The sequence below is a fragment of the Microcebus murinus genome, chromosome 15 (assembly GCF_040939455.1).
Source record: "Microcebus murinus isolate Inina chromosome 15, M.murinus_Inina_mat1.0, whole genome shotgun sequence".
In the NCBI taxonomy this organism is placed as follows: domain Eukaryota; kingdom Metazoa; phylum Chordata; class Mammalia; order Primates; family Cheirogaleidae; genus Microcebus; species Microcebus murinus.
Genome location: NC_134118.1, coordinates 44148891 through 45302323, shown reverse-complemented (window position 1 = coordinate 45302323; position 1153433 = coordinate 44148891). Strand labels below are relative to the sequence as shown.

General features: G+C 36.0%; 2 protein-coding genes across 12 annotated transcripts; one reads left to right on the top strand and one right to left on the bottom strand.

Annotated features, from left to right (window-relative positions):
• The first annotated feature begins 185408 nt into the window (after positions 1–185408).
• On the top strand, positions 185409–261415 carry IL15 (interleukin 15). 2 transcript variants are annotated; one of them, XM_012783821.3, is made up of 7 exons: positions 185409–185533; positions 252370–252467; positions 253581–253678; positions 255033–255117; positions 256295–256339; positions 258182–258319; positions 261004–261415. In XM_012783821.3, exons 2-7 carry the CDS (start codon positions 252456–252458, stop codon positions 261112–261114), a joined length of 489 nt encoding a protein of 162 aa, XP_012639275.1. In that variant the 5' UTR covers positions 185409–185533; positions 252370–252455; the 3' UTR covers positions 261115–261415. The 2 variants fall into 2 exon arrangements, with proteins under 2 accessions (XP_012639275.1, XP_012639274.1); XM_012783820.3 differs by lacking the exon at positions 185409–185533 and adding an exon at positions 185892–186022.
• A 158679-nt stretch (positions 261416–420094) lies between these two features.
• Positions 420095–1107159, bottom strand: INPP4B (inositol polyphosphate-4-phosphatase type II B). Of its 10 annotated transcripts, XM_076010603.1 has the most exons (28): positions 1106994–1107159; positions 1099109–1099192; positions 1000098–1000160; positions 787387–787450; positions 768309–768518; positions 766386–766430; positions 738681–738799; positions 736317–736433; positions 731902–731955; positions 666028–666078; positions 656996–657075; positions 628701–628812; positions 620102–620174; positions 608316–608463; positions 582190–582320; positions 581730–581834; positions 566700–566808; positions 545704–545881; positions 534527–534730; positions 521572–521728; positions 502641–502813; positions 501331–501454; positions 500156–500273; positions 494905–495045; positions 490477–490574; positions 472545–472657; positions 468702–468856; positions 420304–421701 (listed from the first exon to the last, which is right to left on the bottom strand). In XM_076010603.1, the coding sequence occupies exons 5-28, from the start codon at positions 768397–768399 to the stop codon at positions 421527–421529; spliced, it is 2871 nt and encodes a 956-aa protein (XP_075866718.1). In that variant the 5' UTR covers positions 768400–768518; positions 787387–787450; positions 1000098–1000160; positions 1099109–1099192; positions 1106994–1107159; the 3' UTR covers positions 420304–421526. The 10 variants fall into 10 exon arrangements, with proteins under 10 accessions (XP_075866722.1, XP_075866725.1, XP_075866724.1 ...); XM_076010607.1 differs by lacking the exons at positions 420304–421701; positions 1099109–1099192 and adding an exon at positions 420095–420282 and having other exon boundaries at positions 1106994–1107158; XM_076010610.1 differs by lacking the exons at positions 420304–421701; positions 1099109–1099192 and adding an exon at positions 420095–420277 and having other exon boundaries at positions 1106994–1107158.
• Between the last annotated feature and the right edge of the window lie 46274 nt (positions 1107160–1153433).

Below are 1153433 nucleotides of genomic sequence, written 5' to 3'. Positions count from 1 at the left end.
TACTTTGTTATCTACAACATATATGAAACTACAATTCAATTTAACCAATGTGCAGAATGAGTTCCGTAGACCTCAATACATCCTTCAACAGTTTCTAATGAAGAATAAGAAATCACATTTTAAAAAACAAATGAAACATATTCTGTAAAATATCATTGATTTAAGAAAAGTAATGCTTGGGGAAAGAGTCAGCTTAAAATAGTGAACATTCTGAGTTACAAAACATTTTAAAAGAAGTGCAGTTTTATTACTTTCAGGTTTTTATAGAACTAGGGTAATATTACATAGAAGAGGTTCCATTTTAATTAATAGCTAAAATTTTTGTAATTAACATCATTATTAATATGTAATGTTCTTCTAAATAATTATTTTTTATTTAAGGATATTATGGGGGTACAAATACTTTGGTTACATACATTGCCTTTGCACCACCTGAGTCAGAGCTACAAGCGTGCCCATCCCCCAGACAGAGCGCACCACATCTGTTAGATGTGAATTTACCTATCCCCTCCCCACCACCTGCCCAACACTTGATGAATATTACTTCCATATGTGCATATAAGTGTTTCTCAATTAGTAACAATTTAATGGTGAGTACATGTGGTGCTTGTTTTTCCTTCACTTTAAAGAATGGGCTCCAGCTCCATCCAGGATAATACAAGAGGTAGTTCATCATTTTTTATGGCTGAGTAGTATTCCATGGTTTACATATACCACATCTTATTAATCCCAAGTGATGGGCACTTGGGTTTTTCCACATCTTTGCAATTGTGAATGTGTTGCTATAAACATTCCAGTGCAGATGTCTTTATTATAGAATGTCTTTTATTCCTTTGGGTAAATATCCGGCAGTAAGACTGTTGGATCAAATGGTAGTTCTACTTTTAGTTCTTTGAGGTATCTCCATATTACTTTCCATAGCGGTTGTACTAATTTGCAGTCCCACCAGCAGTGTATGAGTGTTGCTATCTCTCTGCATACACACCAACATTTGTTGTTTTGGGACTTTTTGATAAAAGCCATCCTCACTGGAGTTAAGTGATATCTCACTGTGGTTTTGATTTGCATTTCTCTGATAATTAGAGATGTTGAGCAATTTTTCATATGTTTGTTGGCTATTATTCTGTCTTCTTTTGAAAAGTTTCTGTTCATGTCCTTTGCCCACTTTTTTATGGAGTTGTTTGATTTTTTTCTTGTTTATTTTCTTGACTTCTATATAGATTCTAGTTAATCAGCCCTGTATTGGATGTGTAGCATGCAAATATTTTCTCCCATTTTGTAGGTTGTCTATTAGCTCTAGTGATAGTTTCTTTAGCTGTGTAGAAGCTTTTTAATTAGATTGGGTCCCATTTATTTACTTTTGTTATTACTGTGATTGCTTTTGGGATCTTCTTCATAAATTCTTTGCTTAGGCCGATGTCTATAAGAGTTTTCCAACATTTTCTTTTAGAATTCTTATGGTTTCATGCCTTAGGCTTAAGTCTGTTATCCATGATGAGTTGATTTTTGTGAGAGGTGAGAGGTATGGATCCTGTTTCAGTCTTCTATGTGTAGCTATTCAATTTTCCCAGCATCATTTATTGAACAGGTAATCTTTAACCCAGTGTATGTTTTTGTCTGCTTTGTCAAAGATTGGGTGACAATATAAATAGTAATTTTTAATTATAATTTGGTAAGCACTAAATTTGCCCAACCCATTAAAAACTCTTTGAGGTAAATTTGGTCTGAATTACGTATTTAAAAATACGTAATTATATTTGATGTGCTTGTAAGGTAATTTAGCAGCACAGAGAATAATATAGGATTTTGGGACTAGGATATAAATATTTCTAATAGTCTACCAAACCATCTGGGCAGCAATTCCAGGGGAGGAGAAATTCAAGGAGTTATTTCCTAAGTAGAAGAAGCAAAGTACTTTTAGGCTGGAACCCATGGTTCTTATGTAATTTTTATGGACTCAGTTGATCCCCTCCCCCACCCCCACCCTCACCCTGCCAATTCAATCTATTTGGAGATAGGGCTTTTAAGGAAGCAATTAAGGTTAAATGAGGTCATAAGAGTTGGGCTCTAGTCCAACAGAATTCATGTCCTTTTGAGAAAAGAGACAGACATCAAGAGCTCCCTTTCTTTCTGAGAGTGCACAGAGGAAAGGCCACTTAAGAACAGTGAGAATGTAGCCATCTCAAGCCAGATCAGTTCTGAACAAGATGTTGGTGATCATTTTGGGATTTTCTCCTCACCTTTGCTAGCTGATCTCTTAGATGGTTGAATTTATATGAAAGCTTCATGAATTAATTGAACTCATTATAATTTAAAAGAATAGTGAAACTCTGGCTGGTTTTTAAAGGACCTCTGACCTGTGATATGTTCCTTTACCACAAGGACTTGTGTTCTCATAATTAAGATTTTACCACCCAGAGTGGTGGGCAGCACAGAGATTTTCAACATTTCTTCCCCCATTTCTCTTTTTTTACCTTAGAAAGAGTCTACTTATGAACTTAAAGGGTATAAGGAAAAAATAATATTCACAGAAGTAGATGAAGCATACATGCCTTAAAAGAAAATCTGTCACATGGTTTGAAATTGTTTCTTATATTTATTTTTAACTTTATATTAAAGAAGCTGACATTCCTGTGGCCTTGGAACTAGGCCTTGGCTTTCCAGGAAAAGCGATTCTTACAGCAATTAGAAGGCTAAGAGAAAAGCTTCTAATAACTCAGCCTGTCAGAAGAGAAGACATTATCTAAATTCCTTTGAAAACAAGATTTTGATTTCATTATTACTTCTTATCCATATGGGAAAATAAAACTCATGGGGGAAAAATGCCATTATTGTGTATACTATCATTTTAGATTTGCACAAACAATTCTGTCACACCTTTTTTAAGCCTGATAAAGCCAAATTTTGAGAATTGGGAATTATTACTTAAAGAAGAATCAATCAAAAATATCTATATTATATTTCTTCAAAATTGAATTCAATCAATTGCTCATTTAATAATTTGCTTATTTACTTTTATTCATTAGATACTTGTATTATACATTGCACTATGGAAAAATACAACAAAAAACAAAATATGGCATGACTAAACATAGCTCAATGTAAGTCAATTTCTTTCTAATAATTTTAGGGCAAATAGGTGAATTTTGATATTTTTTGTTAAAGTAACTCTTCATTTGAAACTATTGGTGATTCTAGTCTTCTCTTGACTCTTCTTCCAAAAGGCATATTATTTTGGCTTTGGATTTAATTTTACAAAATGATGTTTTCTAGCTTTAATAAACTATGAACCTCATTTCCAAGGGAATCAATCATAAAGGATGGATAGTGGATATTTTTGTTTCAGTTCCTAAAATGTCCTTTAGATGTCCCTGTTTCATATCTCATCTGGACCAAGACAGCAGGGAACTGGGAAAGACATTGCCTGGAGCTAAGTTCCTGACAAGTTGAATTTGTCCTCAAAGGACAAACAAGAATCTTTGAAAACAGAATTTGACAATGTTAATGAAAGAAAAATACAGATGATAGCATGCAAATACATCATGACTGCCTTATAATATTTTATAAGCCAAAAAAATTCATCTCTATCAGGGAGATGTTCTTTTCCAGTTAGGTTGCAAGCATTTCTGTGGCATAATACAAATTTAACACTATTTGTAGTACAACCTGTGTATTTTTCAGAGGATATTCATTCAAACTCATCTTGAATGACTCCTGAATGAAATATTAGATCTACAGATGTCTTAATTCTATAATTAATCTTTTTAAAGAATACAAGATATTGGAATGACTTTGTTTTATTATATATATGTGCATATATTTCAGCAATTTAGCAAGCTAGGATATGGAGATATGTTTGGGAAGGAAAAGTGACATCTGAAAATGTTCTTAGACTTACAGTTAAATGCTGTGGATTCAATACACACACTTTACCTTCCTGCCTCTGCCAAATCCCAACTCAAATGGTATTAAAAGAATAAAAAAGGCATGAACCAATGGGCAGGGAGAACACAGAAGGAAATAAAAGGTCACCAAGAGTTTGGCAGATGGAAGAGCAGAGTGGAGAAAGCTGGAAGGTAACTGCCTGCAGATGGAGGAAAAGAAGCAGCATGCACAGAACTGCAGAAGGCACCATGCATCTCTGAAGGAAGAGGTTAGGAATAGAGATAAAATTAAGAGGAGTGATAGAAGCTTTGTGTAAGGGGCAGTTCATTCCTTGCAATATTGTCCAAAACACTGGTGAGCTTACCAACCCCTTCTTCCCCCAATCTCCATAGAACTCAGGAAGTTTGCTTGCTAGAAAAATTGAACCTAAGAAAATCTGGATTTGGAGATACCAAGAAGAGTAGAATGAAAGATAAAATGAAATATTGATAAAAGAGAACTTAAGGAACATCTGAATGCTCTGTGTTGATAAATTTTAGCCTCCCCCTCTTTCAGTATACAGAACATGGGCAACCATGACTTAGATCCAGCAGGTAGTATATTGGCAGGTTTCTCTCTGGAATATTTGATTGGCTTAAGAGAAAATATCTACATATTCTAACATTTCTGGGATTTCTGGTCTTGACCACCCTCCAACAAGGCCCACCAATTAAAATGTTCTGCCATCCAGACAGAGCTACCAATCAGTTATAAATGTCAACAAGTAGCTAAAACCACTAGACATGTGAAGAAAGCATCTCATCTGAAAGTCAGAGACGAGAATAAGATAAAGGAAATTTAGTGGAAGTAAAGACAATATAGGAGCAGAAGAAAAAAAATGATAAGATGGATATCCCTGGGGACTCAGGAAATATATTTTATTCTTGAAGCAGTAACAGAAAGCTACAAAAATTAAAGTGATAAGAAAGTCATAAGAGGTAAACATTTTTATAGCAAAAGTAAAAAGTTTAATAGAAATATAAAAGATAAAGTGAGGACTCTAAAACATTTTTAAAAATTAGTGGACCAAATCAAGGGCAAAATATTCAGCTGTTAGGTTCCCAAGAAAGAATAAAATACAAAGAAAGGGAAAAAATCTTAAAGAAATAATGTGAGAAAATTTCCAAGTATCGAAAGCTTTGAATTTCTAGGTTGAGAGTCCTGAGTGCCCAAAAACAAATGATAAAAATATCTGCATTAACACATAAAGTATAATATTGTGACATTTCACAACCATGAGGACAAAAAGACAATGCTAAAAGCAGCCAGATAGAAATAACAAGTCACATTCAAAAGATGGAAATCAAACCATGGTGAAGGCCCTTTAAAATGGTTAGGAGAAATGAATTGCAACCCAGAATTCCATGGTCAGCCAAGCCATCAGTCAACTGCAAATGTAGAAAATTTTCACATATGTTGGATCTCAAATAAGTATCTTTTGTGCATTCTTTCTCTGAATCCTATTATAGGATGTGGTCCATCAAAAAGGACTCCAACAAAAGAGAGGAAGCCCATGCATCCAAGTAAAAGGGTCTCCACAATGGGCGAGAGATAAAGGGACTCTAAGTGATGGTGCAGGGAAGTCTCAGGATGACAGTTGTGTAACAGATCTGAGAACAATCAGTTCAGGTTAGAAAAATTAGCCTAGAGCCTTCAAAAGGTGTGTTACCAAACTAAAAACACAACTGATGAATTACCTGGTGCGGTGCATTTGACAGCTGAAAATTATGCTTCCCAAATGCCCAAATCAGGGATGTAATAAAAACACTATTTTTGTCTTCCAATTTTCCAGTGGTGGGATTTCCTCCTCCCCACCCCCATTTCTGACAGATAAAATTTCCAGAAGTCGCATAGTCAATTGGCTCACTTCAAACAACAGTGATATTGCACCTCTTGCATTTTTCTGGATAGAGCTGGAACCCATTATATTAAGTGAAGTATCCCAAGAATGGAAAAATAAGCACCACATGTACACACCAGCAAATTGGTATTAACTGATCAACACCTAAGTGGACATGACATATAAGGAATAACATTTATCAGGTGTCCGGCAGGTGGGGGGGAGGGGATGGGTATATATACATAATGAGTGCAATGCGCACCAACTGGGGATTGGACACGCTTGAAGCTCTGACTCGAGGGGGGAGGAGGGCAAAGGCAATATATGTAACCTTAACATTTGTACCCCCATAATATGCTGAAAATAAAAGCTATGGAGGTAGAAACAGGTTGGCAGTTCACTAAGTCTGCTTTTTTTTTCTTTCGTCCTTTGCACAAAGATAGATTGTGTTTTCCAGACTCTCTTGCAGTTGGGCATGGCCACATGACTGGTTCTGGCCAGTGGAATGTAAGAGGAAATGGCTTATAATAATTCAGGGCCTGATTCATAAAAATTCTTGATAAAAGATGCTTCATGTTTTTTCCCTTCTACCATATTTATGCAGAAATGAACTCAGTGGCTCAGAAAGCTTGGTGATGGTAGAATCAGAAGATGGAAAGAGACTGGGTCTCTGATTCATTGCTTGGTGCTTGGAGCATGACCATCTGCCAAGCCAAACTATCCACTGGAGGGTTGGAAGGCAGACCGTGTTTTTACTCAGGCTGCAGCTTTGGGGAAAGGTTTGGAAAAGTCAGAGTGATAGGCATTACCGTGTGCTTTCAGCAAATGGGTAGTTTGCAAATACTTTCTCTTATTCTGTGAATTGTGTCTTTCCTTTGTTGATAGTTTCCTTTGTTGTGCAGAAGCTTCCCATTTGTATAACTTTGCTTTGGTTGCCTGTACTTTGTGGATATTACTCAAGAAATACTTGCCCAGACCAATGTCCTGAAGCATTTCCCCAATGTTTTCTTTTAGTAGTTTCATAGTTCAGGTCTTAGATTTAAGTCTTTAATCAATTTCAATTTGATTTTTATATATGGTGAGAGATAGGGTAGTCTAGTTTCATTCGTTTGCATATGGATATCCAGTGTTCCCAGCACCATTTATGGAAGAGACTGTCCTTTCCCCACTGTATGTTTTTGGCAACTTTGTTGAAAATAAATTCACGATAGATGTGTGGATTTATTTCTGGGTTCTCTGTTCTTTTCTATTGTTTAATGTATCTGTTTTTATGACACTACCATGCTGTTTTGGTTATTAATATATAGCTCTGTAGTGTAATTAGAAATCAGGTAATGTGATTCCTTAAGTTTTGTTCTTTTTGTTCAGGATGGCTTTGGCTATTCTCGGTATATTTTGGTTTCATATAGATTTTAGGATTTTTTCTTATTTCTGTGAAGAATGCCATTGGTATTTTGATGGGAGTTGCATTGAATCTGTATATTGCTTTGGTTATTTTGGATATTTTAACTATTGATTCTTCCAATCCATGAGCATGGAATATCTTTCCCATCTTTTGTGTCCTCTTCAACTTCTTTCATCAATGTTTTATAATTTTCATTATAGAGATCTTTCATTCTTTGGTTAAAATTATTCCTAGGTATTTTATTTGTAGCTATTGTAAATGGTCTTACTTTCTTGGTTTCTTTTTCAGAATGTTTATTATTGGCATATAGAAATGCTACTGATTTTTGTATGTTGATTTTGTATGCTGTAACTTTATTGAATTTGTTTATCAATTTTCATAGTTTGTGGGTGGAGTCTTCAGGTTTCTCTAGATATCAGATCATATCATCTGCAAAGAAGGATAATTTGACTTCTTCCTTTCTGATTTAGATATTCTTTATTTCTTTCTCTTGTCTGATTGCTCTAGCTAGAGCTTCAAATACTATGGTGAATAACAGTGATGAAAGTGGGCATCCTTTAACACTTCACTTCTGACACCAAATGTGTGGAGCTTTTTCCTACATCACCAATTCTCCAACTTTCTGGGCACCACCTATGCATCTTGCATGCAGTTCAATTATGATAACTATGTACTTGCAGTTAAAGCAGACCCCACAGGTTGAAGACTTAGTCCCACAAGACTGCCCCCCTCTTCAGATGCCAATGGGAAGTGGTAGATCCCCAAATTATTCACAACTTCTGTCCAAGTTGGCTGCAAATTGAGGGTTCCTGCGACCTTCTCCTGAGGTTTGATAATTTGCTATGATGGCTCACAGAACTCGAAGAAATACTCACTTCTGCTTATTGGTTCATAATAAAGGATATGACAAAGGATGCAGATGAACAGACAGACGATGAGGTGCATAGGGTGAGTTTGGAAGGGTCCTGAACATAAGAACTTCTGTCCCCATAGAGCTGGGGGATAGGAGTTCCCCTTCCAGCATGTGTATATATTTGCTAATGTGGAAGCTCTTTGAACTCTACCTTTTAGGCATTTTTATGGAAGCTTCATCATGTAGGCATGACTAATTAGTAACTCATTCTTCATCCCCTGTCCCCTCCCAAGAGGATGGAAATTTGAGCTGAAAGTTCTAAGCATGGCCTGGTGTTTTTAAAAACCAGCCCCCATCTTGAGGCTATCCACAAGTCCACCAAGAGTTGTGTAAATAGAACAAAGGCACTTTTACCACCCAGGAAATTCCAAGGGATTTAGGAGCTGTGTGACAGGAATGGGGTGGGGAGTGGGTAGAAAAAAATATATATATATATTTTATTATGTGACAAACATCCTGTTATACTGTATTGGAAAAAGTATTATACTTCTGTCAGGGGGGAGAACATTAGTTATAGGCACAAAGAAACCAATTATATATTAATATCATAGGAATATTGAAAATTAAGCAATGTAAAATTCCACATAAAATGAAAAGTCTCATAAGAAAGGAAACTAACTGCCGTCTGTCTATCCCACCCCCCAACACACTACCACAAGCTTCTCCTGACAAATAATGGGGATGGGCCATTTAGCCTCAAATATTCTTAGCAAATCTATGTCCTCTACTATAAAGAAGTGTGGGTGGAGGGGATAGACCCAAAAGGCAGCTTTTTCCATTCCAGGTTGTCTCTCTCAAAATATTAAAAACAGTTAAACAAATGCATTCCTTTGTGTAATCTGGTATCTTTGTCCCTAAAAGTTTAAGTGTGGTTAATAGGCTCTTTGTCCATTCCATTTCTAAAATTAGAAATCTTAATTTCAATCCTGAATCTGCTCTCTGTCATTCCTCCTGATACCTAATTATTCCACAAGTATAGTCAATCTTCTGCTGATTCTATGGCTCACATCCTAGAACATCAAAATTAGGAATGATGTGGCCAAATTATTGCCTTAATCCTGAACTATGTTATAAACCAAACTTTGGAAGAAAATGAGCACATTTACCAATACGAAAGGCTATGTCTATAAGTGTTCTCCACCTTTTTCATCTGCAGAAAATATTTATTTTTTAGGGTAGAGTTTTCTATTAGTCAGAAAAAAAGAATTGATATTACTGCTCCTCTTAGTTCACCCACACAGAGTCAGTTGCTCTATGTCTGTGACTTTATCACTCTTAATAGCACAGTCTATGCTGTGTTGTAATCAGTCTGTTGATGGCATGTTTCTTGCTGTAGGAAACTCCTTAAGATTAAAGAGCTTACGCATGTTCACATTCCCATGTTTAAGAACAATGTGGGAACACAAGATTCAATAAATGTTGAATGAATAAATGATTCAATGAATAAATTAGAGAACACTAGCATGAACTCAAGTATGAGTTATGTTTGTCAACATTTCGAGTCTAACAATTGTGTGTACCTGTCTCCTCTGCTCGGCCGTGAGCATATGAGTCTTGTCCTACGTATTCCAGTAGTCTCAGCACTTAGCATTGTGCCTAGTGCTGAAAACGTAGTAACTGCTCAGTTAATATTTCTAAAATGAAGAAATGAATGCATTAATTCATGAGATTTGCAAGAATAAACTCCCTGTGTACTCTGTCTTAGTTTTCATTGTGGCATTTTAGTTCTCATCTTTAGGGACTTGAAAATGTAGTTGAAATCTAAAAAGTATTAATTTCTCTACTATCCTCTTTACCACCTTCAGAAATACCAATTGTGCTTTTAAAGGTAATAATGTTTACTTTTTCTTCTCTTTCCTTTTTTTTTTTTTTAGGTCTTGAATGAAGATCTTGAATGAAGACCATGTTTTATAAGTGCACAAAGGATAAGCCTTTTATGAAACTGGTCCTTTGGCTTATAAGCCTCAGCTTCTTTGTTGGGATAGTGCTATTGTATTGGATTACTTAATAAAAATGCCTGAGGCTTATAGATAAAAGGACTCTTAGAGCAAGATTATTACATGGGCTTCCTACCTGAATAATACTTATTGAGAATGTCCATGGCACTATGTAAATATAGATAAAATATTAGCATTCCCAAAGCCCTAGTCTTATATCCACACAAGGGTACTACTCTTGTCTTAACTGTGGCTTAGCACTGCTTGATATCAGAAATACATCCGGTCTCTATCTTTAGGCAAAAAGAATAAATTGCTCTTCCTTTTCACAGGCAGATCAAAAATCCAGAGATCAGCTTTCTGTTGTGAACTCTGGAGCCACTGTTAGGCCTACAACTTGCTTCTCTGTACAAAGGACAAAAATGACTGGAAGGATGAATTTTAAAAATCAGACTGTTAGAGATAGTTGGAAATTTAGTTTGCTCCCAGATGAAAAAAAAATATTTACGTTGCAAAGCAAGAGCAAAGGAAAAATTTGAACATATCAAAAGTGGTTAAATCTGTCATGCTCAATTGTGCAACAGAGCAAAATGAGATGAGTGTATATTAGTGGCAGATGAGAAAAATGGCTTTTCAAATTCAGTTTTTTATGAGAGTAATTTAGGAAGTGTAGTATAAGAGTCATTAAGTACAAAATACCATAAATGTCAGTGTGAGTTGTATTCTGCTTTTGTTTGGTTCTCTGAGTGACATAGCATACCTTAAATCTGATAAAGAAGCTCTTTTGGAGGCTCTAAAGTGAGAGAAATTAAAGCAAACTCCTGGAGCTCCCCTAGGAAATGGGTCCCTAAAACAGCATTGGGCCATCTTGTTGAGGAACCAGCAAGAAATAAGAGGAAGCCTTTGGTTCCAACTCATGAATGAAGTAATACAAGGAATCTTCTTCTGAGCCAGCCACCATCTTATGTTGGGGGAGGGAAAAAAAAAACTGTGGGCCTTTGTAATTAGCTCGTGGGGGCTGATTTGAAGCAGGGAGGCAGGATGGAGGCATGAAGCTTGAATTATTAGGCTGTGACGGAAGGCGATGTGAGTGTAATGCAGCTATGGGCTCATAGACTCCTGGGCTGTAACATCAGTTACTGTGTTAGGATGGGAGGATAAAGGAAACACGTGCCCTCCCCCCTTGCTTCTGCTAGCCTGAAAAGTTATGGACTGGAAAGTGTGATCCTGTTTAAATATTGGTTTAAAGATCTTACCAACTTTAGCGAGATTAAAAAATAAGAAAATGCACCATAACTCTAAGATCTCAAGGGGAAAATATTTTTTATGAGTTTATGTTTATTGAACACTTGGTAAGCCCAGAATAGTATGACCACTTTAGCCTCTGTCTAGATACTTTCTATTTTTGACTCACTTAAGGTCATCTTGCCTGGCTGGCACTACACGTCTTGCCCACAAGTAAACTTCAACCCTTCATATTGCAGTATACCAGTATTATCCTCCTCACCAGTACTGCTCCTGAACCCTGAATAAAAAAATATGAGCATGCCATCTAATCCAGTCTTATCACAGTTCTTTTTTATAAATTTTCTTTTGTAGCCACATAGTTCCTCTGAAAGTTGGCCATGGGTATCTCGTCTTTAAGTCTTTGCTTCTTAATGTGTCTTCATCTGGACTTACAATTACACCTAGAGATTCAGCCAGATGAAGCTGAGCCTCTAAAGTTTGGGTGAGTCTCCTTTCTTCACAGTTTTTCTCAGCTTCTCCAGCTCACACCGATCACCCCTTTTTCCCCCTTTTCCAAATTTGCAGCTGTTGACCTGCACCCTGAGACAGCCATACCTGCTCTCCACTGCTACGGGAGGTTTTCTTATCATCTAATTTCCCTGACTGTAGATTCCATTGTATCTATTGGAGTTTATTTGCTTTTATGGAATTTTTATGCGTTGTGTAGCAACTTCTGCACTGTTCTTCCCCCTACTTCTTGCTCTTCCTCTCTCTGCTGGGAGAGGAAAGAGAAGCTTCCTGTTTTCCTTTCTCTCATTACATGGGATAGCCTATTGCTCCCAGGCTACACACTGTATAGTATGTTACTGTACTAATACTGTGCACACAATGGTAGGTATTTGTGTGTCTAAACATAGAAAAGGTACAATAAAAATATGGCATAAAAGATTTTAAAAATGTACACCTATATAAGGCACTTCTCATGAATGGCATTTGCAGGACTGGAAGTTTTTGCTCTGGTTGTAAGTGAGTGAGTGGTGAGTAAACATGAAGATCATTACTGTGCACTACTGTAGATTTTATAAGCACTGTATAATTAGGCTACATTCAATTTATAAACAAATTTTCTTTTTTTCAATGAGTTAACCTTAGCTTACTGTAATGTTTTTACTTTATAAAACTTAATTTTTAAAAGCTTTTTGGCTCTTTTGCAATAACAGCTTAAAAATGAACATATTGTACAAATATACAAAAAAATTTTTTCTTTCTGTTCTTATTCTGTAAGCTTTTTTCTATCTTTAAAATTTTTTATTTTTATCTTTTTTACTTTTTACTAACTTTTTTTGTTAAAAATAAAGACACAGACACACACACTAGGCTAGGCCTACACAGGGTCATGATCATCAGTATCACTGTCTTCCCATCTGGTCCCACTGGAAGGTCATCGGAGCAGTAACACACATGGAGCTGTCATCGCCTATGATAATAATACCTTTTTCTGGAACACCTGCTGAAGGACCTGCCTGAGGCTGTTTTACAGTTAGCTTTCTAAAACTGTAAGTAGGAGTAGACTCCAAAGTAAGGATAAAAAGTATAGTATAGTAAATATATAAACCAGTAACATAGTCATTTATTATCAGATATCATGTGCTGCACATAGTTGTATATACTATACTTTTATATGACTGGCAGCATAGTAGGTTTGTTTACACCAGCATTGCAACAAACACCTGAGTAATGCACTGTGCTATGACGTTACAACAGCTATGATGTCACTTGGTGATAGGAATTTCTCAGCTTCATGATAATCTTACGGGACCCCTGTTGTAAGTGCAGTCTGTCATTGACTGAAATGTCATCATGTGGCACATGGCTGTATTAAGATCTATTTTTTGTGAGTAAACTTAGTAGGGAGGTGTATCAACTGTATCTATTGCCTTAATAATGCTGCATAGCAAAGAAACAGAAAACCTCAGTAACATATGACAATAAACATTTATTTTTCATGAGTGTGTGAATCAAATAGGTGGGTTTTTTGGTCTGGACTATACTTAACTGATCTCAGCTGAGTTTACTCAGTCACTGTGGTCAGCTTGCAGTTTGGGGACTGGCAGGTGTAGGAAGGCCTCAGCTGGGACAGATGAGACAACTTCAATCTCTGTGATGTGTTCTTCTGTCCTTCAGCAGGCTATCTGGCCTCGATCACATGACAATGAGGTTCCCAGACATGATGGGAGCCAGCAAGACTTCTTGAAGCCTAGCCTCAGAACTGCTACAAAGTTATTTCTGTCATATTCTATAGGGGGGAGGGAGTCAAAAGGCCAGCCCAGATGCAAAGTAGGAGTAGAGCAGTTGGGGGATAAATTCCACCTCTTTAAAGGACGAGCTGCAATGTCACATTGCAAAGAACATGGGAGGCCATTTAGACCACTAAGGCATTCAATCGAGCAAGAGGAGATGGATAGGCAAATCCCAAATTGGAATGTAATATGACAAGGATTATCTATAAAAGGAATATGTGTAAAATGGTAAGTGATAAACATTTTTAACAGTGTTATTCTACCTTCATTAAATTGTTTTTAAAGGAACAAGAGGAAGAGGATGTAGAAAAGAAAAAGAATAAAAAAACAATATCTGCCTTTCTTTTCCACTAGTACACACAAGGACACTTACTGTGGGAGGTCTCAGTGGTGGTCAAGACTTGCCTGGGGCAGTCACTCCAAAGCTTGGGACTGAACATTCTGGAAGTCAGGTCCTGACTGCAGTGGTTATGTGAATGCATATATTGTTTCTCTGGCAAAGAAGATGCTATTTGGAATCTAAGCTCTTGTTTACAACCCCAGATGCCATCCTGGGTCTTCAGGGAAGGCTTTTCTGGGTTACTTTTTGTTTTTGAAGTCAGTATTGGATGCTAAGCTTCATTTCAGTTTCTCATCCTGCATTTGCCACTTGGTCTCATTAGGTTTCTAGGTCTCACTTGTCTATCTGATTTAGACTCCTGTCAACACCCAAGGCAGAGATGGCTGCTTGCTATATTTTACAGAAGTTAGTAAATGCTAGCAATGGGTTTAAATCAATGAATCTCACATCTTCTCATCCTGCAACTCAGAACTTTCAGCATCACACCAATAACCTTCAAAATGTCAAATGCTATTTACCTTTGGGTGTCATTACAGGAAAAGAGCCAATTAGAACTTCTCAACTGTAGGCCCCTTGGACTTTGCCACAGTCCTTAGCAACAGAAAATGAAGAGGTGAAGGGACTTGACTACACAGTTGAGGGCAATAGCTGCCCCTGAAGAGATATTCTAAATTTTTGAGTTACAACATGCTTGTCTCTTTTTGAACTCCCAGTAGTATCCTATCCTAAGAAGAAATAACTCAAATTGAAAAGAATTAGAACTTTATGGCTGTAAGGGTCTCATGTTACTGAAATCATGTTACAGAAGAATTTTCTCTAGAAATATTTAAGAATAAGGTAAACAAACTCACTTTTCTAGACTGGATGAGTTCTGTAATACGATGTTCCAGAAAACATTTTTTGAGATTATCAATTTTCCTTACATCTTTACTTTTGATACACTCATCTTGATTTAAGTCTACTTTCTTAACAAGGGGTGTGCATGAATTTGTAAAATTACACAACACAGTTTGATTTAGAATATGAGATTCTGTGTGATCTCAGCAGGGCAAGGATCGTCTTAATTTGGGATCTCATTTACTTACATTTGTTCATTCACTTATTCATTCAATAGGTATTTATTGAGGGTATAGTAGGAAATGAATGAAATGCTTAGAGATTAAGTGGGGATTTAGAGATTTTACTGATGATAGACTGTGAAGAAGAGAGGACTTGGGTGGGGTAGGAAATGGGATTATTTTGGGGCGATGTACAGAACTGCATGAAGATGAGGTTAGGTGATAAAAAATGACCTGAGAGTCTTGAGTGACTTGTGGAAACTGCCATGAACTTAGAAAAGGGTTCATGATGGGATTAGTCTTGTCTCTTAGGCATACATGGGGGTGGGGCTACGAAAGATGGGGAGGGCTTTGGCGAGAGGCTCCTTTTCACTCCTTCAGATCTCTGGTTTCAAGTTAAAGCTCTTACAACATCTTCCTTGGACTAACACAAATATATCTCCTTTAATGATAAAAAAAAATTTTTAGACTTAAAGACATCATCTAGCTTAACCCTCCTTTACTCTTTAAGGTAAAATGGAGACCCTGGAACACTATTTTCTCAATTTCACCCAACAAATTAGGATTAGGAACCAAGTAAAATAACCCTGAGCCCAGTTCTCATTCCACTGTGTCAAATAGATATAGATCAAATAAAGACTCACCTATGTGGTAGAGCTGAGGATTGTTAATGTTCTCTAATGAAGTGATAGAAATAAGAAATGCCTCCTTTCCTCTGCCTACTAAAGTTCTGACTCTAGCCTTTGTAGGGACAGAAGACTTGGGGAAGTTTGACATACATAATGAAGCAAAGGAGACAAAAAAAGTAGAGGCACAGCAAGACTATAAGCAGAGAGGCAGACCGAAGGGAAGGATTCTGGCTTGTCCTGTCCCCAAAGCCATCTCCCTCTCAGGCTCTCCTACAATGAAGGTCTAGCCCAGCATCCACTATTTAGAGAGCATTGCAACTGGCATTGCAGGGGAAAATTGATGTCATGTACTTACTCTCCTAAGAAGGGAGTTAAAACAGAAGAGCCCTAAAAATTTTGCCTTAGAAATTTTTAATTTAGTGGCTCAGGGAAGGTGAACTAAAGGTATATTAAGTATAGTTTTACATCTATAGCTGTTATTTCCTGTGGAATCCTTTATGGAAATTGTCTGCTTCTCTATCCTCAATTTGTAGCAGTTTGACAGAAACTGAATATCGCCTGAAACGCTCTTATAAACACACAATGAAACCTGGTCAGCTAAAACCAAGCATTCAAAGAAAAACATGCTTGAGGAAAATTTTCCCTCTTCAATAAAAATCCAACCACACATCTCTAGTTTCATTAACCTCCAGAAAAAAAATATCAATACTTTATTTTAAAACTTTTATCTATTTCAAAATCCCAACAGTGCTTCAATTATTTGAACTAATTTTATTCAATTGAGGTTAATTTAAAATATAGCCAAGTGTTCATGTGAGGCTCCTGGATCAGTCAATATCTTTGTTAATTTTAATTGCTAAAGTTGATAAAGATTGATTCATCTATGCCTCTGATAATAATAATAAAAAATAAAATAAAGTTAAAAATAAAAACTAAATTGATTTGCTTTTGATATTTGTGTGTAACTATAATAGACACTGTCAGTGTCCACCACATCCTATGGCATCACCCTTTCAGCATGCTCTGCTCACTGCCACTTGCCAGTATCAATATAAATCAACTCTACCATGTGTATAATAAGCCAGTGGTGTAATTGCTACAGAATTAAGACTGCCAAACTCCAGGAGTATATCTCAACCAATGACTTTGGGAGCTTTTCTTTTGTAATGTTTATTTATTTTTATATGTTTTTTTCTTGTATTTGTGGGGTATAATGTGATGCTTTGATATATGTATACATGTGAAATGATTAAATCAAGCTAAATAGCATATTCATCACCTCACATACTTATAATTATTTTTGTGGTGAGAACATTTAAAATCTACTCTCAGCAATTTCCAAGTATACAGTATATTGTTATTATTAGATATTGTTATTGTGCTGTATGATAGATCAATCGAACTTATTATTCTTAACTGAAACTGAACCTTTTGACCCACATCTCATTTTCACCTTCCCACCCCAGCACCTGGTAACTGCCATTCTAATCCCTACTTTTATGAGTTTGAATTTTTAAGATTCCACATATAAATGAGATCATGTGGCATTTGCCTTTCTGTGCCTGGCTTATTTCACTTAGCACAACATCCTCCAGGTTTATCCATTCTGTTGCAAATAAGAGGATTTCCTTCCTTTTTAAGGCTGAATAGTATTCCACTGTGTATATATACCACATTTTTAAATCCATTTTCCATTGATGAACAGTTAGATTGATTCCATATATTGGTTATTGTGAATAATGCTACAATAAACATGGGGTGCAGGTATCTTTTTGTCAAACTGATTTCATATTTTTAGATCTATACCCAGTATTGAGATTGCTAGATGATACAGTACTTTTACTTTCAATTTTATGAGAAACCTCCATACTTTTTCCATAGTGGCTGTACTTATCTACATACTCACCAGCAGTGTATAAAGATTCCTTTTTCTCTACAACCTTGCCAACACTTGTTATCTTTTGTCTTTTTGATAGTAGCCATTTTAACAGGTATAAGGTGATATCTCATTGTGATTTTAATTTGTATTTCTCTAATGATTAGTGATGTTGAGCATTTTTTCCCATATACTTTTTGGTCATTTGTCATTCTTCTTTTGAGAAATGTCTATTCAAATCCTTTGCCCATTTTTAAGTTGGGTTATTTGTTTATTTGTTCTTGAGTTGTTTGAGTTCCTTATATATTTTGGATACTAACTCTTTCTCACTAGAAACATATAACCTACCAAGACTGAATAATGAAGAAATATAATAGAAAATATGAACAGATAAATAATGAATAAGGAGTTTGACTCAGTAATCAGAAACCTCCCAACAAAGAAAAGCCTAGCACCAGATGGCTTCACTGGTGAATTCTACCAAATATTTAGAGAAGAATTAATAGGAATCCTTCTCAGACTCTTCTAAAATATTTAATAAAAGAAATCATTTGAAACTCATTTTATGAAGCCAGAATTCCACTAATACCAATGCCAAATAAGAATACTACAAGAAAAGAAAACTACAAGCCAATATCCCTAATGAACATAGATGCAAAGATATTCAACAAAATGCTAGTGAACTAAATTAAACAGCACATTAAAAGAATAATTTACCATGATCAAGTGGAATTTATCCCTGAGATGCAAGAATGGTTCAACATATGAAAATCAATTAATGTGATCAACACATCAACAAAATAAAAGATAAAAATCACTTGATCATTGCAATAGATGCAGAAAAAACATTTGACAAAATTCAACATCCTTTCATGATAAAAACTCTTAAATTAGGTATAGAAAGAATGTACCTCCACACAATAAAGGCCATGTATAACAAATCCACAGCTAATATTGAATGGTGAACTGTTGAAAGATTTTCTTTCAAGATTGGGAACTAATGCAAATAACTCTCACTCTTCTATTCAAACATAATTTTGGAAGTCCTATCCAGAGCAGTTAGGCAAGAAGAAGAAATAATAGGCATTCGAATTGGAAAGGAGAAAGTTAAATTGTCTTTGTTTGAAGATAACATGATCTCATATATATAAAATCCTAAAAACTCCACAAAAACTGTTAGAAGTAATAAATAAATTTGGTAAAGTTGTAGGATACAAAATTAACGTACAGAAATTGCAAAATAAAATAAAATAAAATACCAAGGAATAAATTTCATCAGGAGGTGAAAGATCTGTACACTGAAAACTATAAAACATTGGTGAAAGAAATTGAAGAAGACACAAATAAATGGAAAGATATCCTATGTTTATGGATTGGAAAAATTAATGTTGTTAAAATGTATACACTACCCAAAGTGATCTACAGACTTAATGCAATTGCTATAAAATTCCAATGATATTTTTTACAGAAATAGAAAAAAAAATCCTAAAATTTGTATGAAACCAAAAAAGACCCTGAATAGCCAAAGCAGTCTTGAGCGAAAAGAACAAAACCAGAGTCATCACATTATCTGACTTCAAAATACACTACAAAGATATAGTGTCAAAAACAGGATGGTACTGGCATAAAAACAGACACATAGACAAGTGGAATAGAATAGAGAGCCCAGAAATAAATTCACATATGGATGGTCAACAGATTTTTGGCAAAGGTGCCAAGAACACACAGTGGGGAATGAATAGCGTCTTCAATAAATGGTATTGAGACAACTGGATATTGAAGTGCAGATGAACAAAAATTGACCCTTATCACGCCTGATATACAAAAATCAAATCAAAATGGATTAAAGACTTAAACATAAGACCTGAAATTCTAAAACTGCTAGAAGAAGTTATAGGAGAAAATCTTCATGACATCAATCTGGGCAAAGAGTTTTTGGATATGATCTCCAAAGTAGAGGCAATAAAAGCAAAAATTACAAATGGGATTGCAGTAAACTAAAAAACTTTTGAACAACAAAGGAAACAATCCACAGAGTGAACAGACAACCTATGGAATGGGAATTTCCGTACAAACATTCAAGCTCCTGTGTCCCAAGGGTGAAATAATTTTGAGTCAGATGTTTTATATTATTTCCTAAAGTTAAGCTCTAGTCACTAGTGGCAGGTTTAATAAAGCATCCAATCAGGATTGCCTTCCCTTCAGTGTTAGATGCTGAAATGTGCCACTAAAAGCCCCCTTTGAAAGGAAAGACTTATAATCACAGCTTCAGGAAGGGCTGCCAGCAGATATCACTCTGCTATCACAGCTGGAGGAAAACTTCTATCCCAAGAACACACCCCTGTCATAGGGTAGCTTGAATCCAAATCCTGATTGATTCAAAGATATAAAGGTTTGATCCTCTCAGCCTAATTTGGAACAGTTCTGAGGGGCTATCCCAGCCCCAGTTCTGAGGGGCTATACCTTTGGGTCTGGCTGAGCCTTCATTTTAAGACCCTATTGCAACCCAATGTCTCCCTCTGCCCAATACTGCTTTCTTCCCTCCCCTGCTATAGGTGTAGGTCCCAAGGACACTCCCTAATGAACCTTCTGCATGCTAATCTTCATCTCAGAGTCTAATTCCTGAGGATCCCAACTGTTATGGGCAGAGTGTTTTTATCCCTCCCCAATTCATATGTTAAAGCCCTAGGCCCCAAGGTGATGGTATTTAGAGAACAGGGCCTTTGGGAAGTAAGAGGTCAAGAGAGTGGAGTCCTCATGGGGGATTAGTGCCCTTATAAGAAGAGATGGGAGAGAGTTTGCTTCCCTTTTCTCTCTATGTGAGAATATAACAAAGAGATGGTTATCTGAAAGCCAAAAAGGGGACCCTCACCTGACACTAAATCTGCTGACACCTAGATCTTGGACTTTCAGTCTCTGTTGTTTGAGCCACCCAGTCTATGGTATCTTATTATAGCAGCCTAAGCTGACTAAGACACCAACCAGTGACACCTTCCCTGCATCACTCTCCCACTCCACTATAGATGTTCTCTCTATCACCAATCAATTCCTTGTACTCAAATTCTTGTTTTACTTTTGTTTGTAAAGATATTAATAGTAAAAGGGATTAAATCCCCAGGATGAGATTCTGGAATTGGATTATTTTTCCAGCCAGAAGACAATGAGGACCCCATTGGTAATGGTGGATGGGATGGCAATATCCACATGGCAAACTGAAGCATCATGATCCCCAAGGATCTTACCTGTGTGTTGTTGGGATCCTCCTAGAAGCTGGTACAGGTGGAATGAAATTCACTTGCCTATGTGATGTATCTAACATTTGAAACACATGGTTGCCAAGATAATTAAATAGCTGTGGAAGTGATGTTATATGTCATCAATGTGATGAAGGAATAAAATAGACTCAAGTCAGTATGCCAACTATTTAGGATATGTTGTGAATGCTAGAAAGCCTCAGAATGCTAGAAGGGACATTACTAGGTGTTATCACTGAAAATTGATAATTTAGACTAAAGCCAAAATGCATGAGGTTAGGAATTAAAGGGTAGAAATAGGAGTGGCCCTACCTACCATTATTCCTAAGAGTGCACTTGGGTGATTTGGCTTCCTATAAGTGAAACTTCAGACACTATTGGTCTAGATCTTCATGTCAAGTGGAAAGATATTTCTATAAAGTATACATTAAGTTTACACTGTACTAAAATTTAGCTACCACCTAGTCACTTTGGGCATCTCATGCCAGTTGACCAGGAACTGCTGGGTCATTCACTTGATTATCAAGAAGAGATAGAGTTATTGTTACTTAAGTGGCCAGAGAGGAATATTTCTAAAAATCAGGAGCTCTCCTGGGACTCCACTTGATGCTCCCATGTCCAATAATAGCAGTGAATGGCTTCTGATGAAACAATGGCCTGATAGGAAGGGGGGACCATGGGCTCACACCCCTTAGGAACAATGTTCTGGGTTACTTTACCAAGCCAGCAATCAAGATCAGCAGAAGTACCAACCCAAGTTGAGGGGGAGAGATGATTAATACCATAGTTAATTGCACCATTAGGCTTATAGCTTATTCCATTAACATTCCTGATTTTGTTAAACCCATTTGTTGAGAAATGGTGGATGGTTAACACAATGAAGAGCAGTTACTAATAGGAATGGATTTAACATGGTGCATGGATGGAACTGAAAAAGGGGTGAAGTGTTTGAGGCACCATTGATGTCCTACTCATATATTTTTTATTTTATCATTTAAATATATTCTGGTGGACTTCTAACTATTAGTATGTGCATCTCTGTGCATGAGGGCCTTTTGTAGAATAATTGAAAGCTGTTCTGCCCTTCTGCAGATTAGAATGCCAAGGATAGATTAACCTACACTCTAGAATCAGCTCTCAATCAATGTTGCTTGGGAATCAGTGTACAAATACCCTAGTTCCTATGCCTCTTGAGTGAGATAACTCTGAGACATGTATTTTATTCCATTTTCTAGAATTCTCTTGCAGGATTAAAGTCCAGGGACCCACATTAGTTGCTGGTTTAATAATGCATTCTTATTGGCTTCATTCTTTTCTTTGTATCTCTTTCCCATCCCTTACTGGTGTTCCCAATACCACTCAAATAAAAACTCAAACCCTTATCTTGGGATCTGTTTCTATAGAAACTCAAACAACAATATTCAGATGTATTATCTCAAGGTTTTCTTTTAATTCTGAGCCCAGGAAGACTGTGTGTACTTTCATTAGTAACTAAATCTCTCTGGGTTTTAATTTTCCTGATCTATTAAATGCAGATACTAGCAGTATATGCCTCATCGGATTTATCACCAATATTAAGTTACTATTAATAAAGTATTTAGAACATTGGCTAATGCAGATCTTATTTGTTTAAATAAAATATTTAAAGTTTTTTCTTTGGAGGAGCTAATGGAAAGATTTATCTTTAAAACTGTGTTTTCTTCCCCTGAGTACTTTGTGATATTTTCTGGCTGTGTTAAAATTATTGATTTTCCTCAACCATGCATATTTTTGTTAGAAGTAACTTGACATGTGTACTAACTACAATAAATCCAGGTAATGTTTTTTTTTTTTTGGCTGAGTTGTGAAAAAAAAAAAAATAACATGCGGGCTTCTATTCTATGAGAAAATTATCAAATGAATTAGTAAATTAAAGGACTCAGGACTGACTTCATCATGCATTGTTGGATAGACCTTTCACTCACTATTGGGGATCCAAGTTACTTAGAATATCATAGCAAGTGTAGGTGATGGGATTTTATACTCCAATGGGCTTAGAGGACTTGGGAAAGAGTCTATAATGAGAAATTTCCCTTTTCCTAGAGCAAAAAGATACTAGATTCAATTTCATAATGTTAGCTGTAGTGTTATGGAAACAATGTGAAACATGATTCAGCAAAATATCTCTTTTCATTTATACATAGCCTCAGAGATAGATTCTTGCCTGTTGTAAATTTAGGTTTAAGCCCTGTGACTTCACCTGATAGTTGATAAGGTGGTTTACTTCAGTGCGATAGGCTAGGCTCAATTAGATTTATTGCGTGACTCAGGTTGCTGGCATGGAAGAAAGCTGATTGGACTTGTTTTGGTGCCTCCTGACAACGTTTTCCTGATTTCATTCCCAGCCAAGCATCTGAGCCACTTTCTTTCCTTAGTTGTTCTCAAACATGCCACTCTGACAGCTTCATCAATATGTCCTTTTCCTTTTTCCAGGGCTGTTGCTACTTCATTCCACCACTAAATGAAAACATCAAGTTACATAAGGACATTCCCACATTTTCACTAGCTTTTTCCCTCATCAGTGGATCTCCTGGGACATCACTGACGGCTTGTGTTGACTGCTATTTACCCATGGATAGTTCTTGCCAAGATTTAATTGTTTTTGTTTTTTTAATCTTAAAAGCAATATAGTCTAAATAAAAAAAAAACCTAAGCACTATGAAATATGTAATAGAAAAATGAAAAGTCACTCATGCCATCCTCCAGAAAAAAAATTTTGTACATCATTATAGATTTTTTTCCCCTATGGAAATAATTTTAAAAGGATCCTACTACATATTTTCCTTTGAAACTTGATTTGTTCATCATGCTCTGCTGGGTTCTATAGAATATGTACAAAGTTATGCAATTTGCTACTTCTTTAGAGGGTATGAATTATTTCAGTTATTCTTTTCTGGGCTCCTTGATTTGGGTCGGCCTTTTTCCTTCTAAATATGTTGACTAACTTTCAGCCACAAGAGGACACTCAGTTTCAGTCTAAAGGTGATTTCTTTCATTGAATTCTACATTAAGATATATTGTTTAAAAATATACATTATTAAAATATTTAGTAATAGGTTCAGCATAGAGTATAGATGTTAACCATAAAACTCTGTTTTCTACAACAGCTAAAATACATTAAACTTTTTTTTTTCAAAAAACACAACTTACATAAAAGTTAACAACCCAAAGGTAATATTTAGTTTCATCAACTTTCTCAACATTTTTCATTATAACTAAGCCTAATCCTTGTGTTCCTCACCTTGTAGACTTTAACTAGACATGTAACTCGTATAGTTTGCTTTAGTTCCATGTTTAATTTGGTTCTTAAACCAAAACTCTTTAAACTCCAGTCAACTGATTTTTCTTTTTGGAAATTTTGTCATGTTTCTTCAGGACAGTGGTTCTCAACAGCCTCTATTTTGCCTCCCAGGGGATATTTGTCTGGAGACATTTTTGGTTGTCCAGTGGGGAGGGAAGTGATGCTATAGGCATTTAGTAGGTAAAGGCAGAGGTGGTGCTAAATGTCGTACATACAGGACACAGCACAATCCCCTCCCCGATAAGTTATCTGACCCCAAATGTCAATAGTGTCAAGATTGAAAACTCCTGCTTTAGATGGGGTTTTCAGCTCACTGCCTCCAAGCTGATCCCCAGGTAGTTGGTAAGCTTCATACGCATACAACTTCCACAGCCATCTATCATGAATGGTGTCCTTATAAAAGGGAAAATTGGATGCAGAGACAGACCTGCACTCGGGTAGAAAGCCATGCAAAGTTGAGCACCAGGATTGCTGATACAACTACAAGCCAAGGGATGCCAGAGACTGGCAGCAGTCACTGGAAGCAGGGAGAGGGGCATGAGATAGACTTTCTGTTACAGCCCTCAGAAGGACCAACACTGCCCAAATCCTGATTTCAGACTTCTAGTCTTCAGGCCAGTGAGACAGTAAGTTTCTGTCCTTTAAGTGGCTCAGTTTGTAGTACTTTATTATAGGAGTTTTAGCAAACCCATGCTTCCTGTGTTGAGTTGTTTCATTTAAAAAGAGCTACTTAAAATATATGTTAAGGATAGAAACATGAAGAAATAAGGACTGAGAATTTTAACTCATTTTATTGTTATTGTGTTTTATAAAGCTGTTTCCTCTATCTTCTAAGTTATTGTGTTACAAGTTGTTTTCTCTTAATACTATCTTAATCTTCCTCATCTTCCATTTTTACTGCTCAGCCTTTGCTTCCAAAGATGTCACTTTAACATCTACGACTCAGACCAGACAAATCAGTTTCCTCCTTTCTAGCCTATCTCCTTTGCTCTAGTTAGGGAATTTCATTGTTTTTAGCATGACAATTTTATTTTTTTCTAGGTACAAAATCATCCCCACGGCTGCTTGTTTTATGTTAAGAAAAAAATCATCTTCTAATGAATGTTCTCTTTGATGATCACTTGCTAACTATCTCTAAGAATAAAATGCTATTATTGGGAAGAAAGAAAATGAAAAGAATTCAAATGCAGGCAAGCTCTTCACATCTTGCTTGTACCTAAAATGACTCTTGGACTACTCTTACCTCCTTAAGACATGGAATATTTCACCAAATGCAGCAGCTTAGTGCACAAGCTCTAGGAGTTAGAAGAGAAAAGTGACACATCTGAACTAAATGTCCTGGCACTGTGCCTCCTCCTTTACTAACAGACTCTTCTTTCTTTTCCTGCTCTCTTTCCCCATTCTTCTTCTTCTCTCTGGTCATTTTTTGTACTTTGCCTTACACCCCTTTTACTTATCACTCTCTCTCGTTTTTTATCTGTTCTTCAATCTGCCAGGTATTGCTTTATCTGGGCTCATATGCACTTGCTGAACCCTTGTTTAAACAATTCAGAGTGCCCTGGCTCGTCTCTGAAAGACTTAGCAAGGGCAGCTCTCCGCAGTTCAAGAGTGTGATTTCTCTAATATTTATGGCAAGTGTTATGATACAGAGGGATTTTTCCCTGATTGTTGAGATTCCATTTTCTCATCTCTGATGCCAGCTATAAGCAGTTCCTTTCTCTCCTATTCTCACTGTCTATTCCAGCGTTCAAATGCACGTTCATACGTTATTAACACTGCAGAGGACTTTTGGTGTACAAGCCTCACATTGCTTGGTTCCTCTGCACACATTTAAGTCATTAAACAACTTTTTCTAGACACCTCAGGATCACTCCCTCCTCAGCTCTTGCCGTTTCTCCCCAGACCCTTTCCCCTGCTCTGAGTCACATTCAGAGTCCCCCGTGGTACTCTGAACATCACACCACCTGTTCTCCAGTGCCCTGGCCCCAGGCTGAGCCGTTGCCTTTGGCCTCGCTTTGGTATCTAGACAATCTTTATTCTTCCTGGTTTAAATCCTAGATTATTCCTCCTGTGGTTCTGATTGAAACCTTTTTCTTTTTTTCTTTATTTTTTCTTTTCTAGCAGCCTTCTTTATCATCTTTGCTAAAGCCTTTGACCGTTTTCTGTCTTCCTGCCAGTCTCCCTTCAAACTATTGTGCTCACAGGTAATTTAAAAGCCCTCTGAACTCTAGATTGAGATATCCTGGATTGTTTCATTCTGATGTCAGTGCCGCTTAGTAGAATTGCCTCCAGTTCTGGTATTTTCATTCTTTAATCCCTCCTAGCTGCCTCTCTTCCTTGCTGTTGTTTGTTAACTCTGTTATTTAAGGTCTCTCTTTTTTTTTTAATCCAGCCTATTAAGAATTCATCAGTGGTCATTGCCACTGCCTCAGAGTTCCAAGTTGATTTGGGAAAATGACAAATTCTATGCATGCATAACCCCTGCATTACATCTTCTACAAAGGAGATGAGTGGTGCTAGGTCTCTGGTTTGGCACTGGTTCTTTGTGTCTGTTGCTTTATATTTGGTGGTTAAAATTCATCATAAAAACCTTTTAATCTTACTATTTCATGAAAGACCCAAATAAGATGAAGCATGAGCTAATGTTCAGACTGATGTTTGCAGTTTGTTTTATAAAACAATTATTTATGCCTTTTGCTTGAGGACTATTGGGTTCTATATGTTTATAGCTAGTAAAATAAACAATTTACCATATATTTCATTTCGATCTCTTTTCTATATGGCAGCAAACTTTCTTATGGTAATATGGGTTTAGTGACAGAATAAATATCCTATGAGATGATTATATACACGTTTCCCTAGATTGTGAATTTTTTTTTAAAGCATGGGCCACTCATATTCATCTTTATTATCCACATTTTGCAAAGTGCCTGACACATATTTGGCCCTCACTAAATGTTCAAATAATTGAAGGCCTCAGTGAAAAATTATTTAAGTATTCAAATTTGGAATTCTTTTCTAAGTTCTGGTAAAATTTCTCAAAGTTATCCATCATATCTTCCCCAGGAAACCAAGTCTCAATAGAAGAAAAGAGGATTTGCTTTCAGAAGACAGGGAATCAAGGTTAGTCATGCTACTTCTGCAACTTTCTGAACCTCCCTTTAAAACATGTTCATTGGGAATATAATACATCTGGCGGTGTTAATGGAAAAATAAATAAGATAATGATAAAGGGTTGGTAGGCACTTAATGAATACTTCTAAAAATAGTAGAATCTTCCTGCTCTGATTTCCATGATCCATTTTTTTTAAATATAAGAATAAATATTTAAAAAATTTAATCCCTTGAGGTTAAACTTATTTAGTTCTGTCTTTAAAAAGTATGCGAATTTTTGACTTTTGTACATGAGTGAGGTGGAACAAATTTTTATTTCTCCTTAGAACCAAATGATCTGGGGGTGCTTTTGCTTCTGGAAATGATAGACCAAGGTGCAAGTAGATGACTCTATTACAGGAAACAACCATGAAACTTGGATTTAACACAAAGAGCAACCACTTGGAGGATGAACAGAACATTGCTTTGGACACACGCAGAGAGGGGACCATAGGGTCTTTCGAAATAAATTCCTCATTTTGTCATCTTTTTGCTTCTGGGTAGGTGCAGTCTGCTCAGCTCCTACAGTGGAGACAGGAGGGAAAGTAGGAACACATACTGGCTTTCTGGCCAGAGGAATCAGGAAACTGAAGCCAGGGACATGTGGCTGCTGAATGGTGTAGGGGAATCCCAGAAAGGAAAGAGCCAGAGATGGGATTCAAAAAATTCTGTCTACCCACATATCTGGCTGATCTTTGGGTTGTGCATGTTTTAAACAGGCTCAGCAGCTCAGCTGAAGGGAAAACGTGTGAAGAGAAACTGCAACTGCTGCCCCCAAATCAGAGTTTTCAATTTAATCCCAATCAAAATAGTTGTCTGCTAAAGTAAAAAACAAACAAACAAGTACATCATGCTTTGGGAGAGAGAAAAATATCAAATCAAAACAAAAACAGTGTTTAGAATTTCCACCATTTAACACTCAAAATATGCAGGATAAAATATAAAATTACCTGATATACAAAAACTAAACAAATACAACAAGGATGTGGAACATATCCACAAAAGAAAAGAAGACCAAATGAGTCCAACCCTAAGGTGGAGGAGATTTTGGAGGCAGTAGAGAAGAATGTTAAGGCAGCTACTAAAAGTGTTCTTAATAAGGCAAAACTAAAATATGCTAACAATGAATTAAAAGACATGAACCCTCAGTATAAAAATAGAAATGTTAAATAAAGAACCAAATAGAAATGATAGGATTGAAAATTACACAGGTACAATAATTCGCACTCATTTGTTATGAAGACTAAATGCACATTTGGTACATCACTCAGCACTGTGCCTGGTTTAGGCTTCCTGTACTGTTCCTCTTCCCTCAAACATTCAGTTACGACAATAACATGACTGTCATCACTTTGGGTCCACTCAGCGTTCAAGGTCAATTCTTTAATTTATGTACAAGTTCCTAGCTAGTGCATAGTCTATTATTATTATAATGGTGGCTCAAATAGTAAAAATTTGTTATCGTATTTTTCTGTATATCAGAAATATGATGCTGGGCTACAGTCAAGATGCTGGCAGGGCTGCCTCCTGTTCTGGAGGTCCTAGGGGTGGGGGAATCCATTTCTTTGCCTTTTCCAGCTTCTAGAAACCACCTGCATTCTTTGGCTCACAGTCCCCTTTCTTCATTTATAAGCCAGCAATGGTTGATCCAGTCCTGCTCATGCTGCCTTCTCTCTTGCTCTCTGCAGCCTGGCAAGGTTCTCTGCTTTGAAAGGTTCATGTGATTAGACTGGTCCTAGCTGCATGGTCGGGATAATCTACTCATCTCAAGGTCATTAACTTTAATCATATCTTCATAATCTTTTTTTGCCATGTAAGTTAATATAGTCACAGGTTCTGGGGATTGGGGATATGGACATCTTTTGGGGCGGGGCTATTATTATTTATTTTTCCTTCATTTCTTCCATCCTGTCTTCTTAAAATCGTAATGAACAGCTATTAGTCTTCTATATCTGTTGACTTTTCTGTCATATTATCCTTCTCTTTGTCCCTTTGATTTTTGTTGTGCCCTAATTAAAAAAAAAAAGACAAAAACAACTTTTGAAACAGTTTTCAATTTACACCAAAATTGTGACGATAGTATAGGAGCTCCCATATACTCTACATTCAGTTTCTCTTATTAATAACATCTTACATTAGTATAGTACATTTGTTGCAATTAATGAACCAGTATTGATATACTAATTAAAGTCCGTATATTTTATTCAGATTTCCTTTGTCTTTACCTAATGTCTCTCTCTTTTTTTTTTTTTTTTGTTCCAGGATCTCATCTAAGATACTAAATTACATTTAGTTGTTATGTCCCCTTGGTTTTTCTTAGCTGCGACATTTTCTTACTCTCTTTGTATTTGATGACCTTGACAGTTTTGAGTACTAGACAGATATTTTGTAGAATGCCCCTCCATTAGGATTTTCCAGAGAATTTTCTTATAAACATGATTGGATTCACTTACCTGGCCCTGGCTAATTAGCACAACTGTTTTTTTTGGCGGTGAGCACGGCTTCTGTGAGAGGGGCATGGCTCAGATGAGTGTCAATTCCAGGACTTCGGCTGGAGTAGGTGGAAAAGAGAAATTTTCTTTCTGCTAATCTTGGAACTGTGATGATGCAAGATTAATTCTCCAGGGGAATGCCATGAGGGGAAAATCTGCCTGATAAAGATGCAACACAAAGGAAAGGTGGACCAAAAGATGGGTAGAGATAGTTTCCTGATGATATCATCCGGGTACCTGGATCCAGACATGCCTACCCATGAATGTTTCCATTGTGAACCAGTAACTTCTATATTGGGCTTAAGCCTGTTTGTTTGGATTTATGCCATTTGCGACCAGAACCTCTGTGCATTTTACTCACCTACGTTTAACTGGATTATATTAAATTTATCATCCTAACACACTAGGATGCAACACACACGTTGGGATAATATCCTTTAATCTCACTGATATCACTAAAACCTAAAATTTATCTTTAATCTGTTTAGAGTTATATGCTAACAACAGCATTTCTTTTGTGTAAAAACTAAGTAGAAATTTTATGCTGACAGTTGAGATAATTTTAATTCAGACCACAAGAAAATAAGTGCCATATATATCTTTAGTAATTAATTGGAGCAGACTGAAAATCTTTGAACTTTTTCTGCTCCTTGTATATTTTTTCTTATAAACTATCACTTGTTTGAGGATATATAAGCTCTAAAATGAACAGAATAGGGGAACCTTAATTGAAAGAAGTTATCAGCTATCTCTCTCGCTTAAGCTATTAAAGGAGATTTCATAACTTTAATCTTGATTTGAATGTCTCTTGCCAACTTTTAAAAAGATGAATTGAAATGTATTAATATAATTCTCCCCCCACAGTAATAATATCATGACCTTGTTAATATAGGTTTTCACTTATTTGTTTTTTAAAGCTTTATTTTTTTTCTATCTATGTTTCTTTTATTTATTTGTTTATTTTTATTTTAGTGTATTATGGGGGTAAAGCTTTATTCAATGTCTTCTCTCTTTCTCTCTCTCTCTCTCTCTCTCTCTCTCTATATATATATATATATATATAGTAGGTTGCTGATTATTTTTAGTACAAAGTTTGAACCACCTTTTTTTTTATTTCAGCATATTATGGGGGTACAAATTTTAAGGTTTCAAATAATGCCCTTGCTCCCCTCCCCCCACAAGTCTGAGCTTCAAGCGTGACCATCCCCAGACGGTGCACATCTCACTCATTATGTGTGCATATACCTGCTCCCTCCTGCCCCCTCCCACCCGCCCAATACCCAATTAATGTACTTCCTACGTGTCCACTTAGGTGCTGCTCAGTTAATACCAGTTTGCTGGTGAGTATATATGAACCACCTTTTAAAGTAAGCTGCTGAGCTGAATATTTTACAAACTATACTTCTTATTCTATGATGAGAGTTATTTGATCTTCAACCTCTTTGTTCCAGGGTCTTCATCTTTAAATTAGAACAGAGTAGTCTAAATGATCTCTAAGTATCTTGAAAAGTCGTAAAGCTTTTCTCTTATGAGATACTATTTTTTCCTAAAATATATTGTTTAAAATCTGTGTACCTTGGTAAATGTGGCCTTAATAAGATTTAACTTTTATGTACTTTGGCTCTTTGACTCTTGACTACAAATACTTGCTTGACTATGTGCAAAGTAGGTTTTTTGATGAATGCAAAACCATCTTTCTGACTTTTGCTAACACACCTAAATCATTTCTTTCTGATATTCTTTTTCAATCTGATGTCATTATTAAATTATGCACTTATAAGAAAAGTGACATTCTGAGTTCTTGATAGTGTTTAAATCTCTGTTTAGCTGCATATTAACATTGTAACATTTATTCTTTGAAATTTTAGAAACATCTTAAGGGTAATCATGGCTTCTATTGTCCTATTGACCTTTGTACCATGTATGAAATGTTTACCATCATTTAAAATTTTGTTTGTTTACTTTTTTAACGTTTGAGTTTAATGGTCAACTGAGTATCTGAAGTAACTCTCTAACTTAAGGATGCTAATAAGGTGAGAGAATTTATCATCTATTTGGTTCTTTTGACCAGTTTGGAAACTTCAGTGTTGGGGGATACATTTATTCATGCCCTGATGTTTCCCTTCAAGGAGCCAGACATCCATTCATATGATACTGTGGCTTCTCCTCCCTCCCTCATTCACTCTGGCCTCTAAAATTCATCTAATGGCAAGGTGGAAAGAGAATGTGGGCATGAATTCATCTTCCCTTTCCTCTGTTCTTCCTCCCAGTTGAATTTCTACAAGACACATGTGCCCATTTTTATCTCAACCATTTCGGTAGGCTGGCAGTACAGTCCTTGCTCCCTAGTCAACACAGTCATACCTTAACTATACCTGTCATTGTTACTGCTCTTTCTTTATAAGCCTCGGATTATTATTTTGTCCTCTAAACAATTTCACTCTTTTCTAATCTCACTGTCACCTTATACATTATCAGATCTTTTAAAATAAAATGCACATATTTTTCTGACACTGTAATTTGTATTAAAGGAAATACACATCTTTTACCTGTAACTCTAGATAATATCTAAAACAACAGCAGCGACCATAACAAACCTTTGTGAGCCAATGAATGGCAGTAAAGTTTAGTGAAACCTTACTTGCTAACTCTTGTCTCACCCTTCCTTCCCCATTCAAAGGTATATCTGGGATACATAATGGCAGCAGGTGTCATAGAAAAGGGAAACTGTGTCTTGGGCATGATAGCATCTTCTAGGTCAGCTCATCCTGTCATCCTAAGGGAAAGAATGCAGTTGCTGGTTGTACAGGAGTTGAGACGTGTGAGAGAACAGTGGGAAGCAGCCATTTCATGAGCAGGGTCTCCTGTACTCGCAGAGAAGGCAGTAGGGAAGCTTGGCCACGATGAAAGAGCAGAAAGAAGACACAATAGACTAACTCAGAGAGTCACAAGTACATGAAATTAATCATTTAGAGATGATAGAAGAAATGTTGTAACATACTTATATGTTTGTTGCTCATATCTTAACTTATATTTGTGATCTGAGAAGCAAAAAAATAAATGTTCCTCTTTCAACTAAGATGGACACTAAGGTTAAGGAAGCAAAAGTAACCTACAAGCCAAGGGCTCTGGACTTGGTTGGCATGGCAACTCCCTAAGTTCCTACAGCTACTGGAAACACCACATTCTTGCTAAACTTCCCAACAATAGGAGCTATAAGGCAAAATGTCAGACCCTCCCTAACTCTGATTTGTGATAAAGACCATTACAACTCTGACTGGACAGAGGACTGGCCTTACACAAATTCTTTCCTGATAAAGAACAACAAACCCCAAGCCAATTTCAACCAGCTCATGGAGACTGCCCACAAATGGTCTTTGTGTCCTTAGCTCACCTTTTAATGGACAGAACCAAATTCCACTTCATTTTAATGCTAAAACCCTGTCTCAGGGTGAACATAGGATGTCTATTACATATATGTTTACCGAATATGAATGCATTTGACTCCCTTGTAAATGTGTATAGATTTTCCTCAAACCAGCTAAATATGTATTCTATTGTGTAACCCAGAGTCTGTGAGGCATAAAAGGAACTTTTCCTTTCCCTCTCTGGGGAGAGAGCACCTTTGGTTCATGCTGGAAACCATCTTTTCCTGGTTTGCACACTGATATTGCCAATAAACTCTCCCTTTTACTTGTTAACCATCCTGGTGGTCCTTTGGATGACGTATCTTTGTTGCTATAGACTTTGAAGTATTCTTTGAGGTGAAGGGGCTCACTCTCAAACTGTGTCACTCTAAAAACAAAATTAAAATTAAGGTGTACACTTGACACTGAGTTTTTCCTATTTTTTTATTCTATTGTCTTTGTGATGTCATTATGTAAGGTGCTTTGGATGCAGAATAGAATCGTGTATATAAAGCAGGCAAAGGAGTTGAGTTCATATCATGGCATTTTCCAGTCTAGCAGTTAACCTTAGAAAGGCTAATCATGTATTTCTATAATTAACCCCCTCCCCTTTTTAAAATGAAGACAGAAAGAGAGAGTAGAAAATGTGAAAACACTTGAGATGCAAGTCCAGACAGTGTGTAAAATATGGGAAAAATGCGTGTTTATTATGTTTACCCTATGCTGCTGAAGCTGTCCTGCTAGCATTGCCTAAAAATTCTTGGCAAAGAGAAATTAGCTGGATCTCTGGGAAGCTCTTGCCCTCAGGTATAATGGATGTGCCAAGCCTCAGATTACTAAAGCCACTGCCTGTTTTTGAGTGAAACTCTCCTGCCTATTGACCCTGATGGAAGAAAGGTTCTGTGACTCTGTTAATACTTAACCTTGTGACTCTAATGATTCTTTATATTTATTTATTATTTTGTTTGTGAGTATAAACCTTTCTGGGTACAAATGCTTTGGTTACATAAATTACCTTTGCACCTCCTGACTCAGAGCTACAAATGTGCCCATCCCCAGACAGCACAAACTGAACCCCATCCCTTAGGTGTGAATTTACCCATCCTTTCCTCCCTGCTCCCACCTGCCTGACACCCTATGAATGTCACTTTCTTAACCCCTCCCTAATCCCATATTCTAATGGGACAGAATTCTGATCAGATTTAGGGAGAGTAACTGACACACAGGCAGTCTGCCCAAGACTGGCCAGAGGGCCATCATTTGTGTGGTTTACTGTAAGGAAATAAAAAAGCACCAATCTAATCCTCTATTTTAGGGATTTGAACTAAGTTTTAGTTAGCAGCGTTGTATAAGGCTGAAAGGAAAGTGTAGAGTTGGGACATGTGGCCATAATAGACAACTGTGACTACTCAAAGAAAACAAGTTTACAGAGACAGAATGGATGAACAAAGAGAAGCAGAGAAAGGCACCCACTTTGACACCTTGAGAAAGACATCACTAGAGACAGAGGACACTGAAAAACTGTCTAGTCCCTAGAGTCACCTTGATTTCCCATGGGGTCCTAGTAATGTGCCTGATCCTGTCCATGGGTCTCCTTTTAATAAATCTTCGTTTTTTAGTGTTAGTTGAGTGGGTCTCTGTTCCTTGAATCCAACACACCAAGTTATATTTTCAACACAAAATGAAATAATATATGCGTATGGTCAAATGTTTCCCGAGAATTCTTGTTTTGCTTTAGTGGCAAAATTTAGGCTTCCATTTGTGTGTGAATGAATGGGATCATAAGACTTATGTTCTTATTCAACAGCATTTTTTGAACATTTTAAAATGGAAGTTTCTGTTGGAATGTTTTGTTAGGGAACAGTACAGCAAGGCACATATATATTTTCTCTGGCCACAAAACCTAGAGTGATAAGTGCATTATATTTTAAGTTTCTTCTATTATAGAATCTCACTTTTGTACTTATTTCATAACAGACTCTTAGCAACCAGTTTGTGAACCACCATTCCCCTGTGGACCACACTACCCTGTGGAGTAGTGAAGCGGTAATCCATTCTTTTCTGTTGTCCCTTGTCAGTAGCTGGAGGCATCTTTGAGGTAGGTGTTCACTCAGCTACCTTGTGTAGACCTGCCTTTGTAGACTCTTCCAACCCAACTTTCCCTTCCTCTCTTCTTTTTCAGGTGTGACTCTTGCATTGATTTCTGGACATTCTCTCTGCCTACTCCTGCTCCCTCCTCCCTTTTTCCTTTACAGATGTTTCCATAAACAAATCTCTTGCACCTATAATCATGTCATGGTATATGCTTCTCAGAGGACACAAACTGACACACAGATTGGTTGATTTTGTAGCTCTTGAAAACCACTGGTTTAAGCAATAGAACCCTGGTCTTTAATTAAATAGTCATGAGAAAAGTCAAGATACAAACCCAAGATATAGGCTGTGCTTTCCTGATTGAAGTGGATCTGAGTTTCTCAGAACTGGGTAGATTCTGAAGAAGTTCCCTGGGGCTCCTAGGCTCTGTGGAAGAGTTAGAAGACATGGTACCCACAACTGTTGGTGCATATAAAACTAGTGCATAAATGAAATGTGAAGAAAATCTAAGCACTCCTCTTTTTTTTTATTTTGGCATATTATGGGGGTACAGATTTTAAGGTTTCAATAAATGCCCATTTCCCCCCCTCCCCCCAAAAGTCTGAGTCTCCATCATGACCATCCCCCAGATGGTAAGCACTCCTCTTAATGCTTTTTAGACTATAACCTGTTGTCCTATACTCTGAAAGAATTAGCAATTTGAGTCCTGATGTTCTAATATGCCTATCTTTGGGAGATCAAACAGTGGTGGGCCTTGACAGAAAGGTATGCCTAGGAGTGAGCCTGAAATATTGTTTTCCATCTCATGTGATGGGCAAGGGAAGGGTTGTATGACATGCAACCCACGTTATTGATATCATCAACTAGTTTGCTTTTGAGATTTCCTGTGCTTTTTGCAAATAAGTTAGAGAGTAAATGGGATGCCTTTTACTCTCTACACACTAAGATACAACATCTTGTGCATAATACCACCCCATTCTTGAGGTGATAGAGAGTCACGCTGGTGAGAAATAAATCACTAACTTGATTTGATTAGGTTTAAGTTTCATGATTCATAGAATGTATATTTCTCCATGTGGCGGCTAATGAAAGCTATGCATCTAACCCAGCCTCCCTTCTGAATGCATAGAGCTTGTTATATCCAGGTAGGATGATTTAAGAGGCAAAGCCAATTATTTTAGCAGCTTGTTGCTGCAGGCAGGGACTCTATTGCCAGGATCACTGCCTGGGATCTGGATAGGGAGGCTCCCAAATTGAATTATTATGCCAAAAAAGCAGCTTTTGGAGAGCTGGGGACATGAAAAGACAGCTTGGAAATAAGGCAAGCAGGTTTATCTCAAGCAGTGACTGGGAAATTTAAGACTGTAGACCCAGGTTCCAAGTAAAGGGTTTATTCTACAGAAGGTGTGGATACTAACAACTCTCAACTTGGGAATATGAAATAGCACCTGTGAGAATGGAAGGTGTCCAGCAGAAACTGTTTCCTTCCCTCTGCTTCTCTGCCCTCTCCTTTTTTTTTTTTTAATTCTTTTGAAAAGAGCTAATCAGACAGACCAGGGTTGGAATACCGACTCTACCATTTGTGGTTGATTGTGGCCTTGGACGAATGATGTAATCTACATACTTCAGTTCCTTCTTCTTAGTGCAGGTAATAAAACATGTTTGCAAGAGTAGTGTGAGGAATACTTGAGGAAAGGTCTCTCTAGTGGGACCCTGTGAATTTGGTCTATTGTAATTTATGTTTACATAGTAACTATAGGAACTGAGGTTTTAAATATAAGCTTTCCTTTGGTAGGCTGTGATCAGTGTCCTCCAAGCAGGGCTGGTGTCAGTTTGCTGGACAACTCCAAGGAAGAGTTCTCTGCAAACTCCCTGAGCCAGTGGAAGTGGGCTTCATACTCGGAGGGCCTCTGACTATTTCAGTTCTTTTCTGGGATATTACTAATGCCTTAAAGGGTTCATACTTTTGTAAAGATCTTAGATGACAGAATAAAAAGACTCAAGTGATTTAAGCTTTTCAGTTGCAGCGCCCATCCCCTTTTCAAGATTTACCTCTTACCACCTGGACACTCCTGTCTTTATCCTCTCATGCCCGTGTTCTCTATCTCTTCTGTGTACCCACAGGGCTTTATGGGCCATGTTAATAATGGCCTCTGCATTGTGAGAACCAGGTAACAAGATGGGGTGAGAGGTACAAGCTAATTACCTTGAGTCTAATCTCCCACCACCTTTGTCCTGTGACTTCAGACTATCTGCTTCTTGTCTCTGGAAGGAGGGTTAAAAAAAAAACAAAATCAACCTAACATTATATTGAGAACCCATTATGTGGCAAGATACTATGTTAAGCATTCACTTGTGTTATTTTGTGTCACTTTACAGCATACCCATGAGATATGTGTTAATATTATGCTCTTGAGGAAACTGAGGCCGATACAAAGATCGTATACCTTATAAATGGAAGTGCCCAATTTGCAGGCAGGTGTATTTGACTTACACTCAAGTGATAATCCCAGAGCATTATGCTTGGATTTTTACTTTGCCTCCAATACTTGATCTTCCATGATCTTTTCTGTCTACTTTTTTGTTGGTATAAGTATATACTGACCCTCTGTTTTAATCCTCATTCGCATTCTTTGGGCATACTGCAATTGGATTGTCTACCACATTTTGTCCTCTAATACCTGTCTTCCCTTTAAGACTGGCTTTAACTTTCTGCTAAAGTCCATCATACTGCCATCAAAATGTGCTATGCACTGGCAGTGCTCCTCCTCCAGCTGTCCATGCTCCAAGGCATGCTAGATTTGCAACTTGGAACTTGGAAATCCTTTCTCTAAGATCCAACACTGAATGTCTTTTTGGCAGCATACCTGTCTATGTAATTTTCATTAATGTGATTTTATAGAAGCTACCTCAAACTAGCATTTGCCACAGGTTCAAAATCAGAGAGAAATAATGTCAAGTTTAAATAAAAACAAGATACCGTAAAACTCATTTAAAAAATTTGAATTTAACTTTCTGATAGAACATAGGTTGGTTCCCATACACATTTTTATTATAGGAAAATTTTCTGTATTTTTGGCCATAGAAATTTATATTAACTTCATGCTTTAGTCTTGTAAAGTGATCAGTAACAGGAACATGAGAGAGGTAGGAGGAGAATAAGTAGCATTAGAAAACATGGGCCCTATCAGTGCAAACACTGAAGCTATCAACATTTTTTGGAAGGTGCTTGGAAATCTAAATAGAAAAGATTCAGAGCATATTATAAAAGTTCTGCTCCTTTCCTAAAACACATAGAAAGCATATTATACAATTGCACTTTACATTTAAAAGGAATAAAACAAAATATTTTCAAAAATGCCACAAAAATATTTTAAAAGAAGATACTGAATACAATTTAAACAAGAATAAAATTTAGACAAAATATAATTTGAACAGAAAAAAGGGAAAGAGATCTACTCATAAGAGCAACTGTTGGTTTAAAATTTTTAGAACTAAGTATTGGTCTGTTGCTTTACAATTTGCAAGTGGAGATTGAAGTTTATTTATTTTTTTATCTAATGGAAATATTTTTTCTAAGTATCAATTGCTTTATGGCTATGGACTATCAAATAGAGCCTGTTAATGGAATCCAGTTAGTTCAAAGGAAGTTCAAAGGTATCTCTAAAAAGCACAAACGCTAACAGAAAAATACACATTTGTCCTTTTATGCAATTGGCAGAAAGCAACAAGAATAGTGCTCAAATGTTAGTGTTTTGACTTGCATCCAGCTTTTGTTTAGGTTCATTGTGCATTTCCAACATTGCTGAACTTCCAATGTCATAACCTTTGGTAGAGTGGCAGTTGCGTCTTATTGAAACCTTTCTCAGCATGCGTGCTGTAAGTTGTTGATCTATAATGAACGTGTTCCAGAAAAATATGGGCTGTCTACCATCTTCCCAGGTGACCATTTGAGGAGGGAGGAAGATGGGACAGGAGAGCAGGAAAAAACTGCATCACTGGCTTGCTTTTCTTACACGGGAAGTGAAAGTGGCTACGGAGACCTTTCTGAGACAAGTTTTCCAAAACCCTATTTCCCACCAGTTCTGCTGCAATCTCTAGATGTTATACTTGAAACTCTGACTCAGATAGGGCAAAGGCAATATATGTAACCTAAACATTTCTACCCCTGTAATATGCTGAAATAAAAAAAGTAAAAAATAAATAAAATAAAATTTCCAACCAGGTTCTTCACTATAAAAAATAAATTAAAAATGCTTAAACATTGAAAATTGATTAATTATCGGTTTGTTTCAACTCCTACCCAGATCATGTAAAATGTACATTTTGACCACAAAGTCTCTGGGAAGCATAGCTTATAAAAACGATCAAAGCTTGTGAAGACTTACTTTAAAAAACTGAAACAAAACCCAAAGAAATTCATGAAGAGTTTCATCCTTACATGAATAAGAAAAGAGTTTTTTCAGCCCTTGTTGATAGAACATTGTATTCAAGTCATTAAAAAAGACACGAGTGACCAAAACAACTCTCAAAAGGAAAGTGCAGAACCCACAAGAGTTTTTTAGCATTTGGAATGTAGCTGAAGATGATAGAAATTTATAACACATCACACATTTCAAAAGAGGATTAGACTTTCCTAAACAAGACAGATCTTCCCAAAGTACTGCACAAAGTGCCTATTATCTAACTCTTCAGTTGTGATGTATATACATTTAAGTATGTAACGAGGATCTCAGCTGGCTCAAACTGGGTATCTCTGGTAATGTCTTTATCAGGTTGTCTTGGCAAGGTATGACCACTTGGGTTTGTCTGGTAGGCCTAAACTCTGATTCTCAACTCAAAAGATTTTGCTCCCTTAGGGCTGTTAAGAACCTGCCGCAGAGCTCCATCTCCCCTCCCCGCACCCCTCCTGCCCCAATGGAAAAATTGTCTTCCATGAAACTTATGAACCTTAGGAACCAGGCCACAGTAGGAAGTGAGCAGCCAGCAGGCAAGGGAAGCACAAAGCTTCATCTGTGTTTACAGCTGCTCCCCATAGCTTGCTTGGCCACCTGAGCTCCACCTCCTCCCCACCTCCACCACGTTGTGGAAAAATTGTCTTCCATGAAACTGGTTTCCGGTGCCAAAAAAGTGGGGGACTGCTGCCTTAGGGGACTTTTGATAAAAATATTTGGAGCCATTTTTGGATGTTACAACTTGGGGGTGAGGGGTGTTCTTGTGGCATCTAGTTGGTAGAAAAAGAGATGCTGCTAAACACCTACAATGCACAAGACAGCTCTCCACAGTGAATTATCCAGTCTGAAATGTGATTAGTACTGAGATTGAGAAACCCTGGCCCAGAACCAAACTTAAAGCTGAAACTAATGAGAAATGGTGACTGCAGTGGGGCAAGGACAATATATATAACTTAAACATTTGTACCCTTGTGATATGCTGAAATAAATAAATAAATAAAATGATAAATGGTATAAAAAATAAAGGATAGTTTTCAAGAATGAGATAAAACTACCACTATAGATAAAACTGCAGAGTCTGCAGACAAAAGTTACTATCAATATTACATACATGCATATATGTTTACTCCATAGCTTACTTAGTTCAATGTTTTAATACATATTGGTGCTTATATAATAACTTTAGAAGTATCCCAGACTTCTGACTTTTGGGAAAAAGGTGAAAATTTTTGCTGGGAAAAAACATATATTATTCTATGTGTGTTGTATTGTTCTATGTGAAGCATGAGAATGTAAGTGAAATGGGCATTATAATACCTATATCTGGCAGTTGATTTTTGGCTTGGGTTGATAGCAGAATTTTTATATTACTGATATGTCTAGGAATGAAAAAGTACAAATATGGATTTAGAGATTTCTGGAAGGGATATGGAACTATTGGCATCACTCTAAAAAACTTTCAGAAGAAAAATTGTTTAGACCTTGGGATAAAATAAAGTCAATAAAATGAATTATTTGCATGACTTAATAGAGAACTTTGGCCCTGGTACTAAATTTGTGTTTCCTTAAAATTTATCTGTTTATTACTTGAGGATATGAGAGGCCAAATTTCTAGCTGATATTGACAATACTTTACAGTGGAGGCAAGGATTATTGATATTCTTCGTGTAGTGGGAAAATGTATATAATTGCAATTGTCTACCTTGAATTACTAAAATAAGAATGTCTTTAAACGACAGGTTTTTGGCAGAAAAGTCGTTCTTTGGCTTTTGTATGATGGAATCAGTCTATTTCTTTAGTAGTGGAAATTTGTTGAGGCTTCTATTAGCATTCCAAGAATTACCTACATTTTTGTTGACTCTCAAGGATTCTATGTTATGTATAAAAATGGTGGAAAATGTGACCAAGACATGACTAGTATATTTGACAGTTAGCATTGTTGGCTTAATTTAGCATTTTGTGCTGTCATTAAAATTAAAATAATCTATACGACATTTCGAATATTTGGAACATGTACTAGGAATCCACTCATCTTCAATGCACCTACTGGCCTTACCTGCCATGAATTAACTGATCTGTGACTTTTTGGTATAATAATAGCTCTGTTTTCTCTGATCTTTTTGTTCCCTGCCTAACTGCAAATATCATGAATGTTGTGCTTCCTTCTGAGATGATTGACTGTGCACCAGCTCATCTTCCATCTCTACTGGAAGGCTATGAACATGGAAATTGGCGCCTCCATAGTACGGCAGGGGGACCCATGAGCTTGGTGAAACTCCATGGTGAACCTCCATGAAAGATGTCCTGCTATAAGGATAGAAATGGATTCTCTTTCTAGAGACCCCCCTCACTTCTATGGGAGCCTTACATAGCTATTTCTTTTTTAACATACTACAATTTAAAAGCAAATGTTATTCTTAAGTAAGTTGAAACTCAGGGGAGTACATCTTTACATCTGCGACCTAATGACTAACTTCTATTTGATTGAAGTAAGCAAGCCCATTTGAATAATTTGAGAGTGGCTGTGCATGGAGCAGAGAAGAAATTTGTGCTTTTGATTTACATTTTGGTGGCCCCTTGAGGTCAATACTCAGATTCCCAAATCTAAGCTCAGATAGAAATCATCAAGATATCCAGCATGCATATTTTTCTTGATACTTTTTCCTACAAGGAAAATCATTGAGAAATGTCCACATATCTGGGTATTGGATATTTGAGAATTTAACCCTCTTTGTTTAAATTTCAAAATATTAAGGGGGTACAAAATTTTTTTTACATGGCTTTAGTCAGGGCTATAAATATTCCCATCACCCAAATAGTGTTCATTGTACCCATCATGTGGGTTTTTACCCCTCCTGTTCTTCCCTCTCTACCCTGCTTGATTTCTAATGACCATCTTTTAAAATAATATATCACTAGAGGTGTGATGTCCAATATGGTAGCCTCTAGTCACAAGTGAGCCCTTAAATTTAAACTAATTACAATTAACTAAAATTTTACATTCACTCTTATAGTTGCAGTAGCCACATTTTAAGAGTTCAATAGCCACATGTAAACTAGTAGGTACTCTATGGAACAGGGTGATTGTAAAGCATTTCTTTCATTGCAGAAACTTCTATTGAATGGTGTTGCTGATCTAGAATAAGGCACTGTAGGCAAATATCAATGAAATGAGATAATCATAAAATGTCTTCTTTCATTATTTGTGTGAGTTTCTAAGGACCTTTAGTGAAAGTCTGTCAATATGATGCTGGTACATATTTTTGTGAGAAACAAGCCAACATGATGGTTAATTTTATGTGGCAACTTGACTGAGCCAGGGACTACTCAGACATTTGGCTAAACATTATTCTGGATGTTTCTGTGAGGGTGTTTCTGGATGAGATTAACATTTGAATCAGTAGACTCAGTAAAACAGATTGTCCTCCCCCCCCAAAAAATGTGGGTGAACCTCATCCAACGAATGAAGACATAAATAGAACAAAAAGCCCTAGTAAGAGGGAAGTCCTGCCTGACTGCTTGAGCTAGGACTTTGTTCTTTTCTGGTCTTTAGAATTGGTCTGAAACATCAGCTCTTCAAGAGTCTCACTCAAGCTTGCTGGCTTTAGGACTGGAACATTCACCATTGGTTCTCCTGGGTCTCCAGCGTACTGACTGCAGTTCTTGGTATTTCTTTGCTTCCGTAATCACATGAGCCATTCCTTGTAAATAAATCTCTCTCTGTCTCCCTGTTTCTCTCTTTATATGTGTGTGTGTGTATCTATATTCACACACATCCAATTTTCTCTGTTTCTCTGAAAAACCCCAATACACCAAGAAAGGAAGGGGAAGAGGTTTTTGGTAAATAATTGAAAGGTGAAGTTTGTCCCTGAATTTTCTTTCTTTGTATTTTAATTTATCAAGATCCAGCAGGGAAGTGATCCAATAAGGGAGACAAGTACTTATCTGTGAGATAGGGAAAGGTGAAAGACACAAGACATAAGTGGATGGAGTGAATACACAGGAGAGGAAGATATGAGAGCCATATAATAGATTACAAGTTCGACAAATAGCAAAATAAAATTATGAGACTGAAGATCATTATTCAAGGTGAATCTTAGGTTCTAAAAATTTGATTGATTATTCTAAGATGCCCACCTGGTGGCTTAGTGATTTTGAGACTCCCATTATACTGCGTAGAATAAAAATGGATGCACTCTTGGGCCTGAGCAGCAGATCAATGATGGAAGATTTGAAGCCCCCATTTAGCCTGCACCTGATTTTATAATGCAATTTAGCAGTATACAAAAGACGAATCATCACCATGTGCAAACAAATAAGCAAACACACATTCTTTTTCATGATTGAAGAAATAAACAAGAGTGGTATTAATTATCTGGCTAAAATAAATTATAATGAATGCAAACTCATTACTGTTGAAATCGATGCATGCAGAGCAGAAGGTACATTTCCTGAAGTCGACATACTTAATTACATTTGGAGTAATAAAGAGAGTAGGCATGAAGTCCAATGTCTCTTGAGCCTAAACATTAATTTTGATCTAATTTTCTTTTCCTCAATGTTGAGAAAATGAAAAGGCAAACAAAATTAAGAGACCAATGTTAACTTCATTAGCTTTGTTAACAGGGGATTGTAAGCTGTTTATACCATGTGTATTCCACATTGTGATCCAAGAAAAGGTCACTTGATTTTAAAGCCAGTAATATTATTACAAGAATAAAGGTAGCCATATGGCCTTTCTCACACTGTAAGAGTACAAGAGACATATAAAATGCTAAAAGAGCCACAGTGACAAGAACAGAAGAAACAGAATTTTGACACTGTGAAGAGTATGACATTTCAGCTTTTGTCCAAGGATTTTCCTCCTTCTTTAATCCCTGTGTCTTATTCAAACTATGCCCAGATTTTTATCTTTCTTTGTGCTACACTCCTTCGCACTTTCTGTTAGCATTGGGGTTTTATGATCTTGCTTAAACTTCCAGATGTTTTTTTGTATGTGATTTCCCCACTAACATGTGAGAACTCCAACTCAGATTTCTTCATAACACCAAGTGAGATGTTGAACAAAAAGTTGTATTATAATCGTTGGATGAGTAAAGGCAAAACCGCTGGTATCCATTACAATAGATGGCCCTAGCTGACATGATATTTTTCCCACTGAGGAGAAAACAGCCTGGTCAGATAAATGACCTGATAATTATGTTTCTCAGACTTCTTGGCTCTTAGAGATACAGGTTCTGATTCAGAAGAGAGAGTTTTGATTTAGAAGGACCTGCTACCATTTAGAAGCTGTGGGCCTGTAGCATCTCTTTGATTCAGTGCATCCGATCAGGCTTTCCCATATAGCCTCATCCTTAGGTAAGTAAATGTTAAGCCTCAGAGAGAAAATAATTTCTGTTGCTTTTCTTTGGAAGAAATATTCAACCTTTAAAAATTGTGTTATTTATGATAGCTCCCTGATGGGTAAAAATAGGACTGGGGACAAAGGGGTGTTAGTAAGCATGTCAGTATGTCATTTAGTTTTTAACACTTCCAGTTGGTAAAATAATAGTGCTAAAAATCGGATGATATACTGAAATGCTGCAAAGTTGGTAGTTTCCTGGGTAGTGTTATAATGAACTCTGAAGATGTTTAACTGGAGGACAGGTAATATCTGTTCCAGATGAACAACTGGAGACAAATTTTCCTCCTGGTCCCCAACCTGTAGAAACATTTGGCAGTGTCTGCAGATGTTTCTGAAACCACAAGAGAATGAATTGCCCACCTGATGCTCTATCGATCTGGAGTCTCTTAACAGATATTTCCTAAAAACAAGGACTTTATTCTACATGGCCACATAATGATCAAAATGAGGACATTAACATCAGTACACTAACACTCCAATTCACAGACCCCATTCAAGTTTTGCCCATTGCCCAATATGGTTCTGTGTAGCAAAAAGGTCCAAGTCAGAACTACTGTTGCATTTAGTTGTCGTGTCTAAGACAGTTCCCAGTCCTTCCTGGATTTTATAACTTTGCCCAGTTTATTTTTTACGGTGTTTCTCCATTTGGATTTGTTTAATGTTCCATCATGATTTGATTTGACAAGTGCATCTATGGCAGGAATATCACAGAAATTATACCACATGCACTTTCCTGGCATCCTTTCAGGTAGGGAATGATTTTGGTTTCTCCCTTCACTGATAATGTTTGCTTTCATCACTTGATGAAGGTGATGCGTCCACAGTAAAGTTACTCACTGTAAAGTGTTTTGTGGGGAAGTACTTTAAAACTGTGAATAGCTCATCCTCTGTCAAACTTTCAATTTATTCATTTAAAAAGGGGAGCCCTTTTCACCCTGCACATTCTCTGAACTTTTGAGTTGACAACTGAGATGATTTTGATACTGGGATTCAGTGCCATTTTTGTGCCATTCTTGCTCTTCTCCCAACCTAGTGATCCCGTTCTCTAAATGTGACAGTAGCTAGTAACTACAGAAGTCATTACAGACAGGAGTAGCCCAGCTCTGTCCCACTGGGGTCCTAGAACTTTTCATGGGAGCAGACACCATTGTCTTCAGGTTGTCACTCTTAAAGACTTATTATAATAACAGTCTTTCGAGACACCGGCAACGACACCAGCTATAGACAGTTAAAGAGCTACACTTCTATGTTAATCACGATTATGCTGTTATTAAAATTATTCACTATCCTCATTCTTCCCCTGCTTGCCCTTTGTACTGTTACTTTCTTGGAATCCAATGACTGTCCTCTAAGCTGTTCCTCCTTTGGGCTTCATGCTTTGGGCTTTTTGCTCCAAACTTGAAAATATCTCTCATTGCCACAAGGTTCCACCTTCTGTACTTCAGACTAATAAGAACAGAAATCTGTGCAAACTTACTTAATGCCTTGTAATACTCTAACAAGGTGCTTACTTTTTCCATGCAAATTTTCGTCTTCACTGTATCTCTCTTGAGGTTCCCTATTGCACCAATAGGTTTTGGCTTGAGATCTAGGGCGGTAGACTGGCTGGTGCGACAGCCTCAGGACACACTGCGATCCTGTCTCACGTAGCACTGTGCAGCTGTGTAGCCCAGCTAGGTGTGGGGCTGGGTTTGACTTTTGTGATAATAAGGCAGGTTTGAGAACACAGGTACCATGCCAACTGAATGTAAAAAGCATCTAGGTTTAGTTTCTTCTCTGGTCACTGCTGTTTCAAATTAGATATTTCCTGTGGACTCCAATGTGAAATTCCCTTGAGATGGGGTAGGAAGTTGGATGCCATTTTATGCTTTGGTTCTCTTCCATACAGTTTTTCTCTTGCATTTCCCCTCGATCAGCCTGTCACTTTCTGTCATACAGGTCTGTGTTAAATATAGCAGAAGCACTTTTAGACAGGAAGAGAGATGTCAAAAACTATAACTTTAGCAGTTAAAGATTTACTACCATTCATAGCCTATACATATATTGCCTTTATTTTTATTTAAATAAATAAAGGAAATAAATTTGTATTTTTCAGTATGCTTTATGAAATGAGGAAAACCCATGAAAGTTATTTTGGCCTTTGGGTTTTTAACTAAAAGCAATCTTTAAGTTCACTGGAGAATTCCTATGTAAAATATATCTGTTGGAGCCAAGTGGAGACCACATCAAAACCCTTTTTTTTTTCTTCTAGCAGGTTTGTTGTGGGATTTTCCATAGTGCAACTCTTTTTCACATGGATTTTCTTGCTGCTTTAAATGTCAGAACTCAGAGTGACAGAAGCAATGGCAAAGTGAATAAATGTGAATAAAATGTGAGATATCCGGAGATGGAGGGCGCTGCATAGGCCTGCCTACAGCCTTCTGGTAGCCCAGCCTAAAAACATAGATTTCTCAAAACATTTAAAAGACACAAATATGTTACCTAGGAGATGGACTGGAGTAATTCATGTTTTACTACCAACTATTAAGCAGATTAGTTTTCTTACTTTTAAGTGATGAAACTGTAAATTGGTGACAGGGTTAAGGATTAGTGGGCTGGTAGAGGGGAGCAGAACAGAAGTTTGTCCCACAGCTGTAAGCTGTGTAGGTGAAGGTAACTTTGCCAGGTGCCTGAGGGGACGCCACCAAGGACCTTGAAGTCACTGGGCACCTGTGGGGAAAGGAGGGAGTAGAAGGGGCAGAGAAGCAAAGATTTTACAGTCTTGCTGAAAGAAGATCACTTTAAAGTGGTCACCAAAGAAAGGTGTGATATTCTATGTAAGAGCCTAAGATGTTAGCAGTTTTCAGTGAGCATAGCAGACCTTGAAGTTGTGTTGCCTACAAAGGGGCTTATATATTATCTCTGCTCTTGGCTGCTCCATCTTGTTACATTTGTGTGATAATATAGCTACAGTTGAATTACTTGCTATGTATCAGGCACTGTACAAACAGATGATATATATTATCTCATTTAATTTGTTTAACATGCCAACAAGATAGATATTATCATCCACATATCCCCATTTTACGGATAAAGAATCTGATCTTACAGGGTGAGATAAAGTGATTAGCTCAAATTAACATAATAGAGCCTGAATTTGACCCAAGTCTGTCTGATTTCAAAGGCTATATTTTATTTAATAGCGCTAGTACTTAATAGGGCTTCCACTCTGGAGGATTCTATTCTTTCACTCTAACCCTATAAGCACTATATTCTAACTGACCGAGATGACCAATTGCTGGTAGTATCAGTTAGCCTTTACTATTTAACAAACTACCCCCTAACTGAATGGTTTAAAAAAAAAAAACATTTATTCAATTCTTGATTCTGTGGGTTGGCAATTTGAATGGGCTTGCTGAGCAGTTTTTGTAATCAGATTAGGTTCAAATATTCTTGGCTGAACTCTCTTATATTTCTGGGACCTCAGCTTTGACAGTAGGGAGAACCCCCTCAATGGCATTGCTCACCCTTCAGTAGGCTAGCCTGTGGCAGCCTTCTAGCGGCAGAAGTGTCTCAAGAGCACCAAGAGTAGCCTGGATGTGCAGACACTTTTATGTCTCTATTTGTGTCACATTCACTAATCTCCTGTTGGCCTCAGCTAGTCACATGGCCAACCCAGAGCCCAAAAGCAGAGAAATAGACTCTACCTCTATCAAGCAGAATCTATGACATCATCTTGCAAGAGCATCACATCATAAATGCATCGCGTTACAAAGTTGTGAATGTAGGGAGAGTAAGAATTTTTAATCATTAAAAAAATCTATCAAAGTTGCCTAATTCTCTATTCATCCTTTTTACAAATGTGTGGTGCTTCCCATAGAGGAGAACCAGATAAAAATTAGAACGATACTGTAGAAGATCATTCATCATTATGAACATAGACTCATAATCATGAAGCCCTGTCTTGTTGGTCAAGTAGTGAAAAATGCATATAGGCTTTAAGCAAATGTAAAAAGTTGGACTGCCAAAGTCATTACTCAATTTCTTTTTTAATTGGAAGGAGGATTCTAAAAAATGATTACAAGCCATGTGTGAATTTTCACAACGACTATTGTAAAGGCATCCAAAAAACAAAATACTTTTTGTTCCAACATGATCTAAAAACCAGGAAGGCTTGCTTGTTTGAGCTTTGAATTCTCCCCATGAAAATTCAAAAGTAGATAATTACATAATTTGGAAAAGCTCAGAGAAGCCAAAATTTTAAAGGAAATAACAATAAAATGTCCTTTCAGCAAGAAAAGTTAATATTAAATGCTATGGGGAAAACAAATTACTGTGATAACCTTTATCACATGGAAATTCAAGGGACTTCCCTCAAGATTTTTTGCCTCTAACATTTGTTTTATGTTTACATGGAAGAAATGTTTTTAGTGCAATGTTTCTTTTCCTTTGCAGTATTCTTGATTGCTATTGAATCTAACTCTCTACTGTTGAAAGCACTGAACTATTTTATTTTGACTAGGGAACTGAGGCCACACTCATGTCTTGCCCCCAAAACTTGAGAGCTTTCTCACCTCTCTGCAGGAGGGGACTTTGTTACTGGGGACCAGCATCCATTCCCTTGAGTGCAGTGGACTTCGTCACAATCAATCCTTGTCAACAGGAGACACATCATTATACGACATAAAAATTAAAATCTACACTGGATGTAAATAAAGTTTGAGATATCAGTGTGTTCCTATGTATTTGTCTATGGAAAGCCATAAAATGGGATCTCCAACACTAAAACAAAGCTTTTCTTGATCCCAAATTGGAAATATTACATCACAAAATTCTAAATACATATATTACTGCAGTCTTACATTCAGCATTTCTAATTATTATTATTATTGTTGTTGTTGTTGTGGCAAAAGATATGGGAATAGTTTTAGGTTAAGCTCTGGCAATTGGTCTTTTGGCAAACCTTGACTTTGAGGTGTAAGGCCCTTAAGTCAAATAACTTTCACTATTATGGCCTTGAGGTGATGAATAACACATTTGATATTCTCCTGTGACTTTTGTGAATCACATATTATTGGCTACAGATTCATTTGCTATACACCAGTTTGTCACATTAAGTTTCCAGAGACTATTTCACCAAACTTTATTTCCGAAATGGCAAATTTGCAATGTGACCAGTTTCTCAATTGAGTAGCAGTACATGTGGCTGAGCCCAGGCATAACCTTCACTCTTGCTGCTATAGCTTGGATGCTTGTCCCCTAAACCTCATGTTGAAATTTGATTCCCAATGTTGGGGCTGGGGCCTAATGGGAGGTGTTTTGGTCATGGGGGTGGATCCTTCATGAATGGCTTGGTACCATTCTTGAGGTCGTAAGAGAGTTTTCAATCTAGTATTTCCTGCAAGAGCTGCTTGTTAAAGAGCCTGGCACCTCCCTTCTCTCTCACCTCCCCCCTCCCCCCACCATGTGCTCTCTGCCACGCCAGCTGCCCCTCCACCATGAGTGGAAATAGCTGGAAGCTTTCCCTAGTTGCCTAGTCATCCAGCTGGGAGAACTGTGAACAAAATAAACCTCTTTTCTTTGTAAATTATCTGGCCTTCAGGTATTCCATTATAGTAACACTAAATGGACCAAGACACTTGCTATCATAGCTGCTTTGTTCAAGAGCCTATTAGACAATGACAGAGGAGAGTGGGGGAGAAAATGGGGCCCATGTAGCATCCTTGTGGCCCCTAAGCCTGCTCTAGCCCAGTCTCATGTATATCACCTCCATTTTATGATGAAGCATAGGCTTAACTTTATGTCTCGATGGGTCAGACAACACTCAGGTCATGATTGGCAGTTCAAGTCACATGATAACTTGGTGGCCATTATTGATGGGATCAATGTGTGCTAGAGCCCAATCACAAGGCAAAGCTATTTCTCAAAAGGAGAATTGTTATCAGCAAAGAATGTCAAGGTTTGCTTTAATCCCTGAAGGTCTGTGCTGTAATTTATTCATAAGAGTCTGCCAAAGGCTCTGCGCAGCATTCTTACCTGCCACTAGCACTTCAAGCATCATTGAATCTGTTGGGTAATACAGCCCAGGTGATGGAACAGCTTTGATGGCAGCCTGGACCTTTTGCAGACCCTTCTCTTTTTTCTGGACCCCATTCATAATTGGGAGCTTTCAGGTCTGTTGGTAAGTGGGTCAGAGTAGCATGCCCCAAAGGGATATATGTAGTCTCTAAAAAAATCCAGATAGATCCGCTAAGTATTGTGCCTCTTTCTTAGTGTTAGGAGGGACCAGGTGCAGCAACTTCTTCTGCACCCCAGAGGATTTCATCGAGGTGGCAGACTCCTGAAATTTTTGGGATTGATTTTCTACCCTCTGGTATGCAAGTGTCTTACTAATGTGTGTAGAGTGGTCTCTGTGTCCTGCTTATCAGGTCCAATCAGCATAATTTCATCAGTGTAATTGACCAGCATGATTCCATTGGAATGGAGAGGCAATCAAGGTCCCTGCAGACTGGATTATGACTTAGTGCTCAGGGTTGATGTAGCCCTGAGATAGGACAGTGAAAGTGTATTGCTCACCATGCCAGCTGAAAACAAATTACTTCTGATGGTCTGTATTAACAGGTACAGAAAAGAATAGCATTTGCCAGATCAATAACTGCATAGCAGGTACCAGAGAATGCACTGATTTGCTCCAGCAATGAAACTGCATTTGGAACAGCAGCTGCAATTGCTTGATAATGTTTATGATAATCTACTGTCATTGTCTAAGATCCATCTGTCTTCTGCACAGGCCAAGTAAGTGAATATGGAATCTTTGCCTAGTGAACTTACATTAATCAAGTCAGCCTCATTCATCTTTGTATTCCTCCCACTCTGATCACACACTCTTAAGATATATTACCTTACACATTCCTGAGGCTTCTGTCAATATAAATTGGCAAAATCATGCAATTCTTTTGGTGCACACTGCACTTATATCTGAGTCATACTTTGAATCTCATTCTTTGAGACCTGCTGAGATGTGAGTTTAGTCAAGAGAGGAAGTGGGAGTAGGTTATAAGGTGGATCAGCCATCTCCTGCGAAACAAATCCTTCAGGGAAGGACATTATTTCTTCGGGCAAGGAAAAACTATCTTTGGTTGGGATGGAAGGGCTGCTTCTGTGGCAAAAAAAGGCTTGGCAAAATTTAGGGTTTCAAGGTTCAACTTCATTTGTGATTTGCCCATAAGTCCCCATCCCAATTTTCAGTGTCCCATTCCTTCCCAATTAATGTCCTAATTTCAACAAAAGAGACTGTGTAACATCAAAAATTTGATTTTTATTATAATTTAGCCATGTATAGATTATACTTTGGGCTTTATTTTTAGAAAACTTGACCATGGGCTAAGATTTCTTCAGGTGTTAGTCTGTAGGATATGGATTATAGGATATAAGATTTTAGGGAAGACATAGAAGCTATTAGATCCCTTTAGCTCATTTTTATCCCTCATGTTCTTTAGCTCACTTGGAATTAATCACCCAATCCCATGATTCTCTTTATTTTCAGTAAAGTGTTCTACAGCAGCAAATAATTAGTCATCTAGAGCTTGGCCTTCTATAGATGCTTAAATGCAGGTATCTGCAGGGGATAATTTTAGTAAATGTTTTGCCTTCGCATTCCGTGGACTACTAGTGTCCTCTTCAACACTAGAAAAAGTGTCATTAACATTTTACTATAATCATCTAAGATATAAATTACAGAATGTCTAGAGAAGTTGAACCAATTCAGATAACTCATTTTCAAGAGCCTGTTTCTCTGCAATCACTGTTAGCATCAATTTATTTTTTTTTTTATCAGTCAGGGTTATAGCAAAGAAACAGACATTTGACTTTACAAAATTGGGGGAGCGAGTTAAGCAGTCTCTATAACACTTTGTTTTTTGTCTGATGATGGAATTTGAAACTTGCAGGGCAGGCCACAGGAAAAATGTCAGGAATGGGAGATGTCTGTAAAGCAGGGAAGAGCAAGAAGAAATTGGAACCCACAAGCAGGAGCTGGAGCTCAAGAGGATAGAGCTGGAACCCATTCTACTAAGTGAAGTATCGCAAGAATGGAAAAACAAGTACCACATGTACTCACCAGCAAATTGGTATTAACAGATCAACACTTCAGTGGACATATAGGAATAACATTTATCTGGTGTCAGGTGGGTAGAGGGGGAGGAGAGGATGGGTATATATAAACATAATGAGTGAGATGTGCAACGTTTGGGGGATGGTCACGCTTGAAGCTATGACTCGAGGGGGGGCATGGGCAATACACATAACCTTTACACTTGTGCCCCTATAATACGCTTAAATAAATACATAAAAAGAGGATGGCCTGAACCCGCGTCAGTTCTTGCTGTCTTTAGCCTCGATGATGTGGGTGCCCTGCAGGAGATGCTGGCATCTTTCTTCGTGGACCCAAACACACACCAGGAGTCAGAGAAGATGAAGAAGGATCCAGGTGAAAATACATGCAGCTGTAGGCCTGGCTGCTGTTTCATGCCAATGAAGGGACAGCAAAGGTGAGCATAGATGAGCAAAGTATGTGAGGAAAAAGGCACTTGCCTTAGCTTTCTGTGATGGTTAAATGTATGTGTCAACTTGATTGGGCTCAGGGCTGCTCAGATAGCTGTGAGAACATTATGCCTAAGTGTGTTTGTGAGAGTATTTCCAGAAGAGATTAACATTTGAATCAGCAGACTGAGTAAAGGAGATCCCTCCTCACCAATGTGGGCAGGCATTATCCAATCCACTAAGGGCCTGAATAAAACAAAAAGGCAGAGGAAGGGTGAACATACTGTCTCTGTTTGAGATGATGGGATATCCATCTTCTGTTCTTGGACCCTCAGGTTTATACCAACATCCCCTCCAATCTCTCTCTATCCACTACCTTTGGTCATGGAGTGGGAGTTGTACGATCAGGTCCCCTGATTCTCAGTCCTTCGCTTTTGGACCGAATTACACCACTGGTTTTCCTGGTTCTTCCACTTGTAGATGGCAGATTCTTGTCCACCACAATTGCATGAGCCCATTTCCATAATAAATAACCTCTTTATATATAGGCCCATATACAGCTATGCATCATATGACAACATTTCAGTCACCAATGTACTCAATATACAACAGTAGTCTCATAAGCTTATAATACCATATTTTAATTGTATCTAATCTATATTTAGATTTGTTTAGATATGCAAATACTTATCATTGTATTGCAATTGCCTACAGTATTCATCACAGTAACACTACATACAGGTTTGTAGCCTGGGAACAAGAGGCTGTACCATATAGTCTAGGTGTGTAGTAGGCCGTACCATCTAGGTTTGTGTAAGTACACTCTATGATATTTGTACAACAACAAGATTGCCTAATGATGCATTTCTCAGAACATATATATATACAGGTTTTCTAGAGAACCTGACTAATACCCTTTCAAATAAAGAAACAAAATGACTGCTGCTTCACTTCTGCCTTCCAAAGGTCATGAAAAATATTTGCTGTGTCGCACCCTAAGTGGAAACACAGGGAATGTACTTCTGAGTCACATAGTTTGGACCTGACCAAGTCGACACGTTACAAAGTCACTACACAGACTGAAGAAGAAAACCATATAATCATCTCAATAAATGTCAAAGAAGTATTTGACAAAATCCAGCATTCATGCATGATGAAAACCTTCAGTAAACTAGGAATAGAAGGAAATGACCTCTAAGGAGATAAATGACAGCATGCAGAGCAAGGCAAGGGTATGTGCTCCCCCTCCTACTCAAGGCCATACTGCAGGTACTAGCCAGTACAATAAAGCAAAAGAAAAATAACGTGCATACAGATGAGCATGCATACAGAAAAGAAGAAAGAACACTGTATTGACAGAAGACATAGCCTTATGTGTCTGTGTGGGGCTTATAATCATAATATTAAAAACCTACATACCATTAATTATTGGACTGTTAGCATAGATATGGATTTTAGCATTAAATTAGGGTCTGTGAGGCTCCCTCTTAGGTGAGGGATTAACTTTTATTTGCCGGATCATCAAGAAGTAAAGAGGAATTTCTAGGAGTGGGATTGGGTAGTGTGGGTGGCATGAGGGTACCTAGATTCGTGGCTGTTTAACAATAAGAATAACCCAACTGATATGAACCAGCTGCCCATCAGCCTAGAATCTATAATTGCTTTGGGTGATTCCCTCATTTAACCCTTTTTCCTTCTCTGTTCACAGAACAGAACTAGTGCACATATATCTTAAATAGGTGACCAAAGTTCACCAAATAAGTAGAAGATAAAATGAAAATTTCCATGGAACAATTTTTGGTCTTAACTGGGAGATAAGACCTACATATAAGAATCCAGTGGAGTACTCACATCAGGATGGTCATGCAATATGAGCTTTATCTGGAAGTGTGGAGAGAACCTAAGCAATCAAGTGCTTGGATGTGGTGAGTTTGGTTGTGGACATCTCAAGGAGGTGATTTTGTGCTGGGCCTCCAAATGAGAATGCTTTAAGCAAGAGAGAGATGTGACCAAAATCATATATCTCAAGAAATCTCTGACAGTGGTGTATGATGAATTGAAATGGAATGAGATCAGTGTTAAAACAATTATTTCTAACAAATTAGGATGAAAATAATTTTAACAATAGAAAATAGGATCTGGAATTTACCTATTCTTAATTCCAGAAAGGTACACCAGATCACTTTCCCTATATTCAATCCCTGCAGCCACTTAGAGTTTAAGTCTCTCTTCCACCTGGTATCCCAGGTGCATCTTTGGAGCATCTATGGAGGTAGAAAAGTGACAGTGATGTCAGCACAGCCCTGGGAAAAATCATGAAGGAGGCATAACAACTCAGCTCCTTCATGTTTCCACATGGAAGTTCCCCTGCGCTTGGTTTGGGGATATCATTCTAGCCTCTTTTCTTTACTATACGATATGACGGCACAGAAATGTTCTTTGATAGCTAAGATATAGCAGGTTCTTGAATAACATTTCATTCAATGTTGTTTCGCTATAATGTTGATGAGGAAAAAAAAATATTGATTCCTGGCTGGGGCCACTTTCTGTGTGGAGTTTGAACATTTTCCCCATGTCTACATGGGTTTTCTCCAGGTACTCTGATTACTTCCCAAATCCAAAGCTGTTCACGTTAGGTGACATGGTGTGTTTAAATTGTCCCCATCTGAGTGAGCATGTGTGTGAGTGCACCCTACAATGAATGGGTGTATCTGCCCAGGCTGGTTCCAGCCTTGTGCCCTGAGCTGGGATAGGTCCCTACCACCCACAACCCTAAACTGAAATCATTGAGTAAATAACTATTTATTTTTATTACTCTTTCTTAAATGCATGTGTGACACACATTTATTTTATTGTTTAACAAGTGTTTTGGTCTTCATTTAGAAGTTCGGTGATGTTTTCATGACCAGAAATATACCTCAGGAACTTAACTCTTGTTCATACCAATTAGCCTATGGTAAAGTTGGTTCATTTTACAATGCTTTACTTAAATTTACAGTTTTCAAAGAAACTATAAACGATGTTAACTGAGGACTGTCTTTACCTTAACGCCTCTCAGAGGATGAGAATAAAGGCTTTCATGGGTATTTTCCTTAAATGTGTAGATCTGGACAAATTCAGTCTTGTCTCAGGATTTCTAATAGTGACTTTCAAAATCTTTCATATTCATAAAAACAATGTTGGGTGCAAATACAAAATGCAGATGCTTGGAGACAATCCCTCACTTACTGAATTTTAAGCTAGCTATTTGGGTGATTCTTGTGCACATTAAAATTTGAAAACTACTGTTTAGTTCAAACCATTAGTTCCACCTGGGATGCCCATTTCCTCTGCATCTGCATCAAATTCTTGCCTATTCAAAAATGTTTATGACTTTTACAACTGGAAAAGTGAACACAAATTGTATAATGTCAGATATATGTCAAAACATCAATCGTGTTGTTCATGATATTTTGCGCATATTCCGCAGTTAATGCTAAACATGTGCATATGTGTATATAATTTTATGGTTGCTGATAACTAACATTTTTTATATGCCAGGAACTGCACTGGGCTTTTTGCATACAGAAACTAATTTAATCTTTAAAACAGGCCTTTAGGGCATTTGCCAACCTTCTTGGCCAGTACTTGGAACCGGCTGTGTTTGGAAAATATATTTTCTGCGGCAGAGTCTGCCCCCCACAGCTGAAGTTGAAAATGTCAGACACTAGCTCTCCCAGCCTTCTTTGCTACTATGGTTCAGCAGACACCTTTCACTAATCAGACACACCTGTCCCAGAGTTTGGACCAGAAGCTTGTGATATGAAAGAGGAGAGGCCTTTCAAATCCATTACAGTGATAGTCGCAGGGTATATAAATCCAAAATGCTCGATAAAAGCAACTCAACTAGTTTTTTAGGTAGTCTTTAATCTTAAGCAAATCAATGATGGTAACTATATTACATGGGGCAGACTTCAAGTATGTTGAAGAAAAAGCTTTGTCAAAACTATAGTAGTTGCATAGAATAGTCTAGTGATAGAGAGGACTTAGTTTAGTAGATCTTCTAACAACAGAAAAATAGTTGATATAAGTTCTAAGTTATTCTATGCACTCAAAATCAATACAATTTCGTTTCTTAATAAAATTCTCAAAATTCTACTTCTCCCTATTTCTAGTTGTTCTTCTCCTCTAAACAGTCTGAGTCATTGAGGTTATGTTGGATTACAAAAGACTTTTCCTGAAGCATGGGGTGTCATTGGTGGTGCCATTCTGTGGCATTTTAGGCAGGTTAACGTTTTTTTATAGCCTACTATTTGGGTCTGTAGGCACAAGGGGGTTGGTGCAGCCAAAGACCAATAAAGCATTTGAGAGAATAAAAATGCATTCAAGCTCAGTAGGTTTTCCATTGTAACTGATCATTTGAAAAAAGTGAGTAAGAATGAGAGTAAAAGAAAAGAGTGATACATAAGACTCTTATGATTAATGTGATTCATCTCTTATTATCTTCATTAAAAAGCAACTGTGCATTGAGTGTAAACCCATATCCTCGGAATTATAAATCTCACAGCAAAAAGTCCCTACCCACACACAATTGGCAGTAGGCACATGCAGATGTTTTTCCATAGATAAAATCATCTTGAGTGTCTGAGGCTTGGAAGATGGGCTCAGTGTTTTAGCTCACTGTAGTAAGGTAGGGCCTCGTGGCAGTAATAAATCAAGTGAGCCTAGTTTGAGGTTGCTGAGGAAGCCTCCTGCCAGCCAGGAGATACAAAAGAAATGGCAGAATAGACCCACTGAGGCTGCTATGTCTCCATAAGGGCAGACCAAATATTGGGGTCAAAAGCAGTTAAGGAAGTGAGGGATTTTAAAAGAAATAATATAATTTATATTTTTCAATGGTTAGACCCTTTTAGAATGGGATGTTACCTTATGTCCCTTTTGATGGAAGACACATGAAGGTCAATGAGGGTAGAGGCCTTGAAACCAATTAGTCCTGCTGCTTATACCTGAGCCTGGGGTCATTAAAGTCAGAGTTGGTGCCCTTAGATGGCCCTGGGACTTCTAACCTGCTCTGTTTTCCATGGTTCTGTTCCTAGTCATCTTCCTTCATTCTGCTCCTTCTTCCTGGGGGCTTCTTACTAACTTGGATTGCTACAACTAATATAAATTATCTGTGCGTATTTATACACACACTCACACACACGAATATATATTTCTAGATCTCTTCCTTATGCTTTCTTATATCCAAATATATGCTTCTGTATACCCAAATACTTCTTGCACATTTCCATTTTAGCGCTGCACAGAATACAGACTCAATACATATGAAATTGAACTCATTATGTTTTCCACCAACCCACTCCAGAATATATTTCCTCTATTAATAGGACCCCCATGAACCAGATACTCAAGGCAGAAAGCTTTAAATCACCCCTGAATCATTCCTCAAGCTTTCTTCCTGCCTCATCTTCAATCATATGCAACCAGGTGCTTCATCTTATTAGTTATGCATCTTAGCTCCACAGTATCTGGGTCTTCATCTCCATTGTCACTGCCATTGCCTTCCTTGAGGTTCTAATTATTCTTTACTTGAAACACTGCAAAATTCTTTTTAATAGTGGCTTGGCTACCAAACTTACCTTTTCTGTCTATTGCTACCCAAGTGATCTTCTTATAATATAAATCTGATTAGATCATTCTTCTGCTTTTGGTTTTTCAGTGCCTCCCATGACCTTCAGGATAAAAATCCAAGTCTTTTTCATACCTCAGTCTTGGCTTTGCCTATCTGGCCTGCCCCATTTCTAACTGTTCCCCAATCCATATGATGCTCTAGCTTTGCTAAACTATGTACAGATAGTGTTCTCAAAGTTATGTCTTCTTAAACTTTTGTGCCTTTTGCATGCATTTCTCTATCAGCCTACAATGCCCTGCCTGAGCTTCTTCACCTGGCTAAATCTTTTTCCTAATTATTTGAATAAAAATTCAAATTAAATATCTCTTCTGAAAGCTTCTTTGACCCACCTACTCTTGGATAAAAGTTATTTTCATATACTTCCCAGTACCCGCATTCCTACACATAACAGCACTCACCATACTTTTTTCCAAGTATTTATCTTCTTCATTACACTGACATCTTCTTCTTTATGGAATTACTGATAATAGAAACAGTGACTGCTATATTGCAGTTATTGAAGACATGTTTATTACATGAATGAATAGATACATGAGTGAAATACAATGTTATAAAAAATAAAAAACTGGGTCAAAATTTAGTAATGGATACACAATTTTTAATAATTTCTTAAAAAACAGAGCCTTTTTATGGAATGTTTTTGCTGTATGGTGAAGTAGAATGCTCAATTGTGAGTATTAAAACTCAGGATTAAAACTCCAAAATTCTTTATGGAGACTGGGATTTTTTTCTTTAACATGGTTTCTCTTAATGAAAACAGGTTTATCCCTCAAAATGGTATATGTATGTGTCATGATGCCAAGGCAAGTCAGCCTGAAGGGCTAAGTTTTGGAAAGTCCTAAAGGACAAAAACCACAAAAGCATTATGTTTTAATGAAATCTCTATTTCTCTTTCATCTTTGTGGCCCTGGATAAAGGAAAGTTTTGTTGCACAGTTGTCATTGTTGTTTTTAAGATTGGGTCTTGGAATGTAGTCAAGTTAAAATATTTTACTGATTGTAAAATTCTACTCTGAATAGCTGAAGACTTAGTAAGACACTCATATTTTTAGACACTGGGACAATCACTTTTGTGGATGTTCGATTATCTTGAAGACTTCTTACCCTGGTAAAATGTTTCAAAGTAAACTCTGCTATATTTTACAATGAACTATTGTCTGTCTATGTGTCAGTAATGAACACAAGATAGTTCCAATTAGTTCCAGATATGAAGTATTGTGTTTCCCTGAAAATAAGACCTACCCATAAAATAAGCCCTAGCAGGATTTCTAAGCATTTGCGCGATATAAGCCCTATCCGGAAAATAAGACCTAGTGATTGGCGTGGCTGTGCAGTGTATCTGCACAACCCATGCATTTCCTGGGGGATCAGTAAAGAAGAGGAGCAGCCCTTCTCATCTGCCCCATGAGAGCTGTATTGCTCGACATGAGAGATTGGGGCCAATGGTTCTAAAGGAAATAAAGTCGTAAGAAATTCAGGATGGAATTCCGGGTTTGGAGAGTTATGATGTTCCAGAAGAAGATGACTTAACTATATTTGAATAAATGTAGATTGTTGTACCATACTTTAAAAAAAAAAATAACACATCCCCTGAAAATAAGCCCTGGGGTGTCTTCTTGAGGAAAAATAATATAAGGGGAAACATGGTAAAAGCATTAGTAAAACATGAAGAATCTTATTGCAACAAAGAGGGTTAGCACTCTCCTTAATTCTGTGAGCAAATGTCTTTATTATTTTTATTTTTTTAGTTTGGGTGTTACTTAGACGGTTTTTTGAGACATATTGTCTTTTCCAATGTAAACATTTAATGCTACAAATTTTTCTCAAAGCACTATTTAGCTGTATTGTTCACATGTTAATATATTTTGCTTTCATTTTAGTCACTTAAAAATATTTTCTAATATCTTTGAGACTTCTGCTCTTATTCATGAGTCATTTAGAAGTGTGATTTTAAATTTCCAAATATATGGGGGATTTTCTAATATCTTTTCATGTTGCCATTTAATATTTTTGTTGAGAAAACATCTTGTAGCATTTAAATTCTTTTAAATTTGTTAAGGTTTTATTGTTTGCTTTTTTTATAGTGTCAGATGTGGTCAATGTTGTTGAATATTCAATTGCAATAAAAAACAATGTGTATTATGCTGTTATTAGATGGAGTGTTCTATAAATATCAAATAAGTCAAGTTGATTGATTGTGTTGTCCTGGTCTTTTATGTCCTTCCTGACTTTTAGTCTACTCATTGTAACAATTATAAAGAAATGAGTGTTGATATCTCCGATTTTAATTATGGATTTCAAATAGTATTTTATTTTAATTAATCTCTTGGATATTTTGCTAAATATCCTGTATTTTTTTAAGTAGCTGATCTAGAGTTTACATTAATCATACTTAACTTTTCACAGACTACTGAGAGTTAATATTTTATCATCGTTAAAATGTAAAAACCTTTTAATCATTTAGGTCCCTTTGCTCGTCCTACTTATGTTATAGTTATCATCTGTATTATATTAATATATTAGGAGATTGGAAATACAACCAGACTGTGTTATAAATCTTGTTTTCAGCACTCATATGTATTTAAAGAATTTAGGAGGAGAAAAACATTTAAAATTATTTACTTAGTTATTTTTCATTTCTGTTATTCTTCTTTCATTCTCGAAGTTCCATGGTTTTCTATGGTATTATTTTCCTTCAGCATGAAGAACTTTCTTCAGCCTTTCTTTTCAGAGTAGATCTAGTTGCTATACATTCTCCTAATTTCCTTTATTTTCAATCTTGTTTTCTTTCTGTTCTTCAGATTGGACAATTTCTATTGCTCTGTATTGATGCTCACTTAGTCCTTCCTCTGTTGTCTTCATTTGGCTGTTGAGCTCATTCAGTATAATTTTTATTTTGGATATTGTGATTTTTAGCACTCAAATTTTCATTTGGTACTTTTTATAATTTGTTTCTATGAGGGAAGCTTCTATCATTCCATTCACTTCAATAGTATTAACATTCCCTCAATGAGCATAGTTGTTATGGCTGTTTGGTAATTCCAACACTTTTTATCAGTTTGGTATTGGCATCTGTTAATTTTCTTTTCTTTTGAAAATTGATAACATATTCTTGGTTTTTTGTATGTCAGATAAATTTGGATTATACCCTGGAAATTTTCAAAATCTGAATGAGGAACTAATTTATTTCTTCCTGTGTAGGGAGCAAAAAACAGATGGGAAAGGTAGATGAGCTGAGGTTTCTAGGGTAATAGGTCAGAAGGAGGGGGCAGCTTGCAAAAAAAATTAAAAAAGAGAAAAATTATGCAATCTCTTCCTTTCACTTGTCCAATCTCTAATAGCACTTTTTAAAAATGCAAACTCAGATGCTACTGCCTCTATTCTGGAATCACAACAATAAATTCGTAGTTTTCCTATCTCTAATTTTTTTTTTTTTTGCAAATCCCACCATTAGGTTTAATCCCAACATGAAAAACTTCCATGGCTACTTTTTGCACATAAAATAAATTCAAATCTTATCTGACCATTTCTATCCAATCTTATCTCTCACAATCCCAAACATAAAGTATTTCTGCAGCTAGGCTTGTGCCTCCCACCCCTTTGAATCCACTATTATAGTCATTCCAGAAATCCCAGCCTTTGTTTGCATGGATTATGTGTCCTCTTCTTTTACATGTAGCCAAATCTGTATCTTCTTGATCTTACTTCTCTCTGGGCAATTTTATTATGTAACTGTAGATAAACTTACACTGGAATTAATTTGTTGGGGGGGGGTTGGTATTTTTTGTTTTAATTTTTCCAGTTGGGGGATGGTATCATGTATTTTGCCTTTCTTGTTTTCATAATATTCAGCACAGCATGTTCACCCTGAATCTGAAGTGGAGAACTGGACTTAGCTTTGGTGTATCCTTGGGGACTGCCTGGAAGCACTCAAAGGGCCCAGCCAGGGAAGAGAATTAGGAAACATGTCTTTGGGGGTTTATTTTAAAGTTTGATTAATCCCCAAAATAAAGTTCTGTGAAATCTGGAAAAAGGGATGGGTGGAGATTTCAAGAAACACCGTCTCAGTCTTCATGAGTTCTAGGTAAGAGCTGCCTTAAATTCTTTTCAGAAGAAGTCAACAGAAATAAATAATGCAATAAATAATGCAATAAATAAATGAAGGAAGGAAAGCAAAAGAAGATAAGAAGGAAGTGACCAAGGGAAGAAGATCCTGCTTGGAGGGTTGGCTAAGGAAGTCTCAAGAGTCGCATGAGAATTGTCTATTTTTCTAGGATTCCTATAGACAGGCCAGTGGTCTGTACTGAATTCAATTTTGTATCTAGAAGGGGGCTCTAGTCAAGTAGGTACTGCCCCCGATTACACTGAAAATTCCATATAATCCCTGTGAGAAGATGAATTAATTATGATATTAATTTATATCCTGCCCTAAATTATTTAAGGTATTTTTTTAAAAAGATGTGTTAATATGTTCGGAAGAAAAAAAGGAGGTAGGGAACTCTCTGGAAGCTCCTGAAGAGGTCCTCTGTCCCTCACACTGAGCCTTTAGTTGTTTGTGAACAGTCCTTGCTGCTTCTTACCCCTCTGCAGGGCATCAGCACAATGTAGCAGTCACCAGCAATAGCCACACAGTTTTTGTGAGGCTTTCTCCTCTATACCTTTCAAGTGACTAAAAAATTATACCAGCAAGGCCCTTTCCCTTCAGTAACATATTTTACCCAGATTACCACTAAGGAAGCCTTTAGCAATTGGGCTGTCACTTTTTTATGAGGCACTACCAATGGCCTAAATAAGAAAGAGTCAGTCCTTGCCATGCCAATCCTCAAAATCCACTTTACCACTTATTTTCTCGGACCACGCCGAATGTCAGCTGTATCAGTCTCATCCTCTTAGAAGCTAACACCCAGGAGCAGACTGGCCATGCAGGAAATTGACTGGAGAGCCGCCTAGGAAGGATAAAGGGGAGGGAGCAGGCATGGGCAGGGAGAGCCTCCAGCCTGCAAGCCAGGTCTGATGCCTGTGGAAAGAGAAGGGGCAGAAAGGAAGGCTGGGGAGAAAGAGTCTCAGGTGATGGCACTGTTTTAAGAAGGTTTGGTTCAAGTTGAAGGTGAGGCTGACCCCTTCCACCAAAGCTGACCATGAGAGAACTGCCCCATCTCACAGAAGTGGACCTGTGTTGTACTCCCACTATGAAGCCTGGAAGGCATGGCTTCAGCCATGATGCAGTGGTGGATGCAGAAGAGCCTGTTTCCAAGGCCCCCATAGGTGGTGAGGTCTGGCTCATGGAATACGTCATCTCTAGACTAAACTGTGTGTTTGAATCTAGTGACAGTTCGATGGCTGGGATAATTAAAGTTTGTGTGTTGTTTTATTTTTCTACGAACAGGTCAATATTACCTTTTAACATCTGCTTAATATATGTCATTAAATGCTAATGACAAGGGTATCTATTTATTGCCAACAGATTATCTGAAACAAGACATGAGGTTTAGAGCTCAATATATATATATACATACATAAAATTTATATTTATATATATTTTATTACTATGTAACATATTATTAATATGTAACACAATACTCATATATATTTTTAATGAAACAAAGAAAATGACAAATTTTTACTAGACACTATTAAATTTATAAAGTAATTTTTTGTTTGAGTACATAAAAAGTCATAATCAGGTTTCTGTGACATTAATCAGTAGTCTGCTTGTTCTGCCTGTGAAATTCCATAGTTTTGTTATAATTGCATTGGCTATAATTCTAAATAAATCGACTGATTAATTAAAAGTATATGAGAGAAATATTCATGATATAATCCCCCAAATATTCACATGGTATTTCTATGTTCTGCTTTTAGAATCAGTATTTTTCTATAAATAAAAAATTGCTATGATTTAAGATTTTTGTGCTACAAAATGAAAACTTTGAGATCAACAAAGAGGTTGCTCATGTGTCAGTTTTCATTTTATTCTTGAGTCCATATGAAATTACAAGGGCATGTAGGGATTTCAAGGATAGAATTAAGTGAAATAATAATAACTTCTCTAAAGCTGTGAATGGAAAGAGAGTGCATTATGTAACCTAAAAATAACAGGTCATTTTAATTTTAAGCACAACTTTGAAGCTTGGAGAAGTTAATGGTGGGAAATGAAAGAATAGCTTCCCCCTTTCATTATTTGACATGTGGCAAGAAATGAATTCTAGAGAATTAAAAAGAAATGCAGGGTTATCATAAACCATGGAAATAAGAGAGGTGAAATTAAAACTGAAGCTCTAGGTTGCAACTAAATAATAAAAATAGGAAGGCAGAGCCCTGCCTGAAAGTCAATGCTATTTCCCTACTCACAGCTGCTGAAATAGAGAATTAGGAACAGAATTAGAAGATAGCATAAACAGAATTGAAGATGTCTCCTGCGGAAACTATTATGATATGAGAATCAAGCAATCTAAAGGTGATTATTCAAACTGTGGGCAAAGTCATCTGGAGTAATAATTATATGTCAAAAGCATGAACTCTGTTTTGCACAGAAACCAAAGAAGTCAATTAATAGGATAAGGGCATTGGTTTTCTTTCCTGGTAGTAGTGGTGGGAGAAAGCAAGTGAAACCCATATTCTCACCTGCCTTCAATTTGTGTGAGAGCAGTGTATGGTCAGAGAGAGCACTGAGGCTCTGTGACGGAACTTTATTATTTTATGGGAAGAGGACCAGCCCATAGATGGAGGCTACCTTCTTTGATGATGTACCAGTTTATAAATCCTTAGGGGAAAGACCATGTATATTTATTTTTTTCTCACCCTCCCTAGTTTGACTTCTAGTGAAGTATTGCATGTAAATGATTGTTTAGTGTCTGTTAAATGTGAAAAAAGTTGGGAAAATCATAAAGAAAGATCTAATCAAATCTTCTTGTTTGGCAGATTCAGAACATGAGTGGTTTGTCCTGGAGTAATTTTCTTATGATCACATGGTAAGTCCCAGAAGCACTAGTGAGGAATGTACTTCATTTCTAGAAGGAAAGAAGGTAGTAATTTTGGTTGAAATGAAAGTGAGACTTTACATTGTTGTGTGGTGTACTTACTAAATATTCCAGTACCTACAGGATCTTTTATAAGTAAATAAAGTAGGTATTGGCATGAAGGTGCTTATATGTGAAACAAAGTAGAGCTTCCATCACATTTTAATATTAATTAGCAGTATTTCTTGAACAATTTCTTACCAAAGGGAATTAACAGAGAATGAATGATGAGAAATACAAATAAAAGATGTTTTTTATTTAAAAATTATTTGTTGGAAATCAATTCAGGCTGCAAAAACTTTATTAGAGCGTATATTTTCCCCTTCAATTTGCTTAGCATTAGATTTGATATCCATGTGTATTAATTTATATTTGTTAATTATTAGAACTTAATGAAATTCTTCTGCAGTAATATTAAAAGTTCTCATTTTGAAGTTAGCACTTTCAGGCTTGTATAATTTTTTTTTATCTCTCTTTATTAAACAAGAAATGAACTAATCCTTCAAATTATTTCCTCTGCCTATGGATATGTTCTTGTTGTAATAAGAGTTATTTTACTCTAGACATGTCCAAATTTAGATATTATGTTATTATAATTATACAGGCATATTAAATATTAGGTAAATACAATTGAACATGGAAAGAAACTATCATTTATGTATACTAAGCAGTATATATTTACATTTATGCATATTATGTGTTATGCTCTGTCCTAGATTCTTTATAAACATAATTTCATTTACTCTTTACAGCAACCTTATTTTTGTCTTTTTTTAAGAGACAGGGTCTTGTTCTGTCACCCAGGCTGGAGTGCAGTGGTGTGATCATAGCTCACTGCAGCCTTGAACTCCCGGGCTCACGGGATCCTCCTGCCTCAGCCTCCTAAGTAGCTATGACTACAGCAAGTGCCACCATGACCAGCTAATTTTCTATTTTTTTTTATTTTAGCGAATTATGGGGGTACAAGTGTTAAGGTTACATATATTGCCCATGCCCCCTTCCCCCCTCGAGTAAGAGCCTCAAGAGTGTCCATCCCCCAAACGTTGCACATCTTACTCGTTGTGGTTGTATATACCCATCTCCTCCTCCCCTCTCCCACCCTCCCAACACCCGATAAATGTTACTCCTATATGTCCACTTAGGTGTTGATCTGTTAATACCAATTTGCTGGAGAGTACATGTGGTGCTTGTTTTTCCATTCTTGAGATACTTCACTTAGTAGAATGGGTTCCAGCTCTATCCAGGAATATACAAGAGGTGCTATATCACCATTGTTTCTTAAAGCTGAGTAGTACTCCATGGTATACATATACCACATTTTATTAATTCACTCATGAATTGATGGGCACTTGGGTTGTTTCCACAGCTTTGCAATTTTATATTTTTTAATTCTTTGTAGAGACTGGGCTCAAGCAATTCTACCCTCTCAGACTCCCAAAGTGCTAGGATTACAGGCATGAGCCACTGTGCCTGGCCACAAACATCTTTTAAGGTATGTATGATTATCTCCATGTTATACATGAAGAAACTGAGGCTGAGATAAGTTAAAAATTTGCTTAGGAATGACAGAACCTTGTGTCAAGAGGTCTTTCTGATTCCCTACCCCATACTCCTTTCACTAGGCAAAAAATAAAAAAAAAAATATAGATGAGAATGTATAAGAAACACACAAAGAAATAAAATTATAAGTACTATAAAAGGCAGGTTCTGATAAGCAAAAATTAATTCCCTTAAAAATTCTGATTTTTAACTTCCTGTAGTTCCACAATTGCTTTTTCTTCTCTATTTATTTTGCTCTTGTCTCTAGTGATCTTAATTATCTCCTTCCTGTCACTGTGGGTTTATTAGAGCAGCTGACATAGACAAGACAAGAGAATAACAGGATCTAAGGGTAATTAGTTCCTCATCTATGAAAGACAAGTTCAGAGAGAAATAGATTTGATGAAAATGAATATCACACTTTATAGGGAAAGCTTAGCAGCCGTCATAACGGTAAAAAGATGGCTGGGGTGGGGGTAGGGAGTTGGAAAATTATATGTAGATGTATATCCACACATTAAATGATTTAGATCTTTGTTTTCAAATCTCGTATTTGCAAAAAAGGAGATTGTGTTCTATGAATTTTGTTGCTAGATCAGATTATATGGTATCACAAGCAGGAAGATAAAAACCCTTCAAAGTCTACAACTACTTGTTAGTAGCATGCTGATTTTTAATATGCTCTCTTACAAGTAAATTACCATGATTCAAAAACGAGAGAAATTGAATGACATCCTGTTTGAGTGAAAGTGGAGTGACCCCTAGCAGTGAGTCCGAAAGGTGAGTAGTAAGTTGTTGTCAAAAGAGTAGAAGATAAAATTGAACTATACCAGACCACAGAGGATGATTTGCTATCGTTTGCAAGAATGTTGATTAATAACCTTTTAAATATAGATGAAAGGGAGTGTTGCATAATGAATGAGGGGTCTCTGGAATCACATTGCCGATTACCAGTTGTGTGACCTTGAGAATGTTTCTTAACCTTTCTGGATGCAATTTCCTCATCTAAAATGTGGTTAATAATTATCGTGAGGATCAAATGAGCTAATTTATGTTAAGTCTTAGGACACTGCCCAGGCATATAATAAATGTTTGATAAATATTAGCCATTTTTATTAAGATCAGGAGGAAGTAGTCCAAGAGAAAACAGACCCTGAAAGAGTAATAGGCAGGAAAAAGCCTTTCCCTAGAGCTGCTGAATTTGCGTAGTCCTATTTTATTATTATTTTTCTCTCCAGAGTCACTGTGTAGACTGACATAAAGGGATCGAAATAGTTGATGGCTCAGTATATTAAGCCTATCAGTTCTTCAGAATATGTCCACTTCAGTGGTTTATTCGGAAAAAAAATACTGTAACTAACTGAAGTTAAATTCCTTTTCAAAGTAATGTCTGCTTACTGTAATAGTATAAACAAAACATCATGTTGGGAGTATTTTTAGTATTTAGGGTTTTGTTTTGTTTTTTTAAATATACACCTTCCTTCTCCACAACCACCACCATACTTATTTCTTTTACAGTGCTCTGTAGAGGGGTAATTGGATTTAACTGTAAATGTAAATTCTTCTCAGGGGAGATGCTGATACTTCATCAAACCTTCTAATAAAATTAAAAATGTATCTGTGTTCCCATGGCCATTATTTATGGGACTTTTGGCACTCTAGAATTAATAAATCACTGTCCAAAGACCCACTTTGTCATTAGCAGCTACTATTCATAAACATTGCTCTTGGCGATATGCTGAGAAGGGGGGAAAAAACTTTTAGTAAGTCTGATAAGGAGATAAAAGGAACATAACTTGAGCTTTTACAACCTCAAGAAATTGGGGTGATTCATCTTGGAGGTCTCCTGTTGCCTGATTTTGCATCTGTCTACTCCAAGATAACAATAAAAGGATGCTCTATGGACATTTTAGTTTCACTTGTTCATTTTTCATTGAGTATTGCAGATGGCACGGATTTCAATATGTATCATTTTTGTGCGTGAACATTCTCTGTGCATTTACAGTGAAAAATTTGTGCATATGAAAAATCAGTTTTGGTTCTTTCTGTGGGTTTAAAAGAAGAGAATTTGACTGGAATTAAGAACCTGACCATTTACACCAAGTCTGCTGCTACCTCACAATTCCAACTATCACCATCTCTGGCCAAGATTTTTGCAATAGTTGAGACACTGGGCTCCCCTTCTACCTTTGTTCCTTAGACTCTATTATCAATACAGCTTCCTTTCAAGTAGATGATGTCCTCTGCTGCTCCAAACCTTCCACATGGTTCAGAGCAAAACTCAAAGACCATACTGATGGGGCTCCAGCCACCCCTGACCTCTCCTAGCCTTTCCTTCTCATTCCCTCCTGGCAGCCACACAAGCTTTGCTGCTGCTCTTGCTCTCTGTAGCTCTAGTCCTATGGATCTCCATGGCTTGCTTTTTCTCATCCTTCAGGTCTTTATCCATGTGCCATCGTACCAAAAAAGCCTTCTCTGCCTACTCTGTATATAATACCAACACCTGCATGCCAGCAGCCTCTACCCCCTTCAAGGGTTGTATTTCTCCATAACATCTGTCACCATATGTCAGGGGCTGCAATCATTCATTCATTTGTTTTGACTGTTCTTTCTAGTTAGAATGTAAAATACCCTGCAGATAAGAACTATGTTTTGGTAACTATCATATCCTCAATAATCAGAATAGTGCTTGGTAAACAATAGTCACTAAATAAATATTTTTCAATAAATGAAGTCTACTTGTTCCTAATCCTAGAGGGAAGAATGAAGCCAATTATTTCTTATTGATTTAATTTTTCCTAATGAGATGGAGCTAATGGTTAGATACCCTCTAGCATTTAGGAGACTGATAATGTCAAAAGGTGTGCAACACCTAGAGTCTGTGTTTTAAAATTATTGTTCCAGTAGTGATTTTTTTCACAGTGAAGGCCAATTTGGCTGAATTTTTTGAAATTTTAAAAATTGTTTATACTCTATTACTCAATATCTCTAATTTCTGGCAACTTCTGTAGAAAGAAGTGACACAAGAACAAAAAGAAGCATACACAAGGATTGTCACTGCAGTATTATTTGTAGTGCGAAGACTAGAGAAATGATAGAATTACCATACTGTGGACCATAACACAGCAGTTTAAAATAAGTGAAGAAGATATATATATATACATATATATATAATGCTATTATAATTATAAAGGCATATTAAACATTAGGTGAATACAACTGAACGGGGAAAGGGAGCTATCATTTATTTATACTAAGCAAAATATGTTTACACTTATGCATACTATGTGTCATGCTCTGTCCTAGATTCTTCATATATATATTTTCATTTATGAATTAAAAAATGTATTGAAACCTTAAAATCTATACCCCCATAATATGCTGAAATAAAAAAAAAACTTTTTAAGGTATATGCGATATCTCCATTTTATTGATGAAGACACTGGGGCTGAGATAAGTTAAAAATTTGCTTGTCTTGGGAGTAACAGAGCCTGGGTTGAAAGGTCTTACTGATTTCCTAGCCCAATGTTTGCTTACCTACCCAAATATATTCCTCCTTTCCTCTCTCATATTTACTCCTTAATGCCTTTTCATATTTCTCCTTTTCCTTTTCTTCTACATCCAAATTCAGATTCATAAACTAGTTATACAAGACACTGAAGCAAATATATTATTTATTGTATTTATTAATGAGAATTTAAAGTTCCTATTCTTAATTTCCAAAGCCAGAATGTAATATTTTATATTTATCTCTTTAGAATAAAGAAAAGAAAAAGAAAAACAACAATAAAATTCTTTATGCTTTATTTATGTACAATCCCAGTTTTCTTTTTCCTGTGGGCCTTGATTAAAAGAAAAAATTCCTTTAATTGAGTTCTGTACAATTTTTTCTTTTTTCTTTATGCTACTTTAACATGTAAACAACAAAAGCAAACAAAAATTCAGGAAGAGAAATTAAACAGAGTAAGCATGTAAAGAGACAAAATTTATGCCAAGATCTAAAACAATTTGGATATAATAACCCAAACTATTAATATATGTTGCTATCAGATATTTCAAGAGTATCAATAAATTTCTAATTTTCCAGGCTCTCAGGATTCTGTTCATATGAATATCCTTTTATTCAACAATTATTTATTAAGCACTTTCTATGTATTTTGTGATGTTCTAGGTGCTGGGGAAACAAAACAGAAAGAAAAATCCCTGCCCTTTCTTACTGAAGAGAAGAAATAGTGACTATACTGAGTAACTAATTCTGTTATGTTTTTAAAAAGCAACGTGCTGTGGGGAAAAATATAAAACACAGTGGGGGGGTGTAGGTGGGGAAGGAGTGTGGTTGCTCTAGTTTCCACCATTATATGACCTTCAAAAGAGGAAGTTGCTGGAAGGAGTTAAGTAGGGGAGAGCATGCTCTGTTCTTTTGGAAGATGGAAACCAGACATTGCAAAGTCATTTCTGCTCACATTCTATTGGCCAGAACTCAATCTCATGACCACATCTGGTAGTGAGGAAGGCTGGAATTACAACCTTTAGCTGTGACTATGTACCTAGTTGGAACTTCTACTACAATAGCGGGAGAATATGATATTGAGGAGACAACTGGCAGTCTTTGCTGCTGTCAATAAACACATTTCACAGAAAAGGGAAAATGATAGGGAAGGAAAAGAAAGAAAGGAAACAGGTTTATTGAAAACATGCATGCTAACTTAATGTTAATTAAATTAATTAATATTGATTTAAAGCAGAATATTCTAAAGAGAGGTAACAATCCATATTATTTACTTGTGGACTACACACCAGAGATCTGGAAACATTGTTTATAAATAGTAAATAACATGGCAATATCCCTCCCATTTCTCCACCATATCTTACAGTAAATTGCTTCAGTCAGAAAATTTTCCTTTCCTCCACTTAGCATAACAGAGCCTTTGTATTCAAAGGAATCTTAATGGAAGGTGCAGGATTAAGTTTGTAGGGCTAAGTGTCTTAAAATATTATTAATGTTCAAATCCTCCTTAATTCTTTAAGGATAATTACACTTGCCACACCTCTTCTCCAGAAATACTGGTTTGAAAGTAAAACAGTACTTTCTATGTGCATCAGCAGGCCCCAAACATCTGGTTTTTCTTTCTGTCCTTCCTCCTCCTCCTTGTCCTTTTTTCCTTCTTTTTTAATATACATTTTTAATACACATTCATTACTCCCAAGGTGACTTCTTCACCTTTGTTTCTGTCTTTTTCTCCTTGATTTTTATTTTAACTTTTTCATTCTCCCAATGCTTTTATTATTAAAAATATCAGTTTTCATTTTTATAATACTAGATTTTGGTTGCTCAATGAAAATCAATAAGGATTGAAAGTATATCCACTATATACATATACATATGTATGTATGTATACAGAAACCATAAAATATAAGTTATATTTAGAAATTTTAAAGATTACATAATATTAAATTATATGATATGATAAATTCATATACTGTTGTATTTTGGTATAAACTTAATTTTTAGCGTATTTAATCACATCTAGATTTCAATTTTCTTGGCTAACAATTTAGTTACATAATAAATTACAGTGTTCATAATCCAACACATCTGTAATTAGGTTTCTGGAAACTAGGAAATAAAATATCATAGAAACAGATATTTAATAACCAAATCACATTCCCAAAGTATATATTAATATCTAATTTCAATGATTAGGAGCACAGTTTACCATGGCCTCCTTATATAATAGACATGTGGATATTGATGGTTGAAGAGTGTCTTAGTTTGTCTGGCTATAACAAAAATACCATAAACTGAGTGACTTATAAGCAACAGAAATTTATTTCTTACAGCTCTCTGGAGGCTGGACCAAGGTCAAGGCAGTGGTAGATTCAGTGTGTGATGAGGTCCACTTCCTGGTTCGTAGATGAACATCTGGCTGTGTCCTTACATGGTGGAAGGGGCAAAGGATCTCTCTGGGACCTCTTTTATAAAGGGCACTAATCTCATTCATAAGGATTCCACCTTTGTGACCCAATCATCTCTCAAGGCCTTACCTCCAAATATCATTGCATTGGGCATTAGGTTTCGACATATGAATTTTGAGGGGACACATTTAGTGTATAGCAAAGGGGGTGTTGGGAAAGACTTTTCCTTATAAATATTACGTTTTCTATTTTCTCAAATATCCAGAAATGTTCTTTCCACTCTGTAAATTTGCTGAATTATCTTCATCCATTCTATAAGGTATCAAAGTAGACTTCTATAAATGCTAGTTCCTTACTCCTACTGCTATTATTGCTATTTATTATTATTGCATTATTAACATAATTGTAATTTTGTAGCACTTCAATTTACTTTTCTTGGTTACTTTTTTCTCTCCCAATTTAGATGTTTGCATTTGATACGAAGGCTGGAATTCCTGACACCCTTGGTGATTTTGCACATAAATGAAGGAATGCTCTAGGCTTCAAAGTTGTACTTAGGAAATTAACCATATTTGTAACTCTACTACCTAGTCTCTTTAATGTTTATAGTTTTATTTCTCATGGAAAGATTAGAAATCATCATTCTAAACTTTGAGGGCTTTACTGTGAGCAATGCCTATCTCTATATTTATCTTGTATTTTTTTACTTTGGTAATAACACTTAACATAATATCTACTCTCTTAACAAATTCGCAAGTGTTAAGTATTATTATTATTACTATTATTCTTTATAGGCACAATGTTTTACATCAGACCTCTGGAACTTATGTGCATAATTGAAATTTTATACAAATTCATTAGTAACTCCCCATTTCCCCTTCCCTCCAGTCCCTGACAACTATCAGTCTATTTGTTCCTTCTATTTTAGATACTTCATATAAGTGGAATCATGCAGTATTTGTTCTGTGACTGGCTTATTTCACCTGGCATGATATCATCAAGGTCTGTCCATGTTGTCAAATATTGCATAATTGAAAGAAGAATACTATTTTGTGATATGTAAAAATAATGTGAAATGTCAATGTTCATTAATCCAGTTTTATTGGGACACAGCAATGTACATTTGTTTATGTAGTATCTATGTTTGCTTTCCAATTACAACAGCAAAGTTGCATAGTTGCAACACAGAACATATGGTCTGCAAAGCCCAAATATTTACTATTTGAACCTTTATAGAGAAGGTTTGCTGCTCTCCTTGATGTAGACTTTGTTGTAGGCATAAGAAACATACATCTGAATAATTGGGAGTTGGTGTTTTCTATTGGCTATAGAAAATTCACTTATTGGAAGTTAGAGTTAATTGAAGAACATTATGTTTTGCTTTGTTTTGTTTTTTTGATGTTTTAAGATATGGAAGACTCGTATTAAAATAATCAAAGAAACAAAAGCACTTCAGCTCTTTTGTAGGGCATGACCTTCAGAAGCTTTCACCATGGGAGGATAGAGAGGCTTAATCAGGCACCTTCAGCTGGAAACTATTTCTGTGTTTCCTTTTGAAAGGTCTTTGGCACAAGCCTAAGGGGCTGAAAGATATGTCTAGAGGTCTCTTTTTTGCCACCGAAGGCTTTGCTGTTCAGATCATTGTTGCAACATACTTTTTTTCCCTTTTGTATTTTTCCATTATATTTTTCTAAATTGTTGTCAATTATTTTCTTACATTTGTAACAAAAGATTCTTTACATTGCCAGACATGAATATTTGGAAATTTTTTTGTCTATTTTAGTACTCCCAGGCTTTTAAGTTTTTAATATAAAAACACTATTTGGGTTAGAAAAATGATTAGAAATTCATTCAGTGAGAGTATGGGCACATGTAAAGGTAGAAGCCTAATTATAATGACTCAAAGTACATTTTCCTCTTTTTGGTGATATAAGGTGTTTTTCTGAGATATACACGCATATAGAAGATATATATATATATAGTCAGGTCAAGCATCCTTGGAAAGTAAGCTTGCCTACACAGTAGTAGAAAGGAAAGAGATTATTTTTTATGAAGACAAGAATCAGCTAAAATATAACTATTGAATACCCACAGAGAATGAACTAATGAATTATCTAGTTGGCCAAAAGTACTCCCAGCAAGCAGGCACAGTGATTGATTTTATAAGACTGTGCATTTCTGGAAATTATTTGCAAAGCCAACAACTCAGCCAGAAAGATTCAGATTAGCTGGATTTTGTTTAAGAGAAGTTTTATTGAATGCAAATCAGATATGAGAAACTGAAATTAACACAGTAAAGTAGTTCCATTTTCCCTAGAACCAACCACAAGACTGCTTTTTACACCAGGAAAATGACAATGTTTGTGATGTGACTCACTAGGGTGAAGTGGAGGGCAGGTAGGAGCTTAGAGCAGGCTGCTCCCAGCCAGATGCTGTTCTTGCTGCCTTATGCCCTGCCTGGCCACCCTGAGGGAAGAGGGATTTGCTTGGCACACTGGTTGGGAAGCTCTTAGCTAAAGAAGTGTCATTGATTGGAACCTATCTCATCCTGTATATGAGGCCTTCTCTGATCAATTCTGTTGCAATTGAACCCATTTTTTTCTAAATCTCTATAATAGTCATAGTTTGTATCAGATTAATTGAGAAGTAAAATTAAAGTCTTAAAATATTCTCTTGTTATTTAACATGTGTATTTCTCACCCCGAAATTGTTAGTGATATTTTCTTGAGAGCACTGATTATAGTTTTCCTTTCATGTCCTCCAAAGTGTATAGCACATGATGGGCAAAGAGAAGGAATGGATTGATTGATTGATTGATTGATTTTTTTTCCTCACCTATATGAAGTACAAAATGGATGTTACTAATTAATTAGTGATTCTCCTCCAAATGTTGATTCTGAAACTCAGGGTTTACTTAGTTCACTTACTTATTATTTATACTCTATTTACTTCCCCAAAAGATTTGAGCTGGCTTATAATAATAGACATAATAGAACCATTATGTAATGATTTTTTAAGAAGCAGAAAACAAGAACCATAATGCATATCAAAATGGCATTATAAGTCCTAGAGCATCTCACACAGAATTTGGCTCTGAGTTTCCTGGTATAAGCGCTCAAGGAAGCAAACAGCATGACTAGGTTCAGACTGGAACTCATGGGCAGAAGGGTCAGCATGTTCCCTGTGGTTGTGGAATCCTGGACATTGATGCATGTGGTCTGGGTCCAGTTGGACACACCATGGGATTCTGCTACTGGCTTGGGACCTTGCCTCATTATTTCTTTCCCTTTCTTTATGAGATGAACATAAAAACAGCTTTGTTGGTGGGGAAAAATAAGTTTGCAGGTAGCCAGCATCTGACTACCTTTTTGGCATTGAGTTTGAGTTTCTGGGAGGAAGTGGGTGGGGAGTTTTAGGTCCAGCTAGCTCACTGTTTCCAGATCATTTATTCTTCCATCTCACTATATGCCTGAATCAAATAGGGAAGTGTGAAGAATATAAAACTTCTCATCACACTAAAAATAAAAGTATAAGAGTTTAGCTGGACAGGAAAATTTTCTCTGTGAATGGATGCAAGACTATTTTATTATAAGTAGAAATACAATCTATACTTCTCTAAGGTACAAACATGGTCAAATTGTCACCAGGTAGGTAGAGTCAAGTAAAATGTTCAGAACATAGATTCTTATAGACTATTTTATAACATAATACACAAGTATAATAATACTTTAATGATAGTTCTATTTAAGATACCGTGGAGATTAATTTTATGTGTCAACTTAACTGGGTTAAGAGATGGCCAGATAGCTAGCTGGTAAAATGTTATTTCTGGGTGTTTCTGTAATGGTATTTCAGGAAGAGATTAGCGTTTGAATCAGTAGACAGAGTGAAGATTTCTGGCACCAATGTAGGAGAGGGTCATCCAATCCACTGAAGGCATGAATAGAACAAAAGGGCAGAGGAAGGGTAATTTGCTGTCTCTCCTTTATATGGGACATCCACCTTCTGCCTTTTGACATTGGAGCTCTTGGGTCTAGGGCCTTTGGACTCTGACTGAATTACACAACTGGCATTCTTGGTTTTACAGCTTGCAGATGGTGTATACTCGAATTTAGCCTCTAAAATCAAGTGAGCCAATTTCTACAATAAATCTTTCCATACACATGTGTATATATTTTATGGTTCCATTTCTCTAGAGAACCCTGACTAATACAGATACAAAATTAACACCATGGAGACCATAACCAACGTTTCAAATTACGGTTCTATAGGAAATTGCCATGTAGAAACAAAGCACAGCAATCTAGGGATCTAGCTTTCTGGCCTCTAACTTCTTATATATACTTGAACCTGAATAACCTATGTATAGTACATCCTTGAAATTACTCATTTCAAGTCGTAATAGTTTCTGAGATGAGATCGTCTCCAGATTAATTCAACAAACTTTCATTCAGCTTTTAGCCTGATATTCTTGCTAAAGTTAAGGAGGAGGCAATTTAGAATTATAGTGGCTGCATGAGTTCCAAAAGTGCAGGTACTCAGTAGTATTGATTGCGATCAGGGATCAAGAAAATTTTTCTTTAAAGGGCCGCATTGTAAATATTTTAGGCTTTGTGAGCCGTATGTCTGTAAAAAATACTCAAATCTGCCTGTAGAGCAGAAGGGAGATAACGTGGGGCAATAGACATGTCTGCTTTGTTTGCATTATTTGTTTCTGATAGCGATCTTAGGAGACATATACTGTATTACAGTACACCATTTTACACACAAGGAAACAGAGCAATAGAGAAATCCAGGGCAACCAAAAAATTGCAACAATTACAGAACTTACTGTGATTGGATCTAAGTTAATTCTATTTCCTTTGGTGAAAATTTTTCTGCATTTATTTTAAGATTAAGAATTACATGCCTCACTCTAATAGGGGTCTGGTCAATAGTTGTCTTCTCCACAGAAAACACTGTGTTATCTCCAGAAAAACTAATTACTTCATTTCTTTTGTATTATGATTTTTTAAAAAATAATTTACCTAACATATTTGAGATTATAAAGGACTTTCTTTTTATTAGCTAATTTAATTTCATGTGTGAGCTTATGGGACTTTTATCAGCTTAATTCCATAACTTTTTCTGCCTTTATAGAGCAAGAAGATTAGTGTGTTTTACTTTCCCATCTCTGTTGTTGTCTTGCCTGGAATGTTCACATAATCCAATAGACATGTTTTATAGAGTCATGGTGAATCATCTGTGAACTCTTCCTCTGCTGATCAGTCCCTTTCTCCTCCTCAGCTTGTCCTGGCAGTAGCTCTCTGCAAGATTGCTGTCATGATAAAGCCTTCCAACTACTTCCTTCTCCCTTGTCCAGTCGCTTCTTTCTCTCCCTCCATAGAGTAACAAACAGGTTTGGGCAAGGGTTTATGCCTCTGTGTTTCACCACAGTAACTTCCTCATTATAACACATAGGTGACATAAAAAATAATTGCTAAAGAAAATCCTAACAATTCATGAAGGAGCAAGAAAATAAAGCATTTTTCCAACACATCCAATGGCTGGGACAAGACCTCAGTAAGTAGCAGGGATAACAAAAGCAGACCTTCTGCTGTGTTTGAACAAGGGAGGAACAGACTGTTTAGAGCCAATATCCAGTGCTGTGATGGAAAAGTCTTCCTACCATTGCTGTGTGCGTGATGTCTTAGCAATAGAGAGAAAGGCCTCAATTCTTGGGATATCAAATGAAATATATTTTTATCAGATGTGTTGTAAGTTATAAATTAACAATGTGCTTATATTTTATTTTGTTTGTTTTTTACCTAAATTAAATTATATAGCTTTGAAAATTGGCTGGAAAATTGGACAAGTAGATGAGGCAGTAATTTGTGATAGAACACATCCAGTTTTGCAAAGTCTATGATCTATTTAAAGAGATTTGGCCATTTCTACTACCTTTAATTGAATTATCTAGCATATGGCAGGAAATTGTCTACATACCTAATAAGTTTTATATCAATGCTTGGTTATAGTAAATTTAAAAAGTCATTTTAAGTAATCTTCAGAGAATCCAAATTCAAGTTAAAATTCAATTGCATGACTTCTATTTCTGTCTACAATGGAGTAGAACACATTAAACTAATTCTCTTGCTGAGAATGACTGTAGAATCTGGTTTTCTCAAATATGGATCTTGCTGGTTCCATTTCTCAGGAGAATAATTCTCTAGGCTTATGATGGATATGGTAAGTGGTGGTAACCTGGGCTATGCCAGGCAGAAGGTGGGGTCTGGGTGGGGTTTGGGAATAGTGATTTTTTTCATAGACATTGGTTACTTCTGCTTTTAGTTCAATTTCTACTCCCATTCAGAGGTACCAGTTCTTCCATTCCTAGAGATTTCTGGATTCTGTTTTTGAATTGGCAGGTTTCCTTTGGTTTTTCCCTCTGGAAGCTTAAATTTCAGCTTTATCATTGAGCCAAGTCAGCTTCCACTTGTCATTTTCCATTTTCTAAAATTCTGACATCATTTTCTATTCTACTCTCCTGAAATTCATTGTCCCTGTAGATTCATAACTTTTAAATTTTTTTTACTGTTATTCCAGTAGGATCTCAGAAGGGAGCAAGCACATATGGTTTAACCTGCCATTTTAAACTGAAAGCCCTACTTCTTTTCTTATTTTTTAAAGTTATTCTCTATGTGGACTCTGTTTTTGGGGGAGGTCTTTCTATTTGTTATGATATGAAAGCTAGATGTCCTTTTAATATTTATATTATATAAATATTATATATTATTATATAAATATTATGTATTATTTATATTATAAAAACACTAACATGAAAATCACCATTGTATTTCTAGATATGTCATACATAAAATTAGAAAATGAATGTATTTTTGCTTTTTTCAACAATTTTCCATATTTTAATTATATAACATGGATTTTAGACACTGATGATAATGATGGCTTCTGTGGTCATGACTGGTTTATTGATTTCATTTGCATATTAAATCCCTACTTTTTCCACGAGCTCCCTAAGTAACCTTATAGAAAATGGCTTTTAAAGTCTCTTTTAATCTACATGTCTTCCTGTCCATGCATTAATTTGTACTGCAATGTTTTCCACAAGTCTGAATTTTCCTGCTTTCTATATTCCCAGTATATTGGTAGTTAGGATGGCTTTAACTTATTTAGTTAAAGTTTTGGCAAAGGTACTTCATGCATGGTATTGTGTTCTTCTACCAGAAGGTACATGTCTGGTTGTCCCTTTTTTAATGACACTAACTAATGTTGATGACTATTGTCTTGATTGAGTAGGGGTTGAAAATGGAGATATTCTGAGTGTATAATTCCTTTTAAACTTATTAGCGGGAATACTTTTATTGTAAATTAACCTTTCCTTATTGAATAGTTATTCAGTTGTATCAGTTGTACAATTTGAATAGGAAGGGTAGGATAAGCACCTGCGACAGACTGAAGTTTGCATCCTCCTGCCACGAGATTTATATGTTCAAACTTTAACCCTTCATGTTATAGTATTAGGAGGTGGAGTCTTTGGGAAGTAATTAGATCATAAGGGTGGAACCCTCATGAATGGATTAGGGTCCTTATAAAAGTGACCTTATAGAGCTCTCTTCTTTCTACTATGTGAGGTCAGCAGTCTGCAAACCAGTAGATGGCTCACTCTACAAATGGATCATGCTGACATCCTGATCTTGGATGACCAGCCTTCAGAGCTATGATGAGTAAATTTCTGTCATTTATAAGCCACCCAGTCTATGGTTCTTTGGTATAGCAGCCCAAAGTGACTAACTCAGCAGTTGATTCTTTCCCTTTATTTACAGGGATTTAAAACAAATGAACTGGTTCACTAGCAGCATCCACCAGTGAACAATTGGTATGTTTCATTGTTGTTCTGTGTTTTAGTATTTTTATTCATTCATGAATTTAAACATATTTGGTGTATCTAAATTTATTAGAGTTGTTATCCTTATAAAATTACCCTATCTTTGGCCAGGGCAAGACTCTTTAAGTTGCATAATGGTAGTGTTTGGTCATTGCCTAGCTATCTGTTATAATAAGATGTTTCAGATCCATCTTGTGTATTTCCTGCCAAGGACTTAGAATCAGCCATAATTTCGAGGATTCCTGGTGACTTTTAGTGGAAAATAGTATTTTTAAAACAATCTAAGAACTCTGCTACTGGGTATGCCACAATTTACAGGTCTTTTCAATAGACAGAATTATGTTTTAAGAAAAATTATATCATGAAGTCATACTGCTTCCAATTACATACAGTTTTTTTTTAATATACTATATTACCTTACATCTGTATTTACTTTCTGTATTTACTTTCTCCTACATCAAGATTCTCATTTCTAATGAAACTGGGAATTATAGACTTAAAATCATAAAATTACTCACTGGCTAAATCCTACCACCCACACCACCACACACGTACATGGCCACACAGAAGCACACCAGATGCAGAACAATAATATCAAAATGATTTCAAATAATATGTTTTTAGGTTAGGCTTCCTAGAAACAAAACATGAGATGGGGAATTGCTTTTCATGTGATTTATTAAAGATTTATTCAGGAAAAAAGTGCAAGGGAATGAGGAAAACAGAACAGAGCAGGGGAAGAAACCAAAGATACATTTTCCTGGGAAGTCACACCTCAGCCTGATTCTATGGGGTACTCTGGAGCTTGAATTGCACCATAGGAGTTGTCTCACCCAGAAGAAGGCAAGGGAGGCTGTATTAGTCCATGCTTGTTGCTATAAAGGAATACTCAAGACTGGGTAGTTCATAAAGAAAAGAGATTTATTTGGCTCACGGTTCTGCAGGCTGTACTAGAAGCATGGTGCCAACATCTGCTTCCAGTGAGGGCTTCAGGGAGCTTTCAGTCAAGGTGGAAAGTGAATGGGGAGCAGGCATGTCACAGGCAGACAGAAGGAGCGAGAGATGAAGGGATCAGGAGAGGGGGAGATGCCTAAGCTCTTTTAAATAACCAGCTCTTGTGTGAGCTACTGGAATGATAACTCACTCATTACTGCAGGGAGAGCACCAAGTCATTTTTGAAGGATCTGCCCCATGACTCAAACACCTCCCACTCAGCCTCCCACCTCCCAAATTGGAGATCAGATTTCAACATGAGATTTGGAGGGGACAACAGAGCTAAGCTATTATGCCCACTTGTAGTCATTGGCTATAGATCAACCCTAATGGGTGTGTAAATTCCAAGGCATTTCTGGGCGAGGTGGCTTCCATCAGCCAAGGGCAATTCTCTACAGAAAGCCAGAGATACAAGAGACATTAAAAGCCAAAACTCACAGCAGCTGGAAGATGATTATGCTGGCCCAGCAAATGTAATCCGGGCAGCATGCCAGCTGTGTCTGCAGAGTCCACCTCTGCACTACTCACATCTACTTGCTTCTCTCATTGAGTTTTCTCTGTTCACTGACAGCTTCTCTATGATTTTAGTTGGCCCCAATTTCTGGGGAACTTTACAAGATAAAAGCTAATATGACAAAATGCAGTGCCCACTGCTGCAGTTATTTCCAAGAAAATTATTATTTTTTCCATCACTGCAAACATTTATCATTTCTTTGTGGTGAGAGCATTTAAAATCCTCTCTTTTAGCTATTTTGAAATAAATAATAAATTATTATTAGTTGTAATCCCTGTGCTTTAAAAAAGAAAAAACAGGAAGAAACAGAAAATTCTGTTTTGCAACAATATGTATAAAGCTAGAAGACATTATGTTATGTGAAATAAGCCAGGCACAGAGAGAAAAATGCCATGTGATCTCATATATGTGGAATCCCAAGGAAAATTTTTGACATTTCTCATCTTTTTTCTCTACCACTTATTCTAGATTCCCATCATCCTCAGCTAGCACTTCTTATGGGGTAGCTGGCTTGCCTGGTAGGGTGAACCAGACCCTTATTTTACTTGAACCTCTGGCCATCATGCCCTTAATCATGGCATGGTTGCTACATTTGTCTGTTTACAATTAAAAGCAAGCATGCAAGTACAAAGAGGTGCCCAGTAAATCACCTTAGTACTAAATATATTCCTCTCTGCTCCCCAAATGCCCCTTATCCAGCAGGAACCCAATATCCCATGACAATCCTGGTTACTTAACACTGTCAGGATGGTACACATTTTATTTGACAGGTGATCTCCTGTCAAGAGGAGCTCAATGGGACCAGGCAGTTGCTATAGCTTTAAGTTTAATAGGAATATTAGTGTTTCCTCTGATGGGAGCATCCATCTCTAGGAATCAGGAATTTTAGACTTATAGAGCCCAAAACTGTGGGGATGTGAAGCACAAAATCCTCAAGTGAGTCACCACGAACTAGAGTGAACATAGCTATTCCTATTTCTGCCACCTTGATTCTTGGATTTATGTATTCCAACTTCTGCAACCATAGTGCCATATAGTGGCCATTAATTTAAGGTGAACTTCATCTTGAAAGATACTTCATTTTCCCAGGGTATTATCTCTAAGCTGGTGTTTCAGTCATACCTTCAAATGGTCAATCCACTGGTCTTTTAGGCAAATAGCTTCCAGATGGCATAGAGGTAAGTAGTGGGCCATAGTGGATCACACAGCTGCTCATCTTTGGATGGAAAGCAGGGCCTTTGGTCTAAAGAATTATTTAGTAGGATCCCATGTTAGTAACTCAGACACTGTCAGTTTTCCAATGGCTGACAGCTATGGGAAGGAAAGGCAAAACTATATCCAAATTACCTGTCAATCTTCATCGGGATGAATTTCGAATTTCTAGGGCTGTAGGGGTTGAATCTAATCAGCTTGTTACCAAGTGGCTGAGATTAATTGCTTGATTTCTTCAGACAGTAACCATATCAGGTGGCTTCAACATTAGTCTTGGTTTTGGGAAGTTGGATATTTTCCAGCAGTAGTAGCTAGCTCAGGCATGGTGAGACAAGTGAGACTGAGGAACTGACTTTTTAATTTTTAAATATTTAATTATTTAAAATTTAAACCTAAATGCTCATATGTACCTGATTGCTAACATTTTGGACAGCACAACTCTACACAATACTCTGGAGTATACTCTAGAATAAGTGAAATGAGCAAGATAGATAAAGGTATGTTTTTACATATGCTACCATTAAGTAGGATAGTGAAACATAACATTAAAATGAAGTTTCCTGTAAGAGAAGAGAGAAATTGGGTTGGAAGGAATAGAGATAGAAGCAATACTTCTTTTAAATATCCCTTGTGTTTTTAGGGTTGACTTTGTAAATATGTAATTATAATCACATAGTTAAAATTAAATTTTCAAAACTAATTATTATTAAAAAGTGGAGTACAAAATGAGATTAATGAGCAAATATATACCCAGGTAATACAATAACCATTCAGATAAGAACCATTCCTATGACTATAAAATACAGAAATTTGACCACACAGCTATGTTTCAGTAATTATATTTTTGGTGGTAGTGCTGGCATTGCCAGTCTCAAATAATTTGTGTGTGATGTAAAATAAAACTAACTTGTTAACTTAGAGTCAAGGTGCTTGGAAAGGAGGAAAAAAGACAGGCATGTAAGATTAAAGATGATAAGCAACAACCATATATTCTAGAATTTGAATGGTATCAGTATGATATAATGATAATTTTTGTCTTTAAAAAATACATATCTTTTTATAGTATATAAGGCAATATATGATAACATAAATTTATAACACATAAGTTTATATATACTTATATATTTAAAAGATTATGTATATTTTATATACATGTTTTATTTATTTATTTATTTAATATATATATATTTTTTCCAGCATATTGTGGGGGTACCAATGTTAAGGTTACATATATTGCCCTTGCCCCCCTCCCCCTTTATGTCAGAGCTTCAAGCATATCCATTCCCCAGTTGGTGCACATCATATTCATATTTTATATATATATGCATATGTTTTTCCTAGTTCTGTTCATCAATAAGGCCTAGAAACAAGGACAAATTCAATAGCAGTGAGCATGACTAGCATCCAGGTGTGGTCTCTATGTATCATTTTCTGCCAAAAAAAAAAACACAAAAACTATGGAATGGTCCTTTCTAGAGAAATGGCTGCTTCTGGGTCTGGGGCTAGGAATATACAAGGTAAATCTCTAGAATGTCTTGTTATGCCAGAAAGAAAGGATGCTATTACTACAATAATTCTGTCCCAAAAGTGCCAAATCTAGCTTGAATAGACTCCACTAATTGAATTGAGACAGTAATGATAATAACTAGAATCACTTAAAATGCATTAAATATAGAGTCATGTATTGCTTAATGATGGGGATATGTTCTGAGAGATGCATCATTAGGTGATTTCATTCTTATGCAAACATCATAGAGTGTATTTACACAAACCTAGATGGCATAGCCTACTACACACCTAGGTGGTATGGTATAGCCTATTGCTCCTAGGCTACAAACCAGTACTGTATATTACCATACTCAATACTGTAGGCATTTGTAACACAATGGTAAATATTTGTGTATCCAAAGATAGCTAACATAGAAAAGGTACAGTAAAAATATGATATAAAATAAAAAAATTATATGCATTGCACTATGACCTTATGATGGCTATAATGTCACCAAGCCATAGGAATTTTTAAGCTCCGTTATAATCTTATGGGACCACCCATTGTATATTCAGTCTGTCCTTAGCTGAAATGTTGTTACACAGCTCCTGACCATATTTAAATCTATGAGTTCATAATGAACTCATAGATCTCAATGAAGTCTTTGATCATTACTGGAGGAACTCAGGAAACAACTCTGCATTTAGAAAATGGGGAAATAAATGGAAAGACTCAAGTAGTTATCTAACCTTTACTAATAAACTCATTATATCAGTGTGGGTGATGAGTGGAAATTTCCATTTTTAAAAATTTTCCAGTAAGTGGAGAATGATAGAATTAGAAAATCACCATTTTTCTATTAATTGATCCAGGCAATGATCATTGATGGCCATTAACACTGTGGAAAGAAAACCAGACAATGTCAGTAAGTACAGTAGTCCCCACTTACCTGAGATTGTGCTTTCTGTGGTTTCAGTTACTTACAGTCTAGGGCAGTCTGAAAATAGATGGATAAGATATTTTGAGAAAGAAAGACCACATTCACATAACTTTCACGACTATATATTTTTATAATTATTTTATTTTATTATTACTTTCATTAAACTCCTACTGTGCCTGATTTATAAACTTTATCATATGTATGTATAGTAAAAAATATGGTATATATAGGGTTTGGTACTATCTATGGTTTCAGGCATCCACTGGGAGTCTTGGAATGTGTCTCCCACAGATAAGGGGGACTACTGCACCTACTTTTGGAACTTTTAGAAGTATGCCACACCACCTATAAAGCAGTTTTGCAAAAAAAAAAAAAAAATTAAATAAATAAAAGAAGAAGAAAAGAAAAAGGATAAGGATAAGGAGGGAAAAAGGACCTAAAAGGTTCAAGTGCCTATATCTCTGCATTAGAAGAAATAGAAGAGCCATAGAAGAAGAGCCATTAGAAGAAATAGAAGAACATGTTAAATCTGTAAATTGTGCTGTAGGAAATTTACAGGATACATATAAGTTATTACAAGGGAAAAAACATGAAATGGAATAAGGAAACTGTGCATTATTATAGGTGATATATTAACCAATCCAGTATATGGGCCTTTTTGGATCCTAGTTCAAATACACAAAATAGTAAAAATTATAATGCAATTTGGAAAATGTGAACATTGACTAGGAATTTCGTGGTCTTAAGTAAATGTGTGTGTTGAATGAAAATATTATAGTTTTTTGTAAGGGAGTGTTTTGTTTTTATTTAGAGATACATTGGAAATGTTTACATGAAATTATTTGATGTTAGAATTTGCTTTAAAACATCTGGCCGGAAAACAGGAGGTAGGAGGTAATGATACTACAAGAATGGCCACGAATTGATAATTTCAACCTGAATAAGGGGAACATGTGGTGTCCTTTATTTTCCTTTAATTTTTTATATATTCAAAAATTTTATTAACAACATGTTACAAATTCAGAAGAGATATAATGATTTTCAAAATAAAAGATTGTTTTTATCTTTTTGGCCTTTGCCTTAAAATGCAATTACTAAAGTAAAGATTAATAGAGAAATTGTAAAGAATTTTGTGTTTGCTTTCAGCTTTGCCACCATCAACCTGCAGACCTACCATTCATTTTTTTCAGATACTTAGTAAGGACCCGACTGTATTTTCTTTAGTTTAAAGTGCTCTCTGTGGCATTATATGTCTCCAGGAAATCATGGTTAAGTGGTTTCACTTCACATATTGTCTGACCTCCCCAGGGAAAAATAATGACCTGGCTGACTTCTTAGATAAAATATTATTTGAAGGGGTGGGCACACAATCCATCTTTTTCTTTTCTTTCTTTTTGTCTTTATAATTCTCTAAATTTTACTTTGTCTTTATATCCTGTGCTACTGTATTGCTATTTTATTAATTACTTATTTTTACTGAGACTCTTAAATAAGAAATATCTTGTTCTAACAAAGTGACTGAATTTGGCTTTGAATTGTAAGATGTTGTGTCATGAAATTAAGCAACACATATTGTTCAAAGTACTGAGGGGAATCCAGAAAGCAGATTACATACCTTTGGCAATTAAAAATTTATAATTTAATTGAAGAGAGATGACTAATATATACCTATACATAAAGAAAAGAAAAGGCAAATAGTTTTATCCTGAACTGATGAGTAGTGACTTTTAAAAACAGCATGATGCCAAAAATAGAGAAAATAGTGAGTTAATGTACTAATAAAAGACTTAGGACTTGAGGTGAATTTTTAAAAAATGGACAGAATTTATATGTTTGCAATGGAAAAACTAGGAGAGAAGAATGTGAACAAAGATATGCCTAGGTTGAAATGAATATGTAAGATAAGGTCAAACTTGTATAACCAGAAGGGATGTGAATTGGTGAACAGAGCGAAATTAGGTCACAGAGATTGTAGAAATCAGATTGTGCTGGGTCAGGAAAGGCAGATTAGAGGAGTTTGGATATGATAGATATGGTAGGCAGTAACAAGACATTATGAATTCTTGGACAACCAATGTTTTAGGAAGGTTGTCTGGAAATTTTATTGGGTAGAAAGGGCGTTAATACTCTTAGACCCAGGCGAGAGGCACCTGCCCTAGAGTCTAATGTTTTAGGGAATCCCTAAACTTTGGAGTAATTTCCACAAAAAATTCTTATTTCCTGTCTGGGACCTGGAACCAGCCGAGACTGGCAATGCCCTCAAGCAGTTTTCCCTGGGGCCAGAATATGATCAGTGATTTATCACTTTGGTGGAACTTTCCAACCTCTACACCCAAGGACAGTATCAACCATATGTCTTGCAAAGCTCTGGGACTTGAGTCAATGGGGCACCCCAGAGCCCTATGGCTATACACCAATTCTAGGTGGGCAGTCTAGAGAGCAGATCATGCCACTGGCCAATGTACTATCTCTTTCCCAGGATCACTGGCAATTAAGCTACCAGAATGCTACTAACCTATTAAATTTGGGTGACTCTCACTTACACTGGACACAGAATGAGTTCTGTAGGCTTCTGGGCTACCAGTAATCTACCACCTACCCTTGGGCTTGAGTCATGTGTCTGGGCCCATGCATCACCTGCCCATGATCCATCCATGCTGCCACCTCTGGTCTATAGCCTTCAACGGCAGCTGGGATACAGGGATAGTTGCTGGCACCCTTTCCCTGTGCACTCCTGCGATTGGCTAAAGAATAGTCATCTTATCCCCTCTGCAGGCTTCCTGGGGATTGTCATACCTGTGTCCTCAAAGGACTTTCCACAACTGGTGCTTTGCAATGCCAATGGGCTCTTCTGATCAATGTCCTCTCTCTCTTTCATTTAATCCACACGGTGATGTTGTACCCTATAGATAGAGCCAGAATTAAGCATGACAGATGAAGGACAGTCATTCATCTTGTGTGAGTGGGACTATTCTTCTCTCTCTGCCCATTGGCCCCTCTGGTGGTGGTATGTAGAAGGCAGGTGTGCAAATTTGGAAGTGATTGTATTCTAACAATACAGTTATAAGGGCCCAAAAGGTCAAGAGAACACAGGGTTGGAAGATTTATTATTTTATGTTAATGCTATAAAATTCTGAATGATAAATTAACATCACCAGGGAATGGTTATTATTTATATTTTCCTGTGTACTCTGGGTAACACTTGTGTTTGTAGACATCATCAATGAAGCACAGTAATAACCTGTAAGAGTCATTGGAAGCCAATATTTCTAGTCAGCACAATGGTTGATGGAGCATCCTGAGCGGTGGTGTAACCAGCATTAAACAAATAGTATTAGGGAAATTCAGAGGCAAAACTATCTATATTGTCTCAATACAAAATCTATATTGTTTATGAAGAAACAATGTAATATTATACAAGTAATTATAGCATTGCTACCTTTTTCTTACTGTGGGATATTTGAATTAGCCAGGAATGGCACATTTGAAAACAAAGAACCTGAAAAGATGTTTCCTTTATCTGAACAGGAAAAGAAGGTACCTGGATACTTTGAAAAAAAGTCTTGATGTGCACTAATTACACAATGTACAAATAGATACTACCTCTTCTCTACTGATTATTCTAAGTTGTAATTGATAAATCACTATACCCACATTGGTACATAAATTCCATAATACATTTTTTAAACAAATCATTTATACAGATAGGGATCCCACAAAAAATATTTGTCTAGGATCTGTACCCTCTACAGTGGCACTAAAGCGGGTGGTCAATGGAAAAGGTGAAAAGTTGAGTTGAAAGCCTATTGCAGTAATCCAGGACAGAGGTGATGGCAGACTAGACTAGGAATGTAGGAGAAACATAAGGGGAGTGAAACTGAAAAGCATTTTAAAGAAAAAATAAATAGGATTTGATAACAGTCTGGTAAAGCTGGAACAGAGGCAAGAATCAAAGGCAACTTCTAAATGTCTACACTTGAAGACTGGGGAAATGGGCTAAGATAGAAATAACTACTTGTGATAGAGAAGAAAGTCCAATTAAGCATGCAGGTATATGTTGGGTTGTGTGGAAAATTCCCAATTACAAAGAATCCTCATATGCAGTTATACATACTGTAAGGTCAGTTATACAACTTTCCAGCTATACATATTGTAAGGTCAGTTATACAACTTTCCAAGTATCTAAGGAAAATGTCTTCTTTTACATGTGATGGGACATTGGAATCCACCTCATGGCAAAATTTTCATACACGACATCTGGAGTTATACGTATAAATCCCACTTCTTCCCTTTGGGCCAAGTATTTGACATTTCTGAGCCTTGGCTTTATTTCATAAAAGTGAGATAAATGATATCTCCTTCAAAGTGCTATTTTGGGGTTGAAATATATATATATATATATATATATGGAAGTGCCTAGCACAGTGTTCAGTGCAGTCAGACTCAACGAACGTCTATTCGAGTGAAATGAAATGAAATCTACTAAGGCCAAATTACTTTGTAGTTCTTCCAATCAGATAACTCCATCTTTGTTGCACATCCTGACAGCAGCTCATCTATCACAGTGTTCCTTTGGGCCTGGGACTCTGGTCTGTGACCACTATCTCTAGGAGCCTATGATGAAACTTACTTGGAGAGTGAAAAATTGAAGATGTAGGCAACTCTAAGAAAAAATAACATCTCCTTCTATAATTTACCCACATGCGTATTAGACATCTGCTTCTAACATTGCTTGAGCTGCAGTCACCAATAATATTGTATGGTGAGGTGGTGTCTCCTTGAAAATACAAATTAAAACAGCATTCAATGAGCCTTTGAAAAAGGAAACAGAAGCCCAGACACAGAGAATTTCAAATAGAATACTTCCATGATTTATTTGGATAACAATGTTTTTGGCAGCATGCTAGTTGAGAACGGGCATGAAATCTCTATTACTCTCTGCCTGCCTGTTTTTATGGCTTTCGTTTAGCACGATTAAGTACCTAGTCTGTGCTTGGAGGCACCTAATGGGCCTTCATTTCTCCCCAGTGCCCAAGTCTCTCTCTAGCTGTAAGTTATGATTTTGAGAAAAGGCATTGTGATAGTTTGAGTTTGTCTTCACCAAAGCTCATGATGAAATTTGATCCCCAGTGTGGCAGTGTTGGTGGGGGAGGGGTGGCTTTGGGAAAAGCTTTGGTCATGGAGGTGGATCCCATGAATGGCCTGGTGTTGTCCTTGTGGTAGTGAGCTCTGGCTCTTGGGAGACTGAGTTCTTGTGGGAATGTTCCTGCAAGAGTGGCTTGTTATAAAGCCAGGATGCCCCTTGGGTTTTGCCTCTTTGCACGTGTCGCGTTCACTTCCCCTTTGACCTTCTCCACTAGGTTATGAGGCAGCACAGACACCCTCATCAGAAGCTGAGCAGATGCAGGCACCATGCTTCTTGAACTTCCCAGCATGCAAAACCATGAGCTAAAGAAACTTCTTCTCGTTATAAATTACCCAGGCTCAGACATTCTGCTACAGCAACACTGAATGGACTAAGACAGGCACTTTGACCGTGTGGCTCCTGGGACAGCAGTGGTGGCTGTGTGGCAGGAATGCACTCCAGGAACCTGCGAGTGCAGAGTCAGTGGCTGAGGCCTTATAGGAATGGCTCTGTGTGTTTGATAGGAAAGAGATTTTTCTCATTGTGCCTCTGAAGTGAAGTGGAAATGCTATTTTTCTGAGCACGAGAAAAAGAACCAAACTGTGAAATAGTTCTCTCACTAAAGGCAGTCAAAGTCAAATAATTTATAGAATTTAAAACTTGATTGGAAAAGGTCCTTGGAGAATTTGCTTCCAGTAACTTGAGAAATGCTTAAAGCTCAGAAGAAAAGAGCACATTTTGTCATGATGAAGAGGGAGGACATAACACAATCATAGCAGGATGGTTCAGGGTAATTGAAGGCCGTGTCAAGTACAGGAGCTTGGTCATCAGGTTGACAGAGCAGGTCTGTATTCTTGTTTGACAATGGCAACCCAAATGCGAGCAGGTAACTATTACAGAAAAGTATATGTGAGCTGACTTAATAACTTTCTCTCCGTCCTTCTCCAGGCTTATAGTCTCAAAGAATTCTGACATGTACAAGTTAGAATATTGATAGCTTTAGTTTTTGTCACTGTTGTTTGTTGCTTTGTTTTCCCTAATGCTGAGGTAATTTTGAGGCTCCTATTTACTCTCTTACCTCTTTTTTTTTTTAAATTTCAGAATATTATCAAGGTACAAACATTTTGGTTATATAATTTGCTTTTGCACAGTTTGAGTTGAAGTTATGACAATGTCCATTACCCAGATACTGTACATGGTAGACTACGCTGTACATCACACACCGTTAGGTATAAATTTACCCATTCTGTCCTCCCCACTCCCACCTCTTTGATTCTGTGAAGTTTTACTTCCATATATGCACATAAGTGTTGATCCATTAGTTTAATTTAGTAGTGAGTACGTGTGGTGTTTTTCCATTCTTGCTATACTTCACTTAGAAGAATGGTCTTCAGTTCCATTAAGGTTAATACAAGAGGTATTAGTTCCCTATTTTGTTTGGCTGAGTACTAACTCCATGGCATACACAATCATGTTTTATTAATCCACTCATATGTTGATGGCACCTGGGTTCTTTCCATATCTTGGCAATTATGAATTGTGATGCTATGAACATTTGAGTGCAACTGTCTTCTTTATAAAATATCTTTTCTTCCTTTGGGTAAATACCCAGTAGTGGGACTGCTGGATCAAATTGTAGGCTACTTTTAGTTATTTCAGATATCTCCATACTACTTTCCATAAAGGTAGTACTAGTTTTCAGTCCCACCAACAGTGTATTCTTTCTTTCTGCATCCATACCAGCATCTATTCTTTTGAGACTTTTTTGATAAAAGCCATTCTTACTGGAGTTAGGTGATATCTCACTGTGGTTTTGATTTGCATTTCCCTGATGATTAAAGACATTGACCATTTTTTGTATATTTATTGGCCATTAGTCTATCTTCTTTTGAAAACCTTCTGTTCATGTCTTTTGCCTGCTTTTTGATGGGGTTGTTTGATGTTTTCTTGCTGATTTGCTTAGGTTTTTGTAGATTCTGATTATTAGCCTTTTATCTGATATATACCATGCAAATATTTTGTCTCCTTCTGTAGGTTGTCTATTTTCTCTAATGATAGTTTACTTGCCTGTGCAGAAGCTTTTTAATTTAATTAGGTCCCATTTATTTATTTTTGTTGTTGCTGTGATTGCCTTTGAGGACTTCTTCATAAATTCTTTGCCTAGGCCAATATCTAGAAGGGCTTTTCCAATTTCTTCTTCTAGAATTCTTATGGTTTCATGCTGTAAGTTTAAGTCTATTATCCATCATGAATTAATTTCTGTGAGTGGTAATAGGTACAAATCTTGTTTTAGTCTTCTACATGTGAGTATCTAATATTCCCAGGATCATTTATTGAATAAGAATTCTTTTCCCCAGTGTATAATTTTGTCTGCTTTGTCAAAGATCAGATGCCAATATAAGGATGGTTTCATATCTGGGTCTCCTGTTTTTATCAATAGATATATGTCTCTTTTTTGTGCCAATGTCATGCTGTTTTGGTTACTAAGTAACATAGCTTAAAGTATGGTAAAGTGATGCCTCCCAATTTGTTCTTTTTGCTTAATGCTGCTTGGCTATTCAGAGTCTTTTTGGGTTCCACATGGAATGTAGAATTGTTTCTAGATCTGCAAAAAAATGACATTGGTATTTTAATGGAGATTGCATTGAATCTGTAAATCACTTTAGGTAGTATAGCCATTTTAACAATGTTGATTCTGTTGATCCTTGAGGAAGATATATATATTTTTCATTTATTTACATTCTCTGTAATTTCTTTCCTCAGTGTTTTGTAGTTCTCCCTGTAGAGGCTTTTCACCTCTTTGGTTCAATATATTCCTAGGTATTTTATTTTCTTTATTGCTATTGTGAAAGATATTGAGTCATGGATTTGTTTCTTAGCTTCATTGTAGTTTGTGTATGGAGGTGCTACTGATTTGTGTACATTGATTTTGTAACCTGAGACTTTGATGAATTTGTTTATCAATTCCAGTAGTCTCATGGCAGAATCTTTGGAGTTTTCTAGGTATAAGATTATATCATCAGTAAAGAGCAATAATTTGACCTCTTCTTTTCTCATTTGGATGCCCTTGATTTTCTTCTCTTGCTTGATTTCTCTGGCTAGGACTTTTAGTACCATGTTGAATAGAAGTGGTGACAGTGGGCAACCTTGTCTGTTTCCAGTTCTAGCAGGGATGCTCTCAATTTTTCCCCATTCAGTATGATGTTGGCTGTGGGTTTGTCATATACATCTTTTATAATATTGAGGTATGTTCCATCTATGCCTATTTTGTTAAGAGTTCTTATAAAAGAGTGCTTAATTTTGTCAAATGCTTTTCCTCCATCTATTGAGAGGATCATATGGTCTTTGTTTTTGCTTCTATTTATGTGGTGAACCACATTTATAGATTTGCATGTATTAAACCATCCTTGCATCTCTGGGATGAAACTCACCTGGTCGTGGTGGATTATTTTTTTGATGTGCACCTGAATTCCAGTTGCTAAGATTTTATTGAGAATTTTTGCATTTATATTCATAAGGGATATTGACCTGTAGTTTTTTTTGTTGTTGTTGTGTCCTCACAGGTTTTGGTATCAAGTTGAGATTGGCTTCGTAGAATGAGTTGGGGAGGATTCCTTCCTCCCCAATGTTATGAAATACTTTCTCTAGTATAGGTACCAGTTCTTCTTTGTATGTCTGGTAAATTTGGCTGTGAAGCTATCTTATCCAGGACTTTTTTTTGTTGGAAGATTTTTTATTGCTTATTCAATTTTGTTACTAGATATTTGTCTGTTTAGCAGTTCTATTTCTTCTTGATTGAGCCAAGGGAGCTTATGTGTTTCCAAGTATTTGTCCATTCTCTCAATGTTTTCAAGTTTATGTACATAGAGATCTTTATAGTATTGACAGATGATATTTTGTATTTCCATGGTATCAGTTGTAACATATCCTTTTAAATTTCTATGTGAGTTTATTAGGGTCCTTTCTTTACTGTTTCTGGTTAATCTATTGAGAGGCCTGTCAATTTTGTTTATTCAAAGAACTAACTTTTTTTTATTAATCTTTTGTATAATTCTTTTGGAATCAATTTCATTTAGTTCTGCTCTGACTTTAGTTATTTCTTTTCTTCTGCTGAGTTTGGGATTGGTTTGCTCTTTCTTTTCCAATTCCTTGAGATGATTCATTAGATTGTTGACTTGTGATCTTTCTGTCTTTTGTATATCGGAATGTAAGGCTAAGAATTTTCCTATTAGGACTGCTTTTGCAGAATCCCATAGATTTTCGTCACTTTTATCCCCTTTGTCATTTAGTTTGAAGATCTTTTGATTTCCCTCTTAATTTTCTCCTTGATCCAATACCTATTCAGCAGTAGGTTATTAATAATTTCCACGACTTTGTCTGGGGTTGAATGTTGCTATTGGAATTGATATCTAATTTTATTCCACTGTGGTCTGAGAAGATACATGGTATACTTTTTCTTTTATCTTCTTTTAAAATTTCTTTTATCTTCTTTTAAAATTTCTTGAGACATGTTTTGTGGCCTACAATGTGATCAATCTTAGAGAATGTTCCACAAGCTGATAAGAAGAATGTATACTCAATAGTTTTGGGTAGAATGTTCTGTAGATGTCTGTTAGGCCCATTTGTTCTAGAATCCTGTTTAAGTCCATTGTTCCTTTGTTTATTTTCCTCTTGGAGGATTTTTCCCATTCTGTCAGCAGGGTGTTGAAATCCCCAGCTATTACAATGCTACTGTTTATCATTTTGTTTTGATCAAATAGGACTGACTTTATAAATCTGTGTGTACCTATGTTAGGTCCATAAATATTTAGGATTGTTATGTCTTCTTGTTGAGTTGTTCCTTTCACCATCATATAATGACCATCTTTATCTTTCTTTACTTTTGTTGATTTGAAGTCTATGTTATCTGATACGAGAATGACTACACCAGCTTTCCTTTGGATTCTATTTGCATGGAATATTGTTTTTTATCCCTTCACCTTGAGTCTAAATGAGTCCTCATGGATTAGATGCATTTCTTGGAGACACCAGATACTTGGCTTGTATTTTCTTTTATCCATTCAGCCAGCCTATGTCTCTTCAGTAGAGAGTCCAAGCCATTCACATTTATTGAAATGGTAGATAAGTGCGGTGGATTTCTGTTCATCCTGTTGCATATAACTTTATTGTTTTGTTTTACCTCTTGAGCCATTGTGGTATCTGGTCTTTGACTTTTAACTTTTCAGTGATTTTACACTGGTGGGTGTCTATTGCACTGATCGGTGTATAATGCAGATCTGAGTACTTCCTGCAGGGCAGATCTACGTATGACAAATTTCCTCAATGTCTGATTTTTCTGGGAAAGATTTAATTTTACCTTCAAATATGAAACTTAGTTTTGTAAGATACAAAATTCAAGGTTGACAGTTCTGTTTAAGAAGATTGAAGACAGGGCCCAATCCTTTCTGGCTTGTAAGGTTTCTCCTGAGAAGTCTGCTGTTATCTTGATAAGTTTTCCCTTGTAGGTTGTTTGTTGCTTGTGTCTAGCTGCTTATAGAATTTTCTCTTTGATTTTGTCTTTGGCCAAGTTGATAACTATGTGTCTTGGAGATGTCCTATTTGCTATGAATCTTCCTGAAGTTTTATGACCATTTTGTAGTAGATGTCTGGATCTCTGATGATATTAGGAAAAATTTCCTCCATAATTCCCTCGAATAGATTTTCCATGCTTTTAGTGCTTTTTTTCTTTCCCCTTAGGGATACCTATAATTTGTATGTTTGTTCACTTTGTGTAGTTCCACATCTCTCTAAGTGATTGCTTTGCCTTTGTTCTCTTCTCTGTCTCTTTAAATGATTGGGTTATCTTAAGAGCCTTATCTTCAAACTCTGAGATTTTTTCTTCTCCTTGGTTTTATTTGTTGCTGAAACTATCTGCTGTGTTCTGAAAATCCCTGAATGACATGTTCATTTCTTTAAGTTCTATTATATCTTTCCTAATTTTGTTTAGCTATTTAATGACTTTCCATTAATTTCCTGAAATGTTTTTTGGGCTTCTTTTTGTTGGTTTTCATCTTTCTCAATTCCATTCATTTTATTTGCAATTCCTATTCTGGAATCCATTTCTGTCATTTTGACAATTTCCTTATAGTTGAACTTCTGTGCTATAGCTCCATTGTGATCTCTTGGGGATGTTGATCTGTTTTGATTTTTCGTGTTACTGGGGTTCTTTTGCTGGTTTCTTCTCATCTGATAGCTCTTTTCTCAACTTGGGGCTAATAGGTTTACAGGGCCCCTCTTCCTTGCTGCTTGGTTAGAGTAAGGGGAAGTCACTAGATGGCTGTCTTCCTGTCGCACATTCTTGAATGTTGATGTGACAGAGGAGTGGTATGTGCACTAGGAGCCTATAATGAAGCTGTTCTGATGTTTTCTTTTTGCCTGTGATTGCCTCTGCTCAAGCATTTGTCATGGGTTCCTGGCCTGTGTGTGTTTGCTCAATCCAGGTACCACTGTACTGGTAGTTTGAGGCTCAGGTGTCCCTGGAAGGGCGTTGGACTTTGGTGCAGTTCTTCCAGCACTGCTGCAATGGTGGAGAATCTAGGGTGAGGTTTTGGTATCCTGATGTGGCCCTGCAGACTTGGGGATGGTGTCTCAGGCCTGGGAGGGGTTCTGGAGGCACAGAGGCGGAGCCTCAGAGCTGGGACTGGGGAGGAGCCAGAAGTTGAGTCTCTGAACAGGGGTGAGGAGCCAGAAGCAGGGCTGGGAGGATGGTAGGGCTGATACAATCTGGAGGGTAGAGTCAGGGCCAAGCAGGCAGAAGGCAATTGGGGCCTGAAGGCTGGATTCAGGATCCAGCAGGTTGTAGATTGTTTCACAGGCTCAGAGGCCCAGTGGATGCCACATCAGCTGGGCAGATGTTGGTTCTGGTGGCCAGGGTACTGAGGAGCTCTCCACTCTCCACCCAGGACCTGCCAAAGCGTGCCCAACTCCTCTCCAGTTGGAGCCTGCTGTGCTCCGGTCAATTCCCATGCTCAGCTCCCTTTGCACTCTAGGGAAGAAGCACTTGGCTTCAAGTCACTGGGTAGATCTCAGGGTAACCACAAGTCAGTCTATTCCCTCCCCAGCCCAGTGCAGACCTGACACTGTACACCCCTAGAGCTCAGGATGGCTTTGGTTGCTGCCTGATCCCCACCGCGCCGGTTGTCCGGTGCAATAGCTCTATACAGACTCCAGGCAGGTCCCCAGTCTGACCATGCAGAGGTCTATTGGGGTGGTGGGAAACTTCTTGCAGTTCAGCTCACACTGCACCAGCAGGGAGTGTGCAGTGTCCTAGCGCTCTATTCTCCTATTGTTCCCTGCACATTCTCTGATCTTGTTGTATGTATCACCCCGTCACCTTCCCTCCCCCCATCACCTTCCCTCCCCCCACCTCTGAGTGTCCCATGTTGCTTCTCGGTGATTTCACAATGCTGCTTCAGAGAAGAGTGATCTGTATATAGGCAGCAGCCTGCACCTTTTACTTCTTTCCTTGGGAGTGGTGTGTTGGCAGGCTGCTTCCCATCTGTCACTTTCAGAAAAACCTCATTTACCTCTTAATCACCTGTTATTTTTCTTTTTCCCTTTCTCTCAATAAAACTGAATCCATCCTTACAATAGTCTTTATGCATATGCATTTTTTAACTCACTATGTTATGTATTCTTGTTTCCTTCAACCTAAACACTTCTGTTTGTACTATCCACATTCACTCACAAAGGCAATGTGTATAATATATATAACACAAGGATGATATTTGTTTAAATCTACACTCAATTGGATTAAAATTCCAGCTCTTCCATTTACTATCTATGTGACAAATTATTTATTGTCCCCAGTCCTCAGTTTTCTCAACTTCTTTAAGTTATTTAAATGATTAAATGAACTTTATTTGTTCATACTTCAGTATTTGGTAAGATCCTTTGATGAGACATGCTAAACACTGGCCAGGATTTGGGGATAATACAGTTAAAACGATGACAATAACAATGAAAACAAATACATCTCTCCTGGTGGAGCTTACACATTATCTGGGAGACAGGCAATAAACAAATAAAGACAAAAGCATGTAATTTGGAGTAGCATTAGGTGTTCTATACAAAAATGAATCAGGGCCAGGGATACAGAGTGGCAGAGAATACTGTTCTGTAATATATTGGGCACTCTAGAAAGGTCTGTTAGGAAAGCAGAGGTCTGAATTAAGTGCTGGAGTGATCCATGAAATATCTGAAAAGAGAATGGTAGGAAGAGAAAATAAAATGCTAAGACTATGGAGTGAATACATATTTTTCTTTCATATCTGAGGAACAATAGGAAATGGTTATAAGGTAGAACTCAACCACGTGCCTAACACATAGTAATTAATTAGTAAACTATTTTTAATATTATAGATAAAGAGGCTGAATTTAATCTATTAAGGGAAATGATGCTGTACATAGGTCTTCTTATAAACCCTATGTTATCAATAAAGTCGTCTTAGCTTTATATATTTTTCCTGGCTCCTATAATACCAAGTTTCCCTTCTTCATGTTCTGATTATCTTCTGCATAGTAGTGAATATAAGCTTGAGGCCTATGCTCCCAATATAATTTGTATATCACCAAGTCTAGGATGCTCCCCTATCCTTGTCTGACTGAGTTAGGATGGCCTTCAGTGTGCTACCAGATGAACTGGCACGCCCTTATCATACTACTTAACATACTATAGTGTAAGGTATTATGTATCTCACACTATTTATTCTCTTTTCTTTTTATTTGTCTTTATTGCTCATAAGCCATATGCTTCTTGAAGGCTTGTATTTCCTCTGAATTTCCAACGCTGCACACCCAACATTTTGCACATGGTAAGCATGCAATATATATTTGCTGAGAAAGTGGAGAAAGAGTCAGGTGGGGTTTAAGAAACTGGGGAGAAAACTTTGGTGTAATGTCTTTAAAAATAGAGAGATTCACACTCCAGTAGGTGAGAAATTAACATCTATTGATTTGTGAGGAAAAGCTTAGCAAGGGAGTGGGCAGGGTTAGCATGGTCTGCAGCTCCCCATCTTTAGACTGTGTGTGTGTGAACGTGAATGCATGTTTATGTGCATGTGTATGCACTAACCAGGTGGATTTTCTCTTTGAATAGGCCTAACTTTCCATTTGCACTGATTGTATAGATTAAAACTATTGCAACTTTATTTTAAAATGTGATATCTACTCTTAATTTTAAGAGGTATTAATTTATTTTTATGTTTCTAATCTATAATTTCTGGCAAATGATACTGGTTTTTCATGTATAGTAATGGCATGTTTCCATCTTTAATAAATGTGTTTATGAAAATAGGTGAGATATTTTAATATAAAAAATAAACATAGAGATGGTGTGTGGAAATGCCTAATATTTTAAAGGTGGTAAGAAAGTGAATGAAGTTTGGGAAATAACGCCTGGAGTATTTTTTAGAAAACAAAACTATAGTATTTTCATTTGTTAGAATTTTCTCTAGTTTGTAAATATCTTCTATGGGAACAAGCTATCTCAAATTTTTTTCTAATTGTTATTAGATCCTAGGAAGGAGGAGAATTAACAGTAAAGAACATAATTGTCTATTTCTTTTGTTAAAAGGCCTTTATATCCTATGGATTTCTATTACTGCCAATAAAAAACAAAACAAAACATTGTTACTTTAGAAAACAGGAGGGAGGGGGAGAAATAGAGATTGATCTAGTTGTGTTTAGTAGGGGAAGAGGAGCTAGTCCTAATTCCATGCTCTTGATTTAATTTGGCCCAGCTTTGCACCTGTGATTTGTGCAATTCTCTCTTACAAATACTGAATTTTATTTTATTTATTTTATTTTTTTTGCCTTTTTTACTTTTTTTTTTTTTTTTTTAGATTAGAGACGGGGTCTGACTGTGCTCAGGCAGTGTTCCGGCTGGTGTTGAACCCCTGAAGCAACAGCTATCCGCCCGTCTCGGCCTCCCAGAAAGCTAGGACTACAGGCGTGAGCCACCGTGCCCGGCCTAAATACTGAATTTTAGAGAAACTCTCATCTTAATGAATAAATTAATAAAAAGCCACCAGAATCTGAACTCAGACTAGAGAAACTGAAATAGTTTTCTTCACTTGTCGGTCTGAACTACTCAGAGAAAGAGAAAATAATTTATTGTTTGATTACTTTTGGAATGGCTCATATCAGCCAATTCTTTTTTTGGGGAGGGGAGCAGTCTCACTCTTGCCCAGGCTAGAGTGCCATGAGTGTGACATCAGCCCAATTCACAGCAACTTCAAATTCCTAGGCTCAAGCGATCCTCCTGCCTCAGCTTCCCAAGTAGCTGGGACTACAGGTGTGTACCATGGCACTCAGCTAATTTTTCTATCACTAGTAGAGACAGGGTCTCACTCTTACTTAGGCTGGTCTTAAACTCCTCAGCTCAAGCGATTCTCCTGCCTAGGTCTCCCAGAGTGCTAGGATTGCAGGCATGAGCCACCATGCCCAGCCATCAGCCAATTCTTATTTCTGATTTTAATTAAAAGCTACATCCTTAGTTAATTCACCAAGTAAAATTTTCATTTGGCCTTAGGGATGCCTGCTCTATGCTATCATCAGGTGTCTTTCTTAGATGAAAAACTCCCTGAATTATTGTCATAGCACCATCCAATAAGACAGGCAATTCAGATGACAGAGAAGACATCCCTATTCCCTGGCAGAAGGTAGGGGAAGGGGAGCTAGTTCTAATTCCATGCTCTTGATTTAATTTGGAATACCTATATAACATACCTAGATTATTGCTTTCTTAATATATGCAAAATATACAGCAATGTTTTTAGAGCACAATTATTTTTATTTGGGTGATTTTATATCCTCTTCATTTAGTTAAGATTCTGAAGACATGATATGTTTTAGAAATTATCATGATAATTACTAAGATAATTAAAATGAGTTATTTACATTATTCAGTTGTATCTACCATACTCTTCTAAGACCGATTTATTATTCTTTGGCATCTAATTACGCAATTAAAAAGGAAGAGGAGCTTCCAGTCAATTAAGCAAACAAGCTCAGTGTGTAATTTTTTTATGGCATCTTTTCCTGACTGTGATTACAAAATCACAATGCAAGGAAGTTGAAATCTAATCACCATAAATAAAAAATTGTCGGAGGTCAGAGAAGAAGGCTCATATCTGGTTAGATTTTTTTTTGTTAAAAAGAAGAAAAGATTTGTTCGGTTTTAGCATATGATTGCATATATGTTTTTAATACTCACTGTTTTTTTTGATAGTCTATAAATCAGAGATTGATAATTAATATGGCTGGGCCAGTGGCCAGTTTAAAACTCAGGTGTAACTAAATATTGGCACAACTTGCCTAAGTGCAGATCACAAATATTGAAAACCTAGCAAACAGTGATTTTGTTAGGTGCTGCCTCTCCCCTGAAATGAAATGCCTTAGAGATTATAAATATGGGTCAAACAATATGGTAGTAGCAAAGGTTAAGGGTCAATGCAATCATAAATTTATATAAATTAATTTTTGTGCTACCCTATACTGTTTTGTATGTTATTGTCAGAGCCTGGTAAATATCTAGTTCTATTACATGTCCAGCTGGTTTATGTGAAACCCATCCAATTTCTATGACAGTTGGTGTTCCTTGATCAATCTCAGTTTCCACATTTGTTTTGGATGCTCTGCAAAGGCCGCATACATGTTTGTTTGTCTCAGACAAGTTTTTACTGAGTAGGATGCCAGGATGAGCAGAGTGTTTAGATGCTGGCCAGGATTTTTGGCTTGCAATTATGGCACTACATCAGTACTTCTCAGTAGGGCTCATTTTCATCAAGATTCACCCTTGCAGTACTATGTTAATTCTTCTATCAATCAATGATTAACAGCGTATTTCTTGTTTTTACCCTAAGTAACATATTTTTTCCTCTTGATTAAATGAATAGCAGCCAAAGGGATAAACACTATAATTATTTGCAAAAAAGGTGTTCTATATATCCAAACTGTTTTGTCAGGTGTATAATAGTATATGAATGTGTCATCAAGCAAGTGTTCCTTTAATAGACACATAAAATGAGGGTTGTGGCAGTAGCTCAATTTGCTATATCCAAAAACTACACATGGTTTTATCCATGTTGTCTTAGAGTGGTATTTTGTGTGGTTTATAGAAGATTTTTTAACAAGATTACTCCCTTATCTTATGTCTCTTTCAGATATTTCTAAAAGCAGCTATAGTTAAAATCATGCACATTTTTAGGGACTAGCTTGTAAAGGTTGCTACTGGATTGGCTTAAGAAATAATATTCTCATTTTAAAACTATCATAAAATAAAACTAGGTGGTCTTATGAATATACTTCCACCTTCTTTCTACAGGACTACAGTTCTTTGCCATATACATTTTAAGCAGCAGATTAATTCAATTAATACATATACTATTTTGAATTATGTAGATAAAACTCATGCTTAAAGGCATAACAGTATTATGGCTTCTATTGAAAACCTAAACAAATCCAAATGCTCATGATGAATTCATAATGGGACATCATAATGGAGTCAACAGTTACATCTTTGCCCTTACTATTCTGGTTTGCACTGAAGTTTTTTCTAAGTAGAAATTCTCCAGCTAAAAGGAACTTATGAAATGATCTATTCTACAACACCAGCTTTACAGAGAATACTGCAATCCAGATAGATTATGCAAATTTTTCAAGGTTATCCAGTAGGTCAGGAGTAGACTTAGAACCAAAGCACTAGCTCTACTTAGTAGGTCCATGGGCTGTGGAGTCAGCCAGTCCAGGATTTGACTTCTGATTTTGACAAAATGGCCTACAATTACTTCATTTCTTCATTCACAAAATAGGGATAAATGCCTTACAATTTAGGGCACTGTGCAGATTGATTTAATGAGGTGGATCAGTAAATGCCCAGTACATTGTCTAGAACACCCAGCAAGCCTGACTTCCTTTTATCTTCAAGGCACTTAGCCAGATAATGCTGAGAAACAAATGTTCCCTCCGCTTTTTGTTAACATCCCATGGTTACTTCTTTGTCAGGTAAGATTTTGAGATGTATTTGTAGGTTTCTATAAGCACCAGAACTTTAAGAATTTGATCTTTATAAAGCAATTATAAATCATATTTGTACCATTTGTTCTAACTTGGATTTATCTTTTCCAAATTCTAAAATACAATCTTCAAAAATTGAAGCTTCTGAAGCTTAATTTTGGATTTGGCATTGAAGTTGAAATTATCTGAGATTATAACATACTCCTCATGTTGTAGCTCAAAAGTCCTGTCCAGTGTTTTTCATTCCTTGGCTATGAATTACATAAAGGTACCGGGATCACCAAGATAAACTGAGGTTTTCTAAGTGCCATGGTGGTAGTTTTTAAGTAAATAGATTTTTCAGATCAGTCAAAACTAATGGGTGAGGGTTGTAGCAAAGTCTTGATGGATAAATGCCTTAGATTCCAGGAAAAGGAAAGCTTTATTAAATAATAGCCAAGCTGTAAGGAATACTTCCTACGTGCCAGGAACTCTACTAGAGAAAACTGAGTCTTCGGGGAATTCAGTTATGTGACTAACATCCTACACCAAGCATGAGGCTAAGCTGAGGTTTAAAAAAAATTAACATCTGACTCACAAACCAATGTTCATTTCTCTTTACCAGTAAAGTTTTCAAATCAACCCTCCTTGTGGCTCCTTTGCCAACTATAAGTTATAAATTTAACCTGAAATGCTCAGAACCAAGAAGTTATACAGTTTAGGTTAAAATGGCAATATTGATTTCGGTGGCTTGCTTGCAATCTGTGGCATTCTCCTGTTTGTGGCTGCATCTCGCCATCTCTGCCTTCATATTTACATGGTGTTTTCTCTGTATCTTCTCATGTTGTCTTCCCTCCGTGCATGTCCGTGTCTCTTCACATAACACTCATTTTAATAAGGACACCAGTTAGATTAGGGGCCCACTTTCCTCGAGTGTGGCTGGTCTTAACTAATTCTATCTACGATAACTGTATTCCCGAATAAAGTCACATTCTGGGAGCCAGGGGGTTAAAACTTCAACATACCCTCTTCAGGGGACAATTCAATCTATAACAAGGTCTAAAAAGCAAAAGTAAAATGGTGTGGCAAAGTTACTTAATGAATTTAGGTTAGGGTAAAAGAAAACACTGATCATTTGGAATAAAACAAACAGCATTCTTGTCTACATAATTGGGACTACAAGAGTCTGGATGATCAATTTGGGCAATGCAGGTCAAGAAAAAGAAAGAGAGAAAACAAAGGGAAATTGAGTAAAGGAAGGGGAAGGAGGCAAGAAAGAAGAGAGGGGCAGGAGAAAGATCACATAAAGCAGCTCTCTCATTTGCAGACTGTCTCAAATTCTCCTTGTTCTCATCGTAGATCTAAACCGAGCTAGACTACAGAGCTCTAATCTATTGAACTATCTTCCCAATTATAGCTAGTTTATGAGTTTAATAATTACTCACATCTTATGTCCACTCACTGAAGAGAAATGCGTCTTTAGAGTCCTTTTAAAATTGGATGCTTCTGCCGTTTTAAGCCTACAGGAGCCTTTAATTTGGACCATTTGTTTTTTAGTAAAGAGAATTGGTTTTGTGTTCCTGAGTAGAACCCGTAGCTGGAAGTAACAATGTGCACATCTTGATGTGAATTAGCTCAGTAGGACATTATAGGGCACATGATAGCTGGGTGCGGGGATGTTATTGTTTTTACAACCTTGGAAATTAGAGATGAAAAATCCCTATTCAGTCATCCAGTACAACTTTCTGCCAAAGCCAAATTAATTTGAGCTCTTTTCTTTCCAGGACTTTGTATAGTTCATGTTTTAAAGCATCAAGGTCATACAATCTCTGAGAGATCTGGCCTATCAATATACTTTATGGTGATGTAGTTAAAGGACAGGTTCATTACAGTTCATCAAGGACCAATGTGCCAATGTAAGTGAGTGAGAATAATATAAATTAATCACATTTGGCACTGTATTTTATATTGAATTTTGTTTACTAAGATTTCAAAAAATATATAGTGCCCCAGTTAGTTCTTTCTACATTCTGTGAGATAGGCAAAGCAGTTGTTTTTATGTCCCTTTAACAGAAAAATGAATTGAGGACCATACGTGGTGGAGACAAGACTAAAACCCACATGATCATTTATTTCCTCATTTATTGCTTTTACCATTTACCTCGCTGATTCAGCATTGTTAGAAGAATCCCCAGTTTCTCAGTTTCATTACTGAATACCAAATAGTTGCTTGAAGTATAAATTACATAAAAATTATATTAAAGAAACTAATTAAACAAAGTCATGGAATGTGGGAGGAAGAGGGATCTGTTTATGATGATGAAAAGACAAAACCATGACAGTCATTCTAAAATGGAAGGGCTACTCAGCATATTTGAAGGGCGTATCTGGAAGGGCTGCTCAAGTGTATTTACTAGGGCTGAAAGACATACGTTCCAGGGAGAAGTCTATGGAGGTACAGTGAAAGATTATAAGCATTGTCCATCACTGAGATTCCAGCCACAAGCTGGAATCTGCTTTATTTCTTGCTGCCTTCAGTAGATTATCACATGTAAAAAAAAAATCAAATGTTTTTAAACTCCATGTCAAGTGATAAATGACACATAGCTCTTATTTTCTTTGTGAGGAGTAGAATGGTGTTCTGGATCAACTACATCTGTTCCTGTGAAGGGAGGAGGCGATGTTCAATCATATGTATCACTTAATTTCCAAAACAATAAAGAATCTCAAAGCTCATCCATGCATCCATGCATGTATTTATTTGCTTATGTATTCACATGGCAAATATTTATTCAATGCCTACCATGCATCAGGTCCTAGGACAGATGTTTACATCTCAAATATTTTAAAAGTTAACAAGGAGAGATAATAAAGTAAGTGGTCTGTTGAGTCTTCTAAATTCATTTAATGCAAATGTACCTGCCTCTATGAACAGAAGTGCATCTACACACCAACCCGCTGACATTCACAATAGAGATGTGAGCTAGATAGACTATGAACCCATTTTAGAAATAATAAGTACCCCAAAATGACACTTAGAAGATAAACTATAGCCAGTGGTTCTAAGAATTTGGGGATTCACCATAAGGAAAGAAAAAAAAATGAAAAGACCAATGTAAAGTTGCTGGCCATTTATGTTGCCATGGAAAGATACATCTCAAAATTATGATTTACTCACTCTCACTTCTTTCACAAAAGGACATGAAAACAACTTCTACCAAAAAGGAGGGACAAGATCTCAGAATAAAATTAGGCATTTATTTTTTTCACATTTATTTATTTTTAAATTGACATATAAAATCGTATATATTTATTATGTACAACATGATGTTTTGTAGTATACACATATTGTGGAATGATTAAATCTAGTTAATTGACAAATGTATTACCTGAAATAGTTACCATTTTTGTGGTAGAACACCTAACATCCACTCTCTTAGCATTTTCCGAAAATAAAATATATCACCATTACATAGTCTCCATGCTGTAAAGTAGATCTCTTGAAATTATTCTTCCTACCTACTTGTGAATATGTATTCTTTGATAAACATATCCCCTGCTCCCAGTCACCCCAGCCTCTGATAGCTACCACTCTACTCTCTGGTTCTGTAAGATCAACTTGTTTAGATTCACATATGAGTGAGATTATGTGATATTTGTCTTTATGCACCTGACTTAATGTTCTCCAGATTTACCCATGCTGTCACAAATGGCAGGCATTTCTTCTTTTTTATGGCCAAATAGTGTTCCACTGTGTGTATATGCCACATTTTCTCTATCCACTCATCCATTGATGGATACTTAAATTGCTTTCATATCTTGGCTATTGTGAATAATGCTGCAATAAACATGGAAGTGCAGATATCTCTGTGACTTACTGATTTCATTTCCTTTGGATATACCCAGTAGTGGGATTGCTGGGTCCTATGGTAGCTTTATTTTTAATTTTCTGGGGAACCTTCATACTGTTTTCCATAAAGGCTATACTAATTTACATTCTCACCTACTGTTTGTAAGGGTTTTCTTTTCTCCATATCCTCACCAATACTTGTTATCTTTTGTCTTTTTGATAACAGCCTTTATAATAGGAATAAGGTAATATCTCATTGTGGTTTTGATTTTGACTTACATTTCCTTGATGATTAGTGATGTTGAATATTTTTTTCATATACCTCTTGGTCATTTGCATGTCTTCTTTCAAGAAATGTCTAATCATGTCCTTTGCCCATTTTTAAATTGGGTTATTTGTTTCCTTGCTCTTGAGTTGTTTGAGTTTTAGATATTAACTCCTTGTCAGATGTATGGTATTTAAATATTTTCTCTCATTCTGTAGATTTTTAAAGCCAGCCATTTAAATTGAATGTGTAGCTGTATGAAAAACATACTTCATTTTTTTTTTTTGGTTTTTTTTTCCTTACCTTTGTGAACACTTTTCTTATTTTACTTTGTAAAGACTCCTTAGGCATTGGTACCAGTCTATAAACCACAATCTGGGAAACACTGGCAGAGAAGGCAGGAGATACAGCTTTGTGACCAGGAAAAAGAGCCACACCTGAATTTAGTCCCTAGCACTTATTAATGTTAGACCTTGGTCAAGTGGCTTTCATATTGATCAGCTGTAAAATGGGAATTTTAAAGGAATTTGTAAAGATTAAAATATATACCTCATATTAAAAATTACACAGTGCCCTTATAGGTGACACCAAGCTGACAGTTACTGTTGTGGCAGCATACCTAAAGTAGTGCTAGATGACTCATGCTTTGGATCCTATGCCCTCTCCATCAAGAACTGTGAGGGATCTGAAAGTTCCCTCACTCTTCCAAGCTAACAAATTAGTCTGCCACATTTTCACAGATGTTGGCAGAGACATGAACTCTTGGATCAGACACAAAGGACAGTTAAGTACTCATAGCAAGAGCAGTAGACAGTGTAAATAGCATTTGTGCCATTTCCTTATGACCCAATTCCCACACATTGGTGCTACGAGGGCCAGGAGACTCATGAAAAACACAGTAGGCTGCATTCAAAGAGGAACCCTGAGTTTAGGGAACCGGATCTTTTATAATGGGCAGTAAGTCTGTCTGACATTTGCCATGATGTGAGATATTATCCTTATTACAATGAGCAGTAACAAACTTGCCCTTTGCCAAAGAGGGAGACACTATGTTTTTCATGGCTGTTGCCTGCACAAACATCCTGGAAAAGACAGTCCAGAACAAATGCAGTCAGTGTGTCTGCTCCCAAGATGTGCAGGACACTAGCAGTTCATGGAGAATGGTCCCCCAGAACTTCCTACTTTTCAGAAACTACACTCAATTGATTTTCCCTCTTCTCTTCTATACACTTGAATCCTCCCCCAACCAGATATTTTTCAAAAATATTTATAAATTCTTAATATCTCCCTTCTCAGAAAGAGAAAGACAAACTCACCAATTTCTCCCTACTTTCTATGTCCTCTTATCACTGCTGTAGTCTTCTTCACACCACAATTTCTTAAGTGATTTCTATGCTTGGTTCCCCAATTATTCACAATCTATTTGCTCTTTTTAAATAATGTAATGTAACATAAATACTGAAGAAGTACACAAATCACATATGTGTAGTTTAATAAGCACCTGTGTAACCTCTTCACAGGTCTAGAGACATAACAACATTGTATTTCTGTGACCCAGTAATTACAGGCCTAGATATGTAACCTAGAATAAATAAACCTGGACACACATATAAGAATGTTTAGAGCAACATTATTTAATCTTATATAAGTGAAATAAGAAGAACAGCTGTATGCATTATACTTCTTGATAGTCCTCCCCTTCAAAACTCATTCTCTCTCCTATCAGTATCCAATATCCTTATTTAAACTATAATAATATTTTTACTATTCTTGAAATACTACCAATATACTTTAGCATTTCCTTGTTTTTGAATTTTATGAAAATAGAATCATACTTTGTATTCTTTTGTGTCTGCTTCTTTCACTCAACATAATGTTTATGAGATTTATCTATATATTTCAGGCTAGCTGAAGTTTACTACTGTAGTTTATTTCTTTTCATTCTGTATAATATTTTGTTGTATGTGTCTTCTACAATTTATTTATACATTCTTTTTTTAGATGATTGTTTATATTTCTGTAATATTAAGCAATGTTTCCATTCTTATAAATATGTCTCATTCTTATAAACATTCTTATAAACATATTTATAAATATAAATATGTCTTACTCTCATAAACATTCTTATAAATATATCTACTATACATGCTCTAGGTTATATACCTATAAATGGAATTGATGTATTGCAAAGTCTATGAATCTTTAATGATATTTATAGATCATGCCAACTGTTTTCCAAAGTGGCTGTTTCCATCCTCACATCCATTAGCAGAGTCTTAGGGTTTCTCTTTTATCACATTTTATTTTATTAAAATATAAACATTTATATAAAACAAATACTTAATTATTCTTGCTATGTGCCAGATACTATTCTAAGAATATTGATTTAAAAATTATAATGTAATTAAAGTTAGATACTACTGTTATTCCCACTTTCCAGATAAAGAAATTGAGACACAGAGGTGAAGTGACTTGCCCCAGGCCATACGGTGGCAGAGAGTTCAGCACAAGAGATTAGATTCCTAACCATTCTGCTCTGATTCCCTTCTCCTCCACCCTCACATTTGTTATGTTCATACTTTTTAATTTTTGCCAATGTAGTAGGTGTGCAATGGTATCTAATGGTGATTTCAATTTGATTTTTCTCAGCGTAGATGCTTATACACTGTTTGTGGTAATGTAAACTAGTAAAACCTCTATGGAAAACAGTATGGAGATTCCTCAAAGAAGTGAAAATAGACCTACTATTCGATCTAGCAATCCTACTACTTTGTATCTAGGCAAAGGAAAAGAAGTCATTTTATAAAGAAGACCTGGATGTTTATTGAAACACAATTCACAATTGCAAAGATATGGAATCAATCTAAGTACTCATCAACTGAGGAGTGGATAAAGAAAATGTGATGTATATGTATATGGAGTACTACTCAGCCATAAAAAGAAATAAAATAATGTCTTTTGTAGCAATTTGAATGAACCTGGAGGCCATTATCCTAAGCAAAGTATATCAGAAATGGAAAAACAGACACCACATGTGGTCTCTAATAATTGAGAACTAAATTATGGGCACACCCAGGCACAAAGAGATGTAAAGGACACTGGAATCCAAGAAAGGGAAGTTGGGAGAGGACGAGGAGTAAAAACTTATTTATTGGGTACAATGAACACTACTCTCATGATGGGTACACTAAATGCCCTGACTTAAGTGTTATAAAGTGGATCCATATAACAAAAACATTTGTACCTCTTAATATTTTGGAATTAAAAAAAGAAGAGATTTCTACATTTGTATTAAAAACAGAACAAAAGAAATAGTGCTTTGACTGTAGCATGAGAAATTTCAATTGAAAAAAAAGTCTTCTTTAGAATTTGTTTTGCAAAATTCTGGAATAGTTAACTAAGGCATGTTGTGGCATCTTGTTAGTTGTTCATATTAACTCAAGGCAGTGCTGCCTCTTAGGATCTAAATTCAGACATAGCTGGGCTTGAATTTCTACTACTGGACTTATTAGCTGCACAACCCTTGGGAAAATTACATTCTCTATGCCTTAGTTCCATCTTTCATTCAATTATGAAATAAATTTTATCAAATACCAGGAAGGCCCTACATAAGGTACTGGGATACAGCAGTGAACAAAACATAGTATGCCAAATGGGATTGCACACATACCTTATCAGGTTATTTGAAAGGATTATATGGGAAATATATGTAAAGTGATTAGCAGAGTACCTGGTTATTATGATTAAAATTAGGTAAAGTATTGTTTCAAAGGTGTAGTTAAAATTTAATTGAGGTTCCAAATCAATTAGAATTTTTAAATTATCTGACAAATTTTGTTACCTTCTGTCTTTTAAATAGAGCTTAAAACATAAAACAAAGTATAGGCAACCTCTTAAAACAAAGAAATAAGAACATCAAAAGCACAAAACTTGTGATATATGTCTAGGGGACACCAAGACATATATCTCAGAACCCACAGGAGACCATCCCTAGTGTGTCCAGAATAGGATGTAATGAATCACTGCTCTGCTCAATCTCTTTCATTTCTTAGAAAAGAGAATGTCACTGATAAAATGAAATAAAATCCAGTCCTATGCACTATACATCCCCAAAGCATTAGTACAGAAATATGAAGTTGAATGACTGATTTAATAGTGTGCCTACCTTATTAAAATGCAGAAAATTCTCCTTAAATAGGATAGTCTTGGAATAAAGTGAAAAGTGAAAGCAGAAAAGTACTCAGAAACATCGGTGTCACCCCTTCTGATGTGGCCAACATGCTCATAGCTGAATAGAACTTTTGAGTACAAATCTGTTTTATTAAATATAAAGCCAACAAATGTCTATGGAGATTTTTATTACTCATCATGTCTAGGAACATGGGAAATGTAAGCCATTTATGGATATGGAGACCTAAACTTTCAAGAAAAATCTGTGCATGATCTACTAATACAGTGAAAAAACATTTGAAATTTTTTCAGATTATTACAGCTCATGGCATTCAGTAAATTCTTGACAATGTTATTTCCTCCTCCCTCCCCTCACTGTCTTTGCACACTCTCCCTAGGGTAGCCTCATCTGTGCAGTAAAAGAAGCCAGGAAGGACAAAGGTGAAAAAAGACACCACTTAAATTTCACTCTTTCTCAAGGACTCCTGTGCCAATATGTTGTGCAACAAAAAGGACCAACTGACATCATTCCTACTCTTCCCTTTGGTTCCTTAAAGGCCTGCTTGTGCACAGTCAACAAGATTGATTGGTCCTCTAGATAATCTAATAAAGTTGTTAAATTTTCAAAAATTTCTAGTCCGAACACCTTTAAACTCATATTTTAGCTGATCAGGGTACTAAAGAGAAGTGAGAAGGTGGCTGTCTATCAGCCAGGAAGAGAGGCTTCGCCAGAAACCAGTTCTGGCAATTTGATCTTGGACTCACAGCTTCTAGCACAGTGAGAAAACAAGTGTCTTTTGTTTAAGCTACCCAACCTGGGGCATTTTGTTATGGCAGCCTGGAGCCTCCTTATGAGGAGACTAATAAGGAAATCATAACTCTTCTTTCGACTGTCTGTTTTAAAACTGCTTATGTTAGTCATTGAATTTAGAAATTAATTTTTCCAAAGACCATTTACATCAGTGGCAAATTTTGCTGAGTTCAGTTGACTGGAATGGAAACTTACAAAAGTTGATAAAGGAGAGAATGATATAGCACTTCTGTGAAATTATATTTAGACCAGCTTTTCCTTTCATAAAATACTACTTATAAACAAGAAATAGACCACTGACCATATCTGCTAGAATAGAATTACCTACATATTGTTGAGATGAGAGCTGGCATCTACACCACCCTCTATCTGCCCACACTGGAGACCATCCCTAGTGTGTTAAGTACAGGAAGTAATGAATCCCTGCTCTGCTCAATCTCTTTCATTTCTTAGAAAAGTGAATGTCACTGATAAAATGAAATAAAATCCATTTGTATTGGAATTCATTGTAAAATACACATTTTGTATGCATTGGGCTTTGAGCTTTGTGGGATCAATATCTTCTAAGCGTTACTCCTTCATGAACTGTATAATCCTCCCTCCTTCTTCACCAAGTCGGCTTCTGTTTTCTTTCTATTCTTCACACTTGACCTCTTGACACCTTACTCAGTTATTTTTTTCTGTTTGTTTAAACATTGAAAATAAAACACAAAAGAGATAAAGGATATTATAGTTTTTAAAATAAAAGATGTAGATTATTGCCCTCATTTTTTCCAACTACTCTAGAAGTTAATAAGATAAACTAAGGGCATAATGTACTTTATGATTATGTGTTTACTCAATGAAACAAATATTTATCAAAAATCTACTTTGGGTAAGAAGCTATAATATGTGCTGAATTTAAACTGTAGAAATTGTCTTATTATTTGGATTTTAACATTATGCCCATTGTGTCACTAGGAATGACAGTGAGGACTTCAGTGAGAAATGCAGAACTATGATGGTGAGTAGCACACAAAAATGCACACACACATACTATTTTCTTTAAACAAAACATAAATAAATGGAAACATGTTGACCCTAGGGCTATAGACAAACATCTCTGCCTCATTGTGGCTTGTTGATACTTAAAGTGAAAAAAAAGAAAAGATGAACTAAATTGCTTTTTGGCTTGGGTTTTATTTTTTCATTTCCCATAACAATCACCTTTGTCACCAAATCCAACCAACCCTTCTTGATAAGAGTCACAGCAGAGAGAGAGAGACAGACAGACAGACAGACAGACAGACAGACAGACAAAGTCAAATGTTTGGAATTGAACCACTTAGAGCTATAGAAAAAAAATTACGACTTCAATAAAATGGTAGATTAGCTTCTCACCTCATTTGATCTCCAGTAAAAACTTTGAAAACTATATCCAGATGCAGTTGCAAATACTAATTTTCAATATTTATCTAGTAATGAAGATAGGCTTGCAGAGATTCCATCCTAAGAAACTTGAATAGCATAGCTGAATAAAGGAATATAGAGCTTTATCCATTCATCTGGGCACAAAAGGACAAAAACTGCATAATCTCACTCATGCAGAATGGAAAAATGTTGATCTCATAGAACAAGAGAGTAGAACAGTGGTAACCAAGGGCTGGGGTTGTTGTAGAGTTGAAGGGATGTTGATCAACAGGTACAAAATTTTAGTTAGCTAGAAGGAATAATTTCTAGAGATCTATTATACAACATGGTGACTATAGTTAATAACAATGCATTGTATTCTTGAAAAATGCTATTATAAGAGAGTGGATATTAACTGTTCTCACCATAAAATAACTATGTGAATTAATGCATATGTTAATTAGCTAGATTTCGTCATTCCATAATGTATATATACTTCAAAACATCATGTTGTACATGATAAAAGCATACAATTTTATCTGTCAATTTAAAAATAATAAAAAGAGGAAGATAGAGCTTTTAGCAAAGATTTGGAAATGATTTCAAGAGTAGCATAGTGATTATTAACATTTATTAGGCATATGTTGTGCCAATCAGTGCTTTCATTCTAGTTACGACTGCTAATATCTATAAACATGCAAATTCAGATTACATTATCATAAATCTCGAGAGCATTCATTGGTCTCCTGCAAAGCCTCAAATCTAGCACTGACAGAAAAGCATCATCCTGCAGCCCCCATTTCTTCTCCACTGTTCAGTCCTCACCTAACAACACACAGCTGTGCTTCAGCAGTCAGGTTGGATCTAAGAGAGGCTTCTACTTTTTCTGTATTGACCACTTTCATCATTGTGTGGTTGCAGAGATTAGGCATCAAGAGACTTGGATTCTAGTTTGTCATCTCTGGCATGAAACTTAGAATTTATTTAGGTGAACAGTCATTTTACAGCAGATGAAAAAAGGCAAGAGAAGTGAACTGTCTTACCTAGGGGTGCCCATCTGAGAAACCTCTGTCCTGAGCTTCTCACTCCACTAGGGAACTTGCCTTTCCTCACCTCTTTGATGACTTTCTACCTGTCACAGAATTGAAGACTCAGTTTCCTCATCTGCAAAATGAAAATTATAAGATAGATATTTTGCAACATTGTTGGAAGTAGAAAATACTTATGAATGCCCGTGAGTAGTACAATGCATCATGTATTCAATATATTCATTTCATCGTCATGCAGGAGGGATCAGCCATGTTTAGTGCAGCCACAGAGAGAATGTGTCAGAGCAAGCAGATCCAGGACATTGCACATGTTCATGTTGGGAACTAGTTTTGCGACTGAATATGAGTGATTGAAATAGAATTGAGTTTATACAGCACAGTTATGAATTGTCATATTTTATGGGTCTTTGCTCTAAGTTTTTTTAAAGTGTGGCATCATATGAGTGTGATTAAAGTATTAATCTGAGTAACATTAACATGGTATTGATGGCTTCTCTTGGATTATTAGTTCTATCTTTGGCAGCATCAAGGATGTGAAAGGGTTGAGCACTGGTGTTGGTTTTGGACAACATTGTGTAACTGCTCTAATGTACTCCATTCCTTTTCATGTAAAGTGTGAATAGCAGAATGATAATTTAAATTATTTTTTTTTATTTCAGCATATTACAGGGGTACAAATATTTAGGTTATGTATAGTGCCTTTGCCCCACCCAAGTCAGAATTTCAAGCATGTCCAACCCCCAGATGGTGCACATCACACCCATTAGGTGTGTGTATACCCATCCCCTCCTCCCCACTTCCATCTTCCCGACACCTGATGAATGTTATTACTATAGTGCACTTAAGTGTTGATCAATTCATACCAATTTGATGATGAGTACATATGATGCTTGTTTTTCCATTCTTGTGATACTTCACTTAGTAGAATGGGCTCTATCTCTATCCAGGATAATACAAGAGGTGCTAGATCACCATTGATTTTTGTGGCTGAGTAGAACTTCATAGTATACATATACCACATTTTACTAATCCACTCATATGTTGATGGGCACCTGGGTTGTTTCCACATCTTTGCAATTGTGAATTGTGCTGCTATAAACATTCTAGTGCAGATGCACACTGCTTCTATTCAACGTTGTGCTGGAAGTCCTAGCCGGTCAAACTATCAGTCTTTGCTGATTACATGCTCTTATATCTAGAAAACACCATAGATTTTGCCATGAGGGTACTGGAATTGATAAACAAATTCAGCAAGTCTCAGGTTACAAAATCAATGTATAGAAATTAGTAGCATTCCTATACGCCAACAACAGTCAAGCTGAGAACCAGATCAAAAACTCAGTACCCTTCAAAATAGCAGCAAAGAAAGTAAAATACCTAGGAATATATTTAACTAAGGAGGAAAAAGATCTCTACAGGGAGAACTATGAAACAGTGAGGAAGGAAATAGTAGAGGATGTAAATAATTGGAAAACCATACCATGCTCATGGGTCAGCAGAATCACCATTGTTAACATGTCTATACTACCCAAAGTGATCTACAGATTCAATGTAATCCCTATTAAAATAGCAAGATCAGTTTTTGCAGATCTAGAAAAAATAATTCTACACTCTGTATGGAACCAGACAAAACCCAGTATAGCAAAAGCAATCTTAAGCAAAAACAGAATGATAATTTTTAAATTTCTTTCTAAGATACAGAAAAATCTCAGTTATGATAAATCATAAACACAACAAATGTTTCTGGGACTGTATGGTATTTTTTTGTGAAAAAAGATTGTCTTTAAATTAAAGGTACTAAAATTCTAAGTGAAAGCCTTAAATTAGTGGCAGTGAGCCTTCTCTAACAATAAAATGTACTTGCTGAAAATTTATTGTAGCCATAGAATAAAAACAACTATTAAATCAAAATTGATTTAGTACATTCAGAGACACTAGAATAAAACCTATTAACAGCCCAGCTGAATTTAATTAAATATCATAAGTAATAAAAGAGAGTTCCAGGGGTGAATGCTGAGAACACTTGTGAATTATTCTAAATTGGAATATTTGACTCTCTGTGAGTGAAAAGCTGGGCCCCAACTATATAGCTGTACATGTGCTGAGTTGATTAAGCTAAATTTCCATCAATATGAAAGTGTAAATGCAATAAACTAAAGAATGTACTTCTGAGTCTCTTGCAAGTCTGCAGTCATCTCAAAGCTCAATGGGACAGGGCTGCTTCTTTGCTCACTCACATGCTTGGTGGGTTCCTTGCAAGCTGTTGGATCGAAGCCTCAGTACATCGTGAAAAATAGATGGAGAGCTCCCTTGGCTCTTTGCTGAGCGGACCTCTCCATGGGGCATCTGACAACATGGCAGCTTGCTTCTCCAGTGGGATCAAGTGAGAAGGCAGGAGAGAATGCCAGCAAGAGGGTCCATAATCTAATCACAGAACTTACATCTCATCAGTCTTGCCCTATTTTATTGTTAGAAACAAGTCACAAAGTCCAATCTAACAACCAAATGAAAGGGATTCCACAAGGTTTAAACACCAGGAGGCAGGGATCACCAGCCAATCACACCAATCTTTTACTTTCCACTTCTTTATTTCTTTGACTTTATTCTAGCTGTTTCCCTCAGATCTATTATCCATGGCACTGCTTCTGTATTAAATTATTTCTAATCTGCTGTTTAAAATGCCCATTAATTTTGAAAATCACCTTTCCTGGTACACAATATGCTTAAAATAAATTGTTTATATATTTCCCTGAGTTTTGAAATTTTATATACTCTGTAACTGCTACTACAACCAAGATATAGAACATTCTATCACCCTCAGAAAATTCCTTTATACTCTTCTTACTCAATCTCCTCTAACTCTTAACCATAGGCAACCAATGATTTGCTTACTATCACTACTATAGACTATACCTCTTTTCTGGAATATATTTGTCTGCCCACCCATTTTTAAAAATTTATTTGATATATATTATATGTACATATTTTTGGGATACGTGATAATTTGATATCTTTATATAATCAAATAAGTGTAATTGGGCTATTCATCACCTTAAATATTTAAGATATCCATCAATTTCAAAATTCAATGACTTTTGAGGCAATGGCCATATTCCAAAACAGGAATATGGTGATAGTTGTGCAACTCTACACATTTACTAAAATTTATTAAAGTGTGCCCTTACAATGGTTGAATTTTGGAGTATATAAATTATTATATCTCAAAGAAGCCATTAAAATCTTTATAAACATTTAGCAACTATATTTCCGTTTAGAATTTGATTCTATTTGAAATCTTCATACCTATCTATTTTTTTATTATTGAAATCTTTAATACTTACCTATTCTTTAATTATAGTGTTTTTTTCTTTTTTAAACCTCTATGCATTTTTAATAAATTTATTTGATTATCTCCTTCCTATTATTTTTTTTTTTTTGTCCTGTTTCTTAGAGTGATAATCCCATTGATAGCTGATTTGTAGACTCTCCATTCTTTGGTCTGCTTCATTACAAAATGTATAATTTTTTGTCATCAGCTCTTTCCTAGCAGTTGTTTTAGCCATGGGTTGCCTAGGTTGTCAATGTGTCCTACAGAAAGATTGATATTTCTGGGTCAAGTTTGTTTCCTAATTCTGAACCATGCAGGTGGTGTATGCCGGTTGTCTCAGGAGTGGCCATTTGTCTTTCTCTCATTCCTCTATGGAATAGAAAACTTCTTCATTGCCTTCTCATCCAAGTAGACAGATTTTTTACTTCCCTTATAACAGACAGGGCAGCCCTTTGAGGCCCTCCCTGCCACAGACTCTGCCTCCAGGCCCACATGGGTATTAAAATTCCAGGATCCAATCCCAGGGACAATATGTAAGTCTGAGCCCCCAAACTCCCAACACAATATTAATTTCTACTTCCCATTATATATTTGAGTTCAATCTTCTTTTGGATGCTTTGGGATTCCCCCTCCCCCCTTTCTTTCTTTCGAGCTCAGCTGTGTATTAAAAATATTTTTGGTTACTTTTTATCCACTATCTCTATTTATTTTTAATGTGTGAAGGGCCTTAGTTCATCATGTTATTGAACTCCCTTTCCAAATCATATGGCCCCTTTTCTGTTCTTACTTGACTTGATTCCTTGAAACATTGAATATGTCATCTTCTAATTACAGCAACTCCTTATACCTTGGCTTTTGTGACATTATTCACTCTCATCTTCTGTTCTCCTACTTATAGAAAGTAGTATAACTTGTTGGAAAAGCATGAACTTTGTCATCAGATAGACCTAAATTCGTATGCTGAATCTTCCACTTACCTACCGTGTGATCTTCTTTAAGTTAATGATTTTACTTTAAAATCATTATCTATAAAATGAGAAAAATACATGTCTTTAAAAGTCATAAGGAAGAATAAACAAAGCAATGTGTTTTGACACATTTGACACAACAGAGTACCCAACAAAGTGCTTAATATTAGTAGCAGTAGTAGCAGATATTTGTGATACTCATGCTTTCAATCTGGAAGCAATAATTCTTTACATTCCTAATTTTTGTATTCTCCAGAATGGGTTACTTCATGGAATTTATGAGGGAAGATGAGAGCCTTCTGTCCCATTATTTGTGGCCAACCTCTGCCAGTATACCCCTGACCCATCCCAAGGAAGGATTTGTTTTATCCTTGTAGTTGCTTTCCTAAAGATAAGAATTATGGACACAAACAGTGACATCCAGTTGACAATCTCTTAGGTCATTTGAGGCAAGTTCAGTTATCACTCTCCTGTCAGCAGTAACAAATCCCTTCCCTCACTGGGGACATGGGTGAGTTGATTCTCCTTAAATCTACATTAGAAAGAGACTAAGCTGAGGCTTTATGCAAAAAAAAAAATGGCTTGTTCCAAGGGGACTTATCTTTACTTTCTTGCTTAATAGAGTCTATCATCTAGGAGAAGAGCACATGGATGTTGGTGTTGCAGTGTTTCAGTACCATAAGTATCATTCAAAAGAAAGAAAATGTCTAAAGGGTCCCTTTCCTTCTTATCCTGGAGTCGTTCTCGCCACTCCCATGATTCCAAATGTCACCTCAAAACTGTCTACTATAGTAGACCTACCATTCAATCCAGCAATTCCACTACTTGGTGGAAAAATGTGATTTTATTAAAAAGACACCTGCACATGAATGTTTACTGCAGCATAATTCACAATCACAAAGATGTGCAATCAACCCAAGTACCCATCAATTCATGAGTGGATTAATAAAATGTGGTATATGTACACCATGGAGTACTACTCAGCCATAAAAACAATGAATTAATACTTATTGCAGCAATCTGGATGGACTGGAGACCATGCTCCTAAATGAAGTATAGTAAGAATGGACAAACAAACACCACATGTACTCAATATTAAATTGATACTAACAGTTGAGCACACAAGTGCACAGAGGGAAGTAAAACTCAATGGAACCAGGGGGGAGAGGGAGGAAGGGAAGGGAATAAACCTACCTAATGTACTATGAACATTATTTGGGTGAGAGGCACACCTATATACAGGACTCAAGCATTACAAAAATGATCCATGTAGCCTTAAATATTAATATTTTAAAATAAAAACTGTTCTCAAAACTATAATTATAGACCTCACGTCTTTACTCCTGGATGCTGTTAGAAGTTTCTGGGTGCTTGAATAATCACAATTATTGTTATTATTGTGCCCTCTGGCTTCCATAAAAAAGCAAATCTACAAGGATAATAACCAAAATGGAAAGTACTTTTTGTCAATAGTTAGATGATTGTCTTCTACCCTTATGCACAGCTCTGGTTAAAGTTGTGTTCAAAGATCTGATTTGAGCCTCAAGCTAATGCAACATTTTTTTTTTTTTTGTACCTTAAACCATGTATATTTCACTTTCATCTCCACCTAAGGATGGGCTCCTACAACTTCAGTGAGCGAGATGGCCAATCTAAACATGTCAACAAAGTCAGGGAAATGAAGAAAACTGAATAGCCAGAAATATTTCTCTGTCTCCTATTTAGTGCTGAGCTGGGCTGGGCTGCATGACATGGCCAGGGCAATGTAGAGGTCACTGTGTGGAAGTAGAAAGAACAGAAAGCTTATATCCCAGTGTTTTTCCACCACAGTGGATTAGAGGCCCAGCATTCTCCTTACATCTGTTACTTGGAACCAAGAAGTGAATGATGGTTTTCTGATTTTTTTATAATATGCTCAATCACATCTAGACATTTCATAATTTATAATCAGCACCTGATGCTTTAGCTTGTACCTTCCTCCTTCTTTTAGTATCAGTAGCCCCTTTCCAGTGCAGAACTGCTCCTCTGTTGTCCCAGGGAGGCTGGTCCCAGAGTTGTCCTTCTCTGGCATACAACCGAGACCTGGCCAATAACAGAAACCATCTATTTGGCAACAATGTTGGACCTGAGGATGAGCATATCACGCATGCCATTAATTTAATTTTTTCAACTTTATATTGGGAAGGGAAAAATTCCTTTTTATTCTTGGATCATAAACTTTAAAGGTGGATCCAGAGATGTTAGATAGTATGTATATCTGCTCTATGGCAACACCTGAAAGAAATAAGTCTGTGACAAGAAAGGCATAAAGGTGAAAGGCAAAGCAACAAGCACTGATGACACCATTTGGATTCATGAATCACTTTCCTTTTTTTGTGTAAGTCAGTGATTTCTTTTTGAAATGATTTGAGTTATATTGTTGTAAGTTGTAACTGAAATATCCTAATACTCATCTCAGCACATCTAAAGCAGAAGCCAACATTATACACCCCCCAATGTAGCATCTCTCCTATCTATACTGGTGGATGAGATCTCTAGCTACCTGCTCTCCCAAGCAAGAAATACAGAAGTCATTCTAATCCCCTTTATTTTGCTTATCTTAAAGATACACCTAACAGCCAATTGATTATATTTCTTAATTATCTTTCCCATTTGTCATCTTGTTCACATCACACATACAGCATTCCTCCTTAGTCTAGACCTTGTCATCTTCTAATATCTACCCAGTGAGCACCCATTGGCTTTCTGGCCATTTTATTCCTCCTTATTTTCCTTCTTCCCCCCAAAAACCCACCTCAAGTGATTTTCCCCCCTGTATTCTAAAGGATTGCTATCAGTCTCTGACTGCATTATTCCCTTTCTCCCTGTGTTGGTGGGATTCCTGTTACTGGATTCACCAGTCCCCCTGCTCACTGGCAGTGGCAGTCGTGAACTCCACACACAATTAATGTTGGGGTTAATGGCTTTGAATCCAGCTTCTAGAGTGTCCAGAACTGGTGGAGAAATCAATAAGCACATAAGGATCTCTCAGAAATACCTGGAAAGATTAACTGGTACAGGGACAGCTACATAATTTCCAAGAGCACAGTGTGAAATAAAAACATGGGATCCTAAGCCGGGCGCTGTGGCTCACGCCTGTAATCCTAGCTCTTGGGAGGCCGAGGCGGGCGGATTGCTCAAGGTCAGGAGTTCAAAACCAGCCTGAGCGAGACCCCGTCTCTACTATAAATAGAAACAAATTAATTGGCCAACTGATATATATATATAAAATTAGCCGGGCATGGTGGCACATGCCTGTAGTCCCAGCTACCCGGGAGGCTGAGGCAGAAGGATCACTCCAGCCCAGGAGTTTGAGGTTGCTGTGAGCTAGGCTGACGCCACGGCACTCACTCTAGCCCGGGCAACAAAGCGAGACTCTGTCTAAAAAAAACAAAACAAAACAAAACAAAAAAACCATGGGATCCTTATTCAAAATAGAGAAAAAATTGCCATTAAAGGCACTAAAATATTAACACAAAGATCTTTCTTTTCTTCCCAAATCCCTTTCAACCTGTCATAGTGTTTTATTTGTTACTTAATATTGAGCTCTCAGAATGAGGATGTTCATTGGGTTCAGATGCTCACAGGCACCCCATGATTTGGCATCAGCGCCGCCCGCTGGCTGCTGAGTTTCCATCCTTTCAGCCACCACTGCACAGCACCATGTTCCAACTTGTAGGCAGGGAAATAAATCTCCCCTTCTCAGGGCTTACTACTCCACCTGTGACAGACAGAAGCCCTCCAAGGATCACAACCTCAATACACAAAGGAGCCTATTCCCATTATCAGCATGGAGTGGGCGAGATGCTAACCTCTGCCTAGTGATCCACTGAATACACAGAGGAAGAGAGGCATGCCTGCCTATGGTGGTGACAATTACTGCCATGTCTGCTCTGAATGCTGCAAGGTCCCTACTCCATGTGGACCCTCCCCTGACACACACCCAGACTTGCAAAGGAAGCAAAAGACAGCATCCATTGCTGGGCAGGGTCAATGAACAGGAGATAGGGGAGAGGGGGATTGCCATGGTGTAAGGATCAGGATTTTGAGGACCTACCAAGGGAAGGCAAAGAGGCAGGGTAGGAGTTAAGGCTGCATATGATCAAGACCCCAATATATGCTCATGGTCCTATCAACTTCACTTACAACAGGTACCTTCAAAGATAAAATTATCAAGACTTTTAAGATAATGACCAGAGAGCATTAAACTCCAAGCACAGCATTGTCCCCTATGTAACCGTACAGGTCTAGTGTGCATGGAGACTGCCCTATTTGTGAACAAACAGTATTTCTGTCAATCTGGCTAGTGAATGCTCGGCAGAAATGTAATTTGAAGCATGTTTATTGAGCATTTTAATCAATAGAAAAATGGATCTCTAACTCAGAAGCCCTGCACGTAAACCACATAAAACTGCTCTGCTTCATCTGTCAGAGGCAGAAGACCAAGCAGCAGGTCCACCCAGTATCCCCTCCTACCTCGTCCCTCCAACCCTAACTATGGCCCAGGAAGCACTAAGTACTCCCAGTGTAGGAAAACTTTGGCATTTCATGTTTAATTGACTTTCATTTTCTATAAGTTTCAGAAAGTAGAAAGCCTGTATTTAGTGACAAATCATTGTTTTAAATATTTCAAGAAGGAAGTAACCTATTTGACCCTGTATGTACTACTAAAGTCAAGCGTAAAACAATAACTTTTGAGTCATTGTTTTAAAACCAGGAATTTAACATGTATTCATTTCCCTTACCATATACCTACCTATTATTGTCATTTCCTATTATTTTGTTACTTTTATCTGTGGTTAGAAATCTGTGATTATGAATTTCCAACAACATCAAATTCTAACTACAGGAGCACTTTGAGTTTTCACTTTACTTTTGAGAATTTTTGGAGCACACTCTTAAAAATCTTTAACTACATATTTATAACAAGTTTTGTTGCTCAATACTAAGCAATTCACATGTACTTCCTCATTTAAGATATCTTGGGTATGATTAAACTCCCGGTTGGGTGGGTGGAGTATGTTTCTGATTTTTTGTTTTGCTTTGTTTCTTTCATTTATGAGAGGGGCGTGAATGTTATATTTTTGCGACTTTGGCATATGTAAGAATGTTTTCTGTTACTATTACGTAGACATATTCAATTCTCTACTCAAATTTAATATTCAAAAGATTTTTATCTTTTTATTACAACTTTTAAAATGTCTTCAAAATGCTTTTTTTTTAACATTCCATCCTGCTTTTACCTTACTCTTTACAGTTTTTTCATTCTGGTTTGGAGTGAGATCTATCTAGGTGTAGGATTTGTAGACATATTGCTAACAAATTTTGCCCATGGCCATCTGCACTGTCACTTGTGTGCTGGTACAAACATCCCCTCAACTGTGCACAGCCCTAGCTCCACTTTTGATACTTCAGAAACATTCATCTGGCACTGATGTGGGAAATCCTGCTCTTACTTCTCAGTTCTTTACCATAAGAGAGATAACATACAATATATCCTAAGGCAGCCTTCAGTTGTTTAATCAGGTGCAGTCCATGACAAATAATACTTCCCAGAAAGCTCCATTTCCAGTGCCCTTCCTGTATCTGCTTCTATTTATATAGCCTTGCCTGAAAGGTCATTTTCCCTGGATGAGAATGCTCCTCTCCACATCTCTCCACCACTAGCCTTGTTATACAAGAGGCGCTATCTTAGATGAGGACCCTTGAGAAGGGAGAAACAAGATTTCGGCCATCTCAAAAACAGTAAATGGGTGGCTGCTCAGTTTTTTGATTAATGTAATATCTAGTGTCTAAAAATCAAGCAGTAAAAATGAATCAAATCCTCCTTCTCTCCATTTTATTTCCAGCTTTGTCATTCTAGTTCAGCAGGTAGATTGCATGCAGGCCACTGGTGATGCTTCTTCCTCCGTTTGCTGCAAGATTAAAGTTGGTGGAAAGTCTTGTAAGTGTTTGGCATATGCATTTGATTCCTGTCCTTATTTTTTAAGCTATTGTTATAATCATTGCCTTTCTGTATGATTCTGCCTATAATTTATTTGCAATTTGGGAGAGAGCCTACTATCATAATCTCAACCCAGAAGTCAGGGTCTTCTAAATGCAGGTGTAATTAACAGACTAATGAATGTCACAGTCATTTTATTATTTACATGAAAACAATTAACAAACCCAAATTGAAGCAGTGTTATTGAGTGGAAAGAAGACCCGTGTCAGAAAACTTAGAGTCATACCTCCATTTATTATAATAATTATGTGACCTAAGGTGAGTCACTTAACCTTTTTGAATATGTTCATTTATTCATAAAACAGTAATAATCATGCTTATTTTAAAGACCTTACAGAGGTATTGTGAAGGATAAATGGGTTAATACCTGTAAAAACTCTTCATAGTCATTAAGGCTCCATCCCCAATTACTACTATCATGCCCATGACCTTGGCTTCATTAGAGCCTCATCGAAATGTGAGCTAACTGAGCTCATGGGTCACAGAAGTGATTCATTAATATTTATTTACTGTTTTTAGCCATTATTGAATATGATTTTAAACATAAAAAGTAAATGGTAATTGCAAAATGCTCTGTCTAGCCCTTGCCATTAAAGAAAAAGGGAAAAAAACTTGGTTTTTTTGCCCAAGTTCTTAAATTTACATGAAGTTTATCTCCCACCTCATAGAGTACTATTGTTTATTTCATATTTTTTCTTTATATCCATAAGAACATGTAGATTTTCAGATTTTAATTGTACTAGCTTTAAGCAGCACAAAAGATGCAACACCAAATGAAACCAAGGGGTCACAAATACACTTTTGCTGTTATTAAATTTGATTAGAACACAAGAATAGACAACTAAATTGGAAATTCTTGTGTAGAAAAAAACAATGAAAAACAGGTCGTTAATTGCCTTTACAACTTACATGCAAGGGTTTTTAAATAGAGTTATAATTTACAGTCTAATAAATGCCATAGACATCTTGCTATTTACCATGAGAATTAACAAACATACAAGGACAGACTACTTTGGAATATGGCAATTTTAAGGACATGGAAATAAAACACACATCAATTATACATTTTGTTTTTAATTGGTATATAATACATTCCTATAAGAAATGAGATAATGAAAACTTCTAGGATTTTACTCCTAGTTTCAAGTGAGAATGAATAAAATGACATACCTTCATGGCATAGCAAATAACATTTTTAAGAAGTGAAATATTTTATTAGAATATTCCAAAACCTTCTCTCTTATTTCTTTAGCCCTCGACTCTTGAAAGAAATCTGTAAATCTGTCTTCACTTTTTATGTGAATATGATCTTTCCATTCCTCTTGCAGGTGAAAAAAATTAGATAAAGAGAAATGAAGGAATATAAATATCCTTATCATTTTATATTTTTGGTTATTTTTTCCATGTCTTTTCTTTCTAATAAACTAGTTGTACCTTAAGGAAAAGACCATGTCTTATCTGTCCTAAACATCCATAGCCTTGAATATAAAATAGTTGCTCAGTGTACACCATCACAGACTTATGTCCCTCTGGCGCTAATATATGCATGGAAGGAAATGGTCCAAAGCAGGTCTGATATCTTTAGCCTCTGGATTCCTTGAAACATTAACTTAGGAAATTTATAGAAAGATATTGCAAGTCTGAGAAGTTTCTCAAGACCACCCTCATGTGCAAAAATTCACTAGAAGGACTCATAGAACGTAGAAAAGCTGTTATACTTATGGTTGCAATTTATTATAGCAAAATCAGCAAAGATAGGGGACACATAGGGAAGGTTCTAGAAGAGTACCAGATATGAGCTTCCAGTTGTCCTCTCCCAGTGGAATCTTGTGGACAGTGTTAATTTCTACCAGCAATGATGTATGGCAATCATTGATAGGTATTTCCAACCAGGGAAACTCACCTGAGTGTTGGGGTTCAGAGATTTTACTGGAGATCAGCCACATAGAAATTGCTGACAACCCATATGACTGGCCTTAGTCTCCAGCTCCAGAAAAAGTTGAGCTGATACCACATGGTTCAAGGTCCCTACCATAAATCGCACTGTTGGCATATATCCTCTGGAGTGGCCCAAGACTTCCAATTAATCAAAGATACAGAGCCTAGGATATGTCTATGTCCCACTATCTTTTTCTAGTTATACAAAAACATTCCTATCAGGCAGGGCATTCCAAGGACATAGAAGTTATATGGAAGGAGCTCGGGACTAAGGGCAAGGTTAATCCTTTATTGCATATATCTGCTAATCTTCTATTTATACTATGTTTACTATTTTTATACCACATGCACCATATTATCCAAGATAATGGTAGTAAGGTAAGCAATTTATATCACGAGGTAGAGAATGCTTTATTATAAGTTCCAAGTTGGGGGTGGAGAAGGGGATTGATAGTATAAAAAGAGCTATTATGGCCATATTTTTTAAAAAGCTGCCAGTGATTCATTTTTTTAAAAAAGATACAGAACTTTCTCATAGCACTGCACCTCTCTGAGTGGTTAAGTGCTTATAAGGTTTAGAGATGCCTTCCGGCTAACTTTGAAAAGGACATTGTAATATTATATCTATACATCTTCTTTCTACTCATATTCCTCCCACCACTAACCCCTCCCAAAGAGACATATCTGTTTTCTCTGAGCATATTTGATTGATAGCTACAGCAAGAAACTCTCTGAAGGTTTGGTCAGAGCAGCTATGGTGTCATTCAACCAAGACTGATGAAAACAGGACTGCATATCAGTGTTTATTGAGTTTAATTGCCCCTGCAAAACCTTCAGATCTTCCCCATGGAAACAGACAATTACAGGAGTTTAAAGTTCCTCCAGAAACACTTACAAAAAAAGAATTCACTCAATGTTATAAAAATTGCCACACACACATACACACACACCCCCACACCCTTTAATAACCCAGTGTTTAAGACATTTTTGGCCCCTATGTTGTCATTTTACAATTGAGAAAACTGAGGCTTAGTCAGAAGAATTAACCCAAGGTCTAGAAGCTAGTGAGGAGAAGGACCACTTTAAGATATTAAACTCTGGGCTCTTCCATCTCACGGGGGCATAAAATGCTTCTGTCTTAGTGGCTTATAGAGAGTTCAATCACAAATGAAACTCAGTTAAGACTCAAGAAGGACAGCCACCTCAGTAATCTTAATTTGTTTGGGCTTTCCCTACTATTGGAAACCTGGCCCTTCCAGCTATATAGAATTACCTGGAAAAGCACAGATTATCTGGGAGTTAAAACACAAACTCAGTGCAACTCTATTCTTAGACTACTTGATGCTTGACTCCCATAGAGATAACTGAAGTGTCTTGTTTCAGAGCACTAAGAGAAGTTCGTATTTTGGAGTTAAGAGTATCGAATATTCCTGGTGGACAAAGGCCAAGGTTGCTTTTTCTTGACATCTTTTGTGCCTAAAATGGCACATGGCACTTAGTAGGACTCAGTACACATTTGTTGATGAAGGAGAAAGGCCTAGGTGTCTCCTCTGTCCTTTGGTAAGCTCTCACTGACAAAGCCATCTCCTAATGAAAGGTAGTGTGGACAGCTGGTGAGGATGTGAACTCTGTCCACCTTCAAAGCCCAGGCCTGACACTTCTTATCCAGTGACTTTGGGCAAATTACTTATTTTTCTGCATGTCTGTAAAATATTTGTGATAACAATATCTCATTGCATCATACGGTTATATAATTGTGAGGATGAAATAGCTTTTATCTACTTAGAGTAGTACTGGTGCTTAATAAGCACTGTTTGAGTCTGCAGTTATTATAAATATGGATTTTTAGGGTCACAACTATGCATGCCAGTCATGGTTTAATAGATGTTACATGTAAAGGATTACCTGAGTTTATAAGATACAACGTCTACACTTACACAAATGTATAATCTTAGGGTTTGTCATCATAAAGAATTTTTATGAAATTCTTTGGTGTCTATCTACCATTTTTAAAATTGCTCCCCTCTTCCCTGACAAAAGAAAACTGGTTAATAAAAGTTTGTGATTAGGTTCTCATAATCTACTGTAATATTCAGTTGATTAAACCAAAATAAGTATTGGTAAGTCAATATTCTGTAATGAAGATGGGTTTCCTGCTTTGTATTTGTATATACACTATGCAATGACTGCAACAGTTAGGTAGAGACTGTCTGACATAGATCTCTGCCTAAACAATACTGAGATAGGATATTTACTCAAACTAAAAACATTGATTAAGACTGACTCATTATGCAATAGATGTTATGGAACATACTATTCATTATGGAATATATAGTAGCTTAACCATAAATTATAAATTGGGTGTCCAATATATATTTCTTTAATAAATGAATGACATGGGATAGAAAAAGCTGGTGAAAACCCTTAGCCTATAGTATGGATTTTTGTTGTCTAGGTTTCTCTACTTTTCTTATATATCAATATATTATGGGATGTACTTCCCAATATCAGGGTCCTTATATCTATTTGGAAAAAATTCTTAGTTCATATATATCCATAACTTCTCAAAATATTCTTTATGTATGGAATTTTTTCCAATTAAGCTTCTTCATGCAGTTTGTGCAATCAGCTGAGCCCTTTCCTGCTCTGAGCTGCTGCCCTTCTCCCTCTCCAGGGCTCCATGCATTTGCTGTGTTGGGTGGTGAGAAAGGTGCTGTCCTAGTCCTTTGTTAGAAAGAGTCAGTCACTTCCTAGTCCAGATTTAAGCTGAAAACAAACTGCAGGCCCCATTCGGATAAAAGCATAGGTCCCAGGATGAACTTTATGTGACTTTCATACACATATAATTAATATTAATTATATATTAAATTACTCCAGACTGCAGCAATTTAAGGATATTATGTGTTTAACCATTTTATGGTCACTACTAATGTGATATTCTCGAGTTAAGCTGCCATTTGAAAGAGGAGCATTTCCTTCCTAAAAGAGGCATGTCAATGAATATTTTCTTTTCTCAGGGTTTCAGCTTTTTCTCCTCTGGAAAATGAAGTATAGGTTATAACCCATAATAAATTTTTAAAAATTAGAAGTATTCAATAACATGTAGAGATTGTCATCATTTATATTAACACACGTGAAAAACAGATGAGATGTACATTAAGAAAAAGTAAAATTATGCCATTGGACAAAAATGAAGTCATACAAAGTCTAGGTATTTAAGGAATAGTAAATGCATAAAATCACAAAAATTCCACCCAAACTGGTACTTTTTTCACAGTGAAAAAAGTGTATAGATAAAATAATGTAACCCTTTGATACTGAGTTAAACTGAATAGGAAACACGTTTACAGTACTAATTTTTCTAATCACAGTTTCTTCATTAGAATGATTTCTAAAAACATTTTGTTCTTTATCTGAAAGATGTGTTCTTTCAAATCTTTAATCAAACTCCGTTATTCATTTCATCAACATACTGTAATATATGCCATCAAAATATAATGTGTCATAGATCATTCCACTGACAGAGCCCCATAAACCAAGAAGTTGCTAAGAATAAATCACATTGTCTTCTATTTTGCCTTGAAATAAATATCGATATTCACAAAAAGTAAATACAAAAGGAAAAACACAATTTTTGGATAAAATGTAAAATGTCACTAAAGAGTTTAATTAACTTTAAGCACTTCATGTGAAAACAGAATCCTTCAAAGTTATTTTTATTCCCCTTTAAGGGTTTATAGGATTAATTTGTGATTATTACACATTTCAGTTCTGCAGCAACATCCTTAACTGTCTTGACTCTATAGTGAAGACAGTTAAAGGAGAACAACATAGTATAACTGAATTCCAGGCAATCCTACCCATGCTGCAAAAATCAAGCTCTAATTACACTATTCTCTTGATTTCAAATCTTGATGATTTTCCATTTGCCTAAAAAGTAAAGTACCACTGCATAGTTCAATGGTCAGCATCCTCCAGACCTTGACTCACCCTTTACCTCCCAATGTTCTCTCTCATCTTACACTTCAGCCAAAACTCATTCACTCATGTCCACACTGTTCCATTTTTTTAATTTCAGCATATTATGGGGGTACAAATTTTAACGTTTCAAAAAATGCCCTTTCCCCCCCCCCACAAGTCTGAGTTTCCAGCGTGACCATCCCCCAGATGGTGCACATCTCACTCATTATGTATGTATACACCCGCCTCCCTGCCCCTCCCACCTGCCCAATACCCTATTACTATAGTACCTATGTGTCCACTTAGGTGCTGCTCAGTTAATACCAGTTTGCTGGTGAGTATATGTGGTGCTTGTTTTTCCATTCTTGGGATACTTTTGGCAACAAATTCTTTCCCATCTTTGCATGTTACAAATGCTACATAACTTTTCCTACCTAATCTTTTCATGTTCAAACCCAGGTGACATTTAAATCCCAATCAAATGCCAACTTCTTTATGAATCCTTCTCTCTATACAAGATTCTTCTTCTAACCTTCGCCTATAATACTTACTTTGTATTCCAAATTATTGTTATTTTCCTGTTTGCCTTAACTTCCTTACAAAACCATAAGCTCTGGGAAAGCAGGATGCATAAGAGATTAATGTTAGAGCCCAGAGTGACGAATGCAGACCAAAGTTTCTATAGTGTGTGCTGACTGGGATTACATTATGTATCTTTGGGATTAAAGGAAGGAATTTATTCTAATATGAGTGATTTTTCTCCTTTCATGCTTACCTGATCTGGTATTCTTAAGAAGTGAGGGAAGGGACAGAAGGAAATGGGGAGTGAGTTTTCTTTGGTTTATTTTTAGAAAAAATAGCCCAGCTTTCTGCCTTTGTCACAACAATTACCTGACCACTTGATTATTTATCTATCTTTCAAATGTTGAACTGGTCACTCAGACCTCAAAAATAAGTGAATTTAGGCAAAGAAAAATATCAAATAATTGTCAGAAGCCAAGAAAACATTACTTTAAATGGAAGGGAAATACAAAATGGAAATGAAGCATATAGATTTATGCTCTCAATATGTGAACATACAGTTTAAAACATAAGGCTGTTAGAGGTGAACAAATTCTCACAAATCCCAAAAGCCTCCTCCTATTCCATGATGAAAATATATAGACACATTTTAAAATGTTGCAAATGTATAAAACTGAAGAGGACTTGATATTTCACTCAGGCAGTAAAATTCATACCAAAATAAAACTGGAATCCGTAATTATATAGCTCCACATTTTGGAGGGAGGTCACATTTTAGAGTTCAGAATAAAGGTAGATCCAAGTCTCTGTAAGCAGGTACATTTTTTTAAATTTCCCAAACCTTTTGTCAACCTGTTTCATATATCAGCTGCCATGAATCACAACACAGAAATATCACACTTAGATTGAGAGCAAAGTGGGATTAACTTGGTAGACCATATCTTGTTTTCAAGCACTCATCTATAGCATCAGATAAAAAGAAAAAAAGATTTTTATTACATTGACATTGATAAAAGCAGAACTTGTTCTGTTGAGTTTTCCTTGCCTTTCAATCTTTGGGGAGAGATTTTTCAATTATATTAAGTGTGCAGAATAACAAAATCTCCAAAGTTTTACTATCAAATCTCCCCAGAGCACTGTTGGAGTCTGTCTTAGAATTGAATGGTTATGAAAGTTGGATCCTCTCTGCCTCATTAAATGCCCAGGGAGACCTGTCTGATTCTCATTTTAATAACTCTTATTTGACCTAAACTCCTAAATTCATGCCTTATAATAGCCAATATCTTGGGAAGGTCTTTTAGTAAATTTCACTTACAGGATAGTAGTAGGTTCTAAATTTTTAAAGCTTGGGAATTCAGAGTTTAGTCCTTTTTTGTACTTGGGTCTACGTGTTATGATCAGTAGCAATCCAACTAAACTTTGTTTCTGACTGTTTTGCCCTCTTATCACACATTGCTTGTTTTCTTCTGTTAATGGTATTTCCATTAATCTATTCACTCTCTACATGATTTCCCATCTTCTCTGGGCCCATTTTAACTTGGTTCCCACCTGCTGCCACTCAAATAAAATTCCTCTCTCAAGGGTCACTGATGATGTCCTGAATATGAAAGTCTGTTTTTCGTTATTCTCTTTGACCTCTACAGTACTTGAAACTGTTGGCCACCTCTTTTTCTTCCATCTTTTCTTCTGTGTATCTATTGCTCCTATGTATCTTCCATGATCCTTCTCTTATGCATTTGATCACTCTCGTTTCACTTTATTAGACCCACTGCTCTCTAAATGTCAGCATTTTCCTGGGTTTCATACTTGGTCCTTTTCCTTTCACACCTTATGTCCTGAGTGGTCTCTTTCTCAGAGGAATGCAAAGCTGACCTTCCTACCAAGGCACAGGCCCTATTTCTAAATACCTCCCAAATATGTTTGCTTAGACACTCTGCAGATCCCCCCAAACTAGTATATGCCAGACAAACTAGTACTCTCTTCTCTTACAAACCTGCTTTTTCCTCACTAGATAGTCTCAGTTTTATTAGTGACCTCCATACAGTCTCCCACCTGCAGACCTCAGGCTGAATTTTCCCTGTTCTCATTCTCTCTCCCCCTGCCGGATCTCATCTGTCAGAAAGCCTCAGGGATTGACCTTCACAGTGTTCCTCAAATGATTCCTTCTCTGATACTTTACTATTCCAGTTCTTGATTAGGACATCATTTTTTATCTAGCCGTTGAATTATCCTCGTATTTTTCCTACTTTTAATTCTTCCTCACTGCACCTTAACTATTGCCATAATCCTCCTTCAAAAATGCATAGCTAATGATAATTTTTCCCTTCCATAAATTTTTCAAAAGCTTTTCACAGCATGTAAAATAAACTATAACTAGGAAAAAAGACAAAGGGCCCATGGTGAGCTGGAGCCAGCTCTGAACAGCTTTCTATTGTTTTTTTATTTCAGCATATCATGGGGATACAAATGTTTAGGTTATGCATATTGCCTTTGCCCCACCCAAGTCAGAGCTTCAAGCGTGTACATCCTGCAGATGATTCGCACTGCACCCATTAGGTGTGAATATACCCATTCCCTCCTCCCCCATCCCATCTTCCCGACACCTGATGAATGTTACTACTATATGCTCACTTAAGTGTTGATTAGTTCATGCCAATTAGATGGTGAGTACCTGTGGTGCTTGTTTTTCCATTCTTGTGATACTTCACACACACACAAAAATTAAAAAAATAGGCAAACGATCTGAACAGACTATTTTACAGATGGCAAATCAGCATATGAAATGATTCTGAATATCATGTTATTAAAAATTGCAAATTAAAACAACAATGAAATACTACTCCACTATTAGAATGGCAAAAATTCAAAACATAGACAACATCAAAATGCTGGTGAGGCTGTGGAGCAATAGGAACTCTCATTCCTTGTGGAAATAAAAAATGGTACTGCCACTTTAGAAGACATTTTGGCATTTTCTTACAAAACTAAACATGCTCTCACCGTGTAATTCAGTAATTACTCTTTTTGGCATCTGCCCAAATGAGGTTAAACGTCACGTCCACACAAAAACCTGCACATGATGTTTATAACAGCTTTATTCATAATTTGTCTTATTTCATTTGTGCTGCTGTAACAAAATACCTGAGACTGGGTAAATTATAAAGGATAGAAGTTTGTTTGCTCATGGTTCTGGAAGCTGAGAAATCCAAGATCAAGGGACTGGCAGGTTTAGTTGTCTAGTGAGGGCTGCTCTCTACTTCCAGTGGTGCCTTGTCACTGCATCCTCTAAGCGGATGTTACCAGCCTCCGAATGGAGGTATTTTCAGGTTCTTGGTTATTGTGAGAGAAAAGAATTTCAGGATGCACCACATAAGCCCCTCCATCCAGCTGCTAGCCTAGTAGCCTAGTTAGCTTCTGCCTGAAGGTTGTTTCCTTAACACCTGTATCCCCTGCATCTGGTCTCAGCCCTCTTTCCAGCCTCCTACTCCAACGGAGGAAAGTCGTGTCCTCTGGAGGAGGGAATGCTGTGTCCTCAGACGGAAAAAGAGCAGAAAGATGAGAGAGTCAAATGCTGCATGAAGCTTCTTTTGTAGGGGCCTTAATCCCATTCATGAGACAGGAGCCCTCATGTCCTAATCACATTTTAAAGACCCCACCTCTTAATACCATCACACTGGCCCTGAAGTTTCAACACTTGAATTTTGGAGGGAACACATTCAAGCCACAACATAATTGTCAAAACTTGGAAGTAACTAAGATGTCTTTCAGTGGTGAATGGATATGACTACCACCTCCTCTGAGACCTTACCTTGTTTGCCCCTTTCCCTTACCTCTGCATTCAGGTTGTCTTGATAGTCTTACATTTCTCCAATATGTGAGGCTTTTTAACACCTTAAGTTTTCAGCCTGTGGTCTTATTGAATCTATCTTGTCTGGTTCTTCCCATGGCTGAATTCCTCTGTCTCCAGGACTCAAACAAATGCTCCTTAGAGCTTCCCTGCCACTCTACCCAGTTACATCTGTCTCCTTCTATCCATTCTCCATCATTTCATACTGCTCAGTATTTAGTAGATTTTCATTTATAGATTAATTTTTCTGTTTAATATTTTTGTTCATTTCTTCCTTTAGACAGTGCATCCATTAGGATATGTATATACCTGTGAGCAACAACAACAAAAAAATATTATTAATGGTGGCCTAGATATAAGCCTTTTGGTTTTGATTATAAGTTTGAGGGTAGCTTCAATAGATCAGAATTAACTCTTAGGCTTGAAATCCAAGATCTCTGGATCATATGAACTCTTCTCCTTTCCAGTGGGTCAGGATATGGCTCCTTGTGGTCTCTTATTAATTAAAAGACATATTATTTTCCTTTAGCATTCCTGATAAACTGTGAATAAGCAAAGGTAAAACTCCAATAGGCATGCCTGTTCAGGGAAAGAATTTGGCTAGCTTTAACTTGTTCACTATTGAGCAATTTGATGCTATTATGATTCCAAATCCTTTGAATATGATATATTTATTTTTTCTCTCTGAAAGCTTTTGAAATGTTTCCTTTGACTCCAAAGTTCTGAAGTTGCATGCTAAATAAGGCTCCATATGTGTTTTTTTCATCCATTGTGCTTAGTTCATCATAGAACTTCTCTGTCTAGATCTAAGAGTTTATCTTGTATTCTTTAATTATAAACACATGTCTGGATTGTTTTTGTATAGTTTTCTTCCCTCTGTTTCCTATTTCAATGACAGTTACTAATCAGATACAGAGCTTAGTAGATAGAACCTCTAAATCTATTCTATTTTTTTCTGTTTGTTGATCTTGTTCTGTACAGCATGGCGATTCTATTATCTTTAATTTCTGATTTTATTTTTCTTTTTTATTTCTGCTTATTATGGGGGTACATATGTTTAGGTTACGTATATTGCCCTTGTCCCACCCGAGTCAGAGCTTCAAGCATGTCCATCCCCCAGACGGTGCACACTACACCCATTAGGAGTGTATATACCCATCCCCTCCACCCCTCACCTGCCTGACACCTGATGCATGTTATTACTATATGTGCACTTAAGTGCTGATCAATTAATACCAATTTGATGGTGAGTACATGTGGTGCTTCTTTTTCCATTCTTGGGATATTTTATTTAGTCGAATGGGTTTACAAGCCATTTTTTGATGTTTTCTGAGTGCTCCATATTACAACTTTTCATTCTTTTTTCATCTTTTTTCACATGTGCAATATTAATTATAGTTTAATAAAATGCTTGTACTCTCTTCATTGCCTCTATTCCTATGAGTTTTTTGTTGTTGTTTATTCATCTCACTGTCATTTTTTTTTAGAGAACATTTCCAACTTTTGGCAATGTGTGGCTGATAGCTTTTATTTAAGAGATGCACAAAAAGTTAATTGGGCACAAAGATCCAAGGAAAAAATAAATAAACTTGACTTCTTCAAAATTAAAATGTTTGTGCTTCAAAGGACACTATCAAGAATGTGAAAAGATAATCCACAGATTGAGAGAAAATATTTGCAACATATGTATCTGATAAAGGTTCAGAATCCAGATTATATAAAGTATTCTTCCAAGTAAACAATTAAAAAGACATGGTTTGATTTAAACACTGGACAAAAGATTTGAAGAACTATTTCTCCAAAGAATATATATAAATGACTAATAATCACATGAAAAGACACTATCTTTGGCTATTAGGTAAATGACCAAGAAAAAAACTATAATGATATAATACTTAACTTTCATTAGAATATCTATAATCTGAAAGATGGGTAATAGCAAGTGTTAGATTGTGGAGAAATTGGAACCTTCATGCATGCCTCATAGGAATGTAAAATGGTGCAGCCATTGTATGGCTTCACACAAAATTTTGTACATGATTGTTAATAGCAGCATTATTTGTAACAATCAAAAAGTGGAAACAACACATGGACAACAGATGTTCATTAGCTGATAAATAGATGAACAAAAGGTGGTATATCCATAAAATAGAATATTATTCAACTATAAAAAGGAATGAAGTACTGATACATGCTACATAATGGAAGAACCTTGAAATCATTATGATAAATGAAAGAAGCCAGACACAGAAGGACATGTTTTTTGTTATTCTGTTTGTACACGTAAGCCCTGCAGCTGAATCCCCCTGGGGAAATTTTGTGAGTCAACACAGTTACACCACAGAACTAGGGGTAGAAATGTGGGATGAGGGGCGGGGCATACCAACTGTTGTCAGGCTTTGGAAGAAGACTAGAAAAATCTATAAGGACAGAAAGAAGATCAGTGTTTGCCAGGGTCTGAGAATAGGGAGTGATGGGGAATGACTGCTAATTTGTATGGGGTTTCCTTCTGGGGTGAGAAAAATGTTTGAAATGGTGGTGATAGTTGCACAACGTTGTATGCAATAAATTAAAAATAATGAATACTGAATTGTACATTGTAAAAGGGTGAATTCTATTGCAGTAAGAAAAGTTATTGAGTATGGAAGTCTCACAAGAATAGACAGGAGTTGGACTAGTGGTAACTATTGGGTTTCACTGTAAGATGATGAGGTAAAGAAGTTGAACAATTCTAATTTGGCTCCCAACAATTACTATCTATAGGTTTTTATTTTGAGATTAGTCCATTTCCTCAGAAATGAATTTATAATCCAGCACTCTTAGGGTTAGTGGGGAAAGGAGATGGAGGCCTTCAGTATTTACCACTTAGACTTCTCCTCCATTTGCTTGGCTCTGCATGAAACTTCATAACCCAGCTGTGCTCAGAGTCCTTGAATCCTATGTCTTTCTATTAATAATTCTGTCTCTCAAGGAATGAATCTAGTTAATGAAAATGCTATGAAGAAGCAGTTTCCAGAATACTGAAAGTTCAGGAAGAGATCTGGAGGTATAAGTTTCATCTTATAACTACTTTTAACCTTACTGGCTCTCCTGTTTTTTAGGGCTACATGATAGGAATGATTTTGTTTCTGTACTTGATGAATTTCAGCATTGTTTGGTCTGCCAAGTCAGTCAGCACTAATTTTACAAATTTGTGTTGCTGTTATCGCCTCATCTTTCTCTTTAGATTTGTGAATTAACTATCTTTTTTAAAAAAAATCCCTTTACTGTCTGAAATAGGAGGAATAACGGTCTTCAAAAGAACATCCTAATGCTTGGATCCTGGGAATATGTATGTTAGGTTAAGTGGAAGAGGGAATTAAGGTTGCAAATCAACTGACTTTAAGGTAAGGAGGATATCCTGGATTAAAAGTCCAATATAATCACAAACGTCCTTAAAAGTGAAAGAGGAAAGCAGAAAAAAAATCAGTCAGAATTATGGAAGAATGATTCAAGAGATGCATTGTCATTAGCTTTGAAAATAGAGTAGGGTGGCCATAAGCCAAGAGGTGGGTGTCCTCTAGACCTTCTAGAAGCTGGAAAGGGCATGAAAGCAGATTGCCCCTAGAATTCCTTCCCTCCAGCAAGGAACATATTTATGTTGATTTAACCACTAAGTTTGCGGTAATTTATTACAACAATGAAACACTAACACACTGTCATCACAACGAGTTTGGGAAGGTATAGTGTTTAATCTTCCAGGTTTAATGGAAACTTCCCCCTTTAGAGTCCACATGCTGAAATTGACTTACTATGCTGTAAATCTTTTCTTTGGTTTGCAATTTTTTTTCAGCCTATCTGTTCTATTCTTTTGACTTCTTAGCCACTTCATATGAAACCGTAAGATTTACCTGGTGTGCACAAATACAGACTAACTGTTGGCTTCAGTAATGATTGGTTGGTTTCTGTGTCCTAGCAATCATTAAACATTCTCAGGATTACACCTGGTTGTAAAACACAACAGCCTTTCTTCTACTGTGGAATTTAACTTAGAATACTCTTTAGTCAAAGAATGTTTTATTTTTATATTCAGTCAACACTCTAGTTCCTCTGTTCCTTCTATACTTTGCATATGTCATATATTAGATTTTATAGCTTTTCAAGTCTGAAGTGTATGAATTTCTAAGATGCCCTTTTGCAAATATTAGGGAACGCAACTAATGCTTTTCTAACCGACTATGAGCTTTTGTGGAGATTATTACAGATACTGCATAAGACTGGCATCTCTAAGCTTGGAGCCTTATTGGCACTTTTTCAGCAATTATAGAGCAGGATTCTTCTTTTTAAAAATGATTTTAATTTTGCCTTTATCCTACACCTACATTGAAATTTTGATAGCTTAGAGTCAGTGTGATCTTTTCAGCATGCTGTATCGCTGGTATTAGGAATTTGTTTCATAAATAAGCAATCTGAAGCCCCCCCCCAAAGAAATCAGAGACAATCAGACTTGTACAGTCAAAGCCTTCTGAATTCTGAAGCTGAACCAAGACAAGGTCATCTCCTGAGGATGCCTGTGAACCAAGAAAAACAAACAACTTTAAGGACCAAACCATAAATCTCTAGTGTTTACATCTAATCCAGGCTCTAGAGTTGCATCTTCAAAGTTGATTCCACCTTGAACCTTAACCGAGCAGTAGCTAGACTTGAGCTTTTAATAAAGCTTTTAATAAATCATTCAAACAGCACAATACTCAAATTCTCTCTTCTGTCTTACAAAACACAGTTTATAAATCCTTGACCTTTGTTCTGCAATATTCTCCCTTATTTTCTTTAAATGGCACATCATTTAGTCACAATACAAGTTATTTTGGAACTTAAGAAACAATCATCTTGATACAAGAGCAACTTTTGGAAAATAAACCATTTTTAGCATTAAATCTTTTAACCAAGATCCTGCTAATCTTTCACATTGAATAAAATCCTATTAATAAAGTCACCTTTGAAATTTGCTTGAATTTAGAGAGAAGATGATATCTCAAAATTTTAGCTGAGATATTGAAATCTTAAGAGCAAACTAAAGGGGGCTCAGAGATTCCAGATGAGCATATTAGAATTTCTGAGAAATTTCAAGAGCTATTTTTTTCCATTAAACTATCATTGTATTTAAGAAAGGTAGAAAATGCACAACAGATATAATGATGAGTAAAGCAAATGTATGTTAGATTCAGATGAGTGATACAGAGAAAAAGAGAATAGAATAGAGGAATTAGGCTGAGGGATACAGGGTGAGGGGCAAGAGTGAATTTTAAATAGGTTGGTTACGTTGAGCCTCACTAAGGAGGAAATATTTAAACACATATTTGAAGTGGATAAAAGTGTTAGCCAAGCCGAACCTAAGGAAGAAAAATCTTAGATGAGCTAGTGGAATGGCTTTAAAGATTGTCTGTTTTCTCCTACTCCTTTACTCCCTGAAACTAGTACCAATTAGGCAGGCACGAGTAGCTTCTCTCCTTCGACCCTGGCTGTAACACAGGGGTGACTATCCCGTACCTATTCTAGAACTTTCTGAAATACACATTTCTCATTATACCAAGCCAAAGTCTTATGTAGAGGAGCTCAGTCCCCTCTATTTAAAACTTCTTTGTGATTCTGATGCATGATAGAGGAAAACCATTTATTCCCCTTAACAATGTAGGTTTCAGAGCTGGAGGAAGAGAAAGAGAAAAAAAACTAACGCAAGTTTGCTGAGAGCCTGCTGTGAGCTGGATACCACACAGTGAGCACATTCCCATTTAGGAAATTTCTCATTTAGGACTTGGTTATGATAGAACATGAATTAAGATCTGTGTTTTTCCTAACTCTTAAAAAAAAGGTGGAATTATCTGCATTTCAAATTCAAGTAGTTTGCTTTGTCCAGAATTTTTCAAGTGTACTTTTGAAGTTGATTTGGATCTTGGAATATTTCGCCAATATTTTCTTTTCCTAATGTTTCTCAATTTCATTCAGAAATGACATAGCTGAGTGGATAGAGTTATTATTAGTAAGAATTTATGAGTATATTGTTGAAGGTGAGGTTGAGGACCTTTTACTTTAGCAAATGGAAGTTGTACGTCTAGCAATTAAGTGCTGGGATTATAAGACAATATCCTGGACATGCATACTGGGAGATGCTTTGTGAATTTAAGCAGGTAACTTAATTTTTTTAAGTTTCAACTTCTCCTTTTGTAAAATGGTGGTGTCTTAATTTGAGTTTTCTCAGAAGCTGACTTTGAGACAGGAATTTGAGTGCAAGAACTTTATTTGAAAAGGAGTGAAAAAAAAAAAACCTGTAGGAATGAGTAAAAGTGAGACAGGGAGGGAAAGGTAACCAACAAAATGTGCGGCTTGGGGCTGTTAACATGTGAGTCCTGGAGCTGAATCCTGCTGGGGAAATTTTGTGACTCAGTGCAATTACCCTGCATGAGAAGAGGTGGAAAAGAGGTGGGGGAAGTTGGAAGGAAAGGGGCAAAATGCCAACCCTTGTCAGTCTTTGGAAGAAGGGCGCTCCAAGGGGCATTAATTTGCTGCCAGCCTACTAGCCTACCACACACAAGCTGGTGCTGTGGGCTTTAGCAGCTAGAGAAAGCTCTTGGGGAGAGGTTAAAGAAGCGCAGTTGCTGGCAATTCGAAGTTGGACAATGTGTTCTGAAGTGGTAAGTGGAAGGGAATACAGTTGGAACTTTCATAGGGTTAAGGAGAAAACTGAATGAAGCAATATATATCAAACACTTAAAACATAGTGACTACTTAATGTGTCTATCCCTCAACCTCAGACTGCTTATAAAGCTTCATACACTGGTTTTCTCAACTATCTAGTGCCTACTTGATTATAATCTTTAACATATATTTTTGCAACAATGAAATAAATGAATAATTGAAAATATAATTTTAAATACAATCTTTAAGAATTGAACAGTAAGACTATTTTTATAATTTTAATCTATTTCTGGTAGTGTGATGAAGTGAAAATATAGTCAGGAAAATTGCTACATTTTTCTTCTTTGAGTACTTTCCAATGCCTGGCTTTTTAAGAATATAAAAAATAAAAAATGCTGTGTTTTTGCTACTGTCACACAGCAAAGTCAATATAACAGCCAAAGAATAAGCTGTGTTCTATTCTGTCTCATATATCAACAAAATTGCCCCCAAGTTCAGACATGCTGTTATTCGAGATGGTTGATGATATATGGGCCTACAGAATATAGCTAAATTCCCAGGTTATAGTTCAGTTTATGGCAAATCATAGTTTGATTTGTAAGGAGAAGTAAAATGATATGAAAAGTATTGATAGGAAATACATAGCAGCAAGACACTATTTTAACTGTCCATCTTGGACTATCAAGCATTTCAAAAGACGATATTTGATCCGTTATTGCTTGACAAAGCTCTAAAAGCAAAGAATAGCAGTGTTTCTTTCAGTCCATTGATAACACATAACTACCTGAAGGCCAAGCTATTAGGGAGACAGTGTGGGTTTTATAACATGGCTATCTCATTTATTATTGCCTTATTGATATCATTGGCAGCAGTCTTGCTTTACATGCCCTAAATATGAAAACAGTTTATTCGATCCATGTACAAGTTAAGTGAGGGTTTTTAACAGACCTTTGTGTCCCCAAAGCCCAGGCTGCAGCCCAGTACTGCTCCATGGCCTGTTAGGAAAACAGGGCAGTGTATCACCACCTGAGCTCTGCCTCCCATCCTCCACCCCTGCTTCTCCCACCGACCTCCGGTTTGTGGAAAAATTGTCTTCCATGAAACCGATCCCTGGTGCCAAAAAGGTTGGGGACCACTGCATAGTAGAAGCTTCTACTATCATCATCTGTTCCCTGGATCTAAGCAGTGACACTAACTTTGAAATCTCTCAGATTTCTGTATCATCTTGCCATATCCTGACACACACTGGTAGAGCTAGAACTGAGTTTCTCTAATCCATATGAGAATTTCCACTCTTTCTACTCCAACCTTTCTTGCCTCCCCATTAAGCCTTTTCAAATGAAAACTGATGATAGTATTAGGTATTTCCTGGCACCAGTGGCTATCTGTTCACATTTGTAGGAAAAGAAAGAACAGAATATAGAAAATTAAGCTCTTCAATCTTGGTCTTTCTAGGTAGTCAATTAAATGCACCAAAGTGGAAGAGGCAGGTGTTTGTTCCCATCTATAGTCAAATTGATGTAATATTCTCAAAACAACTTCAACATGAAAGCAGATAGCTACTGATATAAAGTTTGGTTTAAATTGCTTACAAGATCTTTGTAAAGTTGATAGATGTTATATTTAGTCACATGATCCTGAATAGGACTAAGGTATTTAAGAAAGCTTAAGAAAGTGTTCAGAGAATTACCTTCTGTGTTGCTGATATGAGCATAGGGAAAGACAAAGTGTTTTATTCACAAAGGCAACACATACAAATTTGATGATAATATGAGGAAAGCAACTCTTGATTATATATCATTAAGCTGATGTTCTAAATAAGTTGTGGCTATGCATTTTTAAAGAGATATAAATGTAAAAAATAAATATGAAGTTTATTTTTTATAAAAATAGCTATCTACTATGATCAGATATGAATGTCCAAAGACAAATCACTTGAGAACATTACTTAGCTTCAGGCTAATGTACTATCTCTACTTGTCCTCATCCATATTTAAACTACAACCTAAGCTTCTTTTTCCTCATCTCATTTCCTTGTGCAATAAATACCTGAAGTGTTTCTACAACATATAATATATTAGGGGCTGTAGGTATAAAAAGCATCAACAATTATAGTGTGCTGTTTAATCTGTAGATTTTTAAAGCCAGGTAGTAATACAATCAAATTTGTTTCACAGCTATTACTCTCACAACCAAATCGACTATGGATGGTGGCTGGGTGCAAAAGGATGTGAGAAAGTCCTTCTAGAGTCTAGGGCTGAGATTATCAGCTTGAATTTGGGTAATATTGGTGAAAATAGAGAAGTATGGGCAGATTTAAATATTATTTTGTGTTGTAATCAATAGAAATGATTTTACTTGTTCAACAAGAGAGAGAAATCATTTATGTTTTCATTTCTCTAGTGTGAATAGGACATCATACCTAACAGAGATAATAAAATTTCAGTTTGCAGGAACTTCAGAGGAAAAATAATAGGGCACCATATTCATATGTTAGTGCTTCTTGAGTCATGATGAAAATCAAGTAACATTACTCATGAGATCAATAAAATCAATGGTTATCATTGTTGTCCTTGTGAATAGTTTCGTCAATAATAATTAACATAACTTAGTGTTTTATGGTTTACAAAGTGCTGTGATCTATATTATCTCATCTGACATATGCTTTGTAGCCACATAAATATGCCAACTTCTCTCCCACACTGTGTATTTCTTCAAGCTGTTCCATTTGCCAGGAAAACCTCAATTGTACTTGCCACTTGCTGACTCTACTTACCCTTCAAGCATTGGCTTAAATGTCATTATCTCATGGGCATTTTTCATTTTCCTCCAATCTCGATTATGTTCATGTATACTCTACCGTAATATATAGCAATGTATTTTTCTTTACAAGCTCTTACCATTACTTGTAATTTTACATATTTATGTGTGATGCTACTGTTAATGGCCTTCTTCATTCTGTAAGATTCATGAGGGGAGGCCATTTTGTTCACCACTATAACACTAGGCTTGACCACAATGTCTGCCTCATAGTAAAAGGTAAATAAGTATTTTTTTTTAAAAGAATGAAAAAAAATAATAATAATTAAGGAATTTCCCTTTGCATATGAAAGACAGAACTTCTTTCACTGAGTTTGACCTTACTTATTTTGGAGGCTTTATGTCATTATGGTTAACACCAGATTGTATTTTAATTTTTCGGGGTCCATTAGAGCATGAATATCCTGGAGGTGATTCATTTGCCATTCATCTTTGCAATCCATCCCTTAATCCAGGGCCTGCAACAAAGTAGGTACACAATTTTAAAGACTGAGTCATTGGAAACTTTACCAGTAATTCAAGCGAAAGGTTATGATGACCTGAAGGAGGGCAGTGAGTTGTATGCACTGAGATAAAATACAGACAGAGATTCTGTGGAAGTATAAGCAAGAGGACTGGAAAATTTTATACAATTGTATAAGTTGTTATACAACTTATATACAACTTATATATAAGTTGTTATACAACTTATTATACACAAAGAATCAAAAGATGAAATTTCAAAGGTAAGGATTGAAGCTTTGGGAGGAAGATGTTACATTTTATTAGGCTGAATCATGTAAAATTCAGGTATTTATAAGGCAAAAACAGTCCATATTGGCAATTTCACATGATTCAACGGATACATTTGGTTTCTGTGATGTTGTGTTTGAGATGTAGGTAGTACCTTCAATGTTCATTCCACATTCAAGTGGAAAATTCCCCCAGATTTTGGAAATAACTTGGAATTTGGCCTAGATTTGTCACTTTGGAAGTCATTTGAGATATGGTTATGGGAATGTAGCAAGGAAAAAAATAGAATCAAGGGGAAAATCTTGGAAAAGATATATATTGATAAACATTTGAGTATTTTTACATTTTTTCTAATTATGAATGATGTTTTAAATTTATATGTGTGTTTTTAGATTTTTGCACTTGTTCTCTTATATGCATCATAAGTTCCTAGACTTAGAAGATGTGTTCCTGAATTAAACGAAGCAAAAATTGAAAATGTTTATACATACTAGCAGATTTCTCTTCATAAAAGTCATTCTAATTTTCACTCCTACACAGGTTTTCTCCACAAGAAATTATATAGATTAATAGATAATATGTAAACTATAGAAAGTATATAAACTAATATCTCATATTTATTAACAAAAGTATTCTTTAAAACAGATCTCAAATTTTTAGGTCTCAAGACCCCTTTATACTCTTAATAATTACTAATAATTCCAATAAACTTATGTTTATGTAGGTTATATCTATTGATATTTATCATATTAGAAATTAAAACCTAGAAATTTAAAAATATTAATTCTTTTTAAATATCAATATTAAGCAGAGTTGCACAGCGGAAGCATGCTGGGCCCATAAATATCAATATTAAACCCATTATATGTTAACATAAATAATATGATTTATTAAAACATTCCAATACAAAACTAAATTTAGTGAGAATTGTTTTACATATTTGGAATTTGTTTTGGAATTTGGAATTTGTTTTACATTTTTGGAAAATCAGTAATGTCTACCTTAATTGAAAGTAGCTGGATATCATAATATCTATTTCTGCATCCAATCTGTTTTAATATGTTATTTTGGTTGAATATACAAAGAGAATTCAGCCTCACACAATTATGTAATTGGAAAAGGGAGAAGTAGTTTAATAGCTTTTCTAAGTCATGAGTTACTTAATGACGGGGATGCTTTCTGAGAAATGTATCATTAGGCAATTTTGTTGTTGTGTGAACATCATAGAATGTACTTACAAAAACCTAGATAGTATGGCATACTACACACCTAGGCTATATGATATAGTTTATTGCACCTGGGCTACATACCTGTATAGCATGTTATTGTACTTAATACTGTAGGGAGGTATAACACAATGATATTTGTGTATCTAAACATATCTAAACATTGTTTTTAACTTTGCTATTCTTTTGTAGTGACACATAGCTTAAAACACAAACACAGTATATGGCTGTAAAAAAAATTTCTTTCTTTGAATCTTAATTCTATAAGCTTTTTCCATTTTTATATTTATTTATTTATTTTTTACTTTTTAAATATTTTTTGTTAAAATCTAGGACATAAACATACATATTAGCCTAGGCCTACATAACTTCAGGATCATTAATATCACTTTTCTCTGTCTCCACATCTTGTCCCACTGGAAGGTCTTCAGGGGCTATAACATAAATGGAGCAGTCAGCTCCTATGATAACAATGCCTTCTTCTGGATACCTCCTGAAGGACCTGCCTCAGGCTCCTATAGAGGAGTTGGTTTGTTTATACCAGCATCACCACAAACACTGAGTAATTCCTTACATTGACCAGTTATGATGGCTACAATGTCAATAGGCAATATGAATTTGCAGCTCCATTATAATCTTATGAGATCACGTTGGTATATGTGGTCTGTCATTGACAGATGTAGTGGTTATGCCATACATGACTGTATTTATGAATATTCTTCTCTGATTTTACACTTAAACTTGACCAGTGTTAATGCCTTAGAGATTAGTTGCAGTGTGGAATCTGAAAGCATATTAATGAACTTTTTATAATCTATTACATTAAAATCCATTGTCTTGTACTTTTAATTGATAATTTACTCTTACATGATTTCATAAATATGTATATTTAGAAAATAACAGTTTAATGTGTCACGCACATCTTACAAATGATGATAGAGTCTATTATACAACATCAAATAATGATATCCTTTAATACCATTGCTGATCTCATCAGAAAAGTTCTTAAATATTGGAAAACTGTCAAGTTCATGGTAGCAGACACAAATTTTCCAAAAATTTAAATTTTCACTTAGCTTAAATGTCATCATTGCCAATAAATACTGTTAGTTGTTTTCTTTGAAGGGTAAGATGTCTACCAAACACTTAAGTATGGATAACCTTAGTTTGTCTGTCATTCATTGTTTCAAGTAAAAATGATGTTCCATTAAAAAAAGCAGTAAGGTCAACCCACAACTCAAAAATCAAAAGTGCTCCTCCTACAGACAACCATTATACTTCAGTACAGCAGAAGTGTTTATTATTTGTACTTTCTATGTCATCACACAGAATATATTAAAAATACATTCACTAGATGGTTCAAATTTAATTAAATGAATAATTTTTACTATTTCATCACAGACATGAAATGCATTCTTAGGTGAAGATGTTTTGTTTTTTTTTTTCCTGTGAGTTTGTGGCAGCAAAAATGGCAGTGATGACTGTTGTAGTTTGGTCCTCACCTATGGCCTCACTGCAAGTTCCCCTCTTCACTTTGCTCCTGCAGATAAGGTTCTCTAGCCAAATGATCTCCCTTGTCAAATCAAACAAATGTAATTCATGCTTATTCTGAGTGGTGGCTTTCAGTTCCCTCCCAACCCACCAGATTATTTAAACAAGCCAATGACATCTTCCCTTTCACTCTCTCCCAAGTGCCATCCCTGTGTGGCATTGCATGGTGCAATGTGCTCCTTCCCCAAGCTGTATGTTATATGTAACTAATATACTGCTGTTGATCTCATCTGTACACATTTGAGTGTTGTATCTCCATAACCCTGGGGTGAGTAGCCTTCTTTAGCCAACAGTGAAAGAGTAGATCAACATCAACACATGGAATAGTTCATCAACATTTGCATTTATTGTCAACCATTCAGGGAAAAGGAGATCTTCTTGTATGACTAGTTGGCACTGATTCTAGGTGAATACAAGCAAAACAGCAAATCTAGCCATGTCTGTAGATTTGCCCATTTGCAAGGCAAAAGTACAACTCTGCAGATTAGATATTAGCTCAGCCTTTGTGTTTGGAGCTAAATGTTTAATGTGACAAATTACTGTGTCATTGGAAAGTGGTAGTGTTGTGATTTGCTTTACTAACTTTTTATCCAGTGGATATTCAACAATGTCAACCATATAAGGTTTTATGAGTCTTGCAGTTATTGTATGTGCTTCTGCAACCAGTGCAACATATAATTTATTCTGTAAGATGTTTTTGTGGCTTATTCATCTGGACTTTGAAAAACTAACAATTCCTAGCTTTAAAACAGCTCATCACATCTGCATCTAAACTACCCAATTCTTTATATTAAAAACCCTGAATGATTTGTCTCACAATGATACCACAACTTAACTGGCATTATAATACTATTTAAAAATGTTCTGTTGAATAAAATACAATATGGTAAATCAATAGCACATATAACCCTTAGGGAAAGATAGCTTTTGTCAAATAATTTTTATTTATTATTTGGAGTATTATCCAATTTGTTTGGAGTAGATTTGTTCCTTCCATTAGTCATAAAACTCTAAATCACCTTTTTTTAGCATCTTGAGACATGAACACTGCAGCTGAGACATGAGAAAGCAAGTTTTCTGATTCACTCTTAAGCAAATAATTCATCCTGAAATACAAGAAAAAATAGTAAGATCAAATATATTTACTGTAGCATATTATTTAATTAAAATAATATTAATAGTTTTAGGGAAATTTTTAACATCTAAAAAAAATTTTTAAATATTCATGCCAAACAAGAAAACAAAGCATACTTATTTTGTGTTAGGCTTCTGTATAGATATAAAGAAAATGTTAGGATTTCAAAATAATGATATTTTAGATGATAATGAAGTAACATAGAAGGTATAAACAGATGGCTAAAAAGAACAATGTAGTTTGCTAAGATAAATATGAATTAATCTCTGAAAATGGATATATTTACATATATACTAAACCTACTTTCTTAGAAAATTCTATAAGTACATAAATATAAAATCATACATTCCATTAACCAGTAGTACAAGGATGTCATCACACGTCATTTACCCTCTAAAAAACTGTGCACTCATAAAAAATTGAGAATGAAAAGATAAACAGACAAGTAACATCTTGTTATTATTGTGAAAATGGTTTTGACATACCAAATCTCCCAATGACTCATAGCGCTATTTCTTTGGCTTTCTTTTTTAGAGTTTTCTAAACATAAGATCATATCAGCAAACAGGAATAATTTAATTTCCTCTTTTCCAGTTAGGATGCCTTTTATTTTTTTCTATTTCCTGATGACTCTGACAAGGACTTCTGGTACTATGTTGAATCAGAATAATGAAAGTAGGAATCCTTGTCTTGTTCCAGTTCTTAGGGGGAAAGCTTTCAACATTTCCCCATGAAATATGATGTTGGTTATGGGTTTGTCAAATATGGACTTTATTATTTTGAGATATATTTTTTCTATGCCTAGTTTGTTGAGAGTTTTTATCATGAAAGGGTGCTGGATTTTATTGAATGCTTTCTCTATGTCCATTGAGATGATCATATGGTTTTGTACTTAATTCTGTTTAAGCGATAAATCACATTTATTAATTTGTGTATATTGAACCATCCTTGCATATCTGGTATAAATCCCACTTGATCATGATGTATTACCCTTTTGATATGCCATTGGATTAAATTTGCTAGAATTTTGTTGAGGATTTTTATGTGTATATTCATGAGGGATATTGTTCTATAGTTTTTGTTGTTGCTGTTATGTCTTTGTCTGGTATTGATATCAGTGTGATATTAGACTTGTTGAATAAGTTAGGGAGAATTCCTTCCTTCTGAAATTTTGGGAACAGTTTCAAGAAAATTGGTGTGAGTTTTTATTTGTATGTTTAATGGAATTTGGCTATAAATCTATATAGTCCTGAACTATTTTTTAATGTGTGTGTGGTGAGATTTTTTATTACTGATTTAATCTCCCTACTTGTTATTGATTTATTCAGGAGTATTTATTCCTGGTTCAATCTTGGGAGGTTATATATTTCCAGGAATATAGCCAATTTCCTCCCAATTTTCTGGTTTGTGAGTGTACAGTTATTCATAATAGTTTCTATGATCTTTTGTATTTCTGTGGTATTAATTGTAATGACTCATTTTTTTAAATTTCTGAATGTGTTTATTTGAATCTTCTCTCTTCTTTTCTTGGTTTAGCTAGTGTTTTACCAATTTTGTTTATCTTTTTGATGAACCACCTTTTTATTTTGTTGAACCTTTGAGGTTTTTCTTTTTTTTTTTTTTTTTTGGTCTCCATTTCATTTAGTTCTGCTCTGATACTTGTTATTTGTTTTCTTCTGCTAACTTTGGGTTTGGTTTGTTCTTATTTTTCTTGTTCCTTGAGGTGCGATGGTAGGTCATTAATTTGTGGTCTTTCTATGTTTTTGATGTAGGCATTTAATGCTATAAACTTCCTTCGCAGCACTGCTTTTGCTATATCCAACAGATTTTGGTATGTTGCATTTTTATTTTCATTCCCTTCCAAACAAGTGGTTTGAGAAGATACTTAATATGATTTCAATTTTTAAAAATTTGTTAAGACTATTTTGTGGCCTAACATGTGGTCTATCTTGGAGAATAGCTCATATGCTGGTGAAAATAATGTATATTCAGTACTTGTTAGGTGGAATGTTCTGCAAAAGCCTGTTAAGTGCATTTGGTCTGAAGACCATTTTAAGTCCAAAGTTTCTTTGTTGATTTTCTGTCTCAATGATATGTTGTCTAGTGCTATAAGTGAGGTGTTGAAGACTCCATTATTGTATTCTATATATCTCATTCTTCAGGTCTAGTAATATTTGTTTTGTGAAGCTAGGTGTCCTGATGTTAGGTGCATATATATTTAGGAGAGTTGTATCCACTTGCTGAATTGATCTTTTTATAATTCTGTAATGGCTTTCTTTGTCTTTTATTTACTGTTTTTCATTCAAAGTCTATTTTATCTTCTATAAGTATAGCTATTCCTGCTTGCTTTTGGTTTCTGTTTGCATGGAATATCTTTTTCCACCTTTTTACTTTCAGTCTATATTTGTCTTTACAGGTAAGGTGAGTTTATTATAGGCAGCATATAGTTGATTAATTGTGTTTTTTATCCATTCTGCTAATCTATATCTGCTAAGTGGAGTATTTTATCCAGTTACATTCAAGGTTAATATTGATAGGTGAGGCTTTGTTACTGTCATATTATTACTTACCTTCTAGTTATTTTATGAATTCTTTGTTTCCTTCTTTTTCTCTATTTTTGTCTTTGTGATTTGATGAAACTCAGTCATATTGCCATTTGATTCCATTCTCTTCCACCTTTGTGTGGATTGTTTTATACATATTATGAGTTTTATATTTTTGTGTCTTTTGTAATGGTGAATATTGACCTTTGTTTCTATGTTTAAGGATGCTTTGTGCATTCTCTTAGCATTTGCTTCTCTGAGAAAGACTTTATTTCCCCTTCATTTATAAAGATTACTCTGGAAACATATAAAATTCTTGGCTGGCAGTTTTTGTCTTTCAAAACCTTAAAAATATCATCCCATTCTCTTCTGGTCTGATAACATTTCTGCTGAGAAATCCATTGTTAGTCTGATAGGGTTTCCTGTATAGGTGACTAGATGCTTTTCTCTTGCTAATTTAAAATTTTTTTCTTTCACTTTGACTTTAGTCATCCCAATTAAAAAGAATTGCCACTTAGATCTGGAACCAGACAGGGTTGCCTTCTATCACCACTCTATTCAACATAGTGCTGGAAGCATTAGCCAGAGCAAACAGACAAGAGAAGGAAATCAAGGGTATCCAAATGGGAACAGAAGAGGTCAAACTATTACTCTTTGCTAATGATATAATTTTATATGCAGAAAACCCCAAAGATTCTGCCATGAGACTACTGGAATTGATAAACAAATTCAGCAAAGTCTCAGGTTATAAAATCAATACACAGAAATCAGTAGCATTCTCATACACCAACAGCAGTCAAATTAGGAATGAAATAAAAAACTCAATACCTTTCATGATAGCAATAAAGAAAATAAAATACCTAGGAAAATATATAACCAAGGAAGTGAAAGATCTCTACAGGGAGAAATATGAAACACTGAGGAAGGAAATAGCAGAGAATGTAAACAAATGGAAAAACATATCATGCTCATGGATTGGCAGAATCAACATTGTTAAAAGGTCTATACTACCGAAAATGATCAGTGATTCAATGCAATCCCCATTAAAATATCAGTATCATTTTTCACATATCTAGAAAAAAATAATTCTACACTTTCTATGGAACTAGAAAAGAGCCTATATAGTCCAGGCAAACTTAAGCAATAAAAACAAATGAGAGAGCATTACTTTATCAGACTTCAAGCTGTACTACAAAACTATAGTAACCAAAACTGCATAGTATTAGCACAAGAACGGAGACATAGACCAATTGATCAGAACAAAAAAACCAGACATAAAACCATCCTTATATTGTTGTTGGATTTTTGACAGAGCAGACAAACATATACACTAGGGAAAAGAATCCCTATTCAGTAATGGTGCTTGGAAAATTGGATAGCCACATATAGAAGACTGAAACAAGATCTGCATTTCTCACAACTCACCAAAATTAATTAATGATGTATAATAGCCTTAAACCTAAGAGATGAAACTATAAGAATTCTAGAAGAAAATGTTGGAAAAACACTTATAGATATCTTCTTAGGCAAAGTATTCTTGACGAAGACCCCCTAAACAATCACAGCAATAACAAAATAAATAAATGGGACCTGATCAAATTAAAAAACTCCTGCACAGCCAAGGAAACAATCAATAGAGCAAATTAGACAACCTACAGAATGGGAGAAAATATTTTCATGCTATACATCTGATAAAGGGCTCATGGCAGAATCTACAAAGAATTCAAGCAAATTAGCAAGAAAAAAAATCAAGCAATCCAATTAAAAAGTGGGCAAAAACATAAACAGAAACTTTTCAAATAAAGATAGACTAACAGCCAAGAAACATATGAAAAAATGCTCAACATCTCTAATTATCAGGGAAATGAAAATCAAAACTACAATGAGATATCAACTAACTCCAATGAGAGTGGTTTTTATAAAAAAAATACTAAAACAGCAAATGCTGGCATGGATATGGAGAAATAGAAACACTTATATACTGTTGGTGGGATTGCACACTAGTACAACATCAGTGGAAAGTAGTATGGAGATATCTCAAAGAACTAAAAGTCGATCTACCAATTTGATCCAGCAATCCTACTACTGGATATTTACCCAAAAGGAAAAAATACATTTTATAAAAAGAACACTTACACTTGAATGTTTATAGCAGCACAATTCACAATTGCAAAGATGTGGAAACAGCCCATCAGTACATGAGTGGATTAATAAAACATGGTATATGTATACTATGGAGTGCTACTCAGCCATAAAAACTGTGAACTAATACCTTTTATATTAACCTGGATGGAGCTGGAGACCATTCTTCTAAGTGAACTGTCACGAGAATGAAAAAACAAACACCACATGTACTTATCATTAAATTAGAACTAATCAGACAACACTGATGTGCCCATACAGAATTAACACTCATTGGAAATCAAATGGGTGGGAGGGGGGAGGGAAGGATAAGTAAATAAGGATAGGTGGAATTCATACCCATCAGGTACAATGCACAAGATATGGGTGATGGGTACACTTATAACTCTGACTCAAACTATACAAAAGCAATTTATGTAACCAAATTGTTTGTTCCCCCATAATACTCTGAAATGAAACTTAAAAATAAACAAATAAAAATAATAGTATGCATGTGTAAATGCATAGACAAATGACATACCCCACAATTGTAAAGAATATCTTTACAGGTAATAAAATTGCTGGTGATTTTGAATTTAGCTAGTAAGGCAGAGTTTCTCAATAGCATGGGTGTTTTGGAAATGATTTTTTCTCTCAGCCCATATTTGTTAATACACTTTTGATTGTTACAATTGCAGGAAAGCTATTGGCTTCAAGTGGGTAGAAGGCAGAGATTCTGCTAAATATCCTACAGTTATCTAGCACTAAATTTCAATAGTACAAAAGTTTGAAGGTAATTCAAATTAATTTAATTTTATAAGTATTTACAAGGCCATTATTATGTGCAAGGCACTGGGAGCACAGCAATAAACAAAAGAGATATGGTTGTTTTCCACAGGAATAATATTTTTAATGCCTGAATCTTATTAATGAATTTTTTACAAATTAGTAAAAATCATAAATTTATATTACTTAAAAGGAAGTGAGGGGTCAATGTTAAAAGTGTGTTCTCCCTTTGATCATTTAATTTCATTTATTGAAATTTTTTTTTATTTCGGCATATTATGGGGGTACAGATTTTAAGGTTTCAATAAATGCCTTTTCCCCGCCTCCCCCCACAAGTCTGAGTTTACAGCATGACCATCCCCCAGATGGTGCACATCTCACTCATTATGTATGTATATACCCGCCCCCCTCCCTCCTCCTCCCTGCCCAACACCCTATTACTGTAGTACCTATGTGTCCACTTAGGTGCTGCTCAGTTAATACCAGTTTGCTGGTGAGTATATGTAGTGCTTGTTTTTCCATTCTTTGGATACTTCACTTAGTAGTATGGGTTCCAGCTCTAACCAGGAAAATATAAGATGTGCTATATCACCGTTGTTTCTTAGAGCTGAATAGTACTCCATGGTATACATATACCACATTTTATTAATCCATTCTTGGATTGATGGGCACTTGGGCTGTTTTCACAGCCTTGCAATTATGAATTGTGCTGCTATAAACATTCAAGTGCAGGTGTCTTTTTTGTAGAGTGTCATTGGATCTTTTGGGTAGATGCCCAGCATTGGGATTGCTGGATCAAATGGTAGATTCACTTGTATCACTTTAAGGTATCTCCATATTGCTTTCCACAGAGGTTGAACTAGTTTGCAGTCCCACCAGCAGTGTAGGAGTGTTCCCCTCTCTCCGCATCCACGCCAGCATCTATTGTTTGGAGACTTTTTGATAAAGGCCATTGTCACTGGAGTTAAGTGATATCTCATTGTGGTTTTGATTTGCATTTCCCTGATGATTAGAGATGCTGAGCATTTTTTCATATGTTTGTTGACCATTCTTTCGTCTTCTTTAGAAAAGTTTCTGTTCAAGTCCTTTGCCCACTTTTTAATAGGGTTATTTGATTTTTTCTTGCTGATTTTCATGAGTTCTAAGTATAAGGGAATAAGAAATTGCACATAGATTCATGCACAATATTGTTTAGTTAATTATTATTTGTAGTAGTGGTAATTTAGAAACGTGTAAAAGTAGAGATGTGGTAAAATAAAGTATGAACATTCGGTTGATGGACTACTATGAACCTTTTAAAATTAACATTTTTGAAAAATACTGATGTGAGAAATGTTCATCATATAAAGTTAAATGAGAAAACAGACCACAAATCTCTAAGTACTGCATGATCCTAATTTTTAAATACACATGTGGGGAAAAGGCTAGCAGGAACTACATCACGATGAATTATGAGTGGCTCTCTCTATGATGTTGTATTATGAGCATTTTAAAATATTTTTCTTTATAGTCTAGATACTTTCTAAATCATCTAAAATGAATGTTATTTTTACAATTAGGAAAAAGGACACACTATTTGATCATTACATGTATTGCCCTATACTAATATAGAAGAAAAAGGAGATATGATTTTTCTACCCTTGAGAAGGGTAGAAATTGGAGAGATGAGTCATACATTTGTGGAAGGTTTCTAATTAATAAAAGTAAATATAACAGCTTTTAAAATTGAAATAAAGTTACTTTGAATGTCTGCTAGACACTGTGCTAGATGTATTCACCAACATTATCACATTTCATGATACGAACAGAAGGTAATATTATTATCCCCATTTTAGTGTCGAGGAAATTGAAGCTCAATGAGATTAATTATTTTGCCCCAGACAACCCACAGATATGAAGTGGTAGTGCAAGGATTCAACCTCAGGTCTGAATCATTTTTGTAGAAAAAATTATTGTTTTCTCTTTGTATGCTCTTCCATTCTGGGAGTACAAGAAAAAATTACCAAAATAGTTAATTTAAGTATTTCAATGGAAGCCTTGAAAACTCACTCATTTTTCTTAAGAGATGTAGGAATAGTTGCCAATAAGAAAAGCTGACAAGTATTTTTTAATTCCTTCAAGGAATAGTTCAGTGAAAGTCTTATATGCTCAGTATGTTATAGGTACAGAAGTTTTATGTTTCTATAATCTTGCTTTAAAAGACATAGCATGAATCTCTGCATAGTCATCAATTGGTTTTGCAAAGGGGGAGTTCTTAAACTTCCAAGGTGAAGCAACAATGTGTGATTAATGACTGCAAGTGGTATTACTTCTCAGATTGTCCCCCTTATCTACAAGTGATATGCCTTGGCAGAAAGTCAGAAAATGGATGTTTTAATCAATACTGCTTTAATTTGTAACAGATCTCTGCCTAAAAAGTAGTGGACAGGCTGTGTTCTTCCTCTCTTTTGTCTATATTACAGGGTCTTGGTCTCCATTTTCTCTGACACAGGAGAATGATTTATTCAAAATAATGGTTCTCACTAGATAGGGGAGTTAGATCTATCACTATGTCCAGAAAGCACAACTAGATCTAATTCTCCTTCTCTATTAAACAAATAAAACATCACCCTTGTGTCTGTTACTGAAAAATGTCTGCCAGTAGCTCAAGATTTATTAGTTTGTTCAAGCCTCTCCATTGTAAGAAATATAGAATTTCTTCTGTTGTTTAACTGAAATCTTTAATAATGTAAAAGGATATCAGAATAGGAGGAGGAAAAAAATGTGAGATCTATTTTATTTTTTTAAAAAGAGACACTAAAATATTTTATTTCATGTTAACTTTTATACATTAAAATGTAAGTTTATTATGAATTGTCATATTATTTTAAGGACTATCTTTATTTCTTCCTTAATATGATGTTAAATGACTTGGGAAATAGTTTCTTCACTATGAGAAAAATTGGAATCTCATTTGGAAATTTGCCAGTATATCTAGTATCTTGAAATGAGACATTGATTTTCTTATTTTACAATATTGTTAATAATGATCATTGAAAAGTGAGTATTATTTTTCTCACTTTCTGAATGAAGATGCTGAGGCTGAAAGAGTTGAAATATATTATTCTAGATCATATAGTGGTAATTATTTAACCTGAAATTTTAACCTAGTGTTTCTAAATACAACTTCCATGGTCTTCTATACACCATGCTCTGTTTTATGTCAAATACTATTGTTGAAGCAAATGCCAATATGTTCAATATTACTACTAATTAGAGAAATAAAAATTGAAACCACAGTGAGATTCCACTTCACACCCTTTAAGGTGGTTATTATAAAATAAACAAACAAAAAAACAATAAACTCCCAGAAAAACAGAAAATAACAAATGTTAGCAAAGATGTGGAAGAGTTCAAATCTTGTACATTGCTGATGGAAATGTAAAATGATATAGCCTCTGTGGAAAACAGTATGGCAGTTCCTCAAAAAGTTCAACATAGAATTCCCATGTGATTCAGCAATTCCACTGATGGGTATATACTTAAAAGAATTGAAAGCAGATACTTGTACATCAATGTTCATAGCAGCATTACTCACAATAGCCCAAGATGAAAACAACCCGAATGTCCATCCATAGATGAATGGATAAACAAAATGTGCTTTATACACAATGGAATATTATTAGCCCTTAAAAAGTAGTAAAATTATTTCAGATATTACAATATAGATGAACATTGGAAATGTACTAAGTGACATAATACAGACACAAAAGAATAAATATTATATGATTTCATTTATACAAGAAACCTAAAATAGGCAAATAAAATGAAAAAAATTAGGGTTTACAAAGCCATCTCTCTGACATATATTTGAAGTTGAGCTTGGGTATTTGCCTCACAATAAACTTGTATTCAAAATATCACCCCAAGTTATGAGATATACTGAGGACTCTATGGGATGAGAAAATATCTGTAGAGAGAAAGACAGGATAAAGACATTAATATAACTTAGCATCTCTAGTTACACATACTGCCAACATTTCAAAGACTGTAGAATTCAATCCAGCTATAATTAGGTTAGTTGAAAGAAGTTAAGTAAAATCTTCATTGAGAATATAGACTTCAGTCAACACAAATCAGGTGAAAGAATATAAGTATGGATATAAAGCCCCTAATCAAATAGTGAATAGAGAAAAGGACTAAACATGTCAATTTGAGGTTCAGATTATCGCTCTGTATGCCTATGGCCCTTGGGTTTTGTTCCTGGGCTCTGACTCAAGCAATCATACTGTTATCATGAATTGTCAACCTCACTTCTCCTAAAATGGTAAAATGTGCTTCCCTTGATGAGTATTTTATCAACCACAGCAAGTTTTAAATTGATACAGAGAGGATGAATTATATTAACCCAGGGTCATTTATACTTTGAGTTGAAGGTCTGAAATAAACTTTTTAATTATGGGACAGTTTAATATATTTGGTATTTAATGGATTTATAATTTTAATAGAATCTGGCATATTAAAATATATGAACATAAATTAAAATTGGTGATGTGTTCTAAAATTGTGTTTTAAGCTAAAATACACCTGAAAGTTTGACTATATTTGTAAAAATACAACAACTGGAGATGCAATCTATTTACAAGTTTTATTTATCATATTTACAAGACAGTTTTAAATGCTTAGCCAGATTTTTCTTGTTAAGGTTTTAATTTTGAGTTGTTAGGAAGTTTTTAAAATGCTTTTTTAAAAAATCAAATATGTTAAATTTCTAAGTATAGTCTAAAATATTTTAGAACATGTAATTTACTAAATTTTGTCAATGGGATTAATTATTTAAAGTAATTTAGTCTATTCAACTAGAGGTAATTGAACATTCATCAAAGAAAGGAAAAAATTGTTTATTAGTTCTTATAAACAATAGAATAAGATTTGTTAGTTAAATTCAAAGTTTAAGAGAAATTAGTTTTCTTCATAATTACAACTTCAATACAAGTTATATTAATTTAAAAACTAAATAATTTCACAGTCTTTTCCATGCCCAAATGGTCCTTCAAGACATTTAAGAACTCACACTGATGACCTTGACATGAAAAGCTATACTAAAGCAAAGATCCTAAGCTTTAGTGGAATAACTTTGATTTGGGGATCTAATAAATCATCACCAATAAAACTACTAAAGTGTACAAATCAATTTGCATTAAAGAATGAAGTAGTGTCTAGGTTATTCCTATAATAATATCAACTTTCTTTGCTTTACTACATGCTTTCTTCAGTGGGAGTTATTTATGAATTGCAATGTACTGAAGTATGTGACACTCACACAGTAAACTCCTCTGCCCAGGAGCAACCTCAAGGAATACTGAATGACTAGGACAGTGAGAAGATTATGGAGTGTAAAATACAGCATAGGGTCCACCAGTGTATCTCATTATCTTGGTTCGTAGCATAGAATGTCATTTCTTGCTAGACATACTTGTATTCCTTTGTTTTTGTCTCTGCTTATAAAGATTCCAGGGCTTAGGACCTAATATATTAAATATTAAGGTATAAAAATTTTCATGATTCTGGTTGTGTATCATTGAAGTCAATTAGTGAATACAAACTGTCTCTACCTTTCTGACTCTGAGCATTCTTTTTTTTTTTACATGTCAATAGATTTAGGGGGTACAAGTGTTTTTTTGTTACATGGATGAATTGTATAATCCTGAAGTCAGGGTATTTAGTGTACTGGTCACCAGGATAGTGTACATTGCACCCAATAGGTAGATTTTTTAACCCCACACACACACTTCCCCTGTCTTAATTTTCAAACACTACCAGATTTCCTGGTTCTCCAGCTTGCAGATAACAGATTGTAGGACTTCTCAGCCTCCACAGTCATGTGACCCAATTCTCATAATAAATAAATATATATCCTGTTGGTTCTGTTTCTCTGGAAAACCCCAAGTAATACACCATACAAGGGTTATCCTGTGTTTGCTAGAATGCAAACCAAAGACCCTTCCCTGTATACAATTTTTACCCCATTTCATATTAATGCCCCCCTCATATCATTTTGTTCCCATCACTTTGGCTTCCTAACTGTTCTTTAAACACAATTGGCATATTCTTGCCTTAGAGCCAGTGTTTAGCTGCTTCATCATGCCTGAAATAATCTCAGCAAGGCTGAAACACTCCACCAGGACATTGCTAGACTTTGCTCAGGTCTTACCTTCTCAATGAAGCCTATCGTGACAAGCCTCTCATAAGATCACAACCTGCCCTCCTCTGCTTCCATACTTCTGATTCCCCTTACACTTCACTACTTTTTCTTTTCTCTATAAAACTTATTTTCCAACATAAAATCTAATTTACTTATTTATTCAGTTTATTGTTTATTGTCTATATACCCTCCACCAGAATGTCAGGTCTTTAACTATTTCACTTAATCACTTATTCCAACTGTTGAACGAATAAATGAGTGAATTTCTTGTGAAGCAAAAGTGGGTTAATTCAACAGTAATTTTCCCAATGTCTTGGGGTATTTACCTTCATGCAGTCTGTTCTTTTAGGATTCCGTTTATCTTGCAGTATGTAAGAGACATCCCTTCTGTTGTCTTCTCAGCACAAATCCAAAACTGCAGCAAAAATGTCTAAGCATATATTTTGACATATGAACCATCAGCACCTCTCAACTATAGATTTCATACTGTTTGGGTAAAGTTATGCATAACCCAGTGGTTCTTAATAAGGGCAGGAGGTGATTTTATCCCCCACCAGTAGACATTTGTCACTGCCTGGAGACAGTTTAGTTGTATTGCTACGGGGAGGTGTTATTGGCACCTACTGGGTAGAGACCAGGGATAGCAGTCACAATAATTATCTGGTCCAAAATGTCAATACCATCAAGTTTGGGAAAACATGGCATAGCCTAAAAATTCTCCCAATGGGCCATTGATTCAACAAATCAATCCAACACATATTTATTTAGGGTTTACTCTCTGCTGAAAAATATCAATTACCAAAACATTCTTGTCTACATGGAGCTTATAGACTGTTAACAATTTGAGATAATAAAATAGGCAATTATTTATGTAGTTTTTATTGTGTTTCAGACACTAACTCATTTAAACATCAAAGCAATCCTAGAGAAGGAGGTGTTATTATCCTTATCTTAAAGAAATATGTGATAAAGGGAAGTAGAGCAACATGCCCAAGATCATGCAGCCAATAAGTAGCAGAAAATGGAATTGAGCCTTGGGCTCCAGAGTTTGCTCTCAATCACTATATTATAGAGGCTTCAAATACAAAGTCAAGAACATTATCTATTAAATGAACAGATATCCTCCAAACATATTTAAATTGATCTGATATAATTTCCCCAAGACTTCAGCCTCCAGAAATTTTCAGTATGAGTCCCCATGTTTTAGCAATTTCTGCTACCAAATCAAGCATTCAGCAAATATATATCTGTATATGAGTAAAAAGTAATTAGAGTCATCAAATTGAAATATAAAGAAGACATTCATCTTCACATCATGTCAGATAAGCCAGTGAAACTTCATTAAGCAGAAATGTCTGATACATGATTCTCATAATGCCACACAGAGGTATTGTGAGGATCAATTGGAAAAGAGAAGTCATATTTTATCAATCCACAAGAAACAAGTTATTGTTGTTTAATACACAAAAACATTTTAATTTGAGTTTAATTTCTTATGGAATTTAAGGATTACAAATGTCACAATAATCAGGAACTATGTGAGAATTTGGAGTTCATGGATTTACTTACCTCAATTTATAGACTACTAAAAAAAATGTAAAGAGATCCATTAACTTGTCTAAAATGAAACAACCATAAATTGGCAGAGCTATGACAATCTGTTACTACAAATTTGCAGTTCAAGAATTTTTCCATTATTAACTCAGAATTTCTTTGAGTAAATATACAAAGTATATTTATTCAACTCTTTGTAAAACCAATTATATTATTAACAGTTTCTACACTGCATTATACCTTTTTGGGAGATAGTGCAAGCACAATATTGCATGGATTTTATTGGCAGATTTATGTAAAAAATCATGTTTGCCTTAACATTCAAAAACTAGTCAACACAGTTTATCACCAAATTAACTGAAAAAGGAGAAAAGCCAGATGTTTATTCCAGTAAGTGTAGAAAAATTAAGTGTGTTGGTAGTATGGTAGTGAGCATAGCTACCTTCCAATAGGTGCAGAAAAATCATTTCATAAAATTCAATTATGATGAAAACTCTAAACAAACTAGTAGTAGAAGAGAACATTCTCAATTTGACAAGGAGTATTTGTGAAAAACATACAGTTAGGATAATGCTTAATGGTAACATATTAAACAGTATTACCCTCATTTCAGGAACCAGGCAAGGAAGTTCACTTTTGTTCAATATTGTATACATTATTTTAGCCAAAACATTAAGACAATAAGACAGACAAACAAAGACTGACCATGTAAAGTGTTGGTGAGAATGTGGACCAATTGGAGCCATTATATATCACTGGTAAGGAAATAAATAATATAACCACTTTGGAAAGCAATTTGTTAGTTTTTTTAAAAGTTAGAAATGTCTCTATCCTATGATGCATCAATTTTACTTCTCTTTCTCTCTCTTTCACTGTTTTTCTACCTTCCTTCCTTCCTTCCTTCCTTCCTTCCTTCCTTCCTTCCTTCCTTCCTTCCTTCCTTCCTTCCTTCCTTCCTTCCTTTCTTCCTTCCTTTATAGTTAAGTGATTTTCTCTGGTTGTGTGTTTTCATTCGTTGCTTTTTATTTTTAGTGTGTCTATTATAAGTTTTTGCATTGTGATTACCATGAAACTTACAAAAAACATTCTATAGTTATAACAAGTTATTTTAAACTAATGCCAACTTATCTTTGATTGTAGAAAAAGAAGAGAAAAAAACAAGCAAAAATAAAACATTTGTGCCTATTACCCTTCTCTCCCCACATTTTGAATTTTTGATGTCAAAATTTATGTTTTTATATTGCCTGCCTCTTAAGAATTTGTTATAGTTAATATTTTTTAATAGTTTTGTCTTTTAGTCTTCTTAGTAAATATATAAGTGGTTTATACACCATGATTACAGTATTAATGTAATAATCACATTAGTGTCATCTTCTTTTGGTTTGAAGTATTCCCTTTAGCATTTCTTGTAGGACACCTGCATTGATCTTGTGACCAGTACAGGTGTCTCAGCACTAGAGAATGCCCTGAGCCCAAGCTTACCACAAGTCTCACAAGTATTCTAAGCTCAACATGGCTTTCTGGCCCAGATGGACCTGGGGAAGATCCAAAAGGGGTACTGGGGATGTGTGGGAATGCCATTTGGGAACCTAAGTCCAGAAGACTGTCCCAGTGACTCTCATAAGGTCTCTAAATGAGATGAGTCTCCAACTGGATTGAGTAGGGCTGGAGTTGAGAACATGCCCCCTTGGGATCTGCTGTGGGAAGGAAGTTGGAGTGACCATCTCATTGGTTCACACAGAATGTGTCTCCCAGTGACAAAATGTGTCTCTCAGCAAGATGGGATTATTCCCCAACTGTAGCAAGAGGGGCCAGAGATGAGATTGGGCCCCCTCTGGATCTGCTGTGAGTTGGAGGTCGCAGAGCCTGGTCCTGTTGGCTGAGAGAGGTGCATGTCTCCTAGCAGATCTCAGCACAGTTGATATAGTTTCATGATTGCTGCAGGAGGATTGGAGCTGAGACTGAATTCTCCTTGAGCTCTGCTATGGATGGAGATTGGCAAGCTGTCAGGGAGGCTCATACTTCTGGGCCATGAGATATGGGTAAGTCTCCTTCTGGGTCCTTGTGTGAGCAGCTCAGAGCTGGGATTTTGGATTGAGGGTGTGGAGCAGAGCCACTAGACAACTTTCAGGTTCACTGCTGAGATTGATGTCGATGGGTAGATGTGCCTTTTCCCAAGGCACTAGCGTGCATGATTACTTCTGGGCCCTTTGGCAGATGGTTTTATTTATAGGTTTAAGGTCAAATGGGACTGTAGCCAAGCCTATTGGGGGACTGGACCATTTCCAGTCTTAAAGCTGGGAGTAAGCTCAAAGAATCATCCACTTAGGTGTTGGTCTTTACTCTTAAAAGGACCTTCCAATGTCTTGGGCTCCACCAAGGTTTCACAAACTTTTACTTGAGTCTTGAGGCTCCTACAGGGAGACTTTGGACTGTGGATGGGTATAGCATTCTTGTTGTTGTTGGGGGATGTGAACAAGTTACCCTACTATTCTGCCATCTTGGTAACATCACTTCAATTTCTCTAAATGAAGACTTTGAGAATGCATTTTCCATAACACCTTGTCTGAAGAATTAGAGTTATCAGTTTAAAGTAAATATATAATGCAAATATTACTTTCATCTCATTGAAAAATACATGAAAATATCTGTTCAAGTGTCTGTAGCTCCTAAGACCTAGGGGTGGAGAGTGGAAGTCTAGTTTTCTTAAAAAAGCATGAGAGTATTGTTAGTGCCCATCCAAACACAATCCAGACTGGGGGAAGCCTGAGGTAACAGTCTTTAAATGCCTTAAGTTACCTGTAATTGTTCCAATATTAAGTTCATCCTATTCATTAGATTAGCCAACTAATCTCCTTTTCTGTGCCCACAAAATAACTTTATGATTTAGAATTGCTTCCCCCCTTTTTAAATCTACTTATAGAGGAAAAAATGCACTGATGCTATATGCACAGCTATTTCATTTTATGTGAAAATTACATTTCACTTTGTATATAAATAAGTAGCTCTTCTGTTAATATATCAGTTTTGAGTGTTCTATTAATGGAACTGAGAGATGGATCCTGTCACTAAGAGATAGATTCAAATCTCTGTAGTCTCACCAAAGTAATAAATAGCCCTACGAGGCCCATTGGGAGCTATCCAGGCTGATATTTTGCTCAGTGGCTGAAAGGTACTTTATTTTTTTAATAGTCATGGCATTTAAGTATAATAAGTGCTGCATCTTAGTTTCCCACCTCTAAAATGAGGATAATCATTAAATACCTATATTGTCTTTCTAGGACTTTGATTTGCAAATGCTATATTTATTGCCAAACCATCAGTCACCTGTATCCTACTCCGGTCCCAGGCACTCGATTTCTTGCCTAGAATAGCCTGTTTCCTACAGTAGAAAGTGAAATGAATATTCCAGATGATTCCAGGTAGTTGTTTTCCTTGTTTCCCTTGCATTTGGCACATGGAAATATTTCTCAGTCCTGGCCAGCAGAACCCTGTAGGGAAGTTCTGGAATTTTTTTTCTCTCTAACAAAAAGAAACACATATGAACAGCTTAAAAACTACCTTTTCCTGTCTTTCAGTGTTGTTGTACGAAGACGTGATACCTTGAACTTTAAGAGCCATCCTGTAACCATGAGCAGGCAAGGCTGGGGATAAAATCTAAATTGCTGAGTGTGGTAAGGTGCAAAAATGAAAGACTTAGGGCCCTTGATGACTGTTATAGAGTGAAATTTTGTATCATCTCAACATTTATATGTTGGAAACTCATTCCAATGTGACGATATTAGGAGGTGGGGCCTTTGGGAAGTAATTAGGTCATGAGGGTGAAGTCCTCATATGTTGGGTTGATCACCTTATTAGAAAAGACCACAGAACCAGCCAGCTCTCATTTTTCCATGTGAAAATACAATGCAGTCTGCAAATTAGAAGAAAGCCTTCACCAGACCTCAAAGATGCTGGTACCCTGGTCTTAGACTTCCAGCCTGCCGAAGTATAAGAAATAAATTTCTGTTGTTTATAGTAGTCCAAACTCACCAAGACAATGGCATAGTTATACTGCTGCTCTAGTCCTAGAACTCTCCTGCTCTATACCTCCAGACATATGTCAGATAATAATCTTTTTGCTTAAGACATTTGTAGATGGATATTCTGTCCCTTACAAGTAACAGTAGCCTAGCAATATAATGGTCTTATTAAGAGATATTAAGAGGATTACTAATATCTTGATAAAATTCTTATGATGTAAATAAAATTACTAATATGAGCAATTTATAGTATCTTGAAGAGGAAAATGAATTCTATTAGTATTAATATAAATGTAATTACTGTTACTTTTACCTGAGTCAGTTTCTTTTAGGGGGCATAATACAAAACAATTAAAATAAAAGAGAATTTTTTGGGGAAAGAAATACCTTTCTAAAATTAGCACAAGAGGAAATGGATAATTGCAATTGTTTTGTATCTGTTAAAGAAAGTGAAATCTTAATTTAAAAATTTACTACAAAGAAAACCCTAGGAATAAATTTCCTCACTAGTAAATTCTCTCAAACACTAAAGAAAGAAATAACACTAATAGTACACAAATTTCTTCAGAAAATAAAGGAGAATAGAACACTTTTCAACTCACTTTGAGACCAGCATGTTAGTACCCAAACCAATGAAGGTTATTATAAGAAAACAAATTTATATAGCAATATCCCTCTTGAAAATGAATGCAAAAATCCAAAGAGAGTCTCTTTAATAAATGGTGCTGAGAAAAGTGGATATCTGTATGTAGAAAAATGAAATCCTACCTCTTATGGTACAAAAAAATTATATAAAACAGATGAAAGACTTAAAGATCTGAAAATGTGAACATACTAGAAGAAAACCTTGAGAGTCTAGGACATTGGTCTGTGCAAAGATTTCTTGAGTAAGACCTCTAAACCACAGGCAACCAGTGCAAAAATGGACAAATTGAATCACATGAAAATAAAAAGCTTCTGCACAGCAAAGGAAATAATCAACAAAATGGAGAGATAATCCATAGAATGGTAGAAAATATTTATCAACTACCTATATGACAATGAATTGATAACCAGAATATATAAGGAACCCAAACAACTCGATAGGAAAAAATCAAATAATCCAATAAAAAATGGGCAAATTATCTGATAGACATTTCTTAAAAGAAGACATACAAATGGCCAATAAGTATATGAAAAAATGTTAAACATCACTAATCATCAGAGAAATGCAAATTAAAACTACCATGAAATAATCATCTTGCACCAGCTAAATGGTTTTTATTAAAAAGGCAAACAATAACAAATGCTGACAAGGGTGTAAGGAAAGGGGAACCCTCATATACTGTTAGTAGGAATATAAATTAATATAGTCACTATGAAGAACACTATGGAGGTTCCTCAAAAAACTAAAAATTGAACTACATATGATCCAGTAATCCTACTGGTTATATAACCAAAAGAAAGGAAATCAGTATATTAAAGATATATCTGCATTCCCATGTTTATTTCAGCACTGCGAATGGAAAAAGAAAACATGATATATACACACAGAGAATGGAATATTACCCAGCCTTAAAAAGGGAGATTCTGGACTGGGCACAGTGGCTCACGCCTGTAACCCTAGCACTCTGGGAGGCCTAGAAGGGCGGATTGTTTGAGCTTAGGAGTTCAAGACCAGCCTGAGCAAGAGCGAGACCCCAGTCTCTACCAAAAAATACAAAGAAATTAGCTGGACAACTAAAAATATATAGAAAAAATTAGTCAGGCATAGTGGCGCATGTCTGTAGTCCCAGCTACTGGGGAGGCTGAGGCAGGAGGATTGCTTGAGCCGGGAGTTTGAGGTTGCTGTGGGCTAGGCTGATGCGGCACTCTAGCCTGGGCAACATAGTGAGACTCTGTCTCAAAAAAGAAAGAAAGAAAAAAAAGAGATCCTGACATTTGCTATAACATGGATGGACCTATAGGATAATTTGTTAAGTGAAATATCCAGGCACAGAAAGACCAATATGGCATGTTCTCATTTATACATGGGAGCAAAAAAACAGTGAACTCATGGGATAAAGAGTAGAATGATGGTTGCCAAAGGCTGGGAAGTTTAGTGGAGAAGGATGGATAAAGTAAGGATGGTTAATGAGTACAAAAATACAGTTAGACTGAATAAGATTTAGTAGTCAGTAATATAATAGCATGAATACAGTTCACAACAATTTATTGTATATTGTAAAACAACTAAAAGAGTGGAATTGGAATGTTCCTAACACAAAGAAATGATAAATGCTCGAGGTGATAGATACTTCAATTACCCTAATTTGATCATTACAGTGTATGCCTATATCAAAATATCACATATACCCTATAAATATGGAGAAGCGTTGTATATTTATAATGTAAAACAAAACAAACCATAAATATTTAATAAAATATAATTATAATTTAATCTGAAAATTACCAGTCCTCTAATTTTTTAAGACATTCTGATGTATGAGTTAAGTCAATACAAATTAAACTTTACTTTTAAACTCATCTAAAATGTATTTTTTAAATGATAGGGTTGAATTTGATTATCATATATGCCTTTAAAAATCTGCAATTAATAAATACTTAATACTGGTTTAATATACTATATGACTGGCATACAGTAACTCAACTATTGTTGAATTAATAAACCCTTAGTATTTATAGACTATTAGAGATTATATTGACAACAATGATCACAATGATATACACACACACAATTACTGACTTACTTATAAAAGGACTTCTTCAATATTTCTTATATAAATGTACTTTTCATCTCCACAGACTCTTTAAAGCTTCTTTGTACATGGGCTTTGGGATCAAATAGGAGATCAAAACAAATCAGAGATTGTTCTTGATGTTAGGAGAAGAGTAAAATGGTCTAATGTTGAGCTGAGCAAATATAGCAGGGTAAATTTAAGAAGCCATAAAGGCTTTGATATGTGCTATGTTTAACAATTTTAAAAAAAATCATGATTTTTCAGGTACTGTAATACCTACATCATTTGAATTTTACATGTTTTAGTTTACTTTTGTCTTTGTTACAGATCTGTCTCATCTATAAGTCTTTGAATATGTTGAAAGGGTCTACCTCATGCATTGCATGGAATATTGAACTAGGTCAGAAGTTCTCTAATTTTTTTTGTTGTTGCCAGGATCCTTAGTGTCTCAGCAATTTTTTTTTTTTAATGGTACCCTCTAGACCAAAAGAAGAACCTTATAGTAGTTTCTTTCATAAGTAGTTAGGTCCAAGTAATTAAATAGGTATTTATTTCCTCAAAATTCAGTATCCATTTGAAAAAGAATACAAATAATTTGAACAAAAAGTAAACATTTTATTCTTAAAGAACCACAGCTGGTTATTAATGGCATGTGTGCACTAATTGAGCACTGTATAACTTCTTAAACCTTGAAAGTACTACAGGATAATCCGTGTGAAACAGAAGAGGGCCCCCAGATCTAGTGGCTAAATTAGAGACATTGTATTTGGGGGCAACTAGGCCACCTTGACACCTCTGATGCTGAATGCATGGTATTTTGGGTGTCTGGGGGTATTTTCCAACATCAAAATAGCTTTAAAAGGCAGTCTCTTACTGGAAAGTTACTTCCTGACTTCAAGGACAAAGCACCAATAGAATAATCCAGAAAAAGGATTCTCACTGTCCAGGCCTTTTTGTTGTACAACCAAAAGACTGGCAACTGGGGTTTACCTTTTCCTCTCAAGGCTCAGGGGTTAGCAGCTTTCTAGATAAGGGGAGTCCTGGTCATGAACCCGACTGCATTTGCACAAAACAGCAGAGTTAGCCTATCCCTTTCTGCTTTAAGTCTTGGTGATCACTTCTCTTCCTTACTAATGAATGTCCTTTGTGGATTTTTTTCCACAGTAGGGCCCTTTTATCTGCAGTTAAGATCTGTCCAGCAGATATGCTTTGTCCTTAGTGATTTTCGTAATGGTGTCTAGGAGCTCATCTGCTATCTATTGGTTGGCAGAAACCTTTTCTCCTGTTATCTTGACATTTTTTTCAAGCTAAACTTCTTTCTAAAATTATCAAACTGTCTTTTGCATGACAACATAAAGCAAAAGGAATGTGAAACATCTCCTGCTTTAGATGTTTCACATTCTTTTTGCTTTATGTTGTCATACAATGACTTCACTTTTTCTCAAATCATATTAGAGTCTATAGGTATGCCTTTCTTATAGCAATCCTGCATCAGATAAAAGATGCAAGATAAAAAAGCATTTTATAAAAATTGCAATGTTATTATGCTTCCTGACATAACTTCAGCAATGGCTTCACAAATTTCCTTTACTTTTTTTTTTTTTTTTTACAAGGTCCTTGTGATGAATGCATTTATCTTATTATAAAATGGTGGGCAATAGACACTACAGATCTCAATCTATAGTACCTATCAAGTAATTCAACTTTTTCTCAAAACGTCATGACTTTGCTTCTTGGGGACACTTCCAGCACACTAGTGTCCCCTTGTACGGATTCCATGGTGTTATTCAAGGTTTATGGTATTGCAATAAACATGATGAAAAACACATGACAACCAGGAGAGATCACTTTTTTACTGCAATACTCAATTTATTGGAGAGACAAACTGTTCATGCAGAGATGATTAGTGTCACATGGTGCATGGTGTTTTAAAGGACTACCACAACACTTGAGCTCACCACAACAGCAAGAAGAGGTGGCTATAAAATTATTACAGTAGTAAGTGTATACTACAGTTGATTTTGTACAGTTATGATTTAATACTGCATCTTTATGTTTGCTTACATTTCTTTCCACGGTGAATGACATCATAGATGGTTTGTGTTTGTGTGCATAAATTTTGATAATTTTAAACATTTAACAATAAATTTGCATATATTTTATAGTAGTAAACAATAAAAGAGACTAATATCTACATTTATTTTATGCATACATGGCATAGCTAACTTTTTCTCAATTTCTTCAATATTTCTAGGCTATATACTTCACCTGTGAGTTTTTTCAAATATCACAAATCTTCAAAAAGTTTTTCCAATAATAAATCATCGAAAAATCCATGTATAAGTGGACCCATGCAGTTCAAATTCAAGTTGTTCAACGGTCAGCTGTACATGCCAATACACAAACAAGTATGTTCAAACACTAAGAAATTCTAAAGGAAGGTGAGTATGAATTGAAGCTAACACAGAAAGTCTCCTTGAAGGAGAAACCTCTTGAGAAAGACTGTGAACAAAAACGATGTTGCTTAATGTGTCAAATGTCAACTAGAAAAAGAGTTATAGAGGCACATTTGGAAGAACAGGAGTAAGGGACAGCCAATGTGCTCTTTAGAATGAATACAATCATATATGATTATAAAGAGAGATGAAACTCAGCTATCAGCCAATGGGAAGCTTTTGAAAAACAGACTAAGAAGTTAGTATCCAATTTATAGGCAAGTTCATTAAGGTTCAGCTATGATTTACATCCAATATATGAAGTTAGTGTTTGATCTTTTCTTTTTCTTTACTAATCAAAATTTTTAAAAAGCTACTAAATAAAATCTATGTTTTACTGCTTATTTGGGTACATTTTGCACACATTACTCTTTTTTTTTTTTTACACATTAAAGACTATTAAATTCAGACTACCCAAAAATCAGGTAGCTCAATTATAATGCTGAATCATCCATAGGTTTCCAGAGGAAAAAAAACACATACATGTCACAATTACTTTGAAGTAATATCAAAAGATCATTTTAATTGGCTTTTTATCTATGATTGTTTATTGATTCGGTTTTTAAGAAAATGTATAAAAATATGTGTGTGTTTGTTTTATTGAATCTTGAGGAATTAAGGAAATGCTACTTTATGCCACTTTCATGCACACATTTATTAATTCATCTAATAATTTGATAAAAGTTTATTGGATGCCAGTACATGTATTACACTATGAGAGGCAATGAAAATTTCTAAATGCTAAGAAAAGAACTACGACGTCCTATAGCTATCTGTTCTTCGGCACCTTACTTAATCTCTTTGGACACCAGTTTTATCACATGTAAATTAAAAATAATAATCCCTAACACATAAAGTTTAGATTTAGGATTAATGCTGATGCATATGAAACCCCAAGGCCATAGGGTGAGAATGAGTTTACAGCAATTGTTAATAATATGTGGACCAATTCTCAGTGAGCTCACAATATATTAGGGAAGATGAGCCTTATCATTAGGGATGGGTTCAAATGTGGGATTTACCATTTATTTTTTGTGTGATCTTGGACACGTTTATTTCTGATTCTCAGTTTCTAAATTGATAAAGTACCCACTCCGGCCAGATAGATTTAAAAAATGGGTGCATATTATAGTGTTTCACAATTTTATATATTCATTTTACCTCATGCTGACACCGCAGAAAAAAACATCTTATCTTAAGTGGATCTACATCTGCAAGACAAGTTTATATGACTCATGGTACTTGTTTGAGTGGATTAGAATCTTTTGGCCTTTAATTATAGGATTACTTTTTTCCTCCAATTTTGAGTGCACACATCTGGTGTGGATGTTTCCACAATCACAGAGAAAAACCTAGCTGATTAAAATGATATTGTGGGCCGGGCGCTGTGGCTCACGCCTGTAATCCTAGCTCTTGGGAGGCCGAGGCGGGCGGATTGCTCAAGGTCAGGAGTTCAAAACCAGCCTGAGCAAGAGCGAGACCCCGTCTCTACTATAAATAGAAAGAAATTAATTGGCCAACTGATATATATATAAAAAATTAGCCGGGCATGGTGGCGCATGCCTGTAGTCCCAGCTACCTGGGAGGCTGAGGCAGAAGGATCACTCGAGCCCAGGAGTTTGAGGTTGCTGTGAGCTAGGCTGACGCCACGGCACTCACTCTAGCCTGGGCAACAAAGTGAGACTCTGTCTCAAAAAAAAAAAAAAAAAATGATATTGTGATATTACTTCAAAGCAATTGTGATAGAAAATTCCAGCAAAGCTTTTTGTGTAGGGCTACTCCAAACCACTATTTGCACCTATAAAAATCAACCACAACACTTTAGAAACTTCTTATTAATAGCAATGATGTTGTATGTTGTCCCTTTGGAAAGGAGGAATTATACCTCATATTACTTCTGTATAGTCTGTGGCATGTAGTAGATTCTGAGTGCAGAGTTAACAATCAATAAATGCTAGTGAAAAGATGATTTCATAACATTAGTTTGGGTCTGTCAAAAGCCTATTTCTAATCCACAAATCTTTGCTTTCTTAAACGGAAGCAGCAAGGTACAGGTATGTAAGTTGTGTTTCCAACACAACTTACGTACCTGTAATTAATTATTTATGTATGGATGAAAGTATGCTCAAATACTATGTATGACTATTTCCAAGACTTTTTCTATTTTCACTATGTTTGAGAAGAATTAACTTTGCAGAATTTAAAATTTGTCTTTGCCTGCTCAATAATCTTATTGTTTATTCATGTTTCAAGTAGAACAAAAATGGCAACTCTGTTCTTTGAAAGCTATTATTCAAGGAAATGACCTTTCAATGTTCATGTGAGTTTCTGAATTTAATGCGATCAATAGTAAACCTTTAAACGATTTCTCAGAATATAGCACATTTTCTGTGTTGTTTTGGACAAGAACCCAAATATTATATCCACCTAAAATTTGTTTTGCTATCTCAACTGCTTGAGAGTGGTTATGTTTGTGGTTTATTTTATTAATACACTGTTTATTGACAATTCTTTCTTACACTGAACTAATGTTGATTTTTGATGAGGCCGTATAGGGGCTATTTTGTAACTTAATCATTATTGCCTGTTTTAATTTGACATCTACAGCTGAAGACCTTTAGTGACATTCCAGTCACTTCTTAAAGCATCTGCTCTGGGCCTTGCCATTACTTGGATTTATCATTAGATGTAAATTATCTGGTTTCTCTGTGCCACAATTATTCTCAAAATAAAGTAGAAATACAGAATAAATTTCTCTATAGAATGTCTAGGACCCAAAGCTTCTCCCTGGCAATGTTTCTTAGACTACTTTAACTAGGGAATATGACTAAGTTTAAATTTCAGATATTCCAGCTAAATTTTATATGAAGATTTACTTCTTAATTTGAGTAAAGAATACATCAAGTTCTAAATTCCTATTACAAATGTTATGGGAATAGTTAAGTTGTACAGCTATTGCAAAATATTGTTTTAAAAGAATATTTATTGCCATAGAGAAATGTTTATAACTCCCAAACATTAGAAACATTATAGTAAAATGTAAGTGAATCAAATATCATACATATTCTGTGGCAAAAATATTTATTTGGCTATTATTGGTCTTCTTTCTCAATTTGCATTGATAATGGAGTTTATTCCAGGAGAAAGTAATGTGTCTTCAATAGCACTTTGCAAATGTGCTCTATGCAATACAAGTTCTATAAAAGATTAATTGGTGTTTTACTGTAAAAAGGGTTCTTAGACCAATATGTTTGAGAAATAAGTCAAAACAATATTAAATAATATTTTTTACTACAGAATACCACAGAATTTTTAATATATTAGTAGTCATTTTGGACTAGTTTATATAGTGATACAATCTGATTATATAATTTTTTCATGTTTAGTACTTTTTTGGGGTCCTGTCCAAGAAATCTTTGCCTACCCCAAGATTGTGAAGATTTTTCTCTTGTGTTTTCTTTTAGAAGTTTTATCATTTTTAGTTTTCACATTTAGGTATATGTATCATTTTAAGTTAACTTTTATGCATCATGTGAGTTAGGAAATTGAGAATAATTTTTCTACTAAAATATCCAGGTATTGCCATCATTTGTTGAAAATATCATCCTTTCACTCTCTTACATAGGCACAATTGTCAAAATCAATAGGCATGTATGCATGTGTTTATTTCTAGACTGTTCTGTTCCATTGATTTGTCTGTCTATTCTTACACCATTAACACACACTTTATTACAGATTTATAGTAAGTCTTAATATCTGGTAACATAGCAAATCCTTGTTTGCCAGGTTGTTTACATTTGAGTATAAATGTTAGGATCAGCTCATCACGTTGTACAAGAAAGCCTGATGAGATTGCATTGAAACTATAAATGTATTTGAGGACAATTGACATCTTAACAACAATTGAATTTTCCAATTCCTGAACATGGTATATCTCTCCAAGCATTTAAGATAAAGGGTTAACAAACCTTTTCTGTAAAGGGCAAGGCATGCAATAGTTTAAATTTTGCTAAATTATATGGTCTATTTTGCAACTTCTTGACAAAAGCAGTCCTAGTCATACAGAAATAAATGGGAGTGGATGTATTCTAAAAATAGAAACAGGACACAAGCTGCAGGTCATAGTTAGTCAACCTCTGATTTAGATCTTCTTCAATTCAGTTTCTCCTATCAATGCAGTAGTCCCTCCTTATCTGTGGGGGATATGTTCTAAGACCTCCAGTGTATGCCTGAAACTGAAGATAGTACCAAATTCTATGCATTCTATGTTTTTTCCTATACATACCTACCTATGATTAAAGTTTAATATACAAATTAGGCACAGTAAGAGATTAACAACAATAGCTAATAAAAAAATAGAACAATTATAACAGTATGTTATAATAAATGATATGTGACTGTGGTCTCGTTCTCTCTATCTCTTTCTCTGTCTCAAAATATCTTATTGTAGTCTACTCACCTATTTTTGAACTTCAGTTGACAATGGGTAACTGAAACCTCAGAAAGTAAAACCACAAATAAGGGGGGATTACTGTATTTTGTAGTTTTCAGAATACATGTTGCTAGCATTATTTTTAAGCATTTTATGTTGGAAGCTTTCGTAAATTATATATTTTTAAATTTTTATTTCTAATTATTAACATATTATATACAAATTTATAATTTATGCTCATATATTTATCCTATATCCTGGGATCCTGCTACATGGACTTATAGTTCTAGGAATAGTTTTTTGTTGTTAGGTTCCTCAGAAAACTATTGTTTGCAAATAAAGACAGTTTACCTATTTCTTTCCAATCTTTATTTATTTAATTTTGTTTGATTGCCTGGTCTAGGATCTCCAATAGAAGTTAAACAGGAGTGATATGAGTAGTCTTCTTTGCTCATAGCTAATTCCAGGAATAAAGCACTCATCTTTCACTGTACAGTAAGATTAGCTGCAGACTTTTTGTAGATACCCTTTCTCAGGTTGAGGGAGTTTCTTTCTATTACAGTGTTCTGAAAGGTTTTATCATGGCTGAATGCTGAATTTTATCAGGTAGTTTTCTCCTTTATTCAATTAATATGACAAATTTCATTGACTGGCTTTCAAATGTTAAATCAACTTTGCATTGCATGGAAGATCCTCATCTGTTCCTTGTTCCTTTTTATACATTATTGGATCAAATTTGCTAATATTTTGTTAAGACTTTTAGTGCAATGTTCAAAAAATATTCATGTGTAAGTTTCTTTTCATATAATATCTTTGATATTGGCAGGATAACTGCCAATATAAATAAATTCCAATAAAATAAGTTGGGAAGTGTTTTTTCCTACTATATTTTCTTAAAGAGTTTGTGTAAGACTGGTATTATTTTTTCCTTGTTTAAGAGGATTTGTCAAGGTAGCCTTCTGTGGGCTTGGAGTTTTCTCTGTGGGAGGGTTTTTAATTATAGATTTAATTTCTATAGTAGATATAGATCAACTTATACATTCTATTTCTTTTTGTGTCAGCCTTTATAACTTGTGGCTTTCAAAGAGTTTGTCCCTTTCTTATAAGTGGTCAAATTTATTGTCCTAAAATTGTCTTTAATATTTCTTATTTTTTTGTCTATAGTATATTCTAATTCTATATTAGTAATGTCTACTCCTTAAATGCTGATATTGGTAATTTATATTTTCTCTCTTTTTTCTTGATCAATTTAGCTAGAGATTTAACAATTTTATTGATCTTTTGAAATAAATAGCATGTTTTCATTTATTTTCTCTTCTATGTCAGATCTTTATTGTTTCTTCCCATTTACTTTGTGTGTGTTTTCCTTATTTTTTCTAGTTCTTAAGGCGGAAATTTATTCTATTGATTTTGATCTTTTATGTAATATCTTTATCTATAAAGTAATATCTTTAACTATAAATTTCTAAGAACTATTAGCTGTATCATTCAAATTTTGATATGTTTTGTTTTCATTATCATCCAGTTCAAAGTATTTTATAATTTAAGCTTGTTTTAATTTGGAAACTTGCCAGAAAACACTTAGGGAAATTATCAAACACTATTCGTATTCACACCTAGGACATAAGAGGCATGCTTGGAATAAAAAGCATGGGTGAAGAATAGCCTCAGGAGTCAGTCAATGAGAGTGCATGTGTGTGTGTGTGTGTATACGTATATACACATACATATACACAGACACATATATATATACACATATATACACACATATATGTGTTTGTGTGTTTCTCTTCAAAGCAATATAGTAGATTTGGCTTTATTCCAGGTATTTATTGAGCCCCAATATAGAGTCACATTTGAGGGAGTGGCATAATTGCGAAGGATATAGTTTCAGAATCAGAATAGCCATTATGCTACAGGTCAGGAGAGCATTTGGTTGAGGACTCCAGATTGATACAGAACAAAAACTTAAAAACATGCTAGAGTTAAAAGGCATACAAGTCTCAATAAATAAATAAATCATCATAAAGAAGTACTATAATATGATTCTATTGTATTATTAGAGAATATTTTATTTTTCTACAGAGGACAAGAAAACCATGGAATAGATTAAGCTCCTATGAATTGTTAATCCTAGATAGTAAGTAAGCTAGTAGCTTTGAAATATGGGCAAAAATCATAGAAGGCATGTTAAAAATAGGTAATGCATAAGTTCGTGGCTTATGAAGCATTGACAAAATTCTTAAGATGCATTAAAAAGATGATAAATTAGTAACCTGAATGACATGTTAAACATATATTAAATGAAATATATACCAGGACAAAGATATTACTTATAGATAGAAAGGGGTAGTCATAGTTATGATCATGCCTTTCTTAGCAGACCTTTTTAGATATCATCTTTAAGTTCACCATTCATTGATGACATTCAATATGGTCCTATTCTAACCTCATATTTTCTGTGTCCCTGAAATGTAGATAAAATCCATAGTGGTTGAGGATGTTAATTGGAAACATACAGCTTTACTCCTGTATCTCTCTGATAGAGTAAGTCTGTGTTCTGGCCCTGCATAACTTCCATCTATGCATTTCATCTTTATCCAAACCTCAACTTTGGTCCTCATCACCGCAGCATCAGCAAAGAAAGTTGATGTGGCAAAAACAGGGAGAGATAGGAAGGGAAACAGGTGTGTTATATGAACATTATCATCCAAGATTTGGGTGGTGAGATCCTTTCACATGCTTGTATCCTATCCTGTGTGTTGACTTGACACCCCATCTCTTTTCTTTTGCTTCTTATTAAGTTGATTTAATAAGCCATGTTATATGACCACCTTAATTTGGTCTGTAAACATTTCTGTTCTAAAACTTCTATGATAGTAATCAAAGGCTACCATCTCATCAAGGCAATTTCTCACACATAGTTACCATAATAACAAAACCAATGATATTTAAACCAATGATTAGAGCCATCTATTGGTACAGTTGATATATTTCAGAGTGCTTCTGAAAACTAATTTTGATAAATATTTTGAAGAAACGTTTAGTTAAAAATCCAATAAAAAGTGATCATAGGAGTAAATACACATATAAACCACAGAATAAAGTTATGTAAATTATCAAAGCATTTCATGATTTGTGCAGAGTTTTCATATACATGTGTGTCGTAATGTACATATGGACATACATTAGGACATATGTGTCCTAATGTACATATATATGTATACATACACACATATATGCAAGTTTGTAGATTTTGATACTAGCAAGAATTTAAAACCATGAAATGTCACTTAAAATTATTTTTGACCAAGATAAATTCAACAAACATTTATTGAGGACCTACTATTTGCTAGCCATAGAGTCAAAATCAATACCAGTTTAATTTTGACTATTGACATAGACATGTTATTGGTTTACAGACTTAAGTTATCACATGTTGTAAAAATGCACAAGTTTTAATCACAGAACTAATTCAAGAAAGTGTATTTGCCATGTGTCAGCAAGTATATGTGAAGAAAAGTATTATTATAAAACCCCTTTTTACAATTTGTCATTGAAATAAATGCTGACAAAATCCTTTCATATTGTATACATTTATAATATACTCTCAGATTATAAATCTCAGTAAGGTTATTAAAGATTTCTTTGAACTAGATTTTCATTGACAAGGTCAACCTTAAAAGACTGTTAAGGAGTTAGTATTATTAGCACATGAACTCACCTCTTGGTTTTGTGTAAAGCCCTTCCGCCCCCTACTAAGTCCCAATGTACTTAAGATTACAAGCAATTTTAAACATATTAAAAATTAAGTACATTATCACTGTTCTTAATTCATCTCCAGCTTGAAACTAGGTTTCCTTTCTGCTTCTTTGCCATCATTGACACTTCAGTTCTAAAAACAGCCATCCTCCCTACTGGGAACCAGTCAGAATCTATCGGCTACTAGTTCTGCTATGCCAAACCTGCAGCAATGCTCTGCCAGCCTTTTGTCAGTCACTTTATTCAAATAACCCATGTTTGTAGCGGTGCTGCCATGCCCATGGCAGTTTCATTACAAAAATGCAGGAAAATCAGGAAGCAGAAATCTAAGCAGACTGATGAGTTTCCTCCCTGGTGGTAGCTAAAATTACCCGGAAGCAAACAAAATTGGACTGAGAGATATTGCCAATGACTTCTTCCCTCATAAACTCTTGTTTAAGAAGCAGTGGAGTGTGGTTGCCAATTTAGAGGCAGCAAAGGGTGGGGGTGTGTATTCAAGCCAGACTATCTGACTTCAAATCCTTGATGGGCCAATCAATTGCCATGTGACCTTAGGCAACCTCTCCGGCCCTCAGTTTTGGAGACAATAATAGCTCATATCTCATAGCATTGCTGTGCGGTTTCAATAAGTTAACATTCATGCTTGTTAGCACAGCATTAGGGACACATTATAGAGAAGTTAATAGCTAATATTACTGCACTTCTTATGAAGCAGCAACTTGAGAAGCTTTTGAAAACTTAAGTAATCTTTAAGAGCAAGAGTATTCCTCTATTGTCAGGGCCACCAAAGCAAACAAGTAAAACAAGGTGAACTGCAACTTTGAGGTAAAGCTGCATGTCAGGCACATTTTACCCAAAATGGAAATTTCAGGGGTCTCTTGTGGGCCACATTTTCCAAAGACCAGAGTATCAACTTGTTCTTGGCCAGGGGTTTAATCTTAGGCAAACCACAAATAAGGCCATAATCATGCACTTTGAACCCTGAATCAGCTGAGCTAACTTTTAACTTCTTCCATGTTGTCTCAAAAGCCATAGAAAACATGTATTAGAAATTCATTTTAAAGATAAATAACTGCCCAATTGGCAAACATTGTCTTTGGAAAAATCATACAATAAAATTTAATTAAACTGTAATTTTATTGTTTATTCTTTGAATTCAAGGAGATTATTATTGTGGGTACTTCTGTGAGGTTTAGTTAATTTTTACTTCTTCCCACATTGTAATTGTATTAGTTATCTTGAGGCAGTTTAAAATTATTTCATCAATCTTGGTCTTTGCTTTTAATTTATGCGGTAGAATTTACTTGTTCAATGTTGTGAGTAATTTTCAATATCTTGCCAAACAGCCTGTGGCAACTAGAAATTCAAGTTGCATATATTAGACTTTCGTGTTTGAGTGCAATGCAACAAAAACAAATGCTGCAACTTCATTGAACTGTGGCACTCATAACTAAGCTCAAAATACTTTTTAAAATCTACATTTAAGAAAACAAATGTGACCTACATATTTGGGAGGCAAGTAGTAGAGCAAAGCACATTTTATGGCTATAATAATTTTCAGTTTCACTTTATTGTTATGTTATTCTATCTTCCTAATCTGGCTAAATACTTTATATATCACTCAGCCGATCTTATTCTAGAATTTATTATATAGAAGCTCAGGCAATAGTTGTAGACTAATTTTATTACAGTTATGTACTCAGATTGTACTTTAAAGCTCAGCCTATGCAGAAAGTTCCCATCAGTCTCATGGAGTGTTGTGAAAACCCTCCAGTAGCTCAAACCATTCTTGATGGTCACAATCTGTTAAAGGTATGCTGTCAGACACTGCTGTCCTTCAGGCTGGGGACAGCTAACAAGATCTAAGGCCCGTAGGCTAGTGGGCACCTGCTGTGAGTAGCTTTCTGTGGAGAAGCAGTATCTGAGATGTGATGGTAAGTCCTCTGGCAGTAGCATTATCTGGCTCTGCTAGGTGGTGGAGTGTGGCCCATGAGGCATCTTGTTGTCTGGACATCTGCTTGGGCCACCAGTTGCAGAGCACACAGCATCCATGAGAGGCCTGAAGGAGGTGCTAGAGAAGTTCACCATTGCAGGAAGCTCTGCAGCAGTCCAAATTAAGGCTGGGGTGGAGGGTACAAGGTCTCATTCATCCCTCATCTGTATCTTCACACATATGCATACTTCATCCTTCCAGCGTACTTCATCTTTCCGTGGCTGCCGTGTCCTTGCAGTGGTCTACAATCCAGCTTCGGGCTCGCTGTCACAATGCATGGCCGTTCTGCAAATCAGAGCTTCAACATATGGCTATGAAAAAGTCCAACTGGGCTTAAAATGCATTGCCATTAGCACAAGAAAATACAACATTATATTGTCATGGACAGAAAAGAATAATTACTTTGTATTTTTAAATACAATTTCCAACTATGGTGAAATTCTGAATGGTTTCAAAAAACTTTCTACAGTTTTACATTTTACTTATTTTGATGGAGACTAGAATTTAAAGTGATTATCATCAAAAAGTCCATCACTAAATATTTCAGATATAATACTTGATATAAAAAAGTTCAGTGAATGTTAAACTTTCATAAAAATATGAAGTGATTTTTATGTGGAACTTTATGTACATTTAAATTGAATAATTTCTAATATTTTTCCTATTTTGACTTTTATCATATTTATGTAATACAAAGAAACCATAGTTAAATTTTAAACTAAGTCAAACCACTAAGCTCCAGGGAGCCTTATCATTTTCTCTGTGCCTGACTCTGAGACGTTTTGGGAAGCACCAACCACGAGGGATTTTTAGTGATTTGCACGTGTGTGCAAAGTTTTCTAAAGTGCTTTCAAAACTGCACACGAGGACTTGGCTGGTGACTGGGTGCCATGCAGATCACTCAGCCTCAAAAAATTCAGTCCCTTCCTCCAACTTTAAAATCTTACAACTACAACACCTCATGGTTCCATCAAATGCGGACCATGTGTAATGTTTTACACTGGCCTACACACGAGGCTGGACAAGTGATTTCCAGACAGGCTTATTCCTGCAAGTTTACTTTCCTTGCCAACAGCCTTGCACAAATCGGTCACTCTGGTGTCTTCAACCGTTTTCTCTAGTAAAAGTGCGCTTCCTTATTCCAGCCTGTGCCGCTGGCCAATGGGGCTGGTGTGGAGTAGCCGCCTATCCGGGTCCTGACACCTTTTTCCTTTTCCTCTGGTCCTCTGAGCGACTTGGAGGACCGCCCTCTGCGCCTGGACCTTCAGGCTTTGCTGCGGAAGCCCCCTAGTCGGTCCCAGACTGTGGGTGCGGTCCGCGCGGACAATCTCCTTGTGCCTTCTCTGCAGGTGCCCAGAGCAGGAAGCCGGTGGCCGGTGTCCCCGTAAGGCAGGGCCGGTGCTCCTCGACGTCCTCCCGCTCGCTTCCAGGTTCTGCGCCCTAGAGCCAGGCAGAGACGGAAACATGCCAAGCTCCAGGGGAGCGGTGGCACCTGGGGCAGTTTTCCAGGAGCCCGCAGCCGTCCCGCCCCTCCCCCAGCCTCCGCCGGAGGTGTTTATCTTCGCCTCTGCTCCAGGCTCTTTCTCTTTCACTTTTCTTTTCGCTGGGGGCTGGGACTCCCCGGGTGGAGGGCTCCCGGGAGAATCCCAGTTGACTCACTCGCTGCCTTCCAAGTCCGACGCCCGCAAAGGAACCGGGCTGCCGACCCCCACCCTGCAGCCAGGGCTCCATGGAGGTACAGAGCTTTGCTTCTCCGCTTTGGAAGGGGAGGTGGTGGTGCTAGAAAGGGAGACAGAATTTTCCCCGAAAGCCTACGCCCCGACCCCACCCAGCTACGGCGGCGCTACCCTCGGGTGTCCCCCGACCGGCCGTCGCTCCACCCTCTCCTGGGAAACATTTGACTGCGACTTCAATTTTTGGTTTTTCCCCTAATGACCCTTTATTTCTCCCGTGAGTTCTCCTCGCCATCCTCCTGCTTCCGGAGGAGCGCAGATCGCACATCCCTTTGCCCCCCGCGCGCGGCTCCCCAGTCGCGCCGCGCTCTTTCGCGGTTGCTGGCGGGTGGCGAGCGAAAGGAGGCGCCCGGCACTGCGCGCTCCGCTCGGAGGGCCACCGACCTGCGTCTGGCTGCCCCCGCCGAGCTGCCGGTTTCTGGGAAGACAAAATCCAGCAGCCCCGAGCGCTGAGTTCTGCACCTAATCGAGCTCAAAAAGGTCACAAAAAGGTACCGCAGATCCCCGCTTCCTACCTGCCCCTCCCAAAGTCCCGGCCGGCCGACCGACCGGTGCGTCTGTGTGTTCGCGCGCGTCTGTCTTTCCTTTGATGGGGCAAGTCTTCTTGTAGGAAGAGAAGTTTGCTCGAATGGTCACTGCTTGCAGTCAGGCCTGGGTCTAGCATTAGTTCCAACTCTGCATAAGCCACTCATCCCTTAGAAAAGCAGAAGTGTATCTGAAATGCCAGAACAACATGAAAGGAATGCCGATGAATTGGACTGAAATAAAATTCTCTTTCAAGGTGGCTTTAAGTGGAAATCTAGCTACTTTTTCCCCAGTGTTATTGAGACTGCCTGTTGCAAGAGTATACAATTAATTTGAATGTAATTTATGTAATTGCATGCATTTGAAATTATGTTAGCTTCAAAAGTATGTGTAAACGAAGGTAATTCTGAAATGATGCTTATAACAGGTTCTTAAATGGATGAGTCAGAAGTTTCAAAACTGGAAATAAAGTGATTGTCACTAGCTCTTTTCCATTATATATTTTAAAACTACTTTTTAATGTTACAACACTCACAACGGCCACTACTTGTAAGAGACTGTCATTCTTATCTTGTCAGTATGGTGAAAGAAGCCTTCTTGACTTAATTGAGTTCTTGCGCTAATATTACAGAATAAACAGAAATGATCACTGCATCCTGCCACGTAGAGGCCACAAGGTTTCTGAACCATTCTGCTGAAAGCTCGAGAAATAATGCATGCTGAATTTTAAATTGTTGTTTTCTTAACAAACAGTGTAGTGGGCATGGTAGATGAAGGCAGGGGGTATAAAGGAAGGAACATAAAGATATATAAAGGGAAGGACTGAAGATAAAGCAAGAGCTATTTTCCATGTAAAAAGTGAAGGATTTGGGGGGAGGGGGGGAAATGGGCATTTATTGAAACCTTAAAATCTGTACCCCCATAATATGCCAAAATAAAAAAAAATTAAAAAAAAAAGTGAAGGAAACGCTAAACTTCTGCTTGAAGTGTCAGAAAGTTCTTAAGGTTGGTTATGATTGTGTCTTAATGTTGTGCTTATGTTTCTCGGTTTTCTCTGAAAGTTTTAGTCAGATTCAGAAGGGCCTCTGGTGTAGGATCATCTGCTCTTCAACAGTGACAGAGAGTGGTCAGGTTGGTCACTGGTCAGGAACTTGTGATAGGCAGGGTGTTCCCATACTTTTCTTTTTACTGTTTTTCTGTTGATTTGAAGTGACGACTCTAGAACCTGATTTGAAGCTGTAGTTCTGGTTGGAATTTTCCTGCAGATTACTGGTGCGTTGAATAATATGAAGTGTTTTGTTTTAATCTGTGCAATTAATATAATAAATGTCATCAGCTATATTGCAGGACACAATGTTTGTCGATGAAATATATGTTTATATACTTTGGGGGGATAGAGAAAAACAATGTTTTAAAGTTTATTGAATATTGAAGACTTTAACCCTTAATAGTTTCTCCATCTCAGATTTGCTGCCTCTGATGGAGTTCAGGAAATCTGTAAAAGGAACCCTGAAATGCTATACATATGTGGATTTTTCTGAGGAAGATATCAATGACTCCAATCAGCTTTTTAAATGGGTCTCTGACCCAAAACAATTTTAAAACTTAGAAGACTGTCCTTTTTTTCTCATCTCCCCTGGAGTTACTGCGAAGTTTTGTTTGTTCTATAACCATTCTTTGGAAGTTTAATTAATGATAATACAGAGAGTATTGTCATCAGACCCACAACTTGAATTATGAGAAATAACATGAATGATAGTTAACACTATTGAGTTCTTATTATGTACCAGACATTGTTCTAAGTATACATGAAAAAAATCATCATATTAAACTTATGTGGTAGGGACCATATTTTATAGCTGAGGAAATTGAAATATAGAGTATATCTTTCCCAAGTTCATGTAGGTAAGAAGTGGAAGAGTTGGAACTCCAACCCAGACAGGTATAAGATTGCTAGTATTTATGAAGGATGATATTATTTTCATAAAAAGTATTTCCTGCAATTTGACAGTGATAATCACTATTTCTTTTAGAAGCTGTGTTATAATGATGTTATAAGGATCTTGGTTTTAAAGTAATGTTTGTATGGTAGTTGTATAATTGATATTATTAATTATATTTAAAGATTATCTTTATAATCAAATAATATCATATGAGTATATATTAAAATATGTGTTTGGTTCTTTGGAGAAATTTCTTTTATGGTCCTTGAATGAAATATTTGTCTAATTTGTATCAGTTTCTGCTGATGGAACTTGACAAATAGTAGACAAATGTGCATTAATCTATGTCGCTGGCTATCTGTCTATTCATCCATCCAAGTAGAAGGCTAGGCTTCATGGAGAGATTAGAGCAGAAGACTTTCCCATAATATCACAACTGGAGGTGGTGTAGTTAACTATTTGGGAAATAGGAGTAGCTAAAGAGTTTTGACAGAGAGACTAAAGTACAAAGTATTGTTATTAAAAGCGTCATTCTAGTAGGAACCTCATGTGAATTTTAAAGTTACAAAAAGGAAGCCTCTGTGATGTTTCAGGCACCAAACTGGCATTTTATGACCTCATTGAATTGTAATAACCCTCTATTTTTATTCTTACTTTACAAAAGGAAGAAAGGAAGGAAAGAAAGAAAGGAAAAAAAGAAAAGAAAAAAGCTAATTGGATGAGGACACAGCTAGTAAAACACTTCATTGAGATTTATCTTGATTCCAAACTTAATGCTCATTATTTGAATATATGCTTTCTCTTCTAGCAAAAGTCAGGTGTTCAGTATAATGAAAAATAAAATGCCCATATCTTCACCTTCAAATAGATGTTGGCCATTATTGGGGTAATTTAATGCTATTTATTACTTTGCCGTATGTCAAAGAACATTCTCCCTTTTTTTAAAGTTGTTTAGTGTGAGAATCAGAAATAGGAAATAAGAGGATCTTTGATCTCAATTCAGTTCAAAAATATTATTTGTACACATTTTACATCTGGAGGCAGGCTATTTGTATGCATATATTTTATAGTGTTTTATCCCACATCTGGGGCAGAGAACTCTATATAGACCACGTAAAATGGACAAAAAAAAAAAAAAAAGTCTGAATGCAAATGCAATACATAGTTGATTCTTCTCCAAATGATTCTTCCACATGCTGACAGGATGCACACAAGATCAGGAAAATGACAAATTATTTTGTCAAATGAAGGAATTGAAACTGAAAATCGTCCTAGAAGAGGAAGATAGGATGGTTGTAAGGTCGATGGGGGAGAAGCTCTACTTATCATTGTAACATGCAAAAAGAGTGTCTTAGATTCCTTATGTCACCGAATTATAAATCTCCTTGCTGGATATTTTGCTCATGTACCTCTTAATTGCAATTTGAGAAACAAAGTTTCTTGTACACTGTTAGCAGTGAGCTCTAAAATTTTCAAATAATTATTCCTTAATTGAATATCTCACAGAGATTTTGTAATATATTTTCCAATTTCTTCGCTCTCTTTACTCATCTGGAATAAAAATAAGTATGCAAGTTGAAATTTAAGTTTTAATTAAAGGATTTTGTTGTTAAAAATTATTCTTGGTTATTTTATTTTAAATATTATCAGTATTAATACTGATATTATGTATAATATGTATCAATATACATATAGAAAATATTATTAATATTAATCAAAAGAACTCATTAACTTTCGGTAAGTAATTCTTAGGCATAAAGCTAAAATTATATTGGAAATAGATATCATAGAAGTGGATATGGTAGATATCAATGCTTTGATTAAAGAAGATTCCTCTTATATCAGCTTTTCAAATTGCCCCTTTATTTGGCACCCTGGCAAGGCAAGGTACACGATAAGATTCTGGATAGGGAGAAATAAGCTTTTCTTTTCTGAAACGGGAGAAGGGTAGTTATGAAAGGGGAAGTGAGAAAGGAAACTTACTGCAAATCTTCTTGCCTTGGGCATGTATCAGGCATCTCACTTATTAAAAGAGGTTCCTGTGGGGGGAAAGGGGTGGGAAAGGCAACACACATAACCTAAACGTTTGTACCACCATAATATGCTGAAATTAAAAAAAAAAAGAAGTTCCTAACGAAGCAGTAGATTTTGAAATTGGTTCTTTTAGAACTCTTAGCAACCCTGCATCCCTTGGAAAGTTATAGGGTACACCAGAGATGCAGGATCTTTTCAACCTTATCCCTTCAGCTCTCCCCTTGGCTTACCATGGCTTACTGTGCTTAAAGCAAAGTAGAGGTGTGGGATCAGAGCAGTAAAGAATCTAGTCTGGCTGCTGTCTAGGCATCCCACTGGGCAGTAGTGGGAAATAGATTCTAATGGGGCTTGGATAGCCTCTGCAGCCTAATCTGGTCTTCGAGTGGCAGCTCCAGTCACACTGCCTCTGCGTTCCAGACACACTTGCCCATTCCTTGTCCTTCCTTGTCAGCCTTCATGGTCCTGCTCAAAATGCCGACGCTTTATAGCCTTTGCTATCTGCATCTCCTGGCCAGGCAGAATTATTTTCTCCCTTACATGAATTCATTTGGTTCCATTTGCATTCTCCTGTAATTTTAGCTTTTATGTCTGTAAATTCATTTTGTCGTATTTCTGACTTTACACTTGCATTTTGAGTGAAGGCAAGACAGTGTGTGCCACGTGCCTAGCACAGGGCTGGTCACGTAGTGGGTTCGTATTGACTTCAGGGAGAGGCAATCATATCACTCAAAAATTTGACAGCGAAGTAGATAGGAGACATAAACAATGTAGCAAAAACAACATTGGCATGATGTAATAAAAACAGTGTTTTAGGAAAATTAGTTTGGGTGGGATTTATGGAAGAAAAGATGAATGAGATATAAGGCATCCAGCTAGAAATCCATCACAGTTAATTCAGAAATGTAGTTTCATTCCCATTATCTGCTCAAGGACAGAGCTTTAGTAATTCTTGTTTTCTCTCCATCAACATTGTTTTTCTTTGTCCCTAATATTTCTGATGTCTTTCTGATCACCATGTAGCCATGTTAAAATTTCTCCCATTAAAAAAAAAAAAGCCTCTTGTTTTTCTCTTCATGTTTCCTTTCACTTATACCTGGTTTTTCTGCCCACATTTTTACAGAAAAAATTTCAGTGTTAACTATATTCTCTGTCTCCAATTTCTGTCTCTGCATTTTCTCTCAAACTAGCCAGACTGTCATCTCTGCTTTTCCACTAGAAGTGCACCTGTGAAAGGTACCAAGAACCTCCATGTTGCTAAATCCAGTGGTTAGTGCTCAGTTCTCTTCCTATGTACTCTTGCAACAAGACCTGAAAATTCTTCACTTGGCTTCCAAACCACACCCTTTTCCTTATTTTCATTTGACCTCACCAGAAGCAATTTCAGTCTCTTTGGCTGGTTCCTCACTTCCCTAACTTCTAAAATATAAAAAAGTCTGGGGGCTCAGTTGTCAGGTGGCTTTTTTCTATGTATTAAATGTACTTACTCCCTTGTGATCTCACCTAGTCTTATGGCTTTTAATGCCTTCATATACTGATGATTCATATATTTATATCTCCAGCTATGACCTCTCCCCTGGACTCCAAGCTTGTTCAGTAGTCTTTTCAGTATCTCTGATTAGATGAGATACTCACTGGATTGCTGACATTACTCCCATAGCTGCTTCTCCACAGTCTTTCCCCATCTTACTTGATGGGGAAGTAAGCATGGAAAACTGGAAAAGCAAGCATGAGAATAAATTTTATTTTCCAACTTAGCAAGTCCGGAGTTGAACTGTTTCCTCTAAATCCTGCTTGAATAATTCTTTAGTTATCTTTCTTTTTCTGTGCTTAATTGTAGGCAGCTAAACAAAATTATTAATAATTATTCCATCTCATTGCAGGCAATAGATGTTACCAATTCTATTCTTTTAGTGCATGGATAATCAAGTACGCAATCTTGGAATTGTCTCTTTTTCTCATGCCCCACATTTAATCTGCCACCCAATCATTTGGCTATCTATGCCCTCAAAATATACCCACATCTGACCTTCACTAACAGTGTCCTTGTTTCTCTCCAGGTGTTTACTCACCACCTGGTCTCATAGCTGTTTGGGGGTAAGTTATTCATAAATATATAATGAGGTACCCCCAAACTTAGTAGTGTAAAATAAGAACCATTCTTTATTTTTTTTTTTCACCTAAATTCAAGCCGCTATCATGTCTCCCAGTGCTATCACAGAGTTGCTGCTACACTTGCCCCTGCCATCTCCGCTCCAGGCTGTTCTCAACACAGCAGCCACGATGTTTCAGTTATCTGTTCCTGCATTAAAAAGATTGACAACCACAAAACAAGAGCAAATCAAAACAACATGCCAAAAGTCAGTGGCTTAAAAAAAACAGTAATTTGTTATTTATCATGATGCTGCAATCTGGACTGTATTCTGCTGGTTGACTCCTCTTAGGAGGATGTTGGGGAGGTAACATTCAAAAAGGCTTCTTCCTTCACATGTCTAGACCCTCAGCAAGGATAACTGGAAAGCTAACTGCTGGCCAGGCATATACTATGTGGCCCCTCCGCTTGGCTACCTTGTGCTTCTTCAACATCATGTTGGTCTCAGATAGTTGTACTTACATAGTGATCGACTTCTAAGACCCCCCATAGCTTATCTCATTATGGCATCAAGCTCAGATTTAAAGTCTCTAAGTTCGATCTCAAGATGTGGATTGGATTTCTCTGGTGCAGTTTTCTTGAGTGGAGAGACCTGTGAACCAAAAAGACAGTTTATCTGCCACCTTCTCCTTGCCCCAGCATACAATGGTAAGACAAAGATAGGACCATTGTGATAGAAAATACCATTTAAAAGTGAGAAAACAGAAGCCCTATAATAATCATTAGTCCATAGTGATTCTAAATACAGCCAGGCATATGGCCCCAGTTCTCCTTGCTCTACAAGCAAGAAGTGTTCCTGATTAAGGCTCAGATTTTTTCCCTAGGAATGGTTCTCTGTGGTGTTTAACTTCACCTTTTGGATTTTGGGCCCGTCCTCTGATTTTTCCTTTTCTATCAGAAATAATTGATCAATAATAATTGGTAATTGTTATTCTTTGCAGTTGAGAAACATGCTTCCTGCTGTTAGAGAGTTAATGATCTAGAGACTTTTTGTGTACTCTCTTTTGTTTAATTGTTGGTGTTTTTTTTCTTTTTAAGTTCAGTTTTCTTTAAAACCTTGGGGGCTTCCTATGAATTTTGTTGAGGTTCACTCTCCTGTTAGATAAAAGACATACGCACAAAACTCTTGAAAGAGGTTTCTCTTCACTTTGTAAGTCAGGGTGCTGTAGAAGGGCTTAAGGATTTTTAGAAACCCCTTTGACTAGTTGACAAGGTCTATAAAGTCTTTCAGTCTTTAAAGTCTTTCAGAGGTCTTAATGAAGGGTCATTCACCTATACACTTGATTTGATCTTTAACCTGAGACAACATGGTATTAGACCCTGGATTTGATCTTTGCCCCCTGGATTTGGTCTTTGCCCTAAAACTACTTACTTCTTTCAGAATCTTTTGCTGGCTGGAAAAGCAAGCATGAGAATAAATTTTATTTTCCAATTTAGCAAGTCTGGAGTTGAACTATTTCTTCTAAATCCTGCTTGAATAATTCTTTAGTTATCTTTCTCTTTCTGTGCTTAATTGTAGGCAGCTAAATTCAACTATTAATAATTATCACTTCCATCTCATTGCAGGCAATAGTGTTACCAAACATATAACATGAGTTACCCTCTCTCCAGCTTCCAATAGCATTTTATCGCTGCCTTCACTAACAGTGTCCTGGCCTCTCTCCAGTAAGTCCTTAGGAGTGTTGGGCTGAAGATTGAGTTAGCTATTGGTACAAGAGATTTTGGGTTGTGAGCTAACAAATAAAGCATTATTGATTAAAACAAATAGTCAGAATATTTCCCCAGGCGTCAAATGTATAAATAAAAGGTTTGGGGTCACCTAAGATGACCAAAGGGACTGTCAACTAAGCTAGCCACCCTAAAAGAAGAGAAGTGTTCAGGAAGGCCTTCAAGAAAGTGGCGGCCAGCTCCTGGATCTTCAAAAGAGAATGGTAGGCTTTTCACACCTCCCATCCTGGTTTGCCTGTCATACTTACTCTGCTTATTACTCCCTTGCGGGATTTTATATCCCATATACGTTTATTTTCACATATTCATCTTTCAAGAGTTACTTCCTTTATGACATTTTCTTGGGAAAATCGAACTTTAATCCCCTCTCTCCACCTGACAGATTCTTCTTTGGTAATTTATGCAATATTTTATCATATTGACTTGTGCTCATATTGACTCTCCCCTCTATAAATGATAAAGGTGGTAGGTGACAAGAATTGTGATGGCGTAGTTGGAAGGACTGAAGTTCTGGAAAAACTGTATTCTCATGTGCCTTGAACCTTGCCTGCCACATGGTCGACCTATAATAATGTCAAAGTTGTTGTCGGTGATTCATTCTAATGTGTTGCTGAGGGGTCAAGGAAGATAAGATTCTAAGAAAAGAGGTTGGACTCAATCTGATTCAAAGTAAGTTACCGGCAATGACATGGCTTTTGGGAAACTATCCCCAGCATTTTCCCTATTGCCAGGGTCAGAAAGGGAAATAAAATTTCCTGATAATATGTGAATGGTTTCATTTCTGGGTTCTCAGTCCTCTTCTAAAGGTCTATATCCCTGTTCTTGTGCCCATCCCATTCTGTTTTAGTTACTATACCCTTGTAGTAAAGCTTGAATTCTGGTAGACTGATACCTCCCAGTTTGTTCTTTTTGTTTAAGATTGCTTTGGTTATACAAGGTCTTCTCTGGTTCCATACAAAGCATAGAATCATTTTTTTCTAGATCTGTAAAGAATGATGATGGTACTTTGATAAAGATTGCACTAATTTTGTAGATCACTTTGGGTAGTATGGACATTTTAACAATGTTGATTCTGCCAATCCATGAGCAAGGTAGATTTTTCCATCTGTTTACATCTTCTACAGTTCCTTTTCTTAATGTTTTGTAGTTCTCCCTAAATATATCTCTCACCTCTTTCATTAAATATATTCTTATATATTTAATTTTCTTTGAGGTTATTATAAATTCATTAAATATATTCTTATATATTTAATTTTCTTTGAGGCTATTATAAATGGTGCTGCGTTTTTTATTTGATTTTTGGCTTGACTGTTATTGGCGTATATTGAATGCCTCTGATTTGTGTGCATTGATTTTGTATCCTAAGATTTTACTGAATTCACTTATCAATTCCAGGAGTCTCTTGGTTGAATCCTTGGAGTTTTCTAGATATAATATTATATCATAGTCAAAGAGTGAGAGTTTGAGCTCTTCTGCTCCCATTTGGATGCCCTTAATTCTCCTCTCTTGTCTAATTGCTCTAGCAAGGACTTCCAGCACTGTGTTGAATAGAAGTGGAGATAGTGGGGCAACCTTGTCAGATTCCAGTTCTAGGTGGGAATGGTTTTAATTTTTCCCCATTCAGTATGATATTGGCTATGGGTTTATCATACATGAACTTTATAATTTTAAGGCATATCCCATCTATGCCTATTTTGTTAAGCATTTTTATCTTAAAGCTGTGCTGGACTTTGTCAAATGCTTGTTCTGCATTTATTGAGAGAATCATATAGTCTTTGTTCTTGCTTCTATTTATGTGGTGTATTGCATTTATAGATTTCCGTATATTGAACCAACATTTCATCTCTGGGATAAAGCCCACCTGATCATGGGAAATTATTTTTTTGATATGTTGTTGAATTCGATTGGCTAAAATTTGTTGAGGATTTTTGCATCTATATTTTTGAGAGATATTGGTCTGTAGTTTTCCTTTTTTGTTGTATCCTTTCCTGGCTTTGGTATCAAGGTGATTCTGGCTTTGTAGAATGAATTGGGGAGGATACCATCTTTCTTAATGTTGTCGTTTAATTTCTGTTGTATAGGTATGAGTTCTTCTTTGTTATGTTTGGCAAAATTTGAGAGTGAACCCATCTGGCCCGGGACTTTTCCTTTTTGGAAGGTTTTTAATTGCTGCTCCAATTTCTGTTCCTGATATTGATCTGTTCAGGATTCTATTTCCTCCTGGTTGAGCTTAGGGAGGTTGTATATTTTTAGGAATTTGTCCATTTCCTCCACATTATGTAGTTTCGGGGCATACCGGTCTTTATAGTACTCAAAGATAATGTTTTGTATTTCCATAGTATCTGTTGTGACCTCTCCTTTTTCATTTCTAATTGAGTTAAGCAGACAAAAATATACACTGGGGAAAAGAATCTCTTTTCAATGAATTTTGCTGGAAAAACTGGATAACTACATGCTGAAGATTGAAACTGGATCCCAATCTCTCATCTAGCACCTCTTGTATTTTCCTGGATAGAACCTGAGCCCATCCTCCAAAGTGAAGTATCACAAGAATAGAAGAATAAGCACCACATGTACTCACCATCAAATTGGCACTAACTGATCAACACTAAGATGCTCACACAGTAATAATATTCATTAGGGATTGGGGGGATGGGGTGGGTAAACTCACAACTAATGGACATGGTGAGTATTGTATGGGGGAAGGGCATGCCTCCAATCCTGGCTTGGGTGAGGCAAAGTCATAACATGTAACCAAAGTGTTTGTACCCCCATAATATCCTGAAATTAAAAAAAAAATTTCCTGACGGTGCAATTTGGGCCAGGCTGAAAATAGAATATTTACATTGTTTATTAAGAGTATGAGTTTTTTAGAACTGAAAACAAATAGGCCTGTTTAATATTTTGTGCTGGTTTTATTAATATTAGGGGATAATTTTATAAATTGCAATGTAAATGCTTCAATTACTGAAAGGAAATGGAAACAAGGCACACTCTATTCTACAAATTCCTTCAAACAGAAATCCTTTCATTTTCTTAAATGTATTTGCTGAGTATTTTGAAAGTGGTTATTTCAATAGTACAACTAAGATGAGGGAAATTGTGTAAAAATAATATTGTTGACATTTAATTTATTTAGTGCCTGTTCTCCTGAGAATCCAAGAGCACAAACATGTAGTCCTAAAAACGTTATGCCATTTTAAAATTTGCAGTAACCCCAAATATCATATTTAAAAATTCTATATTTTGTATCTTTAGATTTTACCGTTGGAAAGCAGATCCTTGTGAAAGACCTTGAAAACTTGAGACATGTGTGTTTATTGATGGCTTATTTGACTTGATATTGAAGTATTTATCTTCTAAAACTTGACCTGTCTTAATTCAAGATTCATTACTCTAAACCACTGCAATTTATAAAGTATACCTTCCAGGCTAAGGTTCTAAATCCAAGTAGGCTAACAACAGACCATAAGTTCTCCTAAACAATGCAGATATTTATCAATCACGTTTCTCTGTACTTGGCTCTTTACCAAGTACTGTGAGGGATAAAAAGATGAAGCAGACATGGAATTTACTGTCTAGTGGAGCAATTAACATTTGTATATAAAGAGTGGAGTGTGCGGTATATTGAACTACTGCCTCTTCTCTAAACATAATATGCTTTCTTGCATAGCTAAACATTTGGATATGCTTCCTACATTGGGAATGCACTATTTTATCCAATATCTCTTCCTTATCCCTTTCTCCTAGCCCACTTACCAGGTCCAGAGGTCTCAGTTTGATGATGCTTTTTCTGGGAGTATTTCCCTAAACCTCCAGGATTGGGTTAGTTAGATATCTTTCCTTTTTAACTTTATTCAGTAAATATTTTAATAGTTAACATTTATCATCATCCATAGTGCCAAACACTCTAACTTGTTTAACCCGACGAAACTCATGAGGTACTTTCCTTCCTACTTTTCAGTAAACAGAAGCACCTAAAGGTGAGATGAAGGTCAAATAATAGAAAGTGCTAGAACTGGGGCTTGAACTCAGGTCTCTCCCTAGAGCCTGCAAGCTTCACATAGCGGGTACTACCTCACTGGTAATTAGTAAGTATAAACATTAAAAGATAGAAGATAAAATTACCATTATTCATAGATGAAAGCCATGCAAATTAACAAATTACTAAAACTAATGAGAGTTCAGCAAGGTTGCCAGACAGAAGATTAAAAAAATCAATAGCATTTTTCAATATTAAATAAAATATTAACTAACATTACACAACAATAAAATAAACAACACAACCTCCCCCAGCAGAAACACACTCACCACAGTGAAATACAGTTTGCTTGAGGATTGTTTGGATGGGTCATCATCAGAAAATGTATCAATATAATCTTAATCGTGCAGGAAAAGTTAATATCAAGTTCTGAGAATAGTAAGAATAGATGGGATCTTCCAAAATCAGATAAAGTACATCTAAGGAAAAATCTCTAGTAAACATCAAATTTAATATAAAACTTTGAAAAGCATTTCCTTTAATTTTGGGAGATGAAGAGAATGGCAGTGTCAGCACAACTATTCAATAGAGTACAGAAGACAAAGATGATAATAACAGCTCATTTTTATTGAGTATTTGCTATGAACCAAGCAGTACAAAAACAGAAGTGTGGTGGATTAACTATTGACGTAAAGGAAGTCGTGAAACTTCGATCTTCCACTCCTCCAAGGTAGAAGGGTGATTATTGAACTACAGTGAGCTAGGATGAAACACAGTTGTTCCAGAGAAGTTGTAGGTGGGTTATTTGACCCAGAAAGTAGCTATTTGGAAATTAGTAGAGTGGAGCAAATCATACCATAGTAGAATTTTGCTGGTGGTAGTGATGAGGTAGGATAATTAGAGCTAAGATGTGAAATGAAAAACAAAATCTACTAATAACTGCTCTTTAGATATAGTCAATACAAATGCAACTGCAAGCCCCAAACCTATTGTAATCCTATATTTGGGGAATAAAGTAGGCCCATTTAGAAATTGAAGTTAACATGTAGAAGCAGTGTAATGTGTATCATAAGCATTCTGCTCCTCATTAACCAAATGGACTCCTAGTGAAAAATTAAAATGGGAATCCAAAACACATTGTTAAACCCCGTTTCTACCCCTGTGTTTAAAATTGGACAATACCTTTAATTTCGCTTTTTTTCTCTTCTGAAAAATTAAGGTGGGCATACCAGAGAAATTACCTCAGATGTTAAATCTGGTGGCTCTGAGAACTATTGGATGGATTCGATCATATGCTGAGATAATCAACCTGTGGCTTTTGTAGTTGTTGTTACTTAGACAATGAAAGGGACTTTAGACAATTTAATCTCTTTATTTTAAAAATAAGATAACTAAGGCTTAGAGACAAAAAGTACCTCGTTGATTTCACATAGATGTCTAAAGACAGAACCAAGACTAGGACCTGAGTCTCTAGATTCCAGTTCATTCCATGGGTCTGGAAAGATTAGGGAAACTGTAGATTTCATCAAGGAGTCTTCAATCTCAGTATCACAGGAACAAGAGTTTTGGGAACTGCAATGTTTTAGTGATGAATAGATTGGAAAGGTGGTAGTCTGTATAGAGTATAGTAAAAGAATAGATGGTGAACACTCCCACCATTGTTTGTACCACACATCCAACAATTGAGATTCTATGTCTATAGAAATGAATGTTTGTGGTACCAACATATGGACATTTAATGCTAGGTGCCTAGAACTGTTTTATAACAGTTCTGTTTATATAGCAGTTCTTTTATAAAAACAGAACTGTTTTATATCTGAATGGAGATAAATTTCTCTGTTCTATTCTAACCTATATGATCTACATTCTATAAGAGTTTCCAATTTCCTTTGTTCTCACATGTTCGTCAAAGAATCTTCTTATTATTATTATGGTCATTTAAGTTAACAAGGCAGCCTTAGCTCTTTAGGGATCACTCTGGTGCAAAAAGCAAGTTTTACCCACTCTACCTCCTATACCCTTCCATGCCCCCTTCAAAAAAATAGAAAAGAAAAAGAAAAAGCCCTCAAAAGAAATCAGATATCTTAGACTACAAAAATGCAGCCATCTTGTGTGTTCTGTGACAAGTACAGCCAGCAGAAAGGGTTAAAATCTTAAAGACTGTGACAAATGTGTAATCCCACAGAAGGAATGGGGCACATCGAGTGTTCGATGATGTCTGTAAAGACCATTTTCTTTGCGCAAAGGCTGCGGAGCATAGGAGAAGTGATATAAAGCAGAAAAAATTAAAAGCAAAATCTAGAAAGAAGACAGGAATTGTCATCTCTTTATAGGAATGGTTTTGGTAACTACTATTTAAATAAAAATATTTAATGAGGCTAATGAAAGAAGAGGTAGAGTACTAAAACTGACAAAGTCCCCTATCTTGAGGACAACCCCTCTGTTAGCTCTGTCTCAGATAATTACAGCCATCCCTGGTGGAGAAGGAAGTGCTGGTGTTATAAAAGATAAACAAGTTCTGCTGTCCAACCCTGGGAGAAAAAGACGAGCAGCATATGGACTGCACTAGAGCTCAGGAGTCCAAACACTCTGCCAATTGCTAAACAAACTTTTTATTAATAGAGACAGCCTGCCTGTTTGTGGTTTTATAAGCACTACCGCTTTGTCACGCAGACTTGAGGAGTTTAGTTTACTTGTCAGGAAGGAGCCCAGCAAGCCGTGCTTTCGATACCAGACATTTGGGATGACTACAGCAAATGTGAGGCCACTGTGTTATCCAGTGCTCATGGTCAATCACTTGAGACATTCCTTACTAAACCAGGCATTTGCAATAAGAGATGCCAGGGGTCTAAAAGTGAGAATAATAAAAGATTATAATAACAGCCAGTTCTGGTGAAACTGTCTGGAAACAGGCTACTGAAGGATTGTGTGGTCTAAAATACAACTGTGTTTAGTAAAGGATCAGCTGTGCTTTAGATTTTTAAATTTAATTGTAGCTGTTACTCCTGAGGCTTGTGATAATCGCATCTCTTTGCTTCTGTAAGGGATTAGTGAGAAACAATAGAAATATTTGAATTCAGTTATTTGCCAGCGGGAGAGGCACTGTGTCATTAAGCTGTCGTTTTTCACTGATAGGCTATCATCAGCAGGTAATAAGAAATGCGCATTATTACAAATTGTCACACTGTGTCCCGTGCTATAACAGATGAGGTCTGTCCTCTGTGACAGCACTGAGTAGTCACGTAGAGATTGGTATCATCATGGCTGTTATCAATCACAACATACATTTTAATAGTTAAACAATTACCTATAGAGGCAGTCCTGGAAAATTGTTTAGCAATAATTGGCTGGCTTTCATGATGAAGAGTAATCTTTATCTAGCTGTTCTTACATAAATACCTGAAGAATTCAAAAGAAGAACATTTATTTTAAACACATACCTGGGAACTTTTTTGGGTTGTTTGGTTCATTTATCTTTTAACTGCAAGTGCTTGAAGTGTCAGAAAGCCATCAAAATAGCTTTTCCTATGTATTTTTAGAATTTAAAATGAAAATTTCTGTGGTACAAGAGTGGAACTAAAGAGGTCAAAACTGGCCATTACTACATTTATAATAGGCCTGTCTGGTTTTCTGTTGTTGAAAACCCGAAGAGAACAAGGGGGAATGGCTTGGCTTATGGAATGAATGGAAAATATTTCTTTATTCTTGAAGGGCTAAAGCTACAAGCATTCTTTCCCTTCTTTCGCTTTGCTTTCTCTTGCTATTATTCCTTTGTCCTTTTTCTTCCCTTCTCTCTCTTCCCCATCATAGTTTTTATGTCTTCAGAATGTAACTCAGATTTAAGAACAAATAAACCCTACCTTGACTACCAGCTTGTCTTTGCCCTTTCTGCTGTGCTTCATTTTGCCCTGCTCATGGCCAAGTTTGACAGCTTTCCTTTTTGTGCGAACTTTAAAATCATACCATGGGGTATGTCTTTCCAACTAGACTATGGCGATCGAAGTATAAAAAAAAAGTTTATTACTGGGCTTTGACCCCGTAAAGAGCTTCCACCAGGAAACGAATCAATCACATCACTAGCACATGTTTAGTTAACCTGACTTTTTTCTGATAGCAAGACTTTCCCGAGGAAGGAATTAGTATGGGCTTTTTTTAAATTACAAACTGGTACTTTAGCAGTACTGAACTAGACTGTAAGGATGTTAACGGACACTTTGCTTTTTGCCAGTCCTGAATGGACTAATTGTGAGGGATGAGATGACTGGTTCATGGCGAGGTGTTACATTCACGATGGTGATAATTGCTAATAAGAGCTAACATTTTTTGAGTGTTTCTGTGTCAAGACCTGTTCTATGCAGTTTTTATGAATGAGCTCACGTACATCTGTCAATTCCTCCTGTGAGGTAGGTATGACCATATTTCCCCATTCCACAGATGAAAAAAAAAATGAGGTCTTGAGAAATTAATTAACTTGCCTTAAATATTACTGTTAATAAGTGGGTAAGTCACATTTCAAATCCAGATCTGTCTAAACCCAAAGTCTATGCTATATCGAGATCGGTGCTGTCCAGTAGAACTTTCTGCAATGATGAAAATGTTCCTTATCTGCTATGTTCAATATAGTAGCCACTAACCAGGTGTGGCTTTTGAGCACTTGAAATGTGACTGGCTCAACTGAGGAAATTCATTTCTAGTTTTATTTTATTCTAATTAACTTACATTTGAATTTAAACAGCGACATGTGTTAAATTAGGGGCTGCTATATTTGACAGCTCTGCTGTGGGTACTTTTAAAATGTTGCTGACTAAAGGCCTTGGCCTATAGTTCTTAACAAGGAAAACTAGACCAGAAAAATATATTTATAGAGGGTGCTATTCTTTCTACATTTCTAGAGTTTTCCTGGCATTTAACAAAAGTAAAAGGCTACTTTAAATCTGCTACGCTATAGGAAGCAATAGGATTCAATATTTTTTAAAAAATAAATTATTTACTGTCTCCTCTGGTTCAAGTACTGCACTAGGCTTTGCACATTCCAAGTGAATGGTTCCTGTCTCCAGTGAGTTCATAGTCTAAGTAACTGTGTAAAGGGTGTCATAAAATTTTTTTCCAATAGTTTCTTTGTATATGATTAGGCAAGTATTTAAATCTCTGCTATCCAATACTTTGCAGTGTTTTGATTTTAATTTTTAATATTTTAATTTTTTGAATAGGTAACATATTCTCATGTCTTAAATTTCAGAAGGTACAAAGTGCTTTATAATTCCCTTCTATAGATGCAACCAGTGCTGCCATTTTCTAGCGTGTGCCCTTATGCGTATTTTGTGCACACACAAGAAAAATGCACATATATATTTAACCCTTCCCATTTTTGAAACCAAATGCACACTGTTGAGTAACCTTGCTCTTTTCACTTAAAAAAAATATACCTTGGATGCTTTTTGTACTAGTATTTAAAAAAACCTTCTCATTATTTTCTGTGTATGCATAGTATTCCATTGTGCAGATGTATTAAAATTTACTTAAGCATTTCCCTATGGATGGGCATTTAGGTGGTTTTCATTCTTTTGCTATTACAGGAAATGTTGACAGGAGTAACTTCAGTAATTATATTCTAAAGTAAACTAGAGTGGACTGCATTCATGTTTCCCAAGCATATTCCACAGAACACAAATCTCATGAGATTTTCAATATAAAAAAGTATTCTACGGGTAAATAACTTAGGGTTACTCTGGGTATTTGTTGGAAGTTCGTAGTACACATTGTCAAATTAAAGGAAGTCCTGTGATGATCTGTTTCAATATAATCCAAGTGTTTCCCAACCTAATTTTAAGTAATAGAATACACTATTTTTGTAGGTCAAGTTTCTTGGGAAACAGGCTATGAAATAGAAATGTACATGCAAAAGATGTGTTCTCAGGAACAACACGTGATGGAAGTGAGGGCAGAGAAAAACAAGGTGGGCAGAGGGAGAATTTGAACTGTAATGCGGTTGCAACAGAAGCCTCAGTGACTCCCATGGAGAGTGCCCTGGAGCTGGGATGGCATTTCTCCCATGTTCCAACTCCAAGGAAGGAGGCCAGACTTCTGGGGGTGGAGAGTGAGGGTAGCTTTCTTCCACTAACAGCACTTCTGAGAAGGCACTCAGCTATGAGCTGTCAGCTGATACAATGAGTATGTCATTGTTTACTACAACTCTGACTCTGAATAGCATCTTCATGCCTTTTTTTGTTTTTGTTTTTGAGTCTGGAGCTCGCTTTGTTACCCAGGCTGGAGTGGCAGTGGCATAATCATAGCTCACTGAAGCCTCAAACTCCTGGGTTCAAGTGATCCTCTTGCCTCAGCCTCCCAAGTAGCTAGGACTGCAGGTGCACACCACTATGCCTGGCTAATTAAAACAAAAAAAAATTGTAGAGACAGGGTCTTGCTATGTTGCCCAGGCTGATCTTGAACTCCTGGCTTCAAGGGATCCTCCCATCTCAGCCTCCCAAAGCACTGGGATTACAGGTGTGAGCCAGGGTCAGCAAAAGTTTTCCCAAACACATACTTGACAATAGAAATCGATGATGTGCATAGATCAGCCCTTAAGCCTTTAGTATTACTGCTGTGCAGTTATGGAGAAAGTGCTTCAAATGTATATCACTTAACTTGGAGCAGACTCTTGGGGAAAAATGACATAAGAGCTGTGTAAGAGTTTTGTGTTTATTAAATATTTTGGCTACCTCTTGTCAGGTGTTTGCTGAAGAAGCTAGCCTGCTATTTTCCTAGGAACATTAGCCCATATTGCTAATAATTGAAGGATCAAATTGGTATGGGCTATAAAGAGGAGGAGCCCAGCTGGCTTTAAAGCAGTCTTAAGAGCTATTATTTATCCTCTCTTTAGAAGTTCAGGGAGTAAACAGATGTATACAAATAGCCATACCAATTTCTCAGGGACCTTCCTTTGGGAAATGAGATAGGACTTCTAAATGGGACATGTGTGAGTATTATTCCACACACCTGCAGAGTGGTCTACACCAGCCCTGTGTGGGTGGTTAGGCTTAACCTCTTCCTACCCTCTCAGTTCCGATCCACTGAGGTACAGTCCTCCAGATCTGGTTATCTTAGTCCCTTTGTAAGGGAGGTAGCCTTGATTCATGGGAAGTTCACACAGCTTTGCTAGGTCAAACACAGTCTGCACTTCTTTCCGTTATTTCTTTTTGGAGCAGGTAAGTTAAAGGGCAAATCAACTATCCTGTGCTGATGCAATGTCTGCCCAGGGGATGAGATATCAGTCTGTATTAGTCAGCCGGGCTACTATCACAAAACACCATAGACTAAACAGGTTAAACAGTAGCAATTTATTTCTCACAATTCTGGAGGCTGGGAAGTCCCGCAACAAGGTGCCAGCTGATTAAGGCTTGCAGATGGCTGCCTTCTGGCTTCTGGCTGTGTCCTCACGTGGCAGAGAGAGAGAGAGAGAGAGAGAGAGAGAGAGAGAGAGAGAGAGAGAGAGAGAGAGAAGAGAGAAAAAACTCTTTGGTGTCTCATCTTATAAGGGCACTAAGCCAATGATGAGTGCCACTATCCTCTTAACCTCATCTAAGCGTAATTACCTCCCCATCTCTAAATACCATCACATTGGGGGTTGTGGCTTGAACATATGAATTTTAGAGGATTATAGTTCAGTTCATAGCATGGTCAGTCTGCTTTGTGTCCAGTCCCATGGCACTTCCCATCATGCCCCTGACTGCCCAATCATTACTTCTTGCTCCCCCCCATGATATAATATTTTAGTCTTCTCTGTATGGGCCAGAGATGGGTTCTTAGGGTTGGTTTGGTGACTGGAGGCAGTAGAGAGTAGTAGGGGTCTGCCTACCTCTGATTAGCCTTGGAATAGATGTCTGGACTCAGCTACAATATTCTCTTTAGGATGTGGGGCAACTGAATGCTTTTTTATCCCCAGCGTTGGGTTCTAGTCACTCATTGTAGAGCAAGAGTAATCCACATTGAAAATCCAATTAAAATCCCATTCCTCACCCACTCTCACTCACACATTCACCCATTCTGAGCCTCTGTAAGATAGCATTCCTTTGCTAGGCTAAAGCTACTCATTCTTCAAGGCCACCTCAGATATCACCTTCTCACTGAAGTCTCTCCAAATCCCTCATCTTCCTCATCCTCATAGAATTTGTTGCCTGGTATACTAGTTTACATGGGGTTCTTTCCACTGGTTGGTGAGTTCCTTAAGAATAAAAACTAATTATTATAACAGCTAGCATTGCTCCTTATGCATAGTAAGTTTTGAGTAAATATTTTTTAATAAATAATTTAGGCAGATGCCAGTTTGCTGGCATGCTTATAGAAAGGATTTTGAGTTTACAAATGTGTTATGCTTTAACTAAGTAGTGGTCAGCAATAAGATTATCTAAGATAAAATTATTAATATAAATATCCTTTATATTATGGATCATTCTGAAATTTGATTAAGATGTTTCTTAATTTATTTTCTAAAATAGAAGTTAAACTTTACTTTTTTAAATGGCATAATAAGTCAGACTACTTTTTTTTTTTACTATAAGGTATAGTACCTCAAGGTTTTCCAAGGGTATATTCTGTTGACATATTTATGTCCCTTCAAAATCACATGCATCTTGAAATATGATATTATAATATCGTGTTTTACTACTGAGTATCTGGAGATTTTGGTACTTTGCTCTTAGAATAAATGTTTACAACCTATTTTCAATATCTTCTTCAAACTTGATCAGTAACTTGATATAATGGCCACAAATACATTTGACATTGCATGTGCTAACTGAAAAACATTTTACTACAGAACTGTAGGAAACATTATAGTTTGTTTTAAATGAAAAACGAGTATTTGTCTTCTAAATGAGGTAGCTACAGTTGACATAGACACAAAATTTAAATTATGGGAAATTCTGAAGTTTTTAGAAAAGATTTACCCCAAAAGTTCAGTCTTGACTTCCGAGTTTTTTCTATACCAGCATTGCTTTCTTTTCTAGCATGATGAGGTGTGTAGGTAACCATAAGTCTGAGGAAGGAAGGATTATTCAATCCATAATTTCTAATATTTTTATTCCTACCTTTGACTCCTACAGAATTCATTTGCATATATGGTCATTTGGCTCTTTGAAGCAATGTTCCATCATGTTCCATGCTGGTGATGCTACATGGGACACAGAAGCCAATATTAGCAGATAGATAGCCTACAGAAGGTTGTGTAAGTAAGGTTTTAAAATTTTTATCATGCAATATAGATATTTTTATGTAACAATGTAATTAATAATACTGAAAATGTGGCAAAAGCAGGTAAAGTTATGGCTACTCAGAGTTTTTTAAATGTGCATCTTTATTTTAAAAATATGCCATTTGTTATAGAAGGTTTGAAACCATTTTCTGAGGACAGAGTATATTGCACATAGCAGAGGTGGATGAATTGTTTTCAGAAAAGAGCCAGATAGTGAATATTGTAGGCTTTTTTTTCTTTTAGACAGAGTCTGGCTCTATTGCCTGGGCTAGAGTGCTGTGGCATCAGCCTAGCTCTCAGCAACCTCAAACTCCTGGGCTCAAGTGATCCTCCTGCCTCAACCTCCCAAGGTTGGTGAGGATTATAGGTGCTCACCACCATGCCCAGCTAATGTTTTTCTATTTTTAGTTGTCCAGTTCTTGCTCAGGATGATCTTGAACTCCTGATCTCAAGCCATCCTCCTGGCTCAGCCTCCTAGAGTGCTAGGAGTACAGGCATGAGCCACCAGGCCCAGCCAATATTTTAGGCTTTGTGAACCAAATGATCTCTGTTGCAACTCCACCCCCTTGCTTGAAAGCAGCTATTGACAGGGATGGGTGTGGCTGTGTCCCAATAGAACTTTATTTACAAAAACAGGTGGCAAGTGAGGTCTGTTCTATGGGTCATAGTTTGCCAAACCTAGGCACATAAGATGACAAAATTCTGCATCTCACTTTCTGCTACATTACTAGGTTAATTTTGAAAGAACCTGAAGTACTTTAAATAATAAATATAATACAACTATCTAATTTCTGAATGAATTTATTAATGTAAGGAAATTAGAGAATAATATAGATTAGATTTTTTAATTACCAATTTGAACTTTTGAAGAATATTTGAGAACAATATAAAATCAAACACACACATTAGCCTAGGCCTACACAGGATCAGGATCATCAATATCACTGTCTTCCACCTCCACATTTTGTCCCATCAGAAAATCTTCAGGAGTAATAACACGTGTGGAGCTGTCATCTCCTATACTAACAATGCCTTCTTATGGAATACCTCCTGAAGCACCTGTCTGAGGCTGTTTTAGAGTTTTGTGTGTGTGTGTGTATGTATATGTATATATGTGTATATACATATATGTGTGTCTATATATATGTATAAGGAGCACACTCTAAAATAATGATAAAAAGTACAGTAGAGTATATACATATATATATAATATACATAAACTAGTACATGGTCATTTATTGTCATTATCAAGTATTATGTAATGTACATAATTGTATATATTAATACTATACTTTTATATGACTGGCAGTGCAGTAGGTTTGTTTATACCACCATTACACAGAATGCCTTGTATCACAACGTTATGGCAGCTACAGTGTCACTAGGAGATAGGAATTTTTAAGGCCCCTTATAATCTTATGAGACCACACTCTTTATACACGTGTTATTGACCATGTACTGTATGTCATTATTGGGCACATGACCTTTACAGTCACAGAAATGTAAACAAAACCAAGCACCTGGCTTCTTACTGGTAAAGTGAATACATACATTTCATTTTTACTGTCAGTTATAATTTCCCATTTAATTTTTTCAGACATAATTCTGTAGCATGTATATAGATCAAGATACACAGCAGAGTAAGTAAAAGGGTTAATGGAAACTGAAACTCTTGACAAGAATCTTAAAAGGAAAAAGGTAGTTTCTTTCATGTTTGGGAATTTTGGCACCATAAAATAATAAAGGAAATATGAATCGAAAGAAAAAGTATTAAGAACATGTCCTTTGGTCGTAATTACCTATAAACTGAAACCTACCCCTTAACTTCATATGCTTCCTGGAAATTACTCTGTTTCCTAGAATTTTTATTAAGAATTCCCTGAAGTCAAGAGGTAGCTTCCTTGCATCTTATGAATATACTTGTATTAGGCATTGCTACCATTGGGAGCTCCATGAAGAACCAGGAGGGAATTTTGGATGTTGAGAGATAGAATTTCGACATTTTCAGCAATAGCAATATAACTCTGAAGCATCTTGTCACTGAGATATTAATGAAAATGAAAAAAGATTATTTTTTAAAAATTCTATTATGGTCAATTCTTGGGCAAATAAGCTATGGCAGGGGAATTTTCTTTGAATGAAATCATGCTTAAAACATGCAAGAAATTTAAACAGGAATCTCCCCCAGTGTCTCAGAGTAAATGCACTCTGAAGTCATAAGAAAAGTGTCATGAGCTTTCTGTTTTTCTTTTTATGAATTCTCTTTGATTCCTTGATTTTTTAGTTTCAGGTTTTTTTGTTGTAATACTTTTAAATAGAGGCATTTTGATTGGTTACTTTTTAGTGGCCAGGAAAAGCTATTCATGTCTGATGTGAGAGAAGGCTGAGAATTTAAGTTACGCAGAAGTGAAGACCTCAAGTCTTGCAGTTTGCATAGTAAAAGCAGGCAGGCAATCAAGTGTAATTTGTTCCTTGGTGAGACCCTCTGTTACTGTAAACAGGGACCCAGAAAGGCACCATTTGTATATAGGATGTTCCCATGAAGGAAGCTTTTATTTTGGATAATCAATTAGGTAGCATAAGAGGCTCCATGATACAGAAACCTTGGCTGTGATGACATTTGTACTAACCAAATCTGACTTGTAGTGTTTATTGTGATTTCTTTGTTGTATTTCTTACATTCTGAGAATAAATGTATTTATAAAAAGGAATATGAGGGCTGGGTGTGGTGGCTCACACCTGTAATCCTAGCACTCTGGGAGGCTGAGGAGGGTGGATGGCTCAAGGTCAGGAGTTCGAGACCAGCCTGAGCAAGAGCGAGACTCTGTCTCTACTAAAAAAATAGAAAGAAATTAATTGGCCAACTAAAAATATATAGAAAAAATTAGCCAAGCATGGTGGCACATGCCTGTAGTTCCAGCTACTCGGAAGGCTGAGGCAGGAGGATCACTTGTGCCCAGGAGTTTGAGGTTGCTGTGAGCTAGGCTCACACCATGGCACTCTAGCCCAGGCAACAAAGTGAGACTCTGTCTCTAAAAAATAAAAAGGAATTTGAGTATAGAGTAGGTTAATAGAGATCTCACTTGTGTTTGCTTTAACTCAAAGCCCCTCTCTTCTAATATTTTAGCCAGTGATGCCACCTACATGTTTGAGTGACCTTCAGGTACCATCTTTAACTCAATTTGGTTAAAGCTTTTATTCATTTTATTTCTTACTATCTTTCTGATTATCAAAGTAATATGTGTTCATTATAGTAAGAGAGAAAATTACAGAAAAGTTTAAAGAGGGAAAAATATTACCAGTTATGCAGTTACTGAGAGGCAAATTATTACATGATTCTTTCCAGCATTATGCTATCTACATGGTTGATATAAATAAGATTGAAAATCAGCCTTGTGGCTTTGCTTATTTAACAGTAAATTCTGACATTTCCCTGTGACATTACATAAGGGAAGTAAATATTATTTTAGTGTATATATAATACTCCAATTTAAAATGTATCCCAATCTATCATTAGACTTTCTAATTTGAGTTCTTAAAAATAATATTTCAGTGAATGCATTTATTAATACATTTTCGTCCAGACTTCTGATAATTTCATTAGGAAAATTTCCTAGTTAGGGAATTAAAATGTCTAAATTTACAAATATTTTAATGGTGCTCAACACATATCCATAAAAGATGTACAAAATCTCTACACATTCATCATCTCTGTGTGACCCTTGGTGACATTGCATCCACCAGTGCTGACGTTGAAAGGAATAGGGCAGCATTTCATTCTAAATGTAATTCTCTTAGAAACCATAAGAAAACAGGGAGAATAGCAGTGGAGGAAGACCCACACACTAAGTCTGGGAAAATCGAGAGACAGTGAAAAAACATAAAATTCTGAACATGTCAGTGTAGGCGAAAGCAACTGAGGCTAGCGGTATTTGTTCAGGAGAGGCTTCCAGAATTGCAGAGAAGAATGGCACTACGCAGGGGATACAGTGATGGCAGATGGCAGTGTTCATCAGCAGTTAAGTATTCCAAGAAGGAAAGAGCCCTGTTCTGAATGGGAACTAAACTCTAACAGGGTGTCATTGCTGGGAGAAATGGAGAAAGAAGCCTTTGTCCCCATAGGTGGCAGATCTCAGAATGCACCTTTTCAGAAAAGGCGGGAAATGCACTGGAAGGAAGGGGTTGTATCTCTCGGTGGCAGCTTCCAGTGAGGAAGTTGGAGAAGCTCAAGGGGTGTATGTGACGTCCCCATGTAAATGCTAGCGGACTTCACAGGGTGCATCCTGACTGGTAGAGTCGGGTTCCTGACTGCATCATGCACTTCTTGTCTGGGGTTTTTCTGCCCCCGTGGAAATGTGGACAAGTTAACAGCCTGCGTGGCTTATCTTTGACCAGTGGGATACAGGAGTTTGTAACACATTGTCCCCTTTACTCTGCCTGGGCGCGACTCCTTAAGGTACAGTTTGGTGTCTCTGTCAGTTAGATATGGCCAGCTGTGCAGCACTTCCTCCTGCTTTCCTGGAATTGCACTCTTTAATAAAATACTTTTCTGTGTCTAATGATGATGTCATACCTTTTGTTTTTCTGATTTCCTCGGGTTTCTTCTCTGATCGACGGGTTATTTAAAAAATGTATTATCTAATTTTCAAGCAACTGGGGATTCCCTAGTTGGTTGTCTTTTTTGTGTATCGATTTCACAGCCAGAATTCTGTCAGAGAGTAAAACATTGAATAATTTCAGTCTTTTTAATTTCATAATGACTTTCGTTATGGCCCAAGATATGGTAATTTTTGGCAGATGTTCTAAGAAGACTTGGAAAAAAGTGTGAGTTTTGCTGTTATTGAGTACAATGCGCCCTACTTATCAGATAGATCAAGTTTATTACTTTACCAGACGTATTTGATCCTTGCCGAATGTTTCTTTTACTGTTTGTTCTATCAGCTTTTGTGAGAGATGATTTAAAATCACCCACAATGATGGTGAATTTGCCTATAAAATTTAAAGCTATGATTTTAGGAGACTATAGATTTTAGATTGTGATATCCCCTTAGTAGATTGATTTTTCAAGGTTAAGAAATGCCCCCACGCGTATCTCTAATAAGAATACTTGCTGCAAAGCCTGATTTGATACTGATGTAGCTACCCGTGTGTATTTCATTTAGTGTTTGCAGGGTATATGTTTCCCTTTCTATTTACTATTTACTTTCACCCTTAATTTGTCTTTTGTGAACACATGTCTTTTGTGAACAGCATGTAGCTGTGTTTTATGTTTTTTGTTTTCAATTCAACCCAACAATCTTGTCTTTTTCTGAGTATTTAGTTCATTATCATTACAGATATACTGATATTTGTATTCATTCTCCTATTTTTTTTTCTGTTTGACCCTACTTTTTATTCCTTTCTTGTTGTTACTTAAATATTACAACATGCATACTTTGTATATTACATTCTGTCTAATGATTTTTTAAAAGAAGGGATCACTGCAGTTTGATTTAAGCTCTTCCAGAAGAATTCAAACTTCAAATTGTTTTCATGCATCAGAATGTCATTGATGTCTACGCTTGGTCAAAATTTCACAAGAAAACTATTTCTCAGTTTCATTTATGAATATCAGTCCAAAACTCTTCAGTAAATTAGTAGCAGAAAAATCCAGCGACTCATTACAAAAGTAGTATATCTGTGACAAAGCAGAGTTCATTTTGGGAATGAAGGATTATGAACTCTATTAAAATAACTCACTGTATTAATTGGTGTAAGGGAAAAATATTATGTTAATTTCTATAGATGCTGAATATTTATTTGACAAAATTCAACAGTCATGGTGGATGTTTGGAAAAAATGCACCTCAATAAAGTAAGAGGTAAACATTTTATAATCAGGGTAAACTGACGAACTGTGTTGTAGGGGCAGAAAGAGGGTGGTCTCTTTCCTCCCTACCATAAGGGTCCCAGCAGACACCTTTATAACAAAAGACAGATTAACAAGAGAAAAATATAACAAATTTATTTGCTCATAGTTTTTTGTGGCATGAGAGCCTTCAGAAATGAAGACCCAACACCAAGATGAACTATCCATTTTTATGCCTATCTTTGGGGCTTTTAGGGAGGAGATTTCATTGGCTAGGTGTGATTGAAACATGAATAGCCATGTGGAACTGTGTTTAGACCAAAAGCATATGATCTAGCAAGGCTTATCTGTATAGATTTGGTGGGGGGCCTCTCTGTGTAGCCTTTCTTCCTCCATGGTATGGGGTGTGACCCCTCTGGAATGAGGGTCTTACTTTCCTTATAGCCAGCTGTTCTACAGAAAGGTGGGGGCAGCCTAGAGTAATATTTTCGGGTTTTATGGCTGGCTTTGGGGAAAGGAGCTCTGGTTTCTATGATTTGCCTTGGGGAAGAAGGATTCTAGTTCCTATGGCTTGGCTCAAGGGAGAATGAGATTGAGAGACAGAGAACAGGTGAAGGTCAGAGAAAAAACTTTGCTTCTGAGGCCTTCATTTTGGGGTATCATATTCTGAGTTCGAACATTGCACACACACACACACACACACACACACACACACACACAAAATCTCAGCCCAAAGACAGTAGTATAATAATTAGTGGCAAAACACTAGAGGAGTTTTCTACTATTTCTATTTTCTACTATTTCTACTATTTCTACTACTTTGCTAAAAGTACAATGAGATCAGTATGGACAGCTCTCAACCCTGCTAGTGGTGCCATAGCAGAGATATTAATTAGCCAACAAGAGAGATAAGAAGAGGAAATTTGAGCTCTGAAACACAAAAAGATGAAAATAAAACTGTTATGTTTTTATGACTTAACATTTAGAAATCCCAAAAGAATAACTGAAAATTTCTAACCATTACTCAATTCCGACATCTAAAATAGGGAAAAAAGATAAATCTGACTCATTAAAAAAATTCTTTGGTTGGCAAAGAAACAACTCTGGGGAAATTAAAAAGATTGAGAAACTGAGAAAAAATATTTACTCTCAAATCATCAAGCTTTTCTCCTTAATATATATTAAGAGCTTTTAGAAATTGTGGGGGTATGGAGAAGTACAAAGCAATATAGCAGTGAGCAAAGGATATGAATAGTTTGTATAAAAAGAAATTCAAATAGTACTTTAATTCAGAAAAAGGTATTCTGCCCGATATAAGATGCTAGTTGTAATTTAATGTTATTTTAAAAATGAGGCAATGTAATTATATATTTCTAAATTTGCTTGCATTTCATAAAGAAACTTTCAAGGATGCACAAGAACTAGTAGAATTGTTGCCTAAAGAGATGAGGATGGAGGGAAAATATAGTTAATAGAACAGGAATTGGAGCATGGTTTCTACATGAATGACTTTTCATATTGTTTTGTTTCTCAACCATGTGACTATATTACCTTTATAGAAAAAAATAATAAAATGCAAATTTGCAAATTTTTGGTAAAGTGAGAAATTTAATCTCTCTTAATTACTGTATAAGATGAACTATTTAAAGTGTTCATTTGCTATTTGTATTTTCATTCCTTGAAATTACCTGTTCAATTTCTTTATATTTAGAGAGAGTTTTGTTTTTACCGAATTTTATAATCTCTTAATATATTAAGGAACCAGTACATTTTAACATGTTTATTTCATTCTTTTTTTAGTCTGTTCATCCTATCATTTTGTTTATTATACATTATCTTATAGAACTTAATAATTTTTATTTTGTCAAATCCGTCAATCTTTGTTAACTTCAAAAATATTAAGTCTGATCAGAAATCAGATAAATATTACTTACATTTTTTCTAGATGTCTTTTTTTAAAAAAAACTGGGATTTATTTTTCAAATGATGTGAGATGAGAATATGGATCTCACAAAGAGCTAACTGAATGCTTCACAGAATCTTTCTTAACTAATAACTCTTCTCTTACCTGCTGTTTCAAGATTCAGAATTATAGTACTTCACTGAGTAATGTATCAATACTTCAGTATTGATTGGTAGGCCAAAGTTATTTTTATTTTGTGGTAAATTTTACCATCTGCTAGATATAGTTCCTCTTTATTCCTTTTCTATTTAAAAACTAATTTCACCAGTGGTTTTCTTTCAAATGAACCTGAAGTCCTGGTGTTAACATTGCTTGCTATGTCAATTCTTATATGTCAATTTCTCTTACAATTATTTTTCTTATGAAATAATTTGCAAGAAAATGTTATCTCTGTTAACATATAGTGTTTCCATCCACAAAAGAAGTATGCTGCTCAAATTATTTAACTGTCCTTTTTGCTTTTCAATCTAGTTTTATTGATTTCTTTCCAGTACATTCCTATCATACTCATTCCTAAGTTTTCTATAATCTTGTTGCTAATGTGGATTAGACAATTTCCCCTACATATGCTCAGATATGTAATGGTGAATATAAAAGTTGTTGATTATTGTATTTTTATTTATTTATTTTGTTCTACATCCTCTCACAGAACTCGGTATTTTAATTCTTGTGTCTTCTCTGGTATTAACAGTTTGCTTAGCTTTGCTAATTTATAATTGGAGAATCCACAAGTAAGTAATATTCATTTTGTTTTCTCCATTTGAATAGTTACAAGTACAATTTCTTATTTTTCTGCCTTATTTGCCAAAGAATGGGAACCCGGTTATCTTACTCTTATTCCTGAATACAATGGGATACGTATAGTGATTTACTAGTAGATTTGAAGTTGTTATTGATTTAAGGAAGATTTGGTTATAGTAAGAGCTATCATTCTATTCTTTTCATTAAGAAGTTATTACTTTTTTCAAAAAGGAATGGGTGCTGAATTATGTCCCATCCTCCGTTAGAGCACTGTTGGTTGAGTGTTTAGAGGATGGGGCTGACCATGACTCCACCACGTAGCAGTGTTGTGTGACAACTTCAGGGGACCTGCTTGTGCTTTCGGTTTCACCATTTTTCAGCATATGTAAAAATGAGATGGTAATCGTATCTGCCTCACTGGGGTTCTATAAATGACACGTGAGCTATAGCCTTTAATGTGTTTTGCGTGGCACTTGGAATATATTATAGTGGGCACTCCATAAGCAATGGCAATTATTATCATCAGTTGAAAAGATGAAAGAGTTTGAGCAAAGCAAATCAGACTGGAATCTCAGAGAACAGTGGCTCATCCTATAAAGAACATCCATCTGTCCACCCTGTGTTTGATATTATGATATATATTCTTGCCCTCCCCCTAGACCTGAGCTGATATTATGATATATGATATTATGATATATATATTCTTTATTTTTCATTCATGGTTCCTGGCTCATAATTTCTATAGCCTAAGTGATTATTTCCTAAGTGATTAAAGCAATAAGCACATCTTTCATTAAGGCATTCTTGGTTTCTGAAGCAGCTTCCAAACAGCTTCAGAGTAATAATAAAGGTCAAAGACAGGCTTTTGTTATAATGTTGGGCACTTTAGGTCTCAGAGGAAGGCCTCAGAAAAGAGAATCAATCTCTCTTGCACCTCCTCCTGCCCTCCTTTCACTTGCTCCCTTTGCTTTCCAAGGCAGGCCATAGAAAATGAAAATATAATTTTCTCCCCTTTCTGTCTTGGAGCTGGCCATAAAGAAATTCTCTGACCTACCCTGCACCAGCTCCATGGTGGGTAGGCAGATACATGATCTGCCTCTCTGTCTCACCACTGCCCTGGGGCTCGTGACTTTCAGTTCGGATAGACACTATTGTCTTTCTGGCCATAATGTAAACGAAGACTGAATCCAGCCACTGCCTGCCAATGGCCTCAGAGTGAAACTTCTTTCTTTAGCCTGAAACAGCCAGCTTTGTGGCCTGCCTGTACTCCACTGCAGGAAGCTGCCACTCCTGAAAGGAAGGAGCATAAGCCCTGCTTTCTGGGGAGCATGATGTCAGTGAGGGCGTAGCCATTCTTAATGCCCTGGAATGACATCCCCCTGTGCACCAGTGCCAAGCCCCCGCAGGAACAGCTGCAACTGCAGTGGATGCTGGGGTGGAGGAGAAGTCCCATGCACTAGTGATGCCCGAATGCTGGGGCAGAACTGCTCTTGTCCCCTGCAGATCAAGCATTGCCCCTGCAGCTCCACTAGGAGTAGAGCAGACACCCTCTCCTGCTCGCTAGGATGGGACTCTCAAATGGAAGAGAGTGCATGCTCTAATCTCCTTTGTCCCAAGGGGCAGCCCAGCTTGCTGCACTTTTCCTCTCCCCTAGGGGCAGCCTGCCCTGAGTGTTAGAATTCCAGGAGTCCTGCAGTTTCCCTGGGACTTGCAGGCACCCTGGGACTGCTGCAGTCTGAGCAGGTGCTGGGGAATTTTTGCTGGGGATCCAGTGAGGTGGAGACACAAGGGCTGAAATTCCCTGGGCAAGATAACTGTAGAAACGCTGCCAGTCCTTGAAGGGAGGGGTGTGGGCCCCACTCTCCATGCAAGCCTGGGCACGGAGGGTACACATCCCCCAGCGCACCCATGCCACCTCCCCACAGGATCAGTGACGGCTGCATCTACAGCAGTGGGCAGTGAGTGGAGAAGTCCCTGTCTCTATATCCTTCCCATGCTCTGGTGCCACTTGGCCTCTGGAATGGACCCAACTCATTTTCTCTTCAGGATCCAGTTCCACACTTGTGTCTGCTTAGAGGAGTACAAACACCTTTGGCTTATAACAGTGAGCTCCCATGCAGGGGAGGGCATACAAACTCTGGTTTCCTTTGCCAAGGTTCACTTTGGTGCTGCACTCTTCTTTCCCTTACGGACAACCTGCTCTGAGTATTAGAACTTTAAGAATTCTGCAGTTTCACTGGTATCTGCCAGAACCTTGTGGCTGCTGCAGACCAAGTGGGCCCTGGGGAATGTTTTCAGGGGACTCAGCGATGTGGAAACAGAGGGGCTGAGTCTCCTTGGGCATGACAGGGGACCACAGTAGGTGCATAGGTAGTATGGCACCTGCCGCCTCAGCTCAGGTCTGGGGGAGGGCAAGTGACTGTGCACGGGCTAGCAGCCCAGTGCTCTTCCCTTAAGAAGTTCCCAAATCCTCCTCCACAACAGTGCTTGGGCTGTGAAGGTGGAGAGGCTCTCTGACAGTTCTGGAACCAGCAGTCTGCTGCAGAGGTGAGGGGAACAAAAAGAACACCCTGACCCACACTTTCCAGAGGACTTCAAGTTTTTCAGAGATCAATCACTGCCAAACTCTTGCTTCCTTTTTTTTTTTTTTGAGACAGAGTCTCACTCTGTTGCCTGGGCTAGAGTGCCCTGGTGTCAGCCTAGCTCACAGCAACCTCAAACTCCTGGGCTCAAGCAATCTTTCTGCCTCAGCCTCCCAAGTAGCTGGGACTACAGGCATGCGCCACCATGCCCGGCTAATTTTTTCTATATATATTTTTACTTTGCCAATTAATTTCTTTCTATTTTTGGTAGAGACGGGGTCTCACTCTTGCTCAGGCTGGTTTCGAACTCCTGACCTTGAGCGATCCACCTGCCTTGGCCTCTCAGAGTGTAGGATTACAGGAGTGAGCCAGCGCGCCTGGCCACTTCCCTCTTATTTTATACACACGCTTCTTTCTGTGGGTCTTCTCGTAGATTTTGACACTCTTCCCTCAACATTCCACTTGGGTCACTGCTTATTTATCTGTAACCTTGATTCTTTTCTCTAAGGAGAACTGATGACTGGCATCTCTAATCAGCTATCTTGACGAAAAACCTACTGTTAATTATATAAATATTTAAATTGAAAGAGTTTTCACTCCAAAATAGATTTTATAAAATCATGTCCTACTTTATTCTACGCTTTGTAAAGTTACTTTCTAAGGATTTCCATCAACTAGATACAAAAGTAAATACAATTAATTAATTAATGCAATTTTAAAAATATAGTAATTCAAATTTAAAATAGTAGTTTCAGAAAATTCCCAATATCATAAATTCTGTGGAAATTAATGCAAAATAATTATTGCATTATAAATGTAATATGTAATGTTTGCAAAATAAAATAAATTTGACTTACTGGATATCACAGAGATGAAAAGCAATCTTTGGTTTGTGAGAATATCATGATATATGGCAGGATGAAACAGGCTCTATGAATTGTAGCAAGCTGCATTTGGCATTAAGGAACTGGGATATTTATGTCTTAACTATGGAATTAGGAGGGCTTTTTAAAAAATTGATGAAAATAAATGCATTACAGATAGAACTTAAGCAAAAACAATTTGAGGTCTCTAATTCCATCCAAATTAACTAAAATCAATGGTACAATTTGAAGAAGCCTCTTAAACTGGCCATAATTAATGATTCCATTAATTCCCTTAATTCAAGTAGATCACTGGAGTTTTAGTATATTTTCCTAATGGAGTTTTATTGATTGTAAGTTTAGCCAACACATTTTGCTTTTCACAACAGATTTATAGAAATAGAGATTCATTTTCCCCATATAACCTAGAAAAAATTATTTTATTTCTCTTAAGATGATACCTTATTACCCCAGTAAAAATGGCTTTTATTCAGATAAACTTGTGATATCTGCAGACTGTTCCTCTCATGTATGTAAAGGCAGAGTTCAGATTACAGAAAGTAGTTTTCAATTCAACATTATGTCTAGTTTCAAGTACCTTTGTACCTGAAGTGGTTGAGAGAAGTATTGACAAATTGGATTTTACTTAGACAAGCACAGCCAGGAATATAACATATCTATGTACTAATCCAAGCAAAAAGTAGCTGAAAGACCTTGAAGGGGCTGGGCTTTGGGGTAAGTTGCACATGGGGGTGGCTGAGTGCATATTATAGTTATCTTAAGTATTTAAAATAGCAGATGAAGGAGTGGATTCATTAATCCAACATTTTATCCATCTATTCATCCTTTTAAAAATAACCTTCTCTGTGCTAGTCATCATGTGTACAACAGTTATACAAAGATGAGTAATATAACACTCACCTAAAGAAGCTCATAAATGAATGGGGAGTTTCACAGTGTTCTGGGTACATTTGTTAGCTAGATAAACTAATCAGCTTTTTGTTCCTCTACAAGCCTGAATAATAATACTGTCTAGTTCATGACGTATCCCTAGGTGGCATATGAGGCTGTGGAAATTACTACAAAATTATAGAATGTTAGGTGACTTTATACCATAAACTGAAGAATTTCTTGAGAAGAGCTTACTAATTCATACTTTCTAAATCTTCTGATTTAAAATGTTAGAGTGAATCAGTTATCTATTGTTGTGTGACAAACCATCCAAAACTTAGTGTCTTAAAACCATAAGACTTTATTATTTGTTATGATTTTATTAATTGACTGATGATTTTTTTGCTGGTCTTGTTTGGGCTCATTCGAGATTTTCTCACTCACCTCTAGCACCTTGGGAATGTCTGTGATCTGAGCTTCCTTTGTCATGTGGTTTCTTCATTCAGTAGTCTAGCTGGATTTCTTACATGACAGCAGAAATATTGAAAGATGGAACAAACAGGAGTAAGGTCTTTTGAGTCCTAGCCTCGAAAGTCACACATTTGATATTCTATATTTTCTTTGTCATAGCTAGCAATAGGAGTCGTACCTGTGTAGATTCCAGGGGATGGGAAATAGAATCCACCTCTTGCTGGGAGAACTGGCAAAGTCACATTGCAAAAGGGCACATGGGGTGGAAGGGATTGTTGTGGTCATCTTTGCAAATAATATAGCAAATATACACATGGCGACTTTTAATTTCCTGTTTGGTAAAATGTAAATAATTAATTGTTCTATACATAATGGTTAATAGCTATATTAATTTGCTTTTATATTTCAATAATTATTACTAGCAAGCAAATAATAGTATGAAAAAAAGACAGTTTAAATCTCTTATATAGTTCATAGTAATTATTGTTTTTTTTGAGACAAAATCTCACTCTGTTGCCTGAGCTAGAGTGCCGTGGCATCAGCCTCACTCATGGCAACCTCAAACTCCTGGGCTCAAGCAATCCTACTGCCTCAGCCTCCCGAGTAGCTGGGACTATAGTCATGTGCCACCATGCCCAGCTAATTTTTTGGTAATTATTGTTTTTGATTAAAGAAATGCCACAGGAAATTCTAGCCCATGTGTTATGAGTGAAGGATTTGTCTATGTCTATGAGAAAATCTAGTAGTTTGAGCATTCTCAAATCTAGTCACTTCATCATTACACTATCCACAACGTTCCAGAAATAAGAGGTAAATTCTGTCGCTTAATATCTGTCATTTTTATTCCTTCATGACAAGGAGGTAAATATTATAATTCAGTATTTCTCTTATTTCAGTACATAACCAAGGATTAGAAAGCATAGATTTGGGATATGGAATTGTTTTCTTTTTTATTTTAATCTAGTAGTTTCAGTATCATTTCTAACTAGATAGTTTTCTTACTTTTCAAATGCTTTGCAACAAAATATTATTTTATTGCATTGATCTATGTTTGTTGTTTTGTAGTTTCAGAGACTTTTAAATTTATATACTACAATCTCTTGAGGGTATGTATGACAAAAGTGAAAACACAAACTTGTCTATTTTGCTAAAAATAGGGGATTTCAAACTTTTGAATGTAGCAAGAATTCTACATTGAAAAATATATACAATATTGAGATAGAACTGTAGACTTTAAATACATAAAGTAATGATAATAAAGAAAAATATAGCAGTTTATAGATAATTAGATATGTTGATAATAGTCTCTAGCTATAGGGAATGTCTTTTAATTTCTTGAAACTGCAACAAAGTCTCTTATCTTTTGGGCTTAGTTATGCTGCCCCCTCAATGAGAGAACAGTCCAGATTCCTCTCTCTGTGACTATCTCATTTCCCTGTACGTCCCAATTTCAATGTCATTTCCTCCAGAAAGTCTTCTCTTGGGCAGACACCTCTCTTACATGTTTGCATAGCACCTTCCTCTAATACTTCCCACTTTTATATAGTTGCTATGTGCTTGTCTGTCTTCCTCACTAGACTATGAACTCAATGAGGGCAGGCTCATTGACATTGACCTTGTTCATGGTGTATCTTCACTTCTTAACATAGCAGTTAGAAGTAGTGGGTAACAGATATTTGCTGAATAAATTAATTTGAGATAGACTATAATAAAAAAATTCTCCTCTTTCCTTTATGTATTTTTTCATTCAAATAAAAATTCAATAGAAATCCTCTTTTTTGTATCAGGACCAATAGTTGTTTGGCATTGAAACAGAAAAAGTATGCAATGATTTATGGGTTTTTTTTTGTGTGTAGAGCAGAGCAAATATTCTGCTTTATAAATATCCACATGGTCTTTCTTTAAACGATAATTTTATATGATCAAGGATATGATTTTTCTTGATTTATTTTGTATCTTTTGCAGTTCCCTAGTACATTACTATGAGAATTAAGGTCACCCACATCAAATACCTCAATTATGCCTTTGCTATAACGCCTCATTTCTATACTATCTAGTTTGATCATAATTCTGCTTACTACAGTTTCTGAGACTTCTTTTTACCCTCTGCAACAGCAGTCCCCAGCCTTTTTGGCACCAGGGACTGGTTTCATGGAAGACAATTTTTCCACGATGATTTTGGGTTGATTTAAGTGTATTACATTTATTGTCCACTTTATTCTATTATTATTACATTGTAATATATAATGAAATACTTATACAGCTCACTATAATGAAGAATCAGTGGAAGCCCCGAGTTTGTTTTCCTGCAACTAATGCTGCCACTGATCTGACAGGAGGCAGAGCTTAGGTGGTGATGCCAGCAATGGGGAGTGGCTGTAAATACAGATGGAGCTTCCCTTGCTCACTCACCTGCCTCTCATCTCCTGCTGTGCAGCCCAGTTCCTAACAGGGGACAAACAAGTACTGGTCCATTTGGGGGGTGGGGTTAGGGACCACAGCACCAGAACAATAACCTCATTGCCTCACTATCCTCAGAGCTCTCCACTATTATATACAAGTTCCTTGACTATGTCTGCCTCTTGCAACACACATGAGATAATGTGTTTATTACCATCTTGCAGTATATTTTGATTCACATTCTGTAGTTTTCCACCTTTCCCCAACTTCTGTGCATTTAACTGATATGTATAAAACTCATTTATTCATTCTGACAGCAGTAGCATAGATTTCACTCCCTTTTAAATTTCATTATATAGTTTATTCCCTCCACAAACAAGCAATTCTAGCTCTTTTATCCCATTCCTAATATTCCAGCATAATTAATGGTCTACCCTTTTCTTTCAATCCACATTTGTACTTTCATAACTATGAATTATTTGGACCAGCTAGACAGTGTAACCAAACTGAACATTCACAAAGCATTTGGTCTTTCCTGTCTGGGTTGTGAAATTTAGAAAGTTCAGCTAGATTCGACATTAGAATTGTAGATTTGCAGAAGTTTCATGTACTTCTTCAGTTGATGTTTATTGAAATAGCTAATCACAGCCTGGAACAGCAGTCCCCAACCTTTTTGACACCAGGCAGTGGTTTCGTGGATGACAGTTTTTCCACGGTTGGCGCAGGGGGGCAGGGGAAAGGTGTCTACAACATTGGCTCCACCTCAGATCATCAGGTGTTGGATTCTCGTGGGGAGCAGGCAACCTGGATCCCTTACATGCACAGTCTGCAGTGGGGTTCTGATGCCACTGCTGTTCTGATGGACGCTGGGACTCAGGCAGTCATGTGAGAGATGGGGAATGGTATGGGTGCAGGTGGGGCTTTACTTGCTTGCCTGCTGTTGGCCTGCTGTGCCATCCAGTTCCTGGGGTCTGTGCCTAGGTGCCATCTCAGGCTTGGCCGGTTGGGGACTGCAGGCCTAGAGCACTTATGACTATTGTTTACTTACTAAGATCTTAGTCCTTTTTAAGGATATCTAATTGGGATTATTATTTCCTTTTTTTTTTTAGTTTTTGGTTTTTTATGCCCAAATGAAGTGTAGCACGTATATGGGATGCAAAAACAGATTAACTAGACTGATTTTTTCTGTGTGCTTTGTGGAGTCATTTGATTATTTTTGTGATATTTCATGAGACTTAATTTTAACTTATACAAACTTACATGAACTTATATGCTAAAAATTTTGCAGAGGATTTCAGAAAAGTTGATTTATAAAATGTGTTAGAAATCTCTGAAGTTTCATAAAATAAAGTTTTAAAAGTACAGTAATTGCATATTAAATTCTTACTGTATGCTAAATACTGTATTAGACACATTGCATACATAATCTCATTACTCCTCCTTATAACCATTTATGGTTTGTATTATTATCTGTTTTTCAGAAACTCTGGAAGTTACATAAATTGCCCTATATATTAGCTTTATGTTGCTGTGTAATAAGTCACTACAAACTTAGAGACGTAACACCATTAATTATACCACAGTTCTGTAGATCAGAAGTCCAAGAAGCCTTCACCAGATATTCTCCTCAGTCAGGATCTCTCAAAGTAGAAATCAAGGTGTCAGGCAGCCCGGGCTTCTCTCTGGAGGATGAAAATGACCTATTACCAAACCCATTCAGGTTCTTGGATGAATTTAATTACAGTTCAACCTCGTATAACATGGGTTTCAAACTGTGTGGGTCTGCGTATGCCCAATTTTTTTTTCAATAATATATTGGAAAATTTTTTGGAGGGTTATGACAATTTGAAAAAACTGCCACACAAACTGTGTAGCCTAGAACTGTCTAAAAAATTAAGAAAAATTTAGACATCTCAAAAATGCATAAATACTGTTCTATTTTATCATTTACTATGATAAAATATACACAAGTCTATAATTAAAAAGTTAACATTTATCCAAGCTTGTGCACACACATTTGAGAGAAATATAAATGAATGCAAATATGCATAAAGTTAACTGTAGTTCATACTTTACTACTGTAATAATTCCGTAGCCATCTACTGTTGCTATTGTGGTCAGTGAGTATCCTCTTAAAAGCCATGAGAAGCTAATCATCTCCATGTGAGCAATTTGTCTCTCCAGTAATCTGCATATCGAAGTAGAAAGTGACCTTTTACAGTTGCCCAGTATTTGTCATCATGTTTAGTGCAATCCCATAAACCTTGAATAACACCAAGGGACTCATATGTCGTACCACTAGTGATGCTGGTGCACGTGCTCCCAAGAAATAGAGAAAAGGTCATGACATTACAAGAAAAAGTTGAATAGCTTGATACATACCATAGATTGAGGTCTGCAGCTTTGGTTGCTCACCATTTCAAAATAAGTGAATACAGCATAGGGACTATTATTAAAAAAAAAAGAAAAAAAAGAAAAAGAAAAAATCTGTGAAGCTGTAGTTGCAGATACCACGGCAAAAACGAACAAAAACCTTGCATTTTTTGTGAAATGTCTTCTTTTTTTTTTTTTTTTATGCACCCGCTTTCACACATAAAGTGAAATGTCTTCTTATCTCATACTGCAAATGCAGCTTTTATGTGGGTAAAGAAGACTGGGTGGAGGAAACTGTGTCCAGATGTTGGACATGACTTTATGGAATTATGACAGAGCAAATCAAGGAAATCACAATAGAGATTGTGGATATGGGGAAAAAATGTGGAGGGTGAAGGCTCTCAGGATATGGATCATAGAGAAATTCTAGAGCTAATAGACACCACATCAGAGGAATTAACAGAATATGATTGATGGAGATGAGTGCTCTGGACCAGTGCCAGACCATGAGGAATAACACTTAGAAGAAACAGTGCAGGAAACAAATTAGACAATCTGGCAGAAGGGTTTCGATTATTCCAGACTGCTTTTGATTTCTTTTATAACACGGACCCTTCTATGATATGGGCACTGAAACTAAAGCAAATGGTAGAAGAAGGATTGGTATTGTATGGAAACATTTTTAGAGAAATGAAAAATCAAAAAAGTCAAAGGGAAATTATAATGTGATGTATTTCCACAAAGTTCCACCTCGTGTGCCTGCCTCTCCTGCCTCCCCTTCTACTCTGCCACCCGAGACAGCCGGACCAAACCCTCTTCTTCCTCCTCCCCTCAGCCTGGTCAGTGTGAAGATGCCAAGGATGAAGACCTTTATGATGATCCATTTCCACTTAATAAACAGTAAATATATTGTCTCTTGTGATTTTCTTAATAACACTTCCTTTTCTCTAGCTTACTTTATTGTAAGAATACAGTATATGATACATGTAACATACAAAATATTTGTTAATTGAATATTTATGTTATCAATAAGGCTTCTGATCAGCAGTAGGCTGTTAAATTAGTTAAGTTTTGGGGAATCAAGAGTTATATGTGGATTTTCAACTGTGTTGGGGGGTTGGTGCCCCTAACCCCTGAGTTGTTCAGTGGTCAACTGTTCTTGAAGTTGTAGGAGTAACATCGCCATTTCCTTGTTGGCTGCCAGCAGGGGCTGTTCACCACCCCTGAAGTCACCTGTATTCTTCTCATGTGGCTCATTTAGTTTTCTAACCAGCAATGGCACATTGAATCTGTCCCATGATTTCAGGCTCTCTGGGTTCCCCTTCTCCCACCAGACATACATATTAAATAGTTCTCTGCTTTAAAGGGCTTGTGTGGTTAGATTAACCACCTTATCCCTCTAAAATCTTCCTATCTTAAGGCCAACTATGTTATATAACATGACATAAGCATAGGGGTGATATCATATACACAGTTAAGGTGGGATATTTTTGAGGGGAAAAGGCATAATTCTGCTCATCACACACTATTATTCAAAACAGTAATTGGCAGAGTCAATTGGCAGGTCAAGCCTGGGTTTGGTTGAAGTCCATAGATTTTTCACTATACCACATTCATCAGAGGACCTAATTTTATCATGATCATGGTGAAAATCAGTCTTATTCTTTATATAGCCAAACTGCTGGTCCCATACACTGCTATAGATGTATTGCCTCAGAGGGTTCCCACACAAGTTTTACATGCCCACTGGCCCCATAAAATAGAAGATCCAGTTGGTCAAAAATTACATAAATTAGGTTTTGTTATGTCCACATATGTGATCTGAACATGTGTTTGTTAGTCTAGTCTTCCCCATTTTAGCTTTGATTTCCACTCTCTGCCCTGTCTCTGCTTATCTTAGGAACACACTTTGCAAACTTGGTTAACCAAGACTCATGCTCATTGAAGTTTCTTTTGGAAATTTGTAGTCATAAATTTTTCTACTTCCTTAAATCCTTTTCAAATGTAATTGAGTTGAGTGACCATAATTTCTCTAGTGATATGCTAAGGAGCTGCAAAAGACACAAAGTCAACCAAGAAAAATCACATCGTTGATCATAGAAAGCTGTTATTTCACTACAGAGCACATGGATTTTTATGAAGCAACATATTTGATCTAGTACACACAAAATGAAAAAAGAGACAGATTAAATTTTTTTGTTGTTGATTTCAAATAACATAAATACATGCCATATATTTCTTAGGCTGCTGAGTATGTGTCATTTTTTGAGATAACTTTCATTTCTTTGTTGACAGCTTTTGAATCTTCTTTGCTTGCCCTTATTAAGATAATGGCAGGGCTCTGCATCCCCCGCCCCCCCAATTCACCAGGTTAGACAGAGCCTCAGATTCCAACCAGTTCAGTTGTCTGAGGAACTGTGTGGATTGTGTGTGAAACAAAATCCAATCCTGATCTACATAAGTCACTAGGTATCTCTGGACCTCATTGTTCCCAATTATAAATATAAGCAGTTCCAAAATTCTATTATTTTAAATGACATCTGTCATAATATACTTTGGTCAGTATCCAAGTTGCTGGAAATACTTAATTTATTTTGGTTTGGCAGATGAGAAATGTGTTTTCTGGATCTCATAAAAACATATGGAAAAATTTTACAGATGAATGTGTGTGGATGTTGTAGAAAATTGATTCGAATGTGCATAAGGCTTGCCATATTTAATCAAGTTATAGGATTGTTTTTCCCTCTTCACACAGTGAAACTCTTTCTTGGGTTCTAGTTTTTTGCATACTTTTGTGTTCTCAAAGAGGTATTTCTTTTTTTCCTCTTTCTTTTATTTAACCAGAAATATCTTTTGTTTTGAATGTTGTTTGTCATAATTTATGCATGATTGTGCCTACTTTAAATGAGAAAAATATTTCTTTTATCTAGGATAAATTAACAAAATATTAAAAAACAGACACGATGATTGCAGATTATGGCCAGCATAGCTACAGACTGTCTTGGAAAAGTTAGTTGTGCCTTTGTTCGTGAAATATATTGTATAAAATACTGATGTTGTCATTTTGATGGGTTCTCCCCAAAATTGATGGCCCAGTTTTGACAAGTCGAAGCATCCACATGATGTTTTAAAGTGTTAAAGAAAATTAAATGAACAGTTAAATTAACGTTTCTTCCTGGAAGGGAGGATATTATGGGCAACATACACATAGAGAATGATTTTTCTGGTAATAAAGTTTGGAAAATAGCAGCCCAAACAGAACAAAACTATTCATGTTGTCATTCAGTATATAGAGAACAGACAGAGTTTCCACTATGTAAGAACCTCAACTACTAGATATTTGCAGTGATGTGTTAGTGCAGAGGGAAACAGCTGTTTATCTGTTTTCCTTTTGTTTTTATTTTCTTTTTGCATTGCCATTCTGTCAGTACGTGGCTTCATAAAGCTGTAGGATTCTGATAGGGAAACTACCGAGTCCATGTGCTTTGGAAGCCAATGTGCTGATTTTCTAGCTTGATGGCAATATTTTATTATAGCTGGAGGGAGAGTGTGACTATGTTTGTTACAGGCAGGGAGGTGAATATCACCAATACCATGTCCAGAAGTGAGCTATCTCCTGTGCTTTATGTGTTTCCTTGCACTGAATGAATATTGTACCACTGTTTTCATTTTTTTTGTTTGAATATCAAAGACTTGTCAGATGGTTCTGTTTCTGTCGAATGCTTGATTGAAAGCCTTGTTGTAAAGCTTTCTCCACGGAGACAGCTTTATGTCTTGGCTATAAAGTTCCATAAAATTTGATCGGATATTGTCTTTATGAGTTGTCATCCTGTGTGCTATTAAAACCTCAGAACCTGAGTGTTATTTTTAACTCAGACCTGTGTTTGCCTCGTGTATTTCAGTATATCCTTCATCTTACCAGTTTTTTCCTACACAACATCTCTCCCACCAGTCTTACTTCTGGGTCTCAAATAGTCCTCTTCTACCCATCCTTGCTGTATGCTAGGACCAAGCTTTTTGAGTGTCTTCTTTGGATATTTGCAGTGTCAAGGACCAGATATTATTTATGTTCAACAATTCACCTCTTTTATTACCCCAGGCATAGCTCCTAAGAAGTGCTTCACACCAAAATCTTTATTGAATATTTTGGGGAGATTTTTATTGCAATGAACATGTTTTAATGCCAGTTCTTCCTTATTAAAACGTCTTGTTCTCTACTTGCATTTTGTGGCCATGTCACCCTGGCTTTGTGTCCTGATTATCAGCTGACATCTGTGATACTCAGTTTGGCTAGTACACACCTGTATTCTCCCTGTAGTTCTGTGACTTATTAGTGGTCCTGTTTTACCTTAAAGCAGAATCTGGGAGAGTGCTTGTCCTCCATTATTGCACATTTTTCTTCTTTCCACAGCTTTTGGTTCTTGCTCTAAATTATGTGAGATGTGCTATAAAACACTTAACTTGAGTAAAAAGGAGGAGAAGAAATTTTTTAAAGGGGTAATAGAAGTCATGGCAATTTTTTGCTTTGCTTGGAAATAGGTTGTTCAGTGTCCAAAGGGAATCTCAACTATACATACATTTTTTCACATTTTTCTTAATAAATAAATAAATAGGTAAGTGGTATATGAACAGGCCTTTTTATTTCAAAATATTAAAAAGTTACAAATGTTTTAGGTTACATGGATTGTTTTTGTGGTACTTGAGTCCTGGCTATAGGTGAGCCCATCACCCAAATGGTGTCCATAATATCCATTAGGTTGGTTTATTCCACCCTACCTCCCTCCTCCCCCTGCTTGCTTTCCACTAAGTTTTACTTCCCTCCAAGCACTTGTGTGCTCATCAGTTAGTTCCAATTTAATAGTGAGTACATGGGGTATTTATTTTTCCATTCTTGTAATACTTCATTAAGAGGATGGTCTCCAGTTCCATTCAGATTGTTGCAAAAGGTATTAATTCATCTTTTTAATGGCTGAGTAGTACTCCATGCTATACATATGCCACATTCTATTAATCCTCTCATGAATTGATATGCACTTAGATTGATTCCACATCTTTGCAATTGGGAATGCTGCTGCAATAAACATTTGAGTGCAGGTATCTTTTTGATAAAATGACTTCTTTTCCTTTGGGTAAATATCCAGTAGTGGGATTGCTGAATTGAATGGTAGGTCTACTTTTAGTCCTTTGAGGAATCTCCATACTGAACAAGTTGTACTAGTTTGCAGTCCCCTGACAGGCATTTTAATTATGCTTTGATGCCTCATGGTAGCCCATATGTTCAAATACTATAAGTGGGGAAAATTTTTTTTCATCTTCTTTTCTGTAATGTTGTTTGCTTAATGTAAAGATTCAGTTCTAGCATGATAATGGGGGCCTGAGGGAATTAAAGTGAAATAACAGGATTCTTAATATATTTTTCATTCCTGTGTAATTTATGTTTCATATATTTCTACTGGAAACTGAGAAAACATTTATTCCCAAAGGCAATTACTCTGCAAGATCTTTTTACCCAATTATAAGACTTTCTTTTTTTTAGTTAATAACCCACAGTATCCCTTCAGGTGCTCAAGTTAAATCATTAATTGGCTTAACTAAGGGTTTGTTAGTGAAGAAAGCTTATTCTCTTCATCGGCTGTGTATAACTCCCAGACATTAAATGACCCATTTTGTTGTTCCTGAGACCAAGAATCATTATTTTCTTTTGGCAGCATACTGTGGACTTTAACTTAATTCACAAACTTATAGCTAAAGTTGAAGTAATTTCTGCTGAGAAGTGATTCTTCTAGACAATTGTTCAAATTTCTTCATTAAGAAGCAAGATTAGATACAATATTTGAACTGGTATACTCCACTATAAAGGTTATTAATGTAATATTTTGTTCTTGTAGTGTTCCTTCCTCCTTCTGAAATAATTTTGTTGAGCTGTGTGTCTTTTCCTGAACATTTATTTATTCAGACTTAACAATAAAGGAAAGTTTAACTATTACCTTTGCATGTAAATGGTCAATACACAAATATCCAGCTTTGCTCTCTGCATATATATATCTTTCTTTTCTTAAATTAACATCTGCATTTGTTGCAAGAAAATTTGAATACTAGCAAAACTTTACTTAACAATGGCTAAATCTGAATTTTCTTTGCTGAGTCTAACCTTGGAAAATGAATGAATAACCTTGGAAAATGAATAACTTAATTCCACAAATAAAATTAATTTTTTCTAGAGTTACATATTTTTCCTCATCAAACTTTTGATCAAAACTATTTAAGGTATAAAGTACTATCTAGAATATATCTGTCAGAAAGTCACTGCTATTTAGCTCTCTCTGCACGACCGTAACACACACACACATAATATCTACATACGCAGTATCATTAAAAATGTATAAGTTCTGTAAGAGCAGGGATTTTGTTTTCAGCAGTGGGACATGCACACACATGCACACAGAGTGTAAAGCCAACACTGGAAAGTTCTGTGGACAGTTGGGGAAAGAGGAGAGACAACACTGTGTAAGAGAAACAGCAGTGGACTTGGAGCCTCCTATTGGTGGTTCTACTAACTGCACCGTGGGAACCTGGAACAAGTCATGTAATAAATATTATAACTTCTGGCTCACTTTTATCTTGTCCATATATTAGGATAACATTTCCAAGTATGTTTCCCATTTAGTTATTAGAATAACAGTTGCTTGAAGATGGAGAAGGCGATGCTAAATGCACAGAAGAGAGCTTTAGCTGGGAGAGTGGTATAAATTGTCTAGGAAAAAAAAAAAAGCACTTTTTAACTTTTATCTAGAGTGAGAGTTTCTAAGAAAACTATAACCCAAATATATTGTGAATGGATTTTTATAGAGATTAAATAATGACCAGCTTTAGTAGGCAGGCCAAAATTCAGAGACAATGTGAATACTTGATTTAGCAGATTTTTTAACGAATACGCTTATGGAAGCAATAGTAACAGAGTGCCCCAATCCAAGTGGAAGCTTCTGTTGGGCATGTGTGTTGGGGAAACTGGGACATTTCATGCTATGATCTCAACTAATTATGACCTAATCCTGTACATATACAGCTAATAATTAACATGTAAGTTCAACATGTAATCAACTATGAATCCTCTCTTTTCAATAATCAACAGTCTCTCCTTTTCTGATAAAATAATGACCATTAATGACCAGGAATCATAAACTAACTTATTTGAGTAGAAGGGCTGTTTATCAAATTAAGGTCATAGTTCAGACATTAAAGAGCTGGTCTGAGATTCTATACAAGTTGATGTTAAAAAATAATGTATAAATGTTTTTATTCTCTCCAGTTATGCCTTTAATTACTGACTAACCCCTGACAAATACAATTGTTAGGTAGCGGCATTGTCTAAGAATATAAACTGGTATCCCATTGTCTAACAAATCAAATCAGATTAATCAGTTGGCTTTGCAGGTCACATGCAATCTGGCTCCAACCTGTCTACCCACCTCTATTTCTTTGACTTCTTTCAATACTTTTCAGTAAAGTGGTTCTTCTCAGATTTTCTCATACTGTGGTGGTGTATTTATGCAGAATCTATATTAGCTTGGAATATCCTCCTTCCTATTCAAAGTTTATCCACTCTTCACATCTAACCTCAATTGCTATCCAATCCAAAAGCCTTCTCCATTTGCAGCAGCACTTATTCAATATTATTTATTATTCATTTATTCTTATATTCACAACCACTCAATAAATATTTATTGAGTAACGTCTATGTTGCAGGTGCTATCCTTTCCTAAATATGAATTATTATTGCATGTAGAGTCATAACCAAGTAGTATACTGAGTTTGAAGTTTAATGTTTATTTTATCTCTACTATAAAATTGAGCCACAGTGGCAGTGATTATGACCTTTTTTTTTTAAGAGAGGTCATTAAATAATGTAAGACAAGACCAGGCAGGGAATTACAAGGCTAGTTTTGTGTCTTTTCTTGGCTACTACTTAGTCATTGAATAATTCAAACCAATGGACATTTTTTAAAAAAATTCTGTCATGCACATTGCAATGTTAGACACTATAAGAGAAGCACAGATAAATCATTTTATGGAGTCAACAATCTAGTAATAGAAGAGAAATGCTCTAGGGGTCTTGAGACTCAGAGAACTGTGTTTTAGCTTCAGAGGATTTTATGTAAAGTTTAGATATGTGCTTATGTGCATTTTTCTGAGAAGAGAATTCATAGCTTGTAGATGTTAAGGTTGTTGTTGATAATTTTTTTAAAAAGGCTAAGGTCATGATCTCAATATGCATAAAACAAGTCCACAACTAAAGAACAAGAGTCATAGAAGAGCAACAATATCCTAAGCTGGGTTTAGGAAAAGGTAAAATTATATCTAACTGTAGTTGTTTAAGGAAAGGCTTCTTGAAAGAGATGACTCTTGCAGTGGATGCCAGGCATCTTTTGGCCTCAGCTACCTCCTGGAAAAACAGGGTAGATTATAAGATCTCTGCTGTTTTTTCCCGTTCTAAATTTATTTCTTGATTCAATCACCAGATGCCCATCAAAATGCCAGTCATATCACAGGTACTCAGAAAACATCTGTTAATTAGCAAATCCTGAAATGAAGCTTTAAAAATTTGTTTCCTCCAATATGTCTATTGAGTTGAAATTTCAGAATATTTTAGCATTAGCTCCCTAATGTTCCATGAATGGAAAGATTTATCAGACGTGTGTATACCATAGCTCATAATCTTTTACTTGGCAGATCAAAATATTTAATTCATCGTTTCTCTTTTATTCCTTCATACCATTTTAAAATATCTTTGTATTCTTGCTATTTTAGCCATTTGTGTCTTCTCGTTAGTCTTTATGCTTTGTGGGGGCAGGAATTCTCTTAAACCTGATTAATATCATTCAGAACCTAGCACATTCCCTTAACCAAAATGGGCCTTAGCAAATTGTATGACAAATGAAAGGCAGCCTGTCAAAGTGCACCAAAATAATCAATGAATGGCTTATTTCAATATAGCACAGAAGTGAAAGAGCATGGGCTGGGGCATTAGACTGTATATTCAAATCTTCACATTGCCTTGTTCCATATAAGCCACCTTTGAAAAGTTCCTTAAATTTGTCATTCTCAGCTTCCTCCTCTGTAAAGTGGGATAATGACGTGTCTACCTTGTAGGGTTATTGTGAGGGTTGAAGTAATTAAATGCTTGGCAGAGTGTCTAGCATATCAGAAGCAAGGGAGAATCCAGGTTTGTAGGGCCTCAAAATTTTACAGGGTCTGGATCCCTTTTAAGAAAAAGAATTCCAAATTATGAATGCAAAATTAGTTAATTAGAACATTTTTAACCACTTCGGTACCGCTCTCACCAGCCGTAAAACCTCGCCCACAGCCGACACTCACAGTCCGCAGGATAGTTTGTGCTGTGCATTGACGACGAATCCATTTCGCTCTTGTGTGATGAGGAAAGCTTTAAAGCACTGAAAGCTTGTTTTACTTTGCAGGAAGCTTTACTTGTAATGTAAATCAGAATAGGTAACATACATATATGTTTTCATTATGTTATTTTTAAATGTTCACAATTTTATTTTGACAAATGAAAAGTCATATCATGGCTGTCGGCTAAATTCGATGCTCGGCTGTTCGCCTTCATATCACGGCTGTCGGCTAAAGTCGAAATCACAAACTACGGATCCCAAAAATCTGAAAAATACTATACTCACTGCAAAATATTATCATTAATTAATTTCCTAGTTCATCATTATAATACTATTTCCTACAAGTTTTTAGATGCATACACTCAGATTTCCTTTTTCATATGATAACAATTTTTAATATTTTCTATAGAGTGAATAGAAAGAAAATTCTTTCTTTTTCCTCAAGCAAAGTGAGTTGAAATTAGCTTTTTATTATTGGTGGTTTAGGAAGTATTCATTTTGCCTTCATAGTGCATTACTGGAGATACCACATTTCTAACTTCCTCCCCAAGCTACTTGTTCAGGCAGTCCTTGTCTGGAAGGAAGCCTCAGAGAAATGCAGCTTTGGGGTCTTATGTGACATGGTCTCAGACAGGTCAGGGCCAGGGCGTTGGTAGCAGCCCCATCCTGGCCAACACCCTCCTCATTCTCCATCTTTGCCCTTGTGGGCAGGTCTTGCTGTGAGAAGTGAGGGAAGGAAGTGGAAAGTAGCCAAGATCCTGGGAGAAAGTGGCCTCAAAGCTTGTATATACATTCTTAGGGTCACAGGTAAGGTCCAGATTCTCCCTGAGGTCCACTGGGGTTATGTCGTCATGAGAGTCCAGATAAAATGAAGGAAATTCTGGCCTGTCTGCATCACAATACCTCCTGCAAACTCAGGATGGCTTTCAGGAGGTAGAAAGTGAGCACCAGGCTGGGGGCACCCTCCATCCCTCCACTACAGGTCTGGGAAAGTTCGGGGCAGAGCACTGAAGCCTAAGCTCCATCAATTCCGTGGTAAATCTGATTCTAAATGCTCAGTAAGTCAGCACTTACTATTTTACCCTTATCATTTCATTCTTTCATTGCCAAACATTTTTTAGTAAATCCCTGGGAATTTTGCAGTGAATGTCTTTTATGATCTTATATAATTTTTTATTTCCAGGAATAATTCTCATGATCCACTTTATTCCAAACAGGGTAGGATTCTAGATAACCTAACTTCTTAGTAAAGTAGACTTTGAAGTGGATTGTGCCAGGGTAAATTTGTTTCATATTTCGTGATCCTATTAAGATCTAATCCTAGTGAGATAAAAATGCCATATTTCTTTCATTCTTAAATATCATTTGTAGTTGATGTCATTCTGTAACTCTAGACCCCTTCAGGAATAAAGAATTTGTTATCCCAGTTGCTGGGAGTCTGCTTGCTAGTCCCCAGATGACAGTCCTCTCTGGGACAAACTTTTCTTCTCCAAGGTCACAGCCAACTACCCTGACATTCCAAACCACAAAACCTATTTGTCATCCTAGACTCTTCCTCCTCCCTCACCCTGCATAACCAGACAGCCAACAAGACCTGCCAATTTTCGTATGAAGTATTATTTCAACCAGTCTTCTCTTTGCTATTCTTATTACTACTTCCTCAGTTTTTAGGTCCCCATGTGAACTACTGCAGTAAGAATTGACTAATTTTCCTACCTTCAGTCTTGCTTCCTTTAAATATGCCCTCTGCACAGGGATTCAGATCATCTCTATCCAATGCAAAGTTGATCATGCCATTGCACTCATGAACAGCAACTTCTCCTATCATGGATGGGTCTCTGTGACTACCATTTGTCACTTGCCATACCACTACCACTCCCTTTCTATAACTTTATGTGCTAGTAAAATTGAACTGCTTAGAGTCTAATCTGTGTGCTTCATGTTGTTTCATGCCTCGGTGCCTTTGCTCTTTATTTTCCCTTGGCCTGGAAAGCCCTTTTCTTCTTTCTTAGATTAACTAACTTTAATCATTCTCTAAGATAACTTATTGGTGTCATCTCCTCCAGGATATTTCTGGAAACCTAAAAATCCTATAATGCTGTAACGAAAATATGTGTTGTGTTTCCTAAAGGGCAGAAACCCTGCTTATTCGCCTTTGTAACTCTTGTGCCTGACACACAGGATATGCTCAGTAAATGTCTGCTGAACTGAACTGAATAGCTATGACCAATAGATCCCTGGATTCCTTTGCATATACTGATTTATTCCTTATTTGGTATATTATCAATATTCCCATGACTTTTTTCTGGGAAAATTAATGAGTTTATAATTCATTTATACAGTAGTTATTTATTGTCAATTATGTGAAAGACCCTTCTACATATTGAGAATATGGAAATAAATTAGTATTAAATTATTTAGATGCATGTTGTAACTATTGGATAAATAAGACAATTTCATAAGTTATTCAAAACAAAAAAAAAATCAGTGAGCACATACTGTGTTCCAGGTACTATTTTGGAAGGAAGAGAATCCTGGGAGGAGAAGAATTGGAGGCTGCACATATAAAATATTGTTAAGAGTATTTTTGTTATACAGAGGACGGAAAACTTAGGCAGTAGTCGCAGAAAATGGTGAGGCCAAGAGTTTTCCTATGTAAGATGAAAGAAATAATATTGTAGCGGTATGACTGATATGAATGACCCAGCAGGGTCAGGAAAATTGATGTGGGAGACAATGGGTTCAATTGCTGGAACAATGGCCTTAAGAAAGTGAAAAGGGAATGGATTTCATGCACATATGGATGGTTTTACCTTAGATTAGGGCACAGTTTATCTATGGTTATAAAGGGAAAACAGAGCATGTGGGCACAGACTCAGGTGGGTGGAAGATGTGGAAGTTCTCCTGTGGGTTCTGTTTTCTAGTGCAAGAAGAAGCAAGTAATCATCTATGTGTGAGGATGGAGAAAGTCTGAGAGACTGGAGATGGAGGGAAATAATCGCATGGGAAAATCAATAGACTATGAAATATGTTAAAATAGTTGGGCATCATTGAGTGTTGGTTTTCTCGAGGTTAGAGGTCATGAATTAAAAATGAGTTTCACAAGTCAACGTGGTGCTATTTCTCCAGCCACAGTCTGATGCAGGGATAAGGTCATAGCAGGCAGAGAGGTGCACTTAACCAGGACTGAGGTTTCATCAGGTAGTCTCAGTGAAGCCAAGGAGAGACAAAGCTGTTGAATTTGGTTGCAAAGGAGGTGTTACATACCTGTATTTAAGATTGTGGATGGCCTGCAGGTGGAAGAATTGGGGAAGCCCAGGGCTCAGTTCTCAGACCTCTTCATTTTCCTTCCTTTGCTAGGTGGTCTCATCCAGCCTCGTGGACTCTCATTAACAGGCAGGTACATCCCAAATTTATATTGCCAGCCTGGACCTCTCTCCTGGAATCCAGTTCCCTTCCCAGCATCTTTGTACAATTGGCCATCTAATATGCATGAAATTTAATATATTTAAAAATTAGTTAATTTCCCATTTACTCTATGTATTGTTGTACAAAGTAACTAAATACACATTCTGTTGTGCTTTATATTTGCTTGTTTATTTGTTTGTTTTCTGTCTTTCTGGGTTTTTTTTTCAGTGCTTTGTCCTCAGAATAATAAGAGTGAACAAACATACTAGGGGTTCAATACATGTGTGATAATAAGTGAACAAAGGGACGAGGATTAAACTCCCATGGTGTTCCTGCTTCTGCAAGTGGATATTTAATCTTCCCAGCATCATTTATTGAAGAGACTGTTTTTTTACCTAGTATGTGTTCTTGACATTCTTGTAAAACTCATTTGATAATAAGTGTGTAATTTATTTCTGGAATCTGTATTTTCTCCAGTTGGTCTGTGTGTCTGTTATTATGCCAATGCCATGCTGTTTTGTTACTATAGCTTTGTAGCATATTTTGAAGTCAGGTGGTGTGATGCTCCCAACTTTATTCATTTTGTTCAGGATTGATTTGGCTGTGTTTGGTCTTACGTGGTTCTATATGAATATTAGGATAGTTTCTTCTGTGTTTATGAAAAATATCATTGTTCTTTTGATAGCTATTGCATTAAATCTGTAGATCACTCTGGGCAGCATGGCCATTTTAACAATACTAATTCCTTCAATCCACGTCATAGGATATCTATCCAGGTATTACATGATTAAATATGAAATTTCCAATTTCAAATCAAAAGTGTAGTTTTTTTATATCTCAAATAAGACACAGTGCAATTAATCCAAGTATTTGCCTAAACTATTGACACAGTTTTGCCATCTTAATGGTAGCTTGTTTATACCAGCAGAGAAAAAGTATGGAGAGTGAGTGGCAATGAAATCACAAAAGGTGTTTTCCACAGCCTATTGAGACTTGAATATTTTTCCTTACAAGAAGTGGTCCAAAGCCTGGAAAAAGTGGTAGTCAGTTGGTGCAAGGTCTGATGAATACAGGGTATGACAGAGAGTTCCCAAGTCCAGCCTCTGTAGTTTGAGTAGGATTGTTTGTGTGACATGTGGTTGAGTGTTGTCTTGCAAGAGGATTGGCCTGTCTTTATTGACCAATCTCGGCTGCTTAATCGCAGGCATCCTCTTCATTTCATCCAATTGATTGCAGTAGACATCCTCTGTAATCGATTGACCACATTTCACGAAGCTGTCATGGATAATACCAGTGCTGGACCACCAAACAGACACCATTAGCTTTTTTGGGTGAATATTCAGTTTTGGACTGTGTTTTGGCACTGCATCTTTATCCAACCATTGTTCCGAACACTTATTTTTCATCACACGTAACAATAAGGTGTAGAAATGATTCACCTTTATGTTGTGACAGCAAAGGGATGATGTGTCTTCTGACACTTGTTTAATTCATGTGAAACCCGTCTATTCAGCTTCTTTACCTTGCCCATTTGTTTTCAATGGTGCAATATTGTTGGAATAGTAACCTCAAACCTTGCTGCTAATTCACGTGTAGGTTGAGATGGATTCACTTCCACTACAGCTTCATTATCCACCTTGGTCTCAGGTCGCCCACATGACTCGTTTACAAGATTAAAATCACCAGAATGGAACTTCTCAAACTATCCATGTACTGTACATTTATTAGCCACATCCTTCCCAAATGCTTCATTGATATTTTGAGCTGTCTGCACTGCATTGGTTCCATGACAGAACTCATATTCAAAAATAGCATGAATTCTTGACTTATCCATGGTTTCACAGAAATTACTCTAAAAATTTTTTTTGCAAGATAATCACCAGCCAAACCATGCATTTGAAAGACTGAGGACATAGTTTCATGATAAAAATAAAACAAGAAGTGTCAAAGTGCAATGTCAGAGATATCAACTGTCAAACTTACTACTTAAGGAAATCAGATATTTCATATTTAATAATCTAATATTTGCATCTATTCTTTCATAAAAGTTTTATAGTTTTTATTGTAGAGATTTTTAACCTCTTTGGATAAGTTTATTCTAGGTATCTTAATTTTTTGTAGCTATTGTAAATGAAATTTAAAAAAATTTTCCAGATAGTTCACTGTTAGCGTGTAGAAATGCTACTCATTTTTATATGCTGATTTTGTAGCTGCAACTTTACTGATTTTGTTTATTAGTACTAACAAAATTTTTGGTGGAGTCCTTCAGAGTTTTCTATGTTTAAGATTATGCCATCTGCAAACAGGGACAATTTGACTTCCTCCTTTCCAATTTGGGTGCCATTTATTTCTTTCTGTTGCTTAATTGCTCTGGCTGGGACTTCTAGTACTATGTTGAATAGTTAGTTGTCTTCTTCCTCATCTTAGTGGAAAAGCTGCTAAATCTTCTCTGTTCAGTATGTGAGCTGTGGCTTTGTCATATATGACCTTCATTGTGTTGCGGTACATACCTTCCATACTTAATTTATTGAGAATTTTTATCATGAAGGGATGTTGAATTTTGTCAAATGCTTTTTCTGCATCTGTTGAAATGATCATATTTTTTTGTCTCTCTTTCTGTTAATGTGGTGTATCACATTTATTGATTTGCTTATGTTAACCCAGGGATCTTCAAACTTTTTAAACAGGGGGCCAATTCACTGTCCCTCAGACTGTTGGAGGGCCGGACTATAGTTTAAAAAAAACTATGAACAAATTCCTATGCACACTGCACATATCTTATTTTGAAGTAAAAAAACAAACGGGCAAAAACACTCACATGTGGCCTGCGGGCCGCAGTTTGAGGACGCCTGTTACCCTTCTGCAAAGGATTCATCCCTGAGATGAATCCTACCTGATCATATGGAATGATCTTTTCAATGTGCTGTTGGATTCAGTTTGCTAGTATCTTATTGAAAATGTTTGCATATATGTTCATTTAGCATATTGGCCTATAGTTTTATTTTTTTGTTGTTGTTGTATCATTGTCTCATTTGGAGTCAGGGTAATGCTGACCTTATAAAAGGAATTTGGAAGTATTCCCCCTTCTTTAATTTTTTTTTTTTTTTGATAGTTTGAGGAGAATTGGCAATCAGTTCTTTAAATGTTTAGTAGAATTCAACAGTAAAGTCGTCAGGTCCTCTGATGGATGATTTTTTTTTTTTTTTTTTTTTTAGACAGAGTCTCACTTTGTTGCCCCAGGCTAGAGTGAGTGCCATGGCGTCAGCCTCGCTCACAGCAACCTCAATCTCCTGGGCTCAAGCGATCCTCCTGCCTCAGCCTCCCGAGTAGCTGGGACTACAGGCATGTGCCACCATGCCCGGCTAATTTTTTGTATATATATTTTTTAGTTGGTCAATTAATTTCTTTCTATTTTTGGTAGAGACGGGGTCTCGCTCAGGCTGGTTTCCAACTCCTGACCTTGAGCAATCCGCCCGCCTCGGCCTCCCAAAGTGCTAGGATTACAGACGTGAGCCACCGCGCCCGGCCGGATGATTTTTTTATTACTGATTCAATCTCCTTACTCATTATTGGTCGATTAAGATTTTCTGTTTCTTCATAATTTAATCTTAGTAGGTTGTATATGTTTAGAAATTTATTCATTTTTCTGTTATCAAATTTATTCATATATAGTTATTCATATCAGTCCATTATAATCCTTTATATTTCTGTGATATCAGTTGTAATGCCTCTTTTTTCATATCTGATTTTATTTATTTGAGTCTTCTCTCTCTTTTTTTAGGCACTCTAACTAAAAGTTTGTCAATTTTGTTATCTTTTTGTGAAGAAAAAACTCTTCATTTTGTTGGTTTTTGAATTAAATTTTGTAGTCTCTATTTCATTTATTTCTGCTCTGAATTTTATTTCCTTCTAGTAATTGGGTGTTTAGTTTTTTCTTGTTTTTCTAGTTTTTTGAGTGCATTGTTAGGTCTTTTTTAAAAATCTTTCTATTTTTTTGATGTGAACATGCTTTGGTATAAACTTTCCTCTTAACTGCTTTTGCTGTGTCTCATAGATTTGGTATGATGTGTTTCCATTCTCATTTGCCTCAAGGAAATTTTTAATTTCCCTTTAATTTCTTCATTGACCCATTAGTTGTTTAGGAGCAAGTTATTTGGTTTCTATGTATTTATAATGATTTGAAAGTTTTTCTTGTTATTGATTTCTAGTTTAATACCATTGTGGTCAGAAAAGATACTTGTATGATCTCTAGCTTCTTAAAATTATTTAGACTTGTTTTGTGACCTAATGTGATCTATCCTGGAGAATATTCCATGAGCACTTGAGAAGAATGTGTATTCTTCAACTGTTGGATGGAATGTTCTGTAGATGTTTGTTGTGTCCATTTGGTCTATGGCACAGTTTTAGTCCAATGTTTCTTTGTTGATATTTTATCTAGGTAAGCTGTCCATTATTGAACATTGGATGTTGAGATCCTTTACTATTATTGTATTAAAGTTTATCTCTCTTGTTAGGTCTAATAATATTTGCTTTCTATATCTGGGTAATCTGGTGTTGGGTGCATATACATTTACAGTTGTTATATCCCCTTGTCGAACTGATTCCTTTATCATTAACATTATATAATGACCTTTGTCTCATTTTATAGTTTTTGACTTGAAGTCTACTTTATCTGATGTAAATATGACTACTCTTGCCTACTTTTGGTTTTTGTTTACATGGAATACCATTTTCTATCCCTTCACTTTCAGTTTATGCTAGGTGAGTGTCTTGTTGGCAGCATATTTTAGGATTTTTTGTTTATTCATTTAGCCACTCTGTATCTTTTAATTGGAGAATTTAGTCCATTTCCATTCAAGGTTATTATTGTTAGATAAGAACTTCCTCCTGCCACTTTGTTAATTGTTTTCTAGTTCTTTTGTAGATCTGTTGTTCCTTTCTTCATCTTTCATTGTTTACTTTTATGGTTTGGTGGTTTCCTGTGGTGCTAAGCTTGGTTTTCCTTCTCATTCTTGCTTGTGAATCTGCTGTAATACATTTCTTTGTGGTTTCTGTGGAGATAACATAGAGAATCTTATAACAGACTTTTGTAGCTGATGGCATCTTAACTTTGGTTGCATAAAAATGCTTTACACTTTTTCCCGCCTCTTCATAATTTATATTTTTGTTGCCTTAATCTACTTCTTTATCTATTTTGGATTCCCTAGCCACTAATTGTAGCTGTTGTTATTTTTTATAATTTTGACTTTAACCCTTCATACTAGAGGACTGAGAGGTATTTTGTGTTTGATTTCTGTATTTACTTCTACTGGTGAGTTTTATATTTTCACGTGTTTTATTATAGTAATTATCATCTTTTCATTTCTAGTTGTAGCACTGCATAGGCAAGGTGGCTAGCTGGCTATTTGACAACTTCTCCACTATACTGGTCCACCCATTCCCTGGGCAGGGTGTGGTATATGCATGGGTTTGGATGCTGGAGTCATGGTCACTCCACCAGGCAGTCGATGGTTACAGTGTGGCAGGCACTCATGTGAATATGGTAGAATGATGGCAGGGCCTCAGGGATGGTGAGCGTCAGTCAGTTGCTATTGGCTCCCAGTCCAGGAGGCACTTAGTAGTAGGTCTGGTTTCAATATGGTGCCAAGCTGTAACAGCTGAGGTTGTGGGGATGGAGGGTGTTCAAGGTGGGTTCTTAATCTGAGGCAATACAGCTATGCAAAGTACTGGATATTCTCTAAACCGGATTTGGGCCCTGTGAGGACTGAGGGATTCTCCTTTAGCAATGATTGCTGGTATTTGTAGCAGCAATGGGGACCACTGGAGATCTCCAGGTTGCCTTTTCCCTATAAGAAGATGACCTCCCTGACTCTGAGCTGATTATGGTAGAGGAGATGTTGTGGCAGAGGCAGGATGCCTTGCTCCCCTCTCTGTGGTGCTGTGTTGGGCTTCTGTACTCTGCAGGGATTTCATTACTTCCCTGATGCTCTTCAATGTACTTCCTCAGACACTCTAGCCAAATTATACATGTTTATTTATTGTTCTGGTACCTTTAGTTGGGGGGACAAGCACCAGGTAACTCTAGTCAGCCATCTTGCTGACATCACCCACACAGGTATTTTTTAATCTCCAGATTGTATAATCTCCAGATTGACCTCCTCTTATATTACAGGATTACTTAAAAAGATCATTTTACATATATAAGTGAATAAGATTTTTTATTTGCTATTCTTTTATTATTGATTTATAAGTTAATATTACTAAAATTATTATAATTCAATATTATGCAGTGTAGTAGTTAAATATTATTGTTTTGTGATCATATTAATATAGCAGGTATGATTTCTGATTTTGTAATTTTTTAAGACTTTTTAGGTTTGGGACCTAGACATTTTAGATTTCAGTCATAGCCAACCATTTATGAATGTTCCATATGTATACTTTATTATTTAATGTGTTATCTCTGTAGATCAGAATATCATCTATTTATGCCTATTTAATATGTATTACATAATGTACTAATGTACTAATATGTACTACATAAAAAAATTATTCATTGGGTTTCAAATATTTACCCTACACAGTCTTGTGCTAATTGACTCAGAGCTACTGGTTAAATAATCAGGAATTTATGAGCTTGCTTTTAAACTATTGATAGCTTCAAATCAATATGGTGAGGTGTTTACACAACAGAAATTGGCAAATACAACAAAGGAGGCTTTTTTTTTTTTTTGGAAGAGTTGGTTTATTGGCATACCACTGCTAGCCCTACTGATTTTTAATTATGTTTAACTTTCTGAAAATATGTTAAAATCTTTCCTAACTTCTTTTTTCTCTATATAATTTAAAGTTATACCATAGGTATGTGAATGTTCATAACTGTTATAACTTGTTAAAGGGTTTTAGCTTCTATCCATGTGCACTATCTGTTGTATTACTTAATATTTCTCACTTCAATTCTATTTTTTGTTATTACTATTACTACACTTATATTTACTTAGCATATATTTTTCTGATTTTTAATTTCTAAGCTTTCAATATCATTTCATTTTTGTTTCATTTCTTATAAAAAGATTTTGAAATTTACCTCTCTGTCTCAATTTAAACCAATGTTAATATCTGTCTTTTATTAAACAAATATAATTTTTATCACATATTTATAGATATGGGTGAATGATTACTGGTATGTTTAGACTTTCTACTGTGATATCGATATATATATATATATATATATATATATATATAATAGAGAGAGAGAGAGAGAGAGAGCTGTGATTTCTACAGGATATTTTTTCTTTTTATCCTGCTTGCCCCATCACCAACACCATCTTCTGTTAGATTGCTCAAATTTTCTTTGCCTTGTTTTCCTTTTTTAAGTTTAGATATCATACATATCTGGCTTGTTTTTTTTATTTTGCTTCCACAGTTAAATTTTCTCTTGATTTTTGTAATAAATCAGCATGAATATCTTTCAAATCCCCCAAATAAAATAATCATAATAGTATGAGTTACTTCCTCTTCTTCCTTTTCCTATACCATTTCCCACATGGAGATTATCCATGATTTTCCTTCTACATTGCTATTTAGGAAAGTGCGTGGTTAAATCAGTAGTTGCCTAGCATTGGGGTTGAGGATGGAGTGACTGCACAGGGGTATGAGGGAATTTTTTGTGATTATAAATATATTCTATATCTTGGTTGTGGTGGTAATTTCATGAGTGTATATACAATTGTCAAAATTCTATACTGTATTCCTAAAACAAGTGTATTTAATTATCTTGAAATCAAACCTCCATAAAGTTAATTTAAAAGTGTGGTCGCGGATGTCAGAGAGAGTAAGAAACAACTAACAGAATACAGAAAAAGCCCATTAGATGTTACACCTCATGACATTATGTGTTTTCCAGAAGTATTTGGCAGTGTGAAATTTGAAAATGACAAAATGAATGTAGCCAATAGATGAAATGTGTAGGAGGCAGTGTGTGTGCATGCCATTAATATTTAAAACAGTATTACAGTAACTGAGAGGGACACCTGCTGGGTAGGGAGGCAAGTGCATCTAGGGAGCTGATAGCTGCGAAAATGAAAATAATGTAATTATAAACAAATGAAAAATCAAATCCAAAGAACATGTAATATGTGCTTATTATGTACCCAGCATGCGTTTAGGTGTTAGAGATATAGTAATGAATAAGACAAACAAGAGTTACTGATCACAAGAATTTCACATTTTTATAAAATGAATGAATGATATAAAAATGTACTTTGAAAACATTGTCATTAGTTATTTAGACCCAAGTATAAATGTTACTCGTTTTATGCTCTATTCTTTTTTATATCCCACATCTTTTCTGGATTACTTTTTTATTTTTCTAGAATGTATTTTCACATAATTATTTCACCAATATTCTGTTGGTCTTATACTTTCTAAGATCTAATATGAAAGAATATATTTTGCCCTCTTTCTCAAATACTAATAGCTTTCTAGGTTCAAACTCATTTTCCCTTAGAACTTTGAAGATGAGTTCTATTGTCTTGTAAGTACCATGATCAGGTCATTCTGATTCATATCCTTAAATAAGACATGCTATTAGCATGTCTTTCTTTATCCTGGAATTAGGAAATTTAATTTAAAAGTGCTATGTTTTTAATTTATTCTTTTTATGTCCTTTCAATATAAAGCTTGTGCTTTTCTTCAGCTCTGTTAAATTTTCTTTTATGATTTTTTTATTATTTCATTCTCTCTATTTTCTTTGTTCTTTCTGGAATTCCTTTTGGAAACTATGTCTTTATTTTTCTTTATATCTTTCTGGAACTCCTTTTGGATACTGTGTTAGAATTTATAGACCTATCTCATAATTTTCACCTTTTTGTCCTTTTGTACTATGGTTTGGGGGAATTTTGTCACCCTTTAAGTGTTTAAATGAAATACTTTTGGAAACTGGCTGGAGGAACAGATATTAATTAATTTTTCCTGGACAATAGGTTAAATATCTTTATCTGTGCTGCCCTGAGGAAGCTATTTATCATTCCTGCATTAGAGAATTATACTAGCTAGGATTTTTCAAGATCACTAAACAAAATTTTTCAAAAACATTTGCACCAAATGACCAAAAAAGTACATGAATGTATTGCTACGTAGAACTATGATCAGAGCGTGGTAAGAACATCTATTAATAATATATATGCCCTCCAGCTGCATGAATGCATCTTCCTTGTGTATTTTAGATGATAAACTATCTGTGGTATTTCTATATTTATTTTATATAACACCATCCATTTAATTAATGCTTTTTAGGTAGTGATAGCAGCTAAGGTATCCAAATCTTATTGCTACCTCTGTCCTTGGCAGTTAAGATGACATTTAATTGGATTATGGTTTGCTTTGGAAGCATTTCAGTATAATTAAGCAATTTGTCTTATTTTAAGCATTCCCAAGAACTTATTGTTGTTTCATTTAAAAAAACATATGTATATTATACACCTTGTACGAAATGGTATTTTTTAAAAGATGAAGCATCTTACTTAATCATTTATTTTTGTTTTGATAAACTGTGACATTTATATGCTCTATAACATGTTGTGTGGCCTTACAAGAAAATTTTATACCAACATCAGTTATTATAGTTGTATGAATTAATTTTTAAAAATCACAGTAGTAACCTACATTAACATAGTTTATATTGAGGTTTATTTAACCTTAATATTGAACACAGGTTGTTTGAAGAAATTTCTTATTTGAAAATCTCATATCATATTGGTGTTAACTGAAAACAGCTTGAAAGAACTAACTGAAAAAGATACCAGTACAATTATTGACAGGAAGATTGGAGAGATTTAAAGATGTTTGTTTCTCAACTGTACTCCAGTTAGGACTGATTACAAGATCTATAGGGGTCAGGAATTGGCAAACAGAAATAGTCTGGTTTTCAAAACAGAGTATTTATTATAGCAGGTGGCTGGTGAGCCAAATCCATCAACTACCTATTTTTATAAATAAAGTTGTATTGGAACACAGCCATTCATTTATGTGCTGTCTATAGCTGCTTTCACACTATAACGGCTGAATTAAGTAGATTAAGTAGTTGCAACAAAGATGACAAGATTTGCAAAGCCTGAAATATTTATTATCTGGACCTTTACAGGAAGTGTTTACCAATTTCTGCTTTTTACAATGGTAACAATTTTTTGTACATTCTTACTGGCCATCACTTTCACATTGTTAGGAAAATGACTCACTCTTCTCTGCAAACACACTACCCTTATTTGCATATGTCTTTGCTCATAGATGTTGTTATTCTCCTTTTACTCATGCCTAAAATCTGTCCACTTTTTCAAGGTATAATTCAAGTAACACCTCCTCCAAGAAGTTTGCAATAAAGAAATGAAGTTCAATTTCCTGGACAGATTTCTCAATTGCTCCCTTAGATCCTTACATACACTCTAACATCCCTTGCCCATCTCTTGCTTGTACTTGCTTGCCGTACACACAACAGGTTTAAATCCAATTCTTTCCCTATCCCAGGCTATTTATACCTTGCAGCTTACTGTGGCTGGAGAAAACACGTGCAAGCATACTGAAGAATCTCACTCTGTGACCCTACAGGATCATGATATTTTAATAGGCCAGGCTCTCATACCACACTTACACCTATTCCTTCTCCCAGTTACATCTCCCAATTACTCCAGAAAGTATAAGGGGGTAAACCCAGCTGAGATCCATGTGGTGTTAATTCTGCAGGCTCACAGAATGCAATAGCTATGGGGGCATAGTTTCTTCCACCTTGATTTCAAAGGATTTTGTGGACTACGTGGGGCCCAGGCAGAGATTTGTTGTGGGACAGAGCCACCACAGAAAGCTTAGTGGAGCCATGGAAGTGGAGTTGTCACCAAAACCCGAGAACTGTAGAGCTATTAGTGTGCAACTCTAACCTAGAAAAGGTGCAGGCATGAGACTCTAACCCAAGAAAGCTGCAGTGTGGGCTGAGACTAGCAAAGCCATGGGGATGGGGCTGCCTGAAGCTTTGGGGGCCCAACAATTACAGTGGGCCCAGGATTTGGAACATGGGGTGAAAGGAGATTATTCTCTAGTTTTATGATTTAATGTTGTATATACCCTGTTGGGTTTTGGACTTATCTTGGACTAGTTACCCTGCTTTTCTTGCCTAATTTCCCCCTTTTGGAATGAGAATGTCTGTCACACCATTGTATTTCAGAAGTAGATAACTTATTTTGATTTCATAAGCTTATAGCTAGGCGGAATTTGCCTCAGGATTAATTGTGCTTTAAGTCTCACCCACATCTGACTTAGATGAGACTCTGGACTTTGGACTTTTGACTCTGGACCTATTAGGGTTTTGCATTGTGTGAAGGACATGAATTTTGAGGAGTCAGGAGTGGAATGCTATAGTTTGAATGTTCCCACCAAAAGTCATGTGAAATTTAATTGCCATTCTAAGGGTATTGAGAAGTGATGAGGCATCTCTTTAGGGGCCTTCATTAGGAAGAGCTCTCATGAATGGATTAATGCAGTTATTGAGTTAGTTATTGTGTGAATGGGCTCCTGGTAAAAGGGTGAGTTTGCTTCAATTTCCTCTCTGTCTCCTGTGCTTGCTCTGGCCTTCTGCCAGTCTGCTGTGGGATGACCCTTGCCAAATATCACTGCCATGCTCTTGGACATTTTAGTCTCTAGAACCATGAGCCAAATAAACTTGGGCTCCTTATAAATTACCCAGCCTGTGGTATTCTGTTACAGCAGCAGATAATAAACTAAGATGGCAGTGAAAGCTATGTTTCTTTTCAGCTGCACTGGGTATCTTTTCTTTTCAGCTGCACTGGGTTCTATTATCACTGTTTTGTTAGAAATTTTGGAGGAAATTTCCTACTACATTCCTCCATTGTTTATCAACCATATTTTATTATGGGGCCTTCTGGCTACAGCACTTAGTCATCTTTTACATATATCAGCAGAAGGTAGTTGGGCAGGGCAGTAAAAGTCCATTATGACAGTATGGAGACTCACTGCTGCAAGAGCTCAGGATAAAATCTCTGTTGTTTACTAAAGTAGTTTTCTGAGGCCTTCGTAGGAATTATATCACCCTTACCATTATTCAATCCTAAGTCAATAAATACTGTTTTTTGAATAATGTGGAGTTTGGGATACCATAACTAAAAAAGATATAGAGAATTTAGAGAAGGATTTAGATGTAATTGCAAAGATAATTATGAAGTTTCGTAAAAACATTTGAAGGATTGCAATAATGTAGACAAGGAACAATCATAAAATGAGAGCAAGAAGGAGGATGTTCTGTTGCAAGGACGTGGAAACAACCCAAGTGCCCATCAATTCATGAGTGGATTATTAAAATTTTGTATATGTATACAATGGAATATTACTCAATTAGAAGAAACAACAGTTATCTAGCACCTCTTGTATTTTCCTGGGTAGAGCTTGAGCCCATTATATGAAATGAGGTATCACAAGATAGGAAGAATAGGCTCCACATGTACTCGCCATCAAATTGGCACTAACTGATCAATACTATGGTGTTCTTACGGTAGTAATATTCTCCAGGGATTAGGGAATTGGGGGGGAGTAAACTCACAACTAATAGATGTGGTGAGCATTGTAGAGGGAAGGGCACGCCCCTAACCCTTGCTTGGGTGACACAAAGGCATAGAATGTAACCAATGTTTGTACCCTCATAATATCCTGAAATGAAAAAAAAAAAAGGAGGATATGCTTCAAATAAACCAATGGGTGATTTAGATCACATTTAAAAGGAGGATTAGATTAATATGTTTTTGTGGAAAAAAGGTATTCTTATTAGATATGCCCTTAAAATATCTTGTTTAATACATAGATAAGTGCTAGTGATTTTCTTTTTAAGAGTTATACTCATGTCTGTAATCCTAACACTCTAGGAGGCTGAGGCGGGAGGATCATTTGAGCTCAGGACTTTGAGACCAGCCTGAGCAAGAGCAAGACCCCGTCTCTACCAAAAATAGAAAAAATTACCTGGGCATGGTGGCACATGCCTATAGTCCCCGCTACTCGGGAGGCTGAGGCAGGAGGATCGTTTGAGCCCAGAAGTTTGAGGTTGCTGTGAGCTAGGTTGATGCCACGGCACTCTAGCCCAGGCAACAGAATGTTATACTCATGTATTTTAAAGTAATCATTTTTATATTTCAGAAACATCTGAAAAGTATAGTAATTTATTTGATTTTATGAAACTTAATTGCCGTGAATTCTTAGGTTAGGGGATGTGGCAGATTTTGATTTTTCTATGGGGGAGGTCAACAAATACATACTATTTTTCTGAAGGGCAGAAAAAATAATTATTAATATTTCTATATATTTTGTTTATAAATTGTTTTAATGACATAAAAGTTGAATATGGCAATGTATAATCTTCACATTCTTCACCTGATTTGAATTAGAAAAAATAAAGTTTTGTTACTTATGACATTTTCTACCACCACCTCCTCCCTACTTTTGAGACAGAATCTCACTCTGCGGCACTGGCTAGAGTTCTGTGGTGTCAGTTTAGCTCACAGCAACCTCAAACTCCTGGACTAAAACAGTCCTCCTGCCTCAGCCTCCCAAGTAGCTGGGACTACAGGTGTATGCCACCACACCCAGCTAGTTTTTCTATTTTCAGTAGATACGGAGTCTCACTCTTACTCAGGTTGATCTCAAACGCTTGACCTCAAGTGATCCTCCCACCTTGGTCTTCCAGAATGCTATGATTATAGGCATGAGCCACCACTCCCAGCCTGAAATTTTCAAATGACGTTTCAATTAACAATGATTTCTTTCAAAGACTGGCAACATCTATTCAACGTCTGTAGAAGTAACCACTGCTGTTGTAAATTAGATTAACCATCAGTGGCTACATGAATCCATGTATTTGGTTGCTTCTACTTTTCACTAATATAGCTCTAGAATTTGTCTAGTCCGGGACATAATGTAATAAGAAGAGTTTTGCTTTTGTAATCAACAGCCTTGATCTCAAATCCTGGCTGTCATATACTTGCTATGAGGCCAGGGCAGCTTATTGAAATGCTGCTAACCTTCCCCACAGAATTATTGTGAGGATTAAATGTGTTGCATATATTAAGTAACTAATAGAGTGCCCATTGCATATATTAAGTAACTGATAGAGTGCCCATTAAAAAAAAAATAGATGCTCAGTGAATACTAATTCCCTCCCTTTCTTTCCCCCACTAGTGCACTTGTGTTTTTAACCGACCACCCTTTATCTTGGATTGTGTTGTAGGAGGTATCGTGGATGGATGGCTGCTGGAAGCCCACTGCCATAGCCAGCTCTTCTTCAACACTTAAGGACTTACCTGGCGTTGAGTAATGAGAATTTCGGTAAGAAAAAATAGATGAAAATAGCATATGGGCTTTTCTTAAAGGGTCGTTTGAATCTCAGATACTTCATAGTATGTTATATGGTTACTCTGTAAAGATCTTGGGCTGTCACAGCTGTCTGACGCATCTGCATTGTTCGTTTTTATTTTGAAAATATATAAAATAGGTTTTCAAAAACTCCATTAATAATCTTGCGATACTTTTCATGTCATTGTAAACATATTATTTCACTTGTCCCATTCCATTTTGTTCTTTAAATGTCTGTGTACTCGTAAACTGTGTAGTCTTTGGGGCGGGGTCTAGATATCATTTGTCTCTTTAGTGTGGACTAAATGAAGCACAGACTGTCAGTGGTTCAGGTGGCAGTTACTCTGCTTTCTGAAAGTAGAAACGCTTTGACAGCACAAAAGAGGTAGGCAAAAGTATCAAGACTCTGGAAAGTTATAAGATAAATGATTTTCCTATAAATCATTTTTACCAAGAAAAATTATTATATGATAGCCCTCAAGATAGAGTAGAATATATTTAGATGGTTTCATTTTTTTTCATAATAAATACTAATTTTGTATTATTGTAATGACAAGTGTTTTTTCATATCACCGCTAGGGATAGCAATACTTCCTCTGTCATAGATGGTTTCATTTTTAACCAGTTTTTCTCCAAATGATATTAATGTATAATTTTCATATATTTGCATAAATTACTATAACTACTGCATCTATGTTATTAATTGATGGTATTCATCTGTGCTGTATAAAGAATGCTGGCCTATTAAAAAAGAGAGAAGGATGAAGGGAAGGTCAAAGATTATATTAAAAATTAACTGGTGACATTAGTATATATGTAAATTATTAGATATGTAAACTTTGTTAAATTATCATCATTGTCCATACATCTGGAGAAATACCTATTAAAATATTTTGTGGATAAGAGTCAGAGATAGGAGAGAAAGCAAAAAATAAATAAATTCTACTTTCATTATTTTTAATAAGGAACATTAATTGTGAAATTATGATAAATTTATATTTTGGTACCTAAAATATGATACAATGTTATTTTAAACTTTTTCAGCTAAAAAACATTAACCATTTTGTCTATGATTATGTTTTTCAGAAACCATATTTGAGAAGTACTTCCATCCAGTGCTACTTGTGTTTACTTCTAAACAGTCATTTTTTAACAGAGGCTGGCATTCATGTCTTCATTTTGGGGTAATTTTATCTTTAGGCATAGGTATCATCCTGTTAATGGACATGATGATTATCCTTGAATATCTTTTCTATAAATTGGTTTATGTTCGGTTTGCTTATATTGCTGGGTATTCAGTGTTTTGGATATGATAGAGAGCAGATTGTGAAGATTCAGAGGAGGCTTGGTAAACACTTAACTGAGCATTTCTATATTCTGGTAGTATTCTAAATGAGCATTTACCTACCAAATAAATTGGGCCCCTTGATAACGAACTAAACTTGATATCTTGCATGCTTTACACAGCAGTACAGATTAGCTATTTAGGATTTGCTTATATTACTTTTTTATCCATCCCTGACTTTTCCCACCCTTTATCCCTATTCTAGTTCATTTCTTTCTTCATTTAAGCCTTTTCTTTTTCCTTCTAATGGACATTCATGTTTTTCTGTGCCTATTAACTTTTTTCTTCTCTCTTAGATGCAGCTAATACACCCAGTTGGCCCAAAGCACCCAACCTATAGTTATATAATCTGACTCCCAGTTCAGTTTTACTCTGCTAATGCCTTCATAGTATTGGGAACCGTAGATTTGTGCAGGTAAATCTTCATCCTAAGACAGATTAGTGTTGCCTATCATGCTTCTGTGCAAGATCCATCTGGGAGTGACTGTTTTTTCCTGAAACTGTAAGAATCATTCTGTAATCAGTTGGTCAGTGTGTCTTTTGTTTGAATATTAAATTTTGAATTTTACCAAAGTAAGTATGTGATATCAACCTAGATTGGGCTAAAGTCTGTAATGTTCATGAAGAAAGACCTGCTATTTGCACTGCAGTAACAGTGTGAAACAGCATGGAAGGGGCATGTTTAACATATTGTAAAGAACATTTACTGTCAAAACCATTACATAAAAATGATTATTACTTATTTTAGGCCTTTTACCTATTTGTTAGATTTAAAAGTCTGATGAAACCTCTACTTAAAGAAAGCTGATAATTCTCCTAAAAATGTTTATTCAGCACCGCTTTAATTTCATGGTGAAATAAAACATAAAATTGTACAATAAAATGGGTTTATCTCAGGTTATTTATGAATTAGACCTCCAGTTAGGCTTTTATCTAATCTGTGGTGCTCAATCCTCAAGCTCTCTATCCTAAAGCATCATGGTACTATGTACTATACTATATCATGGTACACATGTACCATGTGTTCAATGTTTATGTTTATGTACAAGGCTGTTGAATATACAGAGGCAAGGATAACATAGATCTGTTCACTGGTCAGAATAAAAAATTATTGATTGCTCTTTTGCTTATGGTATTCATCAAGACAGTATTACACTCATTCAAAATACTTTGCTCTCTGGTTCTTCTTTCAGATGTATCAGTGCAAGTCTTCCTAAAACAGAGGCCAGCTGGCAGCATGTAATAAGTGATCTGAAAATAATCGAAGATCTTATTCAAGTGAGTACTCATTTTTCACTAAGTAGCCAGTATAATTGCCATAGAGAATGTCTTTCTCCGTGCTTTTTCAGTAAGTCTTAATGAAATCTCACTTAGAACAATAATATTTTGCATGTGTTTATGAACCTTGTAAAGCCTCGAAAGAAATACTTTCTCCTTATTGCTTTAAGATTCTAATTATCTTTAAAACTTAATTTATAAGTGGCCCACCCTGAAGAACTCTAGTCTGCACAGGTCTGAGAGTCTCTTCCTCTATCTAGAGAAACCAGGGAGCTTGGGGGAACCTGAAGAGAGAATGGCTTAACCCAGGGAAGAGTTTGTGGACTAGTCTGCTCTCACCTGGAGTTATCAGGTGGCCTAATAGGAATGGCAGTGTTCAGATAGCAGAGCCTCTACTTAAAACAGTGGCCTGGAGAGGTATACTTTATTCCTGGGGACCAGAGTCTCCCATCCACTTCCTAGAGAAAGAAACCAGATGTCCTGGCCTGGAGAAGTGCTGCCTGCCCCAATAGGTGACACCAAAAGAATCAATGGGAGCCACAAGGGCACCAGGCATACCAAAGTAATACCACAAAAGTTCTAAACACTAAAAATGTTCATTTCAAAAGGTTGCCTACTATATGATTCCATTTACATAATATTCATGAAATGACAAAAATTATAGAACAGAGAAGTGGTTGCCAGAGTTGAGAGAGATTGAGTGGTGATAGGGAGGGGATGCTTGGGTAGGAAGGTGGATTTGGCTATGAAATAACAGCAGGAGAATCTTTGTAGTGACAGAACTATTAATATTTTATATTTTAACTGTGGTGGTGGTGATGCGAATCTACACGTGATGAAATTGCATAAAACTGCATGTGTGCTCATACACACACATATTAATGCACATAAAACTGTTGAAATATGAACAAGGTGGGTGGATTGTGTTAATGTCAATTTCCTGGTTGCTATATAGTACTATGATTCTGCAAGATACTACCATTGTGGGAAACTTGGTAAAGAATACACAGGATCTCTCTGTATTTTTCTTTAACGATTTCAAATGAATCTAAAATCACCTCAAAATAAAAAATTTAATTTAAATAGCCTAATTTAATGTTTTCAGCAGGTTGGTCTCATTATATATATCTAAAGTAGAGCACAGTTTTTCATATTATCTAATTTTGTTTCCTTTCAGTCTATACATATTGATGCTACTTTATATACTGAAAGTGATGTTCATGTAAGTATAGTATTTGTTATAAATTGTTATTTTGCCAGTTTTCAAAAGTTTAAGAAATGTATTTTCATAACTTAACTGAAATATGTACAGTTTTTAAATCTAACTTTTGGTGTGTTCTTATAATGTCAATGAATTTTATAAGCGTTTGTTGAGGTTGTAGGACAGAGAGCTACATAAATGCTATTTTTGTTATGGTGCCAAATCAAAATTTAAAAAAGCTTTTTCTATCAATGTCAAACAAAATACATCATACCTTTTTTGTGATGCAGTTGGATCATGATGCAATTAGATGCAAAAATCAGGTCAACTGATTCCATTTGAAAGGATCTAACATATTAGTTATTTCCGGTGCTGTAATGTATCACCATCTCCAGTTATATTTTCTATAAATTGCTTAAAGGCATCCATGTTCTCCATATTTCATGGATATTTGTGTTTGTCAGAAAAATATGCTAATGATTTGCTACATGAGAAAAGAAATAGAATCAGTAAAACTTATCACAATTCAAAATGATCTTGAACTTGTTTTATGAATACATTGACATTTCTTGAGACCTGTAGGATTTCGTTCGGTCTGGATTGTTACTAAAAGCAAATAACAGATCTCTGACTCACCTCATAGAAAACAAACTCCATATCCTCTCTCTGTTATTTCTCAATTAGAATTTGTTGGACATAGATGATTTCTAAGCATTGGGAAGAAGTCATATCTGGAAACTAGAAAAAAAAAAAGTATTCATTGACCACTTGGGTAGTGCTTCTGCACATAGAAATTGTTCCCTCTCTGCTTCAGCATGTTTTCCATTTTCTTTGCATTTTTTTTTCAAGCCAAAAGCAGTCAATTAACCAACAACATTCGGCATCCTGAGATGGCTTTTTTTCGAGAAGATAACCTTATAAACTCATGGGTTGTAGAGTAAACCAGAGATTGAAATTTAGATTTAAACACTGACTCAACCACTTTCTACCTGTGTTACCTTAGAAATCGCTAAACATTTCTAAACCTCGGTTTTATTATTGCTAACACGGTGACAACATTTACCTTTCAATGTGAAGCAACTGCCGTGGGGGGCAAGGAATATTGCCAGTGTCCAGTCCAAGAGCATATTCCCTCATTTCTTTATCCATTCAGTAAGCACTTGTTAAGTGCCTGCAGGGTCCCTGGCACTGTGCATTGGGGACATAAAGTCAAACAAGTCATGGTCAAATCCCCAGAGGTTCATTAAGTGTTTTCTGTCTTTGGAACTTAGGGGCTGTTAAAGTAACTGTTGTGGGAAATGTATTTGTATGGTAGCTAAGAGATCCCTTTCTGATTTGGCCAGGCTGTGAGTAGGCACTACTCCTGCTTTGATTTTTCCAATACATTTCTTGGAATCACTTTTCCCTCTGGAACTTTAGAACTTGCAGGAATAATATGATCAGCAGCTACCACTATGTAAAATGTTAACGATACACTCTCATGTTAAAAATTTTTACAAATGCACCATATGTATTGATGTCTTAAGAGTCTAGGGCCAATATTATCCCCCTTTCCACAGGAGAAAAGTGCTCAGTGAGTAAAAGTGACCCATTATTTTCAGATTTTCTAGTTTTATGTCTTTTCTTCTATACAATATTGCCATCCTTCTTGATTGTGTTTTGTTGGTTTGTTTTAGTTTTCATTTTGAAGCTAAATGAAAAAAATATTAAGTTGTTTTCTTTGTAAAATTTCTTAACACTATTGTGTGCCTTTATAAAATATTTGAATTGACTTTTAAAAAATCAAAATTAAATCAATGTGAAAATGAATAATGAGAAAATGTTTGTTTTTCCAAAATTGTTCTTTGTAACTCTTATTTTTAGCCTAATTGCAAAGTAACAGCAATGAAATGCTTTCTCCTGGAGTTACAAGTTATTTTGCACGAGTCCAGAAATGTGACCCTTCAACAAACGGTAGAGAACCTTATTATCCTAGCGAATAGCGGTTTGTCTTCTAATGAGGTGAGTTGTCCAACAGTCAGATAGAGCTGCATCTGATGTTTTTGGCTTGCTTTTGTCATTCATGGACAAGCAGATCATCCTAAGAGACAGTCAGGAGAGAGAGTTCAGTTCTAGTGGCGTGCCATTCAAAAGTGGCATCATCTTTGGCATGCACACAGTCCTAAACTGTTCATTGACTTATTCAGTAACAAACATTAACAGAATAATGCCAGGCAGTGTGCTTTGGTGTTAGAGTGATAGCTGTGAGCCAAACAGGTCACTGACCTTAAGGTGTTTCCATCAGGAGCAATGGACAGACATTAATCTAATTACATAATTGAGTGTTTAACATCAATAATAGTAACTCACATTTGTTGGGTTATTTCTGTGTCCCAGACACTATTCTCTAAGATGTAAATTGATAGTTCATTTAATCCTCACAAGAAATCTGTGAGATAGTTATCCTTATTTATATCTGAAGGTTGAAGAAATTGGAGTACAGAGAGATTGAAGCACTTTCTCCAATTCATGCAGCTAGTAAAATGGGTAGCCACTATGTGTCCCCAAGCAGTCTCACTGCAGAGTCTGTCCTCTTACCTCCTGACAAGATAAATGCTGACAAGTGAACACAGTAAAAGTATTAGTAATTTGAGCATAACTTGCAACATCCCAGGCTACATGAGCAGTAGAAAGTTCCAGGAGGACAAGTCCTAGGAGCCCCCGTGGTAGACTGGAAAACCAGCTGTGCAAAGGCCCTGAAGTGCATAGGATTATGGCTTTCATGGCCAAATACGTGTGTTCAAAACAAAGTGGAGAGAAAACAGTTTTATAAACAAAGAAAACATAACAAAATCCATTCATTTGATGAATACTTCTTAGCCCTTCAGGATACAATATGAAAAAAACACCTGCAGTCCTTGCTATTAAGAGGGGAAGAAACAGAAATAAGCCAATCTTTTCAGCAAATGAATAATAAATTAGTTATTTATTAAGTCCAGTGGTGAGAAATTAGGCAGGTAAGGGAGACTGAAGCTCTAGTTCAAGAGAAAGTTTAACTAATAAACTGACATTTGACAAAGATGTGAGGGCACAAACCTTAAGGGTGCCTAGGGAAACATGTTCAGGCAGAGGCAACTGACAATGCTATGACCGTGAGCTCTGGCTGGACTCCTTGACTTCTGCCTAAAAATGCCAGTCTGCTTCAGATTTTGGCCTAATGTCACCTTTCAGTGACATAACCTATTTATGACTGTGATGCCTTCCCCACTTGACACTTCCTGTCCCCTTCTCTGCTTGCCCCACTATCTGGCATACTATATATTTTACATAATGGGCATTGTTTGTTTGTTGCTACTAGTGTGTCATTTTTAAAGGTGCAGGTGTTTTTGTTTTTTTCAGTGCTGTATCCCAATTTCCAGAACAATGCCTCGCATATCCTAAATACTTGATATATTTATGAAATGGATTTAATTAATGTTCATAGTACTCCTGTGATATTATTTCCATCTTATTGATAAAAAGAGTGAGCCGTACATCAGATAACTCATGGCAGTACCAGTGATGAACTCTTTAAAATGCATGTTGATAGTCACCCTCAGCATGACATAGTGAGACATATGTACGGAAATGAGTGGGCAGAACTGCACAGTCAGAAGACCTGGGTGTGAAGCATTTCAGTTGGTTATGTCAACTGAGATGGGTTATTTAATATTTCTCCCTCCCTATCTGACATGATTATTTTCAGGATTAAATAGGATAGCATTATCTGGAATATGACAGTGCTTGGCATAGAGAATGTGCTTCATAAATATTGGTGAATCTGAATTCCAAATGCTTAATGGATATAAAATCTAATTTTGATTTTTGCTGGCACAGCCTTCATGGTTCAGATGATCTCTAAAACGTTGATTCATGATTGCTACATTTGGAATATTTCAGTTATCCATGACACTGTGTTTCAATTACAGCAATTTGTGATACCCCCACCCTCCAAATGGTTAAATTTAATCAAAGATTGGGTAATTACTATGTGCAAGGCTTAATGTTAAATACTAGGGAAACACAAATATATGGCTTTGCCTTCCTGAAAGACAGCTTAGAGAATAGAAGTGTAAAAAAGGTAAAACTGACAGTGTGAATGCAATACGCGAGGTACTGTGAATGAGGTCTAAAGAAGGGGTTCTGAGATACAGAGATGGGATGTTCAGCCCAGCAGGGGTTCAGAGAAGACTTCCTGAAGGGGGCAGCACCTGAATAATCTAAAGTGTGAGTAGCAGCAGTTAAAATAGGAAGAATGTCACAGACAGAGGGAAAAGCAGAGGAAGAGAAGCATCTGATAGCATGCTGTGCATGGTAAGGGAAGGCAGGGGCTCACTCAGGATTCCTAGGGCATGAAATTGAGATAGCGGAGAATGGTGAAAGAAATAGATAAGGAACATCTCATTGAGGGGCTGTGTGCTATGCAGGGAGGCACTGACTTTAAGCTAGAGGTAGATGATAAGAAACTATTGAAGGGCTCTAAGCAGGAAGTCCATGGTCTGATGGACATGGCTTATTTTTTTCAATGTCCTTAATCCATTATAGGAAAAATCAACCCATATCAAATCTCCCAGTTCTTTCTAATGTAATATCAATTTGCCAAAAGTTTCATGCATAATAGAAGTATAGTAGACTTGCCAATCTAATCCTGTCTTTTTATTTTGCAGAATGTGACAGAATCCGGATGCAAAGAATGTGAGGAACTGGAGGAAAAAAATATTAAAGAATTTTTGCAGAGTTTCGTACATATTGTACAAATGTTCATCAACCCTTCTTGATTGTAATTGATCCTTTTCAGTGTTTCTATTATTAACAAACACCTTCCTGCTGCTTAGAGACAACAAAACACTCTACATTTCCAATGTGCTGCCTAAACAAGCTTTTCTAGCAAGAAGATTATCAGGATCTTGGATCAGATGAATTCTTAGCCATGGAGGAAGAAAAATGTCACGGAGTAACAAAATTGACTATGAACTTCTCTCAGACATATTTTGCTCACTTTTTTAATTTATTATTGAAATTGTACATATTTGTAGCATAATATAAAATGTTGAATAAATGTGTGTACATGTTTTATCATTTGAAGTTGCATTCATATTTTACCTGTTATAGGAAAATAGGATGCATTTGTTTAAGGACTAATGGTTGAATTACGTACCAGGTGGTTGGGCTGGGTCCCAAAGGTACAGGTCAACAGCTATGCTGGTGTGGTTCTGCCAGTTTGAAGCCACTGACTAGCAGTCCTCATTCACTTCTTCATTAGGTGTAGCACCCAGAAAATGAACTGGCTACCAAGAAGAAAAATAGGAACTATGTGTGAACCCTGTGCTTTACTCTATAATGTAGTCATTGATATATAAAGCACCTGTTATGAAAGGAAAAAATTACAATACCTGGCATATGATGTACATCTGCAAATCATAGATGGTGGTGGGGGCAATAATCAACCTCACTGGATGGGTAGAATGGTGTATAGAAAACTAATGGTGATGATGTTTATATTTCATGCTTTCCCAAGTACAGGTATTTTGTTTTCACATTTGCCGTATTTGTAGAATAAAAAAAAAGACTTGATTTATTGCAGCCAATGTTATCTGACATACAATAATTGTTTATAATTTTTTTGCATTACACCATCTAAAATTAACAGGCTCTCTTCTAATGGAACTATGAGTAAGATGAAATATTCTTGTATCATTATGGATTTCGTTTGCCACCATTCATTCCTATTAGTCTTCACTGAGTGTGGCATAGGAAATGGTCTTCTAAAAATTCTGTTTCTCTCCATCCCACACCACACAAACTGGTTCACTTTTGAAATAATTTTATCATCCAGTGCCCCATCCATGTATCTCATTCCTTTAGTCAAACTGTGCTTATAAATATCTTCGAGATTGTTTTGGAGAAATCTGTATCCTATTTGACTTTTAAGGGGTCAGCTGTTGGCTCTTAGCTTGTTTCCTAATCTCAGTCCAAACAAATACTATCTGGCAACCACACTTTAAAGTTTACGGGTTGGGACTGTGATAGTTGTTTGTTTTGTTTTGTCTTGTTTAATTTCATTTGAAATGGAATTGTTTTTCAATCTACCTTTTATTTTGGTTTTGCTTTTCTAGATTTCTATTGATGGAGAGTAGGAAAAATGCACCATTTTTAACTCAAAGTTTCCAATCCAGTCCTTAGACAAAGGTTAGTCCCTTTTCAGTATTTGTTGGAATGGGGGTGGGGGGATCATAATGCCAGGCACTTTACAAATAACAGTCTATAGTGAGCAATAGTTCATGGTGATTATATAAGCACACAAATGGGTTTAAAATTTGGAATTTTCCAGAGCATAAATTTAGAATTCTTCTCATATTAGTTTCTTAATATGTATCACTTCAGTTGATCTTAAGAAACTTAAGGCTTGAAGCTCTTACTCAAGGGGGGAGGGAGGCACGGGCAATATATGTAACCTTAACACTTGTACCCCCATAATACGCTAAAATTAAAAAAAAAAGAAATTTAAGGCATATAAATCCACAACTTCTTGCAAATACTTAGTTAACTAAATAAAAAAATAATCATGTAAAATAATTCAAATTTGTTTTTCATGCTTGTACTCTTAACAAACTCAGTCTTTTGTTTGTGTTTTAAACTCTAACCATCTTGAACTGACTTCTTTAATTAACCAGCCCAATGTCATTTGCCTAGAGAATACTGTGTCTATGCCTCAACTACAGCTCTAAATGCTGTAGATGTGTGCTAAATGTATATTTGCCATATATTACATATAATAAAGCACCAAACCATATGCCTAGAAACTCAAATAGATAGGTAAGCCTAATAAAAATTAGGTTTCCAGCAAAATCATATTGATGAATTAGGTTCTTGCCTCTTCTTAATTTTAGGAAAGAAAAAGATAAAGGAGAGAATATTATCTCTACTTTCTGCTTAGCAGTGAACAAAAAGGGCTGGAAGGCAGAGGACATAGAAATGCAAAAAGAACCAATATATCATATTAATATAATTTTTGAGCCCAGAAAATTTAAAAAACCAATCACAAGTCTAGTTTTAGACACTCTCATTCTTTATCTCAGAAGAGTGAATCGTGGAATTATTTTGTTTTGCTGTTGTTGTTGTTAAAGGGGGGCTTGTATATTTTGATGTTACTGTTTATAGCCATCAAATTCAAGAATTCATAACATATACAGTATAAAAATCAAGTAATGCAATTTTTCCTTCTCCTCACCCCCCACCAGACACAGAGATACTAGAGAATGTGTTTTGTTCCTTCATCCGTGTTACGCCAAGCTTAGTTTAAGCTTTCTTCACTCGTATGAGTCATGGTTGATGTATGCATGCCTAATACAAATATGTTGCCCATAGGAAATTCCATTTCCATGGAGATTTGGTTCAATATTTTTGAATGTATCCAATGACTAAATTATGTCTTTTTTGAGGAATTTATTATGCAAGGTAAACCTTAGTTTTATTCAAAAGTCCCCTAATTGTAATTATATAATTACTAATGCAAATTAGAAGAAAAACTAATGAATGATTAAAAAAGAATCATGATTTTGTCCTACATTTTAAAACTTCAACCCTGGATTTCAAAATAACTATTAGAGGAAATGAAGAGGAAATTGTTAGACAGAAACAGAATTGAAAATTCTGCCTTTAGTTTTTATAAAGTGTCAACACTTTCAGAATATTGTCATCAGAGAATCCAATGTCACCCTACAGATTGTTTTTGTTTTTTCATCATCAGCATCACTGTTTTCTTTCATTAAGGAATGCACTCCCTCAGTCATATGGAAACCATATTTTTTTAAAACCTACTATGTGTGAACATTATGCTAGGTGCTACAAATATAGTTGTGAATAAGGAAGCCATAGTCTCAGCCCTCATGGAGTTTACATCCCAACAGAAGAGTCATACTATCAAACTAATCACTCAAGGGCTTATTCAATTACTATCAATTCTATGGAGGGCACCAAGAGAACATATAAAGGGAATACCTGATTTATTCAAGGTTTGAAGAGGGCTTGGTGATATCTGAACTCAGCCAAGAATTATGATGAAGACTTTTGTAGGGGGGAAGCAGGGAGAATTAATTAGAGAAACAACCTACCAAAATTGAGTCAGGAAGGATCACAGCATGTTCATAGCATGGAAGGAAGGCTAAGATGGCTAGGCCAAGGGAAAGAACTGAAAGAGGAAGCTGTTACAATAACTATCATCTGGTTTCATAGGCTCTAGTAAAGATTTTGCTCTGTTCCCCTAAAGAAATCCAAAGAAATGGGACTCCAACATGCATAAAAAATAGGATGTATTGTTTCTACTACTGAGAAAAGAGGTGAAGTCAAAAATCTCCTTACCACTAAATCCTAGCTCAGTAAAATAATTTCTAATAACAACATCTTACATGAATTATATCATTTCAGTTATTTCATGTATTCCTTGCAACACTTAATGGGGATCACCTTCAGCAAATAATTACCTATTCACTGTCAAAAACAACAAACCTGTTTGTAGTATATGTGATTGAGAGTCTGAAGTCATGAGGATTAATATATAAATCCAGAATTGAGAGGACTAGGAGAGCAAGATGGCAAAATAAGACTGTCTAGAGAATCGCCCCCTGCAGAAACATCAATTTGAACACCTATCCATGCACAAAAACACCTTCACAAGAGCTGAGGAAACCAGGTGAGAAATCACAATATCTGATTATAGCATAATAATAAGGAAATACACATTGAAGAGGGTAGGAAGAACCATTTCACTTTACCTGCATCACTCCTCCCCAGTTCTAGGCAGTATAGCATAGAGAGATAGCACCCACTTGAGAGAAAGAGAAGGAATTTAGTGTAGAATTTTGCATTGGTCCCTAACATCAGAATCAACCCAAACAAGCCTGCCCTGAGATCAAACTATTAAAAACCAAGAACTGGTACCAATTATTCAGATGATACTGTCATTTGTGACATGGATGAACCTGGAAGTCATTATGTTGGGGCACAGAAAGACAAATACCTCATGATTTGATGCGTATGTGGAATCTAAAAACAAAGTTGATCTCAAGAAGTAGAGAGTAGAATAGTGGTTACCAGAGGCTAGAGTGTTTAGGGTGGGAAGGAGGGTTAAGGAGATGTTGATCAAAGGACACATATGTATAATTAGATAGGAGAAATAAGATCAAAATATCTATCATACAACATGGTGACTATGGTTAATGACAATATACTATATTCTTGAAAAATGCTAAGAGAATTGGTAAGTGTTCCCATCACCAAAATGATACCTATTTAAGGTAATACGTGTGTTAATTAACTAGATTTAACCATTACACAATGTATATATACTTCAAAACATCATATTGCACACCAAAAATGCATACAATTTTATATATTAGTGTCAAATAAATTGATTTTTAAAACAATAAATCCAATGTTGAGTTCTGAAAACAGCCAAAATTGATCCATTGTCAAAATCTTAACACAAGGAAGGCTTCTTGAAAGGAATTTCTTTTTTTTTAACTTTTATTTATTTTTTAATATTTTTTTATTTCAGAATATTAGGGGGCTACATTTTGTTACATAATTGTTTTTGTACCATTGGAGTCAAAGTTATAAGTGTTCCTTCCCATCCTCCAGCATTGTGTCCATTGTGTCCATTAGGTATGAATTTTCCCATCCTCTCCTCACCCTCCCACTTGATTTCTGATTAATGTTATTTCCCTGTGGGCACATAAGTGTTGACTGATTAGTTCCAATCTAATGGTGAGTACATGTGGTGTTTGTTTTTCCATTCTTATGATACTTCACTTAGAAGAATGGTCTCCAGTTTCATCCAGATTAATATAAGAGTATTAGTTCACCATGTTTTATGGCTGAGTAATATTCCATGGTATACATATACCACATTTTATTAATCCACTCATATATTGATGGGCACTTGAGTTGTTTCCACATCTTTGCAATTGTGAATTGTGCTGCTATAAACATTTGAGTGCAGGTGTCATTTTTATAGAATGTCTTTTTTTTCCTTTGGGACTTTCTAAATTACTTTTAAGTAAGGACTATTTTTTGTTTTTAATTTACAGATAAAATTGTGTATATTTATCATGTAAAACATGAGACTCCAGAACACGTATGTATAGCTAAATGGCCGATCCAAACCAACCAAAGTATACATTACCTCACAGAATTGTCATTTTTGTGGTGACAACACTTATAATTTACTCTCTCCTCATTTTTCAAAAACACAATATATTATTGTTAACCATAGTCACTATGTTTACAATAGATCTCTCAAAGGTATTTTTCCTATCTAACTGAAATTTTGTAGCCTTTGACCAATATCTCCCCCACCCCTTTTCCCATCACGGCCCTAACCCTGGTAACCATCATTCTACTCTTCACTTCTATGAGATCGATGACATTTTTAGATTCCATATGTGAGTGAGATCATGCATTTCCTTTTAACATAATGTCTTCCAGGTTTATCCATGTTGTTGCAAATGACAGGGTCTTCTTTTATTATGGCTGAATAGCGTTCCATTGTGTATATGTATCATATTTTTCTTATGCATTCATCTGTTAGTGGACTGTTAGGTTGATTTTATATCTTGGCTATTGTGAATAATGTTACAATAAACGTGGGAGTGCAGATATTCTTTGCCATACTGATTTAATTTTCTTTGCATATGTGCCCAGAAGTGGGATTGCTGGAGTGTGGTAGTTCTATTTTTAGTTCTTTGAGGAACTTCTATGAAGTTTTCATAATAGGTATACTAGTTGACATTCCCACCAACAATATGCAAGGGTTCCCTTTTCTCTACATCTTTGCAACTCTTGTTATCTTCTGCCCTTTTGATAATAGCCATTCTAACAGATGTGAAGTTATATCTTATTTTGGTTTCAATTTCCGTTGCTCTGAGGATCAGGGATACCTATTCAGGTTCCTTACCCATTTTCTGATCAGGCTATTTGTTTTCTTGCTGTTAAGTTTTTTGAGTTTTTAATAATATTTTGTATATTAACCCCAAATCATGTAAATAGTTTGCAAATATTTTTTCCTATTCTGTAGGTTGTCTCTTAACTCTAGTGATTATTTCCTTTGCTTTGCAGAAGCTTTGTAGCTTGATGTCATTCCATTTGTCTATTTTTGCTGATGTTGCCTGTGTTTTGGGGATCATATACAAAAAATCATTGTCCAGACTAAAGTCATGGAGTTTTTGTCCCATGTCTTCTTCTAGTAGTTTTATGGTTTCAAGTACTGCATTTAAATATTTAATCCATTTTGAGTTGATTTTTGTATATGGTGTGAATTGAGACTAATTTCATTTTTCTGGGTGTCCAGTCTTCTGGATATCCAGTTTTTCCAACACCATTTATTGAAGAAATTATCCTTTCTCCCTTCTGTCTTCTTGACACCTTTGTCAAAAATCAGTTGGCTGTAAATATGTAGACTTATTTCTGGGCTGTTTACTCTGGTCCATGTTTTACTTACTATACCTTTGAGGTATATTTTCAAGTCAGTCAGTGTGATTCCTCCAGCTTTGTTCTTTCTGCTCAAGATTGCTTTGGCTATTTAGGGTTTTTAGTGAGAATTGCTTGATATAAGGGAGGCCAATCATTCTCATCTAGAAAAATGGGATAAAAGAAGGGACAGAAACATGCTGATAGTACTCTGCTGCATGTTGACAAGGCACAGTTAACATACAAGAAATAGAAGGAGGCAAAGTAGGTGTGGCTGGATAGAGAAAGAGCTTTGGAAGCACAATTTTACTATATATTGTATAATCAGGAACTCAGGAATCAGGCTGCACTGTGGCTTAGAAGAGATAAAAGCTGATGTATTTAAGGAGAGGAAAAGTAAGCAACGTTTCTGAGTAAGTGACAGCTAAGAGCCTAAAGGTGAGACTAGAATGTCAATGTGATAGTTCTACATGACACGCACCATCTTTTCCAAGGTTTTAAAGATCATGGTCATCAGCCAAGTTCAGTTTTTAATCAAGATAAAGCCCCCAAATGTGTCTATGAATTCTGCTAAGGACACACCATGCTGATGATGATAATAATAATCTTTTCATACTTTTATGGTTCTTTAATATTCACAAGGTGGTTTTATCTACACTATTTTATTTGGTAAGTGTTTCTGTTCCTCAGCAGTATAGAAGAGATACAGAGCCTGGGAAATATTTTTCTTATATTTTTCTTATATAATAATAATATTATTATTTTTTTCTTATATTACTTATATTTATTATATTCTTATATTATTTCTTATATTAAATATTTTTCTTATATTACTGAAGTATAAAAACAAAAACACACACAAAACAGAAACCACCTAAAATTTTACCCAAGATCAGCTGTGTATTTTTTGTGTCTTATTGCCTTTTACATTTCTTTTCAAATGAGCATAAGTATAATACTTAGGATGGAAAATTATTAGCTGTTCAAGGAATCAAAATAAAGTTTAAGCATGTTTTTTTATTCCATATTTTTATTATTTTTTCTTCACACAATTCTATTCTGGTGTTTTGTTTGCTTTTCCCAGATGGCAAATGCACCATTAAGTTTATCCAGCCTGAATTAATTATCTTTTTATAGTAAAAGAAAATCCTCTCCTTTTGACAAGTAAGATGTTTGTGCTGTATTTATGAATAAATAAAGGCAGCTGTTATACACAGCATTATTAATAGCATTGCTTTAAACATCTCATCTGAAAAGAAATCTACTCTTTTCAATTTAATATAAGTTCTCTATTAAAGAGTGAAAACCACAGACCCATTATCCACATTGCAGCTTAACAAGAAAAATATCATGCTTTCTATGAGGCACTCAATCCAAAGTAGCAAACATATGGTGGCAGTACTCTTTTAAAGGGTTGTTGTCTTTGCTGGTCATCTGTCCCTGATTCTTCAGTACTTCACATGTTAAGAGTGGAGATCAACAAAGCCTCTGTCCCTGAAAACAGAAAGTTAACATGCAGCCATAGACTTTATGGCTATAAAGTGACATCACACAGTGATGTCATTCCCTGCTTTTCAGTTGAATGGCTTTTTGATAGATGATAGAGCCATTGTAGAATGGATTTTGGGGGAGAGAGAAGGGAGGTAAAAGAGAGTATGTTTGCAAAGCAGAGAAACCCTTTTCCCTCACAGAGAGGTCTTGTAAACTCTAAGCCAGAAAAGGTAAGATGAAGTATAACTCTTTGTCACCATGATGAGATCCCAACTCTGGGGGGCATCTAGATGAGTGGGCTTCCAACTGTCCCTGCTTGAAAGGACTTGGTTTTTCATGAAGCCACATTGTTTCTCAGCAGAGACAACTTGTTTCTAAGGATTCCTTTTATTTCTTAGTTATCTTCATTTTACTTACAACAACAAACATAAACTGTGTTCATATTTACAAGTGGTGGCACCTAGGGCAAGTAGCAGAACTCCCAGGCTTCAAGGAAATCCACTGTTTGTAGAGAATTTAGAAACAATAATAAAACTGAGTAAAAATCTGTCTGCTTTTATGATGACTGTCAGTAATTACTATGTATAAACGATGCCAGTGGTAATATATTCTTCCCTAAAGTTTTTTAATTTAAATTTTAAACAATTGCACATGTTAGAGTTGTTTTTAATGAGGTACGTGTAATCTGCTAATTTGCACATATGTATTACTTATCCTTTAATAAACATTGTACTCTACATGAAATTTCATTTGCAGGCCTTAGTTACATGGCTGTCACTTCACTCTAGTAAACTCAGTTGACAGTCACTTCTAAAGAGTTCAGACTTGTTCTCACTGGCTTTGTGCCTGGTTGGCACCATTTTTACTGATCTGGTCCTGCATACTCTTGTGTTTTAACAGACTTCTCTGTTACCACTTAGAATTTTATGTTTAACATTTGAAACAGAAAAAGAGAGCAAACTTCTAAGTAGTCACAGAGAATAACAAAAGTTTAAAAAAAAAAAAAAACATAGTTGAAATTATATCCAAAAGTCACAAAGAATGAGGTATCCAAACATTATTTTAGAAAAATATGTTTATCAATAAAGAAGATCTTGGCATCATGACTGGAACTCCAGATAGCTATTGATAAAGCCCATTGAGAAGAAATGAATGAGAGAAATAAATGGAGAGAGAATTTACAGGAAAATATATTGTGTCCACATAAATGAGTTAAAGAAAGTGTTCTGCAGTTTCTAAGAATGCATATAGGGATGACCTTGTGTAATTACAGTCATGGTCACTTAATGATGGGGATATGTTCTGAGAAATGTGCTGTTAGGCAATTTTGTCCTTGTGCAAACATCATAGAGTGTGCACAAACTTCGATGGCATAGCCTACTATGCACTTAGGCTCTATGGTGTAGCCTATATTGTTTCTAGGCTATAAACCTGTACAGCTCGTTACTGTACTTACCAGTGTAGGCAATTGTAACACAGTGATGAGTATTTGTGTGTCTAAACATAGAAAAGTACAGTAAAAATGTGATATAAAAGATATAAAATAGTACACATGTACAGGCTAGCTCCACTATAATCTCATGGCACCACCATCGTATATGTGGCTCATTGTTGACTGAAACATGGTTATGGTGCGTGGCTGTAAGTGCTGCCAGTGGAAAGAGTTCGTTTTTTTCTTTCACTATGGTTTTTCATTTTCCAAACTTCCTTTTACTGATTTTGATTTCTTCTTTATCTTATTCACCTATCAAAGGCAGTTTTAACTTAGAGGCTACAGACAACTAGTTTGTCCATACATGAATTTCAGTGGGTCTCTAAGCCTCAGAAAGTAAATATAAATTTGTGAACCAAGGTGCATGTTTTTTTTTTTTTTTCAGGAGAAGGTTAATAATTTTCATCAGATTCTTAGAGTGTTCCATGAATAAAAATGTTTGCCTCTTTAAGAATTCCTCATTTTCTCTGTCAACTCATAGGGTCAGGCAGCCTTGTACCTTGTAAAACTTGCATATGCATCAGTTCAATGTGCATCTTAGCGTCTTGGCAAAATTCAGATTCTGACTCAGTAGCTCCCAGGAGGCATGATACTGCTGGTCTAGGGCTCACAGTCTGAGCAATATGGGTGTAAAACTAACAAAGTTGCACATTTGGGGGCTTTTGCCTCTGAGCTCTTCCAGAAAGCCATGATCACTACTGGTTGGATGCCATCCAGAGAGACATGGGACTAGATGTGGTCTTACTTACCTGATCCTGAGAAAGTCACTTAAACACTTGAATGCTATATTCTCATGTCTAAAAAGGCAATAACTATATTATTGACCACAAGGATTGCTGTAAGTTAAGTTAGATGTCAACTCCAGCTATTGGTACAAAAAGGCACAAAATAACTTCCTTCCCTACCATCTTCCCTGAAGCACTTTTTGGTTTTCTTTTACTCTAGTGAGGTGATTACTTAGCAGTTAGAATCAGCATAACTGAGGATAGCCTCAGGTTGAAAACAAGTACAATATTACATATGTCCAGAATTTCCTTGGAAAAGTTGTTTCCATTTAATAGCTCCTAGGATAAGCATAATTAAAGTTCTAGTCTTTCCTACCAATCAAATTTCACCAGCAATCTGCTAAGACAAATTTGCTATTTGCTGTGTTTTTGGTATAGCTACTGGTTGCCTTGGAAGATGATACCATTAAACCAAATTGACCACTGTCCCCTTTCATCCCCATTACAACTTCAACACTTATTTGCACCAGTGTATTGCTTAATTGTCAACATTTTACAGTGAATACTCCAAGATTCCCAAATTCCTATCCTTCCTCCCCAAGTCATTTTCAAGCTATTCTGTCTGCTAGATTTCACCTATCTCACTACAAGAAAAACTTCAATGTTTTTCCTATTACTGCTGCTGGATGTAACTTCTTACATTATTTATATTAGTTATTGATTTGATATATGACCTTGGTTACTCATCTTCTCATTTGTCCTCAGATTTGTCAAGAATCAAATACGTGTAGGTTGCATTGCATTACAACACTTAAGTGTCAGTTGGGGCTGGGGGCCTAAATGCTTTGGAATATGTCCTGGTTATTCCTTCTTGTGGTTTAGTTCACTGCCCTTGCTAACGAATGCTTTTTTGTTCTCGTCATTAAACTACAGTGGTAGGACAATTTGGTCACTACTTTTTTTCATCATTAGTAAAGTGTCAAGGTCATGATTAACATGGAACTTACATTAATTTGAACTATTGTCTATCAGACTCTCATCATTGACAAAGACTCTAAGCAGATGGTAGAAAACAAATAAGGTGGTAAACAGTGATACTAATTGATAATTTTTCAATTCTTAGAGTTGCCACTTGTATGAATAGATCACAGGGCAAAACAATGAAGAGAAAGACAGACTGTTGGTGTTATTCTTGAAGTCTATTAGGCTCAAGGTTACCAGCCAAGCATAATTCTTGTTTAATTCTCTTATTACCACCTAATCCTGTTTATGTCAGGAACACCTTTAATAGAATGTCACTTGAAATCACTGAAATACAGACAGGTACTGTAATTTATATTAGCTACAAAATAAATACCCTTCCACAGGGACCCCTGAGTTAGCAAGTACATCAGGGACAATGTAAGTTGCCTCTGAGCTCTCTGTGGAAACTACAACCATTAATTGATGGATACTATCTAAAAAGAAGGTGACTTCCTTTTTTCAGAGACATGAATAAGAATGTTCTCCTCCTTCTGAAGGAGGTTCTGGGTGCCGATCCAGGAAAAAACATGTTTCTGGTTTCTAACACTATGGTTTAATTTTAGGGTTTCTGTCTAAAATGGGAACATTTGACTTACCTACCCAACTCCAAGTGTTATCTCTGCAGTACAGGGTGTTTTGATGTCCCCCAAGGCCTACGGCTACCGTCAGATACTAGGGTATCCCCATGAGAAGAACTCCCCAAATGCTTGAATGCTCAGATAGTAATTAAAGAAATCTGCACTAGTATCTATAACACTGCATTGGATCTAATATTTATTTGTGATTGGCCATTGGCAACTAGAGACAGGAAAGCACAACGTTGTGAAAGTCACCAATAGAACTTCAAAGAGATAGAAGAGCAAATCTGTAGGAATGAAACTCCTTACAGAAAAACCATACAACTTTTTAGTCACTCAATAATTCATTCACAAAACAAGAATATAAATGTTGACTATGCCTTTTGATGACAAGAATGAACCTGATGATTGCTCATTAACCATAAATTGGGACAGTGAAATATTCCTTGATTTTAGAAGCAACTGAGGTGCATAGAAACCATTGTTAGGATATCTAACAGACTTTGTTGCATGGCCAAAAAATTCCCACAACACATTTACCATCTTACCATTGAGAAAGCTTTGCAAATGCAAATCTCCTGCTGCATTTCTCCTTTTGTGTCTATAATGTATACTGCAGAATTTTGAGTGTCATGATTGAGTTTTCCATCTTTAAGAGCTAAATTGGCCAGAGCTCAAAGAACACAGGCTGGGGGAAAAGAAAGCAGAGTCACACTTTAAGGGCCCGCCTGACAAAAGGACTAAGGATTCTTGTACTAGGCAGCTGTTAAGGGGCCTTGCCCCAGTTTGTTCTACTCCCTTTAGACATCATACTGTGTTTGAGCTGCCTCTTTTATAAGATTCCCTTTGTCTATAACAGTGATTCTAAACGTTTCATATGCACTGGATTTACCTGGAAGGTTTATAAGAACACAGATTGAATTTCTGCTGCAGAGAGTCTGGGGGTGGGAAACAGAGCAAAAATTTGCATTTCTAGCAAAATGATGTTGATGCCGCTATTGAGAACCACTGGTCTATTATACATCTCTTTAGAACACTTTCCTTTTGAACATTCATCACTTTATTGTCAATATCTGCCCTGTTCAATATTCTTCCTCCTTGCCAAATGAAAATTTACATTCTGAGAGAACAGAAACCCAATATCTCCAAGGTCATATATTACAAAGTGTCATTGTAAGAATTTGAGCTAATGTCTGTCTCTAACTCAGCAGACCACTCAGTGGAAGCACACACTGTTAGACATGTTCTTGGGAGTGCTGTCGGGCTGACTCTTGAAAGGAGTCTGATGGAGGTGACAGCACGGTCTCTTGAAGGAGGTGACATCAAAAATTTGAAGGATGAGTAAAACTTTACTCACAAAAGTGTGTAGAAAAGAATATTCCAGTACCTTTACTCTGACCTCTGGGTTTTTTGCTGTTGCTGCTTTGGCCTTATCACTTTTATCTCTTGGGTGCTGTCTCCCTGCCTCTGTGACAGTCTCAATCACCCTCCCTCCTACAGAAGAGTGGATGAAAGCAAGCACCCTGTTCAGTGCATAAGTCTCATAATTCTGGACTCATCTTGGAGCAAAGTTTTTATGATTTTTTTGCTCCTAAGTGCTGGCAAATTGTTCTCTTATTAGAGCAAGAACAAAATTTGTCATGTTCTCCCCACCATCACTTTCCCCAGAACTAATGATCTGATCTTTTCAGTATGGCTCTTTCCCTAAATAACTTAAGAACAAAATTGTTACTCCACATGATTTTGCTTTAAGGTCCTAGCAATTGCACACAGGAAAATCAATCAACCAGAGATGATGATTGGTGTTTGAGAAAGAAGGCAGGGTCCCCGGATAGACTGATCCTAATCAATCTGCTGGGGAATTCTGGTGGTTCACACCACTCAGAGACTGTTATGTTCTGGGAAGAATTATCAAATAGGCATGACCTCTGGCTTTTCTGGCAGTCTTTAAAAATGATTTAGATTCTTTTGTGTCTGTGACATTTTAAGACATTTCTGAGAGATTTTGATAACTTTTTGAAGTCATTTTGTGGTTCTATAAGATACTCAACTTAGCCCAGTGTTTCTTATGTCAATGGGAAAGTCACAGGTCCCCATGCACCCACCTGTTTTTCACATTTGTGTAACTCCCTGAGCCCTGTAGCTACTTTATTGTATAACCACTGAAAGTCCACGCCACGTACATTCTACATTAAGAGGTTATCTCAGAAACCCTGGATTCGGGGCACAAATCCTGGCTCCAGTGCCATTTTTTTCCAGAGAGGTTTCTGAGAAAGAGATATGTATAAGAAGAAAGTAGACAAAGGAGCTTGTATAAACAGTTAACAATAGCTTGGGTTTTAGCGCCTCCAAGCCCCAGTGTGGAATCTTTGCGAGCTATGTTGGATGATGGCACTGTAGTCCCTCTTGCCTTTGGTGCTGTAGACAAATCGTTTGACTCTCTCAATGCTCAGCACCAAGGCCAACAGAGCAAGAAAACAATCAGTGAGGAAAAACAAACAAAGGATGGAGCATTTCCTTAATTCTTAAAGAGAGAAGAGTCAGCCTAGCTACACAGCTTATATTAACGGTTCTATAAGAAGAGAAGAGCCCCCAAATAAATGGAGATTCAGTCCCCACCCCAAAATACACACACATACACACACACATACACACACACTGACTCAGACCTCTAACCCTTCCCCATCATATAAACCTACCAGTCCTTGTTAGCAAAAGAATCCAGTAGAACTTCTTTGAGCCTAACCATGCTGCATCTTGGGGTTTACAGGGTGTTTATGTGTAGCTGGGGAGAGGTGCTTAGAGTCCAACTTGCATAGCTTCTTGGAGGGGTCTTCTGTTTAAGGATGATATTATTCAGGAGTGGGAAATTGGGAAAGCAGCAACCTTGAGCCCCTCTCGAGCACCCCACAATGGGCTCCATAGAAAAAAATTGTGGAAGAATTATAAAGGCTTGAATTATGAAAACAAGTTCAAAAAATTTCTTATGAACTTTTAAATAAAATACTAATTTCCTCAATCTGGATTCTGAAACTTTCCATCAAATGGCCTCACTTTAGTTTTCCAACTTCATTTCTCTTTATTTCCCTAAAACTTTCTCTCCCCTTATCCTCATTAGCTGTACCAGTCCCACCTTTTTGCAAAGCCAAACACCATTAGTCAGTAAGGCTAAGGGTAAGCCACACCTTCCCCAAGAATATTTAACCATGGTCCCCCAGGTCATCGAGATCTTCTTCACTCTTTCTAGTCTTCAGCAAAAATCTGTGCATTGTACCACATTATCTTGTGAGTGTGATCAAGTTATTTCAAGCAGATATGCTTTGTTTTCCAAACTAGCCACCAAGCTTGCGGTAGATTTGTCTCGGGCGAATCTTTTTCTTTTTTGCATTCCCGGGGCATTAGTAAATCATGTTTTCATTCCACTTGCAAATGTTTATGACTAGATGACTAGTTGAATGAATCTACTGCTCTCCAAAAGTAGTTCATTTGAAGGTGACAGTGAATACTGTAGGATGAAAAAGGAAAAGATAAACCCAGCTAATATTTAGTTTAGAAGAATCCTATTTTAGAGATCCATAACAATTCCTAATATGAGGCTCCAAATAAGCTTTTTGAGCCAGTTATTGAGTTATTGGGGGGTGGTTCCTGCATAACCCAGGTATTTATATTGTTCCTCAACTTTTGACAGAGTTGTGCCTTTCATCATAATTGACTCAATCAACTACTTTCTTTCATTAAATTTTTTCTTAACTTATATAAATCCTACATGTTTGTAATGGGAAAATTAGATAATTCAGATTTTAATAAAAAAATTAAATAATCCATAGTACTACCACTTAAAGATAATAGCTGTGAACAGTTTTTTAATAACCTTCTACTCTTTTGTATGAACAAAATATTTTTAAATATAAAAATAAGTTTTATTGCATATAATATTTTATAAGTTATTTTTTCTAAGTTATTATGAAACTTCATTTTAATGGCCCTCTAGCAGTCTATCATATATATACTTTCTTACTAAAAGTCTTTTTTTTCTATTATTGCACCTTAGTTATTTTATATTCTTTCATTGTTACATACTTCTATGAGTACCCTTGAAATAAATCTTTTTGCATATGTCTAATTATTCCTTTAACAATATGTTTTTTTTTAAGGCCATATTATTGTTGAATGGGACCTTTCTCCCCTTCTGACATTTCTGCCCATAGCAGAACATGCCCCCAGATTTCACATTTAAGGAAGTGGTCAAGGAGATATATCTGACTTTTCTACATCCTATTTACTTTCTTCCAGCAGGGAGAATGGATAATTGAATTGGTGAGAGGGCATTTACACAGAGGTTCTTTCCACTAATTGTTAAGATCTTTACATTAAAAGTCAGATTTGAGTGCAGCATGGCCTCCTGCCTTGTCACATACGTCCACATTCCTATATTTCCGTCTGTCCTGGCTCAGGCAGCCGGCCTTCCATCTAGCTTTCCCTGGACTGGCCATACTCCTAGTGTTCTTTGTTCTGATTAGGTATGACTGAGTGTGAGGGTGAATTGAAAACACAAATCTCTTTTCTGGGCTCCAAATTCTTGTGGTTGGGGGTAGGGTAAGTGAACTCAAGTTCAAAGATTAGGGAATAAGTGATAGGAAGTCTTACTTAAGACTTCTGCCTGAGCTGTGTTCTCAGCTTGTTCCAGTGTGTCAGTGTTCATGTGAAGAGGATGGAGGTAGGAGCGGTAATGAGCCCTGGCCAATGTTAACTGGACCAGCACTTTACTTCTCCATCATTTCTTTGTTCATCCTCCCTCGCTGGTGAAAACTAGAGTAGAGCATGGGTGAGTATAATACATATATACATAACTACTTCCTTCAGAAAAGGCAGTGGACATGAAAAATGACTCAGAGCCTATTATCCCGTACATTTGTCATGCTTTTTGACAAGACATTTTTTTAACATCCATGTAGTAGTTGTGGTCAAATCTATCAAATGCTTCCTTTATGGCTCTAGCCCTTGATATCTTACTTGGAAATGTTTTCCTCAGCCCAAATTTAAATCCATGCATCTTTCCTCCAGGTAGTTTATTGGTTTTGTTTTGATTTTAAAATAATTTGAGCAAATAGTGTAACAACTTTGGAAAAGAGTTTAGCAGTTTCTTATGAAGTTAAGCACATACTTACCATACAACTCAGCAATTGCACTCACAGGCACAATGATTGTTATAGCAGCTTTATTTGTAATAGCCCCCAAACTAGAAACATCCTAGTTATCCACCAACAAGAGAATAGATGAACAAAATGTGGTATAGTCATGTAATTAGATACCAGTCAGTAATATAAAGGAAAAGAAATGCCATATATGCAACAATATGGGTGAACTTTGAGATTTACCATTGGGAAATTCATCAAAACCACTAAGCTAAGTGAAAGAAGAGAGACCCAAAAAAGTATATATTGTAAGACTCCATCTGTATGATGTTCTAGAATAGGCAAAACAAATCTAGAGTGTTCACTTTGGGTGGGGCTTTAACTGGGAAGGGGTATGAAGGAAATTGCTATGGTGATGAAAATATTCTGAACTTTGACAGCAATGCAGATTATACTAATGTATACATTTGCCAAAACCTTTGACATGTACACTTAAGATTTCTGTATTTTACTCTATGTAAATTATACTCAATTTTTTTTTAAGTTTTCCAATCTTATTTTTTATCCAATAGTCATGACCTGATATTTCCCCCTCTATGGAATTAACTTAATGTAGCCAGACTTCAGTTATCTTTGAAAGAATTTTTGAAGAAAGTCTTTTTTCCACCAAAGACTTTGGGGATTTAAATAATTCATATTTGCAGATACAAATCCTACTTTAAATTGAACTTAGCACACTTAGTGAATGCAATTCCTTCACTATCAGGTATAAAGCAGTCATTTAGTGGGGAAGAGTCTGAACATTACAAGAAGACTGACTAATGGATTCATTGTCATTGTGGAGCAGGATGTTACAGTGCTATAAACCTGTTAAACTGGTTAAGCCAGGGGACATCCGTCCCTATTTTGTAACAATGCCTGAAATTATGGGAATATTCCAAAATATTTTGTCAACATATATTTATTAAGAACTTACAGAGGACATAAGCCCTACTCAGAGGTGCTTTGCAAACACCAATGGAATAGTGAGACTAATTTGTTAACAAACATATCAATCTCTTCTACGGAAGCCAGTTGTCCATGGAAGTCCTTGGAACCAGATGCTTACTTAAATGATTTGCTTTTTGCTTAAAACCTTAAGAGCTAATTTTAAAAACACATAAAAATACTTATTACAGATTTTTTAGAATTTGTTTAATAATATTCTTTATTTAAAAATAATTCCAAATTACACTTGATTATTAGTTTTTAAATCTACCCTCAAAAGATGGTGATTTACTGCCATTGAGTACAGTTAAGAACTCCATTTGTAGGCCCTTGTATTTTTTTTTTTTTGAAAGAACTGAATCTTTATTTTAGTTGAAAAATATTAAAGGAGTACTTTCAAGGTAACTGGCACTATGATGGGTGCTAGGAAGATAATATGAAAAAATACAACTTCTGCTCATTCCCACAGATTTCTTCATGACTTCCTGAGCTTCCTTTTCGTAGAGCGTTTACTTTAGAAAACTATTAATTGCAAATTCTTTCTCTGTCCCTTTGGAATGTATGAAAATCTTCTTAAAACCTTCTTGCCAGTTTTATAACCCAAGGAATATCTTTCTCAAGGACCTTGGAGGCATCTCTTTGAGATGTAATCATCTAGGAAGATAGCACCCCTACCTCTCCAAGGGAAACTAACTTCAGTGGCTCCTTGCTCCCAGTTGTAGAACTGCCTTCTACCATAAAGACAAGAAAAGTTTACTTTTCCTTTGGGTAAGGCCAATTAGCAAACACAAGTGGCACACAATCCCCACCCCCCCACCATAGCTCTTAAAATCTTCCCTTTGTTTCAGTGAATTTGAGTTCAGTCTCTTCCCTGTTGCAATAGTCTTGAATCAACAATAGTAGTTCTAGATAGTCTTGAACAGTCTTGAATAAATAGACTTGAATAAAGTTAAAAGCCTGTTTACCTGTCCAGTGAAATTTTTTATTTTGACACCAGTTAGGACAATGATTTTATAGGTTATAGATAAATGAGAGGGGCACTGAGTACAGATGATTAATTATAAATCCATTACCATAACACAGGTAAAGTAATTGCAACTAAATTAAGAAACTAGTGCAGGAAGAGGCAGTAATAACAAATATTTAGAGGGTAGAGTCTATAGGACTTGGTGACCATGAATTTTTAAAAGTAAAACCGAGGAGTGATTTTCAGGCTTTTGGTAAAAATCAAAACTTTTGACTGGATGAATGATGTTAAAACTCACTGGTGAAGAGAACTAAAAGTAGTATGTATGAAAATGGACGTGGGTAAGTACATCAGTACATCTTTTTTCATTCCAACTTTTTGGAGTCCCCTATAAACTCCGTACCTCAGACAACATTCCCCTACATGTTTTGAAGGCACAATTTGTAGAGGAAAAAATGTGGCAGTAGGTAATGTTGGCAGACCTTATCTTGAGAAAAACTGAAGTCCCCTTACACAGCTCTCTCTTGCAGTACCCACCATGAACTCTTGTAAATATGTTATCGGTTGCTGAGGAGCACGAGAGGATAAGCATCTTGCACGTGACCCCTATATTAATCAAGGCAATCTCAACGCTTTTATTATTTGATTAGACTTAATGCTGGAACCAAGAGTCCATTTGAGACATATTGGCAAATAAATAGCATTGAACAGATTCAGAATTTTTGCATTTTTCAACCAAAACATAAAATTCTCTGTCTCCAGAGCCATTTTCTTCATTTCATCAACAGACTGTGTCACAGTCAATTGCCGTGCTCTTGTACCAGCATATAAAATCCAAAGCAGCTATCCAAGGGCGCATTAAATATAAAATGGCTGAGTCATTCTGTCTTACATGGCAACATATGGGACGCTTTGCTTCCTAATAAAGAAAACAATGGGGGTGGAGGCAGCCAGCACGGGATTAATCTGAATTGCAAGGCTTCCAGACTTGGTAAACAGCTTGAAACGTGCAACAGTTTTAGGCTGTTAACTTTCAAATATAATGAAATTTTGGAAGGAAGGATACATTTCATAAAAATTTTCAATAAACTCAACTTCTCATTGACCCCCCAAAAGCTCATATGAGCTCCTCAGGTTAATATTAAGCTTCCTTTGACCACATTTATTAATTATGTTCGGCACACACTTAATTTCCCTGAGTACTAATCTTTGCTCTCCAATTTTAGCCACCCCTCACTCCCCAAAATAAACTAAAAATGAATGGAATTAATTGATCTCATCTTCCCTTCTGAATCTTGTAAGAGTCAACCGGATGTGGATGAGGTCATTTTGGCCCTATCACTGAACTAAACTGTACTTATTTAGTACAAGTTCCCTTCCTTCTTGTCATTTTTTCTTCTTTCCTCCCTTCCTCTCATCTTTCCTTTCATCTTTTATTTTGTCCACCCATAAGTTCCTTTGTCTGTCCTTCCTTCCTGAGTGCTTAGAGATCACTAAGGTGTCCTACTGCTATTTGATGATACTTGGCAAATTATGAGGGTTTTAAAACAGTTCCAACCTAATGATCTAAAAAAATTTCACTTCTCACTAAAACCGAGATAAACCTTAAAACTTTAAGGCTTCTAGTAGAAATCTCCATCTTTGAAGGTCTGGATATAAATCACATTGATGGCATTATTTACTATGTTCTAGTTTTAAAGTACTGAGAAGTAGTTTATTTTTATGTCAGTTGTCATATAACCAGTGCCCTCTAATGAAATAGGAAATTTTTCTTCCTTTCTTCACTGTTCAGTATCATAATTCAAAATAATAGGACCCCAAACCATTGGGCCTCAGGAACATATTTAGGCAGAATCAATGTGCAATCCTAAGTTAGAGTGTGGAAAATGTTAGCTAAAACTGAAATGGTCACAAAACACTATTAATTCTTGCAAGTACTTAGGATCCAATTGACAGCAGACAGTTTTATTCTCCCTGAGAGCATATACTCCCCATTCTACACGCCCATCAACCACCTGCATTGCTCAGGCTCTCCACACCAGTCCTTGCCGGCAACAACAGCATGATTCAGTTCCATTTATGGAAATTCAATGGATGGCAGCACAAGAGGTTTGAGCCATAAACATGGAAGAAGGAGAACAAAACTCTGCAAATAATGGACTTTCATTGCTCAAGTCTCATGCATATTGCTAAACTAACAAATAGTTTTGTTTTGTGCTTGTGAGGATTACTATCCAGTTGCGAAAAGTCTGCTTCTCTCTCTACTTCAGGCAGGTGAATGCCAAGGCATCCTTAAAATAAGACATATAAATGGTCAGTCTATTGTGAATGATTTTAAAAGAGTAAAATATATATTTAATTAGCCTTCTTTGGCAGATTAAGCCATCAAAAGAACAAATTGATTGACTTAATAGTCATTGGACTTTAGCAAAGTGCTAGTCCCATCTGCTTGATGGTCTAGACATGCTTGCTCTGAAGTATAGAGTAAAATGACTTGTACCTGAAATTAATATTATATTAAGGTACTTTAATAGTTTACACTATAAATTAAGTACAAGTCAATGGTGATATGTGCATCTCAGTTGCTATAAGAAGCTTAAAAATTACCAAAACATCTTTTCTCAGAAATTTTTGTTTTTAATAAGCACAGAAAATTCCAATAAATTATGAATCCTAAGAAGAAGAAGAATATTTATTATCTTTCTTCCACATTTGGTTCCATGTATGTTATTCATCTTTTTCTGGGAAGGAGAACGAAATAAGGAGAGTAGTTCCAAGGTAGTATTTGTATATCTGAACTCCTATAAGGCAGTGACTGTTTCATTGTATGCAAAGTATGCTGTGTTAAAAAAAGTTCATTTCTAAATTTAGATAGCCCAATTATGGCTAAAATCTTTAAAGGAATGCTACTCTAGTATCCCTAATACTAACAGTGTAGATTCTACAATTTTTACTGTGCATAGGGAATATAATGCTTTCTGTTTAAAAATGTGTGTTTTATTTAAATGCGCATTTTAAAGTCATGATCTAATATTACCAAGATTTTATAATTGCAAGGTCTTTAAGAAAGTATTCTAGGTCTAAAGGGGGATTATGGAAGTTTCAAGGTATTAGCAATGTTGTTAAGGAAGAACTGAATTTGTTAACTGGCATGGAATGCGAACTATAGCAATAACTTTAAGTAGAAGGCAGAAAAGCAATTTCAAAAACAAACAAAAAGGTGGTCTGTTTACAGGAAGGATAAAATAGGAAACTGTGCTAGTCTAGATAGAAAGTAATCATGGCTTTTCGTAGTGTAAAAATGTAGACATGTTACGTGATAAGGATCTTTGTCTCCTTGATGCTGTGGATCAAAAAATAAGGGAAAATATGAATGAAAAAGCATATGGAATATGAAGCCTGTTTCTTTTCTGTACTATCTAAAAGGACTAAAATAGACATGATAGAAAGTCCCAAATTTTCTCCTTGTCTCTCTTTCTTTTATTTTCTCCTTCTTGTTTTTGACTACTTTCATATATTACCCCTCACACTTTGCTTAACCAACAAGCCACAGGGCTTACACAAACCATTCTTGGAAAGTACTGGTATGACAGGTATAAGGATGGAATTGCACTAATAACCATGTGCACGAAACACAAAAACTAGAAAACCTCCAGCTGCAAGTGGCCCAAAGGTTAAAAGATGAAAACTGCCTCATCAGTCAAAACTCTTCCCCTTCCAAAATTCCAACCTGCTTTCATGCAAAGAATCACATCTTCCGGTACTCCCTGATGCCTAGCAGCTGAATAAAGCCTATAGCCTTCATTTGAGTCTCTTTATTTTTGAAACAACTATATGCAGAATTATCCATTTGTGAGTCACTGATAAATGTAATATAATGAACAATTGGGCGGGGCAAAGGCAATATATGTAACCTAAATGTTTGTACCCTCATAATATTCTGAAATTTTAAAAAAGACACCACCTGAAAGAAATTTGATACTGGGACTATTCTGAAGTATCAAAGAAAGGAGTAAGAAGCATATGTTTTAAGAATGTTTTGATTACACACTCAGAGATTTAGGGAGTGTGGTTTTTCTCAAGCCCAGGGACATAAGTTAAATAAATGAGCTCCCCAATTATTAAATAAGCACATCTGAACAATCTTGTTTGGCCCAATCTAAGCAGTATTAAATATAAGGTGATATTTTTATAAAGGAAAAAACCTCTCAATGAACAAACACATTCTTTTCCACTCAGATAAACACCTGGGCGCCTAACCCAACTAGGATAGCACTGTTGAACACCTGACAGATAACTCTATTTAGAGGCAATAAACCTAGCAAGGTACAGAGGCCATCATAAAACCACACAAATATATTCTCCACTGTTGCTTGGTTAGAAATTTCTCCAGATCTTTTCATTACAAAATCCTTGTAAGTTTTTTTTTTAAGACATGATTATCTAGAATCATAGCACCATAATATTGGCATATTTATACCCTTGCAACCCTCACCTCCAGGGCTTTATGAAGAGCTTGTGAAGAGCTTGGACACATCTAGGGTAAATGTTTTGAAAGAAATAAATCCTCTCCTCATAAGAAAACGTGTCTGTATATTTTAGGTACTTAGATCTATTTCTAATCAATTTAATTGTTATTATCTAGAGAAATCAAAAAGAAAATTACATGATACACTGAAATTTATATAGGTAGGAAGGTATTTAGAAAGTAGCTGTGATAATGTTTGTCTCTGCATTTGGTGGTAAGTCAGCATTGATTAAGCAATTCCAAATGGCTACTTACAATTAAGGATTCCAATTTGGCTGTTTTCTAAGAGGCTCTGGGGAGTAAATAGGAAATGAAAGAACAACCAAATGAGATATACTTTATTAAGGTATGGATTTTTTTTTTCAATTGCTAGGTTTATACTTCATTTGTTTTAGAAAATTAAAGTTTTAATCTAATTTAGGCAAGATAAGATAATGAACTTGACTAAATGGAGATATATCTGTGATTCACTATAGATTTGGGGGAACATTGGGCTTTATTACTTTAGGCACTTGTTTGACAATTAAAATATTAAATAACATGTGGATTCCAGGTTTTCTTCTGTTTTAGTTAGTTGCTGTACACACAAACACAAACACACACACATATACATAATTATAATATGTACAATTATAATTGTAATTTCCCCCAAATGATGGAAAATTTTCAGACTCTTTATTAATCTACCATCCTATTGATCTACCATCTTCAGCACTTAGCTTCCAAGGTGTCCCTCAGACTCTTCAAGGGGGCAAAAGGTTTTTAGGTGCCAGATATGGAAGAGATGGACATTTTCTCTCAAATTCCATTGGTTAGTTCACAGCAACATCTAACTGCAAGAGGTCTGGAAAATGTCATCTATCTGTGTTCCCAGGAATAAGAGAAAAATAGGTTTATTATAGCAAGCAAATCTCTGACATGTATTTAGATTTATCAAAGATCAATTTTCCACATGAATTAAGAAGACTGTTATTACAGAAATGGTGCAATGTATACATGGACTGTCAACAGAGACAAAGAATACTTGAGAGGGAAGAGAACACAATATTGGAATCTGAAAAACTAAACTTTAGTCTCAGATCTTCCATATTTGGGCTACAGCACCGCTCTAATAGAAATAACACCTGTGCTCCATGTAAGTATTGTAAAAAAGAAAATATATATGAAGGGATTTGGTAAAATGTAAACTCCTAAAACACTTACCTATTTTTATTACCTGTCTACAATCCACATTGGTGATAGAAAATGTTTTGAAATGTTGATTATGTTATTTACGTGCTTAAAACCTTTCGTTGGTTATATATATTATAGCCTAATTGTAAACTCTAGTGTCTAAAATTCTATATAATGAATTGCAAATTCTTTAGCATGGAATACAAGGCCCTACAATATAGTTTAGTAAATGTATTATCTAAAAACATTTTTTTCTCTTATTATTTATATTTCCTCCAATTTTTTCTTTTTTTCCTTTTCTTCCAGAATGATTATTGGTTGGATATTGGTGCAACAATACATGTCCTTGGTCTCTAGTATTCTTTCTCATATGTACTGCACTATGTATTTACTTTTTCCTTTGAATTCTCCAGAATGTCTTTGCCTTTATCTTCTAACTAGTGTTTTCTAGATGTTCTATTGATATTTGAATTTTAGCAATTGTATTGTTAACTTTTGTTACTCTGCAATATCTCTGCAGATTTCTCTGAGAATAATAATTAGACAATTTAAGTTCTCTTGCGTTTCCTGTACTATTTAAGGCTCATTTCTTCTCTTTGTATATCTTGGTCTTCTCTTTCATGACATTTTTTTTTAAATGTCTGGTTATACTTGATTATCCTTTTATGCTTAAGAATTGTGTGCTAGATTTATTTTTCTTGATAACTCTTAAGGGGTTTCTCTACTGCTGTGTGGATGGTGTGGTTCCCTCATTTTGTCTTTCCCTTAAATGGGAAGAATCTTCGGGAGATGGTGTTACCTGGCCTTGTCAACTGACTGACTTCACGTTGGGGTACTTGGACAAGGATTTAACTATTTACTAGAATTAGAAGAGCTTTATGCTGAAGAGAATTGCATTAATAACAGAAGCCAACACCCCCAGGCCATTTATTCAATTTCTTTGAGATAAACACTCTGAGGACTAGCAAAATATCAGCGCAAATATTTCATAGCTAGATCTTTCATTTATTTTTGTTTTGAAATATATGTAAAATTTATAAAGTCTGATTATAATAGACATTTACAAAAATTTTAAATATCTTTCTGAGGAAATTAGAAAAAATATGAGTAAAGAGATAAAAGATTGAAATGACGTAACTATATACCTGATAAGCTATATTTAGTAACTTGTTTCTTCTCTCTAGAATGGTTTTCCTCAAGATTTCCACAAGCTCCTTCTATAATTGCGTTCAGGTCTCTTGCCAATGTCTGATTTGAAGAAACTTTCCCTGTCTACACTATTAAGACCAGCACCTCTGTCACTTCTCATCCCCTCACATGGCTTTATTTTTCTTCATGGACACTGTCACTAAAAATACACTTGTTTAGTTTTTGGTTGTCTCCTCCATAGAATATCAATTATAATGAGAGCAGGAATATTGTCAGTTTAGTTGATTTCTTCCGCATAGCCCAGGACAGAGCTCAGCACATAATAGCACTCAATAAATGTCCATAGGATAAACAAATATAGAGAAACATAACCGTACCTCCAACCCCAGAGAAACCTTTTGAACATACACAACCCTTTTCAATGACAGTTAAATAAACTAAGTATTAGACAAAAAAGTGAACATTTGTACATAAAACATACAGTATTTAGTTCATAATTAGTAACACAAAATAAATAAATGGGACTTGGTTAAATTAAAAAGCTTCTGCACAGCTAAGAAAATAATTAACAGAGCAAATAGACAACCTGCAAAGTGGGAGAAAATATTCCCAAGCTATATATCTGAGAAAGGGCTGATAACCAGAATCTATAAAGAACTGAAGCAAATCAGCAAGAAGAAAACCAAACCACCCCATTGAACAGAAGCTTTTCAAATGAAAAACTATTTTAAACAATTAAAACTTTAATAAAGTGATGATTTTTTTTTTTCACACCATCTACTTGACCTTTCTTCACTTCCCTCTGAAGTGCCACTTGATTTCTTACTCACCACTTTCCTCTCAGCAGCTCCCAGCGAGAAGGTCAGGCTTCCTACTAACCGAGCCTATGAGGATAAACTCAAGTATCTCTCCATTTTTTGTGCTCCTTCTGGCCAGGAGTAGAAGAGCTCAAAATGTGTGACAGTTCTTAAACTTCCTCTTCCACAGCAAAACTATGAGCATTATGTTTGGCAAAATGCTTCATGTTTTTCCTCAGGATGCAACAGTAGAGTTTTTCAATGTTTCAGGGAATGGAAAAGACAGTCTGCTTGTTCAAAATGTTTGCATTCTCTCCAATGACTATGTTTTCAGTATACTATGTTAATTATTACAGGCTCCTAATTTGACTTTTATCTCAGTTTTTTTTGTTTTTTTTTAAGGTTTCTATCCTTACTTTGTTTAATCAAGAAAACCACGCCAATACTCTTAGGCTGAACTAAATATTGATTGTATGATTTATGAAAAAATTACTAAGACTACTGTCTCCTGTTGGAGTTTTTTAAAACTGTAAGTTTCCCCCTCTAAGATGTACTTTTTCAATTCCAGGGTTTATTTCTGTTCTATTTGAGTGAAATCATGTGCTGACTATAATTTAAAATAACAAATAACCCCGATAAGCAGGAAAAAGTTGACCATAGTATACTCGGATCATCAATTCTGGCTCTTTCCCCAAAATAACTCACTTTTCAGCCTTATGCCCTGGGTGTGGTATTTTGATTTCACAGTTACCACATGCGGCATTAGGCTCCAGGGAGGCAGAAAAATGTTTTCCCAAATGATTTCCAAACTCAATCTATCCTTCAGTAATTACATTTGTAGGTAATGGAAAAGAAACCATTAATGCAGAGTGCTTTTAAATCATAATTAATTGCACATGCAAATGCACTGCTAAATTTGGATGCTCAATTAGACAGTTAATTGCATTGAAAATGAAAGTGTGCCCTTAAATTGACTACCATGGGCCCTGGCCCACCTGTGTGCATCCTCTCACTTAAACAAGCAACATTCTCCTTTCTTGATATAATTGTAGGTAGGGAAAGAAGAAAAAGTACCACCTGCAGAAACTGGAAGATGTGGCCAATCATAACTGTCACATAATTTACATCTGTAATACAAATTGTCTATTTTAAACAAGATCCTCTAAAGATGAGGCACCCTGGGGATTCCAGGAGATTTTGCACTTTCAAAAATATTTTACTTTTGAAACAAATGCTATGCTTATGCAATAGTTTATTCTTTGAAAACGCAGGAGACATTTTCCTATAGTCCTTTAATTCCTATAACATTAAATGCCTTGAAGCTCTGATATAAGAAACTAGTGGTTAAATTGGAACATTTTAATTATTATCAACATTATTACCAATAGATGTATAGTCTCATATTTATACAGCAAGGACAATGTAATATTTTAGTACATATTTAGTTATCTTATCATTCCTACATGATAAATCAATGAGGTGCATAGGAAATGTACTATTCCTCACATGTTAGGAGTGGGACACTATGATTCAGAGAAGTGGTGTGATTTGCCACAAAAAGTTGGTTGATAGCAAGAAAGGAACTATAATCCCCATTTTTAAACTTGGTCTGAAGCCCTTCATAAATTGGTAGTGAGTACTGAAAAAATTTATTTTGTGAAACAGGTGAGCCTAAAATCTCTAGCACTTCAGGATAAATTTGAAAACTTTGTGAATATTTTGTAAATTAAAAAATAAACCATCTTAAGGGCACAAGTAGCATGTTAGGCAGAATAAAACCCCTTGTCCCAAAATGCCAATATCCTAATCTCTGAACCCATGAATTTATTAAGTTACATAGCAAAGGAGAATTATGGTTGCAGTTGGAATAAAGGTTGCTAATTAACTCTCCTTAAAATAGGTCCTGGATTTTATGAGTGGGCCCGACATAATCACCAGGATCTTAAAAACTGGAAGAGGGAGGCCAAAGAGGAGGCCAGGGAAGATGTGACTACAGAAGAAAGGCACAGATAGATGCAATATTTCTGGCTTTGAAGATGGAAAGACGCAACTACGAGCCAAGCAATGTAGGACCGCTATGATCGGGAAAAGGCCAGGCAATCAATTATCCGCTAAAGCCACCAGAAAGGAACACAGCCCTTTAGCCCAATGTTATCTATGTCAGACTTCCGATTTCCAAAAATTGTAAGATAATAAAATTGTGTTGTTTTGAGCCTTTAGCTGTAATTAATTATGGCAGCAAATCGGAAACTAATACAAATTTTGTCTAAAACGTGTGCAGCTGAATAGCAAACAACTGCTTATAGAATACATGAAAGATGTCTCTTAAATGTTGTGACTATCCCAGGGTGATATAACCACACATGGCATTTGCCTCTCAACCCATCTCACTTCATTAGATCATAGAAGCCATTCCTGATCTGTTTTGAGAGTTTACTCACTTCCACTGAAATTGCTAGTCAGAGGAGATTCCCAGGCCCTTGTTTTGCAAAGACAACTGTTTCTCTTTTACATTTTACACAAACAAGTCTTGTCAGGCTCTCCAGTGGAGGTTTACCGCGTGTTGATATAAGCTGCTTTGATGGATAACCCAACTCTTCTTTGGACATCAGGCTTACTATTATGATTGAACCTCACTTATTCTTGAGTAATCCTAAACACAATTTCATATAAAAATTACTTGAGGATATAATAAGTGAAGTGAAAGAGGCATGAATAGGTTTTAGCTAAACTAAAGTGACTTGCACCTTGAAATTACTAGGATGTGTCCCATGCAAGTACAGTTGGAGTAAAATTTGGACAATGATAGAATGCCATTAATTCTCATACAGTTCAATTTTCATATTTTAACAAATGAAAAATCAGCATTCATCATGGAACCAATGGGTATGTCCAACTTGGTAATGGCTGTTCTCATTTGTCATCACTTCCATGAACTTATTGATATTATTCCTACTGCAGGTAAAATCGAATTGGCCTTGAGTGAAAAGTTGGTATGTAAACAAAAAGGCAGAGGAACAATGAGCAAGGCATAAATTCACTCTTAGTGAAACAGATATTCATTGCTGGAGAAATAACTAAAATCCTTCTTGTTTTTCTTTTTTTTTTTTTTCTTTTTGGCAAAGCAGCAACAAAAGCTTTAAGAAATAAAATACTGAGAAGTAAAATAATGAAGCTGTATTCTGTTTTGTGATTGGAATATGCAAAAAGAATTGCCTTTTAGATGCCAGGCAATGTAACTGAAGGCAGGAAAATTGACAAGCTCATCATAGTAGATGAAAGAAATTCATCGAGAGGCTAGTGAGACTAATTCATGAATCATGTAGGACATTCATTAAAGCATTGACTCATAATTTAATCAGCAGCATTCTTTCTTAATAATATAATCATTTATATCTCAGATTAGATTTAAAAAATATCAACAAGTAGGGAAGTGGAGAAACAAGAGGGTGATTTAGCTTATATATTGCTCCTAAGGCACAAGACAGAGATAATTTATTATAGTATAATAGAATATAGATACATCTGAAAATTAAGTTCAACTTAATTTTATTACAGAATAACTAGAACAATGTAATTTTTCTGACTCTCTTTATTCTAATCTGTAGAATAGAATAATATTTACTTGTAGTTTTGGTGCAAGGATTAAATTAGCTATTCGTCTGCTTCTTTTGCCCTATAGCCCAAGGGAATGTTCATGGGTCAGTTGTAGGAGAACTTGTAAGAAATTTGGAGTCAAAAGGCAGGAATTCAATTTCTGGCTCTGCCACTCACATGTGAGCTAACTTCTCAGTCCCTTTGGTAGCCAGCCTGGAAGATAGCCCTCAATGACCCCTTGTGTAATCCCCTCCCTCAATGGACAGGCTTTCTCTGTGTAAGCAATGGTGTATGGTGGAAATGATGTTACGCTCCTTCTGAGATTAGGTTATAAAGCATGCATCTTCTGTCTTAGGCATGTATTTCTTCTCTCTCGTAACTCACTTTGGGGGAAACCAGCTACTTGTCTTGGGGACACTCAGGAAACCCTGTGGAGAGGCTTACATGGCAAGAAACTGAGACTTCCAGATAACAAAGGAAATAAGAGCTCCAGGCAATACCCATTGGAGTGAATCTTCTCAGAAGCGGAGCCTGAAATTCCAACCCAGGCCTTCCATGGTGGTGTAACTCCAGGTGATGGAAATGTCTTGAGAGGCTTTGAGCCAAAACCATCTAGCTATTCCACTCTGGGATTCCTGGCACTCAGAAATGATAGGATAATACTTTATTGTTTTAATCCAATAAATTTTGAGGTAAATTTTTATTCAGTAATAATATAGTCTCATCTGAAAAATGAGGATAAAATTCACTTCCCAGACTGAGTTTGGAAGGATCAAAAGAGAGTAAGTTGCACGCTATAAAGTATTAGTACAAATGCTAATTATTAAAATTATTTTACATGTCCATTTACCACCCTTGAGATAACCTGGGTGTTCTTAGATTTCTCCTTAGTTCTAAATAAATCATGAAGAGGTATTGTGTCAGCAGTCCCCAAGACTACCCTCAGGCTCAGTAATTTGCTAGAAGGACTCACAGAACTCAGAAAAATTGTTATACTCATGGTTATGATTTATCGCTGTGAATCAGATGAAAGTCAGCAAAGGTAGAAGACAGCGTCCAGAGACCAGATGCAAGCTTCCAGTTGTTTTCTCCCAGTGGGATTGTACAGACAGCACTTAATTCTCCCAATAATGATGTGTGATCAAGCATACAGAGTATTGTCAGCTAGGGAAGCTCGCCTGAGCCTTGCTGTCCAAGGTTTAATTGGGGGTTGGTCACTTACGTGTGGAGCCCTCATGTGGCTGACCTTAGTTATTTAGTTTCTAGATCCTCCAGAGGTTAAACTGATAGAATACAGCCCAAACCTTCACCATAAATCATGTTGTTAGCATAAATTCTTTGGCGTGGCTCTAGGTATACAAAGACACTCTTATCTGTAAGAATCTTCCGTAGGATTTGAGATGATCTCCCCTGGCCAGCAAAGACCAATTCTTTCTTTGGAATGTGCAGGATTTGAACTTACCAAGCCTGCTGAGTTAGCTCTTTTACTGCACAGTATATCTGTGCAGTAATTCTATAGATTCTATAGAATCTATAGAAATTCTATAGATTTATAGTAAATTCTATAGATTTACAGGTTTGCATTTATTTCTTCATCTATAAAACATCCTCACCATGCAATCAGGTCTACCTCTTATAAGGACTGGAGTAATTTGGGATTAAGCTATTCTCATGCCTGAAGGGAACCCCAGGCTGGTTCTGGTTTGCTGCAAAATTATTTTGCAAAGAATTTCATCTTCCTCCAGAGAATCAATGGGAAAAGCCACCAATGTCATAAATGTGACTCTGTGCCTCCAATGCTTGGTTTGCTTCAGTAGCCCACAGACAAGACTGGAGCATGTTCTAATGAGAAAGCTGTGAGCATAACATGCAGACCTTGGCATTCTTGATTTCTTTCTCCCCTAACTAGTCATGCAACTTTCTCTGTATCTTTCTCAGGGTTCTCATCAATAAACTATAAATTAGAAAGTAATAACGTTTTCATGCATACTATTGGCTTTCTTTGAAAAAAAAAAGCACACATTGGGAAATTTTAAAAATAAATATTTGCTAAAAGTATAGTGGGTTCAATGTGCTATATACTCTAGATGGGGAAAAATGATGAATGCTTTAAATATTATTCTTAGAAACTGGAGAAATCATTCTAGATGTGTGCACCTGACTGCTATGATTAAAGCTGATCTTTGAACAGAGTAATGTATTGAATGCATCGGAATTAAGAAGAAGAGAATAAATAGGACAGCTAGAAGATGTGTGTGATCCTCAGTGAGGTAGTGCCGGCAAGGAAGAAGGTGGGAATATATTTTGGGTATGAGTAGCTATTTCCACTGTGAAATCATGAGATTAGATTTTTAATAGCTCTAGTTTAGAAAAACTCACACAAAATCCAAAAGCTCCAACCATATTTAGTCACATGTGGAAAATTTAAACTACCAAACACTTTTATGAAACACATACTAGTAAAAAGGGAACTTCTCTGCCCACCCCTAACTTCTCTGAAGCTATTCATCTAAACTCCATCTTTTCATCTGTTTATGTTTTGTTTCCCGTCTACCTTATTACCTTTCAATGTTGTTGTTGTTGTTGTTGTTTTCTGTCCAGTTTTATCCTCATCTTCCTATTTGGACTTCATAGTCAACATTTTTTTCTGCCCTGCCTCTTCTCAACAATTATTCCATTTTCCCACACCATCTATATCTGCTGTAAATCCCTTCACATAAATTCCCTCTCAGCTCTTTCATTTCCAGACCATTCTTCCTTAGTCTTCTGACTAATCCATGTGCTGAAGGCATGGGAGCTTCTCATGACATAGGGGGAAATAAGAATTTTGATTTATACCAAACTACAGAGGGATATAACCTTCTATCTGGAGACAACCAACTTTGTATTTGAAGTTGCATGTTTCCTCATTGGACCTCTCCTGCCTTTAGGGGGTCTCTGTGAAGAACTTTCCTAGGGCGAGGAAACTAGCAGGAGGCCCTACATTGCCCCACATCCAACTTCTTGGTAGAGGTGAATCCTTTCCACTTTCTGAATTCCTGTTCCATAAGTACAGCCTTTCTATCTCATATTTTTCAGCCTCTAGCCACAAAAATCCCTTTTTATCAGCTACACAAAGAACATAAGGTTATCTCCATAAGCCAGGCTTACATTGGATGTGGAAATAGATTAAGCAGAGATTGATTCGCGCAGCACAGATTTAGCCCGAATGGAAATCATAAGCAGCTGCGTGACTCACAGGTCTGCGGGGTGGCAGGGCTGCCTCCCTGGGAGAAGAGTTCAATGTCCACAGTGCCACTTGTCAGAGGTCCATCTTCCACCATTTGTTCCAGCAGCGTCTCCTTGTCTGGGTGGAGAATGAATCCATTCTAGTGTTTTGGTTGAAGAAAATTTGAAATAAGTGCTGTGATCTTCATAGAGGAGCAATCACAGTATCAGGGCAGGGTCTTCAGATGGCTTAGAACTACTCATCATCAACTTCTGTTGCAAGGATGTAGTTACTTTGGGTTTCTAGAGCTACCTCGAGTATCTACTCTCAAGAAGTCAGATCATCTTCCCTGATCACACACTTCACCTTAGGTTGTCCCCTTAGCTACGAGGTCACTGTCTCCATTAGGGGAAAAAGGATCTGGGTATTCTTTTTCCACTATTTTAACCACTTGGGTACGAGCGTCAAGTATAGTTGATAGCCACAGATGAACACAGCACGACATTATCCGACAGCCGTGACATGAAGGCGCTCAGCCAACCGTCCACTTTAGCCGACAGCCGTGGTATGACTTTTCAAATTTTTCATTTATCAAAATAAAATTGTGAGCATTTAAAAATAACATAATGAAAACATATATGTCTATGTTACCTATTCTGATTTATGTTACAAGTAAAGCTGCCTGTAAAGTAAAACAAGCTTTCAGTGTTTTAAAGCTTTCTTCATCACACAAGAGCAAAACGGATTCGTCATCAATGCACAGCACAGACCATCCTGCGGACTACGAGTGCTGGCTGTGGGCAAGGTTTCGTGACCAGTGAGCGCTGTACCCAAGTGGTTTAATGACATCACCCCCAAATGACACCAAATTTTGATCCATATGTAAAAATTGTTGTGCAGTAACTGAATGTGTATTGTCATGTGATTGACACAAAACTTTGAACTTCTCAGGCCATGAGATCTGCTGCACAAAAGGGTTTGTGAATGGCCAAGAGTGACATCACATGATCACCAAAGATTTGTTTTCTGAGATATTTTAGAAATTTGTTTCATTATCTTATGAAGAGAGAAAGAGTTCAGCCTGGGAATCAACTGTTGTATTTCAGCAAGGAGACAGCTCTAAAGAGTGATGAAGTAAATGGGCCATCAGCCATGGATGCTTTTATAAAGATTGGAAACACTGTGGTACTCTGATGGTGATTGCTTTGTAACGCATGTGTTCGCTTTTAAGTGTTGTTTTGGATCTGTAATTCATTTTTAAGTTCGCTGCCAAGTTTTATCAGAAGAAGGAAATAAATACAAATATGTTGAAAATGGCACTGGGTGTTGCACAGGAAGTCTTCATATTCATGAGAAGGATATTTTGGAATTGAAGAAAGAAATTTTGGGTCAAAGGAAGCAGCATAAACAACTGGGAATAGCAGGTAGAAGCAAGGGCTTATCACTCTTATGTTTTCTGATGCATGAGAGTTGGGAACAAGAAAGAAGGTCCATTTCAAAAAGTTTTTAAGACTTTTAAAAAAGTGTTGTTCTCAAATGCTTTTCAGGAAAATGTGTTTCACTACTTTAGGTGTTCCAGAGAGCTCAGGTGAGGTGGCTATGCAGTGCATTTTAACAGAGCAAGGAATAAATTGATAAAGAAAATAAAAAGCAGTGATACTTAGCAATAAGAACACGAAAGCAAATACAACACGAAAAGGCTACTTGGGGCCCATAATTGTGAACCATAAAATGATAGAGATTAGGGTTTGAGAGGAGGCTGAAGGGGTAGGTTTGCTGAGTAGTTGAACATTGTTTTATATGGATGTGTAAAATTAACTAATACTAAGGTATTAGGTAAGTTTTAATTTACCTAAGGTAAAATACTGCTGCTCAAAGATTTATCATCTAGTTGCCATCTTTTGATATGTATGATTTTTTGGGATTTTGGTAATGAGTATGAGGCAGGCTAACAGAAATTTAAAACAATTTTTTTTTTCACCAGAAGTAGAAATAATATGAAAGAACTCTTCTGTCCTGGCCTGCCTGTTACAGGATTAAAACTTCAGCTCACCCTCAGCCTTCTCAGTTAATGTTGTCTCCCTCTCTCTGCTACCTTGAGATTGAAGGGGCTTTACCCCAGTAACTTCCAAAGCCGTAAAGTCAGCTCAGAAAAGAGAACTTTCTCTTTTTGCCACGCCAGGCTTGCAAGTCTCAAATAAGGATAATGAGGTTCTGCGTAAAAGTTTATTTGTAAAAGGAATACAACCACATTAAGGAAATTCTGAGAAACAAGGGAAACAACATCTTTTGATTTATCCATAATCACTTTAAGAGAATCAATGATATAATTTTGGTATATTTTTCTGGACTTTCATATTCTTAGATAGTTTAACCACATAGGAAGTTTATTTTTATGACTTGGGTTTTTTTTTATATATTTTAATCTATAGCTATCATTTTCCATGATTGCATAAAATTTCTTTTATTTACCAATCCATGATAATTCTCTAGTGTTATGCATTGTGTTCAGTTTTGACTTTCTGTTAATATCACTACTGAGCATCTTTGTGCATATAGTCTTGTCTATAACTTAGATTACTTCTTTAGGGTAGTATCTAAAATCTAGGTTAGTGTGCTTTAAAGTCTAAACATAATGGTTAGTTTTTATTCTTGCTAGATAGTTTGCTAAACACTTTATATACAACTTTTAAAAAATATTCACTACCTTAGTTTGTTTGTGCTACCATAACAGAATACCACAGACTGGATAATTTTTATAAAAAATAGAAATTTATTTCTATTAAATAAAAATTTCTATTAAATAAATAGAAATTTATTTCTCACAGTTTTGGCATCTGAGAAGTCCAAGATCAAGTCACCAGCATCTCGTGTGAACCTTCTTGCTGCATCCTTACAAGGCAGAAGGCAGAGGGACAAGAGATAATTAATTCACTTTCGTAAACCCTTTTTCTGGTGGCATTAATCCATTTGCGACTTTGTAGCCCTTGTCACCCAAACAGACCTCAAAGAGCTCTGCCTCTCAACACTATTACATTGTGGATAAAGTTTGTATCACATGAATTTGGGAAGACACATTCAGACCATAGCACTACTCCTATCTATATCTGAGGTTGGCATTTTAACCTCATTCATGGACAGGGAATCTTAAGCTTAGAGAGGTGAAGTAGTAAGTGCACACGATCACATAACTGGCAGATGGATGAAGCTGGATATGAGCCTGAAACAGAGAACCACCAATGAGAAACAAAAGCCCTGAATAAGTTGCAGCCCCAAAAGAAGGTGGCCACAGAGTTGCTGTTGAGATTGGCAGTTTCAATGCTCTGTAAAGAGAAAAAAATCAGCCCTTGACCCTTAAGCCATTCTTCTCTGTATAGGGGACCTCACAGGCTCTATATACCCCTGGCAACTATGGATTAATATTAAAGAATTTACTTTCTCATTTTTTTCTTTAAACTAAGAAAAGGTTTTGCATAATGTCAACAGCTGAAACATTAAGTTAACTTTAATTATTAGGAATTAAGGTAACTTTAATTATTGGTTTAATGGATGACCATGTATATCAAACCAAGAGCTTTAAAGACCTATATCTCAGACTTAACTCACTGATTTTATTTTTAAGCATAGAAATCCTAGAGATATTTTTTCCCCTCTAGTATTAAACTTCTGCCAATGAACTTAGTGAAATGATAACTCTAGATCTCAACAATGCATTTCAACCTGCTTAATAATTAAATTTCCATGGTCAAAATTAAATAAAAATGTCTAATAGTGTGGTCTAAAAAATGATATATCTATCTTGAAATTGGGGCCTCATCAAAGGGCTATGGATAGCTAAATGTGAATTCCAGAAGTATATTGGATAGTGAACAAAGTTTCCAGGATTTTTTCTATAGAAACTATTATCTATACTTAATTTATAAAACAGAGTTAACCCTCGCCCAAGAATCTGTTTGGTTTCTTATAATCTCAAAACATTATTTCTTACATTAGTGATGAATCAAATATATGATCTGAAACGAAACCTACAGTCTTTCATTTTTTTCCTGATTCTTAGCGGGCTTCACCAGAAGCAGAATGAAATTTAATCCTAAGAATTTCAGAAGCATCTTCAGTGAACTGGAATAATACAAGAGGAATGAAAAACTAAGCAAGTCATTCACTAGAAAAAGGAAAAAAACAGGCTTTTAAAATTCTAACAGGAAAATATCCTGCTGCTACCTAAGAAATGAATCATTTTGTGTTCCACTATGAGAAGTGATTCATTCATTTGCCTATAGCACACATGCCTAAGTTAGACATTTCATTTTATTTTATTATTCAGAGGATCTGATGTAATTCTGTTCGAGTGTAGAAGGATCTAAGCTTTCTCTTTCGACATTGTTTGCAAGCTTCTTTCTTCAGGTGCTTCTCCTTCAGTTTTTACTTGAGATTTTGTTAAGATTATAAATTTAAACATTGAGGAGCAAAGTTTAAAGAAAGAGACTCCATAATGCTCCTGAGTATGTAAATAAAATATATATCATATATCAAATACAATGAAAATTCTTTGCTATGTAAAGTGGATACACAGCAAATATCCTTTTATAAAATAATTGTGCTCTGCAAAAGAACTTTTCCAACACCATGAACTCAGAGTGATCAGAACTGACTGAACACTATGGATCTGGTTGACATTTCACAGCCATGCTTGTACGTACAGAAATACAGCTGGTGGTGAAATCAGAACAGACACATAGGTTTATATTGTTGGGGGGAGTGAGTGCCAAGGCCTGAAGTTTCACCTTGAAGGAAGTGTGAGAACAGAATTGCATATAGGCCAAGCCCAAGAAGGCTTGTCACAGTCGGAAAAATAATCCAAATGGAAAAATGCCCCTCCTCTTCAGCCAGCCCAATATGCACAAAGCCAGGAATTGAGAGCCTTGAGCATAGGAAATAAAGTGGATATGACAACTTCTGTACCATCCACTGAGCTAATGTTAAATGGATAATTTGGGGTTGGTTAGACTTGATGCAGTGCCTTGATTTTAAGTGATAAGATTATAAGAACTAGGTTCATATAATATATATCCAGGTATAACCAATGCTTTAAAAATGCAAGATACTGTCCTTTGGTTACAACAGAGGGGTCTGTTCATTGTCTGTGCCAAACATATCGTGCTTTTGCTCTGTAAACCTGTCTTGTTCTTCCTCAATAAACATTTCATGCTTCCTCAATAAACTACATTTCATGCTTTAAAAAAATGCAAGATACTTTATCAGATTCAAAACTGAGGCACTCTGAGCCAAGAATAAGAGATACAAAAATTAGTCACAGTAAATGTAGGTAAAATTCAAGCTTAATTTTAACAACAAAATGAGTGTGAAGGATAGAGTCCCTTTCTTTGCACTCAATCTAATCATCAGACAATCTTCACTACTTACAAACAATCAGGCTGGGTAAGGTATATGCAAATCCATGATCCTTAAACCCAAAGTCACTTTCCATAATTGGACTATTAGTGGTAGATACTCATGATACATTATTGCTGTGTCACATAGTTTTATTTCTGTTAAGGTTTAATATAGTAGGTGAGTGTCTACATTCAGCTATGCATCAATTAATATCAATATTACTTAAATTTTATGAAACAGGGTGAGGAGGGAGGAAATAAATTTTATTTTGTTGAGGTACTCTACCAAATGTGGGAGTAATTTGATCCCATGTGTATCAATTCCTGTTTTTTGGGAATAAGACACTATATACAATTAGAAGTGCAGCATATTAATTGGAAAAACAACTATGAAAGATGTAGAAAAGAGAGAGAGGGAAAGAAAGAAGAAGCAGGCAAGGAGAGCCTTTAGATGACATTCAGGTATGACACTTGTGAAAAGAGAGAGAAAAGGATGGAGGATTGAGTAGAAAACATCTCATACAGCAGTACATCTCTAAGAAAGTCTAGACCAGGACAATGAAGAGCCCTGGAGCAAAGATTGTTCTTTAGGAGAGACTCATATAAAATAGAAATCGCCTGGCTATACTAATCCCACCAAACTGTCATTAGCTGGGAACAGCCAGGTAGCTCATGGCCTCAGTGTGAATACTTCAGCAGGTCCCAAAGGGGCAGCAGCTGGATCACTCATGAAGAGAGGTCAGCTACCTCTATAACTGCCACACCATGTCCAGCACCCCTGTACCATATATCCACTCCCATCACCTCCATCCATTTTCCAATCTTGGTTAAGTCCAGAGCAAAAATAAAAAATTTATAGTAATGTTTTCCCTTCTGTGCCGTGATAGACAACACTAATCAATCAGTGAAATCTTTTCTGCTGATCCCAGACACAGACACATAATTTTCCTCAACACAACTCTATAGGAAGCCAATATAATAGATTTGGCAAGTGAGATAAAACCTAACTGCTATTTCTGAATAGGTTTCTGATCTTTCTCTAAGGATAGGAGCAGAGATGCAGGTCAGCATGAAATGTAATAAAAGTGAAATTTTGGCTTCATATACACATGCTTTGCGAGACATCAGCACATTTCATTGACTCTATATAAGTCTTCTCACAATATAAATATACTATGCTGAATATATATTTATGTATGTATGTATATAGTCATGTTCCACATAATGACTTGGTCAATAGCAGACCACATATACCATGGCCCTAAAAGATTATGATAAGCAACTGAAAAATTCCTATCACCTAGTGACATCATAACCATTTTAACATCACAGTACAAGGTGTGACATGTTTGTGGTGTCAACTGAAGAAAATGATAAAGTTCATAAATTTGGAAAGGAGAGAATTATTTCTCATAGGGTTACAGCCTGCAGGGTGGCCACGGAGACAGGCTGGGAAGGAACAGCCTTGGGTAGAAGCCAACAGCATGTACTACTTTGAGAAGGGACAATGAGAATAGAAATTTATGCTGAGTGTGGTAGCCAAATATACATATTTAACAAGCTATGGGAAGAGTCATGAATATTTATGAAAGGAGAAACATGTGCTTGCACAATTGAACTTTATGACCCTTCATAGGTCACATGTACAAAAAACGGCGGCATTAGCGTGATCCCAGGGTGGAGTTTTCAGCCTTCTGATGTCAAAAGGTGAAGCAGAGGGCACAAAAACCCTTAGTACTCATACTCTGTAGTCTGTTTAGAACCACTGCATGGTTGGTGACCCCTTATCAGGAAAGAATGCTGGTTAGTTGTGTCAAAACCACAAAAGAGGAAGAGCAGCATTAGGCAGTTGACTGAAATCAGTGGTGGAGCAAGTCTTTCCAAAGGCTGGTTCTGTTTAGCTGGTTCTTTATTCCCTTGTGGAATAAAGCCTAATGGCAGCAAAACAAGGCACATCCAACCTCTCATCCCGTCATGGCTGGGAACTCAGTTTTAAGGTTTCTCTGAAGTCTTCTTGGTCAAGAGAGGTGTCCCTTCAGTTGGTGAGGCAGGGACCTTAGGATTTTATTTATTCCTTGTTGGTGATGCTGGTATAAACAAACCTCCTGAGCTGCCAGTCATATAAAGGTATAGCACTTACAATTATGTATAGTACATAATACTTAATAATGATAACAAATGACTATGTTACTTGTTTCTAGTTTATTTACTCTGCTATACTTCTTATTGTTATTGATGTTTTAGAGTGTACTCCTATTAAAAAATGTTAACTGTAAAATAGGCTCAGGAAGGTCCTTCAGGAGGTATCTAGAAGAAGGCATTGTTATCATAGGAGATGACAGCTCCGTGGCTGTTATTGCTCCTGAAGACCTTCTAGTGGGACAAGATATGGAGGTGGAAGAGACTGATATGAATGACCTTGACCTTGTGTAAGCCTAGGTTAATGTATGTGTTTCTTAGGCTTTTTTCTTTCTTTCTTTCCTTTTTTTTTTTTTTTCTTAGAGATGGGGTCTCACTCTGTCACTCAGACTGGAGTGCAGTGGCTATTCACTAGGTGACCATAGGCTCAAGTGATCCTCTTGCCTCAGCCTCCCAAGTGGCTGGAACTATAGGCTCATGCTACCATGCCCAGCTCTGTCTTAGTTTTTAACAAAAAAGTTTTTTAAAAATTTAAAAATAGGAAAAAACTTATAGAATAAGGATATAAAGAAGATATTATCGTGCAACTGTGTAATGTGCTTGTTTTTAACTGTTATTATAAAGAGTTAAAAAGTTAAAAAACATTAAAAGTTTATAAAGTAAAAACATTACAATAATCTAAGGTTAATTTATTATTAGAGAAAAATGTTTTAATAAATTTAGTGTAGCCTAAGTGCACAGTGTTTTTAAAGCCTATAGTGGCATATAGGCATGCCCTAGGGCTTCACATTCACTCACCACCCACTCACTGACTCACCCAGAGCAATTTCTCGGTCTACAAGCTCCATTATGGCCAGTGCCCTATACAGGTGTGTGTATATATATATATACACACATGTATATATATATACATGTGTGTATATATATATATTTTTAAATCTTTATATCATATGTTTACTCTACCTTTTCTATGTTAAAATATATTTAGATACAAAAATACTTACCACTGTGCTACAATTGCCTACAGTATTCAGGATAACATGCTGCACAGGTTTGTAGCTTAGGTGCAATAGGCTACACCATAGAGCTCAGATGTATAGTAGGCTGGCTGTGCCGTCTAGGTTTGTGTGAGTACACTCCATGATATTAGCACAAGGACAAAATTGACTAATGATGCACATCTTAGAACATATCCTCATCATTAAGTAACACATAACTGTGTATTTACACATGCAATTTTTTTCAACCAAAAAAAGCCAAATTTGTGATATTTCATACTTGCACTAAAGCCATTTGGCAGACAATCTCTTCAACCTCTGAACTAAATTTTTCTCTCCTATATAACTGATTTCCTTTTTAGGGGATGGGCCTCAGCTTTCGATTGCTTCAAACTGCCAGTCCCAAATGCTCTGCTGACGCTGCATTTCGTGGCATATCTTTGTGTGTGTGTCATTCCAAATACAATTGGAAGCAAGTCAGGGATGACTGCCTCAAGGTTTGTATCCTTTTATAGAGTACTTGGCATAATCTTCACATTATGGATATTATTCTTTAATGCAAAAATGGAGTAATACCATTAGAGTAGAGTTCAAATTGGGTTTCGCCCATCCAGTTCTTACATTTCTTTAAAATTTTTCATTTCCTCAAGTTCCCGCTGGTTGAAGGAAAAAAAAAATCCCTTGAGCAGGAGTTCTCTAAGGAATTGTGCTCAGGTATTAAAGTCTTGCCACTGGGCAAATCTCCTGACTCAGAGAGATTTATTCTAAAACTTTTATAAATAATCCCATCCCTTTTCATATACGTCTCCTTGCATTCTAATTACATTTTTGAGAAATGTGAGAACAAATTTGATTGCCACTATGAAGGTGTTTTAACTTGAGATGCTGAGTAAAGCCCCATCTCCCTTCTCAATATTCCGTCCTCCCCTCAAATCTTTATCAATCCATCAAGCAGAATTTATTCTTTGGGCTTTGATTGGATTTTTGAAAGGAAGAGGAGCTGAAATTTCTGAATTACTCTTTTACGACTCAGTGTGGGGTTATTCTGAAACTACACACTGGGGAACAAACAGATCCAAGCATGTGGGCTGAGGACCAGTTTCAATTGAGTTGTCTGAGAAGTGAATTTGGCAAGGCACTAAGAATTTGCATGTGAATAGGTGCGCTTAATTCTTAACAAATTGAGGCCTGACCAAGCAATTAGGCATAGAAGGAGCAGAAAATGCTGTAAATTGGTAGGAAAGAGTGGAAATGGTGGGCTAAAGTACATCTCCTTGATATAAAGGCACTGAGTAAGACAGAACAGTATTTGCTGTAGTCATTGCTTCCAAACTTACTGGATTTCTGAGTCTCAAGAGCAAATCTGCTTTAGAGTTGCTAAATATGTGTTAAGGCTTCATGTACAGCATGTCCAGGGGAGTGGAAGGGTAGGTGTGAGGGGGTAGTTATGTCAGGTTTCAGTCTGAAATGTCAGTTCTTAGTGTGCCCATGACCAAAGAATGACCAGACACACCAAAGTTAGGCAAGCATGAAAATAAGGTTTATAGAGGAGAGAAAGATGGGATTATAGAGCAAGATATAGGTTTACAGAACATGATACATATGCCACAGATGATGACTGGACCCACTGCCACAGCAAAGGGAGAGCAAAAGGAAGGGCATGAAAAAGGCCCTGGTTATGTTCTGGGTTTTGTTTTATAGTACCTGGATTGGGACCTTCCTGTGGTTCAAACATCACCATGGAACCACTTTGATCAGACAGTTGGGAAATATGACCTGAGTCTTACTGTGCATGCAGATCTCTCATGAGCCTCTCTGAAAGCCCAATTTGGGGGTGGTGAATCACGGCAGCACCCACTTTTGTCCCTAGGAGACCCGGAATCCCTCACTAACTACCTCACAGTTACATTGAGATGAGTTAGACAATGCCTTTCTTTTTCAATGTACCCGATAGCAGGTTGTCAAGGTCCTAGCACATGGTTTGGTACTACCTATATCCCTTCGTATCCACTTCCATTCATGGATATGCAGAAGGTGGAGAGGCTCCTGTGGTTAGAAAAAAATAAAAATGTGTATTTTGTTTTAAACATACAGACACACCTTAAATGTTTGGTTGCGTGGTGTCCTTATCCAATAACAACCAGGTTACAGAGGGGCCCATAGAGGATCCTGACAAAGATAATTCCATAAGGGGAAAAGGAAATCTGTCATGCACCAACAAACCCTATCATAGGCTCTAAGCTGAAATAGAAAGATTGGTTCCAGATATGCATCTCTGATACTGTAGCCAAGGCCAGCTTCATGGGCATGCAACCTGTGCTGTCTCAGGGACCCACACTCAAAAGAGTCCCATCTTTTTTTTAATGCTCTGCCATCATTATCTTACACTTCTTAACAATTTTCGAAAAGAAGACCTGAACTTACATTGTGCACTGAGCCCCACAAATTAGATAGTCAGTCATGACTGCGACCCTTCCTCTGGTCCCTTCTCAGTTCCTGTCTGTTTGAAATAGTTTTCCACTTACCTGGCTTCACCCCTTGTGGACATATTGCATGGTGGCAGTAGGATTAGAGGTCAACCTCACTGGTTTATTTCTTCCTAAAACATAGTCAAAGAAAGGATAATTGTTCAGGGGTCAGGGGAAGAAGTGATCTAATTACTACTGGAATACCTTCTTTATCTTTCACAAGAAAGGTGACACAATAAAAAGTTAGAATCATTTTCTGGCTAGTACAAAAAACAAAATGCCACTTTTCATCTTAAATTAAAACATTCTCTTATGCCACGTATCAACTCATCAGTGTGTCTTCTTGACTTCCATTTCCAAGAGGAGAAAAGTTTAATAACCTGCCAATACAGAGTAAGGAAGCAGGTTGGAGAATTCTGGATTGGACCTACATTTGGACAAGGTATGAAATGAAATCTCACCCTTCAACCCCCAGTAGGAGGCATGACAGGTGAAAGAATGTTAAGTAAAGTAAATGTCTGGATAGCTGGCACCTTGTAAACATCTTCAACCTAAAGTTTTATAGATAGAGTCTGATCCAGGCTTAGCTCATGTCTGGCCAAAGTCTGTACATAATGCTTTAGTGTGCGCTGTCACCCGGCTGTCTCTCTTGGTTTTTCAATATCCTTTGTTTAGCTTCTCTAAGGCAAGGGCTGTCTAAATCGCTTAGTTTTGTACATGTGTTCCAACACCACAGATTAATACGAAGTGACCTGAATCCATTTTCCTCTGCACTTTACACTTTACTTTCTCTGTTTACAGCAACAATTACGAAAAAAATAAATAAAAATCTTTAGTTAAATCCAAAATACTGTTTTAATGTGTTTTCATAAAAATATAGCCAACTGAATTTTTTTACAGCTTTCAGTGGAAAGATTTTGCACAAAAAGGGTACCTAGTGCAGTCACCAGAAATGAAATATTTCTTTTTAAGGAAAGATGCTGTCAAGAACATGGAAATAAGTCCAAGAGATGGGACCAGCAATGGTGTCAGGCTCTGAAGAAAAACGGTAGCAGCCATGAATTAGCAGACTAATGACATGATTGATCATTACCATAATGATCCTATTCAAAAATTCTGTCTTTAAATTCACAAAATAATGTAAACATAAAAATTCCCCCAATGTTGTTTAATGAACAAATACTCCCTTGATATTTTAGCTATTTTATGAATACATGACCATATGAAATTTTGAAATTGTGGGAGAGCTATATAAAATGTATTTGTTTTATTGCTTTAGATGAAAGACAAAGACAGCAAGATATCTTGAATATAGATCAGAATCTTATCTAAAACAGCACGGTTAAAGTCTCTATAAAGTACTTGAGAAGCCATCTACTGATTCACACTTTGATTTTTCTGAAAATTATCTTCTGCTTTTTTTTCAAAGCCTATAAGGTAGGAATGGAGATTATAAGAACAATTTGTAGAAACTCATTCTTAAATCTTTTCCTTGGCTTCCTATGCTCCCTGGGGAGAAGTTTTTGTGTTGGAGAGGGTATTTCAGAGAATTTAATTGTGCTCCTTAGCGTAAAATCAGACCTGTCTGAAACACTTCAGAACAATTAGCAAATTGTCATCCATTTTCTTCTTCTTATACACTGGCCCCCGGGGGGAAATGGAGAACTGTCACAGTGGTAATTGCAGGCATTCTTTTTCCTTTACTTTTTCCTGCTGACTTCTTATCCAAGCCTTATGCAAATACAGTTTTAGGGTTTACAGAAAAAGAGCAAAATTTAGCCTCAAAAAGCCAAACTTATTTTCCAGTTCTGTGATTTCCTCCCTCTTGGTATTTCACAAGGGAGCTGATTTCCATTTCATACCCCTGAGAAGGAGCATTAGCATATCATCATGAAGAACTAAATTAGCTCCTATTATCCCTGCTCCATAGTCTGAGGTCAGCCAATTGGAATTTATCCTGGCTGCTCTTAGAGCCTGAGCTGCTGGGGAACAGTAGTGCCGGGCAGTGAAGGTGCCTAGTGTACCTCCTGAGGAATAAAAAACAGTGACTATCACTCAGGTTCTGATAGGGAGAGTGGTAATTACATGCCAAATGACATCAGCACTGTGATCTGAATCTTTTATTATTAATTATTATTTCTGAGAGCGAATGCACTCCAGAAAGGTCAGTACCCCTTTATTTTTAAGCTCTCATCATTAAGTATAGTATTAGATTTAAAGGCCTTGTGAAATTGCAGTAGCTTAGAGGCTCAAGCCTCCCCCTGAGAGAATATAGCTCAATAATCATCACCACAAGGTGTTTCTTGGATGAGCCTACTTTTCTTCTCTCTTTCCCAACAAATTTCAGTTTATTCGTTTAGGTTCTCTTTGGGCAAATGAGTGAGCCATACGGACCAAAAATGTAGTTATTCTCAAGCTAGCCAAATATTCAGGAAGAGTTAACGTAGCAGGGCTGAGGCTGTTGTCCTTAGACAGGGTAGTGGTGTTAGACCTGCTTGCAAGTTTGGCCCTTAGCAGACATCTGGAACCTTGGATTTGGGGAAGGTCCTACCATTCCAAGAACTGGTGAATGACTCACTGTCCCTAAAGTGTTTGTACAAGTAATGTGATCCACCTGCTTCCTTCTGGGAGTCTGGAAATTTGGTACATGTCAGGTGGAGAATGCCTATGTGATAAGCCCCCGGTAAAAACCTTGGGCACTGGGTCTCTAATGAGCTTTCCTAGTAGACAACACCTCATGTGTTGCTGGAGAAATTTAGTGCACTGTACATGAGTCTATTGGGAGAGGATTTTTGGAAGCTTGTACCTGGTTTCCTCTAGACTTGGCCCCATGTGCCTTATTCTTTGCTGATTTTGCCTTGTGTTCTTTTGCTGTAATAAATCACAGTTATGAGTGCAACTATATGCTGGGTCCTGTGAGTCCTTTTAATAAGTCATCAAACCTGGGGATGGTCTTGGGGACCTCTCAATACACAAGGCATAATAAAAAGGAAACTCACTCCACTTTTCACCTAGACATTTGAGATTAAAATCTGAAGTTGTATCTTTTTATTATTTGATATCACCTTAGCTGACCTCTAGAAGAACTCAAAAACAGCATTCTGAATTCTGAGAAACCTTTATGTAGATTGTAATCTTGTAAACAAGGCACTATTGTTGATTCTACATTTAAATTAGTTATTTCCATAATAGCATACTGTACTCTGCTCAAATTGGGCATTGTGGTAGCTTTTAGTTTTAAAACAGTTGTCTAATGAAACAATTATTTTATCAGAAATACCACTAGTTTATGGAGTGCTACAATAAAAAGGTTTGGAGTTCTGACTGAATTACTTTCCCTGGAGAAGAACTTTTGAGTTGAATTTTCTGAGAAATAGAAATAAAAATATTATATTACAGAAAATGTATTAGAGACCAGAAGCTATAATACTCCCAGGATATTTTCTTGTGGTATCTGATATAAAGAACTATAGCTTTAGCCAATTGTTTTAAACATTATATTAGATTATGTCAAAAGCCTTTAGAAATTCTTCAGATGGCCACAAATATTACTTAAAAGTTTTAGTAAAATTTAAGTTCAATAGGATGACCGGGGGAATATTAGATTAAGCTGGTTACACAGCAAGTGAGGGGGAAAAAGTAGGGAAATGGGACTTCTAAGAATAGTCTACTACCCAATTCTTCCCAAGTGGTGGGCATCTTATATTCAAGGGCACAGGAATAGCAACAAACTTCTGCTGAGGCAGAGACTCTTGTGTGCATAAATGCAAGTGGCTAGCTACAGGCTAACTAACTCATAGAGCCAGAATCAAAGTCCTATTTTCCCAAGACTGTCTTCAGAGTCAGAATGGATTATATCTAATATGTATAAATAATAATATCATGCTTCAGCTCTCTTCTAAACAGAACTCCATCCAGCTCACGAATTATAATAGAATCAATATAATTATGAGGATGTGGTTTGGAGCTAGATACCAAATCTGCTTACTAACCATATGATGTGGCTTTGTCTACATTGTTTATTTTTTTAGACTTGTTTTATAATCTATAAAATGAGAATGGCACAACTTAATGCACAGGCTATAGAAATAACCAGATGAAAAAAACACAACGTAAGTACAGGACCTATATGCTATGCCTGGAATATTGCAGTAGGAATTAAATAGAATTGCTATTGGGTAGAAATTCTGCCCAGTATTTTTTCTATTGGAAGAATCATAGCCTTTGACAGATAGATGGTCAAGGAAGCATAAATAAATAAGTAAAATACATTTGCATTCAACTTACTCTAGAGCAATTAATTGAAATTTCCCATGTGAGAAATAGTTTAATTGAAAAATCACTGTTTGGGATTCAAAGCACTTTTCTCATGACTTATGATATGAAGCCCTGTTTGTTTCCTCTGTATACTTTGTTTTAACACCGTGGCATGTTTCTTCTCTTAGTTATCACATGGGCCTCCCATTAAATCTTATTTCAGTGAGAAGAAGAAAGCCTACTTCTTTGTGATTCCTCCCCCTTCTCCCATGATTGATACTATGGTACCTTGTATTCTATATTTAGGTCTGGACAAATTTGGTGAAAACCCATTCAGTCATTTTCTAGGAATGTAGTAACATATAAAGAGGTAGATGTAATATTCATTTGGAGATGATAATTATAGACACTGATACTTGTTTCTCTCCCTGTCTCTATTAATAATATATGACAATACTAATTTGTGCTTCATGTCACTAATATTCAAGAATACTGTAGCTTTGGAATATGGATTTAAAAATTTCTTTTGAAACTGCATATATTATCTAAAGATGTCAGGAATAAATAATTGCAAAACCAAGCAAGCCTTAGGTAACAGAATTAGAGCAAGTAGGGGTTAAAAAGCAAAGGAAAAGGTGTTGTGGGCAAGCTGGAGAGTTAATAGATGGTTAGAGAAAACCATCATAGCACTACTATGGGGAAAACAAACAAACTAACAAAACTAGAGAGGCCTAAAACCAATGAGAAAAGACACTTTGGCTCTTAAGAGTAATGTAAGGAAATTCATCACACATGAGCAGTCTAGACTTATTCCCTGCCATAGTCCTCCATACCCTTGTCATATGTTATGATATGTGATCTCCTTGATGCACCATGTTGGCATTGCCAAGCTATTGATCACATTGTTTCCTCAACCCAAAATGACTTTTACCAATCAGTGTGCTTAACAAACATATGTTCAACATGTAAGACACAACTCGTATGTCACTCTCTCTGCAAAGATTTTCTGACCCCAATTCGAGTAAAACTGATCAATACTTCCTTTTGACCTTCTCTGTACCCAATAGTTACTTAGCTTAGCTCATAACAGATTATTCCATTTGTTTCTTTATGTTGCTTTTTTAATAGTAGGTTATAATTTTCTTATGGGCCAAGAAACTAATTCATCTTTGTATGTACCTGGCACAAAAATATATTTTAGGTTAGTAGCTAATAGCATGAACCAATGCAGCAAGCAAAGAAGGAAAGAAGGGATTAAAAAAAGGAATGCAAAGAATCCCATAAATTTAATAAAAGAGTAGGAAAAACATGTTTATTTCACCTAGGTTTACTTAACCTAGAGGGAAAAACTATTTTTCTTTTACACCAGTATTCAGAGATGACTGGCTATGAAAAGATTCAAAAAACAAAAGCAAAATAAAAGAAAATATGAAAATTCTGACCACTAAAGTATTCGTTGTTAATGGAGAAACTACTACCCTGGAGTCTGAGTTACACCATGAATACAAATACAAGACAGAAGAAAAATCAAAAATCACCGACTTCACATTTTTCTTTATCAGTGAAAATTTTCAGACTGAAGAAAGCTATTAGATATGTCAGCTGAAAACTAAAAACACAGGTGGATGGATATATACACTTCTATTTGGCAAGAAGCAAGACGATAGTTTCCTTTCCTTGAGTCATAATTTGGCCTTATGGGGTGCACTTCTTTCACCTGTTTATTTTTCCACTTTGTATTTACTTTTCAGGCATCAGTGATTTTCTGAGTAGTCAAGTCTGAGTCCTGGCAATAGTGGATCCTAAGGCCAACAGAGCTCTGCATTCCAGCATCAATCACATGAGAAGTTAATTGGCACCAAGACACTTTTCATTATGAGAAAGAGAAAATGCTTCTTAGTTAATTTTGAGTCAGAGCTAGCAGTGTTAGTCTTGAAACAAGCAACAAACTTTCAGCAGTCTCATTATGTGTAATTATCAATTGAAACTATGCTGTTAAGACCTACCATCGGGCAAACCCAAACATATGAATTTGCTAGCTGCTGAGACTCTGGGGGTTTTAATACCCAGCCACCACCTGCTTTTATTAGATACTCCTCATGATCAGGACTTGTTATTTAACTCATTGCAAAGTTGTCAAACTCTGGTTTTCTAAAGTGAAACTAGAACAAATATTTTATGTTTAGAGCCTCTTTCTTTAATTACCACCCTAAATATATATTCTGTATAGAAATAAATTCTGCTAAGAAAGAAAAGAGGGTGAAATGTATATTCATTCAATTCAAATAAACTCATTTAAAATAACTGTTGAGTGTTATGAAGTGTACAGAGACCTTAAAACAATATAAATAGAAATATTATTCTGTCTCTGTTCTCAAGAGCTTATAAATAGTAGTTGAGGAAGGGAAAGATAATACTGAAATATATAATTAAAGCATGGAAGAAAATGATAACTGAAGTTATAACTTCAGAGTATAACTATTTTATAGCGGCTCAAGGAAACAGGATTCTCATCACTCTGAGGATGAAGAAGAGGATAAAATATAAGAACATAGTTAATTGAAAATGTGAGATGGATGTTGAGGAAGAAAAAAGATTTGAAAAGCCAAAGGAGATATTCAAAAATAGAATAGAAGGAACATTTGGGCTGGGAACTATGAGATAGCATCCACATCAGTACACTGTGAATGAACCATAGGAATGTGAGGACGAAAAGAAGGAAAGATTAGGAAGATGAGGTTAGTCACATTGTGAGGACACCAAGTTCAAGAGGAAGCCACATTTACTTTAGTATCCAACAGGGACAGTCTCACTCTGTCACTCTGAGTGGAGTGCAGTAGCATCATTGTAGCTGACTACAACCTCAAATTCTTGGGCTCAAGCAATTGTCCTGCCTCAGTCTCCTGAATATATGGTACAACAGGCATGCACAATGATGCTCAACTAATTTTTCTATTTTTAGCAGAGATAGGGTCTTGCTATCCTGGTCTTGACCTCCTGAGCTTGAGCAATCCTCCTGCCTCATCCTCCCAAAGTGCTTGGATTACAGGTGTGAGCCACCACACCTAGCCCCCAAAGAGACTTACTGGTGGTTTTTGAGACAGCAAATAGCAAGTATTAATAATAAAATGATTAGAGCTGCATTTAGGAAGATTAATCTATGCATGATTTGAAGAGAAAAATAAGGGATCACAAGATAGAAGGTCTTGTCAAGAATGTCAAGGTAAAAACCTAGTAAAAGCCTGAAATTCAACTTGGGAGTAAAATTGGGAAGGAGGAAATAACCATAGCATTAAAGTAATTTCATAAATTATTAAATGTAGATGTTGAAGATGAAAAAGTAATCAAAGATCAATTTAAGATTTTCTCTTTTTTTACATAATGGTAATGCTAACAGAAGTAGGAAAAGGGGAAGTTTGTGGCAGGAAGGGAGTAGAAGTGACACTAGATTTTTTTATTTTTATTTATTTATTTTAGCATATTACAGGGGTACAAATGTTTAGGTTATATATATTTCCTTTGTCCCACCCGAGTCAGAGCTTCAAGCATATCTATCCCCCAGGCAGAGCACAACACACCCATTAGGAGTATATATACCCAGCAACTCCTCCCCCTTCCCACTTGCCCAACACCTGATGAATGTTACTACTATATGTGCACTTAAGTGTTGATCAGTTAATACCAACATGATGGTGAGTACATGTGGTACTTGTTTTTCCATTCTTGTGATACTTCACTTAGTAGAATGGGCTCCAGCTCTATCTAGGATAATGCCAGAGGTGCTATATCACCATTGTTTTCTGTGGCAGAGTAGAACTCCATGGTATACATATACCACATTTTATTAATCCATTCATGTATTGATGGACACTTGGGTTGTAAAAATAAAAAGATTAGAATTTTGATATGTTGATTGCGAGATAATGTTTTATCATATAGGCAAGACTCTCTAAAAGTTTATAAGTGGGTAGAGACTTATAAGTAGTCAGGGCTAGAAATAAAAATTGGGGTTTTTGGCCTACTGGTAATAAAATAATGAGAGGTGATACGTTCACCAAGGGAAAGAGTGTAGTGAAGAAATAGTAGCCCAAATAAGGAATTTTGAAAAAATAGGCAACATAAAAGAACAGATGGGTAACATAAGCAGAAAATGAAAACTAAGAAAAATCAAGAAGAAATGTTAGAAATCAAAAACACTATAATAGATATGAAGAATACCTTTGAAGGGTCCATCAATATACTAGAAACATCCAAGGAAATAATCAGTGAGCTTGAAGATAGGTCAATAGAAATTTCCCAAAATTAAATGTAAAGAGAAAAAAGGAACATTAAAAAAAAAAAAAAAAAAGAACTGAATAGCCAAGAACTATGGGATCATTCTGAAAGGTATAAAACTTGCATAGTTAGATTACAAGAACAAGAAAAAAAGAGAGAACAGAGCAGAAGAAATATTCAAAGTAATAATGGCCAAGAATTTTTTTCAAAATTAATGACAGACATCAAATTTTGGGATAGTATCTGTCTGCTTAGAGACAGAAGAAACCCTAGCCACAGTCTTGGTCCATAGAATAACTCCACTGTTTGATTAAGAAATGTGTACTAGATAACTAAAAAAGAGAAATAAGTAGCCAGTGAATCATATCAATTTATATCTCTGTGGTATGGACATCCTAAGAAGAGGTATTCTGTCTGCTCACATCAGAAAAATGCTACATAAGCCAGCATTGGAATCATTTAATCTTAAACAAGTTCCCAATCTTTCTGTGCTTGTTTTCTTATCTATGAAATGGGAATTAACATAGCACTTCATATGAGTGTTGGAAGCACTAATGGGTTAATGCTAGAGAGTACTTAGAATGATGTCTGGCAGAAAATAAGCACTCAATTCATCATCATCATCAAGTAAGTTACGAAATGTAAACTTGAACATGTGAATACTGTATGTGGAATCTTCTCTGGTGTCTTTAAAGTTGCTATGGTTTCCCTTACTTCTCAGGCTCCAACACTTTTCAAAAGCAAGATTCGTATAAGCCCAAGAGGCATGAGCAAATATGTGTATGCTGTGATCTCCTATGTTCTTCTGTGCAGTCACTACTGTGTTTTTCCTTTGTTGTTGCTTTGAGACCTATTATTTCTAAAAGAAAAAGAAAACCAAGTACAATACAAATACTCAGGTTGGCTTAAAGTATCAAGGGACAAAGGTATCCTTCTGATAGTAACATAAGGTAACATGAATTTTTGTTTGAATTTTCTCTTTCTGTTCTCAGACAAGGGCAAAGAGTAAAAGGAATATTCAGGGCATGATAGCTCTTCTCCAAGGATAAGCTATGTGTGTGACATTCCTTTCCAGTTGTCACTTTCCTTTGTGTCAACTTGGAACAAACTGACAGAATCACTTACTCCATACAATTCAAATAATCAAATATTGAATTATGTAACTTTAAGGTACCTTACAACTCTGAGATTCTGTGACTCTGCCAAAGAAGGTAATATTGGGAAAGGGTTCATTAGATTTTATGTCCTTGTGATAGTAATTGGGGTTATTTTTCAGGCAATAATAATTAATGTCGCAATTAGGAAAATAGATCCTAATGTCCATTAATGATAGAGTCTAATATTCTGAGGTATTCTGACACTGTGAAATATATATTTGGTCTTTGTCTTTATTTCCTGGCATATAACTCCTAAAATCCTTGGAATCTTCAAAGTGATAAGTGTCTTTTTTATGGTAATGAGTTAACTAAGGGCTGACAGCCCCTAGGTAGCTATCGGATGGGGGCTGGTCACAGGAAAAGACCAAGGCAAGATTGATGAGAGGATTGGGACTTTATGTCCCACTTCCCAACCTTCAGGGATAGGAGAAGGGCTAAAGGTTAAGTTGATGACCAGTGGCCAATGGTTTAATCAATCATACCTACATAATGAAACTTCTATAAAAAACCCGAAAGTACTGGCTTCAGATAGCTTCCATGTAGCTGAACATGTGGAGGTTCCTGGAGAGTGGTGTACACAGAGTGGGCATGGAAACTACACGCCCCTTCCTACGTGTCTTGCCCTATGCATCTCTTCATTTGTAGCCTTTGTAATATCCTTTTACGAGACTGGTAAATGAATGAGTTTTCCTGAGTTCTGTGAGCCTCTCTAGGAAATTAATATAGCCCAAGGAAGGGGTCGTGAGACCCTTGATTTATTCCCGGTCAGTCAGAAGCAAAGGTAAAACAATCTGGAGCAGGCAATTTGTGTGGGAAGTTGGGAGGGACAGTCTTGTATGACTGAGCTCTCAAGCTGTGGGATCTGATACTATCTCCAGATAGATAGTGTCAGAATTGAATTAAATTAGAGGACACCCAGCTGGTGTCCACAGCAGAACTGAGAGCTTGCTTGCTGGTGGGGAGAAACATGTCCGGTTATTAAAGCAAGTTATGATGCTCTAGTGAAAAAAACTGAGTTTATTTATTTATTTATTCCGCTATGTTTTAACCAGATATCATTTGGCAATTTCTTTTTGTATTAATGCCTTTGCTAAATGTAAGAGCAGTGCTTAGAGGAGGATTTTTGAAGGATGGTTGATAATTTTGAAGGTTTAAAAACTAAATGTAAATATATATGCATATAGCCATGCATGTGTGCATATACATATATAAAATTTAAGCAGAACAATAATACATTTATTAATAGCCATTAACTACCTTAAGATGAGAACGATGATTAATTATTCTTCCTTAATGTTCCAGGACAAGAGAAAATAACTATTGACAAACCATTGGAAATTTCAATTTAGTGTCTGAAAAACATTTTCTGGATGACTAATGACATTGAAGCAAGTGTCAGTATAGAGAGAGTTTTCTGAAGAAATAATCTGAAATTGGAATAGATGTTCTGATAGGATGTTTCCTAGGTGGTTATGAAAGTTTAGAGGATGGGCTGATTGACTCATCCACAATTGTCAAATACCTGTCAACACCCAGATAGAAACAGGTGTTGCAGATCCTTTGTGAACTGGAGCAGATACAAATAAAAATGTTAAAACATATTCTCAGTTAAACAGGATGCTACATCCAAATACTATAATATACTTTAATTTTAATGGCTTCTAATTTCCAACTGTCACTATATCAGAAGTAAATACATAGGTATTATTTCAAAGCTTGTTGTGATCTGGTCGTAAGTAATCCAATACATATTTATTGGCCCCATCTATATGCCAGGTACTTCTCTCTATACTGGAAATACAGCAGTAAAGAAATCAAATGCACCTGCCTTCATGAAGTTTACAGTATAGTGAGGGGATGGGGTTAACAATTTTTTTAAAGAAAGATATGTAATATAACAGAGGATGAAAAAGGCTTGGAAGGAGAATAAGAAGTCTGTGTGGGTTGGTGAGGGATATTATTATAATTTTAAGCAAGATGGTGAAGGAAGGCCTTCAGAAGGATGTGGTAGAACCCAGAAGCAGATGAGGAAGTAAGTCATGGAAATACAGGGGAAGAGTGTTTCAGGCAGAGAGAACAGTAAACACAAATGCCCTGAGGTGGGGATTTTGAAAAGGAGAGTGACATAATCTGACTCTTTTTTTATTTTTTTAAAGGGGTTCCCTAAATGCTGCATGAGAACAAACAAAAAGGTGGCGCAGGGGAGGCAGAAAAGAGAGAACAGTTGAGAGATGTTTTAATCATTACAAAAACGATCTTGAATTGGGCGAGACTGACAGCAGCAAATGCAGTAAAATATGGTCAGAATGTATTCTAAAATGGAACTGCTGATGGGTTACATGTAATGTATGGGAGGAGAGGAAACTGAGCACCTGAAAGGATGACGTTGCCAAAGACGGAGATGGGGAAGACTACACAAGGAAGGTATTTAGGAGGAAGATCTTAAGTTTAGTTTAGGCATTTTAAATTGAAGATGCTTAAAAGATATTCAAGTGGATAAAAGAAGCTCAGAGACAGAAACAAAATTTTGGCCCATAATGATATTTAAAACCATGGTACTGAATGAGATCAGATGAAATTACCTGGACGATGAGTAGGTGAAAACAGCCACATCAAAGCTGTAAGAGATCAGAGAAATGGGGAAGGAACATCAGCACAGGCAGAGGCAGAGTTGATGATAGAGAAAAACAGGTGAGATGTCCTGAAAGTGAAGAAATCATAGAAAAGGAGTAAGTGATCAACTGTCAAATGCTGCCGGTTGGTCAAAGATAACAAGGATGACAAAATGACCATTGGATTCGGCACATTGTAGGAAACTGGTGATTTTGCAAAAAAAACACAAAAAAAAAACAACAAAAAAAACCTCCAGTAGTGTAGTAAGGATGAAAAAAATTCAAAAGTGATGTGAAATTTTAAACAATATTTCTAGTAACTGCTTATTAAATCAAAATATTTTTAAAAGTAAAGGCAGTGTACAAAATATTAAGTGGGAAAGTAAACAATCAACAATCATTGCTTGTGATGCACATTAATTAATAGCCATCTACCAGCTAGAAATCTGATGTAAAAGGAGTTGAAATGGACATCAAACTGCTGACCAGAAAAACAAACAAAACAGTAATTACCTAGATTTATACTGTTGACATCTATTGACCTAAAATTTCTGTTTATATGCTATGGCATGAAGCAGAGTCTAATATTAGTATGGAACATGGAAGAAAATTAATCTGTTAAGCTTGCCTGGAAGCATCACTTTTAAATTTCCCCAGGTTGAGTTGAGTGTGGAAGTTGAGGCTACAGCCAGCAAGGAGGAATACTGGCATATTGGCATACTTCTAGAAAATACTGAGAAAACTGGTCTTATATTTAGCACAATGTGCATGTACCATAAACAAACAAAGAAAACAAATTTTAAAAAGCTCTGACAATTATGAGAAATTTAGAAAGTTTTGTTTTACTCAAATATGGGTAAAAATCAAAATTAGCAGTGTCTCAGAGTCAAAATCACGTCAACAACTATTTACTGAGTATCTGCTGTTATGAAAGGCAATATGCTAAGGCATTATAGAATACAAATAGCAAGCAATATATCACAGATTCTGTCTTCAATGAGTTTGAAGTCCATGTGAAGAATAAAGAAAAAAAACCCCTCTAAATTCTAAATAATTATATGCAATTTAAAATATAGTTAAAGAGAAAAATCTTACAGCTGTCCTAAGCAGTGCATGTTTAATAACATAATCAGTGAGGCTTTCAATGTTACAGGCTACTTGCAAAAGGAAGGGATTGATTTAATTTAGTAGGCTTTGTGGAGCAGGTCAAATTTGATTCTGTCATTAGACACAGTCACTTTGCTCCTGATCCACAACATCAAATGGGAAAACATACGAACGCATAATTGCAACAGAAATGCTAACCAATAAAACAAAGGCATATGAATAGAGCTACAGAAGCAGATAACTTTATTAAAAGGATTACAAAGAGGTTCCATAGATGCAGGGCTGTGAGTTGAGTTCTGAAGAACAGATAACATCTGGAAAGGCAAACAACAGAACAGCAGCAAAAATAGCACCAAGTCTTTGTACAGGAGAGTGAATATGCTAAAGCAAGTATTTGTGGAGAATGACTTCTCATTGGAGGTATATGACAAAATAAATGTAGAGTTATTTATTTGATGATAACATTGTCAGCAATAAACCAAAGAGAGAAGAGACTTGTAACAGGTCATCAGAGTAATGCTTAGTAAGTATTTATCTTTATTTAAATAACAAATATATTTGTGAACATTTTGTTTGGCTATTTCAATAAAGATATACGTCTATGTATTTACAAGCATTTAAATATAAAATAATCAAGTACTACCTTTCCCAAACACTATGTGGCACTTTACTTAGATAGCAAATATGGTATTTAGGAGCTAATAGCTATGCCTGGACTTTTAGTCTTATAAGCTAGCATACTATCTAAATATAATTTTTAGAAACTGAAAGTCATCAGTCACATAAATGTAGAGTGAGAACCCATCAAAAATATGTTTAAGTCATTAATGAGGAAACCAACAGAATCTTTAAGCTACTTCAAAAAACGTCAAATAGATTTATATAGTCAACTTAGAAAGGCTTGCTGAAAAAAGTTTGTCAGACAACAAAAGTGACTAATGTCTCACAGGGCAGTAAAATAGTAACCTTTTCTATTAGACAGAAAATCATTTGCATCTCTGACAGGTAGAGTCTTGTTAAAGTAAACAGATAATTGAACAGAGTCTGGGCTTAATTGTTAGGTAGTGAATCAACCTAAAGCACATCATAATAATCTTTGTCTATTAGACAAGGTTTCAGTATGATATTGAAAAGGCATGCAGTCATTCTTTTTTCTTACAAATTTTGGGGTAGTTTTTAATAGACTTTCCTTGTGGTCATAAAACATTGTCAGAGATTATTTCATTTATTACAGAAAAGGTTGGCCTCATTGTGTTTTGGTTTGATTCATTTATATAGTCCAGCAAAAGGTATTGAGTAACATGCATACTTGTCCTTTCTGAATGGCCATGAAATCTAGAGTTACACAGAGTGAAAACTACTAAGCCCATGGAATTAAATTCTGTGTGGACATTTCATCAAGAATATACGATTTTTTTTTAAGACAAGATTTCACTCCATTGCTTATGCTAGAGTGCAGTGGCATCATTATAGCTCACTGTAACATCAAACTCCTGGGGTCAAGTTATTCTCCTGCCTCAGCCTAGTAGCTAGTACTACAGGCATGTGCCACCATACCAAGCTAATTTTTTGTTTGTTTTTGTAGAAATGAGGTGTTGCTATGTTGCTCAGGCTGCTCTCAAACTCCTGGCTTCAAGCAATCCTCCTACCTCTGCCTCCCACAGTGTTGGGATTACAGGTGTGAGCCACTGTGCTAGGCCAGGATTGAACTTTTAAAAACCTCTATTATTTGCTCTTTTTTCTCAAGTTTAGGAACCAAACAAGAAATTCATCTCCACCAACTTTGCTTGCAGTGTATGTATTGATAGTGAACTCTCCTTGAGCTCTTCAAAATCTGCTGGATTCCTGATCTGTCAAAAAATGATCTCCCTTAGTATCTGTAAGGCAGGAACCCTTTTATCCATTAGTATTCTGGAAGGGGAATTTTAGTCCCATACATTAAGTGGAAGTTCTGAATTGTAAACTTTTCTTATGTGAATAAGTGAAATTTATTCTCACTACATCCTTGGTCATACAATTGACTTGTCTAATTCTATTTTTGGGGAAAAGGAGGACATAATCTTAGTGAACCTACACAAATAATTATTAATATGTTGTCATGCAAAACAGAGACTTAGCAATTGTTCCCATCCCCTGAGATGTCAGTGAGAAAAAAATACTGTTAAAAAGCATCCTTTCAGTTTGCAAAAGTATATTCTACTAAGAAATAGAAATGGCTTGCTCATTTATCCATCATAAAATAGTACATTGATAAATGTAATCAATATTACTCTAAATTAAAGAACCACATTTAGATGTTCCTCATCACTTCCTTCAGTTCTACTTAATCAATTCTTGTTCCATTAGATCTTGGGTCAACAATGACCCAAGCTTTCATGAAGTTGTCTGTTTTTGACTAAAAAGAGTTTTGGAACTCTCGAATCAATTCCCTGGGAAAGTCTGATAGCTATTGAAGCTATGTCAGCTTAGAAGCTTGTGCCCAAGAGTCTACACCTTGAAGTATCTGGTACAGGCTTTTCTATGAGGTCCTGAGAATATGCTTCTTTGTTGAGGACCAAATTTCTAAATTGTAGTTTATAATAAGTCTTTAGGAAAATATGAAATGAGCCATCTGTTGATGATAAGACTAAATGGCAGTGATTAATTTATTACATTAAGCAACATTACAAGATTCAGTGGGAGTACTATTCTCTGTGTGGGTTATGAAACATAATGATATCATAAAGATTTGCTCCATATTTCTTTTGAAGGTAAATCATACTATGAATGAGGGCATTGCCTCAGTCCTGGAGCCTCCCAATTATTTCTGTAATGGGGATAATCTCTGAAACACATTTATATTAATAGTATTTTCCTGTATGAAACTAATTTAGTGAAGGCCAAGATTCTCTTGATTTGACAGCTCTTCCCAAGCAGTTCCTACAATAGGGTAGAGCTCATTAAGAAACCTCAAGCCTATCAAACAACCCAATTATTACTAATATTCCTCCTTTAATAAGATAAAAGAAGAATCTTTGTAGTTATCCAGGGACTTCTGGAAAATCCCAAACATTATTTAGGTATAAAAGGCATATCTCGAAAAAAAAATTTTTTTTGAATGTAGGATCTGATCTTAGGAGGGCAAAAATCAAAGGAATTATCAGAGGAAATTAGACCCTTGATTAAGAGAGGAGCATAGGTGCCTAAGAAAATAAATGGTTGTAGCCTGGCTACCTATTAATCATAATGTCAAAAGAATATTTTAAAGTAAGTATAGCAAAAGGTAAACTAATTATAAGAGACCTCAGCTCTTTCAGAAGTAACTTTTAAAAAAATAATCAAGGGCAAATAATCAAAGCAAGGAAAATGCACAAGAAGTTATTCTGATGAAGTGCAAAATCTCTGTTGTCTGCAGAATTACACAAAAGCTAAAAAGTCACCTTTCATTATTTCTCATTCAGAGGCACTAAATACTCTAAGACTGATTTGTCATTTTAACAGAGAGAAAATCCAAGTTCTAGTGTTGCAATAATATGATCTTTTACAATAGAGGATTCACAATCCTTTTTTCCCCTATGAACAAACTCATCAAAACTGCACCAATACTTTTCATAGCCTGTTTTCAGCCTCATACTTTTCTGGGTATTAGAATCCCAGACAAAGAAAGTTTATTTTCTTTATGCAATGTTCTATACCCACTCAAATTCTGTTCTTCACTATAGTCTTCCATATTCTGGATCAACCTGATACATTATTTTAAGACAAACTGTTACCTTTTTCCTTTAAAAAACAAAAACACATTCCAATATCTTGCATACACAATTGTATTTATTTGCCATTATTTTTCTATGTAGAGTCTCATCTACCCATGCTAATTTCAACTTTTAACCAAAGTAATAAGTTCTGCTTCAAAGCAAAAAATGGCAGGCAGCTAATTGGGAACTATCTGTCTTGCCCAAATATGTTGGTAGACCAGAGAACCTCAAGTATACATCATATGACCTCTAAAATCACACATTCCTTTTACACTCTGAAAGTGGCAAAAATAATAATGTTCATGAACATTTCTCAGAGGTATAATTGCTCTGTAACATTTTAAAATACAAAACTATGCTTGGTGACCACATTTTCAGTATACTATGTTCCTTAGAAATTATCTGTGCTTCCAAAGATTATACATTGATTAATTCTGATATTAATCCAGGTGTTAAATTTAACTCAGGATCTTGGAGACTTTGTTTAGATTGACAAACAAAAGCATCACACAACCACTATTGATGTCTAAAAGTTTTTCAGAATTATATTTTGATTAATTGAACATATAATTTTAGCTTTTTATAATCTTAAAATTTATATGCAAGAATGTTAGTTCATCTGAGCAATAAACCAACATGGAATTTCAGGACATTCACATTAGCAGTTTCTTTATGAGAAAACAAAACCCAAATCTTTAAAAAAAAAAAGGTTTACTATATTTTACATTGATAAAAAGGAAAAAGACATATAGCTGTTTTTAAAACTCACATTATCAGCCAATCTCATTTTTCTAAGAATTCATTTTGAACATATGAATGTGATTTGTTGTATAAAAATACTTCTGAGATAATAGTTCTAAGAGCAGTCTCTTTTCCCTTAAAAGCCTACATGGTGTTTCTTAACTGGGATTCCTCATTTGAAACAGAATAAAGAAAATGATTTGAGTAACTATTTTCTCAATTTTCCCTAGGATGTTACATGACTATTACTGTTGTAGATGCATCAGAGAGAAGTTAATTAGTTATATACAAAGAGTGTCTTAGGATATTAGGGCTTAATTCTCTGGTGGAGGGGGAGAAACCAATAAGTGCATATACCAATAAATAGAAACTCCACCCCCTTTTTTTTCCTGGGGATTCTTGTGTTTTCTTATATTTACATAATCTATATGTTTGGTAATATCCTTTTCAACACAATGACACTTGGATAGATGAAAAGTAGATCTCTTTGTTATTACAGTCCCCAAAAGATAAGGCTGCGAGGCATGGCTATGCAGGTGCTTGTACCGTGGGACAGGTGACAGCAAGCTGGAGCTATAAGGGGCAGCTCAGGTGTGGCAAGCCTGGTGGGGTTAGCTGGGTTTCACAGGTCTGTGGCCTGGCTAATTTGAATAATTTTGGTGGGCTCTAGGGTTTAGGGGATATCCCTAGTTGTCAGGTACCCCAGGGTGCCTAGGGGTGGGAGTTTGACAGCCTGGTAGGAGAAGTGGCTGAGCAAATAAATCAGCTAATTAAGAAAGGGAACTGACCAACCTCCAAACAGGGCCTCAACATGGGGTCAAAGTATTACACTTTATTATCCTCTATAAACTAATCAGAATCAGAGATCCTTAATTTAAGATAATTTATAATTCTACTTATGAATATACTTTGAAAATAGGAAAATATTTGAAAGTAACATGATAAGAAGTAAAGGCTTTTCTTAACTATCGGCACATGGACACTCATGTTCACCCAGCTCAGTCTGCCATAACAAAATGCAGTAGGCTGCGGGGCTGAAACAAATAACAGAACTTTCTGGAGGCTGGAACTATGAGATCCGGGTGCCGGCATGGCGGGATTCTGTTTAGTGGCCACCCGGCTTGTCACTGTTTTCTCCCATGGTGGAGGAAAAGCGAGTTCTCTAGTGTCTCCTCTAATCTCATCGTAGAGGTCATACCCTCATGACCTCATCTAAACCGAAATGCTTCCCAAAGTTCCCATCTCCAAACACTACCGCACTGAGGGACAGGGCTTCAACATATGAATTTGAGGGAAACAAAATTCAGTCCATAGCAGACAACATGCAGCTTCAGATCAACGACCTCACCCTATGAAACACTAAGGAAGGAAATAGCAGAGGATGTAAACAGATGGAAATCCATGCCATGCTCGTGGATCGGCAGACTCATCATCATTAAAATGTCTATACTACCCAAACTGATCTACAGATTCAATGCAATACCTATTAAAATCCCATCAGCATTCTTCACAGATATAGAGAAAACAATTTTACACTTCGTATGGAACCAAAGAAGACCCCAAATATCAAAAGCAAATTCTAGGCAACAAAAACAAAATGGGAGGTATTAATATGCCAGATATCAAACTATACTACAAAGCTGCAGTAATTAAATCAATCTGGTATTGGCACAAAAATAGGAATATTGACCAGTGGAACAGATGTGAGAATCCTGATATAAAACCATCCTCATATAGCCATCTAATCTTTGACAAAGCAGACAAAAACATATGCTGGGGAAGAATCCCTTTTCAATAAATGGTGCTGGGAAAACTGGATAGCCGCTTGTAGAAGGCTAAAGCAGGACCCACACCTTTCACATCTCACAAAAATCAACTCATGCTGGATAACAGACTTAAACCTAAGGTATGAAACTATTAGAATTCTAGAGGAAAATGTTGGAAACACTCTCCTAGATATCAGCCTAGGCAAAGAGTTTATGAAGAAGTCCCCAAAGGCAATCACAGCAGCAACAAAAATAAATAAGTGGGACATGATCAAACTAAAAGCTTCTGCACCACCAAAGAAACAGTAATGAAAGTAAACAGACAACCTATAGAATGGGAGAAAATTTTCGCATCCTCCCCATCTGATAAGGAGTTGATAACTAGAATATACGTAGAACTCACGAAAATCAGCAAGAAAAAACTCAAATAACCCTATTAAAAAGTGGGCAAAGGACTTGAACAGAAACTTTTCTAAAGAAGACAGAAGAATGGCCAACAAACATATGAAAAAATGCTCAACATCTCTAATCATCAGGGAAATGCAAATCAAAATCACAATGAGATATCACTTAACTCCAGTGACAGTGGCCTTTATCAAAAAGTCTCCAAACAATAAATGCTTGAGTGGATGCGGAGAGAGAGGAACACTCCTACACTGCTGGTTGGACTGCAAACTAGTTCAGTCTTTGTGGAAAGCAATATGGAGATACCTTAAAGCGATACAAGTGAATCTACCATTTGATCCAGCAATCCCATTACTGGGCATCTACCCAAAAGATCCAATGACACTCTACAAAAAAGACATATGCACTTGAATGTTTATAGCAGCACAATTCATAATTGCAAGGCTGTGGAAACAGCCCAAGTGCCCATCAATCCAAGAATGGATTAATAAAATGTGGTATATGTATAGCATGGAGTACTATTCAGCTCTAAGAAACAACGGTGATATAGCACATCTCACATTTTCCTGGTTAGAGCTGGAACCCATACTACTAAGTGAAGTATCCCAAGAATGGAAAAACAAGCACCACATATACTCACCAGCAAATTGGTATTAACTGAGCAGCACCTAAATGGACACATAGGTACTACAGTAATAGGGTATTCGGCAGGGGGAAGGGGGGAGGGGGGTGGGTATATACATACATAATGAGTGAGATGTGCACCATCTGGGGGATGGTCATGCTGGAAACCCAGACTTGTGGGGGGAGGGGGGAAAAGGGCATTTATTGAAACCTTAAAATCTGTACCCCCATAATATGCCAAAATAAAAAAATAAATAAAAAAAAGTAAATGTAGTGAAATGCCCTATTGCTAAATCCAACGGTCTATTCTTAATCCTCTTTGCACTTGACCTACTATCAGCCTTTGGCACAGCTTTCTCCTTTTCCACATATTTTAATACTCACTCTCTTTTTCCTTTACCTCAGTTAATATTCTTCCTCTCAGCTTGTCTAAAGGAAAGTCTAAAGTGCAGATTAAAGCATCTCTTAAGCAACAACAACAAAAAGTAAATAAATGCAGGACACAAAACCTTGCTACTGCAGATCCCAAAGTTCAGATCTCAAAATTTATTTCTAGTTAGTATCACATACTTTCTCAACTGAATTAAGTTTACATATAGGCAAACATGCTATGCAGGAAACAGTTGGCATGGTAGGTCTGATGTTTTCCAATTTATACATTTCCGTAGAAGGACCTGCTTAAAGGGCTGACCTTGGCTGACATCTAGGAATTTGGCTTTTGGAAGTTCCCTTCATGACTAATTAATAAAGTTATATTGCATGCCAGCGGCACTGAACCCTGGCATACCAGCTTATCTAGATTGTTTGTGAAAATGATGTGATTTATGATGAACACCTGCTTTCCTTCTGGGGGTCTGGGCTTTTGGTAATTGTAGCTGATAGTACAGGTACAGAGTACCTGCATGAACAACTTCTAATAAAAGCCTTCAGCTCTGTTTCTTAAGCAGGCTTCCCTGGACAGAAACACTTGCTACAGTTCATTGCTGGAGGAAGAAGCATGTTTTATATTACCCCCTGATGGAGAAATTTGGAACTTGTGCCTGGATCCCTCCAGAGATCTTCTAATGGAGCTTTCTTCTTTGCTCATTCTGTTTTGTCTCTTCAGTGTAATAAACTATAGCCATGGTGCAATTAAGGCCATGGAGTCCTGTGAGGACTTCTAATGAGTCATTGAACATGTGGGTGATTGGAAGTCACGGGAAACACATACAAACAAAAGACTACAAACCAGATTTCCTATAGTATTTCACTCTTAAGAAACAGCTGCCCAGCATTTCAGATGCCCATTCACCATTTGGTGAATAGAGATCACCAAAACTAGATTTCCAAATATTGTTGCTGCTAATAGAGAATGACTTATTGGTTTTATACAAACCAGAACCAGAAACAAAGTAGGTCATGAACCAGAAGCAAAAAACAAAATAGCAGAGTCAGGGGAAAAATAAGTTAGAAAAAGTAAATTGCTATTGCCACTTTTGATTCAGTCTGAAAGAGCAAACTAAAGAACAGATAAAGTTGCTTCAAGGAACACTTGAAGAACAGAGGTTTATATAATCAATAGAGAAGGACACTCAAATGAGTTTTCTAAATGAGAAACAAAACTAGTTAATGTGCTACAGGGCAATAAAACCATAACCTTTGGAGTTGTCTCTTCCAGCTGACAGAAATCATTAGTATCTCTTCCAGACAAAAATTAGTATGTAACTCTATAGAATCTGGGCCTTAATCAGTATTACATAGTGACTCAGAGGTATAATCTGAGGAATTATATAATTCTAAAGCAGATAATGCCCCAGTATACTATTACAAAGATACAGTATTATACTGAGGCATCCTTTTGCTCTATTCTGAAGTTTTGAATAATTTTTCTTATCAAAGTGATAGCAAATATACCTGTAATAAATAATTATATACTTTATAGTATACTGATAAGTACATATGGACATAATTAAAAAAACAGATTTGAATAAGAAATAAAATTTACTTACATAACCATATTCTAATATTGATAACTTATGACAAAAGATCCTTTGGTTCTTTCTAATAAATAAGTTGTTTTATTAAAAGATTATGCCAGATAGATAAATTATTAACACTGAAACAAAATAATGAGTAATATATTTTTCAGGGGGAACATATAACACTGTGTTCTTTGTTATTAAAGGCAATGAAAGACATATGTGCCACTTTGAGGTAATGAACTATAATGAGAAAGGATTCTTCAATAAGATAAGAATTATAGCTTCATAAAATTTGCTTTCTGCAAAATAATGATGAAATGAGCAATATTTGTGTCTCGTCAAAATTTATATGTTGAAGTCTAGGCCAGAATGTGATGGTATTTAGATGAGGGTCTTTGGGAGGTAATTAGGCCACAATGGTGGAGCCTGTGAATGGAATTAATGCTCTTACAAAAAGAAGCCAGAGAGCCAGCTTGTCCTCTTCCCACCATGTGAGGATACAATGAGAATTTGACAGTCTGCATCCCAGTAGAAGGCCCTCACCAGAACTCTACCCGCTGGCACCCTGATCTCCTATTTCCGGCCTCCAGAACTGTGAGAAATAAATTTCTCTTGTTTATGAACCACCTAGTCTGTGGAATTTTGTTATATAGCAGCCCAAAGAGAAATGGAGACAGTTACTATATGCTATTCTCAATTGATAATGTCATCTGTAATTCCTATGTCCTGCTGCCATATGATTCCTCAAAAATAAAAACAACTTTCAAGTAGAGATAAGATAAGATTGGATGACATAGAAGAAACCAGTAGAGGTCAATGAATTCCCTTGTATTAGGCCAGGTGCAGTGGCTCAGGCCTGTAATCTTAGCACTCTGAGAGGCCTAGGCAGGTGGATCATTTGAGCTCAGGAGTTCAAGACCAGCCTGAGTAAGAGTGAGACCCTGTCTCTACTAAAAAAAAAAAAAAAAAAAAAAGAAAGAAAGAAATTAGCTGAACAACTAAAAATATATAGAAAAAATTACCCAGGTATGATGACACATGCTTGTAATTCCAGCTACTCAGGAGGCTGAGGCAGGAGGACCACTTGAGTCCAGGAGTTTGAGGTTGCTATGAGCTGACGCCATGACACTCTAGCCTGGGCAACAGTGAGACTCTGTCTCAAAAAATATAAATAAATAAAAATAAAAAGGCTATGTACTAATGTGTTATGGAAAAAACTTCTTAAAATAAGTGGATTATCATTTATGACCTTGGCTATTTCATCAAATCTCTAGAAATTGAATTGAAATTTAATAAACTGAAGAAAGGATCTTTGACTTTCCTTGCACCATGAAACAGAGAACAATGCCTGCAAAGTGAAACGTTCATTATGTGTCTACATCCTGCAAGGAGACTGGTGACCCTCCTCTTATTTTCTACATGTATTCCAGCATGAGTACCACCACCCACATTTCACAGGTGAGCAACGAGTACTTCTCAGAGACCCCTTACATTGATAATGATTAGGGGTTGCTTTTCTCATAATTCCAGTAAATTATCAGGCCAGCATATTTGAAAAAGTAGCACAAAAACCCCACAAACCTAGGAATCGCTTAATGGAAAGCTAACAGGTAAAAAAATATTCAGCAGAAATCCAAAGGTCAAGGGAAGAGTAGAAAACTAGAACTGCAACAACAACAAAAAAATCTGTTTTAATCCCACTGCATATAAATGTATATATTTTATTATTTTTTTCACACTCCACTTTGGAACTACTCAGGAGCCGGTGCCCCCTCCCTGCTCCCCAGCACAGGGCAGGGAGGTGCATAGACTCAGCCAGGCTGCCCGAGCCAGACATGGCATGGTCTAAAGACCCAGGGCTCTTCCTTGTTTCTCAAAGACCCTCACCCACTGGAGCCCTGTCTCTGCCCCAGCCTGTGTCCCTGTGCTGGGCTGCACAGGAGAGAGGGGAATTTTGTTGGGAATAAACTCATTCTTTAGGGGGAAAAATGATGAAAAGAATCTTTAAGAATAGCTGGCCATTTGCAATTAGAATTCTTTCTTGCTCTATAGATATTCTGTAGGGGAAATGACAGCTACCTCAATGCTGTGACCTTTGACAAGGGCTTGTAGTTTTCTGGGAGCTGCTATGACTGGTTAATAGAAATAAGATATGGTCCAAGTTGCAAAGATGCTAAAACCACATTATAAAGAATAGGAAATATATTATAACCTGAAAATCCTCTGTTTCTTTAGACTTTGGGGGACTGCTCCTTTCCTCCCTTCCCTTGTAACACAATGCCAATATTTGTGTCAGTGTAGAGAACACGACCTCATCTTCCATAGTCCTTTTGATGGGGGTCCTTCTCCAGGTTTTCCTGGTGATCAGCACTGAATGGCCAAACCTGAGACTCTATGCGGTAGGTCCTTCTCCTTAAGCAAAGCTTTACCCCCTTAGGGGAATAACTCCTTTGTTTATTTTCATAAGCATCAGAGAAATGCAAGTCAAAACTATAATGAGATTTTACCTTAAACCTGTTAAGACAGTCATTATAAATAAAAAGAAAACAAAACAAAACAGAAAATAACAAATGTCAGCAAGGATATGGAGAAATTGGAATCTTTGTGCACTGTTGCTGGGAATGCAAAATGGTGCAGTCACCATGGAAAACAGCATATAGAAGTTCCTCCAAAAATTAAAAATAGGACTACCATATATGATCCAGCAATCCCACTTTTGGTTATTTAGCCACAAGAATTGAAATCAGGATCTTAAAGAGAAATTAGCATTCTTATGTTCATTGCAGCATTATTCATAATAATAGACAAAATGTAAAAATAACCTAAATGTTGTTAAAAATTAAACTGAATCACATTAATAATTTTAGAGAGTTTGAGCTAATAGCAACTCACGAATTGGATAACATCCAACTGCAGTTTGTGTCTGGGGCTCCACTGCTGGGGAGCGGGTTTGAAGTAAAGGCTTTTATAAGGTGAATGAGAAAGCAAAGCAGAGCAATTAATTGGTTACAGTTATTAAGTTGTCTTAGATTATCCAGGTGGAAATCCCTGGTTATGTAATTAGAGGTTAGTTGGTGCTTTCTGACTGATTAAGCACAAGTTTCATTTTCTTCTGAGTTAGCTACTTACAAGAAATGCATTCAAGTTAGGTTTTGGCTTGCTTTCATAGGAACCCAGGGCCCTGGAGCTGCCTCAATCTAATGACCACCTATTTAATTATTTTAATAATGTTTATTGACAGATGAGTGAATAAAGAAAATGTGATAAATGCATATAATGGAATACTGTTCAGCCTCTTAGAAAACCCAGGGCAAATTTCTATTTCTTCCATGAAATGATGATTTCCTATGATCCAAAATGACAACCTCCGTAGCTACAGTACTTCTCATATTGAAGACCATCTTTAAAAATCAGTGGAACATCTTGTATAAGTAGGTGTTAAAGCTTTGTAAAGAAAATGGCAAAAGAGAGTCACTCTCAAATTTTTAGTGTCCACATTAGTAAACAACTATTACTCAAAGATTTTTTTTTATGTGAAATCGGTAGGTAAACTTTTCAATAAATTGAGGTATTAAAATCAGTGAGCAAGACTTCTACTTCTGGGAAGGTGGAGTAGACATATTTTTCCCTGTTCTTCCTAGTCAGTACAACTAAAAACACTGGAAATTATATTTCAAACAAACATAAGAAGACTGAAGGTGAAAAAAATAAGGCAGACTGGCTAATGTCATTGAGACTCAAAGAACAACATGATTTTAAGTTACGTGGGTTTTCTCTTTGCCTCGTATGTCTGAACTGAAGAAGCTGACAATCTGAAATACCAAAATATGTAGAAAATAAAAAACTCAGTAAAAGCCTATTCTCTCTAATCAAAGGACCAGGAAAAGGGCAACGTAGTGAGACAGAAATCTTTTACATATTAACTGCTGTATTCCAGCCAGCCATCACAGAAAAACAAAAAAACATCCAACAAAAAAAGTTTCCACCTTCGCCAGCAAAAGCAGAATAGGGAAATTAAACTTCTATTTTTGCTAGGCTAAATTGAGGCACCCAACTCCACCCATCCCCCATCCCCACTAAACTGGTGTCAGAGAAGCCCAAGTAGAAAGCCAGGACTTTTATCTCCAATAAGTAGGTAATGAGGCATCCCTCTCCCTGTGATGTCAGTCCTGACTACGTGGGGATGCAGAATTTCTATTGGTAAGAAAGCGATCCTCCATTTTGTTGCAGAGCTATAAGAGAGAGCCTAGTAGAGAATTAGAATTGTCACCATCCCCCACTGGCAAGGAGACCACCCCACCCTGGTGGAAGAGGAGGCTATGTGGGGAGCAGTTATGAAGTACTCCTACTCCTCCCAGACTGGGAGGCATCAGTGCAGGTTTCATGGAGAGGCAGAACTCCCACCCTCCCCAGCGGCAATGAGGAGTCTCTTTACTCTCAGGTGTCAATAGATGCTGATTATGGAGCTTATATGTCAATTCTTACCTGGAAGTAGGTGGCGTTTACATCTTCTCCTGCTAGAATGGTGTCAAAATAAGCCAGCTAAAGCAGAAGATTTAAATAAGATCAAGAGTCTCATAATACAACCTCCAAAATATCCGGGTTTCAATTGAACAACAGCCATGATATCGAGAACCAGAAAGATCTCTAAATGAATGAAAAACAGGCAATTGACAGATGCCAAAATAGACATGGCAGAGCTGTCAGAATCGCCTGACAAAGATGTTAAAACAGAAAATGTTTCCATGAGCAATTATGAATATGTTAAAGAAAAAAAGAAAAAAAATATAGAATGTCTCAAAAGAAATAAAAGTTTTAGCAAAGATTTAGAAGATACAAAGAAGAAGAACCATATAGACATTTTAGAACTAAAAATTGCTAACAATCATCTAAGCCTTCAGCGAGTGATAATAGTTTTACTGCTGGAGGGTTTTGACTCCGTGTGATGGATGCTGACTGATCAGGGTGGTAGTTGCTTAAGGTCAGGGTGGCTATGGCAATTTCTTAAAACAAAGATAACAATTAAGTTTGCCACATTGACTCTGTCTTTCGTGAAAGATTTCTCTGTAGTATGCAATGCTGTTAGATGGCATTTTACAGTAGAAATTCTTTCAAATTTTGAGTGAGTCCCCTCAAATCCTGCTGCTGCTTTATCAAATAAGTTTGTGTAATATTGTAAGTGCTTTGTTGTCATTTTAATAATATTCACAACATTTTCACCAGGAGTAGATTCTATGTCAAGAAACCACTTTCTTTGCTCATCCATAAGAAGCAACCCCTCATCTATTAGCATTTTATGATGAATTTATTTGCAGCAATCCAGTCACATCTTCAGGCTCCACTTCTATTAATAATCCTAGTTCTCTTGCTATGTCCACTGTAGCTGCAATTACTTCCTCCACTGGTCTTGAACCCTTCAAAGTCATCCACGAAGGTTGAAATCAACTTCTTCAAAACTTCTGTTAATTTTGATATTTTGACCTCCTCTTGTGAATCACAAAGGTTCTTAATGGTATCTAGAATGGTAAGTTCTTTCCAGAAGGTTTTCAATGTAGTTTGCCTTAGATCCAGCATAGTAGTCTCTGTCTATGGCATCTATAACCTCATAAAATGCATTTCTTAAATAGTAAGATTAAAATTGAAATGACTCCTTGATTCATAGGTCCAAAATGGAGGATATGCTAGCAGGCTTGAAAACATTAATCTCATTAACCTCATCAATTAAGACATCTCCATCAGAGGTCTTGGGTGACCAGGCACAACTTTAATGAGCATAATATTTTAAAAGGAATCTGTTTTCTGAGTGGTAATACTCAATAGTGGGCTTAAAATAGTCAGTAAACAAACCATGTTGTAAACAGATGTGCTGTCTTCCAGGCTTTGCTAGTTCCTTTCTAGAGCACAGACAGAGTAGATTCAGCCTAATCCTTATGGTCCCTAAGATACTCAGAATGGTAAATGAGCATTGACTTCAACTTAAAGTCACCAGCTGTATTAGCCCCTAACAAGACTTGGCCTATCCTTCAAAGCTTTGAAGCCAGGCATTAACTTAACTCTAGCTATAAAAGTCCTAGATGGCAACTTCTTCCAACAGAAGGCTGTTTCATCTACATCAACAATCTGTTGTTTAGTGTAGCCACCTCCATCAACGATTTTAGCTAGATCTTCTTGAATAAATTGCTGTAGCTTCTACATCAGCATTTGCTGCTTCAACTTGAACTTTTATGTTATGTAGATGACTTCTTTCCTTAAACCTTATGCATGAACCAACATCTATTAGCTTCCAACTTTTCTTCTGAAGCTTCCTTACATCTCTAAATGTTAAAGAAAGTTAGGGCCTTGCTCTGTGTTAGGTTTTGGCTTAAGGGAATGTCATGGTTGGTTTGATCTGTGATCTATATCACTTAAACTTTCTCAATATCAACAATAAGTCTGTTTCACTTTTTTATCCTGCGTGTATTCACTGGAGTAGCACTTTTAATTTTCTTCCGGAACTTTTCCTTTGCATTCAGAGCTTAGCTAACTATTTGCTGCAAGAGCTTTTGGTCTGACATGCCTTCCGTACTAAGCTTAATCATCTCTAGCTTTTGACTTAAAGTAATACTCTTCCTTTCATTTGAATGTTAGAGGCCATTGTAGGATTATTTATTTGCCTAATTTTAATATTGTTTTGTATCAGGAAATAGAAGGGACAAGGAGAGGGAGAGAGATGGCGGGGGCTGGAGGGAAGGGCTGGTCTTCAGAGAAGTCAGAAGATATACAACATTTATCGGTTAAGCTCACTGTCTTATATCGTCATGGTTCATGGTGCCCCAAAACAATTACAATAGTAACATCAAAGATCACCAGCCACAAGTCACCATAATGGACATAATAATAATGAAAAGTTTGAAATATTGTGAGAATTAACAAAATGTGAATTGGAGATAAGAAGTGATCACATGCTGTTGGAAAAATGACACCAATAGACTTGCTCAATGCAGGTTTGCCACAAACCTTTGATTTGTAAAAAATGCAATATCTACAAAGTATAATAAAGTGAAGCACAATAAGTTAGGTATGCCTGTATTTGAAAATATGAAATTTAATTTCAAAAATTATGCAACAATATCCATGTTAAGATAGCATCATAGGTCCAGGTTCCTACTAAAATGTGGAACTTGCAAGACTACTGGCTTTTTTCCTCCAAAATCAATCCTGAAACAACCATAGTGGGAAAATAAAAGAAAATAACAACAAAAAAGAAATACAGAATATGATATAAAAATATGATTTAAAAAAGCATTTCCCTAAAGAGGGAAAGAGCCAGGTAACAGTGTGGGAGGATAAAATATAAAGGAACTGTTGGAGTTCTGCTTTTGCTTCCCCCTGATGTTGCCTAAAGCCAAATAATGTCTGGCATTTGCACTTGCTGCTACTCAAAGCTGTAGTCCATTTGTCATCAGAAGAAAATTCAGGCCTGATAAGAAGTTTGGTAACTGTGAAAATTAGATATTAAAAAGTTAGAATTACTTTTGAGCCATCATTTCTAATACCTCCCTTTCTGAATTACCCAAGGGCTGGTGAATTATAATTTTAAAAAGCTGTTCTCTCTAGGAAATGGAGGAATTATTTTGAGGAGTCAGGACGGTTTTTATTATTTTGTTTATCTTTTAGTCTCTGAGGCTCTCTGTCCTAGATCTCATCCACCCTTCATCCCCTGAGCTCACTGGGGCTAACTGGACTAGAGATTTCTTTGCTCCCACATATACTGTCTAATAGTGCAGCCAGTGCCTTCATGGGGTATGAGCTCAAAGATCAAAATAGTAAGATTTTGCAGAGTCCAAATATTTTTTAAAAAATACAACACACTTTATTAAAGATTCTATTAGATCAAAAGTACTAGAACAAAAGGACAAGGAATATAAAATTGGTCTAATTAACATATGAAAAGAGATAAAGGAAGATATTGGCAATATGAAAAATGTATAAAAAATCTTAATAATCAAGCTATATTAGTTATGAAAAATTAAATAAGTGCAATAAAGTCATAAGGAAATAAACTACAAAGAATTGAACAAATATGAAAGATCTCAGACTTAAAGACCCCTAGAAGGTCAAGGAAGAGAATTTAGGAAAAATCAATGCCTAGCCACACTAAAATATTATGTTTGAATGTCAAAGAAAAAGAAAAACATTTAAAACCTTATGGAAACAAAAGATCACATATAAAGGAATAAGAATAGAGTTGATAGTGATTTTTACAGCATAAAAATGGTTGTTAGAAGAGAAATAAAAAGCACTTTCAAAGTGCTCATGAAATGAGTAGAGACTAGAATATTATAAATAGACAAACTTTAAGTAAGTCTTTAATATCTTGAAAAATAAAAATAAAATCCTAAGCCTCCCAATCAACTGAATAAACCTGCTCTTGACCAAGGGGATACCAGAGAAACCTTAAAAACTGAGTTCTCAGTCATGATATTTATTTATTTGTTTATTTCAGAATATATGGGGGTACAAACGCTTTGGTTATATATATTGCCTTTGCACTGCCCAAGTCAAAGCTGCGAGTGTGTTCAACCACCAAGGATTGTGCATCATACCCATTAGGTGTGAATTTACCCATCCCCTCCTCCCCTTCCCACCTGCCTGACGCACTATGAATGTCACTTCCGTATCTGCACATAAGTGTTGATTAATCAGTACCGATTTAATGGTGAGTACATGTGGTACTTGTTTTTCCATTCTTGTGATATTTCACTTCAAAGAACGGGCTCCAGGAGACATGGGGAAACCCCAAGTTCAACCTCCTGAGAGTCTGAGGCTAGGGATGTTAAAGGGTTTAGACAAGTAGTGGGCCAAGGTGTGGGGATAGTTAATTGGGGAAGAATGCAGGGCGAAATCACAGGACAGGGAGATGAAGAAACTGCATTCTTCATGCTGATTCGGTTCCTCCATGGGGGTCTTCAAACTGGCTGGCAGCAGCTGTTGGGCTGGAATTCAGGATCTGAAAATATGTCTTAGGCAATTCTTAAACAAAAGCCTTATGATTCTAACCTCAGAAATTTTATCTGTAGGAACAAAGCTGATGCAAATGGTGTCTAGTGACTTTCAGTTACAAGGAAGTGGGCCAAAGTGCAGCCTGATTAATGCTGAATTATCACTCTATTTCTGCCCAGAGCCCGGCGTGTGATTCACTATGACAAAGAATGGCCAGCATGGGGAGTCAGAGGCACCCATCCACAGTGCACCCACAGACCTCCTGCTGGGAATCACTCACCATGAGAGTTTAATTTGCCCATGCATTTTGCCTCATACAGAGAAAAGTGAAACTCGAAAAAAATCAGAAGTTATTAAACACAAGCACTCAAAAAGCTCGACCTGGTTCTTAGCAGTCTAGCAAAGCAGGTCATGATGTACACCATCTTCCTTCAGCCTTTGCCAGCAAATATTCTCATCTCATCACTAGGCAAGGTCTTAAGCTCCCCAAAGAGCAGACCTCTTTTTGTGGGAACTAAAGAAAGATTTTAGCTTGGATTTCCACAATTTGTGTTAAATCTAAACTCTGGCACACTTCCTTATTTTCCACCCAATTAATGCATAACATGGCTCAGTAGCTCGGACTTTCTCTGGTAGCCCAATTATGGTAATGTGAACATTGGCTTATACCACTCACTGTTTGTAAGTGTCCTGTTCTGTGTTGGATCCAAAGATCAGAAGCAGTCTTACATTGTTGGGGGGGGAGGGGCTGGCTGTATCTGTATCTGTATCTGTATATGTGTATGTATATAAAAAGATGGACGCTGACCTAGGAAGAGTGGTGGGTGGAGCATCAGGAGCTCATGTCGTTGCTCTTTCTACACACTAGGGAAATCAGAGTCTGAATATTCTTCCCCTCTTCCGACTGTCTGGTGTTATTTAGAATGTAAGTGTTCTAGCTCAGTGGTTTCCAAAGTTGCTCAACAATAAGAGTCACCTAAGTACTAGTTTAAAGTACAGATTCTTGACCTTTCCCTACAGTTTCTAATCTGAGTGATCTGGGGTCTTCATTATTTTTAATTTGTGCTCTTAGGGCAAATTTATGATTATACAAGTTTGGAGAGCATTGTTCTAACTAGTTCCAAGCTCTAACAATTTAAAATTATAGGTACACATAGTCTTTGGGGATTCTTTTTATTGTTCTCAGTAAGATTTATCTGAATTCTCCATTAATCTCCAAAGAAGAAGGTGGTATGCATTAATCTGTTATATTTACTTAGTATACCTCTATTTCTCAACCTAAGTTTTTTTTATTGAAATGTGGAGACAATATTAATAATAATACCCACCTCAGAGAGATTGTTAGAGAATGCAATAAACTAATGACTATAAAACACTTAATATAGGAGAGTATGTTTTAATATAAGAGAGTATGTCTAATATTAGTTATGATTATCTCATATGACCAATATTTTTTGCTTGCCTACTGTGATAAATTATTTAGAAAAAAAATGTTGCCATTATTCTCCTCCTTGTACCAAGCACCATGTGGCTTCGCAGCAACTCCCATGAGAGCCTGTTTCCCCTGTACTTGAAACTAGGATAGTCTTGTCAACTGTTCTGATCAATCATATGTGGTAGCAGAAGTGAAATTGTGCTAATTCTGAGCCTAGAATTCAAGAGGCCTTGTGTACTTCCACTCTATGAACAAGCCCATTCTACCCTGCTGAAAAATGAGACAGCACGTGGACCAGGCCACTCAGCCAGCTGGCCCCAGAGTTGTAATGGAACTGAGCCAAGATCAGCAACATGCTGTTCAAACTACAGTCAACTGGAAGCAAATGAGTGAGTCTAGCTGAGAACAGAAGAATCATCCAACTGACCCAAGAACTCATGAGCAATAATAAGGGGTAGTTGTTTTAAGGCACTACGTTTGGGAGTAATTTATTACATAGGCATAGATAACTGGACATCTATTATGTGCCAATTACTAGGTTACGTATTAGAGGTACATACAGAAATAAGACTCAGTTCTAGTTGTCAGAAACAAAAAGCATGACTTCACAAGGAAACAGAAAACTAAGCACAATTACAGAACACAATAATGCAAAGCTAAAATTATGGGTTCTTTGTAATCTTCATTCACTCAAAAAATAATTTTGGAATGTTTGCCACTTGCCGTGCACTGTTCTAGGCACTTGGCATTTATCAGTAACTAAATCAGACAAAGATCCCTTCACCAAAGAAAACTGTCCCGACCCGCAGGACCTTCTGTTACTCGCGGGGGTCGAGGGGGACCGTGCCTGAAAGAGATGGGCGAGAGAAAGGAACGAGACCAAGCAAATGGTTGTCAAGGTCTACTTTACTTGGATTTTTAGTAGGTTTTATATACAGAAACAAGGAAGTAGAAACAGAAAAATAGAGAGGGGGGATGATGAGGCTTGGGTGTGGGCCAATCAGCCCCAATCAGCATCCCAATGGCACGGAAGCTGTTTGTAATTGATCACTCAACCCCAACCTGGCAGGGGGTGGGGAACAATTGCAGGTAGCATGCCCTGGAGCAAGCACGTCATGGAATGCATTCTTCTCGGAACTATAGCTGGAGGGCTGGGTGCTATTTTTGTCTTAGGGCGAGGCCCATGGTAGGACAAGTCGTTGGAATGTGGAGGGTCTTAGTCTCCAACAGAAAACAATAAACAATAAATTTTATAAGTAAATATATTCAAGAGGATATTATAAGGTGATAAGTTTTGTGCAGAAAAAAAAGGTAAGAAAAAGTAGAACCAGTAAGAGGGACCAGGAATGTGGGACATGTTGGGTGGACATCAGATTGCGATATTGAATGAGTGGTCTGGTAAGGCCTTGCTGAGGAGACAGTGGAGCAAAAACTTGAAGAAATAACAGAGCTAACCAAACAATATTTCCAAGGAGATCGATGAGATAGTGCAGTGGTCCCCAACCTTCTTAGCAATGGGGACCCATTTCATGGAAGGGTTTTGGAAAGCCTTCAATGTGGAGATTCTTGAACTGAGAACTCTCCAGGCATTCAGGGAGGAAAATGAGAGTGAAAGAGCCTGGGCAGTGTGTTGGTTCTGCAGGAGAGCAGCTGTACCACGTGGGCACTGTCTGTGTCTCCAGATCTTCTCTCACTCTTCTCCATCTGCTCTGTGCACCAGAAGGCAGACCTCTCTTTATAGCACCATCCCCACTCCTTTGGGGGCTGACTGAATTTGACTAGCTGGAGACCAGAGTGTGGAACTGGAGAGAAATCAGGGTAAATATTTTTCTGGCTCTCTCCCTGCAAGACCATGAGTTAATAATGGCTGCATTCATCTAGCAAAGACCACACCTACTGGACAAGTCTCTTCTCAGCTACAACAAAGCTACAGCTGTCTCTACTTCCAGCCACTGTGCCTTCCTATAGCTCCTTCAGCCCTAGAGGTGCTAATAGCTTCCTATGTTGCCAGCCCCTGTAAGTTCAATCATCCCTTCTGAGTTCCTTAACTCCGCCCCCACTTTTGGAAATAATGGTGTCCCCCAATCAATCAATCAATCAATCAATCTCTCTCTCTCTCCTGTATTGAGATAAATTCACATAACATAGAATCCACTAATTTGAAATATACAATTCAGTGGTTTTTAGTACATTCACAGAATTGAGCAACCATCACCATAGTCAATTTTAGAATATTGTCATCACTCTAAAAAGAAACTTTGTAGCACTTGACAGTCATCTCCCCATTTCCTTCCATCCTCCCAGTCCTAAACAACCGCTAATCTACTTTCTATCTGTTTGGATTTGTTTAATGTGACAATTCATATGAATGGAATCATACAATATGTGGTCTTTCTGTGACTGGCTTTTTTCACTTAACATAATGCTTTTAAGGTTCATCAATGTCATAGCATGTATTAATATTTCATCCTTATTTATTGTTGACTACTGTTTTAATTTTATGGATAAGCCATATTTTATTTACCTATTTATTATTTGATAGATATTGGGTCATTTCCACTTTTTGACTATTACAAATAATATATGAAAATATTTGTACAAGTTTTTGCATGGACTTACGTTTTTATTTATCAAGTATGTATCTATGAGTAAGATTTCTGGGTTATATAACAACTCTATGTTTAACCTTTTGAGAAACTACCATACTGCACTGTTTTATTAATACATTCCCACCAGCAATATATGAGGGTTCCAATTTTCCACATTCTTGCCAACAATTCTTATCTGTCTTTTTGATTATAGTCATCTAAATGGGTATGAAGTGGCACCTCACTGAGGTTTTGATTTACATTTTCCTGATGGCTAATGATGTTGAACATCTTTTCATATACTTATTGACTATCTGCTTTTGTGTTTCAAAGAAATATCTATTTGGATCCTTTGACCATTTTAAAACTCCCAATCTCTTAACCCATTTATTTGTTTCCTGTGTTTCCTGCTAGGATCCCCACTGGTATGTATTACAAGACTATCCATATTTATAGAACATGCCATACTTAAAGGTGCACAAATTTAATGAAAGACTTAGGGCAAGCCACTTGCACTGGTTGTACAAACAAAAAGAAGAAAATCATTCTCATATTATTACACTGAGCTCAGTGATTTCTTTTGAATTGAAGCTATATTTCAACATGATCTCTTAAGTATCTACTTTTTACAATATTTGAATCATTTATTGCAAATCATCCTAAAAACACAAGATTAGATACCTTTCAGTCCAGGACCCAGGAAGTGGAATTTTAGGGCTCAAGTTTTGTCAGTGCAAACTTTCTGAGCAAGCAAAGAGCCCTGACAGTTGAAATATCTTTTTTAAAAAGGCTATAGTTGACATTGATGATGACCTCTTCTCCTTGTCAAAATAATTCAGACTTTGGTAGCACCCAGCAGCTCTGATAAGTTGGGGATTGGGGGCTCACCGATCTGAGTTTGAATATCTACTCTGTAATTTACTGGCTGCATAACTTTGGATGAGTTACTTGAGCTCTTTAAGCCCCAGTTTTCTTGTCTGTTAAATTAGGATAATAGTATTACTATAAATAAAATGGCTGTGTTATGTAAGTAAAATAATGCAAATGAGACACCTGGAAACAGTAATGTTTAATCATTATTTCCTTTTCCATGTGTCCTTGCATTGCTTTCCCATGTTAATCTCATTCTGAAAAGGATCTCTCTCCTCCATGATGCTAAGTGCATGGTATCAGACTATGCACTTATGTTACAAATGACACATTTTATTTCTGATGTAGGTGAATCCATTTAATTATATGCATTATTATTTAAAAATTTTAAGATATGTTGAATTACTCATTCCTTTCTTTTTTCCAACAGCAGTAAATAAGACAAAGTGTTAGCCTTCACAAAGCTTTCATTCTAGTTGTGAAGACAGGTAAACTATCTAACCATTTCTAAAATTGTAAGATCCAGAATAAAATTACACTTAGGTTCACTCCACCCATGGATAAGCTTCAGAAACCTTACAACAATCTATAGCATTGTTATTTATCTAATACATGGGTTGGATCACAAGATTGGAAAAAGTAGCATTATATTCTTTATTTATGATTATGAACACATTCATATTTTGTATTGACAAAATGCCAAGTGAAACATAACAATTCTCTTCTTCATTCACTTCATGAGCTGATGAATTATTAATATGAATATGAAGTGAGAGGCCTATCTCATAAAACTAATGCTGTATCTCAAGGAAGCAAGAAAAAAAAATCTGTGACCTTTAGGAACACAATGAATTTATAGAAAACCAGTCCTCCAGGCATCCACTCTGAAAAGTGCACTCTTATCTACAAACCACAGAGACAAGCTACACTCTTAACTCAAATAATAGCCACATCTCCCTCCTGAAAATTGTGAGGCTATTCTTGGACTACAAAAGCATTCAATTGTGAGAAGAGCTATAGAGGAAGCTTCAGAGGTCTTTAGATTGGACCCTGCAAGTAGAGACTTTTTTTTTTCTTGAGTGCAAATGGAATATCAAATAAGCACATTTTAAGTATATGGAATGCTAGCAGTTGTGGAATTTAATTCTGAATGTTCTTGTCCTTAAATTATATATAATCACTTTATTAAAGTGAGCCAGTTTGTACTCAATAGGATACTTTGTTGTTTCTTGCCAGTCTCTACTAAATTCAGTCTATGGAATGTTCTTCCCTACCTTTTGATCAAAATTCGAGTAAATTCCATAGCTTTCTCCATCATTCTCAGATAATAATCTCTCTCTCTCTCTCTCTCTCTCTCTCTCTCTCTCCCTCTCTCTCTGTGTCCTCTCTCCTCTCTCTTTAGGCACTAGAAAGTCTAGTCAGTGTAACTATCACATCCATCAAGTGTACTTTTCTTCCTTTTAATAAATAATTTTCTGATTCTATTTATTGTCTATCTTCCATTGCTAGTAAGTTCCTTGAGGGCAAAAGGATTTTTTCTTTTTCTGTGTTGTGTGTGTGTGTGTGTGTGTGTACTGATTTTTTTCCTTGAACCTAAAACAGTGGCTAGCACCTTGTAGGCACTCAATATTTGTTGAAAGGAAGAGTGAATTAGAAATCCAGACTTTCATCTAGTTTAAAGCTTTTCTCCCCTCTCAGCCTGGGTTTACCTTAAGCAGAACACTATAATGGAAAAGGAAGGCATGATCAGTTTCTCTAGTTTTTCCTCCCCCCCCCACTAATCAATTGCTAATTATGGCTGCAAGAATATGATGCATAGTCAGAATGTGAGGTAAGAGAATATAAAATTACTTATGCTTGTAATTTTCCATCAGGGCCAATTTGATAAGAACTATGACAGATGCACAATTTGCTAATACTTTTCTTTGTAGGATATTTTTATGGGTTCTTAGAAGACTCTACATTGCTGAGAAGCTCTCACTGCCTTAATGTAGGTGATACCTTGACTAGAAAGGCTGCCTGTGACATTACTTAGCTTATGCCTCCAAACGTTTTATTTGCTGTGTCTCAAATATGTGCTCATTATAACAAGTGACATAATTGTATAACAAAGGTTTATAGAGGCAAAAATAAGACACCTCCCTTATTCCACACCCCAAACTCCACCAGGTAATCGATGCTAATAATATTTTTCTATAACTCTCTGCATGTTTGTATATATGTAAACAAGCATGCAGCAAATATGGGATGCCTTTTTTTGTGTTTATCCTAACTTAATTAAAGCTATACTCTGTTCATTGCATTGACAAATTGTACATGTTATGATGCTACCATTTTTTTTCTGCTGATACAATCAGCATATTGAACAAGTATGATTAAGGACATAATCAAACAAGCTTTGCTTTTTGTCTCTTGTCTCTCACACTCCTTTTAACATTTATTTAGGGGGTGTTAATCTTTCATTGCCCCTGGATGAGAACTAAGGTCACTGTAAGTCTCCCAATGTAGACTCAATTAGACAAACATAATGCTTATTCCTAGATATTAATCTGATATCCAGACTGGATTTAACATTAAAATATTCTTCCCTTTCCTTGTTCAAATCCACTTGATTAGTTTATTGTCTGTTTTGAACCCAGATGGAGTTACTGTACATCATGTAAGAAAGACATTCGATGTCATTTCCTTAGATATTGATAATACTTGTGCCAACAGCATCTATTAAATAAACCCTCATCCTTCTTACTAAACTAAAGTAAGAAGTGTAAGAGCTTAACCTTACTCTTTGTAAGCATAATATGAACATTTGTTCATATTACATTTTCAAGTATACACAGCTGATTTACATATTTTTCTGTTCTTTACATTGATTTCTCTATTCCCATGCTAACATTATATTAATGTGATTAAAGTGACTCTATTATATGGCCTAATACCAGATAAGGCAAGAATTCTCCCCTTACTATGCCTCTTTTTCATGCTTTGGTTTATCTCTGGCATTTAGACTTCCTTGAATCCAATTCCCCCCAAGATCCACCATCTAGTTGGCATTATAATTTGATTCATACTACATTTATACATTAATTTTGAGAAGTTTGGTTTTATGATATCAAATATTCCTATTTAAGAACATAGAATGCTTCTCCAATTATTCAGATCTTGCTTTTATGTTTATCAGTAATATTTTATAGTTTTATTTTTATAGGTCTCACATGTTCATATTAAACTTATTCCTAGGATTTATATGGTATATGGTTTTTATTGCATTTCTACTTCCAGGAGTTTATGCCAAAAATAGAGAAAACCTATTTAGTTTTGTGTACCATACTTACCTTGTAACAGCCACCTATGTACTTCTTTTATTAATCCTAGAAATTTTGTGCACCTCTTAACTGCTACATAATCACATCTGTAAAAAAAAAAGCAATAATAAAATAATTTAACTCCTCTTTTCCAATGTTTATACATTTAAAAAAATTTTAATGGACATAGCAGGCACTCCTGCTGAATGTTTTATAGTTTTCACTGAAATAATTTTAGGTTTGCTTTTTAGAAAGATTTGATGTTAGTTTTTAGTAAAAGTCTTTACAGTATTTAAGTGACATTCTAGAATTTTTATTAAGAATGGCTGGTAAACTTTATCAGATATTTTTTTAGCATCTACTGATATGATTGCATAATTTGTTCCCTGAATTTGTTTGATGTAATAAGTTACATTAAGAGATTTAATGGTAATTATAACACTCCTGCATTCCTGAAATAAGCATTTGCTCATTGTGCAGTACTATTTTGATACATTGCTGGAGTCCCTTTGCTAATATTTATTTAGAATTCTTGTGTCTATATTAAATAGTAAGATTAATGTATGTTTTGGGGGATCAGCTTCTGATATTAAAGTAATTCTGATTTAATAAATTTTTTGGTGATGTTTATATCCTTTTTATGAGTTGGGATAACTTAAATAATAATAGAAGAATATATTAATTAAACCTTAGATAGAGAACAAGTATAAAGCCACTTGGTCTGGGGCCTCTTTATTAGCATATCTGTAATGACGTTTTCATTCTTATCTGTGGTAATTAATATATTTGTTTTAAGCTAGATAACTTAAATTTTACTAAGAAGTTATTTACTTTCTCCACATTTTAAAATTTGTTGTTATGGAGTTCCATAGAGTATTATCTCATTCTCTTGAATATTTCCCGTATTATTATCCTTATTGTTTTCCTGTTTTATTAATTTTATATTTCATTAATTTCTTTTTCCTCCCTTCTTTTGCTTTATTATATTGTACTTTATCTCACTAAAATTTTTAAAGTGCATATCCAGGCAGAAATTTATCATTCTGTTGTTTTTGCCTAGCCCTGTGAGTACCATTCTTATATTTGGGGAATCTCTAAATTTAGAAGAGACTTCAAATTACAGATAGAAATCTTAACTTATTTGTCCAGCCTGCCTTGTTACAAGAATGTAGGCACCTACCGTGTTTCCCCGAAAATAAGACCTACCCATAAAATAAGCCCTAGCAGGATTTCTAAGCATTTGTGCAATATAAGCCCTACCCCGAAAATAAGACCTAGTGATGGACATGCTACGCAACCTATCTGCACAACCCATGCATTTCGTCATGGAGCAGTAAAGAAGACAAGCAGCCCTTCTCATCTGCCCCATCATGACAGCTACTATCCCAGAGGTGACCGGAAAGATGTGGGCAGCCCCACCAACAAGGTGGGCCCCCCTGTCAGGTCCTGGCCATCCTATGTGTGCTGCAAGCTGAGGCTTTGAGGGGAAAATAACACATCCTCTGAAAATAAGCCCTGGGGTGTCTTCTTGAGGAAAAATAAATATAAGACGACCCTGTCTTATTTTCGGGGAAACACGGTAGTATAGTGACCTAGTCATTACTCATTAGTGACCTAACTGAGAATTCAGTTCAGCAAATAGTGCTGTTGGGCCTCAATAAGGAGGGTAATTGTTGTGTGTGCCCAGGGACCACTGAGTATGGGAGCTTCACAAGGGGAGTGGCTAGGGTGAGGGCTTAGCAAACTGCCTAACGGGGGGAATTGAGAATTTATTTTTAGCCACAACTTCAAAACTGGGTCCAGACAGCACTTGTGAGACATAGTATACCAAAGTCATCAGCTATCTGACACAGCAGTGACCTGTTGAAGATTTCAGGTTCAAACTTGGTTGCTTCTGCCCCTTGGCAGAATGAGCAGGGTTTTCCCTGGAAGAGTCCAGTGGTGTAATTTTGAAGTCAGACTGTGAACCCTCTAAAGTTGAGTCTCTGGGCCTCCTAGAGATTCTCAGACATCATGTATTAGTCAAGGGTCTACAGAGAAACAGAACCAATAGAACATACATAGAATTTTAATATTAATATTATATTCTGTCCATTAAAGGGCAGTGCTTACATACTTTAATTTACTTGATTTTATTCCTTACATTTTACTATATATATATATATATATATATATATATATATATATATATATACATATATATATATGAAAAACATGAAGGAGGGAGGAAAAGGAAACTAATGTCTCCTCTCTCTTTCACTCTACATGTATTATAAGGAATGGCTCACTTGATTATGGAGAAGGACAAGTTCCAAGACCTGAGTGAGCCGACAAGGTGAAGACCCAGGTGATCAGATGGCATAGTTCTTGTCCAAAGGTTAGCAGGGTCAAGACCTGGGAAAAGCAATATTTCAGTTTGAGTTTGAAAGTGGGAAAATCCATGTTCCTGCTTAAAGGCTATCTCCGTCAGAAGAAATCTGTCTTAGGGAAAAATCAGCCTTTTTTGTTCTATTGAGATCTTTTACTGGTTGGATGAGGCAACCTACTCTATTTAGTCTACTGATTTAAACGTTAATCTCATCCAAAAACACTTTCACAGAAACAGCTAGAATGTTTGACCAAATATCTAGGAACCCAGTGACCAGTCAAATTGAGCTACAAAATTAATCATCACATATCCTTCTATCTATAAATTTATTTTCTGTTTTCTGTGAATTTTTTATTTTTTATTTTTTTGAGATAGAGTCTCCCTCTGTCACTCAGCTAAAGTGCCATAGCATCAGCCTAGCTCACAGCCACCTCAAACTCTTGGGCTCAAGTGATCCTTCTCCTTCAGCCTCCTGAGTAGCTGGGACTGTCATTGTATGCCACCATGCCCTGCCTTCTGTGAATTTTTTGATTTGCACTAAAAATATTAATTGATAAAAGTACCAGTTTTATTTTAATATTTAATCTTTTATCTTTAATAATATCAGTATTTAAATCTAAGACTATTTTTCTCTGAAAAGAGCTTGTGATATGATAGATTTCTATATAACTTATAGATTTCTGTATAATCATTTCTCCTTTTCATTATTTTTTAGATAATAATTTTAATTGCTCTTTGATTTGACCACTATCTCAAAGTTAATTTTCTAATTTCTACGTAATAAAAGTACACCCCAAACTTTATATCTAGCTAATTCTAGAGAATTGGGTTGTAATATTTATACTTTTTTAAATTTAAGGTTTTTTTGATGTCTAGGTTTGTAAACAGAAATTTTAGAGGCTCAACGAACATACACAAAATACTTTTTTCTTCAAGTTATTTAAAGTTTTATATATCTTTAGCAAATTTGTGTTTCATACTTATTTCTTATTTATAAAATCTGTTTTATTCTTACAGAAATATATTGAAATCTACCATTTTTAATAAGTTCTCTTTGCCTTTAAATAGTTTTTATTTACATATGCATAGGGCTCATTTAGATTTATGTTTTTTCCATAAATTTTTCTTTTCATAATTAATAACATAATGTCCATCTTCAATCTGGTAAGAGAATTTAAACTTAAACTCTTTCCTGTATGATATTAATATAGCTACTATAGGTTTGTATAGGTGTGGTAGCAACTACATTTAAATAATATCTCTTTAACTGTCTTTTAATTTCAACCCAGATTTAATGCTTTGTTCTTTATAAGAAGCATAAAATAAAAAAAAATCCTAATATTACATTTTGCCCTTTAAAGGGCAATCCTTAAGTAATTTAGTTAGTTGATTTTATCCTGACATTGAGCTAACTCTATATTTCAGCGTTCATATCTTTTTTAAAAAAAAAAATTTTCTTATAGTTTCTCATATTTATTTTAAGAATTCATACATAAGCCGCCTTTATTTTGCATTTAACTTTGGTGATATTTAAACAAAAATATCTTATTGCATTTGTTGCAAAAAAAAAAACAAAAAAACCAAAGTCTGTGGGAATATGTCAGTGAAGAAGTTAGGTCAAAAACAGGCAAACTCCATAGAATCCTCAAAATCCACACAGACAAGGTCATGTGGCCAGGAGGAGTGGCCTTTAAGGAAAAAGGCAGGGCAGGGTGAATTGCTGTAGCTGTCTTTGAGCAGTCTGCTTCTTGTACATTTCAGCCCTGCTTCTTGAGGGGAAATGGATGGAACTTTTGATAGACCCCCGCCCTGGGGTATAGAGGCACCGGTAGGGAATGTATAGTCACATAGATTTGGACCCAAACCACTACACTTCCACTTTTTTCCAGGTGACACCAGGCAGTCATTAGCCTTCAGAGATTTAATTTCCTGTCTGTGAAAAGGAAATATTAATAATTATAAATACATAAGACCCAGCCCTGTGAGGTGGGTGTCATTAGGCACCCAGGTAAAATTAGGCTCATGTTTTTCCTTGGCCAGAACTGTGAGCTGCTATGTGCCTTAAGACAGTAAAACTAATTTGAAATTCAAGCCTCACATCTCTCCTGCTGGGAAGAGAAGCAATTGGAAAAATAACACCTTCTCCCTCCAGCCAGGCATGTCTGTTTCCATTTTTGTGTCCACTTTTTGTCTTTGTCCAGACACATATAGAGAGTTGGAAGTACCTTGAACTGGCAGATTTGTACTTTGCAAAAATATTCTTTTGAGTTTAATAGACAGATACTTTTTGGCTTACCTCTTCCTGGGTAAGAGATGTTTATAAATCACTAGAGTCTTAGATTTGAACCCAAGATCTAGTCAACTACAAAATAAAACAAGAAGTGAAGATAGCTGAGGGACATAATTAAATTTTGATTAATCTGGTATCTTTTCTTAGAGTGTCTCTAGGCAACACTAACCTCCTTACAAAATGATTTATTGCCTAACATTTCAGCTTGGGAAATACATAAGTTTCCAGCTGAAAGGGACTTTTATAGGGTAACAGGCCCGCACTCTGCCTCCAGGCACAGAGGTTTCTAACCTTCTGATGTTGTCGCTACCAAACACTTTCTACTTTTATTTTTTCTTTCTTAGACCTCAGGTTTAAATTTTTTATGGAATATGTATTAAATAAAAGCTTGCTTCTCAAATGTAATTCATAAGGGATCTTTTGGTTAACCTTACTTAACCAGTTATCTACTGAAATACTCTTTTCCCCCCCATCAAAATGAAAGAAACACTGCATTTTGGTTAACCCTATGGTAACTGCATTGTAGATAAACACAAATCTTGTTTTTTACAGCTTTACATCACACAGCCTTGTATCAGAATACCCTCCTCCAGGTGTTAGCTATGGGATCCTGTTCAAAGTATGCAACTTACATAACTCATATAAGGATGCAGTGGTCCTCAAATTGTGGACCAGGTAAGCACCATCAGCATTGTCACCTAAAACTTGTTAGAAATAAAATTTTCTGGCCCCATTCCAGACCTACTGAGTTAGAAACCCAACAGTGTGGGTTTGAAAATCTCTTTGGGTGATTGTGATGCATGCTTAGGTTTCAGAACCACTGAAGTAGAGAATTAGAAACCAGATTTCTGGGGTTTATCATACAGAATAGAAGAGAAACCACCAAATTTCTGGGGGTTATCATACAGAATAAATGAAATGTGCACACAAAGCAATAAGGATGTTTGTGTGCATGCCATATAGTAGGTACTCCAGAATGTTAGGTAGTAGCATTGTTATTGAAAATCACCTGGAGACCTTCCTTGTCTCCTTTATGCATCCCAGGGTTAGAATCTTTGAGTTAAGCCAACAAGATGGGAAGCCATTATTTCACAAAGGAGTTTATTAAGTGACAATCACACACAGACTGCAAGAATCCAGAGATCCTTATAAGGAAGAAAACAGATTCTGAGGGAGGAATTCTAACCACTGTTTAAAATTATATTCACGAATTCCGGAATTAGAGTTGCCTGGCCTCTCTGCCTATGAGGTCATCTCTTTGGGCAATAAACCAGAATTCTCCTGTCACAGAAATGGTTGTTACCTCTTGGGAGTTTTGTTTCTTCTGAACATGCAGAAAATAATTAAAAGGTACTTTTGGGTACATTTGTATTATAAAACAAAAAAAATGCAGGGCTTTCTCAGGTGGCATTCTGTTCCCTCTTACAGAAAGGCTGGAGAAGCCCTGGCAAGAGAGCAGGAAGTAGCTCCCTGTTGCTGCCTGCTGCAAATTCACACTCCATCAGCTGGTCACCGGGCTGGGCCATCAACAGTTCTCTCCAGTGTCCTGAGCCTTGTGATGGGACAGGATTTAGCCCCTTGAACGCTTCACTTCCCAACTTGCCTAATACCAATTGTGACATGCCATTTGTTTGTCTGGGTGTCACTCAACATTCAGTGTTTTTGAGGATGTAGACCTTTTGAGGATGTAGACCGAACACCAGATCTGGCTGACAGAAACAGAATTAATAGACTTCACTAGTTTTTTTCATCTGTTCTTTTAATTGTTGCAGTCTTCCAACTGGATATTTCTCCTTAAGAAACTATAGAGAGAAGGAAAGTGGATGAACCAATTGTTATGTATATGAAGTTTTGTCAAGTCTTAACAAGAAAACAGTACTTTTCTTCTACCAATCTTCCTTCTTCTGACCACTCTCTTTCTCCCCAAGTGCCCTTACCACAGGTTTGTTTTGTTTTGTTTTTAAAGAGGAGTTTTAGGTTGATAGCAGAGTTGAGGGGTACAGAGATTATCCCATATGTCCCCGGGCCCCATACATGCACAGACTCACCCACTGTCAACACCCCCCACCAGAATGGTGTACTGATTATGACTGATGAAGCCACACTTGACACATCCTAATCACCAAGAGTGCATGGTTGACATTGGGGTTCGCTATACATTCTATGGGCTTGGGCAAGTTTCATGACATGTATCCACACTTATAATATTAATATCATACACAATATTTCCACTGCCCTAAACATCCTCTGTGTTCTGTCTATTCATCCCTCTCCTATACCCACCACAGTTTTAAAGATTTTAAGATAAAAGAAGAATTGATATCCTTTATTTCATTCAGGTATTTCGTCAATCTTTTGAAGTACAAGAATGAGACTAATTTCGTCACAAAGCAGATGAGTAGGCAGTACATATATAAAATCAGGGGGGAAAAAAAGGAAAAGTGTAGGAGTGTCCGAAGATTTATTTTATCTGTAATTCAGATTTTGGACATGTTTTCTTGTGAAAGAACAGTCAAGGAAGAAAGGAAATCTTATTCCTAATAAGCCTGTCACTCACAAAGAACATTCCCTCAGGGACCTCCTGTTACCCCTGGCATAATTAACAGTGATCCCTCAACTTTCTTGCTGGTTTTGAAGAGCAAGCACCTGAGATCTCTTAGGATTCAAATTGGCAGGTCCTTTCTGAATCCTGCTTTCATCTCCCTGCAAACCTGAGACTGATAAGAAAACAATTCACTCATCCACTACCTCTGCATCTCCTGTTGCTTCAGGGGTAAGACTTGTTTGAGTTCAATGCTGATAATATCAAGTTGTTTCCTGGGGAAACCAAGGTCTTCTGGTGTCAGCTGCTTGTCAGGAAAGCTCAGTCTCTTGCCTCTTAGCAGCTTCCCTGAGCCAACTGTATCTGATAAGCTTCTAGATCAAAGGCCAAAGGGCCCCATCTGACAGTGATAAGACCTTAGTGAAGGAAAGGAGAAACTGTGTGCTAACCTGTTTCCTTTCAGATATCACTTTTGTTGTTTAGAAGTGCCATTGTGTGTAGCCATAGTATTTTAAGAAATTCTATAGACCTCAAAATTTATTTTGATAGGGATAAGGCTAAGAATTTGGTAAAACAATTGGTTTAGAATTCAGTCTTTCTCAAATGGAATGTGTCTATAACTTTCACTGTCACTTTCTTCACTCAGACTCCTGTCACTGTTTGTTTGGCTTAGTGAAAGGGTCTCCTAATGGATTTCTAGTACTCTTCCAGTGGGGCCCAAACTCAAATGCAAACAAAACTGCCCTTGGAAGAGCAGATTCCTGGATCTAATCCCCCAAAATGCAGTGGATTGCTGGTAAAGGAATCCAAACCACATTTAGATGAACAGTTCTAAATTCATCTCCCTTCTCTCCATTTGTCCTGTGCTGGGAGAACACTAGTTCCATAGTGCAAACCTGACCATGTCAGTCTCCTCCAAAAATTAGTTGCTACTGCCCCAGTGCCTTACAGAACAAGCCCAGGTTTTTCGTTAGCAATAGCAGATATCTTTGTGTATATGTATGTTGGTTGGATCTTTTTTAGAAAATATGTAAGGCAAATTGTAAAAGTAGATAATGTTACGAAACATTAAAGAAATGACAGATGTGGAAATATTTACAGAGAAACATAAGCAGGAAAAATAAGATGAAGCCAAGAGTGAGAGTAGTACCCAGAATTCATGTGCAATTCACAATTTCTGTGAGTGAGCCTCACGTTTAGTTCTAAGGGGCCTAACAGAAAATTCAAAGACAGATATCATTGACTAAGTGAGTCAGAATTTCGGAAAAGGGAGATAGAATCTATCTATCTATCTATCTATCTATCTATCTATCTATCTAGTTAATGATGAAAACCATTCCATGGGGGTCCTGAACAGTAGACACCTTGCAGTATAATGAACAATGTCCTCATAATAATACAGCAATAGGTTTCCTAGGCCTATTTCATGTGTTCTTCTTACATGTTGGTCAGCAGTACAGATCCTGATGTGAAGTACAGTTCTATAAATGCTTTGATGAGCTGGTATGTTTTCCTTAACTCTGAATTAATCAAGGGATAAATTTTAAGCTGTCTAAAGTAGAGCTCTACAAAATTTACTAGGAGTGAGGCATGAGTTAAATAAAAATTTATTAAATTCTAACCCAGCAGCTATAAATATTATCTCCCTCTGCTAAGCTTTAGGTAAATATGAGGTAGCAATAAATTCTAGGTTGTACTCAGATAAATAACTGGAGTGCATGCAACTCTTGTATGATGTTGTCAAAGTATATGCAGACAGATTTTAATAACCCTTGAGTATGGGGTAGGATTGCCATTCTGTCATAAAACTTGATTAGCTTAACAATGAAACATGCTCAAGGACCTCTTCTGAGGTGGGCCAAGGCAGTATTTTTAGGGATGAGAATGGTTATTCTCAAGAAGTAATATTTGGCCTTCCTTAGCACATAAGAATGAATGCAACCAGTTTAACAATTAACCTGGAATAGTTGTAAAGTAGAAGGATTTAATTCTCTGTGGAAAATATGGTGTCTCATTTATTCTCATTTCGTGATGACAAAATGAAGCTTAAGAGAAGTAAAGTAACTCAGCTAGTAAGTAACAAAGCTGAGATTCAAACTCAGGTCTAGCTGACTGGCAAGCCCATGTTTTTAACCCTTATACCATATTACCTCTTTTTCAAAAAGACCATTCCTACAGACTCTGATTCCCATGATGGTAAGGTGGATTACTAATGAGGGGAATTCATATTGAACTTATTCATCTAGTCTATAACCAACTTCTCTTCATAGAAACAAAGACTGGGAAACCTTAGCACCAGTGTGTGAGGCTTTTCATACCTTAGCTAGTACTACCTATCCAATCACTCCTACAAATTGACCCTGGTCTCAAATATATCAAGCCACTTGCAGCTTGCTTTTCCTCTGCTCTATATTTTAGCATGCTATTTATTCTACACAGAATGCTCTCTTTACCCTAGTGTAACTGGCAGGCTCCTAGTCACCCTTTAAGTTTCAATTCAAATATTTTATCTGCCTTACTGCACATAGGAGAATATATTTTGTCTAAAAGTCACATATATGTGTTTGTCTAAGTTGTTTCTAATCTACACCATAGGGATGGTTAGTTAGCATTTCAAAGTACCCTAATAATAATTAACAATCTAGAGGTAGGCATTTAACACTTCATTTGTTGTTATTTGAATCTATAGAAGAGAGTGCATAAATCATCATAAAGGATAGTGGAATTTGTGTTTTTGAAGTCAATGCTTCTGAATAAAGGTGGTGAGTTAGGATAATCTCTAAAAGCCACACTGCACTTACATAAATGTGGTATAGAATAAAACAACTGGCACATCCATAGACTAGACTAATATCATTGGTGTGGTACTTAAGGTCCAGAGCCCAGTTGGTCTTATGTCACTTCAATTTTCAGAACCTGGTTTCTCTAGCCATTAGAAGATATATGTATCAACGTTCAGAGTGAAACTTTCTTGCAATCCCAAGAACAGAGAGTAGGACTTGCCCAAGCTCCAAGCACAAGCTCTATTACCAATTTGTGCCTACTTGTCAATAAATGTACATGCATTCAACAGAATTTAGTCTAAGATTTGATTTCATCATAATATGCCACCTGGTATGATGGCAGAGTGAGAAGGGAGATATAGACCTACACATCACTAGTCACAAACAGCTACTAGATATTTACGCAAGAAGCCAAACTTCACTGATTGGCCAAATTGTCTAAGGTGAGTTTGCAATACCATCTTAGTTGGGGCCTTCCCTGAGTATCCCAAATGGATGAATTTCCACCCCATATCCTATTGTGGTTTTATCCCATTAAATGAATCAGTATAACTTATCTTGCATTATAGCCATATTTCTTGGTCCTTTAGAATTTATAACCTGTCAATGCCATAAAGATTTTGTTGAACTCAATTAAAAATTTTTTAAAATCTGTGAATATAGTAAAATACAGCATTGCATATGCTTTTTTGAACATCTACATGTGTATATTTCTTCCTTTGACATGTTCTGTTAGATATCTTTTATCTAACTTTAGAATCCCTGCTAGACTTACACACATACACACACACTCTTCCTAATAAATTTTGAGTCCCTGTGGGATACCTTACTCATGCATTTCTAATGAGTAGCTAGAAATAGGCATAATATATACATGACAATTAAAAATATCTGTTCAATGAGTAAAGCACAGAAATAATCTTTGAGCATATGTTCTGTATTAGTGGACTCTTCCAGTCTTATCAAGGCACAAAGAGGTGATTCATAATAAAGGCATTTTCAGAAGACTTAGTAAACCAAATTATAGGTTATCTCATTGAACCAGCTGGTCAGTGAGTCAGCATTCTTTCCCTGTTTTGATTTTCTTTGCAACCAATTAGAATCTTTGCAAAATAGTTTATATGTTTTTTTCTTATCCAAATTTCTGACTGTATTCATCTAGAATTTGCAATATTATGTGTTTTGAAAACCAAAACCTAACTAAAGCTGAGATTAACATCCTACAGCAATTTGGTTCTACCAGACCATTTGTAAATAGTAAATGCTTGTACAATCAATAAGCTTGAATATATCTGTTATTCAGGCAAATAGATCTAATGTAGACAATCAACAGGTAAAGAAAAGTATCTGATGTTACAAGACTTATAACTACAAGGTCTAGGTGAGTCTGAGTAAAAAGGAGGAAGAAAAATAGTGGGCTGAAAGTGGGTTGTAGTACATTAGTCGAGTGATTAAAATCTTCCGACATCTTAGATGAGCAATTAGTGAAGTCAGTCAGGGAGTTGTGGTTCATGCAGTGGTTTTCAAACTTAGCTATTTAAAACAAAAACAAAACCTGACATTCAGACTGTATCCTAGAAAAATTATATCAGATTCTGAAGATGTGACCCAAGCCTTAGTATTATTTTTGAACTCCTCAGATGATTCCTAGGTAAAGTTTGTACCTCACTATATTTTTGAAACTGGCCTAAATTCAAAGCCCTGGACTTAGAGGGGGGAAAAGCATATGGTGGCAATATCATATTAGAATAGCTTGGGTATCATTCCTCAAGAGGTATTTCTTATGGCCCATATATGGGTTATGACAGGAGCTAAATTTTTAAACCATACTAATGAAAAACTCTTTATATCAGAGAATTTATTTATCAGGTTTAGGATGAAAAAATATATCAGGTTTGGAATGCAAAGAAGGAAAGCATGGAAGCTAACTTAGGTACTGCAAAAGCATAAGAACCCCCTTCCTTTTATGGACGAAAGGAGAAATCTTCTTCCAGATAGCCAGGTACCAGAGAAAACCCAGCAGATGTACTTTGTGTTGAATAAAGATCACACAGCCTCCTTAATCACCACCTTTCCTGTTTATGGAGTAAGTGTGAATTATTGTTAGTTTCATCATTTGTAATCAGAGGCTGAAACAGATGCTGAAGGTTTAGTTTAAAATGATATGTGTCTCTTATAACAACCTGCAATATGCTCTCCAAGGACTATTTACCTTCCACATTCCATAAACTCAGTACAAGGGAGTTTATTCTTAAAAGCATTTGAGGTAAATTAAGCACAATGAATGCAACTTTCTTTAGAGATAACATTTAGCAGTTATTATAGGGCTCACTCTGTCTGCTTTGAGTGGGCATTTGCCTTAATGACTTTGTTTAACAAGCTTTCATTTCCTTCTTTATGTGATTTAAAGTGCTCTTACAACTATTTGTCCTCAGGAGTTTTGGTACTAACACATGGCAATCACACTTTGTTTTTTTTTTTCTTTTTACAAAATTAGTATCAAAAAGAAAAAAATATAGTTTCAAAATGATGGATAATGGTAAAATTCTTAAATTTGTTGTGCATCTTATAAGAACCCCCTTCCATTTATGGCGGAAAGGAGAAGCTTTTCTTCCAGATAGCCAGGTTCCAGAGAAAACCCAGCAGATGTATGAATCCATGATATAAAATTCCTCTGTCCACATGCAAGTTGCTCACTTCATGCAAGAGAGCTAGCTGAGTATGTACAATGAATAGAGGGGAACCTGTGGTCTTCTGATTTCAAGATTGTTCTTTCTTAAGCACCAAAGTAGCCAAGAAAAGCTTCATCTTCTCTGCTGCACCCCTTTTAATAAAAGGATTTGTTCTGTAAAATCTGGATTCAGTCAAAAGGCAGCACTTAACAACCTAGAGGCCTTAAGGCTGCAGGTTCCCCACTTCCAAGGAGAATATGTTCATTTATTATTTGTGTAACTAAAATTGGATTTTACAACAAAGAATAGGCTAGAAGGAAATAATATTTAAAAAAGGAAAAATCCAACAGAAAACTTAGAACCCATCTGAAAATGACCAAATTATAGTCTTCAATAACAAATGAGAACATGAGTACCAAACCAACTAAAGAATTAATCAACAAGAGACAGAATTTAACAAAATAAACTAAAAGGGAATTTTAAAAAGGACAATTTAATTTTATTATAAAAATTCAACAAAAAAGTAAATTTGACTGCAATTTTGATTCAAACACGAGTTTAGAAATTGTATTAGGTATGTTTTTTTGTATAATAGTGCAAGTATGTCATTATGCAATACTTCATAATACTTCATAAACATTTCAGTGGTCTTCTAAACAGAATTAGCTCTTGATCCTTGGAGTTTTCCAGAAAAAGGTTACATCTTTCCCTGAAAATTAAGATATGCTGCCCAGAATATTAATGGAATTTTCATTAATTTCTCAAGTTCTGTGTATACTTTTCAGACCATAAACCATAAAAGTTGTATGTTCTCTTCTCCTTTTCTCTTGATAAAATTGATTGACTTCAGATTTTCAAGAAAATAGATAACTTCATTATTTTATATTGGAATTATTTTTCATATGACATTGCCAAATGTATTCTACCATTAAGGAAAATGGATGCTCTGTTTTATTTAGTAAAGCAACATGTACTAGAAAGAAGTCAAAACTGACTTGTCAAAAGTATGGGGTGGTATGGACTGGATGATGTGTCCCTCAAAATTTATATTTTGAAACCCTAATTCACAATTTGACTGTATTTTAATATAAAGCCTGTAGGAGGTAATTAAGGTTAAATGAGCTCATAAGTAGTCTGGATTCAATAGGATTGGTGGCTTTATGAGAAGAAAAAGGAAGGGGGAAATCTTACCCTTCTTGAGCACATCAAGAGGTTGTGTAGCACATAGTAAAACCACTTATATTAAAGTAATGTAAGGCTACAAGGAAGAAATGGGGAAAAACTCTGATTTCTACAGAGGTATGGACTGCTAAATGTTAACTGACATTGTTTCCTGGCTTGCCTTCCTGTAACTACTTACTGCTTAAGTCATGCATCCTTAACTGGTGTAAGATTTGTAACATTCCCAATCTCTTCCATAGATAACATCACTATTGTAAAACCTAAGGCTGGTCTTTGAGATATCTTCTAGACTCTGCATTCAGAGGTACCAGCTGCTACCAATCAGTCTAGTGACCATGCATAGGAACTAACTCAACAGCTCATGAGATGCTCTACCCAGGAACTGCCTCAGCCAACAATACAATTTCTGCTTCCCAACCCTATGAGTTCAATCAGCAGGCCCAGTTCCCTAGCCCTTTGTTCACCAAACTGCCTTTGAAAACCCTAGCTCCAAAATTCTCAGAAGATGGATTTGAGAAATTTCTCCTGTTTCTTCACTTGGTGCCCTGTGATATTAAAATCTTTCTCTGCAGCAAACCCTGCTGTCTCAGTGCATTGGCTTCATCCCAGGTAGCAGCCAATGAATCCACTTGGGTGGTAACAACAGTGAGAAAGCTCCCATCTTATAAGCACTGAGAGAAGACCTCAGGATGAAACCTACCTTGCTGGCACCTTGATCTAGAACTTCTATCCTCCAGAACTGTGAGAAATAAACTTCTGTTTGAGTCATGAAGCCAAGGACCCACTTGGCCTACAAATGAACTCCAGTTTCTGGGCCCACCCTCTTATATCATTAAAGGATACATCAACTAATATTAAATAATGAGAGGGCTATTCAACATATATAATAATGAGAGACAATAGATGATTATTTAGAAAATTTTAAAGTTTAATTTTTGGCTTATACCATATATCAATACAATTTTAGATATGCTGAAAGTTAATATCAAAAATAAAATTTTGAAGTGCTACTTATAATTTATATAAATATTCCTTTGACTTCTGAAGGAAGAAGGATACACTATATAGTAACATACACTATATAGTAAAAAATGAATACATAGATAAAGGAAAATTCCTTATATTTTACTACATCAACATAAAACATTTGTGGTCATAAAAATATTTGTGAACAAAATGAAAAACCAATAGTAAGAGAATATTTGTAATAAACATGACGGATGTGGTTTTATCTTTAATTATATGATGAAGATGTTATTTTTGTCCTTGTTAATTCTTATTTCCAATTGGTGGCACATCATCTAAGTACTCAATTATGAATCTTGAAGTCCTAGGGAGTAGAAATGAAATATTCTACAGAAAAAAAGATATGTACATTCCTTTTGGCTCAAGGCACTGTGAGGCTGAGAAAAAAGATGCAAGTAGAGGGAAAAGGTAGACGTTTGAATTATTAATCACTATCTCCCACCATATCCTCATATTCTTTGACTCTACTTTTTGAGGGACTGGTTTTAAAAACACCCATAAATTATGGAGTAAACCATCTGGAGAGGGGTTGCCTCCCCATATACTGATGGAGGGCCAGAAAAGGTGGTATTACAGAAGACTGATGTGGTATTTGTCATGATACTGGAGTGATGGCTCATAGGAGTCATTTGATACTGAGATGGACTCTCAAGAAGTGTTCCCAGTTTCCACCAGCCTGTGTATGTCACACAAAGAAGCCAGAGGGACCCATATACCTATAAAGGGGGTAGAGTGGTACTTGAATCTGGGTGAAGATGCCAGAGTGGAAAAGGATGTAGAAACCAGAGGCCAATGGTCAAAATCAGGGACTCCAGCAAAGGGTGCCAGAATATTAAGCTCAAACTGCTGAGGCAGCTTCAATCACGCTCAGAAATCCAGGAAATCAATAGACCAACCATACTAGGGCCTATCCTGAGAAGTCAGGGCCAATGTGAGGATCCCATCCTCTCTGATGCTATAAGATCCTAGGAAACAGAGACAGTAAAGAGCACAGAAAAAAAAAAAAAAAACGGATTGTCAAGATCAGAGTATTTGTAGGTAAAACAGGGAGTTACCATCTCTTCTTATACCTGTAACATGATCAAATCTCTGGCCTAACTAAAGGTGTTGCCTATCTTTATATTTCTAAAAACTAAAACACTCCTCTTCTGGACAATGAATCACTAAGGGTTTGGAGTGAGGGATACACCACTTAGTATTATATTCTTCCTTCCTTACAAATCTATCCCTTCCTTTCCACACATGCCTTGTCCAAGAATGGAAGACTTTTCTGTCCTCATTGTCATATCCTTCTATGCTATGGCCATAAACCTTCTGCATTTCATTTCACACTGGAAGGGAGCATTCTCTCCAAAGTCCACTGAGTCAACTCTTGTTCTCCACCCTCCAGGTGTGTCTCTCTAACTGGGAGCTGGGGTACGACATGGAAGTAGGGATCTCTGAGAATGAAAATGATGTGCTTTACTAGCTTCTAAATATTGCCCATTAAAAACAGTCTTCGAGATCTCATGCCAACTGGTAAAAATTCCCCCCAGAGAAAAGTTAGAAGAGGCTGAGTAAACAATTCCCAAAAGAAAAAATAAATATATTAAATAACATTTAAATTTAGAAGTAATATAAAATAAACACATTTATAAGCACAAAGCCTTATTAAAGTGTCAATTAAAGGAAGACAGTCCCCAGTGTTGGACAGAGTACTCTAAAAGAGTATTTTTATATAATGCTGCTGGCAATGTTCATTTTCTTTAAGTTTCTATAAAGCAATTTGGCAATAAGTTTTTGTATTCTCCAAATGGCCTACTTAGATCATGTGTTTTTTATGATTAGGAAAAGACAATAAATATGACTTTAAACAAAGCTAAGTAAGTCTCCTTGGCATCAATCACTGTTGACTGCAGTAGGCGTGCGGGGTTGGTGAGACTTCCACCTGGCGTTTCATATAGTCCTTATCTACATTCACCAGACACTTATATCAGTAACTGTTGACAGACAGCCAAAATGACAGGGATGTTGTGCTAGGAGTTTTAAGTAGCTCTAATTTTCTGTTTCAAATGAAATTCTATGTAGATTTTTTCAAACGTATGTAAATATCCAAATATAAACAAATCAAAGAAAGCACTGAGTTAAAATAAGAATAGTAAAATTATTTTTCAAAGAAAAGTTAGTTAGGAAATGAATGGTAGCAAATGGACAAAATCTTTTCCTTATGAGATATAGCAATGTGTTGCACATATAAATGTTCATGAAGCAAATTTAAAGAAGCCAACAATAACAGTGACATGAAGAATTATTAAAATGAAGATGAAATCCCAGATTAGGGTGGCGAATGTTCAAATGAATCACTGTCTCCTCTGACAGGTGACTTCCTGGGAACTGTGTGAGCATCTCAGAAAAGCAACCAAATGTCCCTTCAATTCTATGCTTTTTCACTGGGGAATTGGTACAAAGTTATCATCACACACACAAAGAATAAAGGATTCAGAAAGACTGAAAAGATCCAGAAAAGGACTATCCTCATAACTTTAAACTTTTCCCAGATAATTGACACACATATACATATCTACACACCTACATGCATGTATTATATACATCATATATATACATATATATAGATAGATTAAAATTGGGAAACAATGTTTTTCCTAGCTCTTATACAAAGCTGATGAAAGGAGCCCTATTAAAAAAGTATACATTTATCTGCTTTGTAAAATGTGACCAAAAGAACTCTTTTCCCAAAGTTGGATTCCTCTGAGGTAGATAAAAAAAACTATTCTTTCTCCTTAGTTCTATGTTTTTCTTAAAAAACATTAACATCTTTGATTCTTTAGAGTAGGATTTTACTGAAGTAGAGAGTGAGACTGGAAAATATTGTGTTTTCAAACTTAAGAAATATTCACAGTGAATCCCTCATGCACATGATTAGCAGTGCAGAATGTTAGAGATCACGTCAACACCTTTATTTCACAGGTGAGAGCTCAGACGCGCAGAGCACAAGACATTCTCTGGAGGTCACGCTGCTGGTCGGTGCCAAGACAAGATCTTGCCAGAGCTTCCGACTATAGCTCATTCAATTGCATCACTAGCCTAGTAATATTTACTGTGCAGCAAGGACAATGTCTTCCCCTCAATTTTCCAGATCACCAGGCAATGATGTGCATGTTACACATGACATTAAATTGAAGATGGGTCTAATAAAGAGGAGGTTTAAAGTGCGGGTACAGAGTTTCAGGCCAATATATTCCTCTCCCCCAGTTTGGCCATTTCTCTTTCCTGTCTAAGACTACTGGCTTACTGTGATCTGTGTTATTCAAATAATCTGATGCTGGTTGCAACTTTATATTAATATTTTACACAAACCTGTCGTGTAATTCTACAGAATGAGACTTTTGGTGGAAAAACATTTCAAATTAAATCTTTGTGACTTTTTTTCAGCATATGTCACCTAACATCAATTATTATATTACATGAGATAATACATGGCTTAACTCAGTGCCTGTGGAACAGATATAAATCCAGCTGGTTTTGTGTCAATGCATTTATTTTATAATTCTGATTCTTCTTCTAGTACTCCTGGGACTTTGGTATCTTCCATGGTGTGTATAACGCAGACCAGAAGTTCTTACAGTGCAACTTTTAAGACTTCAGAAGGTTGGGGAGATTATATATATTGATACACCCCAAGCACCTACAACAGTACCAGGCACACAAATAGACTCTCAAGATATAATTCCAAATGAATACATAGATGTATGTGAGCAGGGGAACTAACCATGCAATGATACAAGCTGTGAGTCTAGCTCTGATGCTCGAATCCCAAGCTCGCAGAAAAACCAGCTGCCCAGACTGGCAGAGATGGGACTTATACAGAGGCAACAAGACCGATCAAGAAGCAAAGCTTGTGTGGGGTGTTTTCTTTCACATTGTCAGGGGCATGTAGGAAGATGAGAAATGTTGGTAAGGATTTCTATGACCTTGCTTCCATCATGAGAATTTTTTGGATTAGTTTCTATTCCAGTCAGGAAGACTCTTCTTTTATTTTGGGCTGAATTTTTTCATGGATACTCTTTTAAGAAGTATTGATTAACATTGTCCTCAAACCCAACAACGCATTTGCTATAGGTTCATTGACTTAAAACTCCCATGGATCTTGGATAATTTCTCCATCAGCCAGCATTATTTTTTTTTTATTTTTTTCTTTTCTTTTTGTTTTTTAAGGAAAGTCCTCAAGGAATAGAGATACCATCTTTTTAAATGATATTTAATTTACCAATGCGAATCAAATTATTTAGAAATTAACGTTAATGAGTAATAGTTCTAGATCCTTGCCTTGAGGTAATTTAAAAAGTAATAACTTGATTTACTAAGTTATTTTTGCCTTCCCTGAGTTAAGTAAAAGCCTATTATTAACTTATGTTATTAAGAACAAATTGCTAATTTCAATAAATGTGTTCTAACACTAATTTTGGTGAGGATATGATCTATGTTATGAATCTTTATAAAAGATAATGTATTCAGCAGTGCTGCTCAGAGAGATATAATGGGAACTCTAAATGCCACTATGCCATTTTAAATTTTTGTAGTAGCCACATTAAAACAAGATGAAATTCATTTTAATAATATATTTTATTTAATGAAATATTATTTCAGCATGCAATTAATATAAAAATGATTAATTTAAATTAATTTACTTTTTTTTGTACTAAGTCTTCAAAATCTCAATTTGGACAAGTCACATTTCAATTGCTCAAAATATGGCTGGTCCCTACTATTATGAACAGCACAGGTGGGAGGTTGAAAGGTTTTGGAGTCAGACAGTTCTGGATATAAATCTTGGTTCAACATTTACTAACTGTGAGAAATTGAAGAAATTTAAACATTTCAAGTGCTAGTTCCCACAACTATGAAAAAGGAATAATTTACACCTTGAACAATTTAGGAAAGATCAGAAATTATACACACACACACACACACACACACACTCCATCTACACCATGATGGAAAGTTAGGAGCTCTTACTTCCTGGGGAAACTGAAGTTTAAATGTTCAAAACACAATTTTTATCACATGTAGCTACTATTACCATCATCACTCTATACCTTTGAAACTGCAGAAAAACTCAATTAGTTTAACTTTCTTCCCGGAGAAGCCAAGATTGAATTGATACATGAAGCTCAAGATTGTGAAACATCTGAAAGGTGACCTCATTAGCACACAATATGAGAGATAATACTGTTGTCACTTATTGTTAAATATGCATTTATCACAAAGCAGCTCACTTTCCTCATTGTAGATCACAAAAAAATGGTGGGCGATGTGTTCATTTCAGGGGGTATTATCTTTGTTAAAGTCACGTAATGCCTTGGTAATAATAAAATTTATTCTGGAATAAATTAAAACATGTCTATTCATTCTGAAAATGTAAATGTCCTCATTTCACTTTACATTTATACCGTGATCATTTCAGTCTAGATATATAAGCTTGATTTCTTCTGGCCACCATTAAGAAGGTACTCAAGGAGACCAGTTTTGAGTTCCTCTGGAAGAAGAGTATAAATTTACATTTCTAGAAATGATGTCAACAGACTCTGGAGGGAAAGAGACGGAAGGTTTAGTTTGAAAATACAATGGAATAAAAAAGCACGTATTGTTGTCACATTTGAGCACCAGTTGACTTGTTCTAAATCATAGAATGCTAAAGCAGTCAATGAAACTGAATATTGTATGATAGTTTTTAAACCTTGCAAAGTGTTTGCATGTTAATAATCTCACTTAAGGAGGAAAAAATTTAGGAATAAACACTACCTGAATTATAGTAAAACTTGCTTGTTCAGTCTGCAGTACCCAAATAGTTAGCTATATATGGGGGGGGGTGTGGATGAGTGGGTAGAGGCAGATGACAGATTTTAGAAAGGTCTACTTTTCTATATATTGTTATATAATAATTCAAAGGAAAACAGATTTTTTAAAGGCATTTTGGTCAGACTCAGCCAAAGGGAATTAAATGTCAACAACCTAGGTTTTAAAATGAAGACACACATTCTAGATGCTGCATTGAAACACACAGTTAGAAACTTTCTTTTTTTTTTTTTTTTTTTATTTTATTTTTTTTTTTGAGACAGAGTCTCACTTTGTTGTCCAGGCTAGAGTGAGTGCCGTGGCGTCACCCTAGCTCACAGCAACCTCAAACTCCTGGGCTCGAGTGATCCTTCTGCCTCAGCCTCCCGAGTAGCTGGGACTACAGGCATGCGCCACTATGCCCGGCTAATTTTTTTTATATATATATATATCAGTTGGCCAATCAATTTCTTTCTATTTATAGTAGAGACGGGGTCTCGCTCTTGCTCAGGCTGGTTTTGAACTCCTGACCTTGAGCAATCCACCCGCCTCGGCCTCCCAAGAGCTAGGATTACAGGCGTGAGCCACCGCGCCCGGCCAGAAACTTTCTTTTTAACAGGACCAAATAGAAGTACAGAATCATACAATTAGTTAAAACTCTGGACTATCCCATCTTCCACACTTTATATGTTTGATGTAGAGAAATGGAGTAATTTAGCCATAAGCTAAGTGTTAGCTAAGGACAGAGGGGCTGTGTGAATCTAAGCAATCTGACTTCTAATCCAGGACTCCTTTCATGGTAGGCAAATGCCTTCAAGGAAAACGATCCACAGACTTGGGCGAGAGCTGAATGAGGAGAGCAAGCAGGATATTCCTGGCATTCTCTTCCCTTTGGCTGAATATGTTCACATATGATGAAGTAAAGAAAATAATTAAATTATATTTTGTTCTCAAGTACTAGAAAGCTTCAAACTGAGTTATGAAAATGATGAGTATTTGGGGGGAAAGATGCGTGATTTATTCAAATAATTGTTTTAATGCTATGTTTTATTTTAACTAGAAATGGCATTGTCATATTTTCAGTTCGACTTTCATTTTCAATCATTTTGTTATTCATGGATCATGGGCAGAGAAACACAAGTTGTCACAACTGAAGCATTTCTAGGAAATTCTTCTGGGCAATTAAGCAACCATTTCCCCCTCATGGATTGCTGCAGAGTCACAATGCCCAGGAAATGGATCAGATGAACACTGGTTAAGAAAATAACCAGCTGGCATTTGGGATGTCTCAAAAGGAATATGTCTCTCTTATTGCTGCTTCATTCCAGCAACCCACAGATTTATGAGTGTCTTGTAAAAGGAGGGGCAGAAGTGAGTTTTCACACATTGCCCAGAGATGTGAGGATACTGCTAGATACTATTACACGGACTTTGGTGCTGCTGTCATCCCACTGCGTGTGGTCCCATTGTGCTTCCTGTATACCAGAATCAGCCCAAGTTACTGGGACTTTATTTTCCAGAGCAAATGACAAGTGAATGTAGAAAAATTTTAGTGTCTTAAATCTAAGAAACAAAGTAATTTTGAAACAAAAAAATATGCATGTATATTTAAAAACACAAAAAGGAAAAGCTATAGAGAAAGCTATTGCTTAACTCTTAAGGTTGATAGAATAAAATTGAAGATTTCAATGGGGCTTTTTATTCTGCTGATGGCAAAATTAGGGCAGATATTAGTAGCCAAAGTGATATAAATGTCCATAAGTCAACCAGCATTGTATACCTTCTGCAGGAAAATTAATGAAATAGAAATATTTTAGTAAGAAGAAATTATTTTATAGTTTTCATAAGAAAGCACTCACCAAATTTCTATTTTCTTATGAATATGACATTACTTCTATCAGCAGCCATTTCTTTTATTATTGTTGAGAATATCTCTGAGGCCATATCTTCCAATACACACTTCTTCAGCAATAATACTCTTTTGATCCCTTCTAGACTTCTAGGTCATTTGTCATTCACATCCTTTTGACTAGTACAGTTAGTTTTAGTCAACATTAGATTTGTAGATAAAACCTTTCTGGATTTTTTTTTTTTTTTTTTTTTTTTTTGCTTTCTTAAGCTATAAGACTTGGTCACTAAGTCTCTGGGTTGATTTAGCCCTTCCCAAGATTCTGGGACTATTCTTCCTTGTAAAGAAAAAGGAAACATAAGAATGTCAAAGTCAGGAGTTCTTTGTCTTAGTCCATTGAGCTACAATAACAAAATACCTTAAAGTGGGAAATTTATTTATTTGTTTATTTATTTATTTGATTAACAACAGAAATTTATTGCTTATAGCTCTGGAAGCCAGGAAGTCCAAAACCAGGGTGCTGGGAGATTCTTTGTCTATAAGGACTCTCTCTCTGATTCGTAGATGGTACCTGGTGGCCGCATCCTCACATGGAGGTTAGGACAAGGAAGCACCTTTGACCTTTTTTGTAAGAGCACTAATCCCATTCATGAACAGGAAACTCTTATGACTTAATCAGTTCCTAAAAGGTCCCACCTCTTTATATATCACATTGGAGATTAGATTCCAACATGAATTTTGGGACGATGCCAGCATTCAGACCATAGCACTCTTTAAAGTTACTACTAAGCCTCTTGGATTCTTTCCCTAATTCTATAATAGTTTTGAGTGTGTCAAAGTTTGGCTAACTGCTCATCAAACCCCTGTTTTCTTCTTTGAGGATACCGCAGGCCCCATTACCCATGGAGTGGCTAATGTCCCATTTCCCAGTTAGCTTTAGCTGTGCCACTGAGCTCTGTCCAGTGGAGTGTGGTTGAAGTTATGTATGCCACTTTCATCCCTGGCCCATGAAAATTTCTTACTCATGATCCCTTCATTCAATTTCCCCTCTCTTGGCTGCTGTGTGCACATGGGCATGACAACCTTGAAACTCCCATGATAAAACTGACAGAATCTTAATATGCAAAGAGTGTAGGTTTCTGAATCACTGCTTAATGGAGAGACACTCATCAATCAGAAACACTAATTTTAAACTTGCGTGAAAAGTAACGTTTTTGAAAAATAAAAATCACCAATATTTGTTGCTACTACAGTGGCTATAATTACTTTATATAATGCTGTGACATATACACTCCTGCAATAAATTCCATTCCTAATAACTTAGTCTCTGTTTTTGTCCCTATCCAATGGCTCTAAATCTCAGTTGCTCTACAGTGCCCTGTTTTCTCTCTCAGTCCTTCCAGAAATTAGGCTGTGCTCTGGAAAACTATTCCACATGACAAAGTATCAGGTAGAGCTTTTAGGGGTAGAACCAGATGAGAACTAGGTGCTCTCTTCTTCCCCAAACACAGGTTTCAGCTGGACTTTAGAGATTCCACTGCAAACTCTGCCCTCTAGATGGCTTTCAGCACATGCCTGACTCTAGAGAGTTGGCCCAGCTCCAATTATTACCATCTCCTTATGGTCATTATCAGTATTTTACATTTTTAAGGTTTTCCTGCTGTGCAAGAAATAGATTCTCTGTCAGTGGCCTTAAAATAAGATTGGTGGAATTATTTATTTTAACTAAAAATAAAATAAAATATACAAGGAAGAGTATCAGGTGCTTTTCAAGATGAAATGAAAACCTACACTTTAAAAACTTATTTAATAAATTATGATAAGTTCAATGAAGTCATAATCAGCGTTTAATTATTCTGGGTAAGTTTCATGGCATAGGGGTACAGAAGAGAACTTGAATACAGGCTTGCTTCCACTGGGAACAAAGAGAAGTTTGTTCTTCCCAAAGGAGTAGTCAGTAACCTTGGCCAGAGTGGGGTCAGTGTAGGGGCAGAGAGCCCAGGAGTTATACCAATTCACTCCCTCTTTATAAAAAGACACATTAGTAGGACTGAAAAAGAGTTTCTCTTTAACCATAAAAAATTTGACAAAAAATAGTTATTCATAAGCATTAATGTAACTTGAAACTTTTGCCATAAAAGTATATAAATATTTTCTAAATGTCTCCATTTTCTTTTTAATCCAAATAAAGGATAATTCAGTGGTTTACACTCTCAAAATCACTCATGACAATTTCGTCACTTAAATTTTCTCTTAAATACCTTTGAAACTTTTGCCTATGGTTTCAGTTATAATTTTTTGCAATGCAACACTGAATATCTGGGGTTTACAATTTTTCAAAAATGTTTCTATTTTTATTGATGTGTAATTGACAAATTAAAATCTTATCTATTTATGGTATGCAACATAATATTTTGATATACATGTAAAATATTATCACAATCAGGCTAATTAACATATGTCACCTTACATAGTAGCATTGTGTGTATGTGTGTGTGTGTGTGTGTGTGTGGTAAGAACACTTAAGATCTATTCTCTTAGCAAATTTCAAGTGTACAATACAGTGTTATTAACTATAATTACCATGCTTTACATTAGATTTCCAGAATTTATTCAGCCTGAATAACTGAGACTTTGTACCATTTGATCAATATCTCCCCCTTTCCACCCCTCCCAGGCCCTGACAACCACCATTCTACTCTCTGCTTTTATGAATTAAACTATTTTAGATTCCACATATAAGTGAGATCATGAAGTATTTGCCTTTCTGTTTGGCTTATTTCACTTAGCTTAATGTCCTCCAGGTTCATCTGTATTGCTGGAAATGTCGGGATTTCCTTCTTTTTAAAGACTTTACAGTATTCCATTGTGTATATATGCCACATTATCCATTCATCTGCTGAGGGACATTTATGTTGTCTTCATATCTTGGTTATGGTGACTAACGCTCATGAACATGGGAGTGCAGATATCTCTTCAAAATAATGATTTCATTTCCTTTGGGTATATTTGCGGAAGTGATATTGCTGGATCATATGGTAATTATATTTTTAATTTTTGGGGGAACCTCCACTCTGTTTTCTACAGTGGCTGTATCAGTTTACATTTCCAACAACAGTATAAAAGCATTCCCTTTCCTTCATATCACAATGCTTATTCATTCATTGCTAATTACCACATGCAAGTAGGGTATAACAAAGGAGCTACAAGGGCTTCTGAATATTCCAAAGTTCTTACCATCTTAGATTAGTTTTATAACTCTTATGTGCTGAATCTCCATTAAATAAACATAACTTCAAAAGTCCATGGGAGTAGAGAAAATGAAAGAATTCAGGGCTCCATAAAGGCTAGAACAGAGAATATCCTTAGTGGTACTATCATGTGTGGAAGATAAGATTTTTAAGAACAATTTTGCTTGGAAAATGGGCTTTTCCTAAGGCTAATAAGAAAGTAAAATGTACGTGGTCATTGGAACTGCAGGAGTAGAGATTATTTACTGGATCATTTAAGAAATTGAGATACTGTATAGTTATTCTTTATATTGTAAGCTAAAGAAAACTACACAAAAATAAGAATTATATACCATTAACTATTGATGTGAAATTAATTATGCAATACCCAATGGTAAATATGCATAGTCTTCATGGAGAGAGAAGGATGACAATAATAATAAGTATGACAAAGATAGAATATCCATAACCTATGAAGATGGAATCAGGGCAACTTCCATATGCCCACATTAATGTGCCATTTAAAGGAAGGGTGATTTCTCTGCTTTCAAACCTTGCATATGGCCATTTTGTCCTTGATTTTCAGTAGCAGCACAGATTTGATCAGCTCTTTAGATTAACAAGCAAACCTCTTTCAAGCTGTAGGTTGATTCAACACACTGTAGGTTTATTTAACTTCCCATAGCTGTAGTTTACTCAACAATATAGTTATATTTCATTACATAAATGACTGCTCTTATAGTTCTCTAACTCCCTTATGGCCAACAGGAAATGTAACATTACTGACATGGTTTATAGTTAGAAAGAATAGCTAAGGATCAACTACTTGCAGCTTGAGTATCACTTTTACTGCTCCTGGGCCAAACATAAAAACTGATCAGTGAAAGGTCCATCAGCAGTATTAAAAAAAAAAAAGTCTGAGCTCTGATGCCCGACTAAGTAGCTCTGGGATCCAAGAGCAGTTATCAGGATGACCTTCTAGGCATTCAAACACTGTGGGCGACAGAATATGGTGATAAATGTCTCCAAAGTGGTGAGATGGACAAAGCAAACTATTGCCATCTGCTGAAGCCATAAAACAGTCACCCCGGTCTTTGGGCAATGAACCTTGGAGGAGACACAGAGCTCTCGTGAAGAATAACAAATTCTCAAGTGCACTAAACATTTCCTGTGTGCTAAATAATTAAAATGAGACATACACATTTCCTTTCAAAAGAATGTCTATCTTACTTAGATTCATAAATGCACTTTGCTTTTTATAGCTTTTGCAATTTATAATACCTTTTGACATGATGCTTTTCCACAATTTTAAAATCCAGCTGTTATAGATGAGACTCTATTCAACTATTAATATTTCATGTGAGAAAATAAAAATGGAGTCTCCATACTCAAAGGTACTTTTTTTCGTCTAATTTTTAGCACACTGTTCATCTCCAATTCCTTCACATCCATGGAACAGGTTAACGATCTCTGCAATAAAAGCACATTTTTCTTGGGAGGTGGGGCCTCAGAGAGCACCATTAAATTGGGTATGAGAGCCCTAAGGTGAAAAAGACGTTCCCCTTTCAATTCCAGGCCAGTTATGAACCAATCTGTGAGATTCTGCTTGAGTCTGCAGGAAGTAGGTATGTCCATTTGGGACAACCTATAGCTAGAGAAAAAAAAATGCATTAAAACCTCTGAAAGACCCGCAAATGGTGATTTTCCATCTTGGCTGCATTTTAGAATCACCTGAGGAGTTTTTAAACCGCTGGATGCTCACGCTGCATACTAGGTCAATTAAATCGGAAGCTCTGGTGGTAGAATCAGGACTAACAACCCTTACAGCTTCCAGGTGATTCCAATGTGCTCCCAAGGCTGATGGCCGCCACTCTGAGGCCTTGCAGAGATTGGAGGGGCACATCACATTACCAGGTGACTGATTCGCTCCTCAAACTGAAAACAAGCTCAAGGGTTTCACATCTCTAGCCTGTTATACAATCATCTAGTCTCTCAAGGGACATGGTGATATGCTTTCCTGATTTGTAAGAGAAGTTGTTATGGCCCTTGAGGAAATAGTAAGCCCATCTCAGTCTCACTATGTTTCCGTAATCATCTTGCATAGGCTTCATTTCAAACACGCTCCCCTTATTTTACCTTAAATCAGATGTGGTACACCAGGACCTGGTCTACATTGAGTGCTTCACAGAATATGGTATTGTTTTTAGGTCCTTTTTTAACAACCTTATTAAACTAGTGCATGACCATTGTATGCAATTACCACATTGCATGTATCTGCGTGTGTAATTTTTCCCCTGTTTTCTGCAATTGTTTCAATGCTGTACTACACAATTACCAGAAATAGGTTTTCATGATTAGAATCTAATGTCAACAAATATTTAAGTGCTCACTGTACACAAGGTATGCCAGTATGTGCGCATGATAAAAAACCTGAATTAAGATATGACTGTTTCTCTCGAGTGGGTCACACTATAATGGCAGTGAGCAAGGAGTAAAATAGTCAAAAATGCATTTAAATAAATTGTCATTAATATTATGAAGACATTCTGTGAAAATAAAGGGCAACATAGGGAAAGGAAGAGAAAGGACACAATTAACAGTGACAACTGAACTTGGTCACTTTAGCCCTTTTATGTTTTACTAATTAATGAATACACACAGAAAAAAAGTGGAAGTGTGGAAGGGCATAAAGATATAAATAAAGATAAAAAATATCACTAGTAACCTCATAATCCAGAAAAAACATATATATGTGTATGTATGTGTATGTATATGTCAACATAAATAAAACAGAGAGGCTCTTTAAGAAGAATAGCTATTTGGGGATAAACCATTGTAATGGGAATACATGTGCTATAGTAAAGTATGTTCATATTCAGGGAGATAAGGAAAGACAAAGGTTTTTAAAGGAAAAAATAAGGAGGATTGCACTGTTTCCAAATCCAGACGCGGCCCCCATCTGTCTCCTCCATTAGACAGTCTCGTCCTGCAGGGGGCAGTGTTGAGACAACTCTGTCATCATTGTGTGCAACGGCAGCAGCCCCCCTTCACCAGGTGTTGAGAACCTTTTCTTTCTCACAGAATCTATTCTAAACCTCTTGACTTCCATTTCCCTTTGAGCACTTCGGTCCTGAAGATGAGTCCTTTGTTGACTAGTACTGACACCAAGGTATTCTCTGAGCAGGCACTTTGTCCTATGTACAGCAGTGTCCTTTCTTTGCCTTTTGTAATGGAACTGATAGGGCCTTAAAAAGTGTCCTGTCTTTTAGAAAAGGATTTCATGTTACAGCCACATTTATTTCATCTCAAGAATCACTCTCAGAAAACCTCTGAACTGAAGCTGCTAGTGAGGCTGTTGAGGCAGCTGTCCCCAGTGAGGGCCTGTGCTTCAGCCATGTGGTCTAAATGTCTCTAAAATGTAGACAATTGTCTTCTTTTCCATCCCATAAATTTCTTGGGCATTGTGAATCCCACATGCCCAGCTACAATAATTATCATTTTGAAACTCACTCCAACATTCTTTAGTGTTTTCTACTACAGTATTGAGCCCTCAGACCAATAATAATCGGTCCAGACATGTAATTCAAGGTCAAGTGCGCCATAGTTCCAGCCTGTGCTCTGAATGCAGAATGGAGGGCTGCCTTGAGGAAAGAAATCCCAGAAGCTCCCTAGTCTTCTGTGGCTTATGTTCAGCTTTGCTGTCTTGTTGTGTACATGCAGGTAATGACCCCACTTTAGCCTAGCCGCTGATTCCAGGCCAAGCTGTGCCTACATCATAATAAACTGCAGCCTGCATGCAGCCTGAGGCCTCAGCACCTGCCAAAGACACTGCCTTGGCTGAGGCCCTTGCCTTGAACTACAAATTCAAGGTTAAACTGCAGCAATCTGCACTCAGAGGCCATCTGTGCTGGCTATAGGTCCACGCCATCGGCCCTATCACTACAGAAAGTCAGCTGGGGTCAGAGTCACAACAAACTGCAGTGACCCAAGTCAAAAATACTTAGTGACTAAAGCTTAAAGACTCTTCTTATATTTTTTATAATAACTTTTAATTTATTGTTCCATTTCATTTTTTAAAGGCACATTTTTAAAAAAAAAAATTAACTTAGTAATGTAAAGTTTTAATTATATATTTTTCTGTGGGTGAAGGATGAAGGGTGGAGTCTGTCCCAGAGCTTCTCGAAGTTTGCTGGCAAGCAAAGGTCTGACCTGGGCCCTCTGCAGGAGGTCTGGGTATCTGGTCCCCTTTCCCTTTCCAGCTAGAACCTGGTTCTCAGGGATTGAGGCCCCTGGATTTCACAGAGCCCCAGGATATGGAGTGTGGTCTTTGGCAGGTCCCTGGCTCTGACTCACCCACCCCTGCTACCACCCCTCCTGGAGTGAGGCAGCCAGCAACAGGAGTGACTCTGGTGGCAGCAGCAAACTTCAGCACAGCCCTCTGGCCAGTATTCCTGGAGCATCGGACATCAACATCAGCAGGGTTTTCAATGGCAACAATGGCAGGAGCTGCAACAGAAGCTTCTCCCAGGTCCTCTTCAGATTTATGTTGTAGATGCCATCACTTTTCATTTTGTAGGTGTACTGTTCCATTTGGAAGTCAAGGTTGGTGCCACCTAAGTGGGTTCCTGTTGCAAAGAATTTGAGGACATCCTCCTCCTTCTCAATATTGTGAAAGTTTCCCTTTAAGTTATGATGAGAATCCAGAAAAATGCCATATGGGCCCCTCTCTGGGTAGTGCACAAAGGGAGAAGTTTATCTCATTCCCAAGTGCTGTGTACTTGTGTCAGAAAACTTTGTATTGCATTGTGCAGTTCGAGCTTTAGGCCAGTAGGCATTGCTTGCAGGTAAGAGCTGGCAGCAGTGGTAGCAGTAGGTATACGCTTGATCTTTGTTTACCTGGAGAAGTTTCTGGTGTCTCAGACCACAGACTGGCCTGTGGGATGCACAGTAGCCTGACCTTTGCTCTCAGCCCAGAGTGGGGCAAGTTTGGACTGGACTGGCCCACCCTCAGGTACCCCAAAGGCAGACACAAGTACCCTGGAGGTGGCAAGTGAGTGGTATATACCCTGTAATACTTACTTGGTTATAAATAGCCTTAGTGTAGTGGCTTTCTTAAATGCCAGCTATAGTGGTGATGTGCTGGGTGGGTGAACAGCCTCAAGGCCTCCTGAGTAGCCAGGGTGCTGTGGCCAATGGTTACAAAGGGAGGGGCAAAAGAGGTTGCATAAAGCTTGTCTCCTTCCCAAATGCTGTCCAACTGTGCCAGTAGACATTGTAATGGGCTGTGCAGGTTGACCTTCTGACCCAGTAGGCGGCACTTAGAGGAGAAAGCCAGCTGTGGTAGTGGCCGTGGGATTTATGCATGACCTTTTTTAACCAGGAGAAATACTGGGATGGTCCAGGTGATGGGTGGGACCATGGAATTCCCAGGAGACCCTACCCCATGTTCTGCCACTGAGGCAAGTGGAGGGGCTCAAAGTCAGGTGGGGCTGGGTCCAGCAAGCCCATGGGCAGGCTCCTCAGTGGCAAGTGGGGGCCCCAGTGGGGATTAAAGGACAGTGATCTGTCTGCTGGGGTGATGTCCTAGGGAGGAGTGTAACCTCCTCCACTGCACCAAAGAGCTCACATGGGGAGAGAGGGGCCGTTCAGGCTTCACAGCTTAGCAGGAGGTAGTAGGACCCACCTAGCTCCCACACCCTTGACGTGGCGGGTCTTCCTCCTGCAGGCTGCCACTTGCAGCAAGCTGAAACCAATAGCTGAGTCCCAAGCAGTCTGTGCTCAGATCAGGAAATTTCCCCGGGCCTTAAGACTCCCCATCTGGGACAGAAACGATGGTGCCCAGGCCACATCCATCCACACATGGTCCCACAAGGGGAGGGGTGCCCAACTTCCACACCGGCAGCGTGAACCCAATTCACATTCACCTCTCAGTTCTGATTGTGGGGCTCATCTCTGCTTGAGATTAGGTAATAAAATTTAGTTTGGAGCCTCTGCCAACCTGTGATTGCCACCCATGTTGGCTGGTGGATTTCTGTGAGGTTCCCTATGAGTTAGGATCAGGAATGGCTTTTCTTTATCGGGCCAAGCTCCCCACTGCTCGCCAAGTCAGATCCGGCTCTGGGTAGTTTTAAGGAGCTTCCCTGTGGCTTGGAGTGCCCAGCTCCCCAGTGGGAACCTGTGTGGCAGAGACAGTCTCTACCACTTTCGTGCTCTAAAGACTCATGGTTTTCCACCAAACCCATAGTGCAGGCTGCTGCCTGCTGCTCCTTTCAAAGTATTCAAAGTTGCTTTTGCTTTTCTGTTGTGCTCCCGTGTTGCCTTTTGGATAAAAGTTCACAGTGTGAATCTCTAAACATGATTTTGCTATTTCCAAGTGCTATTTCCATGCTAACAAAGCCTCTAATCCACATCTTGGGAGAAAAAAATTCTTTTAGAAGAATATTTGTGTTGTTTTTTCCACACCCCTAAATTCTATCTTGTATGTCATTTTTTTTTGTTTTTAAATTTTGGGAATTATTTATTTATCCTTGTATGTCTAAAGATGTGTTTATTGCAAACATTTGAATGATAGTTTTGCTAGAGGTAGAATTTTAGTTCAAAAATCTTTGAACTTTGCTCCATGACTAGCAAAAAGCTTTGCTCCATGACTAGCAAGCATCCAGTGTTGCTGATGAGCAGGCTGGTACCAGTCTGATAATTCCTCTGTCAATGACCTATCTATTTCTCTCTGAGAACTATTAGGACCTTGTCTTTATTCCTTTGGTTATAAAATTACACAAAAGCTTGTCTAGGAGTGGGACTTTTTCATTCATTTTTTGGCACCTGAAAGTGCTTTCAATTTGAAGATTTATGTACTTCAACTCCACCAAATTCTTTTGAATGATTCTTTGATATTTTGCCATCTTCTACCTTCTATGCTGTCTCATGAATTGCTATTCATCAGATCAATATTGATTGCATGCTATCCAATAAACAATTTAAAAAATGAGGTACAGGTGCTTGGTCTGAATTCTCAATCATCCTGAGTCTGATCCAGATAAACTCCAACAATTCTGTGAGGGTCAAATCTTTAAGCTTTCCCTGAAGAAAGGTCACAGAATCAATGCTGAACTTTTCCTCTCAGAGATCACTTGGAGACCCACCTCCTTATTTTGTAGGGGGAGAGACCCACATAACTTAGGTGAATTTTCCAAGGTCTTACAATCAGTGGCAGAGCCTGGATTAGAATTGAAGGATCCTCTTATCCTAGCTAAGATTTTTTTCCTTTGCATAATATTTTTCCAGCCTGCAACAACTCAGTGGCTTGAAGCACAAATTCTCACACCCTAAGAGCAAACATAATGAGTATGGTTTCCAAAGGAAATTCCAGGGGATGTTATAAAAACAAAGAATAAAACCAAATAGACAAAAGGTGGAAAAGGGCTGCTGATATAACAGAAACCACAGATGTCCTTCAGAGGAATGTATTTTAACATCCTCTCTAGCCATCCAATCATTGCAACAACTTCTGCAACTGCTCTTGAAGCCATTTGCTGAGACACACAGTGATTATTGTATATTTTAAGTATTTACCTTAAATATGATATTGCTTCCTGAGGAAATGCTTATCAAAAGTGTATTTAAATTATATAAATAATTAAGTGCATATACAAAATTTTTCTGGTAGAACAGGGGCCTTAGAATAAACATTAAGACTGCATTCTGCCTACCATACTCACTAGATATGCTACTGTGGACAAGTAAGTTAAACTCTGTGAGTTTCTTCACCAGTAAAATGTGAAAATAATCACAGGATTTATGGAAATATTCTAAACATTGAATGAAATTACTCATATAAATTAACTAGCACAGTTAGTTAATTTATGGTACATGGATACATGATACATGGACTGTGTACCTAAAATATTAGTTATGTCCTGCTTGTCATATGAACTTCTCATACATATAATTATTTGATGAATATTTATATGTATTCTAAATGTTAGAGGATCTGGAGAACTGTTTCAAATTCAAAGTTCTGACAAGTAGAATTATCTCAGTTGACTTGTTTGTAAGCAAGTAAGAAAGAAGCTGTGAATGACTAATACAAACTGAGAGGATAGTTTATGATGTATGTAATTTCTGATATTCTTAGAGTATTTTGCACTAGGCTAGAGTGATGCCTTCCCTAAATAAAAATGATTTTTTTACTAACTATATATTCAGAAGATTATGGAATATATATGCATGCATATGTATGTATATATATATATATATATATATATATGCACACACACACACACACACACACAGACACACACACCCAAAACACAGTATAATAATTGGTCATCAGTGATAATAATAAATGTTTAAATGCATGATATAGGTGCTGCTCAATATATTCATTCAATCAATTATTCATTCAATATATTTATTCATTTATTCAGTATATATTTATTGAGTTCCAAATCAATAATGCTGAGTCTATAAAGAGAAAGTCACTGCCCATTGGGGCAGTTTTATCTCCATTACCTAATTCATTTGGAAATATAGGAGGCAGTATAGGAAATTGGAACAGAAATAAATGAATATCCCTTACTGTTGGTGTCTACTTAGATTAGTCCCTTTTCTTCTAAGAATTGAAGTTAAGGATATAAACCAGCACTGTCCAATAGACATAAAATGCAAACCATATGCATTTTTAAAAGCCATATTTTTAAAAAGGTAAAAAAACATGAAATTAATTTTAATATATAATATTTCATTTCATGTTTCCAAAATATTACCATCTCAACATGCAATTGATTTTGAAATTATTAATGAGATAATTTGCATTCTGCTTTTCTATTTGAAGTCTTTGGGTTCTACTTTATAATTACAACACATCTCAATTCATATTAGTCACATTTCAAGGGCTCAACAAGCATACATGGCCAGAAGCAACTGTTTAGATAGCACAGTTTAGATAGCATAGACAATATCATAGCACTTACTGTATCCTTAATATTTTGTATAATGCCTAGAACATATTTGCTCACATAAAACTTTATAAAATTAATTAAATAATTAATACAAATCAAACAAATAAATAATTTAGCAATAAATAGTTGTATTGGTCAGTACTATTAGTATTCAGCATTAGTAAACACTGCTTGGCTACCAGTGAGAAAAATCCAACTCAAAATTATTTTGTCTGAAATGGGGAATTGGAATTGAATCATTCACGTAACTGAAAATCCCAATGAATCCAAATACTTGAAAGAGACTGTTAGGCAATCTCTCTCTGCTGTCATGTATCCCCATGCCCACTCCCAATATCTCACCACCTTTCTGTGTGACTTTCTTTAGCCTACTGTAATTGGCTAGCCTGTTGATTGTGCTACATGCCCAGTGAAAATTATGGTTACTTGGTGCCCCCAAATGAGGGAGGCTCCATCTTGTTGCATTCTTGTAAAATCAACTTGGAGGACATGGTGACTCACCAGTTTTCTAAAACATCTGCCTATAAGTGCTATCCATTAGTAGTGCTTGCATTTTCTTGGCAATGCAAGTCATATATTCACAAGTACCCTTAAGGAGTGGAGAGAAGAAGTACAGTCCTGCTATTTTCCCAGAATACAGCAACACTGGAAATATATAGCGAATAGCCTAATGACTTCTACACTCACTTTTAGCTTCATTCTCTGGCAAAAAATCCCTAAAAGTTAGCAAAGAGGTTCCTGACTCATACTCTTTCATTTTAGTAATCTCAGTAGAAATAAAGTTCTTTTTACTCAGCAGCTTTAGCAAAAGACACTTGGCTGGAGGAAACTGTTGCTGTACAAATTACCATAAACTTGCTTAAAATAACACAAATTTATTGTCTTCGATCTCTGAAGGTCATAAGTCTAAAACAGGTATCACTGGACTAAAATCAAGATGCCAGCAGGTCTGCATTCCTTCTAGAGGCTCTAGAGAAGTGTAGTGGGTTTCATGGTGACCCTGCCACAAAAGATATGTTCACATCCTAAACCCTAAAACCTGTTAATGGGACCTTATTTGGATATAGGGTCATTTCAGATGTAATTAAGTTAAGAATCTCAAGATGAGCTAGCTCATCTTGGATTATCCAGGTGGGCCCTAAGTCTAATGACGGTGGTCCTTACAAGAGACAGAAGAGGAGACACAAAGAAGAACGGAAGACCACCTGATGATGAAGGCAGAGATGGGAGTCATGCAGTCCCAAGGCAAGGGACACCTGGAGTCTCCAAATACAGGAAGAATCAAGGGAAAACTTTCAGAAGGAAGGTGGTCCCCCTGACACTTTGGTTTTGGGATTATAGCCAATAGAACTGGGAGAGAACAACTTTCTGTTGTCTTAAGCTACTAACTTTGTGGTAATTTGTTGCAACAACTCGAGGAAACTAATACAGGAAAAATTCACTTTCATAGGTATTCATATCTATCTAGAAGCTCTCCCAGCTTCTAGAGGTTGCTTTCGTTCTTCACCTTGTGTTCCCTTGCTCCATTCTCTAAGCCAACATGCAGTATCTTCAAATCTTCCTCTCCCTTCTCCTCCCCTCTCCTCTTCTCTCTTCTTCTCTTCTCCCCTCCCCACTCCCCTTCTCTCTCCTCCCCTCCCCTGTTCTCTCCTTTCCCTTTGCCTCCCTTTCTATAATACTTATAATGATGCTTGTGACTACATTGGGCCCACTTGTATAAATTAGGATCATTTCCTTAAATTAAGGTCAGCTGATTAGTAATATTAATTCCATTGAGAACCACAATTCACCCTTGCCATGTTTCACATTATTGTCACTGGTTCTAGGAAATAGCATGTAGACATTTTTGGAGGGGCATTATTCTACCTAACACATGAACTGAGGAAAAGCAGGATATTTGATCAAAAAAAGAAGAAGAATATTTGATACTGAAAGAACAGCCTGACAGGGAAAATGCAATGTTTACCTGAAGTTTGAGTCCTAGATGTTTTATCTTAATGCCAGCTTGAGACCCGTCTTCCAACTTTAGACAGCACCCATCTGCTGGCCTACGTAAGTGAGTCAGAGATACCTCAAAATGCTGCCTAATAATTTTGGACTGACCTGCTTGTTATTGATCTACACCAATTCTTATTCACTTTTTCTCCAGTTGCTGACTCGTGACTTCTTCCTTCATTTGCAATACAAATGTTGCACTTTAGAGTTGGTCTGTCCAGGTCTCTTCTCTGACCTCTTTCTGAGTATTTGCCTTGGCTGTCTATTACTGGAAGTTCTTGGTTTGGGCTTATCTTCAGAAGAATTTCATACTCCTCTTGGTTCCTTGGAATGGGTGTTAGGAAAGTAGGTAGGAAAGTAGGACATGAGCAGAGGAAGTAGGGAATGGGCAGTGTGAACAAAGGGGATGCTGAGTAAGAGAACAAGGACAAGGTAAGGATAACCACAACTACCACACGAAACAACAGAAATAGCACAGGGCACATTACACATTGCAGTTTGTCTCCCCATCCCAGCGGGCTTTGGGCACCACAATACATCCGGGCCTAACCATATGAGGTGAAAATCTCCCCCACCCAATGACAGGAGGGAGACAACATCCCCATTGGTCAAGAAAAAAGGCAAAGAGACAAAGTCATGAAGGCAAAAGAGGCTGGACAGGAGAAAAAGGAATGACACAGAAACTTAAGTGCCACAGTCTGCTTGGAGGTGTGCCCACTCTTAACTCCTTTCTTTCTTTCTTTTTTTTTTTTCTTTTTAGTTTTAATTTACATTTCTTTAATTTTGAGTGAAATCAGCATCTTTTCATATGACGTGTAGACTCTTGCTCTACAAAATTTCCTGTTCATTCAGAGAGTGAGATTCTTGCCCACACTGAGAAAGCTGGAGTGAGCCCAGATGTCAGCCTTTCTGGAACACAGATCAGGGTTAGAAAGCAACTTAGAAGTCATCTAGTCCATTCCTTGTCTGATGCCTAAATGACCTCCCTGCTTAAGTGAACTTTTGCTTTCATAAACTTTGCTGCTTGCCTCTTCAAAACTGTCTCTTGCTTTCATTCCTCAATCATAAGAAGACAAGAAATGAGGAGTTCAACAGCCAGTAACATGAGGATTAATTATTTTTCCATGAGAGGGAGATTTGAAAAAAATGGACAACAGTCTTGGGTGGCTGTAGTACTTGCTGTATGTGAGCAGGAACTGGGGGAAGACAAGGCTGAAGAGACAGTTTGAAGTATGATTCTAGAGGACACTGGAGGAAAGAGTTAGCACTAAGGAGCTTTGACTTAAAAGTTCAAAATTTATTATTTTATTTATGAAGTTGAGATTTTATAGAAGAAATAAAAATATTATAATAGTTCACTGTTTATAGATGTATTGAGATATAATTTACATCCTATACAGTTCAATAATTTTTAGTAAATTTATAGGGTTGTATATCCAATTTTATAAGAGTTTCATCACCCCCTAAAAGTCCCTCATGACCATTTGCAGTCATTTCCCTTCTGTCTTTATAGGTTTGACTTTTCTGGACATTTTATATAAATGAAATCATTTACTACATGATATTTTGTGTCTAGTTTCTTTTACCTTGTAATAATTACCATTTAACGAGGACTTATGATGTCATAGAAACACAGCTACATTCTTTACTCCTATTAGTTTATTTATCCCTCACAACAGCTCTGTGAGGTAGGTATTACTGTTGTACCTACTTTACAGATGAGAGGACTGGGATTAAACATCATCTACGATGTCCCATATCTACAGTTCTGCCTACTAAGTGATAGAGCCATAGTTTAATCTTAGGCTTTACCACCATCCAACTACCTATCCTACACTGTCATTCAGTGCCATGATCCACAGAATAATGTTAATATGAAGAATGAACTGGAGGTATAAGGACCTGGTGGCACAGAGAAAAATTAAAAGGCTATTTTCTTCATATTCATTTCAAATGAATCTTGATTTGGGCTGGACTAGATACTAGGCAATAGAAATATACAGGAAAAATAGATAACTAGGCAGGCAGAGTATGGATTTATGGCCAGATGGATTTGAATTAAAAATTGAGCTCTTACTATGTGACTGATTGTGAGCAAAAAAACTGTAATCTCTTTAGATTTAATTTCTTCTCAGAATTGGGGTTAATTCCTGCTTTATAAGCATGTTATGAAACGATTTTCATAATGTACTTAACACACTACCAGAGGCATATGAGGGGCTGTTTGCATTTCTGCTGCTTTTGCTTATGGCTGGAGGAGACACGCAAAGGCAGGAGAAAGGGTGGAATTTAAGATGATGCTCTTCAGGTTTAGCTTTCACAACTGACAGTACGATGATCCTATTCATAACAGTGGGGGAATATATTAATAGTTTTAATAATCAGTTTAATGGGAGAGGGATGATGAATCTGGTTTGGACCATACTGAATTTAATCTACTACTGGGAGAGTGAAGACATGTGAAGACACCCTCTTGACAAATAAAATTCTGTTTTAGAGATTTAGAGCCAAGTAAGAGTTACAAAACCAAGCCATTGATTCAGGAATGATAATGATGCAAACATTTGCAATAAAAGTTGCAGCAAGGCCTGGACTAAAAGGTCAGTTGGTCAGTATGTTTTGTCTTCTGATGAATTTATATATCTAGCTGTTATCCTGCTGGAGCAGGTAATGGCCCCAGTCTGAGGCTCTCTGAAGACGGACACCAATGACTTGCTTAACTGAGGGAATTCCGTGGGATAAAAAGGAAGGAAAGGAGAGAGGGAGGAAGAAAAGAAAAGGACCTATGAAAATTAAGGAGAATTCATCAAAATAATAACCCAAATATCAAATAACTATGTCTAATGACCCAATGTCTGTTAAGTAATGAGTAAACAATGTGGACCTGGGATCATATGATATAAAAATTTTAATCTTATAAAACAATATCAAAATAAAGAGCATTTAGGCAGCACCCTCTAAAGAAGTATTGTAAGCCTCATAATGTTCTTAATGTTAGCATTCACTGGATTGCTTAATTTGTTTTTATTGAAAATGATATAACATTTTCAAAACTCCCAGGGATACATATTTGCTGGGTGCTGTCTGTGATTATAAATTGCCTACTTCCAATTGCTATGGAAAGTATATTACAATAAATAATAAAATTAAGGCATAATTAAGAATTAGCAAAAACCAGAACCTAGACCAATAAATAAGACCCTGCAGCTCATCATTAAACAAAATCTCTATTGTTTTATGGAGTGTGAAGATCTTTAGAGACAATAGGCAAGAAAGCACTTGATGTTCCTATTTTCACTTGATTGTCACCAAACAAGAGCAGAGAAAGGACTTTATCCTTTATCAGGTGTGACAAGCCACTGGGCCATTCTGAAGAGAGGCCAAAAAAGCAGAAAGAAAGAAATTCAAAGGAATTTTTTCTTAATACATAGTCCATAATCCATTAAAAACATAAACAAAGTAAATTTGGATGGAATTACCATTAATATATATTGGGGTTGCTTTTTGGGAATACAATATCTTAAGATGGATAAAAATTAATATATAAAATAAACTATAATAGTAAAAATAAAATTTATATAAAATATAGAGGAATAAACCTGCTTTTTCTCTAATATACTTGTTCTCAAAAGGAAAGATAATGGACTAAGATTTCTACATTATCAAATGCTTAGAGATAAAGTAGTTATACATTGGCTACTCCCAAAAATACTTTTTAAAAGTTTCATATATAAAGGTCATAATATCAAACTGTCTTTTTCCAGATATTGCTTACCAAAGACACATGGGCCTAGCATTGACAATTTTTACCACCTAAGTAGATTGGACGCTTGAACAAGGTGGTGGTTAAGGGCACCGACCTACCCCTCAACCCCGTACAATTGAAAATCCATATATAACTTTTGACTCACCAAAACTTAACTACTAACAGCCTACGGTTGACCAGAAGCCTTAGTGATAACATTCATAGTCGACTAACATATATTTTGCATGTTATATGTATTAGATGCTGTGTTCTTCAAATAAAGTAAGCTCGAGAAAAGAAAATCTTATTAAGAAAATCATAAAGAAGAGAAAATATATTTACTATCCATTAGGTGAAAGTGGATTATCATAAAGTTACCCATCCTTATCATCTTCGCATTGGAGGCTGAGGAAGGGGAAGAAGAAGAGGGGTTGGTCGTCCTGACTCAGTGGTAGCAGAGGCGGAAGGGGAGGAAGGAGAGGTAGGCACACTTGACGTAACTTTAAGGAAATATGCAATAATTTCTGTCTGAATTGTCTGCTTTTTCATTTCTCTAAAAATGTTCCATATGGTACCAAGCCTTCTTCCACTGTTTGCTTTAGTTCCAGTGCCCATGTCATAGAAGGGTCTATGTTGTAAAAGAACTCAGAAGTGGTCTGGAATGATCCAAACCCTTCTGTTCTGGCACTGCTTCTTCTACATCTTCTTCCTCAGCATCTGGCACTGGTTCAGAAGCACTCAACTTCATCAAGTCATTTTCTGTTCATTCTTCTGGAATGTGGTGGGATTAGCTCTTGAATTTTTCCAAGATCTAGTTCTTGAAACCCTTCATCCTACCCCCTCTCCACCCCCCCCCCCGGTTTTTGCCATATATCAGTCTTTCTCATGATTTGCTTGATTAGCTCTGTTGTAAATCCTGTGAAGTCATGCACAGCATCAGGACACAGTTTTCTCCAGCAGAACTTATTATTTTGGGTTTGATGCCTTTTACAGCTTTTCCTATAACAACAATGTCATCTTTAACAGTATAATCCTTCCAGAATGTTCTCCCTACTGGGGTTCTCTTGCATAGCATTGATAATCCTTTCCATGGAGTACCATGTGTAATGAGCCTCATGATCTAGAGCCTGAATTAGAGACATTGCATTGGGGGATAAGTAAGCCACTTCCACACTTTTGATGTTAAACTCATGGGAGGTCAGCTGCATTGTCCAATATCAAAAGAACTTTAAAAGGCAGTTTCTTAGTGGCAAGGTGCTTTCTGGCTTCAGGGACAAAGAATCAATGGAACCAACGCTGAAAAAGAGTTCTTGTTGTCCATGCCTTCTTATATAAACAAAAGACAGCAGCTGGTGTGTATTTTTTCCCTCCAATGCTCAGGATTAGTAGCTGTATAGATAAGGGCATTCCTAATTACAGACCTGACTGCATTTGCACAGAAAAGTAGAGAGAGTTAGCTTATCATTTTCTGCCTTAAACCCTGGTGCTCAACTTCCCCCCCCCTTACTAATAAATGTGTTTTGTGGCATTTCTTTCCAGAACAGAACACTTTTGTCTGCATTAAAAACCTGTTCAGGCAGATATTCTGTCTTCTCAATGCTTTTCTTAATGGCATCTGGGAACTTGTCTGCTGTCTTTTGGTTGGCAGAAGCTGCTTCTCCTGTTTTCTTCACATTTTTCAGCCAAACTTCTTTTTAAAATTATCAAACAATTCTTTGCTAGCATTAAATTCTCCAGCTTTAAATTCTTTGCCCTCCTTTTGCTTTAAGTTGTCATAGGATAACTTTGCTTTTTCTTGAATTATATTAGAGTCTATAGGTGCAACTTTCTTACAGCAATCCTGCATCCACAAAAAAGCTATATTTTCAATATGAGTTAAAAAGGTATTTCACAAAAAGTGCAAGGTTTTTGCACCTCTTGGCATAGTTGCAATGATGACTTCACAAATTTTCTTTTCTTACGCTGACTTCATTTATCTTCAAATGGTGGACAACTGCAACCACATACCTCAATCTATGATACACATCAAGCAATTGATCTTTTTCTTGTAAGGTCATGACTTTTCTCTGCTTCTTGGGAGCACTTCCAACATCACTACTGGCACTTTGTATAGGTCCTTTGGTGTTATTCAAGGTTTATGATGTTGCACTAAATGTGATGAAAAATGCACAAGCACTGCAAGAGATCACTTTTTACTGCAATATGCAATTTACTAGAGAGATGAACTGTTCACGTGCATATAATTATCATTACAGGGCATTTTAAGTAGATATTCACGACATTGGAGCTCACTGCAACAGCAGTGGGAGGGGGTTTGAAATTAATTATAGTAGTATAGTATGTGCTACAGTTAGCTTTATGCAATTTTGGTTTCACACTGCATATTTACATTTGTTTTCATTTCTCTAGACTGCAAATGGTGCTATATATGGTCTAAAGTGTGTGTGTGTAAGTTTTAATAAATTTTAATTTTTTATAATATATTTGTATATATTTTCATGGTAGTAAACGGTAAAATAGACTAGTGTCTATATACATTTCATGCATGCATGACATACCTAAATTTTTCTTAATTTTTTCAACATTTCTGGGCTGTGTTTCAACTGTGAGTTTTTTCAAATTGTCACAAATCTTCAAAGATTTTTTCAATATATTTCACTGAAAAAAGTCCATGTATAAGTGGACTTGTGCAATTCAAACTCATGTTGTTCAAGGGCCAAAGGCATATTTTAATAATAAGTATAGAAAATTATAAAATGAAGATAACTAGATCGATTCATTCTGATGTAAATAAACAATTGCATACAAGGTTTATAAGAAAATGTTTTAATAGCACATAGTTTCATTTATTTGCTTTTATAAACATTAGTAAGTTCAGATGTGATGTTGGGAGATGTTTTCAAATTTAGCAGGTGTTACAAAATGTCTTTTGATAAGATTGATCCAGGAATATTCTATTTCTGTCACAACTCAGCTCTTTATTGCAAAGACAGATCCACTCATCTTCAATTCTTAGCATTGGCACAAAGAAGGTGGAATTGGAAAATTGCATCTTTCATTCACTGGAGATTCAAATAGTCGAAAACTATTCATCACTTTTCTTTTGACATCATGTTGATTATATATTTTTCTGTTTTTGTTTTTTATATCTTTTATCATCCTTACTGTTTTATTATTTTCCCCACTTTTAAAGCTAGAAGTTTATTCTAGGTCTCAGTATTTCCTTATTCAAACTATATATGCCAACCCATACATAGTTTCATTATTACCTCTGCATATATCAATTCATTTAGTTTTCAGAAGATTTAGTGAGGTACATATAATAATGGTGATGCCACAGATTTAGATAAAGAAATAAGTAACTTGTCTGAAGTAGTAGGTAGGAATTTCAACTTGAATCACATCTGGCTAACTCCAAAGCCATACACTTTCTATTAATATCAATATTATATGGCAGTAAGTTTACCTCCACTGCAAGTCTGCAAAGTCATAGCTATATTCCCTCTTAAAGATTATATGAGTTTCTTGACACTTCATACAACACAAGTGGGCAGGGTATAAGAAATTTGAGTTTTGCCTTTAACTAAAATCCTCATCTCATTTATTGAACTCTGATTAAAAAAAAAAAATCAAAACTGCACTATTTCTTGGAGGAGACAATGACATTATAGCTATGTATATGCCCTTACCATCTTATGATCAATGAAATTTAGACAAATATATTTATTTTTATTGATGGAATTTACTTTCATCTCAAATATTTCAAAATTCCCACATATAACCTTCCTTACACTTACATTTTATGGTTTTGATAGTTTTTTGTAATGCTCACTATTAAACTCAACAGATTATCCATTTTTTTGTAGCCAGTGGGAACTGAGAATGGTCATCAAAGTGAGAAGATAGAATTTAAACTGCGGTAAGAATGGGTTACAGTGTCATTATTGTGTAACTCTCATTAAATCAGAAATATGGAAATGCTTGTATATGCTATTATTTCTACTGAAGCCAATTATATTGGCATTCAAAAAAAGTTATGAGGATGTCAATCCTTAAGACATTTTCAAAATTATCATTATTTGTTTATTTATTTCCTTTTAAAAATAATTATCATAAATTGTGAAAGCCTGCCTTGTCAACTTTTTTTTTCTATTTAAATGCTCACTAACTCATTTGGGATAATTAAAATGTTCCCAATAAGAAATCCAGCTTCTTAGATAAAGCATGCTATCGTGCTCTTGAAATTTCACAAAAATGTTTTTGGAATACCAATTACAACTTAATATTTGCCCACTGTGGCCTTAAGGAAAGAGAACATTTTCTGCTGCAAACTTTAGTTGCTTAGACCCCACATAAATTCAGTGTCTTACCCTAAGTGTCTCTATGATTTAATTTTTGTTAAAATATTTCCATGAAAATTATTAGACACGATTTAAAGGGAAGAAACTAATCTATGCAAATGAAAAGGCTGACGTTGCTTTTGTATGATTATAAAGTCTTAGCAATTTAAGTTGAGAGACCATTTGTCAAAAAAATCAACATTTAGAACACTTAAAAATTTCTTATTAACTCTGGTTAACCCTGTTAACTATTTCAATGGAAATAAAAACAACCTATGCTCACATGAAGCCAAGAAAAATGAAGATTGTTCTATATGGAAGGTCTTTTGAATATATTGGTGTCTTAAACCTTCTGTGTAATTGAAAATAATTAGGTCTGCATAAAATAGTCATTGTCATATAAAAATTTGCTTGGAAACTAATGAAATAAGCTGTATTGTATAGCTGTATTGTATAGCTACTTAACATATTTTTATTTGATTAGGTAACTAGTCAAATGAATTATAGAGATAATAAAATTGACTTTAAAATTTTACATTAACATATGCCCCGAAGTCTTTCTTAAAAGTCCATTATGGTATAAAACATGTCTATTGAAAGGGAAGATACTAAGTAGGTAACTAAATGTTTAAAATAGATGTAATTTGATTGAAAAACAAAAACAAAAATTTGTGGCCTATAAATGCATGTGTGATACACAGTCCAGAGAGATTATCAGGTGAGAGATAATTTCTAATTTAGGAATAGCTATTATTACAAAAAAGCCACAGGCATATGATTTAGCAAATAAATTATGTCATGCACTAAATGGCAACATCATTTTGGGCACTGAGACTTAAGACAAAGTTCTCTATATACTTTGAACACTCGTGCTGCCTAACAAAAGCAATCAATAAATTGTAATGGACTTATATGCATTGATTAAACTGGGCTGAAGCAAAAATGAAGCAACTGAAAATATTGTGGTATTAGCTGAGTCTAACTACAATAAAGAAATCTTTTTTATTTATTTATTTATTTTTATTTCGGCATATTATGGGGGTACAGATTTTAAGGTTTCAATAAATGCCCTTTTCTCCCCTCCTCCCACAAGTCTGAGTTTCCAGCATGACCATCCCCCACATGATACACATCTCACTCATTATGTATGTATATACCTGCCCCCTCCCCCCTCCCATCTGCCCTATTACTGTAGTACCTATGTGTCCACTTAGGTGCTACTCAGTTAATACCAATTTGCTGGTGAGTATATGTGGTGCTTATTTTTCCATTCTTGCGATACTTCAAGATATTTCTTGGGATACTATGGGTTCCAGCTCTAACCAGGAAAATATAAGATGTGCTATATCACCATTGTTTCTTAGGGCTGAATAGTACTCCATGGTATACATATACCACATTTTATTAATCCATTCTTGGGTTGATGGGCACTTGGGCTGTTTCCACAACCTTGCAATTATGAATTGTGCTGCTATAAATATTCAAGTGCAGGTGTCTTTTTTGTAGAGTGTCACTGGATCTTTTGGGTAGATGCCCAGCAATGGGATTGCTGGATCAAATGGTAGATTCACTTATACCGCTTTAAGGTATCTCTATATTGCTTTCCACAGAGGTTGAACTAGTTTGCAGTCCCACCAGCAGTGTAAGAGTGTTCCTCTCTCTCCGCATCTATGCCAGCATTTATTGTTTGGAGACTTTTTGATAAAGGCCATTGTCACTGGAGTTAAGTGATATCTCATTGTGGTTTTGATTTGCATTTATCTGATGATTAGAGATGTTGAGCATTTTTTCATGTTTGTTGGCCATTCTTCTGTCTTCTTTAGAAAAGTTTCTGTTCAAGTCCTTTGCCCACTTTTTAATAGGGTTATTTGATTTTTTCTTGCTTATTTTCGTGAGTTCTAAGTACATTCTAGTTATCAGCCCCTTATCAGATGCATAGGATGCAAAACTTTTCTCCCATTCTGTAGGTTATCTGTTTACTTTCATTACTGTTTCTTTGGCTGTGCAGAAGATTTTTAGTTTGATCATGTCCCACTTATTTATTTTTGTTGCTGCTGTGATTGCCTTTGGGGACTTCTTCATAAACTCTTTGCCTAGGCTGATGTCTAGGAGAGTGTTTCCGACATTTTCCTCTAGAATTCTAATAGTCTCATACCTTAGGTTTAAGTCTGTTATCCAGCATGAGTTGATTTTTGTGAGAGGTGAAATGTGTGGGTCCTGCTTTAGCCTTCTACAAGTGGCTATCCAATATAGCCAGCACCATTTATTGAAAAGGAATTCTTTTCCCCAGTGTATGTTTTTGTCTGCTTTGTCAAAGACTAGATGGCTGTATGAGGATGGTTTTATATCAGGATTCTCAGATCTGTTCCACTGGTCAATATTCCTATTTTTGTGTCAATACCAGATTGATTTAATTACTGCAGCTTTGTAGTATAGTTTGATATCTGGCATATTAATACCTCCCATTTTGTTTTCGTTGCCTAGAATTGCTTTTGATATTTGGGGTCTTCTTTGGTTCCATACGAAGTGTAAAATTGTTTTTTCTATATCTGTGAAGAATGCTGATGGGATTTTAATAGGTATTGCATTGAATCTGTAGATCAGTTTGGGTAGTATAGACATTTTAATGATGTTGAGTCTGCCGATCCACGAGCATGGTATGGATTTCCATCTGTTTACATCCTCTGCTATTTCCTTCCTCACTGTTTCATAGTTCTCCTTGTAGAGGTCTTTTATCTCCTTGGTTAAGTATATTCCTAGGTACTTTAATTTCTTTGTTGCTATTGTGAAGGGTATTGAGTCTTTGATTTGGTTCTCAATTTGATTGTTGTTGGCGTATATGAATGCCTCTGATTTCTGTGTATTGATTTTGCATCCTGAGACTTTACTAAATTTATTTATCAGCTCCAGGAGTTTCTTGGTTGAATCTTTGGGGTTTCCTAGATATAATATCATATCATCAGCAAACAGTGAAAGTTTGATCTCTTCTGCCCCTATTTGGATACCTTTAATTCCACTTTCCTGTCTGATTGCTGTAGCCAGGACTTCCAGCATTATGTTGAATAGAAGTGGAGATAGTGGGCAGCCTTGTCTGGTTCCAGTTCTAAGTGGGAATGCTTTCAATTTTTCCCCATTCAGTATGATGTTGGCTATGGGTCTGTCATATATGGCTTGTATCAGTTTTAGGTATGTTCCTTCTATGCCTATTTTCTTAAGTGTTCATATCATGAAAGGGTGTTGAATTTTGTCAAAAGCTATTTCTGCATCTATTGAAAGGATCATGTGGTCTTTGTTTTTGCTTCTGATTATGTGGTGAATTGCATTTATAGATTTACGTATGTTGAACCATCCCTGCATCCCTGGGATGAAGCCCACTTGGTCGTGATGGATTATTTTTTTGATAAGCGTCTGGATTCGGTTAGCTAAGATTTTGTTGAAAATTTTTGCATCTATATTCATTAGGGATATTGGTCTGTAGTTTTCTTTTTTTGTTGCATCCTTTCCTGGTTTTGGTATCAGAGTAATATTCGCTTCATAAAAGGTGTTGGGGAGGTTTCCGTTCTTCTCCATGTTGTGGAATAGTTTCTGCAAGATAGGTACTAATTCTTCTTTGTAAGTGTGGTAAAATTCAGGTGTGAAACCATCTGTACTGGGACTTTTCTTTTTAGGGAGATTTTTAGTTGCTGTTTCTATTTCAGCTCTTGAGATCTTGAAGTCACAATAGGTCAAATATCAATACGTGTATATGTAGTATAATAGTGTTTTACAAACAAGCAAAGTTATAGTAGATGTAGTAGAATAGATCCCATAGAAAATTTACCGGGCTTGGTAAAGGAGAAATAGAGAATAAGGCCAAATAAAAATGTAGAAATTACCGGATTATGTAATCATTGTTTTGGAAACCTTAACCATAATAGTCATCCAGGTAAGGATAATCACCTAAAACAACTAGGTGAATAATGGATGGGAAACATGAAATACTGCAAATATAGCCCCTTTCTAAATATCTTTGAATTGCAAAGGGTAAAAATTAACTTTACAATGTAACAATCAGTTTTTCAGCCACTTAGTGCAATGTTTAATCTTAGTAACAATAATGGTTGGTTAAGTGGAAAGCAAGTTTTCTGAAATGATGTCAGGTATAAGTATTACTTGTATATCATTCACCTAAAAAGTAGTTCCAATTTTTGATTTGTAGGAATTACAAAGGCTAGAAGCAACAGCTAGCTAATGAGAGAGTTTAGAAAACTCTTACTGTGAAACTGAGCAAACTCTTACTGTGAAACTGGCAGTGCCTTCACCTTTGCTTGGAGAAAATTTAGAACAATGAGGTTTTGAAGATACTCATACTATTTGACCATTTAAACTGAAGTAAAGGCCGGGCGCTGTGGCTCACGCCTGTAATCCTAGCTCTTGGGAGGCCGAGGCGGGCGGATTGCTCAAGGTCAGGAGTTCAAAACCAGCCTGAGCAAGAGCGAGACCCCGTCTCTACTATAAATAGAAAGAAATTAATTGGCCAACTGATATATATATAAAAAAAATTAGCCGGGCATGGTGGCGCATGCCTGTAGTCCCAGCTACTCGGGAGGCTGAGGCAGAAGGATCACTCGAGCCCAGGAGTTTGAGGTTGCTGTGAGCTAGGCTGACGCCACGGCACTCACTCTAGCCTGGACAACAAAGCGAGACTCTGTCTCAAAAAAATAAATAAATAAATAAATAAATAAATAAATAAATAAATAAACTGAAGTAAAGAGTTTCTTCACGATGTATCTTAGCACAACTCTCTCATTTCGTGGAGGAGGAAAGGAAAGGTAAGTTCAAAGGCTATTTGAGCTTGTAAGAACCAGTCAACATTCTACTTCAGATCTTTTGATTCCTACACTTGGCACTCTTTGCATGGCATCATGTTATTTTTCAGGGGTGTGGTGGTACCTCACCTGGTAGTATCTTCTCTACCATTACAGATGTTGAAAAGAAGTTGGAGGATAATTTGAAAGTTATGCTACAGAGAAAATTTAAATAGCAAACTTGAGTCCAGACTAGGTGAACATCTTTAAGATCTTCCCTGAGTGTGCATGGTTCTATGAGTAATGCCCAGCTGGAGCTTGCAGGTGATAGCTAAGTAATTTAGAAATCCCACTCCCATTTGTACTCTTGTCTTTAAGGGTGTAATTATTGCATAGGGTGTAATTTTAAGATATGAGTGACCACCATGAACAATTTCATAAAATGGCAAGCTTGTTTTTAGTTGCCTACGAATGGATAAAGAAAGAATCATTCCTGATCATTTTTTCATTACCTTCAGATAAATTCACATGGAAAAAAAGGCATTTCCATTCTGCTGTCAAATTCAATTATGTAATCTCTTCATTTGTACTTCTTTTATGAAGAAAAATAAACATAACCTTCAAAATATTTGCAACCAATCTATAACATGGCAGCTACATATTCTGCTTATGTACTTTTTTTTTTTTTTTTTTTTTTTGTGAGACAGAGTCTTGCTTTGTTGCCCAGGCTAGATTGAGTGCCATGGCGTCAGCCTAGCTCGCAGCAACCTCAAACTCCTGGGCTTAAGCAATCCTACTGCCTCAGCCTCCTGAGTAGCTGGGACTACAGGCATGCGCCACCATGCTCAGCTGGTTTTTTCTCTATATATATATTAGTTGGCCAATTAATTTCTTTCTATTTATAGTAGAGACAAGGTCTCACTCTTGCTCAGGCTGGTTTCGAACTCCTGACCTCGAGCAATCCGCCCGCCTTGGCCTCCCAGAGTGCTAGGATTACAGGCGTGAGCCACTGCGCCCGGCCGTTATGTACTTTTTTATAAATTGTAAATTGCGATACAGATATTAGTAATTATTTCATTCACTCCTTTAATGACCTTCATAACTGTTTTGTACTAAAGCATGGTAGCTCCGGTTTCTAAATGTAGTTAAAATAAAAGCCCAAAGTCAACATATTCTCCATCAGGCTAATGAGAATCAGTAGCAAATATGTGCCCTTTCTGAAGATACAAAAATGGTTTTAACAGATTAGTTCCTGAGGGTCCTCATGAGATTATTACAGCCATGTTAAAGAAAACTTTTGTTAGACATGGCTTTTTAAGCCCTGCTAGTAAATCAATAGCCTAACAATTTTATTTTCTGTCTTTCACTCCAAGAGTATTGAAAAACTGTTCTTAAGAAACGACTCTTAGAGATGTTTTTTTTTTTTTTTTTAAAATACCTGCAGAGTAGAGGAGTGTAGTATTGATCTGTTTATTAAGAGAAGAAATAGGGCCTAAAACTTTGGCTATAAGGCCTACATTTCATTTTCTGCACCTATCAAAAAGGAACAAAATGGAATAAATAGAACCACAAACTACGACAACAAAATTCCTTATTTCCCATGTTACATAACCTCTCCTTTCTTGTCACTGTAATTATAGTACAGTTCTGATAGGTGAAATGCTAATGAACAATTACACTATTTTTAGAAAGAAGGCAGTTAGAGAAGGGGAAAAAAAGAAGCTAAAACATGAATATTCTACAGTCAGAGCTTGAATAGCTTTTCTGCCTCCCTTGCCTTTACAAACACAGAACACTAATGTCCACACTTAGAACAAAGAATAGTTTTGGACTGTTAAGCCTTTTGAACTATAGATCCTACTCTTTTATCTATTTAAATAAAAACTACCAATAGTTTATTTTAATTTTCAAAACATTCCTGATAGTAACCTAATAGGAATTATCATTATATTTACTATCTCTCATATGCCAAGAACCTATTTTTTGTTTTTCTATTTAATCTGCACAACTATTTCATAACATATACCCATTTAACAGATGAGGAGACTTAAATTTTGCTTTGGAAAGCTGTTCAAGTTTATAAAGTAAGTAGAAAAATTGGGATTTGATTTTAAGACAGACTTCAAAGTTTATGTTCTTTCCTCTATACTATAGTTTTTCTAACTTAAGAAATTGGATGAGAGATAGTGAACATAAGGGGCTAGATGTTTAACTGTTTCAACTCTTAAAAAGTGACAATGTTGTTTACTCTGAATTTAAAGTTTTTAGAGTTATACAAATTAAGACCTTAGACTATATTTAAAAAGAAAAATCTAGGACGAACATACTAAACAGGCTACATGGAATTTTAAATAAACAAACAAAAAAATCTCCAAATACTTGGTATTCTTTTATATTATTAAATTTTTTTCATTTAATAATGTTGGTTTAAGTCTATATGCTAGGACTGGTCAAATGCTCTATACACCCCAGGAAAGGTTAGCTAGCATTTAATTAAAAGGGTATATTCCAGATGTGAATACCACAAGTTTCAGCTATCACTATGTTTCTTCAACATCACATATTCTTAATTCATGCAATAAATGTTAGAGATTATCTTTCTTTGGTGAAATGAATGGTGTTGAAGATCTGGCAATGGGATGAAATGTAGAGAAAGTTGCATGAATAGGATATAAAAATCTAGAATGAGCTCTTCATCTCTTATTATAGAACTGACTACCTGGATCTCATTAAATGGTCATGTGTAGTCAGTGATTTGAACAGATTTTTGGTAACATGACTTGGATTAACCTAGTTAATCCATAGAGTGTCACATTTGCTTTGAGGTGAATTTTTCATTCAATGTTTGTCAGAACACTCAAGGGACCGTTCATGCGTACAGAAGGGTTTGTGTGCCTGTTTCATCCTTGCTTGCTACTAAATATCTGTATGTGTGACAGAATTCAGTCTGAAACTTGCTTTCATTTTACAGCACAGGAAGCGAAAGATCTGAATCCTCATCTACTTCTAACTATTGTCACAAAGAATCTAATAGCTGTAGGTAGCCAAATTGTCTTCAGACAATTCAAGACAAATATTATTCAGGTCCATGCATTATATTAATATGATCATCAACTTTATGGTTACCTTGGGACAATTGTTACCCCTTCACCATTACCACATTTATATCACCAAAATTTTGGGGGCATGTGCTAGGAGTCAGGCAGGATAGCTTGTATCAATTCTAAACTAGGTTTTGGATGTACTTGGACTTCCAATCAGTCTCTGGAGAGACTGGCAGGCTACCAGGGTGCCTGAGGATACTTCCGTCTGTATAACCTACAGAGCCAGGACTCAAAATGGCCCCCAAAAACTTATCCTCCTAGAACAAGTATCCCATCCAGATTTGAACATTAGAAAGAGTCAGGAATTATCCCTTCAAAGTATTTAAGATTAGCGGCAATGCCTCACAAAAATAGGCAGACATAAAGTCTCAGTAATATTTTAAAAGTGCCTCAAAGCGTTTCCAAAAGAATGTGTGGTTGTTAGATCTAGAAAAGTACGCCGTGCGCCCCCCCTCCCCATTTGCTGCCTCCTGGTGGTGGAGAAAGAGAGAAAAGATCTATGACCTCTTGTGATTGGAAATAGAGCTAGACTGGTGGGTCTAGCCACTGAGGTGCGGGTTCTGTGCTCCATGGAATCAACAATGTGAGCAGTTTTACCATCACTAGGCTTAAGCAGATCCACCTAATGCTACAGGAAATCACATTCAGTAAATGTGTACTTATACTACCTCTTTACAGATGGGATTCCTCTAGTTTGAGTGATGTCTGACAAAATAATTAACCTCAGACATATTCTTTAAGTAATAAGACTTCACTTTTATTTTCAAATCTCTAAAATCTAATGATGTGCTTCCTAAAGGCAGATATTACCTTAGTCGTGCAAAGGTAAGGAAAGAAAATCAGTTCTTAGGTTTCTGTGAGTTTAAACAGTTTGTAGTGATGAATCCAAATTAATATGCAGAGGAAATGTTTGTAAAACACTGCTTAAAGGAAAAATATCTGTAACTTTTTCCTACTCACGTATATTGTCTGAGAGGAACTACCTCATTTCCAACCTGGGGGAGGAGGACCATTCTACTTAACATTTGCATTCGGTTTTTGTTCAATTCTGTGGACCACGTTGTGTTGTAGGCTTGTTTCCAAATATTGGGTTTTCACAAAGATGTGGATAGTTGCTAGCTGAACTTTCCGTGAGGGGTAGTGAAGCCTGAGAGGTCCTACTTTGCCATCTTGCTGATGTCACTAATATGTTTATTTTAAGAACAGAACAAAGAATAATTAGGGCAAAAGGGACTCCAAGAGATCATTACCACTTTAGGTATAACCAAACCTGAATTACTTTAGGCAGATATTAGCTGTTGAAGAATTTTAAAAAATAAACAAAGAAAAAAATGTTCTATAAACTCCCATATTGAAAAAAAATTATAGATAGTTGCAGTACACATAGTTCTCATCAGAAAAGAGTATAGTCACTTACCTTTTTTTTTTTTTTTTTTTTTTTTTTGAGACAGAGTCTCGCTTTCTTGCCTAGGCTAGAGTGAGTGCCGTGGCGTCAGCCTAGCTCACAGCAACCTCAAACTCCTGGGCTCAAGCGATCCTCCTGCCTCAGCCTCCCGAGTAGCTGGGACTACAGGCTCGAGCCACCATGCCCGGCTGATTTTTATATATATATTAGTTGGCCAATTAATTTCTTTCTATTTTTATGGTAGAGACGGGGTCTCGCTCAGGCTGGTTTTGAACTCCTGACCTTGAGCAATCCGCCCGCCTCGGCCTCCCAGAGTGCTAGGATTACAGGCGTGAGCCACCGCGCCCGGCCAGTCACTTACCTTTTGCTTTCTGCTCCTAATAATATTAAATGCAGTTCTATTAGAGAAGAAATATGTTTTATTCTATATCTTAGCACTAACACAGCCTTCTCTAATCAGTGATCAATTCAACTCAATAAGCAGTCATTGAATGTCTATCATATATTAAAATTTATGTGGAAGTTCACATTGAACCTTCTAGGTAGTTTAACTTGCATTGTCTAAGTAAGTAATCCCTCTTTGCTCATCTCCCTGCTTCTGGATTTAATGGAAGTGGAAATCACCCTGGTATAGCAGCAGATGCCTTTTAACTTTGTTGATGATTTACTATATCACCTTCCAGTGTTATTCTAGCACAGCATCTGTTACAGAAATCAATTCCATATTCCAGGCAGGTTCTCTTTTCCACTTCTTGAAAATTTATTATGCATCCTAAAATATTTTTAAGTATTTTTTTTTTTTGATAGTCTCATACTGGTTTCTGGTTCCAAGGTAGTAAAGAGTCAGATAATATGTTGATTTGCTTACATTTATCTAAGTGCTTTTTTCTTGTCCAGAACATTTTTAGCATTTGGTTCAAGATGATCTAAAGATTTTAATCCATTTTATATGCAACATCTATGAAATTTAAATCAATTTACACAGAAAGGCTTTCAAAATTCTTTCAGTTGTAAATGTTGAAGATCCACATTCTTTAAATGTTGAAAAATTCATGCTAGCAAAGACATTAATGTGAAAAAAAAATGTAAAGGCAGAAAAAAAATCCAAGTGTGTGTATGTGTGTGTGTATCAAACACATAGAATTAAATTTCCAATACCATTCTGTATGTATAGAACAAAATTACAGACAATCCCCAACTTACAATGGTTTGACTTATGATTTTTGACTTTATAATGAGTTTATCAGGACATAACCTCATTATAAGTCAAGGAGCTCCTTATGACTTATGAGAGGGTTACAATTTCTACTTTTGTGTCACTGTAAAATCAAAAAATTATAAGTCAAACTACCATAAGTCATGGAACCATCTTCTATGTTGCCAACATTAAATACATTTTTGACTTATGATATTTTCAACTTATGATGAGTTTGTTGAGATGTAACCCCATTGTAAGTCAAAGAGCATCTGTATTTAATATCCATGCAATTTATTCTTGAGACGAATACTCTAGGAACTAAGAACTCAAGAAATGCCTCAAAAATCAAAGTTTTTCCTGTAAGCCATACTCATAAATTAAGGATTTCAAAATCATATTTAAACTATTAGTTTTCTCTAAGTGATATCTGATCACTTGCTCCGGCCATTTTGTAAGGTAGTAAATTTATTTATTCATTCATTTATTTATTTTCTTGATTGCAATTTACTCTTTATTTTATTTTTTTATTTTAGAATATTATGGGGGTACAAATATTTTGGTTACAAGTAACGTCTTTGCTTCCCCCAAGCCAGGGCTAAAGGCAGAGGCATGTCCTTCCCCCATACAGTGCGCTCTGTCTTCATTAGTTGTGAGTTTACCCATCCCTACTCCCCAAGCTGACCAGCACTCAGTGAATATTACTACCATGTGAGCACCTCAGTGTTGATCAGTTAGTACCAATTTGATGGTGAGTACATGTGGTGCTTATTTTTCCCTTCTTGTGATACCTCACTTTGAAGGATGGGCTCAAGCTCTATCCAGGATAATATAGGAGGTGTGAGATCACCATTGTTTTTTGTAGTTGAGTAGTATTCCATGGTATACATATACCACAATTTATTAATCTATTCATGTATTGATGGGCACTTGGGTTTTTTCCACATATTTGCAATTGTAAATTGTGCTGTCACAGACATTTGAGTGCATGTCTTTATTATAGAATGTCGTTTTTTCCTTTGGGTAGATGCCTAGTGGTGGGATTGCAGGATCAAATAGTATTTCTATTTTTAGCTCTTTGAGGTATCTCTAAATTATTTTCCACAGGGGTTGTACTAATTTGCAGTCCCACCAGCAGTGTAAGAGCGTTCCTATCTCTCCACATCCACGCCAGCATTTCTTGTTTTGGGACTTTTTGATAAAGGTCATTCTCACTGGAGTTAGGTGATATTTCATTGTGGTTTGGGTTTGGATTTCTCTAATGATTAGAGATATTGAACATTATTTCATATGTTCATTGGCCCAAGTTTGTTTTGAATATAATGTTTTGGTGCAGAAATATGTAGTATCACAGGAATACTGAAATGCAAGGAACTTATTCTTCAGATGAACACATACAAATGAGTCCATGCAATTATATAGCTGAAGTTCTCTAAACTAACTTTCAAATAGTATATAAAGTTTATTAAAGAATAAGTAATAAAAATCTGCTAATTTGAAGCTGATATATATATTATTAAAATTTAATATTGGCCAGGCATGGTGGCTCACACCTATAATCCCAGCACTTTGGGAGGCCAAAGTAGGAGCATGGCTTGGGGCCAGGAGTTCAAGACCAGCCTGGGCAACATAGTAAGATCCCATTCCTTTAAAAAATATTAGCCCAGTGTGATGGTATGTTTCTGTAGTCCTGGCTACTCAAGAGGCTGAGGTGGATGGATTGTTTGAGCTCAGGAGTTCGAGGTTGCAAAGAGTTATGATTGCACCACTGCATTTCAGCTGCGGTGACAGAGTGAGACTCTTGTGTTTTTGTTTTTTTTTTTAATTCATTATTCAGTATTAACTATTAACTGCATCAATTGTTTAGAACTTAAACCCAGACTAGACTTTAGACTTTTTGGGAACAAGCATTTGTCCAATGACATTGTTGAGAATTTCTGGGGTAGGGTACTGATAAAAATCAGACCACATTTTAGTCTTTGTGTGTGTGTCATTATAAAATTCTCTATAGACTAGGCACACTCTAATTTGCCTAAATTCCTTCATCCGGGGCTGATTGCTCTCACCACTCCACCTTATGTATGCCACTGCCAGAAGTAGAATTGCTGGTAATGGGGTATGCATTTGTTCAGTTTGGTAGATTCAGCCTGGTTTTCAAAGTTAGTATATTAATTTATACTTCTGCTAGTAGTATATAAGATTTCCAGCTTCCTTATTTTCTTACCAGTACTTGGCCTGTCAGGTTTTCAATGTTAAGCCATTCTGGTAAGTGTATAATGATGTCTAAATGTGGTCTTAATTTGCATTTGCCAAATGACTAAGCCCTGTACATATGTTTGGATATCTTCTTTTTTAAAGTGATGGCTCAAGTCTTGTAACCCCTCATTGGATTTTCTGGTTTTTTGTTTTGTTTTGTTTTGTTTTTTGATGATTTGTAGGAGTTACTTACAAGTACTTTGGTGGTTATAAGTATTGCAAATACCTTTCCATTCAGAGCTTAAGTTTTTTGCTGTCTTAATGCTGTCATTTGCTGAACAGAGTTCTTCCTTTTAAAATACAGTCCTGAGTCCTTTAAAGACAGGGCACATTCTGAGAAATGCATCCTTGGGCAATTTGGTGTTGTGCTAACAGCATAGAGTACTTACACAAAACCTAGATGGTATAGCCTACTACACACCCAGGCTGTATGGTTTAGCCTATTGCTTCTAGTCTACAAACCTATAAAGCATGTTACTGTACTGAATCCTGTAGGATTTTGAAACACACTAGTATTTGTGTACCTAAACATATCTAAACACAGAAAAGGGATAGTAAAAATATGATATAAAACATAAAAATTTGTACACCTGTATAGGGCAGTTACCATAAATGGAGCTTGCAGGACTGGAAGTTACTCTGGGTGAGAAAGTGAGTAAATGGTGAATGAATGTGAAGGTTTAGGACATTACTGGACACCACTGTAGACTTCATAAACACTGCACAATTATGGCTATACAAGCTTATAAATTTTTTTTTTAATTTCTTCAATGAAGAATTAACCTTAGCTTACTGCAACTTCTTTACTTTCTAAAATTTTTAATTTTTTAAAACTTTGTGACTCTTGCAAAAACACTTAGCTTAAAACCCAAATGTACAGATGCACAATTTTTTTTCTTTCTTTATATGTATATTCTATAAGCTCTTTTTCTATTTTAACATGTTGCCATTTTTTATTTTATGTTTTACCTTTTACACTTTTTTGTTAAAAACTCAGACTTGTACAAACACATGGTCAGGATCATCAATATCACTGTCTTCCACCTCTACATTTTGTCCCACTGGAAGGTCTTTAGGGGCAACAACATGCATGGAGCCATCATCTCCTATGATAAAAATGCCTTTCTTTGGAATACTTCCTGAAGGACCTGCCTGAGACTATTTTACAGTTAACAATTTTTTATGAGTAGAAGGAGTGCATTCCAAAATTGCTATAAAATGTATAGTATAGTAAATACCAAACCAGTAACAGAGTCATTTATTATCAAGTATTGTGTCCTGTACATAATTGTATGTGCTAGACTTTTATATGAATAGCAGCAAGTAGGTGTGTCTACACCAGCATCGCCACAAACCTGAATATATAGAGTTGTTCTTCAACTTACCGTGGCTATGATACAAATTTTTCAGCTCCATTGTAAACCTATGGGACCATCATGTATGCAGTCTTTTGTTGATGGAAACACCATTATGCAACACATGACTGTAATTTATTAATACTTTGTTCTATGGTTAGTACTCTCATGTTCTGTTAAGAACAGAAGTTCTTCATTTTAGTGCACACCAGTTTTTCAATGTTTTCTTTGATGGTTAGAACTACTGTGTCCTGTTTGGAGCCTCTTTACCTACTGATTTTCATAAAGATAATCTTTATTATTATATAGAAGTTTTAGTGTTTTACTTATCACATGTAAATTTAAAGTTTTCCTATAATTTTTTTAAATAGGGGGTAAGGCAAGGGTCAATCCATGGATGTCCAATTTCCGTAGCACTATTTAATTAATATATATTCTTTTCCCAAATACTGTCCAGTGACACATTTGTTACAAATCAAGTGACTGAATATGTATGGGTTGTTTTCCATACCTTCAATTCTATACCATTGCTCTTTTCATCTAAACTTGAACTAATACCTAATTACCATACCTTTATATTAAGTCTTTATATTTCACTGTGTGAGTGCTACAGATTTGTTCTCCTTCTTCAAGGGTGCCTTGGTTTTTTGGTACACTTTGCATTTTCATATAAATTTAAAATCATCTTGTCAATTTTCACAAAAATACCTGCTGGAGTTTTGCTTGGGATTGCATTGAATCTATAGGTCAATTTAGGAAAAATTGGTAAATTTACCATATTGTGCATAAAAATCTTTGATATACAATCGGGTAAACATGTCAATAATCCTTGATATTATTAGATACAATATGGTTTATTATTATTCCTCCATTTATTTTGATATTCTATAATTTCTCTTACTAGTATTTTATAATATTCCACATTGAGGTCTTGTGCATTTTTTGAATTTGCTTTTTTATACTAATGAATATTGTATTTTTTTAAAAAATTACATTTTCTAATTTTTCAGTTACTAGTATATGGAAATAGAATTGTTTTCTCTATATTTCTCTAATATTCAATGTCTAGATAAATTCTTTTCTTAATTCTAATATTTTATATCTAATTTTAAAAAGAGTTTTCACTTAAAATGTCATGATGCCTATGTATGACAGTTTCATTGCATCTTACACTATATTGTACTGATTAGGACTCCTAATACGATCTTAAGTGGATGAGAGAGCATTCTCTCTGTTACGAATATTTCACCCTTCAGTATGCTGTAAGTATTCAAGATACTCTCTGTCAGATAAAAGAAGTTCTCCTCTACTTCTGGTTTACTGAGAATTTCTACCATGAATGGATGTTGAATTTTCGGCATGTATTGAGAAGTTCATATGATTTCATTCTTTTGCTCTCTAAATGTGGTATGATATTGATTGAGACGTGAATGTTAAACTAGCCTTTCATTTCTGGAATAAACTCAATTTAGTTATGGTATTGTTTTTATTCAATTGATTTGGTTGCTAATACTGGGTGTAGAATATTTGTATTTATGCTAATAAAAATCATTGGACTATGATTTTCCTTTCATGTAATATTTTTGTGAAGTATTATAATCAAGGTTTTGCTTGTCTTTTTCTACTCTTTGAAAGAGTTTTTGCAAGATTGGTTTTATTTTATTTTTTCTTTCATTTTTAAACAGCTTTATTTGAAGTATAATTTTCATAATAAATGTCACTTATTTAAAAAGTACAATTTGATGAATTTTGACACACATATGCATATAATATCTTATGATCCTTGATGATATATCCTCCACTTATTTAGATTCTGTCTCTTTCCTTCCCTCTCTCTCTATATACATTTCATGAAGCTATCCTCACAATCAAGGTAATGCAGGTATTTATTGTTCCCAAAGGTTTTCTAGTGCCCTTTTGTAATCTATTCTCAACCCACCAACCTCTATTACAAGCAAGCACTGATCTACTTTATATCTCTATAGATTACTTTGTATTTTTCTATAATTTCTATAAATATAATCATATAGTATGAACTATTTTGTCTGGCTTCTCTCATGAGACATACTATTTTGAGGTTCATCCATGTTCTTGTCAACAGTTGGTAAAATCTTTTCAACTTTAGTGATTGTTTTGGGTGTATAATGGTATTTCTTTATGGTTTTAATATGCATTTTATTTTTTATTTAAAAAATTTTATTTTAAACATTTTAATATTTTAAAATTTAATGAAAATGTGATATACAATTTAAACATTAATGCATTAAAATCTACTCATTTTATGTAGATTCTGAATTTGGACAAGTGATAGAGTACTGTATATATCACCACAATCAAGACAGAGTATAGTTCAATCACCCCCAAATCCCTTTGCAATCAAACATTCTTCTCACCTTCAATTTTTGGCAGCCACTCACCTGTAATTTGTCCCTATATTTTTCCTTTTCTAGAATGTCATATACAGTAGCCTTTAGGGTCTGTGTCTTCTTTTACTTAGAAAACTGAATTAGAGATTCATAAACATTGTTTGGAATAGAAATAGTTCATTTTTGTGTGTTGCTGAGTAGTATTCCAAAGTATAGATGTACCACAATTTCTTTATCCATTCAGTGATTCAAGGATATTTGAAATGTTCCCAGGTTTGACATAAACATTCACACACAGGTTTCTGTATGAACATAAATTTTCATTTTTCTTGGGTAAATACAGTAAAAGTGAGATGTCTGGATCATATGGGAAATATGTTGAATTTTATGAAACCATTAAACTATTCTCATAAGTGGCTGTACCAGTTTTCATTCCCACAAGCAGCAGTGTATGAAAGTTCCACTTGTTCCACATGCTCATGTGGGATCTCATTGGGGTTTTTCTTTCTGTTTCTTTAATGATTAAAGAACATGATTAATGGTGAACATCTTTTCATGTGTTTATTCACCAATTGTGTATCTCCTTTGGTAATGTGTCTATTCAAATCTTTTGCTCATGATTTTTTAAGTTGGGAAGTTTATTTTCTTATTGTCAAATATTGAGAGTTACTTAAATTTGTAGATACAAATTTGTTGTCAGATATGTGATTTGCACATATTTTACTCCAGTCTGTGGCTTTTCCTTCTTTTTAACAATGTTAAATTTGGAACAAAAGTTTCTAATTTCAATAAAGTTCAATTTGTCAATTCTTTTTCATGCTTTTGCTTTATGCTATATCTAAGAACTATTCGTCTAACCCAAGGTCAAAAATATTTTCCCTATGTTTTCTTGTAGAAGTTTTATTGTATTATGTTTTACATTTGTATAAGGTTTGAGGTATTAATGAAGGATTATTTTTTATAGATGAACACCTGTTTGTACTGATACCATGAGATGAGAAATTGTTTTTTCATTGACTTACCTTTGCACCATTGTATCTTTTATTTCATTTAAATTGCTTATTGTTAGAACTATAAAAATATAATTAATTTTTTTCTATTGGCCTTCTGTTCTGCAACCTTGTTTAAATCATAAATTACTTTTATCTTTTATGTAGAATCCACTGGATTTTCTACATACTTGACCATGTTGTCCACAAATAAAGATGGTTTTACATCTTCCTTTTGAGTATGTGTGCCTTCTACCTATTTTTCTTGCATTATTAATCTGGCTAGAACCTTCAGTACAGTGTCAAATAAAAGTAGTGAGAGTAGACATCTTTGTTCCTGATCTCAGAGGGAAAAAAAACTATTGAAAGTAAATTAAGTAAAATGTTCACCATAGACCACATAGGATGCCCTTTATCTGTTGAGGAGTTTCCCTTTTACTTTACATTTTCTTAGTTTTTCTCACAAATGAATTCTGGACTCTGTGAAATGCTTTTTAAGCATCTATAAAAATGATCATACAGTTTTCATTTTCTAATTTGTTAATGTGATACATGATGTTTATTGATTTTTGAATGTTAAACCATATTATTCCTGTGATAAACCTCACTTGTTGATTTGCTAAAATTTTGTTTAGAAATTTGCACCTCTTCACAAATGACATTGGTTGGCAGTTTTCTCTCTTTGCAATGTTGTCTCGTTTGGATATCAGAGTAATACTTTTCTCATCAAATGAGTTGGGAAATATTCTTTCCTATTCAATTTCCTAAAAGAAAATATGACCTCTATAGGTAAGTAAATAGACAAAAAGAAAGGAAACAAGATGGTGGGTAAACTATGCACGTTCAGTTCCTATTCCCACATTCACCAATCAATCAAGTCCCTGAGTGAATGGCAAGCTTTGTAATGTCATTATAGACCATAAATATTATCCAACAGAACGTTTATCACTTAAAAACAAAGATTAAAGGATGATGAAACAAAGATGAAAGGATATTTTATATTTCTTTTTTCTCTCTAAAAATAAAATGCAAGTCTCTACTTCCGTTTAGAACCAAGTCAGAGACCTCTGAAATCAATCCACATTTTAGAGGCAGTACATGTTTCAGAGAATTCTTGAATTCAAGTGATGAATTCACTAGTTGTTCATGAAGTTATCAAGAGACAGGCATAAATTTACATTATCTTTAGTTTACATATTGGAAAATGGAAAATAACAGTGAATGGACTCATTCAGGGTTAATGGCAAAACAAGACACAGACTTCTTGTCTCTCATTGTAGTATTATAGTTGTTTCCTTAGTTACATTTATTTCTCAGTGAAATTGCTTTTTGTTTTTATCTTACTAGTCACTTTAGAATCTAATTCTAAATGAAATGCAAATTTACAGCAAAGTAATACTTATCAAAAGCAGACTGCTTTTGCTATAATCCAACCTCTTAATGTTGGAGCTCCTGGGGGCTTCGTCTCGGGCTTTTTTCTCACTGCACTCACTCCTTGTATGAAGTGGATGCCTGTTTTTCTCATCCTTTCCTCTGGGAATTTCTCCTGCTTAGTGCCATGTGATGGGGTGGAGCTGTCGTTCCAAGTGCCCCACCTCACCTGCCACAGAGGTGGAGAAGTAAGTCCCGGCCGGCCCCTCAGAGTCTCTCCCAGGACACAGTGACTGAGCAGAGTCCTTTTAGGGATTGATATAGTTTCTAGCAGAGAAAGAATCCCTTTTTTCTTGTGGAACATAAGCTGAAAGTACCATGTAAGCCTAGATATGGCAGGGATTTTCCAAAAAGTGACCTAAGAGGAAAGCATAGTTAAAACCTAAACCTCATGCAACACTATATATGTGTGTGTATGTTTATATATATCTCAGATATAAATAGCTTACGTCTATATAGCACAAGAGAGAACAAGAGAGCACACAGGAGGCAGATAGAGAGAACCCATATCAGCATTTAAACATCAGACAGCAGATGTGCCTAAAGCTCAAACCCTGCTCTTTTTCAGTTTGAATTAACGGATTGCCTTTTTGTTTAAGCTAGCTAAGTTTTTTGGGGGTCACTTTCAAACAATAAATGCTGAATCCTATTTTAAGTGTTTTTATTCATTTACATATGAGGACAGCTTACACTATTATATGTCCACTTTAGATGTCCCTTTAAACTCTAGATTCATTTCTGTGAATATGCTTGATTTTCTGTTTGGATTAGCTGACTCAGAGGCAGATGAACCTACCATATTGGAAGTTGAACTAACTATTGGTTTCCGCGCAAACTCCGTTCCTGCTTCACGCTTGTGCATCTAAGTAAGTTCTCACCACTTCTCTATTGCACAAGTCAGAAAGCTCAAACTCACCTTAATTACCTGCTTCCTCGGGCTCCTTTCCAACTCCAAACCATCAACAAGACCTGCCATTTTACTCTCCAAATGTTATACTTCTCTTCGTTTTTACCGTCTCTACATCAGTCCAAGCCAAGGCTGTCTCTCATGGTATTGTGATATCCACCCAATATCCATCCACTGCCTCACCACTCAGTCTTGATTCCCCATAATCCATTATCTGTATGGCACCCAGAATAATATTTCAAAAATACAAACGAGGTCACTTTAGTCTTCTGTTTGGAAGCTTGTACTTGCTTCCCATTGTATATAAAATAATTCTTGAATTCTCTCTCATGGTCTAAAGGACCTTTGATAAATCTAGTCTCATCTCTCCCCTGCCCCTACTGTATGGCCCATACACTGGCCACACACACACTGGCCCTCTGTTTGCCCCCCACTTTCTCTGGCTAGATGCTTTCCTTCCTTTATAATTCACTCTAAACTACATCTCCTCAGGAAGATGAACTCTGACCATTATATCTAAAACAAGTAACTCCTGACCCACATCATGATTCTCCATCAAAACACTTTCGGTCATTAAACTTCATGTCATACATGATCATTAGTAATTGTCATTTATTTGGTTTTCTTTTTGTCTGCTTCCCTCACAAAACTGGACTGTACATTTCATGAGTGGAAGAACTGTACCTCTTTCCTACCACTAAACACCCTGTGTCTAACTTAGTGCCAGCTATGCAGATACTCAATAGTCCCTGCTGAATGAAAGAATAAACAGATGACTGTATGAATAAGTGAATTATTCAGGGTATGATATTGAAGAATTAGAGCAAAGGATAATAATTCCATTTAGAGTGATATGGAAAGATTGCTTTTGATTAAGAGTCATATATATTAATCCTTGAGCAAGAGCTTTGAGAATGGTAAAAAGAAAGGAAATAGCCTTAAAGGAAACTTGGAAGAGAGAGTTTGCTTGTGTGTGTGAGATTGTGTGTGTGTGTGTGTGTGTGTGTGTGTGTGTAAGGGGCATTCACCATGCACACAGATTCCTAGTGTGGATGTGTGTGGAGGGTAGAACTTCAGGGAATGTGAAACAAACCTTAGTAGGGAAGGTGAGATGAAATTGAAGATATCATTGACTACCAGGTTTCATTCAGTTTGGAGGGAGCTATAGCTAAAGGAGTAATAAAAGACTCATAGAAAGGAAATTCCTTTGGCAGTGGAAGAGGAGGTAACAGTTATGAGGTGAAGTAGTGGTAAAATTTACAAACCTTAGTGACAAATAGAGTATCATATGCCAACAGAGATGGAAGCATTAAAGCTGATTCAAAACTTGTGACCCTGTGTAACAAAGGCATGGATTCCATTAACAGAGGTAGGAAACCTGAGAAGGCTGCAGGACTTGGGAGGAGGGCAATGGAATTATGAATATCCTAAAATATATCCATTCACAAATAGCCAGCAGATACTTGGAAAGGCAATGCTGGAGCCCAGCTGAAAGATCAAAGATAAACAGGCTAATCAGTAACAAATATCAAAAAAATAAATTTATTGAGTATGTACTTTAAGACAGAGTTCAGTTATAGAAATAAAATCCAGTCCAGTTATTTATAGCGGAAATTAATTTAGTACATTTAATATAGGGCATCAGATGTTTGTATGATCAGTGGAAAACCTAGAGGAAACTTAGGTCATAAGTGGACCCTTATCAGGCTTCTGGCTTCAAACACCTCTGATCCACTTGTTAGGAAGTAGTGTTGGCAGCTAGAGGTAAAGAAAATGCTGTTTCTGTGGCTTCCGCTACTGCTGAAGTCACAGCCACCCCAACTGGCAAGCTGGTAAGTTGGCAATAGATAGAAGAGTCCAATTGCTGCTTACACTCTACTGCAATAAGCCTGTCTGCCCACACTGGTGTAAAGAAGATAAACTGCCTCCCATTCCTTTCTGCCATCCAAATACGGTATAAGTGGATCCCACTGGCAGAACCTATAGAATATCATGAAGACTCATGGTAACTGTGCGGGGGAAATGTAGTTTTTAGTCTTCCAGCCTGTGTTACAGATGGTGGGACTGCAGGGACATAGAATGCATTGGGAATGAATGCTGAGTACTGGCAGAGAATATGAGGCACAATGGGCATTGTGCAAAAAGAGCTATACAGACATTTTCTCATTTCTCACCAAGAAATAGTCATATCATTGCTACCCTCGTTTTACAGATAAAAATGTGAAGACATAGAAACACTGAGTAACCTGACATAGGCCCCCATCTAATAAGTGAGGGAACCAAAATCTATATCCAGGCATTCTTACTCAAAAGCCCACATTCCTTAGCCTTCTGCTGGAGTTTTGGTCTTTGAAATAGTAGTTGTGATTTTTAAGAAAGAGCATGTTAACTGCACAAGGAAGAATATTTGAGTTTAGACTTTTGGACAATTCCTAAATGCAAGAATCAGGTAAAGGAAGCAGAAGCAGGTAGCTGAGACTAGAGAGTGCTAGTAGTATGCACTCAAAGTCAGAGGAGGTGAATTATCCCAAAGGAAGTGGTGGTTTATGGTTTAAGAATGGAGAAGCCATCCTACTAGACAAAAGGCAGGTCATTGTTGTCTCTGTTGTTATTTAGTTCTGAAACTAAGGGCTATGATGTAAAACAAAGTCATGTGGATTAAGAGGTAGAAGAAAGCTTTTCACACTTGAGTGCCACATTCCTGGTGTTCTACCCAAACATGCTTTCCTCTTTCATCTCTCCTTTTTACTTAAAGTTTATCAAAAGACTTAGAGTCCTGAATCACCTTTATTCATCAGAACCATTGAGACAACAGAGAATGTGTTTGCTGTTACATGCATTGAACTACAGAACCATGCCCTGTGACTAATTTGGCTTAGAAAGAGCTCTTGGTTGACAAGCTCCCACTACATTCTCCCACTCTCGTATTGGACTCTCGGGTAAATCCAAAATACAGCCCTGGGGCAAATTTTCTCAGTCCCTTGTTGTACTCTAATTTTGAGTAGTGTGTTATTCTCTTATAACACTGGAGGAGTCTTTGCATGGATGTTTAAGATAACAGAGTGCTACTGCTTCATTCAGGCTACCCTCGTGGCTTTATAGCAGGCAGCATTTTGCTAGAATTCACCATGCTTTGTTTCACCATGGGGCTACTTCCAGCTTGGTTCCTGCTCAGATACAAAAAGACACATTTAGTGCAAACATTTACCAGTGGCGAATATATTACAGAAGAGGAATGTTTCTTGCTGCAAGATCAGATAGGTCCTTGAAATTCTCCAGGTGGCAAAATTTCATTCTTTCTTTACCTGCAAGCAGGGCCTCATTTGGCTAATTCCTTTGCAACAAGATCTAATTATAACTCTTTGGAATCTGCTTTCTATTATCAACTGCTATAATGAATTATAAATGATCAGATCCAAATAGTCTATAAGGGCAAGTTATCCCGGTGTGTTCAAATGACTTTACATATAATCTTGACAACAAAGATCAATGATTTGCTCAATCTTAAATCATTAACACCTGGTTCTTGAAACTTTTAAAAAATTATAGTTGATCCTGCCTACACAGAATAGCAATCCTGAAAAGTAGAATTCTTCTAGTGAAAATGAGACTTATGTGAAATTTCACTGTAATTGTGGTTCAGTAGAAAATTAGCCTAGTCTCTTTAAAATATTGTTTAGTCTACATGTCTAATGTTTTAATTAATGTTTAAACATTTCTACACTGATGAAAATGAAAAAAATGTATAATAGGGACAAAAAGACAGAAACATAAAAAATAAAAATCACATTTATTCAAACAAAAATATACACACAGTGTACAATGAATATGGTTTACAATAATAAAGCAAAAATGATACTTCTTTAAATGCAAATATAAAATGATCTGATCTATTTTTTCCTAATTTCCTAAAATACACATTATTGGTTCATCTAGCACACATACTTAACATAAAAAATGCCAACCTTTCACATAAGTACCACAAAAATCTAAAAGTTAGATGTGAGATTAAATAAAATAATAAAATATCCATATAAGAAGTATATGTGTACAAAATACTAAATGTATGCAGTGAGAGTGTCTATACAGTTAGAGATATATTCACTCCAACTTTTAAAAGTCTGAAAGTTATTGAACATGAATTATTTTTAATAGTTTTATAGTGATATAAAAGCATCACAATAATTAAATAGATAATAAAAAAATCTTGCCAAAATTTGAATCAATGTTGCCTGTTAGTAAATAAAATCACACAAAGTCATCATTAAAGACATGCTGTTGTATTGCATCCTTTTATGACCTGGTAGTAATTTAGTTGTTTTTAAGAATATTCTGAATATATTTATACTATGAGTGTAAAAAGGCAACATCTTCTTAAAGAACTGCATTTACCAAATGTATATTTTATTGGCAATAGTTGTTTATCAGGCGACATCACTTGTACTAGAAGGTCTTCTTCCCCTTGATACTTACTCTCTCACTACAATACTTAATTGTGAGCTTTTCCTTAAATATAAAATTCTAAATATACATATAATCTATAAAAATTCCAACTCAGTAAAGCTGATTTCATGTACATTTTTTTTTGTGCTTAATATTACCTTACTAGTTTTTCCTATCTCCCTGTTACTAACATCTAGACATGATTTGTTTCTTTTTTTTTTTTTTTTTTTGAGACAGAGTCTCGCTTTCTTGCCTAGGCTAGAGTGAGTGCCGTGGCGTCAGCTTAGCTCACAGCAACCTCAAACTCCTGGGCTCGAGTGATCCTTCTGCCTCAGCCTCCCGGGTAGCTGGGACTACAGGCATGCACCACCATGGCCGGCTAATTTTTTATATATATATCAGTTGGCCAATTAATTTCTTTCTATTTATAGTAGAGACGGGGTCTCGCTCTTGCTCAGGCTGGTTTTGAACTCCTGACCTTGAGCAATCCGCCCGCCTCGGCCTCCCAAGAGCTAGGATTACAGGCGTGAGCCACAGCGCCCGGCCGATTTGTTTCTTTTAAATCACAAATGTTTTAGATTTTCTTTCACTTGCTTAGAAATAAAATCCAAAGAGTGATTAATGTGCATCATGACTCAGAAAGGAAAAAAAATGCAAATTGGCATAACTTAACTCCAAACTTAATGTATTGCAATATTTTATCTAAAACATTGATTTTACTTTCTTATTCTTAAAGACAGTTTTTGCTATAGGTAGCATCTCTTTGGAAGCATAGTTCTAACTTAAAGCTGCCAAAGAAACAAAATATATAATATATTGGGATTTTCCTTATAAAGCTAAAAACATAAACATGGGGGGAAAAACATAGCTTATGCAGATTGCAGCTGGGCTAAATGAATGTGAATTCACACTAAAATTGTCAATCAACTACACAACTCTCAGCAAATCATTCTTTTCAATAGCATATAATTTGTAAAGCCTCTGGCTATTAGAGATGCTTTGTGTTCAATATGTTTGCTGCTCGCTGTAACTGCTGATCACAGTTTTTCTAAGATCAGTTTTTTAAAACTGTGATAAAAGTTAATTTATTTCCTAAAAGACTACAAAAGATGCTCTGTGTATTGAAACAAATGATACACCATCCCTACTTGAAAATCAAACACCTAAAACATCTGTGGTGATTTAACATCGTGCCAGAGTTTAATTTGTTTAATCTAACAGTTTAGGTTTCAATTGAGCTATATTTATTAGAATCTGGGCACACTGGTATGTTACTATTTTTCCTACTTTTAGCAAATGACAAAATTATACACTAAAAAATTGATACTGAAGCACATTTTCAATGATACTCTGCTTAGGTTAACAGTTCCCTGAATTTAGCCCTGAGATAATCTTTACACTAAAGCTGCATTTCTAAGATTTCCCTTGCAGAGCATTATCAAGAGGTAAGTTTTGAAACTCATCTCTATGATTTAATCATTTAAGTGTGAATAAAATATAAGCCCAAATACAATTTTTAGCCTCATTGGAGTCTTTTTTTTTTTTTTTTTTTTTTTTTTTTTGAGACAGAGTCTCACTCTGTTGCCTGGGCTAGAGTGCTGCAGCATCAGCCTAGCTCACAGCAACCTCAAACTCCTGGGCTCAAGCGATCCTACTGCCTCAGCCTCCCGAGTAGCTGGGACTACAGGCATGCACCACCATGCCCGGCTAGTTTTTTCTACATATTTTTAGTTGGCCAATTAATTTCTTTCTATTTTTAGTAGAGACAGGGTCTTGCTCTTGCTCAGGCTGGTATCAAACTCCTGAGCTGAAACGACCCTCCTGCCTCGGCCTCCCAGAGTGCTAGGATTACAGGCATGAGCCACTGCACCCGGTGCATAGGAGTCTTTAAAGAGGCTAAAATGCAAAACAAAATCATAGCCATCTGAAGAGGAGTGATTGTATTTAATATCATTTTAATAATTTTATACTGCTTCCAATAATTTGTTATTTTCTGGAGAAAAAGGGATGGCAGCACTTAGTTGTGTGCCGGTAAATGTTTAATAACTGCCTTTCCAGGAATTAAAAACTCTAGCTTGTGGCATTTGCCAGTTCCTATGGTGTAAATACTACTACTATGGACAGTCTCAAGCTACCAAGATGATGTTACTGAATCTAGAGTCAGGAAGAGATGCACCGTAGAAAACTATTCTACAGTACTTTCACTGTAAAGATGCAATAGACTTAAATAACCTCAAGAGCACAGGTAAATAATAAAATGTAGTAAAATAATTAGGAAGTGGTAAGTTTTGATTATTACTTTTGTTTTTAATAAAATACATTCAATTGTATTTTATATTTTAATATTTAATAATGGCTGTGTTTAACAACCCGTTTACAAATTTCTGATAATTTAATGATCAATTTCATGTGTCAGTACGAGCCAGTACTAACACACCACTGGTATGCTAGAACTGGCACACTATCAACCTTTACGTAGGTGAGGTTTGATTTGCTTGGGAAGAAACTATATAAATCACAGTGTTTTCCTTTTTCACTCTGACTCTTATTTTACGTAAAATAACATACATAGTTGAAGGAAAAAATGAAGTTCTCTTCTATCCAAATGCTAGCTTTTAAGGCTTCACAGTTTTTCAGATGAGGTGTTAGTCTTCTAAAGTCAGGGTTTAAGGTTAGTTACATGGAGTACTGCCCTAACTGGGCCGTTTGTCATTGTAGTACAATTTATCATCTGGATCGAATGGCTTCTCTGACTCATCGAGTTATTGAACTGACCAAAAGAGGTGTTTTAGCAGAGTGTAGATAAAATTCAAGGCAATATTTACAAGAAAAAACCCAACCATGTAAGAAGTATTAATGAATGAATACATCTAATGGTGAATCTGCTTCAATCAGATATTTTAAACTTTCAAAGTTCAAGAGTGTTTTGCTGTTTTGTGGAATATTTTTCAGACTGTGGATCTTTTGCCACTGGTTCAACCATAAACAGAGTTTCACCTTTCCTTGTTGTTATGTTTTTTGAAGGGCTCAGTAAATAGCTAATCCAGAATTGATATCTGCATTTGATGACATCAGAAAGGAAACTTCTTTTCGAGCCAAAAAAAAATGTTATTTGAAAATGTCATTTTCTTGGTTCATTTTTTGGTTCAACGTGATCTCCTAAAATAGGTTTCCTGGTGTGTCTTTTAAATGAAAATATAGATAGGATAGCATGACTGCAGCTGTGTTTGTGCAAGGGAGATTTAAAAACTCTTTTGTTTAACATTTGCTCTTTGATTTAGAAAGCCCTAATAACTTAAGAAATAGTGAAGTGGTTGTTCAAGGATATTTGGATTATCTCTCAGGAAAAAAGCAATATCGTTGTCAATATGAAATGTACATTTCTTGATGAAATCTACTTTTAGAAGTTTGCACACATATAGGCTTCCTATAAAGAAATGCAGATGACTATGCTAATAAATAAAAACTCATATGCATCTGTATAACAGTAAGTTCTACCCTTTGAGACTTCTATATTAGCATTTATTTTGAACAATCTTTGAAATGTGTTCTAAGAATAGAAAACCTAGAAAACCCTGCTCTTGGCTCACTAGTTAAAAAATTTTCCATATTTGAGTCAAGAGGTTTGATTTTTTAAAATATAAACAAGAATTATTGTTTATAAGAATATTTACAGAATGCTAAATTATTTAAAGACTAGATTATTTTAAGAGTCAGACTACCATTTGATATGCTGAATGAGGTTTCATAGCTATTCAAGACCACTGTCATCCTAGTCTATCTCAAACCCTATGGAATAACGACAATAACCACAAATCCTACCATTTTCAAATGAAATTGGACCATTCAGATATTTAATCACTGAAATGAAGAATGAGGTAAAACAGGGAATATCAAGATAATTTTGTTCACGTATAGATTCATAGCACTCAGCATACTTTTCATTACAAAGGCTGTAAATATTTTGGTTAATGCCTCAATTCTAATGCTACAGGTTATTAGCTAAAGCAATCAATTGATAATTCTAGTGTGAAAATCCCCAAAGGGCATCTAAAATTTGTAGTAATTTTAAAAACTCAACATGGGGCTAGAAATCTGTTTGGAATCCTTTCAACGGGAATCTTAGGCAAGGAGCTATCGCATCAGCTTTGGAAAGGCTCATAATGATCATCTATTAAATGTGGTCATAGCTAAGAGGTGTATGTAGTAAGCCTCTGGCATTTTCAAGGGAGATTTATGTTTCGAATGGCATGTTCCTCTGCTGAAAAAGAAAAAGAGTAAATTCTTAAAATTTGGAGAAAATGGGTTTCATTTGTGCAGACTTTTGTACTATAAGCTTCAATTCTAGTAATAAATCCTATTTATTTTTAACTAACTAGCATTCTCCCTTAATTTTCATGCATATTTAGCATAGCAATTTGAAGAAGGGACAAGCCACAGGCTAAGAAAGTAAGGAGAGTAAGAAGGTAAAAGAAATTATAATCATAATCCTACAATTATCTCGTTGGATGATTGAGGGTAATTGGCCTTAGCTTACCCATTTTTGAATAGTGGGACATTATACAAGATGATCTCTAAGGAAACTTTTACATGGAAATTTTGGAACACTTATGGATGTTGTTATTTTTACTAAGGACAAATTTGAAATTCAGAGTAACAGAAAATAATTGTTTTAGTTTATCACTACTATGGTTGCATATGTTTTAAAGGTTTATTTACATATACTAACCTATGCCATACTGCATAATTACACCAAAGTGACTGCTAGAAAACATCCCAAAGATGTTTCACTGACTGATATTCATGACCTTCATAACATGGAGTTCTGGCCGATGCAGATTTTGATTTTGCATATCAACAAGCTGCTCATCTTTAATTTCCTTGCAATTTTAGTTCTCTGCAGTGTTTTGCCTATTATCCTATTAAACTTTCTATATTGGCACTCTGTAGCTAGGTTACAAACCCCAAGTCAGTTTTGAAAAGATGCCATAGTTTTGAAAGGTCTGTTGACTGCTTTGCTAATTGTTCATATACCTGCTTATTAGAAGAAGTCACATCTCCACTAGATAAGAAAGGTCTTTACCCACACACTTGCAAACTGTTTCAGCAGTCAAGATCATGATTTAATGCTACCCGATATTGACTCACTAGAAAAATATTTTTTAAATCCCATAAATGGGTTCTCAGGTCATCTGTGTTCTCACAGGCTATGAAGTAGTATCATAGAAAGTCTCTCTCCCTTCTCCCCCTCTCCTCATTTTGGATGGAAAGTGGCCCTCTCTGAATCACCTCTGCTCCTACTGAACCAATCTATGTTTTCTCAGACCATCTTTCATTGAAATACTCCATGAATGAAATTTAGACTTTCTGAACCGAACTCAATCAGTTAGGGTCAAACATAGAAGAAGCTTATGACTAGAAACAGCAATACTGTATTATGTAAGATTTTAAAAAATGGATTTCTCTTAATACACTGATAACTAATTCAAGTAGGCCCTAGATATGGGCAAACATCTGTAATCATATCTCCCCACAAATTCATGACAATAAAAAAAATTAAAAAGACCAAGATGGAGATTATCCAACTGATATGTATTTGTGTTCCTGTTTATTTACAGGTTGGTAAACTTAGGTGTCAGCTTTTCCATAAGTCCCCTCTGGAGGTCTGTAGTACTTGGGGAAAGCCATCAGCTGTAGCATGTTGAAAGCGTACTTTCTGCATTTGATATTCTTCAGTACATTTTCTATGCGGCATCCTTCTCTGGTGAAAGGGGAAAAAGTACAACTTCATGAAACACAGAATAAATAAATATGCTTTATTTGTTCAATGCAGAGTTGCAGCAACAGTCCAAGTAAAAATAACAAAGATTCAACTCTACATTTTTTTTTTCCACAAGTGATGATACATCTTACAAAATTAAATCCTAGGCCAGGCCCAATACCATTATTGCCCTCGGAAAGAGATGATTAAAGTCTCTTTACTCTTAACAGACATTTAAGGTTTAATAAACTCTTTAAATATAATTTGCTCCACAATACAGCTTCACTTTCATTTCATAAATATATCTGCCTTTTTTATAACTCTTCCACAAATTAATTTTTCAGTCTCTTTAAAACACATTAAAATCTATATGTAGCCCTAAGGATGCAGGTTCTAGGAATAAGGCATTTAATTTATTAAGTCTGGCCCTACAGATTTTTAAAGAAAAGTTTTATCTCTATTTTTACTTCATTATTTTAGCTGTGCAACAAAGAGAGAAAATGGCTTCCCGAACAGCCTGGTCCAAGTCTCAGCTTTATAAAGGAAGAGTGCTTGTCCACAGACGGTACAAAAGTCACAAGTGCTGGAAATGGTGCATCAAGACACAAACAAGACCTTGTTAAAAAGAATAGAAAAGTACTCTGAAAGCCAAATCAACCCAAACAATAGTTACAAAACAGGTAAATTTAATTACAAAACATAAATAGCCATTCTCTCCATAAAGTTACTTGACAGAAAAGGGTTAATTGCGGCAAAGAAATAAAATAACAGGTTAAAAAAAAAACAACAAAAATTCCTATCTGCTGATGACAACTATGATATTAGCACAGTGGAAATCAAGTCTGCAACCTCCCTCATCTCTAGAACTTGTCTCAGGGTTTCAGTGTGTTATGCAAATTCAGTCTTAATTTCTTTAATAAATTGAATGGGAAGAGGAACAGGAGGTTCAGAACTTCAAGCTTTCAGGATTCTGTTCTTTGTCTTATTCTAAAGACAGTAATTTAAAAATTCTTCTTGAGCTGGATAACAGTGGGAAACACTTTTCCATGAACAAAAAAGCAAAATAATTCACAGAATGCATAGTACTTTTTGTTTTTTTAGATTTTAGGAAAAACAAAAACACTTACAATTCAAACATTTTTGTTAAATTCTGTGAATCTGAAAATGTAGAAATATTACAGCATTGTCCCCATGATTTAAAGTCCATTGTCATTTGTAGAAAAGAAAGGAATACAACATAAGACTTATTGGTATTTGGCTAATAGTAATGCAAGACTTAAAATAAGCCACACAACTAGCAGGTGCGAGCTGACAAGCAGCAAGGCGACAGGATAGAAGTGTCGAGAAGTTGGCTTGTTATCAGTTAGACAGCCTGTTTCAGGATCATCGGATTCATTCAGTGCTTCCTGGGTTTGTCTGCTGTTAAACAGGGGGGAGTTAGGGGAGAAAAGAAAATAGTATAGCGTTCACACAGTAAAGAAATGCAACCTTAAATATTCTGAAACACAATGCATTATCTAATACAATATAGCTGTTTCAGACCAAGTGTTTATGCTAAACAGCCACAAATGCATCTCATATATTGTTTTCTCATCGTACTATATTGACAAAGGTATTTTTAAAAAAGGAGATTCCTTTTACTGTTTGTGCAAGAAGGAAGAGAGAAAGACTATGATGATATTCATGAGGGTTGAATATGTATATACAAGAAGAATAAAATAAACATGACAGCACCAATAAACAAGACTCAATGCATAAAACTAAAATATGGATCAGCTCACGAAAATAATCTGAGAACTACATGTTCGAAAAAGGAAATGAGAAACATAGGATGTAGTGAAGCAAATGAATGTGTCTGGCACATTTAAACACACCTTCTCCTGGTATTGTACTTGCATAATGTACTTAAAGTATAAAAGTGATTTACTGAAATGGCTTGGTCTTTAAAACGAACATCTGACATGTCATCCTTGCCAGCCATAATATTAGTTTAACAAAACCCGACTCAGCGCCCTTCTGTTAGTCCAGCCCATAAATTACATTGTCTCCTGCTCATCTTACTTAGGGACAATCTATGTCCTAATGACACCTGATCTGAAAGATACACATTTAAAGATAATTTTATTCAGAAAATAAAAGATGTAAGTTTTCAGGTTGTGTATTTTTTTGTGTGTAAGTAAAACATGGTCTTTTATAATTCTGCTTAAAAGCAGTTTGAATCGTGGCAAATCTGAAAAGATATACTGATATATATTTAATATATATAAAAATTTACTGATATAAACTGAAAATTCTTTTATATGCCCTATTTCATTGGTATTCAGAGTATTTAGAATTTCAGTCACATTCAGTGGTTAAAAAGTGGTATAATCTCTATTATCTCTTCTATTAATACATTTTGAGGCATAAAACTGATTGTTGCTCAGTCTTATAAAAAGTCCCATGCAAAGTAAACTTCTAAAGAAACTCCTTAGCTACGGTCCCTCCCTTTCCAAGTTTTTGGCGTCTCTGAACACTTCCTATACAAAAAATTTTGACAGTCATTGACCACAGCACTGGCCACATTTGGAGAAATAGCAGTCATACTTATTTCAAACAGCAATTTGAATTAGTTTAAAACACCAAATCAACCACATTGTGCTATGCTCTGGTGCTTAGCTATGCTATGCTTCCTTGTTGTTCGGTAAGACCTAAGGACTATGCAATCAGTGCCGACGTTTGTGTGCAAAACAAGTGGTTTATTGAGCAAAAGGGGGTTTATTTTGGACTGCATAATTACTATTGTCAATTGTACATATAACTTGGTTACTTGTTCAACTTCCTCTTGCACACTGGGTGGAAAAGGTGCAGTATTTAAGGCATTGATACTTTTGAATGAGATTATAAAAAGCTCCCTTGCCTTATTTCTTCTATTTGCTTGAAATCCCTATGTTGCTAATCCCAGAGAAGTAGTTTATTCATTTGTTCAACCAAAATTTTTTAGTGTTTGCTATGAGGCAGTTGCTGCTGTAGGCACTGGGAATACAGTGGACTTTATGAAGTTTACTTTTCAATTGGAGGAGGGGGATAGAAAAATAACATCTGGCAAAAGCACAGTGGAGAAAAGTAAAGCAGGAAAGGAGTGTGTGTGTGTGTGAATTTTAAATATAGAGTGGCTAGAGTAGCTCTCTCAAGAAGATGACACTTGATCACAGACTGAAGATGGAAAGGGGGGCAGACATGTGGATGCTTGAATTAATTTTTTCATTGCACTAGTACATTATCTATAGCAGCTTCCTGATGTACTAGGTTATTAAGTATGAAATGTCCAATTTCCCTAATAAGTTTGACAGTTGAAATCTCTGATGTTTCACTTTGACACTTGCCGTTTTATTTTTATTGTGAAGGTACATCCCCAGTCTTTCAAACGCACATTGTGGCTTGTGATTATTTTTCAAATTTTTTTTAGAGAAATTTTTTTGAGACCATGGACAAGTCAAAAATTCATTTTATTTTCGAATATGAGTTCCATTTTGGAAACAATGCTGCACAGGCAGCTCGAAATATCAATGAGGTGTTTGGGAAGGATGTGGCTAATGAATGCATAGTACATGGATAGTTTGAGAAGTTCCATTCCAGTGATTTTAATCTTGAAAATGAGCCATGTGGGCAACCTGAGACCAAGGTGGATGATGATGAGCTGAAAGCTGTAGTGGAAGCAAATCCATCTCAACCTACATGTGAATTAGCAGCAAGGTTTGACATTACTATTCCAACAATATTGGACCACTTGAAACAAATCAGCAAAGTGAAGAAACTGGACAGATGGGTTTTGCATGAATTAAACCAGTATCAACAGAGAAATAGTCTCGAAGCTTGCCTTTCTTTGCTGTCACGATAAAAAGGAGAACCATTTCTAACTCGTATTGTTACATGTGATGAAAAATGGATTCTTTTTGATAATTGCCAGTGTTTGGCACAATGGTTGAATAAAGATGAAGTGCTGAAACACGTTCCCAAACTGAATATTCATCATAAAAAGCTAATGGTGTCTGTTTGGTGGTCCAGTGCTGGTATTATCCACTATAGCTTCATAAAACCTGGTCAGTTGATTACAGTGAATGTCTACTGCAAACAAGTAGAAGAAGTGATAAAGAAGTGATAAGCTTGTGATTAAGCAGCTGACATTGATCAACAGAGACAGGCTAATCCTCTTATAAGACAACACTCAACCACATATTGCAGAGACAATGCTGCTGAAATCACAGCAGCTGGACTTGAAAACTCTTTGTCATCCACCATATTCACCAGACCTTGCACCAACTGACTATCACTTCTTCCAGGCTTTGGAGCACTTCTTGCAAGGAAAACTACTCAATTCTCAACAAGCTGTGGAAAAGGCCTTTTGCAATTTCATCGCCACTCGCTCTCCAGGCTTCTTCGCTGCTGGCATGGCAGATCCCCATGAGATAGCAAAAACTGTGTTGATAGTTCAGTGCATACTTTGATTAATTCTTGTTTGAGATATAATAAACCACACTTTTGATTCTAAATTGGACATTTCATATTTAATGACCTAATACTAAGGACTGGTAAATTTAGTCTAGAGGCCAAAGGGACAAGAAGGAATGCTAGGAGGCTTTGTTCAGCCTGGCTGGGTCTCAGTGGGAAAGCCCAGACCTACCAGTGGCAGCAGAGAGATAAGGAGGGAAGTGGCCTGAACCAATGGATGGACAGACCAAATTGGAGGGGAGACGCCACATTTATGGACCCCAATGTCATCACAGAATCCAAACAAAGAAAAGGCTGCTAAGGCCATTGAGGGTAATGTTTTGAATTCTCCCTATAAGAGCTCCCCAAGGAGGTCTCCAAAGGAGGTGGTACATGCATCTCAGAGATGGTTCTAGATGACTACTTGGGGCAGAAGACAAAAGTATGAGAACATCAGTATTACCAATATGTGTCTCCTTATTTTAAATTTCTATTTTTCATATATTCCCCAAATCATATAATCTATTAGTAGCGTAGCACATGTAGAAGCAGCTGTGACACACTAGGTCAGAGCCCAGACTTTGGAGTCAGACCCCCTATTTCAAGCTCAGTTTGGTCACTTGCTAGTTTAGTGGCCTTGTGCAAGTTATTCATCATGTCATGTCTCAACTTCCTTATCTGTAAAATGGTGATAATAACAATAATTCCTACATCATGGAATTGCTATGAAGTAGCACATAAGTCAATACTTATAAAGTTCTTAGAACAGAGAATGTTCATGCCAAGCATTCAGTAACAGTTATTGTTATATCATTTGTGTATCAATAAATATACACATCTTGGTAGTATAACTAGAATCTTTTTAATTACTGGGATTTACCTTCACCCCCCACCCCAAAGGCTCTAGATTCCCCTCCTTGATGCATACTAAATATATATATATATATATATATGTATCACTAGGCCCTAGAGCTTCTCACCCTTGGGAACAACAACAACAACAAAAATCTTAAAATATGTCTTTTGGCAGAAAAGCACTCTTATTCTCATGGAAAGAAAAAAATATATATAAGAAATCTGGATTATTGCTCATTTGAGGGCCATGCAGTTCTCTAAAGAGCCTCTGTAGCAAAAATGTGCTTCCTGTGATCCAGGGGTGACCACTGTTAAACTGGACAAGTCAGCAAAGAGGGGAAAAGTCAAATTTCACATGGGAGGTCTGTCCATAGAGCAAACTCATCTCTGCTCGCCTTGTGTGCAATGCCCAGTGGGGCCTGTATGTCCAAATCAAGTGAAGCCCACTCACACTGGCTTAGGCTCAGAGACCCTCCTCTGGGACTTTCTGAGCCAACACTCTTTGTGAACCTACATTGCTACCTTTGTAAATCTATGTCTCTAGAACCTTTTTAACTGTAGGGATATATACTCGAACAAAGGTTTCGCCCCACTGGTTTCTCAAAAATGGGTGTGCCTAAGGGTGGGTGGAAGAGCAGGGCCGCTGTGAGCAGTTTGATTGTACTCATATCATTCGTTCATGCCTCTACAGAGAAATTTATGGGTACACTACCCAAGCCATGTTCAAGCAAACAATAGTCATAATTATTTCAAACACGCCACATAGTAATCTGAATTAATTTAAAATGCCAAGCCAACCGTGCTGTAGTCTGGTTGAAAAGAATAGTTGAAAATAACTGATCTACCTCATGCTTGAATAATTCTGGGAGTGAGCAAAAACACTTTTCAAAGAAGTTAGTCCCACCTACAGCCAGCTGTGAGGGGGCTGGCCAAAGCACACATGCGCAGGGGTGGAATGGGAGGAGAAGGGAGGGGCGGGGATAAAGGGCCCAGGGAGGCTGGGTGGATGACTTTAAGATCTTCTTGTATTTTCAGATGTATAAAATCAACAGAGAAGCTTTGAAATAATGCTTGCCTTTTTTCTAACTACATCTCTGGCACCTACTAGCTGCTGCATAAACTTTAGCAAATATTCAACCTCTTTCCATTACAATTTCTTCATATACACAGGGCCAGCAGGGTTGCTGAAAAGATGAAATAATATACAAAAAATCCTTAGCACAGTACCAGGTATGATATAAGGCTTGGATAAATGTTAGCTATTGTAATTATTATTATCATTAATACTATCCTCACTAACTCTCCCTCCTCATCTATACAATTTTAAAGTGAAGATTATCTGTAGCATATCTTAACTTTAGAAAAACCTTGTTTCTTATCCAATTTTCCAATGTTAGGAAAGATGTATGTAGTCATCTATCTATCTATCTATCTATCTATCAATTAATCAATCATAGTATAAATATTACATGCTGATTACACATTTAGGTTAAAATATTGGCTACAATCTATCCATATAGTAGTACAGAAATATTCTCTTTCCCAGTGGGGCCACTTTATAGATAGGCCCTGGGTGAGGGGTAGAGTATTTAAGCTAAAAAGTAAATTGAAGGTATTTTATAATAATTGTCCTCACTCCAAATACAGGGAACTAATTTATATCTGAAGGCATTTTTGCTATAACTGCCAGAGCACATTTAAAATTTTCTAGTCTATGTGAATATGCCTTTCAAGTGAAAATCATTAAATTAAAAGGTTTTTGTTTTTGTTTTGGAGGGGCAGTTTTATAATTTATTTAATTTGTTATTTACTGACTTTCATTTCTGGAGATTAGAATAATACATTAAAAATGCCTCCCATATAATCACCCTATTATTCAGCTGGAATTCAAAGCAACATGGCCTAGGAGGCTGAAGCTTGAGGCCCATGATGGTGCCACAGAGTAGACACAGATAATCTTGGACTGCTTCCTCTCTTCCCTCTAAAAATAACACCCATGGTCATTTCTTCATGGTCACCTACAAGTTGTTAAGTGTTATGCAAGTATACAATGAAAAAGATATGTTAAGTAATAACATTAGTAATTTTCTCACTGGGAGATTATGACAAATAACTAATTTGAAAGCCACTGGGCTTTCAAGGCACCCTGATATTCCAATGTCATCAGTTTTAGCCATCACTGACTGGCAGATCACCAGAAAAGCCAATCACAATGTTGCCTCCACTGAAATGGTGACAAGATCGGACATTTAAGGGCAGTAACTGAATCTGCAGGATAGAAACGATCTTTTCTTCAAAGACCTGTCAAAGCAGTCACTTAAAATAGAAACAAGTAAAAAGAAATGTCTCACTTTTAAACATATCACTGCCAACATGAGGAGACATTTCCTTAAATAAAACCCAATGTGCGTGACTTGATGATATTTGCTTATTTCCCTTCTTTTCTGTCATTTACTGTACTGTATCTTTACATCACAGTCACCCATTGCAGACAGCCTCTCAAATCATTCAGACCTCTAAAAATAAAAGTTAGAATCTTCCTATCTTCTTTTGCTGGACAATTATTCATAAATAGTTTTCTTATTTGATATTTTATTCCTTTAACCACCATACCTCTTCAAGTACCCCAAAGGAAAATTACCAATTAAAACTGAATTGGAAAATCTCTCCTTCTGACCACCAAGCTGATTTCCTCCCATGCTAAATGAGACCATTTCACATTTAATTACATGCTTCAAGTTCGGAGGGATGGACACACCATCTTAAAATTATGGGCCAAGGTTTAAGAACCAATATCTTACAGAGCTTTGACTCAAAGCTTATGAATTGATATTAATAGAGCACCATGGACTGCTGAATTGTATGAGATTTAAACCCAGCTGATTTGTGAAAAACTGAATATAATGCAAGTCTGGTATCAATAACAGCTTTGGGAGTAGAATACAAAATCATAGGACTATAGATTCTCAGATGCAAAAATGACTTTAAAAATTTTTGAGTTGAATGTACACATTTTATAGTTGGGGAAATAAATCTAAAAGTCTTCCCTATGCTTCTACTGCAATGAGTAGTAAGTAAAGAATCCTGAAAATGTAGTTTTTCTGTTCACAGTTTGCTTATATCATACTCTGATAAGATAAATGGAGAAGGAATTTTTTTTCAGTTTAGATCAAGGTCCATGAAATTAAATAACTCAAAATACTCTTAGATGATAAATTATCTACCCAAATGTTCCAAAGGTTCTATTTATAATTATAATATTGAAAATATATTTCCAGGACTTTTCAAAAACTATAACTACAGGGTGTCCCAAAAGTCTCCATACAAAGGAAAAATTTTGTAAAATTTTGTAAATAAAGGTACATGTAGCTACAATTTCCCATTTTTCTTATGTATGGTAACTTTTGGGACACCTTGTGTTTAAATGTAGGAGAAATTTTAATAAAAGGATATCAAGAGAAAGATAACTCCCACTGGCCATAGTTAAAATGTCCTCTTCTTCCTAAGTGGATTTTAGAATCTAATTCAGAATACATCGTGTCAACCACAGGAAAAACTCCTATATGAAGAGGTTACTCAGCAGACATAAGACAATGTCACTGCTTTTGACATCTAGATCATAGACTGTTTCTAATGACTATGGACAAGTTTACTACAAAATAAATAGCAGTCATGGACATCATTAGGCAAAATGCCTACTCAGAGGAGGTGTGAGTCCCACCCATAGTGCTCTGCATGCATTTTTGGACATGGCCTTCTAAGTGGAGGGTGGCTGTAAACCAGAAGATACCAGAGCCTTGTAACCAGGACAATATTAGTGGGGTTTGAGAACCTGGCATATCAGAAAAGACTGAATACTTTACAAGTGAGTAGAAGTCATTGGCTTGGAGAAGAGTACAATTTGTGATTAGGTGGTTATGTATTTCAAGTAGTCAAATTCCATGTAGTGTAGGGCCTGTAGTGGAAGTATGTGAAGTAGAGAGAAATTGCCTATATATCATGTTCCTGTCATGTGACATCTGCTTTTTTGATGTCATTTTATTCATTTATTATAAACAGTCAAACTAGTCGGTATCACTGTCTCCATGGGCTCAAAAGCGTTTCAAAACTTAATCAAGTAGCAGATCAGGGCTTTTATTCCTGACTGTATAATGAAAAAATCATATTCCTTTCACTTTATGACTGACATCCCTTAAGCACAGGTTTCCTGTCTTCCTGTCACCTATCAGAAGCAGGCAGATGTGGTTACTTGCCAGCTGTAAGATTTGATTTGGTGACCTCTAAAATTACTTTCATCTCTACTTTCCTGTGATTCTTTGATTCTATGAAAACAACTGCAGTACTCTAGAGATGCATATTTTTTCTACTAATAGAATAGTTGCCTGTTCAATAAGAAATAGTTGGGGGTTGGGGGCAAATTCACAAAATGCAAAGCATGTTGACATTTTATCTGGTCTCTAAAGTTGTCACTGCTCATTTGCACCTATTTTTACAATCAATATTGAGAATTAAAACAAAACAAAACATACATTTAACTGTATTAATTTAATTTCTGGTATCATTTTTTTGCACTCTTTGTTCCACTTCTGTATTTTAGTCTTATAAAGTTCCTAGAAAATAAGAATATCTTCTCATCAGAAGAAGCAAGGCTCCAAGTAGTGACATTTTCAGATGACATCTAAATATTACTATGAAGAGAAAGAAAGTACATATGACCAGAATTATAACTCAAGAATAGTTAGGAAAGTGGTCTGGCATAAAATTAAAAAGTGTTTCATTAAACAAACAAACAAACAAACAAAAAGGAATGACAAAAGAGAGAGATAATGAGTTGAAAGTATAATTCCCTCCATCAGATCATTATCAGAAAACTGATTCCAGGTTTGATCTTTGAATTTTAGAAAGGAGAATACATGGATCAGGTTCAGAAAGAAATATCATGAAATGATTAAAGGACTGAGGAAAAAACATTATGAGGAAATGTTTAAGGTTAGTTTTGTTTGGATAAAAGAAGGCTAATATGTGACATGATAGCAATATTTAAACATATTAAGGCATGTAGTAAAATGATTTTTGATATATCAATTTGTGTTTTGCTCTCTGTTTTCTCTTCTTCCTCTTATTTTTCAGGCTATAGTTGAAAGCAGGTGCTGCAGGGATTTTAGCAGCGTTGAAAGCACGAACTGCCTGAACTAAATAAATTTGCCCTTCTTTCACGACAGAGACAATTGGAAGTATCCATTGGGAAGGGTAATGAGAGTAAAAGGATCTTTGAAGGTTGAGAGAGAAAGAAGGCGAGAGAGAAGAAAGAAGAGGAGGAGGGGAAGGAGAGCAGGGAGGAAGGAGGAAAGAGAAACGAAATGGAAAGCAGTGACTGGAGAGAAGACAAAGGGATGAAGTTTGGTGCCAGGAGGTTGAAGGTTGCTCATTGTTCTGTGTGCTTGGTGAAGGACCACCAGAGGGGGTCTGCAGGATGCAGGGGGTGTGGGGGCTGCCCTCAGTCACTGGTTAGCGTTGCCAAAGATACTCGTCTTGAGTTTGGCTGGGATACAGGGAAACCACGGGGCTTGATGGCACCATGATGAATAGGAAATCGGCACATAGTGGCTGATAACTGGTGCAGACAAATCTCAAAGCTTCAGTGCAAGGTAAGACTTGTGGCAGAAGGAGAGCACAGAACAACAGAGACTGACTTTCCTCAAGCCTGGCTGCATGGAAGCTGAAATGTGAAATGAACCTTATAAAGAAAATCTTCAAAAAGAAACAAAAGAAAATAAAAATACATTACATCTTATATATCTTAGTTCATGGACAAATAGGGGATTTCTACAAAGAAATTGGTACATAGATGTAGATATACCCCTATTACTAATTTTCTAGTTCGCATATAATGTAATTGTGCTTTTCTTTTTATAGAAACTCCAACAAGATGACTTAGTTTTAATTGCTTCAAAGTCAGTTGCACAAAACAAAGGAGACTAGTCCCTAAAACATTCTGTAAGTGTGTTTGTTGTTAAAGTATTTAAAAAGGTAAATAACCACGTTTCATTCCTTTAGTTGGTCACTCTCCTAGAGTTTGGGACATCTTTTACTCCCCAGTTGATAGTAAAGGTACATGTAAAGGTACAACATAAGGATTCTGATTCCATTCTTGATAACACTAGAGAACAAAGAGGTAAATCCATCACCACACCTAGCTTCCTTACTGGAGCAGGAAACCTAGCAGGGCAGGCAACCTGACTTCAGGGATGCTCTTAAGCTGCCAAATAAAAGTAAAAGTCCATATATATCCCATTATAGCCTACGCTGTTCCAAAAGTAGCCTGGAAAATGTAGCAGGAATCACTAACACCAAATAAAAATTTAGACATGAGTAACATGAAAGCAAATCAGCTCAACTCCCTATTATCTAACTTCATTAAGTCTCAACTTCTTTCCCTTAAAATGAAAATCTTAACATTTCTCCCATTGGATTATTGTGAGAATTGTGTAAAGGCACTCAATACACCCTCAATAGTAAAAATAATTGAATAAATTTTAAGAATCCTTAGTTTCCCTTCCTTAACTGTCAGTTCTTATGCAGACAGTGAAACACCTTGACCAGATGTGCAGCTGCTCAGTTCTGGCTTTTTCTTCCCTTTCCCTCTAATCTTGAAGTGCCCTAGGATTTAGGATAGCATTTTATTTTCCCGTGCTACATATACTTCCTCCAGTTCAAACAGTTCCATGACTTTAATGTCATTTTCTGCTGATGTATCTTAAATTTATCTCTCTAGTTTAGACCTTTGCTCTGAATTACAGACACACATTGCATCTCCACTTAAATGTCTAACAGACACTGTAAGGTAATAAGGCTAAACCATAACTTAAGTCCCATTTACTTTCCTGCCACCTCAAATCAGTCCTCCCTTACTTCCCATCACAAGAAATGACACTCACCTACTCTCAGACATTCCTTTTAAACACCTCAGGCCTCCGATTCTTCTGTATTCTTTACACTTCATATCCATCCATCAACAAGTCAGACTACTTGGCACCGTCTCCACTGCTACAGCCTGACTGTAATCTACTGTCACCTTGTTCTTCTATGATCAGAAGCTGTTTTCCTGCCTTTAACATGCTTGCCTCTCTAGTAAGTTTCCCTAACTCTTAATACATCCATTTAGACAGATGGGAAGGCAACCAATGCACTATGCTAGTGGCATTATAAAAATATTTCCTGAAGAGCTTTCATGGAATGAAAATTCAGCTGCATCCCAGCTGTCCACAGGGAGCCACGCTTGTCAAAATAGCAGTGGTGCTTATCCATCTGCAGGGAAGTGGAAATATTTTCAACTGCTCAGCACAAAGGGGTGAAAGCTCTTGAATCTCAAAGAGGAAGTTGATCTATATCCTCTTGCCGCACGATTTCGTGGGTTTCCCAGGTTTTCAACCCCTTCCCACCATCACCACTTCTAAGGTATTATAGTCTGCTAGATGAATGAATCCTACTGGCTTCTGTCAGTGATGGAATCCTGCTTCTGCTTTTCCTTGTTGCATCAGAAATGGATGAAGCTGAGTATGAACTAACTCAGCTGAATACCACCGTTCCTGGTGCTGTATATTCTCAAACATTCATCTTGACCCACTCTTTGAATTAGACTGTCCAAAAGAATCAACTTGGAATTTTTGTCCCTGGAACTATCACAGTATTAATCACCTTCCCTAGAAGGACAGGGTCTTTCTCTTTTTCCCCTACCTTTATTCTTTTCCCATTTCTATTTCCTAACTTTTCCTTTTAATCCCACCATACCATGCAAACAGTATGATGCTACAATTTATGTTATCAAATCCTGGATAACATATGGCTGATGCAAATCCTAGGGAAAGAGAATAAGATACATTCAAGAATATTAAAGTTTAGTCTTTAGATATAACAAGTACATGGATAAAAACATCAGCAATTGCATAACTGTGAAAAAGGCAGAATATAAAATATACCAGAGAGGAATAACTCCCAAGGTGTAGCTCAAAGTGCATTGCATACATCATCCTTAATCTCTGCTATAGGAATTCAAAGATCCAGGAAGGTTTCTTAGAGAAATAGAGTTTTTTGATGCATAGTGAAGGCTGAAGAGAGTTTCAATGACTAAAAATTGGGTGAGATTGAGGAAGATGTAAATGACATGGAAAGGTGTGGAAATAGGAAAAGGGCAGATGTATTTGAGAATGATCCATGGTCTGCTTTGGTTATAATGATGGAGCAGCAAAGAAAGCAGGAAAATTAAATGCTAGAATATTTCTTTTTTGTTGTTTATGTATTTTATATAATTGCTAAAAACAAATATATTTTGCAGTAATAAATTCAACTACTTTGTTTTAAAATGAGATGTTGTAAAGGTTTGTGGTTGAAGATGAAAACTTAGATTTTATTCTCTAGACGGAGGGTGGGCAAACACAGAGCCTTCATGGGCAGTGAAGTGGGGGGCTTAGCCATGTGCTTCAGGATGGCACCTGGCAACAGTAAGTAGGGGCATTCTGAGCAGTAGAACAACACAGGGCTGGAATAACCTAGAGACAAGGAAACTGATTAGGATGCCATTACAATAGCAAAGGTATGAAATGGTGAGGACTTGAGCTGGGAGTGAAGGGGATGGGTGAAGAAGTTACAAATTATAAAATGAAAGCAATTTAAAAATAGAGTATATGTGAAGATTTTAGATAGCGGAAGATTTTTTTTTTCTCAGGAAGAGAACAAAAGTTTAAAAAATGTCAGGTTTTGGGGGGAAAGTGCATTACATTTAAACATGCTAAGTTTGATGCATGACTTTAGTAAGATATGGATAATAAATAGGTAGGTTGGGACAGGATATATACTATAGTTCTATACCCTAAATTGGAAAGTTTCATGCAAAAAGTGGGCTAATTAGATAAAATCACAGATATGAAGATACCCAGATGTGGGCTCAGGGCCAAACTTGGGGAGATACCTGCATTAGCAAGGCTAGAGAAGAAGGAGCCCAGCAGTAGACAATGATGTAGGCACAGATTCAAAGAAATCCAGTGTGGTCCATGAGTCAGACGCTGCAGCTAGAGTGAGGAGGTTACAAAGTGAACAAAGGTCCAAAGGTCTCTGGACTCAGTGATTATGGGACTTCCAGGCTTTGACTTTCAGTAGAATTTTAGGAAAAGGAACCAGTTTACAAGTAGTACTGAAGAACGGGAGGCAGCATTCTATTCTATTTAAGCTATATGTTCAGAGCATTGAGAGCAAAAGAAGGAAAAAGTGCAGAGCCTTAAAGGACCAATGGGATTGATACAATTGTTTTAGGGTATCTGAAGTAAGCGAGCTTGGAGGTGCAGAGAAAAAGAATAAATAAGGAAGATCCAAGAAGAATACAAGATTTCAGGAATAAAAATAAAGATATTTCATGGGTTGAGAATTAGCCATAAAATAGGGAGGTTTCAATGTTTATCAAAATATCCTTAGTAAGTCAGAGTCCACAACCTCAAAGCATTCCCTCATTCATCTCAACATGAAATGGAAGAGAAAGGTGTCCAGGGGTGGGAGGAGGGGAATGTAGGAAAGTGACCTGATTAGAAAATTCACCTCTTTCCATTTATGACACCATTAGAAATTTTTGCAATATATTCTCAGTGGTTTAGTTAAAAAAATAAAAAGCCAAGATTGAATTTCTGAGCACTTAACCATTAATTGAAAATAAATTAGAACATCTACACTGTTGATAGTGTGTTTGAAGTAGCATCTTTGCATATAATGTTAAAGTCCAATGTTATGTAGGTCCCAAGGGTGTACGTACACTACATATTTCAATGCAGTGTACACATTTCCTGAATTGATTTCTTCTTCATGTGGTTATCTGGTTTAAAGCCTGCCAGTGAACATATAAACACAACACTACTAATTAGAAGCATTTTATCAACACAAACGATTATCAAAATGACTATGCTAAAATGCATTGTTGTACTGCTCTTTTAATTTCTAATAACCACTAATGACCTTTAATTATCTGGCACTAGATTTTGTATTCAACATACTATTTCTGATCATGGCTACTGGGAAAGGCTTACAATTGGCTTCCAGACTTCATTATCTACTCAGAGTTAATGAATGATCATAAAAGATGTCCATCTACTTTCCAGATGCTACTTCCTTATGTTTTCCTGTTTAATGCTGAGTGTTTTTTTTTTTCTTTTTTTAAACTGGTACTGTTGCATTGTGAGTTACAGTCACTTGACCATGGATCCAGATTAATTTCTTTCCATGTTTGATCTGTAGTTCTCAGCCTACCCAAGAATATAATTCCATGAAAAAATATTTCTCAAGATATGTGTGATTAAATAAGGTGAGGAAATGATGGGTTAAAAACCTCAGACAGGATTTCTAATTTACTTATCCAAGAATTATTGAGGACTGGCATTGTACTAAGCTTTAAGTAGCATGGCTACAAAAATAAAGAATATAAATTTCCTAATTCCATGAAACTTATATTCTAGTCAAAGAGGCAGGGAATAAACAAACAAATAAATATACTATTTTAGATGATAATAGAAGCCCCAAGGACAAATAAGACCCAGAGAAGGAGCATTTCCAAAACTAATTTCACTCTACAACTCTTTATTCATTAATAATAATAATAAAAATCTATGGAACAATCTTCTACAAAACAAACTTTGAGAAGAGCCAATCTACAATGCTCCCCTAACTTTCCAAATCTGGGTTCTAGTAATAATTATTTAATAACAGGAACAAGTGTGATTTGTGGCAGTTTAAACTTGTATCATAAGCTAAGAAACAAGCTTGACAAGATGGCGTGGAATACCAGTTTAATTTTAGAAATGGAATTTGTTGAGTATATAAGATCTTTTAGACTCTCATCAAAATTAAAATCAGCTACGATGGAAGATAGTGATGAGAGCACCAAAATCAGCCCAGAGGAGAGAGTGATTGGTTTGGCCTTGGGCATCTTCACAGGCTCTTGAGGAAGCCAAGCTGGTGCCTAAAAGATATATAGAGGTGATAGAGCTGAAGGAGGGGGATAAACCACTCAGAAGAAGGAAAGCACAAACAAGGCACTGAAAAGGAAAAGTTAAAGACCTCTGCAGGGAATTGTGAGGAGTCCAAACTTAGTACAGTCTAGAGTGATAAGAAGGGGAGAGAGAGGAGTTAGTTAATAAGGTGGAAAAAGTTGATTGATCTTGAAATGACAGAGGCTCCTAAATTCCAGGCCACTTTGCCATTGCTCTGCATGTAGCAGGGAGAGACCTGAGCATTGTTAACTTTAAGAAAAATTCTTTGTGGGAAATGTGCCAAGTAGATTGAAAGGGAAAGGACTAGAGAAATTAGAACAATTAACAGAACACTGCAGTGGTCCAGGTGAAAAATCATAAAGGTCTGGGGTAAAGCAAGACAAATAGAAATGAAGAAGAGGCCATATATGAAAGATAGGAGTAGGTGAATCAGTGCCTTGGAGAACTCACCTTATAAGGATTATAGACAGAGGGAGGGAACAATTATAAACTCCAAGTCAGTACTTTATCTCAGATACATTTTTTTCCCTTCTCTATCCTTTTTTGTAACTACACTGAAGCAGATAACCAGACTGAGTCTAATAGTAATCAGACTGAGCCTAACAGAGCCATCATTTCTGACACTTGCAACAATTCTCTGCAATAATTCTTGAAATAGCTATGTTGTTTGCCAAGAAAATGGCTATCAGGGAGAGTGCAAAATATCACTCGGAGCCAATTGTGGTAATTGCTCAGTGTTAACTTTTTTTGATAAAAAATAAAGAGTTTTTCAGTAGTTTCATTCTAGTAGAACCAAGAGAATTATAAGGGCACTACAGTTTCTTTTTCTAGCCATTTGGTTTGTGCTTTGTTGCACATCAGTCAGAAATCACATTCTGTATCGACTATTCTGCTCAATTGAATAAGACACAAAGACACAGAGCTTACAAAAGGGGCATTTTTTCCCTACTTTTCTCTTTTGTTTAGGCTCTCTCTAAATTGCTTAAAGCTTTTCTTCAACTCAAAGTGTTGGAGTTAGAGGGACCCTTAGAGATCACCTGGTCCAACCCCTTCATTTTTCAGATGAGAAAGCTGAGGTCTCCAGAAGAGGCCCAAGATCTCATTATGGGGTGCAGAGTTGGGACTGTGTGCACAACAATTAGATTAATGATACTCTTCAGCTCCCACACAATGAAGCAGAATCTCTCTTCCCATGCCCCATCTCTAACAGAGAGAAAAAAGTCCCTCTCTCACTTTTCAGGTTTTATATATTAGGAGGAAATGCTCCCAGGCAGGGAACAGAGATAGAGACCATGCACATATGGCATGAGATCTCTCTGTTCTTCAGCAATCTCCACAGCATTTTCCTTCCTTTTCTGAGGTATTTATATTGGGAAATTAGCTTTTCTGAACCTGCCACTGCAGCTGCTATTGCACCAACATAAAAACCACAGAAAATTACAGGGCATAGAATAAAGGAAATTAACATTCATAAAGCATCAATGAAATTCCTAAAAAGTCAATAATAAAAGTTACTGTGCATTTAGTCCTGACTTTCACAAGTACTGACCACATCACCCCAGTGATCTCCTTCAGCCATCATACCACTCTCGTGAGGTAGGTACAAAGATCCACTTTGCAGAGGGGAAAACTCAGAGATATTAGCTCACATACCCCAGACTCACACTGTTAGTAAGTAGAGATAAGATTTGAGTCTGGTTCCTTATGACTCCTAACTCTCTGCTATTAACAACTGTGCTGTACTTTGTCTACACTCTGCACTGTGCAAGGAATTATGTAGATTATAATCCTTGTCAACATGGCCCTACAGAATACCCAGGAGAGTTCAATATACCCAGAATAACTAGAAAAAATTATGTAGTATTCTCTGTAAATGAAATAAAAATTTAGAATTTAAAAGGCTGCCAGTGTGGGCTTAGGCTTACGGTGACCTGGGACAGGCCTGGTTCATGCCTATTGCCCCAGCAGGACTGACATGGAGGGATGGTAGAGGACATCTAGTGAGAAGATACAGCATGAAAAAGGAAGACAAGAAAACAAGACAGAGGCACGGATTTGTGGTGTTTATCATATTTGTGTGTTACATGTTTGGTATGTGAGTTGAGGGGCAAGGATTTATGTGAAAGATGAGTGGGAGAGACACGCGCAGGGAGGGGCTGGCCTGACAAAGAGATGAGGAGATGAGGTAGGTGACCAGCAGAGGCAAAAGGAGCTTGAGAGCCAGGCACAGAAAAGCCACTGCAAGATCATACGATTCTACATGGTATACTTGCATTTAAAATATTGATATGAAAATATTGTGCAGGGTAGATTGCAGTAGAGAGACTGGAAGCAAAAATCCAGTGGGAAGAATAGCGAAATAATCAAGGCGTGAGGCAAATAAAAAAGAACCAGCTGGCACAGAGCACTTGTCAAGCCTAAGGACATAAACCGAGGGGAAGACAGGGCAGAATTTTGGTCCATACACAAGTAATTAAGACTTACATCATTGTTTACGATCACATTGGCCCCAACCTTTCGATGCTGTGATCATGGGCAGTGAGAGAGTAAGAGAAGCTGGCTCACTGCACTCATAAACTTTGGAGCCAAATGCCAGCAAACTCAAATTATGGTACATTTACCAAAAAGTTTTTTATAGTAGTTTAAAAAAAAAGTAATGGAAGAATCCTATCATCACACACATAAAAGAGAGGCCACCTGAATTGTTGTCACATGCATTTTAATTTCAGCAAAACAGTATTAGGTCATACTATATGAATTATGCTAACTCAAATTTTGCTGGTTTTGTTTTATATAATTTATAAATTTATTTTGGCTTGTAGTTGTATAACAGCTAAAGATGTAGAACACACAGGCCTGGTTTTAAGTTTGTAAATATATAAATAACACTGTATTAAAAATAGTTTATGTCCAAAAGGAAGATATGCAATAGTTATTCTCCCTTAAAGAGGTCTACACCACATGACTCAAGTTGAGAATTAGTTACCTAACACAAATAATATTTTTTTTACATTACTGGCTTTGACAAGTAAGTAGTTATTTGTGATTTGCAACTGCACAGTTTAAGTGGACTAATAGTTTGGAAGTCAAACTGCAAAGGGATAGGAAGAAAACAAGAGATTAAAAAGTAGCAACAGTAAGTATTTAAGACTGCATCAAGAAGTATATGTTGTGTATGCCAAATTCTGAAGGTATAACCTAAAAGGAAAAAATGCATATAATAAAACCAACCATATAATCTATGATTGGTACTCAAGACTTGGTGCAATAGTTGCACTTGGCTAAAATGTGTGTTTTATGGGTATGTAGTAGGCATTAAATATATTTCTTTCCAGAAGGGTGAATATGTGAATGGGTAGAAATTCATTTTATGGCCAAATTAATAGGTGGAAATTTGCAAGATGCACTAAAATAAAAAAAAATCAAGAAATATGAAAGGCAATTAAGACACCATATCTCATTACTCAAAACCACAAATCAATTAACCAAAGGTCTACGGTCATATCCATGTGAAACACCATTGATATCAGAAACTGATCTTATAATTTTTCATCAGGTGTTGGATTACCATTGTGCAGCTCCAGAAGCATGAGGCTAAAATGCTTACTTTCATTTTTCAATTTCTTTTTCTAAATAAAAGCAAATAATTCATTGAAAACTGCTGCCAAAAAGTTGGTTAGGGGAGTCTGAAGAATTAGTACAAATGAGATTCCAAAATTAATCTAATAGTAACCTAACACATTTTTTGGTATAAATATGAAGCTAAAGTTTACCAGGACATTTATCCTTTTGTTTTAGAGGATTGTATCCTAGTGGATGCCATTCTAGAAAAAGAACAATTAGCTGTTTCTCTTATTACTTCAAAATACTTCCACTGGAGAAGTATAAATAAGAAAGGTAATAGTTGGTTAAAAATGAAAATATAAACTAATAGTCTATAGATTCTTATAATTGTATAAATATCAGGGTTTAAAAAATTCTAGTAAGTAGCACCATACACAGTACACAGTAATTCCATATATAGTATGATGCTTACGTACTGGGAAGTCGGAAAATACTGGGTCTGAATCTGCTTCTTCTCTTGCTACCTGTGTTACTTGGGCAAGCTACACAATTTTGCTAAAGATTCACTGTATCATATTTAAAATGAGGATGACAATAGTATCATTATATATAGATTAATGTGAAAGCTAAATATGCACACACATACACACACACACAAACATGAACACATGCAGAATGTTTGGTATGCCTAGTATATATTGAATACAGTTGTCCTTTGGTGTCTGCAGATAACAAAACTCACAGCTACTGAAGTTCCTTATAGTTTGCCCTCTGTATCCATGAATTCACCAACTGAGGATTGTCTAATACAGAACAGGCAGGTATGGAGGGTTGACTGTACTCAACAAATGATAGTCATGTTATTAGTGTCATTGTAAACATTAACAATTATTTGTTAATAAATAACAATGAAATAATCCACAAGGTATGTCTACTAATGTAAAATAGAATTACCTTTATAGTCCACAATGATGATTTCAAAAAAGAGCATTTAACCTTATAATTATTTAACCTCTAATATTACCTCATTCTTTTGATTTATATACAGGAACAATACATATTGCATCACTGTCTCTAAATTTTTCTTATACTTTACAAATCCAAATTTGATGGGCTCTTTGGCAGTTTGATTCTTTTTAACAAAAAGAAGTTTACTTGTAAAATATTGCTTGCTTGTTTTTATTATTATATAAGTAATATCTAATTATATGCTTATAATTCAAGAACTAATTTAGTCATGCTTATAATAAAACAACTGAATTATTCAATCTTATAATTCATCTTAGCTTACCTGAAATAATCATTAAATTTTAAAAATGTTTTGCTATAATACTTCCAATCAGAAATCATATATATATATATGGATTTTTTTCTCAAATATTTATATCTTTAATAATAATAAGTATTTGATTTCTTATAAATTAGATAATAATTAAAAGGATTAGATCCAGCATAAATTATTAACATGCATAGTGATTTGTAAAGAGAAATGTTGTTGCTCTTTTATTATTAAATTAGTTTATTTATTGCCTAGGAATTACCTATTTAAAATTTATTTCTCCAGAAATTACTGCCTGATTACTTATGCATAACTATCTTTCTTCTGTGTTGATATATATAAACTATTATTGTTGTTCTGTAGACTTATTTCTAAAAAAAATGATTTATTAATTTTACTGTGGTAAGTATTGTGTATTACATTTGGAACAGTTACAGACATAAAACATTTGCAAGAGACATGACATGTACAAATAACTTATTTTTCCTAGATTTTCTATAAACTATGTAGTCATTTTAGAGTTTCTTAAGAAGCATAAGAACTCTATTAGAAGGGTAAGAACTCCATTGATGGGACTCATGCACAGTTATTAGGAAGAAATGTTCCTTTTAAGCAAGAGTATTAAAAAGTGGGAGTGGGGAGATTTGGCAAATGGGCACTACACTAATGCAAACAGCCATAGAGGAAACACCAGCAAGTGTTATGTACATAAACTTGACTAAATTTAACAAAAATGTTGTTTGAGAGAATTGGTCTACATACTCGGTAAGCCTAAAGTATATTCTACCTTAACATTTCTACATTTACCTGTAGAATTCTAACTCTGAATCTCAAAGAGTAAAGGGAGAAAAAAATATCTAAATCAACATTCAAACCTAGATCTCATGGTGAACAGTGGTATTCAAGCACAGGCAAAGGAACAAGGAACCAACGCAGAGGAGGTGTCATCCAGGGTATACTTTATAAAGATATGGTAGTTTACTAGGCAGAGAAGGGGAAAAGGGTACAGGAGAAAGGAACAATGTGTGCCAAAAACAATGGCTCCAAGGACCTGGAGGGTTGTCTGGGAAGAGAAAAATTGTGGAGATGGAAAAATCCAGGAAGATAGAGTGTTCTTAAGCAGATAGTGCACAGATCAGATATGTTTTTTTGAAACATGAATTTGGACAGCTAACACAGAGGGGGCACAGAAAGCAGATGGGTGGGGGGAATCTGGTGAGAAATGGCCAGGTCTGAGTTAAGGAAAACAAGAAGTGGATGCTGACATTCTGTGTTGCTAAAAGGAAGGATATATAATTTAGATGTTAGTGATATTGAAGCACATGTTAATATTTTGCTGGGATAAAATGGATATCCTGACTTATATTCTTTTCCTAAGGATGGCTACCACATTCTTGTATAGAAAAAAGTTAAAAGTTGTGCCTGTAGGCATGGCCTAGCTTCTCAGAAAATACTCTAGATATACTTGTTTAATTCTGAATTAACCTGAGTCCCCCAAGTTCTCTCTAGGAAACCATGGAAAGATAACCTAGACCTAGAATTTGGGTGAGGGTAGTGAGTTACTAACTGCTGACCTCTAACAGAGAATAAGGATATTACAGTAAGAACTCAAATTCAGGTCTTTCTTGATTTTGGTGGGCTGATTTTTACCTGTGACCTAGACCTCAGCAATCATTCTCTCATCCACTGGAGGCCTAATTTATTTTCACTTGAATTCTGGCCTATAAAATGCATAAGTAGGCACAATCATCATTCATGTCCACTGAATATAATTTAGTATTTTAGCAGTAAAACAGGGCAGCTGAAGGAACGAATACATCTCCCTAAAAGCCTAAATGGTTTTAGGGAGTTCTTAGGAGGCTGGTGAGATCTGCTTGGTTTCTTTGAAATATTTTATAGTTCTAATCAACCCTCACCTTCACATATTTTCTTTGCATAACATCACTGATGTTTTATGAATTAACTTAGAAATTTCTGATGGAAATATTTTTATACAGATCACTTAAAAATTCTCTGATCATGCTATATGTTGCTCTTACTTTATACTGTTAAGTATAAAGTAAAATTTTTAAAAAACCTGACTGGCTGCCTCATGCTCAATGTAATAATATGCTCAACCATAATGCCCTGTTTTCCATCTGTTTCTGAAGAACTGAGCGACCTTCAGAATAATATCTGGGAATACTACTACTATATGTGAACACTTCTATATGCACGTATGAGATAATCACTGTTGCAAGTTCAAGTTCATTACAGCTTCATTTCAAGTTCCAATGGGGAATTAAACTTAAATTGAGACTGAAATGGGTTTTGTTATCCCTATTGTACTGCTTAGAGAAAGATGCTTCATAGTGATAGGGAGAGTGATTGCTTCTGGGGCTGAAAACAGAGTTTGAGATAGTTCACCCCCCCACACACACACATTAATTTAAAAATAAGATAATTCTACAGATAGTCTAGAGGATCCTATTTTTTTCTTTTCTTGAGAACTTACTTAATCATGGGTGTCTGCTTGCTTGGATTTGCTACATTTATTTTAATATTTTCTGATCTATTACTAAAACTAGTGCTGTGATTATAAGACATTGGATAGTCAAAGAAGATTCCTATAGCATGCTTAAATACATCCACTGACAGATAATGACATTGTTGGGCATACATCTACTGACAGATAATGACATTGTTGGGCATCCAGTATTTAGGAGATGGAGATTTATTTTGTATTCTCCATAAAAGCAGAATAGATGAAGGTCTCTATACCTGTGTTACCTTATTCAGAATGACCTGTTCTACTGAGCTTGTATGGATTCTTTAAAACCAGGCAATTTCAGCTATAGTCATTAGCTACAGATCACCTACTAAGTGATATAAAAGTGACCAAATCATGCTTATGGATCAGCAGAATCAACATTGTTAAAATGTCTATACTGCCCACAGTGATTTATAGATTCAATGCCAGCCCCATCAAAATGCCAACATCATCTATCACAGATTTAGAAACAATATTTCTATGCTTTGTTTGCAACCAGAAAAGAGTCTGAATAGCTAAAGCAACCTTAAGCAAAAGGAACAAACCAGGAAGCCTCACTTTATCAGACTTTACCAGACTGTAAGCTATACTACAAGGCTATAGTAACTAAAACAGCATGATGCTAGCACAAAAATAGAGGCATAGACCAATGGAACAGAACAGAGACCCAGATATAAAACCATGAACATTTGTCATCTGATCTCTGACAAAGTAGACAGCAATATACAGTGGGGAAAAGAATTCCTATTCAATAAATGGTGCTGGGGCCAGGCACAATGGCTCATACCTGTAATCTTAGCATTCTGGGAGGCCGAGGTAAAAGGATCACTTGAGTTCAGGAATTCAAGACCAGCCTGAGCCCTGAGCAGGAGTCAGACCCCATCTCTACTAAAAATAGAAAAAATTAGCAGGGTGTGGTGGCTCATGCCTGTAGTCCCAGCTACTTGGGAGGCTGTGGCAGGAGGATTGCTTGAGCCCAGAAGTTTGAGGTTGCTGTGAGCTAGGCTGATGCCATGACACTATAGTCTGGGTGACAGAGTAAGGCTGTTTCAAAAATAAATAAATAAATGGTGCTGAGAAATTAGCCACATGTAGAAGATTGATCCATATCTCTCACCACAAGCAAAAATTAATATAAGATGGATAACGGACTTAAATCTAAGACATGAAACCATAAGAATTTAGAAGAAAATGTTGGAAAAGCTTTTCTAGATGCCAGCCTAGGCAAAGAATTTATGAAAAAGATCCCAAGGGCAATCACAGCAACAACAAAAATAAATAAATTGGCCTTAATTAAATCAATATGCTTCTGTACAACCAAGGAAACAACCAACAGAGCAAATAGACAACCTATAGAATGGGAGAAAATATTTGCATGCTACACCTCTGATAAGGGGCTAATAATCAGAATCTACAAAGAACTCAAGCAAATTAGCAAGAAAAAAAATCAAATAACCTCATTAAAAGGTGAGCAAAAGACATGAACAGAAGCTTTTCAAAAGAAGATAGACTAATGGCCAATAATCATATGAAAAAATGCTCAATGTCACTAATCATCAGAGAAATGCAAATCAAAACGATAATGAGATATCACCTAACCACAGCGAGAATGGCTTTTAACAAAAAGTCCCTAATCAACAGATGCTGGTGTGGATGCAGAGAGAAAGGAATGCTTATACACTGTTGGTGAGATGGCAAACTAGTGCAACCTCTATGAAAAATAGTATGGAAGTCCTCACAGAACTAAAAGTAGAGATAGCATTTGATCCAGCAATCCCACTACTAGGTATTTACCCAAAGGAAAAAAAGTCATTTTATCAAAAAGACACTTGCACTACAATGTTTATTGCAGCACAATTCACAATTGCAAAGATGTGGAATCAAACCAAGTGCCCATCAATTCACGAATGGATTACTAAAATGTGGTATATGTATATCATGGAGTACTACTCATACATAAGAATAACAATCTGGATGGAACTGGAGACCATCTTTCTAAGCGAAGTATTGCAAGAATGGAAAAACAAACACCACATATATTCACAATTAAATTGGAACTAACCAATCAGCGTTCATGAGCACTCAACAGAAATCATGCAGGTGGGAGGGAGAAAAGGGGTGAGTAAAATCATACCTAACATGTACAATGTACACTTTCCAGGTGATGGGCACACTTGCAACATTGACTCAAGAAGTACAAAAGCAATCCATGTAGCCGAAATATTTGTACCCCTGTAGTATTCTGAAATAAAAATAAAGCCACCAAGTAGGTACGTGTGTATGTTTGTGTGAATATGTGTATGTGTGTGTGTGTGACCCCATGCACTAGTTTGAAACCTTGAGAGTCTTGACTTTGTCCCATTAACTTAATAAATATTTTTTCTGTGGACCTACTTTGTGCACTTATAATTCCAAAGTAACTTTAACTGTGAAGGTAATTAATTTGGATGGACAAAAACACCATGTCAAGAACACGATTTTCAATAGTATAGTACAATAATGTTGATTTGATGGTTAAATAAACTGCCATTAATACTGGCAATCACTGATTTCTAAAAAGCACCTAAACAGAGACTCAAACTCTGCATTTTTCTTATCATTTATAATGCTATACATGATTTTGAGATACAGATGGACTTTGAACTTTCTGCACAGAATAGGCCGTAGTAAATACAACCACAAACCCCAAATTCATAAAGTAAAGCAGGTCTCTATCAAATAGGAAAGTTATTTTCTATTCTTTATCTTATTCTGATATACACTTTAAGGCCAGAGGAGATAACGCCCATTCAATTCTTAAAAATAGTACAAAAATGGAATTACATTGATGTTTGAGTTAACTCAAATGACTTTGTTATATATGTCATATCCTAGGCCATCAGAATTAGTAATCATAAAGTGGTCACTTTTAATCTTGTGTTGTAATAGCATTTGGTCAATATTGTATAATCTTATTAAATTTGCTACAAAATATTTCATTTTTACAAAAAGTTTTGTTCTGTGGAATGTAAAAAGGCTCCTTTAACAAAATCATGATAGCAAGAACAAAGGAAATTAGCATTTTAATATGTTGTGAGTTTGAAATGTTTTTTTGTGTGAGAGAGAGTCTTAAACTCTCTAAACACTACTACCCTAAGTAAACTTGACTTTAACAGGAATTTAAGCTACAGAAGATAAAATGTTAAATAGTGTCTGCCTATTCCAAAACGTTAAACTGTCAGGGAAACCTTTGATTAGGAAATTAGGCACATGGTTTATAGAACAGATACTATATAAACAGAACAAGATGATGTGGTACCCGTAAAAATGTAATCTCACTAAGGAAGATAAAGTGATAGGAAGACAAAGAAAGTAGGCTTCAAGGACTTTTGATTTCCAGAACAACCTAAGCTCCAGGCCCCAGAAAGAAGCTACTGTTTGAAAGTTTTGGTCGGTAACAGAGTGCCAAAAATGTCTGGAAGCAGCTAAGCCTAAAAAGCCACACATTTTTCACAAGGAAATGAACAGCCTCAAGTGCTAAATTGGAAAATCTAAATCTGGAAAGGGTTGGTAACATTAATACTTTATGTCCATGGTTATAATAGGATACGCTGTGATTAAGTTGGAAGTCTACTGTCCTCTAGTCGCCTTTGGAAATCTGAACAGTACTATGACAATAGGAAATTCAGGAGACACGTCAACCTTGAACTGAATTTTGCAGCTGAAATCTACCATTTTCTCTTGTCCTGGTTGCCTGGGAACTTTGAAGGCTCTGATCAGAATTTTCACCCTTCACTTGTCAAACATACAAGTGACAGAGTGGTGAAAAATGCTAAGGAGACATGTTTTTCTCTTTAATTGTTTTATGGTACTGTTTGTGATGTCAGGATACCCATGTTCTAGAATGACAGGCACCATGGAAATAATTACATTGGGAAAAGATGGGGACTTATGAACACATTATCGTATGATAAATCAACAATTAGGAAATGTAGCTCATTTCACATGAACTTTGTAATGATAAAATATCCCGTTTTAATCTGAGGATGTTAAAAATAAATTATAAGCTCTTTCTGTCTGCATTATTTTATAAGTTTATTTCATTCTAAAGTTGCAGAAACAATCTATAATCAAATTCTTTATTTGATTATAGTGATCAAAGGTGAGAATGAAGCAAAGTTTCTTTCTGATAAGTAATTGAATTTATCTATTTCTACTTAAGATTCAAAAAAGATACAGTCTCAGTAGGTATTCCATATGTAAAAGGCAGTTTGACACATCCACTCCCAATGTTGGACTTGAAATTAAGAGGTTAGTCAGTATTGGCATGAACATTAACAAAGACCTATAGGCTAAACCAGAAATAAATTTGCCTGTGTACAAAGATTATGGAAATTCTTACATACCCACAGGCAAGATGAAGGCATAAAATCCAGAACCAGTAATATTCTATTTCCTTGGGCTACATATGCTAAAATTATATCAAATTTGCTTTCTTATTCCCTAAAACTTTCTATAAACCCATTCCTTCTTTGTGCAGTGCTCTTTCTACTTCCTTTTTAGCATTTCTAGAATCCGCAGTGCCTACAATTTAGTAAAAATAAAAAATACAATTTTTTAATCAGTCTATTATTCTTGAAGACCCAAGTCAAATGATCCAGGCAAAGAAAGCATCAGAGGGTGTCACCTCCTCCTGTGAGCACTTCGAGCACTTTCTGGATAAAACCAGATGGCACTCACCACATGCAGCCCTGCATTTTCTCCATTTGTGTGTGTCTTGTCTCCCCTGCTACACTGGAGTTAGTTTAGGGCAAGGGACATATTTTATCTACCTAGTGTATTATCTGCTAGGAACAGTATATAAAATGTCACATGAGTCACAATCCTCAAAGGGAGCCACGTGTTATTCCCTCAGATGGTATCCTGTGGTTGCACCATGCATATGCTAGTTACTCAATAAACAAATAAATTCATTTGACAAAAAGCGATTATGTCTTAGTAAATACCAGAAGGTTATTAGCACAACACTGAAATTGAGAGTAATAGTTATTTGATATTTTGTACTGATTTGATCTTTCAATCAGTCCATACTATTGAAAAGGCTTGAAAATGAGGACTTATTCTAATTCTGACTTCTTGGACTTAAATGAAAACAATCCCTCATTTTAACAATTTAACCATTTTAACAAATGGTTTTAAAACAAACATACAATATTACTGACTATTATTTCTCAGATTGTTCTTGGGTTTATTCCCTTGGAGCATCTTTGAGGAAGCTATTTTAGGCCCAATGTGTACTCTATTCCAAAAGCCGACAGTAGTATAAAGGCTAGATACCCTCCAGTTCAATATAACATTTCAGGCACTGAAGAATTCATATACCACTCTTGCCTAACAATTAAGAATGAAACATTCAGAAACAAAGGGTTTGAGACTCTTAAATACAAAACAGAAAAAAATAAAATAAATTTCTTTTGAAGAAGTAATATTTTTGATATCACTAATAGTTTTTAACCCAATATTAAAATTAGTGGGGGGATTCTTGGACAAAATCAATTTATGATTCTCTGTTGCAAAATGTCTGGCTTTAACCAGCTTTCCTTAACTCTACGAATAAAAGCTAGAGGTTAGTTTGGGCTGAGCAATAATAGTGTATACAAGAATTGAGAGGACGTCGACTAAAATTGAAACTAATGGTAGAGATTAGGTTTTTGTTTGTTTCACAGATTTCTAGCCCAAATAACTGTCTTTCCTGCCTCAGTCTGATGAAAGCAGCTATTAATATAAAGGGAGAAAGTGCAGGGAGGTAGAAGTCACCTAAAAAAAAAAAAAACAATTTGTAGAGGGATAAGTGCTCCTAAACCTGGAAATGTATAACAGTCACTTTTCTAGTTTTTAAGGTACTTTCTCAGAGAATTAACTTGATAAAGTATTCTAATTTTAATATTTATTGTCAATATATCTCAAACGTAGGCATCTAGTAAAACATGCTGGAATTTCAGGAGTAAGCAATAACTTTTTAAAAATAAGAATCATCAATATCTCCTGTGGCTGGAAGATGTGTCCTTTCTTAATTTACCTATCTGGCAATGATGCCAGCTTAAAGTTTACCTTCTCTCTGTCCCCCAGACAGTGCCCATAATATTTCATCCACCCACTCCCTTAATTGTTCCCTTATCTCTGTTTCCAAAAGCAGTTTGTATACAATACCATAAAAGACTTAATCTACCATTATTTAATTGTATGAAATTCTTGATTGTCTCCCAGTAGGTTTTTATAATAAATAGCTTTTTCAGGCAAAGGAACACAACATACTTATATATGCATCTCCAATATGAATCATAATTTTTAATAAATAATCTGCACTCAAATATTGCTTATTTCTTTGTTATAAAAGAATGCTCAGAACCATCTACTCTTTATGGTAAATGGCTTCTACCATAGTGGAAAAATAACCCAGAATAAAACAAAACACTTGGCCGGGCGCGGTGGCTCACGCCTGTAATCCTAGCACTCTGGGAGGCCGAGGCGGGTGGATTGCTCAAGGTCAGGAGTTCAAAACCAGCCTGAGCAAGACCCCGTCTCTACCATAAAAATAGAAAGAAATTAATTGGCCAACTAATATATATATATATATAAAAATCAGCCGGGCATGGTGGCTTGTGCCTGTAGTCCCAGCTACTTGGGAGGCTGAGGCAGGAGGATGGCTTGAGCCCAGGAGTTTGAGGTTGCTGTGAGCTAGGCTGACGCCACGGCACTCACTCTAGCCTAGGCAAGAAAGCTAGACTCTGTCTCAAAAAAAAAAAAAAATACTTTTTGTAGAAGCAATTCATAGTCAACCAAATCAACCAAGGTCAGTCTATGTAGGCTCTATGCTGCACAAAGAAACAGTGCACAGAAATAGGTCATCATCATGCTGTAAATTTACCTTTTGTGGTGCTAGGTAGACCCTTGAAAGGAACATGGCACCACCCCACCAAGGGCATAAAGTGCAGCTAGCTCAGACTCTGATGTGCCAGTTCACTGTCCTACTCTGTATGCTGGGTGGACTTTCATGAGGAAAAGCAGGTTCTGGGTAACTGTGACTCTTCCTGTGTATCTTATTCCCCTCGACATCATTGCACTGCTTGTTCAGTGGGGAACTGAAGTGAACTTGAACCAAGTCCAAATTGTTGATCTCAGCAATTTTCACAGTTGGTCAAAATTTTTTGGTCTGGCTTAACTCCAAAATCAACTACAAATTGGTTCCAGAGTGGTTATATGCTATACACATGTGACTGCTTTTTGGTTTTACACCTTCTATGATACGTTTTTCAATGTAGGTATCTCTCTATGCCCAAAGAAATGACCCCACAGGAATAAGTATTTATTTACTTATTTATAAATGTTTGGTTGCAGAGCCCTAAATCATCTGTTAATTAGATATCATCAAGTATAAATATGTTCTATGACAAAACTCAACCCCATTTCTTAAAGCACTGGGACTATATGTAATAACATCCATTTAGGTACTTATCTGAGGGCTAGAGCCAACAAGAATAAAAAAATGAATTCATTTATATTTCATTGTAAAATATCAAGTATCCCAGAAAAGCTGGGGAGAAACCTTGCAAGACAGCAGGGTATATGACAAAGGTCTACATCTTCTAATGTACTACATAATGAGACAAAGTTCCCTTAAAAAGGTCATGCAATTTATGGATCCAGGAATAAAGGAATGAATATAAATTTATCCATCTAGGCTCTCAGAAGCAAGAACTTTGTGATAGTGTCTGGTTCTATCACTTCCCAGCCACGAGGCCTTGAGCAAGTCATTTAACCCTTCTGTGGCCGTCTCTGCATTTTAAGACCTAACTATAGGGGTAAAATAAGGTTCATGGAAATTAATATTTGTAAAATGCTTAGAAAAGTGCCTGATATATACTAAGCACAATATAACTGGAAGGAAAATAGAAGGAAAGAAGGAAGGAGGGAAGGAGAGAAGGAGAAAAGAATGAACTGGAAGAAGAAAGGAAGGGAGGGAGGAGGGAGGCAGAGGAGGCAGGCAGACCTTTCTCTTGTTTAATGTGTTCCTCACATTAAATTCAGAATATGGCACTTGATTTTGCTTATAATTATTAATAAAGGGCATTAAAATGAAGGATGCATTGAGAGATGGTGTCATTGTCTTTCAAGAAGAAAAGGATATGTTGTACGTACTTTTACATCTTAAAGGAATTTTAAAATTAAGCAGAATACAGCAACCATCTTCAAATATTTGATAGGTTGACCAAAGGAAGGAGATGACTGATCCAGGCAGGTGGGTGGATTATGATTAGAAGTTATGGGGTAATAGATTTCAGCTTAACATGAAGATAAGTTTTATAAAACATATAGCTGTCCAAACATGAATGGGGTGATACATAAAGTAACAAACTTTCTTTATTGTATATGTGCAAGTAAAGGTTATCTGATAATCTGTCAGGGACGTTGTATAAAGCAGCTGTCCCCAACATTCTTGGCACCAGGGACCAGTTTAATGGAGGACAATTTTTCACAGACCCCGGTGTTGGGGGATGGTTTCAGGATGATTCGAGTGCACTATATTTATTGTGCAGTCAAACTTCTCTGCTAATGATAATCTGTATTTGTAGCCGCTCCCCAGGGCTAGCATCACCACCTCAGCTCTAGCTCAGATCATCAGGCAATAGATTCCAGCAAGGAGCACGCAACCTAGATCCCTCACAAGCACAGTTTATAGTAGGGTTCATGCTCCTATGAGAATCTAATGCTGCAGCCTATCTGACAGGAGGCAGAGCTCAGGTGGTGATTTGAGTGATGGGGAGTGGCTGTGAATACAGATGACGCTTTGTTCCCTCACCCTCTGCTCACCTCCTGCTGTGCAGCCTGGTTCCTCACAGGCCAGGAACCAGTACCAGTCCACATCCATGGCCCTAGAGTTGGGGACTGCAGGTATAAAGAATTCCTGCCTTGGTTGGCAGTGTCACTAGGTAATCTCTAAGGTCCTTTCCAAATGTTGCAGTCTTACATTACCATTAGCATAAAAAAATCACAAGTGCATAGTAATGAAGATGTTTTAAAACTGACTTTTAGGAGAATTATAGTCAATGCATGAATAAACCTTTTATTCTGTTACCAAAAAACTGTGGTGCTTCACCAATCTACCAAAATAAAGAGGAAGGTAGTAAGTCTAGCATATTTTGGAAAAGTTAATTTTTAGTTATTTTTCTTTTCTCAATTAATCTCGTCTTAATGAAATACACAAATGCAATTTGAAAATTAATATTAAATTTTTGTGGCTGAAAGGGCAGTGCAAGAACATGCACATTTCTCATAAGTCCTAAAGATTTGAGCATTCAAATAAAAATGCAATTTACAAATGAAATGAAGTTAGGACTAAGTGAAGAGCTGATTCAAATAGTTTTTATATATTTATATACATAATACAAAATACATACATTATTATACAACAATACATAAAATATATAAGCTTAATATCTGTTAACCATGGTCTCCAAACCAATTCAAAGAGTAGTATGAAACAAGTTCATTCTAGTTCGATTTTCAATTTCAGTTACTTTATTTGGATCATAAGTCTTGCAAGGCTGCTAAATTCATTTTGTCCAAAAAAAATATGATTCTCTGAAGTGGCTTTAAACTATTTCCTCAAACAATGAGGTCTAACCTTACTCGAATAATTCTCCCTGGTTTTCAGAAAAGCTTATCTTCTTGCAGTGAAATCAGTCCAGACATGTGAAGGAAACACACTGGTATTCAACGTGTCTGTTCTTGCCCACCAACCCACGACCACACCACCTCACCACCACACCAACCTACCACCTCACCACCTCACCACCGCACTACCTCACCACCACACCACCACACCACCACACCACCACACCACCTCACCACCACACCACCACACCACCTCACCACTACACCAACTCACAACCTCATGACCTCACCACCTCACCACCACACCACCTCACCACCTAACCACCACACCACAATCATCACCTCACCACCACACCACCTCACTACCTCAACACCTCACCACCACACCACCTCACCACCTAACCACCACACCACCTCACCACCTCACCACCACACCACCTCACCACCACACCACCTCACCACCTCAACACCTCACCACCACACCAGCTTACCACATCACCAGCTCACTAGCTCACCAGCTCACCACCTCAACACCTCACCACCTCACCACCTCACCACCACACCACCTCAACACCTCACCACCTCAACACCTCACCACCACACCAGCTTACCACATCACTAGCTCACCACTTCACCACCTCATCACCTCAACACCACACCACCTCACCACCTCACCACCTCAACACCTCACCACCACACCACCTTACCACCTCAACACCACACCACCTCACCACCTCAATACCTTACCACCACACCAGCTCACCCCCTCATCACTTCATCACCTCAACACCTCACCACCTCAACACCTCACCACCTCACCACCACACCACCTCACCACCTCAACACCTCACCACTACACCACCTCAACACCTCACCACCACACCACCTCACCACCAACCTACCTCATCACCTCACCACCACACCACCTCACCACCTCAACACCTCACCACCACATCACCTCACTACCTCACCACCACACTACCTCACCACCTCACCATCACACCATCTCACCACCTCAACACCTTACCACCATGCCAGCTCACCACATCACCAGCTCACTACCTCACCACCTCATCACCTCATCACCTCAACACCTTACCACCTCACCACCACACCACCTCACCACCATACTACCTCACCACCTCACCACCACACCACTCACCACCTCAACACCTTACCACCACACCAGCTCACCACATCACCAGCTCTCCACCTCATCACCTCATCTAGCTGCTAGTGGAAGTGTTTAGTCCAATGATCTGCTCAAGCAGAAATGTTGCCTCTGTAGGGGAGAGAAAGCCCTGCCTGTCTGGAGCCGATACTGTCTACTCTGGCCAAGGGTCTCCGCCATGAAAATTAGAGAAAAGTTCACACATGCTCTTGCCTCATCAAACCCTACATAAATTAGAAAGCTTCTTTTTCTCCTCTTCTGTCTACACACATAGGTCCAGATTCTTCCAAGATTCTTTTAGTTTGTTTTTTCCCTTGACTAATGACTAATTAGTTAAATAAAAATGTTGCTTTTATTACTTATCAAACTCTAGGAGGAAATTAGCGAAGTTTAGCAAAATATTGGCAAAATGAGCTAATATTATTTTAAAATGTAGTTGGAGATAAGGATAATCAAACGGCAACCACTAACTTGTAAATTGAACTTAAAGTTTAATAATGCACTCACATAAATTCATTTTCACTAGCACTAATATGCCAACATTTCAAAATTCTTAAGGCTTTTTAAAAAATGGAGTATTTTTTATTTTCATCTCAGCACCTGTAACAAGGTTATTAGTATATTTGTTGTTGTTATTCTTCAAGAGATGTGGGCAAAGGTAGCAAAATAAACATACACACATTTATCATAAACTATAAAGCAGACTGCAAAGAAACATGAATTTTACCTTACCATGAATAGAAATGGAACAAAGTTTCCATTTTCTATTATGGTTTGAAACCGTAACCTCTGCAATATAACATTTTAATTTATAGAAGAACTTTAAGAATTGAATCATGGGAAGTTTATAAATGACTACATAAATATCAAACTCTATAATTTTTGAAAAATCAAGTTATTCCAATCCAAATTAATGTCCCATGATTTAGAATTAATTTCTAATTATGGACAGTTTGTATACACTGTAAGAATGCAACTTTCAAGACGAAATCCTTGCTACAAAGTTGTTGTAAGGCAAAATTACATGGCATCAGATCATCTCTACTTCCTTCCAAAGCATCATATCTTTTGTTAATCATTAAGTTTATCAAAGAAAATCAGCTCAATTCTCTGTTTAGGAATCACATAATACATCAGCGACTTTTAAGTTATTAACATACACAATAAAATTGTATGTATGTAGTCAAACCACAGAGGAAGAAAAGATGAAACTCATTAAATGCTTCTTGGAATTTGAGTTATCCATAGTCTGTCAACCACACATTTCTCATGTGGTCAAGCTTAACCCATGGCAGGTATATACGAGGGCCTCTACTGGCATTTGACTTTATGACCAAGTAATATTTAATTATATGTACCTTGCATATATGCATCTGAGACTTTAATTATCTCATAAAAATATTTTTTTTGTTTTTCTATAGTGACTGGAGATACTAGCTTTCAATAAATCTATTTCAAGAGCAGCTGCTGTAAAAACAGTTCATTTTTGTGAAGAGGAAGGCATTTTCCTCCTTTTTTGGCAAAAATAATATCTCTTGACAGGTCTAATATGCCTTTTTCTCACTTTTGTTCTAGTCTCTTCAAGAGAAAAACCTTTATCACAAAATCAAATGCAACTGTGTAATAAAAATTCTATGTGTGAATTTATGTTATAAAATTAAATTATGAAACAGAAACTGAACAAAAGATGATATTCTATTGTATTTCTCTTTTCAAGAGAAAAAGAGCAGTCAATGTGATTTGCAAACTCTTAAAGCATATAAAATATAATGGCATTATTTCCTCAAATAGTTGAGAAGACAGATATTTTGAAAACACATAAATTCAAATGTAAGAGGCTAGATATTTTACAGTTGAAAAAAATATAAATTAGTATTATTCAGCTTGGATTGAAGAGTGCTGACAGCAGATTTAGAAAGAATCTTGAGCATAGGATATAGTGAATGCTTTACATGATTTTATTGTTATTTAAGTATTTACAGCCTGCTTTGTTCCAAAAAGAATTTAAGGCAGTTTACAGGGATCAAATTCAGTGAGATATCAAGAATGAGATGTGAGAAAGAAACAGTAAATGCAAGGGTAATGTCATGAAATGGAACTAAGAATGAGGCCACTATACTTATATTTTTAAGCCCATTAAAGAATGCTATGCATTTGAAGTAGATGAATCACAAAATTGGCCTTAAGCTTTTTAGTAGTGTCTTCAGAAAGGAAATCACAAAATTAAAATATGTATGCGCACACACACAGTGACATAGCCCTCACTCCCCACGCATATACACGTCTACCTGTTTTATTGTAGAAAATTGTAAACAAGCCTAACATTAATGTTCTGGAAAAGACTGCAGGGAATACTCACAAAGAGGTAACTTTACAAGGGAATGAAAAGTATCTGACAACATGGACACCCTGAAAATATTATGGTAAGTGAAAGAAGTCATTCATAAATAAAACACAAATTATGTGATTCTATGAACATGAAAAGTCCAGAAAAGACAAAATTAGTGGTTGCCAAGGGCTGGTGGTGGAGGGATGGCTTTGAGGAGACACTGGTAAAGGAAATAGGGTTTCTTTTTGGGGTGATAAGCAGGTGCTAAAATTCCTGTGGTGATAATTACACAACTCTGTGTATCTACTAAATTGAATTTCATACTTTATATTGGTGAATATATTTATGGTCTGGTAAATGTATGTGACACAAAAATGCTGTCAAAAGATGTAATATCTTTACAGTAGACCAGTAGCTAGCAAATTGAAGTGTGCATTAGAATCACCTGGGGAGCTCATTAAAACACTGATTTGAGGGCCCCACTCCCAGAGTTTCTGATCCTGTACGTCTGGGATAAGGCCTAAGTGTGCATTTCTAAAAAGTTCTCGAGTGGTGCTAATGCTGCTTGTTCACTCTTTGAGAACCGATGCTAATTGAACGGACTGTTACTTTCCTCAATATAGTTTGAGGACATCATGTCAATAGGAAGCCAGTATGACAAACAAGTAATAATGGCAATAATATCATCAGCAATAACCACCACACATCAGTAACAGCTATGGTAGCATTTATAATAATATTAACTGATCCTCACTATGTAGCAAGCACAAAATGCTTCAACGATCATTATTTCTTTTAGCCCTCACAATAACACTATTAGATGAGGATGCCGGTGAAATTATCACAATAATAGCTTGAATTTAACAAGTGTTTACTAACTATACCCAGTGACCAATTTCTTTACATACATTGTTTCATTTTACAGGCAATGAACCTAAGGGATCTCCCAATTCCATTCTCACTGTTAAGAAGTGGAGAAACCAGACACTCTAGCTCCAAAGTCCTTCTTCTTAACCACTGCACTATCCTCACTGTATGTGCAATAAATATTGAGGCACTCTGCTCTCAGCTGAGTTGCCTTAATTGTTAGAGTTTAGAGTATTCAGAGCAGCGATTACCCCAAACAATGCTGGAATACTTGAGGGATATCACATGTGATTTGCTACTCCTAATAAACTACCAATTTTGCAAATGATATTCTTTATAAATTACACTCTTGCTCCCTATAATGATGTCATTCACACTCATATGAATTCTGATATGCTCACTGAATAGAAGAGAATGGAGGTATAATTGTGCGTAACACAGTTTTGCCCACGGGGCTTTAGGCCATTATCCTTTGGGCATAAATGTTTTATGCCGGCATTTGAACTCTGTCATGTGTAATCTTCTGATTCAGAGAAAAGTGTGCAACATTTTGGCTGCTTTTCCATAAACACTGTTGCCTTCCAGTGAAGTTTTCATTAGAAATTGGCCTGTGTAGACTTCTAGTTTGTTTTCCTGGACCAGAAACTGGAGCACTATAACCAAAATTTAAGTTAGAAGAAGGTTGAAACTCTTCTATGACAGTGTGTGCCAGACCCTGGTAAGTATTCCGATGGAAGGCAAGAATGTTTAGGCAGCACACTGAAAACACATTGATTGAATAGTTGTAGATTTATTTTTACATGTATGATGACAAACGTAACAGGCACATCCAGTATATGAATTCATGGCTATCATTGCCTAGGACAAGACTAAAATAAATAATTTCTCAGGTGGCATTAGTAGAAAAAAATCATTAGGTGGTTAAATGAATGAGCTTTGGGAATTACTTCCTTGTCTCAACCTTCCAGGAGCGTAAGCTGACTTTCTAGGTTTTGAGATAACTGCTCTTCATAGATCATTCAGGCTTGGGCTGCCTGCATCTTGGCCTTCTTTAATGAGAATGAGCCCTTTCTATGACTAGTTCCTGCTACACTTCATTCTCCAAGTGCAAAGGCATCAATCATCTCCCTAATCAACTTTATTTGTTTCTCAGCTGGAAGTTTTCCCCCACTGTCTAAAATAGAGCTCTGCCCCTTGCTGCTCAGTAGTCTCACATCATGTCACAGGCTCCTGTCAAAACATGGTACATTTCTCTAACAAGACCTAAGGGACCCTCCTGTCTTATTCCAGTGTGCTTTCCTTTTTTTAAAAAATAAAACAAATAAAAATTATTTTTTAAAAATCTACCATTCCTGAAACACTCTCTTCTAAATTTAAACACAATAGACCAGTGGTTTCAAAATGCTAGAAGCCTTTCTTAACTTACAATTACATGCAAAACCCCAATATATGAAACATTAAAGATGAGATGAGTGGGAAATCTGGAGGGGCAATCAATATTTAAACTGATGTTCTCTCTCACTTTATGTTACTGGAAAAATACAGATAAAACCGAGATGTCACTTTTCTCCCATCAGATTGGTAAAAACTCTTATAAGTTTTGGGACATGTAGAGAAATGGGAATACAAGTACCTGGCTTATGGAATATAAATTAGCATAGCCATTTGGAAAACCAATCTGGCAGCATCTAGTAAAATTAAAAATACAGATACCTTACCACCCAGTTGATTAATATGTTTGTATACTGGACAGACTCTCATACTTGTATTCATGGATATATACATGTGAGAATGTCTATTAAACTATTGTTCAGAACTGCAAAATATCAGAAACAAAATTAAAGAGGGGAATAGAATAACTGTGGTCTATTCATATAAGGGACTATTACACAATTGTCAAAATAAGATAATTAAGGCCGGGCGCTGTGGCTCACGCCTGTAATCCTAGCTCTTGGGAGGCCGAGGCGGGCGGATTGCTCAAGGTCAGGAGTTCAAAACCAGCCTGAGCAAGAGCGAGACCCCGTCTCTACTATAAATAGAAAGAAATTAATTGGCCAACTGATATATATATAAAAAAAATTAGCCGGGCATGGTGGTGCATGCCTGTAGTCCCAGCTACTCAGGAGGCTGAGGCAGAAGGATCACTGGAGCCCAGGAGTTTGAGGTTGCTGTGAGCTAGGCTGACGCCACGGCACTCACTCTAGCCTGGACAACAAAGCGAGACTCTGTCTCAAAAAAAAAAAAAAAATAAAATAAAAAAAAAATAAGATAATTAGACCTTACATAAAAACACATCTCAAAAACATGCTATCCAGTTGAAGAAAATAAGTCGTTCAATGTGACACATATTATGATATCATTTATGTGACCAGAAACACTTGACAAGTGGGATGAATAAATGAGCACTACTCTTAGGCTTAACACTTAGTCCCAGTCCAGATCATCCTAACTCCTCCTTGTTACTTGCCTAAATCCTATTCATCCTCAAGGTACAGTTCAAATCCTACCTTCCCCAGCACACCCCTATGTCATAGTGATCCCTGTTATTCTCTGAGCCACTCTAATAACTAACATTTCCTACATTTGTGGCCTCATCTGTCTCATACTATCCTTGTGGGAATTAACAAAGATTCCTACCATCGAATGCTTAGTGTAATTCATAGTGCATGGTAAGTACTCATTGACTATGAGCTGCTATTATTATTACAATTTTTTCTCCCTTGTTTAGCAGGGTGCTCTCCCATAGTAGATACTCAACAGATGTTTACTTTCGACTCTGAAAACAATGATGACATATTTCTAATAATGATCTATTTGCTCAGTGGCTCCTGACACATTATTTACAAGATATCCTAACTTGCCATAAAGTCTATGGGCACTCAAGAGGTAGACATTCAAAAGTTCCACACACTTTGTGCTGAGGGCTGCTTTCTGGGGACCCCGATGAGCAGCACTGACCCCTATTCCATGCTTACCTGATCCTAGATTCCCTGGTGCCATAAGTAGGGCTCTAGCAAGGTTTCCCAGTCTAGTGTATGGTCACTGAGAGACAGTTTAAGCCTTTCAGAAACCAGGTCTTAATCCTGAGACTTTTTTTCTAAAACCTTGAAGACCAGTGAAATCCCCCAATTCTAGGAATATCTAAGGAGGCACTTTCAGAGAAACATAAGACACGGAAGAATAGGGTAGATAGGAATGGGGAGAGTGTAGAGTGCTGGAGTAGCACAGGTCGAGCAGAACACCTCATACTCACTGGGTGCAGAGACTTTAAATAAGTGATCTACACAAGAGAGGTGGAATGCCACCCTTAGTTTACAAATCAGGAAACTGAGGCCTTGAGATTAATTAACTTGTCCAGCACTGCACAGATAATTAAGTGTTAAAAATAAGGATTTAAGTCCAGGTCTTCCTGAATTTAAAATCCTGTGTGTGTTAGAAGTTAAATTTATTTCTTTCAATTAGATTCATTCATAGTTTATTTTATTTCATTAAATTATTTTTTAAATATGTTTCATATACTAATATCTGGACCCTTAGTTAATATTAATAATTTCAAGAGTTGAAAGCATTGATTGACTTGGAAAGGTTCTATAAAGCTGGTGGCTGCCCCAGACGAAGAACTTCACATCACAAGGTCTCATGTCACTGGGACTAGAAAACAAATACTATCTACAAAACAAATTAGGGAAAAGGCATAAACTTCAAAACCACTATTTTTCTAATAGAATAATATGACAATGTATTTTTCACACCTTCACCAAAGAAGAACCCCTAAAATTAGGACCTACATTTTGTTCAGGAAGTTGAAAGATCTTTCTGGCCATTCTTAGATTTCTCCAGTAAGATCAGTTCTCTTTTGGTGGTTCACCTGTGGATGTCTTATTAAAAGAAACTTGCTTCCACGTGACTTCTAAGGATGTGTATTCTTTGCAATATTTTTCACCTTACCTTAAGCTGAAGCAAAAACATCCTAAACAAGGTCAATTTTCATGTTACTGCTAACAACCCTAAGATGAAGGTGATCCCCTCTGGGCTTATTCCTTTTATTTGCTGCAGATATGAACTGAAGCAATGCAGCAAACATGCCACTGAAATTCTCAAGGGAAGAGACAATACTTGGAGAAACTGTTCCCAATTATATTATTTTCTACAAACACATCCCTTTCAAGCAGTCAAGAAATAGCTATAAACTTCAATTCCTGTGTCTAAAATGTTATAATCCTCTCTAATATTTGAAATAGGATATAATATGAAATAATAGCAGTTTTTCTCCAGCTAGTACAATCAAACAAAGGTAAAGATAAATAAGCTCAAGTGGAAACAAGACTAAGGAAAGAAGGAAGAAACTTTTCTATTTCAACCATAAATGAACCACAATACTCAAAAGTGAACCCTACCAGGGAATAAGCCATAAATAAATACAACCTTTACTGACATCTTTTGTTAAAGGATCACTTAATTATAAAGCAGAACATTTCATAGATTACGCTACCCAACAGGTAAACTGCAGGTGCAACATTTGAAAATGTGACATTCAGTAAGATAATAAAACTCAATAAGGGTGATGGGCCCTTTAATCTCTCTCTTATAAATTAAATAGTTACTAAAACAGAATGATTAAAGCTCTATATCTTAAGGGTGATAAATAAGTTGTATACCGAAACTTATCCTCCTTCATCTTACTAATGGCATATCAACTATCCTAATTTTATGGAGCCATTATAGAATGACAGATTGAGAAAGTAATATAACATAAGATAAATAAAAGACAGACAGACAATTAAGCAATATGGTTTCACATTGTTACTTTATATAGGCACAGAGAGTTCCCATTAAGGGAACTAACAGTGAAATGGCATGTTTGTTTTAATTTACTTTATAGTGGCAATCAAATTTCCCAACACAATTTTTTTTTTTTTGCTTAAACATGATATTTTTTTAATCCAGTTGAATTCATTGTGTTTTGAAATGTCTAATCCTAATCATCTATTAATCAAATGGAAGTTTGAAAGTCCCTACAAAAAATTCTTTCTGCAAATGCATTGGGACAAGACGGCTCTTAGCATTCAATGGAGAGTCCATTACTAAAAACCGAGTGCTAATAATGCATTTGTCTTTTCTAAAACAACAACACAACAACAACAAAAAAGAAACTGCCAATCATTCAGCCACTGTTGTTGTAAACCAGCTGTAGATGATTAAGGAAGAATTTGGCAATAGACACATTCAAAACTCAAGGAAAGGAAATATCATAAATCCATTAAAATTAATTACTGATTAAAATTAAAGCTAGTTTAAATAAAGCAGACTTTAGCCAAGTGGTTTTCAACCCTGGCTCTGGTGACAGGACTCTGCTATTTTTTTTTCCTTCAAGTTTTCTAGGTTTCTAATGGGCAATGAGTGTTGAGAATCATTGTCTTGGTCTTATGATATAGACCATCACTAAGACATCCGTACAGAGTCAGATCCACCCAGACACTTTAACTTCTAATCTGAAGAGGCTCTTCTGCATTTTTACCAGCTTGAAACTGAGGCTGTGTTGGAAGGGAGAATTTTTTCACTCCCTTCCTAATAGTAGCGTGACTGCAAATTGGCATGACAGCAACTGTAGAGTGACCTTTGACTAGATTTCAATCTTGTGCATAACTGCAAAATAGCATGACTAAGCAACTATAGAATAACACGAGACTAGACCTCACTCTCATGAAGACTTTTTAAGTACTTGCTTCTGTAACATGTAAAAGCCAACATGGTTAGCTCCCATTTTGCTCAGAATTTGGAGGTGAGACCCTTCTGAGCCCGCCGGCGTAATAAAAGTCTGTTTTGCAGTAGTCTCGTGTGGCTTTAGGTTTGTTTCCTGGTCCAGTTGGCTGTAACAAAAGTAATACTGGATATATAAGAAAAAAGAGGGTCCAAAATTTTTGAAAACTGTACAAAGGGGGGATTCAGACTATGAGTTAAAGTTGTGTTTTTATTGCCTATTTGATTTCAATTAGGATTATAAGCTCTCCAAAACTTTTACTTTCACCCTCTGGAACTTTTGCTTATAACTATATCACAGTTGATTGATAATTTCATATGCTAAATTCCAAATGTCTATGTATGCACAAGACTGTCAAATATATAGGACCTGAACATTTTATAAACCTATGTCCTTCATTTATTCATCTTTCGTTCATTTAATATTTATTGAGAATCTATTGTCACTAGGCATTGTTCTAGGTACTAGGAATATAGCAGTGAACAAAGGAAAACACAAATCCCTCTCTTCATGGAGCTTATTCTGGTGAGGGGGGTTTCTGAATAAGCAGCTAGTAAAGTTTTATTTATTTATTTTTTTTATCTATAACCTCTTTCTCATTCATAAATAATTTGAAACTGTTATAGCGATAAACACAATACAATAGAAAATAAAATGAAGAAAAAATAAAACTAGGAAAAGAGTGGTATTAAAACCTTGGTGAGCTTCTAAGAAATCCAGATAAAATAGCCCAAAAGATAGTTAAAATAATTCAAAGGTAATATAAACTGCAACTTATGTTAAATAAAATTAAAAATTTCAGTAAGTTCAAAAACATAAAAATCAAACTCCTTTAAAACTCTGATCTTTTTTTTTTAATCCAGGGTTCTGCCCCAGAATCTTCATAATGTTCTTAAAATATTTAGATCCCTGGATCTACCTCAGATCTTCTCAATTATAATTCATGTGGGGTCTAAAAGTATGCAGTTGTAAGAAGTTCCAGAAGTGCTTCTGATGTTCATTTCAAAGCTACTGTCCGGCAGGTGGGACTCCACAGAGGGCAGAGAGAGGAGCTAGGCAAATCCTCTTCCCCTCAAAAGACTGACAAATTGTAAAATATTCTCAAACCCACCATTTCAGGTCCTGGATAATCAACCAGAGTCAAACAACAACTTGAGAAGCATTTATTCATGAAAAACTGCAGGATGTGGGGTAAGCATAGGGGGGCATCTGTGGTGGTCTTAACTGGCATTAAGAACATAACTCCCTGGCAAGTTCTCCCAGGGCAGGGCTGCCTGAAGGGCCTAATTGGATTTGAAATAGAGAGTGGAAAAACCCCACTTCCATGCATTGTCAGAACCATTAGTGTTCTTAGTGGCAAAGGCTGTCAGCCAATTTCATAGCTAGCCTGAGATTTCCGTTCCATTTGGGCCATTTTCCAGAGCAGTGGACAAGTTAGAAATTTACCCAGGCCTTGAGAATCTTCCACATAATCCTGGCTGACCTAGAGGACCTAACAGGGCCTGGTGGAAATAAAAGGCAGAGCAGACTTGCAAATTCCTGAACTTTTTTTTTTTTTTAATTTCAGAATATTATGGTGGTACAAACACTTTGGTTACATAAATAGCCTTTGCACCACCCGAGTCAGAACTACAAGTGTACCCATCCCCTAGACCAACCACAGCAACAACAAAAATAAACAAATGGGACCTGAACCTTCAATGTTCACCCAACCCATAAATACACACAGCAGCACAGCCTGGAAACCTTACCAGACTGAGTTGTTTGAGCACACCCTCTGACCATCACTGACTGACTACTAAGATACACTGGCACATGGGCTACAAATCACTGTCTTAGATCATAACTTAAAATATAATTTTAAAAAAATGAAGTTGTTACATGCTTCTGAAAAGCAGAAGGCAACAGAATGAATTTCCATGTAGATTTTTATTCATTTATTCAACCACTAATTATATTTATTTAACTCTGGACCAGACGCCATGCTTCATGCCTGGCTATAACCATTAACATGATAGATAAGGTTGAAATTAAAGAGTTTGTATTCTAGAGCCAGAGTTGACTCTTCAAGGTGCCAGGATTTGGGCAGACCAGTCTGGCTTTGCAAACAGTCTTGAACTTCTAAAAGTATATATTTTTCTATGACTTATTTTAATATTTTAACTAAGAGGTTTGAAGCAAATAGAAATAATTTTAAGTGCCAGTATTTTACTATATATTATTTGGTACAAAAAATGCCATTAAAATATAACTAGGAGAGCAATGTTCTAGTGCTGGCTCTAATATTTCCTATCTGAGTAGACTCTCACAAAACACCCTCTGGAGTTCAGTTTCATTATTTATAAGATAAAATTTCTAAGGTGACTTCTTGATCTTAAATGTTATGATTATTTATAAGGACATATAAATGATACATATTAACATCAAAAAGTGTTTACAAAAAAGGCTATTCAAGCTTGTTTTAATGAATTCAATGCTTTCATAATTAGCATGGCATTTGTAAACACAAGCACATTTTTAAAGCACTATTTAAAGAGCTTAGTTTCTTAAATGGGTGAAAAATTATGTTTGAAACCTTATTTATAAGACTTGACAGGACACTTTATTTTAATATGCAGTTAAGAGTCCAACTTATGTCACAATACATTTATAAAAATAAAACTACGTGATCAGGGAGTGGGGAGAAAGGGATGGGTAAATTCACACCTAATGGGTGCAGTACGCAAAGTCTGCAGATGGGCATGCTTGTAGCTCTGACTCGGGTAGTGCAAAGGCAATATATGTAACCTCAACATTTGTACCCCCATAGTATTTTGAAATTAAAAAAAAATAAACTACACAGCTCATAAATAGCTAAATTTTATTGTATCTGGAAGATCAGAATGTTAACATCATGACCCTTGATATTTATTTTTTATTTACTTAATAAATATTATATAGTGATTACTATGTGCTAAACATTGTTCTTACCACTTTATGCATATCAATTCATTTAATCCTCAAGACACTCATAAAAAGTGGCTACTATTCTCATGTCTGTTTTACAGGTGAGGAAACTGAGGTCCCAAGGGGTTGTCTAACTTGCCTAAAGAATTAAGAGGCTGTCAGAGACTAACTTGCTTGTGTGCACTGAGTGGCACATAGCCTGGATTCAAACTCATCTTACCCCCAAGTCCCATGCTCCTATCAACTCTGCTATGTTGCCAAAGTTTATAAATCTATGAGCTTGTGTTATAAGACAGAATACCTAAGGAAGGAAATGAAGATAGTCATTACAAAAAAGAACACATCTTATTTTCTTACATGTGTACATACACACAAAATCAAAAGAAGACAGCAATCAACAGAGTAGCCAGGATAGGGAAGGCAAGATCTTTAGTGTTTTTAGATTAAATTTCTAATGCCTTACTTTAACAACTCAAAAATAAGACATAAATGTTGTCATAAGCAAATGTGTTGCATATATAACATCTACACACAACCTTATGCAATACCAAAATATGTCATTTTATAGTTTAACATACGTAGGACAGATATGTCCCTTATTTCATGTTTGAAGGATTATCTTTCTATTTTAATGGTCCTCTCCTTTCTCTACCTTAAATAAATAGGCATCAATCTCACCTTCCAGGATATTAGTTAGCTAAATTGCTTTAGTCCCAAGGTGCACCTAGCCTATAATATCATGCACTCTTGCTTTCCTCACCAAACACCTTTGTGTTCCTATCCATAGTGACATTTGAATTCTTTTTCTGCACATTAGAAGATTTTATACTCAGATTCTCCATTTTCTCTGTTAGCGCTGGGAGATTATTTTTGAAAGTTTTTTATATCAACTGAAGATGTTTTATATGGCTGAGATGTTCATGTCAGGCCTCCAAGACATCCTCATAAACTTATCAAAAAATTATGATAGAATTCCACTGAACAATGAAAATGCCAAGAGACATGAAATGGGATAACATAGAAGACTTTAGAAACCTCTCATTAGTGAGAAAACACACAGGCACAGAACAAGCGCAGGCAAACGTCAACGTCTCCACTGAAAGACCGCAGCAGTTAAAAGAAAGGTGCAAGCTAATGGCATGCCAGGAAGAAGCTGCCCTCTCTGGTGCATCACATGGCATTCATTTCTGGAAACCTGGAACCTATCCCACACTGCCTGGTGTGCTTCTGAGCTAGTCTTTGTAGCAAAGAGACGATTTTGCTTAACTTTTTAATTAACGTGTGTCCTTGCTGATAGACATTGTGAATGAGGCAGTTCTTCCTTCCCATTATGGCTTAGACTTTAGATTTAATTACTGTGGAAATGAATCAAGAAACATCACTTCGGGCATAGCATTTTAAATGTCGGCAGAGGAACAATGTTAATTCTCTATTTTAAAGAATCAGTGCCATTCCATCTTTATGCTGAGTGATATGAAAACGATTTTAGCAAAGAGGCTACTGACCCAGAGACCCTTACCAGGCCATGGAGAAGATCATTTAGTTGAATGTGGAAAGGCTGTGTTTGGAAAATGAGTTGGATTTATTTTGTGTGTACTTGTAAGTACTTATACGTCAAGAAAATTTGCCCTTCAGGTGTTATATATGACATGTTCAGGGCCCTTTAACTAATGAGCTAATGAAATATCATATATATAATCATGCATATCATCAAATGTGTGCATGGGCACATTTTCTTTTATTGCCTAAAAATGAGTGGAAGAATAGAGATACAAATAAATTACAGATAGGAAATAAATAAATTTTACTCCTCACCTTATGAGCTGTAAGCCATGGAAATATAGCAAAGTTCCTAAATATTTAGTCTTCCAGCAAAATAGATATTTTTGAAAAACAAACAAACAAACAAAAATGACCTTAAAAGGAAAAAAAAAACGTGAAGACATACGGAATAATGGAATACCTTCTCATGCAATCCAATGCGCGGATAAAGAAGTCCTTGTGCAACTGGTGTTCATCTCTCAAGATTGAGCACTGCTCAAGCGTCACTGACATCGAAGTCCTATCTTTGGCACTTTTGCAACAGGTGAAACGAATACCATTTAGTTTGCGACAAATCTGTAACACACGTGTTGAAACAGTTATTGCTCATTTGTAGATCACTATAAAGTGTTGGCACTCTCCAAACACTTCTAAGCTAAACACACCAAATATGACTTGGTTTATGTTAATTATAGTCAATTGGTTCAATCTGCCCCATCAAATATAAGAACATTGCCTTTTCATTTCTAAAGCCAGTGCAATAGATCTATTTTACTTAGTTCTTTATACATGAGTTGTGGGACTGCTGAAGCCAAGAGAGGTGTGAAATAGCCAGCAGAAGGGGAAGTGCTTCCCAAGAGGGTGGCTGGTCTGCAGTGGATGATGATGATAACAGTAGTTTAGGAATAACAACTTAATGGTAAAGGGGGAAAAATCCTATATTCCCGGGATCAGACACTTGCTTTGAATCCTAAATAGCTGATATTCCCTTATTTTACATCTACAAAACCTTTGCTAGTCTTTGTTTTATATTATGAGATTGTAAATGTCCACATGGTGCCTCACAATAGATAAGGGGACCACTCACTAACACGAAGAATGAGAAAACTAAAAATGGCCACTGTTTCTTACACATCTACTGTGTACCAGGTACAAGGCTAAGGCATTTCATAGACTTTATCTTTTAACAAACTTCACAGGAACCCTAGAGGAAGGTATGATTATTTTCATTCTACAGGTGAGGAAACTGAGGTTTGGGTAGGTTAAGTAATTTGCACACAACGGAGCAGAACCAGAATGCAAATACCAATCTGCTTGAGTTGAAGGACCCAGTCTTTTAACTATTGTTATGTTCTGTTTCTCTCTCTAATTTTTTCTTTTTGTTAATCTGATTTAAGTTAGAGAAGAATCACTGAGCAGCAGCACTCTCTCATGTCACTGCCTTATGGCTAACAGGTGAATTACTTCATTCCTTTCTCTTCTATCTCATGGTAGGGATAGAAGAGAGATACTAATAATCAACCTCAGCATCAATGCTGCTAATCAATGTATATTTAAAGTCAATCTGATGTGATATAACAAAGGCCTGCTTTATTATCTGTCATTAAGGGAGGACTTAAAAGTTGCCCTATTTGGGGAGAAAGTATAATAATGCAGTTTATTAAGGACTTTTTACCATGATTTAATTGTGATTCTGATACTTAAACCAGGATTTATACATCCCTTTATTAATTGAGAACTTTGGCACTTTCTATTGCCAACATAAGTGACTAGAGGAATGTGAGAGTATGATTTACCATATAATTATTTTACATCTAGAAAATTCTAACCCTTTCAAATAAACAATATTTCGTGGTTTATTTTTATAATTTCAAATATTTTATGTAAATACAGCTTAATATTTCATTTTTTAAAAAAAACTTGACTGCATTCACAGTAACAAAATAGGCCAGAATGTCTACTTATAGGTATAATTTTTTAAAGGAATTAATATTCTTTAAATTTATTGCTACTATTAATATTGTATGCACCTGTCCTATTTAGATGTTTTAGTATTCTAACTTTAAAGTCAAGTGGATGTGGGCCAATTTTATCAGAGTAGACAGGCTGAGTCTTGATTTCTGAATTACCACTTGAACTACATGGGTTTGATTTTATATACCTGATTGGTATTTGGCCTCTTTAAATTCTTATTTGTACTGTTTACATTCAACAAAGATAAAACCAAATAACTTTATATTTTTCATTTAGAATGTAAAACATTAACAAAAGCAGTATTTCATTAAATAGATTTAAAGAAGAGAGAAAAAATGAAATAGAAGTATACCAAGAATGGAAAAACAAGCACCACATATACTCACCAGCAAACTGGTATTAACTGAGCAGCACCTAAGTGGACACATAGGTACTACAGTAATAGGGTATTGGGCAGGGGGGAGGAGGGCGGGTATATAAATACATAATGAGTGAGATGTGCACCATCTGGGGGATGGTCAAACTCAGACTTGTGGGGGGAGGGGGGAAAGGGCATTTATTGAAACCTTAAAATCTGAACTCCCATAATATGCCGAAATAAAAAAATAAAAGTAAAAAAAAATGAAATAGAAACATAAATAAAAGATTTTTGGAAAATGTCAAAAAGAGTTTCTAAATTTATTCACTTTAAAGGTATTGTTAAGGTCTTTGGTTTAAAAATAAGATATTGAAACTGAAATATCAACCTACAGAAATTCTACTAATCATCCATTCAATGGTAAGTGAGTAAGCCATATTTAGTCAGTATATACTATATTTTTTTTCAGAAAAAAATATTTTAAAAGTGTATGAGAGTTGCAGGAAAACTATTTTATGTATGCAAATAGAAAATTGCATACACAAAGAGAAAATGTGCATGTGTGTTTGCACATGGGTATCCTTAATTTGTTTCTTTATATAACTTCATAATATGTATATAATCACATATTTATATATTCCTAAATTGTCAGATGCCTTGGTAAATGATCAAACTACCTTTGTGCTATTATCTTATCAGTAAAATATAAAACATAATTTATAACTTACTACTGTGACATTTTTGTTAGAATTAACAACCATAGTAGTCTTTGGAGAGACAAAGAGAAGCCAGAATGGGAAAGAACTTTTAAAAACAACCGTTATGTAATACCGTATGGTGCTAAGTGGGACCAGTGTAAACGTGCTGCCTGAAAGCAACATTTCATATTGTTACCTTTGATGTTCTTCCCTGAGGCTTCAAGAAGGCATGAAGGGAAACTAAAGCAGCTTTCTTCTGCTTTGCTCATGATAAATTATTTTATGTAGTCTCATGGTAAATTATCTATTCCTTTTTCCCAGAAGAGAGTAAGTAATATTGGATTATAATTGAAGCACTGGCAGTAAGGGAAAGGTTTGTTTTAAATGCTATTGATAGAGAACAAATAGAGTAAACTAGAAGCTTCGTTAACCTGAACTCCAAATTATAAGAGTAACACTGAGTAAACTATAAACATAGTGTTTATCTTAAAGACCCTTCAGTGTGTTTTCTTCCTGATGAAAGGATGCATTCCTAATAAAAAGATCATTGGGTCTGAATGTGTAACAAAATTCACACATTTCATATGAGCTATGCTTCAATGATTGCCAGACAAGAGCTAAAAAAAGTTCCCTAACTCTTGTAGAAACCCAGGGTAGGAAAGCAGGAAGATCTTCCACCCTAAGGGTGCCATCAAATGAGAAAGAACTATACAAAATACAGCCCATTACCCCAAGAAAAATCCATCAGTAATAAATTCAATGCCAATATCTAAATTAACAAACACATTTATAAGCTCATTAGCTGAACAATATGTCCAGGAGCTTTACTGAAGCTGTGAATAAGAGATCTGATAACCACATACTGTTGAAGCCATATGTCTCTAGAACAGCAGTTAAAAATCCTGGTTGATATGGACAACTGACATCGCAACCTGAAATATCAAGAAAAATCACAGACACTTCATTTTAACCTCAGAATGCCAAACACATCCAGGGTTTATAAGAATACTCAATGAGTGAGATTTTTTTTCTCGCTGAGTGCACTTCCTTCCATCTTTTGTTCTGGTCTATTGACAGAGCTACCAACAAGAGTGAAAATGCCTAATCCCCTGGGTAATGGAGGGTGACACTTGGCAACCTGAAATGCAGAGGTTGGACCCTGCAGGGCAGAGAGCTCATAATGCCTTCTGGTCACGACATGGCAGGAAATAAGATTTGACATGAGAGTGCTCACCGTTGCAGCCAGCCACATAATTTCCACATTCTTTCTTTTTTTGGCTTGAATATTTTGATGGAGATTTTCTAGTAATCCTTTTAAATCATTTTGTTCTTGAAAATGTGAAATGTCTGAAGGGAACAAAAAAGGAAAAGGAAGGAGAAAAAAATGAAACAATGTTAGTATTAAACTGCCTATGGACTTTTCTTCAATGTATTTGCAAATGCAACTTTTATAACAACAACTGTCATTTGGAGCAGAGAATATCTCAGGATAATCATACTCATTAATCCATCTAATTTTATCCTTTACTTGGAAATATGCTTAAGTTTCCCCATTCCCTATTCTGTATAATGGTGGTGATGTCAACTGGTCATATAGTACTACTTTACCGGCAAGGGAAACATTTTTGATGAGGATGATGGCTGCTTCCTCACATTAACTAAAGCACAAGACAAAGATGTCATGAGATATAACCTTCTAGTTTTTTTGCACTGAGTGGCTTGTCTGAATCAAAGGAATATATTAAATTGAACATCTTAGGGGCAAAGGGAGAAATATGAAAGTTCAAATAAAAAAAACATGAAGTCAGTTTTCATAGCAAGTTTCTTCAACCTCAGCATTACTGATGTTTTGAATCATTTAACATTTTATTGGGGGGGGGGGTTGGGAGAACTATACTGTGCATTACAGGATGTTTAGCAGCAAGCCTGACCTCTACCATTCACATGTCAGTAGCATCTTTCCTGCTGTGACAATAAAAAATGTCTTCAGACATTGCCAAATGTCCCTTGATGAAACAAATCTATCCTGGTTGAGAACCACTGAGGAGCACAGGTATGACATGGAAAGAGGAACAACATGAGGCAATGAGATACACGGGTTGGGAGTACTGCTTGCTCAAATATCTACATACTAAGACCTAAAGCAAGGGTAATAAATAGCGTACATTTTTAAATGAAAACCTGAGGCAATGCACATTATGAGACAAACATTCCTGAGACTTTGTGAGATGGAATTAAAGATTATAATATAGTGATAGAAACAAAAATATGTCCTGAGTGAGTGGTTGAGTTAGTGTAGTATGGTATGAAAATACATTATTCTAATGTAAATCCACAAACTGAGGGATGAATTCCCAAGAGCTTTGAGGCTCAAACTGAGGCTTTAAACTGAGGTTTAAAAAGAGGAGAATTCAATTAAAAAGAGGAGAAAATAAATAAGAACCACAGACTATACTTAAGTATATACCTGGTTACATTGAAGAAATAGATGACATATTCCTGACTCAGATCACAAAAATGACACAAATGAGCTTTAGTAGTAATGAGGCTTTGTGCTTTCCAAATTTGTACCATATGTTTCATTTAAGCAAAATAACATATCTGAGTAGTTCTTGCTGTTAGCTCCAGAGATAAAAGGAAGCATCCCAATGCACTCTTTCTATCAAAGAGCAGAAGTGGTTGGTAAAATGGAAACTTCCATTGAAAATAAGCATACATCATCTTGGATTTTATTACCACAGACTAGAGGAAGGTTGGGTGCAATTCAGGTATATACTCTATGTTAGGGAAGTTAGATTCAAAATATTCATATAAAATGTATGCATAACTCCAGTGTCTTAGTTCCTAAAAGGGAAAGCTGTCAAAAGCCAAACACTTACTTTGTAACTACAGATGATTCACACAAGAAAGAGAAAGTTTGATAAAATTATCACATTGCTAGGTAGAAGACTTTCTAATATACAAAAATTTTAACAGGACACAGTCCACAAATAAAGAGAAGGAGGCTGAATGCAGAATGCCATGAAAGAAGTTTTAAAACCAGATCAGGACTCTGCGGCTAATCAAAGAAAGTGAGGACAATAATGGTGCTCTTTAATTTACAGCCATGGCATACAAGGAATAAGAAGTCAAGTCCACCATCACTGCTTTTAATGTTGATAAATGGCAACCCAAACAAACCCAGGGTAATCCATAAATTAGAATTATAAGCAGCCATTAAAAATTATGTGCAGGTATATCACTGACATAGAAAGTGTCCTTGACATTGTTGAAAGGAAAAATTGGTCTGATTAATGAGAGAATTGATTCATATAACATTTTGTGCACGTGTGTGTATGTGTGTGCATGCACCTGTGCATGTGTTGGCCTCTCTCTGTATAGGTATAGAGGAAGAGCAAGATATTGGTTTAGATATTAACAGTGGTCCTCTTTAGGATGCAGGATTTGGTGTAATTTTTCAAACACCTTTTTATATCACCTAGAATGAGCATGTGTTGCTTTTAAATAATAAAGTTATTTTAAGAGCAATGGAGAACAGAATACATGTATGAGAAAAAGAAAGAACCTAAATTATTATGATTATAATATAAAGACCCAACTTCAAAATTTCCATAGTATATAGTTGGGTGGGATAGATATTTAAACTATTAAGTGCAAAAAAGTGTACAGTGCACTATGACATAAGCCAGTAAAGACATGTGGGTTCAAGGGAAGGAATGGACAATTCTATAAGACTAGGTGGGTATGGCAGGGTGCCTAGCAAAGTTAATGCTTTGTGGCTACTGAGAGCATTTGAGGTTAAGGAGAAAATAGCAGTGACATGGAGACAGGAGGCAGTACTGTTGAAACAGGGAATGTGCAGCTCACAACATTCTGGGAGTGGATAGTCCCAGGGGCAGGACTCATGAAGGGTCTGTTCTGCTATGTTAGGCAATCTGGGAAAAATGAGAACAACTGTTGAGTTTTAAATATGGAGTTAACCATATCTGTAAGGTCTGTGAGCTTCTTACTGATGTCAGCTTATATGAATGACTTCCAAATGTTTTGAAAGCGATACAGAATAAAAAGTTTACTTTAACGCAGGATGAACAGTTTTGGAGAGGTAATGTACAGCAATGTGACTATAATTAACAATACTTTTTTGTGTATTTGAAATTTGCGAAGAGGGTAGATCCTAAGTGTTCTCACCACACACACACACACACACACACACACACACACACACACACACACAAGGAAAGTGATAAATATCTGAACTGATGGATATATTAATTAGTTTGAATATGGTGATTATTTCATAATATATGTTATGAAATCATCAAATTGTATACCTTAAATATATATAATCTTTAATTGTCAAATATACCTTAATTTAAGAAAAGAAAAAAGTATAAAACATCCCACAGTACTCACACACCCCTGTAACAAAAATTTTATGAAATAATATTTACCTTTAATATATACATTATGCTCTAAATGTGTTTTGTTCTATTTCATATTTTTTTTTTAATTTCTGATCCCAATGCAAATTTAGTTAAGAATCCTTAGGATGAGCCTAAAAAAATTGCAAAGCACTGATTTTGAGCAACCGCATGTCCGAGATGCTTAAGTGACTGTTTCCCAAGGCTTATAGTCAGAGGAAGAGTCAAGCCTAACACCTGGTCTCCCAACAGTTATGCCAGTAATTTCTTCCAAATCTGTGCTGGTGTCTTTGCAACTAATGATTCTGAAAAATAGCTCTGGTATTAACACAATAGACCAACTTCTTTAGAATGCTGGTACTCTAGAACAAAGCATAATGATTTATCAAAATGATGTAGTTTCACTGTTGACACAGAAAAATTTTTAATAAGCCATTCTAAACAGATTATAAGGCTCTTAAATGTAAATAAAGCCATGGGGCATCCTTTACCTACTCTTACCCAATCAAGGTAGTGCATTAGAATAGACAGAAAAGATGTCTCATAGAAATTTCACACCTTCTTCCATGGCATGATTCTTAGAAGGAAGTCATTCTGATGTTTAAATGTTCAGGCCACTACTTTTATTTCTATAATAACAAAACTTGCTTTCTTCAGAGCACATCCCTGTCAACCCCACACTGCAGGCCACAGACATTCAGGTCTGGTTCAGAAAAGGATAATAATTAGTAATGATTTGCTAATAGGTGAGATGTCAGGATGTAAGGCTAGATCCTGATGTATCAACTGAAAACTATGGTATATACAGAACATGGATTGGTTTTAGGCTTAGATTGAGTCTCCTCAAGTGCAAATATAGTCAATAAGTTTTGTTTTTGCTACTTACTCCAGAATTACTCTAACATCAAATTTAGATGGGACAATTGAATCTGCATGCATATCTCCATTAGAGTAATCTTTTTTTCAAATGTGGTTCAAGAAAGTAATCAGAGGCAAAAGTTACAATGATTTTCATTGCATTACTGTTTATAATATTAAACAGCAAAATACCATTTAAATGTACATATAGATAATGGATATATTATTATATATTCATGAAAGGCAATTCATGTAACATGTAAAATGAATAAGCAAGTGCTATATGTGTCAGCATGGGTATATTACAAAAATTATGTTGAACAAAAAAAAGGAAATTGTAGGAGAATTCATATTAGGTAACAGCAATAATATAGTTAAATATGTAAAACTGTACCATATTTTTATGGATACATACATATAGAGTAAAAATGTATAGGAGCATGTAAAATACCAAATTCAGGATATTGATTTTCTCATAGAAGGAGAGGGTCAGGTGTGGGAAGCTGGAGGGGTACAGAAGGAGCTTTCACATTATCTATAAATATTTGTTTCTTGCAAAAATTATGAGACTAAGTAATGGGTTCCCAAATGTCTGTTATTCATGATTTGTTCTTTCTGTTTGCTTGAAACTTTCATAATTCTTTTTAAAGAAAGCACTGAGCCAGGATTCCAGGAAAATGATTTTTAATGCCAATTCTACCCATGCTTTGATGTGTAGTCTTGGGCGAGTTGCTTAACCCTCTGTCCCTATTTTCTCAACTGCAAAATGAGGACAATAACCTTGTCATGCTTCATTGACTTGTAGTGGAAAACAATTAATAAAAGTCTTGGCAGAAGAAGCTACCTTATTAAATTCTGTGTCAACTCTGAAAAACAGAGGAAAGTATTAGCAGCACTTTAAAAAGTTCATAGCCTGAGACAGGAAGCTTTCTTTCTCAGGAGAAAGTTGGAATTTATCCAAAGAAACAGTCTCCTCATACACAAGGGACATACACCCATCACAAACATTCACAACCCCAGTGACCACCCTCCCACCACTCCCCAGTGGAATGGAATAGCCAAGATGAGAGTCACTTTTTAGGACCTGTTTTCTACTTGTGTCATCAAGTGAGGTTTCTTCAGTAAGAGTTCTGAACATGACATGGACCTGAATCAAAGGCAGGGTGCCGAACAGTAAACAGGAAAAGGACCACCACCTTTCAGCTGATTGAACTGTGATGCCACTGATACGAAGGCAGTGGCTTCATTCCCTTATGGTCAAATGACTTTATGCTGCCAGAAAGTGTTCCAAGATGAAGTGGAAATTGCACCTGCCTTCCCAGCACCTAATCCACTCTTTTCCCACTGGGGAGTAGACACAAAACTTACTTGGGATCAATTACACCCCCACTCTGAAGTCAACTGGTATAATCCATACTCCTTGAAATCATGACGAGTTCAGAGATGAGCATGATCTAAGCCAATCAGAACTTAACTCTGAGCTCAGCAATTGTTTTAAGGGCTGCAAGTGACCTACGCTGCTGCAGTCCAGTGAAGCTCACAGAGAGGGGAGGAAGCTCTCCTGGTCCTTAGGTTGAACATGGGTGAGCTCCTGACAGCCATCTTTGAGTCACGAGGGGACTAGATGCAGGATAAAGTCAACATACTAAGAGCAGCAAAAGGAAAGATATATTTATAATAATACTGTTGAGTCACTGAACCGACACTCTCTTAAAGCCTGCCTCCCAGCCTGAATTTTCAGTTATGTTAATCAATAAATTTTCTTTATTGGCTAAGCCAGTTTGAGTTAAGGTTTTTGTCACTTGCAACTGAAGGCATTCTAAGGTAAATAAATTGTGATCTATGCATTTTTAATATTGACCAGCCACATTGCCAATGTTTACTGTTGAGTTACAGTGATGAAAAGATGAATAAATATTTCTGAAGAGCAGCAAATTAATCATGTCGAAGTGATGGTTTTAAAACATGGTCCCACATTCTCTGACACTCATTCTATTGAGAGGTGGAATCTGTCCCTCTCACAGGGTGGGCTTGTGACTGTCTTGACTAATATGGCACAGGTGATGCTATGCAGCTTCTGAGAACAGGTCTTAATTGACTCTGCAGCTCCCGCCTGATTATTCTCTTGGAACTTTGGATTCTGTATTCTTCCTTTTAGATGCTCTCTGTAAGTACTCAGCCACTGTGCTGGAAGAAGCCAAAGCCACATGGAGGGACTTGTTTAGGTGCATTAGTCAACAGTCACATCTAAGCCCAGCCTTTGAGTCAAGCTGGGCCAGGTGCCAGCACGTGAACACAGAAGCTTCCAGATGCATCCAGTTCTCAGCCAGTCCAGTGATCCCCAGCTGTTCTTCTTTCCATCTGAGGTCACAGATGTCATGGAGCAGAGACAAACCATCCCTACTTACCTGTCTGAAAGCAGAACTCACAGAATCTGTGAGCAGAGATGAAATAATTCTCATTTTTATCAGTGAATATCCCAATATTCACTGATATATTGGGATAGTTTGTTATCTTGGAATAAATATAAAGAACAACTACAATAAAAACAACTTAGAATGGCCTGTTTTAAGTGTGAACAAATTAACATATGAAGAACAATGTTTTCAAAGTCCCCTCTGGTTGGTACTATATTCTGTAACATCGAGACTCTTCTATAATTAATTCTAAAATAATTATAGTTAATCCTACCAGTGAGCAAACAGATGTAATTAGGTAAAAGCCATGAGATGTCTTAAAATCGGAAAAGATGTTCTTTTAGATTATATAAAATCCAGAAAAATATAAAAAGACAAAGCTGCACTGAAACCAGCTTTATTTAAATTATATTTCCAATTTGCAACTATGAAGAAGGCAATGCAACAAATCCAATATCAAAATTCCAACTGGGTCAGAGGTGGATATTTTTGACCTACACACTTACAGTGTTTCCTCTTACATGAATTTCAAGGTCACGTCACCCACAGAAAGAGGAAAAAAAAACTTTAAAACAATTGATAAAATATATTCCAAGTAATGTATTTAAAATCCTTCGAAATGTCCTCCACTGACATCAGGGGGCCATGGGATGTGGTGTGCAGGGAGAGGAATAGAATTATACAATATTCATTTTCTCCTGTTTTTGCTTTTTTTAAAGAAAGCATTCAAAATTTGATTTCGAAATCTCTAAACAATTTAAAGTCATGTCAAAGGTTGAAAGACGATTTGTAGTTAAATGGCTCTTCAACATCTAAATTCTCATCTCCTCAACATGCCCAAGATAGTTTGATGCACAAACAACAGAGCTGCATGGGAAAGAAAACTTGAGTGTGAGAAGAGGTTCACACAGTCTGCCTTCTCATCAGCCGGACTGAGCTGTGTGGACAGCTACTCTTGCCTGTGTGCAAGCAGCCTGGGTCCTGGCACCGGTGGGAGTTGGAAGGCATCCTTCTTTTTATCCTGGCCAACTTCCAAGTCCCTGCATTTTACCCAAACTATAACACCAGTAAGAAAAGGACCTTTGAGAGCATACTCCATATAAAAGTCTGAAAACCAGGGTAAGAACAGATTTCTCGAAGTTTAGGCAGAGCAGGAAAGCAGCTTTTGGGGTGATTTCTGTGCTTGACCTCCTTGCCCATCTAAGAGCCAGACTCCCAGTGAAATGCACCAAGGATGAATGGCAGCCCAGGGAGGCAGAGACACAACAAGACCATCCCCAGAAAAGAAGAGCTCACCTCTTCCATGCCACCCCTCATGCTGACAATGCACTAGGAACTGACTGCCAAGCTGCAGGAATAACAGAGAAAAAGGGAGATGGTTGAGAAGACTGGGCCCTTTTCCAACAGTCACAGTTTCTGGCTTATCTCTTCAGGCTCCTGGAGGCAAGTAAAAATGAGACCTTAAATGTTTCTTACTATTTAGAATTAAATAGGTAACTCCTGAAGTATTAGAAAAGACAGAAATGAAGTAAAATAGAGGAAGAAGATTATGAAAATAATGCTGCTTTGGAAGGCTCCAAAATGAAAAGGAAAGAAGTAATGAGAATACAAAGCCTAAGTTTTATTCCACTCATATGGCTCCTTTTTTGACTTGAAGGGGTCTTTAGCTTGTAATCTGAGATACTCATATATTTACAGTTTATTAACAGCAACGAAATTTATTAATCTATTAATGTTTCAGACTATTCTTTTCTCACCTTCTTGATAAAGATAATTTTATCTTTGAGTCTTCAATTGCTCTTCCTTACCTGGCTTTCAAAGAAAATTCTACTTTATCTGAAGTTTTGTGATGCAGAACTGGAAGAATGAAAAAATAAGATGGAAGAAAAGGTGAACTGGAAACAAGAGACTTGCAGTTGTGGTTTTGGATGAAGGAGGATGGTAAATAAAGAATGAATGCTTGGGAGAGTGCTATGCTACATAGCTAAGTGAATTGGAGATTTGGAAAAAAGGATTTACAAAGAGAAATCATAGTTGTTAGTTGTCTTTCCTTTGATTTTTAATTGCAGGTTGGAACTAATTTGTAGTCACCTTTAATTGTTGGTCTGTTTATTGGACATGATACTATGATGAAGCTAAATTATAGGAGACTCTGGAATCAATTCAGGTCAAATTCAGATATATATTTCCAAAAGGGATCATAAGTCTTAAGATTTTTAGCATCTATCTTACTTTGCACTGTGGGATCATGGAACTTATTCTAACAGTGATAATTTTAGGAGCTCATCTATAGGGGTATTCCAGGAAGAAAAAATATGCTTTTTTAAAAATGTGTATCAGAGATTTAGTGATTTTATGAAAAAATTCAGAAAAATCAATATGGATTTGAAAGATTACAGACAAGATGTAGAAAGAAAGAGGCTATTGAATAGAGAAGAGATATAGTTTGGTTCAGACTGTAGGAAGAGCTTTATAATCAAATTTAACTAGATTGAGAAGTTGACTTGTTTGTACACAGGAGAAACGTAATTCTCTTGAGAAACTCAAAGTATACTACAATCATTATCTTAACCATCTTTCTAACATTCATAAGTATAGTGTGACACCTTTTCGTCACAGAAATTGATAGTAGAAATATTAACTTCCTTTCCCTGGTGAGATAATGGTAGAATGTACTTTGAAGTACAAGGTATATACATATTAATTATTCTCCCTTGGCTGACAATGAAATGCAGGCATTCAAAACATTAAGTGACTCACCTAAGTGAGCTTTGAATTGAATTCATGTCTTTTGATTTCATGCCATTATGTGCTGTCTAACTAGACTGGTATACTGGGAGGCCAGCCAATGTTCAATCAGTGGAGAAATCTGGAATGCAAACTTAGACATTCTAAGAAGGTAAGAGCCTCAGTGAAAAGGAAAGAATGGATAAAATGTAAAGATGATTGAAGGGCAAGACATTTAAGGTTGTACCTACTTACATTACAACAGAATAGGAATAACTAAAATATTTGATAGATCTAATTTGTGAAGACTATCAAGTAACAGAAGTTGCAGAGATCAAGGCATAGTTGGCCAGACAAGTAGACATCTGTATGTGCGTCTATCTTTATTGCTTGCAGTACTGTTTGCATTCCATACTTTGATCTAGTTGACTACTTAAGGGACACTAAAAGTCTATGTCTGTGGTTTTACATGCACCGAGAAGATTAAAATTAAGTATTGTTTTGTCTCACTTTTTCTTTCAAAAAGAAACCAAAGTGTTTCAAAAGACAGCAGACAAAAAACATTCTTTCAATCTTTTTAATGCTGAGAGCACTCAAAATTTCAAAGGTCAGTATATCAGAGTTTCTTTGGCAATGAGTTAAAAATAAATTTGGAATTACAAGTATGCAAATGGTAGAACAGCAGCACAAGAGTAAAAAGAACACTCAACTGAGAGTCACAGAATATGGAATTTAGCCCCTGTTCTCCTACTGACTGGGCATGTGAACTTCAAATCTATCCTAGACCCCAAGTTCCTCACAGCAAAAGACATGGTTGGACGAGGTCAATATTTCTTAAACTACATTCTGAGAAGCATTTATTTAATGAAATGCTAGTTGGCCTTTCATATAAATTTTTGTGCCACCATGATGAATAAAATGCTATTTTAAACAAAATTAGTTTTAAACACTATAGATTTAAGTCGGCAAACTACGGCCTACAGGCTAAACCTACCAAGTTCCATGTTTTCATAAATGCAGTTTTATTAGAATTCAACCATGTCCATGGATTTACATATTGTCTATGGTTTATTCTGCCAACTATAGTGGCAAAGTTGAGTGGCTATGTTTGAGATTATATGGTCCACAAAGCCTGAATTATTTTATTTCCTGGCCCTTCATAGAAAAATTTGGCCAACCATGCAATAGACCTTTTCAGAATTGTCAATGTGATGATATGAATTTCAAAATAATTAGAATACATAATCCTTTTATCACTCAATATTTATTAGTAGAAATTGTGTTCCCTGTCATAGTCTAGGTTAGATTAGCTCTAAGATACAATAGCTTTCTACTGTTCTCTGATTACTTAAAACATCCAACTAAATGATCCAATTTATCTTATTCACTCATGCATTTAACAAATATTTATAGAATAGAAATTGGTTTTGGTAGTTAGCATATGATAGAGATGGAGCCTATTCTACTAAGTAAAGGATCACAAGAATGGAAAAAGAAGCACCACATGGACTCACCATCAAATTGGTATTAACTGATGATTAACACTTAAGTGCACATATAGTAGTAACATTCATCAGGTGTCAGGCAGATGGGAAGGGAAGGAGGAGACGGGTATATTTACACCTAATGGGTGCAGTGCGCACCATCTAGGGGGTGGACACTCTTGAAGCTCTGACTTGGGTGGGGCAAAGGCAATATCTGTAACCTAAACATTTGTACCCCTGTAATATGGTGAAATTAAAAAAATAAATAGACAAGGATGCTTGTCCTCCTGGAGCTTACATCCTGGTGAGGAGGCATTGTCAAGTGAGGTAAAGGACATAGTCATGGATGCTAGATGATGATAGAGACTATGGAAAAAAATATAGAAGGGGCCTGGGGATGGGAGACCATATTTTTAAAGAGGGTGGTCAAGAATGTCCTCAGTGAGAAAGTGACATTTGGGTAAAGACTTAGAGGAGGTGGGTGAGTCATCTATAAACTAGAAAAGCACTGAAAGCAGAGGAAACAGCCATTAAAAAATCTCTGAGAGGCAGCAAAGAGGCCAATGTGGGACAGAGTGAGGTAAATCAGGGAGACAGAGGTAGCAGAGGGCTCAGAGGTTCAACAGGGGCCAGACTGTGCAGCACTTTGGAGGCCATAATGTGGGTTTTTATTCTAAAAAAAAAACAAAACACAAAAACAAAAACATTGGGGCACTATTGGAAGAGTTTGAGAAGACACATGATTAGACTTTTCTTTTAAAATGGTCACTTTAGCTGCTGTGAGAAGAACAGACTGAATGAAGGGTGAGAGAGGAAACCAAGACACTATGGGGGAAGCAAAGTACTTGGATGACTGACTGGATTTTTCACTTGTATATTTGGATGTCTACATAGTATGAAAGTTGAGATGTCTATAAAATAAAAATTATTAGTAAATTAATTATGTATTAGTCCAATTAATAGTTCCTGTTGGATATCCATGTGTTAATTTAAGAAAATCCTTATATCTTCTTATATCTTCAAATCCTTATATCTTCAAGTTTGTTTAAAATACCAAAAAAATTCTGTAATATTCAGATTATGCTTTGTGTGTAGGAAACTTAGACACACTTACTTAGCTTACTTACTTACTAGACACACTTACTTACTCAGCAAGTTAATCTCACATTGACCAGAATCATCATTATAGCTGAGTTGCTTTACACACATACATTTAACTTAGGTCAATCAATTATAAACGTCTGTGAAACAACAAATAAATAAAAGATAAACAGTTTCAATATTCTGGGCGATTTCACCCTCTTTTATACTCACACCTAGAGTATAAATGAAATGCAGAAACATAACGTATACAATTTGATGACTAACTCTATAACATCTTACAAGTGTAAGCCAGTGGTTCCCAAATCTCACTGTGCAGCAGGACCACCTGGAGGGCTTGTTAAAGCACAAGATGCCGATTCCATGTCCAGATATGGATTTGTGTGAAATGACTCTGGTGTGGGTAACAGGTAAGGAGAGGTGCTGAGCAGCAAAGGGGTAGATAATGCTGATCACCTGCTGATTTGCTCTCATATCTAACTGCACTTTTCCCCATTCTGCTCTTTATCTCGGGAAACCTCATTTCCCAGGTTTGCCGCCCTCTGACTTACAATTAAGTTCAGGCAATGAGGAAGCAGAGGTTGCGTAAAGGGAAGGAGGAAGCCAGAAGCCAGCATACTCCTTTCACCATCTTTCTGTTTCGTATAGGTCTCCTGAAGTGGTGTGTCTTCATGGCTCCAGCTCCCACTGGACAATCCCTCCCCATCCATGGTCCCAGCTCCTGCCACAGTCCCCACCAAGAATCTAGATACATCTGTGTGTCCCCAGCTTTTGTATACTTTGATGACACTACCCCTGAGCTGTGTCCCTGTAGCACCTGAATTAGTATCAACCTCTCACTATTGCTAAACTCTGGGTGGCTTCATCAATCCTTGCTTAATTTGTAAATTCCTAGAATTCATGTGTTCCTGACTGGGGCCTGATGAATACACAGTCACTAAGAATTTGGTATTATTTTTTTGTTTTTTATACAGTCTAGGCTAAGCTAGCATATTTTGTCTAACTCAGTTGCCCTCCTCCACCTGATCCTGTTGGTGGGTTAATCCCTTCTGGCACAGCCTGACCTCCTCTCTAAAGTTTATAGATGGTGAACAGGATGTAGAGGGAAAAGACATATGTGGAAAAGAGAGTAAGGTGACACGGGGGCAAGTTTAACAGTGCTTTCTGTCACCCACTGCTGCACCTTAGTTGAGAGAATAAAATGATAGCCTTTGGTGTCACTGAACTGTAATGCTGACAGGCTCTCCTAACATTCAGAAAGGGTCTCTCTACATAAACATGAACTGTTCAGAGGAAATCAAGTATTATTACCATGTGTAGGAAAATAATCAATAACTTAGAAATTTACTATGGAAAGTGGGAGATATTTAACCTCTGTCAGAAAGTCTGTTTGCTAATCAGAAATACTTAGATTGTTTGAAGACCTTTTTTGGGATGGTGTATGTGTGTGTGTGTGTTTATGTATGTGTTTCTATGTGTTTGTTCATGTCCCTTGATTTATTGGCCTCACCTCATTTCCTCATTTATAAGTTCAGGTCATTTCTAGAGCTTGTTCAAGTTTGAGAAATCAGGCTCAAGATAGGCGGTAGTTTCTAAAAATAGAAGACTCTGAAAAGCAGGGACAAGAAATATCCACCAAGCCACGTTCTGAGAAATTGGACGCAGCACGCTTAAACCCAGGGCAGCAGTAAGCAACGCTGTGAGTATCGACACACAAGGATTTCAATATTAAGTAAATAGCAGTAAGTGGACAGTTTCAGAGACACCCTTTTAGTTTCTGGAGCGCTGCCCATCCATGCGGCACACAGAGCTCGTGCTCTCTGCACTGATTTCATTGCACATTTTCTGGTCTGTGACAGAGCTCATAGAATAATCAGTGGCTGAAGGAAATATCCATTTAAGTAGGTTTAATTTTTATTGTTAAACAGAGAAAATGTGCAGCTTTTCTCTCTGATAGATGCACCACCTATATACCAATTTATACTCTGTTCTTCAGTGATTTTACCCTTTTGTACTAAAACATACCTGTTAGCATGAGATAATGACCGCTTCTCCACACTCCCTGGCATTGAACGGTGTGGAGTGTCCAACAGGGCACTGTGCTAAAGAAGTTTGGCAAGACCTAGTGCTTATGTCTTCCAGAGCACAATGTGTTACAACTGTTGTAGTTTTCTTTTCTCAGCAATACTCTCATGTGTATCAATCTGTTTATCATACATGGACTATAATTCTGCATGATACCTTAGTAGCTCTGTTCTTTTCATTCCTTTTGAAAACAATATCCAATAATTTCATTCAGGTAAGCATTATCACATAGTTGTTCTGGGAAAAATCATCTTGATTTAATAGAGAGTTCTGTCCTATGCTCAAAAAACTTGCTGCATTTTCAATGGCTGTTTGGCAATATTTTAAAAAGGCAAAGTATTAGATAGTAGGGGTGATCTAACTAACTCTGATCTAACTAAATCCAATTTTAGATATCCCACATTGTATTTATAGTTAAGCTCTTGTTTTTCACCTGCTTCTGGGAAATCCTGTCATTCACAGGTTTACTTGTCCCAATGAAGTCCTTTTACTTTTTATAAATTTCACGTTATTTTGAGTTTCAATATTTATTATAATTTTCATTATTTTATGCTGAATTGAACCAGTTTTGCTCCATTAATCTACTTTTAAATGAGACTTAAGATAACTTGAAACACTAAAAATGGGAAATGCTTACTGAAAATATAAGTTCACAGGGCACAGAATACTTTAGCTTAAATAAATTGCAGCCTGTTAACTAAATGTTAGTTTGGTACAACTGAATATCAGAGTTCTTGACACGCATGCACAGCCTTTATGCATCATATTTAAGAATTATATTTTAATAATTATGCTGAAATAATTTAACAGGCTATCAGGGAAAATCATGATTGATCTGACGTTTAAAGTAAAAAGGATGTGAATGAAATCTTGTTTTGAAGCTCTTTCCTCTGAAGCCACCCGAGGGCATTCGGAGATGTGAGAGACAGTGTTGGACCAGCAGGGGTCTGAAGGCCAACCCCAAACTACCCTTGGACACTTTCAAAATCTTTTATCAACCTTAAAGAGTTATGTGTGACATTTTGCCAGAATTCTCCAGGTTTTAGTTAAAGGGACCTCAACCAGGTGTGGTGGGCTTTGTTTTTTATTTTTATTTTTTTCCTACAAGGCAGAATATTATTCTTCCCTCTGTCAAATAATGTTCAGTCTCTGTATCATATGGGAGGCCTAGTCCTCCGCTTTCTTGGGGCTCCTTGTTGGCTTTCTGGCTCATTCCCGGAGGCTGATCATTGTTACCTTCTCTGGAACTTTTCAAGAGTAGGTCCTACACCCACAGCTGCCCCCCTGAAATCTCCAGCATTCTTTAACCAGGTATTGACTTCCCACCTTAGAAAAGCAAAGAGAATCAGGGAAGAACTCTCTCACTAGATTCCATTGCCTTTGGCCTATTTTTCTTTTTTTTCATTTCTCTCTTTGTATTCACTGTTCATTTTCCTAAGGGAGTGGCTTTCATTTTGTCTCTCTAATTATATAACACATATTCTGTCCTTAAATGCCTGTAATACGGTTTCATTCCATGCTTTTAATTAAAACGACTCCATCAAATATCATCAATTATTTATAACCACTAAATCAAACAGATTCTCTTTAATCTTCATTCTTCTTTCTTCATCAACACATATGGTATTCTTGCTCACCTCCCCCTGGACAGTATTCTTCTCATTTATCTTATTTGCCTCAATCGTGAATAATTTTTTATATTTATTTTGTTCCTTAGGCCTCCTTTCTTTATATTTATAGATCTTCTCCTATAATGTATATTTTCTGTGTGGACTACATAGAAAACTATTTAAATAGTTCCTTTTAAATTCACAATCCATAAAATATTAGATTCTTATCCTATTTTCCTATTTTTGCAAGTGGGAAGAATGAATAAGATGTCTTATTTTTCCTAGTGCAAAAATAAAATCTGTGACAATGCATAACCATACAACAAATGTCACAAATGATCAAGAGTAAGAAAGTAAAACTTTTGAACATCAACAAAAACACTAAATTATTCAGCAAAAAGGATCAACACTCCAAAATACCAGCTATTATTCTGGAAAAACATTTAGAGTCAATATAGATTATTCCTTGATTGCATTGAGTCATTAAATTGTAAGCTACTAGAGGCACAGGCCATATCTTACTCATCTTTCATTATCCATAGTGATTAGCACAGAAGTTTGCACATAGTATGTTCTCCACCGATGTCTGATAAATTGAATGTGAGGCTTCCAGTAAAAAGTGTACATACACACATACACACACAGACAACATTCTACTTATCTTCATTACAAACCTAAGATTTTTTTTTCTAAAAAGTATTTTGCGTGCAATTTTTATTGCTGTACTTGATGAAATAATATACATAACACAGGGATGTTAAATACTGTAGAAAAAGTTTAGAACAATAAACCCACTTGCTTTTCCTTCTTAGCACACGGTGCTAGACAACCCACATTTATAGTGCTAACAGAAGAGTCAGTAAGTGATACTATTCCAATAGACCAGTATGGCAATATCCTTCCTCTTCGTTTTGAATAAAATATAAAAGATATGGGCATTATTATTAGATAAAGGACAGATTTTACATGTAATACATTGATGGTTGATCCCTCCTTCCTTAGGGGGAGAGGAAAACAGAAGTGCTTTATTTGCTCACTCTTTCTACCAAAGTCAGGAGCTCCAAATCACATACGAGATGTGATGGCAACTTTAAAACACATAGCAGTTTGTACCAGTGATTTACAGATGTGCTATTTCACTTTGTTTTATTTCTAACACAAAATTTAAGTGTCTTAATGCTTTAGGTGGACATGAAGGGAGACTTCAAAACATCTGAGGTTATCAAATCCAATGGGAAAATCAGAGCAAGAAGAAAAGAAAAGTACTAATGACTGCCACACTGCCAAATTATAAGTAACTTATTTAAAAAAAAATCACCAATATCCAAGTTATAATGAGCTGCTTTTCATTAATTACCAAAGAAAATAGTTTTGTTTATGTTATTAACTTTTCAGTTAATTAACAAATTCAAAGTATGCTGACATCTAAAGAATCTCCAAATAATTTTATTTTGGTGAAAAATAATATTTGGTGTGCAATATAATAATATAAAGCATAATTTAAAAACTGCAGGTGACATTTTCTAATTATCTATACATGGGCATACATCTGACATTAGAGTATTTTGATACAACATTCACTAGGTTATGAAAAGACCTAAATACTCTGCCACCTAAGATATGATACTTTATACTAAGTATCACAGTATAAACCAGAGAGCAAATTACCCATGATTAGACAACAAGTGGTAACAAGTAGACCTTGATTATAACTTTTGATTTAAAATATTACAGTATTTTCTATGTTACAAAAACTTAGTTTTTTATCATTATGAATACCTAAATATTTCAACATATTTGTACCATTTATAGAACTCCACATACATTCCTAATTCTCAGATTTTGGACTGCTCAAATGTAATGTGCTTAATTGCTTAATATTGTGGAAAAAAGAAAAGCAGAACTGCACAATGACAAAAAAAATTTTTGAAACTGTAAAACACATTTCTCTAGGCCTTAATTTTTTTGAATAAAATATTACAATAAGTATATTTAAAAAATTGGTTTCTTCATTCATGTGACTTAATATTACTTTTTATACAAAGTTATACTTTTATTCTACCTGATTGTCTCCTTAAATATGTATGATATTTCTGATGTATCTTATATATGGAGACTTAAATCTTTACTAAAGTCTTTTATATGGTTAAAAATGATACATTTTTATTGAATTAATTGAAATTTCTAATTAAAAGTTCCATATTTTTAATATTTGACAGTTTCCAATGGCACTGAAATTAATGTTCCAGAATGAACAGCAGGACACATTCAAGAGTGCAATCAAGATAATGAGGCAGGTGTTGGCCATGCCACCTTGGCAATCAGTCTTTTGGTTCAGATAATATCAAAATCATGCTCACATCCCCACCCCATGCTTCTTTACTCCATTGGTCTGTTAGACCCCTTCTGAAGATTTATAACCAAGAAATTATTGTTGCTGTTTTCTGTGACTTGCATACTTACAATCAGGAGGCATCTTTTCCATAAATATCTTGTAATATTCTTTCAGAAGTTCAAAATTTTCTTGATTAATACTTTCTTGCAAAGAGACATCTCCAAACCTAAAAATAGAAAAAAAGAAAACAGTTATGGGTTACAAAATAGCACCAGAAAGTAACACTTTTTACCTTTCTGTTTGAAATAGATGACAGTAGTTTTCTAAGGAAGGAGTGTCTCTCATTTTTTAAGCTACCTTGCACAATGGTGATTTGAAACACATTCCAGTTTTTACTGGCCTTGATTCTACCATTGACATAGGACACACCAAAATATCCTCACAGTCATCAAACATGAACTTAGGTGAAATAATGTATGCGAAACACCAGTCCCTGTGCTTGGACAAAATTGATGACTCAGTTAATGTTAGTTTCCCCACCCTCTGCTGCACTTCCTCTGCACGGTTGCATCTCTGCATATACAACAGACCCTTCTTCTCTCTTTTTTTTTTCAATCTGACCAATCTTCCACTTTACTCATGACAGCTCGGAGAGAGGGGTCCAGAAGATGAGGACAACACATTGGACTGCACGTAGTCTTGCACACACCATCATCTGCTGTAGGCACATATAAAGCACTACAACCTCCCAGAGAGTAGGTCACTTCTACCAACTTTTTTTTCTGTTCATACCATGAGAGACAACAGTTCCGTATCAGTACTCTTTTACTCCTTCTTCAAGACAAACCTTTCTACTTGTATATCACTAATTTTGTGTTCTCTTTGAGGATTTCTCAGGTTCAAAGTTAAAGTCCACTTATCTTTTTATAAAAGGATGTTATCTAAATGGCTTCCTATATGTATCTCCATCCAAATCTGTACTTACAGACATCACTTGAAAATTTCAGTGTGAATTTTCCCAACCCACTTCAAATGAAACATAACCAAAAATTGAAACCACCTCCTCCTTTTAACTATTTCTAAGCCTGTCTCAAATATTTTGCCATTAACTCAGATTAAAAAATCTAGGCACCATTTTGGATTTCCCCTTTTCCTCACCTTACCCACTATTCATTGATCTTTTCACATCTCTGGTATTCCTTCCTTTATTTTTTCTTTACCACTTTCATTATATATTAGGTACTTAATTATATCTAGTATGTACTATCTTGAAGCTTCCCAAATATATCTGAACTATGTCTATAGTTTGCTTCCCTTCCTATCTACCCTTTATACCATGGTCAGATCACACATTCATTTATTCAACAAATATTTATTTAACATCAACTATGTTAAACTAGGCATTGCACTGTGCAATAAATGAAATGTTCAAAATTTAATCGAACACACATGTTTATCAGCTCACTGGACTTCAATGCTTTTCCTCTCCCTATGAGGAGAAAAAGTCAGTCTCCTTAGTTTAGCATCTAACTTTTCCACAAAGGCTTCCAAAACCCCTTATGGGTATATATTTATATTCTTCCCCCTTACAAAATGTATTTTAATGACTTTGGGACTTGTCACATGCTATACCTATACCCATTCTGGCTAAGCCTGGCTCATCCCCTCCATGAGACTTTCCCACGGACTCATCTCTTATCTGTGAATCACATTCTTTTATGCAATATTTCTGTTCTTTCCACACCTTTGAGTATTGCACGAGTCAAACTGTAATGTCATATTTGTATTTTTTTTTTTTTTTTTGAGACAGTCTCATTCTGTTGCCTAGACTAGAGTGCCATGGCATCAGACAAGCTCACAGCAATCTCAAACTTCTGGGCTAAGCAATCCTTCTGCCTCAGCCTCCCGAGTAGCTGGGACTACAAGTGCACACCATTGACACCTGGCTACTTTTTTCTATAAAGTTGCCCAGCAATTTTTTTCTATTTTTAGTAGAGATAGGGTCTTGCTCTTGCTCAGGCTGGTCTCAAACTCCTGAGCTCAAACGATCTGCTCGCCTCGGCCTCCCAGAGTGCTAGGATTACAGGCGTGAGCCACCACGTGTGGCCATATTTGTTGATTTGTATTCCTTACTGGATTGTCTGGATTGTCAGGACAGGGATCAGACCCCGTGTTCTTGTTAGCTTCTATTCATTCTCTCTGTTCTCCACAGCTTGGCAAGGCAGTTCCTGGTGCAGAGTCAATGTTTAACCACTACACTAAGTTGAACTTGGAGGCAGGGATATAGACCCAGGAAAATCTAGAGGAGTTGCCCTAGAATCTGATATGTACTCTTCTATTTCAGACACTATAATCAACTGGTATTTTAAAAGATATTATCTTTGCAGGGGTAATATTAGCGTGATGGACTGAATGTTTGTGTTGTCCTAAAATTCATATGTAGAAGCCCAATGTAGCTGTATCTAGAGATAGGGCTTCTAAGGGGGTGATTAATATTAAATGAGATTATGAAGGTGGGTTCTGATCCTAACAAATTACTGTCCTTACAAGAAGCAGCATCAGAGAGTTCCTTTTCTCTCTCTGTCCACATGTACAAAGAAGAGGTCATGTGAGCACATAGGGAGAATACAATCGATCAGTCATCTGTAAGCCAGGAAAAGAACCCTCACTAGTAACCAAATCGGCTAGAATCTTGATCTTACACTTTCCAGCGTGAACTGTAAAGAAATAAATTTCTGTTGTTTAAGCCACCCAGTTTATAGTATTTTGTTATAGCAGCCCAAGCAGGCTAACAGAATTAGTATTTACTCAATAATAGTCACAGACATTTTGATTTTGGATAGATATACATTATAATAAAATATTTTACCTAGATTACATAGCATACCTAAAATGTAGATGTTGCTTGGTAAAGCTCAAAATTCAGAATCAGAAAAAGAAGGTTCAGAGAATGGAGAGGAAGTGATTTGATAGTTGGCTGATGTCAGAGTGCTATTCAAACTCAGCCTTCCTGCTTCTCTCAGGGTTTTCCCTACTTTGCCATTCTGACTCCTGTTCAAATCTTGTGTGTCTTATATAGCTTCCATGTGTGAAAAAATGCATTTTTGATATGCAAGGGAAATGGAAGGAAAGGAAGGGACACCTTTTAAACAAAGTGATTGACAACTGAAATAGTCACAATGACATGAATGATATAAATTAGTCAAATCTAGAAGCCTTGAAGATACAATACTACCTAGTCTTTGAAAAGTCTGTAAATGGGAGAGTCTCACATCTCTCTAAAGGTCACACTCACAGGCCCTAACTTATCAACTGAAACCCGAAACATTCTGCACTGTAGTGTCCCAAAGAAGAGACAATTTTTGAGTGTTGGGTTTTCTCCCCCTAGTTGTATAATTTATATTCAGTAATATCTTTTGTTGTGAGACAAATATATATTGATAACTAGAATATAATCTGATCTTAGATACTGATTTTCGAAAGTGCTTAATTATAAAAGAAAACTTCTTGAACAGAAAGGTGAATAAAATTATATTTGGATTTATGTAAACTATAAAAAAATAAATTAATAGTTTCCATACAGTTTAAAACTAAACATGTAATATAAAATTCTGTCAGCTACTTTGTAATTGGCAAATGAGTTATTTCCTGTGTTGTGTAGGAAATATCTTTTGGATAAGAGGGAAAGGAAGAGAAATAGTTTGACAATAATAGATAACTGAAATTTTGACCATCGTTGAAATTTAAGAGGACTATAACTGTAATGGCATTTTTAGTTTAATAAAAGACATTATTAAAGACCTAAAATGCATACCGAATAAGCCATGGCAAGGATATGTTAGCCACTTTTAACTGCTACCTATGGGGGAAGGGTACATTTAGAGACTGAATTACAGACAAGAAAGCATTTTAAATATCAAAGACTATCAAATTCTCCAAAATTTTGTTTGTGGGGCAACTTTCCAGGCAGGCCTTAGAGCAAGATGATAACTTCTTTCTCTAAAAGTGTGTTACATGAACTTTAACTGTTATCTATATTTTTTGTAGTCTCTACATGTAAACTATGTAAGATGTAAAAGTCCTCTGCTTACAAAAATGGTCTTTGACAATAACTCATGGGATCACATGCAATCATTTGTTTCACTGAGTGTGTTAACATTACCCAATAATAATTATTATAATAAATAAAAAGAAAAATAGATTGTGTTTTAGATCCAGAAAATTGTGATACAATTAGCTATTTACAATGTTGATATATACATAATTATGGCAAATTTTGAAATTTGATATACACATAAGTATTTGGAAAGATGAAGAAAATCTATGTGAATACTTTGGCATTGGCGTTAATATTTTCCTCAATGTTTTTGTCACCTTTTAAATTCCTTAAATATGAATATTTACCTTGCTATATCTAAAAAGTTGGTACAGATAAAAAGGAAAATGTTACTCATAAATTTATCTAAGTTATATATGCAGAAACATGTGGGATTTCTCAGCATGCCTTAAAAAGGAAAAAAGAACAACTGAAGCACAATCTTATACCTGAAGCTTACCTCTCAGCTAGAGTTTGCTGTTCATTGATGCCAACATTAAAAAGTACTGGATACACATAAAGCAACTGTCCTTCTTTAATCTGCAGAGGTAGCGACTCAAACATTCTAGCTGGAAGCTTGACCTCTACCACATAATGTTCACTGAAGAAAGCAGAGGAAAAAGAGAAGAAACATTATTTATTACATTTGTTTTATGCTACTTTAGATTCATTGGAAAGAAACAATAAAAGAGTTGGACTATAGCACTGATTTAGATTTTGGATTTTTATATGCTTATTTTCCTCTTCATTTGTTCCCCATTCATTCATCTCTTTAAATTACTTGGCATAAAATATGGTAAGAATTTGTTTACGTACTTGATTTCTCTACCTTACTCTGAGATCTTTTATGAAAGGATGAATGCTTAGTTTATTTTTGTGTAGCCATGGATATGTGCATAGACAGACTCAATTTTTTTCTTGTTTTAATTATTTTTAAAATTCAATAAGTCCCAAGAATAAGAAAAGTAATTTAATGTTGGATGTTTCAATATAGTGAAGCCTAATGAAACAAATCATTTAGAACGTTTTTTATCTGATTGTCATTATTATTGATGAATCTCACTGTTTACAATAGGCTGATGGAAATGTAATGGTTTAATAATTTAAGGTGTTAATTTTGGGGAGGTCCTGGTCATTTTGAAACATTAGTATATCACAGGAGCATCTTCATTGAAAATTTCTATTAAAAATACCCCTAACATTTACTGTTGAAAATTTAAATTAGGATTCATAAAGTATGGTCAATGAGAGTAGCCGCTTTTATGTTTTGAAATTTGACATCTTCTGATGCAGTGTGAATTGAGTATAGAAAAATAAAGAATTTTACCCAGAAGTTAGGAAAATCCATGTGTTTCCAGGACTATACAGAGTGGTGGGATTGTAATACATATACTGGGGAAAGAAACATAGCATAACATCTCCTAATACAGCATCATTGATAAGCACTATGATAACCAGTATGGATCATTGACTCTGAGACTTGTTTCTTCCTAACTGAACTAAAGAACCAGGAAATATCAAAAATCTTGTAAGCAGGGATATTAACACTATCCTCAGATGGATGGACACATTTTTCTTTGTTTAATTGTTCTCAGTGCCTTTGCAGTAGCCTGCTTAACAGAGGGCTGATGTTTATTTCAAGTGTTTCAGGGGTATGAGAAGCATCAGTGAGTTGGTTCATGTTTAAAAGTTGTTCTGAAGGTGAAATTCATTATGTAATTTCTTTGTGATAACAGCATTTATCAGCATTATTAAAATATAATAGACAGAAACTCATCTATTTAAGTAATTAATTCCAAATTTTGGCAAATTTAGAGAATTGTGCAATCATGACCATGATCCAGTTTTAGAAGATTTCAGTCATCTTAAAAATATCTTGTGCCTGTTTGCAGTCAATTCCACTCCCACAGCCAGCCCCAAGAAGCCACCCATTCATTTTCTATCTCTACAAATTTTCCTTTTCTTTATATTTCCTTTGAATGGATTCACATAATATGCAGTCTTTTCTGTCTGGCTTTTGTCACTTAGCATAATGTTTTTGAAGTTACCCATGTTGTAGCATGTAACAGTAGTTTGTTCCTTTAAGTAGCTGAAAAGCATTCTTGTATAGATATAAGCATATTTTATCTACACATTTATTGGTTGGCAGACACTTTTATTATTTTATGATTTGGGCTATCATGAATATGCTGCTATGAACATTTAGGCGTAAGGTTTTGTTTAGGCATATGCTTTATTTTCTCTTGGGTGTATGCCAAAGAGTCATATGGTGATTTTATATCTAACTTTTTAAGAAACTGTCAACTTATTTTCGAAGTGACATTCCCACCAGCAATACACCAAGGTTCCAGGTTTTCTACATCCTCACCAACACCTGTTATTTTATTTATTTATTTATTTATTTTTTTTGAGACAGAGTCTCGCTTTGTTGTCCAGGCTAGAGTGAGTGCCGTGGTGTCAGGCTAGCTCACAGCAACCTCTAACTCCTGGGCTCGAGCGATCCTTCTGCCTCAGCCTCCCGAGTAGCTGGGACTACAGGCATGCGCCACCATGCCCGGCTAATTTTTTATATACATATCAGTTGGCCAATTAATTTCTTTCTATTTATAGTAGAGACGGGGTCTTGCTCTTGCTCAGGCTGGTTTTGAACTCCTAACCTTGAGCAATCTGCCCGCCTTGGCCTCCCAGAGAGCTAGGATTACAGGTGTGAGCCACCACGCCTGGCAACACCTGTTATTACTTGACTTTTTGATTATGAGGATTCTAGAGAGAGTGAATGCATATCTAATTGTGGTTTTAATTTTATTCTCCTAATGACTAATGATACCTAATGACTAATGATACTAATGCACATTTTCTTGTGCATATAAATCAATCCTATATCTTACTCAGTTAAATAGCTATTCAAACTTTTGCCCTTTTTTTTTTTTTTGAGACAGAGTCTCGCTTTGTTGCCCAGGCTAGAGTGAGTGCCGTGGCGTCAGCCTAGCTCACAGCAACCTCAAACTCCTGGGCTCAAGCGATCCTCCTGCCTCAGCCTCCCGAGTAGCTGGGACTACAGGCATGCGCCACCATGCCCGGCTAATTTTTTGTATATATTAGTTGGCCAATTAATTTCTTTCTATTTATAGTAGAGACGGGTCTCGCTCTTGCTCAGGCTGGTTTCGAACTCCTGACCTCGAGCAATCCGCCCGCCTCGGCCTCCCAGAGAGCTAGGATTACAGGCGTGAGCCACCGCGCCTGGCCTGCCCATTTTTAAATTGCTTTTTTTGTGGCGTTATTATTGAGTTGTTAGTTTTCTTTATTCTGGATATAAGTCCTTTTCTATATATATAATTTGCATATATTTTCCTCTGATCTGTGGGTTGTCTTTTCATTTGCTTAATGCTATCTTTTGGTGCTTATAAATTTATAATTTTGATGAAGTCCTGTTTTCTATGTTTTTCTTTTATGGATCTTGATTTTTGTGTCATAGTCTAAGAACTCATTATTTAGCCTAACTTACAAATATTTTCTCCTGTTTTCTTCTGTAAGTTTCAGAGTTTTAATTACATTTAGACCTATTATCTATTGTGAGTTAATTCAAGTATATGGTGTAAAGTGGTGTCCAAATTTTTCTTTTATGCATATAGATAACCAATTGTCCCAGCATAATATTTTTGAAGACTCTCCATTCTCCACTGAATTTCTTTAACATCTGTATTGAAAAATCAATTGACTCTAAAGGTAATAGTTTATTTCTGGACTCTAAATTCTGTTCCATTGATCTATATACATACTTATGCCAGTACTATATTGTCTTGATTATTGTAGTTTAGTAATAAGTTTTAAAACCAAAAAGTATAATACCTCCTACTTTATTCTTTTACAAAATTGTTTTGGGTATTCTGGGTATTTAGGTATTATTGCATTTACATATAATTTTAGATTTAGCTTGCCTGTTTCTACAAAAAAAAAGACTACTGAGATTTAGATAGTGATTAGCATTGATTCTATAGATCAATTTATGGAGAATTCTTATCTAAACAATATTGAGTCTTCTAATCTATGGACACAGACTGTCTCTGCATTTATTGTATCTTTTCAATTTCTCTCAGCAATATTTTGTTTACAGAATTCTTAGACTAATGTTAAATTTATTCCTAACTATTCTTTCTGATGCTATTGTGAATAGACTTGTTATCTATTATAAATTACCACTATTTCTGACAACTTTCAGGAGTGTGTTTTCCTATTTTTCCAATCCAAGTCATGCTGGCCCCTCCATTAGTGAAGTTTCTGGTGTTATTGGCTGGCTTTGCACTAGGAAAACTGTGCTGAAACAGCTGGGGTTGATGGGAGCAGCCCTCAGCAAAATGCCAGACTCCCACTGTTGCTGCCCAATAGTCACTAGTTGTTCATGAATAAGTACTTCTAAATTTGTTGCATGCATTTGATCTATTGCCTTAGTCCTAAGATGGTGGCTTTAAATGATTATTTCCAATTGTGATACTGCTTTTGGAGAGAGGATTTGCTAAGTTGCTCATTTTGTCATTCTAGGATTCCTACCCCCATCCATCTGATAACTTTTGAATTTAGATACAACTTAAAGAACTGCCTCAGAAAAATTATCCTGCACTCTGACTATATGCCAACTGGCCTGGAAAGTTTCCCTTATAAATTGTGATAAAATTATCAGTTTTGATATAGAGTTATACTATTTTCCAGATGTGTGCATGAGCAATTTGATTCCTTTTTCTTCCAGTGAATCACAAAGTAAGTTTTAATTTCCAGGAAAAAAATATTTAATTTTGTGAGAATATGGTTTTTCTTTGTGTATAAGAAACATTTATTATACTATTCATTCAACCATGTGGCTCTGGGCATGCTTTGCACAAAATTTAAAATAATTGTTTACTATAGACAGGAAAATAAGTTTCCTTTGAACTTTTATACTTATTATCTTCTCTCTTTAGCATGAAAAGTACTCTCCTTTTGTATATTCATGTGCTTTCACTGTGACCCGAGAATGTTTCAAACTATAAATGTCCTCAGATAGCATTTAAAAGTACTAACACCAGAATGGTTGAAATTTGGAGAACTTCTGATTGAAAAAACCGTACTATAGGATGTAATTCTTCTATTGGAGGTCTATTCTACACACCATCATTTTTCTTAATTATTTCTGGTATTTTGCTTATCATACACTGACCTTCGAAGCTATTTATTTAAAACTCTTCTCGGAAATCTCAATCTAAGAGTGAATTGTCAAAAATAATTAAGAAAAATGGAGGTATATTCCCCTGATATAGAAATATATCTTTTCTAAAATGTTGCTGCTTTTAACTGAATTTAATTTAAAGTCATCTCAAGAATTATGACGCTATTAACTGAATGATTCCCGCAAAAGGAGAAACATCCAGAGCTTTAGACTAGATAGTAATAAAGAGAAAAATGTTCTTCTCATGCAGGTATTATTCTGAATTTCTTATAGTTCATGGGAGACCATTACCATACTCACCTCACTACGATTTACAAACATTCATAAGAATTCAAGCAGTTTTACAAGACATTTCCCTATCATATCACCTATGCTTTTTTTCTTACTAAAAACAAAAAGAGAACAACAGAAAAATTCCCAAGCCTAATCTGAATTCTCCTTGGTTCCTTTGACAGAAGTTAATACAACATTTCTAACAAAGCTTGGTCTTTAGACAGTGGATACCACTTACCGTCTTCCGGTTATAACTGGCAAGACATCATTGGATTTGGCTTCAATTATTTTAAATGCTACTTTCTTCAAATCGGAAATGCCAACTGCCATGTCCTCTAGCATTCCAATTTCATCACCTAAACAATGGAGAAAGTGCCCTGTTACAAACATACTATTTGAGGAAAATGTCACTAGCTATACTATACTTCCCTGCTGGAATTTGTTCTAGCATTTGAGTGAATGAGTTTCTGAATGAACTGAATCCATTCTAAATGCTTTTCCTCGGAGGCCGAAGGTTTTCATCAGTGAAATAAGAACCATTTCAATGGACTTCAGAAGTCAATGTACCCTTTGAGGGAAGGAAGAATGTACACATTTGCTGGGAGGCTGGAGAGAGGTTTTAACTCCTTTATGAAACCAAGTATTGTACAGATTTCTTTCCATTGGCAGGACTGATATTTAATTTCTAGAAATAATAGAGATGAATTGAGGATCACTGATGCAGGTTCATGTTAGTTCTGTATCTGCATAACTGTATAACTGAAAACTAAAGCCTGAGAAGGAGATAAGATTTTAGAGCAGCACTTTCCAATAGAAATATAATGTGAGCCACATATATAATTTAAAATTTTCTGGTATTCGTATTTTTAAAAGTGTAAACTAAAAAAAGGTAAAATTAATTTTAATAACATGTTCTATTTAACCCAATATGTCCAAATGCCATTTCTATAAATCAATATAAAAATATTAGTTATTAACATAATTTTTACTAGTCTTTGAAATCTGGTGCGAACATCTAGTACATATTGATTTGGACTAGACACATTTCAAATACTCAATAGTCACACGAGCCTACTGCATTGAACAGTGCAGTTCTAGATATTAGAGGGCTGAGACTTTAAAATCTAGTCACTGAAACCATGTTGGCAAAGAGCCTTTTATATTAAAAAAGCCAGATGGCTGCTCAGGAGTCCACTCTGAAAGAATCCATAATTCCATTTTCCAAACATAATGGGAGGCAAAAAGAAGTTACAAGGTGAATGAATGCAAAAAAAGTCAAAGTTACATTATTTTTGTAATATTTAGTGAAACAAAGGTTCACTTCTCATTTTTATGTTTACCTGAAAAATGTACAGGTTAAGTATCCTTATAAACAGGAACATTATTTTCAACACGTACCAAACCAATACTTACTGTATGTACTTAACAGTCCTTCATATTGGACTATCAGCCCCACAGTGTGAAGCTGCTGTAGAAAGCTGGGGTCATGCAAACTTGTCTGTAATTTGATGATAAAACCACAAACCAATCCAGCAAGCTTAAAAAGAAAAAAAAAAGCATTGAAGAAATTACCAAAATGGGTTACCAAGTTTACTGTGGTCAATAAACTTACTAGTTTAATTTAAAAATATGTTAAGACTTTTGAGACATCACAGATTATATTCTCAAGCATATGTAATAAAACTACAAATATTTATATATACATATTAAAATAAGCTGACAGTATTTGATCTAGCATCTCTGTGTGTAAAAGTCTTGGCAATATTGCAAGAGGGGAAACAACGTGGATTTTAGAGTCAGGTTGATAGGTCTTCAAGTTTTGTGTCTACCATTTCTAACAGTGAAACCATAAAAAGTTATTTAGCACTGCCAAATCTTATTATTACTATTTTTTGCGCATGTAGAATAGAGATAATAGTACTCATTTCATAGGGTCATTAAAAGGACACAATGAAGGAACACGTTATGTATAAGGCAGAGATGATGCGGGGACACCTGGTTAGCTCTATTTGCCACTGGACCATCCACGAAGTAGTGGGAGAAAGGAACAGTTTGGTTAAAATATTCCCTATACCTGGAATGTTTGAAAAGAGAGTGCTTCTGTCTTTTCCCCCACCATGTGCTCTGTCTATAAAACTCAACCATGGGGGCAGGGGCGGAGGCCAGGTGGGAAGAAGGAAGGTACTGGCACAGCCACTGTGATAAAGGCTGGCCGTCTCGGCATAATAAAGAGTGTTAGGCATAGGCAAAGGCCATGTTCCTGAAAACTTACAAAGAAAATAAGAGACCACTGTGAAATCTTGTCCCAGGAGTCATGGGGGAACTTATAAATAGGGAGTTGCGAACAGATCCCCTTTGCCAGGTCCTAGCTCACCACCTGCAGTGCAAGGCAACGGCCCCCTCCCTTACGCTGCACCTAGACACCAGGGCATAACACAGCGATGGGTAACCCTTTTCTTCACAGACTCCATGGACTGTGAAGCAGAATGTACTTTTCAGAGACTTGGCCATCCCTTTTCAAAAACAAGTACTTAAAGTCTCATAAACAGTTTCCATGTGATATTTAGTTCATATTTATTAGGAATAAGAAAAATGGGTTACCAAAACTTTAGGAAAAGGATCTTTGTAAAAAATAAAACTGCCTGAATAAGCCCTCTATTCTCATCAAGGATAGATTGTTAACAATTCAGCACTTTTCTGTACTAACAATAACAGGTACCTACTGCTTGACTGAAGACGATATCTCTTCTTAGCGTCAGCATCAAACACTGGGGCAAGCTGTAGGCAAGTTCCTGCAGGAGCACAAATGTCAGGGACTGCTTGGCTCTGTTCACCACGTCTCCCATGCAGTCCTTCAGAGTAAGGATGAGGGGGTACAACTGTTCATACCAGTCCTCTGGGGAGAGGGGGTGTGAGAACAGTGGGATAGATGAAGAAACGTCTTGGAATATAAAACCAATTTATTTATTTTTGCAGTGAAGTTTTGCATACTCTTAAGGATTCACAAAAATTAGATTTGAAGCTGTCCATTGGATCTCCCCACATGTATGCATTCAACATATTTATAGTAGATCAGCTCTCCTCTCTGCTCGTCTCTAATCTGTGGATGAGCTGTATCATAGTGGATGGTGCCACTAAACTCCTCTCATACTAGAAACGGAAGTTTGACTGGGCTTCTCCTTCTAGAGCTTTCACATTAATTTGGTCATTAAAATAGCTCTACTATTGTAATAATCTCCTTTGCCCATTCCCATCACCATTTATTGCTGTCCCTGGGATCACCCCCTGGCCCCTCTCTTTCTCTAGTATACTCTGCTGAAATGCCTTCTCAACAGTATGGCTAAAAGGAGCTTTCTGATCAGTTTGACTCCAATTCCATCACTCACTTCTCACTTCCTTATGTGTTTTTATAACACCACTAAAGTCCAAAGTCATGAAAGAGTCTCCACTATCTAACCTCTATCTATTTGTCCAATCTCATTTTTTCAGAACTTCATTTGCTGAGTCTTGAGTCTCAGTAAGTTGAACAACATGTATTTTCCCAAACTCACCCTGCCCTCTCATGTTAGTGTTTACAAATTCTATCTCTTCTCCTAGAATAGTCGTTTTTCTCTATTTATCTTCCTGATAAACATTTTGTCTTCTGTGAAAATTCAAATCAGGATTTCTCTTCCCTGGGAAGTCTTCATTGATTTCTCCCCAACTTCCCTTCCCTGTTCCCTGAAGTTTGGGTTGAGGTGAGTTTCTTTTGTGCCCATAGCTTTTTTTCCTTACTGCAAATAGGCCTACTCATATACTGCTTTCCTCTGCATGAAAGGGAGCTCACTGAAGACTAGGAATTTATTTTTTTAATCACTGAATCCCTAGAAGCTAGTATAGTGCCTAGCACACAGTGGATAAGCTTTAATTGAATGAGCAAAGTTACAGTATATATAATAAACATTTTTAAAGACATAGACAAGTATAAGAAAAGTCAAGTTTTTGACAGTATCTGGGATTCAAATAGTTTTTCTCCAAATTGAGATGCAAAATTAAAACTATCTGTGCTAGTTATATGTCTAGATTTCTAACATGAATCAATTATAGAATTAGGACATTAGTATGATATAGAAGCAATTCATATTCTATTTCAGTTTATTTGGAGATAAAAATCCTGGTGAATGTCAAATATTATAAATTCTGGACTGTCTAAAATCCTATTAATATATAAATAAATTAACAGAGGATGGCAAATATGATTTAATATGAATGAGTGCACACTACAAAATTAATTATGAAGCAGGATCTGAAATGATATAATCTTCTCAGCATAAAAGTGTAAACATCATTATGAATGATGTGAGTGGTCAAGAACCAGTTAAGACCTTGAAAGAGTAATAGGGAACAATAAAAAATCCTAATCACTATTGTACCATGTATACTGTCATTTATTTATTTTATTTTGTGGTGTAATAGACTAGATGAAATAAACCAAAATGGTTGAAACGATAATTAATGACCCCAATGTAATAAAAAAACACACTCTTATTAATATGCTATGTAAATGCCTATGTAATGCTATACTGTAAAATACACCAGTAACACTAGTAATTATTATTTTGAAAATATTGTGGACTTAAGTGTTATTATAGGAATAAAAAACATCAGAGAAAGGAGAATTCAGTGAAGGCCTATTAATCTATAATCATTTAATAAAGAATACACTTCTAAGTAGCTAGGATAAAATGTAAACAATGGTTCTATTTAAACAAGCATTGGTTAACTGTTAATTCTTATGTCCTTGGTTCATGTAGAAGGGTAAACAGGTACATTGGACTTACTTTCACAATAAAAGACACATCAATAGGTACTAAGAATGAATATCCTATATTCCTATATTTTTTCATATTTGCATATTTTTATCTTGCATTCTCTCTCACTCTCTTATTTAATTGTTGTTCTATATATGAATGAGCCTATGAATACACACACACACACACACACACACACACACACACCCAGAAAAACACTAGGGGAAAAAATTCACTAAATTGACCCAGATGTAGATCTTGAAAGATAACAGATTGAAACTTGACTGTGTTTTGTGCTTATCTCTGTGAAGTTTCTGCTAAAGAATTCCCTCACATAAAATAAAGCTTATGTGCAGTAGGTGGCGCTGCTTCATCAGGCTGAGTAGAATCAACACTGTCATTGATTCCATTCAAACAACTGATTTTTACTTTTACACATTTGCATAGTTCCCAAAGAGCATCCTGCATCAAGTGGTCAATAACTTGGCATTGAATGTGATATGCTCTATTTAGTTAGAAAATAAAAAAATAACTTAGGTCTCCACATTCTTTTCTTGAAAGGTATTAAATGACAATTCAAATGAAATACTAGTTTTCCTTGAAGGTCTTTAAAAGAAGATACTTTGCATATTTTTCTTATTGGCATGAGCATAATTTCATTATTCACTTCTGAATCTATCCTCATACTCCTTTAACCAGTTGATTCATAACCTAATCATAAATTATAATTAGATAACCAAAAGCAAAACCAAAAGAGTCTGATGTCCATTCCTACAAGAATAGAAATGGAAACCTGGAAAAAAAAGGAATATTCTGACATTCTAAATCTGGTAATGCTGTTAGATACTTCTGATACAACAATATTCCAGTGTCTCCATTTAGTGTAATTATATGTGCTTTTTATGGCTGAAATTTAAGGAAAATGACAATATAAGTAAGTGTTAATTATAAATGAGAAAATTACAAATTTGTGAGCCAGGTGAAATGTCTTAAAGATAGTAGTGAGTCTTCTGTGAAGAAGCATAAGTGCGAAAGCCAAAAATAAATGTATTTTTCTAGAAAAGAACAATTAATTTAAATTCAGCAGATAAAGGAAAATTGCAATGGCAAATGCAAATTGCAATGACTACAGGTTTTCTTCTCTGTTATTATTCAGTCAGTGTAAATCTTGGGTTCTGAGATAGACACAGTGGGCTATGACAGGCCAAAGCAAGGCTGAAGTCGGTTCATAAATGGCCTTTTTGCTCCAATGAACATCCCAAATCATTCTCACAAAAGTATAGCAAATGCGTTGGTTTTTCTCTTTAAAAAATGTTTTTGAGCAAAGCAAAAAAGATCTACTTCCTGATAGTCTGGGGACTGTTGTTACTTGCCCCTCACTTTAGTGTCTCTCCATACTTCATGATTTGCATGGTGTTTATTTCATCTTCCTGATAAAGTTAGTTATGTACTGGTAAGGATGAAAAGAGGGCATTCTGTATTACCTAGTCTAAGTAAGAAATCCTGAAATGCACACATTCACTTTTCTGAGTTTAGTGTCTTCAAGTGTCAACTGAAGTTTATATATATATATATATTTATATATATATATATATGCGTGCACATAGGTGCAAACACACACACACATGTATTTGCAATATACCCAGGAAGCTGGAGAGCTAAAGGCGCCAAGATACAGTCACAGCCCCAACACCTCTCACAAGAGCTAACTGGCCTAGCAGGCACGTAAGTGTGATTTTTATCCCCTGGGCTTCTCTCAGTGATGGAGGAAAATATGAAGAGAATGTTTTAGTGTCTCTATAAAAAACATGCTGAGACTCCTTAACCCTCAGACCAACAAGCAGAGTCTTTCTTCAGGAAAACAGAAAATGCATGTGGCTTAGCTGAGCTTTTCCTGAGCTTTGTGAAGTGTGTTGGAAGCCATCCAAGCAGAGCCTCTGTTTTCCAGCCCTTTTCTCGCTTCTCCAAAATATTCAAGTGAAGCTCAATGAAGGATTCAGAGAACAACTGCTGGGCGCCCCCTTCACCTCCTCCACACGCCATCTATTTCCTGTACAGGATGTTCACGTCCTCTGAGCTCAATGGCTCTTATGTTTCTCAGGAGAAAAATAAAAGAGCCAAATACCAACCAACTGTAGCAGCGCCTAATGCTTGCATTCCAGTTTCTGAGCCATTTTGTTCTCAGGTGCTTGGTCTTCTTTGCTCATTTAAAATAATTAACTTCACAAAAGTTAATTGTAGCCATTGGTATTTTTGTTATCACAACCTTTCAGACATAGAAAAAAGAAAAGCTAAAAGATTGCACATCCATGAAACTATATGCAAAAGTAAGAGAAGAAATGAGAAAAGATTCACCTAAGGTAAGAAGATGATCAACTGGGAAGCCAAGCAATTAGAATGGCCTTAAGGAAGGCAAGAATATTCCCAAGGCTGTGAGGTGAACACAATCCAAACCCACAGCCAACAGGGATTCTATACTATACCCAAATCCCAGGTAGCACAGAAATAGCAATGGGTTCATGACTGGGGCATTGGTAGTGGGGGTTATTGATATCCTGCTCAGAGAATTCTTGTTGACTTTGAAGGGCTTATGTCCTATGCCAACCCAGATATGGCTATCTATGTGCCCCTTCTGAGTGAAGTCCTCATTTTTCAGGTACAATAGTGTGAACATCACAACATGGACGGGTCAATTTATAATGAGGCTTTCCCTGCAGATACTTTATCGCTAAACTCCTTTGTATGAGTATAATACATGTGGACAACTTTGATCATAGCCCCTAGATACCTGTGCACAGGAGGCTCCTAAATATCTGGACATATCCCAGGGATATAGGGCAAAGGAACGAGGCTAATTCCAGACAAAAGATAAGTAATCTGGGAAGGGAAAGTACCTGCAACCCCAATGTTTTCCCTGTCCACTCACACTGTCCTTGCCCAAGCCTTCCAGGCCCTTTCCTTGTTGTTAGGATCCACTTCCCGTTTCTGGTCTAGGAACTAAAAAGTCAACTGGAATTTATCTTATTTTAACAAATGCTAAATTGTCTTCCTTATATCACCACCCTCCTCCTTTTTCACTGACATCATGAGAAAGGTACTCATTTGCTGGACAAAGAGGATGTCTTCTATGTGAGGTCCTGTAGGGGATGCTAATATTTAAACCTCATGGCCCCTACTCTCAAAGAGCTTAAAATGTAAGCTCCAGGGAAGGTAAGAGATGTAAAGGAATACCTACAGTATAAGGTGGTATGGTAAGTGATGTAACAGTTGGGACAGTGACAAAACAAGTTTAGAAGAATAAGAGCTAAGAGGCAAAAGAGTTCATCTCTGGTAAGAAGACTGAATTCATTCATGGTTGTGGCATTTGCTGAACACTTGAACAAAATCCTATGTGGAGAAAGTTCAGGGAAGGTTGCATGGCCTACAAGTAGTGAACACCCACAAAGTGAGGTTTAGTAGCAATAGAGTCTGGGAGGGGTGTTTGGTTTGGTAATGCCATTTCCCATAAATGGGTGCCATAAACTGAGTAAGGGAGCAATAAGGAGCATTGAAGTGAGGAGAGAAATGGCTGAGATGACTCAGTGATTCAGAGTAGGCAGGAATAAAGTGGAAGTGCATGTAGAGCCTGAAGCTATGGGATAAAACCAATAAAAAACTAGGTGTGGGCAGTCACTATTGCAGGGATAGGGGATGGAGGTAGGTAGGGGTGGGGAGAGAAACAGGATGGTACAGAGTATGTGTGGATAGATACAAAAGCTAAGAAGCAAGGCCAAATCTAGCAACAATGGGTATAAGACAGGGAAAATGAAGCAAGGTTAATGGTAACTCTAGGCGAGAGGTAGCACATGAATGCTATGCCTTTCTTTGTCTCTATCACAGAGTGGCCTGAAAGGCCCTCAGGGTATTCATACACACACACACACACACACACACACACACACACTCACACACACGTGTCTTAAAATACAATCATTGTAATGCCCACTAAACTATGATGCAAGGTAAATGACTGATCTTGGCACCTTCCAGATGTATTAGAAACAAGTATACTGTTCAACCCAAGACAAACTGCTACGAGAAGAACAAAGGCAACCTTTTTTCATGTCAAGGGAACCTTGTTTGTTTAAACCCTGCCAGCTTGAGAACATAGTGTCATAAAACTTTCCAGTCTTGCTCTTAGAAAAATAGCAAAGGAAATGCATCAAATGATATCCTGGTTAAACTTCTCATTTCGTAGGACAAAGTTGAAAGCCTTAAGTAAATTCTGCGAAGACAGTTTCCAGGAACCAAATCCATTAATCAAACAAGCTCTGTATTTGTTGTAGCACAAAAGTTTTAAATTTAGTTTAAATTTAGGTTATGTGTGGACTGGAGGAGTCACACACTCACAAGCATTGGGCTTATTTTTCTTCCTGGCCTTAAATAAACTATAACCTCAGGACTCTCGCCCTCAAACAAGCTAGGTATTTAAAAACGAGCTGCATAGGTCAGAGGTCATTGAGCAACTTGAAATCACCAATTCATCTGCATCAGAGAGCTCTTGTCATTTAAATCTTGTCCAGCATCTAAGGTTGAGAAGGGACAGGTAGTGGATACTGAGTCGACTGAAGCGTGATCAGAGTTCAAGTGTCACAGGAGGGAATAGGTGCTACATTTCTACCCCAAAGGAAATGAGCTGAATGTGGCAGTTTTCTAGTAATGTTCAAGGGCGTAGAATATCGTGCATTAGTTTATTTTTTTATTTCTAGAAATGTAATAGAGCTTCATGCATTATATATAGATTTAATTTATAAATGCTGAGTAAGGAGGCAAGTAACCAACAATGTACACTGTACGTTTCTCATTCCACTGAATAATCATATGCCCTTTAGTCCCCAGATGGGAATTATCATCTCCCTTTTCTTCCGTTTATCCCAGCTTCTCTCTGGGTGTGAGCATCACCAAATTTATAAGAAAGTTAAGTAATTTTTCAAGTATAATGATTAATTCTTAATTTCTGCATACAATTTCACAGTAAACCTTTAAGAGCTACCTATGGGATAGACATTTATGAAGCTATCCTATAATATTTTACATTTGTGCCTGATACAACTTAACATTCTGTTAAAAGATTAATAGCAAAAAAAAAATTGCACAGAATAAGGTTAGCTTTTTTTTCCCGGAGAGAACAGATGCAGGGCGACAGAGGGGTTATGAGGGGAGGCTCTGGAGCCAGCCCACCAGGGCCAGAACCCAGGCTCTGCCACTGGACTGGGATGACAGTGCACAGGTGACTTCAGCTCTCTGCTTCTTCATACATTAATTTTGCAGAATTATTCCTATGAATGTCATGAGAATTATATGAGTTAATGCAGGCAATATTTTTAAAACAGTATTTTTAACACATATTAAGCAACCCATAAATGTTAGCTTCTATGTTAAAATAATGGAAATAAAATAATTTCTACATAATACTCTCTTCTGCCCACCTACCAGCATTTATGCTCTATGTTCTTCCTTTTCTCCTATTTCTGAGGATAAGCTGTTTGTTATCCAGCTCAAACTCAGTTCTTTATCTGTACACCAGACCTCATCCCTCTCACCTAAGATTGTCACACTAGCAATTCTTTTCTTTTCCTATCACATTATCAATATTTCCTTTTTTTACTGGATCATTCCCATAAGCAAACGAACACACTATTATCTCCCCATCTTCAAAAATATATTCCTGTCTTGATCCTACTCCCTTTATATTAATAGCTTCTACCCGATTTCTGTTTTTTCACAGGGAAGCTTCTCAGAAGTGTTTTGATACATGCTGTCTCCAGTTCCTTTTCTTCTTCTTTCTCTTAACTCACTTTACTTAATCCCTACCCACTCAAGTAAAGCTACACCTGTCAATGTCACCAAAGATTTCCACACTACTGAATCCAAAGCCACCCATTAGTCCTCATTTTACTGGACCTGGCTTTTAGGATATCATATCCCCTTGGCAGTCCTCCTACCTCACTGGCCATTTCTTAACCAACTTTGCTGCTGGTTCCTCTAGTTCCTTCTAATTTATCAACACTGGAATGTCCTCAGCCATAATCTATAGCAGCAGTCCCAAACCTTTTTGCCACCAGGGACCAGTTTCATGGAAGACAATTTTTCCACGGATGGGGATGGGAGTGGGTGCATTGCAGAGCTCTGCGGTCCAGTTTCTAACAGTCTGTGGACTGGTCTGAGGACTGCAGATCCACAGATTATTTACCTTTTCTCTCTGCGTTTAATCCCTTGTTGTTATTATTTGGGTTCATGGCTTCAAGTACCATCTGCATGATAACAATTTCCAAATTAATGCCTTTAACCTGAAAGCATCTCCTAAATGCCAGATACTTTTATATCTCACAGCAAACTTGATATTTTCATGTGAGACTTTACATGTTTCAAACGACTTACCCTCAAAATAGGCACAGAATCTCACTGCTTTTCATCACCCCCACTACCACCTTTTTAGTCCAATCCCCCATCATGTCTCACTAGATAACTGCATAGGCTTTCTAACTGCCTTTACCTGGTTTTATCCTTTTCATCCACAGTTTCACCTCAACACAGCAGCCTAGGTGGTAATACCTAAGTCAAATTAGGTTAATCGTCTGGTTCAAAACCCTCAAGTGATTCCCCATTTTTCTCAGAGTAAAAGACAAAGTCTATACAAAGACCCTACATGATCTTTCTCCTAAGTTATCTCTTTAACTGTATCTTCTACTCTTCCCCCTTCATTTTCTTGATCTGAACCAACCTGCTACCTGGCTTCCTTGCTGTGTTCTGAATATGGCAGACACACTTAATGCCTCAAGACTTTTGTACTAACTGTCTTCCACGTCCAATATATTCTTCCCCCAGATAGCTACATGGCTCACTTTCTCACCTTGTAGCTTTCTTTGCTCAAACATCAATTTCTAAATGAGGCCTGCATTGACTACATATCTAAACTATAATCTCTGCCCTACAATATTACTCCAAAACCTTCTTACTTTTCTTTATATTTTTTTTCCACAGCATTTGCCACCATTATCGTATTATGTAATGCCGCTATTCTTTATGCTATTTTTTAATGTCTCTCTGCTACTTCAGAAAGGCAGGTGTTTTGTCTGTTTTGTTTAGTGTTGTATCCTCAGTGTTTGAAATAGTGCCTGGCACATAGTAGGCACTCAATTATTGTTCAATGACTGAAAGAAAAAAGTAAAAAACACTTTTAAAAATGTGGCAATCCTTTTATTACCATAAAGCTTTAGAACTGAAAGAGACCTTAAAATGCAGATGATCTTTATTTTACCAAAAAAAAAAGGTAGGTGCAAAGAATTTAAATGATTTGCCAAAGGCCAAGTAGCCAAAAAAATACCAAATTGTGGATTTGCCAAGTATCCTGCCTCTGAGTCACCATGTTGCTTGGTTGCATCATAATTCATTGCACAATTTTTAAGGGAAACAACAGTATTTTTCTAATAACACTAGATAATTAAAAATGTCATAATATACAAGTGTTCTTAAAATTTAAATTTATGATAAAATATACTTTTTATGGTATCTTTTGATTATTTATTAATAAAGTTTTTAAACTTATAAATATACTCTAAAAGTTGTTTCACCTGGTGAACTGTTAATTTTTATAAGCGTTATCATCCATTGATTTTTTTTCCCCAGTGAAATTCTAAACATTCATCTGTAGAAATTAATGGAATTTAGGAATATTTATATTTAAGCCATTTGATGAAAATGATGCTTTGGGGCTTATATATTTGTATTTTTCAAAATAAAAGAAACTTGTTATGGATTATAAAACCACTAAAATAATTTTCCAATGTTGAATATAAATTATGAGATTAGGAGATTTTTGCATGCATGCATAAATATGTATATATGTTGATGATGGTTACTTAATAGTATCAAGAAAAACTGCTTAAGCATTTCATGTCAGTAGCAATTGTGGTTCAAGGTGACTAGGGCTTTATTCCACAATATTCCACAATTATTATTATGTGGTCCCTATTATTTGCCAAAAGTTATGTTAGGCTCTGGAGATTCAAGAAAAAAATCACAAACATTTAGCATATTTTCTCATAAAGCCAAAGCTAGTGGATGAGATAACATTTTAAACAGCATGTACAATGAATCAGCAATTCAGAGGTTTTAAAATAGTGGCCCACAGACCAGCCTTATTTGGCCTACCTACAAATATATTTTATTTCACCTTCATCATGTTTTAACAATTTTAACCTTTAAAAAGTGGAATATTTTATACAAACATTCAGATTTATTTGAAAAGCAGAGAGGTGGTAGTTTTAGGTCCACTTTCCCCATGGAAATGACTGGTGGCCCTCTTGGAGGAACACATACTCCCTAGTTTGCCCTAGTTTCCATCCATTTCCCTCGACTCATTCATATTATCCCGCATGATGGCTGTGGGCCTTGGTGCTTGTAAGCCCTGCAGAACGTGTGACTGCATAATTGACAATCTAATAAAAAATAAAAATGTGATGTCCTATTCGAAAAGCAGTAAACAAGCTTTTTCCTTTCTTCCTTAGTGGTGTCACTCCTGACCTAACAAGGTGGTTTTTATTCAATCTTCATATCATACCCCCCTGGGCCTGGGGATATGTGGCTGTGAAACCTCAAAGGCACCGAGCCTGACCCTGGCTCTCCCGTACTGCTGTCCAGGCGCTTTCTTAGGTGGGGATGGTAAGTGATCATTGGGCTGGCATGAGGATAGGAGGTTGGGCAGGGATTGGAGAACCCGTGCAGATTAGAGGGGATGCAGAACTGTATGTCAGTCAAGTTTTCAAGTCCTGGGCACGGGCTTCATCATGCTGTTGGACTTTACTGACAAAACAGCAAAGATAAAATTATTAGGAATTTCAAGATGGCAACTCAAAGCATTAAACCCAGAACACAGGGCTCTCCTGAGTACAAAGTTGTATAAACCACACTGGTCTTGCACTCTTAAAGCTAGTTCTTGTCTGGGTGACCAGGGAAGACACCCCAGAAGATGTGAAGTTTGAGCCTGTGGAAGGTGGAGATGGGCAAAGTTTTGAAGGTTCAGCAGTGAAAAGCACAAGCTGAGCTTTCAAAAGAGTTCATTGTGATCGGATCATGAAGGGTGAGGCAGGATGAAGCACAAGACATCAAAGCACCATGAAGAGGCTGGTGGGGGTAAGGGAATTTAGGGCCTTGTCAAATAAGGAGAAACTCAGCAAGTAAGTGAAGCATTTGTATGACTACCTGAGAAACAGTTCATTAAGATATCAAGGACAAACATAAAGGCAGGTATATACATACACAGAACTGCTCTTAAAAATTTGGCATTCCTTTTTCCAACAGATATTTTGAGGAACCCATACTCTTTTTGACTAATTCAGTCAGGAATCATTCTACCTGGGTTTGAATCCTTCCTCAAATAAATGACTACCAGCCCTGGGATCTTAGACAAATTGCTTACCTTCCTCGCCTATAAAATGGGGATAAAAACAGAACCTCCCCCATAGACTTGTCATGAGGAGAAAGAGGAGAGGATGCAAAGGTTTAGCACAGTGCTTGTGTCACATAAATGTGAGTGCAGTGAGTGTTAGCTATTGATGAGATTATTACTGCTCTTTTGATACCTTGTTTGGTATCCAAGCTGCATTTGATTCATCCCTTGATGCTCCTTACACCCCATCTGACAGTAATCCCCATGCCCCAAGGCTCCTTATTACAGATTTTGATCATCTCTTCCTATTCTTTATATTTTATCCAGTTTAATCTACCTATCTGCTGATGTCTCCCTAATGTTGACTTCCTTTTGTAAGTCCTTTATCTTGTAAATGATACCTTTGAAAGATCTCTAACTGGATATCTCTTTTCAAATACAACTTGCCCACCCACCAGACTGCAAGAACGGGGCCATGACTAAATGTGTTCCTGGATACAGTACCTGGCACAGGGTAAGTACTCAACAAATATCTATTGAATGAATGAAAAGATCTTCCTCTTTCTTTTCCAGTCAATGCAAATTTAGTGTGTCTCTTTCATGGGGTGTAGTGCTTGAACTATTTTATATACAATTGCATTAGTTAAATAATTGCACTAGTCCTTTGTTATTTCAGATGTATTAGATAGATAACTAATCTAGGCAACCAAAGGTAAAAGATGGGAAAGAGAAGTGATTTACTAAAACTTTTGATTTGTCCCTATTTGGAGATCGGGGTGCATTTTTAGAATGACTAGTCTTTGGCACTAGCAAACTATTGATAACTAGTGATAAATTATTGACAAATCCCTGATGGTTACTACACAGTCTTGTTAACTGGAGTCAGCCAGAGATAACAGAAAATATGTGGCAAATATAGTGAATTCTCAGATCCCAAGAGGAAATGTGGAATGCACTTTACAAGTTAAAGGGAATTATGAAGCAGAAAAGGACATGAGTACCAAGCAACCAGAAACAAATTCTAAGCAGTGATAAGTAAACTAATTTTATGATCTGCATGAATGTTTTCCTCCTTTGAAAGAGGAGGCAGTAATGACTTGAAGCCAGCATGGGCTTATTAAGGAAAATTATGTCAGAGGAACATTCTTTCCTTTTTGACAGGGCGTACAGCTGGATACGTTAGGAGAAAGAATTCCATGGCAGAAGATATTTGGCCTTTCACAGGGCATTTCATTATATGCTTGTGAAAGATGGTGAAATATATGTATAGGCCATGAAATAACATGAATGGGTGAAGATATAGATGGTTGAACACATATCTCAAAAGAGTAGTTAATAACAAGTGCATTTGCATACACACAGTTCTTTTTAGTGATGTGCCTCAAGGATCTGTATTTAGCTCCATTTTCTCATCATTTTTATCTATTACTTCTATGAATGGACAGAAAATGTATATAAAATAGGCCCAAGTAGGCCAATAGATATGATGGATGAAAGAATCAGGTGTTTACTAGAGTGTACTCCAAAGTGTTTTACACTGCAGCCATGGGTTTGGACATCCATTTCTTCAGTAGAATTGAGACAAACTGACTTCATTTTCTTGTGTCCCTAACATTTGACAATGTCTAGCATACAATAGTGCTTAAATGTTGCCTGAATCTTGAGAAGACTGAAGGATAGGTCAAGCTTAGTAAGGTTTATGGATGTCAGTGGAATTACTGGCAAAATGTGGTTGTCCAAATAGCTAATGTGAGCTTAGATATTAAAATTAGAATAGTATCTAGAAGTAGAGAATTGGTCATCCTGTGTTATTCTGCAGCTATTAAAACACATTGTGTCACTGTGCTTATTTCTGGGGATGCCTAAATAAACCAGAAAAGGTTCAGAGAAAAGCAACTATTGGATATGCTCAAAGCTATTCCTTTGAAAAATGACCAAAAAAAAAAAATGACAATTCAAAAACGACATGATAGTTGCTTTTAGATATGTTAGGCTCAATTTGGTAAAAGAAAGTAAATTTATTCTTTTTATTGCAAAGTAGTACATCTGGGCCAGTGAGTAAAATTAAAGGAAACTTATTTGGATCAATGTCTAGCATATGCTCCTCTAGAAAATAAAAATGGTTTTCTATAACTAAAGGTCTACCTGATAGACAAGGTGAAAATTGGCAGAGAGTGTAGGTAAGCTTATTAACATAATTTAGGAGGTTTAATTACATAATCTTTACCATGACATCAAAATCTAAGACTATTCACTGATTTTATCTTTGAGTATCCAATTTATTATGAAATTGAAAGCATGTGCTGCTACACATACAGCAGATACTTATGTGTTTAAGTAAATAAAAAATAAAAGTAGAATGTTTGTTCAGTAAGAAAATACATAAATATATTTAAGCTGTAGAAGTTCAGAAGAGCTATTCTATTATTTGTGTTCAGAACAGAAGAAAAAGTTTTACTTCAGCCAGGCTTGGTGGCTCACGCTTGTAATCCTAGCACTCTGGGAGGCCAAGACCGGTGGATTGCTCGAGGTCAGGAGTTCGAAACCAGCCTGACCAAGAGCGAGACCCCGTCTCCACTATAAAAATAGAAAGAAATTAATCAGCCAACTAATATATACATAGAAAAAATTAGCCGGGCATGGTGGCGCATGCCTGTAGTCCCAGCTACTTGGGAGGCTGAGGCAGGATCACTTGAGCCCAGGAGTTTGAGTTTGCTGTAAGCTAGGCTGATACCACGGCACTCACTGTAGCCTGGGCAACAAAGCAAGACATGGTCTCAAAAAAAAAAAGGAAAAAAGAAAAAGAAAAAAATTTTACTTCTCTTAGCACTAATTGCATTTACCAGGAAAATAAATTTATGAAACAAGCAAAAATATATTATAAAACCTTGGTTCTAAAACAAACACATTGTGCATGGTGGCTCATGCCTGTAATCTCAGCACTTTGGGAGGACAGGAATTTAAGACCAGCCTGGTCAACATAGCAAGACTTCTTCTCTACAGAAAATAAGACAAATTAGCTGGGCATGGTGACACACATCTATAGTCCCAGATACTCGAGTGGTTGAGACAGGAAGATCACCGGAGCCCAGGAATTCGAGGCTGCAGTGAGCTATAATTATGCCACTACACACAGCATGGGCAACAGAGCAAGACCCTGTCTCTAAAAAAATAAATAAGTAAAATAAAATAAAACAAACAAAAAATCTTCAAAACTATAGACTTAAAATATTATTACATCAGTACACTATAAAAATGAAAATCCGCAAATTGAAAAGAGAAATATCTGTAGGTTATAGAGGAGCATAAGAAATAAAATAAAGGTAACTACAGCTCAGAAGATCAGATGGTAAGTATATACCAGCAAAACAAATACAAATTATAGCTAAAATGTAAAAATAAAGGAGTGTGATGATGAAAAACTGTTATATTGTTGATTTACTCTATGAGATTTAAAAATATACCCCAATATAAAACACAATAATCAAAATTCTATGAAAAAGAATAAAATTCCAAAAATTGGTTAAAACATAAAAAAATTGCAGAATTTTATATATAAAGAAAAAAGTGATACAATATGACCAAAAATATCACTACCAACATTTTGCAACAAATGCCTATCAGTATTTATCACATCATATATTGTAATAAATACTAGATGACTCAAATCACTGACCCAATCAATTCATTAAATTATGAAAGAGAAAAGAGTGAAATTGCCTTTCACTCCCAGCTATGGGCTGCAATAAATTTAGGGCTATTGAGGAAATAGATCTTATCACCAAAACTAGTATTTTGAAGTATAGTAATGAGTTAAACAATGTCAAACTTCACAGATAACCAGAAATTACAACGTGATATTTTCCCCCAGAATGTCATGAAATCAGTGAAAATATTTAAGGCTAGGAAGACTATAGTTAGGGGGGTGCTTATAGATACTGATAATTAGAGTACCTATTGTTACAAAGAGCCATCAAAACCTGTCTACCCATCCAGATGTTGGTTTTTAAATCCCATTCTCCGATAAAACAATTAGCTGAATCTAGGGCTGGGACAGGGAACATACAAGTTGAACCTAGAGCTCCTCATGGTGCCAATGAGGAAGGAAGTGAGTGAAAAAATAAATAAATAAGAAAGTAAGTGAGGGAAATCAAGATAGAAAGTAAGGGAGTATTTATGTGGGGGGAAGTTGTCAAAAGGACACAGAAGCCAATCTGAAAAAAAAAAAAAGAGCTCCAAATGGCTAAATCTAGAACAATTTGACTCCAAAATAAATAATAATAGTATTGGATTATAAACCAATGAGTAAGTATTCAAGCAAGAAGAGAAGATTTTGAATGTTATCACCATGAAGAAATCATAAATGTTTATAGTGATGGATATCGTAATAACTTCGATTTGATCATTATACTATGTATATATGCATTGAAACATTACATTCAACCCCATAAATATGTGCAATTATTATGTGTCAATTATAAATGAAAAATAAAATTATCAAAGTATTCATGAGTCCACATGGAAATAAATATTAATAAATATGTGGGAGAAAAGAGATAACTTTTCTTTGTAAAATAATTCTACTTCTAGCAATCTAAGTTAAGAAAAAATATTTGAAATGTAGTTAAAGACTTAGACATTCAAAGATGCTTATGTGTTAATTACAACATTATTATAACTAAACATCTAAAATAGTGGTTTCTCTTTTGGTGAATTAACTTACAGTCATTATAATCTTATTTCCAAAGAATGTTTATGAGGATCTATTCATAATATAATGATATGCAAGATATCAAAATATACATCTGTGTTTACAATGTATATTCCCATTTGTTTAAAATGTGTTTGTGTGAGCATGTGTGTGTGTGTATGTGTACAGAAACACAGGAAATGTTCAAAATAGTTACGTCTTATTGAAATAAGAAAATGAAAATCAGACATAATTCTTTTTCTTCTTCACAAATTTTCTAAATTATCACTTTTTCTTATAAAATGTTTAAAATACAGGTAAATTGGGGCACGTATCATCAGTGCATGCATACATCAAATATCTTTATCAGAAATAGTTTGGTGGATAGTATAGGTAAATATGTGACTTTAGGCTATTTGTTTGCAATATATTAGTTCAAAAAGTCACCATAAATTTCTCTACTGCATTGCTTTATGGGACAAAAGTCATGGTAGAAACTGCACGTGACTTTTTCCTAATTTAAGAGGAAGGCTATAAATTAGTAAGTAGAAAATTAATGTTTTATTAAATAATTGATTGAGCTAATCAATTCTACTCCAGTTATGCAGTAGCATCTGTAATATATTCTAAGTATACTTGAAGAGTTTCATTTGTACATAAGCATCTTCTTTTATGTACCAATATCCTCTTCAAAACATGTAGTCTATATACAATTATCTAGCATATAAAATGTTAATAAGCGATTTAACTTTAAAATTATTTGACAATATTTAGCACATTAAATAATTTCAGAAAAATATTTTATTGTACACATTTAAATAGTGACATCTCCTGAAAAATTATAACACAATAAAGGATTGATTATGAATGAAATAATTATAGATAATAAAATAAAAAAATAAGAAATCAGAAGGCAATATATTGTAGTTTGACTCTAATTATCCGCAACACTGATCAAGTTGTGAATTCTACATCTGCCGCAATTCTATCTGGTTTAAGATTATAACCACACAATGCCTCACAATCAAATAAAAGTTACTCATCTAATCTTACAGATGATTTATTTGCCAAATATTTTTACCTTTAAAATGCAATTTTGATCACCCAGATGCAATCTTCTGATAAGATACAACTGGCTAGATTAGGAAAAAGAATGCAGTGGCATAGGCTATTTGGCCTTTTAGGGACCATTTCAAATATTTTTTAGATATTTGTATAATTCAAATATTTTGGAAATTTATTCTCTTCAATGAAAAGTTTTGGCAACATCAAACAAAAAATATAGCAAAGTCCACTATCTCTTATTTCTGCTTAAAAATAATGTCTTGAAAAGTTATCAATGAAAAGTGTAAGTCACTAAAATTAATTCATCTTACTTGCCTCATTTTCCAGAGCACATCAACGTCTGACCCATAGTTGATAGTCAATGTACATTCAATTAAAGAAAATTGAAGTATACATTTCTTTATGACACAGCTATGACAAGCTTTCATTTAGATCCATGTAGAGTTATGAAACTGGACTAGATTTATTAACTAATAAAACTGATATTATTAAATAAGAAAATCTCCATAAACAGCTAGACCAAGACAATCACAAATAGTATGTGATTATACAATAAAGGAAGAGGGACCATCTACAACAAGAAAACTTTAGAAAGCCATAGTTTACAAATATGATTTAGAAATGGTTTTACTGTTAATCAAGTAATGAAAGATTGATGTTTTGCATAATTAAACTCTTGATGAAAATATGAGTAATGAAAAATCAGGAAAACAAATTGGAAAAGCATAAATCTAATTTTTTAAATGTCCATATTTTTTATGACTCATTTTCTTAAAGTAAAAGAACAGATTTCAGAAGAAGAGAGTAGAAGGATATTGTTTATTCTCTCCAGACATTTAGGATACCTAGAAAATAGTGTGGGACCACCCCACTAGCAATTCCTACTGCTAGAAATGCAGATACTTGCCTTAGTCAACATTAATAAAATTTTTAAAAAGTTAAAAAGTTATTTATAGGCACACATCTGTAGTTAAAATTTTGTTTGTATTTGCTAGCCAAACTTCTAACAAGAAATACATTTAAAGTCTCTAACTATCTACTATCTACCTACATACCTATATACCTATCTTTTTGTAAACACACATATACATTCTCATGTATATTTATGAATATGCATGTGTGTGCATTTGTGTGTGTGTATTCATAAAAAGCTAGCCTTGTCATATATTTTTAGAGTAATGTACTAACATATTCCTCACAATCAAATCTTCTTCTATGTTTTTGGGATAATTTACAAAAAATATTCTTCAGAATAAGGCAAAAATCATTCTATCATATTGTTCTCTGTGCAGGAACCATTATGAAATACACTGTCTTCATATTCCTCAGTGTTTCTAAGGGTTAAAAGTAGATGCTTGTTTTTCCTCCCAATACAATTTTTGGGGAATGTGTAAAAGTAAATTAAACTATGTCAGACTTTTTAAAAGAAAACAAAGGTCTTCTTTCAAGAATGTTTTTATGTAGTAAGAAGGGAAAATAAGCATTGCAAGCAGTTCTGAAAATACAACTGAGATGCAATTTGATAAATAGCTTTCCATCATCCAAGCCAGAGCAGTGGAAAAGTATGCTATCAGCACTTTCATCAAAGACACTATTGACTCCTTTTTCTCTATCTCATTTTATCATGACTTTCTCATTTTGTTTACTCAGTCAATAATTGGGAGAAAATGATTCCTTACCTCTTGGGTGAGATGTGATGGAGTCTGCTAATGAAGAGTCCTTTTCCCCGTCTTGGCTGCCACCGCTGCCTTCACTAACAGCATCTCTTTCAATCAGTTTATCCACCATAGCAATAATGCAGTTCAGGCTCTTCCCCACATTGGCCCACACCCTATCCTGAAAAGAGCATGAGTATCACTACACATTTTTATTGTAAAAAAAAAAGGCAAAATCTATTTTAGAAAAGCAGTTGGAGGAACCATCATTGCAATGCAGATTGAGTGACTAGCTCTAATACTCCCATTAGTTTGCTCAGACTATTGGATATACAAGAAATCTACTTTCTTTTAATGAAACAAAAATTAAGCATTATCAATCCTTTCAGTTAGTCTGTTATTTTTGCTCTGTCATAAAGAAATGAACTACCATATAATATGAATCCATAATTGATCACAAATCATGACATTTTAAGCTGGAGATATCTATTTTCTTTATCAACACTTAATAAGAAAGCAAAGACTCATGGATATTTTTAATGAATGGCCATTACTTGCATTAGAAATTCTAGTTTTTCTTAATTTTCATAAATATACATAACAAAATTCGCCATTTTAACCACTTTTAAGTGTATAGCTCAGCATCATTAAGTAAATTTACACTGTTTTCCAACAATCATCACCATCCACTTCCAGAACTTTTTCATCTTCCCAGGTTGAAACTCTGTGTCTCTTACACATGAGCTTTTTTCCTCTCCCAGCTCCTGAAAACCTTCCTTCTATTTTCTGTTTCTGTGATTTTGTCTACTTACTAGAAGTTCTGAAAGTGTTGTCTTCATCAGCATAGAGTATTAATATGAAGATCCCTGAGTCCCCCAAGTCAAGGGACTCTAAATTGAAATTTTGAGAAGCTCTCTAGGTGCTTCTGACCATACTAAGTCTTAGAACCTCTACTCCATATTATAGGCTACAGCTACATGATAAGTCATTTTGAGTGATTTATTTCCTGGGGTACCACTTAGGATAAAAACCATACTAAATTATAGTATGTCCTTAGTGGTTTTTATATTTTTCTCCAAATGTATATTTTGCAACTAAGTTAATTTTGCTAGTTTATAAGCATATGAACTTATGTATTAAGGATGTAAGCTAATGAACTAATTTATTAAGGATAAATGAAGGAATAAACACTAATTGAATTTAGGTTATGTGATGGTTGTATATAAAGACTAAGGATATATACATGCATACTTTAACTGAGGAAGTAATAGTGTTTTGTAGAAAAGCAGTACATTCAGAGTTAGAAAAGACTTCAAAATTACCTACCGCTACCTATGACCTCGGAGAAAGCACCTACTCTCTGGAGAACCCCAGTTGTCCCATTAGGAATGATAATTCTTGCCATACCTATCTCACCATGCTGCAGTGGGAGCCAAATGCTGTGGTTTCTATTAAAGTGATTGGTATTATAAAATCATTATAATTTGGCAAAATCACATCCAGTACTTACAAGCCTTTCTAGATGAATCAAGCTTTCCCTCACCCTGGATTCATGAGTGTGAAGTATGCTATTAATCACAAACAGTTATAACAATCTTTTCTCTAAAGGTAGATCTATTCCCCAAAGAACTGAAAGCACTTCCCCTCTAAGGAAATTTAAGACAGCAATCACATTCATAGATTATATTGTCTTCTGTCTATTGTCTGAAAAAATGAGGTAGATGCACGTCTGAGTCATGAGGCAGGAGAACTAAGGAAGCTCACCTAGTGCAGGAGGCAGTGCTGGGTAAGGGCAAGTAGCCTGAAGGTCCTGACATCACTCCTATTGGGATTTGGTGAGGAGCTTACATTTCAGACCACAGTAACAAATTGAATGGCCTCTATTCTGAATACGCCTTAGTCACTACTACCAACTGCATCTTTAAGGCAATTAAATTGAAAAATGAAGACACTCTCCAGCTAATACTGGGAATAAACTCTGCTGCTAAGGAATAAAAGAAGAGCAGGTTATTCTCGATTTTCCAGTTTAGCTTTGCTCATAAGTTTTTAACTCTTCCTGTTGTCCATTTTGAAAGAAACTTTGTATTTTTGTCAAAGATCAAGGGGTGTTCATGCTGCCTTTCTTAGCTGAAGAATATAAGGATAGATCAACTGCTCTTAATCACATCTCTGAAGAGACTGAAAATAAAGGTATTTAAAAGACAATTTGACTTGAAATTCACACCTTTATATGGTTCTTCCTTTACGATGCCTTGGGTTATAGGATTCTACTGGTAGACAGGTGATCTTTTCAGTCAGTAGAGAGAACTATACCTGCCTGAGAAGCACAGTGAAGCATGTTCATTGACTAAGACCAACAACCACACAGTAAAGGGTTACATGATAAACAGAAGAAAAACATGTGGTCATTAATGCTTAGAGGACACAAGACCTGGGAGGATGTTTGTTTTGGAGGTGAGAAATTGAGCAGTCCCTTACGTAATATGAATACAAAACGTATGCAAAAATCAAATATTTTCTTGAAGGCCCACTCAGCAGCAGACCCTGAGAAAACTCATCCTACTCTTTATCTTTTGTAGAGTATATCCTGCCTACCTGCTAGAGAGAGAACTCTTTGGCTCCAAGGACTTGATTCTTCCACTATGATCTCCTGGAGAATTGTGGGACAATGAACCAAAAACTAGACTAAGAGAAGTCAGGAGAAGGAGTCCAAAAGGATAAGGTAGAGATATATGCCACCTTATAGGAGCAAGATTAGGTTTTAGTCATCTGAGACTTGCAGATGAGTCCAGTGGAAGATCTTAGACAAAGAGATGACTCTACAAAAAGGATTGGCTGGTCACGTGTACCATGAGATCTGAGATCAAAAGTGTCATGTAAGCAGGGAGGGAGCAGTCCCTTGGTTAAAGGGCCAATCAGCTTGGGTCAAAGGACATAAGTGTCCTGCATTAATAGAGGGCAGTGTTAGGATCAAGGTCCAAAGTCCATTCATGTGACCACAGTATAAAGCAGGGTGTGGGTCACAAAGAGGAAAGATGATAATGCAATTGCTAGGACACTAAAGTACAAGGTTGTCAATTATTCTGAAACTAGGATACTAAGGAGAGGAAGACAAGATTCTTGAAAGGGGGCCTTGAATCTTTGAGGCTTCTCCTAAATAAGCTCCCTTCCATTAAATCTCTGTGGAAAACATGCACAGAGGAAAATTACCAGCCAAAATACATTCTCATTTTGATTTTTACTCACTATGCCAGTCCACAGAGGAAATTCTTTTTACTTAGATTGCTGGTATGGCTGGGGCCTACTCTTCTTGCTTCTCTACTAAAAATCACACAATTAGTTTCAGATTGCTCCCTTGATGAAGGCAGGCTGATTGGCGGGAACGAAATGGAAGCACAAGAACATGCTGCAGTACACGGGGCTCCTCGTCCCTCCCCTGCTCAGGCCAGGGGAGTGCGAACAGCCTCTAGATCTTGTTTAGCTTCCCTGGCACATGAGAAGATTTAAAAGCAATCAGAAAAACAGATTGCTGGGCCTTTTCCCCAGAAATAGCAGCCATATTTTGCTAGGTCTCCTGCTATATGAAAGTAGTAATGGGAAATCAGTGGGTTAAAGTCTCACCTTTATTTAATTGACAAAATAACCACATTGTAGCCTTTACAACAACCCTGTTCCTTGTGGGAGAGGTGGCTATAAACTTTTTCTGGTCCATAAAGGCACAAAGTCAGTGGGAAACTAGCAGCAATATTTATTTCATTCTGAGCCAGGTGCTCGGTTGGTGCTTATTGATTTCTGGGTTAGGAACTAAGCTAACATGCAGGTCAAGCTCTGGCAGTGGATGCAAAAATCTGATGGATGCAGCCAGGGGACATCACACCTGGCAGAGTGAGCCATGGGGGGAGGGGGCTAAATGCCTACTCAGCATGCCACACATTTGCTAGCCTAGTAGGATCAAGAGAAATCTTGACTGCTTTGGATCAGTAGTTAGCTTAAAAAAATATTTAGTAATGACTAGTTGATCACCTTTTCTGAGGACAATTTTTCATCAGCAAGAATGTCAAGACTAAACCACATCTGATATGGAGGTATAAAATAGCCCTGTCGTATCTGTATTTCCATGAATAATTTCCCTCTTGTCATTACTAATTTCTGAGGACTTTGATTAGAAAGGCAGTGAATTAACAAGGCCAATCCTGTCTTAGAAAAGAAGCTTCAGTTTATCCTTGAGTTGATTGAGAGCAATGTGCTCTACAATGGCCAAGTTCCTTAATACTATAAACCTTTATTTCTTCAACAGCTTGATAGCTCTTCTCTCTTAATCTTAACTTTATCTGGAGTGTTAGGTAAATTGAGATGCATTTAAGATATTCTATGGTTCAAACTGGCATGTGTTTGACCCAAGCTATAACACACACACACACACACACACACACACACACACACACATCCACTAAAAATAACCAGACCTGTGGTATCCATGAGAAGTGAGATTCCCAAATCTTGGCTTCTTATTGATCTTCCTGCTTTAAGTTCACCTACTTCCTCATGTACAATCTCTGATCTTCATGTCCTAATAACTACACTTAGTTTAAAATTCACTCCTGGCCTCACCCTAAAATTCAGTCCCAGGTCACACAAGCAGACTCAGGTAGTTAGCTACTGTTTCTCTAGTATTGCCCTCTCCATCTTCCCCTGGTCTGGATCTTGCCCAGATCTATCAAACAATCAGGTTTACCATGAGTACCACAGTCATCCTCATCTGTCACCATGCTTATTTCATTACTCCTAATCAAAAGCAGGCTTAGTACTACAGCCAGTATTACATCCATCTCTCAGCCTGGAGGCACATCTACAGTTGGATAGATCTAGATAATTATCCTTATTTCTCATTAGTCCTCAAAATGAAATTTTCATCCAGATCAGTCTTCTTGCAGTCCTAGAAACATGCCTCTAAATTAAATCAACATCTATTTACTAGGCGTCTGCTACATGTCTGTTCAGTGCTAAACACCTAAAATATAAAGGAAACTTTGGAGGAACTAGTATTTCTAATACCTTGGCATATGCTGACTTTTATCCTTAGAACACCTTATCCCTTCTATTAATCTAAATTGTCATCCCTTCGAGTGTCCCGTTTCCAAGAATTGTTCATGTTACTTTCTCTCTTTAACATACTTTTTCTTCCTAATAGACAGTGAGCTCTAGGAGGGAAATGACTATTATTTATTAATCCTTTTGCTCACAGGTCCTAGTCCTCAAGAGGTGATCGATAAATAAGAGAAGAATGAATACACGAATAAATAAAAGAACAAAGGGATGATTCCTCCATCTTTTCCAACTGTCATGTAACTTCTCCCTAAATATTTTTGGCATTTGTAAAATGTAGCACACAACCACCTGCATTCTTGAAATATCTGTAAATATCACTGCTTGTTTTATGACTGCTAGTCATCTTACTTGAATTAGGTAATATGGCTGTTAAGGTCAGGTTTCATATAAGCATCCATAGCGATGCTGCACACTGTTTACGCTTAATGAACATCTGTTGACTGACTTAATAACCTTCTATTTAGAAGTTAAAAGAAATTATGGTAGAACTACAAGAAGTTCTTATTACAAGCATCTTCAAATTGAGGTTAGAACCAAGCTCATACACTGAATGGCTGAGTTCACCCTAATAAATGCCACATCATGCTAAAGCTTTCAATTCAGTGAAAATATTAAATAAAGCATTTGTTTAATAATTAGGGGGAAAATTCTACAGATTGACTAAAGCTTTTCATTTTAAATTGGTAATTGGATGTTATCTGCACACCATTAAATACTCGCACAACTGGTTGAACTGTAGGATATTATCAGTTAGTGTCCTGCATACAACCACTTTCAAAGATGATTCTTTTTAACTGTACATACCCTGATATATCAAATCAATAGTGAACCTATGTGTACATCAGCATTTCCTTTATTTATTCACTAAATTTGAGAGTTTCAAAAATTTCTATGTAGAAAATATCTCATTATTCACAATAGAATATATTAAACCTGGAGGGCACTTGATTTGAATATATCATAAATTTCTAAAGTGTGTATGCAAGTTTGCACATTCATTATACACAGGCACATGAAAATATCTGACATTGAAACAGGCATTTAAAAAGTCTGGAAAGTATCCAAGTGGAATGATGGCATTCAATATAAAACCACAGGAAACCCATTACATTATTTTACATAATCATTACATTATTTCATTACATGAATAGAAATAAAATATCTCTATTAAAAATACAGGTTTGAGTTGGAGGTTGAGCTGCTGATTCAGCAAATCCATCCATTCACACTTGTTCCTACATTAACTCTGAAAAACACATTGAAGTCGTATGTATAAAACACTGTGTTAGATGTTATAAAACAGGGAACTGAAGGTGAAAGTATTAACTGCATGTGGGGAAATCTAGAAATTGGCAGGATTTCATGAATATGTATGTGCATAAAGGTCTCATTTGGGGTTTCTTTTCTTTAATAGAACATTTGTGCATTTTAATGGACAGTCATGAACTTCGCTTAATCACCTTTTGTGGACTTCAATATTGGATAAGTATTCAAAGCACATTTCTCTTGGGTGAAATGGACTGGAGAAGTTTAGGAATGTCTCCTATCCATCAAGAAAACAGATGATAGAACACATTCCATTGGCATATAGGAAGCAACTGGCCCGATTCTGCCTAACTTTGCCTGTCCTTTCTGATGAGGAGAGTGAATGTTTTGAATGGCCCCTCCTCATTGTAATATTAACAAAGCCAGATAACTCTAATAGTTGTGACTTAGGGATAGGAAAAGAAAAAACTGGGACAAGAGGAAAATAGTTGCTTTCAATTTACACTTCCTGGGAAACATCTAAAGAAATTATTTCTGCATAACTAAGACCTTTGTAATGTGCACATGAATAATCCAATGAAGTTAAAATTGCCACCATAGGGATTCTGGAGGCTTTGGAAGCCTTAATTAGTCATGTTTTTAGCTTTGGTCATCATTAATGCTCTGTGTCCCTCTTGAGTTTTACCACTTCCTATGTTTAGAGATATTTTGAAGATAACTTGAATATTCACCACAGAGTTGATTAAGACACTGGGAAACATATGCTAAGGAGCGGGTATTTTGAAGATGGTTATAATAGTCATCTTTGAGTTGATTAAAACACTAGGATATAAGAAATAAGAAGAGAGGGAAATAACTGGGTACTTTTCACTGGAAAGGAGAAACAAAATCTTCAAAAGAAATCATGAATTATAGTGGGGGGAAAAAGATACTGAACATAGTACAGAATTATATTAAATGTAAATATTCTGTGTTTCAAAATAAGAAGAAAAATAAGAGTAACAATTTGGGGACAAACTTCAAAGTCATTAATTTATTCTATAAATGGGAATTGAGTACCTTTTGTGTACAAGTGCCTAACTAACTGTGGGGATATAACAGTGAACAAGACTTTGGCCTTTTCTATAGGAGCTCATAAAGTTCATAAACACATGGAAGAAACGCATATAAACACCTGATTATAAGTCAGTGTTCATTAGGCTGTATGTTCTATGGAATGCAAGAATAATATTTTATTATACAAAACTATTTGGAGTTGAACATATATAAGTGTACATCTATCTATAATTTACAACATTTGGAAATTAATGGCCATATTTTAGTAGACATACTACTCATTTAGTAGTGTTTTAGTAGACATACTACTCATTTAAGCTATAAGGTGTTGCTTTGGAAAAGTTCAATCCTAGGTTAGCATCAAGCAGTCTTTTAAGAACTAATTACCTCTAAAGAATGAGAATGATTCATTTCCTTCCTATTAATATCAGGTCAGTGGTTTCACATAACATAATTCTGGCCACTCAGAAAACTGAACAAAATCTCTTCTGAATAGCAATTTTCATAAGTGCCTCTGAAGTATGCATGGCCTGAACATTTTTTCTCTAAAAGTGAGGTCTAAGATGGACCCAGTAGTGGGCAAGAAAAGGTGAGAAGACAGATCACTACAGAATGCCTGAGGAGGTACCTGGCTAAATACGTTTTGTCCTTAACAGTTAGCAATGTTTCACAACTATCTATGCTCTCTATTACCAATTATGGCAATATAAATAGTTCTTCAATACTCCCGTCAAACTTAGGCATTCACATTCACTCTACACATCTTCAGAGAGAGGTATAGCACAAAATGAGCTGCATGATTTTTGTAAATAACATATCAAAACGTGGTTCATATAAATCTTATTCCAAAACACAATTTGGTATTATTGAGTTATAGAATAGCTAAAATTTGTTTTAGCTTATACATGGACTTTATTAATGGAATGTTTGACATAAATATTAGTATTACTATGAATTTGTGCTATTGTTTCTAAAACCTATAAAATTATTAAAAAATTATGAATTAATGTAGATCATCCATTTTACTTATGTGACATAAACACATTTGCCATAATAAGAAATAGCAAATGTTCTTCTAGCTTAAGAATGAAGACTAAAATTTAAAATTTGACTTATGTTTGCAATATGAAGAAGGGAATTAATTCAGTAATTTGGATGCTAAAATGTTGCCTGATATAGAAATATAGTTCAATTAAAAATGGGTTTGGGATATGCCTCAATAATAAGAATAGTTCTTCTAGTTCTGCACTTTGCTAAAATGGATCAGAATATAAAGGATCATAAGTTTATTTTTTAACAATTTGTTTGAATAGGAGTAGGCAGATTTAGCCCTAAACCAATCAGTACAGTAATGTTAAAATTAAGTCACAGTGTTCCAGAGAATAGTTCAATTACTGGAAGCCACAAAAACTAGGTCAACTTAATAGTTTGGTTAGACGACATGCTTTCATATTCTGGACAAACTAATCTTGGAATCCCAGCTGCTGAAAGCATCTGTTGTAGAGATGTAGAGAAAGAACAGCAATATGTCATCTTTACTGGCTAAAAGATGAAGAATGCTATGTTAGTCTATTTCTTGGCATAGATTGTCATAAAATCCCAAACATTCCTTTGGAGTTTTATTGTTTACTAACTTTTCAGGAAAATAAATCCTTAAAGCATTTAATTATTTAATAAATAAAATTCATCAAATAACAATTTTTGTAAGCATTCATTTTCATTTCAATCTTTACCATATTGACTAGATAATTATTATCCAGATTCATGTGTCATCAATTCTCTCAGGAAAACAAGTTGAAAAGAAAAAGAACAGCCTCATTCTAACTTAGAGTGAACAGAGATTCTCCTTCCCGACCTCAAAAGAAAAGTTACATGTGTCAGTTGAGCAGGATTGAAGAGAAATTTCCTAACATATATTCACTTCCCAAATATTTATTATGAGAAAGTAAATGCAGTTGCTCAAGTTAGGCAACTGTTATAGTCACTATCAGAAATTAAGTAAAACAGACTTTTAAAACATAGAGTTACTATTAATATGAACTTATTTGCAAGCATCAGCCAACTTAAGCGATCAGGGAATATGTCCATATGATATCAAAGAAACCAAAGTAAATTAATTTAAAACACTGAATTACTTCCAGAAGTTGACTAGACTTATAATCAGCACTGAAACTTTTCTAACAACTAATTAAGAAAAGAGATACATGAAGTTATGTTTCTGATTCATTTAATAGCACAGTCTCTAAAGGCATCTTCAATTTGCTACATTTTCTTTGGATTTACTCAATTTGTCAAAGTTAGACAAAGCTTTTAAAAAAACATTAAATGGTTATGGCTCTGGTGAAATACTTTTTCTGTCTTTTTATAAGGGATTTCCATCCCTTGACAAACAAATCTTTTTAATAGAAAGTGGTTGCTAAGGAAAAACAATGAAATGTCATATAACAATCAAACTTGTTTGATTATGAAGTTTTATTATTTGCAAAAAAGAGTGGAATTACATTAAACAGAGAGAGTAAGAAGTAACTGTTCTGAATGGAAAAGACTGTCCTCATAATTGTGGTATGTTTAGACAAAACATTCATATGCTTTCTAGAAACAATGGATTCTCCAGGAGATTCAGAAATGAGGAAAGGAGATGCAGAGAAAGAAGATCACTCTCATTATTACCCTACTCTTTTTGCCTTTGAAAGAAAGCAAAAGAAACTGAGATGCCACTACATCAAATGGGGAAAAAAAATCTTCCTGAAAAAAATCAGGAAGATTTTTTTTTCCTAGTGTGAAAGACTAGTGAAGTATTCCTAAGAGAATGATCAAGGGTGAGCCAACAACCTCACAGACTGATACTCCAACCTTGCCCAGCCCTTCACAAGGAAATGCTTCCCAATTTTTTCAAATGTTGCTGATAAACTCAGCTACCCATTGCTTTGGTGCCTATTTGAAACTTTCAGCACTCTCTTCCTCCTGTCCTCCCCATATTCTTCTCCTAGCACATGATTCTACTTTACAGATAAAGCAGCCATCTAGCCCCACTCACCCTCACAAAAGTCAAATTCATCTTCATATCCTCTGCAGTCACAGCAGAAGAGAGCACTTATGCATGCTCATCCTTCCACATGCAACTAGCATTGATTCTCTTCCTTCTCTTGTAAGGACCTTGCTCCACCAGTTACCACTTCTGTGCCTCTCAAATGGCCTTTGGAATGCAAACATGCTCAAATTTCAGGACTTTAAAATAAAGCAAGTAAATAATAATACACACACACACACACACACACACACACCAACTATCTCCCTCTGTATGTCAGCTATTGTGGTCCTGTCTAAAAGGCCATCCCACCCTCTTTCTTGAATGGTTAACTTCTACGCATGTTTATATCTCCAGAATTACTTCTGGGAATCCCAGCATTACTGCCACATTCTTGCTGTATGCCACATACTCCCGTAAGGCTGCACTGTAACTGTCATTTGTCTTTCCAAAGACTTAAATAGGCTGTGGAGTCACTGAAGCCCTGGGTTGTTCTCCTGTGCCCCAGAAGGTAGCACAGTGACTCAGGCTAAACAGGTGCTCAGTAACGTCAAATGAAGGGAACAATTCTCTGTAAAGCTTCTTAACTAATGATACATTTCCCGCTTCTTCCTTCTTTATCCATCATATATATTGAAAATATTGAGTTGTAGTCATATCAGCAGAAGCTATCTTCTATTATCTGTGTCTCCCAACCATTGTTGCAACATTTGTGAACTATTAACGTGTTTTTATCTACCACTAGACTCTGAGCTCCAAGTAGTAAGCATCTAGCATACTTACCTTCCCATTTGGAGTACCAAAGGTACTCAAAAATTAACTAAAAAAAAGGAAACAAGGAGGGAGCGAGAGGGAGGGACAATTTTGAACAGGAGGAGAAAGTCAAGGTGCGGGGTTTGCATAACACAATGAGGTAAAAAATGATGAAACAAAAGATACCTAATTCCAAAATTCTCAGTTGACTTAATATAAAATGGTAATTATTTGTCAAAAGGTTACACTGTATTGTATATTAAATAAATATAACTTCTTTATATACCTAAGCTCTTTAAAATACTCCACTCTTTTATACTCCACATTTTATGATATATCCAGTTTCTCCATTCATCTCAAGGGATAATATTGCTCTTCATAATAATTTAGATTTCTTAAAAAAGACAACATATAACAATGATATTAAAGTAATCTAATGCATATGCCTAGGCCACTCTGGTAATGGGGCATCATTGTATAGGTAAATGATTTATCTCCAGACTACCCTAAGAACTAAGCAGAACAGGTCCTATTATTTTCATTTTACAGTTGAGAAAATGGAACTGTAGAGAGGTTAAGAGGTGTGCACGCCTTGAAGCCGTTAAAAAATTGAGGAAGAAGGTGAAAGGGAGAAATATTAGATTTGCTCTTTTGAAAATGTTTCAGTGGGAGAAATGTAATCTTAATCAGCAACAAGCACTTATTCAGCATTTACCTCTTGGAGCCCAGCTCTGTTCTTCCTGCGGTAGAAATTTTACCAAAAGAAAGAGCAGGTATCACAACTCACAGCCCTTCAGATAGCAATTTTTTTGAGAGACCTTGGCCTTTCAAGTAATTTACTCCACAAACACCCTGAAATTCTAGAGTGGCAAGAAAAGCAATTGTTAACTAAAAGCATAACATCTAATATGGCTAGCACACTATTTTTTTTTTTTTTTGGTAAAACATATGATACAGTAAAGGGTTTGGTATGTGTGTGTGTGTGCGCGTGCGTGTGTGTGCGTGTGTGTGCGTGTGTGTGTGTGTGTGTGTGTGTGTGTGTATGGGCACATACTTTGGAGGACTCAGATAATTTCTATGTATTGATTCCATAACAGAACACTACCCCACCACCAACCTCTACACCTTTGTGTTCCTCCCATCCTGTTCTGCCCAACTAGAATTCCTCTCTGCGTGTTTGTTTCATTTGTTTATTCATCTTTACTAGCTATTTTTTTTTCATATCTTTTTATGGGGCTATTCTTCTGTCAATTTTAGAGGACCTAGAGCAACATCTTCTATTTAATCATAGAATCACAAGCAGGAGGGATTTATGAGATCTCTATGTTCACTGTTATTTAGACATAAATAGTTTTTAAAAGTATGCCCAGAACTAAAGCACTGGATTGGAACAATGAAAGTACTTGTTGCTTTCAAGTAGTGGTAATGTGAATGATTTTTCACTGTTTTTCTAAAGAACAATTTTAATGTTTTATATAGCTTGGCCATAAATAAAGAAAAATAGTTTTGTAATTGTGGCATCTTTGCTTTGATGTCACATTCTTGGTTATATATATGAGTTATTGGGTAATAAATTTTATATCAAATGCATTTGATTAGGAATACAACTTCCAAAAATTATGTGCCCCTAAAGACAATTTGACCTGTTTATCCATAATCTGTATAATGATGGCTTTCCTTTATTTTTAAAACCGGAGGTTTCTTACCATTCTTGCTTTATTTTTCATGGTGAAACATTGAGAAGCAAGTGATGTGCAAGAGCCTTACCCACTCTTCCTCGTCGTAGTCTGAATGATGCGGTATGGAGTCCTGCCTTTTCATCGGGGAGGGCTGGTCTCGTGGACTGCTCTCCTCCGTGCTGCTCTTAGGAGAGGGCAGCTTCTTAAGGATGCCTCCTGGTCTTGCAGTATAGAGTGCTAAAAGAGCACTCCTGACCAGCTGATCCTTGAAGGCATGTACAAAAAGCTCTGTCTGGAAAGAAATTGATAAGGATTAGAAACACCATGGTAGGCCTCTCTGTATAGAGCTATGAAAAGGTCAATTGCAGATTTGTTGGTATTCAAGTGGTGTGTATAGAGGAAAATGTACAGACACCAAAGAAAGAAAATGGTTCATACCAATCAATGGAAAATAGTTTGGTTTTGGGACACTGCCAAGGCCTTAAGTCCTCCTGTTTTACAGTTAATGCTGAGGTTTTAAATGTACTATAAACACCATCTGTCTTCCCAACCTCATTTCTTTTAGCTTCAAATCCTGTCTTTGGAGATGAATTTCACTGGGGATTATCATGTGAACAACATCTATATACCTGCTGCACCTTTCAAATAATTCCAAACACACTTCAAAAGAAAATGTGATCAGACTATGTATATTTTATATTTTAAACAGAGTTGAAGGCTAAAGAAAGAAAGATATATCTTTTCAAAAAATAGTCCGGAGACTTTATTTTTTTAACATTATGGACAGATCTCAATAGTAAAGATGACATAGGCAGTCTTCCCCTTGAAGACATTTGGCTTTTATTCCTTATTATCACCCCCTAAATTGTTTCTTCTACCCAATTGTTTAACGAGGTTACTGTGAAACTTGGCATGGTAGATTTTACAAGCTGGTAGCAAATACCTAGTAAGTGCTATAGTAATGAAAGCTTCCAAACAATAAGAACTTCGCAGCTGTACTTTGCAATTTCCTAATGAAATGTTTAATAGCTTCACCCCATAATAGACTGAAGGGTGCAGTAACTGATTTTCTGTATCATAGTACAGTTAACATGCATGTAGCCTAACAATCTGTTCAGAATAAAGAAATAAGTCAAGCAATGACCCATGTTGTTCCTATGTTCATGCTCTGTAATTTGTTAGGAAGGGGCCCTTTAACTCATAGTCTTATACTGAATAATAATCGATAGAACCACCATTTATGAGACACCCTTGGATATAATGCTGACTTCACCTTTGCTGCAACTCAAGGTAACTATTTCTTGGTGCATTTCCATACCTAACTAGTGGTTACTAAATTATCTTTAAATCATCCTGTTGTGAGCATCAGCAATTGAGGAAAACCAGTTAAACCACATGTAAAACAGTGCTAATAAGACTTTGCCACATCTGCATAGTTACATCTTTGCAACAGAGCATAATTTTACAGAGCAGATAGGGTTCTTAAAGTTGACCTCTTTATTAACCAGATAAGAAAACGAAGAAAGAAATGTGGTGAACTGTTTTAGGGCATATAGCTTATTGGCAGTACTAATAGAACAGATCCAAAGTTTTCTTAACAAAGTCACTACGTTTTGTCCTTTTTCCATGCTACTCACTACCCACCATCAACTAATGTTTCTGTCCTTCATTCTCGTCTTCCCTGACCCCAACCATCCAAGTGTTTTGAGCAACTACCAGTTCATAATTAAATGTGCCCACAATTGCCCATGTACATCTTTTTGCTCAATTCTGTTGGATATTTTAAACATTCTGGTGATTTGTAAGTCATACTGATGCCACTTTGAAGGTGAGAAAACAGGACATATGAAAAATAGAATATATAAAAGACTGGAAAATATTTCGGATAAATTAGGAAAACAAAATAAAAAGGCAGCTTACACTGGGAAAGCACAGAAAGAAGTGCTCACTGACATTCACAATGAAATGTTCAAATGAGAATGGAAAATATAAGAAAAATGCTGATGGAAAAATTGGCTAGACGGTATTCAAACAAGTCAGTGTAGTCATAGCAAAATGAGGAAACATGTTATTTACATAATTTTTCATATAGCATGAATGTGCCCATCATTATGAATTTAAATATTAAAAATGTGAATCTACTTTCATTCAGCTTAACTAAACTATTGCTCTGTTGATGGTTTCAATAAATTCTTTTGATTTATTTTTAGAGCAAAACAGCTTGCCTTCTTTGAATTCCTGCTACTACAGCTCCAGCCTTCACAATACTCACATAATTACTATGTAGCTAAATATCTATTCACACCCAATGAAATCTCCTCTAGTACTTGTAATCACCATCATTTTCTTCCCACAGCATGCACATACAGAGATTCCACTTCATTTATTCACATATCATTTGAGTTCATTTATCACCAAAGGCAAAGGAGATGATGCACTAGATTCTTGCAGTTTTACATCCCAGAATTTCTTTAGATAACAGAAAACAAGGCAAAAAATCTAAAATAAAATATTAACTGAAACTTCATCTTGTGTCTGTACTGACAAAATTTGACTCCTTAGGAACTCCCTGTATCACAGTATGCAGTGCGTAGAATAATATTTTGTTAGAAAATACCTAAATATTCCATCGCCATATCCATGTGACCCCAAAAAAATCTTACTCTTTGACGATCACTACTTAGTAATGTAGGCCAATATAGACCCTAGAAGTCTTACAGCTAAAATAAATCAGCTTGAGGAGATCAATACAGTCATTTCATCCCAACACAGCTGTATACAGTAGTCCCACCTTATCTACAATTTTGATTTCCATAGTTTCAGTTACTCTCAGTCAACCTCAGTTTGAAAATATTAAATGGAATATTCCAGAAATATTGGGATATATACCCTGATGGTAAGGGGGTACTACTGTATTACTATTCTTTGAAACTGGGATGAAACTAGGGAAACTGAGGATCATAGAAAGAATGTGGCCATATCTCCTAGTTGCTATTGACTGTTCTGAAAACCTTTTTCTTTTACTGACCCAGCTTGCACTATATACAATGAAAAAAGAAAGGCTTTCTAAATGTCATCATAAGGGTAGGCAAAACAATTATTTAAAATATCAGCTTAATAATATCATAAAAAAAGAATAAACTCTGAACCTAAGGCAGACCTATTTCATTTTTCGATATTAGAAAATGAAAGAGAAATGCTATCTTAAAACAGATATGTTTTCTAGCCTTACTGACATTTTTCCAATTCATATCCCCATATAACTATTCTTCAAAGCAACACACAGAATTATCTGCAAGTATAAAACGACTAAAAATTACTTCTCCTGGGGATGAATGAAGAGAGTTTCCTAGTTCTCTGAATATTAATGGCAGAGGAATAGTTAGGATAGGTTCATTTAAAACCACTCTTTTTCAACTAAAGATCTCAACAAATTTAGCAAAGTCCTATTCTATTTAGAATCTCCTTACTCTTACTGAAAAAAAAATTAAGTCAATGCCTAATCCCACCTGTAATGCAGAAGTAGCCAATGGCATAAGCAAATGATTATTATTTTAGTAATCATATATGCAGCAAGAAAGAGTTCTATTTATTTTGATATTTGATATATTTTAATTATTTGATAGAGAAATAGTGCTATACTCTGTCATTAGTCCCTTGATGTATGTTCAACATTCCTTAAAGTAAAGAGTATTGGTCTAAGAGCCAGGAGGTTATTTGACATGTAAGCAGCTAATATATGTTATCCACTTGACCTTGGATAAATTATGTAGCCATTTTCTCAGTATTTACAAAATTACAATGCCTACATGTGACACTCCAATGGGAGTACATTGTAAACTCTGAAGTGTACTCTTCTTAATGCTCCTCTTTCTTGACTGACCTTTTTTGACTCATCATCCTTTGGTCACCCAAAATGTAATAAGTGGGCCCCAAAAGACTTTCACTTCCTCAAAAGTATTTTACTTCATTGGTGAGGTAACCCATTTTCCCATAGCTTCAAGTATCATCTTTATGCAGAGGTCTCTAAAACCCATCTACTGTGTTTCCCCGAAAAAAGACTTACCCATAATATAAACCCTAGCAGGATCTCTGAGCCTTTGCACAATATAAGCCCTACCCCAAAAATAAGACCTAGTGATGGGTGTGGCTACGCAGCGCATCTGCACAACCCATGCATTTCATGGCAGAGTGGTAAAGAAGATGAGCATTCTTCTTATCTGCCCTATGAGAGCTCTATTGCTCGACATGAGAGATTAGGGCCAATGATTCTAAAGGAAATAGAGTTGCAAGAAATTCAGGATGGAATTTGGTGCTTGGAGAGTTATGACGATATTTCAGAAGAAGACGACTTCACTACATTTGAATAAATGTAGATTGCTATATAATACTTAAAAAAAATAACACATCCCCTGAAAATAAGCCCTAGGGTGTCTTCTTGAGGAAAAATAAATATAAGACCCTGTCTTATTTTCAGGGAAACACGATATATATCCATCTCTTGAACCAGCTCTATCGACTATTTCCATTGCAAATCTGCTAAGCTTAGAAGCCCCAGTTTGAACTCAAGTTTTTTGTTTTGCTTTGTTTTGTTTTATTAATAGTATATTGGTTCTTTCCAGATTTTCCATATGAGTGGTGTCATTATTACTAATATTTAGCAACTCAGAGTCCAAACTTCTGAATCATCCTCAGTAATATCTATTTGATGAGGAAGTCATCAGTTTCTTCTGGTTAAACCTTTCCAATAATTTCAAACACTGACCTTTACTCTACATTCCAATAGCTGGTCCCAATTAAGATCATTTCTACATTACATGTGGATCCTTTCTATAGTCTCTTTACTGTTTGGTTTAATTGTCTTAAACCAGCTTTTCTTTTTCTTTCAGGTTGTTATCCAAAGGCCACCAATACTAGAATATAGACTCTTGCATCAAAGTCTTGGACTACGAAACCTACACAAATCAGTACTTTTATTTTTAGCACACTCCCCCAGCAGCACTGCTGACATTTTGTGTTGCTCAGTAATGTCCAGCAATTTAACTCCACTCTCCTAATTCAGCCTGTATATTGCTGTTAGGATGATCTTCACAATGCACACATCTAATCCTTCCTCACTTAACAGCCTTTTCAGTACCTACAGAATAAACTTTCTCTTGAGTCAATCACTAGGACTTGGGTGGCTCGATGCAATAGAGTTTTTTTATCTTTTAAATTTATGAAACACTGCTGAAACTTTCACATTTCCAATGTGCACAAGTAATCGTGTACCCATCAGTGATGAATGAAACTTCCAGTTCCATATACTTCTCAACTCTTTTTATGTTCAGCCTTTGTGATTTTAGCTATTATAACAGGTGGTTAGTGGCATCTTGTAGTTTAAATTTGCATTTCTGTGAGACACATGATATTGAGAACCTTGAAGAGTGCTTATTTTCCCTCCATAAATCTTCTCTGGTAAAGTGTATTTTTAATTCTTTGGCCCATTTTTAATTGAGTTGTTTGTCTTAGTATTGAGTTGTGAGAATACTTTTTACGTTCTGATACAAGTCCTTTGACAGATATGTATTTTACAATACTTTCTCCCAATTCATGACTTGCTTTTGCAATTTCTTAACAGTGTCTTCTGAGGGATGAAAGGTTTTAATTTTGATAAAGTCTTATGTATCATTTTTTCTCCTTTCTTTGACTCATGCTTTAGATGTTCCAAAAAATCTTTGCCTAACCCAAGATGACAAGACTTTTATCCTATGTTATAAAATTTTGTTTTCTTTTAGATTGTATATTAAAGTTTATGATCCATTGTGGGTTAAATGTTGTATATATATGAAGTAAAGATAAATATTCATTTTTTACATATGGATACCTGATTGTTCCTGCATAATATATTGAAGGATATCCTTTTTCTAATAAATTTATTTTGTATTTTTGTTTAGTTATTTGAACATATATGCATGGGTCTATTTCTAGATTCTCTGTTGTGTCCTATTGATCTCAATGCCTATGCTATGCTAATATGTTGCGAACCATGAATCTATTTCTAGATTCTCTGTTGTGTCCTATTGATCTCAATGCCTATGCTATGCTAATATGTTGCGAACCACACAATATGTTGGTATTATTTTTGTTTGATGATTAAATACATTTAAGCAAATTAAATCTTCGATTCTGTAAAAATATATATTTTTTCATATATTTACTATTTCCAGCACTCTCTATTCTTTTGTGTAGAACCAAATTTCTCCTAGTACCATTTCCTTCTTCCTGAAAACTTTCCTTCAATATTTGTTGTAGTGCAAGTCTGCTGTGAAATCACTCAGCTTTTGTGTTTACCTGAAATGGTCTTTATTTCACTTTTGTTTTTGAGAGACATCTTCTCTGAGTATGAAGTTGTAAGTTAACTTTTTTGTTGCTGCAGTACTTTGAAGATGTTACTTCACTGACTCTGGCTTGCATAGTGTCTAATAGGAAGTGTGCTGTCCTGTTCATTGGTGTTCCTTGGCACATTATATATGTTATTTTTTTCCTTTTCTGGTTGTTTTCACAATTTTCTCTTTAACTCTGTTTCTCAGCAATTTGATCATGATGTACCTGAGTTTCTTTTTCTATATTTATGCTGCTTGGAGTATGTTGAGCATCTTGGGGCTGGGGTTTCATTGTTTCATCAAATTTTGAAAAATTTGACCACCACTTTTATCAATGTTTTTCTGCTTCCCTCTCTCCCTTTTCCTCTGGGATTTCAACTGCACATGGGTTAGACACCTTGGTATTGCTCTATACATCATTCCTGTCCTGGTCATGATTTTTAGTTTTTTTCTCTTGGTGCTTCACTTGGATAGTTTCAAATGCTGTGTTTGCAAGTTCACTATCTAGTCTTGAACTGTTTATTCTACCTAGAATATTTTTTATTTCAGAAATTATATTTTACAAGGCCATGAGTTCTATTTAATTATTTTAAAAATCTTCCATTATTCACTTCATCCTGGCCATGTTTTTCCCTAATTTCTTAAATATATTCTTTAATATATTCTTATAAATATGGGTTGTATTTTCCTAGTTCATTGTATGTTTGGTATATGCTTATTGGATGGCAAGCATTTTGATTTTACATTCTTGGTTGCCAGATTTTATTATATTCTTTTAAATAATGTAGGCTTTTCTGTTGTAAAGTTACTTGGAATCTCTGGGATCCTTTCAAACCTAATTTTAAGACTTTTTAGAGTAGGTCAAGAGCAGCCTTTGCTCTGGGACTAATTTAGCCCCACTACTGGGGCCATATACTTCCCAGGAATCTAATCAATTCCTTGTGTATTACAAGGTCTATCACTCTGCTAGTAAGAAGATAAACTATTACCAGCCCTGTGTGACCACCAGGAATTGTTGCTATCTGCTTATTTCTGGTATTTTTGTCCCTGGATCTGAATAGTTTATTCTCATGCATGCATAGATCAGTTCTCAGGTAAAGATTCAAAGACACTCATTTATAGACCTCCAAGGCTCTGTCTGTGTGATTCTCCTTCCTCTCCTCTGTTCTGTGAATTCTAGCTCTCTTGGCTCTCCTACACTCTAATCTCTGTCTCCTCAACATGAAACAATACTCTGTGTTCCCCTCCCTTTGCTACAGCCTTGGAACTGCTCTAAGTAATCTAGATAATCATAAGGATCACACAGTTTGTTACATTCCTGTGCTACCTATTTTCCAGTGCCTAAGAAACATTATTTTAGTTTAAAATAGGAGAATACATCTTACTCCATCATGAATACAGCAGAAGTTCTGATTCCTTACATTTTACATACAAGTCTCATTCTTAATGTTATTTTACTTTCTTATCTACATTTTTCCTATTCTCTAATTTTCTAATGAACAGAAATTTTGTTTATTATATAATATTACTTATTTCACCAATTAAATATTTACCGTTTAAAGGGGATTGTGGAAAAACAGAAACGTAAGTTCTAATACTGAAATTTCATTTTCATCTAAACCAGTAATTCTTAAGTTTCCTCAGGCCACTAAACATATGTTTACCAAACATAAATAAAGAAAATGTATACTTACTAAGTTCTTTCCTTAAGTGTAGGATTGACAATAGACCTAACAGTAAAGTGATTAAATGAAAAATTCCTTCTCAGTTTCTAATCAACCTAATATTCTTCTCTATATTATCTGTATCTTCAACTTCTAACTATACCAGCTTCCTGACATTGCTATCACAGAAAACAGAAAATTTTTAAAGAAAATCCTGAGTTAAGTTTGAAAATAAAATGATTTTTATTTTTCTTTGACTATAACAGAATCTTTGGTATAGTATATTGAGGTTGAAAGGATACTAGGAATTAGAAGCTGTGAGAATTTTTCAAATATACTGCCCACAGTATATTTGAGCAAATATGCTGTGGGCAGTATATTTGCAACAAAACCCATTTTTAACCATTTAACAATGGTAATATTGTAAAACACCCTTCATTCTTTTAAATTCTTAGGTTGTAAAAGTTAAGGTCCATATCTATGTAGTATTTGTCAGATAGCATCAAGTACAATATCATACTCAATTAAGTGCTCAATAGTGCTTTTTGATGAGCAGGATTATAATGACTTTCTAAACAAGGTCTATCAATCTCAATGGAATAGAGAAAGTGATGGGCATTTGAAAGCTAATGTCACCCATATTTCTAAGCTGTGAGAGATAACTACACACTGCCTATATTTAGGCCTTTGGCTTTTTCTCTTTTTTTTTTTTCAGTTTGAGTTTCTTTACATTATCTTTTTCCCTATTTTTTTTTCTTTTTCATAGAATTGCATACTTCTGGTCTACGCAAAAGGAAAATGCATTTTTATCTCACTCTATTATTAACCTTTTCTGTCTTATATTAAAATGTTGGGCTATCCTTTGTTTTCTCTGTTGGAATTATTCAGATAAACTCAGAGCTTACCTTTTGTATACAACATCATAAGATTAAATTATTCTTCAATATTTTCATGAACTAATATATAGTAACCAAACCCAATCATCCATCAGAAGGCATACTAAGAATTTTAAAATCACAGTATAATTTAACTGTGTACATTAGAACATAAAAAATTTATAAAAATGTAATTTCATTCTTGTGAAATATCAGCTATACATATTCTAGTCCTTCACCATATATTGAAGATGCCACTAAAACTATTTCTCTTTCATTCTGAATTCATGGATCATACTTTATTCCAAACCATGAGCTACTAACAGTTTTAATGGACTACAACAAAACTATTAACTTTGATACTTCTTTGAAATTCCAGGCATGAATTCTTAAAGGAAACTTTAAGAATTACAAACTTAACTTAAAAATGATTCTCTTAATTTTAAGGACTGAGAGATTCATTAGCAAACAAAGCTTGTCTACTCAGTAGAAAATGTAAGAGGAAAGTTGGAGCAATGCTGGGTTAAAGAAGAAAATATCTGTCCCCTTCCCCAAATCACTGCAGCAGGTTGTAAATGATGTATGAAATGACAAATTCCTGCCCAGTGCACAGGAAGAATATAAATACTGCTCTGTAACCACTGCAGTCCTGTGCTATTTGCTAAAATTTTCAGCTTAGGTGAACCCAGAAAAATCTTACCTCATCTATAACTCTCAAAAAGAAATGACCCCAAATGAAATTATATTATTTTACTATATGTGAAATATATAGCATTTTTTTCTCTTTTTTCTTGTTTCTTTTCTTTTTCCCTAGCCTTAAAGACATATTTAATTGTTGCTGAGAAGGTAGTCTGGCAAAATTTTTTTAAAAAATATTTTAAATAAGGAAATGTCAAAACCCATATATTAGATGGAGGATACCAGAAACAGCTTCCAACCTAGAGTCACCGAGACCTGGTTCTAGACACTAGTTTTGTTTGAATCCTGGGTTTTACACTTGCTGCTTGACTTTGCACATTTTAAAAAATTCTCTGAGCTTTAGTCTTTTCCTATGTGAAATAGCGATAACATGTTCCTCACAATTGCAAAGATTGAATGAAATAACGTAAGGCATGAAGTCCCTTGCCTTATTTGACACCAAGTAGGTACTTGTAAACTGACACAAAGTAGGTACTTTGGGTCAATTTTCCTTTCTTTTCATGATGGAGGCACCTGTTCTGCCCTGGAAGGAATACTGCATTTTGAACTGGAAATCTCAAGTTTTGATTTTTCACTGTTTAATTTACTAGACAATTCACTTGACCTTTCTGAGTAGATATTAGCTCATTTGTAATGAAAATGGATATTAGTTTTATCCTACAAAATGTATTAAAATGTACAATTTAAACTAAAATATTAAGTATAAGGTATCATTATTATAATATAAATTAACATAGCTGAATAAAAAGTATAGACGTACATCAGATCCAGGTTTCTATGGATCTGTTCTTCAGAAAGGTGGGTAACTACACTCCTATCTTATGCTAGAATTATGAGAATTTTCTCTTGTAGGTTTCTTCAAGAGCATATTTATTGGAAGTCTGTCACAATAAATTATAAGATGTCCTTAAAATGCAGAGGATGAGCACGTTGGAATTAGACTCTAGGATACCTAGTTTTACATTTAAAATCCAGCTGTAATTTGTCTTTTTCTCTCTGGTTCTCTCTATATCATATGGCTACCCCAATTAATTCTGGAAGTTGATGCTGATTACCTACCCCATGCCAGACTGCCATTCCTCTCCTCAGATACAGGAGATACAAGTCACTTTTGGAAAAACTAAGGCTTAAGGTCCACCACATTTTAAATAACTAAGACTTTGAGAAATTTTTAGAAACTTCTCCCAGTAGATAATGTTGTGGAAAGCAAACTGGGGCAGAGAAAGTAAGCCAGGACACTGATAAATCCACATCAGAGTTCTGCTTTCTAATGAAGTGACATTCCTGTTCAAATGTATAGCTTTATATGTATAAAAATTAGGTGATAACTAGAGGAAAATAACTTTCAAAATCTAATTTAATTCATTTAATACAATCATAAACCAAAGGAAGTAAAAGATGCCAAGAAAAAGAGAAGATATACACCAAGCAATAAAAGGTTTCATTTTCAACTGAGAAAAAAAAAAATTAGTGCTCAGTAAGATTTGAAAAGAGAATGAGGCCAATTCATTTTGATCCTATGGCAATACTTTGAAGCCTACTTTCTAACCTGGTCTATTTTACATTTCCAGATGCTATGAAAGGCAATGTATGCAGAAAGCAACACCAGTGGGGATTTGAGTAGTTCATTTTCCCCGATTGTAGTGATGATTTGGATCTTACTTTTTCTGAAAGCATCTTTAAAGAATTCTTCAAGCTGTCTGGAGAATGCTGGCTTGCAGAATTAAGCAGTAGGTCTGCATGGGTTGCTATAAGAGGTTGTAGTTGATTGATGTTGCTGAGGACTTCTTTTGCTTTGGCTGTGTTTTCAGGTGAATAGTAAATAAACTGGTATCCAGTACTGCAACAACAAAGAGAAAGGCAAGTTACACAAAGAGCAGAAAGAATTTGCAGCCCTTGATATCAGATGGCAAATGATAAAGACAATTCCATGTATCACAATATCCTGTCAAACAAATAAGAACTGTCCTAAGAGATCTTTATGAAGCCCTAGCAATTTTTAAGATGACAAAGACACATTTTTATATGTCAAGTATTAGTATTCAAAATAAATTAGTTCCAATGAACTTGAGGCCACATAGTTCAAAGGGAAAAGTGTCAGCTTTTATACTCAAGTCAATCTCAATTTAAATCCTGGTTTTCCACTTACTTCCTTGATTACTGTGGGAAGCCTCTGCTTTTACATCAGGAAAGTGGAAATAATTATCCAAACAATTCTATGAGATTAGAGATCATTCATATGACATGCTTGGCAGGAGCAAGCACAGAATACCTACTACCTGGAGTTTCCCCGGTGATACTGAGCAAAAAGTGGGAAGGAGTAAATTCTAATAGCCAAGAAATGAGGAGAAAATGAATTAGTGCTAGTGGGCATAGAGATAATTTTACGGGATAAAAAATGACATTTATAATATAAAAATTCCATTATGTTATTTTATCACTGCCCTTTTTGTTCCTTGTGGTTTTCCACCTAACTTATAAAGAAATCTAAAATTGATTATTAATTGAAGCATTATTGACTTTTGTAATCATCATCTAGGAATGGAACAAGCACATTATGGGAATGGGGATGCCTGGAATGACGGAATCTTTGGCCAGTTTCATTAGGAGAGTTGAAGGAGGCATTCCAGCAGGGAAAGCAGTCAAACAGCAAAACATTAGCCAGAAGGAGAGAAGAGGGAGGGCTTGGTGCACGCACAGCTTGGTGCACACTTGCTTGTATCCCATTACACCCAACTGTTGACGCGCTTTTTAACGAAGCCCTGCAGGCCATATTGAGTATTTATTGACTATCCCCCCTACATAATTCCATGTCTCATTTTGAAAAGTCAGAAACCAATAAAAAAATGAATATCTAAGAAGCATTCTCTGCCTTCTTGCTGTTACCCTAATTATTTTTCAGGGGAAATTATCAGAATCTCTAAGGAGACAATACTCTTTTGCAAACATGTAATGGATATTCTGTTCTATTCTTTCTAGTCTATTGATTGATTGACTTTGCAAAATGATTTAAAGAAACGAGCTTGGATGCCGAGGCTACTCAGAAGATAGGACAAGAAGTCAATGAGGGTTGCCAGTTTATAAAGGCTAAGAAATACATTGCTAGTTTGAAGTTTGTGACACCATTACAAGAATTTCCTTTCAATTTCTTGTAGACTTTTAAACATCATAAATGAAGCCTTCAAATAAAACATACCTTAACTACTTATTACATGTATTTTAGCAAATAAAAAATAACAACTGAGAGGAGGAAAAAGAAAAGAATTGCCCATGCCAATTACTTATGTCCCTTTCTGGCTTCATTGTGCGGATGAGACTAAAGATCTCGTGCAGGAGTGTACTAAGGCCTTAATAAATCAAACAACTCTGTGTTATTTGCAAGGGAAATGACTATCTAAAGATATAGACGGGTCACTAGGCTGGGAACAATGATTGACACTCAGCAGCTCTGAGAGCAGAGAGCAGCACCTACTGCTGACCAACCCAGGACATGGTGTGTGGTAGCTGCTCCGTGATCCCTCTTTGCAGGTCTGCTCTTCTGCCAGTGGAGTTTGCTTCCTGATGTCATCTTAGGGGTCCTGGCAGGCCTCCTACAGCCTATCCCTTGGAAAGCTGGGGTGCTCATGGCCATGCGTGGTCTTCGTCTTTCTCTTCACATGACTCCTCTTTCTGACACTCTGACACACTGACACTTTCTCAGACACTCATTCCCACTCGTTCTTTTCTGCTGCTGTCACTCCTGCCTTCCTTCTTTGCTCCAATTATTCTGCCCCAGCAGGTCACTGTTACTTTATTTCCAAATATTACCTATATCCATTGTCTTTGTTACATATTTCTTATTCTGCAAATTCCCTTAGAGTCTCTACTCCATTTGGTTCTAATACATATATTTCCAAAATTTATTTTTCACTTGTTGTTTACTTATATCTAGTTTAATGGTGCTCAAATTTTAGCAGTCATAAGATTCGACTGGGGATGAGGACAGGGCCTAGGGTGTTCAATGAAAAAATGCAGGCTCCTTGGCAACACCAAGAGATTCTGCTTTACCAGGTTGCAGCATTTATAATAAGCACCTCATGAGATCCTGATTCAGGTGGACAACTGAGCACCTTTAAAGACATTGGCTGCCATTGTTTTGATTCTGGGATCCTCTCTAAGCCTTTGATCATGCTACACAATGACTCTGATTAAAGTTCCTCCATAAGTTATTCTAATTTTCTTAGTACCTTTTACAAATCTACTTTCATATTCCATCTTTATATACAGCACAAGTTGCTTTGGTTTCATTGTCATTCCCAGTGTTTCCTGTCCTAATCTTTTTCATCATTCTTTCATCTTTGCCCTCCCAATATACTCCCATCGCTCCCAAAAACACTCTTCAATCACCATCATGGGATGTAACCCTAACTCCTGCTTTTTGCTCTTAAGTCAGTCTTTTTTTGGAGCAGAGTTATATAGCAGACATTGGTTCTTCTGACAAAGTCTTTTAACGATGAGCATCTTACCTAGTGAGGTTGAAAGATTCATTTTCCACAATAAAAACCAATGTTGGTGTCCAGGATGAAATAGTATGGTATGGAGAAAAAATATCACCAGCCACAAAATAATTTTAAGTATACATAAATTTCATCTACCTCTTCAGTGCCTTACTCTTTAAACATGTCATATATTTTAACAGTTATAGCTTCTTAAATGGAAAGTTATAAGTATAATTTAATTATCTAGATAAAAAGAATATAGCCAAACTCTATTTTATAGTGGTGTGAAGTTTAAACTGAATCCAAACACTTGAGTCAACTATCAATCAGACAAAACTGGAAGAAAGACAAAATATTTGCTTGAACAAAAAAATATTTTATAGATCTAAGCAATACTGCAAATCATGGAAAATGATAATTGAAATTATTTTTATAATATTTTTCTATTGATTAGACAATGAATTGAAGTGTACATATGGATATACACATGGATATGTACACTTTAATATATATTTATTACAGTAATTTAATTTATTATATTTAATATCAATTTAATTCGAAAGCACACATCCATCCTCATATGTGGGTTTGTAAATATTGTTACTAGGCATGTCATATTTTGAAGATGTAAAAGAAGATAAAGCACATAGTGAAGTTACATGCATATTCATAAACTCTGCTGACAAAATACAATTAAAACAAGGACTTTCATATTCCTGAGTGTATATTGTCTCAGTCCCTTTTTGCTATCCCTCCTTATTTCCCCACCCTCTAGTGTTGGCGTGCTCTTCCTTTTTTATCTATGTATCCCTCCTAAAGATTCTCATTCAATCTCATGGTTTATATACCCCTGTTGTGTTAATGATTCCTAAATTTATATCTCTAGCCTAGACCATTTCCCTGAACTACAATTAAAAGAAGAGCTGGCCTCTTGACAGCTCCAATTTCACATGTCCCAACCTAAGTTCTTGATACACTCCCCATTTTCCACAGCCAACTCCTTCTGCACCCTTCCCCATCTTAGTTTATAGCAAGTCCCTTTGATGTGGTCTGTGACTCTTCTCTTCTTCTCCTATCTTTTGCCCAATTTTTCAAAAAATCCTGACTTTTCCTTCAAAATATACCCAGAGTCCAGCCATGTTTTCCTACATTCATTGCAACCGCCTTAGTGTAAATCACTATCATTTTCTGCTTCCAGGATTATTGCCATAGCCCTGTCTTCACACTTATCTATTGAGAGGTAAATAATATTCTAAGACAATGAAGTCCTTGACTTATGCTTAGGGTTTGAAGAAGGTAGGAAGTAGGCAAGAAGAGAGCAGTAAGGCAGCTCTTCTTTAGCTCCCTGACCATGTCCATGTCTATGTGCACGACCTGTCCATGTCCTGGGAATTTGCTTTGTCACTCCCCCATTCCATTGCTACCTCTACTCCTTTTTTATTTTTTTTATTTTTTTTTTTTTTGAGACAGAGTCTCGCTTTGTTGTCCAGGCCAGAGTGAGTGCCGTGGCGTCAGCCTAGCTCACAGCAACCTCAAACTCCTGGGCTCGAGTGATCCTTCTGCCTCAGCCTCCCGAGTAGCTGGGACTACAGGCATGCGCCACCATGCCCGGCTAATTTTTTATATATATATCAGTTGGCCAATTAATTTCTTTCGATTTATAGTAGAGACGGGGTCTCGCTCTTGCTCAGGCTGGTTTTGAACTCCTGACCTTGAGCAATCCGCCCGCCTCGGCCTCCCAAGAGCTAGGATTACAGGCGTGAGCCACAGCGCCCGGCCCCTTTTTTATTTTTTTATTTTTTGAGACAGAGTCTCACTTTGTTGCCCAGGCTAGAGTGAGTGCCATTGCGTCAGCCTAGCTCACAGCAACCTCAAACTCCTGGGCTCAAGCAATCCTGCTGCCTCAGCCTCCTGAGTAGCTGGAACTACAGGCATGCGCCACCATGCCCAGTTAATTTTTTCTATATATATTAGTTGGCCAATTCATTTATTTCTATTTATAGTAGAGATGGGATCTTGCTCTTGCTCAGGCTAGTTTCGAACTCCTGACCTTGAGCAATCTGCCCGCCTCAGCCTCTCAGAGTGCTAGAATTACAGGCGTTAGCCACTGTGCCCGGCCTCCATTGCTATCTCTACTCCTTAACCTGTTTGCTCAACCAAGCTACTACCTTGGGCAATGGAGTTATGGAAAACTATAACTGAGAGGTGATCAATAGGCAAGAAGGGAAAAGGGAAGGAAAAGCTATGGGAGGTGGGGCATGGCCAGAAGGAGATAAGGATTGATGAGTTTAGGATGAAATGCTTTAGAGTAATGTGTCTCTTCTCTTGTGGCAGAATTAAATCTCCAGAGAGGGAAAAAAATATCGAAAAACCATTTCCACTTATTTTTTCATAACTTAAACACTACTCATAAAAAAATAAAAAAGTGGTCTCTTGAATCCAGAGGGAGGGATAGAAATGCTGGCAGCTCTAACTGAGAAAAAAACCATGTGGATAACAAAAGAAAATGTACACCTTAGTGCACTTAAATACACCCTTCTGGTTTCACAGGGCTTAACAACATGCTCTGTGGTATTGTAGAAGGTTAAAGCATGATTCTTTCTGCTTTCCCTCATGCATCCTTTCCATTTTCTGCTGGAAGTAGGGCTTGGAGAAAAGAATTAGAAGGAAAATGGTACTTCTTTTTAACCTCCTGTGAATTTCACTTACATAATTGAAGTATATAACATATGCTTAAATGATATTTATCTTTAAAACTACTCTTGTTGAAAACAAATCTTGGTTTCATGAAAACTTTAGAATTGAAGGGTGCTCTGATCAAAATATGATTTTGTCATTTATTAGTTCTGTGACAAGGGATGATAATTAAGTGGGGAAAAAACGTAACATTCATTTCTTTTCAATATGCCACCTCTAAGGAAATTTATTTATTGGGTCTGATCACAGTGGCTTCTACTATGCTAATTTTCAGTTTGCAAGTTCTTGCCTGTACTTTCTTGATCATTAAGACCTCTTATTTATGTATATCCTTTCTTTAGCCCTATTCTTGCCTTAATAAAAATTTTCTAGGTACTACCATAGGATCTTCAAATAAAGTCCAATATGTTTTCATTTCCTTCCACAGCCTATTCCCACTTCTCCCTGAATTCACTTGCCCTGAATTCCTTTGCCAGCTTCCAAGTCTGGTCAGTTCTTTTACTGCCTAGTTTGGATTCTGGAATTTTCAACTCACACCTCTGCCAAGGTGTGATGGAATAATGCACGTACCAGGTCCCCTGATTCCCTCCAACCTCAAAAACTTTTCAATGCCATCCTGAACCTTATCCATTTATGTATCTAATCAAAGTATAGAGTAAGAAAGGCACAAGAGTGAAAAACATTCCCAAATATACAGGAAATGCAAATGTTACTTTGACTGCAAACAGGTATGAGAGACCTTTTTGTGGTGATAGAAATGTCCTAAATTGGGATTGTGATTATGACTATCAAATCTTCAAATTACCAAAAATCATTAAATCATTGTACACTTATAGTTGGTCATTTTTATATTATGTAAACTACACTGGAATAAATCATTTTTTAAAAAGGCAAGTGCTTAGTACTAATGACTATGATTTTGTGATAAGAATTCAGGAAAACAGAAGGTACATTTATGAGTCATTTCATTTTTTTTTCCTGTGTTAAATTTGATAATTTTTTAGGAGGATCCTTAATAAAGCCAATATTTTATACCATATAATTTATACTAATTATCAAATGTCCCTCTATATCATTATACTAGCTAATAATTACTGGGTATATACTATGGATCTAGCATCATGTTAAATACTTTTCGGGGATTTTATTATTTAATCTTGACAACACCCCTCTGAGGAACAAATATTAGTCCATTTTGCAGGTGTAGAAATTGAAGACTGGGTAGGTTAAGTCACTTGGCTTGGATCACACAACTAGTGTAGATGATAGAACCAGGTTGAAAACCAGGTATTTATTATTGCACAGTTTGAACTCCTAATTATGTTTTACTATATCTTGAGCATAGTATTGACCCATTTTAAATCTGGAAAAATTATAAAGCCATAACTAATATGGGAAACATCTTTAATTTAATAACATAATGATGAGTATAACTTATAAATATTAAAATAAAATTGAAAAGTTCTCATCTTATAATTAAACAAAGCTCATTAGAGAAGATGTATGACTCTATTTTATAACACAGATTAGACTAAAGAAATAATTCAAGAATCATGTCATAGTAAATTACTTTCAACAAATACTTAATGACTACTACTGGGTCAATGAAAATGGAAAGTGAAAAGCTAAATGTAGTCAGTTAACAAGACAATCAGTGGATTCCAGTGGATTCCACATGATGATTCCAGCTCACTAAATGTCACATACAGAGCTGGCAGCAAGAAAGAAGAAAAAGGGAAAAATCTTTTTGTCCGAATCTTCTTCCCACAAGACCTTGCAAATTTAAGGCTCTAGAGTCTTGATGTATGTAAATATCCTGAGGGGTATCCGTAGTTCCAGGGCTTTCTAACCAGCCACTCTGTATTATAGCTCCTTACCTACTACAGAGTGGATGTAGGAACATAAAAGGTATCACATTGCATACAACTTTTCTAAGTACTTTGTAGTTACAGACATTTTTTTCATGTTATCTAGTTTCCATATTTGCTGGAAGTAGAAGCTGCAAAAGGGTTTTTACAAAGACATTTCTCTTACTTTACAACCAAAGGAAAAGAGAGAGAGAGGGGAGATAAAGAGTGTGTGTGTGTGTGTATGTGTGTGAGAGAGACAGAGAGAGAAGGAGGAGAGAAAGAAAACAAAACTATTCTAAAAGAAATAGAACTCTGTATTTATATGTACGTAAACATCAACTTTTCTAAGACATTCACTGATATGTTTAGATCGATGTCTTCTGTATATATACAATTTCATGTTTTCTTTCAGGTACTTTTTTTATACACATCTTTACATACCTCATAATCTACATAAGAATTAAAATGATTTCTACTAGTGTCCTACTCTAGTGATGCAAAATAGTTTGCTTACCCATTCATTTAAGATGCTTATAATATTTTAGTATTATGAATTATAATATACAAACATCTCTGAAAACTTTACTTCTTTTATTTTTATTGTGGACATGTTTCTTAAAAAGTGGTATTCTGAGGGTGTATTTGAGAGGGCTGTATATAGAAAACTGAAAAGGCTAAAGTCTTAAAAAAATACTTTTACTGACTACAGAGCAATTTTAGGCATTAGTAACCGGCTCTGAGTGCAAGTCACTACATTAATTCATTCTTTTCTTAATATACAAATAAAGTAATTTATTTTTAAAATTATATTCCCATGAAGACTCAGAAGGAGTTGAATGGACCAACTATATTTTGTTTCTCTGGTGGGTAGCAAAATCAGTTCCTAGAAAGGTCATCCATAAGCTAACACTGCTTATTTATTAAGAGGATATGTTTTATGTTGAACATCTTCTGACTGCATGAGGGTGAATGATTACGGAAGAAGAATTTGAGACTGAGGACAGAAGTCTAATTTTCTAGCTCTCACTCTGTCATTAGCTGTGTGGGTGATTCAGTCTTTGGTCTTCGGTATTCCCATTAATAAAATAAATAGGGAAATTCGTGGTCTCTGAGACCCTTTGTAAGTTCTAAGACTCAACAAGATTCTTTAATGCAAAAAATGCACAGACTCAACAAAATGATTTCCTTATTTCCCAAAATGCCTCTTCATATTGAATATAGACGACTGACCTTATTAAGTAAGCAATGGAAACTAATGGTTTATTTCCTGTATTCCCTTTCCCAGCTAAGTTGGCATTTACCCAGTTATATAAACCAGAAACATAAGAGTCCTTCAACCTTGTCCAGACTCCCTTAAGCCCTCATGCAGTTGGATTTAAATTCTGTTAAATGTTTGCTTAACATCTTCAATTCCACAGCTATCTGTTTTCTGTCACTATCACTATTGTAATAATCTAATTGTTTGCCTTTCTTCAGTCCTCTCCACACTGTCACTCAAAATGCACATATGGTCATGTCAATCTTCACTAAAAGCCTGTCAATGGAGTCCCCTAGCCTATAAGGTGAACTACCAGGATCTGATATAGCAAATAAGTGTCCTTAGGATTTAGCTCCTGTTCCCTGCCCAGCTTTATATCTTTCCCACTCACACATCCTCTATCAGCTGCTCTTGCTGCTGGAGTTTATAAGCCAAGATGCAGGGAACGGCACCACCATATCCCAGGTGTGTGTGGGAGTCTCCCTTGACAACTCTGGATTTTTACCTCCCACCCCTAACACACATACATACAACCCGAGCAATTGCCAAGCCCTCCTAAATACCTCTGTAATCAATCTCCTTCTCTCCATCTGTGCCGACACCCTAAGCCAAGCCATCTTCCTCCTCTAATGGAGTCACCTCAATAACCACTTAATGCAAGACTCATGTCAGGGAAGAGGACATTGGAATCATTCAGGCAAAGTTCCATCTAATAAAGATTTTGCAATAACACTATTTATCTCATGTCACACAAGCCATTTGTCTGGTTTTTCCATGACATAAATCTCGGGTGTACAGTATTTTCATTAGTAATCTTGCAAAAAAAAAATTGGTATGTTCTACATTTAGCTTTTAAAGCTTTGAAAAATATTGTATTTTTACTTTTCTGGCAATTCATTTGTAGACGACTTTATTTTCTGCCATGTGCTGCCTTTGGGATGATGGATGTTAAATTGTAGACTAATAGGAAGCTTTAAAAATATGCTAGAAATCACTCAGTGTTTAAGTTGAGTACACAAGTTCTTCCTGGGAGTCAATGCATACTAGTCAAGATAACATACTGTGTCATGGTTTAAAATACTGTTTCAGGTTACAGTGAAGGAGAAATGTAACTTTTGATTTATAGAAAATAAATCCTCAAATCATATTATCTTTTCATATTTAGTTTTTTAAGTAAACAGAATAAAAGGGTTTTTTTTCTGTAATTTGCTTAGATTTAACATTTTAACTTTTAAGTGTTAATCTTCCTATTGATTTTTTTCTTCTGATATATCTACTACATATGGCCACATCTATAGTGCAAATAAGAAAACCAAAGGGTGAGAAGTTCAGCAGCTTTCTGAAATCTCACAAGAAGCCTGGTTGTGTGTTTTGCCATTTTCAGGCACTGCTCTCTTCACCAAATTTATTATTAAAATTTTGGGATCACTTAGCAAACATATTGCCACTTACACTTAAGTCATGTTCTTTAAAAGGGAGATTTAATTTTCAAAAATTCTGAACTGTCATCTTATGCACAGTGCTTCTTGCCTAAACATCAGATCATACTTTGCCTCATAAGTTTTTGGGTAGGTTCTTGGAACAATGTCCCCAACTTGTAAATGTGAAAGTCACCATTCCATTACTGATATTGAATCAGGTTTTAAGTTGGTTATTTTTGTAAAAAATTGTTGGCTTTCTTCTTTCAGAAGACATGAAAGAATATTTTCCCTTCCTAGTGAGGTGCAAGTAAATACTGGCTTTTAATACCTGCCAAATGATTGTTTTTAAAGCCTACAAGACATTTTCCACAAGCGCCCCTACATTTCTGCCTGTTTCCTAATTCCACAAAAAGCCCCTATGTCTGTTACCTAATTCAGGCACACTTATCTCTTCAAGCAGAATAATGTGTTCTTACCTTTACTCCTAGGGCAGGCAATTCTTTCACTTCATTCATACACTCCTTCATATATTTATTCATTCAGCAAACACTTATCAAGTTAGTTCCTGGGGCTACTGTGGTTAAACTGGAGAGACACAGTCCATGCTCTCAGAGCACATACTAGAGGGATGTTTGTACAGTGGAGGCTTAAGCAAACGTGGCCTAGCCAAGGAGCCAGAGAAGGCTTCCAGGCAGGAGTGATTTTAAGCTAAGATCTGTGGCGGTGAGGAAGTTCACTCTGGTTCACTACAGAGGAGGGTATGAGAGGGAAACATGACAACATCATGGTGTGAGTTGAAGCTGGATGAGAAAGCAAAGCCAGATCACACGTGAACATATTATGTACTTAGGACATTTTCCTTCAGGGTAAGAGGCAGCTAAGAAATGCTTAAACTCTGAAATCAAAACATTCAATATCTGCCTTTTAGAAATGTTGTTCCAACACAGATGAGAAAAATAGATTGAGTAAGAGCCAACATGGAAGAAAGGAGAGTGATTTAAAGGTTCAGCAGTGGAATACTTAACCCATAGTGGTTCTATGGGTTAAGATCGTCTTAACTCATACTTCATCATTGAAATGAAAGACTTCCAAAGAAATAAGATGACAGAACTGATAGAATTAATTTTTTTAAAAGTAGAAGCAAGAGAGGAAGAGTTGTCAAGGATTTCCAGGTTTCTACATTGAATAGCTGAGTGGATGGTAGTGCCTTTTATGAAGAAATAAAAAAATAAAAAAACTCAAAGAAGCAAATTTGAGGGTCAAACAGGTATAAAATGACAATATTTTTCCTTGAGGTATATAGAGGATACTAGTAAGGTGGAACTACCTGATAGATGGTTATAAATATATATCTGGACCTCATGAGCCATACCTGGACTTAACACAGGGATCGTGTCTGAAGTTCAGTGTTCAAGACTGAGTGGGAGATTAGACATATTATGCATGTTAATACAACTTTTTTGGAAGGCACTATGGCAGCATCTCTAAAATTTAACCACCTCTTAACTAAGAAATTCCACTTTCTTAATGAAAATTCTTAATTTCTAGGAATTCTTCTTAACTAAGTTAAGTATAATCACAGTTAGTTAAATATAGGAATTTGTCAAGAAGAAACATTTATAAATTTGCAGAGATATATGAATGAGAACATATGGCACCATACAAGTACAGATGGTTATAACCTAAAAACTTAGAAACAATCTAAATGACCACCGATAATGAATTGGCTAAATGATTGTGCTACATCCAATCAATAAAATCCTACTCAGCTTTTAGAAAAATTAAAATCTACATGTACTGGATTGAGATGTTGCCAAAACATTTTTGAGTGAAAATATACTTGTTTATATATTTCACATAAATTATAGCTAATATCAACTAAGTCCTCACCGTATACCCAGCACAGTTATCAATATAAATGCCTGGTATATAGTAACTCATCAAATTTTCAGAACAACACTATGGTGTAAGCAATATGATTTCTACCTTACAGAAGAAGCTAAGGTACATGTAGGTGAGGTAATCTGAGTTATGTAACAAAGGCAGTAAATATGAGAGCCAGGCTTCAAATCCATGCAGGGAGCAGAGTTTATGAATTCTCTGAGATAAAAGTTTCTTCTTGTCCCAGAATGGGGACCAGAAAAATTAAATAGAGATAGAAAAGTCAAGAACATTACATTCTCATGATTTGAGTTTGCAGACTAAAAGTAATAACAGCTAAAAACTTAAATAATTTGACAAGCCTAGAAGAAATCTTGTAGCAAAATACTCAGAATAAAATGCTCAGACTGGTTTATTCTAGGGAAGAGAATTGGAAAAGACAGGCTTTCAACTATATATGTTTCTTTACACTTTGAATTTGTGGACTACAAATTTTATTTTTGTATACAGCTAAAATGAGAATAAAGAAGGAGAAAAACTGTACTATAAACTCATTTTGGATCAAATGCAATTTAGCAAAATTCCTTCCATTCACTTGCACCACATTTAGTTCAATGCTTTGCAAGCCTTATCAGTTATGTTGTACATTATGTTAAAACCGAGGCAGGTGTGGTGGCAGGTGCCTATAGTCTCAGCTACTAGGGAGGCTGAGGTAGGAGGATTCCTTGAATCCAGGAGTTTGAAGTTGCAGTGAGCTGTGATGAGGCCACTGCACTTTAGCCCAGGTGACAGAGTGAGACCCTGTCTCAAATAAAACAAAACAAAATAAAATAAAACAAAATAAAATAAAACAAAATAAAAACCAAAAAAACCTCACCATGACTATTTAATTAAAAGCACTTTATTTTCTTCCTACCCCAAACTATGGACTTGGGATATCTCCATAAGAGATAAAATTGATTACTTCTTGAAGATTTGGTGTTGTGTATAAGAGGCTGTATACAGGGAAGTACACTTGAAAAAGAAAAACTTAGTGCACAGTTTGCAGACCTAGCTTTGTACTTTCTCAAATATGAACTAAGCAGAAAGCTGAGAGTAGCCAACATGGCACTAATTCAAAAGAGGAAGAAAATATACTTCCAAAGGATCAAATTATAATCAACACAAAAATTTAATTACCATCTCCTTCAAAATAGCATACTGTCAACTACTGAACACAGTTCAAATGAAAAACAAAGGGATTGATGGAAGCTTTTATTTAACTTACTCTTATTTCCATAGTGCCTCTATAATTTTACTTTACTATTTAAAAGAAAATTTTGTTATTAAAATTGTTCTTTCCAAAAGAAAAAAATAAGCTATATTTGAAAATAAATGGGAGATGAATTTTAGCGATAGCATCTGAGATCGATATTTTTAAATAGATTAGTTTGGGACTACTGGGCATGACTTCCAAAGAAACACAAACATTTCAGTTGTTTAAAAATGAAAAACATTGTATTCATGCTAAATATATTATATGATTTTTAAGAATAAGTAATTTTAGACAGTTTTGCATTTTTGAATTTTTAATAGAAAAAAATGTAAAGATAGAGATACTACGTGGAAAAAAAGACTGAATGAGAGACTTCCAGTATGCTACAAGTAACTATCTTGTTGGAGAGGGATGTCATGAGTGCTTTTAATCTTTCTTTTGATTTTTCTATGTTTTCTAATAAGCCTATTTCTTTGCAAAATTGGAAAAATATCAATAAAATTATTTATTAAAATATATGCCATTGAAGGATCAAAAATATTTCTACTTAAATGTGACATATCTCTTGGTTCATACAAAATACTAAGCAGAATTGAGATCTCAGACTATAAATTGCTGTCAATGAGTGAGAAGACAAAATGTCTGAGAGAAATCCTGAGATCATGTTAGGGACAGAAAAGGAGCTCCAAGTAGGAAGGAAAAAACTGTCACCCCCAATCAAATCATGGATACAATCTTCGTGCTTTCACTGAATGCTTCTGAATCACTCCTTCTCTTTTGTAGAAAGAAATAAAAATCTTCAGTCTTAAACATGGAAGTGAAGGATTTTAAAACAAATATTTTTGTAACTACTGCTCATTTGTTACTGGAGAAGGCATAGACAGGGAAGAATTGAAAAATTTTCTGAAAGTTTTGCTTAGATATCCCGTTTTTATACCACGAATTAAAATTGTTAATGTATGTTTTCTGTCCCCTAAATTAAGTAGTGGTTAGAGATTCTATCAGAAAAATACATTTCAAGGATAGTGGTATGAAGTTTTGCATCCAGTCCTCCTATTTCTAGTTTATTAGATGGCTACTACTCTATAGGCCATAGACAGTTTCTTTCCATGATGTTATTTTTTTTCCCTTTTATGCATGAAGTCTCCTATTTATAACTGAGAATGAAGAAATATCTACTACTATTCCTTCTTACAATAGTAAGGAAGCATCCTCAGTTTCAGAGTTTTGCCACGTGACTGTATGACCATTGATCCTACCGAAGGTAAAACTGGTTTAACTCTTTATGTTACTGTTTGCTATGGTCTGAATATTTGTATTTCCCCAAAACTCATATGTTGAAACCTGATTATCAAGGTGATGATATTAGAAGATGGAACCTTTGGCAGGTGTTTAGGGGAATGGGATTTGTGCCCTTAACAGAGAGACTCCCAACAGCTGCCTTCCACCATGTGAGGACACAGCTAGAAGGCACCATCTACGAAGAACCAGCCCTGAGCAAACGCTGAATCTGCTGGAGCCTTGATCTTGTACTTCGCTGCCTCTAGAACTGCAAACAATGAATTTCAGCAGTTTATAAATTACCTAATCTAAGGCATTTTGTTATAGCAGCAGCATGAACTAATACTTTCTTTTTACTTTTTTTCAGAAAATTCTTCCAGATTCTAGCATAGGCTCTAGTTGTTGGAGGCCCGAGTACAGTCTACAAAATTCTAATCCATAAAATTTTAGTTCCTTGTGTTTAAGAATTTTCTTAATGATTTTTTTTCCTCTTCAGATTGAAATTATGGGGAAGCAAGTGTTCATGATGAGCATCTGGAGCAGATTGTGGGGATGAGGGTGGGTAAGTTGGGTAATCACTGAGACAGGTGTTTGGCATTAGGACCACTTGCAGAGCGTTAGTTCTGAGAATTTCTTTCAGAACAGACATAAGGAATTAAAATTCTTAAGGAGTTAATACATCCCTCATTGGCTTTTTTTGCTTCTTTACAAAGGCTCTTGGTCTTCATGAGGTACCTTTTTATCTTAATGAAAGGGTTAGACCTTCAGGTCATGATCCTACTTAGTGAAAGTTCTGACTGAATCTGATGTTCCTGACAACATTAGAAATATTTAAAGAGAGCAAAATATATGTTGTAGGGATAATTTTTCACTTTCTTTTAAACAATACTGAAAGTAAAAAATGGATTCATATTTTGAGGGAGATAATCCACAAGTTTTCACATAGTGCCTAAGTACATCACTGACACCAGGTACAAGTAGACGTTTGATGTTTCAAGTGAATACACGGGTTACAAACATCTAGATTTTGGTCTTTAAAAAATATGTATAATTATGATGTTACTTCTTTTTGCAAAGTCCCAAGTTTGCAGCATGAAAACTTCTATAAAATGTTCAATTTGTTTGCATGTGACTCAAGTCCAAATTGTACCAGATGAAATTCTTATAAGCTTTACTCTAACATTTGGTTCTATTTTGCAACTGTTTAATGAGTTTAGGATTCTCAAAACAAAAATTTCCAGCAAGTGAGTTGTAATGCTTCTCTTTAAAAGACATTACAATGATGAGGCAAAAGTAAATATTGCTTAGGGGGGAAAATGAAGCTTCAAAAACCTGTGCATAGCATGGTAGTTAGAATAGATGATGATGGATGGATGGGTTGACATTCACGTTTTTCTATAGAATAAAACTAGAATGACATAAAAATAATACTTTTCTTCATGGCAATAAATATTTCTTTACTTAGATTTTCTTTTCTCCTGATACATACTATTTGAGGTTCTACAGAGTTTTCAAGGTCAAATTCATCTGTGTAGCTATTTCTGTTTCTATTTTCCATATCCCTCATCTGTCTTCCCATAGCACTATTTGCTTACAGCTATATTGGTGGTTCTCAAGCCTGCCTATTCATTAGTCTCACCTGGGAAGCTTTTAAAATATACCAATGCTGGGGCCCCATTACCAAAGACTTTAATTTGTCTTGGTTGATGTCCTGTCCTATATAAAATGGTTTAAAGCTTCAAAGGTGATTCTAATGTACAGACAAGGTTGAGAACCTCTGTTCTATATATTATTAATCTTATTGCATTATGATTATTTGTGAGTCTTTTTCTCCCACTGGAGTTTTTAGTGCCTTAAGTCAGAGACTATGTGTGATTTATATACGAATTCCAATGCCTACTGGATTTGATCTATGGAACACTTACATACAAAAAGTGCTCAATGGGATACTCCAAACAATCCAAAATTCAACAGCACCATCTCTTACTCAAGGAGAGTACAACCTGTTATGGAAATAGCAGAAAAGAAAAAAACCCTAATACACCATTACTATGACCTAATAAGGCTATAAGGGAAGTAAAAATAAAATATTAGAGGGGAGAGTCAAATTGACTTGAGAAATGAAGAAGGCATAAGGGTGGACTCTTAGGCTGGACCATATGTAGAATTTTGGAAGTTTTTTTTTTTTTTCTTTTCCTCAGACATTCCAGGAATGAATGGAATGTTGAATAGGATTGTGTAGATGGTTTTTGACAGAAAGAAATAGAAAATAGCAGGGAGATGAGGAGAACAGAATTTCTTGTAAAAGAGACCAAAAAGAGGAAAAATAAAAGGGTGGAAGTGTGTGAAGCCCACTCAAGAAATAGTTCATATGGCATTTAAGAAAAAAGTACAGGAGAAGTGGGTGATGAAGGTAGACATTTGGTTGGGTAAAACCATGGAGGTTTTCAATGCCCAGTGAATGAGTTGTCCTTCAAAGTTTCTAAGCATAGGAGTAAAATGTGCTCAGATACTGTGCTTTAAAAAGATCACTCTTCCTAATTATCTTGTGGCTTTTAAAGAATATGTTTCCATGTGATCTGAATCGCATTATATAAATGCTATAAGCAAGCTTTTCTTATGCTAAAATCCTTTTCATTATGTGGTCAATGTATTCATCAAGAAATAGATCATCAAGGAATAGAAACATAAATTGCATCTGTTCTCAGATGACAAGATTTCACTGGCTTAGCTGACAAGAAAATGAAGGTCAAATAGTACAATGGCTGTGGTAGTTCCCCCACCAAACCTGGCCTAATAGACTTGGCTATCCTTTGGGAGAGGACCAAAAGAAAGAAGAGGCAGAGAGAATTTCCTTCATTTAAGGTGATTTTTCTGTCCTGTAAAATGTAATTGTTCACCCTAACCTAAAGTCCAAGTTACTAATTTCATATAGTCAGATTTAAAATTGCCATTGACTGACAAATGCAGTATTTTTTTAATGGAAAAGGCTGCAGAAAAAGTATTGGTATGGCATGTTATCTCTTTAGGCATTATGTCTATGCACAAGTCAGCTCTTAATGGAGAGGCTGATACTATGTTCACCTGTGTCTACAAATATGTCCTATAGAGAGTTCTTTTAAGTTCCACACTAAATTGTTTTTTTAATTTATTTTACATTTTTTCATTGTATTAACATTAATAAAACAGCAGGATATATAACATATGAAAAATCTAAAGCATTCAATGTTTACAAGCACTGAACACACTTTTCTCTTACTTTTATCTTAAATTTGATCTAGAAGCTGTCTGTGCATGTGTGTATGTGTGTTGCTATGTAGCATCCCAGTGAGAAGTGATGAATAGAGAAGGATTCATATATTCATACAAATATTTAAAACTTAAGAACTATTACTCAGGGCTGGATATGGTGGCTCAAGCCTGTAATCATAGCATCTTGGGAGGCAGAGGCGGGAGGATCCCTTGAGCCCAGGAGTTTGAGGTTGCAGTGAGCTATGATGATGTCACTGCACTCTAGCCCAGGCAACAGCAATAAAGATCCTGTCTCAAAAAAAAAAACAACGAACGAACGAACGAACGAACGAACGAACGAACGAACGAACGAACGAACGAAAGAAAGAAAGAAAGAAAGAAAGAAAGAAAGAAAGAAAGAAAGAAAGAAAGAAAGAAAGAAAGGGAGAGAGAAAGAAAGATAGATATTACTCAGGGTCTAACCAAAGAAGTCAACATTTGTCTTTGCCAGTAGCATATAGTGATATTTTATAAAATTATAGGGTTAGGTTCCATGTTTCACATACTGATGCTTTATATGCTCAACTAGATTCTGGGTGCCCCATGGAGAGTTTTGAGTCTTCTTATTGTGTTATGCAATTTAAAATTTAATTGAGAAAAATAAATTAAGTCAATTCTCAAGGTAGAAACTTAATACTTCCAGACAAGACGGAACAAACACAATCTATTTAACTTCTCCTGCTAATCACAATAAAACACTCTGGACCAAATATATATGTCACCTAACAAATGACTCTAAGAGGTAAAGGAAAAAAAATATGTTGGTTAGGTGCCTCAGGACTTAAGGAATGACATGATAGTGAGTTCCATGGGTTTTTTTCTTACCTCCTATATGTCTAAGCCTGGGAGCCAGAGAAGCTTTCAGTGCAGCATAATGCCCCCCAAAATAGCACTGAATGAAAGCCGAAGAACTGGAAAAATGGTGGCCTAACATAACGCAAACCTTCTAAGTACACTAAATAGCTCTGGAAATGAATACCACAAAAAAGTCGTGCCCCTCCTCCACTCAAAGGATGATGCCAGGTCAGTGAGAAACATCCTCATGCCCCACTCTGTAGAGCCTATGGACAGAAACCTATCCTCCACTCTATCCCCACTCTAGTAAAGAGATGGCATTCCTTCCCTATGGGTTCTGTGGTTTGAATAGACTTGAACTCCCATAAAATAAATTATAAGGCGATAGAACTACTTTCTACAGCAGAAAAGTTTGGGGGAAGGGTGTGAGTATTAAGGGGTAATCCAAGGGACTTTCTTTGTGGTGGTGCAAGAATTTTTTTTTTTAATTTGATGTTGTTTATTTATAAATCCTATTGAACTCAGAAAAAGTGGTTTATATAATTTTTTTCTTTCTTTCTTTTTAATCTACCACCTAGAAGACCATCCCATGCCTATACAATTTATGTGTTAAGGTTAATATTGAGGACCCCAAAACAAAAGAAGCAAGAGTTCTGTCTGATGATTATGGTGATGGTTACTCTAATCTACACATGCAATAGAATTTCATAGAACTATAAACCCTCCCTACCAAAAGACAAACAAAAGACACCCCCAAAACTGGAGAAATCAGAACAAGAGCTATAGCTGAGTTAATAATATTGTACCAAAGTCAATTTCTTAAAAAAACAAAAAAGAAAAGAAAATTATGTATGCATTGGTAAGTTTATATACTTAAGTAACAGCATGTCAATTATTTAATTCTAACTTGCTTTAAATGTTATCTTCCTGAACTTCTGGGCATCAAAAACCAAATTTTATATGTTATAAATGTGATAATTTTTTTTTTAATTCTGGTTTTGCCATTTAAATAGATTTTCTAATACAACCACTAAACCAGCTGTGATGAATGAATGAGCTCAGGAACTTTCACCCCAAAATATGACTCCTTGGTATAAAGAATATTTTAAAGTAAAGGCCCTTATGGATCAACAAGTCCTTGGAAGGTGCTTCACCTATATCTTGGCATAACCAGATGGATCCATCAAAAGAACAAGTGACTACCCTCCTGCTCCCTGTTATAGGAATATATTGCAGGAAAAAGATCAAGAACGCCACCAGACCTGTCCCAAATCATTTTAAACGTAATACCTGTCTTTCAGATTAATTTACAAGTTAATCTGCTTCCTCACCACCCATTCATTCTCCCAAGCATCCAGTCATCCTCCCTAGCAACCATTTATTGCCCCTAAACAGAATTACCTATACTCCTCATCTCGCCCTCCCTGCTAAAAGGATGATATAAAAATATCTGGATCCCACTGGGATATTGGATAATCACTCTGTGATTCTCCTCATGCACACAGTAAATAAACCTTTTCTCTTATTAATCTGCCTTAATTGTGAGTTGATCTTTCAGTGAAATTTTGGGAGAAAGGGGAAGTTTCCTCTCACCTCCACACTAAAGAATGACTCTTTTTCCCTAACTTTCAAAATTTGGGTTTGTAATCCAACAAGAGTCATTATTTGAAAAGGAAAGTTATTCCTCATATCTAGGCCACGATTTTTATGGTTTATGTGAGTGTAGGCATGGTCAGAGAATTTACAGGATAAGCTCAACTGGATGGGACCTGAGGGAGGGACATGAGGGATGCAAAAGCTTAATAGGGCAATTTTTAAAAGCAGCTAGAATCAAAAACTGGAGAAAGGACATATTAAGATTATAATAACAATGATAATAGTTTGGGTTTTGTGTCATGCCTTTTCCCTAAGGAATAGGTTGTTTTCTCATTTAATCTCATCACTTAACATAGAATTCTGTACTAATGTCTTTTTCAAAGGGAACAATGAAATGACAGGGAAGTTATGTGCACTGTCTCAGGCCACAGTGGAAATCAAGAATAGAGTAAGAGTCAAAAATTAGGACATCTGCTCTCCATTAAGCACCTTGGGCTCCACAGTAAAATTAGACTGTTTCCAGCAGAATTTCTATCTGAACATCATTCCTTTGGGTGAGCAATGGTTGATTCTAGAATGTCACCTGTTCCCTGGTAGCATGGCTTCTAGGAAAATTTCCTGCCAGTACAGGTCTACTCAATAAAGCCTCATACTCAAGCATTTTGGTTACTTTAACATCTTCTCAAGTAGTTTTGAGAAATTCAACAGCATTATGTTACGGAATGGGTTGGAGATGTCAAAAACTGTTCATTATGATGGGCCAACCATCTTTATCCTAAGCTTGTATACAGACTTCCTCAAAGGGAAGATAATATTAATGAACTGTGTGCTTTCCTTTCTGTGTGGTTTACTTACTTTCTTCTTTCTGTCTCAAATCTATGAAGTAGTTTCCGAAGACCGCCATTCTTAAATCCCTGAAAATGGGCAGCTGGGGCTCCCACGGTGATGACATCGTAGAGAGCATCTGGAACAGAACAGACAAGGAGATGAACACTTCCCATTTATCTCTGGCGGCATGCCATTTGCATTGAAGCATACATACTGTGGGAATATGAGAAATTATTCTGTTTAATTTTTGCAGGAATAACTACAAACTTGCATCTCATGGGGGCAAGAAGAGCTAATCAATCTTTCTAAAAGCCACCTGTGCACCTAAACAAGATATAATATTTCCCTGATTGATGACTACATCTTAATTATATGCTGTAGTGTAGAACAGTATGTTCTCCCATTCGTCTATATACTTACTGAGATAACATGTTAATTGCTCTTTTGTGTATTTTACTTTATTGAGTTTTGCATCATTTAATTTGCAATCATATTGAAATTCAACAATAATGAACAATCTTTCAACCAAATTTTACACAGAAAAGAATCAAAATATTAATGCATTTTAGCTCAAGGGCAGAACAATACTGGTACATTTTAAAAAAAAATCTATACAGAGTACTTTCCTGCTGTGTATACTAAATCTTACACAATTTTGAACACATGCTTTTGCAATTTCCTTAGGTGACAGAGAAAGAATACATAAAATGTCTCGATCTATTTTCTAGCAAGATACTTTGTTTTTATAATACAAAATCCATACATTTAAATTGAAACTCAGTCCTCTGATCTTGAAAGCCATCAATTTTCATACATATTAAGTTTATGGCTTCAAAACATGCTATCATTTCTACATTCTAATGAAAACTATCCCCATAAGAAGGAAGACAGAGTGAATGTCTCCTTGTTAAACTACATTTTATTTGAGGAATGTAATTTCATAGTAGATCCTTTTCAAACTGATTTTGGTATTGACACATTGGTTGTTTTTTCAGATCTCATTTACTTGGAAAACATAAATTATTTTATTAGCTTCAGGTAAACACCATAACTTCTTCAGAGTAGTTCAATCCAGATGCACCTAAAATTTTTCTTTTAATAAAAAATGCCCTCAAAGTGAAAGACTTCAGCAGCATTCAGAAAATGCAAGGTCACAGAAAGAATACAACTCAAACCAATCTATAAATAAGGCACAAACCGAACAATCACTTAATAGGTCACTGTGGAGGTAAACTCTTGCCCTTTCAAAAAGTGACTAATAAACTTGAAGTCAGCTTTTCTTAAGATGGCAGAATATTAGATTTATAAGAAATTTAAATATTTTCTATGCTGGAGGTTTTAACCTAGGGCAAGAAATGGGTTTCGAGGTGTCCATGGATAGATGAATATGTGTCCACCTTTTGTCCACCATGGAGAGAGGACACAGCTTACTCAAAGGGTCATGAGATCATCCCAAATTACCAACACTGAATTCTAGTCCACCTTCATTTATCTCATGAGAAACCTGAGGATCATGAGAAGTTAACTGACTTATCAAAAGCCCCAAAGACTTTATACCTAGGGTCTTCTGACATCTTAGCCAGGGACAGAGAACCAGTATTCCCTGAAGGTTTAAGTAATTGATTGGAACGTGGGTCCCTAGCTTTGGATCCCAAGTCTGCCACTTGTAAGTGTGTGGCATTGGGAGAATGGTTTAACTTCTCTATGTCTCAGTTTTGTCAGCTATAAAATGGAATTGAAAGTAGTTACAAGTGATAAGTATTCAGTAAATATTATCAATGATCGTTATTTTCCCTTTTAAGAAACAATCCCACCAATTAAACAAAGAAAGGTGATATTTTAACTTTTGTTTATTTCCCCATAAAAATAAACTTTCCAGTTTGAAAAGGAAAGTTGATGCTGATGCTCAGCTTTCTAAATACATGAGCTCCTCTTTTAATTTAAACTAAACGCAAAGCAACAAGTCATGATGACAATGCAATACAATATGCTGTGTTTCTGCCAAATTTGAGTGACAAGCAATACCAATAACACACAGAGTGACTAAAAATATTATTCAGCCTTAAAGAAGAAGGAAATACTGCCATTTGTGACAATATGGATAAACCTGGAGGATGCTACGCTACGTGAAATAAGCCAGTCACAGAAGGACAAAAGACTCCACTTATAGGCAATATCCAAAATAGTCAAACTCACAGCAGCAGAAAATATAAGGGTGACTGTCAAGGAGGGGGAAATGAGGAGTTGTTATTTAGTGAGTACAAGTTTCAATTACACAAGATAAAAAAATATTATAGATATCTGCTGTACAACATAGTGCCTATATTTAAAAACACTGTACTGTACACATAAAAATTTAAGAGGGTATATCTCATGTTAAGTGTTCTGCAAACAATGACAACCACCACAAAAAAAAAACACAAAAGGCCACACGAAAACTTTTAGAGGTTATGGATATGTCTATTACCTTGATTGCAATGGTAGTTTCATAGGTATATGCCAATTTATCGATTGTGTATATTAAATATCTGCATGTTTTTGTATATCAATTTTACTTCAGTGAAACTTTTTTCATGTGTACATATGTACTACTAAGCCCAAACTAAATATATTCTCACTTCAATTTTTGAAAAAAATTAGCCTGTAGCCTCTCCACTGGATTTGATAAAGCCTGTGGCCTCTTCCATACCACCCAACAAGAGGAGAAGAATGAGGAAAGGGAAAGCTGAGTAGAAAGAGACAGAACTCTTAACTGATGGACAATTAAATAACTTACCACTGACAAATTTGCAAAAGCATTTGACCACAAACATTTTGCTGGGGCTCCCTGTGAGAGGCCATGCAAATGAAGGGCCCTGAAATTTCAGCTTTCTTAGCTTCTTGGTGAATCTGTCTCTTCAATCCATCCATAATTTAAGCGTCTTCCAAAGATACTTTCTAGGAACAGAAACTTTCTCTATCCATCCACCTCACTAATCAATCATGAAATTCTAGTCATCTATGAAGAAACCAAAAGACTCTGAAGTAGCAGACAAAGGTCAAGTTGCTTGAATAGTCTCTTCTCCTCATAATAAAGAGCTAATTATTTATTTTTGAATCTCAATGAAGAAGTCTGTGTGTTTACAGTACCTTCTATAGTATAACTTTTAAAGTTGTGATCAAGCTGTTCCATAGGTTCTGGCATTAACTTCCACTCTATTTTCTATTTACAAGCTCATTTCTTTTAGGGTTTTCACACCATATTTTTACTGAGGCCTATACAATCTCCTGCCTAGTTCTGATCTCTTTCAAAAAAAAAATAATCTAATTCCTAACTGCCCTATGCACATCTCCACGTGTTGACCAGCCTATTAAGCTTACCTTGTCCTAACTCTTGACCCCAGCCTTCCCTGGATCCCCGTGACCACTACAGTCAACTCATTTTTATTAAGCATCCCACAGTAGAGTCCTCAAGATCATTTTCAATTCCTCTATTTTTTCATCCTTATATCTGATCAGTTCTAACAACTCTGCTACCAAAATCTTAACGCTTGTCCATGTTAAGGATCTTTACCTTAGTGCTGAACTTCCTCATTTCTTGTTGGGATTACTACCACCTCTTCAACATCAGCCTCTCTGCATCCTGTTGTGGTTCCCTTCTCCTGCAGAGGTGGCTAGTAAGTCACTCTGCCTGAAACACGGGCTTCACTACTTGATCCCTCCTCACAAATTGCAAATATTGATAGAAGAACATTCAGACATCTCAATGCCATATTTTGTCCATCTATGATGTGGTTCCAACTTCTACTTGGTCACGTTATCCAGTGTCTTTTATAAGCACCATAAAAGTGGAAATGATTGTAGTCAAATTCAAGGAATATGCTCAGTGCTGGGCACATTGAAAGTACTCCTCATGTACTGCATGATTGGTTGCTGCCTAGTTAGAACAATTCTATATTTCTGAAATATCATATATACTTTGAAGCCTTTCTATCTTTGTCCTTGTGTTCTCAGACTTTTTTTTCCCCATACTCACCCTCCTCTCATTTTTTTTCACTGACTACAGAATCCCCTCCTCATTTGCAATCAAACTCAATTATCACCTTCTCTTTGAAGCCTTCCTGAATATATTCCAGTCAAAATAACAGCTCCTTTTATCTATATTTCCACATTGCTTTGTCTTCACCTTGAAGATTTACTCATTTCTTCCTTATGATAGTTTCTATACCCAAATAAAATAATGCCTATGGCCATAAAAATTTTATAAATGTTTTGAGAGCTGTTTTCTCCATTGTGTTTATGTTATTTGCATCTATGAACTATATTTACTTAATAAATAATAACAATCCTAATAATAATGATGCCTGCAATATAGTAAAAGCACAGTAAAAATTATTAAATGAATGAATGATAATAGCCAAAATTTATTGAGTGCCTACATATATTATTAGATCCTACTAGGCAGTCTACATTCAGGATCTCACTTAATTTTCAAGATAATCCTGTAAAATAAATGTTGTTTTCCCAGATTTAGAGGTAAGGAAACTAATTCCCCTTAAGACTGAATATTAATAACTTGTCTGGTCTCATGCTAGAAAGTTTCAGATTTGACATATTTTCCAACGTCTGACTCACTAAACAAACAAACTTATGTTATAAACAATTTTCAATGTCTTAGTCATGCTTAGATTATCCATTAGCTGGAGCAATGATGTGCCTATATACTGGATGCTCAATAGAGCTTGTTTGCTTTAACATTTTAGATATTTATTTCTATAACGAAGTATCTTTTGATCGCATCAAAAAGAAGACTAAACATTTATTGTTAGTGGTCTCAGATATCAAACAAAAGCTTGTAATACACAAAAATCAAGATGATTAAACTGACCTGACCTATATTATTCTAATCTTTATTATTTCACTGAACAAATGCCCATTGAACATATCCTATTTTCAAGAGTTACCTTAATTTCCTGTGAAAATTTAATATTGGAACCCTGAGAGCTTGTTTGGAGGTTCTAGCCAGGGAATGGATATACCCTTGACCAAAGAATGGTCCTCCTCTATCAGGGAAGGTCATCCTCTTTGAGCGCACAGCTTCAGGAGGGACACACATGGAGCAGTGAGGGAGGAAGGGGACACGGGCTTAGCTAGCCAGATCAGCTTCATCAACCCTGGTGATCAGTGGTATGACAGATATTGCAGCCAGATTGCCCTCCACACTTGCGAATTTCACATTTAGGTCTAGAACTTACATTAGTTCCTGCATAGAGAACTTTGTGTGACTTGTCTAGCAGAAAATACTTATTTCTTCCTTTGTGCCATCATAGTCCTAGATCCACATCTTTATCATAGCTTTAGTTACTTTTCATATTGCATATCATAGCTTTAGTTACTTTTCATATTTCATAAAAGCATATGAAAATACTTTTCATATTGCATAATTACTTTCATATTGCATATTGGAGGGCATGGCATACTTTGAGATTATGCAAGTATCCCATTTCTGCTTAAATTTTCCCTCACTAATTTTGGCATTCATTGATGGATCTTGCCTGTGGCAATTATTACTATTTGCATTTGAATGGTGATGGCCTGTTTCTCTTATTCCTCTCACATTTGTTAATCAGAATTCTTCTGAGAGGAATAGTTGACTCTTCTCCTCTACCCATTTATTATTCACTTACCTATTACTTTCAACATGGACTCATGGATACTTTGTTCTTTGGTTTATGATGCAATAAGATATTTATGTTGCACAAGTTGGGCCAGCTTTGTCTATTGGGAGCTCTTTAGATGGACGCCGGTGCCCTTCAAATGTGCCCCTTCTATTTTTTTTAATTTTTATTTTTTAGCACATTCTTACTTTCTACAGCCACGAGATACTCCAGACTCATGTCATATTTTCCTTGCTCCAGTCCTGCAATAAACTAGCTTTCCAAGGAACCCTGATCCTTTTTATTGTAGAATAGTATTATGTTTAGAAATCAAGCACTGGAGACTAGTTATGCTCATTGCTATGGGGCTGTTACTGCTTTCCATCCCTTTCAGCGGCTAGAGCTAGAAAATATTTGTACCTATATTAACTAATACACACACACATCTGTATTTATTTTGTCATTTATCTCTATCCATTATTGTTTATTCTTTTCATTAAATTATAATTTTTATAATTTTATGGATCATTTATTGTCATTTTAAACAACACAACAAAAATATTTTAAAAATACAACAATTTGGGGATATGAAATTTTAAGGAAGACTTACATAATGATAAGCAACAAAATAAACAGGCTTTGAAAAAATAGACACGGTTACATGTTCTCAAGGGTGAAGATGCTAAGAGGCAAAAAATAGAAACATCCTCCCAAAATTCTTCACTTTTGAACTTCATAGAATAAATTTCAAATTGGCAAGTTTGCATAGCTGGCGTAAGTGTAGCTTCTTATCTATATTTTTAAAAGGCACTGCTCTTATTTTCTCACCTCCCAACATAACCATGATATTCCATTAATATCAACAAGTCTTGTCTATAGAGACATTAGGTATGGTTTATGTCCGAATATTGAAAAAGCAAATAAGGCCTGTCTCTTCCCTCTCTCTAATTGCTTTCTGATTCTACCTATATTGATCAGAACCATTCCTCAAAACGCTTGAATCTTTATGTGCATATTTTGTAGAAGTTCAAAGAGGTTGGGCTTAAATAGCCTTTTGTACGTTTTAGGTCTTCAAAAAGTTGCTTTGAAGTTTTAAACTTTGAATTTTGATAGCCAAAGTGTGACTCTGAAGTAAACAATCGGAAAGTAGCTACTTAATGTTATTCTCAGAATTGACATGAATTTAAGCCAAAAGAAACAGCTTTGCTCTCCAGCCAAAGGCATGTTCAGTTTGCCGTGTGGTCTGAAATAAGAACACATTGTATACAGTTGTATAATCTTTAGCTGTAATTGAGATAGTTTCTGTCACATTTAAAACTGATCACTCAAATTTTTACAATATAAACACTTTCCATGAAAATTACAAATTTATTGTTATCTTAGGGAATCTTCTTAATATTTTGCAATTATCATTTTATAATTATCAGTTACAAATATCTAAATCTTGGAACAGCTATGTTTGACTCCTTTGGACCCTTCAGCTTGGAATTTCACTTGCAATTCCTATGAAAACAGTAGATTAATCTACAATACTATGTGATTTTTTCCCCCAGGTTTCTTTATTTGACGAAGAATGGTATACATTTAAAATGCCATGTTCATTTTTAGCTGGTGCAGTTGTACTCCTTTAAATTTAGAATTCACTGGAATTGGTTCTTTCCCTCCAAGAGAAAATATATATAAAAAAAACCTAATAATAATCAATAAGAAAACAAAATTCTTAAAATTCTAAGGTAACAATCTGATCAGTAAAATTTGTATTTTTATTTTTAAAATCCTTTTATTTTTCCCTGTTTTTTTAATGATGTACCCTCATGATTTAAATAGCCCTTAGCTGTGTATAGCAAAAGCCTTCTGATTTTTGGTATCAAGAGACAATTAGAAAAATCTAGAAAGAAATTTTTTTACAGGAAATTTAAGCAAAAAAAAATTAAGTTTTTTTTTTTTCTTTCTTAAAATTATGTGTGTCTTGTTTCTTTGACATTTACAGAATCTTCTAAATTGCCTTTGGCTTTGTGAAAATGGCAGAGTATTCAATGTAATAGGGAAGTGGAATTTAAGTTGTTGAGTCTCATCAAGCCAAAGAGACCAGGCTGGTTTGAGATATAATAATAGGGCTGCCTTGCAGCCTTTTAAAAGTCACTTAATAATAGAAATGAGATAATAACTCTATTTTTCCCCCAGAAGATCTCTTTAAAATTCCTAAAACTATAAAATAATGCTGATGACAAAAATGTATGCCTACTAATCTCCTGTCAAGGAACAATTTAAACATCATCCCTGATTTTAAAAGGGCATCCAGAATGCCTTTGACAGGAATCACAAGGCTTTAGGGAGTTTTAAGGGAAATCTATTTCAAAATAGGGCAAATAATTTGGCTTCATCATTAAACATAACTACAGGCAATTATGCTTCATTGATGAGGTGATAGCCCGAACTCTTGAGATACAGAAGTCAGGGAACTCTAATCCCTCCTCTTGTTGGCTCCTGGCCTCAGTGTGGTGATTAGAGGAAGGACAAGAGGCTCCTAACTCATCCACAGTTACAGGGTAAACTCTGGCCGATGTTACACCTGACTCGAACTGCAACTTTATTGTACAGAATACTTTTGTTTTGTTTTTAAACAAGATTTAGTTAAGGTTCTTTGCATAGCAACTTAACAGAACCCTACTTAAGATACATGCAAAACAAACAAAAGAAAATATCAATAGTGGGTGTGCTTGGGGCAGGTGTGTTTCACTCATGCAAACTAAAGGCAGGCCCATTCCCTGTGGGCTCAAGTCAGAAACTGAAAAACCATCACAAACTATCTCTATCTTTTCTTTCTTCTTGTGGACTACTTCATTGTATGTCTGATTTTTCTTCCCCATGGAAAAGATGACAAGTTTTTTGGTTCCCTAGAACACAATTAGAGCTAAATTCATGAGCGGGGATTGTTTCTGAATCCCCCAACTGAATCCACAAGTGAAACTCAATTGATTCAGCTTGGGTCAATTGTTCACCCTCCTCTCTGTTTCTCTGGAGCACAAGCTACATATCAGGCACTGTGATCATTCAATCAGCTGTGTCTAAGGGGACTAGGCTCACAAAGTAAAATCATGGCCATATAGCTCATATTTACAAAGCACTCCTGTTTAAAGTTAACCATGCACTGATAATGCAGAGTTACATAAAGGAGAATTTTAGTTTTCTAAATTATGACAGGTCCATAAACTATGTCTGGTCTCTGAAAAAAGCAATTGCTTTAGTTTGAATTCATTCAATTTTAAAACAAGATATAATACTTTGCTATAGTATATCTAAAACATATAAAATAATTAAAACAAGATATCATAATTTTATAATAATTTATATTTTATAATATACACAACTGATGTTCTACAAAAATAAAATTTATTGCAGTATATCGGAGTAAAACCTTTTATTTTAACTTGTGGGATTTTGTTTTTATTATTGTTGTCACTGCTAAGATCTCTATTGTGGTAGACTATTTGTTGCAGTAAATTTAAGTAATGAATAAGAGTGAAAAATTAACTTAATGAGTCTGGGGGTACCTGAAGTTAACTGGAAGTTATTTCATCTGTTATGACGAGACATGACAACATTAGTTCTGCTCAGTTACTTGTTTCAAGAGCTAGGTATTAGCCTTGCTCTTGGTCGATTTGCCGGCTATTGTTTGCAAAGCTTCCTCTCCAAATATAGCAGGCTTATTAATCACATGTGTATAGACACAATTTACTAATGGTAAAAATGAAGAAAAAAAAATAGTCTATCCAAGTAACTCACCAGTGAAACACTAAGGTTTGGCCAATCTTATCTGCATCATTACCTCGCAAAATGTTCTCTGTAATTCAGCTAACTATTCAAATCCGTAACTATAAATCTTAATGAAATTTAACTACAATTTAAAATCTGTTAAATATAATTTATATAAGTAAAAAATTTGGTTCATTACCACCTATCACAACTTTTAACCTTTTTATTTTGCAAATAAGAAACCTGAAATCAAGAGAGGTCACATAACCTGGTCAAAGTTGAAGTAGTCAGTGGTAGGGCCCCAAAATTTCAGTGGCATTCTCAATCTCTATTATAACACATAGTTGTTGATCTAATCTATATGGCACCTAATTTATCTGAACTCCAGTTTTAAATAATAACTTTTAAACTTGTATTTACAAGTATTTACAAGTATTATTTACAAGTATTTACAAATATTTTTAACCACTTTGGTACCAGCGTTGACTGTAGTCGACAGCCACAGATGAACGTGCACAGCCCAGCATCGACTATAGTCGACAGCCAAAGATAATTGTGCACAGTGATTTTAGCCAATAGCCGTGATATGAATGCACACAGCCAAGCGTCGACTTTAGCTGACAGCCATGATATGACTTTTCTAATTTTTCATTTATCAAAATTAAATTGTGAACATTTAAAAATAATGTAATGAAAACATATATGTATATGTTACCTATTCAGATTTACATTACAAGTAAAGCTGCCTGTAAAGTAAAACAAACTTTCAGTGCTTTAAAGCTTTCCTCATCACACAAGAGCAAAACCGATTCGTCGTCAATGCACAGCACAAAATACCCTGCAGACTATGAGTGCCGGCTGTGGGCAAGGTTTTGCAGCCGGTGATAATTTTACATGCTATGCGTGATATATGATATATACACATATCATGATGTCATATATATTATATATGTATGGTATACATGAATAGCTTTGGAAAAATATCAGTATGCAGTATAATTCAATATTCTTCCCATTAACTTGGCTGTTGGGATATTTAGTCCTTTCCCATATTTTCTTCTTAGGTCTTCAATGAGAAGAACCAGTTTTTCTGCTAACTACTTTGTCAAAAATCCTCTAGTTTATGGGTTTGTCCCCTAGATCTGTAATATTAAAATCTTTCTTTTCTCTGTATTGCTTGATCTTTTTCATTACAGAAAAGAAATTTCTTTCTATATCCTGTTGTGGGTTTACTTGTGTACCCCCAAGAAAGATACTTCAGAATGTGACCTTATTTGGAAATAATGTAATCAAATTACTATGACTGGTGTCTTTAAAGGGGACAAGGGACACAGAAACAGTGGCACACAGAGGGAAGACAACTGAAGACACACAGGAGAACACCCTATGAAGATGGAGGATTGGTGTGATGCATCAGCAAGCCAAGGAAAGCAAAGGATTGCCAGAAATCCTTGCCTTGCCCGGAGGCAAGGCAAGATTTCCCTGTAGGTTTCAGAGGGAGCATGACCCTAATGACATTTTGATTTCATACTTCTAGCCTCCAGAACTGTGACACAATAATTTTGGTTACTTAAGCAATTCAGTTTGCAGTATTTTATTATGGCATCCCCAGGAAACTGATACATATTCCAAACCAAACTAGTTAGAAAAAAACAGAAACAAATAAAAGAAACTCCTTTTCTTTGCTTTTCTAAATTTATTTCTTTTAGTTGCCAGTTTCTTTCTTTCAAATCAGAGAATCGGAAACTAAATACATTGTCTGCATCATAGCTTATTCCAGTCTATTTTTCATACAGTACCTTAGAAAACAGCATACTGTGTAGATCAAGGATCCTAAAATTTTTTAAACAGGGGGCCAGTTCACTGTCCCTCACACCATTGGAGAGTGCACACTGTGGGCCAAGGACGAGCAGGCTGCTAAGCAGGACGGGCAGCGGCGGCAAAAACACCCGGAGGGCCAGATAAATGTACTAGGCGGCCCACATGTGGCCCGTGGGCCATAGTTTGAGGACGCCTGCTGTAGATAGCTTTTTCGTTTTTAAGAAAGAAGTAGGAAGTAAAGGGCCACTTAGATAATAACTTCTCTCTGGTGGAAGTATTTTAAGTTTCACCACCAAATATTTTAATGCATAATTAAATATAAATTCATATCAATTTGGCCCCAAATAGTCTGTTTGGTTTGATAACCCAAATTATCCTTTTCCCTCACTGCCTTATTCCACCAGTCGTTAAGTACTTGCATGGTGATGGTTTCTTCAAAACTGCCTCCCCAAATCATCCTTACAATATACCTGGCTATTTCCTTAGTTCAAGACTTAATTGTCTCTTTACAGGCTCTTGATCATTTTTTCCAATTTTATCAGCCCTAATAAAGCTGAAAAAGCCATTTTTGTTCCAGAGATGGCAAATGCCATATATATATATATATATATATATATATATATATATATATATAAAACTACTATTATTATATCATTCTAGGTGTTTTACATACTCTAATTTACTTAATCAGGAATGAGAAAAGAGATTGCTTTAGAAAGATTAAATAAGAGATGTAAGTCATATATAAAAAGTGGTAGAGCTGCAATTCAAAGGTCTGTTACCCTCAAAGATATATAAAGTTTTCAGTATATGATAAAACTCTTTTTATTTTGGCTATTAGAAAAAAATTATGTTGATTGTCCGAGAGCACTTAAGTATTTTAGCTTCTTTTATTTCTTGTTGACACCTTGGTTTTTGATGATTTTTAAAATCATTACATACTGTTATATTCAAACTACTAAGAGACACTCAGTAACAAGAAAGAGACACTGTCTTAACTATGTTTTGTGATGCTATAACAGGATACTACAGACTGAGTCATTTATAAAACACAGAAATATATTGTCTCCCAGTTCTGGAGGCTGGGACGTCCAAGATCAAGGCATTGGTATCAGATGAGGGCCTTCTTGCTGTGTCCTCATATGGCAGGAGGGCAAGAGAGGATGAGCCTTGTGTCCTCATATGGCAGAACAACAAAAGAGGACAAACTCACTCCTGAAAGCCCTTTTTATAATGGCATTAATGCATTCAAAAGAATAGAGCTCTCATTTCCTGAATACCTCCAATTAGGCCCATTAAGCCCCACCTCCTAACACTGTTACACTGGGTATTTTTTTTTTTTTTTTTTTTGAGACAGAGTCTTACTCTTTTGCCCAGGCTAGAGTGCTGTGGCATCTGCCTACCTCACAGCAACCTCGAACTCCTGGGCTCAAGCAATCCTGCTTCAGCCTTCTGAGTAGCTGGGACTACAGGCATATGCCACCATGCCTGGCTAATTTTTTCTATATATTTTTAGTTGTCCAGCTAGTTTCTTTCAAGTTTAGTAGAGACGGGGTCTCACTTTGCTTAGGCTGGTCTTGAACTCCTGAACTCAAATGATCCACCTGCCTCAGCCTTCCAGACTGCTAGGATTACAGGCCTGAGCCACCATGCCTGGCCTGTTACACTGAGTGTTAGGTTTCCAACACATGAATTTTGGGGAACAGATTCAGACCACAGCAGTTTTCTAAATGCCTTGGCCAATCCAGCTCAATTTTTTTTTCAGTTTTATAATTTGGTGTAAGTTGCGGTGAATATGGCCTAAATTAAAATTTCAGATATCTTATAAGGGGTACCAAAAGCAATAAAATACACATCAAATAATTATAACCACACTTAAACTTGCACATCAACTGGTTATGTATATACTATTGGTATGCACAAACTAGAAAAGAATACAATTTAATTAATCTGATTTAAATTTCAGACAGTTTAAAGCAGAATAGAGATTTCATTTTAACTTTTTGTAAACCACTTTATTAAGGTATAGTTAAGCTACAAAAACGTTGCATATATATATATACAACTTGATGACTTTGGAGATAAATATATACTTTTGAAATCATTAGCACAGTCTATACTATACACCTATCCATCAGCTCCAAAAGTTTCTTCTCACCCTTATTTATGTATAATTATTTATTTGTGTGTGATAAGAACACAACAAAATATTTACCCTGTTAGCCAAATTTTAAGTATGCAATACACTATTGTTAACTATAGGTACTATGCTGTCCAGTAGACCTCTAGGACTTACTCATCTTGCACAACTAACACTTTGGACCTTTCATCTAAAACCTCCCTTTTTCCTCCTCCCCAAAGCCCTTAGCAACCACCATTATACTCTCTGCTTCTATGAGTTTGACTATTTTAGATTCTTCATGTAAGTAATATCCTATAGTACATGCCCTTCTGTGTCTGGCTTATTTTTCTTAGCATAATGTTGTCTAGGTTCATTCACATTGTCTCAAATGGCAGGATTTTCTTCTGTATAAGGGTGAATAATATTCCATTGTTTATACATAGCACAGTTTCATTATCCATTCATCCAACAGTGATGCATTCACATTGCTTCTAGGTCTTGGATACTGGTTATAATGCTGCAATAAATGTGGAAGTGCAGATACCTCTTCGAAATCCTGATTTTAAAAATTTCAGATACATACCCAGAAGTGGGAACACTGGATCATATGGTACTTCTATTTTAAATTTTTTGATGAATGTCCATACTTTTTTCCATAGTAGTGCCTACACCAATTTACATTTCCATCAACAGTATATAAGAGTCCTCTCATTTCAAGTTTTCTAATCCTGTAGCTACTATGTTGTGACAATGGCTATGAAACAGGGTGTCAGAATGGGTCTTTACATGTCTGTGTATGTATATTTATATATATGTTAATATACTTAACATAAAGAATTTGATGCTGTACAGTTACCCTCAGTCCCCTAGAGGATGGGTCCCAGAAGAATGAGCACAGCATTTGTCATTTCAAACAGGGAAACTTTTGAGAAGGGAGTGGGAGGCACCATTAACCATGATGCTGAGACAACAGGCACAATTGGGGACTTTTGCTGGTAAAACCAGGTCATATTGTCATGCACGATATACAAAGAAATTGCTAGCAATAAGTTAAAGAAAGGTAGAACTGACAAGAGTATTTAAAAATATATTTTGTTTGTCGAGCAGTGGCAAGGGATTACATAGAATCGTAATAAATATGACATCATATTGGTCAGTGGGGACCTTATTCAGGTATGTTTATAAAAACCCACATTTTTCCTTGACAAATGTTTCTCACAACTGAGTACATCAAAATACACTACCACCTTCTACCTAACAAATCTTACCACATCATTTCCATAGGGAAGGGGTGTATTTCTGTTGATAGTCACCAGTAAGTCAGAAAAACAATGTTATCAGTCTTCCTTGTGCTTTGGTTTCTTAAGATAGGTAAAAAAAATGAACCAGGTTTTTAATCTTTATTTTTTTCTATTTCAAACAGTACCATAATTGTTAACTATTAGCCATCAATAATTTTACTTTAGGGAGCCGATATTCATTTTGGACTGTCATTTCTAAATCAATCCGGGTATCACTTTCATAAAAAATTGTCCAAAAATACAGCAACAAAAATGCCATAGTCTCTCTTTTAGTCCTTAGGGCCATTACCAGCTTCAATTGTTTCATCTTCGTCTTTATATAACAATTAAAGTTTTGAATTCTACCAATAGTCAAGCTTTCTAAATAAGTACCAACTGTAACATAATTTGCCATTGATAAAAGAATAATATATAATGATACCTTTCAAGTGAGGGCTGTGTACGTGCATTCTTTGCAGATGTAGATTTATTGGAACGAATTCCAATGTTTTCTCTCCTTTGCTGCTGCTGGATTTGAAAGAGGACCCTAAAAAAAAAGATTGAACATTATTAGCAAAAAAGCTAATTGTGTATTTGTTGAAAGATATATTTGACAAAAAAGTTACAAGAATTTCAGAAAGAAAAACATATCCTGTATTTATAAGCTGCTTTTCCTCTCAGAAATCAATTTTAAAAAATTATATCAATTATTCTTACAATAATACCATGTGATTGACTAAGGCAGTTTTTCCCCCTTGTTTTAATATATTAGAGTGAGAAATAAAGAGTTTTTTTTTTTTAATTTTGGCTCTCCTATCTCCATAAAATAATGTTTATTGTCATTTTCACATTACATGCATGAAATGCAATTTAGTGTGAGTGAGTAAAGTTGTTTTTCTCACCTGTTTCCTTGCTAAGTTCTGTCAGAATATCTTGGTACATATTCACCATTTGATCACAGTGAGTAAGGACATTTTTTCGTAGATTGTCCCAGTGAGGAGAAAGTTCACCAAGTTCTTTTAGCTCCTGGTTTCTGTTAAGAATGTAAAAGAAAAGAAACTATTTATATCTTAAATCCATAGATGCAGAATCCTTAATCAAGGTTGCCAAATTAATAAAAAATTGTTTCATCATCCTTCCCAGGAAAGCTTTATAAGATTATTAGGTTAAAATGAAAAAAAAAATATTAACACAAAAGACAAATACCAGTATTTATACCACACAATGAAAAACCATCATGTCAATGGGCAGAAAAAAAAAAAAGATTAAATTCCCTGATATAATTTTCACAAAGATGGCAGACTTAGCCTTAATATTCAGAGAAGACATTGAGTTAAAAAGCAAATACTAAAACCCCAAGGAAAAAATGGTTAAGTTCTAGGCTTCAGCTATCCAAAATCAAAAAACGTGAGAAGGGCTATCTGACTGTGTCTGATGGAAACAAGAGATTCTCAGGTAACTCAATTTATATATATTAAAGCTGCAATTAAAAAAAAAAAAAACCTAAAGCCTAAATACTAAATAAAGGATATTGTCAGATATGGTTATATTGGTTGTAGTTTCTTCCCTCAAGAGGACTATTTAAGTAAATACTGTATGTATATGTGCTGTCCTCTCTTTATCAAAAGGACAAGCTAATCATGCCATTTAGGTTTTAATTATTACATTTTACCTAAATCTCTACCCTTTAGCCACCTTAATTTAAACCATCAGAATGCCTTTTTAAAATTATAGTGATAAATGGTCCAATATGCTGCTTGGTTAGATCTCTTATTCATTTCTGTAACCTTTTACCAACAACATTTTCATGAGGCTAATTTAACCAGTAATAATGAAGCTTCTTTGCTATTTTGGCAGTGAAACATGCTAAATACCAAGCTAATAAATTCAGAAGATGTAGAATCTTTAACATTCTATTAAAATTCAAGAATAATGAATGGTGTGCAAAAATGTGACTTGTTTTCAAATGTTTGTAGCTGCTTTTGTTTTGCTTCAATAGGAATGCAATGTAGTATTGGTATATCTGATATCTTTAAAATTTTTGTGAACATTAATCTCATTAATTTTTCCAAAACTTAGCTTTCATGACACAACATTCATGGGAGAAAAAGTAATTAAGCAGTAGACAATGAGAGTAAAACAAGTTAATGACCAAAAGGGAGAGAGAGGGAAGGCTGAAGAATTGAGGAGTCGAATTCTCTGCACTCAAAAGGCAGGACATTCAAATTTTGAGAAAAAAAGCAACAACCACTAAAGAAAACAATTTCAAAAGCTCGATCAATCCAGGTCTAGAAGAACCTGGGCAATTAGGTCAAATTTGAGTTAGATAACAATTACGATAGGTCAACTTAGTATGTAAAGTCTCAGGATTTTCTTAGACAGTTATAATGAAAATACTAGCTAAGTATTCCTGTTTAATACTAATGGATGCACTACAGGTTTACAATGTATATTGTCTCTAAATCCTTATCAGAAAGAATAATTAAAAGAGGGATGGTAAGGGAAGAGAGGAAGAGTGACAGTGAAGCCCCTGACTACACCGTGGGATACTGGGGTGATGTTAAGCTCCTTGCCTAAGAGAAGTTTGGCAAAATGTGGTCGGAAAGTTTAGCATTCTGAGAGAGCCAAGATGGCCTATTAGAGACATCGCTTGTTGGACCATCCCTGCTAGAAGGTAGAATATTGGGCTGAGGAAAGCAGAGTGGAGTTGCAGCTCAGGTGTGGATCACAGAGAAAGACAACAGAGACATCGGGGGACCCCACGGAGGAAAACTGTGAAGCTGAGAAAGAAGAAGACAGAGATAGCAGTGCAGATCAAATCCACAGAGGCTCAGAGCCCAGTGAAAAGGTAAGGGCTGCCCCATGTAGGTGCCTTCAGTGAACAGTGAGACACAAAGTATACTGAAGGTGCCTCCACCCTCTCCACAAGCCCAGCCACAGCAGCTAAACAGGAATAGTGGAGTGAACCAGTGAACTCTTGGAGTTTGGGTGTCCATAAGGGACACCCTGCAGGAGATGCCTTGAGAGACCAAAGTGCTGGTTTTCTTACACAAAGACAATTTTTCCTCTGCAACTCCCTGTTCACAGCAACAGAGAAAATAATTTGAGCTCCAGCTGACTGGTAGCCATAGCCACTCCTCCTCCATTGGAAAGAATGTGGATGTGGCTAATGAATGCATAGTACATTGATGGTTTGAGAAGTTCCATTCTGGTAATATTAATCTTGAAAATGAGCCACGTGGGTGACTTGATACCAAGAGTGGATAATGATGAGCTGGAAGCTGTAGTGGAAGTGAATCCATCTCAAGGTACACATGAGCTAGCAGCAAGGTTTGACGTTACTATTACAACAATATTGGACCATTTGAAACAAATGGGCAAGGCAAAGAAGCTGGATAGATGAGTTCTGCATAAATTAAAGGAGCATCAGAAGAGAAATCATTGTGAAGCTTGACTTTCTTTGCTGTCATGACATAAAGGTGAACCATTTCTACACCGTATTGTTACATGTGATGAAAAATGGATTCTTTTTGACAATCCCAAGTGTTTGGCACAATGGTTAGATAAAGATGAGGTGCTAAAACACAGTCCAAAACCAAATATTCATCAAAAATAGCAAATGGTGTCTGTTTGGTGGTCCAGTACTGCTATCATCCACTACAGCTTCATGAAACCTGGTCGGTTGATTACATCAGATGTCTACTGCAACCAATTGGGTGAAATGATGCTGGTGATTAGGCAGCTGAGATTGGTCAACAGAGATGCACCAATCCTCTTCCAAGAGAATACTTGACCACATGTCACACAAACAATGCTGCTCACACTACAGCAGCTGGGCTTGGAAACTCTCTGTCAACTACTGTATTCAGAAGACCTTGCACCAAGTGACCACCACTTGTTCCAGACTTTGGATCACTTCTTTCAAGGAAAAATATTCAATATTCAACAAGCTGTGGAAAACACCTTTCACAATTTCATCGCCACTTGATCTCCAGGCTTTATCACTGCTGGCATGAACAAGCTGCCATTAAGATGGCAAAACTGTGTTGATAGGTTAGGCACATACTTTGATTAATTGTACTGCTTCTTGTTTGAGATATAATAAACTACACTTTTGATTCAAAATCAGACATTTTATATTTAATGACCTAATATAATCTGTCCTTCATGGGCATGGGTAGCCACTGGGGAAGCAATATTCCAGTGGTTATAGAACTTTCCTGGGTGCCCAAACTACTATGGATTCTTCTGTGGTAGGTACCATGGGGGTATGCTAAAGCCTGGTCTTCACCTTGAAGGAGGCCAATACAGCTAGTCATGTTCAGAGATAAAGTAACAATGGTGGCAATATCTGGGGCTCACCATTGAGCATGTGGTCAAAAATGTGAAGACATACTTTGGTTGAGCCAGTATAGAAAAGCAAGTAAACTGGGCCCGGGACAGGCAACCCCTTGCCCAACTCAGATGCACTTGCACCATTTTCTGATATGCTGATAGCAAACAAAACAAGATCATTCATATATTCCCTAGGAGAAAGTTCAAGTACAGTCCTTCAAAGTGATGGGCAGTTGCAGTTCTCCAAAGACTTAAATAGAGGTAACAAAACAAGCTACTACACCCAATTCTTCAGCTAATCCTTGGGACCTTCATATCCATTATCAATCTCCTATACCACTCATTCCAGATTTTCCCCATATTCTACCTGCACTTCAGCTGGTTTGAATTGCTGCCCAATGGGCTGTTAAAGACCTTAATCCTGAAGGATTAAGTCCTTAGTTTCCCTGCTCTTATAGTATCTTGGTTGCTGTAATTTCCCATTCACACCTGGGCACAAAGCACCTCTAAGTACCAGACATATTTTTCTTACTCAGATTTTATAGCAGCAGCCCTGCCTCTATCACTACACTACAGTAGAGTGTAGGAGTATCTTACCATCTCTTCTGGTTCATAGTCATGAGGAACATATAGTAACCAGAGCACATGTGGAATCAATCACTGCTTCCAGTTAAGTGGAATTCTAACTGGGTCCCCTGGCAGAATACCCCTCCCTCTACCCTCTGCCTCCACCACAAGAACCAGGATTCTAACTGGTAAAGTATAACATTGTAGGGAAAGGAAGTGCAAATATCATAAATGGGTCACTGCTATTGATTATAAGAAGGCCTCGCCTTTATTCCCAGAACTGTGCATTCTAGTTATAATGAAAATAGCATTCTGTTAATATATCAGCTGCTAGTTTAGCATATATGCTTCATCCTATAGGTCAGTATCCCAATTCTAAGATTTTTTTTCCCATGCTGGTACCTCGGCTGAGATTTTCATTATTAATATTATTCCATTTTTTAATCAGGTCTTTTCCTTTTGGGTGATGGAGCATACAGTGATTGTAAGCTCATTGCTGCACCTTTTTTGATATAGCAGCAAATGTTCCTTAGGAGAAGCAATACGACGTGGGGTACCGTACCGTTGGACTAGAGAATTCTATAAGCTATCAGACGTAGGTGCCAGCAATGGCACTGTGAGAGGAAAGGAAAATGCACATCCAGACTATCTTTCACCCATGTAGGACAAATGGCATAAATGCATTTCTAGTTATTTCAGAGAAAAACAGTTTTTAAAATACACCTTTCCAATTTATAAACATTCTTATTTTACTCCCAGTAACAACAGCTTCTATTTTCAAAAACTCTTTCAATCACTAATTTGTAACAAAAAATAATTCTTCCTGCAAAACCCACCCTTCTGCTAAACACATACAATCTCATAAATTCACTGCTTTATTCTCACTACAGTTCTACCTCTAAAACAAATCTTTTAGCCTGTCTCCAACTCCTCCCAATTCTCTAAGAGTCCACAGGTAGATGCGAGAAGTTAGGAAGAAAAGACTTACTACTGAAATATTAATAAGGTTAGGCCTCTTAACACATTAAACACTTTTTGTCATATATTGCCATCTGTCCCATTTCCCTTTGCTACCTACAAAAAAAATAAAAAATAAAAGGCAAATCATATAAAATAAATCTCTAAAGGAGACAGATAATTGCTAGGGCCTAATTGAGAAATATCTAGCACTCTATAGATCTTGGCATTCCAAATGCAAAGTATGACATTCTTGATCTTAATGAAATATTCATACAGATCTCTGGAAATAACCTTACAAAGTATTTTTTTATCTATATGGCTTGCTTTTTCTTACTTTGTTTAAATGTTTCAAAACACATGCTTTTCCTTTGTAGTACAAAGGAAGTTCCCACAGGTCATTATGATCCTCTGAACTTTTCACAATGTAGGGGAACACCCTGCTAATCACATAACATGTTTGAAACACAAACCATAAGAAGAAAATAAAGAGAAAATCAGATTTTAAAAAACCCAACAACCCTATGGAGAATGAAGAGAAGCAATTGGGCACAAAATGAGTCAGAGAGGAACTGGAAGAAAAATAACCAAACCTGCTTTCAACTTTTTTACATTATAGTGCATAAAACACTGGCAAAATGATTAAATAGACAAACAGTTTTTAAATTCTGTTTTGAACACCCTTGGGGCTGTTGTGACCACAGGGAAGTAAATGAACAAGCATTGGGCCTTTTCCCTTCCTCTGTCCACCCACCAGCTCCAAATGCATCACTTTAATTTGTATTGGAATTCTCTGCACAATTCCATTTAGGAAAAAAATAGTTTCCAAAGTTAAAATAAATAAATAAATAAATAAACAGGTATAAAATCATAAAAATAGAAAATAGTAAGAACAGGGGAAATTTTAGCTTCTATTTAAAGGTTCTATTTAAAACATAGTTTTAAAGCCCACTGATGATATATTCAAGGGAAGATTTCAACATGAGGCAGATGTGCTCTGAGCCTGTGAGTAGCAGAGACACTTTATTCATCTTTTTGTCCAACCACAGTCCCTCAACTCATAGGACATGTTCCATATGTGTTTGTTGACTGAATGAAAAGTCTGGTTACAGACTGCTGTTCTGAGATTTTTTTAAAAATTGGAGATAAAGTCAGAATATTGACTAAGCTCAAAGTTGTATGCTGAACTCTGCCCTAGCTACAATGGAAAAAATGAGACATTGTTGAGTGCTCCAACCTTGTTTGATGTATGAGTGCTCTAACCAGGTCTGTAATCCTGAATCAGACAAGTCTTCCTTAGGGATAAAGATTTGAAAAGTTTATCTTCATAGCGCATTTCATACTGTAATGGTTAATTTTATATGTCAACTCGGCTGGGCCACAGGGTGCCCAGATATTTGGTCAAACATGATTTTGGATGTTTCTGGGAGGGCGTTTTTTGAGTGAGATTAACATTTGCTTTGGTGAACTGAGTTAAGCAGGTTGCCTCCCTAATTGGGGTGGGCCTCATTCAATCAGATGGAAGCCTAAATGGAACGAAAAGGTTAACCCTTCTCCAAGGAAGAGAGAATTCTCCTACCTGACTGCCTTTGAACTGATATTTTGTCTTTTTCTGCCTTTGGACTCAGACTGAAACATTGGCTCTTCCTGGGTCTCAAGCCTGTTGGTCTTTGGACAAGAACTACACCAATGGCTCCCACTGGCCCTCCAGCTTGACAGCTCACCTTGCAGATCATGGGATATGTCAGCTTCCATAATCATGTGTGCCAATTCCTTATAATAAATTATATATATATATTTTGTTTGTTTGTTTGTTTTTCTGTGGAATCCTGACTAATACACAAACTATGGAGGAATTCCATAATGAAGATTTCTCTCTGCTTGGTACATAAGAAGCCAGGGGTAGAAGAGGAGGTGGTCGTGGTGAGAGGGGAATAAAGGGAAAACATCTGAAATATAGTTTAGGCTCTTCCATGGCCTTTTATTTCTCTCACCCTATCTTACAAATACTCTCCTGACATTTTCAAAAGAAAAATAACCATAAAGATGTTCAACTTGTCTAAGGGACACACTTAAGAAATCTTTTTAGTTCTGAAACTGAAGCTCTACAAGTAAGCACTTATTTTATTAGAAGTGTGAACCCAGAATAATACACTTTAAAAATCTGGGTATATAAATTCACAAGTTTCTGAAATTATGAAAAGTAATTATTGTAATAAAGAGTACATGAGAATAATAGTTAATTCATTTATAAAAATATAGTAAGACCAAATAGCCTGATAAAAATTTATAGACCAAAGGATATGGCTCAATAAGAAAGATATAAAATGTTATTTGAGATTGTTACAATTTAAGTAAATAGAAGTATTTTCTCAAAATGAGCTCTGTAATACCATTTTATAGAATAAAAATAGCTACACAATTTAAATAGAGCCTTTTGGTAGTTATCACACAGTAAAACTACACATGGTGTGCACGGGTGGAAAGTTTAACAGCCAAACTGCTTTTATTCATTAAGCAAAATTAGAGCTTAAATCAAACTTAAAAGAAGTCATAAAAAATTTATCCACTAGGGAAAAAAATTAAATGCTAAATTGTCAGTGAAGAATAGACCTCATAAATGACTAGTGGGTGGCTTCAATTTCATAAAGTGGTTGGGTGACACCATAAAAAGGAGCAAAGTTTAACTGGATCTCAAGTTTCACAGTATTTTCAGGTCACAATTTAAAATGCCTGTGATTTAACCCATGCTTGGATTAATAAATCACAGCCCTATATTTTTTAAAATTCATTTTTATAAATGACAATATAGTTAATGTTGCAATCCATGAGCCACTATTTCACTGAAAAACAAATGGATGTTCTGAGTGGCCATTCATTCTGACTCTCACTTGACGTTAAAATAAGAGTTTATTATACTACACACTCAATAAAGCTTTGACTTACAGGCAAGGACTAAGAATTGGAACACAGTTATTACAGGCTTTAGTCGTAATCACAGAATCTGTTTGTATCTTATAAACAGCCAGATTCCATAATTTAATTTTATGTAACTGCATTAGAAAAAATGAGGAACAATAAGTACGTCTGAGACTAAGAGCCTATTTGTTGTTTCTGATAAAGCTGAATTGGTGTTTATTAATTTCTAAATACCAACTTGCTTACTTTTGGTAGTTTGTTTCAAAGTTATGAAACAAGGGAAGTATTTTTTAATATTTTAAAGCTCAGTGCACCACTTATGTTTAAAGCAGTAGTACATGGCATTGTGTGAAGATTTCTCCCAAATCCACATGTGTTAACCACATACCTTTCCATTCTAAGTAGCCATGAAAATTATGACCTATACTTGAAAGGCTGGTAAAGTAAGAATGTGTGCTAGCACTCTCACCACCTTTTTTAAAAAAAATTATTACTCATGCCCACACTTTCAGAAATTGCAAACATATCTGGATATTCCTACCCCTGGACCTATAGGGAGGATGCTGCCCAGTTAAGTTGCATAGGTAGATGGAATTCAGGAGGCCCCATTGGATATTCTATATCACATTTATCTGGATGTTGGACAGCATCAAACTTCCCAGGTGTCAATTCTTATCTCTTCCTTTTGATAATCATGGTTAATTTTGCACAGAATATACCTCTTCATTTGACTTTCACAACGATCCTCAGAGATCATTGTTCCAGAGCTGCACTAAACAAATAAAAAATTCAGTCACACTAGACACATTTCAAATGCTCAACAGCCACACGGCTATCATATGGAGAAATGTAGTGCGGAATATTTTCAGCATCATGGAAAAGTTCTATTGGACAATATTGCTCTAGACCAATGAGAAGAATATGACTGAGAAGTGAAGTGACTTATTCAATGCCACATTGCTAGTAAAAGGCAGAATTGAAACTTGTACCTATGTCTTGTGAATGCAAATTTTGTTATCTTTCTTTATTTTCATTTTCAGTGAGTCAGTTTCTCCTTAAAAAGTCTCCCTAAATAGGAGGACAATATTGGAGTCTCCACCTGAGGGACTCGTCTGAAGGTATTAATAACTTCCATCCAGTTCAAGAGAGTTAGCTCAAATATTTTCCTGGAGAATACACTAGACAGACAGTCTTGCCTATACCAACTGCTAGAAGGTCAACTGACACAACAAAATTTTTATTTATTTTCTATTTATTTAGCAAATATTCATGTAGTGCTTATTCTATGCCAGGTACTGTTCTGAGAACTTTACAAATATTCACTCATTCACTATTCATAACAACTCATTGACGTAGGTACAATTAAGATCATCCTTATTTTACACATGAGGAAACTGAGGTGCAGAGAAGTTAAGAAATGCAGGCATGGTCACCCACCTAGTGAGTAGCAGAGCTGGCATTAAGCCCAGACATTTTGGCTTTGGAGCCTGTATAAGTTTGCTAAGACTGCCATAACAAAATATCACAGATTAAGTTGATGGCTTATATAACAGAAATTTATTTTCAAAGAGTTCTGGAGGCCATAAATTCAAGATCAAGGTGTTGGCAGGTTTGGTTTTTTTTTGTCTGAGGCCTCTCTCCTTGACTTGCAGATAACTACCTATTCACTGTTCTCACATTGTTTTTCCTCTGCGTACATCCCCATCCCCCCTCCCTGTCTCTCTGTGTGCCCAAATTTCCTGTTTTATATGGACATCAGCCAGACTGGATGAGGGCTCACCCTGAAGGCCTCTTTTTAAGTAATCACCTCATTAAAGGTCCTAGCTCCACATACAGTCAGTCACATCCTGTAGAACTGGGGGGTTAGGGTTTTAACATATGACTTGGGGGCAAGGGCATAACTCATCCCAAAATAGAGCCCAGGGTTTAAACTGCTATGCTATGTGGATACTCTGTTAGAAACATAACACAATCTCTCTGCCACTAGAAACCTCAGCATAGGACATACATCTTGACACTACCAACTAAGGGAAATCACAAAGCAAAACAAGCACCAAACTTCTATCTTGTCCGTAAGGGTAAAGTGGAAAGTTTGATGTCAGTCTTTTCATTTTCCACATTCAATTCTAATGGGCCAGATGACAGGAGGTTTTTATGTTCTTATAGCTCTTCTTTTAAAGTTATAAATGCCACTGCTATTTATTTTAGATCAGTCCCACCCAATAGAACTCTCTGTGCATTTGGAGATGTTCTGTATCTGTGCTATCTAATATGATAGCTACTAGGCACAGCTAGCTATTTGGTACTTGAAATGTAACCAGGGTGAATGAGAAACTGAATTTTTAATGTCACTTAATTTTAACTAATTTAAACAAGTTTTAGATAGCACATGTACTAAGTGACTATGGTATTGGAAAACGCAGTCCTAGATAGTTCAACTAAGAGCCGATTAGTTTTCTTTTTTTTTTTTTTTTAACCTAGTGCTTACTGTTTTCTATACCAAGGACTTATACTTATCTATTCAGTTAGGCAGGCCAGAATGCTTGAGTCATCTTGCTACCTTACCTCTAAATGTAATCTACCACCAAGTCCTGTTGATTTAGCTCCTTTAAAAAGCTCATATTTGTGTACATTTTTCCATTTCCTCCACCACCACCCTCATCATAAGCCTAGGCAACCACAATGCTTTTCCCCTCACACTTTCTCCCATTTTGTAAATGGAATCATGTTGCCAACAATTTCAGTTCTTAGGGGAAATATTACAGTATTCAGTGCTTATTGTACGCTAGGTATTGTGCTAAATTCTAGGAATAATACAAACAACACAATTGACAAGTTCTTCCTTTCAGGTTGCCTAGAAGGCTCTAACTAATCTGGAGCCTTCCTATCATTCCAAAATCAATGTCTCAGCTCTAACCCCCCAGCTCTGTGGACAGAAGACATGCCTTTGCCTTGTCCGCTTTTCTGTCCATTGGGAATTTGTGGCACAGGACAGTGAACAAATCTCTGAGGTGTGCTAGGTTAGTAAGACAAGGGAAATTAAAATAAATTATAGACTCAGATTTATATCTGAGATGCTACCAGCTCTCAGCTGAGATGAGATATGACAATAATAATAGCTCTAATATATTGAGTGTTTACTGTGTACATGATTCTTTACATAAATGCTAAGAATGGTTTCCACATGTTAAAGGTATATATGTCTATGCACCAGATGGTTTTCATCAATAGGTCATTTTAAATCTCACAATAACCATGTGTATATATTATTTAGTCCCTTTTTTACAGCTGAGGGAATGGAAGATTAGAGCAGTTAGGTAAATTATACCTTGTCACATAGCTATTAACTGGGGTTGGTGGAGCCAGGTTTCAAACCTAGGACTGCACCACACACACCCCTCAAAACTGTATAATCTTAAGTGATACACTCTTTTGGTTGCTCATTTAATTACTACAGTAGCCCTGAAAGATACATGATGATGTTATAATCCAAAAAGTATTTTTAAAAATCAGGAAATTAAGAGATTAAGTAATTTTCTATAAATGTTAAGTATGTATCATGTGGTAGATACAGATTTTGAGCTCAGGTCTGTAAGGATTCCAATTCTGTGCTTTTATCATTACAATGCACTTTCCCCTACTCGATCCATTTGAAATAAAGAATTTTGGCACGATAGATAGAAAAGAATGTGCTTCTGAATGAGTTTTGCATTATTCTTTCCTGTGAGGATATTTTAATACCCCAAAAGTAAAATAAAATGCATATTCCTACTGCCAGTGTGATACTAAGTGCTCTGCAGGACCTCTCATTAAGTGATACCAAGAATCCATAACAATGAATTTAACAGCACACAGCATCTGCCTCAATACTAGGAGCTGGTAGGGCAAATGCACTTTACGTGACAAATATCATACCACATGGTATTCTTATTGTGCAACAACACTGCATACAGAAAAAAATGAAAAGAAAAAAATAACACTAATCAGTTATGAGTCAACAGTAGAGTCCTGATGCTACATTTTTTATGCATCTTTTTGGATGCTTAAAACTAGATTACTCTCAGAGACAGCAAACAAAAGAGATACAGAAAGAAACACAGAAAAACGGAGTAAGAGACAGAAAACTACAAAAACATCTATGAGGTTTATTTGATATATATGAGATTAAACAGAGTAGCTGGCTCCCTATTGCTTATCCCACTAATCGATGTTTTTTTAAAGTAAGTAAAGATTTTCAGTGTGCCTTTGTTTTAACCAAGTATTCAAATGTCAACAGACATCCCAAAAGGCATGTGCTTTAGCCATGCCAAAGAAAACAAGGCATTAAATGAGGCTGGAAAATTAGTTAGACATAAGATTATGCTTGCCTTATAGGCCAGGGGAAGGGATACTCTGTCTGGTGATAAGTACATTTTGAAAAAAATACAAAAATCACATCTTAGAATGTCAAATTGTGTTAAATGGACAGGTTAAATCACTATATAAAAAAATGCTATTGTATATGTTTTTGCATAGGAAGGATGTTTTTGAAATAGAATTTACCTGTATATATTTGACTGAAGAATTTTTAACATATAATTTAAATATTTTTAAAAGGAGTTCTTGAACTGCTATCATCTTGAAATAAGTATTTCAAAACATTTATTTAACAGAAAGAACCACATTTTAAATTATAATCACAAAGTGCTTTAAGATAAGGTGCAAAGTCAGAAAATTAAATATCTTCTGTCTCTCGGAATAACTTTACTGCTTAGAAAACCAATTCAACAGTACAGGAAAATATTTAAGTAAATGTATAGAATATGTCTCTCTAACATATTCACTTGTATAGCAACTATGATTTAAAAGCTGGGATTTAAAAAAATCTTACTGACCATTTTTTCATGTATGATAATATACTATTAATATGTTCAAAAACAGATATATGATACAGATATATATCTATATAGATATATTTGTCATAGTTCTAAAATATAGAACACAGAATATTTGAAATATTTAGTGATGAACAATACATGATTATCATTGATACAAAATATTTTCTCACCATGAGTCTAATATATGCTCAATATTTGAAGATTATGATATATAAGACAAAGCATGTAAATTCTTTTAAAGAAGTGGCCCATAAAACTTTAAAGTTTATATCTCCCAAACTCTACCATATTTTTATACTAAAGTATCAGGTTCATTTTTAAATATATTTCATTTGTAAGTTTTTTTCTTTTGTATAGTACAAACAAATATACCTATCTGTTTTATATGAAATTTTAAAAAGGCTTTAAGAATATAAAATATTCTTATTTTTTCCTCTAAACTGCCAACATTATATGCTAGAAAGTTCCTTCCCCTCCCCTTCCCTTGAGTTAATGGTAAAAATTGTGTATAAGAATGGAAGGAAGCAGGAGAAAAAGAGAAAAATAAAATGCAATATAAATGAAATTAATTTTTTCTGGGGAACAATTATTGATTATAAGGTTCATTTTCACTGAAATATTTCTAGCTGCTTCTCTAAAACATTTTATACCTTTTATGGACTTAGAAATTTATACTTTTTTGATAAATCCAATGCTATATGGCCACCAGAATCTCTCATCTAAACATATACATGTGCACACCATAATATAATACAACATTTTTAGCTGTCATTGTGCTTAAGTTATATAGGTGCCATCATTTTATCTAGTAATTAACATATTTCAATGTAGACTAAGTACAGAAAACCTTTAAAATAGTACAAAATTTGAAGAAAATACTCAACATAAACAAAATATATGGCAACATTAAAATAAACTGTAAAAATTTTATTGGTGGTAGTTTGGCAAGACCTACATAACTTGTCTGCACTCAACCCAGCCTTGAAGGGCTGTAAAGCTTGAAGCACTATAAACACAAGCAAACACACTCACAAATAAACATAAACACATGAAACCTTAAATATAGATAAGATTTCTGAGCCATTTTCAGCATGTCACTCTCTTCCTTTCACTGTAATTACTCTGTAATAAACCAGTTGCCATTCCCCTATCCCTCAATTACCCTAGATCAAAGAACTAGTTCGCTTTTCAATATCAAATTCCTATGTATCATGTCTGTGGAAAAATTTATGAAACTTCTCAAAAAGAAGATGGTATGCTGAGTATTTGTAAACAGAATTATTTGCCTCTCTTCCCCTCCCAACACATATTTCCAGTATGATTCTCAAGAGGTTAAATAACAACACTGTCTCCAGAAAACTCCTACTGCAATTCTGCATTTTATGATATTTACAATTAGATTGTGTGAGCCTGAAACATCAGTCATGAATTTTGGGGAAAAAAAAAGGTTGTAGGCTGAAAAAACCCTCCCAGTAGAGAAACGATGGTGGTTTAATTAGATCAGGGAACCACGATATAAAATTAAATGCATCTGGGAGAAATAGTGGAATTAGAATGATCAGAAATTGATACTTGAAGTTGAAAGTGGGTCAATGTAGTGAGATAAGACAAAAGGATATGTTCTTCATTTCTACACTGAACTGCTGGGTGAGGAAGAGGGTAGTATCATTACTAAAATAGGAAGTAATTGATGAGGAATGATTTTGAAAGGAGAGACATGAGTTAAGCTTTAGGCATGTTGAGTCTGAGGTAATTGCAAGATGCAGGCAATTGAGTAGGGATATCTGGAGCTCAGAAGACACAAGTGAGAGTTGGATAATTTAGAAAACAATTGCATGTAAATGAGGATGGACTCCAAAGGAGTAGAGGTTACTGATCAGAAGAACAAATACAATGAGAGAGCTAGGAGGTTTAGAACCAAGCATGAAGAAACACCAGCCTGCAAGGGATGGACAGAAAAACAAGCCCACGATGGAGACACAGAAAGCAGGGCATGGGAGGTCCCCTGGTTACCAGGGGAGTGGGCAGCCACAGCAGCTGACGGAAGATTGTTTGAGCAGCAGTGGAATGCTGCTGAGAGGCCAAAAATTCTAGTAATAAACCTTGTCCATTGAGTTTCATGACAAATCTGTCATTGGGAGATTTTATCAGATGGCTCTTTTAATATTTGATGGATCAAATAACAAACAAACAAAAAAAACTGAGAAAGAACAATGAGAATATAAGTAAAACAATGACAATAATAATTTTAAGTTAATAAAAATTATAACAACTTTCTATATCTCAGATATAGAATGCCATCTATTTTATGTGTTCATAAAGCATTTGAAAAAATTATACAGTACATTACAAGAAACCTAAATATAAAACTAAAAAATACCTAAGAAGTTTAAACCAAGGAAGGAAAAAACCAAAAAAATAAAACAAATCCTCTCACATCTTTAAGGAATAAAATTTTCTAAATAACATTTGGTCAAGAATGAAACAAAACTAATATTAAAGACTTCCAAAAATACTAAAAATGGCACCATACATGTCAGGATTTATGTATGTGATATAAGATCTATTCATCACAAATTCATAGTTTTTTAATAGTTTCATCATTTAAATAGACAGAATAGACATAAAAGCAGCATGCAGTCCATGCAAGAAGTCTGTTAAAAAAATGAAAGCAAAAAAGATAAAAGTAGAAATAATTGATTTATTGAGACAATAGGAAGAGTAGAATTAATAAATGTATAAAAATTATTTTATAAAAGACCAATAAAAATTATATATATTAACTCTAAGAAATATAAAAAAACTAAATGAAGAAAACTATAAAAGTGTATTTGTATATATAAAAGAAATCTAGAACAGACCATATTCCTCAATGTAAAGAGTGAATATTCCAAAGATAACAGTTCCTTTGAAAGTAATTTCATTATTGTTGCTGTCACTGTTTAATTTTCTTAATTACTATGGTGATGACAGTGGGGAGTCATGGAAGCTTGGCAGTATCATAAGGAGGTGAGAAAGAAATGAAAATTGACTAAATTTTCAGAAATGGGGGTAATCAGGCATCTCATTTTATAATATGTTAACTAATGAATTCTAGATTATTAAATTTTAAAATATAAAATAAACAAAGACAAGCTTTCTAAGCACCATGGAAAAGACATACATGAAATTTTACAATATAATAATAAAATTTAAAATAAAAAATTAGGAATAATATTTGAAAAATATGTATCATAAAATATATACTGAATATATACCAAAATATAAGCATCTTGCAAATCAAAAAGAAAAATGTGAATATCTTAGTTTCTCTTTTTTTAGTTTATTAATGTTTTAGAGACAGGGTCTTGCTCTGTTGCCCAGGCTGAAGTGCAGTGGCATCAGCATAGCTCACTGCAGCTTCAGACTCCTGGGATCAGACAATCCTCCCACCTCAACCTCCTGAGTAGCTGGGACTATGGATGCATGCCACCACATCTAGTTACATATGTCAGTTTCCACATAGGTGTGTATGTGTATTTGTAACAAAAATATATGCAAATGTTCAACCCACACAAGCAATCAAAAAATACAGGTTAAAAAACTAATGAGTTGCAATTTGGCCTATGTAATTAATGGAAATGAAACGATGCAAATTCTCTGGAGGCAAATTGAAAATATGACACCAAGTCCTAAAGACACACGTGTACTGTGTCTGCAATTTTACTTCCAGTATTTAAACCCAAAACATACTGAAGATGTATAAAAATACATATTTATGAGATATTTATATTAAAACTATTTATATTGTATATGATATATATTTATTATATAGATTTAAACAATCTATATTGTTCTTATTGAACAGCTCTATGACAGAACATCATGTGATTATTACAAACCATACTTTAGGAAAACATTTATGAAGGTTTGAAAATATTCATGATATACAGGAGAAAGTGAAGTTACAAAATGATATGTGTAGTATGGTATAATTTTCCATAAGCATATAAGAGTATACACAGAATTACATGAACTATAGCCTTAACAATGATGCCTTATTCAACATGGTATATAAGCCATGCCATGAAGCTGATGGTGGAAAGACGGCAGATAGATGAAAATTGCCTTTTCTCGCCCATGGCCATCGTATGGTGTATCAGAAATCTAAAAGATTACACATATCTTATTGAGGGCTTGTGGAAGTGCTGAAAATGCTTTTGGTAGAGGTATATGATGAGGACCAAGATACTACCATGGGTAGGCACTTCAAGATCAGAGGCAAAGGGACACGAATAGTAATGCCAGGATATTGCCCCAAAAGCCAGATAAAGTCCATGGCATTTCAGTGTTATCAGTCATCCCATAGTACAAACTGCAAGGTATACAAAATATACTGCCAGGAACCAAGAATCGCTTTTTCCCTGATGCTCTGAAGACACAGTAAGCCTGCCTCATTTACCTATATATTTTCTTGGGGTAGAGGAGAGGGAAAGTAAAATTCCAAAAGACAAGTGATTTTTCTTAAAAAAAAAAAAAAAAAAAAATAGTCATCTAAACGTTTTTAAACCAAGGCTAAGGGGAAGCTAAATTTTGAATAGACTTTGATATTTAGGTTGAAAGTAAGCTGTTTATACTAGAAGAAACCAACAGACTGTTGACTTGCAAGTCTAAGTATCTTATATTACTTGTAAGGGTTAGCATATTAGTTTTATCTTGCTGAAAAAAAAATTGCCATTCTAAATTCACCACCCAGAAACAACTATTGTTATTATAATAGCATACTTCCTTCTAGTCTTTTTAAATGTATCAATCAAAATGAAGATAAAATATTTTAACTGATTAGTATCCTACATTTTTATTTAACATCCTATAGTAGAATCAGAGATATATTCAGAATACAAATCAGAGGTGTAAAAATTAAGCATGATACCAGGGAGTGATGGTCAGGGTGGCAAAATTCTGCTCACCACAGTGACAATTATGAAGATGTGAGGAGATGGAGACAATAAAGACACCATTTTCCTCCTCGGTGGTAGATTTAGAGTGATTTTACCTTTGCTTTTTTATATATTCTTTATTTTTACTATTTTCTATAGTGAGTATGTATGATTTTTATAGTAAAAATTCAACATAAATTTTATATATTTCTAAGCTGTGGTTCTAGGAGCAAAGAATCAGAAAATTACTAAGCACAATATGAGCTTTTCTTCACAGCAGTAAACAGCTTGAGTGATGTCTGAGATTTCCTGCTTGTGAATGTTTTGGAACTAAGGCATAATGTAAAAAATGTAGTGTTATGAGAACACTTCACTGGCAATTCAAAAGCTAGTATGTATCCAAACTTGAACTCAGAAGGTGTTAATGCTTAGGCCCATCGGAGGAAGCCCCAAAGGATTTATAGTCTATCACAACCCTAAGACTTTGTGTATGTACAATCTTGAATTTAATAAAAGCAGTTCGTGTTGAGCCCAAATGTCATGCTTTGAGAGTAAGAGACTAATAGTAAGAGTGCTTTCGGATGGCAGCTGCAGGCAAGGACAGGCACCGTGCGTAAGTGGGGGGGAAGCAGCTGCCATACCACTATGTCCCGCCAGCATTTACACACGATGTCAGGATTGGCTGCAAAGGATACTGCTTTCCTTATTTATACTTCTATGTATGCTTTGTACAAACAAGCAAAGAGTGCACACACATGGCCTCTGCAAATTCACACTGACTTATTCTATCAAGTATATACCCACTTGAGATGTGTGAAAGTTAATAATATACTGGAATGTTATGAGTGAGATTTCATTCTCACTGCATTTAAAAAACACATTATGAAACCACTAATAATATCTTGTCTTTAAGACAGTTTGTACTGCATATATATAAAATACATATTATACACACACACACACACATACACACCTGACATTCCCTTAATTCTATTCCTTAACTGCTATTTTCCTTCACAATTAAATCCGTAGTCAAACTTTAGGAAACTTCTATGTATGACCTTGTGAGATTGATATAATAGCAGTCTTTTTAATTTTCCACTCCCTTGGTAAAGTCAGGGCAATCACGGAAAAAAAATTCAAATAATTGCCTTAACACTCCCACAGAGAGATAGGAACACACCAACTCACAATTATTGATCCTCTTTAGTTATCAGCTTATAGAAAAGTTCAAAACCAGTGTGAAAAGGGGAAGTGAGAGAGTCACTTTATCATGAAAGTAAGTAATAGGATTTTCAAAATCCTAACTTCATAGAAGTTGAGGACTGACTGTGCTTGCAAATTCATCATCTTGGTAATTAAGAAGGAATGCTTGTTTTTTGTCAATAAAGTTTGTTGAAATACAGTTACAATTGTTCATTCAAACACTGTCTATGACTGCTTTTGTGCTACAATGGCAGAGCTAAGTAGTAGGACAGAGATCACATGGCTTGCAAAGATAAAAATATTTACTCATCTGGCCCTTTAGGAAAAAGTTTTTTGCTGACTCTTGATGGAAGGCATGACTGAGTTCATACTGCATTTACCAACTTTTCATTAAAAATCATATATATATACATATACACACACATACAGGCACACTTTGTTTTATGGTGCTTAGCTTTATTGCATTTCACAGATAATGTATTTTTTACAAAATGAAGCTTTGTGGCAACCCTGAGTTAAGCAAGTTTATTGGTGCCATTTTTCCAACAGTATGTGCTCACTTCCTGTCTCTTGTATCACATTTTGGTAATTCTTGGAATATTTCAAATGTTTTCATTGTTATTGTATCTGTTATAATGATCTGTGATCAGTGACCTTTGTTGTTACTATTATAATTGTTTTGGGGCACCATTAACCATACCCACAGGAGACTGCCAACTTAAGTCAATAGATGTGTGTGTTCTATTGCTCTACTCACTAAGTGCTTCCCCAGTTCCCCCCATCTCTCTTCCTCTTCTTGGGCCTCTCTATTTCCTGAGACACAACAGTATTGAAATTAGGCCAATTAATAACCTTACAATGGCCTCTAAGTGTTAAAAGGAAGAGTCACACATCTCTCACTTTAAATCAAAAGCTAGAAATGATTTATCTTAGTGAGGAAGGCATGTCAACAGCCCAGATAAGCCGAACACTAGGCTTCTTATGCCAAACAGTTAGCCAAGTTGCGAATGCAAAAGAAAAGATTTGGAAAGAAATTAAAAGCGTTACTCCAGTGAACACATGAATGATAAAAAAAAAAAAAAAAAAAAAAAAGTGAAACTGCCTTATTGCTGATACAGAGAAAGTTTTAGTGATCATAATAGAAGGTCAAACCAACCACAACATTCCCTTTAACCAAAAGGCTAATCCAGAGCAAGGTCCTAACTCTCTTTAAAACTACAAAGGCTGAGAGATGTGAGGAAGCTGCAGAAGAAAAGTTAGATGCTAACAGAGGTTGGTTCATGAGGTTTAAAGAAAGAAGTCATCTCCATAACATAAAAATACAAGGTGAAGCAGCAAGTGCTAATATAGAAGCTGCAGCAAGTAATCCAAAAGATTGAGCTAAGATAATTGAAGGTGGCTACACTAAACAGCAGATCTCCCTTGTAGATGAAATAGCCCTTATATTAGAAGAAGTTGCCATCTAGGACTTTCACAGCTGGAGGAGTGAAATCAATGCCTAGTTCAATGCTTCAAAAGACAAGCTGACTCTTTTGTTAGGGGCTAAGTCAGCTGGTGACTTTAAATTGAAGCTGATGCTCATTTACCATTCTGAAAATCCCAGCACCCTTAAGAATTATTCTAAATCTACTCTGCCTGTTCTCAGCAATGGACCAGCAAAGTCTGACTGATAGCACATCTGTTTACAGCACAGTTTGCTGAATGTTTTAAGCTGACTGTTAAGACCTACTGCTCAGAAAGATTCCTTTCAAAATATTACTGTTTGTTGACAATGCACCTGGTCACCCAAGGGCTCTGATAGAAATGTACAAGAAGATTAATGTTGTTTTCATGACTACTAACACAATATCCATTCTGAAGCCCATGGGGCAAAGAGTAATTTTAGCATTCAAGTCTTATTATTTAATAAATACATTTAATAAGGCTATAGCTGCCTTACATAGTGATTCCTCTGATGCATCTAGGCAAAGTAAGCTAAAAACCTTCTTGAAAGGATTTATCCTTTTAGATGCCATTAAGAATATTCCTGCTTCATGGGAGGAGGTCAAAATATGAAACTTAGTAGGAGTTTGTAAGAAGTTGATTTCAATCTTCATGGATGACTTTAAGGGGTTTGGGACTTCAGTGAAAGATGCAATTTCACATGTGGTAGAAGTAAGAAGAGAACAAGAATTAGAAGTGGAACCTGAAAATGTAACTAAATTGTTGCAACTCATGATCAAACTTTAATGGACGAATTACTTCTTATGGATGAGCAAAGAAAGTGGTTTGCTGAGATGAAATCTACTCCTGGTGCAGATGCTGTGAACATTGTTGAAGTGACAGCACAAGATTTATATTACATCAAATTAGTTGATAAAGCAGTGGCAAGGTTTGAAAGGAGTAACTCCAATTTTGAAAGCAGTTCTATTGTGGGTAAAATGCTATCAGACACATACTGCAAAGAAATATTTTGTGAAAGGAAAAATCAATTGTGCAACAAACTTCACTGTTGTCTTATTTTAAGAAATTGCTACAGCAATCCCAACCTTCAGCAACCACCACCCCGATCAATCAGCAGCCATCAATTTTGAGGCAAGAGCATCTACCAACAACAAGATTATGACTTTCTGAAGCCTCAGATTATTGTTAGCATTGTTAGAAATAACATATTTTAATTAAGGTATGCATATTGTTTTTTTAGACATCATGCTATTGCACATTAATAGATTATAGTACAGTATAAACATAATTTTTAAATGCACTGGGAAACCAAAACATTTATGTGACTCTTTTTATTGCATTACTCACTTTACTGGAGTGGTCCGGAATGAAACCTGTAATACTTCTGAAGTATGTCTCTCTCTCTCTCCCTCTCTCTCTCTCTCTCTCTCTCTGTGTGCCACAGGTCCCACACAGGACACAATATGAAAGGGACTTAGTGACATTGTATACCTGCTACTTACTGGCTTATTACTCTTCATAAAATATATAATCATATAATTTAGTTAATATTTATGAGAAAAGTTCAGAAAATAGTAATTTAGTTTCCTTAATAATGCAAATGACCATAATATAAAGTTGCCCAGGCAACTTTTTTTTTTTTCTGAAGATAAAAGTCATCAAACTTTTTGTTTAATAATTCTCCCAGGATAGATTTCCAAGCATGTAAATGAATTGCTTGTACTGTTTGCAAGTACTGAAAGAGAACAGTATTATGGTATGTGTCATTTTCCTTAAAAACAGTAAGAGAGACCACTGTGGGGTTGGGAAGGAAGCATTTTTTTGTGATCTGAGGAAGACTAGTGGAAGAGCAGCTGAGAAAAAAACTCCACAAAAAAATTTTGTCCAGGCTAGAGATTATACGCCAACTAAGAAAAATGTTTCAAGTTATTTTGCAGGACAACTTCCCATTCTTATAATCTTAATTTATTGTTTTATAGTATGTTATATTAATTTCATATTATAATATAATTTAATTTTTATTATATTAGTTTATATATACCTATAATTCTTAATTTAAACTATTTTCTGAGTTGGATGGCATATATCTTCCAGTAGATTTTTCAAGAAAGTTTTGTGGGTGACATTTTCTGAGCTCCTGCATATTTAAGTATGTCTGCTTTCATTCATAAAAAATTTATAAACTAACCCTATATAATAATGTGAGGTCATGGCCTTTTCTTCTCAGAAATCAGTAGATATTGTTCTATTGGATTCTGCCATTTAGTTCTACAAAGAAATATAAAGCTAGCCTGATTTTAGCACATAAAGGACAAAACAAAACTGTAGACTCAGTGACTTTTCAGTTTTCTTTCAAACTTTTGCACTATTCTTCCCCAAGAATGTTTAAAATTATTTAGTCATATTCACCTCTCTGACCTGAACATCTAAGATCTCTCTCATCTATTTGATTTTTTTTTTTCACCTTCGTTTAGGTGAAGAGCTTACTATGTTTGTCTTCCACATTACTGATATATTAATAATTTCTAAATGTCAAATCCTTTCTGCTGGATCTGTGGATTTAATTTAACTACTGGATTTTAAATTTTCATTATTTCCTCTATTATCGTTTTTGTCTTGGCTTTTTTCCTTTAGGTGGTTATTTTCATATGGATTTCTGATTCTCTTTCATAATAACAATATCTTCTGAAACTCTGCTGAAACAGCTAGTCAATTTTTCTGCAATTGTCCTACTTCTCTTTTGAGTCTTCAGGAATTTTTTTTAAATCTCCATTTCTTTATAAAAGTTTAGAGATTCATTATTGAATTTTTAAAATAAATTCTAATAATGGGAGTTTATATAGAAAAGGTGTGGAAAACAGCCAAGAGTATACAGCTTAGGTATCACAGCCAATTTTCAGAATCTATCAGGTTTTCATATAGTTTGGTTTTATACGATTAAAATGTGATTTTCTTCTTCAAACAATGCCAGTTCCTAGTTGTGTCTCTGGAAATGAAATTTTGAATTTGGAAGTACTGTTCCTCGGTCTCTATCAAAAATGCCCACCAGCCCCTCCCATGTGATAGCAAATTTTTTGCTATGAATACATACAGGAAAAAGGAGATACAGGGAAAAACACAAGAACAGAGCAGATGAACAACACTTTGATGTGTTAAGACAACAACAATAATAGTAATGACAGTGGCTATGCCTATAAAAATTCAATAGCTTACTAGTCTGTTTCTCCTAATTTCCTCCTCATTATTTCTAGCTTGGATTTACTATCAACAAATGGATAGAGATAGAGGGACATTAATGGGAGCCGCAGTGGAGGTAGGGGTTGGAGGCAGCACTATGAGGACTCAAAAGTAGCAGATATGCAATAGAAAGCTGCTAATCTTTTGAGATGTCTCAAAACTAATGACAAAAGACAGATTGGAGCACCAGTAGGGATCTTTCTCTTTACTTTCTCTCTCACTAGCTTGTTGTATTTTTTAATGAAATAGCACTAATGGTCCATTAACTAAGATGTTCAATCCCAAAATATTAGCCTAAAATTAATTATGTTAAAATAGTATATTATATAATAATATGGTATTATGTTAATAGATTTCAGTGTTTTATGATTTCATTATTTTTCATTTTCTATGTCTTGTTGGCATTTTATTTTATTTTTTACTTTTTATTGATATATCATGGCCGTACATACTTTTGGGGTACATGTGATATTTTGATACATGTATACAAAGAGTAATGATAAAGTCAGTGAAATTGGGATATCTATCACCTAAAACATTTATCTTTTTTTGTGTTGGGAACATTCTCTTCTAGGTATTTTAAAATATATAGTAAGTTATGATTAACCATAATTAGAAATCTATGATGGCTATATTAGATGTAGCTATTCAGGTGCCATTTATTGGATAAAACTTCATAAATCTGCTTCCTCTGGCAAATTCTCTTCTGTGTTTCTCAGCTGAATGAAGGCGCTAGGCCCTGCCTGGCACCTGTAACTCATGCTGGTCTACTCAGAGTCCTTCCTTATTGCATATAATTCCCGTGAGAACAATCCTTCAGTATGAAACGATCTTTATAAGGCTCTACTAGGATTGGTTCTCGGTGTCCAGTGGTTTAGAATACAACCATGTTAAGGATGATAACTTCAAATATCCAAACTCCATGCTCCTCTACTCTGATATATAATCTTGCTTTATCCTTCCAGGGGCTTTGTTTTCCCCATCGTCTACTCATAGTACTAGCTCTAGGTAGGGATAATAATTGCAAACCCATTTCAGAATACTTTGGCTTGTTAACTCATTGTCGCAGCTGGCTCTTATATAGTCCACTTATATTTGTGGATACGTTACAGCTTCTCTAGGCCTGAGGCAACACCTGTTGTCTGATTTCTATGGTCTCATTATTCTCACTCTACTACTCCTAAATATCCACTTCCCTGTCTCCCTTTCCATCCTTATTTCCCTAGGTCCAGATCATTTTCTTACAATCCAGTTTTATGTCTTATTTCCCCCCAAATTTGGGATCTGATATCTTTTCTTTTTTCTTTTCTCCTCACTTGTATATACAGTGTTTGTGTAGTCATTCTTATTCTAACCAATTTTGTTAATGCCTGCCAGATTTGACCTGCCCTGTCCCTGGTTCCCTGACTGGCATAGTTCAATATGGAATCCTTGGGGGCTTTGGAGTCTACGAAAAAAGAACAACATCATTAAATAACTATGTGTACTAATGTGAGCATACAGCATAAATAAAACTGTCAGACATTTCACATTCTGCTATATATTTTAGCAAATATAAAATGTTAACTATATTAAAGGCTGCTCATTTTGTAAGATTTAGGGCCTTAACAGCATTTAGTACAATGTAGTAGTCAGCATTTTCAAAGTCATTAGAGATTTGTCTGAAAGGCAGAGAAACAAATTGTTTGATTAGTCATGGTTCAAAGATATTCTTATCACCGAACCAGCTCTCAAATCCTTTTGCCTTATTATAGCAACTGATTTAATTTTTTGTACAACACTGTCCATTAGCATTGCATATTTTATCAGTCATCTCAAATAGTTTTAGACCAACAAATATCTCAAGTCTTTGCCACAATTGAGAAGCCCAAAGAAGAATCAAACAGGGATTCCTTACAGAGAAACAGTAACCATGAGCAGATGAGGTAAAGACACAAGAATTATTATAAGGTCAAAGATGGTATTGGCCAGTTACCAAGGTGCCCACAAGAAGTATAGCTCAAGCCATAAATGAAAATCATATATGTCATTTTAAATTTTCAAGTAGCCGTATTTAAAAAGTAAAAAACAAAAGCAGGTGAAATTAACTTTAATAATGTATTTTATTTAACCCCAATGTATCCAAAATCTTAACTTTCCATTATTAACTCATCTGCGCGCACGTGTGTGTGTATGTGTGTGTGTGTGTGTGTGTGTGTGTGTGCTAAGAATTCAAGATCCGGTGTGTATCTTACACTTATAGAACATCTTCATTTGGACTAGTGATATTTCAAGTGATCAATAGCCACATAGGCCTAGTGGTCACCACAGTGGACAGCGCAGGTCTAGATTTTTATGTTATAATCATACTTTAAGAAAAAATGTTCTAGAGAAAAAATGAATAATGATAAGTACATGAGGCAAGGCATATGTTAACTAACTCAATTTAGCCATTTCACAATGTATGCGTATTTCAAAACAACATGTTGTACATGAGATGGATATAATTTTTTATGTGTCAATTAAATTTTTTTTAAATGACATAAAAATAAACAACGTGAGACACAACAATAAATTATTTTCTCTTACCTACACAGATCTTCTTTTATGTGAAGGGAAATCAATTCCTTAGGAATATGAAAAGAAAGTATGCTCTCTGACATCTGCTCCCGGATTCGCATCCACTTATTGTCAGATGTGGGAAATCTATATAATTTACACACTGGGTTCTTTAACACTGGAAAGAAAGAAAAAATAAAACGGGAATAGTTAAATTAGAAGCAAATGCACATCAGGTGGAGCTCCATTAACAAACTCATTAATCAACGTAGCATTCTAATTATTTATCTGATCAAAAATTTGGTTTTTTTTAGAATCTATCTATTAGCATATTTGAATTTTTAAGAATTTTATTTTTACATCTTATTTTTTCAGTACCTTCTGGGACAGAAAGCCTTTGTTAAATTAAATATACATATATATATATATATATATATATATATATATACACACATACATTGAACTGCAATTTGTGTGGCTACTGTATTTTTCTAACTTACTACCTATTGATTCTTTGCTCTTCTAAAGTTTTTATAAAGCATATGTATCTATAAATATGGATAAAAATAAGCATATATGCATAATGTACACTCTAAACAAATATATCTCTGAATTTCTTCTGATCACCTTTAGCCAACTTTACCTACTTAGACAGTAGATGACAAACTGACATGTTATTTCAGATGTTGCAAAAGGTCCTACTACTAAAAATTATTTATTTCTAAAATTTCAGAAAGGTTCATTTTTTGCAGCTTAAGACCTATTAAAATTCATATATTCCATATACTTAAGTGCCACTGAGTAAATAACACATTTTCCTGAATCCACATACTATCAGAGGCAAGGCCAGGAGACTGTGAAGAAACTACATTTTAAGGTGAGTAGGTAGTGATTAGGGGAGAAGTAGTAACAAGGTCATGCAACCAAGTATTTTAAAAGATTCATTGAAAGAATATAGGTCAGATATCAAGATAATACTTAATCCTTGTCTGTGAAGCTCTCACTCACGCCATACTTCCAAGCCACCTATTTCAGGTCAGAATTTTATTTCCATTGCTGCTAGGCAGTGAATGCCTTTGTTACACGAACATACCAAAGTTTAATGGGCAATAAAATATCAAGTCAATCACCAGTCAAAAACCTATGATTAGTTGGCTCCAGTTTACCAATAAGGCTTATTAAAAACAACAGTTGTTAAAGAAGCAGATGTAAGGCTTTAAATAATACTGAGCATGGTAAGTGGGCCAGGTCTTCTTGATGTGCAGGGAAATAAGCCTTTCAAACTTTTAGGGTCTGTAAGGCCACCATATCTCAGTCACTGCTTGAGTAAACATATAATATCTTTCTGAACATTGAAATGAGGACCTATTCATCCATACCTCTTTAATCATCTATTCTCAAAGATAAACTCTGGATATTATCATTATCAAAATTGCTATACCAGAAACTTTGTTTTCAAATGTACCATTCTGCAATCAGCACATTCAAACCTTCCGGTACACTTACATCCCCCCTGCCAAGAAATAGAGCGCCCCCTTTTCAACAGCACCAATGAAAACCAAAAGAAAGTAGACTATTTCCAGTATGTTGACAGAAATAATGTATTTTAAAATCTAGAGTTGTATGCTCCAGAAGATTATTCTTAAATGTAAGCATGATCATTAAGCTTTGTCAATTAGATTATATCACAGATATAGAGTTCATTATATTTATTTTCTTTAATCTGAAATATAAGAACTCAGCCAGTCAATGAAAGAAAATACAAGATTTCATTCATTTAAACAAGCTTTCAAAGATATAAGAATTTTACTACTGCCTCTATTATCATATCTCCATTGTAGGAAACATTTTTGAAGTATATATTGAATTTGGTATACTGTCCACATACCAAATATAGGATCTCATGAATTCTAATATATTTAAAATGATTAGAAATATGAATGCATCATTTTATGGTGAGACAGAACCCCAATCTCTGAAATGTCTAAATTGTTTCTTAGTTACATATATAAATGTTCAATTAGTTGGTTTATCTATACTCAGTATATATGTGCTGCTTTTTAATTTCCATCTTTTTTCTAAGATCATACAGAATCTTTGTATCTCCCAAAGCATGGTTAAAAATGCTTGGATTTTTCTTGCTCTGATACATCAATAATTATATTTTAGAAAAGTTGTATTTTGAATTATGTCACAACATTTATTTCTTCATTTTCTCTGTTGATCCCAAAACAAGTCCTTCAACTTTTGATTTTATTATTTTCATTTTAATGCTCTTCAGTGTGTTCTAAATACAAACCTTTGGTATAATAGTGCAAGCAGAAATCAAGGGTGGTTTGATTAATAAGCTTCAGAATACTCTGCCGATTACCAGGTACACATCATCCAAGGACTCTGTAGAAATGCTACTATTTTTAAAGGACACACTTGAGGCAAATAATTTAAAAATCAGGCAATTTGATCATACAAAGAAAAAATTCCCAATAATGTCTCCTATCTAACTTTTATGTTATTGGTTCTGATTTTTGAGCATCATAGGTCTCCAAACATTAATGTTAAATTGCATATATAATATTATATTTATCGGGATCTCAACGCAGATATAGCAGGATCCACTTTGCAACCCAGTTTGATCCAGCAGCACTGTTTATTGCACACCTATTGTGTCTTAAGCAAGAACACTTACTGTGTACCATAAAATACAGCACAATGGAGCATGATTTTAAAAATGGAGAAATATGGTCTGAACTTTACCACGCAAATTTGTCATACTGGTTAGAGAAAAGACAAGATGTTTTCAACTCAAAATTATTGCTGGGCTGATGGTGGGGAGGTTGTGTCATCCTCACATAAAAGAAAGGCATGGTACTCATGTATCAAATATTGAACAATGGATCACAAAATATAAATGCTTTTGCCAATTTTTAAAAAATGCTTTTTTTTTCCCTATAGCAGAGATATACACTCTGCTCACACACACTCCAGCTGTGTAAATGAGCAGATGACTGTGTAAATGACTTTCAATTCTAGCTCTCCAGGGTTGCCAAGTGTTTATTCAGGTAGGAGATGCTTTTCTGACCATACAATAGACTTATCCCAATAACAATACCTATGTAACACCCATAATAAGTTCCTTTAAAAGAAAGCCCTGTGTGTATTCACACGCTCATTTTTTCACTGCTTTTGACAAAACAATTGCTAAAAAAAATCATGTGACAAATTCTACCAAGAGAAAAGTAGCTGAAATATTTTGGACCACATCGTGGTATTGGGATTACTTAATAAGGATGAAGTTCTAAACTCATCCAGATCTTGATTGATACATTCCCCTTGAGGTTCACCCCCCCTGAGAAGAACACAAGGAAAGAAAGTAAAAGACAGACTTTTTTTCCCTTTGAAATTGTAGCACAACTCAAATTTCTATATTGTTTCTCCCAGACTCTGTAACAGAGACATTTAAGAAGGTAGCGTGCCACCTGCTTTTCATGGGATTCAGCAATTGTGAAAGCCAAGCTGCTGCGATTCTGAATTATCCAAAGTAAGGATGCCAAGGAAATGTTCAACAAAGCCAACACAGATAAAATATAAAAAAGACTGCTGTTTAAGCAACCTGGGGCAGAAAAGATAAAACAGAGAGATACCATAGCGATGGTTTTCTCTTTTATGTTTCTGTAAACAAAGGTGTGCTAAGGATATCAGTGGGTTGATTGGACGAGAAATTTTGGAAATACAGATTCAGAGTCCAGGGGATAATCAAAAAGCTCAGGCAGCTTATTTTATATATTTCTTCAGAGGAAGCTAATCCGTGATTATCTTCACACACTTTCTTGTTTTCAAAATGTGGTAGAAGTTACATATTTAAAGAAATCTGACTTCACTGGCTTCAGGCCTTACAAAATCATTATTTTAATATGCTGCAGATTATTGTAGAGTATCCATTCATTCTGTAGTTTTCATTATGAAGTCATTTAATTGTTTAATTATTCAACTGAATGTACCTATATTGCCTGTTCTTCCAATGCTACAGTATATTTACTAAGAATAAGTCTTTGTAATCCAATAAGATACTGACATACCCTCATTTGTATTTGAAAATATCTTAGATTTATACACATAATAAATGTAAATTAGCTCTTTTAAGGCTGGACAAGAACTGAAAAACCTAAACAGATATTACAGAAACACTATCATGAGCATGGCTACAGAAAAGAGAGGGTAAGAAAAACATGAGAGGAGTTCAGAAAATACAGCAAAGACATACCCTTAATCCAGTCAAACCTACAAACTCTTGGCCTTCCATCTGAAAATTAAGGCCAAGATAAGAAAAACTATAACAGATGTCATAATAAAACATAAAAGTAATATTTGTCTCCAATTGGTGACAGTTGGTGAATATACTCTCTAGAATGTGGATTTTAGATTTTGGTCAGTCAGAAAAAGAATTTGCTTTAACTCTGTCCATTCTGTTTCTGTCAGTAAAGAGCACAACTAGAAAAGCTAGAAGCTGGCTCCTATTTCATGTTAGCAACCTGAGACTACCTGTAGTCCACTATACTCAAGTTGTTTCTTGCCAATATGCCTCTGCTCAAGAACTTCCCTGTGCCTCATAGAAATTCCCCTCTTTCCTAACTACATATAATTATCCTCTCAACTGAGCTCAGCTATCACCTCCTCTAGGAAGCCTTCCTTAGCCTCCATCACCTCGCTGGCTATCGGTGTCTCTCCTTTCCACTTCACACCCCATCTCTGTCATGGTTCTTACCAATTGTACCACAGTAATCCGTTTAGCAGTCCATGTCCACATGAGAATGTGAGCTCTGTGAAAGGGAGGGGAGTGTGCTATGTCCCTTGCTCACCTTTTTTCTCCCAAGCTTAGCACAATGCCCAGTAAATGCAAACATTCTACAGAAGGAGCTTAGACCTTACCACTCAGATGTTTCCCATAATTACTTGCTCCATGAAGAGAACAGGCATGGCAGCAACAATTATGTAAATTGAAAATGCAAGAGGAAAGAGAATTGAAAGCCCCACCTCAAGGAAGAGCACAGACATCAGAATGAAAGATTAACCATAGTTGAGTAGCCATAGTTGAAAGACCTCTGTACATTCTTCCACAAAATGTTAAAATTTTGACTATTTCATCTTCTTGTCTATATCATTTTTTGTTCTATTTTATCTTAGCTGTACAGGAGAGGAAATAAATGGACTTATGACATGAAAACATGTGAAATATTTGGAGGCATCTAAGAGATAGTTCAATTGATTATTAGATAGTGAAATTCACTCTTTCATTTGAAGCTACTTAGTATCCTAAATATGTGAGCACACAATAATGAAAATATATAGAAATTCTAAAAATGCAAGGTGGATGGATTGTATCACATTTGTTAAAACAGCAAAGGGAAAATAAATCCAGTGAGGAAGTAAAAAGGATTAAGGGCCAATATTACAAGCCAAAATGAGTGTAAATTTTATATATCAGAGAGTTATAAACACAAGGGGAAAATCTGTTTAAGCTATATGGAGAAAAGATCTCTTTGTTAATACAAAATGATTATCATCTGACATTTGAAAAGTAGTGGATTTAGTACCACTGGGATAAAAAAGGAGGGGGGGACTATAGATTTGCTTTCTGGCTGGAATTGATCAGGACTTAGAATGACTACAAAGAGAAATAATTTTGACAGTCCCTTAAAATATTTTGAATCATGCGTAGTAGAGAGGAGGGTAGTAGGGGTAGTAGAGAGGAGAAAGTTATCTCAATATTTAGCTCAATTGTTTAGTATTGTGAGAGGCAATTAAAATCTATGGTTCTATAGTAGGCAGAAAAAATTTTTTCAATGAGAAATCTGATAGTAATTTTTAAGGAAAGTAGTAAATTATTTTATTCCTAACCTAATTAAATCTGACTGTCTTTCTCATGCAAAGAATAACAATGCAATTTTCTGTTTCCTGAAGCATAAAGTCAAATTAGATGCACCTGTTGTCTGCTATTTGACAAAGCATAATTGTATTCAAATATGAGAGATCCTCAGTGTGTTCAGGAGTAAGGAAGGCAGCGCCACTCTGAGCCATCACTGCACCTGCGCTCCAGCCTCCTGAGCTCCTGGCTGCCCCCGGCACCTTCTGTTCCCAGGATGTGTTTATGTTGTACATCACCAGAAAGATGCCTGGCTGGCTGATGACCACGCCCACCCCAAGGGCAGGTTAGCTCTGGGCATTTTATTTTTTAAGAGGGTGCCAGTGATTGGATTATATCTATTTCTAGACTTCAAGTCCCTCAATTTTTAGAGCCTGTTTCCCATGAAATTTAAGAAAGAAATATCCCCGTTTCTCTCTCTCTCTCTCTCTCTCTCTCTCTCTCTCTCTCTCTCTCTCTCTGTGTGTGTGTGTGTGTGTGTGTGTGTGCATAAGCTTAGGGATTGGCCTTTATCTAAAAGGTTATGTGGGGGAATTGGCTCTCTTGACTGGTTTTCCTGAAATCTCAGGCGCACTTAAAGCAGGGCAGAACACTTCTATTCCTTAATAATGAAAAAATTTTATTTTACCAATAAATTATTTGCCAAGTTATAAATGAGGGGAGATTTTTATCAGATCAACAGGAAGGGATGCATGATAAATAATGTGGAATTCAATTTAGAAGATTTAAGGGTTCACTGCTTGTTAAAATAAAATGTATTCTGTGAATAGAAAAAAAAAAAAGAAAAGCAATGTTCCCTCTTCTTAAGTAGCTTACAATCTAACATATTCTGCAAAGTAAAAATAGTAGATGGTTTAACCCTATTTTGGGCAGAAGAATCAAAGCTATGGTGGCCTATTTTGAGAAAAGGTACGCCTCATCTGTGGAACAAGAAGTACAAACACCACTAAGTTCTTCAAACCGGGTGAACTGCACATATTTATGACTGATAGCACAGTCCCCTCGTCTGTGTCTAGACTCCAGCTCTAACAGTCATGGAAATCATTGCTGTCAGATACACCCTCTCTGAATGTGCAAGTGCATTAATATTAACACATTAATATGCAGCATGAGAGTGGTCTGCAAAGAACATAAAAGATAATTTCATGACTCAAGAAGTATAGAATTTAACAAAAGAAAATGCTCTATCAGATCTAATACTTGCTGACAGGGGGAAACTCATTCAAAATGGGACAATAATAGGAAATGTTGTGACAGGGCCATTAGGTCCTTAGACAGGGCATGGTAATATAAGGGTCCATGGGCTGAAGTACTCTGCAGAATTATAATTTTACCAAAAAAAATGGGATAATTGAGAAATCTGGAGATAATTGTCTTAACAAAGACAATTAAAAGTTTTATCTTAAAAAGACATCTTAAAAGTTTTATCTCTGGTCAGGGTTTTTAATTGTAAGGGATAACTCCTGAGAAAGGAAAAATGTCAATGACAAACACTTTACACATGACACTGATTAAAAACGAATATGTTCATGACACGTTTCTAAAAAGAAGGAAAACATAGCAAAAGCCAGACGATGCTACATCAACTTCAAACATTTGAAAGCCAAGAAGAAGGATGTCAAAAAGCTATTCAGGTTAATCTGATCACTCTAAAAGAAGGGACATGCAAAGAAGCTGGACTATCTGTCTGGGCCACACTGCTGACTGCTGGTTGACCCACCTAGGCTAGTTCCCTGAAAGCCCATCCAGTGCCCTTCTGTTAATACCACAAGGGATTGTTTATTACTGTGCAGTTGCAGACACGGTGCCTCAGTTAACGTGACTTAGCAGGAGCACCCGGCTCCATGAGCACGTGAGAGACTTGACGATCAACACTTCTTTATAGTCAAAATTCCCCTACTCTCCCCCACCCCCAATATCAAATATCAATAGTTTTAAGCCTTCTTAGTACTATTTTGCTTAAATAAATAAGCAAATAACTAAAGAGGTACATCTACTGTTTTAACAACTTTATCTTATGAGTTACATAATTAGAAAGTCGAATTAAAAGCTTCACGTATCTAATACTTACTATGTCTTCTAGGGGGCCTTGTTTTCCCCTATAGTTAAGGTACTTATATATCTTGTTCAGGAAATTATAAATTCCTCCCCCACTTCCTCATTTTTTCTCTCCTTCCACCCTCAATTCCACAGACTCCCAACATACATATTCAACATGCAAGGCCAAGAAAAGGGTGAGACCTTAAGAGAAAGACCTTTTTCTTCTCAGTTTTACAATAGATAAGTGAATTACTTGATTTATAAATGAAGCCTCTAGAGATGTAAATAGAATAGTGAAGAGCTGATATGAGATATGACATTCTCTCCCACTCACTCAATAAGTACTTCATAACTCACTCGAGACTGGCAAGTTCCATATAATACATTAATATAAAGACTTGAGAAGAATGCCAATAGCTCCCTTTGCCTACATATTTAAAAAAAATTCCACATGGGAATATAATGGATTAATTCCAAAGTTGCTGAGTTTAGATAGATAAATAGAACAAAAGAGAAGGTACACTCAGGCCAAAGCCATACATATTCTATACCCGTGCAATGCACTTTTATATTTTGAACAGATATATTTTATGAATAGCATTTAGTTGTATTTTTAAAACCTCTTTAAAAATCCAGACTTTAGAAGATTTGACTTTTATTCAGTCTAATCTCCCTCTAATATAAGATGACTCAAAGAAATATTTCTGGCAAATATCCTGAGTTCTGTGCACCACCCTGGGCTGTAAATTCTACCACCCTGCCCCTCTTACTAATTTTCCTAGACTCAGGACATTTAGAATTATCTTCAGAACTAAGCCAACTGTCACCACCAAAACTGCTACCTCCCTGAAAGGAGAAAAATGGTAATGAATTATCCTTCACCCCATTAAGTGTATTCAAATTGCAGAATGCTGCTGCTCACATCAATTTAATGTCAGTTGTCTCTGTCATATTACTGCTTCCACATGACAATACTCTAGTAGTCTGGAAGAGTTAGTATGGCTTCCAAGATCACAACTTATAGATTTCATGGCACAGGTACCAGGAGGTACAGATTTATTTCTCAATATGTTCTTTCTGTCTCTTCTTCCTTAAGTAATACATTTGCCTGTTTCAAGAGTAATGTTTTTCTTTCTCTTTGAAATTTATAGTTAACCAAAGAGTATCTTAAAATGGCATATTTGTGTGTAGAAAAAGTTACAAGGTTCACATAAGTGAATCATTAAATATTAGAACTATAGTATACATCTGTGGCCCCCAACCTCCAGACCATGGACTGGTACCAGTCGGTGGCCTGTTAGATGCACAGCAGGAGGTGAGCAGCAGGTAAGCCAGCAAAGCTTCACCTGTATTTACGGCCACTCCTCATCGCTTGCATCACTGCCTGAACTCCATCTCCTGTCAGATCAGTGGTGGCATTAGAATCTTATAGGAGCACGAACCCTACTGTAAACTGTGCATGCTCGGGATCTAGGTAACAGGCTTCTTATGAGAATTGAATGCCTGATGACCTGAGGTAGAACTGAGGCAGTGGTGCTAGCATTGAGAAGCCGCTGCAAATACAGATGATCATTAGCAGAGAGGTTTGACTGCACGATAAATGTAAAGCACTCAAATTACTCCAAAACCATCCTTGCCCCCCACCCACCCACCATCGTTGAAAAAATTATCTTCCATGAAACTTCTCCCTGGTGCCAAAAAGGTTGGGGACCACTGATATAGATATTTTGGTGATAACCTGAGTCAAACTGTATTTAACATGAATGTAGTATCTATCACACTCAAATTTATTTCCATAAATTGACATTTAGTAAATAGATTATCTTAATATATTAAAGTAAAGAACTAAGGTTTAGTCAACTTTCAGGTGGAAAAAAAATACAAGGAAGACCCTTTGATAATACTTTAGAAAGTTTAACCATATTAATAACTCATAAGTACTTATATGCTGTATGGCTGATCTAGCCATCTGGTAGACCCTTCAACACTGTTTAATGCACATACCTCCCAATATTAAATCTTCATAAAAATAAACAAAAATGCCATACTGTTTGGTCATAGGTTGAGAAGTAGCTGTTCTTTGATATAATCCCTCATTCTGTATAAGTAGAGTTGATTGCTTTTTTAAACATGTTTCTTAATTAAATTTTATTTGACTTTTCTGTGTGTATAAATACAGCCTAAGGGGTGTCTTCCCTTCTTCATTCCTACTACTAGCTGCCTCCTGTAGGAAAAAACTGCTAATAACTTCTAGGTTATGCATGAGTAAGCATTTGAAGTTCTGTATTATTCATTAATCTGATTGTCATACTTTTTATGTCACTGCTTAGATGTACGACATGGCAGAGCTAGAAAAAATAGTAAGGCATTTTACTGAGACACCAACTTGTTGATTAACGGCTTCTTAGTAATAATACCATAGCTCAGTACTTGTAAGCCTTGGAATCAAAACTGATTTAAAATCTGGACCCACTATTTACTAGGTAGATGACCTTGCACAATTTCCTCATTTACAAAGTGTGGGTAATGATAGTACCTTCCTTACAGCACATGTTAAAGGATTGGCTAAGGGGAGTCATGGACGGCATTTAGAATATTGTCTGTCACTGTAGTAGTCATGATTTACTATTTTTAATGGTATATAATTTATATTATCATTTAAAATTAATTACAGAATTTTACACGTTCATATTATCACATTAATTTTAACTATATTATATGTGTCAATTTTACTTATAAAAACATTTAATGTATGCTTTAGGACCTTGTTGGAATTCAAATATATTACTATGAGGAACACAGTACACACATACATACCAGGAAAGTACAAATGTGATTAAGAATTTCTCCTACTGAAACCATATATCTAATTGTTTTAACAACTTTATTTTATGAGTTATATAATTAGGAAGTCAAATTAAATAAGAGACTCATATTTCTATTACTTAGTCTGTTTCAGATAATAGATAATTCAACAACTAAAAGAAATTTCCAGTCATGCATCACTTAATGATGGGATACACTCTGAGAAATATATCATTAGGTAATTTTGTCATTGTGTGAACATCATAGAGTGGACTTATGCAAACCTAGATGGTACAGCCTACTGTACACCTAGGCTATATGGTTTAACTGGAAGTTGCATTGGGTGAGTCAGTGAGTGGTGAGTGACTGTGAAGGCCTAGAGCATTACAGTACACTACTGTAGAATTTATAAACTCTGTCCACTTAGGCAACACTAAATTTATATTGAAAAATTTTCATTCTCAATAATAAATTAACTTAGCTCACTGTAACATTTTTACTTTATAAGCTCTTTAATTTTTTAAAACTTTTTGACCCTTTTGTAATAACATTTAGCTTAAAACACACTGTACATCTGTACAAAAATATTTTCTTTCTTATATCCATATTCTATAAGCTTTTTTTCTGTTTTTAAATTTTTTATCTATTTTTTTTATTTTTAAAACTTTTTTGTTAAAAAGACAAAAACATACACATTAGCCTAGGCTTACAAAGGGTCAGGATCACCAAGATGTCCTGAGGTGATAGGAATATTTCAGCCCCATTTTAATCTTATGGGATTATGTCATATATACGGTTTGTCGTTGACCAAAATATCATGAAGTGGCGCGTGACTGTATTTGGCCATATAGCTGATGTATGTATATCACCTTCCTATAGAATTGTACCATCTGCCCTCATTCTGTTGCCTCCCAGTGATTTACTAGTTCGTTTCCTAAGTTTCACAAATGACACTGTGAGAATTCTGCTAAGGTTCAGCATTGAGTTCGTAGGAAGTTAAACTTCATTTTCATGTGCAAATAATGTAAGTATCCAAAACTGAGTTACATACCTGCATTCAAAAAAGGTAAGTTGTCTTTGCCGCTCACACTTTCTGGGGCTGTACATTCACATACCAGTGCACACTAGGAAAGAATTTTAAAAAATACATATTTGAAAATAATCCAAATGATAATCTTTTGTTTGCAAAACATGAGGCTATGTATATGGTTTCAAAACGTTTTAAACAAAACATTTTTGTAAAATTATTTCCAACCTACCTTTACTATGAAGAGTATTTAACTGGTGATTTACTTATGTTTATATATAATACGTTTTGTGTTACATAATTATAGACTACGTTTCAGTCCCAGTTAAAGGCTACTCAGGGAAGAAAGTAAAAGGAGGAAAATGATTGTTCCCAACATGCTAGAGATCTGTTCTTAGTACAGCAAATCATATTTGACAAGCTGAATCAGTTTGTATTTCTTTCACTGGGGTTATTTCAGATCAACAGGAAGCAAATTATTTTCTAGAGTATAAGTGATGGCAACTTTAAATAAAAGATAAAAACATGTTGAAGAAACTAATTATATAGGACAAAAGAATATTTTTGTTTTTAGCAAAACAACATAAACACTTGCTCATAAAGTATGGGGAGCATTTATAAATAAGCTGATCTCTGGAGTTTGTAACTAATTGATTAAACCCATGGCCTTTATAGAACTGACATTCTCTGAACAGAAAGAAAAAAGAGACATAGAAGAGCACATTGACATGTTCCTAGTGAATGAGCCTTGATAGCAGAAAATGTCCCAGACAATCCGTCACCAACTGTTGTTACTTTCCCTCAGCTTCCTATAGAACTGAGAGAGGAAACAAAACTCTTCTGGCCCCAGGAGCTTGACAAGAGACCTATTTTCACATAAGCACACTCTGTCATTTGTTTCTTCAAATGAGTTTCCTTCTATCTCTAGCCAAAAACAAAACAAAAATAAACATGGACAGGAGAAGGAAGAGTGCATTTTCAGAGTAAATATATCAGATATAAACAAGTAAATGGAAACAAAACAAAGTCCAGAACATTTTTATAATAATATTTCAGAAGATTTAGGGGGCACACATACAGTTTTGTTGCGTGAATTTATTGTACAGTAGTGAAGCCTCAGCTTTTAGTGTACTCATCACCCGAATAGTGTACATTATACCCATTAGGTAATTTTTCATCCTTTACCCTCCTCCCACCCTCCCACCTTTGGAGTCTCCAGTGTCTTCTATTCTACTCTGTATGGCCACCCATACCCACAGCTTAGCTCCCACTTGTAAGTGAGAACATGCAGTATTTTATTTTCCATTCCTAGGTTACTTCACTTAAGATAATGGTCTCCAGTTTCACCCAAGTTGCCGCAAAAGACATTATTTCATTCTTTTTTATGGCTGAGAAAATTCTTATGGTAAGGAGTTCTAAGGGAAGCAGCCATCTTTTTGTAGATTCTGCATGGCTCTTCTCAGGGGACTCTGAGGGCTCAGGCAAGCTCCCCAAGGTTACAGCAGAATTGCATGAGCCACTTCTCAACTGCTCTAATGGTCCCCTTTGAGAATCATGGACACTGAGGTCGCTGTTAATGATGAAATATATATGTTCTTTAAATATTTGGAAGAGGAAGAAAAATCATTCAAAACATTAAGTTAAATGTTACTTTCTGTATTCTTGCAGTCCACTACTTATTCTTCCATCACAACATTCATCACATTAGTAAATTCCTTGATGGGGAACAATGTGCTTTCATAATTTCTTTACTGAGGTCCTAGTTTACTGAAAGAATGAATGACTGTAAAGAGCTCTTAAAATTTGATGTTCTCTTATTCATTTTCCTGAATACCAGAAGTCAGAGGTGGTCTCTTATTTTAATCTCAGCTAATTTGGAAACACACCTTCCAAATCACTAAAGTGATGTATAATGATGCCTGGAGATACTTGAAATTCTTTATTTCTCCTATTTCTCATATTTCCTCTACTTCTTTCAGCCTATATAGGGCTGCTAAAATAATCTTTCATAAACATTATACTCATCAGTGTTCTACTCTAGCATGTGTAATAACTATTTATTGTCCAATCAAATCTAGTATTTTCAAACTGGTCTGTAAATCCTTTCACAATTTCTCCCTGACATCCTTCCACTTAATAATTAGGTATATAGCTAATAAGCCATCCTCCTTTCCAAAATATCATCATCATCTACAACATAACTTACAGGAATGGTTTAGATTAAACCTTCTTAGTGAAGAAGTCCTTAAGCCATAGAGATCATGCCATTATTCTGAGACACTGCTTTCTTATACAGGCAGCCCTGCCTCCTGTAATCAAAGATATCTTTATGTTTCCTAACAGAAAGTCTGTATTATCTTACCACATGCATACAGAAATATGACTTTCACACACTCATATCTTCCATCCAAACCAGAAGGCAGATATTTATGACAATTTGAACCTAATAAAATTATTTTTTTGCAACTTTATTATATTTTTAAATCCTAATATTCAGAATATTCTCAAGAGTTAGAATCATGGCACATAAACAAAAAATATCCAATAAATATTTATGAAAATAATTAACATTTTCCTATTTGGACTCAGTAATTATTTTCTTCAATTGTAGTAACTTATATTGTATAACCTCTGTGTCTTTATTTAGCTGGAACATTTTTTGAAGCCAAGAATCATATTCCTAATTTCTTTTGCTTATTTTATTTAATTTTTTACAACCAACTATAGATTCATTCTCATGCTGTGCCAGATGCTACAGAGAATGTAGAGAGAAAAATGATGTGGCATCTTAAAGAGGCTCAGGCTATATATACTGTTATTTACTATTATCATGATGGATATTTGCAGTGTTACTTACATACTTATATGGTGTGTGCTCTTAATGTAATAACTTCACATTTGTGATTCTGAGCAGGAATAGTAAATGTCATATGCTCTTTGTGTCACACATAGCACCATAAGCCTCTTGATTTCAATGAATACTTAAAAAAAAACAAAACCTGTCATTTGATGGTAAGAGCCCAAGGAAACACAAGATATGTAAAACTCTTGGAGCTTAGTAATTTTGAATGTCATATCAATTTGCCATGCATTGAGTTAGAAAACTAGCTAAGTTTTAAGAAAAAATGATCATAAAGCTCTGTATGAATCCATCAAAGACCAATACTTGGCAAAGCACTTTTATATTTTATTTCTTAAGTTGTGATTCTCAGGTGTGAGCAACCGCACCCGGCCTAACATTTGCTAGCATATTAACTGTTGAGTATGAAAAGAAGAAAGGAGTCAAAGATACTCTAAAGTTTAAGAAAGAAAAACTTTTTAGATATCTAATGCATTATTCATATAATATATTTAATAGCTTTGTAAAAATGCAATTTTAGTTTTCTTCTATAATTTTTTCCTTCTACTACTATGTCTGTGATTTTAACACTTTATCTTCTATTTCTATGTATATATATATATCAAAGTTTGAACCAGTCTAATACAATGACTGACCCTCTGAACACTCTTGCCTTGATAAGAAATAGATACTAATAGTTTTGTGGAAACAAGTAGGAATTAGGAATTTATATTTTTATTATATTTTATTCTATGCTCTGAAATTTATGTAAGTTTCAAAATTAAAATGTAGTATTTGATGTTAAAGGTATTGTTTTGGATTGAATTGTGTTCTCCAAAATTCATATGTTGAAGCCCCAACCTCCAATGTGACTGTATTTGGAGATAAGGGGCTTTATGGAGGTAATTAATGTTAAATGAGCTCACAAAGGGGGGCCTTAATCCTACAAGGCTGGTAATCTTATAAGAAAACAAGAAGATCCAGAGCATATGCACAGGCAGTCTCTCTCTTTCTCTCATTTCCTATGTTCATATAGAGGAAAGGCCATCTGCAAGCCAAGAAAAGAGCCCTCACCAGGAACTGAATTGGCTGGTAACTTGATCTGGGACATCCTAGCCTCCACAACCCTGAGAAAATGAATTCCTGTTGTTTAAGTCACACAGACTATGGTATTTTGTTATGACAGTGGAATGTACAAGTATCATTCTTTTAATATCTGGCTCAATCAACATGAGAGATAGTGTGTCACTCTCATGGCACATGATTATAGTTGCTAATAGAAATTTTATTCCTTTCTCCCAACTCATGCAAACCAGTGAGAGGGAAGTTATTTTAGGAATAATCTCTATTTTAAAAATATATTACAAAATTTAAAATAAAATAAAATAAAAAAGGGGTTGTGGAGGTTTGGCCTGGGAGGGATATGGCCATATTTTAATTTTTTTTTTTTTTTTAAAGAATAAGCTCTATTTCAGTGACTTTCTCTTTCCATCCATGTTAGTCATTCAGGACTTAAATCATTATTAACAGATTGGGTTAATATACTTTATATGCATTTTGATTTAGCAGATATACAGAAGAATCCATGCATTTGCAGTTCTAAAAAATACTCCAGATGATTCTGACCACGCTTTGAAAAACATTGAGATAAAGTCACTGACACAGTAAATATCATGCATATTGGGCCTTACTACAAATCTCAACCATGAATATTCTTAGGGAATGCCAAGGGAGCATGTAGTCACTTTATTAAAAATTTGCAAAAGGTCAAGGTTTACAAAGAATCCAGACAGGGTGGAGCTGATGCTAATAGTGTTTGTTGTGTTTACCATTTTAGTTAGCTATGACTCACACACGGTGTGTACTGCCATTGCCACCTCCTATTTCTAGAAAAGCTCTTTTTTAAGTTCACATTGCTGAGCCAGAAATATTACATGGGACTTTGGTGGGGCATATTCCTAGGTATCAAGTTCTCCATTTATGAAAATAGAATGATTCAATTTGCGCTACCTTATAATATACTATAGTGACACAGTCTGGAGTGAGGGGTGGGCCAGCTTTGAAGAGAATGGAGAGGTGGCTCATAATAGAGCCAGAGTCAGGGAAAGGAGGAGCTCTATTTTAAAATGGGAAGTATTCCTGCTCGTGGTTTCCTGGTGCATAGCTACAGGTCCAGGCATGAGTATCTGCTTATTTTTGCTCTCATTCCCCAGCTTAGCCTCCAAATCTCTCTCCTTGATCTTGATATAATTTATTCAAGTGGTAGTGACAAAGATGAATCTCATACATAACTCTAAAGGGAATCATAGGACCCAGCCCCAAGACAGAGGTCTTGAATGCACAAAGCCAAAGAGGATCTGTGCCAAAACTTCACCACAGTACTCATATTAGCAAACAATCTGAATTAAACTTTGGGCCTCCTTAGAATATCTTCATAATGTGGGGTATGTTACAGGAGAGAAGTAGAAGAACAGAGAAGAGCAAGCTTTGGGGCAGCAGAGAAGACTCTAGCCTATTCTGGGGGAAAAATAAATTTAATGGGAAATCTTAGATATTTTTGTAAAGTTAATTATTTTTTAACTGTTGAATTAATATCTCCTCCCATGCAGATGTTTCCTAAGTACCAAAAATCAAATATGTTCCAAGATAAAAGACAGTAAACCAGAAAATAAGTCATAATGACCTTTATCATTTAAAAATTATTCACTTATAAAAATTTTCCCCTACAATCACAAACAAGACAAGGATGACCTCTCTCACCACTTCTATGCAATATAGTACTGGAAGTTCTAGCCAGAGCAATTACACACAAAAAAGAAATAAAAGGCATCCAAATAAGAAAAAGAGAAGTGAAATTGTCTCTGTTTGCTGATAACATCACCTTATATATAAAAAAAACCACTAAAGACCTCCCCAAAACCTGTTAATACTGATAAGCAAATTCAGTAAAGTTTCAGGGTACAAAATCAACACACAAAAATCAGTAGCATGTCTTTACACTAACAACAAACTATCTACAAAAGAAATTAAAAAATCAATCCCATTCACAATAACATCAAAAAAATACTTAGAAGTAAATTTAACCAAGGAGGTGAAAGATCTGCATACTGAAAATTATAAAACATTGATGGAAGAAATTACAGATGGCACAAATAAATGGAAAACTATCTTAAGTTTATGGATTAGAAGAATTAATAGCATTAAAATGCCTATACTACATGACCTAAAGATTCAATGTAATCTGTATGTCATTCCAATATCATTTTTCACAGAAATTTTTTTAAAAAATCATAAAACGTGAATGGAACTACAAAAAAACTCCAGTAGTCAAAGCAAGCAAGTAAAAAAATAAAGCTGGAGGCATCTCATTGCCTGACTTCAAAATCTATTGTTAATACAAAGCTATAGTAATCAAAACAGCATAGCAATAGTATTAGTGCAAAAATAGACACATTGACCAATGGAACAGGACAGAAAGCCAAGTAATAAACCCACGCATATACTGTCAATTGATTTTTGACAAATGTGCCAAGAACACACAATGGAGAAAGAGCAGTCTCTTTACTAAATGGTATTGGGGAAACTAGATATAAACATGCAGAAGAATAAAACTGGATCCTTATCTCACACCATGTTCAAAAATCAAAATGAATTAAATAAATGTAAGCCCTAAAACTGTAAAACTATTAGAAGAAAACATAAACGAAATGTTCTGTGACAGTAGTCTAGGCAAAGATTTATTGGACATGACTCCAGATGCACAGGAACAATAGCAAAACTAAATAAATGGAATTGTATCAAACTAAAAAGCTGCTGTATAGCAAAGAAAACAATAAAAAGAATCCTATGGAATTAGAGAAAATATTTGCAAACCATCCATCCAATAAGGGGCCAATATCCAAAATATGAAAGAAACTCAACTCAATAGCAAGAAAACAACTCAATCAAAAAATGGGCAGAGGACTTAAATAAACTTCTCAAAAGAAAACATACAGGTGGCCAACAGATATATAATATATATATATATATATATATATATATATATATATATATATATATAAAACGCTCATCATCACTGATTATCAAGGAAATGCAAATTAAAACCATAATGAACTATCACTTCACACCTGCTAGAATGGCTATTATCAAAAGGTTTGAAAGATAACAAGTGACAGGGGTGGTATGGAATAAAGAGTACCCTTCTGCACTGCTGGTAAGAATTTAAGTCAATACATCCATTATGGAAAACAGTATGGAGCTTCCTCAGAAAACTAAAACTAGAATTATCCCATGACACAGCAATCCCATTCTGGGTATGTATTCAAAGCAATTGAGAACAATATACTGAAGAAATACCTGCACTTCCATATTCACTGCAGCATTATTCACAATAGCTGAAATATGGAAGCAGCCTAGGTGTCCATCATCAGATGAATGGATTGAAAATGTGGTATATATACACAATGGCCTTAAAGAGGGGGGACATTCTGTCATTTGTATCTAGACAACATGGATAAACCTGGATGACATTATGCTAAGTGAAATAAACCAGCCACAGAAAGACAAATACGATATAATCTCACTTATATGTGGAATCTGAAAAGGTCAAACCTGTAGAAGTAGGGAGCAGAATGATGGTTACTAAGGGCTGGGGAGGAGAGTGGATGGGGAAAGGAGAGATGTTGATCGGGTACAAAAACCTGCAGTTAAATAGGAGGAATAAGTTTTAGTTACCTATTGCACAGAGGGTGACTATAATAAATAATAGTGCATTGTATATTTCAAAATTGCTAAAAGAGTAGATTTTAAACATTTTCATCACAACAAAATAAGTATGCGTGGTGATGGATATGTTAGCCTGGTTTAATCATCCCACAGTGTAAACATACAACAAAATGGTACATTGTACCATGTAATAATATATAATTTTTATTTGCCAATTAAAAATGGCATTAAATGTTTTTAAAAGGTATTAAAATGTTTTAAAACATTTGAAAAGGTCACTTTTGAAAAGGTAGAAATTATAGTATATAAAAAAATTCATTTTCCTAAAATAATCTATTAGCAGTTTTTAAATCTGTCCCATGTGCTTCCATTGCCTCAATAAAATAGGCAATTGCTTTTCTAAGAAAGGAATTAAGACCAATATTTATACTGAGTTGCTCTTTTCTAGGGAAAAGGAACAGAAAAAAGAGAAAATCCTGGGCACATATTTATATGCATCAAGCCTTTATTCTGGGCTTCTCCTCCAGCTGGCATTGTGTGTCCTTCAGAGCTGTTCATTTGCCATATTCTACTTTTCCAGAAATTTCATAAGGCACAAAGTTCCTGTTAAATCTGCCCTCCCTCACATAAAAATGAAATCCAAATCAAAATTTTATCTCTTTCCAAAGAGGGTTTGGGAAGTAGAGAACAAGTTATTTGGGGCAATAGCCCTCTCAGGATCTTCTATGTATGTCACGCAGGGTTAATTATGGGAGAATGCAACAGTGATCAATACTGCTGTTGCTGGTCCAACTGAGAAGAGGCAGTGTCAACAAGAGAGCTGGCAGGGAAGTGGAAGGTGCTTCTGAATGGAACAGTGCTTTGCATAGTTCCATATGAATGCGCCCTTTGGTTCAGAGGATGAAACACACATATTGTACTCTAATTCCAGAGATGATTTCTCATTTAACTCTTGAATAATGAGATTTTAAACCCCACAGAGGTGCTGGTGATACAAGCATCTGGCAAGTCTGATCATCTCTTAATTTGATTTGTGTAATGAGCTGACCAAGATCCTACCTTTTGTCCCTGCACATCTGTTGTGATGTGGTCGGCTTCCCCATCCTCAATCTCCCCCATCTTCACGACACTGACTTCTATGGTGCCAACCACTTTGCCACCATCTGAAGTTCTGCAATAGAAATAAAGGAAATGAGATAGTAAGAGTCTTCCCTCTCCTCAAAACATATCCAAAACACGTTTGTTTCTGAAAACCACTAGCATTGCTATTTGCTTCATTTAATTAAACAGATCTGCTTGACATGCAGCAAAACATGTTAATAGAATTGGTGTTTTTAATGTCAAATGAAAATTAACTATAGATTCGTGAGGTCAGACCATGAACTGTCAAAAACTACCTCATGAAGATGAAACCTTCTCAAGGCTCTCAGGAGTAACCTCAAGGAAAAAACATGGTGCCATGGGTCAATGCGCTACTTGCAACCCTCAAATCTCTACGACCACGTAAACCACAGACCCTCTGTACCAACTGCATTAGACATTGCACATGTCTACTGCATAAACTGTGGCTGCATAAAATGGAAAAGAGTATAAACATTCCTCTATTCCTTTATGGTTGGGCCATTGGCTACAAAATCTGACTCTGTGCCCTTTCCCTAACATTTTTCTAAGAGATTAGGCAAAGAAGACTCTCTCCTAATAAACATAAGGTAGGATTGAAAGCAAATTGTAACCCTAGAGCTCATTTAGCATAACCCTTTACTTTTCCAGATAAAGAAACTGAGACCCAAAAACATGAAAAACATTTTCTAAGGTAACAAAGCGGCAAACCCTGGTTTCTATCTTTTTCGAGTCTTTTTGACCACTGACGACTCTTCTATATTTAATGATGATAATAACTTTATTACTAAGATTTTCATCATTATTTTTATCAGCATAAAAACTTTATGGTTGGCAATAATAATGAAAGATAAAAGTAAAATTGAGAACCATCATATTTTAAGATTCTCTAGTTGCTTTTTCTGGGCAAGAAAATCTACGGAATTAATAGTGCCATTACACTATGAAAGCACTGTGACACATAATGATATTTTTCCCTTGAGTCTTATTGTGAAAATAGGTGGCAAGCTACCCCATAGGTATGATATGTTGCTATAACTTCTGTCTAAGCAGAATTGACTGAATAAGTGGCCGTACGACAATTCATCTTCTTCATTAGTCATGTTCTTTTATGAAATGTGTTTTTAACTTTAATCTGAATACCAATGATGTCTTTCTTTCAATCAAGTTCCTTGAAATGCTGCTATTTTATTATTAGAGGTGTCAGAGAAGAGGAGTATGAAAATTAATATAGTTTACAAAAATACTAATTACAATAATTAATTAAGTGAAAAGGAAACCTGATTATGTTACTAGATAAGGTACAAATGAAAACACACTTTTTGTTTTTAAGTAAATTGAAATAGGATAATTCTGGTGTTATGTACACAGCTGATGTCATAGTACAATAAAATGATATACATAGAAAAAGAAAAGTGATTTATTGTTATAGTATAATAAGATGTCTTACTAAAATATGAAGTAAAATGGTTCTTGGAGATTTTAAAATAAATGGAAATCATAATATTGACTCGATTATTTGAAATTAATATAGAAAACTTAAAGATTCATCACAAAGAATGTATGTATACAGGTGATAATATGATTGATCTGTAATATTATAGAAAACTATATTAGCTCCAACTCTGGGATTGTTTTAAATAATTCATTATACCATTTTTATTTGAATATGACATAACCTGTCACAGTCATGATGTGGTATATCTCTGTATGATTCTCTAGTACCTATCAGTTATATAAAGAATTTAATAAGAACTCTCATTGGTACTACTAATAATTCTTTCTAGAGATATGCAGATTTTTTCCCAAAAAACCTGATTATTTATAAAAAGTAAAGATTGTTTTTCTTTTCAAAATAATTATTTAGAATTTTTTGCTTGAGAAAACAAGCTAGCTTAAGTGCTAGGAATGCAAAATCTATTTATAACATTCTAATTTTTTTCACTGAACTAATCCAAATAATGCACCAAATGGTGTGAAAGAGTAGGTAGATTTTTCACAGCTGTGTAATAAACTGATATATGCCATAATGGCTAAAGTGTAAACTCAAGAGTTTGAGTTATCTGCTAGTGGCATGACCTTGGACGAGTCACTCAACCACATGAAACTTCGTTTTCCTCATTTGTAAACTGGAGATAATAACCTTGTTTTAATAATTAGATTATGAGAGATGATTAAAATGCTCATCAGCACAGTGTCTTACACAAGATAATTGTAAGGCACCCCCCCAATCATCCTAGTAGCAGTATTGGAGCAAGAGCAGTAGCAGCAAAAAGAGAACTGGTACACTCATTAATGTATTACTTTATATTCAATTTGATTCTCTCTAGAAATTTTACTGAAATAGATATTCTAGTCTACAGTAAAAGATTATTAATATTTCATGGTATATGCATCACAACAGTGATTAAATACTCATTGGAAATACAAAGAATTAGTAATAACAGATGATATTATGCATTCCTAGTAGACTCCAGAGAACACAAATTTACTAATTACAATGCAAGTGAATCTTTCAAAAATACTAAAGTAGACAAATAAGCAATGCACTATGAGAGTAAATTTCTGAACTATAGCTCCACCCATTCCCTTTACAAAAGTATCTGGCTACTTTTTCAATGATTTTTATGCCTTTTAGGTTTCCCAATTCTCTTTATCTCCCTGAGTAGAATCCAAGCAAGAAGCTTGCTTAATCTTGTGACACTATAGTAGTCTAGCATCAATTTTCCCCAAAACTATTTTGGATAAGCAACTGTTTTGAGAACCTTAAAGTCTGTCTCCTTGTCTGAGATTTGTGAGAAACAGAATGGTGAATCCAGGTTATAAACTAAAGAACTGAACCCAAGATACTCAAAAGCATGGTTCATCCTGTCATTGAACTTGAAAGTAAAATGTAGAAGTAAGTTCTTGTTTATTCTGTAATAATTTACCACACAAAGAGTACAGATATCAACACTTTTATCAATCAGGAGAATCACAAATGAATTATCTATTTTGTGTTCCCAACAGTCCTTTCAAAAATGACTTCATAGAGATTTAGAAAAAAGAAATTCATTCCTACTTGCTTAATTATATGTTCAATTTACCACCCATTAGGTTGTGGAAGCGAGTAATAATAGCTTAACCATTATTCATCACCAAAATTGCACCAAATTTTATCTAATGGAAATTCATTACATCTGCACAGAAGATACATTGAAGAGAGTTCTGGGCTAGGAATCAAGAAACGCAGGCTCTCCTTCCAACTCAGCTACTAACTAGCTATGTGACCAAGCACATATCACTTCAGTTTTCTGCATTCCAGTCTCCTTTACTGCAAAACAAAGAGTTGGTCTCTAACAGCTGTGCCATAGTATCAGCACTCAAACCCAATGCTCTAATCACGCCTGTGGTTCCATCAAAGGCTTCATAAGCTATTACAGGTTGGCATAGACTCCAGAAAAATCTCAGGCACACCCTAGGGTCTCCTCCTCACTCCACACCTTCCCATCCTACTTTCCCCCAAGACAAAGCAAACGCATGGCAAACCTGAGAAGTAACTTAACATTTATAGTCAAATGAAAAAGAAAAAAGGCTAGCTTATCTTATGTCATATATTATATATATTTTATATAGATGGCCATTATAGAGCTGCATGTTGGTATTTTTATATAGATACAAATTTTACAGAACCCAAAACAGAAATGATGTTCGTGCCCTTTCCTACAAATTTGTGTGGTAGTAAGGTGGGGCTGCAATAATGAATATCTCAGTCTACATAAGAAAAAAACAACTATGTCATTTCAGATAGTCTATTGCCAGGTCATTACCACTGTTAATACAGAGAGCTAAGAGAGAAGCAAAAGATGGATAGTTCGTGGTCACTACAGTATTTCAATCACAACATCAAGTTCTTCCCTCCCTCAGAAGATGGACTAATATTTCACCATGTCAACAATATATGGAAGACAAAAAAGGGAGAAATTTCAGCAACACGAATCTGCACTCCCTTCTTACCTAGGTTTTCAGCATACATAATACATTAGTGATTAAGGTTCTTTAAAATATGCCTTTAAAATAACTCCCCTAATGCTTCCTAATGAAATATTCAATCCCACATGGTGAAACATACAAATATTTTTAGAAGACTGAAGGAAAAGGAATGTAAAATAATTTTCTAACAAAGAACAATTTAACGACGACACCCTTTCTCTAAACTTCTTTCCCACCTATTCTGCCATCCTTAATGGAGGGGGAAAAAAACCACCTCTGGAAATGTTAAATAGCAAAGTATAAATAACTCCTCTATTTTGGAAATGCCACAGAGATACAAACCAACAAATGACTCTGTAAATACCCAGGGAAAAACCATCATTAGCAATGTCAGTCTTTGTGAATATAAAGTAGTCCTGGTGCTATGCACGGGAATCTTCAGCTGCAAGACATGCCTTGCATTTAAACCGTCTAGATACATAACTAGGAGATGAAAATCTCACCCAGACAGGAAAATAAACAAGGGCCATAAGTAAACAAATGTTGTCAGTATGTGAGTGAGTGCACTCGATGATCTTTCTGGTGAATACAATTATACAACAATGCTACGTTTGCTTAGGGCTCACAGAAGTTAGAGTTCTATTTAAGCATGTATAACTAAATACACCTCTATTCTAGCTGAAATTCACAAATGACAGAAGCCATAAAACACTTTCAAACTTATAGTAAAATAAAGCCTTTCAGTAGTTCTTAATATTAATAGTTTATACACACTAAGGTTTAGCCCTTGTTTTTCTGCTCTTTTCTCATAATAAGCTGACCTTTAGAAATTCCATCCATTATCATGGAGGGATTCAATTATCCTTTTATGAAGATCTGCCACAATTCTATATTCACAACTTGCTCCGATTTTCTGATCTAGAACTCCAAACTCTTTTTATCCTGATCCTGTCATTTTACATTCTACAAGCTTGAGACCTAACCCTAAATTTTCTCAAATCTGAACTCACACGTATCAATAGCATGTCATTCTCCAAAAATGAAAACTAATACTCCATCTCTACCTCGGCCTTGTCCTTACCCTCTCATCAGTCACTAAGCCCTACTGATTCTTCCCCCATAATCTCTTTTACATGTGTCCCATCCCACTTAGTTTCACCACTTCTCTCATGTTATACTTAAAGAATCTACTTCCTATCCTTTAGTATCTTTCTCTTCCATTCCAGCCATACCAGGTTTTCTTCTTAAAGCTCTGCTTTCACAATTTCATTTTCTTTTCCCTGTTAAAAGTCCTTAGACATTGACCAGGACCTACTCAGAGAGGCTGAACTATATAGCCTATCTTTCAAGGCCTTATCTATCAGGATCTGTCAAAGTCTGTGGACAGCTCAGTATTTTTGGCTCAAACTGATCTACTTCATCATGCACTGTTAAATAATGAAGTATGGTTTAGGCAAAAGTACAGTGAACTTTGAGAAACAAAGTCCTTGGTTATGGTGCCAACTCTCACAGTAAACAGCTGTGGAATTGTGAGCAGGCAACTCAGCCTCTATAAAGATGTTCCAGCTATAAAATATAAAGATTGTAAACCATCCTACTTATCTCACAAGATTTATGTGACTAAAAATAAAAGATCTTAGGCTTAAATATTAAAAATGCTTTAGTACATGTAAATGAGTACTTTAGTTATACAGCCTGGGCCACAAAGCTTCAAGAACACATCATAGAAATGTTGCCCAGTTTTTCAGGCTAATTGGCTTTAGAGTCCTCTTACTGCTAAATATTGTACTGTCCAAATATAAGGGTTTCCACAAATACAAATAAGCTATACAACTAAGCTAATACAACTAAGGCAAATTTTGCCTGCCTCATGACTCTATTCCAAAAATATATAACAAGTTATATTTGGAAACTTGTTTTAATGCTAAATGTGAAATATAACTTATCTTCTTGAATAAAGAAATATCTTATTGGTAAGGTGAGAAAACAAGGTTGGCATCTTACAAGTGTCTTTGTCAGGGTTCTGAAGCAATCAAAATTAGACTAAAATTAATATGATAATATGACCACTGGATTCCAGTTGCAGGAAAGATGAAGTACTCACACTCTACCCTATTGCACATGCTAAATAGAACTATAAAACCTGGACAGAATGCATAGAGCAGCAATTTGAAGACTCTGAAAGTAAATAGCTCTAGGCAAATCAGGGAAGAAGATGAGAATCTTAAATACCACTGAACCAGCAGTGAGATTACCATTTCTTCCCCTCTGGTATGTCCCCACCTAGACTTACTCAAAACAGACCCAAATCCAGAGGTGGGCATTGGTGTAGACAAACAGCGTTCTAGGATAACCCTTCTAGTTAGGTTCAAGGAGCAAGAAAGAGATCTCCTAATGCTCAGAAGAATATGAGATCTCTTTTCTTCTCTCCAGTCTCTCATGACCCAGCCCACAAGTAATCTTTGTGGTGTTCTCAGCAAGCAATGTGGCAGCAACCAGGGCTCACAGGAGCCTAAAACTGTGAGAGGGGGAAGGTTTACTCTCTGATTGGAGAAGCTGTGATCCCAAGAGTGTGGGGCAAATACCCTTTATCTTTTATCTCTCTGTTCTCTTGCTACTTGGGCATAGAAAGAAGGTGGAGTAGCATAGGAGAGTGTGTAAATAAAACCCAAGCTTTCTAGCTAATGAATCAAAAAGGGAAGCCACAGGAAACTGGAAGTGCCTGGGAGATTATGGAGAGGAAGGAGCTCGGAAAGAGAGAATTCTTAATGTTGTTCATGAACTTGAGGGCTCAAGCTGTGCATGCAAGGATCTGGTACTAAAAAGCATATCAGAAAATTTGAGAAATGATCTATGGACCAGAATACCATGAAGGTCCCAATTCTGACAATGCAGAAATTTTTAAAAGCAAAAGATATATACATTTTTAATGCCAGGTGCACACAATCTTGATAGGTAGCTAAGCAAAGTTTTTTTTCTCCTTCAATTAAAAAAACTTTTTTTAATGTTTTTAAAATTTTTACTATTTTTAGAGACAGAGGCTTGCTCTGTCACTCAGGCTAGCATGCAGTGGTACAATCATAGCTCACTTGAACTCCTGGGCCCAAGTAATTCTCCTGCCTCAGCCTCCCAAGGAGCTAGGATTATAGGTGCACACCACCACATCAGCTAATTTTTTCTTTTTTTTTTTTAGAGATAGAGTCTCACTATATTCCCAAGGCTGGTCTCCAACTTCTAGCTTCAAGCAATCCTCCCACTTTAGCCTCCCAAAGTGCTCGGATTATTGGTGTGAGCAACTGCACTTGGCCTCCTTCAACAAAAACTTTATACAAATGATTTGCAAATGTCACAAAACCAATCAAAATGGTTTTAGGCACTCTGAAAACATTCCATAGATAACAGGAATGGAGAATTGGAGGATCCAATTATTAAATAATCAGCATTAAATACTAGTGATGAGATATTTAATATTCAAATTTTGATTTACATATCTTTTATCGAAGTTTTTATGCTTTTGGATTTTATGTCAGTTTTTTAATAGTAGCAAACAGTGCAAAGAAACATCTTTAAAACGCTAGTATTGAAAGATCAAAGTCATACAGCGTATGAATATAATTTTAGAGTATAATATATGTCAAAACTGTGCCGTCAGAAACTCTCTGAGCTTTAAATTACACAGTAAAGCATGTACTCTGAAATTGAGCAATTCTTACTGCCTATATTTTTATGCTTAATTGCATTTGGATTTGTTTTAAATTTTTCTATAATTCAGTTACATAATCTTGTAATTTTTACATCCTTTTTTCTTTTTTCTCTTTTCATCGGACATTTGTGACCAAAACCATTTCCAAAATACATCAAAATCCACAGAAATATAAAAATAAGGTCAAAGTCACAAAAAAAACCCTAATTGATTTACAAACATTTATTAAATAGCTACTTGTACTATTAAGTGCTATTCCATGCACAAGGATACAGCAGAGAACAAAACAAAAATCCCTGCCTTTATGGAACTTATATTCTAATGGTAAACACATAATGATATGTCAAAATATGGTAATTGCCATGAAGAAAATTAAACCAGGTGAAAAAAGTGGCTAAGTGCTGGGTTGGGGCTGTTACTTTATATTCAGTGGTTGAGAAAGACCTTTTTAAATAAGATGACATTTCAACAAACACCTAAAGTAGTAAGAAAGTGAGCCATACATCTTCCTTGGGGCAAGATCTTCTCAGAAAAAAAGCAGATGGTCCAAAAGCCTTGAAATGAATCATGCTTCCCATATTCAAGGAATAGCAAAGGCACCAATGTGGCTAAAGCTAGGCAGATGGGTAAGAGAGGACTATGAGACCTCGTCAGACACATATATATCCCTTTTCTGTTGCTGCATAACAAATCACCATAAACCCAGTGACCTAAACTCTGGAATTATTATCTCACAATTTCTGTAGATCAGAAGTCCAGTAAGAATCTTGTATTCAAGGTCTCACAAGGTTGAGACCAAGATGTAGGCAGGGCTGCATTTGCACCTGAAAACTCTAGGGAAAAATCTGCATCCTGGCTCATTCAGGTTGTTGGTAGAACTCACTTCCTTGTGGTTTTCTGACTGAGGTCCCTATTTCCTCACTAGTTATCACCTGGGATAAGTTTGGTTCCAAGGCCATGAGGCTCTTGCCATGAGGCCTTTTCTGTTGGCTGCTCACAACACAGGGGTTTGTTTCTTCGAAGACAACAGGAGAATTTCCATCTCCATTCTCCTGAAACAGTGTCTTACACACAGTTATTCTAGCCACTTATGTGTAATTACAGGTGGCATATCAGGTAACCTGATGAAGGGACTGACTATCCCATCCTATTCACAGGTCCTGCCTGCAGTCAAGGGAAGGGTATTCTGCAGTGCATGTACACCAGCGGCTGGCTGGGAATCTTACAGAACATCTTAGCGTTCTGCCTACCCCAAGCAGGAGGAGTTGTTGAGATAATCTAGAGCTTTTTAGACCACTGTAAGAACTTTGCCTTTTAATTTGAGTAAGGTAGCATGGTCAGTAGAGGATTTTGAATAGACATAAATTTTAAAATGAGAACTTGGGCTACAGTGTAGAAAATAAACTGTATGGGGGCCAAAGAGGATCATGAAGATGAGTTAGGAGAATTAGGATAAAGGTGATATGTGTCAGGTTTTGGTTTTACTTTGAAGGTAGAGCCAATGAGATATTGTGATTGGTTGGATACAGAGAAAATGAGAGAGGAATCAGAAACTGTAAGGATGTAGACCTGGACTATGAGAGGGGGAGCATTGCAATTTCCTGAGATGAAGAGATGCTAAGGATAAACAGGATTTTGGAGGGAGTGGTGGGCAGTAAGCAGAAATGAGGAGCTCAGTTTTGAACATTCTGTGACACTTATTGAGTGTTCAATTATCTTTTGGTGGTCGGATGTGAGAGCCGAGAGTTCAAGCAATTGGCTAAGGCTACAGTTATAGACACAGACACGCATCGCCTAATAACAGGGATATATTTTGAGAAATGCATTGTTAAGGCAATCGTGTCATTTTTGTAAACATCATAGAGTGTACTTACATAAAGCTAGGTGATCTAGCCTACTACGCACCTCGGCTATATAGTATGGCCTTTTGCTCCTAGGCTACAAACCTGTATAGCATGATACTCTACTGAATACCATAAGCAACTGTAACACAATGGTAAGTAGTTGTGTATTTAAACATATCTAAGCAAAAAAAAAAAATAAAAAAGGTACAGTATAAGTACGGCATTATAATCTTATAGGACCGCCATTGTGTATGCAGTCTATTGTTGACTGAAACATCAAAATATGGCACATGACTATATAGGCATCATTAGAATCTAAAGGATATTAAGATTTGAGACTGGATGGAAAAGAGTGAGTGAAGAGTGAAAAGAGAAGAGCTTCTACCCTAAACTTAGATATAGGACACTTCTACATGTAGAAGTGAAGGTGATAAGGAGCAACTAGCAAAAGAAATGGAAAGAATGGCCATGGGTAAAGAGAAAGTCTGGTGTCCCAGATACCAAGCAAAGAATATGCTTTAAGGAGTGAGCAAATGATCCACCGTGCAGATATGCCAAGTAAGAGGAGCATTGAGAATTATCTACTGGATTTAGCAATGTGGAGCCATTGGAAATCAGGACCAATGCTGTTTACAGAAAACCTGATGAGAATAGGTTCAAAAGACAATCAGAGGAGGCAAAGTAGAGACGGCTTTTACTAGGGTTCTGCTACAAACAGGAACAATGAAATGGAGCCTAAGTTAGAAGATATGAGAGCTTCAACAGCATTTTTATACTGATAGACATATCTAGCAGAGAAAAAATAATTTATGATGCAAGAGAAAAAGGTGATACTTGTTGGAATAATGTTCCTGAAGAGGCAAGAAGAGATGAAATCTGAAATACTAGTAGAATGGTTGACTTTCGAGTAGATGCAGGTAGGTTTGTAAATATGGCATGAGAAATTGTCAAATTCCTCTTCTCAGGGAAACCAGAAACCACAGATAAATCAGCTGATAGGTGGGTAAATACGGAGTGGAAAATTGTCAGATTCTTCTTCTCAGGGAAACAGAAACCAGATAAATCAGCTGAGAAAGAGGAAGAGGAGAGATATTTTGGAGGTTTTAGGAATGAGGAGGTGTAAAATAACAGTCTCAGTGAGTGGGAGGGTGTACATGATGTGGAAATGTAGTGGGGCTATCTAAGGCACCCCTCAAGTTAAGGGTTATGTAGGTACCAAATGAAACCTGTAAGTGTGGAAGTCAGATTTCCCCAGCCTGTTCAACTGCAAGGATGCAAGTACGGAGTAGATGTGCAAAATGTTGGGCTTAACCATAGTTTTTGCTATAGTTTTTATTTTAAATTCATGAATTAGTTAATCAATTTATATTTTTCTCAGAGTATAGCAACAGGAAAGAATTGAAGGTATATGCAAGGGAATTATTTTGTGATTTCCCAGTAATGGACCCTGGCATCTCACCTGGATAAGTATAGAAGAGTGGACTCAGTAAGTTCAAAGAGCAACTAGAAGGAGTGTGCTGGAAAGACGGGAGATGGAATCCAGAGAATAGGATGCTTAAAATTGAGACTCTGCAATGGTGAGATGAATGATGAAATCTAGGGGATGAGCATGGCAGTGGGGAGAGAAGCCTGAGAGGCCAATGAACTGGATCCATGTGGCTACTGATCACAAGAAGTCAGAGAGGAGTAGAGCTCAAGATAGAGACAGTGCACCCCAAGTAAAACTTCTCATAAAATGATAGGAGGTGATACCTGAGGGTGACCTCAGTAAAGGGGGGAATCAGTATGTCTGAGGCCAACAGCCTCAATGCAGAAGTGATTTCAGAGGAAGCCTGTCCTACACTGGGTATGAGGGCCAGACACGTGGCAGGGCTGCAGGGGAGAGAGCCAGCTTCCAGCTAAATAAAGGGAAATGAAGGAGGAGAGGTCACAGGGCTGAGGATGGACCTTGGGTATCAGAATAGGATTAGGGAGCAGAGGCTACTAAAGTCAGAGTAGGAGTGTGGACAAAGAGGTAGAAAGATGGGTGGCCATGCAGATGAAGGATGATCTGGGGATCCAGGGCTTCTATGTGGTGAGAAATCACCTGATAACGAGTAACAATTATAGCCACAATAAAGAAACTCAGTTTAGCTAGGCAAAATATGCAAGGGCAGGCAGGGCGGCATTAATTTTAAAATACTATATAAAGACCTAAAAGTTCCCATTTTCTGATTTTAACTTGTTCTGCTCTACAATCTCAACTCTGCATTACTAAATCATCTGGTAATTATTTTAGAGGTCAAAATGTGACTGATTCACAGTTAATGCAGTCTATATAGAACAATAAAGATTCCTACAGAACTTATTTTTTTGTTAAAAGGAAGAAAAGTAATTAAAGCAAAGTTCAAATTTCTCTGCTACACAGAAACAGTGTTCTGCTTTTTTATTCATGCTAAGTAGATTTTGAAGATCATCAGAAATAAATCAAATGCCCTGTATCCATTTTTCAACATAAAGTACGTGGGAAATCCATCTACATTTTTTTCATCTTCCTTTTAAAACATTATTTCAAAATTTCTGATAACAGAATGTATCTATTAGTATCTAAAAGGTCTTTATCATATTTCTAGAAAAGAATCCATATAAGAAAAATAATAGGTTTTTGGTATTTTGCAGAGGTTCTTATAGGAATTAGAAAGACAGTACACATTCAGAGTCATGGGATTAAAATTTTCAATTCAGGAGGTATTACTATATATTTTTATAAATTTTTGAGAATTGAAATAAAATTTGTGCTCCAAAGAAAGTGTTCACTATTTTGAAATAACTTTAGATTTAGATGTTTATCTCTCTTATTCTGAGATAAACTCATCAGAACCTTTAGTATTAGGATTGACTAAATTCAGAGAATGCTTAGGGAATAGAGTAACTTTCAGTATCGTCCAATAACTTTTATAGAAACCGAGGCCCAGAAAGGTTAAGTGAAAGGCTTAAGCCACCTGACAAGTCATTGGAAGCCCTGGGATTTATCCAAGAACAGTAGAAACCAGAAGGCTGAATCTAATTTTTTTTTAAATTTATTTCTGAAAACCAAGACATAAAGTGGTAGTAACTTACTTATCTTTTTATTTTTGTTTAAGCTGTAATGATTTGATTTAGCTCTCAACAGCCCACTATTAAGCAATGAGGAAACCTGCCTCTGTCTAAGCTACCTGATCTTTCTTTGGGGCAAGAGATATTTTTAGATGGTTCTATCTCTTCTTTTTAATTTCTTTCTTATGCTTCTTCTCATAGAATGGATTCTAGTATAGCAGCATGAATGTTCTTATATAGCTTCACATTTGAAGTCCCATTTTTCTTTATATATTAAGATAATTGTACTTTATAAGCATCTCCATCTTCTTCTATTAGATTACATTTAGGATCTGCAATAGATCTGTTCTGATCCGTCATGTGCTTTTGAAGTACTTCTGCACTGAATTTCTTGTTTTCTGAACTATACCGAGGGAATCATTTGGTACTATGAGGATTAGACAAGCTTCTATCCATAGCTCTCTTCAGAATCCCAAAAACCTTATTTTCAGTTATAGTTCTGGCAAAAACTGCATCCAAATACAAAATACCGCCAGGCATAGTGGCTCATGCCTGTAATCCCAGTACTTTGGGAGACCAAGGCAGAATTATTGCTTGAGGCCAGGAGTTTCTAACCAGCCTGGGCAACATAGCGAGACCTTGTCTCTACAAATACAAAATACCTTCACGCCATACTTTAGGAGTTCATAAGCATAAACTGTACAGACTATCATATCCCCTTCTTTACAGGCATAAGAAAGCAGACAAATGATCTCTCTGTTGGTCACACAAAATGTCCTTCTGTGTTTGGGTGTGTTGTATTATTTTTATCCTGGATTACTAAGCATTTCCAAGCATAGTAATCAGTTTATCCTCCTGTTTTTTCTAAATCTCACTTGCTATCTCTAGAAGTATGCCCTATTCTTAACAACCCGAACACACCCCATCCTGTGGAACAGAAACCCTTAGCTTGTGGCTTACCACAGACTTACAATGATAGTGGTAACTTTTTACATTTTAATTCTTACAAGTAACAATAAGAAAATGAGGTCTAGTAAGAATATGATCTTAAATGTCTATTCAAAGAATTCTATCAGGATCCAGTCCATTCAAAAACTCTATTTGAATCCAGTAACTCTTCGTCTTAGTGCGCTTAAGACAAATATAATAGAACAAAATACCATGTAATGGCTGACTTAAAAAGTAGAAATTTATTTTCTCATAGTTCTAGAGGCTGGAAGTCTGAGATTAGCATACTCTCTCCTCTTCATCCTGTTTTTGTTTAATAAATTGATGTTTTATGGGACTTACTGATAGCATCAAACACATACTCTCTAAAAAACCCTTTCATCAATGAATTTTAAAACTATGGTGATGATTTTTCTCTATATACTAAGTCAGAAATGTGCTTCTCTTGACATAATTTAAGACACTATTATAGGCTTCCCAGGGTTGTTTCATTATTTTCTTTATTAGTTCATTGATTCATTCTTACAAATTTAACTCATATAAACTTACTAAGGTTCAAAACTGAGCTCCCAACCATTCTCTTAAAACCTGCTTCACTGCAGCTTTCCCTTACCCAGTGGAACTCCATCGTTCCCAAAGTCTAGACTGCAATTCTTGGAGTCATTTTTGTTTCCTCTCTTCCTCTCAAGTCTCATATTCATGCAGTCACCAAATCCCACCTGTTCTTTTTTCAAAATGTATCCAGAAGGTGCCCAGGTCCCACCACCTCCAAACTACCTCCCTGGGCCACGCCATCCATCAATACTCCCCACCCGGAGTCTCCCTGCCACTCTTCCTTCTCACGATCTGCCTGTTCCCGACACAGCATAAGTCAAATGATGTCAGTCCTCTGCTCAAAACCCTGTCATGGCTCCCAGCTTTACTCAGAGTAAATGGCTTTCACCCCTATATCACCTGGACCTTGTTATCTCGGTAGCCTTATTTCTTTAACTCTCCTCCTCATGCTGTTCATTCAACTCATGACTCACAGGACTTTTTACTATTCCTTGAATACACCAAGGAAACTCCTTCTTTAAGGCCTCTGCACTACCAATTCCTTTTGCTTGAAAAACCACCACCACCATCACCACTTCCCAAATGACATCTGCATGGCTATTTTCTCCTTCAAGTTTTTGCTCAAATGTCACCTTCCCAGTGAGACTGACACTGATCACCCACTAGACCAGGCTGGCCATAGGTAGGGAGATCATATGACCAAAGACAGGTAGGCACCAAACACTCCCCAGGTAGATACCATTTTCAAAGAGCACTCAGTGTTCTGAGACATTCAGGCTCAGTGTTCTGAGACATTCAGGTTGATGATGATAATGGTAATGATGACCAATATTTCTTAGGGGCTAAGTACCAGCTACAATTTCCATTGCATTGCATTTGTTACTTTTAAAGAAAGTTTCACAGCAACTTTGAGGACTATACTATTCTTATTCCCAATTATAAATGAGGATTGTGAGCTGTCCTCAGAGCTCTAGTCAGAGCCTCTGTTTCTCAAGACTTCTTTAAACCTAATCCTGGAAGGGCTATTTTCCAGAGAGAGTATCTAAGATCAAAACCTTTTCTTTGTATAATTCACTAATCAGATCCTCTAAGTAATTTTTATTCTCCTCTCCCCTCCCCCCATCTCTTGCAAGCAGGTCATAGATGGAGACAATCATCACACAAGTAACACCAGAGATTTAAAACTCTTCTAATTCAAACTCTTCATTTTAAGGATGATAAAATTGAAGCTCAAAAAAATCTACTTCTTGAAGTCATGCCCTACTAATAGTTAATGGTAGAACTTAGCGCACAATTCTTAGGAGTGATGTGACTTGGTTTCCAGTCCCAACTGACATCATAGGTTATATACATGACCATCCTACAGCCTGCACTTGACTCACACATCAGCATCATATGGTGATTACTAATATGTATGACTCAAACATAGAAGGGGAAACTATGACTATTCATAGTCTATTATAAAATGCTGCTTGTTTTTTGCTCTCAGCCTCTCTTCTAGCATCATAGTTGCCTAGAATCCTATTCTTAAAATTAGTTCCAGAAGCAAACCCTCCTTATCACTTGGAGAATCATTAGCCTTTCTTTCTGGCTTTACCTCCCTGCAGGGAAGGCATCAGGTGGAAAGTTTACAAAGCTCTCATTGAGGAGTGGATCTGTAAAGTATGAAAAAGGAAAAATACTCTCCAGAAAATAAATGCATTTCCACTTTTTATTCCCCTTAGCCCTGAAATGGAAAGAAAATGTTGCTACGTTATTTCATATCCATGACTACTATCTTTGGACTCAAGGAATTTAAAGACATTACAAAGACAATCTCTAAAAAAATAATATGATTTCATAACAAATATAATAAAACAAGTTAAATGTGTTTTTACCATTTCTCCTCTCTGGAACCTTCACACATATTTTATTGTCTCAATATATTTTTCAAATAAACTTAGTGGGAAAGATAACATCACTCAAACAGTACTTGTTTCAAGGACTAGTGGGGGTTCAGAGAAAGGAAAGATGGCATGGAAGAAAGATTAGGTAGAAAAGTGTTCCTTTTTCTATTAAAGTATAAGGGGATACTTTTCTTTAAATATTGCTTATGAACCTGCAATTTAAAGTCATCTCAGTGGTGTTATTATCACTACTAGACAGATTTGGAAATTTAAGCAAAGTAATTAACTCCTAGTGACAATAATGGAACTCTAACTTCCATCAATGTTACAATCACAGGCCTTTCCTTAAAGTGCTTAAAAGGCTATATCACTTGAGCATAGAAACAATTCATTTTTACTGGTACTAGAGGCAAGTCTTAATAGCCAAGAAATTTAGTGTTAGTTGGCAGTTTGCCCAATAAACAAGCAAACCCAAGAACCCTGGAGACCGTCTCTCCTATTTATTGTGTGAGTCCCAGGAAAATCTTCAATTTGATTCTAGATAATAGAAAAATAATCCCCACTATACACCATGTATAATTTTAGGATTGAAACTTTTAAACCTGTTTTCAATAAGAGAGACTACATCAAAGAAATATTAGGGAAGATTAAAAAATAAAATAAAATTCAAGTTATCTACTCTGGTCTTCAATGGATGGATAAAAATTAGACTATGTTTATTACGACATCTTAGATTTGTTTTTGTCAACAAATTTTTATATTAAGTTCTAAAGGAATGTGTTTGTTTGCTTCCCAATTTACATATGTGTATATCAAAAGGAAATAATAATTCAGCATGTATCTACAAGGGAATTTGGTCATTTGATTTTCCTATATAATGTAATATATGCCCAGTAACACTTAAGTCAGATTCAATTAAACCTTCATATAATTTTGGTTAATTTTAAAGCGTTATTTTCTGTGCCAGATGGTAAAATTGCCCTACAATGCAACAAACTCATTGGTGCAATATAATGTTATAAAAAAGAAACCTTAATTACCTATTGTTTTCTATCTAATTCTAATAAGCTGAAGTACATTGATCAGGGAACCCAGTAGATTAACCATCAAACTCCAGGCTGGACCCAAAGCAACCATTCCTTATTGTAGCAAAGCATTAGGAAAAGCAATCTGTTTATATCAGTACTAGATGTATTTAAGTGAAGCAAAATAAACTTGCTTATTCTCTCTTTCTTCTCTCTCATTCTACATGTTTTTGTCTTTTCTGATTGATCTCATCCTTCTCTTCTGCCTTCTTAAATTCTTATTTATTATATTATTTAACATGTCTTTTCTATGTTTCCCTATCTTCCATGAATTAAATTGTATTCTTCTTTCTTTCCCTGACTTAATTCTTTATCTTACTGAAGTGCCATGGCAAAAAAATCTCTCTTAGTCACAGTTGTACTGTGAAATATCTATGCTATGCCAGCTGTGCTATTCACAACAGACATCAGTGAGTTTCTCTTAATAGATTAGGGTAGAAAGTCCTGGGCCAGAGCATGTTATGAGGGGTAGTACATTATCAAGGGGCAGGTAGCGTTCTCTGTCCCTTCAGGAATGGTAACTTTAGTGTAGCTCACACATATATACTAAGGAGAACTCACAGTATATAAATAGAAAAGCAAAAGAAAACTTCATTGGAAACAGTTAAAAAATGGTAAGCTTCTAATGACCATAAGCCTCTTAGCCAAAGCAGGAATGATATGCTCTGATCTGCTTTTTCCAGCACGTAAAAGCCTGATGACAGAAAGGTAGTCATTGGTCTTAGGAAATTGAGGAGCAAATGGTAAGCCGTGGTGGGGGATGGTGACTAGACCTCACACTGATGTGCCTGGGGACTATTACCTCTCAGTTCTAATAAAAGTAAATTTGGAGACTACCAGGGTCTTCCAGATGGAAAAGACATATTCCTTATGCAAGGGATATCAAAAAGTGGATGGAAAAAATGGACACCAGGGTAGGGAGAAATCTAAGGCAAACCATTTGCACATACAAACCTGTGCTCTCTTGCTGGTTGAAGTTGAAACTGAGCTCAAAAAACAAGAGAAGAGGGGTTGAAAACAGGAACTCTGACTCCACCCTCAAAACTGGTTAAGTATCCATAAGCCACTGTAAGTGAGGGAGGAAGTGGTGGTCTGTGTCAAGAGTCATGTGTGCGCTACAGATGAGACTTACACGAGGCCACGGATGGAGAAACTGCACACCTTGGCTGAGGACTTTTCATATGCATGTTCGTGTTCACGCTCATTGAAGACAGAGGGGTAGTGCAGGGAAGGGGAAGAGGACATACAAAGTTTCAAAAAGGAAAAGAACATAACCAGTTAAGAATTTTAGAAGGACCATTTGAAAATAATGCTGCTATTTCTAGCTTGGGCTACATTTAAGGTGCTTGAATTTAAGTACCCTAGTTTAACAAAAAAAAAGAGAAGAAAAAAAAAAACATCAAAAAGCAGTTTCAGAGGAAGAGCTAAGTTCTGTTTGGGGTAGTTACAATATCATGTGATTATGAGAATAAGTATGTGTTCACTTACCCTCAAAATGAATCTGTCAATGAACATCAAAGAGACATTTTGTATTTTGCCATTCTTTTCCCATACATTTTGTGCAAATGTCACGAATTATTGTCTATAAAGGCCATGAGCATGAATATAAAATTGCCACAGGTCTGTCAATGACTGTGGGTGGGGGGTGTGGGGGAGGCCTGGGGGTGGGCACCTGCATGTGGATGGGGGAATGACATGGGGACAGGGGTGGGGTATGTAAGTGCCGTTTGGGTGAAGACGGCAAGCCTGCCTACAGCTGTGCATGTTAGACAATAGGCTGATGGGGAAAGAAGTGCATAAATACACATGGGCAGTCACTCACATATTTCTCTGGAAAATACATTTTTGTTGTTCTTCTAAATCAGCATTTCCTAAACTATGTCACTGTGTTTCTTGGAACATAGTGTCTAATAAACTGTTAATAAGTGTTCCATGAAGAGAGCTTCTTGTGTTCAAATTAATTTAAGAAAAGCTGCAGGCGATGTGTCCTCTGACAGTCCCAAGGGCCTTGAAGGGCTAATGAAGGCTCTGAGAATTCCTACAGCAAGGAAACCCACTTCGCTTTTTTTCCAAATAGAGGCTTCTCAAACTTATTTGACTACAGAATTCCTGTGTTCAAAAAACAGACACTAATAACCAAAGGGATACTGGTGTTACAAAACATACTGTTTGGAAAAAGCTGATATTAATGTGTCCCGAGCAGCAGAAACGTGGTGATAATGATGAAAGTGACTTTGGTAAATATAGGCAAATCCAATAATGAATTTTCAGGCCAAATATAATTTCTTTCAGGCCTAATCATTCCTGCAAATTATCTTCAAAGCTAAATTAGCTCTCAAACTTCTTAAGCAGGTAGGTCTTTGTGTACAGATATTAACTTTATGTGATTTGCATTTTAAGAGAGGAGAGGTTTCAGGCTTTTCTATACAAACGAAGGAGCTATTGAAGTGTACTTTTAAGTATGTGTTGTCCCTTCAGTTACTGGGAACTCTAAACCAATTTGCAATCTGAGGAATCAGACATCTTTTGAATAATGCAAACTAAGAAAGTGCTAATTGGTTTCTACAGTCATATCTACAGCTTTATGCAAATAGATTAGGAACATAAAGAAAAATGCAGACTATGAAACTGCATAGCCATTTAAATTATAAATGAAAAAAAGTCTAGGTGAATGAAATGGAAAATAACAATACTGATGATGATGATAGCTTAAATAATAGATAATATGATGAGCACCTGCTTTGCATGAGATATCATTTCAGGCTGTGTACAGTATGTCTAATCCTCTCCTGGGGGGAAAAAGTCAACAATAGAGAAGCTAATCAATAAATAAAATTATAAAAATAATAGTTAACATTTATCAAGCACTTACTATGTGTCAGACACTGTTGTAAGCATTTCACATTAGTAATTGGTGATTCTCACATCAAACACTGTGAAGTAGGCACCACCCTCATCCCCACTTCACAGGCAAGAAAAACGAGTCTCAGAGCAACCATGCTAGCTATTCATGCTATTGCCATCCTGCTAGCAATAGAAGAGCCAGGATTTGGGCATAGGTATGTCTCTAAACCATGTGCTCCTTCTGCATCTTCACCGAACTAATTTCATATTGCTATGCTTTGCATTCTATTCCAATTTTTTAAATTGATGGTACTTTATGAGTTGTTACAAAGTGGCTCATGTTAGCACCTTTTGAAAATTGTTAGGCAACTGTGTCCTTAAGGGCCTTTTAACACAGTTACATAAAAGAACATCATCAGTTTTATAAGCAAATGCCCCAATTTTGGTGTTTGATGTTTCCCTTCATTCTCACAGTCTGGCCCCGAGAAGTGCCACTTGAATTTACTTCTTTGGACAGTTTTTGATATAGTCAGCAATAAAATGCATCAGTAAAACTCTAAAAGCAATTGATACTCTGTGTTACATTTATGAATTTCTGTCCTGGTTTCAATGTTATGTTACTAATATTTTTACTCAAAACAAGTTTTATTCCCCCCACACCCCCAAGTATATTGGTATGCTGCCTGCTTCAACAAAACTGCTCTCCATACACCTTTTGCTGGTATCTGCCCCCTGGTAAAAAGCCAAACATGACATCAGAGTGATGAGAACTAGAATTTAGGTTTCAGGTAAGCTTTGCTTTCTTAAATAATAGAAATTTTATATCCAAATCAATGGTTAAATCAACCACAGTTCCACTGACCAAGTGCAGAGAATGTGGCCGTCACGTTTAAAAAAACAATTTCAACAAACTTAGCATGCAAGCTCAGCGAAAGTTTAAGAGATAGTTGAAGGAATTAATCAGTTTCACTCAAGAAGCAAGAGAAATGATATTTATGGAATGCTTTTCTCTAATGCAAGGTGGGGTTTGGAACTTCACTGCATGTATTAATTATTCAGAACCACCCTGGGAGGGAAGTCCTTACTACTTCCACTAACAGATGTTAAAGAAAGTAGACAGTATGCCTGGGTGACACAGGTGGTGACCCAGCTGGGACTCACACCCAAGTCTGGCATCAAAGTCCTATTTCTACCACCTCATATTTCTTCCTGAGAAAAACAGGAGAGATTTAAAGTTGAATAAAAAAGCTGCTTTCAAATGTGGTCATACAGCTAAAGCACAAGATGTGTCCTACTTAACTCCACAAAGAAGAGCTGGAACACCACGGTAAGGAGATAAAAATCTGGGATAAAATATTAATAAATTAATATTTTATTAATATTAAAATATTAATAAAATATAATATTAATTATAATTAATTTTCTAACACTAGGCCTATATGAAAATGGAAAAAAAAATGTGTGAGTCCCCTCTCACTAAAGGGGTCCAAGAAGAAGTGCCAGTTTCAAGATCTTCTCTGGTCTCTAAAATATTTAATTGTAAGATTCTAAACAAAACACAAAGTCTCTGAAAAATCCTTGATATCGAGAACCTTCTTCCCTAACAATCTCCATTCTCCAACCCATCCCAGCTTTGTGATCTTATGAAGCCAAACTGCTATTTCTCAATTTGCTTATTAGTAAAACAGGTATAATATCTTCCAGGCCATTAGAAGATTAAGGTGGTTAGACGATAAGATAAAACGTTGGAAATGCTTAACGTATCAGAAACATCAAATAGTGTTTGTTTCCTCTTCCTCCATGTTTGAGGTCCGAGTCAGTGTCAGTGCTGTCGTGGAGGAGCTACCTGTCACCTTCATTTCAGTCCTGCCAAATACACAGTGACACAAGCACTCCAGGGGTGGGAGAGGCTCCCTCCTCCTACACGTGTGCATCTGGATCGCTCATGAGTGTGCATTCGCCATTGACCCCCACGTTCTCCTGCTTGTTCACTCCCAAAGAGAAAAATGCAATGTTCTGATGCAATGCCTTTAGAGCTTATGATATAAATTTGTAGTTTCTTCTATGCAATTGTTAATTGCATAGAAATAATTTAGACATACATAATATTTTGTGGAGACCATCAGAATTTTCTGCCACAATCCTAGTTTCCTAGTACCTAAAAAGAAGCTAACTGGAAGACTATTAAAAGAGAATGAAATGTATGCAAAAGATACATAACTATTAGGATGCTTGCTATGATTTTTAAAATCATCTCAAGTAGATATTGATAAGAAAAGATATCATCATGGAAGTATTCACCATACACACAATTTAAAAAATAGATCCTGTGCTTAAAGCAAGAAGAGCTACACAACCTTTGCGTGCAAGAAAAGAGTAGCAGTAGCTAATTAAAAGTCTAAGAATGTTTAATTTCATTTGAAAAGAAAAAGAAATTTATTATTTAAAACCCTATTGTCAATTTATGGACAGGGTTGTTCTCAGGTCATTTTGGGGATTTAGACCTACTTGTAGGATTCCAGGAACAAACTTATTCTGACCCACTGCCCTGTGGCATATAGAACACTCCTGGCCTCCCAACCTGTGGGATGCTACTAACAATTTCATCTTTTTATCAGTTCTCAAGAACATTCCTTTGGAAGATTAAGTTTAAAATTGTAGTTTCTTTCTTTCTTTTCTTTCTTTCTTTCTTCTTTCTTCCCTTTCTTCCTTTCCTTCCCTTCCCTTTCCTCCCCTCTCCTCCCCTCCCCTCCCTCCCTCCATCCCCCTCTCTTTCTTTCTTTCTTTCTTTCTTTCTTTCTTTCTTTCTTTCTTTCTTTCTTTCTTTCTTTCTTTCTTTCTTTCTCTCTCTCTCTCTCTCTCTCTCTCTCTCTCTCTCTCTCTCTCTCTCTCTCTTTCCCTCCCTCCCTCCCTCTCCCTCCCTCCCTCCCTCCCTCCCTCCCTCCCTCCCTCCCTCCCTCTCTCTCTCTCTCTCTCTCTCTCTCTCTCTCTCTCTCTCTCTCTCTTTCTTTCTTTCTTTCTTTCTTTCTTTCTTTCTTTCTTTCTTTCTCTTTCCAAAAACAACAAAATAGAACTCTACGTGTGTGTGTGTCTAAGGAGATTAAATTAAGCAAATCACCCAAAATTAAAACTTAAATCACTCACAATTTGGATCTTACTTTCTTCTAAGCACAAACATTTAACAAAATTTGAAAATAAGTATTCATGGTTTAATAGAGAAAGCAAAATAAGTACACACACATATCCATCTATACAATCAAGGATATATGTATGCCTGTACATGTAAATATTACATAAAATAGGAAAAATTTAAAAATAAATAGAAGTTGAATGTTTTTTCTTTCATAGCTTTTCCCATACATCCGTATATTAGAAAACATAACAGCATGTGTCCATTTAAGGTCAATAAGTGTCTTCTGTTGTTTGTTCCATAAAAGCACTATTGCAAATGTGGCATAAATAATAAATGGAAAGAAAACAAATTCTCTTTGTATGAATAAATGCTTATATATCTGTTTTTGAGAAAACGTTTTATATCCAATCCTGGCAAAATTATATAAGTGTTTACTTAATTGGGGTGTTTAAGTGTAGAAGGACACAAAAGAAATAATAAAGTACTTGTTAAGAGGAACTGAAAGTTTCTATGCCAAGGTAAAGGCTCAAGGTAAAATGGCTTGTACTGAAATAATTGTGAATTCTAAATAAGATTTTCAGCTTTTCAAGCAGAAAACCTATAACTCACCATTGTTCTGAAAGTTACTTGTCTCAAATATATTTTAATGCTTACGCTGCATTATATTTACCTATTTAGATGATTCCACCCAGAAATAAATTCTTGGTACCAGGTTTACATTTAGTATCCATAAAAATATAAGGAATCCATCGTGGTGAGTCAAAATCCCAACAAATAATTCTTGAACCTCTACTATGTTGCAGGCATATAAAATTGAATGTTAAAGTAAAACATAAAGAAATAATAACTGAGACCCCTAAAACTCTCCAAAGGGTAGACTATAAAACAGAGACGGAAGTAAAGATTTTATAACCTCTTGAGCTGTCTACTAGGTAGTAGAATAAAAACAGAACAGGCTTTGGAGTCAGACCAAACTGAGTTCTAATCCTTCTTGTGCAATTACCAGCTGTAAGATCCCACTCAAGTTGCTATAAAACAGAGATGATCATGCTGCATGGATTAAATAAGATAATATATACAAGGTGCCTAACATAGTCCTTGCATTCTTGTAGATGCACAATAAATAAGGAGATTTTTCATTAAATATGTTATTAGTAACATCAACTGCAAAATATTAATTCTGCTGTCATTTTTTAAATTTTCTGAAGACCCTACACCTGTACTCAGCATAGGGAAAATTCTTAGCAAATACTTGCTCAATGAATGAGAACTGAATGAGCCCTTACACTGTGAGGGGGCATGCAGCAAAGCCTAGACAAGATTGAAACACTTCCATTCGTCTCTGTCCCTCTGAGAAGGATCTCCTAGGAAAGAAGTTTTATTGTTTTTTTGTTGCTTCTTGTTGCTGTTGTCGTTTTACATTTGCAGTTGTTTAAATACTTTAAGAGCAATGCAATTTTTTTTCTCCTGACTGCTAGCACCATTCCCAGAGACAGATCTCACTTTTCCATTCTGTTATTAAATCATTAAGTCATAAGATAGTATTACAATGTTCCAAAGTTCTGCTTATATGGTTCCAAGAGATTCATGTCAGGTTGATAGAGCAAATACTGCCAGGTGCTTGGGCAGCAAGCCAGGACTAGGTGCTGATAACATTATGACTCTGAGGTGAAAACAGACTCCGTAGGTTTCTTTCTGTCTCTTATCCCCCTTAAACTAATAGGCTGTTTCCCACCTTCTCTCCTAATGATTAACATTCCCGAGTTCTCCATGGCATGTTAACAGTCATTTAGGCATGATCTACTATAGTAAGACCAGGCACTGTATTGAGATCAAACATGAAAGAAACTGTGAACAAGTGGTCCTGGACCTGAGTCCTGGCTTTGCTCTGCCATTAGTAAATTACATGACATGGAGCATATGTTTCAACTGGCTCTCAGTTTTCTCCTTTCTTGAAGGAGACAAGATGTGGATCATTAAAAATCATGGGCTTTGCAGTAAAAAATGTGGGGTGGCTTCACACCTTGCCTTTCCCATTTAAGAGCATTATATCTTTGCACAAGTTATTTAACTGCTACTTTCAATACCTCTGTTTCTTGGTTTATGAAATGGATAAAATAATATCAATATCATAAGCTAATTTGATAAGGGCCAATGAGACATCTCTAATATACTTAAAGCATAAAGCACATAGTGGTTTCTTCTTCTTCTGCCTCTTCCTCATCTTCTTCTTCTTATCATTATTATCATTATGCTAAAATTACCCAGTATCTTTCATGGCTAAAATTGCAATACTCTATAAGATCTCTGCCTTGTTTATACTATAGTATGGAAGTCAGGATTATACAGCAATGAGTTAGAGAACAAAAACAGAAAATATAATTGAGATATAAAATAAGTCAGAGGTTTCTACAGACCCACTCAGTCTTAAAAAAAAAGTCAGAGGAGTTAGGAACTACCAAAGGTAATGTGGGAAAACAAAGTGGATATAATATAAAGGTAAAGAGGTTAATACTAAATAAAGATACCTAATCCATTTAGGATGCTAGAACACTCATAAACATGGGAAACCAGGCATTTCAATGAGTTTATATTATGAGTAGAAACCACTTAATATATTGGATGCATTTTCCTCAACATATGCAAACAAATTTTACATCTTCAAAAACACATGATGTCATATTTACTACTTCAGATTGATTCCATCCAGAAATAAATTCTTGCTAGCAGGTTTACATTTAGCATCCACAAAAATATAAGGAAGTCATCATCATAAATTGGGAATTTGAGCCTGCATCTATAAATTAGATGTGCACTTCTTGCCCGTTTAAATTTTCTGTAGGAAAAAAACATCTCATGCACTTGATCTCCAGTTCAAAGCACATACGACACAGAAGCCACATTGAACCATGGTGTTCTGTGGCACCAGTTTGAGAGTTTAAAACTGGAATCATCTGCTAAGAAGCCCCCAAAGGGGCAGTGAGCACAAGCAGAATCATAAGATTTGGGGGAAGCTAAAACACACCATGAAGAAAAGGAACTTCTCCATCAAAGAATGGTGCCTATGAATATGATCTTTTTTTCCTGTTAATTTGTTTTACAGAAATCTGAAAATGAAATTGCTTTAAAATTAACAACTAGAATATAATAGGCAAAAAAGTCAAAAATAATCAGTGCATAGAAATATTAAACAAAACAAAATAAAACAAAAATGCTTCTTACCCCTGACCTAATGTTCTTCCAACTCAATACCTCAGAGACAGTCAGTGGAAGGAAGATAAATTACATCAGAAATAAAAAACAACATGTACCAGAAATCAAAAGGCTATGATAAATCTATTATCTGTCTGGTTCATAGGCAGAGAAGACCACACATTTCGCCAAGCACAAAAGGGGGAGAAATCATAACCTAGCTATTTCAAAACTGTTTTCTAAAATTATTTTTTGAAAAAATTCAAATATTTTATTAATTTTTTTCTCCTTTTATACAATCAAGGTCAAATGAATAGGAATCAAGGGTATTAAAATTAAAAGTAGAAATTTGTCTTGCTGTCATCTAAATGAGAAATTTATATATTCCTTTTTTCTTCCAACGGTAATACTCTTAAGCTTGACCCTTCTCTGTTTTTATACTCTTTCTATGGTATTCTGTGTGTTTACTAATTTTCAGTTCATTAAAACGTTCTGGTCCTCTGATTTCTGTTTCAAACCAGGGTATAAATGTTGTACCACTGTGTAATATACTGCTGATGTTAATGACCATTATGATATAATCGATACTGTGGTTTGTGAGTCAGCAAGATGAGGAGGAAAGTGCTATATGCATCTGACCTAAAAAACATGTGCACTGCCAGAGCCTTAAGTAAGTTCAATGTTTGACATCTCATATCATGAATCCAGGCCGTGTAGGTCAGATCCAATGGGTCATGCTGGAATGATGATATCTTCTGGGGTTTCAGTGACATTGCTAGTCAGCCTTTCCAGCTGGCCCTTTTACGCTTCAAACTGAAAATAATAAAGGCAGCAAAATTTTTATTGGGAATAACATCACAAAACTCTAAAGATTTTTATATGTTTTCCCAAACAAAATGCATCAACACCATCACCAGATGTTTAAGAGGCACGAACTAAACAAAGCTGCAGAGGAGAAGGCAGCCTCTTTAGAAACCACCAGCATTCATTTCTCTGCTTGGAGTGTTGCTTATATTAAATTATCCTGTACTATCAAATCAAATGCAGAGCTGTGAGGATCAGGAAAAATCAGAAAAAGAGAAGGCTAGGAGTACAAATTCCAGCATAAACCACAGCATCTTTACTGAAATAAATTGGTGGCTGTAAGTGGGTCCTTGGAGGGAAACTATACGAAAAAACTGGAGACACTGGCTTCCCGAAAGTGGACTCTACATTTCATCAAAACGAGAGCTTCTTAATATTTACAAATCGTGTTCTATATAATTTTTATATCCATTCATACTATACAAATATGTCAAAGTAGTATTCCCTATGTATATATAATTATGTAAGTTATACAGAAAACAGCAGAATATTATTTTCAAATTTATTATGAATTTAAAAACAAATATTTATCCCATTTAATACCCTTTTCAGTATTAAAATACTATGCAACATCCTAAATATTGTTGTTTCATCACCACATCAAAATTAATTGTACTCATCTCAGAATTAGCTGTGATCTACTACTGTCTATTTCAGTGAGTCTGTTTTAACTTATAAGTTTTTTATGTTTAAGAGTATAACAACAAAATAGGCTGAAAAAAGAATAAGCTCCTTACTTTCTATCATCATAAAGCTACAATATTGTCTCTAACATATTTCCAACCTAGAAACTTACTTGATTTAAAAAGTATTTTGATAAGTAAAAGAAAAATTATTTAATAGCATGATCATAATTCATATCTCCTTTCTTACTTTCAAAGAATTTCATCACTTTGATGATAATGGAATATTGTTTTTCCTACAAAAAGTAATAACATTTTATAAGCTGAAACCTGAACTTGAATGTGAACTTGAATAATTGCTGTTTCACTATAACTTGTTGCAATGGAGAACATAAGCTATTTGAGAGTTGACGTCTAACATCTGCAAGAATTGTGACTTTCAAACACCCTGGCCATCAATAAATATCATGGCTTATTAACTTTAACAGCTTCTGCAAACCAAGAGACCCACCTCAGGCTCAGGGCCAGCAGTTGCTCCTTTGACTTCAGTAGCTCCCCCACTTTAAAACTGGCATAACCCAGGAAGCTTCTCTGAAAATGAGAGAAAAAAGAACAGTTTTCATTAACTTTCTGAGGATCTTAATACTTTTGTTGAAAAATGAAATATTAAATCTATTAGCCTGACAAATATTTCACTGACAGAGATACAATTCTCAGTAATACATCCACCTCCTGGGGTAGGGTTGAGAAGAGAAAATGTATCATGCTCGTTAAAAACAAAGCGAATTATAGTCTAGAAAATAACAAGATGTAAAATGCCAACAGCCAGGACTTTGCCACTAACTATAACTTTCTCCACATATGAAAACTGAAGTAAAAGAAAAGATGATAAACTTTCGATATTTACCAATGCTGTCGTTTTTCTTATCAGAATTCCTCAAATCACTGGCAGCCACAATTTGTATTCCAGATATGAGCAAATCTGTTAGTTAGAGCTATTTTTATGTGGGACTCTGTACAAGTTATAAATAGAAATGCTATATTTCTCCCCCATCACAGCAACATTTAAAAGCATTTGTTTCCTTTGTTATTTCTTTACTAGCATGGGGCAATTTCATTCCAATACACAAAAATGAATGGTACTTATTCAGTTACATTTTCTAAAATTGCTTTTTTAGCCTATTATACTGGGTGTTGAGTATGAATATCTTCTTTCTACTTTTTTTTTGACTCAGTGTAAAGAATAAAACACCAAATTGTTTTGTTTTTTTTTTCTTTTCCAGGATAAAAAAAAAATTCTTTCATCTCTTTTTAATATCCCTGGCTACTTCTGATCTGAAAGTCACAATATTATGGTATAAATAACATAAATAGGATTTTTCATTCTTCTCTTAAGGTCAAGGAGTAAACATGAAAATATCAAACCCCTATTATTACCTAGGCCACTGCTGTCTAACACAATGTAATACTCTACAAAAAGTCAATGCAACTTCTTCCAGAACATTCTCTTATCACAGGTCTGCTGCTGGGCTGCACTAGGATGAGGGGCTGGACTTAAGGAGCCTGGGTCAATTGAATCTTTTTAAGAGTAAATTGAAATTGTTCCACACTGAGTGATTGTTGGGCATAGGGGGAAAAAAGCTTCAGGTCAGAATTTTTCTCCCTCTTTTCAAAACTCTGATTTAGAAGAGCTGGTTCTGGAAGGTTGAAGTCAAACATTTGAAAATACAACTCTTCTAAAGATGGAAATGCTTATATGTTACTAATGACAACCCCCAAATCAACCTGAAACTCCAAGAGCTAGTTTAGACACCGAAGTCACCAAAGCCCAAAAATCTGAGATTAAATGATTAGGTGAAGAACATTAGACAAAAACAGGGGATGTGTGAAAACAAGCTCTGATGCTATAATCCATGAGTGATGAAGTGAGAGTGGATCAAAGCAGAGAAGGAAATTCAGGAGCCGTATAAATAGGGCACACAGAAATTAAGGTGACTTTTTAGCAAGGGACAGAGAGAGCCTGGGAGAGAATCCACTGAGCAAAAGCACTTACGTCACCTCATTAGAGATGCCTCTGAACATCCCTCTATAAAAGACTACTCCTTTCCCACATAGACATTCTATTATTCTCTATTCCTTACCCTATTTTATTATTTTTCTCCACTGGCACTTAGCACCTGATATATTTTATATTTAATTGTTTTGTAGCCCTTTAAAAAGAATGATAGAGAATTGAAGCTCCCTTTATTTTGCTTTTTGATGCCCTCCACTGGCTAGCACACAGTAGGCGAGTGATAAATATAGACTGACAATGAATGAATGAAAGATATAGACACTAGCTTTCAACTCAGTTATTCTATTATTATAGATATAAGAAAAGTGCCCTTTCTGCAGTTAATTTATAAACTATTCTAATTCACTGAAATGTAGAAAATCAAAACAATTTTACGGTGTGCAGATTGTATATTGTTGTAGTGAATTTCAATTTAGCACTTTATATTTTAAAGAGCTATCTCACTTTCCCTTTCACTGATAATCAGGGTTTTTAATTTAAATTCCCATCCCTCACTCATTACTCGCACCCCCCCAAAAAAAAAGCCTCTTAACCAATCATAAATTTCACGATGCCCTAAAATTCCAAATTATTTTCTATTTGCCTTTTGAGATATTTTTAGATGTGGATGATTTTAGAATTGATAAAACAAACTACAATGTCATGAGATTATTGCAGTCTTTTCATCAATAAAAGCAGCAAACACCCTAGACTAGACTGCGGCAACCAGAGACAGGTGGAGTCGCTATTTTCAGACATAAGCTACAGACACATCATAAGGCACAGCTGCAAGTAAAATTCATGACCACAAGCTATGAATGCTTCTCCTGTCCGCCAGAGCAGGAAGTCCTGTGGAAGCAGGACCTTGGCTTGTCCATCTGCTGGCCAAGCCCAGTGTCTGGCATGGGCTCTCCTCTGTGAGTGCCTGCAGTGCGCCAAGAACAGTGCCCATGAGTCAGGCTTTGCCTTCGCGACTGTCAGCCACATGCTTGATCTCAAAGGATAATGAGAGCACTTACAGAAATAATACCATCAGTTGAAAATCAATTTTGGTAATGGCACCAAAGCATTACATTATAAAATCTTGTCAAAGCAGAAGTGGTGCTATTTAGGTATAAATGTCATCTTATTTGTTCTAAAAATAACTGTACATGGAGACTACATGTTGCATAAAGTGCATTAACAAAATCCAAACATTTAAAGACAATCTATATTTGTTTTACGCTGCAATACCAAACAATGGAATTTCCTATATGTTTACTTTCTAGCAGGTTTTTATTTGTTTACCTCAGTATAAGTTAAAATAGGATCCTCCAACCTCTGAAGTTAGAAAGCAAATTAGCTATCTATGTGGATATGCACTGCACACAGTGTAACAGAATGAATTGGAAAACAGTCTTCTCTATAGCACATGACGCTAATGTAAAAGAATACCTTAATATACATCTATTTTATCTTTGCTATCACTGTAATCATAACCAGAGAATTTAAAAGAACTTCTTTAAATTTTATTTTTTTGTATTTCAAATATAATTCCAGGGGCAAAGTGTCCATATCTTCTCTGGTGCTGTTTCTATCGGGGGAAATAAATACAAACAAAAAAGTGGAGCCTCAATAGAATTGGAGCTCAGAGGTCTGAGTGTGGTCCTGAATTATTCTGCCCCAAAATGGAAATCTAGACAATTTCCCAGCCCCTGAGCCCACTCCTCACTGATAGGCCTTGTCAGCTCTTGTTTCCCTGTCTTCTCTCTTATGAAGTCTATACTCTTGGAAAAGTCACTCCACTAATCTAGGTCTTAGTTTCTGCCTGAAAAAAAAATTACATATGATTACTGTAGCTTTCTCATATTTACTGTTATAAGAATTAAAGTAATCCAGGCAAAGCATCTAGCATACTGCCAGGAAAACAGGAAGTTGTGGCATAAATATTAGCTTGCATAGTGATTAAGGTGATATACTCAGAAGTCATATCCTTAAATGTATCTGATATCCAGATTAAATACTCTTCGGAAAAGGCAAAGTATTAAAAAAAGAAGATGATGATGAAGAAGTCTATGAGAAATGCCAGCAATACAAAAAAAAAATTGTTTAAAAATAAAAATTAGATTTAGGGAAAATACAAATTAGAAGAAATTCTAAATAAAATAGTTAAAAAGATATAAAAGCTTTAAAGTCCTATATAGTTGTTATTATTGATAAAATGTTACCTATGGTTCCTTATAGCACAAACTTGTATTAGATCATGTGGAATGCCGAAAGAAGCTTAAGGATTGTGAAAGCATTGCTAATCTGTAGATGAAGGAATTGGGGCCTCTGAGAGTAAGGTGGATTACACATGTCACAGAACTAGTTAGTATGCAGAAGCCAAATTAGAGCCCAGATTTCTTGCTTCTCTGTCCAGCGTTCTTTCATCCCCACCACGCTGTGCCTCATTTCCAGGACAGGTGGCAATTCGTTCCTTCTGACAGCTTCTCTGCCTGCACAACATGCAGCTCTAACCTTTCTTGCCTGCTCATGACAAGGGAACACTCATGGTTATTATTCTGGTGCAAGAACCCCAAAGCAGATGATCATTAAATTGCTTGATGCACGATTTCAATCACTCACCTGGCTGGAGAGTAATAGCAAACAGAGTGGGGAAAAGTGGGGCGTCTGTCGTAATCCCTGGCCTCTCTCTACAGGGAGCGTATACACAAACAGTTTATTCTGCCAGCCCCTGCAGGGGCTCTGAGCAAGTCACAGATACCCAGACTGCTCACCAGGGGTTGTCACCTTCATGTAGCAGTCCTCGGTGGCTTCCTGATCACCACTAAGGGAGTTGGAGGAGGTACAACCCCATAACATTGCCACAAATTGGCCAAACCTCCATCATCACTTATGTTCATCTCACAAAGCTTTTATTCAAAACATAGGTTTCCTTTATACTACAATTTGCGTGGACCTCAAATTTTTCCACTACTGTTCAGAGCTGTACTTTCCAATGAGTAGCCACTAACTTGAGCACACAAAATGTGCCTATTGCAAGATGACCTGTACTCTAAATGTAAAATACACACTGAATTTAGAAGAGAGTATGAATAAAGGAATATGAAATATATCATTAATATTTCTGTATTAGTTATATTTTAGAATAATATTCTGCATATATTAGGTTAAATAAAATATATCAAAATTAATTTAACCTGTTTCTTTTTACTTTTTTTAAAAAACATGACTACTAGAAAATTTAAAATTATATATGTGGCATGTAGTTTGTGGCACACGTTATATTTTTATTGGACACAGCTGTTTTAGAGGTTAAATGAATATGTGAATAATATTTGGACCCATTCTCATAAAACTATATATATTAACTATGATGGAAATTTCAGAAGGTCTTTGGAGAGCTGAAGTTGGTATCACAAGTCTGATACCCAACATCTCATTAGACATAACTTATAGGCAGGCCTTTTTACATAGTCAACCATAACAGATATGGTTACATTGTTTCCCACTCCATAGGAAAAGAAAGAGAATCCATAAACTATCAACATTAAAAATGACAACAAAAAGAAAAAAAAATAATTGTGAAGAAATCTATGAAAAGCTGATGAATAGCCCAAGAAAACATTAAAAAGCACTTTAAGGAAAAGTCATTCTTATAAAATTATATCTTTACTCTGAATGTTGCTCAAAAGGTCTAAGAGCACATAAATACTATGTCATCAAGAATATATTTGAATGTATCCAGTAAATGCTGTTTAAGAATGTATAGAAACACATGTAACATAGTTGAAAAATTCACAATAAAAAATATTTCAGCTCCTTTTTTTTTTTTTAAATTAGAGTACTTAAAGACTAGAGTCCTTAGCATGTTGTTATGATAGAGTCATTACTAGCTCTCTATCCTTGGCCAAGAGCTTAAACTCTCAGACCTATTTTGCAGTGTCCAAAGAAATATTTTGAGGATTTACTAATAGTATATATATTAACCAGTGGTACTTCATAGGTGCTCAAGATGTGTTAACTTTTGCCTATCAAAAATAACATATAATCTGAGGATGTTAGGAAGCCAAGCCATGCTGACTTGTTCCCTTTTAGACTCATTCATACTACAGTTGAAATTTAGTTCTGAAGTCACATTTGCCATTTTATTGAGTTCTGATGCATCATAAAATGTGCTAGATTTTTACTATATTATTATTGTATTAATATAATCATTTCTAGACTTCAGTTACATTTTTCTGGTGGTTCTAAAAAAATATAAGACAATTGGCAAGACAAAATCATGGCATGCTTCTTGATTCATTCAAAACATATATCACATATATGGTAATTTCCAGGCACAGCTAGGAATATTAGAGTGAATGAAATAAGCAGGGACTTGGCTATGATGGAGTGTAACATCTAGCAGGAATGTGGAGATATTGCTAATTGCCTACCAAATATTCATTCTGCCCAATTTTCATTGCTAATAACACCTTGATTTTGTTTAAATGGGGAATCCCCTCTAGCTAGAGGCTCAGCTCTTCCCAGTGACATGTGAGTGGCAGTATACCAAGATTTCCCAAAAAGTTATTGTTTTTCAGAATTGAAGGAACAGGTCAGCTGTTCTGAGCTTCTTGCCCTTTACTCTTCATTTGACCTGGAATGTGATACCTAGAGATGCAATGGCCAGACTGTGCAATACTCTAAGAAAGGAGGAACAGGAAGATGGATAGAGTCTGGTTGCTTGAAGTCATTTTTGAGTAGCTTCAACCCTGAACAATTTTCCCAGGACTTCTTATAACATGAAAAAAAAGAAAAACTTCTTAATTACATTTAAGCCACAGTTTGCTAGGTTACTTGCCTCGAAATGCGTTCCTGATTGCTACAATATGCATATCATGGGATGTCAACTGAGACTTCTCTTTTGATCTAGGAATTATAGGTGAGTCTTTACCAAGATAAGGACACAATATACCAAATTTACCCCATTATGAATTCAAAGAACTTCCAGTGTTTGGAGCCAGCAACCTCCCTATGAAGCGTAATGAGGGGCCAGTTGAGAGATGCTGGCACATAAATAATCATAACACACCCCACCCGGTTAATATAAAGGTAAGGCTAGAAGAGAGGCGAGGTCAGCATTCTGGGTGGTATACTAACTCTCTCTTAATCATCCCCCAGGAAGACACCTTTGTCCCCAAAGCCAAAGTCGAAGCCAAAGCCAAGGGGTCAGTTACCAAAGACTCACTTATAAAGCTTAGAAGTGTCCAAACCATCTTTCCCTCCACCGGGGGCTGACGATTGCCTCTTTTCTGAAAACCAGTGATTGCTCTCTGGTACCTGAGGTTGCTGGGGCTTGTAGAAAGGGTCAGCAGAGTCATGGCTGAGCTGAGAGAGGAAGCACACACGGTGCAGCAGCCTGCATTTCGTCCATATGGCATGGCAATACATGTGAGTTTCACATGCAACAAGGAGACAGCACAGAAAGTGGCTGGAGTCATGTGCTTGAACAGTGGATTTCACAGCACCAGCGTGTAGGGTGCAGGTGGGCAGTGGAGGAGGTTGGCTCAGAGCCAGACCCCCCATCATAGGGAAATATGCCTTGGGGGAGGACCTGACAAGCCCCCCAGAAATATCTACACGTGTGCCCACAAGAGAGCCAACATTTCCTGCATGTGCCACACACAACACTCTGGTAGGCGGCCTGAGCCTAACAAGCATCAAACCCAGCAGAAAGGAAACCTCAGCCTCTCTCTGTGGGCAAACACAGAATGCACCTCGGTCTGCCTCTCCGTCCTCCTCGCCACAGCAGCTGAGTGACAAGAAGAGGAAACGGCAGGACACGCGTGGGACTCAGATCATGCTTCCCCCCCACTGCACGTTGCTAGAGTCACAGAAAGTCTAGCCAGTAGTGGGAAATGGTGGGAGGAAGAGGTGACAGAAAATAAAATTGAAGAGACCCAAGGGTTAAAATGAGTAAGATAGATTCCCAAGAACCTGTGAGTTTTCTTTCTTTCTTTCTTTTTTTTTTTTTAAGGAGAGATTTACACAGGCCAGGATATCATTAAAGCTTCAGGCAAAGGGGATTCAACACAAGAGTAGTTGGGAGAATGGAACTTAGAGGAGAAAAACTTAAACCAGCTCATCCTTCTTGAACCTCAACAGATAAATGGAACAGCTTAGTAAAATAACATATTAGCCATTTAATTAATTAAACACATTTTAAAGGGTCTCAGCATTGCATGAGGCAGCATAAAGGGTGTGATGAGAGCGTACCCTGGCAGATGAGACTCTAGTTTGCAGGGGTGCATGAGGTGGAAGAAGCGGGGAGGTCAGCAGCAAGCCCTGAGCAGGGGAGGGAGCCAGCGGGGAGCAGCAGCCCAGGCCAAGAGAGTGCTCACGCCTGTGTCTGTGCAGGCCTGAGGCTGGACCCTCAGGACCTGCTGAGCCCTCTGAAGGCCTGTCGATCCTGAGCACAGAGACTGGTGGAGGAAGTGACAGCGGCACAACAGGAGTCAGGCAGAAAACAAAGTGTAAAGGTTCACTTGTATCAAAGCAGTAACTTCACAGGTCCCCAGGAAGAGACAGGAAGTTTGTGTTGGGCATGAGGAGCATGCGCACACTACGCTTCTCCATCTTCTGCACCACCAAACACAGAGATAACCCCTGCTCTATTGACTCAACACACACTTTGGTGCCTATTTTTGGAGCACTCCCTCTGCGGGGTTGGGAAGTGGCTGCTGTCAATGAGAAAATGAGCAGTACCTAGTGCCGGGCTCTGCACACTAACTGGAAGAAGGTTGTCAAGTGCCCTGTAGGCTTTCAGGGATATTTCAAATAGCACTTTCAGTTGGCTCAGCCCCAGAGCTTCTCAGTCCCAATTTACTTCCAGACTTTTCCCACCTCTCTGAACACACAGATCGCAGGGATTCAGCCTGCTGAGCTATATCATTTAGGAGCTGCCACCACCTACTCTAGCCTTGTCTAAGCAGAAAGCACCTCTTGCTCTTCTTCCACTTTCTGAAGGCTGGAGATGTGATGTTCAGATGCAGCAGGAAAACCCCAGAAGGATTTTCCACCAATGGCCTGAACAGTGGTGGCAGCTTCTCTTTTGACCTTTGTTACAGTATTTAAGCGGCAGGAAGCAGAAGACATCACAGTTCTATGGCTGGTTCTCTTCCCCTTTCCTGAAGCGGTAGAGATCACGTCTGTAATTTCCCTAGCCTCCTGTTGGTCCAGGAATGTTGGCTCTGAATTATAATTCAGCTACCTGCAGGGTAATGTCTAGGCTCCTCTCTACCAAGCTGAACTAGATATGAATTTATTGGAGGATGATTTTTCAGGAGACAAGGAATGAATTCTATGCAACTCAGAAAATACATGACAGTGCCTCCTCAAATAGTCACACCCTGTTAATTTAACTCAATTTCACTTGTCAGCTACCAGGCAGGAGGCCAGAGAAAATCCAAAGGATTAACTTAGAAGCAATGCGTGTGCCTTTTGCAAACATATGAAACACTTACCCCGACTTCTGGTGGGGGATCTTTATGTTCAGGTAGGACACTGGTTCGAACCTATGGAGAAAAACAAAACATTTTCTATATAACTTTGGAATAGAAATTAGTGCAGAAGCTTCACACAAGTGTTTGGTTTCAATTTTGTCAATCCAGACTGTGTTAATCATTAATAAAATTACCTGTGTGCAACACCTGCTGCAGCACAATGAAGCTGGATTATTATTCCTAAACTTCCTTATTTCTTTAAAGAGGCAGAGTTGCCTGGATCCTCACCCCATCACTTCCTTATCAAATACAGACCTATACTGGATTTAGGCAGATCACCTTTAGTCTCCCAAAAAAAGCAATCTTCATTCAACATTCAAAGGAAAGGAAAGAGTTGGTGCAGGGAAAGTAATTCCATGCATGCTCAATAAATATTTATTCTCTGAATGAGTGTCCAAACCCACACTCTTCATAGGATACCTCTCCCACTTGAAAATTTTGGGCCAAATTACCAGATAACATCATTTGAATTCATTTGAAAAGTAATTCTCACTTGGGGGAAGGGGAATAGTGTACAACAACTGGTCCATCTGGGAAAGCTTTTCATGTAAGTGTTCCAAGTGAAATGTCAACTCTTTAGGTAATCAGTAGATGTATATCTTCTACTGAATGGTGATTCTCAACCCTGGTTGTGCATTAGAATCACCTGGGGGGCTTTTCAAACTCTTGGTGATCCTCACTGTCCCAAAATATTCTGAATCTAATGCACAGCTACTGGTTCTATGATTGTCTTAAGAAAAAATGTTTCAAATGAAAAAGAAAACTATGATTATCTTTTTCACAAGAAAAAACATCAAAAGTAAATCTAGCATGTCTTAATTTGAAATAAATATGAGATAAACAAGTTAGATGAATACAGAGCAACATACAAGCACACCCTATTTAACTGGAGAGCATCAGGGGGAGAAGGGAGGAATCCGAGAATGGCAACCCAGGAGCACTTGATGGACCAACATTTTAAGGGATCATTTTAACAAAAATCCCTTTGGGGGCACAGCAGCAAATTATACTTCTCTTAAAATCCCTTCAGTCTTGACATACCTGACTAGACCAGGGCAATTCTCCCAGGTTGAAGGGATGCTTATAATATCCTAATAATGGCAAAAGATTTGATTCAGCCCCTCATGGTCTGCTAATCTTTAACATAATTTCCATTTCCTTGAAAAAAAAACTTTGAGCCCTAGTAAAATGTACATTTTAACTTCTACCTTAACTCTCTTTCTTTGTTTCTTTATGATAGATCCAGCACTATCTCTCTTGCACAATTTGTCAGTCATTATAACTCAAAATTGTTCACCGGAGTACAAAATAAATGACAGGAGAGAGCCCAACAGAGTAAACAACACAATTTGTAGAACACAATCAACTCAGGATTGCATGACAGAGTGCTCACTAGCTAAGAGCATTTGCAGTTTGGTAGCTTCATTAACGGTCTTTGGCCCAGATGTACCATTCAGTCTCATTATCTGAAAGTCATTAGCTGGCCTCAAAGGATGAAGATACCACATATAAATAGTAAGATACAGTAGACATGTAGTCTATATATATGTGAACTATATATATAGTGTATATAAATATGAATTTTTTTCTCTCTGTATTATATATATATATATATGGTGTAATGGACTATACATACAGTGAATAAATATCCATACACATGCAACACATACATACATATGTGTGTGCATATATACATTATTTTAAGAAAATATTTGACAGTCTAATAACATTTTCCAAAAAAATATGCTTGAATTTACAAAGCCTTAAAAACGGTCAGAAATGAGTAAGGATCAACATATATACAACTGTATGAAATACTTGATGAGGATCATATATATATGTACATATATAAATATAAAACTATGTGATTTAATGTTGGACAAAAGTAGAAAAATTCTGACTATTCTTGTACCATGGTCCGTTAAACTAAATTTATATTAATTTTATAAATAGAACACTTATCTTCATAAATATGAATTAACTATGGAGGAAAAAGAAGATTTTTTATCCCAAAGTTGTTACATGAAAAAAAAAAAACTAAAGATATTCATGGACTAGCTTGCCATATCCAGTGTATGTGTGTGCATGTGTGAAGGAGAGAAAATGAGAGTCAGTGAGAGAAAAAAAAAACTTTACTTTTACTTTACATAATACAAGTACATGTATGTCACATTTTCCTATATTGAGGCATGTTTAAGCCACTAGCAGAGCTCCTGATTTAGAAAAACTGAAAGACAATTCCAAATTCTATATTTTATAAAGCTAGATTTTAATTCTAAATTCTGTAAAGTTAGATTTTCCCATGAAACATCTATTTAATCAGTATATATATATATACATATATATATATATATATTTCTAAAACCATACTACTGAAGTTATGGTATGTGGGTCACATGAATAACTAGTTCAGCTAGTTCAGCCTGTGAGTGTCCAGAGAAGCTTCATAGAAGAGGTAGTCTGGGTTTTGAAGGATGAGTACGAGTTTTAGGCAAGGAAGGATATGATAAAGTAAGCAGTGTGTTATGTAACAAGCACGTGTCCTAGACTTACAAGAGGGATCCATTGTGTTTAAGAAAGAGCGAGTATTCTGCTGATGCTATTCAGGCTCTGCAGGAAAGTGGCTGGAGTTTGGGGGAATAGGTTGGGACCATTTGCTGTAGAGGGCTACCTACCATGTTAATAGAATCAAAGTTTGATTCCATTTATTTATTTATTTATTCCAGCAACAGGAAATCAGGGAAGGCATTTGAATAGAGGGATGACATGATCAGAAGCCTTCAATAATTCCAATTCTGCCTCTGAGTCGGCTTGGAAGAGTTATTTACCCTTCTCAAGCCACCTTTCAGTCTTTTGTGTCAGTTATTTAACATGGGGTTAATAACAGAGCCCGTAAGTTGTGGTATTATAATCTCCAAAGCATGAGAAACAGCACCTAACCCAGAGAGAGAAGGAGAGAGGAAATGAGAGAGAGAGGGAGGAAGAGAGAAAATTAAGGAAGGTAGAGGAGAATAAAAGGAAGGAGAAAAGAAAGAAGGAAGGGAAGACAGAGGAAGAAAGTGAGGGGGACAGAGAGACAGGGAGGCAGGGAGGAAAGAGGAATATGTCACTGAAAAATAATAAACTCTGAACAGATTTAGATAAGACCTCTTGCTGAGGAGAGGATGAAGCAATGGCTGTCACTGCAGCATTTGGAATGTTCCAGTTCATGGACAATGTCATGCCTCCTGAGAATTACTAGCCTTCCTTAGGAATTCATTTTTCCTTTTTTGGTCTTCTCAGCAGTTCTTCTCCCTATTTTTCTTCACTATCCCCCTCCCTGTTGATTTCTGGAACATAAGAATGTCTTCCTTACTGCAAACTTAAAGTTCTTATAGCTTCCTTTTGTCTGGAATTTTGTGATACAAATAAAGCAAGGCAGAGCAACGACAGCAGCGACTATGTAGAAGATCACATTCTATGTTCCGTTTTTTTGTTTTTTTGTTTTTTTTTTGAGACAGTGTCTCATTCTTTTGCACAGGCTAGAGTGTCATGATGTCACCACCCTAGCTCACAGCAACCTCAAACTCCTAGGCTTAGGCGACCCTCCTGCCTCAGCCTCCCAGGTAGCTGGGCATGCACCACGATGCCCAGCTAATTTTTTTCTATAAATTTTTAGTTGTTAGGCTAATTTCTTTCTATTTTTAGTGGAGATGGGGTCTCTTTCTTGCTCAGGCTAGGCTCGAACTCCTGACCTCAAGCGATCCTCCGGCCTCGGCCTCCCAGAGTGCTAGGATTACAGCCACTGCGCCCAGCCTATATTCTATCTTGAACATTTCTTAAGGCTAGTGTAAAATGGATTTCCTTCCTTATCAACCTGAGAAGTTCAAAATTTTACTAACTAAACTTACCTTGGAAACAAAACAAAACAAAACCAGTCACATATAGTGAGTTATATTCATTCTTTCATTGAATCCCTATAGACTACTTCACAAAACTTAATTGTTCCCAAGCAAGAGGCTGCTTGGGCTCCCACTGCAGTGGCTGAATATGATACTTTAATGCTCAAATCCATGGAAGAAACACTTCTCAGACAGTCAATCTTGTCACAAAGAGAACAAGTGTTGCTGTCCCGAGGGTGGGGATGGCTGCATTTTTTTATAAGCGAGAATTTGAGAATGAGGCAGTGGGGCTGCCTGGCATGCTAGACTTTGTTGGGGATCCAGACCAGAGGAGGAGAAAGGCCACACTGCCCTGCATCTGCACACAGGGCTGGCAGTGCCTGGACCTCATGCAAGTGCATCTCCTCTTGGTAGGTGAGGAAGGAGTAACCTCTTGCAGTCTCAGCTGGAAGGCAGAAGGGAAGGAGTTGGTTATACATGGGAGCATCTCTAGGCAGGGAGACAGCCCAGATCCTCTTCCAAGTGTATTGTCATACCTGGTAATCTCTCTGATAATGACTGTGTCATTAAAGCACATTCTTTTTTTCCTAAAACAAGGGTTGCTCTACTTCTTTATGTATCTCACATTAGAATATATAATATCATCACATTTTTTTTGTTCTACTTGGAATGAGACACATAACTGCCTTAATATCCAAACATATGAAAACCTGACTGGGACAGAAATGTTTAGCCCCCTTCTATAATATGAATTTTCTGGAAGGAAGCTGCTCAGTCAGGGTTATATATCCTAGGATCCCTTGCACCCAAGTGTAGCCATGTAACTAGTTCTTGTCAATGAAATGTGTGTGCAGGTGATGTTTGATGTATCCAAGCTGGATTTTCCAGAAATGGATATAGTGTGCTCTCTCCAACATCTCTTTCTTCTTCCAAATGGCCAGAAGTAGAGGAGTCCAGTCCTTAGGTGATGGCAGAGCTGCACCTGGGTCCCAAAATGACTACACAACAGAAAGCTGTCTACCAACTGTCACTACCAGTATTAGACTATTAAATGCCTGTGTTACTTTTCTACTGGTGTGCAAGAAATTACTACAAACTTAGCTGCTTATAGTAACATCCACTTATTCATCCACAGTTCTGTAAGTCGGAAGTCCAGGCACGGTATGTCTAGGTTCTCCACTCAGGTCTCACAAGGCTGAAATCAAGGTGTCATCTGGCAGTGTCCTCATTCAGAGGCTTTGCTAGAGAAAGATGCATTTCCAAGCTCCCTTAGGCTGTTCTCAGAATTCAGTTTCTTGCAGCTCCAGAACTGAGGTCCTCATTTTCTGGATGATTCTCCCCAGGAGGCTGCTCTAAACTGCTAGAGGCCACTCACCTGCATCCCTTACCAGGTGATCTCCTCCATCATCAGATCCAGCAACAGAGAATCTTGTTGGCATCAAATCTTTCTTGCACTTCTGTTTTCAGGAAGAACACACTCTTTTTTAAAGGCTTACCTGATTCGGTCTGGCTATCCTCTGATGATCTCCCTGTCTTATAATCAACTGAGCCATTTAATATAACCTAATCATGGGAGTAAATGCCACCATCTCACAGTTCCGGGGAATATGCAAGGATGTACACCAGGGAGTGGTAATTTCAGGTGCCATCTTAGAATTCTGCCTATCACAGTGATCAAGAAATAAACTTCCCTTGTGCTAAGACACTGAAATTTCGTTGTTTACATTTGTTTTAGCAGCTAACATAATTTAGACCTTCCATTTGTTTTAACTGAAATTTTGGATTTAGCATGTGGTTATAAGGAAATAAAGCAAAATAGCTACTATTAAATCTAAGTCACTACTTTTAGGCCAGCAAACATGCATTAAGCACTTATTATGATTCAGCCACTATTACAAGCACTGGCAATCTCGGAGAGTAAGAGATTAAGAAGACAAGGTATTTTTTGCCCAGAGGCAATAACAATTACATGGTAAGAATCAAAATATCTAAGAATAATGGCTAAGAATCTGCAACTGTCTAAAACCTTTCAGCTAGTCTTCAATAAAGACTTTCTTTCCAGGCCGGATGTTGTAGCTCACAACTGTAATCCTAGCACTTTGGGAGGCCAAGCAGGGAGGACTGAGGATTGCTTGAGCCCAGGATTCAAGACCAGCCTGGGCAATAGTGAGACATCATCTCTATAAAAAAAAAAAAAAATGAAAATTTAGCTGGGCACAGTAGCATATATCTGTAGTCCCACCTACTCAGGAGGCTGAGGCAGGAGAATCTCTTGAGCCCAGGAGTTGGAGGCTGCAGTGAGCTAAGATGATGCCACTGCATTGTAGCCCAAGCAACAGAGCAAAACTCTTGTCTCAAAAAAAAAAAAAAAAAAAAAAGAAGAAAAAGAAAAAGATTTCCAATTGTTTAATTTTTGTTTTGCTTGAAGAAAATGAGGACCCCAGGCATCAGTATTTTTTAAGGCTCACTTTCTACTTGATACCAATAGGCAGCCAAAGTTTAAGAAGTACTGCTCCAGAATAAATGGGTGAATAAGTGTGAACCTCATAAACTAGCTCCGAATCCTATCAGAAATCTCAAAAATATATTGTACAATGGTTAAGACTTGAAATACAGCTCCCTTTGAAGAAGACACACAAAAAAGTTAACAGAATCTCAGACCTGAAAGGGATTGTAGCCACATTTAGGTGATTTTCCTAAACATCCTAACTTTAGAGTGCATGCTCACCACCTGCAGCTGGTCTGCAGCTGCTCATGAGCATGGTCTCCAGATCTTCCCCTAGGAGATGGTAAGAAATGCAGGATCTCAGGCTGACTTCAGACACACTGAACCAGTCTTCGTTTTTGATCCGGTTCCCAATTCATTTGTATGTTCATTAATGTTTGAGAAGCTCTGGTTTAGAAGAATGCTTATGAATGAAATGGATCACTAATGAGAATGGTAGATATTTATTTGCATATAAACATGCCCGAAATAAGCAATGAGCTTTATTATTCTGATTATGAAAATATTCAGTATTTTTTCAAGGGTCAAGAACCTGTAAAGCTCCAGACAACATCTTCCAGCAGAGAGTGCCCCTTTCCTTTGTGAGGCAAACAGTGGGTGAAGTGGAAGGAGGCTGTACTCTTCAATCAAGTCAGAGATTGATCTGGGAGAGAGCCAGGCTGGAATTTTGGTAAGACTCAGTGTGGTGGGCTGAATTGTGTTTCCCCAAAATTCATGTTGAAGCCCTGACTCCCAACTACCTCAGAAAGTGACTGTATTTGGAGACAGGGCCTTTAGAGAGGTGATTAAGTTAAAATGAGCTTAGTGTGGGCCTGGCTTGGGGAAAACTCTCAAACTGTGCATTCCTCTAAATTCCACATTAACACAACAATCATCATCAACAGAGAAGGTTTCTGTGACCAAACAGGGGGGTTTTTCTCCACACACCAAGCAGTGTATACCTTATGCCAGCTGGGTATTCTGTAATTCAATTTCTATACTACCTACTCAGAGATACGTCAGATCCCACAGGGTGAGGGCCAAGTTCCCCAAATTACCTTCCACCTTCATAAACCTCTGGAACTTCTGACTGACTGAGTTCAAGTTGGGGGTCCCACGACCCCCTCCCTCTTTGAGTTTCATTAATTTGCTGGAGCACCTCACAAAACTCAGGGAAACACGTTTACTGGTTTATCATAAAGGGTATAACACAGGATACAGCTGAAGAGAGCATAGGGCAAGATATGGGGGAAGGGGGAGCTACCATGCCCTCCCCAGGCATGCCTCCCTCCAGGGACCTCCACGTGTTTGCCTATCAGGAAGCTGTCTAAACCTGTCCTCTTGGCTTTTTCTGGACAACTGTCTGAAATGTGATTAGCCTTCAGGGTATGAGGCGGGACCTTCCCTGGAATGAGGGTCTTATGACCCACGATCAGAAAGGTGGGGGATGCCAGAAAGATTCTGTTTCCTGACACCTGCTCCTGAGGCCTAACATACCCAACATTATAACAAAAGACTGTAACAAGGGGTATGGGAGGTATGAGCCAGCAACCGAGGAGAAACATCAATATATGTATAAAACAGCACAGTCCCTAATCCAATATAACCCATGTCTGCATAAGAAGGGGAAGAGACACCAGGAAAGCTCATGCCCAAAGGGAAGACCTGTGTGAAGAAGGCAGCAACAGGGTGGTCCTCTGCAAGCCAAGGGGCGGGTGCGCTCAGAGGAAGCTGACACTGCCAGCACCTTGATCTTGGACTTCAAGACTCCAGAACTGTGATAAAACTGTTAGGTAGATAGCAAGGGATCTTGGGTCTCCTAGGGATGAAAGTGGGTGCTGCTGCGATTCACCCCTACAATGGGCTTTCAGAAAGTCTCAGGGGAGATCTGCAGGTGCAGTAAGACTCAGCTCATGCAACTCCCAACTGTCCAATCAAAGTGGTTCCATGGTGACATCTGAGCCACTAGAGAGGTTCCAATCAGGCATTATAAAACAAGATTCAGACCATAAGCAACCACTTTTTTGCCCTTCCTTTTGCTCTACCTTCACTGCGACAGTGGGTCAAGTTGTCCTATGTAGCGTATGCACCATGCTCTGTAAACCTATATCTTGCTCTCGCCCTATAATCCTATTTTTCTCTCCTCAATAAATCTCATTTTCATGCTTGCCTTACTTTGGTGTGTCTGGTCATTCTTTGGCCATAAGTACATCAAGAACAAACATTTCAGACTAAAACCTGACAAAACAACTTTCTGTTTAAGCCACCCAGTCCGAGATATTTGTTATGGGCTGCCCAGAGAGCTAAGACACTCATTTTACCTGTATTGTATGATGTGGCCCTCCAGGACTCTCAGCCAAGAACCTGGCTGGTCTTTGCTTCTCATCCCTGACAGAGTGTAGGAGACTCTCCAAGGTTTCAGTATAGCTCCTTAAAATTGTGCCCTACACAGCCTCAAAATCTGAGTCCCCTTTGGTCTCAAAATCTATCATTCCAGTGACACATGAAAACCAGAAATTCTTCTGAGTTCTCCCTCTGCCAGCTGCTGCCTTCTGTCTGGCAAAGCCTTGATACTCAGACTTCCTGCTACAGGGAGTCTCTGTGAGTGCCCCCAGGTAAAAAAAAATGGCTTTTTAGTTCCTCAGTGTCAACTCAGAACTCCCTCTAGGGCATCTCTTGCCCGCTTTCAGTTTCTCTCTCTGATTTCCTAAACACTGTGAAACAGTGGGAGTTTTTACTCTGGGTTTTATAAGCTTTTGGCCTGGTTCTTTAGCATCCTGGAAAGAGTGAGAATTCAGCAAGTCCCTTCTGAGAAAAAAAAAATGGCAACATACTTAAGGCCCCTGAAGTCTCCATTTCTCACTTTATGCAATGCAACTACTGAAAGCTTTTCTGATTTCTCTTTCTCCAACCAGCCTGTTGGAACAAACCTATTTCTAGGCAAAGGCCTATTCCTCAGCCCACTCTCAGAGTCAGGAAATGCCCCTAGATGAAAAATCATGGTGCATGATAGCTCAACATTGAACAGTCCTCCTTTTTCTGGAAACGCAGTCTATCTAGTTGTTTTTGCTTCCAAAGCTTGACGGTGCTTTCAAACATATGATTTTATAATCTGTCTGGTTTTTTTTTTCTGAGGTGTTGTCAGAGGGAGCATGGCTTGCCCTGCCTACCACATCCTACCCAAACTGACCTTCTTAGTATCCAAAAGTTATTAGAAAGATAAGGAATCCTCCAAACATGAAGTTAAGGGATGAAAGATTATATTCAACAGAGCATAGATAAATGTGATTGGAGAGGGAATAATGCCAGTATATGTTGGTCTGTCTACTGAGTTAAGTTTTTGATAAAACAGTTACAAATGCATAACTACAGGTGGTTCTTTTGGCAAAAGTAGAGTTTACCTGGAAGCCTAAACATCATCCAGAAATGATTCAACAATATTGAGTGTGATATACCGTCTTGGTCTTTACTAGGCAAATGTGATCATCTTTCAAACGTTAAAGCATGCTATACCAAATTACATACACAAGAACATTCTGTAGACCTCCAAGTCAAAAAGAAATAATAGTTAAGACAAATATAAGCACTCTTTCAGTTTGGATGCTCTAACCTAAGGTAACACCACAGCCCTCTAGTCACATGGGTACCTTTATGTTTAATTGGTGTCTCTTTAACACTTCTAATTTCTCTATATGAATGTGCCATTATACCAGTCATACAGGAATCATGTGGTTCTTTAGGTTAATGGTGACTGCAAATGTGGCTCCAGAGTCATATAGCTCTGAGTATCCCTGACATTACCCACATTTTATTCCATTTCCCTTTCCAACTATTACAGATATCTATTACAGACAGGTGAAAGAATATTGAACAGAAAAATATCTATAGACATACCCTTCCTTTGTCAGAGATTTGCTGAAAGATACACATGCTACTGAAAATAAGAGATGCCAACACTGAGGTTTGGTTTTTATGGAAATCAAAGAGGTCTCGCTACAACTGTTCTGAGAGTAAACCATTCTGCCCTACATGCTGTTTACTTCTGGATCTTCCCAGAAGGAACAGTGGAGGCTGGGAAACTAGCATATGGCAGACCCCATTAGTTTCCCTGCACCATGCGTATGAGCCAAGTCCTTTCCCGTGCACTTACCTAAAGCAAAAAGGACAAACCTCTACAGAGCTGTACAATTCAAGACAGACAACAAATTTCCTTTAAGTGTTAAGAGATGCTTAGATATTTTTAAAATGGATATAAAAAAAAGCACTTTGCACTGCAAAAACACAATCTAAAAGTGTGTTTTATAGGCACTAAAGACAATAACTGAGAACTGGCTAAACATCTATTCTTCATAAGCTGAGAATTCCATTCCTGCTGACTCCCAAAGCCTCATACCAGTATATAATTAACATATGAAATATACAGAGAGCTCAATTAAGATCTCATGTATTCTACATTAGCAATTTGCTATCAGGTCAAACCTCCAGAATTGCCTCTGTCTCCCTTTCTCTCCTTTTCTATCCCCTCACAATACAACAATAATTATACCATCATTCTGACAAGTGGAAAATGGTATTAGGGCTAATCCATTATCCTCAGCATTAGACCTGTATGGAATATCTGCTACCCTAGAAACTTTGTACCCTTGAAAGAAATACTATAAAGCTTATAGTTGATAAGTATGAATAAGGGAAGCAAGGAAATAATAATTATACTGAATGTTTGGGTTCTTTCAGGGACACATGTGTTACTTGTATTATCTCATTTAATTCTTATAGTTCTGTTGTGTTGTATTATTTTTGCTTTGTCCATTTTACAGATGAGAAAACTGGGCAAAGCAATTGGAAGTAATTGTCCAGGGTCACTTCTAACAAAGCGCAAGTTGCAGATTAGACACTAAACCGTCTGCTTCCAAAGTCTGTGCCCCTTCCAAGGCAGTGTGCCTCTGCAGAGCCCAGACTGATGGTGACTTTAATTGTCTTCCCTAGGGCTGCTTAATGAGAGTTTTAAAACGCAAAAATCTATTAGCCTCAGGGAATAGAAACAGACACAATTTATCACAACACCAGACTCAAAAACACCATCGTTAGGTATTAACAGCCCCCAATTAAGACCACAGTCAAGAGTTAATGAACAAGCTATTAGAGAGAAAACAGTAATATCAACAGAAGCAAATGTCTATTAATCTGTTGCTCACTGAAAATCATTAGTCCTAACAATAGAAGACTAAATAATTTCTAGGTAGCTTTAAAACAAAACCATGGTGACATTGCTAAGGATTCTAGATCATTTACAACCTGGACTTTGGTAACTGTAGTCAAAAGAAAATCACCACGCCACCCACCAAAGCAATTTATTTATATAATCAACCTATGAAGTATATTGTTTAATGAATTGGACAAAATGAAGATATATGAGGACATGGAGTAGAGGGGCTTTCAATGTAGCTATCCAATGACGTGTTCTGTTTGTCTTCAGGCAAAAATGGGATAACTGTAGTAGCTCTACTCTACCATCACAATATTTTCTTTCTCTGTGAAATTCTACCAAAGCATCTAATAGTTTGATCAATGGTTCTCAACATTGACTGCATATTAGAATCACTCGAAGACGCTTTAAAAAATGCTCATGTTGTTATCAAAAGTTCAGCTCCCAAAGTGCATCAGAAGAATGAGGACAAGTGGTTTGAAGAGAAGGAGAAAGAAGTTTATTAATCTGCCAGCAAATGAGGTGGCTGGAAGACTCCCATCTCAAAGTACCAACATCCTCCTTCTGAGCAGAAATACAGAGCTTTTAAAGGTTCTAATGAATCCTATTTTTGCCTAAGACAATCTCATGACCTCCACTTGCATTCATCCCATCTTCTGTTAAGAAAATCTTGTTACCTCCACCCAGATCAATCTCATCTTTGGCTAAGATTGTCTCGTTGGCCTCTGTCCAGACAATTCCCTTGAGCCATCTTCTTCAGCACAAAGAACAAAAGACATTCCTCTGCCCCTCCTGATCACTGGCCCATGGCAGAGATGCAGGTCCTAGTTCTCCAAAAGGAGTGGAAGATGTTTTAGAGGGACATAAAACATTTTTGCTGTTTTTCTCAAGCCATTTCTTCTGTTACATACTCCTCCCTGTCAATATTGCCCTTCCATATTTATGGGAGGAGGGATAACTACTCTGTTAAAATAGCAGAGCCCTATTTTAATGGGGCTATTCTAATCACATGGATTTTTTTCCCATTGCTTTCCCTTTATACTTAATCTTCAAAACAACCTCGTTAGAAAACAGAGGCCCAACCTCAGACTTTAAGAAACTTTCAAGATTAAAAAAAAAACCAACAAAAAAAACCCTGAAAGCTAAGTAACTTTCCCCCCAGGTTCTGTGATTAATGAGTGACATGTTTTGACTTGATCTGCTGTATTCCAAAACCAATGCCTTTAACCCCTCTGCCATGTAGCCTACAGATTAAGGCCAAAATAATAGTACAAGTACAAGTCTACTACACACAAAAAACACTGAAGGGGAGTTAAAGCAGAGTTCCCAGTTTCCCTGCAGCAGAGGGAATTGTGATCCAGGCATCCTAAACAGGAACTAGAGCCATGTCACTTCTCCAAGAAACACTGTATGCGGTGGCCCTGGCCTACTGCATGACTAACTCAGTATTGTCATAAAAGAGCAAAGTTATTAAATCCAATGTTGTGAATTCTTTTGAGGAAGTGAATAAGGATATGTAGCAATGTTTCTACAGGAAAGATGTATTTGAAGTTTCAAAAAATGAATTTGCAAAATTGAGAACGCACTTTCATTAAGTTGTTTTACTATAATAAACCAGATGCACACTGAACCCTGTTGAGTCCACGCAGATAGCGGGTCAGACACGAATTACCCACATTTCAAATTATAGGTCGGCATTTCTTAAGTGTGATGCAGTCAGAAGCTCTGCAAGGTCAAAACTATTCTCATAATAATACTCAAATAGTGTTTTTGTTTTTCACTATCATTCATTCACCAATGCACAGTGGAATTTTCCAGAGACTGCAAGACATGTGATATCACAACAGATGCATATGAAAGCTGACATGACAATGCATGTCTTTCCTATTGATAAGACATTAAAGAGATTTGCAAAGATGAAATGCAATGCCACTTTCTTGGTATATATTTTATTTTTTTTTTTGGTTTTCCAAAACACAATTTTGAAAAACATGCATCATTTAACATATATTTGGTTCATTATTTGTCATTTTAAATGAATTTTAAAATTTCTGAGTTTTAATTCCTAATGTGGGAAATACCTGTAGTTACTATAACCCATATAAACAGTAGCTCTTTAGCATTCTTGATAAATTTTAAGAATGTCAAGGGGTCCTGAGAACAAAGGTTTGAGAAATACTGCTACAGGTAAGCCTCAACATTGGGCCAATCTTAACCTTTCTAAGAAGGCTTCTGCCTCATAGGTTTTTTTTCAGAGGTGGATGTGATGTTTCCTATAATCCCGATAATTCAGCTACCCTGAGCCCCTATGGTTCCCTGACCTCTCCTTGCTTTCTCCTCCCTCTGTGTCTTTGCATGTGCTGAACTGTCCTTGTAAGTGCAAAGAATACTGTCATGAATAAGGAATAATCACTTCATGGACTATATTCTAGCATTAGGAAGAGATAGAACATATAAAAATGGATAAAGTAGGTAAAATATTTAAATAGGATCATGAAATAAAGTGTAACTAGGTGGGAGTACTTTACCTACAGTGTGAGGGTGGGTTTCTCTGAGCAGGTGACTTTGCTTATGACCTGCATTATGAAGGAGCCAGCTCAGAAAAAAATAGAGAACAGTATCATAGACCAAGGCAGCACCAAGTGCAAAGGCCCTGAGGCCAAAGTAGCTGGAGAACCAAAGTGAAAGAAGTAGGAGGTTCGGTTGAAGAAAGTCAGGGCTCTGGTAACATAGAATGTATATTGTAATTACAATGGGAAACTGTGGCCAAAACTTTGAGCCAAAAAGTGATGTGATCCTTTTCGTGCTTGGCTTTAAAAACAGTACTCTGATATGTGGGGACAGACTGCAAGAGGGCAAGAGTTAGAAGGCTAAGCAATGGGGAGCCATTTATAAATTAGAGTTCTATTACCATTACTCTACTATTTAAACCATTACTCTCCTTTTTCTAGAGTCAGGATCAAGCTAGGTATGTAGGTTGTACAATTGTCATTGGGTAGCCACGAGTTGTTTCCAAATATTTATAGAAAGCACTTTGATACTGACAGAGAAATAAAGTCAGTGTGTAAATTCCCTCTAAGTATAATTACATTCATCTATGAGGATATTACCGCTCAACTGGTCACAAGGATATTTATGGATTAATAATTATGTAAATAAATTTAGTGCTAAATAATACATGATGTACTATTTACCTTGTAAATATGAAAGAATAGCACAGCTTTTGAAATCAAAGAAAATTCAGAAGAGGCACACTAACATAAAGTATGAGGGAATTCAATTACCTGGAAAGAATTTATGAGCAAGCTGAGTGATAATAACAAAATTATAATTACTAATAAAAGCCCCGTGAATAAGATTGCTTATGGATGGATTCAGCCCTTCTGGAAGGCACCTGTGGCAGTAGTACATAGAAAATATATTCGTTGTTACTTTTCTGCATTTGAACCATATCAGTAAGCAATGATTCAAAGATCTATGAATAGCAAATAATGACGCATGTATGGAAGAGTACAAAATGGAAAAACAGAGCCTTCACTTTTTAAACCAACCTCCTACTTTCTAGCACCAGAGGCCTATTAACAGGACTTCTGAAAAGCATCTTTCCATGTGGGCACAATTCTGCACATCACTTGGCCTGGACTAAAATGCATCTGGGAAATCCATCTCTAGGTGCTTAAAGTTGCAAAACATTCTTCATCTGCACTCGAGCAGTAGCTGCCTGTGAGATGGGTCTTTTACTTTAGAATCAAACTTTTTTCTGTCTTTTTTACAAAGTGTACTGGCAGTCAGAACCAGAGATACACACACACACACACACACACACACACACACACACACACACACAAATATATTCAATGAAGCAATGCAATTCCATTAAACTATAACTATTTAACAAATGCCAAAATATTGGTATTCCTTTAAACCATTCAAAAACTTTTATAATATATCTTCTCAGATGTTTAAGGACTTTAGTGTCTCAAGGAAACTAAGTTTGAAATATAGAAATTAAGCATTTAAAATTGTTAACAGTTGGAGTGCCTTTTTCATTCGTAATGCATATTTTATGCTTAAAGTGGACTTTCCATATTCTTGTTGTCTCAGTGCTGAAAGAGTGGACTAAATTGGAGCTATTGGGTTCAGACATTTTATTTTATTTATTTGTTTATTTTTAAATAAGTATCAACCTTGGCATAGAGATCCAGGCACTTTAGAGGAAACTATTTAAAACTAGTGGCCAGACACGGTGGCTCACACCAGTAATCCTAACACTCTGGGAGGCCAAGGCGGGAGGATCTCTTGAGCTCAGGAATTCAGGACCAGCCTGAGCAAGCGTGAGACTTTGTCTCTACTAAAAATAGAAAAATTAGCCAGGCATGGTGGCACATGCCTGTAGTCCCAGCTACTCTGAAGGCTGCGGCAGAAAGATCACTTTGGGGTTGTAGTGAGCTACGAGGACCCCATGGTGACAGAGCAAAACTCGTTCTTAAAGAAAAAACAAAACAAAACTAAACTAACTGCACTAAGCAATGTCCACTCACAGGAACTGGAGAAACAAGGAACGTTTTCATAAATTTGTCCTATCAAAAGTTGTACTTTTATATTTTCCACTTCCTAAAGTGAATTTTTCATTGATGCTGTAAGGAAGAAATTTTAAAACATTCTCAGTAAGGGTGCTCCTGATTTGCACTGACCAGATGAAACCACAGGTGAAGGAAATTCAGGGGATTTAATCTCATTGTGTGGAATGGGATTCTGCCTTTCAGGAGAGTGGTAAGCAGGTAATTATCTAACAATTGCTTCTTAGAGGATGGGGGTGGGATGAGCTATCATTTATGGTGTGTGCCAGTTTCTGTGGTGTACATACTCCCTCCCAGGCCCATATCCAGGTACTGAATTGGGAGCACTGACCAAGGGGATGGAAAGAGATGCATGGGATCAGCTCTCCAAGGCTGGTACAGCAGGCTCCAGCATACACCACCGTCAGATGACTTTGGAGATGTGTTTGGGCAGAGATGTTTGAGATCCAGGTCTACATCAGATCTTGGAATATCGTGAGCCTGGCTACAGGTAGCACAGGCATCCATTCCAGAAAGAACTTAGTATGCTACTGTCAACTGATGAAATGACGAGGTTCATAAATTTGGAGAGGAGAGCTTTATTTCTCATAAAGGGAGGCAGCCCGTAAGGAGGCCATTCTGATAGACTGAGAAGCAGAGCCTCAGGCCAGAAGTTAAAAATACATACTTCAAGGGAACAGTATGGGGCACAGGAATTCATGCTAAGTGGAGTGGCTGATAAATACTTAGCAAGCTACAGAAGGAGTCATGAATAATTATGAAAGCAGAAACATACATGTGTGCAATTAAGCTCCAAGTCCCTTCATGGGGTCCATGTTCAAAGAGTGGTGGCCTTAGCATGATCCAAGGTTGGAGTTTTTGGCCCTCTGATGTCAAAAGGTGAAGCAGCATACACAAAACCCTCTCTGCACATCCTCCCTAGACTGGTTAGAACCACTCCATGGCTGGTGATCTCTTATCAGGAAAGAGTGCTCAGCTGTGATGCCAAATCCATAAAAGGGGAAGAGCAAATCAGAATCATAAGAATGGTTTCTGCTTAGCCCTTAGGGAAGAAAGCTTGATGGCTGTTATCAAGGGAGAGGGTATAATGAGGTATTTCTGACCTCCCAACCCCCTCATGGCTGGGAACTCAGTTTTAAGGTTTCTGGGTGGGGGATTCCCCTTGGCCATAAAGAAGGGATCCATTTAATTGGGGGGGCTTAGAATTTTATTTTAGTTCATGCAATCAATAATTTAAAGATAAAATCACCTGTAGTATCACATGCCAAATGATAAAAGACCATGTCTCTGAAACCAATGACTTTTTTCTTTTTCTTTTCTTTTCTGCTTTTTGTCAGAGATAGGCCCAGGCTGGCATGCAATGGCACAATCATTGCATCATAGCTCACTGCAGCTTCAAATTCCTGGGCTCAAGCAAAACAACCCTCCTGCCTCAGCCTCCTCGGGTAGCTAGGACTACAGGTGTAAGCCCTCATGCCCAGCCCTGAACCAATTATTTTAATTAGGCTTAAACTCAATGGAATTTAAGTGTCTGTCTAGGAGGTGACCAGCACTGTCAATCAGATTCCCAGTAGTTGCCGAGGAATTCTTTTAAAACCAATGGAAACTTTGGTCATGGGAAAGAATCATACTCACACCAAGAATCTGGTTTACCAGAATTGGTCTCATGACATGTCTGGGCTCCAGGGTCAGTTTTAAGTGCCCTGGCAGCTAGTACTGGATACTTCAAAATTTTCTCTATCTTTGGAACTTATGATTGTCATCCTCACACGCCACAGATCATGTCATGCATCAATGTTTAGAAAAGTACTCTTACAGAATGTACCACAAAGCTAGGAAAAAAACCTGAGTTTGTTAGTGCATCCTCTAGCCCATAAATAGGCTCATAACCAGGACTTCTAGATTAGAGCTAAACTCAGAAAATCTTCCAGTAAGGAATCTTAGAAATTTGCTCCAATTAAGTCAACAGAGGCTTCTTTAAGTGTATTAACAATGCAGACAACGTTGCCTCCTTAAGAAAGCTAATTTTTAGTACAGCTGTCTTGTATAACTTTAATTTTAAAGCTTATTCCAAACCATGCTACCTAATATGATAGTCTGTGCTTATACTACACTATGTTGCTTGTTTCAGGGACCTCAGCTGATTGTACTTTAAAAAAAATAAGGAAAGAAATTGATAACAGTATAATGGGACTTTTTATTTTTGTTTTTTGGTTTTTTGAACTTTAAAATAAAAAAAACTACAGTTAGACATCTAGTACAGGTTTTATAATAATTAGATTACTAACCTTCATGAACATGTCAGTAGCCATGAAAAGAGCAATGGAACAGAAAAGTATTAAATGCTATGGAAGAAATAAAAATATTTTACACCACAATGTATTTCTTTGACATATTTTGAAATGTCTGTCAGATGGCCAGCAAATCAGATAGCCCTGCAAAGCTGTCTCTTTTGGGAAAATTTGCATCTGTAGAGAATCTGCCTGGATGCAGCCAGGCCTTCCCTTGTCCAGACCTAGGAAAGATTAACTGGGAGTCTGACACCTTTAAAAGTCCAGAGAAACATTTACCATCTACTCTTTCTGAAAGCTGCTACCTGTGAAATTTCATCACCATCACATGACAGTTTTGCTCTTCCCTCCCTCCCCTCATCTGGCCTCAATCCAAGCCCCCATTCTTTCTGTAACCTCAGGATGGTATATAAAGCTTCTGTACCCCATTGCGGGGTAGGGTAATCACTCTGTGATGCTCCCTGTCTATATATTAACACATTTTGTGTGTCTTTTCTCCAATGAACCTGCCTTTTGTGAGTTGATTTTTCAGTGAACCATCAGAGGGCAAAGGGGAAGTTTTCTTCTTGGCCCCTAAACATTTTTAAAGCAAAACAAAAATACTTCTTAATGACCTTGGGGAATGAGTAGGTAAACTACATATATCTCATAGTTTCTTTATCCATTCATCCATCAAAGGATGTTTCTGCATCTTGGGTATTGTGAATAATGCTGCAATGAACATGGGCATGCAGACAGCTCTTTAAGATACTGATTTTGGTTCCTTTGGATATATACCCCAAAATGGGATTGCTGGGTCATTCAGTAGTTCTATTTTTAATTTTTTGAGGAACTTCCATACTGTTTTCCATACTGGCTGTATCAATTTATATTTCCAATCAGAGTACACAAAGGTTCCCTTTTCTCCATGTCCTTGCCTATACTTATTTCTTGTCTTTTTGATAATGGCCATTTTAACAAGTGTGAGATGGTATCTCCTTGTGGTTTTAATTTGCATTTCCCTGATGATTAGTGAAGCTGGACACTTTTTCTGTACCTGTTGGCCATTTGTATGTCTTTTCTGGATAAATGTCTCATCAAGTCCTCTGCCCTTTTTATTTTATTTTTTATCATTTTTTTTGAAATAGTGTCTTGCTCTGTTGCCTGGGCTAGAGTGCAGTGGTATCATCATAGCGCACTGCAACCTCAAACTTCAAGGCTTAAGTGATCTTCCTGTCTCAGCCTTCAGAAGAGCTGGGACTACAGGCAAAAGCCACCACACCCAGCAAATTTTTCTATATTTTATAAAGATGAAATCTCCCTCTGTTGCTTAGGCTAGTCTCAAATACCTGGCCTGAAGTTATCCTCCTGCCCAGCCTCCTACAATGCTGGGATTACAAGCATGAGCCATGCCCCCAGCCCCTCTGCCCCCTTTTAAATTGGAATAATTGTGTTTTTTGTGATTCAGTTGTGAGTTCCTTACATATTTTGGACATTAACCCCTTATCAGATATATAGTTTGCAAATATTTTCTCCAATTCCATAGGTTGCCTTTTCATTTAGTTGATGATGAACTGCCTTTAAATACCAAATGGATAAATTCTTTAGGAAGTAACCACACCCATGACAAACACTCCCCTGAAAACCAGCTAGAATTTTGGCCTTCTAAGACCTTCCAAGAATAAAGCCTATAACTCAGGAAGGCTGGCTAAAGCCTTGTCTGCTACTTCCTGAGAAAAAATACAGGAAAAAAAAAAGTACAAATATCTCTGAGGATCCACAAATTCCCAAAGCAGCTGGAGGAGTTATAAAAAGAAAGGCATTTCACCATTTCCATGGGAGCTTCTTCATTTCTCCCATTTTCTTTATTAATAGTGACTCAGATTAAACCCTTCAATAACAAAAACAAAAAATCTCACGAACTGCTTCCTAACATTTATTTGGGGTACAGGATGCCTTTCTTCCCTAGCTGTAGCTCTGATCCTGTTATTTTTCTAGTCCAAACTACCTTGAGTTTACCTCTCACCTTATTCCCTCAATTTTCCTATCCTTTAGAAATTAGCCATTAATATGAGCATCAATTTTATTCCTCATAACCCCAAACTCCTTATGTATACTTTAAAGATACCTTTGCTTTCCAGGTGCTGGAAGGAAAGAAATAATGGTACAAGTTTAATGAATACCTACGGTATATTCACATTTTCTGTTAAGCTACTCATGTTTCAATTCTCAAACATTTTAAACTCATGTTTAAAATGCAATCTGAAATTTAAAAACAGTGCCACTAAACACCCTAGGAGATGGAGTCAATCATCAAACAGCAGAACATGGAGAAAAGGAGAGTCAATTGATTTTTAAAAAGTGGTTGATTTATTTTTAGCAGAAAGAAACCTGCAACATCACACATATACAGTTTAATGAATAACTACAAAGCAACACCAGTGTGTAACCAGTACCTGTAGAAAAAATGCAACTTGGCCAATAACCTAGAAAACCCCCATTTTGAGCCTTTCTACGAATCCAACCCCAACATTTTCCACCAGAGATAATCGTTGTCCTTTTGGAATAATTTCCTTTCTTAGAGAATTACCACCAAAGAACGCTCTCCTAAATAGAAAGTGTGGGTTTCCTTTTTGCCTACTTTTCTACATTATATAAAATACATAAATACTGCATGCATTCCTTTGTCTTGCTTTGTTTACACAACATTTTTTGAAGATGTATTCATGTTGCTACATATACCTAAGGTTCATTAATTTTCATTGTCAGATAGCAATTTATTATATGACTATACTATAATTTATTTATCTCTATTCCTCTTGATAGATATTTGGGTTACTTTCATGTATTGGCTGAAATGAACTGGAATGAACTGCTATGGAATTCTTGCACATGTGTAAATCACTTCCAGGGTACAGGCCAGGAGAATAACTGCTGAGTAGAGACCACATCTTCAACTGGACTAAATGCTGAACTGTTTTTCACAATGGTTGCATTATTTACCCTTGAACCACACAAAAATTTTACATCCTTATCTATGCTTGAAATTGTTAGACTTTTTAATTTTTTGCCAACTGTTGATAGGCAATTATATCTCATTGTATCTTTAATTAACATTTTTCTGATTACTAATGAGGCTGATTCCCAAATGTCTACCAGCCATTTGAATTTTTCTCTTTGAAACACTGCTTTGGATCTTTTGTTCTTTTCTCTATAGTTATTTATCTTATTTCTGTTAATTTGTAGGGGTCCTTTATACATTTTTATATATACAATGGATCTTAGTGCTTTGTGATTTTTATGTGTTGCAAATGTCTTCACCTGCTCTACAACTTGTCTTTTTCACTTGATTCTCTTAGATGTTCATAGTTAAAAGCATTGTGACCAGGTGAGGGAAAAAGGAGTATATAATCATATACCTTTAAAAGACTAATTAATTCTTGAAAATGTATCTAGTGTCATTATCTCCAATTTTGCATTCTAGAAGTGACCTGTCAGCAGCTACATATCTGACTTCAACTATATCAACCCAGAATTTCCTAAGTGTTGCTTTGCAAATACTTTTAAGGGTCACCATATGTGTCTGAAACTTTCCCTTCCACGGAACCTAACACCTAGATATTCACCTATCAATAACAAATTGACTTAAAAAGTCATGTAATTGAGTGCCACATGAGACTAGCCATCCAGTTGGCCTAGCAGTTTAAAATTAAAGCCAACTTTTAAACAAAATAATACAGCATGCATATGGAAATCTGCTCATATGCCTTAATATAAGCCAACTAAAGAGTGAGTTGGATTTTGTTTTTCCTGCTTTTCAAACTCAATTAAGCAGAGCTCTCAAAGCCTAAACTCCTCATAAGTACTAAATACTTGCTATTTTATTATGATCATCACAAGCTATGAACGAGCTCTATGAACTACATCAAAGGGCTTCCAGTTGGGTATCCACAATGTGGTGGGTCCTGGTAAGAAAATAGGGGGTTGGGGGGGGAAAGGAGGTCAGAATATACATGCCCTTCACTCTCTTCCTGCTGGGTAGCTTCTGGCCAGCTGTGTCACTTGACCAAGTTGGCCTTCTCTATTTGATTCACTCTGTTTTCTGGAAACTGTTCCCTCCCTTCCCTCTTAAATCTAAGAATGATAATAGCAGTACCATTATTAAACCAGGTTATGGCACTATTCTTTGTGGTTCTACTTTGCAAATAGTCCCTTTGTAAATAAACCCTCCTGGAATTATCCTAATTTGCTAGTGCCATCTGTTTGCTATTGGGACTCTGACTGATACAGACTTAATAGCCATGCTTATGTGCAAAAAGAGAAGCAAAACAAAGCATTAAGGTAGATTACTGTAAGGGCTGCCTTCCTAGTCTCGTATATAAAGCACATAGAAGCATTCTTTTCTATAAGAGCTCAGACAATAATCACAGAGCACAAAAATTATGTTAGGCCCTGGGAATATAATAAATAATGAAGAACAAAATTATTCTTCCCTTTGGAAGGATGAGTTCTTTTCACCAGAACTAGGTTGTAGACACCGGGTCATTGTCTGCCAGCTGAATAGCAACCAGGGGTCTGGTGGAAAGCACTTCCCTCACACAATTCTTAGCACCCTCTTATTAACTCGTTCATTCTGGCTACCTCATTTTTTAGTGATGGAAAGTGAATTGCGTTTCAAGTGACCCAATAAATCCTGACTCTGAACTTTATTCAGAATTTTTCTCCTTTATTGTTTTTATCTCTCTCCCTAAAAAAAAAGAAAAAAGAAAAAAAATAGGCAGTTTTGATGCTTATTCATCACTCATCTATTCTGCATTGTACAGGTCTCTTAATTTCTCATGCTTTGATATGGTATTAAATTTTTTTTAAAAGTCCTCTTATTTGTAGTTCATGCAAAATAAAATAGCAATTATTAAACTAGATAAAAGAGACCAGTTATAATTAACGACATGAATAAATATACCTTAGGATGCTACAAAGAAATATTTTTATTTCTCAGCTACAAGACTGCCTTCTTAAGGAAAAACTTCATTGTTTATATACTCCAGAAATGAACATCCTGCCAAAGTAGGTTTATTTAATACTACAAAAAGCACGTCAAATGGAGACCGATTAGCAACAGGAAATACATAAGGTGTATCTGGTGAGGGGAACAGCAGTGGGGCCTTCCCCATCTGTTCATCTATAGCAAAAGTGGCCTAATTTCCACAGGAAAAAGTCAGGACAGCTTAGTGTGAGGATCTCTGACTCCCCAACTTAGTAGACGCTGTAGCAGGTAGCAGAGGCAACAGTAGAGATGAGAGTCAGCCACGATCTCCCCTCCCCTCCGGGTACTGATAGTTCCCTTTTTAAACAGAGTCCTTCTCTTCAGCCTGCCAGCAGGGAGGAGCCTCTGCACTAGACCTCCCCTCCCTTAGTAATCAGTGATATGGCTAAATAGGAAGCGATCTCAAGGGCCCTGAGCAGGCACAAATCATAGAGGAGCTTTTTCTAATAGGTCTTTAAGTACCATCTGGAGGAAAAAAGAGAACTGCAGCTCTATTGTTTAATCATCTTCAGTTCTGAAAAAGGACCTCAACAGCTAAAACTTCATAGTCACACCATCATACTCCAGGAACTTTAAGTTCAGTTCACAATGCATTTACCATTATTCCCCTAGAGATTAAGATGATAAAAAAATAAGTTATACTTTTTAACAAAAAACACTACTCAGATTCCACTGCATTTATATATCTATTATACAGTGAATATGTACATATACACATTTGATTGAAATGACACTTTCCTCTCTCCTTTGACCCCACTCAATGCTTCAGTGAAAGCAAAAGTGAGTCTACTAATATTGATGCTATTTTATGTCTAATTCAGCATTACACCAATGTTTATGTTTCTAAACAGATGTGATACAACAAGTACATCTTTTATTTTGGGGGGTAAGTTAGGATGCAACTCCCCATATATAGGAGTTATATCACTGAAGTAATACTTTTCAAAACCTATCAAAGTACTACAGACATAATCTCATATAGTTGCCGCTTACTCCATTTATATTCTATGGAGATGGAAAAATGCAGTGGTTAATACATGGGTATTTGCCAGTGACATTTATCTGTGAATCTTAGTAGCTGTATGATCTTAGTTAATTTACTTAATGCAGCACACAGACCTCAGGGTCCCCACCCCACCCCACTCCCAGCGTTATTGTCTTATATAATTCCCTTGCCTTGAGAGTGGGCAGGACCTGTGATTTGCTTCTAACCTGGAATATGGCAAAGGTGATGCATATTGGTGATGCCAAGAGTAACAAAGGATGTTACTCTTGTGATAGCTACGTTACATGGCATGACATTTGATGGGATGTCATCCTGTAGTTTTATTCCATTATATAAGATTCTGTTTTAGCAGACTGATGCTAGGGACCCTTCTGTGAACTTGATGTAGTAAGTGGCCATATTGGAGAAGCTTATATGGCAAGAAATTATAGGTAGCCTCTAGGACCCGAGAGGACCTCAAGTCAAAAGCTAAGCAAAAGGTGAGGCCCTCAGTCACATAGCCAAAAGGAACTGAAATTCTGCCAACAACAGAAATGATCAAGGAAAAAGGTTCTTCTCTAGCCGAACCTCCAGGTGAAAACATAGCCTGCCCAACAACTTGCTGTAGCCTTGTGGGGCCCTGGGGAGGAGACTCTGCTAAGGCCAAGTCCTGACCCAAGAAAACTATGATATAATAAATATACACTGTGGAAACTGCTACATTTGTGGTAATTTATTATACATTTCTCTAATCCACAGATTCCTTACATGTAAAATAAAAATGACAGAACCTCCCAGAGCAGTTGTGAGCATTTAAATTGGATACTGTTTTCAATACACACAGCCCCAAACCCAGTTCATGGAAAAGGTGGTAGTAGCATCATTATAGAACAGTACTATATTGGAAAGTTAAATCACAGAAGAGTGAATATAATTGCTCTAGAAAAAGGTGAGTTTTATTAATGCTAATTATGAAGATGTAATTAAATAGAGTACTGATTAATCCAGACAAAATTTAATTTTATTACATCTAAGTTTTGGAACAGTCCTAAACAAAACTGAGAAAGAAATTAGTCTCAAACACCCTCCCAGCCTTCTCCTCCTCCTTATCCTTGCCAGCCGTCTCTTCCTCCTTCCTACAATCTCTCAGCTCTTAGGTACTCAGTTTCTCTTAGTAGCTGTATATGTTGAAGATCAGGGAATCATTTTCAAGTAGAAAATTGTTTGTGTTTTTTTTCTATGAGGTTGTTAAAATTTATTTTTAAATTCAGTAGTTTCTTATAATTGCTTGAGCCACACCAGAAACACAAGTGTCTCTTCTGCCAGAATATAAGAATTGTTGCATGTTTTCACAAGGAGTTAAATTAAAATTGCAGGGAAATATTTATAAGGATGTAAACATTTCCATGATATACAACAATTTCAAAATAGACTTCATACATTTTGTATAGAAAAATTTTGCCGAAAAAGCATTCATGTTCCTTAATAGCAGTTTGAACTATCTTGTTTACTGCCTTAATTTCTGAAACTGAGCTTTATTTATTACTCTCATTTTGATTTCAGATCATTTTAATTACCAATAAAAAGCAAGTACCAACACTGAATAGATTATTACTTATGTGGTATTTTTAAAGTTAGAATAGTTAGTGGCCTCATTCCAAAGATTCTATAAACCATTTTTATAAGCAAATGTTATCATAAAGAAATTTCAATAGAAACTCTGCTACTCGTGGGGAAATGCAAAGTAAAGGGTGACGAGTACCTTAAGTATGTCAAGCACAAATCAACATCATTAACTAAAAACTAAAATTTCATCCATCCCTCAATTGCATAATAAGAAGAATCATCAGTAAGAAGATAAAAGATTCCATTTATATCCTGTCAGTTCAAATATGTGAACAGAAGATGCTTCAACATTAGCAGCATAGAAGCTGATGTGAGACAATTCTGTGGTCTCCCTCGGTCTCAGTTGATTCACATGTAGCAAAGAACATGTTTTCCAATATGACCATTTAAACATGAACCACTAAAACTGATAGTCTGACTGGTAAATTAATCGGAAATTACAAGAACCAAGTAGACTATACAGCCCATTTTAAGAGGTGGATTTTGTATTTTGTAGTGAAAAAGATATGAATGTTCTAGAGGTGAGGAAATAGATACAGGACATTTATCTAATGTATTATATGAATATCCTTTGCTTGTGAGTTCACATAAATTTCTATACTTGTAAAAGCTTAAAAACCCTAAGAGTTTATAATAAACCAAACTAATGTTAATTGATCTTTTGCTAAACTGGGGAATTGGAGTGTTGGCTGTTTTTTCTCTTTTATATGAATTCCATAATCAGAATTCCTAGCTGATATGATGGAAAAATGATCAATAGCTCCAAATCTCCTCAAATGCCTTTTACAACTTTCATTTACCCTATATTCTGATTTATTTACTTCCTTCTCAACTGGAATGCTAATGAAGTACAATAGTTGGCTATTAGTAATTTTTAGTCACTAATTATAAATTTAATTAAACCACATAGTCTCTTTGACCCTTTGTCTCTAGTAAAAGAGAGAAACTATTTTCTTTACACTTTTCCTTCGGACACTCAGGAGCAATAACCTATATGAAAGCAAGTTGAAAACAGTAAGGCACTATACAAATTCAACATAAAATTACCATAAATATTAATGTTGTCAATTCTGGCCCACAAATAGTTCATTGAGTATCACTTTTGCCAAGTAATAAGCTGAAATTCAATAACATCTATTATCAATGAGATTTCCTGTGCATTCAAGATGTCACCATTTAACTGCTTTTAATCTTGAGTATATTTTGGTTCTCTAATAATGGCTATAAATTAGTTTTAATCCATTCCCCCAAGTATAGCATGCATTTAAAGAGAAATAATCACAGAAATAAGAGAAATCTTTGCACATGCAAAAGAGAGCATTAGTCTCTTTCACAATAAAGTACTTTAGCCAGATGCAGGCTGTAAAACAAGGGAAGCTAGTGACATAAATATATTTTTTAAATAAAATGATATATTATATATATATTTTAATATAAAGTGTGTTTAAGGCCTTTTAACCAAACCACAAAGGTGAGTAACTCAGATGACAACATTATAATGGGAAATGTATATGTGGTGAGTTTTCCTATTTCCATCACACCTGTTCTCAAATAGCTCAATACAATCTTAGAGTTCACAATTACATAGCTTCTACAAGGTGTAAATTTACATAAATGGGAAAAGATATCAGATGCAGCAATAAAATCAACTCCTCTTCTAGCTATACACCCATCAGTCATCCAAGAAACAAGGACATAACTTTGTTTGACAATATAATGAAGGCTCACCACTTAAAATACTGATAGTTTTTCCCTAAAATATAAAGGTATAAGATCCCTAATTTCCACTTTTTTGCCATTTTGTGTCATTCAGTTAGTACAAAACAATATTTTCTCTAGGTGAATATTTTAAAATAACACATTGCTCTCTTGGTTGTCTATCAACTCATTTGATTTGTATAAAAGTGCTACATAAGCTCTCCTCAAATTACTCGAAGCTAACTTGCTTGATTCTGCTTATTTCTATGCAGTCTCAAATTTATAACCTAATAACATTGAAATGTACCTAACTCACTCATATTTGGGGAAACATGCACAATAAAAAGGTCTTTCAGAAGAATCTGCATTACAAGGGCATAATAGTATTCTTTAGTGGAGAAGAGACATTTAGCAGCAAATGTATTAATAACTAATTAAATTCTATTACAAGACACACAAAAGGTGACAGAATTCTAGACAAAGAAGGCATTTCTTGATGAAAAGAATCTGTATTCGCTGTCAGATAATTATTTCCTGATTTAAAAAAAAGTCATAGGGATAAAATAGTGTTGAAAAATAAAGCACTTGAAAGAATGATAAAAATAAAATAGAGAAAAATGTAGACCATGCATTCAGAGAGGTATAGAAAAAGGATTTCAAATTCCAGATGTGGATAAACATTGAGTTATATCACTGAATGTGCATGGCTTTTTGGACTGTGAATAGTATGCATGTAGACAGGCACACAGTTGGTGGGACACCAAAACCTGGGTAAGGACCACATTAATTAGAAAGGGTAGAATCTGAGCAGAGGTAGGTAGATAATTCATTTATTCAAGTCAAACTTAAATAGTTTAATTCCCATAAATTCCAACAGTCTTAATAGTGAAAAATCAGAACCACAGTAATTCACATGGGACTTATTTTAACAATGATCCAAAAAAAACCCAGAATAATCAAAGAAAACAGAGGGTTTATGCTTACATGAATGTAGGACTGATAATTGTCCATTTTCTCTAATTACTAATTCCCTCCTCAGTGTATATACCCAACCAGTTAGGTGTACCTTTGGGAAAAGGGTTTGTTTTTTCTAATTATATAATTGTGGCAGTTTGGATAAACTGCTTTTCATCTCAGTTGTCCACCTCAGTTGGCTAATGTAAACATACAGTTGCAAATCCTTCTCATTAAGTCATGCACATATAGTCACAACAACAAGGAAATGGCCTTGTAGAAAGGAACACAGAGCAGTAGAAGTGGCTCTAATTTATCACACATCATTATCATCATCTTATATGGTGCTGAGCTGGGCACTTAATTTAAATAGACGTGGTCTCTGCAGCCTAGAAATTTATGAACTAAAACATCAACAACACATTCTCCTTCCTTTCCAAGAGGATCTGCCCTGTGGGCTTTGTAATTAAATCCAAGTAGAGCCCTAAGATAAACTGGTCATTAGCTTTATTTCATTTCACTTTTCTTCTTTTTGACTCTTGCCTTCTATCACTCCATAATTTAAAGAGACTTTGGAAAAAAGAAGGCTTAGAGAGGGAATCAAAAAGGCAAGATATTTTCAAACAAGCAATAACATGAAATAATAGAAGATGAAATTAGACTAGAAAAAAAATGACATATTGATAATGTGGAAAAGGATAAAAGTCTCTTTCATAAACCAAACTAGCACCCAGGTAAACAGAAAGTAAGAGATGCTATCTGGGTGAACAATGATAATCAAAATGTATAAATTATAGCCAAGAATAAAGAGGAATAAAGAATATTAAAAAAAAAAAAACAGAGGTTGGGAACTGCTTAAAGAAACTAAATATTCCTAAATATAATTATGACTCTAGCAATCCAACAAAATAGACTAAATTAGACAAATAATTAAGTAACTCAAACCTATGTTATCTAGATAACTAAAATCAGAATCTTTCAACATTTGTACATAAAAGTGCAATATTGAGTAACATAAAAGTGTTGAACAATGACATTCTAAGAGGCAGAGCAAGTTCCATGATGACAGAGGAATTAAGGGTGGGTAGTGTTAGCCACCTTTGACCTGGCTCAATTTCATGGGTCAATTTCATGACTGATCCAGATTTTATAGGTAAAGATGCCAGGCTTATTGAAATTCCATAGTGGCTTTAATTTCCCATTTTGCTTTGTGTAGATATAGCCAGTCCTCCCTTCTAAGAACATTAAAACAACCTCTCTGTTAATTAATATGTTGTCTTGGAATGTCTAGATAACCAACCACATCTTTAAAATGATGACAAAAATAATGTAGTCCTGATATTAGATTTCATTTGATTTCATCACATTTAATGCCATTCTACTGTAAGTTTATACAGAAAATATTTTTTTTTCAAAGTAACCCAGTGAGGCTTAAACAAAAGGTCAAAGTCATTTTAATTTCAACCTTAATAGATACACGACAAATATCGATTTAATATCTACTATGTTCCAGCCACCAGGAGCAAAATTCTTCAACTAGTTGCTCAATAAGGATAACATAAGGAGAATCTTAAAGAGTCAGGGCCAGTACGAATTAGTTTTTTAGACGAAGGTGCTACATACATTCCAATTACCTGCTTATTATTTGGCTAGTGGTCTTGGGGCAAGGTACACCCCTTATCATTATGAAACACTGAGGTATTGCATCACAGCTGACATGCAAAATGAAGATTGGAAAAAGCCAAGTAAATATTGGTTTGAGCATCTGCCTTAGGGCTCAAAATATTCACAATGAAATTAATGTGTTCATCCTTAGATGAATTAGAAACATGCTACTATTTTCATTTAATTTCCAATTTGGAAATATCAAAATGAAAAATATTAAATGTCAATGAAAAACATTATTTTAAATATCCTTTAATGAAACTGAGCAAATAAATTCTATGTAAACTTTTCTCCTGAAACCTCTCTATACATAACATGATACAGAAGACTGAAAATGAAATACAAAAGCATTTATGAGATGGGTACAGATTGCACTAGGTGAACATTTTCTTCTAAAATTAGGCACATCTATAACAGCAGGGGTGGTTCAGAAAAGGGGGATAAGCTCCCATAAGGAGTAGACATAGAGTCATGATGCTCCCACTTTGAGGTGAAATATTCCCATTCTATAGTAATAATTTTCTGATACCCTAAAGAGGTGAGGAGACAGGGAACTATAATTGTCAGAAACATGACATGTGAGCTTATCTTTTAGCGAATAATATTCTGCCATCCTGAAGCCTTTGCTTATGACATAGAGGAGGGGTAGACAAGGACATAAGATCTGAGCAGGGGGCATTGTAGAGCACTCCCCTAACCCTGCTACTGCAAAGAGGAAACCCAGGAGCCTTTGTTTCCATCAGCCCCTAAGTCAATCCCTCCATTATTAATTCTCTTGGCAGGGGAAAAGAAATGGGGCAACTTTTGCCATTTTAGTGAAGTTTAAAGGCATTCCCCATTCAGTCACTTTAGTATTTCATCCTGTTAAAGAAAATATTTTATTTCCAGAATATTTTACCTTAGACAAAGAGTCACTAACTAGGTTAATTCCCGAGCGCCTGCAGCAGCCCCCTCCTGCCCTTCCAAATCTTCCCAACATCCAGATGACCATGATGATGGAGACACTGGAAATCCTCAGCATGTGCGAGGTCCTTTCTTTTTCCTCTAATCTTCATCCTTGAAATTGTCAAGTGCAAATCCGGGATATAAGGAAGTAAAAGGACTTCTTTCTCAATAGGAGCATGGTGACACATTAATCTAAAGTAACATTGCTCCAAGGCTGCAAACTAGAACCAGCTCAACTCAGAGCAATGATTGTCTAAAATGTCCCTAGTGCACAGTTTGAAGGAAGAGTCCTTCTCTCTACAGCCACATAAGGTTACCAGAGCAAAGCCTTATCTTTCAAAAGGCTCCCCAGATGTCAACTTTGGTGAGTGCCTACTCCCAAGAGCTGTTCTGCTGGAGGGAAGAGTGATTTCAGGCACTTCACAGCCAGCTCAGCACAGGGAGCTAGCTGGAGGATGCTGCTATGGGAAGCTGGTATTTACAGCTCAGCCTTGCCAGCACCAATGAGGAGCGATGATGGAGCAGATGTTAATTTTCTAGTGTTTTTACACTCCTTTAGGAAGAAAGATTTCTTGTTCCTCTTCCAAATTTCTATCACATTTGGCTGTTTATTAGCTATTGCTACATACTCTGTGAAGTAGCCAAGAGCGTTATGGCGACAGCCATTTATTTACAGTCTGAGTTAAAATAAATTAACTTGAGCCAATTATCAGCAATATATCTTAATTTAGATACTATATAAATTTTGACAAAGATGGGTCATTCTTAGCATACCTCTTTTTTATTTCCTCCAGAGAACAAGAACAACTGATACACAGGAGATAAAAGAAACATTGTGAATCACTTTCCAAATGAGGGGGGAAGAAAGAGAAGGTAAAATGTATGCTTTTTTTTTGTAGTGTCTGTTGGTACTATCTTTGTAAGTTAAATTCTTAGGGACAAAAATCTACTTTCTCATAGTAGTTTAGCACTAAATGGTCCTCTAAGAGAATGAAAGTCAAACCACTTTCAGGAAATAGTTTAAAACTGGAGAATGATTTGGACACATGGACAATCTCATGGATCAGCTTTTGCAGTTTCTTGCAGTGGCATCAGAATATTTCAATGAAAATATAAAATATAGGCCCCTCCAACATCAATAATTTATAAAAATAAAATATTTTATAAATATTCCTTATATAATGACAAAATACCCTTTGAGGCAGAAATTTTGTGAGAAAAAAAGAAAAATATTAATCACTCTATCTGAATATAATATCAAGAATTGTCCTCCATAAAAGGCACATCTTTAGATACTTCCCCATGCCTCCGAGGAATCAAGGGTTCACAAAACACTTTTTAATTTTACAGCTATAGTTTGAAAAATACAAACAAACCAAGAATTTTATACTCAAATAACTCCAGATCATCCTGAAATCAATATTGTCAGAGAAGTTACAACAACAACAAAAAAATCCATCATAATCACCCCTATCTGATCACTGAGTGTCTGTTTATTCTCCTCCATGTATTATAGAGATATAGGGTTTTTTAAAAACATACTCCATTTTCTCTAAAAAAGTCATTCTGTAGGAGACGTTATTATCACCACAATCAAAGTTACCTTTTATGCTCTTAGATGTAAAAATCCATAGAAAGAAAATTACCATCAGATGTGAGGCTAAAAACTTGGGTTTTATGTTGTTTTCCACTGTTAAAAACAGTCTGTGCTATTAGTTTTTCTCTGAGAGTTTGGGGATATGATCTGTAATGTTACCTCAAGAACATACAGGTAAGCCCTTACTTTATTTAAGCAAAACAATCAAAGTGAAATCATTGTTGTCATATTCTCTGTTCAATAATTGGTATCCGTGTTTTAATTGCCATTTCTATAAGATAATTTAAAGATGAATCAGAGCACATAATGCATAGCATTCACCATATCTCTTCTTGGTGATCTTTCTTCCAAGTATGTTCTATGGAATAAAATAAAAGACTAAAACCTAAATCAGTTTGTCTTATACATCACTGATACTAACATAATTCAAATTCTCACCACACTTCCCCTTACCCTAGGTTTACCTCATTCTGCATTAATGTTCTAATCCTGACTTTATTACAGCAGGATAAGCAAATTAATCACAACCCACTGACCCTCAACCAGAAGAAGGCCTCGTATAGTATAAATATTAAGTATCCTGCTATTGGTAAGATATTTGGCAACATGGAGGTCATTTAAGAATATTTAAGCCATTATTATTTTTCAAAATATAAAAGAGCAAAAAATGTAAATGATCATAAAATTCTACCTTTACATTGCAAAATTATACTTTGCTTTTATTCCAAGTTGCAAAGCATTTTACACACAACTGTGCCAGTGACTATCTTTCAACTCCAAACTCATTTGTCTATCTTGCACTCTACTTTGTGATGCTATGCCTGAGACTCTCAACACCGTGTTTCTTCTGCTCTATGTTAGGCTCTTTTAGCAGAAGGTCCTATATGGAAACTGAAAAGGCTAGAAAAGAAAGAAGAACCATTGTATTCCTATGGGCTAGCTGTCGGCCTGCTATTCCTAAGAGCATCACTTCAGCTGTTTTCCTTACACTAGGAGCAGTTGCTCCTTCCTGTAGCAACAGCTGAAACGAGTTTGTAATACTTCTAATATTTGCAGCCCTATTGCACACCTTTCAGAGATACCAGAACTAGTGTGCCCACATTCCCTCTGCAGAATGAATCTTGGGCCTACTGGACTTTCCTAAGCTCACCATCAGTGGGATACATTTTAGCTCTACTGGCCTTTCCTCCAAGGTTCTAAGTTTTAATAATTCCAAGCTCTTCCCTTTGTTCCTCCTGCTTTAGAGATGGTAGCTGCCTCCTACAGTTTGGAGTTCTCTTCTGACCCTTTCATTTATCTCATTAACAAGTATGTTGTGCCTAGTTAAAAATTATTTACATTTAATATCTATGTTTAAACCACTGGTGTGGTTTCTGTCTCATGACTGGGCCCTGATTGATTCAGTAACCCCATGGGGGCAGTGAGGGCAAGCATTATTGCCCCCATTTCACAAAGGGTTAAGTAACATTTTTGGTAATCACTTGATTGGTAAGAGGAAAACCTGGAACTTGAACTCAGTTCTCAAAGTTTAATTCTAGCATGCTTTCCTTAGAAACTGCTTCCACTTATAATCTGAATAAAGTTCTTCTCATAGATACTCTACATATTCAATCAAAAAACATAAATAGAAAGCAAATAAAGTGGCCCAGATGAACATAGCCAAAGTCACATCTTTTGTGCAAAGCCCCAGGTTAATTTTCACATTAAGGTTCTTCAATTTCAATAATTCCTAATGGTTTTAAGAGTTTAAGATGTATTCTTACTCTTGTAGCATAACAAACAGTCATGATCCAGTAAATGTGAACACATTGAAAGAATGCCAAAACCTTTCTTGTGAGCTCATTATTTCCCATATAGTTTTAAAAGTGGAATTTAGAAAGCAAAAGTAAAATACTAAATAAAATGTAGCTCTCTTTTACATTTGCTTGCTGTCAGATATTCTACAAATATAAACACAGATCTTGGAAACTGCTATTTAAAATAAAAGTAATGAATATTTCCTGATGGGGTGTTCAGTAAAATTTTCCAGACATGAGCTTTCTTATTCTGGTTGGCCAAATAGTGTGGTTTTTCCCTCCTGTCTGAGCAGTGAATGTGTTTCTAAAGACTGCTTTGTGTTCCTGTAAATTACTGGAATTCCTCTACAGCACAACTGGAGGCCTAGGAAGCAAAGCGTAATCAAGTTGAAGAAAGCACCTCCAATACTTCCCAAATGGCTTTCTTCCACAATGGCAGCATTAAGACAACAAAAGAAAGTGAAAACAGACACTACAAAAGCAATATATCAACCTTTGTTCTTCTTTCCTCATTTTTTTCTAAATTCTCAGGATTGAAACACAGGATCTAAAGTATGATTGCATCTATAGTAACTATGCTATGTAAATATATTAAAATATATATTTCATATGATATGAAAATTAAACTTGTAATTTTAAAGTAATATACATAGATTACATTCCTGCACTAGAAAGTATGCCCAACTCATATGTCTGTATGTCTCACCAAGGATTTAACAAAACTCACTTGCTACTTTAATAGGATTATAGTTCCTTTTGGTGGTTTATGGCACACCACTAACAAAGGACAGAGTAAGAAATGAGAAAAGAAACAAAAGAAACCCTTCTACTTCTCTAATTACTTTTTGTTAATTAAACACCTATGGGCCGGGCAAGGTGGCTCACACCTGTAATCCTAGCACTCTGGGAGGCCGAGGCAGGAGGATTGCTCGAGGTCAGGAGTTCAAAACCAGCCTGAGCAAGAGCAAGACCCCATCTCTACTATAAATAGAAATTAATTGGCCAAATAATATATATAGAAAAAATTAGCCAGGCATGGCGGTGCACACCTCTAGTCCCAGCTACTCGGGAGGCTGAGGCAGCAGGATTGCTTGAGCCCAGGAGTTTGAGGTTGCTGTGAGCTAGGCTGATACCACGGCACTCACTCTAGCCTGGGCAACAAAGCAAGACTCTGTCCCCCCCCAAAAAAAAAAAAAAAAATTAAACAACTATGAAAGTGCAATCTCCCCATATTTATAAGCTCAAGATTATCAGGATTTGCTATTGCAAAACTAATGGTAATAACAGCATCCAAGTTGCCTCTGCTTGTTTCTGAACACAGCCTGCTGCACCAGAGGTACATCGCATAACAGTCACACACCATGTTATCCGTGGAAGCTTTACTGATGACAAGTGGCCTATTCAGTCCTATTCAGTTATGAATACAGTCACTCAGAAATATAAGGTGTTTTCCCAGCTCACTAACCTGCACCAGAGGTACATCACATAACAGTCATACACCATGTTATCCGTGGAAGCTTTAGCTGATGACAAGTGGCCTATTCAGTCCTATTCAGTTATGAATACAGTCACTCAGAAATATAAGGTGTTTTCCCAGCTCACTAACCCCTTATCACATGACTTTGGAGATTATCTGTGATTTGGATCATAGAAGTCCAATGTGCTACCATAGAGCACACACTATCAAGTGAAAAGTTACTAAATGTATATATTTTTTAAATGTCCATCATAAAAAAAATCTATTATCAATCTTTTATTAATGATGTACAACTGTGAATATTCTACCTCCATCCTGTTAACATTTCTAAAGGTAATGCATAGAGATCATGCTAATATATTCATCAGGAAATGGTCCAGGTTTTGAAAACACTGAGATCCTTACAGTACGGTGTTTTTTAAGTTGCAAGCATAAGTATTAGCCTCTAGGGGGAACTCTAGGCTCTTCCCCTTAGATTTCCTAAAAGCTAAGTCAGGAAAAGAGGAGAAAATTCCATCTCCCTACAAGGGAATGAACTGACTGGTCAAATTCCAAGACATTGATTGGACCATGTTTTGTAGGAATGAAGCTTTCAGAGGGTTGAAAAGGTCAGCATAAGCAATTACTTCGCTCTTCATGCCTTCCATGTGGCAACCAGACTAAATCACTGCCTTGGCAAACTCCTTTCCTCCCCTCCCCCAATATATGCATGTATATACACATATCATATATATGGATGTACCACTGCACACAGGATTATCTGATTACTGCCTTTGCTCAGCCACCCATGTCCATGTCCTTGAAGGTAAATATTGTACAAAGGAATATTTGGCATTCCTGTTGTACTGGCCATAATATCAGAGCACCTAGTATCTTTTTCTGATTTCTAATAGTATGCAAGAATAGCATAGAGTTTGCTTATTTTAAAATTGCGTTGAATACCACTAAGTAGCTTAGTGACTTTGGGCATACACCCTTGCTGTAGGAGTCCCACTTTCCTCACTATATGATTTCTAAAGTATTTTCTGACCTCAAAATTCTATGCATTGCTATCTTCACCAATTTTCTCCCAGTGCTAAATGAAAGTTTCTTCAATAGCTCTTGGCATTCTAAGTCATTTTTCCACTGTATGATTTAATTGACATAATGATGCCCGAGGTCTCAGAGCAATACCTAAAACATCTAGCCAGCCGGCATATAAGAACTCAAGCATATGACCAGTCATCTCCAGAAACCTCAAACACAACAGCCAAAACCACCTGAGTAGACATATCTCCACAGCAAAGTCACAATTTGCCTTTTGCAACATGGGAAGAACCTTCTTGGAGCCTTGGAATGGGGGCTTAGCAAATGCGCGCACTAATCTTTACACCTAGAAATTCAGTGGATGCACAGCACATTGCAAAGATCATCTTCCTGACTGTATCAGCTGGTTTTCCTTCCACAACTATGTGGCAATTCAGACACGGGTTTGGATGAGCACAACCCAGTTATGTGTAGGAAGAACAGAATTTTCACAGGAAAAGCAGAGCAAGAAGATTCTTGTTCCCCCACGGGCTTTAAGCTCTCATCCATTTCCATTCGGCTTATTTTATCTATCTTGGGCACTTGAGGAATAAACTGGCCAGAACAATTCAGGTAGAGGACAAAGAAAAAAATTAGAATCATTAATTCCAATTCTTCCAGAGAATTCAACGACCACAATGAGCTGGTATTATGGAAGGTAGAACAAAGAGAATCTTAAATTGCATTTAACCCAATGTCCTCACTTTACAAATTAGGAAACTGAAACTTCGAGACGTCCAGTCTTTCACTGGAGTGATCTTTATGTTGAGCGTATTTTAGATGCTATTTTTTATATGTTCTGCCATAAAGGAGAAAGGTGAGTGGGAAAATGCTGCTTTTACGCACTCCAGACTTTAGAGAATCAAGCTAAATATACCCAACCGACATATGGCTACTGTATCAGTTACCTATTTCTGCACAACAATGCAACCTGACACTTAGTAGCTTAATGATGATTTATTATTCTCCATGGTTCTGTGAGTTTACTGGGCAATTCTGCTTGTCTCACTTGGGCTCATTCCTGGGGTTCAGTCAGCTAGTGGCTCCAGTAGGTCTCAATTCTCTAAGATAACCTCACTCAGATGCCTGGGGCTACAGGAGGATGGCTGGAATGGCTGTGACATCTGGAATTCCCTCTCTCCATGCAATCCTTCATCTGGCTTTATTCATGATGCTGGAAGGATTCCAAAAGGGCAAAAGTAAAAGCTCCAATTCCTCTTAAAATAGAAGTTCAGAAGTCACATTATATCATTGTTGTAGTCTCCCTATCAGAGCAAATCACAAGGACAGACCAGATTGAAAGGGTAGGAAAATAGACTCCACGCTTTATAGGAGGACCTACAAAGAATTTGTGAGCATATTTAATCTAACACATTCAGACAAAAGAGAGAAGGCAGGAGACTGAATGAAATGCAGATTTGGTTTCTTTTCTTTTTTTAATAGAATCATATACTTAAGGACAGAAGTAATCCTGGAGGTCATTCATTTATTTTTTCAGATAAGTCATTATTTTGAATTCTAACAAATAGAAACATGCCAATGCTATGCTTTCACACGTTTACATCTTAACTGGTACTTACTAAACACACAATCATAGCAATGTGGACAGAAGTAAGCATAGCTGTATTTCACAGAAACTAAAATAGATGTGGTCAGTTTATTTCTTAAGCACATATTCTTATCTATTATGAAAAGCCATGACCTTTTCAGCTGCGGAAAGCAATTACTTTTGCACAGAGAATCTTCATACAACAAAAGGAGATTCAAAACTTATCAGTTCCTGGCAAGACTAAAAACATGCAAGTCAGGCAGTGACTAATCATGCAAACTTTGTGAAGCAATGCAGCTTATCAGAGCATGGGATGAATGAAGCCAAAGGTTTGATCCTCAGATAGACCAATTAATTTCACAGAGAGAAACCTTTTTTTACATAAGGATAGCCTTGATCACTTCTCCCTCTACTGAGTCCTTCCTTAACCTCAGGGGAAATGGACAGTATGATTCAGTAAGAAACCTATTTATTTTTAAGGGCCATGTACTCCAGTAGATATTACTAGGGTGACAAAAGTGAGAACTATGTAGTCTTATCCTTCCAGAATTTTTCAGATTGCTAAGGGCAAAAATAAATAAATAATTAAATAAATAAGATGACTCAAACAATTAATTTACAATGTATAAAATGATAAAGTTCTAGAGAGAGGTGCACATTCTGAGTTCAAAGGAGGAAGGATTTGAAATATTGCACAAACATGATGATATTTGCACTATCCCTTTAAATATAGGAAAAAATTTTTTCCAGAAGCAAATGGGGAAGAAAGCATTCCAGATAAAAGGGAGAGGGAGAGTGCTGAGTACTAATTTAAAAAATTAAAAAAATGAAATCAAAAGTGATCCAATTATGTGAAAAGGCAGGGTCTAAAAAGAAAAAAGAAATAGTAGGAAAAAAGACTATATTGGTAGATTAGAACCAGAATTAAAAGAATTCACCTTGCTTTGAAAGATAACAGGGAGCTACTGAAAGTTTTTGCATAGTGGAATAAAAAAAACCAGAGTGATAGTTTTAGAAAGATTATTCTGGCCACAATGAATACGTTGATGACAAAGGAAATGAGTGGCTAGGAAGAGTTTGAGTATCTAATCTACTACAGTAAACTTCATGAGAACAGTGAAGGCAGGAACCACCAGGAAGAAAGCTCAAGAACACCAATAGTTTACATTTGAGGGAGACAGATGTGTGGCTTGCTTTCCTCAGAGAAGGGTCAAGTAAGGAAGAGACGTACATCTTGTATAAATATTTGAAATGACGAAGAGAGAACGTGAGGAAAGTCTGGACGGCCTTCCATTCAGTATCCTAGACAGCAGGAAAGCAAAGACCAGGATCTGCAGGAGGGATGAGGAGCTGGGAGGACACAGAGCTGCTACTGAGTTATAGAGGTCCAGGTGCAACATAATAAAAAGCATATGTTAATCTCTGCACTGGGTTCCTGGCACAGAGCTTCTAATCTCTTGAAATTTCCCTTTCTTCTAATGAAGTGACTCTTGGTGGGCTCGTGGATGGGCGCTGGTCACCATAAAGACCAACCCATGGTTATGAGCTTGGAGCTTGCAGCCCCACCCTCATCCTCCAGGTAGAGGGGAGGGGCTAGAAAATGAGTTAATGATCAATTATGCCTATTTGATGAAGCCTCCATAAAAATCCCTGAACTGCTGAGTGCAGAGAGCTCCTGTCTTGGTGAAGATGTTCTAGGAGGGGGTGTACCCCAACTTTAGAGAGACAGAAGCTTCTGTGCTCAGGATCCTTCCAGACTTTGCCCTCTGTACCTCTCCATCTGGAAGTTCATCTGTATCATTTAAAATATCCTTTGTACTAGATCAGCAATAATTAGTGAACTGTTTTTCTGGGTTCTGTGAGCCACTTTAGCAAATTATCAAACACAAAAAGTGGGTTGTGGGAACCTCTGATTTGTGGACAAGTGGACAGAAATTGTGGGTAATCTGGGGATTACCCACTACTTGTGCTTGGTATCTGAAGTTGGGGGTAGTCTTCCAGGATGGTGCCTTTAACTTGTGTGTGTGGGGGGAAGGGGGCTCTCTGCTAACTCTGCATTAGTGTCAGAATTAAGTTGCAAGATGCCCAGTTAGTGTCCACAAAGAGTTGGGGAACTGCTTGGTGTGGAAAATCCACACATCTGATCACAGAAGTATTGAATGTGAGAGTGTAGCAAAGAAAATACCATTGGATTTTCCTACATTTACATGGCAATCCGACCACTTTTGTGAGAAGAGAGTAAGGGCCAGGCAAGCAGTCAAGCCTCCCATTTCTCCTCAGACAAACCTCAACAATAATAAGACCAATAGGTAATGGGGAAAGACTTCATCTTCCTCTAGGAAAGCCTTCATATTCATGAACAAAATATGGGTATTGAATAAGATAACTTCTGCAGTTTTTTTGGCATTAACATTATATGATCTTGTACTTTTATCTACAGTAAATCTTATTATTTTGTCCATTGTAAATCCCTGACCCCTTAACTACTTTGTACTTATTTTCAAACACATAGACAACTACAGAGATAATAAAACATAATATACCAAATATCCCTACACCTACCATTAATCTAATTATAATTATAATATTTTGCCACATTCCCATTAGTTCTACGTTTAAAGAATGTAGATAAACTACGTAGTTCTACATTTAATGATGTAGATAAAGAAATGTGTCAAGCCTTTTGTGTGTCCTTTCTTGATCTTCTCTTCCTTCACTTACAAAAATAACAACTGTCCTGAATTTAGCTTTCATTATTGTTATGCATGTTTTACATCTTTAATAAACATGTATATATCCATACATTTGTATCTAAAAATGTTTTATTTCTTACAATGTATGTAGAGACTTCATCTTAGTTGCTTTATGAATATACAATTTATTTGTCCATTTGTATCTTAATGGATATTTAGATTTCTTATAGTTTTATACCAATACAAAAAAAAATGGCAACAGTGCCTGAACATCACAATTACCTGGGAGATTTTTAAAAAATCTAGATTCTTTATCTTAAAGATATACATGCCATCTTGTTTCACATTATGGCAGACCTAGAAAATGATAGTGTTTATTGGATGCATGGTGTAAAAGGAGAAGTTACCCATAGGTCATGAAAGGAGACCACCAATTCTGCCTTACCAAGCACACCCACCCACATCCCAAGGGCTGGGAAGAATCAAATCTCACCAAATTGAAAACTTTTCTCAATTTCTAGCCCAACAATGTTCCAGGGACATTGGCTGAGCAGTTCTGCTCTACAGCAAAGATTCACAAATTTGGCTGCATATTAGAACCTGCTGGGGAACTTTTAAAAATCTGCTATGCCCAGGCTACAGCCCAGACCGACTAAATTAGAATATCCAGCAATAGGATCAAAGCATCAGTGCTTTGCAAAACTTCCTAGGTGATTCCAACATGCAGCCCAGGTTCAGAACGATGTTGACTAGTATCTCCCAAACTCCCTTGATTATGAGAATCACCTAGGAAAAATCACCTGTCACAAATGCATATTCCCAGGCACCAAATTCTTTAGTGACTAGCTGGGAAGGCTGTATACTTAGCAATGCCTCAGTTAAATACCCAGAAGTAAAATTGCTGTGTCTCAACTGAACAGTGGTGAGAGGGCTCTCTTAGAGCCACTTGAAAATCCTTATTTGTTGGAGCAATCTAAGTGAGTAATCTTGCCTTACTGGATAATTTCTGTGCCTCAGTGGTTATTCTGACTTAGGTATTGCAATAGTGGGTCTGATTGGCATTGGAAAAATTCAAAAACCTTCAGAAAAGGATCTCAGTCTTCTGAGGGGTTTCATATACCAGCTGTTTGCTGGCATTTTTATGCAATCCACCTGCATGTATCATATTGTCCATTGTACCAGGAAAAAACCTTTGAGATTCTAGCCATAAAATTCTTTCTTATCTTTCTTTAAGAGGCTGTAAAGAATGCTGGTTAAGGGGGTGGGGGTGGAATACAACCAGGCTCTGGAGCCAGACTGCCTGGGTAAATCCTATTTCCACTAGCAACTAACCTTGTAACCTTGGGCAACACACTTAATCTAACCACACCTACTGTGTTTCCCTGAAAATAAGACAGGGTCTTATATTTATTTTTCCTCAAGAAGATACCCTAGGGCTTATTTTCAGGGGATGTGCTATTTTTTTTAAGTACAGTATAACAATCTACATTTATTCAAATATAGTTAACTCGTCTTCTTCTGGAACATCATCATAATTCTCCAAACCCCGAATTCCATCCTGAATTTCTTGCAACTCTATTTCCTTTACAACCATTGGCCCCAATCTCTCACGTCGAGAACTAGAGCTCTCATGGGGCAGATGAGAAGGGCTGTTCGTCTTCTTTACCTCTCTGCGACGAAATGCATGGGTTGTACAGATACACTGTGTAGCCATGCCCATCACTAGGTCTTATTTTCAGGGTAGGGCTTATATTGAGCAAATGCTTAGAAATCCTGCTAGGGCTTATTTTATGGGTAGGTCTTATTTCGGGGAAACACGGTATGTTCCTTCAGTTATAAAACTAGTCATGATAACAATAGTACCCACCCTCATGCCATTGTCATGAAGATGAAATAAATAATTATAAATGCCTAGAATTTAAGTGCTTAATAAAGATTAGTTTATTAGTATTACTATTACAATTTACACTTCTTAATTCTCCCATTATTCAGGTATTCTTGCATTGTTACTACCATCTGGAATTCTTCCTAGAATTTTTAACTGCACACATTCCTATTTCTTTATGCTCATTGATTATAGCAAAAGAAAAACAAAGTGGTAAAAATACCAAACTATTTATCAGATAACAAATTCTATATATTTTCTAATATATATTAAGTGCATTTTCTCTCCTTGTCATCATCAATAAACAATATTCAGAGATATTAATTCAAAAATAATACATTGACTGACTTTAGTTTAATGCTTCATGTTATTTGGATTAAATTTTTTCAAGGATTTCTAGGCCTCGGTATCCCATAACCTACTTTAATAACTCCCATAACCTACTCCCATAACTCTACTTATTGTAGAGTTAAAATAACCCTTTTGGGCAGGAAATTCTTTTTCATGTCAAAAAGTTTATTCGGTCATGCTGAACTTTAATCTCATTTTCTCTAGGTCTGTTTTTTTGTGCCCATTTTTAAAAAATGGGGCTTGTGAAAACTATTATTATATAGTATTGATTGTAGAAAGAACTTAAAAGCTTTAAAAATTATACCATAATGTTACAATATGTTTCCTTTTGAGTTAAATTTCATATATAAGAAAGGCTTTTAAAGAAATACTAAAGGAAATGTTATTTGAGGTCATTTTAACCATAAAGTGGACCCTATGCTAGACCCTGAGCCCTCAGGATTCTGATAACAGCTATATGATTTCTGAACCTAATGTTAATATAAACATAATACACACACGACCAGTAATTATGATAAATCATTTCAGAGACCTCTGTCTAGAAGGGTAAATGAGTAGCCAATCTAGCAGATATAAAAACAGGATCATTTTATAGAACTTGCTCACTTATGATTCTTAACATTATTTAGTACTTTGTCTTGTCCCTGAGGAACAGCTGGTCATCTAAAACCATCTGGACTTTTGCACTGGATAGAAAGATGTCAACAGTCTAGGTATTTCAAAGTCATTACTCTAGAAGCAAACATGGTTGAAACTTGAGAAATTCACAGAAAGCAGCCCTGAAAATACATGAGACATTTTAATTTCCAAGGACAACTTCATTTTATAAAGCCAAGTGTAGTTACTGATACACTGAAAATAATTAATGGTAAAAATCCCTCTCTAGGCTGTGAAGAATTTAGGTCATTTCAGGGATAGGATAATGTCTATGTTAATTCAGCAAATCCCACAGGATCCAAGTCAGAGATCCACACACTGTGGGGAAGGAAAACATAATTTTAGATAACAGTCCAAGGTGATGATTATGGTGCCTACAATGATGTAATACCGTTTAATTTTGTCAACTCACAAAAAAATGATTATCACTTATAAACTGTTAGGTGGAAAAAGTACATTCGAATTGTCATGTAAATACAGTAGTTTGAAAAATCTAATAAAGCCACTCAAACTCTGTATCAGTACTTTTGTTGTAAGAGCTGAGTTTCACCAAGGGCAGATATTTATATATACATATCTATGTATTTGTTATTTTATATAGTTTGTGTGCATGCATTATTATTTGCTCTTTGGGTATCACCCTTGATGCTTTCTCTTCACCTCAGCTATTCTATCCTATTTTCACTAGGTATATCTTAAATCCAACCACTTCTCTCCATTCACTGGTCCAGCCATCATCATCTATTCTACCTGTTCTCTCCATCCTGTTTAATCCATATTCCACATAGTGGCTAGTGTGATCATTTAAAAGTAAAACTGGGTTTAAGTCCATTCCCTTTTTCAAGCCATTCATTCACTGATTTCCCAAGTTGGTTTGTGTCTCTCCAACTCCTTGCAAGTTATGTAATGACTTTCTGCATTATTTAAAGCTGGATATTGTCACTTCCCATGGTAGCAATATAAAATAAATGTTGATGGACAAGAGAATGAGTAAAATAATTTATTTTATAAGTAATTATTAAACATTTTCAGTTATATTATAAAAATATTTCCATAAACATTTGTCACATGTTCATTTTGATCAAGGTATCTTTTGTCGTGATGTAGGAGATATAACCATAAATATGACACAGCCAGTTCCCTTAAGAATGACACAGATTAGTGCAAAGGAAAAAACATAGGCACAAAAAAGCTTAATGGATGGCAGATGTCCATTAGCATGGCACAGATGCTGGAGGAGTTCAGCAAAGAGAGAAATGCCTTCTTACTGGTATTGAGAAAAGAGTGTGCGAGAATAGATGTCTAGACTGATAATAAAGTTCAGTGTTATTTTAAGGGAGGTGGGAGATGAAAGTGGCTGGGTGAGAGCAAAAGCAACTCAGATGGGGACACTCAAAAGGCACTGCAGGAAAGTTCAGGTTCTGTGTGAAGAATAGAAAGTGGCCTATCCAAAAAAAAAAAGGTGTTTACTTCCTATAACTCCTTACCTTGAGGCATCAGCTGGTGATAACTGTGTTTAAAATGGCTGATTTAAGAATGCACACTACAGAGACAGAAGAGAGAGAGAGAGAGAGAAAGGAAACAGGATACGATGTCCTACACAAATTCTACCAAAATCTTCAGGGGGATGAGGTAGGGAGGTTACCACTACTAAAAATTACATATGTCCAAATTGAGAATTGATGAATAAAAAGTAAAAGAATCCGTTCTAAGGGTAAGAGCACAGATAATTAGCTGTTTAGCAGAAAGGCAAAACAAGAGAGAGATGAAGAAAGTACAGCTTACAGAAAGCATGAGAGGGGAAAAGTAATTCATCTCTGAATGCAGTCAGTGATCTCCCTGTACTTTTATTCTCAAAACGACTTTTGTCTCAATTGTGGCAAAAGCACCATCACCAGAGGGAAGATATAGAAAAAGCTGGAGCTAAGAATCCAGTTTTAGTTACCTGTGAGAGTCTGATTGACACACCAATATTAACACACAAATACACGGCAAGTTTTCAAATTGTTATGAAAAATGTGTTGTAATGAATTGCCTATTTCATTTGTACATATCAATTTAAGAAACTTCAAGGGGTGATCTTCCAATTGTGCCATGCAATTAATACAAATGAAAGGGATGTATGTATGCATGCATGTATGTATGTAGAAAGGTATAAGAATATATTATATGTAATTGCATAAAGCTGTATTATTTTCTGTATATACATATTCATACTTATGTATGCTCAGATATATTTCTAAATGTATTATACATCTCACAAACTTCTCTTATCCCTTGTGTTAGTTGAACCTTAAAGTACAAATAATAATAATATTATTTTGTTGCACATTTTTTATATATGGAAGTAAACATAAAGAAATGATGTCATTTGCCTAAAGAAATAGAGTCAGTTAGTGCCCAAAGCCAAGTGGAACCAAAATTTCAAAATTCATTGAGTGCAGCGATCCCTCTATTACATTTAGAACAGCACAATGACATCGCCTCGTATAGCAGGTGAAAGAATGATTAAGGTGTTGTCTCATATATAACGTCGCCCTAGATTTATACATCATATTTCTTCCACAGGGTTTTCCGATATTATCTCATTTGTCTTCCAACATCCCTGAAAGATAAGTAGGGGGCAGGTAGGTTCATCTGCATTTCCCAAGATGGATTATCTGAGGCAAGGAAGGGTGAAGTCACAGTGAGCGCTGAGCTTAGGCAGCGATCAGACTGGAATTCAAGCCACTGCTTCTGTCCTTGGGCTCTTTCCACTGACCTGGGAAACTGCACTGTGTAAGTGCACTTGGTAGGGTGTGGGAGAGTGAGGCTGGGGGGATTCCAGAAATGGGATATGTATTTCTGTTATTTCACTGTCCTTCTTTCTAACAGCCCTCTCTCTGGTGCTTCTGCCCGTAGGAATATGAGAGAACAGGCAAACAGAATCCACAGAACTTTCTCTTTTGCTCCAAATTGGTGACTAACAGTGAATGCTAAGCACAAAAAGAATTTAAGTCCTCCATATTCTAAAGAGAACTGGAAATAATGGGGTTCCTCATCTTCAGAGACTTAATGTCACTTTGGCCTCCTGACTTTCCTGTTCACTTTTTAAAATGGAAAAGGAGACAGGAGAGAAGTCACCAAGAGCCATAGATTCTTGGCCTCATGGGAAATAAAACCTTACTCCCTGTCCAACATGCTAATTAAGAGGGATCTAAGAGAATCCCTAATAGATATTGGGGTTCCAGCACTCACTGATTTCAATTGGTGCAGGAAGTTCCTGATCTTCCCTATGTCTACCTAAGCCCAGAAGAGGCAAATTGGAAAAAGAAAAACACAACAAAGGACAGAGGAAGGCGGTTTCAGTATTGCAACTTGTACTCCCAGTATTTGGTTTTCATGGTTAAGAGGGTATCTTGGAAGAAAGCTGAACTGGATCATTTTATAGGACCCCACAGAAAAGGACTGCTCGCAAGGTGAGGGGGCTCAACTAGCAAGATGCTATGAGTGTGCCAAAAGATTAGGCTGAGAAGGAAGCCCCCCCCCAACAGAGCCCTCCAACAAACTCCTGTATGGTCCCCATGAGTCAGCCAGCTGTTCTTTTTTACTTTCTTCACACTCATCATGCAAAAACAAACAAAAAAAAAAAAAAAAAAAAAAGGAGAAGAAGATATCTTTAAAGGTCGGGCAACCAATCTTACCCTGGGCTCCCAAGTAAGTTAATGGTAGGAGGAGGAGACAAGCCAGCCACACACCTTTCCCGTGGATCAAGGAGCCCGAGCCTGGCCCGTGGTGTTGGAAAGTTTTGTAAAAGAGATGAAATTGGTATTTTCAACTGGGTAGAATTTGAGTAATAGGAAACGACTTGAAAGTCATGGAATCTGCCTAGCATGTTGTTAGTGGGGGTCTCCTACCCAGCAGGGGAGAGGAATTTGACATAACACAATAGGGGAGCAAGGACTGATGAAAAATAAAATCATTTCATGTTTGTTCCCCACTGAGCTAAGCCTTCTCCATAAACCAGATACACACAGATGCAAAAATCAACTGAGACCATGGAGGAGGAAGAGCAGGCTTTAGCAGTGAGAGAAGAATATTATTTATGCTTCTCCACAGAAATGAATAAAAACAGCCCATAAGTAATAGAGGGAAGAAATACAAAGAAGCGAACATTTGCAGCCCTCTCTCGCAGCAGTACTTGCAGTTTTCAGATTCCTTACTTTACACTCAGATGTGGGCAGGGCACATTGAAGAATCTAGAGAGGTTTACACTTGACACTACAAGGAACATTTATTTCAGACATGTGGCTACATCAATTAAATGCGATGTGTATTCACAACATTAGTCATTCCACACTACAGCTCATTATAATGCATGTGCCTTGCAAAAGCAGCCAAGATTCAGTGAGGCATAAAACCACAAAGCATCATTATAGATCATACACCACTATTTTTTAAAAATATTAAATTTTTACAATGGCTTTATTCTCCAAATTATTGATGCTATTCAAAATAACCAATTTTTTTTCCTCAGTTACTCAGGGTAACTTTCACTTGGTCTTTCCTCCTGATTGTACAAATTGACCCTATAATTACCTTAATTCAAAAATAATTTTTAAGAGTGTTTTCCCATATTATAAACTGACAACCATAAATTTTGCATAAAATATTAAGGAGTAAATGGCTCTAATAAAATATTAGAGGCAGTAATTTCTAATTCAAAAGACTCATTAATTAAGTTTCTGGATGAGTATAACTAAGATAAATCGCATAAATGAAAAAGGAGAAATAAAGTAAACTGTGATATTATAAATGACTATTTTAGTTTATGTAGGCAAATTGTCACTCAATAATCTACATGCAGTTTAGTAGTATAACTTATGATGCCTGATGCAATAGAAAGAAGAGAATTCAGTGTGAATTTAATTGAGTTCAACTGAGCAAAGATTTCCTTACAGCACTTTATAGGGATATAATATATTGAGGATTGCTCTAGATTTAGAAATGCAAAGATAAATAAGATATAGTATATAAGGAGATAAGAGTAGAAATTTGAAGCTATCACCATCAGCAAAATGCTACGTAACAAACCATTATATTCACTGGCTAAAAGGAAGTTGTATTTGCTCTACCAGTCAGGGCCTGATGAGAAACAGATGGTACCCTCACAACGGTTTAACTGAAGAGAATTAAAGGAAAGGACCATTTATAGAGGTGTAGGAAGGTCAAGGGATGCAAGAAGGGCTGGTGAAGCACCAAAGAATGTTGCCAAAGCATGTGGTCAGCTCCCACCACTCCTAGTGGGAAGGGATGAAGGGAGGGACCATGCCTATCGAGGACCTGCTGAGATGGGGGACCAGGAGCAGGGCTTCAGGTCCAACCAGGGGCAGGAAAGGACAGCGGTCAATAGCAGAACCTCAGCAAAGGGTGGGGGCTATAAATAGGGTATATATATATATATATATATACATATATATATATGTATATATATATATAAACATATTTGCCAGTCATTAGAGGAAGTCTAATTTGACTCCATTACATTCTTTTCAACACTTGGTTGAGGTAGTTTAAAGAGGGAGGAGTGAACTTCCTTTAGGACACAATTCCCTAGAATTTCCCCCGATTCCCTAACTCAAATTTTACATACAATTTCTAACAGATGTTGTACAGTACTAATAAAAACAATTACATGTGGATCTCTTGGTATACCATGAACTCTACTAAGGGTGCAATATAATTTATTTATTACTATTTACTACTAACAGTCTATCTGGAGGGTACTATTCCTGTCTCCATTTCACAGAAGAGGAAACTAAAGCTTTAGTGATGTTAATTTGCTCAAAGTCACATGGTTAGTAACTCAGAGCCAAGGATATGTGTTCTTAACATCGTGGTCTAGTGCCCAAATGAACACAGGAATAACGAGTCTGACCAAGTCACAAGAGGCATGCTAGACTCAAAGTTTGAGAATTTGTGCTAGATTCATGGCTCTGTCACTAGAATAGGATTAGAGACCTACCCCTGCTGTGTATTTGTATTTGGCCAGTTTCTAATGTGTTCTCTGAGATGGAAGGTTTATGATTTCCCTTATAAATTTAATCTTGGGCCAAAGACAGTAAACTGTGGAAACAGAAAATGGAGCGTTATACATATGAGATGCTAAATATTTTGAATGAACACAAGAAGCCCACCACCCTGTGTATTTACTGTCCTTCTGTGTTTAAGATACCCAAATATACAAAAAGCTTACTATTGTCTAAAGTAACTTTTCTGCTAAGCCATGCTGCCTTTCTAACCATGTAAGCTCCCCAAGATCAAACAATAGAAATTATTTACTAATACAAAATAACTCATTAAAACAATGGCACTGTCCTTGTTACTGGAATTAAAACAGCTTAACTCTTTTCTAGTATGCCTTTAAACTAATAATGTAAAATAAAATCATAATTAAATCATAATAGTAAATGGTTTGAGGTCAAATGATGATTGTTTTTTGTATCTACAGTTAAAAACATTGAGTTAAATTCTGTTATTTTCAATAGAACCATCAACTTAAATTCAGTGTCTTCAAAACTAAATAATAATTTCCTTTCCTTCTAATATTCAACATTTTGGACAATAACATCCCTATTCCCCTAGTCATGAAAAAATAGTAATAATACATTTTTCCTGATCTGCATAACTTATATCTATAGAACATATAACCATTTACAAAAGAAGAAAAACTTGCACATATCCATTTATTTATTCTTTCAAAAAAACAATTAATTTGAGGGACGCAGAAGCTGTGGAGCAGTAGAAGACACTTCTGTGACTCAAAAGGCATACAATCTAGTTAGTAAGGCATGCAAGGAAACAGAATGTTCAAACTACCCAATACTAATTGCTGAAATGTATGTTTGTACAAACTGTGATAGAATCAGAGAAAATGATGACCTAAGTCAATGGAAAAAGACATCAAGGAATGCTTCCCAGAGGAATTACACAGGAAACAACAGGCAGATGATTGTAAGACAATTAGTGAAAGAGAGAAAAGTGACTGCAAAGAAACAGAGGCATAATAGGATGCAAAAAATGTAGGTAAAACTAGCATTTGGGGAAATTAAAATAGTCTGAATGAGTGCAAAAAAGTGGTAGAGTACAAATAGACCCTTGCTGAGGCAAGCCTGGACCACTTCAAGAAAAGACTTGCATGCCAGGCTAAGGCATGTGGACATTTCTCCACTGGTGATGGTGAGAGAGGAGGAGGAAGGGGAGCCAAGAGGAAGAAGGGTGGGAGGATGTGCTGGAGAAACGGGAAAAAAAGGAAAGAAGAAATGTTGAAAAAGTAGGCAATACTGAAATATGTCAGCTTACCTAAAGTAAGCTGGGTTACTCTTGTTTGGACAAACACAGATGTTGGTGCTTAAACATCAGCTAAACTCTTGGGGTTTTGATTTTTCTCTTGGCTATGTTCTCAGATTCTTCCCAAGACACAACAAAATAACTGCTGGAAGTCTCACCTCATATCCTAAGGAAGGATTCTTCCCCCAGTATGTCCAGGATAAAAAAATATCCTGCTAGATCAGATAGTGTCTCATTGGTCTGGCTTCGGTCACAGGCTTAGGAAACTTATAATAGAACATATTGATACACCAATAGTTATAGACATATTGATTGCTTAAGTAATATTGGAGTTATATTCATTCTCTCATTTACACCTCCCTTTCTTAGAAAACTTGATAGCCAGGAAAGTTAAATATTCAAGGTCATAGATAGCCAATAAATACTCAAACCCAAGTCTATTTATCCTAAAGTCTATCTTCCAGATATAAATAAATGCCATCATAGTAGTCAATTACCAGCCTGGGCCAATGTCTAGCAGTATAGATTAAAAAATTACTCTCATGAAGCACACTAAACACTGCACAATGAGCCCCCATAGAGTGTGTCTAGAGTTCTAACACTCTTTTAGATTTTCCTTTAAAATAAAGGAATAGATTTTCCTTTAAAATAAACTTTTATCAGCATTCTGATAAAAGTAGTTCAGACTCTGAATAGATTCCCCAAATCTTATATCTATTAATACATAATTTAATGTTGTGCGTTGAAGAAAAGAAAGATTAAGAAGAAATAAAAGGCACTCAAATTGAAAAAGAAGATGTCAAATGGTCCCTCTTTGTAGACAACATGCTTTTGAAAAGAGAACCCTATAGACTCCACCAAAAACCTCTTGGAATTGATAAACAAATTCAGTAAAGTTCCAGAATACAAAAACATACAAAAACCAGTCGCATTTCTATACACCAATAACTAGCTTAAAAATAAAGAAAGAAATCAATACCATTTATAGTAGCTACCAAACAACAACAACAACAACAACAAAACTATGAGTAAATTTAACCAAGGAGGTGAAAGACCTCTACAATGAAAATTGCAAATCTCTGATGAAAGAAAGGAAAACTCAGCTGGGTGCAGTGGCTCACACCTGTAATCTTAGCACTCTGGGAGGCCAAGGCAGGCAGATCACTCAAGGTCAGAAACCAGCCTGAGCAAAAGTGAGACCCCGTCTCTACTAAAAATAGAAAGAAATTAATTGGCCAACTAAAAAATATATATAGAGAGAAAAAATTAGCCAGGCATGGTGTTGCATGCCTGTATTCCCAACTACTTGAGAGGCTGAGACAGAAGGACTGTGTGAGCCCAGGAGTTTGAGGTTGCTGTGAGCTAGGCTGACACCACGGCACTCTAGCCTGGGCAACACAGTGAGACTCTATCTCAAAAAAAAAAAAAAAAAAAAAGAAATGAAAACCCTGATGACATAAACAAATATAAGGGCATCCCATGCTCAAGAATTATAGGAATTAATATTGTTAAAATGGCCACACACTACCCAAAGCAATTTACAGATTCAATATAATCCCTATCAAAATGCTAATGACATTCTTCACAAGAATAGAAAAATCATTCCTAAAATTTGTATGAAATCACAAAAGACCTCAACTAGTTAAAGCAACAGAGAACAAAAAGCAAACTAATTTTTTTACAAAGGCACCAAGAACATACATTGGGGAAAGGACACCCTCTTCAATAAATCCTGCTGGGAAAACTGTATTTTCATAGGCAGAAGAATGAAACTGGACCCCCAACTCTTACCATGTATAAAAATCAACTCAAAATGGACTAAAGGCTTAAACATATGGCCCAAAACTATGAAACTACTAGAAAAAAATTTATGGGAAACATTTCAGGATATTAGTGTAGGCAAAGATTTTATGGCTAAGACTTCAAAAGCACAGCCAACAAAAACAAAAATAGACAAAAGGAACTATGTTAAAAGCTTCCGCATAGAAAAGAAAACAATCAACTGAGCGAAGAGGAGAAAATCTGTATGATGGGAGAAAATATTTACAAACTATTCATCTGACAAGGGACTAGTATAGAGAATATACAAGAAACTCCAACAACTCAACAGTTAAAAAAAATAGTCCCACTAAAAATTGGGCAAAAGACATGAATATATATTTCTCAAAAGAAGACATACAAATGACTAACAGGTATATCAAAAAAATGCTCAACATCATTAATGATCAGGGATATGTAAAACAAGACCAGAGTGAGATATCTTTTCACTCCAGTTAGAGTGGATATTACCAAAAAGACAAAAAGTAACAAATGCTGGTGAGGATGTACAGAAAAGGGAACTCTTATACACTATTGGTGGGAATGTAAATTTGCATAGCCATTATTAAAAACAGTATGGAGGTTTCTGAAAAAACTAAAGTAGAACTATCATATAATATAGCAATCCCACTACTGAATATGTAAAGAAAAAAAAAACAGTATATGAATAGGATGCCTGCACTTCCATGTTTATTGCAGCACTATTCACAATTATCAAGATATGATATCAACCTAAGTGTCTATCAGTGGATAAACAGATAAAGAAAATGTGATATATATATATATACACACACACACACATATATATATATACATATATATATATATATATATATATATCACACAATGGAATACTATTCAGTCATAAAAGAGAATGAACTCCTGTCATTTGCAGCAACATGGATGAATTAGAGGTCATCATGTTAAGTGAAATAAGCCATGCACGAAAAGGTAAATATCACATGTTCTTACTCATATATGGGAGCTAAAAAGTGGATCTCATGGAGGTAGAAAGTATAAGGATGGTTACCAGAGGCTGGGGAGCATGTGTGTGTAGGTGGGGGAGATGAAGAGTGATTGATTAACTGGTACAAACACACAGTTAATGGAATAAGCTCTAGTGTTTGATAACACAATAGGGTGACTATAGTTAGCAGAAATTTATTCTGTATTTCAAAATAGCTAAAGAAGATTTGAAATGTTTCCAACACAAAGAAATGATAAATGTTTGAGGTGGTGGATATCTTAAATAGCCCGATTTGATTATTATACATTGTATGCATGTAACAAAATATCACATGTACCCCATAAACATGTATAATTATTATGCATCAATAAAAAAGGTAATAATAAAGGCAGAAAATATGACATGCATTTGGTTCTGCAATGGGAAAGGTAGGGAGGGTTGGGGGGCATTTCAATGATGGACAGGTCTCCTTCCCACGTCCTTATTTAGTTTCCAGTATGACTTTTGACAGCTGGTAGAAATATGTGCCTCTGAAGGAGCAGCTTGGCACATTCTCTAGCACAAAAAAATAAGTTTGATGACATCCTTTCCATTTCTATCATCAGCAGAAGTGTTTCCTCTCCAGGAGGGAGTAATTAGCTTAGTCTTCTAGTACTGAAAATGAAACTCGAGTATCTTTACTACACTGACTCCCGCTGCCTTGATATCACCACAAATAGTATCTCACATGATTGCTTAAGTAGATTTTCCCTCAATCTAGGCCCTGAACCAAGGACTTACTCTCTGTACCTGCCTACAAAATACATGCAAACATGCATACATACAAAGGCATGAAGTGTGTTTCTTTTCAGGACTTGAAATATACAGGATTGTAAACTGAATCATTTATTTTCTTTGCCAGAATGGGAATCAGGCTCAAATAGCTGCAGGCTGTAACAATTACTATTTTGAAAATCTGACTCTACATTATGCAGCATAGTGGAAAGAGCTCTGATTGAAGAGCCAAGTTCTGTATGTGTCATAAATTCTATTTTTGCATCTATATTGAATAGATTGGTGCCCTTTCACAAAGCAGAAAGTGTTTGAGAAGATGAATAGAGTAACAACATTTGACCTTTTAAGATTCTGAAAACCTAAGACCATAAATCTCAAATACTTAGAGAAAAATATTTTTTTAGTGAAATTGTTGGAATTGCTTCCTTTGAGACTTGAAATATATAAGTAGAAACACTCTTGTGGCAAAATATAATTGGCATCTGAACAATAATTATCTACCATGTTATTTGTCATCATTTTAGAGTGTGGTGATTAAGAAGAGCACAGACTCTGGAGATAAATGGCCTTGTTCAAATCCGAGAACTCCTACTTAATACTTTTGTGACTTTGGGAAAGCTACCTCACCTCTCTGTGCTTCAATTTCCTGCAACTGAAGAAATCTATAAGATTTCTAATAGTATACTAATAGTATCTATGTCTTAGTAGTCTCGTGAAGATTAAATGAGCAAATATGTAAATCCTAGGGAACGGTGTATGATATGGAACAGTGCTGTTAAGGTTTGCTCTTACAATGATAAAGATGAGAATGAGTATATATTTAAAATATAACTAAAACATATTTGAACATACATATGTAAGGTCACAAGTCATTTAGGAAATACTATCTTTGATCAATTCACAGTTGAAAGTTTTTCTGTGGTTATCATCAAAACAAAAAAACCAAAAACTTTTTCAAAGTTTAGTACTGAATTATTATAGCACTCAAATATAAATAAAGATCATATAATAATATTAAAAACAGCAGCAATAGCAACTAGCATGTGTTGAGCAGTACCGAATGACAAACACCCTGATAGAAGCTTTACAACAATTATCTCATTTTGTCCTTACAACCACCTCATATAATAGGCACGCTTATCTCCCATTTTATTGATGAGTAAACTGAGGCCCATGGTGGTTAAGTAACTGGCCCATGCTTACAGAATTAATAAGTGTTAGGGTCTGGATATAAATCTTTGTTTAGGTGAGCCAGAGTTCATAATCGTAAATATAATGTCAGAGATCCCTGTTCTAAGCAAAGATGTATTTTTCATGTTAATATTTTTATCTTATAACTTTTTTCAACAATCTGGATTGGTTAGTGAAACTAATTTTGATAAACATTTTAGAAGATCAAGAATAAAGAAGAAGATTTGATTTTTTTTTTTTTAAAGGGGGAGCAGTAAGGTGAGAGAACTTTCCATATTGTAATGTTTTTCAGATGGCGTGGGGAAACTTCACACAAACTATTACTGAATGTGACTTCAAATATATTCTTTCCCTTTATTGTTTCACATGATTTTCTTTTATTATATTTATTTTGGATTCCTGAGTTTTGTCAAACTACTCGAAATAATCTTTTTATTTACACTATTATAGTATTAAGAAATGACTGGACAACACTAATTTCCTTATGTGCCTGTGGACATCGCGTTACTGTGCCACAAGGCAGTTTGCTTTCCACCAGAATCTCCAAACACATCAGGAAAAACAACTCCCAGTTCCCCTCGTTATCCAAATGAGCCATGTCCAAGACAGGCTTTTTATTGTTTATCTGGTAAACTGATCCAAGGAAGAGACTGTAACCTAAGTAATACTGCAGAAGAAATTTTAAAAGTAAAACCAGGAATTTCTAGTAAAGGGAAGACCAATTACCAAGAATTCCCCAGCTCTCTCCTCTGGAACTTCTACCTGCCCACTCCCTCAGAATTCCCAGAGACTCACCGCTGTCGGCTTAAGTGGCCTAGAACTTATTTACTAATGTGTTCAAACACACTCTAAACTGAAACAACCTTTCTGTGTGTCCAACTCACACTCCTTTCTCTTGCTTCTTTTTGCTACCCAGCCTGTGAGGTTTTACCACTCACTTCTTAATTCTTCAAATTCTACCCTCTGCTCAGCACCTAACTATTTTCTGAAAGGCCAGTGACCTCCCAATCAATAAATCCATTTTTTTTCATCTTCTTTGATATCGCTATAGAGCTAGGCAGTACGTGATACTGATCTTCCTTTCCATCTCAGAACTCTCCCATGATTTAGTTTCCAGGACATTGTATTGCCTGATTATATTTCCTGCATTTTGTTTTCTTACCACTCTTCATCTCTTTACTGAAAGCCATTCTTTTATTCTCCATATATTTTCCCATAGGAAAATTTTCCCGTATTCTCCGTATTTCCCAAGGTTCTAACTTTGATCGTGTACCCCTTCAACTTTTCTTTTTTGATTCTATCATTTTCAAAGATCACTTCTGTAAGGCTGCCTTCCACATTTTTATTCCAAATGCTGTAGTTACTTGCCTTACCCAAAATTCATTTCCAATGTGTTTCTTTTTTGCATATCCCAATGCACAGGGTTTGGAAGGACAGACCAGCTCTCCTTGCTATTATTGGTGTCTATGGCACACAATTCTAGCCAGTGAAATTTGAGAAAAAGTCTGGGACATGTTCACTTTCCTGAATAAAAGAGACAAAATCAGAGGTAATACTCCTTTCTCCCTCGCTTCCTGGCTTAGAAAGCAAACATAAGGCCTTGGAACTTCTGCATTTATCTTGCAGCCATGCGGTGAAAGACAAGCATGTGCACTAAAGGTCATGATGATTAGGGTAGTGAATTAGGAAGAAAGAAAAATCCTAGGCCTCTGATAACATCATTAGGCATCTGAACCAATATCAGCAATTGCCTACATGATGACTTTTTGCCGTGTGAGAAGAAAAAATTAAGGCTTAATTATTTAAGCTACTGTTAGATGTTTCTAGACAATATACATTTTGTCACCATCCCTTAATTCCATGCACTTACTTGCAAATGATTGCCTTGATATCTCCACATGAATATTTCCATCTGCATGCCAAATTTATCATAATGAAAATAAAATTTGTATGAAGAGGTCTGTGTATTTGTCATTTCTTTATACTTTCTTAATACGTAGCAGCATTTTATAGAAAATAAGAATAAAAATATTTAAGTGAATTAATAAATTGTGACACAACTAAGTCATAGTGTAACAAATATAATCTCTAGGAACTTCCAATTAGAGGAAACAGCATTAAGATTTATAGTTCTTTTCCTCACTTGACTGTTTTTATTTTGACATTATCAGCATCCTGGGATAGGATCTCATGACGACTTGATGACATGGCTTAGCTCCTCTCGGATGTCAGTTCTTCTCTACCCAAGTCTGTCATCGGTAACTTGGCTAACCCAAGACAGGCACCAAAAGACATTGATTTTCTTATAGTTATCATAGTTATTGCATAGCAATATAAGGTAGGGTTATCAAAACTGAAATGAACTATTGAAGGCCATCACTGCATTTTAACACGTGTACTCAGGTCCACTGACTCTGAGCATGACGCATCATCTAATGCAGTTATTCTAGACACCCACAGAGCCTTCAAACAGTGAATTGCTTGTCCTCCTCCTGAAGAAATTCAACTTAGTGAGAAAGCTCTTAGCCACATCTATAAGTATGGTTATCTTCAGAAGTGAACTGACTGAAAGTCATCACCAAACTCAAATCATTAACGGAGTTAGGTACCTTAATACTGTTCCTGAGAAACTTCTTATAGCCCAATGAGTTCAATAGCAGAAGACCCAGATTTTGGCCCATATTTCAATGTGACTTTCAGCAAGTTATTTAAATTTAGTTTCCAGCTCCCTGATCTATCTAGTGATAGAACAGGGTCCCTGTGAGGTTCAAATGTGGTATTAGATGTACAAATTCTTTGCAATTAATGAATTCTATTCCATTTATTTGTTCTTTATTTTCTGTAATGTCACAAATAGAATTGACACTGCTGTAAAGGGTGAAGTGATAATATATAGCTATAGGTTACCCTCTCCCTTAATCTGCTATGAATTAACAGTCCTTGTACTCTGGCCGGATGTTTTAGTAATGGCACTTGAGCCTTATGTCTATTTCATCTTTGATTTTCCTGAGAGTCTAACTAGTTAAACCATCTTCCCCACAGGAAAACAAACAAACAAACAAAAACTCCTTTCACAATATTTAGATGGCTGTGGTCTCAGAAGTTCCTACAAACAATCTGACCTGGTTAAACATGCATGAATTTCATGAGGTCAGGCTAGAGAAGAAAAATTCTGCTTTTTTTTTTTTCTGGCAAATGTCTTTAAGGAAGCAAAGTATGATTGTGAGGAAGGCAGAACAAAATTCTTTATCCATTGGTTTCACTTTCTGCCATGTTCAAGGTCAAAGAATCCTACAAAAGCCTTTCATTTGGAGCAGCTTGAATGATGTTTCAAATATCAAACTGGATGACGACTTAGAGTCAGAAGACTGAAAAAGAGGGGCAGAGTGACTTGCTGGTCAGCCCATCAGGTATAAGTATGATTTGAAAGTGAATCTGAAATAAGAAGGCTTTGCTTGTCTTATTTTTTCTCATATGTGATTCCAGAAGAAAGACTCATAGACACACTGCTATTTGTAACCCAAGACAGAAATGAGAACTGGGTATCAAAATGACTTTATTACAATGGAAAGTATGAGCATGCCTTATACAGTAATCGTGTTTTACAGTTTTTCTCCTCTTTTGGAAAGAAATACTCACTCCAGAAATGAATGTTGAATATAAGATACAGAGTATCAGAGTAATGAAATACTAAAACAAAAACAGAGAAAACAGGTTCTTACTCAATTCTCTTCATATGTTTCAAACTGAAAACATCTCTGGTGCACCAGCATAGGCTCTCTACCCAGCCACAAATCACCTGACAAGAACACAGACGAGATATCCAGACTGATCGATACACAGGAAATACAGTCAACTTTGTGGAGTCTGATATCATCAGACCATTTATCCTTCTCTTGGAAATACACAGTGTCACTCAGGAAAGAAACCCTGAGTGCAAGAAAAATATCTGTAGTAAATGATAGTGATTCCTGTGTTTCTACTGCATTTTCAGTTTCCAACACACTTTCACATGTTTCCCATTTTCCTTCCAGTAGTAGACAGAGCAAGTATTAAAGTCTCCATTTTAGATCTGGGGAAACTGAGACCCCAAAAAGATAACTTGTCCAAAGTCACACAGTAAGTAGTGGATCTTAGGCTAGAGCTTTTGGCTCTAAACTTTATGTTCTCTGCTCTTAATGTGCCATCAAGATTGAGAAGAAATCTACGAGGGGACAGAGTTGCATCCTTGATCCCAAATTTGAAAATGCCCTAGGTACAGTTGTTTCCAACACTATGTATACCTGATTTTCCCACAATGGTGTTCAGAACTGTTCTTGCATCCATTGGTGGCTTTTTCAAATGCCCCTTACAGTCTATTATAATACTTCATTTCCAGTTCAGTATTATATTTTCTCAGATACTTAGATTGCAAGTTCAAACTATTAATAATACCAAAGGATAGCAAGTACTTATTCCACATGTATGCTGAGAGAAGCAGACTGGGAAGGAAATAAAACAAAACCTGAAAGGCATGCTTCTGCCACGAAGTCTACATTAAGGGAAAAGTTTCTCTCTATGGAGAGGAGAAAATTTATCTTAATGTTAACCTTGCCCTAAGGATATTTTTGTTTTTTATCATCCTACCAATGAACTTTAGCCTAAGATTTAAAGTTTGAAGCTTTATCTAATACACACACACACACAAACACCTAAAAATTTGTAAGTATTAGTGTGCATGCTCATATTGAAGATTGTGTGTATGTGTAAATACATAACCACACGTCTAGAGTTTCAAATATGAGTTTCCAATTTTTTGTTGCTCTGAGGCCAGAGCAAGCAGCTATGCACATTTCATGATGTCTCAACTTAAATGCAAGAATGAAAAACAAATGTAGTAGCTATAACATACATTTCAAATTCCCTGAGTTGGGGTGGAAATCGGGGTTGTGGTGAGTGAGCTCTTGCTTATACCTAAATCCTATCCAATTAATATTTCCCAGGGAAACTGCCTTCTCACATTCCAAAATGCTAAGATGTCTATCAGTGCCCTTTTCACAAAACCCAAATGGCAATTCAAAAAATACCAGCAGATTATATAAAATTCAAATATCACTATAGGCCTCATATTAATTAAACAAATCTGTATGGTGCCTTCCAAAAGCTGCTCTCTCTATCAGGGTTGAAAACCATTACTCAACATTGCATGAAAGATCATTATCTTTGTGGCTTCACACACTGAATTCCTTAGGACACGGTATAAGGAGCAGCTGCCACCTCAGCATTTAGCTCCATCCTCAGTGAGCACATCTTCAAAGACAGCTTGACTTATTGCCATGAAACCTAAGTAACCTGGCTCACAGCAATACAAAAAGAAAATCTTTGCGACGTGGAAACAGATGTCCCTTAGCATTTTTTCAGCATGTTACATCACCTTCTGGTGTGGTACACACGACTTTTCTCAGTAAGTTTAAAAATAATTTTCACATGAATTTAAATGCCAGCCCCAACCTAGTTGCAATTATCATTCCATTCAAATGACTCCAAGGAAAGCCTATGTTTCTTTAGAATTTCCTTTTGTTCTTGCTGTGCGGCGTATATAAACTTACGGTAATTAAAAGCTATTCCTAGCCAAAGCAGACTAACCTTTTAAATAGCTAGTTTCTGCTCTTTTCCAGTCAAAAGAAATATTTTGGCAATCCATCACATTTTGGCTTTGCAAAACCAAGCAGCAACAGGAAGCCAATGCAAGTCGAGTGTCCTCCATGCCCACGCCGGCCTGTGTGAGGGATGGTCTCCATCCATAGAGTGTTCTCTAAGCATCCACCTGCACTTGCAGCTGCGCCAAGAACAATGCTGGGGAGGAGAGACGGAGACAGGACTGGCCGGCCAGACGCTAAAGGCCTCAGCCACTTGTCAAATGGTAACGCAACTGCAGAGTGTTTGAAAACTATAAGGGTGAGGTAAAATACCCAAGAGTCTAGGGAAGTAACTTGAAGCAAAAGTAAACGCTCAGTTCAGGGTCCCAGTTTCACTCACAAATCTCAGGGGTCAGTTATCAGATCATTTGAGCGGTGTCAGCATATAAAAAGATAAATGCTCCTAGGATCTACTCTGAAGCCGGAAGCAATTCTGCACGTTTTTTGACTATTACATAGCCCAAGATGGTGCTTCTACTTGGCTAGTGCAGATACTAAAGTTACCTTATGAAGTACCCCCTACTTGTTTCAGGGAGTTCTCAATATTCATAAAGTATCGAAAATGATTGTCATTTTCTTCCTCTTCTGCTCTGATCTACCTTGGTGATATTTTCAGCTGCCAACTCTATTCCCTACAGATGATCACTGACTGTAGGCCCCTCACATGTCCCTAGGCACTGACAGCCCTTCCCCACACCCACCACCACTTCTCTAGGCCACCACTTGCTCACAGTCATCCCTCCCATGTATTGAATCTTCATGATCTGAAAGTGACACTCCTCTCAGGACAATATATTTTGTGTGGAAGTAATGGGAATGATACTCATCTTCTTAAATCTTTGCCTATACCAATGTCAGAGCTTTTCCCCTATGTTTTTTTTTTCTTCTAGTAGTTTTTTATAGTTTCCGGGCCAAATGATTTTTTTAAGAAATTTCAGATTAAACTCATTCTCTTATTCCACTGTCAAGCCAGGCTTTCTGGATGCGAACACCATGGATTTCTTGTGGAAAGTTAGGAGGTATCAATGAATATTCTTTCCTCTATTGTGAGAGTCCAAAAAAAAAAAACGAAAACCAAAAACACACAAAATCCCCCTGAGAGACAATATAGAACAAGTACTGTGAGAGCGCAGATAATAGTAAGACAAAGAAAAAACAGAAATATGAGAGAAAAGCAGAAACAATATAAGGAACAGCATAGAATGTAATGCACTCCATATGTAAATTGCAGAGAAGAGGAAATACAGAGACAGAGATGCAAATGCAGATGTATACAGAGTAGCAAAAGTGCTCAAGGGAAGAATGTAAATAGGTAGTGCTTCCACTTCTGGCTAAGATGTAAAAAATCCCAAGAGACTGTCATCTCGTTGTAACACTGAGAAGTCAGACACACTACAAAATCATAGCTTTTGTTAAACCCATCAGAAACCTGAGGATGTAAATAAACCAAAATAAAATGAAATCTAGAGAGTTGAAAGACCCTTCCTAGACCTAAATTCAAAAAGCTTAAAGATAGGACTACAATATTATCCAGCAATCCCATTTCTGGGTATTTATCCAAAATAACTGAAATCAGGATCTCTAAGAGATATTAGCATTCCAGTGTTCATTGTAGCACCATTTATAATAACCAAGATGTGGAAAAAACCTAACAGTCCACTGATAAATAAATAAAAAGTGGTATATACATACAATGGAATATTATTCAGCCTTAAAAAATAAAATTCTGCAATATCTGATTACCTGGGTGAACCTTGAGGACATTATGCTGAGTGAAATAAACTAATCCCAGAAGGATAAACACTGCATGCTTCCATTTACAGATAGTATCTAAAATTGTCCAACTCATAGGAAATGAGAGTAGAATTGTAGTTTCCACTGTACAGCATTGTCCCTACAGTTAAAAACACTGCAGGGTACACTTAAGATTTTGTTAAGAGGGTAGATTTCATGTTAAGTTTTCTTACAATTATTTTTTTTTTAAAAGCACTAACCATGAAGGAAAAAAATTAACAAATTTTTGGACTTAATCAGAATTAAAATTTTTCTGATCAATGAAATATATTATTAAGTAAATTATTAGGCAAGCCAAAAATTGAAAAAAACTTGTATTATATCTATTCAACCAAAACACTCATATATACTGTACATGAAGAACTCTTAGAAATCAAAAAGAAAACTTTTTTTTTAAATAGGCAAAAGACTTGGGCACTTTATTTTTAAAAAGAGACATATGAATGGCCAATAAGCACAAAGAAAAGTGATCAAAATAATTAGTCATCAGGAAAACACAAATTAAAATCACAATGAGATATCACTTCATACCCATAAAATAGCTAAATGAAAAAGACTGACAATATCATGTGGTGGAAGAGTAACTAGAACTCTGATACATTACTAGGAGTAGTATTAATAGTATAAAGTCATATAATAATTTTGAAAAATAGTTGAAAATTTCTAGGAAAGTTAAATATAAATCTGCTCTATGACCTAATAATTATATTCCTCAGTATTTACTGAAAAGAATAAAAGCCCATATTCATACAAATATTTGTATCCAAATGTTCATAGACATTCATTCATTGTCAAAAGCTGTAAACAACCTAAATGTCCATCACTAAGAAAATAAATAAACTATTTATGCTATATCACTGTAACAAAATGTAATAAAAAGGAATGAGCTACTGATTTATGCAGCACATGAATTAATCTAAAATAACATGTTGAGCGAAAAACAATAGATATAAGAAAGCACATACTATATGGTTTGATTCACATTAATTTCAACAAGCAAAACAAATCTATGAGAAAATAGTTGCCTCCAGTTGTGTGGGGTGGCAATTGACTGGTAAAAGGCACAAGGGAACTTTCTGGAATAATGGAAATGGTCTATATCTTACCTTGAGTGAATGTTATTAGGCGTATGCATATAAATTCATTGAACTGAACACTTAGGAGTGGTCTATTTTATTGTATGCAAATTATACCTCAATAAAAAATTAATATGTGTTATATATTTAATTTAAAATTAATTAATTAAAATTAATTAAACTAGTTGATTAAAATTAATAAGTGTTATATATTTGTAAATATATAACACTTATCAACAAGTAGAAAGGAAATGAACTTAATTATAAAGGGTAGCAACACTTTAGAATCCTTAACTCCTTCTATGTTGAACCTATAACACCCTTTGCAAACTATGTCACAATGTACACATGAGTTATTTCAAAAGGCAAAGGCTGAGTTGAATGAACAAGTTGAGAGAAGCATGCAGTACACAGAAAAGAAAGGGGAAAAAGGCCTATCAGACAAAAGCAAAAGTTTGAGACATAAGCTTAGCCATTTCACAACAGGTAATCATAGCTATTTTTTCCCATGAATAGTAGTTGGCCATTTCATTGTAAAGTTTATTTGGATATATGCAATTAGTTATATATGCTTAATTTAAGTGCTTGAAAATTTGGATAGAGGTTTTTCTCCAAAATTTAATACTGACTTATTTTCTATATCAACTCTTAAGTTCCAAATGAAGAGTGCTTTTAAAGTATCGGTGGAAGTAAAAATGCCAGACTCTAAGCAAAGGTGAGGGAAATCCTATGGACAATGTATGTACCGTAACACAACCTGGAAAAAAATAAAGAATCTCTGGCTTTGCCTACTTACGTTCTCAGAAACCAATTTCTTCATCTTTAAAACAGGCATAATTATGGGAGTTTTCTGGAGATTAAAGAAGAAACCATATGTAACACATTAAACCTAGTGGTTGGTATGTACTTAGTGATCAAAAATTTTGATTCCTTTTTCCTTACTCATTGCACCATATCTTACAGATAGAGAGGAAGGCCAGCTAACAAAGTTAGTATCTCAACAGGAATACGTAGATTTAAACTTTGTAAGAAGCCAATTTAGAATAGCAAGTGAAGTTAAAGTATACTAAATGCAAAATGCTTTCATCTTCCGTAGAAAAACATAAAAAGTAAACTAGACTCTTTTGTCTAGAGAATTGTACTAGAACCAAACTGCTTTGGCCATATAGCACGCATGATACAATAGATGTACATGTAATCTCGATAAGTTCATTTGTTCTGAAAGTTTCAAATGGGGTTGCCAGTAATCAGTAGGAAAATATGTCTTGGACAAACCCCTGAGAACTGTTCAGTGTCTCCTGGACACCAGATTCTGTCCTATAGACTGAACATTTAACAAGTCAAGGATATAGTAAACATTTATTTACCCCCACAGCAAAAAGAATGGGGTCAATGTGTATTTCTGCAAAATAGAGCAGAAATGTAAATTTCTACCATGGGCAAAAACAATTTTGTGACCTAATAATATGTTTGCAGATTTGATGGGTGTCCTCAGAGGGATGTCAAAAGAACCTTGTTTATTACCTTCCAAATTACCAAGTTGTGTGGAAGGAAGGAGAAAGAGAGACAAAGTTTGATGGTGATGTTCTTTGCCTTCCTAAATTTCTCCTTCCTTTGAAGTTTCTGCTGTAACATATGAAAGGCTCAGAATCCCAGCTTGACTCCCTAGGGCTGAACACTATAAATAATGTCCTTAAAACACTTGTCTATGTTTCAGTTTCCAGAAGTTTTAAAATAGGGCATATAACCAGTCTACATCCAGAAGAAATCAACTTCACTGTTAGAACTTGAGTTCTCATATCATAAAACCATGGGCTTCATTCAATATCGGGCTTAAAAGTATCCACCAAACAGCTGGATGTTAGAGTAGCCCATTCTGAGAAAATAATTTCCTCAAAATGAGGAAAGTAACCAAAAGGTCACTCTAATCCTCATAAGGACCCCACTATAACTCACTCCCCTTCCCCCACCTGCCAAGAATTATCTGTCAGTAGGCCACAGAGGGAGACTTTTTGCAATGAATGGGAAGGATGAAGGACATAGTAAAAGGGAACAGTAGTTATTCTGAATCAACAGTTAGACTCTTCTCATTTGTTATGATGATTAATTGCATTTCTGCTGAAGTTACTAAGATAATCAATCTTAGGTCCAGTTGTTTGGAGGAGTGCAAGAACAACAACTAGTTGGTGAGGTAATAGCTGCACCAAGGGCACAGACGATAGGTCATTTATCTTTCAAAATATACAATACCAATCTGTATGCAAATAAATATGAAATGGCCAAGTAACATATTTATTTGACTTGTTAACTCCAAGTTATAATAAGCTCAATAGGAAAACACAAGCAACTAAGACATCTGACTCAACTCGTAAGTATTTGACCAGTCTTGAAGATCTGATTGTCTTGGGTCAGTATACTATGATCAATGGTTTGCTAAGACCAAATATTTAAAGTACTTCTAAATATACGTACATAATTCATTAATCTTCAAAAACATATAAATATTCATAATCTCATTTCTTATGCTTTAAAAAATACTACTATCTTAAAATATTTAGGTTGTTAAGTGTTCTTAATTATAAGCCTGACTTTAAGCCACTTGCTGCCTCCTACCATCACTCACTCCAAAGAAAAACTTAAGAAATGAGAGCAAGGGGACAAGGATAAAGATTGTATGTCCATGGGGACTGTTAGCATATTAATGAACTGTGTTTCTATTTACACTTCCATCACCAGAGCTAATTGTTAGCTATTTTAAGGAAGAGGTTATGTCTTAATTAATAGCATTTGGTAAATGAAAGCTGGTTGCATTTCTTTAGTATGTTCAAATTTCACATTTTACCTAACAGCAGGGATTCTAGTTCATCCTATACTTTTATGTGATAACACCTCTGATCAAGGAAAAAAGTCTGTAAAAGACCCTAAATAATTAGTTTCCAGAACTGAAGTCAACAAAAAGCATAATTAATGAGTAAGTTAATTAATTCTCTGTCTCTAGAGCATTAACATACACGCATATTTTAAATGAAGGAGATCGAAGGGGATAGAAATACCTTTGGTTTTTAATATTTCTAACTCTGATATTTCTAAATACTTCACAAACCCAAGTGTTTAGGGATGACACTTTCATTTTTATGGCATAGTGTCTGTATGTTATATTTAACTCTGCCGCTTCCATCCTCTCTGCCCTGTCTATTCCTTGGGACTATTGGAGCATTGGATTTAATCATATGCTTTGCAGAATGTACAATCCCTTAGTTTCCACTTTGTTTTTCTTTCATCCTTATCATTTCTATGCTTATTACTTTTCCACTTGCATCACTCCCTCCCACCATCTATTTGAACCATATCTCCCACCTCCCTGATTTATGATTCTTCCCCCTTTCTCTCCATTTCTCTCTCTTCTCTGGCAGACGGTTAAACAAAGAAATACACAAACAAACAAAAACTCCACCAAACGGTGGGTGGACACTTTGTGCATAGTCTATCAAACCTGGCCCAAATGTCCTAGTCCCAATCTACTCCTTTTTCACAAGTAACCGCAAAAATCAAGAAAAGTGGAAAGGAAAAGCCAAAACTGCCAAGTAAATATTTTTCAGTTGCCAATTTTAACCCAAATTTTTGCCTCTTTTCCAAAGAAATCAGAAACAACAAATGTAGGACCATCAGGGGAAAAAACAAAGTTAGTAAATATAGAAAAAGATTTTGGTTAATATTCCCTTATTTGGAAAAAAAAATATTCCCTTATTTGGTTTTTAATATTTATGTGGGACCATGAAACAACAGCCAAAACAATAACAGCAATAATAGCAGCAATTACCCTTATTAATTACTTTGTAGCAGTTAGTAACACTTCACATTTATTAATTTATTTAATCCTTACAACCTTGCCAGGTAAACATCATAAAGGAATAAACAGAGGCACCAAGAATTAACTCTCCCGGAGTCACAAAGCTGGTACGTGACTAGTAAGTGATGGAACCAGACAGTCTGGCTCTAGAACCTGCCTTCTTAATAACTGTACCAAAATGTCACACACGTGTGTCTATCCCATGCATAGGCCGTGTAGTCAACTGGGTATTTATTTTACAATTTTAAAGAAATGAATTTTTCTGGGGCTAAGAGGTGTAGAAACAAATACCTTCGATATAGAATATTTTTCTCCATTAAATATTCCCACCACCAAACTAAATATAAATTCCGTTTTTCTATGTCATTTATGTTGCAGTGAAGAATGGAAAGAAGAGAGTCATGAGCAAAACAGAAATGCCTAAGTGAGGGCAGAATTAACAGAAGCTACATTTTCCCTATACAAGGCACTGTGTGATTCTCCGGGTCCAGTAGAATCACTTAGCTTCAACCAGAACTCTCCTGGAAACCACTGGCCCACTTGCCACCCAAGAGTTTACTGCCTCACACTTCACTATTGACCCCCACGTCTCCTGCCTTGAAACCACACAAATTCATGCTAGTGGGAGAGATTGAAAGGAGAGGGCTGCCTCCCCCTTCTCAAAATTTCCCTTATAGTATTCTCTCCTGTATAAGAATTTTAAGAGTATCCTCTGGAGATAGTGCCAGGGTACTTAATTGTCTAAGTAGGAGGGATGATTCAGACCAGCTAGAAAGACCGAAGAATCTAGAACAAAAGACCACCAGGACTTTGCATGGCCTTCATGTAAAGATATCACTTAGAGCTTCTGCCCAGTGCTTCCAATTGCCTTCTCTGTTTGTTTTGGGGCCAGTGACAATGTCAGGAATAATAAACTTTCTTTCAGTATGCAAAAGAATAAACTGTAAGAATAGAATACTTTGTCAATCCCCTGCTTTAGAATAATTCTAATATCAAAGTTTTGAAATATTATTTAATCTTTTCCATTTGCTATCTGTCCATAATATTACCCCTTCAGCTTAAAACATGACAACAACTACAACAAATGTAAACCAAGAGATCAAGTCAGGCTTCCTGACAAAGAGAAAAATCTGTTCTGAAAGCTTTTGCTCCTAACCAATTGCCAAATTGGCACTAAGCCAAATGAATTTAGTAAAAAAAAAAAAAAAAAAAAAAAAACCAGTAAACTAAAAGCATAAGACAACCATAAACATGGCACAAAATATCCTCTTTGAAAAATGTCAGTCACATCAAAAATCCAATAGTTTGAAAAAGCATAACTCCTTCTTTTCCCAAAGAAAGAAATAAATGCAAGTACTTACAGTGTCGTGAGACTTGTCCTTGACATCATAGACTGTGAGTTTTATTTTGGTCTCCTCATAGATGGGATACTCAGATGGGAATGTGACACCAGTCAAAAACAGGGGGTCTCTTGTTCCCTGTAACAGCACAAGCAGACAACCTTGATTCCATAAAGCAGCAACTGCAGCTGGCAGCATGCAAGTGACACATGAGAATGCAGAGTGTGTGCCTGAGTCTGTTTTTCTAGGAAATGGTTCAATTAGAAAAGAGATCTGAATTGTCAAATGCTGCTCATGGACAACATGGCCCAGGGCCCCAAAGTACTAATATAGCTGTTGATAGTAAATGGTCCCGCATCATTGTCAGAGCTGCTGGTAGTGAGTCTTGAAAAACAGTTTATGTGCATTAGATGCAGAACCCTTCCTTAGGGTCAGTTGTCAGTTCATTTAAAATACATTTAATAGCTATAACCAGCAATTCATGCAAATAATCTAAGATAGTGACTGATCAAATTAAAAGGAAGCTATTTTCTCATAAAGAACCATTTGGTAATCCTATGCTGTCCATTTATTTCCTTTCTAGAATGATTCAATTGAAAGCCACACTCTGATAATGTCCATTTGTTTTTAGATGCTCAGCTGTGACTTTTTTTCCCCCAGACTGACTTGAAAACTAATGAAAGAAACTCTAAATTTGATGGATTTGGGGCTATAACGTTACTAGCTCAGGATGCAGTGCACAGGATATTTCAATGCCTCAGAATTCATTTTTAGAGAGCTGGCTTCCAACATTAAATTTTATATATCTATATATATAGCCAAATATCATAGGGATGTTTGCTAGACTTCTATAAACCAATTGTCAATGGAAGTTTCTAAAAGCCCAAGTTATTTGTTCATTCACTCATTCATTCTTTTATTCAACAAATACTTTTTGCTAGGCACTGCACCAAACACTTGGGAGCAGGCAGTGAATAAAACAACCCCAAATAGCAAAACTTGTTCAAATATAAAATTTTGAAATTTGCCAAAATAAATCAGTTCTAATAGTTAAGATAATAAATTTTATATGTATATTTTATCACGATAAAAAGGAAAGCTCAAGTCAATGAAAAAATAAATAAGTAAATAAATTAATTTTGGCAACATTTAAAAAATAAACAGAATTAACGCTTGAATTTTTTTATACAAAATGAATAATTTTGCAATTGTAGTCAAAGTTGTCTTTATATGAGTAACATTATTTTTGTTAATTCAACTATAGCATTATAAAATACCACCATTGGAATATAAAGTTTCCAAAGGGCAGATTCAGGGCTCCATGCAGTATCTGGGTCATTCCCATTATAGAAATGATTCCAGTTCAGTCTGAATCATTTATCCCACCACTACATCAAAGCAGGCGGTCAGCACTGAGCAAGCCAGGTCTAGGACAGGCTGCTTAGGTTCTAACAGAGAAACTTCATTCAAAACAGACACAGCTTACAAGTCCAAGAAAAATAAGCAAATCTTAAGGAGTTCAGAGCCTACTTTCTCCAGCCCCAGATGTTTAAGCAAGTATCTGTCATTCACTAAGGCTGTGAAATGTGTGATCAGAACAAAATAATCAAAAGGGAAGCACTTCCTCTTTTGAATCTGATCCAACACAATAACAAGTTTCCTCCTGACACATTTTGAATGTTATATTAGTAACAATAAATGTAAATAGGAAGGCTCGCCTCTGATGAGTAATATTTACACCTTTTGCCTGGAATCATTACAGTTTCTCAAATTAATCATCTACCTTTCCTTGAAAAACATCATATATTGAAAGACACACAAACAGCAGAGAATGTAAAGTTTCCACTGACAGACTGAAGAATACAGGAAAAGCATAAAAAGAGCGAAACCACTTAACATGTTTAAAACTTCTCTGGGTACTTTACAACTTTCTTTTTTTTCTCACAATAAATATTGACTTCATTTGATTTAAAACCTGTATGGTTTTTTTGTTTGTTTGTTTGTTTTTTTTATCCTCTCTCTATTCTATGCTCTCTTTGGGGATTTAAAGTGGGAACTTTCTATGAGAGAAACATAAGGTCTTTTTATGAAGAAAGCAAGTTCTCCCATTTGTTCATTCTGGTGAGTTACCAATACATGCTTAATAACTTCAGGTATGCAGTCCTTAATGATAGAAGACAGTAACATAGTATAACATAGTAATGGACCACGAACTAACTTAGTTCAGCTGTTTGCTCAAATCCAGAGCAAACACGGGAGGCGAGGTGGGGGGAAGGAGAGAGGGCAAGTGTGTGTGTGTGTGTGTGTGTGTGTGTGTGTGTGTGTGTGTGTGTGTGTGTGAAAGAGAGAGAGAGAGAGAATAATGCAGGCACGGGGCATGCTCACCTCCACAATTTCAGTGCTGGAGTATCTTGTCAGACTCTGCTCCGAGGGGTGGATTACTGAGATCTGCACCAGTGTATTCAGTTTCCGATCACGGACTGGAGCCACAAGGTCCTTGCATGCTGGCAATGGGAGAGGAAAGAGAAAGAAAAGAAACTAACACCACATCTCGGGGAAAACGTCTGTCCCGGGTTGAAAGTAAACTTAGCTACAGAGCTGAAGGAAATCTCTTGGGACTCGGGCTGGTTTTACAGAGGAAGTCCCTTGGAAGTACCTTACAGAAATAGGAAGTCACGTGCTGCGAAGCTGAATTGAGAGTTCATTTCCACTGACCACATTTGTAGCCCATGCAAGTCTTAACTGCTCTCAGATCCCAGCTCTAACGTGTGACTATGCACACACTGCTCAGGGACTTCAGGGACTTTTATTAGTTATTAAACCCTGGGCTTTAATTCACACTCCTTGAGGAAGTAAGCTGATTTGGGCCATATATGAAAAACTACCCTGTTCTTTAGTGACACCGGTTGGATTCGTTCAAATGTTTGGATGCACACGTGGTCCTTACCTACCTGTCCGCTAGAACTGGCCTCCCACAGTCACGCACGCCAACAAAGGCAGAGAGAGCGGTTACCCTACCCTACCGCAGCAGCACACAAGCAAGGGAGGAGGAAGCAGAGGAGGGATTGAAAAAGCCCAGGCTCTGCAGTCTGTAATTCAAGCCAAGCCTGGGAGAGATGGGTTAATTCTCGCCCAGGGGCCACAAATGTTAAGAACTTTCCCTTGAGACACCAGGCTCATATTACAGACTCTCACCACCATACCATATTTACTTGAATATTTTCTCCTCTCACATATCATTCCCTTAATTTGTGGAAGAAAAATTAAGAAACTTAGTCCTTTTCAGCAAGTGCAACATCTCCTCTCCTCACTGTGTTTCCCCCCCCCCCCCAGATTTGAAATATTAATATCACTCCCTTAAGTCAGGTTGCTGAGCTGCAAAGTGCCCTCAGGAGAGGGGGTTCAAGTTCAGTGCCACTGGTGGCTTGCTGCAGGCTGGAGCTATGGGTGGGGGAACTGAGAAGTAGCCCCAGGTCCTGGATTTCACCATAAGGATGTGGAGGGTTCTATGTCATCCCTATTCAACTCCTCTGACCAGAGCAGGAAAGAAGAGACAGCCCTGTGTATTTAAGTTATGTTGTGGCACTGCCTGGTTTGCAGGGCCTTCACTAGGACAGAGGTAATGCGGCTTAAATCTGAAACTGGAGAGCAAAGGAAATTATAGATGCAATTATCAGCTTCCAATCACTTACAGATCATCTCTTTTACAGAAGTACAGCAAGATGGAAAAAGCCTGTGCTTTGGAATTAAAGGGGCCTGGTTTTAGTCCAGTTAAAATAGCTAAGCAACACAAAGAAAATTATTTAACTGCTTTACTTCTTCTTGCCAGAACTTGGGATCCTATTACTCTTGTATGGTATTTTGTCATAACGTTTTCTTAGTTTTCTTATTTAAACCACATGCCTCTAGCAATACAGGAGAGCTTAGGAGAATATGTATTGGGGAAAAAAATAATATGTACAGTTTATTTAACCCTTACTATTTCTGAGGCATTCTACTGATTCTCTCTTTATTCCTTAAAATAATGCTTTGAATTATTATTTTGGTTTTACATATTAAGAACCAGTGGTTTAGAAACATTAAATGTTCACATTTACATTACTAGAATTATCTGGTAGCTTGTTTATATCATACCCCACTAGCCTATTTCTTTTCCTGGCATACTGACTTGCTTTCCTGCACAAATGGAACCTCTCGTTGGAAGACCCACTGCCATGATTATTTATTGCTCAACCCAAGAGATCACAGTTTAAAAAGTACTGATGCAAAGTTTCAATAAAATCAACATATCACCGGAAGGAAAGAAAAGGCTAGATTTAGATTTTTACTGTCTCTGGTGGTTATTTTGATCCTTTCCTCCACTTGCCTTATGAAGGTGTTTTATTGCTCATTTTCCTGGTTTTCTGCTCACAGTGAACAGGTCTCTCTCTCCATTTACTGATGTTGACATATACCTGTCTTTGGATTTTAAAGCAGGGAACACTCTGTTTCAAACACATGCATCTTGCCCACTTTTTGCTGTAGCCTTATCTCTATCTTGTGAGCTCATGACACCTTTGCTCAGAATAAGTCACTTCTTCTCTATGTTCTTATCAGACTTGATCGTGGGCTGTGGTATTTCCCAGAAGTGAGCAGCTGCTCTCCACTTCATCAGAGAAACACTTAGACTTGCTCCCCATAAAAACAGAGAAAACTGCTATTAAACTGAAGTGCTCTGTCCAACCCAAATTGCAGATCCCCCAATACTAATGAAGAAAAACATAGTAATAGTGGCATTTTGTATCTCATTATATTCTATATCTAAAAACAATCATAGAACATATATAATAATAGTTATATATATTGGGCTGTTCTTGTTTCTTTTCTTCCTAATAGCCCAGAGCACTCTAGGGCTTATGCAGCAAAAGATCAAGCAAAATTCCTGAGCTGCAGTCCCAGATTTCCTGCTTTCTACAATAGTTCTACAGGATTAAGTCACGGGCTCTCAGACACTCAATTGCCTCCTCTGTCTACCCACTTCTCAGGCTGGAGGTAAGGAAGAAATTAGGCCTTCTTTTAAATAGACTTTTCCATGCAAAAAAAGTTTACTAATATTATAATATTAGTAAATACAAATATTAATATTTATCAATGTTAATGCTGACATTTATCAATACTTGGTATTTCATTATTATGTAAAATTGTTTTCATTGACTCAGTCACATTTAGACACCTCCTTAAAAGCTATCACCAGGTCTAATATTTCATTGTAAATACCATACCAGTACATAAGTCATTACATTTCATAAAGTGAAATCTATACACATCATGGATCTATAAATACTAAAAGTATCCCATTGGAGGGGTGATAGATGATGAATGATAGGATTGCTTCAATAAGATATTACTGATTTGATCAGTATAACATCGAATGTGCATGGGAATTATTCAGAGAATCCTGAAAAATCTGTTTTCAGAAATCAAAAAATGTTTTATAAGTCTTCCAGCCATACTCACCACTGCTCATGACCTAAATGAAATTCTACTCCAGGAATAGCCTGCATAAATGGCCTTCCTCAACTCCTAAGACTAAAAGAACACAACGTTTTGGGATTTTGCAACTGTTTCATTTTTGTTCATTTAAGAATGTGACCTGCTTGAATCAAATGGGTAGTAAAAAACCCAAAATATAAATGCTGTTCTGCAATCATTAATTCATCAATAGATTTTTGCTTTTATTTCTGCCTTTTTACTGGCTTTGTTTTGGGTTGAGCTATTTAACAGTATTCCCAGAACTCAGAAGAGTTTAAATACAGACAATGTCTGTAGGTTGGGCTTCAAATGTGCTTGTGTCCACTGAACTGACTAGTTTTTACTGAAAAGATGATAAACAATAATATAAAAACCATGGATAAAGCCGGGTTGCTCTTCTCTGTAATCCCAGTAATTTGGGAGAGTAAGGCAGAAGAATCATTTGAGGCCAGGATTTTGAGGCTACAGTGAGCTATGGTCACGCCACTAAAAAGTCATGGGTAATTTATAAAACATAATAATAATAATTTGAACCATTTCTTTAGAAAATAAAAGAGTCATGAGTGACTGTTTTTCTGGCTAACCTTACTATAGTGACCAGCAATGTGAGCATTGACTTTCTTCTACGAGCGATTGTAACTGAGATGCCTGCAGGCTTCCCCCACTCAGATATGTGCAGAAGGCAAGCGGCTTTCGCTCCAATAGAAGGGAGTCCTCAGAGGAAGTGCAATTATAAAAATAAATGGAGCCTCTATATCTCCAGGGAGGGCTAGCTATTGAGCAAAGAGGGGACCTCTGTCCAAATTCATTGCCTGAAGAAATGAAGGCCCACTGTGTCCCGCTTTTAGGATTTGTTCAAAGCCTGAGATCCCTGCTACGCAGACTAACACTAAAAGAGCCACACAAAATACATTTGTTGCTAGATTTGGCCACAAGTTTTGCTGAGGGCTGGAAGTTGCCAACCTCTGGTCTCTATGCCTACAGCTATCATCTGGACTCTAGGAAGAAGGCACAGATTATCTTCTGCTGCAGTAGCCAGTCTAACAGTACCGAAGCTAAAGGGCAGTGCTCTTTAGGGTTTTTGTTGAGCCAAAGATGCTGTCTACCTCAAAATACAGATTTTTTTTTAAAATAAAATATCTGTTTTCGTTTCATTTAGCCATCATTTCTACATCATGTCAAGGCTATTGAGTCCATAGAGCCTTTCCATCATTCCAGCCGGCTTTGGCTGGAAGCCTAAAAATGTCTCCTGACTCATCTCAGAAAGCTCAGTCTCAGAAATAATCAATTTGAAGTAGAACACAACTGTTCATTCAGGTGCTTTTGAATTCCGCAGCACTGCCTGAATTCAAGCAGTTTTAAAACCTGCCTTGGCTTGTATATGGAGTGCGTAAATAAGCAGGCTCCTGCCACAGGCTTTCCCGGGAGCAGGGCAGAAGCCATTGGGGAGCTGCAGGTTCATGGTCACCCCAGCGGCTATCTCTCCCCCTAAGAACTTTTTCTTCTGTGAAATCAGCTCATTTTTCTTGGCTCGCCCCATTTCATCTCTGTTCTTGCCATTCAGTGTTAGTGGCATCTAACAAGGTTTATTTTTCTTCCTCCAGAATAAAGCAGTGGCCACAGGTGAATCTGTGTGTGTGTGTGTGTGGGGGGGTGAGTTATGACAAGAATTTCCACATCTCTACAATTCTATACTCAAAATTAGCCAAAGGAGATTTAGGCTTAGAGGAGAAAACACACAGCATAGCATATAGAGGATAAAGGAATGTTTTCTTGACTCAAAACTGTACCTGATACCTGGTTCTAGCCTAAAGAGTTATGTAACTCTGGATGAATTACTTAATTTCTTTGAGTCTGTATGGCATTATCTGTGAAATGAAGGTAAAAAAACAGACTTCAGAGATTTTGTAACAGGGTAGTCACCCCTCCTTCCATAGATACGGAAGGGAAACACTGAGAGTAGAGAATATGTAACACAGGGAATGATCTAAAAAAAAAAAACAGAATAAAACAGCAAAAAATATTTTGTCTCTTTAACACATCCTCCACTTCTTTTTGAGAACTAAGCTCTGCATCCCTGCCTCAGCCCAGTGGTTGGGAGAGGTAGGGTAAATATTTTCTTATTTGTGCAATAGGAGATAGCCCAGCCCAGACCTGGTAAAGGGAGGTCCTGGGTGGAGGTCACCAGACTGTCTTCAGCAGAGATGGGACAATCAGAATCATCAACAGTGATTGCCTGAAGCTGAGGACCCATCCTTTAAAAGCTCTGTATTTCTGCTTATTATGAGGATGATGGCATTTCAGACAGACGTCTCCAATTCTCCTCCTTTGCTAGCAGAGTAATAAAACTTCTCTTTCCTCCTCTTCAAACCACTCATCCTCATTCTTCTGATTCGGCCTTGTGGACAAGTGCAGAGCTTTCAGTAACAATTTGCTATAAAGATTATATGAGATAATGCATACAGAATGCTAGGCTTATGAGGTCCTTTAAATTATTATTATTGACATTAACATGAATATAGTTATACTTTACATTAACACAAAAGTGGATTTTATCTACCCCATATTTTTATGCTAAGTATATGCTCATGATAGTCCAGGTTGGTCCTGATTTTGTGTAAAGTTATTCTTTTTGAATAAAAGCTTCTATTAAATAAATACCTGTGATTTTTTTTTGTACCTTCCTGCTTTCATATAGCTAAATACACATTTGAAAAACCGTTTACTAGATCATGTGTTAATTTTGAAAATCAGAAGCAACATTAATGTATCCGTGAAACCAGATGTGTACATTTACACTTGTTGATTTCACCTCTGACCAGGCACTTCCAAATGAGAAGACAGCAACAGAAAAAGGAAGCTTTATTTTCTATATTTTCTATCTCCCAGTGGGCATGCTACATGTAAATGGTCAACTCACCCCCTAGGCAGGTTTAAGTAGGAGGTTAGTGTTCCTTCATTCAGAGGATGATGGCCCACATGGGAGCATTAGCTTACCAACTGAGATGCCCCAAAGGGTCATGGACAGACTTGCCTCTCTGCTCTGTACATTTCCCTCATCAAAAAAGGAAGACTGTGAATGCTAATAAAGCTTCTTTTTCTTGGAATTAAAACTAAATGTTACAGCTAGAACCCAAGACAGCCTGATGGAAGCATACCTTTGGCTCTGATGAAAACTCACCTCTTGTACCCTCTATAGACACTTCATAAGGACAATGGAAGAGATAAATCCATGCCTGTTAAGGGCAGAAAAGGCCAGTGTACACAGGACAGGGGGCATCCTAAAATAGAAAAGCGGCCTCATACAGACAGGGCTTTAGGGAAATAACCATCTATCTGGTTTGTGGCCTTTCTCAATAGCACAATTCTCATCTTACCACCAGCACTAAGAGAATCAGCGACTTACCTGAGGCTGTGGGTTAGGCTTTTGCAGCCTATAGTATAGTTTTTTATTCTCAAATTTTTAATATTTGCTCAGGTTTCTCCAAAATGCCACATATATATCCTTCCTCCCTATACTCCAGAAAATTAGATTCTACTAATCAACGGATAAGCCAATTCAGGTTATATTTTCAGTCCAATAAATTACTGGACTCCAGCATATGGTTTCACAGTTACCATTCTATACCAGCAATTACATCTAGATTAAATCAATTTACATCATACATTAAAAGATATATGAAACATTTAAAAGGCCTACTAGCCCTTTTCTCTGATTACTTTGCTAGTATAATATGCTTTCCTACTTTTAGTCTCCTCTGCCTTTCTGCTGTTCATTCTTCCTTCCCCTTGGCAATTTTAAGAAGACAGCAATTTTATGAAGCCTAGGATGTAAACCCTTATAGGTCAGATCCCCTGAATAGATTCAGAAGACAATATTTTCTAGGCCTGAGTGCTCCACGTTCCATGATAATTCAATTGTGTGTAGTCAAATGGCAGAATGTACTGTGTTCCTGCCTCATACTAATATCCACACGATGAGAATTGCATAAGTGGTTGGGAACACTCTATTTACTATTATTCATAAATACCTGCTTAAGGTTACTTATTAGAAGAATATGGCTCTATATCATACTGAGCTGATTTATGGTCATTAGTATTAATATATATCTTCTATGTTTATTCTGTGTTCTCTGTAAAATATTCAAGTCTTTAATTCATTGAGTGTACCTTCTCATCTTTTCCCCTCCCTGACCATTTTAGCTTATTTTCAACTGAGCAAGCCTGCTTTCTGTGATTTTTCTCATTTGATGCTATTCCTTTTTGTTCTTTTCCCTGCCCTCCCAAATTTCCTCTCTAAAATATGTTTCTCTCATCACTCTGAAAGATGAGGTTATCGCAGTCACGACTCATAAATTTACAAGACCTGTGTCCACAGGGTCAAGAACACGTGGCTCTTAACAAACCACAGCTTCTCCCCTCAGTTACCTAACCGTTTTTAAAGTCTTTATAGGAATAAAACAAAAATGTGTTATTATTCTCCTTAATTGTTGTGTGGGAGATTTTAATTAACACACACTTCCCTAAAGAGTGTGTGAACCATGTGTCACTGCCAACATAAGCGATATTTGTTGGAAAAATAAAAAGAAATGTATAAAAGTTGGTGTGAAAAAAGTGATTAGAAAATTTGGAATGTTTTCCTTTCTTTTTCTTTTTTTGTTTATTTTCTTTTGTCTTTTAAGGCAAAGTTCAAAAACTTAATGTCTCAAATTCAAAATCAAGGCCTTCCTTTCTAAGAAGGACAATACTCACATCACTTGAAACAATAGCATAAATTTTAGGTTTCTATAGGATCACGGGGAAAAGGGAGTTCAATGTTTCAGGTTGAAAAATAAGAAATCAACTTAAGAAAGCAAAACACAAAGCAAACTAAATGACTGAATTAATGGAATGAATGAGGCCGGACATGGTGTCTCATGCCTGTAATCCCAACACTTTGGGAGGCTGAACCGGGAGGATCACTTGAGACCAGAAAATTCAAGATCAGCCTGAGCAACAGAATGAGACACTGTCTCTGCGAAAAATAGAAAAATTAGCCCAGCATAGCAGCTCACACCTGTAGTCCTAGCTATTTGGGAGGCTGAGGCAGCAGTTTGAGGTTGCAGTGAGTTATGATAAGGTCACTGTCCTTATGCCCAGGCAACAGAATGAGACCCTGTTTCAAAAAAAAAAAAAAAAAAAAAAATCCAAAGACATAAAACAAAATCATAAAATAAAATGAATGAATGAACATACAAACCAACAAATAAAGAAAGCTATCAAATAAAGCTATCCTGATGCAAAAATCCCTTAGGCATATTTAAAATAACGCTAGATAATTTTGCTCCTATACTGCAACCATAAAATGCTAATATCATCCGTTTTTTAAGGTTGTTCTCATTTATATAATACATGAAACATGCAAAGAAGGTGGGGGTGGCAGGAAACATAATTTACTAAACACTTACTATGTGCCAGGCCACACTTGTGTTAGACCCTTTGCTGGTGTTAGCTCATGTCCAGAACAATGCGCCTATTGCTACCTCATGGTTCCATTAATTCCATATTCATACTTTTTACTAATCAGTCAGTCAATTTTTATAGCTTATAGTGTATGGATCAAAGATAAAAAATTATTTTTTTATTTGACCAGTAGCTCAGTATTTAGCAGCCTGAATTAATTTTCTTTTCAATAACATCATTCTGCTCAGTCTGCATAGTCAATGGTGATTTAGTTTTGTAATGAGAATTTTAAGATTCTCAACAGTCTGCAATAGAATCCAAATAAAACTCCAAGAAAGGAGGAGTCTAATGCCATAGGGAGGAAACAGATGACAGAATTATTGAGGAATATAGGTAATAATTTGCAAGAGGGAATTTAAGAGATTTTGTTATAGAAATATTGCTTTAGAATTCTTGCTACATTGAGATTTGAGCACTACTGCTCCTAAATTTCATTACAACTGATTCACTTATAAATTAAACTGATTTCCTTGGTATAAAAGGCTAGGTTCAGATTGTTGGGAAATCAGCCCTGAAATAAAATTTGTTACTTTTTCCCATACAGCATAATATTAAAATGTACCACCATATCTTATGTGTGTCTCTGTGTTAAATAGAGCCATGTCAGCCTTTTGAAAGGAAAAAAAAAATGGCTGAGAAGATGAAATTCACTTCTTTAGTTGGGAACATTACTGATACTAAAATAAACTTCACACCCAGTACCCGTTCTCAATTTAAGCATCATTGAAGAATCGGGAGGGAAAGAAAAACAATGCAACCTCGGCCTGGAACAATGGTGCTCTCGGGAAATGCTCTTGGATTGTCTGAGCTAGGAGCAGTGAAGACACCAGCTGTACAGCAGACAGCTCATTTGCATATAAAAAGAACAAATTTTGTCCAAATCACTGTTGTCAGTACCAGAAGACTCCCATTCTTGCACTTACCCCCACTCCCTCAGCTTCTCTCCTGTCAATCCTTAGAAAATCCTATTTCCATGAATATTACCTACGTGGCTGAGACTCCATTCTCAAGCAATTGAATTAAAAACAAGTCTGTGCCCGTGTTTCTTCTTTGGATTTTGCTATCCCACACTTCATGCCATAAACCCCATGCTGGGCTAGCACCGCATAACATTGCATTCACACTTGGCTCTTTCTCTGCATGCTCAAAATCCATGTTCCACTTTGGAAACAACCAGTGCCTGTAGCTTTCTGCTGCTCTTTTCAGCAAGAACATATGTGCTGCTTAAGAAAGGATGAAAATGCTATTTCAAGGAGGGGAGCAGGTCCCCCTGAATACTGAAAGAAATATTGTGAGTCAGTGAATGGAGATCTGTAGTGTTAAGACTAGGACCAAAGAAGTCAGAGAAAGACGAAACATAGAGAACAACCTTCATTAAGCCTTTTAACCCACTTCCCCAGAAGCTGAGATGGCAACATTTTTCTGGAACAACTATCTTCACATGGAGTCAACAGGATTTCCATCCAAGGCATGCATATGGCCCATTAGTGGATCCAGCACTGCATGTGGGTTATTAGGGATGAGATGTTTCCCTGATCTATCTCTGCACCAAAAGTTAAGGCCAGTGTGGCAGGTGGGGACAGAATGTTACAGGAAGGGTGGCAGGAAAATCAAGGCTTCAGGCACCAAAGGTGGATATCTGAGGGGGGTCTATTCAAGGTTGTTGGACTCCAAGTGAGAACACAAAATGATGTGTAGCAGGTATTTTGGAGTCTGAGTAAGAAATAAAAGAAGTAGAGGCCTGCAATGTTGCCTTGAGGGGTTGACAGTCTCCTGAGGGAATCTGAGGTCCATTTGTTTAGGCAGGAAGTCACAAGCAGTCTGGGAAGCAGCTGTTCAATCCGGATGATTTCACATACAACATACTGACTCATGGTCTGGGTTTCACCAAATCCCAAACATGCTCTCCCAAATCAAAATGTTTTAGAAGAATTGTGTTGTACATATTGCACTTAAGAGCTTCTATTTTAGGGGGTGGTGTCTCAATGAAGGTAAACAAAATTTATTTCAGTAATATTATGTTTTTCCCATAAAAGTATTGGGCTTACTAGTTATATGTGAAGCTAATATAATAGTTTTTAGGAAATTGCTGTTGCTCTAATGCCAAATATTTTATGAGAAGAATTAAAATATTAAATCAAAGACATATGAAAAGATAGGTTAGGAAATAAAGGAAAAGGGAAAAATAAATGGCTCTAGAGGGATAATTAGCTTCTTATTTTATTGTCTCCATCAAGATCAGCCTTTGCGAGGAGGACAAGTTTTGAAGAAATTGAAGAAATAATGCCCCATTTCACCTCAGTCTTCAATCACATCTGTGATTCTGTATAGACAAAGGAAAATTTCAATATCTATGATGAATAGTGGGGATTTAAGAGTGTTAATTCTTCTGTCATAAGACAGCTGACTCACAGGAAATAAAACAAGGTCTGTACAGATAAGCTGAAGCTAAAAATGACTAGTAATCCAGCATATAAGAAATAGCAGAAGGAGGAGTCTGTAGGGGAGGAAGCATATTTGGCTAGCTTGAGGGCAAAAAGGGTCTAATTACTCTTTAGAGCAAAATCCACCATTTTGTAAACTAAAAATAAAATCCTAAACTTCCCTGCCAACTGAGCAAATTCTCTGGACCCAAAGGACCCCAGAAAAATCCACCCATCCATGAAGGGAAGGGAGATCTGACATGCTTGGTTATACCTCCTCCCTTTTGGAGTTTAACCACTACAATTGACCAGCATTAATGTTAAAACAAAGATTATAAGATGGACAAATAGACTTTTTGTGACAATAAGATACTAAATTGTGAACAGATCATAAAGCTATGCAAAGCAAAGGTTAAATCACACCTGTAGGGTATCAATTTGCTTAACAGATCACTTGAGTCTATATATTGTGGCTTGTCTCTGATTAACAGATTTCCTTAACTTAAAACATTCCAAGCCTTTAGTCAAAGCTTTATTTCTTAAACCAATTACAAATCAAAGAATCTCTGAACCCACCTCTAACCTGTAAGCCCCCATGCTTGGTCAAACCAATGTATACCTTTCAAGTACTGATTTATGATTTTACCTGTAATTCCCATCTCCATGAGTGTAAAAAAGCAAACTGTAACCCAGCTGCCTCCGGTGCATTTTCTTCAGATCTTTTGAGACTATGTCTCTCAGGACATTGGGTACACATATTAGTCTCAGAATAAACCTCTTTAAATTATTTTACAGAGTTTGGGTTTTTTCTCTGTTAACAATGCCAACGGTTTATGGAAACAATTTAGACCAAACAACTTAAAAGTGAATCAGAGTTTGAAGGAAACATAGAGTATACTTTTCAGAATATTTGAGATCTCTAAGGATAGTAGGTCAAACCAAAGCCTGTCCTGTTAGCTGAATGTAGAATGCTTCAGAGCCCTAGGCATATGGGAAGTTTCAAAACAAAGGAAAAGTAGTTTATATTACCCAAATTAAATAAAAAAGAACCATCGTTCTGAGCTCTTCCAGGACAGGTGGTAGACTAGGTAAGATAAGAACATGAGGCACCTTCTGTTAAAGGTCTTTTTGGCAGCCCTTACATGCTCTGCATTCTAAATGGCCACAAATTGAGGGCCATAGATTCCAGTCCTGATAATGTGACTTGGGATTTGTCACAGAATCTCAGTATCATGTCTGGAAATGGAGATGATAATTATATTTATTCTCACTTGGTGCCTGCGAGGATCCGATTATTAATAAATAAAATGTGTGGGAAAAAAGCTGTATTAAATTCCTAATGTATTAATAATGTACTTCTCACTTTCATATATATTAGCTCAAACAACCTCTGAAATAGGAATTATTATCTACAATTTACAGATAAGAAATCAGAGTTTCAGAGAGGGCAATGGATTAACCTAAGATAATAATTAGAATAATACCATTAAGTTATCACTTTTATGTGTAGCACCATTTTTAGTGCTTTAGGTATTCTGTCTCATGTAGTCTGCAAAATGTCTCAGGAAACATGAATTTTTCAGAGTCACACAGGTAGCCACTGGCAGAGTCAGGAATCAGAGGCTCTCTCAGGCTGGCAGCTCAGCCCAAGCTCTCAAACACCACCTTGGCACTGCCTTTCCTCCGGGTTACATGCTGCAGGCTAAAATTTATGCTCAAATCTCCTGATGTCAATCCATTTCTATTATTTTTGTTGCCTATTATTTTTCTTGTTATTATCTGTATATGTCTGTTTTTCAGAGCATCTCTACAAGAAGACTGCTTGCTTCTTGATGTTGTCACAACACAGGAATCTCAAAGTTACTTTGTGAAGAATTTGGGGCACCAAATTCTACACAGGTGAGCGATCATCAGATACATGGTCTAGTTACAGGACACAACTTGTTGAGCTCAACCTATAACTGATTCTTTTTATCAGTTCTCTCTAGAAGAACCCCAAGGCCAGTAAGACTCTATACCTTCAGAATATAACTTGCTAACTGAAAGGACAGCCTTGTTAGTAAATCATCTGATATATAAACATCACTGCATACAATGGTGTGCTGGCCCCAGTGTTTGCTTCTTGCTTTATCACCTGGGACTTAACTCATTTTTTATGCACTTGTTTTGCAGAATTAGAAAATTACCGAACAAACAGAAAAGGGCATATAGCCCCCCTCCTCAGCATCTGCTAGGCTGCATTCCAAGAAGTCAGGTAAGACCAGCCCAACAGAAAACAAATGCTCTGGAAAACAACAACCTTCCATCATCATTTCACATCAACAAATGCTCTGGAAAACAACTACCTTTTCTTATCATTTGATAACAACTATGGCTCTACTTTCTAACCCCCAATAAAAAGCCCAAGCCACTCATCCTCAAGGCCAGCATTCTTTCTACCTTTCATGCTGTGCCATTTTCTCCCTCGGAAAGTAAACTAAACTTCTTGTTTCAAAGCCTATCTTAAGCTTTGAGTCAAGAATTTTTTTCTCAGCCTGTAGTACCAGTCCCCTAACACAAACAATGAAATATTAATGATTAAATAATTATATTCATTTGGAATTTTAAAATATATTACTTTTTACAGATAATTATGTTGGCAATAATTATAAGACATTTAAAGAGCATATTTAAATACATCAATTTATTTTATGAAGAAATGTGTGAGGATAAACTAATGGAATTCATGCATGCATTCAGTCCATGCATATTTATTGAATGTCTAAATGTGCCCGACACCATTCTTGGTGACAGTTTCACAGGAGTGAGCAAGAAAACAAGTTCCCTATTTTTATGGTACTGTGGTCTAATGTGACAAAAAGTTAAAAAAGAAAATTAGTGAGAATTCTAAACAGGATTATAAAATTGAGAGTGTTGGAGGATGGTGGACCAGGAAAAACTTTTCTGGTAGGTAGACATTTGAGCTGTGACCTAAAACATACCAAGGAGCCAGCTGAGGGAGGACAAAAATTGCAAAGACTCAAATGTTTGGCCTGTTTGGCAAGCAGGAAGATCAATGCTATTGATGGAGAGTGAGCTAGAAAAGTAAATCAAGGTAAAGTGATAGTGGCCTGCTCTTTAAGACTCTAAGATATTTTGATTTTATTCTAAGTGAAATGGTAACCATTGGAGGATTTTAACTAGGGGAGTACAGAGATCACATGTGTATTTTTAAAGGACTGGCTATTCTACCGGGAAGACAGGCAAGAACAGATGGAGACCCACTAGGACTTTCCAGTAGGGCCCAGGTGAGAGCTCATAGTGCCGTGGACTCTTAAGGACAGTGGTGCAGAGAGGTGGCCAAATTCAGAACACATTTTCAACAAAGAATTTATAGGACTTGATGATGGAGTGGATGTGAGGTTAAAGAAAAATGAAGAATGAAAAATGAAGGAGTTGTAGAATGGGAATTTGAGTAATTGAGTAGATGGACACTCAACAGAGATGGACATCACAGGGAAATAAAAAAATTGGTGGGCACAAGAGTGAGAATCAAAACTCAGGTATTAAACACTGAAGGAAATAAGAAATGTTTTACCCCAAAATATATTTCTTTGACATATTTTGAGATGGCTGCCCTGAGTCTCACAGACAGAAGTAACACAGCAAACCTGTCTTTTGTTGGGGGAAATTTACATCTGTAGAGAATCTGCATCAATATAGCCAGATCTGTAAGCATAATCTTTCCTAGATCACGAAAATTAACTGAGAGTAGGACACCTTTAAAGGCCTGAAAAGCAACATTTAACATCTATTCTCTCTAAGGGCTGCTACCTCTAAATTTTCATTTACAAAAAGACCACACCTTTGCTAGCTACTTAAGCCTGCCCCCCTCACCCTTCAAAACCTGTTTTTCTGCTTTCAAGTCCCTATTCTTTAAAAAGCTCTGTACCTCATTGAAGAGTTGAATCTTCATTCTCAAGGCTCCTGTGCATACTTGTTAAAATAAATTTGTGTAGCTTTTCGCTTACTAATCTGACTTATTTTGAGTTGATTTTTCAGCAAACCTTCCTAGGGTGAAGGGGAAGTTTTCCATTTGCCCCCAAAACCATTTTAATTTGAAAATACCTCTTTGAAAAGCAAGTGGAGACATCCAGGAGCCAGTTGAATAGGAACGGAGAAAGTTCCACGGAAAAGTGAGAGGAAGACGAACAAGTTTGGGAAACAAAGATTGACAAATATTATTTAAAGCCATAGGCCTTGAAATTACTTAAGAGTGAAAGCGTGTTTAAGTTTGGCATTGGGATAAAACTGACATTTTGAATTTGAACAACTTTTGATCTGGAAATACCCTGTATGCACAAACCGACTTCTGCCACACTTAGCACTGAAAATAACAAACAGCCTAGTACAATCTCTTTGTCACTGGTATGTAGAGGTGATAGACCATGAAGGGAGAGAGCACTTGAAAAGCTTTGGGCTTTCCTCTGCCAGTAATGCCACTGCAGGCAAGTCACTTAACCTCTCTAAGACTCAGTTTCTTCCATTGTAAAATGGAGACAATACTACTTTTGCCAGCTGCAAAAGGTCAAAGCTCAAATAAGAAGCATTTGGGGAAAGACTCTTCTGTACAATGGAAATGCAAGAGGATTTTTCTTTAATCTTGTGTTCACTCTGTCAGATCTCTTTGCTTCCCCATGGCATGGTTCCCAGGTGGCCTAGGATATATTTGGATGCTGTATAACTTGACAAGATGACTGACTGACAAATTTTAACCACACAGACAGCAGTATCTGGGGACCTCGCTCCCTCACAACCTTGGTGACTTTCAATTTTACACAAAGAAATGTATCTAATGAACAAAGCCCCAAGGTAATCTGGATTCCTCAATTACCTGTGAGTAGCAAAAGATACTGCAAAGGTAGACCTGTTCCAGTGACCAGAGCTCTCAGTAATTAAGACAGTGGAGGGAAGAAAGTAATTAGGTAAACCACACAGAAGGAGAATTAAACGATATAAAGTATGTTGATCATGGATGAAAGACACAAATAAAAAAAGGAAGCAAGGAAACATTTAGAGAAAAAAAAAACAAATTCTAAATAAATAGCATGCTTAATCCATGTGAAACAATCAATTCAAACCTGTGAAGTTAAATTTGGTCAAAGGCATTCTTTAATTAAAAGTCTTATACTATATCACTTAGAAAGAAACATGACAAGAATATATTTTATGGCAACACAATTCAGTTAAATGATATAGTGATGGCAAGAGGAAGTGGGAGAGAAGTTTGATCTCTCATATACTTCTCATTTATTAATTGATGTCTCATAGTTCAACATCTGCAGAGTGCACCAGGCAAGAATTTAGACCAGTGTCAATAATAATAGGCTACAATCCAAATGCAGAACACATTAAATCTTGGGTTGCCAGAAACCACTACCCACCCAATAGACCTGTTAAGAAGCTCTAATTGGTTCATTTTCTCTTCTTTCAATTAAATCTCTATTTCAGCAGTACAAAACATTACACAGGCCTTAAATAACCTTTTATTGTTCTTCCTTTTCCCATTTCTTTACTTTTAAAAATCGACCACAAAGAACATGACCTTTGGTGTTATAAGCTAGATTCCTCCACATTCTAGCTTTATGCCCCTGCACAATTGACTCAACTTGCCTATGAAACGTAAATAGTGAGAAGCACCTGTTGAGCCTGTCGTATGAGCAGAGAGAAAATGTGAAAAGTGTGCAGCCTAACACCTGGGACTTAGAAAGTGTTCAAGAAGTGATAGCAATTATTAATAATATTACCTTTCCAGCTGCAAAAGACCAAAGCTCAAATAAGAAGCATTTGGGAAAAGACTCTTCTGTACAGTGGCAATGTAAGGGTATTTTTCTTTAATCCTGCATTCATTCTATTAGATCTCATAATATTATGCACAAAAATACAGTGCCAAGACCCCCTGTTCAAAGAAGTATTGATGGAATGTGATAAAGTGATTTACTCAAGGAAATAAGTCATAACAATATAGGTTAATCAATCATTTAGTGTATGACAATTACTAGTTTAAGTGCTTTACATATATTAATTCATTTAATCCTTACAAGAACCTTGTAAGGGTAAGGTAAATCATGATACCTATCCCATTTTACAGATGAGGAAACACTAGTAAGTTGGTGTTACACCAATTCTTAGTAGTGAGATACATTGTCTCCCTACTCAGGCTCAACTTTAGCCTAGAATGTCAATCCATTTATATTAGTTGCCTTTATTTTATTGTTGTGCTCTTGCTAAATGGTCATTCTGAAAAATACCCTTAAAAGCACTGCTATTTATCTGATGTTGTCAAAATTGAAATAGCTCAAAGAAAGATTCATTGGGAAGGCTCTTGTCTATGCAAACTCTACACAGGTAGACAATTATTAGGAGGACGACCTACCTACAAAGTCCTCTTTGTCCAGCTCTGCATAGCCTGAGCCTTCTCTAAGTTTCATCTAGCATAGCCTTGGAGACACTCAGACTTAATTCATCATGACACTAAATATAATTTGGTAGTAATCAAAGAATGTTTAAAGATGTGTTCATTTAGAATTTTAAAACAAGTTCCTAACATATATGCAATAATTGTAAAATATTTCAAGAGGATTTCTAGAGCTTTAATTTATTTTAGAGTGGGATTATAAATAGAAAAGAGGGAAATGTGAATGTGCATTAAATACATCACCTTGGAAAATGAGCTCTAAGATTTTATGTATTCAGGACAAGGGAGCATGCTTGTCCTGAATTGTCTCTTGTCTTTCTTCTGAACCAACTAAAATCCTGCTCATTCTTCAAGACCTGATCCAAATACTTCTTCCTCTAAGATGCTGTTTGTGGTGCCACAGTTATATTTAATCTATATTGCTCAGTGCTTCCCTAGTTCTTGGCTTATGCCTTCCTTTTGCCTTTGTTACAATCTACCTGGACTTATAATAGGTGTTTATCCTCACCACCTCCTGGAAATTCCTGGGCAGAAAGAATCAATCAGGAAGGGGGGTGCAGCATGATACTTAAAAGCAGGAGCTTTAGAATAAGGCAAAACTAAACTTGAATTCTATTCCTTAACTTCTTTAGAAAATTGACCTTTGGGGATCTAAGATTCTTTATCTGCCCAGTGAAGATAATATGAGAGAGCACTCTCTAGACTCAGACTTCTGGGTTCAAATTTTGGGCGCATTACTTTACCTATTCATGTCTAAGTTTCCTTACCTGTAGAACAAGGATGATAATAGAGCAATTACTCATAATAAAATCATAAGAATTCAAGTACTCTATGCAAATTATTTAGAACAGCATATGGCAAACAACTATGCACTCAATGTTAGTCATTTTTCACATTATTATCCTGTAGAGTTGTGGTGAAGAATACATGACATCCTGTTTAAAAACAGTTAATCTAAGTGCATAGTATATGTTATAAAAATGGTAGTTGTTCCTGGGATCTCACAGTACTTTGGACAATAATACCTTGTCTTTAGAAGGTACCCAGAAAATGGTTGTTGAGTGGAAGGCAATGTTTTATAAGGGATGTATTTTACTGTTAGAATAAAGAAAATGGTAATCAATTTATACTGAGGCAACAAAATAAAGTAAGCACAGGCCTTGTCTAAGTCTTAGCAGTTGCTAATCTCATTGCTCTGAAGATCATCTTGCATCTTATAGGAAGTCATATTTTTATCAATACATTAAGTGCAAAAATATACCTCTGTGTTTGGTATTCCCTCAGCTGGCTCAGCATACCATGTAGAAGGTAAAAATACTAAGAAAGATGTACTAAAATTCTCTATTCTCCCCCTGGAGTTTTTAAAAAGTTAGAGCTTTATAATCATTTATAGAACACAGACCAGCAAGAGAGTAGAAGTGTGAATACAGGAGAGAATTGGTTAAGTTGGGCCTCCTAAGATTTTTTTTCTTTTAGCAAAATGTGTAAAACAATGTCTGATTTGTAGCAATTCATAAAGTATGAATGAACTTGACCTATAGGTTAATGAAGGACCTTGCCAGCTATAAATGCTGTGTCTGTAAAGAGTTGAGACTTCCTTGTACAGCTTGTCAATTTGGGCAGATTTCTATCCACTTTTAAATAGCAACACAAAAAACTGATCACATGATTTCATAATCTTTTTTTCTAACTAAGCTATATAGTGGCTTGTTCTAAGAATTCCAGAATCAGTACATATCATTTAATACATGATCCAACAGAAGAACAAAGTATTTAGAATCAGCACACTCCTGGACAAAGCCTTAACAACCAAAGAGGATAGTCACTTCTTATTTGCAGCAGCTGTAATATGTGAAGTAACCTACCTAAGGACATCTTGTCATTGTAGCAGGACATAATGTGATAAAAGTGAATTTTAATCATTGAACTCTAGGATGGTGCACACCATTTACCTGGTGCAGGTGTACAGGGGTTGCATATCTACCAGTCATTTCTTTTTAATCCTCCACTTCCATCAGCAGAGCAGCGCTTCTACAAGTGTTATACTTCACTTTGTCTGTTTAGTCACATTATGTATGGCATGACTAATATGTCTTACAGAGTGAATGTGAAGTTAATTTTCCGTAAAAACACAAGGAATCTGGAATTTTTCTATACATACTCCTACTCCCAAGGACCAGGAAGTAGATGAATCAAGAATCCTACTTGAGAAGAACACTATTTTTATTTTCCTTCTAGAAAGACAATCTGACTGGCCTTTATATACGTAGCTTGTGTATTAATCGATAAGTATTTATTGTGTGTCTTTGTGTGTTGTGAATTTGGAGTCTGCTTACATTGCTCTCCTGATCTAGAATGTGGTTCCTCTTTTCTCTACATATTCTAATTCTGTTTTCTTCCCTCAAAAATGCTTTTAGTCAGTCTTCTTTAGTAAGCCTTTCTGACTACTCCTTCTCATACGATTTTTATTCTTTATGCAATCTATAATATTCTTAGAGACCCTAAGAAATAGCTTAGCCCTTAACTGTCTTTTATTGATTTCAGGAGTCATAGTTTGACTTCTCTAATTCTACCATGAGCTAACTTAAGGAAAGAGCAAAATTTTACTTCTTCAGATATGCTACTTTTCTTGTTCATCATATTCAGGTTATTTATTGAAGACAACAACACCAATTATGAAATTTATATGGGTATATTCCAGAAACTTTGGAAGATAGATGAAAGCATTACAAAGGAAATGAAAATTCTACCAATCTGTGAGAACTGCAGTTAAAGACACTCCTGTCTTCCAATCTTGTTCTCTTGCACAAACACATACAGTTACGTGAGGGTCATATTGTGCATCTATTTTGTTATAATGCGTTAAAACCTTTTATATTCTCTGGTGTGATAAAATACCCTTTTGACAGATGATTTTTAATGACAGCCTAGTATTCCATCTTAAGAATGTATGTTTCACTCTAGAAATTAAACAATAACTTATGCTTATCGACTCTGAGTTGGGGATGAAGTACAATGGCCTGTATGTTCCTGCATCCCTCCTGAATCTGATGTATTAGGAGAAAGCCAAGAAATGAAATGATGAAACAGGAATAAAGAGGGTTAACTATGGTGGAAAACATATGATGTATGATCATATTCTAGAGATAACTCTGATGTATTTCTACATCGCCTACTATTGATTTTTATTTGTGGTAATTTTTGCTATATTAGCATAAAATTATAGCAGTTAACATAGATTTATATCCATTTTAGAGAAAACTGAAAAATTAAGGCTCTGTTAAATAATTTGAATCTCAGATTACTCCTGTTTTATGTACTAATAAAACCCACAAGGGAAGGCTCAGTACATTTTAAATTCATAGGAAAAAAGTCTCTGGAAGAAAATTATTCTGTGCACTAATACACTGATTCTTAAAAGATAAAACATCTCCACAAAAAGAAAAAGACATAAAGATTGGTTGGCTTCAAATCCCAAGTCTCCCTCTTCCTTTCTCAATACAGGCTCAACAGCCTCAATCACCAGGCCTGATCTTGTTAGCCAGAGAGCTGGGGCCCACGTGAGGCTGAAAGTGAGGGGGAAACACAGGAGGCAGGAATAAGGTCTTGCTGGCTCAGCATCTAGTCTATCCTGCAGCTGTTCTGCTCTGACCTTGGCATTCTAGCAGCCCAGCTAATGGTCCTTCACTATCCTGCCATTTCCCCTGTGGCTCTTTTTACTTCAAGACCAGACCAACTTGTCACCTGGTCTCATGCCTAGTCAAACCAGCAACCTAATTTACTACCCTTGAACACCAGTATTTCCAGGACTCTCTTACTTGCTGTTTAAATATCTACCACAGCTTTCTCCTCCTGCTTAGAAAGTTACCTGAGTCTACGTTTCAGTCTAAATAATTTCCAAATCAGTATCTACACACCCTGCATAAACATCTGGAGGCTTTCTTTGCAATCTGTATCTAAAATAGTCCTTCTTCCCCTTTTTCCCCCAAGCCAACTACCTCTCCCTCAAGCATGCTCGCTGTTTTTCTGTCTACATAGAGCTTAACAGTGTCTGGAATTATTTTATTTATAGGCTTTCTATGCCTCTGCCAATATACATTGTATGAATAAATTGCTTGTGCTTGTTAAAGATTTCACTCTAGCTTCCATGTCCCCATTCCTAACATAATCAACCCCAAGGCTTGTTGAAAATATGTACAAAAAGTGTCTTTTGTTATTCCCTGTGTCTGATCATTCGGCTTCCATTGAGTATCAGCCATCAATGTATAAAATAATTTCAAGAACATGGCTTCTCAATGTCAAATAAAGAAACTAAGGACTGCATGCAAACACACACATGCCATTGTTTCCTATGTATTTAATAGATATTTGTACCTATTGTTTGGGATTTATGATATACGTGCTATACACATAATACTAAGAAAACATACTCTAATAAACATTCTATTGACTCTAGAGTTAACAAATGAAAGCACATGGCAATCAACATTATAATCAGTCAAAAATAATTTATAGAATAATAAAGTCAAATAAAGTCAAAATAATTCACAGAAATTTACTTTGTATCTTTGTCAAAAATAGCCTTTTTTAAACATTTTCCATAATGGTTTCCATAAAGAAATGTACCAAGATCTTAAGAAATGATCTCTCTTCTTAAATGCCAGCTTGGCTGAAATGAAAACAATTTTATTAAACCATAAACAAAATCAGTGTTCTCTTAGGTTTTTAATTATTCCTTTCTTTGGAAAAGTAAAAAGGGTATTGCTACACTCAAAGAAACAAAAATTATGGAAGCAGAATTGCAGTTGTAAGAGTGAATTATTTAATTTAAATGCAGTCAACTATTAGAAATATAGTTAACAATGGACATGAGATACTCATTTTTTCAGTACATGCTTATCTTGTGCTATTAAGACATTTTTAGCCAATTAGCTTGCTCAATTGACTAAGCATCTCCTACCTCATTTACTTGAATAAAGATGTAGCAGAGGACTGCAGCAAGATGTAATGATTTTATAGCAACACAAGACAAGACAAGCAAATCCTCAATGGAAAAAGCAAAGCAATATGACACCTAGCAAAATGATTAGTGTGGCTGTTTTCCCAGTTTAAAAATCAAGGCCATTGAAATTACCAAATTATTTTAATACTTTGGTAAACAGTAGAGAGTCAAAATATAAAAAATTTAGTTAGGAAATTAGGTGGGAAAAGCCCCCTGCCTTGTCATATTTCTTTTTACTAGAATTTGTTCTTGTTTTACTTCTGATTAACAAATATGCACATTCTTAAACAATGATAAGAATACCTAAGAATCTATTATTCTCTCATTATTTGTTATGAAATAAATAGAAGCTACTCATATAATAGGTGAAGTTGAAGGATTTGTGAGATTAAAAAAACTGAAAGAAAAAAATGCCAAAAATATAAAATAAAACCTGCAAGGGTTTAGCTGTAATGTCCTTGAAAGAGTAGTTATTTAAAAAAAAAATTCTTCAAGAAATAGTACAGTTGAAGATCTTAAAGTACTAAGAAGGATAACAGTTTAGGGACTGTATCTTCTAGGATCAACAATACAATTCCCTGAAGACTCTAAATAACTCTCTTTAGTAAACTTTTGTTCACTCGTCAAGCATTTCTTACCAATTGATAAGATGAAATTATCTGTTAAGAATTCTAGTGTATTTTTTGAATAAAAATAGAAAAATAAAATTGAAGATTTCTTGAACTAGAAGAACATTATTATGAATAAATTCTCAAAGCTGCTAATCTCTTAAATCTGTGAATCAAAACCAGAAATATAAGTGATGACAGCATGGCTACTGAGCTTGACTGGGCTTTCAAAACAAAGGGCATAGTTAGGTCATTGAACAAGACAGATTTTAATTTTTTTATTTCAAAATATTAAGGGGCACAAATGTTTCTGTTTACATGGATCACTTCTGTAATGCTTGAGTAATGGCTTTATAAGTGTGTCCATCACCCAGATAGTATTCATTGTACCTGTTAGGTAGGCATTTGCCATCCCCTGATCCTCTCTACCTCCTGCTTGATTTCCACTGAGTTTTACTTCCCTGTGTGCATGTGTGCTTATTGGTTAGTTCCAATTTAATAGTGAGTACATGTGATGTTTGTTTTCCCAGTCTTTAGATATTTCACTTAGGATAGTGGTCTCCAGTTCCATCCAAATTGTTGCAAAAGGCATTAATTCATCATTTTTTATGGCTGAGTAATAGTCCATAGTATACATATACCACATTTTGTTAATCCACTCATGCACTGATTGGCATTGGGTTGTTTCCAAATTTTTGCAATTGTGAATTGTGTTGCAATAAACATTTGAGTGCAGGTGTCTTTTTGAGAAAATGACTACTTTTACTTTGGGCAGATACCCAGGAATGGGATTGCTGGATGATATGGTAGGTCTACTTTTAGTTCTTTGAGGAATCTCCATACTGTTTTCCTTAGAGGTTGTATTAATTTGCAGTCCCATCAACACTGTATAAGGGCTCCTTTCTATCTGCATCCATGCCAGTATCTATTGTTTCTGGACTTTTTAATAAAAGCCATTCTTACTGGGGTAAGGTGATATTGCACTGTGGTTTTAATTTGCATTTTCCTGATAATTAGTGATGTTGAACATTTTTTCATGTATTTATTGGTCATTTTCTATCCTCTTTTAATGATCTTCTGTTCATATCTTTTGCCCACTTTTTAAAGGGGTTGTTTTTTTCTTACTAATTTGCTTGAGTTCTTTGTAGATTCTGGTTATTAGCCCTTTATCAGATATATATTAGGTTATTAAGTATGAAATGTTCGGTTTCCTTAAGTACTAAATTTGATAGTTGATGCATCTGAATTTCACTTTGACACTTCTTGTTTTGTTTTTATTGTGAAGGTACATCCTCATTCTTTCAAACACACAGTTTGGCTTGTGATTATCTTTCAAACTTTTTAGAGCAATTTTTGTGAAACCATGGATAAGTCAAAAATTCGTGTTATTTTTTAATATGAGTTCTGTCACGGAAGCAATGTAGCACAGACAGCCTGAAATATCAATGAAGTGTTTGGGAAGGATGTGGCTAATGAAGGCATAGTACATTGGTGGTTTGAGAAGTTCCATTCTGCTGATTTTAATCTTGAAAATGAGCCGCGTGGGCGACCTGAGACCAAGGTAGATGATGATGAGCTGAAATCTGTAGTAGAAGCAAATCCATCTCAACCTACGCATGAATTAGCAGTGAGGTTTGACGTTACTATTCCAACAATGTCCGACGTTGGAAGCAAATGGGCAAGGTAAAGAAGCTGGATAGATGGGTTCCACATGAATTAAAGGAGAGGCTGAAGAGAAATCTTCTCGAAGCTTGCCTTTCTTTGCTGTCACAACATAAAGGCAAATGATTTCTACATTGTATTGTTATGTGCGATGAAAAATGGATTCTTTTTGACAATCGCAAGTGTTCAGCACAATGGTTGGATAAAGATGAAGTGTTGAAACACAATCCCAAACCAAATATTCATCAAAAAAAGCTAATGGTGCCTGTTTGGTGGTCCAGCGCTGATATTATCCACTGCAGCTTTATGAGACTTGGTCAATCTATTCCAGTGGATGCCTACTACAGCCAATTGGATGAAATGATGAGGATGCTTGTGATTAAATAGCTGATATTGGTTGATAGAGACAGATTAATACTCTTCCAAAATAATGCTTAACCACATGTCACCCAAACAACACTGCTCAAACTACAGAAGCTGGACTTGGAAACTGTCATCCACCGTATTCACTAGCCCTTACAACAACTGATTACAACTTCTTCCAGGCCACCAGGGAGGGGCTGAAGTGCCCCACCAAGCCAGAAAGTCTGTTTCTGGGGATTGGGACATCAGAGATTCACAATCTGGCTGTCAGGTGTGGGTTTCACTCTTTTCCTCCCTCCCCTGCCCCTCAGTGTTCTTCTAGCGTCTGTCAGTAGAGAAGAGCCCAAACCAACCAAGCTCCCCACCCAGCATCTCACCCTGAGCCGAGAGTGCGCCCTTCCAGTGAGGGAGGGGTGCTCCACCAGTGTGCTGCAGCTCAGACCCACACTGCACTGTTCTCTCAGTTCTGCCCACGGGGGCTCCCTTGCCTTCCTAGATTAGTTCACAAATCTCCCCTCTGTGTCCCCAAGCAACGTGATCCAGTCCTGGGGGCATAGGGTCTGGCCTGTGAGCCTGTCCCCGAGTACCCAAAGACCAATCCCTGACCGTGCCAGGGAGAAGTGTGCTGTCCCCAAGTTGCCTGTGGGATGCTCAAGCAGGTTTGGTGTCCCTCCACTTCGGGGTGTGCACTGCTCTGATGAAGCATCTGGGAAAGCAGCACTGGGGTTGGCCAGTGAGCAGGAGGCTCACAGTCCAAGCACCCCTGAGCTCACTATATGCTTTTAAGAGGAAAGGTTTGAGCTGCACTCTCTGTGGAAGCCTCCATGTGGTGTGTGCATCAACAGAAGGGAAACAGCCTCTCCTGAGAGGCCTGGCTCAGTCTTCTCTCATGGGCTATGGGTAGAGGATGGGCAGGGAAGGAGAAGAGTCTGAATGGAGGACAGCTAGCACTCTGGTGGTCTCGGCAGGTTATTTTAATTGAAATAGAAGATAAGTATTTGGGCTGTCTCTTGAAAGCCGGCCACTATGTTTACCTAACAATCTCTTCTCCAGTTGCTTCTGTCTCCTTCACATTTCTCTTTCTCCAGCATACAAACAATAAAGTTTTATTTATGCTTTGAAATATACCAACTCACTCTAGAAAATATGCATTTTTACCCTTTTGAAGGGTAAAAAATGAGTTTCTTGTCTTAAAAATGAAAGATGGATAGATGAAGTTTCAAGTAGCAAAATTTATAGTCAATGAGTCAAAAGGTGCCTAGGCTTCCCTTTGCTCCTCAGCTGTTTCTACTAATATATCCTATATTATCTGAAAGCTCTTTAGAAAAAGAAAGAATAGCTTTATTCATGTTACCATGGAAGTTTCTTGAGTTATCACATTTCTGCCTATTTCTTAATAGCTGGGAAAATTAAAAATCTAAAATATTTAATTTATTGAACCTTTTAGCTGCCTTTATAATAAAAATAAAATGTCCAAAATATAAATTGCATACAATTATTGTCTCAATAAGTTATACTTCAAAATGAAATATTTTGAGTAAAGTATATAAATTTGAAGCAAAATTAATAAAAATGTATATTCTCAAGAAATTGGAAATTCCAACCACTAAAATGCAATATAATATATGTTTATATCTCTTTTTGCCCCCAAAACTTTAGAAAACATGTATATTAATAAGATTGACACTAAAATATAGCTGATCTTTATATATAAAATTGAATATGTGCATATGTTAGTTGATAAAACCTAGTTAATAATAATATATATATATCTGCCCCTTTAAAATAGTTCAGAACTATGAGAGAATAAAAAGACCTCTTTATATAGTTCATATGAACCATATTTTTACCCTCTTTAAATAACTTTTTGCAACTAATTTCCTAATAGTATTTTTGCAGTCATACTTGATTCAAATATAAAGCAGTTTCCACTCATTAAGTAGTGGACCTATCTCAGAGTGCACATTTTGAAAGCATCTTTGGACAAAGTTACAAATTTCTACATGTGACATATTGTTAGAGTTGCTTAAGCCAGCCAAAGCTTGGATTTAAAGTTAAATTCTCAAAGGGCAAGGATCTGTTCATAAAATCAACATGGAATAGTCAGGGGATGCTTTTGGGTAAGACAGAAAGGGGCAAGGATCCTGTAAATGTCATGAAGGAACACAATGGGAAATGACATGTGTCTAGAATCCACCCCCAGGAGTAGAAAATTAGACAAACAGATTTCTAGAAACATTGGTTAGCAACAAAATGTAGCCACGACGTTAGAACGACTGATGGTCATAAAATTTATGGTCAGCAGACCTGGTTGAAAAGCAAAACTTTATCATCACTGAACCCTAAATCCTTAGGCAGCAGACTAATCTATGCAGCAACTCTGATTTTTCAATTTATAAACTGGGGGGAACTAACACCTATCTCATAGAATGAATTTTTTTAATAGAACATTGCTCATAAAAGTTTGTAAAACATGTAACAATATAAGAAATGTATGTACAACTTGTAAACTATTGAGCAAATTCTTATACTGATTGATACGAATAAGGTGGAATTTCTTACCAAGGATGAATTCCAACTGTGGTTCATTTGGAGTCTTCTGAATACCTATAAATAAGAAGTACACACTCAGGTTTTAAAAAATTTAAATCATCATCAAGAATATGATAATATATATTACTATGCTTCACTCTGACCAGAATGAATAAATACATTATTTGGTAGAATGGATAAACTTGGTTAATCAGCCTTATAAGGTCCAAGTTCTCAGGGCAGGGCATAATAAAAGTAGCAAAACTAGATGTGACAAGATTTGATTGGTCTTTTTAGCTATTTGGCCATCAAGAAACTAAGAAAAAGTGTTTTTGTAAGCCATGACAAATATAAAACATATATTTCAACAGTGGCTGTTTCTTTTGGATGCACGTAGACAGAGGTGAGGCCTTTCAAAAGAACTACCTCACCAAAATATTCCCTTTAAATGGATTTTCCTTTCAAGCCACTCTGACCTGCTGTAAATAGTACATTATTAACTAAATTGGTATCTCTGGCTAGGTTATAGTGCTAGTTTCCCTGATAATTTATTGGTAGCTCAAATCAACAGTTTGTTAAATATTTCCTTTCCTTTCAGTACTAATGTTTAAAAACTATAAAAACTATAAAAACAACACGAGTAAATTATTTAAGATGAAGTGAGAGGGAAAGTGAGTCTGAGAACAAAGGTATGGAAATGGGAACATTTAATGGTTAGAAGGTAGAATGATCAGGTTGTAGGAAGTGATAATGTTGTAGGTAGGTGGATGCACTGGGTGTATGAATGAAATGTCACCTTGTTACAGCTCAGGAGTGGCCAAAAGAAGCCAAATGAAAATTAATGAAAAAGTTAACCATTTGGCAATAAATGAAAGAATATTATAAAAATACTATCCTTGCTTATTTTCACTGGTGTATTCATCAGATATTATTTAAATTTACTGGTATTTGGTCGCTAATACATTTTTAGAATGACCTTATTGAATAAAAATCATCTGTTTTTTTTATTCACAGTGTTAGCATTTTTTTTGCACAATTACTGTATATTTTTTCTCTTGCTGGCATTTAACAATTATATGGTTAACAATTTCTGATTTTCCAAGAGAGGTTAGAGTGACAATCATTAGGTAGGTCTTTGTGAACTTCAAATGTCTGGATTTTTAAAAAAGGTTATTAACAATTAACTCTGCTGTAAGCTCTGACAACCAAAGTTCTCAAAAATGCATCCAACCAATGCCATTTTCTAGAGATTATTTTTGTAATGTAAATTAAATGAGAAGGTTAGGCGTATAATTGTCTGAAAAGGCAAGAAAAAGACATAATTCATGCCAAACAATAAAACCCAAACCCTAGAATTTTAAGCATGAGAGAAAACATACAATTTTTTTAATGATTTTTAATGGCTTGAGTAGCACAAAAACCAATCCTATGTTCAAATGCAAATCTTGGCAAAACCTTCATGCTCGCTCTTTAAATGTGACTTAGCACTCTCTGGTATGGCAATGGCAGTCTGAGCTTTTAGTGTAACCATGTTTTCCTAATGCTTTCAACTTAATAACTTTTGGCTTTAAAGAGGAAAGTTCTATGGTCCAAAAAATAATCCCACATATGATTATATAAATGCCAAGTAGAAAATGTTCTTAAACAGTATTAGTGTCTAGGTGTACTTAAAAAGTATTTATTAGTGTGTCTTAGTATATATTCAAAAACTTTGATTCTAATCCTTGATATTTAACCATTTCATGGACTATCATCTATCTCACCCAAGGTAAAAGATAAGAGGCACAGTGAACACTCACAATACCAAAGTAAATAGTGCAAAGGAAAACTATTTGGGCAATCTCATGCCATTTGTTAGAACCCATGTTTCTGCAAATGCACCTGTATATGTGTGTTTAGTTGACACAATCTGCATCTTCAGAGAGTCAGAGGGAGGGCCACACACATACTTACTTGTGAACTGGGAGTCCCCAGTATCATTTGCCTGGGCTGCAGGAAGAAAGTGCTGGCCTTCCTCTGATGTCCCTTCCTCTTTGATTTCCATGATCTACGTTCACAGTTGTTTAATTTCCAAGTTTTCTTTTCCAAATGTCACTTCCAGTGATTTCTGGTTCAATGTAGATGTAGCTTCACACTAAAGACCTGATATCCCACTCTGAAATTCTGTGCTTAGGAAACATCAAGAGTAAAGATGTCAGTTACCTAGGATTTCAGTATAAAGCTAAGAATTAAAGGTAGGCAGAGACTACAACTACATTTGAATAAAATTACTTCCTGCCTATTCCACACATACTTTCAGGACCAATTCACACAGTTAATGCACCATAAACTCTGGGTTAAATAGGTATTCTCCAAGCAATTATTATATGGTCATATGAAGGACTTCTAAATCTTGAAAGGTATATTCTTTCTCCTCTAGTTCATTCTATAAGATAGCAGATAGCTACAGAGGCTGCTAACTTAATATGCACCTAATTTAGCAGCAAGAGCATATAGCATCTTGTCAAGGCATTAACACATTTTGCCAAGTGAATATTACTATTCATTCCTTCCATTAAAATTGCCCTTTATGCTCATCTCTCCATCCACCCTTGTTAGAACATTATTCCTGGCCACATAAAAATAATTTGGCATGACACTCTTCTTCCAAGATGAGCCAACAGGTTGTATAGGGGAGTTTCCAACCTCATTATTACCCATGGAATCTCTCGCTGCTCTGCCTGATAAAGGTTTAATTGTTTAATGATTGGGGTATATGGTGAAAAGAATGAATAATTAGTCTAAAAAGCTAAATCTCAAGGGAAAATGAAAGCAATAGCAAATTGATGAAAATCAGCATGAGGAAAGAAAGTCTCTCCAAGAATTTAATACCCTGTTATATAGACAGCCTCAAATAGTTACAAATTCATTTTGATATTTAGAATGATATACATGACCAAGAACGAATTTTTAAAAAATCAATGTTGTTTTAAATAAAGTTACCAGTTGAATTAAAATGTACAAAAATCTTTAAATGTCTGCCCAATGCTGTTTAATGAAATAGCAGCAATTGAGTTGGGTTCGGAATACTGATACGGTCTCAAACTTTACAAATCAGCAGCTACATTCTTTTCTGTTCTTAGGAAAGTGGCTTCATTTATAATTCAGCTCTAGTTTTTAAAAATCATCTGGCAAAAATTAAATCCAGATAGCATCTTGAATCTTTAGAAAATGCTATAATAAAGTGTTGGATAAATACACATTGGTTTCTAAGAATACAACCAAGAATACTTTTTGGGGTAAAGTGCTATTGCATCATCAGTTAGACCAAATCCATCAATTTGAAAATTATGTTTTGAATTAAGATAAGGTAATGCTTCTGAATTTTTTTGATTATTAAATTTATAAGTCTTTTTTGATAAGGACATACATATTAATTGCACCACATTCTCCCAAGGATTAATGCTAACAGTGAGATAACATCTGTAGCAGACTGCAATGCATGTGTGACTTGGATATAAGGACTATATAATTTGTTAATTTTATTTCTTGAGCAAAGACTAATCCACAATCCTGGTCAGTCATCTTAAAAACTGAAAAGAAGACTTCAGTGAGGCAGTATGAATGAATTTTGGTAAAATAACTCTTCAGCTCATTAATGGTGAATGATTAATGAAATAAATGTCAACTCTGTGTGTAGGTGTGGGTGTACTTGTGTAATTTGGGGGCGAGAGGAGAAGACTAAAGTAAGATGTTTATAAAAGTCATTAACATTGTCCCATTTTAAGCATACTATCTCATTCAAAACTAGTTCACTAACTGAAAATAACCCCCATTATAAAGACAATGGAGCCAACAATACACAGCAAGGATTATGCGACAACCTCTTGAGATTCTACTTTTATCCATTCTATCTTTGTCTCATTGAGAACAAATTTAAGATTTGGTACTTGTTACCAAAGCACATGCTTCAGAAGGAATCAATGACAAAGCTGTAGAAAACAACTGCCATTTCTCACTGGTAAATATAGACTTTACCTATGGTTGTGGTTAGGTACAACAGTTCATTTTCTATGTCTATTTGGAAATTTTTTTGGTTTGGCAATCATGCACAAGAATAGATTGTGGTTGTTGCTTACCACAGGTATATTAAAAGAGACAGCTTTTAAGTATAGTGCAAATTAGTCCAGTTCTCATGTCTTTTGTCCCACACAGAAGAACTGTACACCAATGGTCATAATATTCAGAAAATACTTTTGGTTCTCTTCCCTTTACTCAAGGATAAGAGGTGACTGATAGTTATAGTTAACATGTTTAATTAAACAATATTTCTCACTCATGACTGCAGTAATAGATATTTGTTAATATTTTGTACACTTCACATTTTATTTATTTATTTTTATTATTTATTTATTTATTTTTGAGACAGAGTCTCATTCTATTACCTGGGCTAGTGGGAAGTGGTGTGATTATAGCTCACTGCAACCTCAAATCCCTGGACTGAAACAATCCTACTGCCTCAGCACTCCCCACCAAGTAGCTGGGACCATAGGCGCACACCACCACACTTGGCTAATTTTTTTTTCTTTCTATTTTTTTGTAGAGACAGTGTCTCACTCTTGCTCAGCCTGGTCTCAAACTCCTGGCCTCAAGGGATCCTCCAGCCTCAGCCTCCCAGAATGCTAAGATTACAGGTGTGAGCTACCACACCCGGCCATACTTCACAATTTTAAAGGACAATCTGACAGGCACATAAAATCACACAAGAAGAAGAAGCGATTACTGGATTTTGAAGTAGGGATAGTGAGGAAGCTGAGCTGAGACCTCGCCGGTCAATCTTGGGATACCTGACCAAAGGGATATGGTGCCCCTGCAGCAGAGGTTCTGGCATTAGCTTCACAGATCAAGAAGCAGATAGAGGAATGGCCCAAATTTATTTTATTTAAAATTTATTTTAAATATTTAGAAAATGTTCTAAAGGAAAAAAAGGACATCAGGCACAATTTTAAAAAATAATTAACTTAAGGCAAAGGAAATGAAATTTCAATAGTGAGTATTCTTTCTTCTCATGAATTTCTTGAAATACCTTCTTAGAACTCAATTTGAAAACTTCATGAGTCTTTTTTTAAAAATAAATTTAAATGCTGAAGTGACATAGCCAGAATCAGAGGGAGAGAGAGAAAAAAAGTGAAGATTAAGTAGAAAGGGAGAAGAATGATGGTGCAGGAACAATTCTAGATGATACAATCCACTGTAATGAAAAGAAGGGAAGTGAGTAGACCATGAGGCATGATATGAAGTAGACTATGAGGCATGATATGAGTAGACTATGAGGCATAATATGTTCTCCTCAATGGCCTAATTTTTTTTCTTTTCAAAAAGAAGGCATATGTATGAGCTCAGTATAGGGTAAGATTTTTCAACATAACTTCAAAACCATAGACCATAAAGAAATAGATTAATAAATCTGACTATTTTAAAATGTTCTGTGAGCAAAAGATACCATACAAAGTGAAAAACCAAAACACCTACTGGGAAAATATAGTCATAAAATAGAAGGTCTGGTTTCTATTTAGGATATACAAAGATATAAGGAATTGCTCCCATAATAATCTCAAAAAATAAAAAGCTAAATCATGCATTAAATCATAAACCGTGTAAAAAATACTCTATAGTTCTATACTGCTTGGCGGTACATACACATGAAGTGCATTATAGAAAAATGCACAATAAACCCTAATTTCAGAATAGTTGTGATGTCTGGGAAGGAGGAGGGCCATGGGAGGGAACAAGTGGTCTTCCACTGTATTGGGAAAATTTTATTTCTTAAACTGGGTAACAGGAACAAAACATGTTTTTCTTTATACCTTTATTATATTTCAAATGCTCATTATGAATTTTAAAAAAGGTGGCGTCATATGTTGAGAGGAACTGGCATGGAAGGATAATAGGAGCTTTGAGAAGAAAGGCAAAGTTTTGAGCTGATCTTTATTAATACTGGGTAAAGAACAAGCAAGCACACATGATGGCAGCTGTATGGGTCCAGCTGGGCCTGGAGACCCACAGATTTGGGGGGGGGTCTTAGTCTGACTAGCTGTGTGGCTTTTTCTAGCAGTATCCAGCAGCCCGGAGAAGAAGGATGGTATAGTGGACACAGTGTCGGGATTTTGCCTGCTAGTGCAGTGAGGAAAGGGAGCAGCCTAGAATGCAGTGCTAACAAAGTGACTGAAGGGCCTTTAGGCTGGACTGGGAAATCATTAAAAAAGAAAGATGTAATAATATACCAGGACATGAAAGGAGTATTCATTTCTAAGTGATTTGAAGTTCAGGGTACAGGCATGGGATAAACGGGTGGCTGAAATGGAGTGGTGCTGACAGTCACTAGCAAGACAAAGAAACTATGCATTGAGGATGTCAGATGAGTTACCTCTATGGAAATTGAAATCACCCCAAAGGATCACAGTCAAGGCCTGTGGACCAGGGGAAGAGTATGTGTTTAGGAGAAAAGTCTGCAGGCATCCGGAGTTTGAACAATAAGCATGGTACATAGGAGTGAAAGTGTGGTATAGCCTGACCTCTGTAATCTTAAATGAGGTCACAACAATTTAAGAGGCATCTTGTGGCATTAGGAAAACAGTGGCCCTGCCTCCAGGCTCTGTGGTGTAAGGCCTGCGGACAACATTAGCGCGCAGGCAGCCAGGAGGCAGTGCCTTGTGAGAAAGCCAGGTTCCCACTAAGACTAAGAGACAAAGGGAACATTCTCCAAAGAGGTGGGAGGTGAAAGAGATTGCTTTTCATAGAAACGGAAGGCCCCTCGGACAGTATGCAATATTTTAAAGTGACAAGATCAAGGGAAGATTGAGTCATAGTCAACAAGGCCCATGGCAAAAGCGGATGATGATGTGGTGGGTAAGGACCATGACAGAAGGTGCCTGTGGCGTAGGTGGCATCCTGGGATGACAGGGACACGAGGCATGCTATGATTAGCTGTTCTTGTGTGCTAAATGCACCTCTGCCTAAAGATGTTTCCTGGCCTGTGCAAGCTGAGGGCCAGGCAGGGAGTGTTGGAGGCTTGATGATACTATATACCCGTGGCTTTTGTTTTGGTTTCCACACAGTGCTTAGATACGAAGTGCTGAATGAATTATTATTTCCTATCGATCTCAAAAACAAACAGAAAAGCAAGTCTCCGGTATGCTGATGGTGTGCCTTTCACTGGCTAAGCCACTAAACTTGTTTACTTTACAGTAATGCCTCAAAATTTCTGAAACTGGGACTTCATTTTGGAAAACCAGATATATTTCATTATGCCAAGTCCCTTAAAAACCTTATAAATACTTGGAATTTGCAAGATAGAGTGTGGATGGGCAGTGCTTCTAAGGATCAGCCCAACACTGAATAATGTCAAGAAGAGGTAAAATGCGAAATATTAACATGACCCAGTTGGGGATTGCCCTCTGCCTCCTCTGCTCCCTTCCCCTCACACGAAGCGTGGGAAACACTACGTTGAAGGCTACCATTGTTGTAGGGCAACTACATTCAGAGTTTTGCAACCAGTTTCCTGTGCTTGATAACAGCCATTTGTTCTGATTTGACAGTATTAAAAAATAATAGTAGAGTAAAAAAAAACCCAAAGTGTCAAGAATAATGTCCCCTTTGAGGAAAATGGCATAAATTGTCAATTCTCTATTTTACCTACAATTCTCTATTTTACCTAATTGGAGAAGCCAGGATACAAAAAATTCAAGCATGTATTTAAGGGTCAAAGGTACTCCTGGCTTCTCCTGGGGACCCTGACTAGGTAGAGGATGACTCCTGTCAGAGCACTGGATGAATGAGGGTAGGATAATGTTTCCATCCAGGAAAATCAATTGCATCAGGAGACAACTGAATTCTCCAGGCTGTCAGTATGGTTTCGCTACCAATATGAAATTCAGTGAAGACCTGCTTTGTCACAAGAAGAGTAAAGATGAGAGTTGTCAGGGCTCCGGTTTTATCAAAAATTTGGAAGGCAACCAGTTCAGGTGAAGACTAGCATTGCAACTAGTCAGTGATGTTCTCCTCATGTGTCCCACAGGGAAGCAGCACTGACATGAGACAGAGAAGACACATGGATCTAGGGAGACCAAACAGCAACAGTCTTTAAGGCTTTTGTTACTCAGAACATGGTTCCTGGCCCAGCAGCATCTGCACTACCTAGAAGCTTGTTAGAAATGCAGAACCTTGAGCCACACTCCAGATCGACTAATTTAGAACATGTATTTTAGCGTGATTCTTGAGCACATTTGAGAAACACCACATTAAGGCGTAGGAGACCTCCAGATTCCAGCTCATAAATTGGCAGAGGCGAATAGGGAATTCTGCCAGATAAAGAGCCATTGTGGGATAAAGGCTCATGTTACTTAACAAGACTTTCTAAACTGTTGCCAGGAGCTGTTACGGATCCTGGCCTGGGATTCAGTCTTTCCAGCCATCGATTCGTGTTCTACCATGAGTGCTTCTGGGCTGTCCTGGATTTCACAATCTTGGTTCTCTGTATAGGGTGCTGGACTCCTGCCTACCCTCTTACCCACCTCTTGGTGATGGACCCTTGCCATCGACCAGACCTGACTCAGCCTAGATTCTGTCCCCACTCTTACTCCCTTTCATCTTTGCTCTCCTCAGCATCAGCTCTGCTCCTGGACTCTTGGCAGCCCACTCAGCTCCTGGCAGGGACAGACCAAAGTACCCCTGGGGCTAAACAGAGCCAGTTCATGGCATGCCAAACTTCAGAATGTGTTGGAGGTTGGCAAGCACAGAGGGCAGCTCACAATAAGAACTAGTGTCTTAATGTCACCAAAGCAAGATCATCCAGAATCTGGCAATTCACTGAAAATGTCTGGACTGTGGGTTTTAGGGCACACAGCAGTTCAAACTATTGTGACACCTGGCAACATGAAGGGAGAGAGGGAGATGGAGACCAGAGATACAATCAATTTCATAAAATACAGTTGATGAGACTGTTATCCTTTTCTTTCCTCTTTGGAAATGCCAAATCAGAGGAGGCCCTACTACTACTCATCCATAATCTGCACAGAATCCTGTCTCTGCTACACTTTTTGAAATTCATTTTAGCCAACAGTAGTCATAATTATCTGAGTAAGTTTATGTGTCATGCTCTGTGTTATCCTTTTATATGCATTAAATTAATCTTCATAACACATTTATAAAGTAATTCCAGCTTTACAAGTGAAAAATTGAAGTTTAAAAAGTAATTTGTTCCAGGACCCACATACTAATTGGAGAAGCCAGGATGCAAATTCTAAAGCCCTTTCACTATCCTATATGCCACCTACCTGTCAGTTTTAATACACAAAAAATTTCAAATTTTTATGGGCCCTTGAGAAAGAAATTAGAGCAGAGGGGTTGAGAGAAAGAAGAGAGGCCTAGAAGGTATTTACCATATATGTGCTGGGTTTTGTTTATATTATTCTTATTCTTAAAAATAAAAACTTCTGAAAAACCTATAACCTATCAATGTAGCATTTAGAGTTCAACCTACAGGCAGAAAAGAAAACCAGGACATGTTAGATATTTTTAGGATCCCATTTATAATATCCTGTCTGTTGGAGACATACTCATCTCTAGTTATTTTAAAGGGTCTTGTTGTGAATATACTTTTTGTAGACAAGCCAGCATGAAAAAAAGTCAAGAAGAAAAATTCAAAACCATTGAAGTTTGAAAATAGAGTCTAATTTTTGAATACATCCAATTGTCCAGACCTAGCATTCTGGTTACTTAACAAAGAGGTAATATTTTCTTTTATTGATTCTTTGAATTATAGGACTCCCTTTTGGAGGTCACGATTCCAGTCAGGAAATAATTCCAAATCACAATGGGTAAGGAATGATCATTGAAACTAGCAAAACCTTGGCATTTAAAAGGACAGCACAGGAAGCAGCAATGAAGACAACATGCAGAGGCACTGTCCTCTGGTTCACTGTAAATCACAGGTAACTCTGTTAATTGTTTTTAATTAGGATAAGAGCATGCTGGTCTCTACTATATATAAAATAAAAAGGGAGGCTCTATCAATTTCTATGATAAGACGCCCTTAATCCCAAGAACTCATAGGGTATAATATTTGAACTAGAATTTAAATAGTTTCCAACAATGTCCTGATGTCCTAATGGGGAACACATGGACTATCTTTGGCAATATAGGGAGTCAGCCATTTGAGTGGTTAGGATTTTTTTTTAATTAAAAATATGCAAATTTATTTCTGAGAACTTTGGAAGATACAAAAACATATACAGAATTAATGATCCCACCATGCAGAAATAATCATAAAAGAGTTTGGGTATTTTTTAATTTAAAAAGTATATTGGCAAGCGTGGCAGCTTACGCCTATAATAACACTCTGGGAGGCCAAGGCGGGAGGATGGCTCAAGGTCAAGAGTTCAAAACCAGCCTGAGCAAGAGCTAGACCCTGTCTCTACTAAAAATAGAAAGAAATTAGTTGGCCAACTAAAACTATATAGAAAAAATTAGCCAAGCATGGTGAATATGCCTGTAGTCCCAGGTACTAGAGAGGCTGAGGCAGAAGGATTGCTTGAGCCCAGGAGTTGGAGGTTGGTGTGAATTAGGCTGATGCCAAGGCACTCTAGCCCAGGCAACAGAGCGAGACTCTAGCTCAAAAAAAAAAAAAAGTATATAGATATATACTTTTTGCAAATTTGGAAATACATTGTACATGTTTACAATATAATTTATTCAATTAATATATTATAAATATTTCCCATTATTAAATATTGTTCTCACTACCAATTTAATGGTTTCACTATGTTCAACAGATATATAATAATTTATTGATGGATATATCTATATTCTCCATGGTTTACCTTATGAATAACACTGTGACAAGTAACCTTGTACAAAAATTTTTGTACATATATGTTTATTTTGATGGACATAATTCCTAGGTATAGAATTTCTAGAAGAAAGAGGATATATATATTTTTAAAACTCTTGATACTTAACTAACAAAATATCTCTCCAACTGACATGCTCACCAACAGCCCACATTTCATCCTTTTTTTAAGTAACAAATAATAATTGTATGTATTTATGAGGTACAATTCTGCTTGTGTCGATCAGCAAAATTGAAAGCATCCTGAAGAATTACAAAGTAAAGATGTGAACACATGCTTGATTTAATCTCAATCCCTAGAAACAGTTTGGTTAAATATGTCCTATCACCGCTCTATAAAATACTGGGATAAAATGTTTCAACAGAACGTAAAATCGAAGAGCCTTAAACAAACTAGTGGTCATATCATTTAAGAGATGAAAACATCAACGCCCAGAGACAGACTAGAAGTGCTTTGTGTACCCACCTCGCTAGTGGCCACACAGGGATGAAAAAGGTATTGTGTCTTAAGGTGACCTTTTTATCCTTTTCTTCCGTGTGACACTCTTGGTTGCTTCTCACATTTCTTCTAAAGGATGTGAACTTTCACTGGATGTTTCATAAAAGACTGAAATTTCATGGCAACTTTTTCTTCTATAAATACTTCATGTCACACGTTGAATTTTGCTTACTTAACAAAAACTTGAAAACCTTCAGCCCCACATATACTTGAAAAAAAAAAAAAACTGCTATCACACAGCAAAGGTTTGAAATAAAGAAACCCAAGGGTTATATAACAGTTCTCTGGATGGATAAGGACTTTTAAATGTCTTTCTCTGTTTTCCTCTGAAACCCTAAGTAAAGGACAGGAGTTCATTGTCCACACTTAAGATGACAGTTGTTGTTGTTTTCTGCTACTTTTCTTCAGAAACAAAAACTGCATATTCCAAATATAATGATTCCCAACAGTCCATCTCCAGCCTTTCTCAGAAGTAGAAATGCATAGAGAAGATTTTAGTTTGGCTGGAGATTGATTATTTTTTTACATAAATTGAAGAAGAGGACCCTGAGGAAGTATGGCCTCAATAGGGCCACATGTTTCAAAATCCTTACAAACATGGTGGTCACACACAGATACCAGTTAAATTCCATGTGCTCAAGCAAAACTAAAACTGAAACTTTGATTGTATCCTCAGGGCATTTCTAATACAGACATCATCGCAAGTTATTAATTCCTAGAGCTGATTGAATTCCTTATGATGATACATTTCAGGTTCAAATTAGTATTGACTAAATTACCCATAGTTTCTGATGATGAATTACTCATTTTCTCTTGAAATTTAACATTTCAAAGTAAGACAGATAACGGATTTAATTAAAATTTTATCTTCTGCTTTTTATTATGGCAGGCAAGAATAAATGTATATGTGTGATGATTATAATTTCACTTTAGCTCTCCAGTGAAGTTCATAGAGTGCCTGAGGTTATCTGCAAAGAATATTTTAATAATATAGCATGACTAAGTTTTCTCATTCCTACTGCCTACTACATATACATAATGCATCTTAATTCGTTTCACTACAAGCATTTTCCTTACTTTCCAATATGTACACAACCACACATTCTACCTTAAAATGTTTATTCAGTAAAACTTCATTGCAATAAGAATAAGAGCAAACAATGAAAAAGAAAAATTGCTAAGCTTGAACTGGGTGGAATATGTACAAAAAAGAACTAGGGCAAGCAGTGAAGTTCTAAGCCATTGCTCCACCTGCAAATTCATCTAGCATTTCTCTGTGCACCTCATGGAGTGAGAGGAAAATCACAGACTGATGAACAGAGCCCCTGTATAACGTGAGCTAATCTTCTGTGATCAGCTGGAGTATGTGAAGGATTACCACTGAGGAAGTAGAAGGACAGCCACTCAAATTTTATGTGAAAGTATGTCATTAATGTATACTGAATACTGAGTAAAACAACATGTGTAGACCTTCCTTCTTCCTTTCCCAGCTTCTCAATCTCAAGTGGAAGATTTCCAGCTTTCAGGATCACTTGGACCCTTGATGTAAGGAAAAGTGAAGAAATGCCATAATCATTAATTCATAGGATATGTATTTGTTGAGCACCTACTATATACAATGTACTGTCGTAAATAGAAGTTTCCTTTTACATTCTGCCCTTGTCCAAGTACTAGTTTTGATCTTTAATTAGAATAACCGACAAAACACCCACCTTTGCACCCCACCCCACACACCTGAACCCCTGTACTTTTTACCATTTAAAATTCCCTGATTCTTTTCCCCCTTAGTGAATTACTCTGAGAATTTCTTCACCGGTTTGTGTTCTCTTGTCTGGCAAGTTAATACATTTAACTTTGGCTCTTTCTTATTGCTATTTTGAGGTCTTTCTTGTATTCTTTGATGCTATGTTAGTCAAGTATGCACATCTGAATCTCTCTTACATGGCATGTACCATTATAGTCATTCAGCATGAGAGAGGTACAGCAAAGTGGCTAAGAGACTGATTATGGATCCAACCTACCTGGGCCCTTCCATTTACTCTGCGACCTTGGGCAATTACTTAACCATACTGTTCCTTAGATTCCTTATCAAAAATTGCAAAAGTGTTAATACCTGTCTAATAAATTGTGGAGAGATTTAAATAAATTAATATATTGCTACGTTTTTAGGTGTTTTATTTCTAGCCAAGATGAAACAAGACAACTAAAGACTATTTCTCCCACTGACTAAGAGTTAATATGAAAAGTAAGCTACTTGAGGATTCTAAAATATAAAAGCAGGAAAATTATTACAAAGAATTGAAATTCGGAGAAGTTAACCTTATGAGGGTGAATTTTTCATTTTTCTTCTCCATTTTGCTCATGGTTTTTATCAGAGGACAGACTCCATTTTTTTGGCATGGGCCATAAAAGAGATGATGACAAATTTAAAAAACTTGGAATCATATAAAGTATGTTCTTAAACCATGATGGTATTAAACTGGAATAAAAGAGCAGGAATATATCTGGAAAATACAAATATTTGGGAACTAGGCAACAGACTCATATATCTAATTTATGGGATGCAGTTAAAGTAGTGCTTGCAGGGAAATACTGAGTGTTTTTGTTAGAAAAGAAGTTTCAAATAAATGAGCTAAGCTTCCATCTTAGTAAACCAGTAAGAGTACACTAAACTAAAAATAGACAGGAAAAAAGGGAGTAAAAAAACCCAGAAATCAATGTAACTGAAAATTAAAACAATACAGAAAATCAATGAAACCAAAAGCTAATTCTTTGAAAAAATTGATATACTTGATTAACCTCTACCTGGACTTGAAAAGACAACAGAAGATACAAATTACAGGATCAGAAATGGAAGAGGAGACATCACTATAGACTATGGGCATTAATATGATAAAAAGGACAATATTATGAAGATAAACAGAACAACTTACATAAAACTGACCAATTTCTGAAATGATACAACCAAATTTCATTTAAAAAGAAACACACAACCAGAATAATCATATGCCTGTTACAGAAATGAAATTTTTAATTAAAAGCTACAAACAAAATTCCAGGCCTAGTCAGCTTCTCTAATGAATGGTATGAGAAATTTGAAAAATAAACAATAAAAAATCTATACAAACTCTTCCAGAAAACAGAAGAGGAGGAAATACTTTCCAGCTCATTTCATGAAGCCCATATTACACTGATACTAAAACCAGACAAAGATACTATAAGAAAAAAAAATACGAATTATTGTTTATTTTTCAAGAAAATAAAAATGTTTCAAAATTGATTATAATGACAGATGCACAACTATGTGAATATACTAAAAGCCATTGGATTTTATTTGTTAAATGATCAAATTGTATGGTGTGTGAATCATACCTCAATAAAGCAGATTTTTTTAAAAAGTGAGTTTATCAAAGTTGCACAACACAAAGTTAATACATGAAAATAAACTGTATGTCTATAAACCAGCAAAAAAACAAAGAGAGAAACTGAAATTTCAAAAACTAAGCTATTTATTATAGCACCAAGAAACATCACATTCTTATGAATAAATAGAACAAAATGTATAGGGAATCTGTATACTGTAATCTTAAACCACTGATGAAAGAACTCAAATATGATCTATTTAAATGGGGAAATAGATCATGTTCATGGATTAGAAGACTTATTATTGTTAAAATGTCCATTTTCCCCAAACTGATCCATAGATTCAATGTAATCACAATAAAAATCGAAGCAAGATTTTTTGTAGCTATCAATAAGAAGTTAATTGTAAAATTTATATGAAAAGGCAAAGAAAGAATAGTCAAAATGGTTCTGAAAAAGCAGAACATATTTAGAGGACCCATACTACTTAATTTAAAAAATACTAAGACCTTGCTAAAAAAATTAGATAAATAAATTAATTAATTTATAAACAATTATATTAGATAAATAATTATTAATAAATAAACAACAAATCAATAAATATTAGATAATTAATTAATTAAATCTAATTATAAAACCTAAAACTATAAAGCTTCTAGAGGAAAATATAAGAGAAAATCATACTGATCTTGGCAAAGATTTCCTAATATGAGACAAAAAGTACAATCCACGAAAGAAAACAATGGATAAAATTGACTTTATTAAAATGAAAATCTCCCATTCTGTGAAAGACACTATGAAGAAAATGAAAAGAGAAGCCAGACATTGGGAAGAATATTTGCAAAACTTATATCTGATCATAAATTTCATTATACAATGTTTAAATACCTGTCAAAACTCTATACCAGGAAAACAAACAACCTACTAAAAAATGAGTAAATGATTTAAATAGACACTTCACTAAAGAAGATATATTACTGGTAAATAGGCACATGGAAAAATGTAGTATTAATCAGTAGAAAAATACAAATTAAAACCACAGAGAACTATCACTACACACTTATTAGAATAACTATAAATACATTATAAAAAACTGACAATACCAATCTTTAGTAAGGATATTGACCATATACTGCAAGTAGGAATTAAAATATTATAGCTGCTTTAAAAAAATGTCTAGTAGTTTCTTATAAATTTCACCACACATCTACTCTATGACTCACAATCCAACTTCTAGGTATTTACCCAAGAGAAAGGAAACTTTTGATCACTCAAAAACCTGGACATGAATGTTTTTAGTGGCTTTTTTTAATCACTAAAAACTCCAAACAACCCCAAAGTTCTTCAAATGGTAAAAGGAAAATCACACAGTGATACATCTGTAAAATAAAATATTACTCTGCTGTAGAAAGGGATAAAGTATTGATAACCACGACATGGGTCAATCTCAAGCACAATATGGTAAGCAGGAGGAGGTCAACTCAAAAGGCTGTGCATTAATACTTTATGTTGCCATTGTATGGCATAAAAGGAAAAGGCAAAATTACAGGGATAGAAACAAACCAGTGGTTTCTAAGGGTTGGAGGTAAGCAGGAGAGTTTGATTATCAAGAGACAGCAAGAGGGAAGTTTTGGGAGTAATATAAGTGTTCTGTACCTCGATTGTGGTGATGGTCACACAACTATGTGCATTCGTAAAAACTCAAAGAACTGTGCCAAAAGGTGCCAATTTTACTTTATGTGAAATTTTAAGCAGTGAATAAAAATAAATAATACTTTACAATTGTCAGTAAATATTACAGTATTATTAATTTTAGTTATATTTGTTATTAATAGGTCAGGCAAGTGGGAGACAGACTAAGAGAGGTAGAATTGGGAAGCTTTGATGATAACCCATGTGAAATTATTTAAAAGAAAAACAGGGACATGAAAAGAAGCAAACAGAAATCTTTTTGACAAGAGAGTAAGAAGGGTAAACTGGGGCAGAAAGATTGACTCAGAAAGGAAGGAGCCAAGAGTATAAACTGCCAGGACTTAATTCATGCACTAAACTTTGATCTAATATGCATCAATAAATTAAGGGTTCCGTTCCCCTAGGGCTGGGGTGGCAGATAGGGAAGCAGTAGGACAGGCCTCTATGGTGGTGCCGGTCTTAGCATCAAATGTGTACCCAAGTCATAAATCAGGGAGGGATACCCAAAGTAAGTCAAGGCCGTAGACAAAGGGATGCAGGCAGGAATCCTGGGAATCAAACACCTACACCTCTGGGTTACAGAGCCTGGCTCCTGACTTTAAGTGACACAGTAAGAAGAACTAAGAACCAACCCACTCAGAAAGCCAACCTGACGCAGACAGCTGATACGACAGCAAGCTGGTGCTCATGGTCTGAATTCATTCCACCAGCAACCTAGACACCAGCGTGGAAGCAAGCTTTGCCAGAGGCCCACTCCTTCGGTGGGGTTTTTTGGTAAATGGTAACAGGATGGAGCTGAGGATAGAAGGAAAGAGCCCTTAACATATGATGTGGTTTAACTTTCTGGCTCTGTTACGGCACAGTTGCCTCAGATAGCAAGCCAAGGACAGTGCCTGAAAACAAACAAACAAACAAACAAAACAAAACAAAACAAAAATCAAAGGTGGTAAGATAATTTTCTCAGGAAATAACGAGGATACCTAGGACAGCTTCATGGAGGAGATGATATGTCATATGAATTTAGGAGGTTTGTAGATTTAAAATGTGGGGGTAGATAAAAGAAAGGGAGAGGAAGAAAAGAGTGAGATGGAGAGGAGGAATGAGAAAGCCATTAGAGACGACAGTACTGACAGTGTAGAATACTGAAACTGCAAACAAAGACAGAAAGCTAAGAATGTGGAACATATACAAATAATAGCAAATTTGCTAATCTGATGGGATCAGCTCACAGAGAAGCAGCAGGATATGGATGTATTATCATTGAATGAAATAATTCACAGGGAGGGGTAACTACTCTTGCTCTGAATGTTAGATGTGGTGTTTGTAAGCCAGAGAATGAACAGTTTGGAAACAGTTTGCTTCCTGACACCGTTCATAGCTTTACTCACTCAATCAAAGATTAAATGAGCATCTATCATGCTTAGCAGCACACAAAGTGCTGTAAGTAATTCAGAAATAATATGTAATATGTTACTATGCTTCTTTGTGGAGCTTACAATCTGGATAGCAGAATCCAGAACATCTATAAGAAAGAACAGTTTGCATAAAAGGACTGATTAATGAATCTGCTTTTGAGTCTTTGCCTCCAGTGTGCAGACTCAATAAGCACATTCTCAATGTTTTTTATTTGCAATATTCTGCACTAGATATTATATATTTTCAAAGTTAGCCTTTCCTTTTTCACTTCATTCTCTTTCCTTTCTTTCTAGAACTTAATATAATTTCTAGACTTGCTATTACATACCAGTTGCTGTGTAGGTCAAGAAAAAAACAAGATAGAAACCAGGTTGAAAAATGGTATTTGAAATGTCATTTTAGAGATGGGTAAACTGAGATTAAAAAATAGTTTCAAAATTTGTCCACGGTCACACAGGGAACAGGTGAGGGAGTTGGGATTGAATCCAAGCTTCAAAACTTCAAAACCATTGTTTTATACTGAGAAAAATATAACCTCTGAAAATTACCATTTATACAGATTAAAAGACTCCTCATTTGGTGGGGAAAATTCCTCTTGAAAGAAGAAACAGTAAAGTTCACTTTGGTGCCAGATAACATATTCCCAAGAGGCCAAGTCATTTTCAGATGGGTGATAATTCGATCTGGCTGGAATATTATCATTTCTGTTTTCCTCCCTACTTTTATGCTTCCATGTTGATCTTTTTTCTTTCTTTTCCTTTTTTAAAAATCCATTTTCAATTAAGATTTCTAATTAAATTCCAAGTTTAAGACACATCTCTTGCAGAAAGCAAATGGTAAGAGTAGTAATTAAAAAGCAGCTGTCTTATCTTTCTGAGTATGAAACAAGGCTTTTTGTCTCTAAGTTATGAAATCCTAGGAAATATTTTTTTGTGATTTTTTTTTTCTTCTTTTTTAGTAACAGCCAACTTATTTGCAAGATGCTGAATATATCTAGAAAAGTCAATGCCCTTTCTAATATGTATGCTGAAACCTCTCCTCTGGAATAAACATAGGTCAACTCTAATACTCTGGGACCTTGAGCTTTTATTGCTGCAAATACAAAATCCCCACATTTTATAGCAGATCAAATCACTCTTGGAAGTATGCACTATCCCCTAGTCATTTCCCTCACTTTAAGGCTTTTTTAGGAGCTTAAATTATGAAAATTTTACAAGTCAAGGAGAATAAGCATTTTTTTTTTTTTTTTTTTGAGACAGAGTCTCACTTTGTTGCCCAGGCTAGAGTGAGTGCCGTGGCGTCAGCCTGGCTCACAGCAACCTCAATCTCCAGGGCTCAGCGATCCTACTGCCTCAGCCTCCCGAGTAGCTGGGACTACAGGCATGCGCCACCATGCCCCGCTAATTTTTTGTATATATTTTTTTAGTTGGTCAATTAATTTATTTCTATTTTTGGTAGAGACAGGGTCTCGCTCAGGCTGGTTTCAAACTCCTGACCTTGAGCAATCCACCCGTCTCGGCCTCCCAAAGTGCTAGGATTACAGGCGTGAGCCACCACGCCCGGCCCAAGAGAGAATAAGCATTTTTAATGGAAAGGAATATGATTCAGATTAGCTGAGGAGCAAACAGTATTTTTTTGTGGTTTTTCTGTTTGACTAAGAGAATCAATATTACTAATATGCTGATACTGAAAATTATTTAATGAGCTGTTACTCCAGTTTTCCTTATTGGTACCTAAGGCTATATTTTCACATGTAAAGTATAATCAGGATTTGAAGCAATTAACCATATAATTCAGGTCAAGAAAAACCTGCTGCTAGAAAAAACTAAACCACTGAAGCAAACAGATTTTCTTTTTTTTTTTTTTTTCTGGCTTAAATTATCTAGATTCTAGAAAATTATCTAATATAGTTTAATGTGCATAGCCATAAAATAGGTCAAGTTACTAAAAGCAGCCCAGTCTCAGGGGTAAAAGAAACATCTTAAAATGCATATTTCTAAGAGAGAAACTTTTGAAACATTTCCCAATATAATCCTGGAAATAGCTTGGGGAAATATTAAGTTAAATAAAGGTACACACACATATGTGTTTGTGTGTGTATAGGTTTGGTTTGGTTTTGCTTTTTTACTGTAGAACTTCTCAAACCTATAATATGTTAAGATGTGCACTTAAAGGTCCTGAGAGTATTGCAATCTTCAGATATTTTGAAAATTTCTTAACCTCAAACAATTTTATGCAGAACATATCATGGAACTGGTATTCAGAGGAATGAACTTATAGAGAACGTTTCTGCACAGTAATAACCCATTTACACTGTACTTTGTCAGGAGATGCAGTAGGATGGGTGGGGTCAGACCAAAGGACATCACAGAAATGGCAAGGGCAGAAAGTGGCCAGGCAGAACAGGTCCAAAGTCACCTTGCCATGAACATTAGAGCCCCATGGGACTGGGCCGGTTCTCATATCCATTTTCATCCTATATTCAACCCAGTTTCATCTACGTCTTGCTTCACCTCTGTGCCTTAGCTATAACCACACCATCCTTCCTTTAATTATTTTTTTGCTTACTTTTTTTGCTTCAATTACTTTCTTTATTCAGTGTTGTTCCATCTGCTTGGGATTCTATCCTTACACTTCGAGTCTTATTTAAATGTCATTTTTCAGAGAAATACTCTCTGTTTATCCAATCCATAGTAGATTCCCTTGCAGTCCAATATTTTCTCCCATAGAACTCTGCTAATTTTTCTTCATAGCATTTATCAAAGTCTGTGCTCATATACGGTATCTGCTCATTTATTTTACATCTCCTCTATTGGACCGTAAGTGCCATGAAAGCAACACGTCTGCTTTGCCCACTTCTGTAAAATTGCCTTATAGATAAGCGTTGCCCATATAACAGGCCTTAATGAATATGTATTGATTTAATAGTAGGAAATAGTACTTTGTTGATTTCTTTACATTTCTGTCTAGGTATAGGCTAACTAAAATCCTCAAAATTAGTTTAATGTACACATAGAAATTAATTTCTCTTTAGGATGTGGCCAGCCACCTATAACATGCAGTCAGACATATTTGAAGACACCAAACTGGCATTATCACAAAATATTTTGTTAGTAAGCTTTAATTAATCATCAGTACAAATGAATATTATACACTGAGAATGACTCTTGTACCTGATTTATGTTGTGTTCCTCAACCGTTCTTCCCCTTGATTATTGTTTTTGTGGTTTCAGGGCTCTGCAAAGGACCAAAGCACAAAATATTAGGACATAATGTTTCACTGGAAACTTTTTCACTAAAGTGCCCATAGTTCAAATATTTAACATGCTTATAAAGCCAGTGATTACCAACTTAGGGACTTATCATCAGTATAAGATTCATTGGCCATAGCTATTTCTTATTTCTATTGCAAATTAATCAGCTTTATTCAACTTGTAGAATCCACTAGAAGAAATTATAGCTGCTCTTTATTTACTGCTTATATGTGCCACGCACTAGTCTACCCTAAGCACTATTCTAAATGACATGGATTAATTCATTTATTTCTCATAACCACTGGGCAAGAAAGGGTTAACTCATAAGAGTGTTTTTGTATACATGAGGCCTTGGGCTATGTAGTTCTAGTTTGATCAGATAAATTTATTCTAAAACTGTGATTTAGGGTGAACATGCATTTTTGCTTGAAGGAAGGAAAGTCTAGAGTGTGGGAAACTGAGGTACATCATCTAGGGCTACATGCTCTTGTGACTGACAGCCAGTAAGACTCTAGAGATCAAAGTTGGCTAAGCTTCCCTGGTTTACCATACTTCACACATGTCAGACATTTGTTGCTGGAAGCTTTAAGCTTATCCCCCTGTGACTCCAGTGGGAAGGAGATACCTGGAAGTTTATTCTTGTGATTTTGCCTCACGAGCTTTAATACATATCCTTTCACTCATGACTCTGATTATACAACTTTTCCAAGTCTTGTGAGTTCTTCTAGTGAATCATTTGAGCCTGAGAATAGTCATAGGGACCCCTGAAACAACCACCCTGTGAAGTGGTACTACTATCATACACATTGTATAGATAGAGCATTTGGCAAAGACAGGTGAGGTAACTCAGTCAGAGTCCCACAGCTATTAATAGTTTAAGTGTCGATATTTGAATTTGAATCCAATGGTCAGGTTCCAGAGTTTGGGCATTTTACCACTATGCCATGTTGTTTATCCAAACATTTGTTATTATATGTTATACAATAAGTGTATCAAAAATGCCACCTAATCCTTTTTCCTATTTCATTTTCAGGAATGATAATTTTCAAATTGCTAAGTTTACTGTCAATTACCAAGATTTCATTTTATCTGTCAAAAGAAGAATAGTAATTTATTGGGCTAAAGTTCTTTAACTACTGTATCTTATTCAAAACAAAATTTCCTCTGGTAATGTCAATAATACAGATGTGACATAAGATTTTCTCCTTCACATTATCATAAATTGCTCTTCATCATATATTGTTTATAATATAAGATGATGAAACTACAAAAAGTAAACTTTAAATCACACCAGGCTTCATATAATCTGGGGAAAATAAAATATCTTATCCCAATTTTTCTTAAGATTTTTTTTTTACTTTTTGACTCTGATAGATTCAGAGTTGCTTTTCAGATAAATGTTAGAAAAGGAACTTTTATACGAGAAAGCATGAAACTAATCACTTAGCTACAAATAAAGACAATGCAAACTATCTACTGATTGCCAAACACAAAACAGAAAAATACCAGTTATATAGTAAAGTCATGTTTGCTGTATTAAGCTTTTATTCAGGTGGATTTTGCAAAACACACCCTGGTCTACTAATTAGCCATGATCATTAGGTATCTGGGATAGTAGCTTTAGTCTAACACTTGAACAAAATTGTAATTTATCTTTTATCTTTTTTTTCAAATCCACCCAAGCATTATGCTCTGATGTGCATACAGCAGATGGCAGTGTCCTGTTCTTATCACCAGAACAGATTGCACATTTCCTCTTGATATTTTGAGGTGTCATTACATCTGCAAAGGTGATGAATCTACCCTGAAAATACAGTGTGAATGTGCAGAGGTCAACATAGTCTCACATGGTCCCAGGTCTCTAAACTAGCCCTAGAATCATTTTTTTTTTTTAAACCACTCAGTAAAACGTACTGAGAAAGGGCAACACTTCATATAGTGAAGACTGAATACATCAAATATAAACTGGATAATTGTGCAAGTTCAAAGGACAAAATTTATGATGCAGAAAGATCAATTGTGTTATTTGAGCCTGAGTCTTTCAGACTTGTTTTGTCCCCATTACAGTGTTATTCATTACTTGTCAGCTCCCATCATGTAGTAAGAGCCAATATTTGCTCAAACCCACTGAGGTGTATGGTCACCGTAAATACACACCCCACGGAGTTAAGGCAAACAAAAAGCCTTATTTAACACTTGTCATTACCTTCACAATAAATGACCAAATAAGATATGGTCCTTAAGGTTTTCTTCAAGTAGAAAATACAAGATTCTATTTTAAACAACTTCTGGATCTTAAACTGAATTAAACATTGTTGATTAGGGTTACAATGTGGAACATTCTAAAAAAAAAAAAAAAAAAAAAAAAAAAACTGGAGTGGACCCAATTAGGCTTCCACCTTATGCTGTATAGGTCAGTGCTGCTTTTGCTTGTTTGCTGTACCCATCCCTCTGTGGCCCTGAATAGGGCTTTCATCACATCCTGTCTCTGCTCCTACCCTAGAGTCCTGGTATGATGAGGTTATAGCTAAAGTCAAAGCTGACTATTTGCCTTTTCCATGTTGCCCATGGAAGAAAGCTGGGCTTGAGATGCCTTGTGATGACCCCACACAGCCCAGGGGACCCCATCAGTGAGAGGTTTGGGGATATTAAGCCAAAGGCAGGAGCTGAATGGGGTGTAGTTTAGAAAAGAACAGGGAGAAAGCATAGTAAGTCAGGGAATTATGCAATATGGTGGTCCTCATGTGTTCTGAAAAATCCACACTTTTGTCCCCTAAACGGTCCAGCACTTAAATACCTGCCTCATGTATTCTTTACATATAGTTACTTTCTATTATAAGAAACTGTTTCTAAGACAGATATAAAAATTCAATATGATCTCTAAAAGCAGGCTTTAAAAATCTTACTTTTGTTGCCCAATTCTCATCCTTTATGGTAAAGGCAAAGTATAGTAGAATTTAGCTGACAATGGTATTATTCTGAATATTCTTCAGGTAACCTGGGCAACTATTAAAAAGTTTCTATTAGAATTAATAAAAGAATCCAAGCAAAGTCCTACGATGCAAGGTAAATTTGCAGCAATAACTTTTCTGTATAATAACAATAGAAAATAAAATTTTCAAAATGAACGAACGTAACTCCTAATAGCAGCAATAATAATCCATCAGTGTAACCATAACAAAATCAATAAAGTAATTATAAATAACCATGTAAAATATTATAAATATCTATAAAGAGAAATAAGAGACTATAACATATGTGTAAGTGGGAAAGGATTTACAATGTAATCATTAATTCTTTCCAACTTATATTTTTAGTGTAATTTCAATGAAAATTCTCATGGGAGCAATTGTAGAGCCTATTAAAATTTTATGAAGTTCATTTGAAAAAATAGTTGTGGATCACAAAGAAAATTCTGAATATTAATATTAATGAGATATTTCATTTAATGATAAAATATATTATTGTGACCCAAAATTTAACACAGAGCAAAAATGGCTCAGAAGTTGATGTACATACTAGTAGGAAAATATGGAAATCCCAGAAGCATCCAATTTTATGCATTCATTAATTCAACAAACATATAATGCCTGTCATATGCCAAGCACTGTGCTAGTTATTAAAGGGACAATATAATTCCTGCCCCTAGAAGTTAACAGGCATTTTAATTATAATAGAAATTGATATAAATGAGCATAGGACTCTATGGATACATATGGAAAAGAAACTAAATTCAATGTATAATAAAACAAGTACCACAAATTAATAAAAAAAATTATTTGATAATTGTTGAGAAAATTACCTAGCTTTTTGGAATAAGATCAAATATGTCTTATTGGATATAGATATAAATTCCAAATGTATTATGGAAGTAAATGCAAAAAAATGCAACATAAAAAACGAAATTTATTATTTAAACACTTTTTGAAGAGGTCAGTTCTACTTCTGAAGCTTAGAAGTGATAGAAGAAATTACAAAGAAAGTGCCAGGTAGATTTGACTGTGTAAAATACTTCCCTAGGTTAAAAAATAATAATAATAAAATCAGACATGAAATTATTTGCAATACATCAAATTCTATTTTATACAAATACTAAATGCCAAATGAGAAACATTCCAAGGATACTTCATAAGACACAACTCATTAACAAACATATGGAAAAATGTTCAACTTCATTGATACTCAAGGAAATAACCATTAGAAACAATGGTCAATAATATTTCATCTAACAAATTGGCAAAGAAAAAAATAATGTCCATACTTGATGCTATTTTGGGATAGCTTTGAATGCTACTTTCCTACACCCCCAAGAGTATTTTCTAAGAACTCTCTAAAAGTGTTCCTATCCTGTCCCAGAAAATCTAAGAAGTGTTCTCACCATATGTAGTTAGCACAAGACGCTCGTTTCAGACACATCCTATTTTAACACCCACTAAACCATAACATTCTTTAGGCAAATGACTACTAAATATTCATCATAGTATTACAGGTACCATAGCCAGCACGTGGGAAACATGCAATATATGTGTAAAATGTTGAATAGATGAATTAATGAGCTCATTTCTTCATCATTAAAATAAACAAAGTGTGGCATTAGCTTCTCAAAAATGTTTTCATACCCTTTGATCTAGTAATTCTAATTCTGAGTTTCTAGTCTGGGGAAGTATCTTAAATACAGAAAGGAGTTGTGTACAGAAAGAATTACTACCATATGACTTCAGTGAAAAAAATACAAACATCCTAAATATTCAAGAACAAATCTTTGAATAAATTGTATTATACAAATTTGATAGAATATTAGGTCACTATTAAAAACAGATGTTCCCAAAGAGTTTAAAATTCACATTTAAAATGGCTTATATCAAAATGTCAAATGTTAAAAAGCAGTATTTAAAGTTGTATATCTCATTTATGACTATGGTGCAGTGTAGCAGGTAAAACTTCACATAAAATCCCATCTTCACTACTCTTTAACTTTATCTCAATGAACAAGTGATTCAGCCTCCTTACGCCTGTTTTCTCATTTATAAACTAGAAAAGTAGTAACAATACTGCCTATCCTAAAATACTGTTACTTTAAATTAATAATCAAATTAGATAATTCAGACTTAATAGTACCTGTTGCCTAGTAAATATTCAGTAGCTGTAGTTATAGCTTTTTAAAAACTATTCAACAAAAACAAAACCTATGCACACTAGAAAATCTGGATGATGACGTATGCATGAGTTGGCAGTAGCTGTATTTGTATGGTGGAAACCTTTGGAATATCTCTTTTATGTCCGGGAAATGTCCCACTTCACAAGTTCACACATCACCAAGATAGATGCCAGAAATCTCAGTCTTCCTTACACATAAGGTACAAGTATGTGGCCTGTGCTTTTCTGATGCCATTGTACAAGGCTTCAGCTCAGAAACACAGAATCTATCTGGCGGTCCATGCAGAAAGCTAAGACCTCTCTCTGCAGCTCTCAGAAGCAGTGGGGACAGAGACTCTGCCCTCAGGCCCAGCATCAACAGTGTGGGTAGAAATACATGTGCTAGCAGCAGCAGCAACAAGTTTTTCCTACAGCAGTGCTCCTGGGTATTTGGTTGAAATTGGAGCTGCTGAGAGGGGGCCTCCAAGCCTAAGCCTTTGCTCTTTAAGATTTTTAGTGCACCTAGGTACCTTTGCTTTCAACAGCCCCTTTCTCTATAGCCCATGCACACGCTCGCACACACACACACACACACACACACACACAGTGGTATCTATATATAATCATACTCTATGACTGCATTAATATAAAGATAGATATACAATGCATAATACAAATTTTTTAACCTAAAAATTATTATTTTTTTCCAGATTTTAAACCATAGTGGGCCTTGGCATTGTACCTACTATGCCTACTGGCTAAGTCCACCTTGCTAAATATTTTCAAATAAATTCCTTTTCTCTTTAAACTAGCTAGAGCGTATTCTATTTTTGCAGCTAAGAAACCTGATTGTACAGATGGCAAAACAACAGTGAAATTTTTACTTTGTTTAACTTTTTAGGAATTCTCAACTTCTTTGAAAAAGTATGCATTACTCATTAAAGAAGAAAGAATACATTTATGAGGAAAAAGGAGAAAAATCTGACAAATTAAGGTAGCTTATAGCATCAAATAAAAAAAACAAAAACATGCATCTATCAGAATCTCAAGCTAGAAAAGTCCTGCAAAGATCACTGGAAAAAAATGTCATTGTGTTCAACCACCCATCTGCCATTTGAATCACCTTTACCCCATATCCTGAACAAGTTGTCATCTTCAGTGATACTGCGCTCAGTAAGTCACTGTCTCAGGAAGAATATGACACAGTCTATCTCTTGATATACTGTTAAAAAGTTCTTCTTTAATACTGAGTCAAAATATATATTCCTGAAACGTTCTTTTTTTCCCTGATTGTATCGCCAACATCTGAGTATTCTTTAAGCTCCCATTTTAGATACCCAGTATCAGTGCCTCAGAATCATTGTGTAGCTCTCCAACTCAAAAGGCCTTTATATCTACTTCACACACTGGCTCCTTTGATTCTACATCGGTCTATGATTTCCAGAGGTAACTTGTTGCTCCAAAGGAGGGATGTGAATTGCTAAATCAGAGCACTGTCTATTCTATCTCTTCAGATCACAAACTCATCATTTCTTTGACTCCCATCAGAAACAAAGAAAGTTACACTGGGCCATAGTTTAAAAAGAAATTTGGAATCTAATACAAAACACAGACATTTGTGTTTTGGGGAGAAAATTGTTTCTACTTTTAAATTTTTTCTCAAAGTAGCTAGACAAAATGAAATCGTGAAAACTGCCCCAAACTGGAAATCTGACAATACCAATTTTCAGTCCTGGTTCTGCTATTAAATGTTATGACCTATAAAATCAAAGTCCCTCTGATTATTTAGATAATACATGTAATTTAGACCTTTAACATTTGATGACTTCATTTCTAATAGAGTATCAGATCCCTTAAGTCATTATTTTATATGAAGAAGTAAAACTAATACAACTGTTGATCAATGTCATTCCACTTGTATTTAAGATTTTCTTTTAACCAACGAACAGGGAAAGTATTAGTGGGGTTGACATCAAAAGTACACCATCATTAGTTATCCTTCTGATTGACATTACAGATATTTATTTTTTCTGTTCTTGGAAATCAACAACAGATCTATATATCCTACGCTTACAGACCAGAGTTGCCCCACCTTAAAAAAAAAGAGAGAAAAATCACATAGGCATAAATGAGGGTAAAACCTGTATTTATATTAAATACTAGCTGAAAATGATTTCTCTTGATTCACTCATTCAAAAATATTCATTGGGTTCTTCTATGTTATGAAAATACTAGTTTTTTGCAATAGCTAACTGTGAAATCTCGTCACTGAGATTTAAGTTATTAGCTCATTGTTCTAAATTTTGGCTGACGTAGACAGGAGGGTGGGGAGAGAACTCTGCTTAATGAAGTCCTTCAGGAACCCAGACAGAGGGAGACATCCTCATATTGCAGGAAGGTCTCTTGGTCACCCTGAAAATGGACATCTGGCACAGAGACTAGGAAAGAGAGAGACAGCACTTTATGGACCGGGTCTGGAGGTGTCTCATGACTCAGCTGGGTGTAGGGGGACTGGGAAGCCATAACTTTACCCCTGGGAAGGGAACAAGGCTTTCTGATGGACAGTTGCTCATCTCCATCACAGCCACTAGAGTTAAAGATTGTATGAGGCTCAACTGGTCCTAGGCAGGTAGCATGCATTTGTCTATGCCGAAGCTAGACAAATAAATAATGAGGAGGGCCAAGCGAATGACTTGGTGATGAATAAGAGCTTTGGTAAAATTGGCATCTGAAATAGTTGAAGCCAAGAGGATAATCAGGAAAATGTGATTAGAGGCAGCAATTGCTTCATGGAGCATAGACAATAGAGGACCAGGAGGAAAGTCATTCTAAATGAGCAATAGCAAAAATATCTTTGGGGCAAAGGTCAGAAAAGGGAATTTCTGAGGGTGTTATTTTCATAATCACATAATAAAAGATTAAAATACTCCTCAAAAATACATTCAGGATATTTAAAATATTCTCCTCCCCAGTCCTCTACTTTACTAGTTCTCTACATGCATTTTGTCTTGTTTTGTGGCCTCTGCAGATTTCCTCTTTCTGGAGACAGATTTTATCAGGTTGCTACCTGCTGGAACTTTACTAACACCAGAGGCTCCTTCCATAAGTCAGGAAGAATGTTCTCCCCCCTTGGGATTCCCTCATTATGCATATTATGGTGGCTTTTTATGTGTTTATTATACAAATCTACATTCTTTTTTTGAGCTGAGGTCTCACTATGCTGCTCAGGCTGGCCTCGAACTCCTGGGCTCAAGTGATCCTCCCACCTCAGCCTCCTGAGTAGCTGAGACTACAGGTGTACACCACTGCACCCAGCTCAAATCTACTTTTTTTGGGGGGGCGGGACTCTTCATGCTATCTTATCTTCTTGTATATAGTAAAAGATGAAAATGTTTATTGAGTGAATGAATGAAAAAGTAAAACAAATTTATATATTAAATTAGTAGTTTCTACGCATGTTGCACATCAATATTACTTGGGGACTAGATTTTCAGAGAGTACAATTGGGGTATGCTGCATTTCTAAAAGACTTTCAGATGATTTGCTTTCATGAGCTTTGGGAAAGAAACAGATGACTAATTCTACTGTATCTAAGGTAAAACTACTAAATCACATTTCAGATGAAAACATAAAGACAGTGGTTTTAATTAACCAAGCATACATTGATAGGCATATGATTTAGCAATGGAAAGTTTCAAAAGGATTGAGATCTATTTCCTAGAACAAGCAGCTTCTCAAGAAAGGAGGATGTATTCCATTCTGTATACACAGGAAGCAGTAAAAGAGATGACTGTGGGTGAGCTGCACAGTAATAATCATCACAATAACATTACCTTTAGTGTCCTCATGAGAGGGAGGAAACAAAAGAAATAGTTAAATACTAGAGAAAGAGACATATGGCAGCAACATGTGGGTATTAGCTGAGAAATCATTTTAAATTAAAATAGAAAAAGTCGATAGCCTACAACAATCCTGATGCTTGTTTACAAAATCCCTGTCTATACGCCCAGGAATAAATAAAACATTTTGAGGATCAAAACTATAAGCACAGCCAATAAAGGGAGACAAAGATATCATTGTAAGGGGAAAACTACATTTTTTTATTTGTTGAGAGTGCAACCAGCTTTATCAATTTGGCGATAATATAGCTTTGGAATTTTGCTCTTTCCAGTAGCTTCTTGCACCAGCAGTAAATACTACCAATCGAATACCCTAAACTGTCACCTGGTAAAAACCATCTTTCAAAACATGGAAAACCATCTTTCAAAACATGGCAAAATAATGATGACAGGGAAGCCCTCAAAAAAGCCTACAAACAGTTATTTAGGAACAATGTTCTCCCCAAAAACGACTTGTCAGATTACCTTTCAAGGAATGTAAAAACAAATAAAAACATGATTTTTTCCTCAAAATATCAAAGGAAAGGAGCCAGCTAGAGACTCAGTGAACCCCAGGATGATGATTGGTCAAAGAGTACAGTTGGGACTTAGGACCTTAGGAAGAAAAAGACAGACTATGTCTGAAAGGCTGCTCTTTTTAAAAGGAAGGATTTTAGGGGACACCATAAATTACCTCCTAAAATTGTAGTTTGGTTTTTTTTTTGAGAATTTATTATAGTCAGGTCCTATTCCTAAAAACACAATCTAATTGTCATCCTTGCTTTAGTTGTTTCCACATTAGAAAGGCTGATTGAGGCCGAAAATATCAAGGCCAAAAGAAAAGGGTTATGAACTAAGAACATATCAGAATGATTTCTCTTTAGGGAGATAGACCCAAGAAGCTACTGAGATATGGTATGTGCTCTTACAGGGTCCATAAAGTGGGTGATAGTGAAATCATACCTTGAAAATCCAGATGGCTTGAGAAAGGGATTTCAGAAACTAGGCTAATGTTTAAGGAGCAAAGATATAAAGATTGGTGTCAAAAACTCAGGATGCGACTGGGTGAGTTTCAAGGCTCTGTAATCGTGGACGGGAAGGCTGGTTCCCTGAAGTACTGCTGTGCTGCAGCAGCTGATCCAGTCCATGGGAGCCACATCTCCTTCAAGTCTGCACTGGGAGACATGTTGTTAGAAGTTGAAATCATCCATGGTGCAAGTATTACCAGGAAAATGGGCAAACACTTCAAATCAGGACTTTTTGTTTTGTTTCCTAGAGATCCAGTTTGCCAGCACACCACTACCCTGAAGGGACATGTTCAGGACATTTGTAGAGCTATGACTCTAAAATGAGGAAGGATTTCAGGAGACACACTAAAGAAAATCCAAGGAGGATAATGCTAGAGCTCGTCTAGGCCTACATTCGATGTTGTCTTGATGACAAAATACCTCTGAGATAATGTTACCCAATTCAGGGAGGTGAAACTAAATAAAATTTGTATAAATATTAGATGCTTTTGGTAGATCAGAAATGGATGATTTTTATATCTCTCACTACAGGAGCCACTGTAATAAAAAATTCAGAAGAATATGCTAGAAAAAACAATCTCCTGGGCTGAAATAAAAAATAAAGAAGGTACCCAGATACAACAAACAGCACCTGTGCTACATGAATCAGAGAAAAAATAAGAAGCCAACTTAAGAAGCAGATTAAATTGTTTAATCCTCTCCTGAGCCATCCCCAAACGTGAGAGAACAGCAGGGGAATGAACATGAGAGGCAAGTCATTCTTCCTTAGAAAAACATGAGGCAGAAGAAAATATTTCCACCACCCCTAGAGTGATAAAAGTCACTTAAGGCATGAAAAATGTGAAAAAGGAGACCGGAAAAAATTATCAGGCAGGACATATGGTCCTCACTACACTGTTGCAAGGATAGACAGCCCCTACATCCGCTGAAGGACCCAGCTCTACCCAAGCTTTTGAGTGGAACCCTCTAGCTAAAATTGAACAGAATGAGAAATCAAGGGAAGGAAAGTTTGGAATTTCAATTTCTTTTGGTTTTATATTTGGATATAATTTCTCCTTGTTAGGGGTTTTATAACATTAAAAATATACATATTGGCATTGTATTGTTGGAGCATTTTTGTCATGTGTTGCAATTGCATAATATCTGATGAAACATATTGGATATGTGACTAGGCATACTGTGGGATAAGATATAAAAGAATGGATTTTTGGCTTAAAGTACAGCAAGGTCCCAAAGTCCATTAATATACTATTCTAACCTATTCCAGTGTCCTCTGGAGTAGTGCTGTCCAAAAGTTGGTTCTGTGATGATGCAATCTGTTCTGTTCTGGTATCCACTAGCTACGAAGTGTGCCTAGCATGACCAGAGAACTGAATTTATATTTCATTTGACTGTAATTCATTTGAATTTAAATAGCCATGTATGGCTTGAGGCTACTCTACTGGACAACACAGCTGTAGAAGTAAAAACTAAACTTCCCACCAGATGCAAAAAGGACCAGTGCTATTCTTAACTTTATGAATAGAGAGCAGGACTTCTTAGAAAACAACAATCTCTTCCACCGCAGGGGCCAGACTTAACTCTGGTGAGCCATAGGGTTGCCTGCTAAATCTAAATGGGTTAAGAGGAGAAAAGAAACATGACTGGGGGTGGGGTGGGGGGGCTTTCCATTTCTCAGGACTCTTATTTCTAATAGAATTGCAATAGAGCACACTCCTGCTCTTCTCTCTGCTTCTTCATTCGGGCTACTCTGTTTTGAATCTGAAGAAACTGTTTTCTTTTTTGCTTCTTACCTATGATGATCCTTTAATAGTGAGCTCTGCTCCATGACAGGAAGCCCGTCTCACTCGGTAGGTTAAGTTAATTCTACAATGAACTGTTGATGTTAGGAAACTCAATCTGGCATCAAGTATGTCATATCACCCAATCAAGCTTTTATCAGTAAATAAAGCTCTTATGCTGACCTCCATTGGCCTGATCTCTATGTCTACTAGTCAGTTGCTTCTAAAACATGAAGGAGAAAGGAAAACATAATTTATTGACCACCACTCCTCCTCAGATCTTCAACTCTAAATATGTCTGATGATTTAATGACTTCAAAAGTAAAAGGTAAAATTTGTATTTGTGGTGGACCCTCTTTTTTCTGAGAGACACTATTTGATTAATGTTTTTAGACATATAATACAGGCTCTGTGCCTGTCAGTTTGCATCAGCTGTGAACCAGAGGAGTAAGTCATATGCAAGTTCTTCACACTGAGATAAAAGCCTTTCTTGACCTTTTTGACTTGGTCCAATTATCCATTATTTTCTCTCATAGCATCTAGTACTTCTCCTTTGTGGCACAGGATTTATTTACTTGTGTGATTCATTAATAAAGAGCTTACAATGCCCACTGGATTGTAAGCTTCATAAGGAGAAGAAAACAAGTACATTTTAAAATAATTTTATTTCCAGAATTTGGAATAATGACTGGCATATATAAGATGCTTGATAAATAAATAATGCAATGTTTCATTTAATGACATAAACGATTATCTTTAGTATAAACAAAGATCTTAATGTAAAGTTATTTTTTGGCTTCTTTTTTAAGTGTTGTTACCAGGAATAAGGTTTCTGCCAAAAAACTCTTATTTGGGGGAGTGTAAGAGTCCCCAAGAATATAAAACTAAAAATGGTCATAATAATAGGAATCAATAACAATAACTGGACCCAGGCTATGCTCTTGCTTGCATTGGTCTATGTCCAGGGTCTCACAATAGGGCTGGTTAGATAATTCAAAGTTCATAATCATGGTGCTCAGATCACAGAAGCAGCCTCCATTTGTTGAGTGTAATTATATTCAAACATTATGCTAAGCACTCTAGAAAAAGTATTAATACTTTTAAAACTGTCAGAACAGGAACAGTTTATTTAGCCCCATATTTACCACTTTGCCTTAACAGCTTCCCCTCATGGCGTCTTTATCCCCGTAAAGCAAGGCCACTGAGAACTCTCTGTGAGTGGACATTACTAATGAATTTAAGAAGCAGTGATAGCTGATATTTAGTTTTAGGTTTTCCTTTTTGCATCACAGTTTCTGCAGGTCTTAGTTAATTTTGTAAACTTGAAACCGTGTGCTCTACGGACTCATGTAGAGCCGGCGTGCATATTTTAGATCAAACTGGAAGGCATGAAGCTCAGACAAGATAAAAGCGGCTATAGGATTAGAGGAAGCTGGGAAGATGCCGGATCTAAAGTGATAAGTAGCAAGTAGAGTAGATTTGTGGAATTCAAAAACACTCACTGGAGATTCTCAGAAATTCTTGGGGAGGGACCTGGATTTCTTGCTATTATATAGAATGAGGATGCAAGGTTATTGCTACTTGGCTATTAAAGGAAAATGTGATACTGGAAAGGTGGCATATTCCTAGAATCCAGGGATCTGAATTAATTAGAAAGAAGTGGATGGAACCTGGGAATTTTGAGACTGCTGCTTGGGAACAGGGATCTTGGTGATGGAGTAGCCGATAAGGACTAGAGACTGTTGTGCATCATGAAAGGGTTACTGTAAAAATAACAGACTTTTGCTGCCCTGAGACATCATGTACAGTTCTTATGACAGTATCTTAAAAAAAGATTTAAAATTTAAGAAAGTCCAGAAAATAACACCTAAAACAATTAGGTGAATGAAATATGAGGGCTGTCATTTGCAGCCAGATCAAATGGTATGATTTTGATAACTTGAAAACAGAAGCTGAGGAATAACATCAACATAAAAATGAGCAACCAAAAAAATCAGCATAACTTGCCAATTTAATATAGATTTGTTCAACGAATTTTAAAGTGTCAGGGCAAAGAAATATGATTTAAGAAAGTAGGATTATCACTATTGTATCAACATCAATTACAAATACAAACTGAAAATACACACACATCTGAAAAAAGTTTGTCTGATTTCTGAAAAATTAAGCTATAGACAATTATTAAAGGAAACTTTGGATATAATCTAGCTTTAGGATTGAAAGCCACAATCTCTAATAATCATTCCTTAAGACTTCCATTGGCAATCAAACCCTAGAATTAGAAGAGCCTTGGTGTATCATCAATTACAAAAAAATTGAGAATACTTGGCAAAAGTCACTTTAAACAACAGCTGATATATAATTTTTATGAAATAAAACACTCATAAATTAAAGGATTTTCCAGAAAAGTTTTCTTTGTTGAGACATTAGGAAAATAATTGCAATTAGGAATCCTGTATTTAGCTTTTGATTAATGATAATATTTTTTAAATATCTATGCAAGCAAGAGAAAACTGAAGTTATCAGAATGTTAATTTGTCATTTGGGGCATGAAAACAGAGATATCTGACTACTCATCAGAGTCCTTGTTCTGTTTGGGATTTTAAGAGATTAGTTTGCTCCTTTCTAGGGACTGGAAATAGCTTCAGAGAAGGCATGCACTGATAATTCTTTTAACCTGACGCTAAGGGAGATATAAAGTTACTCAGATAGAGGAGACTTTGATATTAGGCCAGAAAGCTAAGAGAAAAGAACAAAGCAGTCAGAATACAGACATAGTTTCGATTGCTATTTAAACACTTTTAGTAACACCGCATTGGAGTGGAAATTTTCTCACAAAAACAAACAAACCCACCCTAGGTATTTAGCTTCCGCTGATAGTCTTTATCTCTAAGCCACAAAAAGCAATAAATAGTGATACTTATTCAAGAAGAGCTCTATTTTCCAAAATCTGAGTTTATGTAAACATCACATATAGATCAATACTCTTTTGTTGGCTAAGAAGCAAAATAATTTATTTTTCATAATATAGTTCAGATAGTTGAGAGACACTATCAAATTTGATCTTCGGGAAAAATCTAGCATGAATAAGCACATAGCATGATTTCTATTTTACAAAAGTAAAAACTAAATCTCTAAGAACTAGAAAATACATCGATAGCTCCCTGTAAGATCCACTGCACAAACTGGCTTAAAAAAATTATCAACATCTCTAATCATCAGGGAAATGCAAATCATAACCACAATGAGATATCACTTAACTCCAGTGAAAATGGCCTTTATCAAAAAGTTCCCAAACAACAAATGCTGGCGTGGATGTGGAGAGAGAGGAACACTCCTACACTGCTGGTGTGACTGCAAACTAGTTCAACCTCTGTGGAAAGCAATATGGAGATACCTCAAAGCGATACAAGTAGATCTACCATTTGATCCAGCAATTCCACTACTGGGCATCTACGCAAAAGATCAAAAGTCACTTTATGAAAAAGACACCTGCACTTGAATGTTTATAGCAGCACAATTCACAATTGCAAAGCTATGGAAACAACCCAAGTGCCCATCATTCATGAGTGGATTAATAAAATGTGGTATATGTATACCATGGAGTACTACTCAGCTTTAAGAAACAATGGTGATATAGCACCTCTTGTATATTCCTAGATACAGCTGGAACCCGTTCTACTAAGTAAAGTATCTCAAGAATGGAAAAACCAGCACCACATGTACTCACCAGCAAATTGGTATTAACGGATCAACACCTAAGTGGACATATAGCAGTAAAATTTATTGGGTGTCGGGAGGGTGGGAGGGGGGAGGAAGGGACAGGTATATACAACCACAACGAGTAAGAAGTGCAATGTTTAGGGGATGGACATGCTTGAAGCTGTTACTTGAGGGGGTAGGGGGGACATGGGCAATGTAAGTAACCTTAATACTTGTACCCCCACAATATGCTAAAATAAAATAAAAATTAAAATTAAAAAAAATAAATAAATAAAAAATAAATAAAAATACTATATTGATTTTATTTAAAAAAAGAATTGGAATTGAATGAATTAGATTCTAAGCCTAAACTCTTAACTCACCATATTTTTAATTTCTTGTCCAAGGTAGCATGCATTTACTACCAGAACTGGCAATTACACTTCAAAATTAGTGTTATTTTTATACAAATTGCCTCTCACATCTGTCTATCACTAAATAACACTATGAATAAATCTGAAACTGGCTAGACATTACCCAACCCTTTTCTGTTTGCTCCTATACACACATCTACCCGTCTGGACAATACTCCCCAGCCTTTTGCGCAGTTAGATGACTGGTATCTGGCTGATGGAGTGCTGACAGATGCTATGTACACTTATTCCAGATCTGACCCACAAAATCCTTCTATACTATCCTCTATGTTCCCCTTCCCTTTCCGCTAACCAAATGAGGCGGACACCACAGGAGTGCATATCCACAAGAGGAAAGGATCCTGGATCACTGTATGACCATATAGAAGGCTTTCTATCTAACAGCGATAGCCAGATTGCAATTTATATGGGCAAGAAATAAACTTTTATTCTAATAAGCTACCCATTAAGATTTTATTTTATTTTTTACCTTTTATTTTATCATATTATGGGGGTACAGATATTGTTAGGGTTACATATATTGCCCCTGCCATCATTAAGATTTTAGAATTTCCAAAGTGGTTGGTTGTACCATTTCATACTCTCACCAGCAAAGTATGAGAATTCTAGTTGTTATACATTCTCCCCAACATTTAGAGTTGTTAGATCTCTCTCTCTCTCTCTCTCTCTCTCTCTCTTTTAATTTTTAGAGACAGGATCTCATTGTTTCACCCAGGCTGAAGTGCAGTGGCCTGATCATAGCTCACTGCAGCCTTGAACTCCTGGACTCAAGCGATTCTCCTGACTCAGCCTCCCAAAGTGCTAGGACTAGAGGCATGAGACACTATGCCTGGCCAGACTTCTTAATATTAGATATTCTGCCCCCATGTAGTCATAATTGTGGCTTTAATTTGCTTTTTCCTGATGACTTATAATTTTAGTGATTTTCATTCTGTTTATCATTTATTTGTTATATCTTCATTTGAGAACTATGCAGTCAAATCTTTTCCCATTTTTAATTGGGAAGTTTATCTTTTTAATATTGTCTGATATGACTTCTTATTATATTCTGGATACAATCTTTTGTCAAATGTATTTTTTGTCAGGAATATTTTCTCCTAAACTATGGCTTGCCATTTCATTTTCTTAATGATATCTTAAAATGAGCAGAAGTTATACACATATACAAACTCCAATTTATCAGTTTTTCCACTTATGGTTTATACATTTTTAACCATATATTAGAAAGCATTTGCTGTACAATTTTTAAAAAATGGTTTATTTTGTTTTCTTTTAGCAGTTTTTCATTTTAGCTCTTGCAATTTGGAGTATGATTCAGCTAGTGAGAGTAAAAGCTGGTGTTCATTTTGTTATATACAGTTGTCCAGTTTTTCCAAAAGCACTTACAGCAATGAATTTCTTCAATAAATGCCTTGTTGTCATTACCAAAAATCAATTTACTATTATATGTAAGTCTATTTTTGGACACCCTTATTTTGATCCATTGACCCATTTGTCCACACTTATACCACTACCATACTGTCTGGATTACAAAAGGATTACAGTAAATCTTGAAATTAGGAAATACAAATTCCCCAACTTTGTTCTTTTTTTTAAATGTTTTGTCTAGTCTAGGTCCTGTGCATTTCTATATAAATTGAATCTTAGTTTGTTAATTTCTACGGGCTCCTCCCACAATCTGCTGAGATATTGATTAGGATGGCATTGAATTTATATACCAATTTTTGGAGAATTAACATTTTAATAAATTTTTTAAATCAATGGATCAAATATGGATTAAAAATCTTTAAATTCTCTAAGCAAAATTTTAGAGTTTTTACCAGAACATATAATATATTTGTTAAATTCCCCTGAGTATGTTATGTTTGGGAGATGTTATTATAAACAAGGGATCTAAAATTTATTTTCTAATTATTTCTGCATGTAGATAGAAATAAATTTGTGCAAAATTAGCCTTGTATTCTATGATCTTTCTATATTCCATATTACTTTTAGTAGTTGCATTTTAGATTTGTCAAGATTTTCTACAAACATATCTTCTGTGAATAAAGAGAGTGTTATTTATTCCTTTTGAATTGTAATACCTTTTATCATTTTCTCATCTTTTTGCAATGATTAGCATCTCCAGTACAATGATGAATAGATAACTGACACTCTGCCTGTTCCTGATCTTAACTCAAATTTTCAAAATTTCACCATGAAGAATGTTTGCTATAGAGTTTTTATAGATGCACATGTGAGATTAAATAAATTATTTCTATTCCTAGTTCTCAGAGAGTTTTTATCATAAAGGGATGTTGAATTATTCAAATACTTATTCTCAATCCATCAAGTTGATCATATAATTTCTTCCTTTTTTTCTGCTAATGCATACAATACATGATCAATTTTTAAGTGTTAAACAATCTTGCATCCCTGAGAAAAACTCCAAATGCTCGTAATATATTATCCTCTTTATATATAATGAAATTGATTTGCCAATATTTTGTTAAGTCTTTTTAAATCTCTGTTTATGTGGGATAATACAATGTACTTCTAATATCTTTGATTATAGAATCGTGATATCTTCATAAAATCAGTTGTGAAGCTCTCATTTCTCTTATATTTAATGAAAGTTTGAATAAGATTGTAATTTTTCTTTCTTAAATTTTTGATGGAATTTACCAGTGAAGCCATGTTGTCCTGGAATTTTCTCTATAAGGTTTATTAAATTACAAATGTAATTTGTTTACCAGATACAAGAATACTCATATCTTTTATTTCTTCTTGTGTCAATATTGATAACTTGTGATTTTTAAGGTAATTCTCCATTTCATTTAAATTGTAGAATTAATTTATTGGCCTAAAGTTGTTCATTATTAATAATATTCCCTTATATTCCTCTTAATATCTTTAACATATGTACATTATCCTTCTCTTCCAAATCCAATATTGATAATTTGTATTTCCTTTTTCTTGCTAGGGGTGTATCAATCTGATTAATTTTTCCAAAAAAACCCAAACTTCTAACCTTTTAACTTTTTTCTGTTTCTTTTATTTCTTCTCTTGTATTTATTATTTTCTTTCTTCAATATACTTTGGTTTTAGTTTATTCTTTCTTTTTGAGCCTTTTTTAAAAAATGTTTTTCCCTTCTATTTTTATATATTTACTTATTTATTTCAATAGATTTAGAGGGTACATGTTTTTTGTTACACAAATGAATTATATAATGCTAAACTCAGAACTTTTAGTATACCTGTCACCAGAATTGTCTGCCTTGTCCCTGATAGGTAGATTTTTATCCCTCATCCTCCTCCCATCTTCTTCTCCCTTCTTAGTTTTCGATGTCCATTACACCACTTTATGATTGTATATACCCCTTGTTTAGCTCCCATTTATAAGTAAGAACATGTATTTCTTTTTCCATTCCTGAGATATTTCACTTAGGATAATGGCCTCCAGTTCCATTCAAGTTGCTGAAAAAGACATTATTTCTTTTCTTTGTATGGCTGAGTAGTACTCCATGGTATGTATGTATATATATATATATATATATATATATATATATATATATATATATACCATTTTTTATCCACTCATCAGTTGATGGGCACTTAGGTTGATTCCATATCTTTGAACTTGTGCTGCAATAAAAATTCAGGTGTAGTTGTCTTCTTTTGTAAAATGACTTCTTTTCCTTTGGGTAGGTACCCACTGGTGGGATTGCTAGGTCAAATGGCTGGTCTACTTTTAGTTTTTTGAGGAATCTCTATATTGTTTTCCATGGGTTGTACTAGATTATATTACCACCAACTGTGTATAAGGGTTCCCTTTTCACCACATCCTTGCAAACATCTATTTTTTTTTTTTTACTTTTTATAATGGCCATTCTGATAGGGGCAACGTGTATCTCATTGTGGTTTTAATTTGCATTTCTGTAATAATTAGTGATGTTGAGTATTTTTTTCATGTTTGTTGCCCAGTTGTCTATCTTCTTTTGAAAAAAATCTGTTCCTGTCTTTTGTCTACTTTTTGATGGAGCTATTTATTTCTTACTGATTTGTTTGAGTTCTATGTAGATTCTAAATATTAGCCCTTTATCAGATTTACAGTTTGTGAATATTTTTTCCCATTCTGTAGTTACTCTATTTACTCTGTTATATCTTTTGCTGTGTAGAAACTTTTTAGTTTAATCAAGTTCCATTTACTTATTTTTGTTGTTGCTGTTTTTGCTTTGGGGGGGGGTCTTAGTCATAAATTCTTTGTGTAGGCCACTGTCCTTAAGGCTTTTAATGTGAAAATGCAATTCACCAATTTTGTGTTACATCTTTTCTATCATAAGCTTTCTAAAGTATTCAATTGTGACTAAACAGTGCTTTGGCTGCATCCCATAAATTTTAATATCTGTATTTTTATTTTTGTTTAGATTAATATATTTTCTAATTTTCTCTGGGATTTCCTCTTAATTTCTAAATATTTGATGGTTTTAAGATATCTATTTAATGTTTTTCCTAGTTTAATTCTACATGACAAACTATAGTCAGAGAAAACTACTCTGTAAAATGTCTGTCTTTTGAAATCTATTGAAACTTTTTTAATGGCCCAGCCTATGGTCTATTTTGGTGAGTGCTCCATATGTACTTGAGAAAAGTATATGTTCTGGAGATGTTCAGAATAGTGTTCTATAAATATAAATTAGATCAATTTGATAGATGGTGTTTTCAAGTCTTTTAACATACTTACTTTTTTTTTTTTTTTGGCTAGTGGTTCTACCAATTGCTAAGAGAAGATGTTAAAAATACTATGATTGAGCATTTGTGTTTTCTTTCTTCAGTTCTGCCAATTTTTGTGTCATGTATTTTAAGCTCTGTTATTCGAGGTACATATGAATGTAGAATAATTATGTCATCTGATATATTGACCTTTGTGTCATTATGAAATTTTCCTCTTTTTTAGGTAATAATCCTTGAAGTTTACTTTGTCTGATATTGATACAGCTAAATCAGTTTTCTAATGATTATTGTTTGCATGTTACATATTTTCCTATCTTTTTATTTCAATATATAAAGATCTCTTTATATTAAAAGTGCATCTATTATAGACAGCATATATTCTTTTTTGTAGGGAGGGGCTTGCTCTTATTATAATAATTTTCTTTCTTTAACTTTTAAATTGGCAAATAAAAATTGTACATATTATAGTATACAACATTTTCTCTTTATATATGTATGCATTGTAGAATAGGTAAATCAAGTTAATTAACATTTCTATTGTCTCACATAGTTATGTTTTTGTGGTTAAATGTTTAACCACATTTAAATCTTTTAACATTCAAAAAATTTTAAATGTTTTAAAATCTTTTCTCTTAGCAATTTTCAAGTATACAATGCATTGTTATTAACTGTAGTCATCACATTATACAATACATCTCCAGAACTTATTCCTCCTTTCTAAATGAAATTTTGTATCCTTTGACCCATATCTCTCCCAACCCCCATACCCACTCCACCACTCCAGCCCCTGGTAATCACCATTCTACTCTCTGCTTCTATGAATTTGATTTTTTTAAGATTACACATATAAGTAAGATCATGTGGTAGTTGTCTTTCTGTGCCTGGCTTATTTCATTTAGCACAATATCCTCCACATTTGTCCATGTTGTTGCAAATGACAGGATTTCCTACTTTTTAAAGGCTGAATAGTATTCCATTGTGTGTGTGTGTGTGTGTGTGTGTGTGTGTATAAATCACATTTACTTTATCTACTGATGAACACTTAGGTTGCTTTCACATCTTGGCTATTGTGAATAATGCAGCAGTGAACATGGTAGTGCAGATATCACTTCAACATGCTTCTTTCATATCCTTTGGATATATGCTTAGAAGTGAGATTATTGGATCATATGGTAGTTCCACTTATATTAATAATTATTGAGCAGCCCCTATTCTGTTTTCTATGATGGCTATGCTAATTTGCATTCCTGCCAACAGTGTACATGACAGAAAAATAAAATTGAAGCTTTATCTTACCCCATATGCTAAAATCAACTCAAAATGGATTAAAATCTTAAATTTAAGATCTGAAACTATAAACTGCTAGAGGAAAACACAAGGGAAAAGCTTCTGAACATCAGTCTGGACAAATATTTTTTAGATACAACCCCAAAATATAGGCAACAAAAGCAAAACTGGACAAATGAGATTGTATCAAATCAAAAAGCTTATTTACAACAAAGGAAACAATCAGGAGAGTGAAGAAACAACCTACCGAATGGAAGAAAATATTTATGAACCATATATCTGATAAGGGGTTATTATTCAGAGTATATAAGAAACTCAAACAATTCAATAGCAAGAAAACAAATAATCCAATTAAAAATGGCCCAAGGATGTGTATAGACATTTCTCAAAAGAAGACATACAAATAGTCAACTTGTATATGAAAAAATGCCCAACATCACTAATCATTAGGGAAATGCAAATTAAAACTACAATGAGATAGTACTTCACTTGTTAGGATGGATATTGCTGAAAAGATAAAAAGTAACAAGTGCTGGAGAATAGACAGCATATATTCTGTTTCACTTCTTCTGTTGCCTTTTTATTAATTTTATACCTTTTGTGTAATTTTTAAAATAGTAGCTCCAAACATTATAATTTTCTTCTTTAATTTATCATAATCTACCTCTAATTATTATTATTGTTGTGCTGTTGTTGTCATGTTGTAGATCCTATAGACAATATTTTTGTTCTAAACTGTTTTGTTAAATAAAACATTAAAAACATAAAATACAGGCTTTCATATTTACCAACATATTAATCATTTCTTGTGCTCATCATTCTTTCTTGTTGATGTAAGTGCCCATCTGTATCACTTTCCTTCAGCTACCAAAACCTTTGTTAGCTTTTCTCATGTGCAATTCTGTAGACAAAGAACGTAACCTTAACATTTGTACCCCCATAATACACTAAAATAAAAAAATAAAAGCTAAATAATAAAAAATAGAACATTTGCGCAGCCCAGTGAAAGAATAAATATGCAATAAATTAAACTAATAGTCAATAACATATACTAATTTAGAAAAAAAAAAGAATTCCCTCAAATTGGAAAATATTCTTTATAATCATCAGTTTTGTTGTACACATTCATTAAATATAGAATTCTGATTGATAGTTTTTGTTTTCTTTTTTAAAACCTTAAAGATATTATTTCATTGTTTTCTGGCTGCTATTATTTCTGGGCAACAAAAACCACCTCATAATTTGGATAATACATGTCCTCTGTGTAATGTGCATTTTTCCTTTGGCTGCTCTCAATATTTTTTCTTCATCTTTGGTTTTCAGCAGTTTAACTATGATATGACTAGAGCTGGTTTCTTTTGTATTTATCCTTCTTGTGGTTTGCTTAGTTTTTTGGTTCTATAGATTGGTTTTGTTATATTCAGCAAATGTGGGACTTTTGGGCCATTATATATTTATACATTTTGTTGCTCTATCCTCTTTTTATGAGACTTTATTTTCACATTTTACATCTTCTGACATTATTTCACATATAATAGTGACTTTTTGTTGTTGTTATATTTTTAAAACACTTTTGTTCTCTATTCCTCGAATTGGGTAATTTCTATTGATCTTTCAGGGTCACTCATCTTTTTTTACCCAGTTTCCATCTGCTGTTAATCCCATCCAGTGATTTCTTTAAAGTTCAGATTTTGAAAGGTTTACAGTTCCAGAATTTCTATATGCTTCTTTTTATAGTTTCCATTCTCTAATGTTAACCTTTATCTTTTCACTCACTTTATCTATGTATGCTATAAACTCTTAAACATATTTATAATAGCTATTTTAAAGTCTTGTAATAAGGGCTAATCTTAGTATTTTATTTTAAATATCTTAATCCTCAAGGTTTCTGTTTCTGTTGACTACTTTTTCTATATTGGTTAGGGACATATTTTCTTGGTTCTTCACATGACCAGTAATTTTTGTTTTGTTTTATGATGGATATTGTAGATCTTACAGTAAAGGAGTCTTGAGTATAGCGTTTTCCTTTAAATAATATTACATAATAATTTATCAAGCAGCTAAATTACTGGAGGATCCTCTCAAACCTGTCAGGCTGTTTTTTTAAATCTTTATTACGGAAGACTCTGGTTTTGATTTTAGACCAAGGATTTGGCCTTACACTATGGTATGGTTCTTACCTCCAAAACATGACTTTCTGGGGTTTCAGTTGATTGAGGGGTTCAGCAATGTTATTATGCTCTGGGTGGGCTGAACTCACATTCTCTAGCACTGCACAATTTCTAGTATTTATTCTACTCTTAGCCTCACGTGAAATCTTACCCTACCCTTGTATAGGATGTAGAATACCTCAGCCCCAAACTCAATCTTTGCCCCTGCTGAGAAGATAAATTGGAAAGCAGTTACATTGCCATGGATGGGAGAAATCTTTATACTACAGACATCTTAATGAGTAATATTCTACAAAGTTCCAATGTAGTACTTTAATGCAACTTTTTTGGTATTAATAAATATATATGTTATTTAAGCACCTTTATCTATTATACATAAAGTTATCAAAGTAGTTCTTTAAAAATTTAGTAATGTTTCCTTGAGATTGATTAGGAAAATATTTCTGGTTCTTGAAAATACTGAACAAGTAGTCTCCTCAAATCCAATCTGTTTTGAGAACAAAACAGGTTTAATATATACATATAAAATATGCATACATATAGTATATATACATATTGAAATATATATATCCAAATTATTTCTATAACAGTTGTATCAATGTATAGCACCAGTAGAAATGCAATAAAATACCAGTTTTTCTATATACTCATACCCATTATTTTATTTTGTTTCATGATGAAACAAATAAGGGACAATATAAATAATATGAATTAAGTTTATCAATCTTAGAAAAAGTAGAATAACAAATTGACAAATGATGAAAGAGAAAGAAAGAAAGAAAGAAAGAAAGAAAGAAAGAAAGAAAGAAAGAAAGAAAGAAAGAAAGAAAGAAAGAAAGAAAGAAAGAAAGAAAGAAAATAGAAAATACTTTTGGATTCTCTGTCCTCTGATAGCCACTTTCTGTGATTAGCCTAGATCCTTATCCCCAGCTGACCCCCACATCCTTAAATATCCTTAGGAAAAAGATGCCAGCAGTTCTGCATTGCCAATTTACCATTACTAATTTTACCACTAGAGTTTTCAACTTTTTAATGATGATAAAGGTCAAAGTACTTTTACTCTGACTTTCAGAGGCTTTTAGTCTAGCTCTTTAGTTTTATTCAAAGCCTCAAAGTGTGTTCGATTATAAACCAGTTGTGTTTTCTCTAGTTTTGTTACTTCTTTGCTGAGTGGCCACTAAAACTTTGCTGGTCTATTTCCCCCAGGAGTGACACTTTTCTCAAGTGAACACACCTAATCTTCAGTTTCCAGCTCATGCAGGCAAATGCTCCAGTGGAAAAAACAGCTGCTGATCCTCAGAACGTTCTGAAATGCTTTCCCTTGTCTAGACTTTCAGTGCATCTAGTACTTCTGGATTCCACAGTTTTCTGATACCTTTGAAAATATGATTTTTGCAATTTATCCAACTTTTCTAGTTCTGTCAGCAGTTTTGTTGGCCTCATACAATTCAAAGTCCAGTTTTGCCTGTTTTTCAGTTTATATAAGTAGAATTATAAGTATATATTCTTTTTTCTGGCTAATTTTGCTCAACATTGTTTTCTTTCATTTTTGGATATTCATCCATTTCTTTACATGTTTATTCTCATTGCTTTAGATTACCCCACTGTCTGATTGCATCAAAATTTATTTTATGTGTGGTGCTGTTAATGGGTTTTTGAGAAATTTTTAACTTTCTGGCTATAACACATTTTTGCAAATATATAAATACATAGATGTATAGAATTGTAGAATTGCTGTAGAATTGCTGCATCAAGGGATACACACATGTGCTCATCTTTAGTTGTTGTTATCAAACAGGTTTTCAAAGTGGTGCTTTCCATTTACATTTCCACCATTAGTGTATGAGAATTTCCACTGGTATATATTTAATTTCCTGTATTTTCTCAAACACCTATTGCCACTTCTTTATTAAGGTGTTATTTTTGAATTGCTTTAGATCAATCTTTTATGTAATAAAGATATTAATTCTATCATATTTGTAGCAAATATATTACAATATATTCTGCTCTGTGCGTTTTAACTCCAGCTATGCCAAACAATGTGTGATGACTTTGGATTACTCATACTTTGAATCATTCACCTCTCTGCTTCAGTTATTTAGGGTTGATAATTAAGCTTTAACTTTATCACAACAATGAATTCCTTATCAACAGATTTGCTTGACAATATTCAATGTAATGATGTGAAATATCACTTTAAGACTGGCATTTATAAAGCAAATTAGGAATAATGTAGATTCACTCTCATTCTTTGGGCAGACAGAATTACAAACTGGTAAATAGCAAAAACAGAAGGAAAAAAAAGGAGGAATATCTGTATAAAAGTTGTTTCAAGCTATATAATCAGAGGAAGATGAATCTCTAGTTAATGAGATGGTGAAATTGTTCCTTTTTTGTTTGGATGGGGGTTTGTTTTAGTTGCTTGCTTTTGTTTTTTTGCCTCACTTTGTTTATCCTAAAAAGCTTCATATGAATGTTTGCGGCCTCCGTGTTTGTCTGGCACGCCCATGTACAACAGGCCTTTTTACCTGAGACTTTATTAGCCACGTCACATCCCATTACGCTGGCTATGACTAGTATGAGGTAAGAAATCATGTTGAGTCCCAGCTCTTCTAGCCTCAGTGTAACTATTAGAGTCTCATAATGCCAAAAACAACAAATAATGCAAATATGACGAACTATATTAATTTGACATTCAGTAAAACTAATTTTCAGTTTAGTATGTTCCCATAACTGTAGAATTCGCCAAAAAAACTACAAAACAGAATCAAGACTATATTGGTTAATGATGAAAATCTCAAATTTATATAGAAGAGATTAGAAGCTCCAAGACTTCCAAGTAGACTCATAAATCCACAAAATGTTTCATAGTGTTTAATCTCTTCCTCACTTGAAATATACTTTAAGCAAACGCTTTATTGTTTAAACACAGGATAAATAGAGCTATAAATAATTTAAATCAATGAACGGCACTACACTTACATAAGCAAAACCTTGTCTAAATTATTGGTTTGCTTTTAATTTCACTTTTTCAACATTATCCTAAAACAGGAATCTTTTTCAGTAGTAGTCTTTATCTTCTTCTACCAGTATATTATATAAGTAGCTCCACTCATTGCTTTGAAAGCCTACAGTATTCTTGGCACCTTGCCAACTACAAGGATGCAATAGTTTAACCTCCATTAATATGCGTCCACTTGCTACCCATCTGAAACATGTACAGAAAATTTTACAATTTTTCAAAAAAGCTCAAATAGATGACTACCTGTAGTTGTGTGATCTGTTTCTTATTTAGTACAGAAAATGAGAAAAGTATTTATAAATGAAAAGACAAAACTGCAGTCAAGGTATATATTATGCATATGTAATTTAGTTATTTTTATGAGCCTTTAAAGGAACTTAAAATCATGGCACAACCGGCTTATTTGTGTCTTGCATATTAACTTTTCTTGGGCAATTTCATCAGAGGAATAAGTCAGTGTCCAAAAATGCCAACTAGAGCAACACATGACCATAACTCAGATATGCCTACCCTGACCAACCACATCATTCTTGTAATGGGTAAGTCATTTCCCACAAAGCAATGTAACATAGAAATAAACTGAAAGAAGTATAGCTACCTTAAAAGTTGAAGATGATTGTGATTTTGTGGGAAAGTCAACTGTCATTATAAAGAATATGCCTATTTAAAAAGGAGTTAAATTGAAATATTCTGATTTTACTTAGAATATAATCTTTACAATGTATTCTTTGATAGAAAAAAATTAGCTGGGCATGGTGGCATGCAGCTGTAGTCCCAGCTACTTGGGAGGCTGAGGTAGGAGGATCGCTTGAGCCCAGAGTTGGAGGTTGCTGTCTGCTATGAAAACATCACTGCACTCTAGCCTGGACAACAGAGTGGGACCCTCCCTCAAAAAAATATTATTTGAATACTAGAAGACACAGTTATGAATTAGGATTATCAAATATAGATGCAAATTGTGACTCTGTAAATGTTAATATCTAGTCTCAGATTTTTAAGAGTAGAATGCAATTTTCTAAAATGTACAAAGCATTTTGAAAAGTTATTTAGAAAGACTTTTTTTCCCCTGTAAAAACTGATTATCAGGACATTTGTAGTTGGGTAAAGCAGAAATACTCACACTCACATTCCTGTGATCTGCCTTGGATCTACAATAAAAAAAAAAAAAAAAAAAAACTATTCCATAAAAACCATGCAGTCAATCTAGGGAGCTGGAACTGGGGCTTACTATCACCAAAAAAACAGCTCTGGTGTTTATTTGACATATCAAGAAGGAAATAATCCAGCATTTAGGGAAATAAAAATATGTAATCGAGGCCTCAACCATGCAAAATAATAACCAAATACCCAGAAAAAGGGAATTATTGTCAGTAAATCTTGATTGATTAAAAGGGAATTTAACAGGAAACTCACAACAGTATAAAGTGATATAAAACAAAATTTAGAATAGATTAAAATTGTGTTGATCTAAATGTGTGTATACACACACACACACACACACATATATATATAAACTATAGTCTGCTTTATTGGACAGACTCAGTGAGGCAGCTAAGATTTCATTGTTACTCAAAAGATAATTTTGCTTTTTCTATTGATTTTATTTACAAGCTATCTTTTGTCTAAGACCTGCTGAGCAGGAATAAGAATTACTTTTACCAGGAAACTGACTATGTGACTATTCAGACATACCATGGAATCAGAGTTATCCTGAGGATGCTGTCATCCATCAACCCACAGGGCTCATTATGGCTGAAGGATAGCAATTTCCAATCCAACAATCCTCCAAGTTCCCTTGAACCAATAAAAAAAAAAAAGATCAAACCTGCCAGGCCAGTACGAAATTATTTAAATCCTATTACATTCCAAAAGAGCAATCTAAAAACTCCCTACCTTTACCTTTTTGTTCCTCTTCTTACCCCTGCACTCTGAAGAAAACCCTATCATCGCACAGTATGACTTTCACTGAAAACACTAATAAGAGCCTAAGGCCAAATCCCCTGCTGGGTTCTAGGTTTCCCCAACATGCCTCTCTGGAGCCTTGGAAAATATGAGGAACGGAGAAGATTCCAGAGACACAGCAAAATAAACTGAGGAGCTCCCTTTCCCTCCACAGCAAGATCTAAACTTTGTGCCACTTCTGAGTCAAACTAACACAAGCTGGGGAGGACAATGAGCTTTCTTAAAGGTAAGAGCTTGGCAAGATTCTGAGAAACTTCACTGAAGCCCAATAAACTGTACTTTTTTTTTTTTTTTTTGAGACAGAGTCTCACTTTGTTGCCCAGGCTAGAGTGAGTGCCCCATGGCGTCAGCCTAGCTCACAGCAACCTCAAACTCCTGGGCTCAAGCGATCCTGCTGCCTCAGCCTCCCAAGTAGCTGGGACTACAGGCATGCACCACCATACCCGGCTAATTTTTTTCTATATATATACTAGTTGGCCAATTAATTTCTTTATATTTATAGTAGAGACAGGGTCTTGCTCTTGCTCAGGCTGGTTTCAAACTCCTGACCTTGAGCAATCCGCCTCGGCCTCCCAGAGTGCTAGGATTACAGGCATGAGCCACGTACTTTTGAGGACACACTTGCCACTTAAAACCTCTGTATTCTGAAGAAGATTGACTTTAAGAACTGCAGGGTATCCTAAACACCTATGGGGTAGAGTAAATTCATTAGTTGGGCTGAGTTTCCCTGCACCTGAGTCCAGGAGATTATAGAGAGACTTGAGAACTAGGAGGCTTTTCCAGGAGCAATTGTAATTGTAGATTCTTGCCACTGTAAATTATTGCTCTACTCCTTCGAGGTCAATCTCTCCCAGCTTCTTGTCAGTTTTATAACCCAGAAGTGTCTTTCTCAAGGACCTGGGAGCCATCCTTTGAAATGTAGGCATCAAGAAAGATAGTGTCTTCTTTTTTAAAGGCAGAATAATATTCCATTGTATGTATATACAACATTTTCTTTATCCATTCACCAGTGGAGGACATTTAGAATAGTTCCTCATTTTGGTTATTGTGAATAATGCTGTAATGAACATGGAAATGCTAATATCTCTTTGAGATCTTTAGAAAAGAAGGAAATCCTGTCATATGCAACAACATGGATGAACCTTGAAGATACTATGCTAAGTTAAACAAGCCAGGTGCAGAAGGACAAATAATGCATGATTTTGCTAATATGAGGTATTTAAAGTATTCAAAGTCATAGAAGGATAAAGTAGAATGATAGTTGCCTGGGACTAGGGGAAGGAGGAAATGGAGAGCTGTTGTCCAATGGGTATAAAGTTTCAGTTATATATGGTAAAAGAATTCTACAGATCCACTATATAACATTGTGCTTATGGTTAACAATACTGTACTGTACACTTAAAAAATGTTAAGAGAGTAGATCTCATGTTTCATATTAACATATATAATAACAATAAATGATAATAGAAAGATAGTGCCTCAATCTCCCAATCTCTGAAGAAGGGTAGGGGCCTAACTTCCATAAGTACTAATTAGTAAACATAGATGGCCTAATCACATTGAGCAACTTCTACTAATGTTCACCAGATCATCAGGAGATTGATAGCTGCTGGCTACTATGTAATAGGCTAACAAATGCAGAAACTAGTGCCTTTAACCCTTTATGGAATATCCTAATAACAAGACCTGAGCCACAACGGATTAACAAGGAAAATTTACAAACCATTTTAGCTGATTAGCAGCTAGAGATAAAAGGACAATTAGAACAATCTGCCCAGAAAAATAGAATTTCTGGAAAAGACAAACGGATATTTGAACACTATCTATTATATTTGAACTTCAGTTCAGCGCACACACAGGCATACACACACACAAATGGAGATAATAAACTTGATTTCCAAACTAAAGATTTCATTAAATTAATTGGAGTGCATTATCACCACCAGAAATCAACAGTAGCTTCAAAGCTCAAGAGTTATAAAATCCAAAATAAAAAGTGTTGAGATGAAAATATGAGGATAAAGATAAAAGATTTGGAGAAAAAATAAAATAGATCTAATATCAGAATAATAGAAATTACAAAAAGAGAAAAAAAACCATAGAAAGGCAAAGTGACAATTGAATAATAGAAGAGAATTTTCTTGAGGTGAAGAAGAAAATCTAAATAAGCATTTGAAATGGCTTACCAAGTTCCAGATTTAATTGATAAGAAAAGACATATTCCTAGACCTGTACAATTAAAATTCCAGAAGTCTGAAAACAGTGAAAGTGCTATATACGATTAAAAAAACACAAAGAAAAAATTACCTAAGAGAAAAGAAAACCAGACTTGGATTTTTCATATGAAACCCTGGAAGATATAAGACAATGGAATAAAATTTAGAACTAATAGAGAGACAAGCCTGGCAAAACCAGAATCGTTTTATCAGCCAAGATATCTATCATACATCAGGGAAAAAGAATAATATTTAAGAATATATAGGGCACCACCCATGTACTGTGTATGAGGAAAAAAACTTGGAAAAATACATTAACCAAACAACCAGATCAGAAATTTCAAGACGGGAAAGATGAGTCACGTAAATACTAGTTATTGGCTGAAATAGTTGAGTCATATGTACTTCAGATTATGAAAGCTGAAACAACAAAAATAATAGTTAATGAAATGGAAAAGTACAATAAAAGATTTGGAGAACAAATAAAATAGATCTAATATCTAAATAGAAATTTCAAAAAGAGAAAAAAAGAACAGATAAAGACAAAGTATCTTTGAAACAAGATAAATTTTAAAAAATAAAAATAGCCTTTACCTTCTTTAGCAATAATAAACTTTAAAAAAGATGAGAAAAATATACCATTTATAATACTTATAAATATCACAAAATACTCAACAATTTAATAAGAATGGCATGGTACATATGATAAATGAAGAAAACCATACAATTGTACTGAAAGTTACTAAACAAGATAGGAACCAAATAGGAAGATCCTTAGGAGGGAAAACATAACATCATAAAAATGATAGTTTTCCCCCAAATTAGCACATTCATTTAATGGAATTGCAAGTAAAATAATAACAGGATTTTAAGTAGAATTGGCTAACAAAATTTGAGATTTATAGGAATAGGTGCCAAATGATAGCTAATAAAATCATATAATAAAAAAACAATGAGGAAGTACTTAAAAACTTATGATAAAGGCACTGTATTATTAAAAAATCAATATATACTGGTACAGAAATAAACAGATCAATCGAATGAGAGCAAGCCTGGAAATTAATCTTACTATATGCGATCAGTACAGAAAGGACAGATTACTAAATAAATACGCTGGTACAACTTGTTATCTAAAGATATAAAAATGTATCCCCATCTTTTACCATCTGCAAAAAACAAATTCCATATTAGTTATATATTTAATTATAAACAAAACAAAACCAAAAACAGCATCTATGGTCAAGGGGCAGGGAAATCCACACAAAATTGGAATCTTACAAGTTTGTTTATATATATATATATATATACACACACACATATATATACGTAACGATTACATGAAAACCCAGTTTGAGGCAAACAAGTCAATAGACAAATGATAGAGTTAGAAAAATATATTTGCCAACCGAATGGTAGACTATGGGTTAATTATCTATCATATATAAAATAGGATTATAATTAAGAAAAAAACCACAAACATCTCAATAGAAATACGGGCAAAAGACTATGAAAGCACAGTTCACAGAGGAAAAAGAAAATGTTTAAATTCACGAATAGATGGAGAGTTGAATATACAACACCATGAAATATCACTTTATGCCTATCAGGTTTCCAAAAACTAAAAAGATCTCTAACATAACATAATGGCAGGGATGTGGGAGGAAAGGAATCTCTAATACGTTTCTGGGAGTGTGAAGCATTACAGCATTTTTGAAATGCAATCTAGCAACATCTATTAGAATTATAAATCTATATACTTTTCTACAAAGAAATCCACCTCCAGGGAATGGGGAATAATGTTAGGACCTGAAAACAATACCCCAAAATGAAGTGTTCAGAAGCAGCCCCAAAGCCAAACTTTTTCCCTGAACTTCTGCTCTCTTGTCTCTCAGTCCCATTGTCCCCAGAGACTAGCCATTGAAACTAGAGCCCCTCTCTTCCAAGGCAGATCATAGAAACCAGAACCTCTTCTCCCCAAAGCCAGACATGAAACCTAAAAATATTACTCTAAATTTCCCTCCACCTTTCTGTGTAAAAACTGGTCATAAACATATTACCTGACCTGCCTTATTTGACTGTAGATCATAAAGCTCCCATTCCACAGAAGGTCCGGCCCCATACCCATAAGGACAAAATGCATGCTCAGAGAGGCCAGGAAGAATCTAGGCAGGCCTTGCTCAGTTTCCCACTCAGTCTATTACCGTTAAATCATACCATTTTTGCCCAATTATATGTCTACACAGCTGCTCATACTTTGTTGAACCTAAACATGAAAATAGACTTATTTCCCTTTTATCTTTGGGTCTTCATTCTGAAGGCTCCCATGTACATGTTGATAAATTTGTATGTCTTTTCTCCAATTAATCTGTCTCTTTTCAGTGATTTTCAGTGAATCTTCATTGGGTGAAGAAGAAGTTTCTCTTGGCACCCACAGCCTACAGAATAAAAGCCCCTGTGCATTAACACTTATGGATGAGATGATTATTGTTCTTCTGTTTGTTTTGACCAAAAATAAATACACAATAAAACCTTGTAAAGTAAATGCCCGTATATAAAAGAATGGCTGAACAAGCGATGCTATATCACACAATGGAAGATTACTCAGCTATTAAAGATAATTAATTAGAGCTTTACCAGTTGATCTGGAAATATTCTCATACTACATTGTTAAATTTAGAAAAACAAGATACAGAAAAATGTGTGAAACATCACCTGTGTCTGCAATGCAAATGTTTACAAATAGCCATATACATATAAATTACAAATCACACAGACATATTTATATTATTATAGTATCATATGAAATGGAAAGAGACATGCAAGAATAAACATTAGGACAGCACTAAGTATTACCCTGCTTGTGGAGGTGATCAGTACAGGATTTGTGTTGAAGATGGAGGAGAACAGGGAAGAATCAGACAAAAAAAGAAATAAGAAAAAGACTGTATCAAAGAATTGAAAACTGTACAAATATACAATATTACATATAAGAATATAATTTTTTCACCGTTATAAATGGTGATCACTCTATTGCTTTTAAGGATTTTTCCTGAGGGACTAGGAAAGTTTCTCTGGATACATTTAGGAAATGACAGGGAGCCAGTGGGCCACAGACTTTGGTGTTGGACACCCAGAGTCCATATCTTGAGTTCTGTCACTAACTGGGCGTAAGACTCCCATTGCATTTGCCACTTTTATAAGCTCAAAATATCCTTACCTATGAACTGATGTTGTGAGAATAAAATGCAGCAATGTATTAATAATTAAACTGCTTAGCACTGTGGTCCCCAACCCTCAGGCCACACTGGTACTGGTCCCTGTTAGGAACCAGGCCTGAGGTGAGCAGCCGGCAAGTGAGCGAAGCTTTATCAGTATATATGCCTGCTCCCCATCACTCGCATCACCCACTGAGTTCCACCTCCTGCCAGATCAATGGCAGCATTAATTGCAGGAAAAGCAGCTCGGGGCTCCCACTGATTCTGCACTATGGTGAGTTGTATAATTATTTCATTATGTATTACAATGTAATAATAATAGAAATGAACTGCACAATAAATGTAATGTGCTTGAATCATCCTAAACCATCTACCCTCTTATGGTCTGTGGAAAAATTGTCTTCAATGAAACTGGTCCCTAGTGCCAAAAAGGTTGGGGACCTAAGCTAAGTAGTGGCTTAGCACACTACTTGGTACACAGTAAGTGGTCAACAAATACCTGTTATTAATACTATCATTCTTATTACAGTTACTGCAAATCAGCCAGATTTGGGTCCGGGTTAGAAAAGAGGAGATGGAGAGGTGGACAGCAAGATGATTTTGAGATTCATGGGTAAGTGACTGAGAATCATGCTGCTATATTTAAATTTTCCTCCCTCGGTTTCGATTGGGTATCAAAGAAAGTTAAAACCTCTCAACATGGCATTCCAGATCCTCAAAGTCTGTCTTTCATCTAATTTCAACAATTCTCCTATGCTCAGATATTCTATTAATTTTCCAAACAATCCCTGCCGTACCTACTCCAAGAGTTGCTATTAGGTAAGTGAAGAGATTGACTCATTTTTTGATCACCTTCTACATGCCATGCTCTGTGCTAGAAGCAATAACACTGAAAAGTATGTCCTATTTTCCCCTTTTGAAGACAAAGGAACTAATACTGTCATAGTTTAATGAGAGTCAAATTTTCTTTTGATGTTGGGTATGTCTAGTTTCAAACCTGATTTGTTCTCATATAGCTTGTTGCCATCCATGTATATAAGTGTTCTATAAATATTCTACAAATATTCAACAAATTCAAATGTAGCAGTTGATATTTAATGTGAAGTTTCTGTTGCCTTAAGAGTCTTGGCTGAGTTCCTAAAATTGAGGACAGCAGGTGATAAATGTTCACACATTCTAAAGAGAGGTGCCAGACATTCCTACCCAGACCTGCTGAGATAAATCTAAACATGTCCTTACTTCTTTGTCACCTACCACCAGGTATGTAATGAATATAAAGGTGATTAGGTAATGGAGCTTTTTAGAGAACTTGTTAGCTTAGAAGAGGGCAGGGTTGGGCTTTTCACTTCCTCATTTTCAGACCATGTTGAAGAAGCATCCCATTACAGAAAGACCAGCAATTGGGCATCTGAAACAGAACACTGTGCTAAATTACAGGAATGCCAAACAGTGGAGACCTGGTCTCATTACTTCTGTTTCCTAGCCCCTTCCTTGAACACAAGGAAAAAGAAGTACAAGAACAAAATGTAGGAAGAGTGAAAAAAAGATAATGCCCCTCCTTCTATACTGTGGGTTTCAGGAATTTCTGTATCAAAACTGAGTTGGAAAGATAGGGAGATGCCTTAAATTGGACTAGAGGTGCAAGTTATGATACATGACTGTACTATACTTTTACTATTAGAAAATGACAGTCCTAAAATCCCATGACTGTTCTAATATTATTTCTGGAAAAGTTCTGGGATCTTTTTGAGATATTCGCCAGTGGCAAGGAAGGGAGATCCAACAAAGCTTGCTGGAATACAGTGATGGGAGAAAGGATGAGCCTATTTCTTGATTATCCCTTATTGACTGGTGACATAAGAAACCATTACTTTTCCCCTCTGCTTTGCCTGACGTTGTTCACATATATCCCTCTCCCTTGGAATTCTTCCCAGCGTTCTAGCCTCACCCTCCACGACCCTGTTTCTATATGTCTTTCATAATGTCTTCAGATGAATTAATCTTTTCTTCTGTGTTCCCAGAGCCCTTAAAGCCCATCAATCATCCAGTATTACAGGCACAAGTATAGTCACACTCCTCTAATACGGCGAGACCCTTTAGGACGGGCATCATGTCTTACTTGTCTTTTATTTCTAGAGATTAGCACAATATTTTGCTCAAGCTACATACTCTGTACTAGGTGATTCAATTGTTGTGGAGAGAATTGATGACGGAAAGCAGTCACAAATTCCAGGACCTTGTTATGTCTGCTGTGTCCCAATGTATCTGGAGGATAAAACGTCCCCCAGGCAGCAGAATGCTGTTCCCACTTTCCTATGGTCTTAACAGGAAAGAGTCAAGGTAACTCTGACCCAGCTAAATGCCCAGGAAAATTGGGACCTACGTGTTACCTGTGTATGAAGCAAATGGGTCAGGCCTTTCAAATGAAAGATAAAGAAGACAAAAGCACCCACCCTATTCCTTTAAACAGTTTGCAACTGTTTAAAATATATATCAGTTTGGAAAATGCATGATCATCACTTGCTGAAAACACCAGCAGCCTGAACTTGGAATTGGTGAAACTCTGGACGCACCCTGATAACTCTACAAGATGCACACAAACTGAAGTAGGAATAGTGTGAGGGAAATAGAGCAGGCCTTGGTTCCAACACCAGACCCCTCCGCAGATACCTTTGCTGAGAGTGTGTGAGAGTTGCATAAATCCCAACTCAACCACTGACTTAGTAATGACACATCCTAGATTCACCCTTAGTATACAAACATTATCGCAACCCAAGATGACTTTAACATTGCCCTCAGTTTGTTTTAACTGAAGTTCAGACAGGTTTCTTATAGACTATACACCCTAATTTCCCTTTTCTCAAAGCATTGACTTTAGAAAACTTAAGACTATAAACTGTTTCGCCACCTCTTTGAGATATACATATCCCAGCTTCTTGCCAGTTTACAACCTAGGAATGGTTTCTCAAGGACCTGGAGGCCATTTTTTTTAAAAAAATGAAATTTCAGGTAGGAGCTTCTAACTTTACTAACTTCATAAGCACCAATTAGTAAATACGGATGGCCTTATCACATTCACCAACCTTGCCCCTCAAATCCTCCAGTGCTTTCCACCAGTTTCTCCAGTGTCTTTGAAACTCTTCTGCCTTTTGTGTCAGCAGAGTGGAGTTCAATCTCTCCTTCCTATTGCAAGAGTCTTTATAAAAGTCTTCCTTGCCTGTTTAACTCTATCCATACAATTATTCTTTGACAACCCTTTAGAGCATTTCAACCATGGCATAGTGGTGGTAGTAATAGTTGTAATTAGCAAAAATTATCCAATAGCTTTTTGTGATATTGTAAACCAGTGGCTTTTTTAACCAATGCAAATTTTACCCTTCCAGGTACATTTAGCAATGTCTGAAGACACTCCTGTTTGTCACAACTGGGAAAAAAAGAAGGGAGTTTGCTATTGGCATCTAGTTGGGTGAAGGTCAAGGATACTGCTAAACATTTTAAAATTCACAAGTCATCCCCTCAATACAAAGAATAATTTGGTTCAAATATTAATAATGCTATAGTTGGGAAGCCCTGCTATAAATAATCCTAAGAGCACTTTTCCCCTAGGTCTCAGCCTGGTCAAGGAAATTAAGTTGTGCCAAAAAGCCCACACCAAAATAAATTATAGTTTCTAAAACACAAGAAAAGCAGGCAACTGAGAAATAATTGTAAATTGCTCTTGAAGAGAATACCATTGAGAAACATGAGTAGAACCAATAAAATGTATAGAATATTGAATTATTAATATTGTGTTAACACCAGAAGAGTCTGTATTTTGCATTGGTTCAGCCATGGTCCACTTGCTGACAGCTTGCAGGCTCTGTCACTTTCTAACTGTGACAATGTGGACCAGTTATTTAAAATCTCATACTCAATGTTCTCGTGGTTATAAAGGAGGAATAATGGTCCCTTCTTTATAATGCAGTTGTAAAGATTCAAAACATGACTCATGCTTAACCCAGTATGTGACTTATTATAAGTACTAAATCTATGATAATGCTTTTAAAAACTGCAATAAGAAGGGAAAATAAAAAAATCTAAGAATTAACTACTTAATAAATAATGAGGAAATAAAGGACATCTAATTAATCCCTAAGTTTATCATTTAATATTTTGAGACCAAGCTCCCTCTTCTAACACCATTATTTTTATGAGAATTTATGGTCCAGATAATCCAATTTGTGGTTTGTTGAGTCACCTTGGATTCATAATCTTCATGAAGGTATTTCCTAGTAGGAATCTAATTAGATGCTTACTTAGTCTATATAGACTAATGAGCTGCCACTCTGTCATTATCTGTTTAGAGGTTCATCTCAGTCCCTTTATTTACACAATAATAACTATGATTAATCCAACATAAAATGTCACCCCCTATCATATTTCACTGACAAAGGAATGGCTCTTCAGTTAGTCCCTACCCACCTTAGAGAAATTACTAAATTTGCAGATGTTCTCTCAGTAGCTGGCAAGTTAACTTAAACAAGTTACCTGATTTCCTTTTCATTTACTCAAAAAGCAGTTATTGTAGCAATAATAAGGAACAGACAAATTTAATTCACCTGTGGCACATTGATCTCATTTTATTTGGCAAGTACACAATAAAAGAATTAAACACTTCTCTCCTTTTGCACACAGCTTGAAAATTCATATTAGGACAAACTAGCCTAAAGTAATTTTTATGTAGCTTGGATGCAATGAATTTGGCTTATTTTGAAATGTAAGTCTCCAGTGCATTTTCATCAACTACATATTAAGTAATAAACCTTAAGTATCATGTCTGATTTGTATTTGTCCTTCATTTAGAGCTTCTATTATTTATATTTGTCTTATACCTTCTTGACAATATGCTCAAGATTACCTTAATTTCCTCAGGAGTTGTAGTTTAAATTTTAAAATACATTAGCATATGAGAAGTAAAAGCATGAAATCCCTTCGGTTTCCACTCAATAATCCATTACTAAATCAATACTAAAAAGAATGTTTTTCAACCACCAAACTAAAAGAAACTTGAAGTTCAAATACAATACTTTTTTACTCCTAAATTTTCTAAACTAATTATACCTTCAGATAGACTTGTCAGTTCCAAATTGAATATGACTCAGGTTTCTGAAATCCTGGGAAATGAAGTATGTCTAACCTCATTTTTTATTCCTCTGTAAAGCAGAGTTGTATTAAAATTTTCAAATTTCTTTTCCTTTTTATGAGATCCACAGGGTGCATTTTGGTTAGTCCAATATGCTATTCCTACTTTAACTTTCTCCTACATTCATTTTTTCAATTTTATCCTAAAATTTTAAGTCAAAGAATAAAATCTCTAAAGTGCTAATCCTGCCTAATGTACTTTTGAAAAGGGGGACATTAGGTGTAACTTCAATGAGGTACAGATCAGGACATAATGCTAAGAAGAATTTAAAAAAAAAAAAAAAGAATTATAAAGAGCGAGTCACAGAATTACCCTCTACAATAACCCTAACAAGAAGGAAAATGATCTGTCTGACATTCTATCTAAAAGAGAAAAATGTCTAAAAATTTTATCATCTAAAAATCCTCTATAGATATTGTTTGTCAGACCTTTTCTATACATCAGTACCAGTTATAGATCCTGAGTTAACAAAAGTCAGTATATTAGTTTATTTGGAAAACAATACTATAATCTAAGTACATAGAGTACTAAACAGTTTAAATATGTGTTTCTCACATTTGGCTGCACATTAGAATCACTTGCAGAGCTTTTAAACACTCCAGTGCCCAGACTGCCCCCAGATAAATTAAATCAGAAAATCTAGGTTGGGACCCAGGCATCAGTTTGTTTTGTTGTTGTTGTTGTTGTTGTTTTCCAAGTGCTCTCCCAGGTGATTCCAATATGCAACCAAGGTTGAGAACCGATGCTTTACAGAGATGGGAGATTTTCATAAAATTGCCACCAAGGAGTAGAGTAAAAAGGAATAATGGGACATATTTTCAGGGCTGATGGTTAGAATAAACCAAATTCCTTCTCCACCCCTAACTATAGCATTTTAAATGAGGTTTAAAGCTGCTACTGAAATAGATTTTTAAATTTGTATACTTTTCTTACAATACTCCAGCAAAACTGTGAGATCTTTTCTACATGTGTATATCTAAGTTGGAGCAATTTGATGTGTCATAGCCATTTATAAGACTAAAATATGAAGGTAAATATTGCTAATTCATTCAATTGGCTCCAGGTGAAGCAGAACAATCCGTCACTGGTTATTCTATTTTACTTCCTCAAAAGCAAGGCGGTAGTATAAAATCTGGCATAAGAATATTATAATATAGCAGAAAAAAACATTCTGGCTTCATATCTTATAAAAAAATACCACAGCCAGTTTATTAACTTCATAATTAAAAAACAGCTGAGCACCTTTTTGGTGTATGGCACCATGCTAGGACCGGAGGATACAGTGGTAACTGACAAGGCATGGCTCTTGCCCTCATCAGCTTGCAGGCCAGCCCATGATCTGTAAGTCAGGCAACAGACTATGATCCCATCTATACACTCACTGTAAACCCAAGATATTATTAAAATATTAGTTATATAACAATGGTAATTCCAAATGAATTACCATTTGTCCCTATAACATAACATTTTCAGATTGTCTTGGTTGATGTTTTCTTATGCCTTTTTCTATACCCCATCTTCTAAAAGACCAAGAAATGACTGATAATGTAACCATGACTGCTTGAGTTTGTACAGGTTTGTAAAAAGTATGTGGTAGATGAATCTCGTATCCTCACCTACCAAAATTTTCTGTTCCTTTCTTTCTCTCTTTTACTGACCCTAATTTGAGTCATCGTCGTCATCATCATCTTATTACTGTAAGTGTCACAGTCAAAAAGGTGTCTGAAAGCAAAAACTATGGCATTAGCAAATTGTTAATCTATTTTAAAATTTATTCAGTTCTTGATTATTTTATATTTTCCTTATAAAAGTATTAATAATTTGTGCTGATTATACCACAGTGAAAGTACAACGGAAAATTACTGATAGCCCACCACCACAGCAACTCTATTTTTTAATAATACTCTCCATCAAACTTTTACACAAAGTTATCCTGAATTTAAAATTCTATAAACAGCTTTTTTTTTCTTCACATCAGATATTAAGAATTTAAAAATGTCATTTAGAACTCTTTATAAACTTCACTGAAGCCAGGCTCAGTGGCTCATGCCTATAATGCCAGCACTTTGGGAGACCGAGGCAGCGGGATCACTGGAGCCCAGGAGTTTGAGACCAGCCTGGGCAACATAGTAAGACCCTGTCTCTACAAAAAATAAGTAAAATTAGCTGGGCATGGAGGTTGCATGCCTCTAGTCCCAGCTACTCAAGAGGCTGAGGCAAAGTCTAGGAGTTTGAGGCTGCAGGTTGCAGTGAGCTATGATCACGCCATGCACTCCAGCCTGGGCAACAGAGCAAGGGTCTGTCTCAAACAAAACAAAACAAAACAAAACAAAACACAAAACCCCTTCATTTGAAATGGTATATGGATGGCTGAAATTCTTAATGGCAGAGCACTTCAAAAGCTTCATAATATTAACTGCATGAACAAATATGTACACAATGCTTTCCATGTACTGGATGCTATTCTAGATTTTGAGGACACAGAAAGAAACAAAGACTAGTGTCTCCGTCCCTTTGGGCTACTATAACAAAATACTATAAACTTGATAGCTTATAAACAACAAAAGTTAATTTATTAATTTCTCACAGTTCTGGGGGGAGCTGGGAAGTCAGAGATCAAGAAATCAAGAGGCTAGGAGCCTGGTGAGGACTCCTTTCCCTGCTCATAGATGGCTGTCTTTTTGCTGTGTCCTCACATGGTAGGAGAAGCAGGGCAGCTCCCTGGGGCCTCTCTTATAGGGCACTAGTCTCATTCACAAGAGCTCTGCCTTCATGATCTAATCACTTTCCAAAGGCCCCAACTCCTAATACCATCGCCTTTGGGGTTAGGAATTATACATATAAATTTGGGGGAAGCACAAATATTTAGACGTCTATATTATACTGGGGAGAATCAGACAAGGAAAAAATAAACAAATCTGGGCAAGATGGTGCACACCTGTAGTCCCAGCTATTCAGGAGGCTGAGGCTGGAGGAGATCTTGGTTCCAGGAGTTCAACACCAGCCTGGGCAACATAGCGAGACCCTGTCTCTAAATATTTTTTTAAAACCAAACTAATATAATTTCAGATAGTGATCCTTGTTTTGAAGAAAGAAAAATAGTCATGGGATTCTAATATCTCAAGAGGGAGCTGGTTAAAAGGGGAGGATGTGCTCAGGGAGATGTCCATCTCCAAGTAGGTAATGTTTGATCTGAGATTTGAACGATAAGCAGGAATTGGTCATATGAAACTTCCAAGCATATGTAAATATGAGTAAGAATAATGCTATCTTCCTGTAAATTCTTAATTACCTGGAACAGATATCTCCATGAAGGTATAGGCAAAGAGTAAGCAAGCCTTCAAAATTCCCCTTGTTCACCAGTCCTCATGTGGTTTCTGTCAAGGCATACCTCATTCTTAATTCACTATTTCTTCAAAAGACACTTAGAAGCCAATGCCTTTGTGACATCACTCACCAATCACAGTTAGAACTGATATGACAAAATTCCTCCCAAAGGAAGGAATGTAATTAGAATATATAACAAACCAAAGATGTAATTAGAATATATAACATAATCTTATTATGATATGTGCTGCCTTTTATTTTTACCATAAACTTTTCCCATCAATTTACTATGATTCTTGACATTTCAAATCTGTGTTGCTGTTATTGTTGTTTGTGATCATTTGTGGAGCTGAAATACGTTCAAGTTTGTACAAGTGGTTTAGTGCTGTGGTTAAGATAACCACTTATCTACTTGTGGCTGTGGATAGGTGTCAATGGTAAGATCTTACCAAAGTTAGTTATGCCAGTCTCAGTTTCCTTATCAAAATAATAATATTGTTAGTTTTAAAAGAGATAATAGAGAACTCAGTTTATAGCCTGACACTCAACAAGCCTTCAATAAATAGGCAGCAAGCAAGAGAAAGAGAGAGAGAGAAACTGGACACACACACACGCACACACATACATACACACATACCCATCCCCAATTTGAGATTATTTTAAATATTTAAATATGTATGAAGATATTAGTAATAGTGACAATAAAGTTTAATTTGGTTATGCCATATTACTGTTTGAATGACCTCCTGAAACTCTTGCTTAGAAGATGGCATGTGGTCATCTAAGAAGGGCTATCCATCAATTTTTACTTGGATGAATTACTTGACATGGGATTGGGGAAACCTGAAATCCTGAACTCCACTAACTCTTGGTCACAGACTTCTTGCCATGTTCTCAGCACAATCATGGTGAGGCATGAAAAAGAAATGCTAGAAGCCCTCTCTCAATTCTCCTCTATGTTTCCTTCAGTTCCCAATGTCCTCATCTGGTGACTTCCTTCAGACTAACACAAATATTTTCAGGGAAAACCATCTTGAGATATAGCACACTGCATTTGGAATAGAATGCCAAAGGACAGTGGGGGAACTGAGCCCTGCACCCAAGGAAGGAAGGAAGAGAAGGCAGAAAGACATGCATAAGGTCACCTTACTCTTAGGTGTCACCTTCACATTGTCCTTCTTGGCAACCCAGCACCTCTCCACTGATGTTACCTCAGAGCAGAAGAAACGGGGCTCATCAGGTGGGCTTGAGCCAGAAAGCCTGTTTCTCATCAGATATATATGTGTGTAAGAATCATGCTGTTCAAAGGGTTCCATGGCTAAAACCAAAGTTTGAAAAACCAATGAGCCAGGAAATGTGAAGGCCCTTTGTAAACTGTAGTGTGATTTATTAATACTAGTGCTAGTTTTTAGTGTTGTTCCAGATGTTTCTTGGTTCCTGTGAAAATGTAAATACTTATTTTATTGGGAAGTGGCTTAGTTAGACAATAACTCTCAAGAAAAGGCATTGTTTCAAGTCAAAGGTGCATTTTTGTTTTTATCATGATGTTCAATAAGCACATTTAAAATGTTGCTCCTAAAGGGATTCACTTAGTGGAGGGAACAGGAGCAGCTGACTAAACTTGTCCATCACAAATTGAATTCACACAGGGTCAGCCCAGTCAGTCATCTTTTACAGACAAGAAATTCACCAGACTTCCTGGTCGTTATGAGGATATTCAGGGAAATGTTCCCTGCCCTCTTTTGTTGGAAGCAAGGGGCCCAAGGATCTCAATTCAAGTACTATAACCTGGATGTATAATGCCCACTTATAGCCAAACACCAAAGGAATATGGAAAAATGATCACTAACAACAGGAATGCAACTTAACTTAATGTACCTTATTTATCTTATAAAAGGAACAAATAACTACAAAATATGTTATGGGACTTAAGTAAATAATAGTAGTAAAGACACATAAAATTTATTATGTGCCAGGCATTGGTTCAAGCACTCTACACATTAGTTCATTTATTCTTTGCAACAACCCCATGGGCTTAGCCCCATGGTTATCTCCTTTCACAGTTGTGGCCTGAGAGATTAAGTCACTGCCAAGGTCAATGTTAGAGCTAGGATTCAAACCCAGGCAATCCTGGCTCTACAGATTACCACACAATGTTTTACTTTTTAGTTTCCCTAAAATAAGGAAAAAGAGAATATATTTTCATATAAATCCTGCCAATTTCAAGTATGATTTTTGTGCTGAGTGTGTCCTTCTATTGCCCTTGTGGATCCACACCCCACACTTTTCTACTTTGTTCTGTGCCCTAGAGCCTGTATGGATTCCATCAGTGGGCTTCCAGAAGGGTTTGCCACTACCTGGAGATGGGAGGTGTAGGGCAGAGTGAAGTTAGAGAATTTACTGTCCTGGTTCCTTCCAGTCAGGTCACTACTGGCTGGCTGCATCCTCTGAAAGCTGCAGCTCCTGTCAAAAGACACACTCCACTCTAGATTCAGGTAGTTCTCCCTCCCTCTGCCCTTAAAGATTTAGATAACAATAGCTCTCTACCATTACACCCACTGGGGCATTGACCTCCATCTATTGTTTTCCTTAAAATCTGACCACATCTTTGTAAATAGTCCTTTCATTAAACTTCTCAATTCACCATTCTAAGAGTCTGAGAAGAACATTAATTTCTCAATCCAGTTTGCATATGACTGGACCAAAAATACAGCATAACCTTCACAATCCCCACCTTCCGCCCTCTGCATAACCAAGCCCAGGAAATAAATTCTACAGCTGTCAATGAGGAGTTCCATTACTTCCACAATGAGCCTATGCGAAAATTATTTTTCAATTTTCTCAGTTTCTATAAAAGGCCAGGAATTGAGGTTTACAAGTAGAATAGTATTTTTATTCTAATAATAGTCATTGGGTCTAATAAAGCACCATATGTGTCAAGCAGCAGGGCAGCAACAGAGCTACTCATGTTGGGTGTTGGTTTCTCTGAGTTGAATGGCCTTGCTGAAGCCTTGGCTCATATGCCATGAATCAGACACTTAGCCTAATTAAAAACAAAATATCTCAGCTATGCAGCTGACAATACTAGACAGTTTATTTCCTGGAACCAGGTAGTAAATTATACCCAGGAAATGTAATCCCATGGTGCAGAGAGACACCAGGTGCATCCTTGTATTCCCTTCAATCAAATTAGCCATTCACCAGAAACAATGCATTCTTATGAGTATGTCTTGGCCTTAAACAAAGACAGTGGGCAGCTGAACTGACCTTAACATCTCTTCTTCAAAACATCTTAAGGTGCTCTTGGCATTTACTTTAGCAGCCCACTCAGTGAAGAGAATGGAGGCTGTTCCTATTGAAAGGGATCTAAGAACAACACCCTGAGGCATAATTAAAAATAAAAAATTATCACCCATCCCTTCCTCTGCCCTAATCCACCTTAATGGTGCTGGTAATGCTTCACTCTTCGATTTTTGGTTTTCATGTAGAAAGTCCATCCTCATAACTACAATTCGGCAGCCTTGGTATCAAAGGATGCAGTTCCTTTAATCATGTCTTGGTAGGAAGTTAAATGTGTATAGAGGTAAACTACAGACAGTTTTTGCTTACAAACCTCATTGTTTCATCATTAAAATGTGTCACAAAGGTCTTAAAACCTATAAGCATATTTTAAGGAATAGATAAAACCGGGAATAGATATAACAAATTGATATCTCCTTGAATTTCAATTTCAGAGAACAATGGCTAGAGATGAATGCATATTACATTGACTTATTTCAGTAATTCACATGTAGAGAATCTCTTGGAGCAATCCTGGATTGGTAGGAAGCAACGACAAAGGTTAAAAGTCAGGAAACCTGGATCTCTCATTCCTATAACTCTGGCATTGTCTTGATGTGTAACACAGCTGCCTCACTACAAAATGACAATTTTGTCTGGATGAAATGGTTGCAAAGTCATTGGCATGGACCAAAGTTATTTATATGCACAAATGGTAATATCAAAAAACCGTGTGATACTGTACCTAGCAGAAATCAGTCAGAAATGCACAATATCATCTATGAGCACTAAAAAAATCTCTATGTACACAAACTAAAAAATCTGGATGAAATGGATAAATTTCTGAAAACACACAACCTCCCAAACTTGAATCAGGAAGAAATAGAAACCCTGATCAGATCAATACCTACCAGCAATATTAAGGCACTACTAAAAAATTCTCCCAACAAAAAAGAAAAGGCCCTGGAGCAGAATGATTCACAGCCAAATTCTTAAAGAGCTGACACTTATTGTACAGAAATTATTCCATAACATCAAGTAGGAGGCAATCCTCCCATATGCATACTATGAAGCCAGAAACGTCTAGATATCAAAGCCACATAAGGACACAGCAACAACAAAAACTACAGACCAATATCCCTTATGAATATTGATATCAAAATCCTCAACAAGATACAAGCAAACCAGATTCAGAAGCACATCAAGAAGATAATTCACCATGATTCAGTGGGTTTTATCCCAGGGATACAAGGATGTTTCAATATATACAAATGAATAAATGTGATTCATCAGATAAACAAAGGCAAAACCAAAGACCATTGATCATTTTAATAGATGTGGAAAAAGCATTTGATAAAATCCAGCACACTTTCATAATGAAATTCCTCAACAAATTAGGCATAGAAGGAACATACCTCATAATTATAGAAACCGTATATGACAAACCCATAGCCATCATCATACTGAATGGGAAAAAGTTGAAAGCATTCCCACTAAGAACTGGAACAAGACAAGGGTGCCCACTATAACCACTTCTATCCAACATAGTACTGGAAGTCCTAGCCAGAGCAATCAGGCAAGAGAAAAAAATAAAGGACATCCAAATCAGGAAAGAGGAGGTCAAACTATCCCTGTTTGCTGATATAAGGATCTTGTATCTAGAAAACCCTAACTACTTCATCAAAAGACTCTTGAAATTGATAAATTCAGGAAAATCTTCGGTTACAAAATCAACGTACACAAACCAGTAGCATTTCTATATATAAATAATATAAATAACAGTAAAGCTGACAGTCAAATAAAGAAATCAATACCTTTTACAATAGCAATGAAGAAAATAAAATGCTTGGGAATATATTTAACCAGGAAGGTGAAATATCTCTATAAGGAGAACTACAAAAACATGAAAGAAATCACAGATAACACAAACAATTATAAAAAGCATTCCATACTCATAGATTGGTAGAATTAACATCATTAAAATTTCTATTCTGCCCAAAGCAATTTATAGATTCAATGTAATTCCCATCAAAATATCAACGTCTTAGTTCACAAGTCTAGACAAAATAATTCTATGCTTCCTTTGGAACAAAAAAAAGGGCCTACATAGTCAAAGCAATTTTTTTTTCTTGATAAAAGATATTCTGTTTTATGGACAGCTTTTTCCCTATACACTTATTTTTTCCCAAGTGCTAGTCAAAGCAATTTTAAGCAAAAAGAAGAAATCTGGAGGCAACACATTACCTGACTTCAAATTTTACTATAAGCCTGTGGTAACCAAAACAGCATGATATTTGTATAAATCTTAAGATATAGACCATTGTAACAGAATGGAGAACCCAGAATGAAAACCATTTATGACCAACTGATATTCAACAAAGGAGATTAAAAACATATACTGGGGAAAGAATGCCCTACTCAATAAATGGTGCTGGAAAAATTAGATAGCCACATGCAGAAGAATGAAACAAAACCCATATCTCTTGCCATATACAAAAATTAATTCAAGATGGATTAAAGATTTAAATGTAAGTCAGGGTACCATAAAAATTCTAGAAGAAAACACAGGAAAAACTCTTCTAAACATAGGCTTACGCAAAGAATTTATGACTAAGCCCCAAAGGCAAATACAGCAGCAACAAAAATACATAAATGAGATTTAATTATATTAAAAAGCTCCTGCACAGCAAAGGAAACAATTAATAGAGTAAACAGGCAACCTACAAAATGGGAGAAAATATTCGCAAAGTATACATGTGACAAAGTACTAATTTCCAGAAGTCTGCAAAGAAGTAAACAATGGTGAACTAGGCACGTCTTATATTACCCTGGATGGAGCATGAGGCCAACCTTCAAAGTGAAGTGTCACAAGAATGGAAAAACAAGCACCACATGTACTCACCATCAAATTGATACTAACTGATGAACACTAAGGTGTTCACATGGTAGTAATATTTCACTGGGTGCCAGTGGGAGGGGGGTGGCAGTGATGATTACACTTACAACTAATGGTTGCGGACAGAGTGCATTGTATGGGGGAAGGGCATGCTTATAGCCCTGGCTTGGGTGAGGCAAAGGCATTATATGTAACCAAAATGTTTGTACCTCCATAATATTCTGAAATTTAAAAAAAGAAGAAGTCAAATTAAAGAACAAGAAAAAAACAAACAACCTCATCATAAAGTGGGTACAAGACATGAATAGAATTTTTTGGAAAGAAGATAGACAAATGACCAACAGACATCTGAAACAATGTTCAATATCACTAATCATCAGGGAAGTGAAAATTAAAACCACAATGAGATATCATCTTTCCCTTGTCAGTATGGCCATTATTAATAAGTAAAAAACCACTGATGCTGGCATGAATGCAGAGAAAAAGATACGCTTATACACTGTTGGTGGGACTGCAAATTTGTACAACCTGTATGGAAAACAGCATAGGGATTCCTCAAATAGCTAAAAGGAGACCTACCATTCAATCCAGCAATCCTACTACCAGAGCCTACTCAAAGGAAAAGAAACCATTTTATCAAAAAGACACATGCATATACACACACTGTGGAGTACTACTCAGCTATGCATTCAAAGGAATGAAATAATGTCATTTGAAACAACCCTGGATGAAACTTGAGATTAGTATCTCAGGAGTGGAAAAACAAACTCCATATACAAATAGCTGAGAGGGGGGGTGGCTGAGAGGGGAGTGAGTGATAAAAACTTACCTATTGGGTACAATGAACACTGTCCTGGTGGTAGCCACACTGAAAACCCTGACTTCAGCATGATAGAGTATTTCCATGTAACAAAAACTTTTGTACTTCCTTAATATTTTGAAATAAAAACTTAAAAAAATTTTAAAAAGAAAATATCAAGTCAATAAATTGTCCTTAATTCTATTTATCTTATTTATTATCGCATTAAAATATACCCCTATTAACCAAGGAATTTAAGATGCGTCTAGTATTCGCAAATCTTTAAATGAATTGGTTGTTGAAATAAAATTGTGAATTAGACTTAGGCTTATTGTAATTTCAAAAGTGCTGAATTATTTTACTCTGAGAAACCACTGATAATGTAACTCTAAGAAATATGATGCATTGGATTTTATCTACTACCCATGCATTATGAAAGTATCACTTCTCAGTTATTTCAAAATATTTGATAAATGAAATGAATAAAGAAATGAAAGAAAAAAGTCTCCAGAAATTGGTCCTGGCAATATTTTGGCACAAATATATTCTATTTGCTTGAAAAAATACTATTATCCTTATGTTAATTTTTGTGCTCTTCAGATTTTCTTTTTAGTGCCATATAAAACTCCCTCCCTCTGACCCCAAGCCTATATTTCATATAATGGCACACACAGTAATTTCTCAGAAAAATCAAACAAACCATCAAAGTATTACTTGTATGCCAATTATATGCCTGCCTAAAAGGAATAAGACTTAAGCCCAGGCATCAGAAAGATGGGAAATATAATCAGCAAAATTAAAGTAAATTACATGAAACAATTAGGGAAAATTAAGTGCTATGATATATAACAGCATTTCCCAAAATATCTATGAGATGTTAATAGACATTTCATTAAAAAAAAAATAAAAGGCTACCATGGTCAAATAAGTTTGGGAAATATTTTATAAGACATTACCCTCTTGGCAATTCACATTTTCTATTAGCATATTAATAACTGAAAAGTTTTGCAGCAAAGGAAATGACTATGCTTTAGCCCAGAATATCCAAAATTTCTTTGACCATGAAAGCTTTTGAAAATTGTCTCTTTTTAATCTTGAAATTGTCTTTTTAATTTTGAAAAATTTCAAAAATGCAGACAAGTGAAGAGAAAAAAAATAAGGCAAATACTTGACACATTATTTTAATAGGCATTAGCATTTTTCCATATTTGCTTCAGATTTTATAACCTAAATAAATATAAGGTATCACGTATGCAATTAAGCTCACCCTGACCTTTTTTTCCCTCCTTTCTTCTCCAGAGGTTACTGATATCCTGAAATTGGTATGTATTTTTCTTGACCATGATTTTATATTTTTGATTCATATGTTTGTGTCCACAAATAATTCATAAAATTTCTCTGAATTTAAATTTACAAAAATATCATTTTTTATATATTATGATTTACTAGTTTTATTCAATATTATGTTTATGAGCTATATCTATGATAGTTCATATGGATTTATTAATAGTTCATCTGTTTAAACTGAGTATTTGTATTCTTCATATAAATAGGACACACAAAATATGAGTTAATTAGTTATTGAGAAATAGTTTTAAAACTGAGAGTGGTAAATTAACTAAAATATTATTCTTTATAATATCTAAATAATAATAAAGGAGGATTAGAATCTTTCTTTACCACTTGACTGGCTATGCAAGTTATTTCTTCTATGCTGGACTCATTACCTGCATGTGTAAAAAAATTGACAATACTGTCAACTTTTTTAAATTTATGATTTACCTTTGATTTTGTTGATAATTTTTATTGTGTTTTACAAGATTTTATGTTAATCTATTTTATTTTTTTATTTTATTATTAATTAATTTTATTTCAGAGTATTATGGGGGTGCAAATGTTTTGGTTACATGAATTGCTTTTGTGCTGCTTGAATCAAAGTTGTAAGTGTGCCCAGATAGTGTACACTGTACCTGTTAGGTATGATTTCACCCATCCCCTCCTCCCCACTCCCACCTGCATGATTTTCATTGAGTTTTACTTCCATCTGCATACATGAGTGCTGATTGGTTAGTTCCAATTTAATAGTGAGTACATGTAGTGTTAGTTTTTCCCTTCTTGTGATATTTCATTTAAAAGAATGGTTTCTAGTTCCATCCACTTTGTTACACAAGGTATTAATTCATTTTCTAATGGCTATTACTCCATGGTATACCTATAACACATTTTATTAATCCACTCATGAATTGATGGGCACTTGGGTTGATTCCATCACACTTGGGTTGATTCCATCACATCTTTGTGATTATGAACTGTGCTGCAATAGATATTCCAGTGCAAGTGTCTTTTTGGTAAAATGACTTTTTTCCTTTGGGTAATACCGAGTAGTGGAATTGCTAGATAAAACAGTAAGTGTACCTTTAGTTCTTTGAGGAATCTCCCCTCCATTCAAATTGTTAATCAATTTTTAATGTTTGTATTGTAATGTCTTATATTTTCTACTAAAATGTTCAAAGTTTTATTTTTTCACATTGAGAATATTATTCCATCTGCTATTGTATATTGTGTCATGTAGGCATTCAATTGTCCTAGTGACATTTCATTTTTTTTTTCCTTTGGAGATGGGGTCTCAATGTTTTGTCCAGGCTGAAGTGGCTATTTGCAAGCATGATCATGGTTTACTGCAGCTCTGGCCTTGAATTTCTTGCCTCAAGTGACCCTCTAACCCCAGCCTCCCAAGTAGCTGAGATTATAGGCATGTGTCACCATACTTGGCTTTTCCAGTAACACTTCTTATTTAATGTATTCATTCAGTACTGATTTCTAATGCCACCTCATCATATAGTAAGTCTGTGAAATACAGAGGAGATCATTAGTAGCTGAGAGAAGGGAGAGGGTTTACTATTTCACTGGCTTATTCATGCAAGAGGGGCTGCATGAAAGAAGTGGCCTTCAGCTGGGGTTTCAATATAGGTTGGACACAATAAGGACATGGGTTTTTGTGTCAGCCTGACCTTCATTTATAACCCCTCTGTAATACTGCAAAGAAATTAATCTTGCTGCAGATGAATTTCTTCACCTGTAAATGGGGATAATACAACTTGTCTAATAGTATTATTTAACAAGGTAGTATATTTTAAAGTGGTTACCATACTGCCTTGCATATAGTAGGCATTGAAAAAAGTTATAGACACTGTAGTAATTTTAATTCTTGTTGTTGCTAATAGTAGTATCAGAAGGAGGAGTACTATCTGATTAGCAGCTGTTGGTTTGAGAAGAAAAGATAAACAATTCTGGAAGAAATTCCTAGGAAAGAAAAGGAAAAACTGGGGTATTGCCTGACTAGAAAGATGAGAATTGGAGATGGCTCCAAGCAGTGGTTTGGAGAGCAGATTTAAGAATAATTCAAGGTATTGTTTTAGGACAGAGGTTCTCAAAATTGTTCCAGGATTAGCAGCAGCAGAAATTACTGAGAAGTTGACAGAAATGCAAATTCAGGCCCCCAGACTCACTGAATCAGAAACTCTATGTGTGGACCAGCCATCTGTATTTTACGTAGGACCCAGGTGATTCTGATGTATGCTCAAGTTTGAGAATCACTGGTTTGCGGTATGATGAGTGGGAGGTGTGCTGAGATACCAGGTGAATGTGATGTAAGAGGACTCTCATAGCTAAAGATGCAGACTTGTCATATAAAGGGCCAAAATTCTTCTTTTCTGATGTCTTTACTTGCTTTCAGTTATTGGTTTTATTTCACTGAACAGCTTCCTGATCTTGGAATCATCTCTCAGCTTTTAAATTCTCCTTGCAATCCACCTATGCAGCAAAACAATTTCACATTTATAACCCTTAATCAGTCTCCACTCTTCCCATATCACCCTCCTGTATTTTTCTCCTCCTGCCTTCAGCTTGGAGGCTCCACAGGGAAGACAGTTTGGCACGATTTCATGTAACATTAAATAGCATGTACATTTACAGAGCTTTATCAATAATAAATGAGGGTAGTAATAGCCTAGAACTCAGCATTTGATAGTAGGAATCCCTGGCCATTAAATATAAAACAGTTATCAATATATATCTACCTAGTAACTCCCCTGTCTGGCACCCAAAATACATCAGTCTGCAAAGAACATGCTGTACGTGTACTATTTAAGGGCCCTTTTATCTTAAAAACACAAACTTCATCTTGTATCCAATAGGTGTAAGTGTGCACAAAGAGTAGAGCAGTAGCCAGCCACAGAAAATATTTGGTATTTTAAAATTTCTCCATTATATATATTTTAAGGAGTTTTATTGATTCTGTGGTAGAAATGGATGTGGGTAAACAATGAGAGATCTTTCAAACACCTGTCAGAGAGCTGACCAGTGTGTTAATTTTGACCATAATGTGTCGATTCCAGTTGCAAAGGATCAGTCAGTTCAGCCATGGCCATAAGGATCAATTGTACAGACACCTGAGATAAATCAACCATGACACGCTTTGAAACAGGATGTACCATCTGGATTTTAAACTAGTGCTCACTCCTTTGTAACATCAGTGAATCCTTGTTTAATAAAACAAAATCAATCTTCAGGGACTTGAAGCATGTCACTCCTATTTTTTATATACAGGATAATTCTGGAGTGTGAGAGTGTTTTCCTTTTGCTTTGTAATTTCTGCATCACATGCACACATACATGTGAACTTAAAAATCTATAAAATATATAGAATAGCATTTAAAAAGTAGACCAATAAAACATTTTTATCATCACTTTAGGTAACATGTTTAGCAATATAGACAAAATTAACCTACAGTGAAAAAGCTTTAAAGTTTTCAATATTTTGAATAGATACTGTTGTCTTTGTGATAGAAAATTATGCTTCTTCCCAATAAAATCAATTTACTTGAATATTTAATTCATCTATAACAACAATTAGAAGTTTTAAAGTAAGTTATAGGGTTGAAATTACCCATTAATTTTATTAAAGAAAATTTAAAATATGACCCATACAAATTTCAAGTTCATGAAAAGAAAAAAATACACAAAAGTGCTAGAAATGATTTTATCTTGGTAGAAAGATGATGCATAATTGCATAATGTTTTCATTTATAAATATCTATTTTCTAAATTTCCTGTCATTATTATTCATTATGGCACCAATGTTAATAAGATATAAATGAAATATGTCATTGGTAATATATATATATATATATACATACATACATATATATATATATATATATATCATTCAAACTTATACCAGAATCCTATTTATAGAATTCGTACAAAATCAAAACCAAACATGTACACACATACGTACATGCACACTAAAAACACATTTACAGTGTCTTTCTTAATAGTTAAGAAATAAGATTCAGGAAACAGTAGCACCAAATACGAGTAAGACAGTGAAAACTGTTCTCTTTATGTTTGATCTTGGACCAGTAAGTAGTGAACACTGAGGTGAAGCAATGTTTCAATAGTCTTGAATCCGTAAGCAGAATTGATCATGTGCATGTACTCTATACGAAAAATTTAAAAATTTTATAAAACTTATTTTTCTTTTTTAAAAGAAGAGAATTGTGGATTGCCTTTCCTTAGGGCAACTTTACTATGTTGTCACATGCAGACTAGGAATAGCAAACTAACAATTCATCTGAGTAATAATTAGGATAATCTTGATGAACAGTTCTAAAAGTGTGATCCTTAGATCCATTGTAGTTCCAGGACACCCTTCTGTGAGGTCAAAGCAATTCTCACTACATTATTTGTCTTTTTCATTGTTTGCCTTTTTAAATATTTATTTATGTTTTTACTGTGTTAGCATGTATTCTCTTTCACTGTGTTGGAATTTTCATCAAAGGTACAAATACTTCGATGGGTAAAATTACTGATGCTTTAGAACAAATCAAGGCAATAGAACCAAGAAGTACTAGTAGGCTTCGTATACTTCACTACCATGCACTAAAATGTTACCTTCACTTGAAATTATCTTTGATGAAGCAGTACAATTATTAATTTTATTGTCTTGGCTCTTGATTGCACATTTTAATAATCTGTGGGACAAGACTTAAAAGTATGTACAAAGTACTTCTACTACATGGGGAAGCAGAGGGCTGTATTATCTATTACTATGCAACAAATTACCCCAAAATTTAGCAGCTTAAAATAATATATATTTATTATCTCAGTTTCTGTGGATCAGGAATTCACACACTACTTAGCTAGTTAAGGTTTTTCCAAGGCTGTAATAAAGGTGTTAATTGGGAGTCACAATTGCCTGAAAGCCCAACTGGAGAGGGACCCACTTCCTATCTACTCATGTGGTTGTTGGTAGGATTCATTTCCTTGAGGGTTTTTGGACTGAGGACCTCAGTTCCCTGGTGGCTGTTGGCTGGAGACCACCCTCCATTCCTTGCCAGGCTGGCCTCTCTACCCAGGCAAGAATGAGAGAAGGGGTAGAGACAGAAGTCCAGCAGGACAGAAATCACAGTCTGTTATGACCTAATCACAGAAGGGACACCTTCTTGTATTTGCCATATTCTACCATGTTTCCCTGAAAATAAGACCTACCTATAAAATAAGCCCTTGCAGGATTTCTAAGCATTTGCACAGTATAAGCCCTACCCCAAAAATAAGATCTAGTCGTGGATGTGGCTATGCAGCATATCTACACAACCCATGCATTTCGTCCCAGAGCAGTAAAGAAGGCGAGCAGCCCTTCTCATCTGCCCCATCATGACAGCTACTATCCCAGAGGTGACCAGAAAGGTGCGGGCAGCCCCACCAACAACAAGATTGGCTCCCTCTGTCAGGTCCCCGCCATCCTGTGTGTGCCACAAGCTGAGGCTTTGAGGGGAAAGTCTCCTCAGTGAAGTGAGGAGCGGGACGCTCTACTTTAGGTATTGTGTGTCCCCAGGGGTGAGAAGGAAAGCTGTGGCTGCCATTTTACTATGATGATGTTCCAGAAGAAGATGACTTAGCTATATTTGAATAAATGTAGATTATTGTACCGTACTTAAAAAAAATAACACATTCCCTGAAAATGAGCCCTAGGGTGTCTTCTTGAGGAAAACTAAATATAAGACACTGTCTTATTTTCGAGGAAACATGGTATTTGTTAGCAGCAGGTCAGTAGGCCTAGCCCACACTCAAGGGGAAGGAATTACATAAGAGCATGAATGCCAAGGAGCCAGAATCAGTAAGACCAAGTTAGAATATGCCTCCCACAATAGTTCTCTTGAAGTAAATCATTTGTGTGGCTGTGCTGCAAATTGAACTAGCTGCTCTTTTCTTTAAACACTGTTTTCAATTGAAAGAATAATTGACAAACAAACTATAGTTGTTCGGGCTTGGGTATTTTGCAGATATTTACAGAATTGAGTATTTGTTGAAAATGAACAAAGTGAGTTTAGTTTTGGACAATGGACAGTGTTTGTTGCCAAGGATAGAATCTGAGTATTCACATGAATGTTAACATTTTGGAAAACCTGTATCTGGCAACAGTGTTTTAACCATTTCTCAACAGAGAAAGCTTTTTCTAAAGAGATTGGAAACAAAATAAAGCATGTGGGTTTTTGATGTTGTAAAATGAAATGTTAACATTTGAAAGATTTGTGAAATTCAGTGAGCCAATGTTTTCCAAATGACCAATGAAAATCCTGTGACAGAATCATTCACATATCCATTTAAAGTGCAAAACCCATGGATCTGATGTAACAGTATGAAAAGTTTGCTAATATGGTTTCAGATTCTGTGTTGCAAATAACCTTTGTGGAACTACCACTTGAAGAACTCTAGTATAGTATCAAAGGAGACTATCCACAATTATCTAAAAAGGGTCATCAATATTATCCACCAAATATTTCTGGTTTTCCTTTATTGCATGTTCCTGCCTCCTAAAAGTCAGGTGTGGCTATGTGGCTCTTCATGTTTAACTACATAACTATATAAAGCTGGATCTTTTACATATGTTTTAGCCACAACAACAAATTACAACTGATTGAATGCTGCAGAAGCCGTTGTAATAATCCAGCTATCTTCTACTAACTTAACATTAAAGACATTTATAAATATGTGTAAAATCAGCATTCTTCTAAAACTATTGTTTTTGTTTTGGAAAATATAGTTACTTTCATAAAATATATATTTATGTGAACATGAAATGCATTTATTTAAAACAATTTTAAAGTGTCTGTTTTAATTCCTAGCATGATAAATATTGATAGACATAATCCCCATTAATAAAAGCTTTTGGGGGGTCCTCAATAGATTTTAAGAGTATAAAAGAATCCTAAGATTAAAATATTTCATAATATTGGGTAGATGTTGCTAATTTAATAAAGTAACCCTCCCAAACAACCCTAGAATCTCAGCAGCTTGAACAAATGGATTTATTTCTCATTCACAATATATGTCCACTCTGGTGTTGGCTGAGCAAATCTGTTTCCTGTTTTTTCAGGAAGCCAGGATCATGGAGACCACATCTCATCTCATTTCTACAATCACAAAAACAAGAAATACAGTGGTATGATAAAATTTGTAAAGGTTATAAAGCTTTATCTAGAAGTTACATATGCTACTTCTACTCACTAGTTATTGTCCTAGAAAAGCCACATAGCCTTACTAACTTACAGGAGGCAGGAACAAGCACCAAAGGAAAATCAGAAATATTTAGTGAATAACACTAATGACTATTACATATGCCAACTCCAATGCATAGATAGCTGAACCACTGAGTTGAAAAGTATCCTGAGGCTGCAACTTAGCTCAGGAGATATATTGATTTTTGTTGCTACTGAAACAAATTGCCACAAATGTCCTATCTTGAATAACCCAAATGTTTCATCTTACAATTCTGGAGGTCAGTCATCCTAAAATCAAGGTGTCAATGGGGCTGCCTTCCTGCTTAAGGATCTAAGGGAAAATCAGTTTCCTGAATTTTCTAGCTTCTAGAAAACATCAATTCTAACAATATTCATTCTTTAAACCAACATTAATTGAGCACCTGTTAGGTATAAGGCACTATTCCAAATGGTGTGGATAGTGTGCTGAATAAAAAGTCAAAGTCATAATTGACATAGAACTTGCATTCTAGGAGAAGGAGAAATAAAATAAAAAAGTAAACAAGTGATAAACAAGGAGAGTGAAATATATATATATACATATATATATATATACATATATATATATATATATATATATATATATATATATATATACACGCACACAAAGAAGAAAGTTAAGGCAGGAAAAAGTCATTGAGAATGATATGAGGGATGCTATTTTAGGTAAGGTAGTCAGTGAAATTCTCTTTGATCAGGCTATGAATGAGTAGATCCCTGATTAAATTTAAAAACACATCAAGATATTTGGAGGAAGAACGCTCAGGCAATGAAAAGAGCATCTGAAGAGGTCTTCATGTGAGAGTATGCTTGGAACATCTGAGAGAGAGCAAAAAGGCCAGCATGTGGCTGCAGAGGGGAGGAGGGCATGAGGTCAGAGACAGAGCTACAAGGATTGCAATGGCCTTTACTCTGAGATGGGCAGCCACAGGCCATTTACTTAAAAAAGAGTTATGACATAGGTTACAATTTTAGAGGGTTACTGGCTGCTGTGGGGGGAATATAATCCCAGGGGCCAGAGTAAAAGCCAGAAGAGCAGTCAGAAGGTAATTGCAATGACATAGGAAGGAGATGACGTTGGTTTGAACAAGAGCTGTAAGGTGGAGGTGGTGAGAATTGTCTGGATTCCGGATACAGTTTGAAAAGAAAGCCAATAGATATACTGATAGATTAGGTGATGCTGGTGTGAAAGAGTCATTACCAACCACTCTTCAAAATAGGAAGAAAGAGAAGGAGAGATTTAAAAAAGGGTAGAAGGGCAGAAGGAAAAAAGGAAGGAAAGAGAGAGGAAAGAAAGAGTCTATGCTCAGCTTTTCAGTTGAAAGATTTCTGTACCAGAATAAGTAGGTTTTCCTGGAAAATTACTTCTGTGAATTAGGGAAATCTTTGTATATCAGTTAGAAGAATGATGAATCCTATGTAAGCAAGACATACTTATTATCTAGCATCAAAACCTTGAAATGGTATTGGGTAAATCTGCCACATGAAGCTCCCTGTGAACATTTGTGCAGTCTATGAGAAGTGATTTTTCTTTTACTAGCCCAAGCTGATGATATGGCCCTCCACATTATTACAATCTGATTTATTGTTATCTAATCCACACTTGAGTAAAATGGCACTGTCCTTCTCTGAATGAAATATAATAAAATTTCTCTTGAGTAGATTTTTTAACAAGCCTGTATGAAGGTCATATTTGCTGTCAATTCCACAGTCGAAGACAAAGGGACTCACCGAATAAACCAGATACAAGCCAGGGGTGGACTATTTCTCAAAAAAGGTGCCAGAATTTGCCCATGCCATCTGCAAAGGCCAGTTCTCAGTTTCTTTCCAAAATATTAATACTAAAGCATTTATTAAGCTGAATATAACTGATCAACATATGCATTATTCATTCCCTTTTTACTGAAGAACATTTTACGTAAGCAATATTTTTGTTTTAATTTACTTTTGTTTTAGCAGCCAGACATTAAATCCTAAGAGGCCACACACTGAGAACAGACATCAAAAATTTTTGTTATAGATTATGAAATTTCTTTTTTCAATTCATCATCCTGTTAATTTTATTTTCTAATTATTATTTAAATATATTGACTTCTCCCATTCTTCACCACCACCCTCCTGGTCCATAAAGTTATCCCTAGCCCAGGCTGCAGCAATTATTTTCCAACCTAATCTCTGCATTCACTCTATCTCACACTGATGCTTCTCTGCAGAGCAGCAGGAATGATCCTCTTAGAAACCCACATCAGATAACATTTCCCTCTGCATAAAAACTTTTAAAGCTTTCCAGTTGTTGATAGGATAATGAAAAGGTACTTGAAGGCTTGCCCATGCCTGTGGTTGGCCTCTCCATTGGCTTCCCCAGCAGAAGCCTGTCCCCATTACTCTCCTCTATGGCCTTTCTAGGACTAGCGCTGCTCCCTCCCAGCCCAGGGGCCTTGCACAGGCAGTTCCCCTGCCAGGACACATTTTACTCTCAGCCCCTCTTAGTTAATCTTTATCCTTCAGGTCTCTGGCCATTCTACTTTATTTTTCCGGGGAACCATTTTCCTAACTGCCCTACCCCATCCCAATGAGGTCAATTCTTCCTGTTCTACACTCTAATCATTACCTGCTTCTCCAGTTGATAGCACATATCAACGTAGCAACTTTAAACTAATTTGTGTGATTATTTTATTTAAGGGTTATCTCTCCCACTAGACAGACTTCAAGCTTCAACAGGGAGGAACTCACATCAGTCAGAGCTCATTGACCTGCCGCAGAGTAAGATAGGACCTCAGTAACTACTTGATGAATAATAAATGTATATATATATAAATTATTCACCAAATAGAATAAAAGGAACATTTAATACAAGAAGAGTAAGTATAAAAATGGATTATGTATATTTAAGTGGAACTAAAAAATACACTCAACATCTGGAAATTTAAGTAATAAACTATAATTGTGAAATGGATAATTGTAGGAAAAGAAACATGGTAAATTCATATTTTAAAATTTTGTTCATGTTTATTTATTTATTCATTTTATTTATTTTTCAAAATATCCCTTGGTACAGTCTACTAACTGACTTGTTAGTGTTTTAAAATTGAATAAAATTAAAATAGAAAAAAAATTTTCATTAAAATGCCATTGATCTATTGACCTGCTGCCTTGTGAGCTTTCAGAAAACCTTACAATTTTGTGTTGCTTTATGTTAGCAGCTATAAACCACAATGGCAAGTATTAGAGTTTTAAAATACAAATGCTAAGAAAGAGATTCAGATGCCAATAATTAATGCATTAGGAAGCAAATGAAACACATGTCCAAAACATAGCCTCAAGATAAAATAAGTGAATTAGAAAAACATTTCAGTACTATGGTGCCAAACATTACATGTCTGAAAAGTCATTATGGCATTCATTTGTTTTTGGAGGTCAATGTTCAAAATGTATTATAAATATATCAGTTTGAATGAGCTTAATCTCAGTTATATGAATATATGCACGAGACAAATGTTCTCACTGTTCTGTAGCAATCATAAAGTGCTGCTTAAAAGACAGTTTGCTCTGACATCAGTGTGGAAAAATCGGTGCCTCTTCCTAGGGAGATTGTATGGTGGCTCTTCATCTGCTCTTTACCTGTTCTAAAGCATCAGTATAATTAGCTTTCAAGCTTTTGTTTTGATTTTTAACAAATAGAAATCAACATTGCCTTAGATTCTAAAGTGTACAAAAATATTTTTTTTAAAAAAATCAAATAATAAGAATAATGTTAAGCTTTATGGTACAAGATGACCCAAAAGCTCCCTGTGAATATAGTAAGAATTGTTGTTGATATCTTTACAAAGGAGTAAATGTATTCTCAACCACTCTTTCCAATTACCATATCACACTTTATAAAAGACTAGACTGAGAAGCACAGTTTGAGTTTCAGCAACAAAGTTAGATAAGCCAGGGCAAAAGTGTAATAAAAATTTTACTTTGACTACATCAGCCAAATGCTTAAATAAATGAAAAAGTCTGTTCATTGAAGTATGAACAACCTTTAAAAGCTGTTAAGACAACTCATGACCATCCAAATCCAAATCCCACATTTGCCTCTTTGAACAGTTAGGAGGGCTAACTTTGTAGTTAGGAGGGCTAGTGTGCTAGTCATCATTGCAAGTTCTGGGCACAGGGTGTGATGTGATTGCATTATTAGAATGGTGTAGCCAAACTTGTTTTGGCCAATGTAATGATACTAGAATTGATAGGTGTCACTTTGTGGTAGAAGCATTAACAGCTGGGGTACAATTTGCCAAGTTCCTTTCCCACTGCCACTGCATTGGAATTGCTGCAGATGGTAAAAAATCCTTGATCCTGGGTCTCCAATTTTAAATACATGGATTAAAGTTCCAGCCAATAGACTATGGATATATATCTTGATTGGAAATATGTCTTTCCTGTTTTATGCTTTTAAAAGTTGAAGTTGTTCATTTCTCTAGCATAACCTAGCCCATCCTGAATGATATATATTTGCAACATCAATTCATGAAATATGATTTTAATTTCTGTTCTATGATGGTTTTGTGGCTTGAATGATGGTATCACCTCTGAAATTCATGTTGAAACTTAATCCACAATGCAACATTATTAAGAGGTGTTGCCTATGGAGGGTGACTAAGCCAGAAGGGCATAGCCCTCATGAATGGAATTAACACTCATATAAAAAGGTCAAAGTTAACAGAGCACTTTTTTGCCCTTTCACTTTCTGTCATGTGAGGACACACCAACAAGGCGCCATCTTGGAAAGAGAGAGCAGCCCTCAGCAGACACCAATGCTCATGTCTTGATCCTGGACTTAGCATCCAGAACTGTGAGAAATAAATGTCTGTTCTTTATAAATTACCTAGTCTGTGGCATTCTGTTATAGCAGCACAAATGGACTTAGATCAATGCCTACATATTTAAGGCATAAATGAATTTTTAATAAATTACTTATTATATAATTATAATAAATATTAAAATAAATAAAATAGAATAAAAGAGGCAAGTGATACAAAGATTGTAAAATGTCATCAAATTTCAATTCATTAATATTTTTTTACTCTTAATTTTTTTAAGCTCTTGGCCCTAAGAGAGAAAAACTTTGTGTATTTCTATAATTATCTAAGAGTAAACAGAACATTTGTTGTACCCTTTTTCACAAGCATAACACAAATTTCTTGTTACTGAAAACAATACCATTGGTTATTAAAATGCATTTCCTTGTTTCCTGGGAAAGTAAGGATTCATTCTGTAGCATTTTCCAGTCTAATGTTCATCATAACAATATCTAAAAGAATATCAATTATCATACATTATCAACAGGAGTACACATCATTTTTGTGGGACTGTACAAATGACTATATTTATGCACAATTTGTTCAGCAATGCCAAACATTAGAAATTTCATGAGTCAGTTGATGATTCAACAAAAGTCCCTGAGCATCTAGAAACACATCCTTTGTTTGATGATGTCTCTTGAGTTAAGCAACAAATCAGGGAGAGAAAAACTGAGGGAGAATTTAGTACATCCACCTACACAGATCTGGGTACATATGTTTTTCTTGCTTCCAAATAAATGTCAACAATTTTTATGACCTTACACAAAAACAAAATTCCAACCATAGATTTAATACTTTCTGCACTTTGGAAAATGTGCTACCTAACTCTGTGCCCATGGGAAATCTTTAGACTCTTCTTGGGAGGCTCTGTATGTAAATGAGAGATAAACTCTATGGCAGGGTAGCAAAAGTGGGCAGTTTGCTTTACAATAGCTACTATTCTTGATTTATTAAGAAGAAATGCAATAAAAGTAATTGAGCTATAGCAGATCCTTCACTTATAATACACGGGTAATACTATCACTTCCCTCCAGGGATTGTGATGATCAGATGAGCTAATCCATACAAACTGTCTGGCACATGGTAGTGGCTCAATAAACTATAATTGTTATTTTGATAACAGTTATTATCTAAATAGATAAAAATATGTGTATGGATATTTATCAAGTTCAATCCTAAATTATCTTCTTTTTTTTACTCCACACTCTCTTCTGTGGAAATGTCATCTAATCTTCAGTCTTTGATTATCAACTCAAAGATAAGATTCCTAAATTTACATGCTTGTCTCTAATTTCCAGACTGCTATTTTAAATTTTCTTTAGGACATTACTAACTAGACTTCCCATTACTTTCTCAAATTCCTTATGTCTATATCACATATGATATGCCCAACCCAGCACTGGCCTTAGACTTACATGAGTAGGGCACTTGCATTAGGGCCCTATTTAGAGATCTCTGTTCTAGCCTTTCATTGACCACACTCTTCCCACAGAGCAAGATTCTGCAATACTAAGCAATCTCATCACTATATAGTTATGTTACAATTTTTTCCAAGGGTAAGTAAAATTATTGATAGGTTAATAGTATAAAACTAAATTTCCCAACTATCTGTATAAGAATTAAAATATCCAATATTTGATTCATGAAATCTAACAGTCTTATATTTAATATTTCCATAAACAATACTGGCTGATTTGCTAAATCTCTCTTTTCTGTGTATGCTTTGATAATTAGCTGCCCTCCTCCTCTCCATTTTCTACTTCAGAAAGCATTTCTGATTTTAACTTCTAAGAATTGGAACTGAAAAAATTCTGCGAATGGAAAAGATAAATGACCATTAATTCAACTCATAATTAACCACCTGAAAATCAACAAAAGACTATATCATCATCATTTTCTGCCTTTCTACAATTTAGAATATTTCCCACTAAGTAACAAAAGTGTTATTTTCTCAAAGAAGAAGTGGCAGCTGCACATAGAGTGCTGTGCCTTGGCATTTTTAGAACTCCAGTCGTCTCTTCCTGCACTTCACCAAACAGCTCCTATCAGAACTTCAGGAATCTAGGCAATGCCATGAAAGATGGGAAAGTGTCATCTCAGCATGTGGAGGGCTGGAAACTTCCGTGAGAGCCCAATGAACTTGCCTCTCAGCAGACAAAGTAGCCAAGGGATGATCATGTTAATTGTGCTTCATAGGACAATAAGCATGATTCGCACAGGCAGCAAGGGAAACTTGGATAGTATATATTCAAATTGAAAGCTGCTGAGTCCTGGGTGGCCAGTAAAGGTAGACTTGTAGAAATGGAATCAGGGAGTAAAAGAAATACAACCTGAGTAAAACGTGAGAGGGCGTGGACATGGATCTTGAAGTGAGAACAGAGTATGTACCTGAGATAGAGGCTGAGTCCCTATGTCTACGATGTTGCCTAAATGAATAGAACAGAAGAAAGACCAGTCCTCAGAGACTAGAGATTTTACACACACACACACACACACACACACACACACACACACACGTCTTCAGGTCCTTGATAGGTTCTTGGAAATTGCAACTTAAAGTGAAATGATGTGAAACTGGTCCTTGAATAACATCATTTTGTTCAGCCTCATTTCCTTTTAATGTTGATGAGGAAAAAAATGGTTTGTTTAAAGGTTGTACAAATATATATATATATATATATATATATATATATATATAGTGAGAGAGAGAGCGAGAGAGAGAAATAGGAAAATCATCTTACCACATGCACCCCAGAAATATTTAACAATTATGCTAAAATTTATTAATATCTAGAATTTTTCAAAGCTTGGTTTGAAAGGGAACACAATGTGAAAGTGAAGCAAGCTAGAATTTGGGATATAAAACTCTTGTCCCAAGAAAATTTATCATTTCCAGTGCTTTCTTTGACTTTAAAAAAATGTTGGAAAACTTCTTGCTTTTCAACTTTAAAAAAATACCGCCACTACCAACAAAGTCCTCACCTAAACCTGAGGGTTTTGGAAAACAATCATGATCATCATTCATGACCTTTATAGGATAGGCACTAAATACCACAACTTGGTGTGGATTGCTAAAAATCCACCTAAGTCCTTACATAAATGGCTTCCCATATTCCTTCTTTGTAAGCATTAAATTATACAGACTGAACATATTCTACACTGACTGCTAAATTGGCTAAATCCACATGGCAAGAAGTACAGCTAAAAATCTGGAGTGTATTAAAAGTGGCAATACATTTAAAATAATTTTGTACAAATTCTGTGACCGGGCAGAAATTTCCAAATTAACGTTGACATTCTAACTACGATCTAGTAAATTAATCAGGATTATATGTCTGTGAGTATATATACATGTTAAAACAAATATAATGACAGAAATTCACATAACCATGAAGCTTAATACTCAACCCATAATCTTTTAAGCAAATTCATATTTATTTTTTCTATATGCCCATAACACTCGGTATCGTAATTCTTTGTGATATCATAACAGGATACCTTGAATATATATGCCAGTTGAAGAAAATACAACTCGTGCTAAATATTACCTTAACAAATTTGAAGGGTTCTCTTATTAAAAACACTGAGAAGTACATAAATTGCACCTTGGTGAACAAACCACTTTGAAATTCTGTTTCCAAAATGAGTAGTGTCTGTTCACATGCTCACATTGTAGGCACGGGCATGAAGGTTAAGTAAAAATATTTTCCTCAGAATTGGTTTAACAAAACAATTTCCGTATTGAAATAAGACTTCCTTCAACTTAGATACTGCAGAAAGCATTAATAGTTATGAACCATATATTCTTTTTCTAATGAAGGAGAAAAGAGAGAAGCACTTTAAAAGAATAAAAGGAAAATGAGACAAAATCAGTGACAATGCTGAGGCTAGAAATTATATCTATTATACCTCAATAAAGTTAAAAATAAACTCCAAATATTTTTACAACTCAAAACTGATTATATAAACTTGATCCTGATTGTGTTCAAGCCTTTTTTTGTGTATTATATTAAAGCAAAACCAAACCAAACTACAAACTACACACACACATACACACACACACACTCTCTCTCTCTCTCATCACCCTGAGGAGACATTCACTTGCTAATCATGGCTCCCAGATAGCGAATGTGGGCCAGAACTGTTCCTTCATTCTCAAACCAGAAAGTCTGGATGATCTCCAAGTTGAAAATACAAGACCTGCTGCAGGCTGTTCATACCAACTGCTAGATATTTCCTATATTTGTCACACAGATACCTGAATGTCTGGTACAGTCATAAAATAGCTGGATGGCATTTATTTTGCACATCTACATGACAATATAACAACAACAAAAATGTTCCCTACTGAAGCAGAACATGTTTCAAAGTATATTGCAATGAAGAATTGTACCAGGCAGAACTATTTGTCTTTAAAGATTTATCTGTGTTCAACCTCCAAATATTGCCTAGTTAAAAAAAAAAAAAAGATTTTTCTATGTTAAGTCAACCAACCCATCAATGAGGTCAATTTTAATAGTGGATCAACTCTGTAGAAGTCACATCACTTGAACTCGGCTGCATTGACTGAACTGGGCAGACAGTTCAATCTTATTATTTGATCAGTAGTCTTAGTAAAGAACACAATTTAAGGTACTGCTTCCCCCTTATCTTTGCTTTAATTTATTCATTTGCACAGTCTTGCTGTTGCTAGAACAAAACCTTCATTTATTTAATATAGACCAGTGAGTCTCAAAGTTTCTTCCCTGGTTCTCCAAGACAGCCTGTGAGAACCTGTTCAGTAGCAAACCGGGCAAATGGAAAAAACTCCCACATTATTCTCCAGCTCTGATGTTAAAGTTTCCTTTTGAATCTGTTCTATATTTTGTGCTTTTGTTTAAGATATCATTTGACTAAAGGGTTCCTTGGGAGAAGGCGAAACTCTCAGGGAGAGCTGGGCTATATATTTATGATAAATTAGTATAGTTTAGTATACTAATTGGTATATTTTAATGACCCTTATAAATACTAACAAGATGTAGAAGAAAAAATATTCACTAAACTTTTAATGAAATGACCAATTCCAGAAAAAAAAAACAGTGAATATGAAAATAAAATGTTTATGCCAGCTATTGGATCCATTTCCACTGCCTTTCTATACTCTACTCCTTGCCAGAATTGCTAACATGGAAAGCAAAAATCTAACTTTCTCAACTTCCTTGCTATGATGTTCTGGATGCAATTTTGTTTCTGCCAAGAAGATGTTACAGGTATCAAATGACTGAGTTATCTTTTGCAAGATATCTTTTAAAAGATATCATGGTGGACAACTTAAAATGCTATTACATGCTTTGGTACTAATATGCAATGGCATGTGTATGAATAAGGGAGTAATTTATATAGAAGCTTGTATAGGTGATAGTTCTCCAAAATTTTAATGAGTCATATTTGATGCAGCTGCTCATATTAGTGTAATGTTAGGTTATATTAATAAATGTGTACTCTCCAAATCATGGGCAATTAGATTCATTCGATTCTGCAGCTTCTCAACTATATCTGAAGTAATTGCTTTGCTTCAGTGGGGTGGATTTCAGAGAAATGCTGGAAAACTAAAACTTAGGTTCAAGGAGAATGATTAAGAGTGAGGAGGACAGAGTATTTATAATATATTTAATAGGTTGGCTTAGAAACTCTCTTGCCTCAGGGAGGAGTTACTGTGACAAAGCCAAAAGAAAAGCCATATAATGCTTGAATTTACTTTTTTTTTTTTAATTACTGATCTGAGGGTAAAAAACAAAAGGTTGGGAAAATAAACAAGTGAAGGTTTGGAGAAAAAAAGTCATTGACCCTGCCCAATCCCAGCTCTAGATGTGTTTAGTAAATTGGAAATAGAGGAGATTTGTGCCAGCATCTGATCTAGAATCTTCATGTGGGAGGGTGACAGGTGCACGGGGGAGGCCCATACTATCCTGGCACGGGCGGAACGGATTTTGAGGCTTACCAAGAAAAAACTTGCCTGAGGTCTACTCTAACAAAAAAAGCCTCCAACAGCAGAGAATGGTGTGGGAGAATAGTAAAATATTTTTGTGCCCCGCAAATTAAGTAGAAGATGCTAGTGAACCTAAAAAGGGATTTTGCACCATGACAATGAATACTGCAACAAAAAGTAACAAGGGTCAGGCAGAAAAATAATCAGGAGCTAACAGAATGAAGCTTATGATCTAGGACCCAGTGATTTGGACATGGTCAGATAAGAGGTTAAGTGAAGAAAGGGTCCCCATGTCCCCTCTATTCCACTTTCCTAAATGTGTCATAAGCTCACCAGGACTGAAGTGCTGTCCCAAGTTGAGAAGAAGGGAGTGATCCTGAACTGATTAAGTGCACACTAGAACAGAATTTACATAGAATTGACAATGATAACGTTTACTGCCATAAGGCAGAATAGAGGCTTAAAATAATTGAGCATAGAAATATGAAGTTACATTTTTGCACTCCTAAATTTGAGGACTTGTAAAATTTAGACCTTCTGCTTGAAATCAAGCAGACTTTTGGCCTTTACTGTTTTAATTAATAAACTTTATTTTTTTGAACAACTTTTAGGTTTGAAGCAAAGTTGAATGAAAAATACTGGCAGTTTCCATATATCCCCTGTCCTTCCCAAAATACCATCCCCCTTTTTGACCCAACTATTGACCTCAGGCACCAGAGTGTTACATTTGTTATAATCAATGAACTCACACAGATGCATTATTAGCACCCAAGGCCACAGTTTACATTAGACCTCACTCTTGGTGTTGTACATTCTATGGGTTTGAATATATGTATAGCGACATGTGTCCACCCCAGCCCCCCAAATCCCCTGTGCTCTTCCTATGCATCCCTTCCTCATCTTAACCCCTGGTAATCACTGATGTTTTAACTGTTTCCATAGCTTTGCCTTTTCCAGAATGCCATATGGGATTCACACACCATGTCTTCTTTTCAGATGGACTTCTTTCATTTAGTCATATGCATTTAAGTTTCTTCCATTTCTTTTAATAGCTTGATGGCTCATTTCTTTTTAGCACTGAGTAATATTGCATTGTCTAGATGTATCAGAGTTTGTTTATCCATTCACTTACTGAAGGGCATCTTGGTTGCTTCCAAGTTTTAGCAATTATAAATAAAATGGCTGCAGACATTGTGTGTGGGTTTTTGTGTGGATTTAAGTTTTCAATTTATTTGAGTAAATAACAAAAAATGTGATTGACAGATCCTAAAGTAAGAGCATGTTTAGTTTTAAAGAAACTGCCAAGCTGACTTCCAAAGTGGCTGTACCATTCTGTATTTCCACCAGCAAGAAATAAGAGTTCTCTTTGAACCATATCCTCACCAGTATTTGACTTGACAGTGTTTTAGATATTTGTCATTATAATAGGTGTGAATCTGCCCATTTTTTAAGATCAAATGTCATCTTTATTATTTTGAAGCCAATTTGTCCATAGGCAAAAGTTTTTGCTAATCTTTGACACTCCACACTGGCTTATCTATAGATTTTCAAAAGGAATTGAGTAACAACGAACCCCACACCCTTTTGTAAGAGTTTACAAAAAATGTTACTTGAACAGGAGAAGAGAAACTAAGTCCTTGAGAATTAGTCACAATTAGATGGTTCATATGCAGCTTTGCCATACAAATTCACATCAACTGGGTTTTTCAAAAATCCTGGAGTAGAGTAATGCAGTCATTTTGAAAGAGACTCAGACTGGTAGTATCTCTAGGCTCACGGAGGAGCAAGTAGGACTTGTATCTGAAAGACATCACTTTTATTCTAGGTATCAAAAATTCCCTATAAATAATTTTTTTCAAGTACAATAAGCAGGACTAGTAAAAAATAAACACATACACAAAGAGAAAAGGTATGATGAGAGAATTAGTATGAAAAAAATTGGAAGCTGAAATAGATCCCCAAACACTTAATATATTGGAAATGTGCTGGAAATACCAGCCGCAGATTAGAAAACAACTATTCTTTCTGTGTTAAAAGATTTTTTGTTAAAAAAAAAAGCCTATATGTTATATATATATATATATATATATATATATATATGTATACACATATCTGAAGAGAACATGAAAACTGACAAGGCAGATTTGCAAGGTGTAAAATCAAACTTCTAGAAATAAAAATTATGATAACAAATATTTAAAACTGAATTAATAGGTTTAAAAACTGAATACATAGAGCTGAAGAGAGAAGTAACTAGAAGAAACTATTCACAGCACACTTCACAGAGAGACAGGTTATTTTATTTCTTGTCTTATTGCATTATCCAGGACTTCTAGTCCAATGCAGAAAAACAGCGGTGAGAAGGGACATACTTGCCTTATTCCTGAGCTTAGCAAGAACATTTTGAGATTCTTACCACTAAGTATTATATTAGCTATAGTTTGTTTGTTTTTTCTTTTTTTAGAAGATGTTTGCTATCAAGTTGCGGAAATTTTCCTCCATTCCCACTGGAGAGGTTTTGGTTTTGTTTTGTTTTGTTTTTATCATGATCTGCCCTTCACTTTTGATCAGTCCCTTGGACTTACATCCATTTAGTAGCTGAGAACAAAATTCTAGATAAGCCTGGGATCAAAGCACATCTAGGTTCCAACTTTGTCTAGAATGTACCCAGTTATTTTCCTTTAGTACTAAAATAACTTATAAACTTAACACACATGCCAGGTAGCCTATAAAACTTGTTATCATTAATAGAACTATTAACATTTTAATCAAATTTCCTTTACAGCTCTACTTCAGTTTCTTTGTTTTCTCTCCCCCTTAATTCCAAGTCACTTATTGAGGGAGAAACACTTTTTCACACAGTTTCTTGTCTATTAGGATTACCAGACAAGCTTCAGTTATTATTTTAATGCAAGGTGAATGGAATAAAAAGACACGCACAACTATGTTATCATTTGAGGATCAGAAAAAAGCTCCATTATCACATCATCTCAAAATGTCTCAGGCAGAGATGGCAGTGGAGACCCTGAATAATAAAAAACAAACCTAAAAGAAGATTTGCCTTTCATTTACTGAGGCCAAACTATTTAATTTCTAGACATATGGTCACATTTGTGTGAAAAGGAAGAACTGTTTTCACCCAGGCTCAATGCAGCATTACTGTGGAGACATGACAGGGTGGCAGTGAGAAAAATAACTTTATCAGATACTACAGAATCACAGGTGTGAAGAATCTGAACTTGAGTTAAAACATCCAGAAATATTGTGTCTAGATTTTATATCTTCCAAACTACAGCTTACCCTCATTTGTCTAACTTCCCCCGCTATCCTAGAGTTCAACAGTAACTTGGGGATAGAAATACTCATTTGCCATCCAAGTGATGCCTGGATGTGTCTGCAGGAAGTTTTACTTTATACTGAACGTAATATGTATTAAACATCTTTGTTATGCTAGGAATATGCTAGGAATGGTGCTTAGTGCTTAAATATATCATCATTTAATGAAGTTTAAAGGGGTGTATGTGTGTGTATGTGTGTGTGTATGTGAAAGAGAGAGAGAGAGAGAGAGAGAGATGCCATATTACACACACACACACACACACAGTTTTACTTTATGGAAGAGATGATTGAGGCTAATTTGACAAAGATCAATCACACAGCTAATAATCGAAGAAGATGGGAAACCAGATGTTCTAGCCAAAAAGCCAAAATTTTTTCCATTTTATGCTTTTTTCACTTCTTCCCTATATTTCATTAAAAGTAAGAAGGATGATTTATTACTAGGTTGGACAACGAGATATAGTAGTCATATTGTTTGGGATGCTAACAGCCCATATCCTAGGAATCTCTTAGCAGAGACTTCCTAAAGCCAGCATCTCTTCAGACAGAAAGCAATATAATAATAACTAATATTAATAACTGATATTGATATTAATATAAATAGATAACATTTAAAGAGTATTCAAATATGGTGATAAATACTTAGCTTGAATTAATTAGCTCATGTAATCCTCAGAACAGTGAAAACAATGAGTAGGTGCCATTATTATCGCTCTTTTATAAATAAGAAAACGAGGCATAAGGGATCTTCACATAGCTGTAAATCAGATTTAAATCCAAGCAGCTGGTAATAAGGAGAAAATGAACATCTACTCAAAGGGAAGATGTTATGGAATCCCAAATGGCTACAGGGGTTGTCGTTGGCTATCACTCTGGGCTAACTCCTCCAATTTAATATACTTTGAATTGAATAGAAGTTTATAGGCAGGAGCCCAGAAAAGACAGGAGCCAGGACAGCAGATTTGCCCCAAGGCACAGCTGCCTAGAGACTAGCACAGCTAGTATAATTCAAGGCAAAAGACTGCAGGCACTTTTTTTTTTTCTTCAATTTTTGTGTGTGTGTGCCAGTTATCAATACACTGCCTCACAGCTCCAAATCCAGACTTTAATGCCCACTTTGCAAAAATGAAGCAGTGAGGAAGATGCTAAGTTTTGGCACTCAACTACAACATGCATGGCTTTCTTAGCACCCAGTTCTTGCAGCACATGTAGTGTCCTCAGCTCCAGTTTCTGCAATGTATGTGGCTGCCCCAGACCTCAGCTCCTGCATCTCAGGCAGTTTCTCAAGTGACCGGGAACTGCTTCCTGGCTGCTTCTCCAGTGCACAGCTCCTGAAGATCATGATGGCAACTATCACCCACCACCCATTAGCTTCCCTTGACAGGGAGGTAGGAGCTCCTTGGATGCTCTATCTCCTTATCTCTATCATTGGATAATAGTGGTTGCTCCATATATATTTATATTACTTAGAGTCTTCTCTATCTGTTACTCCAATTCCCTCTTATAGTTGATAATTCTTGTATTAAACTTTCTCTGTTCAAGTTAATGTGTGGTTCTATCTCCTATCTAGACCCTCACTGATAAAATAATCAAAAAAATTTTCCTACATTATAGGAAAATATGGCATTTAATATAAAGAAAATTCATTATATGAAACTGGCTAAGAAAAAACAGCAAATTCATTGAATCTCATGTCCAACAAAAATTTTAGTTTTTGCTAATCTTTAAATATAATCTTTCTTGCCTTTGCTTAATTAATACACGTGAAACAATTGCTTAAAATGGTACCTTAAACATATTTCAGGACTATGGAGTTGAATATTAAAGAATAAAATGTTATGGAATAGTATTCTCGTCTTGGGCTACAAATCAATCTTGTGTTCTGGGCCACAGCTCTTTGATACTTATTTTTTGAATAACCAACTTCATATGAAACTCATTTCCCTCTAACAGTAGAAACATTGTAAAGCAATAAAGCCATTTTGCCAAATCAATAACAACTAGATTGTCATCTCTAATACACATAACTCAGTAAGATTAAACAAGATGCCACATATACCAATGAAAATTCACTGAATGAATTAGTCTTTTTCATAGTGTAAGCAATGTAAATCTTCCTTTTCCAAAATGAGCATCAACTGGTTTGATTGTGTAATAAAAAAGGTAGCAGATGTTCAAAGAAAGAAAAAAAAATACATATTTATATGCTTAAAATATCATCTTTCTCATTATTATGGGTGAAAAAAATCCTCTGAAAATTTCATACTTCTAGGGTCTAAAATTACATTAACAGTAATAGGAAGCCCATTTCTCAAAGTATTGAAGTGTGTGCACAACTTAAAATGCATCTTGTTTATACATACAAATTAAACATAATAGTCTTACATTTAAGTGTATTAATCCCAAGAGAAAACATTATAGTACTGTTGTTCACAATTTCAATTTTTCCATTCTAATCACTAAATAAATGATGTTTCCAATTGAGAAGTGTACTTTTCCTAACTATGGTTTAGCTCTGCTGTTACCATACCACTTCTTAGCTAACTGCAAATTTGGTAAACATGAATTCTTCTATTTTCAAGTAAATGAATTTTATGCAAACTCATTTCCACTGTCACAGGATTAATTCCCTGTTAGCATTGTTAGCATTATAATCTATTATATTTGTGGATAATAGGCAGAAAATGAAATGGAACTTTTTTTCTGATGGAGCTAAATCCATTAGTGAAACTTCAAACTGTGTAGCTAAAAGGTCATTTTACTTCATTGTAATATAAGTGTTTTCTTTTTCTTAATCTTAGAATTTAATTGTAGAGTCAACATTAAAAAAAATCTTCCCAATGCTGCTCAGTAATGTTTGCTCTCCTTCATTGCACAGAATTTTTTCCTCTTTAAATTTTCAGCTATTACCCAATGTTTAAATTGCATAAGATTCTATATGGCCTTAGTTATTTTTAATCTGGAACTAATAGACTATATGTCATATAAAATCACTGATATGTCTCTGATATATTTTTAAACTATATTAAAAACAAATACCACATGTACTCGTTGTTAAATTTTAAGTAATTGATCAACACCTACGTGCACATATGGTAGTTAAACTCAATGGAAACCAAGCAAGTGGGAGCGGGAGAAGGAGACAGGTAAATTCACACCTGATGGGCACAATGCATGCTATGCATGCTATCTCGGTGATAGGCACACTTACAACTTTGACTCAAACTGTACAAAAGAAAATTGTGTAAGCAGAACGTTTGTACTCCTGAAATATTCTGAAATTTTAAAAACAAGTCTTATCTGTTTCTCAAAATAGATTTTAAATCTGATGTTTCAACTGAGATGCCAAGATGCTAATGAAAATAGATATCAAAGTAAGTGTGGGAGTGTCCTCCCAAGAGAAAGCCTCAGAACAGGTCCCAAGAGCCTGCTGCATGGCTATCATAGCCCCTACCCTACACCTAGGTAGAAAGAGGCAGAAGTGGATTTTTTACGAAGAGAAGTTTGCGCAGAAGTTTTCTTGGGAGAATGTTGTGCCTTGTGACTAAAACCTAGTGAGGTGCTCCTTATGGAGTACTCAGAAAGTGTCATGTGCAACTACTTCAGAGTGTGTGTATGTATGTGCATGTGCACGTGTGCTCACAGGAACACAGTGGCCTGAGGTGTGACTTCTTCCTGTAAAGTCTACAGAGTGACAGATGGCATGACTAACTGCTTTGGCAACATAACCATTGCTATTGTGTTAAAAATCAGCCTGTGTTAAAATCAGTATTGCTATTGTGTTAAAATCAGCCTGGCTCTCAAAGTCCATCAGAACAAATTTGTGAGGTTTTTTTTTTTGGGGGGGAGGGTGGTCAGACATGGGAATCTGTAAGATAGAAAACTGGCCTAAAGATGCTTCTTCTTAAAGGGAAAAATTAAAAAATTAAAAAAATGGAGGAAAGAGAATGGCAAGAGTCCATGTACAGGAGCCTACCACAGACTGACCAGCTTGCTGCTGCTGGATGGGGACTGAATGTTTTTCCCAAGTCACAGGAAATGCCATCAGAGAGAACTTTCCAAAGAACTGATAGAAGTATCCATCAAACAAAAAATCTTTTAAAAATCCCTGCTAGGACAAGAAATACTAAAGCAGATTATGATCTTAGCACTCAAGAAAGAATGACCTTCATGCCCTTATATTCCTTCCCTACCATCATATTTGACTCTGGTAGGTTTGGAAGGAACAGCTCAGCAAGAGCAGGAGGGAGGGAGAGGCTAGTGTGAAGACAAAGGAAGCAGATCATAGCAGACTCCCAGCAAAGACAGGGCTGGCTGAAACTGCCCCAGCCAGAGGAGGGTACTGAATGAAGATTGAGTGTGGACTAATAGATTGGACTAGACAACCTATTTTCTGAATTGAGACTGCATTCTTTGTAGAAAGTGACCTCAGAACTTTCTATTGCCCAATAGTAATGAACCTATGGAAGTTTTCATCCAATAATAGAGAAAAAACTTCTCCTACTAAACATGTTTTACACGGACACTGGAAAACAAACCATATAAATTTTATGGTTACATTCTAGGAGTTGTACTTGTTCAGTTCCTTATATTGTTTATAAAAATCTATATTTTGGTTCTGATGGACTCTGACTATAGGTGTGTAGGAAAAAAACCCAGAAATAATAGGTTTATGTAAATTCATCTGTATTAATGCTCAAAGAGTAAAGGCATGCAATATTAGAATAAAATGCATCAAGGAAAACAGAACTTACTAATTCAAGGCAAAATGAGGTAAAGATTCAATGTAGCTATGAGCAGCAGTTTTAAACTTAATGATAATAATAACAACAGTTAATATGCACTTATTTCATGCCAAACATTTTCCTGAATACCTTATGGGGAGAATTTCCACAATGTGCTCATTAGCTAGATAATGCTAGATAATTAGATAATGCTATCATCTCCATTGTGAAGATAAGGTAACTGAGACACAGAAAAGGTGGCAGAGTTACTCACTCCAGATCACTGAGCTAGTACTAAAGTGACAGGGATGGATCCAGAGATAAAACTCTCAACCAGGAAAGAGCAAAAGAGTCCAAGCCCATAACAGAACTCTTCTTCCTACCTAAAAGGCAATCCCATATGTGTATGATTACTTAACCATCCTCTAGTTCACACAAAGCTTCTTTTATAAGGAATCACATTCAATTTTCACATACTATTCTATCTTTGTGCAAAGAACAAGACATACTAGATTTAATATGGATAAACAAAATGGTCTGCAGTCTAAATAACTGAGGATGCAAATTTCAGGAAAAATTACCAAGATATTTATCTTTGGACTCAGTTTATCTAGAAATTATTTATTTGATAGAGTAAAATGCCACTGATGAAGTACTTCTGACCAGAGAATATGTCCAAGACCGAGAAACCTAGAAGCTTTAGATAGCATAATGAAGGACAGATGTCAGAAGCCCAGGTTCTCTGTCTTGATATGCCATTTACAAGTTAGGAGTATTGTGATAACATGTCGACACAGAGATGTTCAAAGAGTCAAACTGGATAGTAAAAGTGGAAGTGCTTAACAACTCTTTAGTGATATTGTTAACTGGGAATATGGTAATCCTCAAGCAATATTTCAAAATAGAGTCTTCATATTATTTGTTAATTGAAATAAAAGTCTACACCATTCAACAGTAACGTAACGTGGACAAAATACATGCTTGAGGACATAGAAGTAGTCGAGGGTGATGCTGAATTTTTAATGTAATTAATTTTCCCCTTTATAAAAGTAATACATATCTTTTGAATATTAATACAGATAAATATAAAGAATATAGAAATTACCTACAAATTTACCATCCTGATGTAAACATGATTAATATTTTATGCTCTTTTTCAAAATTAAGATATGATAAATCATTTTGCATAGATTATTTCAGTTAATTTAATGTTTTGAGCATTGGTTTGTTTCATTTAAAAGATTCTTTAAAATCATACTTTTGATTCTGTACATTTCCTATTTTATAAAAATACATAGGTTCTTTATCCTCCTCTTTCTGATCCTAGTGTTTTTTATGTACTTTCCCAAGACAACCAGGGCAGTAAATAGCCCTCAAAAAGCTAGATAGTTATGTCCTACACATTCAGAGTGCTTACCCCCAAATCAGTGTTTTGTGTATAAGTAGTATTTCTGGAGTCTCAGAGGTCTCTCAGAACGCTATCCAGGTCCTTTTTAATAATAAAACATCTGACTAATTAGTGAGTATGCCCTAACCCTCTCACCGCACTTTGGGGATCTCTCAGATGTAAAGAAGGATGCTTCAGCTTTCAAACCCCGTGGTCCTTGAAGGATTGCCTGGGCAATAGCTAAGCATTAAATACTTATGAGTGGCTCCAGAACTCTGCACTAATTTTCTGCAACCCAATTAGCAACATTTGGCAAAAAGAAGTGTCCTTCATCTTGTGGATCACTAGCAAATCAGAGAGCAAAAGAGCCAAATGGGCCATCGGAGGTCATTGAGTTTATGCCCCATTTTATATCTCAGGAAAACTAAAGACCATGAAGGTTAAGTGACTTGGCTGACATGACAGTGTGCTGAGCAAGGCTCAAAGCCTGGCTAGCAGAAAAAATACTGCTTTTACATTTCCTGAAAGGAAAATTTCATCTCTAATAATTTACATTGAAAAAAAAATGACTCTTCACTTTCTATTGTATTATTATTTCTTTATCTGAGGAAGGACAACAAATTTAAGGATCAGTTTTGAAGATGATATATCATATCTGGTCTCTTCTTGAGACTAAAATATAATATGGGAATCTGTAACAAATCATTGGTCCTGCAATATTCAAGTACAAAAAAATCTACCGTCATGAATTTATCGCCATCATGTTTTATTTAAGAACCTGAACTTGTAAAGATGGAGAGAAAGGCTAAAACATTCTTCAATGTTCTTGAAGAGAGCTATGAGCTAAGGATTGTTACTAACATAGGTCACACATGGGGGTGGGAGGAAATAGGCTATGACTCTGGTCAATGTTAAGTTTGGAGAGAAGCCCAAATGAACAACTTTGAAAGGTAAACAATCACTCAAACTTCTCTACAAAGAAGACAGAAATCTTAGAATGCTTAAAAGGTAGAAGAACCAAGATGCCCAGTACGGGTCACTACAGAGCAATGTTTCCAGTGTGAGTGAACATGGAGAGATTCACGACCTTGATGGTAAATGTGTGGAAATTTTAAGTAGTGACCTGAGTGTTTCAAGTTTTCCTGTTAATAACGGAAATTATGGAGTATTTCAAAGAATATAAATACCAAACAGAGAAACAACAAAGATCATCAAAAGAACAGTCTACTTCCTGAAATGTTAATGAAAAGTTCAACATATAAATTAGTAGAAGAAGAGGCTAACTCAAGTGGTCCTGTCTTACAGCTGGGGAAAAAAATGGCATGAGGTTAACATATTAAAACTTAAAATGCTCATAATTGGGGAAGCAAACTTAATTGTTTCTGTAACAACCCATCTAAATGATTTAATTTGGGATATTTTTCTGGTATTGGTGAACACCTTAGTAGGAAGCAGTGATTTTGACCAAATGCTTTAGAGATACGCTAAATCTTCACTCTACAGCAGGCGTCCTCAAACTACAGCCCGCGGGCCACATGTGGGTGTTTTTGCCCATTTGTTTTTTTACTTCAAAATAAGGTATGTGCAGTGTGCATAGGAATTTGTTCATAGTTTTTTAAACTATAGTCAGGCCCTCCAACCGTATGAGGGACAGTGAACTGGCCCCCTGTTTAAAAAGTTTGAGGACCCCTGCTCTACAGAATCCTTGAAATGTGAGTCATTCAAGATGACATGTTTTCAGAATAACACAGGGGTTTCCTTTTTAAGTACCAGTACAGTGTGCTGATATCTCAACATGCTGTATTGGTACTTAAAAATATAAAAATATAAATGAAGATCTATATATATTTACATATATCTCTTCATTTAACATTTTGACAGAAAATCATTCTAAAATGTATTAAATTTTATGAGGTTTCCTTAAAAGCACATTGGGTATAATGTGATTTTCCTTGGTGACCCAAAGTCATCATTGTGAATATTAATTATTATACTGTGCTGTAATAAAATTATGGCTGTGAGCCCCTCCAAAATGTATACTCTCTACTGCCCTTAGAATTATACAATGTCAGAATTAAACAGGACTAGAGAGCTTGTCCTGCCTTCTCAATTACAGATGAGAACACTAACGTCAAGAGAAGAGTGATGTGATTTAATTAAGGAGACACAAATGGTGATCCACCCCAGGCCTCCAACTTCTTATCCAGAGCCCTTTCATTTAATCCACACTGCACAACACTACAACCTATGCTTTCATTGGCTCTTCCTGCTTTTTTGCAGTTTTTCTCAGTTCTCCCTGGTTATATTCTATGCTCACCTGCCTCACAGTTGTTGGTGATACAATGTCCTCTTCCCATAACTGTGCACTCTAGTGATGGGTGGGGTGGTTCTGGAGTATGGGAGAGGGTGGGGAGTCCACGATCATCAGAGGGTGATGGCTGGAAGTCAGCTTCTTGGGGAGCACCCAGATAACATTTAGTAGAGTGAGCCAAGATTTAAAGGGTACTCTAACCTGGGAGCTCAGTCAATGGATCTAACCAAAGGTTGGAATGGAAGGCATAAAGCCAAAGTGAGGAGATGGCACAGAAACCAAATACCAAGCAGGAGGTATTGGAAGGTGCAAGCCAGGGATGAATTCCAATGACTGAGATGTCTGTGCCTCTTTTAACCTCACCCCAAGTTGATTATGCATTGAAAATAAGTGCAATGGAAGGTAGGAATGGTGCTTGCTTTTTTGTAGACCCCCTTGATGATTTTAATTTGAACCCGGACTAGACAAGAGCTCATTCCTTGGATGGTTGGACAGGAGTGTCATGGAGATCTGGGTGAGTAACTTGACGGGCTTCACTATGGACAATAGGCGTTGGTTAGGAGGCAGGGGGCCTGTGGCAGTTCATTAGTCGTATTTGCTTACTCTTTGGTAAATGGTTCTTCCTGGCTTTGTCCCAGAGCTTTCTGAGATTTCAGAACAATTAAATTCCAGGTAGGTGAGGTGTTACCTTATGCTTTGGTTTCAATGTCAATATATAGATAAGACAACAACCCAATGTTTTAGGAAGAGGAGGCGATGGCATTTTAAAGGCCAGGTGCATTTGAGCCTGTTCTAGCAGGGTGGTGAGTTTTCACTTTCAGAAAGAATTGCTCTTTTGTTTAAAATGAGATCACTGAGGCTCCCAAGGGTAAATGACCTGTCCAGGGTGAAACAGTGGCAAGGCTACTGCCTCTGATTAAACCATCAAGTATGAGAGCCCAGTGCTCTAAGTGGCAGTCATAGGTCAGGTTATTGTCATCTCAGGGAGGAAAACACTTCCTACACAGTGGGCAAAGGAGATGCTGCCCTGCTTTCTCCCTCCCTCTTTCCCGTAGTGCCAGAAGGAAGTTTCGCTTTGCTGCATAGTCTGGAAGAGAAATTGGTATTCCCTGTAAGAACAGACAGGATGATTCATGCTGTGTGGTACATAATTAAGGTCTGTGCACTCAAAATGAGCAAACCAGGATGTTAGTAATCTTGGTGGAGGAGTGGCTCAAGAGGGCAGCCATACCTTATTCTTTATTTTAATCTCTTTGAGGTAGGAGAGTTCAATGTCTCTGAGACAGAACTTACCCGGAATAGAAATTCTTTTCAAGTTTTTTCTCCTCTACCTCTTGATCTCACACTTCTATCATGAAAATATATATATATGAATATATATATAAATTTTTTATTTTACACCAAGAAGCTAGGTTTTTCTCTCATCCTGTGCACTTTGAAGTGTTCATTCAATTCAAACAATTATTGAGGCCCTGCAACGTACTAGGGGACCAAGTACTTCAAAGCCGCATGTTAACATGCGGTTCTTGCTTTCACAAAGTCCAGTCTAGCTGGGGAGACAGAAATGCAAATAAATTACATAGATAATTATCTGGCTGTGTCACTATGGGCAAAACTTAAATCCCATAATTCCAGTCTCTTCAAGTGTAAAATGACAATAATAAGACTTATCTTGCCAATGGTGTTGTAAATATGAAAGTCACAGTATATAAATCACTGAGTAGTATGCTGGTACATATTGGATAATACAAAATACAAACTAGTAAGTATTCTAACCAAGAAATAATAGTCATAGAAACAAAGGAAAGGGGAGGCGGCTCTAGCCAGAAGAAATGGACATTTGTTGCTTTGTGAAATGGACATTTGTTGTTTTATGAAGTGGACATTTGTTGCTTTATGGCTGCCCAGCAAGCAACATCCCTTCTTTGGCAACAGCATCCAATTTCCTTGGACGAGGCACCTGTCCCCAACACTCAGTCCATGTGTGTCTGAGGGAGTTGACTCCATTTTTGATCACGTGGCATGGCTAGTAGCCTTTTCAAAGCTTCAACAGAGTCTGGGCTTACAAAGGGAGCCCAAACACTAAATTCGAGTGCACTAAAAAATGAAAATAATTAGTGGGGGCCTTTTCATTTTGTGATTTCCTTCCTGAGACTGCACAGAAATAGGAGGAAGGAGAGAAGGAGGGTGGAGAGACAAGGCGGAAACTTGGAACCCAAGTTGTAAAAATGTCCAAGGGGGCATTTTAAGGCAAGGACTGAGTAATATTTTACTACTAAGTTGTTTGCATTTCAGTGATGTAAGTGCTTCTTACATCTTCTCAAACCTGTTATAATGTGTTATACACACAAAGGTCCTGTGTGAGTGTTTCTGTTTATTTGTTTTTCTGGAAAGTGAGAGAAGTGTTGCGCTCTGTGTGTGTGTGTTGTCACAGAGTGGAACTGTAACAGCATGCTCGGATTGGCAGCCTGATCCATGAACTAAACCAGCTCAGTGGCAGCAGAGGCTCAGAGTGACATATGGCCAAAAGAATGTCAGTTACATATAGGAAACTTCAGATAGTTGGATGGTGAGAGGGTGCAATGCTTTCCCAGGGTGTATGAAATCATAATTTGAGTCAATTTTACCAATTTTTGAAGGAAGAGATGCCCTATGACCCTGGGGCTTTGTTTTAGGCTCTGTTCAGGTTCATTATAACTCTGATGTGATAGACAGTTGTACCCTCGTTAAATCCCTACCCTGTTTCTGAACCAGAAGCATGTGAGTGCCAAACTGTGGGGGGCCTATTTCAGAGGAGTCAGATTGACTCGGCATCAACCACAGTCATAGGGTTTCTGCCACAAAGTCACAGGAATGTTGCGGACAGTACTCTGATATCGCTCTTACAGAACTTGGGTAAGGAAACTGAGATTGAATCCTTGTGGCAGAAAACCGAGGGTATAAAATGCCAAATGAGCTCTCAAGAGCAGTGCTTCTTAAATTTTGATGTGCATGTAAATCAATTAGAATTCTTAAAGTGTAGATTTGGATTAGTAGGTCGGGGGTAGAACCTAAGCTTATGCATTTCTAACCAGCTCCCCAATGATACAGAGGTTGTTGGCCTGGGGTCCACACTTAAAATCACAAGGCTAAAGTCCCTCATGAAATAACAAACAGTATATAGCAGCCCCCAAACTTTCTGGCATCAGGGATGGGTTTGATGGAAGACGATTTTCCACAGACTGGGTTGGGGGAGTAAGGGGAATGGTTTCAGGATGATTCAAATGCATTACATCTCTTGTGCACTCTATTTCTACTATTATCACATTGTCACTTGCCACTCACTGATAGGGTTTTGATATGAGTCTGCAAGCAATTGATTTATTATGGTCTCTGTGCAGTCAAACCTCTCTGCTAATGATAATCTGTATTTGCAGCCATTCCCCTGCACTAGTGTCACTGCCTTAGCTCCACCTTGGATCATCAGGCACGAGATTCTCTAAGGAGTGCATAGCCTAGATACTTCACATGCAGTTTACAGCAGGGCTCACGCTCCTATGAGAATCTAATGCCACTGCTATTCTGACAGGGGGTGGAGCTCAGGTGGTGATGGAAGCAATGGGGAGCAGCTATAAATACAGATGAAGCTTCACTTGCCCATGGCTCACTTCCTGCCGTGTGGCCCAGTTCCTAACAGACCATGAACGGGTATTGGTCCACAGCCTGGGGTTTGGGGAATCTCAGCAATATAGGACTTTGAATTTTATTAAATAAACTAACCTCATCATATACAGAATTCCTTCAAACTTGGAGTCTTCTTGAAAGAAAAAGAAGGCTGGGCGCGGTGGCTCACACCTGTAATCCTTACACTCTGGGAGGCTGAGGTGGGAGGATTGTTTGAGCTCAGGAGTTCAAGACCATTCTGAGCAAGATAGAGACCCTGTATACTAAAAATAGAAAAATTAGTCAGACATGGTTGTGCGTGCCTCTAGTCCCAGCTACTCGGGAGTCTGAGACAGGAGGATGGGTAGAGCCCAGGAATTTGAGGTTGCAGTGAGCTAAGAATATATCACTGCATTCTACTAAGGGAGACACAGTGAGACTTGTCACACACACACACACACACAAAGGTACTTACTGAACCACCTTTCTGAGCACAGGTTTGAAGAAACTGTATTTTTACAGCAGACTGGTGATGAGCAGGCTTCTGAGTCTTTAGTAGGTGTCACATATTACCAAAAACCAGGGACAGTCTTGAAAAGGACTATTCCAAGGACTAGGGAGAATCCAGAGAAGGAGGAAGTACTGACTCTCAGACATAAACAGAAAATAAAAAATGAATCTGTCAGGCACTGTTTTAAGTATTCTATCACATTAATTCTTAATATCACAGCGACTCTATGAGGTAGGAGTAACTGTTATCTCTATATCAGAGATGAGGAAACTGTGGCTCAGAGGGGCTGAGTTACTTGCCCAAAGTCACATAGCCCTGGACTGGCACTGGAACACAGGCAGTTCTGCTCTACAGTCCATGCTCATAGTCACTATGCTTTCTCCATTTCCTGTTTTCATTGTGTCACCAAAAAAGCTTTTGATGCAAGACAATAACACAATAGGCATTTTGGTCCTCTAAATAACACTGGACGCTGCAAGCCTTGCCTTCCTTCTCTAAGTAATATCTTATCATCCTTTCCTGGTTTTTAGGGCTTGAACTCTCCTAATTTCTGTTCTATGTTTCTAGAATCCCTCTCAGTTTTTTTTTTCTGTACCACTCTTCCTTATCTGGCAACTAAGTGTTGGAATTCCTTAGGGTTGAGTCGGAAGTGCTCTTATTTTCTTTCTTCCAATAGATAATATCAACCACTGCTTTGATTGTCACCTCTAAGAAGACTCCACATACCCACTCTCTTTTGAAATCCAGATTCATATATCTAACTTGATTTCTCTATTTGCATGCCTGAAGAGTTAGGTCAAATGTAATAAATCTAAAACTAAGTTCAAAATTGCTGCCTCCATCTTTACCCTCCACAACATATCTCACAGCAGGGGTTGCTTTCTATGGCCTATTTCCTTGGCTTTATTATTTCAGTTCATACTCCCAATCTCCAACTGCCAGGATTTGTATCTCTGTCTGAAGGTTTTCCCTGGCTGCTGGAATCCACTTTGCTTTGCTTACCCAACATGGCAAACTGAAGTGCTAGAGCATCTACAGCCACTACTTAACTAATGATTGACAGGAGAGGAGCTGGGGCATAAATACTCCAGCTCCCCTTCCCTTCAGGTGGGATAAATCTGAGGTACATGTTCCATGCTGGCTTCTAGAGTTCCCCAACAGGCATAACCTACTGTACTCCACAGTGGTAAATTCCTCAAAAAGGTACCTTTTATTGCTGGTCTTCCCTTCTCCATCTCACTTCCTCCCTCCCCCATTGATGTTTCCTGGGATCAACTCCCAAATAAGCCACATTCCCTTAAACCTGTCTTGAGGTCCGCTTCTAGAGAAGACAAGACCAAGATGTATCTTCCCTCTGATTTTCTTAAGTGTTCACTTCTCAGTGAATGGGGATACCATCAGTCTAATTCCACTGGCTGAAAACCCACAGCCATCCTTCACCTCTTCTACTCCCTTCCACTCCAGATCCACCATCACCAAGTCCTCCAAATTCTGTCCATTAAATAGCTTTAAATTATCCACTTCTCCAAATCTTCCACCAATTCCCTAGTCCAATTACTATCATTTGCTCACCTGCAATAGTAAAAGATGCCTCTCACTGGTCTCCTACACTCTTGACCCCCTCAACTCAGCAAGAATATAATGCAACTCTCTGCTCATGCCACATTCCCCAAGCACCTTCCATTAAACCCGTCAGTGGCTTTCAGGCTAGTGATAAGAGAGCTGCACTCGTGGACAAGGCACTGTTGGATTTGTTTTTGTTTTCCTTCCTGGCTTCATCTTGCATCAAATTACACCTCACAACCTGAGCTCCACCCACTCTGAACCTTGAGCTAGGTTTTTCAGCCTCACTAATGGATTTTAGTGAGGTGTGAAAACAATTTAGTTGTTCAAAGTCAGAATTCAATTTTAAAGAAGTGGGTAAAAAAAAAAAATACCAGAGTATAATTTGTTAGAACTTTTCTTTCAAATATATGTGTACTCCATGATGATGAAAATTATATTTGTATTCAAAGATCACAGTCAAAAGAGTTTGGAAAATAATGCCTTAAACACACCACGTTCTCTCCTGCCACTGAGCTTCGACAGATGCTATTCTTTCTTCCTGAAAAGGTCTGCCCCAAACTCTCTACCTAGGAATTCCTATATACTCTCCTAATATCAACTGCATCCATGCTAAAGCGGTAGGAGGTAGAGAGGGTCAGGATCTAAAAGACTGACCAGCAGGCAGCACCACATGTACCTGAAGATTTGGGGACATAATTGGGGGAGATTAAAAGTAAAAGCCATGAAGAAGCCAAACACCAGTCTGCAGGGTGGCTACCAACCACAGCAAGCCAAAGGAGATGGGTAGGTGGACAGGGCAGGAAGCTGAAGCTGCAGAAGGTCTTCATGCCGTCAGAATGCAGCCACTGTGGCTTCTACAGGACACTCTGGCACACTGTGAAGGGCAAATCAGAGGTTGAAACAGCTACGGCAAAAATATCCTATTTAGACAGCTAGTTCAGCAGCCCAGGTGAGAGATGCTAAACATATCTATAAAGATAGAAACTTTATAGGGTTGGAGAGGAGAGGCAAACTTAGAAGATGTTAAGGAGGGATAATCTATAAGATTTGATTACAATGCAGTCTATCTCATGTGTTTATTAGACTCTAAATAGTTGTAAATGGGAACTTTACGGCTGATTTATATAGACTCCAGAGCCAACTTTAATAGGGTGAGGACCTTGAGGCTAGTTGAAAAAAAAAATGGAAAAAGTATTCCTATGTTTCTGCCTACTAGCAGAAAGTGTGTGTGTGTGTGTGTGTGTGTGTGTGTGTGTGTGTATTTTTTTTTTCTCTTCAGTGAAAGAGGAGAGTTCTTAGCTGTGGGTACCCTGTGAGGATGTAGAGGCAGGATTGCACAGATCAGAGGAATTTGAACCTTTTAATTGGTAGGTAAGAAACAGAGGCTCAGAACTTCATTGCAGTACAAAATAATAACAAAAGGTGCAATCAGACACCAGGTCTGCAGCTAGCTAGAGGAAGACTTTGTCCACTATAGTATCATGATCAGAGGTGTGACTCCTAAGCATGATTCACAAGAGTCTACTCTTTCCATATCAGCAAGGCCAAGAAAGTTCTCCAGCCCAAGTATGCTCTGTCCCCGCCATCACCAACTATATGGGGACACCACCACGTCACCCCTTGCCAGATGGGAGATGGGAGACCCAGATGCCAGATGGGAGTTCTAATTATATTAAAGTGGATAAAAATAGTCACTTTTTAAAATGAGGGTATGGATTAGGGTGATGGTAATTTAAATAGAAAAAAAGGCAGTTTGGGGAAAACATGAAAAAACTTAATATCTGAGTAGGTATCAAAGACAAAGGACAAAGAGGTATAAAGGAAAAACCTAAGACTTGGAAACTGGGAAGAAAGTGGGTACCAATGACAAAAATGGGGTCACCTGGGAAGAAGAGGTCACCCAGGTCACAGAGAAAAGACTATTAGTTCAGTCTGGGATAAGTTACTGAGGGTACGATATGCATGTAATTTCCTGCTGATGTGTTTGTTATTCAGGGAAATTTTTTACATCACCTAAAATAGTTTTATATACACTGTGAGTCAGAAAGACAAGCTCAGTGGTTATGGTAGGAGGCATAAGGGCCTGAAAGAGGTGCACAAATTGCAGAGGAAAGTATTGATTACAGTTTTTATCATCTAAGCTGATACCTGGGAAACTTGCACTAACTCCTCACATATTCAGGCAAGAAAATGGAAGACAGAAGGCTGAAAGGGCCTCTTTCTTCTCTTTTTCTGATGCATCAAAACTGATACAGCACAAAGCTGCTCCTCAGAACTGCCCTGCTAGACCACCGGAGGCCCAGCAGTCAACCTCCAATTTCACACCCCAAGTGAGGTTTTCACACAATTGCACCTAAGAGATGCTTTCAAAGAGGCCGCCTGGAGAGGTTTGCAGGTGCGAGGTTGAGCATCTTTGTAAGGACTCACACTGCTGATATGGCTGAAGGAGGAAGGCTGGCAGTCTTCCACCGTAGGGCTGCTGACAGGAAACATTGTAAAAGGGTTGTGGAGAGAATAGAAAGAATGGATAAAAGCTGGAGCCGAATTTAGGTTCAGATGTTAAGATCAACGTGGATAAGAGGAGAACAAAAGGAGTGTGTAAAAGCTCCTTGACTTCCCAGAAATGGAACTTCTGCGAAAGTCAGTCTCACCGCAGAGGATTACTTCAGAGAATCAGAGGGACACAAAAGATGTTGAGGTTCACCTAGTCCACCATCCCCCACCTCCCACTCACACATAGACACATAGACACATAACCTCCACAGAGAAGAGACTGGGGCCAGAGAGGCCACATGCCCAGCTGGGAATCGGTGGACAAGTGTCAGTGTCAGAATCTGGGAACACACTGAAGATTGCCGACATGTGTCCCAGGTGTCCAGGAATAGCTCCGCACTGCACTACATCACAAAACCTGCTCAAGATGTGGTCATGGCAAATATTAACACCCAAATTGTCAGGAGTCATTAAAGGTATCTGATAAATAGTAGAATAGATTTTAGAGGTAACAATAGGGAATATCTGTGATAAAATGTAAGATGAAATTGAGATAACTTATTTTCCATATACAATAAAACTGAGACCCCCAAAATAAGTCCATCATAAATGGTAGGGTTCCCCACTCCAGCAATCTCTAGTGTCTTTTCTTGCTGAGCATCTAGTCTCATCAATGGGTTCAGTTGCCCATGACCCCTTCCAGGTTCTGGTCTTGGCCCCCAGAACTACAAAGAACTTCTGGTTTGAAACAAGAGGTACCTGATTACCATTGTTTTTTGTGGCTGAGTAGTACTCCATGGTATACATATAGCACATTTTATTAATCCACTCATGTATTGATGGGCACTTGGGTTGTTTCCACATCTTTGCAATTATGAATTGTGCTGCTATAAACATTCTGGTGCTGATGTCTTTTCTATAGAATGTCTTTTCTTCCTTTGGGTAGATGCCCAGTAATGGGATTGCTGGATCAAAAGGCAGGTGGGAGCGGGGTGGTGGGAATGGGTATATTCACACCTAATGGGTGCAGTGTGCACTGTCTGGGGCATGGACACGCTGCAAGCTCTGACTCAGGTGGGGCAAAGGCAATATATGTAACCTAAACATTAGTATCCCCTTAATACTCTGAAAAAATATATATAATAAAAAAAGAGAGAATGAATTTGGACTAATAGGATGATGAAATGATAGCATATACGTTAAAAGCTGAGAGAACCTAAGGTATCACAGTGGTGGTGCTGTTGCAAGTTTATTTCACTGTCTTGTTTTGTTTGCTTCATTTTTATTTAACGTTAGTTCCTAAAGTGTACCTTGTATTTAATGAATTAAGATTCATTAAAAATATGAAACTTGAGATTGAGATTCACTTGCAATGCATTGAAAAAAGGAGAGGTAAAATGGAGCATTTAACCTCACCTTTGTGCAATGACATATAATATTTTAAATCACAAAATAAGAAGGATGTCTTTTTAAAAGCAACTTTTATTATTTTAATATGACAGCAGGTTTGCAAATAGTGAAATCATATGCATCAGTTTTTATCAATATTGTAATTTAATTCTAGAGTATCACCCACACTTCTACATATATTTAACTTGTAATCACAGCCCTTTACACACAAACCCACATTGCACTATATATATACTTTATATACATATGTAACATATATATATATGCATATATATATATATATATATATAAATTATGCCACTAGTTTAACTAGACCTGGCATTAAAATACTTTAAAATCTCAGTATATAAATTGATCATTCTGCCAAGGGTACACTAAAAATAATGAGAACAGAAAGCTGTTGAATTTCCCTTTATTCTTGCTTGCTCTTCTTCCTTGGATTATACGTTGAAGAAACATTTTCAGTTATTTATTTACATTTAACTCATGAACCTGAGTTAAAGTTTTACACACTTTAAAAATGCACAGCAAGAATGGAGTCCGTGCCAGGACTGGTATCTCTGAAAGCCTTATCACATCTCCTGACACCACATCGGATAAGCAGCAGGAAATAAAAATAAACAAATAGCTCCTCTTTAATTTCACAGAAGGGGGTTTATCGACCACTGTTTTCTCCATTGAGATTCTGTAGAAGTGAAGTGGAAAGATCTAATCCTCAACACTAGAAGCCTGCGGTTTGTGAGACACCCGAAGCCCTTCTCTGCTGCGCCATGGGCCTCCTCCAAGCACGCTGAAGCTGAGGGAGACATAGCTTGACGTGGTCCTCTCTTCCGCAGCGCTGAGAGCGCGCAGGCACCAGGCAATCAGCCCTGTCTGAAGAATGTAAGGTACTTCTTAATCCTGAAAGCTCGCAAATGCTAGTATTTTTTTTTTTTTGAGACAGAGTCTCAAAATTTGGGGATTTTCAAGAGATCAGAACTTATTTTTTAAATTATTCAGCATGGTGGAAGACCAAAATTAAATATCACAAAATTCTCTATTCACTGATTTTTTGGGATATATTTTCTGTAAGGGAAGTTTATAATACTGCTTAAAAAGAGAATTGAGATGAGATGAAAATATACTTCCCAAACAAAACAGAATGTTTTTCTTCTGACATCATTTCGACTACCTGATGCAAGATCTTCTGGGTACTCATCTTCTTCTAAAAATCTGTAAATACTGAAATGTTTATTTATGTGCACATTGTAAGAAAGGTACTAGCTAAAGGTTCAAAAACATTTTTTTTTGCGATGAGTTTCTATGCTCATTTTAAGTCTCCAGTATCATGTCTAGATTTATGTTTTCCTTCTCTTTTCCTTTTTCTTTCTTTTTTTTTTTTTCCTTTTGGCTTAAGATCCTCATTTATCATGGAGGAAAAAAGAAGAAAAGTGAAATCTCATAAAGACAAAGTTCTGACCTAGAAAGAGGAAAAGAAGTATTTTAAGACAGAGAAAAACTGAAATGGATCTTTAAGGTGGGGGGGAGGGGAGGGAGTCACCACATCATTTTGCTTTAAGTGGATGTAAAGGAAAAGTTAGCAAGGTTTTTGTTGCTTGAACAAAATTAGGGATTTTCTTATGAGGCTCTGAAAGGTTTTATAGTTGAAAGGTAATGTGAAAAACAATAACTTCTGCCACTGAATGATTGGTATAAGCCTCAGCACCTTCAATAAAAAGATGCTTCTGTTCAATTTCCAGTCACATCAAATTCTCATTACAAGCAGCGAAATCCCATCTCTCCATGAGCCAGACTGTATCACAAGTAGCAGCTTTATGCATTAAGTTTTGCAACATACACTTACATCCCATATATACCAGGTCACAGAGCAAATTCTAGGGCTTTTTCCCCTCAATGAATACCAGGATTGGGTTGCCAAGCTTCAAGGAGACCAGGAGCAGGGAAATACTTGTGACCAAGGTGCTCTTGGAAATAATAAAGAAATCCCATTGCTTCTGAAAACAAAATTGTCCAGTCCCCCACTGCTTGCATAAAATCCATTTTGTGTTAAAGAAAAAATTAAAAAGCTAGGATTTCTGAGAGTTTTATTCAGAATCTATGAGGAGGAAAATTAGACAGGCAATAAGGCAAAAAACAAAAAAAAAAAGAAAGAAAAAAAGTGCCATAGGGTCGAAAAACCAAAAATCTACTTAATTTTCATGACACTCTCTCTTCTCATGTTATTTTCAAAAATATTAGATACTGCTATATTTCCTCCTAAGGCCTGATGAAAATGTTAAATAAATGCCAGTGGAGTTGAAGTTTCCAGACTGACCATGGAAATCAGGATAAGAAGGTTCAGACATCAATAATAAATGTCGGGGTCAATGTGCAAGCTCTAAGTCAAAGTATCCCTCACCTTACTAGGAAACAGGCCAAAGGACATGCCCCTACGATGGCTCTACCTTTAAAGAAAGCTCTGTTTAGCAATGAAGAGTCCCTCTAGTGCGCAGAAAAATGAATACCGCTTTTTTAAGAAAATAGGTCAACTGATATGACAGAATGAAAGCAGGGTTTTGTCGATTTTTTTAAGGCAGTAAAGCTGAAAATGAAAGGTAAAATTCAAGAATACAAAAATGGTGTGTTTTCTTATTGGCAACATATCCAGTATTATACTTAGAGTCTACAGCTTGCTGTGCCTGGGAATGTTGGCTTCCTTTTAAGACTTAACTAAACCCAAGTACTTAATTGAATAGTACATCATTATCTGTATTTCTCACAAATAGATGCAAAGGGTTCTTCAGAATAGGCTAATTGAAGATGAATAAGATGACAGAGCTGGAAAAGAAATAGCAACATTTGGCAATGGAATGGTTTGGAGATTAAAATGAAATGAAGCCTGTTTATAAGGTAACAGCCCCTGATAGTGATAGAAAATTAGAATCCAGTTTATAGCTATGTTGCAAATAACAATAATCAATTCATATACATTAAACCCATGGAGTACATTGCAAAAATGGTCATAATGCATTTTAGTATCTCCAGTCAAAAAGTGGAGTCTTTTTGCCCATCCTTGAATTCAGGCTATTGCTGTGACTTACTTTGGCTAACAGAGAGTGGCAGAAATGATATTGTGACAGTTCTGAGTAGAAGTGCGAAACTTACAGCTTCTACCCTGCTTCTCCCTCTCTCTCTTTCTCAGAATCTGTCACCTCCATTAGAGCAAGCCCAAGCCCAGTCTAGCCTTCCAGATGATGAGTCATGGCACAGCTATTGCTATTGTTCTACCCCACAATCAGCCAATTCCTGGAAGCAGAGCCTCCTAGCTGACTACAGACACATGAGTTAGCCCAATTGTACCAGCAGAAGAACTGTCCAAGTAAACCCAGACCAAATTGCCTACCCACAGAACTGTAAGCGAAACAAGTAGTTGTTATTTTAAAACCACAAAATTCAGTTGTGATTCGTTCAACAACAGATAATGGATAGAATCCATATATTGTTAGAAGCTTCATACAAGTCTATTTGCCAAACTGTTACGGAATATGAACTATATGCAAGCATGCTAACAAAGCTTAGTAATACTAGTGCTTTGGAGAGACAGAACTTCCTGGTATACAATGTGGGATACACAGATTACCAAGAAGGCTTGGAGTAGAGGATACTTGAGTGATTTATGACTGGACCAGGTGAAGTTAGGTAGGAGAGGTATTTCAGGCAAAGAGAATAGTAGAGGTATGATGAAGGGAAATAGCAAGGTATAAGCAGAGAGATGCATGAATTTATGCTAGCAAAATTTAATGTTTTATTTAGATGGCAAGAAATGAGACTTGAAAAATTAGTAAGAACCAGACCATGAAAGGCCTCAGATGCTCCTACAAATACTGTGGATAGAAGTATATTAAAATAGGCACAAGGTAGTATTTCTCACATTAGGGTCCATGAAAATCATCTGGTATTGTTAAGAATAGACATTTTGAGGACTCTATTACCCATAAATTCTGATTCAGTAACTCTCTGATGGAGCCCAGACTTTCGGCTTCAAATTTTTTAATTTTGCATTTTCAGTATGTAACCTTGGAGGGTCTGATATAGGTTGTTCATGGACCACAGTTTTAAAAACATCACTGTAGGCAATAGGAGGTCTCCTGAAGTGATTTTCAAAAGGGAGTGACTCAGGCACTCTCCTATTATTTTTAGGTCAATATTGAAGACTGATTTTTTTTTCTGGCTGTAATCTAAAAAAATGTACGAGATTATAATACAGTATTATTTACAGAACTTATTCAAATTTCTTCAATTGTCCCTCTAATCCTCTAATGCTCTTTTTTTTTTTTTGGTCCAGGATCCCATCACAAAAACACACTTCACACTTAGTTATCATTTCCTTAGTTATCTTTAATATGACACCATTCCTCAGTCTGTCTTTGAGTTTTATGACCTTGACAATTTTCATGAGTACTGGCCAGGTATTGTGATACCCCAGGACCAAGGAGCCCACCTAATACACAGATTTTGGCTTCTAGATACTATTCTCCTGTATAAGAAAAACACAACTCCTTGAAGACACAGCTGAACCCAGAGCCAGAGCAGAGAAAGTATGAGATGAGTCTGAAATATCTTAGGCCAGAAAATACAGAAGTACTTTAAAAGAAAAAAAAACCAGAAAAAAGTGAATAGGCACACTCCAAAAAGATATGAAAGCCAAACTGAACAGAACTCCTAAAGGTCAAAACTGGGAATACTGAACAATAAAGTAAATCATAATTATAATGGATTATAACCCACAGAGTAGCATAAGGATGCATGTGTCTATACTAACATAAATAAGTGAATGAACAAACAAACAAGTGAATAAATAAAGAAGAAGGGAAAACCTTACTTTACTATAAAGTTCCAATTAGTATCTATAGATTAAAGAGTGATTAAAACAGAAAATTAGTACTTAGCAAACACCACAGTAATAACAGTTTCAGGCAAGAATCATTAATGGATGCTTTTAAAATTAGCGGTCAAGGTGTGATAAATAACAGGATATTTAAATACCCTCAAATTATTTCCACATAAGATACTTATTAAGTATAAGGAAATATAGTACCTTTGTAGTGGAAAAACCCAGCAGACACCACTTTGGCCAAGTGATCAAAGTTAACATTTTCAGTAATGGAACAATCAACATCAAGTGCCTTCTGGTACAATATGCTGAGAAGGTCACAACCTCACTTTTTGGTATTCTTGCCAGAAATGCAAAACAATTTAAATACAAGGAAACATCAGAGAAAATGTATCAACCGTCAGAGCCTAGTTAACCTAGTATTAGACATACGAGGGTACACTCATATATGTTAGATGCACTTTCAGTTTGGCCTTCATTCAGTTCACAAAGAGATCCATTTAAGGACTTTTAAGAAGAAAAATTATAGGATGAGAGCTGTGCCTCAAGGAGATTAAACTGGCAGCAGAGGATAGGATACAAAATGAAGGGGGTGGAAATGAAAGCTCTGGAAGGCATTGATGCCTGTAAGTGATCTATTACATTATTTCAGGCACATAGTCATAATAATCTCAACCAGGGTAATGGCCACAGAAATAGAGAAGAGAAGAGTGAGCAGAGAAATAAGATGGAGAATAATCAAAATGATTTTGCCTCTCATTGAATGTGAAGGGAACAGAGAAAGAAGGAAAGAAATGTCCTTATTTACTAAACTAGGCACCCAGATGTCTAGGCAGAAGGTGAGTCAATAGAAGGAGAGGTGAGGGAGCTCTGTTTTAGACAGATATTCGAGGTATTATCTATTCTAAAGGAATATCTAAAGGATTATTCTAAAGGAAACATCAGGCAGCAGGAGAGGTGAGATTGCTGTCTGGGAAAGAGGGATAACACATAGGAACAATTGCATTTGACATAACACTGAGTTTAAAGAGAATATGTAACCTGTCCATTGTTACAAAGCCTGTAAGGAACAGAACCAATATTTAAATCCAGCTGTCCTAATTTCAGATATTTCTTTGGCTTGTACGAAGTTCTGTATATATTTTGACTCTCCAGGGAGTTTAAAAGAACTGTAGGCCTCTGCAGTTATCAGTTTCTAAGTATATAAACAATCAGACTTATGTACAACTCATTTTTTTTTAAAAAGAGCAAAAGAATAAGTGAAGTTCCATTTTCATGTGTGAGTTCCACTGGGCTTTATACGGAAGCGAGGACTGCACACAGAGCCTCACAGGGGTTTTTGATAGTCACTTGATTGACTGCCAGAGCCTAGTCAAGCTCAGAGATCATCCATGCAAATGCTATCCTTTTGCAGATCAGGAATCTGATCCTGCACCCTCAAATATTTATATATAGCCTAGATGGGAAAAACACTGTCATAAGTAATTTAATTTCCACTAAATCTTTCAGCCTTGCAGTCCCTAAACCCCAGGCCATGGACTGGCCTGTTAGGAACCAGGCCACATAGCAGGAGGTGAGCACAGTCCAGCAAGTAAAGCTTCATCTGTATTTTCACCTGCTCCCCATCACTTGCGTCACTGCCTGAGCTCTGCCTCCTGCCAGATCAGTGGTGGCATTAGCTTCTCAGAGGAGCGTGAATCCTACTGTAAACCATGTGCAAGGGATGAGAATCTAATGCCTGATGATCTGAGGTGGAGCTGAGGTGGTGATGCTAGTGCTGGGGAGCAGTGGCCAGTACAGAGTATCATTAGCAGAGAGGTTTGACTACACAATAAATGCAATGCGCTCGCATTATCCCAAAACCATTCTACACCTCCAGGTCCATGGGAAAATTGTCTCCCGTGAAATCGGTCCCTGGTGTCAAAAAGGTTGGGGACCACTGTCTCAGCCTATGTAAAAAGACTATCATCCTTTGGATAAGTTTGAATCCATACGCAGCAACACATCTGAGGTCAGCTCTGACGATGTGCAGAAAACCCATCACTCAGGCCACTGGGTGCTAGGGCACAACAGCCTTGACAGAGAGGCCTGTGAAGAAGTTGCTGGTCACTAACTACAACTGGTCATTCTCCTAGCACTTCCCTCCTGGTGGCGAGAGTAGTTTCTGAGCGCACTGTTTCCCACTTTAGCCTTCCATCAAAGGGAAATGATAAGGCTAAAAGAAGCGGAGAGGCCTAGCCTCTCTGCAGAAAGGGTAGAATGAACAAGAAAAATATCTTTCATTTTTGCAAATACATTAAAAAGTTGAATAAATATATGTTGAAACATTCACACTAAATGTTTTTTTTTCTTATTTCCTATATGCCTATAATAAGAGTGAAATAGATATATACATATTGGGAAAAGTACACATAAAAAGACATATTCCTTATATCAACACAGCACTTGTCTTAAATGACCACAGCCAAAGTAATCACATTCTTAAACCCTTCTCTAACCACAGTTCATTATTTACTCTAAGGAAGGTTTTTCATTATCACTGTTTATTTATTTATGCTCATGAAAGGAAATTAAAAGACATTTCTAATTCAGGTAGTCTCAAATTATACTCTAGCTTCTTGCAATTAAAACACAAATTTACTTAAGACACCGCTGGCCTCAAACACTCATAGTTTTGAAACAGCCCATTAGATTTGTTAGTAACCGCTGAATGCTTGGGAACACAGCAAAGCTGCAGTTAAAGGATTATCGTTGCAGAGCTAAACTGAGAGAGCCTATAAGCTCCAGGCCGAACCTTTCCCCTCTGCATTCTTTCCTTCTGATTTTAGCTTGGCTATGATTATTCTTTCCCCTTTACCTTTTTTTTCTTTCTCTTTGCTGCTGGATATTATAAATTATATGGAGAAAGAGCAGTCTGATCTTACCAAGAAAATTGTTTTTCTAAAGTTGTTTTTTGCGTTTCAAAGGTGGTTCCCCGATCTGGCCTTCCTTGGTAAGACCTGAACCTTCATCACTTCTGGTGACTCACCAACGTCCAAAGTCTGCCAGAGAACTACCTGAATGCTTGACTCATCCAGATATCGGCATGCTAGCATGGAGCGCTTCCTGTTTTCCCTCATACAAACGAGATTCAGACACTTTAAGCAATAACTAAGTGAAGAAGTAAAGAAAGGATTTGGATATTGAACTTCATTGCTATCATTGCCATTTCCTTTTCTCTCTTCTTAATATCATGTACATTTCTAAGCCTGGGCACTTAATGTATTTTGCCAAAACTATACAAATTAGAAAAGTGACAACTTTAAAAAAAAATGGTCTCTTTCTTATAGTTGATATATTGAGAGCAGAAGAAATACATAATAATCCTGTTAGATAATCATAGATATAATTAACAGCTACTGAAGATAATGTTATTTGATAGGACCTACTTCAATATACAATTCAGCACTACTTGGGATTGAGGCAGAATTGCTTCTCAGTTGGAAAAAGTATCAAATAGATATTTTTTAACTTCTCAGTAGGTGATAATTCAGTAGCTCAGAGAAATATTTTATAGGCATATAGAGCAAATTTTTATGGTAATTGCAAAAGGATTATTAATACTTACAGGTCATAAGACTTGACCTTTTCAAATGTAACTGTTTGCTGAGATTAGAGTTTAAAAATAAACTAAATGTTGTAACATTTATCTAATTTTAGGTAAATGAGAGATCAGATTAATGAATCATTTAAATATACTACATAATTTTTAAGTCTGTATCTAGGCATGAATGGGAAGAATATTTCCTGCATTATACATGATTACACCCACATGTACACATTTTGTCCCTTTGTCTTACAAATTCTACATGGCCACCGGATGGAAAGAAGGAAAGTGAAAACTACATAGCCTTCCTTTATTTATCTCAATTTTGACCGTGTATTTGGGAAAGGTTAAGGATAATTCTGGCCAGTGTTTGTTCAATTTCATAGCCTTCTACAACAAGCAATATCAATTTCTTAGCAATGCTATACCATTTATTCCCATCACAGCAGAGCCACTTTCCTAATGAAAACATTATTGGAAAAAAAGTTCTTATATGGCACTGTAAACCATGTGCCATATTCAGGTTTTACAACACGTAGCAAACTCAAAAATAAATTAAGTAGAATCGGAAGGTGTGGGGACAGCATCAACACCTAAGAACTGTAAAAAGATCACAATATTGGAGACAGGCACACAAAAACAAACAGCAGACGAACATGCAAAAATACCTACCACTGCAAATAAGCATGGGTTTTGTGGCTAAAAACAATGTATTCCTCTCTATGTTTAAATATATTCCTATCCCATCAAGGAGTAATTTGCTTACTTTTGTTTATTAACAACTACATACAGCTATGTGTATGGTAAATCTTTTCTAAGTGATTTATAAATATTAAAGCATTGAATTTTCCTAACAGAAAATGTTATGTGGTGTTATCATTCCTAATTAAATACAGATGGGAAACTTAGCTAAAGAGCCAGGATTGAAACTCAGGCGGTCTGTAACAGTATCTCTACCCTTAATACCACGGTATGCTGGTCATTGGTTCCTTTCTCTGCAATGTAGTCATGAAAATTTCTCTAAAATATAGGAAACTCAAAATTGAGGATTATGTTCTAAGAAGATTCCTTTCAATGTCAAAGTTATCACTGACATCTAAATTCACATTCTGGTAGTTCATTGAATATGTGCTTTCTTTCCTGAAAAGCTTTCATATAAAACAGAAGTCTATATGAAAGATGCTTTCATCCTACCACTGATAAAGAATATAGTGATTAGATACATTAGAAAAATATATATACACTTAACAAATGCTACCTTGCATACATAAATTTTCTCTATATAGGAAATATATAGGTAATAAAATAAAATCAACATTATTTTTCTTCTCTTCCTTTTCTAATATGATTTATTGTTTTGATTGAGTAGCTAGGTGCAAGAATCAATAAGAATCCCTCCTCCAGAACAATTGCAGGAAGTAGAGAATAAATAAAACTAAGAGAAAAATTAGTTTGTGTCTCCCCTTAGAGAATTACAATATGTCCTTAAGAAGTCACATCATTTTTCAGTATCTGTGAACCAACAGAAATAAGCTAATATTACTTCTTTATGTATTTCATTTCATACCAGATAATGAACTGATTTTCAATGACATTAATAATATGTCCTCTTGCTAAACAACCACATCCCAGGAGCCCCATCTTCTTCTTAAAAAAAAAAAATCCCTGAACACTCATTTGAAAGTTAACTTACAGCTCTCATTAGACTTGTTCTATAGTCACTGAAAATTTTCAGCACATTATGAAAATTAAGTAATATTTTACTGAATTTTTTTTCATTAGGAAGTAATAGAGCTAACATTTCTAAAATGTTATAATTTGGGGGAGGGAAAAAATACAAATTGAAAGTATGGTAAAAAATAATTTTTAGTTAATTGAGTTTGGAGAAGACTCAGTACCCTGCAATTGACTGTAAGTAAGTTGCATGAAGGCAGAATCTGAGGTGATAGGAAACCTAACATGCAGAAGATGTCCTACGATTAAGCCATTTTATACTATATTTAAAGAAGAAGTAAAAAAATACATTATCAATCTTTAAATAGTATAAGTCATGTCCACATTGTTGCATAAAACTAAATGCTTTTACAGACCTCAGATGAACTCTGAATCATAGATTTCACCACCCATAGCACGCATGTAGCACACCTAACCTGTTAATGAATTTTACTTCTATTCTCCCTTCATTTCAGGCCTAATTTCTCTTTTCTATATCTAATCAACCCCACTCTACTCCTAAAGGAAGACATATACTTTTCACCTATAAAATCCAAAGTCCCTCATCAGACCTTTTTTATCCTAAAATTGCATCTTATAATTACCCTCCTATTTTTCTTCCTAGCTCCCATCAAAAATTTTCTTTTCAGTATCCCTACCCCACCTACCCAAAGAGTTCTAGGAGTCCTCACTTAGTCCTTTGGTGTTTCCCCAAAATAGAAGAGTACAAAGTGGGACAGGAGGTGGGAGGATGGGGCCTTGGCACCTCCAGCTGGAAACCTTACCTTATATGTTCAGAAAAGCTTCCCATCCACCCAGCACCCATCTTCTTAATTTCTCTCTTCTCTTCCTCCCATTGAGTTTTCATTTTGATACCACACCTTGACTTCTTGCCTTACTAACCTAGTTAACCTAAGAACACTTTTTTAATTTTTACAATTTGTACATACTTAAGGCATACAACTTGATGTTTTGATACACATAGTGAAGTGATTACTACAGTCAACCAAATTAACCTATCCATCGCCTTCCTTTTAATTTGGTTATGTGAAAAAAGTTGGCTCATGATTAACATTTACGTTTAAAGTAAGTCAATAATTGTTATATACAATCATAAATGCCTGAGAATTTTTGTTGTAAGTTTCATTTAACAACAATACTCTATTCTTATCACATGTGCTCAATCTTTATAAACTCTTGCACAAGTAGCATAATTATCTTCTTGCAAAAATAATCAAAGAAATATTATTCTACAATTGCCTACAGATTGAAACTGTAGCCCAGCAAGCAGTAAATTAATAGTCATGGAATTAAATACAATGATACTTTGAGGGTTTTGTCAAAGGGGTGGCAAAGAGTTAATTTATTATTTTGAATCAAATTATTCCACAAGTAAAGGAAGCACCAATTACTTTTAAGAAAAAGACCCATATTTTAGCCAAGTGTACTTTTAAAGACTATGTCGATAAATAATGCTTAATATTGCCTGATACATAGAAAGCACTCAGTAAATATTTATTAATTAAATAATCAGAGAATAAATGGATGAATGAGTAAATGAATGAGTTGGTTTTCTGGTTTATACCAGGACTCTTAAAATAAGTTGTAAATATTTAAACTTTTTCTACATTCTTCAGTTGTGTATTGCTGCTCCACAGTCAATGCTAAAGGTTCATTTTGTTTGACTGTCAGTAGTAGGTACCATTAATTTTGTCTTCTCTTTCTAAGCCCTTCCTGTCTGTGAAGATTGCCTATCATACTGTCCTATTGTCAAATTCAATTAGGTCTAAAAAGCTCTGTATCACTGGCATATAAAACAATGAAATTGTTCTGCTCAGCAGCTAGAGTTACAAGGATATGATTTTGCTTCAAGTCTCCTGATAAGTGCTGGGCGTTGACACGTATGCACCCCCAAGAAAGGCCTGAGATGGAGGGTTACCTGTGGAGATAGCTGTGAGCATCTATTCCTGAAGGTTCCTCCAGAATTAAAAGAGACATTACACTTATGCTGGTGTAGTGATCTCTTAAGGGATACTGAAGAGTAGGTGGAAAGTTGAAAAAGACATTAAAATGCAACGTTGCTTCTCACAACCAAAACACTAAATTTTGATAAAAGCACAAATCAAATTGGGAGGCATCAATTTATCAGACTTAAAACTATACTACAAGCTATAATAACTGAAACAGCATTGTATTGGCACAAGAACAGAGACATAGACCAATGAAACAGAACTGAGAACCCAGATATAAAAACACCCTCAATAGCCATCTAAACTTTGACAAAGCAAACAAAAACATACACTGGGGAAAATAATCTCTATTCAATAAATGGTGCTGGGAAAATTGGATAGCCACATGTAGAAGACTGAAACAGGATCTGTACCTCTCACCTCTCACAAAAATCAATTCATGGTGGTAACAGACGTAAACCTGAAACTGTAAGAATTCTAGAAGACAATGTTGGAAAAACTCTTATACACATTGGCCTACAGAGAGAATTTATGAAGAAGAACCCAAAGGCAATCACAACAACAGCAAAAATAAATAAATGGGACCTTTATCAGTCTTCTACTGATTGCAACCCCTATACAAAGCCTTGTGATTACTATAGAAGGAAAGGAAACAGAAATACCAACTCCAGTATCAAGCTCTTTATCATGGAAAAGCGGGTCGGTAGGTAGGTGAAATAAAAAAAAAAAACCTCATTGTTCTTCTAGTTCACTTTCTTCACTTTCTCCTTATATGGCTCTCTGCACTCCTTGCTTTCTACAGTAGAGAACTACACATTTATGTGTTGGTGACAAGAAGTGGGGATGGAGCCTGTAAGAGGGCCAGTTGAGCATATAAATGGAAAGCTGAAGAATAATTGTTATTAATATATCAGGCTAAAGTAGCATAAGCCAACCCACAAAGAGCCCTTCGGGGGATGGGGATTCAGAAGTACTTTCCTCAGTCTATCGGAAAAGTCTTTCTGAGCAGCTTTCAGAGTGGCCTGTGCACTCAGGACACGCTGCATAGTCACCATCTTTGCTGGCAGAAAGCATCTTTGTCACTTGAATATGCTCACTTTGTGCTATCCAGTTTCTTTGTGTTTTTTTGTTTGTTTGTTTGGGTTTTTTTTTTTAGCAAATCTTTCCTCTCTTCCATGTTCAAGGCCCTACAACCATGTCTTTGCCTCTGCCATGGATGGGCAGCAACCCATTGTTCCTTGAAATAGGACAGGAGGAAGAGGAGGATTTTGTTCTTGAGGCATCAAGGTATTCCAGCCTATAGATGAAAATTCTAAAAATCAATCATACAGCTGGCTCAGAGAAAAGTTACCTCCATCAGCCTGTTTCTATAGTGTGCTAAAAAAAAAAAAAAAAAGAATATCTGTCAGCTTCTCGCCTTCAAATTTCATTTTTTGAAAAATCTCTATCTGCTACCACTGGCTTGGGCCATACTAGCTTGTTGAAAAGACTGTGTGTTTGTGATAAGGAATTTAGCACACCATTATAGATTTTTGTGCTAAATCACACGTTGACTAAGTGTAGCTTGAGTGTAGCCATAAAAGATCCCTGAAAACAGGCCCTCATATTGGATACTGCCACCTGTTTTCTTAACTTTAATCTCTTCCTCATCAAATCCATCTCGAATTCCACTGGCAGTTTTCATTCTCCGATTTTCTCATGTCTCTCTACTTAAAATTTCTTGGCTACTCATGTACCTATTTTTTGCATAGAATTTCATAATTTAAAAATTACTTTTATATATCTTCTTTTACTTATTTATTGGAAACAAACCTACAGGCATATGATGTTATCCCAATTTTCCAAATGAGTAAAGTGAAGTTCAAAGAACGTAGGACACATTACAGAGGTCAAAAGATAAAAAACAAAACAAAACAAAAAAAAACCTACCCCAGCTAAAATTCTAACTCAAACCATTTACTCTTGGACTGGTGTTTTCATCAATACCAAATGCCTCAATATGACATTCAAGACATTACAAAATCTGGACTCATCCATTTCTAACATTATATCCAGCTGTTTACAGCTAACCTTTTCATTGTAGTAAAGCTAGTCCCCCATTGTCATAAACTCATGCAGGGAACTGGTTCCCTCCCTTGTACTCTGTAATCTCAACCAGCTTCCTTATTTTCTGTTTCTTAACCTAGGATCTCTGCCAGTCTGCTACCTGCTTAAGGCCCAATTCAGATCCCACTCCAAGCCTTCCTACATTGCCACAGCCTAGCACAGTCTCTCCTTTTTTAGAATTCTGTGCCGTTATTTTCTGTCTCATGTGGATCCTGACATTAAATGTTGTCTCGACAGTCCCTGGCAGCCTTAACCTGGCCAGAGAAAGTTACATGAAGTTTAGAGAATGAGAGTATCCCCTGAGACATATGTTCTCATTTCACCTTCTGTTGTGCTGTCACTGGAGATAGGAAATAACCAATTTTTCAACAGAATACTTTTCAAAATTGTCAAAATTCAACTCAAATATCCTATCCTCAATAAAGACTTCTCTGACTCCTTGAGTCTGAATTCAGTAAGCTTTCTTATATCTCCATAATAACTAGCACATGCTTTTTATACAGCGCTTACTACAATATGCTATTAAATCTTTACTTTATTTGTTTATACAGCCTCTCCTGCCTTCAGCTGCAGAGCTCCCTGCATGAAGGTAAGGCAAGTAACACTCACGGTGATCCATGATGGTATTAGCTCCAGGCTTCATTAAATGTTTGTCATGTGGCTGAGTGAAGGAATTAATGGATGAATAAATGAAAAAAAAATGTAGGTTTAGTGGAAACCGGAACACAATTTCTCTTAATAACATTTAGTTAGCATTGAGAGTCCATCTCAAGCTATCCAACAGAAGCTCTGTTAATTCTTAATTTGGCTGAAACAACTTTCAATTCTTATAAGGGTCAAAAGAAGAGAAATTTACTGTAGAATATGGCTTCCCTTAGGAAGTGCTAGCCATGTTATCTGGCTCTCAGTTCAGTAAAAATCCCATTTGACCCATAGTACAACAGAATAATGATGAGAGGCCAAACAAAGGGGGGAAAAAAAAGAAAAGAAAAGGGAGAACAAGAAGAGTTTCTACTGGAAAGAAACAATAGGTAGACCCACTCAAGGAGAAAATTAAAACAAGAATCACAGAAATGTTTTTAAACTGCAGAAGATTTTGAAGACTCATTCTAATTTTACAGATGAGAGTATTGAGGCCTGGTGTGAGTTATGAGTTGATCAAGATTGATTAAATGAACCAAGGTTTTCCACCATCTAATTTCTCCACCATACCTTACTGCAGGGGTCCTCAAACTTTTTAAACAGGGGGCCAGTTCACTGTCCCTCAGACTGTTGGAGGGCCAGACTATAGTTTTTAAAAAACAAGGGAGGGGAGGAGGAGGCAAAAAAACAAAAAAAAAAATAAAAAAAAATAAAAAACTATGAAGAAATTCCTATGCACACTGCACATATCTTATTTTGAAGTAAAAAAACAAACAGACAAAAACACCCACATGTGGCCCGCGGGCCGTAGTTTGAGGATGCCTGCCTTACTGCCTTTCTAATATATTTTCATTGCTGCTATATCAGAAATTTAAAAGTCCTAGAGTAAAAAAATAATACTTATAATAAGATAAACACCTCTGAGTCCCTAATTCCTCATCAATAAAATGGAATGATCAGAATAGGTAATTCACAGAGACTTTGCCAGTATAAATGAGATAATGAGTATATAGGAGAGAAATGGTATTTTGGAAACACTCAGTAAATATTACTATTATTAGCTACTATCATCTGCTTCAATCATATGCCTGTGTCAATATAGATCTTCCTGAAAAGCTGGCATGAAACTAGAACTAGTGCCAATATGACATATTCAATGCCATGTCACAAAAATGAAGCTTATGATAACTACATTCTACTATTATAGCCTTGACCCCAGGGTTACTATGTATATAGTACATAGGGGGACCTACCTAGTCCCCCAAATAACTCAAAGTGCTGTGTGCCAAACCACATATTGTCTGCGCCCACGTTACATTTAAAGAGATTAAATTCCCACCTCTGCCCTTTTGCGGTTGTTACAAATATACCAAATTGTAGGATGGGCACTAAAATGCTTAACTAGCTTGTACACCATTTGTGATCTCCCAGCAGTCTACATGTGACACAGCTGCATTTCCGCTCACTATCCAGCTGGGGCTAATTCATTTATTTAATAAATATTTATTGAGCTTCTAATAAGCTCCAAGAATTTGCTCGGTGCTGGAATATAGCAGTGAAAAAAGCAGGTAAAAATCCCTGACCTATTATAATTCTATTCTAGTGGAGAAATAATCCAAATGATAAAAGGCAGAAGTAAAAATGTTTATTCTTTGGAAATGCCTTTGACTAAGCCCAAAGTATAAGCTTCCCTTATATTTGAAGCAAACGGATTTTTATAAATAAAAAGTTGTCTTTTACCTTGACGTTATGCAATCTATCTGGTAAGATCTTAGGTATGGCTTTCTACATTATGACCAGTCATTTTTCCTGATATGCTTTTTAACTTCCTTATTTGTACCAGGGATTCTAAATGAGAATAATATATCAAAAAATATAATATGAGAAAAATCTACTGGTAATGAAGATATTATAGATAACTTAAAGTAGAAATGCAAAACCTTTAAAAGGAAGATTATATAATCATTTCTCCAAGGGAAAGAAAGGCATAAAAATCGCTTTGGGGGCTCATTTCCTTAAACTTTTTAAAAACATACCTGCTGTTGTGATGACACTCAGGGTTTGCAGTGCAACCTATCACCCACTCTCCACACGTACCCCAATAGAAACATCAAATCTAAAGTTAAAGTTTTCGCATACAAGGAACAATTCAAGCATAACAGTGCTATATTTCCTGTTATAAGGTTCGTGCTATTTGTAAACACTTTATTTAATATTTAAAAACTGGAGACTTATAATAAGAGGATAAATGCATATATGCCTATATATACATACATATGCATACATTTATTATAAATCTTACAGATACAAAGGTAGCATATAATTTACAAATATTAAAATATGCAATATGTTAATTCTATATGGCCATTAGGTTCTTAAATAATATTTTCACTAATTTCGCCTATTCTTGTATCTGATCAACCTCTGACTACAATTTAAGTATGATGTTACCTTTTTCTTTATGCTATTAAACACTTTTAAGTTTAATCTGCACAATTAGCATACTGTCCATCATTTTTGTAATTCTAGATAATCAACAAAACAGTAAGTCAAGCCTTGCTATGCAGTGTTTGCTATCTGTTGTGAAAATACTCCTATTGTAGCTAATTTCAGGTGACCAATATGAGATCATTGAAGGCAAAGTTGGGAAGATATATTCAGTAACATGCCATTGTATGGTTTTTCTGTCTAAAAGATGCTGTTCATTTTTCAAGTCTAACCTTATGCTAATCTCTTCAGACAATATGAAATCACATGACACAATTCCTGTCCTAGAAGGGTTTTTCTGTCTATTAGAGAAAACACAAATGGGAAGAGAAAGAAGAAAGTAATTCAGGGAGTCATGGGTTAAGATGGGACTAGCTGTATTGACAAAGACATTTTAACATGCAAAAGTCAGCACAATCAGACTAAGTCCCAGCTCTATCATTGGCCAGTCATGACAGCTTACTCAAATCAAGTTAGTTTTCAGCACTGGTTTTTCTTGTCTGTAAAATGGGCATAAGATTGGTAACTACCTCTAGAATTGAGTTTGCTTTCATGTGTAGTGTAGAGTTGTGCCTTGAACTTGATAAGTGTTGGCTTTTTCATTCTTACTTTAATTGGAAAGCACCAATTTCTGGCTGTTGGCCTGCAGCTGCGAGAGCTCACCTAGAGTTCCTCCTTCCCTGGGTTCCCAGTGTGGCCACTCACTTTCTCAAAACTAGCAAAGGAGACTTCCAGCAAGACAGACACTGCAATCTTATGTAACATAAACACATAATGTTACATGTTACACATGTGTAGCCATGTATATCCTGGTGCCTTTTGCCATATCGTACTGGTCATAAGAAAGTCACAGATTTCACCCACACTCTAGGAGAGAAGAAATCGCACACGGGTGTGAACACCAGGGGCTGGAGGTCACAGGGCCGCCTGAAATGTCTATTTGCTGTACCACTTAATGATGTTTGTTTCATGAATGATATAAGGCAGGCTGATGAATTCACCTCATCTCCATCACAGAAAATTTTGTCAACAAGATAGAAATACACAAATTTCACGTGCTTTTCTTCATTGAGGAATACTTAAACAAGTAATGATGAGGTTTGCCTATGTGACTATCTTATCTCTTTTTCCATGGATGTCCAATGTTCCTATGATTCTTAGATGCTGTATTAGTTTGCTATGATTGCAAAACACAGTATCATGGACAGTGACTTAAACAACAGAAATGTATCTTTTCACAATTCTGGAGGCTAGACGCCCATAATCAAGGTGTTGGCAGGTTTGGTTTCTCCTGAGACTTCTCTCCTTGCTTACAGATGGCTGTCTTCTCTCTGTGTCCTCACATGGTCTTTTCTCTGCGAGCCCAGGCATCCCTAGCAACTCTTTGTGTGTCCAAATCTCCTGTTCTCATAAGGGCATCAGCCAGATTGGATTAGGTCCCACATTAATGGCTTTCTGTTGACTTACCTCTTGAAAAGCCTTATCTCCTAATACAGTCACATTCTGCGGTACTGGAGGTTAGGGTTTCAACATGTGAATTGGGGCGGAGGGAGACACATTTTAACCCATAACAGATGCTGTCTTTTAGAAATGTTACAACATCGATGAGCTTACAATTAGGCCTCACTTTACTGCAACCTCTTTAAAGTGATTTACCCATCTTGACTGTAATCCATTACATTTTCATGGGAAACTTTAAGTATCAGAATAAATCATACTCTTCTTAGGTTTAAGTTCCCAGGGACTTTGTTAATGTGGCCTCCTGTAACTAAAAAGTGAACATGCTTTACGATCTATCCCTGCCAAAACAGACAAACACACACACACAGATGATAACTGCAATTTTGCTAAATCCAAACTATTAGACATTATATTGAACATCTGCCTTCATTAATTTAATAAAATTTATTAAATGCCTAAAACAAAGTCTGCATGTTCTCTACACTTGTGGAGCCAACACTCAAGTGAAGGAAGAGAAGAGGGAAGCGTGCCATTAAACAAACAAGTAAATAAACGCATATCACATTCATAATGTGAATTATAAAAAAAAGATAAATTCTGTAAAGAAGATCATGTCAGTAGGTTGGAGGAGAAGAAACTTACTTTATAGAGAGTAGAGAAGAGTGTCCTCTCCCAAGTGGAGACATCTCCCTCAAGGCCATAAGGATAAGAAGAGGAGCCAACTGTACAAAGGGGGGAGGAAGGAGTGGTTCCAAATGAAACTGTGATGGTTAATTTTATGTGTCTTAGTTGACTGAGCCACGGGGTGCCAAGATATTTGGTCAAACATTATTCTAGGTGTTTCTATGAGAGTAATTGTGGATTAAAATTAACATTTAAATCAGTAGACTCAGTACAGCAGGTTGCCCTCCATAATGAAAGTGGGCTTCATACAATTAGTTGAAGAAGTAGAATAAAATGACTGACCCTCCCTTGAGTGACAGGGTATTCTTCCTGCCTTTGAACTGAGACATTGGCTTTTTTCCTGCCTTCAGTCTTGAACTGAAACATAGACTCTTCCCAGGTCTCATGCCTACCAGCCTTTGGTCTAGATCTAAACCATGAGCTCTCTTGGGTCTCTAGCTTGCTGACTCATTCTGCAAATCTTGGGACTTGCCAGAATCCATGAACACATGAACCAATTATTTATAATAAATTTTATATATACATACACACACACATATGTTTCTGTGTGTGTATCCTATTGGTTCTATTTCTCTGGACAACCCTAATATATAGACACCAGCAAATGCAAAGACTCCCAAGGCAAGACAGACAGACTTCTGTGTGTTTGAGGACCTGAAAATATAGTACAGAAGTAGTAGATGGGTGGAATGAAAAGGGGCCAGGTCTTGATGCTGTCTAGTCACTGACACACACAAGCATTAGCCAGTAGCACACTGTGGTCAAGATGGGCAGGCCCAGGCACTAGAGGCTTGGTTGTGGATGAAATGCTTGGGTTCAAATCCCATCCTTGCCACTTACTAGCTGTGTTAACTAAATTAAAACTTTCTAACTTTAAAAGTAGAAAGGGATGATTGCATTTCTAGGTCATTGCAAGGATTACATGAGTTAAACAATGTAAATTATTTAGTATATGGCACATTGTCTGTGCCCAGCAAATATTAGTAATCTTAACATGAAACAAGCCCAACACACAATTTTCTCTCTTTATTTTACTTCCTGTTTTAAAATGCAGCTGAAGAGATAATTCTGATAGCCAAAGTTTTTCTTAATTAAGAATCTCTAATTAAGAGATGTAGTTAATTTGGGAGAACTGAGAGTTAGACTTCATGTTATAGCTGTGGTTAAAACCTAGGTGTTAATTCTACTAAGAAAAGTGATCTCAGCACAGGTAACAATTAATGTATTTATGTAGTCCACTTTTACGTTCAAATATTAAAGGAGGACAAAAACCATGTATTGAATATCAAACTTTTTCTAATGAGTTTCACTTTACCCTCTCAAAATGCCTGAGATGTTTGGAATGCTCAGATAAGGCAGAATCTATTCCATTTTATGGGATAAAGTTAAAACAGAGAGAGACAGACACACTAAATAAATTGGGCCAAAACACTTAATCCACCTCACACACAATTTCAGGTTCCAAGGCAGATTACAAGGTGCTGCTTCATAATTCATCAGGGCTGATACAAACATCATTATATGTAACTTTATCTTACTGCGTGGAATCTGGCTCCATGTTCAAGACATTTCCTACTTGTGTGATATGAGTAGGACTTACCCTTAGATCAAAGAATAATTTAGAACTCTTCTCTCAGTTCATCATTGTGAAATTTTCAAAAGAAACATGTTAAAAATAAGTGTGGACTATGAACTAGAATATGCAGGAGAGTGCCATGTCTTGCCATTATTTGTAGTATAAAGAACAGGACCAAAGAAAAGACAGCTGGGAAAAATTCATCAGGCTTAGAAAAATATACTTTGTTTTACACTTTGAAGAAAGGATATGAAATCCAGAAGGACAAAAATAAGGACCTATTTTACATTCCTCAAAGAGCTTTAGAGGCTTTTCCTTCATCTTTTGTGCTGCACAAGCAAAGCCCACAACTATTTCTGCACAGCTGTTATCGCTCAGATCCAGCTTCCCAAGCCCTGTTGGAAAACAAGGGCAAGCAAAGAGCCTACCCAAGTTACTGTTGGATTAATAGGTTATTGATTGATATGCTATCTTTCAAATCATCAAGGTCAGCAGACAACCATTCTTTATGAACTTTGGGTTACCAAGAAATGGATGGGAGCTGTATTTTCTGTCCATTACCGTTATTTCCAATAATTCATCTTCCTTCAGATTACCTGACAGCCAAACAGACCATTGCAACTATTCCAAATTGGGCATCAGTATAGACATATTGTTTTTTTATATGAGATTATCCCAGAGTTTTACAATGATAAGACTCCTGTACCACCTGATACTGAACCTACAAGAGTAGAGGGCAGTGCTGTGGAAACTACTTAGAAATTACTAGAGGTAATGGCTGGCATGAGAGAGGCTCACTGTATCTTGCAATTGTGTTAAAATGAAAGAATATTAATCACACCAAGGGAAAAAAAACCTACTTAAAAAAATAAGATACGCTACAACTGTGTATTTCAGGAGCCAGCAACTGCTGTATTATTTGGCAATTTGGCACGTGCATGCTGTACATGCCACTTCTCTTCCCAAACACATTACACCTGCTGCTGCCAACTTGTTCTTACTGTAAAAGCCCTAGTGGTCTTGAACACTTTCTCCACTCATTCCCCTAATTTGCTAAAAACATAATCAGCTAATGGTTAAGAAAATACATCTACTTACAAATGGCTACCTGTTGTGAAAAAGCAGATGTTACAAAATTATAAATTAGTTTTTAAAGGCCAAAAACTGGACCTAGAATTTGTACCCTACATTTATTAAAACTGTCAAGTAAAGCCAAAAGAATATATGAGATGAGAAAGGAGCATACACAATGTCATTTGCTCTACCTATGTCCAGTTCAAGTGGGTGGGAAGAAACCTAGGTAACCAGAGGTCTATGAAGCTTTAAGTAATATACTCAAACAATATTTTCCCATGTGTGGGAGAAGTTGGGCAGAGAAGATGCAAATTGAAATCTATGTCACCTGGAACTAGATACATTCCAAAAAGAATTCAATGACTCATGAAGGGGATGGCGGTAACTATTAATAGTAACTTAATCAATCTGTAAAGAAAATGGTCTACCAAACAGGAAAGGAGGTCTTTTGTAAAAGGCCTTTTGAGAGCGAGCGTGGTGAGTGTGAAATCAAACTCTTCATGAAATGGGCATAGGCCAGGCCACATGCAAGAGGCATGACGCACTTCCTCAACTGGCATTTTCCACACTTATTGATCTGTGATTGCTAAATAAAAATGAGGATAAATAAAGAACAGCTTTCCCTATAAGTTCCCTAAAAAACCAAAGTGATTAATACCATCTCCATGAACAAGTCATAACATGCTAAAAGTATGGCATTTTGCTTAGTGCATGTTCTGCTATTGATGCTCAACCAATATATAATTTCTTTTAACCAGAGATTAATTACTACTTATATTCGTTTTTACATATATGATGCAGAGAATAAATTATTAAGATTGAGTCTCACTTTTACTGGTTTATTAGGTGTGTGACTTTAAGCAAATATGAACTGAACTTTTCTGAGCTTCATTTATTGTAAAAATGGATATAAGAAAAATATTATACCTCTTACCACCAAGAATCACTGTATATGTACCTCCAATGCTGCTAGCCTTTTTTTTTTTGAATGGTATCAAATTTATTTTTAGGTCAAAATTATAATAACTTTTGAGACCTCACCTTCCTAAGCAAGAAATCATCCCTCTTACAAACTCTAACAATTATGTTTTAAGAGTCTAGAAAAGGGACTTTATCAATTGTGGTCATTGTCTTTACAGCCCTACTTGCACCTGCTACTGCCCAAATCTTCTTAGGAAAAGGGAATTGCCCCCACGATTGCAGCAATTATTTTGAGACTTCTCTCTTTCCATAGAAGATCAGCCCAGGCCAAGAAACTGAAAAGAAATACCTTGCTATGCCTTCCAACTATCTGTCTTCTCCCATACCTTATCTAACACAAAACCATTATCAAGGTTTTCCAGTTTCCAAACACAAGCCCCTGAGCAAGTATATGAGCGCAAATACTGGTGATGATTGAAAGGTAGGCACAATTTACAAACAGCACATGAAGCTGAAATACCTGTTTGTATGTGGATGTTCATTTACCCAACAAGTATTTTATTTAACAAGTTTATTGAACTAGATGGATTTGCAGAGTGGAATCAAGAAACGATATCATTTGCCTCATAAAGTAGCTTTCAAATCCACTCTTTTGGGTAACACTTTCTTCCCCTGAATTCTATGCCAGAAAAGTCCCATATAGCCTTTTCAATTTCTTTTTTCAGTTATTAACAGTTGTGTTATTAGATATTAAACAATTCCACTCCTCTCAAAACGAGCACTTTAATCTCTGAGTAAGTTTAAAACTTCTCTTCATTTATCTCCGGCTCTCATCTCAGCCTTAGAAACCTATAGTACAGATGGGTTTGCTCTGTCCTTGGCCCTTCTTATTCTATATTCTCTGTACTCTACTTTTCTGATAGGGAAAAAAGATAAAGGAAAAGATAATCAGAGTTTTGCTTTGTTTTCTTCATAACAAACTTTTTAAATACAAACTTGTTTTAAAATTTTGGAACAGAAAATCTGACAAATTGCTAAAATAGTGAAGAGAGTTCCCATATACCTCATACCCAGTTTCTACTATTATTAACATATTACATTAGTATGGCATGTTTTATGATAATAAACCAATATTGATACATTATTATTATCTAAAGTAGAGACTTAATTCATATTTCCTCAGTTTCTACTTAAGTCTTCTTTTCTATTCTAGGATCTGATCCAGTGTACCTTATTTCATTTAGGCATTACATTTCCTTAGGTTCCTCTTGCCTGTGACATTTCCTCAGACTTTCTCAGTTTTGGATGGCAAGTTTTAGAAAAACTGGTCAACTATTTTGTACAGTGTCCTTCAATTGGGATTTGTCTAATGTTTTTCTCATGATTAAACTGAGATTTGGGGAGGAAATACACAAAGGTGAAGTATCATTCTCATCATTTCACATATTATCAGCTGACTTATCAATGTTGATGTTAACCTTGGTCACCTGGATGAGGCACTTTTGTCAGATTTCTCTATTGTAAACTTACTTTACCTTCTTCTTTCCCCCTTTGCCTACTGCAGTTTTTGGAAGGAAGCCACCATGCGCAGACCACATTTAAGGAGGGGGAGTTAATGCTCTACCTCCTTGGGTGCAAACTGTCTTCACAAATTATTTGGAATTCTTCTACATGGGAGATTTATCTACTCTCCCCTTTTTATTTATATGCTCAATTATTTATTTGTACCTGCATAAACTCATGGGCATTTATTCTAAACTTTGAGCTATAAACCAGTACCACTTTATTTTGTTGCTCAAATGGTTTCAACTTTGGCCACCGAGAGTTCTTTCAGTTGGCTCCTGTATTCATTGACACAGCCCCAGCACTGTATGTGTGGTGGGTGAGGGAGAGCAAAGGGTGGTGGTGTGTATTGCTGTTGGTGTCAGCAGTTTCTTATCTTCTGGAAGCACAAGATGCCCCAGCCCCATTCTTTTGTATTCACTGTCTTAGCTCTAGACTCAACCTAGACTCAACTGTCCTTGGTTTCTTTCATAGAAGCACAATATTGTAAACCAAAATCTGCTGTTTTGTTTTTTTAATTATCTAATACTGTCTGTGATTCTTTCTTGGCTGTAGAATGCTCACGTCTTGGAAGGTGTTCGATCTTCATATGGAGTGCTTTTATGATCTATTCAGAGAAGTACCTGTTCGAAACCTACAACTGCACAGTCCTAGCATAGCTGATTATCCCATGGCTTAACACTTACAACTTTGGATATTGCTTCTAGTGGGATAGCCCACACAGACTCTTTCTGTGGGATCATCTAATCCAGGAAAGCAAACCTCTTAGCTGAGGTCTTCTCAAAGTTATTCAAGCCCACAAGAGAAGTAGTCATATCCACAAGAAATTCCAGAAAGCCTCTCACTGTTAGCACTGTTAGACTTTACAGTGTCTGAATCAGGCAGCGTCCTCTGTGTCCTCCACACTCTAGGTCAAACTCTAGAGTTGAGAGGCAGACAGAAAGCATAAGAGATGGGAGGAGATATTATAACTATCTCCAAAGAAATTTACTCTAAAAACCTTCCCACTAAATCCTTAAGTCTGCTCACATAAACCTGGAGGCAAATGAGGGACAAAGGGTCCTAGAACCTGGAACTATATACTTTCCAAATCCTGGAAAAATTGACTACCCATTCTTTCTAAAAGTGGTAGATTCTTGCCTTCTCCACTATTGTCCATAGCATTTTGAAAACAGGTACAGTGTCACATTTTAACATTCTGTTCCATTAATAAGCATCTGCAACACAGAAGGCTTTGAGTCAGGTGCTGTGGATGATTAAGTCAGAGAATAACACATAGGCTAGTCATAGTAAGTATTGCCAGTAAAAAAGAATTTTCAGTATTTTTGTGTCATAGAGATTAATGTATAATAATGATAAAAAAAAATATGGGAGAGACATGTATTTTACCCTGTGAAGAACTAGGAGGAAATTGATGAGATGTGCAGATAAGGAAGACTTCTGGGAAGAGATTTAGGCTTAGATCTGAAGAATGTTTTAGAATCAACCAGCAGAGAAGCAAGTACATGCTACAGGTAAAAAATAGCATGCACAAAATCCTGAAAGTCAGGGAGGGCAATGCTTGTTAGTAAGACTATGAATTCTGAAATATGGTGGAAGTGTAGGATGTGAGAAGAGGTATATTGAGAACTGAGGCCAGAGAGCATATGGGGCCTTGAATGCTATTTCCAAAATGGGGAGGCTTTGATGGGAATCACATGGTAAACTATGAATAAGTTTATGGATATATTTGTATTGAGTTGGTGGAATCTTTTCCCACTATGAATTAACTATTTTTTAAAATAGAAGTAAATTTAACCATAGGGGAACACAGAGGTTTATCTTGCAATGGGAAGTAGGTAGTGAGGAGGGAAAATGAGAGAAGTAAGATAATATCCTATCCATTTTAAGAAGTTATAGTTTTTTATACCACTGGTTTCCACAAAACTCACTAGTTTTGGTGGTTGCCACTATGTGTACATTTGGGATATTTGGTCTTACTTGGGGTATAGTGATTTCAAAATGGTGCTGAAAAAGAAAGCCCATAGAGAAATAGCTTTACTATCTGAATAGTCCTAACTCTATTAAAGAAATTAAATCAATAATTAATAACCTTCTGGTTAGTTTTACACAAGTTTGGTCCAAAGTTAGAAAATCAATGTAATCCATTACCTCAAAAGGCTAAAGAAGAAAAATTATGAGATTGTATCAAGTGATACAGAAAAAAGGATTTTGATAAAATCCAACATGTATTCCTGATAAAAACTCTAAGAACAGTAGGAATAGAATAGAACTTCCTTAACTTGTCTACCAACAACCTTCAGCTAACATCACACTTGGTTGTAAGAAATTGGACACTTTCCACCTAAGATCAGGAAAAAGGCAAAGATATCTTCGCTTACAATCCTATTCAACTTTGTTCTGGAACTCCTAGAAAATTAAGAAAAGAAATGGAAATGAAAACATATAGATCTGAAAAGAAGAAATCAATTTGTATTTTTTGTCATTGTTTTTGTTGCAGATGACACGATTTCTATGTAGAAATCAACAAGAAGAGTCAAAAACAGTATGAAGCATCTACAATAGTACAAAACTCCTGAGACAAATAAGGAAGTATAGTACGTGTACAGGATACAAGGTTAATACAAAAAAGTCAACTTTTTTGCTATATACTAGCAATGAACAACTGGAAGTTCAATTAAAAATTTTATACTTTTCTAATATATAATGTTATATGTGTAATTATAATTATAAAAGCACTAAAAAATTCAATAGGTATAAATTTAACAAAATATGTACAGGATCTATATATAGAAAACTATAAAACTCTGATGAAATAAATCTAAGAAGATCTAAATAAATGGAAATATATCCCATGTTAATGAACTGAAAGACCCAATAGTATCAGGATGTCAGTTATTTCCAAATTGATCTGTAGTTTCAACAAAATCCCAATCAAAATCCCAACAATCTATTTTGTAGATATCAACAAACTGATTCTAAAGCTTATATGGAAAGGCAAAAGACAATAAAATGGTCAACACAATACTAAAAATGAACAAAGTTGTAAGATTTCATAATATCCAATTTCAAAGACTTACTTCAAAATTACAGCAATCAACAGAGTATTGAAATGGCAAAGGAAAAGAAAAATAGATGAATGAAACATAATAGAGAGCCCAGAAATGGACCTACACAAATACAGTCAACTGATCTTTGCCAAAGAAACAATTTTTAATGGGGAAAAGATAGTCTTTTCAATAATATGCCAGAACAAATAGACATCCATATACATAAAAATAAACCTAGCTACGATACTTACACTTTTAACAAAATGGAACATAGATCCAAATGTAGAATGAACAACTACAAAACTTTCAAAGCAAAACATAGGAGAAAATCTAGATAATATTGGGTTTAGTGATGAGTTTTTAAATATAACAACAAAAGCACAATTTGTGAAAAAAAATTGATAAGTTGGATTTTGTTAAAATCAAAAACTTTCTTTGTCAAAGACACTATTAAGTGTATCAAAAGACAAGCCATAGACTAGGAGAAAATATTTGCAGAACACATATCTAACTTATATCCAAACTATACAAAGAACTCCTTAAAGTTAAGAATAAGAAAAAACCCTTAATTTTAAAAATGGACAAAAGATCTGAACATACCTCATCAAAGAACACATACAAATGTCAAATAGCAAATGAAAAAATGTTCAACATCATTTATCACTAGAAGATCGTGAATTAAAACAGCAATTGGATACTACTACATACTTATTAGACTTCCCTTGTGGTTCAGACATCACCATGGACCCACTTTGATTGGATTAGATGGGAGTTAGATGACCTGAGTCTTACTATACATATGGATCTCCTATGAGCCTCTCTGTAAGCTGGCTGTTTCAGGTCACTTTCCAGACTCTATTGTACCTATGCTGTTTGGCCTGTGGGCTAGACAGTCTTCTGAATTCTTTTGAGTTGGTCAGCTAAGTTCTGATTGGCAGATATGTAGGGTTTTCCCACCTATCCCAGATATGACAGTAGCTTGGGACCTAGGATTAAGGAGGTGCAGGACCAAGACAGGGACCTGGGGCCCATCTTTGTCCTTCTTCCCAGATGGGACAATTAATTGCACCAAGGCAAGATACCCACTTTCATTCCTAGGAGACCCAGAATGGCTCACTAACTACATAACAAATACAGATGAAGCTTTGCTGCTCACTTGCTCTGCTGCTCACCTCCTGCTGTGCGGCTGGTTCCTAAGTTTCCTGGAAGACAATAGACAATTTTTCCATGGACTAGGGGTCAGGCAGTGATGTGAGCAATGGGGAGCAGCTGTAAATTCAGATGAAGATTTACTCCATTGCCTGCCACTCACCTCTTGCTGTGTGGCCCAGCACCTAACAGGCCATGGAAGATGGGTACCAGTACCAGTCTGCAGCCCAGAGGTTGGGGACTGCAGAGGTAAAGAACAGAGAGAAGTTAGAAAGGACTATTGTAAAGATCCTGGCCTAGAACCAGCCTCCTCCTCTGCAAGTTCCTCATTCAGTCATTTCCTGTGCTTCTGTTCTTTAATTTTCTCAGCATCTACAGATACTTGGCCCCTTTCCTTCTCCTTATCAGCCCCCACTTATCTTCCCATCCACAGACTGACCCGTTTCAATAACTTTGTTGCCAATATGCTCAATTTTCTCATCTCACCTTCCTGGCATAAACTCCAACTCTGTATCAAGCAATGATCCTAGGCCACTGTTTATGCCTGGCAAAAGTCACCACCCTTCAGACTTCTACCTATAAAAATCCATAGACATTAGCAAAAAATAGAATCTAGAATATAGCATGCTTTACATTCCTCAGTTTTATCTCTTGCTCCATCAAAGTTATTTTTCTCCTTTTCTAATAATAATTATCATTAAATTATTCCATGTTAATGTAAAATAAAAGCAGTACATAAAATGCAAAGTATCCTTTCACTCCATTCCCCCTCCCATAGTTATTTATATATTCTTCCAGCATGTTCTTAGCTTGAATACACAAACACACACACACACACACACACAGGGTCCTACTTCACATAGTATTGAACAATTTGTTTTCTTGCTTACTATATCTCAGATCTTTCCATATCTCTACAACCAGATGTTCTTCATTCTTTTAATTAATTTATGACATCTGTTTTATGGATATACCATAATAAATTGAACTAGTCACTGATTGGTGACATTTAGGAATTCACCAGAGGCTGAATCCAAGTTTTCTAATTTGTAACACAAAAAGACAAATATTAATAGTCCCAAGTAACTCAAGCATTGTAAACAATGTTGGGAATTAAAGCAATTGCTAGGATTTGTTATGAAAGAGAAATAACATTTCCCTGAAGATTCCCCAGTATAGATCTTTTTCCTTCTGTTGAATTATTTCATGAGGTAAACTTTTAGAAATGTGTTTACTGAGGCAAAGGGAAGAACATTTTTATAGGGCTTGACATGTGCTGCCATTTTGTATTTTTAAAAGTTCGTATCAATGTCAATAGCTGTAAAATAACAGCTTATATTTTCCAAATGTTTATTTTGTACCTGTTACTATTATAGGTGCTTTATATTTATTAACTCATTTTTTTCCTCACAACAATCATATAGGGTGGATACTACTATCGTTGTCAACCCTATTGATTCAGACAGGAAGAGTGAGACACAGGGAGAAAGCAACTTGCCTGAAGTTACGTGTCTAGTAAGTAGAGCTGGATTTAAATCCGGATGGTCTGACCTTAGAGCTGGGCCCCTTAATTATCCCCTCTCACTGACTAATTACGTATGTTATATAAAACATCTAGATGCTATAATTGAGGAGGGCAATAAAAGGGAAGTTTTAATGGCATTAAATACTATCTCAAAGTTACTTCATTTTTGTTTCTTTGCCTATTAGCTGCACTGACTTTTCCAACATTTTTATTATTGTCATTTCATTGCTTTATTTGTATTGCTCTTTAAATAAAATGCCCGTTTGGGTATATTTTCTTCAATAATTAATCAAAATTAGTTTAGTACATCACCTAATTCTTAGTGATTGGAGGTAGACACTGCATTTTTGCTCTCTTGGTAGAATCTCTTCTCCCTGCCTATTTCTTCCTGATTCTTGCTCTTAGATGAAGTGTATTCTTGGGCAGCTCCAATTATGAGTCTCACTCAACAGGCACCTTTTTGCTAACAGCTTCTATAGCTACAGACTAATATGTCAATGACAGAAGGCCCTGGGATGGTGAACTTTTTCTGATTTCCCTTCTGAGGATACACCCTTCCTCCAAAGTATCCACAGTGGTGCACAAAAGGCAAAGACTGGGAAAAATGATTTTTTTTTTGAGACAGAGTCTTGCTTTATTGCCCAGGCTAGAGTGAGTGCTGTGGCGTCAGCCTAGCTCATAGCAACCTCAAACTCCTGGGCTCAAGCAATCCTTCTGCCTGAGCCTCCTGAGTAGCTGAGACTACAGACATATGCCACCATGCCCGGCTAATTTTTTCTATATATATTAGTTGGCCAATTAATTTCTTTCTATTTATAGTAGAGACGGAGTCTCGCTCTTGCTCAGGCTGGTTTTGAACTCCTGACCTTGAGCAATCGGCCCGTCTCAGCCTCCCACAAAACAATTTTTGTCACAGTATGATGGGATCTCAAGCTACAAAATGTATAGAATTGAACTATATTAATGTGAACATAAAATTTATTAACTGGATGTTTTGAGAAGGAAAAGAGGACTTATTTTTTCTTTTACTCTAGGCCAGCAGACATAAACAGAACTCCCCTGAGTAAACCTGAATACATAGTCATGCTAGTCATAGCAAACAATCAACTTGGCAATGTACGAGTGATTACACAGTCATCTGGTGGAGCCTTTTGCTTTCACTCTTCATATTGCAAGTTCCCCTACATTTTTGACCATCTAATATCACTTTTCTAATTATAAGTCTACCTTAGTTCTTCTTTATGAAATGCTGAGGTAGAGTACTTTTTTTATTCCCCACAAATAGCCACAACAATTTCTCCTATGCTTATTTGCCATGTGATTCTGCTACTTATTCCAGTAAATGTAGAGTCTGTTTTCCCTCCTGTTGCATTTGGACTGGCCTTGTGACTGGCCTTGGTCAATAACATGTGGAGGAAGTGATGTTACATGATGTATGGGGTATAGGCCTCAAAGCACTTGGCAGCTTCCTCCTCTGTTATCTCTGAATCCTGCCCCGAGACCAACTTCATGTGATGAAGCCCACAATGAACAGTCTCAGCAGCCAGGCCTACCTGTCCTACCAGAGGTCAACCCCCACTAACCACCAGCTGAATGACTGAGACTGAGTAAGGTGAGCAGAAGAACCATCCAGGAAACCCACAGAATTGTGAGAAATAATGAATCTCGTTTAGTTTTAAGCCAGTGGGGTCACTTGGTTATACAACAAACGATAACTAAAACATATGCTTAAAATAAATTATGTTTTCCTCCCATCTATACTTGTAGTTTTATAATAACAATAAAGCCATTTGGGATTTATCCAAGATGCCAAGTTTTAAAGACTGTGCAGGTTTTAAAACCACCACAATCCTTAGTAAATAGCCTCTCTGCTATCAGCTAAAGTGGCGACATTGCCCTGGCCAGTTCTTTGTGAAAACTAATAAAGGGCTTAGTATGTACCAAATCAGGGACCATTCTCACATTCTTTCAGGCTTCCCAGCTGCGCAGATTAAATGGCTTTATTTTCTGCTTTCTGTTTTGGCCTCCAAAGTTAGTGTTATCTCAGTTACTCCCAAATAGGCAACATCTTTTCCCAAAGCCACTGTTCATTCTTTAAAGCTGCTATTAATTGGGCCAGAGGATTCATATAATCCAACCGTCACAACACCAAGATGCAGGTGACATTAGAGAAAATAAATTTTTTGCTCAGGTTTCCCCATATGGTAACTGAGAGGAATCCAATTCAAAGACTATCTTATGTTAGAATTTGCAGAATTTCCTGATTTTTATTTACCTTAATTTCCAAATAAAGAGAGTTCTGATTTATTTAAAGGGACTTTCCATAAGACCTACAGATTTCATGATTCCTCATTTGGAAAATAATGAACAGAACTGTCATTAACTGTGAATCAATGTTGCCATCATGCAACAGGCGTAGGATTTAGATGAGGCTAAGGCCACTTCTTAAACATTTCTTAATAAATTGTCTATGCTTTTCAGACAATGTCAGAAGAAATAATAGTTGAGATAAATAGGCCTTAGATGACTGAGGGCTACGTGATTTTTCACTTGAATGGCTCCGTGAATCACTGGGAATTCCTCTTTATCCAAAACTAGATAATCCTTTCTGAGATAAGATTAGTTTCTGGAAGGCAGTTATCAGCAGGTTTCAAAAGCATACTTGCTGTTGCATATAAATCCCTTTATTTGTAAGCATCTTTCCATGTGGGAAAACTCAATGAACACTATGATAAGCATCATTTAAGAATCTACGGTAGCTCGTCCCCTGCCTTGCATGCTGCACGGAAAGCCATGCCTCTGCAGACCTGCATGCTAGGGGTAGGCCAGATCTCCTGCTGTTGTGTGACGGCCAGCAGGCCATGCCCCCCACCCTCTGCTCCACATGCACCCCATGACACCATGCCTGTGGTTCGTCCAGCTCTCTACCACAAACATGCTAACCAGCCACAAGCCTCATCCTGAGTGTACTCCCATTATACCTAGACCTGGATAGAGCCAATGCCGGCAGAATCAAAATCGTTAAAATGTCCATGCCACTCAAAGTGATTTATAAATCCAATGTGATCCCCATCAAAATACCAGCATCATAATCCACAGACTAGAAAAAATAATCTTAAACTTAATTTGTAAACAAAAAAAGAGCCTGAATAGCCAAAGCAATTTTAATCAAAAAGAACAAATCTGGGGGCATCATATTAAATTAGATTAATACTATAAGGCTATAGTAACCAATAGTAACCTAAGCATGGTGCTGGTATAAAAGTAGGAACATAGACCAATGTAACAGAATAAAGAATACAGAAACAAAACCATCTACCTACAATCAACTGATCTTCAACAAAGCAGACAACAGCATACACTGGGGAAAGGAAGCTCTATTTAATAAATGGTACTGGGAAAATTGGATAGCCATTTGCAGAAGAATGAATGGGATCCCTGTCTCTCACCATATACAAAAAGTAATTCAAGATGGATAAAATATTCAAATATAAGGCAGGACACCATAAAAATTCTAGAAGGAAACATAGGAAAAACTGTTCTAGACATCAGCATAGGTAAAGTATTTATGACTCAAACCCAAAGGGAAATACAGCAACAACAAAAATAAATAAATGGCATGTGAACTACAAAGCTTCTGCACAGCAACGGAAATAATCAACAGAGTGAATAGACAACCTAAAGAATGGGAGAAAATATTTGCAAACTATACACTCGACAAAGGTAAAATAACCAGAATCCACAAAAAATGCAAACAAATCATCAAGAGACAAACAAACGAAAACAAATGATCCTATCAAAAGTGGGCAAAAGATGCAAAAATTTTCTCCCATTCTGTAGGTTGTCTGTTTACTTTCATGACTATTTCTTTGGCTGTGCAGAAGCTTTGTAGTTTGATCATGTCCCATTTATTTATTTTTGTTGCTGCTGTGATTGCCTTTGGGGACTTCTTCATAAACTCTTTGCCCAGGCCGATGTCTAGGAGAGTGTTTCCAACTTTTTCCTCTAGAGTTCTAATAGTTTCATATCTTAGGTTTAAGTCTGTTATCCAGCGTGAGTTGGTTTTTGTGAGAGGTGAAAGGTGTGGGTCCTGTTTTAGCCTTCTGCAGGTGGCTATCCAGTTTTCCCAGCACCATTTATTGAAGAGAGATTCTTTTCCACAGAATGGGAGAAAATTTTTGCATCCTATGCATCCGATAAGGGACTGATAACTAGAATATACTTAGAACTCACGAAAATTAGGAAGAAAAAATCAAATAACCCCATTAAAAAGTGGGCAAAGGACTTGAACAGAAATTTTTCTAAAGAAGACAGAAGAATGGCCAACAAACATATGAAGAAATGCTCAACATCTCTAATCATCAGGGAAATGCAAATCAAAACCACAATGAGATATCACTTAACCTCAGTGAGAATGGCTTTTATCAAAAAATCTCCAAACAATAAATGCTGGCGTGGTTGTGGAGAGAGAGGAACACTCCTACACTGCTGGTGGGACTGCAAACTAGTTCAACCTCTGTGGAAAGCAATATGGAGATACCTTAAAGCGATACAAGTGAATCTACCATTTGATCCAGCAATCCCATTGCTGGGCATCTACCCAAATGATCCAGTGACACTCTACAAAAAAGACACCTGCACTCGAATGTTTATAGCAGCACAATTCATAATTGCAAGGCTGTGGAAACAGCCCAAGTGCCCATCAATCCAAGAATGGATTAATAAAATGTGGTATATGTATACCATGGAGTACTATTCAGCTCTAAGAAACAATGGTGATATAGCACATCTTATATTTTCCTGGTTAGAGCTGGAACCCATACTACTAAGTGAAGTATCCCAAGAATGGAAAAACAAGCACCAGATATATTCTCCAGCAAACTGGTATTAACTGAGTAGCACCTAAGTGGACACATAGGTGCTACAGTAATAGGGTATTGGGGAGGTGGGAGGGGGGAGGGGGGCGGGTATATACAAACATAACGAGTGAGATGTGCACCATCTGGGGGATGGTCATGATGGAGACTCAGACTTTTGGGGGGAGGGGGGAAATGGGCATTTATTGAAACCCTAAAATCTGTACCCCCATAATATGCCAAAATAAAAAAAAAAAAAAGAAAGAAACATTTCCCATATGATTATAGATTTGGGAGTAAATAAACCATCTTCCCATCAAATAAAAAAAAAAAAAAAGTGGGCAAAAGATATAAACAGAAGTTTTTCAAGAGAAGACAGACAAATGGCCAATAAACATAAAAAGTGCTCAACATTACTAATCTTCATGGAAATGAAAATTAAAAGCACAATGAGATACCACCTTACCCCTATCAGAATGGCCATTATTCAAAAGTCAAAGAACAACAGATGCTGGCATGGAGGCAGAGAGAAAGGAACACTTATACACTGTTGGTGGGACTGCAAATTAGTACAACCTCTATGGAAAACAGTTTGGAAATTCCTCAAAGAGCTACCATTTGATCCAGCAATCCCACTCCTGTGTATATACCCAAAGGAAATGAACTCATTTTATCAAAAGGACACCTGCACTCAAATGTTTATTACAGCACAATTCACAATCACAAAGACTGGAATTTACCTAAGTGCCCATCAATTCATGAGTAGGTAAAGAAAATTTGGTATATGTACACCATGGAGTACTACTCAGACATAAAAAGGAATAAGATGATGTCTTTTTCAGCAACTTAGATGGAAGTGGAGACCATAATCCTACGTGAAATATCTCAGGAATGAAAAACCAAACACCCTATGTTCTCACTAAAAAGTGGAAGCTAATGGATGAGTGCACACAGGCACAAAGAGATATAAAGGACATGAGAAACCAAGAAAGGGGAAGGGTGGGTATTCTCATGACAGGCACACCAAAAGCCCTGACTTAAACATTATACATGGTATCCATTTAACAAAAACATTTTTACCCTCTGAATTATTAATAATATTTTGAAGTAAAAATATGTAGTAACTTATTAACAATTTGTATTTGCTGTGGTAAATATCTATTTATCTATCTTTAAGGATAATGAGCCTTTTTTAATGGAACACCAAGATCTGTAAGTACAACTAAAATACCACCAAGCTGGGAGCCAACTCCCTTCCTTTCATTAACAAGAATTTACAATTTGAAAACCAAGTATCTCCAATTCTATAGTAAATTTGTTTTAGAAATATCACTATTCTATTTTTAAAAAATAAATAAATAAAAACTAAGACATCCTTCATACATCAAGAAGAGCTAAACAATTTTAAATTATCAGATTAAGCCACAGCTGTTTAAATACATATTTTCAAATATTTTGGATCTTAAGAATGTTTGCCTAAAGGAATTTTTCAGTCTTTTCACATGCAACATTCTGGACTTGAAAGCAGTAAAATTCCACGAGGAAGCTGTTGGCAATATTTCTGTTTCATTAGAGAAAAAATACTGAAATCAGTGTACTTTGGACTCTGATCAAACTATAAAATGAGAGAAGTACTGAAAAAGACAATTTAAGCCATCTGTGTGGCACATGTATCTTTTAAGTATTGGAAAATCAGAGCCAAATTCTTTAAGACATAGACAAAAAGTTATGATTATATATTTTAAACTTTATTTTTGCTCTTATTTTATTAAAAGATATTGTATAATCAATATAGAATAATTAGAAAATCTAAAAATATAAACAAATCCCAAATACAAACAAATCTACATAACATTATATTAACGTGATTATTAGTTCATCTTATATTTTGTAATACTGTTTCCAGTCTTAAATATAATTTGTTTCTCAACATTTTTACATAAGTATATTCCCATACCTTTCAATAAAAATAAAAATTAAAAAACCAAACTTTAGTGTTGTATACATTTCAACATACAGGTATTCAATAATTCATTCAATTGTTCACTTCTTGGATATTTTGGAAATATACACAAAGCAGATAAACATTTTCTTTCAATATAAAACTAACTACTAAATTGAATATATGTGAATGCACAAATGAGCTATATTAAAGGCTATAGTGGTAGCTTTTTAATTATTACATATTATATACATTCTCTACTTAAGTTAATGTAAAGTATTTATAAATTGTCATGTGTGTTTATATGTATGTGGTGCAGCTTCACATATTTTTTAAAGTCCTCCAGTCCTAGCTGACATAAAGCTTGACACCAGCATTGGTTTGCATCCAAACCTCTTGATTTCTAGAGGATGTACACCGGATTCTGGTCTATGATTCTGACCCACAATAAAAATATAAAAATCTTGAGTTTTACTTTCATTTATCTGTGTACAAAGTAAGTTTAAAGCTAATAGTATGTTACAACTTTGTGTATAGACTTACAGTACTTTCATTTTTTTTTTGGCACATTGACATTAGCTTTGTTATACAAAATAATTATAGAGAAGATATACAAATTTATACATAAGATATATATATATATATATATATATATATATATATATATATATATTAAGAATGCATATTGCTTTTAAGATCAGGAGGGTTGAAGTCATATAGCCTGCTAAGGATGAAGGAAAGAAAAGGCTCCTTCACTATCACCTTCAATTCTTTGATAAATCTGTTTTTCAACATGAGTGATTATGTTCCTGCTCTATACAGGAGTACAAATGGCAGTGCCTTCTTCTATGGATGAGGACACCATGAAACTCTCCCAGTTTATCAGGATCGAACCTTGTTCTATGTTTCCCTGGCACTCTGCCAACATCAATATAATTTCCCATTATCCTGACATATTTATTACTATATCCTTGGGGCACAAGGTAAACATTAAAACATTAAAGAAGTTGCTTTTTCTTAACTAAATGAATAAATCATCCAGGGCTTCTTGCCTTCTCATTATAAACAGCTTCAGTGACTGCTGCACCTGCCCATTAGTTAATGATTTCCTAAAAATGAAGGCAGAGGTTTCTTTTGAAGTTTCTTGCCAGAATTACCAGGACTTCTTTCCTTCATTGACTTTCTTGTTATATGGCAAAAGTCAATAAAAGAGCAGTTCCTCTCTCACCTCCATGAAAATATCACACCTTTGGCATTATAATGACTTTGGAAATGACAGAGATTAAACCAAACATGATAATATTAATAGCCTAATAAAAGAAAAAATCTCTATTTTGATGCCAGCATTCTGGAAAATAAGGTACTTATAAGTTTCCTATATCTTATAAACTATCCTATCCTTTCTTAACACCCTGTAATCTTCCACCCATTGCATTCAAAATCAGCTTCTGGTGATAGCAGGTGCTCAATAAATATTGTGGACTTCCTAGCTTACAGCAGAACCCTCTGATCTCCACTGTTTCTCTCCCTCTGACCCACTCTGTGCAACATCCTCCAAGAATCACCACCTTTAAAGACCAGTTTGGTCATGCCCCTGTCCAACCAAGGATCAATGGAGGCTGCCTTTGACAATTGCATCCCTAGCCAACAATTCTTGCCTTCAAGACCCTCTCTATCCCTGCTGTATCTCACCTCTCCAAGCCCGTGCTGTTCTTACTAACTACAAACACACACTTCCTGTTCTCATCAAGCCTCCTCAGAGTCTGTTCCCCAGCCTTCACCCTTGCCAAATTACATGCAAATTAAAATCTTCAGGACTGCTCATCCCTGACTCAGAAGAGCCTACCTTCCTTTCTCCCCTCTCAAAATCTTATTTATGTCTCAAACGAAGTTCAAATCTTGCTTCATGAAATGTTTTTCTTCTTATTTTATATTGAGATTTCCTCTCTTTGAATTCATACTTATTTTATTATCTTACTGTCTTTCTGTGGTTTGCTTTTGCAATTATTGTAGATTCCCCCTAATAGCTACCAATAATTTTCCAGCAGTGTCTTAATGTAATTAACATCAGCTGCAAGGCTGTATGTAGAAGGGTCAGAGCTCACTAAGGCTGCCCACTAATTGTTGAGAGGCTAATTTAACTCACCAGCCAGGTCCAGCCAAATGCACAATATTGACATGTATAAGCTGTAAAACTAAATTTGAATGTTTCAGTGCAATTACAATGAAGACCTTAAGTATGTGACTGTGTATACACAAGTAAATACGTGTTTTTATCTTAAAAGAGAAAATACCTAGGTTTCTCTCTGCTTTCTCCCTGAGAATTTCTCTTTTTCCTTTTCTCAAAGGATTATCATATTCAGCCTCAAATTGCTGGATATCATATTAACTTTAAAACTTTTCAGATAGGGCCCTGAAGTGAACACTTACAACATTGTCCCAAAAAAGGCTTTATCACTGATAAAAAATTATGATACAGAATGTTTATCCAAAAAATCTTATCTAGGGTACCATCTATAAATATCCATGGTGCTGACTTCCTAGAAACCCATTTATCTGCTCAGTTGCACTTCCTATTCTAATTTCATGCATACTTATTTTCTCTTGAATAGGAAAATTGTTTCTTGAAGAGTCAACTATTTTCTAAGCCCTTTTGATACTGCTAGTTTGCTTGCTCACTGTTCATAACACTCTCATGCACCAGCTGAATTAAGAACGTAATTATAATTCCCCAAGAAGCAGTGACTTTAACAGCCTTCTAACATAGCACTTTCTATGATGATGGAAATGTATAATTTTCAATGGTGGATATGGTAGCCACTAGCCATATCTGGTTATTGAGCACTTGAAATGTGGCTAGGGGAACTGAAGAAATTGGGTTTTTTTTTTTATGTTAGTTAACTTTAAATAGCTATATATGGCTGGTGACTACTGCATTAGACAGTGTAATTCTGATATAATCAAACTGTTAAGATTATGTGTTTACTAAAAATACAGGGGACAAATAAATAATACTTAGGATAAAATAACATTTATTTTAACAGAAAATCCTTCTAATATTTGTAATTGAGATATATCTGGATGAATAAAAGCAAATATTTGCAAAGAAAAATCCTTAAGCATGGGGCCAGTTATGCAATGGATAACACATCTGACTATGGATCAGAAAAATTCTTAGAAGTCAGAAGATGTATGTTTACAGCTATATTTCTAACTAGCTGTGCAGCATTAGGAAAACTACTTTATTTCTTTGACCTCAAAAGAGTAGAACATGTGATCAATCACCAACTCTGAAATTATTTGATTCTATATTGATTTCACACTTTTTGTTACTACCTTGAGGATATTTTGAAAATCAAATGAGAAATATATACATATGTTTGAACAGCTTGAGAACTGGAAAGTTACATGGAATGGAAGCATAATTAAAGAAAAATATGACTCAAAATCACCGATTTTTGAATCTACTAGGATCTTGAGGCTGAAACTTTAGTTCAAAAGTTTTTCTGAACGACCACAGTATGCTGATATTTTATAAATAATTATCTGCAATATTTCAGATTTGTTTGTTTTGTTTTGTTTGCTTCAAGGAAAAGCAAGTAATGGTAAACATATAACACAATAACTATGAATTAAACACTCTGTCCTGGTATTTTTAAAACTAATATCTTTTATTTCTTCATGTATGAAAACATGTTTTATTTGTGTACAAAAAATAAATTGGCTTCTTAAATGCTTCATTTTCCTTCTGAAAGGTCCCTCTTAAAGGACAAGTTTCTGCAGCTTATTGCATAGCACACACTGGTTTACACACCATTTGCACACACAGGTGTGGTGATCAGCACTTCTGCTCAACCACCTTCAGGAGAAGGAATGATGAGAGGAGGAAAGTGTCTCCTGGTTGGGTCCCTCTTGTGCATGGCTAGTGAGTTGGCAAAGCAAGTTCAATACCCCGGATGCTCCTGTCTCCAAAATGAGGGGTTCATATTCTGGTAGGTGTGTATGGATGATGCATTTGTATATGCAAAGAAAAAATATTAAAACTCTTATTTATATCTAATTTTTATATAAAAACTAAGAGAAAAATTAGGCCTTACAAACATTTAACACACAATATGTAGACACTACTGCAAGACCCGTTCTTTCTGTCTTAGTCTTTTTAGGCTACTATAACAAAAATACCATAGACTGAGTAGCTTAAAAACAATAGAAATTTATTTCTCACTGTTCTGGAGACCAGGAAGTCCAATAACAACGCACTAACAGATTTGGTGTCTGGTGAGAGCCTACTTCCTAGTTCACAAACATCTTTTCGCTATAACCTCACATGTTGGAAGAGGTGAGGAAACTCTCTCGGACTTCTCTTTTAAGAGCATTCATCCCATTTATTAGTGTTCCACCCTCGGGACCTAATCACTTCCTAAAGGCCACATTTTCAAATACCCTCATACTAGGTGTTAGGATTTAACATAGATTTGGGGGAAAAAACATTCAGTCTATAGCACTCTCCTTTTCATTTAGTAATGGAACTCTGAGTCATGGCTTTATATGTTGCCATTTAGAATAAAATTTGTCATTCCTGGACTTCCTTGCAGCTAAGTTTTACCCCTAATACATTATTACATAATAATGTAATCAAAAGTAATGTGCCATTCACATTTATTGAGAGAATTGTTAAGGGGGGTGGATGTCTGTTTATCCTGTTTGGTAGAATGTTATTGCTTTGTTTTACCTTTGAGGCATTATGGTATATAGTCTCTGAACTTTAGCTTTTGGGTGATTTTATACTGGTGGGTGTCTTCTGGGTGTCTGTTGTGCTGATAGATGTATAATGCATATCTGAGTATTTCCTGCAGGGCAAGTCTGGTCTTGACAAATTCCCTCAGTGTTTGCTTATCTGAGAAAGTCTTTATTTCTCCCTGATAAAAGAAACTTTTGTTTTGTAGAATACAAAATTCTAGGCTGATCATTATTGTGTTTGAAAAGATTGAGAATGGGGCCCCAATCCTTTCTGGCTTGTAAGGTCTCAATTGAGATGTCTGCAGTTAGACTTATGGGTTTTTTTTGTTTGTTTGTTTGTTTGTTTGTTTTTTGTAACTACCTGATGTTTTCACCATACAGCTTGCAGAAGTTCCTCTTTCATTTTAACTTTGGCCAGTCTGATGACTATGTGTCATCATCGTGGTGATCAATCTCTGTGTGATCAATCTCTCAGGAGTTTGTTGAGCTTCTTGTACCTAGATGTCTAAATTTCTAGCTAGACCAGGGAAGTTTTCCTCAAATATTCCCTCAAGTAGGTTTTTCATCCGTTGTGTGTTTTCCTCTTCACCCTCAGGGATTCCTATAATTCTTATGTTAGACTTCTTTACATAATCCCATATTTCTTGTAGGCTTTGTTCATTCCTCTTATTTCTCTATTCTTTATCTTTGACTGACTTGTTTAATTCAAAGGTGTTGTCTTCCAGCTCTGAGATTCTTTCCTCTGCTTGATCTAGTCTATTCTTAAAACTTTCCACTGTGATTTTTATTTCCTTGAATTAATTTTTCATTTCCAGAAGTTCTATTTAATTTTTTTAAATAATTCAATTTCTTTAGTAAATTTTTCATTGTTTCATGTATTGTTTTTGTGGTTTCTTCATGTTGGTTTTCCATTTTCTCTTATATTTTGTTGAGCTTCTGTATAATCTATATTTTGAATTCTTTATCAATCATTTCAATATTTTCATTTTGGTTGGTAGTCATTGGTAAGGAGTTATTATTTTCTTTTGGGTGTGTCTTTTTGCTCTGATTTTTCATATCTCTGGTGTTCTTTTGCTAGTTCCTTTGTATCTGGCCTCTAGATCAAGTCCTGGAGGTATTAATTTTGGCTTTCCCCATAATATTCTAAAATTAAAAATATAAAGAAGAAATAACCTGCCATCCATAAAAGTTCCTCAAATGAAAGTATGGTCTTTATTCTCCTTTCTTCCTTCCTGCTAATTAGAATGTGAATGTAATGGCTAGAAACCCAGCAGCAGCTTCTTTGGACCACCCGGGAGAAGACTCATGTTGAAAACAGAAATTCAAAAATAAATGCATAAATAAAAGAGACCTTTTATTTTCCCTTGATGATCTCATGGAGCTACCAAATAGTTCTTTGCTGCCAACATCAAGATTTCACATGGAAGAGAAATAAAAGTTCATCTAGTTTAAGACTCTGCTATTTGTTTTAAATAAATTTTCTATTGTATGCAGCTGAACCTAAGCTTAACTGATACACATAGATTTCATATTGGTGCATTTTATAAGACCTATATTAACATAAATATAATGTATGCATGCTCTGTATTTTTCATAGGATGGATAATAAAATGGCTTGGAGATCACAGGGTTAAAGGACTGTTACATGCCACTGCCAAGGTCATCTCTATTTTGAATCAATAGAATTTCATGAGTTACCATCTACATACACTAATTATACTATAGTCAACTCTTAATATTTTGGGGAGCTATGGTCATAGAGCCTTGGAAATCTAAAATTCACAACACATATATCTTTGTAAAGACCCCTGACTTTTCACAGATGTAATTTCTGTCCAGAGTCTCATGTTCCATCAATATATCCTTCCATCACATTACAAAAAAAAAAAAAAAATGTTTAAATTACTTCACAAAAAGCTATACAATAACAAATGGAGAATGTAAAAAGCATTAATATTTAGATTCTGGCTGCTTGGCTAGATTCACTTGTTAATTAATAACTTAGTCCCAGACATCAGCCTCATGGTGCCTATTACTCAAATCCATACCTTGATTAAATTGTAAAAAAATCATATGTCATGATCCTTAAGGTTGTTTGTAAATGGCTGAGTCCTCCAAGGCCAAATCCACAAATATAAATGTTTTGTTGTATTAGAAGCCAGACTTCCACTGCATCCTACCATGCTACAGTAAGATTTTTGGTTAATAAAAGCTCATATTTAAACTCAGCAGTGATGGTTATAAGTAAGGGGTAGTAAATAGATATCAACATAAGCCCTCAATTGATTCAAGCATGCTCAAGCTGAGAGCCATCACACTCCTAACTCATAATCATTCATTTTACCAAGCAGATTTGAATACTAATAGTTTCTAGCCTGCTCCAATGCTCTATGCCTAAAGCCACTGTTTCTACTGACAAACTGATACTAAAAAGGGCAGATCCCACCCATTCCCTGGCTGTCAAGATATGAACATAGCTGACACACATTCACTCCAACTTGCACACATTTATAGCTGATCTACACCCATACCCCTATCCCCCTTAAGTCACCTTCTCTCAGGGATGGCAGCTGGGACAGGGAATGCCTGAGGGCAGGGACCACTGGTTGTTGACCAGAATATTATCTCCCTTCCCCACAGCAAGACCAGTGTGGTAGGTCTTGCTGGTAGGTCTTGCTGGTCTTGCTCAAGAGGAAGTAGTCCACTGCTGGAGAGCCACATTCTAGCAGGATCCTCACACCCAGAGGGAATGCTAAACAGCTACCAGAGGAAATGAGTTTCAGTGACATAGGGAGAGAAGGCTTTGCCATTAATTTCATAAAGGTTAGCCTGAAAGCAGTAAATGAAGAGCTGGCACTATCCCAGGCACTGTGCATCTACTTTCCAAGCACATGTCTCCTGAAGTTCAGAGAAAATAGCACAGATGAAAGAAAAAAATAGCCTTGATTAAATCATCTGTTAAAATAGTCGGCCACAACATAAATCCTATGGAAAACCCTGATACACTTATCTTCCTTCACTTTGCCTTGCCAAGGTGGTCAGTTTAACACACTTCCAGGCAACACAATAGTGAAAATAGCATGGAAGTTGGAGATTCTCATGCTATTTATCATTCTTCAGCTTTTATCTTCTTTTGTTTAAATAGGCTACTCTAAATTATTATAATTTAATAATCAAAATATCATATTTAGGTAATATTATGGCAAAATGTCATTAGAATGATGGAATGGTAATTCAAATATTTTATAAAGGGAATTAAAAGAAATTATATATATCATGTACTATAGTAATATTTCTAATGGGGTAACATTAAAAATGCATATTAGGGGACTTAATATTGTTAAAATGTCCATACTACTCAAAGTGATTTACAGATTAAATACAATACTTATCAAAATCCCAATGGCATTTTTTACAGAAACAGAAAACACAACTGTAAAATTCATATGGAAGCACAAAGAACCATGACAGCCACAACAATATTAAGAAGAACAAAGCTGGAGATATCACACTTCCTGATAACAAAATATACTACAAAGATACTGTAATTAAAAAAGTATTGTACTGGCATAATGACAGACATATAGATCAATGGAACAAAATAGAAAACTCAATAATAAACTCAGACATATATGGTCAACTGATCTCTGACAAGTGTGTAAAAGATACACAATGGAGAAGGATAGTCTCTTCAACAAATGGTGTTGGAAAAATTAGATATCCACATGCAAAAAAAAAATGGACTGTTTTTTTACACCATACACAAAAAACAACAGAAAATGGATCATAGATTTAAACATAAAATCTAAAACATGTAAAACTCATAGAGGAAAAGGTTCATGACATTGGTCTTGACAATGATTTCTTGGATATGATATCAAAAGCACAGGCAACAAAAGCAAAAGTAGACAAGTGGGACTATATCAAACTAAAAAGCTTCTGCATAGTAAACAATCATCAAATTGAAAAGACAATGTATGGAATGGGAGAAAATGTTTGCAAATCACATATCTAGTAAGGGATTACTATATGAAACAGATAAGGTACTCCTTCAATTGAATAGCAAAAACCAAACAAACAAAAAACAAAACCCACAAATAACCCCCAAAAAATCGTCGAACGACTATAATACACATTTCTGTAAAGACCACTTACAAATGGCCAACAGGCATATGAAAAGATGCTCAACATCATTAATCATCAGGGAAATGCAAACCAACAACGACAATGAGATATCACCTTAAACCTGTTAGAATGGTTATTACAAAAACAAAATGTTGGAATGAATGAGAAGAAACTGGATTTCTCCAGCATTCTTTATAATATAAAATGGTATGGCTGCTTTGGAAAACAGTATGGAGGTTCCTGAAAATAATTAATAATAGAAATACTATATGATCCAGCAATATCTGCTTCTGTTTTTCCAAAAGAATTGAAATCAGTATCTCAAAAATATAATTGCATTCCCATGTTCACTGCAGCATTATTCACAATAGGCAAGATGTGGAAACAACTTAAATGTCCATTGACAGATGAAGGGATAAAGAAAATGTGGTATATACATATAATGGAATATTATTTGGCCTTAAAGAAGGCAATCTTGCCATATGCAACAACATGGAGAAACTTTTTTTTTTTTTTTTTTTTTTTGAGACAGAGTCTCACTTTGTTGTCCAGGCTAGAGTGAGTGCCGTGGCATCAGACTAGCTCACAGCAACCTCAAACTCCTGGGCTCGAGTGATCCCTCTGCCTCAGCCTCCCGAGTAGCTGGGACTACAGGCATGCGCCACCATGCCCGGCTAATTTTTTATATATATATCAGTTGGCCAATTAATTTCTTTCTATTTATAGTAGAGACGGGGTCTCGCTCTTGCTCAGGCTGGTTTTGAACTCCTGACCTTGAGCAATCCGCCCGCCTCGGCCTCCCAAGAGCTAGGATTACAGGCATGAGCCACAGCGCCCGGCCAACATGGAGAAACTTTGAGGACACTATGCTAAGTGAAATAATCTGGTCATGAACTTAGATGAGTTATATAAAAGAATCAAATATAATCCATAGAAGCAGAGAACAGAATGGTTGTTGCCAGGGGATGGGAGAGAGGGGGAAATGCAGAATTGCTATTCAATGGGTATAAAGTTATACAAGATGACTCAGTTCTACAGGTCTTCCATACAACATTATGTAGACAGTTAACAATACTGTATTATACACTTAGAAATTCGTTAAGGGAGTAGATCTTATGTTAAGTGTTCTCATCACAATAATAAAAAAGAGAAATAGATATAAACATGAGATTAAGCACTACATCTCAGGAGTGGATCATAAGAAAGAAAAGGAAGACAGATAAATATATTTATTTAACAATTAAAGTCAGAATTTTTTCAGAAATGTTTGAGCTCACATGAATTTAACACAGAATCATAGTCTTAAAATTTGAAACCAAGAGTAGGAGAACTCATTTAGCCTAACCTCCTTTTGTAAAAAAAAAAAAAAAAACTATGAAGCAATTGAGTTTTAAAAAGTTAAGGGTGTCCACAAAATTACACAGCTAATTAGCAACAGAATCAGGAGAAGAACTCAGATTTTCAGATTTTGTTCAAGCTTCTAATTTGTTTCATTATTTCCACATTACTGTTCATATCTCTGAGTTTAACATTTTTATTTTATTTTATTTTTTTCAAAGACTCAGTCGAAACATAACCTTTGGGGGAGCATTTTAAGATAATGGAATTTTGCTCTCTGTTCTGATTGCATTTGTGGTTACACAAGTCCATACATTTGTTAACACTCATAGAACTGTACACTGCAAAAAGTAAATTAAAAAAATCAAAAAATTAACCTTCGATATTATTGAAGGAGCTGCTATTTTATCTAGTATCTGACTTTTTCACACTGTCATGTCTTAGTCATTTCCAATAGGAAATCAAGAACAAAATGCAGTATGTTTTAACCCCTTTGTCTGTTATTCACTGATTGTTTTATTTAGTTGCCTATGACTTTATCATAAGCAATTTTTTTCTACCACCATATATAAAATAAAGAAATAAGAATGAAGTGTAAGTTCTTCTCCCTGTTTTATTGACCAAATCTGTCTCTCCCTCCTCCAAAAAATATATCATTTGTGGAAAAACTTACCAGTAGAGAGGTAAGCAATGTGGATCTACTAGAAGACTTAGAAAATTATATCCACTTAGGCTAGTCCTAAATAGCTCATGGTAAAATAGATGATGATTACAACTACTCACCATTTATAAAGTCCCTGTGCACTTGAAACTGCATTAGATGGATGTCAATTACATCTAGTCCAGAACCGTCATTCAAGAAAAAAGAGAAATAGTTTTGGATGTCAGTCATCTGCATTTAATACTATATAGGAGATAAATAGAGAATATCATGGCAAAGAGGAAAGGACATAATTGCCAGAGTTACTCAATGGAGTTCAAATAGCCTCTTCAGTCTCTGCTCACTCTGAGATATCTGACAAGCTTTATTCAACATCTCTGAACCTCTGTGTTCTAAGTGGAAAAATCTTTGCTACCTTGCTGGATAATTACATGGATTAAATATGATGATATAATGACACATTCTATGCATGTAACAAAATATCACATGTACTCTATAAATATGCAATCAACAAAAATGTGATGTATATAAATAATAACAGTTAACATCTAGTGTTTGCCATGTTCATGACACTAGTCTAAATGCTGTAAATAGTATAATTTATTTGCAGAAAAAATGTAGAGGGGAGTGCTGATATAATCTTACTTTTATAGATAGAAAAATTGAGATACAGAAGATTAAGTAACTTAATGAAGGTCATATAGTCAGTGAATTGAAAATTAAGATTTGGACCCAAATATCCTGGTCCCAAAGGTCATCCACTTAAACAACTTCACCATTATTACCTCATGTACAAATGACCTGGCACAGAGTAGATGCTCAATTAGTGGTTGCTGCTGTAACTGAAGATTTGTGTTTTTTTATGGCAAATTAATCTCACTGGACTCTCATGAAGCTCAATGTGGGCCAGGGCTACAAATCTTAATGATGTAAATAAAACCATTTTGCTAACATTGATACTTTTCATTACATTTTTCCCTTTGACGAGTCAGAGATTTCTTTTTAATGTTGATGTTAATCAAAAGCGAAGGCTTCCATTAAAAAATAATGGAAATCCCTAGCCCTTACCCTCTTTCCTGAGCCCTGGACCCAGATACCCATCTACTCCCAACATCTCAATGTGCGTGTCATACATGTTCATAATGGCTAGAGCAATAGGGAATTTGGTAGGTAAACGAGAGGGGGCATAAAATAAACAGCAAAATGGGAGGTTCTGCAGTCCAGTTTTGGTAAATGAATCGCCTTACTGCAAGAAGAGAGACGATGAAGCTGCCAGAGTGGAGGAGAAACAACCGACCCATCAGGTAAACCCCTTGACCAACAGAAGAGGGTAGGCAAAGGAAGCAAGGGGAGAAACATCAAGGAGTATTGGTAGTGATGCAAGAAAAGGAACTGCATTGGCACAACCAATCATGGCTTCTGCAGAAAAGAGAAGACACCACAAGATCTCAGAATCTTATTCTGTTATTATTAAAAACATTTCTGCCACTGAAAGCATTTTGAGTTCTGTCCCACAGATATTTTTGGAACAGCTTTATTGACATGTAATTCCTATGCCATAAAATTCACCTGTTTAAAGTATACAAAAAGAGTACTCACAGTGTGGTACAGGCTTCACCACAATTGATTAAAATTTCTGTTAAGCCCATGGGATTAATTTCAGCCAAAAGTGATGTTTTGGCCCTTAAGACTGCTCTGTAGGCTCCTAAATATCCTCATATCCCAGGTTCTCATATACATCTGACTGCCTGGGGTGCCCTGGGGGAATCACCTGGATACAGATGCTCCAGAGCAGAATCAGGTTCACTTCTCCCTCTGATATCCTCACCCAAGGTCTGTCACAGCCTCAGAGTCTGTGTATCTTCTGCGTCTTCTCCGGAGTGGAGAAGACGCAGAATTGTACCTGCTTCAATTTAGGCAGATGTTGTCCATTTCTAGAACTACCGTGATGCCCCCTAAAATGCTGGAGTGGTAAATACCTAGTGCATTTGCTGCCACTTCCCTTTCTTTTGCTTAATTACAGGGATCTTCTTGGTTTGGTGAATCCTCAGCACAGCACCCTGCTCCAGAAAGCCCCACCTTGTGATTGGAGATGATACACAAGGTGACTGACACCTTGGCTATATCTCCATACTTTTCTAATCTATCCTTCATACTTTCCCAGCATCACCCTCCTAAAACAGAGATCCACTGTTGTAACAGAATTCTAAGATGACCCTGAACATTCCCATCCCTTTTAATATGTCTTATACAATTCCCTCCTTTTGAATTGGGGCAGAATTGTGAACACACTGGACTATCATCCCATGATTAGGTTAATAATCAGTTGACTTTCAATTATTCAAAAGGGAAGTTATCTGGTTGGGCCTGATCTAATCAGGCAAATCCTTAGAAGAGACAGGGCTGTTCTCAAAGGCAGAGAGATTTGACGTAGCAGAGATTCTTCAGTGCTGACTTTGAAAACATAGGAACCAGGTGGCAAGGATATGAGAGCAGCCACAAGAGGCTGGGACTAAACCCAAGACAACAGCCAGCAAGAAAGCAGTAGCCTCAGTCCTAGATTCTTCCAACAACCATGTGAACTTGGAAAAGGACCCTCAGCTCCAGAGGAATTCAGCCCAGCTCCCACCTGATTTCAGCTTCACAAGACCCTGAGCAGAGAACACGAATATACCATACCCAGATGTCTGACCCACAGAACCATAAACAAATAAATGGGCATTGTTTTAAGCCACTGGGCTTTGTTTTAAGCCAATTTGTTATACAACAATTAAAAAAAAAAACCCTAATATATCCTCTGTCTTTTTCTACTTGAAAAATTCTAACTAGCTCCCCTAAATAGCAGAATAAGTTAATTGCTCTTACCACTTGGTGAAATTTCCTCAAATAAATATCATATGATGTTATAAGATATTTCTCCCATTCCCTTTTTTATATCTCTATCTAAAAATACCTATAAATCTAAGTTTCCTAAATGTGCTTCTCATCTAAATAAAAGCCCCAAATAACTAGGTATGATTAAAGGATCCTGCTCGGGAGACTTTTGTAAGATGCTATATGTGCTACCACTGAAGTTTCTGATACACAGCTGCCAGATTTTAAAACAAGAGCCCTTCACTGTGACACTAAAACATTACCTAAAATGACATTCTTCAGTCTTGGTGCCTCTCTTGCAGTATCAGTGCACTTCAGCCAACCGCACCACTCTCAAGACTTATTCCTTGATTGTCAGTTTCAATAGCACTGTTTTCCTGCCATGATTATTCTGTGGAGGCACGGGTTGTTTTGTATTTTTCTTTGATTCGTCCTTTTTTTAGAGGCATTTCCAAAGATATGGTATCACTGTATTATGGAATTCCTAACGTTTAGTTTCTTTGCATAGAAGATACATTCATTCTCTATAACAGCTTTATTCTTCCAAAGGAGTCCCCTCTACATAAATGGGAAAGACAAGTGCCCAGGCTGCATCACCAGGAAAGCTTGCTAGGGAAGCACATAGAGCATCAAAGAGATGACACAAAACATTTCTTTCCCAGGAAATAATCCATGACTGTAACACAATCACATTATGCCGATAGGAGGCAAATCTACCTCTCTCACATTTCGTTTATTCCTCTCTCTTCCTGTCCATTTTTATGGAAGCAAATTTAACTATTATATCCTGCAAATAATCATCCAGCAAACAGAATATACCACAGCACAGATGAGAGTATACTGTTCTCTTGTAGCACTAAGGATGTAAACAGAGGTAATTAATTAATGGGTAAAGAGCATGCCCAATGGTTCTGCTCTCTGACCAAGTCTGCTAGAAAAGTGAGGAGATTATTGGGCATATATTAAAACTGCTTCCCGGGGAATAGGCAGTCTATCAATATTGACTAATTATTGAGCCGAGCACTAACCACTAACATCCTTGAAGGATGTTGCTTTTAATTTACTCATTCAACAAATGTTTATGGGCTGTTTTTGATGTGGAAAAGGATAAGAGTACATATGAGGGTAAGAAATGGCAATTGAACTGGAGTTGATCATAATTTGGTATAAGAAAATAAATGATAATGACATTAGTTCAACAGGATAAATGCAGAGCATCTGCTTCAGGAAGGAGAGATTATTTATTTCTAGATGAGTTGAAGGAAACTCCAGAGTGTGTGTGAATGTATGCTAGAGTACATGTGTGCATTCAAGTAAGGCAGCAGAGAGAACATGCTGAATCTTTACAATGATTAGGCAATGCTCGGTTGCCTAACAGAACATATTTCTAGGCAAAAAAATAATATGAAATTTTGAGAAGACTTGACACATTTGGGGGAAAGAATGAGCAGATTACTATGACAAGAATTAAGGAATGAAAAGGGAAACAGTAAAATGTGATGTTGGAAGTAGGATGGAACTTGTTTGTGAAAGATTTTACGTAGCACAATACAGGGGTAATTCTTTTCCTCTGTCCAATTGTCCTCCTCTTCCATTCCTTTTCTCCTATATACAGACCCTGATGGCTAGCACCTGCTATAGCCAGTCAGGATAGCCCCTGCTATCCTGCTAGAGAAATTGATCCAAGAATGGACACAGGATCTAAGTCAAGCAACAGAAACTGACCACAGTGATGATCCAAAGACAGATATTGGATCTACACCAAGCATGTTCTAGATGTTTCCTAGGATTCCTCTTATTGAATCCTTTTGGTGGGTGGAAGGACAGGTGGAGATGAAGACCTCTTTTTCCCCTTTTTGGTGGCAAGGCATAAAGATGTAAGTGCATTGCTATCAGTAGTTATGTTCCTTGCCATGATGAGAAAGCCTGTCTACAGTAGGGGGAAGTCAACACCTAAAGGACAGAAGAGGCATGAAAACCAAGAAAGGTGTCATTCTCATAGTGTTTTGTTCTTTCGATTTTGTCATTCCTGTTACAGTCCTTTTCAATAATTTGGTTAAATAAGCCATCAATTTCATATTCAAGCTAATTAAAATTGGATTTCTGTTATTTACAACCAAAACAGTAAGTTTGCATTCTATTTTGTGTCTATCTTTTAATTTTTGCCAAATTAAATGTTCAAAAAATTTCAGGCACTTTATTTTTATATTGTAAGCACACTAGTGATATTTTATTCTCTTTGGGGAGGTGAGGCAGTATTCAGGTTTTTAACAGGTAAACTAAATAAGCTCTACTAAGGCTTCTACTTTTGCTAATGGCAGGCTGGTTAATACAAATCAATACTGCTACTGAGAGCAACTAGAAAATCTGGATGAAGTGTTATAAAAAATAACACATTTTATGTCTTTGCAGAATTAACATGAGAGTGAAAAATTACCATTTCTAGCTATAAAGGAGGGGAGAAGTCCAGGAAGATGAGCCTAACTGTTGGGGCCACTTTTCTTAGGAATCTGGAAGATCATCTAGGAAGCAAATTACATAGCCTGGCAGCACTAGGAAAAATGGGATTGGAGTCTAGTGCCTACTATGGTGGAGAGATAGGTAAATCTGCCTCTTTGGAATGAGATATGAAAAAGCTTAATCTTAGGAGTACCATTGAGCCAAAGTGAACATCCCTTCACTGAAATTGCAGTTTAGCTTCAAGCCATTATAACTGGAATCGAATTGAGGCACTCCTGTATTCCTAGTGCCAACAGGTGCCTGGCAGTAGCCGACATAAATCCTCACTGGAGAAAAATAACATTATGCTAGGACTCCAATTTAAAAATACTATTTTACAACATAATCCAAAATAAAGATACAAGAAATAATATAAATGTATTAAATTATTACATATACCTAAAAAATGTATATATCTATTATGTATCAATAAAATATTTTGAAATATCAAAAGTGCTTGAAGATGCTAAAAGAAAATACTAAATTATGTACTTGATATAGATGAATGAAAATGAAAAGTTAGAAATATAGGAAGAAACAAAGAGTAATTAAAATAATAAATATGTAGATATCTAAATGAATTTTGATGCTACTAAATAAAAATAATAATTTTTTAGTTTAAATATATATGGAGAATTAAATATTCAACAACACTAGCATGTACTGAAAGATAAAAATAATTTAAGTTAAAATGTTCAAATGTCCTTGCATTATCAGGGATGAGGAGAGAATATCATTAAGATTAAATTTTGATTAAAAAAATAAGCTCTAGAATAACTTCTAAAATGGTAGAAGAATATGTACCTGCCAAATTGATAGAAAAAAATAATTTTTCAATCCAAGACAGAAAAGACAAAAGGCTCACAGAATGATGGCAGGTTTAAAATCAAACTTTAAATGATAATAAACAAAAATATATTAAATTTTAAAATGTAAAATTGAAAGAAGATAGATTGAATTAAAACATCCCAGTAGTTAAAAAAAAGTGTAATCTATGTGGACAAAGAAAGGTTGAAAGCAAAAGAATGAGAATACAGCAATACAGTTATTACATATGAGCTATAAATAATTTCCAAAAAAATGCTGGTATAAATATATAATTATCAGGCAAAGCAATCTTAAGTAAAAAATAAAAAAGGTTTAATTCACTAAGAGTAAACTATCTTAAATTTGTAAACACCTAATACTAAAACTTCAAAGTAGAGAAAGCAAATCTTTGCAGAAACAAACAAAAAAAATATTCAGTAAGAGTTTGAAATTTTAATACAATCTTCTCACTATAAAAATGTAAGCAAACTAAATAAATAAATACTGAATACACTTGCTGGAACATCTCAGCACACTTAAAAGAGCTACAATTATACAAACTATAGTGTGTGTAAACAGTGCAATTAAGCAGCTAAGATCATGATTGGTGGGAATTTTATAGACCTAAATGGATATATTATATTATAACAGAAGAAAGGCTGAAAGCAATGAGCAAATTGTTCATCAAAAAGCTGAGAAAGGAGAGTAAAATAAAAATTTTAAAGTAAAAGGAAGAAATAATCAAAAGTCATTAATAAAGGAGAAAACATACATTAGAGAGTATCAAAAAGGTAAAATTACATAAAATTGGTAAAAGCCTGTAGAGGTTTTATCATTAAAATAAAATAAGATAAAATAGATAAACTGAAAGAGGAGTATCACTAAAGAACCTGTGGATTGAAAGATAATAAAGATAAAAAGGGTATATTAGAAACATCTTAATGCAAATAAATTCAACAATTTAAGAGAATCTAAATTACTTAAAAATAAAAGTTAACAAATCGAACACATGAATAAACAGAAACTCTGAATAATCCTATCCGTCTTAACAAAATTAGATACATAATAAAAACTCAATATTAGCAAAATTAGATCTATAATAAAACCTCAGATTTTATGGCTTTGCTGATAATTCTATGAAACACTTTAAACAACAACAATAAAAAAAACCCTCTTTTACAAACTGTTCCAGAGAATAGAAAAAGAGGAAGCACCTTCTAATTCATTCTTCAAATCTTGCATTCCCTTGAAGCCCAAACTAAACAGGAATATTTTGAGAAAATCATAGTCTAATGTCATTCATAAACATAGATGCAAAAATTCTAAACAAACTGTGGGAAAAATCAAATCCAGCAACATATAAAAGTTACAGTACAACACAATCAATTGACTCAAGAATGCAAGGTAAGATTAACATGTAAAATTTAACATTGCAATTCATCACATTAACAGAATATATAAGATACAAATCATATGATTATCTCAATATATGCTGAAAATTTGGACAAAATTTACCATTTATTCCTAATTAAAGTTTTTTAGAAACCACTAATCTGTTAAAAGAGATCTATGGAAAAACTTACATAAAATATCACCTTTAATAGTAAAATATTGGAAGCTTTCTCTTTGAGACTGGAAATTTTAAAAAGTATGACCACTATTACTACTTTTACTCAATACTGTAGTGGAGGTTCTATTCAGTGCCATAGCACAAGAAAAAAGAAATAAAAGGTATAAGAATTGGAAAGAAAAAATAAGAATATTATTATTTACTAGAAATATAGTTATGTACTTGGAACATTCAAAAGATTATACAACGTATTACTAGAATTAATAAGTTTTAAAAGATTTTTAATAAAATGTACAAAAATATTTGTATTTCCATACACTAGAAATAAAGCTAATATTTTAGAAAATATTCTTTATATTAAAATGAAATAAAAATTTAATACATAGAAATAAATATAACAAATAATGTATAAAATCTATATAGATAAATCTATAAAATATTGAGAAACACTAAAGAAAACCTAAGTAAAGAGAGAGAAATATTTCATGAATTCAAAGTCTCAATATCATTAAGATGCAGATTCTTTCCAATTATTGTTAGTCCAGTGAAAGAAGGCATTAAACAAATATTAATATATTGACCAAGAGATGTGAGTTTTATTATAATAGTGGACTTATATTTCTGGTCTTACTTTCTTCAAAAATGATATTCATTTTAAAAAATTAAAATAACCTTAAGTAGTATACAATTAAGAAAAAAACTTTTTATATTGATTATCTAAACCATAAAAATCATATAAAGCAGAATTATTCTTTCTATACATTTGCATACTTTAATCCAGTTCTTAGTACTATCTACCTCTAATGCCATGTCACTGGCAATTCTTTAAAAAAATGTTATTTTTATTGAATATGGTCTTATTATTTTTAGATTTTCATAAAATTACTTGCAACTATTTATAGAATTTTATTTTGTGGTTACAGATATTTAAATTGTTGACACCTTCAGTGACTCTTCCTGTAGGTTATATTTTAAGTGTCCAAATACTCTCTAAATATGTCTCAAATACACTACTTAAAATCAGCTAAATGAGTCATATCTAAATTGTATTTTTTATTTATTAGTAAAATCCATTCTTCCTTTTTTTTTTTTTTTTAGAGACAAAGTCTTGCATTGTCACCCAGGCTGGAGTGCAGTGGTATGATCATAGCTCACCGAAACCTCAAACTCCTGGGCTCAAGTCATCCTCCCATCTCAGCCTCTAAGAAGCTGGGATTACTATGGGTGTGCACCACCATGCCCAGACAAATTTTTTTACTTTTTGTAAGACAGGGCTTTGCTATGTTGCCAAAGTTGGTCTTGAATTCCTGACCTCAAGCAATACCACTGCCTCCGGCTCCCAAAGTGCTAAGATTATAGGAATGTGCCACTGTGCCTGGCCTAAACTTTATTTTTCAAAGCAGTTTTAAATTTACAACAAAATTGAGCAGAAAGTACAGAAAGCTCCCATATATCACCTCTCTCCAAACACAAAACTTCTCCCACTATCAACATCCGTGCCAGAGTGGCATATTTGTTACAATCAGTGACCCTACGTTGACACATCATTATCACCCAGTCCATAGTTTACATCAGAGTTCACTCTTAATGTATACTCTATGGATTTTGGCATATGTATAATGAAGGTGCCCAGCATGGTAGCATGGTGCAGAACAGTTTCATTGCCCCCAAAATCTTCGATGCCCTCCCTACCCTGTAAACCCTGTCAATCACTGATTTTTTTGTTATTTACATAGTTTTGCCTTTCCAGAATGTTGCATAGTAAGACTCATATACTATGTAGCCTTTTCAGATTAGATTCTTTCATTTAGTAATATGCATTTGAATTTCATCCATGTCTTTTCATGGCTTTATAGCTCATTTCTTTTTAGCACTGCATAATATTCTATTGTCTGTGAATATATCACAGTTTATCTACTCACTTACTGAAGGACATCTTGGTTACTTCCAAGTTTTGGCAATTATAAATAAAACTGCTATAAACATTCATGTGCAGGTTTTTGTGTGAACATAAGTTTTCAGTTCATTTGGGTAAATAGCAAGGAGCATGATTGCTGGGTCTTATCATATAAGTATCTTTAGTTTTGTAGGAAACTGCCAAGCTGTGTTCCAAAGTGGCTGTATAATTTTGCATTCCTAACAGCAGTGAATGAGAGTTCCTGTTGCTCCATATGCTCAACAGCATTTGGTGTCATCAGAGTTTTGGATTTGGGCCATTCAAAAAGGTGTGTGGTGATGTCACATTGTTGTTTAATTTTTCAATTCCTTAATATCAGATGATGTTGACCATTTTTTAATATGCTTACTTGCCATCTCTAGATCTTCTTTGGTGAGGTATATTTTCAAGTGTTTTGCTCATTTTTAGTCAGTTTGTTGGTCTTCTTGTTGTTGAATTTTAAGAGTTTTTTAAATATATTTTGGATAATAGTCCTTCATGAGATTTGTCTTTTGCAAATATTTTCTCCCAGTCTATAGTTTATCTTTTCATTCTCTTGACATTGTCTTCATATAGGGGAAATTTAAATTTTAACAAAGTGCAGCTTACCAATTATTTCTTTCATGGATTGTGCCTTTGATGTGGTATCTAAAAAGTTATCACCATACTCAAGTTCTAAGTTTTTTCCTGTGCTATCTTCTAAGAGTTTATAGTTTTGCATTTTACATTTAGGTCTCTTACTTGTTGGTGTGTTGGATTACACTGGTTGATTTTTGAATGTTGAGCCAGTCTTGTATACCTGAAATAAATCCCGCTTAGTTGTGGTATATAATTGTTTTTACACATTTTTAGATTTGATTTGTAAATGTTTTGTTGAGGATTTTTGCATCTATGTTCATGAGAGATAGTGGTCTGTAGATTCATTTTTTGTAATGTCTTTGTTTGGCCTTGATATTCAGGCAATGCTGGCCTAATAGAATGAATTTGGAAGTACCCTCTCTGCTTCTATCATCTGAATGAGATTGCAGAGAACTTGACATCATTTCTTTCTTAAACATTCAGAAAAATTCACCAGTGAACCCATCTGGTCCTGGCACTTTCTCTTTTGAAAGGTTATTAATTGATTAAATGGGCTGATTCAGATTTTCTATTTCTTCTTATACGAGTTTGGGCAGATTGTGTCTTTAAAGGAATTGGTCCATTTTATCTAGGTTATCAAATTTGTGGGTATAGAGTTGTTAATTAAAATGCCTCCACCCAAATATTTTCATAGTATTGACTCTGCCTCTTTTCAGAGCCCTTTTATTTTGACAAATGTTTTCATAAGGTAGAATTTGTCAAATACACCAAAGGCCCAGCAGGTTTCTAGCAGAGACAGGAAAGTCAGCTATTTTCCCACTACCACCCTGGATCAGAATGAGTTAGCTATGCCTAGCTCTTCAAGTTCACTTCATTTATCAATGAGCATCCTATTTGTTGTCTTTGAGTGGTAGGTTTTTATAGCTTTGTGACTTGAAAGGATTGACATAGAGGTGGATCATTGCTGGTAATTTCCCCAGATTTAACCACATGTACAAGTGAAAAATCTGGTCACTGAAGATATGTCTCATCCACTTCTAAATGAGACCATGCATAAACTGAAATTACAAAGTAGAGGTCTACCAAACCCTTCCCAGCTTATTGTAATTCAATAATAATATGGATGATTAGTGGAAATATGAAAAACCTCAGATAAATACTAAATTAAATAGGATACAAGGACTATAGGTGTAACCTGTGACTCTCCTAGGCAAACTAAGGCACAATGTCATAATTTCTATAATTCTATACAATCCTAATAAAAATACCAACAGGCTTTCCAGTGGGTACCTAACAAACTAATTTAAAAATGTATATAAAAATGCCAAACAAATAACCAAGACACCTCAAAGAAGAATAAGGTCAGAGGACTTGCTCTATTGTAAATTAAGACTTATTACAAAGCTACAATTATTCCAATTATGTGATGAATGAACAAATAGATAAATGGAATGAGTAGAATAATTAATATATGAATAGTTGAGTTATGAGAAAGTTGACACAGCAGAGCTGTGAAGTAAAGATTATTTTCAATAATTTGTACTAGGAAAATTGGATACCTATATGAAAACATGATCCAAATAGTAAATGTAAAACAATAAAGCTTCTAAAATGTAATATATAGGGATATAACATCAACAACAACAATTTTGCTGATTTTCCCATCAGCTAAGAGAAAAATTGCTTTAAAGAATTTAAAAAGCACTAAGCATAAAAAGATATGAGGAATAAATTGAACTACACTAAAATTAAAAACTTTTGTTCATCAAAATTCACTTCAATAGAATAAAGAGACAACTCAGAAAACTAGAGAAGATATTTACAACACATACAATCAAGGATTTATAACAATTAAAAAAGATAACACAATAGAAAAGGGGTCAAAGGCCTTTAAAAAGCATTTTGCAAAAAGAAAATACAAAATTGTCAATAATCATATGAAAGAGTGCCCAAACTCATTAATCATCAGGGAAATGTTAATTAAAAACTACAATGAGGTGCCACTGGTAGTAGATTGGCTAAAATTAAAAAGACTAGTCATCACATCTTGGTGAGGATATGAAGTAGTGGAAATCCTCTTTTACTGCTAGCAGGAATATAAATCAATACAACTTTCGAAAACTGGTGGTATCTACTAATGTGGCAGATAAACATAACTAAGATGCAATAATTGCACTCCTGAGTATGTTCCTATCAGAAATGCACATACATGTGCCCCAAAAGACATACACAAGAATGTTTATAGCAGCATTATCCATAATGTTCCCAACTGGAAACAACTCAAACATCAAATATTCATCAACAATAGATAGCTAAAATGCGGTCTGTTCATACAAGGAAATGCTATACAGTACTAAAAAATTAAAAGAAAAAAACCACTAATTCTTCTCACAAAAACATGATGAATCAATATTGGGAACAATGTGGAACAGAAGATAAACAAGAATAGTGTTTGCTTCACATTATTTGCATAAAATGAAGGTCAAATAGAAGTAGCTACATAAATGGCTAGGGATACATACTTATGTGGTAAAACTATAAAGAAAAATGGAGTAAATAAATCAAAGTAATGCTAGCAATTACATTTGAGGAGGGGAGCAATTCAGTGGGGGCACAAATAAACCCTCTAATGTACTGAAGATGTTTTAATCTTGACCTGATGATGATGTGAGCACTACAGGGGTGTTCACTTTGATAAATCATTGCGGAGACGGTTTTTGTTCTGTGTATTTTTTGGTATTTTGCTATATTTCAATTTGTTTTTATTTTGCTAAGTTTTTTATTTTCTAATTTCAGAAGAGAGATCAGAACTCACTGAAAAGTGAAATTTAATCTGTTTTAAAGTAACTTTCCTGAATGTGAAATAATTAATAATCATAGATATTAAAAAATACAGAATTATATACAGACAAAAATAAAAATCATGCATAATCCCAATAGCAATTTTTTTTTAATAAAGATAAATGATAGCTCCTTGTTCAATGCTCTTCTCACTGACTTCATTGTTTGGTGGATAACAAACCTGCACCTTCTTCAAGGCTTACCATGAAAATACTTAACATTCAAGTTATTATAAGGATAGAATATTGACACTTTCAGATGTACCAGAATTCAAAGGCTTTACTTCCCCAGCATTCACAGTTGGAAACTAATAAAGAATGTGCTCCACCAATGAAGGCATAAACCAAAAAAAGAAAAAAAGAGGAAGACCGCAGGCCCTGAAAATGGGGATTACAGCAAAAAGAAGTGCAATGAAATCCCTTGAATGACAGAAAGAGGAAATCGCAGGACCACTGAGCTTCAAGTGTAGAAAGCAACTAGTCCAAATTGGAGCAGGACAGAGTGCTCCATGAAGGCTAACTCCAAGGAGCCAGGGAGAAGAGATAACTAATGCTTTATACAATATGTCTTACATACTGAATGAAGTTTTATAGTTCTCTTAAGAAGTTTAGGCTCCTTAACAAGCTAAGCAAACCAAAAACAGAGCAGTTATTAACTCCAAGGAAAATGGAAAGATTTACATGTTAAGGAATGAAATTGTAGTAAACTCCATGGCTCAGTTGTGGGCAACAAATTAAACTGTAAATACGATACATTGATTTCACCAAGGATTGTGATTGTAACTTTATTGGTGGATAAGATGAAAGGTTTGTGTGGGGAAAGATTTGAGAACTAAATCCTCATCATCCATGGAGAGAAGTTAATAAATAATGTTTAAAATTGAAAGCATAAATAAATATGTAGCTGTGTAAGCTGTATAGGCCTGTTATTAAGAAAAAAAGCCAGGCACAGTGGCTCACACCTGTAGTCCCAGCTACTTGGGAGGCTAAGGCGGGAGGATCGCTTGAGCCCAGGAGTTTGAGGCTACAGTGAGTTAGGATAGCTCTAGCCTAGGCAGCAGGGTGAGACCTCATCTCAGAAGGAAGGAAGGAAGAAAGGAAGGAAGGGAATAAGTGAGGAAGGGAGGGGAAAATATCAAAAGAAACTGGTTAAAGAAACTGGTTACAGTTGACAGTAGACAGTAGTTGCCTCAGAAAAGTGGGAGTCAGGATTCAGAAGGAGCAAGGGCCTGCTGTTTTTCATTGTATTTTGAAGTACACTTTATGTGCATATATTACTTTTTAAACTATGCTCATGTATTACTTTAAAAAAAAATAAGAACACTTTAAAAATGAAATTCAGTTAATGCAAGGATTGAAACACTATGCATATAATGCCTGACATTAACCTTTTCTTGTTTTGGGTTTGTTTTTTTGTTGTGTTTTTCTTTCCTTCTTTGATACAAGAAGATAAACAAAGGACCTGAAGAAAGATACCAAGAAAAAACTGAAAAGGCCAACAATGACATTTTGAAGGGATGAGAGACAACATTCACTTAAATCACAATTTTGTCTAAAGCCTGCCCAATTGTGTGGGGAGAAACAGAAGTTTTCCCCAGAGATGTTTTATCTCGTTCATGGCTTGCTGGAAACCCTGTATTAGATCGGTAAATCCACAAATATTTAGCTAGACAGGGAGCACAGTGTAGTTGAAAGGCAGCGAACATTGAAGTGAATGGATGTGAATTCTAATCCTCTCTTTTCCTTATCACCATAGTCACCTGAATCAAATTACTTCATCAATTTCCTTATAGGTGATGTGAAGGTAATGGTATCTTCCACACTCTACTGATGTTGAGAATCAACTAAAATAGCAAACATAAAGCATCGAACTCAGCGCCTTGCCCAAAGCAGGTGCTAATATATGTTACTTTCTTCTTGTCCTTCTACCCATCATCGTTTTCAATAATTTGTAGCAAGTGATTAGTTGATCATAAAACCTATATAAATATCAGTTGATTAACGAAGTGCATGCAATCCCCCTTTCTCTCTCTTTCTTTTTCTTTCCCACCCCTTCTATGCAGTTGGGTTCAATACTAAACTTCCAAATGCCACACAATTTGAAACAAGTTACAATTAATAATAAAGGAAGTCACTGCTTCTCTTTACCATCCCCTCTACAAAAAGGTGTTTTCTGGAGTATTTCACCTAATAAACTGCTACATTGCAACATTTGCCTTCACTACAAGGCTATGAACCTGAATTGGCTCAGAGTAGCAGAAAAATACATAAAATGAGTTAAGGAATGAGACCATCAAGGGCAATGGTCACTTACCTCTCTGCTCTACACAGGTCCACGCAAATACAGTGATAATTAATTGTTCTTAAGGAAATCCACAAATTGAAAACTATGATAGAATTTTGTCATTTCAAGGGAATATGAAAAGGCCTGTTTAATTAGATTTTTACTATTTCCTATTCCACATCCTTTTCTGAATTTTCTAAAGTTCTTATTTTCAAACCTGGACTTTTCTCATTCCCTAAATAGTCTCTCCCACCTAACATTACAAAGGAATAAACAAAGTTAGGCCTACAGTTTCATTTCCATTTGAAACCCAATTAATCAATTAAAATCAATAAATATGTTTTGGGGATATTTTAAAAAAAATGTGTTCAGCAATAAGGTGAATAAAATGGTTAGTAAGGTAGAGACTCTGTCCTCAAAATAATGTTTCAAAGCTCAAAGTGACACAAATATCCAAGTAAGTACAATACAGAGCAGATCAATTCCTGTGTGACTATTGGGGAAATGACCTACTATACCTTCCCTAAAGAGATTGCACATAATTAGAAGAATTCCTGAATCTAATCTATGCAGCAGAAGGATTCCTGAATCTAATATATGCATCAGTCACTTTCAGATATATTATCTAATTCGATTCTCACACCAACAGTATGGAGGATAAAAAGTTACAAATTTGATCTATAATTCAGATTTTCTGTCTTTGAATTCATTGCATTAAGGCATGGCTTCAGTAGTTAATGCTCTTCAAAAAACAACAATAAAAACTCCCCTATGAATCCTTTTATCATTGCTGTATGGCATCAATTTTCCTGGTTAAAACCATACTTATGAAAATCATCTCACTTGGTGGTCCAGCTCAGCAGGCGCGCTCCATTATCTCCACAGTTCTACAGTTCTTGTCATTTTATTTTCTAAACTTTCATTTACAAGGAATAGCAGATTAACATTTTCTGTCCTTAGTGAATCTTCTTTGTATTATGGAGCACACCATGAACCATGATTTCAACGAAACATACTCTTTCAGACTTAGCCCAAGTCTAGGTAAGTAAAAGGATCCTCCACATGCTCATTCTTAATATCTGTCTTGAAAACCATCTGAGAAGTGCAGCTAATTTTGTGTACCCTGTATGTTAAGTGCTTTAAGGCACCTGAATGAATTATATTTAAAATAAAAAAAAAACTTTGCCTTACATTTTCCATAATTAACTAGCATGAGGCTATGGTTAAGTAACAAGACTTAAAAGGATTCTGTAGATTTAATGAGTGGCACAGTTAATTATATGAGCATAAAAAATGGGAATCTGTGACAACATACTATATATCACAAACTTAATTTAATTGGGTTTGTCTCATGTGTGTTATTCCTTTTAAAGTCCACATGAAGGGCATGGGAATTTCTAACTATTATACTGTAATTTTGCTGCTTTTTTCCTTGTATTCTTACTAAGTTATTCCATGTTTGCTGGAAGCAGACCTATTGTCAATTAGAAAGCTAATATTATTTCTTATATATTGACAATGATAATATATAGAATATTCGATTGATAATTAATTCTTAATGCAAATTACAGGTAAAATAAGTACTATAAAGTGAAAGCAAAACTAAATCATAATCCTAGGGAGGGTTTCAATTTATCAATAAAGGAATAAAAACATATGGACAGTGATAAAATTCTAAATGGGCCAAATATCATCAATAGCTATTGTCTCTATTTTGCAGGAGAAGAGCACAAGGAGAAATGAACTTCATTAATAATTATAGTAGAAAGAATTTCAATCAGACACAGTATGGGTCCCTGATATTGAGTTCTTAAAATGGATATCAACAAGATGTGGCAGAATTTGAAAAAAATAGGTTATAATCCCAATGACAGGTCATATCTTAGAGTCTTTCCACTTGCAATATTTTATCTTTTGTGATAATCAATGTGGGCTTCTTATCTTAGCAATTCTTTCAGAATTGAAAAACCATTTTAAAATACAGCTGGATCTTCCTCTTATGCTCTGTGAGATCTTAAGGATGGCTATTTGAGACAGAAATCCTTCAAACCCATTCAGGTACACTGCACCAGCTACTGACTAGGAAATGGTGAGACAAGACTTTTCTCTGCCTGAAGTTACAGATGCTAGAAGTCTTTCCCTCAAAGCAGGGGATGGTCTATCTGAAGCTATTAGCAGATGCATAGTTGGGAATAACCTGCGTGGAGCCCAGGAAATGTTACCTTGAACTGAAGTCTTCAAAATGATCAGATAGGGACCCAAATAAGCAGGATCCTAAAACATAACCAGTCAGAAGAGTGAGAGAGGTTGAACACAGATTGAAAACTTTTCTGCACAATCTTGAAACTCCCTACTTATTGCCTGGTTATCAAAGAGCATCACATGTGTTACCACTGGGGTATGTACTCACATTTATAATCTTCTATGGCATTGATGACTAATTGACTAATTGTCCACCAAAAATTTTCCCTTTCCATTTCAAAGCATGGAGTTGATGATTCTGGAAGGTAGATGCCCAATTAGAGATTCACCTCCTACCTAACTTGGAGGTGGATTCAAGTGTGTCCCATGTGACCAGTTCTCATCAAAGGATTGAGAGAAGAGATTGCATCACCTCCATGCTAATGCTTTTAAGAAGCAGATGCACCTGAGGTAGAGAATCCAGAGGCACCAGAGGATGGTGGAATCAAAAGATGAAAAGACCCCAAGTTCCCTGAATGACTGCATGGAGAAAAACTGTGGACTAATCAGGAACACCCACATTGAACTGTTACAGAATTAAGAAATAAAAATCCAGCATTTATTAATTGTAGAAGCTAGAGTAATCCTATAACTCCAAATCCAAAAGTAAAGAAAAAGAAAATTTGATATATAGAATTTTTAAAAAATTCCTGACTGTGGAAATGTCAGACAAACGGTTGCAATCTTAAAATACATGGACTCTTCTAATCATTGGAAAGTCCAAAATATTTAATTAATATTAACAGTTACCTGTTTAGTAAAAAGTGAAAAGTTATTGAAACAAGTTGGGGTCCACTGTCAAAATAAATTATCAGGATAAAAAATTTAATTTGGCAACTGAGAAATTGAAAGACACTAAAAGCCTCAATGGAGATGAGAGGGAGAGAAAGATACAAAGGACAATGGCTGTTTTTCTAGATCATAAGTAGTCAGGCAAGTTATTCCATCTTCATTTACTTCTTGAAATGATTAATATCTATCTTGTTTATCTGTTAAAAGGTCAAGTCAGAAAAAAAGATATGACAGCTCTTTAAAAACTGTCAAGTACTAAGAAAAGTAAATCAATAATACTGCTAATAAATTAGAATAATTAGAACAGATCTGTATACTGAAGAATAACAAGATTAAATTAATTTCATTTATCTTTCAGATTAGATCTGGAAGTTCAAGGAAATTTATAATTACACATTCTAATATAAGATAAAGAAGTTTAGAAGTAAAATGAGAGGTGAGAAGTAAGTGATATATTTAAGAATTGACTAAGTTGACATTTTAATGCAAGGAATACATCTCTGTTAGAGAACAAGAATATTTAGACAGTTAGGGTTATTTATGTTTAGTACAAGGAGTAGGTCTTTTAAAAACACAGTCACTTGGTTGTGTATTTTTTGCAATCTATCCAAGTTGCTAAAATAATTATATTTAATATGTTTAAATGGAAAAATTATTTTTCATAAAGGAAAATTAATAGATTTGTATTCATTTATAAGCTGAAAAGACCATTTTAATTGTGTTTTGATCTGTTTCTAAGAATTTCTATAGCAACTGTCACCATAGTTTTTAGATTTTCAGACAAATCTCTTCAAATATGCAGAAAACCTTTCAGTAAGTGAAAGACTTTCACTCTGATAAAATTAAAGAGTATGAAATGTAAGAAGAAAGTGAAAAAAGAAAAGTATTTTTTTAAATTTTTGCTTAAATAAACTAATAAGCTTGGGAAAATATTTCCATATATTCCCAAAAAGGTGATGAAGCACCAAAATATATCAGAGAAACCACTTAGTTATTTATGTTCTTTGAGGCAATTAGTGTAACTTGACACTACATGAGGAATGCCAAGCACCTAACTTTCTGGCCTGATGACTTTAATTGTTTACTTGAGTGATTCACCTCAAGTTATTGGTTTTAGTAGCTGATTTATATTTTATATTTTTAAATGTTTGATCCCTAATTATTCAGCAAGAAACACATTTTTGCAATAAAAGGTTAGAAATGTGTGTATAATTTCAACTTAGTTTTATAATATTTTAAAAACCTATTTGTAAGAGTTACATCTAAAGGAAAATGATTTTTAAAAGTTTAAAACAAAGATGAGAAAGAGTTTGGAGGTAAATTAAAATAAAAAGTAGTCAGGGATAAAATCACAAAAACAAAGTTACATGAGTTAAGAAATAGTTATTTAACAATATTATACTGCCATTATAATCAAATTTTCTATTAATGTTTTATTATACTAATAAAAATCTTATAATATAATATTAAGCATATAGAACATACTATAGTATGTATAGTACAAGAAAAATTAAAAAGCTATGCAATATATAGTCTATTACATTAAAATAATGTGTTAAGTATACATGTAATAAAGTTGTATATGATTATATTGTATATAATACATATATTATGACATACACTTTAAGAAAAAACACTGTAAGAGACACAGCAAAATATTGATAATGATTTCCTTGAGTGATTTGTTCTAAGTGATTTTTTAAAGATGTCCATAGCATATTTTCATACTTACATACAAATGTATTATTTTTTAAACCAGATCCAATATTTAAAAATATAAAATATAAGTCAGTTATTAAAACCAATAATTTTATGAAAATTTTTTTATGAAAAATTTTATGAAAATAACTTTGGAAAAGGGAAGTAAGGCAAAGGTAACTCATAAATTAAGTTGTTCTTCTTTTTTTTTAAATGGATTCATTGGTGAAATTGCTCAGAACCTAGAAAGACAGAGAATCATGATACTTTTACAACCAAAAAATTGAACACATGAATTTCTTTTTCCTAACACTTTTGAGGTTGTTCTAAGATTCAGCTCTTGAAAATAAAAATTTTTAACATGGGATTAACATTCTCTGTGTATGTCTCTGTGTGTGTCTGTTTGCGTCTGTGCGTGTACTTACCTTTCTGCGGAACACCTACAATTTATTAATGTCTAATTACATCACCAGCACTGGCCTTGGGAACAAAAGGGTAAAGACAAGTGTAATCTATCAACCCTTTAATTTGCTAACATTCCTTAAGGAGGACTAATAACCCTTAATATTCATTTGCTCAATAAATAAGCTATTTTATATGAATGGGAGGTCAAGACAGCCCGAGACTACTTTCATGCTGTTCTGTCAGATTTTAATGGCTGCAGGAGTTCAATTGCTATAAATCACACACAAAATACCCACCCATATTTTTAAGCATGGACTTTATAAATAAAGGAAACCATTAAAAAATGACATGTATTTGTCAACATCTATCTGTCTTAGCCTGGATCAATCGTTGTGGTCTGGCATTTGAAAGCCTAAATTCTGGGGCAATGGATACTGACAATATAATAGGTTCAGAATCACCATCACAGGGGGTCAAAAGTAAGAGTCATCCCCTAAATGGAATGACAGGGGCTAGCTCTCAGAATCAGTGCGCCTACCAAATGTAGTCCCTGTTGTGTTTGTCCAATCTTCATATCTTAGCTTTGTTCTTATTCCCTGATCTATGCTCAAGTTTGTGTCCCTAGAGTACTGATGGAAACATCTAGGACCTTGAAATCTTTATGTTGAAGGCTGCTTCCACCGTCATGTACCTCTTGGTGCTGACAGAATCGGAATCCACGAAGTACAGATCGTCAAGCCCCAAAACTATAATGCATTGGTTGTATTGGCTCATCTGAATACAGTTGCTACCTGGGTGTTAGAGAGTTTAGGAGTGCAGGTTCTGGAGTCAAACTACCAACATGTAGTCCTATCACAGCTGCTTACAGATTGAGTGAAGAGAAATGAGTCACTTAACTTCTCTAAACCTGCGTCTTCACCTGAGAAAATATCTCTATGAGAGTTATTTTGAGAATTAAATGAGATTCCACAAAAGGAGCCTTGCATATAGTCAGCACTTGGTAAGGGGATCTAGGAGCAGTATATCTGAGGATAGGGAAGAATGTAAGTCCTTCAAGAGAATGCAGAATGATGAGAGAGCACTGTCCCTCTGTCTAAGAAGGAGGTCTCAGAGTAGATGATTGGGTAGAAATAATCGGGTATAGGAGTACAATTCAAGAACTAAACTTCTGTGATGATGATTCGAGGTTAAATCTTCATCATATAAAAATCTAGAAGTCAAGTATAATAATAAAAATTAGTAATAAAAAGTCTCTCATCAAAGAAAAGCCCAGGACCTAATGGATTTACTACTATTAATAAATTCTACCAAACACTTAATGAAGAACTAATATGAATTATTCTCAAATTCTTCCCAAAAAACTGGAGAGGAAAGAATATTTCCAAGCTCATTTCACATGGCTAGCATTACCCTGATATCAAAGCCAAACAAAGAAAACACAAAAAAAGAAAACTACAGACTAATATCCTTGGTGAATATAGATGCAAAATCCTCAGGAAAATACTAGCAAACTGAATTCAACAGCACATTAAGGAGATTATTCATCATGATCCAGTGGGATTCACCCAAGGGATGCAAAGATAGTACAACACATGTAAATCAATAAATGTAATACATCACATTAAAAAAATGAAGGACAAAAACCATATGATCATTTCAATATATGAAGAAAAATAATTTGACAAAATTTAACATTATTCCATGATTAAAATAAACAAATTAGGTATAGAAGGAATGGATTATAGAATTACATACAATCTTTCAACACAACATCATCATGTGATCCAACTTTCCTTTGCAGCCTTTATCCTAATATATTCATACATGTATTAATAGTTAATGCTCCAACAAAACACGCTCTGGAACACATTATGCATTTTCCTACCTCCAAGTTTTTGCTCTTACAATTTCTTTTTCCCAGAAATTCCTCCCTCTTGATAAACCCACTGCAACTGGTTCCTTCAAGGTCCATCTCAAATTCAATTTCACTGTATGAGGCTGCAGCACCAACTGAGTAGAATGTGTGCATCCAGAAATCCAAGAAAGAAAGTAGAAGTGATCTCTCTTACTGTCATTGCTAGTGACACTTGAGAAATTTGTGCCTATCATCCTCATAACTTCAGGCTCTGTAGGGTTAGAGGTCTCAGTTCCTAGATGGTAACACTTCTACCAGGGGAACACAGTGATTTACATACTGTAAAATTTACCCATTTTAGATTATAATTCTAGGAGTTTTGTCAAGTGCATACAGTTGAGTAAACACCACCACATCAAGATTTAGAATAATTCCCTCACCCCAAAATATTGCCTCATGCTCCTTTGTGGTCAACTTCTACTCCATCCTCAATGCCTAGCAACCAATGATTTGTTTTCTGTTTTTATAGTTTTGTCTTTTCCAGACTGGAATTGTAAAGAATGTAATTTTTTTCAGTCTGGCTTCTTTCACTTAGTATAATGTATGTTGTTAAATATGTCAGTAGTTCATTTTTTTTAGTGCTGAGTAGTAGTCCATTATATGAATGTTCCATATTCTTTTTTTTTTTTTACCAATTAACCAGCTGAAGAACATTTGCATAGTTTACATTTTGGGGGCTATTATGAATAAAGGTGCTATAAATATTCACATACAGATTTCTGCGTACTATGTGGGAATGTAAGTCTTCATTCCTTTTGAGCAAATACCTAGGAGAGGGATTGCTGGGTCACATGGCAAGTGAATCTTTACCTTTATAAGAAACTTCCAAACTGTTTTGATAGTGGCTGTTTGTTTCATTTTGCATTCCTACCAGCAGTATTTGAGACTTCCCGCTGCTCTGGATCCTTGCCAGCTCTTCAGAATGGTTCTTTTCTTTTTTCTTTTTTTTTTTCTCACACATTTAGTAGTATCTCATTTCAGTTATCATTTGCTTTGCCCGAATGACTAATGATGTTGAGCTTCTTTTCATGTACTTATTTTCCATCCTTTGGCAAAGTGTCTCTTTAAATACCTTACTTTATATTTGGTCGTTTTGTTTTCTTATTGAGTTTTGGAAGTTCTTTATATGTTGCAGAACCAACCCCTGTCTCAGATACGTGTTTTGCATATTTTTATTCTCATCTGTGGCCTGCTTTTCATTCTTCTAACAAGATCTTTCAAAGAGCAGAAGATTCCAAATTTGATAGTGTAATTTATAATTTTTTATTGAGATAAGACTCTCACTCTGTCACTCCAGCTAGAGTGCAGTGGTGTTATCAACCTCAAACTCCTAGGCTCAAACAATCCTCTTGCCTCAGCCTCCCAAGTAGCTGGGACCACAGGTGCATGCCACCACACTCAGCTAATTTTTTCTATTTTTTTTTCCAGTAAAGACAGGGTCTCACTTTTGCTCAGGAATAGGGGCTCAGATCCCTTAGGGATTTGGCTCAGTCTGCCAGGTAAGCCCCTAGACCAGCAGAGATTCCAGCCAAGAGTGAGTGTAACCTGCAATGAGCAGAAGATGAGGGAGACCATGAGTATCAGTTGCAGCCTCAAGTTCTCCTGCAGGGACAGGACTGGATTTCGTCAAACTAACTTTCCTCTTTTATGTTTCTCCAAGAAAAGAGACCAACCATAATCCAGGAGGAACTGTTGCCAGATGAGATGAGTTACTATATAAAGCAAGTGAATCTAGATGACCCATGATATACCACCTAGACAATGCTGTCAGGCCCAAGGTACTCACTGCCCCAGCTGCCAGGAGTCTTGGCTACCAACAGATTATATAATAGATGAGTCTCTCTCTGGGCACAGCCCACATGGCAGATGGGAGCTTCCTCTTTCAAGGTCATACTTCTACCCATGAAAAATATGTATTCAATGGCTGAGCCCTGTTCCCTTCTCTGATTTGGGGACCAGTCTGATAGGCAGGTCACCCCAGGGGCACTCCAAGGCTCTTCCCATGGTATTGTCTGAGGCCTCTATTGCAATTACATTTCAGTTCAATTTCTCTCTTTGCCCACCCTGCTTCTCCCAATTTCATACAGGGTTACTTCCAAGGGTACTTTCCAATAAACCTTCTGAATGTGAACCTGTTCAGAATCTGTTTCCTGGGTAATCTGTCCAAATTTGCACCTGCATGCATCCCCTCTCCAGAGTTCCTCTCTGATTAACTCTGAGGTGTTTTCTAGTTCTATGTAGTCTTAAACCTTCCTCAGCTTTTCACAATGTACACTCCTGACCAAGAACCACCAGTGTATGGATTAAGTTTTGGTAGTAACTTTAAATATATATATATGTGTGTGTGTGTGTGTGTATGTGTGTGTGTGTGTATGTGTGTGTGTGTATATATATATATATACCTTTTAAGGGTACAGAGTATATGTGAAAACAGTCTTGTCATGTTGAGACCAATTAATGGTAACAATATGAATTTTTATCTTTTCAGAAGAAATATAAATATGAAGGCAGGCATCATGACATTAGTTATTAGAATACTATGGTGATGAGCTGCTGAAGTATGTCCATAAGGTTTAACAACTGGCTTTTAGAAATACAATAAGAAGTAAGTCAGTCCAAAGAGATCAACCATAGTTGACTTCTGGTCCTACATTATTCCTGATTCCCACCAGTTAATAAGACAAATCTCATTTTGCTAAAATAAATATTCATTTCACAGACTCTGATAATGTCCAAAGTAGTAACAAATATTTAAGCTCCTTTTGGGAGGGGATTTATTATGTGGTTTTATACTCTGTAGCCAGCATGTGTTCCCCATTAGACAAATGACTGTGAATGATCTTGGGCAAATCACTTTATATCTCTTGGCCACATTCCCTTATGATTCTGAACTAGGTATCCCTTAAGTTTCTTCTAGCTCTAAAAGACTATGATTGAATAATACGTTGCTCCAAAACAGAAGACTAATTGTAAGAGAGATCTGATGCTTAACGTAAGATATAGAAAGGGTTAGAGAATAAAAAATTGTATATATCACATATCCAACCACATGAGACAAATTTTTAATCTGTATTCTGAACTGGAAGGAATGTTGAAAGACTGTCCTCAAACAGCTTCTTTTTCAGCATGAATAAATGATCTGAAGTTAGACCAACCCTGGAGCATTTATCAAGTTGAATGTTTCCTCTACTCAAACATTTGTTATTTCCTTTAGCTGTGCAATGAAGAATTAATTGTATAAAGCATTCCTTGAGTCATCATCCCAGGAGATATTAATTTATCTTCTCCAATCCTTAAAAATTCCTTTCAATACTAAGACTGGGGAAATTGCTCTATTGTTCTAAGAAAAAAGGAAAAGAAAGTTCAAGGAAGAAGTCACTTCCCTACTAATAAAAACAGATTTCCTTTCATCTGCTTCAACTTATTTTTAGGTCTCAAGATACTGCTGATGCAATCAGCTATCCAGACCCCTAGACCAGAGACGTCTCAGAAAGAAGCCACTTCAATTCACAGGAACTAAGGGAAAGTTTTTATATACTGTTTATATTAATATATTACACCCCTGCAAATCATTTCTTTGGAGGAGAGGATCTGCTGCTTTAGCAAATCAGGTAAACATCTATCTAGAAACCAAGGGGTTGGCAAGATACTTTGTACATTTTCTTTGAAGCAGGAATCCTAATGGGATTCCCACAGCCCCCTCAAAGTTTCTTGGAAACTGCGGGGCTATTTTTGGTCCTCTGGTAAAGTATATACCTATTGCTAGACACGTTATTTTGTGATGGCTTACTTTTCTTTTTAATTTTCCATTTAGGGCATTTGATTGATTTTTTTTATAAATTATGTGTGTAGGTAGGTTGTACTACTTCTAAATTTTATTTTACAGTAGTAGAGCAGGTCTTCCAAAATAGTTTTTATATTAATAGAAAAGTTGAGAAGCACTAATTAAAATAAATATTAGAGGGGTGATGTGGTTGGCATGTGTTTAACTATAGGCAGCCCCTTGCTCAGTGCCATCAACACCTCAAACTCATAAGAGGTTTGAGATCTATGGTAGAAGATGAAGAATTGATAAGCCCTTATCTAGAGAAAGCACTACTCTATAAGAGAACTCTTCAGGTTATAAATGTAGGAGTCAATGCTTCTCCAGGAAATACTAGTGATCACCTCATTGTTCCAAGGGAGCATTCTCCTTCAGTCAGTCAAGTGGGCTATAAGAGAGCTGCACACCCTTCAACAGTACTCTCTGTGTCACTACATTTTAAATTTTAAAATGGCATTTTAACATAAACTATTAAAACTTCACATATTTCTATTAATTTGATTTCTTCCCTTTGTGCCAGGAACCTCAGCCAAGAAATCAACAGTAAAGTGAATCAAAATATTTCTTAGCTACACTGCATTCCAAAATTACCTACTCTATGCCAAAGCCTGTTGCCCATTCTCACCTATCACATCCCCCAAGGGAAGCACTCCAACGAACATGATCATTTGTTTTAAGTTTGTTTCCAAATTAAAAAATCATTTACTTCCCCCCATAAAGTATCTATTGCAAAACAACACAAATCTTTATTCATAGCTGGCTATTCATCTCTAAATAACCATGAAAAATAAAAAGATGGAAAATTGTAGAATCAAAGGCTCCTACTTGACATGAAATCATTTCCAGCACGTGCATAACTTAAGCCTCTTTATTTAACAAGTTACCTGCATGCTATTTAGGAATTGAAGTCACTTTAAAAAAAAAAGCACCTTTTGTACTTTTGTACTAATTATTCTTACACAAGATGTGTTAGTTGCATCAAATGCAACTCTGGAATTGGGCTGCCAATACCAGAAATAGTCTCTTGACCAACTGCTTTTCTATTTCCATTTCCCAGGCACCTTATTTGGGGTTAGACTTAGATTTTTGGACCTCCAGAACAAACTGGAACTGATAGCAGTGACCATGGTTCTTTCCTTTCATTCATGGTTCAATTCAGTACTCCAGTAGCTGCCATAGTAGACTGGCTTTGACACACACCTACAACACAAAGGTGAGCTAGAGACTCTTCCCAGCCATTCATGAGAATAAGAAAATCCAAGTGTCATTTCCTCTTTAGTAAATTCTCTTGAGGAAGTCCCTTCTCAGGAGCCCTGCCTCAGGGCTCCTGAGAAGGAGGCAGGAATAATCCTGCCTAGACCCAAGGCTATACATTTATAGGAAAAGGCTGCTGAGCTGGCTTAGTTTTCATTCAAGTCCATATACCAGTATGTAATTATACTGTTATGTTAGGTTGCATGCATAAAATTCCACTTTCCTGTGGTTTTACTCAGCATATATTCTTATTGACTGTAATTATATGCCCCCTTAAATAGTCCAAAACACTCACATTTATGTTTACATCCTTTTTGGAAACTCTGCACAGTCTTGTAATGAGCCATGAATCTGAAGTCAATGTCCTTTCCTAGCACAGACATCATATGCCTATTATCATGCAAAGAAGAAAACTATCCCTTTCAGAGCAAACCGTTCCACTTCACCTGAGGACGCCAAGACCTAGGGTCTTAACAAACAGGGAAAAGCTTGCTGAACCAAGCCAGGCTTCACAAAATTCTAAATACAATTCAATAGTGAGATAAAAGGCATTTAAAGCAGTTACAGCCCTTTCTCCTCCTCTGCTGTGGATGCTAATTAATTAGCTGCCCTTGACTATCTGGTAAAGCTGAAAAAAAAAGATTAACTAGGTGGAAAGGTCTGGTGTTTAAAGCTTAAAATGAAAGAATGAATTTAAAAGTAGCATTCATTTTGGCATTAAAGTAAATATCTGGATGATAGAAGATCAAGGAAAAGAGAGAGAGGGTGAGAAAGGAAGGGGGAAGGGACAGAGGGAGGGGGAGAGAGAGAGAAAGTCGGGAGGAAGGAAGAGAGAAAGGGAGCAGAAGGGAAGGAAGGAAGAAGTAAAAAACAAAAGAAAGATAAAAGAAAAGCTTTTCAAGAAGGTGAATGTCTGCAAATGCCAACGAAATGAAGATTGTTAATGATAAGAGAAAGAGAAAGAGAAAAAAAACAATAGTGCGAAGACTGATAGCAGAAAATAAACACAGGTGTTTACATACACACATTGTTTCAATGTTATTGAAAATAAACACATTGTTCTAATCTTCTAATAATCTGCCTGAAATTCCTTAAAATTCAACATAACAAATTGTATCATTTGGCATTTTAATGCTCCAGAGTGCATTCAGTCTTAATAAATACGGCTGGCAGATATTACTGTCTATGCTTAACAATATTTCAGCATGTATACTTATCTTAAACCCATACAGAAACAACTCAGATTTTCAATTTTAGAGCACTATTTTTCTGTTCAATGTGCAATTTAATCTTAATGTACACTTTTGGGATGTTTTGCATCTTTCATTGTTCTAGTGCTCTGTGAGCTTTAGCTTTATCCTTGAAGCAATATCTGTAGTAAAATTATTTCATCTGCTTCTGACATTTGAAAACAAATGTTCTAATGATGTGGAAAATGATTTTTCAAGATGTTAATTTATTCTATCAATTTCCACAATTTCTCTAATTTTTTGACATTCTTCCCTTCCACCAAGAGAATATTTAATGCAATTACTTGGCAATAATCTCTCTTTATCTCTCTCTTTCCACTTCCTCCCACACTTACAGCTATAAAACAATACCTACTCACGTTAACCTTGAACAAGGAATGCAAAAAAAAAAAAAATGACATCTTTAAAAATCTGAAGTGTGATATCATATTCTTTTTTGAAGATTCTAATATCAATAAAAAAACTCTGAAAAAATCAGTATTTCTACAATATATTACAAATTCAATAATGATTCTCAAAAGTAATTAAATTATATCACTGGTAAAATAATTATAATATTATGTTTTTCATTAAAATATCATCACTAATTCACCCAACATTTCCTACCTAAAATAGTTCATTCTCATGCAAAGACACAAGTGCAAAGACTTGCACAGCAAGCCTCACAAGAACCACTCAGGCAACAAGATAATTGAGTTATTTCCCTGAGATCTTCATGCACATCACTTATATGAATGATAACTTCACTCAGGATTCAGTGATAAATGAAAAGTAAACTATGCAATAACTTACATGACAAAATCAGTAATTTATTTTATTAAATATAAAAAGATAAAGTTAAAGGAGTTTAATTAAGAAAATGAACACTAATTTTACATGATATAAGGTCATATCAGTAGAGTTGATTCAGGATTTTTAACTATCTTGATGTACAATTGTATAAAAATAATTTCCATTTGCACTATCACAAGCTTATTTAGACAAAATAAACATCTAGGCTTATCAAGGTGTAACTATTTTGGTATGTAGGCAAAAAAATATGAGAGATGAAATAAATTCTAAACATATAAAATATTACATCAATGCATACTAATATACTGTTTTCAACAATGCATGAAATATAAGGAAGTATAAGGTGATAATTTTATATTATGACAATTTTTAGTTGGAGAGGAAATAAGCAGACTTATCACATAAAACACAGCCATATATTTTGCATATATTTTAAATATTTAATATCTGTTTGGAAACAAAATTATTGCTTTGCTTCCATATAAAGTCCACTTTCAGAAGCACCATTCTCTGTGTTTATTTAACCAATACAATATTGATTTTTCCTTCCAGCAGCACCCAGTATTATGTCATGCACAGAAATGGCAATAAATATTTGTTGGATTAATTAAATTATATGCATAGACATCCTTGTCAAGGAAATATTAATAAAATATTTTTTGGAGCTGTTCCAATCTCACCCAGGTTTATAATCAGTAAAAAGAAGTTAAGCTCTAGCTGTTCCCCATTCCAAGGTAGAAGTTTCAAGATAAACTCAGATTCATCAACATTGAGTCAATAATTCATTACTCAATATGTCTACATTCTTCAGGGATAAAAACTGTGATTCCTAATATTTTTCTATCTGTCTTCATATTTTTCTTAAAATTATTCTGAAGCTGATTTAAGATTTAAATTTTTTTATTTTATACTTTTACCATCATTATAAAGATATTTGCAAAGGTCTGTAATGGAAACAGTACCAAAAAATTAAGAGCGAATTTGTGAATTGTGCATGAGAATAATTTTTCTATAAGATTAAATATGGAGCATTCGAGGGTCAGGATATCTTAAAGCTCAGTACAGCACAATCTAAATGGATAACTTCTTAACTAATTTGTCAGTCCTGCTCTATATCTGATTCAATAAAATATAAGTAACTTTTATAAGAATAGTGATAGCTCACTCACTGGCAATCTTTGCTTTCCATGTCAGGGCACTGATCATGACCAATAGTCACGGTACCGTGGCCCTAACAATATATTGCACAGCTGAACATATTTAAAGTAGTCATGCTGATGCTTCTCTCCAGGTTTAAGAATTCTGGCAGTGCCCCTGTACTTATGTGCAGAAGAGAAGGATTCTTCAGAGAGAAGTTACATACTATTGTATAAAGCAAAATATGTGCAGGAATGAAAATATCTGATCCCATGGACTTGCTGTATGCATCCCCCATCTGACTATGGGGAAGGGTGGGGCAGGGTGTAGACAGGTCAGTTTCACTGTAGTATGCTTTGGAGTACAAGGATGGGCAGAGGATCCTCCACATCTCTACTTTAAAATGCTGTTATTTGTTTCTGTACACATCTATCTACTTTGGTATATTCTGTTTGATATTGAAACCTGGAGCCGTATCTGTGAAGAAGAGTACCAGATGCTGATTGGTGCTTAAACATGTTGGATCATGACGATGATTTGTGCAGCACATCTATTTATGATTGCTGAGAATAATTTGGTTACTTCATGTATTTTTATCTTCACCTTATTCTTATGTTATGCTTCATTTCATGAATATGAGAATTTTAAGCTCATTAGAAGTCTTTTAGCAGATGAAACTGGCACAGGTAGTTAGTAAGAAAATTGAAAAAAAAACAGTTAAAGGGAGGAATAAAAATGATATCTGGCTGCTTTAAAGAGTTTATTTTAACTTAAAATATAAACATGCATACATAGCTGCCTATCTTCTGAGGTTGAACAAAGGCCTTTTCTTTGAGTACAGCTTCTCTGCTTGGTGGATCACCTGTCTTTCTTAAATAAAAGGCAACTATCATGCATCATTTCAGGTTGGGTGTCTCCAAAGTGAAGTCTTCAATAAAAAGTTAACTAAGCAGGGTTGAAGTGCTCAAACCCTGCAAAAGCCAAAGAAAGAATGGATTCTTAACCAATCTTGGGAGATAGCCTATAAGCCATTGGGATATTCTGGCTAAGACAGTTTCGTATATCTTGGGCACTACCAAGTAGTTTATGTTAACAATATTATATGGTGAATGCCTGTGTTGTTTACTGTATCAGTTTGACCTCCGAGAGAGATGTGCCCTCTCCCATGCTACATATCTAACCCTCAATGAAATTGCTCGACACCAAGGTTCAAGTGAGGTTCCCTAGTTTGTAATATTCCATACACGTCACAAATCATTGCTGGGAGAACTAAGTGTCATACAACTCCACTGTGAATGCTTCCACTGAAGCTCATGTCTGCTCTCTCCTGGGCGCTGTCTGTAATGGTTAATTTTATCTGTCAACTAGACTAAGCAATGTCCAGATAGCTGGTAAACATTATTTCTGGGTGTTTCCAGAAGGGTTTAGCATTTGAATCAGTAGACTGAGTAAAGAAGAGCATCTTCACCAAGGCAAGTGATCATCATTGAATGCTGAGGGCCAGAACAGAACAAAAAGGTGGAGGAAGGGTGAATTTAATCTCTGTTTGAGCTGCGACGTCCATCTCCTCTTGCCCTTAGACATCAGCACTCCTAGTTCCCAGACCTTCAGACTGAATTATATCACTGGCTTTCCTGATTCCCTGGCTTGCAGACAGCAGATAGTGGGTCTTCTCAGCATCCATTATTGCATAAGCCAATTCCTATAATAAATTTCTCAATAGATAGAGAAAGAGACAGATCTATATCTCCTATTGGTTCCGTTTTTCTGGAAAACTCTAATACACTGCTTTACACACCTTTTATCTTTGCTGATTTTCATTTGTACTTTTAAAATGCAGTAAACTGTAACTATAACAGCTTTTGCAAGTTCTGCGAATCCTTCTAGGGAATAATCATTTGAGACTTCCAACACAAAAATGAAAATTTGAAAATATTTATAAAATAATCCGAGATAGTATAAATCTACATTTTAATAATTCTTCCTTTATCTATTAATGTTGTCTTGCCCACACCAATTTTGGCAGCTTTTATTTACTCTTTCCAAGTGATTCAAATTAATTTAAATAAATTTTATTAAATTGGAATAAGGCCAATTCTCTCCTTTTGCATCCATATTTCATCAATTTTCAAAATGTCTTAATTTGTTCACTTAGTGATTATAACAACCAATACCTGAACAAAAGAGTATAATCCCTTGAAAAACAAAAACAGTTTTTTTCTCTATTGCATGGAGAAAATATTCCCTCAGAGTATTGGTGTGTGAGGTTAAAAACATCATTTTTCCAGGGATTTTGAGAGAAAGACAAGGAATTGATATCTGGAATTTCATCCTCAAAAAAAAGAGTGTTCTGTTTCAGAAATTTTATATTACAAAAAATACTTAATAGAAAGTACTGTAAGATATCAATCAGTAGGTATGAAAGGCACCCTAAAATAGAAATATTTTAGCTTTTGAAAAATAAGGCGAATATGTTATATAAAAAATGCATTACAAGGCCGGGCGCTGTGGCTCACGCCTGTAATCCTAGCTCTTGGGAGGCCGAGGCGGGCGGATTGCTCAAGGTCAGGAGTTCAAAACCAGCCTGAGCGAGACCCCGTCTCTACTATAAATAGAAAGAAATTAATTGGCCAACTGATATATATATAAAAAAAAAAAATTAGCCGGGCATGGTGGCGCATGCCTGTAGTCCCAGCTACCCGGGAGGCTGAGGCAGAAGGATCACTCGAGCCCAGGAGTTTGAGGTTGCTGTGAGCTAGGCTGACGCCACGGCACTCACTCTAGCCTGGGCAACAAAGCGAGACTCTGTCTCAAAAAAAAAAAAAAAATGCATTACAATGATTATATATTATGCATGTGTACATACACATATACACATGGAATGAAAAGTCTCAGAAGAATTTCTCTCTTAAGATGTTGGATAGATAATTTTCTAGATAAGTGAAGGTCAACTCAGCAAAAGCTTTTCTTATTCATTTTTCACTTCTCTGCCATAGTGTTCTTAAACTACTTAGTCATCTTTAATAGAGTTCATGAATATTAGATATACAAACAACCTCCTATAATTAAACGCTGTAGCCCTGGAAGAAAAGGACACCTTTTCTCAGTGTGCTTTGTATTTCTGTTTCAGAAGAGGAGTTATACTAGTTATTTTAGAAAAATTTCTGTAAGGTACTTAGAGCCCATACAGGACTTCTTGGTGACAGTGAAATAAACACAAGAGTTTTCCCATCACGGAGGCTTTAGGAGGACACTGGTACACAGAATGAACATGGTGATTTCAAAGAACACCAGACAGACCTCCATGTGGAGGAGAAAAGACAAAGTACAGGGCACTGGGCTTTGGTAGCTTCCAAGGGGCATCAGAGAAACATGCTTGTGAAAGATAGAAATGCTATTATATCCATCACTTGGAAACTAACAGGACTATTTAATTGGCTCATATGGAACAACTCCATGACTACTAACTTTTGAGAATGAAGCCAGACAAACACCTTTTTGTCAAGTTATTGTGACCCCATGTTTTACTCTCTAGGTGGGAAAGACCTGAAGGTATATGAATCATACATGTAAACCAACTAAGAAATCTTAATGCAATCTGTTAAATATTGTAACAGGTATAACAATAGGGTGATTTAAAAAAAAAAAAAAAAAAAAAGGAGTACCAAAACTATTCTGTGCTAGGTAAACAGAGAGAAATTTGGGAAAAATTCACAGAAAAACTGGTGTTTGAGTTGAGTCGGGAAAACAGAGTGTATACATTTATCAGCAACAGGATTGACAGACATTCAAGGAAAACACACAAAGGCAACAAAGAACATGGTGTGTTCCAGCACTAGCCATTATTTGGGAAGGCTAAAGCACAGTGTATATGTAGAGATGAAGTAGCAAAAAATAACTATGGAAACTATAACTTGGATTTGTTCATTGTAAATTGTAAACCTCTTCAATTTATATACATAATAAAACTTTGTTTGGGATTTTTATGGTCTTGATAATTGCAAGTCAGAGAGTTGCTGCCAGCCAACAAGATTGCCCAGTAGATAGGATTGCCAAGATTTTTGGTGGGTTTTATGAAACAAGATAAAATGAAACATTCTTAGATTGCAACCTGAGCCTTCATTAATGGCTCTCCCAAAAGGGAGTGGATGGATATGATCTCTTTGTGGGGACCCAGGATAACAAGGTCAAAAAGGCTCGTATAACTTGTCCAAAAGCTCATGATTGCTTGTTTGCAGAGCATTGAGTATGACAATATTCTCAGACTGGAGATCAGTCTAAGTTGATGATATGAATGAAGGCTTTCTATAAAATTTGCTCTTATCTCCAACACCCACCCTTACTGAGGCAAAAGAACTCCACTACTGGTAATTCCCAAATAGCTCAACAGCCATAAAACTAAGAAAGGCCTGAGAATTTAAGAGAGTAAGGTAATTTAATAATTTAAAAATAAAAAGTCAATAATTTAGTTATGACATAGTACATGCCATTCATATTTAATTGCATTTTTCCTGAGTATTCAGGGATATTATTTTTTAAAAAGTATCTTTGATAGTTAGCCACAGCCATTTCGGATTTTAAATGAAGAGCCAAAATATATTTAATTAAATATGCCTTGGTCACATTATTCCTGTATAAGAGAAAAGACACTTCCACATTACTAATTACTCGGCAAACTTATAATTGGACTAAATTGGCACAAGACTACAAAAATATTAGCCAGAGTGATAATCCAAACCTCAAAAGGTCAGTTTGAACACTGCGTGCTGGTTATATATTAATAAAAGGGAATAAATCAAAGAACATATGTGTGACTTTGAACATTTCTAAAATTTAATATATTTTAAACTGCTGCCAAAAAGTGGATATTTATTTTCTCTGACATTATTCCCTGATTCAGACTTAAGTATGTCTTCAATAATTCTGAAAGGCATAACAGTCGGTGATATATCAAAGGAGTGCTGCAGCTTCAGATATGCTGCTTCCCAATTTTACAGGCCATAGCAATATTAGTTAATAAGCAGAAGCTGAATTCTGCCAACACAGTCCCATACTTGCCTGAGACAGCCAAATATATAGTACTTTACAAGAAGAACATTTGAATATTTACCATTTTACAGATCCTCCCTGACCACAGAGAAGAGGAAAAAAAGTCAATTGCACTTAGAATAATCCTTCATTGGGAAGACGTTTTTAGCGAGTAATATTTCAAAGACTATTCAATGGTGAAAAAAGTGTTTTATAAACAATAAATATTTTAGTGACTTCCATGGTGCAAGGTTTGCAGTACGGTTTTTGACATGATCTACTTTCAATCTGCTGAAATTCCATTACCTGTAATCATTTCTAAAAATACAAATGGTCAAGAATTTTTTGACGTTCTCCAGATAAAGTCATCTTTAAATTTCCAAACCAATTACACTTAGTCTAAAATCAAATAGGTTCCTCTATTTTCCATCGCATTTTAAATGTGTCAAGACAACTGACTTAAATAGGTAAGTCTATAAAATTATCTACAGCTATTTAATACATATCAAAAGATTGACTAAATAGAGTATATGTGCTTTAAATAAATATTTTATTTGGTGGCTGGGCATGGTGGCACATGCCTGTAATCCCAGCTACTCTAGAAGTTGAGGCAAGAGGATCACTTGAGCCCGGGAGTTTGAGGTTGCAGTGAGCTGTGATTGCACCACTGCACTACAGCCTGGGTGACAGTGCAAGACTCTGTCTCTAAAAAAAAATAATAAACATATATGATTTGGAAAACTAGATTTTTGATGTTTACAACAAACTACAAAGCTCACAAAGCTGAGAAGGCTTATTTGTAATATTGGATACACCTGAACCCTAGGCTATCACCTAGATTTTCCAGATTCTAGAACCAGGTTGGAACTGGGACTGGAAATGTTTCAAAGACACTAGGGCTATGGTTTCTGTTCCCTAAATGGCCCATAATGATTTGTGCAATTCTGTATAAAGCCAGAATTCAAATGCTAGAGTGGTACATGTAGGCTGATAGTCAAGGTCTTGAATAACAAAAAGTGAAAGTTAAGACAAGCTTAGTCAGGGAATGACAAAGCCAAAAACGCATCAATTATAGGTTAAGAATCCTGAGTAGGGAGAAACCCTGATTCTAATAACCTTGGCTGCCAGTTTGGATAAGCAATATATCATAGTATATTGAGTCAAAGCCAAGAGAAAAAGCCCAAGTAGAGAGGCCAGGCCAAGAATCTAACTGGCTTTATGTGTGAGCTGCTCTGACACTCAAAGACAAGGACTCCTAACAGGCTGGAGTACAGACAAGGTCAAAGGATCAAAGGGCCAGTGAGTAATAAAACACAGGGTAACAACCTCATCACACATTTTAATGCAAAGGAAAGGTCAGCAGCGATCCCCAAAATATTGTTAAATCTTTGACATTGTCTATCAACCATTCCGAATTTTACCATCACTGCTAAGTTTCATCCTCAAATATTATACAGCTTCCATAGTATATGGAAGTATATGGAAAATGCATTTCTAAGATCAGATAACATACTTGAAAAACAGCTTTAATTATAAATTATAATCTTCATTTATTCTTGGGTTTCAGATGCTATTTGCAATTTGAAAAAAAATAAACCTTTGTTAAAAGAAAATATGAGAAAGAACATCAGACAAAAGAACATATGAAATTGATCCACTGACAAGAAATCAGAAATGTGCACCAAGAACTGGGATAATTATGAGAACTCATGAATTAGAAGTTTTTTAAATTATTTTTACTTATTAATTTTCAACTCATTCCAAAATGGTTACACAGAGAACTTTCTAAAATATCTTTAATACTAAAAAGCCCAAAATTATGCAATGGGAAAATCAAGAAAAGGTGAAAATAGCCATACGTGATTAAATAAGGTTCCGTCTAGGATGTGCGCAAAGAAATACACAGCACAAGGTCTTACACAGTTGTTGAGCTGGGAAACATATTCAGCTTTAATCTTTCTAGGACTCAAAGCAAAAAAGGATGCAGGGTTAGTGAGATTGCTAATTCTTTCTCTTACCCAATCGTCCTTCCTCAGGAAACCCTTGAAGGAAGAACAAAAGCCTGGGGCTAGGCCAGTCCTGTGAGTTATGAGATTTCTGCAGGTCAAAGCCTGACAGGGAGGTAACAGCCAGAAATAGCAGGTAGGTGGGAGGCCTGGAGAACACACCAGGGCCTGTTGGTTGTCACATTTAAGTTACCAGGAATAGAAGACACAGTCCCAGTGGCTATGAATGACATGGGAGATATCTGCTGAGCACTCTAGGCAGTATGGATACTGAGGGACTGACTCAATCACCAGATGCTTACCTAAAGTCCAACTTCTCATCCCCGTCAGGCTCGGGCACCACCTACATTGCCAGGATGACACTGTCCTCGTCTTCATACCAATCTCCACCTCCTCCCTCCCTCATCTTTCGGGTGTTCCTTCTTTCACCTAGTCCTTTCTGCTCTGTCTTATGCAACCCTTATTCCACTGTGACCTACTTGACTAAACTTCACTCAGTGCCTTGAAAGAAACGCAACTCTCCCCCACAGCACTACTCTCCCTGTTCATTTTCCCAGGATCCCCAGTCTCTGGACAGATACCACAGCTGTACTCCGCCTTCTCCTGCAGATGACTCTCCCTTCCACACCCCCTGTTTTTTTTTTTAAAAAAAATCTTATAGTATTATTGTTATTTTAATTTTATCTTCATAACAGTTTCCAGATTCCCTTCATCACCAGAGTCAACTGTGTAATCAATATGAAGCCACGCACGCTCTTTAGTAGCTAGCTGAAGGCCATTTCCTTGTCTTCGTGTTTTACCTACCATAAGCAATGTAATTTGTTTCCCTTACAAATACTGAAATGAGAGCCATCTTCAGGAAACAGTAGGAGGCTAAGTACAGTTCCCCAAAATACACTATGAGATTTCTTGCCTCCATGACTTTGTACATGTTTTTTTCTGAAATTCCTTCCTATAAGATTTTTATCTGGAAAACATTCTTCCTTCAAGATGCAGCCAAGAGTACCCTCGTTTCTTGTACAGAACATGAAACCATCTCAGGAAGCTAACTGTGCTCCTTTGCATCACTGTTATAGCTTGTATATCCACTAAAGAGAAATGAATCTCTCATACTTATCAATTTACATGTTCATTTGTTATGGACTCCTTAGAAACAGGACTAGTACCCAGGACCACATGAAGGTCTCAGCACACTGGCAGACAATAAATATTTGTGAAATAAATGAAATTTTCTAAAATCGCAATGTCTTACTCAAAAATATGTTAAGAGTGTTTTCAACAGTCAGTGCTAAATTGCCTATGATAACCTATTTTGTTAGGTTTAAAACAAAAAAATTATGATTCTTTCAACAGAGTTAGTTACCAAAACTGTTTCCAAATCATTTTGGGATAAAAAGCCACAAAATATTTGAAGAGTTAGTGGTATTTATCTAGTGATGTTAATTCTTAAGATATGTGATGTTAAACTTCTTAAAGAGGTATCCTAAGTTGATGGTATAGAATGGCCCACAAAATGCATTTCATATTTTAAAGCATTAAAAAAGTTCTCATACTTTTTAGAGAGAAACTTCTGTGAGTAAACAAATTCTGCAATACATAAATGAATATATTCATGCACAACTGACTAATTCTTTTAAAAATGAGATTTATCTTCCTCTTTTTGTATAGACCTAGGTGCATCACTAAATAACAAATTCTGGTTTCATGCAATTTAAAAAGTCAAATGAACTTTCCTTACCCTGCAACATGATAGCTAGCTAGCTAGATGGCAACTATTGTCTGTATAAGAAAATAAATTGGCATTTGTAGATTTATAGTCTTTACCATGATGCACGGTTCTATAAATTGCTTTGGCATTTTATTAAGCAAGTGACATGTTTAGCTATAATTTGCAAAAAAAAAAAAAAAAAAAAAAAAAGAGAGAGAGAGAGAGAGAGAGAGATTTAGTCACCATCAACCAGCACCATGACTTCAAGTCAGGATCTGATTCTTAACATCCTTTTAAAACACAATAGGGCATCTTTTATTGATCCATGAATAAATGACTAAGGTGTGCTGCAAAGCACGAAGACACTGGCTGAGAGCTTGAGCCAACAAGGTGCCATGCAGGTAGGTAAAGGAACAGAGCATGGAGAAAAATGTTTCAAAGGTAATTTTTATTATTTTGGACTAGGGAAAGTATTCATCATATAAAACAAATAAAATTAGAGGATGTAGTAAGAAAAAGACCTGTGAGGACAGATGACATATTTTGAAATAAATATAAAGCCTTTTAATTTCTACTTCCCACCCTCTTCCCTGGTGTTATCTGCTGCCTCCCTGCTTCTGCACCCACTCCCCCCAGGAGACCTGGTTGCCTTCAACATTTTCTTCACTTAAAAAGACTAGGTTGGGGCTTACTGTGCTCTTGATTTAGTGTCAATTTAACATTGAAACAATCTTGAAAGAAACCTGGGCTCCCCTGCAGGGAACTGCTGGAGAATTGGCAAAAAGAACCAGAGAAGGAATTGTAAACGGTTGCCTCCCATTCCTCTAAGAGCACGTCCCCTGGCTCCTTCAACTTCATTAGAAAAGCCAATTTAGACTTTTAAAATGGCACCCAATGCCCATTTTTCTACCCCCAATGAATAGTGAAATCGACCTCTTTGTACAGCACAGCAAGGGGTTAGAAATAAGTCCTGAGGACTCTCAGCACCTCCCTCCTCACCTACCTCCAAAAACCGATAACCAGAGTCCAGGACCTTTTCCCTCCAGCTATTTTTAGAAAAACACACCCAGAAGCTGTTTATAGAAAGCAACTCCTCTCTTTTTCACACTGTTGTTTCAGGTTCTGAATATAAATCTGAGTTCCCATAAAGTGTAAGATCCAGCCTGTGATGACCAGCTGACCTCCAGGACTCCACAGAGCTAAGAACTCGGTGGGAAACATCTGTTTAAATCTACCACCACAAGACCATGAAGCTCTAAGCATGTCTCAGTCCTCCAGTGGGTTTTTTTCTTTCTCATCTCAACAGCATCCTGTAGCTGCAACTATAATCATGTTTTCTAGCAAATTCTAAAAATCCAGTGGAAAAAAACTCAGAGGGTAATGATAGCCCCTCTTACACTGAGACCTGGATGTGAATTTGTGGTATTATGGGAAAAAACAAAGAACAGTGGGTCCAAAATGCCTAGAAGGGCAAAGTTTTTGTTTCTGTTTTTGTTTTTCTTTTAATTTTAGTCTCTCGGGACTCATGTATATGATATATGCCACAAGGCCTGTGTTTGGAAAACATGTGCTACTGGAAAAACTTCCCCTGATTAATACATGGTTAAACCATGACATACATTTATAAGAAACAAGCAAAAGAATGAAGACCATTGAAAAAAATATATTCTATGTCTCAAAGTCATTAATCAAATGGAGCCTACTTATCCATCCACAATCCAGATTTAGAAAGAATACAAACTCAGAATCCTAGTTACCTGACTCAGATATCCTCAATTTATCCTCTGACTACTGAATGATCTACTTGCTTTCTCTTTTTTCTGTATTTCCTTGAGCTAACTCAGAAAACAGAATGTGAGGTGGATATTTATCAACTACACAATCCTTAAACTATTGACCTTGGATTACAAAGACTTCTTTGTTCTTGCTTCCCTTTCTTTTCTGAAGGGAGGGGGATGAATTAGAGAATTGGAAACATCCCCTACCCATTCCAATTTACAATCTATGAAGAATTACAGAGTGTTTTCAAAATAGATTGATACTGGGTCTTCAAACAAAAAAAGAAACCTTATGGATCATGTAAAATTATTTCTTTGTCCCACTAAAGATTTTTATTCAAAAGCCATAGATAAAACAATCAGATTGGGTTCTCACATAGGAGCCAGAGAAAACTTCCCCTTAAACCTCTAAAGTTTTGCTGAAAAATTGACTGACAAAAGGCAAATTAATTGGGGTAAAGTTCTTTGTGTCCCTTCACTCACCTGCCTTATTGTTATTTTAAATAGATTTCTAAAAATAAACAAACAAAAAAATACTGAAGCAGAAATAAATATTGAAGACCCAAAAATACAGAATATAAATAGGAAGCATCTTCTCTACCATTTTATAATTTTCCACTTTCTATTTGCTGACAAGATTTATAATTGACCTAAAATGTTCTTGGATTAAATTTATCAACTTGGGTTTCCTTTAACATTCTTGAAAAATGGACTCGCTTTTACCATGTACATGGAGGAGAGCAACTAAAGGCCCTCAGGAAAATATTTTCTATACTAGGAGCAAACACTTAAAAGAAGCCACTTTCTTGTTTAAAAACACTATATTTCATATTGGTCCAGTAATAAAATAGGGTCTAATGGGGCAGGGAGGAGGAATAGTATTCACATCTATAAAGTCAGGGGTATTTTCAAAAATTACAATACAAGTTATGGTACCTAGACACCTTTTTAATTACCTACTTTGAGTGTTAAATATCACCTATTCTTGTGTAGTAAAAAATATAAAATTATGTATAAATTGTACGAAGCATTACATGACAAAATAAGTTCCATTATGGAGACATCAAAATCACTGAACACTATTTCAGGATTGCACAAAGATATAAAGTTCTAAAATCTAGGTTCAACAATGACCGGGAACTCAGAAGTCCTGAACATGGAGCTAATACTGGAACAGCTCTGGCAAAGTTGAAGCTTGGGTTCTGTTAGCCAGAATCCGAAAACAAATAATTCTGCTAAATTGAATAGCTATTTTGTTTCCCTAAAAATAAATTTTAAAATAAGTTAATATATAGAAGTAAATTTTAATAATGCTGAAGACATTCTTTACCATGTAAAAGATCTAAATGTCTCTTAGTTCTTAATGTGGTTATTAGGCAAAGGATCAAGTATAATACAGCTATCACATTCCAGATGCAGTTGTAAAATTAAGTAATTGAGATTTAAAATAATCCATACTTAAATCTACTGAAACTTCATTCTGAGCCTTGATAGGAATGTGGCTATGCAGCATGAGCCATACAGCATACAGCTGCCACTTCCTTTTGGTTTTTTTCCTATAAATAATTAAGACCAAAGGGCACCAAGATAAGACCCCCCTAAGATCACTGCCCCTCCTCACAGAGTAAGAAAGTAATCTTCCTTGGAATATAGCAATCTGTAATCTATTAAAGCTCTGTAGTGTATGCACTGGTCTTGGGTGGAAAATGTTGTACTCCTACTAAAATTTCTACATAATTAGAAACTTAACTTTTCCACTTTGGAATATTGACCCCATTAATTTACAGTCAATGTTTCCAGGTGGCCATCTTCAAGCTTTGTGCTCAAATAAACTCTACACCTAATAATATTTCTCTGAATCTCATTACTTAAGGTTGACATTTTATAAATTATTAGTTTATTTTTATAATACTATGCACAGTTCTATGGTGTACGTAATTGGTCGCAAGAAAAATAAGATGTTATAACATGTTATTAGCATCATGCCTCAAAGACAGGTACCTATCCAACAGACATGATTTAATAAACTGTAATAGAATTTAAATCAGTGACATAATACTCATTAAGACAGCAGCTATGCTCTGTCCAGCACAGCACTAAGTCATCTAGAACCAAATCTTAGTGGTTGGGCATAGGGCTCAAGGCAATGTTTCTTATCAGGATGTTGGATCGCAAGGGAGAGGATAGGCCAGAAGGAATGGAAACCTAGACACTAATCAAATGAGAGGTCAAGTTCCAAGAGAGCCAGTTGGGACTATGAGAATTAGACAGGTGCCCCTGGGTCTAGCAGGAAAATGTTAAGTACTGACAGAGTTGTCAGAGGAAAAAAGGTTAGAAAGATAGTGGGAGCATAGAAAGGCAGTGTTTAAGGTCTAGGAAGTGAGGTGATGACACTAGCATATTAGATGAACTGAGGTGTACTATATTCCTAAAACAAATCGTTTCCTCTCTGCCCTTTTCCATGTTCTCTGATAAGACAGAGTGTTCCTAGCCCTACCAGCACTTACACAATCCTGGATAGGCCAGAAAGCCTCAGAAGAACTTATCAAGAGATCCTCATGCAACAACAAACTTTATTCCCTAACTATGCCCAGCAGCTCATATGAACAATTATAAAACATGGCTACTACACTTGAAGAGCGTAAAATCTATCTAAGGGGACAAAATATACACACATATCAATGCAAAGTACTAATTGACCCAGTGCCTAATCCTGTGGCACGGACACTCTTTCCCTACCCCAGCCCTGACATCTGCCTCGTACACAAACAACAGCATGAGTGCCTCCCTGACTTTGTTGCCTTCACTGCTTACACCCACTTAAACTGTCTTATCCTGGTATCTGCAGTGCCTATCAACCTGCGTCCCTCTGCCTTGCCATCAGCTACTACTAATGTAACTCTCTGAATATTTCAAAATGAGCCATAGACTTCTGCTCTTCTCAATTCACCAACCCTTTTATAGCCAGCCAGTTGAGGGTCTCAGTAAGGAGGCAAATTGGATAACACTAAGGGTGTCCAGGAAAAAGTAGGTTTATAGTTCCATTCTTTTATTGTAAAATTACTTATTATATTACTTCCTTTTGCATGTTTTACTTGTTTTCATAAAAGTACTTTCCCCCAACAAAGAAGTAGATAAAACCTCAGTGTGCAGCCCAACACATTCCATTGTATGCATTTATTCTAAGAATGGTAAGTCAGAGAGAGTGGAACACAACAGGGGAGTTGGCAAGCTTTCACTTTCTGTTAGTTTGAAAATATGTCAGTTATAGTTTATTATCCAAATGATGAAATTGAAAAAGTTCTTGCAATCACATCTTATGCATGTTGATGTTAATTACAAGCAGCCTAAGTTGTTATTAAATTATCTATTGTACAATGCTTCATATTTTTCAAGAAAAGGAGACATTTAAATAATCTATTTCTAATGAAAATACATTTGTGACTGAACATAATGTGAGTACCCCAATATCATCCTTCCCTTTGATACTGTTAACCTTTTAATATCCACCAATGACATCAATATTACTCCTAGGAAAGCCCCCTAAACTTATTGAGTTGTCATCAATAAAAAGAAAGAGTCTGGTATCAACTGTGAAAGTGAATTATTTATACATGAGTGAATAAATCAAAATAATATTCTATCAAAATAGGTAAGCCAGGTTTATTATTTCTGGAAATAGGTTTTAATCACATGCATGATAATGTTCTATTAATCTTCTCTTAAAAATCTCATCCAATTAGATAAAACTGTCAATCAATCTTCACTGAAAAAGGTTTGGACACTGTATTCCTTGGAAAAGCCCACTAAGTTGTTTCTATATTATCTATCATATAATGCTTCATATTTTTCCAAGAAAAGACATGTAAATAATCTATTTCTAATGAAAAATCTTACTGCTATTCATTACTTTATATGATCAGAACATATACTTAGAACTTACAAGAAAGCAGCAGACAAAAGTAAGCAATGTGCAAGGAATAGAAGACAATGCAGCCATGAGAATTTCCCAATTTCATGTGTTAAACATATCCAGATCCCTAAATTGGCTTAAGTATAAATCTTAGATCATCTGGCATAGGTAAAAGTTCTTATATAGGGACAAGTCAAGACATTACAAATCATTTCCTAGGTACTGACATATTTAAATCCCTTTATGCTCCTGCATTCATATGCAAATAACAATAATAACTTCCCTATCAGATAAACTCAGAATTTTAAACATTCCACTTGAGAATTTCAAATTCCGAGAACACTAAATATTTAACAAAATAAAGGGCTCTATAATTTAAGACGAGCTTCTTAGAATGTAATACATGCTTGAATTTACAAAGAGAATAGTGTATAAAGACAGGTTGTTAAAATTCTAGTCTGTTTATTAAAAACTCAGGCTAAAATGAATCTTGGTTCTAATCAAGATCAGCAACCATAGCCATCTTATAAGGGCTACTCTTAGCATGAACATGTCCTACCAGTAAAAGAAAACAATGCATTTACAGATCTTACAACTTAAAAAAAATAAGTTCCGGATACAAATCCATCATTTTGATTACTTTGAAATCAATAAAGTTTTCATAAACTAGTTTTCATGGGGAAAAAAAGACAAATTAGATAAATTTTTAAACCTCAACACTGAAAGGATAGGTCACCATTTATCCTTCTAGCATTATTCTCATCATAACTGTTTGAAATTTCAATTTTCATGGATATGATCCTGTCTTGTGTCTGAAATAATTTTTTTCCACCTTATTGGGACTATTCATTTTCATTACCAGACCCTAGATCTTGTCATTACCAATATCCAGGTTTTCTCCAGATCTTAATTGCAAGCATCTCACTTCCTAATTTTTCTAACTCACTCTCTGTGTCCAACAATCTTTAGACTGCATCAGTATCTACTGAGGAATCCAGCTTCTGGCTGAAAACTTAGGTCTGATCTTTCAGGCTTAACCTTATGCAGTTACATAGGCTACCTAAGAGGTCTGTGCTGCCCTGGCCATACTAGACTTGGTGTGCAGCTGGTGCACTGCTGAAGGGCTTTGCAGTCAGGGACTCAGGCCTCCAGGGCTAGCCATGCTTGTATGCACAACCCCATTCTTAGCTCAGCATGAGGCCTCTTTATCAGGAACTTTTGGCAAAGGCCTTCTGGAATCTCTGCTGAGAATTTCTTATTGGTAGAGTAGAAAAGGAACTTGAAGACACTTTTCTCCACTCTGACTTTATAGTAGTTTTTCACTCCTACCCTTTCTTTTTCACCCTTTCCCCTGAGTCCTGGGTACATGAAATTAAAGAAGCCTATTATTTGAGGTTCCCTTGGCAATAAAGTGATTCCCAACTTCTGTGTTAATCTACTCAGCCAGCACTGTTTCATTAGAAAAACAGACCTCTGTGGTGCAGGGGTGTGGTGGTGGTGGAGTGGCCAGTGCTTTCTCTGGTTTAGCCTCTTGCTTACACTATCACAGTGAGCGAGTGAATGCTTGACTATTATTTCACTTTGGCTTATTGTCTTAATCAGCTATCTGACACCTGGCAGCTCAGCTCAGCCCTCTCCAGCTCAGCTTGGTCCCTTACATCTACAGTCCATTGTATAATCACCGTTTCACTGTACCTTCTCTCCTCCTGTCCTCATTTCCATTCTTACCCAACTTAAATATCATGGTTGTTCATTGCATTCAGCCACTTAATTACACCCCAAACTACCTTTGCTCTCTTACTTCATCATACTCACTTGGGAAAATCATGCACTTGGGAAAAACAAGTCTTCCCCTACTCTATCCTTCTACTGTGCAGTTGAATGTATCTGGAGAAAATATAACCATGCTGACAGGTGTCACTTTATATCCATGATCTCCATTCTCAATGGCTTTTAAGCCTGGCAATCATATTCCATATTCCTAGTCTATTTGCTCTTTCACATGCCTCAGGACTATTGTATACCTATGTCTCCTATTAAACGTCTGAAACCTCCTCCATCCTTATGTCTCTATGATAACCTTGCTTCCTATTTCAACAAGAAAATATAAGCAATCAGAAGGTATGCAAGCTCTCATCAGAAGATATACAATATCTATCCCTTTAATTTCATCTGCACCTATATAATCTGCCTCTTCTACATTATTATGTCTGAACTCTGTACATGCTTGGCTAAAGCCAGTCCTTCTACTTGTACACTAGATTTCAACCCCTCTTGCCTACTAAAGAGCATGATTTTAGCACTTTTCCCTTTTGTTTCCAACACAGTTTCCCTCTCTCCACTAGTTCATTTATATTAATATGTAAACAGGCTCTTATTCCTCCCATCTTAAAAAAAAAATACTTTCTTCAACAATCACCCTCTTTCTCTCCCTCCCTGTACAGTACAACATCTTGCTAGATTTGCCTGTACATTTGGTCCTCAAATTTTCTTTTCCAATTTTTTCTTGAAACCACTCCAATCAAGCTTTTCCACTCTTCACTCTATCAAAAAATCTGTTGTCTTATCACCAATGGCATCCTTGTTGTCAAACCAGTGGTGGTCATGCAACCATGACCTCACAGCTAACCAGACAGTAAAGTTTCCAGCAAATGAATAGTGAGTCACCTCTCTAGCTAAGATAGGATGCAAGGATCAGAAAATGCCTTCAGCCTGTGCTCAGAGTGATGCCACATAGTAACTTCTAGAACCATAAGAAAGGTAAAAAAAAAAAAACAAAACAAAAAACCCAAGGCTCAATAAATGAGAAATTTGTTATCAGTCCATGAGTGAATGTAATAATAACCTTTTATTATTTAAAATAGAGGCACCAAATTTAACTTAAGAAATAAGAGCACCAGTTGGATAGACTCTTGGCTTCTCTTTCCCATAAATGCACAATGGCTTTAATAATTCTTCTTTGTGGTGTATCTGGTATTCCTTCAACTCAACCCATAAAGCGTCATATCTTCAACGATGGAACCAATCAGTCTGATTCCTAAAGAATCATATTTCTATATTTCTTCCCATAGTAGGATAAATAATTTCTTAACTTCACCAAGTATCTGTTTCAAATTCTATTAACCCCTTCATTCTTTATTTTTTTTTTAAATAAGAGCATTCTTTTTTTAAGAAAACAGCTAGTTATCATACATTTGCTCACATTTTTATTCTTTCGTTTTTGCCCTGGCTCATTTGCATGGAACTCATTTTTTTATTCTTGCAGCAGGTGCTTTTCCTACCTCAGATTATAATCTTTTCTTAGAAGCAGGTCACATGACCTTTCTGTGAAAGTATGTGTGGTTCTGTGTTTATGCATCAGTGAAATACCTTGAATTTGTATTTTCATGCCAGTTTTTAATACAACAACCATCTGGGTCAAGAATAGTTAAAATTGTATCTAAAATATTGCAAAATGTTGATATTTTAAAATTATTTAAATGATTTAAACATTCAGAACTTGCTATAGTTAAGATCATATATCAGTCAGAGCTATAGATTGAAAAGAACAGAAATTGGCTCTAGCTCTGTTTAAGCAAGAAAGGAATTTACTGGGAAGATATTGGGGCTGATGGGAGGCTAGAGATCAGTTTTTGAGAACTGGTGGGAAGAAGGAGCCCCAGGAAGGTGGCAGTAATCACAGAGGATCACACTGCAAGAACAATCTGGCCTGTGTGACACTGCTGGCACAGCCTCTACATGGACATTTCAGGAAAATGCAAATGTAACCAAGCTATGTCATAATTACCCCAAACTATTCCAAGGCAAGAGGAGAAGATATCACAATCATTCAGTTTCCCTAGTGGTTAGTGAACACTCTCTTCTCCCACCTTGTGCACAGAAGGAGATGCCATAAAAGGGAAAGAAGAAGTGATGTGGTATAGCCAATAAAATGAGGAAGGTGAACTCTAGGCCACACAGATCCAATCACCTGGAGGGCAGCCACATCCCAACAGGTGCAATCAGGCTGAAATGATCATCAGAAACACTCTGAAAATGAAAAATGATAGCAAGAAGCATTGAACAGCAGAAAAAAAAAAAGGAAGTTTTCATGGAAAGGAAAAAGGATTTGCCTTGCTTGGTGACAGTTCAAGCTGTTTCTATTTCACCAAATATATGTTGACACATATGAAATTGTGAATCTTGTTTTGAATGCTAGTTGGAAAGTTACAATTTATCCTACTAGATACCTTGCTGGATCATTGCTTATATTCAAAGTTCCCAAGAGTTAGGGTTTAGTGTCTCTACTCTGATGTATATACAACAGAGTCATCTATGGAGAGCCTGAAAATCTGGTCCTGCCCTTTTAAATGTCTATCAGATAAACACACAGTGAACTATATCAGTTCCTCCAACTTGACTAAATACAGGAATGTTTGCATTTATTCAAATATACTAGATATTTTTATATCTATATTAGTACATGAGATACACTAGTATATAAATGATAGTACTAGAAAATTAATTAAAAGTACTAATTATTATGATTATTCAATAAAAAATGAACTAAATGAAATCAGATTATTGAAAAGTGTTAGGCTTACATTCACAATGAAGCTTGTCTAAGTCAAGCCTAAGTGAGGAGTCTGAGAGACTTATTAGCAGTCCTACCAATTTGAGATATTCCTAATTTGTAACTCCACACATATCACCTGTCATCTTTTCTGTTTTTCATAGCTTTGACCTCTTTAAGCTTTAGTAGTTTTTTTTAATAAAATTATTCTCTGTTAGACACAAGAGACTCCAAATAGGCATTAGGTAGAGTTTATTTTATGTGTGTAGTTCACAGAATTCTTATTGATGGGGCCATTGTAAAAATTATCTACTCTTCTTTATACCATATTATATCATATTCCAGACTCTTCTTTATACCATATTATATCATATTCCAGAAAGTCAAATTATTTATTCTGAAATGTGTAATAATTGAAAATTTTAAATAGATGGTGGTTTAAAGACATGGACTTTCGATTTACTTTGGCTTGGCAAACCATCATATTTTTTGGATAAAGATTGATATCTGCAAAAAAAAAATCCCTTTTATTTGGTCCCATAGATTTATTGACTTCGGTGCTTACTGCATCTAAAGTTAGATGACACTGAAGGTCTTTTTATCAAAAAGTACTAACATCTATTCTTGTTGGAGAAGTTCACTGGTATATCTAGAGCACTTGAATTGGACAGAGCACTTGCTTTGGAATCATGAAGATGTGGGGCTTAAGCCTTGTTCAGAAACTTGTCAGCTGTGTCATTTTGAGATAGTTACTTAATTTTTTTTATTATTGATTCCATCACCTTCAAGAGGGAGATATAATATATAATGATTAAAAAGGAGGGCTCGTGGAAAAAACTTGGTACAAGACCTCTTACTCTCTCTTTCCTGCTCTCTTTATGAGACTTTCAAGGAACTTCTATCCTTTAGTTAACATAAGTGAGACCTTTGTAATGACCTCAGCTTCTAAACCATGACAGAAGTGATTGTGCAAACCTCTACAGCTGGAGGCAGTTTAAATCTAAGCAGTTTCGTGAAGGGGCCACTGTCATATTAGCCCTTCCAAACACAGCCACTTTCTCCAAACAACAGATCTATATTTGAAATATTAGAATTTTTAATCAATAAACAGTTTTCCATTTTTTAAAAAGATGAGCAAATACCTTATAATAACAATAATACATTTTACAGCTAGCTGGATTAAATGGTTAGGCCACAATACTATTATGGCTAGATTTACTGTTAAGGGGACTTTATTAGGAGAGAAGACGGCAGAGTCAGCCTTTAGCAGAGTGTTTGGAAGGCTAGGGAGAATAAGAACTTCTGGACCACAGAATTAAAGTGTGCTCCCAAATGTAGTATCAGTCCAATGAGTCCCATTAAACAAATCAGCACAGGGTTTGATGCAGAGGGTGTGGTGTTTGTAGGTATATAAATATATAGCTTGTTTTCTCTGGAGTAGTTTAACTTACTACAGCATGTCCCAACATCCTTGAAAGAATGAGTGTTGCAATTATTAACATTCCTATGAATTAGTTCATTCTGGAATAAAAAGGGGCTCCTCTCTCAGAGGACAAAGTGCATTGGTACCATCCCATGATGCATAAAGGAAACCAGACACATTCCAGTAGTGGAAGGAAACTTTCTCAGGCTGGAAGTGAAGGGAACCACACAGTCTTTGCCTTTTTCTAGCAGTACCAGACAAGAACTCAGAAGAGTGGCCAATTTCTGGAGCTGTACCATTCGAGGCAGCCCAATAAGACAACATTTTCTTCATGGTATAGAAGGGGATGATGTATCCAAAATCTGGCATTTAACTAGCCAGGAGCAAGGACTGACCTCGGAACGGAGGGAGGTTAGTACCACTCTCCAAAGCCAACGAGGGTGCATCAGTAGGAATAAATAATAGAATGAGCTGTGCTTCATGGAGCAGGGGAACTCAGGCCTCATGAGCAACACAGGATGCAGCAGGATGGCAACATAAGGAGGTCATAATGGACAAACCACAGGAACTTGTTCCAGAACACTATGAAGCAAACTTTTGAAAACAAAACAAAACAATCTGAGGCACAATGGGGGAGGGGAAGGTACAGAGTGGAGATGATAAAATAACACATTGAAAATATTTTGAGAGAGCTAATTTTCAACAATAAATCAGTGGAGAAGTTCTGCCATAAGAATTTTGCTATAAAAATTTAATTGTATTCAGTTATATAATGGTGAGTGCAATGATATATGAATTATATAGAATTTGATAAAAACTATTCCTTGAGACATTTACTTTATTTAAATCCTGTATAACCAAGACATAGATGGCCTTCATGACTTCACAGAACAAATAGAATTTCCTTAACTTCTTGCCACAAAATGTACACATTTACAGGATTGTACACATATTTTTTCTTCCTCTTTCCTTCTATCACTGGGGGAAAATTAAATTTAAAGTTAATTTCCCACCACTGTTCTGCATGACTTCCCTTAAAGAAGCTCTGTCACTTGCAGGTCCTTCTTCCCTACATCTTTCACCTTCTATTCACTTTTCTCTGTCACCAGGTAAACATGCTGAAGATTCCCTTTTTCTTAACAAATGACAAGAACAACTCCCCCTCAACTCCTTGTTCCTGATGGTCACTGAGCTTATTCTTTCAGTTCACAAATCTCTTGAAATAAATGTCAATTCTTTATAAATGTCTCACTTCTACTCATTCTTCGATCCTTGGTAATCCAGCTTCTGCCCCTACCTTCCCTGATAAGTGCCCCCTCCTAACCATCATTTTCTCACTTGACTAATCACTAAATCTAATAAATCCCCAGTTTTTATCTTATTTAGCACTTCGAAACATTTATTGTTATTGCCCATTATCTGCTTCTTGAAAATCACCACTCTCCCCTGTATGTCCCTCTGATCCTTGGTCTCAATCTCTTCCACTGGCTCTTTCCTCCTCTGACTTCTTTTAAACTATTGCTTCTTCCAGGTCATATTTTGTTCCCAAGCCAAACATATTTCCTCGGAATTGTCTGCCACTGCTCTGAATGAGGTAGCTACCTTGATGTTTAGCACCGTCAGTCCTCTGTTGCTAATCCAGACCGTGTTTCTGTGCTGGGCAGCTCCTATACGTGTGACCCTGAACCTTAAATACAAAACTTTCACCGAATTTGTCTCCTCCTATAGACTGATTCTTCCTTTTTGTATATCTCAGTGCATGATAGAAGCCATCAACTTAGTTGATCTGGTAAAAACGTAAATATTATCCTTCTCTTCCTGCCAAGCCCCCTACCCATCCCCACCCCCAAAACACATACACAAAATCAATCATATTTTTCTTACTTCCAAAGCCAGATTACTTCTTTTCAGCCCATTTTAATACCCTATGCCATGTGTCACTCCTGGAAAACTGCAATTGGAGGTAATGTAGTCTAATTGTTTAAGAGCAAGAGTTTTTCAGGCAGGGATTGAATTCTACCCCTGCCACTTATTGTGCTAAGTAAGTCTCTAAGCTTTCTCTAATGTCTCTAAGCTTTCATCTCTTTATATCTTCACAACTGCGATAATTATAAAGCCCAGCTTCATAGGACTATTGTAATAACTAAATGAGTTAATGTACAAGGTTCTGTCACAACGATGGTAAGTAGCTAGGCACTCAGTATGCTGTGTTAGATACTATCTCCATGCTGCCAGCTTTACTCCTTGGTATATATTCTACACAGTGCAACTTGAGTGATCTTCCTGAATAGAAATCTAATAAAGTTTCCAAATTAGAGCCATTTGGTGGCTCCTGTTGCACGTGGATAAGATCCAAATCCATTAACATGGCTCATTTGATCCTTCAAGACTGGCCTTTGTCCTTGTCTCAGCCTTATCTTTCAACCTTTATTCCTGTCTTCTGTTGTAGTCACAGGGGATTTCCTTCAGTTTTCCCCAAACTTCATGCTCTTATATCTCTAAACTCCGCAAATGTAATTCTCCACATTTAAATGTCTTTTCCTGCTCTTCTGTGTCTGGCTAACACTCTCAGACCCGAGCCCTCTAGGCCATTCCTTGGCTATGAATACCACAGTACTTTGGCATGCTCAGAGCACAGCACTGCTCTAATTGTTAAGCTGTCTGCCTGCCCATCTGGATTTTAAACTCTATAAAGGAGTGGAATATATGTGTCTTGTTTACTTTTGTAAGTCCAGAAAATAGTTGACTTCTTGGCTCATGGTTGGTACTTAATAACAGTTTTGAGAGACTGTATCAGTAAATGAATAAATAATTTAGTCTGCTTAATGGTCTTCACACACAGAAAAGGGGTGTCCTGTTCACTGTCTAGTCTGGATAGGGGTGTGTGTTTGTTTATATAGCTGTCTCTGTGTGTTTTGCTAACATGAATCAATACCTAGAGCTCAGATACCAGGACTGATGACTAGACATTAAAAACCATTAATCCATTAAGCTGCAATCATCTTAGCCTAAGGCTAAATAAGCAAGCCTGGCTTTACTACTTACTTCAAAGACAAACCCCATCAGCTGAGGTTTAAAGCAGGGATCTTTTTTTGTTGCATCCTTTTCTGGTTTTGGTCTCAGGGTTATGTTCACTTCATAAAATGTATTGGGGAGGATTCCATCCTTCTCAATGTTATAGAATAATTTCTGCAGGATAGGCACCAGTTTTTCTTTGTAGGTGTGGTAAAATTCTGGTGTGAAACCATCTGGTCCAGGGCTTTTCTTTTTAGAAAGGTATTTTTAGTGCTATTTCAATTTTACTACTTGATATTGGTCTGTCCAGGAATTCTATTTCTTCCTGGTTGAGCCTAGGGAGGCTGTGTGTTTCTAAGAAATTGTCCATTTCCTCCACATTTTCCAGACCAATATCCCTTATGAATATAGAAGCAAAACTTCTCAACAAAATCCTAGCCAACTGAATCCAGGTGCTTGTCAAGAAAATAATCCATCACAACCAAGTGGGCTTCATCCCAGGGATGCAGGGATGGTTCAACATATGCAAATCTGTAACTGTAATTCGCCATATAAATAGAAGCAAAAACAAAGACCATATGATCCTCTCAATAGACGCAGAGAAAGCATTGGACAAAATTCAACACCCTTTTATGATAAGAATCCTCAACAAAATAGGCTTAGATGGGGCTTACCTAAAAATGATACAAGCCATATATGACAAACCCACAGCCAATATCATACTGAATGGGGAAAAATTGAAAGCATTCCCACTTAGAACTGGAATAAGACAAGGTTGCCCACTATCTCCACTTCTATTCAACATAGTGCTGGAAGTCCTTGCTACAGCAATCAGACAAGAGAGTGGAATTAAGAGCATCCAAATGGAAGCAGAAGAGATCAAACTCTCACTCTTTGCTGATGCCATGATATTATACCTAGAAAACCCCAAGGATTCAACCAAGAGACTCCTTGAATTGATAAATGAATTTGGTAAAGTCTCAAGATACAAAATCAATACACAGAAATCAGAGGCATTCATATATGCCAACAATAGTAAAAGTGAGAACCAAATCAAAGACTCAATTCCCTTCAAAATAGTAACAAAGAAAATAAAGTACCTAGGAATATATTAACTAAGGAGGTAAAAGACCTCTACAAGGAGAACTATAAAACACTGAAGAAGGAAATAGCAGAGGATGTAAACAGGTGGAAGAATATACCATGCTCATGGGTCAGCAGAATCAATATTGTTAAAATGTCTGTACTACCCAAAGTGACCTACAGAGTCAATGCAATCCCTATCAAAATACCATCATCATTTTTCACAAATATAGAAAAAATAATTTTATGCTTCGTATGGAACCAGAGAAGACCCTGTATAGCAAAATCAATCCTAGGCAATAAAAACAAAATAGGAGGTATCAATTTACCAGACTTCAAACTATACTACAAGGCTACAGTAATTTAAAAAGCTTGGGACTGGCACAAGAACAGGGACATAGACCAGTAGAACAGAACAGAGAACCCAGATATAAACCATCCTCATATAGCCAACTAATCTTCAACAAAGCAGACAAAAACATATACTGGGGAAATCAATCCTTATTCAATAAATGGTGCTAGGAAAACTGGATAGTCACATGTAGAAGACTGAAACAGGACCCACACCTTTCACCTCTCACAAAAATCAAAAATCAACTCATGCTGGGTAACAGACTTGAATCTTGAGTGTGAAACTATTAGAATTCTAGAGGAAAACTTTGGAAATACTCTCCTAGACATTGGCCTAGGCAAAGAATTTATGAAGAAGACCCCAAAGGCAATCACAGCAGCAACAAAAATAAACAAATGGGACCTGATCAAATTAAAAAGCTTCTGCACAGCCAAAGAAACTGTCAAAGAGCAAACAGACAACCCACAGAATGGGGGGACTGAAAACTAGTTCAACCTCTGTGGAAAGCAATATGGAGATACCTTAAAACGATACAAGTAGAGCTACCATTTGATCCAGCAATTCCACTACTGGACATCTACCCAAAAGATCAAATGACACTCTACAAAAAAGACACCTGCACTCAAACGTTTATAGCAGCACAATCCACAATTGCAAAGTTGTGGAAACAACCCAAGTGCCCATCAATACATGAGTAGATTAATAAAATGTGGTATATATATACACCATGGAGTACTATTCAGCTTTAAGAAACAATGGTGATATAGCATCTCTTGTATTTTCCTGGATAGAGCTGGAACCCGTTCTACTAAGTGAAGTATCTCAAGAATGGAAAAACAAGCACCACATGTACTCACCAGCAAATTGGTATTAATGGATCAACACCTAAGTGGACATATAGGAATAACATTTATCGGGTGTTGGGCAGGTAAGAGGGAGGAGGAGGGGACGGGTATATACAAACATAATGAGTGAGATGTGCAACGTTTAGGGGATGGTCACTCATGAAGCTCTGACTTGAGGGGGGAGGGAGGGCATGGGCAATATATGTAACCTTAACATTTGTATCCCCATAATATGCTGAAATAAAAATAAAAAATAAAGCAGGGATTTTACATTCATACATCTATAGGGGCCAGACAAGCATCACAAATGAGTGATTCGAGTCCCATGTAGATGCATATCATGTAATGGCAGGGGCTGAGCCAAAAGTAGAGTATAGGCCTTTTCTAAAAAGACTAGATATTGCTCAACTCCAGTGAATCATTACCAATTGTCTGACTGGTTTTCTAAATCTGGAAATCTAAAATTTGCATATCAAGCACCTCATTTTTAAACTTGGTTTATTAAAATAACAGGAAACAGATAAAACAAGTATGTGGGCCCTGGCAGGGTGCAGTGGCTCATGCCTGTAATCCTCGCACTCTGGGAGGCCGAGGTGGGCGGATAACTCAAGGTCAGAATTTCGAAACCAGCCCGAGCAAGAGCGAGACCCCATCTCTACTAAAAATAGAAAGAAATGAATTGGCCACTAAAATATATATAGAAAAATTTCTGGGCATGGTGGCACATGCCTGTAGTCCCAGCTACTCGGGAGGCTGAGGCAGAAGGATTGCTTGAGCCCAGGAGTTTGAAGTTGCTGTGAGCTAGGCTGACCATGGCACTCTAGCCCAGGCAAGACTCTGTCTCAAAAAAAAATAAAAATATGTGGGCCTTATCCAACTCCTGTGAATTATCAATTCATGACCTTAGTTTTAAACCAATGAGAAAGAAGACAGAATTGGAAACTGCTAATAGGTAATTACTAGTCTGTCATATACACACCAATGCCTTACACTGAATCAGCATCTTCTACCCAATTACTCCCCTAAAACTTCAGTGTCATCCTCAAACATTCGGTTAACATACACCTTCCCACTCTCAGCAAAAGGTCTTGATTTCTATTTCATAAAGAAAATCAGAGACATTAGTAAATAACCTCCTCATCTTCCCATTCCTAATCTATAAATGTAACTATAATTGGAACCATCCAACCTCATAGAAATGGTTTTTCTCTTCTTTAAGGGGAATCTTCCTCCCCTGAAACAGTGGCCCAAATTAATTACTCTTTCTCTCATGGATCTTTAACTATGTTTTTCTACCCAACTTATTAAGAGTCCCAACCTGAAGGGTAGGTCCTCCTTTGACCTTCCAACCCTTTCTGCCTATTGCCTACCCCTCATTTTCTTTAGATCAATTTTACTCTCCTTAGTGTTCTACAAACTTTAATATTATATTAGTATAGATTTGCAGTGCAGGAAGCAGTAATCATTTTTATTGGCCTACATTAACTTTTCTTTCAAAAATAAGTTACTCAATGCCATTTGTTTATTTGATAAATATTTATTAGCCTCTAGAATTTGCCAAGTACTCCTCAAAAAAATCCATTCTAAACCCAAGCAGAGGCCAAAGCTCCCCAGCACAGTTACCACCCTCTGCCTAGGTCATGGATCTCCAGCTCAGAAGTCACAGAGAGAGAATAAAATCAAAGCAGGGAAACCTGCCCATACTGTTTTGTTGGCAGGAAACACTTACCTACGAGCATAGCCAATGCCTTTAACTGTGCACCAAGTCTTAATGATATTAGAATAAGGTTGCATTGGCTTTCCTATTGATTTTCAGTTTGTGACTACAGATTGAAGGGTAAAAATTCAATATGTAAGGGAGAGATTATGTTTCTGAAAGTTTCAGCACAAGGGCCAAGGTATAATACTGAAAGGCATGGTAGAGAATGTGGGCAATGGTTCCAAGATGTAATCTTCTATCCTGATTGCTGCCTCTGATCATGTTTTTCAAATTGTGAGTCAAAACCCTACAGTGGGTTATATGATTAATTTACTGGAATGTGGCAAGCATTTTTAAAAGGAAATTATATGAAAGAGAATGGAAAATATCACAGTGCATTACACATATAAAAAGTAGTTGTTAGGTCACAAAATATTATTTCCATCCATATAGGTTGAGGTGTGTGTGTGCATGTATAGTAAATAGATCACAGTATGAGATGTACTTTGCACTGTGGATTGTGGTAAAAAAAATTTTTTTGAAAGCCACTTGTCTGTATCTATCAAGCTTCATGAAAGAGTAATCTATATTCTCCATCAGCATCTCTTTTTTGTTTGTTTGTTTTTTTCTGTTTTATAAGTTTTTTAGGGGGTTTTCCTTTTGTTTTGGTTTCAGTTTTGTTTTTGTTTTTTGAGACAGAGTCTTGCTCTGTTGCCTGGGCTAAAGTGCCTTGGCTTCAGCCTAGCTCACAAAACCCCCAAACTCCTGGGCTGATCCTCCCGCCTCAGCCTCTCGAGTAGCTGGGACTAGAGGTGCACACCACCACACCTGGCTAATATTTTCTATTTTTAGTAGACATGGGGTCTCACTTTTGCTTCAGGCTGGTCTGTCTACACTTCTTTAATTCTCAATCTCAATCTGTTGTTTCTGCTTCAGCAACCCCATTACAATTGCTATTGATAATATAACCAATGGCCTTTTATTTCTCAAATTTGATGTGCTCCCTTCAGATATATTTATAGTTGAATTCTCTGCAGTGCTGAAATTATTCATACCTCCTGAAAATTTGCATTGTCTTTGCTTCTGTGACATAACTTTCTAAAGATTCCCCTCCTATCTCCTTGATGTTTCTCTCTAGATTTTGTTCCCTGGTCTCTCTCCCTCAGTCTGCCCTTGAACTCCTGGTATTTCTGCAGAAAAGAGTATGGGCCTTAGAGACGCGAAATACACTCACACTAAACTTTATCTCTGGAACATATCACCTCCAATACGACTGTCCTGGCCCCATCCACTACCATCTACTGCAATAGCCTAATGGCTGGCCTTCCCTTCTGTTGATTCTCAAAGGGTGGCTGCAATGAGCCTGGTAAAAGGAAAGTCAGACCATCTCATTCTTTTAATCAGAACCATTCATTGGTCCCATGACCTTGTGCAGGTCTTTGCTCAAATCTTCTTGGTGAGGACTTTCAGGCCTCCCTATTTAAATATTTAATTCTACCCCCAACTAAAGATGCTCTGTACCCTTTTCCAGCTTTACTTTTGTCTATGGTTCTTTTATAGAATACTATACAATTATTTATTTTGCTTACACTATGTTTTCTCTTACTGGGTCATAAGATCCAACAGGACAGGAATATCTGTGGGTTTTGTAGGCTGCTATATTCCCAGCATCTAGAATTAAAAACCCATCAATGGGGGTCAATAATAGTTCTTAAAACAATGAATGCCTATTATCAATCATTTATTCTTCTTATTATGACAGTAGGCCTGAGAGTACACATGGCTATTTGTACTCTATGCAGTTCTTTCTCTGTGTGATGCAGTTTTGAAAAGGGTGTTCAGCCATCGCTATGGGCTGAATGTGTCCCCCAAAATTAATATGTTGAAACTTAATCATCAATGTGATGGTATTAAGAGGTGTAGACCTTAGGAGGTGATTAACTGATGATAGCAGAGTCCTCATGAATGAAATTAATGACCTTCTAGACGCAGTATGAAAGAGTTGTCTATCTTTTTTGCTATGAGAAAGCTGTTTATCGTTTTTGCCAGGATGCAGCAAGAAGGTGCAAGCCCTCACCAGACACCTAACCTGCAGGTGCCTTGATCTTGGACTTCCCAGCCTCTAGAACTGTGAGAAATAAATTTCTATTATTTATAAATTCCCCAGGCTAAGTTATTTTATTAGAGCAGCAGTAATGGACTAGGAAAGCCATTAAGCAAATATAAGAGATATTGATAAGAAATTGACTAACATTAATAGCCATGTCTTAAAGGATAAGAACATCTAAATCCTACCTTAGCAGTGTTCCTGCTGGCTGAGCCTACAAAATGCAGATGCCTAAATATTGGCTTGTATGAGCAGATAATACCAATGTCCAAGGAATGCTGCCATTGGGTCCTTATTTTTTATCTACTCCATCACACATATAGTCATTTCCACTGGCCTAAAGAGTGGTATAAATAGTTCAAGTTCCTTCTTTTATTTTCCTGTCAATACCCAATGATTATATAATGAAAAATAAAAATATTAATAAATTATCTTCCTATTACCATCAATCGCAAACATAGGTTTTTTAAAAATTTTACTACCTTAGCATTTTAAAAGAATATTTCTTCCTATCTACATGCCAATTAACTCACTAAATTTTTTACTCTAATAATAAACAAATACTCCCCCACACCCTGCTCCTTGGGATACAAAAGGAAACAATCAATTTAATCTTCTCTCCACATCCCCACTTTATTCCCATCTAATTTTCACAAAATTATAGAACACCTCTCTCTTAGATATTACTATTATCCTCATCCCCAAGATGAGGAAAATGAGGCATAAGAGAATAACAAACATGCTCAAGGTTACCCAGGTATCAGGTGGAAGAGCTATGGTTTGACCCTGAGGCCAGTGATTTACTGGAGACTAAGAAGGGGAAAGAAATGGGGACTGTAGGACAAAGGAAATATCTTTTAAAAATGTGAAAATCAATAAGACTTGTTGACTGATTGTGATATACTAAGAATAAAAGAGAAATCAAGGATGACTCCCAGGTTTCTGTCTTGGGTAAGTGGATAGTTGATGGTTCTTCAAATGATCTATAGGAGGAAGAGGCTCAGAGTATAACTTTGTGAGATCAATTTTGGACATAAATTTGAGATGCCCCTGGGGATACAATTTTGAAGCTCAAAATGTGGCCAGCGCTCAAGGTAGAAATAGGGAAGTCTAAAGAAATTAGTTACAATCCAAAATCATAGTGTCCAGTGAGTTCACCCAGAAAGCATCTACTGCATTTGGCAAGTAGAAAATAACGGGTTATCTGAGAAAGAGGAGCTCTACTGGAATGAAAAAGTACATGAAATACTTTTGTGGATCAAAGAGTGAATGGTTGGTGAGAAAGTAGCAACAGTAAGAGAAGTCTACTCTTATGAGAAATAGTTATTTAAGAAGGAAAAGGAAGTGATTGAACAGTCTCTAGAAGTCAGACAGCAGCACTACTAAAATTTTCTTCCACTAATAATCTCCCATTTGATGTCTTCTAATATTGACCTTCCCAGAAACATATCTCTGAAAGTCTCATGTCCCAGAAAAGTCCTTGCCCAATATGGTTGGCCCCCCTTGAGCTTCTCAGGAGTCCTGCTAAAACAGTCTTCTTTAGGTAACATGTGTTTGCCTCTGACACACCATCAGAGTCTTAGGATCCTGCTCAGTCAGGAAAGTTAATCTATCTAAATGGCTGCTAATGGATTAAAGTGTTATCCTTCCCAAGACCTCTTGGGAAATCAAGTTTTATTCTAAAGCAGCGTTCCACAAAGTGTGCTTCACTGAAACCTACTACCACTGGATGCAATGAGTATTACATGAAAATATATATTAAAATATAAAAGGTTTCATGCTCCACTAATTTTAGAAAATACTAGGTTAAGCAAAGTTAAACAGGCTTCTTTACAGCAGAATTTCTCAGAAAATATTCTAATGTGCACCATAAAACTACAGGAGGGACATATAAAATTCAGCATTTTCCAAAACTACCTGATTAGAGGACTTTTTTGAGGTTTCATCATATGGGTCATAAATTTAGGAAAATATCTTTCTATAGGAACAATGTTAGCAAAGGATATTTTGGGTAATGTGACAGATTGATTAGAGACCAAAATTAGCACCATTGTAGTTGTGCCTGGCTCACTCTCAGCCACGTTCCCTTCTGTTCACTTTTAGCACTCTTCTTATACATTGACATAAATTCAGGCACAATCACTTTTAATGAGAATGGACCCTCGCTTGAAAGCTTAAGTGTTTGTTTTCCCTTTTGATCAACTAAAGTCTATGGATTCCATAATAAAAACTGGGATTGCAGCTTGTGGTGCTTTTTATTTCACAGCCCTGTGGTGACTGACTACAAATGAGATAAAGCTGATGAATAAACTTGTTGATCGTTGATAATATTTCCCTGCTTCTTTTTATTTTTTGTTTAGTTTTTTTTTTCTTTTATAGCTTGCAAGCTCAGTTGATACAAGAAAAATCAATAAACAAGCTTTCAAGGAAACTTATACCCAGGGAGAATAAAGGCCCCTTTGCCTTGAAGTTATTCTTTTTCTTTTTTAAGGGAGCAATATCTACTCCACAGCCAGAGTCCACTTTCAAATCAACAGGAGCCCTGTGTGCTCATGAGAACTGGCTGCTGGGAGAGCAGGAGACCAAGTATTTGCAGAGGGATATCTTTTGTTACTAGGATAACTTCTGTGAGTTGAATTCTTCTAAAACTCAGACAGGGTTGAATAAGGAAACTAATGTAGCCAACACATCCAGGGGCTAGGAAAGAATTTAGTAAGGCCACAAAAGGCAGTCCTTTCATGTAAATGTAAATGAAACATAACCCTATTAACTGAAGCACAGATTCTCATCTCTGTCCTCTCCCAGAGCTCATACCTAGGAAACAGAGACCAAATCCTTTAGAGCTCTCTGCTGTAGGTCAAAAGATTTTTAACATTGAATCCCAGTATTTAAAGGATTTAGCTTTGGACCACATGTGTGAATTGCAAATCAGAGTAACACTGTCCAATAGAACAGGGAGATGAGGGAAATGCTCTATAATTTTACATTGTCTAGTATGTTAGCCAGAAGCCACATATAAATATTGAGCACTTGAAATGTACCTAAAGAACTGAATTGCCAATTTTATTTAATTTTAATTTAATTGAAATTTAAATAATCATATGTGCCTAATGGCTATTATATTAGATGGCATACACTACAGAGTGAGAGTAGAATTTGACAAATCAGGATCTTAGTTTTTTTTTTAACAGGGGGTATAGAGTAACATGAGAATCCCCAACCCTATATCCATTTGAAGAAAAGCTATGCCATAGAGCCAATGGGGAAAATAATAGTCAGTACAAAATGTCCATGTCTACCTGGTAAACAAGGTAAGTTTAAATAAAACATAAGTGAAATGTAATGTAATGTAATGGCAGTTACAGGATGGGAGCTAGGGCTGACAAGTGTCTTAGTAATAAAAGAGAGCCCCCGGGAAGGAGCTACAGGGTAAGTGAGCACTGCAGTTATCTATGACTGCCTAACAAATCACCCCCAAGACAAGTGGCTTAAAATAGTGGCATTCGTTTTGCTCACAAATCTGCATTTTAGCTTGGGCCCATGAGGGGATAGCTTGTCTCTGTTCCACCCAGCATCACCTAGGCTGTCCCACGGCTGGGAACTGGGACTATTGCAGATTCGTTTATTCACATGGCTGTTAGAAGATGCTGGCTGTTGGCTGAGACCTTAGCTGGGACTGTCAGTCAGAACACCTTGCAAATCACTATTCCGTCAGGCCTGGACTTTCTCATAACGTGATAAACAGGTTCCAGTGACAGTTGTCCCAAAAGAGAGAGAGAAGCATATAGGTTCTATATCATTTTTGTGACCTAGCTTTGGAATTCACATAGCATTACTTCTACGGTATTCTGTTCATCAGAGTAGACACAAGCCCACTCAGGTTCAAGGGAAGGGAAAGGAGTCTTCACCTCCTGATCAGGGGTGCCAAGGAGCTTCTAGAAGAGCATGTGGGAGTGGAAATACTACTGAGGTCATTTTTGCAAAATAATACAACTGTCCTTAGTTAAAATTGTTCAGGCTTCAAGTGATCAGATCAAAACCTTAGCTGAACCAGTTTAACAACAAAAATATAAAAGCATTGCAGTAAAAAATTAGTAACCTTAAGATTTCAAGCATGGCTGGATCTAGTGGCTCAGATGATACAATCACATCTTTCTCATACTTACTCATTAAATTATCTTGGCTCTCTCTTGCTCTTCCCATGTTTTAAAAAATTTTGAACTGTCTTATTATGGTCCCCAAATGGCAGAACAAATGATTACCAGTAACTATAAGTCAACACCCTGACAATTTTGATCCTAAAGCAAGAGTCTTTCTCTCTCTTGTGTCTTGTACAGCACGTCTCATGTTAGGGCTGTGAATCTGTTTGTGTCACGTGCCCATTGCTTGTTGAATCACTAGGTCCTGGGAAATGAAGTTTCACAAGAGGCCAGGTACAGGTCCCAACTCCACCCTAGCAAAAGGTTAATTAATCTCATTTTTATTTCAGTTTTTCTCATGTGTAGAATGTAGATTTGGGTATATTGATTACAAAAATGACCCCAATTCTCTATCCTCCTTTATCCAACAAATTGTGACGTGATTTTGCAATTCCTCCTCTAAAGTTTATTTCCCTATTTCTTTCTTTCTTTTGGGGGGGACGAGTGGGGGACAGAGTCTCACTTTGTCCCCCTGGGCTAGAGTGCAGTGGCATCATCATAGCTCACTGCAACTTCAAACTCCTGGGCTCAAGGGATCCTCCTGCCTCAGCCTCCCGAGTAGCTGGAACTACAGGCGCACTGTGCCCAGCTAATTTTTCTATTTTTGATAGAGGTGAAGTCTTTCTCTGGTTCAGGCTGGTCTTGAACTCTTGACCTCAAGTAATTCTGCTGCTTCAGCCTCCAAGAGTGCTAGGATTACAGGCGTGAGCCACCGCACCGGACCTATTTCCCTATATCTTGATTACAGGTTGGCTTTGAGATTTTCCTTGGTCAATAGAATGCAGTACTTTGTGGCAGTTCTGAACCTTTGGCCTCAAGAACCCTAAAGCACTTATGTTTTCTCTTTCTTAGAACCCTACTACCACCATGAGGATGAGCTGTTCAGTGAAAGGTTAATGTAAGTAAAGCTCCTTGTTCAGTATCTTACATATAACAAGAGCAAGATAAGTGATATTACCAATCCTGTTATTATATCTATTTTCTAATTTTGCTTTGACCATAACCCTAGGTATGGTCATGATGACCATTATTATTCTGCGTTATTGATGAGGAAATTAATATATCACATGATTAAGTAAGATGTACAGATCACCAAATGTAAAAGCACTGGTAGGGTCGGCAGATAGAGCTTCAATACAGGACAATGAGATTAGTGGCTATATAAAGAACAGTAAATTTTGAGGCTAAATTTTATGAAGGTGAATTTTGAGACTGACTTGATGGAATTAATACTGGCTAATATATATTAAGCACTTCCTATTTGCCAGTAACTATGCTAAGTTAATATTAATATTCTTACTTAGCTAACTGATTTAAGTATTTTTCATTCCCAGGTTTCATGGAAGAAACTGCTATGAGACATGGAGGGGTAAATAGCTTGCCTTCAGTGAGATGTCACCAGTCTACGATTTGAACCCAAGCCATCTGGCTACCAAGAAGTGACCTTTCTACACACTGCTGTCTCTGAAGTGAAGATCAAGAAGTTGGGAGAGGGGAGAAAAAATTCAAATTCTAGGTAGAAAAAAAAAAATGGTAATGCAAAGTCATTGAGGTAGAAATAAGTAAGTCATACACATGTGAGATCAACCAGGTTGTAAGGGCTACAGGGCAACATCTGGGTGAAGAATCCAGTGGAAATGAGGCTGGGAAGATTTGGAATGCAGCAGTGGAAAAATGGCCTTTGAATGTCAGGCTGAAGTGTTTGAATTTATGAAATAGCCCAAAAGGAACCCAATCCCCTCTATAGTTTAACTTAATCCATGCCAATGTGCAGGCAAATGAACATGTTGAGAAGAAATGCACTGATGCATATAGAAATGGGAGTTAGCTTCTTAAAGTGTTGCTGGAATGGTTTAAAATTGGCAGTCTGTCTATTCAAAATACCTCCTGAACAGCTGTCATTTAACTCTTTACAAATGATGAAGAAAGTGACAGACTAAAGACATATATAGACGCCTCAGTCAGATCTTGGCCATGCTCCCTTCTAGGGAGTTACATATGGGAAGTATAGACTAGACTATCACAGGTCAGGCAAGCTGTGGGCTTCCACACCAGGTTCCATGTAGCGATGCCTTAACAGAACATCAAACCAATAAAGTGCCTTCCATTTATTAACAGTACTTGCTACTGTACCCACTCCATGTGAGGCAATTACATCAGTCAAGTAACTGCAGCATGATTTCAAATGTTTGCCTCATCACCTATAAACATAACTAAAGAATAACTCAACATTTAAGTGCACATATAGTAATAAGATTCATCGGGTGTTGGGCAGGTGGGAGGTAGGAGGAGGGGATAGGTATATACACACCTAATGGGGGGGGATGGACACTATCTGGGGGATGGACATGCTTGAAGCTCTGACTCAGGTGGAGCAAAGGCAATATATGTAACCTAAACATTTGTACCCCCGTAAAATGCTGAAATGAAAAAAAAAATTAAAAAAGAAAAGAGATACCAACAATAACAACCATGGTCTTGGGAAAAATCTTGGTAAGTCCTTTTTACTAGCAGTTCTAAAATAGATATGCAAAATATAGGAAACTCAATGTTAATCTTATGAAGTTGAGCCTATAAATTTCAAATATAACAACTTCAATATAAACGTAATTATTTCTTTAGCCTATGTACGGCTTCAGTTAGCCATATCTCACGGCACAATTACTCCAACTGGAACAATTAAAAAAAATCTTAAAAGTAATAAAGATGTAATATTTACATTAGTATTTTCTTTGGTAGAATGTGCTTCAGAAAAGGAAATGCTTTCATAATTTTCTTTACATCTTTTCTTAAGATTTTTTTAAAAATGCAGTTAAAGCAAATTTTTTTCCAAGGGAAAGAAATAGGAACAACTCTATGCTTTTCATTGTCACTTATAAATCTCTGGGTAATTGGTGGATCCACATGCAGTCACCTACTATTACATTCTAACTCATGCCTAAAATCCAACAGATTAGGCTGAATCTTCCTGCTAATGTGAATCTAATCCAACGAGACATTAAAGGTATTATTTAAAATAACATTATTAATATCTATTGAACATTGGCCAATACTACAATTTTCTTATTAATCTTTGGAAAAATATTTAAGATACTTTTACCTATTTTTTTAAGGACTAAAAAATAATATGCACTATAGTTCATGAAAAATATCATTTTCATGTTTCTAGATTAGTTGTCAACTGATGTGCAAATATCCATAATACTCTGTGGCATCTATCAAAATGTTGACTATCTTTTAACAACAGAATACGGATCTGGGAAAGTTTAAACATTACTAAGTAAACAGGACACAGATGTAGTTGCTGAAAAATTAATACCATGCAATCTTCTGGTGGGTTATAGCACCAAAAACGCTTTTACAAAAATGGAATGAAACAAACCCAAATACAGTGATGGCATGAATGAATCCTAAAGCATTGAAACAGAAGTTTAGAGCTCTGGAATCAAGTACAATTTCTAACAGATTACTCAAGTCACACAATTCTTCATGCCAGATCACTGATACAGAGAATACTATAAGTAAAAGTAACTGATTACATGTGAACAGGAATCAGTTTAGAAAGTAATTTCAGAATATTTGATAGCACTTATAATCCTATTCTTAATACTTCAAAAAATAGTTCTTCAACTTTCAAAATAAGTCCTTACTATTCTCAGATAAGATGTTCTAATAAAGTACCATTTTTTGTTGTTACAAATTAAGGCCACAGGGACCCTAGGAGGTTGCTGCTGACATCTAGTGGCAAACTTTTTTAAAAAACAAATACATCAAAAATATCCCCTTATCTGCTGGGGATTGGTCCCCATCTTCCCAGGACACCAAAATCTGTGGGTGCTCAAGTCTCTTATATAGAATGGCACAGTATTTTCATACAACCTATGAACACCCTCCTGGATACTTTAAATCATTTCTAAATTATTTATAATATCTAATGCAATACAAATGCTATGCAAATAGTTGTTATACTGTAGTTTTTTTATTTGTATTATTTTTTATTGTTTGTTTTTTCCCATTGGTTGTATCTGCAGATGGAGAACCTGCATATATGGAGGGCCAACTAGAGGAGGGAGAAAGAAGAAAGAAAGAAAGAAAGAAAGAAAGAAAGAAAGAAAGAAAGAAAGAAAGAAAGAAAGAAAGAAAGAAAGAAAGAAAGAAAGAAAGAAAGAAAGAAAGAAAGAAAGAAAGAAAGAAAGAAAGAAAGAAAGAAAGGAAGACAAACATAAATATATATTCAAGTGTATACTTGCAAAGTCCAGTGGACATCCCCTGTTACAAATTATTTGTTTTGGCCCTGACCACTTTGCCTTCATTGACTTGATTTGTTTTACAAAGTAATGCTTGTACTACAAAACTGAAGAAATGAAAGCTAGCCCATCTGCTAAAGCCTTTAAGGAACCAATTCTCTCAAATTCCTTAGTCCTTAATTGGGAATTGTCAATCATCTGGAAGCCCCAATTCCTAGAAGCTCTTCCCTAATGCCAATAGACCTAATTTCATCTCAACTTCCCAAAGAACCGTAATCCTACTCCAACTTCCATACCTAGCATTTATGTACTTTCAGGATCCTAGCCTAGAGAGACTCCACTGCAGAGGTGGCTATATGTTATTTCAGACTGCATATCCACAGACATACATGCACATTCAAAATGGCCACAAAATCCTAGGCATGGGATTCAACAACTATTGAAGATTTAAAAATAGCTATCAGAGACTGCCTTAAAGGGTTCCAACTGTCCACATGAATTGTGATGTGCAGAATAACCTGAAAAAAATTGAAATTATGTGAAAATGATAAGAAGCATAGAGATAATTTCTACCAGCATGTAAATGTATTCTATAGCCTCTATACATAAGGATGGATGAATGGATGGTGTGTGTGTGTGTGTGTGTGTGTGTGTGTGTGTGTGTGTGTGTCTAGAAAAAGAGAAAAACTCCCTAGTTCTGCATGTAACTCCACTCCAGCTAAAGCACTTTGGATCACAGTAGGTAACATTGAATTAATGAATGAATAAATAATAAATGAATGAGTTGGCAAATTACAATGTAGCTTTTCTCCCCTATTGATCCTGATGTAAGATATGGATTAGGTAGTGTTCTCATAAAGCAGTTTTGGTCTTAAGCAAAAGTGCCTTTATTGGGTAGGTCAAGTTAGCTTTTTCTCCAATGACATGTGTAAAGTGGCACAAAGCCAATGGCTGATAGAATTAGGCCATCTACCCTTGGTGAAAAGAATGTGTTTCCACGGTGGCTTTATAAATTAGTTGATTTGAATTTAGATTTTGTTTTTACTAAAAAGATGTGATAGAAATAGAGTTGGTTTGCAAAGCAATCCTAATTAATAAAAGACATAGCTAAATTATATAACTCTTACACTACAAAGAGATCTTTTAGCTTTTAAATATTCCTTCAGTGGAAATCCTGGAAGTTCATGGAGCTCATTCATTCAAAATTTGTCTACTTTATTCACAAGTGGGAGTGAAAGTGGATGACAGAAGAACATTTTTCATGTTTGTGTGTGTACCTTTATATATGGTATAAAATTATATATGTAATATATATACATATGTACACATAAAAGACTATAGCAATACAGGCAAATCAATGACAGTGTGACAGATATGACATCTAAGTGATTTTACTGAGTGAATGTAGGCTAGCTAAGGGAGAGAGATAATTGTAATATAATGAGGGTCTCAGAAAGCTTCTTAAAGAGAAGTTTTAAAGTTAGGTAGGCTTTGGAATAAGGAAGAAAAAAGACTGTGCTTTCAGAGTTGAGTTTTCAGCCTGAGCAAAGAAAAGAATGTTTGCAGTAAGCAGTGGAGTAAGAAAAAAACAAAGTAAGAAACATAGGTGGGGAATTGATGGAAGAACCTAAATATTAGCAGAAGCTGATAGAAAATGCTATGGTTCATAGTACGGAGAGCTTTTATAAAACTTTCAAAAAGATGAAATATCCCACAGAAACTAATAGAAGAGTCAATAAGACCAAGAATTTTTGCGAATGATAAAAATCATAAAAATCACAAAAGCCAAATTCTTTAAAACTATCATGATAGTTCCTTCTCATGTAAATTTCTCTTTAAAAATTAGTTTTTAATCACTTCTCCATAAAAATGTTCAATGATTTACCCTCTTATTTTCAGTTTAAATACTCCTTTTGGAGCATACTGGTTTTGATATGATAATTATGTTTCTGTAAAGCATTGTACAGTATATACCAGACATGCAATCTAATTCAGGTATTGTGAGAATTACAACACAAGTTTCATCTAAAGCCTTAAACTATTTCTTTCATTTAAATTCATGGTCAGTAACTTATTAATCAACCTGTAAGTTTTGATATTTTACTTTTAATTTTATTATTATAGTAGATATGTGATAAATAACATAAAATATAATTTATAATAAGTTCTTAAAATATTATGAGATTTTTATCCTTTTAAATCTCAATGTGCATTATATATGTAAAGTTTTCTATACCAATAATAATAAACTACAAATATAAGCTGTAAATAATACATAACTTATTTCTTAATGTCCTTGAACATAAGTAACCCTACCCACTAGCCTTATAATCCACTTTATTTTCAATTTGCAAAATTGTGTTTATATGAAGCCTAGATTTCAACCTAGAGTACATCAAAAAATTGCTGAATCCTTAATATCCCATTTCAGTTTCTGACAGAAAAATTAAATATATGTGAGAATAAAATTTAATATTCCAACATAATAAAAATAAATTACAGACATGAAATTTTCTTAATTGAAATTCGATCTATCTCCTGGACATATAAACCTATGTAAAAATTGAACAGAATAACAGTCTCTATTTTATGTTGATATATAATCTTGCCAGGTATATAGAAAGATATTTTGACCTGACTAATTGAAGTTTCCTCTATCTTTGGATGACAAAGTTAAGAATATTGTGACTAACAGATACCAATAATTTCATATTAAAACACTACATGAAAAATTATTTAAATACCCTTTTTATAAGAGTAAAGTACAGAACTTGCAGGTGTATGTGCACACAAAAGTGTCCTGTTAATCCAACAGCTTGCACTCTGAACTCATCGCCAAAGTTAATTTTATACAAAATAGTGTGTTAGTCATCGTGTGCAACTAAAAAAAGCTGAATGCTCCCATTTGTCTAAAAATAGCACCTTTACTAGTACATCTTAAACTTCCACTATTTAAACACTGAAATTTAGATCCACATACCTCATCTGAGATAATAGAGGCAGAGTGTTAATACATTAGCACACTTTGTCTCATTCACAGGAATTGTATTTAATATAAGATTGCAAACCCTCCTATTTCAACAAATCTAAAGGATCAACCTGGAGAGAAGATGACAGGAACACCATTCTCCTGGCCACATGAGTCCTCCCACTCCATCTACTCCTTCACCCCTTGTTCCCACCCTCCACACACACACACACACACAGACACACAGACACACACACACACACACACACACACACACACACGAGCGCGTGCGCATCCTAAATCATAATCTCTTTGGGAGTTTTATCACGCCAAAGCACTTGCTCTTTGTCACTATACAGAATGGTTCCTTTGTTCTCATGATGAGAAGAAACAAATTGTGTTACTCTGGGTACATTGATGCTGGAAATTCAACCGTGTTAATAGGAATCTCCTTCCCTTGCCTCGAGTCTTCCTTTATTACATTCACCTCAAAGTAAGTTTGTCCATAACTTGAATAAGATAAAAACCTAATAAATTGAATATGTTAGTGTATATCAATATTATACATAGCTACGAGAAAAGAGAAATTCACATGAACACATCCTGCAGAGTCTGTGATCCCTACTTTCTTTATGTTTATTCTAAAACACGTGGATCCTTAATCCTCCTCATTGGCTTCATCTTAGTCAGTGTGTTTCTCCTTCTCTCTTTCCTGTGCCATCTTCCACTGATCCCACTCTGCAGGCACTTTCCTACCACTTATCTCCCTATGCCTACATCACATGGCTCAGCGTCAACCTCTTCCCATATGGTCTAGGTGTTGGTTTTCATTATACCGTCCCTCTTTGGGGAGCCACTGCTAATAGTTCTATGTAAAAGGCAACTCTAAGTTGATTTCATTAACCATTTGATAATATTTTAGTTTGAATTAACATTTTGGTATAGATAAAACTTGGATAGAGTGCCTACAATTCAAAATCCCTTTTAGTGAAGAGAAGCTGTTTTCTCAAGGGATTTACACCTCCTCTGAAGAATTAACTAAAAGCCAGGAGTAAGTAGAAACATCTTGATTTGTAATCCAATTTAACGATTCATTTTTGCTCAACTGCAAATCAAAGTTCAGAAACAAAATTTTCTGTTGATGTCCGTTAAATTTAAATGCTACCTTTGTTTCAATACTCATTTGTTTTCAGGAATTCAACAATTTGCCAGAAATAAAACCCAGTCACTTCCAATTAGTCTGCAACCACATAGTACATTTAGTTACTGTATTGTAAATGTTCATATACATATATTGTCATCATATCTTCAGGGCTATATAAGTAGATAGTCCTCAACAGATGTGTCTGGTTCCCTTCAAAAATTTCCCTGTCTGAAATTTTTCTGTAAAAATCTCTTTTGTGATAGTAGCTTTATTCATAAAACATACACACATTATATATCTTCATCTATTTTGTTTACATGCATATGTCATTAGAATATTTGCATAAGTTTTCATATTCTTAGGACAACATATGTAAATAAATCACACAGCAATTTGAAAATGTAACAACTAGATATGCAATCTGTTAAGCATAATCAGGCATGCTATTCATCAACTGTATGATATAATTCAATCTTTCCAAAGAAAATGTGTGTTTTATATGAGGCTGTCTTCATAAAACTCAAAGTTTTCCAGAAATTCACACTGAAATTTTTTGCATATTCCAAAAATAACATGTAAAATCAACTGACTAATGCTAAATAAAAGGAAAAAAAAATCTTATTATTGTACTCTACCAAGAGTCTAATTCTATTACTGCCTATCATTTTCAAATGTTACATTAATTGGAGATATTTCTAAAGAGAATGCAATCTTCTAAGTCAAGATCCTGTTCACATATTAACATAAATGAAAAAGTGTTATCAGAAAATTAACCATTATCCACAGTGTTTTGAAAAGCTATTATATTTTTTTAAAGTACTGCTCATTTTATAAATATGGTGATCATCATAAACACTTCCCTCTGCTTTTCAGATAATAATTTGCTTTTTTTGATAGGTCATTCAATATCTAAAACCAGTTATCAAGGAAAGCAAACTAGTTTCATGTATCAGAGTTAAATGGACTGAAAAAATATCATTTCAAAATCAGCATTACCTTGGTCTGATTTTTCATAAAAGACAGCAGATCTCTTGCCAGGTAATACCATTTCTTTAGGTTCTATGGGCAAAGAAAAAGGAGATTAATAAAAACAACCTTTCTTTTTACTCTTTAAATGCTTCCTAAAGAAGATTCATTAGTAATAAAGGTCAGGGAAGAAAATCATTTAACAAAATATTCAGCTCCATTCAGCAGCTGCCTCTGGAACCATTTGCTTTAAATGCCAAATAACTTCCCCAAAGGTTCTCTCTCCCCTGAAGCTGTGAACATGGGTGACTGTAGCAGATATTCAGTCTTGTTTTCTTTGCTTCTCTTTCTTTTCTCACATGTGAACAAGACTGGCACTTGATCAGGGAAAGGCATTAGCTTCCATCATTTCAAAAAACAAGACGTAAGCCATGTTAGGACAGAACATTTACTCAAAATACAACGGAATGAAATGGAATTTGCAATTATCTAAACTGACTTTCCTTCTTCTCCTACTGAGTGTGAGTTTTAAAATATTCATGAAAGTTTGGGTCTTTCCATAAAGTGATAAAATGAGATATTGTGGGATGACTCTGTAAATAATTGCAGATTATCCTTCTTATGAGATGCAATTTCAGAGCTTTTCTATGCTGCAATGAGGAGGAAAGTACTTTATAGAAGTCAGAAGTTATGAAAATATATCTTATTCCCTCCCTTAGCATATAACAATCTTGAAGAGTATCCCATAAAAGATTTTATTGCATCATTATCTGAATGTTCAGATTGGAGGATAAGAAATTCAAGTCTGAGCAACAGCTTTCTAGAAAGGACTGTCACATAGATAGGTACGAATTTTAAATACACCCCTTTAGAAAGTTATTTGACTGAAGAAATGTTAACAATTAACAACAACATTGATTAACTGACTATAGTAGTCACTGAAGGAATAGTCATATCTGCAATCCCCACAACATCTTACCAGCTGTGTGATCTTAGGCAAGTATATAAAACTCTGTAAGTCTTCATTTTTCATCTGTAATATGGGAATGATAATTCTTTCTACTCCATGGAGCTGACACAATAATTGAGATAAATACATATAAAGAACATGGCATAGTACTGAGCTGATCATGAAAAAATGTTAGCCAATATAATCATCAACATCATTATTATTCCTATTATTGCCACTGTTCTCCTTTAAAGAACAAAAAGTCTCCCTACCCTATTGAGAATCACTGCCTTAGTGAGAGACATAGTAAAGCGATTAAACCACATCATAATGGATATTACCTAATTTGTCTATTTATTAATCAGACTCTATAACGACAAAGGAAACAAAGACTCATTTTAGGTCTTTGGACAGGTGGGTGAAAAAAATTGAACAGCATTTCATTCAGGAAGATTAGTAAACTGCTCCACTGTAGTGGCTTTCCTGGATTTTGCTGAAGATTTTAGTTTGAAGAAGCCCTTCAAGAAACTGTGATCTACTTCAAGATTCACTTAAAGCTATTGGCTCTTGTCTACTCTCATGAACACTTGAACACTCAATCCAATTCAGAAAACACCTAATGAGCCCTTACTGAAAGCCAAGGTCTGTGACAGACTTAAGAAACCAATAAACAAATAGAGACATAGGCCTAGGCAAAGAACTTATGAAGAAGAACCCCAAAGCAATCAGAGCAGCAACAAAAATAAATAAACGGGACCTGATCAAATTAAAAAGCTTCTGCACAGCCAAAGAAACTATCACGAGAGCAAACAGACAACCTATAGAATGGGACTAAATATTCTCATGCTACACATCTGACAAAGGGCTTGTAACTAGAATCCATATAGAACTCAGGAAAATCAGCAAGAAAAAATCAAACAACCCCATCAATGAATGGACAAAGGACATGAACAGAAACTTTTCAAAAGAAGATAGAATAATGGCAAGCAAACATATAAAAAAGTGCTCAACATCTCTAATTATTAGGGAAATGCAAATCAAAACCACAATGAAATAGCACCTAACTCCAATGAGAATGGCCTTTATTAAAAACTCCCAAAACAACCAATGCTAGTATGGATGAGAAGAGATTGGAACTTTCCAGTTTTACATCCCATGATATTAGTTTATTCACAATACAAGCTTTAAGAGACCCATGGGGAAAACAGCTAAAAATTGTATATATCTATTGGAAATATGTGTGTATGTATGTGTGTGTATTAAGTTTCCTGAGCATTCCATGAATTTTACATTGTTCTTCAATATAATTGCTCCTACTCAGTCATGCAGAATGTCTGATGGCTGCCATGTTGTTCTATTCCAGTTCTATTCTTCTTATATATTCCTTCCGGTTATAGTTCAATTTGTACTTTTCACCACCTTCCAAATTTACCACCCTGTCAAAGCTTTAACTCCCAACTTCTCCACAAAATAATCCCTAGGTACTTTGGGCTCTGTTGATTTTTATCATTCTCTGATCTTGTGCAGCAATTATAGTCAATGCTTATAATTTTTATTGCCATCTTGTATTGTGATGTACTGTCATGTCTCCCCAAGTATATTTTAAAGTTCCTCAAGGACAACTGTTGTAACCTGTAACTAGTACCTCTCACCTTTCCCCTTCACTGCTTAATTCAATGATCAGCACATATGAAGAAGGTTCCTAATCAGTACATACACAGTACTATCTATTGAATATCTGTTAACATAGATAAGACAGAGCATACTTATGTGTCATAAATATTTTACCATATCCCATGATGGAAGTTGCATAGCATTTCATTATTGTTGCTACATCAAGTTTAAAGAACATTTGAACAAACTAATATGTCAGAAGAGAAAACACAAGAATATGAGAAAGGTGATATTACACTATATAGCAAGGATGCTATTATTTGGAAATATATCCAAACACAATGCTTTTGTATATCTCTGTGTTTGACCTCACATTTATGCCAGGGTAACATTTGCCTCAAGGAATATTAGGATTGCTACAAGATAAATAAAATAAGAAAGAAGCAGTCTAGATTTTAACATCTGGCAAGAATTCTGGATTTATATAGCAAGATGATAGTCTTGAATATCAGGCTTTTCCTACGTTTCTATTAAGATATTAGAAGTCAGACTTAGAGAGCTATTTAATAGAGCCTGAAGTTTTACAGTGCTAAAAGAGGGAAAAACTTAGGATATGATATAAAGGATATGGAAAACTACCCTGGGCTCAAGTGTTGTATGGGCAAAAAGAAGACAGAGGAAGAGGTCAAACATAACATCCTTATTTACCTTCTCTCTAATTTAAACATATTAACATGAAAGCAGGGTGGAGGTAACAGATGCATTAGGACTAGCAGACTACTTTTCAGGGCACGCACTGGAAAGAACTCAAGATTTTCAGCATAAAACCCTGCATTCAACATTTAACATGGCATGGGAGCAGTTGCGGTGCATTAGAGGAGGGAAGTGTCTAAAGAGATAAACCTGAGACAAAAATCCCATTAGCCCCACAGCCAATGTGTAGTGTCCAAGGGACACAGAAGTTCACAAGTACCCTGAGTAGGAAACAGGGGAGTACCGAGGGGTTTGTCCCATCTACTACCATCCCCCAAAATGAGGTCACATGAGGCCCATCACCCTCACCATCACAAGACCATAAAGAGAAGAGCAGAAGAAAAGGAAAAAAGTCTGCAGGCACAACCATTTAACCAAAAGTTGCCTGAGTCATCTACCCCTGATAAAAAGGAATTAAAAGCTATCTAGTCCTATATTATCATTTTACAGAGGAAACTAAAGACCAGAATGGCAGACTATTTACTCAACAACAATATTATGCATACGAACGCAGAAAAGAGACAATGATTCCAAGTTTTCTTGTGTCTACTCAGATGCGAACATACTATTGCACACTCTCATCTAGAGTCGAGTTTGTCTTTTCAATATTTGTTAATGTTAGTGTTCTATTAATATTTCAAAATTAAAGTTTCAATTTTATTTTAAACAAAAATAATAATTTTAGTTCATTTCTTTTAATAAATACATTTAAAATAATAATGGTTCAAAAGAATCCACAGAAAATTATTTGACTTGTTCAGTAAATTTAGCAAGGTTATTGAATTCAGTGTCATTGTACAAAAATCAATTATGCTATGATATAAAATCAAATAAATAAAAGGCAAAAATTATAACACTTGAAATTAAAAATCTCAAATACTCAGGATAAATCTAACAAAAAATGCTCATGACCCCTACACCAAAAACCTTCAAAACATTATTTAGAGAAAATAAAGCAGACAAAATTATGTGGCAAGAGATGCATCATACTCTTAGATTAGAAGACTTAATATTTTAAGGATATCAATTCTCCCTAAATAGATCTGTATGTTTAGTATAATCAAAATCCCAGGAGTCTTTTTTAAAACAAAAATTAATAATCTAACATTTGTAGAGAAATGCAAAAGGTCAACATTAGCCAAAGAAAACAAAACTGGAGATCTTAAATAACCAAATATCAGAAATTATAAAGCTTTTATCATTAAGACAGTAAGTACCTGGTACAGAGACAAATAAATAGATACATGAAACAAAATAGAGAGTCTGGAAACAAACTCATACAAGTTTTGACAAACAACTACACAAATAAATTATGATTTGACCATGTAAAACAGTGGGAAAAGGGCTATTTCTTTACTAAATGGTGCTCAATGAATTATATGTCCATCTGGGAGAAAAAAGTGAATCCTGACTCCTACATATATAAAAATCACTTCCAGAGGGTTGCATATCTAAATGTGGAAGGAAAAATAATAAGGTAGTTAGAAGAAAATGTCTTCCCTTTTGGGGTGGAAAATGATTTCTTAAACAGCATATAAGTGGTAACTGTCATGGAAAAACATTGTAAGTTTTACTTCATTTAAATTAAAAACTTCTGTTTATCAAAAGATGCTAAGTAGAGAATGAAATGGCAAGCCACAGAGTATATAAAGAAACTTGCAATATATATATCAGATAATTCATATTCAGAATATATAAAATAAACTCCTACAAATAAATAAGAAAATGACAGACAACTCTATAGAAAAATGGTCAAAAGATATAAATAGAAATTTCACAAAAGAAGGAACTAAAAGTTTCGATAAACATAGTAAAAATTTCCCCAACTTTATTAAATCCTTTGGAATGCAAGTTAAAATTACAATGAGATACCACTGCATGCAGACAAATGTGGCTGAAAAAAAAAAAAAAAAAAAGATAATACCAAGAATTAGCAAGGATGAGAGGAATGGTACTGTCACACCCTGCTGGTAGGTGTAGGAATTGTTGCAATTATTTTGGAAAACAGTTTGGTAGCATCTATTAAAGGTGAACTTATACATACCTTATGGCTGGGCAATTCCACCCTTAGGTTTATAGTCGCTATGAAAAAGGCATATTATGGTTGTACAGGAATGTTCATAGTAACACTATTCATAATAAGAACAATAGCCCAGATATCCATGAACAGTAGAGCTGATTAATAAATTAAAATATATCCATACAATGAAATGCTGTACATTGATGAGAATGAACAAACCCCAATTACATGAACAACATGGATGAATATCACAAACGATGTTAAGGGAAGCAGTCATATGCAAAAAAGCATATGCTATCTGATAGCATTTTGTTACAGACTGAACTGTATTCCCCCAAAATGCATATGGTAAAACTCTAACCTTAAATTCACTGTGTTTGGAGATATAGTGCCTCTAAATAGGTAATTTAAGTTACCTGAGATCATTAGAGTGGTGCTCTAATCCAGTATGACTGGTGTCCTTATAAGAAAACAGAAAGACACCAGGGATACACAGACACAGAGAAAAGGCTTTGTGAGGACATAGAAGGTACTGTCTGCAAATGAGGAGAGGCCTCAGGAGAAACCAACCCTGCGCACATGTTAATCTAGGACTTCCAGTCTCCAGAACTGTGAAAAAATAAATTTCTGTTTTTCAAGCCACCCACTCTGTGGTATTTTGTTTTGCCAGCCTTAGCAAGCTAATATACACTTGTATAAAACGTAGGAGGAAAACCTCTGTGGGGTAGACAGTGACTGGAAGAGGACATGAGGAAAACCCCTGAGGTGCTAAAAATGTCCTCTTTCTTGATCTAGCTGTTGGGTCTTCAGGTGTGCTCCCTTTGCAAAAAAATTTATCAAGCTGCACCCTTAAAATTTGCTCACTTTTCCATATGCATGTTTTACTTCAATAATTCTCTTAAGTCACATTGGTATCCCAACCCATTTCTATAGCCCTTTAAAAAAATGAGCACAAATTGATTTTTTTTAAAAGGATCCAAGATTTCAAACAAAATCAAGAAGAAATAAAAGGACAGATTTCAATCTGCAGGTGTCTTCATTAGCATAACAGGTGTGATAATTCAGGACAGCACCCAATTACAGAACATCAGTCTTTCCCTGGAACACAGCTGCCATATTTTTACCTTTATGATTCTTTTTCAAATTACTTATTCATTTTTTTGTGTTTAATTTAGCATAGAATGCATATCTATTCAATATTAAAGCATATTTGTATACTGAATACATATGTTTGAGAAATTCTTAAAATTTGGGTAACTTTAGCTGGGAAACACCCAGAGTAAGATTTTTAGTTCTATGTCTGACCTCTGAAATTATTTCTTCTTGTATATACTAAATATTTTACCAGTTGAGTTCCTATCTGATTTTCTTTTGCTTATTAGCTCAGGCAACAACAATTTTAGAAAAGAAAAACATGATCATAGGGTTGGAATTGTAGGTATTGACAAGTGTCTGCATTTAAACTTTGGAAAGAAAATATAAATAGAAAAAGAAATACAATAAATACCTATTTGTCTGTCTACAAGCAATAAAATAGAAAAAACTTTTTTTTACTGAATTATAATTGTACCTAAGTTAAGCATCAATAATGAAAAACCACAAGACCCAGGCATTTCAAAATGTATACTTAATCCATGCCAGAAGAAAGGCAGAAATAAAATAACAACAATCACAAAGCCAAATCCCATGTATAAAGTGTACTGAGAAGCTAAATCCTAGGAATAATTAAATTTTAGCCTTACATTTTAATTTTTAATAATCATACTTAAATTCAGTTGATGACAACATACTTCTCTAAATGATATACTGCAATTTCACTGATAATTTTATTCTCTTCATCATAACTTTTAAATCCCTGTTGTTTATTCAATAACCCCAATATTTTTTCCCACAGGGAACTTAGCAGCAACATGGACTCAATAAAACTTCCATTATCTTAGAATTATTTGGCGGTCGTTTTGCATTTTTTAAATTTATTATTTTGTATTTCAGAATATGACAGCTGTACAAATGTTTTGGTTACACAGATTGCTTTTGTACTGCTTGAGTAAAAGTTATAAGTGTGCCTTTCACCCAGATAGCATATATTGTACCTCTTAGGTGTGATTTCACCCAACTCTTCCTGTCCCCTCCCATCTGCTTCATTTCTGTTGAGTTTTATTTCCATCTGTGCACATGAGTGCTGATCAGTTAGTTCCAATTTCATAGTGAGTATATGTGGTGTTTGTTTCTCCATTCTTGGGATATTTCACTTAGGGAATAATCTCCAGTTCCACCCAGACTGTTGCAAAAAATATTGATTCACTTTTTATGGCTGAGTAGTACTCCATTGCATACATATACCACATTTTATTAATCTACTCATGAATTGATGGGCACTTGGGTTGATTCCACATTTTTGCTATTGTGAATTGTGCTGCAATAAACATTCTAATGCAAGTGTCTTTTTGATAAAATGACTTTTTTTCTTTGGGTAAGTATCCAATAGTGGGATTGCTAGATTGAATAGTAGGTCTAATTTTAGTTTTTTGAAGAATCTTCATACTATTTTTAATAGAAGTTGTACTAGTTTGTGGTCCCACCAACAGTGTATATGTGTTCCTTTCTCTCTGCATCCATGCCAGCATCAGTTGTTTAGAAACTTTATGATAAAAGCCATTCTCACTGGCATTAGGTCATATCTCATTGTGGTTTTGATTTGCATTTCTCTGATGATTAGTGACACTGAACATTTTTTACATATGTTTATTGGCCTAATATTAGTCTATTTTCTTTTGAAAATCTTCTATTCATGTCTATTGCCCACTTTTTAATGGGATTGTTTGATTTTTTTCGTTCTGATTTGCTTGAGTTCTTTGTGGGATTCTGGTTATTAGCCCTTTATTGGATGTATAGCATGTGAATATTTTCTCCCATTCTGTAGGCTATCTATTCACTCAGTTGATTGTTTCCTTGGCTATGCAGAAGATTGTTAATCTAATTAAGTCCCATTTACCCATTTATTTATTTATGTTGTTGCCATATTGCTCTTGGGGTCTTCTTCATAAATTCTTTGCCTAGGCTGATATCTAGAACATTTTTTACAACATTTTCTTCTAGAATTCTTAAGGTTTCATGTCTTAGATTTAAGTCTCATCCATTTTGAATTGACTTTTGTGAGTGGTGAGAAACATGGATCCTGTTTCAATCTTCTACATGTAGTTATCCAATTTTGCCAGTGCCAATTATTGAAGAGGGGTTCTTTCCCCCAGTGTATATTACAGTCTACTTTGTCAGAGATTGCAATATGTGGATGGCTCCATATCTGGATTCTCTGCTCTGTTCCATTGGTCTACATCCCTATTTTTGTGTCAGTACCAAGCTGTTTTGGTTATTAAAATCTTATAGTATAAAGTCTGGTAAAGTGATGTCTCCAGATTTGTTCTGTTTGCTTAACTTTGCTTTGGTTATTTGGGCTCTCTTCTGGTTCTAAACTAAGCATAGAATTATTATTTCTAGATCTGTGCAAAATGACATTGGTATTTTGATGGGGATTACATTGATTCTGTAAATCACTTTTGGTAGTATGGGCATTTTAACAATTTTGATTCTGCTAATCTATGAGCATGAGAATTATTCTTTAAATCTCTTAATCTGAAATATTTTAGAAATAATTTCTTGTTTTCATTGTAATAAAAATATAAACATTTAGTACTGCTAAAGGTAAGTGAGACATTGTTCTGAGTTGCTGTGTTATACATTTAATACTTATAACAACATTCTTGGCTGGTTATACAATTATCCCCATTTTATACTGATAGATAAGGAAGCTGAAGCACAGTTTGGTTACTATAAGTTGCCTTAGCCACAGTGCCAGTAGCAAAGGCAGGATTAGAAGGCAGCAAGCTAGCACCAATCCTATTCTTTTGACTACTCAGCTGACCATGCATTTTGTCCTTATGTCTTATTATCAAAATGTATTGCTTACTTCTTACTGTAAAGTCTTTCATTTTACTTTAAAAAATTTAAAAAATTAAAAATGCATATTCTCAAATATTTCCTGTTTTGTGTATGTCTGCTATTTTCTATATTTTCATGCATTCATTAGAATTGTAAACATCTTGAATTTAGAGTTGGTACTATCTCCTAAGAGTTTGAAGCAATTTACATGCATCATGCCATTTATATTTAAACACACATACATATCCAACACTATTCTCTGAATTGCTTTTTATGGATTTTACCTTGTATCTCACTCATGCCATTTCCAAAGCAAAATTCTCAGATTCTAGAACCTTTACACTCAAAGGGTGATGCATAAACTGGCAGCATCACCACCACCTGGAGGATTGTTAGAAATACAGAATTCTAGGCTCCACCCTAGACCAACTGAGTCAGAGTCTTCATTTTAACAAGAACTTCAGATGATCTGAAGACATATTAAAGTTTGAAACCTGCTTTAGATGATATATGCCTCTAAACTAAGGGGTTTCTTAATCCTTCCTTCAATTAACTTATGTCCCTACTTTCTGTGAAGGATACTCTTATCTTTTTTACTACTAAGTGATATACTCTGTTAAAATTATTGAGTGTTTTACTATTCCTATCAGTTTTCCTGCCTATAGTATTACTAAATTTTACTGAATTAATTATTGAGGACTTAACACAGAAGCTTCTCTTCTTATAAACATGTAGGTTCCAAGGGCTGTCTGCAAAGCTAGTTGTTTGCAAGGTGCTATAGTCTCCATATGTGAGTACAAATGGTGTCAGTTGGGAACAGGCAGCACTGACATGCTTTAGTTGTCATGCGTAGCCTTCTAAATGTCTATGAGAGTTTCTAAGTTAAAAGATCAATAGCAGAGAAGCTACTGTTTTCTCAAAATCCTGTGTGTTTTTATGGTATATGCTACACATACAACTAATCTAAATTCCTTTGTGAATTTTTCTTAGTCATAAAGTGTTCACATATAAGTTGGATAGAGGTTTCTTGCTTTTTGTATAAGTTGATGTGAAGAAGTTCCAGAAAGATAACTTAGTAGTAATATAGGATTCTTGCTTCTGGCTAAAACAGCTACCATCAACAACAACCAAAACCAAACATAACAACTAAATAAAATCCTCAAACAAAGAGAAATACTCACATTGAAAACCACTAAGATAAACTTCAAAAACAGTAAATTAATGCACAAAAATTTTTTAATTTTAAAAATAAGACAAAATCCTTTTGATAAGTGCTTTTTACTGTTTTGATGAAGTAACAGTACCCATATCTTGAAAAAATTATGAACTTTATTATTTTATCTCTTTGAATTGACTCTTGAAGGATTTTCTAATTTATGAGTTAACTAGGATAAGAATGCTAACTTACATGAGTATATAGTATCAAAAAAAGTAATTCTGTAAAATTTTGTCAACAGGAAAATAAGGAATATCTGAGTATAGACTGGATATTAAATCCTAATATTTAGCTGGTAATGAGTTAATTTTAATTGTGTCTGGTATCATTAACATATCGTGGTTGGGTAGCTTGAATATCTTTATCTTTTAGAATTTATTCTGAAGTAAATTTGGCTGAAATTAAAAAAAAAAAAAAAACATGTTACCAATAAAACATACTAGAGTACACTGCCACCAGTAAAAAGGAAATAAAATAGAAGCACGCCTACAAAACAAATTAGTATCAATGCAGGAGGTTCAAACAAGCCATTAGTTCATTGGATTAAAAGCAATGGAAAAAATGTATTTTTAAAATTTTTCACAATGCCACTGAATAACATGTTAAATTTTAAAAATGCTATAAACACATTTAATGACACCTTGCTCAAGACAATCTCTATGATAATCTTTTATATATATGATTGCTCTTAATCTTTAAAATAACTAAAAGAAACATGAAGAACACTTTTCCCATTTTCATAACATTTTTGGCTTGGCCCAAGGAGAAGAGAAGTTTTAGTGGTAGGTGGTATCTGTACACAATGCATTAAGGCAAGTATACAACTTAGTCCACAAATTGAGGTGTGTCAAAACTTAATGTTAAAAAAATCAGAAAAAATTAACTGTTACTCTCTGCCTCCATTCTTCTAGAAGCCAAGAAATTTTGATGGAGGATATAAATAACAAAAAATAATTCAGAAAAAAAAATTTTGCAATATTGAAGGTATATATGACCAAACAATATATATACACACAAGACAAACAATCTAAGAAAATGAGATTATAGTTGAGTACCTCCATATTCCACTATCAAAGTATGTCAGAAAAGGGGGAAAAATAAAAACTATACTGTGTTCAATAAGTAGATTTATTCTTCTGGCAATACAGACTGTAATAATTCCAAAAAGCCATTCTGCTTCAAAATACCTACAAATGCTTAATAAAATACAACAAATATACTTCAAACAAAATGTACTTCTGAGCTCACAAGAAGTAAGGGTGATTCCACAGGGCAAAATGAAGACAGAGTTGAAGCAATGGTTAGCATTCAAGGGCAAAAATTATGAGTACCCTTGTGATGTTTACTAATACTTGAATCTTAGAGGTTGGATTTTAATAGCCTCATGGGAAATAGTGAAAAAAGGTTTTAGGCTTGCAAAAGATGAGCTGTTGGAATTTAGAACAACTGAAAGTCTAAAAGGGTGAGAAATACTTGTTTGTTTGTTTGTTTGTTTTTTCTAGCAGGGGTAAATGAGAATGGAAAATTATCTGTGAGATTCCTAGCTTAGAGTACAGAGAAAGAAAATCTTCTAAAAATGCCTAAATAATAGTTCATCCCCTATGGCTTTTGGGTTTTATTTTGTAATGATTATAAGTCCTAAAAAAATCTTCTAGCAGAGAAATTAATTTAAAGACCAAATTAAATCCTTTCCAAAGGAATATAACCTCATCTAAGACTATTCAGGATTCCCAGAATTTTAAATAAACCAATAATGAGCTCACAATCCAAAATTATGCAACCCACAAGAAAACAGGCCTTCTCAAAGGAGAATTCAGAGAAGCAACAACAGTGGAATTAGACTGCCAAGGAATTCAGATTTAGTAATGTTAGAAAAACAACATAAAATGAACACATTAAAAATCCCTAAATATATAAAAGAAGAGAATAAAACCATAAAAACAATAATATATAAAAGCCAATTCGAATCTTAAAAAAAATAACTTCTAGAAATTAAAAAAATAAATAAAATTGTAATCTCAGTGGAGATATTGAAGATAAATTAAGCACAACTTCACAGAAAGAACTAATGAACTGAAAGATATGCCTGATTTATTACATAAAATACAACCAAAAGAGAAAAAAATGATGAAACAAATGTAAGACGGAGGAGAGAATAGAAAGTTCTAACATGTTACCAAATCAGATTCCCTTAAAAAGAGTTAAGAGAGAATGAAGAGGCCAGGGCTAGGCCTATGTTGAGTCAAGAGAGGAAGCTAGGGCAAAAACTTTAAGCAGTCATTTATTCTTAAACTTTGCCACCTGGGAGAGGCAGCACCAAAAAACAAGTTTCAATTTTCCATAACTGAATTTTCAGATAAATTTTCCATAAAAACACAATGTTTTCTAAGAAGAATAAATTAAAAGAAATTTGCACCTAGACACACTAGTAAAACTGTAGAACACCAAAGAAAAAGAGATCTTAAAAACAGCGAGAAATAAAAATAGACTCTTAATTTCCTGCCCACATTCCCATTACCAGGAGAGTGGACCCATAATCATCCTTTTGATAATTATCCTCAGCTCACTGGAAATGTTTCAAAAGTTCCATACTTTTCTGGGGATGGCCCACAGCCAAAACACGACTTATAAAAGGATACCAAAGGCCAGTCCCCTTGCATCAATGTGGGACATATCTGTGGTACCCTCGGGTTGCAGAGCTTCTTATGGAATCAGGCTAATCATCCACTAAATCACACCCTTGACTAGCTGCTTTTCCTGTCCTACCTTGTTTTCTTATATATTTTTTTCTGATTTCAACTAACAAAATAGAATCTCTATATTGGATTTGACTATAGTAAGCACAAACTAAGACAATTACCAACAAGCATATCACAAATAGATCATTGACAGATTCTAAAAGCAATGATGGATGTCAGAAAATGGTAGAATAATATAGTAGAGAAAAATAAAAGGATGAATCAAAATAATAAACAAAGTTAAAAGGAGTAAAAGAAAGTTGTGTAGCCATATTACTACCTGATATCAGACAAAATGTCTTTTAAGACTAAAAGCAGGATTGGGGATAAAGAAGTAGCCACTCAATGATAAAAGATCCAATTCACTTGAAAATAAAACAGTCAACAATACTGAAGTTGTGTCTACCTTACTATATAAAATAAAAATTGATAGAATAACAAGAAAAAAAATGAGATATTTACCATTATACCACCATAATGGGAAATTTTTAACACATATTCAACATATAAACTATAAACAAATAACATATTTTAAAACATTGCTTTTAGTACTACATATCACAAAAAAATTTAAAAAATAAATATATTAAAAATTTGAACAACACAAATAATAGAAATATGTAGGAGCCTGTACTGAATAAAAGTGAAAGCATATTTTTCTCAAGTCTGCATAGAACATTTACCACAATTGACTAAATGTTAGGTTCTATTTTTACAGAATATTCCTCTAATCATAACAAAAATAAATTTGAAATCATTCACAAACATATCCAAGCAATTAAAGAAACACTCCAAAACAGTTTTTGTGTTGTTTTGCTTTTGTTTGTTTTTGTTTGTTATTTTAAATTTTATTTTGTTATTTTTTACATTGACATAATAATTATATATACTGATTTGTGTACCATGACTTAAAAACTCATCCTTTGGCTGGGCATAGTGGCTCACTCCTATAATCCTAGCACTCTGGAAGGCCCAGGCGGGAGAATCCCTTGAGCTCAGAAGTTTGAGACCAGCCTGAGCAAGAGTGAGACCCTGTCTCTACTAAAAATAGAAAGAAATTGGCTGGACAACTAAAAATACAGAAAAATTAGCCGGGCATGGTGGCACATGCCTGTAGTCCCAGCTATTTGGGAGGCTGAGGCAGAAGGATCGCTTAAGCCCAGGAGTTTGAGGTTGCTGTGAGCTAGGCTGATGCCATGGCACTCATCCTTTGACCTTGTGGTTTAACACTGAATTTCTTATTGGCACTTTATTACAATACATTTCATGTACTACAAAAATCAGCAATAATAAAGAATTATGTGGGGGGCAGAGGGGAAAGGGCATTTATTGAAACCTTAAAAGCTATACCCCCATATTATGCTGAAATAAAAAAAATAATGGACAAGTTATTGTTAATATTTACCAAATAGCCAATATATATAGTTGTGTTTTTAAAAGGTACTCTAGAAGTCTTCTTTAGACTCTCAGGCAAACAGTACTAACTATAGGGTGGTTATTGAGTATGAGTCCACACATAGGCCACATGAGTGCTGTCTGGTAGAGAGAGGAGGTTTGTACATTTTCCAAAAATGTCTGTATTAGCCAATCATAACCAAACCACTAAACACTAGTATTCAAACAGTGCTTGAATTATGAACAATACAATTTAAATGTGAATGAAAACCCAAATGGTTATGGTTATCCCATTGTGATTTAATGTTTATTCTATTAAAAATAATTTTGTAAATTAGAAAATAAAAGAATTATGTAGAGATGAAGAATGATTTTGAAATTTTAGATATATAAAGACAACCAAATAATAGGAAAATAGAATGTACTATTTTTTCAGGTGTTCATGGAACTTTCATTAGAACAGATCATATACTGAGATATAAGTGTATATTAAACAGAAAAAGTTAGGAATTGGACAAACCATATTTTTGGACTTCAAGATAATAAAATTGTAAATATATAACAAAAATAAAATAAGGAGTTAGTGCTTCTTTTATCAGAACTGATGATCAACATCATACTTGCCTTATAAATTAAGCAAAAAAAATACATTTGGAGGAAATTTAATCACATGGGGATTTTAAAACTAATATGACACTGAGGACAAATAATATCAATCACAAGAATATAAAATATCAAAATATTGGCTACACCTAAACAGTGGAGAAATCAGAAGATGCTTTATCCAAAATTATCACCAATAACAGGCAAAACTACATCATGTGTCTCTAAATATGATATTCTGAAAAGAACAAAACATGACTTATATAATATATTATAGTCAAATATACATAAACTAAATTTATTTGTGAGAAAACATCAAAACAACTCACATTAAAAGACATTCTATAAAAGAACTGGTCTATACTATTCAAAAAATATCAATGACATAAAGAGACAAAAAAGAATGAAAGGAGACTGAAGAGAAAGTAAAATTAAACATAAAGTGCAATTCTTTTTTTTTTCTTCATTTTTTTTTATTTCGGCATTTTATGGGGGTACAGATTTTAAGGTTTTAATAAATGCCCTTCCCCCCTCGCCCCACAAGTCTGAGTTTCCAGCATGACCATCCCCCAGATGGTGCACATCTCACTCATTATGTATGTATATACCCGCCCCCTCCCACCTGCCCAATACCCTATTACTGCAGTACCTATGTGTCCACTTAGGTGCTGCTCAGTTAATACCAGTTTGCTGGTGAGTATATGTGGTGCTTGTTTTTCCATTCTTGGAATACTTCACTTAGTAGTATGGGTTCTAGCTCTAACCAGGAAAACAGAAGATGTGCTATATCACCGTTGTTTCTTAGAGCTGAATAGTACTCCATGGTATACATATACCACATTTTATTAATCCGTTCTTGGATTGATGGGCACTTGGGCTGTTTCCACAGCCTTGTAATTATGAATTGTGCTGCTATAAACATTCAAGTGCAGGTGTCTTTTTTGTAGAGTGTCATTGGATCATTTGGGTAGATGCCCAGTAATGGGATTGCTGGATCAAATGGTAGATTCACTTGTATCGCTTTAAGGTATCTCCATATTGCTTTCCACAGAGGTTGAACTAGTTTGCAGTCCCACCAGCAGTGTAGGAGTGTTCCTCTCTCTCCGCATCCACGCCAGCATTTATTGTTTGGAGACTTTTTGATAAAGGCCATTCTCACTGGAGTTAAGTGATATCTCATTGTGGCTTTGATTTGCATTTCCCTGATGATTAGAGATGGTGCTGGGAAAACTGGATAGCTACTTGTAGAAGGCTAAAGCAGGACCCACACCTTTCACCTCTCACAAAAATCAACTCACGCTGGATAACAGACTTAAACCTAAGGTATGAAACTATTAGAATTCTAGAGGAAAATGTTGCAAACACTCTCCCAGCAAAGAGTTTATGAAGAAGTCCCCAAAGGCAATCACAGCAGCAACAAAAATAAATAAATGAGACATGATCAAACTAAAATGTTTCTGCACAGCCAAAGAAACAGTCATGAAAGTAAACAGACAACCTACAGAATGGGAGAAAATTTTTGCATCATACGCATCTGATAAGGGGCTGATAACTAGAATATACTTAGAACTCACGAAAATCTGCAAGAAAAAAAATAACCCTATTAAAAAGTGGGCAAAGGACTTGAATAGAAACTTTTCTAAAGAAGACAGAAGAATGGCCAACAAACTTATAAAGTGCAATTCTTAATTGGATCTTGTTCTAGAATTGGAAAAAATACTTTAAAGGACATTATTGGGACAATTAGTGCAACTAGAATTAGAACTGAAGATTTTATAAAAAGCATTATATCAATGTTAAATTCCCTGAATTGGATAACACACTATAGAAATAGAATATTCTTGGTCTTAGGCAATATCTGTTGAAGCATTATAAAGGACCATGCTGTATGCAACCTACTCTCAAACAGTTCTGAAAATAAAATATGTGAGTGTGGTGTGCATATGTGTAGGGGGAGTAATAAAGCCAATGTAGCAAAAGGCTTTAAGAATTGAATTAAAATTAAAATCCTTAAGAAAGGGAATCTAAGTTAAAGAATATAGTATGTATACCTATTTTTAACTTTTTTGGCAACTTTAAGTTTGAAATTATTTCCAAAAAAAAAAAATTCTTAAAGAGAGGAAATAAGATAAACTAGCTTTCTTTACCACTACTTCAACTTAACACATTACAAGAAATGTGGGTGGCACCTATTCAACAAAAAAGATTATGTGATTAATAAACCAAGGAAAATTTGAATTCACAGTTTACACATAGAAAACTCAGATATTACCCTCAAATTGTAATTGAATTCAGAAAAGTTGTAATATATGAGGTATATCATAAATATCAACAAGTGTTTCTAAGAGAGTGTAAAGACTTTGACTTGGGAGGCACACAGACATGGGCTTGAATCTTGGGTCCAATGGTGACCAGTTACGTGGTCTTAAATAATTTACTTAATCTCTGAGCTTTAGTGGTTTCATCTAGAATCTGCAGATAGTGAGCCTATCCTGTAGCATTACAACCCCAATATATTAAACCAATATTTTTTCCGTCCATTACATGAGAGTTATTGAAAAAATCATAAAGAATAAATATAGGAAGACAGAAATATATGTAGACTTGTCTTGCCCCTAGTTAAGACTATTAACTTAAAATGTGCATTGATCCTTAGGCAAATATTTAATGGCATATCTCAGACAGTTCCCCACAGAGTATTATCATTTGGAAGAATAAGCAAGATAAAATTATATAAGAACAGTATTAGGGCCCTGACACACTTATAAGACATTACCCTATATTACAAAGTGAAAATTACTGAAACCACGAAGTATTTAACATAGAAAAATAAATTACTAGAACAGAACAGATTGTTAAGAAAAGGAATCAAACTATTGCAAACCTCAACAAATGCCAAATTAGAACAACATAACACTAGATAAAATAATCATTACTTAACTATTAATAAAGATATCAGTGTGGAAAAGAATTATATGACTTCATAATTCACAACTTCATGGTTATGAATTTCAAAAGAATAAAATAAATAATTAAAACAAATTTTCTTTTTTTCTTTTTTCATTTATTTTTTATTTCAGAATATTACAGGGGTACAAACATTTTGGTTACATAAATTGCTTTTGTACAGTTTGAATCAAAGTTATAAGCATGCCCATGCCCTAGATAGTGTGCATTGTACCGGTTAGGTGTGAATTTACCCATCTCCTTCTCTCACCTCCCTCCTGCTTGATTTCCGATGAATGTTATTTCCATATGTGCATAGTAGTGTTGATCAATTAGTTCCAATTTAATGGTGAGTACATGTGGTGTTTGTTTTTTCCATTCTTGTGATACTTCATTTAGAAGAACGGTCTCCAGTGCCATACAGGTTAATACAAGAGGTATTAGTTCACCATTTTTTATGGCTGAGTAATATTCTATGGTATACATATATCACACTTTATTAATCCATTCATGTACTGATGGGCACTTGGATTGTTTCCACATCTTTGAAACTGTGAATTGTGCTGCTATAAACATTTGAGTACAGATGACTTTTTTATATAATGTCTTTTTTTCCTTTGAGTAAATACCCAGTAGTGGGACTGCTAGAGCAAATGGCGGCTCTACTTTTAGTTCTTTGAGTTATCTCCACACTCTTTTCCATAGAGGTTGTACTAGTTTGTAGTCCCACCAACAGCGTATGAGTGTTCTTATCTCTTCCCATCCATGCCAGCATTTGTTGTTTGGGGACTTTTTGATATAAGCCATTCTGGCTGGAGTTAAGTGACATCTCATTGTGGTTTCAATTTGCATTTCCTTGATTAGAAATATTGAACATTTTTCATATGTTAATTGGCTATTAGTCCATCTTCTTTTGAAAAGTTTCTGTGCATGTCTTTTGTCCACTTTATAATGAGGTTGTTTGATTTTTTTTGCTGATTTGCTTGAGTTCTTTATAGATTCTAAAACCAATTTTAATGTAAAAATCATAGAATTTTTCATCCCATCTGAGAATGAGACAAAAACTTTTGACTATTAAAGAGAATAATCATTAGACATACACTGATAAAATTGCATACTAAAATGTAATATGGTAAACATAGAACTATGACATACAGAATGTCAGTACATGTGTGGAAAAAAATGATCTTGTAAAATATTTAGGGTATTTATAAGTGACCAGGCCAGATTTCTCTTGATAAGTCACAAAGCAGATGAACTAATGATATACAGACTAAACAATATAGAAAATAAATCACCTCCTGGGTATAAACCCTGTGTACAACACCATTATAATTGAAAGTAGCCAAAAATAACCCAATTGCCCAATGAAAGGAAAATAAAGAAATTATCATATATCAAGTTGATGGGATATATGATTTTTAGAAATGACAAGTGTAAAGAAGTATGAATCTTTCTCTAAACTTAGCACTTATGTCCACCATTGACTCTCCTCAGAGTTTATCATGATATATATATGAATGAATACATGATATGTAGACTAGGTCTCACCAAGAAGGTGGTACATAAGCTGGGATGACACCAAAGGTTGGGTGGACTTCAGATCACCTGGATACAATGGAAAAAGTCTGAGGGCAGGTAGTGCTGAGGCCACACAGACACAGAAGAGGAGTTGAGGGGTCCATTCATCAGAGGTCCTGGCAGATGGGTCTGATTCAATTGGAAGTGAATGCTAAGTAACTCTTAAGTCTGACGCTGAGCAGTCTTGGATGCCAAGTTAAAGAATTCAAACATTATCCCTATAGGCAGTGGAAAGCTGCAGAGGTTTCCGAGAAGGGAAGGATTATGACCAATGCTACTGTCTTTAAGTAATTTAATGTGAAACACATAGAAGAAGCTACAAACATGGAAACTAAATGCAAAATATTAGATAAGAAAACTTAATAAGGAAAAGTCTTAAAAATAGAAGTGTCAGGAATCAATATGATATGCAAAATAACTAAGTACAAATATTATAGAAAGACCTAGGGACTGTGTAGTGACACAGTAAATTTGGAGTGCAGCTGTAAAAATTACTGATGCTGGGAAATATTAAGAAGGAATATGACAAAAAGGGACCAGTGTATGCTACATAACCAGAACTTTCCAGGGACAGTTTCATTCATCAAATGTTAAAAGTGATTTATAAGGATAGTATAAGTGAATTAAGGGGCAAAAATAGATAGCTTTTTTGTTTTTAAAAAGAGCCAAAGTAATGGAACTAACAGAGGGGGGAAAACGAACAAATAACAAGCCTGGTAATGATAATTGAACTCAAGTTTACCGAGAGAGTGTTAGGGAGGAAGAACTTGATTTCTGCAATAAATTTGTTGAGGACTGTACAATACAAAATGGGCTTAAATATGCAAATTAGATGTATTTTCCCTTGGAGTAATGAAGCATCTTCCAACACATATCTTCTGTCCCCCCTTTTTTATCTTTTACTCCAATTTCCATGATAAAATCTAAGTCATAGGCATTCTTGAAAATCTTCAAGAAGCAGTAATACTCTAAGTGCTTTATAAATTCACATTCCTTAAAGGCCTCCTCAAGATACTTTTACTACCATGAATCTGTGATTCTACATCTTGCTCTCTCTAATAAGATTCTCTTCTAAGCATATGGCTTCTGCCTGGAGTCTACAGGACTAGGAGGAAAGAGGGAACCCTCTAGCAGTCAGATGAAACCTATCATCAACAATCACTGGTGTGATGGACATATGATCTCATCACTTATTCCATATTTGACTCCATAAGTTTTTTTTTACTCATTGAACACTATCATTCAGTCATAGAGAAAAGATAACCTCCTATAAAACTGTTCCTGAGGCCTGATGGACCGTCCATAAGACACAACTCGTTAGAATTTTGGGTTGCCTTGCTTCCAGACTAGGTGCTGCTTCACTATGCATATGTTCTATTTTCCATGTCTCTATGTTAGTATTTTTTTCCATGTATTTCTGAAGTTATTTTTTCATTCTCTCCAAAGTATATCACATCCTGTATACATCTGCTTTTCAAAAAAAAATGTTTAAATTTTAAACATTTTCAGGATGTATAATTCTATTTTATTCCTGCCTTGTAATATATAAGGGACCTGCCTTGTAATACATACGGCTAAAAAGCAAGCACTACCAGCCTAGAGTCATCAAAGTTGCATATTCCTGCAAGACTTGCTTAAGGAAGTAGAATTTTTTTTTTTAGAGCTATAGAATAGAAGCCAGCCGCATAAGGTAAAGATCAGTGACTCACATCATATGCAGCTGAAAAAGAAAATTAAATCACTCCATATGAAGAGCAGAGATTTAAAGGCCAAAGTTGCCTCATAGGCAGGTGGATACAATTCTGAGAAATGCAATTCTGGTCCAGGAGGAGGCTGTCCTGGTAATCCTCTCCTAAAGATCACGTTACACCTCACATGTAAAGACAGTCCATGTGCACACAAGTCCTCAGTTTCCCCATCTACAGATCTTTTCCAAGCCTAACTTCTCTAGACTCAAGAATCACAGCCTGAATTTCTGCCCAACTTCCATCCCTGAGTCTTAGAACCATCCACCTTTCATGTGTCAGAAGTGAACACCCTGCTGGTTGCTGGAAGAGAATAAGGAAGCTTTGTTCTTTCTCAGCTTTGCTGTTTGATTTTAAGCAACTAGCTGGGGAAATTCTGGACTTAATGAGCCCTTCTTTTGTCCTTGGAAGAGTCACAGAATGCAGCTGTCAGGCAGCAAGAGTTGTACAGAAGTCTTACAGATCCTCCGTAATTCTTCAGATAACATCATATTTTACATTATCAGTTACCAAGAGCCTGACAGCTGAGACTCTACCTCCTATAAATTGCCCAACAAAGGAGGACAGATGTGCCTTCTTTGCCAGCCACATTTCCCTGCACATCCTGAGAGGTCTTTGAAGAAAAGCAAATTTTCCTTTTTACTACGAACAAGGGAAAGAACAGCATGTATTAACAGATAGTTACTAGAATTCGGTGACCCAGGAAGCGCTTCCTAAGTATATCTTTGAGCCAGGAACTGAGAGAGGACCTATAGATCTGTTTCAGAAGGGTATAAATAATCTCTGGCACACCCTGCCTAGGCGGAAACAGCTCTGTGCAGAGGAGAGCTCTAAGCCTTGGGACATGGTGATAAAGCCTTTATTCTGACAGAATCAGAACTTTTTAGTAAGAATAAGCTTTTTGCTGAGATGTAATGGTTACAAAAATACTCAAAGCAATAGTTTTTATGAGACACACTTAAAACAATCACATTTGGCCCTATACTAATTGGTTATATCCTGCTCTAATTAAGTGATTAGATTTTATTTCAGATCCTACTTCTTCAAGGTTAAATGTCTAATTGTACATTGAGGGAGTGGTCAACAATCATGCCATATTATGTCTTGGTCATTCTCATTACCATAAAATATTTAAGCATATTGAACATTACTTGGTAACTAGCTTCAGACTGTTGGATTACTCATGCTTTTGCACCTACTTTATATTGAAGTCAAAATTGATTTGTTGTTAACCTACTGATTATCATCTTGTCATCAGCAGTCTAGCTGGTATGATGAAGACCAGGTTAGCTTAGGAGAAGCTCTCAGAACAAACGTGCATAATGATTCCCCTCTCACCTTTTTGACCAGATTTGAGGCTTACTGTGATCTAGGGATACTTGGGAGTATATGTCTTTACAAATAGAGTTAACCTCAAATCTTTCACATATTTATTTATTTATACTGTGGAAACCTCATCTATAGTAGAATATGCTTCTCAAAGAGGAAATGTTTTCAATAAATTGTTTCCCCTACTACAGACAAAAAAAGGCTAGGATACTAAATATATACGTATATATACACGTTTATTGAAAAACTCTGAAGATAGCTTGTTACCACCTTCCTATAATCCCAAACATAATTAATTCTCCTTTTATTTCATTTCCTGCCTTTTTTCACAAACACCCAATCCAAGACTTACTGATTTTTTGAAAAACCCTAGGAGGCATTACCTTGGTGACTGATTTCCACCTTCAGCAATTGAAATATCAGAAGAACAACAATGCTACAATTCCAAGTGAGGTCATATTTAATGGTATAGGTGCCAATTGTGCTGGTTTCCAAACTAGCTGATGTGGAATGACGATGAGTATGAATTTTTTATTCATAATTTCCCTTTATACTTTTAATAATTCCCCTGCATCTCTTCTTTCTCAAAAATAACTCCAAAATATTATTAGCTAGGGGTTCCTTTTGCAATTTCTCAAGTAAATGAGTCATGCTGTTCTCTAGGACATCTTTCACTAATGAGCTTCTTTACTTGGGCTGAAGCAACAGTGACCCTGAGTGCTGACAAGGAATGAAAATAATTGCTTGGAACCCAAATAGTGTGTCTGTATGTGAATAAGCCATGCACTTTGTGGCATATACCTGCTTTTTCTTTCCTTCTGTATATCTTCCCTGCCCACACCAATATCTGAAATCACGTTTTAGTTTTTTTTACAGTTATGCCATATCCAGTCTTTAAAAATTCTTGGAGTAGCATTTTAAATGCAGGTGTATGCTACTTAACAAGAGGTGTCCTTTCCAAAATCCCAAAATTAAATAAAAACAAACCTTAAAGTTATTATCTTGGGGGGGGGAGCGTGATTCTTGTACTATTTTGCCAACTTAAAAATAAATATATGTATATCTGTAGCATGAAAAGGATTCAGTCTCAAGGTATGGTTTGGCTAGTAAATTTGATTTATAACTCATTCCTGCTTTAAAGAATTTATTAACTATGATAAGGTTTTGAAAATGGGCATCAGGCAAAAGTGCTTAATGACTCTCATATAGCTAAACTCTAACCCATGAGCTTTTTGTACATTTACCTTAGAATTGATGAGAGCCAGTGTGTCCAGCAATAAGCCGAAATGTGTGCAGAAAAAAATGAACTAAAAATACCCAACATTTGTATGAAACATTATAATCGATAATTACATAATTCTTTATGATTATAACTGCCTCATATTGCACCTGCCTCAAAGGTTGCAAGGATGACATGACATAAGGCAGGTAAGTCCTCCACACATACTGAAGTCACAATAAATGGGAATTCTTGTTCTGATGACGGATTATACTTTCTTCTATGAGTGATATACATTTCTATTCTATCTATCCTCATAGATCTGTTAGTCTTTATTTTCAAGTTAGCGTTAAAATTAATAATAGCCACTGACTTTCACTCACCTTGGGTTTTCTTTCTGAAGGGCATTGAGTAATTTATAGTGCATAAATTCCTCAGACTGTATCCTATGTCTATACCAATGTCTCTCAACTTCCTGACTCTAGATTTCACTAGGATCAATTAGGAATAATATTACATTGACTTTATATGAACTTTTTTCAAACAAATTTTTAATTTCTGTTTAATTATCCAGCTCATTGAAAATTATATTCCCTCTCCCAGAGGACCTGTCAGTGATCTCAGTCATATTTTTCTATTACTTCCAATCACAAAGCTATAATTTTAATTTCTTTTAGAAGAGTTATTGTAAGACAGTAAGGCCATAGGGAAAATAATTTAAAAATAAAGGAGCTCTTACTTCTAAGAGCCAAAGGTCCTCCATCCTCCCTTCTATGCAAGGATGGAGCACTTCTAAATAGGGTCAACAATCACAGGTACAGGATTAATCTGGAGCCATGTACAAACTATTTTTTAAAAGGAGGAGTTAATTTGCCTTAGAAATAAAATGTTAACACATGATTAGCAGAGTAATTTATCCCATTAACTATGTCCTATGAAAGGTTTGCTTGCATTACTCACAGCACCTCACCTATTTTGAGGACATTTTCCATACCATAATAATATCTACTCTCTAAAGAAAGGAAATGCTTTTGAGCCTCAGTAGTATCATGAACACTGGTAGTTTCTCATCCAGAACTTATTCCCCAAAACCACCTTTTTCATTGCTCACAGAATCCCAAATTTGTTCAGGTATTGTTCCTTAAACTCTAATTTTTGCCAGTTATCAAATCTTCCAATGGCTTTGGAGGAGATTGCCTCATCTCTTAATCCAGCACAACCTCCAAAATTATCAACAGTCCAACCTCCTGCACTATTAAGTCTGCACAAAGTGTTGCATTTGTTACAACAGATGTCTACCATGACACACCATTATCACCCCAAGTCCATACCTTACATTGGATCCACTCTTAGTATTATACATTCAATGGGTTTTGACATATAAAATGATATGTATCCCACACTGCAGTATTGTACAGAGTAGTTTCATTGCCCTAAAAATCCTCTGTGTTCCACATGTTCATCCCTCTCTTCCCCCAGGCCCTGGCAACAACTAATCTTTTTACTGTCTCCATAGTTTTGCCTTTTCCAGAACACCATATAGTTGGAATAATACAGAATGTAACTTTTTCAGGTTGGCTTCTTTCACTTAGTAGTATTTATTTAAGTTTCCACCATGTCTTTACCTAGCTTGATAACTCATTTCTTTTTAACGCTGAATAATTTTCCTTTGTTGGGATTTACCACAGTTTATTTATTCATTCACCTACTGAAGGGCTTTTTAGTTGCTTCCAACTTTTGGCAATTATGAATAAATCTACTATAAACATCCATGTACAAGTTTTTGTGTGGACATAAGTTTTCAATTCATTTTGGTATATACCAAGCAGCATTATTGCTGGATCCTATGGTAAGAATATATTTAGTTTTGTAGCAAACTGCCTAACTATCTTCCAAAGCATTTTAACATTCTTGTATTCCCACCAGCAATGAATGAGAGAGTTCCTATTGTTTCTGTAGATCTTTTTTAAAATGCCAACATCTGGGCCCAAATCCAGACACAGTGAATCAGAATATTTTTGGATTGGACTTGGATTTGTGCATTCTGTAAAATTCCATAGGCAACAGGCAATGACTTTGGTCTAGATTCTGGATCAAGTAAGATCTGCTGAACTTGGCTCTGAGTAGATCTCATCAGTGGGATATTACTTAGTTCTGGGAAACACAGTTTCAAAAAAATTTAAAAATTAGAGTTCAACCAAAGGAGGCCAACAATGAAAATGAATCTTGTAATCATGCCACATGGTAAGTAGTGAAAAACCAGGAATATTTGGTGTAGAAGTGAAAGGACTTAGGAGGAACTCATGAAAGGAACATGCCTGTGTTGAATATTTAAAGTTTGACATGTGGAAGAGGTGCTGTTATTAATATTTCATAGCTCTGAAAAAAAAAAGAATTAGGGAACTAATATGTGGAAGTTAAAAGGCAACAAAATCTCTCAGATCAATATATAGAAAACTTTTCAAGCCATTAAATGTTCAGTAATGAAAAGGACTATTTTTGAGAAAGAATAAATTTTCTCATAATTGCAAGTTCCCCCAGAGGCCAGATGATGGCATGGAATAGAATCAGGAAAGATGTAATGGTGGCACTTGCCCTCAATACAGAGTGGACCAACTAGACTAAAATATCTCTAAGGCTACCTTCGACTCTGAGATTCTATGATCTTCTGAGCAAATGTGTCACATAGAGACCACAGAAACATGACAAAGAAAGCAACCTTGGAATTCACTTGTTAAAGTCTTCATTGTATGGATAACAATTGCTCATATTAAGTAAACAATGACTATGTGTCAAACCTTTTATGCATGTTATCGCTAATTTTTATAGCATCCCAGAAAGATTCACATTGCTACTCTCGTTCTATAGATGAGGAAACCAAGTTTTCAGAAACTGGTTTCACTTAATTTAAGCATTTAACTAATAATTAGAAGAGATAACATTTGAACCAACGTCTTGCCAAAGCCAAACTCTTGCTGACTGTTCGAAGAAGTTTTACAAAATAAACGCTAACCCCGCTTGCTTTGTATTCAAGATCTCCTATGGTCTGTCAACAACTCAAATTTCGAAACTTCGTTTTCATGATTACTCTTAATTCCCTTTTGTATCCAGTTAAATTGAACTGAATTTGTTATTTCCTTTCAAGCTCAAAGTTTCCTGGCAACAAGCCTTATATTAAAGGTGTTCCTTCTGATTCTAACACCTTTTCTTCTTTTCTCCATGTATTCCTGAACTCAAACTCTTATTCAAGGAGCAGTCCAAATCCTTCCTCCTCAGATCTTTGATGAATTCAACTCAGAATAAGTTCTCCATCCTGAGAAGTCTCACTGTATTTTATACTAGCCCTCTTGCAGTACTTAATATTTTCTGCTCTGCATGTGTTATATGTATGGGTATGGTTAGCCTAATAATAATTTTTGTGTGTGTCTCATTTCTCCTGCAAAATTTTAAAATTGCCCCCAACTCTCCCCCAGAGTTGAATGTAACACCATGCACATGGTAGTCAATATATTTTGATTAAATAAATGAATGGGGAGGGTATGAATTTTCAGCCACAGAAAGTTAAGTGATTTTTCCAGGATTGCAAAGATAATTTATATCTCAACTAGAACCTGCTTAAGATCTTTTTTGGTTTTTAAAAAATTTTTTAATTAATGAAGCAATTCTGCTATACACTTGATAACAAGAAACAAAAAGAACATGTGTACTATTGATTCAGCTCACAAAGAGGCAGGAAAAAAGGGGGCAAAAAATGTTTAGGAAAAATCCTCTGACTTTCTTCTCTAGGAGAAGAAAACCAGAAAATCTATTTGTTGTCATATTTTTGAGTGATATTTTGCCTCAGATATAATTAAAGCCAACCTCAAGTACCTCAAACCAAGATCTGTCAGTGCAGTCACTAAATCTACTACTGCCAAAGTTCACAAATATCCAGGAACCTGCATTTCTAATTAAATAGATAGTATCACGGAGTTGAGAACAAATAAATCTGGAAATGCTGTTCTTATGCCATCATATTAAAAAATAGCAATACATCATTTTAATAGCTTCTCTGCCATATCACACATGAGGAGACAAAGAAAATATCTTTTAACTTACAAAAGAGATACACAGAGAAAAATGTAAAATCAGAGAACTTGGTAGAAAAACATAGCAAAAGTATATAAATTATTGTGAAAGTTTATTATTTTATACAAAGGGGCAATTTACATGAATGACCAGCAGTATACTTGAAGTTATTGTCAACATTTATAAAAGCCTTCACAGCCAATTCCAGAGAGGAAATCAATTATGCTGAAGAGCCAAGATACTCTTAAGGAGCAATAAATTATGCTGAAAATACTTTCAATGACTGACTCAAAAAAAAAAAAAATGGTATAGTCATGTGACAAAAACCCCAATACATAAAACTGCTAATTGCAAAAAATAAAAGTGAACCTGATCATTCTAATGATTCCAAGTATTCTTATAATCAGTTTTGTATAAAACCACTGAAAATCAAATTTTTTATGAAGGAAAATGTTACCTGAACAAACTTTTCTCTCTCTTTTGCCTTTGGCCTAGCAATGGTGTTACCACATCCAGAAACATCATTCGCAATTATTCCTCTCCACTCCCAAATCCTTTCCTTTGCCGAAATTGCACTCATTGTTTATGTTTCAAATGACAAGTTATTATCTTCAAGAATTTGTCCCTGAATATTTTCCCCAAAACTGGTTATGTTTCTCCTCCCCAAAATGAATGCTAGCCCAGAACCCTGTTCTTACCTGCTAATATAAACCACAGTGTATATATAAACCACAGTATAAACCAAAATATAAACCAAAGTATAAGCTACAGTGTCTTGTTAGTTCTTATTTATTTGTATTGCTCCCATCTTGCAGCATGCACATGCACACAACACACACATGCCCTCACACACACACACACACACACACACACACACACAAAGCTCCTACTAGGCCAGAGCATAGCATTCAGTAACTGAACACAGTATGGACCTAACATATTTTGCTTGAATAAATACACTGATATAAAAAGAAGTAATTTTTTTTCTGCTGTTGTACAAAAAATATCCACACCTTCTTGAACATTTGTAATTATATTCTGCAACATTCTCCATTTTGCCTCTCGGCCATGCTAACAGGAGTCCTCAGTCCTTGTGCAAGTTGGTAAACTCACTGAAGTTTTATGCATAGGTCCCTTTTGACATTTTTCCATATTGATTTTCCACATTGAGAACAGAGAAAATGTATGATATCATATAATTTGTTTTTAATCATTACTATGTAAGCCTTTCCACACAAAAACACACAACAGCATGCAGTCAAGATTGAAAAATATGTTCATTTTAGCAATAATTGTCAAATAACTGGGTCATATTTTTTCTATTAATTTTGTATTTTTTTAAAAAAAGTTCATAATGGATACCATTGTAATCATTGTGGTGAGAGATTTTTAAAGCCAATAGAAAAACTCACTTGAAAATCACTGTCAAGTTTACCAAGCACATGTGATATTTTATTGTTTCTATTTCACACGCACTGACAGAGATAGAGAGATTGCACCAACCCTATGTCAGATATTACATTAAGTGACTTGCATTAGGAATTCCCTGTTAAAAGGAAACACTGAGGCAGCCCAGAGTTTTTGTGTATTCAAATATGAATCAGTCATACTTACGGAGAGTTAAGACAAGATAACACAGTTCCAGCTAAGGGTGGAACAAACCATTTCAAAACCTCTGAAACTATAGCAAAAATCTCATGTGTGTAGACATGAGAGCTAGCCATATTCAGCTTCCTAGGCAAAAAGGATCAATTATGATCTTCTAGAGTCAACATGAAATCTTGACAGCACTGAATTTAAAAGAAAAATGCATTATATAACTTGAGACCATGGCTTAGGTGTTGACTGCCCTTAATTTTCTCAGGCAGAAAGAGTTGTCTGTGATGGTGTGCCAAATGCACACACGTACACCCAAACTTTTTTCTCATTTGTACATTTTAATGCACAGTATGTGTCTGTGTTAGGTGCCCTGGCTCTCATTCTGGAAGCATGTTAGAACCTGCAAGGTTCCTGTAAATATTCTGGTTGATACTAGAGTGGTGAAATAAAAACACACAACCACACTCAACTCACTTCTCCAACTTCACCCATGCAGCCCCATGCCCCTAACAGACACACACAAATGGATGTGCAGGGTTTCTCAAAGTTCAGAAGAAAAACCTTGGGAAGATAGATCATCTTAGTGATAAACATTCTGAGCATAACTCTGTGAGGTGAGTTTATTCAAGAGTAAAAATAGCTGTCCTGGGTGAGCTATTCCTCCTCTGGATAAAGCTGGCTTATGGCATATTGCCGAGCAGGAAAGCAGTCCTATAGAAGCACTTTGCAGCAAGCTAGACAAAATTTTTCCATGAATTTCCCTGCCTGGTTAGCATAGATCTAACCTACTGCTGCATACTGTTCTAAGAGATAAAGAGAACAACTATGCTTTAGTTACTGCAGTAGAATTCAATGTATATGCAGTGTGGTGTGTGTGCCATATATTTAAAGAGGATATGTGAGCCAGAAAAAAGAATATCAAAATGAGAATAATATCTTGGCCTCCATCTGTGTCATTGCTATGGTCTGAATGTTTTCCCCCAAAAACCATATGTTGAAACTTAATTACCAATGTTACAATATTGATAGGTGCAGTTCAGGACTTAATTACATCATGAGGATGGAGCCCTCATGAATGGGACTGATGATCTTATAAAAGAGTTGTGAGGGAACTGCTTATCCTTTTTGTCCTTATTGCCCTTCTACTTTCCACCATGTGGTAACACAGCAACAAGGCACCATCTTGGAACCAGAGATGACACTGAATCTGCTGGTCCCTTGATCCTGGATTTTCCAGCCTCCAGAACAGTAAGCAATAAATTTCTGTTGTTTATAAGTTACCCAGTCAAAGTTTTCTCTTGTAGCAGTAGAAATGGACTAAGACAGTCATCTTGGAGAAGTCATTTAAATTCTCTAAGCATTAATTTCTACCTGCTTATAGCAACACTATCTTCTTTTAACCCTAAATAATATTGTGAAAGTTGCTTAAAAGTTTATGATTAAATATATTCTAAGTCTTTTCCCAAGTATGTTAACTTGTCAACACTCACACAAACTTTTCATAATTTTGTAAAAATAATTAACACATTTTACTAATGAAATAACAATGGCATATTTAAGAGAAATAATATTTTGATATATATTATTTCCCCCCTTGATTGGATTTAACACTGAATAAGAATATGTAACATCAAGAAACAAACAATAGAACACATTAAAAAGCAGCAAGATATTACTCTGGCAGACGCAGGATGGAAGGGTTTCACCAGAGAAACTGACACATGATTGAGAAGACAAAGTGAGCCTGAGAATTACAATGTAATACAATATCACATCATAAGGAAGACCTTAGAAGCCATGACTATATTAAACTTGAACTTGTTGCTTTTCTAAAGAAAGAATAGAGATTATAAGGAAGTAGGAAACTAGTAGCCATAAATCACTGTGCTAGCTTACCACCAGATTAAAAGTGATACCTGCACCAAATTTAACTAAGTTTCAATTGTTATGCTTATAACTCTCTGCAGCTAGACATTTTTTTAAAGACAAGAACACAAATTTTATTTGGTAAAAAGGAAACATTAAAAAAATTAGCAAAGAAGCAATGTCAATAGTTAAGACAGATAAAATTCTCTAAGCTCTTATGATAAGGAAAAAAATTCTGTAGAAAATTAATGATTAAACATATTCATTGATAGCTGCCTAAAAGCTCTATGTGCTGTTTAAAATTCTTTGAGCTTAGTCATTGTTAAGATGTTTTATTTCAAGTTTAAAAAGTTATGACAGGATGCTAATTTTATTACTTAATTTATGAGAACATAAATTTTTTTCCTCAAAAAAATTTATCACATCTTCAAGATATTTTTTATCCTTCTTTTTTAATGTGTCAGACAAAATTATGCATGTGTATGCAACAAAAATATATAATTTACATCCAAAATACAACTGCATTTAATTTGTATTTTGTAAGTAAAAACTCACAAACCAAAAACAACAATAAAAGCTCTTTTCTCACTATAATCATTGGGTTCATTTCTTGACCCTTTTAAAATGGCTGTTGAAAAAATATATGAATGAACACATACATCAAACAGATACTGAAATCCTCAAAGGTCATTTCTTGCTTTATATAATGATAAAAAATTCAAGGCAAGTGGCAGAAAATAGCTGGCACAGCACCATACTGGGCTGACATCAAAGAAGTTGTTGATGTTATAGTTATTTTCAAATAAAAAAATAACTTAGTTGGGGCTCTGGTGACACTGAGATCCCACCCTGTGAACGTAACCATCTTATTTTGACAAGAACAAATAGGAAACCGCTGTTCTCCAAGGAGCATATCAGAATTCAGAGCAGCCATCATTCCTCAAGAGATGTTTCTGAGAGAGAACAACGTCCTTGATCTCTGAGGGTTTCTGAGTTATGCAACACCCAGAATCTATATCCATCCTCTACCTGCACCCTCGCTCCTCTTGCCATTGATAATAACCAGGATCTACCCTGAAAACAAGAGATCTTTCCAGAAACTTAACAGACTGGACACCCTCAGATACACATGCCAGAGCATGGAGGTGAGGGCCAGAACATAAAGTTAAATATGAGACCAAGTTTACTTGGTTAGAAATGCCAAAGGGAGCTATGAAACTCATGAAGGCAAGGGACATATGAGATTTATTCTCTTAAAGTAGAGTAAGCCATTTACTCTGGGGCTGAGTGGGTAAGCAAGTGTTTGAAAATAGTGAAAAAGATTTGGTGCAACTGCTTTCAGAAATATGCTAGAAACTCAGTAAGAGATATAAATAGGAGATTAAGCCACAGTGAGGAGAAAGGGGAGAGAGCATGATATTGTACAGACCTCAGTCCCAAAAATTTCATGGCTTTCTGCAACAAAGCTTGGTTACCTCATAGTGGAGAAAGCTGATAATGGGGTAACCCAAAATTAGAGAATAGCAAGACAATGAAAATATTGAAATTTTTGAATGGTTAACCACGGGTCAGGAGAACAAGAGAGGCAAATGAGGTCTCCAGGGTGTTTGTGGGTGGGGGCAGGTTTGGGGGTGGGGATGAAGGGCTGGATCTGTAATTCTGTGAAGTAAACACAAGAGTCATGGCCACCTACGTATGTTTTGAGTCCTAAGGCACACTCACTGCTGGACTGCACCAAAACACTCTCTCAAAACACAGCACAGAAAGTCAGACAGAACCAACCACTTTGTATTTAAAGGGAGAGTCGTAATGGAGAATTAGTAGACCGGTGGAATGCGATCCTTGTGATTAAAAATAGATGAATCTCCTCACCCTCCTCCGATCAATCACCTGAGAGAAAATTTGGTTCAAAACAAAATTAACAAAACAGAATTGAGTTTGAATAGATCCAGAAAACTGTACAGGATTTTCATTGCTAACTTCATTATAATTTCTATCATTCCTAAGAGAACATCAGCTAAATCAATTAACAGCATAACATGCCAACATATTTCTTTTATTTATGCAACCTGGATTAAAATTCAGCCTTATTTTTCTGACCATGATGATCTCTCTTTTATAAGCTAATTATGAAATTCCAACTCATAAAAATTACACAAGAAACTCAACAAAAAGCTACTGGCTTTATCAAAATACAGTGCAATGTAAGTCAAAGATATTATTCTTTCTCAGCTAACAAGCTGCCACATATTTTTTTCAATAAAAATATTAGCTCATCTAAGGTTGGTCAGTTGCATTTTTCCAGCCCATTAGAGTCTCACTTAATGAGATTTTTCTCTCTAAAGAAAATGGAGATATTGAATCAATATAACCTCCTATAGAAAAGTGCAGAGCAGTGAAACATTTGCATAAACATCCTAATCATAGACATTAGAATCAGTAATAGAAATATTTTAGAATACCTATTCATCATGTTCATATTACTTTTAATTTTATTTATATTGTACAACAAACATTATTTGTATGGCATAGCCCTCCAATTATTTACATATTCCACTGTCATGGCTTTAAAAATATCCAAACATAGAACAATGATAGAATGAGATTCAAGTAAGATATAAATGTATGTTTTTTCTCACTAATGCCTATTTAAAAATCACCTAGACTCTTATTAAATAATTCATTTACAGTGATACTGGTAGTTAGCAAAAGGCATAGTCTTTTCTCATAGAAAAATCTTAAGCAGTATGAATTCCACAAATGCTTCCTTACCTAAAACCATAGAAGATTGGAGCTGGAATGGGATTTAGAGATCGTGCTCATGGGTTCTTAAATCCAGAGGGTCCATAGATGATGCCAGCCCTCCAAATTATTCAAGGAATAGTGTATGTATATGTGCATATGCATTTTGGGTGGCTAGGAGGGACAAGGGAGATGACATGCATCAATTTCAACAGATTCTTAATGACTCCTAAAAAAAAGTAAGAGCACCTACTTTAACTCACACTCTTTATCCTATACAACAGGAAATTGAGACCCAGATTGGGGAATAGAGTCATCTAAGATAAAGGCCTTTGTTACTGGTTCAGATGACACTAATCTCCTGGATTATGATCTAAATGCTCATTCTACTTTCCACAATGCCTCTATTCAAAGGCCTCAATGTGAAATCTTAAAAACAGAGCTTTTAAGAATGAGAAGTTACAATACATTAATGTTTCCTCTGTCACTTTTCTATACTGTTATTTCTTTTGGAAAAAAACACTTTAAACTTAATAGTGGGAATTTATTTGGGGGGAGAGTCCAAAGCAGCAGTATACCCTTGCTTCTAAACCTAGAGAAGAGATATGAACATTTAATCTTTCAATCAAGACAAATTTTAAATACAGTAAGAGTAGGTGGCTTATATCACGTGATTTGAGACTCCTAGGTATAACCTTTATTCAGTATGGAGTGGCAGTCAATAAAATGGGCTGGCTCTCCACCTAGACCACTAGACTAGTTCAAACCCCGTCTCCTTCACTTTCCAGGTATAAGACCTTTGGCAAGATACTCAGCCTTTCTGTGCCTTTGTTTCCAATACAATGTGGACAATGGTAGCCCTTGTCTCAATTTGGGTTTCTCCAAAAGAGAACCTGGCAAGATCTTGTATGCAGGTATTTTACTTGGAAGATGCCTCTAGAAGGAGTGAGGAATGATAAGAATGAGACAGAGCTATCTGGGAGTGAATTATAGAAGTTTCTTCCAACAGAACTTTGATTCAGCTGAGACCTCTGACAGTGTACAGAACGCCTCTTAGAATCCTCCACCCAAAGGGTGGGAGGCTGAAGAATTTATCCACCAGCTCTTGTGCCCCTGTGATTGAGCATTGCCCTGAGAATGTTAAATCCCCTTCGATTTTGTGCTAGGCTCACAAACAGATCTAGTGACATTCTGCAGCTTTGGAGGAGGCCTGAGACAGAAAGCAGATTGACACTGGTGCTTGAGGTGAGACGCTTGGCACAATCTGAGCTCACACAGAACTATCTGCCGCAGTGATGGATGAAATCAGAGTTAAGTCAAGGGACGGTGCCACAGTGCCTGAAAGCATTGGCTGTGTTACCTACTTCAAAGCATTGCTGAAAGTATTTAATAAAGTAATTCTTGTAAAGTGATTAGAAAAACCTGGCATATAGTAAGAGTTTGTGATTATCATTCTTTTAATGTTTATTAAGTGCCTCCCATATGCCAAATACTATACCATGTGATATGAAAATAATAATAACAAATAAACAAATGAATAAATACATACTACAGACTCTGCTCTCGATCTCTATAGTGTACTAGAGGCAGCAAAGAGGCTCTTGTCAACCAAAGTAGTACACATTGGGGTAAAGGTATACATCTGGTCTAATTGCTCCACAAAGTAAGGAGGGACACATTATGCCCAGAGATGGTAGAAATCAGAAAGGTTTCCCAGAGCATGTGCAGCACAGAATCATTCCAGACACATAGGAGTGGCCTCGGGTAGGAGAATCATTTTAAGTAGTGAAAGCAACATATACAGAAGCAAGTCACAGGGGCAAGAAAGAACATGGAGCTTTTAGAGAACAGCAAGGAGGTCACAAGGCCAGAACATTGAGTTCTATGGGTGAGTATCAGGAAATAAAGCTGGAAGAGGCAAAAACATGGTCACAAAAGACAAAAAGCAGCTTTTGCCATAGTTTGGAATTAATTCTATAGCTGATGGGAAACAAGGGATGGATCCATGTTTTAGGAACTTGTTGGAAGTGTGGACGGTGGCTTAGTGGGGAACTATACTGGAGACAGAAAGGATCAATGGGATGCTACCACAATCACCCATGGTAAAGGTGATAAAGGCCTAAACTAATCCAGAAGAGTGGCAGTGAAAATAAGAGGTAGAACTTAAAAGTTCTGTTGACTGGATATACCTGGAAGTTGAGGAAGAATAATGTTTCTAAGATGACCTCCAGGTTTCTGGCTTAAGTAATGGCTTGGTAATGTTTTCAACCAAGACGGGAAATAAAGAAGAGGCGTACATCTCAGAGGAAGAAAGAATTAACTAATGAGCTCACTTTGGATCTGCTGACCTTGAGGGATCTATCAAGGGCACACTGCCTGCAGCTGCTGTGCTCGTTTCCATAGTAAACTCAGCCAGACTCTCGCTGAGGTAAGAAAGGCAAAGAGAGGTCCCTGTGCTGCTCTGCACTTTTGTGGTTCTTTTCTGGGCCCCAAAGTAAAACTAGACCTTAACAAGTACACCTGTGATATTTTAGCAAACTATTATATAACTAAGCTCCATAAAACCTTTTTTTAACTCTGCTAATTTACTGTATTATCATTAGAGTAGATATTAGAGCCACGGTACATGGGCGTTTTACAATATGATGTGGATTAATATATCTGAAATTCCATCACTGATGATTTATTACTCTTAAGATATTGCTCTCTTCAGGAGATCTTATCTTCAAAGTGCAAATACCTTAGGATTCACACACTGAGGTGTTATTACTCATTGGCAAATCCATGCTTTTCTTCATTAATCTAGTTGGAAGGAAAGCATTAAGGGAGTGGGAGGTTTGATGTGAGGGCGGAGGAACAGGGGGCCATTGGAAGCACAGGGGGAGGACAGAATGGAAAGAGACTCTAATTTTTCTTTGGGATCAGAAATCATCATTAGTGGCTCAGCACCTATCTGGAAAGAAAGTGGACTGGAGTTTGGGGGGTGGGGGTTCATAGGAAATGGGAAATCATTAAAGATCAACTTGATTATTTTAGCTCTTTGAACTCAGCCCGCAAAATCTGATAGGGTATGTGATATGAAAAAACTATACTGAGAACAAACTGAGTTATTCTTCCAGAATAATGATAACATTTTGTTATCAGTATACAGTTGTTTATTTGTTTGTTTGTTTTTATAAAGGAATCCGAAATAGCCCCTTGGTTTGGAGTAAAGCCAGAAACTTTAGTCCAATGTCAATGTTCAGTTTATAATATTAAGTTACATAATCTAAAATTTTATAATAAAGATAAATCTTTATTAAATCATGTTACTATAAGTAAAAGGGCTGTACTTTGTGAGGAGACCTAAGCCAGTCTCTCAGCTCGTAGAGAGGATGAACTTTTCTGACAGATCATTTTTTCACTGAATTAATAGCACTGGTTTTCCTGCCTAATAAACTGGTACCAGGAACATCAAGTCTTCATCTCCTCTATTAAGTGAAACTATTCCCACTGCCCTCCTACCACATTCTTTCATTAGGCAAGTACCTTAGGTCAGAGTTTCTTTTACCAATTATAGGCCTCATCAATTCCCCAATCTCAGTTTTAAAAGGCTCTAATAGGAATTTAAGTTTCCTATAACTAACAAGCAATTCCATTAGAAAAAGAATGAGAGAAGAAAGAGTGATTACAGAATTAAAGAAAAACCACATGCACTCATCTATCAAGTACTACTCTGTGCCCCGTCCTCTGAGAAGCAGTGTTATCTTCTTCTAAGGGGTCACAGACAAGCATAAGAAATAGCTGTCATATGCGCAGGTAAGCTACAAGACAGGGCAAAATTCTCACCCCAGGAAAAGGAACCGACTGCCTAGAGAAGCCTGGCAGACTGCCAACAATCAGTCAGTCAATAAATATTATATATTTATAATATTAAGGCAGGAACTCTTTTAGGTGCTAGAGATCACTTTCTAGTTGGAAAATGGGGTAACAAATGAGTCCTGCACCTAGTAAGGGCCACAAAGAGGATGAAATCACAGGGTGCTCATCAGCACCAAGGTGCTCAGGGAAGGGGATGGTCTTTTGAAGCTCTGAGAGAAGAGCATTTCAAGCTACAGCAAAGACAAAGTTCCCAGGCAGGAACAAATTAGCTTGCCATGTTTGAGGGACAGAAAAGGGGTCAGCGTCACTGCAGCATAGTGAACAAAGAGGAGAGAGAAAAGCCAAAGGTTACTCAGGGGTCAGATTATCTAGGCCTTTGGATGATGTGGTTAGAACTTTTAAGTAGAAGCCCATTGGAGAGGCTTGAAAATGGGAATGCTGAGGTCTGATGTACACCCTAGAGTGTTTTCTCTGGCAAATGTATGGAGAACTGATTTTAAGGAGGCAAAAATGGAGAAAGGTAGACTGATTGGTAGGCTCTGGTTCCAGTTCAGGTAAGAATATGGTGTCACTAATCCAGGAATTGATGCTGACTTGGACCAGGGCTATGGATAAGAAGATAGTAAGCATGCATAAGGCTCAGGATATATTTTGGTAATAAAAAGACAAGACATATTAATGAATTTAGTGTGGAATATGAAAAAAGAGAAATCAAGGCTTATGCCCAGGTTTGGCCTGAGCAGTAATGCAGTGCTATAAATAGTACTTTTACTGAGATAAGGATGGCTTAGGGAGGAAAAAAAAAATCAAGAGTGTTCTGGCCATGTTAAGTTTGAGATTCTAATTAGAAAGCCAACTGGGTTAAGTAGATAATTGGATATAAAGTACAAGAGAGGTAAAAGGAGGTCCAGACTGGGGATATAAAGTTGTGAACTTGTGAATTCTCATCATCAGGGAATAGATGGTTTTGAAACTATCTTAACAAGGCCCTGAAATTCACACTTACGAGGTATCTGCAATGTGTAAGGCAGACACCAATCCTGTGCTGAGATACCAGGGTGCCTGTTCTCAAGAAGCTCACAATAGAATGTGTGGATGTGTGTCTCTCTGGGGTGGGAGTGGGGCATAAATAAATAAAATACACAGTAGAAAAAAATAGCTATAAAAGAGAGTGAAGCAAAGTGGAGTCGAAGATATGATTAATTCCAGCTGAACAATATTTTTCTCACAGGCTATGACATTTTGGGTGACCCTTAAATGACACGAAGATATCAGCAGGTGGATGAAAGGGAAAAGGGCTGAAGGTGCAGTGTGAGCAATAGCAGACAGGTGCAAAAGCAAATACAAAACACCATCTTGGAGCAAGAAGGAATAAATGAATAAACACAACACAGTCCCCAACAGTAAAGGAGCTTAAAGTCTACATAAGGAGACCGACAAATACACAAATAATGAAAGTGGCTACCCAAAGGGCTCATAGTGTGTTGATGATGTATGAAAACAAATCAATAGGATGAAAGGTGATGCTTTAAAGACACAATCAAGCAGTACAATTGTTCTTAGGGAGGGAATCCAGGAAACGGATAGCCTTAGATACTGATGCTGGAGAGTAAAAATAAGGGCATCCTCCTACACTAGAGACAAGAAAGAGATGAGTCAGAGAGACTAGGCTGTTATGCCTGTAAATTCTCAACATGTCTGTACCATCTCTTGTATTTTGTCATACTCCACAGCATTAATCTGACCATCATTAATATTAGCAAAGAAACCAGAACTCTAGTGTAGCACAAGAGTAGACATAAAATCCACCAAAGGTTGGAAGTCTTTTGCTGAAAAATTACCTTATTTACATGTATTATTGTATGCAAACCATTGCCAAGAAATACAGAGCCTACAAATGACAGATATTCTATTTACCATGTACTTATGTACTTATATTTCAAAATGGCAGAACTCTCTAATTGAACAGCCAGTTTACTATTAAAAACACATGCACTACACACACATGCACACACACAAATGTACACATGCACTCAATGCTCTCCATACATTAGGTATACTAGGATATTTCTTGAAGTGAGATCTATTGGCTTAATTATTTTTTACTGGAAGAGCTAAAATTTAAAACAGGCTGAGATTCAATGTAATACATGTCATAGAGAGCAGGCAGGATAGAAGACACCATAATTTCATACTCATTTCTGTATTCCTGAAGTTCTGTAACTTTTTAGGGCATGAGGAGTCACAAAGTAGAGACGTGTGAAGAAGAAATGCCTGGAAATGCTTATGTGTTTCCAGCATGGAAACACATAAGCAAGAAAACACTATTTCACGAGTATTATCAGAAGGGTGATGACCAAAATTTCATCTGTTGCTGCTTCTCCAGAAGAGAATGAAATTTGTAGAGGGTAAGAGCCATCTGGTCCCATGGATAACAGTAGTAATTCTGCCCTACCAAAGTTGTTCCTATTCACTGAAATTGGCCTCAAGCATCATTATCCAGACAGTATTATAAACCAAGATGATAATATCCAATATTAAAACCACTGTGGGGTTTTGTTTTATGTCTTCATTTTGTTTTCTGTAACTTTGTGTTAGTTTTCTTTTTAAGAGAAAAGAAGAGTGCATGTACATAAATAAAATCTCAGAGGCTTTCCCTTAATCCATTCCTCACAGTGCTCAACAGTTATTTCTCCCTTTCTATCCAGGGTGTGTAATTCCAAGATGATGAGAGAAAGACTTGCCATCTGGATGTCATATGGAAATAACTTGTTTCTGAGGCCTGCCTGGAGCCACCTGAACCAATGTGATCACAGGGGAGTTGGCTCACACACGTAATCACAGCATCGGAGAATATGACGCCTTCGGGCTCGTTCTCCTCAGATTGTTCTTCGCTGTGACATTTCCTCAGCCTCAGTCTGAAGATCAGTAAGAGGAAGTGCTACGCCTCTCTCCAAAGGCAGGTTAGTCATATTTGGACAGCTCTAATAATCATAAAACTCTTCTTTCAATCTGAATTGAACTCTGCTTCCATGTAACTTTGATCAAGTTGTTCTTGTCCTGCCACTGGAAACTTCAGTGTGTGTGATCCCTTTACATTCAACATCTAAAATATTTGAGGGCAGCAATTATAAGTACTTCAATTACAACAGCTTCATAAACATTTTTTCAATTGAAAGTATTTCATGAATATTATCTCTTTCATTTTTTAAATCAATCATTCCATGTATAACCTGGTTAACCAGAGTTATTCTTTGATTTGCTCTTCTGCACATCCTGTTTATCTTTTTTGAACTCTTTATTGTAAAACTGTTTTAGACTTACAGAAAAATTGCAAAGATAGGGCAGAGTTTCCATATACCCTGCACATGCAGTTTCCCTTATTATTATCATCTTACATTAGTGTGATACATCTGTCACGATTACTGAACCTATATTGATACATCATTATTAACTAAAGTCCCTACTTTATTCAGATTTCCCTAGTTTTTAACTAATGTCCAGGATCCCATCTAGATATTACATTAGCCTCCTCTTAACTGTGACAGTTTCTCAGACTTTTCTTGGTTTTGATGACCTGGCTACTTTTTTAAAAAAAATGCTAGCCAAGTATTTTGTAGAATGTTCTTCGATTGGAATTTGTCTGATGTTTTTCTCACGATTATTCTGGGGTTATAGGATTTATCACAGAGGTAAAGTGCCATATTTGTCACACCATATCAAATCTATTAATACATATTGTGAACGTGACTTATCACTGTTGTGGCTGACCTTGACCATGTAGTGAGACAATGTTTGTCAGGTTTCTCCACTGTAAAGTTATTCTCCCCACTGCTCCTTTCTATACTGTACTCCTTGAAAGAATGTCATTATACAGCGGCCATATTTAAAGAATGCAGAGTTATGTCCAATCTCCGTGAAGGTAGAATATGTTAGAAGGTAGAATAACATATCAGCATATGTTATTTGGAATTCATTTGTATCAGATATTTGTCTTTATCCCCATTTATTTATTTAATGGTATCTGTATGGACCCATGGATACTTATTTTATACTTTGGGTTATAATCAGTACTACTTTATTTATTTTGTTTCTGAAATTGTCCCAGCTTTGTCTGTTGGGAGCTCTTTCAGGTGACTTTTGCATTTCTTCAAAATACTCCTGACATTATGAGGTTTGTATTTGTGTTTGACATTATGAGGTTTGTTTTTGTTTATTTGCTTGTTCAAATACTTCCTTGTTTACTTACTCACTTGCTCTAGGTTCATCTTGTGTATTTCCTGCCCCTTGTCTAAAATCAACCATTTCTTCTAGATGCTCTGGTTTTTGTATATTGGAGAATGGTATTAGAAACCAAAAACTGAGAGTTAGGCACGTTCACTGCTTTTGGGGTGCAGTTGATTTTAAGCCTTCTTAGCTGGCAGAGAAATATATATGTGTGTGTGTGTGTGTGTGTGTGTGTGTGTGTGTGTGTGTGTACTAACCCATGTATATATACATATCTAAAATCTTTGTATATGTAACCATCTATTGCATATACAACTAAACACGCAAGGTAAACATGAGGCCATCCTGACGTCCTCAACTCTAATCCATTACCACATGGGTCATTCTAGTCTCCTCCATCGCTTCTCTATAAATTTCCCCTTCAACATTGAGAAACCTGGCTCATATCATCCACTACCCATTTACTTAACTGTTCAATTCTAATATACTTGTATAGCAATATCAGAATTTTTTTAAGAGATGGGGTGTCATTATATTGCCCAGGCTGGAGCGAAGTGACTGTTCATAGGCATGATCATAGCACACTGCAGCCTTGAACTCTTGGCATCAAGGGATACTCCTGCCTCATCTTTCATAGTGGGTGGGACTAGAGGGATACACCACTATGCCTGACCTCTTTTAAATTTAATTTTATAGACTCAAATCAGTTACAACCTTACATAGATCATTACCTACCCCCCATTCTATTCAGTGACATTGTTTCATAGATTGGTAAAACAGTTCTATTATTTTGTTAAATTCTACATTCTATTCTGGAAGTCCCACAAAATACCAATGACTCATTACTTTGCATATGTTAATACTCACTCATTATACAGTAAATTTCTACAGGCTTTGACAAATGCAATGTCATGTATCTACCATTACAGTATCATGCAGAATTATTTAACCGCTCTAAAATATCTCCTGTGCATCACCTGTTCAACCTTCTTCTGCTCCCCCTAAATACCTAGCAACTACTGGCATTTTTTAACATCTGTATAGTTTTGTCATCTAATTGGAATCTTACAACTTGTAGTATTTTTAGACTGGCTGCTTTCACTTAGAATTTGTATTTAAGATTCAACCATCTCTTTTTGTGGCTTGCTAGTTCATTTCTTTTTATTGATGAATAATACTCCATTGTATAGCTGTACCACAATTTATTTATCCATTCTCCTATTGAAGGATATTTCAATTACTTACAATGATTTGGTCATTATGAATAAAGTTGCTATAAACATTCATAAGCAGGTTTTCCTTTGTCTCAATGGAGTAACCTAGGAGTACAATTGCTAGATCATATGCTGAGACTGTTTCACTGCGTCTGAAACTGCCAGACTGTCTTCTAACATAGCTGTACCATTTTGCACTTCCATAAGCAATGAATTGGGGTTTCCATTGCTCTGTATATTTACCAACAATTGTTATTGTGACTTCTTTGGATTTTAGTAATTATAAGTGCCATAATGGTATCCAATGATATTTTAATTGTATTTCCTTAATGAAAAATTATGTTGAGCATTCTTTCATATGCTTATTTACCATCTGCATATTTTCTTTAGTGAGATGTCTATTTAGATATTTTGCCCATTTTTAAAAAATTAAATTGTTTGAATTTTAAAAGTTCTTTATATATTTTATGTAGAAGTCCTTTATCTGATATGTTATTTAGGAGGATAGCATCCCTTTTCTCATCATTAAGTATAATATCAACTGTAGGCTTTTTTTAAAGATTTTCTTTACCAAGTTGAGGAAGTTCCCCAATATTCATAGTTTGGTGAGAGTGTTCATTATAAATGCATATTGGATTTTATCAAATGCTTTTTCTGTATCAATGGATATGATCATTCAATGATGCTTCTTTGGCCTACTGATATAGTGGCTTTTATATATGATATCCTTGTCTTTCTGTATAGAATATGATGTGAATATTATTACCTTTGTCCCTACTAATATATGTAAAATATGCATTAATTTTCCAATACTCTAATTTCAAATTTCTGCCTGCTATTGACAAAACTTTAAATTATTTTCTTTCATGAATTATTCTTAACTTAGATAACTTCTATTTTCTACTTATATAGTTGGTTCTTTATCCCTCAATCTGTGATGTCACATTTATTCTTATTAAATTTAATTATATATTCATTCAACAAATATTGACTGAGTGCCTTCTATGTGCTATTCTATTCTAGGCACTGGAAATTGAGCATTGAGCTCAACTGAGCTCAAAACAGGCAATGTGCTTGCTCTCCTGGAGCTTGCATTCTGGTGGAGGTGACAGAACATAAATAAATAAAAACTATGCACAACAGATTCTAATGAGTGCTATGAAAAAATAGATCAAGATCTGTGAATATATGGGGATATCAGAGGCTGAGATGTTAGTTTACTGAGTGTGGTCAAGGAGGGACTCTCACGTTTAAAGTGACACTTGACGAATGAGAAGTCAGTTTATTGAGATTTTCTTTTGAGCCCTGCCATCCAGCATGTTTTATCATTTGCAGCTTTGCATTATTAAGCATAATCAGCAGGTCAGGGCCAATGATAGAGCTCTATCAGCTATATCGGCTTTGAAGTGTGTAAACTCAGCTAAGTAGGAACTGCATTTCCCATAATTCCTTTCCTTCATGGTTCTGGCCACAGAGAAATTTATGTACAATCGGAAGTCAAGAGTGCCACAGCAGCTATATTTATGGTGGGAAGTTTGGCATATGGCCAAGCACTGTTGCAGCTCCTACAGATCTGTTCCGAATCTGCTGGCTGACCTCACTGGCACGGTCTAACTGCCAGGACTACAGCTCCTTCAGCTTCTCATTCTCCTACCAAATACCTGCATCATTGGAATTGGAAACTTGGAGGCTAAAGCAGGACCATGCTCACACATTCCAGTCTGTCCTTGCTGTTCCCCACTTTACATCCATCTTTTCTTCCTGACTTCCTGCCATGCTCGCTTCAACCCCAGCACCAAATGCAAAAACAACAGCCATACATGTAACCAGCTCCCACAATTGAATATGGTCAAATCTCTGTAATCAATGCCTTATTTCATATCAGTCCTAGGGCTCCTACTTCTATAATTAAACTCTGACTGATACAGGTACCCACTGCTTTCCTCAAACTATTCCAAACTTCTTTCTTCAAACTCCTTTCCTCAAACTATTTGTGATTCAACTTATAGGAGATAATTACTCAACCAACCATGAATTCATTTGACTGTACTATTATTTATACCTCGTTTCTGCATATTGTCTGTAAGGATATCATTAGAAGTTTTGTAAATACCTATGTAAAATCAAAAGTAGCATACCTATAGCTTTGCCTGGTCCCACCAGTGTGGGAAACACATAAGAAAAACAAATGAGGTTAATTTGGCATGATTCCTGGTGATTAGCATTTCTATTTCTAAGCGCTAACAAGTTACCTATTTAATAATTCTTTTTAGAATTTTGTAGGAAATTGCTATCAGGCTTGCTACCCAGTAATTTTCAGAATTCATCTTTTCCTTTGTTTGGGGGGAAAAAGTCACCTCTCTGGTTCCCTGTAATTCTTCAGATTACTGGCAGTGCTTCTCTAATCACAGCTATAAATTCTTTCTGTACCCCAAGGATGTAATTTGTCTGACCCTAGAGACTTGTACTAATTCAAAGCAGTTTGATTTGCTCTTACTATTTCTTGTCAAGATTGTTACCAGCTGTGGGCTAAGGTCTATTACCCACTCATTCTGACCGAGAAAACACAAGTTGAGCACAGCCCATAGAAGAAGTAGTGCTGCTCAGTATGTGGTATAATGTGGTGCTTCTCAAACACTAATGTGCATATAATTACTCAGGATCTTGCTGAAATGCAGGCTTTTCTTCAGCAGGTGTGGATGGGGCCAGAGATTCTGCATTTTAATAAGCTCTCACAAGTGACACTCTATTGGTCCATGGACTACTTGTTGAATAGTGAGGATACAGTGGGAAGCAGAGGCACATTCTCTGGGAAGTTAATGAAACTTCAAAGTGAATTTGTACTGGCTCCCTTGGTACTGGAAGTTTCCAGGAGCTATAGAATATTCTAGATGAATGCAAGAAAGCCAAGGTATAATACAATTAGAAAGCATCTTTACATAAACATTTCTGGCAAAGTACTTAAGTATCTCAGGAAAAAATAGACCCAAATCTCCAAGTTGTGATTTCTTCTCTTATTTTATTTTATTTTATTTTATTTATTTATTTTGAGACAGAGTCTTGCTTTGTTGCCCAGGCTAGAGTGAGTCCCATGGCATCAGCCTAGCTCACAGCAACCTCAAACTCTTGGGCTCAAGCAATCCTGCTGCCTCAGCCTTCCGAGTAGCTGGGACTACAGGCATGTGCCACCATGCCAGGCTAATTTTTTCTATATATATATTAGTTGGCCAATTAATTTCTTTCTATTTATAGTAGAGATGGGGTCTCGCTCTTGCTCAGGCTAGTTTCGAACTCCTGACCTCGAGCAATCCACCCTCCTTGGCCTCCCAGAGTGCTAGGATTACAGGCGTGAGCCACCACACCCGGCCAATACTCAAATTGTATATAATATTTTAAATTACAACTTTATATTGCCTTACTCAAAATGGGCCCCCAAATTGCGTAAATTTCAGACCCCTAAAGACTTGGATCTAGCCCAAGACAGAGTATAAAATTCAGAGTCATACAAACCTGGGATTAAACTGTAGATCTTCCAAGTACTACTAAGCTAGTCCAGACATAAATTCTGGCCTGGGTTTGAAGATAATCATGAGTAATGACTGGAACTCAGTTCAAGGCTGCTTTGACTCACCAAAAAAATATACAAGATACAGGTGCAGATGGGGACTGAGTTTCCCCATTGCCTTTTCAATATCTCATGAATGTATGTCCCAAGTGTGGTGATCCTAGCAGTCTATGTGAAGGGAGAGGCTCAAGTAGGCAGATTCTGACAAGGCAAGAGTACAACTCACCACTGCTACTTTATTGGAAATCATTATTTTATAAAGAATTCCATACAGATTCTTTTCCAGGTATGTACAAGGCTACTTTTGTTTTCTAAATTTATTTCTGGGTTTAGAGCTTTTCATGACTTGCTATTCCCTGACCATCTCTATTATGTCAGGTTTTGAGCAGGCCATATATGACTTAATATTTGATGTGAAATGGGTTTACACACACAAACAGGTGATCAAGGATCTAAATTCAGAACATTTATACTTGCCTACTTCCCTGGGTGTAAGAACTAATGCAGCTACTAGGGAAGAAGCTGAATTTCTAGCTTACATATTTTTATGTAAATGGAAAAGGTAACTTTATGCATAAGTTAATGTGCCCCTGATTTTTAGTTGACCCACTGCTACAGCCCCTCCCAACAGAGTTGCTAACAGAATCACAGTCAGATCTCCCTGGCTTCCTGAGATTTTTTTTCCCGAGACAATTTTATAAATGCCAATTGCAAGTATTGAAAGCATTAAATGTATATTTTAGAGTCATTATAATTGGTTGAATGGTATTTTGTGAACTATCCTAGAACCTTAAGCAACGTTGGTAATAATGTTTTAATTATATAAGGTCCCAAGCTAGACATTTATAAACACATTTTTGGAACACAACCTGCCCATAATTTGGGGCCTACATGAATTTATGACGTTTAAAACCATCAAGAGCACAGACCAAAGAATGCTATGAAAAAAGAAATTGACATAATAATACATGTTTACTATCCTATCAGAAAATTTTTCTTCCCATTCTTTCTACAAATTCATGATCCCAGCTATTGTTATTATTCATTATTTCCTACCAGTCTGATACACTGAGGTTCATTCAGGTACAGCATCCCAGCATCTCTCATCTCTTTTCCTATATTTCATGTTTATGGAATAAAAGGTAGTGGATGAAATCATGAGATATTGGTCCATGTTCTGTCTAAGAGATCGGAGCACTGTATCTGGCTTTTAAAGAACAGAAAACTTGACTTAATAATAATGAAATAAAAATGAAGAAAGGGATGAAAGAAGGAAAGCAGAAAAGATGAAAAGAAAGCCAAAGGAATATAATTAGAACCGTGTAGTAGATGAGTGTCAAAGTGACTTAGAGCACAAAAGGGAGTGAAAAGGAATGAGAGACTAAACTTCAAAGGAGGTGAAAAAATAAGCCTACCGCAGGTCGGAGAAAAGGTGTCCAAAACTCACTCAAAAGAACTCCGTTCTTTTCAGAGAAATGAGCTCATATTTATTAAATACATATCATTACTTCTATATTCATAGTCAAGAAAGAATAGGGCAGCTTCTGGCACCTCAATGATAGCTTAAATAAGTTCAGGTTCAATTTAGAGAGAATCACATCTTTTCTTTAAAGTAAACATTATTTTCACAGTTTATTAATGTCAATTCCATATCTGTATCTTCACATGTGATAAAATCAAGTAGAGTTTCTCATCTTTGACCTTCAACAAAATCCCAGAAAAGTGGTCATGAGAATTTCAACTGAGGTTGATTATCAAAGGAAATTGAGAAAAGGAGACAGATTCAAATGAATTTTCAAAGGTAGAATCAACAGGACTTTAATCAAAATAGAAAATGATGAGGGAACTAAGACAGAAAAACACAGTTATGTTTAACTTGATACATGCTGAGGACACATACATTTAGCACTGAGAAATTAAGGCATTAATAAACTCTAGGAAGAGAATTTTCAATTTAACCCAAAATTCGATTCTGTCTAGACTGAATCTGATCTTACTTAATGTACTTCTCATAAAGGTGTCAGAAGCTGGGTGATTGTTTCTTTTTTGGTTGTGAATATAAAATGAATGAGAATGTGGAAAGTGCCTATGAGCTCATTTATCTCAAGACCTTAGAGGCTTTAGAGAAATCAATCTCATAATACTCACTGAATTTGTGAGCTAAAAAGTGCTATAACCATGCACTGTATCATTGCTTTGGTGCTTTAGTTAACATGTGAGATATTCTTAAAACTTGGCAGATTTTCAACAAGGTAATAGTGGGGTTAGGTTTCAGCGTAAGAGAGATTGTTAGGAAAGTGGGAAAGGTTGAGATGTTTCATTTAGGGATTCATCCTATAGGGGAGCACTTCTCCCTGCAAATCATAGGACATTTGTGCTCGCTTGACCTTCAAAATGTTGCTTCTGCTGAAAAGTCATCTTTGCAGTGTTTATCCCATTCTCATGGGCAGGGATAACCCATTGGTTGTACTGCTGAGAACAGACCGTCACTCTGTATAGATAGGGAAAGGGACAGCTCTCAGTCACTCTCTGGAGGGACCTCATAACAGCCAGGATTGTTCAAGATGGAATGGGACATCTTAGGAGACAGTAATTCTCCTGCCATCAGGAATATCCAGGCCATTCATTGGCACAGATAAGATACAAATATGAAGTGGACAATTATGGTTGAATCTGATGAACATTCCCTACCTAGGATTTAGTGAAATTAGAGAAGTATGGAAAAACCAAAGATAAAATATTAGAGACTGAATGGAAGATTTTGCAAAGGAGAATAGAATCTATAGATTCAATGGGAATGAATCTTTGTAAATTAGGATGTGAATCTTCATTTAAGGTGTGTGTCATTGATATTACAATATTAAACATGTGTCATATAACAGTAAAATACAAATAAAGTCCCATGAAAAGTCTTATTTTACCTGAGAAAATAAGCATTTAACACCAAGAATTCAATTACTGCCGTTAAAAAATTACTACAGAAAGGCCATTGCTTTACTTGCTGGTCACTGGTTCAGCTGGAATGACTTATTCCTACTTTTTGTCTTGCTAACCTCTTTTAAAGCAATGTTATTTTAAATTAAATCAGGTACCTTCCATATTGGCAATATTTATGTTATGGGGAGTACTGAAGCACCATGCATAGACAATTTTTATTGACCTGGCTTCATTTTCCCTCTTTTTCTCTTAGTTTCTAGTTCCCAGTTTCATTTTTATGTATCCCTTGTGGAAGATTAATTTTATTAAATATCACATTTTGCTACACTGGGATTATGATAAACAGAAATTTAGAATCCTCTGTGTACTCTGCAAAACATTAAAATGACAGAAATAAGCATTAAAAAGAATAGAGAATGTAATAATGCTTCATGTAGCATATTACCTGCTTTCTCTCAATCCTCCCCACCTCTTTCTTACCAATTATTGAGATGGGCTCAGCACCTACTGTGCTAGGTTCTGGATGCAAATAGTCCACACAGAGTAGAGTAAGAGGAATAGCAGAACGGTTGAGAACAGGTAAAGGTACATGATTGGACCACAAAGAATAAGAGACAAATGGCTTTATAAGAAGAAGAAATTTTAAGACTTCTAAGGCTAAGAAAATTCAGGGACTTTTGGTTTCAGTTCCAGCATGTCAAGAGCTTAAAAGTCATCACTCCCTTGCTGACAGCAAGAAAAAGCAAAAGCTAAACCAAATCAAAAATCAAGACCTTTTTCAGACAAATCAGAAAATTGAGGTCACAGGGCAAACCACTACCCCAAAATTTGGAAGGACGGGCAAATACAGAGAATCACAGCCAAGCACAATTTACCTGGAGCAAAATCTGCTAGAGCCATAAACTTCTAGAAACACTACTTAAATTATAATTTTAATACATTGCTGGAGGCTAAATATAGGCCAGCTTGAGAGTAAGAAACTTCTAGAGACCAAATCTAAGGGGGCCCCCACTGTTGGTGGATTTCACCTCCAGAAACCCCACCAGGTCTTCATAGTACAGATCTGAGAAAGATGTTTCTGGCAAGGGTGGTGTCGCATAGGGTAACCAGTTAAAAATGCACCCAAATCATTCTTCGTAACAAAGTCTTCTGGAAAAGATTATACCAGAGCCTCACCTGACCTAGGAGTAGGACAATTATTTAACTTCAGCCCCTTTAGGCTTCTTGTCTCATCTATGGTAAGAACACAAATGAGCTAAGAAATACTGGCAGAGGTCATAGCCCAAGTACACAGGCCCACTTAGAGACTAAGATTTCATCCTAAGATCATAGAATATTCTCCCTACCCCAACACTTACCACAACATCAACAGAGCTCCAACATCAACAGGGCTCCAGCATAACAGTGGAAACATACAGAAGAGCAGGAAGACACATATTCTACTTAAAAAGAAGTTCTCGGGGAAACCCAAAGACAACAAAGGACACAAAAACAAAGACATGAGAGGAAAGTTAAGCCTCTAGCATCTACAGCTATATAAAACATTAAACACAGCCCAGTTCCTTGTCAGGAAAACACAGAACTTCATACTAAAGGTCTATTTACCTAATTTACTATTATCTAATACATCATGTCTGGCTTTCAACAAAAAATTACAAGGCATGATAAAGGGCAAGTGAAAACACAATATGAAGAGAAAGCAAGTGTCAGGTAAGACTCAGATATGACATGGATGTTAGAATTATCAGATAGTGAATTTAGAATAATTATGACTAATATGTTAAGGGTCTAAATGGAGAAAAGTAGACTACATGTAAAAACAGATGAGTAACGTAAGCAGAAATGTGGAAACACTAAGAAAGGATCAAAAGGAAACACTAGAAATCAAAAACACTGTGATAGAAATTAAGGATGCCTTTGATCAGCCAGTAAGTAGACTGGCATGACTGTAGAAAGAATAAGCGTATATTGCTAAGTGAAAGAAACAAGCCTGAAAAGGCTATATACTGTATTATTCTAGTTACATTATATTCTGAAAAAGACAAAACTATAGAGACATTTTAAAAAATTGTGGTTGCCATGGGTTCAGAGGGGATAGGGAGGGATAAATAAGTGAATCGCGTAGGATTTTGGGAGCGATTAAATAATTTTTATTATACCATAATTGTGGATTTATAACACTGTGCATTCTTCACAACCCATAAAGAATATAGCATAAAGAGCAAATGTTAATGCATGCAAGTTTTTAAATAATTATTGTGGAAGTCAAAGTATTTAAGGAAGTAATGTAGACCTTAACAAGAGCATCTGAATATATTAAAAATGTATGAAACAAATTCACGGAAGGAGGTGGGGGAATAGTTGCTGGCCTAAGTAACTTTGGTAATGAGTGGAGTCTATAACACTTAAGGCAAAAGTTGCTGCACATAAGCACTGTACTCCAGTTAATAAAATTATTTCTCACAGGAGAAGAAGTTAACAATTCTGATAAGCTATATGTGTATACTGGAACTGGACAGTGAAGTAAATGGGTAGCAAAGGGTGGAGGCCAGCCAGTCCCTCACTTTTGGAGTGGGAATTTAAAGATAAGCAAGAGGAGGAGGCCTGAATGATTCTTGTAGAAATGGATGAAAGTTGGAGTCATCAGTGAGAACTCATGTTTAGCTTAAGATATTTAATAAAGAAGCTTACATATAGAAGTATGTGTGTGTATGTGCATGCTCACAAGTTAGGACAGACACATATTTCTTTGCTCTGTCAACTGAGAGGGCCTAAACAAAATGACATCCCTTTAAAAAGAAACTTCTGTAACACAGATATCTTGGTTTCTAATACCATTCTCCAACAAAAGGAACCTGGGCTCTTTGGAGAAATGGCTCATTTTAGTACTGGGGCAAGAAATATACAAGATTAACCTAATGCATCTTGCAGTACCAGAAAGTAAGAAAGTGATCAAAAACAAAATGCCAAACTCCATCTTGATGGGAAAATGCCAAAGGGACACAGGAGCCAAGCTAAAGAGCTCCCTTTAGCCAAAGCTGAAACAATATAAGCAACAAATAAAGTTATGTTGATTATAACTCAAAGTATAAAATAAGTATCTACGAGTCCATATTGATATAAAAGAAATGACTGGAAAGATTAATAAATGGGGGATAGGAGACATCTTCCAAATAATTTTTGTAGCCACTCTACCCTAAAGAACATGCAGCATAATTCCCTATTCCTTAACTGTGTACTGAACACAGTGACTTCCTTCCAAAAAATAGTATGAAAATTGAGAAACAAAAAATACAGTAACTTTACAGGCAAGAAGCTTGATAAACATGACTTCAGCCAGGTGAACAAGGCCAACATCAGTGATAAATCATGTTGACAGTATGTGCCCTCAATGTGATAGGAAAAAAATGACACTCCACTTCTGTTATATTCCTCCCCTTCCCAAAAATCATAACCCCTGTGTAATCATGAAAACACATCAGACAAATCCAAATTGAGAGACATTCTACAAAATATCTGACCAGTAATCCTCAAAACTGTCAATGTCATCAAAAATAAGAAAAAGCAGAAACTGTCACAGTCAAGAGGAAACTAAACAGGCATGACAACTAAATATAATGTGGATGGAATCCTGGCAAGTAAAAAAGTATTAGGTAAAAACTACGGAAATCTGAATAAATTATGGCCTTCAGTTCATTATAATGTATCAATATTTACTCATTAATTATATCAAATGTTATTAAAATAGGGAAAACTAAGTGCAGGGGATATAGGAACTCTCTGAGCTATCTTCTCAATTTTGTTCTAAAAATAGTTTTAAAAAGAAAATCTATTTTTAAAAATGTTACATTTGGTATAACTAGAAATCCTATAGTTATGGTTGAATTTCTCCCCGAAAAAAGCATATGTTGAAAACAATCCCCAGAGTAACAGGACCAGCAGGTGGGGCCTCCTGAGAGGTGATTAGACGATTGGGGTTCTGCTTTCATCAATGGATTAACATTATTGCAGGATTCCTTACCACAAGAGTAAGTTTGTTATTGCAGGAGTGGGTTTCTTGTAAAAGGACAAATTTGGCTTCCTTCTCTGTCTCACCTTCTTGCTTTCAGCTACAGGATGACACAATCAGAAACTCTCACCAGATGCTGGCACCTTTATATTGTACTACACAGACTCTACAAATGTGATAAATTTATTTATTTTCTTTATAAATTACCCAAGCTCTGGTATTTTGTTACAGTAGCACAAAAAGTTTAAGACACCTATATCTTGAATTTCATTCCTATTCATATTACCAACTTTTTAAAATGACATTGATCAATCAGCTGTGCTTCAGTTTATGCAACAATAGTTTAGAACTACAAAGACCAATTATAAATCCACATCCAAACTCTGCTTTGAATAAAATATTATATTGGTGCTTAAAGGAGACAGTGACTTCCCTCCAAAAAAATCTACTGTCAAGATGGAAATAGGAGACACACACATAAAAAGGCAAATTGTCATTTACAATAAGGACTGAGTAAATGTAAATGCAAATTCAGAGAGGTTGGTGTAGACTTGATAAATCAGAAAATGTGCCATAAGAAACTAGCACAAGATTTGAAGAGGGGGAAGGGAAAGAGGGCAGAAATGTGACGAGTACAGAGAGCAGAGTAATGCAGATGAAGTGGAGAGAAGTCCCAGGAGTTCAGATGGGAGCAACTGGAACACTTCCAATTGTGGAATCTTGAGACCAGCTTATGAAATATAGACATTATTATCCATACCTGCAATGTCCCCAGAATGCTCACCCATGTGGCAGAGAGCATAATAATTATAATATTCCAGCCAATAAACATTTTGTAAATTTAGAGCAAATATTAACTTAAAAAATAACACAAATATTAATAACTTTAATAATGCATCTTTATTCCAAGGAGCTCAAGATATTTCTCAAATATAATTTCACTTAACTTTTCATTAAAAGTGTTGAAAGCAGTAGAAGTATTAATATGAGCTAAAAATGCCTATCTAAAAGACAGAAAGTGGGCTTTCTAAGGTAAATCTGAAACTAAGATTTGTGTTTCTAGAGTCTTATAGGAGATGGTTTTCTCCTGGTTGTGCCATGTCAACTACTAAGTACCACTTGAATGTTCTTTAAAAGGTTAGAGGAACTAGAAAAGTTCCCAGAGACATATTTTCAAAGTCAGGGGCTCTGTATAAGAGAAAGAAACACAAATTGGGGATGGGGTGGGGGGACTCTTGCAATTATTATAATTTGATTGAATATTAAACTGCTTTATTATTTAACATTTTATTTATATAAATATCTATTTCCATATGATGTAGAATAAAATGTTGTTTTAGATTTAGATCCATTTTTATTATATTAAAAATAAATCAGATTCCAGGAGTGCCCTATTTTCCTTTCTCCTTGAAAGGGTTGAAACCTTCAAAGCATCCATTTCCCAGCATCCCTAATGGGTGCGCCCATTAATGAACCCACACTTCCTCCCACTCCCACTCTCTAAAACCAAACATAAACTCCATCGCCATTTTTTAGAAATCTTCACACATTTAAGAATGTTCTACTTTAAATAGTAATAATAATACCTAACATTTATATCAAACATTACAGTTTACCTGGTACTTTCACATACGTTATTATCTCTTGACTTTGTATTTCAAGCCGGGACAAAACACATTACGAATTTATAGAAAAGCAATAGAGAGAAAGAATATTGAAGTGAACTAACCAAGATAAGATGCCTAAGAAAGGGCATGACTTACTAGTTTTATCACCAAAGTTTAATTTCAAAGCATCAAAGACTTCATTTCAGAAATTTACTGCGGTATGGAGAGCGACTGTTAAATACTGCTGCTCTATAAGAGCTTTTGTTTCATTTTACTGCTTTTAGCAATTCTCTAGAAAAAGGAAATGGTTTCATTCTTGAGGGTCAGAGATTATAACAGCAGCAATTAAGATGAGATTCTGCCTATAGCATTAGCATGCTGTCCACTGCTCAGACTTCAGGATGAATTTTACCAAAGGTGTGTGTAAGGGGCCACCGGCAGGGGCCAGGTAGGTTGGGGAGGGTTTAGGATGAAGAACCCCAGGGATATGGTGACTCAGCAGCAAGTCTCCAAATCAGGCTATACTGTGGCCCGCCAGTAGCAAGCCTTTTGATTTCTTCTTGATGATTAAGCTTTAATTCAGTGACTACTTCTTCCATATCTTACCCATATCTTCCTATAGAAGAACTCCCTAATTAGTACCTTACCTCCCTGTGCTACCTCCCCTGGGATTAAGAAGAGCCTTCTTTTTGCCTGCTTTTTTGGCTGTAATTATTTCCAGAGCCACAACCCTCCAGTAAAGTCCAGACCCTGAGGCTCAGGCTGTGCTCACCTACCCACTGACAGCCATCTAGATGCTGCTGTCAATGGATCTTTCCCAATACTGACTTCCGACCCAGATGTTCTCATATTGCCTTGTGCTGCCAGTAGCCCACCTCCAACAATCCTGGGACCCCGAGTATGGTTGACAGGAAACTCTAAAGTAAACTTCAAATGGCAGTAACCAAGAGAGAATTGTTGAAAGCTGATTTCAAATGCTTAAATTTCCCAAGTAAATAGTCTTATAATGCCTCATAGTTAATCCCACTGGTTGTATTTACATGTGATATTTCCTTTTTAAAAAATGGACTTTTAATATGTTTTAGGAATTCCTCCAATTGGCAAGACAATACATGCACATTTTCGAGAATTCAAGGGGGAAAGAACAGAAAAATAGAAGAATCACTCATGTTTCTTAATTTCTCAGTGAATATTAATAATATGGATCACACTGCAATGGTTTGTTTTGGTAATTTCACTTAGTATTTTATCGTGAACATTTTCTCGTGACACTAATAATTCTTTTGAAAATATTTGTAGATGCTGCATGATTTTCCATCATAACAATGTACAATAGTTTATTTAATCATTGCCCTACGGTCTTTTTCTCTTAGCTTATGGAAACTGCTTGAGGGTGAGGGTAAACAGGACACTGCTTAAAAAATGGAAAGCATTGCCATGGGGTCAGAAAAAGTAGCAGGTCCTTTGGCCACATTCTTATTAACATCAGAATAGAAAATGTCCTGAGTGCTGTCGCAGATGGAAAAATCGCTACACATCTAACCAACCACAGCAGCCTTTCCAGGCCAAACACACAGCAATCAGGAAAAGGATTCTGTCCATATCATGGGTACACGATTGATATGAAAACAATACCAGACTTAATTCAAACACTGCTTTGACTTTGAAAATTGAAAATGAAGTGCCTGAGATATTTTTAGAAACACAAAAAATTACCAAAAGTCAATCTCAAAATGGATTGGGCCATATAGGCTTTCTCTATACCCCAACATTGAAACTCATGCCCCCACAATTAGATAAATGTCTGTAACCAAACTCAGGAGCTGGAAAGCCCAATTTCTGTTCTGGCAAAATACTGATCTTCTAACCCTTTGACTATCTCAAGATATCCCCTGAAGTGAAGAGTGAATGGCAAAAGTGCTTCCGAATCAGGGATGGGGCAATCACACACATGTGTATTTGTTTAATCCCAAAGATTAAAAAATATAAAACCCCCACAAAGAGTATTTTGCTTCTAGTAAGTGCCCCCCCCCAAAATAGAATTTCCTGAAGAAAATAAATTACCCTTAGCAACATGGAAGAATTAATCAGGAATGAATCTGCCAAAAAGTACACTAGACTCTTAAGTTACTAGAAGACAGGGACCGACTTAACCATTCTTGTATCCCTAACATCTGGCCATAGTCTGCACCAGTATTTAAACACAGTAGAAACTCAGTTAATGTTAAACTGAACAGCAAAACATAACTATTAACGTGGTGCATTTTTCAATATAATTATCGATAGAACAAAAAGAATTAATGGCAAAACAAAGGAAATGATGTGCATTTTCCAACAGCCGGGGTATAAGCCCTGCAAGTAAAAAAATAAAAAAATGTAACTGTAAGGATTTTCCTTCAAGGGATTAAAGTCCTAGTCAAAGAATGGCAGTAATATCAAGCATTTTAATCTATTATGCATAGAAAACTGCAATTCCAAATATCAAACAGAAAAGACAAATAAACAAGGTGCAGTGCTAAGCAAATTTTATTTGTTACTAGAATTAATAAAAAAGTTTAGAAACATTGCTAAAAACCAAACCAATATATAAAAATCAATTTCATTTCTAAACACTAGCAACAAGGAGTCATAAAATGTAATGGATACTACTTTAAAATGACATAAAAAAACACAAAGTAGTTAGAAATAAATTTAACAAAATATATTCAATACCTTTATTTAAAAATATTAAAGATTCATTAAAAACATCAAATAAAACTAAATAAATGGATAAAGATATCATGTTCATGTATTGGAAGATTATACAGTTAACTTTTGAATAATATAAAGGTTAGGGGTATCAAACCCCATGCAGCTGAAAATCCACAAATAACCTTCAACTCCCCAAAAACTTAACTACTAATAGCCTACTACTGACAAGAAACCTTAATGATAACATAGAAACTCGATTAACATATATTTTGTATGTTTTGTGTATTATATACTATATTCTTATGATAAGGTAAGCTAGAGAAAAGAAAATGTTATTAAGAAAATCATAAGGAAGAGAAATATATTTATTATTCATTAAGAAGATCATCATAAAGCTCTTCATCCTCAATACCTTTACATTGAGTAGGCTGAGGAGGAGAAGGAAAGGAGGGGTTGGTCTTGCTGTCACAGGAGTGGCAGAGGCAAAAGAAAATCCATGTAAAAGGGACTCATGCAGTTCAAACCTGTGTTGTTCAAGGGTCAATTGTATCTTGTATAGATATAAGTTCTATCCAAATTGAACTCTAGAAACAGTACAATTACAGCCAAAAATCAATTGGTTGTTTTTGGTCATGGTAGTTGTAGTCATCTATGTATGTATGTATGTATGTATCTATCTAGAAATCTATCACAAGATAATTCTAAAATACCTCTATTGGAAGAACAAATGACCAAGAATAATCAAGGTACTCCTAAAGAGAAAGAAAAACAAGATAGGGGGACCTGTCTTGCCAGATGTTAAGACTTACTATGTTTAAGCCATAAATAAAGTTTTAAGACTGTCAAGCTACAGTTTCAGATGATGCAGGCTAGGGATAGACCAATAACACAGGAGCAGTATAGGGCCCAGAATCAAAGACACATGGAAACTTGATTTATTACAGACCTGAATTGAAAGGTCACTAGAAAAAGAATGAACTTTTCAGTAAAAACAGCTGAGATAAGATGGGGGGAAAATTGCATTAGAGCCCTTCTGATAATATACACGAAAAAATTCTATGTGGATTAAAAAAATAAATGTAAAAGAGAAATTATAAAATTTTAAGAAGATAAAAGAAAATAATACCTTCAATACCCTAGAGTAGGAAATATTCCCTTAAACACAAAAAGCTCAAATTATAAAGGAAAATGTTGATATACTAAATTATATCAAAATTAAGAACTTCTATTCATTAAATGATGTCATATAAAGAAAGTAAACATTCAATCTACAAATTGGGAGATCATGTTTGTAATACATTCAACTTTTAGCATAAAAAAAGCACATAAGCCAATCATATAGAAAATGACAGACTTTTTCATTTAAAAAATGGCAACTCTTCACAAAATGGGCAAAAAGAAGGCCCAAAAATTGGGGGAATGTAATTTGGAAAATAAATTGGCATTATGTAGTCAGGTATAGGTTTGTGCTTACACTGTAAGCTAACAATTCAATTCCTAAATATACATATTTTAGAGAAGCTAATATTCCTTCAGAAATCTTTGTAATGGTGACATATAATGCAAGAGTAGAATCGACAAATAAATTGTGATATACCCATTTTGTGGAATACTATATAGCAATGAAAATGAATGAACGACAACTGCATGCAACAACAAAGATGAATGTCAGGAATATAATGTTGAGTGAAAAAGCAAGTTACAGAAGAACACAAGCATGAAGACTTCATTTATATAACTTCAGATGCCTGAAAAACCAAACAATATAGTATGTAAGGATAGAGAAATACAGATAAAATTATGGAGAAAAAGCAAGGAAATGATAACCACAAACCCAGGCTAGTATTTACCACTCAGGAAGCACAGACAGGGATGCCAATGGGATGAGCCCTCATGGAGCTTAGAAGATGATGGTTCTCTATCTTAACCTGAGTGGCAGGGACGCAAGAGTCTAGTGTATTTTAATTCGCTGTGCCTTATGCATATTTTATAAATAGATTTTTTTCTGCAATAGATGACAAAAATAAAACAAAAAAGATAGGGCTGTCTTAACAGTCCCTTTTAATGTCCTTAGGCTAATAATTTGTCCTTTTTAAACCTGTTTCCTCAATTTGTAAAATGAATTTTAATAGTATCTACCTCACAGAGCTATGTGAAAATAGAGCAGAGCTTAGAATAGCATCTGGCATATAGTGGGTGCTTATTAATTATTTATTATCATCATTAGTATCATCAATATATCATATCTATGATTACCAATGTAGCCATCAATGTGGCCAAAACATTATACAGCCTCTCTGCTTACCCAACACTTTAATCATCTCTACAACCAATACAAATAAACTCAATTGGTAAATTATGTCTTTACACAACTACTTTTTAAATCTTATATCTCCTGTTTATCTCATTACTACAAGCCTTCTTTATAAATCTGTCATGGTTGCTGCTTCTATTCAATGTGCCTCTCACATGAATTCACTTAACTTAGGTCATTATTTTCAACTTGAGAATATTATCTAATATGAGGGAGATGTACAATGCTTCCATGTTCTTTCCATTTTTACATCCATTCCTCCTAAAATAAAGCTCCTTGTCACTGAATCTAGTTACCATATTCACATACAATGAATGTGAGAATTTGGAAGATGAGGATCATTGCTCTATCCCCAACACCTTCCCCTGTGGGATGAGCACATTTGTATGTGCTCAAGAGATGCTTGTAGAGTGAACGATGGGTTATAAAATGAATGAATTAAGAAGGAGTAAACAGACTTGGAAAACTTTTGTTCAAGTTAAGGGACAGAGCAGAATATTTACCACTTGCTTGTTTAAAGACAACAGTGCCATGAAAATAACAAAAACCAATATAAAAGGAATAAATCTGTAAAAGGAACTAGGGTTTCAGCAGTCAAATTATTGAATTGTTCAGATGAGGAAAGTCTCGGGAAATGTATCAAGAATGGAACAGAATAGAAGAAGAAGCTATAGCCAGGGAATGAGAATCCTGGACATGCCCCATGCCAAATACAGAGAAAGTTGATGGTAGAGAAAAAGGATGCTGAACACAGAGGGTAAGTGAAAGTCTACTTACAGAAATGCTACCCAAGGAGACCCTCAGTCTCTACCAAAACAAAAGGCAAAGCAACCAGCAGACTAACATTTATACTCAGGCAAAAATAAAGAAAAAACATCTAAGAGGCTTCTTTGTGAATCTTTGAATAATTGCTGCCGAAACTGGTGCCAAAGGAGGCACCTAACTATTCTGGCATTTATAAGTTTATAGCTTAAGAGGAAATTTTCTATTCATTCACCCTAGAATATTCACCCTAGACTGACCACTTATATGACCCATCCATGTACAGAGAATCTCCAATAAGCTTTCCTGTTAGGAGAAACTGATGTGGAAAACAAATGCATATATATATATATAATAGCAGAGGGGAAAAGTCATACTACCTACCTAGATGGTCAGTCTAGTACTGTTAAATATGAACAGATAATTGGAAATAATTAGACGTATTATTTCCATAAAAGAGAAAGACAATAATAAAAAATGAAAACTAACTTCAGAAGAAAGCCATTAGCAAAACTGATATTATCTTCAACAATGAGGGTCAAGAATATAAAAATCTGGCATTTATTCAGGGCTTACTATGTGCCAAACTCTGATCTGAGAGTTTTACATGCTTAATCTAATTGAATTTTCCTAATGTCCTAAGAATAGATAGAAAACCCTAGATTCAAGACGAGTCTGCTATATAACCAGAATGCCAAAAAGCTTCTATAAATGCAATCATGATTACCAAGAAGAAAACTGGAGGATAACATCAAAGAATTATCTCAGAGTGCAGAGCAAAAAGACAAAGAGAAAAGAATTTGAGCTAAGAGAGAACAGACATAAAAGATCTACATCTAAGTGATTGAAGTAATACAAAGTGAAGATAGAAAAGATATGTGTTTTCGTATTAGAAGGAATCCCCAAATTTCCCAGCCCAAGTAATAATGAAAAAAAAAATTTTAGGCATATTTTCATGCTATTTTATATTCCCTTACATAATGAAAGTATTCTGTGTCATTCCAAAATGAAAGAAAATAATAAAAGGTCACTAGCAAAAAAAAATGACAATAATTTTGCCATAGTCATCCTTAAATGCTAGAAAAAAATTAGACTAATGCCCTCAGAGTTTATGGGGAAAATTTTTGAACTTGATCATCTATTTTCAAATGTGAGAGAAAATAAATACATTTTCAGATACTCAAGAATTCAGAAAATCTACCTCTCACACACTCCTCTGTGGAAGGCGCTTGAGGACGGCCTCATCAAAACAAGAATGGAAATCAAGAAAGAGAAAGACATAAGAAATAACAATAACAACAGACATAAACCAGAATAAAGTGAAAAGAAATTATAGCTATCCAGCAAATTTAAAAAGGAATTGGTTTCAGTTAGGACAGGAAAACACTGGGCTACCAGTAGAAAATCCTAAATACGAAAAAGAGCATAAATTACAATCAACATAAAAAAAATAAGTCAAATGATATTGTGGAAAATGCACATATTTCTTTACGAGTACCAAAGAAAGGGAGGGAGAGAGAGGAACAGAAACATGAGGAAAAATAGAAAATTGTTTTTACTTATATAAAGCAAATCAAAGTGTGGCATGATTTTGAGCACTTAGTGGAGTGTAAGAAAACAACAGTACTCATTTTGCCTTGATGATAGAGTCAAGAGGCATGAAAAGTGGGTAATTTGCCCCATGAAGAAGGAAAGTAATGTCAGCTCATCATCTTTAGAATTTACTTAGCATTAAAGCATGAAAAAATTTATTATGAATTCAGAACAGAATGGGAATGTTAACTACCTTGATTATGCACAAGTAAAGTTATAGCTTATGGAGTTGGATAAACAGGTAGGGAAGAGAAGAGGTGCTAACAGCCTTCCCATAGTGAAGAATAAAGAGACCCCATCTAAAGACTAGAGAACAAGAAATTAAAGAGTATTATCAAAAGTTATATAGATACATAATTGAAGAACTTTTCTGAAAAATATAACTATTCAAAATTGAAAAGGGGAGGGAATTGTATAGAGGAGAATAATGAGAGGAGAGGAGAATAATGAAATATACCACCATATTTCACAGAGAGAAGTAGAGATAATATCTAAAGTTGATAAATCAATTAGTATGTAAGCGTGTTAGTTAAAGTAATAGCATTAACGAATAGAAAAAACAAAATCAAAAATGATTTAATAGTTACAGTCTCGGTAGGCACAGTAGGATAGGGACTGTGAGAGAATGACTGGTGTTTTTATTAGTGAAGATTGGCAGTACTGAACTTTACCATGTGCACATAATATATTGATGATTAAAAAAAATGAAATGAGTGAAATTTAAAAACAAAACATGATATTCAAAGACTTGTATTAATGTCTATGGAAATATCATCATAGTACATAACAAATGTAGAAAAGTCGAAAAATAGATAAAGATATCGAATAGAAAATAATATACCTTCACAATTCTATAATTCAGAGATATTCAGTTTTAACATTGTCGCATATTTCTTGCCAAATTTTGTCTGTGTATACATAGCGTTTTCAATGGTTGACCTATTACAGGGGTCCTCAAACTTTTTAAACAGGGGGCCAGTTCACTGTCCCTCAGACCATTGGAGGGCTGGACTATAGTTTAAAAAACTATGAACAAATTCCTATGCACACTGCACATATCTTATTTTGAAGTAAAAAAACAAACGGGCAAAAACACCTGCATGTGGCCCACAGGCTGTAGTTTGAGGACGTCTGACCTATTGCATACACAAGTTTCTTCTCTGCTTTTTTTTCCTGAATATTATAACAAAAGTATTCCTCCCACATATAAATTTCTTCATAAATATCTTTTACGTGTTTTATTTATCAAATTTTAATTAACTCGTGTCCTACTATTATGTACTGTTCTTCTAATATTTCAATTATTAAAATTATAAATAGTTATCCAGTGAACACATTTGTGCATAAAATCTTTACCTCTTTTGGATTTTTTTACAGCTTAAGTTTCTAGGCACATAAATACTGAATCTAAAAGGAATAAAATAAACTTAGACTATAAAAAAATATTGTGAATATAATAATTGGAAAAGCATTATAATTTGAATAAAGGGAGGGTGACTCTTTGACTTATATAAAACTTTATTGTATAAATTAAAAAACAAAAGGATAAGTGAGAATTCTTTTCTAGTGCTTTGAAAATCAGTGAGAAAATATGATGTCTTTTAGATTGAATGTACATACAGTGACCTTAGAAATAGTAATCTCCTTTCTCCCAAAACTAAGCACTAATTTATACCAGGCAAACAAACAGCACAGCTAGTTTCATTCCTTTTATGACTCATGTACCTCTCTGGAAACAGTAGAGCAGGTAAAGATTCTGAGTCAACTATAAAGCACCAATGCTTATTTACATGGCTATTAAATGAATTGCTTTAAGAAATTATGCTTTGTCTCTAACCCTAATGATTCCTGTTTAGCATCAAGTTAATGTAATGGTGTATATCTGATCAAATGGAAATTGGATCACCAAAAATATTACAGAATCATTTTTTAAGAGATATCTAAGAACTGAAATTTTCTTGAGGTTTATATACAGATTCCTGACCAATGACTCCCACAGATCTCTTAGTGCTTTAAGGTCTAAAAGCAAAATGCTAACTAACTTTATTATGTTAGTTAGCATAAAACCCTGGATGTTGATAGGATGTTGATGGTATGATACTGACTATTGTTTCAGGGATTTGTGTTAATTCCTTGTGTGATAAATATTGTGGATCCCTTTGAGTACTATGCTCAGAGCTTTTCAAGCTCCCATAAGTGACTAAAGGTGACTGGATGATAGTCTTGACTCAAGAAGATGGAGTAAACACAAGACAATATTTTATTCCACTTTGGAAGCAAGTTACAACAAAGTGGTTATCAGCGGGTATGCTGTCTGTAGAGAAAGTCATTTAGAGGATCTGAAAATAGATCCATACGGCTGGAAAATGGATTTGATGGAAAATGTAGGTGGAGGAAGAATTTTCCAGAGATGAAGACGGAAAGGCTGAGCACAGACAGATCACAAAGGGCCTTGCATACCAGGTTAAAGTATTAATAGTGAAAAAAAAAACCAATGGAGGTGTTTAAACATGGAGTGTCAAGATAAGACATAAAGAACATTATAGTTGTGAGAATAAGGGGAGGTGAAAAGAATCACAGAGAAGCCTTTCCAGATGTCTGGATTTGTGGAATAGCTGAACCAATCGTGGAATCACCCACCTTCTCACTTGTTATGGGAGATAAACAATCCACCACTGTTTTTTTCCATATTTAGTCAAGAATCCTGTTTCCTGAAGCTAAAAGCAGTCTAATATGTTCCAGTCTAATAGGTTAAGGTATCTAACACCTCAAGTTCTTTGAGCTTACCTACTAAAATGATATGGAAGGTACCTTAAAAGCATGGGACAAGACATCAATTAACTCAGCCTATGAAGGCTCAGTACCTCTAGCTTTTAGACTAGGGGTTTCTTTTCCCTCTTTAAGTTTCTGTTTACAAAATAATAATTTAATGAAGACAGGGAGTCAGAATAATGGTTACCAGAGGCTGGGAAGTATAGTTGGGTAGGAGGGGTGGACAAAGTGGTGATGGTTATTGGATACAAAAATGTAGTTATATAGATAGAATGAAAAAATATTTGATAGCACAACAAAGTGACTATAGTCAATGTAAGTTATGGTATACTTTAAAATAACTACACAAGTGGATTTGGAATGTGTTTAACACAAAGAAATGATAAATGCTTGAGGTGTTAGATACCTTAATTAACCTTATTTGATTATTACACATTGTATGCCTACCATTAAAACATCACATGTACCCTATAAATATATACAACTTTTACATATCTACAATACTTAAAAATAAAAAACTAATTTTAAAAATAATACTAATAATTTAAAGAATAGTATTAACTATTTCATACCCTCTGTGCAAAATAATATAATTGAATAAAGTGACTGGTAGGAAGTAAGATAGCAAATATCAAGAACCAGTTCTTTAATATACCATAAACAATAAAATGGGCTTTTTCAACAGCCATCAATTAATTAATAAATATAGTATAATTTCAAGAATATATTCATTTAGCAATCAGGCAGTAGGAGCTCAACAAATACTTTTTATCAATTGAATTAGACATGAAAATTGCTGAAAATTATTAGTAAAATCATTTTTAGTTCTTTATTTCCTTTTTATACAAGAAAAAAAAAACTTCCACAAAGACTCTTCTGTACATATTTCTATAAAAGAGAGAAAGAAACAACTGTCTCTACTACTTCATATTTGAATTTTACTACACAGACAGAAACCTACAAAATGACTTCCCTTCTGTGGTCTAATACAAGAACAGACATAGGAAATACTTTTCTGGTTTCCCAGGGGAATTCTAGTAAACCTTAAAAAAAAAGAGAGAGTGAGAAGCCAACTCCTTGTTCAATTCTCTTTAAACATTGCAAAACAGAAAAGTGAGAGAAACCTCACAATTCTTTTTATGAAGTGAGCAAAACACTGATATTAATCCTCAGTAGAGTATTCAGAAAGCAAAACAAAAACAAAAACCCTTCAGACCAATTTTACTTATGACTATCATAGTAAAAGTCCTAAAGAAAATAGTAGCAAACAAAATCTATCAAAACTTCAAAAAGAAGAGTAGTGCATCATGACCAAATATGACTTACTCTAAGATCATTCACTATTAGAAACTGTACTGATATTATTTATAATAAATGTATCACTTTAACATTGAAGTCAGATCACATCACTTCTCTAGTCTAAACCTGCCAAAGACTTCACATTTCACTCAGAATAACTGTCAAAAATCCTTATGCCAACCTAAAGCGTTTATATAATCTAGCAACTGTTGTCTCCGTGTCTTAGTCTCTCTGCTAAGTCACATTAGACACTCTGCAGCTCCTCAGACGATCCAGGAACATTCCTGCATTATGGTCTTTGCACTATTGTACGCTTTGTCTGCAATACTTGCCTCAAGCATCTGCAGGGTTGAATCCCCCACTCCTTCAATATCACCCTCACGATAAGGCTTATGCTAACCACCCTCCTGAAAGTTGAAATCGTCCTACTCCACCTATTGTATTTCTAATTCCCTCTCCCTGCTCTATGTGTTTTCATTTTTCTATAGCACTTTCTATAACATTTCAATATCACCTTCTAGAACCGACTCAAACTGTTTTATGTATCATGATTGTTTTTTTCACTTGTTGTCTCTTCCTCCAGTCTCTCTCCCATAATGTGAACTCTAAGAGGACAGGACTCTATATTTTCTTTGTTCAGCACTGTATTCCATATACCTACAGTAGTAACTAGCATACAACATTCAACCAATTCTTTAAAATAAATGACTGAATGATTATATTAATGTATATGAAGAGAAAGCACAAGGTATTCTCTATAGATACCAAAAAGCCATTTGACAAATAAATACACATTTATGCTAAATACTCAACTAAATTGAAATTGATGGCTAAATCCTCAACATGATTTACTTCAAAAACATTCCCAGTGGGGAAACATCAGAGGTATTCCACTACAGTTAGGTAAAAAGATTCCCACAATCACTAATTCTTAACATTCTATGGAATGTATTGGGTGAGTCAGGTAGAAGTAGAAAGAAATTATACATAGAAATAGAATGGATGGAATAAGAACTATGACTATTTGTAGATAAGAGGATTATACAACCGGAGTAAGAAAGCTCAATGGAAAACTACCAAAATAAACATGAGATTTAGTAAGGTAGCAGAATATAAAATTACACTGCCCCTTGAATAACATTGTTTTGTTAGAGTAGGAGATGAAAAGACAGGGCTGAGACTGGATGCAGAGGCTTGAAGATCAGGTGCAGGTGTTAAAATAAACAGCTCTTAAGCAGAAGCCAACTAGAGGGGCTGACAACCACAGGCAAGAACCACTTCAACTGGCTTGTCAGCTATCTCTGCCACCTTACATGAACTTTGGCTAATTATAATACCATTTACACTGTGGTTTTAAAATTTCTCCACCCTTGAAATCACCATGACAGTTCCAAAACAACCAAATAAAGTATGAAAATGGGAGGAAACAGAATTCTAGGAATTACTACCCAAATTCCTAGTAAAAGCCAACCCCTTGTCCTTGAATATTCTTCCCCTTGATTAGTAAAACTATGAAAGATCTAAAACCACTTCTCTGGGCAGCTGCTTTTCTCAAATCTACCTGTTTGCTTTCCTCCCTGATAGTGTACTTTCACTTTCAACAAAAGTTGTTGCTTGCTTGACTTACATGGTATATCCTGAAATTCTTTTCCCAACAAACACCAAGAACTTGGAAAAAACCTCCACTCAGAATCCATAACAGTTTGAACTGCATGGGTCCACTTACACATGAATTTTTTTCCACCTCTGCCACCCCTGTCGGCAAGACCAACCTCTCCTCTTTTTCTTCTCCTCAGCTTACTAAATATGAACATGAGGAGGATGAAGACTTTTATCATGATCCATTTCCACTTAATGAATAATAAATATATTTTCTCCTCCTTATAATTTTCTTAATAACATTTTCTTTTCTCTAGCTTATTATAAGAACATAGTGGCCGGGCGCGGTGGCTCACGCCTGTAATCCTAGCTCTCTGGGAGGCCGAGGCGGGTGGATTGCTCAAGGTCAGGAGTTCAAAACCAGCCTGAGCAAGAGCGAGACCCCGTCTCTACTATAAATAGAAAGAAATTAATTGGCCAACTGATATGTATATAAAAAATTAGCCGGGCATGGTGGCGCATGCCTGTAGTCCCAGCTACTCGGGAGGCTGAGGCAGAAGGATCGCTCGAGCCCAGGAGTTTGAGGTTGCTGTGAGCTAGGCTGACGCCACGGCACTCACTCTAGCCTGGACAACAAAGTGAGACTCTGTCTCAAAAAAAAAAAAAAAAAAAAAAAGAACATAGTATATAATACATATAACATGTAAAATATGCTAATCAACTCTTTATGTTATAGGTAAGGCTTCTGGTCAACAGTGGGCTATTAGCAGTTAAATTTCGGAGGAGTTAAAAGTTGCACATGGATTTTCAACTGTGTGGGGAGTCGGTGTCCCTAATGCTCAAGGGTCAACTGCATATTCAACTGAAAAAGTCAAGGTATGGAAGAGTATGAAGAAGTATGCCATTTCATTTGATTAAAAATAGAGGGTGAAAAAGAACATAATATAGGTGTGCACTGACTTGTATAGGCTTAACAAATTTCTGGATGATTTTTACTCTTGAGGCCCATGGGAACTAGACAAAAATAAAGGACAAGGTTGAGAGAGGGATTTCTCACAGCATGTTCTTTTCTATATTTTCAGACACTTGATAATACATATTATCTCTTCAAAAATTTTAAATACCTTTTTAAAGAAGGAAACATCTCTCTCTAAAACATGACAGAATAAAATCTTAAGAAACAAGTTGGAAAGTGAGTGGGAGAGAAAAAAATCAAACATGAAGTCCTCCTAGAGCTTGCACAGGGCCACTTGAAGGTTTTTAAATGGAAAGAATAAACAGTGAGAATTCACAAGACTTAATTGAAAGTTAGATGAAGATATCTGAGAAAATGACTTAAAGGAAGTCTCTTGGGGATTTATAACACCTGCTTTAAGAGAAAGAATCATCTAGTCAGGAGGAAAATAATAAACAACTTTTATTTAGAGATAGAATCTAATCCCAACTGTACTCTCAACCATATCCATCTTTTTTCAGTGCAATAAGACTCTTCTACGTTACATAAATAATATGCTTAAGTAATTAATAAGAATATAACTGAACATATTTGGAGGTAGTTACACTGGAGGAGCTAGAACTTAACAGAGACTTTACATGGAAATAGACTTTGACAATGCAAACATAAATCCCCATCATCCTCTATGTTTATTCAAGTAATTCATGATCAGAACATCAACACATTTGCCACACAAGAAATATTTTTCCAAATGTTTTATTTTTGAATGTTAACAGAATATTTGTTTATACAACCCATTATTTAAAATAGAAAAGATTTTGAAAAGCCAAAGAACTCTAGAATGAAAATCATCTACATCTTTTAGTATGGCATTACAGTGCCTAAGTAGCTAATATAGTGATTGTAAATATTTGCGGATTTGTTAATATTAGAATACAATATTTTAAAAATTAAGAATCAAATATGTAGATTGGTAAGTGAAGAAAGCACATATTTTTATTTTTTCTAAAAAATTTGTATATAAGTGATTAAAATCTTATTTATTAATTTTATTAGTAAATAAATTTTTATCAACAAATGTGTTTAAGGTTGGGTGCAGTGGCTCACAACTATAATCCTAGCACCCTGGGAGGCTGAGGTAGGAGGATTGCTTGAGCTCAGGAGTTAAGATTAGCCTGAGCAAGAGCGAGAGCCCATCTCTACTAAAAATAGAAAAAATAGTCAGGCATGGTGGTGAGTGCCTATAGTCCCAGCTCTTTGGAAGGCTGAGACAGGAGGATCACTCGAGCCCAGGATTTTGAGGTTGCTGTGAGCTAGGATGATACCACGGCACTCAACTCAGGGTAATAGAGTGAGACTCTGTCTCAAAAAAAGAAAAAAGTGTTCTGGAATCCAGCATATGGTAAATAAATTTTAAAGTCAATAAAAGAAAAAGAAAAATAGTCAATATTTTTATCAAAAAGATATAAAACATACAAGATTCAAAACATAATTGTATTCCTTCACATCTATTTTTTTATGTAATATAAGAAAATATATTTAAGAGGAGTAAATAACAGTGCTAAATTTTAATCCTCACTTTGGATGTTGCCTTAAAACCTAGTAATTAATGTTTGTTTCACTCTTTAAAAAACAAAGGTCTTCTAAAAATCCAGCTGTTCTAAGAAGTACTACAGAATTCCATTAGTCTCTAACACCTTCAACAATATATTCAAGACAAATGTTTGGTGCTTTGTTACATTTCATGCTTCCTCCATCTTTGTGTACCTCTTCAATAATAGATACCACACACTGCCCACTGCTGTAAATGTACATTACTGAGGATGGATTCAGAGAGTGAATTCTCAATTACAAATTATTATTCATATTCTGTCATTATGTGAAAAAATGCTATTTCAAATGAAAAGAAAAAAATTGTATACACATAATGGGTGTGGTTCACATCGTCTGGGGATGGACATGCTTGAAGCTCTGATTTGAATGGGGCAAGGGCAATATCCATAACCTAAACTTTTATACCCCCATAATATGCTGAAATTAAAAAAAATTAAAACAAAAATAATAATACAAAAATAAATAAAAAAATAAAATGTGGTATATGTATACCATGGAGTACTACTCAGCCATAAGAAACAATGGTGTGCTAATACTTCCTGTATTATCCTGGATATTCTCCCTGGAGAGGGAGGAAGAGATGGGTGAATTCACACCTAATGGGTGTGTGCTAATACTTCCTGTATTATCCTGGATATTCTCCCTGGAGAGGGAGGAGGAGATGGGTGAATTCACACCTAATGGGTGTGGTGCGCACTTTTGGGGGGATGGGCACGCTGTAGCTCTCTCTGACTTGGGTGGTGCAAAGGCAATGTAGGTAACCAAAGTGTTTGTACCCCCATAATATCCTGAAATATAAAAGTAAATAAATAAAAATCAAACAATGATTTGGAAATTATTAGAATGATTTCACTAATAATTTGCATTACAATTTATAACAGTAAGTAGTCTTATTAGTTAACTTAGAAAATAAAATAATTATTTTCAAAATTCGTATGTACATTGATTTATATATTAACTCATCTGACCATCTGGCTATTAATATTTGGAATATTATTTTTCCATTTTACTGTCATCAGCCCCCTACTTCTTGAGGATGAGATCCTATCCATGTTTGCTTACCGATGTATCCCCAAAGAAAAAGTATGGTCTTACCATGGAGTGGGCCTCAAAATATTATGCAATAAATGAGTAAGTAATTTAATAAATATTTACTCAATTATCAATTGTTATTTCCTAAGTCCTCCTAAATCCAACGTTAATAATTCAATTTCACAAAAAAAGTTACTGAGAACTTACTAAGTACAAGGCATTGTAAGAATTCTACGGAAGTATAGAGATGAATAGTTAACCAGTCCCTGCTCCCAAATAGCTTAAAATGTAATGAGAGATTTTCTTGATAAAAATGAAAACCTCTAATATTTATCGTACACTTCTTTGCTAAATTCTATATTTCGGTGACAGAAGGCCCTTTAGGAAACAACATACCTAGCTAGCAGTATGCACATGCCCACACACCTGTGGTATTTTAGCATTGATAGTGAACGAAAGGTTTGGATTTTCAAGTTTGTGAGTCTCCTACACTGCCTCAGAAGTCAAGACCTTCCCATAGCTGTGGTTCTCAAATGGAGATATTGCACTTGCTTCTGGTTCTACATATCATGATAGATGTTTCATCGTCAAATTTTTTGGTTTTGTTTCCCCCTTTTAAAGTTAGAAAATAATGTTATGTGTTGTTAATAAATCTAGTTGCTTTATAAATTCCACTAAATTATGTTCAATCTCATCCATACCAACATGCTGGTCTTCTTGCCTAATGTGTGCTAACAGGTGTGAACAAGTGCTATTCATTCTGAGAAGCAAATAGCATAGATGTTTAAAGGATCTTAACAATGTCTAAGCTACCATAGAAGAAAAACTAGAAACAATTATATTACCTTATTGGTGCCTTACTTATACTTATTTATAACAAGATAAGAAGCTATCAGAAGACTTGATTTTAGGGAGGTATTTTTGAGCAATAAAGACTTCTATAATCCACAGATTCTGTATTTATAGAATTCCCACCTTCTTCATCTATGTGGATTTGACAGGTTGTATATGTAAAAGCATGACAATCTTTTATAATTATTAGAAGAACACCCATCTGGAACATCTTACCAGTCACAGATGGGGATTTTCATCTATCCTTTAGATGCCAAAAAATAAAAGACTTTACTATGATCAACATCAAATTTATATTCATAACATAAGGCAATCCAGGTATTTAATGCCATATGCCCTGCCTCAGCTTCTCCTCATGTTCTCATGAGCTAATGCCTAAAAATATTGAAAACGAAATGTAAAAGCAGTCTCACTGTAGAGGGAGTTTCTTCCACTCCATTCTAGTGCTATATAAATTCTTCCTAAGCCCAGCAAGGAGACTCACACATGCACTGTTCATATCTCAAGCCAATAATAAGTAAAACTAGCACTATCAGACAACCTTCTAACCCTTTCATAAACATTATGTCATTTCAGAACAGAAACTAATATCTTATTCTGGACACTCTTATAACAACCTACTCTGTTATTCTTCACCATTTATTTGATAAAAGATAGAGAGAGAAATGCCAATGAATCTTTCAGAAAAATACCTCTCCAGACAAATCACACGGAGCTAAAAGTCTTAGGTGAACAGAGCTCAGAGTTTACCTGTAGGAGTCAGTTGGGCTAAGACAGTAAATAAGTATAACACAATGTTTCTCTAATATCAATTTCTTCGTGTCTTTCCTTTATCCCTGTTACTGAGCAATGGAATGGTGTTTTGTGTTATTCAATTGAGCTTTGCTCTAAACCTTGTCACTGGCAATAAAAAGACAAAGAAATAAACAATATCACATAAAAGAAGTTGGCAAAGCTCTCTCATGATACAGATTATAGATCCAAGGCAATAAAAAGTTTCATTTTAACAGATCACGGTGCTACCAACAAAATAAATGAATACTAAATCAATGATTTACAATATATTGGTGTTTTTATATACCGCAAAACAACGCACTAACTGAAGAACTCCACCTCTTATCTCTCACTTCCTTTTATTATGCTGCATTTTGTGTCTTTGGACAGTATTTATATTCTGAACTGAAATCCTGATACTCAGTAAAACATAGTGGTAACTACTTTAAAAATCATGACACCAGTTTCTCTAATCAAACCCTAAAAACACTCTGTTCCAAATTTTTAGACTGCTTCCAATTTGGTGTTGCCCCTGAGAGGAGAAAAATGTCATAGGAAAAGTCTCAAACTTTCCCCCAGATGTGGACTGACTGGAAAGTGCTTTCAGCTGCAGGCTGAAGGAGTGCTTCATGGGCAGTGGCTGGAGAATAGGACACAACCTTTGCCCTGTCGGAGTGTGTCCCTATCATCACTGTGCAAAAGACAAAAGGTGAGAAATGGTAAGAAGACAGGAGTGGGGGTAAAGGAGAATTATGCATCCTCCTCCTCTAAACAAGAGGTTGCATTTAAGCACAAGATCTTCAAGCAAAAACAAGATGTCAGCAACCATATTAACATAAATTGCAAAATAGATCTATTTTTCTTGAAATAGAAAAATATATTTATAGAACAAATTAACAAATTGCTAAAATAAAAATGAAAACAAAGATAGAAAATAGACATCACTATCTGGCTGAGCTGCCTACTACTACTGCCATGGCCAAATAATCTGTCCTTTTCTCCAAAATTATTTTGTAGAGTTATTTGTGAAGGGGGAAAGAGATGTTCTAAGACTACATAAATTCATTTTGGCTGAACTAAAAACTACACATGGAACTCAGGAGCCAACTGAAGGAGTTCGCATTGGCCAAAGCTAGAACAATTTGAGCAACAAAATTTATAAAGTAGTATGAGATTATAGCTCAAAGCATACTATAAATAACCATGAGTCCACACTGATATAAGTAAATGATTGAATAAATATTGAAGAGGTGAATCTCCTGTAAAAAAAAGTGTATGTAGACACTCTACTCTCAAGGAGGTGTAGCAAAAATCATACCCCCTCCTTAAGTGTAGCTGTGCATAGTAAGTCCCTTCCAAAGAATCCAATATGGAAAAGGGGAGGGGGAGGGTAATGGTATAGTGTGATAGTAGAGACGTCCAACAAATACTATCTCACCAGATGATCAAGGTTCATCTCAACAGTGTTAAAGTAATATACATAATTTATACTCTTCCTATGATGAAATGAGAATGACATTTACTTCTGTATTCTTCCTCCTAAGAATACATAAACTCAGTGAAAGCAGGAGAAAAGAAATCAGATTCCAGTAGAGGGGCACCCTACAATATACCTGATGAGTATTCCTGCAAAATTGTCAAAGTAATCAAAAATAAGAAAAGTCTGAGAACTGTCACAGCCAAGAGGAGCCTCAGAAGACACAATAACTGAAATACAATGTGATATACTGGGTGGGATTCTGGAACAGAAAAGACATTAGACAAAAACCGAAAGAAATCTGAATAAAGTATAGGCTGTAGTTAATAATGTATCGATGCTGGTTCATTAATTATAACAAATATACCACACTAATGTAAGATGTTATTAATGGGGAAACTGGGTGTGAGGGTATATGAAATCTCTGTATTATCTTAAGCTTCCTGTAAATCTGAAACTATTCAAAAATAAAAGTTTATCAAAAGCTATACAAATATAACTCTATTGTACCATTCATGTGTTTCAATTTAACAAAACAATTAACCTTTCCTGTTACTCATTCTATTAAACGTAAGCTATAATAAGAAAATCAAATCTGACATCCCAAACTATGTCTTTCTGCAGGGATTCAGTTGTCATTGGATTTTTAATTTTATAAAGACAAATTAAACGTACTTGACAAAACATTAGCTTAATTCCATATATACTTTATATGTATGTGCTTCATTCTCTATATTTTTCTTTATCACAAATCAAGTGCATTGTTTGGAAGTACATTTCAAAAATTAAGATGCCTTGCTTTATAGGACAGGTGAAAACCCTTTAAATAGTTTTCCTATTGCAGAAAACATATTTTTCTTCCATAGGTAGTTATTAATTTTATCTCCACTTTTGTAAATTGATCACTTTGTACTCAAACAAGGTGTTTTTCCTTTTCCCTTCAAAGCAGATCTTGTTCACCTACTGTGTCAAGAAGCAAAAGAAAATAAAGGTCTTCTTTCTATTGTGAAGTCATAATGCTAAATTTGTGCCACCACCAGTGTTTCTGTGGCAACAGACTGATGTCAAAAAAGTGATTAGGCTGACACCAGGACAGAAAAGAACCACACGTCTTTTGCTTCTCTTCCTGGTGGGCCCTGTGAGGAACCACCACCACCGTCGTACCCACAATTGAATCTTCAGGCATAGATGTCTTATTTGAAGGGATATTTTGTCACTCTTTATTCTTAAAATTGTAACATTTAGAAAAAGAAATATTTCTCAGAATAAATTAAAGCAGGTTAAACTCAAAGTAGCTCATTTCCATTTCACAAGAAATTATTTCATCAATAACATTCCAACGGTATTGATTTTAATTTGGTATGTTTTTATACTTTCCATACCCTTAGGTTAAATATGCCATCATAGGAAAAGTTAAGAGTTAGTGGGAGAAGGGAAAAAATTCTGCTTAGTCATTTCCCTCAGGCCACAGGCTTAAATTATTTCCCATCTTGAAAAACAAAATTCCATGGTGCCTAACATCTTTAGAAAATCATATATAAATATATAGAAATATACCTATATGTGTATGTGTGTACCTATACACACAAACACACACACACACACACACACACACACACACACATTTAGTAATGGTAAAGGACCATTACTATTCCCTCACAGAAATGTTCTTAGGTATCAGCCATTTTTTCTTTCTAGTACATTTGAATACTCAAAGTAAAACTGCAGTGAAAATCATTTATTAAGCACCTACTGAGTTCCAAGTACTACAAAAATAAACAAAGTATAGTACTACTGTCTTTCGGTATAAGCTTAGAATTTTGTGGAGGAGTGCACTGGGTTGAATAGTACCACCCCAAACTGCATGTCTACCTGGACCTCACAATGTGAACTTATTTGGGAATAATGAGAATAGGATCTTTGCAGATTTAATAAGGAAAGTTCAGATGAGGTCATACCGGATTAGAGTAGGCCCTAAACTAATGGCTTCTGCCCTTATGAGCAGAGGAAACAGAGACACAGAGATACACGCAGGGAGAACACCATGTGCAACAGAGGCAGATTGGAGTGATGTGTCTACAAGCCAAGGGATGCCAAGGATTGCTGGCACCCACCGGAAGCCGGAAGAGGGGCAGGGAAGGATCCTCCCCTAGAATATTTGAAGATACCATGGTCCTGCCAACACCTCGACCTCAGACTTCTGTCCTGAGAACAGTGAGAAAATAGATTGCTGTTCTAAGTCATAAAATGTGTGGCACTTTTGTCACAGCAGCCCTAGGAAACTAATACAGCAGGCAAGATAGATGGATATACAGACAGGAATTTCTGTAAGAATGAATTCAGTTTAAGTAGAACTCTTCAAAAGTCTCATACACTCCAGTCCTTCCCTACCCAAATGGTTGCCCTAGACGAAAAATTATGAAGCATATAACTATTAAGATGTGTATCGGAGGAAATGGGGTCTCATTATTCCCTCAGTTGTTTGTAAACCTGCTCCTATACCTTGCATTGCACTCATTCATTTCATAAGCCAGATCGCTCTGACTGGTAGGATAAAAGTTTTCTAGTGAGGTTGCCAGCCATGGTTAAAGAGCAACATAAAACTAAAGATGTATGAAACGAAATTGTCAGTCACAGACCTGATGGGTTTCCAAAACCCAAAGAAGCAACCTACAACAAGCATCTTCATTCTCTTTGCTTTCTCCTGGACAATTCAGTCTTTACAAAGTCAAACTGCACATGGAGGGGCTTTAATCTTTGAACATGCAGCTGCATCAGCTTTCCCCAGCCCTTTCATACTTTTCATAGATCCAATTCATCTCCTTTCCAAGGGGCATGTCCAGGTAAGTGACAGGCTGACGATAATGCCTCTGCCACAACAGGCCTGAGAAAAGAATGGTGACTAACGATTAAATGCTTAGCATGCCAGCCCACATAAACCACAAACCACAGAGCCGGGGATTAAGACTCCCTGGCAGCACATCACCCAGGAAGTCAGCTTTCAAGTAGAACTAAATCGGTTTTAAATAACATTAACATTTCTTGGGCCTCTTCCATCATCATTTTGTGCCACTTTATATTCCAGATGTATTTGGACTAAAAAAAAAAAAAATGAAAACATCTAAACCTATGTTATGACTACTATATATATTGACATAAAAATGAGGCCAAAATAACAACAAAGACAGCAGGAAATTGGGACTCCCTAGATAAACTTATCTGGGTGACGTTTTGCTTTCCTTTCACTAGAATTAGAAAAATAAACAGCCAGCTTTCCAGAAACAGATAGTGAAAATGAGAAAAGAGGAAAATGGAGTGGGAAGGGAGAAAGAGAGAAATATCGAATACTTAAATGGCCAGAAAGCAGCAGGAGAGGGGAAAAAAATCAAGTAATCAAAAACAGTAAGGAAATGGAACTCTAATAATGTTAAAGGATGAAAAGATGATAATAAACTAGCTCCTCTTGGCAGCACATGAAAAAGTGTGAGAGAAGCACCTTAAACTATGTGCAGTTTACTACACAGCCACTGAGTCCACCCTCATCCCCGTCCCTTGCCAGCTTTTCATTTCCTCTCTGATATCATTCAAACTTCAAAACTCATCATTCCTTCATTGAGAAATGTCTGCTCTCCCAGAAATAACATGAGGGCAGCTTTTTATGCCATTACTGGCATTTTATCAAAGTAAAATTTCCGTGGCTTTTTCTTTCAGAGGCTATTTGAGGGCTTGGTTTTTCCACAAAAAAAGAAGTCAATTTAAATATGTGTGTGTGTATATATATTTCCAATTATATCTACATCCATTTTTTAGCAGAATTACCATTTCTATAGGAATCAAATTTGAATAAAGTTAACAGTATGCTTAAAATCTATTGTAAAAATTTCATTAGCAACATAAAAATAAAATTGATACATTAGCAATAAAAAGACTTTGTGGCTAGGTCAGCTCCTGGGGTTCATGTCCTGCCCTCATCCCTGCAGCCAGCAGTTGCCTCTGTATACTTTCGAGTGCTGTCCTGCCTCTTGGAACTCTCTTCTCTCCCTACTACCATGGCTCTGTCTGGTCACTGCTCAACTGTACCTATATCAGACAGTCCCCTTCCCCTCACTAGTCTATATAAAATAGCAGCCACCCAACATTCCTTAACTCTTCATCCTGTTTTATTTTTACTTATAGTGCACCCCTCCTGCTGATATTATACTTGCTTATGTATTTTTTTGGTCCACTATCACATAAACACCAAGAGGACGAAACTTTGCCAATTTGGTTTCTTGCTACATACCCAGCATGTAGAAGAGCACTTGACTCCCATAAGCTCAAGATGAATCTTTGTTCAGGAATGAAGGACTTTCAGTTCTACACTGTGTGCTAGGATTACTCTGGCACATTTTCTCTAGAAGGAAGAGTAACACAGACACACTCCTTCCCAGCCTCCCTGCAAATGCTTTGGGCTAGAAGAAAGATCAAGAATAGAGGAAGGAGTGTGTACTGATGAAAGTAGCAAACAGCTTAGGCAGTTTGAATAAGCAACTTTGCTTTCAAAGATCAAAAGGCCTAAAGGGCTGTATTCAGGGCTCTCCTAGTCCTTACCCTGTCCTTATCCCATGGCCTGCAGAAAATGTGCTGAGATGTTTGTTCCATGTCTTCAAAGCAACTTGTTAAAAGTTTGTCCCTCACTGAGAGCAGGACAAGATTCTAATTCACATTTGAGTCACCAAGCACCAAGGGCAAGAAATTGTGCACACAAAATGGGAAGTCTTAAAACGGCAACTAGAAAATTTAAAATGAGTCTTAGGGGATTATGAAATTGGAGTTCTAAACGAAGACTTTACCCACTTCATCTACATCTACAGCTATCGACCCATCTGGGTGAAACATTAGCATAATTTTTAGGCTGCAAATTCTATCTGCATTCTTTCTCCCTCTAGCAAGGTATATAGAACAGGTATTTTGGAAGTCCCCAGTAAAACTAAAATTCAAATGTGTATGTGGCAGGGACTGTATTGATTATTGATGTCCTGTCCAGATCCCCTTCACTGAGCCCATGTCTGCAGGAGTCACCTCACCAGGGAAGTTACACACACACACATGCACACACACGCACACACATGGCTCACAGCTAGTGATTAACACCTTAAGCTGACAACTCAAAGTGTGGTGTGGTGGTGTGGTTTATACCTTCACAGTCCCACCCTCCATATTCCCCACGCCCCAGTAAATCTACATCTGGCCAAGCTAGAATTTACTTGCAACCACATTCTCCCTCAGTCTCCCTCCCTCCCCATCTCCATCTTCTCCTGTGAAAGGGGAGGCCTTGCAAAAATAACAGGAAAATACCTAACCTTATAATTTCCCCAGTAACAGTTAAAGATCAATCCTATGAGTTCTCTCACTAACGGGAACCCTGCAGGAGTTCTGTTTCGCACAACTTCTGAAAAGAGCTGAAAGGACTATGGAAAAAAAGATGTAAATCTTTTTCTTTAAAATCTTTTTTTTTTTTTTTTTTTTTTTGAGAATCTGCTTTTATAGAGTTCCTGAGTAAACAGCAGAAGAACGAGGTATAGCCAAGCAACCATTTCTCAAGGACAGAGTCACATCTTCTGTGATAATCCCTTCTCTAAGAAAAAGGCAGGAAACCAACTCTCGGACTTTGACATCTTGCAGTTTTTGTTATCTACCTGCTGCTGCTTTTGTTATCGACTGACAGCCAACACTGTTTTTTTTTTCCCTTCTCTTCTTCTCCCTTAAAATCAGCAAGCTGCTGACATCTCCTTCTCTTTCTTTAGGATGCCACTCCATCTCCCTGCTCTCTTCCCCACCACCTCTTCACTCTCTCACTCTCTCTCCCTCCTCTAAGAAGATAAAATAAATTTTACTTTTATATATCATAATCTCTGAGTGAGAAATCTCTCCAGCCAGGCCATGAGCACCTACTAAGCTTCTATTCTAACATCCTCCCTTACAGCCTCTTCCTGCAGAGCACTCCCTTAATGAATTCCTGTCGCAGGCTCTGCTCCTAAAACTTCAACGTAAAACAGTATACCTCCAGGTTAGGCTCTTGACTCAAAATCCAGATAATTTTGGCTTAAACTAGATTAAATTGGAATAAGTCCTACCTTATTTTAAGGTCACACAAATTTAATAGCTTTTGAGTAAGTTCTTAGAACTACAAAGATATTGTATGCAAAGACAGAGCTTTTCCTATTTCAGCTGACAAATTCATTGCCCAGCCATGATGTGACAATGTTGAGAGGAAAAATGGGCATGCTTTATTCAAATGCATGATTGCAATGTATTCTAGTGCTATCTTCTTTTGCTCCTTTTCTATATGTACACTTGGTTGGTTTGCTTTTCTTTGTTTGTTTTTAAGTTTTTTACTGTAGAAAAGTTGACTCTGAAAGCTTAAGGAAATTATTTATTTAGCTAAGTCAGAGTACTTTTATTCTAATTTAAAATTTTCTGTTTGTTCTATGAAGTTGGTCTTATGTATTTGATGAATTTTAAGAGGTCTCTCTGTCATGATTTCTATTATAACTTTATATTGGCTATAGTCCATTAAAAATTTAATCTGTCTCCTGCACTTTATTAGCAAACTATAGGAATTATCTTCAGAATATGCAGCTTGCTTCTGTCTGGTCAGTTATTTTTCTTAGCAATTATAATGCTTCCTGAGAACTTGGCCAATTGCTTTTTTATTTTTAGTTCACACATTTTAGTAATAACATTATAAAAAACTTCACTGAAGATATAGTATTTATTATATTACAATCTCTTGAGCCTAAATTGTCTTGAGTGAATTTATTTACTTGATTTATATACTACTTTCTCATGGAGCAGTTAGATTTATATTTTAGTCGGTTTTGTATTTTCACACACTATGTTAGAAATACATAGTGCCTTAATTAAAATGATACCATAAGGTGACTATACTTTATTTAGAGAACAATGCCCTTTCTTTGCTGCTTAGAGTAATCCAAAAAGTTACTAATACGTGTGGATAAAAATATACATTTCCTACATTATATTATTGGTTACCTGATTAATATTAATATATTATTAGTAGTATATTTACTTTCTTTTCAAATTGCCATTGACTATGGAGTCTTATCTAATACATTTTTATTTTACTGTTTATTCTCTGAACTTCCAGTTATAACTATACATACAACAATCTCATTAATAAACAGATAGGAGACATTTGTACTTTTCTCAATTTCTTAAACATAAATTGGAGATAATGACAAACATTACCTCATAGAATTGTGGAGAGGACACGGCCTGGTAAGTAGTGAGCACTCCGTAAGTGCCAACTCAACTGTCATGTGACAGGTGTTGCTGGTACAGCAGTCCCATGTGTAGGTACAGACACACATGGTACACGGGTGGCTAACACGACAAAGAAGAAGTGAGGGGAAGTCGTATCATCTAAAGACTGGCTAAAGGAACTATCACTGATCTTGGAAGAAAAAATAGATATTAACTCTTTGTATCCCCAAAGTCCAGGATAAGAACAAATAGGTGGGGGCTGCGGGAAGATGGCCTTTATTTCCACATACGGAAGAATTTCTAACTGCCTCACAAGAAAGGGAGCTCCTCGTCACTGGCGACTTTAAGCAAAAGCAGGACAGCTACCTATCAAAAAAGTGATTTCTCAAGTGGCTTAGAAGTTTGACTAGAAGAATTCAAGATTTCTTACAACTGTAATAAATGAAAAACAACAAAAACTAAAGCTCAGTGTTTAATATGTAGGACTGTGGAAAGCACTTTAAGTACAATATTACATTTAATTATCACAACTTCAAGAGGAAAATGCCATGATAATCATTCTCATTAATAGATGAGGAAATAATGGCTTAGACACTGTGCCTTAAAGAACCGGACAGTCCTTAACCATTAGGGTATACTGCCTTCTAGGGCATGAGGAACCTGACTGATATCCCCTCAACAATAAAGTGGACATTCTATCCTTTTTTTATATATAGCTTCCTAACCTGGTCCTACAGTTTGGAATCCTTTCTGTATCAGTCAACATGCAAGGTTGTGCTCTGTTAACAAACAATCCCAAAATCTTCCTGTCTTCTCACACAGGTTTTTTCCCCCTTCACTATACATGTTTATCATGGGTTGGCTCCAAGATCTGTCTGTAACTCCAACTATTGGATTTGGGTTTATGGGGCAGACACCATCTCAAAAGATGTCGGTGACCATAGCAAAGGAAAAAGGACACTCTTGAGGGTGGCCTACTGGCAATTAAATGCACAAATAAAGAAGTGACACACATGCAACTTTTGCTCACAAGTCACTGGTCACAACTAGTCACTTGACCACCCAACCACAAAGAGGCTAGCAAGTATTAATATAATCATGTGATAGCTCAGAAGGCAGAGAGCCAAAAGTATTTGGTGAATGAAACTGACTACCAAGTTTTCACTAGAAAGTGTCAAGCATTCTCTCATTCAAAAGCTGATATCTCAGTTGCTCAAAATATTTTTCCCAAGATATTAAAGAAAGAGAATGAACTTTGTATAGTGATGACATTGTCCCTTTATTTCTCTTTCACAGTATTTATACTTCTTCCAAAAATGCAGGGTTTCTACTAACATGAATAAAAACAATTAAGATGTAAAATACTACGAGAACATAATAGTGTCTATTCACTCCCAAAACAATCCACTGGAGTAGAGATAATGACACAATTTTAATCTGTAGTCTTTTTAAAAGGATAGAATGAATTTCTATTAATCTTGATAATGTTAAATGATAAAGATTCATTTTTCATTAAAGTGCTTTATTGTTTACAGATCACATAAATCACTAAATATTTTCTCTTTCAAATGATCTCTATTTTCAAAACTAATTCGCAAAAGATTATGCTGTCTTTGGGATACAATAGACTCTTGGTTGTTCCAGTTGAAATGATAGTGTTTTAAGATAAAAGCTGTTCTCCTGCTCTTAGAGTCTCCCATGAAAAAGCAAAGGCTACATCATGCAAGAACAGTCAATGTCAGTCTTTGTGATGGTTAATTTTATATGTCAACTGGATTGGCTAAGGAATACCCAGATAGCTGGAAAACATTATTTCTGGGTGTGTCTATGAGGGCTATTCCAGAAGAGATTAGCATGTGAATTAGTACACTAAGTAAAGATCTGCTCTCAGTAATGCAGATAGGCACCATCCAATCTGTTGAGAACCTAAATTGAACAAAAGGGCAGAAGATAAGCAAATTTACTCTCTCTCTCTCTCTCCTTGAACTGGGACATCCATCCTCTCCTACCCTTAGACATTGGAGCTCCTGGTTTCCAGGCTTTCAGACTCCAGGACAGGCATCACAGGCCCCATGTTCTCAGGCCTTTGGACTCAGACTGAATTATACCACCTGCTCTGCAGGTGGCAGATCATGGGACTTCTCAGATTCCATAATCATGTGAGCCAATTTTCATAATAATTCCCCTCTTATCTATCCATCCTGTTGGTTCTGTTTCTCTAGAGAACCCTGGCTAATACAGTTCTTTGGGCTCTTTTCCTAAACCCCCCCTTTCTTCCTCTAAACCCTCTTGTCTTTAAAACACTCTAAAACAGACTAAGTACTTGTTAAGTATTGCCTTGAACTTATTCAATTAAATATACAATTACCTTAAAATTAAAAGTTAGCCATAACTCTAACTCCAAGAGTTATGGCTTTTCGGGTATGAATCACCCCCTTCAAAGACACAATCCAAAAGCTTTCTCTGCAGAATATCAAAAGAGTAAATTACTTTGGTTATAAGCTGTCATGGCAATCTCAACTCTGATTCATTTTCCCTATTCCTATATTTAGATACTGCATTTCAAGTCCTCTCTCCAAAAACATAGTTTGATCACCTCAACATTTTTCCACTTTGTACAAATGAAGTTTTTAAATAAAGAAAACCCATACATTAATTTTTATAATATAAATTAGAAATACATAGTCCAAAATGGAAATCATTATCTTTTGCTTTGGAGATACCTTTCCTGACAGGGTATTGAGGACTTTTCCATTTTAGCCTCAAGGAATTTAAACTAGGAAATATAGTGGAAGTGGGAAAATTATGGCAATTTTGTGTAATAGCACTACAACCTTGGATTTGTGTGCTAATTCTCTTTGATGAGCTAAAATACGTGTCAGACTTTTTTAGTAACCGTACTCCTTTTGACATATTTTAAAGGGCAGGCTATTTGCATTTTGTGAATGTAATTGGTCATTTTCTTTCTTTTGACTTCTAGAAGGTTCCGTGCTTTTTCAAGAGAGGATGTGGTTACTAGAATTACTTCCGTGTGAATACTGATAGTCTCACTTATCATTGTCTGGAAATAGAGATGTCCAGAAAAGCTCTCATTCACTCGATTTAGACTCTACATCACAAAATTTGAGTATTTTCACTCAATATATTACATAGGTTGAAGATTTTACTGTAAAGTTAATCTGGCTAGCTTTCATCTACCAGCAAATTATTCTCTTTATTCATCTTTCAATTCAAAATATAAATAGAAAGTGTCTATTGTGTGCAAAGCACTGTGCTATATATCACTGAGAACCCAAAAGTGGAATCCCTGACCCAAGGAAGCTAATAATCTAGGAGAATTATTAAGAGTGGGCATGTAAACAAGTAGCCATACTACATGGAAGCACGTGAAGAGTATTGTAACAGAGCCACAACACCTAGAGATCTCTCAGCTGGAGAACTTGGGGATGCATATGACCTGGGCTGGGCCTTAAAGTATAGGTAGAATTTTGAGAGAGTTGGAAAAGAAGAGAACTCTGAAAGGATAAAATATAAACAAATAGAAGGTGTGTTTGGGAAAAATTTAGGAATCTTATTTGGCTGCAGTGTAGGGCACAGTGAAGAAGAAATATAAAATTCAAAATGTAGAATCTCAGAGTTATATAATACATAAGCTAGAAGGGACCACAGCAACCCTTTGTCTTATCTCTTATTTGGAAAATAAAAGCTCCTTTTCACATGTTACTTTGTTTCTGTGCCCTGTTCTAAACATTTACTTTTGTTTAATTTGATTACGTTGCCCTCTTTCCACTGACAAGCTCAAATGTAATTTCGATGCAAATAGCTAGAGTGGAAGTTACTCCACAAACTCATCTGTGAAATATACATATATATGAGAAACGATTATCACATCTTTCTGTTTCCAGCTCTGACAGCCAAAATTGGAGCATGGTAGATCCTCTCCCTAAGCTCTTATTGGTTTTGTTGAATTTGTAAATTTATTAGGCTACACAGAAGTATGGGGCTAATACACACTTTACGTTTCTTGGTCCAAGATCTTCACTTTGAATATTCTTACTTTCAGGACAACCACATCAGAATCAATAGCATCAGCTCCAGCTTTTTACCTGAGTAGTAGATGTCTTTTAGGTTTGCTCTGGGAGATTTCACCTGCTGTCCCCAAACCTCTGAGTGCTACTAGGCACTGAGCCCTGTCCTGTTTTCCACACTTCTAATGCTAAATTTTGTTCTCAAAATCAAACACAAACAAACCAAAAACACAACAACAACAAAACTTGCCCATTCATACATCTTAAAATTGTACAATATCTGTCCTCCTGAACAAGCTCTGCCTTTCTGATATTTTGGATGCAGTTTCCTTGTCCATGATACTGCTCTTCTCAACAATTGTTTCTCTGTGGAAACTCACAGCCAGCTAAGCCTGTGTTTCCATTTATTTTGTCAAGAGCTCTCTACACTTTGGTCTTCACAAACTCAACTCTGCAGCCTCTGAGACACAGGAAGAATGAATGTCCCTGCAAGCTCTTTAAAATAACGAAGATAAAGTACCATGAGCATTTTCATCTTTAAAAGCTCTTGGAAGCTCATCACTGTTGTTGAAATACTTTTCCTTCACAGCTACTGAAACTTGCAGCTGCATCACTTTGTCCACGGTCCTACCTATGCCTTTCTACAGGCCCCGTTACTCTCAAAGTCATCTTCCCCACCACTGTTTTCAAGACCTCTGTTGCATGCAAATCAGAGCCTGCCATGCTGCATCTCGTAGTAGCTCACTTTTGAGGCCCGTCACCTCTTATTTGGAAGACACAATTTTTTTTTTTTAAATTTGAGGGTCAGTCTTTGGTTTGCCTCTGCACAGCAGTAGCTCATTCTTCATCCTGTCCTGTGTGGGGAGAATCTTAAACACACCAGCCAGCCCTGTGCTATTAGTGTAAGAACCGTGAAATATTGATAAAGTCAGATTTCACCCTCTTCTTCTCCCTTTATATACTTAAAGTGCTCTTCCATATATTCAGGTGTTGCATGCTCTGAATATTTGCAGAAGTTAATTTTATTTTATCTGCTCCACTTGAAGCTAAGTCTTTAAGTCTAACCGTCAAATTTAATAAAGTCACACACCAACTAGAAGGTTTTCACATTAATTGGGAAAAAAAGCCAATAATAATTTGTTACCATTCACTGAAAGAGATGCAATAATATTTCCCTGGGCAGAGAGAAAAATTCCATCACCAACTGAAGCCATTTAGAATTCTACAAGGCTTCATGGATTGCAGACATGCACACTTTTAAGGAAAAGGTAAAAATACTTAACATTCCCTGTGTAACATATAGCCAAAAATATATTTCCTGAAGAGAAATGCAAACTTCAGGAAACTGAAGCAAAATGAAAGTATTTATCCATTGCTGTTCCAACCCCTTCCACCTACAGTACAATCATCATTTTCTATCGACACACATTAATGTCCTTCCATTTACTCACTCAATGTGAACTGGGCACTTACTACGTGCTAGATATTATACTAAATGCTAGGAAGATAATGGTGTGAAAAAATACCAGCACAATCCCTTCCCACACGAAGATTACAGTAGGTTGTGAATTAAAGTAATAACTGATTTATAAGTGTAAAGTGATGCAGAAAGAGAGAACTGAACTATGAAGCACCCCAAATTTAAAGGGTAAGCACAGAAATGACATTGAAAAGGATGACAAGACAAGGGGTGAATAAATAGGAGAACTGGTGATCTGCTTGCACATCAAGGTCCTAGATTTCAGAGAAAGTGTCATAACTTATACAATACTAAGTTCACAAGAATTTAAAAAGAATCCCTCAATGGCAAAATAAACAATTAATCAAGAAAGTACAGGACAAATATCAAATACCAGGAAGCTAGACCTTGGGGAATTCAAGGTCCAGGTATAGAAGAAGAGATGTTAAGGCCTTGGACCTGTGTCATGTGGGATGGATGACTTGAGCTTCTCATAAACTGCAATACTTAAAAGTGAAGTACCATCTATAAATGGTGGGCTGGAAGACTTCCACCTATTAACAAAGGGAACAGATGAGAAAATGTTTAACTCTATCATAGCTCTGAGCAGGAAAAAAAATTGATCATCTCTGAAAAATGCATTTTTTACCTGAGTCTGGGGTTTCAATGACACTACTCATACAGAGTAGGCTGGTAGAGGTCCATGACACGTTGCAGAAACAAATGCAAATCCTCTTCAGAGAAAAGGATCTTCCACTCAGGTCTCTTGAGAATAGCTCAGGTTAATTTTAGCCAGAAATGTGCTCACATTGAAAAATGAACAAGAAAACAAGTCATCGTGAGCAAGAGTCAGCAGAAACAACCAAAAACTATCGAACCTCAAGATTTCACAGATACAATACAAATATGCATGAGATGCCCAAAGAAAATAAGAAGTGGAATTGAAATTTGAAAAAGGAGTAAGAAAGTATCAAAAGCAACTAGACATATTTGAAGAGAAAAGAAAAGAGATCGGAAGGATATTTTATGTTGATCCTCCCAGTTCCCCGCTTCTCAGCCTTCTGGCCATGCATTCTGCCCTCAGAACGCTGACCTATGTAGATTATCATATTGGTCGCATCATGGGCCCTAACTTCTTGTGGAGTTTGGCCAATGTGGAGCACAGACAGGAATCACAGGGAGGAGGGTGAGGGAGTCCAGGTATGTATGCCCTGGGTCCTTCCCTGTGAGGTCCCAAAGCCTGGCTATGCCTCTTGACACAAGGTCATGGCTCATCTCTGGGTGGCCTGCTCTACATACCCTCCCTTCTCCTCCTTTCCAGCAACCTCTCCCTCACTGATAGTTCTGTTGCTGCTATTCCTGAGCCTCTGTAGTCTTCCTTGTGGCTGGCCTTTATCCTAACTGGAAAGAAAAGATAGACCACTACAAAGACATGGCAATTACACTGACAGCAAAATTCTCAATAGTAACAATAGAAGGCAGAAAACTGTGAGCAATATCTTCAACGTGCTGAGAGGAAAACTGTCAAGTTGGAATTGTATAACATTATCATTCAATAGCAAGCTCTGTCTAAAGCAGTTTAAGATAAACAGGAATCAAGAACACTTACTAGCAACAGACTTTCATTACAATAAATATCATACTTAACAACAAAGCTACAGAAAAAAATTAGAATAAGAGATTTTAGTAAAGTGGTTGATAATAAGATCAATACATTAAAATCAATAATATTTCCATACACCATTAACAAATAGCTATAAAATATAATTTTTTAAAATACCATTTTAAATAAATACAATAAAAATGAGGTGTCTCAGAATAAATGTAACAGGATATAGAGGACCTTTATAGAGCAAATGTTTAAACTATATTGAAAGACACTAGGGAAGAGAGATACATTGTGTTTTTGGATAGAGGGATCACAATCAACATCACAAAAGGTCAAATCTAGCCAAATTTAGTTGTCTGTGGAGGTGCATGTCTATAGTCCCAGCTACTGGAGAGGCTGAGCCAGGAGGGCTCCCTGAGCCCAGGAGTTCAAGGCTGCAGTGAGCTACGATCACACCACTGCACTGCACCCTGGGTGACAGAATGAGATCCTATCTCTACGAAATATTTTTTAAACATCTACCCAAACTGATCTAATGATTCAGTGAAGTTCCAATCAAAGAGAGGGATATATTTGGGAAGGACAGGCAAGCATGCTTGATTATTTTTTCTTATAATATACAGATATCTTATATATGTGTGTATATATGAACACACACACACACATATATATATGTGTAGGTGGAGTCTACACTACAATGAAAGGAGCAGGATTAGAACATGTTAGCCATCTGTGCCAAGATCTTTGGAACAGGATCTTCTCTCTCGGAAGAGAAAGAAGGGTACCTATAGGGCAATATGGAGTGGAGAGGGAGTTTTTAATCTTTTTAATATGTGAAAATCTTGAGTATGTTCATTGCTCAAAGAGAGGACACAGAGGAGCAAAGGTGAAGATACAGGAGGCAGGAATAAGGGCCATGTAGAGATCCCTGAGACTACAGGAGGAAACAGGATCCAGTGCAGAGCTGCAGGGCTCAGGCTAGCCAGGCAGGAAGAAGAGCATAATGAGAGTGTAGTAGACTGGGAGGAAGAACTGCTTTTGTTGGCTTCTATTTCTTCTGGAAAAGGCCTGGCAATACATCCTCCCCTCACCCTATTTTCTGGTACCCAACTTTGATGCTAGTAAATCAAATAATAAATTCAAAAAGGCTAAATGAGCAAGAAAATCTCAATACTGTCACATTGGTATTTATCTACCGGATCTAGGTCATATTGCTTGGTGGTTCCATGTAGCAGAGTCCTAAGTGTAAGTTAGATATGGCTTTGTTTCAGTGGCTCTATTTGATTCTAAAAGTTTTTAGGAATACAAGCTATACAGGGGAAATAAAGCACTAAGACTGTGCAGCTCAGAGTGCCATTGAGCAAAGGAATTGTGACTTGTCTTTTTTTGCATATTAAAACATTAATCTCCCCACGGGGGAGCAGCTACAGTAATTTCTCTGCAAATGTCTTCTACAAGGATTCACAAGGGTGAAGAAAGATTCCTCACTATCCATTAATTTAAAGAACATGGTATATGCAGATCCCCTTGTGTTTTCAACGAGTTATGATCAGGCTAAAAACACCAATTCGTCTTGTGTTTTTCAAAAAGCCTTTTTTCCTCTTCCCCAGCTTGAGCCTCTATGTTGAATGATCTGCAAATGAACCTCACCGCAGAGATCAGCAAACAGATCTGCAATAGTCATGCAATGCTAGTTTGCAACAGTCTTCCACTGAGATAAAAGATTCTTCATAGAATGAGATTTAATCCATGCTTATTCTAATGAAGAGTTGTCACCCAAGGTGTGCTCATGTTTTCCAATATATTGTCGTTCTTACGGTGTAGGTAAATTCCCATGGTATCTGTACTATAAGTAGCTGTGATACAAATAAACCTTAGCAGCATTGGCACCATACGGTGTAAACAAATACTTCCTAAAAATAAAATATATTCTGTGCTCAAGACATATCTTCTAAGCCAGCAGGAGGGAAAAACAATCCAGCATGTACAGTGGTTTTTCTACACTTAACTGCCAACTTCTATAGATGGCTTTAGCCAGTGTATTCGACAGAGGTTAACATTTATTTCTACTTGTGTGGAATGTTCTGAGTAAAAAATTCAGTGACAAGTAAAATTTTTAAATGTGCCCAATGCACATAAAATGACCGTGTAAATGAAGCATATTGGATTCCAAAGCTCTCATTAAAAACACAGCAGATGTTTCCTTCCAACTATGATGTTTTCTAGGCCATGAAAAAAAAAATTGGGCTAGAATGTTCAAAGTGCATGATTAAAGGTTTCCAGTTGCTGGGCAATTTTATGCTCAGAATCATCATAGGATCTCCAGATATTATGTATATATTCAACAGATTGATCCAGTCAGAGTTAAATAACCATTTTTCAACTTAAAGAAGAGACAAATGGCAAAAAGAAGGATCCCATATATACTTACATTGTGTTTAGCCCTCTTGGATTGGATCAGTCACCTTCGCCCTCCAAAAGCATAACAGGGAAAGCCCACCTTGTCCCACCGCCACAGCTGAAAGCCATCCCTGACACATTATTTCCTTTCCCATGGACTGAAACTCAAGTGAAGAACACCCAGCCTCACACTGACAAGAAGAATATGTAATTCAAATTTTTAATTGATGAGTAAATTATTAGGTTGATGCAAAAGTAATTGCAGTTTTGGACCATGAATTTTATTAATAAATCATTATAACTAGGTTCAAGCACATCTTTATTGATCAAAATAGGAACCATTATAATCAACACATTTTTGCCAACAAGAAATAAGTTTGTTTATTCCTGTAGCATAAAAATCCATGCTTCGGGATTCCTCGAACTCTTGGAAAGCATTTTCTGCATCCTGCTGGTTGTGGAAGCATTTTCCCTGCAAAGTTGTCAAGATGCTTGAAGAAGTGGTAGTTGGTTGGTGAGAGGTCAGGTGAATATGGCGGATGAGGCAAAACTTTGTAGCTCAATTCATTCAACTTTTGAAGTGTTGGTTGTGTGACATGTGGTTGGGTGTTGTGGAGAATAGGGCCCTTTCTGTTGACCAATGCCAGCTGCAGGTGTTGCAGTGTTTGGTGCATCTCATTGATTTGCTGAGCATACTTCTCATATGTAATGGTTTCACTGGGATTCAGAAAGCTATAGTGGATCAGATTGGCTGCAGACCACCAAAGAGTGACCATGACCTTTATTTGGTGCAAGTTTGGCTTTGGGAAGCGCTTTGGAACTTCTTCTTGGTCCAACCACTGATCTGATCATTACTGCTTGTCATACAAAATCCACTTTTCATTGCACATCACAGTCTGGTCGAGAAATGGGTAGTTGGTGCTGCATACAAGAAGGGAAGATGACACTTCAAAACAATGATTTTTTTTTTATTTTTGGTCAGCTCGTGAGGCACCCACTTATCAAGCTTTTTCACCTTTCCAATTTGCCTCAAAGGCCAGAAGACCATAAATTAGTCAACCCTGAGTTCTTTGGCAACTTCTTGTGTGGTTGTAAGAGGATCAGCTTCAATGATTGCTCTCAACTGGTCATTTGTCAACTTCCAATGGCCAGCCACCATGCTCCTCATCTTCAAGGCTCTCATTTCCTTTGAAAACTTCATTGAACCACCAACGCACCGTGCGTTCATTAGCAGTTCCTGGGCCAAATGCGTTGTTGATGTTGCGAGTTGTCTCTGCTCCCTTACAACCCATTTTGAACTTAAATAAGAAAATCATTTAAATATGCTTTTTGTCTAACATCATTTCCATAGTCTAAAATAAATATAAAATAAACAGCATGTAATAAGTCATTAGCAAAAAAAATAAAGTGAGAAATGTGCATTAAAATGATGTGTAACATAACCACATTTATTTAAGAATGTATTCCAATATCAAATGGCATATTTCAACGATGCTAAAACTGCAACTACTTTTGTACCAACCTTAGTAAGTATATATCTCTCTAATACTCTTGGTCACCCATCCCTTCCCAAGATGACTCAATATAGTTTACTTGGATACATTTAAAGCTGTAATTGAATCCTAAGTGATCATTCTTAGGATAGAATATAACAGAATACTAATTATATTAATGGCTGTGGATATGTCATTTTTATAGACAATCCCACTTAATTCTCACTAAAAATCTGTAAGTTATTATCTCTACTTAATAGACAAAAAAAAAGGCTCAGGTAAAATTAAAATGACTTTACCAAAATCGTCATAGTCCAGATTTAGAAGAGTAAAGAGTTGCACCAGGTATTTTTAGTAAATGTAACGGTCTGTTTAATGTAAAGCAATTGTATCTACTGCTAGGCCGTGCAGAACCAGAATCTAAAACATTCACATGAATGAAAGCTGTCATTCTCGTTTGGGTGAGCCCAGACCTCTTTTTTATCAAGCCCCACCTCAATAGCTCATTCAGACTGTCTGATGGGAACTATATAACACCACAAATCACACAAATAATTGCTACCTTTTTAATCTAAAAACATGAGAATCTGGGTAGTGATTTTGAATGTCCCAATATATTTTTCTACATAGAGCACCTCAGATTTTGCACTGGTTAGTATTCATATTATTAAATTTAATTTTAAAGGAATACTCCTTTTAGCAGAGCTCCAAAATATATCTTTTGCATTATCATTGAACTGCTGTAAAAACTCAGTATCTTTATATATGGTTTTAGTGTAAGCTATCTTGGATTATTTTTGGAAGTATGTGGGGAATAAATTATGAATAAATAAGGATAAGTACATAAATAAAAAATATCCAGTTTCTGCCAGCAAAGGACAAGTCCAGATTTTGTAACATCTCCAGGGTGATTATTATTCGTAGACTGTTCAGATAACACTTTCATAGGCCAAAAACTGTCTCTCTTTTCCATTGACTACAATAGATTTTTGTAGAAACTGCTACCCATTACTCTCCCTATGCTTTTCAAACATGCTTGTGGAGATAAGGCAGCCCACCATCCCACCTGCCCAGGTCCCTGTTGGTGTTAGCACTGAAATTCCTCAGTCCCAAGCAAATTAAGATGTTGGTTACCCTCAAGTGAAGTATGGAAATAGTTAGACTAGAGGTCTTTGAAGTTGCCTCCTCAAACTAAGACTGTATTTTCAGTAAAACTTTAACATTTTTATTATAATTAATGTTTATGTGGACTAATGTGCTAGAAGCAGAAAAATATCATAGATCTTTGTCTGTATAAGTTAGAATCCCAAGTTAATTGCTACATGATTTAGAATCTCATTGCAATTTTCTTTTGTTCTGCAGTATCTCCACTGATCTCTTTTTCTCTCTCATACACTCTTTCTCAGAATCACATCATCCAAGAGATTCTGACAGTAAAATTTTAAAAAGTGGGAGCAAAACTCCCTTGAGGCTCTGAGAGGATTCTCATCAGAGAATCAACAATGCTAGTGCATTGTTGCTGTTGCTTCAAGCATTCAACCAAAAACAAACATATAAACCTAAGCATGAAAATTAGAAAATCTTCACAAAAGCAAATTATAAGCTGTTCACCTGTTTTCATTTGTTGTTGAGCTCAATTATCTAGCCTACGAAATGGAAAGTGGACGTTAATAGACTCTGACTTAGTGACCCACCCATGTGGAAGCCCTTGCAGTTTTAGGCAGGGAGATAAACATGGTTCTTCCACACCCTCATGCTTGTAGCACATATATGACTTACACACACAATTCTACTACACAGAAGAATTGCCCTTGGAAATAATGTAACTGGAATTGGGGAAACAGATAAGTAGGCTTGAAGACTTCTCCACACAATACCTCTACTTCTCTATTTCCAGCTTCCTGACAGGACACAGGAGATGCAGGGTCCACTAGCCTGAGCTAAACAAGTCTCAGCTTCAGGAAAATGTGTAGGACTCATGTTAATAAAAGCAAGGCTTTCTCTCCTGCATGATTTCAATAAGCAAATTTTCTCATATACCAAGGCCAAAGAAAGAGAACTGGAGTGTATGGTTATACAGCATTTAAAAAAGACATAAACAAATTGTGCGTATGAAAATATTTCTGGACTTTTTTCATTTTTTTTAAATCTCTGTAACTAGAGTACAGACCCAAATAAACAAGCTAGAGCTTCAGGCTACGTATCCAAATTTTCTACTCTATCACAATGGGCCAAAATTGATTATCTTAGAAGTAATTCTGTCAGATTTGAAGCAGAAAATAAGATATCACACTGATCAACATTTGTTGCATTGTACTTTGTTGTTACACAAAGTAATACATATTTTTGGCAATGTTATGACACCTCATTAGTGAGCTGTTTAAGAAATTAAACTATTATTCATATTTATGGTTTAAATATTTATACTGAATATATCTTCTTAGGCTAATTTGAGTAAAATAATTTAAAACAAATATATATTGAGAGCAGAATTGTAGCCTAGTAATAGGAAAAGGGACGCTTTCAGGCTTCTTGTGTCCCTCCTAGAGGACCCTGAGATACCATCAGGCCAAACACGCGCACATGAATGAGTAAAGCTAATGGGGTCCAAGGTGTGTAGGGCGTGGTGAATAATTCCTTGGTCAGCTCAAAGAGTGAATCATAGAAAAGGAAAATATTTAAGCAAAATGACTGATGGCTAGCCTGGGTCCTTAAACATAGCATGAAAAAACTCCAAAAGAAAACCTTTACTGAGAAACATACCAGGTGTCTGGATAAGAAGATTAAATCTTGTAATTTCCATTTCTCCTAAATCCCATTTATTCAGTCAATAAAATTTTAATTAAAATCTAAAAATGTTTTGGAGTAGCTTTACAAAATTATTCTAAAATTAATACGGAAGAAATATCAGTGAAAATATCTTAAAAGCTACAGACACACATACACACCAGAAAAAGCAACAGAAAGATGGTACCAGTCCTACCAGATATTAAGGAAATAGCAATGACATTTAAGCCTGCATGATATTAATAAAAGTACTGACAGAACAATAGAATTAAATAAGTACACCAGAACCAGAAAACCCACTATGTAGGAGTATGGGAGTGTGTGCATGCATGTATATGTAGCTCTAGAGTAAAATATAGATAATATAATGTGGTAGAAACACAAATAAGTGGGAAATAGATTGATTATTCAAAAACTGCTGTTGGAAAATGCTTACCTATTTTTAGTAGAAAAACCAATTTAATTCTTATCTCAGGTCATACAAAAATGTTGAATGGACTAGAGAGAAAAAAAGTCATTGAAGAATTAAATAAAAATTATTTTAAGGGAAAAACAATTTAGATAAACTTAAACCTGTTCTGGGAATGAGAAAGTACTCTCTACCTACACACACAAAAAATGAAAGAAATATGACATTCAACTTAACCACAAATATATTTTCAACTTTTGTATTTAAAAAATAATAGATAATATAAATGACAAAAGGTCAGTATCCCTCATACACAAAAGACACTTAAAACTTAATAAAAGGAAACTAAGTTCTCTATCTGCAAACAGGCTAAAGATATGAATTGGCATTCAAAAATGAAGTACAAATAAAAATAGGCATTTCAAAAATGTTCAATCTCAATCAAACATAGTAGAAGAACAATGTAGTACTTAAAAGCCTAGAATTTAAAGTAAAATCAATCTTCATCCAGACCCAATTCTATCACTTACCAATTGTGTGACTTTGGGTAGGTCACTTAACCTCTCAAAAAACAAGTTTTCTAACCTTTTAAATAGGAGTGATAATATTGTCCTTATACAGTTGCTGTAAAGAATAAATGAGATAATATAGATAAAGGTCTCCCATGGTGAATGGCCTGTCGGAGGTGCTCAATAAATGTTAGCTTTTGTTACAATCACCTTCACATTTCCAGTTAACAAACTTTAAAGAAAAATCCCTAAATGCAGTAAGGATGGTGAAATGACTTCTATACTTCCAGAAAGAATGAAATGGGTGCATTTTTCTGGAATGCAATTTGGCAATATAGATAAGGAGCTCTTAAAATGTTCATCCCTTCTATCCAGTATATCACCTCTAGGAATCACTCCAGAAAAAAAAAAAAAAAAAAGCAATGAAAATTGTAGGCAAGGAAGAGCAGAAAATATGAGGTCAGACAGAAAATATCCACCACTGTGTGATAGCAGAAAAAAAAAATTCTTAATAATCTAAAAGTCTAAATTGAGTGGCATAGTTAAACAACTGATAATGATTCCTAAGCCTAACTACCAGATAGCAATAAGAAGAAGTTAGAGAAGTGCTTACAGGCATGATTTTCTTTTATAATCATCACCATGACCCAGAACAGAGCTTAGCATAGGACCTGGCAAATAGTAGGTTTCAATCAATATCTAAACTAAATTGAATGATAGAATTCTAAGTGAAAAAAAGCAGTTTCACACAAACACACACACACACACACACCACACAATAATCTCAACTTTTATAAAAGGATCACAGAAAATCCTAGAAAGAAATATGATAAAATGCTAACAATATTGTCTTTCAGTAATGTTTTTCTGCCCCTTTAGTTTTTTCTCCACTTGTCAAATTTTTTTCAATAGGAAAACAAAGACAGAAATCAAGTAGAAGCCAACTGGATCGATTATTTCTCATTACATTATTCTGAGTACATACAGTAACTGTTCTTCACTCCTACCCAAAATATAAAATGGGAAAGGGGATATGAATAGCATGAACAAATTGGAAGGCAGCCTTTAAAACACAGCCCAGTGAAGAAAATGTTATAGTAAATTTCAAAAAAATTGTGCATCGAATATTAAGAAAACTCTACAGGTGCTTTGCTTCCCATGTAACTTGTAAGCATGAAAAATATGGCAAGGCATAAACTCTTCAGATATAAATTACTTGTTTTCTCCACAATGGAATTATATTTAATATTTGCTTGCAGACACATAATGTTGCATAGTGGTTACTGTCAACTTTTTGAAATGTGAAAAAAAAAATTCAAATTTAAACCTTCAACTCTATACAAAATCTAAAAGATGTATGTCAAAAGATCCATGACATTCTCAAAGGGGAGGACTGAACAATTTCTCAGATTTCCAAATTTTCAAACACACTCACCATAGATAATTAGCCCTAAAAAGTGATAAAACATGTCAACCATAGCATAAGGTTACCTGGGGTATGTGCTAGGCCACTGGCTAGGTTCACTCACTGAAAGGTAACTCTCTAGAACCATGTGATTTAAATTCACATCTCAGTAATATTTTAGATAACTACATAACATGTACCTTTAAGATGGATGATAAAATCTTGACTCATGCAAATCTCAGCGTTTGTATTCCAAGGGTCTGCTATATCTCCAAAGTCTGCTTCTAATAAAATCAAAATTTTATGTAAGAACTGGGGCGATAAGGTATACAGTTAATATTAATATTTGTTTTAATCTAAGAAGGCTAATTCATTATCAATTTATCAAGTATGTATTATAATAAGTTCAAGGAACATTGCTGCATACTTCTGGTAATTAAAAAAAATATGGCATAGAACCTAGATTGAAATCTATTCCTTAATTACATAAAACCTACCATATTTTTCAGAAACAAATGTGAGTACTTAATTTATCTAATGCCAAGATTTCTGACTTAAGTGAAATATGGCGATTTTACTGTAGTAATTATTTCTTAAGTTGCTCTTCATTTATCTTATTTGTAAATAACTACTTCACAAATATACTTCTTTTGATGTAATTTCTGGGATTTGCTTCTAAAAACTCCAAAGAGAAGAAAAGTTAAGTAGGATTGTAAATAAAATAATAGTCACCATGATTTGACAATTATTGAAGTTGGCTGATGGGTGTATGGGGGTTCATTGCACTCCCCTATTTTTTATCTTTGAAATGATAACACAATTAAATGGCTTTAAAAAAGGAAAAGAAATGTGTTTCTTAATTATGCCAATTTAGGCTGATTAACTTTTTCCCCTTGGTCTCCACTCCTACAATAGCCACATCCAGGGAACACGACTGCAATGCCTGCCACATTGACCTTGAGGATATTCCGATCAGATGGTTGGACAATGCAGAAGTCCCATTCTGGTGCACAGATGATGGAATAAATTGATTAACTCTGCTATGACCCATAATTTAATCATTCAGCCAAAGACAGAGAGGTCTACATCCAGATTAACCAAGAAGAAATGTTTTAGATAACTTTCAGCTGTCATAATAACCCATAAATTTTAATGCTACATGGATGATTCAATTTGGTCATTGTGGTGGCCAGGTCGTAAGTATCACAGAGAACATTAGGTGATCTGCTGAAGCATCAGTGAGGTAATCTGCACTTTTCTTTTTGCGCCGTCTCAAGAGCAATGAAATAGAAAAAAAAAAATAATAATAGCTAGACTTTTTGACTTTTAGAAAAAAAATCTCTCAGCCAATGTTGTGAGAGGATTAGGATTAAAATACAGATGGTTCATACAATGTCTATTTTATTTATTTTTTGTTTATTTATTTATTTTATTTCAGCATATTATGGGGATACAAATGTTAAGGTTATGTATATTGCCCATGCCCCCCTCCCCCTCAAGTCAGAGCTTCAAGTGTGACCATCCCCCAAACATTGCACATCTCACTCATTATGTGTGTATATACCCATCCCCTCCTTCCCCCTTCTACCTGCCCGACACCCGATAAATGTTATTCCTATGCATCCACTTAGGTGTTGATGCATTAATACCAATTTGCTGGTGAGTACATGTGGTGTTTGTTTTTTTCCATTCTTGAGATACTTCATTTAGTAGAATGGGTTCCAGCTCTATCCAGGAAAATACAAGAGGTGCTATATCACCATTGTTTCTTAAAGCTGAATAGTACTCCATGGTATACATATACCACATATTATTAATCCACTCATGTATTAATGGGCACTTGGGTTGTTTCCACAGCTTTACAGTTGTGAACTGTGCTGCTATAAACATTCGAGTGCAGGTGTGTTTTTTGTAGAATGTCATTTGATCTTTTGGGTGGATGTCCAGTAGTGGAATTGCTGGATCAAATGGTAGATCTCCATATTGCTTTCCACAGAGGTTGAACTAGTTTGCAGTCCCACCAGCAGTGTAGGAGTGTTCCTATCTCTCCGTACCCACACCAACATTTATTGTTTGGGGACTTTTTGATAAAGGCCATTCTTACTGGAGATAAGTGATATCTCATTGCAGTTTTGATTTGCATTTCCCTAATGATTAGAGATGTTGAGCATTTTTTCATATGTTTGTTGGCCATTATTCTGTCTTCTTTTGAAAAATTTCTGTTCATGTCCTTTGCCCACTTTTTGATAGGGTTGTTTGATTTTTCCTTGCTGATTTTCCTGAATTCTAAATAAATACTAGTTATCAGCCCCTTATCAGATGTGTAGCTTGTGAAAATTTTCTCCCATTCTGTGGGTTGTCTGTTTGCTCGCTTGACAGTTTCTTTGGCTGTGCAGAAGCTTTTTAATTTGATCAGGTCTCACTTATTTATTTTTGTTGCTCCTGTGATTGCCTTTGGGGTCTTCTTCATAAATTCTTTGCCTAGGCCAATGTCTAGAAGAGTATTTCCAACATTTTCCTCTAGAATTCTAATAGTTTCACACCTAAGGTTCAAGCCTGCTATCCAGCGTGAGTTGATTTTAGAATGACCATAAGGGTTTTTTTCTATTATGTTCATTTAATTTTCTCTTTTCCTTTCTCTTACCGAGGCATAAGCAGAATCCTGGCACATTTAATTCAGTTAATTCCTAGTAGTTTTTCACATAAGCAGATCCCATATAAAAGTAGAGTATATTAACTATTATAATTGAATCTTTAAAGTATCAAAAATGATAGATCTTCTAAATATACTACTAAGGATTTAGGTGCCTGTTGACTTTAATTTTATTAACTTATGATATAAATAAATAATGTTTAAAAGAAACGCTTAAAAAAGAATATATTGCAATTAAAATGTCTCAAGGTTTCTAAGCATTACACACTGCCACCTAGTGCTAAATGTCTCTTTAACACCAAACGCACAATGGATGTCTTCAGGAAAGTAGGAATGCTGTATTTTAAAGCCAATTTATCCAGAAAGCAAGGTCTGAAGCATAATTATTCATAATTTCTTCAAGAGAAGAAGGTTAGTAGGAATAAATGAAATTAAACATATCATAAAAATCACCCATATCTCATAGAGTAAGAAAGATCTGATTATATACATAAATATAAGAAGTTGCAAGTTTATTAATGGAAACAAGAATGTTTTCTTTTTTTAAAAGGTGATTTTTAAATACTCTACATCCACTATGCAACACATTTTATTACGAATGTGACGTATGCTGATCAATAAGTGGAATGTAGTTGTCTAGCAAGTTTGGCATGTGAAGATGTTTTAAAAAGGCATCACAGAATGTTAAATAATCACTACTGACGCTTTAAAGCTTTCTGGAAGACAGCTATAATCTCCCTTCACCTACAGGTTATAACTTCAATTTAAGATGCCCCTGTTTTTTGGTCCTACTTAATTTTCCTAGCATTGAATAATTTTTATGTTTTGGTTATTCTAATGGCTGGAGCTCATCTCTGATCTTTTGGCTAGAAAAGCAAAGCTCCACGAACAAATGAAATGAGAACCATTTTAAAGGGACTAAAGAAAAGGTTCTTGTGGATGACTTTGCTATGGTCAGGGAGTACATTTTATTTGATTCGCTATATTCAAAAATGGTAGTCTCCGAGTCTGATCTTCTTAATGCACTGTAACTACCTATTCTAAGAACTAAGGTGAAAGGGGAAAAGGGAAAGATTCACCTTTCCGTTAATCCAGTTTTTCATAGTGAAAAATATTAACAGGATTCCCTTTAAATCATTGTTGCTTAAGTTTTTAAAACTCAGACTCCCTTTTGAGAAACATTAAAATCTCAGGTCTTCTTTAAAGATATTTAAAAATTATAAACAAATAATCTATTATAAACAAGTAAGCCAGGTGTTGTGGCACATGCGTGTAGTCCCAGCTGCTGCTCGAGAGGCTGAGGCAAGAGGATTGCCTGAGCCCAGCAGTTTGTGGTTGCAAACTCCTATGAGATATCACCATGCCATTGCACTCTGCCCTGGGCAACAGAGCGAGACTCTGTCTTATATAAAACAAACAAATTAAAAACTAAATAAACAACTAAAACATAGAGATTTCTAAAAATTACATTTTCTTTTTGACCTTGGAAGATACTTTGCTATTGTTACTCCATTCATTCAAAATCAGCATGATAATTAAAGTTGTCAGTATATCTCACAAACTTTTCTATCCTTGGAAAACAACAGAGAAAATCATTGAATAATTTCACCACTAAGTCCATTTCATTGCTTTGTTTTCATAACCAGAAAGGCAGGTAAAAACAGGTAGATAGATGGATACAAGGATGGAAAGCTGGATAGAGGGATGGATGCGTGGATAGATAGAACCTCTCCTTTTAAGGGAGATGTTGTCTCCATCCTCTTGTAAATCATTAATTTAGATAATTCCCAAAGGAATCTCCAGTCAAAGGCACATAACTTGGAAAACTTCTCAAGATTTCCTTTAATTGGTTTAACCAAATTACTGCCAAGTCTGTTTCACTTGGTTCTGCAGAGGGCTATTTTAAAGGCCTCCAACATGCAACCAGGACACCTATTTGATACAGCTGCCTAATGCAGAAGACAGAACTTACTCAAAACATTGCAACTCAAGAAACTCAGTTTGGAAAACATGATTTAAGAATACACACTATGTTGAAACCCAACTCACACCATGTTGGAATGATGTATACCATGATAGCCAGTGTTTGGTAAATTATAATGTCAATTGAAAAAAATCTAAAGTTATGGCTCCCAGATATTCTACTGGCCTTATGGTATACCATCTATAATAAGATACTTCCAGGAAATAAGATAGTGGGTACAACTGCACCTTATGTAAGAAAAATTCCACTGTAACTACAAATATATATACAATATGGCTATAATCCCTAAAACTTCATAAACATTTGACATGCTTATATAAACCTACAAGGTAGTGACAATGTACAAAGAGAAAACGCACACACATCTTCATTCAAATGACAATTATACCAAAGTCTCTGAAAGAGGCCTTAAAATTTTCCCACATATCTTATGTCTTTTCTAGGCACATACTGCATCTAAAGTTTTGGAACACAAAGACTATATGCATCTTTCACATGAAAATACAATCATAGCATCATCCTTTGGATTTATCTAAATATAAATGTTTAAAAGTATTTGTTTAATAACCTCATTTCTTAAGCCTAAATATTAAAGTATATATGATTATGAGTGTACTCTAGGGAACTCTCTAATCAGAATTTCTAACTCAACATAAAAAAGTAGTAACAAAACGGCCTACAGAGAAGATTCCTTACAGCTTTAGAAACATAGACAAGACAGGTTGAAAAGGTAAAATACATAATACAGAAGAGTCTGATACAGCTTTCAACTGAACATTTAACTTGAGATTATTTAAAACAGGGTATTTCTATCTATTAAAATTTCCATAGTTGTGAAGACAAGAATTTACTCCATATAGATTAGGTATATTTATATAACTAATATTAGTACTACTGTGCATTGCTCACTATGAAATTAAAAAATATAATAGATATTTAGTAAGCATTTTCCTCACTAATTATGATTCCATTTATTTAAAACTTTGCATTCTCTGATGTCACATATTTACCTGGAAACTGTCATCCATTTGGTTGCTAAGAGATATAAGATCAGTTGGCAGTTTTTTCTGTCTTTCAGAGAATTGCCCACTTGTGTTTTGAGTCAAGGTAATGAAAGTAATTTCATTGGTTACTAATGTGGAGATTTGCATTACTTACATTAGAAGATACTCCAAGGTTTAAGAAAAGAAATTAATTACTTTCAATTTGCACAATTTACAACAAATATCTGGCTTTTCCCTAACCTTAATGATTTTCCATTTCACACAGCTAAAATATAATAGCATGATTTTTATAATCAAATTTAACTGATGAGTCTATATTAGAACCATTTAGTATTTTGACAAAAATCTTATGAGAAATGAAGTTATTTAGCCAATTTTCAACCTCAAACTGAAGTTTAAACCCAATACTTTAAAAGTATTTTCTGCTTATACATTTGCATGATTCTTTAAACAGCTAGAGGGACAAGACTAAAGTTGGTCTATCTGATTGTTCTTATACTTTATGAAAGAGTCAAAAGCAAAATATGCACATCCTAAGTGGTCATTAGTTTATCACAAATAAATATTGATTTGGCTAATCAAACAGAATAATTTTCTAGAATAAGAGCAGTATTTCAATCAGCAAATATGTTTCCTAATAATACTGAGCATCTAGCATCTTTCACTTGCACATTTCATAACCTTTCAAGGACAATCTTCTAAATCACATTTTAAGGAAATACACTGAAAAAGCATTCCATTGTAGCAACATTTTAACTACAAATCTAAGAGATTCAATCTTTAATGCTCATACACTTATCAGAAAGTCATTGGTCATTTCATATCAATGCTTTACTGGAGTATATTGCAAAAGAACACATAATACATCTATGTGCATTCATGCATAAGGAGATAATGCATTTCCTTGTATACTATGTGAGCTGACACTCACTGACCCACTTGCCCAGTCTTCTCCTTACCCAACTTCTTACACACCATCAGCCAGCTGCCCTTTTGATGATTCCTCACACCTTATGTGCTGCTCTAGCATTGAGTCAGATCTCTATCATTTCCATACCAGAACTCATTAAGAAAATTGCTTTTACAAGCAAGGTCTTTGAAACGTAGGCATACACCTATAGAAGGACTATCTCGTGCCCCATCTTGAGGGACACAAGATGAATTTATCCTCCGTCTTTAGGCTTTTACTTACTTTATAGAGCCACACCTTTATAATCAAGTTCTGTCATACTGAGAGGAAGGAGATACGCAAAATGTAACACCTGGAGTCATAAAATGTAATGACCTCAAATAACATTTCCGAAAGAGAGAGGAAACCTGGTGTGGGAGAAGAAAAGAGAGGCAAAGAAGCGAATCTCTGTCATTAAAACAAGAGTAATAGAAAAGCCTACTCGGTTTGTCCAGTAAGTTTAGTGCAGCAGCAGCAGCAACAACCTAATCAATATGCGCATCCTCACCTTTATAAAACCTCTATGCCCAGCAGAAACTGCTGGGTCCCGCTTGACCGCGTCCTCAGGGCGGAAACCACTGCCCCACAGGAAAGAGAACTCAGAGGCATGGGGAGGAACAATAACAGGTACGTGTAGTTCTAGTATCCTCATCTCAGCACCAGCTACAAGGCTGGAGTACATTCAAGAACCAGGCTCCGAGACATTTCCCGGCTCGGGGCCCTGCCAAAGGTGCCAGAGCTTGAGGAGCCTGCAGCACAGTTCTGGGGCTCGAAACAATGATCTCCCCGACCCCCACACACACAACCCGCACGCCCTCACGCTAAGGCCCTAGCTTTCCGACCCCTCAGTGACACCTCTTCGGAGATGCGTGGTGGCCAAGGGGAGACATGCCAGGCTTCTTTGCCAGAATGAGTAGTTGAGGTCAGGGGTGGATGCGGTCATGGAGAGGGGCTCGTCAGGAAAAAACGAAAAATGAGGCAACCGAGACCCCAGCATCTGTCACCTCACTCCTCACCTCCCCCTCTACGCCTTAAGGACTTCTGAGGCGGGCAGCAGCTGTAGCTTGCGCTCGGGATTCGGGGTGAGAGCGAGTGCCCGGCCGCCTGGGCGTCTCTGAGGGACGGCGCAGGTGGGCGCAGCCTTGGGAGGTCAGCGAGGCTGGAGCTCAGAGTGACCCGGGCCCCGGGAGTGTGGACACGCGCGAGCGCCGGGCCGAGGGGCTCGGCGGGAGAGTAGGCGCGGTGACAGGGGTCCCTCAGTAGTCAAGGAGAGACCGCACACCCCACCGCACACCCCACCCCTTAGGCGGCCGGGCTGGAGGGGCGATGGAGGCTCCAAGACTGAGAAACTTGATGCAAAACAGACAGGCTCTCCCCGCCAGGACGCGCCGCCGCGCTCTCAGACGCGCTCCCTTGCCTCCCGGATCACCCACCAGCACCCACCCCACCCTGCCACATTCCCCACCGAGCCCTCGGATCCCAGGCGGGTAATTACCTCTCCCGGAGGCGGAGTGGGGGGCGGCAGCAGCAGCAGACACTTTTAGCCTGACTTTCCTGCGTTCGCGCGTGAGCGTGTGCGCGCCCAGAAGGCGCTGTAACCTGCTATTTATAGACCCGAGCCTCAGCACCCGGGGCTGAGAACCCGGAGGAAACTAGCAGGCGGCGGCGGCGGCGGCGCAGGGCGCGGGCCGCGGCTCGCGAGGCTCCAGCGGCTCCCCAGGCTCCTGGCTGCGCCGCGCGCCCCGCTCGCTCCCCGCCCGCCCCGCCGCGCGCGCCCCGGAGAAGTTGTCACCGGCGCGGCTGCCTCTCCGGCTGCTCACACGCCCCCTGGCACAATTGCTACTTTCTCCCCCCACCCCCGCCCTCCCTGCTCCTCTTCCTCCCCCTCTGCTCTCGCCAAGCGGTCTCCTCCCAATGTCACCAGCGACCGAATCGAGGCAGCAGCGGCAGGGACAGTCGCGCAACTGGCGCAGCTCGCTTCCCGCTACTGATGGAGCGGAGTTGGTGGCCCCGCCGCCCCCCCCCACCCCGAAACGACCAAAACACGCTGGCTCCGTGTGCTGACACCGAGCACCCCGACCCTCTGCTAGGCCCTTGTGCGCTCGGGGTCGGCCACCCAGCCTGGGCTGTGGGGCCACTGCTGCGGTGATGAGGGGTGACCCGACGCCGCCACGCTGCGGAGGAGGCAGGAGATACCACAGAGAAAGAACCCGCGGGACGAAGAGCCCTAGACCCCGGCCTCTGGCAGCACTGTTCCCAGACCGAGGGGTTTTTTGTTGGGGGGGAGGCTGGGGCGGAGTCCCACGCTCGCGGGACTTATGCCTGCCGCCGCGCTGGGACCCGTCCCTCTTGTCCCTCCCCCGCAGAGGTCTGGTGGACGAGACCTGGGCACAGGCTCGGCTCCCAGCTCAGCGAAGCCCACGGCCACCCGCCGCTAGTCCCCACGTCGCGGCAGGTGGCTGAGGCCGAGGTGCTCCCAACAAGCGTGTGACATGCCTTCGACAGACTGGACGCGTGGGGACAAATTCGCCCTCGGAGTGTTTGGGGTGTCAGGAAAACGGGGTATGTAATCACGCAGTCTGGACGGAGACTAAAACTCCCCCACTTCCTCGCCAACAAGCCCACAGGGGAAAGCAGGCAGCCTGGTTATTCCGGGCTGTAGGGTGTGGGGCAAATGACTCTTCCCATCTGCGCCTTACAGGTGCCACCTGGCGGTTCCCTTGGAAAGATTTTGACGGAGCTGCTCAAAGGTGAAGGTGCCCAGAGCCAGCCCATAAAGGCACCCTCAGCCTTTCGCCTCCCTAAGGGGCGCCTTAAATTCACATTTTAAATAAAACAGTGTGCGAATGCTTGTACACAAGTGTTACATTTGCCATACAAAGAGACTGGAATCTCAAAGTCAGGATGGGGAAATCAATCTGGTCTAAGTCAGTGCTTAACATTTTCACGAAGCTGGAAGCTATATGTACCCACAGCTGTCACCCCTGCTGTCACTGCCTGAGTCTAGGCATCCATTCACTCCACGAACATTTGACTGCCATTACGTTATGAGCTTTGTCAATGAGGGCAAGGACTTTGGTTGTTTTGGTTTTTTGGTTTGAGGGGCAGTTAATTTATTTTTTCACACTCTGCTCCCAGAGCTTGGGACAATGCCTCACATTCTGTAGTTCCAATAAATGTTTATGGCATCAATTAATAAATGCTATAGGGCAGAAACTGTGCTGGGCCCATTCTCTGTCTAGTCCCTGTGGGCCTTGCCTTTCCTTCTCTTCAAGCTATTTCTGCTGCATTTAGCCACCATCCAGGTGAGCTGAATGCAGGAGAAACAGGAGGGTGAGAGACAAATAGTCCATGCAGGCCCTGTCAGGATGCTGAGCACCCTTGAGGAACCGTCACACTGGTTCTGCAGAGAGTCTCCATAACAAACTCTGTGGAAAATTCTCCTCTGAAATTTTTCCTTATCTTTAACATTAGTGACTCCTCTGCTCTTCTCTGCTGTTAGGTCATAGCAGCTACTATAGCAATCAGCTTGCACACAGATTTCTCCTCGATGGGGCAGTACTGAACACACCTATCTCCAGGCAAAGGGTAAATCCTGTTCATAAAGATCTGCTGGAAAGATGACACAACTTTCTCACTGAGCAACAGTTTCAGCCTTTTTTTTTAAGTACAGAGAGATTAAAAGAATATCAGAACACCAGAGTGCCAGAACTTTGCCACTAAACTGAAAATGTCATCAACATACCTGTCCTCTAACTTTAAATGGAAGAGTGTGTGTGTGTGTGTGTGTGTGTGTGTGTGTGTGTGTGTGTGTGTGTTCAGGAAGACTGCTGTAGTGATGCCAGAGTACTAAACCTCTCCTCCTAAAAGATACAGTTGTAAAATAGATGCAATTACTGACTCTACGGAAATGAACGCTTTAAGTGAAAAATGCAGAAAACCCTAGTATATTATAAGTAAAATCCAGACGTAGCTCGTGACCAAGCCCCTTTCCAGGGCAGCTGAGGAATACATGAAATACCTGTGCACATCACCTAGGAAGTTTATATTCAGTGGGGGGTGGGATCAGAGAGAGACAGAGGGAGAGAGGGAAAATCAGGACTCTATTAGATGTATGTACAACATGGCATTTTTAAAAATCCATCAATCAGCCTGATATTTACCTTTTATAGTTATTTGGTGATGTTTTTCTTGAATAAACCTGGTGGATTCCGATGCTTCTATATGGTTTATCAAACTCATTCAGTACTCATTTTTACAAACCTTGAACTTTTGGCTATTCGTGCCCCCAAAACATAACTCCATTTTCCACTGAAGGACAAAATATTTTCCATTTCCTTTTGAAATATCTGTGTAGGGCCAGAAGTCAAAGGTTATTCTCAGTAGTTACCTTGCTGTCCAAAGCAATAAAATCAAGCCAGGATCTGCAGGACTGCTGTAACACCCTTCTTTGCAGTGCAGCAGTTCCCATCTCTTCATAGACTCATTGTTCCTGTAGATTTTTATTTCAGATGAGATTGATATGACACAATTGACATTTACACTTTTATGCACTTTTATGATCCTTCACCATTCAAAATCCCTTCTAAAATATAGCACCAAATATGCCACAGGGTTGGGTTTTTTTTTTTTTTCCGTTGTGGTTATTGTTCTGTTTTGTTAACATACTTGTTCATTTATCTTAAGGATAACTTGTAAAGCAAGTCCTTGTTTTCATCCCAATTTTTAAAAACTTAACATTGCAAGAGTTAAATTTTGTTATTATGTTAAGATCATCCCATTGTATATGTGTGTATTTAAATTAAGGAGGATGTTGTTAGGAATAAAAATTGACCTAACTTAAGTAAAATGGGCGTATTATTGTCAAGGTACATGGCTAGCCCACAGAACCCAAGAACAGGAATGCAGCTGGCTGTAGGGACAACTGAAAAGAGATACACACCATCAGAACTTTCTCTCTCTGTTTTCCCTCACTGTGCTACCTGATAGATTCTTTCTCTCCCTACCTCTTTCTCTGTCTCTTTCCCCACATCCACTGACTTTCTCTGCGTCTCTGGTGTGCACTAAGGGGCATGGTTGCCAGCAACTCTTAAACTTCATAACTTATGTGCCAATTTCGAATTTTCTGAGAAGTACGGTTCATTTGCCAGTTACCAAACTCCAGCCCAGATAACCATGGCCAGGGATGGGTGATCTAGTTACACTTTCAGAGCAGCTACTATAGCAATCAGATCAATAGTAGTGGTAGGCAACATAGGAGGAAAAGGACAAACATTCCCAAAATGAGGGAAGGAGTATAGGTCATTCCTGACCACTATTGTCTCCTATTTCTTGTGGTTTCATGAGCACTGGAACAAAAGGCAAAAAGGGGTAGCAAAGAGAAACACAAGAAACAATAATGTCTGTGATGTATGAATGCATATGCACGTTAGAATATTAAGACTAAAGAATGCCCCTTACTGTTAGTGCTCTAAGATGGCTTGTCCCAGTGGAAGGAGCAGTATGATGCCATGATCTCTTGCCATGAGACTGGATGAACATAAGGAAGGAATCAGGATTTTTAAGGATAGTTTACTTTAACTTTTTTTATGGCAAATTAAATAAGAGATTTTTTAAGTAATGCAAATAGAAAAGTGATACAATTTTACCTTTATTGCAGATAAACATTCTGCTCTTTCACTTTACATAATAGTTATATTCCTAAAATTGTATGTAAATCATATATTTGAAAATGAATCATATTTTAAATATAATAGAGTGGTGAATCTTAACATTTTTGTGATCATAAACCCATTTGAGAATTTAAAGAGAGCTGTGGACTCATTCCCCAGAAAAATATGAACATATGTACCCACATTTATGGTGGGATGTTTAGGACATATTTATTTGAGAACTAGAACTTTAAACATCACATTGCTTTTATCTTCCCCAAAACAGAGACTCCAAATTCTTGAACAAAACGTTCAAAATGCACACTACCTAAAAACAAAAAAATTAGTTGGAGGAGGGGGCATATATGAACCCAGGGAACTAGCTCCCTCCCCACCCATTCTTGTCCTGAATGAGACCTAAATGAGCTGTAGGTAGAAAAGAGATTAAGTTTCTAGAAGGAAGGGAGAGAGTTGTAATGTGGGAAAGAATGTTGTTCAGTCAGCTAAGGCTGCTATAACAAAATACCACCGATTAGGTGGCTTAAACAACAGAAATTTATTCCTTATCGTCTGGACACTGGAAGTCCAAGATCAAGTAGTCATAGCATATTTGGTTTCTGAGGCCTCTATCCCTGGCTTGCAGATGCCACCTTCTTGCTATGTCCTCATGCAGTCTTTCCTCTGTGCACACACAACCCCATTGTCACTTTGTGTGTCTAAATTTCCCCTTCTTATAAGGACACCAGTCAGATTAGGGCCCACACAAATGGCCTCATTTTCACTTAAGTATTTTTTAAAGGCCCGATCTCTGAATACAATCACAATCAGAGAACTGGGGTTAGAGATTCAACGTATGAATTTTGAGAGGACACAATTCAGCCCATAACAGATGTGCATTGCATCAAACTCCAGAAAGAGTCTAGGGGTCGACTTGGGATATAGATTTCCCCGATATATAAAGAGGACCCAAGAGTAAAGAAATTTGTACTCAGTTTTCCTGTTGGAATATTTTGAAAATTTCAGTCTTGGTAGAACAACCCCGAATTCAAGAGCATAAAGTGGGAATATAAATGGTATGTTGCCTACATTATGAGGAAGGGGCTATAGTTCCTCGGATTAGTGAGAGCCATCAGGACAGGAAAACGGCAAGAGGCTGCCTGAGAGGACAACCAGACTGAACTCCAAAGAAAGGGTGTGGCTTATCTACTGGTACCCAGAGATACAGCTACGCCTGCCAGAGCCATGACCTCAGAACCGTCAGTGGCTATGCACTAGAGCGACGCCACACCTCACTCACACCTGGAGAACAGAAGCCAAGTCTGCTCTTCAGAAAATGGCAGAAAGAGGTCATCAGCACCCAGACATGTCCCCCAGTGTCATGATGCTTCATAAGTCTCCCTAGCCCAACAAGCTACCTGACAGGGGAGGGAGAAGGAAGAAGTGAGGGGTAAGAAGGAATGAAACCAGGTAAGTTTTAAACCAGGATACACTTGGTTTGGATTATTGGATATGACTAAGAAAACTAAATTAACTTTGCTGCTTCTGAGTACAAACAGGGGCTTATAAATTAATTTTGTGGTAGAAAAATGTTATGTTCCACTCTTTACACTTGAGGTTTACAGTCTTGACTAATATCCTTTTATATTTTACACTTTTAATGCCTTTTCAGGAAGCTTGTAGATACCCCTAAATAACACCTATGTCTCCAGGTTAAGAATATTGCCCTAGAGGATCTCAGTCTTTAAATCCAGTTGTATGGAGAATATTTTAACTGAAAAATACCTGCTGATAAATATAATTCTCCATTAATGTATCATTTGAAACTCTATTTGCTTAAAGGGAGTAGTGTCTATAAGTTACAGCACAATAGCTTACATGATTATGTTTAGTAAATGCCAGAAAAAGAATAAAATCATAAAGAAAAATTATAGACAATCACTGGGTAAAGATAGCTATATTCAAAATTAGAACGCTCAAAGGTGACAGCACTATGCTGGCTTTAAGAAGCTTTTTTTTAACAGAAGTCTTCAAAACAGAAAACATCTAAATTAATAGGTTTTCTTTCTGTTCCCATTTTCAACCACTTTTTTTATTATCTAATTGTGTCACTAGTGGCTCAAAATGGAAGAGGAACTTATATATCAGACACTTTTAGGAAATATTTGTAGTAATCAGGGAGATTGATTAAAGCAACTTGTTCTTTCCAGAAATGAGCGTACTCTCTCTGAATATCAACATCTCTATCTTGCTATCCACACTTAAACATATATTTCTCACCCTATTTTCAAAAATTTCTCTGCCTCTAAGCATCTTGTCAAATTGCCATCCTGGGTCTCGTTTTCTTGGTATAATCCAGCTCTGCCATCTCCTGGTGACCTGATGTTGGCTGAAATAAACTAACTTTGATCAATAGAGCAATTCAGAAAAATTGGTCCAGACTAGATCTCTCAGTTAAAACTGTATCTCCAAAGACTTTTCTCCATCAAGACTTTATTTGTTCATCAAGGCAAAATTTGTGCTTTGGGATCAGAAAAAACGGGACCCCATTTGTGGTGCTTCTGTTCTCTGGCTGTGTGACCTTTGACAGGTGCCTTAAAACTTCTCAGTCTCTGTTTTTCATAGTCTATAAAATAGGGATAATTGTACCTACTTCCTAGAGTGACTGTGAGAATCCTTTAAGACCCTGTAAGGACACAACCTGGCATCCATTTTTTGCTACTTTTCTACCCAATATCCCTTGGCTAAGACTGAAAAAGATGGACACAGAAGGGGCAAAATAGAGTTTCCTCATGAAATCTAATTAACATGTTGCACGCTAGCTATTTCACCATTACTTACAACTCCACACCTGTCACAAAAATATTAGTCATCACCTGTGAGAAGTAACACAGTTCTGGAGAGTCTAGCTAAAGGCTGCCATGCAAGAGGGTAATTTTCTGGAGAGTTTATTAAGGAGATTCTCTGCAGAACCACCTCTAATCCCCAGTGTATATTTACAACACTTTTTCCTCCATTTTCAATTCAATTCTGACAAGTATTTACTGAGCACCTACTATCTGCCAAAAATTGTGCTTAGCTTTGTGAGTAAAAAGGCGAAGATGGCACAGATTTTGTGTTCATTGTTTAGTAGGCTTACAGTTGATTTTCCTAAACCTGTCTTCTATTATTTATTTCCTTTTGGTTTACCTTAACATTCCATTTAATTGAGTGTGTGAAAGTTGTCAGAATCAAAATGGAGTCACTAATGTAAAAAAAAAAAAAAACCACCCTGACAAATAGAGCTGAGAAAGGCCATGAAGAGAGGGTTCTCATGCTAGTATGCCAGATAACAAATCTATCACAAAGACTCCAACAAAACGACAACTTTGCACAAAGACCATTGCAACCTTATACAAAAAATACTTCTGCAAAGACATCTGCCCAGCAACTGCCTGTTCAGCTTCAGCTGGTGTCACCCTTTTATGGATCTTTGTAGCCAAGTATAATCATTTCGAAACAATTGTGTAATCCTCCTCATTTTTCATTAAAAACCTTTTCCTTCCTTTACCTCCCTGAATATGCACATAGTTTACTATGGCACACATATTCCCATGGCAATGCTCTATTCTCAAATAAATATCTTTTTCTTTTAGAGAGCCTCTCTCTGCTCTTCAGTAACAAGTGTCTAGTACACACAAGGTACAGGGATGTGGGGACACAGGAATGAGCATATAATTTAGTTAAAGGACAAGGCAAGCATATAAATAGGTACAAAATGAAGTGAGAGATTATGTGTCAATAGAGTAGGCCAAAGTGCCACGAACATTGGGAGGCAGGAGAAACGAAATCTACTTGGAAGAATCAGAAATGTCTGATCATGAAGGAGATGGCACTTGATATATGAAGGATGTCAGGGAACATAAGTGGTAGACATTCCAGCGCAGGGATGAGTGAAGTTCATCTGGCGAAAACTCTCATCCTTCAGGTCTGACTTGAACATCATCTGCCCTGAGAAGACTGTCTGGCTAATCCTCTTCTGTGTTCCCCTAACACTGTGCACTGTCCGTGATTGAATCTCTTACTGCATTGTATTCCTTTACCCCATCTGTCTCTTCACTGGGTCACAAGCTCCTCCTAGGAGTAGAAACCATGTTTCATTTAGCTTTCTGTAACAGATGCAAAGGCCCCAGAAAACTCTGAGACATTAGATCCAATTTGAACTTTTCATCGCACTTGGTGAAAAAATCTCTTAGTTTTTAGTGTCCTCTTTAGCTGTTTTGGATGCCCTGCTTGGATGAGGCTTTATTCAGTCCTGAAGCACAGTTTTCTCAGGCCTCGTGCGTTCTCCACAAGGTCATCAGGAGCTTTGGAGTCCCACCTGGCACATCCACCCAGACACTCTCGTCTGCCAATGCCATGCTGAGTATGGGACTTTTCTGAGGTGTATCCTGTTTGGGGTTCATGAAAGTGTATCTCGACGTGTCTACCCTCTCCTACTGCCAATCACCCTCTAATGGAGAAGAATAGCAAGCACGACTCCATTGCCCTTTCCTTTTTCTCATTTCCTGACCTGTCTCCTCTCTTCGCTCTCTACTTTCCTCCTCTAGTCACCAAGGCCCCTAAGTCATGGCCCCCCTTCCTCTGGTGGCAATTGTGCTTTGCCTTCTGGAGACGATAGTGTCAGAGTAGATACAGAGAAAAAATTTGGATAATCACACGGGAAAATTTGTCTTGGATATTTCAAAAATGCCGCCCCATGTTACACATATAGGTAAGTATGTGTGTGTGTATATGTGTGTGTGCACATGTGGAATCACTCACTTCTTGAAAACTTTTGAAATTCTAGAGTAACTTTTTTTTAATATACACTGGAGTGTTTTTGTCGATAGCATATTCCAGAAAAAATAAAGTTATAGATATTTTTCTTTGTAAAGAGAACATAAGCTTCTCACACAGAATACACAGCAACATTCTTTCAAGTAGACGCTGAGAAATCATTATAGATAGCTCAAAAGTGTTCTTCCTTCGAAACATAGCACTTAGGGGCAAATGGGATCATTTGAAACCAAAGGAAAAAGTTGCAGAAATTCATCAATGTGAAAAGACAACCAAAATGAAGTAACATTTTAGAGGACTAAATTTCAATTTCATGAAAGTTATAATGAAAGCAAATAAGTGATTCATTTTATGTTTTCTATAATATAAAAATAAAAACCTTCCTGTATGACTTAGTTAGCCTTTTCTGGTTTTGTACCCAAAAACTCTAGCTAAAAATAAATTCGAGTGTTTTTTAAAACCTTGATAGATAGGGTACACCAGGGTCAGTGGGAACAGAAGGCAAGGAAAACACCACTATTTTAAAACTGTTCACATTGTATCAAGTTCTCCAAATAGAGGTTTAGTTTAACTTGAACTGTGTGGTCAGATTGTTTTTTATTTTGACAAAAAGTACTTTGGTGGGTGTTTGTAATGGTAAAGCCAAAAAGAATACTATACTGTGGCAGTTCCAAAATAGTGGGTGGAGGCAAACGGCTTTCTAAAATGAGGAAAGGGTTGTCTTCATTCCAGGCCCTATCAAATGTCCAAAGATGGTATGTTTGGAGGCAGGCTTTGAACTGAGGGTTAAAGGTAGTGGATGAGGGAGAAACAGATTTGCCTCTTTTGATGGACCTCAAAGGACTTTAGGGGAACCAAACTCCAGGCAGGGAGCCCACGATCATAGATACTTCTCTTTCAAAGATGGAAAGTACTGTCTGCATCATGTCGGCAGACCATGTAGCATCCCTTCTCCACCTCCATTTTGCCTCATCCCCTTATCTTAGTCAGCTCAGAATGCTGTAGCAGAATGCCACAGCCTGAGTGTCTCAAACAACAAACATTGCTCACAGTTCTGGAGGCTCAGAAGTCCAAGATCAAGGCGCGGGCAGAGTTTGTGTCTGGTGAGAGCCACTTCCTGGTTTATAGACAGATATCTTCTTGTTATGGGGTACACTGGGATGAGTGGGGACACAAGGCAAAGTAAACACCATTATTTTAAAATTGTTAACATTTTATCAAGTTCTCCAAATAGAGGTTTAACTTGAACCATGTGGTCAGATTGGTTTCTTTTTTTATTTTGGCACAAAGTACTTTGGTGAGTGTTTGTAATGGTAAAGCCAAAAAGAATACTATTCTACTGCAGGGGTTCCAAAATAGCGAGGGGAGGCAAACTGCTTTCTAAAATGATGAAAGGGTTGTCTTCATTCCAGGCCCTGTCAAATGTCTGGAGATGATATGTTTGGAGGCAGGCCATCATCCTCACATGGCCTAGCCAGAGTAATCATCACTCCATGTCATTCCTTCTAAGGACACTAATCCCATTTGTGAGGACTCCACCCTCATGACCTAACTACTAGCCAAAGGCCCTATCTCCCTAACACCATCACATTGGGGATTAGGATTTTAACATATAAATTTGGTAGGGGAGAAACATTCAGTCCATAATACTTCCTATCCCAACTATCCCTCATGGAAAGACTTTATACTTTAGAAGAAGTCCTAAGAAGCCTCCTGTTCTTTGCTTGCTTGTTCTGCCTTCACTGTCATTCCTTTCTGCGCTCACCATCCGTCTATGAAGTGTAAAGTACAAATCAATCCCAGGGTGTTAGCCAAGCCTTGGTGACTTTGTGCCTTCCCAGGGTGCATAAGGAGGGCAGCAGCTGCCTGGAGAAGCTAGCCATTAGGACTGGAACCAGAAGATGATTAGTTGAAGGGACTCTCCAAACCAGAACAAATTAGTGGAATATATAAGCATTTTGGGGGGGGGGATCAAGAAAACACTAGACTTCCTAAAATAAAATGGGATGCCAGCTCCAAGCATTCTTAATTGTTTATTAAAGGGAGGTGTGATGCTCAAGGACTGGAGAAATTGCAGCCATTTGAGTGGCAGTTAAAAGGAACACAGGTACACTGGGTCAACGTGAAATACGAGGACTCTGTGGTATTCAGCCTGTCTGGTGGGTCCCTTCTCTCTGCATCTCTCACATTTCTCTGCCAGAGAAGCTGCTGGCATTGCTGTTACTGAGGCCCTGGTCACCCTCTACTGGACAGCTCTGAGTGGAGGAATGAAGAACACTTGAGGGACCAAGTGGTCCTGCCATCTAGGACCACAGTTTTGCTCTCTTCCGCATCCTTCCCTTTGATCATTAACATGTCTCAGCAACTTTCATTACCTGTGCTTCTGTTTGGAGGTTCCCTCTTTCTCCTCCTCCCACTAACTGAATGATCTTTCCCATTCTCCTCAGTCTACACTACGAAGGATAGCATCTAGATTGAGGTTGTTAACATCACATCTCTCCTATTGAAAAGAGAGCCTTTTGCAGCAGGCTACCTTACAGGTAGGTTGCTGACCCTTGCACAGGTAGGCTAGCCTAGGATCAGGTGTCCTCGCTTTTCTAGAGACTATAAAGGACAGCCTGGCATTTGTTCTGAGAGCAGTGAGCAGAGGATTTCAGCTTGAGGGGGATATTAAGCACCAGACTAGTGGAGGTCCTTAATGAGACAAAAGCACATTCAAGAGCATTAGAGAGTAGCCTTTGATGAAAACATACACACATGCATTAAAATATGTTTCTGCTAAAGGTCATGGAATCAAAGAGAGAGGTTCAAGTACTTGTCACCACTACAGACCACACTTAATGATGGGGTTAAGCCAACACGGCACAGGGAAGTCAAATCTCTTACTGTTCAGGTCAAACTCCTAATATGTTATTCATTGTTGAGCTTTGTCTTTCTAAAAATAAGAAAAACATTGCCCAGTCTTTGCTCTGCTTTTTATAATAAAGCATGCAGTGGTGGCTTTTATTAGTTCTGAACGAGAAAGCGTACTATGTGAAATGGTAAACCCAGCTTGATTGTCTCTGGATAATCTATATTCCAGGGAGGCTGCAGTTTATTTATTCAAGTATTGATGAAAGGCTAAATTTTTATTATGCACAAACCAATTTAAACTGTTCTTAAAATGAATAAATAAAAAAGTCATCTCTACTTGCACAATTACATAGTTTTCCGCTATCTTTGAATGTTTCTTTCTTTTAAGTTTTCTTAGAATAGAGCTATTTTTATATTACCTATAGGTAGAATTTTTTTTTTCTGGGCATCCGAGCAACAAAATTAAATTTAAAATGGGACTGGCTTCTATCTCAGTGTCAAACAATGCTCCCAATCCAAATGACTTGCTGATGAAGAGGCTCAAAATCAACATTACAGGGACCTATTTCATCAAAGCCCCCAGTTCCTGGCCACTGCATTCCTCCTCTTCTGGCAGCTGAGCCTTGTAACACTTCTCAGTTCCAAAGGCCCTTGATGGGAAGGATTTGAGGACAACCACACCGTACTGGAGGAGCCAGCTTCAAGATACACTTATTCATGCTCCCCAGAGCCTGTGTCCAGTTCTGCTAACAGGGTTCTTCCTTATTTCTGAACCCCAAAATTAAGAACAACTTTCTGCAAATTGGCTTTGTGTCTTGGACAGGTCACTGAACTTTCACAGGATCTATCTTCCATCTTTGACATCAAAATGCCTTACTGACACCTCCAGGGCACGTGCTACTTTCTGCTGGCCAGATGCCATAATCATAGTAGTATCAAAGCAATGGAGTGGCATGATGTTCTGCAGACTGGAGAGATGGCCAATGTTCCTATGAGTTAAACAGGGGTCAGTAAACTACAGCCTGGGGGTCAAATCTGGCCTGCAGCCTGTTTTTGTAAGTCTTGCCAGCTAAGATTGGTTTTTACTTCGTAAGGTTATTGAAAAAAAAAAAAAAGAGAAGGCAGAATGATACACAACAGAGACCATATGTGGCCTGAAAAGCCTAAAATATTTACTATTTGGCTCTTTACAGGAAAAGTTTGCCAATCTATGAACTAAATTATCACACCGAGCCAGAGAGTTGATGCAGTAGCCCTTAGTCTGTTGCTGCTCCTGAGAGTTGAAAGGAAACTGCTCCTGTGGTATCTTCTTCTTGGGGTATTAAAAAAAAGCATCTGCCAATTTGATAACTGTGTTTATCAGGCATCAAACGCTGTGCCCAGTGGCTTCAGAAAATAAACCACATATGGAACAGCAGCTTCAATTAGAATCTCTCCCTCATTAAGTTTGTGATAATCCATTGCTACTGCTTGCCACTATTCCCAAGACCCATCTATCTTTTCACTGGGCAAAGAGGAGAGCTTAATGTGTGTCAGAGCACAACAAGGGTGTGGGGAAATTGGGGGATGTCATCGGAATTATGATTCCTGCTTCTTTCAACTGTTTGATAGCAACACTCCTCTCTATAACCTCTCCAGTTGCGTGGTATTGCTTTGGGGTCACTGTTTTGGCAGCACCCTTAGCACAGAGGTTTCCTCTTGCAATCTCAGAGCCTTCACTCCATGGGGCAGGAAGCCAACGTGGAGACGTTGATGACTATGTCTATTCCAACTATATGTACAGAAACTGGGAAAGTAACCACAGAACAATTCACTGAGGGGTCCACACTTGCCCCCCGTGCGGCACACACAGACCAAACCCCCATTTACACTCCTGACCTCTACATGCTTCTTTAGAGTAGAGGACTACTGTAGCATTCTGGGTTCTGGGGAGTTAACATTAGCTAGAACTCACGTCCATAATCCCCTAAAGATGGGGTGGTTCATTTTCATGGGAGACAACTGCAAACTCTTTTTAGGGGAAGACGAGGAGGAAGATGCACAGTACGTGCCTGTGGCACTGTCACAGGGAACTTCCCCCAGAGTGCCTGGCTTCCCCTTCACTTGTGGGCTGTGGGTCTATGAACCGGTAACGGGCCGTAACTCTTAACTGTGGGTCCTCAGATCACTTAGAGTTTTGCTTTTGTTTTGGTTTCAGTTTATATAGATCAAGGTGGATGATAACAGCTGTACATCTCTGTCAGTTCTAGGAAGCTCTTGGTCAGTTGGCCACTGCCAAGGATCCCTGACAACAAACCCTGTGACCATTGCTCAAGCCCTGCTGTCTGGTACAGTCACCACACCCACTTTGCCTCTGCCTTGAGACCTGTCATTGTGCTGTCCCTTGCATTTTTCCATGTGGGACCCCATTCACCATAGAAAACAAAGTCCTTTTCCTTAGCAGCTGCTCCTATCATCAGGTCTGGCCCACAGAGGACAGACAGCAACCCTGGTACTTTTCAAGGTATTTCTCAATGAAGAAAGTGCTCTCTGGGCTGTCCTATGAGACATAATTGGATGTAGATGAGTGATTTCCATGTGATAAATATACCCCAATATTTCCTTATCTTTGCATCCCTTATTTCTCTACATTATACCAAAAAATTCCTGGCATTATAACTGCAGCATTGACTGCCACTGCACCCACATTCCCATTACACACTCAAGTGCAAGTGCAAGCAGCTCAAGCTGCTCAAGTAAGCATATTAAACTCACAATCTCTGGCAAGTGCACTCAATGCAAACTATTCAACCCAATCTAAAATTACACTTCTACCTTTAGGGTTTGGAGTCATCAGAATCCATTCCCACACACACATTCCAGGTTTTCGCCATTGTAAACAAGCAAAATCTTGTGATTCTTTTTTGTGGGGTAAATACTTTCCCTCCGGCTTGCCACCACACCAGCACGCTGGAATTTGATTCTAGCGATGGATCTGAAGCTAATGCTGGAGTGCAGGGCACGCAGAGAGTATTGGCATCTCCTGGTGTGTTAATTTCCTCAGGTGAGGCCATTGCAGGACTTTCAGGCAAAAGAGGAACAGCCTCACAAAACAGGAAATAAGTTTGCTTCTGCTTTCAAGGAATACTTAGTGAAATTTGGGCTTTTAAGGTACTCAGAGACATAAAAATCTACCAAGTGTTCCTGTTTCAGTTTTCCTGGTCCCATTCTTTCCAAGAAGTACCCTAATGTTCACCTAAGGCACCTGTTAAGTATGACAATCCACCCTGCCTTGCAGTTCAGCAACTTGAAGGATCAGACTCTGGTTCTTCTTTTCCCCTCTGTCAGTTCAGCATCTACAAAACAGAAGAGAGTCTTACAGGTAACCATAGAAGTCCCCTGATTATCCGACCATCCTTTAAGCAGAGAGATTTAAATCCCATCTTAACATTTTTTTTCTTTAAGTTTTCTGAAGCAGATGGAAAAATCCAACCCCCACACACATGCAACAATCCTTGCATTCCTTATTTTTCTGATAATAATTAGCATTACATAAGCCCCAAAACTTTGTCTTTATAGGCTTCTTATCCTATCCACTCTGGGGGATGATTTAATACATCACCAATACGTACCAGTGTCTGTTTTATGATGCGAGCAGAATCTTAGCTGCCTTCCCTTCAAACTGGTGAGCACTAACCCATCCTAGAGCCTCATTCCTTCGGGAGTCTGTTGCTTGCGACCACCAGAGCCAGCAATTGCTCTATTAGAGTTTAATTGCAGAGAACAAAACCCACTCTACATCATGTCAACAGAAAGGAATTTGTTTTATGGGATATTAAATGGCTAATAAAATTGTTTATAAACTGAAGAGACTTTAAACTGATCTTCATGAAAAATCTCTTAAATCATGATTCAGGAAAGGGCCACCCAGGATGCTGTTGCCATGGTCATAATCAAGAAACTGCCCGATGAATCAAGAAGCCATGACGACAGCTGCTTGCTAGCTCAAGATCAAAGCACTTCCACTTTTATCTGCATCAGCAAAAATAGGTACTGCATGCCATGTTTCCCTCTACTCTTATTTTTCCAATTTTTACTGAGGTAAAATACACATAAAATAAAATGTACCATTTTTAAGCGTACAGTTCAGTATATTAAGAACCATCACCACCATCCATCTGTATAACTCTTTTAGTCTTGTAAAACTGAAACTCTCATTAAACACTAATGTGCCATTCATTTCCCCCTCCCCCCAGCCCCTGGCAACCAATATTCAACTGTCTTTCTCTTGTGATTCTGACTACTCTAAGTACCTCATACACATGGAATCATAAGGTATATGTCTTTTTGTAACTGGCTTATTTCATTTAGCATAATATTTTCAGGGTTCATCTTTGTTGTAGCATATGTCAGAATTTCCTTCATTTTTAAGGCTGACTAACATCCCATCATATGTATATACCACATTTTGCAGCATTCATCCATTCGTGGACACCTGTGTTGCTTCCATGTTTTAGCTGCTATGATATCTGGTGTACAGATATCTCATTAAGATCCTGCTTTTAACCCTTTTGTATGTATACCCAGAAGTGGTATTTCTGGATCATCTAGTAATTCTATTTTTAATTTTTTGAAGAACTGCCATACTGTTTTTCACAGTGCTATACCATTTTACATCTCCACCAACAGTATACAGGGTTCTGATTTGTCCACATCCTCGCTAACCCTTATTTTCTGTTTTTTCAGTAGTATAATAGCTATCCTATGGGTGTGAGTCCATTGTAGTTTCTATTTGCATTTCCCTATTGATTAGTGATGTTGAGCATCTTTACATGTGTTTACCTGCCATTTGTGTATCCTCTTTGGAGAAATGTCTGTTCAAGTCCCTTTCCCACTTTTGATTAGGGTTGTTTGGTTTTTGTTGTTGCGTTTCCCTTCACTTTTATTTCAGTTCTGGATTTAAGTCTTGTATGAGGCCATCTGGTTGGCAGAGCATAGAGCACATGCAGAAACGTGGGAAATACAGATTTTAGCTCACCAGCCTCTACAGTATGGGAAGCCACACTAGGAGGAGGAGGGAATTGATTGTGTGCAAGCCAATCTGCAATATCCACAGCAGTCCTCTTCCTGGGGGCTTCCTGTGACTGGAACCCTGCTACCTGCTGACAGGATTTCCTGATGCCAACCTACCTGTCTGGCCACATGTCCATACACTGGCTGTTCTTAGATTGTCCATCTCCATCTATTAGATAATTGTCCCTTTACCCCAGTTTGGTATTAAGACTCTTCCTCAATGTGAATGACTTTCCTGGAGCGTTTATATCTGCTTCTCTTTGTCATACTCTGCATGTAGTTTTCTGCTTACTAAATCGAACTTTTCCTTATCCCTGCTACTGTCTTCATGGCACTTACCGTGTGGAAATGTCTAGGGCCCTGCCAAGCTGTCCAATCCCAATGCAGTTTAACTTGGGCATGTTGTTACAAATCTCATGATATATTGGTAAAGAATTTTTAATGAAATCAATCTAAGTAGATGACTAGTTCAAATTCTCAAAGAGGTTTGTTTCCTTTCTTATGAACTGGCTAACAATAATATTAATATTAGTGTTATCAAGTCATACTTATGAACCAAACAATACCTTTGAGCCCTCCTTTTAAATCAGATGCATGTGCAAAACAGCGTATTTTTTCTGATTCAGATATTTCTTGTTCCCAAAAGAATATTAATTGTGCTGATCCATCCTCAGTTAACCAGATTTACCCTAATTAATCTCTTTTCTTTCAACATCCTTGACTGTGGAGGCTTTGTGTTTGAATTTAAGATTTTTCTGAAGAATCTAGTACAAAATGAATTATGTGGCTTCTTTCTGCACATAATTAGATTTCAAAAAGATTTTTTTTTTCTATCAATGAATCACATTGAGGGTAGATTACATTTACCCTCAATACCCCATGATTTTTCTGTGCTGGTCAAAGCAGGATTTTTAAAAAAACTTATAGAAAATGGTAGCTTTGACAAGCTACATTGAATCTTCCTAATAACTGGTCCATCACAGAATTTTATTCTTTATCTCATGCATAGTTTATATCAAGCTGAATATAGTATAGGTAAGAAACTCTGTTTTATTAATATTTCTATTTGAAATTTTTACTGAGTTGCTACTTTTGCCACCAATAAAATATGTATTGTGTCCTAAAGCAACCATTATATATATATATATTTTTTAAGATTAAATTCAGCATACAGTTCCAAGATTTCTATCTTTAATATGTTAGAATCCTGGCTTTGTCTAAATGTGTCTGGCGTGTTTGATTCTAAAAATAAATTTTGGGTTGCTTCCAGGTTAGCCTTCTGAGATTACATAATTTTCACAAGTTATTAATATCACTCAGTATTTCTCTGTCCATGCTACTGTTTAATATCAACACATTGTCTCCCCCACTAACACCACCATTCCTAAGTCACGCTTTTTTTCTTTTAAGGGTATTCTGCCCAGGAAATGCATTCATTGCCTCTGTCTTTCTAATCAGTAGTATTAGGAAATTTGACCCTCTCAGATAACTCTACTCCTAGGCCCACCCCTTTATTTTCAGACTTTTGAAAACAATTATTTCTATTTGTGCAGAATTCCCTTTGTAATTGCTGCCACACTGTTTACCAATGCCTAAGCAAGCCACATGGCAGCCTCAACATTCCCCACTGTTTAAATCCAGGTCTGCACATGGCTAACAAAGTACACCACAGCAGGCGAAATCGATGGGTTTGGTTCTCTGCAGCTTGTCTTCATGATCAATGGATTATTGCAGCTGGGCTAATTATGCAGCAATTTATATGGATTGTTTTGAGCGGCAGTGGTGAATCCTAGTGACTAAATTTGCCATGGTAAGATTTGCTTCTTCTTGACCTATACAGACACACAATAACTTGGGTACCTTGTGAACTTATATCATTTTTAGAGCTGTAATTCCATGTGGTCCAAAAAACCCTGGAGGGAATATAGCTTTCTAAGCCCTTACGTAGGCTTTAAAATGTGACTTGGAGACTAAAGTAGAACTGACAAAATCTTTTCTTACAGGTTTCCCATTAGTATCCTAACTTTTCCTTTTAAAATAAAAGTAGGTGCAGAGATTATACATGTACTTAATTGTATATATGAGAAAGCACTATATCATTTTGCTTATAAAGTTGATTTAATATCAAATAGACCTTAAGCCCTTTTTTTCACATTTTAAACATTAAACCAGATGGAGCCCCAAGGCTCTAATTATTTTATATTTGAGTCAATTTTTGAAGACTATGTCCTATCCATTAGTGGAAGAGGAAAACTTTCATACAGAAGGGTAGTATTTCTTTATGACTATAGTTCACCAATAACTATGGTCAAATAGTTGTGCGTGTGTGTGTGTGTGTGTGTGTGGTGTGTATGTTAAAATTCCTAGCTAAGGGCTGCTGATATTTTAAAGAGAAGTGCAACAATAGTTCTTCTAAATGGAAAACATAATAAAAGACTATTGACTGGCAAGTTGTAGGTGACTCCAGTCACTCTTGAATTACTGAAAATAGGCAATGCTCCATTTGCTCTTTACCTTAAATAAATGAAGTTCTTCCGACTCGTGAATGCTATAATAAAAGGTCAAAATCTTTTATTCTTATCTCAGGAGCAATGTCTCTAAAAGACACCATGCCCTATGCCTTTACTGAGCAAAACAGCTACAGAGGTAGCAATTTTTAATTATAGGACACAGGGCTATAATGTGACCTAATTCATGAATGACCTAATTCATGAGGTCACTGAGAGATTAAAGTGAAGAAAAACGTGTAAAGTGCTTGGGAAAAACTCCTGGTACATAGAAGAGTGCAATATGTAATAGCTGTAATTATTACTGTGAAGGTTTTCCCTTTCATATATTTTCTTTTTTATATGCTTTGTGCTTTTATGCTTTATGATGCTTAGGATGTCATCAACTTAAAAAACAGTATAAACTCTCTGGAAATTGTTTAAAATATAGACAAAATTTAAAAATAAAATTACACCCATTATTACATTGTCAGATATAACCACCATGAATAACTAGATATACAGTTTTAATACTACCTCTGATCATGATATTAATAAATGCCAAAATGCTCAGATGAGATATTATATATATATAATACATAGAAATAAATTTAACAATAGTAGTGAAAGACTCGTATACTAAATTACAAACATTGCTGGGGAAAATTAATTTCTAAATCATTTGAAAGACATTCCAGGTACATTAATTGGAATACTCAATGATGTTAAGATGGTAATTCTCCCCAAATTGATCTACAGATTCAACACAATATCTAGCAAAGTTACAGCATACTTTATTTTGGCAGAAGTTGATAAGATGATTCTAAAATGTATATGGAATTTCAAAAGACCTAGAATAGACAAAACAATTTTGAGAAGAAGAGTACAATGGGAAGATTTGACTTTCCAATTTCAAGACATAACACTGCAGTTAGCAAGACAGCATGCTATTGGCATAAGGATAAACCTTCTTTTTTATAGATAAACTTTATATAGAGATGATAAATTTGCCTTTGAAACAAACGATGCTTAGATAAATGGATATCCAAATGCAAAATAAATGAACTTAGACCCTTTCTTTACACTATAAACAAAAATTAACACAACTTGGGTCAGATTTAAAAAGCTAAAAGAATAAATCTTTTAGAAGATAACATAGGAGAAAACATTCAAGAACTTGGATTAAGTAAAGATTTCTTAAATACTGCACACCACCAAAAGTATGCTTCACAAAAAAAATTAATAAGTTGAATTTCCTCAGGATTTAAAACTTTTGTGTTTCAAAATATGCCATTAAGAAAATGAAAGACAGGAAGAAAATATTTATAAAACACATTTGATTTTTTAAAAAGTGCATCCAGAATACATAAAGACACTTACAATTCAACAATAAGACATAAACATCTGAATAGACATTAAACAAAAACATGAACTGAAGATTTAAATAGGTAACAATTGAACACAGACAATTAAAACATGGACAAAAGATTTGAATAGACACTTCACAAAAAATAATTTATGATAGAAACTAAAAAATAAAGTAATTTATGAATGGCTGATAATCCCATGAAAAGATGTTCAACATCATTAGAGAGTAGGGAAATGCAAATTAAAACCCCAATGAGATATGGTTTTTATACCAACTAGGATGGCTATATTCAAAAAGGTAGACAGTGACAGGTGTTGGCCAGGATGTGGAGATCCGGAAGCTTACTACATTGTGATATGAATGCATAACTACTACAGAAAACATTTTGGCAGTTTCTTATAAGGGGAAGCATAAATTTACTATAGGACCTAGTAATTCCACTCTTAGGTTACTATCCAAAAATAAACAAATAAACAAACATAAACCCACACAAAGATTTGTATGTGAATGTTTTTAGCAGTGTTATTCATAATAGCTAAAACTGTGAAATAACCTAACTGTCCATCAACTGACAGATAGACAAAATGTACTATACCCATACAATGGAATACTATTTAGCAATAAAAAGGAATGAGCCAGTGATACATATTATGACATGGGTCTTTTCATTCACTTGTCATTGACATTTAGTTCTTAAACAGCCATCTGTCAAACATTACACTGAGTGAAAGAAGCTAGACATAAGAGATCACATATTGCATAATTCCATTTTTACATTCTGAAATGTTCAGAAAAGACACATTCCATAGAAACAGAAAGATTGGTGGTTGCCTAGGGCAAGGTATGTGAGATGAAGATGAGGATTAACAGTCAAAGAACGCTAAAGATATTATCAGGTTGATGGAAATGTTCAAAGCTGATTTATAGCAGCACAATTCATAACTGCAAGGCTGTGGAAACAGCCCAAGTGCCCATCAATCCAAGAATGGATTAATAAAATGTGGTATATGTATACCATGGAGTACTATTCAGCTCTAAGAAACAATGGTGATATAGCACATCTTATATTTTCCTGGTTAGAGCTGGAACCCATACTACTAAGTGAAGTATCCCAAGAATGGAAAAACAAGCACCAGATATATTCTCCAGCAAACTGGTATTAACTGAGTAGCACCTAAGTGGACACATAGGTACTACAGTAATAGGGTATTGGGCAGGTGGGAGGGGGGAGGGGGTGGGTATATACATACATAATGAGTGAGATGTTCACCATCTGGGGGATGGTCATGATGGAGACTCAGACTTTTGGGGGGAGGGGGGAAATGGGCATTTATTGAAACCTTAAAATCTGTACCCCCATAATATGCCGAAATAAAAAAAAAAAAGCTGATTTATGGTAATGGTTGCATAACTCTATAAATGTAATAAAAAATTGTTGGGTTGTATGCTTTAAAGAGGTGAATTATAGGATATGCAAAATCCTCAATAAAATTATATTTAAAAATTCGCTGGTCCAGTTCTGCATGTGAGGATCTTGGAAGTTGCCAGTCTGTCTTAACAGTAAGTAAAAGGGTGAATAGACTGAAAAATCATTAATTCTTCTAGGCTCCATAAAAGAGGTGAGGGCAAAGGACAAACTTCAGCTCCCCAAATTGGAAAGATAGACAGGTGAATACAGGGAGTGGTGACTTACTGGAGCAGAAACTCAAGTGTGGAAACAGTTGCTGGAACCAGTGTCAGGGTAGGAAAACCTGACCTATAAGTGATGAATTGCTAAAGGCTCGGTGTGCACAACTCTGAGATCCAAACACTACAGGGCAACCCAGTCTACTCTTCCATGTGTGAGAAGGGAAATAGCCAACTCCAGCCCCCTCTAGCCATCCTCTCTCTAAGGGGAAGAAAAAAAAAATGAGAAATACCTTAGAAGTTCAAAGTCCAGCAGCACAGGCTCTAAGACTGAGACCTAATCACGGGACTACAGAATGATGCTTTCTTCTCCCTTCTTCTTGCTGTCACATTACTAAAGGCCTATTAACAGCAGTTCCTTTTACCTGGCACATCATATCTGGCTACAAGAAAAAATCATAAGGCATACCAAAGGCAAAAAACATAATTTGTAGGCACAGAGCAAGCATTAGAACCAAACATGGGAGACATGTTGGAATCTCTTTATAGTAAATTTTCAAATTAGAAAGTAAGCATCCTTAGCATCCTGCTTTGTTATTACTTAAATTGTTTTTCCTATTCTGGTTTTTCTCATTCACTTATCATTGACATTTAGTTCATAAACAGGCAAGTGCTTTTGAAGGTTGATTTACCTGTCGATTTTTAAGTCATGCAAGCACTATGTTGTTCACATAACAACATAGAAGATAAAATATAAACTTTGTTTTGAGACACTGTGATAAATTGGTAACTACAGGGATATGACAGTGTACATAAAGTAATATATATGAGCATGACAAAGTTGATTTTGTAAAAATTATATATATTCAACCCCATGTTATTGAAAAAAGAGTATTGAACTATTTCTGATAAACACGTGCATATGAAATGTTAGGGCAGAAATATCTCCATTCAGTTATTTCATCAATTCCTGATCTTTCTCATAGCACAAAGATGTTCTCTATGTATTATTCATAATTGCAAAATACATTGCAAAATATTCAACTACATAAGAAATCTTTGCCTTAAGTACCAATTAATCCATCAAAACAAGTTAAAATAGCTGTGCAAATTATTTGTTATGATTGCTAAAAAGATGCAGCAATATCTCCTGGTAAATATGTTTCTTTTATGTTTCATACATTTTTTAGAAAATATGCTAAGGAAGCAACAAAAAATATGATAACAATCAGCATGAGTTTTTTTCATTTGATAGATAATATTGAACACTTACCACTTGCTTATGAATATATTATCCAATAAATCTTTAATGGCTTTTTTATCTGTGTGTAAAAACAAAATGAATATCTCAATCTCAGCAGCCCAGAACTGTACAGCTACTAAGAACAAGATAGCAATTTTTGGAATCAAACATAGTGTGATGATTCTTGGGTAGAGTCTGTTATTAAAAAACTATGAACCACATTTATTCACAACTCTATCAGTATCCTGCACTCCCTTCTATAAGCAAAAGCATCCTGAAGATGAGTGAAATTTTCTGGCTATTTTTCACATAGGGAATTTCCCACATAACCCTGCACTAACATTTACTATGCTGAACTGTATTACTTATTATGAGAGATGATGTGAGATTTCCTTCTACATGGAGTTTCAAGGCAGGCCATAAAATAAGACTTTCTGGGTAAAATTTGTCATTTGACAGTTCCTAAAATGGAAACTTTTAAACAGCACCAAATCACTCCTTGACTAGATTCTATTGCCTTCCCCATTGCTCCTCACTCGTGTACGTGAGCCAGTTGTGACATGTCCCTTCTCTGCCTTGAATCATCGCAGATATCAGTCATCACCGTCAATCATTCACATGAAAAATGCTTACAGCAGGAAGTACTTTTAAAAAATGTGTTTAGGTCTTTATTCAGGATAAGCATTACTATTCATTTTATGGACGTATGTGAAGTCAAGCTGCTGGAGTTCTTTCACAGATCCTGTATAAAGATTAATTCACAGAAGAACCTATGTAAAGTCTTCTACAATGTAAGGATCAGCTAAGTTACAGAACAAACAGCTCAACTTTACATGTCATAAATTGAACTGGCAAAAGCTATCTGTTACTTCCATAACTTCCTACCCTCATTCTCTCAGGTATTCTCTGCTTTTTATGTTCGGCGACAAAAAAATACAGTAATAAGCCAATTTACACTAATTAAATTAACTGGAAAACCCTTTAACTTCCAAAAAAAAAAAAAAAAAAGCATTTCTAAGTCCACAATACTGCAAATACTAAACATATAAAACATACTCTCCTCATAGCAGGTCTATTATATCCACATTCTCCCAATCCCTAACTCATAGCTTACATGCATGGGGCAGCACATGAGCTCGTTCTGGCAACTTGAGTAAGTGTTGTAGAGCAGTGCTTCTCGAACTGTAGTGTAGGAATCATCTGGGATCTTGTTAAAATGCAGATTCTGATTCAGTGTGTCTGGGCTGGGATCTCAGATTCTATTCTAACAAGCACCCAAGTGACGCTAAGACTGCTAGTTGGCAGACAACATGCAATAGCATAGTTGAGTTCTGGAATGAGGAAAACATACCTGTAAGCATGAAAATATCCACACCAACGACTTTTATTCAATATACTGTTTACATATACTGTTCAATTTACAGTTTAGGAGTTAGAATAGTTCCATCAAAAAGTGGAACTTTAGGAAAAAAAGACAGGAGGCACTTACAAGACTAAACATTATTATTCCCCAGTGCATACCTTATTCTTTTGTTCACTTATTCACTCACTCATGTGAAATATATTGAGAGCCCACTATATGGCAGGCACTGTGCTAGATTCCAGAGTACAGTGTTGAACAGGCAAAATTTGTGAGTTTAAGAAACTCACAATCTTATCACAAACCATTTATTGTGAGATAAAGGCAACCGTTTATGGTTGCATGCAAGGAAGACTAAACACAGAGAGGAGAAAAAGTTTCCCTCTGCAAGGTGGGGAGATAAGGTAGGCATCTCAAGGAAGCCTTCACAGTAAAATTTGATAATGATTTATTGATAATTTAATTTGTGCCAGGTGCTGTTCTAACTTTCATAATGACCTTTTTAAGATAGGTGCTCTTATTATCCCTATTTTAGAGCTGAGGAAACAAAAGCAGAAGAAAGTTCATAATGTATAGAGTAAATAATTTACTGAATATAACTGATAGCAGCAAGATTTCCTCTGCTGTACTCAGTAATAATATTTACCATTATATCCCACAACGTAGACATTACTGGTAATCACTAAGATTTCTGTCTCCTTCCCTTCGGGGCATATTCTTCTTTGAATACATGCATGGACACATGCCAATGAAATCTAATCAGAAGTAACATGTGTCACTTCCAGAAGATTTTAACAACCAGTGCACAGTTTTCCATGCTCTTCTTACCTGTCCCAGTGGCCATGTTCTTTACCTGCTCCAATGGGAACCTGCTCCCATTGTTGATGTGGAGTTGCTGCAAGGTAGAAAGATCCTGCAATGCTGAGCCTCTACAAAAAGGACGGCATTCCCAGATCGTCTCTCAGATCCATGCAGGATCTTGCAAATGCAAGAAATAAACTTATGTCTTGTTAAGTCACAGATTTTGGTAGTGTTTGTTACTGTAGCCTAACTTGGCCTATTGTGATAATGCATTGCAACCCAGGCGATGCGTCAATTGTCTTGCAGAATAAATGTGAGTGAGTCACCAGAGGAGGGCAGTATGTGCTGGGGAGGAAGCTCAAGGTGGCCTTAGTAGACATTCAGAGGCAGTAAAAGGACGGTTTCTTTAGGAAACTTTAGGTGGTTGGGCTTTCCTGGAAAATAAGATTCTGAGGAGTGGAAAAGAGAAAGCATATGAGTCTCAGGTCCCTCAAGAGTGAAGGGAAGAAATGGAAAAAGAATAAGAGTCTGGGCAGTGCCACTCAGGACTGCACATGGAGGAAGCTGATCAGACTAGACTCAAGGTTAAATCAAAGATGCAATTTTCTGTATAGGAAATCAGAAAAAGCACTATATTAGAAAGAGGGGTCAGCCACAAATAAGGAGCTGGAACAGAAGGAACAAAAGAAATGAAGTCAAACAGTTCAGGAATAAAAAACCTAGAATGGCGCTAGAGAAGATTGGAGGCATGGGGATGGGAGGGGGTTCACACCACAAAAAGCAGGGAAGAAATATTGATATATGCATCTGTTTGTAGGGTACTTCTGCTCTCACCCACATACCTGGCATATGCTTCTCTGTACTTTGTCTTACCCATATGCCTTCCCCTGGATGGTACCTACTAACCAGGCTCAAAGCTATGCCCTCTGAGAATTCTTTGCCTTCCTACACTCCCATTGCCTTCAGCCCCAGCCCACCTGGCATTCCTTCTACATCTTCCTAAAGTTCTCTTTTTTTCATACTACATTTATCCAGGGCATTTTAATTGCCCATTCATTTGTCCATCTCCCCAACGGTGACAAATTTCTTTAGAAGACTGATTCATCTAATTTATTTTTTGTAACCCCAAGACCATGCTCAGAGTTTGACCCACAGTAGTCACATAATAATTAGTGGTGATTGTGGTAAATCCAGGGAAAGAATTCCCTGTGAATATTTAATATATGACTTAGAAGCCCAGAAGTAGGTCTAAGATAAAGATTAAAATGTGGTCATCTTTAGTGAATTCATTTACTCAACAAATATTTACAAATACTTATTACACTAAGGGATGAATATTCTGGTAAACAAAGAAGATAATAGTGTCTGTTTTGTGGTGCTTGGATATTCACAGAAGTTAATTTAAAAATATACACACATAAATATAAACAGCTCTTCTCAAGGTCTCTAAGAATTTCCACATTTTTAAATCTAATGCTCAATTCTCAGTCCTTGTCTTACTTGATCTATCAACAGCACTTGACATAATTGATCACTCTTTATTCCTTAGAGGAAGATCTCACATCCCCCTAGCTTTGGCCTTTCTTCATTTCTTTAGGTGGTTCCTCCTTACCTATCAAACTCTAAAGGTGGATATGTCCAAGAATTTTTCTGTTCCTCCTATATTCACTTCATAGCTATGATCTCACCCAGACTCATGGCTTTAAATGCTATCTATATGCTAATGATGCCCAAATTATACCTCCAGTCCAAACCTCTTCATTGAACTCTAGACCTCTATGTCCTTACTGCCTTACTTACCTCTCTATTTGGGTGTCTAATAAACATCTCAGACAAAATATGTTCAAAAGTGAGTTCCTTTTATTTTCCTCATGATCCACTCCTCCTACAGTCTTCCCCATCTCAGAAAGCTGTAACTTCCCTCTTGTAGTTTGTCAGGACAAAAATCTCAATCTCATTTTTAACTTCCCTCTCTTTCTCACATCCCACATCTTGTCCATCAGCAAATCCCATCTTCAAAATATGTTCCTAACTTGACTGCTTCTTACCCCTCCCACTGCCACCACGCTGGCCAAAGCCAGCAACATTTCTCATGGGAGTTATCTCAGTAGCCTCCTAATTGATCTCCCAGCTCGGGTACTCACTTGCTGTCTTTTCTGCACACGGCAACCAGAGTGACCCTGTTAGGTCAGGTCATGTCACGCCTCAAGACCCCACAGTTGCTCCCAATTTCACTCACACTAAATGTCAAAGTCCTTCCCATGGTTCATAATCCTCCATATGATTTGGATGAAATATGGTCTGTCTTAGAATACATCCTATGAGTTTAGTATTTACAGTACTTTTTCTAAAATGTATCTCACATTAAAAAAGAAGCCAATAAACATAGAATCATGTAGCATAGATCCAGTATATCTTCTTTTTATTTTATATTTTCTGAATGGCAATATCAAAGCTGTTGAATAGAAATGGATCTATAGAAATGGATCTATTCTATTTTAGGAATTCCTTGAGATGTCATAGTTCAGTGTCTTTTGAAGGATATTGTGAGTCCATTTATATAGGCTCCCAGAATCTGTCCTTATTTAGGCAACAGCAGAGTTGCAAGGTAATCAGCTGGAACAGAGATTTAGAGAGAGGAAAAAGCCTACTTCAGCTGATAGAGTTCAAAAAGCATTACTTAAGTCAATCTCAGCAATTTTTTGGTGCTATTTATTTCCTCTTATTCTGTTTCACCACCAAATCACAGAGTTCTTCACTGTTAACCTACAAGTACTTACTATTTACCTCATACTAAACAAGACACATTTTCTACTCTGATCTCAGACTAGAGTGAGTACATATGTCTGAGTATGCATATAATATGTTAGCAAGAGAAAGACAGAGACAGAGAGAGAAACACAGCAAATGAATCCAGAGGAAAAGAAGGTAGTAGGCTAGAGTAGTTCTTTATACAAGAGGGAAAATCAGCCACCAAAAGTGCCAATGCAGGGCCAAAACAGGGATAAAACAAAGTTATAACGATGTTTTTCTCTCCATTTCACTTACCGAAACCTGGAGAAAAACAACAAAGATTAAAAACTGAGAGAAGAACAATTTTTGTTGATACCGGAAAACACCACCACCCCAACCCATAATGCGTTTAAAATATCTACTAAATTTAAAACTAAGTCAAGAAAAGATTTTAAAGAACATATTTCTTTTATTTTTGAGTTCCAATATCACTTATTCATTTTTTTATTTTAATACATTTAGAGGGTACAAGTTGAATTTTATTGCATGTATATATCATGCAGTGGTGGAGTCTTGGCTTTTGGTGTATCCATTACCCAAGTAATGTACACTGTACCCCAGAGGTAATTTTTCAACATATTTCTCTGCAAATTTCAGACAGCCTAAGGAGCTCTCCAAAATTAAGTGGCAAAACATGAAAAGAAAGTGAGCCAATGACCCTTGCTTGTAATTAGGAATATGAGAAGACTTGATGAAAATCCCTGAACCCAATTCAACAGTCCAGAGTGGCAGAAGAGGCACAGCTAAGCAAGGAAACAGACAGACATACCATATTTGCAGGAAGCAGATGTGGTAGGATGGAGGAAAGAAAGGAGATACCAATCATGAATGTAGCTGCTAAAGGAGAGTAAATGCCAAATCATGATGTAAAAGACCTGGGACATTCAGGCTTTTCTTTGAGTTCTAGGCAATGCAGCCAGTGATCTCAATTTATCCAGCAAAGCCTCTGTTTTTGCTCTGAGCTGGCAGCACAAGGAATTTCTCAAAGTTGGTTTATATAGCTCAGAGGCAATGGCACAGGCTACAGTACATCTGACTGGCACAGCAAATAGCCAAGCAGAGGTAGCAGCAAAAAGTATTTTTCCCACCACCAGGGACCAATGGAGTTAGCTATCCTTACTGTTCATGTTTGTGTGTACTCAGCACGTACCCCACATACTGAACACAAAAGGGAGGTGTTTTGTTAGGTTGTGTATGGCAAGAGTCAAGATAAGCAAAATAGGTTATTGCCTGTCAACTGTCAGATTTAATTGCATGTTAGCTCTGTTCACTGCACATGCAAAGATTTCAAGGTGGAGGCTGGAAGGACAGAGTGAAGTTTTGTCAAATTCATCCAGATCTATTAAAATGCAATTATTTATAAAATACTTTATTTAAAAAAATAGGAAATCTAAGGCAAATAAAAAAACAGACAGGATCCCAGGGCAACAGGTCTGATTATCTATGGCAAACTTCTAGGTGCATAAGCAAAAGACTCAACTCACTTTTAAGGGAGAAAATTAGATTGGCCTCAAAATTATTCATAAGAACAATAATAGCAGAATGTAGGTATTCTATATTCATTCAACCAAGCTGACAGAGAAATAAGACATAACATCAAAAATCGAAAAACGCGGACAATTTCTAACAAAAAGAATTTGAGGAATATAGCACTATGAGCCATTGCTGAAAACACTACTTGATAATGAAATCCAACCAAACTGGTGATGGATGGAGGAACCAGTGAAAAAGGACTGTATGTGAATATTGAATTTGTGTGACTACATAGTATTAAACAAGGCATGGTAGACAGTTTACAATGATAAAAGGTATAATAAACAATGAACTGTCATAAGTTTGTGCATCAAAAAATATATATAGCACCAAAAGTAATAAAGCAAAAACTATAGAAAACACATGAAATTTAGAAACAAAATGGAAGGATTTTTAACTTTCCCATCCTACCAGAGATCAAGAAGAAAAAAAGTAAAGATGTATAGACTCTAAATAACTATAAATAAAATAGCTCTAATAGACAAATATTCAACACTATTTGAAAAGTCAACACTCTCTTCTCACATATCCAGGCAAACTTATAAAACTGCACATATCCTGAACCATAGAGAAGACATGCTGGAGATCACATATTAAAGTTAAGAGCTGGAGTAGACAGATGGCAACTGGGCTCTGGGCTTCTGCATTGCTAACTGGATTCCAGATCTGCTGCTGGTTTATGAACCAACTTTGAGTTTTGGTAGTCTTAACCCTGAGTCCAGGAAGAAAAACAAAATGAAATACTTCAGAATGTATCACAGAAAAAATAGGAGCTCAAGCCTATTCAAATAAGTTTGAAACCTGGATGAATTAGCTCTTTTTCCAGAAAATATATAAGGATCCAAAATGAATTATAAAAGATAAATAAATCTAAATAGATCATTAGTGTTGAGAAAAATATTGTTAATTGCCTTTTAAAATGAATTATCTTGTCATGTCATTTGCAGATTTTGTTATCTGGCTTTTGGGCTTCTCCCCTTGATTTAAAATTTTTTGTTATGGTTGAGCTATAATTCATATACCATAAAAATTCATCTTTTTTAAAGTGTCCAATTCAATGACTTTTAGTATAGTCGCAAAATTGTGCAACCATCACCACCAATTCCAGATAGATACATAATTCCAAATTTTTGTCACCCTGAAAAAAATCCTGTGCCTTAGCAGTTATTCTCCAAAGCCCCCTCCTCCCAGCTCCTGGCAACCACAGACTTACTTTCTATCTGTATGGATTTGCTTATTCCGGAAGCAGTAGACTGAATGTTTATTTTCCCTTAAAATTCATACGTCATTCATACCTAATCCCCAAGGTAATTATGGGAATCTTTAGGCAGTGATCAGGTTATGAGAACAGATCCCTCATGAATGGGATCAGTGCCCTTGTTAAAGAGGCTGGAGAGAGGTCCCCTTGACCCTTCTGCCATGCGAAGTTATAGCCAGAAGATGACAGTTGATGTATCAGGAAATGAGCCCTCACCAGACACTGAATCTGCTGGTGCCCTGATCTTGGACTTTCCTGCTCCGAAACTGTGAGAAATAAATTTCTATTGTTTATAAGTGATTCACTCTATGGCATTCTGTTACAGCAGCCCGAACAACACTAAGACACAGAAATGTCATATAAATGGCATAATACAATATGTGGCCTTTTGTGTGTGGCTTCTTTCACATAGTATGATGTTTTCAAGGTTAACCCATGTTGTACGTATGTATCGCAAGTTAATCCTTTTATTGCCAAATATCATTACATTGTTTGGATATATCATAGCTTGTTCATCAGTTGATGAACATTTGGGTGGGCTGTTTCCACTTTTTGGCTATAATGAATAATGCTGCTATGAACACTCGTGTGCAAAGCTTTGAATAGGCATATGTTTTCAATTTTCTACAGTATATAACTAATACATAACTAGGAGTGAAACTGCTGGGTCATGTGGTTGAAATTTTTGAAGAACTGCTATCTTAGTCCATTTGGTGTCGCTATAACAAAATACCCGAGACTGGGTAATTTATAAAGAAAAGAAATTTATTTCTTACGGTTATGGAGTTGGGGAGTCCAAGGTTGAGGGGCTGCATCTTGTGAGGGCCTTCATGGTAGTGGAAACTCTCTGCAGAGTTGAAGGCAAAGCAGGGCATCAAATGGCAAGAGGACTCAGGTGAGACAGCCAAACTGGCATTTATGTCAGACCCCTCTCATGATAACACATTAATTTATTAACTCATAATGAATGGATTATTCCATTCATGAGGGCAGAACCCTTGTGACCCAAATAAAGACCCCACTTTTTAATACTTTATGTTGGGGATTAAGTTTCAACATAAGTTTTGGAAGGGACATTCAAACCATAAAGAAGTGCTAAATAATTTTCTAAAGTGCTGTATCATTTTACATTCACGCCAGCAATGCAGGAGGATTCCAGTTTCTCTACACCCACACCAACACTTTCTATTGTCTTGTCTTTTTTGTTATAGTCATTCTAGTGAAGGTAAAGTGTCCCTCTCAAATTTAAAATTTTTTTCATATTAGAGATATTAGTTCTTATTCAGCATTATCTCCTTGTTTATTATGCATTTCTTTATTTTGTTAATGATGTTTTATGCCAGGCCAAAATTTTATTTTTGTTTTTATGTAATAAAATGTATCAATCTTTTTTCTATGGCATCTAAATTTTGAACCACAATTAGCCTTTTCTTATACCCAGGTTATAGAGGAATTCACCAGTGTTTTGTGTGGTTTCATGTTTCAAAAATACTTAGATCTTCCATCCATTTGGAGTTTTTTCTGGTGTGACATGGATCAACCTTTATCTTTTCCCACACGACTATCCAGCTGTCCCAGCACCATTAACTAAAAGGTCCATTTTTGCTTCAGTGATTTGAGATGACACCATTATCGTATCCATTATTTCCACGTGTATTTGATTCTGGACTCTCTGTTTGATTCTGCCAAGCTATTTACATACCAGTAATTTACTGTTTTAATAATATTGAAGCTTTATAATTTTATCTTTTAATATCTGGAGCTCTAGACCCACACTTCCATCACTTTTCTATTTCAGTTATTTTCTTAACTATTCTTTTTTTTTTTTATTTCGGCATATTCTTTCATGTTTATTTTTCAATGTAAACTTTGGCATTGTCTAGCTTCAGAAAAAAAGGTGGGTTTTTTGGTTAGGATTGCATTAAATTAATAAATTAATTATTAATTTATAACATTAAATTAATAACATCTTGATGATGACATCTTGATGATGCTGAGTCATCCTGTCTAAAAACAAGAAATGTTTTCTCATTTATACAAGTATGTCTTTCAAAAATGTTTTAGAGTTTTTTGCATATAAATTTTACATATTCTCATAAAGTTTATTTTTCACTATTCTATCTTCTTTATTGTGAACAGGGTTTCTCAACCACTATATCCTATACTGGTTATAATTGGTGTGTGTGAAAACTACTGATTTCTGTATGCAAATTTTATATCTTGCTACATTTATGAATTTTTTGATTGACTTAGGTATCATTGATCATTACAACAAAAGTTGAGTTTTATCATTCTCTAGTATTTTTCAGGTATATTGCCATATAATGTACAATAGAAATAAAATATTAATAGTTTTACTTCTTTTCTAATTTTTATATCACTGATTGATTTCTCTTGTCTAATTAGATTAATATATCCATTACAGTGTTAAATAATAATGGATATAGTGGGTATTCTTGTCTTCATATTTTTGTGGAAATGCCTTTAATGTTTCACCATGTGGTAAAACACTACCTTTAGGAATAATATATGTATCAATAGATTAACCAATTGATCGATTCAAGGTAGATATAAAACTATATACTGTATGTATATAATTTATATATCACATAAGGTAATATGTAATAAATTTGTTAACTAAGTAATATGTAATAAATTTGTTAACTAAGAATCTACTAATTCCTATCTTTTTATGCTTTTATTTTTTTATCTCGAATAGGGGTTGAGCTTTGTCAAAGGTTTTTCAACATCTATTGAAATAATCATAAGATTTTTCTTTTTAGAACTTTATATGACATATTAATGGATCTTCTAATTTTGAATCTACCTGGCATTCTTAGAATAAATCCCATTTGGCCCTGACACATTATTTTCTAAATGTGTTATGGATTTACTTCACTAATAATTTAATAGTAGGATTTTTACATCAATATCAGAGATATGAGTCTGTGATGTTTTTCTTTTGTACTATTTTATCAGGGTTAAATATCAATATTTTACTTGTAAAAAAGAATGTAAAGTTTTTCACCTATTTCTGTCTTTTGAAATAATTTATATGACATTAGGACTATCTGGTCTTTGAAATTTTGATAGAATTTCCCTGTGAGATCAACTGGGCCCAGTGTTTTCTTGTGGGGTAATTCCTCTACAACTTAGTCTAATTTGTCCATAAAAATTGATCTATTTAAGCTTTGTACCTAAATAGGAACACGAGTAGTAAAAATATTTTCAAAGAAAATTGTTTATGTTTTCAAATATGTTTTAAGAGATCTGCAAAGAAATCTCTTACATTTTCTGTTTTTTACTCTTATAAAAGTAAAGAGTTTTGCCATTTCTTGTTTTACATATTTGTGCTTTCTCACTTCTTTTGGTCATTTCTTATTTTGTGCATTTGTGTTTTCTCACTTTTTTTCTTAAGATAGCTAGTGGTTTATGTATCCACTTTGTTAATTTTTGTCAAGCTACTAGCTAACTTGAGGAGGAAAAACCTCACTTTCCATATTTTGTAGTTTCTGCCTTTTATTTAGTTGATAGGCAGTGTTCCCTAATATTTATTCCGACACTGTATCTCCCTGCTAGTACTCTTTTTTTTTTTGAGACAGAGTCTCACTTTGTTGCCCAGGCTAGAGTGCCGTGGTGTCAGCCTAGCTCACAGCAACCTCAGTCTCCTGGGCTCAAGCGATCCTACTACCTCAGCCTCCTGAGTAGCTGGGACTATAGGAATGTGCCACCATGCCTGGCTAATTTTTTGTATATATATTTTTAGTTGGTCAATTAATTTGTTTCTATTTTTAGTAGAGACGGAGTCTCACTCAGGCTGGTTTCGAACTCACGACCTCGAGCAATCTGCCCGCCTGGGCCTCACCGAGTGCTAGGATTATAGGCGTGAGCCACCACGCCAGGCCTAGCACTCTTAATTTTTAGCTGAATATATGACTATCCCAAATAATGTTATTTTTCAACCCAGATTGCAATTTGATATTGCCAAGGGACCAAATTCTGGCCAGTGCAATGTAAGTAGAGATGATGTTCATAGTTTACAAGAAATGTCCTTAGAAGAGAAATATGCTTGTCCTTTTCCTTTCCTCCTTCTTGTTGTCTATAATGCAAATAAAATTGCTGGAGCTTCAGCAGCCATCTTGGAGAGGAATAGATCTTGGAATAGAAGTCAGATACAGTAGTACAAAAAGCTAGAGGAAGCCTGACCCCCCAAAAAAAAAAAATTTACCATACACACAGTCTGCTGTAGAATTTTACCCAAGAGAGGAATCCATTTTTATATTGTTTAAATAACTATTACTTTTGGATTCTCTATCAAATATAAAACAAGAAAAAACCCTAACTTATTCAGGAAATATATACATAAACCCATTACATTCTATCTGGAAAAATGCTCCCAGTCTCCTGTGAAAGTTTAATCAAATATATATATCTTTATAAAATGTTCTTGAAAAGGTATATGATTTTTGTAGTTGTCAATAAAAGTATTCCTTCAACATTTGTCTATTCAACAATCATTTCTCTTTTTTTCACCTTTTTAAAATTTATTTATTTTTCCAGCATATTATGGGGGTACAAGTGTTAAGGTTACATATATTGCCCTTGCCCCCCTCCCCTCTCGAGTCAGAGCTTCAAGCGTGTCCATACCATGGAGTACTATTTAGCTATAAGAAACAATGGTGACGTAGCACCTCTTGTATTGTCCTGGATAGAGCTAGAACCCATTCTATTAAGTGAAGTATCCCAAGAATGGAAAAATAAGCACCACATGTACTCACCAGCAAATTGGTATTAACTGATCAACACATAAGTGGACATATAGGCATAACATTTATTGGGTGTTGGGCAGGTGGTGGGGGGAGGGGATGGGTATATACAAACAATCATTTCTTATTTGAAATTCACTAGTGGTGGAAATGATTCAAGCTGGACATCTTAGACCATCAAATACACAGTTTCAATGAGCTAGGGTTTTTGTGTTGCTGTTGCAACTCTTCTGGTCTGTTTTGTTTTGTTTTCTGAAGGGCTGCACTCAACTACCTTACAAAACCAGACTCTTTAGCTACTTAAAGTAACCATTAATTAAATTATAATTGAGTGGCGATACCTTAAGAGGTACTTATAAAATGATACTGTAGTATACAATGTCTCATTATTCAGAAACCCACAGCATGAGGAAGATGATTTATACATTGATAAATTGCATTGTTTGTTTCAAAATACTGAAACGATATGGACTTTTTTTCAATTTTTTATTGATACATAATACAACATATTTATGGAGTACATGTGATACTCAATACATATATACAATGTGTAATGATCAAATCAGAGTAATTAGAATATCCATTACTTCAAACATTTATCATTTCTTTATGTTGAGAACATTTTGAATCTTCTCTTCTATTTTGAAATACACAATATTGTTAACTATAGTCACTCTACTGTGTTATCAAACACTAGAACTATCTAACTGTATTTTTGTACCCATTAATAAACCTCTTTTCATCTCCCTCTCCTCCCTACCTTTCCCAGCCTCTGCCAACCATCATTTTACTTTCAACCTCCATGAGATCAACATTTTTAGCTCCTACATAGGAGTAAGACCATGCTATGTTTGTCTTCCTATGCCTGACTTATTTCACTTAACATAATGACCTCTAGTTCTATCCATGTTGCTGCAACTGACAAGAGTTTGTTTTTTTTGGCTGAATAGTATTCCATTATGTACAAATACCACTATTCATTCATCCATTGATGAACACTTAGGTTGATTGCATATCTTGACTATTGTGAATATATTGTGATTATAGTCAATAAACAGGGGGGTTCAGGCTGGGAGCCTGGTGCCTTGTCCACAAGGAGCTCCCAGCTCACTGGTGGCAGCATCAGCTGGGCTCGTGTGGGCAGAAAGTCTCTCCCACAACTCTGGAACCCACCAACCATCAGAGATGCAAAAGGGGGAAAAACAAACCATCCCACCTACCCTTCATACTGGACTCCAAGTCTCTCAGGGGTTAATCTCAGCTGATATCTTGCTTCCTGTTCTGCTCCACAACTTCTTCCCATGGAATCTCCTGAAGGTTCTGGCACCCTTCCCTCAGCTCCACATCCAATCTCTGTTTGTCTGTTTGTTCCTTTTTTTCTCTTTCATCTAAAACTTCTTACTGAGACTCTGGCAGCTGGTATCTCTGATCAGCCATCTTGCCAGCTTAGATTTCTCTATTTCTTTTTCAGGTTTTTCACTGTTGGCAAATATAAATGCTACTGACTTTTGTATATTGTGTATATTGTGTATCCTGCAACTTTACTGAATTCATTAGTTCCCCAGTTTTTTGGTGGAGACTTTGGGTTTTTTAAACATATAAGGTTATGTCTTATGTGAATAAAGATAATATGACTTCTTCCTTTTAAATTTGAATGCTCTTTATTTTTTCCTCTTGCCTAATTTCTCTAGGTAGGACTTTCAATACTATTAATATGTTGAATAAAAGTGGTAAAAGTGAGCATCCTCATTCATCTTGTTCCAGATTTTAGAGGAAAGGCATTTAGTTTTTTCCTGTTTAGAATATTAGCTATGGATTTGTCATATATGACTTTTATTGTTTTGAGGTATGTTTCTTCTATACTCTGTAGAGAATTTTTATCATGAAGATATGTTGGGTTTTATCAAATAATTTTCAGCATCTATTGAAATGATCACATGGTTTTGGTTCTTGATTCTGTTAATATGCTATATTATGCTTATTGATTTGCATATGTTGAACCATTTTTTTCATCCCTGAGATGAATCCTAGTTGATTGCAGTAAATGATCTTTTTAATGTGTTGTTGAATTCAGTTTTCTAGTATTTTGTTGAGGATTTTTACATCTGTATTCACCAGGGATATTGGTAGTTTCCTTTTCTGTTATTGTGTTCTTGTCTGGTTTTGGAATCAAATTAATTCTGGCATCATAGAGTGACTTTGTAAGTATTCCTTCCTCTCCAATTTTTTTGAAGAATTCGAGTAGAATTGGCATTACTTCTTTAAATGTTTGGTAGAATTCAACAGTGAACACATCAGATCCTGAGTTCTTCTTTGATGGAAAGTTTTTTATAATGCTTCCATCTTTTTACCCATTATCAGTCTGTTCAGGTTTTCTATTTCTTCATGGTTCATCTTAGTAGTTTGCATGTGCCAGAAACTTATCCATTTCTTTTAGGTTTTCCAATTTGTTAGCATATTGTTGTTCACAATAGTCTCTAATGATCCTTCGTATTTTTGTGATATCAGTTGTAATTATTTCTTTTTCATGTTTTATTTTATGTATTTGCATCTTATCTCTTTTTTCTTAGTGTAGTTAAAGGTTTGTCAACTTTATCTTTCAAAAAACCAACTTTTCATTTTGTTTTTTTTTTTTTGTATTTTTTAATCTCAATTTCATTTATTTCTGCTCTGTTCTTTATTTGTTTCCTTCTATTCATTTTGAGTTTGGTTTGCCCCTGCTTTTCAAATTCCTTGAAGTGTATAATTAGTTCATTTGAAGTATTTTTTTAACGTAGGTGTTTATTGCTGTAAACCTCCCTCTTATAACTGCTTTTGCTATATCCCATAGGTTTTGATATGTTGTATTTCCATTTTCATTTGTCTCAGGAAATTTTTTAATTTCCTTTTTAATTTCTGCATTAATAATTTCATTGTTCAGGAGCATGCTGTTTAATTTCCATCTGCTTATACATTTTCCAGTGTTCCTCCTGTTATTGATTTTTAGAATAGAGTTTTATTCCATCTTGAACAGAAAAGATACTTGATACAACTTTGATTTTTTTAAAAAATTTTTAATTTTAAAAAAATTTATTAAGACTTGTTCTGTAACCTAATATATATCTTGAAGAATGTTCCATGTGTTGTTGAGAAAAATGTGCTTTCTGAAGCTGTTAGATGGAATGTTCTATAAATTTCTGTTAGGTCCATTTGGTCTGGAGTGCAGCTTAACTGCAATGTTTCTTTGTTGATTTTCTGCCTGGATGGTCTGCCCCTTGCTGAAAGTTGGGTATTGAAGTCCCCTTCTATTATTGTAGCCAATCTCTCTCTTTAGGTCTGTTAATATTTGTTTTATATATTTGAGTGCTTCACTGTTGGGTGGATATATATTTATAATTTTTATATCCTCTTGCTGCATTGACTCCTTTATTATTGTATAGTAGCCTTCTTTGTCTTTTTTTTAACCTTTCTTAACTTAAAGTCCATTTAATCTGATACAAATATAGCTACTCCTAGTCTTTTTTGGTTTCCATTTGTGTAGAATATCTTTTTCCAACTCTTCATTTTCAGTCCATGTCTTTATAGATGAAGTGATTTTCTCATATACTTGGGTCATTTTTTTTTTTTTAAATTCATTCAGCTACTCAGTGCCTTTTAATTAGACAATTTAATCAATTTATATTCCAGGTTATTATTGATAAGTAAGAGTTTACCACTACCATTTTTTTACTTGTTTTCTGGTTGTTTTGTAGATCCTTTCTTCCCTTTTTTCCCTCTGTTTTCCTTTGCAATGAAGTAATTTTCTCTAGGACTGTGTTTTTATTCCATGCTATTTATTTTAAGTCTGTTATATGTTTATGCTTTGTGGTTACTGTAAGGCTTATAAAAAATATTTTTTATAATCATAATGGTTTATTTTAAATTGATAATGGCCTAACTTTGATTGCAAATTAAAGTATCAAAAACAAACTCCACATTTTAACATCATTGAATTTTTGATGTTTCAATTTTCCTCTTTTTATATTACCTATCCCTTAACTGATTGTTGTAGTTATTGTTGGTTTTAAAAGTTTTGTCTTTTCATCTTCATACTTAAGATATAAGTGGCTTACTTACCACAATTATAGTATTAGAGTATTCTGAATATCTGTTTCCTTACTCTTACCAGTGAATGTTATACCTCAATTAGTGTCCATTTCCTTCTTTCTTTCCATTTTTTTTTTTTTTTTTTTGGACAGGGTCTGTCACCCATGCTAGAGTGCAATGGCATTATCCGTCATCATAGCTCACTGCAAACTCCAATTCTTGGACTCAAGTGAACCTCCTGCCTCAGCCTCCTGAGTAGCTGGGACTACAGGCATGTGCCATCAAGCCTGATAATTTTTCTATTTTTTTGTAGAGATGAGGTCTCTCTCTTACTCAGGCTAGTCTGTCCCTGGATTATTTTCCAAATTTAGTTTTATTTTCTATCTATTTTCTTGTGATTCCCTGAACGTCATTAAGAGAATTATTCTCAATTCTCTGCCATGTATTTTCTAGATCTTCATTTCTTCCAGGTTACTGGTGGAGTTCTGTTGGTTTTTTCCAGTGGTGTCACATTTTTCTGAGTTTTCACAATTCTTGCATTTTACATTGGTGCCTGCACATTTAAGGAGACAACCAACTCTTCCCGTTTTTGCAGGTGTTCTTTGGTGGTGTTAGACCTTTACTTGTTGGTATCAAAACTTATACACTGGCCTGTTGTCGCTTCCCATTTGGGGGAGGACTTGTAGTGAGCACCTAAATTAAAAGACTGCACTAGAACTAACTAGTTGCTCTGTCATTGTTTCCTGGTCTGGGGAAGACATAGTGAGCAATAGAGCTTAAACACTGACCTATAACTATACTGCTAGCCAGATGCTGTTTCTCAGTCTGGGGAGAATTCAAGCAGGCACTGGAACTTAATCCCAACCTTTTAGTTGTTTATGGGCCAGGGGAAGGCTCATGCAAACACCTGGGCTTTATGGAATCTGGCTAGGGATTTGAGCTTTCTTGTGGATTGTGCTCCCTGCAGCACTATGGCACCAGCCAGTCTCTTCATTGTGGCATCCCTGCTGATCACAGTGCCGAGTACCCACCAAGATCCACACACCAGTCACTACGATCAGTGTCCCACTTTTGTTCCCAATCACCTGAGGTGGTTCAGCCCTCTTTGCATTTCCAATGGTTTCTCTGGGACCAGTGGGGAGACTGAACATCCACATCCAATTCTCTCCTCTCACTTTGGCAATCATGTTGTCTAGGAAAATTCCCTGTAAATGGCATTATGCTGACTTGAGGAAGGGGGCAACACAGTCTTAAATTACTGTTTCTCTTAACAGCTGCAGTTTCTCTTGATCTTGTGGGCCCAGGAGTTTCCTTCTCCCCAAAGTTGTGGTGCACTCAGGGTGGTATTCATGTCTTTGAATAGTTTGTATTTTTGTGAGCAGAGTGATGCCAGAAGATCTTCTATTCTACCATATTGCTGACATCACTCTCTGATATGAAAATTTAACATTAGTAGAAATGGAACCAATTCTTTTAAAGTTTAAGGCTAAATGGTCAAAATATAGTAGTATCAGGATCCAAAATCTATCTAACTCATACTAAGTATCAGTGACCAAAAGTTAAATCTGATTTTGCTTTCAAAATTAAAAGAGTTGGCCAGAAAGGGGATTAGCCATAGAATTTAGAAACATATTGGACAATTTAGAGTTAAGAAAAGCTTTATAGATCACTGAACACAACTTCTCCATTTTATAAAAACCAAGGTCCAGAAAACTTGTAGAGTATACCTAAGGTTACACAACTAGACCAGATGCATTTGATTTCAAATTCAGACATCTCCTTATTCCCTATGGTAAATTTGTGCTGTATATTGTAGGTTCTTCTTCACTGTCTGGATACTAATTTCCTAGGAATGAGAGTTCACACCTAGATATAGACCTCAATACAGCATTAAGACATGCCAGCCAAACTTTTTCCCTGTGAACCAACTGGCAGGCCAAGTCCCATCTAATGATACTGAATATAGAACTTTCCATTCCTCATTGTTTATTTGTAGCCATGTGCATTTCTGATATGGCTTCACACATCACAAAAAGTGCAAATTTACACTTTTTTATACAAATCTAATTATAACATTTCCATTCAATGGTAGACTCAATTGTCCAATAATTAACCTTGGCATCTGCTGCATAGTCTTTCTTATAATGAAATGTGCAGGAATTATAGTTTAATTACATCCTATAATTGAAACAAATAAAAAATAAGCCAAGAATTCTAAAGTTTGCAAAGCTGTGATTTGTTTTTTGTGGTTTTTTCTCTAAATATATTGATTTGCAAAATACTATTTAAGAATAGTTGTTGAAAATAAGATCTATATTTCTAAAATAGGTCATTCATCAAAAGACAAATGGCATATAAATATAAAAACCAAAATACAAATCTAGGATGGCTTTCTATTATTATAGATTCGAGCATGGTGGGGAGATCCATTGTCTCTAACAAAGGAAAAGAGTAACAATCCAAGTTGTCATGGGTACGCTGTTTCTCACTTGATGCCTTTTTTAAATCCTTCATATTCTGATTATTATATGACAATACATTGTTATGTTTTTTTTCCTAAGGCCCCAGTATATTTCTTTGGCCTTTTCTCCACTTAAATTTTCTTCTCAAAGATTCTGATTTCATTCTGCTTACCACACATACTTCAGAAACCTCATTTTTTTCCCTAACAAAGCTATTGGCTCATGTTAAACCTTTAAATGCAGACACATATGTGTATATAAGTAAAAGCACTCCACTTTTTCATATTTTCCATAGTTATCAGCTTCCTTTATAACTGCTTAAGCTCTGCTACCAATTTGCATAAGAGTCTTAAAAACTGCCAGCTAATTCCATGAAAATTTATTTTATTTCTTTAAGAGAGTAAAGGAGCAGTCAACGTTTTAATGAAATGGAAATAAAGGCTTTTCCCCTTACCATTAAGCAATGAGAAGTTTGATTGGCTAGTGAAGTTTCTGATTTTACTGTTATCAAGTGTAACTACATGATACTATTTTAGCATTAAAAGTAAGGTAAAGAGAAATAAATAAATCTGCTTCTGAAAGCTACAGGAAGCAGCATAATATGAAAGCTATATTTCTGTAGTTGATAGAAGATATTTATCTTTAAGTTTGAATCTCTTAACCTGTAGAGCTTGAATATAGTACTTATATCGAGTGATGAGGCAGAAGGACGATATTAAAGTTTGACCATTATACCAGATCTGCGATGCTTATACAGAGACTTTGTCAAACATCTACTTTCAAAACAGCCATCAGTGGAGCAAAAGCTCATACATTTTCTCAGTCTGTACTTCATTTTAGTCTAGGTCTATAATAACGAAGTCAAGTGGAGTGTTGAAACAGCCAGTTACATCCAGACACAATTACATCATGGCAATAAAAGATTTGGAAGCCTGAATTTCCTACATGAATTTAGAGTTTCAATACAAACTCTAATTTCTTAGCTCCTATTCTGAAGCGGTAGGAAGTGAAATGATCTGCTTGAGTCTTGCCTGCACATTTCTCCAAAGCCCAGATTTTAAAATGCTAAGCCTTCTCTTTCAGCATCCTTATTGCTTTATATCCTGAAACCAATGTTATTTCTATTTGAGAAGAATTAAAGCAGCTCTACATCAGGAGCTCACCAGCCTAAAATCAAGGTAACCTTGTCCTTAGTTGCTAACCAGAATATAAATTTTGAGAACAAGAATTTTGTCTGTCTTGCTCAGCCCTATGTATTTTGTAGCTAATTTTTGACACATAGCAATCAATACATATGTATTAAATGAGTAAAAAGGAACAAGTCAGTCAAAGAACTGGTGGATTCTCTGATGTCCTCGTTGAGGTCTAGGCACCAAGCTCTTCTTGTAACTGAATTCACATTAGTGAGTCTTGATATAATGTAGGATTTCCTGAGGTCCTGCCTTGCTCTGCAGTGGTCCTATGAATAAGAGCACTGCTTCTGAACTATGGTTCCATGGTTGAGTACTTTCCCCACCTGCTTTCTCACCTCCTTGTGCCAAACAAATGTTGATTTTCTTCCCATTACCTCTTTCAGACTCCACGCCATCATGCTCCATTTACCAACCAGGATAATCACACAGTAAAATTTGCTGTGTACCCTAACCTGGACCTTCTTGCTATTTCCCCAGTTGCTATAGTCTAATAACTCTACTCGTAATTTTTTTTTATGCTGGAGACTAAAAGAAAGAGTTTTCAAGCTTGTACGTGAGTATGCTGGAATATTTCTGAAAAGCTGAAACTTTTCTTTAAAGTAATACCTATACTTCATTGAATAATACAAATGATTAGTCTGGTATTTATCTTCCTGATTTTTCTGTCCTATAAATGTCATAAAAAATGCAGAAGGAAGAATGATGACCAATTTCTAATTAAGAAAGTTTGATTATGGGTCAGCGGAATTGATGATATGAAAGCAGGGTAGTCCCAGCTGATCTATTGCAACTTTATCTCCAGAGATGTTTTTGAATCACAGTGCTGATTTCTGGCCAAATCTGAATGAAATGTACTAGCTAGTATGTAGTCCTGAGCTAGGATCCAAGGCAGACTAGGGGGCAACCTGTGCCAGTTTATCAGCATTGTTTATAGGGAAAGCACAAATTGATGGTTTACACCTGTTTTCTGTTTGCTCTCTTGGTTTCTGTTATTGATCCTTGTCATAAAGCCTGATTTGAACTATATGAACAGAGGTATATAATAGACATCTACTCACATGGCACTTTGGTTTCCCAGAGATCAAGGCAATTTGCACACATATGGTAGCTCATAATCCAAAGGCAAAGCAAGTCCTGTGTGACTACAAAGGAGCCTGGGGACTGTGTCAGAAAGTCTTGTGCCTCTGTGGTATTTGTACGTACTTTCTCCTGCTCTACCATATACTTTCCCTTTATTTAAGCTTCAGTGAGTATAGCATGGAGAGTCTCATGAGTCCTTTTAATCATCCAACCCTGTAAAAATTGATTCAGTTGACATAAATTCAAATTTCCTTTTGTATTCCTTCTTCTGACATATTTATGACGGTGATCTCAACAGCAGATCATATCAAACGAGGTCTTCGAGACAAATGGTGATTCTTGATGGAATAAATGGTCTGGATATGCCAAACCATTCTGACTTCCAATTTCTTTGTGGGGTATATTCACAACTATGGTTCCAATATCTACAAAATGTCTGAAATCTCCTCTGTTAAAACATTTGGTAAGGAGGACCGAAAAAAGATGGTGGATGAGAAACACCGCCAGACAGAGTGTCTCTGCAGAAAAGATAGATTCTAGCAGAAATCAGAAGAAAGAAGCAAGAAGACAAGCCTACATCGGATGAGGGTCGGAAGGAGGAGTACCTGAGACCACGGGAGACTCCACGGGAGGAGGTCACAGAGGAGAACTGGAAGCTGGGACCGCCGGAGCAGCCCGGAGACCAGCGGGAAGTCTCGGCCGTTTCCCCTCCCCTGCATCCAGGACTGCTGGTGGGCTCCCCAGCGAGTGGAGAGACCTGCAGACACCAGCCCAGTGACGGCCGCTGCCAGTGAGCAGTAAGCCAGTGGCGGACGTGGCACCGGGCTCCCAACTCCCTCGGGGCACCTCCGAGTGCACAGACCCGAGCCCCGCGGCAGACGCCATATTGCCTCCTCCTCCTCTCCCGGACCCTACCCGCGGCTGCCCAGAGAGACAGACAATATAGCCACCAGCCGGAGGCACCTCCAGGGAATGGGACCTTCCCTTTTGGGGCCCTACAGCTGACTAAGGGGAACTCAGACTGTGAGCTCCCTACCTGCCAGCCCTCCCAGGTACTGCTGGCACGGTGATCCCAGGAGAACGGGGCAGACTCTGAGGTTGAGAGACATAGACGCAGCTTGGGCTCCCTGTGGGTGAATTGGGACTGGCACTGCTCTCCCTGGCGGGGATATACTTTGAACTCTGGGACCCAGAGGTCAGATCTGCAGACCACATCCCGTGCACCGAGGCCTCACATTGCCTGGGGCACAGAAGGGATATTTGTGAACAGCCTACTGCGGTGTGTGTGCCTTCAGGGGCAGATCAGCGTCCTAGAGGGCAACCCTCCCCCCAAAGGGAGGGCCTGCACTCAGCCCAGGTGGCATTCCTGCGTAAAGAACCTCCCCGCAGGTAGCACAGCCAGGGGAGGAGTGGTGGCGTGTGGTCTGGCCTGCGGGCAGAGGCCCAGCAGTAGCTGCGGAGTTGGGGACGGTGGAAAGAAGCCAGGCCAGCTACAGACTGCGAGTCTCAGACAGCCCCGTCCCCACACG

Coding starts and splice junctions, on each gene's coding strand:
- IL15 (XM_012783821.3), top strand. Junction 253,679..255,032: donor ATTCATGTCTTCATTTTGGG/GTAATTTTATCT, acceptor TTCTTCTTTCAG/ATGTATCAGTGCAAGTCTTC. Junction 258,320..261,003: donor GCGGTTTGTCTTCTAATGAG/GTGAGTTGTCCA, acceptor TTTATTTTGCAG/AATGTGACAGAATCCGGATG.
- INPP4B (XM_076010603.1), bottom strand. CDS start 768,399: ATGGAAATCAAAGAGGAAGGGACATCAGAGGAAGGCCAGCACTTTCTT. Junction 628,813..656,995: donor CTGCTGGCCCTGAGCCTGAG/GTGGGTCTCTTG, acceptor TTTCTATTGCAG/AACTTCAGATGGTGGCAAAG. Junction 581,835..582,189: donor AGAACTTAGCAAGGAAACAG/GTGAGAAAAACA, acceptor CTTTTTTTTTAG/GGTCCTCTTTCAAATCCAGC.